Source organism: Nycticebus coucang, chromosome 11 (genome assembly GCF_027406575.1).
Source record: "Nycticebus coucang isolate mNycCou1 chromosome 11, mNycCou1.pri, whole genome shotgun sequence".
Classification (NCBI taxonomy): Eukaryota; Metazoa; Chordata; class Mammalia; order Primates; family Lorisidae; genus Nycticebus; species Nycticebus coucang.
The window spans coordinates 97,626,572-98,780,004 of NC_069790.1; the positions used below are offsets into that span (position 1 = coordinate 97,626,572).

The 1,153,433-nt window shown below is 37.4% G+C and overlaps 2 protein-coding genes, 1 non-coding gene and 1 pseudogene across 5 annotated transcripts; 2 read left to right on the plus strand and 2 right to left on the minus strand.

Annotated features, from left to right (window-relative positions):
• Positions 1-113,191: 113,191 nt before the first annotated feature.
• On the minus strand, positions 113,192-956,903 carry GRM8 (glutamate metabotropic receptor 8). Its single transcript, XM_053553714.1, has 10 exons — positions 956,166-956,903; positions 799,198-799,414; positions 605,473-605,608; positions 604,845-604,999; positions 603,291-603,428; positions 467,184-467,384; positions 289,247-289,383; positions 217,379-218,314; positions 122,762-123,008; positions 113,192-113,759 (listed from the first exon to the last, which is right to left on the minus strand). The coding sequence occupies exons 1-10, from the start codon at positions 956,673-956,675 to the stop codon at positions 113,710-113,712; spliced, it is 2,727 nt and encodes a 908-aa protein (XP_053409689.1). The 5' UTR covers positions 956,676-956,903; the 3' UTR covers positions 113,192-113,709.
• On the plus strand, positions 237,654-237,783 carry LOC128560635 (small nucleolar RNA SNORA11). The gene has a single exon (XR_008373108.1). It is a non-coding gene; the product is annotated as a small nucleolar RNA SNORA11 (small nucleolar RNA).
• Positions 490,355-490,886, plus strand: LOC128560161 (60S ribosomal protein L12-like; annotated as a pseudogene).
• Positions 956,904-1,055,927: 99,024 nt separating the features above from the next.
• ZNF800 (zinc finger protein 800) lies at positions 1,055,928-1,110,299 on the minus strand. Of its 3 annotated transcripts, none has more exons than XM_053608984.1 (6): positions 1,110,167-1,110,299; positions 1,109,422-1,109,540; positions 1,104,439-1,104,534; positions 1,096,295-1,096,438; positions 1,091,537-1,093,232; positions 1,055,928-1,061,767 (listed from the first exon to the last, which is right to left on the minus strand). In XM_053608984.1, exons 2-6 carry the CDS (start codon positions 1,109,480-1,109,482, stop codon positions 1,061,581-1,061,583), a joined length of 2,184 nt encoding a protein of 727 aa, XP_053464959.1. In that variant the 5' UTR covers positions 1,109,483-1,109,540; positions 1,110,167-1,110,299; the 3' UTR covers positions 1,055,928-1,061,580. The 3 variants fall into 3 exon arrangements, with proteins under 3 accessions (XP_053464959.1, XP_053464958.1, XP_053464960.1); XM_053608983.1 differs by lacking the exon at positions 1,110,167-1,110,299 and adding an exon at positions 1,109,977-1,110,110; XM_053608985.1 differs by lacking the exons at positions 1,055,928-1,061,767; positions 1,110,167-1,110,299 and adding exons at positions 1,088,550-1,090,332; positions 1,109,977-1,110,110.
• Positions 1,110,300-1,153,433: the final 43,134 nt, after the last annotated feature.

Below are 1,153,433 nucleotides of genomic sequence, written 5' to 3' on the forward strand. Positions count from 1 at the left end.
TTGAAAGTGTATCAATAGGAATACCTCATCACAACCTAAGGTTTATAATTCTGAGTGCCTATTTTTTTGAAACTATGTTTACAGGTGTATATATTTATTTCTTCTTAGTGAAAATGTTTGTTATTTTGTTATCAGAATTTCTTTTTTTTATGGTAAAATTTTACTTTCTTTCTTTGAAGTACACAGTATTAGGAAAGAAGAGTGGAGATATAGCCACCATGGGAGACAGAAAGGAGACACCCTAGAGGTCTGCTGTGGGTCCTCAAAGACACGTGCATACAACCTCATAAAATGAGTTTTGTGCTCTCTGTGGTTTTATGTTACATAAAGGGTACCAGAGTTTGGGAGTAAAAGAAACAGATGAAGAGAGATACCTGGGCTGTGAGCATGTGCAGAGCACTGAGGACAGTGGATAGCTACACCTGAGGCCTTTTGAACAATGTGAGCCCCCAAGGAGGATGCCCAGCTCTGTGTGGTCTGTGCCACCCATCTCTGATTGCTGGGGAAGGTCACAGTGAGACAGGCAGGAGTGGGGGTGATCGGGGCTCAATGAGGCAGCCGTGAGCCCTACAGTATGGCCAGGAGGGGTGGGGACAGTGGGAATCTAGCTGAGGGACTTCAACGGGTGAGGGGGGCAAAGGGGGGAGCTCTGAAGCTGTAGGGCTGCAAAGGTGCCCAGATACTGAATCTGGAGGCCCATTCTGAGGGAGGCGCTGTGTACCTCTTCAAGTAAGGAGCCATTCCAGTTGGCCCTCCCACCGCAGTCCAGGAGGTTGAGCTGGCTTGACTGTGGCACTCCCCCCCACCCACTTGGAGAAGTGGCTAGAGTGGCAAAAGAGGATGGGGGCACAGGACTCAGGGGGTGAGGGAACAGATTGTAGGCCAGGGGCCCTGGCTGCTCACCTGCCACAGGGGGACAGAAGCTAGGCACAGCCCTGGACCAAATTGAAGCTTCAAGGTGGCTGGACATGGATCACCCATCCAGACACAACCTCCATAGAGTACCCATGAGCAAGGTTGAGGGGCTAGGTAAGCTTGTATGGAAAGCCCCATGCAGGAGGGGCCAACACAGGGAGCTCCCATGATGGGCAGAGGGCTGGGGAAACCGGAGCTGCATGGGCTTCCTTGAGATCTGGAATGCACACTGGACCTTCTCCTCTGCTTCTTTCTTGAATGCACCTGTGTCCATCCCAAAGGGCAGCTGCTCTTCGAAGCCCTGATACGCTGGGCAGGTGTGTTCCCTCAGCAGGCTGATGCCACACAGCACCCTCCAGTGGCTCCTGGTATCTCCTTGGTTTTCTCAGAATGTTTCTTTCCAGCCAAGTCCCTGGAATATTTGAGGCTCAGGCAGCAGCAGCTGAATGCTCTCTGAAGAGGTCTTGGGGCTCCCAAGGTGGCACTGCAGACACAGGCTAGGCCCCAGTGGCCTCAGGATGACTAAGACCTGCTCTGGACCATCAAGTCCCACTCTTTTTATCAGATTTTCAAAGAAGTCTGTGACTCACTTCTACCTACATGTGTAAAGTTCTGTTTCCAGAAAAAGTTGAAGAAATCCAATCATCAGCTTTATTTGTATTTACTAATTTAATCTAATTATAAACATAAGACTAATTTCTTCTAAATTTTTAAGTGTTTTTTTTTTTTCCCCCATTTTCTTGATGGGATAAAAACAAAGCACAACTCAAATAAAAGACTGTAACATCACTTTGACTATTATGTAAGCCTTTTTGAAAGCTTAGGAAAAGCCTTACTGATTCATACAGCACTTGCCTCCGGATGGCATCGCCAGCACTGGACGCTTCCTCCCCTCTGCTCCATCCCACCAGACGCTCTTCACAGCCATTCTTTCACTCCTCTGGCAATGCTGCTCTTGCTGCCTCCACTGACTCATTTGTTTTTGCCAAAAGTAAGATTAGTGGACAGTCATTTCTGTAGTATGACTTTACGGCAATCCTGAATTAGTCAGGCTAGGATAGCTTATGCTACAGTAACACTAACCCCTAAAGTCTCAGTTTTTAGATAACATCAAGTTTATCCTGGCTACTTGAGTTTCATGTCTCTTGAAATGTTCCTGTCGATCTCTGAGACAGAGCAACAGACAGCATGGACACTCAGACTTCACGTGGTTAGTTATAGCTGGTAGTTAGAATGCCTCGTAAATCTCCACACAACAGCAAAGGTAGTAGGAAATTCAGACACGCAAATGTAATAATATTTGAGAATAACTATCGCCTTTGCCACAAACATCTGCTCAACAATTCTTTAAGATATGAATGCCTGGTAAAGTTACGGTGAGTATGCATCATCCCATTCAACTTCATGGGAAATTCCACTGTGAATTTGATATTTGAATCACAGTGAGGTTCTATGACTTACTAATATTGTTGAGTTGCTAAGTAGAAGGTACAGGAATCCAAAGCCATCAATGTGCTTCTAAAGCACCTGACTTTACCCACTATCCCACAGTTCCTATCTTTTCATTCATTTCATGAATACTTATGAAAACCGACCATGTATATGATAACTGCTCTATGTGCTAATGATATGCCTAACCCTGGTGCTGGGAAAGCTCACAGCTCCATGAGAAACACAATCATGAGGGTGGGAAGGTATTTAATGGTAAGACACTGGCACAGCGAAAGTACAGAGATGTCAGAGCTTATAGTGCTGTAGGAGAAATGTCAGTGGTTGTACCTAAAGGAAATTTAGAGAATGAAAGAGCGGCAAGATATATGGCTGGAAAGGTAGGCAAGAGTCAAAACTATAAGAGTTGCTGATGCCTGACAGTGGCATCGATGCAAATCATGAAATGGCAAGCATTGCCTTGCTCTTTTTGCATGGCTATGTTAAAGTCAACTTCTACTTTTAGGAAAACCATGTCCGGTTCCACCATGGGAGGGCCTCTTCCCGTGTGAGTCTCAAGGCACCCGCTCTTAGGGAGATACTCTTCACAGTACTTCTCATGGTCTTTGGACACACCAGGCTCTTTTCCATGAGACTGTCATGATTGAAGGACACGTGCAGTCATGTTTCTTTTTGGATCCCCAGCAGGAAAGCCAACATGTCATGAAACCATTCTGCTCTTTATTTTTACTCTCTCAATTCAATAATAGCAAATGTTAATGAATAAAAATGAGCAATGCATCAGCTATTCCACAATCATGAAAACAAAAATAGTAAGGGTAAATAGAGGCCACAAAAAAGCACATGGCCTGAAATTCTCTCCGAATTTAATAAGATTGTTCACTCTTCACATAGAAAGTAAAGCACTCTTGTCAAGTTATAAATCAAACAAGTATTTTGTAAGAAAACGAAGTTTGTAGGTTCTTCTCCCAAAAATCATCTCCTGGTACATCATTAACCAGTTTGCTCCTAGTTTTCATCAATTCTTAAACTAAATCCCTACCCTAAATAATTGGTGTTCAGAAGAAAAATATTCTCCCTATGAATGTCAGCATTCATTTCATGGGGAACTATCAATGAGATCTCAGATCAATGTCAGGTTGCAATTCAAACTTACTTGTGTTTTGGGCTAAATAATTGATAACATTTTCAGGTTTCACTTAATTTTTTTTTCCCTAGTGTGTTTATTAGAACATCAAAGATATAGCTGATTGTCTTCTTCTAGTTTCCTAACACTTATTCAAATACATAGTAGATATTTCAACTCTCAGCGTTACTGAGGCTTTACTCTGTGGCCTCGTAGGATAATGTTGTAGAAGATGAGCCCTGCACATTTATAGTCTTTGCCAATCTTTGCAGAATGTCCTGGCTCTGAAGACCTCTCTGGGGAGTACAAACTTGAATTGTATTTAACCTGTCACCTCCAGCTGATTTTTGTGTTGACTTGTCATATCCCACTTTTTATACTGTGATGTTTTCTGTTTGAGCTGTTTGAGCTGTTTTCTGTTTGAGCTGTCTGTTCAGATGAAAATCTTAGTCCCTGGCATTTGTTTTTTTCTTTTATTCAGCAGCACAAGCACAATCACAATGTTGGGAAATTGTCTCTCTGAGTCTCACTTCAGTTCACCTGACCAGTGTATATATGTCTGACCTTTACTATTTCTCATTTGTATTCCTCTGCCTTTATAATCCCTAGTGAAGATATTCTGATCTATGTTTCCCCAAGGGCTAGCCAAGAAGGGTAATAAGTGATAAAATATTGCAAACTTGGGTATGATTTGGTTTACTGATATGTTACTTTAGCTGTAAGATGTTACCTAGAGAATCTTAGCACTGGAAAGGACTAGCGAACATTCAGAAACAACAACCACGTTTTATAGAGATGTGAACAACAAATGGCCCAGAGAAGATGAATGATTTATGTAGATTCACATAGTGATTCAAGGCAGACCTAAGCATGAGAGCCCAGGGAACCAAAGTCACTTTCTCCTCATACCAACAGCATCCTGGCTCTCAACTGCCTCCAGGGAATAAACGACTTTTGGATGATCAGCGAGACAACAAGCAGCCCTACAGAGAAGCTAAGCAAGAATTAGGTATTTCTTTCCCCACCTACAGTGTGGTCACTGCGGTAGGAAGACCCTTTCTGATTCTTGAGAGAGTGAGCAAAGGGAAGGATTAGTAAAGCGCATCTTATGACCCCTGAAGTGGAGTAGGGAGTCCAGGGGTGGTGGCAGGGATCTAGAGTATTAGAGTCCCCCAACAAGAGGATGACTTGAGATGACCAGTTGCAGAAGTGACTGACACCTAGCCATTGGTACTGCCCAGGTTGTCTTGGCTCTGTTATACATCCTGTGGCTTTCCTGTAAGATATCTCCCACACTTCCAACAAATATCTTCTACATTTAAATCGATCAGAGTCCTTTTTGTTGTTATTGTTGTTATTTGTGATTAACAGAATAGCTACAGTAAACCCATTAGGGACAGTGCTATTGATTTACTTGGCACAAAGGTAATTTATCTTCTCTATTATTTTTTATTATACCTTTTTTTATTCAAATTCAATACCTGGTGTCTATTTCACAACACCTTGTGCTATTCAAGTACTAAGACAGCGATTGTAGAAAGAATAAAGAAAGGAATAAAGAAGGAAGGAAGCAAATAAGGGGTGAGTAGAGGCAAATGCAGATTTGATGTGGTATTCATCAGCATGTAACAATGCTTAAATCCAAGCTACTAAGCCATATTTTATATGGCTAAAGAGTAGATGGAAATAGGGAAAAGACCAAGAAGAGCTTCTGGGTACATTCTTATGTTTAGTACAAGTGGAGGAGGTAGATCCAATAAAGAGTCTGAAAAAAAGCAGCCAGGAAGGTAAAAAAATAAGAATATGGGATCATAGAAGCCAACAGAAGGAAGAATTAGTCACTTGTGTCAAACAGCAATGAAAATTCAAATAAGAGGTAACAGGAGAGGACCCATTGGATTTGGCCCACCCAGTCTAGCTTTGATTAGTGCATACGTTGATTTTCCCATCAACACACTGTCAGCAGAGTACTGCAAAAATCTCTGATCAGAGTGCATGGAAGAGAGACCAAAAGATGAGTCTGTACAGGCAGCAACTGTAGCCAACTCTTTAAAATGTGTTTCTGCAAAGAGAAAATAAAATAGGGCAGAAACCAGAGAGAGTCTTGCCATTGGTATATAGCTGCTTAGATATAGATTAGGTCTTCCTAATCACACCTGTGCTTTCTTCTCACTTCATGGTCCATGTTTTTGAGTATTCTATGTGTAGACTGTTTATGACTGATTTCACTCATTTTGATGACTTTGATGAATTTGCACACTTCCAGTTGTCTTTTTTCTTCTGATCACAAAAGTCTGATGTGCCTCTCAAATGTAACAAATATCTCAAGGCAGTCTCACACTGGCTCTCTTTTTTGTGTGGCCCTTCTCCTGTCCACAGGAAATAATCCTGGGAGCACTGGGAGTGTATTGAAGACTCATTCCCAACCCAGCAATTTATCTTTTATCTTGTCTGCCACATTAGCCAGCTTATCTCTTGGCTCTTCTCTTCCTCTCTCCCTAAAATATGTACGTACATATTTTATATATATATATATACATATATATGTGTGTGTGCGTGTGTGTGTATAAGCTTTAACATGCATATGAAATCTGTCCATTATGTATGTTATATATAGTATATTACATAGTTATGTAATATAAAAATATGTAAACTAAATGTAAATATCAATATATACATGGTATAAGAATCTGTGTAGTTTGTACACCTGGGATGTAGAGATGGTGCTCAAAAGCCGTGAAATTATTTTTAGCTAAAGCCTTAGAAACTGTGTGACTTTGGCACTTTCTAAAAGCTTTATTGAGGTATAACTTAGATATTAAAGGAGCGTGTATATAGGCCCCTATGGTGCCATTGCCAAAATCCAGGCACTAAACATATCCATTTGGAGGTGATGCACTTTAGCACATTTTTTGGAGGATGTTCTCTGTTTTATCTCCATACTTCAGCAAACCTTAGCTTTTAACAGTGTTCTGCATCCTGTATTACAAAGCCAAATTTTTGTGTCTTTCAAGTCCTGGACTTTTTCTGAGTTCTTTAGTGTTTAATGAGTGACAGGCTGCAGAAAAAAGCGATACACAAGGAGCTGAGAGAACAGAGTAAGCCTAACTCAGTGAGGACGCTCCCTCCTTTATCAGGTCCCATACCTGATTATTTACCAAAACAGAACCTCTCTTGCGGGAGTATGTTTGTCAATCTGTCCTTTCCCCCTTTATCCAAGTGCCATTGCCCTTCTTTGGGATGCGGCTGTATCGCTATGATCCTATTGACCATTCTCACTTTTACTCGTCTCAATCCTCCCAGACACTTTAAAATCATATATCTGAACCCATCTCTCCATTGCTTAAAAATCCTGCAGTGGCATTTCATTGCCTACTGTATGGACTCTCAACTTCATGAATTGGTCTCTAATTATCTTTCTTGAATTCTCTTACTAGCTCTTTCTCATGCACACTAATCTCCAATGATACTGAACTGTAGTTTGCACATAAAAGTGGCAGCAGGGCACTTATTAAGTAGTTGAAAATAAATAAAATGAAAGTATCTACTCATAATTAAACTATAAAACCATACCATAATGGTAAAGAGCAAAGACATGCAAATCCACCTTAAGGAAACAATATCATTCCTTTCATTGTGGGCTCATCATGCCAACAGACCAGCAGAGAAAGAAAAGACCCCTGGAAGGGGCAATTGATTATCTTGAGGATATAGAATTGCTGCTACCTAATGAAGGCCATATGGAGTACAGAAGTCAGGGACTGATTTACTGTGGAGCCTCTTGGTGTGTTCATGGCTAGTGGCAAACATAACAGGTCAATTTCAGCAGCAGTCCACCAAGGGCTCTGATTCCTCAGGGATAAAGATCTGGGGGCAGGTGGACAATAAGGAGAACTTAACAAGGATTGGTGAAGAAGGAACTGATGAACATCAGTACAGTAGTTTTTGTAAGATTTCCCTCCTTTCCTTGCCTCTCCCCCTCCACCTCCTTCCATCCCTTCCTTCTTTTTTCCTTCCTTCCCTCCTTTCTTCCTTCTTTTCTTTCTTCCCAGAAATCGTAACCCCAATTTAAAGAACCACTGATAGGACAGACTGAATTTAAGGTGGGTCAAAAGTGTCCTGGATAGTACAAGGAGTTTATCTCCTCTATTCTCAGGACCTCTGTCATAACCATTACCCCAGGGGTCACACACTGATTCATGACTATTTAAGTCAGGTTGGATCTTAAATAGTGTTGCCTTGGACCAAGGAGCCCACTTTATGATTGAAGCCAGTGAGTATGACAAGGAATATATATGATCAGAGAATCCACACATCCTAAAATATTTCCCGGCTCCCAAAAGCTCCAAGGCTAGTGGAAAGTTGGAGTGGCCCCTTCAAAGCACAGTTGGGGTACTAACTAAGAGATTGTATACAACCAGTCAAGATATAGCATATACTAACCATGAGATGCCTCATCCTGGTTGGTAGAAGACATGGGTCTGGAATCCAAGAGTGGAAGTGGAAGGAAATCTTCTCTTAGCAATTCTCTTACAGAATTTCTGATTTCATTTCTCACAACTTTAGTTTTTGCCAGATTAGGGATTCAGAGATGGAAATGCTTCCACCAGGGAACATTAACAAAGGGTCCTGGGAACCTCAACTTACGACTGCAGTCTACTTTGAACCACATCCATCCAATGTACTCATCACATGTCTCAGGGTTCTGATTTTACCACAGCAGACTGATAAGGACTTGTTTGAAAACCCACTAATATCACAATCTCAGGCCATTCTTCCTTCTCGTTAAAAAGATAAAGGTCATTTTAAAAGGTGTTCACAAACCTCCTGACTTTCCCACTGTGCCTCTGTGCCTTGAGTTGGCAGTTGACTGGCCTGAAACTCTCATTTGGTTTTCAAATGTTTTGGTATTTTAAAATGACACTTACGAACCATCATTTGACTATATAAACCTTAGCATTGCCATTAATCTCTTAAATACTAGGAGTATTATATAACCGATGCATTTCCTTCTAGTTATATCTCAAAACAGCTCAGTCTGGATGAGCCTCCTAATAATAGTGAAATTATAGTATGCCCACTTACCATTATTGATTCTGGGAACCCCGATGATGATCTCACTAAGGGAAACTGGAGTTTAAGCTGGCTGGAAGGACTTCGGGAGTCACTGCAGCGCATGGTCCTCAGAGTCGTCTCACTAATAAGCAAGGAGCAGGAGAGCAATGGTTAAGGGATGTACACAGGGAGCAGTAATTCTCCAGGATTTTTGGACTGCTGTATTCATTTGGCAAAGCAGGCTTCAGAGATCCAGGAAAGCCCTCCAACAAAGAAATGCAGGTGCTGGCAGGTGTTCCTCATTCAGTGAACAGAGAGGTGGATATAGGCAGGGCTCCAGCAGCATCTGCTTCAGTCAGAGCCAAGCCTAGACATTTCAAAGTTGTCAAGATATTTTCCCCTTCTTAGTCAGCATCCCTTGCAACAAACTCTTGAATTTTAGGACCTCTTTGTTTCAAATTCAAAAAGAACTTTCAGAATTTCCTTGATACCTCCATTAAATTGATGGTTCCATGTCTTTATACATGGCCTGTACCAGAATGTTCTCCTCTGATTCCCCGCCTGAAAACCCATTTATCATTTCTAAGAGTTTAGATTTCTCCTATTCTATAGAATATTATCTTTTTGCCTGGTTCTCTCTGTTAATAAATCACTTTTGCCTTTCTACTTTGATGGAAAGTTATGTTTTCCTTTCCTGTGGTTCATATCACATTGCGTTGTAACCCAGTGAGTCTTCCCAGCTATGCCAGAGGGGATTTTTCATGGCCTTACTCATCATAGCTCAGCCTAATGTCTGACAATACGGACAGTCGCATTGTCAATTAAAGAAATCCATTAACCTTAAGGAATGTGGCTTTTCTCATTTTGACTTAAGAAACTTAATGAAAAGTTGAGAAAGAAATAGGCTCAATCCATAAGTAAGCAGAAGTTAATTTTATTAGATGCCATTAACTAATTCATCATAACATTTTGGATCATTTTATTTAGAAATACAATTATAAGAAAAAATATAAAGTTTTTTTTTTTGACAGGAAAATCTGCACGCAAATTGAGCTCTAGACCAATGTACTTGCAGGTTTGGTCTTTTAAATAAAGATATAATTAATGAAATTACTGGATAGTAACTGTTACTATATTTCTAATGAGTGGAAAATTATAAAATAGTGACTTTTCAAGTATTCATTAGCCTGCAGTGTAAAATGTAGCTGTCATGTCTGGCAAAACATGCCAGCATAAGCCTTATTAAGGAACCATTAGGGTGATGAAATTGCTTCCCTAACTGCTCAATTCTAAATACTAAAGTCTTTACTTAAATTATCATTTGGGATCTACCTGTGTTCAGACACATATAATTAAAAATATCTGATGCCGATGTTCATCATGAAAAAGTGCAAAAACCTCTATAAGAGAAATGAATAGGTAGGAAAAAGAGATATTGCTTGGCATACATTTTTAAATGCTAGACTGGTTTGCTAGTCAGGCTTCTAAAGAGAAACCAAACTGTGTGTGTATGTGTGTGTGTGTGTGTGTGTGTGTGTGTGAGAGAGAGAGAGAGAGAGGGAGAGACAGGTAGAAAGGGGAAGGGGGAGAGAGAGAGACAGAGGTATTTATTTTAAGCAATTGGCCCACATGATTTGGGAAGCTTGGAAAAACCAACATCTGCAAGGTAAGACGGCAGACATGAAAATTACCCTCCAAGTGTGAAGGCAGTCTGCGGCAGGATTCCATCTTCCTCAGGGAAGGTCAGTCTTTTTCCTATTAAGGCTTTTAACTGATTAGATAAGGCCCACCGCATTATAGAGGATAAGCTGCTACACTCAAGTCCTTTGACTTAACTGGTTTTTTTTTCCTTATTTTTTTTTATTTTTGGATTAATATGAGGGAAAAACCATTAGTTTACATATGGAAGGTTAATGTCAGAGTTGTGGCTATATCCTGTACCCAGGATGTGTACTATATGTACATGCGTTATAGCCACTGGGTGGGAAGCTTCCGAAGCCCCCTAGCCCCTTCTTGAATTAATCGAGGTTTTTTTTCTCGTGTGGGTCTGCGATTCTTGATCGCTCAGTTTCAGATTGGTATTGAGCATGTGTAATGCATGTTTTTCCAATCTTGTGATACTTTACTTAGGAGAATGTTCTCCACATCCATGCAGGTTGCTACAAAGGATATACAATTTCCATCTTTCCTTAGGGATGAATAGTATCCCATGGTGTACATATACCACAGTTTATTCATCCATGTATGTGTTGATGGGCACTTGGGTTGTTTCCACATCTTTGCAATCATGAACTAGCAGCTGTGAACTTTCTAGTGCGAATATCCTGGTGACAAAATGTATTTTTTGTTGTTGTTGTTAATCTGGGGAAATGCCTGGTAGTAGAATTGCAGAGTCAACTGGTTAGTTTACTTTTATTTCTTTGAGGCATCTCCATATTTCTTTTCCTAGAGATTGTACTAGTTTTCAGTCCCACCAATAGTGAAGAGAGTTCCCTGCTCTCCATATCCATGCCATAAACTGTTTCTCTGGGACCTTGTGATGTGCACCACTCTCTCTGGGGTTAGGCGATATCTTAAAGTGGTTTTGATTGGCATTTTTCTCATACTTAGGTATGATAAGCATTTTTTTCATGAGTTTATTGGCCATTCTTCTGTCCTCATAAGAAAAGTTTCTATTCATGTCTTTTGCCCTGTTAATCTCATCAAAAACAACACCTTCATAGAAACATCCAGAATAATATTTGAACAAATACCAGGGCACTGTGGCCAAGCCAAGTTGATACCTAAAATTAACCATCACAGTCTTCCTATAACCTTTCATCTCCTTTTCTTTCAGAAACTCCATTTAAACGGCAAGAACTTAATTCTGAGATATTTAAACTTAAAAGGGGAATGAGAACAGAAAGAATATGAAATCAGGAAGACATAAAGGGCATATAATGGTAGTGAATCACCAAACAGACTAGAGGAAATTACAATCTAAAATCCTGTGGTGATATTGACAAGAAACAAGCCAGTTCACCCTGCAGAGCCCCAAGAAAATTGACCTATACTGACTCTATATACAAGGTAGCTGATTCCCCACGCTGTCTCTTCAGACAAATAATATGATCACAGGTGCATGGTTTATCCTCTGCAGCATCTGTAGTCCGGATGTAAGGCACACAGCAAACAGCTCAGGCATAAAATCATGGGCGTTCAAGTCTGCATTCTGAATTGTGGGAGTATTCCCTTCTTTATCACACCTGCTCCCAGAACATTGATAGCTGGAAATATGCTCTGCAAGTAAAATACTGAAGGAGTCTTTACTGAGAAAAAAAACAAAATCATTCAAGAGAGCAGATCTCTGATCATTGATATTTGGGAGTCCCCTGACGGAAAGTTATGCTGTGTGAGATCTAAATCTTCCTCTCCTGAGACAGGAAGCGAATGGATAATGCCTAACCTTTACAAATCACGAAATGAAATATCATTGAGAATGTTCATTAGGAGAAAGAACAAGAAGCATAGAGAGAGGTCCTTTTGGGGAAGAAAAATTAAGCAATGAATAAGAATATGTTTAAGTTTTTTAGTATTAAGGAGCATATCATTAAAGGACACTGCAATCTCAGTTATTACAATAACCCCCTAACTAGTCTCTCATCTTAACTCTTTACTGTATCTTCAGTGAGGAAGCCAGAGCTCATTAAAAACATAAGCAGTGGGCATCAATTTCTAATACCGATTCCCCAGCTCTCTCAGTAAAAGCTGCAGTCCTTACAACCTGCCCCTCCTCTCAAACTCCTGTTTGCAATCTGGGCTTGGTGCATCTGTTCTCTCCTTACTCGCCTCCCTCATTCCAGCCATACACCACCTACGGCCATTTTAAAAACATGCCTTTTGGCTTGGCACCTGTCGCTCAGTGGTTAGGGCGCTGGCCACATGCACTGGGGCTAGTGAGCTTGAACCCAGCCAGGGTCTGCTAAACAACAATGAAAACAATAACAACAACAACAAAAATAGCTTGGCTCTGGGGCAGGTGCCTGTAGTCCCAGCTACTTGGGGAGCTGAGGCAAGAGAATTGCTTGAGCCCAGATGAGATTGCTGTGAGCTGTGACACCACAGCACTGTACCAAGGGTGACATAGTGAGACTCTGTCTCAAAAATAAATGAATGAATAAAGTAAAAAAATGCCTGAAACACTCCTTCCTGAACACCTTTTTACTACCTTTTCTAAACTCATTGAAAAATGGTCTTTGTAGATAATCTCTTAGCTTTCTTACCCTTCAAATATTTTACTAAAATGTCACATTTCTCAATATGCCTTGACCATTCTATTTAAAACCACATTTACTGCCCCCTGTTCCTAAAGTGCCCCCTAAAGTTCTTAACTTTGTCCTTCATTTCATTTTCTTTTAAGATCTTACAACCTTAGCATCTAAGTGCCAACTGGAATATAAGCGCCATCATAATAGGAATATTTATTTATTATTATTAGTGAGTTTGCCAGTATTCAGAAAAAGTGCCTGTCTCATAGTAGGAACACAGTTGTTCACCAAAAAATTAAATACATTCAACATTTTAGTCTACAGTCATGTGACACATTATTTTGATTTTTAAGAATTTTTTAAAAGAAGAAAAAATTAAAAAGTTAAAAAAGATGTTTCTATGCTATGGAATTGAGAAGAATTAAGTATGACTATATATGGACCATTTACAGTTATGTACACACAATAAAATTAGAGCTGTTATGTAGCATCCATTGAACTTCTCACTAATTGAGAATTATTTAAATCTTTATACAAAAGCGACTAAAGGGATGTATTCTTATTTTACGTTCTTCCTCAGCTATTCAGAATATTGTTTATATACAATTTAATCTAGAGCAAGATTGCTTCTTTGAGTTAGAACTTTCTATTAATTCACACAAGTATCAGTCTCCTGTCTACCATTAATTGAAAAGCATATGCAAATTATAGTCCTTTTCAATCATGTGTCAATTTATCTCTGTTTTTGATTTATTATCAATTACTTGATGCAGTACTATACTAAAAAAAAAAAAAAAAAAAAAAAAGGGTCATCAGAAAGGAGGAAAAAACTTAGTACAAGCATATGCCAGAAAAAAAATCTTTTTCTTTCCAGGCTGTGATTCCCCGCTGTGAATGCGATCTCTGAACTACACGGTTCTACTTTGAGGTACAACAATGGGATGGGGAATACAGTCTTCCTTGAGTTGCAGCATTTAAGTGATTTCTAAGTCTGAATCCCCCTGAAGTTATCGCTTCTATAATGTTTCCCATGTCACACTGTGAAACGTATCCTTCAGTGTTGCAGTCCAGAAATTTGCAATTAATCACCAGGTGTGGATTCCACAATTGTTGTTTCATCCCTTAGTTGTAAAATAGGCATGTTTTCTTTCCAGCCTCATGTCTCTTTCACGGAGGAAGGGGCATGGGTCTACCACTTGGTAACATGATGGGTTTTGAAATCAATTCTCCAAACACCGAAACAACCATGAGTAAGAAACCTGGAAGGGGCTTCCAAATTCATTTTTTAGAAGGACAGGAACTATTAGACTCTAGAGAAAATAAATAGCAGCTATAGAATATATGGAGGACTCTAGGTTGGATTAGAAATGTCAGAAATAACTAAGATGTTCATTTAAGGGAGACTACGGGAAAATAAAATGATTTGAGTTGTTTGTCTTGGCTGAAAGCACTTTAAATGGAGAAAAGCAACTTCTGCACTTATTTATAAGCTTAGGTAAAGAACTAAATTGCATTTCATGGGGTTGGGTACTAGTGCTTTCCATAAACTTAGCCCATATTTTATTGTATTCCACTCTAAAACCATCTTTTGACCAAATGAACTTTTCCAGAATAAAATATTTCAAAATAGTGTCAGCTCTACCTTTCTCTATCATCTCTAAAAGATGTCTATTCCCGTTCACTACCATAATAAATAGATGGCATTTTTTATCTATTCGCTGGAAACAGGATCACTCTGCTGAGCTTCATGATAATAATTTCATTTATTGCACCTACATGTGCTATACACTATAGATACATTTTATCTTTTAAGCTTCACAAACATTTTGGGAAAGATGCAATGTTTTCTGCGGTTTATTAATGAAGATCATAAAGGTTATGGGACTTGCCTGTGGCAAGAAAACTTGTTTGAGGCAAATCTAATGCCCAAAGTAAGGATTGTTTTATTAGTGGTGATTAGTACTTAAGAGTAAGACTTTTTTTTTTTTTTTTTTATTGTTGGGGATTCATTGAGGGTACAATAAGCCAGTTACACTGATTGCAATTGTTAGGTAAAGTCCCTCTTGCAATCATGTCTTGCCCCCATAAAGTGTGACACACGCATGCACATCAGTCTCACATGTGATTTTTTCCAAGACGCATAGCTCAAGTAACACCACGGATTTACCTCGGAACGGGACAGTTGCACTTTGGAAAAGCTGTATGTGTGGCTACAACCCTCACATCTAGGAGAAAAGTCCATGTCTCATTCCTTCACTGTCCCATTCACAAATAATAATGAGGGCAGCTCTCTAAACCCTGCATAGCTGTGTAGCATACATGACAAGGCCACCAACCGGGCCCTACTTGTGGTGTCATTATTGGGCACCTAATAATTGTAACATAAGGAAGCTGTTTCCTTTAGCACTGAGGAGTGGGAAAGACCGAAGGTTGGACAAAGTTTTATTTACTCTATCCAAGAAGAGAGCCAACAGGCCAAGGCAGATAGATCATTTTTAAAAAAGATAGTAAGTCATTTTCTTGGATAAAGTTTTAGGAGATCAGAAAATACCAGTATAAGGGAAAAAAACAGAAGAACTTTACCTTTAACCTTTTTGGGGTTTTGGCTGGGCCTGAGAGTTAAATTTATAGAAGACAGATTAACAGGAGAAAAACATACATATTTATGTAAGTTTTACATGATACAGCCCTCACAAAAAATGCAAGACCCCGAAATGTGGCAAAACCTACATGTCCATATAGTAGGTAGAAAAAAAGAGGGACAATTGTTAGAAAGTAACTAAACTGTGAGGAGTCTAAAGGGAGTCAGGAATGATGTTAACGAGGTCGATTTGTACAGAATCTCTTCAGTCTTGACCCTGATGACAAAAATACTACTTTTCTGCAGGATAAGGAGGACACCTTTCTTATGGGAATTTCATCTTCAGATTTTAAGAAAAGTAAAGTCAGAATGGTTTTCTTACATCTACTGTTTTTCAAGTGCTTTTAGCTCAAAATAGTCCTATGAAAATTGGCTTATTTGGGGGTGGCATATTCTGTTACCCTTGACTAGTCTGGTAGTTTCTTCTTGAGACTGTAGCTGTTAATTAACTTGGTCCAGGGTGGCTTGAATAATATGGTCCAGGACAGCTGCCAATGCCTTGAGCACTGGGGAAGGGACGCCAGTAGAAGGTACTGAATGATCACACTGTGCGCCATGGAGTCAAAATCTCCAGGGGGGTACCACTCACTGCAAAGGAATGGTACTAAAAATTGCATCAGCAAAAGGCACTGGGTAGTCCCTAATAGTTTCTCCCAGAGGAAACAGTTCTAAGGAAGGGCTGCTGTGTATTTATTCATTTATTAAATGAACACATATGAAGTCTTTTCTCTATGTGTGTACTTGGTCTTAGGTTACCAAGTTGATTAATCAGCCTGGTTTTTCAGGGAGAGGTAATGAAGGGAGTGAAAAAAAACTCTTCCAATAAATGAATGTGGCCAACTTTTGAATTGCTAATAATTCATCTTGCACTTTGTTCTGCCCATTCCTGGAAGTGGGAAATTAATTAGGAAACAACAAAATAGTGCTCACTCCCATCCAGGATGGGAGGCAAATCTTTCTGCCTTTCAAAACTGAGATATATTATTTTATGTTCTAAAGGTTAAGACCTTTTTATGATGATGAATCAAGCTTTTGGGGGATGAATTGTCATATCCAATTAAGGGAAGGGAAGGAACCAAATTATGGAAGAAATGTACAGGACCCTAGTGTTTAAATGTGTGAATTCAATCCTGATGAGAGGCCAGAGATTCTGGCAGGAGTCTTGAGAAGAACTCATGCCCAGGAGCATGAGTTCTATCATCTAGCTCCTGAGCACGAGCAGCTATCATCGTCATGTGGGGATGGCTCACCACATGACAATGGCCTCACCACAGGTGACCCTGTCACTTGAGATGAAACACTGTCCTAGTCACCTGAACACCTGGTGAAAGTGGTTCCAGGCAAAAAGAATCACAAACTCTGGGTAAGAGAGAGGAGTTTTTGAACCTCTATTTTAAGGCCAAATTAGGTAGTAAAAGAACCAATGAAGAAATATAGATATAAGTCCAATATCAATAATTGTTAATGATCACTTACCTCTGCTATAGTGTTTCTTGGTCAGTTCAGGGTGCAATAGAAAAGCACCATAGAATAGATGGCTTAAACCACAGAAATGAAAGTTCTCACAGCTCCAGAGGCAAGATTGAGGTGCCAACCAATTTGGTGCCTGGTGAGGATTCCTTTGTCTTGTAGACATCACCTTCTCACTGTGCCCTCACATGATGGAGAAAGAAAGAGAGAAAGAGAGCATCTTGTGTTTCTTCTTATAGGGGCACTAATACCATTGGGCAAGGACCCCACCCTTATGATCTTATTCAATCTTTATCACCTCTTCACAGGCTCTATTTCCAATCAGAGTCACATTAGGGTTTAGGGCTTCAACACATGAGTTTAGGGGGGAAGACGACATTCAATCCATAATAATGAGTCTGTGAACATGTCTCCAATTTCTGTGGTCTAAGTTCACAATTTTGTTTCTGCCTTCTAATTTCTAGTTAGCTAAAACAAATGCAATGTATAAGGACAAAATTACCTCAAATTGTATTTTACAATCAAATAAATCTTAGTGAAATAAATTTTCGTTTCTTAAGTGCTTCCCCACAAACAGGACTCATGCTAGTAAAGACTGTGCATTATGAATTCATGATAATGTTTCTGTTTTCTAATGCAAGTATCCTGCATGCTGTTCAAATTGAAAACGTTACTGTCACATGTTTGATGAAGACATCTTAGCCTTAAGCTTATCTGTGAGAATTTGTGTGATTGCTGCATCTTCCACCTAACATTCAAACCTTGGAGTTCACAGTTGAGAAAAATCACCTGTCCAGCCAGGAAGCTACTTCAGAGAGCTTAATTCATAAATATTTCAACTTTTTGGTATTATAATTATTCAACAATTTTTTTATGTCTGTCCAACAAATCCCTTTGTATTCAATTTATCTGAAATAAGAATGAACTCTTGATTCCCATCATGTTTGTTATTCTAGTAACATTATAAAAAATTATTTAACACAGAACATTCTGAGATATAATTCATTAGAAAGTGCTTAATGTCTGGCCACACCAGCCAATATACAGCAGACAGCAGTGAAAGATACAAACAATAGGCCCAGCAAAGCATATGATATATATAAAAAAAGAGAGATGTTGAGATTAGTTCAGTTCACTGAAGCTATACTAAATTGGTTGTACTTTATCTTGCTCGAATTTGGAAATCACTGAAAAGTGGAAAATTGTAATTGCTTTGTTTTAAATATGATTCCAGAAGATTTGAAATGATAAGTGTATGCAATGATAAGTGTATGACATGAGTCAGAAGGGTGCTGAACTGAACTGCTCCAGACGCAGCAAGAGTATGAACCGGGACAGCAGCATCGGTATAAATCAAAAGAAGCAGGAATCAGTTGTAACTGTCTGGGAAGTATTAATTAAGAACCCAACACAAATATTTTAAATTCTTGGTATATATCACTTTAGGGAAATACTGGTTAGATTTGATGAGACATTGAAATATTGGAGAATATTGTTGGGCTCTTCAGGATAACTGTAATGAGCCTGCCATTATCATTTAAGATATAGAATAATGACTGTATTTTATTTCCTGCTATCTACCATGCAAAGCACTATGTACTTTACACTTGTTTTTCTATTTGATTGATAAAATTCTCGTAATCACTTGGCAATTGAATGTTAAATATGGGAATCTGGAAAGCAACTTGGTGCCAGTCTACTGTTTATTCACTATACAATAATTTTTCCAGATTTCCATCTAATCTAAAGTCTAGAAATATATATCTTCAAAATGGAACCAGATCATTGCACTAAGCAGCTAGCAAAATCTATATAATTTTTATGTATAATTCATTCAACTTAAAGTGCTAAACATAAACTATGTATGTTATTAATAATAATTTTCTTTTTTTTTAAGACGGAGTCTCATTTTGTCACCCTCAGTAGAGTACTGTGGCGTCACAGCTCACAGCAACCTCCAGCTCTTGGGTCTAGACGATTCTCTTGCCTCAGCCTCCTGGGTAGCTGGGACTACAGGCACCCACCACAATGTCTGGCTATTTTTTGTTACAGTTTGGCTGGAGCCAAAACCTCCACCCCTGGTACATGGGGCCAGCACCCTACTCACTGAGCCACAGGCGCTGCCCAATTATAAAGCTATTTTTAAGAAGAATTCCTAGAAGAGTGAATGTTTTACTTTCAAAAGCAATGTTTTTGTTTTAGTTATAGTTATACCACAGAGATGTGTTAAGCATTCAAATCAGTCAAGTTAATTCAAACGAGGCCAAACATGGCAACTCTCGTCTAATCCTAGCACTCAGGAAGGCTGTGGCTGGAAGATCACTTGAGCCCAGGAATCTGAAGTGGCAAGGAGCTATGATGATTCCTCTAGTTGGGGCAAAAAAGTGAGACTCTGTCTCAGAAAAAAGAAAAAAGAAAAAAAAAGAAAGAAGAAAAGATTATGCCAACAAGAAAGAGAGGCCTAGACTTGGTTCTGGAAAGGTACTAATACAGATCACAGATTTTTTTTTTTTTTTTTTATTCAGGGTTGGGTTTTTTCTTCTTTAATGAAAATTTTCAGTTTCAGGAATTAATCTAATTTCACTTTTTTTTTTTTTATTGTTGGGGGTTCATTGAGGGTACAATAAGCCAGGTTACACTGATTGCAATTGTTAGGTAAAGTCCCTCTTGCAATCATGTCTTGCCCCCATAAAGTGTGACACACACCAAGACCTCACCCCCTCCCTCCTTCCCTCTTTTTGCTTCCCCCCCATAACCTAAATTGTCATTAATTGTCCTCATATCAAAATTGAGTACATAGGATTCATGCTTCTCCATTCTTGTGATGCTTTACTAAGAATAATGTCTTCCATGTCCATCCAGGTTAATACGAAGGATGTAAAGTCTCCATTTTTTTTAATGGCTGAATAGTATTCCATGGTATACATATACCACAGCTTGTTAATCCATTCCTGGGTTGGTGGGCATTTAGGCTGTTTCCACATTTTGGCGATTGTAAATTGAGCTGCAATAAACAGTCTAGTACAAGTGTCCTTATGATAAAAGGATTTCTTTCCTTCTGGGTAGATGCCCAGTAATGGGATTGCAGGATCAAATGGGAGGTGTAGCTTGAATGCTTTGAGGTTTCTCCATACTTCCTTTCAGAAAGGTTGTACTAGTTTGCAGTCCCACCAGCAGTGTAAAAGTGTTCCCTTCTCTCCACATCCACGCCAGCATCTGCAGTTTTGAGATTTTTTTGATGTGGGCCATTCTCACTGGGGTTAGATGATATCTCAGGGTTGTTTTGATTTGCATTTCTCTAATATATAGAGATGATGAACTTTTTTTCATGTGTTTGTTAGCCATTCGTCTGTCGTCTTTAGAGAAAGTTCTATTCATGTCTCTTGCCCATTGATATATGGGATTGTTGGCTTTTTTCAAGAGTTTTGGGTAGAACCAGAATATAAATGACAGTGATTTAAACCACAGATTTAAAATCATCCAGGACATTTTCTTGCCTCATCTTTTCTCTGTTGGTCAACTTCCTCCCCTCAGGCCACATTTTCAGCCAACTGAAAACAAGGGACTCTGACAACTTCCACCTTCATCTTTTCTCTGTATCATGATCACCGAGAGAAAAGTTTAAATAAATGCACAAACACACGGGCCAACAAACAGGGCAAACTTAGATATGGCTTGCCAGGAGGATGAATTACTGTCCATGACCAGGCCAAGGTAGATCATATTTTCAGCTCTGTGTCTAGGGTGATAGGACACCATGACTGTCAGCACAGTAAGACTTTGACTAGAAAGGGTGGGGGAGGGAGAGTGGTTTCCCAAATGAAAAGCTGGTAGGGATGATGTTGGCTCTGGACAAAATGCTGTATACTGAACAATCAGCACAATTGGGGTCTACTACATCACCTATCAAGTTACACTGAATTATCAATCCTTTCATAAAGATACAGAAAACGTATTAGTCCTTTACAAGAGCTTAGTAAGTATAAATATAATTAATGTGAATTGAAGTTAAAAATTTTGGATAAATGCAGTAAAGACATCCATTATTATTATACAATTAGGATAGCAATTTGGAAATTTTGGTCTTAAAGACAATTATTGTTGAAAACATATTAAAAATAGATCTGGAGACAGATGTGGTGGCTCCTGCCCATAATTCTAGCACTTTGGGAGGCCAAGGCAGAAGGGTCACTTGAGGCAAGGAGGTCAAGACTGGCAAGTAGAAACACAGCAAAATCCCACCGCTTACCTCCCCCCACTAAAAGTGTTGTTTTTCAATTAATTGAGCATACTGGCAGATGCCTGCAATCCCAGCTACTCAGGAGACTAAAGTGGGAGGATCACTTGAGCCCAGGAATTTGAGATTGTAGTGAGCTAATGATCACTCCAGTCCAGCCTGGCTGACAACAAAAAAAAATGGATTTGGAGTATTTAAAAACTGGTGCTATAATAAGTAAATACCTTTCTACAAAAATGTAAAGGTAAATTCTTTTTATAACTTTCAGTAGCAGAAAATAAATAAAATATATAAATCTTGAAATCATAAAAATACTAAGTAATCCGTGGAAGTGTAAAAAGTTATATTTGTGAAGATTTTTAAAAGTACGAAACCCCAAACAAAGATAAAATTGGCTAAATATATGTTTATTTAGGTATGCATTAACAAAGATTCCAAAAGCAAAGCCAAAAGCGAAAGAGCTTTATTTCTGTAAGAGATATAAAGCACTACACAGAATAAGAGAAAAGTCCATTAACCCAGCAGGAACAAGCATGGGCAAACGGCGGGAAGGAAGGAAAAAAGGAAGGAAAGAAAAAGAGGAAGAAAAATTCACAGAATAAGAAATGCAAATTACTTTTGAATAAATGAATAATTCTCAACTTCACTTACCACAAGAGATATGTGAATTCAAACCAGGATTTTTTTTTTTTTTAATTTGCTGTTAAGCAGATGAAAGTAATATTCAGTAAAATTCTGTGATAGCAAACACATAGAGAAACAAGACTGTCAGACATAGATATCAATTAAAACCACCTCTATGAAGTTGGAAATATCAATTAAAATGTGAAATAAATATGCCCATCTGAATGGTCAATTGCATTTCTTAAGATCTGTCCGATCTGTCAAATAGTATGTTTGAAAACCAGCACTTCTCCCAGGGATGTGCATTGTACTCCTACTTGGAATGGAAACGAATTCAGTGGCCTTCAACAAATGGTATCTCAGTCCATTTAGGCAGCTGCAACAAAATGCATGATCTGGAGGCTCATAAACAATAGAAATTTATTTCTTGTGGTCTGTAAGCTCAGTGCTAGATGTGATGTTTAGTGACGTCCCACTTCCCAGTTCATAGAGGGCTATCTTGTCTCTGTAACCTCATGTGGTGGGAGTGGGGAGAGGTCTCTCAGGAATCTCATGTGTAAGGACACTATTCCCATTCATGAGGCTTAGCCCTCATTACCTAATTACCCCTCATATACCCCACCTCCAAATACCATCATCTTGGGGATTAGGTTTTAGCATATGAATTCTGGGAGTACACATACATTGTGTCCATAATAAGTATGATTGTGGTTTGATAAGAAAATGAGATACGCAATACTATATAGATGCAAAAATAATTTAAAAAAATTACAGCCTGAGTAAATCCTTTATGTATTGATACAGAATGATTTCATTTTAATTTTTTTTTAAAGCAAGATGTATGAATTAAATTAGTTTTCTGTTGTTGCTTCTGTAACAAATAAACACAAACTTGGAGACTTTTTAAATAACACAAATGTAATCTGTAAGTCAGATGTTTAAGACAGGGCTCACCAAGGTAATTCCTAGTGTTTTCAGGGTTTCATGTTTTCCTAGGAGAGAACCTATTTCCGTGCATTTTCCAGCTTCGAAAGCCACTTACATTCCTTGGCTCAGGGCTCCCTTTGTACGTTGTGAAAGGCACTGACATCACACCACTCTCTTATTCTTCTTCTACAGACGCAACTTCTCCCTAATCACCTCTTCTGTTCTCTCCCGTGAAGTATTTATGCTATTAAGACTGTAACCATATCTCTAAAGTCCTTCTCTCTACATAAGTGATCATATCACAGGTTTTAAGGATCAGAACATGAACATCTTTGAGGGCTATTATTCTGTCTACCATATCACATGTTTCTATGAATAGGATGAAAATGATTCTTTAACAATGAAATGAGGAGATTATATACGTATGTGTATATTATATACAACCTTCTTATGTTTTCTTTTGTGCCTTTTGAACTTTGAATCATTTAAGTATCATACAAAACCTTTAAAGGATAAAATGAAGTTTCTTTGAAAAATATAAAATCAAGATAAATGTAGATTGATTTCATTCCAGTCAGGGACTGTGAGCCCTAGTATTTGATGAATAATACATGTAGCTTAGTTAACACCCCAGGGGCCGTGTGGAGGAGCACCCACGGGGAGAGAACGAAGGAAGTGGGCTAGAATGTGGTCACCAGCACAGGGCAGGAATGGTGGGGTTGCCTCTGATCTGTTCCTGCTGCTAAGGTCTCCCTGTATTTTTATGTCAGCCATTCTACAAGTGCCTGTAGTGAATCTTGCAGTACAACCAGCCACAGGAGAGAAACTAAAAGGAGTGCAAAAAAATTCTGCTTCTTCTATCAACATTATCTCTTTCCTGGTGATTATGAAAGACAGAACACAGAGGCAAATTAGAAAGATTCGTCCCTCTCTCAAGTTTTTCTACTTTGAACTGTGACTTTGGGACATGGAATTTGCTCTAGGAGGATAAATACCAGTGATACAGAAGCAAAATTTCTTCTTATGGGAATTTAATTAATTAAAAATAACGGAGATATTTCTTAAATGAAGACTATAGTCTCATCCAATAAATCATAACGTACCCACACAAGAGAAAAAAAACAATTAAATTCAAGTGGGAGGGGAGAAGAGGGAGGGTGAAAGGGGGAAGGGGTCTAGTAAGCGCTCACCTAAAGGGTGCAAGTAGGGTATATGGTACACCTCCTGGGTGAAGGGCTAAACTACAATTTGAACTTTTTTCTAACAAATGCAAACAATATAACCTAATCCTTTGTCCCTATATATTAATCTGTAATTTTTTAAAAGTTAAAAAAAAAAAAGGAAATGACAAGAAAATTGGGTAAAGATGTCAATAGGAAACTCATAGACGCCAATTCCTAAATGGCTTAAAAACACACAAAAGGGGCAGTGCCTGTGGATCAGGGAGTAGGCACCGGCCCCATATGCTGGAGGTGGCAGGTTCAAACCCAGCCCCTGCCAAAAACTGCACCCACAGCAACAATAACAAAAAACACAAAAGACTTAGCCACACTTTCAGTGAAAATTAAACACACATCCATGTCAAAAGATATCATTTTACACTTAAATATTGGTAACTTTTAAAATTTGACCCTGCAAAGTATTGACATGAGTTTTTAAAACCTTTAATTTTACCAATTTGGCAAAAATTACAAAAGGTGAACACACACTAGGACATAGAAATTCTAACACCATCTATGCTCTAATGAAACTGTGACTTGTCCGTAAAAAAGCAAACTGTTCATAACAGCACTGACTTTTATAGGAAAATAATATAAACAATGTATATGATCATCAGAGAAGAAATAGAGAAATGAATTATAATATAGTCTCTAAAGAAGTACTGTAACGGGGTGGTGTCTGTGGGTCAGTGGGTAGGGCACCGGCCCCATATACTGAGGGTGGTGAGTTCAAACCCGGCCCCAGCCAAACTGCAACAAAAAATAGCTGGGCATTGTGATGGGCAGCTGTAGTCCCAGCTACTCAGGAGGCTGAGGCAAGAGAATCACCTAAGCCCAAGTGCTGGAGGTTGCTGTGAGCTGTGATGCGATGGCACTCTACCGAGGGTGACAAAGTGAGACTCTGTCTCTGAAAAAAAAAAAGAAGTACTGTATCACACTGAAAATGCAACATCATGGAGTAATCTCACAAATAATAATAATTAGAGTAAAAGTAACCTGCAGAAGACTACATACAGCATGATGCTTATATATTACATTTTAAAAATATAAAATAACATGCTGTTAAGGTTTGTATTAAAAGATGAACATAGGTCAGGTGGTGCCTGTGGCTTCAGTGGGTAGGGCACTGGCCCCATATACTGAGGGTGGAGGGTTCGAACCTGGCCCCGGCCAAATTCTATCAGCAATAACAACCATAAAATAGCTGGGCATTGTGGCGGGCGCCTGTAGTCCCAGCTTCTTGGGAGGCTGAGGCAAGAGAATCACCTAAGCCCAGGAGTTGGAGCTTGCTGTGAGCTGTGACACTATACCACTCTACCGAGGGTGATAAAGTGAGACTCTGTCTCTAAAAAAAAAAAAAATTAGGAATGATGAATATAAATTCAAAATAGTTATTTCCTGTGGAGCTGAGGGTCATGGTAGATGGGGAAGGAAAAAGAGATCAGTAAGGGATATATCAAAAAATTAAAAAAATGTTTGGTGGTCTTGGGTATTCTTATATTATTACTAATATTTAATTTTTTTAAATGTTAAAAAACACAAAGACTTCTGTTATTATACAAAGCTTTATGTAACATTTTGATTTTAGTAAAAGTCTAATGCAGCAAAATTTGCTCACTAGAAAGCAAATATATTGAGATATACTGTCTCTTTCGGTGAGAGAAAATTCACAAAAAATGTTGACTTACTAAAGACCAAGACAGCAATTTATGTCTCTAATGTTACTGAAGAGATAAACTTAAGAAAGAAAAGACAGTGAGTTCATAACCTTTACAAGGTCAAGCTCCTAATTTTTTTCCTCTACCATCCTAAAAATGTGGCTTCCTCTTCTTGACCTAGGTTGCCTGCTCCAGCTTCAGTCATTGCATCTCTATTTCAGCCAGCTATTAGAAAAAAAATTTCCTCAATGTACATACAAAAGAAATTTGAGCATACTATTTCAGTTTGCATCCTATTGGCCAGAACTGTCACCTGATTATGCCTAATTACAAGGTTAAGAAATAGTGTATCCTTTTTTTTTTTTTTTTTTACAGTTTTTTGCCCGGGCTGGGTTTGAGCCCACTGCCTCCAGCATATAGGGCCAGTGCCCTACTCCTTTGAGCCACAAGGCAAGGTGCTGAAGGAGCACAGTCCACTGCACCCTTGTAGGTGAATCAGTCTCATTTGTGCTCCTTGAAGTTACGAGACTCTGAGAAGGGACATTTCCAGTACTTGGGCTAGATGTGAGTTTTGGGGGATATTCTCCCCCAGCTCACATAAGCAGCTTTGCTGAAACATGCAGGCAGTCACACCTTTAAGGAAAGAATATCCTGGAGGGCTCTCGCCAGGTCCTAGCTGGAGACAGAGCATCTGCCTCCGGCAATGGACCATTGCACTTAATCCCCTATCTCTATTTACACAAAAACTTTCAGTTAATCATATAGAGAAGTAGAGAAACAGAACAGGACAACCCAGCCCTTTGTGGTTCATCTCCATTGTTGTTTATCTCTAAACAAGATATTCTTGGTTTAGAAAGGTGTGTACGTACTTTACTGGATTAACTCTGATAAGGAATCTTTAACTTTTGTCTTCCTTGTTCTTGGATTATTTCTATCTGATGATTTGGGGTATATAAGAATGTGAATAAGAACGGCCATTTGCTGCTGTGCCTGAGCGAGCACCAGCCATCCCTTAATAAATCATTCATTTCATCTGCAATTTCTGCCTCCGTGTCTCTGACTAAGCCAGTGGACAGCAACAGGGTGCAATGGCACAAGCCTGTAATCCTAGCAGTCTGGAAGGGCAAGATGAGTGGATTGCTAGAGCCCAGGAGATGGAGACCTGCCTGAGCAAGAACAAGACCCTGTCTTTATGAAAAATTAAAAAAAAAAAAAAAACCTAGCCAGGCATCATAGTGGGCGCCTGTAGCATGAGGCTGAGGCCAGAGAGTCACTTGAGCCCAAGAGTTTCAGGTTGCTGTGAGTTGAGATGCTGTGGCGCCCAAGGAGGACAGAGTGAAACTTCATCTTACACACAAAAAAAGGCAAAATAATTAAATAGAAAACTAGACAAATTTCTATTCAAGGTAGCCATGTACATTATTCTCAAAGGTTGATTGCTCTTGTTCATTATTATTATTATTAGACAAAAGAATATTTGAGGGTATTACTGATCTGCTTATTGATTTTAGCACCAGGAAAATGCGATTTTTAAAGTAATCTGTTGAAAATGCATAATGCATTTTAAATACATAACATATAACACATTTCTATCTTTATGTTAAATATTTATTATTCTTTGAGACAAATTTACAATCAAATTACAGGGCCTTCCACCCAACCCTCCTTACTAATCCACACATAAATTGATCAATCACATATATTTTAGGATTCAGTTCCTGTGTCATGTTTTAGATGATATAGCTCTGTATCTGTTAAAATACATAAATATAACTCAGAAAAATAATTATAGTATTTTATAAAAGTGTTTGATATCTCTTTTTCAACTTTAGAAACACATTAACACTTTCTAATGTTTGTGTAACATGTAAAGGTTAAGAACATGCTAGTTTCTCTCTTCCACAATTACATTTGTGTAATTTTTTTTATGTTTATATTTGATCTATATAGTTTGATTTTAACACATAAGATTTATTATCCTATGACTGTTTTCTTTTACAATGTGAAGCAAACATCTTTGTTTCTCTTAATGCATTTTGCCTTGAATTAAATTTTTTCATAAATTATGGTCATTGCCTATGCACTTGGTTTATAGGTTTGTTTTTAATCATTTTGCATTTTTAAACTTCTAAACATCTAATTTTTCTAGATGTGTTTCTTTAAAAAATGCTTATAACTGGGGCAGTGCCTGTGGCTCAGTGAGTAGGGCACCAGCCCCACTTACCAAGGGTGGTGGGTTTGAACCCGGCAGCTAAACCACAACAAAAAATAGCCAGGCATTGTGGTGGGCGCCTGTGTCCCAGCTACTCAGGAGGCTGACAAGAGAATCACCTAAGCTCAAGAGTTGGAGGTTGCTGTGAGCTGTGACACCATGACACTCTACCGAGGGTGACAAAGTGAGACTCTGTCTCTAAAAAAAAAAAAACAAAAAAAAAACTTATAACTGGATGTTATTTTTTAATATGGAAATATTTTCTTTTAGATATTTCTACTTGTGCGGCTGGTTATTTTTCTGTCACCTGACTTTATTTCTTACCGCTTTATTTGTTTTCTCTCTTTCACTATATGAACCATGTTTTGATTCCATAGTGATTTGGAATTCATGCATTTGTAATCGTCAAATGATTTCCTTTGTTTCTTAAAAACATTATTCAATGCATACTTCTCAAGTTAGTAAGTAATAAGTTACTTTTGTCTGTTATCTATATAAGACTATAAAACTAGATACCTGAATTTTTATTGACTTTCTGCCTCCTACTTTCCCCCTTCTCATAACTCAGTCTTTGAAGTAACAGCCTAATCATTTGTACACAAATAATTGCTCTTAAATTATATTAAATTACACATTTAATTTTAGTGATTTCATTTTATGTAATTATAATTACAGCAATTACTTTAACCTTATGTTTCCTGAGTTTCAACATCCTCCATCTGCCCGTGTCTTGCAGTATTGTTATTCTCATGCTTTTATTCTTGGTTCATGGTTTTGTTCGCTGAAATAAATTTTTCCAAGGTCACTGAAGGCATATATTTCTAAAATACTTTATGTCTAAGATTGTCTTCTATTTCTCCCTTACATGAAAGCAATCCACAAGAATATAAAATTCTTTGTTCATAATCTTTTCATCACGAATTTATACTAGCCTATGGTTCTGAACCATTTTTGGTTTAAAACATCTTTAAGAATTCAATGGCCCGGGCGTGGTGGCTCACGCCTGTAGTCCCAGCGCTGTGGGAGGCCGAGGCGGGTGGATTGCCTGAGCTCAGAGGTTCAAAACCCATATGAGCAGCAGTCAGCCAGAGTAAGACCCCGTCTCTACCAACAACATCAAAAACAGACAGCACTGCAGGACAAAGAAAATCAACAAAAAAGGAGTACTTCAAACAAACATGAACAAGCACACTGAAATTAAAAATAAAAAAAAAAAATTTAAAAAAAAAAAAAGAATTCAATGAAAAGAGCTCTATATAGAAAACAAGTACTCTTCTATTTAAAAGAGAATTATACATGGGCTTTTAAAATTCAATAATTGCCTGAAGTCCATGCATTCATCTTCAAGTTAAGAATTTTTTAAGAAGATACTTTTGAGGTACATGTGAAAATAATCTTTCAACCCTATTATGTTAAATATTTTATCTACCTAAATATTTACTTGCCAGACTTTCTTTTCATCATAATTCAGATTTTCTCCTTGCTTATGTGGAGCTGCAGTTATGATTTGGTTTGCTTGCTTGCTATTAACTCCTAGTGCCCTGGGCTGACCAATTTACATGAACCATAGTAATGTCTCTCTTGCCCTCTGATTTTAAGCTAGATTCTACTCATGACCTGCCAGGCACTTTTCTATGTATATATTAATTTAATCCCCACAGCCCCTTAAGTAAGTACGACTGTACTTTCATAGTCATTTGCACATAAAAAACATGAAGCACAAGGGTTACAGAGTTTGTTGACTAGTAAAGCCTAGAATGTGGGCATCTGTAGGGAGTCATTCTTCTACCAATCACACATACTGAGGATAAAGTGCAAAGTACTTGGTTTGGTGACTGATTCGGTGACAAGGGAGGGAAGAAAATAAGTCAAGGATGACTCCTAGGTTTGTTGCTTGTAGAAATAGGTCAGCAGGTTTATACCACTGTCAAAAAGACTATACGTAGAGCTATGAGCAAAGGCTGTGGTCTATCAGAGTAAGGAACAACTGCCTCTGAAAATTGCAAAATGTTTCCCAGAAAAGATGTAAACATTTCTAGGTCTTGAAGAGTCACTGAAAGCTTACCAGGCAAAGAAAGTGGGGAGCGGGTGGGCAGGCGGAGGTGAGGATGCATTAGAAATGAACTGGGTGATGCAAAGGATTGTAATGCAAGGTGTCAGTTCCCTACGTAGTTGTAATTTTCTGTTTAATCTGTTATTCGTGAGCTATGTTAAAATGGAATTTAGTTGAATCCTAAATTCAAACCCAAAGCAAGCGGTAATCTATTCCAGGAACTATGAGACTAACATTACACATTCCATATGCTCAATTTCACTACAAATGAGCAGCTTTATGACCTGACTCCCTTGAGAGTCTTCAAATAGAGATTTAATTAGAAAGCATTCGTGAAACCCATCCTGAAATAACAAAGGCAGTGGTAGCCATGGGAAGGCATTCTCCTGTTGAGAAGTTGGAGGATAAACTGCAGATACTATTAAGTAAATGGACAAATGAGAAAGTTACCTCCAAGGGCAGCAATCTTGCAACACCACAAGATGTATTGGAATATGATAACTCACCTTAGCATGATGAATATCTTTAAGATTAGTTTTACTTATCAAAATAGTTTGTCTTAGTTTTTGCAGGATGCATGGAAATATATCAGAAAGAAGATTGTAGAAGATATAAGATAACCAAGAGAGCTCAGTGAAAATGATGAACGCTCCTTATGTACTTATAGGTACTTCATTATAATTTTATAGTTACATTTAAAATTAAATTATCCGTGTTTATTATTATTTATAAATGTAATCTAAGTTTTTTGATTGATAAATGGGTGATGCAGATATTGATGATTTGAACCTTACTTTAATTAATTAATTTATTTATTTATTTATTTTTAGACAGAGTCTCACTTTGTCGCCCTTGGTAGGGTACCATGCCGTCACAGCTCACAGCAACCTCCAACTCTTGGGCTTAAGCGTTTCTCTTGCCTCAGCCTCCCAAGTAGCTGGGACCACAGGTACCATTCACAACACTTGGTTATTTTTTGGTTGTAGTTGTCATTGTTGTTTAGCAGGCCCAGGCTGTGTTTGAACCCACCAGCTCCAGTGTATGTGGCTGTCACCATAGCCTCTGAGCTACAAGCACTGAGCCTTGATTCTTATTTTAATATTGTTGATAAAATTCTGCAAGCTAATATGATGTCTTCACAGCTAAATACGTAAATGGCTCTAAAATGCATATATGCATGAAGCTGTAATTACTATCTATTACAAAATTATAGATAATCTCTATTTCAGGAAAAACTCACTTTTATCTAATACTAGAAATGAGAGATAATTAATTGTTTAAATCACTTATCTTTATTTGTAGGGTGAAACTTGTCGGTCACACCCTTGCTTAACCCTAGCACTAAATAGTTCTTGCCAAGAGTGAATGTTTAAGATTGACGTAGGCTACATTTCAAGTGAAAGTATTTCTCACACACTGATCAATCAGTAAAAATTAGGGTTTGATAGGACAGCTAATAGGGTACGTGGGATACAAAGGAAAAATTGTAGTAGGGGAAAGTGGTTCTTAAAATAGGTGATCATAAATGAAAAGCAAAGAAAGAAGAAAAAGAGAAAGAGGGGAAGCAGCAGTGCACACACACTCTCCCCACATACGGACCAGGTAAGTAATTAGGAGCTCTAGTTAACACTTCCATATTAAGCAAATACTTAAGCATCTGCTATTCGCCAGGCACTGTAGATGCAGCAGTGAGCATATGTCCCTACCTTCAACTGCTATATTCTAGGGCAGGTAAACAGGCGATAAAAGAAGGAAATGAATAATATAAGAAAAATAAAGCAAGATAAGGCTCATCAAGGTAGAAGTGCTTTCTGATAAGGGGACATATAAGCAAAGACATGAAGTTGTAATATGACCCACAAGGGCATGTAAGGAAAGAGCATTCTAGACAGAGAGTAGCTAGTATAACAATGCTGGGGGCTGCAGTGATCCAGAAAGAAAAGGAAAGCTAGAGTGCTGAGTGGAGTCAGTGAGCAGAAAAGGGTAAGTGAGGTCAGTTTATGGGAGGCCAGATTGTGTAGGATCCTAAGACTGAGAACTGTAGACACCTGCCATAAGTACTGTGCCCCTGGCCAAGTGTGGCTTGAAATGTGACTCGTGGGACCGAATTTTTAACTACATTTTATTTACATTCATTTTATATTTAAACATTGAGATTTTATTTAGTTACTGGAAAACGTTTAAGTATCTTTCAAACAACTTGGGTATGTGAATGAACTTTTCATTTAGTGAAATGAAATTTAATGAAATCTTAATATGAAGGATTTGTAGTAAAACCTCAGTGTCAAAATCACGTAGTGGAAGTAATACACTCTGTAAATCAGAGACTTAGTACAAAAAAGGACTGAAAATATCTCAGTTTTTATATGGAAGACAAACTAAAGTGACAATGTATGTTCTGATTTTAAGCCATCTTAATAGGCAAAGAATTATATTGAATAAAGAATTATTATCAAATGTGTGAAAAATGAAAACTGATACAATTTTGTTGGGCAGGCATATCAGAACACTATCTTGAAGAATAATTTGGGGAAAATATAGCAGAAAACTAAAATATGAGTTTACCTATTTATTTAACAAGTAATTTTGCATGTAGAATTGTATAATACAGAAATAAAATAATGAAAGTTTAATGCAACATATTTCAAATAGAACCAAAATAAATGTCTCCAGATAGAGGAAACATTAAACTAATCTTGGTATTTTCATACAATGAAATGCTAGGAAGTCATCAAAATTACAAATGTATGCATCAACATGTTAGGGTAGTCATGAACTATTAAGTTGGAGAAGCTGATTATCAAACAACAAGTACATAAAACATCATATTATTAACTATTTTATAAAATACAAATAATATACAAATACCTTCATAGAAACACACATTTAGTTTAATTTCTACCTATCTTTCAAAAAGATATACATCAAAACTTTAATCATAGTTCCTTATGAATTATAATTAAGTAGGTAATTTTTATTTTCTGTATATTTTTATTTTAAACTTACACACATTTTTGTAGTATAAAGATGTTAAGGCCTCAGTGATCATCAGTAATGTGAAAAACTAAGTGTTCATTCTTATTTTTTTGCTGAGAGACTTTAAGAGTACAATTTGGAAGAAAAAAGTGTATGTTTTAAAATCATAGATCATTGCTGAAGTTTAATGGGATATTTTTAGTCTGGAGATGAAATTTTAATAGATGCCATCACTGGTAATGATCCCATTTTTTATAGCTGAATGAAATTTAAAGCACATTTTGTTAAATAACTTTTAGATCTATATCAATGAGGTACCCAGGAAACACATCTAAAACGATAACACATAAGCAATTATGTGATAATGTAATATAGGTCATATAAAGATAAATAAATAACAGGAAAAAAAATTGCAGGTTTTATTTCAGAAGCATTCCATGCTGTCATGACTTTGACCTGAAGTAAGTGTAAGTTTTGTGCAGCTTGGACTCCGTTGTATTTATAGCCCGTTTTGTTAGCCATGGCTGGCTATGCTGACTCCAATTTCTAGGTGAATAAAATATCATTCTAACTTTTTAGTGAACAATAAAAGAGAAGAATCTATTCCAAATGTGGAGACTATAACTGAAGATTACAGGAGGCAGAAATGAGCAGAGAACTGGGAACAGACATTACAGAGGCCTGCCGGAGGGAGAGAAAAAGCGTGTGCAGGGAAAGGGGAAACAGTGGATGGAGATAATGCTAGGAGCCCTGCACTACGCTGTTAAGATCCTTACAAAAACCTGTGAAGACAGAAGGGGAAGAGTGCGGGGAGACTTTGACAGTCTTTTGGGGATTGAAGCAACCACTACTAAAGTCATTGAAAATAATAAAACAGAAAGCTTTTCTTTTGACCTGGAAGTCTGCATTTCCGTTAAGTGTCAGCATATGTGTAAATTCTCACCCCCTACCCAATGTTAAAAACTCAGCAATTTTCTGATATAATAATGCAGGAATTAAATAAAATGATATTTTTATTTTCAATAAAGCCTTTCTGTTGTGCTGGTGACATGGGTCAAGGTTCACAAATGCAATGATAGTCTTCCCATGAAAGAAATATGTACTCTGTATACACAGAGCTGATACAGTGACCTTCCGTTTAACACTAACCATGCATGGGACAGTGAAGTTGTATATATGAGAATGTATCTTTTTATTTTTTATTTTATTTTATTTTTTTATTAAATCACAGCTGTGTACATTAATGTGATCATGGAGTACCATTCACTGGTTTTATAGACCGTTTGACACATCTTCATTATACTGGTTAACATAGCCTTCCTGGCATTTTCTTAGTTATCGTGTTAAGACATTTACGTTCTACATTTACAAAGTTTCACATATACCCTTGTAAGATGCACTGCAGATGTAATCCCACCAATCACCCTCCATCCGCCCACCTCCCCCCTTCCCCCTCCCTCTCCTCGCATTCCCCCTTCCCCATATTCTTAGGTTATACTGGGTTATAGCTTTCATGTGAAAGCCATAAATTAGTTTCATAGTAGGGCTGAGTACATTGGATACTTTTTCTTCCATTCTTGAGATATTTTACGAAGAACAATATGTTCCAGCTCCATCCGTGTAACATGAAGAGGTAAAGTCTCCATCTTTCTTTAAGGCTGCATAATATTCCATGGTGTACATGTACCACAATATTAATCCATTCATGGATCGATGGGCACTTTTCCATGACTTAGCAATTGTGAATTGGGCTGCAATAAACATTCTGGTATAAATATCTTTGTTATAATGTGATTTTTGGTCTTCTGGTTATATGCCTAGTAGAGGAATTATGGGATTGAATGGCAGATCTATTTTTAGATCTCTAAGGTTCTCTAAACATCTTTCCAAAAGGAATGTATTAATTTGCATTCCCACCAACAGTGTAGAAGTGTTCTGTTTTCTCAACATCCACGCCAACATCTCTGGTCTTGGGATTTTGTGATACAGGTTAATCTTACTGGAGTTAGATGATATCTCAAAGTAGTTTTGATTTGCATTTCTCTGATGATTAAAGATGATGAGCATTTTTTCATATGTCTGTAGGCCATGTGCCTGTCTTCTTCAGAGAAGTTTCTCTTCAAGTCCCTTGCCCAGCCTGCGATGGGATCACTTGTTCTTTTCTTGCTTATACGTTTGAGTTCTCTGTGGATTCTGGTTATTAAACCTTTGTCAGAGACATAACCTACAAATATCTTCTCCAATTCTGAGGGCTGTTTTCTTATTTTACTTACTGTGTTCTTGGCCGTGCAGAAGTTTTTTAGTTTGATCAGGTCCCAGTAGTATATTTTTGAAGCTGCTTCAATTGCTCAGGGGGTCCTCCTCATAAAATACTCACCAAGACCAATTTCTTCAAGGGTTTTCCTGCACTCTCTTCTAGCATGTTTATAGTTTCATGTCTTAAGTTTAAATCTTTAATCCAGTGAGAGTCTATCTTAGTTAATGGTGAGAGGTGTGGGTCCAGTTTCAGTCTTCTATAGGTTGCCAGACAGTTCACCCAGCACCATTTGTTAAATAGGGAATCTTTTCCCCATTGAATGTTTTTAATTGGCTTGTCAAAGAACAAATAATGGTACGTACCTGGATTCATCTCTTGGTTCTCTATTCTGTTCCAGACATCTACTACTCTGTTTTTGTGCCAGAACCATGATGTTTTGAACACTTCGATTTACAATATAGTCTGACGTCTGGTAGTGTGATTCCTCCTGCTTTGTTTTTATTTCTGAGTAATATCTTGGCTATTCGAGGTTTTTTTCTGATTTCATATAAAACAAAGTATTATTTTTTCAAGATCTTTAAAGTATGACAGTGGAGTTTTAATAGGGATTGCATTAAAATTATATATTGCTTTGGGTAGTATGGACATTTTAACAATGTTGATTCTGCCCAGCCATGAGCATGGTGTATTTTTTCATTTGTTAACATTTTCAGCTATTTCTTTTCTTAAAGTTTCATAGTTCTCTTTATAGAGATATTTCACATCCTTTGTTAGATAAACTCCCAAATATTTAATCTTCTTTGGCACTACTGTGAATGGAATAGAGTCCTTAACTGTTTTTTCAGCTTGACTATTGTTGGTATATAAAGGCTACCAATTTATGAATGTTGATTTTGTAACCTGAGACGCTGCTGTATTCCTTGATCACGTCTAAGAGTTTTGTAGTAGAATCCCTGGTGTTTTCCAGATATACAATCATATCACCTGCATATCTCTTCTGACCCTATATGGATACCCTTGATTGCCTTTTGTTTCCTAATTGTGGTGGCTAAAACTTCCATTACAATGTTAAAGAACAGTTGAGACAATGGGCAGCCTTGTCTGATTCCTAATCTGAGTGGAAATTATTTCAATTTAACTCCATTCAATACGATATTGGCTTTGGGTTTGCTGTAGATGGCCTCTATCAGTTTAAGAAATGTCCCTTCTATACCAATTTTCTTAAGTGTTCTGATCATGAAGGGATGCTGGATATTATCAAAAGCTTTTTCTGCATCAATTGAGAGAATCATATGGTCTTTGTTTTTTAATTTGTTTATGTGCTGAATTATACTTATAGATTTATATATATTGAACCAGCCTTGAGACCCTGGGATAAAACTGACTTGGTCATGATGTACAATTTGTTTGATGTGTTGCTGGATTCTATGTGTTAGGATCTTGTTGAATATTTTTGCATCTATATTCATTAGTGATATTGGTCTATAATTTTCTTTTCTTGTTGAGTCTTTTCCTGGTTTGGGGATCAGGGTGATGTTTGCTTCATAGAACGTGTTGGGTAGTCTTCCTTCTTTTTCTACATTTTGAAACAGGTTGAGTAATATAGGTACTAATTCCTCTTTAAAGGTTTGACAGAATTCTGAAGTGAAACCATCTGGTCCCTGGCTTTTCTTTTTAGGGAGGTTTTGTATGGTTGATGCTATTTCTGAACTTGATATTGGTCTGTTCAACATTTCCACTTGATTCTGGCTAAGTCGTGGAAGGTGACGGGCTTCCAAGTATTTGTCAATTTCCTTCAAATTTTCATATTTCTGAGAAGCAAGTTTCTTGTAATATTCATTAAGGATTTTTTTGAATTTCTGAGGAGTCTGTTGTTATTTTGTCTTTGTTGTTTCTGATTGATGATATTAGAGATTTTATTCTTTCTTTCCTGGTTAGATTAGCCAAAGGGTTATCTATTTTAATGACCTTTTCAAAAAACTGACTTTTAGATTTATTGATCTGTTGTATACTTCTTTTATTTTCAATTTCATTTAATTATGCTCTAATTTTGTTTTTTTTTTTTCTTCTACTGGGTTTGGGGTTGGAATGTTCTTCTTTTTCCAGTTGCTTGAGATGTCCCATTAAGTTTTTAACTTCCTCTCTTTCCATTCTCTTGAGGAAAGCTTGCTGTGCTATAAATTTCCCTCTTAGGACTGCCTTTGCAGTATCCCAGAGGTTCTGATAATTCATGTCTTCATTGTCGTTTTGTTCCAAAAATTTGGCAATTTCCTTCTTAATTTCATCTCTGACCCAGCTATCATTCAGCATAAGGTTATTTAACTTCCATGTTTTTGTATGAGTATGCAGATTCCTGTTGTTACTGAGTTCAACTTTTATTCCATGTTGATTCAAGAAGATGCAAGGAATAACTTCTATTCCTTTAAATTTACTGAGGTTAGACTTGTAACCTTAGATGTGATCGATTTTGGAGTATGTTCCGTGGGTCAATGAGAAGTATGTGCATTCAGTTTTGTTGGGATGAAATGTTCTGTAGATGTCTGCTAAATCCAAATGTTGGATGGTTAGGTTTAAATCTAAAATTTCTTTGCTCAGCTTCTTAGTGGAGGATCAATCCAACAATGCCAAAGGAGTGTTGATATCTCCAACTCTTATGGAGCTAGAGGAAATCAAGTTGCTCATCTGTTAGAGTTTCTCTTATTAATTGAGGTGCATTCTGGTTGAGTGCATACCCTGTTTCCCCGAAAATAAGACAGTGTCTTATATTAAGGTGTGCTCCCAAAGATGCGCTAGGTCTTATTTTCAGGGGATATCTTATCTTTCCTATGAGTAGGTCTGATTTTTGGAGGATGTCTTATTTTCAGGGAAACAGGGTAGATATTAATAATTGAAATTTCATCATGTTGAGTATTAGCCTTAACAAATACGAAGTGACCATTCTTATCCTTCCTTATTTTTGTTGGTTTAAAGCCTATTGTATCTGCAAATATAATTGCAACACCTGCTTTTTTCTGATTACCATTTGCCTGAAATATGGATGACCATCCTTTTCCCCTGAGTCTATATTTGTCTTTTAAGGTAAGACATGACTCTTGTATGCATCAAATATCTGGCCTGAGTTTTTTGTATCCAGTGAGCTAACCTGTGCCTCTTTAGAGGACCATTTAAGCCGTTCACATTAATGGAGAATATTGATAATTCTGGTAAAATTTGGGGTATTGAGTTTTTCGAAAGTCCAGTGTACATTTTTAATCCTTTCGCCACTGTGGAAGTTGGAGTTTGATCAAAAGTTTCTGAGTGAGTTTACTTTTGTGGTAGAGGATTGGGCTGGTCATTATGGAGGATAGGTCTGAGAATATCCTGGAGAGCTGGTTTGGTTAAGGCAAATTTCTTCAACATATGAATGTCATTAAAGTATTTAATTTCTCCATCATAAATGAAACTCAGTTTAGGTGGATACAGTATCCAGGGTTGAAAGTTATTCTGTGCTGGGAGATTAAAAGTCAATGACCACCCTCTTCTGGCTTGAAAAGTTTCAGCAGAGAGATCTACAGTCATTCTAATATTCTTCCCTTTGTAGGTAATGGATTTCTTGCCTCTGGCTGCTTTCAGAATTTTCTCCTTCATATTAACTTTAGTGAAGTTAATTATGAAATGCCTGGGGGAAGTCTTATTTGGATTGAGTCGTGCTGGGGTTCTGAAACTGTCTGCTATCTGAATTTCAGAATCTCTTGGCATGTCTGGAAAATTCTCTTTCATAATTTCATGGAGAAGGGCCTCTGTGCCTTGCGAGGCCACTTCATCACTTTCAGGGATTCTAATGAGGCATATATTATCCTTCTTTGAATTATCCCAGAGCTCTCTGAGAGAATGATCCATTTTTGCTCTCCATTTCTCATCCTCTTTGAGAGTTTGGGAGCGTTCAAAGGCTTTGTCTTCAATGTCAGAAATCCTTTCTTCTGCTTGCTCCACTCTGTTACTGAGGGATTCTACTGTATTTTTCAGATCTTTGAGGGCTGTATATTTTTGCTTTAGTGCGTCAAAATCTTTGGTGGTTTTGTCTTTAAATTCGTTAAATTCTTGAGACAACTTTTGAATTTCTCCTCGAATTTCTAATTCCGACTTTTGAATTGCTGCTGTAATTTCTAATTCAAAATTTTCCTCCATTTTATTAATCTTTTTTGCAATCCAAATTCTGTATTCGATTTTTGACATCTCTGCCAGCTGTTTATGAATGGGATCTTCAGTTACATCTGCCATATCTTTCCTTGGGGGGGGTTGATCTTTTCTGGGTGTTCTTGTTACCAGAGTTTTTCCACTGATTCCACCCCATGATTTTTTTGCACTGTTTGATTTTTTTCCCTGGAGCTTTGTCGAGGACCTCTATAGTGCTATGGCCTGAGAATCTGGGGACCTGTTAGGTGTAGTGGTGCTAACTGGTTCTGTCTTGTTTTCAGCTGGTCTCTGTTCAACCCTAGTGAAACAGTTACTCTGGGTTGAAGTCTCAGCTGTGGAGAAATACCAGCAATTAAGTCACCCCGCCTCCCCATAGGCAACAATTTGAAAAGGAGCATCAAACCTTCCTGCAACCACACACCCAGGGCACCACCTGAATAGTCCTCGGGCAGTTTGCTCAGTTCAAAATGTCCAAATCAATTGTCTCAGTCAGCACCTGTCTCAGGTGGGAGAGTTTAAAAGGTCTCTGGCAACTGGATCATAGGGGTCTGATGACTACTCTGATATGGCTTGCTCCAGTGCTCCGTGGAATCAAGAGGACCCACCCAGCAAATAGATCAGTCTGGGAAGGTTGATGCCTCCTTCCCCACCTTGCACTTCTGTCACACATAGTCACTAATAGCCACACAGGGCTGTGAATCAGTTGCCTGTAGTGAAGTCAGTTCTAGCTTTCTGCCTTCCTTTGTCTATAGGCTGATGATCCCCTGAGAGCCGGGTGCATCTTAGGCTCAGTAAAGTGGTCCTCTGGGTCAGCCCCACCCTGGGAACTTCCTGGGCCTGCGAGTGTGTTTCTAGTTCCTACACTCCACCCAGGTCGGTACCGCCTCAGGCAAACCCTTTACTCACGGGGCCTGCGTTTCCATCTCAGATCTGTTCTGTGGTGGTTGCCACCTGAGTAGATGCCCGGCCTCCTCTGGTTGCCCAGGGAGACAGGGGTTATGGCTTAGAATATCCGGGAGTGAGCCTTATTGTTGCTAAAAGATGGCTACTGCTCTGCGCCTCGGGGCACTGCCGTTTCAGTGTGGTTCCCTCTCAGCCGACCATCTTCTCCTCACTCCCGTGCCCCAGAGTCAGCATTGACCATTTGTTGTTTAGGCCCTATCCACACCCCTCGAGAAATCACCCAAGAATCTGGACTCCAGGGGGACAGGCCTCCAGACCTCAGAGTGAGAGTGGAGGGGAGTCCTGGGAGTTCGGAGTTGCAGGTAGAGAAAATATACAGTTTAATACAGTTTTATGCCTGGCAGGAGAATGCTGTAGCACCCTAGTAGGGGAGGTAGGTCCAGGTTTTAGAGGGTCTCTCCTGTGGAGTGTAGTGGGAGGACCTTTGAACTCTGCTCGTGTGTTTGTGGGGCACTCCGAGCTGTTCTCATGGGGGAGGGAACTTCCGTCCACTTGGTGATGGATTTTGTACCTTTTGTTTGTATCCTTGGGGTCGCAGCTCACCTCACGGGGTTGATGTGCGTTCTTCAACCTTCTCTCTTGGTTCAGCTCTGATCCACCAGGTTACTTGCTAAATTTCTGTCCTTTAACTCTCCTTTTGGATGGGAGCCTCTGTGGAAAGCTGGCTTCAGTCAGACATCTTGTCTCTGCACTGAGAATGTATCTTTTTAAAAATTTTCCTTAGGTAAACACTAATGTCCACTTTCTAGGGAAAATCCTTTGAGACTTACTTTACTTCAGCCCTCTGGATCTCCTTTAATTTTGTAATCTTGTAATAAAAAAAAAAAAACGTTACTCTTTTTGAAGTACTCCTAATGAGTGAAACAAACTGTATTCACAATTTAGGACCAGTACAGAACATATGAATCAGATGAACAACTCATCTTAATCTATGTCTATCCTAAATAATTTTCAAGGTTAACAAATGTTATAGCATGGGTTCTAATCAAGTAAGAAATTTTAACCTAAGAGACCACATATTTTAAATTTGAATCTTGTTTCCAGATATATTTTTAGACTTTTCTAAGAGGCAAAGAAGGGGGAAGAAAGAAAAAGAAGCAATAAATTATTAATAATTCTTTAAATTGTTAAAGAATAATCAATAATCATAACACAATATGTTTATCTTATTTGTATGGAAAATGCAAAATAAACTTGGGGTTTTAAAAGTAGAATTAATGGTATTTGCTGCAGTTTATGTTTTAACATGATGCTGAATGAGCCATGTGCAATCCTTACAAAATAGAGAATTAATCAAAAGACTCAGGTACTAAGATCACTGCAAGACAAGTCAGTTTTCAGAAATACTAAGGAGATGCTTCCGTTTTCAGTTGCTAATGTTAAAAATTATACCTTTCTTTTCAAGCTCCAATAAGCTGTGGCTCCAATTCTATGGCAGAATAACCTTGTTAGCTCCTTGAGAGAGTCAGGTCGACATTATCACCCCTTCCACTATTAACTTTTGCCTTCACCATGACAACTTAGTGCTGGTTAAAAGGGCTCAAAAGACTTGTTAGCAGAAAATTAAGCTAATGAGTTCTTCATTTTCTATGTTGAAGTAGTTCCTAATCAGTTCTCTCAGCTATCTCCACTCAATCATAATATAGTTTTAAATAGATTGGCCATCTCACTTGGTAGCAAATGGAAGTTCAAATGAACTCTATTCTTGTTCAGACCATTAATAACAATAAAAATCCACTGCAATATTAGAAACTTGATATAGATCCTTTTACTGGAGAAGTACAATGCATTTCACTTTCATTGAAAAGCATATCAACAAAAGACTTGCTCAGAAGTAGCTAAAAAGCCAATATCATCAACATTGCATTCCTTAACATAATTATTTTATACATACATCCTCACTAGTTATTACCCAGCTCATATAGTGCCTTAATTTTTAAGGCTGTCAAATATATCCTCAGTGTCAGCTTTACTCAACTTTTTTTTCATATGAAATTGTATTACATGTTATAAATCAATCCCTGTAGATTATTTTTCCTCCCTTCCTCAGAATTTCTGATACAACTGGAGAATCAGAATTTCTGATATAATTGTGCAAGCTTATGGTATTTACACTCTTTTATGATAGTTGTTATGAAGCATTGGTGTATGACAACCCTCCCTCCGTGGCTTGCTTCTGCTCTGTTTCTCTGGGTCTTTAAAACAAGTGACTTTACTTTGATTCTGACTTGACACTGTAAAGCTAACTTTATTTTGTTTAGTCCATAGTTTAAGGGGCATGTTATGTATTTTGTCAGTTGAGTTGAATTTCGGTTAATTGGCATGCTATATAAAGATGTTCATCAGTTTTGGACAGGATAGTCTGTAGTTATAATTCATTCATTCATTCATTCTAAAAGAGATGAAGATTGTGTTTACCATCAGCATTCTTCACAATCTGTGTTTTTTCCCCTTTGTGCTGGCCAGCCATTACCAAGAGATCCCTTCCATTACTTCTTCCTTCCACAGACACTCTCAATGCGTTTAGGACCCATGTATTATACATATTTCTTTATTCAGAAATGGTGTTTTGTGAAGTTGTAAAGGTTCTTTGATGCATTAGCATTCAAAATGCTACTTTTTACTATAGCTTATTGAATTTAACATATGACCAAAAACTTCACCTAGAATAAGGAAACTCCAAGTGGGAAATCTAGGTTTTAGGAAAGATATTTGGGGATAGGGTAGGAAATAAAGAAATTTCCTCATATCCTTGTAAGTATAAGGAACCCCAGTACTGATGTACCTAAAGCCATTATCAGTCCTACAACCTTAGGCACAAAAACTGTATTATAATAACACTCGAGGGAAATTATTTCACTCCAGTACATTTTTCATATGTCATGGAAAGATGTAGATCATTAAAGCATGCCATGGATTTTAATTCTTTCAATTTCATGTAATGTCAAATTTTTCATTTGTGAAATCAGGGTAAAAATACAGGCATAAATGACATTTTCAGGTGTCATGAACATTTCATGGGTGACTTTGAAGTGCCATTTTGAATAAATGATAAGGCTTTATTCACCAGAATTAAGACTTTACTTACCAGAATTAGGCTTTATTTTCCAGAATTAAGCATCTTGTTAGCCTTATGTTTATTTGATTAATTAAGAAAGCATTTGTCTTTTGAAAAGTATTCTTTACTTTGTAAATACTTTATTATTATAAGAATGATTTCCTAAAGTAGTGGCATGTTCTCAGTAGTATTAAAGCAACATTTTTGTTATGAAATATGGGAAATAATTCAATAAAAAGATAATAAATGAATTTATGCTTCTTTACTGATATAGCATATCAATTTTTTAACATGTGTCTGAGTCAGAACTGTTGACTCATTTCAGATTGTTTTTGTGGGTGTGTAGGAAAAAGTCCAGGTAAACTCCAAGGTAAGTGAAATGGACCAAATATAAAAACCTATAATAAATAACATTCAAGTTTGAGCAGGATAAAAATGCCCCTGAAAAACCTTAATATTTGCTAGAGTTAGAACAAAAATGTATATGACTTGTCTATAAAATCACCATGGTAAAGAAAAAGTTTTAAGATGGAATAAGGGATAGACCTTGGCAAATTCAGCAAATTCAAAATAAATATAAAAAATCCAAATGTTCTCTGGGATTTGCTATTAGGCCATCATTTAGCCTGTTCACTGAAGGCAATTTCAAAGGATGGAGAGAAAACGTAGTTGCAGAAAGACTGCAGCTTGGGGAAATGACTTCACAAACCAGCTAATTTTTCCAGGAACTGCAATAAAGGAAATAAAATGGTAAGAGGATTCCAGGTTGAGGAAGAGATTCTCCCTAACCCAACTAAATTCAGGAAGGAGCTGTGAAATAAAGATTGCCAGTATTACAGATGATAGTGTCAGGGTCTTGTGACTGCTGTAACACATTATTACAAACCTAGTTAGCTTAAAACAACAGAACTTTAACAGAATCTTCATTGTCTATTTCCTCAGTTTTAGCCATCTCTCCACATCAGCCATTCCTCTTTTTTCTAATATGTGGAGGGAAGAGATAAAAGTACCACTACCTTAGTCATTTTCTCTAATTAGGAGAAAATAACTGTGATAGACAGAGAGTCACATACCTGAAAGAGTCCCAGTTTGGTTGTGGAGATGAGGCACCTGGGCCCAGACGATGAACCGTGATCTGTCTGAGCCAGCTAAGCACTAATTTCCACCCTCTTTTCCAGACTTCACATGGCCGCATTGACCAGTGATGGTCACTCCCCGAGAAGCTTGTGCTTTCCTAGTAATACCTTTGAGCTCTGAAGGTGGGGATAGGGTAGACAGCAGGTAGCATAGGGGAAAGGGTCTAAACTTGAATCATGTCAACTCAGTTGGCTGCTTTTTACTGATTAACCCTTTGGAATTCATGGTTCAGTTGTATATGATTAAATTACTACCAATGAATTTATTTTGCTACTTTTTCTAATTGACATTAGTTTTATTAAGTATTTGAATTAAGATACCTTATGACCTTTATATCTCCAGATTTAGCCAGAATATTCTACTCTACTTTTAATTCAGTACGTTTGCTAGATTTAGATTGAGGGCAAAAGGAAATGTATATCTGGGTGGTTTTGCATTTCATCCAGCTTTGGAAATGTGTCTATATGAACACAGAAAGCTGGGATCTATGACAAAAGAGATGAAGCAATGAAGCAATTGGATTTTTGTGCTCAAAGAATTTTTAAAATATTAGCTCTTCTGAATCCTATTTAAAATCTAAAATGGTGTTAAAAAATTAAATACTGTCCAGAGAGCTGAATTTCTAAATAATGATCTAACGTTTGAATATGCACAAAGAAATGGGCTTTTAATTATAATTTTCAGAATAAAATAATATAATAGTAAATGAAAAGCTAAAAACCAAGTTGGGTACTATGATGGGGGAGAATGAGGAGAATCTAAAGTGTTCATATCTATTCTCTTCTGCTTCCTTCCACAAAGGAGATTAAAACATGCAGTCTTGTTGTATTACCTGTCACAGGATATTAAAGTCTAATTAGTAATCTAGATTGGGGTTATTGATATATTATATGAGGGCTCTAGTTTTTATACACACAAAGTTCTAAAGGACTCTGTTTAATTGAACATGCCTGCTTTAGTCTCTCTTGCCTTGAAAACAATAAAAATCACTGCCCCTAATGGGAAAAAGAAATCAAATAGTGCTGAAATAGCAAAACTACAAGGACTGGGAAAATCCAGAAACTGCAAGTGAAATTCAAAAGGATTTGCATTTGCTGTGTAAGTTGGCTGATGTGGCAAATCACATTTAATGCTGACAGTTGTTAAAAATAATGATAAATGGAGACCAAAAATAAGCAGGTAAATGAAGCAAGCAAACCAAAGTCGCTGAACTCCTAACAGATGACAAAAAGGTCTGACTTGAGTTCAAACCTTGTGAATGGTAAGAGATGGGGTAAGGGTGGGGTAATGTAGGAAAGTAATTTACAAATCTCAGGAGGTTGATTTCTGAGTGTATATTATTGTTTCCACATTATCAGTTTATCTTCCTACTTCTGCCTAAAGTTGCGGATGAAGTGGAATTAAAATATAAATTATATACTTTTTTGAGAAGAATATTTATAAGTTTACAGACGGAAATTAGTTTGAAAGATAAATTGTTCAGTTATATTTTTATAAACAAGTGTTATAGCAAGGTTTTTAAAATAATTGCCAATTGTTAATGTTATTTCTCCTTCTACCACCGTGAAACTGCTTAATATTGACAAACCACTGCAGGAATCTTATTTTATAGGTCTTGAGATTAAAAGAGCATTTCAAACCTCATTCACATTGAACTGACTTCTATACCTGATCTGAATAGTCTCTCATGCACATGGTAGAAAGAAAGAAATGTGAATGAATAGTTTTATGAGTCAATTCAGTATTGCAATAGAAATAAGCCATAAGAGCCTGGCTCTTTGTACCCTCAATGAATCCCCAACAATAAAAAAAAAAAAGAGAGAGAAAGAAATAACCTGTAAGAGTTTTCAGTCTGTTTTAAGTAGGCTCTGTTACCAGCAGAATGAATCAAATGACTGTTACACATATGCAGAATCACTATTTTAATCCGGTCTATTTAAAAAATAGCTTCTTTGGGGATAATTGCATATTTTTACTTGCTAGATAAAATATCTACAGATTGTTTACAAAAGCCTTTTATGGGCTTCAGATTGCTTTATCAACCTGTAAGAGCATATAGGATAAGTTATTCTGGGTGGGTTCCCTCTGGTCAAAAACAGCCTTGCTCATTTTCCAGATTACTAAACAAATATGTATATATGTATACACACATTTGTGTACACACACACATACACAAACACTCTCATTTATATATATATATGCACATATACATATTTTTTAATATCTATAATGAATACATTCATTGTCTTACAAAAATCATTGTCTAGAAATATGGGAATACAAGAAAAGATATTTGCAGTCAGGTGTCTGGTGGTCAACTGCCAGTACAATTCATAAAGGGAAAAAAAATCAAAGATTCCAAACCCACGTGACAAATTCTTCCTATTAGATGTTAAAGCTTAATATATGTCATGATGTGACAGTCAGAGAAACAATGGGCAACCTAATATAGAATTATAAGATAGATCAGTTTTCATCAACAAATACTAGGTAGCACCAAGATTTGGCTGAGAGTGGAAGGATGGTCACTACTGCTATTAAGTATAAATACAACTTATTTTTGTATTTTGATCTTATATCTAACCTCTTTGCCATATGTATTAATTCTAATAAAGTTCCACAACTGATATTTTGTCTTCTATGAAAATAATTCAATCACATGTGATAATAAAAGTTTTGACAGTCTTCTTTTTTCCTTGACTAACTATATATCTTTTCTGTGTTTGCTTATCTTATGTTACTATTATTGGCTGATGCCTTTAGTAAAATATGAAGTAGGTGTGGTGACAGCAGGCAATTTTGATTGTCTCTTGACTAAACGAGAAAGATTTAAACAGTAGACATATTTTTTGTGTAGAATATCAATAGATAATTTCACAGGTTAAGGAGATTCTTTTCTTCCTCAATTACTAAGCATTTTTAGGATGAATTAATGCTAAAACTTATCAAATATTCTCTGCACATTTGGGGATATCACATTTTTTTTTCTTATCTGTTAATATGGTGGTTAGTATTTATGGATTTTAAAAAAATAATCTTTTTCATATTCCTGGACGATATCTGGCTCAGTCATGATTCTTGATCTTGATGTCTATAAACTCCTAGAATTGTTTTCATATTTTGCTAAGGAGTTTACAAATAAGTTAAGGTGCTCTAATTTTTAGTTTTCATGTATCATCCTTGCCTATTTGTAAGCTTTTAGGATAAGCCAGATCATACACCAGGTAGAGGAATGTTTCCTCTCCGTCCCATACTCTGGAAGAATCTAAATTATACTGATATCTGATGTTACTGAGGCTTGCTTTTTCGTCACATACATGCTCAAGTTTCACGTGTTTTCTGCATGCTTATAAAGAATATGGGTTCTCTAATTTTAGTAGTAAGATTTTATATAGATACATTAAATCAAGCTTAATAGTTGTCCTGTCCAAAAGTTGAATTTCTTCAGTAATGTGTATTGTAGTGTTCAAGGAGATTCTTGGCATAACTGTTATAATTAATTTATCATTTTTTTATTTCATCATTATCAGCTTTACATATAGGGTGTCCCAAAAGTTTCCCCTAAAGTCAACACACATAGGGAAAATGGAAAAATTATGTTTAAATGTATTTTTATTTATACAATATTCATGACACAATGTTACAAAGAGCTGGCCAATATGTACAGAACATTTGGTAAATATTTTGTAAAATTATGTCATAAATATTGTATAAATAAGGATGCATTTAGCCACATTTTCCCTTTTTCCCTATGTATGGAGATTTTAGGGGTGACTTTTGGGATACCCTGTTTTTTTTGGTTTTGGGGTTTTTTTTTTTTAGATATATTCAAGTTTAGCTTCTGTACCTGATGAGCTGGATGTTTTATTAAGTGCTATACCTCTTACATATATAAAGTCCATGGCCAATTAGGCCACATGCTTGAGTGTATAGTGACTTGGAGATACAAATTATTAAAATACAGTAGTTACTACTTCTCCTATAGGTCATTATTATCATTCCTTGAAGAGGTAGTAGAGAAGGAAACAGGAGGCTCACTGGTCTCAACATGGAAAGGATTGCTACCACTTCTTCTCACATTTCACTGCACCAGAATACATCAACGGATTGTTAAGGGTCAACTGGAAAGCTCGGCTTCACATCATTCTTTAGCTCCATTTCTGATCTTCTTTAATTGTGAAGACATAAAAAGACAAAGATGGCAAATTTATATACTGTCTTTTAGAGTTTTCAACTGGAAATAATACACATCCATTACACTCACATTTTACTGGCCAAAGGAAGTCATGTGACCAGGCCTTGAAATGGGGTAGGGAAATATACTTGTGGCATATTTCAGGAGCAGAAAGCTCAAAATATTTAGGAAGATGACCTGTTTATTAGTGCATGACTTATAAAGTAATGACTAAACGGACTAAGAAAGTGGCAGAAATAAATATAAGTATATTTGCATATACATGCAACAGAATTTGCTGAATAATTAGCTAATGATATGAGTGACTCTTGCAACATTATGAACTGAGTGGGTGTTAGAGTTAATGACAGTTGTGGAGATGAGTAAGGAGAAACATAGTTTGTTCTCATTGGGGCAAGGGAGAGATTAAATTTATTCCTTAAACATAGAAAACTGAGTTAAAATAATGTGATACATAACCCTGTATCTATTTTTTATTCTATTTTTTTCCTGAGGCAAAGAGGGAATCAGATTCATCTTTAATTATAGAAAGTAAAGCTAAAACAAAGGGTTATGTAACTCTGTACATATTTTTAGATCTTTGCAACTGCTTTTAGTAGTTTGGACACCAAAGCTTTCTAATAAGCTGTAAATAAAAGGGAAAAAATTTAGTTCCTTAGGTAGGCATATAAGAAAGAGATGTGTTGAAAAGGGAAACTTTCCCCCAGGTGACCAGGGTCACACCAGTGTCTATCGGCTGTACTCCTGTTTCAAAGTCCACTTTTTCTATGACTCTTTTAAGAAACTCCTGTCAGTTTAAATTTCTTTGCTGTCAGGTACAATAGCAATGTGTTTCATCTGCTGTGTCAAGCACATCACTTTATTCCTGTGTACAATGAAAATATTTAAGGTAAAGAGTATGCTTTGGGGAAGACTTTAAACCAATTAAAAAACGAACTTACCTTTTAAAAAGATTAAAATTAACTTTGACATGAAGTATGGCATTCTGGACAATGCAGATCGCAGTTAACTTTGGCAGTGTTCAATTAATTACAGTGCTCGCTGTGATTATACAGAGACTATATCACACGTGAAAATGTTCAGGATGTTAGCAGTTGGAGATTTAGGTCTCCTTTATCTCCAACTGCAGAGCGATGTAATTTGACATTTGTCATAAAAGATATTTGTTCCACCTATAAAAAAAAAATCACAGATGTCTCCATAATGCTTAGAGGATAAGGACTAAAACATTGAGTAAATTCAATACTTTTTTTAAATTTGTTTATGTTAAATCTTGCTTACTAGCCTTATTTTCTCTCATACCACCAGCAAGACACGTAATGATACACAGAGAGACATAAACAAGCAAATAAGTTCAGAGTGTCATCAGTGCTTCCTGCAGGACATTCTCATCAAGCTGTACCTTCTCAGAGTGAGAATACACCATCCATAAGCGAAATGCCTCCTCCAATAGCCCCAGTGGAAAAGGAAAAAAAAGCTTATATGAGCCAAATATCCAGAAAATATCTTTGCTTTATTTTACCCAAACCACGTTCTCATATCTAACCTATTTGCTGTTTTTGAAGTGTGGAGTTTGGCTCTATTCCATTCAAGTCACTGTCAAGAGCAGAGAATGATGCTGCCTGAGGTCAGATTTCCCTTAACATCATGCCTAAGGATGAGGGCAGCTATTTTGCTAAAGGTCATAAAGGTACAGGACCTGTGTATTAGTCATTTTGTGTTTCACTATTTAGTAATTATAGACAATGAAGAAAGACGTGAAGGGTGAAAGAACTGTGGTTGTTTACCTTTCATATTGTACTAATAGGTTTAAATTATGCAAAGAAAGAAAAATGGGTAATATCCATACCACTGACAGTAGATTGATTAAAAAAAACAAACTTGAAAATGTGTCTTCATCATATTTTTCTTGTTTTCTGTATGCCTCCTCCTCCCATTATGATTTCCAGTGCTTTCTTCATAGCTTCTCTAGTCCCATGAAAGTTTTTTTCTCAGATTGGCTTCTACACATTAGGAAAAGTTTCCATATTAATCGGGGTAATCCAGTCCCAGTCTAAAGGCTTTCAGGGATACACGGCTCACTAGCCAGAGCAAAGGCCAGATTTCAGCTCCATCTTCCTTTCTTCCAGGACCCTGGAGTAATGAACCTTCTATACAAACTTCCTGTTTAGATAAAGTTACTGGCTTTGAACTTTTTAGGAACTCATCCCTGACACAATATTTGTCTTTTAAAAGATATGTTGTCAGGTTAATGTCCATTTTATATGTATAGCATACAGATGGAAAAGAAAGTAATGAAGTGCCCTTATTCAAAGGCAATAAGATTGTGTAGATAGAAAATCCTAAGGATTCTACCAATAAACTACTAGAAATTACAAGTGATTTGATAAGTTTCTAGAACACCACGTCAGTATACAAAAGTCAGTTGTATATTCATTTCTTCTTGTTTAACAGCTTTATTGAAGTAACTTTACTCCACATATTTAATGCATACAATTAGATGATTGTGCATGGGAAACACTCATGAAACCATCACTACAACTGAGGTAACAGATATGGCCATCCAAAAGTCTCCTTGCATCCCTCTGTTTTTTTTTTGTTTTGTTTGTTTTACCTCGTTTTTATGGTAAGAACATTTTTCATGAGATCTATTCTCTTAACAAAATTGTAAGCACAAGTTAAAGTATTGCTGACTAGAGATACCATGCTGGGCACTGGGTCTAGGTAACTGTGTCGTTTTGTATAATTGAAAGTTTATTCCAGTTGAATCCCCATTTACATCTTTACTTGTCAGCCTCTGGTAACCACCCAGCCAGTCTATTATTTTCTTCTTTGAGTAACTGTATGTTTATAAACTAGTAATATGTAATCAGAAAATGAAACTATAAACATACAGTTAGCAATGCCACAAAAAAAACATACAATTAATATGGAAGAATCGAATGACAGATATAAAAGTCCTCTACCCTAAAACCCACGAAATGCTGTTAAAATAAATGTTTAAATAGAAAACAAAATCCTATATAAACGGTGAACCAAAGTTCATAGATGGGTAGACTCAATATTATTAAGATGTTTATTCTTCTGAAATTGCTCTGTTATTACATTGCAAACCCAACAGGCTATTTTTGGCAATGGGATAACTGACAATCTGATTCTAAACTTTACATGGAAATACAACGGGTCTAGAAAAGCTAAAACAATCTTCAAGAAAAACAAAGTTTGAGCACTTAAGACAGCTAATATCAGGACCTACCCTACTGGTTAGTGTGCTACCCCAAGATAGTGTGGTATGTATGCAAAGATACATAAATAATAAGAAGGAAAGTCCAGAAGTAGACCCATTCTTATGCTGCCAACTATTATCAAGGGATCCCATTCAATTAACTGGGAAAGTGAAATCTTAATCAATGAACAGTGCTGCAACTGGTTAACCATGTGTAAAATGTGGCCCTTGGCCCATATGTCATACCATCTCCAAATTTAAATTCTATATCAGTGGATTTAATTCTAAATGCTACATTGTAAGTTTCCAGAATGGTAAGTTAAAATATCAGGGAATGTCTTCACCACATTGGAATAGCACTAGATTTTTTAGAGAATAAAAAGAGTGCTAACCATCAAAAGAAAAAATGAATACAATGAACTTGGTTAAAGTTTAAAACTCCAGTCATCAAAAAGCAGACATGATTATCTTGTCCACCTAAGGACAGGGTTCTCTCTATGCTTACCTCTGGAATGCTTTGAAGTCTGGTACTGATCTTATCAAGATAAATATTATATAGACTGGCAAATGAACTATAAAGTACTATTCAAACTTTGAAACACCTCTTGAGACATTCCACTCTAGCTTGTTCATGTAGTTTACAAATACATACATTGATGGTGTAATCACTTTCACCACGTGGCTTTGGCTACTTGTCAAGTAGAGTATAAAAGACTGTACAGCAGACTTAGGTCTGGACTCCCAGGGAACTGAAATATCTCATGCATAAATATGACAGTTCATAATCCAAACAAGAAAAAGACATGAAGGTCCACACGTATAAGTTTTCAAATCTCTCTAGGGCTGTCTTTGTCTTCTTTTCTTTTCTTCTTCTTTTTTTTTTTTTTCTGTTGTTCTTTATTAGATTCTTTGAAATTGTATAGTCATTGTTCTCCATATGGTTGACTAGTTGTGACACAACCTTATCTTGGAAATATTTTTCTATCCTCTTGTTTTCCTAAAACTTGCATGAAGCTATTCTATAGGGCCTTGTGAGTCCTTATATTTATCTGATTCTGAGTCTGATGTTCTTTCCTGGTTGAACTACTGAATATAGTGTTTTGGTTAACTGCATGGACTGAGGCCATAATTTCTGCTATTAAATACATATATTCAAATTACTACATGTGATTTTGGAATCCAATTTTATTCTCTGACCTTTGGTTTCCTCATAAATATAATTGGAGTCATCATAGGATCCACCTCATGGGATTGTGAGGATTAGGTGAATAATTATAGTTAAAGTATTTAGAATTGTGCCCCAATAGGTACTATCATTATTTATTACAATTGCCATCATCAATACTACTACTGCTACTAATTGCTTCTATTACTGTTATTGATGCTGTTGATACAACTACTGAAACTATAACAATCTTTATCTTAATATAACAAGTGTTCACAGTACCTTGTTGAAGTTGATGCATACGATAACTGACTTCACTCTGACACCACCCTGTATTTTATGGAATAATTTGCCTCTGGCATTTTAAATTCAAGGAAAGTTACATTTTGAAAAGAAATCACCATTCAAATTCAATTACTCTAGGAAAAAAATTAAATATGTCTCAGTTTTGTCTGCTTAACTGTGGCACACAAGTCTCTTTCACTTATACATACAATTCATTCTAGACTATCATCCCTCTCTTTCCAGCATGGTTTATAACTCAGTTTTTCAGGGGAAAAATTATGGGTATCTTAAAAAGGAAAAGAGGAAATAATTTGAGGGAATTAAAAAAATTTTCAATATCTTAACCAAAATGTAGATGTAAAAAGTTTCAAATACAAACATGGTCTGATTCAAAATAATGTTATGCATGCTCCTAGAAATGGATCATTTAAAATAAAAGCTAGATACAAAATATTTCTCCTAACATGTTTAGTATACAGGAAGGGCCTGGCATGGTGGTGCCACTTAATTTTGAGGCTGAGGCAAGAGGATCACTTGAGTCCAGGAATTCGAGCCCACCCTAGGCAATGTAGCGACGCTCTCTTATAAATAAATAAATAAATAAGTAAAGTTACATCAAATTGAAGGGAGAGGACCAACTATTTTAGTTGCTGATATGCAGTATTAATACCTAAAACAGAAAGGTTTGTGAACTATTCATGGCTTTGAATAATTATTAATATACACTGAAATATATTTATTTTGTAAACCACAAATTTAATATATTATAAAGTATATACAAAAATAGAAAACGAATAAGGAAAGACTATTATTTTACAGTGCATTTTGTTCATTAAAGAAGTCAAAGACAGTATCCCTTATAGATACTGATTGAAAATGCTTTGCTAATTTTGAAAGTCTAGTAAAATAGTTTGTATAAAAATTAAAAGTTTGATTCTAAGTTTAGTTAATTTAAATAATTGATTTTGCCATCTATAGTAGATGAAAAAGCCACTCAAAATGAGATTATGTACAAACTGAAGAAATATTGTCAACTGTGTTTACCAGATGATGATACTAATATTTTAATCACACTCAAAAATTTTCTAAATGTTTTCATTGAAATCGATCAGTAAAATTTTGCTTCCTAATGCCAATTACTTCTTTTGAACTAATCAAAAATTCTGCCTTTTATTTAGATTGAACAACTATGGAAAAATTCATATAGAAGATTTTTAAATATGTTAAAATTTTTTATTCTAAATTTGAAGATATGAGTATTTTTATAGATGACATAATTTTCAGCAACAAAATTAACTTACTGGAAACATATCTAAGGAAACTTATCAAAAATTCTTACTCCATAGCACAAGTTTATTTCAAAAATTAACTTCCTATTCACTGTTGAAATTCTATTTATTTTACTTGTAAGGGTCATATTTTTTCTTAAATTTTTGCTTGAAACCACATGAATAAATTGCCACATATTTTTAAAAAGTGTATACTCAGAGATCTAAAAATAGATCTGCCATTCAATCCTGTAATTCCTCTACTGGGCATATACCCAGAAGACCAAAAATCACAACATAACAAAGATATTTGTACCAGAATGTTTATTGCAGCCCAATTCATAATAGCTAAGTCATGGAAAAAGCCCAAGTGCCCATCGATCCACGAATGGATTAATAAATTGTGGTATATGTACACCATGGAATATTATGCAGCCTTAAAGAAAGATGGAGACTTTACCTCTTTCATGTTTACATGGATGGAGCTGGAACATATTCTTCTTAGTAAAGTATCCCAAGAATGGAAGAAAAAATACCCAATGTACACAGCCCTACTATGAAACTAATTTGGGACTCTCACATGAAAGCTATAACCCAGCTACAACTTAACAATAGGGAGAAGTGGGAAAGGGGAGGGTGGGTAGAGGGAGGGGAATCAGTGGGATCACACCTGTGGTGCATATTACAGGGGTATTTGCGAAACTTGGTAAATGTAGAATGTAAATGTTTTGGCACAGTAACTGAGATAACGCTGGAAAGGCTATGTTAACCACTGTGATAAAAATGTGTCAAATGGTTTATGAAGTGAGTGTATGATGCCCCATAATCATATCATTATATACAGTTATGATTTAATAAAAAAAAATAAATAAATAAAATAAAATTAAATTAAATAAACAAAAAAAATAAATAAATAAAAAGTGTATAGCTTATATCCAAGTTCAACTCTACAAAGTATTTCATCTCAAAGTACCCAGCATATTTCTAAATAATACATATGATCTTCAAGGCTGAACCTTTTATCAAAACAAAGCATTTTAAATATCACTATTTATAAACATTTTGATCTTTTAAAATTAATTTTATTGACATAATAAAACATTTTGGACACTGTTGACTTTATTTTTTGTTTCTATAATAACATTCTGAAGAATAATGAAATAAATGAAGTTCATGAATGATGCAATATTTTAAATTTTATTCCATTCATTTTTAAACTCATTTTTAAAATGCAGTCAAGGCAACCATTCCACTGTGATTACATTTACACCCTTTTTTTCTTAAAGATCTTTTTTAACTAAAAGAATCACGTACTGTTGAAATTGTGTTCAATGCATCTTTTAAATGGTTCACAGAAAACTAGCTTTTGTATTTTACCATCTACCAAATTTCCTTAAGGTAAGAATTGTCAGAACTCTGTACTTGAATTCAACTATTAATATATGGTAAACTCCCACACTAAGTAATTTGATCTATTAGTTGTTTTTTCAAATCTTCATCAATGTTTTCTATGTATCTTTTGCTGATAACGGTATTTGTTTAAGAACAAACGAACATTGGTAAATTATCATATTCTTGTTCATGAATTATTTTATTTTTTGATAATTCCCAAAGATTTGACTTTTATTTTTTATTAAATCATAACTATGTACATTAATGCATTTATGGAGTACAATATACAATTTGGAATGCTTACATCAAACTGGTTAACATAGCCTTCACCTCACTTCATTATTTGTTGTGTTAAGACATTTATACTCTACTCTTCATAGATTTGACATGTACCCTTGCATTATGCACGACAGGTGAGGTCCCACCAATTACCCTGCCTCTTCATGGCCTTCCACGTCTCATCCCCTCACCTTTCTCCAAAACTACAGATGTTGGTGTGGATGTGGACAGAAGGGAACACTTCTGCAATGCTGGTTGGAATGCAAGTTCAGAATTATTTTAGCAAGTTTTACTCCAGAAGTAATAATGAGTACTTCTCCAGTGATATCTGATTGTTCTGTTTAAATAACAGGATTCTCAAAAAAACTTTCTAAATAATTATTGTCATGCTTAATTTCAGTAAACTTTTATAAAGTAGTATACTGGGGGCACTTTAAGCTGAGCTTATCAACCCCTTCACATAAGGACCATCGCACCTTTCTTTCAAGTAATGCTAAATGATCTGTGATAATCTGACATACAGATTGAGTGAATGCTAGTGAAAGTCTGTTTATTAAAATTAATAAAATTTAATTCTTTTATTAGTACTAGATAAAGGTAAATATTTTTCTTCACCACACTGTACTTTTTAAAATGCTTCTTTGTAGAGAATAGGCTAGCTGAACTATGATTATTCTTAAAGAGATTAAAGGCATTCTTTCTTAGAGGCAAATGAAGAGAATGGGTTCCCAAACCGTCAATGTAAGTATCAGCTGGAGACTTGTTAAATTCAGAATCTCAGACAAACACAAAAATTAATAAATCAGAATCTGCATTTACAAAGATCCCTGGGTGATTGATAGGCAATTTAAAGTATAAGAAATACAGGGTTAGATAAAACCTAACATTGCCCTTATGGTACTATTTTTAAAAATTTACATTCAATTTTTTCAATAAGATCTTTAAACTTTGGTTTCTACGCTCTCATTCTTTCCTTATGTTTGCAGGATTTGCAAAAGGTGTGGTAGACAAAACAAAGGATTTATAGTATTTGGCACATGTATTTAAATATGATCTCACTAAAGCATCCCTGCCTTACCAGTGTTACAGATCTGATGCAGGGCAGACTAGAGCACTACAAGACCTTCGGTCAAAAGCTATCGAGAGTGACATTAAGAAAATGGCAGAGTAAGAAACTCCAGATGCCTATGCCTTCATAAAAGCAACTTAAACACTGACAAATACTGTCATAAAGAACATGTTTAGAACTTTGGAAACTAACCAAAAGCTTGCAGCAACACAGGGAACATTCATTTAAGAAAAACAGCTGAATCACAGAAAGAACAGCAAGGTTTGTGGCATTTTAACTCACCCTGGCTGCATTCCCCCAATACCAGCACAGTGGCAGGTTTGAAAGTAACAGCCTCTATTCCCCATACAGAGTAAAAGTGATCTTATTTTCACAGAATTGAAATAATTTGTTTTGGCTTTTCTGGTGGCTCTTTGGAAGATACACTTAGAAGACTTGTTTTATCTTGTCTAGCTTGGAATTCACCCAGCACTAAAGCCACTACCTTGGCAGCATTTTTTGCATGCATTCACAGAGAAATATTTAGTTGGTTATGCCTAAGGCAATGTATAACAGTTGGAACAAACAATAAACTAACAAAACTTCTTGGCAGGAATGTTTGGGAAATGAGATGCTTTGGGATAACAACTTCTAAAAGCTTTGACACATTTCTAGGAACTTAGAAAACAATGCATGTGCACGCATAGAGCTGTGCACATGCTCAGGAAGAACACTAGGTGGCGCTAAGCCCTGCTTTGTGGTTCATCATGAGGTTCTGCACAAGCAGGAAATGATGGCTAAGACAGAGTTGTAAACTTTAAGTTGGCTATTTTAAGTTTGTTCAAAGGGCTAAAGCAAATGCTGTCTGAAGAGTTGAAGGAGCACCTAATAAGGAGGTCTCACAAACAAAGACAGCATTAATAAAGGGATAGAAATTATAATGTGGGGCCAAATTTCAGCTCTGGAGTTGAAATCACAATAACAGGAAAGAAACATTCAGTAGAATTTCTCAACTAAAAATTTAACAGGCAGAAAGAAGCAGCCATGAACTGGTAAATTGATATTATCCAGTGTGAGAAAAATAAAGTAAGAAAAATGAACAAAACTGAAGAGACCTGTGGAGCACTGAAGCCCACCACCATATACACAGTGGGAATCCCAAAAAGAGACAAAAGAAAGGGACAGAAATAAGACTGAAAAAAATCTAATGGCCAAATGCCTTCCAAATTTGATGAAAATCATTAATTTACACATCTAAGAAGCTCAGTAAATTTCAAGTAGTATAAATTCAAAGAAAGATACACACATTGAATAAAATTGACAAAAGCTAGAGTCTTAAAGTTGTCAAGAGAGAAGCTCACTATGGACTAAGTACCCTCATAAGATTCACAACCAGTTTCTCATTAAAAACAATAAAGGTGCGAAGTCAGTGGGATGGCATATTCAAAGTATTGATAGGACAAATTGTCAAATGAAACTTAGATATTTATTTTCAAGAATGGATAAAAGAAGTAGACAGAAGATCAGAAAATAAATAGAAGATAAAACCTAATAGACATTGCTCCATCACAGCAGAAGAATTTTCAATATTGTCAGGTATACATAAAGTCTCCTCCAGAAAAAGATAATACGTTAGGCTACATATTTGAATAAATTAAAAAAGATTTAAACTGTATGAAATATGCTCTCTAGCAGGAATGGAATGAAATCAGTAATCAATAGCAGAAGAAAATATAGAAAATTCAGAACTATATACAAAGTAAACAACACACTCTTAAACCACTTATAAAGTGCAGCAAAAGCAGTATACAGAAGGAAATTTATAGATGTAGTAATCACTTACATTAAAAATACAGATTTCTAATTAATGACTTTTCACCTTTAGAAACTAGGAAAAGAAGAGCAGACATAACCCAGAGAAAAAAGAAAATTGAAAATAACAAAGACTATAGCAGAGATAAATGGAATAAAGAACAGAAAAACAATACAGAAAATCATAAAAGCCAAAAGCTGGTCTTGGAAGAGATGAAAACTTGGCAATCTTTTAGTTTAACCTCTAAAAGAAAAAGACTAACATCACTAAAGTCAGGGATGAAAGGTAGGACAGTAACTGCAACCATAATGAAATTAAAAGATAATTAAAAAAAACCATAAACAATTGAATGATAACAAACTAGATCACTTAGATAAAATACATAAATTTTTGAAACATGCAAACTGCATGTTTAAAAAATGAGAAGAGGAAATCTGTGCTCACTTCACCACTTCTATTCAACATTGAAATTCTAGCCAGACCAGTCAGATAAAAAAATACAATAAAAGTGTCCAAAATGAAAAGGAAAAGTAGTTTACTCTATAAATAACATGATCTTTTGTAAATAAAATTCTAAAGAATTCATAAAAATAAATGTATAGTTAATGAACTAGTTATAAAATTTGCAGAAAAAAGGTCAATATAGAAAATCAGTTGTATTTTCATAGATTGAGAAGAAACAACCCAAAGTGAAATTAAGAAAAAAACATTATTTGTAATATCATCAAAAAAGATGGTATATCTAGGAATAATTTAACCAAGAATGTGCAAAAGTTAAACACTGAAAACTATAAAACCCTGTTGAAATCAATTAAATACATAAATAAATGAAAAGATAGTCCATGTTCATTTATTAGAATGCTTACTATTGATAAGATAACATAGATTTAATGCAATTCCTACCAAAATCTCCTCTTGTCTTTCTGAAGAAGGCACAGGGGCCAAGTTTCTAAAAGTCAAATGGAAATACAAGTCCTCAAAAATAGCCCAAATTGTATTGAAATAGAAGAACAAAGTTGGAGTACTCACATTTTCCAATTTCAAAATTAATACAAAGCCATACTAATCATAACAATGAATTATTAACATAAGCATAAATCATTGCAATAAAATTTACATTTCAGAAATGAACCATATATATTGTATTGATTTTTTTTTAATTTTTAATTTTTTTATTAAATCATAGCTGTGTACATTAATGCGATCATGGGGCACCATACACTGGTTTTATAGACCGTTTGACACATTTTCATCACACTGGTTAACATAGCCTTCCTGGCATTTTCTTAGTTATTGTGTTAAGACATTTACATTCTACATTTACTAAGTTTCACATATACCTTTGTAAGATGCACTGCAGGTGTAATCCCACCAATCACCCTCCTTCCGCCCACGTCCCTCCTCCCTCCCCCTATTTTTGGGTTATAACTGGGTTATAGCTTTCATGTGAAAGCCATAAATTAGTTTCATAGTAGGGCTGAGTACATTGGATACTTTTTCTTCCATTCTTGAGATACTTTACGAAGAAGAATATGTTCCAGCTCCATTCATGTAAACATGAAAGAGGTAAAGTCTTCATCTTTCTTTAAGGCTGCATAATATTTCATGGTGTACATGTACCACAATATATTAATCCATTCGTGGATCGATGGGCACTTGGGCTTTTTCCGTGACTTAGCAATTGTGAATTGGGCTGTAATAAACATTCTGGTACAAATATCTTTGTTATGATGTGATTTTGGTCTTCTGGGTATATGCCTAGTAGAGGAATTATAGGATTGAATGGCAGATCTATTTTTAGATCTCTAAGTGTTCTCCAAACATCTTTCCAAAAGGAATGTATTAATTTGCATTCCCACTAGCAGTGTAGAAGTGTTCCCTTTTCTCCACATCCATGGCAGCATCTCTGGTCTTGAGATTATGTGATATGGGCTAATCTTACTGGAGTTAGATAATATCTCAAAGTAGTTTTGATTTGCATTTCTCTGATGATTAAAGATGATGAGCATTTTTATTGTATTGATTTTAGACAAGAATAGTAAGAGTATTTAATGGAGAAGGAATTATCTCTTTAACAAACAATAGTGGGAAAACTGAATATTCACATTTAAAGTAATGAATTTGGCACTCTATCTTGCACCATATATAAAAAAAGTAAGTCTGAATGAATTAAAGGCTTAAATATAAGGTGTAAATCTATAAAACACTTAGAAACATAAAGTAGGCTTTAGATTAGGGGACCATTTCAAGAAATATAATACCAAAATGAATTAAAAACCTCGTATGTCCATAAAGCTGAATATTATTAAAATCTGGTTTGTCCGTAAAATCGAATATTACTTACTCATAAAAAAGGAATAAATGAAATACTATGGCATAAATTAACTTTGAAAAATTAAATTAAGTGAAAGAAAAACTAGACACAAAAGTCCACATATTATAGGATTCCATTTGTGTAAAATGTCAGAATATTCAGGATAGACATATCAGTAGAAACCGAAAGTAGATTAGTTATTGCCAGGAAATGGGATGAGGGAATAATTAGAAGATTTAGGGGCCTTGGTGGGGTGTTGAAGGAGTTCCAGAACGTGACAGTGATGGTGAATGCACAAAACTGTGAATATACTAAAACCCACTGAATTATACACTTTAAAAGGCCTTTTTAAAATATCCTATCTGCCCTGTTAGAGGCCCAAATCCCTGAAATGTATTCTCACTGTCTCTTTAATCTACCTCTGCGGAAGTTACTGTTAACAACATGTGATGCTCCTATGGGTGCTGGTCCCTTCAGTCCCACCATTGCAAACATAACTACTCAACTGCCTGGAGCAGCATGATCCTGTGATGGGGGAATGTCTGCTGTAAGGACAGAAAAATGAACACTCGGTTAGCCTCTGGCACATCATCAATTAACCTCTGCAGAAGAACAAAAATTAAATGTAGGAATTAAGACCAAATAAAACTGCTGCAGAAAGAAGGCTTTGTAGTGGAAGGAGCATCTTAAAGCACATTGAAATTTGAGTGAAATGGTAATTTGAAATAAGTACAGAGGATATTGAAAGTGGAGACAATAGTGTGAGCAAACATGGCCAAATGACACAGTGCAATGAAGAATATGATACATGGAATATATGCTGAGATGAAGCAAGATAGGGACAACTCCTCAGAATGGATTATAAATTAATGTATGAATAAAAAGTAATATAACAACTTTATATTAAGTTTATTCTTATTACCCCATTTCCCTGAAAATAAGACATCCTCTGAAAATAAGACCTACTTACAGGAAAGATAAGACGTCCCCTGAAAATAAGATCTAGCGCATCTTTGGGAGCACACCTTAAAATAAAGACAAAATAAGACACTGTCTTATTTTGGGGGAAACAGGGTATTACTCTTATAATTGTTATCTTCAGTATAAAATATGGAATACTTCTATTTCTTTTTAGAATGTCACTCTTGTCTCTAGATCAGTGGTTCTCAACCTTCCTAATGCCACAATGTACTTTCATTGTTAAAAAGGGGTCATGATCCTCAGGTTGAGAACCATCGCTGCTCTAGATTTTGGTAACGAATGACAGTCACCTGCTAATGACTCTGTCCAAGAAAACTAGGATCTTTTTTAGATTGCAGAAGCTTACCTTTTTTGCTATACTCCAGTATTTTGATAATTAGAATTCTCATCAGTTTTCTGAAGAAATGCATTGAACTACACTTTCAATAGAAAAAAATACAGGCAGCTGGTCATTCATACTTTATGCTCAACAAAACATCAACAAGATCTTGTTGTAATCTAAGGAAAAAACAAAATCAGTGTCTGGTAGCATTTGTTTCCTTTCTTTACTCACCAGCTCTCCACCCATCCATAAAATTATTTATCTTCAAAATCACAATGAAAGCAAATGACAAAATACCTTGAAAGTTACCCCAAGGAGTTAATTTCCTTACATATGACATTCAAGAAGATCGAAAAGAATGAAAATGATGTGGTTCTTGTGGATGGTAAGAATAACTTAACCATGTGAAAGCCTAGATTACAAGCCAGACAGATAGTAACCAGGACAAAGGTAGCAACCCAATGCATGGTCCATTTGAGCACTGACCATAAAAGAAGGACAAGGATTAAGGGCCTGGTAGTATAAACAGAAAGGGGTGTGTAAGCATAGAAGCCAGTGCCCACTCAATTTAGTAAATAAGAACTGTGAGGATAACAAAGACAACACACTCAAATTTACACACTAGTGTGTTCGGGAAAATGGTGAAACTATTAAGTGAAAGAGAGATGACAAGAGCAAAGGCAGATTTCAGGAAGATGATTTGATTCTAAGCCTGTCAACTGGAGATATCTGAACATCCATTTGTAGATATGCAGAACGCAATTGTTAACTGAGTTCTGTTGTTCAGAAAATGAATTAGAAACATGGTTTTAAACTTTGAGGCAAGTCATTATAAAGGCAGTGTTTAAGACTAAGATAGTGGATTAAACTCTGAGTAAAACAAGTCAGCAAAAGCAGTGTCCTTTCTATTTCTAAACAACATTTATATGCATATGAATTGTAAAAAATTAAATGATAAAAGTGAGTCCTAAAAGTGCTGAAAGTATTCCGAAGAAAATCCTAGATGCTATTCTGTTTGATCCTTTCTTAGTCTTATTCCCATTTTGTTTTCCCGTGGATCTAGGCTGGTGGGTCCATATTATTTACAAAGATGTACTCGGGGGCTTTGCCTTTCTGCATTTGCCAAGTGGCTGATACAACATGGAGTGACTTCCTGATTTCCTTCAAGGATTTAACAAGCCCTTCCTCAGTGTTGTATATATAACTGCATTTTCCTCTCTCTCTTTGTATCTCTGAAAAACACCTTTACAAATGTCACTCATTCCATCACTGATCATTCATTCTCTCTTGAACCAAGCAAGGTTTTCAACATTTCATCAAATTTGTGTCAAGGTCATGAATGACTACATACCAAAAAATCCAAATGCAAATTCTAAGCACCCACCTTTCTTTGACATAGTTCCCTCTTAAAACTCTTTTAGCTTGGCCTCTGGGAAGAATACTTTATTGTTTTCTTTCAACCTCTCTTCCCTCTCTTTTTCAACAGCTTTTATTGGATTCTCCTCTTTCCAACCAGTACTCAGCTTTCGACTACTCTTCTCTTTGCTTCTCTTCTCTATCTGTACTCAACCCTTGGTTATTTCATCCAACCTATAGATTTAAATATCATTTATAAAAATATAACTTTCATTTTTACTATTACAGACACAGCTTCCTTCATAACTCAAGATTTCTAATATCTTATTTAATTATTTCACTCCCCTAATAAACTCAATCACATATGAAACTAAACTCTTTATTCTCCCTTGCTATGCACACATGCCATCCTCCTCCTTGATCAATCTCTCTAAATAAATGAGTATCACCAAGATTAACTCAGTTGCTCAGGTCAGAAACATTGGAATCATCACTTTTGTTTATTCTATTACAATCAACATCTACTGCATTAAAGTCCTTTAGCTATACATCCAAAATTATAGTCCCTAATCTGATCTTCTTACATTTGTTGCTCCTACCCTAGCCTAGGTTATTATAATAACTAACTTGGACTCCAATACTACATTCTACCTTGTCTCTCTGTTTCTATTCTTGCCACATCCACTACATACACACACACGCACGCATGCACTAATTTGAGTCTACATAACAGCCATAAAGTCCCCTCTAAAATGTCTCTTTCATGATGATACCTCTCCCTGAAAAAAAAAAATTCCCATAGAATTTAGCATAATAGCAAAGAATGTGCTTATATGCAACCTCAAGGCCCTATAAAATCCAAATCTAATTTCAACCACTCTCTCCCACAACTATAGCTAGCTTTTCAAACATGTAAATCTACATTTTTACTTTAAACCTTTATTTGTCCTGTTGCCTAAAATACTTTCTCACTCTCTCAGTGGGACTTATTTCAGGTCCCACATCAGATTACAGCCTGAGAAAAAGTCCCACTAAAATATCATCTGTGTCCTTTCCACTAATCTGCTTTGTTTTTCTTTGGAGCCACTTATTAATACCTGACATTTTATAAATAATCATTTTTTTTTGTCTTCCAGACAAGAGATTTTCCTGCTTTGGCCAACACTTTATCACTAATTTAAAATCATGTGTGCCAGTGTGGGCATGGTGGCTCACACCTGTACTCCCAGTACTTGGGAGGCCAAGATGAGTGGATTGCCTGAGCTCACAGGGTTGAGACCACCCTGAGCCAGAGCAAGACCTCATCTCTAAAAATAGCCAGGTGGTGTGGCAGGTGACTGTAGTCTCAGCTACTTGGGAGGCTGAAGCAAGAAAATCACTTAAGCCTAGGAGCTTGAGGATACTGTGAGCTCTGATGCCACAGCACTCTACCAAGGGTGACAAAGTAAGATTCTGTCTTAAAAAATATGTATATATGCCACAGAGAGGGCACTCAAGTATTTGCTGGAAAAGGGTGAAGGCACAAAGAGTATTATCAACAGTGTGAATTAATAGAAAAGATAAAATGAAAATAGATCATTCCAAAAGATTGACGAGAGGTCTTTAATGACTTTGAAGAGGGCAGTGGGTAATAAAAAGAGAAATTAAGAGTCATTAAAGGTATTTTTGTGAACCTATTCCCAGTATACTAGGAAGAGGTGTTTATAATTTTCAGGATGCTAAATTATTTTAGATACGATAAAAGATAATTTGAAAAAATGAATTCCATAATTTGTTTAATTTAATTCATTTAAATTTATGATTAGTATGTTTCTTGTCATACTGGAATGTCACATAAGTAGCAAGAAAACATTAAAATTTGAGATAAATAAACATGATGTTGAATATTTCACATCCAATGCAATTCTCTTTTGAAGGGAGAATATCATTTATAAGTATTGCTTCAGCTTAATTTTGTACAATAATCCAAGATAATAAACAGTTAGGTTCTTAGCAACATATTATATAGGCATTCTTGACCTTAGACTACTATAGAGACATTTAGCATATTGTGTTTTTTCTTCTTTAATGTAGGAGAGTGGATAGCCACCAGTGATAACTAAATGACTCTGTGAAAGTGTCTCAGTGACCTCAGAAGAGCAGAGCAAACCATAGAAGTTGGTAAATTAGTTGGACAGGAGTTTAATATACATGGGAAAGATACAAATTACTGGGAATATACAAACTTTACTAATGTAAATAAGCATTTTCTGATTTATACCTAAGCCTTTTGCATTGTTTTCTGTCCAGTGGATTTAGACATTACAATGAGTCATGAGTCCTTCTTTCAGTCATGCAAAATTAGCTTTTTCATAACCTGCAATTTCCCCCATTCTGAATAAATCCAATACCCTTACTGCTGGTAGGAGGAGTGGTCATAAATATCTATCTGGGGAGGCAAGAATGACAATGTAGGAAGGAAAGGGCCAGTTATTTGTTACAGCAATGTGACTCCCCATCTATGAATCCTGACACACATACACATCCCTAATGTTAGCAAGGGAAATCCTAAGTGCTACAATTGCATTCAAGTGAACATATATTGAGTAAGAACATCATTTATCAATGTGTATTTCTAATGAAGTAAAAAACAATGTAATGACTTTGCCTTGGTTTTGTTCTTACAAAAAAATACCATAACTTAGTACTGTTTCTTTGGGCCTTTGGTTCTCACTACCGTCAACTGCTTAGAAATGCTAATATATCTAAAGCAACTTGGTCAGCTGAAAGGCATTTTAAGTGTCTTTCCAAGACAAAAGTATCACTGCACTATTTTTACATCTTCTTGTCAGACAAATCACATTTTGTTTGATCAGACATTTCAGATCACAATATTAAAAATTGAGGAAGCAAATAACATTGTCATTCAATGCAGCTTGACAAGTCTTGGATCAAAGACTGGTTCCTGGGAATTTTTGTAATTAAGAAAGTATCTATAAACATGAGGCTTACAGTACTTAATTTGCATTCAACATGGACCACTTTCTCCTGGTGAAAACAGTAATGTGTCACTTACTGTTAAATGAATAAACATGGCTTTGGTAACTTAGTCCTTGAACTAAAGAAAACATGCTGATTATTCTTTTAGAAATTGTCCATCTTCCAACAAATTCAGGTGTTGAGATCATGGCATTCATGAGACTCAGGCACTCGAGATGAGCCAGTTAGTCTCCCTCAGCTCCATGGTCATCATGGCATGCCTAACACTGGCTCGTTATTACAAATAATTACTAATGGTCCCAAGGAGGGTTAGGCAAAAACTTTGCACCCTTTAAGGCAAACTCACTGCTATGAAAAGGAAAAAGAGCAAATTTTACTACGGAAAACCAATTTAGGGTCCTGAATGAGATAAAGTCCTTCTGCTGTCTTATGATGTTGGAATGGGGCTTTAGCAGAGAAGACATTGGAAAATGCTTCCCTGTTTCTGAGATATACTTTCTGAGATTTACTGCCTCTCTAAGATTATCCCTCCTCAATTTTTATTTGTATCTTCTTTTCCTTCCTATCTATTGTCCTTATTCTACTTAATTTCAATCATATACCCAGAAACCAACCTCCAGTGTGCAGGCCTGTGTAAGAAGGGAGCCCAGGCGAGCCAGTTTTGAGAGTGCCCTGGACCTGGTCTGTTGGAGTTTTCGTACCCTGGGAGGAGCCCCTTGCACACCAGCTATTGATTGGACTTTTCTAAAGCCCCCTAGTTTCAGCTGCTGTTCTTTCTGGCCTGATATGCTTTCCTGACACAGGCTTGATAGTATTCTCTTGTCATGTTGCTCTCATACATTTGCTTCTTTCTGCTCTTTCCCACACAGATGCTAGCACAATGCTGTTGGTATTTGTTTCTTTCCCATTTGTATTTTGGAGTTCATGGAAGGTAACATGTCACCTAGTGAACTGTATATGTATGTTTGTATTCGGAAAAATCCGAATAACTTCAGAGAAATCAAACCATGAAAAGAAACAAAATCTTATAAATCATAACGAAATAAATAGAAAGAAATGATTCAAGAAAATACAACATATATTGGAGGTAGATTAACAATAAAAAGAAAAAGATTGAACATATGGAAGTAGGAGAGCCAAAGCAAGATAATAAAAAAAATACTAAAAATTATAATACAGAAAACTTCCTTGAAACTAAAATAAAAACATTTCAAACTACTCAGAACAAAAAATATTGACTTAGAATGACTAACACCTATACATAATCTAGTAAAATTATTGGATTTTAGAGGAGAGACAAAAAACTGCTCCTTGAATCTAAGAAAAAAAGAGTATGGTATTAAAAACAGAAAATTGGCTCATGTGGTAGATTACAAAAATGGCCCAATAATTTTTGTATCCCTATCCCACCCTGGCATAGTTTTCTTCCACACTGAGCTGGGCTTAGCTGTGCAATTTGCTTTAGCTAATGAGCAAAAGTGAACATGAATTAAGCATAAAGTAAATAAATACCTACACATTTAGGGTTCTCATCTCTTGTTGCTCATTGGAACCTACAACCATGGTTATGAAGTCCGAGCTAGCCTACTGGATGATGAGAGACATGTGGTTCCACAATCTTCATCATTCAAGTCAAAAGCTAACACCAACAGCCAGACACATGAGTGAGTCTCCCACCGGCAAAATCTGAGCTAGTTTTAATTCCAGTAAAGATAAAAATAGCAATGGTTTGAAACCCACCAAATGTGTTTAAATCCATGAGTTCGTAATGCCACAGAAAAGGAAAAAGATATGATTAGTTGATTGAGGACAAAATTATTATACTGAGAAATAAAAGGAAATCATTTTTTGGCCTTACTCTTTATTCTTCCCTACCAATGTTATTAGGTACTAAAATAGAAGTTGAGGAAGAGCCTCTATTTATAAAATGATTCCAGCCAATAAATAAAAAATAAGTGACAACAAGACAGGACCACCATTCCACAACTCCTATCAAATTAATGGATTCAGTCATAACATTCACATCTGCTACTATCACAGAAAGGAAGGCAAACAAACAACATGTGCCTCCAAATGGAAGAATACAATGCAACTTATACTGTTGCCAAGCAGACTGAGTTTGAGTCTAATCAAACCTCTGCTTCAGCTGCCAGATTTAGGGAAGGACAGAGGACAGAAGAATATTAAAACTACAGATCAAATGGACTTGGTTCTTCAAGGAATAAATAGTAATGAAAAGTAAGGGATGGAAGGAAAAAGTATAGAATAATAGTGACTTAAGAGACATCCATAATACATAAACATATTTTCTTATTTACAAACTGAAAATTTGTAAAGAGACATCCATAATACATAAACATATTTTCTTATTTACAAACTGAAAATTTTCTTATTGACAAGATTAAGTACAGTGTCAAGGGATTTGTGCTTGAAAATACATCATCAATGACTTAACTTGTTTAGAAAGTTATTGAGTCTGTGCTATTTGTAGGGAGCTCTGGTTTAGTCACTGGAATATTTAGATGACTATAAATATGAGTTATGTTTAGGTGAACATTCAACTACAAAGAAATACAAAAAGATGAGTACAATAAAAGTAAAAGTGTTGCTTTTCTGAGCAGAGATGTGATTCTGATGGGATAGAGTTTATAGAAAGCCTTTGGGGTTTTCTGGGCATAGATCTGCTTTTCAACATGAGAGGTCTTATGATTAATTCACTAATATTTATGTTTATTTTGTGTATTTTACTGTATCTGTATTTATTTATGTATTAAATGTTAAAAATAAAAGAAACATAATATATTAGGGAAAAGTAACTCCATCGCCAGGTCCAAAGATACAGCCGAAACTGCCATTTTTGTTTCCCTGGCCTTAGTGACATGATCCCAGGGCAGCTGCCTGGCACTGAACTCTCATTCCCAGACTGATATTTTTCTTTTGTTTTCTTGCTATATCTTTAATGACCAAAACAGAGACCAGCACATAGTATGTACTCAATAAATATTGGTTGAATGAATTAAAATCCAAGTTCAAAATTTTCATACATTTTAAAATGTTGAAATCTAAAAGGTCCTTTAATACCAGCTGAGGAAAAGCTATTCTTTGAAAGATTTAAGAGCTGGGCCTGTCATTTGAACTCTTCTCATAAGGTATCCATTGAGATGCTTTCATGAATGTGCAATGTCTATTTTCCTGATGCTTCCAGATCATCTTCATTATATGTAATATGTACATTACCTTTTGCTTACAGGGTAAAAATGTCTAAATCATTGCTTTGGCAAAACTTAAGTGCATCAAAGGAATTACAGCAAAACTGTCTCTGACTCAAAGCTAAACAAATTATAGCTGAAATCCTGGCAAATATACACATCACGGGGTCACAAAATGTTATTAAACCAGTGATTGATAATATGTAATTATCTGAAATGGCTTTATTTATTATCATTTTTATCAGATGATTCAGAGTCAAAACATTATTTTTTGTTATCAATTTCTAATTTCATTTCACATCTAAATCTTATATATGGATATGAATATTCTTACACAGGTGGCATTGGTATTATAGCAACTCTTCTAACTCCACAACTAAAAAGGGCAGTATAATTAACCCTTTTTCCTCTACATTCCCACACTGAGCCATAAACCAGGACAAAATGATAAGGGGTGGGTTTCATCTGAAGTCCTTGTATACATCCACTCTTCACTAGCCTTGATTGTACCCAAAGTTCCTGTGTCCTATCTCCTGGAAATAATGAAACAAAGACATAAACAGAAATTAAACAAATAAAAAAGCAAATGTCGGAAAGCATTTGTTCATAAAATATTAGAACTATTTGCAGACAAACAGGGGAAAAAGCCTCACAGGCAAGATGGTTAAAAATCACTAGAGCTATTTGAAAACCAATGATAGTAGATGGCATCTTGTGGGTATTAGGGGATATCAACACTAAAAGAGCATAAACTCCTAAGGGTTGAGTGATTCTCAACCGTTAGTCTTTCCTTAATCTTCCAAAGAAACATTTGTACTTTGATATTGGCTGCTGTGCCAGTCCACAGATGAGGAAAGTAATATTTGCTTTCTACAGTGGCAAATACATAGCATAGGAAAAAAGAATTGAAGCATGCAGAAAGCCTTACAACGACTCAGAGGCTGGGAGGAGTGAGGATCAGACTGTTACTTCTCTGGGTTGTTGCTAGCCTTTAATTATTTCACTTCAAATAAACTGTCTCCTGCAGTTGATCTCTGCTGTAAATATGGTAAAAAGCATAGACACAGGATGACAGAACTGGAAAGAATCACTCACGTCCACTCTGGGTGACAGATCTGTTTAGTAGGTTTCAGCTGTTCCTACAAAATTATGAAACTTACTAGGTAAAAAGCTGCCCCTCAGACACACCAGGTATCCAACTTCTGTTTCAAATCTATTAGAATCTCAATTTTTCTGATATCTGACAAGCATAATTCCAGTGGCAATGTAATTTGTGTTCAAATGATTCCTCAGTGGGAACACTGTAACTTCTGATTGATGGCTTTTAGAGATTTTTATCACAATTTAGGAACTATGAGCATTATTGCATTAGATATAGACCTTCTCCCTGGTGATTTCTTCCTGCACTATTTGTTTACATAGAAGATAAATGTGATCAGAATTCTCTTTTGAAAATTATTAATGTGCTCTCTTTCCTGCATTTGCCTTTGACCTTCCCCTCAGGCTTCTGTCTTCCTGGGCCTTCAGTGGGTTTCCCTAAGAATACAGAGAGTAAGGAATGAAGTAATACTTTGCTTTGGCCATGGGAAATAGGACTTTTCAGCATGACACAAACAAGATCATTTTCTTGAGCAAAGGTTTTCCCATTTCTTTTACTGTATTGATACACTAAGGGCTATGTCTGGAGGACTCAATTCACAGAGTTCTCCAGTAATGAATTGGTGGGCTGGGACCCTGAGGTCCCAAGGCCTGCTGAGGAAACATAAGAGGAGGCTAAGGCATGGTGAAAATCAAGATGAAAATATTAAATCAGCCTATCATAGGAAACAGGGGCTTAAAAATGCAGGTGCGAGGATATAGGCTATTTCACACACCTAGCTTTGGGATTGGACAATTAAACAACTGGAGAAAATGAGGACTCTTATCCCCATTACCCATGTGGAACCTGGAGATGATGCCATCTTCATCAACCTAAAACTAGAGGTTTGAGTTCAAGTTTAAGGTGCAGACAGTTCTATCCTCATCTTCCTCACTCTTCTCCAGATAAGCCTCAGGTAAGGCAAACATCCACCCCTGACTGTGCTCTCACCAAACAGCTTGGAGCAGATACCTCATTTAACTTCCACATTGGTAAAATAAAGAGATTCAGTGAAATCCATTTTAATAAGCCTTGCATCTTTAAAATCTGATGATAGGTTTAATTAACAAAATACACGTGGCCTTAGTTTGCTATTCAAAAAATAAAAACGTTTCTGATAACCTGTGTATTTCTCTTCTTTTGTTTTCCTCTATTACTTGTACTTATCTTTTAACAAACAATGGGAGTTAACTGAATATATTGAAATACAGTTTTATTTTGTAAAAAGAAAAGATTTATAAAGGTTATAAAATCACAATTTATAGTAATAGAGAAACTAACATTTCTCCATGAACCTTACAAAATATAAAAGTACAGATAAGTCAACAAATCACATGAGTAAAGCAGAGAACATAAAATAGGATCTGAGCAAAAATTATATAGATTAAGAAAAATATTACAAATGTTCTTGTCTGAATATATTTATTCCTTACTATCAAGAATGGTTTTCCTCAATAAATTGTATAATTTTTACAGTTTGAGAAAAATTTATCTTATAGGACCTTTCTGACCACAGCGAAAAAAAAGTATAAGTTCCTATATTTTCTTAATATTACTCTTTACATTTTCATGAAAACATGAGAAATGAGAAAATCAAATGCTATTAGGTATTAGTGGGTAATTTTCCTCCACCTAGTACACTGTCTTAGCTAGAGCAGCAACTCTGTTTTTTGTGAATTCCTACACAGTTAAATTGCCATAAGTCTACCTACTAATCTATTCAAAATAAGTGCTACATTTCACCAAAATCTAAAGGATCCACCTGTAGATGTTTGATTTTTATGTAATGTCAGGTAAGTGTTTGGCATTATCATCACAGCAGCAAATGACTTCCTTGATGGTCCTGCAAATAAACTTGAGGGATATCTCTAAACCCTGCCTCTCCTAGGAAGGTCTGACTCTCATTTGTCCTTCTCTTGGTCTTTGGACTTTCAAGGAGGAGAAAAAGGTACAGCCTTCCTGGAGCTGCAGTTATCTGACTCATACTTACTTAAAATAGCTCTGTTGTCCACCACCTGTTCTGGTCACAGCAGACATTGATAGAGAAAGACTTAATTGCAGGAACTGAAGGCTAATTAAGATAAACATATAGACAAAGTAAATGAAAATCATTTGGAGAAGGAAAAGTGGGATTTAACAGGAAGCTCAAGATCACAATATGAGTTGTTATCATCAAACTCATTTATACTAATAAACTGAAGGAAGAAAGATCAGATAATTAAAATAATACATATTTTATGGGACAATCACATCACATAGATAATGTTTGGATGACCACCCACAGAGGCAGGACTTATGGGTAGAAAAACTCCATAAATGAAATAAGACTTGGTGAGTTAAGACTCACCAAGAACAAACTGAGTAAGTCAAGAAAAGTCATTCTCCAAAATAGAGAAAAATAGCTAAGCCAAGCATCGCTATGACTAAGAACAATTACAGACAAAAACAGTTGTTAAGGAAAACAAGAATATTTACCCCATTATTATCCAGATTGACTGGTTGCATTAATCTAATTTATTGGATTGATTAATCACTTAACTTTGTTTTTATAAGCACAGCCTTGGTGTCCTAAAGCCTTCAGCCCTGCGGGGTATACATTAGTGTCATCCTCTTTAAGTGAATCTTTGGATCAATTAATCACAGGCTGCTTCCTGATTGTGCTGCAGGGAGCTATGTCTCACAAATAATATCATCTGAGATTAAATGTATTTTTTCACATAATACAGTATACCAGAACTCAACATGAATATTTACGTTTCCAAAAGATGTAGCTCAATAAACAATGACATGTTTACTCAGCCTCAACTAACCGCACACTAGCTCTTTATTTATTTAAATAATGGCACTTATTAGAAACCCCTGAGTTCAATCTAAATAATTCATCTCTTTAGCCAGAAATTCCTGTGTAACCCATTTTCAACTTCTCCACGTTTTAGGGACCATTTTTTAATACTCAAATTGTCTCTCCACGTTTGGTTAGAGGAAGCCAAGTCTTTGCCCTTTTCTATTTTTGAGAGACACCAGTAAATGCATGTGAACTTGCTGCAGTCTTCTGTTATCCCCCTCTTCTCTAACAGTCCTCTGTTTTACTGTTAAATCCAGTTCAAATACTGCCTCTCTCCCAATTCTTTCACTCTAAAGAACAATACAAACTTTTCTCAGTTGTTCAAAATCATCAGACCTGGCTTTTACCTGTGGTAAAAATTCACTAAAATCTTGGGATTAAACAGAAAAACAAAAAAGTAGATTACAAAGAAAAAAATAGACACTCCCAGTCATGGACCTTCATAAATTATCCTACTAGACGGGGGTGGCTCTCACCCCCCAGTCTTTTGTCCACTCAAGAGGCCAATTCACCAACCACACAGGGGCCAATTCACCAGCTCTTTCTGCAGTTCCTAGGAAAGAAACTGATGTTGCCTTCTGTTGTTTTATGTTACCTCATTGTCTTTATTTCTGTAAAAGTCAATCATATCAAAAATATAAATTCATCTAAAAGAATACAATATTTTTATTATTGTGCATGAATATTCATCTCATTATTACCTTCAAATATTCCCTTCCAGACTAGGATATTGGCCTTCACATTATAATTATATTTTTAAAATCTATGAAAGCCATCCCTTTCTTCATTAAAGATAAGGTGCAACTTGTTCTCAAAACCAAGTTCAAAATGTTATATTTTAGAATGTATGGAACAAAAATTGGCAACTCTACAGCTGCTATTTTTCTTCTACAACTAACCATTTTGTCTTCAATAACTAATTGGATCCTGTCCCAGCTAGAGTACTCTCACACACTACTAGTATTTACTAGCTAATTAGTATCTAGCTAGTCCTATATTAATAATTGTGTGACTAAATTAAAAGAGAATTTCTGAACCAATTTGTGTGGGAAGTTCAGTAATAGATCTGAGCCTATGGATTTTTTGACAATGCCCTTTTTATCCCCAAGTGTCTGGAACATGACAAAGACAGGCTATATAAATTAGCTTTAGTTGAATATTTCCAGAATAAACTGAGTTATCGTTCAGATCATCTAGTATCTAACTGAATCTCATATTTCAATTCCCATGCAAAAATTGTGGAGTACCTTATTTTATTTATTTATTTATTTATTTATAGATAGATAGAGTCTTATGTTGTTGCCCTCAGTAGAGTGTTGTGGTGTCATAGCTCACAGCAACCTCAAACTCAGGCTCAAGCGAACCTCTTGCCTCGGCCTCCAAGTAGCTGGGACTACAGGTGCCCACTACAAAGCCTGGCTAGTCTTTAGAGATGGGTCTCACTTTTTCTTGCTCTTGTTCAGGCTGGTCTCAAACTCCTGAGTTTAGGAGATCCATCGCTTCGGCCTCCCAGTGTGCTATGATTACAGGCCTAAACCACTGCCCCTGGTCCCTCAATTATTTTAAAGAAAGAATTGAAAAGAGTATTGTACACAAAAGATATTGAATTCTTTACATCATCAACTTTCCTCCAGAAAGAAAAAGAAAAGTAGTCAACTTCTTATATAAGAAAGAGAAGGGCAATTCTTCCAAAACCTTAGATACTTTTGAAAAAACAAACAAACAAACACATCATTTTGTTTCTTGGAAATAGCACCCACTTCACACAATATTAAAGTGTCCAATTTACATGAAAATGAAGTGTCAATTATTCAGTGGCAAAAGGAAGAATTTAATTGGGTACTACTCTCAAATTTTAAAAACAATGTTTGGTTGGAATTTTTTTTCCAATTCGCATAGAACATGGTGGCCAAGCCCTCAATACTTCTGAATGAAATATCCATGATTTGTGAGATCCCAGAAAGGGTCAGGGACAAAGATAATGTTTATAGAGCACTTGTTTTCTGTATTACAAATATTAGGATATCTTATGAATCATATTAGAAAATGAAGACATTAAGATATTAATGACAGAGAAAAAACTATACAAAGAACAATTTAACAATGAAGAGATTACTTATTTACAAATATAATTATGTATTTTCTAAATATCCAATTATTTGTATTAATTGGTTCTCCTTTAAACTATCATACTCACAGTTTATGTCTAAACATAGCCCATCTCAAACATTTCTTTTTCAGCAGTAACTTGTAGATTTATAAGTTTTCTCTCTATGGCTAGTCCTTTCATTTCCTCAAACTCAATTTTCCCTGAAAAATAATGATCAAACACTACCCAAACCCTTTGCTATAATAAATGGTTCATTATTTTATATAATATTTGTTGGAATTGTAGGTAGCTTGGTGACAGGGAGCAAGCTTCTGCTGCTACCATTCACTGTCTTCATGCAAATTTAATTTACTCACTCAGAAAAAGTTCAATGAATGTGAATGATGGTGCTGTTGGGATTATTTTCTGCACTCAGAAAATCAACATGAAAAGAACAAAATAGTAGCTGCTTGTTGTAGTTATCATTTACCAAGTCTTCTTACTGAACTCATGTTGAAATTTTGATGTATTAATTAAGCAGACACTATTGGCATGGCTATCATTAAAGGTACTACGTAGTTAATGAAAAACTTAAGTAATTTTTCTCTGATTTTTTTCAGAAATTATTATGATCCCCTGGTATTTGGTCATACCTAAAGTAGGATTTAGAAATGTATAGAAATGACTGTTAGTTGTATTCTGTTACGATAGGTGAAAAATTCAATACTACTTAATTGGGGTAATCAATCTGCCCTGTGCTGTGATGACATCACATTAACCCACTAATTGGAAAAGCTTATATCTTCTGTGATTTTTAGGATTTTTAATGACAGGTCTACATTAGTTCAAGAAAAATCCATAATTAAGATGGAAATAGGGATGAAATGTAAGGTCCTGCACTCTGAACTGCACTTTGACATACACTTCAAAGGTATTTAAGATAATAACATAAAAATCGTAATGTGAGAGTCATATCTCATTCTAATTAGAAGAGTAAAATGTGAAATAAAAGGATAAAATATGTTAAGTGTAAAATGATCAGAATCCCAAACCAGGTACATGTGCCATGAATGAAGACAACACCGAGAGTGTCAGTGAGATGATTCAGCAACCAGCAGCACTCGCTGAAATCAGCCACTTATTAATGAAAGCTGGACACAAAGAATTTAATCCTCAGTGCTATACCATATTAATATGATAGTCTTTTGAAAGAGATCAGTTGCCAAATTACATTCTAATGAATAAAAAAGGATGTACTATCAATTAAAAGCTGATAAAATATTAAATGTGTAAAGTTGAATGTATAAAAAGGATGCTCTGGGATCTGGGTGCAATACAGAATATAAGTCACTTAGCTATCAAAAAAACGTTATCGTAGTGTAGAGCCAGCTAGCTAGCCTTAAGGGGAGTTGGGTTTCCACAGTATAAGAATCCATGAGCTCATGAAATTAAATCTTCTCTGCCCATATTACACTCTGTGGTAAAGAAATAGAGATGAAAACATAGCAATCATATTCTATATGGCCTTGAATGCCATGTAAGTTTCAATACTGTTATTTTTAAATGCTCAGATGAGGTAAAGACTGCTGATACCATGAGCAGGTGCAAAACATATCAGCTGGAATTACAATAAACAATCAAAGCTGTAAAACTGGATTCTACTTTAGGTTATTTGATTCAACAAAACCTTGACAATAAACGCTAATTATATTTGATTATTTTGTTAATCTATTGTATATAATTATGGAATATATGATACACGTCATATTTGATTAAATTATTCTTATATATTAACAAATATAGATATATAAGTAGATCTATTAATTTTGTGAGATATAGATTTGTTTTGTCTTTGAAATGAATTTTTTAACAATATCCTCTGCATACAATTGAAGACAGTGAAATTACAAATAGTCATGAGGCAATGAAATTTATTTAATCATGCATTTAATTTTTTTGATCCTTTTAGTAACTCAATGACAAAAATTATTTAAATTTTTCTGTCTTGAAATAATTATAGACTCAGACTCACAAAAAGTTGAAAAATTAGTATAGACAGGTTTTCCATACCTATCACCCAGGTCCCTGCTATGGTGAAATCCTCCATAACTATATAGAGCATCATCAAATTCAATAAATTAATTATAACAGTATAGTTAGGCTACAGACCTTACTTATATCTCATCATTTTTTTGCATGCACTATATTTTTGTTTTTGTAATTAATTATACAGGAAAGACAAGTTTGTGAAATCATCATAGAAAAAGTGCAACAAACCTCTTTGCTGAATATCACTACCATGACCTTCCAGTGCTCCCCTCAGGAAGCCAATGCCTGTGCCTACTCCACCTTTCAAAGCAATTTTTGGGGCGGCGCCTGTGGCTCAAGGAGTAGGGCACTGGTCCCATATGCCAGAGGTGGCGGGTTCAAACCTAGCCCCGGCCAAAAATCCAAAAAAAAAAAAAAAAAAAAAATTCAAAGCAATTTTTGAAGTCTTTTTTTGGAACGGCCTTGAGGGCTGTCATCCTATGAGGTCTGACAATTAAGTTTTCAAACTTGCCCTAGAACAAACTGATCCTGGACCTCATTGCTGAATATCATTATAGCCACCAGACAGCCAAAGAGAGTACTTGGAAAGTGGCCATAGTAATATTCAGCAATGAGGTATATAGCACTTTTTCTAGAATGAGATCAAGAACTTAATTGTCCCAGACTTCATATGACAATTATCTCATAGGTATTCAGATAACCATCATTGTAATGAAGATATTGAATTGTTCCTTCACTACAAAGTACTTGCCTCATCATGTTTCTGTATATTAATACTCTATCTCCTCTTTCCTAACCTCTGGCAACCACTAATATTTTGTCCACCTGTATAATTTTGCCATGTCAAGAATGCTATATGATTGAAACCATAATGCATATAATATTTTGTAACTGGACTTTTTCCTGTGTGTATAATGAATTCCTTTAAGATTGAACAGGACATGGTGGCTCAGGCCTGTAGTCTCAGCACTTTGGGAGTCTGAGGCAAGAGGATCACTTGAGGCCAGATATTTAAGACCAGCCTAAGCAACACTGAGTCCCTGTCTCCACAAAAAAAAAAAAAAAAAAAAAAAAAAATTAGCCAAGTATAGTGACACATACATGCAGTCTCAGCTACTCGTAGGTTAAAGCAAGAGGATCACTTGAGCCCAGGAGTTTGAAGTTGCAGTAAGCTGTGATGATACCATAGCACTGTAGCCTAGCCAATGGAGCAAGACTTTGTCTCAAATAAAAAAATTGAACCAAGTCATTGCATGTATCAATAATTCATCCTTTTTATTGCTGAATAAAATTCCATTGTCCGGATGTACCACAGTTTGTTTAATCAGTCACATAGAAGGATGTTTGGGTCATTTCCAGTTTGGGGCTATTACAAATAAAGTTGGTATGAATATTCATGTACAGTTTTTGTATAAACGTAAGCTTTAATTCCTCTAAGATAAATACCCAAAAGTTCATATGGTCATATGACAAATAAGTATTTAACTTTGCAAGAGATTGCAAACTAATTTCCTGAGTGGCTGCATCATTTACATTTCTGCCAGCAATGTATAAGAAATTTTCCAGTTTCTTTATAACTTTATCAGCTTTTGTCATTATCCATGTTTTTTTTTTCATTTTAGCCATTTTAACAAGTAAGTAGTGGTGCTTCATGATGGCTTTAATTGTATTTATTAATGGTTAATGTTGTTGATCATCTTTTCCCTATGTTTATCTGTCCCCTGTATATAACATTTGATGATATGCCTGTTGATGTGCTCATTATCCAATTGTATCGCTTCCTTACTGTTGAGTTTAGAGTGTTTTTTTATAAATATGACTACTATTTCCTATGTATGATTTGCTCTAAACCAGTGGCTTTTCTTTTAATTTTATGAACATCGTATTTTCCAGAGCAAAAGTATTTAATTTGTATGGAGTTCAATAATTCAGTTTTACTCTTATAGATCATGACTTTGATACCATAATCTAAGAATTTGTTGCATAACTCAAGGTCATGAAAATTTTCTCCTACATTTTCTGTTTTTTAAATTTCATAGTTTTACATTTATATCCATAATCATTTTGAGTTAATTTTTTACATAAAGTGTAGACTTTAGGTTGAGGTTTATTTTTGTGGAAATTTATGCCAATTATTCTAGCACTATTTGTGAAAAAGGATTTCTTTCTTCCATTGAATTTCTTTTGCTCCTTCACTGGATGTCAGCTAAACATGTCCATGCACATCTATGTTTTAACCAATAAGAAGATGAAAAAAAAGAAGAGGATGTTCATGGTCACACCAGCTACATGGGAAAAATTAAATACAATCTTTTTTACAAATAGGCAAGTGTCCAGCTAAAATTGAGGCATCTATTACTACACAAGAAGAGAAAAATAAATATTTGGAGACAATTAGAAGTCTCTACCAGAGTAGCCATCATTTCAAAAAAGCAAAAACATGATTCAGCAGTTTGGCATATTTTCCTTTCTGTTCATTTCTTGCAAAGAGGTGACACAGCTAATATCTCAGGGTGCTCAAGGTCCCCAAGTCCTTTCTGGTTATCTCTCTATGCAAGCTTTGATATTGAATGCCAATCCTTTGTCTTCTCTCCCTTCTTAACTAGATGATGACTACAGTGTCCTAGACTTGAGCCTACTAAACTACCCTTGATCCCATTTAGGTGTCCTTGCTTTACTGTCATGTGAAATCTATTTCTGACTCAAATCTGGTCAATTTTAGGTGATGTATTAGCTAAAAATTTGTCTCTCAATCTCAGTATTTTTTGGACCTTGAGATTACCTTGATTCAAGTAAAGCATGATAAAGCCACTCAAATGGAAGAACACTGTCCCTTTCCCTGAACAATGAAAGTTACAAAGGAAAAATGGGTGATAGAATTAGAAAGTAAAGCTGGACTGAATATTAAGGCAAGTATACATTTACACCAAGAAATCTCAAACCAAACCTGTTAGGGAATTTGAGAGAATATGGACTTACCCTATCTCATCTTTGTCATCAGGGGTGGTGTTATCACTAGATGTTTAAATGGTCCCTAATATTTTTCACTCAGGTGATGGACAACTAAACATTGTTAGCAAATGTGTGCTGTTTAATAATATGCTGAGCTTTTTCTAGTTCTCGAGGAGGATTAGGTTGATCAACATCCAGTTGAGTTGGCATTAGTTTGCAGCTGGAATGGAAACTTGGCTCAAAGAGGGAATAAATGGAGTCAAAAATGAATCAGATTGCCTGAGATTGCCATGATTCAAAAATGAATCAGATTGCCATGTGCAAAAAATTGACAGTCCCATTACCTTTATGTTTTTTCCTTCTAAAAATTTAAATTTGGAAATAAACTAGGCTTTCACATGAGTGACAGAGGGGTAGATTGACACTTAGAATTTTCAAGGCTGCCCTAGAAAGTTGATTACAGCACTGTTTTTAGTATTGCAAATATGCACAGTTAAGGTCCTAAATCCTTTTAAATTACAGAAAACTGAGAATTAGATTAACCAATAATAACTGTGTTAGCTTCAATGCTGATTTATATGAATATGTCAAAAAACTAACATGCCTACCACATAAGATATTAAATCTTACCATTAATGGAAGATGCATTTTGACACATTCATCACTGAGCTTTGACATATATCTAGAGGGGGTGTATAACAGTCAACTCTGACTTACATTTCATGCTACTACATGTAAAAAGATGAGTGTTAGGTAAAGGGGAACAACATAAGCACTATACTTGTGGAGTGCTAAGTAATTAAGAAATAAACTTTGAAGTCAGATGGACTAAGTACTAATCCTGACAACATTATTTAATAGATACTAGCCTCAGAAGAATTACCTAATCTCTCTGAGCTTCACTTTCTTGACATGCAAATGAAGACAATGTTCCTAAACACCACATGAAGTAGTCATAGCAAAGAACATAATCCATACAAATTAAACTAGTGGTGAATATTTTATATTACATACACCAATATTTCTTAAGTACTTATTTATTCTCATTCTACAAATATTTAAGTAGTTAAATATGTACCATGTGCTTGTACTTACTGTTCATAGCTTAAATTTATCGGTGAATTAACAAAAGAATATCTTTAGCCTTTCCACCTTGGAAAGATATTTTTTATATTTAACATCACAGTTTACATCCAAAACTTTTGCTGTATGGATTTATTTTAAATGACTTATTTTTATTGCATCTGAAACATTTAAACTTCAACTCAGACCCTATTATTAATTCTAATAATAGTTTTGTCTCTTCAGAGGTAATCCAGAGAAGTTAGTCTCCATTCCATTACTGACTTGATTTAATAGAAAAATATCCCTCTTATAAAAAAAGGCTTTCATATATTGTATCTTTGAAAATTGCTAAGACAGTAGCAATCTTTAAATAAAAACATGAGCATGTGAGGTGATGCATATTTTAATTACTTTTATTCAGTCATTCATCCCACAATGTATACACATATCACAGCATCATATTGTGTGCCATGAATGTAAACAATTTATTAACTAAAAAATTAAAAACTAAAGTAAAATAAATTTTAAAAACAAAAATGAGGGCACTTAGCAGGGTGCCTGTCTCTATGGATTTTGACAAACTTGGGTAGTACCCTGTTTCCCCGAAAATAAGACAGTGTCTTATTTTAAGGTGTGCTCCCAAAGATGCGCTAGGTCTTATTTTCAGGGGACGTCTTATCTTTCCTGTAAATAAGTCTTATTTTCGGAGGATGTCTTATTTTCGGGGAAACAGGGTATCACCAAATTTCATTCTTTACCCTTTGGCCCAGCAATAACTCCTTTCTTCTTTCAACGTATTTTTTCTTTTCTTCCCATTTTTATTTTTCTTTGCTCTTCATTTCCTTGAGGAGAAAGTTTATGGGTTTTTTTTTTCTTTTTTATTGTTGGGGATTCATTGAGGGTACAATAAGCCAGGTTACACTGATTGCAATTGTTAGGTAAAGTCCCTCTTGCAGTCATGTCTTGCCCCCATAAAGTGTGACACACACCAAGGCCCCATCCCCCTCCCTCCATTCCTCTTTATGCTTTCCCCCCCATAACCTTAATTGTCATTAATTGTCCTCATATCAAAATTGAGTACATAGGATTCATGCTTCTCCATTCTTGTGATGCTTTACTAAGAATTATGTCTTTCACTTCCATCCAGGTTAATACGAAGGATGTAAAGTCTCCATTTTTTTTAATGGCTGAATAGTATTCCATGGTATACATATACCACAGCTTGTTAATCCATTCCTGGGTTGGTGGGCATTTAGGCTCTTTCCACATTTTGGCGATTGTAAATTGAGCTGCAATAAACAGTCTAGTACAAGTGTCCTTATGATAAAAGGATTTTTTTCCTTCTGGGTAGATGCCCAGTAATGGGATTGCAGGATCAAATGGGAGGTCTAGCTTGAGTGCTTTGAGGTTTCTCCATACTTCCTTCCAGAAAGGTTGTACTAGTTTGCAGTCCCACCAGCAGTGTAGAAGTGTTCCCTTCTCTCCACATCCACGCCAGCATCTGCGGTTTTGAGATTTTGTGATGTGGGCCATTCTCACTGGGGTTAGATGATATCTCAGGGTTGTTTTGATTTGCATTTCTCTAATATATAGAGATGATGAACATTTTTTCATGTGTTTGTTAGCCATTCGTCTGTCATCTTTAGAGAAAGTTCTATTCATGTCTCTTGCCCATTGATACATGGGATTGTTGGCTTTAAAGAGACTGGGACAACATGTCATAAGCCACATTTCATGCTGTCATTTTTCACATGCCGAATGAGAGTAAATAAACTTGAGAATTTTCTTTAAAATTTTGAAGAACAAAAGTCACTTACAAAACAATAAGATTAAAAACTCTCAAATGTGTAGCATTAAGTATATACAGCCCTTGTCCTCCAAGTGACTTGCCTGTTTTTTAGAGAAAACTACATCACTGTATATTGTTTTATTTTTAATAGAAAAAATGTCCTTTTTAGAGCAATTTTAATTTTACTGGCAAAATTAGGCAACTCTATTAAACTATCTTAATTCCTTTTTAACATAAGTAAATACCCAACTTTTTAATTATTTTATTTATTTATTTTTTTATTTGCAGTTTTTGGCTGGGGCTGGGTTTGAACCCCCCACCTCCAGCATAAATCATTATTAATTTTCATGAAAATTCAGTTTCCATGTCCCAATTGAAGTGATCAAACTATTGCTGTCATTGTTCTGGAGCCCCACACATATTTTGAGATATGGTCAAAACTATGGAGAAGACTGCTAAGATCTTATTATAATGTTTTAAATTTTTCACAGAGAAAATCATTCAAAAATGATTCTCACTTCAGCTTATCTTCTTCTCACACCTATTCTTACCACAGGATTTTTCTTCTTTCCCTTTCCCTTGCCTCCTTACTGCTCACCCTGCAAATATAATATGAAATAAAGGGTTAGGCACACTTAGTTAAAGGTGATAATCAATGGACAGCTTCAATTTCCTTTTAATTCAGGGCCCATAAACCAAACATATCTATGACTGCCAATTTTATTTTATTTTATTTTTAAATTTTATTTTGTTATTAAATCATAGCTGTGTACATTAATGCCATGATGGGGCACCATACACTGGTTTTATAGAACATTTGACATATTTTCATCACACTGGTTAACATAGCCTTCCTGGCATTTTCTTAGTTATTGTGTTAAGACAATTATATTCTACCTTTACTAAGTTTCACATGTACCCTTGTAAGATGCACCGTAGTTGTAATCCCATCAATCACCCTCCCTCTGTCCATCCTCTGCCCTCCCTCCCCTCCCTCTCCCCTTTCCCCATATTCTTAGATTATAACTGGGCTATAGCTTTCATATGAAAGCCATAAATTAGTTTCATAGTAGGGCTGAGTACATTGTATACTTTTTCTTTCATTCTTGAGATACTTTACTAAGAAGAATATGTTCCAGCTCCATCCATGTAGTCATGAAAGAGGTAAAGGAGACTGCCAATTTTAAAATTGCTTTCATCTATTTTGTTTTCAATTTTAATGATATATTTATTCAACACAAAGACCACCTACTACATGTTATTAATCCATAATTTAATCTGCACATCTGTTTCTCCACCAATAGCTTAAATAATTTTATTACGGTTCCTCAAAACAATATAATACTTTGCCTTTCACTAGCGAAGAAAACCAAAGTAGAATCTAATGAATTCACAAAAATCCAATTCACTAATTCAGATATTTCTGATCTGAAAACTTTCTTTTTAACCTGGTCCATTTAGATTGGCCATATTCATGGCTCAGAGATGGGTGGGAAACTGGGCAGCCTTCTGTTTTGACAGAAGAAATATTGATAAGTGTTAGCACTCCCAATAGTCTTGAGTTGTATTGTTTTGGTAGAAGACAGAAGGGATGGGAGAGGCTGGGCACCATCGCTTATGCCTATAATTTTAGCATTCTGGGAGGCTGAGGCAAGTGGATCACTTGAGCTCAGGAGTTTGAGACTAGCTTGAACAAAACTAAGATGCCATCTCTGCTAAAAAATAGAAAAATTAGCAGGGTGTCATGGTGAGCACCTGTAGTCCTAGCTACTCAGGAGGCTGAGGCAAGAGGATCACTTGAGCCCATGAGTTTGAGGTTGCTGTGAACTATGATGATGCCACAGCATTCTACCCAAGGTGACAGAATGAGACTGTCTCAACAAAAAAGGAGGAAAATGGAAGATCAGTGGGGTCAGAAATATTGCCAGAATATTTTCATTGATATCAGATAATTTGGTATTAAATCAGCCACACCAATCTTAGATATCTTCTTCAGATGTAGATCATCAGGGAATAAGTAGACATCTCTCAGCAACCTCATTAAGTCAGATTTGGTGGGTTATAGAACCAAAGCTGCTGTCAGAATTCTAATTCCTCTCTTAATCTAAAAACCCACTTAGAAAGAAAATGGTGAGGTAACTCATTGTTATGTTTGAACATAGAGATGATTCATCACAGAAATACTCTCATTTAGGTTTGAAAGTACTATTGTTCTGTTATGACAGCCAAAGTAGAATGTTGACCAAAACGTTTGAGTCATTGTGACCATCTTTTGCCAAATATAGTAGAACCTCTATAAGTTGACCACCCAAAGGACTGTAACAAACTCCAACATCTGGAGGTCCTCAACATAAGGAACCAGATCTGCTGTACATTGAATACATGTGGTGTACATCCAGTCTCTGTAAATTAGGTCAAGTTAAGGAGGTGGTCGATGTAGAGAGGTGGTCAGCTATGGAGTTTCTACTGTAGTCTCCTCTTGTCACTGCTCAGTTCAAGCCCACCCCTAGGAAACAGGTTTCTTGTTTGGTGAGTTCATCACGTTTAAGTTGCTGAGCCTCAACTTTTGTTATCCACCACACAGCTTTCTTTGTAAACATCAAGTATTTAATGTTATAATGAGCTTTGAGTTAATAAACACGTTTTAAGTTTATTAGATTTATGCAATTATGTTTGAATTTGTATAATTCAAAAAACTGAAGCTAACATTGGCTTTAAAATATATATATATATAGAAAACAAAGGAACTTACCTTTGAAAAGTACTATTGGCAGGTGCAACGAAGGTGAAGAGAAATAGTCAATTTTACTTGAATGTGTTTTGACCTTGCTTTTTTGTTCATGTTTCTTTATTTTTTTTTCCTTTTTGGCTATCTGACATTTTTAAGAAAACAGTTCATTTTCTTAAATGCAGAAAGAGATTCTGAGAAGTAGTGAATCCAAGCAATCTCCAGAACACCATTTCCAGCTACTGGTCTAAAGTGCTTGGCACTTTTAGGCAATAATTTATAATCCTCCATCAAACCCTGCTGTTTGAAATAATCACAGTTTTGTTATTTTATCTTGAAAATTGTGTTCTCAGGGACTGCCATTCAACAAAAAATATGCCAAAATATAGATAAAACCAATCATTCTGTCATTCCCTGTTCTGCATCTTAGTGGAGATGATGGTGAAAGATGAAAATTCTTTGAAAGAAGGAATGCCCAAACATACATCAACCCAAACATAACTTGTTTTGCATTGTCAGATAACAATGCTGACTGGAGCAATGAAAAAATAAACATGGACAGGGGCATCAGTGGAAAAGTCCATTGCTCAATTTCTACGAATAATAAATAAATGGAGAAAAAAATATATATTCATTACATGGTTGAAAGACCCGAAGCCCATAACATTTAGAAATGCAATTTCCAAATGTCCTGTGAGCATTTTCAGGAGCCATGGCTGAATTTTAATAGGGTATTTGTTCCTCCCCAAAGACAAGTTGTTATTTTTTCTTCACCATGCTTCACTGTGGCATACTTTCTTTGCTGATCCAGTTAAACATAAACCTTGACAAAGCTGTGGGTCAGAGCTACTACAAAATCATCAACCACACCAGTGAAGAGAGATATTAGTAAAATAAAGTATCTATCATGGAGTTATTGTCCATACTGAGGTAAACCCATTTCAAAATTTCTAAATAGAACAAGTTTTATTCTCAGTCAACTGATACTGTTTTTAAGTCAAGATTGCCATAGTTTTGCAGTCATGTTAGGAAGATGCACCTAAGTATCCTGGAATGATCAATGTCAGGTAAGAGGTCATAAAATCACTGAAAATACTCTTTTGCATTTCAAGGATTGTCCTCTGGATCTAAACATATAAACTAAGTGGATCTTTTGAGTAATCTGACTGAATTGACCATTTGGTAGTCAGATGAACAGTCAAAATGGGGAAGTCGGACATCAGCCTTAATGAATTGGGTTGGGTCTTCTCCCAAATCTGGTAACTGAGTGATGTATAGATGCATAATATAGATAGCAGGTATACTTTCAATTTTTACCTAAAATAAGTCCATTTTCTGTATGTCCTGTTTCATTTTTCTCAAAACGAAAATGGTCCTTTGACTTACAGTATACACATTGATTATCACATGTATAACTTTTCCACTCTTAATTTTTTTTTTTTTTGAGACAGAGTCTCATTTTGTCACCCTCAGTAGAATTCCGCAGCATCTTACTCACAGAAATCTCAAACTTTTGGTGATTCTCTTGTCTTAGCCTCCCAAGTAGGTGGGACTACAGGTGCCCTCCACAACGCCTGGCTATTTTTGGAGACGGGGTCTCACTCTAGCTCAGGCTAGTCTCCAACTCGTGAGCTCAGGTAATCCACCCATCTTGGCCTCCTAGAGTGCTAGTATTAACCAATCTTAATGTTTAAAATATAATTCTAAGTGTTTCTTTCTGATCTGGCCTGCTTTGTAAACTGAAGCAAAATTTAAAATAATCTTAGAGTATGTAAGCTGTAAAGAAATCAGTTGAATCTGGAAATTAATCAAGATGCTGTTTCTCTGCACTCTGGCTTTTCTTTGGGAATACTTCTTGCTACTGCGTTAGCTCAAACTAGCCAGGCATTGGTAGCGGGCACCTGTAGTCCCAGCTACTTGGGAGGCTGATGCAAGATGTTACGTGAGCTCAAGTTTGAGGTTGCTGTGAGCTATGATGCCAAGACATTCTACCCAGGAGAACTGAGTGAGACTCTGTCTCAAAAAACATTGTTTTGAAAGTTACCTCTTCTATGAATGGAATTATGTTCCCATAAAATTCCTATGTTGAAGTCCTACATTATGGTATTTGAAGATGAGGATGTTAGAAAGTAGTTAAATTTCGTTGTGGTTGTGAGGGCAGGGCCCTGATAATGGAAGTAATGCTGTTAAAAAAAAAAAAAAAGAAAGAAAGAAATCAAAGAGGTTGCTCTCTTTCCCCCTAATTATGTGAGGACACAGCAAGAAGACAGCCATGTGCAAGCCATCATGAAGGCTCCTCACTGGAAACCAAATCAGACCAAATCAGACAGTATCCTGTTATCTGTAGCCTCTAGAACTTCAAGAAGTAAAGGTCTATTGTTTAAGCCCAAGTTTACGAGATTTTGTCACAGCAGCCAGGGCAGACTAAGATAACCTCCCACTAATGTTAAGGAAACTCAAGGTTATGACAGGTAGGACTAGTTCCACCAGGTCACCTGTCACTAAGGTTGTCCCAGGAAATGTGTGTTTAAGGGCGTTTGGTTTGGCCTCACCAAAATGCTCACTGAAAGATCCTTAATGTTTCTTCTTGTTCCTGCCACTTCTAGGTCATCAGCAGGACAATTGGAATCAAGAGTATCACAGAAACTTTTTGTGTACTGTGTTCTTCAAATATAAAATTAGAACACTTATATGAAAGCACTTGTCAGGTTAAATATAAAACTAATCATTTTCAGAGAGATGATCTGTTAGTTCAATGATAGAAAAAAAACAAGAATTTTGCAAATGAGCTCGCTCTTTATTGAGTTTAAAGAAATAATTCACTTCAATAAGAAATGAACTCTAATTCCTAAATTCCTCTGGATTAATGTCACATATCATGAACAGACAGAGGAAACTAAAACTGTGCGTATACCAGCAGAAGGGAGACAGGAGAGGATTCTTGGTGATGACAGGCTTTCAATTCCTTACTGTGCAGGTTATCAATAGACAGAGCTGGGACTCACGTGTACCTTTGCTCTCAAATATACAAACTGAAGATATTTACCAGGCAAGAATGGTCTTAATTCACATTTTGCTTATGTAAATTATGTTATAATTTGACTTGCTCATTATGTATTTGTTTTATGCTATTTTTAAAAAGGCAAAACATAAGGAATACTACAGAAAATATGTTTAAACTATTTGAAACAAGTATTTTATCTGCTTTATCACATTAATTAGTTGTATATAACTTGATGCTGCTATTTATAGATCATAGAACCATAGATCATTACCTAGAAAGATCCTCAAAATCCATCCGCTTTAATTGTCTGCCTTCTAACCAATGAAACATTCTTATTCTCATTTAGTAGTAAAAATATGCTGATTAAAAGGGATTAGCCAGTACCTGGAAATATCTTGTCAGCAATTACTTTTGTTGTCATCATTGTCTCTCTGAGAATAGCAAGACTGCATTCTTAATTGAACATGTTCTGCAATTTGGATTTTCTCCCAGATTTGATTATCCTGTCTCCCAATTAGTATAATTTGGAGGGGTCTTACTATGTATGTGCCTGCTTTTACTCAATTTTTATGTAAATAATTAGACTGTAACTTGTATAAGTCATCAGTGGTAACTTTGTATATTACATTTAAAAACTGTAGTCAGTTTTTGTTATAGAAATGATCAAGTCATTTCAATTTTTATCTGGTGTGTTCCTGGACCATGCTGTTAAATTATATTGTACTCTACACAAAAAACAAGTAGCATAAATCTGACATGGAAAATGCTTGTTTATTTATAGCATATAACTATTAGTTAATGAGATTGGGTGGTGTGGGACTTGAGAATTCAGTTTTATAATTTTATAACCACCCCTATATGAGCATAGATTTGTTTTTCCTCAAAACAAATATAATTATAAATTATAATTAAATATAAATATATAAAGATTTATTTTTCCTCAAAATAAACATAATTATAAATTCTCCTGCTAAATATTAATATACATATATAAATATATATTATATTTAATTTATGTATTATATAAATTATATTAATATATGTATATTAATATTTACAGGGAGAATTGCCCTTCAATCCTGTTGGGGGGCCTAACACAGCCCTACATTAAACCCTTCCCCCCTCCATCTTCTTCTCTCCTGAAAAGAAGAACACAAAGGACCTAGTTAGCACCATCCCTGAAGAAATTCCCCTACTAAAAGAGCAAGCTGTGGAATTTTCCCACCCCCTACTGCCCTTATAAACGGGGTCTCTAACTGCCCCTGGGCACAGACTCCTTCTTTGCCTTGCCCAGACGGGTCACCCTACCCTTTTATAAACCTGACCTAAAATTCTCTGCTCCCTCCTGGTCTCATTTCTGGGCATCACCACTTCATCATTCAAATCTCTTCAGAAAGAGAGACTGCCGGTAAGTAAATTCAGACGTATAGCACTGAACACTTTATAATCACCGTATTGCAAGAGAGAATCATAAAGTGGACCAGACTGGTAGAGCTCATGAAAGGCCTTCAAGTCACATAAGTAAAGGAAACACACACACACACACACAGCTTCTAGGATTATCTATTGGTGTTAATGTTTTCCAAATGATTTTTGCTTGCTATGCTACATTTAAAATTACTCAATTGAGTCTCCTTTTCTTGTACTCACCAAGCAGTTGAATAAAACAATCATCACGTGTCCCTTGACATAGAAAAACACAAATATTAATAGGAATCTAGAAATTTTTCTCTTTGTACCAGCCCTCTTTTTACAGGTTATTATGTTGTGACCCCAGGTAATAAGGAGGTTAGTGAAAAAAATGCAAAGCCTCATAAACATATTTTGGCCACAAAAGTAGGGTGCTGCTAGCATCTTTGGTTGGTCCTTTGTGTTCTAATTAGTCTTACCCTAAAGAAGTTCGAACAAAAACTTGAAAGAAACTTGGAAGAGATGCTGACCTTTCACGCTTATCAGGAAAATGTCTCATTGCCATGACTGGGAAAACAGAGACAGTACAGTAAATATAGTAAGGCTGGGGTATTAGTTGCGCTTACTTACTTGAGTTTGTCTGTGATGGCAATCTTGATTGTGAAGCAAAGGAAGAAACTATGTGGAAAGTATCATAAAGAAGGCCGGGCACGGTGGCTCACACCGATAATTCCAGTGCTCTGGGAAGCCACGGCAGGAGCTTCCTCTGAGCTCAGGAGTTTGACATCAGCTGGAGCAAGAGCAAGACTCCATCTCTAAAAAATAGTTGGGGGCATTGTGGCAGGCATCTGTAGTCCCAACCACTCAGGAGGCTGAGTCAAGAGGATCATTTGAACCCCAAAATTTCAGGTTGCTATGAGATATGATGCCATGGCACTCAACCACAGAACACAGAGTAAGACTCTGTTAAAAAAAAAAAAAGAGAGAGAGAGGAACAGAGAGACAGATGAGAGAGATACAGATATTAAGAAAGAAATTAGAAAGAGAAAGGGAGGAGAGTGTTCCCTTTTCTCCACAATAAATTGTGGTATATGTACACCATGGAATATTATGCAGCCTTAAAGAAAGATGGAGACTTTACCTCTTTCATGTTTACATGGATGGAGCTGGAATATATTCTTCTTAGTAAAGTGTCTCAAGAATGGAAGAAAAAGTACCCAATGTACTCACCCTTATTATGAAACTAATGTAGGACCTTCACATGAAAGCTATATCCCAGTTATAACCTAAGAATAGGGAGAAAGGGGAAAGGGAGGGGAGGGAGGGGGGAGGGAGGAGGAAGGAGGGGGATTAATGGGATTACACCTGTGGTGCATCTTACAAGGGTATATGTGAATCCTAGTAAATGTGGAATGTAAAGGTCTTAGCAAAATAACTAAGAAAATGCTACAAAAGCTATGTTAACTAGTGTGATGAAAATGTTGCAAACAATCTATGAACCAAGTGTATGGTGCCCCACGATCATACTAATGTACACAGCTATGGTTTAATAAAAATAAAAAAAATAAAAAAAGAAAGATATATTAAAAAAAAAAAAAGAAAGGGAGGGTAGAGAGAGAGAGAGAAAAAAAAAGAAAGAGGCTCTTTGGGGTGATGATACAACAAAACTCTGCAGCATAGAGAAGTGGGTGGTCACAGAGAGATTCTATGATTATAACATTGTGTTCCTGAAACATCAGATGGGCTAGAATATGGGATACTATTTGACCTTCAACTTAGTTGCATTTGTGCTATCTTCAGAGGCACCAAGTGGATTCTGTACATATGTCATAGCCACTTCTGCAGTATGTGACTTATTCTCTTTAATATTAAAGTGGTAGGGTGCAAAACTAAGTAGGTGATCCACATGGGACAAAAAAAGAATTTCTCTAGATAAAGATAAGGATAATAAAAGTATAAATTTATTTTACCTTTCACGAAAAAAGAGAAAGTGAGAAAGGGTAATGGAGAGGAGAGAAAGAGAGAGGGTATGACATGCCATCCCAGAGAGAAGGAATGCTTTCACTTGAGATAAAGCAGATAGTTGAATTTAAGGGGGGACAAAAATGTAATTGTAGCCAAATTCACAAGGTATCATGGATGTGGAAGTTGCATCTGTGTTTCCCTCAGGCAAGGTTGAGACAGATCTCTTTTTTTTTTTTTCCGGTGTTTCCAATCCTGAGCCTCCACGTTCATATTCTATCATTTGTCAGAGACATTCAGCAACCACTTGAAGCTAAAGGAACAATTTCTAAAAGACAGGGAGCTGATGAAATGCAAGAAGAAAGAATTTACATGTGTTATCTTCTAGGCTTTTCAGTGTTTTTTGAAAAGGGAACTACAGGAACTACATGGGGGAGGGAGGGAAGGGCTGCTAGCAAGAGAAAGAAAGCAAGAAGAGGGCGAGGTTGATGTTAGTCCTTACTTAAAAAGTATAAGTTAATAATTTCTGGGCGGCGCCTGTGGCTCAAGGAGTAGGGCGTTGGTCCCATATGCCGGAGGTGGCGGGTTCAAACCCAGCCCCGGCCAAAATAAATAAATAAATAAATAAGTTAATAATTTCTCTATTATTTCACCACAAAGACCATCCTTGCACACACCCTCGCCCTAACTCCACCTAGCACCTCCATCTATGTGACGATGGTCCCTCTGCACTATGGCAGCCACTAGCTACATAGGACTCCTGAGCTCTTTAAACATGGATGGTGTGACTGAGGAACTGAATTTTAAACTTTTTTAATTTTAATAATTTTAAATTGAACAGTCAGCTGTGACTGCCCCTTTGAAACAGGATTGGTTTGGCAAATATCACAAGCTATGTATGTTACTTGGAACAGTTTAGCAGGGCACATTAACCTCACTTTTCCCTCTTGTGGAAGAGTGACAGTAAGAGGGATAAGCTGTAAATTGGCACCCTGAGGACATAAGAGGCTGCCGATCTCTGGGGATGAGGGGGCTTAAGATATCCCTTCTTTCCCCTCACTCCTCCTGAGGGAAAGATCAACTCCAAGTCCAACCCAATGACATCTATCAAAGTTGAGAACACAGACTCAAAGCACCTACCAGTGAATGTGTAGCAAAAAGATAATGGTTACAGTCTGTGTCTTTATTCCAGTTCACGGAACCTGCATGGTAAGGATGCGGTCAGTGGTAAGAAGGATACCTGAGGATCACGGTGAGCAGGCTGCAGGCTGGCCCTCAGCCCTGAGTGCACATTCACTATTGTATATGTATTTCTTCTCACCTGTGTACAAGATTAAGACTAAGAATAAAATGTAGAAGCAATACACACTTAGATTATGGTGTTGCAATCACAAGTCGTTATAAATGAAACAACAGAAGAGAGTAAGATTCACGCAGAGGTTCAGCAAAGTTTTTTTCAAAAATGCCCCTACCCTAAGCACAGTGATGAGTCTACTCCTGGTAATCAGGGACCTCCCTGTGCCCATCCCCAGTGCTTTGGTTTGTTGTTGTTGTCAGTCCAGCAGCTGGACTGATCAAGGGCAGGATCCCAAACCAGCAAGCCTCTGGGGGCCTGAAGTAAATGCTTTCTCTTATTCTGTCTCTTGTTCCTTTTTCTCTGAATTCAGATCTGCGTCTTCCCCCATTCTGAATTAAGAACCAAAGGCCTAGGATAGACTTTGAAGAAGGTAGAGAGACCCTGTGGTGATGGTTTACATTGTTGGGTTACTTCTGTGGTTCTTAAAGTTGAGCAGTGTTCCATACTCGCCTACGGGTTTGTTAAACATTCAGACTGCCAGGCTCCACTCCAGAAGGACATACTGAGTAAGTCTGGGATGGGCCTGACAGAACGCGTTTATAACACGTTTCCTGGCAATGCTCATAATTTTGGTCTGAAGATCATCCTTTGAGTATAAGTACTTTAGATGTTGGTTTGGAATTTAGGCTCCAAACGCCAGCTGGTCATGATAAATTATTTTGCCAATTCGTATGTGTGTGTGTGCTTGTGTTTGTGTATTGCGACGGAATTCTTAGAGTGGCCCAGGACAAAATCCAGCATCTTTGGGTCTCCTGAACAAATGTCACTTTTAAATAATCTTATAAATGTATCCAAGAACAAGACCTAATCATTACTGCTGTTTTCTATTCTATTTCTATGTTGCTGGTTTTTGTTAATCCTACTCTATCTTGTGATCCTATGACTTTTCATTTTCTGAGTTGTATTTCAAGGTCAAGGATATTGGCTAAAATAAAAACTAGCTAGCCAACAGCTTCTGTTGGAACATACCTATAAGAGATAAGAAAACATGAGTGTCTTCCACACATCACTATTTTTTTCCATTGCCTATGGGACAAGTAGAGCTTGAGAGGGTGGCCACTGTGTCCATGAACTCTTTTTTGGCATGGAGGACTTAGGGTTGAGGTGGAATTCTTAAGAGGTTTGGGAATAACAATAGGATCCTGCCAACATCACTTCTTAAGCAGAATAATTGTACTGGGAATGTCACCTGCTCTAGCGGAGCTCATCTGTGATGGGGCTGCTCCCTAGAGTCCCGTAAGGGGCTTTCTCAGAAGTCACCAGCCTGATCTCACTCATAAAAGGTTTGCTTCAGTGGAATCAGATTTTGCTTCGTCAATGAGGGAGCTGTGAAGATTTATTTAATATTGCACATACTGGCATAGTTGGATTTGAAAGTCAGTTGCCCGAAACAACCTGTGCTGTTTCCCATCTGCTGCCTCTCTTTGAAGGTCACGCTGATGATTCTCCCAGGAGAGAGAAAAGTCTACCTCCATCCCCTCACTTAAAAATGGCAGTATTGCTTGTGACTGAGACTGCAGGGAAAGAATAATTTTATCCTTTTTCTTCCTTTACCAAGATACTAAAAAGCTCTAAAACATGAAGCGTGTATTATGCTTACCTCTTCTATGAGAGCAATCCACGTCTAAAAAAAGCCCACATATCTTAGGGCTCCAAAGACGCACTTTATAAAAGTCCAAATGTTCACAGACACTCCGCCATCAATTTCAACCTTGGATAATTGCACTCCTTTTATCCAAGGGCAGTTTCAACAAGATATGATATATTTTGTTTTTGGTTGCTGTAAGTACCAATAGCTCAAGAAATACTATAATAATAACCTGCGTCATCCCAGCTAGTAGCTAACCTCCAGGGAGCTTGAAACATTTTTTATTAGGTTCTTATTAGTCATCAAAATTGAGATTTTCAGAAGGAAATAGGAAACGTTTATTACTTCCATTTTACAGATCAAATATTAAAGGCCCAAAGGCTAAACCATTGTTTTGTAGCCTCACACAATTCAAACCCCTTGTATTTCTAGGGTCAGGGGTCTAAGATCTAGAAATAAAAACAAAAACAGAATCTTGTTGTATAAAATACCCATCTTGTCATTACCTAACCTAAAAGGTAGTAGACCATTCTTTCTGACAAATTTGTCATAACTTATACTTGATTCATGAAGCAACAAACCATTTTCATTCTCTCTCATTTTTTGTTGGTTAGGTTTAGTCATGAGAATATTAAATATTAAATTTTAAAAAGTATAACCTATATTTTTCTATTGTACAGGCATACACTGGTGTTATTGAAGGTTTTGTTCTTCTAGGCCACTGCACTACAGCTAATATTTCCATTAAGTGATTTATAGAAGCTTTTTGGTTTCCCACTATATAAAAAAGTTATATTTATACTACACTATAGTGTATCAAGTGTTCAATAGCATTATGCCTAGAACACAATGTACTTATGTTAATTAAAAATACTTTATTGTTAAAAAGTTTTGATAATAATCTGAGCCCTCAACAAGTCACCTTTTTGTTGGTGGGGGTCGGGGGGTCTTGACTCAATGTTGATAGAAGTTAGGCTGGGCATGGTGGCACACACGTATAATCCCAGCACTTTGGGAGGCTGAAGTAGGTTGATCACCTGAGTTCAGGAGTTTGAGACCAACCTGAGCAAGAGCAAGACCCAGTCTCTAAAAACAGCTGGGCATTGAAGTGGGCTCCTGTAGTTACGTATTTGGGAGGCTTAGGCAGGAGGATTGCTTGAGGTCAAGAGTTTGAGGTTGCTGTAAGCTATGATGCCATGGCACTCTACCAAAGGTGACAAAGTGAAACTCTGTCTCAATAAATAAATAAATAAATAAATAAAATAAAAGTTAATGGAAGCTATGGTAACTGACCAAGCAATGGCTGCTGAAAGTTGAGTGACTGTGTCAACTTTTTAAAATAAGAAAACAATGTTTTTTCACATAGATTAATTCTTTCTTTCATGAAACATTGTTCTGTAAAAGGCAATTCTGTTTCATAGCACGTGACCTACAATATAATTTCTTTCAAAATTGGGGTCAATCCTCTCAAATCCTGCTGCTGTTTTCTCAGTAGAGTTAATGTGATATCTAAATGTTTGGTTGTCTTTTCAACAATGTTCAATGCATCTTCAAAAATAGATTCCATCTCAAGAAACCACTTTCTTTGTTCATCCGTAAGACACAGCTCCTCATCCAGTGAAGCTCTATCATGAGATTACAGGAATTTCATCATACCTTTAGGCTTTCCTTCTAATTCTAGTTTGCTTGCTATTTCCACCACATGTACAGTTCCTTCCTCCACTGAAGTCTTGAACCTCTGAATGTCATCCACAAAGGTTGAAATTAACTTTCTCCAAACTTATGTTAATGTTGACATTTTGAGCTCCTCCCATGAATCAAAAATGTTCTGAACGGCAACTAGAATGGTTTTAATTTATCTTGCTCAGATCCATCAGAGGAATCACTATCTATGGCTTTATTAAATGCATTTCTTACATAATAAGACTTGAAAGTTGAAATGCTTCATCTATAGATTGCATGATGGATGTGTGTTACCAGACATGCAAACATCATTCATCTCCTTTACATTCCCATCAGAGTCTGGGCGATCATGTAGAATGCATTGTCAGTGAGCAGTAATATTTTGTAAGGGTTCTTCTTTTCTGAGAAGTACATCTCAAGAGTCAGTTTAAAAGATTCAGTAAACCATGCTGCACACAGATGTATTGTCATCTAGACTTTGTTGTTCCATACTCAAAGAATAAGCAGAGTTGATTTAGCATAAATCTAAAGGGCTCTGGGATTTTCAGAATGGTAATGAACATTGGCTTCAATTTAAGATCACCAGGTACATTAGGCCCTTGAGAGAGCTGGTATTTCCCTTTGAAGCTTTGAAACTAGGCATTACCTTCTCCTTTCTAGCGAGGAAAGTCCTAGATAGCATAGTCTTCTAATAGAAGACATTTTACGTACATCAAACATCCTTTGTTTAGTGTATCCACCTTAACCAATGATGTTAACTAGATATTCTGGATGATTTGTGGTACCTTCTACAATGGCACTTGCTACTTCTCCTTGCACTTTTATATTACTGAGATGACTTCTTTATTTTAAACCTCATAAACCAACCTCTTCTAGCTCAAACATTTCTTCTGTAGCTTTCTCACATCTCTCAGACTTTGTTGAACAGATTAGAGTTAGGGGCTTCCTCTGGATTAGGCTTTGACTGAGAGGAATATTGTAGCTGCTTTGATCTTCTCTCCAGGGCACAAAAACTTTCTCCATATGATCAGTCAGGATGTTTTGCTTTCGTATTATTTGTATGTCTTCTGGACTAGTACTTCAATTTTCCTCAAGAATTTTTCCTTTGCCTTCACCATTTAACCATCTGTTTGGCCCAAGAGGCCTACATTTTAGTCTATCTTGGTTTTGACATGCCTTCCTCATTAAGCTGAAAAATTTCTAGTTTTATAGTGAGAAACATGAGACTCTTCTTTTCACTTAAACATTTAAAGGTCATTGTAGAGTTCTTAATTGGCCTACTTTCAATATTGTTTTGTCTCAAGGAACAAGAGGCCTGAGGAGAAGACAGAGAGGGGAAATAGTTGGTTGATGGAGCAGCCAAAACACACACATCATTTATTCTCTGTCATATGTGGGCAGGACTCATGGAGCCCCACAATAATTACCATAGTAGAATGAAAGAACACTGACCACAGATGACTATAGCATATATAATAATAACTAAAAAGTTTCAAATATTGTGAGAATTACCAAAATGTGGCACAGAGACACATGTGATCACATGCTGTTGGTGAAATTATGTGGGTAGACTTGCTTGACACAGGGTTGCCACAAACTTTCAATGTATAAACACAAAATATCTGCAAAGCACAGTAAACTGCAAATAAATGAGGTGTGCATATATAAATAATCATCGTTATTAATAAAAATCTCCCTAGATCTGCAATTTTGTAAAAGCATAGTTGGGACTTGCATCTCTGTGCTTTTCTATTTCATCTTCACTGTGTCCTATCTTCACAACAACTGTGGTGACATGGAAGTCCAGATAGTCCACAGGAGAAGTTAGTAACTATACATTACGTCCTTCCTGTTTGTTGTCATAGCTTCCTATACTGACTTTGAACATAATGCTCATCAGAACAATTTGAAGGTACCTATTTTCTTGCCTGAATCCCTGGAGGGCAGAAACTGTTTTATGATTGTATCCCAAATACACAGAAGAGAGCCTTGTGGACAGTAATCATGTGCCTGATCTACTTTACTTAAGTCTCTAGAAGCTGTAGCTCAATATACTGTCTGTGCCTTGTGCGCATGGAAGCCATCTGGGAGCTCCCTTGGGTTCAGCTCATATAGGCATCCATAGGAGATTTAAGGACAGAAGGAGGTTGAGATTGAGGTAAATCTTCCCCTATCTCCTTCCTTGTTAGTAAAAGCCAAGACAAAGTTCAAAAGCATTTCATGAAGTTTTGTTCAGAAAAAAGAGCCATGAACTTAAAAAACAAAGAGAAGAAAACAAACAAAACAAAACAAAAAATAACTTAAATGATATTCTTTCCAGAAACCTGAAGTTGAACCTGAATGTCAGAAAACTATTTAAGATGATTTATATGGTTTGCTGCCAAAATATAGATCAAGGAAATTGCATCTTAAAGTAAATTTTAATGTGATAATATTTGCATTTTATGATGTTTACTTTTACTAATTGTTGGATATAAATGATACACATCTGTACCTGAAAGATCTGCTGATACCTGATTAGTCATCCTGAGCATGTTTTTTTATTTAGTTGCCTTTTAGAAACATCTTACAATCATCTCCATTTATCCATACCAGTCTCTATGGCCATGGTATACTTGCTAGAGTCATAGAAGTCTCTTGGCTCTTTTAGATAATTTTATTTCAAGTTAAGATAGATTTTTTTTTAATTTACCCTATGTCACATTATAACTGCATGATGAATCTCAAAAGGCACTCACAAATTAGAGAATCTCAGAGATAAAATCAATCGCTCCTTTGAAACCCCATAGGAGTCTTCATAAGTATCACTGTGGAGAACACAGATGATGATGTCACTACCCTGTGTTCCTTGTGGCCCTTGGTGGGATGATTGACACATGACACGATTGCCAGGATAAACTAAGGGATCATCTAGTCACGCCTTACGGTTTAAAGCAAAAAAAACTTCTGCACATTTCCATGAGATGGTCATGTAGCTTCTGTCTGAATCCTTGTTTGATTGCAAGGGAGTTAAAATGTGCCTTAAAACTTGACCAAATTTAATCCTTCTTATAAATATAAGTATCTGGTGCCAGTTTTCTCTTAACTCTTTTAATTTAAGACACTGAAGTTCTTTTCATTTTTCTTTGAAAATTTTCTAGAGTGTAATGATTTCCTTCCATGTTCAGCTCATTATTACCCAACTTTAAAGCGTTATCTCTCTTTAACTATGACTCTGCTATGAAACCTCAGATTTGGTCAGATTACACTAGGAAGTGATAAACTACTCCCATGGCTGAATACTATGCTTATTCTAACACTGAGTGAGTGCCACTGCCTTCAAGGAGTGAGTTATTGCATCATACTGGACTGAATGAAAAGACGACTACTGGCATTTTAGAGAAAACAATGACAACGGCATGCCAAACAACTCACTATTGTCTAATTATTCAAATAGGGAAGAGGTCTCTTTCAAAGCGTGTTTATGAAGGCCTGACTTCTCAAGAGAGAGTGTCTCTTGTCTCAAAAGCTTCTATTCCCTGTCACAGAGAGGCGAGGTGCTGATCAAAACACATTATAAGTACATAAGGTTATTTTTTTTTATTTGTGCAAAATGCATTCTATAGATCCTTTTTTAAAAAGAAAAAAATAAATTTGGTAATTCAAGGAAGTAACACAGATCAAGAAGAATGATGACATTAAACTGAGATCAACATTTTAAGAATTATTAAAGAATAATTTTTAAGTTCCACAAAGTAGACTGACTACATATTACTGTATCAACAGGATTTAACAGATTTTACATGCCATAGTTACTCCCTAGGAAGCCACAACAAGATAAACTATGTCTATTTAATTTTTAGTCCTTGTTTGAGATACAAGACCAAAATATTAGCCCTATAATCAAGTGTACGCTTGAATCTGATTCTACTGATGGAGGGAGCATAGGGTAGGGAGAGTGAGATGAGAGCAAAGTCTTTTCTAGTTGACCAGACTGAGAAGTAAATGTCCTTGGATGTAGGACTTATTAGCTAGAGAAAGGTAAGTCAGCATTGTGTAGTAAAGACTTTCATTTAGAATGAGGGAAAAGCCATGATATAAAGTCTTCTATCATGTAGGCAACTATAAATAGTCTTACCCATTTGAAATTTCATAGTCAATTAAAATCTTCACATATAAACGTATATAAGTAATCATAATGCAGTTCAAACAACTGATAGAAGTAGGGCTAAAAAAATAGTATTTTCCAGGGAAAACTATACTTAGATGGCACTGTATATCAGGGACCATTTATAGGAGTAGTTTCTTCAATCTATCCATCCATCCAATTTAGTGGTTCTCAAGCTTATTGAGTACCAGACTCTAATACTTGGTATTTAAAATAAAAATTCAGAGTCCAATACTCTGAATTCCAATTAAATAGATTGAATTCAGCAAGGCTTCATAATCTACTTTATAAAACTAAATCCCTATTGATCCTAATGAAAGTGGGGCTCAGATCACTCTTGCAGAAACACTGGTGGAGGGAGGGTAATTGGTGGGACCACGCCTATCGTGCATCTTACAAGCCTACATGTGAAATTTACTAGGTGTAGAATATAAACGTCTTATCACAATAACTAAGAAAGTGCCTGGTAGGCTATGTTGACCAGTTTGATGAAAATATTCCAAATTGGATGTAGAATCAGCGCATTGTTCCCTATGATTGCATTAATGTACACAGCTATGATTTAACAACAACAACAAAACCTATACTTAAAGTGTTTCCATTTTTTGTGGTTCCTGAAATATCGTGTGCTGTGGATTGTTTATTTTAAATTTTTCATTTTTAACTAACTTTATTTAGACTTACAGATTTATGGAATATCTTAAAAGATGTAGTCCTGCTCTAATGCTGAGCATGGTCAAAGGATAACATATATGTGTATGCAGTAGAAAGATGAGAACTGAGTTCCCTGTTTGCTTCTTGTCTATCTTATAAAATGTCTTGTCCACATATATTTATAAAGGCTTCTGATAGTTTAGTTTCAAAAAGCATCACCATTTATTGATATATTGTGTATGTTCTTATTTTTATAATTTTATGCTTCAAAATGTAATGGCAATCAGCTTAGTAGGTGAACAGACCATACCAAATTTATGACATTTGTACTAAGCCTGAAAATTTATGCAATTTTAGAAGATACTTTGACTATTTTCTGCTAACTTTTCCACTGAAAAGACATAGCTGTAGTCTGTGCAATCCTAAATGAATTTTTATTCAGCTATGAAATGCTAAAAAGAAAATTTTCAGCATGTGGATATGCGAGTGACCCGTGTATAACCTTTAAACAAAATGCCTCCATTAAATATTTCAATTCCATAGTTTGGCTGAACTTTGTCACTACTGCATGTTTAAAACAATTTTAAATATTTATTTAGCTTAATTTGGTATGAGTCATTTTATCCTGGATTGTAGTGCTGACCTCAGAATATATAATGATTGAAAGAAAGGATCATTGTAATGCATTAATGGTGAAAATTAAGTTAAAATATATCTTAACGCATTTGAGAATTTCAAAAGCTGACAACAATAAGGAATGCACTAAGAAGACATTTTCTCTTTATTATTCACATTAAATATGCCACTTTTATATTCTGTAGGCAGAATGAGACCCATAATATGGTAATTATATTTGAATACTATACAGTCAATATAGTTAGAAATTAAATATGGCGAAGCAGCTTCATTCTTCTGTTATTTGTTACCAGTAAAAAAAAAAATAATAAAATCTCTTCAATGGGAGACAGCTGTCACTATTAATTAAAAATTCCTACTGTATAAATTGGTGTTTAGGTACTTCCTGAAAAGTGAGGTTTTTTGCTATAACAGGTTATTACAACATATTTGTAATAGTTAAGGCCTAACATATAAAACTTTCTGTGTGCTGGTTCAGGAACCCGCTTTATAAAACCATTGGGGATGACTGAGCCTGTCCAGCAGCACCAGGGCTCCATTAAATATCTATTTCAGCTCTCAGATCCCTTTTGATAGAAGATGCATGTTCTGAAATCTCAGCAATAATAAATAAATGAGAGTAACAGTTTATGCATTTGAAATTTTCATATTACATGACTCAAACTTGGTCTAATTTTGTGTCTTTAATATTATCGCCCAGGGTTGTGTCTCTATATGTGTGTGTACATACATGCCCCATGATCCAGAATGTTTCAACTTTAAAACACCTAGAAAACCTTTGTGCTAAATTGTTTGCTGGATTCAGGATAGCAACAGCAAAGGTGAGTATCAGTTGAGTATACGAACATGTTCTTCTCCCCTTTGACACAGAAAACTTGAACTTACTAGAAAAATTCACCAAAATCCTTCCACTTCTTGCTCTGCCACGACTTTCTATTGCAATAGATTCTGGGAAGGTAGACGGATTCTATTAACAACAATACTAAGACTGTGGGTCCAGCAAATAGTCATTCGGTAATAACAGCGTTCAAGCCAGAATAATGATGGCTGGGGTCAGTGTCATCTAGGAGAAAAGGTATTAGCCAAGTCTTGTGGATTCCTTGTGGCTCAATTCATGGTTCATAATCTGGCTTGGAGCTTCAATAATCTTTGGCCCTGATCTTTCTATCTGGAAGACATTATTATAATAATGTGCTATATCTTATGAAGGAGTTCATACACTGGTTACCCCAGAAATGACATGCCCATGAAAGAAACAATCATAGTTTACCATACTAGGGGTATGATAAGAACACATTTACAAACAATTTGGGCAAACTTCTGAATAAAGTTACCTTACGTAATGAATTATGTAACTAGGTTAATTTTTGTGAAATCAACACTAGATTACATATAAGTTCCTCAAGTCGTCATTATTTTTTTCTAATTTCTTTCATAGTACTTGAAACATTTCAAATCTAACATAAAAAGTCATGAACCATGAGGAAAGAACCCTACCTTACATCCTGTGTCTTGTCTTGTGATGCACGTAGATACACAATTCCTGACACTGCACATTAGGGGCAATTCAATAAAAATGAAACTCTCAATCAAACAAAAAATTAACACTAACTTGAATTAATCCAAAGACTATCCCTCAAGATAAATATATTTTCTAAAGCCAAGAAGGTTGGATAATGCTCCTAGAAACAGGCTAGGTTGTAATGTATAATGCAAAATTAAATCAAAGAATTCCAGGAATTTCTTTCATTGATTTGTATCTATTTTTTTCCCAGGTGAACACGAATGTCACTGTTTTGGTCTCCATAGAATTTTGTCCTCACTCTGAGCTGACACATTCTGTCTGATACTTCAGCTCTGGGCCAGCTCTGCACCTATATGCTTGGTGACCTCCAGCAAGTTAGCTAATCAATCATATCCTCCATTGTATCATTGATAAACAGGGGTAATAATAATGGCTGTCCCACAGGCTACTGCAAGATCAACTCCAGTATTGCACTTAGCAAAGCATCTGATACAGGGTAAGTGCTTGATAATCTTAACTATTATAATTATGCTTGTTGTAATTATTATTACTAGGTGTCTTTTCATCAATCTCAGTTAGTAAACTCTTTGTATCCCCATATAATAAAAGTGTATAATTTGTCACATTGCTTCTCCTGTTAAAACAAAAAAATGAAAGATCAAATGGATGAAATAATGAATGAATAAAAAGGCAAGCCCTAATAAGACAACTCAATCCTGCTAGGGAGGGCCTTCTGTCAAAATTTACAGGGCCCGATCTTTTCTCATCACTTCCACTGCTTTACCTAGTCCAAGTCATGATCATTTCTAACTGAATAACCCAAGAATCTTCCAGTGACAGTCCATGCTTCTGCTATTTATTGCCTCCTCAAAGCTAATCTCATCTCATTATAAAAGTTAGAAAGACTCAGCTAAAATGAGGACCCAACATGTCACTTGTTTTGCTCAAAACCCTGGTAACAGTTCCCCATCACTAAGGGTAAAAGGTCTTCCAATGGCTTACCAGCCCCCACAGACCTCATACTCTACCCTCAACTTCCTTCACCTTTCCCTGGTCTAGACAATACTGCCTCAGGGCCTTCCTCCTCTCTCTCTCTCTCTCCCCCTCACCCTTTTTTTTTTTTGCCTGAAATTCTCTTCCCCAAGGCACTGCATAGATTAACCCTTCAGGATTTCAGAACTTTACTTAAATGTCATCTTCTTGCCAAAATTTTCAATCCTGATCACTATTTCACAGGGTTATTTCTTACTCTATTTTTCTATCTATTTTCCCTGAGTCATTATTTTCTTCTCAGCTTTTATAACTATCTAACATGTTCTACATTTATATATTTATGTTGTTTATTATTTGTGTGTCCCACAGAAAGATAATGATGGCAGGGACTGTTGTTTTTTCTTGCCTACCATTACATGCGCAGCACCTACACAATGTCTTCTACATAGCAGGTATTCAGTAGTGCCTGAATAAAGTGAATGATTAAGCTACTTTAATTATATGGTTTATGACTTAACATCCAGCTGCAGTAGCTTCCCTAGAGCCCTTTGTTATGCTTTTTTGATGTGTGTGTTTGTAGTGGAGGAAAATTTTCACACTGAAAAGTAACTTGGGGTTAAGTTATTGGAATAGAGGAAAGTGAATCATAAGATGAAAAGTAGAAAAAGCGGATCTCTGAGTAGCTAGAATGTATATTAAGGATACTGGCCACCCAGGAGACATTGGCCAGAGGTACAAAGAAGCTGGAAAACGTCATGAGAAAAAAATAATTCCAAAAACAGAAAAGTAAATAAACCACATTTCATCAGCTTTATAATTTTGCCTCATGCAGCCTGGTTCTGCTTCCTTCTTCCTGGAGATTAGTAAAGATCCTCAAAGGGACCCTTGAGCTCCAGAGTTGCTAGTTTTCCATTTGACAATGATTCCATATGGAAAAAGAGTCTCATAGCCCTATACTCAGTATTACCCTTCTCTGAAGAGTAATAGAGTGACAAAGAAGGTCACCTTCTGGATGGGGACTATTAGATTCCAAGGTATTTGTGGAAAAGCACAGCTTCACTTATCATACCTGTTTTATTTCCCCATTTTCGATGAAGAAAGCTTCCTTCATTCTTGCTGCTTTTGCCAGAAGATGCCAGGAGAAGGATTCTAAAAAATCCTCTGTTGGAAAGGGCCAAGGTTAACAGCCAAGGACAAATAGAAGGAATTGGTGGGCATAGGGTGAATTATGCATAATAGGTCATCTTTAAGGACACTTGTGAAAATAGTATTTCCTCTTTTAGGGCAACGTACTGTAAAAAAGCACTGAAAAATATCCACTAGAGGTGAAATTACTTAGGAACAAAATCATTTGTGGAATTGTTACTATTTTCTGAAAGCAACTACACATTTATTCACATTTATTCTCCATATCATCTCATACAATTCAGTTCTGAACAGGAGATGTACTTAAAAACTTAAGATAGGAAAGAATAATTAAAACAAAGCCCATCCCAGAGCCTCTCTATTGTGGACTTTGGTCACCATCATATGATTTTAAATATGTCTGTGATTTGTATTATTCATCTGTTGCCAATGTAATGCTTATAATTAGAGAAAATTTCATATTACTCTAATCACAAAAATTACCTAAACATGGAAACAAGCAAAAGATATTAATGTCTGTTCTTCCCGTACAAGGCTGTATTTGAATTTCTATCAATATGGGAGGGAGAAGGGAGGAGAGGGAGTGGGAGGGATAATAGGGGATAGTAGGGGGACCACACCTATGGAGCACATTGCAAGTAGAAGTTGGATCTATCATATATAGAACACAAATGTCCTAATGCTATAATTGGGTAAATGAGGTGAAAGCTATGTTGATTAGTATGATGTAAGCACTCCAATTTGCATAAATAATCAACACACTGAAATTTGCATAAATGTATTTATGATCTATGTACAAAAGACTTAATAAAAAATAAAAATAAAATGTATCTACTTTATGTTTAATTAGTACAGTTTCAATAGATGTCTCTCTTTTGAAACATATAAGCTGAAAGGTTATGGTTTATTGAAGATGCTAAACCAGCATTATATCTATAAATCTCTGCTTCATCCCAATGTTTACTTAGTTGTAATACACGTATAATACAAGCTTCTCAAATGCTCTTTGGACTAGTTTAACGTTATTATTTCTCTCATTAGGTAATGACTTAAAAATCCTTAACTTGTTCATTATACCTTTGTTATGAGAATTGTTTTCAACTTTTTCAAAATTGAACTTTAACACTTTAATTATTTTTATTAGCTCTCAAAACTATCCTACGTTCTAGTGAATTTACCTGTTGGTATTTAGTTTATTATTAAGTCGCATCATATGCTTACTTTAAAACCTGAAATATTAGGCTAATTATTCATCTTTTCCATTTTTTACAATCACATCATCTCTACCTCCCCCCATCTAATTCATTATATGGCCAATTCTTGGTTTTTCATGGGCCCCAATCCTCCTTGGTCTTATATAACGTCGTAAAAAGATATTAATCAAAATTAACTTCGTGTAAACTATACAAGAAGAAACTAAGCACAAAAATTATTTAATAAGTCAAATTTGTTTTTTCCCATCTTCACAACTTTTAAAGCAAAGATAGGAATTGAAATGGGATATGGGACTTTACAGTGATAATCAAAGAGAAACATATTTATAATGCTCTATAGAGGATTAAATTAAGCGAAAAATAATGGCACTCAAAAGTAATACCACCAGAGAAGATTATTACCCAAGATTTGTAAAAAGAGAAAACTTGTAATGGAACAGTTACAGAAAACAGCATTTTTAAAGAATAAAATTATGTCATGTTTCCTGCCATTATCTCTGTAATATGACCCTTTCCAAGGAGCAGTCAGTGTCTCAGCATTCATAGACATAATCATTTCACTTTAAAGACTTACATGATTTTTTCTAGCTATAGTCAAATTTTTGTTCATGATTTCCATTTTTCTTATAGAAGAACTATATGAAAGCAAAAAGGAAGATTTCTAAAGATTATCATCTATGAATATTCTATAACATGGTATTATTTCTTACTGATCCTTTCACACACCCTCACGGTTACCACTTCATTCCAGAAGATGGATAAAAATACTAATTTTAAAATAGTAAGCTAAATAAATATCATGAGAAAAATTGATAATATTGCATAATAGAATTTAGGAGTGTCATAACTTCTACTTGGATGACTGAATAAATTATCAGTATGGCTAATACGGTTCAGAAAAGAGTTAACATCCTTTCTACATTGTCAAGAAATATTGATAATTAATATATAATATTAAAAGAAGAAAAAAATAGCAAAACCTTCTGTTCCTAGTGAGATGTCCTATAATGTGGTATTTAATTTGTCTCCACAAAAATGGAGACACAGACCAATGGAACAGAACAGAGAAGCCAGATGTAAAACCACATACATACAGCTATCGGATCTTTGACAAAGCCAACAAAAATATATAGGGAGGGAAAAAAAGACCCGTTCAATCAATGGTGCTTGAAGAATTGGATAGTCACATGCAGAAGAACGAAACAGGATTCATACCTCTCACCACTCACAAAAATTAATTCAAGATGAATAAAAGACGTGAAACCTTACAAGTCATAGAAGAAAATGTTGGAAAAACTTCTCTAGAGATCAGCATTGGCAAGAGGCTTAGGAAAGAGACTCCAATGGTAATTGCAGCAACAACAGACATAAATAAATAAATAGGCTTCGATTAAATTAAAATGCTTCTGCATAGCTAAGGAAATAATCAACAGCAAATAAGATAACTTACAGAATCACAGAAAACATTTATAAGCTACATGTCTTATAAGGTCCTAATATTCATAATTTACAAAGAACACAAGCAAATCAGCAAGAAGAAAACAAACAACTATGTAAAAAGTGGACACAAGTCATGAACAAAAGCTTTTGAGAAGAAGATAGACAACGGGGCAATAAATATACAAAAATACAAAAAAGTGCTCAACATAACTAATTATCAGGGAAATACAAATTAAAACAACAATGAGATATCACCTTACCCCAGTTAGAACAGCTTTTATTAAAAGTCCGAAAACAATAGATGCTGGTGTGAATGCAGAGAGTAAGGAACATATATACACTTTTGAAGGGGCTGAAAATTAGGATAACCTCTGTGGAAAACAGTATGGAGATTTCTCAAAGAACTAAAAGTAGGTCAACTCTTTGGTCCAACAATGCCACTACTGTGTATTTACCCAAAAGAAAAGAAGTCATTTTATCAAAGTCACATGCACTGAAATGTTTATTTCAGCACATTTCACAATTGCAAAGATGCAAAATTAACCCAAGTGCCCATCAATTCATGAATGGATTAATAAAATGTGGGGCACACATGCGCGTGTGTGCAAGCGTGCGTGTGTGTGTGTAGAAGACAACACAATACTGCTAGGCAGGCTCTTCTGTCAAAATTTATATATACATACATACCTTGGAATACTATTTTAGCCATGAAAAAGGACACATTAGGCCTTTTGCAAGAATTTGGGTGGAACTACAGACCATTATCCTAAGCAAAGTATCAAAAAAATGTTAAAAAGAAAAAACCACATGTACACACTATTAAATTGGAAGTAACTGATTAGCACACATGTGCACAGAGGAAAATAAAACTCCGTGGAAATCAAGCAGGGGGAAAAGAGAGGGAGGAGATGGGCAAAAAACTACCTAACGGATTCAAGGAACACTATCTGGTAAATGGGCACCCTTATAACCCTGATTCAATCATAACAAAAGTGATTCATGTAACCAAAAACATTTGTACCTCTGTAGTATTTTGAAATTAAAAAAGATAAAGTTAAAATCCATTTAGCTGAAATGACAAATTTTCTGTAAAAATTTCTAATGAACACAAAAAATTATTCAGGTTCCCATTCATGTTCAAGTAGTCATCCCTCATGTTTAAATGTATGAGTAGTTTTGTTTAAAAATAATCTTGTGACAGATCATCTATCATTAATTTAGGCACCTTTAAATATTAATTATTATAAATTCATTTTTTAAAAAATACTGAGGTCATATTTGTCGCAAGGTCACACCAATATATATCTCTCATTGTCTACTAGTGACATTTGCTGAGTATTACCTTAGGCTACATTTTTAGCATTCCCTCTGGCATGCTGAGATTAGATATGACATTTCTTGGTCAGAATGAAACACAAGGTCAATTTTTAAAAATATAATACTGTATTTTTTTCCATGCAACTTTGCATTTGCTTATCTATGGTACACAGACAGTTCATTTTTTAAGCATCGTACTTATGAGCCACTGCTAGCACATGCTAAATCCTTTTTACAGGATGCCTCCTTACTACCACTGTCCCAGCCAATCTGACTACCACCTGAACCCTCAGCAAAATCCCTGAGAAAACAACCACAGTGGAGGGCAGAATTCTCCTGCTCCTGTTGCAAGGGGTTGGGGAAAAATTTCCTCCCACTGCCTGGGAAGGGTGGTAATATCATCAGCACAAATCTTCCCATTGAGATAAATAATGTTATAAAGGATGGTTGGCATACATAAATCCACAAGAACTACTATTCAGTTCTACTAGGAGTTAAACAAGATTGTGGATAACAATAAATAAGTATCAATTATTTGTAAAAGTACTCAGAAAAAAAGAACTCATTAGTAAGTTTGTAATAGGAAAAAAGTTTGGAAAGGTCATGAACTATTTTTTTATTTTTCTTTCTAAAATCTTAAAATGACAAACAAAAAGTGTAGTAACAATAAAACTTTCCATTTGCCTTGAGAGCCATCTTTGCTCTCTTATGATTATTCACCCTGTAACATCCACTTAACCTGATTAGAGTCAATTAGTAAATGAAATTAGCAAATGAAAACATACTTGAGCTTTGCTCTCTGAATGACATATTGACATAATTCAGGCACTCTTCTCAACCAAACATATGAATACTTAGTTGAAATGAAGTAAAACAATCTTATAAATCACTAATCGCTAACACAAAGGTAACTGTCAACTTCAAATTATAATTACTTGTCGGTATGGCTATTCATTCTGAACTATGTGGCGCAATAAAATATAATCAATATGTAGTTACGAGTTTATTTTGCTTAGTCTAGGTCTTATCTAGAAAGGCACATCCGCAGGTAGGTTTAGGATCCTGATTACTGGATTGTACTATCAGCAATCAGATTATCTGAAAACTTGAAAATAACGCCCTTGCTCTTTAATTTAAATTTTATCTGCAAACAATTTTATAAGGAGGAACTCAGCAAAAGGCCAAGGAATGCACATTTCCTCCTCTAAGCAGTAATCTATCTTCTTAGAGATCTAGGAAATGTTACCGCCTGCTTAAGGAGCATGCTCTATGCTACTTCAACCTTCTCTATTAAATAAAGTGACTGTCAGTATCTGGGGTGAAGCTACAGACAGCTCTTTATATCTATAAGAAGTGCAATGAGCCATCCAAGCTAACTCAGCAGAGAGAACATTCACTAACCAAATGATTGTAGAGACCCATTGAAGTGACAGATGTCTGGGATTGTGTGGCGGAGAAGAGCCCATGACGGAACTGGTGACAGATTTGAAAGCCATTAAATGGCTCCTTTATCCATTCTGGCATAGTAAATTAGTATGAGACAGGCTCCCTGTTTTCTCTCTCTTTAATGATACTGTTCTATGAACCAATGAATGTTTTCATTTGGAAAATAAGAAAGCATTGACATGTTATCTGAACTGTGGTTTCTTCAGTAACTGCCAAGGGAATAAATATGCTAATTCCATGCTTTGAAGAATGTACTGGGTAAGGCCCATTACTTCACTGATTCCAGTGACTAGGAGGCCCAGGGGAGAAAGATTACTAACTACCACATACCACAGGACAGTCCCTTATGCAAAAGTTTCGACTTAAAAGTGTGATGGAGAATTTCAGTGACACTTAGATGTACTTCGAAATGGCAATTTTCATATTGCATTCTCTGAATTAAAGCGTAACTTATCATTTGTTAATTATAATCCTTGAAGCAATTTACCTCAAACTATGGTTTCATTGTTCATAAAAGAGGCCGTTACTATGAAAAGCTACCACAGAAAAAATTTGAAATAATCGCAAAATCTTACAGAAATAATGCCTTTTAATATGGGAATAAAAGACAATCTTCCTCATATACACATGAATATACAAAAACACATTCCTTGGGAAAATAATATTTCCTCAGAACACCAGGGCGTTTCTATAACAGAAGGAGCTAAGTCCCAGCAGAAGTAGCGCCAACGAGAACGACGTTTCTCCTGGCTTTAAAACTGGAACGAAACAACTCTCAACATTTGCAAAACATTCCTTTATTATTAGAAATAAATTATTTGTATAAAAATTTGCATGCATCAATCATTGCATTTATTTTTAGCACAACCCAGGGCTTCGATCCAGTCAGCCATTACAAGAAACAGATTCATTGTCTTACACAAGTTGAACGATGTGGGACAGGAACGAGAGTTCTCACAATCACAGAAAAATACTTACAAGAATAACATCAGACAGGGTTTATTTCAACAGCATTTTTTTTCACAAGCTAACATTAGTTTTCCTTTTGTGATTTTTTTTTTTTAAACTGCTCATGAGGAAGCAATATTTTAGCTTGAAACTCATTGGTTGTATTGTATAAATGGGGTTCTTCAGTCCCCGTTATTGATACTTTTGACTCATGGCTAATTTTGTTCCTTATGAGACTATTGATTTGATTGATTGTAGTCTACGGAGATCTCCGGGAGTGAGTTTGTGCGGTCTCGTGTTCACTTTTAAGATTGCGTACCACATTTTTTCAGATTGAATCATTTCCCTGTTTCAGATGGAATGATTGCTATAGCTGATATATGTTGTCTTCGTAGAGGAAGCTGTTAAGACAAATTAGGAAAAATTAATAGCATATACCAATATGATTTAAAAAATCAAATTCTGCAATGTCTATCTGATATCATTCAGCTTTTACAATGCATTACTCATTTTTTCCAAACAAAGTTGTCTTTATTATAATCAAAATGAATTTAAACACCTTACAAGTAATGTTTTGGAAGTTTTACACCCCTGGAGAGAAGATTCTGACTATTGATGATTGAGTGAAGGGTAGATTCTTCCTGTACATAGACAGGTTTAAACTCGGAGTTTTTGCTATAACAATAAGGATGAATTTGTCAAGTAAAAAATATTTTTTTATTTAATTCGATCTTTACTTTTTAAATTTCAGAATATTAGGAAGTACCCCTGTTTGATTTACATACTTTGTTTTTTCCACAAATTGAGTCAAGGTTATAAGCATTCCCCAACCCAGACAGTGTGCAGCAGAGGTTCACACCACCCTGCCTCCCCTCTCCCAGCTTGATTTTCACTGAGATTTACTGCCATGTGTGCACTTAGGTGTTGATTGATCAGATCCAACCTGGTGCTGAATACCTGTACACAGATTTTTATAGCAGCACAATTCACAATTGCAAGGATTGGACACAACCCACGGGCCCACCAACACATGCATGGGTTAATAAAATGTGGTATATGCACACTCTGGGTACTGCTCAGCCGTAGAGGGAAGTGGCAATCCAGTATCTTTTTGTGGATGGAACTAGTGATCTTTCTTCTAAGTGAAACGCCACAGGAAAACCATGTACAGCCATGCCCTGCATAACATCTGCTTGCCGATAGACCTTATACGGGGGTGCTTTCAGATTCTAATGGAGCTGAATAATTGATCAGTGACGTTATAGCTGCATGAAACGTTATAATGCTTGAAACGTTACTACATTACCCCCATGTGTGGGGATGCTGATATAAATAGTCCCACTGTGCTGCCAGTCCAGTGAAAGTATAGCTCCTAAAATCATATGTAGTACATGATACTTGATAATGATAGTAAAGGACTGCGGTACTGGTTTATGTATTTTTTTATACTATGCCTTTTCTTCTTTTTTGAGACCACTCTGTCACCTTTGGTAGTGCCGTGGTGTCATAGCTCACAGCAACCTCAAGCTCTTGGGCTCAAGTGATCTTCTTATCTCAGCCTCCTGAGTAGCTGGGACTACAGGTGCCCACGACTATGCCTGGTTAATTTTTTCTAGTTTTAGTGGAAACAAGGTCTCACTCTTGCTCAGGATGGTCTTGAACTGCTGAGTTCAATGGATCCTCCCACCTTGCCCTCCCAGACTGCTAGAATTACAGGCACGAGCCACCTTGTCTGTAATACTATTCCTTTTATCGTTATTTTAGAGTATAGTCCTTCTAGTCATGTTTTTAAAAATTTAACTATAAAACAGCTTCAGGGAGGTCCCTCAGGAGGCATTTCACAAGAAGGCATTGTCATCGTAGGAGATGACAGCTTCATGCATGTTATTGCCCCGAAGACCTTCCAGGGGGACAAGATGTGAAGGGGGAAGACAGTGACATTGCTGATCCTGACCCTGGGCAGGCCTAGCCTACTGTGCGTGTCTGTGTCTTAGCTTTAACAAAAATGTTAACATGTGAAAATTAAATTTAAAAAATGGAAAAAGCTTCTAGAATATACGATACATAGATAAAAAATACTTTGGTACAACTATATAAACAATTTGTGTTTTGAGTTGTGTTATTATAAAAGAGCCAAAGATATTTAAAAAAAATAAAGTAAAAAGTTATAGGAGGCTATGGTTAAAATATTAAAGAAGGACGTTTTGAAATAAATTTAGTATAGTCTATGTGTACAGCATTTCTAAATTGAATGACACTGTACAGCAGGGGTCCTCAAACTGCGGCCCGTGGGCCACATGAGGCGGTGTGATTGTATTTGTTCCTGTTTTGTTTTTATACTTCAAAATAAGGTATGTGCAGTGTACATAGGAATTTGTTCATAGTTTTGTTTTTTTTTAAACTATAGTCCGGCCCTCCAACGGTCTGAGGGACAGTGAACTGGCCCCCTGTTGAAAAAGTTTGAGGACGCCTGCTACACTAATGTCCTGGCCTTCATATTCACTTGCCACTGTCACGCTGACTCACCCAGAGCAACTTCCCAGTCTTACAAGATCCACTCATGGAAAGGACCATTTTTTACCTTTTATACTATACCTTTTGCTGTCCCTTTTCTATGTTAGATGTGTTTAGATACATGAATATTTACCATTATGTTACAGTTGCCTACAGATTTCAGTATAAGAACATGCTGTATAGGTTGGTAGCCTAGGAGCAATAGGCTTGCTCATGTGTATAACCCAGGTGTGTAGTAGACTATGCCACTGTTTTGTGTAAGTGAACCCTATGATGTGCACACAAAGACGAAATCATCTAATTATGCCTTCCTCAGACTGAGCCCTATCACTGAGCAACTTGTGACTGGAGTAAAAATTCAGTGAATGTAAGCACAGAAATCAAAACTCTGCATCCCTTTTAATCTGTAAAAACCAGTAGTCTCATTTATAGAACGTACATATTTAGCAGAAAACTAAAAACTTAAAAGTAATAATTTTGATAAATTTTACCTAAACTTAATATGTACTTCGAATAATATTTACATACATATGAAATAAAAAAAATCTGCCATACAAAATACAAAAAATATTTTTACAATGTAAGGGAAAAACCTCAAGTCTTTGAGTCTGTGACCCAAAAAAGGGTGAGGTAATTACAACTGTCAGTGTTATGAGAATGAATATATCTCCCATTTAAAAACAAATGGTATTTTATAATTGAGAGGTGAACATGGTAAAATATCAAGTCCACAGAATATTTGTAAGTATTAAAGTAAAACTGTGCATTGCTAGTGCATATTTATGTTCTATTCTGGTTTCATTCAAAGGATACAAATGAAGATGTTTACAAGATAAAGACTCCAGAGAAAGCAATGAATATTTAATTTTCTGTTACCAACTAATTGTGAAAACTCATTATTGTAAGACTATTAAAGAGACATGAATAGAAAAATACTCATGTCAAATTTATACTTATGCTTAAACTTCCAGAAAATATAAATCAAAATCTAAATAACTCCTTTGAGTTCTTGAAAGATATGAGGAAATAAATTTCTGCCCTAAAGTTCAAACATAATGTCCTATTTTTCAGTGGAATTTTGGAATGAATAATCATAAATATATATATAGCAAAATACATATGTATGTTTCAATATATAAATCCAATTCAGATGGAACATTTTTAGAGTATAATGTAGTTATTGACTATTAAATAAGCCTAGAAATTGTAAACTTCCTCCTCTGGAATAACTGACAATCAGACTCATTTCATCTTTAATGTGTGACACTGCTAATGGGCCACTTAAGTTCTTACCAGGGACCACGACCATAGCACACTCATGCTGACAAAAATTAACATAGATGGCCCAAGGAAGTGCAATTTGTAGATGTCTTTGCCATTTTTTTATTTCATTTGTTATAAGATTCAGGGCAAATATATGAGATATTATCTTCTTTTTTTGGAAACAGTCTCACTATGTCACCCTGGGTAGAGTGCTGTGGCATCACAGCTCACAGCAACCTCAAACTCTTGGACTCAAGTGATTCTCTTGCCTCAGCCTCCCAAGTAGCTGGGACTATAGGCGCCCGCCACAATGCCTGGCTTTTTTTTGGTTCTAATTCTCATTGTTGTTTGGCAGGCCTGGGCTGGATTCGAACCTGCCAGCTCTGGTGTATGTGGTTGTTGCCCTAACGACTGAGCTACAGGCACTGAGCCAAGATATTATCTTCTTATCTACATTGCTCACTCTTTTAGGTAATTATTATGGCACAGTGAAAAGAAAGTAGACTTCAGATCTACTTTTAAATTATATTCTATTTCCTACAAAAGGAATAAACAAAGGTCACTAGCCCAGGTTATGGTCATAAACAGTTATGACCAGTTTCATGACTGTTCCCAAACCTATAATACTGCTTTTTGTGAGGATGGAGACAGACTAGATTGGAGGAACAGCTATAGTCTGGAAGAGCCAATATGGAGTCTTACTTTCTACTTAACTTTTCTAAAAAGGTAAGACATTTACTACATTTGGTTTGGTGTGAAGTGAAACACAATGATTTTCTTGATTGTTTACCTGTATTTATTATTTATATCATACTCTCAGATCCCAAAGTTTTTTCTAAGGAAGTAAAATCTGGACATAGCTTTGTTTTTGAAGAACTTTCATATATTCTTTGTAGACAAAATGGAGAAAACATTGTCATAAGGGGACTGGACACGGTGCCTCACACAGGTAATTCTAGTACTCTAGGAGGCTGAGGCAGCAGCACCCCTTGTGCTCAGGAGTTCAAGGCTGATCTGACCAAGAAAAAGAGCCTATCTCTACTAAAAACAGAACAATTAGCTAGGCATCAGATGATGCCTTTAGTCCCAGTTACTTGGGAGGCTGGGGAACGAGGATACCTTTTCTTCTTCTTCCTTTTTTTTTCTTTTTTTTTGAGACAGATTCTACCTCTGTCATGCTGGGGTTGAGTGCTAGGGTGAGGAGGATCACTTGTCCCCAGGAGTTTGAGGTTGCACCAAGCTAGGCTGAAGCCACAGCACTCTAGCCTGGGCAACAGAGTAAGACTCCATTAAAAAAAAGAAAAAATTGTCATAAGAGTTATAAAAATGACCGTTGAAAGAGTCATCCAACTTCTTGCACTTCTCAGTATTTTCAACAATAACTAAAAATGTAGGAAATATTGATCAATTTGTATAGAATTAGAAAGAAAAAATTATGGTTGAAATAGGAACAAGAAACAAAAACACCTTGAAGAAGATAACGTTCATTCCCTGCAGATTGCTAGAAAAGAATGAAAAATTTTAAACATTCAGATGTTCTTTCAAAAGATAGTGATTGGTATCAGATCATCTTTAAAGATCAATCCAACTTTGAGGCTGTATATCTAATTAGACATGCATACTTCATTTTTTTTTTTTTTAACTCTAAAAGTGATATCCAGGCTCTGGAAACATGATTTTGTCAACATGAATGTAGTGATACGGGGCGAGCTTTGAGGGTGGTAGATATCTTGGAAGAATCTATATTTCAGAAGTAATACAAAGCAAAATGTATCAGAGACGTACAGATAAGCTAACAGGGAGATTTTTTCACAGTGGTGAAAATCGGTTTTTGAGCACAGCAATGGTAAATTTCTGTGTGCATCACACTGTGTTCATAAGCTCCAGAAAGCAAATCTACCTCCAGCAGAAGCTGTTTTCATGAATTATTCATGAATGTAGCTTAACAAATACAATGTACAGCATTTGTTAATTGGGTACAGTTGGCAAAATTCATATATACCGACTTTGTTTCTAATTTTCTTTCCACCCTATTAGGAAACAACAGGACCCTTTTTTAATGTGAAATGCAGTATGCAAATTCAGCAATTAACATACACTCATTAATTTCCCACCCAGCTTCATATTACCTATATGTACTCTGTGTAGCTTTTGAAACTTTAAAATCTTGGACATGTGACCAGAGTGTCTGGCATTAACATATCACTATTAAGGAGAAATTTCTAAATGTGAGGACTTGTAAAGCTCCATGGCCATAAAAAAAAAAAAAAAGAAAAAAAAAAAGCATTACATATGTATCATAAATGCACAACTAATTGATCAGGAAAAGCAATCCAAGTAATGGAATAGTAGCCCCAATTATCAAAATCCTCCACATATTTATAATAAGAAAAAAGGATGCTAAAACAGTTTCTGAATTTCAAGTCTTCTCTTTTCTATTAAACACAAACCAGTCTGCATTTCCTTTTTTTTTTCTTTCCTTCTTTTTTTTATTGAGACAGAGTGTCACTTTGTGGCCCTCCATGGAGTACAGTGGCATCATAGCTCACAGCAACCTCCAATTCTTGGGCTGAAGCGATTCTCTTGTCTCAGCTTCCCAAGTAGCTGGGACTACAAGTTCCTACCACAATGCCCAACTTTTTTTTGTAGAGACGGGATCTCACTCTGGCTCAGGCTGGTCTCGAACCTCTGAGCTCAAGGCAATCCACCTACCTCAGCTTCCCAGAGTGTTAGGATTATAGGCATGAGCCACCACATCCAGCCCCAGTCTGCATTTTCAAGGCATCAATGGTACCTTTACCTCTATATTATGATTTTATAGCTTACAAAACTTATTGCAGTATGTCATTTTTTGATATGTCCTTTTCAATCTAGTAATGATAATTAATCAAAAGTCTTGGTAGCAGAGTATAAGAATGTGGTAACATAGTCACTGTCCCAGTGTATTAACCAGCCTCTATTGAGAACAGACTCTACCCTTTTTGAGAAGGGTTGTTGTAAATGTGAGAAGGTGTGCTTGTTTCAGATAGTTGATAAGCAAAGGTTATTCCAAAATTTAATTATTCTTCTTAAGATACAACAAATATTTTTAGGAGAAAAAAAACTGCACTTCACTTATTAACTGCGTGAATGCTTTTAGAGGGTTTGTGATTTCAGAAGACTTTTCACTTATTGAAAATCACTCGTACACACCGTGAAGGCAACAGGGACACAGGCGCCTGTGCTACCTGGGCCAGGTTTCTCGCCTGGACTCCTATATGCTGAATTCTAAGTTTCATTTCAAAACTGCACACATCCACTCTTCCATTGTGCTCTTTCAGGTAAGTGATTAAAGTTTAAAAATGACAATCCAGAGTCTGATTGTGAAAGTACATGTGTGGAGATTCATTTGTACTGTCGCTCTTGAATGCGTAAACTAATAGCTTTATGTGGACACAATTTACTCAGACTTAAACTACTCATATAAAAGATAAACAAACTGAAATCTCCAAAGTACAACTTAAGTTTCAGGCAGCTGAATTGTTTATGTTGATTCACCATTTTTACTTTGCTTAGCCTTCTAACGGTGGACATGGATTCCTGCAAAACACTATAGGCTTACCCGTCAAATAGGCCTTGTGTTTGCAATCTGTCTTTCTTAGTCTAGAGAAAATATGTATTCTGTAGAATATCCATTTCAACAGTGACAGAAAAAAAGAAGGAAAATAGTAATGTATGAGATTTGTTTCAATAATTTGAGATTAATTCTTATTAATACTGAGAATTTTCCTTTTTAGGGAACCTATTTATTCTTTAAAGAGATGAAAAAAGCTATTAATATTTTAATCCACCACTTTCCACAGCTGAGTGTGGCATGACTGGGATTTATTTATAAGTTTGATTGTTCTATTTGGCAACCATATTTTATAATATTTTCTGGATTGTTGCTAAAAAACAGGTACAACAACAGACTCTGGTGTGTCATACAGAGAAGTCTCAGTGTTCAGAGTGTATCACTGGCCAACAGTAGTTTACTGGCATCCTACAATAGGTTTTAACTTCTTACACTAATGTTTTCTAGGTACAAAAACACAGGTAAAATTCTGTTTTCAAATGACAAGCATTCTACTGTGATGCCTCTAATAGTATTTATATTACACCTTTTACTGAGGATGAAAAGAGGCCTATTATTAGTAATCTGCTTACTTATAATCAGAATATTATATTACTATACTGATCTGTAATTAAAACCCATCCTTACTGTGCCTTCTCTTACAGTTTCTCAATGTTTCATGTTTGCAGAAAGGTGAATATGTGGGGAGAGTTCTCGTAAGGTTCATTTCTCTAAAAGTCACTAAATTTTGTATGAGTGATTTGGAGGTAATATTCTTAGAGACAATCTGGCCAGTAATTCCAGGCAGTGTGGTGGTAATTGAAGCCAATATGTTTAAGCAGTGTGAAACATCTAAGGATAGTTCTGAGCATGGGGAATCAGAGTAGATAATGCTCGCCTTCAAATCGTGATACCAAAGAAGATGTGTAAATCTAGTGAAGAGTATGAGTTGCTATAATAATTAAACCACATGAAATAGATTCTTACTTCCCACCCCTATATTTAGTAGCCAAAGAATAGAGATTAGGACTGCTGGAGAAATCTGAGGGGAAGAGTGTATTTTTGCATAGCGTTTTATCCTTAATTATTGAATACCTATGTTGTATTTCCAAAGACTGGAAGCCACACTAGTGCGAGTGCCTTAGCTTTTATTTCTTTTTGATCAATTTATGGAATCTAATAATGTAAAGGCTGTAATTTTTACTATATCAGCTTTCTGGTATTTTACCAAACAATTTTTAGTCTATTTGCTACTCTTCCATAGATACCAACATGGACTTTGCTTCACAGATCAGTTAAACTGCACTGGATGAGCGTGGGCTTCAGTGTATTGTTATCATGGGCTTCTTCTGGAGCAGTGAAGAGAAGAGCAAAATAGGTGAAGAAAAGAAAAATAGGATGGTGATTGCAGAAAGGACTCCATTTTTAGGGAAACAAGGCTTTCAGAGAAGAGCTTTAATACATCCAAGATGAGAAATCAAGGGAAGCCTTTGGAAAGTCCAAGGGAAGAAGAGCACTTTAAAAAAAAAAAAAAAAGCATTCATTGTGACTTAACCAAACATATTGGCTAATAACTAAGCTTATGCTACTAAAGATCCAAATAACATATCAATTATTTGTTTAAGATCTTTGGTAGCATATTCCATAAAAATTAATAAAGTATTAATACTATAAAAAGCAGAAAATATTGAACAACAAAGATTGAAAAACAATCCCTAAGTGCTAAAAGATAATTTTATAAATGGAAAATACGCCCACACCTAAAGTTCTGCAATGAATCAAAAGAAAGCCCTGCCAATCTTTGTAAAGAGATTTTGTGTGTATGCTTTTACTCTGTGGAAAACTCCCTCATCTTGAGATCATTTTATTCTAAACAAATGGTTCCGACTTGTGTGACAGCCTCGAGCAATGTGGACACCACCGTGCCCAGTATCCTTGTAGCACAATCCCCAAGACTAGAAGAAGAATGTTCAACGTACATCTGTTAGGAAGTGCTCCCGCTCTTGACCATCGGAAAGTCTACAGATGACTTACTGTTGGTTTCAAGACTCTCACAGAGTTCACTTTTCACCTCTCCATTTGGTCTGTCATTTCCTTTTTGGATCAATTTGCTTTGCATGGTGGCCGCTGTCACCACAGCCTTGAAACTCCTCTTGCGTTTTTGAACATTCTGCTCTGGATGAAAAATTATAATATAAACCTTGGGCATATAGAGCATGCCCAGAGACACAGAAGCACTTAAACTCATGGAGACAGTAAGTGTTGTTGTCTGGATGTACATCTGGGGGGAGAAAAAAAAAAAAGAATCACAGTTGGTAAGCTTGATTAGTAGAGATAAAGCAAATAACATAGGATTTTTAAAACTGTTGCAGCCCCTCTGCTAAAGGTGTGATAAAATGCCCTTATTTAAATTGTTCTTAATTGTAGTCAAGCATTCCTAGATCCCAACCTGCAAATGTGGAAGAATAGGCTGTATTTTTTATTAATCTCAATACCTTAAAAGAAAAAGACACAGCTCAGATGGTGGTGGATTGATGGGTACCTGGGTTCATTCCAGATCTTTGCAATTGTATTCGAAAGGAATTGGAGACTATTATCCTAAGTGAAGTATCTCAATATTAGAAGAACAAATACCACATGTACTCTTTAATAAACTGGAACTGACTGGCACACAAATACACAAAGAAAATAAAAATCATTGGAAATTAAGCAAGGGGGCAGTGTTAGCTGAGAGGTGTGAGAACGCACCTAACGGGTACAACTGATGCTGTTCAGGTGATGGCACATTTATCTATATACTCAAGTCACCTAACAAAAACATTTGTACCCCTTTAATATTTTTAAATAAAAGTGGTAGAGCTTACTTTTCTTTTTAGATTATAATAAATATACATAAGGAAAGAGACAAAGCCAGTCTGGCAAAACATTTACACTTTATGCCACACAGACCTTTTTCAAAAGGTGCCTGTGCAGTGGGTCATTATTTCAGCAATAAGCTTGACCAGGAAGGTGAATTATATACAGTATAGTGGAACTAGAGTGGGAATAAAACATTCCAGAACATCACCATTGCACATCATTGCTTGCATAATGCTAGTGTTTGCATATCACATCATCATGTAAGTCTAACTACCAAACCTGAGAAATCACAGGCATGTCGTGAGACCTTGATTTTTTTTCTAAAAATCTTTGGAAGGTCATTTCTAGAGGGTTTTTAATGATAGCATCATATCAAAATAAATGCAGATGTTTTTATAAAATATGTTAAGACCTCTTACCTCCAAGATTCAGATATGTACACTGGGGACACGGTCCTGGCCTCTGCGTTAAGAAAATTCTCCCCGTGTGCTCATTCCTAACCTTTATCCTACTAAAACCAACTAACTGTTCTAGTTCTTACAGAAAGAAATCTTTCTGGAAGATTTTTCTTTCTATAACCTGGAGGCTAAGGATCCAATAAAACCAAACCTAATTCCACTATTTTGGGTTTTTTGTCATGGGATAAAAGAAAACATGACAGTATTTTTTTTTTAATTAAAAACCTTTCATCTGCTTCCATTTTTTTATGTCCTAAGTACAAAACAATTTCCTCAAATAACCTGGGATACTGAGGCCGCAGAGAAATTGTGTCTCAGGATTGCGAAGAGATCCCCTTTGTTATATCTATGAACCTCATTAATAGATCTGTTTACTGCAATAATGCCTCTGAAAATGACCCTGATTAGTTGAAATTTTATGCTTCAATCTGTTAGTCTTGCTAAAATGTATAGTACTAGTCACATTTCCTCTGGCAATCCTCAAGAGATAAGCTAATTCTGTCCATTTAAATAAGGGATCAAAAACCCTTCACCCTCAACAGCAAGGACTTGAATCAGGAATAGTGTTGCTTTTTACTAAAATAAAAGATAGTTCCTTTTAACATATGGCAAAGCCTCAAGGTAAAGAGAACTTCAGATACAAGTAAAGAGACTGTCTTTGTGTGTGAAATCATACCATGTAGATTACAGAGTTTATTGTTCAGGCTACCTACTGATAAGTCTATCCTTGCATCAGACCTCATTATAGGCATGGGAATACCCTTTAGCCAGGTTGACAAGATTTACTACAATTAAGAAGGTTCCACTGAAATGTGGATATGTACCTTTAAACCTCATTAATCTCCCTAAGGTTTATCATCTACTTTTAAGTGACCTATTATTATAAGTACTCCTAAGATTCTCATGTGTTGGTTAATCTTGGAATTCCTACTTATTTTCAATTTAGCATTGCTGAAAAAACCTACAGAGAAAATGACCACAAAGAGCAGACATAAAGGTAAGAAAAGAATACATAAAAGTACAAACCACACACATAAATATTCCAAAGCCACTCAAACTGGCAACAATTGGTTTTGTCCCAGTCAGACCCTGCAGAGTTAATAAACAAAGAAAGAAAATCCAGAGATCAAACAGTCCTGATATGATGAGAACACCCATAACTGAATTAGTCTTGCTAAAATATATAGTACTAGTCCAAACAGTAAATAAATACCTTTATGTTTTTAAAATCTTGTAAACTCTCTCTGCTACCAAAAGCACAAATGATAATTGTCTTTCCTTAAGCAGAATAGTTCTGTACTACATGGTAAATTAAATCTTGCTAAATATTAGGCATGAAGGAGATTCTGGAATGAGAGCTTCTTCATTAAATGCATTACTGTAGTCTATCCTTTTGGCAAGCCAACTCAATGAAAGATTTAATAAACATAGACATTAGAATTTAATAGTACTATGCTTAGTGTACCAAGCTCTTCATTAGACACTATACTTTCAAATTACACAAAAATGCTGATCTTAATTATGTGCTCTCTTAAAACAGCTTCTGAAAAAATTTAATGTGAGTTTAATAGAAGAAAAGCATCTATAAAAATCATGCCCTAAAATCCACAGCCTTACAGAGGCCTACCATTTGTTACATGGCCTGCTTACACTATGAATAGAGTGAGTTTTTGAACTTCATCGTTAAATTTTTATTGACATGAAGAAAGTCATACAGTCATAATCTCAATGGAAGCAACACAGCAAAACAAAACATGTAAACGCCACCTACTGCCATTCTAGAGAAACAAAATCCTTTGTGCCATGTATCACAGGATTCCACCTCCGGTGTTTAAGAAGTAATGGAGAAATTATATTCAGATATTGAAAACAAGCACTTGATTGCACAAAACTCATGGATTTAGTGGTCTGTAGTAAATTCTAATCACTTGAGACATGTAGAGAGGGATATGTTCTAGCAGACCTGGGCTTACATTCCAGCACCAGTGCTTAAATTTTTTTAAAAGATGAAGACATTTACTGAGAAACTTCTGAATTGCCCTGTGGGTGATTAAAATCCCAACTCAACCCACCAGGCAACAATCCAAACTAACTAAACTAACTCGGTAAGTGACAAATGTGTGATCTTATCTTCCTCTCTGGCCTTTCATTTCTTATCCATATAATCGAGGGAAATAACACTTTTCTAATAGAAGAGCTACAGGGTAAAATGAGACAATCTTTATAAAATGTCTTATAGGTATGATACAGCTCAAGAAAGACTACTTACCCTTAAAAGTTGAATCTAAACTGTAGAGGATAGGAGAAGAAACTAGTAGACAATTATCCAAATACAGTTTTGTCTAGCGAGGAGCTACTAGTCTTGCTCTGACTATATGATGTTTAGGGAAAAAAAGGTCTTTGTCTCATTTCAAAGAAGGCAGAATTAAATTTTCTCCAAATGACAACTCTATTTGCTGATGTCAAGATCATATTCACTGTCTGGGCTACATTCCTAGAATAACACTACAGCCCTCTGTCTCAGAGTCACAGCTCACCAGAATGTGGGTGGGGACTATATTAACTCTAACCCTCAAAACCCATCAAGCGATACTGGCCTTGTTATTTGATATGTTAATAATAATTTTTCCTTTCCCACCCTCCTACCTCTGTCACTCTAATAAAATACTAATACCCAGAGGAAACAAAAAAAAAGTATCATTTCTACCAGATCCTCTGATGCCCTGTCATTTCCCCCTGCTTCCATTGCCCTGGACATTTTGAACCTAAAGCAGACAGATGTATTAAAGATTTAAGAAATCTCTGGATAAGGCAGGAGGAGTTGGCACAACAGAGCACACTAGGATGACATCTTTTCTGGGATCTATTTTAGCTTCCTCTTCATCCTCTGAATGGGTTATTTGTACACATCCAGGCTCTACTAAATGTAGGTTATGGCCTGGAATCATTAAAGACTCCAGAAAGAGTAGGAGGGAGGATATTTAATTTCTTTAGGATAAATATTAGTCTTTCACTTTCAACCAGCTACCTGCACACAGGACTCCCCATACTCTGACATCTAACTTGGTATTTTTTAAGCCCTTAGTAACTAAGATAACTAATTATGAGATCTAACTCTGAAAGCCACTTTATACCATGTGATAAGCAGCAACTTATTACTTATTACTGAGTAATTCTGTCTTGACTTGCATAGTTCAATCTCACCCCTTGCTACATTAACACTCAGAGCCGTTCTGTGCTCCTATTAGCTACTTCTCCATCTATGTGTCCATTACAACAAATAATGGCTTTTCATTTGATTTTAAGCAGCTAATGAATTTCAAAATCTCACTTATTCCTAGAAGTTATTAATTTTTTCTTTTTAAAGATAAATAAGTTTACAGAGAAAACAGAGTTGCCTTGTGGGTGGTAAAAGCCCAAATCAGCCCATCAAGCAATAATCCAAATTCTTATGACATTCCTCTAGCAATTGGGAAGCAGCAAAATCCACAGGCAAGACTTAGTGTTTTTGGATGACCTTAGAAACTGATGAACCATCACCAACCCCATATCAAATCTTTCATTACTGTTTCTGTTTTGTTTGGATCACATACCATCCTAGCGTCTCCCCATCTGTCAATCCTAGGGTGTCCTCCTCATCTCTTCAGCATCTTCCCCACAGCCTGTCCTCGGACACCTATCTATCTACCCATCCATCTTTCTGCATTACTGCCTTGCTGATCACATTCACAATTATGCCCTAAACCCAGAACAGCTTCCTGGGTGCACACTTGTACGCAGGTCTCTGTACTCAGAAGGGACCCCTGATTGGTTTAATGCTCTGCTATCTCTGTTTTGAAATGTGTAATGATTTTGTAACAAAGAGGCCTGCATTTTCCCTGGATCCCATAAATTATGTAGGTAGTCCACTTTAAATCATTGTTTACATGGTAACAAATTCCAGGCTTTTCTCTGGAAATTCAATTGCCTTATCGTTGGCTCCCCTGGAAGACTGGTAGCATCTGAAAGTAACAAGCCTCTGCCTGCTTCCCCACCTTCATCCCTAAACCTGTTCTTCCAGTGGTCTCCTCATCTCATTAACTTTATCTTTGTAGTTCTTGGGACAAAAACCTTGAAATTATCCTTTGCTCCTCCTTTATATTCCTACCCTAACTATTAAAAAATCCTATTGATTCAACCATCAAAATTTGTGCAGATGGGTCATTTTCTACTGTCTTCTACTGCTCAAAGCCACCGTCATATCTCACCTAGACCAGCACTATTGCCAGTCTAGTGATCTCGCTTCTGCCCATGTTCTTATTCCCAGTGATCATGTGAGTAATCTTAAAACAAGAGTAAGAATGATCTCATTATTCATAAACCAGATTAGATCACTCTTCTCAAAACTCTGCAATGGTTTCCCATTGATGACACCTTACAATGGCCTACAAGATCTCCTGAAAAAGTTTGGTTTTATTCTTTCCTTGCCTCATTCTCTTCCAGCCATGCTGGCTGCAGACTAATTCAGAACATGCTAAGCAAGCATCTGCTTTCATTCTTTTCTCTTTGATGGCTTGCTTCTTCACTTCCTTCACATCTTTACTGACATGCCCCTTTTCAGTGAAACCTTTCTGGTACGCATCATTAAAAATTGTTAACTATTTTTAATGATGCGTACTGGAAAGGCATTGTATTGTAAAATACTTTAATAATTTTTAATGATGTGTACCAAAAGGTTTCACTGAGTAGGGAGACTTTACATCTTCTGTATTAACCTTGATGGAATTGAACACATTCTGCTTAGTAAAGCATCACAATATTGAAGGAGCAAGAATCCAAAGTATTCAATTCTAATATGAAGGTAGTGGATGATCTAATACCAGGTGGGGGGTAAGGAAATGAGGGAGTGGGGAGAGGGGAGGAAGGAGTGGGATAGGGTGTTATGGTGTATGGCGCACCTCTTGGGAATGGGACACAATTACAAGAGGTACTTTATCTAATAAATGCAATCAGTGCAACCTAAGTCTTTATACCCGCAATGAACCCCAAACAATTAAAGAAAAAATTGTTAACCCCTTGCCTTCTACCAGCATTCTCCAGTTTTATTTCATCCCTCAGCAACTAACATTTATCATACAAGTCTGTATATTTTCCTTATTTAATTTATGTATTGTTTGTTTCCATTACCTAGAATGAAAATTCCATAAGTACAGAGATTTTTACCTGGTTGTTCACTGTTGATAACTTAGCACCTAGAACATTGCCCAGATAAGGTTCATTTTCTACATTTTTTGAGGTGGTATGGGTTCTTATTCCTAAATTTGGCATTTAAAGGAAATAACCCATGTTGTTTAAAAAAATAAAAGGAAATAGTATATCAGATACTAACTAGAAAACAGGAAAAGTAAAGGTCCATTCCCCTAGCATTGACTTCTAGGCTAGAAGAGAAACTTAATCTTGCACAGATAAATGCAGTGCCCTTTTGAACTGTAAATATGATGGTAATGGACCATTGTGCTCTATGGAACAACTTTAGAGTATGAGTGAAAAGTAAATGGTCTTCATTTTGGAAATATGAGAGCTCTGTGCTCTGCCCTGGTTCTCTCTTCTACTTAACTGCAAAACTGAGGGTAATGCTCTCGCACCATTTCTAGGCATCCAGGATTTAATGAGACAACATATGTAAAACATTAGCAAGTAGTCTGGCATTTAATAGTCAATAAATGATAGCTCTCATTGTCACCAATTAACCTTGATCCTATTCTCTTGTCATCTTTTTTTATTCCTTACATCACAAACCCTTAATAGAAGTGTTCTCTCAAAGTCATGTTCAAGTTTTTTAGCCTTTCTAATAGGGATGCACACACACAAATATAAGCAAAAAATTATTTATTCATACGAAAATAGGCTACATATCTTTGGAAAACTCTAGAGCAGTGGTTCTCAACCTTCCTAAAGCCGCGGCCCTTTAATACAGTTCCTGTGGGTCGCGACCCACAGGTTGAGAACTGCTGCTCTAGAATCAAAGAGTTATAGTCCAGTTTCAGTCTGGGGAAAAATCACCATCTGTGTTGTGTTTCTCCCATCAGAGAGAAATAGGAGTGTTGCTGAGCTATCACCGGGATGGAGATATTACATGCATTGTGTTGTCTTTTATAAACAAAGTAATTTTTAAGGATAGGATTATTATATAAAATGTAGTCTTTAATTTTTTATTTTGCTATATAAGGATTATGTATATAAATAGTAAAAATAATTTACCAAACTGTGTTTTCATATTTTCTACTGGGATATAAGAAAGTGAACATTAAGTATCTACTTTCTCAGTGCTCATCAATTTCTCCTGTACAGATATTTTTCTACCTGTTTTCTTACTTCCCTGATGACATTAGGTCCTTTACCATTACAACAGCAAGATTAAAAGTGAAAATGAGGGTAATGAAGAGGTCTGTAATTACCATTTGAACAGATATCAAAATATGACAAATAATATTTTCATGAAAATAACAAATAAAACTGAAAATGTTTAGAAAGAAGCAAGAAAAGGGAAACAATTATTGCCCAAATAAAATTCATCACTGAACTACGTTTTATAATATATCTATCTAAATCCATCTGTCTATATCTATCATCATCTATCTATTCTGTAATTTTAGCAGCCGGTGCAAAAAGGAAATATTTTAAATATTTTTCCCTCTGTCTAGAGATGTAAACTTTACTATTTAGGTTGCATTATTTAAGAAAATTTGATAACATTATGGTAATAATTTTGACCATAGTTTTTTAAAAGCCACCAAATCTTATTCAAATACTCTTCTACAACCCTTTCTGAGACAGAATAACTAAATCAATAACTCAGTGAAGGTGCATTTGAGAAGACATAAAATGTTAAACTAAAACTACCAAAAGAACTGAGGAGCATGGTGTTAGGGCTAAAACATATCTCCTTTAAAATTAATTATTTTGAAGTCCTAACTCCAGATTCTTCAGAATGTGATTGCATTTAGAGACAGGGGCTCTGAAGAGGTAATTAAAATGCAGTAAGATAGGCTCGGCGCCTGTGGCTCACGCGGCTAAGGCCCCAACCACATACACCAGAGCTGGAGGGTTTGAATCCAGCCGGGGCCTGCCAAACAAAATGACAACTGCAACCAAAAAATAGCTGGGTGTTGTGGTGGATGCCTATAGTCCCAGCTACTTAGGAGGCTGAGGCAAGAGAATAGCTTGAGCCCAGGAGTTGGAGGTTGCTGTGAACTGCGATGCCACAGCACTCTACTGAGGGTGGCAGCTTAAGGCTCTGTCTCAAAAAAAAAGAAAAAGAAAAAGAAAAAGAAAGTCAGTGAGATAATTTTGGTGGGCTCTAATCCGGATATGACACAGACACACAGAAGGAAGATCATGTGAAGACACAGAGAGATGGTAGTTGCTTACAAGTCAAGCAGAGAGGCCTCACAAGAAACCAGCCCTGTTAACACCGTATTCTCAGACTTCTACTCAGCAGAACTGGGAGAACATACAGTTCCTTTGCTTAGTTAGGGGAAGTCTTAGCAAACTCATATAAATAGGGAAGTTCTCTTAGTGAAGCTGGTTTTTGGTTAAACACATTCTTAGAATCTCAAACATCTCTGTTATTGATTAAAGAGATGAGTTTAAATGCTGTACAATAACTACAATCATAATATCTACCATTGAAGACCAGAAATAACATTATGTCAAACCTTTCTGTACTTAACCCCTGACAATAATCCCATCAGGTAAAAATGGGTCTACTGTTGAGAATTACACACTTATGAGGAAGTCATTTTTGAGACATACTTATTTCTGAAAAATTATACAATACTAAAAATAAGGCATAGATTCAAACTGAGATTTCTCTGACTTGAAAGGCTACATGCTCACCATATATACTCTGTATCCCCCATAGATATAGAAAATGTGGAAGATCAGTACCAATATGACTTGAATCTTTTCTAAAGCTTGACAGAATTATCTAGAGGACAGCATAGGACCACAGAGATGGATAACTTAATCTTTTAAGTAAAAATGTCCAGCATTGAGTTTTCACTGGGCCAGAGGAGAGAGGTACCTGATGAACCAGCAGAAGGAACAGCTGTTCCCTCTAACCAGAAGACAAACTGCCAGCACGTTATTCCTGAATATCACTACTCTCTCTCCACAGTCACCAAAGACAGATTATTGGCAATGTAGCAGGCAGGGAAAATGGGATTCAAACATGAATGAACCCACAACCAAGAACTAACAAATGCTTAAGGAGAACCAAGAAACCATACAAAGATAATAAATTCAATAGAGCTAATGGGAGAAGATATTGGAAATAAAAATAGTTATCATCATGGGAAAGTCTTGCTAGAATAACACATCCACAAATAGTATGGAATAAATATTGTAAGAGCTAACATTTTATCATTAAAATTAAAATCTCAATAAATGAAGGATTTCTGACTATAGCTCTGGAAGAGTACTTAGAATCAAACACTACTAAGAATAACTGTAAAGAAGAATAAAGTTTAAAAAAAGAGACTGTTAAGAGGCATTAGAATAGAACCGCATACCAAGAGATTTAAAGGCTGCATTCTTTTACTTCAAAAGGCAATCAAATTAGAATTATAATTTCATAATAAATATGACTTTTTATTTGGAAACTAAATATCATCCCTATATGTAACTTATTTCAAAATAAATTACAAATTACTTAGAAATGAGAACAGTACATATGAAAATTGTGGATACAACCTATATGGTGTCTGAAGGAAAATTCAAAGTCTAAACTGGCAATCTTAGGAAGCATAAATTCCCCAAATCAACCATGGAACTAGCTAAAGTTAAACAACAGCAACAAAAAGGTAAACTCAGTAAATACAGAAGCAAGGAAATATTCGAGATAAAAGAAGAAATAGATTAAGATGGAAAATTAAAGTCAGTAGACATACTCAGTTACCAAGTCAGAGTTGGTAATATTTGATGAAAAAAAAGATGTCGGTGGGACCGTGTCAACTCACCCACCAGCGCACACTTTGTGCTGCGGCCCCGAGAGTCGTCGGGCTGTCCTCCCACTGGCTGCGGGTGCCTGGTGGGGTAGCCCCTGCCTGCATGCACCCCAGGCCACCTTCTCTGATCCTGACTGCTGCTAGTAGCACACGGGTTAACATGATGAACTCCCATGGTTCTCTGAAGAGGATTGTCATCACTCAGTCTATATCAAGGGGCGGAGACAAGATGGCTGACTGAAGCCAGATTTCCACAAAGGCTCCCACCCAGAAGGAGAGTTAAAGGACAGAAATTTAACAAGTAACCTGGTGGATTAGAGCTGAACCAAGAGAGAAGGTTTGAAGAACGCACACCATCCCCGCTGAGGTGAGCTGCGACCTTAAGGATACAAACAAAAGGTACAAAATCCAACACCAAGTGGACGGGAGTCCCCTTCTCCATGAGAACAGCTCAGAGTGCCCCACAAACAAACGAGCAGAGTTCAAAGATCCTCCCACTACACTCCACGGGAGAGCCCCTCTAAAAACTGGATCTACCTCCCCTACTAGGGTGCCATGGCATTCTCCTGCCAGGCATAAATCTGTATAAAACTGTATATATTCTCTACCTGCAACTCTGAGCTCCCAGCACTCCCCTCCACTCTCACTCTGAGGTCTGGAGGCCTGTCCCTGAGAGTCCATATACTTGGGTGATTTCTCGAGGGGTGTAGACAGGGCCTAGACTGCAGCTGGTCAGTGCTGATTCTGTGGCACAGGAGTGAGGAGACAATGGTTGGCTGAGAGGGAACCTCCCCAAGGCACAGAGCAGCACCTGTTTTTGGCAACAATAGGGCTCACCCCCAGATATTCCAAAGCCACACCCTCTGTCTCCCTGGGCAACCAGAAGAGGCCAGGCATCTTCTTAGGTGGCAATCGCCATGGAACAGATCTCGGATTGAAACACAGGCCCCATGTGTAAAGGGTTTGCCTGAGGTGGTACCAGCCTGGGTGGAGTGCGGGGACTAGAAAATGCATGCACAGAGCCAGGAAATTCCCAGGGCAGGGCTGACCCAGAGGAATACTTTACTGAGCCTAAGACGCACTCAGCCCTCATCAGCCTATAAACAAAGGAAGCCAGGAGACTAGAACTGACACCTAACCATGCTGTGAATACAAACCTGCAAAAGCAAAGACAGGGCCTGAGGCACAGGTTCTGGGAATTCAAAACAGCTTCTCTTTTGCAGGGGAATTTAGCAGGGACAGAAACAAATTCCTGCAAAGTTGTTCTGTTTGGTCAGTAACATCAATCAGGGGTGGGGCTGGAACTGAGTGAACACCCCCCAGCCTCCATCAAACACCTGAGATTGTGAGGCCTCACCTCCCCCTGCTGGATAGAGGCAGAGAGCAGTGGCCTGGCTGAGCAGATATAGATTTCCTTGTGATTCAGGTAGGTGCAAATCCCTGAAGTATCTGCTCACCGGAGGCAACTGGGTCACAGCCCTGAGGGGCTATCAGTGCCTGGGTGTGAGAGAAGTGCAAGGTGGGGAAGGAGGCATCAACCTTCCCGGACAAATCTATTTGCTGGGTGGGTCCTCCTGACTTCATGGATCACCGGAACAAGGCATATTTGAGTTGTCACCAGACCCCTGTGATCCAGTTGCCAAAAACCTTTTAAACTCTCCCACCTGAGACAGGTGCTGACTGAGGCAATTGATTTGGACCTTTTGAAATGGGCCAATAACCCAAGGACTATTCAAGTGGTACTCTGGGTGTGTGGTTGTAGGAAGGTTTGATTTTTCTTTTCCAATTGATGCCTGTGGGGGGCAGGATGACTTAATTGCTGGTATTTCTCCAAGGCTGAGACTTCAAATGAGAGTAACTGTTTCATTAGGGTCGGACAGAGACCAGCTGAAAACAAGACAGAGTCACTTAGCCCCACCATACCAAACAGGTCCCCAGTTTCTCAGGCCATAGCACTGTATGGGTCCTCAACAAAGCTCCAGGGGAAAAGTCAAACGGTGTAAAATAATCATGGGATGGAAAAACTCTGGTAACATGAATAACCAGAATAGATCAACCCCTGCCAAGGAAAGATATGGCAGATGTAACTGAAGATCCCATTCATAAACAGCTGGCCGAGATGTCAGAAATCGAATACAGAATTTGGATTGCAAAAAAGATTAATAAAATGGAGGAAAATTTTGAATTAGAAATTCGAGCAGCAATTCAAAAGTCGGAATTAGAAATTCGAGGAGAAATTCAAAAGTTGTCTCAAGAATTTAACGAATTTAAGGACAAAACCACCAACGATTTTGATGCACTGAAGCAAGAATCTGCAGCCCTCAAAGATCTGAAAAATACAGTAGAATCCCTCAGTAACAGAGTGGAGCAAGCAGAAGAACGGATTTCTGACATTGAAGACAAAGCCTTTGAACGCTCCCAAACTCTCAAAGAGGAAGAGAAATGAAGAGCAAAAACGGATCATTCTCTCAGAGAGCTCTGGAATAATCAAAACTTGATATAGACCTGTTCAACATTTCCACTTCATTCTGGCTAAGTTTTGGTAGGTGGCATACTTCCAGTTATTGGTCAATTTCTTTCAAATTTTCATATTTCTGAGAGTAGAGTTTCTTGTAGTATTCGTTGAAGATTTTTTGAATTTCTGAGGGGTCTGTTGTTATTTCATCATTACCATTTCTGATTGATGAAATTAGAGATTTTACTCTTTTTTTCCTGGTTAGGTTGGCCAAAGGTTTATCTATTTTATTGATCTTTTCAAAAAAACAACTTTTGGATTTATTGATCTGTGGTAAAATTCTTTTGTTTTCAATGTCATTTAATTCTGCTCTGATTTTGGTTATTTCTTTTCTTCTGCTGGGTTTGGGGTTGGAGCATTCTTCCTTTTCCAGTTGCTTGAGATGTCCCATTAACTTCCTCTCTTTCCATTTTCTTGAGGAAGGCTTGCAGTGCTATAAATTTCCCTCTTAGGACTGCCTTTGCAGTATCCCAGAGGTTCTGGTAATTCGTGTCTTGATTGTTGCTTTGTTCCAAAAATTTGGTGATTTTCTTCTCAATCTCGTCTATAACCCATCTATCCTTCAGCATAAGGTTGTTTAGCTTCCATGTTTCTGTATGGGTATGCAAGTTCCTGTTGTTATTTAGTTCAACTTTCATTCCATGATGGTCTGAGAAGATGCAAGGAATAATTTCTATTTTTTAAATTTTGCTGCGGTTAGATTGTGGCCAAGGGGGTGGTCGATTTTGGAGTATGTTCTGTGGGCTGATGAGAGGAATGTGTATTCAGTTTTATGGGGGTGAAATGTTCTGTAGATGTCTGTTAAGTCCAGATGTTGAATGGTTAATTAAATCTAAAATTTATTTGCTTAGCTTCTTTTTGGAGGCTCTATCCAGCACTGCTAAAGTGGTGTTAAAATCTCCAACTGTTATGGAAGTGGAGGAAATGAAGTTGCTCATGTCTGTTAGAGTTTCTCTTATAAATTGAGGTGGGTTCTGATTGGGTGCATATATATTAATAATTGAAATCTCATCATATTGAGTATTACCTTTAACAAATATGAAGTGTCCATCCTTCCTTATTTTGTTGGTTTAAAGCCTATTGCATTTGCGAATATGATTGCAATGCCTGCTTTTTCCTGCTTTCCATTTGCCTGGAGTATGGATGACCATCCCTTCACCTTGAGTCTATATTTGTCTTTTAATGTAAGATGAGATTCTTGTATGCAGCAGATATCTGGCTTGAGTTTTTGTATCCAGTCAGCCAACCCGTGCCTCTTTAGAGGAAAATTTATTTATTTATTTATTTATTTTTTTGCAGTTTTTGGCCAGGGCTGGGTTTGAACCCGCCATCTCGGGCATATGGGGCTGGCGCCCTACTTCTTTGAGCCATAGGTGCCGCCCTTTAGAGGAAAATTTAAACCATTCACATTAATTGAGAATATTGATAAGCCTTTTGAGAGTCCGGTGGACATTTTTAATACTTTTGCGACTGTGGAAGTTGGAATTTGATCAAAATTTTCTGGACGGGTTTACTTTCGTGGTGGAGGATTACTCTGGTCTTTATGGAGGATAGGTCTGAGAATATCCTGGAGAGCTGGTTTAGTTATGGCAAATTTCTTCAGTATGTGAATGTCATTGAAGTATTTAATTTCTCCATCATAAATGAAACTCAGTTTAGCTGGGTATAGGATCCTGGGTTGAAAGTTATTTTGTTTATGGAGATTAAAAGTCGATGATCATCCTCTTTTAGCTTGAAAGGTTTCAGCAGAGAGATCTACAGTTATTCTAATATTCTTGCCCTTGTAGGTGATGGTTTTCTTTCATCTGGCTGCTTTCAGAATTTTCTCCTTTATATTAACTTTAGTGAAATTGATTATGATGTGTCTGGGGGATGTCTTATTTGGGTTGAGTCGTGTTGGAGTTCTGAAACTGTCTGCTATCTGAATTTCAGAATCTCTTGGCATATCTGGGAAGTTCTCCTTCATAATCTCACGGAGAAGAGACTCTCTCTGTGCCTTGTGAAGCCACTTCATCACTTCCAGGGATCGCTATAAGATGAATATTCGTTTTCTTCAAATTATCCCAGAGGTCTCTGAGAGAGTGATCTGTTTTTGCCCTCCATTTCTCTTCCTCTTTGAGAGTTTGGAAGTGTTCGAAAGCTTTGTCTTCAATGTCAGATATCCTTTCTTCTGCTTGCTCCATTCTGTTACTGAGGGATTCTGTTGTGTTTCTGAGATCTTTGAGAACTGCAACTTCTTGTCTCAATGTGTCAAAATCTTTGGTCATTTGGTCTTTGAATTTGTTGAATCCTTGAGATATCTTTTGGGTTACTGCTTGGAATTCTAATTTGATCTTATTTGCTATCCAGATTCTGAATTTGATTTTTGACATCTTAGGTATTTGTTTGTGCATGGGATCTTGTGCTGCGTCTGCCCCATCGATCCTTGGGGGAGTTGATCTTCTCTGATTATTCATATTGCCAGAGTTTTTATGTTGATTGCGCCTCATGATTGTTTTTCACCATTGCCTCTGGCCGTCCTCAGAGTTGGGGAGGTGTCTCTCCAAGATTAGACCCCAGTGAGATCACTCTATTGTTGCTGGATCTTTGTAGGGAGTGACGCTGTGTGTTTCCTTTGAAGCTGCCCCAGCCAGAGAGTTCTGGTTGTGGAAGCAGCTCTGGAGTGTGACACACATAAATCCAGCAACAGGGCAGGAGGTAGTGCACACAGTTCTGGGACTGCCTGGTGCCCTGTGACTTTGGCACAGAGAGCCCAAGACTCCAGCAGTCTCTGGCCAGGAGAAGAGCTCTGCGCAGAGGCACGGAGGGCTCTGGATGGTGTGCAGCTACCAGAGTCCCTGGCCAGATAAGTGGACCGGTGTGGAGGCAGGGAGGGTACAGGAAGGAGGACACAGGGTTGCGCAGCTCCCGCAGTTCCTGGTCAGGGCATGCGCAGGCCCAGCGGGTGCGCATCATAGGTCAGGGGTCACGGCCCAGCTCTTATGGAGGTCTGGGCAGCGCCAAGCCCAGGAGTTTGAGGTTGCTATGAGCTGTGATGTCACAGCACTCTACCCAGGGCAACAGCCCGAGGCTCCGATGTGCCAAAACCGGTCTCACTCTTCCCCTGAGGGTTAAGGCTGTAAGGTAGCTCAGTCCCCACCTTTAGGCTGCTCAGTCATTAGGTTACTAGCTCCCACCCAATCCTTGCTCTGCGACCCTGAGGGTGGAGCTTGTTCGTGCAGTTCTCTCACAATGGCTCCCTGCGGCCTACAGCCGCACACTATTAGCTCCACTCAGCTCAGCGGCTCAGTCTCGGGCCCTAGACAGTGCCCAAAGTTCTCCGCACTCCTGCTCAAGCTCTCCCCAAGGCAGTTCAACTGAGTGCCAAGTCCACAAACACTGAAACAGTTCACAGGTAAGGCCTTTCCTGTTTGTAGTCTCACTGCTGCTTGTACTTATGGCTGCTACTGGGATTAGGTCGATCGAACACACATAACCACTTGCCAGTTTTCCACTGTTTTTGTCTTCCTCTTGGGGTCCAGAAGTCCCTTGCTGACTCCCTGTATCCTCAAAGGGATGAATATAGGCAGATCCCACCAGCCAGAGATGCCTGGAGTCTTATCTCCCCAGATTCACCATGTCCTGTTGCAGGGAAGCTGTTACGTGGCCACCATTTTGGATTGTTTCCCTGTTATACTTTAAAGATCTTGAAAAAATAATACCTCGTTTTATATGGAATCAGAAAAAACCTCGAATAGCCAAGACATTGCTCAGAAATAAAAACAAAGCAGGAGGAATCATGCTATCAGACCTCAGACTATACTATAAATCGATAGTGATCAAAACAGCATGGTACTGACACAAAAACAGAGAATTAGATATTTGGAACAGAATAGAGAACCAAGAGATGAATCAAGCTACTGACTGTTATTTGATCTTTGACAAGCCAGTTAAAAACATTTAGTGGGGAAAAGATTCCCTATTTAACAAATGGTGCTGGGTGAACTGGCTGGCAACCTGTAGAAGATTGAAACTGGACCCACACCTTTCACCATTAACTAAGATAGACTCTCACTGGCTCAAAGATTTAAACTTAAGACATGAAACTATAAAAATACTAGAGGAGAGTGCAGGGAAAACCCTTGAAGAAATTGGTCTGGGTGAGAATTTTATGAGGAGGACTCCCTGAGCAATTGAAGCAGCTTCAAAAATACAGTACTGGGACCTGATCAAACTAAAAAGCTTCTGCACAGCCAAGAACACAGTAAGTAAAGCAAGCAAACAGCCCTCAGAATGGGAGAAGATATTTGCAGGTTATGTCTCCGACAAAGGTTTAATAACCAGAATCCACAGAGAACTCAAACGTATAAGCAAGAAAAGGACAAGTGATCTCATCACAGGCTGGGCAAGGGACTTGAAGAGAAACTTCTCTGAAGAAGACAGGCCCATGGCCTACAGACATATGAAAAAATACTCATCATCTTTAATCATCAGAGAAATGCAAATCAAAACTACTTTGAGATATCATCTAACTCCAGTAAGATTAGCCCATATCACAAAATCCCAAGACCAGAGATGCTGGCGTGGATGTGGAGAAAAGGGAACACTTCTACACTGCTAGTGGGAATGCAAATTAATACATTCCTTTTAGAAAGATGTTTGGAGAACACTTAGAGTTCTAAAAATAGATCTGTCATTCAATCCTATAATTCCTCTACTAGGTATATACCCAGAAGACCAAAAATCACATTATAACAAAGATATTTTTACCAGAATGTTTATTGCAGCCCAATTTGTAATTGCTAAGTCATGGAAAAAGCCCAAGTGCCCATCAATCCACAAATGGATTAATAAACTGTGGTATATGTACACCATGGAATCTTATTCAGCCTTAAAGAAAGATGGAGACTTTACCTCTTTCATGTTTACACGGATGGAGCTGGAACATATTCTTCTTAGTAAAGTATCTCAAGACCTCAGCCCTACTATGAAACTAATTTATGGCTTTCATATGAAAGCTATAACCCAGTTATAACCTAAGAGTATGGGGAAGGGTGAGAGAGAGGAGAGGGAGGGGGAATGATGGGCAGAGGGAGGGTGATTTGTGGGATTACACCTGCAGTGCATCTTATAAGGGTACATGTGAAACTTAGGAAATATAGAATATAAATGTCTTAACACAATAACTAAGAAAATGCCAGGAAGGCTATGTTAACAAGTGTGATGAAAATGTATCAAAGGGTCTTTAAAACCAGTGTATGGTGCCTCATGATCGCATTAATGTACACAGCTATGATTTAATAATAAAAAAAAACAGTTAAAAAAAAGAAAAGAAAAAAAAGATGTCCTGACTAATCAACATAGAAATGAGAAAGAAAGGTAAATATAAGTACAAATTAGATTGTTTAATTATAAGAGCAAATTATGTACAACTTTATGACATTAAGTATACATGTCCAGAAAAAATTTCATGATTGCCTAGAAAATCGATATCAGAACTTAGGTAAGAAAAAAAAAACAAAACTACTAAATAGACTTACAACCTTTGAACCATAGTATGCGACTGACAGGATGGTGGTAACTCAGCACTGGTGACAGGGCCATGGAGTGAGAACAATGAAAGGGCCCACCCTCAGCTCCACACTGCCTCCTCTCATCCTCAGACACTTATGCTAGCATTTTTATCAGACTTCTCAACTTGTACAATATTTTCTGTGCTCTTGCGCAAATATTGACTTGCATGAGGTGCACAGATTTTTTTGATTGAATGAATAAACAAATACATGAAAATAATGTGTACATTACACTTAGATATTTGTTATCTGACACTTCACTAATACCAGGGCCTAAGAATGTGCAGCATGCATGATCCCTTTCAGAATTAGGGATCCAAGTATTCAGGAAATATGTTGGCAGAAACCAGTTTTCTAGTATTGAATCTCCTCCCCTAATATTTTTCCAGCGACTTGCTGCTGTTTGAAAGGAAGGAAATGGAGAAAATCCTTCTCCAGCCTGCTGAAAAACTGTTTACAGTGGCAATGAAGTATCTCCACTCACCCCTGACCCATGGACTGTCTCTGGGGGGCCTGAATATTTACTAAGTGTGGCCCCTTTCCTAAGATTAGTTCACAAGCATAAAGCAGCTATCCACTTGCAACACAGCCTCAAGGACCATTCCCATCTCTGTGCTCTGGGCTCTAATGAATGGCATCTCTCACACCTCAAGGATCATGGCTGCTTTGACTCAGCAACATGTTCACTTTCTCTTGTCAAGTATTTCTTGGTATTATTCCTAGAACTGCTGCTTCTAGAAGATTCATATGGTGGGTAAAGTAGCCAGGTGTCTATAGAGGAAAAACCTGGGAATTAACATTAGTTAGGAATTTGTTAGCTGCCCACTATCATGCCTTATAGGGGTACGTGGGTCTGCCTGGATATCATGTATGGAGATATTCTGGAGAATTAAAACTTTATTAACACATAATGGTGACCTCCCTGGCTGTCATACCTCACCATAGTGAGGCATACTGCTAATATCAGTGATTTGCTGTAGTGTGAACTTACCACACAAATTGGCCCTAAGCACTCATGCTGGAGACAATTACTTGTGGTAATAACAGGTTTCATGCAAAGGCAAGATCATTTCAAGTGAATCTAAAAGTTTGAAACACTCAGTGATCATATCCTAAGTACGTTGTAGATCTCAAATAACAACCAGTGAAAAGTGGAGAATATGTTGATCTGTGCTTACACTTGTAGATCACAGCTAAACGTCCCATTCCTGCTCATTATGCCACTTCCTCCATGATTTAAAAATAGACCTTAATTGTTCCCCAATCCTATCTAAAGCTACATAATCTCACCTGGCTTTAGCAAAGGCGTGCACTCTGAATAAAGCACCTATAGGCTTTAAGACCATTACTAAGACCAGGTACCTGAAACAGTTAGATACAATAGAGTGAAGAAGAGAGACCTTCTGTACAATTTTCAATGTGAAAGTATCCCAGGGTCCTCCTACAACAGTTTGAGCAAAGTACTAGGACCATTTCATGACAGTCATATTATCCCGCTGGTAGTCCTGTGACGGATACAAGATCTCAGAACAAGAAAGTTATGAAGTATGGATTAGAACCAAAAAACTTGTAAAGAATATTTTAAAGCCATTAATCAATCAGAAAACCTAAATATCTAAATTTCCTGGGCTGTGAACCCAGATGTCATCTCAAATTTCCCTTCTTCCGCTCAGCGTAGCACCTAATGCCATTAGCTTCATTTCTATCCTGGGTGCAGGCGACCTATTTTGTCTCCACACAGATCAGTGAGTAACCTATTTGGGTCCTGAATGGTCCACAGGTCATCAGTAGTCTGAGTTTTCTCTTACCGAGGCCCTATGCTGTTCTGTTGAGAGTAAGGTCTGCAGATTACATTTGTGAACTCTGGAAATGATACCGCTCAGATGCTGATATTCCACTGAACCATCAACCAGAAAAATACTCTGAATTTTATTGAATTATCCAGCTCTTTCCCCTTCCCTCCCTTAAATCCATTCAGGTTGCTTGGTAGCTCCTAATCCACAGCCACGACTCTTCTACATCCCCAGCTCCTTTCTCCCTGCCTTCGGTGGTCTTACCTGAATCTTTGCTCTTCCTGAGTGTATTGCTTCCCCTCCAGTGTTTAAGCCAAGGTTGTTTCTATTCTCTTAATTCACATTCCTGATGGAAGGCAATAAAGTTGGAGCACTGTTTTCCCTCTTTGCTGCAGGATCATCTTTGTTTTTCTCACATATCCTGCTTGTTAACAAATACCCTAACATTTCACAGCACATTCTCTTTCATCCTTCTGCCCGTCTCTGCCATCATTTGTCGTTATTCACAGGAGATTCCGGTTCTGGCCCAAGGCCTTGCTCGCTCTCTGTCCCAAATGATGCATAATTGTGGATGAATTCTACATCCGTGTACTGGATTGCTCTGGCCACCTGACTGCTCATAGTCCTAACCATCTTGATCTCCACACCAACCCTTCACTCTCGCGATCACAGCCTGGATCTTAAAGGCTGTGCTTAGTTTCCTGGAATATATTCTGAAATATAATTCTGGAAAATAATTCTGGCTTAACACACTGTTTTGGAGTACAGAATTGTTTATATTAGGCTGTATTTTTTTCTTTGAGTCATTCCATTTTTTTCACAATGAATAAAGGTAAAGAGTTATGTTCACAAGCTTCTGTGAGGTGAGCGTTGTTGCCCAGGAGTGACAAGTAGCTAATAATATGAACAGGGATGGGAATTTGTCATTTCTCATAATGACTGTTTCCATATGGAAATGGCTTGCCAGGCCTATTAAAGTACCAAAATTAATGTAAATGTGTATAGGGATCTTTTGCAATAAAACTAGTTATGACTTGTTCCAAGTATTTTAAAATTAGGGCTGTTAAGTTTGACCATCCTTCACTGTGATGGAACGTGAACTTTTCCACGTGTAAAAATACAAGTACTAAGTGATGTACATTTTCCTCAATAACAAAAAAATAAAAATAAAACCATGCTATTATCAAATAAAATATGTATAGTTGTAATAGCTGTTTTATGCATTATAATGTCATCATTTTTAATTAAATATTTTTATATTCAAAAGTGTCTCTATTTTCCTAGGATTTTAATGGTAATTACCCACATCACAACAACAATATTTATTACAGTTTTCATTGCAAAGGTCCCATATTTCACTTAGATGATTAGTTAAATGAATTTTTATGGATAGCATAAAGATTACCATCATATGTAATAGTATACATATAAAATCATATCTCAAATGCCAAAAGTCAATTTACAAACAGAATTTTGGAACATTAACTATGTTTAAGTAGAACTACCATCTGGATGCTATTATTAAAACTATGTTCTTAAAGTAAGGGTAAAGAATTATGTAGATAAACTATTCCACTGGCGAATCTGCTATATTTAGTCCCAAGAATGTTCAAACTATCACTGCTTCAGTTTTCAGAATAATTTTACCTAAGTGAAAATTTCAATTGCCATGGAGGAAATATAATTGAGTACTCTTCTTTTTAACGTTATGGGAAAATTGATGCTACACCTTTTTTTTCCTTCTGTTATTTTTATCAAGCAACCTAATAAATGTAGCAATTTACCAAAGAGATAATCATGACAAAAAGACCTTTTCAGTATGGAAAAGGATTGTGGCATAGGCAGCTAGCAGCCCGCCCAACACTGTGCTCTGCCTTCCATTGCATAGAGTTAATTTTTGAGGAGTGTTTGACCAGTCATGGATAAACCTACCTAGAGGTAGTGTGGCTATTTGACTAGTTTTGAACTATTATAATGTGAATAAAATGATAAAATGTCATAAATGTGGTTTTAAATTTATTACAAGAAACCAGGAAATGTGTGCACTTTCCCTACAAATTCTTTCCCTTTTTTTGCTGACTCTACAGTTATGATAATGAGACATTAGAAGATGGCAAAGCTAAAGGCTGGAAGAGATCACCAGATAAACGAGAACTGCCAGCTAACCAGAAACTAGCTCAAACTGTTAGGTGAGTGGAAAATAAAATCATATCCTCATATACTTTAAATTATTTTATACAAGTGGTACATATATCTCAAACAGCTCTTCTGACTAATGTGTGATGACTGAATAGGATGAAGGATAATTTCCATGGCTATGGCAGAAAAATGAAGTTACAATATCTTCCGATGGATTGTAATGATTGATCTTGTTCACATCATTACCATGTCCTAACAAAATGTCTAGTCTATCAAGTATAATCCCAAACCATTAAATTTATTCCTAGGTTCAGTGACTTGGGTCTTTGGTTAGGGAAAGAAAAAACTAAGCTGGGTTTTCTATTAAATTTTCAAGGGAGAATCATTTCATGTACTTCGTATAGGCTTCAGTACCTGAGGGAGTTTATAGGAAAGAAAGCCTATAGAACTCAGCACTTCCAAAGCGAGCTGGGCTGTCAAGTTAATAGTCTAAAATTCCACAGTCAGCAGCTCTGCACTAGTGCCTAATGTGAGGACATTTCTTCCTGACCTCTTTCCCTCAGCTGGCTCAAATCTGACACTGCCTCTAACCAACTTCTGGGTCATTAGAAACAACTATTGCCAACCTCTGAATGTCTAAGAAAAATAATACAGCTCAGAATTACCTGTGATAACTCTCCTCACACAGTAAACTTTTGCCCAGATATGTAACATATTTCTTTCTTGGAATGGTGATACATCTAGTTATTTCTACTATAAAGACCTTCATCTGTGTCTTTATCATTTCATTAATTTCTGTTGTAGGTCATATTATTGACCTCAGTTATTTACTCTCTCTTTATTATATGGTTTGTTACACATCTTTACCAATTGTCACATGATTTTCATAACCATGCTTTAGAGAAGAGCGTTCTTGTCCATCCCATCCAGGTCTGAGTTCATCATATAATATAGTTCATACAAATAATCATGAATAGATATAATGTAGATCATGCCTGAGCAGAAGTTTTGGTTGGTCAAGTTGGTCAGCCCTTCTCTCTACTTCCATAAAGAGAAGATATATTCTATGGGGGCCGTCCTTCCACAATGGAGTAGAAATGGAACACAATGGAATGGAAATAAAGCATTGCTGTCTTTTTCAAGCACCTGATATTTTTTGTTGCTTATTTTAGCAATACACACCAGTAAAGAATTAGTAATATATTCAGGAGATTCTTGTGAACTTAGAAGGCTATTTATTGAGAGAGTCAGCAAGCCAACATGAAATGCATATCTTATCACCCCCGGTATGGCAACTCCAGGCCAATAAATTAACTTCTGTAGTCTCATTCTTCATATGTAAAAGAGAATAGTTTATTCCTGACCTGGTAAACTTACAGGGTTGGTAGTAAATAATGTATAAAAAAAGTGTTTTGAAAGTACTGAAGTAACACACAACTGTTGGGTATTATTATTATTCAGCATTACTATCTTTCCTTAAGTATTTCAGCCTCCAGCTTTTTTGTCAAATATAAGGGATTTAGCAATGAATGTTTTCTTTCACTAAATGTTTATCTTGGAGCATGAAGGCTGAAACGAAATATCTGAGCTACAGAAGTAGTTACAGATAAAGATCAAATCATCTGGCCGAGACCATAATTCACCACAAAATTAAAAAAGAAAACACTGTCAGGGTGAGAAAAGTAAAACTTTTCTGCCTTACACGCTAGACCAAAACCGAGGAGACAAAATACCAGAAGGGAAGAGAGTTCCTAAAAACCTAAAATAGTAATAAACTGTATTTGCAAGAGTATTTATAATGTGTGGGACTCTTTGTAAGTCCTTTACATATATCTTACTGTGTACGAATGCACACAAATCTTTGAGGGAGGTACTGGGTTTATCCCCACTTTGCAGATGAAGAAACCGAGGCACAGAAATGAAAGGTCTGAGGTTATAGGGTCAGTAAGTATACAGCCATGTTATCTACCTGTAGACTCTGTGTACCTCATCCTTCCCTTCAATTGGATCAGTGATGCCACAGATCAAAAACATAAAAAAGAGCAGAGTTTCAGAAATTTCAAGAAAACATTTAACTCAATGAGATAAGACTATAAAAGAATATTGATGATAAAAGAAGGTAAACCTATCCATTTCTTGATTAAAAAATATACTGCCACCAATGTGTAAAAACATGGGGGGGTTAAAAAATATACCTCGTTATTATTATTCAAGCCAGTAATTTCCCATTAGGATTCTATTCTGTTTAAAATTAAGAAAATGTCAGATAGATGAACAAATATTTGTTTAGGATTTATGAAAAGTAAAAAGTTACTGTATAAAGCAGTGAACACAAATAGATTAAATACACAAATAATGGCATAGCCAAAACTGGCATTTATGAACATGGGAAATAATATAATTTTAAGAATAATATATATTGAGACCCAAACTGCATCTACACTAAGATCCCAAAAGAAGAATTTCTCTCTGAGGCCAAAATTATAAAGAAATAAACCAAAACATTAACCCGCTTACAACTATTTACATGTGGTGGGATCGTAGGGGATGTTCTCTTCTTTATGGCATTGTGGTCTGAGTTTTTTTTTTATATTCTCAAGAATGAATACAAATTACTTTTATAAAATAAAAAAAATGGAACCTAAACAAGAAGATATATTCTTTGTTTTACAATTACATGTTATGCATGCGTATGTATTATTGAAACAGAAGTAAACAAAGAATATAAATGAGTCCTCCTGTAAGAGATCCCTCAACAGAGTAACAAAGCAACCCACATTCACTCGATGCCTTTATCAAACACACAGATTTGCAAAAACACTATTGTGTGAGGGTTGAGGTGACTCTTGGAACATAACAAAAAGTAAAGCTCACTGTCTTCATAGGGAATTACTCCTGTCATTGATTTAGGGATTGTTTTACTAAGTTATAAAAGAAATTTTAAAAACATGTAAGATGTTTATAGGGATAAAATAATTGAATAGATGTTACTTATAATAAATTGTTATTATAATTTTTATTGCTTTTGTATTTGGGACCATATTACCTAAATAAATAGAACAGATTTTAGTCAAATATATTTATATCTTAGCAAATATATACTTATATATTTATTTCTTTATTATTAATAGTGCGATCCTTTGCAATAGGAATTTGCATCCATTAAGATATTTTCACAAGGTCCATAAAAAATTCTTTGTAATATGTATGTTACTTCAAACGAAATGTACATTATATTCATTCAGTCTACTAATGCGCATATAACCTATTTTATAGGCTTATTTACATTTATTGCAAGATAGGCAACATGAACTCAGAGTTCTACAATATCCACTCTGATGAATTTCAGTGTGCCAAAAAATATACAACTTGTTGCTACATATTTTTAAGAAATTTGATATTTTCATGACATAAATTTCCATTCAGGAATATCGATTAATTTTTAGGCAAAAAGTGTCATTTCTTAGCTTTTATATAATAAATTTTATTTTTTTCAATTTAAGTGAAAAAATAGTTTGCATAGCTACAAGAGTATAATATTAAGTTTATGACCATAGACATTTTAAAGTATTGACCAGTGAGGTGGCTCTTGCCTGTGATCTCAGAACTCTGCGAGGCCCAGCCAAGAGGATCCCTTGAACTCAGGAGTTCGAGACCAGCCTGGGCAAGAGCAAGACCAACTAGTCTCTACTAAAAATAGGAAAAAAAATTAGCCTGGCATTGTAAGGGATGCCTGTAATCCTAGCTACGCGAGAAGCTGAGGCAGGAGGATTGCTTAACTCAGGAGTTTGAGGTTTTATGAGCTAGGCTGGCACCATGGCACTTTAGCTTGGGCAACATAGTGAGACTCTTTAAAAAAAAAAAAAGGAAAGAAAATACATTTATAAGTTTGTCTTGAAATATCTCCCATATTTATTTTTAAGTTTTTAAAATTAAATTGGCAAACTTTATTTAAACCTAATGAATGTGAATAAGCCTGGACTGTGCTGTTTCAGTTACGAAGTTTCACGATAGCACCAGCATTAGGGACTATCTGTGGCGCTAACCAGGCAGGTAAGAGTTCAGTAAAGGTTTTTTAGGCAGTTCTATCACAAACCCCACTGGATGGGCTTACTTCCCACCAATCTCTTGCTAAGCACTGCAATCTGATAAAGATTACAAGTTTTATATATTTTTTTAAGTTACCATGATACCAATGGCAGCAGACAAAAAAAAAAAATGTTAAAAAATAAACCAAACAAACAGCTATACACAGAACTTATGTTTACTGAAGAGAGAGGGACAGAGAGGAAAAGTGAAAATGTTCAGAAACACAACATATATGGTTAAGAATTTAAAAGCATCGGGCGGCACCTGTGGCTCAGTCGGTAAGGTGCCGGCCCCATATACCAAGGGTGGCGGGTTCAAACCCGGCCCCAGCTGAACTGCAACAAAAAAATAGCCGGGCGTTGTGGCGGGCGCCTGTGGTCCCAGCTACTCGGGAGGCTGAGGCAAGAGAATCGCTTAAGCCCAGGAGTTGGAGGTTGCTGTGAGCTGTGTGACGCCATGGCACTCTACCGAGGGCCATAAAGTGAGACTCTGTCTCTACAAAAAAAAAAAAAAGAATTTAAAAGCATCTTCCATTCTGCCCTAATGGCAGCATAATTAACAGCAACAAACAGCTGCCTTGCTGCCTCCCACAGCAGGAGGGTAGTTTTGCAGACCTGACAAGCAGATACGTGAAACATGTAGTATGAAGGAAGAAAGATGAGCAGGTTTTCAGGGCACACTTTAGAGTCCTAGGGTTTCAGAGTGGTATCACCTACATGGCCTGGCAGGACATGTGACTTCTAGCACAGGGGTCCTATAGTTGCGCTGAGAAATAGCATCTCTGTTTCTGACTAGGTGGGCATTGTTAGGTCCCTGTATTTTTTTCCAATAAAATCAACAAATTGCACATAATCAACGCAGCATATTGGGTAGGCCCCAAGAATACCACAGGTGTGACTGCAGTACAGCAGCTCTCACTGGCTTACCCTAAAAGGGGACTCTGATGTGGAATGAGGCCCTCACGGCTCCATTCACAGCACTAGGCTTGCTGTTGCTGGTGGATATTTGTTGGGATTTGGATTGTAACTTGGAATATACAGGTATTCAGTTTACTCTCAGCTGCTGCTGCCTTTAGAGGTTTCTGCTGTGTGTATCTGTCAGGAGTTTTACGTATGTAATAATATTCAGTGATGCCAGCCCATGATTTCCAAGAGAGAAAGTCTGGACATATGTTGTTGAAGTCTTCACCATGTTTTCCCAGTGCTTCTTCAAATAAGCTAGATTCAGAGGCTGACCGCCTCTCCATTTCATCTCTGCATCAAACGGGTCCTTGTAGTGGTACTAAGACCCTAAAGGCACAGCTGTGGCTGTAGGTGCAAGGGGTGCGTAACAAGCAGGTGGAGATCCATACCGGCGCAACAGAAAGAGTTCCTTGTGTTTCAACTGATGTTTCTGTTGATCAGTCAAGTTTGGCTCAAATGTTTTAGATTCTTCTCCAGTTCCTCTGTGTGTGTGTGTGTGTGTGTGTGTATTGTTATGCATCCGATTCCCATTAATGACCTTCCTAGGTGCATACCTTTGCCTGTAATTCATCAGTCTCCTCCAGGTTAGACTCTGACATTGGCCATATTACTTGGCCAATAGAATAGTAGTAGCAAGTTTGATACAAGCAGAGCCCTACAAAATCTCTTGTACATTTCCATTTCTTTGTTCTGTCTTGATAATAATTAATTTGAAAACATCTAAAAAAAAATACTTGGTTGTATGTAATTCGTTATCGTTGCTTAGCATTCCTCTGTACAGATACTCTTTCCTTAACCATTCCATTGTTGATGAACATTTGCACTATTCCAGTTTGAGACATCTAGTACTTGTCTTTTTGTTGTGTCCACAGACCCAAAAGGAATTGTCAGGTTAAAGGGCATACTCATGCTTAGCATTTGTAAATATTACCAAACGGTTTTCCAAAGTAGTTGAACTAACTTACACTTCCAAAAGACTAGGATTATTCTATGTAAGTCACATCCCCGCCAGCATTTCACATTGCCAGGCTTTTTCATTTTGTTTGTAGTATTATCTAGTTAAAAGTTCTAATTCATAGCCTTTTATGATTAATGAAGTTGAACATATTTTTATATAGTTTTTGATCATTTGAGTATCTTTCTCTGTAAAAGAAGAAACTTTTGCCCATTTTCTGTTGATCTTTTTCTTATTAACTTTGACTATTCCTTTACATAATCTAGGAAAAAATGCCTTTTATAGATAGTGCAAATATCTTCTACTAGTGTGTGACTTGCCTCCTTACTCCCCTAGTAGTATGTTTTGAACAGTAGAAAATCCAGATTTTAATGTGAAAAATTTCTTTAACATTTACATGGGGTTAGGGGGAATGTGTGTGTGTGTGTGTGTCCTGATTAAGAAACTTGATCCTAACCCAGGAAAAAATGTATTTTCTCACAATTTCTTCCAAAATTGGTATTGTTTTACATTTAATTTTTGATCTACAATTAATTAGGAAAGATTTTTATATATCAAAAAAGATAAGGATTAATATTTTATTTGTATATCAAATTGATTCAGCATATCATGTGTCAGAAAAAAATTTCCACAGCCTTGTGGTATCAACCTTATCATGAATCAGGTGGATGTACATGTGTGGCTCTGTTTCTGAACTTCCACCTGTTCCATAGTTTTCTATCCTTGTAGCAATGCCCACTGCTCTATCAGTGTAATTTCATGGTAAGCCTCAATGCCTCAATACATTAAGTCCTCCCGCTTAATTTATTTCTCAAGACCATTTTGGATATTCTTAGTCCTATATAACTCCATATGAGCTTTAGAGTCAGCCTACCAATTTTCAGTAGAATACAACATACCCACCTACCTACCAACACACCCCTACTGAGATTTTTATTTGAATTACATTAATGTATAGATCAATTTGGAGATTTGATATTTTTGTAAAATTAAATATTCCAGTCCATCAATATTAATATATTCTCATTTATTTAGCTCCTCTTTAATTAATTAATTTATTTATTTATTTTAGAGATGGGGTCTCACTCTATTCACAGAGAAGCTATTCACAGGCATGATGCCACTTAGGCTTTTTATAGTTTTCAGACTAAAGGTTCATAATTCTTTCGTTAGATGCATTCTTAGATAATTGATATTTATGCTATTGTATATGGTATATTTTAAAAATGTATTTGTATGTAGTCAGTGTTTCTAAACAGAAATACAATTAACTTTATATATTGATCTTGTAGCCAATGAACTTGCTAAATATATTATTAAGTCTAATGTTTATCTATTGGCTCTTTTGGAACATCCTTTTTTTCTTTCTAAATTTTGTATATTTTATTTCTTTTTTGTGGCCTTGCACTATGTAAGAACATCCGGAGAGTATTAAATAATGGTGATTCTCTTCAATTTCAAAAACAAGTGAACATCCTTGTTTTATTATCAAATACAGGAAGAATATATTCAGTAACTCATTATTTAGGATGATGTTTGCTGCAGTTTTTGAACTGTTCCTTATCACACTAGAGAATTTTCTCTCTATTCCTAGTATGTTAATACTACCTTTAAAATTATGAATGGATATTGGTGTAATAAATTTTACTTAATTTGAGAAAATTGGCATTTTCACACTTCTTCATTCTTCCTGACTACAACACAGTCTTCATGCAAATCCTGTTTTCAGTCCTTCAGTGGAATCCTATAATTTTCTTAAAACAGGTACATATTTTTCCATTCACAAGTGTTCTGTGGAATTTAATAATTCCATTATAAATAGGGTTGTTTTTTTAATCCATCACATTTTCTAGCAGGTTAGGATATAAGAGAGAATTTGACTTTTTTCCCATTTAAAATGTATCTGGTCATTGTATTCTGCCTTGAAATTTCCTATTAATGTAAGGATAATTTAGCTAATGTCTTTTTATATTCTAGGAATATGACAGATAACAAAAGAAAGATTAATTTTTCTCTTCCTTATCAAGAAGTAGAACTCTTAATGCTGTTTAATGTCCTTATCAGTTAGGGCTTTCCAAAGAAACAAAGCCAGTAGGAATAATGTATTTTCTATTGATATATGCATTTAATATAGGAATTGGCTCACATGATTATGGAGGCTGAGAGCTCCCACGATCTGCCATATGTAGGCTGGATAGCCAGGAAAGCCAATGGTGTAATTCAGTCACTATCCATAGCCTGAGGATCACAGGAGCCGATGATGTAAGTGCTATTCTAAAACAGAAGACCTGATGTCTGAGGGCAGGACAGTACTGAAGTCCTAGCTCAAGAAGACAGGTTGATTTTACCCTTCCTGTACCTCCTCGCTCTACTTAGGCTATCATCAGTGGATTGGATGGTGCCTATCCAGGTAACTGAGGATGATCTGTACTCAGTTCACATCTAATCTCTTCTGGAAAGACCCTGTAGACACACCTAGAAATAATGCCTTACCAGCTCTATGGGTGAAGGAGCTCAGAAAATTTCACTCCAAAATATAACTCCTTGGTACGAAGAATGTTTTGAATTAAAGATCCTCGGAAGGGATTTTCCCTCTACTTGAATAACCAGCTAGACCATCAAAAGAAAAACTGATTTCCTTTCCCCCCTGCTATTTTCTAAATATGTTGCAAAAAGGAAGATCAAGAATGCAACCAGACCTGGCCTGAATTATTTTAATTGTAATATCTGTCTCTCAGGTTAAATAACAAATCAATCTGTGTCCCCCATCCAAGCAACCATTTATTGCACCTAAATAGAATTATCTATATTCCTCATTTCCTTCTCTCCTCTAAAAGGAGGGTGTATAAATTTCTGGACCTCACTGAGATATTAAGTAATCACTCTGTGATTCTCTCCAAGTGTGTGGTAAATAAACCTCTTTCTCTTTTTAATCTGCCTTAATTATGAATTGATCTTTCAGCAAATGTTTGAGGAAGGAGAAATTTCCTCCCCACCACCATATGGGCATTCCTTAGCCCAGTGAAGCTGGCACTTAAAATTAACCCTCACAATGACCTATTGCAACGACCTGACTTTCTAAAGTTCTAAATAAAATGTTCATTGATGAATGAACATTATTATTTTGTTGCTGATTTAGTACAGAAGGACCCTAGAATCTCATCGTTATGAATGGTTTTAATTCTCTGTTGAAGATCGATATGCTTCATTATGAAATGAGAGCTTTTTTCTGTAACTAGTTTTCCCACACATTTTTTTCTCGAAAAATTAGATATGGGATTCTTGCTGGATAAAACATTTAAATTTAAGACATGAAACTATAAAAATAATAGAAGACAGTATAAGGAAAATGCTTGGAGATACTGGCCTGGAAAATACATTATGACGAAGACTACCCGCCGGGAATTTCAGCAACACCAAAAATAAATAACTGGGATTTGATCAAGCTAAAAAGCTTCTGCACAGCTAAGGGCACTACAAGCAAAGCAAACAGATAGCCTTCAGAATGGGAGAAGAGGTTTGCAGGTTGTGATTCTGACAAAGATCTGATAACTAGAATCTATGGAAAACTCAAATTAATCAATAAGAAAAGAATAAATAACCCCCTTTCTTTGTGGAAAATAGACTTGAACAGAAACTTCTTTGAAGATGACAGACAAAAGGCCAATAAACACATGAAAAATACTCATTGTCTTTAATCATAAGAGAAATGCAAATCAAAACCACTTGGAGATATCACCTAACTCTAGTAAGATTACCCCATATCACAATGTCCCAAGACTGCACACGTGTGGATGTGGAAAGAAAGGAACACTTTTACACTGAAGGTGGGATTGCAACTAATACAACCTTTATAGAAGGAAGTATGGAGAATCCTCAAAGAACTAAAAGTTGACATTCCATTTGATCCCGTAATTCCATTACTAGATATCTTCCCCCCAAAAAACAAAAATCATTTTACCACAAAGATATTTACATAAGAATTTTTATTGTAGCCCAATTCATAATTGCCAAGTGGTAGAAGCAATCCAATGCTCATGGACCCATGAATGGATTAACAAACTGTGGTACATGTATACCATGGAATACTATGCAGCCATAAAAAGATGGAGACTTTACATCTTTCATGTTTACCAGGATAGAATTGGAACACATTCTTCTTAGTGAAGTGTCTCAAGAATGGAGAAAAAAGTATCTCACGTATTAATATTATTATGAAACCAATATATAAACACACATTCATATGAATGATAAAACAAATATAGTCTAGCAAGGGGGAGGATGATTGCTAATAAGAGGGAGGGCTTTTGCTGGGATGTCACCTAATGTGAACAATGCAAGGGTATAATTCAAATTAACTGAGAGTAAATTTTAAATGTCTTACCACAAAACAAGTGAGGTGATGGCTCTGTTAATCAGTTTGAATTAAACGTTCCACATTGTATATCAAATCATTACATTGTACCCCATAAATGCATACAGTTATGATTCAATTAAAAATTTTTAAAAATCAAAAAATAGATATTGAAAGTTTCATGCTTTTTTCATAATGCACCAATGGGCTGTTATAATTAGACAGATTAATTGTGTATCTTGGTATATATATTATCTTCTTATTGTAGAATTATTTAATATTCTGTTCCATTATTGTTGCTTCTAGTATTATATTTATTCTTTTAACTCTATATTCATAAGTCTAGTTAGTTTAGCTCCTTTTAAATAAAGTGTGAATTCTTAATAACATATTCCCTTACAATAACTAAGATATGTTATAAATTAGTGTTTTCCTAAAGAAAGAGTAGAAAAAATTAAATTACAGTAGAACACCACAAGTTGACCACCTAAGGGACTTGAACAAACTGGTTAATTTATGGAGGTGGTCAGCATAAGGAACTAGGCCTACTGTACTGATAGATAGGTATAGTGCATGTCCAGACTATGAAAATTGCGTCAACTTAAGAAAGTGGTTAATGTAGGGAGGTCGTCAACCATGGAGGTTCTGAAAAAAAGAAGAAAAAGAAAGAAAAGAAAATGAGAAAAACTAAAATGTGTTATAGAATTTTTGAAACTTCCATCACAAAAATTTTTATGCCAAGACAAGGCTCAGTACATTTGATTGTAATACTTAAATACTTCTATTTACCATGTTCAAAATATATCCATGTGGAATGTGTTCTTAGGGGAAAACCTTACCATTTTCTAGCCATAGATACATTGGAAAATGATGTGATATAATCAAACTTCAATTTCCTCATCTAAAAAGCTTTTATAACAATACCATCTCTAATTGTCTCACTAGGTAACTATAAAAATAAAATAAGATCTCCCATTGCTTGCAGAGTAAATACCCTTTATAAAGTTGTTTCGTATAGGTCTGTTGATAGCAAAGTCTGTTTTTGTTTCTTTGAGCAAGCATATCTTTACCTTGTATTTTTTAACTTTCACTTTAAATTCTAACTTCATGGAAGTCTGATGTACACAAGACAACTATTAATTGTTAGTGTCTATCTTACATTTCTTTTTCTTTTTTTTGAGACAGAGTCTCATTTTGTCACCCTGGTAGAGTGCCATGGCCTCACAGCTCACAGCAACCTCAACCTCTTGGGCTCAAGCTATTCTCTTGCCTCAGCCTCCCAAGTAGCTGGGACTACAGGCACCCGCCACAACAGCTGGCTATTTTTATTTTTTGGTTATAGTTGTTGTCGTTTGGCAGACCTGGACTGGATTTGAACCTGCCAGCTCCAGTGTACGTGGCTGGCGCCCTAGCTGCTGAGCTACAGGTGCTGAGACTCTATCTTAGATTTAGTAAATTTTGACACTTGTGTCCACCAGTATTATAACATTCATTTGAAAAGATGCTAGAGGTGGTGGGTTCAAACCCAGCCCTGGCCAAAAACTGCAAAAAAAATAAAATAAAATAAATAAATAAAATAAAATAAGATAATGCATGTGAAATTGCCTCATAAACCTTGAAGACCATAAAATGCTGCGGAATATTTTGAATAACTAGTGTTGACCATAAAATTTCAACATCTGCCCTTGTCACCTGCCTATAATTTAAGAGGGATGACTGATGCAAATAAATATATAACTAGCAAGAATTAAAATGCTGAATAAAAGGAAAAATCACAAAATGGATATAATTGATATACTATTGAAAGTTTTAGTATGTAGCTAAACATCACTCTCTCCCCTCCACTATTCCTACTGATATCAACAGCTACATTGAGAATCCACCCAATTTCCTGGCCTCTCAATTCTTTTAATTTCTCATTGGCAATATTGTGTTTTCAACCCATTTGTCTTAATAACTGTATACCATCCAAAATCTCAGCTTCAAGCACCTTAAGCTCAGACCATTGCTCTAGTTTTTCAAGCCTATTCCCTCCTGTACCAGTATCAACAATTTCCTCCAGTTTTCTACTACTTAAGCCCATTCCTCTCGCTCTCTTCTTCCACACTTGTCTTAGATTTCACTGTCCAAATCAAAAACTTTTCTTTGTAAACACCCTTCACTTCCTTGTTCCTACCTCTGTCATCTCTGTATCCAGAGGTTAGAATTCCTACGCTGTTTAAATTTAACTGTTACATCTGTGAGTACGATCTACCAGAAAGCTAAAAGCTAGCTTGTTATAGATTAGCTTCAGCTTAAATGGTTAATGAGAAGCCTGAGCTAAACCTCAGGCAGTCTGCTATGCCATTAGATTACCCTCCTCAGTTCACTATCTCACCCTTCAAGAACATGACTAATTCACATCTCTTTCCTGAAAAATGTAATACTCACTCTTCTCCTTACTTTTATCTGATAACTAGTCCTTATTTCACTAAGACAATAAAACGTATAATTAGAGAAGTTCCGCAGGCCTCTACAACACTTCCAATAATCCTCAGCCTTCACTCTTGTTACTGTAAAAGGCCAACCCACCACTTGTGCCTAAGATCCCTTTTCCTTTACCTACTAAAGGAAATTTGACATCTCCCCCCTTTTACCTATATTTTCAATTTTAGCATTTCTACTGGGTTATTCTCATTATACTACAAACATTCTTATCATATTCCAACTTTTGAAAAGCCCTCTATGATTACCTAATTCACAAACAATAAGAAATTCCCAGACAAGTAATAATGCTGGTGAAGATGTGGAGAAAAGGGAACCTTCCTACACTGTTGATGGGAATGTAAATTACTGCAACCACTATGGAGAACATTACAGAGGTTCCTCAAAAAACTACACATAGAGCTACCAATGGCCAGCCATCCCACTGTGGGGCGTACATCCAAAAGAGGGGAATTCAGTATATTGAAAAGATACCTGCATTCCCAGGTTTGTGGCAGCACTAGTCACAACAGCAAAGATTTGGAATCAATATAAGTATCCATTAATGAATGAAAGGATAAAGAAAATTGAGGCGCATACATACAATTGGATATTATACAGCTACAGCAAAGGTTGACATCCTGCCATTTGCAACAACATGGATGGAACTAGAGAATCTTATGCTAAGTGAAATAAACCAAGCACAGAAAGACAAATCTTCACATGTTCTCACTCATCTGTGAGAGCTGTATGTTAAAAACATCTCATAGAAATAGACTATAGAATGATGGTTATCCGAGGCTGGAAAAGGTAGGGAAAGGATAAATATAGTGCAAAAATACAGTTAGAAAGTTAGATAGGATGAGCAATGTTTGATAGCAAAACAAAATGACTATAATCAACAAGTTAGAGAATACTTTAATATAACTAAAAGAGTGGAGTTGGAATGTTCCCAACAAAAATGAATAATAAATGCCTGAGGTGATGTGATAGATACCCAAATTTTACTGATTGGATGAATTCACATTGCATGCCTATATCAAAACATCACATGTACTCTATAAGGATATACGATTATTATGTAACTATAATATTAAAATCAAAAAAATAAAATAAAAAATGCATCTTCACCATCTATAGTAAAATTACTGAAATTACCTATATTTGCTGAATCCACTTGCTTTCCTCTTATTCTCTCCCAAACCCACTCCAGTGAGGTTTTTATTCCCTACTCCTCTCTTAAAATTTGCTTTTCTCAAGTTAACTTCTAGATTGAAATTCAAAATAACCATTTCTAAATCTTTATTTTCATTGATCTCTCAGCAACATTTTATATATTTAATTATCCCAGTTTTAGGTGATATCCCAAGGCTGCGTTTTTCACATTCCAAAGTGAAGACGTCCAATAAAAAAAGGTGTGCAAAAATATACTCAAAACTGCATATTTTTTAATTCTCAGGGCTGACCCCCAATCTTTATCTTTAAAAGAATTTTGAAGAGGCAGAGATATAGGTCAGAGGTTAAATAGAAACATTTTATGTGGGGCGACACTATACTGCTACAGCCTTGCTCTTCAGCCTTATGGGGGAAGGTTTTTCACATCTTCAAGTAAGACTAATGTGTAAGAATTCAACAACATATTAAAAGCATCATTCATAATGATCAAGAAGGATTTTTTCCCTGGAATACAAGGATGATTTCATGTGCACGAATAAATAAATGTGATATCCCACATTAGCATAACAAAAGATAAAAATCAAATTGTCATCTCAATAGATGCAGAAAAGATATTTGGCAAAATTGAATAACCTTTCATGATAAAAGTCTCAACAAATTAGGTATAGAAGGAAAGATACTCAACATAGTAGAGGCCATATACAGTAAGATCATAGCTAACGTAATACTCAGTGGTCACCTTCTGAAAGAAAGCCTTTCCTTGAAGACCAGGAAGAAGAAAATGGTGCCTACTCTTACCACTTCTATTCAATATAGTACTAAAATCTTAATTCAAGCAATTATGAACAAAAAGCTATTCTAATCAAATGAAAGAAGCAAAATTGTGCTGTTCGTGGCGGCTCAGGTCTATAATCCTAGCACTTTGGGAGGCTAGGATTAAAGACGGAGGATTGCTTGAGGCCAGCAAGACCCCATTTCTATAAAAAAGAAAAGAAAAAGAAAAATTATCCAGGTGTGGTGGTGCACACCTGTAGTTCCAGCTAGGTGGGAGGCTGAAGCAGAAGGTTTGCTTGAGCCCAGGAGTTTGAGATTGCAGTGAGCTATGATGACACCACTGTACTCTTGCCCAAGCAACAGAGTAGATTCTAATTCAAAAAAATAAAAAAAGTAAAATTGTTACAGATGATACAGTCTTACTTAGAGAAACCTTAGAGAATCCACCAAAAAACTTTTAAAACTACTAAACAAATTCAGTCGAGTTGCAGCATACACAATCAACATACAAAAAACTGTTAGCTTTACACACTGACAACAAACCACCCAAATTTTTTAAAGTCCCATTTTTTTAAGTCCCATTTGTGATAGTATCAGAAAAAATGAAATACTTAGGAATAAATTTAACTAAAGAAGTAAGAGATCTGTATACTGAAAGCTATAAGACATTGATGAAAGAAATTGAAGAAGATATTAATAAGGGGGAAGAGATGCCCTGTCCACAGGCTAGAATCATTAATATTGTTAAAAATGCTCAAACTGCTTAACATGTTCTACAGATACAATACAATATCTATAAAATTTCAATAACAATTTAAAGAAATAGAAATAAACAATCTTAAATTTTTATGAACCACAAAATAACCTGAGTATCCAAAGTAATCTTGAAAAAAGAAGAACAAAGATAGACACTTTGCATTTTCTTATTTTACACTGTATTACAAAGCTATACTAATCAAAACAGATTAAAAGAAAATATAAAGAAGTTAGACTACATCAAATTAAAAAGCTCTGCACAGCAAAGAATACAATCAAGAAAAAGAAAAGATAAACTATAGAATGGAGCACAGAATTGCAAACCATATACCTGATAATGGATCCAAAATACACAAGGAACTCACAGAACTCAAAAGCCAAAAACAAATAACCTGACTTTAAAATGTGCAAAGGATTTGCACAAGCATTCTTGCAAAGAAGATACACAAATGGCCAGCGGGAATATGACAAGATATTCAACAAAAATAATCTTTAGGGAAATGCAAATGAAAACCACAAGGAAACATTACCTCACACCTATTAGATTGACTGTTACGAGAGATAACAACTATTAGTAAGGGTGTGGGAAAGGGGTAACCTATGTATATTGTTTGTGGGAATATAAATTGATATAGCCATTATGAAAAACAGCCTCAAGTTGCTACAAAAACATTAAAAATGGGACTACCATACAACACAGAATTTCTAGGTGTACTAAAAGCTTTCCAGAAAGTATCCAGCCACGTATGTCTCTATTTTCATATTACATGGCTGGATACTTACCTGACCGCCCTTATGTATTCAAAGGGAATGAAGTCAAAATATCTCAAGAGTTCAAAGAGGTCTATGCACTCTCATGTTATTTGTAGCCTTATACACAACAGCCAAGATACGAAAACAATTTAAGTATCTGTCAATGGAGAATGGATAAAGAAAAAAATATAGTGGAAGAAACTTTGGACATATGCTATAGTATGGATGAACCTGGAGGCTATTGCACTAAATAACATGAACCAGTCACAGAAAAAAACACGTAACATGCTATCTCCCTTACATGTGTAAATGTAAAAATTTATACTCACAGAAGCAGAGAGTGAAGTGTTGCTTGCCAGGGGGTGGGGACTGAGGGAAATGGAGTTATGTTTGTCAAAAGGTACAAAGTTTCAGTTACAAAATGAATACGTTCTAGAGATCTACTGTAAGAGCATGACCACTTTAATGCTGTGTCGTATGCTTGACACTGGCTAAGAGAGTAGACCTTAAACCTTTGTTTGTTCTTACCAAATAAACAGAAAGACAATACTGTGAGGTGATTAATTCACTGATTATGGTAATCATTTCACAGTGTGCAGGGTGATCATGTGGCATGCCTCAAATCTATATACTTGTTTATTATACCTCAATAAGCTGGAAAACGAGAGAGAGCAGATGGAGGAGGAGGAAGAGAGGGAAGAAAAGAATAAAAAGAAACTTCAAAATCTTTTCCACCTAGAGTTATTTAGAATATTGTATTAGTTTCCTATGATTGTCCAAACAAATCATCATAGACTGAGTCAACAGAAACAACAGAAATTCATTTGTTTATAGGTTTGGAGGTCAAAAGATCAAAATCAAAGTGTTGGCAGGGCAGTTTTCACTTTGTTCCTATGGCTTCTGAAAAATGCTGATCAAAACTCAACGAAATACCTCTTTCCACCTGTTAGGATGGTTACTATTAAAATTTTTTTAAAAAGCAAATAAGATATGTTGGAGAGTATGAACCTAAATTAGAGCCTTTGTGCACTGTGAGTGGGAAGGGGAAATGAAAAAGTTGCTGTGGAAAACAGTTGAGTGTTTCCTAAAAAAATGAAAAATCTAATTACTAAATGACCCAATAATGCAACTTCTTAATATATGCCCCAAAGAATTAAAAGCAGGGCCTTGAAGAGATATTAAAGCAACTCGAGTATCCATTGATAGATGAACAAGCAAAATGTGGTAAATATGTATACAATGGAATATGTACATTATTCAGCTTTACAAAGAAAGGAAATTCTGTCACACGCTATGATGTAGATGAACTTGGAAGACAGTACGCTAAGTGAAATAATCAAGTCACGACAAAAGACTGAAACACCTAGTAATGAAAACTCATAAACAAAGTAAATGAGCTGCTATCATTTTTCTGGGAGAAGAGGACACGAGGAGATATTGTTTACTGGGTATAGAGTTTCAGTTTTCCAAGGTGTAAAGAGTTGTGGAGACGGAAGGTGGTGATTACTGCACAACAATACAATGAACGTATCACCACCGTACAGCCAAAAATGGTTAAAATGGTAAATTTTGTGTTAAAATTAAAATTTAACTAAAATTAAAATTTAATGAAACAAAACTTAGAATTAGTACCCACTACACCTTTTATTTTTTCTTTCTTTTTTCCCCTCCCACCTTCTCTTCCTCCCTCTTTCTTCATTCCTTCTTTTCCCCTTTCCCTTCTTCTCCCCTTCCTTAACTGCCTTCCCCTCTGCCCACCTGCTTGCCTACCTGTCTGCCTTTGCTGCTCATAACTCAATAAAGACATTTTTTATGATATCCTGAAGGATATTACAAAACCCTCTAAGATGTCCCTAGCCAAAACTAGAAAAACAAAATGTGACTGGTCCAAGAGTATAGATAACTACAATATGTTGTTTATTAAATTTTCATTTTTCCAAAACTCTTATGACTAGACTTGAGCATTAACCACTATAATTTTTATCACAGGTACCTTAGAGTAGCGCTCTGCTCCAATAATCATTACCCTAGACTGAGTCAACAGAAACAACAGAAAGCCTCAATTCATAAAGCATTTGGTTACTTAGTGCTCATGACGTATATGTCACAGTTCAAGCACTTGATGGAGAAAAATATTAAATGAAGTGCACTTGTTTTGAAGATAATTTTATTTAACATCTCCAAAGCAGGGCATAATTAAGTTACTCTGTCATACAAAATGATGGAGGCTTTAAATAAGTAACAGCTGGTGGATGTTGGAGCAACTGCAGGGCAGCTGCAGGGCAGCCCTTGGCAAGGACAGCTGTGCAAACCCAACCCATGCAGTATGCTAACAGCCTTAGGTTATGACTAAGGAAATCACTGAAATGGAATGACACCTAGAAAAGCAAATAATCACCAAGTCCTTAGAGCTCTTAGCATGCATTTCAATAGCATTAATGCAGAAATATTAATAATAAGTGCTTATCTATCATTCCTGTACGAAAATGTGTTTCTTACGTCCAGATAAATTTAGTCAGGTCATTGCAGGGCAATGAACACATTTTATGAAAATGTGCTTCCATTTTAAAATGCAACTATGACTCAAAGGCCATATTTAATGCAAACAAGAAATTAAATTCAATGTATTCATTATGTAAATATTGGCAAAGTAGTATTTTTAGAAAGTTATGCTGAATCCTTATATTAAAAAAATCCAAATTTTATTTTATTAAAGGCTTTTGCACAGATATTTATGCCATCAGATTTGCAACAATGACCTTAAAATGTTAAGAGTTGCCCTGCATAAAACAAATATGCTATTAAAAATGTTAAATGATTGGCTTCCTTTTTGGAAAGCTAAGTAAGGCTGGATTTGCATGGAACTAATATTGAAAGTTTTTGTCAAAACTTTTTATTGTCTTTTTTAATTTCAAATTAATATGAAGGTATAAAATTTTAGGTTACATTGTTTTCAATTCTAAGGTAAAAAAAGTCATACAAATTAGAAAAAAAGCTTGATATTGTCACTCAGTCTACATGTCAACAAGGAGGAAAAGTGAGTTTGATCTGTGCACTTGTATTGTGCTTAAATTGTACTGTTGATCTTTTTGACTTGAAAGTATTGATAGTTACCAGATGAACACTCCTAACTAGTATTTTTATTATGTCATTTACTAAGCAGACATTTACTATGCAAGACCTATTAAGCAAGATAATTTCAATAAAACAAGCATGTTCAAGTGCTACTCTGGGTTAAGCACAAAATTTCTGTCCTCAAGAAACGTAGCAACCACTAGGGAAGATGGATACAGAAATGGGAAGTGTCATAATGTGCAGTAACACATGACTGAGAGTTCAGCTATAGTTTCCCAAGAGAAACCTTGTCAGATATAGGCACACACACACACACCCACTGCAAAAAAAAAAAAACAAAAACCAAAAGATTTTTATGAGCAAAGAAAGAACACAGCTAAGGCTTGAAGGAACAAAAATAAAATCGCATAGCGAGGTGTGTCCTCAGTTCCCATACATAACTGCTTCATGTGCAATGATGATCGTGTCTGGAAAAGAAAGCAAAGGGGCCCTTTATCAGAAGTGTTTCAGAGAGTTAAGGAGCTTGGTCTTTGAGAATATTTACACAAGAATTAAAACCAGAGCTCTCAATTGTAGTACAGAGGCTTTGTGGTGCAAGGGAAACAAAATTGAAGATTCAAAAATCTCCCCTGCTTACTCTTCTGCTTAATTAATAGTTCTCAATCATTTTGGCCCTCAAATCCCTTTACAATCTTGCCAACATTGAGGATAGCTGAGTGCTTTGGGTTATGTGGGTTGTGTCTGCAAATATTACATATTTAAATAAATATTTACATATTTAAATGAATACGTTATTTTTATTTTATTTAAAATATTTTTAATTTTATTCAAAATTAAAACTAAGACATTATCAAAATTATTGCTGAATTTAAAACGACAATGGCAAGCCCATTATATGTGTATAAAGTAATACATTTTATGAAAATAACTATTTTTTCAAAGCAAAGCATTATTGAGGAGTGGGTTTTTGCTTTTTACAGTTTTGCAAACATCTGTAATCGTTGGCTTAATAGAAAATAATTGTATTCTTGTATTGTCTTCTAGATTCAATCTATAAGTTGTTTTTGTTGCAGTAGATAATGAAAATCTAGCCCCACACAAGTAATATAGTTAGAAAATAGAGGAGTATTTTGTTTATTTTTATTTTTATTTGTGATCAGTGGGGTCGAACTACGTTGCTCAGGCTATTCTTGAACTCCTTGCTCACCCAATTTTCCTACCTATTCCTAACACATAGCTGGACCCACCTGCGTATGCTACATGTACCATACATGGCTTGGAGGATTATTTTACTAACTTTTATAGATACTTCTTTTTGGTACTACCATATTACTTGACTGTTGCTTAAAGGTTAATTGCAGTGCATAATCTAAAACAATATCAATTACCTTCTCTGTACTATTACATTAAGATTCACTTTGAATGACCTTTCATCTGTGCATTCGTGATGATTTTACAATATCATTCATTTATCTTCTGGTAAATATTGGTTCACTAAACTATAGAAGCCTTTCACGACATGATTGCAAGAGGGACTTTACCTAACAATTGCAATCAGTGTAACCTGGCTTATTGTACCCTCAATGAATCCCCAACAATAAAAAAAAAAGAAGCCTTTCACATTGATGCATTTATTATATACCATCAAAAAGTTATATTTATTAATATCACTGATCTCATCTTAAAAATACTTTAGGAATTAAAAAGCTACTAATATTATGGTGATGAAATTTCAAAATCTTCCTTTTTACTTGAAAGTCCAAATTTTATCATTGGCAACAGACACTGTTGGTTGTTTTCTTTGAAGTAACAAGCTTATTCCATTCATTTTCAGTGGAAGTATCTGTCATATATCCGAGTTTGAATGACCATAATTTATCTTTCAATCATGCTTTCAAGTAAAAATGGCATTCTATGAAAACAGCCACTGGATGGACTTGCCACTCATCCTCCAAAGAGTTTTTCCTTGAGGTAAGCATCCTACTTTGGTAAGTATTAGGAGTAATTTTTCATCACTTTCATCACATAACAATTGGGTGAATTGAGATTTAGTAAAATTAATAATTCTGACTGCTTCATCAATAGCACTGTACTGAAACTGGGCTCTTTTAAACTATAAGTGCACGGCAGTGAAAAACTTCCTTGCTATGATTTGGCTATTTGACCCCTCCAAGTCTCCTTTTGAAGTGTGACCCCCATTATTGGAGATGGTACTTAATAGGAGGTGTTGGGTCATGGGGATGATCTCTCATGAATAGACTAACACCCTCCTTGGGGGAGGGAGAGTGAGTGACTCCTGGCTCTATTAGTTCCTCAGAGAGTTCCCGCCCCTCCCAGCAAGAACTGGTTGTTAAAAAGATCTTGGCATCTCCCTCCATTTTCTCTTTTGTTTTCACTCTCACTGTACAATCTCTGTAAGCCAGCTCCCCATTATCCTAACACGCTCACCACAAACCAAGAAGATGACGACACAGAACCTTGAGCCAAATAAGTCTCTTTTTTAATAAAAGACCCAGCCCAGGTATTCCTTTATAGCAGTGGTTCTCACCCTTCCTAATGCCGCAACCCTTTAATTCAGTTCCCCATGTTGTGGTGACCCCCCAAAATAAAATTATTTTCGTTTTTACTTCATAACTATAATTTTGCTACTATTATGAATCGTAATGTAAATATCTGATATGCAGGATGTATTTTTATTGTTACAAATTGAACATAAAGCATAGTGATTAATCACAAAAACAATATGTAATTATATATTGTGAAATATTTATTTCTAATTACAAATAAATGAAATTTTGTCTTGAAGCATGGTGTAGCATGGGTAATGTTCTTAATATAACAATGGTAAACAACATTGCTACATTTTGCGACAGTATGCATAAAAAGCCAATGTCAGTGCTAAGGTCGCAATTGCTTCTTTCTCACCAGATCAGAAATTCTCGGGGCAGTCTTTGCAAGAGCACAACGAAGATCACCTTCTACAACAAGTCTACATCTGTATTTAGACTTGATAACCAACAAGCTGGAAAATCCTGTTTCACAAAAATATGTTGTTGGAAATGGAAGAAGGCAGCGCAACACAATCTCAGAACAGAACATTACTGCAAACACTTGATCCAGAATTTTGTAGAGAAATCAGTTTTCACTGCATCACAGTTAATAAGTTCAATGAACTCCTCTTGTGCTGTCTCAGGAACAGCTTCAGCTTTGACTGTGAATGGGCTTCTGGCAAGAGCAAATGGGGTGTCAGGTAGATTTGGAAAGTATGATGAAATTTCATCTGCAAGCATGTGCAAGTGTTCTTTTACAGAAATTATCATCCTAATCCTTTTGTCTGGTTCAATGTCACATTCCTCAAAGAAAGCAGATAAGGTAAGCAACATGTAAATTTTATTTTTATGCAATTTTTTTTTTTTTTTTTTTTGCCAAAGCTCAAGTTTCATTGGGAATGATTGGATCTTTTTAGACAAAGCGAGGCATGTTGCATTTGGTCCTTGCAGTGATAAATTTAACTTATTCAAGATGGCAAAGATGTCAACCAAGTAAGCTATTTGCAGTTCACCTTTATTGCTGAAAAGTGCTTCGAACTGTGGTCCTGCTTTCTGATTAAAAAACATTTTAAGTTCATCATGAAGCTCAAAAACATGTTTTAAAACTTTTCCTCTTGACCACCATGTCACTTCAGTGTGAAATGGGAGAGCATTGTTTGACGCATCCAACTCATTGCACAGTTGTAAAAACAATCGATTGTTTAAAGTGCTCAACTTTATAAAATTGATAGAACTTATGATGCTTTCATTATTTCTTGTAACTCTTGTGGCAGCATCTTCGTTGCTAAAATTTGCCAATGAATCATACAGTGAGTTCCCATGACTTTTGCTGACTCATTCAGTACCAAATGTTGAAGTTCAGATCGACATCCTAGCGTAGCTGGAGCACCATCTGTGCAAACACCACAAACCTTTTCCCAAGAGATGTTAGGCTCTTTCAGAAATGAACCAACTGTGTCAAATACATCATGTGCAATAGTTGTTATTGCAAGAGGTTTGCAGAAAAGAAACTCATCTTTAAAGTCACCGTCATTAATATACCTCACGTAAACCAGTAACTGTGAACAGTCTGCAACATCTGTAGATTCATCAAGCTGGATACTAAATATCAAAAGTGGAGCAGATTTAATTTCCTGGATTACCTGATTGAGAATATCAGCGGACATGTCATCTATTCTTCTGAGGACAGTGTCGTTAGATAAGGAAATCACCCTCAATTTTGTAACAAATTTGTCTCCGATCATAATTCGAATAGTGTCTTTGGCCGCTACCCTGTTTCCCCGAAAATAAGACACCCTCCGAAAATAAGACCTACTTACAGGAAAGATAAGACGTCCCCTGAAAATAAGACCTAGCGCATCTTTGGGAGCACACCTTAAAACAAGACACTGTCTTATTTTTGGGGAAACAGGGTAGCAACAGTAAATCCTCAGCAATGGTGTGAGGTTTCATAGCTCAGGCGATTCTGAGTGCCACCAAATATGAAGCTTTAATGGCTGCTATGTTTTGTTTGTGGTACTTGCCACCAGTGCCACCAGTGTCAAGCTTTCTTGAGTCTATCAGCTTTGCTTGTAAAATAGTTGGTATCCTTGCCAGCAAAGCTCAGATGCTTGCTATCAAAATGGCATTTTAGTTTGTTCAGCTTCATAGATTCGGCTGATAGAACTTCACAACAAATAACACATTGCGGTTTCTCAATTCCTGCTGTAATTCTTGAGGTAAAACCATATTGTAAAAAATCTCCACTATATTTTCTTTTCTTAATGTTCTTCTGTACACCATCTATTGTCATGGGATGGTTTGCTAATGAAAATAATATATAACAATACCTTTAATAATACAAAAGATGATACATGGCATAGTTCAGTCAATACAGTTAGTACGGTTTCCTATGATTTACCATTCTGTTTTCTGTTTTGTTTTTTTTTTATACATACCTGTTACTATCACAAGGGGGCAGTATTCACATCAACCACAGCTGAATATAAAAAGACCCATCAGCATCCAGATTAAGTTCCCATGGTACAAATTTTTTTCTTTTTTTGCAGTAGTTGATGATTTTACATTTACCCAGTAATTATAATTCATGAAGTGTTGTTTTGCCTCCAATATTGCTGCTTTCAATACAGTAGCAACTCTCTACACATGTGTGACTGGCCCGCATAAGTACATTATGGCACCAAGCCTGTCACATACACCTGTATCTGTGTGGGGTTTATGTAATGGGGTTGGAGCCATGATGTCATCAAGCCAGGTACTTGTATGTGGGTGTATCTGCATGTGGGTGGACCCGCCTGGAGACAGATAGAGGAGCCCTGTCTTGGTTCCTAAGTCCCTCCGAAATATGTGTTTTCCAATGGTCTTAGGTGAACACTGTGAAAGGGTCATTTGACCCTCAAAGGGGTTGCAACCCACAGGTTGAGTACCATTGCTTTAAAGCGACATAAATAGACTGAGACGATAGTTTTGGTGTCAGTGCCAGCCTTAGAAAAATGCTAGACTAAAGCCTCAGCTCTAAATTCTCCTAAATCCATCCATAATCTGGTTCCACTCTGCTTATAGTCTTGAATTAAATCAATATTCTCACTTCTGAAAAACAGACATTTTCACCTTCTAATTCCATGTCCTTCCTACTCTTCATAATACATAAGTTCTTCTATTTTTTTTAGGATACAACTTAGTTTGTCTTAATTCCAAATCTCTGAGCTATTTTGTTTATTATTGGATAGGCAACAAATTTATACTTTTTCTTTGATAATTAGTATAATTAATATTATCTCCCAAACTAAATTATCATATCTCCACAGATGAGGACTGTCTTATAGTTTTTCCAATGTTACTATAGTATTCTGCACAGAGCTAAATATATAATAATGATGATAATTATATATTGAATTTTACAAATCTAAATGATTTCAAAGTATTTAAAAAAATATATGTGCTTCTATATATGTAAATTATAGAGAAAATATTTTAATATTATGAATTATTTTGTAATGTCTTCCACTCTGGGTAATTAATGCATATCAAATATATACTTAATATAGAACATCAATTTATAAAGCATGTGCAATTTAAAGCACATAATTCTTTTGTTTTGTTTTTTTTTGAGTCATTTGTACATAGATCATGAATACATTTATGCCATTATGGGAATCAATGTGTTGATTATTTGTACAAATTGGAATGCTTACATCCTACTAATTTATTTATTTATTTTATTCTTTTTTTTGCAGTTTTTGGCCGGGGCTGGGTTTGAACCCACCACCTCCGGCATATGGGGCTAGCACCCTACTCCCTTGAGCTACAGGTGCTGCCCTACATCCTACTAATTAATATAGCCTTCACCTCATTTACCCAATTATAGTGTTAAGACATTTTTGTTCTACACTTGATAGATCCAACTTGTACTTGCAATATGCTTCATAAGTGTGGTCCCCCTATTAACCCTCTCTCTATTGAACCACCCTCTCCTTTTCTCTCCCCCTCCCTTTCCCTCCTTCATCCTAGGCTATAGTTGTAATTCATCTTTCATATGAAAGTGTAAGTGATTATAAATTGGTTTCATAGTAGTACTGAGTACACTGAATATTTTTTTTTCATTCCTGAGATACTTTACTAAGAAGTATATTTTCCAGCTCCATCCATGTAAACATAAAAGAAGTAAAGTCTCCATTATGTTGCATAGTATTCCATGGTATACATATACCATAATTCATTAATCCATTCATGGGTCGATGGGCACTTGGGTGTCTTCCATGACCTGGCAATTATGAATTGAGCTGCAATGCACATCACGTAAAACTCTATTCTCAGAAGTATGAAAATCTAAAGGAAATAGATCAATACTTGGAAACATGCCACCTTCCTAAACTTAGCCAGAAAGAAGTAGAAATGTTGAGCAAGCCTATAACAAGTTCTGAAATAGCATCAACTATAAGAAATTTCTCCAAAAAGAAAAGCCCAAGACCAGAAGGCTTCACATCAGAATTCTACCAAACCTTTAAAGAGGAACTAGTGCCTATATTACTTAACCTTTTCCAAAACAGAAAAAGAAGGAATACTTCCCAACACATTCTATGAAGCAAATATCACCCTGATTCCCAAACCAGGAAAAGACCCCAAATAAAATAAAATCATAGACCAATATCTCTAATGAATACTGATGCAAAAATATTCAATAAGATCCTAGCAAACAGAATCAAACAATCCATCAAACAAATTATACATCACAACCGGGTGGGTTTCGTCCCAGGGTCCCAAGGATGGTTCAATATACATAAATCCATAAATATAATACATCACATAAACAAACTAAAAAACAAAGATCATATGATTCTCTCAATTGATGCATAAAAAATTTTTGATAATATCCAGCATCCTTTCTTGATCAGAACACTTAAGAAAATAGGTATAGAAGGAACATTGCTTAAACTGATAGAGGCCATCTACAGCAAACCCACAATTCTTTTAACATTTTTCTCCTTTATTGTTTACAAAAGCTTTTACAATACCAGCTAACATTTTCTAGAAAAATTGATTCTATTCAAATCCTTTTTTTGCTTAACAACTTTCATCTCATTGATTGGAATAAATCATCAATACTACAAGACAAATTTTTATTTCACCCTAGCAGATGAAAACATCAGGTATGTAGAATAATAGCAACAGTATTATACAAGGTACTCCTATTGATAATTGTGGAACATGAAATTGTACCTGAGCAGCATACTTCAAAACCTGTGCCCTATCTTTTTTCATCAAAATATTATGTGCTCTAAATGTTTTTGGTTACTAAATACACAAATATTATGATAATTCAACTATGTGAAGTGGAAAGAAAACTAGCCTAAGAGACAATAAATTTAAGTTTTCACTTAGTATAGGCTTAGAGAACTAAATAGACTTACAGCAACCACAAAATTTTGGGTCCCAGTGTCTGTAAAAGGGAAATGTTCATTTCTGCTCTGATATTTAAATGAGAGAGTATATGGAAAAGGTTTCCTTGGAAATAAAATAGTAATCAAATGCAATCTTTTGGTATAACAACTTCCCTGAGATTTGTACATTAATTTGCAAACCAATTATCAGGTATAAAATGACTAGATACAATTAGCGAGACAATTAGTAAGAATCAAGACACATAACTGAGATATCTTTGAGAATTAAAACCAAAGAGGTGAGTGGAGGATAATTTGAATGTCAATTAAGTACTCTTTGTGCATACATAGAGTATGTAACCTGTGTAACCCACATAAAGCAAAGTTAAGACTTAGTATTAGCAGCCTAACTCTGACAGCCTTTAATAACAAGATTTCGAAGATGTGTTACAGATTTATATTGAACACCACACAGAAATCTCTCATAACAAATTTTGGACTTTTCTTTCTCTCTTTAAAGTTTTACCATCAGCCACTACAACTCTCATCTTTCTGGAAGTTACCTGTGATGGTTACTTTCATGTGTCAACTTGACTAGGCTAACGGGTGCCCAGATAGCCAGTAAAACATTATTTCTGAGTGTGCCTGATAGGATGTTTCCACAAAAGATTAGCATTTGAATCAGCAGACTGAGTAAAAATAATCCATACTCACCAATGTGGATGAGCACCATGTAACCCATTAAGGAACAAATAGAATAAAAACAAAAAAGGTGGAGAAAGGACAAATCCCTTCTCTCTCTCTCTCCTTCTGTTTTCCTGAGTCAAGATATTTATCATCTCCTTCTTAGCATATCAGAGCTCCTGGATCTCAGGTTTTTGGACTCCGGGACCTAAACCAGTGCTCCCCCAGCTTCAGTGTGGGACTTATGCCAGTGCTCCCCCAACTCCTGTGGTTCTCAGGCCTTTGGCCTCAGACTGAGAGTTACACCCTAGGCCACCAGCCTTCCAGTATCTCCTTTTATAGATAATAGATGGTAGGATTTCATAGTCTCATAATTAGTATTCTCTTGCATATCTAACCTATTGGTTCTGTTTCAGTGGAGGATTCTGACTAACACATTATACCTTTTCCAATATGCTGTGCTACCAACATGCTGTTTAACTCCTTTTCTTCTTCCTATTCAAGTTCCCTAATGTTACCACCCTCCGTACTTTAACAAGGCCCCCGCTAAGTACATTCTCCTTCCATGCTGAACACCACTCTCTTGAAAATGGTAGCATATTCTGCCGAACGAAGTATTCTATCTTCTATATAAATCCTGAATTCTTAACAATGTAAGGACAAACCTTGGGGAGCTTTAATAATCACAACATTTTGACCAACAAAGAGTATAAAGAAGCATGTTGCTTATCTCTTAAAATGAAATTAGAAGAAAGAAATCCTTTAGAATACAAACTATGACACATTCTCTGGCCTCCTACTATTTGGGTGGATGGCTAAGGGAGGGAAGTAATCTCTACATTTGCCGGGGTCTCGGTAGAATGGAGTCCACCTGGACTCTACACATTCCCATATACAACTCTTCTTTTTTCCCTATATCAGTCACCATGTTCCCTTCTTCCCACTTGCTGGTATTTCCTCCCAAATAAATTCACTGTACTAGAGTCTTAGACTTCTCCTTTCAGAGAAACCCAAACCCAGACAATCGCCATCTTTCATCCAGTCTGTAGCGCATGGTATACTCTCACACAGATGTTCTGTAATTCTGCGATGATCCTCGTAGGCCCCCATTTTAAGAAGAAAATATTAAAGAGGTTAAGTAATATGTCTAAGGCTACACTGTTAATTCATAAAAGAATCAAGATGTAAATATATCTTTGGATCATTGAAGTCCAAAGTTATACTATTTCTTCTACAGTATGGTACTTTTGTCAAGAATTGCAAACATGAATTGAATACCTTCTATATGCTATACCATATATTTGGAAGACTATGCCAAATGACAAGAGAAGTTTGTTTAATCTATATTTAACCTATCTACTATGAAGTCTGAGGTTGGAAGTTTCTAACCAGATAAGATTATCTTAAGATTTCAAAAGTAAGCATTGCTTTTTATAAGCAGTCGTACCATCTTAATGGGTTTCACAAAGTTATATACTATTACATAGAAACATAATTTTCCTCTCCATAGAACATAGACAATTTTCTCAATATAGCTCATCTTATTCTTTTATTTTAAAGAAACTTAATCCAGCACTATTTTAAATGTTCAAAAACTAAACAAGTTTTAAAATAGTGTTTCTATTATCTTCTTTTTACAGGCAAGTACAATGAAATGGATATTGTTTTTTGTCATTTATTTTTTCATAAAAACTTTATGTGCTTCTTCAAAGAGCTTCAGTCTAAGCAATAGATTATTCACAAATTTGCAGTGCTTGCATTTTATAAGTATGTAAATGTACAGAACTTTAACGAAGTTTCATGCTATTAGAAATGACAGGGCCTCATACAAAAAAAAAAAAAAATGAACTGGAAATGAAAAGCATGTGAATTCTCCTTCTAATTGGTGTCCCTACGGTTTCTGTAAGCCTTTAGCCAATTTATTTTATCTTTTTTTTTAAGCCACAGGTGTCTTATTTTTAATATAAAATTAGGAAGTGTCATTAAAAGACTACAATGAGATGGTATTTAGAAATTAGGAATGTAAGATAAATATGTGGGTGTGGAAAGTATCTCACTGTTTCCAGTCTAGCATTCAATAAATTTTAGAATATTTTATATATTTTTTAGAATATTTTAATCATTAATACTGATTGTATATGTTTTCACAAGACTGATTTCCTCACTTGTTTGTCCCTTTGAATCAGTGTCTAAATAGGGAATGGACTTCAGAGAGGAATAAAAGAATAAGCCACCCTTTCTTTCATTGCATAGTATTAATTAGGTCATAAAAATGGAATAATTACAAAATTAACATTCATGAAGAACTTTTTAGGTGCAAGGGACTTTGCTAGGAACTTTACATTCATTTTTTTTTCATGTATTAGATTTATTTTTTTTCTTTCCTTTTTTTTATTGTTGGGGAGTCATTGAGGGTACAATAAGCCAGGTTACACTGATTGCATTTGGTAGGTAAAGTCCCTCTTGCAATCATGTCTTGCCCTCAGAAGGTGTGGCACACACTAAGGCCCCACCCCTGTCCCTCCTTCCCTCTCTCTGCTTTTCCTTCCTCCCTCCATGACCTTAATTGTCATTAATTGTCCTCATATCAAAATTGAGTACATAAGATTCATGCTTCTCCATTCTTGTGATGCTTTACTAAGAATAATGTCTTCCACTTCCATCCAGGTTAATACAAAGGATGTAAAGTCTCCATTTTTTTTAAGGGCTGAATAGTATTCCCTGGTGTACATATATCATAGCTTGTTAATCCATTCCTGGATTGGTGGGCATTCAGGCTATTTGCACATTTTGGCGATTGTACATTGAGCTGCAATTTATTTTAACTTAATCACAGCACAACCATTGAGTTCAGTCTTATGATTCATACTTGATCCACTAGGAAATGTGAGATAGAAAAGAGATTACTGACTTGCATAGAGCCATGGTCACATGGAAAATGTCAAAGCTGACCTCCATTCCAGGCTTTCTGTCTCCTAAAGCTTTGTTCTGGCTGCTTCATCTCAGGCCAGTTCTACGTTAACATGATTGTGTCACAACCAGTATAGGGTGATATTTAACTAAACGCAATTCTTTTTGTAAACATTATATACCCAATTTTGAACTTAGGCATTTTAATTATATCACAATCACTGATTTGATAGGATAAAGATGTAGGTAAAGTTATAGACAGGTATAGGTAACACATCAATTTCAAAATTAAGTACTTTTGTCAGGTTGACCTCTTTTCCTTGGCAGGGCTGGTATATAATCAAAATTATAACGTAAGCAGAAATCACAAATGAACACATGATAAACACATTTGAATATTGCCTGGAATGCTCCTCCAAGTCCATTAAATAAAAATTTTTGCTAGGATAAATGTTCCACATCATAATGGGCACCACATGTGTGGAGGGGAAAAGGACAGTGGGAAGGTTTATTTATCGATTTTGCCAGAGAAGGTTGTTGAGGATTTTTTGTTTTTTTTTTTTCAGTTTTGTTTGCTTGTTTGTTTTTATTAATATTAGAGAGTAGAATGCATAAAATATTTTCATCTAATAAAATTATTGTACTATAAAATCCCATCTCCTTTTCTTTCTTTCTTTTTTTCTTTTCTTTGTTAATGATATTAATTGATCTTAATGTATTTAAGGGGGGAAATGTAGGTTAAAAAGGCTTCAACTTTTGGGCGGCGCCTGTGGCTCAGTCGGTAAGGCGCCGGCCCCATATACGAGGGTGACGGGTTCAAACCCAGCCCCGGCCAAACTGCAACCAAAAAATAGCCGGGCGTTGTGGCGGGCGCCTGTGGTCCCAGCTGCTCGGGAGGCTGAGGCAGGAGAATCGCTTGGGCCCAGGAGTTGGAGGTTGCTGTGAGCCGTGTGAGGCCACGGCACTCTACCGAGGGCCATGAAGTGAGACTCTGTCTCTACAAAAAAAAAATAAATAAATAAAAATAAAATAAAATAAAATAAAATAAAATAAAAAAAAAGGCTTCAACTTTAAGAGCCAAGAGCCAGGGGCTATGTTACAAAATGCAACAGCAGGACTAACAGCAGGAGAGATGGTCATTGTCCAAATGCAGAGCACAGAGTGCCCCCTCTGGTGAGAAAGTGCAAAGTTAGAGAGGGGGAAGCAGAGCAGAGGACAGTGACTAGGAAGCTAAGGAGAAACTGAGGGAAATTTCCCCTGGATAAAGAAGTGATGAGCAAAAGACTCACAGGGGTATGCTAAGGGAGTTATTATCCTCTTTCCCTGTGAAATATAACAACAGATTTTAGCACAAAATAGATCTGAGCTATAGAAAAATTCTCCATAGCCTCTCTGTGACAAGGAAATGAGCAGAGAAGTGCAGAAGTGCAGGTTCATAGCTGTGCTGCCTTTGACTGAGGCAGCCTCCCTGAGTGGAACATCTGAGACTTTGCTCTTTGTTATTAGCTGTGACCTCGGCACAGTCCCTCATCTCCATCAGGTCACTTGCTGATTTTTTAAGCTGGAGTAATAATGGCTACCTTAGAGTTTTCAACTACCAACCCTATAGGGAGGTCCCCTAATCTATCTCCTACCCTGGCATCTGTTATGGTTCCCTCTGGAAGGGGGAGTGATTTATCTGATTGGTGAGATTAACTGAGCATGCACAACGCGTCTCCTCCCAGCCGCAGTGCTCTTTTCTGAACTGGCTGGCTGTGGGAGCACATTCTCCTGTCTGCTACCGCTGTCATGAGGGGCAGCTTCCCTGGGCATGACGGGTAGGGAGTCTCAGCCCTGCAGAGCTGTTCCTTCTCACTCCTATAATCAGTCTCAAGAACCACACTCTAGGGCCACTAAGCTGAGGAGCACAGGGTGGTAGGAAGCCAGAGTTCAGCAATCTAATCCAAGCTGTGCATTCACACATATTTACCAGTAATGAAGATGATCATTCTCTCATTTATTTATAACTCCATGTTCATTTTCCAAATGGTTTAGAATCTACAGGGAGAGAGCGCATTTCTCATGATGGCATTTCTCAAACACTAACAAGTCTTCTGATGGAAGTAGTGTGAGTTGCCTTCATTTTAGAAAGATAGTCTCTCACCATTAGCTCAAATTGATGAATATTACACTACTATTATGTAAACTTAACATCCTTTCAAACAGCCTTTGAGAATATGCGTAACCATATATGCAGCTTAATTGCCAGTGTCACACACACTTACCGTTAGTGAGTTCAGGCTGCCTTTCCTAGTCCCATCATCTTTCACATCATAAAAACTTACAAAAAACTCAAGAATCTGTGTTCATAATTTATGTTTTTGTCCTTTTAAACAAACGGCACCTTTAAACTGTTAATCCATAGCATAGGGAAGTAGCACAGTAATTGCTTGCAGCACTTAGATGCTAAAGAAAATGCTTGGGGAAGACAGGTAAATACATAGTGACTCTGTTTTCTTTTTATCTCAAAAATACCCTAGTGCATTTCCTCCTGCATCACACACATACACACAGGAAGACAGAAAGCAAAACACTACTTCAAGAATCGAATTATACATTTGAATGCCACTGATTAAAAATGCAGAATTTCAAATTGCATTTTTCTTGACCACATATTGATACTCTGCCAGCCCAAGTTACTAAAAATCACAAAATTAAATACTTAAGAATATATAAAACATACTACTTTTGAAGAAAACTGAACACTGGAAAATGTAACATTATGCACTTGGTTAAAATAGATGACTGCTGTTGAAATTTATGCTCAATTAAGTTCACAGCACAAATAATTTCCTATGAGCACTTACTAATGGACTTTTTATAATACTAAAAACATTAAATTAAAAATCAATTAAACACAAACACAACCTTTTTATATGAAAAAAATTCTTTCAAGTGGACATGACCCATTAATAATAAAAATATTTGCAAATGGTGCTATAGTACTAGAGCAGAGATTGTGGTGCAAGGCTAACAGGTCAAGAAAGTAAGAATATGACAACTGTACAGCATGACTCAGTGAGTCCTCTGAAAAGACATGTGCTCCAAAACAAAAATCAGTGAAGAAGGGGTTTAGAACAGAAGACTGCATTAGAGTCATCTCAGCAAGCTGAAGTTGGCTCTTTAATTAACTGGCAATGTCAGAGACCAGAATCGTAAGTAATAATGAAGAAGATATAAGTATTTCAGAATTAGTTGCGGTAAACAGACTAAAATCCATTAATTGAGGGATGCTGCTACTAAGACTGCACTTTATGATTGTACAACAATCAAAATAGATTTGACACATCAAACAGGATCACGAAGGCTTGACAATTTTTCATTCTAAGTTTGATATTACATTGGGTATTTTTTCTTCCATTCTTGGGATACTTTACTAAGAAGAACTCCAAAGTAGTATAATACTAGGTGGGATTTCCAATTCAAAGAAAGTAGTATATGGATAAACAGTGCCTGCCGAGTAGTAAATTTTAAATTAGTTTGTGATTCAGTCTTCTTTACTAGTAATTCTTAAAGTATCAAAGGTTGTGTTCTTAAAGAGAACAATAATTTGGTTATATTAATATACTCAAAACATTAGTATGAAGATCATCCAGCCTGTTCACATGACAACTGTTAGGAACTACTCATGAATAAATAAATTCACTTGTATTATTTTGCTTCTTAGCCCAGATTTAAATGTGTGTGTGTGTGCACATGTGTATCAATAATAACTCACTGGTGAGGTAGCTACTGATTAAAATATCCAGTCTCTTACTAGGCATATTTGCTTGATGGCTAAACTGTGCACATTAACGTTTGGCAAACTCTCACAACTATTTCAGAATTAAAGTGCAAAGCCAAAGATTCAAAGCTGAAGAGACTGAATTCACTTGTCTTCTAACTGGATTCCACAACCTTTAGAGTTCTTAGCTCCTTAAGAAAGGCTCAGGTGGGTTTGATATTACACCCCAAACAACTGTGACCAGAGCCCTGTCTCGTCTATTTTATATTTAGAGCCTCAAAGAGATTTTGTATTGAAAAGGAATTTTGATACCAGAAAAAAAAAAAGAAAGAAAGAAAGAAAGAAAAAGGGAGGGAGGAAGGAAAGATAATGTAAATATTTTATGGATTAGAGAAATGAGGTCTAGATATATTAAGTGACATTTCACACATTTATGGCACAGATAGAACTAAATCTCAGGCCTCCTGATTCTTCCATGACAGGAAGTATGGGTAGCTCCATTTATATTTTTATAAGAAGGGTCATCAGTTTTTCGATCCAAAGGTTTCAATAGTTCCACTGCCGTGAAACCAAGGCACATCTGTTACTTCTACCAGGGGTGTCCAACCCATGGCCCATGGGCTGCACCCTGATTTTGTGAGGACTTCTTTTGCTGATCTGTGGTGTTTGATGTCATGAAAAGCATGCATGGACCTTTTCCTTGTATTAGATAATTGGCTTTTTTTGTGTTTATGTATTTCATGTGTGGCCTAAGACAACTTTTATCCTTCCAATGTACAGCAGAGAAAAAAAAAAAGGTTGGACACCCCTCACTTAGATGCTAATAGACTTTTCTGAATGAGGAACGTTTCCTTGAAGCCAGTTTTTTTGCCATTGCTTTTTACTATAAATACCTATAAGTTGTCGACATCTCCCTCTAAAACACGTTTGTTTCACTCATATTATGTGATTAACACTCACTAATTCTGTGGCCTTGGACAAGTTGTTTCCCCTCTAATATTTCGGTTGTAGACCAAATAGGATGGTTGCAGGAGAAGTTGGGGTGCTGAAATTAAACAGAACACTGTTTCTCGACTGCTTTTTCATATTACTCCCTCAAGCCTTTTGTAGGCATTTTTCCTAACCTCCTCTCAATAAAATTTAGATATCACAAATAGACTGCATATCTATTTATGTACTGATTTCATACCTGTGCTTTATTCATAAAGCGAGTGAGTTTTATTTTTTCTTCTGGTGTCCAAAGACCCAATTTTCATCTCGTTGGCAGCAACATTATCTTCATTGGGAAAGGACGATATAAGTAAATTAAATACCACATACATAGAAGGAATTGATGAGTGTTGGGCATAGATTAGGGGCCGATTTCAGCATGTGGGTAGAGGGAGTACCATAGAGTCAGCTTTCCCCCAATATCCATGATGTGGCAGTTTATGGAAAGATGACGGAGGCACATGTGGAAAATGTTACCAATTATTATATAATTGTGTATTGTTCTGCGCTTTTAAATTGACTTTTATGATTTTATTTATTTTTGTAGAACCTTTAAAACCTCTTTAAATATCATGCAAACTAGGGTATAGCACATCTACACCAACTGCTTGTGGTAAAACAGCATATTTCAGTGGATAGAGAGCCACCCCTCCAACCCTGGGCACATCTGTCTCCCAGATCCAGCTCTTCTGATTAGCACCCTGACATCTAACTTGGCATTTTAAGCTTCATATGGCTGAAGTTACTAATTTCTACAGAGGGATTAAGTGGCTATTTTCATCAAATGGCCAACTGTGTATGTAGCTACGTTAGAAATAATATTAGAGAGGCTCAGTTGGAAGTGCCCTGGCTGGACATTCTCCTTGGCATGTTGATGCCCTGGCCCCATTACTGTCATTGTAACATTGCAGGAATTGGTTTCACCTCTTAAAATTCTTCTGGATGGAATGATTTTTATTCCCACTGGGGAGAATGCAATTGTTCTGCAATTGATAGATAAGTGTTTTCATCATGATATTGTGTTAAAGGTGCAGGTACTAATATAAATGTGAATTTTCAATGATAGACAAGAGAACTACAATGCCAGGGGTGCCTTATTATGACAGGGAGGCAGTAGTGGGAAATCAGCATATCAGCCCAAAGGGGCATTTATCAGCAGAGTGCAGGTGGGGTCCTCCTGCTCGAATGGAAAGCAAAGTTCAAGGGAACAATCAGAGTGCAACAGCAGTACAATTCTAGAGGATAACCAGGAAGTCAAGGCTAAGACAAAGAAACCTGTGGACCCCCAAAATCTCAGAAAAGACAGGGAACAGATTCTGGGGACTTAAGGAAGTCAGGCCCACGTCTCCAAGGGTTAGAGGATTTCATGATGATAGGTGAGCTCTAAGATCATAAAAATTTTCAGAATTTACCAAAAAACATGGGAGAGCTGTGGATAGGGAGGGGCAGTTTTGCATACTGAAGTTGCAGCAAATTTAAGAAACTAAGTTATTCTGTTATATTTATACCTAGAATATATTTTCTTATAAACAAGAAAAAAAAAAAAACACCTTGATTGCACATGCATGCTGAACTGTGTTGCATCAAGTAAAGGAATATGATATCAAGGGTTAAAAAGAAGCATAATCCTCCTCAGGATCCCAAAAGCAGGAGCATCAGTCCTTTGACCTCCTGGGACTTGGTGGACACCTCAGCAGATCAGCTTCTGGCAGGAGCACCTGGTTTCTGGGGCTCTACTTTGACAGATCCCATCAAGGAAGCTCCTTTCTAGCAAGACCCCCCGGGCTCTGCAGAGCACAGTCACCCGCATGAAGACACTGCATCTCCAGAAAAGTGAGGGGGTGAGGGTGGAATTGCTGCCTGGCTGTGTTGTTTTTGTCTGATTGATGAACCGGGGATTTATATTAGCTATCTTATATCATAAGTTACTTCTTCACTTCCCCACCATACTTCTGCTGTGTTCTGCAGGCTTCATTGGCAGTACCTGTAAAGACAAGCTCTAATGGACATGATGTAGCTCTAATGGACATGATGTAGCTGCAGTGTCAAATCAGGCCTTTCATCATGGGAAATTTGATTATGGGTCATAAATTAGGTATTTATCTTGCATTAACTGATGGAAATAACTTGTTAGTTAGAAGAAATCAAAGTTATTGACCTAAAGTGAATCTCTCCTACATTTACTATTGCCATAAAGCAGAAAATCATGGCAAGAAGACAAATGCAAATTAATTTTGTTGCTATATATATATTTTTTTAAATCCCTGGTTTAAAAAATATATATAGACTGCTCTCTTTTCAGAGCATGTACGAGACATTTACTCAGAGCTCAGATTTATTATCTTTTCAGGTTATGAATTTGTTGTCTCTCAACAGCACTCTCCAAAATCTGAATCCTCCAAATCCACTCTTCTATATACTTTGGCTTGTGATGCTTGGGCAGGGTCCCTAAACTACATGTCTTCTTTCCCTTAAGTTTTATTTTTCATGAGATATCACTTTACACCTATTAGATTGGCTACTACCAAAAAGATTAAAGATAAATGTTGGTGATGATATGGAGAAAAGGATAGTCATTTTGGAAAACAGTATGGAGGTTTCTCAAAAAAAAAAAAAGAAAAATAGAATTACCGTCTGATCCAGCAATCTCACTACTAGGTATGTCTGCACTCCCATGTTCATTGAATCATTATTAAAAATAGCCAAGGTAAGACATCAACCTAGGTGTCTATCAAGAGACAAATGTATTTAACAAATGTTCTATATATGCATAATGGAATGCTATTTAGCCTTAAAAAAAAAAAATCTGTCATTTTCAATAGCATGGATGAACCTAGAGGACATTCTGTTAAGAGAAATAAACCAGGCACAGAGAGACAAATCCTGTATGATCTCACAGGGAATCTAAAAACTTGAACTCAGAACTCAGCAGTGGAGAGTAGAAGGATGAATATCAGGGTCTGGGGAGAGGGAGGTAGAGGAGGGAAGAGGAAACATTCTTCAGTCAGATTGGAAGAACAGGTTCTGGTGTTTCAATCAATAACTATTATTTGTTGATTAAAAATAAAATCAAAGCAAAAATAATTGCATATATTTTAGGGCACAAATGATATTTCATTACATGTATTACCTTGTGGAATAATCAAATCAGGCTAATTAACATATCCATTACCTGTCATTTCTTTGTAATGAGGACCTTGAAAATTCACTCTTTTAGCCATTTTGAAATAGTCAACACATTTTTTGATAACTATAGCTGTGCAATGGACCCAAAGCCTGCAGAACCTGCTCCTCCTGTCTAAATGACCTGTGCCCTTTGATCACCACTTCCCCTTCCCCCTCTACCCCTACTTCCTCAGTCCCTAGTAACCACCACTCTACTATTTCTCGGTTTGATCTTCTTATATTCCGCATATATGTTTCTTCTTCTTTTTTTCTGTGAGTGGAAAGTACTGGAGGGAGTAAAGAAAAGAAGAAAAAAAGAAGGGACTTTCTGAGAGTCACCCAGCATAGGCCCTTGCCCGTTTAGCAACATTTGCTTCTGGTTGTGAGCTCCTATTACAATTTCTGGAAGAGTAGCATGTAGTACTGATAAGATCTAGCGCAGCTGGGCAGCACTCTCCCTCAGAGGACCTAGCTCTAGGTCTGGTGCTTTAAGGAAGGTCAGGGATCAAAACAGATGGTTTGGAAAATAAAAGTAGCAAGGAAGATAATGCGTGGAAGATACTCAGTTACAATATTCAGTAAGTTTATGCATGCAAAATACTCAGAAGAGTGTTTGGCACATAGTATTAGGTGTGAATAAGTGTGACAAATTATTTTATAGCAGAGGCTCAGTTTCTGCGAGTCATTTCAGGAGGTTTTTCTTATATAGCTCTTCATGCATTATAAGATCAATCATGAGGTACTATATTAACCCAAAGGGGATTTGACTCAATTTTAATTGTATAATGTCAAATTACCATGGTACAAATGTTGCATATTTTGTAGACTATTAAGTTGTCATTTGTTACACTTTCCCTCACTATTTTATCCATGATATTTAATTTCTTTGACCCTTTAAAAATCATTTTTAGTACTGTCCTGTAATCTTAAAATTTTTGAATGTTTTTTATTATGTTTACATCCAACCAGTAATAATGTACTTATTTGAATAATGGTTAGACTATGTACTCACATCACATACTTATGAATTTGATTTCCAAAAGCCCTTACTAGATTACTTGCTTTTAACTGCAGGGATAGTTATAAAAGTAAATGCTAGTACTTTCATTCTACAGATTTGTTAAATACAGAAGTGGAAAACGATTTTTTAAAGAATAATCAAAGGAGAGCCATTACATTTCCAGAATTTGCAGACAGAAATATAGTTGGCAAGGGAAACAAAAATATTTCACACATATCAGACTCCTCAAATGATCACAGCTGAGATGAATCAAGACCCCCCCAAAGACATCTTATATACTGAGACTAGCTACTGAGCTGAAACCTTAAAAGTGTCAGTTTGAACCCACCATGTTCAGTATATGGGGCTGGCGCCCACTCTTTGAGCCACAGGCACCACCCAGTTTTTTTTTTATTTTGTAGTGTGTCAAAATTTTCCTTCTGTAGGAATGTGAACTTTTTTCCTACTAATTATTTTTTTCCAATTTACTACATTTATAACAATGATATGTATATATAGCATCAGCATACTGATCCTTATGCAGCTTTTTTTTTTATGTCCCAATGGACATATAAACCATAAATCATAAATATCTTCAACCAATTCATCAATTATTTTCCAATCATTATGCTAAAATCATACATATTGCTAACAAAAATAACAAACATATATTATCACATTAATTAACCTTAATTTCATTTTTAAGTAAAATATTTACCAGTGAATACACTAAGGAAATGATTATGAGTAAAATCATTTTACTGAGATATGGGAAATCTGAGTAAAATTTCAGAAATTTCTACAAAAGTGTTCTTTTTTACAAAAGTGTTCTGGAAAAGTGTTTCTTGCCTAATTTCCAAATAACTAAGTTTTATTAAATATCAAATTTGCAAGTGTGCAGGTGGGGATAACCAGCAGTGGAGCCAAATTACAGAGGTCTTTCCTATCAAGGACAAATGAAGGTCTTCATTGGTGCAGTTGGTTCATTTTTCAGTTTCAAGTGTCCAAACCAAAGTGGAATACTGAACAGGAGAAGCAACTGTTGTCACCAATTAGGTTGCAGATTGATGGATGCAAGCAAACCTTCACGAAGGCTAAAATTGATTAGTTGTATAAGCAGACTTACAGATATATAAAACCCAGAACCATTCTGTTTTCTTTCTCTCTTTTTTTTCAAATTTCCTTTAGCATCTTGTGTAGGCTTACTAATTAACCTAACCACTAATTAACATGAACACTGAATGGCCCTAACTTAATACCTTAAGTATCTTAAATAGACAGTCCCACCTCAGATCTTTTCACAGGCTGTCTTATAGAATGTATAGATTGATAAGTATTTCCACCAATCACACACCCCTAATCTAAAGATGCTTTTTATTTGGTGAAGGCCAGTTTAGAGCAGTGATGGTTCGGGAACTCCTCCAAGTCTGAGATGAGAACAAATGTTCCCCCAAAATAAATGGAGCAAGAAAGGAGTAATTGCTCTGCTCTGTAATCTGCTTTTATTGTACACAGTTGAAGGTAAATAAAGTCAAACAAGGAAAACATAAGTAAAGAAAGCTTAGGCTCAGTCTGCTCTTCCTGTGTCCCCTACCCTACTTCATTTTATTTATTATTTTAAGTTTCAGTTTGCTTTTAAAAAACAGATCCTTGAGGTATAGTTGACAAATAAAACTTGCATAGAGCCTGAAGGAGCATGTGCTCCATTAAGAGTTCCTTCTGCTTTCAGATCAGTCCATCTTTTCAAGCCACGTTGCCCTGCATACCCTCCCCACTCTGCCTTATCTTTCACCCTACTTTTCTGTATGACTCTCCCCCACGTTTTCTATGATTTTGATTTGGGCAGTTATAACTCCATTTCTATTATTCCAAACCATTCTCTGGGGTTTGGGTTGCCCCTCTTTTTATCCTCTCTGCATTTTGAAATCCTCTTTGTTGCCATTGTTTTACTCACTGTGGTGCTGAAAAGGCCTGACACTACAGGACAGGTGCAGGAAACACACAGGAGTGTTTAGTAAACCCTCTTCTTAGAGAGTTCATTAATTATAACTGAAGAAGAAAACTCACTTCCCACTTCAGATCCTGGTCTAAATTACATGTGTGTGTTTTTTTTTTTTTAATGTCTTTGTATAATACACACACACACACACACATGCACGCACACACATACGGTGTCCATAAAATTTGTGTGAAATTTTAAATTGCACACAGGCTTTATGGCCACCCTGTATATTTGATTTTATTTGTCTTGGTTCATTTTGTGATGCTATAACAGAATGTCATAGACTAAGTAATTTATAAACACCACACATTTATTTCTCATTGTTCTATAGGTTTGGAAATTCAAGATCAAGGTGCTGGCATCTTGCAAGGACCCTCTGGATATGTCATCACATGGCAATTAGCAGAATGATCAGAGAGAGATCCCACTCCTAAAAGCCCGTTTTATGATGGATTTCATCCATTCATGAGGATGAAGTCCTTATGTCCTAAATACCCTGCCATTAGGTCCCACCTCCCAATACTGTTGCATTAGTAATTAAATTTCAATGTGAGTTTTGGTGGGGGCAAATATTCTTCATAACCATTGTAGATGAATTAGATTTGTTTGACTGCAATTCAATTATTATAGTTATGTGCTTCAGTATTATTTGTAGAAAATTTTATTTCAATAGATACAATACGTGTTTTTAATGATTCTTTCAAACTGTTTAGACTCATGGTTATCACGTGTAGTCATCAACTAAGAGTTAAAAGGTAAGCTGGTTAAGTAAAATGGATTGCCTCTCTAATAAATGATCTAGCATATATTTTGGAGAAGGGATAACATGTACAAAGAAAAAGGAACTTTGCAACCCTAGAATGGCATAAAATATATGAAGCTCTCTTCCAGTGTATAAATCAGGACTGTTAGTAAATACACATCAGATAGCAATTGTATCTACAAAGAACAACACCATAATAAATGGAGGGCATCAATGGATGTGGCTCTCTCTGCACAGATCTGACCAAGGTCATCTATATATAGGTTTTCTCTCCCTAACACGTGCTTGAATGTAGTAACTTAAATCCTCTAAATACTACTGCTTCCTAATTATTCCAGGGGCAAGGAAGACAAATGATGACTACAGAATAAATTTTAGAAGCATATTGAAACTCTGAAAATAGGGGCAGAAAAGTGAATACATTGGGCTAAATATCTGTTAATATTTTTTCTTCTAATTTGTGGTCAAAATATTGTTATAGGTGATTCCTAGGAAAGAATTGTTGGCTAAATAGCTAATGTCATATAATGGGAATTTTATTTCTGAGATATGCCTTATGAAACCAGAAAGATAGACCCTTGAAGAGATAAAGTACATTATTTCATGAGATTCAGAAGCTATATATTTGTCTAGAGACTGGCTGATAATGCTCATAAATAAATTTGAACATGGAAGAGGAAGATGAATAAAAGCCCAGATTAAGTTATGAAATCAATTACAAATTGAGCACATAAGAAGATAAGTATAATATGGAAACCACAATATGACAAATTGATAATTGGGCAATGCCTGTGACTCAAGGAGTAGAGCACTGGCCCCAAATACCAGAGTTGGTGGGTTCAAACCCAGCCCTGGCCAAAAACTGCAAAAAAAAAATTATAATCAAAGGAATATTATTACCATTCATTGAATGCTTCCTGTTTCCCAGGCGCTTGAAAGGTGTCTGTTTCAATGCTTTTATTTCTGTTTGAGGTGAGTCATTATTACCTCCAACAGAGTATTTTTTTTCAAATGAGGTTTAGTTGGTTTAAATCTTGATTAAAAATGTCAGAACTAGCAAATGGTAGAGACAGTGTTTAAAATCAGGATCATCCAACTGCTCAATTCACCATTGTATCTGGACATTTAAGGAGAAAGCATTTTGGGAAACAAGTAGGAAAAGTCCTAAGTGACCTCAGACACCTCTATACATAGGACATACATAACAAATAAAATAAAACAAAACTGTGATGACAGTACAGAGGAGAAGTAGAACTTCATACATGCAGATAAGACTTGGAAAAATGGGTCAATTATTCAGATTCTTGTCATGCTGACCATAGTGGAATGGAAAACTTAAACACAGACACATACGTCTATTAGAAAAAAGAAAGGTGAAATTGTTTATCAGTCCAGACGACATGCATCTGCAGTAATACTGAGGTCCTCATGGGCAGAAGGAGGACATCGTAAGGCATCCTGGACTAAATAACAAAGTTGGCGCAGCAGCATATATTTATCTATTGCTGTATCTCTTTTAGCAGAAAGCGGGAACTCTTCTGTTCTGAGTTCTTTCCTAAGATATGAAGTAGCACTTCACACTCTGTAAGGAAATACACAAATGCCACTGGACACTATCTACAGCTCAGCAGAAATACAATTAAAAAGACACAATTCTTTTTTTCTCTGCAGTTTTTGGCTAGGGCTGGGCTTGAACCCACAAAAAGACACAAATTTTAGTAAAAATAAGCCCAATGCAATTCAACAGTTCATAGGGCTTCCAAATGAAAGGTGATGTGATCTTAGCATTCATTGAGAGATCTATCCAATCTAGCTCCCTGACAGAATGGACCTGTCTTTCTTGGCACAATCGCCTTCCTTCTCTCAAAGATTTCAAGAAGAATTTACTGAGCATTCGAAATGTAAAAACCAGAATATCTGAAGGACTTTTGAAGGAAATAAGCATGTTTAAATTAAAAACAAGGTTCTAGATTCAAAGGAACAATGGTAGCTATCCTTAGAGATGTAAAGGATTGACCGATTACCACCTGAAAGAGGGTTAGCTTTGATGTTTTGTTTTCTTTTTTTTTTATTGTTTATTTTTATGGCTCCATTGATATATGTTAAAAAGAGATATATTTTTACTCAATCTAAGGAAGAACTTACAGTCATTACTGGCAACCATGTTATGGGTTAACTTGGAAAATAAAGAGCTTCTGGTCGTATGAACATATATTGGTCGGCATCAGTTACGGATGGGGAATCGGGCTCAGTGTCCTTCACGATCTCTCTTAATACTCAACTGTGATCTTCACACATTTGTTCATAGTCCTTTCTGTCACATACTTGTGATATATTTTGACCAAAATTAGAAATCACTCTTCAGAAATAACTAACTTGAGGGTTTACATTAAAGTAATATATGGACATTTAAGACTCACCAGCACCATATGCTCCAATCTTGGCCATTACTTGCCATGGCCACAGAGTGCAAGTGAAGAACACAGGTAAAGAACCATATGGAGATATTCTTAAATTCATACACATCAGTATAGTGAGAAGAGAGCCTTTCATCCTTGTGGGGACCTATTGGCAGGTTATGGCTTCAAAGGAGATCAATACTGCCTCAGGTACAAACTACCTCAGTGTCTTTAGGTACTTGGTAGACTCACAAAGAAGCAGCACAGTGAAAATCTTGGTATTTAGTAATTCATGGCTGTGCTGTGTGTTCAAATCTGCTATGAGATGATCACCTACCACTTCCTCATTTACACCTATGCCAAATTCCAACAGCTGCTGAGGCTGAGTGATGGATGTGATGAATTTTGACTTGACTGAGGGAGATTGAATTTGAATTATATCACCGTAGCATGCATCTTCCTCATCATTTTAGAATGCACACATTCTGGAAAAATCTACAGACAACCAGGACATTTTATATGTCTCTGTCTTTTCTTTCTTTCTTTTTTTTTGAACCATTCTTCCCTCCAAGAATGGCTTTTATCCTGTTGTAGTAAAGTTCCCACAAAGCTATCACAAAGACCATCCAGAAGATGAAAGGCAAGTACCTTAATGAAGGAATGAAGTTTTAATTGTGGTTAATAAGATCAAATTCTAGGAAGACAGGGAATGTAAGTGTGGGGCCAAGGAAAAGGAACACATCAATGTGAATTTAGAAAATGTGTATAATAAACAATGGAAAGAATTCTTTGGCCAATTTGGTAAAACTCTGAGTATCAGAATGATGCGACTTCCCAAAGGGAAATCTCTAGGCTTTAGATGTGAGTCACAAATTACATAATCCTGCCAAAATAGCCAAGTAATGACTAAATATAAAATAACTAGTGGAAAAAATTTTATCTGGGGTCAAGCCTAAAAGAAAGTTGAATCCATAGAAGACTGAATTAAAACAAAAAAATAAGGTCCTGAAAATGTACTATATAAAAAATTAAATCTGAATATTAAGGATCTTGATGGCTCCACAGAAATGAAAATGTAAAAAAGGGGTTTTCTCCATATGGATTAGTAAGCAGAATTGGAGGATAAGAAATGGAAAGTATTCAGATCCATCTCTCTTCTCCTGAAGCAGAGAGGAAGAGAATAGGTCACAGTGGTTTCCAAGTCATTGTACATCTCCCCAGAGAGAGTTGGAGAATAAGACTGATCAACTAGTATATTCAGCCTGAGGCTGGAATTAGATAGCTTCCTCCCAACTTCATTCTGATCTGTACTGGTGGTTACTTTGTACAGGTGGCCAGATGAGCTCAGTAGAGACTTCTATATTTTTTGCCTAACAGTTTGGTCCAAATTATATGTCATATTCACTATCAGCAATGTAAGAGAACATGATTAATGAAGTGTCACATGCCAGTCTGAGACCCACTCTCAGCACCTGGCCTTACAGGACACTGCAGCCTCTGGTGGTCCTCCTACAATTTGCTCATTTTCATCATTCCCTCCACTGTGGAGAACTTACCCATCCAGTATGTTTCAACTGACAAGTTATGGCTCCATTTGATGCTGAAAGCTTGTGATAAAAAAAAAAAAAAAACTCTGCAAACAGCATAATCTGTAGCTGAAACATACATGTCAGAGGTTTTGGACATTTCCATGCTACCTCAGCACTCCTTAGGAACAAAATAAAATAATCAGAAAATATTTACCCTGATCATCCAAAGCATGCACTGGAAGTTGACTAGAAAGATTTGGGGACAGTGCTGCGGTGGTCAACCTTGAAGTGGTATACCTCTGGAGTCTTTTCCACTCCAAGGTGTCTTATCTCACTGACAGGGAAACTCCCAGGAGGTGGATGCTGTTGCTGCTGCCACTTCTTAGACAGGAAAAATATTCAGATACTATTAAAAGCCAAATTGTCCCCTATTGTCTGTAACCCGAAGAACTGAAGATGGACTAGTTATTTTCATGGTCGACCACACCAAAATCTGTTTTTTTTGTGTGTGTGTGTGTTTCAAAATGTTATTAAAAAAAAAACAACAAAAAACAGAGTTTTCCTTTAATTACCAATATTCTGGATTCTTGTATGTGATTTCAGACAATACAATTTTTATTCCTTCTGTATAAGCTTATAAAAATTGCCTTAATCTGATACACATATACTCAAGTCTATGTTAGTCAATAAAGAAATAAAACTAGTATTAAAAAAAAAAGAGTCATGGAAATACCAGAATCCAAATGCTTTAACACACACAAAGTCATATTGCTTAGAATGAATGAGTGTGGTCCCTTACCGGAAGATTCTAGTAATTTTCTATTTTAAGAACTCCAGCACCATGCAGGGGTAGAAGCAGGAGACACAGCAGAGGTGTTTCCTTAAAGGTGATGAAACTCAGGATAGCCAAATTCAACAGTTTTAATTTCCATCATGGGCTCTACCCTCTTAATATTAGCATTAGTACTTCTTAAGTCAGTACTTAGGGAAGTTCAGTGGAGCACTGGGAAATCTGAACCACGCAGCTGGGAGCAACTTGTTCAGATGACCACCTCCAGTCTGTGTTAGTCCTGATAGCGCCAGGTAGGCTCATGCTCAGCCTCAAGTTACTCTACTGGCTGTTAGCATCATGTTGACAGAGCCTGTTTTTCTCTTCATTATTCTCTTTCCCTCTCTTTTTTATCCTCAGATAAGTGGAACTGAACCTTGATGGAACATGTTCTCCAGGTTATGAAATAAAGATAAAGAGTAGAAATGCTAAGAATATGAGGGGTCGGAGGAGGAAGCCTTGGAGACCCATTGTTCTATATTAATTCTCCACCAAGCTAAATAGATTAAATACAGATTCCAAATGGATAACAGAAAAAGGTCCACACTACCCAATATAACAAGAAAAATGCTCTCGTCATAAATCAAAACTGCCCACATTTTGCTTTTATTCAAAGTTCTCTTTGAGTATTTCAAGAACACAATTTTTAAAAGGTTCTAAAAATGAAACAAAGTGGATAGGACGGAGTCAGCCTTTCTTGTGCACTGTTTCACTCTTTCAAAAAATTGTTTTTCCTGCTATCTATTGTATCTGGAGCACTGGGCTGGGCAGATAAAACACAGAGATGAAGAGAATAGTACCCCAGCCCCAAGGACCTTGGCATCTAGTGACTTAAACTGCCCCATCAGGTGCTGCAGATGCTGGAGTTGTGATCCATCTGTGTTTCTTTTTTTCTTCTCTCCCATGACTTGCGATTTGGATACCAACAAATGATCTGATGTCACTTGACATAGGGTGAGCTACATTTATAGTAGCTCAGTTCTATAAAGCTGCAACAGATGCTTAAATTGAAGCAGTGTGATATGGGTTAAACAATTCGGATTTTGGAGACTTCAGACTTCCAAAACAAACTTGGGTTTAAATTTCACCTTCATGACCCACAAAGTTCCATGAAACCAAGTTCACTCTAGGTCTAATGGGGGATATTTATGAAATAACCCTTCTAGAAGAGTAGCCAACTAAAGTGTGGGGAAGACTGCATGTTTCTTATCTCACTTTTACTCAGTACTTTGAGGACAGAGCATGCAGGACAATGGCATATGGCAGAAGGAACTTTAACTACGACTTTCAAGCTCTTCAGAAGTGAGAAAAGATCGGTTCATATATAATTAAATAAAAAATATCTACAGAGACATGATGATTATCTCTTATCTCACCATGTATCATAATTGAAATAGGCTAGAAATTGGTTTGAATTTTGTGCAAAATTGTACAGCTTCATTCACTATGCACATGGGATTGTGAATCGGGATGCTTAATGCACATACCAGCTTAATACATCACATTTTAAATTGTGTATTTGTATCTTTTAAAAAATGTTTAATATTAAACATAGTTATACAATTGTTATGAGATGATTAATCCTGAGGAGTTGCACACAATGTCTAAAAATAGTAAATTATTACACGATGAATCAGTGAACACAATACTACACACAGTATTTACCTCCTGTATAGGTTTCCTACTGCTGGTGTAACAAATTACCAGAAACTCTGCAGCCTAAAACAATACAAATTTATTACTGTGCAGTTCTGGAAGTCAAAAGTTGAAAACAGGATCAAGGTGTCAACAGGATTCACTCCTTTTAGAGGCTCTAAGGGAGAATCCCTTTTCTTAGCTTTTCCAAGCTTTCAGAGGCCACTTGCTACAGTCCTTGGCTCAGGTCTCTCTCTCATCTTCAAAGTCCGCAATGGGCAGTACTTCCCATCACTGAATTTTCTGGAGCCCTATTCCACATTAAAGGTCCTTAATGGCTACTTTGGACCCAGATAATCTAGGTTAAACTCCCTACCTGCTACCTTAAATTCTTTTTGCCATTTAAAATAACATATTCATAGCTTAATGTTTTAATCTTTTTGAAAATCAATCATATGTATACCTGTTATCAAATTTAATTAAAATTATACTTTGCAATTAAAAAAAAAATAACATATTCATGGGCTCTGTCAATAAGAAAGATCACTTGGTAGCTTGTGTCTTCATTGTTGTTATGCTCAAGGAAGTTAATGATTTCCTGTTTTATTTCTTCCTGCACCCATCTGTTATTCAACAGAAGATTGTTTAATTTCCATGCCTTTGTGTGGGGTCGAGCGTTTTTGTTAGAGTTGAGTTCCACCTTTAGTGCCTTATGGTTTGAGAAGACACAAGGTAAAATTTCAATTCTTTTTATTCTGTTGATATTTGTGTCCCAGGATATGATCAATTTTGGAGAATGTTCCATGGGGTGATCAGAAGAATGTATATTCTTTATCTTTGGGATGGAGTGTTCTATATGCGTCTATCAAGCACAGTTGTTCTAGGGTCTCATTTAAATCTCTTATATCTTTGTCTAATTTCTGTTTAGAGGATCCGTCCAGCTCTGTAAGAGGAGTGGTAAAGTCCCCTGTTATTATGGTATTATCAGATATCATATTGCTCAGACTGAGTAAGGTCTGTTTCAAGAATCTGGGAGCATTTAAATTGGGTGCATAAATATTTAGAATTGAAACATCTTCTTGTTGTATTTTTCCCTTGACCAATATAAAGTGACCATCTTTGTCTTTTTTGACTTTAGTTGCTTTAAATCCACATGAATCTGAAAATAAGATTGCAACTCCTCTTTTCTTCTGAATGCCATTTGCCTTGTACTAGACTGTTTATTGCAGCTCAATTTACAATCGCCAAAATGTGGAAACAGTCTAAATGCCCACCAACCCAGGAATGGATTAACAAGCTGTGGTATATGTATACCATGGAATACTATTCAGCCATTAAAAAAAATGGAGACTTTACATCCTTCGTATTAACCTGGATGGAAGTGGAAGACATTATTCTTTTAAAGCATCACAAGAATGGAGAAGCATGAATCCTATGTACTCAATTTTGATATGAGGACAATTAATGACAATTAAGGTTATGCGGGGGGAGGAAAAGCAGAAAGAGGGATGGAGGGAGGGGGGTGGGGCCTTGGTGTGTGTCACACTTTATGGGGGCAAGACATGATTGCAAGAGGGACTTTACCTAACAATTGCAATCAGTGTAACCTGGCTTATTGTACCCTCAATGAATCCCCAACAATAAAAAAAAGAAAGATCACTTTTTTTTGAGACAGATTCTCACTCTGTCCCTGGGGCTAAAGTGCGTTGATGTGATCATAACTGATTGCAACCTCAAACTCCTGGTCTCCAGTGATCCTACTGCCTCAGCCTCCCAAGTGAGAGAGACTACAGGAGTGTCACCAATCCTAGCCAATTTTTCTATTTTTTATAGAGACAGGGTCTCACTCTTGCTCACTTGGTTTTGAACTCTTGCAAACAAGTGATCCGCCCTCTGGGCCTCACAAAGTGCTGGGAGTACAGGTGTGAGGTATCATGCTCAGCCTAGAATGCTCACGTTTTTCAGAAGCCTTGATTTTGCTTACTGCAACTACTCACCTTTGAATTTTAATGCCACCTATTCCATAAACATTGATCTATTTTATGTATTTTTATTGTGATTGGAACTTATATTTACACCCTTAATTAGTATTTTTCTCCCTTAAATATCTGAAGTTTTATTAAATTCCCACAGCGAGTAATTCAAGGTTTCAAACTTTTTGAAAGTTTACATTCACCTCATTAATCTAGTCTCATCAATCTAGATAAGGTTGTCTAATAAAATACAGAACATCCAGTAAAATTTTAATTTCAAATAAACAACAATGAAGATCTGGGGATGTTACAAATATTATGCCAGACATACTTATGCAAAATAATTATCTATTGTTTATCTGAAATTACAATTTAACTTAATATCATTATTTTTTTTTAATTTATTTAGGTGTTTTAGAGACAGGGTCTTGCTCTGTCGCTCAGGTTGGAGTGCAGTGGAATTATCATAGATCACTGCAACCTCAAACTTCCAGGCATAGACAGTCTTCCTGCCTAAGTCTCCCATTTAGCTAGGACTACAGGCAGGAATCATCAGGCTCGGATAACTATTTTTTATTTTTTGTAGAGACTGGGTCTTGCTATGTTACTCAGATGGTCTTGAACTCTTGGCCTGAATTGGCTCCCCCGCTATGGCCTCCCAAAGTGCTCAAATGACAGGCCTGAGACACCATGCCTGTATTTTTATACAATGATTCTGGCAAAACCCAACTGAGGAAACTCCAATATACTATTCTTCTGGAGAACTGAAAGAGGCTTTTTGGGATATCTGGTAAGATCTGTTCTAGAGCCAAATGCAAAGGCCATTGATGCTAGGATGGTTTCACATAGAAGCTGAAGTTTGTCCAGATTTTTAACGACTGAAAATAAGCATTTGGTTAACAGAAATTAGAAAAAATCATGCCGCTATGGCATGTGAAAATAAACCAGTAAGCTTCCATGCCTTCCTAATAACAGGGCGTGAATCTGATAATACAAGAACAAGAAAGAGACCCCTTTATCCAGTTTATCCAGAACAGTTTATCCAGAACAGCTATAAATTTTGCATTTACCCAGAGGTGAAGAACATTCTCCTTAGTAAAGTATCTTAAGAATAGAAAAGCAGGCATCTCATGTACTCAAAACCAATTCGAAACTAGTAGATGAACAACCATAGACCGAGAGGGGGGAAAAACACAAAATCAAGGAGGAGGGCATTCAGTAAGCTCCCACCTACGGGGTAGAATGTAGGGGTAGATGGCACATCCCTGGGTGAAGCATTCAGCTACAACTTGGTCTTTACCTAACAATGTAATCTATTCATATGTTCCCTTATATAAATATGAATAAGAAAAATAAAATAAAATAATGTACAATTCTGAGAAATAAAACATGTGAAACAATTTGAGGAAAAAATCCGTGCTTGAGGAATTTACATAATGAGTGGATCAAAAATATACATATATAAAACTTTATTTATTTTAAGGTGGATTTAACTATGTAGAAATATATTTTTTCACTGACTGACATTAAACAACTAAGGCGATTTTCCTCAGGAAAATAATTATGATGGTTTTTAGGTCTTGGCACCTATAGCTCAGCGGCTAGGGCACCAGCAACATACACTGAGGCTGGCGGGTTCGAACCTGGCCCAGGCCTGCCAAAAAACAATAACGACTACAACTAAAAGATAGCCGGGTGTTGTGGTGGGTGCCTGTAGTCCCAGCTACTTGGGAGGCTGAGGCAAGAGAATCTCTTAAGCCCAAGAGTTTGAGGTTACTGTGAGCTGTGATGCCAAGGCACTGTACCAAGGGCGACATAGTGAGACTCTGTCTTAAAAAAATAATAATCATCATTATTATTTTTCTTTTTAATCAAATATTTTAAATAAGCGGATTATTTAAAAAATGCAAGTATGAGTTTATTGGCCATTAGTATATCTTCATTTGAAAAGTTTCTGTTTATATATTTTGCCCATTTTTTTTCAATGGGATTGTTTGGTTGTTTCCTGCTGATTTCCTTGAGTTCTTTGTAGATTCCGGTATTAGGCCTTTATCAGATGTACAGCATGCAGATGTTTTCTCTCACTCTGTGAGTTGTCTATTTGCTCTTTTGATTGTGCCTTTGGGTATGCAGAAGCTTTTTAATTTGATATAAATGGCTAACAAATTCATGAAAAAATGCCCACTATCTCTAATCCATATGGAAATGCAAATCAAACATAATGAATTAACTCCAACAAGAATGTCTTATATTAAAAAGTCCCAAAACAGCAGATGCTGGCACGGATGTGAAGAGATAGGAACTGGTATACATTGTTGGTGGGACTGCAGACTGTAGCAACCTCGATGGAAAACTGTACAGAGATACCTCAATGAAGTTAAAGTAGGCCTATCCTTTGATCCAGCAATCCTACTATTGGGTATATACCCAAAGGAAAATAGGTCATTTTATTGAATGGACACCCTTACTCCAATGTTTATTACAGCACAATTCACAATTGCATAAATATGGAAACTACCTAAGTGCCCACCGATGTGTAAATGGATTTTAAAAATGTGGTATATGGAATACTATGGAGTACTACTCAGATATAAAGAAAAATGATTATCTACTATCTTTTGTGACAACCTGGATAGAACTCGAAACCATTATTCTAAGTGAAACATCACAGGAATGGAGAAACAAATACACAAACTCAATACCAGGTTGGATCTGATCAATCAACACTTAAGTGCATATATAAAAGTAAATCTCAATGATAATCAAGCTGGGAGGGGAGGGGATGGGTAAATTCCCACCTACTGTTTGGTTAGGGGGCACACTTATACTCTTTCTTGGGTCATGTTTTGCAAAAAATGAAGTATGTAAAAAAATGTGTACCCCCTAATAATCTGAAATTTCAAAAAAGAAAAATCACAGTTAAATATTATTTTTTTTTCTTTATTTTTCCTAGAGACAGAGTCTCACTTTATCACCCTTGGTAGAGTGTTGTGGCGTCACACAGCTTACAGCAACCTCCAATTCCTGAGCTTAGGCGATTCTCTTGCCTCAGCCTCCCGAGTAGCTGGGACTACAGGCGCCCGCCACAACGCCTGGCTATTTTTTTGTTGCAGTTTGGCCAGGGCTGGGTCTGAACCCACCACTCTCGGTATATGGGGCCGGCGCCCTACCCACTGAGCCACAGGCACCACCCTTTCTTTTTCATTTTTTTGAGACAGAGTCTCGCTATGTTGTTCAGGGTAGAGTGCCATAGTATCAACCTAGTTCACAGTAACCTCAAACTATAGTATGCATAAACAAGCTACCTTCTTGCCTCAGCCTCTTGAGTAACTGGAACTACCCACCAATATGTCCAGCTTTCTTTCTCTTGCTCAAGCTGGTCTTGAACGCCTGAGATCAAGAAACCCTCCCACCTTGACCTCCCAGAATACTGGAAATACACGTATGAGACACTGTGCCCATCCTAAAGATTATTTCTTGGTAGAATATATTGGAATATGAGAAATTGGAAAAAAACTTACAAGGAAACTATGTTATAGCATGTATCTTTTCATTTAGAGTCATATTACGGTCCTAAAAATAAATTTACTTTAAATATATAGCATGAACCACACAAAATGTAATATTTTGCATATTTTAATTTTTTTATTATTATGGATATATAATAGCTATATGTATTTATAGGGTATATGCGATGTTTTGGTACAGGGATACAATGCGAATTAACCAAATCAGGGTCATTGGGGTATCTATCACCTTAAGCATCTATCATTTATTTGTGTTAGGAACATTCCAATTTCATGCTTTCAGTTATTTTAATGTATACCCTAACTTAATGTCAATTATACTCTCCTTGCTGTGCCATCAAATGCTATTCATTCTATCTAACCATCTAATTATATTTTTGTACCCGTTAACCATCCCTACTCTATGTGCCATTTTCCCCTCCATTTCCCAGAAAAACATCATTCTACTCCCTTCTCCTTGAAGTGAATTGTTTTAATATTTAGACTCCACATACAAGTGAGAACACGTGAGATTTGGCTTTCTGTGCTTAACTTATTTCACTTACTGTGATGTTATCCCGCAACATCCATGTTGTTTCAAATGGGAGAATTTCATTCTTTTTTATGGCTATGTAATATTCCATTATGCATATGAATTTTATGCATTATGGTACATTTCTTTATCCACTCATCCATCAATGAATACTTACGATGATTTCCAATCTTGGCTATTGTGAATAGTACTGGAAGAAACACAGGAGTGAAGATATTTTTTCAATATACTGATTTCCTTTCTTTTTTATATATACCTAGCAGTGATGCTGCTGGGTCATATGGGAGTCCTATTTTCAGGTTTTTGAGGACACTCCTTACTTTTCTCCAAAGTGGTTGCACTAATTTACATTCCTGTCTCCACATCCTCATTTGTTGTTGCCTTCCTTTTTGATAAAATCCATATTAACCAGGGGTAAGATGACATCTTCTCATAATTTTGATTTGCATTTCTCTGATGACTAATGATATTGAATATTTTTTCATATATATATTGGATATTTGTATGTCTTCTTTTGAAAAATGTCTAGTTAGATTATTCGCCCATTTTTCAGTTGAAGTATTTGATTTTTTTCCCTGTTGTGTTCCAAAACTTTATTATATATATTCTAGTTATTAATCACTTGTGAGATGGGTAGTTTGCAACAATTTTCTCCCACTATGTGAGTTATCTCTTCAAAAATTTTTAATATTTTGTGTCTATGTAGAACAAGTTTTACCCCAAAAGAAGTAGTGCAGATTTACTTAACAAGAATAAGCCCAAAACAGGGAAGAGAGATTAGAGACTGTCCAAGAGATTCAGATAGAGTAGCCCTGGGAAATGAGGAATTGTCATCTCTCTTTTATTATCATTGCCAACCCTGGGACAGGAAAGAACAATAGTCTTAATACTCTTGTGTGCAAAACATTGTTTTTATCCTTATTTTACATAGAAGAGCTCTGGCTTAGAGTAGTAATGTATGCAGCCTCACTTATTATGTGGCCAAACAATTTGTATTAAACATCCAGACTTGATATTCATGCTTGTAGCCACTATGCATGCTGCTTCCATGCAATTCAACGCAAGGCAATTTAATTGCTCAGGGTGCTACTTAAAATCATATAGAGTTTGTAACTATCACACACTGTTATCAGTTAGAATGGATCCTAAAAATATTCTCGGCCTTGGAAATATGACCTTTATTTTTCAAAATAAATTAAAATGCATAAACAACTTTGACGAATAGTTGCATAGAACATTTGTATAAAATAACGGTTTGAAGAATTAAGAATCTAGAGAAAAGCAGTTGCTGATTTTGATGGTTTCAAATCTAAGGAAAAGAATTTTTTTGGCTAGCTGGATAGATGGCTAGATAAATAATGAAGATCGATATTTGTTCTACAATAGTCTCCAAAAAAAAAAAAGGAAAAGAATTTATATCATTTATGTGGTTTCCATGCTTAGATTAAGACTTAAACTATTGCAAATTTATTCATTATTTTTTTAATGTAACAACTTTTCTTTTTCCAAGTACAAAAGTACTTTAAAGCACTAGCTTTCCCCCAGGGTCCAGAGGATGAGTGAAATTAGAAAGAAAAGAAAAGAAAAAGTTAAAGGTATAGAAGGGAACTTAACTGGTTCATATTAACAACACTCTACAATTTGTCATGAGTGGACTGCTTAGTAGGCATAATCTCCTTTTCTCTTCCTTTAGGCACTGAGACAGCGATTTATGATACTGAATTAACTGGAAGTACAAGGAAAAGGTGGAAGAAGGGGATAAGGAACTTACTAATGTGAGGTGAAATCAAAATCAATTTCTAACAAGAGACTACTTTACACATTAACTTCTCTGGGTCACCTCAAGGTCATCCAGTTAGTGGCTCATGCATTTGTGGCAGAGAAAAAATAATTCCATTGACAAACAAGGAGTAATGATGAGTGGAACATACCAAAGAAAAGTGAAGTACGGCTGAATTTGGAAGTGTCTGCTGTCAGCTATATTTCTTAAAAGTTTTTGGAATCAGAGAACAAATAAATTTATAAATTAATATGAAGTTTTGAGTACTGAGAACCTTCTTCATTTTCCTGCCTAACATACCTCATATAAAACTTAAATATATGGTGTGAGTAGATGTCCCTCAGGGGTCTTAGAAAGTAATTCAGATTCTGATGCACATGTTTGTATCATGCTATGTTGATATGAGTGTGCTTGATTAAGGTTTACGAGACCAATAATCTGCCTTAAGTACATTTATCTTCCAAAACTCTCCCTGAATTCATTTGCATTTTTCATTGCATATGCATAATAATCTTCATGTGCATTTGCTTAAAAATTAGGTCATGCCCCTAATGCTCCATTTCTTATGGAGCTGGCAATTTTCTCTAGATTAAGAACATCTCAGAATTAGAGTTTTAGAAACTACCTAGTGAACTTTTCATTTTAATTAAGGTGAGGAGACTAAGATTCAAAGACGATCACTTGCTAGATCAAGGTCGTAGAAATGGTAGTGAGACAGGAATCTCAATTTCTTGCCTCTCAGACCAAATATTTTCCCCACTTTTATCTTTAACTTGCTTTTTTAGAACACATTGACTCCGAAATGGCTTGAAAATGTTTACAATGTTTTCTTTGTCCAATTAAACAAAAACCTTTTACCTGAAAACTATGTGCAAAGCACTTTGACAGGCATTGTGGAGCTGGCAAAAAGTGAGGGTTGGAAAGAATGCAAAAGAACGGTAACTTTCTCTTAGTGAGGAGTTATTGAAAAGGAATACAACCACAGATGCATAAACAACTTAAGACTAACACAGAACACAAGTCTGGAAATGTAAAATAATGACTGTCGAGACTGAGCACCTATGTTCAGAATTTATAATGTTTTCTAAGTTAGAGAAGATTTTTCACGGATTGGTTCATTTGGTAGGAAAATTGATTCCACTGAAATGAAGAGTGATATTGGAGAGCCAAAGTTTAGAATATTTAGGCTTGAGCTAATGCTTAATAGGAACTATTTTTTTAAAAAATCGTTCATAGCACAAGTGATAGCACTTATATCAATTTTTGCCAGGTAACCAATTTGGTATCCATTTAAATCCGTCTCCTCGGCTAGAATTCATGCTACATGAAAGCAGGCCATTTCTAGCACAAACAATGCTGTCAGTATTCAGCAGAGTGAGATGTTAAATAAAAATTGATTGGTTGAGTAACCATAAAAGAAATGACAAAGGAGAAGTGCTGTTGAATAACTTTAGAGCATAAATCTGGAAGTTACTTTGAAGTAGTGAGTTTAGGAGACCAGTGCTTATATCACCCAGGCTTGCACTAGGGATTTGACCTCGAACATAGGAAGCCAAAAATGGATCTAGTAGAAATTTCAAACAAACATTATAATTTGTAAACGCTTTTGAAACAGATGTACAAAGGAAGGAGCAGTCCATTAATTCCCAAGTTTAGATCTCTGCAAAACAAAAATAATGTTAATAAAAAGGAGACAATAAAATAGAGATTGAGCATAATGGAGAAATAAAAAGTTGGAGCTTTAAGCCTGAGACCTGTGGACAAAAGGAATGAGTTAAACCTCAGGTCTACTCACCATATGAATGTAAAAATTCTTGACCTAACTTCCCCGTATCTGCAAAATTCACTTCAGAGACTTAGTCTCTTTGAGGGGTCACGTCTTAAGGATGAAAGGAGATTGATTAAATATAGAGAATTTAGTCTGATTTTTGACACATAGGAGACATTCAATAAATAGTAACCATTTCAACTGTGATCAATTTTATCTTCTAAATAGTCTAATTTCCTAATTTAAATTTTGGGATTCCTTTCATATTTTAGTGTTCGATTGTTTTATTCCACATATTTGAACATGTGAAAGGGCAGAGATTATGAAAGCAGCTAGGAAAGTGTGAATGCAGCTTTTCTAGCAGAAGCCGGGTGAATGATGAGCGCTCAAGGGAACGGGGCCTGGGAGAAAGGCCAAAATTAGGGGCAACTTGAGCAGAAGGAGGATGAGATAAAGGAGACACCAACACAGAAAGAGACTCACAGCGCCGTGGTCTCCCAGAGTTCTGGGAGACGGAGATACGAAATGGGAGTTATCAGACAGTCACAAATGTATGGGCACACTGTACATAAACTACTATAAAATAACAAGAGAGGTGGAAATGAGGAGTTTGAGGGCCTTCTTTGGAATCAACATACTTTATAATCCTGTGGTCCTGACTGTCTCTTCTCGTTGCCTTTTTCTCTTGTCACCTTCTTTGTATTCCTCTTTTGCCTTCTGACTGTAATTATTTCATGCTTGTCATTGTCAATCCTTAACACTAAGTAGGCGATGTAACCAAATGTTCAATAAATTGCACTTCAATTGGTCATTTAGCATTGGGAAAGCGTTTTGTTGAAGAAAGGACAGTGCTACAGTGACAAGCGGCCTACTGGTGTGAACCCTTCCAGGATTTATGGCAGGCTCACCACCTACCAGTACTATTTTCAATTCAATCCAGTTCAAGTAGATGAGGATTTTAGAGAAAACAGCTAGAAGGAGAAACATACGACATTTCATCTTGCCTGAGAACATGAAATCTACAGAAGCTGTACGTAAATACGTGTGTGTGATGAGTGTTCATATATATATTCACAAAAGTTATAGAAAGAGCTGTATTCTATAGGATTTGGGCTGACAGCACCAAAATTATTACATTTTCTTGGTATTTTTACCAAGATACGCTTGATTGAACAAATAACTCAGTGAGGCTAAAACTCCAAGATGAAAACATTCAGCAGATTGCAATTCTTGAACTAAAAAGATTCTTTTTACAAAGTAAGAATAACCTTCATTCGTCTTTTTAAAAAATCCACAAAACCTAACAAATAGTGTTGATGCTACTGGATTGGTTCAAAACTAGTCACTGTTAACAGGATTCAGAACACTCCCAAAATACACAGTCCTGCAGATTATGTTATAGACTCAATACATGACTTTTAAAAAGTGATTTAAAGGAAAATATGAAAGGAATTGAAAATCGGCTCATTCAGATTTTATATGCAAGGCACTCAGAATTACACAAAAACAAGATATGTAGTAAAGAAAATAATGAGTGAATCTGGCCATGCCCATAACAAGTAAAGAAACTCAATAGTACCTTATAATTTCTCCAAGTTCATTGTAATATAATAAAGTCCATTTAACATTCAAATTTATATAACAAACTAGTGATTCTATATTTAAATTGACTGTATCATTTACACATGATTTGGCTTTTATTTATAAAGAGTTTGCCTCTTTATTTCAACTACCAACATTCATTTCAATATTGTTTAGCACATTTGTTCAAAATGATAATCTACCAAATATTTCAGCCAAATATTTTTACCTTCACTTTAATCCACAAAAATTAATTTTACCCAACTTCACTATTCTGGGCCCAACTATTCTTCTCCATATTTGGCTAGATATAGACATCGGCAATGTAGAAGAATGGCTATCTTCTTTGGCCCAGACCAGACAGAGAGCTATGACTCTTTCCTGAAGACCAACTGAGAAGAACCCATTAGCAGCTCCAGAGAAGTTTCTCCACCCCTGGCACAATGACAAGCCACATCCAGCCAGCACCTCACCTCCCATTGTCTTCTGCTCCCATTTCAATTTGAGACGAGTCCTGTTCCTTCCACTTCCACTACCAGATGTCAAGTCCCCAATATCTGTTGCCTGGATTTCTTCAATAAACTTGTTATGTCTTTTTTCTTAACCTGTGCTCTTCCATTTAGCTAACTTACCACTGGCAGAGAAATCTCACAAAATGTAATGGTGTTGAGAATAGATGCAAGGTCAGAAAGATTCAAATAACCTCCAATCCTCAGAAAATGAAGTAAAAACTTAGAATAACTCCCTGATAAAATGGCTCTCAATTATTTGACTGGTTTTGTGTTATGGGGAACCATATAATTTACTGCTCACATGGGGAGAAACTTTTTCAGAGGAAAAGGAATGCTGTTAACTGGGCAAATAGGAATACATGGTCACTCAGGGTCTTCTTTGACTCTCCTAAACTTGGAACAGTTTCTTGGTCACAGGTTTTGCAAGCAATGCCTAACCTTCCCTTGTCTGAAAGTTTAAATACACTGTCATCATTGCCCAGAAGGCGGATTCCATCTGCTTCATTCCACCCTTAAAAGCCTATTTTAACTCCTACCTCCATTATGGGGACTTTCTTCATTTCCCAAAGGACACGGTATCCTCTTCCTTTTGCCATCCACGTGAACTTCACCTCCCTTATCTTACCTTGCCTAGTACCTTGACTCTAAAAAAAAACCTTAGTAACAGCTTCATACTTATTCTTACATTTTCCTGAACATAAAGCAATAAGGTTCTTGCATATAGCAAACCCTTAATAATTATTTTCATGACATGCAATCACCAGCTATAAGCTCATATTTATTTGATAAAATAAATCCCCACATTATGTGTCTCTCTATCTCCTGATGCTATTCTATGGAATTGAAGAGTTTGAATAGTTTTGGTTTTTGCTGTTGTTTAAACAATACACTTGTATCTTTTGGCCATTCATGATAAAAGGTGAGTGATTTAGTGTGTTTCTGCAATTCCCCTCTCTAGTGCCCTGTCTTATAGACCTACTAATTTTTTAAGTTATATTACTATTTTTAATTTATGAAATGTATAATATCTATATACACTTCAATAGGTAAATTAATATTTCTGTGTTTGATTTAGGTTCTTTCTAATAATGTAAGACCAATACAAAGGGCAATTGCTGCATTACAATAAATATTATTCCCTTCAGATTCACCCAAGTAGCATAACTGGACTTACAGAGAAGAGGTAAACATAATTAGTAGAATCCTGGTTTTTAAAGGGTAATTAGCCGGAATGGATTTATAATATCTCCTTTTATAATTTTGCTTAAAATTTCTTCATTTCTTCTAGGTCACGACTATATGATTAATGGCATTATCTGTCTCATATGCAATATGCCTTTTTTAATTTTGTTGGATTACATCTAGAACAATTCATACACATGTAGGCACCATATTTTCTGAGCAATTTACATGTTTAGCCTCATATTGATTGATAGTTGGGAAAGCTCTTCTTTCAAGAAAGGCTTTGCTCCTTTGATTCTAGAATCTAAGGTGGCATATGAGGTCGGATTTTAATTCTATTTTACCCTCTAAAAGTTCTTAGAATTTTCTGTCAATTAACAAAGTTTTAATAAGGTGTGTGGCTCTTTCAATTTCAAGAATGATATTTCTTCAGTTTGTGCAACATTATTTCTTTTTTAAAATCAGATCATTTCTTCTCCTGAGTTTCCTCTTCTGTGATATTGGTTAGACATATGCTGGGGTCCTGCATCCATGCTCAACAGGCTTTAACTTTTACTCATAATTTTTTTTTCCTCTTTTCTTTATGGTTCTGCCTCTTGCTTTACCCTCCAGATCTCCTCTCCTGGTCCATGTGTCAGTCCATCTGTTCAGCCTTTTATTTTCACATTCATAATTTTAATTTCCAGGATCATTTTGTTTATTCCCTGACTGATCTTTTTCACAGCAACCTAGTTATATGTGTATGTATGTATGTTAACACTCTCGTGATTCTTTTAGAATGCTCACAAAAGTTCTGTGTTAAAAAAATATTCTCTTATATTTTCTGAATTACCTTTGGGATGATTTTTGCTGTTTTGTCTGTTAGTTTGTTAGTGTTTTTAAATTATGCTCTTGCTTTTGTTTAGTTATCCTGTGATCTTTGGCTGTTTATGTGTAATTATGTTTGAAGAGCCAGGCTGAATAATAAAGATTAACGGTTAAGCATTTTTCTCAGTTTTCTTTTTCTGAGAGGACGGACTGTGGACTTGCGAGTTAGTGATATTTTACCTTACTACCTTTTCTGAAAGATGCACCGAGGCAATCAAAACAACTTCATAACAAAACCCCAAATAATTCAATGAAAAAGGTCAAAAGTCTTATGTGGACATTTCTTAAAAGAAGACAGACAACTAATAGGTATAAGAAAAAACGCTCAGGGGCGGCACCTGTGGCTTAGTCGGTAGGGCGCCGGTACCATACACCCAGGGTGGCGGGTTCAAGCCCAGCCCCGGCCGAACTGCAACAAAAAAAATAGCCGGGTGTTGTGGCGGGCACCTGTGGTCCCGGCTACTCAGGAGGCTGAGGCAGGAGAATCGCTTAAGCCCAGGAGTTGGAGTTTGCTGTGAGCTGTGTGAGGCCACGGCACTCTACCGAGGGCCATAAAGTGAAACTCTATCTCTACAAAAAAAAAAAAAGAAAGAAAGAAAAAATGCTCAGTCATGAGTCAGTAGGGGAATGCAAATTGAAACTGCACTGAGATATTATCTCACCTTCATTAAAATGGCTACCATTGAAAACAAAGAAACAACAAATGCTGGTGAGGATGAGGAGAAAGAGGAAGGCTCATACCTTGCTGGTGGGAATGTAAAGTGGTATCGCCATTCTGATCCCACAATCCCACTGCTGGGTTTCTATCCAAAAGAAAGAAAATCAGGCTATCCAAGAGGTATCTGCCCCCCCTCCCGTGTTTACTGCAGCACTATTCACAATAGCAAAGACGTGGAATCACCCTCAGTGCTTACCAACAGGTGAGTGGATAAAGAAAATGTGGTACATACAGACAACGGGATATTACCAGCCCATAAAAAGGATGAAATGTTGTCATTTTCAGCAACATGGAGGTCATTATGTTAAGTGAAATAAGCCAAGAAAGACAAAGACCACATATTCCCACTCACATGGGGAAACTAAAAAAGCAGATCTCCTGGAGGCAGAGAGGAGAATGTAGGGTATAGTTCAGTAGGAAACTATAATAATTTATTGTATGTGCCCAAATAGGTAGCAGAGAAGAATTGCTATGTTCTAAACAAAAAGAAAAGATAAATGTTCAAGGAGCTAGATACCCCCATTACCTTGATTATTACACATTGTAAATATGTACCAAAATATCACATGTATGAAAAAAATGTACAAAAAAAAGAAAGAAAAAAATGTGCACAAGTATTACTTATCAATTTGAAAAAAGATGTTTAAAACATACTTGAACACTGGCGAGCAAGCCAACTGGAGACTCGCTCGAGGTAGAACTTGCTCAAAGCGTTGAAACCTTATCACCTTTCATCCTGTGTACAGCTGCATTTCCTAATGTGCCTAGTCCATGTCTGAAATAAAATTATTTCAAATCTGTTCTTTCTCTTTCAGTGTCTTATTATCTATGCTAGAAGCCCTGTGTCATTGATAATTCCCATTCTTCGGAGTTCTTAATTTTAACCTGCCCTCTGTCTACATTAAGATTGAAACAGAAGGGGGGAAGTGAAGGGCCCCACTGGCTCAACTTGACAGTTCCTTAAATACTTCTCTGATGTTCGCTGCAGTGTCTGCTTCTGGTCTTTACGCTGACTTTCAACATAGAAATTTTTGGGAACTCCTGTAGTAAGAACAACTCGTGCCTCTCTGGTTGTGCTTTCTCTCCTTTAAATTCTCCATAAATCAGGCCCAATAAACTTTTATTTTTCAAGGTTTTCCCAAACTGTTTAATTAAGTGTTGATTTTAATAATGTGATGAAGCCTCCTCTCATTCTCTCTCTTTCATCTCTCTCTCTTTTCTTTTCTCCTTGCCCCTTCCTTCCTTCCTTCCTTTCTCCCTCACTAACTCCCTCCCTTCTTCCTTCCTTCCCTCCATCTCTTTCTTTCTCATTTCTTACCGGCATCTTCTTTTCATTTCACTATTACCTTAGAGGTAGGATATATATAATTATATATGTTTGTGCTAGCCTTTATTTCGAAACAGAAACCAGATTATGTTTCTTTTTCTATTCAAATAATTCTGCTTTGAATTTATTGTAGATAGCTTGAAATTTATATTAATACTTGGTTAAATACATTTTCCACACTTTAAGGTGGATGGTACTAACCCATATAATACTACATTTAGATTATTCTTTTAAATTTCTCAACATACAAATGTATATATGGTTACAACCAAAAGGAACTATTTGCCTGAAATCTGCTCTTCCTGGCACTCTGTGGTTTCCATGAAATATAAACATCTACTGAATCATAGCAAATGCATTTCAAAGTTACAATAAGTAAATTCACTACCACATGCTGGGCTATCAACAGGCTGTGGTCTTAATAAAGTCCTGTCTATACAGAAGAGGTTAAGTCTATTGATACGAATTTCCTCTACACATTTGGAAATGAAGCCACTCTGAAAATATTCACATTTTAGTCTTAATTAAATCTCAATCATATTAAGAAAGCTAAACGATTTTGATGAGATGTGTTATCTTTAGGACTTAGTTCCCAGGTTGACTGTCTAATGATTATGTTGATTAAGTTATTCCAATTTGGAAACAGAAAATTCAAACACTTTCTAAACTCAATTTTAATTTAAAAAAAAAGAAGATGAATGTGGAAATACCCAATTTCACAAACAACCAAATGCTTAAATTAAGTAGCTCTAGGCCCCACAGCTTTGTCAGAGCCCAAGAAGGTTGTATAGGAAATCTAAACCAGATTCCTTGGGAAAATATGCTTTGTATTGTCAAATAAAATGGAATCCTCAAAAAGAATAGCCCTAAATATGCAAAGTTGTTAACTTCTGTAGCAATAATATGTAACACAACCAGAAAAACAAAAATAAAAACCAGATAAGGCAGCATTCCCTAGGTGAGCTACTTAGCAGGTCTGCCCACATATACCCCAGAATCTACTTGTTTTCTTGTAAATCTTCACAAGCATATTAGTTTAACTAAGGACACAAATTAGACCATATAAAATTATGAATGCTTCTTTTCTAGTATTTTTTTTTTAATTTGTTCCCCCCCCCACCCCTTTCACAGCTGACTGCAACAATCCGGTATAATTGATCTTTTCCTAAAACAATCTACCTCAGTACAGGAACTAGTTCTATAACTTTGGGACATCACGGAAGGAATCCACACTAAGCCAGCAAGGAAAGCAAACACCATAAAATTTCCTGATAGCTCTGCGTGGATGCAACAATTGTAAATATAAAAAGTGAATACTGATTCAGGCAGTCTCAGAGTTACAAACATTTGACTTAATACAACTTACGTTTATAAATGGTATACATGTAATAGGTAATGGTATACAGGTAATAGGTAAATGCCCCTATTCCAACTTACAGATAAATCCGACTTATGAACAAACCTACAAGACCTATCTTGTTTGTAACCTGGGGATTGCCTGTAAGCATTTCCACTTCCCTCCTTTCTAGGAAATGGAGAAGTGTCAGGAGACAGAGACAGCTGGAGAATTTCCTGTGGTCTGATCCAGCCTGCAAATTTCTTCTCTCACTGCCCAGGGTATATTGACGCTCTTGCTCAGGATTTTCAGGCTGTTCTTTTCTCCTCTGGCTTATTCCTTACAGCAGGAATTTTATTACTGATCTCAGAACTACCTCTCAACAGTTCATACTAGCGTTAGTCACATTTCAAATTATGCTAAGATTTCAGCAACTGCTTTCTGTTACACTTTCCTTTCCTTCAGTGTTTTCTGCTAATATTTGAATGCAGTTACCTATTGCCTCAGGAATAGTTCCTGCTTCTCATTCTCCTTCCCGGCCCTATTAAACTACTTCTATCTCTGCATGGTCTACCCTCTTGGGCAAGCTTCTTACTTTCCGGTTGGGGTGGGGGTGGGGGCTGCACAGATGTAACACCACTGGCTGGGAAAAGTGAGACAATTAAATCGCATCCTCCACTCAATTCATTTCAATATATTCAGTCATTAAACACATGTTTTTAAAAAACCTATTCCAGAGCTGCTGTTATGCCAGTGCTGAGGATATAATGGTTAGCAACACTAAGTAAGGTCCTTGCCCTCACAGGTAAGAGCCTAATGGCAATAATAGCCACGATTTATTCACTGCTAAACAGTGAGTGAATAGTGTTTATGTGTTAAACCATTTTCATGACTCATCTCATCATATCATGTAACTCTCAGCAAATCTATCATGATGTTATCTGTTAGTACAAAAAAATAACATAAAGAGACCAAAGGAGGGTCTTTTTTTGTTTGTTTTTTGCAGTTTTTGGCCGGGGCTGGGTTGGAACCCGCCACCTCTGGCATATGGGGCTGGTGCCCTACTCCTTTGAGCCACAGGCACCACCCCAAAGGAGGTTTTTCTGTAAGTCAATAATTTTACTGCCATTTCCCAGAATATATTAATTCAAGGCTGCTACAGATTGAGAACAGGGCTGGGTACAGTTAGCAGGTGATTACTTTACATTGTTTTATATTTGAATTGGCACCCTCCAGGGAAACTTATTTCTATCTGCGAAATGGATAGCCATTTACCTATGTTTTCTCAGTAGCCTAGCAGATCTAAGGTTTGAACCCAAGTCCCCATACTCCAGAGCTCATGCTATGCCTTTCTACACTAGCGCACACCTGTCCCCTCCACTCTTCTCCCTCTGTGATAGATAAATACAGGTCAAGAATGAGGGAAGGACGATGTGGCAAAGGTATCTGAAAAGCTGCATCAATTCCCTTTTGCTTTGTGAATTTTAGATAGAGCCAAGAACAACTATAATCATCCTTTCCTACCTTTCTCCCTCAATATTTAGTGGCCCAATTCCAGAATAAGTGACAGTGACATCTTTTTAAAAAAGAAGTCTTGGACTAGGAAGATGCCAGGAAGGCTATGTTAACCAGTGTGATCAAAATATGTCAAATGGTCTATAAAACCAGTTTATGGTACCCCATGATTGCATTAATGTACACAGCTATAATTTAATTTAAAAAAAAAAGGAAGTCTTGGCTTATGATTAAATGAGGAACTATTTTTTCAGGAAAAAAAATAGTTGTTGGAATGGGGACCATGACAAGATGCATGTAGAAGATTCCTGTTGTGCCACAGCTAACTTAAATCACAAATGAGCATTTCTATTATTATATTTTATCATTATTGCACAAAGCGCCCCATTTACTCATCCTATAGGCATCCTATAGGCATTTACTAAGAATGTCCTACATGAGGGCTCCATGTTAAGAGACATACCCATTCTGATATACAACACATGTATGCTGCTCACCCTCCACAAATTTATAAGGTTGACTTTTGATGATGACTGGAGGAAATAAAGGGGTAGGAGTGAGTAGGAATGAGTCTCAGAGGACCCCCAGGTTTCTGTCGCTACCTACAAGCTGGATGCTGCACTATGAATCCAGGGAACAAAGGAAGAAAAACTGGTTCTGGATTTATTGGAGTTCTGCCATTTCTGATTTTTAGGTTTTATTTTCTTTTCTGCTTTGAAGGTATCTTGTTTTGTTTCCCTCTGATACTCTGGTGGGAGAACTGTGCTCCTTGGAGCTTGGCAGGGTCATAACTCTTGCCTGGTTATCTTGATTTTATGAGCCCAATTAAAGATAATAAAATGTGTATTTAAGAGATTTCTGCCATCCTAATAGCCCCTACCCATCCCTAAGGAGTCTGTTCATGACTATTCAGTTAATTACAGTTTGTTTTATTTTATTTTTTGTCTTTTTCAGAACAATTGTGTGTGTTGGTCTGGACCTGTGCTCCAGTGTGCCCACCCTTTCTTCCTGCCACTCTTCTGTAGGGAAACAAAACAATCCAGTATGCTTTGATTTAATAGAATTCAGCAGTGGGCATAAATGACTTTATTAGAATAGGAAAAACAATCCATCTTGATTTCAAAAACTGAAAAGAAAGTAATGTGGGGATGTTAAATGGAGTTTTATCACTGATGAAGACACACTCCAGAAAGTTGTCTTCCTGACTCTGCTACAAGTGTCCCTTTATAACTTGATTTTACCCAACTGGTTTCCAAAACATCTGTCTAAATTATTTAACTAACTTTACTTTTAATTCCAACCCCTCATAATTTCAAAAAGACTCATGGGCTTAGAAGGATTCTGTGCTACAGTTGTTATTCTGGAAAAGAATTAAATGCTCACTGGAAGAAAATTTCCTCTTCTATCTTCTGTGTCACGAATTCTGTGTGAATAAACTATAGGAAGCCTCGTTCTCTGCTTTCTCAGATCTAGCCCCTCCCCCCCCACCTTACCATCTTCCTCTGCCCTTGAGCCAGGCACCTTGTTGGTGTTGACAGGCATCAGAAAGCCATGGGCTAGGAGCCAGACTGAGCCTGAAGGCTCAGGAAAGCAGATTGACACAGGTTCAATAATTAGCACAAGGCCAGACGCAATGCTCAATAAGGATCTGCCCAGTTAATGGATGTGTGTGCTACCTAACTAGCTCTTGTACATGCTTCACGTTCATAACGAGGGGCTAATTTGCTGAGCATTATAAATGGAAATGGAAGCCCGACCAGCTCTTTGGTCCTCCAAAGTCAATAAAACTTGTTTAAAGCTTTCTTGTAGAAATACAAAAGTTTTATTTATTTTCTATATTCATGTCGATAATTTTAGCAATGTGAAAAAAATAAACATCATCAAGCATTATATGTATTATTTTGAGTAAGAAGAGACACTTGCACAGAGAATAGCAGGTAGAAATTTTCAAGGTGAAGTTTTGGGCTAAGATGTAATTTAATTATACAAAGTATCTCACGAGTACAATCTTAGCTATTTATAATAAGACTGCCCTGATGAAGAGCTCATCTAAACTCAACAACTACAAGACTATGATGTTCTGAAAATTCCTAGAGTTAGCATTTCTTATTGATTTCTTCAGGCTATTCCACATTCAATCATATCATAAATACAAAATAAATTTTCCAATTAATGTATATTGTGATTTATACTAAAAAATGTAATTTTTAGACTGATTTTGATTCCAGAAAGCTCAGCAAGAAAAGGGAATTTTGCTAGCCACAGTAATCACATCTCAACAGGCATGGACATGTCTTCTCCCATAAAAGTATTCATTAACTTCTAGGTTTCCAAATGGTTATATAGCTCCCACAGTCTGAGAAACACCAGTGGAACCTCCAATTTCTGGCATATTTGTTTACTTTATCACAAAATTCCTATTATCTCCATCACTGCTTTTAAAAGGGTAACTAAAAATATGCAACATTATTATTCTGAGAGAAAATTGTTATTTTTTCGATTACCTTAACACAACTTATTTATTTATTTATTTAGGATAGAGTTCCACTGTGTTGCTCTCAGTATAGTGACGTGGCATCACAGCTCACAGCAACCTCCAACTCCTGGGCTTAAGCGATTCTCTTGCCTCAGCCTCCCAAGTAGCTGGGACTACAGGTGCCCACCACAACACCCAGCTATTTTTTGTTGTTGTTCTTGTTGTCGTTGTTTAGCAGGCCTAGGCCAGGTTCAAACCCACCAGCTCTGGTACATGTAACGGATCTCCTAAGCACAGAGCTATGGGCGCTGGGCCAAAACAATACATTTAAAGGAGTAACAAGTTTACTATATTTGGCAGCAAGTTCGCTAATGTACGTATTTTATTCAAACATGGGTGAAGGCCACATTGATGAAGGAAAGGATGAATGTCCATGCAAATGAGCTCTTTGTCTTATTTAGGATTTTTCCTCTTAATTGGCTGGGATTTTAAGATCTGTGGAATTTCTTTGGAATGTTATAAGGCAGAGAATGTAATTGCCCCCAGGATGTTTAATTTCCTGGAAACTTCTGGGATAGAAGATGGAACAACCTTTAACCCTCACTTTGAGAGAATTCCCCTGGGTGCACATCGGAGCTGAAGGGCTTTCATTACAAAAAGATAGAATTAGCCCCAGTTTTTCAAACTGGTTCACTTCCATCCCTCTACCCAAACTGTAGAATTCAGGGGTAACCTGTTCTCTGTTTTTCTGTTCAAAGAACTACGGACACCCAGTTTATAAAATACTCTCTTTCAAATACATGTTTTCTTAGGGTGGTTTTGATCCGCATTTCTGATAATTAGGGATGATGAGCATCTTTTATATGTTTGTTAGCCATTTATCTGTCTTCTTTAGAGAAGGTTCTATTGAGAATGGTACACATCAGAAAATCTCAAAGCTGCAGATGCTGGTGTGGCTGTGGAGAGAAGTGAACACTTTTACACTGCTGGTGGGAATGCAAACTAATGCAACCCTTTTGGAAAGAAGTATGAAGAACCCTCAAAGAACTCAAACTAGACCTCCCATTTAATCCTGCAGTCCCATTACTGGGCATCTACCCAGAAGGAAAGTAAAATCCCTTTACCATAAGGACACTTGCACTGTCCTTGCACTTGGACTGTTTATCACAGCTCAATTTATAATTTCCAAAATGTGGAAACAGCATAAATGCCTACCAACCCAGGAAAGGATTAACAAGCTATGGTATATGTACACCATGGAATATTATTCAGCCATTAAAAAGATGTGGACTTTACATCTTTTGTATTAAACTGGATGGAAGTGGAACACATTCTTCTTAGTAAAGCATCAAGAATGGAGAAGTAAGAATCCTATGTACTCAATTCTGATATGAGAACAATTAATAACCTAGTACACAGTGAAGGAGGGTGGGGGTCACAGTGTGTGACACACCTCTTAGAAGTGGGACGTAATTATAAGAGGGACTTTACCTAACAAATGCAATCAGTGTAACCTGGTTCTCTGTACCCTCAATGAATCCTCAAGAATTAAGAAAAAAAAAATACAGGTTTTCTTTACCAGAAGTGTTCTATGTGGAAAAAGGTAATAGGAGATCAGTGACAAATAAAGACAATTTGGGAGACTCCATCGATCAAACTGCTTTATATAATTGTCTTTTGCTGTCTTCTTTCTCGATCACCACCATCCTCCAAATATGGAAAATAGTATGAATGGAGGCTGAGAAGAACTATCAAGATGAAGAAATATCAGACTGAAGATAACCACTTCAATTCCTTTTAGTTGTCGTTGTTTCACTGTACACTTTCTTTCTATTACTAAAGTCATCATAATTATCAAGAAATGGCTGTTACCCAGAGTTTCATCACAACAGAAAAGCAGGCATTTGTCATGCAGTGAGACATCTCTGGGACAGCTCACCCCTGCAAACTACGCCTGCCCTTTCTTTCTCCCTCTTTTAATTAACCTTTAGAAGAGAACAGGGATGTTAGTAGATAACAGAGCTGGACTGAGAGATCCAGAAAATGACGTGAGCTCTGTCGATCTTCAACCTTGTCTAAGAGGACGCATAAAAGTGTTTTTCATGGAAAATCACCCTCAGACAACACATACTCAAAGCAATGTGACCTTGAGAGATACTTACATTTCTATATAAGAATAGCACAGCCTGAAGCATCTTGAGAGAACATAAATGAACCAAAAGGAGAGGAAGAAAAAAATCCTCAAGAAAGAAGGTAAATTCAGGGGAAAAGTTGTCAAGGGCATTTCCTGGCACTTACCTTTTCGGCAGACTGAGCTGTACCAAAAAAGATGGGAATGAAAGCTAACCAAATGATGCAGGTGGTATACATGGTGAATCCAATAGGTTTGGCTTCATTGAAAGTCTCCGGGACACCTCTCGTTTTAATGGCATACACAGTACAAGTGACCATCAAGAGGATACTGTATCCAAGTGAACAAATGAGCGAGAGATCAGAAATGTCACACTTGAGCACACCCCTGGCATTGTCCGGATCTAGTGTCCGCTGTTCTCCATAGTCGATGATGATGTGCGGGGGGTCCACCACAAACCAGATGAATACTCCCAGGAGCTGCACGGAGATGAGGCTGAAGGTGATCACCAGCTGGGAGGCTGGACTGATAAACTTGGGCGCTGTCACAGATTTCTTCCCCTGCTCAAATATTCGGTGGATACGGTTTGTTTTGGTGAGAAGGGCTGCATAGCTGAAACACATGCCAAGTCCCAGGAAGATCCGTCGGAAGGAGCATATGATCGTGTCTGGTGCTGCAATCATTAAAAAGGTAATTGCATAACAGAGAAAAATCCCCGTTAGGAGCACATAACTAAGTTCACGTCCCGAAGCCCTCACAATAGGTGTGTCATTATAGCGGACAAAGGTCACAATCACAAAGGTGGTGGCAACGATCCCCAATATTGCGACAAACATGGGAACCATGGCCCAGGGAGAATGCCACTCCAGTTTAATGATGGGAATGAGCTGGCAGCCTGTGTGGTTGATGTTTGGTCTCTGATCCAAAGGGCAAAGTTCACAGGAGAGCTCGTCCACCTGATAGTTGTAACCTTCGCAGCGCTCACAGTGCCAGCAGCATGGGACCCCCTTCACGGTCTTCTTCCTCTCCCCAGGTTTACACGGGAGGCTGCAGACAGAGGCCGGGTGAGCACGCTCTCTGGTAGCCCACTGCATGTCTGCCACCTGTGGGTATAAAGAATGAATGAGATTTCCATTTTTCCTCCATTTATAATACCCTAATCCTAGCCACAGGTTTGTAATAAATCACGAATGCTGACAGTGCAAGTAGAGTTTACCATAATAAGAGCCCAGTTTCTTTCTCTGATATTGACTGTGTGAACGTGTTAAGTCATTGGCTCCAATAAATCACTGGCATCATCCACTTGATGAGTGTCATTAGTTCACATTTACCTCCTCAATGCTGGCCAATCTGACATTTGGAGAAAGATTTATTGGCCCAGTTTTAAAACTAAAAAACTGAAACTAAAAAAAGCCCAATAGACATTTTAGAGCTAATCATGGGTATAAATGTCAGAAACCCCAAAACACTGAATTAGGATATAAATCCATATAAAAGATGATCCATGTCTTTCCAAAATATTTGGGGAAATTCAAATCACACTGTGTCTATTTGGAGAGGAAATGGGAAAAAAAATGACAATTTAATTTCTGGATTTCCTCACGTGCTCATGGAGAAAACTATATGAATATGTTTTTCTTCTGCTAAGGGTTGGAATATACTGTTTTTTAAGTCTTGCATTTGTATGCTATTAAAAACATCATGCTGAATAAAATAGCTTGATGGTAATGTTTTCTACTGAACAAAAGTAGTTCTGTGAAGATTTAAAGCAGTAAAATTAATACAAATGAGAGTTTCCCTCCTGTGCTTAATATATGCCTCAGGATAGGAAAGTTCTACTTTATGCTTTCCAGTGAAATCACAGAATACTTCCATTGAAAGAAAAGTATTTTTTTTAATTTTTTTACTAAATCATAGCTGTGTACATCAATATGATCATGGGGTACCATACACTTGTTTCATAGAATATTTGACACATTTTCATCTCATTAGTTGACATAGTGGCCATCATTGAGCTCTTACCTTGAATTTGCTTTCCTTACTGGATATATAGTAATTTCAGTAGAATGCTAATAGGACAGAATTGAACACTACGATGATGGAAGACCACTTATTATTAAAAGCAGCTATAAAAGGTAAGCTCTACACAGGGAGTGGTTTGCTCACTGTCATGACAAAAAGAAAACAGTGATTGACACACAATTTTGCCTCAAGAAATATTGGTTGAATTCATTAGGGAGGAAGGATGGGAAGGGTCACATAGCAGATCCCTTAGGAATAAGGGCCAACTTGAAAGCACTAGGATTTGGAAATAGAAGGTTGCTCAAAGAAGCACAGAAAAGAAAGAGGAAGGAATGTTTGTGGAAAAATAACTACATTTCCAAGGCCAGGTCTATCAAGAGTCCAAAAGAATTCCTACACTTTGTGGTAGTCAGTCTCTAAGACGGGCCCTGATAACCTTACCTCCTAAAATTCACACACTCTTGCCAGCTGGCTCCCTCCCACATGGGATAGGGCTGATTTATGTAAATAACATATGCATACTCCAGAAATGATATATGCGATTGTGAGGCCAGGTCATAGAAGACATTTGGCTTCTGCCTTGCTTTCTCTTGGATCAGTCACTCCAGTGCAAGTGCAGGGTCCCGAGAACTCTCGAACAGCCCTGTGGTAAGGAAAAGAGGCTGACTGCCCACAGCCAGCACCAAGTTGCCACACATGTGGGGGAGAAAGGAATGTCTGGCCCCAGTCAAGCCTTCAGATGATGGCAGCCCTGACCGACATCATAACTACTACCTCATGAGAGACCCTGATCCAGAAGACTGCAGCTAAGGTGCTTCTGAATTTCTAATCTACAGAAAATATGTAAGATAATAAATGTTTATTGTTTGAAGTTGCTAAATTTTAGAATTTTTTTTTGTTCTTCAACAATAGAAAACTAACAGAGTATAAATTAAGCTTCCCCATTCTCTGTGGCTGCCATCATTTCAACAGTGTAGTGGTAGTACTCTGTTGAGAAGGCACACCTAGCAACAGCCACAAAATACCTCAAAAAATGCCCCAAAGTGTGCAGTTTCAGCAATATTCCTTCACCACTTTTAATGTTCCCTCCTCTTTGGCAACCAGGCTGCTGAAGTTGTTCTCATTAACAATTTGTTAAGAATACTTTGCAGTTTTGTACTGGAGGTGAATGGTAGAGGTCCTCAAGCTCAGTACTTGAAAAGGGCTATGTATTCTCCCCAAGGGTGAGTGGACGCTTATGTAACTTTAATTCCAAATATCTTCCCTTAAAAAAGCAGATGCTACTTCATTTGTCACAGAGGCGAGACTATTCGATCTCTCCTGTCATCTCAACACAAAAAATATAATCAATTATAATTCTGCTAATATTTATTAAGGAGATTATTTCATTTACTTATAAGATTGCAGTAAGAAAGAAAAAAAAACTTAAATGGGAAGGGCACAGTGCCTCCTCTCAAAAAATAAGAGGGCACTATGTGGGCTAAAGTATTGATTTTATATCTAATGGACTCTTATAATAAAATACATTCTTGAAGGTTATGTTTCAAAGCTAATTATTGTAAAACCAAAATTGCATTTTGTGTGGGGCTTCAATAAAGTTTATAATGTTACTATCCAACAAAAAATAAAGGTAGCAAAAAAAAAAATCATAAACATTAAATTTCAGGAAACCTGAAAGGCTGACTTATCCAGCTACAAATTTGATGCTTTATTTCTCAACAGGTTTTAGATTCCAGAAGGAAATAAGAGAATTAACAAAGAAATATACCTATACTGGGTAAGTCTCATTAAGAATGATAAACATTTATAATTATGAGCTAAATATAAAATTTTTGACATATTTCTATGTATTTATTGAACCAATGAAAAAATATTTTTCATAAATGAAAGCTATAGTTATAAAATTACGAAAAATACCCCATTTTTAATAGCTATGGATTTTCTTTAAGTAAAAAGTATATATTTAAGCAATATATATTGTATTTTTAGGAATACAATATTGTATGAGGAAATTACATCTGTTTTAGTAAACTTGTTAACTGTGCGTGCTGAATATACGTGACTTCATTTTCATCAAGGAATCTATTTGTGTATAACAATATGGTGCACAGATGTTGTTAAAATCTGAAAACCAACCAATATCCACCTCAAGGAAGGACACACGGCAAATATTTCAATAAGGATCTTACAAACAAATTAACATTTGATACCCTTAGATTATTTTATTTAGATGCTAAATAATTATTTAAAACCATACTGCTTGAAAACAAATCAAACTGCCTAACTTCCACAACTATGTTACACAGTATCAAGAAAGATAATTCAGCATTTTTGTATTACCATATTAGGAGATTTAAAATGGGGATGATTAGTGGTTACAAAAATACAATTAGTTAGAATGAATAATATTTGATAACAAATAAAAGTGACTAAAGTCAGCAACGTTAGGGTATACTTATTACAATAACTAAAAGAGTAGAATTGGACTATTCCTAACACAACAAAATGGTAAATGCCTGAGGTGATGGATACCCCAATTATCCTAATTTGATTAACTCCCGTTGCATACCTATATTAAAATACTACATGTACCATATAAATGTATGCCACTATGTGACCACAATAATTAAAAAATAATTTTTTAAATAATTATACCATTTTTCATAATGAGTATAAAGAGAAGCCTTATCTAATTATTTAAAAAATTTCTCTTCCTCACCCTTGGTATTATGTTGATATAAGGATGCTTTCTTCTAAAATATGTAGTCTAACAAATGGATGATGGTTTTACAGGGACAAAATGATAGTCCATTCCTGTCGTTACAATGTTTACCAATAATGATTCATTTTAGTAGGTTTCAATCCAGTGCATTTCAGAACATGTAAACCATCTGCTGGTTTCTGCTGTCAAATCCTGTTGTTACTGCAGACAAGCACACCAACAAGTACAAAACCCAAAGTTTCTGGGTGAATATCCTTGCATATTTTAATCCTTACTATTTCCAGAACTGTCAACCTAGCACAGTGTTTCCTACACTCTTTAAAGAGAACATCATTTTTTTATAGAATAAATTTCTTCTGTGTAGTTTCAGTAACTCATGAAAATAGGATTAGAAAAACGTTGCACAATGAAAAGCCTCATTAATAATTAATAATAACAATAACTTTTAGTGCTCATTATAAGCCTCTCAATATAATACCTCTTTTATAGTGTTTACCCAAAAAAATTAAATGCTTTTCTTCATTAATGTGATTACCATATACAGTGCATGAGAATATAATATATTATTTAAATATAATACTCACACCTTCCCTCTCTCTGCTCTCCTCGTCCCCCAACCCCATAGTTTACCAGGTCATTAATTGTCCTCATATTAGAATTGAGTACATAGGATTCTTGCTTCTCCATTCTTGTGATGCTTTACTAAGAATAATGTGTAAAGGAAGGAGGGAGAAGGGAGGGAGGTCATGGTGTGACACAATTTTGGGGGGTGGGAAACAACCTTTATAAAAGGGACTTTACCTAACAAATGCAATCACTGTAACCTGGTTCTTTGTACTCTCAATTAATCCCAATAATAAAAACAAAACAAAACAAAAAGCAAAAGCATACAGTGGGGGAGAAAATTAATATTATACTTACACATCATTGATTACTATTCACACCAATCTTTTTTTTTTTTTTTTTTGCAGTTTCTGGCCAGGGTTGGATTTGAACCTGCCACCTCCAGTATATGGGGCCAGCGTCCTACTCCTTTGAGCCACAGGTGCCACCCCTTATTTATACCATTCTTAACTTTTTTTATCTTGCTACACAAATAAGTTTCATATTAATAATTATTTTAGTATTGACACCTAGTATGCAAAACTCAATTCTTCATCTGTCTTATGTAATGAAAAATTGCATATAAAACATTTCTAGAGACGGTGAAGATTATTTTTAGATATTTGCTGATTAAATTCCACATAATCAATAGGCTTAAAAAGTACACTCAGCTTGCTTGAATACTTAAAATTTCAAAATTTGGTATCATCGTTAGCACATCACAGGATTCACATATGAGTACATGCTGCACACTTAATTTGATAATGCAACACAAAATTATAGATATGCATTATACATTTGAAATATATATGTATATATTTCTTAATGTGTATATATTTCCTTAGAATCATGCATAGTTTTAAATGACTACAGAGCAGACAATATTTCCTCTTCTTCAAAGTGTTAGGTAGATAAAGTGTCCTTTGAAAATTAAATATGCTTGAGATATCCCCAGATTGAAGTTCTTGTTTTATGTGATGTTTAAGATCTAAATAACCTTTAAAAGTACAGAGACTTATCCTATTTAAAGAGGCAATATAAAGTAAAATTTAGAAAAACAATTTCATTTATAATAGCATCAAAAATAAAACACTTAGAAATAAGCTTAGCAAAAGAGCACAGGATTTTTTCAGTCAGTAAAAACTATGAAACCTCATTAAAAAAAAATTAAAAAGTGCTAAAATAAATAAAAAGAAATTCTATTTTTATGGATCAGAAGACCTACTATTGCTAAAATGGCAATATTCCCCAAATGAATTGCAGATGGCTTTTTCCCCCCCAAATTGACAATATTATTCTAAAGTTCATATTGAAATATAGGGAACCCAAAATAGCAAAATTATTTTGAAAATGAAGAACAAAGGAGTAACACATTTTCTGATTTGAAAACTTACTATGCAAAATGCAGTAATCATGATATCATAATACTAGCATAAAGATAAACAAATTAATGAACAGAATTGAGGGTTCAGAAATAAGTCCTTAAATGTAGGGTCAATTGATTTTTGATTGGGATAATGAGAAAATCATATAGAGAAAGAATATTCTTTTCAACAAATGGTGCCAAAACAACTGGGTATCAATATGCAAAATAATTAAGTTAGACCCCTACCTCATACTGTATGAAAAAATTAACTCAAACTGGATGAGAGACTTAATGTAATTGCTAAAACTGAAAAATTCTTAGAAGATAATAGGAATAACTTTTTTTGACCTTGGTTAGTCAGTGTTTTTTTAGGTAAGACACCAAAATTAGAAGGAACAAAAAGAAAATTGGACTCCATAAATATTAAATACTTTTTTACTTCAACAGACACCATCAGGATTGTGAAAAGATAACCTGAAGGATGGGCAAAAATACTTTCAAATAACTTATCTGATAAAGGACTTGTATCCAGAATATATATATTTTTTAAAATCTTAGAATTCAACAGTTAAAAGACAATCTCATATAAAATGAGCTAAACTGAATGAATTTAATTGAATAGACATTGAATAGACATCTCTCAAAAGATGATACGTACAAATAGCCAACCTTATTATGGAAATATAAACTAAGACCACAGCACCCACTAAGCAGATTATAATGAAAAATAAAGAAAATACTATGTATTGAAATGTAGAGAAACTGGGACCTTTTGCATTCTTGGTGGTGATGTAAAATGTTAAAATCACTTTGAAAAATAGTTAGCAATTCTTTGGAAAGTTAACTATAAAGTTTCCACATGACCTATCGATTCCACCTCCAGGTATTTATCCAAGATAATTGAAAATATATGTTACCACAAGAATTTGTGCATAAATGTTCATGACAACATTATTAATAATAACCTTCAAAGCTGGAAACAATCCAAAAGTTCATTAACTTATAAATAAACAAACATGGTGTGTCTATTCAATGGAATATTACTCAGCCATAAAAGCAGTAAAGTATTGAAATGTATTACAAAATAGACGACCTTTTAAAACATTATAGTAAAACTGAAATAAGCCAATCAGAAAAGATTCCATTATTATGTGATTGTATTTTATATGCAATATACAGAATGGGCAAATTCAAAAAGTGATGACTTCTAAAGGACAGAAGAAGAAGCAAGTAAAGAATGACTAAAAAAGGGTAAGGGATTTCTTGGATGGTGATGAAAGGATCTAAAATTAGATATGTACAACATTAGAAATGTTCCAAACCCCACTGAATTGTGTACTTTAAAGGGGAGAATTTTATGACATATGAATTATCTCAATAAAGCTATTATTTAAAAAAATATGGAGACTACTTGAGTTGATACTTCCCGGTATTTTTAACACTCATTTCTTTGTTGCTACACAAAAATATATTTATGACCATCCTGTTCAAGGCACAGGTTCCATGTGGAGATTCAACAGTAACCAAGACATGATACTTGCCCTCTAGACATTAGCATAGGTGAAAAAACAAAGGCCAGTCACAGCTCTGCATGAGGCTCCTGTAGAGACTGGTGAGGAAATGGTGCTGCTAGAGGACCAAATTCAAGGTCAAGGACCAAATTCAAGGTTCAAGCTCAAGGTTCATGGATGTATGCACAATAGTCCAGAAGATGTATAAAACATAAAACATGAGGCTCTGCACCTGTAGCACAGTGGTTACAGTGCCAGCCACATACACTGAAGTTGCCAGGTTCAAATCCAGCCCGGGCCAGCTAAAACAACAGTGACAACTGCAACAAAAAATAGCTGGGCATTGTGGTGGGTGCCTGTAGTCCCAGCTACTTGGGAGGCTGAGGCAAGAGAATCTCTTAAGCCCAAGAGTTTGAGGTTGCTGTGAGCTGTTACAACACAGCACTCTACCGAAGGCAACATAATGAGACTGTCTCAAAAAAAAAAAAAAAAAAAAACATGGAAGAGAATCTCAGGAGTCCATGAGTCCATGAATCCCTTCCCTCCAAAAAATAGTTGCAACAAGACTTGAGAACCTAGAGAAACCAAATGTATTAGGATAGCAGGAGTGTAGATTAAAGGCATCTGGTGGAGCAGCAGGAGATAGGAAAAAGAGAGTACATCATACAATGAGCCTTGTGAGCCATTGAGAAGAATTTGGATGCCATTTCAGAGGTAGTAGGGAATTTTCTAAAGGGTTATAACCAGGGCAAAGATGATGAGCTTTAAGTTTTAGAAGGACTCTCTAGACTTCAAGGTAGAAAGAAGACTGGAGTTGTCCAAGAGTAAACAAATCAATTACATTGAAACTGTTGCAGAATTTTCCAGATGAAAAATAATGACAATGTGAATTTGAGGAATGTCAGTGGCCAAGGGGATAAAACATGAATATTCTATCAGCTGCTTCTTTAGAAGCTATCCAAATTTGGTGGATACAGATTTTAGGCCCAAGGGGGCAAAAGAAGATTCCCAGAACCAAGAGCTACTTGAAACCATTGTATTCTAATCACTACATACCTCAATAGTGCTAAGGGATTCTGTTATGGGATGAATTGTGCCACTTCCAAATTCATGTGTTAAAGTCCTATCCCTCAGTACCTCAAATGTCACTGTATTTAGAAATATGCTTTCTTTGGAGGTAATGAAGGTTGAATAATGTCCCTGGGGTAGACTATTATCTGACATGAATGGTGTCTTTATAAGGAAAGGAAATTAGGACACAGGTATAGAGGGAAGACTGTATGAAGACACAGGGAGAAAACCATCTACAAGTCAAGAAGAGAAACCTCAGAAAAAAACTGAGTCCGCCAACACCTTGATCTTGGACTTCTGGCCTCCAGAATCAAAAGCAAATGAATTCTTGGTGTTTAAGCTACCAAGTCTTGATACTTTGTTATGACAGCCTTAGAAAACTAATACAGACTTGAAAGGGTAGGTGTTCTTACTGATAAGTTACGGCATAAGATAACTCATTCATCAGCTAATGAACATTGCTTTGTACTAGGGAATGGACATACAAAGAAGAATAAGTGTTTCTACCCTCATAGAGTTACAGTTGATGGATGGAAAGACAATTAACCAGTGATGATAATAAAATAATAATTTATATTAAAGAGTTCTTCAAAGGAAACTAGGGAAACACAAAGGAAACTAGGGCCCTTTCATACTGGGCACAGAGGTGAAAAGCAAATTTGTTTCAGAGGAGGGCAGAGCTGTCTTGAAAAATACACAGGAGTTGGAGAAAGCAGAGAAATTCATCTTCAGTAGGATGAATCTTATGAACAAATATGGTATAATCACTGCAAACAATCTGTTATGATTAGAGCAGGATGCATGTTGACATGTACAAACACAGGAAGAAGAAATAGTCAGTTTCCATATGGTGAATGGGTTTGTAAGAGGCACCAGGTATTTAAACTTGATTCTCAAAGCCACGGGGGGTGATTAAAGGATTTTAAACAAACATGTGACATTATATATATATAAAACCATATTATCATTTATAATTACATAAATAATTATATATATATTTATTACTTTGGCAAGATCACTGTGGTGACAGATCAGGAAGTAGGGTGATATAAAAGTTACAGATAAGAATTAGGGGGGCATTGTAAATTCCAGGCAAGACAAGAGCTTACGAATTACATCAGATTGGTGGTGGTGAAGAAAATAGCATAGATTTGAGATACGGTACAGACAACAGAGACAAAGTAAGAGTGAGGGCAAGAGATGAACCAAAAAATGGCGCCCAGATTCCGGATCTGACATTTATCTTTGTCATTGCACTTACTTCCACCCCTCAAGTTCAGTCAGTCACAAACCTACACGTCAGTGAATGATCCTGCCTCTGCCTAACTCGCAGGCAATAGATGGCCATTATCCACCAATCCTCTTTAGTTCTTATAGCAGTCTTTCATGGCACTTTATGTAATTACACGCTTATTTGTTTGGTTTTATTTGTACTTAAATAAATTAGTTTTAAATTTTAGGTTATAATAAGAATGACTTAAGGAGCGATTCCTGGTTCATAGAGCTTACAACTCAAAGGTCTGAGAAAGAACACCATGTGGGCATTTAAAAAGAATCTCTTCTTCCTCTATCAACTCTGTCACACGTTGGTGTCAGAACTGGAGTGAAGGATGGGGCGCCTTAGGTGGCAATGCCAGAAAGAGGCATTAAAAGCTGAGATTGTTTGCAGTGATCATACCACCCACAGCTAAGCACTAATGTGAATTATATTTTCACAAAAGCAGGGATGAGTTTTAATTTTCCACCATTGCATTCCAGAGCCTAAGATGATGACTAAGACCTAATCGGCATCAATGAACTTGTTTTTTTTTTAATGAATGAAGTAGGCACACGTGAATGAGTGAACAGATAATGGAATCCTTCACAGAAAGGGTCATGGTAGGAAGTGACAGGTTTTGAAAGACAGATTATGACTTGGTTCACGAGTTTATGAATCATGTTTGTCTGGAGGTAATGATTTCAAAGGCACAGTAATATGCAAAGTCATTGAAGCCATGAATATTTATAAGATAATTCTCTCCCACAGAAATGAAGGGAAGTATGAAGGGAAGATAGCCCAAACAGAACCTGGAAAAAGTAAAATGTAAGAAGCAGACTCAGGAAGCTCCATGGGGAAGGATGAAAAAACACAGAGTTAAACTAGGGAAAAGTCCAGCTGAGGTCCAAGAAGCCAAATAAAGATTTAATTTCAGGAATAAGCGAGGGGTTGACAATGTCTGAAGATAGTCAAATTTAATGAGCATAGGATTTGAAAATTTAGAGTCCCTGATTACCTTTATGAGATAAAATTTTGCTTATCTGTGAAGTCTGCTCTGATCCACTGCACCCGGCTCAGGGTGTGTTCTCCCTGTATCTAACAAGCTCCAGTGCACACATTTTTTATTATTCTTTGGCATTACAAGATGATTATCTGTTGATGTGTCAATCACCACATTAATATCATGGACCACATGTTTTTACTCCATCACCTACATTAAGTCCTAAGATTTAGTATAAATTTCATGTTGGATAAATATGTAAATTAATAAATGGAACAGGCAATAAACTTGTCTGTAAGTACATATTCATAACTGTTCTCTGTACAGTGTTTTGAGTAGGCTTTAGGCAGTAGGCAGATGGGAGTACTAAACTTTGTTTCCTAAATTTATGCAGATTATATCTAGATGATTTTATCCATTGCTTTAGAAAATCTACTTTTTTTTTTTTTTTTTTTTTGGTTTTTGGCCGGGGCTGGGTTTGAACCCGCCACCTCCGGCATATGGGACCGGCGCCCTATTCCTTGAGCCATAGGCGCCGCCCTGCTTTAGAAAATCTAATCTTGAGGTGGCTAAGCACCCTACAAATAGCTCACAGTGATGTTTGGAAAAACTAACAAGTTAATATTTTGAAAGTGCTTTGTGAACAGAGACTTGGATATGCCTTGATTTAAAACTGAGAAGCAGCACTGTAAAGAAGATACTTACTCTCTACTCATAGTTAAGTATAGCTTGTCTGCCCCAAAATTGTGTCAGCAGCAACAAGCCAAAAGCCCACTGTTTCTGGATTTCATCCAGATCTGCTATTTCCTGCTTTTATCTTTCCAGAATCTCAGCTCTTAATGCCTCTTTCTGGTAATTGCCACTAAGGCATCCTATCCTTTACTCCAATTCTATGCAGAGAAAGTCATGCAGAAGATTGCCTTTGCCACTGATGAGTGAGCTCTCAGATGGCGGCATTTTGGGCATATGAGTCAGAGTATTGCTGTGGAATGGGTAGTTTAAAAAAGGAAGCATGCAGGAAATCAGCATTGCAATATTTTTGTTAAATGGATATAGCAATCTAATGCTAGAGCTTCACCCAACACAGTGCAAATGCAAAAATCCAGGGAGTATATGGTATCAGTTGCAATGGTATTGGAGCAGAATGATCTCTTCCTATTTTTAATTAATAATAATTCTAATTTGAAAACTATAGGGTGATCATTTTTAATTAAAAGCTATGAAATTGTGATTAAGTTACTATGTTTCTGATTATATAGTAGATAGTACTTCATAACTAAATTTTATTAAATAGATTCTTTATTGCTAATATAAGTAGATGTTAATAATGTGAAAACTGGCTCAGGACTATTAATCTCTAATGGTAATTTTGTAAACTTTCCAAAATATTCCATTTAACTACGTACATTTCTTTGATTAATGAATGCAGAAACTAAGATAGGTCATTACAAAGCATTCTGTCATTTTTTTTTTTTTTTGCATTTTAAACAACACAATTGATGTTTTGTTCAGTGCCAAACACTTCTCCAATCCAATATTAGCCCATATGACTCAATGGAAATTCACTCAATGCACAGAAGGATAGAGGAAGTAGATGCCCTCAACATGTGAAAAGATGGATGAATGGGTTTGGAATGAATATTTGCAGTGGAAAGTCACTTTGTATTGCTGAATAAACATAAAAATAATAATTATAATAATTAATAATAACAGCCACTGACATTTACTGAAGATCCTAAGTTTCTGAGTATTTTAAGCACTTAAAATTAAATGTTTACAGCAACTCTGTGAGTTTGGTGAATTTCCTCCCTTTTTGTTTAAAGAGTCGCAGAGCAGTGGCTCACATGCCTCATATCACACAGCTATTAAATAATGTCTAAGGGAGTCAACGGTAGGAGGTCTGAATCACATTATATTGCCTTTTCATGATGTTCCCAGGGAAGTTCATGTCACATAGTAGACAGCCGAAACATTTTGAGAATCTACTGTATTAGAAACATCCAGAATGGGGAGCAGAAAAGACAGGAGACAGAATAGTAGGCATAAAACACTTAAAATACTAGCCCAGGTGAAGAGAGTGTGGGCCCAGACAGGAGAAGGAGAAAATGAATAAGGTCATTTCATTCACGGAATATGGGTTCATTCAAGGAGAATGGAAAAGAAAGGGTGAGGCTAAAACAGATTTAAAAAGAAGAATCAAAACAACGTGGTGATCATTTATGTAAAGGATTTGTTCTCACAAGGTACCTTAGAATAACATAAACATTTGTTTCATGGTTTCAGAATGCTGCACCCTAGTGATTCTTTTCCCCCTCATAATCATTAGAGTGAAACATTGTCTCTAGCTAAGATTGTTCTAGCCATTTTATTCCATCTGAAAACATCACAAAGGTCATAATATCAATTTGCATATTTTATTCAAAATAACCCTAAATGATACTCTTCTCATAAGGTAAAGCAACTTGTCTCTTGGTTGAAAACAGCTGGAACAGCTGAAATTGAGGTGCCAAATTGAAATAAATTATACCAAGTAAAAGTCTAGATACTGAGTGTTGAGTTCTCCAACCTCTTTGTTCTGTCAGGGTCATGGAATACTATCAGCCTGGCTAATATCCTCTAGGCAGGAGATTTGAAGATTAACCTTTGTGGATTTTTAGATTCAGCAACATAATAGAAAAAATTTTAAATATTTTGACATTAGGTAATTTTTCAGCGAAGCTCACTGTCAAAAAACACATTCATCTGAAGAAAGTTTTAAAAAAGATTTTTAGGATATTATTAAATATGAGTGGAAGCCCAAAGATCATTGGGTATTTGAGAAAATTTTGGGCCATACAAAATTGACATTGAACCAAATAAATGGGAAGAAAAAGCAATTTGGAAAATATAGAGTCTATGCATGGAGAGGAAAGGAAGCCAAAATTATTAATAATTTTAGAGATTCTGAAACGTATGTGCATGAAATAAGAATTTGCTAAAAAAGAACTTTTATAAAAGGAGTTATAAATTAATCATAATTATTATGGTTAATAGTATATTTATAGTTACCTTAATTAACATTAACTATCACTAATATTTATAATTCTAGAAAAATAATTAACTATAATTCAGAATTATAATTTCAGAAATGGAAATTGAAGAGAAGAATTAGAAGTAAAGTTGAAGGGAATAATCTCCCAGAAATTAGAGCAAAAAGACCTAGAAAAGTAAATGAGGAGAATAAAAATAATTAGACAGGAGAATAGATTAAGATAATAATAAGATATGAAATTTAAGGGACCAGTATAGGAGCCACAGATACACACAGACATAGACACACACACACACATATACACAAAGAAGTTTAAAGAAAGAAATTTGGGAATTGGAATTATCAAACAAAAAAATCTAATTCTTTTTCCTAAAGATATGAAATTCTAGATTAAAAAAGTCTTTGATATCCCAGCATACCATATAATAACATATAACCATTAAGCTGTATCCTGCTGAGATTTTAGAATACTCCAAATGATGATCTTAAAAGATTCTGGAGAGTAAAAATAAAAGAAAAAGATGTTGCAAATAATAAAATACCCATAACCTGACACCAGGAAATAAGAAAGCAGTCCCCATTTTAACCCTAAATTAAAATGATTCACAACCTAGACCTTGGAAACCTATTTGTTAAATATAACAGTAAAATGAAACATTTTCAAATATTCAAGTTGTCAAGAAAAAAAATTTCATCCATTTCTCATTCTCAGGAAGCTATTGGTTGATGTGCGGCACTTGAATAAAAGAATAAATGAAGGAAGGGTGGGGATTGGTTATAGGAAACAGGATATGCATCACAAAAGAGATGTGATGAACATCCTCAGATTAGCAGTCTCGGGAGATCCTAGGATGGAAGCTCTGCTGTCTACCTGGAGAGGTGCCAATCTACATTGGAGAAGCTGGAGAGAGCCTTTAAAGATGTCCTGTGGGGGGAAGTTTGGGAGTAAATTATTATATACATAAAAAACAAACAACAGAAACAACAAAAAAACAAACAAATAGTTTTAAAATGAAGATTATTAGATACAGGGACATCAAAAATAATTTCCAAGAAAGTAAAAGTAATCAAAGCATAACAGGTGACACAGTTAGGAACTGTATCTCTAATGACCATGATAATGTAAGTTACAGTGTGGCTATACCTAAAGAATGATAGGACAGGGATGTAAACCATGGGGGGGGGGAGGGCAGGGGGGCGGGACAGGTAAGAAGAGAAGTCCTCATTTTACAAAGTGAGAAGTCACTACAAACTGATAGAAAAATAAACAAATAAAAAGAATTAAATGTAAGCAAGTTATTCAGAAGCAAGAAGTAGAACACATTAAGGAAATGTTAATTTGAAAAGTTGAATGTAGTTGACGTTGAACATCTAAAATGGAGGAAGCACTACTGGGAAGGGGTTGCCTTTTTCCAAATATAACCTTGCTGGACCAGTGGGCTCTTAAAATCATCTGTATAAAAACAGTTAATAAACAAGAACAGGTTTAAATAAAAAGTTGAGAAGTCTAATGAAAAGGAAGACATAAAAACAAGTACAGAGAGCTAAATATGAAATATTAAATTAAAATTTATAGAGGAAAGACTGTAATGAAAGATATAATTTGCCTAAAAGCAAATTACTGTTGTAGAAACAAATTGATAAAGTTTCTCTAACCATTGAAGAAAAAAATACAAAGATAAAAAAAAATGGAAGAAAATCGAAGGCAGAGATCATTGAGAAAATTATGGACAACTAACATTTCTATAGGAGAAAAATTTTTACAATCAAAAGTATTATAAAATAAATTATTTCTTTGCAAAAAAAAATCTATGTAAATAGATTGATAGTCAAAATCAATGGAAAGGACTGAAAAAAAGCAAGACTTTTTGATAGAGGTTTATAAGTTAAACGAATTTCAATAAATTTCAAGCAGGACTAAAATATGGTTATAATTTTTTTAAAAATGATAATCTCGAACATTTCTACTAAAATACAAAAAATAAAAAGAAATGTAAGATTTTTAAGAGAAACTCTTATTATTACATAATAAATGATCTGATAAGCTTTCTTTTATGTGTGAGCACTGGAGGAAAACTTTACCACATATGTAATGACTGAAAATAGATAATTTAAAAGACATTTTATTGAAAACATTGCCTGCATAGGTAACAGAGTCTCCCTAAGCAAATCTGAGATGGTCATAAAGGGAAACATGATGCAAGATGTGGCCGTGATAACTAAACCATGTGAGAATGCTACCACAATGTGAGGAAGCCTAGCTGCAAAACTGGATTAAACTAACAAAAATAGTTTAAAAGGATATATAATGTAATCCAGAAACATAACAATAATAATCTAAATTCAACCCCCAGGTATCAATGAAAAGAGAACTTGTATTCTCTTTTATGGGCAACAAAAGCATAGAACAAGACAAAAATATCAGAGAAATTATAAATTAAAAAATTCTATAGCTCAGTGAAAATGTACTTAAAAAATAGATTGTGGAAATTTTTAAGAGATTAATTTTAAAACTATTATTTAGGTTACATTTTCTGATAACATTTTCTCATAACAACCAGAAATAAAGATCATAGACATAAAATGCAACCACTTAGAATTAAATAACTTTTTTTAGTAAGTCAGGTCAAAATGGCAAGTAGGACCCTTTAGAAATAAAAGATAATGAGCTGCAATGAACATTCTAGTGCAAATGCTTTTTAGTAAAAAATTTTTTTTTCTTCTGAATGGATGAGGATGCTCCATTCAAACAGATCTGTACTTAGAACAAAATTTTGTGTTCTTCAATGCTTTTATTATGATATGAGAAATAGTGAAATAAATGAAGTTGGTATTCAACTCACAAAACTAGGCAAAAAAATAATATGTAAAACTAAGATGAATTGAGGGAAGAATTAATAATAAGAGAATCAGAGGACAAAATAATGGCAATTTAAAACAAAATCCACTAATACTTTGCACTATGGACTAGCCAATAAAAATTATGGACTAGCCAATAAAAATTAGAGAGCTGACAAGTCTAATTGAGGAGAAAAGGAGAAAAAAAATCCTTCCATGCACAGCCTTTATTCTAAGATACATTAACAATTATAGATACAAAAAAATGGGAAAATTAAGAAAAATACAACTATAATCTAATCTAACATAATATTGTTGTGTTACTTTTTTTCTGTATTATTTTATAAACATAACCTCATGTCCAAGACCTTGAAAATGGTCTGTGACATAGTTGCAATCTTTAGCTTTTGTGTTTTTTCTTTTCTTTCCTTCATCAATCACTTAGAAATAATGTTTATACCACATATACCATTATCCCAAGGCAAAGTAGTTTATACAATTTATTTGAGTGAAATACTCATGGGAATGGCATCAGCATCCAAATCCAATAACCTCTTCTCAATCTTTTTTTCCTCTTTTACCTCTTTTTTTCAAGCCCTCTTGACATATGAACACTATTACTATTGTGTCTGTTCTATTGTTATGAAACTCTCTCTCTCTCCCTTTGCTGATTTGCCCAATGATGTGTATACTTTTATCTTTAACATTTTCAGACTTGTTCTTTCCTGCCAGAGGTCAACCATTCCCTGGCTTCAAAAACCATTGCTATACTTTTGTCTTGATCTTGTCACTTAGAAACAAAAACATTTCCAATGGCCTGCTGGCTAAGCACCATGAAACATAACCAAAGCATGAGCTCAACATGTCTGAAAATGGATTAATCATATTCCCTAAGAGATTTTCTTCTTGATTTCTCTAGTTTTTAATTGAATTTAATACTCTATATTGGTCATATATAATTTGTCTTTTATGTATTCATGGTATTGTGTGGCTCTATTCATTCAGTATAACACCATTCCTAGGCTACCATGAAGGAACTGTGTAGTTGGTCATTTTTTCTCTTCTAACATTTCTTACATATATAAATCCTGAGTAGATAAAAATATTCTAAACATCTTCTTTTACTTGTTTACCAACAGAAATTTAAAATGACTACTCGTTAATTACAAAGCAAAATTACAAATTGGTAACCTGACTTCAAGCCTTTAAACATTATGCCTCGATCTACATTTTAGCATCACATAAAATGTCCATACAGACCTTATATGCTTTCATCAATTCTCGTATGTCTCTTGGCTGTCTTCTGGATTATTTATTCCCTCTGCTGTGAAGACCATTATTTCATTCTTCACTATAAAAACACCACTATTTCTTCAAGAATTATTTCAAATGCCTCTTTTCTTAAACTACCCCTGGACACTTGATTCACAAGTGGCCCATTCCTCCTCTTATCTCATGCAATTTTGTTTGCATCATTTGTATGAGAATTCTATTATGTTCAAATATTATAATTAACTCTTTTATTAGTTTTTAATCCCCTTCAAGTCAGCAAGGTTGCCAATATGTGCCATTAATAAGCCTCATATTGTGGCTTCAGATTGTATTACTTAACCTAGCATTACATAAAAAGCATGTGCTAATAATATTTTTAATGTATAATCTTGAGATAATATAATCGAATTCAATTTTGTAGGCATTAAGAAATAATATTATAGCTGGGCATGGTGGCTTATGCCTATAATCTTAGCACTCTGGGAAATTGAGGCAGTTGGATTACTTAAGCTCAGGAGTTCAAAACAAGCCTGAGTCTGGACTCTAAAATATAGCCAGGCATTGTGGTGGGCACCTATAGTCCCAGCTACTTGGGAGTCTGAGGCTGAGGACTCACTTGAGTCCAATACTTTGAGGTTACTGTGAGCTCTGATGCCACGGCACTATACCTAGGGTGACAAAGTGAGAATCTGTCTCAAAAAAAAAAAAAAAAAAAAAAACAAGAAATAAAATTATAAATGTAATAAAATATGCACCACCATATTATGGAGACTTTGAAGAATTACACAACACAAGCAAATGCTTCAAAACACATTTCTATATGCTTTCTCTTTATAATACATGCTTCGAGCCTTGAATGCCTAGTTAACACTAATCTGAAAAATAAAACTAATGTATAATAACAAAATTTCTGAGGATACACTATGTTTCAGGTATTGGTCAAGGCATTTTAGTTGAATACACATATTTAAAATTGTTTATATATGTTGTTGGTCTTATTTATCTTTTAATATGAAAATGCACCTGTATTTTGCTGCTATAATTTTCTCACTTATAATAAAACTATCCTAAATATCCTAAAAGTCACATTTACCTTGGGCATTTAAAGAGCTTTTATATTTCGATCAATAGTAAGGTTTGGAATCACACCAGGGTTTATGTCTTTGATTTATAACTTACTAAATATATTTCTCAGCTTCAACTTCCTCACCTCAGAAAATAGCTCAATAATAATCACTTTAATCAAAAAAAATCACTTCAAATGATTTTTGAGGATGTTTTGAGGATTAAATAGATGAATTCATATAACAAACCTAGAACAGGGTAGGCATAATAGGCACAATTAGCAATAGTCACTACCAATCTCTCCTCCTCCATACTTTTCTACTTATTTTACCCAACATTGTAACTGTTGCTATTCCTCTTCCAAAATAAATTTAATGTATCCTTTATTTACTGCTTAAATGATATACATCATCTACAAGATATAGAAAATTACTTTAAAAGATGAAATCAATGAATTACTGGTGTTAAAGAGGGAGCTGAGCAAGAGCATGGGGCAGAAAGCTTATTGAAAGAAATAATAACTGAAAACGTTCAAAAAATTGAGAAAGATACAAATATCCATGTACAAGAATGTCTTAAAATACCGAAAGGATTCAACCCATATTAGACTACCCCAAAGCATTTAATAATTAAACCTTCAAATATCAAGGACAAAGAGATAATCCTAAAACCAGCAAGAAAAAGGGGTGTGCTCAGAGCAGGGGGCCTAAAGAATGGCTCCTCTGTTTATAACACACCCAACAAGATTCTGTGGTGTTGTGATGAGGGGCACACAAAACTTGTGGCCTCCCTATGAACAAATCCCCTACATGTGAAGATGAAAATTATAAAATGTATGTGGTGAGTGTATGGGTGATCACTGTATAATTTTTTCAACTGTACTGTATTTATCTTTTAATATGAAAATGCATCTGTATTTTGCTGCTACAATGTTCTAACTTATAATAAAACTATCCTAATAGTTAGTTTTAGAAAAATTAGAAAAATTGCCTAATAAAATTTTCAGAAAATGTAAAAAAAAAAAAAGCAAGAAAAAAAGAAGCAGGTAATATAAAAAGAAGTTTGACAATAGACTTCTAAACAGAAACTATACAGGCCAGGAGGAAATGGACTGATATTTTTAAGTGTCCAGAGAAAAAATAAACTGCCATCCAAACCTAAAACAATTTTCATTTAAACATGAAGAAGACATAAAATCTTTCCTAGACAAACAGAAGCTGAAAGAATTCACCACCACCAGTCCCATCTTGCAAAAAATACTAAAGAGAGTTTTTCAATCCTAAGGGGGAAAAATCACCATCGTGCAAAATAAGTCTTTTCAAGGTGTAAAATGTAGTAGTAAATTTAAGTACGTAGACAAACCCAGAATATTCTAGTGCTGTATTTCTGTGTGGAATCAACTCATAATACTGTATTTGTGATTTGCAATCAACTCATATCTCTAGTATAAAGCCCAAAAGACAAATCTATCAAAAAAGTAGCTACACAGCAACCTAGTAAGAGACAGGCAACATAAAACATGTAAATTGAGACAACTAAAAGTCAAAATGGAGGGGATGGAGTTAAAGTATAGTTTTTTGTGTGGTTATTTTTCCCTTTTTTGTATTTTTTTCTTTGTGATCTGAGATGTTAGGTTTTAAATAACTTGTTATATCTATAAGATATTTTTTGTAAGCCAATGGTAACCATAATACAAAAACCTGTAACACATTAACTAAAACTAATGCAACAAATTAGAATATACTACCAGAGATAATGACTAAATTACAAGGAAAGGTAGTAAGAAAGGAAGAGAGAAGACTCTAAATAATCACAAAACAAGCAACAAACAGTAGTAGTAAGTCCCAATTCATCAATAATGACATTGAAGATAAATGGTTTGAATGTCCCAACTAAAAGTAAAGAGCAGCTGAGTAGAAAGAGAAACAAGATTCAACTGCCTTTAAGAAATCCACTTCTCAGACAGACACTGTGGCTCACACCGATAATCCTAGTACTCTAGGAGGCAGAGGTGGGGAGATCACCTGAGCTCAGGAGTCTGAGACCAGCCTGAGCAAAGTAAGACCCCCATCTCTACTAAAAAGAGAAGAAGAAGAAAAAAAGAAAAAAAAAACTAGCTGGACGTTGTGGCAGGCGCCTGTACACCTGTAGTCCCAGCTACTCAGAAAGCTGAGACAAGAAGATCAATTGAACCCAGGAGTTTGAGGTGGCTGTGAGCTATGCTATGCTGGCATAGCACTCTAACCCAGGGCAAGAAAGAAAGGAAGGAAGGAAGGAAGGAAGGAAGGAAGGAAGGAAGGAAGGAAGGAAGGAAGGAAGGAAGGAAGGAAGGAAGGAAGGAAGGAAGGAAGGAAGGAAGGAAGGAAGGAAGGAAGGAAGGAAGGAAGGAAGGAAGGAAGGAAGGAAGGAAGGAAGGAAGGAAGGAAGGAAGGAAGGAAGGAAGGAAGGAAGGAAGGAAGGAAGGAAGGAAGGAAGGAAGGAAGGAAGGAAGGAAGGAAGGAAGGAAGGAAGGAAGGAAGGAAGGAAGGAAGGAAGGAAGGAAGGAAGGAAGGAAGGAAGGAAGGAAGGAAGGAAGGAAGGAAGGAAGGAAGGAAGGAAGGAAGGAAGGAAGGAAGGAAGGAAGGAAGGAAGGAAGGAAGGAAGGAAGGAAGGAAGGAAGGAAGGAAGGAAGGAAGGAAGGAAGGAAGGAAGGAAGGAAGGAAGGAAGGAAGGAAGGAAGGAAGGAAGGAAGGAAGGAAGGAAGGAAGGAAGGAAGGAAGGAAGGAAGGAAGGAAGGAAGGAAGGAAGGAAGGAAGGAAGGAAGGAAGGAAGGAAGGAAGGAAGGAAGGAAGGAAGGAAGGAAGGAAGGAAGGAAGGAAGGAAGGAAGGAAGGAAGGAAGGAAGGAAGGAAGGAAGGAAGGAAGGAAGGAAGGAAGGAAGGAAGGAAGGAAGGAAGGAAGGAAGGAAGGAAGGAAGGAAGGAAGGAAGGAAGGAAGGAAGGAAGGAAGGAAGGAAGGAAGGAAGGAAGGAAGGAAGGAAGGAAGGAAGGAAGGAAGGAAGGAAGGAAGGAAGGAAGGAAGGAAGGAAGGAAGGAAGGAAGGAAGGAAGGAAGGAAGGAAGGAAGGAAGGAAGGAAGGGAGGGAAAGGAAGGAAAGGAAGGAAAGAAAGACATAGTTTGAGACTAGCCTGGACAGAATAGCGAGATCCTGTCTCTACAAAAAATAAAATAAAATAAAGTAAAAAATTACTTCGGTAGGGTAATTTGGCATTACCAGTTACTTAGGAGGCTGTGGTGAGAGGATTGCTTGAGTCCAGGAGTTCAACATTGCAGTGAGCTATGATGTGCCACTGCACTACAGCCTGGGTGACAGAGCCAGAACTTGTCTCAAAAAAAATTCAGATTTTGAAAAACTCAGTTTTGATCCTTCTCAATCAGTAAACTCTCTTCCCATAAGGATAAGCATGCTTACCTATTTCCCCATTATTTTTCATGTTTTTGAAATTTGTATTAATGGATTTATATAGTAAGTATTCTTTTGTGGGTTTGATTACTTTCACTCAACATTATATATGTCAGATTTGTCCCTGATTTATTATTCAGTAGTTATTCTTTTACACTACTATGTAGTATTCCATTACATAATGTGTCACAATTTATTTATCCATTCTATTGTTGATGAATACTTGGGTCATGTTACAGTTTTTAGTTGTTATGAATAAAGCTGCAATGAGCAAAAAAAAAAAAAAAAAAAGGAAATCCATTTAATATATAAAGACACAAAGACACAAAAAGACACACATAAACTGAAAGTAAAGTGTCAGAAAAGATATTCCATGTAACTAGAAACTAAATAAAACCCCAAAACTAAACTTCTATGAGATAAAATAAAATAAAGTAGACTGTAATAGACTGCAAATCAAAGACTGTAAATGGAGAAAAAGAAGGTCACCAAATAATGATAAAAGGGTCAAGTCAGCAAGAGGGTATAACAATTAAAATACCTATGTACTCAACCTTAGGAGCTTATATATATATGAGAGAGACAGACTTTAATACAATAATAGTATAGGGACTTTAATACCCCACTCTGATATGGCCAGATCATTCAGACAGAACATCAACAAAGAAATAGCAGAGTTAAACTACACAGTAGAATCTAACAGGCCTAACTAATAGTTATAGAACATTTTACCCAACTGCTGTAAAATATATTCTTACCTGCAACTCCTGGGACATTCTTCATGGTAAACTATACCTTAGGCTACAAATCAAGTCTGGACAAAGTCAAAAAAATAAAAATAGTATCAACTATCTTTTCCAACCATGACACAATACAACTAGATCTCAATAAAAAGAAGGACCTTAAAAGACATATAAACACATGGAAATTAAACAACATGTTCCTGAAAGACCACTGGGTCAATGAAAAAATTAAAATAAAAAATTTAAAGAATTGTTGAAACAAATGAAAACGGAAACATGCCACTATCTATGAGATATAGCAAAAACAATAAGGAAGAACACAGCAATAAACATCTATAGCAAAAACATAGAAAGACTTCAAAAAACTACTTAGTGATGCACATAAAATAAGAATAAACCCAACTCCAAATTTAAGCAGAAGAAAATACTAAAGATCAGAACAGAAATAAATGAAACTAAGACTAAAAAAAATACAGAAGACCAATAAATAAAAAGCTGATTTCTGGAAAAGATAAATAAAATTTACAAACTGTTAGCTAGTCTCTCATAGGGAAAAAGAGAGAAGGCCCAAATAAATATATTTAGAAATGAAAAAGTAGACATAACTGAAACCACAGAAATATAAATAATTATTGGAGACTCTTAAGAACAACTATATGTCAACAAATTAAAAAAATAGAATAAATAGATAAAATCCCAGATGGGTACAACTTGCCAAGACTAAAACATGAAGAAATGGAGAACCTCAATAACCCAATAATGAGTAAGGAATTTAGCTGTAATAAAAATCTCCCATCAAAGAAAAGTGTGGGACATAGAAATTCACTGCTGAATTCTACCAAACATCTAAAGAAGAATTATTACCCTGGACAGAGTTGGAACATGTTCTTCTTAGCAAAGTATCACAAGAATGTAGAAGCAAGAATCCAATGTACTCAATTCTAATATGAAGCCAGTAGATGATCTAGTACATACCCACATAAGAGGAAAACTCAAATCAATTCAAGGCAGGGGGTAAGGGAATGAGGAAGAGGTGGGGAGGGAGAAGGATGAGGCAGTTACAGTGTACGGCACACCTCTAAGGAACAGGACATAATTATAAGATGGAATTTACCTAACAAAGGCAATCAGTGTAACCTACTTCTTTGTATCCTCAATGAAGCTGAAAAAATTAAAAAAAAAAAAAAAAAGAATTATTACCAGTAAAACTCAAACTCTTCAAAAAAATTTGAGGAGAGAATACTTCCAAACTCATTCTATGAAGATAGAATTACCCTGATAACAAAACCAGACAAGAAAACAACAAAAAGAAAACCAAAGTCCGATATCACTGATGAACATAGATGCAAAAATCTTCAACAAAGCATTAGCAAAGCAAATTCAACAACACTTTAAAAAGATCATTCACCATGATGGAGTGGGATTCACCCCAGGGACACACGGATGACATGCAAATCAATAAACATAATTCGTCATATTGACACAATCAAGTCAAAAACCATATTATTATTTCAAGAAGTCAAAAATCATTTGATAAAATTGAAGATCCCTTCAATATCAAACCTTCATCAAAATGATTAGAGAATATACCTCTATACAGATATAACTCAATATAATACAGGCCATCTATGTCAAACACATGGCTAACATTGCACCGAATAGGGAAAAACTGTCATAGATGACATGATCTTATACCTAGAAAAACCTAAAGACTTCACAAAATTTCTGTTAGGACTAATAACTGAATTCAGTAAAGCTGGAGATTACAAAATCAAAATACAAAGATCAGTAACAATTACATATCCCATCAGTTAAAAATCTGAACAAGAAATAAAGAAAGCTATCCTATTTAAAATTGCTACAAAACATAAGAAATAGCTAGAAATCTATCTTACCCAAAAAAGTGAAATAAATGGAAGTTTTACATTTTTCTTTTTAAAACTCTGGTGAAAGAAATGGAAGAGGCTACAAAAAATGGAAAAATTTTTCCATATTCATGGATTGGAAGAATTAATATTATTATAGTGACAATACCACCCAAAGCAATTTACATATCACTAATTTTCCTTTCAAAATACCAATAACATTCTTCACAGGAATAGAAAAAAATCTAAAATTTGTATTGAACCACAATAGCTAAAGCAATCACGAGCAAAAAGAAAATAGCTAAAGGCATCACAATTCCTGACATCAATATTTACTACAAAGTTGTAGTAACCCAAGCAACATGGTACTGCCAGAAAAACCAGGCACATAGACCGTGGAACAGCATAGAAAACAGTGATATAAATCCACATATTTGCACCCAGCTCATCTTTGACAAAGGCTCCAAGAATGTACAGTATGAAAAGGACATTTTTTTTTCAATACATGGTCCTGGGAAAAATGAATAACTGTATGCAGATGAATGAAACTAAATCCTTATCTGTCACCTTACATAAAAATCAAGTCAAAATGCACTAAATACTTAAACCTAAGACCTGAACCTATAAGACTGGTAAGAGGAAGAGAATTAGAGAAACACTCCAGGATATCAATGTGGGCAAATTTTTTTTGTATACATGTAAGACCTCAAATGCATAGGGAACCAAATCAAATATAGACAATTGTGATTACATCAAACTAAAAGCTCTGCACAGAAAAGAAAACGATCAATAAAGTGAAAAGACAACCCACAGAATGGGAGAAAATATTTCCAAACTACCCATCTGACAAGGTTAATAAACATAATATTTAAGGAGTTCAAACAACTCAATAGCAAAAAAGTGATCTGATTTAAAAATGAAAAAAAATCTGAATAGATATTTTTCATAATAAGACATACAAATGGCCAACAGTTATATGAAAAAACAATGATGAATGTCACTAATAATCAGAGACAGGCAAATCAAAACTAGAACGTGATACCATCTCACTCTGGTAATAATGGCTTGTATCAAAAAGGCAATAACACTGATGAGGATGTCAAAGAAAGAGGAATCCTTGTATGTGTACATTGTTGATGGGAATATAAATTCATGCAGCCTTAATGGAGAACAGTACAGAGGTTCCTCCAAAACCTTAAAATAGAATTTTCACATGATCTAGCAATCCCAGAACTCTGTGTGTGTGTATCCAATAACCAGAAAATCAGCATGCCAAACAGATACCCACACTCCCATGTTGCCTAACAGATACCTGCATTCCCATGTTTATTACTCACAAGTCACAATAGCCAAAATAAGGAATCAATCTAAGCTCACCTAAGTGGATTAATGGATAAGTAAAACGTGGTATATATGCACCATGGAATATTATTCATCAATAAAAAAGAATAAAACCTCGTTATTTGCAGCTATACAGGTGGGACTGAAGGCCATTATGAAAATAAAGTAAGTCAAACACAGAAAGACAAATATGACATGTTCTCACTCATATGTGAAAATTCCAAAGTGTATCTCATGAAGATGAATAGTAGACTGGTAGTTATCAGATGCCACCAAGTAGATTGAAGAAGGTGGATAAACACGGGAAAAATACACATGTATTTATTACCACCGAATTTTAAAATGATAAAGATGGTAAATTATATATGTACATTTTACCTCACCAATAAATTAAAAATGTAGAATAATAAAAATAGAGATTCTAGTTTTTATTCCCATTTTAAAATATTTAAAATAATGATAATAGCAACAGATAAATTTTTGGAAAAAAACCTACATATTCTATTCTCTGTATAAAATTTATTTCAGAAAATGTATAGCACTGGTGGATCATTGTTATAGTTCCATTACTGTATAACTGACAGAATCTGTGTGATATATTTTGGGGCTAGTTTACTTAAATAAGCACAATGATGCAGCTCTGAAAATATATCATTTTTATATTTTGAAAATGGAAATAGAAAATTGAAATGCCAGCTTTGTTAGTTTGATTTCTCAGAAACAATATTTTGTTTGACTACAGAAGAGTAGTTCTGAAAAGGGAATTTGTCAAAGGAATGAGTGAAACTAAATGTAATACTTGGCTTCGCATGGATTATAATGTGTCTCTACCTCCCAAAGCATGACATGAACTCTGGAATACTATATCTATTCCACCCTGGTAATCTCAACCCTGACTCAGATATTAAGCTCTTAGAGGTTAGCCCCATTTTATTGATTACAATATGAAATATGACCTCCTTGCATTCAGGCCCATGCACTCTTTTTTACTACTTCCAGAGATTTGTTAGATAATCATGTTTGTGAAAATCACACACATTACTACGGATATACCTGAAAAGCAAACCAATGACAAGCTTATCAATCAAAACATAGAATACACATAAACTCAAGATGAAAGCTGAATGCATTTTGAATCACGACTAGAGGGGCACTTGGTTCCATTACCCACCAAACCACAGATAATGAGAAGTGGGATTTCTTCTCTGCTCCCAGTGCTCTTTTGTAATCAATAGTTTGTTTTTTTTTTTGCACATCAAAGCTTATCTTCTTTTGTGCATATATAATAATTTATAAATGTTTTTATATTTGTAGAAAAGAAATTTAAAATGCGTTGAATTAGGTAGAGTTTTAAAAATTGTTTTAGTTTGGGGTTTTGGTTTAAAAGGAATAATAATTGTATATCTGGAATCAGTAACTGTGTAAACGCAGACACAAAAATATAAAAATAAATAAATAAAAATCAATACAGATAAATTTTGGAGAAATCACCTAATAATAAAGCAAGCAAAAGAGTAGAGTGGAAGAAAGGAACAAAAGGCAAAGCATATGATATAGCAAAACCTAGCAATAGTTCTACACTTTTAAGAAGATATAAAGTATAGTTAACTCGAATTGTTTTTAGAAAAAATTTACAATATAGTTCTTCCTTGCTTTCTATTTTATTGTCATATGTGTTATTTTGCCGGGCATTACATTATATAACTTCATTGAGATACATTTAGAACATCACATGTTTAATATTTATATTTCTTAAAATAATTCTCTATTTCCTTTTTTGCCAAATAACAGAATAAATACAAGAAGAAGGAAGTTGGAATTTGGGATTCTAGTTTGTGGGACAAAGATTCTTCTTATTTTTGGAATGTAAATGATAAATGTGTTGCCTGTAACTCAAGATGAAGGGGTGAAAGCAGTTAAAATAAATTATGATCTCAAAACTCAAGAAAATACTTAAAAACAAAACAAATACAAAGAACATAAATAAAATTATTTAGAACAGAAACAGCAATGGAACAAAATGGATGCAATTTATCTTTTTGATAGATTCCTGGGAAGCTTACTCTGGTCCATGTGACTAGAGAAGAATAAGGTACCATTTATGGCCTGGTCCCATGACGCAGTGCCAAGGCAGGCTGCAGAGCATCCAGAGCTGGATGTGAAGAAGCTAAGTAGGCAAACAATGAATGAAGATTCATATGAATTGCTCAGGCCAAGAAACTATCTTCATAGCCTGGGCTAAGAGCTAGGCATGATCTAACAGAAACTGATTCAAATCATCTTGCTTCACTACTAGACAATGCTGGGAAAAGCTATAAACAAGAATCCTTACCTTGTCACACATAAACCATCCAAAAGTTTAACTCATTATTAAAAAATGAGTAATTATAACAAACACCTGCATTTACTATACTTGTTATATTCCATATCCTTGTTGAGAGGTACAATTATTAATTTATTACTTGTTTATAATAATTGCTCTTACGATAGTATAATTCATTATTAATTTGAAGGCAAAAAATGTTATTCTGAGAGTTTCTGGTATTTGACACTTCAGATCATTAAACAAAGTCCGTATTAGCATTTTGTTACTGTTGTTCAGATTTTATGGCTTTGTTTTGCTTTTTTTCTTTAGAGTTTATTTACTGTACAGATGGAAATGCTCAGATATTTTATTTTTCCTATGATAAATAAGTATGGAATATAAATGGCCTCAGAATGAGTTCCACTTTGAACATGATATTTGAATATTCTCTGCTTAAAATTTGTTAATTGTCCTGAAAACAATTTTATTTGGACAGTTTAACCCACAATTTTCTCTAAAAGGAAATGCCAAAACCCCCCTCATATTTCAGAATACCACAATAAGGTACAATGGCTACATCTATAAAGCATCATAAACGTGCAACTGGGAAAAGTGAACACACTCACATCTCTGGAAAGCCAAAAACCCAGTTTGAGTACTTTCATACCCTTAATTCCATAAATAATGAATTCTTTAGGGGTTAGATATGTATCGTTGAAGAATTATCTCCCTTTGTTTGAAGTTGTTTGATTGAGAGACAAACACTTTGAATTCATAAAATGAAATGACTCATGACAAAGGATGCATGTTTGAATAATTTCAGTTCTAAATGTGAGACAAGTGGTTAAAGCCAGTTATTTATTTTGTTTTTTCAGATTGGCACCTTTATTGTAAGGTCTCAAATCAGGGATCTGGCAGGATAAAGCAGCTAAAATTTCAATGGAGAAGTAGCCCTTCTATTAAGAAAAGTGTACATGCTTTTATAAGTTTTATTATGATTGGAAAACTATCCTCTTTTACAGAGGGAAACTTCAGTCTTGGAAACATCAATCGTGGTGGCTACTGTTTTAAAAAGATGCTAAATTTAATTTATGTATGTTAAAAAAAAACTGTGTTTTGCCTCTAAAGAGAATGTTAGTTCCATTCCATGGTCCTTAGTTTCTTCTCCTAATCAAGTATAAATATTAAGACTTTGTAACACCCAATAAAAAACCCCTAAAGGCCCCTAACTGTCGCAGTCCAAGTCCCCATACATCTCAACCCCCACCCCACCCCTGGCAAAATCTGGAAACAGTTTTCAGAATAGAAGAAGGAAGTTCCCTGAGTTCTCAAAAACTCCTAGCCACAGATAAAACAATGGTGAAAGCTTACTCCAACAAAGTTTCCCAAGCTAAGTTTGTCCCAGTGCCAACTGCCATGCCGTAGCCCCCACTAAGCCAACTCTGTAACCCCGTCCCTGAGCTAACTAGCCACTTTCTGCTTCTGTGCTCACCAGCTTGCCTGCCAACACAGCACAAAAATGGTATAAAAATCAACCTGCTCCTCATTTTGGGGTCGTCTGCCTTTTGGGGCAGCGAAGCGCCTATGCAGGTATAATAAATCACCATCTGATTTATACCTGAAGTGGGGTCAGAGTTTTTCTTACTGGTGGCAAATGAGTATAACAACTTCTTCATTGGTATCTTCAGTTTTATTAACAACCCATAAAACTACTTGAAAAAATATGGATATAATAATATATTAAAGGAAGTGTCCCAAGATAGCATGAAGAAGAAACACAAAGCAAAAGACTAGATAGAAACCTCTTCGTGCCCTGAAAAATGAGCCATGTGTAGGGAAGTTGTTTCCACAGATAAGGGATCAGGTAGCTACCTGTGACATCCACAGAAATACTGTCTCCCAACAGACACTGAGCATAGCCGACTTCAGAAGTACCTAAAAATGCCCTAACAAGGGGCATATGCCCAGAGTCCTGGCAAAGTGTATATACAGAAATTATGGCAAAATGTATGTATATGACAAAGTGTGTTTGTATGAATCTGTGTGTCTGTGTGTATATGTATACAAACTGCTTGCTAAAAATGTGTAAAATACCAAAAAGTAACATAAAATTGTACCTTAACTCTTTTAAGTTTTCTTTAAATGAAAATTATGAAAGAATTATTGTTTCAAAAACTATTATTCAGAGAATAGTTGGAATTAAAATGAAATAAAAATTCAAGGGCGGCACCTGTGGCTCATTGGGTAGGGTGCAGGCCCCATATACCAAGGGTGGCTGAGCCCAGCCCGAGCCAAACTGCAACAAAAAAATAGCCAGGTGTTGTGGTGGGCACCTGTAGTCCCAAGCCACTCGGGAGGTTGAAGCAAGTGAATCACCTAAGCCCAGGAGTTGGAGGTTGCTGTGAGCTGCGACACCACAGCCTCTACCGTAGGTGGTAAAGTGAGACTGTCTCTAAAAATAATTAAAAAAAGAAATAAAAATTCATACCCTACTGGATCCTGAGAATTTTCACATATCACATTTGCGAAGGGCATTTCAACATATTCACAGCTCACTGTCATGACTTGAGTAAATTCAGGCTTAGAAAAATAGCACCAACAAATAAACAAATAAATAAGGAAAAGGGTAGGACCAAAATTCTAAATAGTCATTCTTGGAGGAGGGCATGGAGTGAGATGGCAGAGTAGAAACCTCTGGCAATTGTTCCTCCGCACAAACACCAAATTCAGTAACTGTTCACACAAGTAAGCTCCTACAGAAGAACCAAAAATCAGATGAGTGATCACAGTACCTGTTATCAACATTGTATCAAAGAAAGAGGCACTGAAGAGGGGCAAGGAAGAATCTCAACTGCCTAGGCCATGGGTTCCGCAGCCCCATGGTGCACAATAGACACTAAGTGGAGAGGAAAGTAAAGGGGTTGTGGATCTAAGGACGCCGTGCCACAGGGTACACATCACAGGGCATAATTCTGCCAGCACCTCTGCTGGAAGCATTTAGACTAACCCAGCCAGAGGATAATCTTTCACCCCACCTCTGAAGCTCAAGTTCTAGATAGCCCCACTACTGGATGACAAGAAAAAAGGGGTTAGCCTGGAATAAATTTCTAAGGAAGTAAGGTCATAAAGACTGCAATCTTTGAACAATTCCAGTAGTTGTGCTGGCTGGAAGCCAGGGAATTTGGGGTGCACATGAACAGTGAGGCACCAGCAGTGGTGGCCAAGCCTAGGCAACTGTCCACTCTAGGCAGCACAGCTCAGAAAGTATTTTCTTCTACTTAGAAAAGAGAAAGGAAGAGTTTAGAGGACTTTGTTTTTCACCCAGGTACTAGCTCAGCCACAGGAAAAGTACCAAGCAGACTCCTGAAGTCCCCAGTTTCAAGTCCTAATTCCTGGATATCATTTCCAGACTCACCCTGACCCAGAAGAAACATATTGCCCTGAAGAACCCATTCCTGGCAGAATTTAACACCTGCTGACTAAGCAACCCTTGGACTTGAAATAAACATTAGATGTATCTAGGCAACAGTTACCACAGGGCTTGCGTGAGACTGGGCTGTCTTCAGGGGCGACCGACCTGGCACTGGTGGCCATGTTACCAGTGTAACTTCTAATTCCGGCAAACCAGCACAGAGACTGAGGGAACGGAGTGAGAGACATTGCTTGGTAATCCAGGGGATTCTCCTTTACCTTACCCAAGTCCAACAAGGTAGTACCACCATAATTCTGCGAAAGTCAAATTAATGGGATTGATGCCCCTGCCCAGTAGTGATACAGCTGCAGTGACCAAAGACAGACATAGATCATAATACTCAATTCTCTCTGAATACATGGAAAGCCTTCTCAAGAAGGACAGGTTCAAGTAAGCTGAGACTTCAGAGGTGAGAATGAATTCCAAAATCTTTAATGCTCAGACATCAGTGAACATTCGCAAGCATCCAAGAACATCCAGGAAAACATGATTTCACTGAAGGAATTGAATACGGTACCAGTAACTAATCTTGGAGTGCTGGAGATAAGTAACCTTTTAGACAAAGCATCCAAAATAGCTGCCCTGAAGAAGCTCAATAAACTTTAAGACAACACAGAGAAGTAGTTCAGAAGCCTATCACAGAAATTTAACAAAGAGATTGAAATAATATTTTAAAAAATTAAGCAGAAATTCTGGAGCTAAAAATGCAGTTGGAAAATGCACAGTCTTTCAACAGCAGAACTGAACGAGAAGCAGAAGGAATTAGCTTGAAGACAGCATATTTGAAAATATACAGAAGAGAAACAGAAAAAATTAAAAAGAAGAATGAAGCATGCCTCCAAGATCTGGAAAATAACCTCAAAAAGGCAAATCTAAGAATTACTGGCCTTACACATTATCCAATTTCAAATTATACTACAGACCTGTAGTAACCAAGAATATGGTATTGACATAAAAAACAACACCTAAACCAATGGACAGAATAGAATAGGCAACTGTCCACTCAGAAAAAAAAATCCTGACATCTGTAGTGACTTTATTTTTGACAAAGGCTTTAAGAACATACAATGGGGGAAAGAACAGTTTCCTCAGAAAATGGTGCTGGGAAAACTATATATCCATCTGCGGAAAAATGAAATAAGAATGAAACTTGACATTTCTCTATTGCCCTATACAAAAATCAAATCAAAGTGGATTAAAGATTTAAATCCAATATCTATAAAACTATAAAACTATTAAAAGAAAACATTGGGGAAATGCTTTGTGGCATGGGTCTGGGCAAGTACTTCTTAATAACCCCAAAGCACAGGCAACCAAAGCACAATTGGACAAATGGTTTCACATAAACCTAAAAAGCTTTTACACAGCAAAGGAAACCATCAACAAAGTGAACAGACAGCCCCCAAATGGGGAAAATATTTGCAAACTACCCATTTGACAAGAGATTAATAACTAGAATGTTTTTCCTAACAATATAGGAAAAAATAAGATAATCCCATTAAAAATGGGCAAAGCATCTGAAAGGACTTTTCAGAAGACATAAAAATTGTGATCAGGTACATAAAAAACTACTCAGCATCATTATTTGTAAGACAAATTCAAATAAAAACTATAATGAGGTATCATCTCACCCCAGTTAAAAAGGTTTTTATCAAAAAGACAGACAATAATGAATGCCGTTGAGAATGTATAGAAAGGGGAACCCTCGTCCATGTAAAAATGTAAATTGTACAACCACTGTGGAAGACAGCATAGCGTTTCCTCAAAAAAACACAACTAGAACTACCAAATGATCTAGCAATCCCACTGCAGGTGTCTATTCAAAAGAAGGGGAGTCAGTACACTGAAAATATATCTACATTGCCATGTTTATTGTAGCATTTTTAACAACAGCCAATATTTGAAATCCATGTAAGTGTCCATCAACAGAGGAATTAATAATGAACTTGTAGTACATACACAAAATGGAATATTAGACAGTTGTAAGAATATAGTCTCACCATTTGCAATAAGATGGAGGGGACTGGAGAACGCATGTTAAAGCAGCACATAAAGATAAATCTCACATGTTCTCACTCATATGTGGAAGCTACATATTAAAACAACTGATCTCCCGGAGACAGTAAAATGATGGTTGCCAGAGGCTGAGAATGGTAGCAAGGAGGATGAAGTGGGGGCATTTGATAAGTGCAATAATGCAGTTAGATAGAATGAACAACATCTGAGAGCACAATAAAGTGAATTATCATCAACAAGAAAGTAGGTTATAGTTTAAAATAACTAAAAGGGTGGAATTGGAATATTCCTAACATAAAGATACTAACACCTGCAGTGACAGAACCCCAGTTACCCTGATTTGATTAATTCATATTGTATGCCTGTATCAAAATATCACACATAACCTTTAAAAATAAGCAACCATTATGGATCTATAGTAATTAAAAATAAAAACATTTAGAAAATAACTAGTACTTATGATTCATGGTAGGTTAGTAGAGATTTAAACATATGTAAGGATCAAGAGCAAAAATGGCTAACAGTTATAATCTTGCACCAAGCAAAATTCAAAGTCCCTACATGTATTTCCTCATTTATCCTAAAACATTCTTACTGGTATTACTATGATTTGATACATGATAAAATTATACAATGTGTAATGAGAATGTAACTTGGTATGGGTTCTCTCTGTCCCTCTCTCTCTCTCTCTCTCTCTCTACACACACACACACACACACACACACACACACACACACACTATTTATATAGATGGGGAGAGAGAGACACAGACAGAGACAGAGAACACTTTTTACCATGTACTATATTATATGTAGTAAATGGCAAAGCTGAGATCAACTATGTAGCTTCACCACAAAGCCACCCTCTACCCTCTCAAATTTTATATTCTGTTTTCCAAGCAACATATTTCAAACAAATAGTATAGAAATTGCATTCTTCCCTTGGTGGCCATGGAGAATTAGTTCCAGGACCTTCTACTGATTCCAAAATTCATTTAATTTCCCATATATAAAATGGTATTTATTTGCAGATAATCCAAGCACATCCTCCTATTTACTTTAAATCATCTCTAGATTACTTATAATACCTAATGCAATATAAATGCTACATAAATAGTTGTACTGCTTATGGTATAATAACAAGAGAAAAATTTGTACATGTTTAGTACAGATGCAATGATCCTCTTTTTTCCTGAATATTTTCCAGCGATGGTTTTTTGAATCCATGGATGTGAAATCCACAGATATCTGGGGCCCATTGTAGCTAGATGGACCACACCAAGAGCAATAAATCATTGTTCTTTATTAAGAAGTAGGAAGAAAAGCCAAGGGAAGGCAAGCAAAGATGTATTGCAAAAGCCAAAGTGATGAACATAATCAGTGATCAGGAATAAGCTGGAAATTAGGAATTCAAGAGTCAAACAGTGATAGAAGCAATTATTTGTGAACAGAGTCAAGCAGGTACCCATGCAAGGCACCTGACATGCATTTTGCCAGAGCAATTCATGACATGTAACGGTGTGAGTAATGTGCAAAAGGAAAAGGGCTGAAAATGGAAATTCAGAACAAGTGCACTATTGATCCTGAAGAAAGTCAACTGCTGGTAGTTTTGATTCAATTGACAAGCTACTAGAGCTCTTCAAACCCCATGTTGATTACTGTCATACTAGATTTTTGAATGGAGCACATTGCTTGTGCCACAGTTCCTTTTAAAATGCCATTGAAACTGCTTAATAACTTATACAGGACAGAAGTAGGGGGAAATGTGCTTAGAGTCAGAACTTAAAAATGCTCAGTTGATACAGTGCATCCTTCAACTGTGTATTTGGGTGTAAGTCAAAACTTCCAGGGGCCCATAGAATATGAATATAAATTATTATTTTAAATCGGAACTGAAAACATCAATTTTATTTTTTCTATTGCTCAGTATAAGAATAGTGAGTTTACTGCCTCTGAAAGTGACTGGTGTCTCCATTTGCAACTGGATATATTATATTTTCTCTTTGAAATTCTCTTTAATCACTCTCCAGTCTTAAAAGTAGTATCGGTAATTGTGTCAACAAATATGATCATTTTATGATCTGAGAAAAGCTGGAGTGACAAATGCATTGCCACTTGAAATCCAACCCAAAGATACAAAGCTGCATTGTCAGGGTGGAAGGCTAATCCGTACTTATTTATCAGTAGCAATACTTAACATCCCACACTGCTTTTCCTTCCTTTTTAAAGCCGTGACTGAACTTCTATTTCAGATGAAAGAATACAAAAATTGGGCGGCAAGGTTTTCAAATCCACATAGTTTTTAGTCTATATTAGTGAGTATACAAATCACTGATTTTTTTAAAAATGTGAATTCAAGTTAGCAGCAAGATTTCTAATTATAATTAATTGTTAATATTTTGAGTGGCTTAACAATTTAGAAAATAATATATTTTAATGGAAAGGCAGAAAGGATCAGAGAAAAGAATTACATAACAATTACTATATTCCTGACTCAGAATTTTTAGAAAGATGTTTGTTTACATTTTGAGATTTCAAACAGCAGAGGGAAGTGCTTTCACATAGCCTTCTGTTGTTGCTTATAAATGAGTCAATAAATAAATGAAAATCTCTGCACAGAGATAAAATGAACCTGAAAAATATCAAAGATCACAATATTAAAAGACAAATTAACACCACATATAAGATTTACTGGTTAAAATATGTCCCTTTTATATAAGAACACAGCATGGTAAGTAGTTAGGCCTTATATAGTAAATGGATTACTCTCTCCAAAAGATTTCTCCATGAATATAAAAAAAGTATTAAAACAGCGTCATCATAATTCTATAAACATAATTTTTAAGAACATTCCAATTTTAACACAGGACTAAGCAATTCTGGGATTGAAGACATTTAGGACAGGGATAAGTATAGTGTTGATATTCAATACAAATGGATCAAATGGATATTTACCAAGCTGGCAAAATAAGAATATTAATGAAATAAACATACAAATGACAATATTGTGATTAATTTCATTATTACATTAGTCTATGGACTCTTATGAGCTTTTCTAAATCTTCTCCTTAGTCTGAGCTTGTTATAAGATGGATATTAAATAATTGAAATCAGCTCTTTTATCTAAGACTTTATTCATTAACTTTTTTCCCTTGTGACCGACAGATTTAAATGGGCTACAGATTTTTTTTTTTTTTTTTTTAGAGACAGAGTCTCACTTATGGCCCTCGGTAGAGTGCCGTGGTCTCACACGGCTCACAGCAACCTCCAACTCCTGGGCTTAAGCGACTCTCCTGCCTCAGCCTCCCGAGCAGCTGGAACTACAGGCACCCGCCACAATGCCCGGCTGTTTTTTGGCTGCAGTTCGGCCGGGGCCGGGCCCGAACCCGCCACCCTCGGTATATGGGGCCGGCGCCCCACCGACTGAGCCACAGGCACTGCCCTGGGCTACAGATCTTACCATCTCCCCACACTATATATTTCTACCTAAGTCATTATTTCACCTGGGTCCACCATAATTACAATTAGTAACACCTTCCATTTTGTACCTCCTTAGGGGAAAAAATATAAAAATAGTAAAACAAAAACCAATTCAGGATAATATACTATATTATTACCAAAATGATAATATAATAGTTGTATCAACACATATAGATTCTCCCTAAACTATGGATATCTTCCACATTATTGATTTAATAATTAATTCATTCATTTTAAGATGGGTGTGTGATGTCTAATGATGATCTTTTATGCCTTATAAATAAAATCCAATTCATTGAGGGGGTCACAAAAAGCTATTTCCAAGAACTCTGAAATTTAAAAACATGATTCAGGGGGAAAATGTTAAAAAATTAGAGAAAATGAAATTATAAACTGCCAAGCTGGATGAGTCATTAAAAAGAGTGAACTAAATTTACAATGGGACTACATGAGCTAAAAAGATTTTGCACAGCAAAGAAAATAGAGTGAAATAGCAACCTATGGAACAGAAAAATATTTTAATCCATGTATTTGATGAAGGGTTATTCTTTAGACACTGTAAAAAAATTCTTATAACTCAATAGCAAAAACCCAACCCAATTTTAAAAAATAAGCTAAAGACTTGAATAGACAGTTTCCCAAAGAAGATATACAAATGGCCAACAGACATGTTAAAAAAATCTTCAACATCACTAGTCAACAGGGAAATGCAAATCAAACCCAAAATGAGCTATTACCTCATATCTGTTAGAATGGCTATTATAAACAAACCAAAACAACAAGTGTTGGCAAGGATATGGAGAAATTGGTGGGGTTGATATGACAAGCAATATGGACGTTCCTCGAAATGTAAAAGTAGATATTAAGTGATCCATCAATCTCATTTATGTGTATTTATCCAAAATAATTGAAATCAGGATCTCAAAGAGATAATCATACTACCACTTAATTGCAGCACTGTTCACAACAACCAAAATGTGAAAACAACTTAAATGTCCATTGATAAATGAAAAAAAAAAAAAAGAAAATATGGCACATACATATCATGAAATATTATTTAGCTTGAAAAAGATGGAAATTCACTCTTTGTCTACTAATCCTGGCAACGGAAGCCTGTTCATCACTATCTTTGGTGAATGTATCCTTCTTTGCAAACTTACGTACTCTGTAAATCTGTCTTTCTTTTCCTCATTAAACTTTGTTCCATGCCTATCTTAAAAAAAAAAAAAAATGGAAATTCTTCAATATGCAACATGAATGAACCTTAAGAACATTATGGTAAGTCAGTCACAGAAAGACAAATACTACATGATTCCACAAATAGGAGCGGAATCATAAAATAGGCAAATTCATAGAATGAAAGAGTAGAATGGTCATTGCCAGGAGCTGCAGGCAGGGGAAAAGATGAAGTTATTAATCAACATGAATAAAATTTTATTTATACTGTATAACATTGCACCTATGGTCAACAATAATGTATTGAGTACTTGAGAATTTGTTAAGAGGGCAGATTTTGTGTTAAGACTTCTTACTACAATAGAATAATTTTAAAAATGATGTAGACCTTTAGTGGTAAAGAAGGTAGCTCTCTGATGTAAAAAAATAAAATAAAATAACATAAAAAGATATTACTTCCCTACTGATAAGCCTCCAGTTAGGGAGGTAAGAAGAACGTGGTCTCACCTATGAATCCTTCCTGTCATTAATCAGCCATAGAGAGAGGAAAATGAGAAATAATAAGAAGCACAGAAAATAATTGACAATTAGATTCACCATCTTCCCTCCCACCAAGCTCTCACATGTTGGTTGGCCAAAATAAAACCTCTAGCCTACACTGAGAGATGGGAGTGGTAATCTTTACATAGCATATGAAAGCCAGGCCATTGCTTCAGCCCAGGAATTTGAGGCATGCCTGGACAACATAGCCTTGGATATATCTACATAAATAAATAGGATATAAGGTTATAATCCTAAATCACAGTGAATTAATTTTAGCCAAAAATTATCAAAAATGTTATGAAATATTTATTCAATATTTTTAAAGCACGAGAAAAGAAAAAATACACAATGTCTTGTTTCTTTTTTTGTTTGTTTGAGAGACAGAGCCTTACTATGTTGCCCTCAGTAGAGTGCTGTGGTGTCATGGCTCACAGCAGCTTCCAGCTCTTGAACTTAGGCAATTCTCTTGCCTCAGCCTCCCAAGTAGCTGAGACTACAGGCACCTGCCACAACACCAGTTTTTTTGTTGCAGTTTGGCTGGGGCTGGGATGGAACCCACCACCCTCGGTATATGGGGCTGGCGCCCTATTACTGAGCCACAGGTGCCGCCCAATGTCTTGTTTTTACCTCAAATAAACAAAATTATTTAGTGAACTATAAAAATAGCAATAAAAAAGGACATTTGGCTGTTTATATCTGTCTGAGAGTCTCAAAATGTGAATTAAGAACAAAACAGAAGCTTCAGACTTCTACAGTTCCTCTTAACTCAGCTCTTTCCAACATGCAATCATCACTGCATTTAAAGTAAATTTTCATGACATCAAATTTATTTACAGTTATGGTAACAGAAAAAAAGACATATATCAAAAATAAAATACTCCCAAAGGATACATTAGATTTACTTTACAACTCTTTCCTATCTCTAAAACTAAATAATTTAGAGTTATCTGATTAGTATTCAAAACATCTGGGTCTCTGGTTTATGTATGTCCAAGAAAATGGTCTGACTTCTCTCTCTCTCTCTGCATTTCTCTCCCTGCCCCCTTAGACTATTATTCTAACTTCATATAAATGAGAATTTTAGAAGATTTAAAAAAATGACTGACTTTGGAGTAAATTATGATTTTTCCTAAATTTATATGCAAATAATGAATCTGTTGTTCCATGAAAGATAGAAAAATATTACAAAAATTTACATTTTTCCTCATTTTTGTTGTAAATTACCCCACCAAAATTTTAAAAATAACAATCAGGTTGCAAAATAGATGCAACAATTCTTCCATAATATTTTTACAACATTAAAGTTACACCAAAACAAAAGATGTTGCTAGAGCTTATTTGGTGGCTTCAGTATTGTCAAATTGTTTGCAGCTCCTCAATGAGCTGGAAATCATCTCTAAGGGATTTGTGATCTAGCTAGGATGAAATACACTAAGCAAATATAAAACCACCATCAAGGTTGACAATTTTGAAAAAAATCCAGAAGAAATAATTCAGGACATATCATTACTAAGAAAATAAACCAGAGAATAACAATGCCTTTGCAAATTAACCACTAAACAACAATGATTCAGCTCCATGCTTTGATGATTTTTCAAAATTCCACTCCATCATACGTCTTAAAGCTCTTTTAAATTTATGCCCCAAAGTTTAACAGCTTCAAATGAACACACAAAAGATCTACAACTATCTAACAAGGAAAATTTTTGTTTCTGCTCTCAAAACATTGAGCTGTCTAAAAACGGAGTAGTTTCTTAATCTACTTTTATTTTGTGTTTTCTATAATGTGGTCACAAGCCAATGTTTCTCTAAATTGCTCTCTACAGTGAACTTGGAAAAAGGGTCAACTGACTTTTGTTTGCAAAGAGGTTCTTTTCCATCCTGGGTATGGAAAAGACAGGCTCCATGGAACTAAATTTTTATTCTCCCAAGATACCCTGAAACGTCTTCAAAATGAAATAAAAATGCTGAAAGTGGATTTTATTTTTAAATTTATTCTACTGAAGGAAGAAAAGGACACTTTGTATCCAGATCAGAGCAGCCAGTCAAATATTAACAGACCAGTACCTCTCAGGCAGTGTTGCTTGTTGGCACTAAAATTAGAATGAAACCGTGAGGACACCAAGGAGGAAGCTTTCCATGTAGCGGTTTCACTCTCAGGATGGAAGAGGCCAGGAGGTTTCTCCAGTAATATTTGGCAAAATGTGCCTCCTTCTACATCCTGCCAACATCATAAATTATCCAAAACTTCAGTCTCATCGGTTTAGAAAGGAAATCTATGCTAGAATTGGCTGCAGGGTTAGAACCCTAAGCTGAATGCAGAAAGGCAAATTAGTCACCCATGTCAACTTGAGACCTGCCAGTTTATCAGGTCTCCATAGTAGCAATCTTAGAAATTATCCTTTTTAAATTCCAGTCCTTAAAAATGCTTGGGGTTATCAATGAAGGATCAAAGAACAACTTACATCCATAAGATAAAACTTTCTTGCTCTGTAGTAACATAAACTATGAGTTTTTTGCATATCTACTTGAATTTCATGAACAGAACATTCTGATTTTCCTCTTAACCCTTCCCTAGCTCCAGACTACATCTAGTTTTCCAATGTTCTTGATTCCTAAAGCTAACTTGCTGTTTTCTTTTGGTGTGTGTTGCCTTTCTATTTTCCCTAGTTGCTTCTTTCTGATTTCATTTCTTCTCAATCAGCACTTTGCCACAAGCCCATTCTCTACATCACATATTCGTATTTTCTGGCCTTCAGTTATTTTATATTTGATTTTCAGTTCACTCCCCCACTGAGAGACAGTATATAACAGTGTTGGATAAAAAATCCTTGCATCAGTGAGCATGAAGTGGGATACGGGTCCTAGACATCTGTCAGGTAGGATACTTCTTAAATTATAACTTTAGGGCTCAAAGCATTAAGCCACTCCAGCTGCGATAGCCAACTTCATTGTATGAATATAAAATAAACTAGAAATTAGAAATTCAAAATATCTCCTGCAGACTTAGGCAGCAATCCGCCCACTCACAAGGACTAGGAGTCTCTAAAGAAGTTTTTATAAGTGGAACAATGAATAATTTACTTTAGCACGATTCCTATTACCAATTTTTTGTAAGGTTAAAGAGCCCTTGAAAAACATCTTTCTTTACTTGAATGCCACTGATACTAAATTACAAAACTATTAAAAGTTTCAGGAGCATTCTCGGACATTCTCCCCCAAGATTCTCATCGATAAGAATCACCATAACACTTTCCCTGGCTACTCCATCTTAAACAAAGACATGATAGAGGAAAAAGACAATACAGGACTCTTTCTAAAAAACAGGTGTCTGGTTGATTCACATACCCATCCATAAATATCCCAAGAAGTTGAGATCCCCAAATCTCGGCTTTTAAGAACACACAGCATGTCAGCAGGATGGATTGGAGTTCGATTCAAGTACAATTTCTTTCACGTTTTCCATTTTTTTTTCCAAATCTAATTATCTACATAACCAATAGATAACTACTCCTTTTCACAAATAGAACAACAATTCATGAAGTTGTTTTCAAAACTACATTGATTCAGCTGGTCTAAGATGAAGAATTGTCTCAGGAATTGGCTGTCCATCATTCCAGAACCCGTGTGCAGAAAAGTCTAAATATTCAAGAGAAAATTAAGTCATTAAAGACTATGTAATTATGCACAATGCAGAGAGAATTGCTACCAGCACAGGAGATTTTTAATAAATGCCATAAATAAAGAAAGGGAGGTTCATGGCTTGATAGATAAACATAAGTAGAAAATTCCCACCCTAAACTACACTGCAAGGGAGTTTCAAAGGAAACAAATTTTCCTTTGTCCAAAGGGATACCAAGGACATAGAACATATAAAGTCAGCAAGTAATTTGGATTTCATGAGATTTAAATGAGCTTATACACTATACTGAAAATAAATAATGGTCTATATCCAGGACCAGAATGAGAGACGTATCTCACTGTACAGGGATTTACCTCTTGGCATAAAAACAGAGGGCTCTTATGTAAGAAATAAAATAAAGTTCTGGAAATACTAATATCTGCAGTGTCCATACTGGCCCTTGCCATAAGAAAAATCCTCTTTACCTGTCAACTGGCATGCCCCACTCTCCTTGGTCCTGCGTAGAGTCCCTGGCCTGACGTCTCCTTCAGATCAGAGATCCAGGACAGAAGAATTCCATCCTTTTTCACTGCAACAGAGGAACCCAATTCCAAAGACACAGGAATTTCTTCAACCAAGGATCACCAAGCACCCGGCAAGGGAGACAAGAGGATAAACAAACGGAAAACTCTCGGGTCTTGGAGGAAACAGGTATTCCACTAAAGAAAAGAAACTTTAAAAACTGTAAATAATGTAGAGATTTGAGAACAAAATACATCCATACATCTAAAAGAAGATACTACTGAAACCGAATGTGAGGGATCAAAATGTTACTATTAGGGATTAATAATACAACTGATGAAATAAACAGCTGATAAGATCGACAAATAATTGCAAACATGTAGAATGTAAAGAGAGAAAGTGTGAGATCAAGAATCATTGCACAGATTATATTTGGTCAATAGAATTCCAAAAGATTACAGAAGATTGAGATATGGTATAATACCTAATAAATAATGCAAAGAAATGTTCCAGGGCTATAGGACATGAATCTTCACCTTAAAAGGGCCCACTGGATCCTCTGCACAGGGAATGACAAAGGACATCAAAGAACCCCTAGTTTCTTACAATGGAATTTGACTTCTTATGCTGAAACTGGATCTTTAAAACAACCACATAATTCTTTTAAAGTTCTGATGGAAAATTTCCTATCAATGCTTGCAAATCCAACTAAACTATTAATTTAAGTGTAATCTAGAACAAAGCTATTTTTCTGAGATAGTTTACCTCCTTGCATGCTATCATGGGAATTTATTTAAGAATATACTCCTAAAATGTGGGAAGTAAATTAAGACAGAGGAAAACATGGGATCCTTGAGATGATATTCCATGCCAGGGAGTGGTGAAGAGAGTACAGAAGAGCACAGCTGTGCAGCACCATAGAAAGCAGCCCGCAAAGCCCAGAACATGGAGTGTCCAGAAGAGACATCTCAAGGGGGTTAAGGGAAGACCATAAAGGTAATGGCAGAGAAACAGAAAGAAGAGAGAGATGGGGGGCGTGTGTGGTGGGGGAGGGAACCTCCACAAACTGTGCAAGGAAAAACAACAACAAATGGGCGGCACCTGTGGCTCAGTGAGTAGGGCGCCGGCCCCATATGCTGAGGGTGGCGGGTTCAGGCCCAGCCCCCGCCAAACTGCAACAAAAAGATAGCCGGGCGTTGTGGCGGGCGCCTGTAGTCCCAGCTGCTCGGGAGGCTGAGGCAAGAGAATCGCGTAAGCCCAAGCGTTAGAGGTTGCTGTGAGCCGTGTGACGCCACGGCACTCTACCCGAGGGCGGTACAGTGAGACTCTGTCTCTACAAAAAAAAAAAAAAAAAAAAAAGAAAAACAACAACAACAACAAAAGATCGGAAACATCAGTAAAATGTTTTTCTTTTTAATCCAAAGCAAGTAAAAATGCAATAAAATAATAGGCAATAGATTAATTATAAGAAAAGAGAATTAATACCTTAATACCTGCAACCTTCTCTTCTGAGTGACCCTGGTTTATGGCATTAGCTCTCTGCTCTGAAGAGAGAATCAAGTTTTACTCCAGAACTTAAATGTTTACATTGTGATAATAATATAAAGATTTGTTTTCTACTTTTAGAGTCAACCCAGAATCAAAGAAAGGGAAGACACAGTTGTTTTTGCAGAATGCCTATAGGAACAAAGTGATGATGTAAAAGTGTGACAAAAACAAACAACAATAGGTGATACACATGGGGAGAAAAGGCAGAACAAAGTTTATATGTTTTAATACATTTTTCTCATAAAATAAAAAGTCAAGTTATAATGGAGATTTAAGTATATTTTTATGGGAAAATGAAATTTACTAGAAAGAAAAAAAAAACCCACAGAACTCAAAATAACAGGTACCAGGACAGTGCCTGTGGCTAAAAGGAGTAGGGCGCTGGGACCATATGCCAGATGTGGCAGGTTCAAACTCAGCCCCAGCCAAAAACTGTAATAAATAAATAAATAAATAAAATAAATAATAACAGGTACCATAAAAAACAAGTTTGGAGGAAGATATTAAGGGTAGCAATAATGAACAAAATCCTACCTTTATTATCATAATTTCAGTAAGTAACTTGGTAAAGAATTTGAACTGTAAAAAAATATATTATGTATTCAACCCCACAAAATTATAAATATTTAAAAAAAGGTTGCCTCTCCAAGGTGGGCCCAAAGGTCTAGAAAAGTGGGATCAGATGGATCTTGCTTTTCATTCAAGCAATTTTCTGAATAAAAACTTCAGTAGAAATTAAAAGGCAAAACCTAAAACGACAACTTAAGTGACATTTCTGCCATTTTCAATTCACCTGGGGAATAAATGAATATTTCTGCATTCAGTCACTATGCTTGTTTGTGAGTACAAGGAACTGTAGCTATTGGCTTAGTAAAATAAACCATAAGCAAATCAAAACCACTATAACTGCTATTAGCAGCATATTAAACTCCTTAAAAATTGTGGACATAAGTAAATCCACTGATTTTTGTAGGAATACTACAACTTTTTAACAGATAACTATACAGAGTTCTAGTATGATTGAGTGAAGGCTTAAAAAGCAGTCAAGTGCATCTGTGAACACGGACTGAAGGGGATATTAGAAAGGGATGTGATGAATTTGGAGAACCACATATTCATCATAAACAGATTCCAGTGCTGGGCATAAAAGTGCCATTTCTTAGAAGTTAGGGATTTTTCCCACCTGTTCTATGATCAGTGATATTCTGTGATCAGCTATATTTTCAGGACTGGCCTTTTTTTGAACTTTTTTTTTTTCCGTAAAGTTAAGTCTTTGTGCTTTGTGAGCTGATATACCTCAAGGCAACTAGAGTTCCCCTTCTTTTCTTTTCTTCTTCTTTTTTTTTTTTTTCATTTTAATTAGACACTCACAAAATGGAATGTACTATTTTTTTAAACAGTCTTCTTCTTTATTTATTTATTTTTTTTCTGGACTATTTTACAGACTGGCCTGGAGTCTATATCTATTGTCTGATACTATTGATTGACTGCTGTTAAAACACTGGAATTGGCACTTCTGTGAAGAAGTTCCCTGATGAATACTGACTCTATTAGGCAAGGATAGCATAACATGACTCAGCGTTTTCTGTCAACTCTATTGAATTCCAAGCTGTCTCAGAGCTAGCTTGTGGTACTCTTAAATCCTCTGGTGGTTCTTTTTCCCTCGATTAACTTTGAGATCCTATACATTGTAAGGGTAGACTCCTTTCAGCAGTAAAATATAATCTGCTATTTGACCCATGAGTCTCATCTTCAAACATGAAGAAATGAAGAAAATTATTACCTAAACCACCATAATTGAATAATGAAACATTAGTATAGAATTCAGGAAGATTATACTTGTTTACATATATCATATTTTTTTACTTTGTAAACCTTGAGGCTCTTACTTGAACAAAGCACGAATACCATAAATTAAAAGAACATTCCATGTTCTAAGCCATGATTATGAGCTGTACTTTCTTTTCTTATATTGCTATCTCTCTCGCTCTCAATTTCCAACTGGAATTTTTAGCCTTCAGTTCAAATCTATTTCTCCCATCACCTAATAATTAGCTCCCCATCCACTCTTCTCTCAAAGTGGTTAGTAATGAGAAACTCAATGGAAGCTGATAGCAACAGCTACTGCGCAAGGCAAGCAGCTTGAGTCTCCGTCAAGTGCTGTTGGTGGACAGTCATGAGTAAGCCATTTCTATTTTCTGCACTTTGGTTTCCTCATCTATAAATATGCTTAACATTTGCAGTCAGTGCACCAGGAGAACTGGGACAAGTATTTCATAATACTTTAAAGAACAAACTTCAACCAAAATTTTGAGAAGTAATTAAAATATTTCTTGATGTCATTCACAAATAGCAAAAGAGAACTCAGTGCATAGCATAGAGCAAATGAAAAGTCCTCTTTCCCCATCAGATATTTGAAAATGTCCCCAGGTCTCTATTTCTTTAAAATTCTACAAAGATTCTTCCAATATCAGCTTAGACTGTGTTTCATCTTTTTTTTTTTTCTTGTCTCCTATCTTTTAGATGTTTTCCTTTTCTATTCCTCAAAAACTCAGTGAGGATTCTGACCCCACAGGCCTGAAATATGAATTCCCTCCAGTCTAAATGCATAGGTGGATACTTCTCTCTTATTAAGAAAGTCTAATTATAGATCAAACTCACATCGTCTTTCCCCAGTGACTCTGTTGTGTCCTTTCTAGGTCAGTGAGGCAGTCTTCTTCAGAAGCACAGGTTACGTAGTCTTTGACTTCAGTGAAACACCCACAGCCAAACCTTGCAATTACTCACTTCATTGCTGACCCCATGGCCTCCGAGGCTTATCATAGCTGTCCTGCTTCAGTGGGAAATTCTATTCATAACACATAGCTCCATTTCTCTCTCCTGGTCATCAATTCTTTAAATTCCTAGTAACATTGGTGGTTTCCAAGTTTAACATCTGGGAGTAGAATCTTAGTCAGCAGAACTGAGCTTTAAGTCATCACCCAGTCTAGTCATGGGTGCCACGTTTCCTCCTTCCACTCTGAATGGTCTCTCTTTTCTTAAGATAGTTGATTTACTGGGAAGTATAGTTTAAAAGGTAATTTCCTTACAGCTTATCATCAAAAAAGTCATGCATCATGATCAAGTAGGCTTCATCCCAGGGATGCAAGGCTGGTTTAACATACGCAAGTCCATAAACGTTATCCACCATATTAACAGAGGCAAAAATAAAGATCACATGATCCTCTCAATAGATGCAGAAAAAGCATTTGATAAAATCCAGCATCCTTTTCTAATTAGAACACTGAAGAGTATAGGCATAGGTGGCACATTTCTAAAACTGATTGAAGCTATCTATGACAAACCCACAGCCAATATTTTACTGAATGGAGTAAAACTCAAAGCTTTTCCTCTTAGAAGTGGAACCAGACAAGGTTGTCCTCTGTCAACTTTACTATTCAACGCAGTGCTGGAAGTTTTAGCCAATACAATTAGGCAAGACAAGGAAATAAAAGGAATCCAAATGGGAGCAGAGGAGGTCAAACTCTCCCTCTTTGCTGACGACATGATCTTATACTTAGAGAACCCCAAAGACTCAACCACAAGACTCCTAGAAGTCATCAAAAAATACAGTAATGTTTCAGGATATAAAATCAATGTCCACAAGTCAGTAGCCTTTGTATACACCAATAACAGTCAAGATGAGAAGCTAATTAAGGACACAACTCCCTTCACCATAGTCTCAAAGAAAATGAAATACCTAGGAATATACCTAACGAAGGAGGTGAAGGACCTCTATAAAGAAAACTATGAAATCCTCAGAAAGGAAATAGCAGAGGATATTAACAAATGGAAGAATATACCATGCTCATGGCTGGGAAGAATCAACATTGTTAAAATGTCTATACTTCCCAAAGCAATCTACCTATTCAATGCCATTCCTATCTAAATACCAACATTGTACTTTCAAGATTTGGAAAAAATGATTCTGCGTTTTGTATGGAACCGGAAAAAACCCCGTATAGCTAAGGCAGTGCTTAGTAACAAAAATAAAGCTGGGGGCATCAGCATACCAGATTTTAGTCTGTACTACAAAGCCATAGTGCTCAAGACAGCATGATACTGGCACAAAAACAGAGACATAGACACTTGGAATCGAATTGAAAACCAAGAAATGAAACTAACATCTTACAACCACCTAATCTTCGATAAACCAAACAAGAACATACCTTGGGGGAAAGACTCCCTATTCAATAAATGGTGTTGGGAGAACTGGATGTCTACATGTAAAAGACTGAAACTGGACCCACACCTTTCCCCACTCACAAAATTGATTCAAGATGGATAAAGGACTTAAATTTAAGGCATGAAACAATAAAAATCTGCAAAGAAAGCATAGGAAAAACACTGGAAGATACTGGCCTGGGGAAAGACTTCATGAAGAAGACTGCCATGGCAATTGCAACAACAACAAAAATAAACAAATGGGACTTCATTAAACTGAAAAGCTTCTGTACAGCTAAGGAGACAATAACCAAAGCAAAGAGACAACCTACACAATGGGAAAGGATATTTGCATATTTTCAATCAGACAAAAGTTTGATAACTAGGATCCATAGAGAACTCAAATTAATCCACATGAAAAAAGCCAACAATCCCATATATCAATGGGCAAGAGACATGAATAGAACTTTCTCCAAAGATGACAGACGAATGGCTAACAAACACATGAAAAAATGTTCATCATCTCTATATATTAGAGAAATGCAAATCAAAACCACCCTGAGATATCATCTAACCCCAGTGAGAATGGCCCAGATCTCAAAATCTCAAAACTGCAGATGCTGGCGTGGATGTGGAGAAAAGGGAACTTTTACACTGCTGGTGGGACTGCAAACTAGTACAACCTTTCTGGAAGGAAGTATGGAGAAACCTCAAAGCACTCAACCTAGACTTCCTGCAATCCCATTACTGGGTATCTACCCAGAAGGAAAAAAATCCTTTTATCATAAGGACACTTGTACTAGACTGTTTATTGCAGCTCAATTTACAATCGCCAAAATGTGGAAACAGCCTAAATGCCCACCAACCCAGGAATGGATTAACAAGCTGTGGTATATGTATACCATGGAATACTATTCAGCCATTAAAAAAAATGGAGACTTTACATCCTTTGTATTAACCTGGATGGAAGTGGAAGATATAATTCTTAGTAAAGCATCACAAGAATGGAGAAGCATGAATCCTATGTACTCAATTTTGATATGAGGACAATTAATGACAATTAAGGTTATGGGGGGGGGAAGCAGAAAGAGGGACGGAGGGAGGGGGGTGGGGCCTTGGTGTGTGTCACACTTTATGGGGGCAAGACATGATTGCAAGAGGGACTTTACCTAACAATTGCAATCAGTGTAACCTGGCTTATTGTACCCTCAATGAATCCCCAACAATAAAAAAAAAAAAAATAATTCTGCCCAGCCAAAAAAAAAATAAATAAATAAATAAAATAAAATCCAGCATCCTTTTCTAATTAGAACACTGAAGAGTATAGGCATAGGTGGCACATTTCTTAAACTGATTGCAGCTATCTACGACAAACCCACAGCTAATATTTTACTGAATGGAATAAAACTGAAAGCTTTTCCTCTTAGAACTGGAACCACACAAGGTTGTTCTCTGTCACCTTTACTATTCAACATAGTGCTGGAAGTTCTAGCCAATACAATCAGGCGAGACAAGGAAATAAAGGGAATTCAAATGGGAGCAGAGGAGGTCAAACTCTCCCTCTTTGCTGACAACATGATCTTATACTTAGAGAACCTCAAAGACACAACCAAAAGACTCCTGGAAGTCATCAAAAAATACAATTTATGTCTCAGGATATAAAATCAATGTCCACAAGTCAGTTGCCTTTGTATACACCAATAACAGTCAAGATGAGAGGCTAGTTAAGGACACAACTCCCTTCACCATAGTTTCAAAGATATGTAATACCTAGGCATATACCTAACAAAGGAGGTAAAGGACCTCTATAAAGAAAATTATGAAATCCTAAGAAAGAAAGTAGCAGAGGATATTAATAAATGGAAGAACATACCATGCTTATGGCCGGGGTGGGGGGGGAAGCAACATTGTTAAAATGTCTATACTCCCCAAAGCAATCTACCTATTCAATGCCATTCCTATCAAAATACCAACATTATACTTTCAAGATTTGGAAAAAATGATTCTGTGTTGTGTACGGAACCAGAAAAAAACCTGTATAGCTAAGACAGTTCTTAGTAATAAAAACAAAGCTGGGGCATCACCATACCAGAATTTAGGCTGTACTACAAAGCCATAGTGGTCAAGACAGCATGGTACTGGCATAAAAATAGAGACATAGACATTTGGAATTGAATAGAAAACCAGGAAATGAAACTAACATCTTACAACCACCTAATCTTCAATAAACCAAACAAGAACATACCTTGGAGGAAAGACTCTCTATTCAATAAATGGTGCTGGGAGAACTGGGTACCCACATTTAAAAGACTGAAACTGGACCCACACCTTTCTCCACTCACAAAAATTGATTCCAAATGGATAAAGGACTTAAATTTAAGGCATGAAACAATAAAAATCCTCAAAGAAAGCATAGGAAAAACACTGAAAGATTATTGGCCTGGGGAAAGACTTCATGAAGAAGACTGCCATGGCAATTGCAACAACAACAAAAATAAACAAACGGGACTTAATTAAACTGAAAAGCTTCTGTACAGCCAAGGAGACAACAACCAAAGCAAATAGACAACCTACACAACGGGAAAGGACATTTGCATATTTTGAATCAGACAAAAGCTTTATAACTAGGATCTATAGAGAACTCAAATTAATCCACATGAAAAAAGCCAAAAAATCCCATATATCGATGGATAAGAGACATGAATAGAACCTTCTCAAAAGAAAACAGATGAATGACAAACATATGAAAAAATGCTCATCATCCCTATTTATTAGAGAAATGCAAATCAAAACCACCCTGAGATACCATCTAACCCCAGTGATAATGGCCCACATCACAAAATCTCAAAACTGCAGATGTTGGCATGGATGTGGAGAGAAGGGAACACTTTTATGCTGCTGGTGGGTCTGCAAACTGGTGCAACCTTTTTGGAAGGAAGTGTGGAGAAACCTCAAAGCCCTCAAGCTAGACCTCCCATTTGATCCTGCAATCCCACTACTGGGCATCTGCCCAGAAGAAAAAAATTCCTTTTATCATAAGGACACTTGCACTAGACTGTTTATTGCAGCTCAATTTACAATCGCCAAAATGTGGAAACAGCCTAAATGCCCACCAACCCAGGAATGGATTAACAAGCTGTGGTATATATACAGCATGGAATACTATTCAGCCATTTAAAAAATTGGAGACTTTACATCCTTTGTATTAACCTGGATGGAAGTGGAAGACATTACTCTTAGGTAAAGCATCACAAGAATGGAGAAGCATGAATCCTATGTACTCAATTTTGATATGAGAACAATTAATGACAATTAAAGTCACGGTGGGGGTGGGGGAAGGAGAGAGCAGAGAGAGAAAGAAGGAGGGAGGGGTGGGGAAAAGGAAGAGCAGAGAGAGGGAAGGGGGGAGGGCCTTGGTGTGTGCCATACCTTTTGGGGGCAAGACACGATTGCAAGAGAGACTTTGCCTAACAAATGCAATCAGTGTAACCTGGTTTATTGTAACTTCGATTAATTCCCAACAATAATAAAAAAAGAATTGTAATAAAAAAAGGTAATTTCCAATCTACAGTTACCTAAAGTTCCTAGGAAGTCTCAATTTAGTACATACATTTAACACTAAATTTAAAAAAGCAATATATGCAATAATCCAAAACCAAATAGTAGGTTATTACCCTATAACATTAATCTTGGAGTAGTAGCAAAGTTTCCCTCTAGCTTTGGCATAGTAGTATTCAAGGGACAACCTTAGTAAACATCTACTTATTTTGAAATTTCCAGACTGTAAGACACATGCTATTCTAATCTATATTCTAGGTGATGATTTACTTCAAAAAATAAATAAAACCAGTAGATATGACATTTTACATTCCAATACTGTAACCACAGAAAGCTCAGCTATCTTGTGGAACTATAGCATAATGTCTAAATATCAAAATCTAATTTGGAAGCAACTTAAATATTCCTTGAAACTTCCCAGCAATGCCAAAAGATGAATTTCTGCAACCCAGTAAAATTCCCTAAACCTCTTTTGCGCCCCTCTTGAGCATGCTTTTCCCTGGAGGAGCTTTCACTTTCAAGCATTCATTGTTTCTTTGTGTCTCTCTCTCTCTCTCTCTCTCTCTCTCGCTCTGAATATGCAGCTTTCTCATTTTGCAGCTGTACCAAACATTCGCTCTCTCTTTTTCTTCTTTTGTGACTCCTAAAATCTGCCAAAAACCACAACCCATGCTCCTTCTATAGTCCCATCCTTCTTATCTCCTACATGTATTCATTTCTTTCTCGGATCTTTTCAGTGTAAATCAATCAAACTGATTTCAGTGATTCCTGATTCTCCCCTCATGCAGCAAAGATGTTTCTCTCTGAAGAGAAGACTATAGTGAACACTTTTACTAGTCTTATATTCATATTGTTTACGTCATACATAAACAGCAATACTCATCAGAAAAGTCTTGTTAGAAAACATTGTAATCTAATTGTTTGCACTCTCATATTAATCTGAAATAAAAAAGAAAAACAAGCTAAATGAAATAATATATTTACATGAATTCCTGACACATGAAGATGTTTTAGAAAGAGTTGTTCATTAAATAAATAAAATTAGTAAGATGGCAAACAGGATCTAGTTTGGCCAGAATCCTGTATCTCTCTGCATACAGCTTCTCAGTCTCCCCATTCAATTCCCACTTAGCTTCCTAGAAAGAGAATGGAAATAAAAGAACAAAGGAGAAAGGAGGGCAGAAATGAGATCAGTGGTTTGTGTGAGGGTGAGCAAGTGGTGTGAAGAGGAACACAGCCTGGCTGAGTGTGTGTGCTTGCTCCAGGAGCTGAGTTGTGCATTTGCCAGGTGCCGGGGAGGGCAGAGGCATCCGCAAGGCTCCAGAACAGCTGTTCCCATCTCTTCTTCCCCTCCACATTCAGACAATCCAGGCAGTTTAAGGGCAGCCACTAGGGAGCAGCAGCAGATGGCCGCCAAGCTGCGGAGGTGTACTGCTGAATGGGGAAGGCTCCTAACTTACATTCTTTGAAAAAGGCTTCAGAAAGGGACAGTCATGAGAAATTTCCATTTTGAAATTTCGTCTTCAATTCAGTTCTCTAACTTTAGTTGTATGTTGTATTATAGATCAGTTATACAACCACTATTAAGCTTAAAGGGAAATTTCTTTTTTTCCTTTTTTTTTTAATCGTTTGCAATTGATTGAGGGTACAAACAACTAGATTACACTGATTGCATTTGTCAGGTAAAGTACCTCTTATAATTGTGCCCCCCCCAAGAGTTGTGCCACTCAAGGTGAATACCAATTCCCCTCCCTCTACCTGCGCCCTCATTCCTCAACCTCCCACCTTGTGTTAGATCATCTACTGGCTTCATATTAGAATTGAGTACATTGGATTCATGCTTCTCCGTTCTTGTGATGCTTTACTAAGAAGAATGTGTTCCACCTCCATCCAGACTAATACAAAAGATATAAAATCTTCATATTTTTTGGAAAAAAATAGTTTTAATATATTTTCTCTTCACATTCTTGTCTTGTACATCTGAAGTGATAAGTAAATGGTTAAGTGACAAACCTACAAGGAAATTTTGGATATTCAACCTACATGTGCTGAGACTCTATTCTGCATGCCACTTAAAACACCAGACTTTTTCATGGGCATTATGTGAGGTAGGTATGAAAAAGCCTTTTTCTAAGTAATGGTAAAAGATTCCACTTTACTCTCCCTCACCCCACACCCCCAAAAGAAACAAAAAGCCACAAAAGTCAGCAGAAACAAAACATGAGAAATTCGGTTCTGTTTCAATGTATGCAAATTCAATTCTGACTATATTTATACTTCAAAACATGTCAAAAATTCCCTTAAAGGAGAAAAGGACAAAGCTGCGTTTTGATTTTTTTCTTGGTGTTTTTAATATGGTTTTGTGTGGCTGGTATTCACTAGACCAAATGATTATGGCCCTCAAAAATGATAGCTAACAATTGTACAGAAGTTTGTGTTATTTTCATATAGAAAACTCTTTTGATCTTTAAAATTTCTATAAAATAAGAACACCTACATGATAGGAATCTTCCATTCAGAGAAGAGAAAGATCGTAGTGCATTAGTGTGCTGACGAGAGTTAGCCTCAACACTAGAGCAGTGGCCAGGAATGGTGCTCACGCCTGTAATCCTAGCACTCTCGGGGGCTGAGGCAGGTGGATGGCTTGAGCTCAGGGTTTCAAGACCAGCCTGAGCAAAAGCAAGACCACCAGCTCCATTAAAAATGTAAAACCTATCTGGGTGTTGTGGTGGGAGCCTTTGTGTGGTCAAAGCTATTTAGGAGACAGAGGCAAGTGCTTCACTTAAGCCCAGCAGCTTGAGGTTGGTGTGAGCTATGATGCCACAGAACTATACCCAGAGCAACAGTGAGACTCTGTCTCAAACAAAACAAAAGCAAAACAAACAACAACAACAAAAAGTTAACACGAGAGTAGTGACATTTTAATAGGTCTATGGCAGGCAATGGACATTAAGACTAGGCTTTGCTCTGATGTGGGTGAAACATTTCTGCCTGTCCAGCTAGTTTTATAAAGTGTTTATGGGGAGGACAAAAATTATTGGTATTCCAGAAAGGGAAATTTTATTGGTTTGTGTTCTGGAGAGCACCAAGCATGTCCATAATTTTTCAACTGAACTAATCCTTTGCCCCAATGTTTCCTGATTTGTCTACTAACTCTTTCACTTACATACACAAAATTGTGGCATTTAAAGGATTAATCTTACTTGATGGCTCAGGATATAGATAAAAGGAATTAGTAAAAATTAATTAATAAAAGTAACAAGGTATCTATTTAGTACTCCATTGTTTAATCAATGTTATGGAAATACTACTAAATAAATTTGAAATGTTGTTATTCTTCCATCAAAAGGTCCCTTAATTCCTTAGAATCAAATCAAATCAATATGACATTTAGAAAAAAAAGGTACAAAATAGACTAGGATGTTTCGCAAAAAGAAAACATGCTTGTCCCATATGGAAAAAAAAAAAGGTTCTGGTTAGAATAAAGGATTATTATTTTTTTTAATTCAAAAAAATTTTGGCACGGCACCTGTAGCATGGTGCTGGCCATATGCACAGAGGCTGGCAGGTTCAAACCCAGCCCAGGCCAATTAAACAACAATGACAAATACTACAAAAAAATAACCGGGTGTTGTGATGGGCACCTGTAGTTCCAGATACTTGGGAGGCTGAGTCAAGAGAATTGCTTAAATCCAAGAGTTTGAGGTTGCTGTGAGCTGTGATGCCACAGCACTCTACCAAGGGTGACATACTGAGACTCTGCCTCAAATAAATAAATACATAATTTTTTTTAATTTTCATAAATTCAAATAAGTGAATAAGTCATAAGTTATAGATGTGTCTATTCACTAATAATGTGAACGGTCAATTAGCACTGGGATTGTCTCTGAGGGCCATCTTTTGTAAAGTCTGACATAGTCTTCCTCAAATACAGTTGACTTCAGTTTATTTCCTTAGACTGGTGACTGACGCTCCATCTAGGATAAAATCCACACTCAAAGTTGAAATCCCAACTTCACAGTTTGCTTTTTAAAATACATTTCCTATGATTTCCCTTCCTATTCTCTTTGTTGTTCATGAAAACTCCATGGCTCCCTCTTTTTGCCTTGGTGGAGTCCCCGTTACCCTGGGGTGTGCCTTTTCTTCCTGTCCCTTCTTCAGTCTAGATCCATTTTGCTTAAATGAGACTTCCTTCTTGAAGCTTTTTTTTTTCCTTCCCAAAATCTTTCTTCTGCTTTCTTATCTACTTAAGAGTAATCATAAACTGTACCTTCTCCTAGTTTCCCATATCCAATCAATCACCAACTTCTGCTTGATCCTAATTCTTCTGTGGTCGTAAAAGCATACATATTAGAGTCTGATATATATGGTCCTGAACTTTAACTACATTCCTACTAGCTGAGTGAATTTGAACAAACAACTGATTGTTCATCATAGTTCCCTCTTCCACAAAAAGGCCATTCTGAGAGTGTCTAACTCACTGAGTTATAGTAATGATATAATGAGTTAATACAATTCAACTTAGATGAAAATTTCAACTTAAGCCAATATTTCTCAAAGTAGGTTTCAAGGAATATTAGTTCCATAGAATATTCTCTGAGTAAAAGCGAATTTATGGCTAAACCGATTTATTAAACTGTATATCCAATGCCCCATTTTCAGTCAGTCATGATGTAAATTAGCATATTAAAGGCTCTAAGAAGTCTTACAGTAAACAAAACAAAATGAAAAGTTTTTCTAACATTCCGTAAACTCATTTGATGAGAAAACCTCCGTGTGCATATATAACAGCTATTTAACAGCTTGCTGTGGAACCAGAGGTCTGAAGAAAGGTTTGAGAAAATGCAGACTTGGGGGCTGGGCACAGGAGCTCATGTATGTAATCCTAGCACTCTGGGAGGCCAAGGCAGGTGGATTGCCAAGCAGGTGGATTGCCTAAGCTCAGGAGTTCAAGACCAGCCAGAGCAAGAATGAGATCTACTAAAAACAAAGAAACTAGCCAGACTTTATGGCAGGCATGTATAGTCCAAGCTACCCAGGAGGCAAGGGGATCACTTGAGCCTGAGTTTGAGGTTATAGTGAGCTATGATGCCACAGCACTCTACCCACGTAACAGAGTGAGACTCTGTCTCAAAAAACAAACAAACAAAACAAAACAAAACAAAAACAAAAATGCTGACTTGGACAAGAACCACAGTTATCATCTTACAATTTATTATGGCCTCAGGTTTCCAACAGTTTTATGAAAAAAAAAAATTGTAAAAGAGACCATCTCCTAATGTTCAGAGCCACAACAAACACTCAGAAAATGATCCAAATTCTGTCATGTGGGAAGATACGTCCCAAAGGTAGTAGAATGATATTAACTTTCCAAAGCCAAATATTTCTTCACAATCTCTTACAGAATATGAAAAATTTCTATTTTTTTTTGTTTAATTTGCAATAATTGTTTATGCAGCCAGTAGCAAATAAAAAACTTCATTTATGGAAAAAAATTTAACAAACATGCGTGAAGATCTGATTAAGAGTGAGAAGAACTCTCACTGAGTTTCAGGAAATGGATAAATTCATGCCTTGATGAAGGCAGAATTGAGATGGGATCACCAGAGCTGAGTTCTAATTTACCTACCCTCAAAGATAAGTCTGCTTTCTCTGTACAAAATAAAAGGGCAGTACAGGTACACCTCATTTTATTGTGCTGGTTATGAATTTTAGGTCAACAAGTCTATCAGTGTTATTCTCCCAACACTGTGTGCTCCCTTCATGTGCTCTGTGTCACACTGTGTTATATATTTCAAACTTTATTAGTACTATGTCTATTAATATCATGATGATCTGAGATCAGTTATCTTTGATATTACTATTATAATTACTGGTGGTTTCATGGACTGAACCTATATAATACAACAAACTTATGTAAAAGAAAAAGAAAAATCTCAGGACCTCCCAAATTCATTATGTCAAAAGACAGACCTATGCCTGAGAACTGAAACAGCCTCCTTGGCAATTATGAAGAAATATTTAGTGGTTTGTACAGAAGATCAAATAAGGAAATTGAAGCAAAAAATTTTAATCAATAAAACGCAAACCCCTTTGAGTATTAATGAGAGAGAACTCAGGTTAAAAACAAGTCTCCTAATTTCCACTTGTACTTTTCACATCTCATAAGCTTTTTAAGGTCTCTTTATTAAGCACATTTGTGCCCTAAAAAACATGAAATCAAACTCCTATTATATATTTTATAAAGATCATTTGTAAAAAAAAAACAAACTGATTTTTCAATACATTAACATTAAGAACAAAATAATTGGTAGCCTAAATTTAATTCACAGTTGGCAAGCTTAAAGTATGTTCTTACTAGGAGATTTAAACAGCTTATGGCAATTCCAGTGTCTTCCAGTTCCTTTTAGAAAAATCTCACAAAGTGGTTAGATCAATGGTTTCAAGTATCACAGTGGATTAGTAAAAAAGTCATATCTGATTTCTGTAATTTAATGAAATGGATATAAAGCAAAAATGGGCATGTACCAATGGATCTGAAAGCTCAAAAAGCAGGCAGACAAGAACTAGCTACAGTGAAGTCCACCAGAGTATTAGAATAAAATAAGAAAAATAAGGTAAGGACAACACTAACAAATTCTTGAACACTCAGTGAAAGAGTGTGGCCACAGACAGTGTCATACTGATAGAGAAGATAGTAAGGTGAAGCAAGAGAAGAAAGAACGCATGTCTGTGTTTATAAGCTATGACGATAAAGGACCTAAACCCAAATGTTATTGCTTTTAAATGACAACCTTTTCTTATGTAATTTTGTTATAATTGCAATAAATATACTGTAATCAGGTTTTAGTATAACAGTTTTTAAAGAATCCATAGTGTTTCTTACAACAATAAACTGAGTCATAAATCTAAGAGGGAGAAGAAAATAATAAAAGGATGGAAAACTAATTTAAGGAAATAGTAGCAGAAAACACTTCCAATGTGGCAAAAAGGTAAAGGTTGAATCTAGCCAGATTCAATCCAAATAAAACTATCACAGAATATATTACAAATTGTCAGAGTGAAAGACAAAAAGAGGATGGTAAAAGCAGAAAGAGAAAAAAAAGAAATAACATACAAGGAGTCCTAATCCAGAAAGCAGCAGAGCTATCAGCAGAAATCTTAAAGTCTGGGAGAGAATTGGATTTTACCTATTAAGTGATGAAAAAAAAAGAAGAAAGGAAGAAAGAAGGAAGGAAAGTTGGCAGCACCCATAACCCAGTGGGTACGGCACTGGCCACGTACACCCAAGCTAGTGCATTCAAACCCGGCCCACAGCCAGCTAAACAACAATGACAACTGTAACAAAAAAATAGCAGGGTGTTGTGGTGGGCACCTGTAGTCCCCGCTACTTGGGAGGCTGAGGCAAGAGAATCACTTAAGCCCAAGAGTTAGAGGTTGCTGTAAGCTGTGATGTCCAGCACTCTACTGAGGGCTACATAGTGAGACTCTATCTCAAAAAAAAAAAAAAAAAAAGTTAGGAAGGAAGGAAGGAATCTGCCAACCTATAATATTGTACCCAGCCAAGTATCCCTTCAGAATGATGTTAAGATAAAGACTTTCCCAGACAAAATCAATCTGAAAAAGTACATCACCTTTCTTACTAAAGAAAGTTTTGTACACTTTCTTACAAATACAAAACTCCTTGGATAAGTCACTACAGAAGCAAATACAGAATACTCTAATGCTATAAGGGTGGTGTGTAATCACATACATCCTTTTATTTCCCTTGTAGGAAGTACTCAGACCTGCATTATACACAGATCAGCATAATAGACATCCACCAATGTAAAACAATTCAAAGACTAAAGTTCAGAGTCCAGCTACCACAATGACTCATGAGATAAAACTAAGTAATAAGGGTCTACCCAATAGGATGAACAGAAATCCATCACATGTATGAATACTTTCAATAAAAGTGAATGGCTTAGGCCAGACATGGAGGCTCATGCCTGTAATCCTAGCACTCTGGGAGGCTGAAGCAGGAAGATTGCTTGAGCTCAGGAGTTTGAAACAACCTGAGCAATAATGATACTCCATGTCTACTAAAAATAGAAAAAAAAAAAATTAACCAGGCATGGCAGCAACCTCTTATCCCAGTACTAAAAAGGCTGACGAGAAAGGATTACTTGAACCCAGGAGTTTCTGGCAGCTAGGTGATGCCATTACACTCTAGCTTGGGGGAATGGAATAAGTTTCTGTCTCCAAAAGAAAAAAAAAAAAAAAAAAAAAAAAAGAATGGCTTAAACTTCCCACTGAAGAGCCATAAGCTGGCTGAATGGATAAAAAAAATACAAACCAAGTATCTGCTCTCTCCAGAAAATACATATATCCTGCAAATACTCATTTAGGCTCAAGGTAAAAGAATGGAAAACAATTTTCCATGCAAACGGAAACTAAAAGAAAGCTGGTGGAGGTATTCTCATAACAGAGAACATAGACTTTCAAACAACAAAGGTAAGAAAGATGGCCACTACATAATCATGAAGGGAATAATTTAACAAGAAGACTTAACAGTTCTAAATGAACAGAAGCTCCCAGGAGCTCCCAGGTTCCTAAAGCAAAATTTTACTCAATTTAAACAAAATAATAAGCAGTAACACCATAATTTCTGGGGCTTCAACAACACATTGACAGAACTGGACAGATCCTCCATAAACAAATAAGCAACAAACAATGAACCTGAACAGGAGTCTAAAACAAATGGATCTAACAGACATTTACAGAACATTCTGCCCCAAAACTACCGAATATATGTTCTTCTCATCAGCTCATGGAACATTCTCCAAGATTGATCACATCCTAGGTTATCAGACATGTCTCAACATATTTGAAAAAACACATTCTCCTCAACTACATATGAACATTTTCCAGGCTGGATCGTGTTTTAGGCCACAAAAATTTGAAAACATTGAAGTTATATCAAATGTCTTTTCTGACAAAAATAGTCTATATAAAAACAGAAATAAATTTTAGAAAAAACTTCAAAATATTTACAAGTATGGCCAGGCACGGTGGATCATGCCTTGTAATCCCACCACTTTGGGAGACTGAGGTGGCGTTACTTGAGTCCAAAAGTTCAAGATCATCCTGGGCAACAAAGCAAGATCTAATCTCTACCCCCCCCAAAAAAAAAAAACAGATACATGGATATAAAACAAAATGCTCCTGAAAAGAACTGCAAATGATTCAATAAGAAATTTTTAAATTTCTTGAGAAGAACGAAATGAAAACATAACATACCAAAACCAATGGGATACAGCAAAAGTAGTTCTAAAAGGGGAGTTTATAGCCCCCATCAAAAAAGAACAGTCCAGAGTAAACAATCTCATATTGCACCTCAACAAACTAAAAGAAAAATACAAACTAAGCTCAAAGTTAGTAGAAGAAAGGAAAAATAAAGACTTGAGCAAAAATAAATAAAATAGAGATTATAAATACAATAGAAAAGATCAATAAAACTAAGAGTTGTAGTCAGTTTTTGGAAAAGATTCACAAAATCAACAAAACTTTAGCTAGACTAAAAAAAAAAAAAAGAGTGATAACTCAAATAAAACCAGAAATTAAAAATGAAATATTACAATTGACACCAACAGAAATAGAAGAGATAATAAAAGATTATTATCAACAATTATATGCAAACAAATTGGAAAACCTAAAAGAAATGGATAAATTGTTTGGTGCATAGAACCTACCCAAACTGATTTATGAAGAAATAGAAAATCTTAACAGACAAATAATGAGTAAACAAGCAAATAAACAGACTAATAATGAGAAAGAAGATTGAATCAGTAATAAAATGTTTCCTAACATAGAAAAGCCCAGGACCTGATGGCTTCGCCTGCTGAATTATATCAGACATTTAAAAAGAAAGGAATACCACTTCCTCTTAATCTTTTTTTTTTTTTTTAAATGAAGAGGAGGGAATCTTCCAATTTTTTTTTTTTTTAAAAGGACCCCTATCACCACGGGCACCTCCAAAGTAATCCCTTTAGCCAATGTGATCATAGCTATATTAAGCAATTAGTTACATGGCACTTTTTTCCAGGATGACTTTGCAAACTTGTCAGACCTCATACTATGACAGCTCTGATGGCCATTCCAGAAAAACAGTTCCAAAATTGCCTTGAAGGGAGGACTAGGTGCTGGCCTGGGTATATAGCTTTCCAGGGGAGTACCTCAAAAGTGACCACAGCGATATTCAGCAATGAGGTATGTATAGTATTTTTTTCTAGAATGAATTTGCAAACTCAATTGTCCAACCTCATATATCCATAATGGAATACTAATTAGCCATAAAAAAAGAAGGAAATCCTGTCATTTGCAACAACACAGACGAATCCAAAGGGCCTCATAGTACATAAACTAAACCAGTCATGGAAAGAGAAATACCGCATACTCTCCCTCATATGTGGTGTTGATCTCATAGAAATAGAGATTAGAACGCTGGTGAGCAGGGGCTGCAGTAGTTGTAGGGGGACAAGTTTGAGAAGTTATTGGACAAAGGATATAAAATTTCAATTGGATAGGAAGAATAATTTTGAAAGATGGTATCATTGGGAGAAAGTGTGTAGAAGAGATTTGGGATCTCTCCTTATTTCCTGTAACTACATATCTATCTGCAATTATCTCAGAATAAGTTCCATTAAAAATGATTTATAATCAAAGCAATCAATGCTACTAATATTTGGTACATTTATGCCTTTGTTATGCCCTACTGTCAGTTATGAATCTAAAGAAAAAAACCATTATTTTTCATCTCAAACGCCTGAGTTTTTACCCAATTGTGCTATTTCTGCAACTTCACTTGGTGATATGAGATCCACAACCTCAGGTGAAATAGTATGGAGAGTAGAGAAGAATTCCATCTTCTGGCTTTTTTCTCGTCCATAAATATTGGAAACTTTGAGGAAAGAAGTCATGTTAAACTTTTCATTAAGTCAACAGTCATACATATTAACTATTTTTTTCCCCTCATGCTCTTATCTAGGGCTGGTGGCTACATATTTTATTTGTATATAACACTTTTCAGTACTCAGTTGTAATTCTCTTGTGCACTGTAGACGTCACATAACGCTGGTGAGTCCACTAACAAACACACTAAATCTACCATAAGAAAATAAAATTTTGCAAGTTATTTCCTTAGTCTACAGTCTCATTTTATTTTTAGAACCTTATTTTAACCTTATTCATTCTACCCATTATGTTAACATTGTACTTATTCTGCTCCTCCCATGGTTAAAATAAGGATTGAAATACCATTTATTTTCATTTTTATTACTTTATTATCCCCATAAAAGTCTAGAGTAACCATCTTCCTTTGTCTATCTTTGGTTCTGATATAAAAGGACATTTTCTATGTTATGTAATGTCCTTCTTTACGTAGAAAGATATTCTTTGATTTTCCTTTTCTAATTTGACCACTATTTAATTTTTTAATTTAGATATTTATGGATATGCAATAATTACACACACACACATATTTATTTATGGAGTCCATGTGATAATGACAGAAGAATACAATGTACAATGTTCAAATCTGGGCAATTGGGATATCCACCACTTCAAGTATTTATCATTTCTTTGTGTTGGGGAACACTACAAATCTTCTATTCTGGCTATTTTGAAATATACAGTAAATGATTGTTAACTATAGTTGTGCTAATGAGTTATTGAACACTAGAACTTATTCCTTCTATATAACTGCATTTTTGTACCCATTAACCAGACCCCCTTAATCTGGCTCCCTCCACCCTTCCTAGCCTCTGGTAACCATCATTCTATTCACAAACATCACATGTTCTCATTAATATGTGAAATCTATCTATTTTTAAGTTTTATTCTGTCTGTTAATGTAGTTATTATTTAAATAGCTAATTAAGCTAGTGTGAATTTTCCTATTTTTGATTAAAAATAAAATTTTTAAATTTAGATATAATTTCTAATGTCCTTTCTTTTCTAATAAACTACTCAATACCCTGAATACCAGAATATTACCCTAGCAACCTGCTGCTAACTGGATCTAGCTAGCAGAATTTAACTTCTCAATCCCTAATCAGATCCAATCAGATTTGACATAGCATAGTTTTATATAATTTGTTATGATATGGTTTCGTAATGTTACTAAAATAGTAACATGATTATTTCAATTACTCTACTGAAGAGAAGGGATGAATACATTAGCTATTACTATTGAAGAGAAAATTAAAGTTGACCTAAATGCATTGACTCTATATTCCTGCTTTTCAATTTTCTCACTTGTGTATTAATCCTACTATGATAAATATAAAGCCTTTCACATATTTTATAGAACAAAGCTAGAACAAAGTAGACAAAGAGATAAGGGATAATCTATCAGACAATTAGATAAAAAATATGAATAAATTCTTCATTATAGCCTCTACTTAAGTCATGGAGGGATACCTCTTCTCCAGCCAATCTGTACTTTACTGCCAAAGACATTCTCCTGAAGTTTAAAGTTGTGTATACCTCTATTGAAAAACTCACTATAGGCTAAAAAACATGTTCTCTTAGTATTTGAGATCTTATACAATTTAGCTTCAAGCCATCTTTCTTCACCCTCCACAATATTCTCTAATCAGATTGTCCTCTGTTCTGGGAGCTCTGAATCACACTCAACTTTCCTAAAGAAACTGAGCCCTTTTCTATCTCCTGATGAAAATCTAGGTAATGTGCTCTCCTCTAGTATTTTTATAGTTTCATGTCTTAAGTTTAAATCTTTGATCCAGTGAGAGTCTATCTTAGTTAATGATGAAAGGTGTGGAGAGTGTAGGGAAAACCCTTGAAGAAATCGGTCTGGGCGAGTATGTTATGAGGAGGACCCCCCGGGCAATTGAAGCAGCTTCAAAAATACACTGCTGGAACTTGATCAAACTAAAAAGCTTCTGCACAGCCAAGAACACAGTAAGTAAAGCAAGCAAACAACCCTCAGAATGGGAGAAGATATTTGTAGGTTATGTCTCCGACAAAGGTTTAATAACCAGAATCCACAGAGAACTCAAACACATTAGCAAGAATAGAACAAGGGATCTCATCGCAGGCTGGGCAAGGGATTTGAAGAGAAACTTCTCTGAAGAAGACAGGCGCGCGGCCTTCAGACATATGAAAAAATGCTCATCATCTTTAATCATCAGAGAAATTCAAATCAAAACTACTTTGAGATACCATCTAACTCCAGTGAGACTAGCCTATATCACAAAATCCCAAGACCAGAGATGTTGGCGCGGATGTGGAGAAAAGGGAAACCTTTGCGCTGCTGGTGAGAATGCAAATTAATACATTCCTTTTGGAAAGAGATATGGAGAACACTTAGAGATCTAAAAATAGATCTGCCATTCAATCCTGTAATCCCTCTACTGGGCGTATACCCAGAAGACCAAAAATCACATCATAACAAAGATATCTGTACCAGAATGTTTATTGTAGCCCAATTCATAATTGCTAAGTCATGGAAGAAGCCCAAGTGCCCATCGATCCACTAATGGATTAATAAATTGTGGTATATGTACACCATGCAATATTATGCAGCCTTAAAGAAAGACGGGGACTTTACCTCTTTCATGTTTACATGGATGGAGCTGGAACATATTCTTCTTAGTAAAGTATCTCAAGAATGGAAGAAAAAGTACCCAATGTACTCAGCCCTACTATGAAACTAATTTAGGGTTTTCACATGAAAGCTATAACCCAGTTACAACCTAAGAATAGGGGGAAGGGGGAAAGGGAGAGGAGGGAGGGGGGAGGTGGGTAGAGGGAAGGAGATTGGTGGGATTACACCAGCGGTGCATCTTACAAGGGTATATGTGAAACTTGGTAAACGGTCTGTGAAGCTAGTGAATGATGCCCCATGATCATATCAATGTACACACCTATGATTTAATAAAAAAAAAGAAAATCTAGGCAATGCGAATTATTGCACTTACAACTTGCATCATGATGTTATTAGGAAGAACAGATCTGATTGTCCAGTGGATACTGTTCCTCAAAGATTCTGTTTTTTCCCAATCATTTGAATCACAGAGCCCATGTTTTCTGTATATGTATGTGTGTGTATGTATCAAAATAAACATTTGGGTTTATTGATAGGCACAGAGAAGTCATCATGGTGCATATAGCACTTTCTATAGCTACTCTCTGCTGAGAACACTGGGATAAAGCAGGCCAGAGACTTTATATAGGGCTTCTATTTGATTTCATATTGAAATACCAATTATGAGTCCTGTGTGGTAGGCAGGTTATAGCAAACAACAAAACAAAAATTATCACATACATTTAACACTTAATAAAAGGCAGGCAATGTTCTAGGATTTTTGTGCAGACAATGTCCTTTATGATCCCAAGACTTCTATGAAGGAGGTATTATTGTTTCCATACAGATGAGGAACCTGAGACAAAAAAAAAGTAAAATCCAAAGCCAAAGGCTAGACAATTCATGAATGGAAAGTCAGGATTCAAATATCTTTTTGACTTTGAAATCTGGTTCTTGGCCACCAGTTTACAGTGCAGTTAATATTTGTAATAAGCCTGTCTATGACCCCACTTAAAAGAGGAGAAAACTGAGGCCTAGAATTAGTATTTTGTCAAAAGTTTTCCTTTCATATAGTGATCCTCTGAAAATCTTAAATCAGGTTCAATGAAACTCTTCTCCTTCAAATCACCTTGACTCTGTTCCACTACACATTATAAGACATTCTTGTGAAGTCAATATGGTTTATTATTTTTTATTCATATTCAAGTTATTTGCTTTAATATAATGAGAAGAAAAAAATGTAATGAAACCAACAAAAACATATACTTCATTGCTATAGTAATCAAGAAAATGTCGCTCTGGTTTGAAGCCTAAAAACGTGAGCCCTAAGTTATTTTTGGCCTATCCAGGAACCTCGATAACCTTCTCCCTATGGATTTAAAGAAGCATATGGCTGTTCTTCTCATAGTTCAGGCTCTTCTGTTTACTCTGGACCTCTAGCTTACAATATGTTTTGTAATCACTAATAAGAACCACCTGCCTCTTGAGAGATTCAGCCTAACAAAATATGAAGACCTAATTGTTCAAATTCACTCTCAGGTAGGTAATACTCCTGGCATGTGTGGAATTAGATTACTGAATAAAACATTTAAATTAAAACAAACACATTATACTAACTAATTGTAATTGCTAAATTAAGAATGTGTGCTAGTTCCATAACAATAGAAAAAAAAAAAACCCAGAATTTTCAGAATAATAAAGACAATGCTTTTGAGCATTTCCTGGAAATGCTTTTCTAGGGGAAAGAAAAAAAATAATAATCTAATTGTTTTAAAAAATCCACTTACTCCCCTAAGATATATTCAGGACAAATTTGCTTCATTCAAACATACCTAAACCATATACTCTGTGGACAATTTTTTTCCCATGGTTGAATTCAGCCAGAAAAAAATGGCTTTTGAAAACAGGGAGAATTCAGTCCAATAACTGACTGATAAAAGCTTGCCATTGAGAGTGTGAAACCTATCATAAATCTGGTTTAATAGAACAAGAAGAGATAGAGTAGATGGATAGGAGTAAATCCTCCTCTCAAATCCTCCTTTGCCTTCGCAACGATTGCCACCAACAGCATGCCGTCTTAGGAGCCTGTGTGGAGGCTGCCACTGCAAAACGTGAACACACCTTCATTGGTGCACCTGCCTCACTGTGCTGCAGTGGTTGACTTGATTATCTGCCTCCTCTTCTATTCTATGAGTACCCTGAGAGCAGGTAACACATATTCATTCTAGTCCCAACCCCTAGCAGAGTATGAGCACAGAATGAGTTCCCACATGCTACCACAGGAAAGCAAACTGAAAATAGGCAATATTTACCAATCTCAGTTGTACCAGGTACTGGCCCAAGTGCTGTATTATATTATTTCATTTAATTCTTACTGCAACCATATATAGTGGGCGTTATTAACTTTTTCATTTTAGAGATGATGAATCTGAGGCAAATAATTTGTTCAGGGCTTTGCCTTAGATTTAAGCAGAACCCTTACAAACTGGTTGCTTTCCAAGCTCCCCTCCCTACTCCACCTTCAAGCAGGTGACTGATCCAATTCCTTAAAAGAAAAGTAATTTAGTTTGATCTGAAAATCTCCAGAATTCAATCCTTAATTTATAACTTCTCTCTATAGTCCAATTCACTGTTGTCCCCTGAGTTATATTTTCCCTCACTGCTATCTAGTTTTAAATTCTATTTCTCATGCATGATCATAATCATAATCATGCATGGGAAATAATTCTTACCAATAGTTCTGATACATTTTATGAACAATAACACAGTCACAAACATAAAATTTTCATGTACTGTTAAAGGTACATAAAAGAGCAGCTTGAGATTCAACATGAAGTTTATAACTATGTAATGCATATATGTATATATGTGTAATTGTGTATATAATTATTTAGGGTATCTTGGGATTATGTATTAGTGTATATATTTCCATACAAATCATTAATCATAAGAATATAATAAGAAAAAAGAATGTAATAAGAAGTGTGACATTAATAAAAGTCAAACAAAAGTAAATTCCTTGTCAAATCATTTTTTGTCATATTTTATTCCACATGTTTCCTTTCAAAGGGGCTTTTGTCAAAAAGTGATTGATTTGAGATATTGAGATAGTTCTCAATAACCTGTGGAGTTATCAAAGCTATGTTTTGATAAATGCCAATATGAGTTGCAGAAGATAAACTCGCATAAAGCAGGTACATGTAGTAAACTCAAGTTACGTGGTCTTCCATGTCACAGCAAGTTGCAAACATAAGCTATCCATGCATCATTAAATGCATAGCTGTGATAATTATCAGGAAGCCATTTCAAAGAAAATAAGTAATAAATATTCTAGTTTTGTTATTCATCATCACCTACTTCTTTGCTGAGAACTTGGGCGACTGCTGCTACATAAACTTCATCATTTCAGGGGACATATTTGAACATACTAAAGCAAAAAAAAAAAATACATCTAAAATATCACATTAATGTCTTTTGAGTGGTTCAAGCACATGTGCAGTCTCACAGTATTAGGATAGCTTTGAGATTCAAGAAGAGGAGGTACTTTCGTTAAAGAAAAGAGTGAGTTACACATTAGAACATTAGAACAGTTGAATATGTTTCTGGTTTATTTGAAGCATATTAAAATCATTTGAGATGCCTACAGAAGAAACATTGCTGTTGTTGCAGGGGTTCCTTGGCCATTAAATCCCTGCAAGTAGTCTTAAGTTTTCATAGATGTTATATGAATGAGCTGCAATCTTCAGCTGAGACCACAGGTCCCAAACTTTCCTTCTCTAAACCCGAAGAAGCCAATGGGTACTAACATTGGACCAAGGGCTATTAAAATGTGAAATGATTCTTTCTGTGGTGGTAAACAAATATTGTCCTTCTCATCCTTTCCCCCCTTATACCTTCCTTATCCTGCCATCCCCAGTCTGTGATTTCCTGGAAATCCCTTATCAATCAAATTCAGAATTGGCTTCCTGCTTCAGAGCCCCTCACAACCCTTACAAAGGGTTGCTGGCATATGACAACTCCCCCCTGAAGCCTCTTCCCTAGGAGATCTCCTTAGGGGGCTACCCACCAGCTGGGAATACCTGTGAAGCTCCTTCTCCCCACTGATATCCCCACTTGCTAACCCCACTCCATCCCAGCCAGATCTCAGCAGGAAGAGATTAGAGTCCTGGGTGGTGGCGTGACACTTGGTAGACAACTTTCCAGCTGTTTTCAGCACCAACCCAGGCCCTAGGAGCCCACTCTGGGCTGGAATCTCCAATCTGCCACTCATAGGAAATACAAAATTGATAGACCTTGGACCCGGTGAGTGCCTGTGGTAGATAGGGACAGGAGGCAGCCCTAAGGGCTGCTCAATCACCTGAACACAACCCTTGGATACAACTTTCCCTGCTGCTGCAACTGAAAGAGGGAATGTAAATGCAGAGCACGATTCACTTCCGTCACTCAGATGTAACCACAAGGTCTTCACTTATGATGTAGCAAAGGTGACATATACTTCTCTTAGAACCCAAATTTTATAATTCAGGGCACATTCAGTCAATTCCACCCCATCCTCAACGTGTGTGCACACATATACGCATATTTGCAAAGATTTGAACAACCACGTCTTTCAGAAAAGGGAAAAATTTCTCTAAGTATATACGGCTAATTAGAAGGAAATGAGATCTTTCATCAAATCCTTACGTATATCTGGAGATTTCCGTACAAAAGTTTTAAGTGGAAGGGAAGACCAAGTCATGAATTTCCCGGAACATTTATCTATGGGGAAAATCCATTCTGATGAACATTATGCTTAAAAATAAAGCTTTCCTCCTTGGGACCTATATATATTGATGTATTTTATATTGATACTTGCTTTTAGATGAAGCTGATTGGTCCAGTGCCCTATGATTTTGTATTCTTTACTCTTGTTGGTTATTTGATACTGGAAGATATCATAACGCCCAGGGGCATCTCCATTTTCATTGAAAGTGACGGGAGTACCAGCACTACCTATAAAGATTAAGAAAACAACATTAATAAAGGTTTAGTAAGATAGTCCACTGGGCTTATTTTTATCTTAAAATTAAATGTATGTAGTAAGTGATAAGAAGACTATAATCCAAACAAAGTCATTTGTGATTACATAATAATCTTTTACTTGAAAAGAAGCCCAGAAACATATAAGACGTGCTTTACTGTGCACATTGGAAAATAAATGACGAGTAGCCGAGTTAGTCGATGTCTGTAACAGGTAAATTAATAAAAGTTGATAGGCTGAATATTCAATACTGGCTACAGAGAATGGTAGTTAGTAGAGAAACATGTAAATGTCTTGGAGCCTGACAGCTATTAAAACCATATGTACTACAAATGGCAACTCAAGACATGACAAGAGAACTTCCCAGCCAAAGTCCCTAGAATTTTACATTATCCTAACTTTAATCCCATTGGGAAGCAGTTGCCTTTTCATTTCTTCTGACTCCACTATCACTGCCCAAGAGTATATCAATGTGATCAACTGATGGGAACCTCTCAGTGGGTGAGGCAGGGATCAGTGGAACGTCTCCAGTCTACTCAGATCATAGAAGTTCTCCCAGTTCACTAGGATAAGTTTAATAGCCACAGAATAGCAGAATGTAAGAAACGTAGTCTCTTCTAAACTCCAGTCCTCTCACAAGGTTTCATCTTTTAATGGCTCTGCTCACTTTTACTTCCCCTCTGATTAATTTGTCTGTAATTACAGATATAAGAATTGAAAGAGATCACTACCCAATTTTTTTTTTTTGTTCCATCCAATCTCAGTGTCAGTGTACACTTTCCTTTTCTTCAATAGCCCTTAGACTTCCCTTCATCTTATTGGACTATTTTTTCCTATCTTGAAAAATTCACCAGACACCAATCTCTCTTCTTGGTATCTATCTTCTCCCTGCAGGCCCCCTTCCCTGAATTTCTTCTTTCAGGATATTGGATTTAATTTCTATACTGTGTTAGAAGGCTACCCCTTCTGACTATCTCTTTTCCACATTATATTCTCCAAAAATACATATTACTAGTAGTTACATATGTCAAATATATATATTTCTACCTTTTACTGAGTTTCTTATGCTATCTGCAAAGTTGTTTAACTAAATGCAACAATTACAAAATTCTAAGATATTTTAACTTATTAAACAAATGGATGACTTTCTCAAAAAAGACAGTAACTTACAAAAAGGGTAATCAGAGTCTCACACAGCAGCTATTAGGATACATTTCTAGTATTTAATAGAGAGATGTCTAATATTCTATTTGAATATATTCTGATGTACTAAAAGAGCTGTAAACACATAAATTATTATTACTATTATCAATTCATGTGGGAAATGATCTTTTGTGTGAATCAATAAGAAAATGAGAATTTAGAGACTAAACCAGCTGTTCTGCAATCAACCAGACCTATCTTAGCTGCTCCTTAGATACTCAAGTGTAAACCCATTTGTCATATGAAATCTTTCCCAACTCCTTAATCTTTCCAGGTTAACCTCTGAAATCATTAGTTTCTTCATCTGAAAAACTGTGTTTTTTAATGAGACATAGAATTGTTATAAGAATTAAATAAATTAATATTTAAGTGCTTAGAACAGCATATGGCACAATTAAATGTTATTATTCCCACATGTTTACTTTCAGTTAATGGTAAATTCCACCTCAGAGGGTTACAGGAGGATGAAATGAATCAATACATGAGACATTTAGCACACAGTAAACATTATGTAAGTATTAACTTTTTTTTTGTTTTCTTTTATGGCAATGGTGTGTTTACGATCTACTGTCTATGTGAGACTGTATCAACTTTTCAGTGAGAACATAGGTTTTCATGACGTAATTATCACTTGTCTCTCTTCTCTTGCAACATAACACCATATTTACATAAAATCCAGTTCCCTAAATTCACCATAATCTGTCTCATTATCTTGCCTTTGCACATACTATTTTCTCTAAATTCCCATCCTATTTCCTCCTAATCCTTCCTCTCAATAAAATTCCTTCAAGATATGGCCAAAGAGTAGTGCTTTTAAAGAAGCTTAATGCTCCCAACCTAAAGAAGGAACCCAAGTACCTCTTCTTGTCCTAACTGGCACAAAGCATTCACTACACTCTGCACACTTTTACTATCTGTGCCATACCTAACCAAATCATTCATTCAACAGATATTTATTGAGAGCTTACTACATATATATTCAACTCTGGGTAGACCCTCTGCATTCCTCACAAGAATATGGTCTCCTTGGTAAGAGAAAATATATCTATTATTTTTGTAGGCACTCCGTCAAAGACAGTGCTCAATGTTGGCTGAGTAACCAATAAATACAATGAAGCATTGAAAGAGGCATCCCCCAATGATCCCAAGCAATTCCACGTTCCCTTCTTCATAACAGTATGAAGTTTGGGCTGGGCGTAATGGCTCACATCTGTAATCCCAGCATGTGGGAGGCCGAGGCAGATGGATTGCCTGAGCTCACAGGTTTGAGACCAGCCTGAACCAGAGCAAAACTTTGTCTCTAAAAATAGCTGGGCATTATGAGTGCCTGTAGTCCCAGCTACTTGAGAAGCTGAGGCAAGGGAATTGCTTAAGCCCAAGATTTTGAGGTTGCTGTTAGCTATGACGCCACAGCATTCTATCAAAGATGATAAAGACTCTGTCTCAAAAAAATAAAATTATGAACCTCATTTACATTATCTCTCATCTTTCATATGCACAAATGAAAAGACCAAATAAGTCTCTTAGTGTGACATTAAAAACCACAGTAAAATTTTGACAAATCTTTGACAAAGACCAGTGAATGGTCTTTAAGTTAAATACCAGTAGCTGCAGTGGTCTTCATTACAGATCACTCTTGCAACATGTTTTCCTAATCTGATTTCTGGCCTTGGGCTAGGCTTACAGTTGAAATACTTTAACCCTCTCACAGGAAGAAATTAATCCAAATTACATATTGACTCATCTTAAATGACTGTATTGGTATTCTGATCTATGTAAGGCAGAGCACCTTTAAGTAAAGGACATAAAGGTCACATTAGCTATTTACTGATTTCTACAGATTTTCCATCTTTAAAAAAATCATCTTTTATACTAAAACTGACTACTCTAAAAAACAGAATTAAGTGGCATTTTGTCCAGAAAAATATTTAAAATAACAATTGTCTCTTAATGTATCTATCAATTTATTATGGCTTAATAACACAGTTAAAGAAAATAAATATATTTGATTAAGCAATATTCCGACTATATGTAACACTATATATTATGTTCAATCAAACTTTCTTGCTTTGGGCAGTGCCTGTGGCTCAAAGGAGTAGGGCACCAGCCCCATATACCAGAAGTCGGGGGTTCAAACCTGGCCCCGGCCAAAAACTGCAAAAAACAAAAGAAAACAAAACAAATGAACAACAAATAAACAAACAAAAAAAAACAACATTTTCTTGCTTTATTTCTTTCTATCCTATACTTTTGGCATTTCAAAAATTTTTGAAGTACATAATTTTTTTAAAATACTTTTTCATCCATGTGTGCTAGTGGAGAAACGAAAACAAACAACATATAGTTGTGAGGTAATTTTTCCCAGTCAGATACTATCTTCAGAGTTTACTTATCTCCTTGAATATTTTCTGTCCAATAAGTTACAACCTAAGAATAGGGAGAAGGGAGAAAGGGAGGGGAGGGAGGGGGGAGGGGAGTAGAGGGAAGGGGATTGGTGGGATTACACCAGCGGTGCATCTTACAAGGGTATATGTGAAACTTGGTAAACGGTCTGTGAAGCTAGTGAATGATGCCCCATGATCATATCAATGTACACAGCTATGATTTAATAAAAAAAAAAAAGAAATGTGTGGGAAAACACATGTTTTTATAGGAAAAGTGCTACATCCAATGAAGATTTTATTTGAAAATATTGGCTCTTTTGAAAATTGTGCAGAGGAAGAGAGTATGGGCTTGTGACTTTGTCACTAAAGTTTGATTTCTGGGTCTGCCAATTACCAGTATGATCTGGGCAAGTTAGCCGCCTTAAATCTGTTTACCCATCTGTCAAGGAGACATAATAACCCGAACATCCCTAACCTATTACAAGTGTTACATGAGATGACACAGACAAAGCATGAATAAAAACTAAAAATAAAAATAATAGTAATTATTATCTGTTCCTTTGCCTACACTTATGCTCCTTGGCTGTACAGTTTCTTGTTTCCACAATGCAAAAATAATTCACCTTTATTTGCAAAAAAAATTATAAATATATTTTGAAATATAATCTTCTCAGTTTGTTTATTTTCATACCTATTACTTTTCTTCTCCCCTCCTGCTACCAAAACATTGTCTATGATCCTATTCATCACCACCTACACTATTGGACAAACAAGAAAAAAATGAGAAAGCTAGAAGTAAAATCAGTTAATTTAGTAATTTTTAAATTGCTTAATGAAGTGTCCTTAAATGAAGAATAAATACATGAGATTTAAGTCATTGATCAAAAGGATACAGGAATTAATCATTTTGAACGAAATATTTTCATGCTTTTTCTTTCCTTTCAATTTATTTTATCAAGTATTTATTACAACTAATAAATAAAAACACATATTTTGATTAAAGTCATATTATAGCTTAATTATTTAGGAATAATTCAGATTATTCTATCAGATTTATCCGTTGCTCAGCCTCATGTACTGAAGACTTTACCATTTTACTCACTATCTTCTCCACCCATGTTTCTGTTATTATTTCTGGGGGGCTTATTATCTTCTTGGCTGACTCAACATCCTAGTCTCAGGATCAGCTGACTTCCTTATTTTGAATTATCATTTTTGTTCATCCATTCATGCACCTACTATCGTGATCACCCTCTTGAACTTGTGATATCCAGTAACTATATAATCTCCAAGATTTTCTTTTGGACATCACCTTCTACCCCCTGTACAACAATTCTATCACCCCCTGAACTTACCAAGTCATCCATCTCCCATTTTGTCACTATACTCCACCCCTGCAGTAGTTTCTCTTCCCTTCTATTCCTAGATAGGTTCTATGATATGCCTTGCAAATACTCTCTGCTCTCTTGTGCTTCTCCCTGTCCAATTTTATTGCTATATCACATCACAATCATGGTTATATGAGCTGGACATCTTTGCTGAACATTGTTTGAGAGCATCATAAACTGTCTGGCAAGGCCAGGACTAGGCTGAGGCAAGTAAATGGCCCAGAGCATGACTCTGAGAGTGGGTGTGTGTTTCCCTGAATTTCGCATGCTGGATCTTATCTTGTCTAGACCCAGCTGTCTAGTCACACTTGAAATTCACAGATTTCAAGTGTACAATCGACATTTCTCTGCAACCCTATCACGCTCTCCCCGTTGGTCCATCTCCCTCCCTGTGGATGATATTTAACTGTTTCATGTCTCACTCTTGCTCCCCACATATCTAACTCTTTCCTTACCCGTCATCATTTTAGGTTGTCTCATGCTTTCTCAGAGAGAAAGAGCAGCAATAAAACTAAAACTTCCGCATCAGCTCACCGCAAAACTTCCCACCCACCTGCATCCACACCCATAGTCTCTCTTCCCCCGTCATAGCACACGGCCCCAGGTCTCGTCCAAGGCCCATCCCTTTCTGACACCACCCCCCCCCATCCACTCTTATCTTCCATGCACTTTCAGGTTCATGGTTATCTTTTCCTTCTATATCAACAAATTTAGAATTTTGGCAGAGGTATCCCTTTCAATCCATAAATAAGTAGCTCCCATCTTAAAAAGAAAACAAACAAATCTCATTATTCTAACCCCACAGCCTCTTCCAGCTATTGGGTTATTTTCCACTCTCCTTCACAGTAAAGCAGTGTTCCACGCTCTCCGTTTTCTTATTTCTCTCTTACTCTTCAACCCATGTCAATTTGAAATTTAATCTCATACCCCCAATGATGAGTCTCAATTTGTATGTCCAGCTCTGAACACAGGCTAGTCTGACAATCTGTATTGTCCACTTTGTTGCTTGACAATTACCTCAAACTTAACATACGTGGACACAATGCTCAGTTTCTACACATTGGCCAATGTGATTCATATAACTTTTCCCTCTTAGTAAGCAGCCGACTACAGTCTATACGTTCAATCAAGTCAAAACCTAAGTTAATATCCTGCAACTATATCAACACCCAGGAGCAAATCTTAATTTAAACTATGCACTTCAGTTAATAAAAATTTATCAATATTGATTCATTAGCTTTAATAAATGTACCATATTCATGTCAGATGCTGATAATTGGGGGAAATGTGGGTGTGTTGGGCTATAACAAGAAACTACTCAGTTTTTATGAAAATATACATTTTTACTCAAAGTGTCTTAAAAATTTAAAAGAATAAAGGTGAAATTAATTTTAGTAATATATTTTATGTAAATTAATATATACTAAATATTATCATCTCAAAATGTAATCAATATAAAAATATTAATGAAGTATTTTATGCTTTTTTCTACTTAAGTCTTCAATATCTCCTGTATACTTTTACCATAGTTTATTACAATTCAGATTATCCCCATTTTAAGTGCCCAATAGCCACCCATGGGTAGTGGTGACTGCATTGAAATAGCACAGGTCTAAAAGGCAAATCATTTGTGCAGGCACTGTTCCCTCGCTCCATCCTTTCATGCATGGGGAAGAAGGCCCACTGATCTGGCCTCCACTTCAACTGGATTGTACCCCTCCTGAACAAGTTTCTCCCCTGTGGGGACAGGGATCCCCCCAAATCTAGTCCAGGGCTCAGTGGATGCAAGATCTGGAGATAAGATCCTAAAATAAAATCTAAACTGCTCCAAGGGTAAAATAAAACAAATAAATCAACAAACAAAAGCCCATATTTAATTAGTGAACAGGTTCACTATACAGGTTCACTATTCCTATACATACCCAGAATGTTTCCATTCCCTCCACTTCTTCTTCCACTAACCTAGCGGTTCTCAACCTGTGGGTAGTGACCCCTTTGTAACAAAGGAACATATTCTTCTTAGCAAAGTATCTCAAGAATGGAAGAAAAAGTATCCAATGTACTCAGCCCTACTATGAAACTAATTTATAGCTTTCATATGAAAGCTATAACCCTATTATAGCCCCAGAATATGGGGAAAGGGGATAGGGAGGAGCGGGAGAGGATGTGTGGAAGGAGGGTAATTGGTGGGACCACACCTACTATGCGTCTTACAAGGGTACATGTGAAATTTACTAAATGTAGAATATAAATGTCTTAACACAATAACTAAGAAAATGCCATGAAGGCTATGTTAACCAATTTGATGAAAATATTTCAAATTGTATATAAAACCAGCACATTGTACCCCATGATTGCATTAATGTACACAGCTATGATTTAATAAAAAAAAGAAAATACATCCTGCATATCAGATATTTACATTACGATTCATAACAGTAGCAAAATTACAGTTATAAAGTAGTAACGAAAATAATTTTATGGTTGGGGGTCACCACAACATGAGGAACTGTATTAAAGGGTTCCTGCATAAGGAGGCATTAGGAAGGTTGAGAACCACTGCACTAACCTTGTCCACTTTACTATAATGTCTCAGTGAGCTCCTGGCTAGTACCCTGCATTCACACTTGGCAACTATGATCCATTCTCCACCCTTCAGCCACATTAATACTGTAAAATAGAAATCAAATCCTATCACTCTTCCCACTAAAATCATTTGGTGGCTTTCCTTTTCACTTAACATAAAACACAAAAGGATTATCATGGCCTTTAAAACATTCTTATTTCTCTGATCATACTCATTTTCTACACACTAGCCATTCTAGTCTTTTTTTTCTATTCACAAGCACATGAAGCTTGCTCTATCTTAGAGAGTTTGACTTTCCTGCTCTCTTTTTCCAATGTTCTTCCTTCCTGATCTTCCAACTGGCTTGAGAATGTGGAGAATTTTTCCATCGTGTTCTCCACCATGTAGTTGGAGATTGTTTCATAAGCATTCGAATCCATATTCTCTTTTTCATGAGCACATAACCAGGCTACATTTCCAGCTTTCTTGGTACTTAGGCATGGCCAAATGATTAGTTGAGGACCAGCAAATGTGAGCACAAAAACTCCTAAGTGGTCGTCTATGCTCTTTCCTCTTTCTGGCTGGCCAGAATGGAAGTGGTATGCAAAACAATCTAGAGATCTTCATGTTAAAAATGTCTGAGCTTAGATCAGCCAGGATTCCAGTGTGAGGGCATGATGAAGGTTTGTGCTCCTAGCATTCATCTAGTACAACTACGTAAGCCAAAAACGAACACATTTTATCCTGTTTGAGTCATTACAGTTTGTGAGTCTATATATTAACAGCAGACATCCGTAACATCTGAGTATCTAGTAAAGTGAGCTCTCAAGAAATAGTTGTTAAACCAATAAAGGAAATAATATTAAATCTGGAAGTGAGTGTTTCAGTTCATGCTACATTATACATCGTATTAATCAAAACATTGCACCCCACATATACATAAATGTATTCATGATCTAGGTGTATTTGACTTAATAAAAAATAAATTAAAAAAGAATAATATAGAGTTTTATAACTTAATATCAAAGATATTGGCATGGATCAATAACTGGTTTCAGATTCGCCTTAAGAGTTAATACTGATTACTGCCATGTGGATTATACATAATATATGGTGAACTTAGAATATGTAATCATTCTCCAAAATTGCACTGGATAAGTACACATGTCTATTTACTTTAAAGTGCCCACAATTGGATGCTTTCATAAGAACACAAAATAATAGTTTAAAAATATGTGCCCAATTTTAGGTTGAAAATGGTTTTCTTTAACTGGTTGTTTTAATATGCGGAAAAAAAACTACAGGACCAGGAATGCAGCTGAATGGCATTTCCAATTCTCTGTACCACCCTCCTTCATGATTTTTCCATCAAGAAACTGAGCTGACAACAGTAATTTCTCCTGTGGAAGTGTCTTTATGATCCTCAGATTAAAGGTGCTTTAAGATTGTAGAGTGTCATTATCATTAATGAATAGAGCCATTTGAGAAACAGAAATACAACCTATAATTGCATTTATAGTACTCAAAAAAGCTGATTGAACTTTTAAAATAAGAAAAGATCCATTATTTGGTGATATACATCTCAAGGAAGCAGATGAATTAGGAGGTTTCAATAGAATCCCTTGTAAGAAAAGTGACCAAAGAGATGATTAAAATATCAAATGTTTGGTTAAAGGAAAGAAATGAAAAAGAATATATAACAATTAGGAAAGATAACATATCATAAGCGGAATTCGGGAAAAAAACAAAGCAAGTTACAGTGCTCTGAATTTAAAATATTTTCACTCCCTAACAGAAATTCTCTCATCACCTTGTACAATTGAACTTTTTTATTTTTTCTTTTGGGGGGTATTAAATACCTTATGCATAAGAATTTATATACATAACTTCCATCCCAAGAAGAACCGTGCTTTATTAATCATTGTAGCTCTAACGGTGGTGAATATATATAAGAGAAAGATGTGGATGTGTTTGTGTTTTTTAATTTTTTCTTTGATGTTTGTATTTTTAATTTACCTGTAGGTTGATTATGTTGTGAGGTAGGTATATAATTTTACTCTTTTTTCTATATTGATAACCATTTTTTCACCTTTTTTATTGAATAATTCTCCTTTCCCTATTGATTAGAGAGATATTTCTGTTTTATATCTAAGATCTGTAGAGAAATATGTCTTTTTCAGGCTTTTCCTATTCCATTCACTCATTTTGCCATTATATATATAACATATATATAAATATATATATATATATAATATAAATTACCAAAGTTTTATAGTAAGATTGAAAATGGTGTAAGTTCCACATTCTTCATCAGAAGTGTTCTCCCTTCTCTTTGGTTTATAGTTTTCCATGTAAAATTTAGAACTATCTTAATAACTTCTCTGAATAATTTTATTTGGATTATCAGTGGAAAATTGATTTAAAAAAATCTATAAATCAATTGGGAAGTATTTGATATACTATGTATTATCTTCCTATTGCTAGGCATTAGTTTCTTTTCAGTTATTTAGAATTTTGTAAGTCCTAAAATAGTTTTAAATTGTCTTTACACAGCAATTAGCCATTATCTGTAGATTTATTCTCATAGACTTAATATTATTGGATACTATTGAAAATGTATCTTAAATTACATGTATTACTTAAGTATTTAAAGTGCATCTCTTACTTTAACACTAGTAGGTAGAATGCAGCTGACTTTTTTGTATATTAGTCTCATATCTAGGCCAGGGGTTCTCAACTAGAGGTGAGTTTGTCTCCCAAGAAACATCCAGCCTGGCCTCTAGATAGTTTTGATTGTCCTAACTGGGAAACTGATGGCACTGGCAGCTCATGACAGAGGCCAGGGATGCTCCCAAGCACGCTACAGAGCGCAGGACGGCCCCTGCAGCAAAGGCTTCTCCAGTCCAAAATGCCAAGAGGGTCATGGTTAAGGGACTTCTGCAAAACTCTCTTATTATACCTTATAATTTGTCACTAGGTTTTTTTTTTTTAATTTCTGTGTAAAGAAAGAATCTTATTATTTGCAACTACTTATATGTCTATTTTTCCCTTGAAATTATTATATTTTAAATATTTTTCTCCTTTTCTTATGGCATTATCTAATAACTCCAATGCAATGCTGACATGTAGAGGAAATAGTGCACATCTTTGAACTTTTCCTAACTTTAAAGCAATACCTCCCATATTCTCCACTTATCATTATGTTTATCTAAGCCTTCTCTGAGTAATTCTTATCTGTTTAACAAAGTCCCTTCCCTTCTAAATGCACTAACATTTTTGTCATGAATGCTTTTTGAATAGTAGCACTGTTTTTCTTCCTGAATCTATTCAGATAATCTTTCATTTAATCTATGATTGTAATGAATTACGTTTATGAATTTTCAAATGTTCTACCATGTAAACTTGGGGTAAAGCCAACTTGACTTCAATATCTCATATTTTCATGAAATATTGAATTCAATCTGCTGGTATTGTGTTTGAAATGCTTACATTTATTAGAGAGATCTACCTATGATTTTTCTTTCTTATCACGTTCTTATTGTTTTGGTTTCAGATTATACTGACTCAAAGAATAAATCGACAAAACAGTCCCTCTTACTATATGCCTGTAAAAGTGAATAAAACTGTAATAATATCTTCCTTGAAAGTTTTGTAGAACTCATCTGAAATAATCCCCAGTACCCAAAAGAGAATGAATAAATCAATTGTGGTTTATGGCATATTTATACAATGGAATATCATATGCCAATCAAAAATGAATGAACTACAGAGACAGCAGAAACATAGATGTATTTTAGCAATATAATATTAAACAAAACAATTAAGTGTACAAAGATACCTTTCACTAAGGTATTAAAAATTATTTCTTTCAAAATTTCATTCTATTTCAGAATATGTAAAGTTTTCAGAATACATAAAGTTTTAGGACAAAGTTTAAAAAAGCAAATCACCAAAAAAAGCAAATAAATGTTTATTATTCAAGAGGAATGGAAATGGGATGGTGATGAAAATGTATGTTTGGATAGAGTTATTTTGTGAAAATTCTAGCTTTTTTGGGCAGAAGAGCATTTTCACAGCTTCATATTACATTATTTTAAATTTTTTAAATAGCTAAACACTAACGAAATAAATAAAGTGGACTCCGAATGGTTCAATGGTAAAGTTGTATAATCAGCCATGGAGCCAAAGGAGAGAGAAAAAATCCAAAGCAGAAGAGGGAGGAGCAGGATAAAAAAGAGGGGAGGACTCAGAAGAGAAGAAGGAGAAAAGAAATGGAGTGAGGGAGGGAAATGAAAAAAAGGTAGAAATAATAAATCAAAAGATGAAAGTTTAAAAAGGAAGAAAGCTGCATTAAAAACTATGGACCAGGAAAGGTATTTTGAAATACAGTGCTTTAATTTTTGTGTAATTCTGTGAATTAACTGAATGCTATACTTAGCAGTTTTATTATGCCCATGGAGAATACGAATCTTCTCTAGGGATCTATGGACCCAGACAAAATAGGTCACATACAGAATTGCTTTCACCCAATTCTCTAAAGCAGATTTCTGTATATTTTTAGATTTTATGTTCGTCAACCTTCTGTCACAATTTCCAGTTTATAAACTACAACTGCCTGGGATTAGAATCGCTTACAATTCTATACCAAAAAGCTTAATTCATTCTTTTTTCATTTTGAAGATTTTTTAGAGAGCATAAAGCTAAAATTCACCTCTTTTCATTTGACTCATTATTTCATATCTTGCTGAGTTTCAAGTTGTTCTTTTACCTTGGGTTTTGCATGCCTTTGTAATAATTCATTGATTGAATAAGGTACAATGTATCAATGCATTTCAGAATTAATATTTTATTAATACTGGCAGAATTATTGTGACCCAATCAAATACAGGAAGCTTTGTGAGTACAAATGTTAAGTGTCTAAAGAAATGGATAAAATATTAAACTAGGAGAGGCATACTTATGTCTAAAAATAATTTATGGGTTGAATTAAAAAGGATACCAAATAATTTATTTATACTGACACTGATTTTCTGTAATTACATCAACCATTAATTACATGAACCATCAATGTTTATTAAGTCACTGTGGTAAATGTCACTTAGCTATGTTGTAATGGTTATTTGAAGTGTTTATATTCTATACTGCCTGGGTAATAATTTGGAGCATAACTAAAAGAAACAGTGAAATATTTTAAAGATTATAATTTTATAATATATTTCACTATTAATTAAAAAATAAAACTCTAGTGCTACTTTAACATACCTCTTTCAAAATCTGAACTATCAAACAGATAAAAACAAGTAACATTTTATTCTCAAATATAAATGATATATTCACAAAAATTATTATTTTATGTCAAAATAAACTCTTGACAATCATCAAAAATTTGAAATTTTAATCCATATTCTCTAAACACTATGTAATAAAATTTGAAATTCTTAACAAAAGCCTTCAAAAGATTAAAACATTAAAACAATACCAAGTTAAATAAACAATAACCCTCAAAGATTTAGATAAACAACTAACACTTATTTTAATTAATTCTTTAGTCAAAGAGAAATTTAAAACTAAAGTTATAGAATGCTACTTATAGTCAACAATATATTTCAAAACCTGAAGCATATGGCCAAAGCTGTCCTCAGGGGAAAAATTAGAGAATTAGAAGTCCTTATTATTATATAAACTAAAGCATATATATATATATATATAATAATATTGAAATGATAAGTAGCTTTTTAAGCCTGTCACAAGATAAAAAATATTGGGAAAATAATGAATCAGTTTAACAACATAAATATTAAAAATGTATAAATTTCAAAAAGAATCAATGGAAATGTTACAAAGAATTAATAGTCTTAACACATAAGAAACTCTTGCAAATAATAAAGGCTTAACACCCCAGCATAATTGGGGATAATGAACAGAAAGTCCTAAAAAGAAAATATAAAATAATCACAGTAAGCATATAGACAACATTCCATCTAACTAGCAATAAAAATCATTAATGAGCTGAGAATGTTCACATTTGATCCAAGATTATATAGTATAGGTGAAACAGGGTGAAAACAACACTTTCATCTTTTGTTGTTGAAAATTAAAATTGATACTACCATTCTGGTTGGATTTTTCAACATGTACTAATGCCCACTTAACACTTTTATTCTTTGATTCAATAATAGACATTTATGCTGTGAAAATGAGCAGACAACTGTGCAAGGACATATGTCTAGATGCCCAATGAACCTTTATTTAGAAGAATGGAAAATAGGTAGACCATGTAAATGAACACAGCTATAAATGTATTTAGATCAGTGTTCTGAAAACGGGAAGATAGAAACAATGTAAGCACACCAATTAAGGCACAGATAAATAATAACACAGCTTTCCAACTGAATATAATACAGCCATAAAAACTATAATACAAATGTACATTATTAACATATGCTATAGGATATTTTTACCTTCAAAAGGATTATACACACCCAGAAGATAGCGATATTTTTAAAAAGGAAATGCTAATGATGGTGAGGATGTAGAGAAATTGGAACAATCATACCCGGTGGGAATGTAAAATTGTGGAGCTGCTGTAGGACAGGGATTGGTGGTTCGTCAAAAAGTTGAACAGAGAATTGCCATATGGTCCCTCAATTCTACGCCTAGGTGTATACGCCCAGGGGAACTGAAAACATGTGCTCACACAAAATGTGTACACACATGCTCATGGTAGCATTACTGATAATAGCTAAAGAATGTGAAAAAATAACACAAATGACTGTTAAATAATGAATGGAAAAACAAATGTGTTATATTCACACAATGCAATATTTTTATTCACCATGGAAAGGAATGAATATATGCTGATATATGCTACATGAATGAACCTTGAAAACATTATTCTAAGTGAAGACATCAGTTGCTCAAGGCCACATATTGTATAATTATAATTATATGAAATGTTCACAATAGACATATCTATAAAGACAGAAAGTAGATCAGCATTTGCCAGAGTCTGGAGTGGGGAGACAATTGGTAGGATTGTTAACAGGCCTAGAGCTTTTTTTTTTTTTTTGAGTGATAAAAATATTCTGAGATTATTAATGTAGGGTATGGTCATGATGATTATTACACAAGACTGTGGATATGTCACCGACTTCTGAATTGTCTAGTTTAAAAATGGTTATATTTATGCTCTGTGTATTATGTCTCAGCATAAAAAACTATAGGTTAACATAACATGATCTTGTTTTTATACAATCTATGTGCAAGTAGATGGAAGGATGACATAGAGGGGATATAGACATATATTTTGAAAGATAAGCAGCAAAATAAATTTATTTTGGTTAGTAAAATGAAAACTGGTCTAAAAATTCTTTTTTATTACCTTATTTTTTTTCCTTTATTTTAAAAAGTGTGTTTTTTTTTTTATTTTAAGAAGGACATAAACAACATATTTGCTTTAACATATAGGAAAGACAGAATGAAATATGGTATTATTTTGTAAATAATATAAATCATGCCAATACCTAATACACACAGAGTTTAGCCAATAGAAGCAGCAGCTCTCAGAGCCTGCTGACTGCAATGTTTTCTCCCATAAAGGTGAGAAGAAATATGGAAGAATCTAGTTCAGTGACTGTGCTTCTGTTAAAAAACAAACAAACCAACCCCCCTCCCCGCAATTCATCAATCAGTTCAGTTCAGGTTGATCCATTACCATATTTCTGAGAAGATCCTCCAATATTATTCCTGTTTTTTAATTTAAAAGATGATAGAAAAAAAAAAGGAAATATGTGTGTTCACTAGTCGATGAGTCGACAATAGCTAGCATAGGTGTTCCTGACGTTCTGGATAGTATATACCCTTGATCTGTCTCTAAATACAAGCTACTTGGAACACTTAAATGACTAAGTCTTTTGATTTTGAAAACAATCTCTATTCTGAAAAAAAAAAAAAAAAAACAGTTGGAATTGTTTTCCTGCCACTGATATTCTTACATAATTTAATCTTAAATTGTTAAGGCCTTTAGTTAAAAATAGAACTGTCTCTTTGAAAAGCATTAGGAATTTTGGGTGGCGCCTGTGGTTCAAGGAGTAGGGTGCCGGTCCCATATGCCGGAGGTGGTGGGTTCAAACCCAGCCCCGGCCAAAAAAAAAAAGAAAAGAAAAGCATTAGGAATTCTTAAATCCACATCCAAAATAATAATTTTTATATGTTAATTTAACCTTTTCCTTCAAACAACCATATGAATATGGTACAGACAGAGAATGTATATGAACAAATTTTTCTCCACTCTGAGTTCAGTTTAGTGTTTATGTCAATTAAAAGAGAACATCCCATTTCTGATATTTTCTAATATGTTTATCACAAAAATAGGAAAGAATGCATATTTTATCTTAAAACAGAGTTATAAGTTTTAAATTTATTTATATATAGATTTTAAATATATTATTTGTTATAGTTTATACGGGATGTTACATAGAAATTAGTTTCATTTAGGAATAAATTTCTTAGTTTCATTTAAAAAGAGAACGGGGTGTATATTCATGTGCATTACAGGAAATAATCTAGTGCCACTTTAAAGTTCTGTTTTGTGGAAACAATAGAGTAAAAAACTAAGGATTTATGGTTAATAGAATTTTTTTAAACTGGCTTTTAAATGCACTGAGAAAAAAAAAAAAGTCAGCTCTACCCAGGCCATTATCAGCTGTCCATTTTGTGAAGTGCTTCTAGCATTCCCATAGCCAAGTCCACAGCACCACATAAAAAGTCACAAGAAATACCTTACTCTTCCTTGAGAATATCTTGAGGCTTTGCCCATTTCCCACTTCTCTCTATCAACTGAATGGGTTTCCTGACACCAGAGGCAAATGAATCTTGGTTTCTCATTTTCCATGTTGTCCTTGTATTTCAAAACATAGCTCTAGACTACTTAATCTCAGGGTTGACTTAAACACCCATCAGGATCTGCCTCTCATGTTTGCTATTGGGTGCAAGGTCAAAATCAGTGTACCAGAATGCTTTCTACTACAGTCTCATCCTGTTAGACACCTAGAACAAGGACCTCTATTTTCCTTTCTGAGACATTGTACATTATCACCATTTCCATTGAAATCATCACCAACATTACCCAGCCAGTATTGAATCCTTATTATTTCTGAACATTGTGGATATGTAGAAATATCAGGCTATCCTTAAGATATAATTCATGATGTCTTAGTGATTTTACCTTCAAAGCAGTGATATTAATGTTAACAGTTAATGATGAAATGTTAAATGATGTCCATGAGGGTCATGACAAGACAACCATCCAAAGTGGGAAGGGTGTACTGGAAGAAAGAACAGGGCTGTGAGCTCTCTGATTAATTACTAGTGTGAATATTGCCTCCTGTCGTTGGAGTAAATATCACCCATGTCGTAAGATTGCTGGAGAATTAAATGATACATTTTAAAGAGTGGTACGCTGTCAATAATTGTTACAGTCTCCGTCCCTCAGTGCCATGTCTATGAAAGTAGAATAAATCAATAATTCCCTTCAGCCAAATAACTAATTAACTCAAAAAAAATTTACCTTTCTTTGCCCATGGATTTGATCAACAGAGTAATAAAAGAGAATTGCCAAGTTGACATTTCATTTTTGTCAACATAAATTCTCACTTGAAGAGTCAATGCCTTATAGCTATGTATGCTAATACCAGTGGTGAATATCAATTTTCTTCATTTCTTTCTATATTTGGCTGATTGAGAAGTTGATCTGCTAAATCCAACCAAATTTAAGAAAATATAATAATCAAAAGCATTAAACCCGCAGGACCCTTTACTTTGAACTTTATTGCCTTCTCTTGAGGCCTGATGCTAATATGATTATTTGTTCTTGAGAATAAACTAAAATTTGGGTATATCAATAGAAATAATTTTTATACAAGAGATGCTGAGGAATTTAAAAAAAAAAATTTTATTTTTTTTAGGGCGGCGCCTGTGGCTCAGTGAGTAGGGTGCCAGCCCCATATGCCGAGGGTGGTGGGTTCAAACCCAGCCCCGGCCAAACTGCAACAAAAAAATAGCCAGGCGTTGTGGCGGGCGCCTGTAGTCCCAGCTGCTCGGGAGGCTGAGGCAGGAGAATCGCCTAAGCCTAGGAGTTGGAGGTTGCTGTGAGACGTGTGACGCCACGGCATTCTACCGAGGGCAATAAAGTGAAACTCTGTCTCTACAAAAAAAAAAAAAAAAATTTTATTATGAGTCTAACATTTTTGAAATACCTCCACCTAAGGACTCTGGCACATAATTAGAACTAGCATCAAAAGGATAGTGACCCAAACACACAATACCTGCAAGGGTAGCTGTTCATTACCTTACATGGGAGAGGAAATACGGTCTCTTCCTCTGGGCTGGCTACCACTGAGATTACAGATTTACCTGCTAGAGGACGAGACCAAGGGAATTCAGCTCAACCACGGGTTACTCAGTCACACTAGAATAAGATGACGAAACAAATGTACAGCTTTATTGAAATAACATTAAATTTTCTCCATTACAAGCACTTATATGTCATAAATTCATCACTGAAACCACAAAGATTCATCCTTCACAAAGTTGATATCCCAGGTTAATGGGGATAGCACTTCAAATTTGTTTTTTAAATCTATAAGGTGATGTCCTACACATTCCAAAACAAGTGTCTGGAAAGAATAATAACAAAAATAGTCTGTGAAACTCTTATGAAGCTCTGTTTCTCTTCTTTTGAAATTGCTAAATGCTTCATGCTTTCTGATTTAAGTACCTTTTGAAATTGAGTTCTCTAAAGTTGATAGAAGCATTTAACTTTATGACTAAAACACCTTTTAGAAATTTATGTACAATATGTATATATTTTGCATTTTAATTCTAAGAATAGCCCAGGACAACAGTGTATTTCTAAATATACACACATATACTCACACAGTGTATGTGTGGGCATATAGTTGTCCTTCATTATCCATCGGATATTAGTTGCAGGAATACCAAAGTACCAAAATCTGAGGATGCCCAAATGCCTGATATAAAATGGTGTAGTCTTTGCATCTAACCTATGCATATGCTTCCCATATACTTTAAATCAACTCTGGATTGTTTATAATACCTAACCTCATGTAAATACTATGTAAGCAGTGGTTATGTTGTATTGTTTAGGGAATAATGATGAGACAAAAGTCTGTACTTGTGAAATTTTCAAAAAAATATTTTCCATCCATGATTTCTTAAATCCACAGACATGGAATTCATAGATATGGAGGGCTAACTATACCAAAATTCAAGTCCCTTTTCTCGAAGCAAAAACAAAATCAGAGGCCATACTTATATTTTGTTTTCTTTTTATTCTGTCCCCTGAAAGCTCATAGGAATTCATCTACAAGGTCTTGGTTCCTGCCAATATAGTCCAGTGGCTTTTTCTATCAGTGCATTTGTGCCACACAACACAGATAATACACAGATAGATACTACTGACTTAATGAATAAATTAATTTTTAAACCATTTGAAAGAAATAAGGATGAAAGTCTTGGTTTTACTTAGTTATCACCTAATTAATTAATTTGTTCTTATACCACAGCTGAATTCAAATACAAAATGGGAAGTTAGAAAAGTAACAGAAGCACCAATAATTGAAAATACCTTTAATAAATCAGATGCCTTATGACATTTTACCTTTTAATAATATGTAACTTTTGTAGCTATATTTCTGTTCATTCATTTTTCACAAGGTTTAACCTTTGCACATTAGTTTCCAAAGTTCATCACTTCAGTAGCAATGATTTTATAGAAAGAGTTATACCATATAACAACCTAAAAGATAGGTTGCAACGTTACTTTGCAAAAACCAACAATCAGATTAACTCGTTGCAGAAGAGGAAAAAAGTAAAATGTTTATACTTTATTGGTACATTATCTAGTTTATTTGGTATCAACAGACTTTATAACCAAGGACCAATATCCAATTAGATCTGCTAAAGTGCATGATCTGCAAACTGCTAAATAATGCACGCAAAAGTGCATCATTCTGGAGAGAACACTTCCATTCGAAGCTCACAGAAGTCATGACACCAAAAATCTTATTGGTGTTACTTTATTGTGCTTTATGGAACAAATAGAAAGACTGACCAAGGTGTGGTCCATTTTCCCATTTTCACAACAGATTGCCCTCCAAATGTCTTTCCCAGGGAGAAAAACTGCCCTAGACCATACTGATGTAGGAAATCATGCAGTCCGCATTCTCAGCACATTTGTAGGGCACAACACTAAAAATATAAATATAGGTATTTATGGGCTTAATTTTAAAGTTCTTTTGAAGAATTAAAATTGGAAGTCATTGTTTTACTTCTCAAATGAAAGAGTATGTTAGTCCTTATCTTAAAGCAGCTCTCATGAAGCATGAGAATGCCAACTCAGTACCACTGACTAGGAATCGCCATTATTACAACTGACTCCCACTTAGAGTGGTGAGTGGCAACACTGCCCTGGAGAGGCCAAACTTTCCCCATTCCCTGTGTTTTTCAAATCGGCTGCCAGTTCCCGATCAGTGGAATATATGATTTATATTCCTGGGGGGGATGGGGGGGTTGGGAACCATGTTTCAAATGGAAAAGCTATTTTTGAAATAGTCACAAAATTTTGGAGATAGGAAGAATATGACAGAACATATTCTTCTTAGCAAAGTATCTCAGGAATGGAAGAAAAAGTATCCAATGTACTCAGCCCTACTATGAAGCTAAATTATAGCTTTCACATGAAGACTATTACCCAACTATAGCACAAGACCATGGGGAAAGGGCCAAGGAAGGGGAAGGGAGGGGGCAGGTTTTGGTGGAGGGAGGGTAATGGGTGGGGCCACATCTATGGTGCATCTTAGAATGGGTACAGGCGATTGCACTAATGTGCACAGCTATGATTTAACAATATAAATAAATAAATAAATAAATAAGAAAAAAAAAGCAAACCATGGTTCTTTAAACAAAAATCTCTATGGAACAAACAGAAAGACTCCTATTACCAAGATGAACACTAGTGAGGGCTGCACAACAGTGCAGCACTTAATGCCATAAAATTAAAAGATGGCTAAAATGGTAAATTTTTAATGTACACACAAGGTGCCAGTGATACATACACACAGTTTAAGAAATGGAAAAAACTGTATTTGAACTGTAATAATATATGACTGATAACATTTGCTATTTTGTATATTGTATCTAGCATCTCTTGTGATTGCAGAAGTCAAATCTGACTTGAGTATTACAAATATAATACAGTTTTTTTCCCTTTCTTAAAATGTGTATATATTCTTGGCACCCTTTGTATTTTACCATAAATTAAAAATAATGAAAAAATACATAAATAAATAATGGCTCTGGACATTTCCAGATACCAAACAACCAAAAGCAAATAGAAAAATGGCTTAGGAGCTGCTGCTTTGCTAGAAAATACCTTTTTCTTTTTGTACAAAAAATTACAGGGTAGAACATTAATGTCTCCCTGAAACACGTGGCAAGAAGAGAAGTATTAGCCTGCTGTGAAGAACAAATTTTATTTGGGTAATTATGTTCTAGCTACCTGGAAGTCCCTCGAAGTCTCTCATAATCTGTGTCACTTCTAAACTTAATCTGTTTACTGTAGTCTCTGCTCTTCTAATTGGTCATTGCCGTCTGCCTCTAGGGTGGCTGCATTTCAGGAGAAGGGAACATGATTCCCGTATTAAAGCAGTACCCAACATAAATAATAATTCCTCTGAAGGCTGATGATGCACATCTATCAGGGAGCACCTGTGAAGGAAGTGGGCAATCTTCATAAAGATAGGTCATTGTCAGCAGGGCTTATGTTAATCTCCTGTTCTCATATCTCTGGAAATTCATGAAATTTTTTTAACTAATATTTTTTGATAATGGAAGTATACTTTGATAAAAGAAATAGAAACATCGCACACCACACTTTTCTGTACCTCAGGTGTATGTAATAAATAAAGATACATTTGTATTTTGAAGATGAACATTTATCAGGTGCTAAAATACAATTTTTGTTTTATTTTGTAATCCTAGATTGATCCACTGATTGATTTTAATAACACTTTCCTTTCTCCCATTATGTTTCTACAAAGAGCCATAGCTCTATCCATAAACAGAAGAAAGGCACCTTCTATGACAAAGACACACACACACACACACACACACACACACACACACCCCCCAATATCTTCCTACTGCTCTGTCAGAAAGCAGAGAAATTCCCAATATTAGTGTAACCATTTGGATTAACCAGAAGATTATGAGCAAAATGCAACATAATTGCTCTGGGAGGTTCACCTACTAACTTATTCATATATCAGCACAGACAGTTTTATCTGTTATAATACTTAACTCTGTGCAGAGTTTTGAATATGTGAAGTATATGGACAAGTTAACTTTCTTTAGAGAGATAGCTCAGAGTGTCCGAAAGGAATCCTGCATGGGCAACTATTGCAGGACAGCTAGAAGGTGCTACAGGGTGGGATTGAGCCCCATAAATAGTACTGCAGGTTAACGAGCAGTTGCCAAGTACGGATCACTAGTATATGTCTTAAGACAGCATTTACCTGCTTCATAACCTAGTCTATCTTACTTCTCTGCTGTAGGTGCAAGCGCTAAGATATTACAGAACAAATTAGCAGCATCCCAGTCTAGACACCCTGGAGTCACTCATTCTTTCTCAGATTCATCATGTCAGGTTCTTTACTAAGGATAGTCTTCAATTTTTGAAAGACTTCAAATCTTCCATGACTGTGGGCCTTGTAACCTGATAAAACAACAAGCTTCCGCTAGGGTCCTCCACTGACCAGAATGTTGTTTCTGAAGCATATTACTAAAAAACTTCTGATGGTTCCCTACTGATAGTGGGATACAGGTAACTCTTATTTAGATGGCCTTGCAGTCACCGCACACCTCTACTTTGGCCTTACTGCCTTACCATCTCACTTGCCATTGAATCTCACTGCACAATCTACGGTAGCCACATGGTCCACATGAGCTGTACACCAGACTGCCCAGCACAGTGTTCACTCTCCCAAAATTGCTAACGCTCGGGTGCATATCTGGCTTTTCTTCTGCTATTGAACTTGGGGTCCACTTCCAAGTGTTAGTCCAGATGTCACTTTTTCAGTGCTTTCTCTTTTCCTGTCATTTGCAAAAAACTTTAGCACTTTGCTTGCATCTCTCCTTGGAGCTCTACTTTATTTTGTGAAGAAGTACATCCACTGCCTATGCAGCTGCAATAAATCCCCTACCTCACACTATGAACTGGAGGAGGGAAGGATGCATCCTCCCTTCTGCACAGTTCCTTACCCAAAGCAGATGCTGAACAACCACTCATGCAATTTATTCCGATAGTATAGGGTCCAAGGGCTCAGAGGGGAGTGACCAGAGAGTACAAAGGGGCAAGCAGAAGGCGTGATATGCTTCAGGCATTCTGACTCTTTCAGCTTCTTTACACCCTGCATGATAGTTTCCTGAATGGTCAGTCTCATCACCTTAATAGTGGATGCAAAACAACTCTGGAAACCAGTCTCCAGCAGGACTAGCTCATTTTGAGTCACAGCCAAGCAAGAGGAGGCACAGTCGGGAAATTCCTTTCCCTCTAAGCTTAGGAAATGTGTTGTTTCAAAAGCAAAAGGTCAAATTAGACTAAACTAAAATAGCATGACAGATTTACAAATAGGAGACAGCAATATTGGGATTATTACCAATCATGATAAAATGAATAACAGAGCGATATCTAGATTTTCATTAGCCAATTCTGACAGAAACGACTTTATATTCAGCAGGCGCAGAAGCTGTGGTGTGAACGAGACCAAGAACAAAGCACTTTCCGGTTGGATGATGTGAAGGATCATTAACCACATCTTCCTGAAAAACATTACAGGTTATAAAAATGTCATCTAACCCATGCCGACATGCCCGTCTGTATTTAAGGCTGAATCCCTTTGAAATAAAGGCGCTCCATGTGGCTCAAACAGTACTGCGATTTCACATGTCAGAAAACTATTAACACATAACCAGAACACCCAAGCTGAAAGAGAGCAGTAGAAGGAATGTGAGATATGAAATCGTTCCAATAAAACCCAATTCATCAGAAGGGTAGGTCTTATACAAAAAGATAAAAATGGAGAACTTTTAAAAAATTGTATGACATATCAATATAATTGATCAGAACCTATGATAGCCTTTTACTCAATTAATGGCTCGAGTTCTATTTTTATAGGATGCTGAGGAAAAAAGGTCAAGATACTTCCGACTATCACTGAATTCTATCTGCCACAGGCTGGAGGGACTGTTTTATGAGAATAACTACAGTAACCAAAAAAGAAAATATTATTTCAACCTGAAAGAAAAGCAAGCTAGTCTATTTTTTTAGTATTGTATCAATGGGATAGATTCATGTTTGAGAGTAAATCAACTACTTTACTACTTATGCATACTACCTATGCTTATATAAAAGGGTATAATTTATCTTACTGATCTCTCCTCTCTCTCTCTCACCCCCCTCCCTGTCTTTCTAGCTTGGTATAGACATATAAGACACATACAAAGGTGTATGCACATATATTTTCTGCAGTTTTTGAGCCTAGAGGAAATAAGAAGTAAAGCTCTTGGATTTGACTTCTGGTCAACGTGTATATGGTCCCTCCTCCCATCCCTGCCATCTTCTGAAACTGAAGCTGTCAGGACCCCCTGCACCCACTTTTTCTCCATCCTTCTCGTGCTCTCCCCCTCTCTCCTGCTCCCACACTCCTTATTTCAAATATGTACAGGTGGGGAAGGCTCACAAGTAGAAGGGAGGCCCTGAACGAATCAAGTTTTACTACTCTTCTTGCCATATTAACCCTAAATAACTAAGAGAACATACTGCTGCGTAATGTGTCTTGAAAAGTGTAATTACTTCTAAACAAGACCGTTTTTTAATCCTGTAGTGTAGATCAATGTATTCTAATACTATTGTTAGCTGCTTTTAAAGAAAATTGGTATAAATACACCTGAAAATGTCATCTTAACTCCTTTATATACCTTCTTACTTTGGCACTGTCAAAAGACAGTGTAGTCAACATCAACTTATATTTAATTTTTGAATTCTACTCTTGGAGTGACTGCTAGCAATGAAAATGCTTTGCCTTTCTAGAGTTTCTCTGGCTTGTGTCTATTTACTTGCTGTCTTAGTCCCTGGTGCAATGACTCAAAAACTTTGAAACTGACCATCTACTATTCTGAATCCGAAACAAAGAAAAGGTCTGCAACTATGTGAGATAAATTTGGAATGGCTTAATCTCAAGAATAACACATACTTTTAGTGCAATTAAAACAAATGCTATGAGCAAGTGTCAGTAAGACGCTTCTTTCTATTAGGTAAAGAAGACAAAGACACAATTTTTTAAAAAATTAAGTCATATATACATAGAACCTGAATACATTTATGCCATTGTGGAATTCAATGTGTTGGTTATTTGTACAAATTGGAGTGTTTACATCCTACTAATTAACAAAGCTTTCACTTCATTTACTTAATCACAGTATTAAGACATTTATGTTCGATACTTGATAGATTTGACTTGTACCCTTGCAATATGCTCCACAGGGGTGGTCCCACCATTAACCCTCCCTGTATCGAATCATCCACCTACCATCCCATCCTCCTCCCCTTCCCTCCTTCATCCTGGGCTATAGTTGTGATTCATCTCTCATATGAAAGTGTGAGTGATTATTAATTGGTTTTATAGTAGTACTGACTACATTGGATATTTTTTTCCATTCCTGAGATACTTTACTAAGAAGAATATTTTCCAGCTTCATCCATATAAACATAAAAGAAATAAAGTCTTCATCTTTTTTAATGCTGCATATTACTCAATGTACATATACCACATATACCAGTACATATACCACAATTTATTAATCCATTCATGGGTTGATGGGCACTTGGGCTTCTTCCAAGACTTAGTAATTATGAATCTCTATAAACAGAATTATGAAACTCTGAAAGGAAATAGCTGAATATGTCAACAAATGGAAAAATATACCATACTCATGGCTGAAAAGAATCAACATTGTTAAAATGTCTATACTTCCAAAAGCCATCTACAGATTTAATGCAATCCCTATTAAAGTACCTCTATCATTCTTTAAAGATCTGGAAAAATTAGTACTTCATTTTATATGGAAACAGAAAAAAACCTCAAATAGCCAAGACATTACTCAGAAATAAAAACAAATCAGGAGGTATCATACTACCAGACTTCAGACTATACTATAAATCTATAGTGAACAAAACAGCATGGTACTGGTACAAAAAATAGAGAGGAAGATGTATGGAACAGAATAGAGAACCAAGAAATGAACCCAGACACTTATCATCATTTGATCTTTCATAAGTCTATCAAAAATATAAATTGGCACCTATTTAACAAATGGTGCTGGGTGAATTGGCTGGTGACTTGTAGAAGACTAAAACTGGACACACATTTCTCCTCTAACAAAAACTGACTCTCACTGATTAAAGGACTTTTTTTTTTTTTTTTTTTTTTTTTTGTAGAGACAGAGTCTCACTGTACCGCCCTTGGGTAGAGTGCCGTGGCGTCACACGGCTCACAGCAACCTCTAACTCTTGGGCGTACGCGATTCTCTTGCCTCAGCCTCCCGAGCAGCTGGGACTACAGGCGCCCGCCACAACGCCCGGCTATTTTTTTGTTGCAGTTTGGCCGGGGCTGGGCTTGAACCCACCACCCTCGGCATACGGGGCTGGCGCCCTACTCACTGAGCCACAGGCGCCGCCCCTGATTAAAGGACTTAAACTTAAGACATGAAACTATAAAAATTCTTGGAGAGAGTGCAGGAGAAACATTTGAAAAAATTGGCCTGGGAGAATACTTTATGAGGAGGACCCCCTGGACAACTGAAGCAACATTAAAAATACATTACTGGGATCTTATCAAACTAAAAAGCTTCTGCACTGCCAAGAACACAGTAAGTAAAGCAAGTAGACAGCCCTCAGAATAGAAGAGGATTTTTGCAGGTTATATTTCCAACAAAGGTTTAATAACCAGAATCCAGAGAGAACTCAAACTTATAAATAAGAAAAGAACAAGTCATCCCATTTCATTGTAGGCAAGGGACATGAACAGAAGCTTCTCTGAAGAAGACAGGCACATGGCCTACAGACACATGAAAAAATGCTCATCATCTTTAATCATCAGAGAAATGCAAACCAAAACCACTTTGAGATATCATCTAACTCTAGTAAGAGTGGCCCACATCACAAAATCCCAAAACTACAGATGTTGGCATGGATGTGGAGAAAAGGGAATACTTCTGCACTGCTGGTGGGAATGCAAGCTACGTTCCTTTTGGAAAGAAGTTTGGAGAACACTCCGGGTTCTAAATGTAGACCTGCCATTTGATCCTGTAATTCTTCTACTAGGTATATATCCAAAAGACCAAAAATCACTTGGCAACAAAGAAATTTGCACCAGATTGTTCATTGCAGCTCAATTCATGACAAAGACACTATTAATCAAATTAAAGAAAAAATAGTATGTGACATAGACTAAGCGTGGTGCACAGTGGTCCTCAAAGGATAAGGAACATCATTTTTTACTGAGCACATGAGAAAGCTTCTTTGAGAAACTACTATATTTGGTCAGGTACCACATAAGGCAGTTTTCACACATTATCCCATTTAATTCTCCCATCCCTGATAAGTAAGTAGTCTTACTGCATTATGATAAGAAAAATAAAGCTTAGAAAAATTTGTTAATTTTGGTAAAAACAAAAACACCTATGGTCATTACTCCATTAGGCCTCCTTCCATCATCCCATAAGGTATTACACCTGAACCTGAAAGGTGACAGGATTTGGGGGGTGAAATAGGTGGTGAGATTCCAGGTACATCTCATTGGCAAGAACTGTCATCAAGCCACCTCTAACTAGAGGTTGTGTGGGCACATTGCTACCCCAAAGGCAAGCTGGATTGTATTAAATCAAACATGGTGGGCAGACACCGGGCAGGTACTAGCATGATCAGTCATGAACTGTCAGCCACACAGACAACAGTGAATAAATAGTAGCTCTTATTTACTATTACTGGATTTCATTAAATCAAAAGAACACATTTCCCACGTCTTAACATTTCTTACATCAGTGTATACAACAGGTGTTAGAAGAAACTTGCATCACTTGGTTTGAGGTGAAAGCATCTGATGCTCACTTATGCATCACCTCAGTGAAGTAATTTGTACTGGTAGCACCATACATGACTGAACTTCAAATTTTTATTTCTAATTGTTATTTGAAATGTCATAAAACATGACATTATGATGAAACATTCAAGCAAAGTACTGTTAATTGAACAAGATAGAGATAGAGCTGAAGGAGGTAAATTTTCTATGAGAGGCTAGTTGTCAAGAATACAGTTGTTATTATGGTTCTTCCATTTAACAGCTGTGTGATCTTGGGGAAGTTACTTTATCTCCTGTAGCTCCTCTCTAACATGGGGATGGTAATAAGGTGATATTATATGAGTTTATATTAATAGAGTGCTAAGAATCATGTCCGGGACACAGGAAGTGCTCAATTCATGTTAAGCATCATTACTAACATTGCTTGAAACAACAAATCATTGTAGGGGAACAAATCTACTTTAATGTTATTTTTTTCTTTTTTTTTTTTAAATTTATACTGAAGTCAGGGCTTTCAGTATACCTGTCACCAGAATAGTGTACATTGTTCTTGATAGGCGAATTTTACCCCTTAATCTCCTCCCACTCTTCCATTCTTCCTGAATATTCATTGACTTGCCTTTATGACCACGTATATCTTTCATTTAGCTCCCTCTTACAAATGAGAACATGTGGCAACTATTTTTTCCTTCTTCTTTTAGAATAATGGTTTCCAGTTCCATCCAAGTTGCTGTAAGAGACATCAGTTTGTTCCTTTCTATGGCTGAGTAGTCCTCCATGTTATATATATCCCACATTTCTGTATCTACTTATCAGTTGATGGGTATTTAGGTTGATTCCCCATCTTGCTACTGTGCATTATGCTGCAATAACATTCGGGTACAGAGTCTTTTTATAAAATGACTTCTTTTGCTTTGAATAGATACCAAGTAGTAGGATTACTGGATTGAATGATAGGTCTACTTTTAGTTCTCTGAGAAATGTCCATACTGGTTTCCATAGTGGCTATAAAAGCTTACATACTCACCAACAAAAGAATTTTTATTTTTTGCCACAACAATGTTGACATCTGTTATTTTTGACTTTTTAGTAATGGCCATTCTGACAAGGGTAAAGTACTGTCTCATTGCGGTTTTAATTTGCATTTACCAGATAATTAATAATGTTGATCATTTTTTCATGTTTGTTGACCAACTATCTTCCTTTAGAAGAGTCTGTGTTTTTGGTCTACTTTTTGACAGGGTTATCTGTTTAACTTTCTCCTTGTTAACGTGTTTTAATTCTTTGTAGATACTGAAAATTAGACTTTTATTGGATGTATAGTTCGCAAATCTTTTTTTCTATTCGATGGGTTGTCTATTTATTTTGTTATTTCCTTTGATGTGCAGAAACTTTTTACTGTAACTAGTTTCATTTATTTCTTTTCATTGTTGCTGTATTTGTTTGGGGGGTCTTATAAATTCTTTGTATAGGTCAATGTCTAGAAGAGCTTTTTGTACATTTTTGTTTAGAAAATTAATGGTTTCATGTCTTATATTTAAGTCTTTAATCGATGTTAATTTTTGTACATGGAAATAGACAAGAACCCAGTTTTACACTTCTGCATCCAGTTTTCCCAGCACTATTTATTTATTTATTCATTCATTTATTTATTTTTATTGTTAAATCATAGCTGTGTACATTAGTGCAATCAAGGGGTACAATGTGCTGGTTTCATATACAATCTGAAATATTCTCATCAAACTGTTCAATGTAGCCTTTATGGCATTTTCTTAGTTACTGTATGTAGGCATTTGTATTCTGCATTTAGTAAGTTTTGCCTGTACCCATTCTAAGATGCACTTTAGGTGTGGCTCCACGCATTATCCTCCCTCCACCATGACCTTCCCCCTCCCTTCCTTGGCCCTTTCCCCATAGTCCTGTGCTATAGTTGGGTTATAGCCTTCATGTGAAAGCTATAATTTAGCTTCATAGTAGAGCTGAGTACATTGGATACTTTTTCTTCCATTCCTGAGATACTTTGCTAAGAAGAATATGTTCCAGCTCCATCCATGTAAAAATGAAAGAGGTAAAGTCTCCATCTTTCTTTAAGGCTGCATAATATTCCATGGTATACATGTACCACAATTTGCTAGTCCATTCATGGGTCGATGGGCACTTGGGTTTCTTCCATGACATACTGAATAGGACATCCTGTCATCTATGTATGTTTTTATCTGCTTTGTCAAAAATTATGGCTATATGGTTCTATTTCAGGGTTGTCTATTCCAATCCATAGGTCTATGCATCTACCTTAATACCAGGATCATGCTGTTTTGATTACTATAGTTTTGTAGCATACTTTCAAGTCAGGTAATGTGCATCCTCCAGATTTGTACTTTGTACTTAGGATTGCTTTGCCTATATAGGATTTTTTTTTTTTTTTTTTTGCAGTTTTTGGCTGGGGCCAGGCTTGAACCCACCACCTCCAGTATATGGGGCCAGGTCCCTACTCCCTGAGCCACAGGTGCTGCCCTATTCAGGATATTTATCATTCCATATGAGGGTGAAAATTATTTTTTCTAGATTTGTGAAAAATGATACTGGAATTTTGATGGGAATTGTGTTGAATCTGTCAATCACTTTGGACAGTATGGAAATTTTAACAATGTTGATTCTTCTCCCTTTTACATTATCTTTTAAGTCCAAAATCATGTGTTTTTTAATTTCTAAGAAGAAATATACATGTAATTAAAATTTTGTCTATATGTGTGTGTGTGTCTATATCTAAGTACAGTTATTCAAATAAAAAGGTCACCTGAAATGCATGTGGAAGGATAATTAAAAGCCATAGAAATCGTCAAATATCTTGGACTAGATCATGGAATTAAAAAACGAAGAGAAATGGATGGCACCTCTGGTTCAAAGGAGTAGGGCGTCGGCCCCATATGCTGGAGGTGGCAGGTTCAAACCCAGCCCCAGACAAAAACTGCAAAAAAAAAAAAAAAAAAAAAAAGAGAGAGAAGAGAAATTTTATACTTACAGTATTTCCTTAGAGTCTAAAACTAAGTCACTATTAAAAGCTTTGAGCTGATGCTCAAGAGAAACCATTTAATACCCAGCAATATATACTTCTATTATGGAAAAATTGAACATGAATTCAATGAAACCAGAAATGAGAACAAAACCTGTGTTTTTCCATATGCTTTAAAATTATACTCTCAAATATAAGGCAAGTAAAGAGGTCAAGATTATAGTACGGGCTTTGGAAGCAGCTCAACAGACTTTCACTCTGATGAAGGCAGTCTTGGACTCAACTTTTGATTATGATTCAGAAGTAGTAAGTCAAATTAAATCATTTGAATAAAATATATAGAAAAGTGGCTTGGTTAAAAAAACAGGTATATTAAATGTCAGTTTTTCTTCTTTTCCAGAAGTATGCTTATTAAGTCAATGGTGAATCTTACATTAAATGACATCTTAGAAAAATGTTGCAATTCCAAAATATGTCCTTAAGGGCTAACAGTGAATGCATCTGTTTGAACTTTGTTTGTAAAACGAACTTTAGTATTAGAATAGGTTTTATGTTATGAATTTAAAGATTTAATCATAGGTGTTTCATACCAACAGCCTCATACTTCACTAAGAAATGTTCCTTTTTTCCTCAGTTTGTTTTGGGTTTTGGAAGGAATATAGACCAAGTGTGAGGACTCACATTATCCTTTAGCTTTGCTACTTTAAGATCTAATTTTCAAGGATTAAAAGCATGTGGTGCCATGGCCATATGGCAGTGTTTTCCATGGACAGAAATGACATGTCCCCAAGCACATAAGTGATGCTACTAAAGAGAATGTTTTTTCTCCTACTGAAAATTGATCTTTTCAGTCAAAATCTCATGAAAACATTGGTTGGTTTTCTGTGTATAGCTTGCACTTCTCTTATAGTAAATTGTTGCCAGAATCTCCCTGTTGTAGGAGACTATACATATACCATGAAAGCATTATATGTTACAGCCAATTTTGAAATACTTTCTAACCCTCACAGTGGGGAAAGTACACTTGACAATACAATCAATTTTAGCTTAATATCTAGCTCTTAAGACTAACAACTTGTTCTTATCTACAATAATAATCATGACCAGGGTCCATGGAATGACACCCTAAATATGTCATGATAGATGGCCTTGTTCCCAAAGGGAAGAACTATATACTGGAAGGACACTAATGTCTCCTTGCCCTGAGTTTTATTCAGTCTGAAATCCACTCTCCACACTCTATCATGCATTATAGTGTTATGTTTTGATGGTGGGAAGGGAAAAGGAAAAAACAAAAAAACAAAACATGACTTATATAATTAGTCACTTCCATTTCATGATCATTAACAATAAAAATACTTCGACACTGCCTAGCAATCTCACTACATTTCTCAGTCACCTGACTTTCTCTCATCATGCTTAACAGCCATTGACCATCTTTTCCCCTCTACTAAATTTCCCACTATCCCCATCTTCTATTTGCCTCAGATAATGATTTTATTCTGTATTTTACCTGGAAAAATAGAAGTTATAAAGTATAGCCCCTACTTTTATTTCATAAATAAATTTTACACCAACCCTCCCTGTTTCTCCAGCTAAAGTAGAAAAGCATCTGTTCCATTAAAAGTCAATCCCACTGTGTTCTGGTCATCCCTCCACATGCTCAAGGGCCTATCATCATAGTTTGTTGTACCCCTTACTGATTTCTTAACTTCTTCTCCATTACCAGCAAGGCTTACACATTCATATTAAAATGCACATCAGTTTATTTTAGGATTCCAGGATAGAATAAATGACTCCATGGAGGGAAGGAGAGAGAAAGAGAGATGAGAGAAGGAAGGAAAGAAGGGAGGGAGGGAGGAGGGGAAGGAGAAAGGAGAAGAAACAAAAGAAGAAAGGAACAAAGAAAGGAAGGAGTAAGGAAGAAGAAGAAGAAAGGAAGAAAATAAGGAAGCAATGAAGGAGGAAAGAAGGAAGGAAGGAAGGAAGGAAGAAAAGAAGGAAGGAAGGAAGGAAGGAATTAGTCTTCCTTTGTTACCCTGATCCTTCCTCAACTGCCACCTTCCCTTTCTACTTCTCTCTTGTGCTCACTAACCCATCTTCCTTTACTCTTCATAACTCTAATTTCTTTCTTTCATCAGTATTGCAACCTCCCTTTCAAAGATTACCAGTTGTGTCCATGGTGCCAAACCAAGAGACATTTATCAGCTCTGTGGCCTCTGGGCTGTGCGATTCTACCCAAAGTTTAAGAGAATGAGGCTTAGATATGTTTGACTCAAAGGCACACTACATAGTGCATTCATTTATAAACATTTAAACTTCCTCATCTATAAAATTAGGATAGAGATTCTTTACCTCCATTAGGTTTTTGTGGTGATTAAAGGATTTAATCCAAGTTTATGATCTTGTACCTGGCACACAGCAAGGATTCTATAGTTGTTAGTTTTTATAACTGGTAATGTTACTGGTGTTATTCTTCTGCAATTGGTCTCTTATCTTGCATTTCATGAAATAACACTCTCCAGAGGAAAAGAGCCAGTTGCTCTATCTCCTGCATGCAGTGTCTAGAGCTGATGCTATATTTACTATAAGCCATCACAACTTTGCCCAGTAATGTTGTCTTTCTCAAATGACTTTTGTGGGGTGATATTGGAGTCTTGTTCCCAGTGGGTACTCCTGGAAAGTCTGTGAACTTCCCAATGTATTTGAATAAATCCCTTTTAGAACCCAAACACAGTGACAGGTTCTTGTAGTACCAGGTACTCCAGAGACTGAAGCAGGAGGATTGCTTGAGGCCAACAGTTTAAGACCAACCTGGACAATATAGCAAGATCCCACCTCAAAAAACCCAAATAAATAAAATGTAAGAAATCTCATGTTGGTGTGAATTAGCCATATTTGGATTTTGTTGCCTGCAACTAAAAATTGTAACTGTTGAATTGGTAAAATTTTAAACTCAGCTTATTCCTCTCTTCAAATTTCATATTCATGTATTTAACTATGCCCTTAACATTGCCATTCAGATAGTTCACAGCTATCTCAAATTTAACAAGTGTAGAACTGAACTAATGATCTCCTTCTCCACCACTTGCATTTTAACATGTCAACACCATGCATAGTCGGTTACATAAAGAATCTACAGCCATCATTGAATGCTCTCTCCAACACATTTTGAAAGTAGTCAGTTTTGCCTGAAAAACACAACTCTCTAAACACAACTTGAATTTATCCAACATCCTTTCCTATCTTCATTTGTTACAACCCTAAATCAATCATCATTATCTCACAATTGCACCAAGCATCTGCCTGTCAGATTTCTTACCTTTTACCATTTTTTCCTCTTCTAATACAATTTCCTCATAGCAAAGTAAATTTCTAGAAACAAAATTTATATTATTGCCTTACCACAATTCCTCAATGGTGTCTCATTGCACAAGGGAAAAAATCCCAAATCCTTAGTATTACTTCCAAAATAACAAAAACTTTAGATTCTAGCTACCTCTTTAGCTGCCTCATATACTTCTGTACCCCATTCAATTCTCCTGAATCCTACTTTATTTCATGTCCTTAAAATAAATGAGGTTTTTTGTTTCAAGCCCATTACGCACACTGTTTCTTCTGCCAGGAAGACTCTGCCTCCCTAACATGACCACCTACTTCACATGACCTCCTTCCAAACTTTAGAGAGATCTTTTCATCCTGCTAATGAAAATCATTATTTTCATACTTGCCATATTCTTTCAAGGCATCCGTTATAATACCTATCATAGTTGGAAATTACTTTTTTATGTGATTATTTATTGTCTATCTTCCCTGTTTGATTTTCATAAGAATGACAAGTGGTCTGTTTGGTTTATTTCTAGTATTTTATGCCTAGAAATGGTAAGTACACAGAGTTGCTGTTCAAAAATATCTATCCAAAAAAAATCTAATCAATGTTTGAATTAATCATTTTCAACAGTAATAGACTTGATTGTTCTGCAGTCGGTGATGTTTTCTTCGTATGGTTCCTGTAAGAGCTATAAAGAGAAGGGGAGGAGCAGTAAGACTGTCTGAAAAGACAAAATCAGCAGCTGAATATTGAAAACCAAAAGCCAAATGTGACTATTTTCTCAGATGACAAGATGCAATTATGCTTCTGGATCAGAAATCAAGTTTTCGAGTAGATACCAACAAGTTGAATATTTAGAAACTCCATTACCTCAAACACGTACATAATCTCAAACAGAAACATTTCCTATGATTTCAAAGATATATTTAACAAATGCTGAACAATGACACTGGTGTTTAAGACCTGTTTATTACAACAATGTAATCCTTAGATGAAAAACACAGAGAAACACCAGATTCCCCCCACGGTTACTAGAATAGTTATCTTTAATCTTGTGCTATCCTTATAGTGAAAATATAATTTGAGGGCTTCATTTGCAAATCGCTTAAGAAACAGCTGTGGGAAGATAGCGTCGGGGATCATATACTCAGGTGTGTTAGCTTAATGTATTTCTTATTCAAGTAAATCACATTGTTTTCATCTGTGTCTAAAAATATCAATCCCAAATGTGAATATCTAGATGCAATAACAGAGACAAAGGAGAGAGAACCACTTACCAGGGCTTACACTCTTTATTCTACAGGTTTAAGGTTAATTCTATTAATCTCCTTTCCAACACCAGGAATCAACCTAGCTTTGAGGAACAGTTTCCCTCAGTGACACGGACACCTCAGTGATTAGTCATAGGAACACTGATCTCATTCCAATAAAATAGGGTCAGTAAGGACTCCCAGAGGAATAGAGAATTATGTGTTTAAAGAAAATCCTCCAAACTGCATGAGGATTAAAAGAGTTCCAAAGCAGTCAGGAAGGACAGGCCGTGTTCAATGTGGTGTTAGTGCAATCTCTTCATTCCAACTCAGCACAATTGTTCCTGGAGTGGCGGTGGGGCATAGAAAGTTCAGGAGTGATCCCTACTGACATAGGCAATTAAATTTTTACGATGAATCATTCAAATCCCTTATGTGATGGAAAAGGTCTTATTAATAAAAAGATAAAAATCTTTTCAATTGTACCAAAATAATTAATTTTGTATCAAATAGTATTAAATAAGGTAATGCCAACAGAATAAAAAGACAATAATATTGATTATATAGATAAGAATTATGGTTTCTGAAACATATCAATCTTACCATAGAATACACTTATGTATATAAAAATTGTTCACTTTTCAGCTTCCTTTACAGCTTACAATAAAAAAAGGTACTGTGTTGCACAGTAAACCTCAAAAACCATAAGTCCCAAGAGAAAATAACAGTTCAGGGAAAATAATAAGCAACAAGAATATCCGTGAATAACATGGGTATTTATTTTTTGAGTTTTTTTTTCAAATCAAAGAGCAATTTTTATTTCTATTTATCTTCCTCAGAAGTTGTAATGCAGCTGACCATGGCAGTGCATGTTGTGGAGAAAAAGGGAAAATAATTGAACTCAAGTCCATCTCAAATAATGTAAAAGATATCATTTGATAATTTACAGTACATTTCGTAAAGCAGACTGTAAATAACTGCTGAATTTAAAAGTCACAAAGGAAAATAAAATAGAATAAAATAAAAATCACAAGAGCATAGTTCTGGAATCATAAGAGGGTTTCAACTTTCTCTAGAGCCAGCAGAAAATGTGATGCATTAGAATTATATTGAACTTACTCTGTAACCATTTCTAGAAATAACCTACTTCTAAGAAGGTTTATTTGTATTCTTATCCTCTCTCTGCATCTGGACCTGAGAGTGAAGTGATGAGAATACTTTTTCAGACCATTTGGGGTGTCTGTCTGGTTCATTTTTATAGTGAACATCCCTAGTGACTTGTATGTGAACAGACCCCAAAGCAGCTAACCTCCTGCTGGTATCCACCTCCGCAAACTTAATCTCTCTCAGCTTGGGTTAATTCATCCTTAAATTGAATAAAAATGAAATATTTAATTGTTAAGCTCAGCCCCCGTTCCAAATTCTTAATCAGAAAAATGGTGGCAGGATTAGGAAAGTAATTAATTGTCTACAGAATTAAAATCAAAGAGACTTGCTGAGGTAAGCAACAACATTTGCAACGGACAAGGTAAGGTTCATTTTCTTTTAGACTGGTTGAATTGTACCTAGTGTTCATGTGTGGACTTGAAAATTATAAGTGTTTTTAATAAATTAAATCTAAAATGAAGGCATTTAAAATTATTAGCTGCTTATCAGCATGAAACACCAAGAACATTGAAGTGTGAGATTTTTCCAGTGAAATTCATCATGAAACTTTCACTAACAATGCCATCATTTACTTTTCACTATGTGATCACACCATCTCTCAGTCACAATTTTAGATTTAGCAATCTTAAAACTTAGTGAGATTAGGAAAGCTGAACAGGCAAATCAAATGATTAAGTTTAAGAAAGTTTTACAGGTATTTAAGCCTCGAGAAAGCTTAATTAAAGTCAATGAAGAATTTAAAATAGAAGTGAAAATTAAAGCAGTAGGAAATGTTGAAGAAAAAAATTGCTATTCTGTTGAAAAAAAAAAAAACAGGAAGAGCCACAGGGAACTGATGCTAATTATCATTGATTGAAGGAATTGGCACTGGCAACTGCAGGAAGTGACCTGAAAAACAGAAGTGAGGAAATGGACCAGAAAAGTAAAAATGAAGTACATTTGTAAAATGGAGGCAAAATATTTTTTCCATTTAAATATGCTTGATATAACATGGACATTGTAATAAAGACAACCAAATATACTTAGCTCTCTATTTATATTCAGTACTCATTCTATCACACTCATTCTTTCCACATGATACATGAGCACAGCCTTTGGGTCACCTGATTGAGTTCTTCACCACTAGCTCTCTACTCACTTCTCCTATGAAAGTAGATGCCACCTGCATCCCACAATCTTGTAAAATAAAATAGAAAGTTTAAAATATCTCACCCTTCTTGGCCCCAACTGGTCTTTCATCTTGAATTGAGCTTATCTCTAACTTATACTATTTATAAATGAACATATGAAATGAAATTTTCCTGGACCTGTGACTGCAAACATATTAGGCATTTGAATCAACGTTACAGTTTTAATTTATCAAATAATGTCTAAAATAATTTTAAAAACCAAATAGCTCATCCAAATATAAAGAAGGTACCATAATTTCTCACCCATAATAGGAATTATTACACCATCCACCTGTGATTTAATTGATTCCCAAAATAGATGCATTTCCAAAGCATGATACAAGAAGGAAAAAATAGAGCATTAAAATCACATTCCCGGGAAACTATATTTACAGGAATGCACACAAAATTGGTTAACCTCAGCACTCTCTCCAGTTGTGGTAAATAGATTAGGCCATTTCGTCAAAGTTGACAATGTAATGTCAATCACAAAATCTATCTTAAGTAGCTTAGCAATTATCAAATTCAGGAAACTACTCCCTAAGCTTACAGTTTGGGCTTTCTTTGGCCAGAGTTTTAGGGATCTGGAAAGTGGGGTAAGATGACCAGGACAGGTTGCTGAGGAACTGGTGTGCCACAGGATTTTCTTTTGGCAGTTAAAACAGTGAGGAATGTGCAGGAGGAAAGAGTCAAAGACAGACTTAACTGCCTGGGTGCATTCTGGCCATGCAAATTGGGGAGGGATCTAACAGCTGTCACTCCTTTTCTTTATTAAATTTTTATTGAATCTTAACTATATATATCTATGGAGTACAATGTGATGATTTGATATACAACGTGAAATGCTTAAATAAAACTGATTAACATAACCATCACCACATTTACTTATTTTTTGTGGTAAGATATTTATAATATACTCTTAGTTGTTTTGAGATGTACCCTTGCATTGTGCACATTAGGTGAGATCCCAAATACCCTCCCTAAACTTGCCTTCCCCCATTCTCTCCCCTCTCCTTCCTCTCCCCTCCTTCTTTCTGGACTATATTTGTGTTTTATCATTCATGTTAATGTGTAAGTGATTATAAATTGGTTTCATAATAGTATTAAGTAATTGAATACTTTTTTCCCATTCTTAAAAAGAATATGTTCCAGCTCTATCTGGGTAAACATAAAAGATATAAAGATTCCATCTTTATTTATGACTGCATAGCTATATATATATATGTGTGTGTATATATATATATATGTGTGTATATATATATGTTTTTGGGTGCTTCCACAACTTGGCAGTTATGTATTGAGCTACAGTGAACATTCTGGTGTAAATATGTAAATATGTTTGTTGTAAAATGATTTTTGTTCATCTGGGTAGATACCTAGTAATAGAATTGCAGGATCAAATGGTAGGTCAACTTTTATTTCCTTGAGAATTCTCCAACTTCTTTCCAAAAGGCTTCTATTAGTTTGCAATCCCACCAGCAGTGTAGAGGTGTTCCCTTCTCTCCACATCCATGCCAACATTCGCAGTTTAGAGATTTTGTGACATGGGATAATCTTACTGGAGTTACGTGATATCTCAAAGTGGTTTTGGTTTGCATTTCTCTGATGATTAAAGATGATAAGCATTTTTTCATATGTTTGTTGGCCATTTGACTATCATCTTCAGGGAAGTTTCTGTTCAAGTCTCTTACACACAAAGAAATGTAGTAGTGCCAAAGAAGATGAAATACCTTGGAATTTATCTAACAAAGAACACAAAAGATCTCTATTAAGAGAACTGTGAAACCCTGAGAAAAAGAAATAGTTGAAGTTGTTAACAAATGGAAAAACATACCATGCTCATGGCCGGGAAGAATCAACACTGTTAAAATGTCCATAGTACTCAAAGCAACCTACAGATTTAATGCAATCCCCATCAAAGCACCAATGTCATACTTTACAGAACTTGAAGAAATAGTACTTAATTTTATATAGAATCATAAAAAAACTCAAATAGCCAATATATTACTCAGAAATAAAAAAAAAATCAGGAGGCATCATGTTATCAGACTTCGGGTTATACTACTTATCTATAATGATCAAAACAGCAAGGTACTAGCACAAAAATAGAGATGTAGATATATGGAACAGAATAGAGAATCTAGAGATGAACCCAGACACGTATCATCATTTGATCTTTGATAATCCTAACAAAAATATACATTGAGGAAAAGATTCTCTATTTAACAAATGATTCTGGGAGAAATAGGCTAGCAACCTATAGAAGACTGAAACTGGACTCTCACTTTTCACCACTAACAAAAATTGATTCTCACTGTATAAAAGATTTAAATTGAGACATGAAACTATAAAAATACTAGAAAAGAGTGCAGGGAAAATGCTTGAAGAGCATGGTCTCAGAAAATATTTTATGAGGAGGACCCCCCTGTCAATTGAAGTAACATCAAAAATATATTACTGGGATCGGATCAAGCTAAAAAGCTTTTGCACAGCTACGGGCACTGTAAGTAAAGCAAATAGACAGCCTTTAAAAAGGGAGAAGATTTTTTGCAGGTTATGATTCCGACAAAGGTCTAATAACCAAAATCTATGGAGATCTCAAATTAATCAATAAGAAAAGAACAGACAACCCCATTTCTTTGTGACTCACTTTCATGTTATTTTGGAAGCAAGCAGAATAGCAGCTATGAGAAAGGGGTCAGAGTTATAGTTGGAGCAGAGAGTGAATGTCTATATATTGGAGAGACTTACTTTCACAGACAATCTGTGCTTGTCATTAATAAAAAAAAATAAAAATGTACTGCCTCTCATCAGTAATCATTGCCTTTGAAGACTATGTGTACTCAGAGAAAAGATTCATCCATTTCATATATCCGTTGCAGTGTCTAACCCCTGGCAACAGTGGAATGCATTAGCAAGAAACGCAAATGAAAAGTGCTCATGCGCACAGCACAGTGGCTATGATTTAGTAATGTTCATGCAGGAACTTATATTTACTGAGTGCAAGAATGTTTTCTATTATTTATTCTTCAAAATAAATCCATGAGATATTATCTCCTTGTTTTTTCAGGTGAAGAAAGTAGTTAACATGGGATCATAGAGATTGAGTCGAGTTGTGCCTATACACAGAAAAACAACCTTTTGAAAAAAAAATAAACTTAAGATGCTTGCTTGACATTAAATAAACTAGTGGCACTGAAATATTTTTTAGCATTAAAAATTCCCCCTCAAAAAAAAGTTACAGACAAGGGCAGCACCTGTGGCTCAAAGGAGTAGGGCACCGGCCCCATATGCCAGAGGTGGTGGGTTCAAACCCAGCCCCAACCAAAAACTGCAATAAATAAATAAATAAAAAGTTGCAGACAAAATTTCAATTTGTAAACAAGATACCATAACCACTATGTTATATTAGTAGACATTTTAAATATAAGTTTATAACATTTCCAAATAATTACTATAATAAAAACACTTCGATGAATACAAAACTTTAAATGAGAAACCATGGATAATAGTTTCAGGCTTACAAGATCCGACAATTAAGTTTGCAATCTCATCCTAGTAAAGGCGCAATATACATCATTGCTGAGTATCACTATGATGATAGCAGTTCTGAGCAGAAGCTAAATGTGGTGAACTCAGATTCCAGAAAGGATAAGGCCATGCATATCTAGGGACCAAAAGAATACAAAGAAAATAGCTTGGCCTTGGACCTGAGAGTGAAAGTAAATAGATAACAAAGAATAGGAACTAGTGACTGGAATCAATGAGCAAGACAACCAGGTGAGCAGAGAATACAATTCTAAATGGTCAGACTTGGAAGGGGTCTAAGAGAGCATCAAATCCAAGAAGGTTGAAGATGATAAATTTGAGGCACACATGGATCACCTGTTAGGTCTGACCACAGTCTACCAAATGTTTCAAACCTGGGTTCTCCAGATTTGTGAAATAGAAAATAAAGTTATTACAAGTGGCAGCAGGAACCTGTGTGAGGTAGTGTTTATATTAAATAAGAAACCATATGTAACAGAACTTTGTAAACTAAACACAACTAGAACAGGGAAATAACATTCTAAGGTGGCTTTGGATTTGAGTGCCTATATGTGTGTGCGTGTGTGTGTATGTATGTATTTTTTTCTTAAATATATAAATGTGACACACGCATTACAGAATATTTTAAAAAATAGGAGGAAAAGATTTAAAACAAAGAGAAATATTCAACTTTAATCCTTCCGTTTAGAAATGACCCACTGTTGATGGCTGGGTGCATAGCGCATCGGTCTTTGTTCTTATGCATACCTGTACCTTGTTTTAGAAGTAAAATTGCAGCCCTTTTACTTGGCAATATATTGCATATTTTGCCATTTAGTTATACTTTAAAAAGATTTTTTCATCCAATAGAATTTTTTTTTCAGATTAATATAAGAGTACATACAATTAGGTCACATTGTTTACATTTGCTAGGTAAAGGCCAAGTACTACATTATTTTAAAAACTAAACTCTACTGCTTTTAATCAATTCCTTAAAGTTAAAAACTTAGGTCTCTAAACTTCCACTATTTCAATAAATTTGTATGTTGGTATCCTTAATTTTATTTGCACTTATTTGGTTACTAGTAAGATTAATCATTTTTTCATGTTTTGGGCCATTTATACTTATTTTGTGTATTGCCTTCAGATTACTATCCATTTTCCTCCTGAAATGTTAAGCTTTTTAAAGAGTTCTCTGTTAAGTATATTAACCCATCCTCTGTCACACATATTTAAATTATCATTGATTTGTCTCATATAATTTATGGCATTGTCTTTATATAAGAGGATTTACATTTTGGTATAACTATTTTCCTTTATGTTTTTGTTTAAGTTGTAAAGTTTTCAAATATCTTCTGTATGCTACAACTAATGCAGATGAACATTATTTTGGAAAATACGATAAAAATGAATCTAAATTTAGTTTTTCCAAATTTATGCTATTCCAATATTTTGAATAACACATATTGTGCACCACTAATTTGAAATGCTACCTCTCTTCCATACTAAATGATTACAGGTGCTTGGATACGTTTCTAGATTTTTTTATTGAAATCCATTGATCTTCCTGGCTACTAATATAACTCTGCTACAATATTAAAATCAGAATGGCTAAATAATGTTTTAATTACTTTTAGTGCAATTATCCCTCCATAATTATTCTTTTTTCACAAAATACCCTTGACTAATCAGGCTGCCAAAACTCATGGTTAAAGTTCCAAGAGAGAATTAACACAAGTATATAAAAATGTCATTACTCCAAAGAGCACTCTCTCTAAATATTTCTAGGGAAAGTCTAAGGTGAACTTTTCCGCCTAAATTCTACCTCACCTTTCATCACTTCCTAGGTCCTGTCTTGTAGAGTACAAAGGTCAATGACAACTACACAAAAACAAACAAACAAACAAACAAAAAAAAAAACATAGATTTTTAAATGTACCCTTGTAAAGTCTTTAATGACCAAACTGGAGAATATATTGTATCTTCTGAAATCATTCCCTAAATCCAGCTCTGGGGACCTTCAGGATCTTAACTTGTCACAGGATGGTGACAAGATCCTGCTTCATGAGCAGAAACTAAGAATGCACAGCCTATAAGCCAAGTCTTCCTTGAGCTGTGGGGCTTTTATCTGCCCCACTTGGTCAGTCATCCCTCCTTCTTTAAATAGGAAGAAAAAAAAGTGGTCGGGATGCAGATAGCCTTGATTTCTTCTCCTTGTATTCAACACCTCAACTTCAACTGTCCAAGTTCACTTCAGTCCAATTTTTCTCCTTCTGCACTGGAGCTTCGGGTAAAAGCTGTCTCTAGTTGGCCATCTTGCCAGGGACTGCAGACGCTGGTGTGGATATGGAGAGAAGGAAACATTTTTGCACTGCTGGTAGGACTGCAAACTAATACAACCTCTATGGAAAGAAGTATGAATAATTCCCAAAGAACTAAAAGGGGACCTTCCATTTGATCCTGCAATCTCATTGCTAGGTATCTACCCAGAAGGAAAAACAAAACAAAACAAAACGAAACATTTTACCACAAGGACAATGTTTATTGCAGTTCAATTCACAACTACCGAGATGTGGAAGTAAGCCAAGTGCCTGTCACCCCATGGATGGATTAACAAATTATGGTCTATGTATACCATGAAGTACTATTCAGCCATAAGAAAAGATGAAGACTTTACATCTTTTGTGTTTACCTGGATAGAGGTAAAACATTCTTCTTAGTAAAGTATCACAAGAATGAAAAAAAGTGTCCAGTGTACCCAATACTGATATGCAACCAACATATAAACAACTAATAGCCCACATGGGAAAAAACAACAACAACACCACAAGTATAGTCTAGGGAGGGGGAGGGGAGAAGAGAAGGGAATTGGTGGGATCTCACCTAATGTACATTATGTGAGGGATGTTCAGCATGCCCCCGGGTGAAGAGCTCAACTACAACTTGAACTTTATCTTAGAAATGAAAACAATGTTACCTAAACATTGGTACCCTCATGTCAATTTGAATTTTTTTTTAAGTGGAAATACAGAGGACTAGAAGTGTTACAGACATGCTACTCCTTCTAAGAGAGAGATTCAAAATCCCCTCCCTCATATATATAAAAGAGAAAAGGAGCTCCATAGCAACTTGTCCAAATCAATATTCCATTTTAATGAGGGAAAATTCCCATGTCTTCACAGAGGCTTGATTTCTGCCCTGTTTCATATTTAACAGTGTTGAGTCTCTGTGTGCAAAGCATGTTTTGATAGACGAGTGGAAAGGTATGACAATACTATGCCCTTGGTCTGAATCTGCTCTGTTTTGATTTCATAATAAATGCCTCCAGACTTTCCAAATTTAATTTTGTAACAGGTTCTTTAGGTTCTTTCACTCTGTCCAGGGATTGGAAGCCTTAAAAGAAAATAAAACTGCAAAGAGATCTCTTAATAGAAATGTGTAATTTGTGCTGAAGATAATAGAATAAGCAATGAAGAAAACTTCTATTTTTCAAATTAATTCTGGCCATCAAGTAGATCAGGAGTGTGAAAATGACAGAAACCACAGGAAAAACTGTCTATGACATCTTAAGCCTCATGAAGCTGGTGAGAAGAATGTTAAGTTCAATCAGATGCATAGATGCCAGGAAAAGAGCCTTCAAAAAGTCCTGACAAAGGGGAGGATAAAATCACAGCTGAGACTCTGAAATGGAAGAGGGCTCAAGAGGTTTATTAGGTTACTCAGAAAGAAATTTCAATTCTCTTCCGCAAGTCATTCAGAAAACAAAGAAAAGGGCAGAAAGGCACATTTAAAGAGATCAACAGGAATCTATGATGACCTCAAATTTCATGAGTATTTGTGCAAACTGCAGAAGGACGAATAATTAAAAGGACAATGTTTGTAAAATATAGTCAGGAAAGCTAAAACACACGATAAACTGAGTCTTGAAAAAATATATAAAGCAGAAAAAAATATATTCTCCTTATCACCTTTCTTGCTTTTGTTTTTAAAGTGTCAGAAGTCCTAAAGGCATAGATTTTGGGTTCATCACAGAAGGAATGATCAACGAATGTTTGGAGTTGCTATGGGGTGCTACTCTACCTCTCAATCTTTTCTCTCATAGAGGACAACTGCCACCTAAAGACAGTGGGGCCAATGTTGGCATGGAGCCAGGCACAAATCTGGACAGGTGAGGTGACTGTAAAAGACACTTGAACTCTGAAGGAATTGAAGACTCCCAGCCATGCTCCCTACAGTGCCCATGTGTCCTGGTTTGCTTGACATAACCTAGTTTACACCTGCCTTTCTGGCGTAATTACTAACAGAACCCTTTACCCTTTTAAAACTCTCTTTATTTGGATTAAATGGTAATCTTAACATATATATATATACATGCATATATGTATATCAGCATTGTAAGAATACTTCACATTTTGTTTTCAGCAATCTTTGAGAATCCATGGTGACTAAAAATGTAACATGGAGATGAGCAGGTGTTCCAATTTTCAAAGGGAAGGAAGGAATATCTTGGTATATCTAGACTAAAAATAATTATAGCCTTGATAATTCGAGGGACAGATTATCATATTGATTTTTGTGATGACTTAGAGAAAACAGCCACTCAGAGGAAACATAGGCTTAAAAAGACTGAAATAGGTGAAAACCACCTTCGTTTTCCTTCGTCAGGGCTACTGTAATACATGCCATGGATTTCTAGGGATAGATCAAATGCGGACATTATCAAGACTTCTGCCACAGGTCTTCTTAATATTCTTAGAGTCAAGGATGAAATCTGAATTGTCATACAGTTGGATGTATTTTAATTAGTTGAATGACTATTCCAAATAGTGTTGACTAATGTTCACTGATGAGCAATGTTAATTTTGCCCTTGGCACTGTCCTTTTCAATATTTTTCTCATCAAGTTGGATTAAGACATGCTGATCAAAGTTACATGTGATGCATGGCAATAGCAGATACTGAGATGACACAGAGTCACAATCCAAAATTATCACATCAGACCAGGAAAATGTGCCAAGCCTATAAAATTAAATTTCATGGGGTAAAACAATTTCACAGGGAATAAATTATTTTCCAAAACTAGTCGCACAAAAACAAGACATGAATTTATGAAAAAGAAAAAAAGGTTTTGTTGACTAAAATCAAAGCCGGTGAATTGGCCATAGAAACCTTAATATCAACCTTTAGAGACTGAGATGTCAATTCTACTCTGATCCCAGCATGTCACACCCACAATAACATTTTCACTCTGGGAACGTCGACTTCACAGAAAATAATCTGGAGAATAAATTCTAACAGTGATTTTTAAGAAAAATATAAACAACAACAATATTAACAGATTTGCAATCCTTTATCTGAAATTCTGAAATCCAAAATATTTGAAACCAAAAGACGGTTAATTCAATTTTTCCCAAATCCCGACCTAAAGAGAAAGGGAAAGACAGTATCTATAGTCTTCATATATTCCAGTTTCATGTACCTATTCATGTTCATTTGCATAAATGCATAAATATTAATGTACTTAATTATGAGAACTACCCTAAGCTCCAATGGTGATATTATGCAATATATCCATATTTCCTTTTAAATAAAAATACAATAATAGAAATTTTAAACTTCATCTGTCTGAAGGGTTTGGGATAAAGAATTTTGACTGAATAACAAAGATAATAATAACAACAGCTAACACCGAAGTAGCACCTGCTATGTATGAGGCACTATTCCAGGCACTTTACATAATTAATTAATTAATTAAATTTAGCTAATTAATTTAAATCACATAACGTGGGATGTACATACTATTGTTATTATTATTATCCTCACTCCACCCTTAAGTAAACTGAAGCACAGAGATTTGTATAAAGCCACATAGTAATAAGTGCCGATCTTTATCTAGGAAAGATACAATTTGAATTGTAATATAGAAATATACTTTGAAGTAGATCTTTTTTTGCATGAGTTGTGTCCCTGAGTAATTTTACAAGAAAATGGTGCCAAACAGAGAATAAACTATTTTGGAATAGATCAAACCACAATTAAAACAAAACAGAAAATAAACTATTTTGGAGTAGATCAAACCACAGTCCCCACCAACCACTACAGTGTAAGCGAGAGCTCTTGGAAAAGAAGAGAGTGAGAACCTGACAACTGACATCTGGGATTCAGAGTTAAAGAGGTAGTGGAGGGACGCACAACTTAACCCTAATAGAAAAGAAAAACATTCTGGTACAAATATCTTAGTTATGATGTGCTTTTTGGTCTTCTGGGTATATGCCCAGTAGAGGGATTACAGGATTGAATGGCAGATCTATTTTTAGATCTCTAAGTGTTCTCCATATCTCTTTAAAAGGAATGTATTAATTTGCATTCCCACCAGCAGTGCAAAAGTGTTCATATTCTTCTTAGTAAAGTATCTCAAGAATGGAAGAAAAAGTACCCAATGTAGTCAGCCCTACTATGAAACTAATTTAGGGTTTGCACATGAAAGCTATAACCCAGTTACAACCTAAGAATAGGGGGAAGGGGGAAAGGGAGGGGAGGGAGGGGGGAGGTGGGTAGAGGGAAGGGGATTGGTGGGATTACACCAGCGGTGCATCTTACAAGGGTATATGTGAAACTTGGTAAACGGTCTGTAAAGCTAGTGAATGATGCCCCATGATCATATCAATGTACACAGCTATGATTTAATAAAAAAAAAAATAAATAAAAAAAGAAAAGAAAAACAGTGGTATACACTTAACAAATATTGACTCGCAATGCATGAAAGATTTTAATCTTCAGTTGTGGTACTCTTTGCTATGCAGAAGCTTTATGAGGGTGTTCAGCATGCCCCCTGGGTGAAGGGCTCAACTACAACCTGAACTCTACCTTAGAAATTAAAACAATGTAACCTAAACATTTGTACCCTCATATCAAACTGAAATACAAAAAAAAAAAAAAAAGTACTTCTTTAATCAAAATAAGTAATGTATTTGAATAAGAAACTTAAAGAAAAGAGTTAAATCTAAGACATGAAATAATAAAAATTCTAGAAGAAAGTGTGGGAAAAACTCTTGATGATGACGGCCTGCAGAAAGATTTGAAATGAAAAAGACTCCATTGGCAATCACAACAAGCTTGTGCTTGCCAAATTTAGATGGTAGATGCTGAGTTTTAATAACTGCTCACTTAGTTGTTATTTTGAGCATTTTAATCCCTCCAAATGTGCTGTACCGAATTCTAACACTCAGAAGCATGTCTTGACATAAAAGCTCAGGGAAACACGAGTGGCAGAAGTAGATTACATGACCTTTAAGATTCTTTCCAACTCGGAGTCATTGATTTTATAAGATGCTTTGGAGAAGTATTGCATATTATTAATATTTCTCCTAATCTTATTTGGTGTTCTATTAGCCTTATTCCCTTATACTGCACAGTAATTCAAGAACTTAAATGTATCAATACAGACCTTTTCCTCAGTTCTATTAACCGATTCCATGCAAGATAAACTGCACTCCAGTTGAACATCATTTTTACCTAACTAAAACACTACAATTCAATCTCTTCTGATTCTTATTCCATCTTTCAACCTTTTTGCCTCTTCCCATTTATTTTCTTCCCCTATTCATGCTGCAGACTCAACAAAATCCATACTCCAGCTCGACTACACTGCTTACCAGAGATTTAATAATCCCCAAATAGCAACAGAGTGGATTTATAGCTGTCTGTCTCATAACAACTGAGGAATATAAAAGGAAGTGTTTTTCCCTAGTCATAATCCTTAAATGCAGGTGATAACATTTTCTATCATCTTTTTGGGATTCTTTCTCTGCTGAATAAGAGGGTACATGGCAGCGAGTAACCACACCCCCAAATGTGTATCTACAGAAACACACACTGAGTTTCTATCTCAATGGTGCAAACTTCACATTAGTTGTCAGGTTCAGTCAGATTGTTGGATAGATCAAACTCAGGTTTCTAGGATACCTACCGTAGGCTATGGACTGGAAAAATAATTAGATGTGGGGCCTGGCCTCTAAGAACTAACAATATAAAAATAAAGAAGAACTATAATTTAACGAAATGAGTATAATAAAGGAAAAAAGTGCAATGGGTCAGCTCAAGAATGTCATTTGGCCCCCAGACACAAAGAAACAACATTTGTTTTGAGTGGGCTACCATGGCAACAAGAAAGGCTGCTGAAAATAAAAAAAAAAAAAAAAAGAAAAAAAGAAAGGCTGCTGGCCATTTAGCCAAATTACATGGGTGAAAGTCACCTAACATTTGCCATTAGCTTTATACACACCTAAGCACAAAATATGGATAAGAAAAAATAATTGGAAAAGAAAAAGTATCAGAATTCTGGTCACATTTCTAGTCAAACAGCAGACGTGCCACAAACGCAGGTTTCATATAGGCCAAGATATTGACCCCTTTGGTTGTCTGCAGTGGGTGGTGGGAGGAGAGGAAAGGAACTTCCAGGCCCATCACTTCAGGCCTAAAATGCCCTCTTACAGACTGAATGATTGTGTTCCCTCAAAATTCATGCTGGAAACCTAACTTTGAATGTGGTAGCATTAGGAGGTCAGTCCTCTGAGAAGTACAGACATAGGTCAAGATATAGAGGCTGCCTTTGGGTTGATGTAACCACATATTTAGCAGTGAGTTTCAATAATTTCTTTTTGTAAATGGATTCTGGGGTTAGGATTTACATAGATCTAAAGAGAGATACTTCCCTTTATATTTTGTTTTTAATATCCAGGAGATACATGTGACAGTTTGATAGTTGGTAAGTAGACACAGAGACCCCATGGAGTGATCTGATTCTGAAGTGTGTTTGGTCACGTTGCAATCGCTGAGCAGCTCAGGGTTTTCACCCGTAAAGAGCCATCAAGTGTTACATTTGTGTGAAGTTGGGAGGAAAACTGGGTTGGTTCTGAAAGACTCTGTAAGCCAGGAGAGGAGAAAATGACAATACACTAGATTTTTTTTCTGAAAGGGAAATATCTCTATCCAAGCTTCTTAAAGCACTTTTGAAGCAGCAGTTCTCCTCTTTATGGTAAACTAAGAGCACTTCTTAGAAGTACTCTATCCAAAAAAAAATTTTATTTTGTAAACGATTTTCCATTAAGTGGTGCTCAACTGCTGGAGGACTTGATGCGGCTCCAGTGAGCTTGCTGCCTCCTTCCTTTTGATGGATACCTGGGTCGTGGTGGTGGTTGCACGTAGTGCTCAATTTTAGGAAGAGAGAAAGCTTTCCAAAATTGACTAGCTATGAGATATTGGGGGTGCTCCAGTGAAGCACCAGGGCCCCTCCATTATTTTAAATTTAGATTACAAAAAAAAATACTATTATAACTAATGACTGGAAAATGTTTTAAATTCACCAATGTCTTTGCCTGAAACTTTATAAATCATTAATATGAAATTAAAACTTCCCATTTGAGTACCTATAGCTAATGCTTTCTTTCAATTTCTGCAATTCCTGAGGCTTCCATAAAGAAAACCCTTCATGACTTTATTTCTTCCTATTTTTGTACCATTTTATTGATTTAACCTCCCTTATCAATTCAGTAAAGATTGTGTGGCATCTTCCAGTGTTTGAGCTAGAATTGCAAAGATGAGTAAATATAGTCCTTTATTTCTTCCTATTTTTGTACCATTTTATTGATTTAACCTCCCTTATCAATTCAGTAAAGATTGTGTGGCATCTTCCAGTGTTTAAGCTAGAATTGCAAAGATGAGTAAATATAGTCCTTCCCTCCCAGAGGCTGATATTTTAATGGAGAATGTTTTGTTAGCCCATTTTTTATCAGTTCAGTAGTTCATCTTTATACCTCTAAAATTATCACATAAAAATGTATATATGCAGAAGAATTTTCCCAAATGAATGTTTTCACTGTTAGTATTTATAGATTCATGAACAAACAATTCATGAGTAAATGATAGGATTTCCTCTTCTGTAATATCAAAAGACAATTTTCATACAGAATTTCAGGGTGGGAAGGGCCCTAGAAAGGGATCTTTTTTTTTTTTGTAGAGACAGAGTCTCACTTTACTGTCCTCGGTAGAGTGCCGTGGTGTCACACGGCTCACAGCAACCTCCAGCTCTTGGGCTTAAGTGATTCTCTTGCCTCAGCCTCCCAAGCAGCTGGGACTACAGGCGCCTGCCACAACGCCCGGCTATTTAGAAAGGGATCTTTTAAGTGATGTTCTCATCTTACTGATGGAAGCCTGGAGAGTGAAACAACTTTATTTACGCAACACACAGAAACTGTAGCATCAAATCTATGCCAGGCAGTAAGGCAGAAGCTGGAAATACAATGGTGAATAGGACCCACTTTATAGGCTGTAATTAACAAGTAATTAAATGATAATTAAATCATTGCTATACATGAAAAGTCAAGATGCTGAAAGAGCATAAAAGGGGGTGATGAAAGCCAATCTCCAGATTCAAGGGCTATTTCTCTCTGAGGGTCTCATTAAAGATGGAACTTAATGAAAAGGAGGGTTATCCCAAATGCACAGCTGGAACTGGAGCCAACACTTCTTACGGCAGAAGTAGCATATTCTCTGCTATGGCAAGTTCCCAACTGGTACGCTGACAAGGAGCCTTCGAGCAGAAAACTGCCAGTCTTACTGCCAGAAGACTGTCCAGAAGAGGTGACCATAAGCTCACATCTAGTTCTTCCTGCCCAGACTGCTCCCCTTCGGTACAGGTGTTGACTATATATATAAATCCACATTTGTATGATAAAGAAGCACTTATTATCATATGCCGAAGTTTCCAAATAACTGGGGCTTGCCTTTTAGTTATGTATTTTAATGCCTTTTATATCCCAGACAAGTTAGTATTAAATCCAGTTTGGTTTGCAATAGATAATAGCAAAAGGGAGAAAACACAGCATCTATGCAAACATTAAATGTGTGTTTTTCCAATTATTTCTTTCTGATAGATAGGTCTTGCCCCTCAGTGTCATACAAATACAATCCATTTAACAATGCAAAGTAAGGAAAGAGAGGTTTAGATTTATAACTCCTGTAAGGAACCCATTTATCACTAATACGCCCATTTTATCACTGTCTATCTGCCCTGGTGCACTGTCGGCTAACATTATTAGTAATGTGCTTTGCTTGGGAAGATGAAAAGATAACAAATTTGGGGCTGTTTGACCAGGAATATTTCCTACCTCCTACTTCTTGGTGATGCCCAGATACCATTGGGGGTAATAAGCAAAGCCCCCAGTCCTTTCTAGAAGCTCCTGAGCTGGGCTAGTTTGGTTGCTCTTTACGTTAATCTATTTTCTCTCGTTAATTCCTCCTCATATGCATGTGTGTGAATTTACCTGAGTGATGCTACCACCTTTTCCTTCTTTCCACTATATGGTTGCCTAAAACAAGAAAAGTAAATTATTTTGATCATGTAATGAGAAGTGACTCCGGATACTTATACATAACTACTTTAGAAATATTTGAAGAAACAGTGAGTTGAATACATTGGTGATGCAGCCATTCCTTGACTCTCTAATCACAATATTTATTATGTTTCATCCTTTGCACTAGCACCCTTGCCCCATACACCCATGCAGCATTGCCAGCCCCCTACCACACTCCCTGCTATTATTTTAGGATTTTTCTACTGGCATCTCATTATTTAAAAAAAGTTGTTCTCTACTGTTCTGTGGCAACAACACCGTCCTCTGCGCCAGCTCTGGCCCCCTTCTGAAGGTGGTGCACCTCCACTCTCCAGAGCTGGTGTGCATTACGAGAGCTGAACCTTCCTGAGCTGTTGTCCTGGTGATCCCAAAGCTACCCAGGCTACCTCCTGGTAATAACATTTTAACATAAGATGGCAAAGTAGCCAGAAAGTCCCATGCATGCATTTTATCCTCACACCTATTACTTATCAGGGAAAAGAAAGCTTAGTTTGAAACTCAAAGATTAGGAAATTTGAGGGTTTTCCTCCATACTAAATGAATTATCGGGGACATAGCAGGGCTTGTGTCTTATTCCCAAGTATACAGACTTCTAGCCATCACATTGACATGTATTTACTTCCAGTAGCTAGATACATATTTTTATAGGCAGATGGATCCCTTTAGGCTGGTAAATTCAAGGGTACACTAGCTTCAGTAATTTCCTTGCCTACAATATATTTAAATTAAAATGACTATGTAATATGGGTGGGTAGTCCACAAAAACAAAATTCTTTTTTTTTTTTAATCTTTGGAGGTTTTTTTTCCTTCCTAATTTATTTACTATATTTATTATTTCTAGTTAATTATAATGGACAAGCCCCCTCCATAATGAGTGTGTTTTACTTGGATTTTTATGAGCTATCTCAAACTTAATCTATAAACTAGCAACTGCTCTAAATACAAAGAACGCCATTCAAATCCAGAAAGCTTCAGAACTAAACTGGATGCATGTGAATCCTTACTAGTTACCAGGGTATCTTTCTTACCATTTATCCTTACCCTACAAATGTTTGTATGTATACAGTCCCCAACCCCTGTGCCACAGACTTGTACTTGTTCTTGGCCTGTTAGAAACTGGGCGTAACAGCAGGAGGTGAGTGGTGCCCCAGTGAGGGAAGCTTCACCTGTATTTACAACTGCTCTCCGCTGCCTGCATCATCGCCTAAAGTCCACCTTCTGTCAGATCGCTGGCAGCGTTAGATTCGCACGGTAGCAGGAACTCTACTGTAAACCATGCACATGGGGGATCTAGGTTGTGTGCCTCTTATGAGACTCTAATGCAGTGGTTCTCCACCTGTGGGTCACGACCCCTTTGGGGGTCAAACGACCCTTTCACAGGGGTCACCTAAATACATCCTGCATATCAGATATTTGTATTATGATTCATAAGAGTAGCAAAATTACAGTTCTGAAGTAGCAACGAAAATAACTTTATGGTTGGGGGTCACCACAACATGAGGAACTGTATTAAAGGGTCGTGGCATTAGGAAGGTTGAGAACCACTAATCTAATGCCTGATGATCTGAGGTGGAAATGAGGACATAGCAAGGTACTTCACGTGTCACTGTCTCCCATCACCCCCCAGATGGAACTGTCTAGTTGAAGGAACACAATCTCAGGGCTCCCACTGATCCTACATTATGGAGAATATATAATGTAATTATTTCATTATATATTACAATGTAATAATAATATAAATAAGGTACATAATTAATGTAATGCATTCGAATCATCCTCAAACCATCCCTGCTCCCCTGGTTCATGGAAGAATTGTTTTCCATGAAACTGGTTCCTGGTGTCAAAAAGGTTGGGGACTGCTGCTTGGATCAAGGGTAGACATCATGTATTGTTGTATCCCTAACCTACCGAGTGAGACACTCACTAAATGTCTGAATGAATGAACGAATGGAGAATGAAAGACTAACGATGATAGCTAGCCTCTATTAAAAACATAATACACATCAGGTATTGTCTTGGGCAAGTTTCATAAATGACTGATTAATTCACATGACACTGTGAGGTATTGTTATCCCCAATTTGCAGATGAGCAAACAGCTGCTTAGAGAAGGTAAGTAACTTGGTAAAGGTTACACATCTCATTGATGACAGTTTTCATTTGAACTCAAGGTTGTCCTATGGAAAGCCTACACTCTTATTCTAGTAGGACAGGAGTCAGAAAAGTATGTTCTTCACTGTTTTGCCTACCACTGTTTTAGCAAAGAGTTTTATGGCAACTTAGCCTTGCCCACTCGTTTCTGTATTGTCTATGTATGCTTTGGGGCTACAACAGAAATGCTGAGTAGTTGCAACTGAAATAATCTAGCCTGCAAAGCTTAATGTATTTATTATGTGACCCTGTACAGAGTAAGTGCACGATCTCTTTGCCAGGATATGCCGGAGGAGCTGACCACAGTGATGAAAGAGCAGTGAAGGAAAAGCAGGGAATCCTGCCCCACTGAGAGACGTGGGCTCCACATCTGCTGAGTCTACAATTTCTCCTACTCCCCATCCTAACACAACTGGGTTATTGTGGGATTGAAAAACATACAGGCAAGGTCCTAATTTAAATCTAACTAGCCTTCAATTCTCATCCATCTCGACCGTGCTGTTGCCTCTTCTCGTTCTGTTCCCCGCTTGGTGCTATGGCTAACTTATATCCCAGTGAAGCTTCTGATCTTTCCAGCTGAGAGCAGCTAAAGAGCTGAAGCTCTTGTTAAACAATTAATTAGCCTTTGGAGGGGCAGAGATAAGGTAATCACATTCATTGGCTTGCAATAAAAATTAAGAGAGTATTTCAGAACTAGTGGGCCTTTCTCTTTCCCCTTAAACTTCTGTTCTCCTTTACTCCTACACGTCTCTTTCTCCCCCCCATATCTCTTTATCTCTACTCATACGTAGGTAGGCCTTACTAAAGCACCATCTCTCTCTGTCTCTACTTAACTACTCCTATATAGGCCTTATTAAAGCAAAGCCCAGTGCTCATTAAGTAAAATCCAATATGTCTTTCTTAATTTTCAACCATTATGTATTACATAAATAAGATATTTTGCCCAGGCAAGATATTATTTGCCCTTCTTGGAAAGACTTAAGGTCCTTGGATGATGGGTGGGTCTTCCTTCCCACTACTCTTTTCATCCCTGAGAGATGAGTGCATAGTAAACTAAAAGCCTCCAGGGAAAAAGTAAACCTGGATTGTAGTCCCCTTTTTGTATGATAGTGATTAAAACATTTCTGAGGTGTTCAGATAACCCCAAATAAGGCAGGAATTTGTGACCTTGATGAAAGAAGATATGTAAACATATACCTTTGGCATTTCCATCCCTCCCTGGATTACCTTCCACACTGGGATCTCAGAGGAACAGAAAGCACCAGGATCTGGCCCAATGTGTTACCATCTCCTTCCACCCAGAGATACGTGTAAATCTAGCCCAGAAGTCATTGGCCCGTCTCATCAACCTATCATTCCAGTAGTTCACCTCCATTTTTAACTTTTTATAATGTCTTTAAAATATAAAGTGGAATGCACGTACAGAAAACTGAGTAAAACCAATCTGTAGACTCTAATGCATTATTACAAAACACACATCTGTGTAATCACCAGGCAAATAAGGAGACACGATACTTTTGGCATTTTGATGGCCCCTCTCCATTCTCTGCTATACTTGTCCCCAATCACGAAATCTCTCCTCTTGTCTCAAGATAACTACTCTGACTTTAAGACAATATTTTCCTTGATTTACTTTGTTTATCATTTACACCTTACGGTGGATCCCTAAAGCTTTTAGTTTAATTTTACCTGTGGGTTTTTTTTAACTTTATACAAATAAATTTTTTCCTATTTGAACTTTTATATACTAGAATATTATAGAATCAGTTTGTCTGCTTGGCTAGTTCTGACTTTGCTTGTGAAAATCATCCTTCACTGTGATGTTATCTGTAATTTACTTGTTTTCACTGTTAAATAATATTCTGTTATTTAAATATACTATAACTTACATCTCTATTGTAGTATTTATGACCATATGTGCTATTTCTAGTTTGTAATATTATGCATGTTGCTTCTATAAACATTCTTTTGTATATGCTCTGCTGGAAATGGATGTTTATTTCATCGAGTATATAACTAAGAATGAAACCGGTGGATGAGCTGGTGTGCCTGTTGCAAACATAGTAGATAATACCTATCCTCTCTACAAAGTGGCTGAGCCAATTGCCCTCCTCCTAGCAATACATAAGGACTCTTATAATAAGCTTCCAATTTTTTTTTTTTTTTTTGTAGAGATGGAGTCTAACTTTATCACCCTTGGTAGAGTGCCATGGCGTCACCTAGCTCACAGCAACCTCCACCTCCTGGGCTTAGGTGATTCTCTTGCCTCAGCCTCCCAAGTAGCTGGGACTACAGGTAAGTTTCCAATTTTTTCCAAACCTGAAATACCACAACAAATAAGTAAATGAGGAGATGGGTATGTTAATCAGTTAGATGTAAGCATTCCACATTATATATCGAATCAGCACATTGTACCCCATAAATGTGTTAATGTACACAGTTATAATTTAATAAAGAATAAAAAATAAATGTAACCAGTTTTATACTACAGATAGATATTGCTTCTTTACTGTAATTTTAACTTGCATTTCCTAGATTATTAATGGGGTTGATAACCATTTTAACTTTACATGTTGGTATTAGTGAAATACATGTCAAAATCCCACGCTTCTATTTTTTATTAAGCTGTCTTCCTTTTCTCTGTTATTGTAGCACCAGACTATATATAAGTACTTCATTTGTTATACATATTGCAAATACCCTGTCCCACTCTATGGCTTGAATTTTCACTCTCCAAATGCCCTAAAGATTCTCACATCCAATAATAGAAGATACATGTAAACCAAGTCTTTGTGGTGGGTTCGCTCATTGACATGTGTTCAGGGTACTATGAAATATAGAGAAGACTAGTTGTCAATTAATCCTAGGAGGGATGAAAAAGCAAAAACATCACAGGGAGGTAAAATGAATATTGAAAACATATATTCATATTTTTTAGGAAATTAAAGAAACAGATGCCTCAATGCAAACAGATATTCTGAGTCCTTTCCAGTCCCATCTACGCAGCTGAGTGAGAGAAGCAGTACTCTTACCTGGAGAAATTTTTCAAGGATGGTCAGTGATGAGTAAAAGCATAAATATAAGCAAAGAAAGGTATAAGAGGTTTCCAAGATTCAGAGGCATATTACCACTTAAAATAAATATTCCCAGTGGTTTCAGAAAAGGATGAACAGAATTATAGTTGTCTTGGGGTAAAGTAGAGCTGGGCTAGATGGCAATGAGAGTGAGTTTTAGGAATTGCACATGGAAAATAAGAAAACAAAAGCTTGGCAGGTATTAGAGGCAATGAATAACATACCAGCTTCAGAATCAGGGAAATGTGGGTTTAAATTCTGCACTCCTTTCTCAGTGCCTTTTTCTTCCTCTGTTCCCCTGTGCTCACTGTCTCTCTCAGACACACAATTGTGTAACCATGAACCATGGTATAGAAAGCAGAATTTTCCAAAAGTGGCTGGAAGTGCTTTCTCTCAATCTTCTGAGCAATAAAATAGCTAGCAAAGGGCTAGCAGGATCTCTCACTTTTCCCAAAGGATCATGCTCTACTGTTTCCCTCATCCTTAGAGGAAAGGCTGCATCTTCTTATTGGGTTTTCAGGTCCCCAGGTTCTGAGCAGCTGGCTTCCTCAGAAATCTATGTAAAACAGTTGATAACTATACTTGTCATCCATATAATGTATTTGCAGTATCTTTACCATTTTTTCTTCTCCTTGCTCTATAAACTCACTGTGAATCCCAGCAAAGCACCGGCCCTGGCCCACCTGTCTGTGGGATGTTGAGAGGGTCCCAGAATGTGTGCCTTTCATGCTGACTCTAGCTTGTAAGTTTCCCAACAAAGCCTGTCCTCTAACTACGTGATTCTATGGAATTCATCTTCAGCCCTATTGCATCATGGTGACCTGAGATAAGTTACAATCATTCTCAGCCTTGGTATCCTCATCTGGAAAATAGGAATTATTCCAACTACTATAATGAGTTATTGTGAAGAGTGGAAAGATAAAGTGTTTAAGATGCCTAGCACTGGGCCTATTTTACATGGCTCAGAGAAGAAAATATGGCCAAAATAATTAAAACCAAGTAGCCGCGATTTCCCAAGTAAAAAATAATGTCATGATGCTGACCTCAACAAAATTATTTGCTATATAATTGAAGAGTGTGTGTGTGTGTGTGTGTGTGTGTATGTGTCATGGGTAGAGTAGTGGCGGGGGGTCGTCTGGGGGGGCTTGAAAGGTGATTTTCATAAAAGGAGGGATTGGCCATATCTAGCTCTAATCTACCAAATTATCCAACTAACAATAGTAGATTGCATTTTCACTTGTACTGATGACCCAAGAGTTGTTTTCATTATATTTAAGTATACATACACAGTTTATGTTTATACCAGACATATGAGCAGAAGTCTCTACATAATCATGTGTAAACTTTTCTTTCATGCCTGGATTCTGAGAAGGCATATATGTATATGTCTATACCAGTTGTTAGATTGAATTAATACTTTTGGAGAGGTCTGTCTTCCTGTGTTTGAGCTGTAAGGGAGGAAGATTTTCCGTAGAGCAGGTAGTAAGGAATCTAGCCAGAGGAAAATATAGAAGATAAACTCTAAGCATGTAAATAAAGTAGTCAAGGCAAAGACAGATTCTAGGGCTAACCTTCTGCTGCTGGAGGTGGGAGTTGCTTCCAGATTTATTGCTATGGTTACTCTAGATGGCCAGAAGACCACAATGTCAAGAACAGGTTAAGACAATATTGGATGAATAAGGATTTGTTTGGGCCCACCTGCGGGGACAGGTCTGGGGCCTAGGAAGGAGGTAAGTGACAGTGAGACAGACCAGTTTATTCTGTGTGCAGCCCTCAGATTGAGAACAGAGCTGGCTAGATAGAAGAGGCATTAACCCCGAAAATACTCCTTACAGATTTGATAACACGAGGAATTCTACTTCATCTGAATTTAATCCCATAGACTATTCAGACTTTTAGGTCCTTTAAAATGTACATGGAATGAAGAATAATAGAAATCTCATTATAAATCAGCTGACTTTCAGGCCTGAGTGTAAAGCACTGCATGGTATTCTTTGTCAATGGTAACTACGGGGTAGAATAAGGGAAACCTGGAGCTCCGGAATTCTGAAGGAGGAAGAAACAGGCAAGGAGGAAAAGGAACTAGAAGTGAAAGACGGGAGGGCAAAGCTGTGTTTTGCATGTTGTCCCTAATCACAATGGGAATCAAGCTCAGCCTATGATAAAGACTTTGACATGGGAATGAGAAAGCTACCAAACATCCCTGAACAACAGTTAGTCCTGCGTGAATCACTAACGCCATATAAACACCCTTGCATGGCAGAAATTTAATGTTTACCCTGCAGCCTTTGGGATTCAGCTATAATTGGGTCAAACTTCATACAACAGCAGAGAGTCAGACCTGCTGTAGATGAGATGCACGGAGAAGGGGGAGGAAATGTCCGAGGCTGAGTTTCTAAGCCTCTGGTTTCCCCCTGCCATGGACAGAGTCCATGTCCTTGATGTCAACATTTGGTGATATGTGTTGGAAATGTTGAGAACAGAGGTGACTGTCTTCAGGACAAGGCATTACTCTCCTTGTGGAAGGTGTGTTCAATATGCCATTCTGAGGAGATTGAACTCTTCCAGCAACACATAATGAAAAAATACTATGACACTGAGCAATAAACTGAGAATATATCAGAATCCCAAAGAGTACATCTAATATTGCTTCTCCTAACCACAGAGTATGGAATGTTATACTATTATGACTGAAAAAAAAAAAAGCTGCCATTTTCTCCCTTCCCTATTGAAGAAGAGTTCCTTATTAACTTTGAATTCAGTTAACGGAGCTGTTCCTCCAGGAGTTTATTTCTGTCAAAGTTCAAATCCTGAAAGAGTAATGTAATCACCTTCCAAATATCAATCTTATAAAACAGAGGCAAAATCAGAAAATTAGTAGGTCGGACTTTATGGGTGATTTCTTTTCACAGCCTAATGCTTTGTTTAACTACCATCGTTAAATTATTTTAGCATAAAAAATGGTATTCCTCTTCCCCTCTACTCCCACCACCACTCAAACCCTCAACATGACAGAGGTGGCTGGATAAGTAAATAACGTAATATTCTCCTTAAACCTAACCAACATTAATTGGACACACTACTTCCCCTAAAAATTACAGTAGTCTATTACTGGAATAAAAATGATAAGACAAAAAAACCAAAATGTCAAGATATGTACAAAGAATCTACTAATTTATTGGAGGTGTGTGGATAACAGGCAATATTATTATTATTATTACTCCTTTGTGATTCATTTCAAACCAAATTCTTTTATTAGCAAGGTCTTTTTCCTGACTACAAAAGTAATAAATACCCTTTATAAAAAATCAAGAAGATATTAAAAAGCACAAGGAAACAATAATAATTAATAATACAACTGCCACAGATAATCATTATAACGGATTTGCATTTTTCTTTTCATCTTTGGTGCATATAAGAACTATATGTTACACTATCTGTGTGTTTTGCATTTTTGTATTTATAAGCATGTTCTTATTTCAGTGAATTATTAAAAGCATAAATCTTAATGTCTATATTGTATTTCATTTTATTGACATTTACATATCCTTTTGTTCTCAACATAAAAAGCTTTAAAAAAAACTATGTGCAAATAATTTTTTAAAAAATATTGCATCACTTCTTAGAGTGAAATTCTTGGAAGTAGTGTTTCTGAATCAAAGGGCAAGAAAAGAGTAACTACCAAATTATTTTCTGGACAGATTATTTTATAATTTATTTAATCTTTTGTTACCCATATAACAAAGTATTCTGATCTTTGTACCCTCTTATCATCTCAAAATATTTCCTCTGAAAGTATTTTCTAATACAATGGGTGAAAAATACGTTTCAATTTATATGGTTCATTGGTTACTTCGAAGACATAGTAGTTTTCATAAACATATCAGTCAAATGTCATTTCTCGTTTTTTTTTTATTATTTTATTTTTTCACTGCAACTTTCAGATTTCAAGATGTAGTTTCTTTGGTGAAATGTTGTAATATGCCCTTTATAGGGTGATATTTTAAGATTTTAAGAGAGGTTGTAAACAACAGTGTTTACAACATACAGTGTTGTATGACCACTGTAAATATTCAATGTATTAAATGTTTGTCTTATATTTGAAGTAAATATTTCTCCCAGCTACTTTTTTCTTAACTTTGTTCATTGTACTTAAGATGTTTATTTAAGTTAATCGATTTATATATCTACATGATTTTTTTCTCATTCCTCTAAGTTTAATAAAACAACTCTCCTTTGACAGATTAGATGTGCATAATCTAAAAATACAGTCCTTGCTTTTTAATTATTTTGTTAGAGTTAAATGAAACTGAAACTTAATGAAATTAGCTAACAAAATTTCCCATTGCTGACTAGATATTATAAAAACATTGAACCTATCATGTTTAATAGTGCATAGATTTTCCCAAGCTGGAGATTCTGTGAAATAGAGGGTAACCAATGATTTGAGTATAACTGTGATTAAACTTTCCAATGTTGGAAGACAGTTTTAATGGAAGCTATTATCTGTATTTATAGCAGTTTCATTTTTTACTTTAGCTGTTAATTACTCAGTTTTTCCTCCTTTTTTTGCAACTGATTTGCAAAGTATTCTATTAATTGCCTCATAACTGTCATATCTCTGGAAAATTGTTAACATGACTTAAGGTAATCAAGGAAGCTCTTGAGCGTTGAAATATACAGTCTTATTTTAGATCTCTGTTTCTCATCTGGGTTCTGCCTAGGCAACACCAGTTAGCTTTAATGATGCCTTCACACATTTGCTATTAACTTATATTAGTCTGGGTCAGTCAAATCCTTGAGATATGTTCATCCCTCTAAGCTGCTTGCCTGGGCTAGATGTCCATGCAATCCTTACCCAGCTCCAAAGTCCAGTCAGAGGCATCTAATCTGGTCTACAATGGTCTTCTACCTTGATAATACTATGTATCTGGTGGTCTGAATTTAAGAATGCAGAAACAGAATAAGCATGATCCCGTCTGATATTGAACTCTACTCTTTCTTGCATCCCTAGTCTCAAATCATGGACATCCTAAGCAAAAAAATGCAATGCCTTTCAAGGATATGTTTGTACTAAGATTGCCTATGTAGTGTGGTTTTCCAATAGAGAAGAGACAGAGGAAGAGAGGAATTGAAATGCCTACATTCAAGAATAATTTCTAGGCAGATAGCTAAATCATGATCCAGCAAAATGCTACATTAGTAGTAAAACATTTTTAAAGTGAATTCTTTTTTATGACAAAATGAGGGAATGTCTCATTGATGTCTTTGATGATTTGGGAAACAAATACTTTCTGCCAAAACTGTATTGTGCACTAGAGCAGTTTTTCCACCTTGTTTATCTCACGGCACACTTCCACCTATACTTAAACTTCCATAGCACATTTAAATTAGGTTGATCAAAAAAAGGGTAAAAAAGAAGGAATGTACTTACTATGCTTTGAACTTCTTTCAAAAATAATATAATTAGTGGTCTTCAAAAATTTTTGCAGCACACCTAAGATGCCCTCACGGCACACCGGTGTGTGATGGTACACCGGTTGAAAATCATTGCCCTAGAGACAACGGTTTAAAGAGATATAATCCCTGTACTCAAGCAGCTCACAGCATGGACAGCAGTCTGACTGTAGAACCGTGTCAGAGCGGTGAGAGGGAAGCACTGAATAATGGGGAGCAGCTGGCATGGATGCCTACTTCAGACTGTAAATATCTGGAAGAATTCTGGAAAACGTGCCCTGTGAACTGAGTTTTAGAGGAAGAGAATTTCAGGCAGAAGAAATAGCATATTAGAAGTCCCCAAACTGTGGGAAAATTGCCTATTTACTTTCTTGCAAGTATTTCAGCAAAGGTCTTAATTGGTCAGTGGTAAGAGATGGAACTAAAGGGCTTAGCAGGACCCAGTGATTAAGGTTCTTGTATGTCTTCCTAAGGGTTTTGTATTTTACTCTGAGCCAATAAAGAGTTATTGAAGGATTTTAAGTAGTCATGAGGGTACAATCATGTTTGCATTTTAGAAAGATTTCTCTGGCTGCAGTTGTGTAAATAATAGAGAAGGAGGGGGGACACATTAGCATAGAAAGAATGGTTAGAGGACAGTTCTTAGCAATTCGGGAAAGAAATTAAGTTTCTTTAGAAGAGACAGTACTTCTGCAGAAAGACATTAACGACCTAAAAGAAACATAATATGATGATTGCATAGATAAAATTAACAGGTAGAGGAATATCTAGGAGGAGATCTGGTTTGGCCACCAGGTAAAATCTGAGACAACAGGAAGCCACCGTGTGAGAGATTTGACTGAAGATAGACGCAATTAGCTTGAGTCACCCCTGAGGTGGACAAGTGGACACAAAGGGCAGGGGCCAGGGTGAGGTGAGCGAGGTACTTAGTTGTGAACAAAATGTAAGAAACAAAAATCTCAGAAACCAGCATAAATACCAGTTTAATGAAAAACTGTTTCAAAAAATCAAAATTAAGTCTAAAATCCATGAACAAAATATTCCCATGTTAATTACTGGCAGGATCAGTCACAGCGTCCTGCCATGCCAAGATATGCTGAAGCAAAAAGAAAATCAGAGATGCTGATCGTCGGACATAGGCAGTGGCAGGGGCAGCTGGAAGCCCCCGCTATTAAAGGATGTGGGGATGAAAAAGAGATGACAGAGGTCGAAACTCAGGGAAAGGAGGGAGCTGGAGAGAAGGAAGTACCAGTGGGACAAGTCACTGAATAAAGGCCTTCAGAACTAGGGAACTTCCACCTAGGGAGCTTCCACCATAGGAGCCTAAGATCACTCTTCTGGGAATACACCCAAAGGAAACGAAATCAGAAGCTCTTAGAAATATCAGAACTCTGACGTTCACTGCAGCACTATGCACAATAGCCACACTTATAGCCAGACTAAGTGTCCATCGCTGAATAAATGAATAAAGAAAATATGGAATTTATACACATGAAATATTCCTTGACCTAAAAAGAGAAGAAAATCTGATCATATGTGACAAAACAGATAAACCATTATTCTAACTGAAATAAGCCAGGCCCAGGAAGACAAATACCGTATGTTCTCAGGAGTAGAATCTAAGAAAAAAAGTTGAGCTCACATAAACAGAAACAGAGGGTACAATGGTGGTTAGAAGGGAGAAGGGGGAACTGAGAGATGCGTGTCAAAGGGTACTCAATAGAAGTTGGTTGAGAATAAATCCAGAGATCTAATCTACAGCATGGAGACCACAGTAAATAATATTGCATCGTGTACTAGAAATCTGCTAAAAGAACAGGTTTTAGGTGCTCTTACCATGAAAAAATTTAAAAAAAAATAGAGATAACTATAAGAGATGATGAATATGCTAATGTCTTGACTGTAGTAATTCATTTCACTATAAATGTATCAAAACATCATGTTGTACACCTTAAATATATACAATGAAAGAAATAAAGCACTCTTATTGCCTGTATAACACGTTAGCACAATGTGTTATAACACAATGAGCCCCCTGTGGGTCATTCTTTTTTACTTTTGAAATATTTGCAACATTTACTTACATCTTTCTATATTTTTCCCCATCCCCAAGTTTACAGAAATTAGTATGCAATACTTATTTTTCTGTAATCCCCTTCCTTTTGAACATCAATCAGCAGTTACTAAAGTGAATCCTTAACAAGGGAAAAACAAAGAAGCCTTAAAAACACTATTTAAGGCCAGGCATGGGAGCCCATGCCTGTAATCCTAGCACTCTGGGAGGCCAAGGTAGATGGATTGCTTGAGTTCAAGAGTTCAAGACCAGCCTGTGCAAGAGTGAGACCCCATCTCTAAAAGTAGCCCGGCATTGTGGCGGGTGCCTGCAGTCCCTGCTTCGGAGGCTGAGGCAAGAGGATTGCTTAAATCAAAGAGTTTGAGGTGGCTGTGAGCCATGATGCCATTGCACTCTAAAGAGGATAACAAAGTGAAACTCTATCTAAAAAAAAAAAAAAAATTGCCGAAAATAATAGAAGTGGCACTTAAGTGCTGCTTACATCTCTTAAATGCTTTTATTCAACCTTCAGGTAGAAATTATGTTCAAGGATGCAATAGCTAGATCCCAAAGTTCACTGAAATCTGCATCTTGGAGTGTGATTCTTTCATTTCACTTATAAAATATCTCCTGTAATGGTGGGAAACATTGTAAGCAAACACACTAAATGTTTGTCGTTTGTGGAAGTAAGTTATTTCTTTGTACACTGCTATTGTTTGAGTGAAATTCCAGTGATTTATAGTAATAGAATAGATTGTAGACCTACCCCAGAGAACTACCTCTCAAACATGCTAAGTATCCAGGCTGTCAAATTAAGGAGTCTCTGAGGCTGCGGCTTCTCTGGTCAGCTTTAATGAGGCAATACTCTGGCAAATCCCTCACTATTAATCTTAGAGTTGTTTTTCTTCTACAGTAAGTGAAAAGGGAATTTTTAAAGTGTATGTGGTGGCCTGCTCTTTGCTATAATCTTATTTAGAGGGTTGTTCAGGAAGAATTGGAATATAGAAAAATTATCCTACTTTCCCTCATTTAAGGAAAACTAGAAAACACATCATAAAATTTCACAAAAAAAGAAAAAGGATGCTTATCTTTTATATAATGTGCTTTATAAATATTTAACTTATATTAAAATTATATCTTAGCTGCACTAATGTCACAAACACTGCAGGCATATATCAGTGTATATGCTACTTAATAAATGTTACTACGTCTTCCAACCACTGGGATTTATTTGGGAGGGATAATGTCATGTTATTTCCTATACCTAGAATGCCCCAGACTTCTGTGTATATTAACACTTTATTCATCTGACACAGACCATGAGCTCTTTCCAGATGAAGCTTTTTTTATTAATTTAACAAGTTATTGACTGCCATAAGTGAATGAAGCAATGAAAAATAAATAAATCAATGTGAGCAGAATCTATGAGCTACATACTTTGTAACCCAAATAGAGCCTGTTACAGTGCCTGGAATATTATTAGGCCAAATAATACTCACCTAATTATTAATTATATATGCATTGTATAAATTGAAATACATTTATATTTATTTCACGAAATTCTCCCTAAATTATATTAGCTTCTAAAGAGAAGTGTGTCTTTCCAGCAACCTAATCTTTTGAACATTCATAGGCACTTTCTCTGTAAAGGTCAATAAACCTTTTTTGAATGTGCCAGAAGAAGTTGGTAGATAATTTCTGATTGTCTAGTTTTATAACAAGACTTGCTATCCTCAAAGTTTAGCAATCACTAGAACCTGAGGGATTTTTATCTAATCTTAACCCTGCACCTCACTGCCAGGCAAAGCTAATCACTTAACCTCCCAATGAATTAATGGGTTGATCTATAAAACACAATTGCCATTAAAAAGCATGAAAGGAAGTGACTAATTATGGAATAAGGATAGATTTAAAGATTCAACAAAGCTATTGAAATTCACAGCAAAGCCATTTTCCATCATCTCCCTAAATTGTAACTGTACTGCTTTTATGAGGAGTGAATTCAATAAAAACAAGCTTCTGTAGTGCTGGTTTGTATCTGCTGGACTTAGGCCATGTGTAAGAAAATTCCCTTGCTTTTAAAAACATAAAATGTAAAGGATGTTGAAAATTCATGCTGTTTTCCTTAGAAGCTGAAGACTCTAGTAGACAAGACATCCCCCCATGATTTTGATAAGACTGATAAATGAAAAGGTAGTTCATACATTTCTTTTTATCATCCTCTATTTCCTTTTTTGTTTTTCCATTACATTTTGAATTTGACTTTTATATTTCTGAATCTTTGCTTTTTTTGTTTACCCCCAAAAGATTTTTACAGGCTCCAAGGTACCATTTTCAGGGTCTGATTAGGTTCTCCCTTTCCTGTGTGTCAAACAATCATTTCCAGGCTACAGATAAAGGGCCAGAGTGCCCGAGCAATGCCCTAAGCTCTCTAGAGGCTTCCCTGCCTGAGCTGGCTGCATCTTTCTAGCCGCAATGCATTTTTTTTTTTGACAATAATAAATACTGGCTGAAAAGAGAGTGATGGAAAATACATTTCTCCAAACCATAATATTCAGGTCTATTGATGGATAAACTGATTTGTTTTTCCAGGTGCTATAACATCTGTTCAGAGCATGTAGGCATAGCTGCAAAGGGGGATGGACGATGTTAACTGAACTGGCACCGGGGCCACAATGAGACGGAAGAAAATCCAAACCAAGGCACACATTGTTTAGATAGTTAACAGGGTTATTTTAACCATCAATTCTACCTTACACAATGACGTTTATCCATTCAAACTCACATTAGTGACTTCTGATTGTATTATGGTGGGAGGTTGGCATAGAATAAATGGAACAAGAATTTCACAATATCCAGACAGTTAATAAACAAAAAAGTATGTTTCATGTATCAGTACCTGAAAGAAACCATCTGGACTTTAAATGAATAAAGAAATAAAGAATTCGTGTAGGCAGGAATTCTTCCTCCCTCTCCTGGGGTGCCACGCCATCCATCACTCCTTTTCTCTCCCACCATCTTCCCCTCTCTCACTCCGCTCACGCCCTGCTTAGCCCCACTCTCTTCCCACTCTCTAATATAAAATAAACTTCTACTTCTATATCCTAAAAAAAAAAGAGAGAGAGAGAATTTAGTGTAAGAAAAATAAGCCAGAACACCGAAACAGAATTGAATGCAGGCTGCCTCTACATTCTAGTTATTAAAGACTGATTTTTTAAAAAAAAAGAACTTCTGTAAGAAGATGAAGTAATCTTTTTTATACTTTATTTTTAAATATTTCCTAGCATGTTCTCATTCATCAGCTCATTGGATTCTCATGTTCTTATATCCCTAAAATTAAAATGTTATAATTTACATGTTGGAGTTTATAAAGTTGAATGAAATAAATTACATAATTTGATGCGGGATGTAAAGGAGCCTCTGGAACTCCAGTCCCAGGGTATCTGATCCTGTCCAAGGCCCTTCTCACATAAACCTGTTATATCATTTAATAAAATAAAAATGTCAATTTCATTTATTTTTAAGTTTTTTCAAACAAGCAGTTACTTTAGCTCTCAGATGCCTAAAACCCACCAGCCCAACAAGAGTTGTTTTTTTTTTTTTTTTTCAAACAGTCATATAAAAGAATGGAGGACATAAAAATTGTCTTCTTCCCAAGAGATTTTAAGTATTTATGTTCCTGAATGCAGCTAAATTGTTAAAATTGTGTCCTGACAAAGAACAGGAAATGTGTTTGTCTGCTGTATTTTCCCCATCATCTCATTACTTGATTCCCTTTTTCCTCCCTCCGTTTCCTTCCTTTTTTCTCTCTTCTTTTAATAAACATATACATATATATATATACACACATACATATATATATCTCCAGTTATTACCAAGCTTACAGTACACTGGACAGTGTGCTACGTTCTCCTTTGCAAACATTTAAAAGTATAATAAGAGAAACAGGAAGCAAGGAAATGAATGAGCTAGTTTTGGAATCAGATTAGTCACAGTTGATCCCAGCTGCAGGCCCAGAATGACAAAGGTGGGCTGCCTCGTACTGGGATCACATGCAGTGCAGCACGGAACAAGCAGCACCTTGTCCTGTCAACTCATTCTGCAGGGCCATTTATAGCCTTTACCTTAGTTGATGGCAATAATTACGTACTTTACAGGTACTTATTTTTTAAGCCACCATTTTTAAATTTCTGATTAATATGAGGGTACACATGTTCAGGTTACACTGTTTTCATTTTTAAGGTAAAGTTCAAGTTGTATTTGAGCTCTTCACCCAGGCAGCTGGCTGAGCACCCTCCTGCTGTGTTGCCAATCACCCTCCCTCCTCCCCATTAGAGGTCCTTATTAATCCTTGTACCAGGTACAGAGGAGGCCTCAGAAACTTCTCATCTCATGGGTCTCACATCTAACCAGGCACCAGAGAGACTGGTAGTTTTTATAAGGAATGGATTCTTCAGCACTCCTAAGGGAAATCAATGTCTCCAAAAAAGTCATCTTTTTTAAAAAAGATCCATGTTTCTAACAAATTTTCTAAGTGATTATTGAGTAGTCTATTGACAATGGCATTAGAAAATCTTAGACTATAACCCTGATTTTGATTTTTTATTTTGATCAGGAAAAAAAAATCTAGGCTCAAGTCCCAATAGTTCAGATAGTAAGATTATATGGAAATTTTTTAGTCTTAGAAATCCTGAAAAAGGTAGGGAATTGTTAATATAGTTTATGTAGCCAAAATCCTTGCCCAAACATTGGAAAATAACAGAATAAAAGGATTCAGCCAAGGTAGAGACTTCTGGATCCCTGTGAGGCAACCTAAGAACATAAGTCTGTCCAGTAACAGTGAGCTTAGTAAGTAAGTGACTATATGTCCTGGTTTGTTTTAGACAGTCTCATTTCATGACTGCCATCTCAGTATAATTATTAATACTGCTACCCATTTCTCTCCCGAGTATTCTTATTTTAGCAATAAGTTATAGGCTCACCCTAACCATAAGGGAACATTGTCAGAGATGCGGGCATGTCCTCCATGCAGGTAAGTGGCAGGGCAATGATAGGAAGGCTCTGATCCGCTTCTCGTGGTTATAGCAGTGCAAACCTGAAACCAGCAGTTGGGGCAGGGGCTTCCTAATTCCCCAGCTTCCTAATGAAGCAAGTCCAAGGTGTTCTTGGAGTCACTCCTAGAGGCCCAATCTGGAGCTCTTGTTTCCCAAGCCCTTCTAAAAAACTGTAAACACAAACTTATCACATTAAATTCATTTTCTGCTGAAAATGGAGCCTCAGAATGTGAAGTGATAAAGAGCTAAAGAATGAAAAGGAGACATGTGACAAACCTAGGGAAAGATACACCACGTGCAGAGGGTCCTGAGATCAGGAAAGGGCTTGGCACATTGAAGGGACAAGAAGAAAGTTACTATTGCTGGAGCAGAACAAAGAGGTGGAAATGGGAAAAATGAGTTCTGATCAGGGCCATGTCCATGAGACGAGTTCAGATTTTCCCCAAAATATGTTGGGATTCCATTGAAGATTTTCAACCTGGTGTGATCTAGTTCTAAGAATATTAGATTCTAGATGTTTTATAGAAAAATAACTGAAGTAGGAAGATTATTTTGGGGGTAACTCAGAATTCCTAGTAGGGGTGAGGAAAGGAGAAAATAAAGGCAAGTCTTCAGCTTTTAGCTGGATCAAAATGAAGATGCGGTACAATTCACTTCTAGGATAGAATAAATGTGTGTTTGAAGCATCAAGAGTTTTGGAAGGTTTTTTTTGTTGTTGTTGTTTGTTTGTTTTTGTCAAGTTCAATTTGAGATGCCAATGGAACCAAGGGACTATGCCAAAGAGAGGGCTATAAATAAGAATCTACAAGAAATAAGTTTTCCATCTACAAAATCTTATCTAAAACAGGTCAAGTTGTTTCAGCACAAGAATCAGAAACAAAAACCTCTGAGCACAAGGCATCCAAGCACCTATTTCTTATCTTGGCCATAACTAAAGGCCATCGTCTGTTCTACTGTACTAGTTCTATGACCACAGCCCCTGTGCTTTCCCACAAACTTATGAACACTTCCTCAGACTCAGAAAGGACTGGATGTTTGCTTAGCTTTACCACCAGCAAATGACTGAGTCATATTTTCAGGACATCTATTATCCTCTGCTTGTGTGTCTACCTCATGCTTCCAAACCAGAACAGTGGTAATGAGACCTTAGCACCTCCAGTCTGCTCACCTTGCGATAACAACTACATGGAGATCTGACTGGCTATTCTTAATAAACACATTCTTAGCATCACAGGACACTATGTGCCACTATCCCAAATTTCTTGTTGCATAAGATAACTAAGCCTATTTCATATGCAAGTTTCATTATAATCATCAACACCACTATAATTTTATCATAATCATCAACACCACTATGGTGGTGGTTATTTTTATGATTACTATATATTGAAAACTGGTATGTCAGTCATTATTTAAACATTTATTTTATTTCTACCTAAATATATTTGTATACCTGAAATATTCTCAGATAGACTAGACACGGATCTATGTGTGAACAAGCCTATTTTTCTATATTCGTACATGCATATATTCGAGCACAAAGCTAAACAAATACTGTATATACATATATTTATGTTATGCATGTAAACTAACTTGTAGTTAAAATTTTAGCTTAATAATTACATACATGTTAACATGTATATATACTTATATTAGACTAAAATATTGTCATAAATGTTATCTGAATTCATAGTCACTAAGGATGCACAATTTTTCTTTCGATTATTTTCACTCTCTGAAAATAGTGAAGACCCTCGAAAGGTTTAAATGCCCAATCTTTAAATTGAAATGATTCACATTAAAAAAAAAAGAAAAATATCTCAACATATTTACTCAGAATAGGCAGGAAGTTAAGAAATCAAGGGACTATTTTTTATGAATTTTCACTCTGAATTTCACACTATTATTTTACATTTTTTCTAGTTTGTTAATGCCTAATGTAAGTAAGAAAGACCCAGGGAACCATAACATATATCACTAAGAAATGAATCTTAGAGGGGAGGGGAGACAAGATGGCGGACTGAAGCCAGCTTTCAACAAAGGCTCCCGTCCAGAAGGAGAGTTAAGGGACAGGAATTTAGTAAGTATCCTGGTGGACTTGAGCCTCACCAAGAGAGAAGGCTGAAGAACGCACATCAACACCGCTGAGGCAAGTTGTGATCACAAGGACGCAAACAAAAGGTACAAAATCCACCACCAAGCGGACGGGAGTCCCCCTCCCCCATGAGACCAGCTCTGTAGCCCCACAATTGAACAAGTGGGCAGAAATTAAAGCCCCTCCCACTACACTCCACGGGAGAGACCTTCTAAAAACTGGACCTACCTCCCCTACTGGGGTGCCGTGGCGTTCTCCTGCCGGACATAGGGCTGAATAAAACTTTGGGAATCCTTTGCCGGCAACCCTGAATCCCCGGCGCTCCCCTCCCGCCCACTGAGGTCTGGAGGCCTGTCCCCCAGGACTTCGGATCCTTGGGTGATTTCTCAAGGGGAGTGGACAGTCCCCGAGTTGCGACTGGTCAGCATTGACTCTGAGGCGCGCCGAGTGAGGAGAGGGCACCGGGCTGAGGGGGAGTCACGCCTCGCGGCACTTCCCTGCGGTGCAGTGCAGCAACCCTCCCCGGGCATAGGGGACCCAAGACTGAATCAGACTCTGGCCTCCCCGCTGAGAGCTGAGAACCCCTACTCTCACTCGGGGTCTGAGGGCCTATCCCCCAGGAGTTCGGCTCCTTGGGTGATTTCTCGAGGGGAGTGCACAGTGCCTGAGCTGCGTCAGGTCAGCGCTGACTCTGGGACACGTGAGCGAGGAGAGGGCACTCCGCTGAGGGGAAATCAAGCCTTGGCGGCACTTCCCTGCAGTACAGTGCAGGAGCCCTCCCCGGGCACAAGACTGAATAAGACTCTGGCCTCCCTGCTGAGAGCTGAGAGCCCCTACTCTCACTCGGGGTCTGAGGGCCTATCCCTCCGGAGTTCGGCTCCTTGGGTGATTTCTCGAGGGGAGTGCACAGTGCCTGAGCTGCGTCAGGTCAGCGCTGACTCCGGGATACGTGAGCGAGGAGAGGGCACTCTGCTGAGGGAAAATCAAGCCTTGGCGGCACTTCCCTGCGGTGCAGTGCAGGAGCCCTCCCCGGACCGTAGTATTGCGTGAAACTGAATGAAACTCTAGCTTCCCCCCGCCCCACTCCCAATCCGGGTCTGGGGGCCCATCCCCCAAGAGTTCTGATTCTTGGGGGATCTCTTAAGGGGTGTGGACCCAGCACAAACTGCGGCCGCTCAGTGCTGACTCTGGGGCGCGGGACAGAGGAGAAAAGGGTCGCCTGAGTGCCCACACCAGAGCAGCAGTTCCCTGGAGGTAGATCAACAGCCGTTTTTTCTTTAACGGCAGAACGCTCACTTCTGGATATTCTGAGGCCACACCCCCTGTCTCCCTGGGCAACCAGAGGAGGCCACCGGTGACACGGCTCACAAACCCAGAAGCCTCCAGGGCGGGGCCGACCCAGAGAGGTGTTCAGACGCAATTCTCCAGCAGCAAAGACGTTTGAACTCAAAACAGCCCATCTCCTGTAGGCGACGACAGGAACAGAGACAGAACCTCACAAAGTTGTCTGTTCTGTTCTGTTCTGTTAGCAGCATCCATCAGGGACGGGGCTAAGCCTGAGTGAACACCTCCTTCCCATCACCTGCATCAAACACTCAAAGATGTCAGGCCCCATCTCCTCCTGCTAAATAGCGGCAGTCTGCGGGGGCCTGGCAGACTTCCTCGCGATTCAGGCAGGTGCAAACCCCTGGAGTGTCTGTTCACTGCAGGCAACTGGGTTAGCCATCTGCAGAGATACCAGTGACTGGGTCCGACGGAGGGGCAAAGTGGGGAAGGAGACGTCAACCTTCCCAGACTGCTCTGTTTGCGGGGTGGCTCCTCCTGACTCCACGCTGCACTGGGGTGAGCTGTCTCAGAGGAGTCACCAGGCCCCTGTGATCCAGTTCCCAGAGACCTCTTGAACCCTTCCACCTGAGACAAGTGCCGATTGAGACAGTTGATTCGGACCTTTTGAACTGGGCTAATAGACTGAGGACTTTTCAGGTGGTGCCCTGGGTGTGCGATTGTAGGAAGGTTTGATTCTCCTTTTCCAACTGGGGCCAGAGGTGGGCAGGCGGGGTGACTTAATTGCTGATTTTTCCACACAGCTGAGACTTCAAGCCAGAGTAGAAGTTGCAATAGGATCGAACAGAAACCAGCTGAAAACAAGACAGAACCACTTTGCTCCACCACACCAGACAGGGCCCCAGTTTCTCAGCCCACAACACTGTACGGGCCCTCGAAAAAACCCCAGGGGAAAAACCAAAGGGAGTAAACCATGGGGCGGAATCAGCGGAAAAACTCTGGTAACTTGAATAACCAGAATAGATCAACCCCCCCAAGAAAAGATACGGCAGATGTGATTGAAGATCCCATTCATAAACAACTGGCTGAGATGTCAGAAGTCGAATTCAGAATTTGGTTTGCAGACAAGATTAATAAAATGGAATTAGGAATTCGAGGAGAAATTCAAAAACTGTCTCAAGAATTTAACGAATTTAAAGACAAAACCACCAAAGACTTAGACACACTGAAACAAGAACTTACAGCCCTCAAAGATATGAAAAATACAGTAGAATCCCTCAGTAACAGAATGGAGCAAGCAGAAGAAAGGATTTCTGACATTGAAGATAAAGTCTTCGAACGCTCCCAATCTCTCAAAGAGGAAGAGAAATGGAGAGCAAAAACGGATCACTCACTCAGAGAGCTCTCAGATAATTCGAAAAAAAATAACATAAGGGTTATAGGAATTTCGGAGGCTGATGACGTGGCAGCCAAGGGCACAGAGGCCCTTCTACATGAAATTATGAAAGAAAATTTTCCAGACATGCCTAGAGAATCTGAAATTCAGATAGCAGACAGCTTCAGAACCCCAGCACGATTCAACCCCAAAAAGCCATCTCCCAGACATATCATAATTAGCTTCACTAAAGTTAACATGAAAGAGAAGATTCTCAAAGCAGCCCGGCGAAAGAAAACTATAACGTACAAAGGTAAGAATATTAGAATAACTGCAGATCTCTCTGCTGAAACTTTTCAAGCAAGAAGAGGCTGGTCATCAACTTTTAATCTCCTAAAGCAAAAAAACTTTCAACCCAGGATCTTGTATCCAGCTAAACTGAGTTTCATCTATGATGGAGAAATTAAATACTTCAATGACATTCATATGTTGAAAAAATTTGCCATAAGTAAACCAGCTCTTCAGGATGTTCTCAGACCTATCCTCCACAATGACCAACCCAATCCTATACCACAAAAGTAAACTCACTCAGAAACTTCGGATCAAACTCCAACTTCCACACTGGCGAAAGGATTAAAAATGTCCACTGGACCTTTGAAAAACTCGATACCCAAAATTCCACCAGACTTATCCTTACTCTCCATCAATGTGAATGGCTTAAACTGTCCTCTAAAGAGGCATAGGTTAGCTGACTGGATACAAAAACTTAAGCCAGATATTTGTTGCATACAAGAGTCACATCTCAACTTAAAAGACAAATACAGACTCAGGGTGAAAGGATGGTCATCCATATTTCAGGCAAATGGTAATCAGAAAAAAGCAGGTGTTGCAATTTTATTTGCAGATACAGTAGGCTTTAAACCATCAAAAGTAAGGAAGGACAAGAATGGTCACTTCATATTTGTTAAGGGTAATACTCAATATGACGAGATCTCAATTATTAATATCTATGCACCCAACCAGAATGCACCTCAATTTATAAGAGAAACTCTAACAGACATGAGTAACTTGATTTCCTCCAGCTCCATAATCGTTGGAGATTTCAACACTCCCTTGGCAGTGTTGGATCGATCCTCCAGAAAGAAGCTGAGCAAAGAAATCTTAGATTTAAACCTAACCATCCAGTATTTAGATTTAGCAGACATCTACAGAACATTTCATCCCAACAAAACTGAATACACATACTTCTCATCAGCCCACGGAACTTACTCCAAAATTGATCACATTTTAGGTCACAAGTCTAACCTCAGTCAATTTAAAGGAATAGAAATTATTCCATGCATCTTCTCGGACCATCATGGAATAAAACTTGAATTGAGTAACAACAGGAATCTGCATACCCATACAAAAACATGGAAGTTAAATAACCTTATGCTGAATGATAGCTGGGTCAGAGATGAGATTAAGAAAGAAATCACCAATTTTTTGGAACAAAATGACAATGAAGACACAAGCTATCAGAACCTCTGGGACACTGCAAAGGCAGTTCTAAGAGGGAAATTTATAGCACTGCAAGCCTTCCTCAAGAGAACGGAAAGAGAGGAAGTTAACAACTTAATGGGACATCTCACGCAACTGGAAAAGGAAGAACATTCCAACCCCAAACCCAGTAGAACAAAAGAAATAACCAAAATGAGAGCAGAATTAAATGAAATTGAAAACAAAAGAATAATACAACAGATCAATAAATCAAAAAGCTGGTTTTTTGAAAAGGTCAATAAAATAGATAAACCTCTGGCCAACCTAATCAGGAAAAAAAGAGTAAAATCTCTAATATCATCAATCAGAAACAACAAAGACAAAATAACCACAGACTCATCAGAAATCCAAAAAATCCTTAATGAATATTACAAGAAACTTTATTCTCAGAAATATGAAAATCTGAAGGAAATAGACTGATACTTGGAAGCACGCCACCTTCCAAGACTTAACCAGAATCAAGTGGAAATGTTGAACAGACCCATATCAAGTTCAGAAATAGCATCAACTATACAAAACCTCCCTAAAAAGAAAAGCCCGGGACCAGATGGTTTCACGTCAGAATTCTACCAAACCTTTAAAGAGGAATTAGTACCTATATTACTCAACCTGTTCCAAAATGTAGAAAAAGAAGGAAGACTACCCAACACGTTCTATGAAGCAAATATCACCCTGATCCCCAAACCAGGAAAAGACCCAACAAGAAAAGAAAATTATAGACCAATATCACTAATGAATATAGATGCAAAAATATTCAACAAGATCCTAACAAACAGAATCCAGCAACACATCAAACAAATTATACATCATGACCAAGTTGGTTTTATCCCAGGGTCTCAAGGCTGGTTCAATATACGTAAATCTATAAATGTAATTCAGCACATAAACAAATTAAAAAACAAAGACCATATGATTCTCTCAATTGATGCAGAAAAAGCTTTTGATAATATCCAGCATCCCTTCATGATCAGAAAACTCAAGAAAATTGGTCTAGAAGGGACTTTTCTTAAACTGATAGAGGCTATCTACAGCAAACCCACAGCCAATATCATATTGAATGGAGTTAAATTGGAATCATTTCCACTCAGATCAGGAACCAGACAAGGCTGCCCATTGTCTCCATTGCTTTTCAACATTGTAATGGAAGTTTTAGCCACCGCAATTAGGGAAGAAAAGGCGATCAAGGGTATCCATATAGGGTCAGAAGAGATCAAACTCTCGCTCTTCGCAGATGATATGATTGTGTATCTGGAAAACACTAGGGACTCTACTACAAAACTCCTAGAAGTGATCAAGGAATACAGCAGCGTCTCAGGTTACAAAATCAACATTCATAAATCGGTAGCCTTTATATACACCAACAACAGTCAAATTGAAAAAGCAGTTAAGGACTCTATCCCATTCACAGTAGTGCCAAAGAAGATGAAATATTTGGGAATTTACCTAACAAAAGACGTGAAAGATCTCTATAAAGAGAACTATGAAACTCTAAGAAAAGAAATAGCTGAAAATGTTAACAAATGGAAAAACATACCATGCTCATGGCTAGGAAGAATCAACATTATCAAAATGTCCATACTACCCAAAGCAATATATACTTTCAACGCACTCCCTATTAAAGCTCCACTGTCATATTTTAAAGATCTTGAAAAAACATTACTTCGTTTTATATGGAATCAGAAAAAACCTCGAATAGCCAAGACATTACTCAGAAATAAAAACAAAACAGGAGGAATCACACTACCAGACCTCAGACTTTACTACAAATCGATAGTGATCAAAACAGCATGGTATTGGCACAAAAACAGAGAAGTAGATATCTGGAATAGAATAGAGAACCAAGAGATGAATCCAGCTACTTACCGCTATTTGATTTTTGACAAGCCAATTAAAAACATTCAGTGGGGAAAAGATTCCCTATTTAACAAATGGTGCTGGGTGAACTGGCTGGCAACCTGCAGAAGACTGAAATTGGACCCACACCTTTCACCATTAACTAAGATAGACTCTCATTGGATTAAAGATTTAAACTTAAGACATGAAACTATAAAAATACTAGAGGAGAATGCAGGGAAAACCCTTGAAGAAATTGGTCTGGGTGAGTATTTCATGAGGAGAACCCCCCGGGCAATTGAAGCAGCTTCAAAAATACACTACTGGGACTTGATCAAACTAAAAAGCTTCTGCACAGCTAAGAACACAGTAAGCAGAGCAAGCAGACAGCCCTCAGAATGGGAGAAGATATTTGCAGGGTATAACTCTGACAAAGGTTTAATAACCAGAATCCACAGAGAACTCAAACGCATCAGCAAGAAAAAAACAAGGGATCCCATCGCAGGCTGGGCAAGGGATTTGAAGAGAAACTTCTCTGAAGAAGACAGGCGCACGGCCTTCAGACATATGAAAAAATGCTCATCATCTTTAATCATCAGAGAAATGCAAATCAAAACTACTTTGAGATATCATCTAACTCCAATGAGACTAGCCTATATCACAAAATCTCAAGACCAGAGATGTTGGCGTGGATGCGGAGAAAAGGGAACACTTCTGCACTGCTGGTGGGAATGCAAATTAATACATTCCTTTTGGAGGGATATATGGAGAACACTCAGAGATCTAAAAATAGATCTGCCATTCAATCCTGTAATTCCTCTGCTGGGCATATACCCAGAAGACCAAAAATCACAACATAACAAAGATATTTGTACCAGAATGTTTATTGCAGCCCAATTCATAATTGCTAAGTCATGGAAAAAGCCGAAGTGCCCATCGATCCACGAATGGATTAATAAATTGTGGTATATGTATACCATGGAATACTATGCAGCCTTAAAGAAAGATGGAGACTTTACCTCTTTCATGTTTACATGGATGGAGCTGGAACATATTCTTCTTAGTAAAGTATCCCAAGAATGGAAGAAAAAATACCCAATGTACACAGCCCTACTATGAAACTAATTTGGGACTCTCACATGAAAGCTATAACCCAGCTACAACTTAACAATAGGGGGAAGTGGGAAAGGGGGGGGTGGGTAGAGGGAGGGGAATCGGTGGGATCACACCTGTGGTGCATATTACAGGGGTATTTGCGAAACTTGGTAAATGTAGAATATAAATGTTTTGGCACAGTAACTGAGATAACGCCGGAAAGGCTATGTTAACCATTGGGATAAAAATGTGTCAAATGGTTTATGAAGTGAGTGTATGATGCCCCATAATCATATCATTGTATACACTTATGATTTAATAAAAAAATGAAGAAAAAAAAAATGAAAAAAAAAAAAAAAAAGAAATGAATCTTAGAGATAGAGGAGAACTACTACTTTGAGATAGGGGAGAACATATAATTACATGGGTTGCTATTAATTTTAATGTTAATAACAGTTTATTTAATAGATGAAAGATGCCTGAAAATAACATCTGAGTGCTTTTTTTCTTTTTGTTTCATGTAAATCTGAGAGAAAATCCCTATTAGATTAGGAAAATTCATAAGGTAGGTGTATTATTCAGGATTCCCCAGAACAAGAGCTAATAAGTCAATTCCTCATGATAAATTTTTTTCTAAAAAAAGAATTCTTTATAAGAAATTTCTTTTCAAAAAAATAAAGATTTATTATAAGGAATTGGCTGCCATTATGGATACTAACAAATCCCAAGGTCTATAAAGTGAGTTGGCAAGCTGGAGACTCTGAACAGCCAGTGATGTAATTCCTGTCCAAAAGCCGGCGGGCTGCAGCCCAGGAAGAGCTGATGTTTTGGTTTAAATTTCAAGGCAGAAAAAAGTCAATCCCAGTTTAGAAGCAGGAATTAGATAGGAAGAATATTCTCTCACCCACAGAGGGTCAGCCTTTTTGTTCTATTTAAGCCTTCAAGTGACTGGATGAGGTCCGCCAAGTTAGGTAAGGCAATCTGCTTTACTGAGTCTACTGACTTACATGTAAATCTCATCCTAAAACACCCTCATGGAAATATCCATGGGCATGTTGTAGCCCAGTCAAACTGACACACACATTGATCCTTATGGTAGGTCAACATTTTCTTAAGATGCAAGATTCTTTGCCTTCACTAAAATTTCATACTAAATAAAAAAAATGAACATAACTAGAAACAGCAACAGCCACAGAGAGTATAAGCTACTTTAAGTCTGGTTACAAAGGCTTAATGTGAGGTCTCCACATCTTATTTCCAATGGCCCCCATTATATAATATTCTTAATCCATGTTCAATGTCTGTCACTTCTCCACATCTTTTGCAGAAGTTGCAAAATTCTCACTAAGGGCCTGGTCCTTTTTTCCTCCTCCCTACTTAACCACCCTACTGTTTCTCTCTCTTCATGAAAGTCCACTTTTTACATAATTGCTACACATGTGGCCTCAAAACATTGCTATCATCACAACTCTCCCCTGCTTAAGACCTACAATTGCTCAGAAACACCAAGTCAGATTAATTTTACATTCATTTCTACAAGGTCTATGCCCCTTATTGTATATTAACCTTTTTTTTTACATGTTTAACAAGTGATTTATTTATTTTTTTCTTTCTTTTTTTATTAAATCATAGCTGTGTACATCAATATGATCATGGGGCACCATACACTTGGTTCATAGACCATTTGACACATTTTCATCACATTAGTTGACATAGCCCTCCTGGCATTTTCTTAGTTACTTTGCTAAGACATTTACATTCCACATTTACCAAGCCTCACACATACCCTTGTAAGATGCACCACAGGTGTGATCCTTTTTTAAAATTAAAAAGTTAAAGTCCCTATACTGAATTTCAAAATGTCAAAGAGTTGCCACAGCTGTAAGCCAACCAGAAATAAGATGAGTGCTATGGGCACATAGGGTATTCATTTAAACAAATTGTGTCTCTTCCACAGAGTGTGCATGGGGGTGAAGAGTGCATAGTATCAGGGAATGTTTCACTTAAGTGGTATTTCTTTTATTCATCAAAAATGTATTTAGTTTCTCTTATACTCTTGGTCTATGCTAGGCATTAAGGTTTCAAAATATTAAAGACCCAGCAGCCCAGTGAAAAATAATAGAGTGTGAATAAATAAAGCTACTCATGTATGGTCAAATGATATTCAACAGGGTACCAAAAACACACAATGAAGAAATAAAAAAGTCCTCGGGCGGCGCCTGTGGCTCAGTCGGTAAGGCGCCGGCCCCATATACCGAGGGTGGCGGGTTCAAGCCCGGCCCCGGCCAAACTGCAACCAAAAAATAGCAGGGCGTTGTGGCAGGCGCCTGTAGTCCCAGCTACTCGGGAGGCTGAGGCAAGAGAATCGCTTAAGCCCAGGAGTTGGAGGTTGCTGTGAGCTGTGTGAGGCCACGGCACTCTACCGAGGGCTATAAAGTGAGACTCTGTCTCTACAAAAAAAAAAAAAAAAAAAAAAAAAAAAGAAATAAAAAAGTCCTTTATAAATGAGGTTGTAAAAGTAATATCTGCATGAAAAAGAACTATATATCGACAAAGAACACAAATCAGCAAAAAAAAAAAAAAAATTACACAAAAAATGTACAAAAGACTTGAAGAGAAGTTTTTCCAAAGAAAATAGAGAAATAGCCTACAAATATGGAAAAATGCTCAACATAACTATCAGGGAAATGCAAATTCAAAATACAATGAGCTACCACTTTACCCATAGCAGAATGGCCATTACTAGAAGGTCAAGAGACAATAGATTCTGGCATGGATGCAGAGAGAAAGCAAGGTTTATACACCATATAAGCAAATTAGTACAACCTCTATAGAAAACAGTAGGGAGATTTCTCAATAAATAAATGCAGATCTACATTTGGAAATTCCACTTCCACTGCTCGATATCTACCAAAAGGGAAAAAGTCTTTTATCCAAAAGATACCTTCAGTAGATTGTTTATTGCAAAGATTTGGCATCTACCCAAGTGCTGATCAACTCAAAAGTGGATAAAGAAGATGTGTGTGTGTGTGTGTGTGTTTATACACATACCATGGAACACTACTTGGCCATAAAAATGAATGGAATAATGTCATTTGCAGCAACTTAGATGGCACTGGAGACCATTATCCTAAGTGAAGCCTCTAAGGAATGGAAAACCAAACAATGTATGTTCTCATTAATCAGTCTAAGCTAAATGCTGGGGACATATGGGCACAAAGAGATATAAAAATCATTGGAAATCAAGAAGGGAGCAGGTGATAGGAGAGATATGTAATAGAAACTTATCTACGAGATACAATGGACATTATTCTGGTGATGGCACACCAAAAGCCTTGACTTAAGCATTATACAAGGTATTCATGTAACAAAAATATTTGTACTCCATTAAAATTTTGAAATAAATAAAAGATGAAGAATAAGTGTTGGCGAAAATGTGGAGAAGGGCTAACCCTTGTGCACAGTTGGTGGAAATGAAAAGTGTTACAATCACATGGAAAATAGCATGAAGGTTCCTCAAAAAATTAAAAACAGAACTACCATATTATCCAATTATCCCACTTCTATGTATATCCAAAGGAAATAAAATCACTATATTGAAGAGATACCTGTATTCTCATAGTCATTGCAGAATTATTCACAATATCCAAGATACAGAATAAAGCTAAGTATCAATGAGTGACTAAAGAAAGAGAATGTGTCATACACACACACAGAGTAAAATGCCATTCAGACTTAAGATTGACTCTACTTGTCATGAAATATTTCTCTATTGCATATTATGCTGTTTTATAGCATTATACCCACAGTAGGATTTCTTTCAAAACTGGAGTCAATCTTCCCAACTCCTGTCACTGCCTTATTCACCAAGTTGATGTAATATTCTAAAGCCTTTGCTGTTATTGCAATAATATTCATAGCATCTTCACGAGCAGTAAGTTCTATCTCAAGAAACCAGTTTCCTTGCTCATTCTGAAGAAACAATTGTTCATCATTTAAAGTTTCACCAGGATAATGAATCCTTTCTAGAAGATTTTCAATTTACTTTGCCCAATTCCACTAGAAGAATCATTATCCATGGCAGGCATAACCTTAAAATTGCATTTATTAAATAATAAGATTGTAAAGTTAACATTACTCCTTGATCCATAGGCTGCATAATGGATGTTGCGTTAGTTGTCATAAAAATAAAGTTGTTCTCTTTGTACATCTCCATCAGAGCCCTTGGGTGACCAGATTAATTGTCAGTGAGAAGTAATGTTTCGAAAGGAATCTTTTTTCCTGAGCAGTGGGTCTCAACAACAGGCTTGAAATATTCAGTAAACCATGCCATAAACAGATGTTGTATCATCTAGATGTTGGTGTTCCACTTATATAGCACAAGCAAAGTAGATTTAGCATACATCTCAAGAGTCGAAGATTTTCAGAATGACACATGAGCATCAACTTTAACATAAAAATCACAGCTTCATTAGCCTTTCACATGCTAGTCCTTTGAAAATTTGAAACCAGGCATTTACATTTCCTCTATAGCATCTTCCAGTAGAAGGCTGTTTTGACTGCATTACACATTTCTTGTTTAGTGCAGCCATCTTCAGTGGCTTATCTTTACGAGCTCTTCTCTATAAGCCACTGCAACTTCTACACCAGCACTTGTTGCTTCACTTTGCACCTGTATATTTTGGAGATGGCTTTTTTTCTTAAACCTCATGAATCAACTTCTGCTATTTTGAAACTTTTCTTCTGTAGCTTCTTCATTTCTCTCAGCTTCACATAACTGAAAAGAATTAGGGCCTTGATCTGGACCAGACTTTGGCTCAAGGGAATGTTGGGGCTGGTGTGATATTCTGTCCAGATCAGTACAACCTTCTCCATATCAGCAATAGGCTCTTTCTTATCATTCATGTGTTCATTGGAAAAGTGCTTTATTAATAATTTTCTTCAAGAACTTTTCATTTGCATTTATAACTTGGCTAATTATCTGGCACAAGAGGCTTAGCTTTGGGGCTATCTTGACTTTCAACATGCTTTTCTCACTAAGCTTAATGATTTGTAACTTTTGATTTAAAGTGAGAGATATGTGACTCTTTCTTCCACTTGAGGCTCATTGTAAGGCTATTAATTTGCCTAATGAAGCTATTGTATCTCAGGGAAGTAGGGAGGTCTGAGGGGAAAGAGAGATAGGGGAACAGAACATCAATGAAATAGAACACATATCACATTTATTTATTAAGTCTTCTGTCTGGTATCAGTACACTTCACGGCACCACAAAACAATTACAATAGCAACATTAAAGGTCATTGATTACAGATCACCATAACAGACATAAAAATAACAAAAAAGTTTGAAATATTGTAAAAGTTACCAAAATAAGACACAGAGACAAAAATTGAACACATTATATAAAAATGGCACTTACAGAATTGCGCAACTCAAGAGTCACCACAGACTTTCAATTTGTATAAGAAATGCACATTTTAAATACACAATAAAGCATGCATGCTTGAAAAATCAAAAAACTTTGAACTTCTAAATGTAGAGTATTGAATGATGTTTGCAAATATTAGTGGGTAGAATACATGGGCAGGTGTTAGTGAAGAGGTACCAATTTTCCTAGGGATCTAGTGTGCAGCATAAGTGGTGATGGATTTGTTAATCAATTTGACTGTGGCAATCATTACACAATGAATGTGTGTATCCAATCATCACATTGTATATCTTAAATATATTAAATCTTTATTTGTTAATTAAATATTTTTAAAAAGTAAATGTACAGCCCCTAATATTATGGAACTCAAAAACTAGTGGAAGGTAACTCAAAAATGACAGTATCCACTTACAGACTTACTTTGTGCCAGGCATTATGCTCAGCATTTTATATATTTAAGTATTTAATTTTAACAATCATCCTATCAAGTAGGTTCTCTTATGATTTCCATTTCACACACGAACAAAACCTAAGGAAAGAAAAGTTGAACAATTTGCTCAAAGTCACTCGCTAAGTAATGGAAGCTGACTTTGAACTTGACAGTCTGGCTCCAAAGCTGTTTCTTTTAACCACGAAATTCTACTGCAAATTGTACTTTAAAAAGGCTGCCCGGAAGTGTATGGGAGCAAATATGAAGTGCATCAGACAGAGTGACTTCATGGAAAAGAGAACTCCCTCTTTCTTAGGCATGGCTGATCCTTGAAAGATGTTAAAGCTATAGATGCTGACGCCTGTGCAGTCACAAACCCACATATAACTTCTGATTTTTTCCTAAAAACGTAACTACTAATAGGCTGTTTATCAGCAGACTTACTGATAATGTAGTCAATTAACACATATTTCACATATGTATCATATACTGTATTCTTAAAATAAGCTATGGAGAAGAACATATCATTATGAAAATCATAAGGAAAAGAAAATACATTTACAATATTGTACTGTATTTAACAATACCCTGAGTTTGTGTTGCCTGTGGCAAGATGAATCATCTGTCTGAAATGGCAGGCAACAGCAACTGTAGACCTCAATCTACAGTTCTTACGAAGTAATTCAGCTTTTTTATTTTATAATGTCATGACTTTGCTTCTTCAGAGTGCTTCCAGCCTCACTATTCATGCTTTATAGGGGTCCCATGGTGTTCAAGGTATGTTGTATTGCACTAAACATAATGAAAAACATACAAGTACTGCGAGAGATCTCTTTTACTGCAACATGCAACTTACTAGAGAAACAAACGGCTGGCATGAAGATGATTAGCATCATAGCCTTTTAAGCAGGTACTCTCAACACTTGAGTTCATTGCAACAGGAACGGAAATAACTATGAAATTATTAGAGTACTAGGAAATGTACTATAAATAATGCTAGGGAGTCATGATTTATACATCTTTACATTTGTATATTTTTCTCTTGACTGAGAACAGCACCATGTTCAATTGTTTCTGTAACTGTGAAAATGTTGACAATAGTTTCCTGTACATTTTATGGTAGTATATTATAAAATAGACTAGTATCTACATACATGTTATATATTCGTATATACCTTTTTTCTTAATTTTTAAAATATTCCTAAGCTACATGGTTTGTGAGTTTTTCGAATTGTCACAAACTTCAGATAAATTCAATATGCTTATTGAAAACATCTACATATAGGTGGACTCATACAGCATAAACCCGTCATGCTCAAGGGTCCATTGTATCTGCTTATCTCCATCCTTAGCTCTCCAACACTGATTTTCAAATATAACCAGGCTGGGCTCCTATACACATTCTTATATTTAAAATTTTGTTTTCTCAAACCAAGCTGCCCCATTTCTTCTTTTTGCAAATACTCTTTCTATTCCCTACAACGATTTTTCTTTTGCATTCCAATTCCAACCAACCAATACCAATTTTCTCTTTTCTGCCCATCTTTATAACCATTATATTATATTATATTAATTATATTATATTAACTGAGCATATATTTTCATAGTTGGTTACAGCTCAATTCTGTACTCCAATTTTTTCACATGCATAAATCCTTCACCCAGAACAGATTCTATATCACCTGGTCATAAGTATATTTGCATCCTCAAAACATATACGCAGTAGGTACTTAATAATTTATTTTATATAATTCAATTGGATTAAGGAGCATTTAAATTCAGGTGTGAAAACTGAATGATCGTTTCCTCTCTAAACGGCCAGCCTGGTTTCTTTTTCAAAATGGTTTTTCATTTCCCTTACATACAGTCAGGGCCTTAGACTCCTGACTTTGCAGTCTAATTGGCCTAATTTAAAAATCATGTTGGCAGCAACAATTTCTATAACTATCTGGAGTTACGAAGGAAGTAGTTATCCGGAGAAGTATATTTGACAGCTAAGTTATTTCTCTCCAGAAATGCACTGAAATTTAGAATGGGATCGGTTAGGCTTGTAATATCTACCATTTTTCTGTAATAACCCTTTGCTCCTCTATGGCATTTGCCTAAGTCATTCTCCCAAGACCCCAAAGGTGGGTGCTTCTAGAAAGTGTGACTTCATGATGCATCGCCTGCCAAACATTTCAGTGATGTTTTCCTAAATGCCCGTAGGTTGCTTTTCTCACCCGCAAGGACCCTTCTGTTGCACTCCCGCCTTTGTCTAAAACTTCTACTATATTATCTATTAATGCATCTGTGCCTGTACACAGAACCATCAAGAGCTAAGAACTTTAATTTCCCTGAGGATGTTTTGAAGAATCCCTGTAACGAATATCAAGAATTTTTGAGAATGTTTTTAGGCAGAAGATAAAGTATCAACAAGGAGAAAGAGATTGAGGAAAAGGGAGCAATTGAGAGACAAAAACATTAGAGAAAAGAGGAAAGATTATGAACGTAAGTAAAGCGGTTGTTCTCTAAAAGAAGCCAGTGAGCTCTTCCTCCAGCAAGAAGAGAAATAATAACCAGGCCAAAGGAACAGAAAGAGGATAATGTTTCTCAAATTTTTTGGAGATAGATAAAGATGGTGATCAAGAGCCTAAAACTGTCTTTAAAGACATAGGGAATAAGATCATTTTCTTGACAGAGCAGCAGATTTTGAAAACAACATGAGATTATCTTCATGAGAAATGTATTTGGGCATTTATAAGAAGGTCATAATTGTAGTGAGAGTCTAAGTGAAAGAGGCTGGCACTACTTTATAATAGCACTGGCACTGGAACTCTTGGCCCTCGGGCAATTCTGGACAGAGAAGAGATAAAAAGCATGGGCAACGGGGCTCATCTTAAAGGCAAATAATTCTAGAGGACTGGAGATGGAAATAATTGGTGTAACTAAGAGGCCCAGGTTTAAAGGTTGGAGAGTCCAACAGGCAGCACCTGTGGCTTGTTCATGACATTTGCATGAGCTGTCTAGAAAAATGAGTGATGGCAGTGACAGGGCCCAGCAGACACAGCCTTTGGTCTGGGACATACAACTACAGAAAAGTTTCTCCAAAAAAAGAAAAATAGAAAAAATATTGCATGTCAATAACTTTGCTTTCTCTACATACAATTTTAAGGAGTTATATCTCTTAGTATAACCTATGTTTCTACTCCAAAGGATTGTGGTATCTAAAAAATACATACTACTCAACATTGTATATTACCAATTAACAAATTTGGAAATAAAAATCAAAAACACAATTGTCTAATCAAAATTAAAACAGCTTAACCATTTTTAATTAACATCTAACTAATTTTTTTAACATCTAATTTTATGAAAAAATATTTACGTAGAAATCATACTGAGAATATAAATTTTAAGATTATCTATACTTATTTGCCTATTTCTATAAGTAAACCTTTCACACCTATATAGTTAAATAGTGTAAATAATGTAAATGGTGATGCCTTTCATAACTGCAGTGTTTTTTTCTCTTTTCATTTGATCAGTTGTCCAGAGGGAAGGCTAAGCTTACTCCAGATTAAGAGGTTTAAAAATGCATTGCTTAATGGCCGAGAGTGTTTATACCTGCCAATTTCAGGCTCAAGTTATGGAGCAGGGGAAAATCTTTGATTCACAGAAGTTTATATTTTTGATTCAGAAGTTCCTCAGACTGGGTTGAGTCAGAGTTATAAGAATTTGCAGTGATGGGCTTTGACTATATGCTAATGGGTTGCTTTTCTGTATTAAGGTAAAGAACAGGATTAACCAGGATAGCATCCACTGGCTACTTTGCAAAGGCCTGGTGGCCAAGTGAGAGTAGAGGCAGATGTAACCAGATGTAAGCTTTACTTTCCATTTGCTTTCATCTTTAGTCCTCTAGAATTATTTGCCTCTGGGATCAGTTCCATTGCCCATACTTTCTATCTCTTCCCTGTCCAGAATTGCCTGAGGCCCACCGAGTTACAGTGACACATCATACTAGTGAATTTAGGCCAGCTACTTTCATTAGGGATCACAACACAATAATGACCTTCTTAAAGGTGCCCAAAATACGATTTCTCAAAAGGAGGCCCCCAGTCTTTTGCATAATCTATTGCACTTCCCAAACAAACAACCCTACTCGCTACTTCTTTAAGGGAAAAATTCAGGCTCTGTACAGTCATCTTTTATATAGTTAGCTTTATCCTTCACAAAAATTTGAATGTATTATATAATCAATATTGTACATCGTAAGAGAATAGAAATTCTGAGGTTTTGGAATAAAAAATATGAGAGTTCAATGCCTAGATTAGCTACTTAAGAGGCAAGAGGTTTTAGAAAAGTTATTTAACCTCTGTGAACTCCAAATCTTTCACCCATAAAGTGTAATTATCTTTTACAAGGTTAGCGTAAAGAATAAATTAATAAATGAGATGATATATGAAAAGTATTTTACATAATTCTTGGCTCACAACAAATTGCTACCGTGTGCATCCTTCATCTTAAGAAGAAATACAGAGGGATTTTTTTATTTTTTTGAGACAGAGTCTCAAGCTGTCATCCTGGATACAGTGCCCTGGTGTCATAGCTCACAGCAACCTTCAACACTTGAGCTCAAGAGATCCTCTTGCCTCAGTTTTTCTATTTTTAGCAGAGACAGGGCCTTGCTTTGGCTCAGGCTGGTCTTGAACTCATGAGCTCAAGCAATCCATCCACGTCAGCCTCCCAGAGTGCTAGAATTATAGGCATGAGCCACTATGCCTGGCCTAAAAGGGATATTTTGAAAGTAAGTGTTTAATATGCACATATATTTCATTTTCTAAACAGTATTAAGTGGCCAGAGTGAAATGTTTATTCAATAAAGTATTCATCACTGTGAAGTTTTTAAACCCATAGGAATTCTGCTCATCCAAATACCAGTAACTGGGGAGGTAGGGTTCAGGCATTGTACTAAAAGGAGTCATAAAGTAGGTTGTGAATGGTTTGGTCAAGCTTCAGTCCATTCCCATGAAAGTATGCTATTGTAGTCTATGACAGTCAACATGTGTGAAAAATGACAGTCACGGGCCTTGGAACCACTAAGATACTTTACAGAGGGATATTATTGGAAAGCTCTATGATAGCTAAAGTTTACCTAGGGCTGTGATCCACTATAGTTCTTAGCTGAGCAATCTTTCTCTGAAAAAAAAAAAAAAAAAAAAAAAAAAATGCCGTGCAATTCACCAGGCCTCCAGGGAGTTAGGAAATTACAAATAGAGACTCAAGGAGTGGGTGGATTTTTTTTTCTTCAAAGCAGCAGCTGTTAGGATAAAAGGCAATTTTGAGTCTTAAAAAAAAAAATCAAGAAATACATGTACAAGGTGTTTACTGATTTCTATAGCAAGTTCTATTTTTTACTCTTCTCTAACTTCTTCTAATTCCAACGTTATATATTTCTTAAAGCAAAGTCATAGCTTTGACAAGTGTCCCTAATTCCTATGTCCTAAGCAAAGGCAGAGACATATGTGTGTATGTGAATTATAAACATACGCTTTCTCACTTCTCTTCCGTTTCCCCGTTTCCCTCCCTTCCTGCCTTTCCTCTCTCTTCCTTTCCTTCCTTCATTAAATACATTTAACTCATTTGGTCCCCACAAGATACCTCTTAAATTATTAGAGAAGTCATCATTCTTCTCACAGATAACCTTCCTTACACGTGTACAATATGTGAATACAAAAAGGTAACATTTGATTTTTAATCCAAACCGTTGCTGCAGTTCATTGGAAAGGGATCATCCAGACAGGTTAACTAAATGATTTCTAAGACCCCCTAGACACTGCCTTTACAATGCTAAGGTTTCTTAATTTTAACTCTAAGAAATACACTGATAAAATATAAAAAATGTTAGTATTTATACATAAATTATGAAAACTATACTGGCTCTCTTATCCAAAACGGTATTGAATGTATTATATTTAATCCAAATATATAAATTATTACATTTAATATATTATATTAAATACAGTTTTGGATTTGAACAAAGGTATGTCTTTATAATTCTGGCTTTCATCTTTTTTTTTTTTTTTTTTTTGTGGTTTTTGGCCGGGGCTGGATTTGAACCCGCCACCTCCGGCATATGGGACCGGCGCCCTACTCCTTGAGCCATAGGCGCCGCCACTGGCTTTAATTTTACAAGGAGGAAAATGAGCAAAAAGAAAACATTCCTTGAATGGGGATAGAATTTTCATTGGCATCTCTAAGAAGAGTTTTGGGACTCAGAGCTCTCACACAGCTTTTGAGGAAAGCGCTTTGATTGTTTATCTTACTGTCTTCCATCAGTTTTTCCCTCTAGCAAACACAGGGATGAAAGGTCGATGTGCTGGTCATTCTACTGTCATCACAACATAAAATGTTTTCTGTTCTCTTGAGCTGCCACCCCATCAGCACTAACAGCTTCACCCCACACCCCAAGGGTATACAGGATCTACCTACCTTTAAAATGTGTGAACCAAATTATATCTGCAGTGATTTTTTTGTTTTATCCTTTGATTTGTCACTATTTCTTCACAATGTCAAAAACCTCAGACCCTGGCTTGAATGGTGATCAAACTCAAAGGCACACAATTTTGGATCTGATCCTGAATCTACACAATAAAAAATCTATTCAATTCAGACTCAAATCCTGCACTTTGTCTTACAATAGTGAAGTCCAGCCCATCACTAAAGCACTACTTTCTCCTGTAAGCTTTTTAAAGAATGAACATAATGAGGTTATAAAGAAAGGAAGTATTCCTTTTACCAGTTGTACTATAATACAGGCATCTGAAGAAAAATATCCTCCGACCCCTTCAAAGATTAAACCCTTGCTTTTTCTTGTTGTCATTGTCTAGAACATTTATTTTTAAATTCATCTTTGGAACTGACTTCAAAGACAGTTTCAGATTTTTATCAGAGGAGCAACATCACCAGTTTATTTTCACAGGACATTCAATTTGCCTAATATATTTTCTTCCTCTCATTTTCTCTCTTTATCTCTGTGTGTTTAGACTTGACCTCTGCTGCACTCCTTTGCGTATTGATTCACTTTTATTTAACAAACATTCATTGAAAGCTAAGCTCTGTCTGTGAACAGGACTTCCCTACATCTGTGCCAAATTGTACTGTCAAAAACTTCCTCTATTTCTCTCTATCCCACTCTCCTACTAACACTGCAAATGGAGACTCTTTTCTTTTCTAACCCTAATCCTCCTCACTTCTGTGCTGTTATGATTTTTTTTCCATAGTTGTTGCTATTTGCTTTTTTGAAGATTGGGCTAGAATCAGACCTCTTAACCCTAGAATTTGAAAGACAGAGTTGTACCAGTGAGCACCTTAAGGGAAACATATCGGGAGGTGATTAATTGACACATGTGTGTTTAACAAAATTAGGACCCTGGCTGGGTAACATAAATCATCAGAAGATATGTACCATCAAATTTGCATTTAAGACATACGTGTATTTCCCTAACTTCACTCCTAAGCACCATGTTTTCTTATCTTATTTCTGTCTGGACCACGACCTGGATGCCCCTTGGGAAACTCAACCCACACTCCCCAAACCACATGCATTTTCTCTCTACAGACATGCACGTCCTCTCATCTTTATTTTAATTAACATTCCCACCACCTAAAAACAAAAAATGAGTTATATGAGATTCTATTGAGTTTCTCCTTCCATCTAATCAAGTATTACCAAATATCATAGAATCCCAACATCATCCTTGAATCAGCCTTGGATTCTACCTCCCAAACACAGCCCTCATCATCACCCACTGGGTGTCTGTCCTACCTATTCCAGGATTGGAGAGAGATAATCCTGGAAGTAGGAAGATGATTGTTTTAGAAGACAAAGTATTCATCTCACTCCATAGCCTGAAATGTCTTTGTTGTTTCCTACAGCCTTCAAGGTAACTATCAAACTTTTTCTATTACTTACATTTTGATCTCAGCTAATTCTAACCCTGACTAAATTAGCCAAGCACAAACAAGAATGCACCCATGAGAACATCTCTCTCTTTTCTTCTCTCTGTTTTGAGCAGTTTTCTTATGTATTAAAATAATAATCTGTGATTCATCTCTATCACCGTGCTCTCACTCTGTAATTTTTTTCTCTTATTATAAAGTAAACTTTATAATCTTTAAGATCAGGACCAATCACCCAATTTTTGGTACAATGCTTGGTGTAGACAGAATAATGTCTTCTTCAAAGATGTCCAGGTCCTAATTATCAGAATCTGTGAATATGTTGTGTCACATAGTAAAAAGGAATTAAGGTATCACATAGAATTAAGGTTGTAATCAGTTGATAAGTATATCTCAGATTATCTGGGCCCAATGTAATCACAGGGTCAATGTAATCAGTTGATAAGTATATCTCAGATTATCTGAGCCCAATGTAATCACAGGGTCATCCATTATTGCTTACTTTGAAGACTAAGGAAGAGGGCCTTGAGCCAAATGGTGTCTAAGCATTGGAAAAGGCAAAGAGACATATTTTTCCCAGTGTCTCTAAAAAGTAATGAATCCCTGCTGACACCAGAGAGACCCACTTTGAACTTCTAACCTTAGGAACAATGAGATAGATAGTGATTTGTTACAGAAGGCAAAGAAAATACAGTGTTCATTTGATTATCCCATTGTTCCAAAAACTGTATGTGTCTCTCAATATACATACATATATTTATTTATTTATTTATTTATATCACTACACATAGCTATTACACATACCTATAGGAGCAACAGTCTCTTTAACTTGGGTAATTTTGCTAATTTCTAGTTACACATAAGGCATCACACATTCAATATATGATACGTAGATACAATATTCAGGGTGGAAATGCTTATAAATAAAATTTCCAATGTTTTTTAAAGTTGTAAGTAGATAGCCATGTGGCAAGGGTAACAGAGAACAGAGCATGCAAAGAAAGAATGACGACACGAAAACAGGTCACATGTGATCTTCCCAGTCACTTTTTTTTTTTTGCAGTTTTTGGTCGGAGCTGGGTTTGAACCTGCCATTAGGCATATGGGGTGCCGCCCTCATTTCAATTCTTAACCAGCAAATTCATCACAGACCTGAGGCCCGGGCCAGTGCAGTTATGCTGAAAACTACAGTCTGCAGAGGACTTTGAGCACGTCTCGGTGAGAAGTGAGAATGCAAATGTCAGGGAGATTTTAAGAGAATTTTGTAATTAACTATATCTTGGTTGAATCACATACGGCAATTACTTTTTCCTGGCATCTAACTACGTTCAGCCATTACAAACTGTGGGTGAAAAGTAAGAACACTGAAGACTTTGGGTCAGGATATAAAAGACATGTGATCAGAAATAACAGAAAGGAAAAACACCAGAAACTGTTAATTTTACTAATGGCAGTGCTGTGTCTAAGATGTCACCCCAGGCCTCCAGGAGGTTATATTTACATAGAGTTTGAATGTTTAAGTAAGAGTCTATGTGAGGTGATTAAGTGAATATATTTTAGTATTTTCTCTGCCAGGGGATATCTTCCTTCACCAGAGTCCCATTCTCCAGGGTTAGAGGAAAGAAGCCAACCCAGCTACCAGTGAGCCTTCTTTTTAATAAGATACGTAAGTCCAGCACATTTTTCACCAAACTGTAATGTATCTCTTTTCCTCCTGGGAAAGCAGCTACATTTCCCAGTATCCCTTGTAGTTAGATGCACTATGACTGAATTTTGCCAATGAAATGGAGAAAGTATATCATGACACTTCTAAGTCTGGCTCCAAGAACGGCTTCCTGCTGAATTTCCCGTACTGTCTCTCTTCACCCACTTACTCGCCAGGTGCAAAGATCCAGAAGGGAACATTGAGGTCTTAGAGGATGGCACAAAGTCATTATGTGAAAGGAACTTGAGTCCTTGAATGACTGTGCGGCACAAAATCCCCTCTCTCAGCCTCACTAATCTAGAACTATGGCATTTGTTAAAAAATAAACCTGTCTGGCCAGGTCTGGGGGATCATGCCTGTAATCCTAGCCCTCTGAGAGGTTAGAGAGCAGCCTGAGCAAGACTGAGATCTCTTCTCTACTAAAACTAGAAAAAGAACTACCTGAGCATCCTGGCAAGGGTCTGTAGTCCCTGCTACTCAGGAGGCTGAGGCAAGAGGATTGCCTTGAGTCCAAGAGACTAAAGTTGCTGTGAGCTACGATGAGGCCACAGCACTCTACCCAGGGTGACAGAGATTCTGTATCAAAAAAAAAAAAAAAAAAATATATATATATATATATATGCATATATATATCAAAATCAACCTTTCTGTCAATGCACTGAGATTTTGACATTCTTATAATACAACAATGATTTTCCTGACAAATGTGTGGTTATTTTAAGGATGCTTCATGGTGATCCACTTATGTTGTCTCCTTTATGGTTGTAAAAATGTACAACTTGAAAACATTTTTGTTTAAAGCACACTTTAAAATATGCACCCGACAAGTGATAACAGAAAATATGTAAAATAAACTTCATTTTAGAAATAAAAAAGATTCGGGGATTTTGATTGTTTTAGTAAGTCTTCCATTATCATCATCAAAACTAACAGCATTTTTAAAAAATGTGGTCAGCTCTCAGTGAAGGGTGCAGTGTAGCGGGTACATGGCACACCTTCTGAGTGAAGGGCTCAACCACAAGGTGGACCTTACCCAATAAATGCAAATAATGTAACCTAATTGTTTGTACCCATAGTTAATCTGAAATTTTTAAAAAGAAGTGAAAATATCATTGGTGTGGAGATGATAAGGGATGAAATAAACAGGATATTTAAAGTCACTTGAATGGATACACCTTCTTATCTGTAGCTGGAAACAGTACCTAAGCACCTGGCGTGTCAAGCTTTACAGTCTGTGGATTCTCTCAGATAAAGTCCATGCTGTGAAAAAGAATTGCAAGGACATGACAGGAACAGATGTTTGCTCAAGATGACTGGACATGTTTGTAAAAGCATCAAAGTGTACAATCTACAAGTCATCAACAGGCAGGTAGTTTGTGGCCAGCCTTCAGATTTGCATGTTCACACAAAGTTGGCAACTTAAGGGGTAATCCCATTATGTTCATTAGTAGAGCAAAGTTATCTGCTCTCCATGACACCTTTAACTTAAATTGTCAGTAATCAATGAATATAAATAAACAGGTATGATACAGGCATATTTCAATCCGGGGCATTCCTCTTCACAATTTGGGGCACAAAATTCGCTCCCGAGTCAGGCCACAGATTGTGATGCTCAGGACCTCATGACTAGCAGCTGGAGGCCCCGTCTATCCCTTCCAAGATTTACACCTCCCAGGTTAAAGTTCTGCCCTGTCTATATTGCTTAACAGTAAAGCTGGGAGTGGGGCCCATACAGGAGAATCCAGTCTGGTCCACTTCTAGCCTGACTACAGTTTCCCACAGAGACAAGGAATGACCTAGAAGTTAAGAACATACACCGATAAGACAGATTCAACCAATTACCAAATTGAACGTTTAAATGTGCTCCTCTATGATTCATTTTCTTCACTGTTAATAGAAGTAATAATATTTTCTCATAGCATTTTTGTGAGAATACAATTAATACATGTTAATCTCTTTTAACAGAGTTTCTGATACATAGCAAACTTGTGCTAGCTGCTGTCATCATCATTCATGGGTCAAGTTTTAAAAAAAGCAGTATAGGGTGGGCCAGTCCCCAGTTTTAGTGACCATCACAGATTCCTTGTTCTGTGCTTCTTTGAAGGTAGGCAAGCTTGCACATCAGTGACTTGCCTGCCAGGCTGGCCAGGATACTCTCCAGTCAAAGGTTCTTTGATATGCTAACCCAGACTCTCTCACAGACACAGGGATCCAGACTCAGATGAGGATATCACAACTCTGTGTCTGGGTAGATAGATGGTTCCCTGCTCTGGCCACTGCTTTGGAATAGTGGTCCCAATCCTCCATGTGACCGGTTCTTTCTTTTATTCACTCCCTCTCCTGTTCCAGAACGAAGGCTCAGGCCCTGGGCCTATTACCGTTACCTTTGGCAAAATCCTTTCAGTAACCGAGGGCCCTTTCTTCCTGCTGGGCCTAAGTCCACTCTAATTTAGAACACAGCAGAGGAGTTGGAAACTCTCTGCCCCTTCTTCCCAGAAAAATTTTCAGGTTTTTATCTTACTACAGAGCTATACAAAGATGACATAAGTGTTTTACAAAAATCTATAAATAGAAGCACAACCCACTCTTGCTATGAAGAAAATTCTGATGAAAACAAACCTGACCACCAGAAATAACTATTTTCTGGTTTGCATGAGTAATATGTCATTGATCATAAAATAGCCAGGCACTTAAAAACATAAATTTATATATTCTTTATGTATCATTTTCCTGTTTAATGAAATAAAACATCCCCAAAATATAACATAGCACTTGATTAGCTATGTTTCAATGACTATATAATACAGACTTTTTCACATAACTTTAAAGTTACATACATATAATTATTTAATTTAAACTATTATCTGAATGTACTTAAGTAAAATATTTAAATAATTAAATACACATTGATGCATACATAGACTATATCTGCATATTACACATATCAATACATATACAAGTTCAATAAGACAGGATTCAAGTAATCTATCTACTTTTGTGCATTGGGTATGAAAGACATGAATGCATATTAAGAATATACTTATTAAAAATTAATAATTGATATTCATAAATATATGGAATCAATATAAATAAAAAATTTGATTCAGAGCTTTATTACTTCAGAATAATATGTTTTTTAAAATACAGTATTTGAATTTATAGCAATTTAAATGAAAATTCTACCTTTACTGAAGTGGCACAGTGAGTATTTTAAAAACTCAATGAAATAAATTATCATTTGTGTAGATGTCTCTGATATAGACTTTTCCATTTTCCCTGAAAAATAATTATAAACAGTAGGAAAAACAAAACACAAATAAAAAGCTAAAGCAACTACTAAGACCAAGCCTAATTCCAAGATCTGGAAAGAATTTTAAAATGTCTTAAAAGTGAATTAAAAGTATATCTATCTTGTGCAGTGCCCAGAAAACTCCTACTCATCTGAAATGATGCAAAAAAATAAAGAAAGAAAGAAGGGAGGGAGGGAGGGAGGGAAAGAGGGAGGAAGGAAGGAAAGAAATAAATCAGAGGTCCTCCCTGTTGTTTCTCTGCCCATATCTTATATCTACCCCCCACAACTTTCAAGACATAATGAATGTCTGCCAACTTTAAGATTGAGTTGCTGGGCATTGAGTCCAGCTGTGCTTAGTAAGTAGTTTCTCACCAGTATTACGGCCTAGTTCTGGTATGTACACTTGAGCACAATTATATTTGAGACCACATTAGTAGGGCTTGCATTCCGATACAGTCTCCTCATTGAAAGAGAGGTGGAAGTAACTCTATCCAGCGCAGCGGGAACTACACAAACCCCTGCAGACGCAGAGGGAAGTGAACTGTGCTGGTGAACATCATTTAAAGAAATGCCAGGAAGGAAACAATTGTTGAGAACCTGTCTACTCCACAGCTGCTGCTTTTTGTGAGGCAGCACAAGTGATCTGTCTGCACACTACCCACCCTACACACACACCCCACACAGGCAGCCACTTGTGCTCTCTTTGCAGATCCAGTAGGGAACGGCAGCACGCGGGTAGCAAACGAGGTGAGCAACGCACAAACCAAGGCCATTCTCAGCGCTGTGCTGCAGCACCCTGGGATGCTGTCTGTGCAGAACCACTAATTTCCCATTGCTTCCAGAAGAAATATAGACCCCAGCGGGGTGGCTCACAGTGGGAGTGGGAAAAAATATCCCCCTGCAGAGCAATAATGATACAGAAGAGGAGAGCTTCCTGGATACTAACTTTGTGCTCCAATTGCCTTCTCAACCTGTGAAAGATCAAGCAAGAGTCAAAAAAGAACCTCAGAAATGCAAGACACCCACACTGGCTCTGGAGACCTTTCTTCACTTACACACACAAGAAACCAAAACGACCTGCCCTAGCACCTTCGAAAACCACTCCAAACCAAGGAAAAAGAACTTGACTCTGAAAAGTCATAGAAAGAGAAGGCCATTGGAAACGTTCCAGCAGAGGAGCTAGACCAGTGATTTCCAACCGGTGTGCCACTGCACACTGGTGGACGTGAGAGGATCTTAGTTGTGCCGTGAAAACTTTTAAATATCATTAATTAAATTATTTTCAAAAGAAGTTCAAAGCATAGTAAGTATATTCTTGTTTTTACTCTAGTTTTGATCAACATAATTTAAGCATGCCATGAGATTTAAAAGGTTCAAAAACAGGAGCTAGATGAACGCTTTAGAAAACTGATCAACTCAACAGGCACAAAAAGGGGTGGCATCAATGATCCCAGGACTGAGGGTCACAGGACACCGGAAGGGCCACAGGTGAGGTAGCCCTGCTGCCTGTCCTTTCCTGGCCTCATCCTGTGCTAGCATCCTGGGCTCTTCATTGTACTTTAAACATGCTAGACATTCTCCTAGCTGGAAAGCTCTTTCCCGAGATCATTCCTAGCCTCATTTACTCATTTCATTTTGGTCGTTATTCATACACAATCACTTCCGAAATATTTCCCCAGCCACACTGCTTAAATGACAGCTTCATTCTCTCTCCCTCTCTCTCTCTTTTTTTTTTTTTTTTGCAGTTTTTGGCCAGGGCTGGGTTTGAACCTGCCACCTCCAGCATATGGGGCTGGCGCCCCACCCCTTGAGCCACAGGCAGCACCCTCATTCTCTCTTTATTTGCCTCATCTTGCCATAAAATCTTCACAGCCCTTGAGTGCAATGGCAGCCTATTAGAGTGATTAAGGGCTGATTTTGTCACCTCCTGGCTGTGTGACATTAAGCAAGCTACTTATCCTCTCTTTGATTCATTTTTCTTCTTCGATGTCAGCTGTAGCCAACATTATTGGTACCTCACCCTCTGAGCACTCCCATCCCTGTGTGCTCAGATGGCTTCATAGTGCAAGTACCTGTGATCTTCAGCCAAAAGGTGTCTTCTGGCCCTAGGAACATTCTCAGCATTTGTGCTGGACAGGCCAGAAGTACTAAGGAATTAAAACTCCAGGGAACAGCTATTCCATTAGAATGAATGAGAATTTGAAGATATTAATAAATATCTTCCTTACCCCTTGGGTGGAACAATTGAGGCCACTTCTCTGAGCCCCATTTGCTCACAGACCATACACCTCATAATAGCTTTCTTCTACTTTCCTTCCCTGTCATACTTCTCTACTCCCTTGCCAGCTCCTCCTGGGATGCCTTCCTACTCGAACTGCTTGTACTCGAATCATAGTCTCAGGGTTTGCCTCTGAATGAACCAAACCTACAACAGCTGTATTAGGGAAATGGGCTAGAATAAGGGAATTGACATAAGCAAGTACATAAAACAGCACCTGGGACACAGCAAGTATTCTCCAAGTATTAATTTTATCATTCCTCGATGTATCTCAGTGTCTACAACAATACCTGGTAAAAAGTACATGCTTAGTGAATACTTTTTACTGCAAAAATTTGTCTATTAAAGGGGAGAAATATGAGACAAAAGGGAGATCAGAGGGATAAAGAATCATAAGGAAAAAATTTCATGGTAGTTCTATTATAATTCACATTAGAAGACAGTAAGGGTTTAAAATGACATAAAAACAAATCATAATATAAGTGGACTGGATAGGGTACTCCAGAATACAAAGAAAAGAGACAAAGAGGTAAAAGGGATGAGAATGAATATGATAAATGTAGAGGACAAAGAACAAAATTCAAACATGAGAATTTTAGGAATTCTAAAGCAGAAATCAAAAATTTTCTTTATGAATAGTAATAATCACCAATGGAAGAATAAGCTTACTATTTAAGTTAGGGGATAGAGGTTAAGTATGCAGATCTCAAGTCCTAAGTATCTTCAGAAAATAAAACTAATGAGACAATCTATTAGGATAATTTCTGCTTTCTTCATTTATTCCAGAGCTCCTTGCAAAAAAAATGCAAGTAGTACTCTGTTGGATGGCGCCTCAGATGTTCTTTGACCAAATTTTACTAATGGTAGTAGGAGTTTGTTTTTGTGCCATAAAAAGAGAGGAAAGATTCCCCCCCAAATCCTCATTTCCAACCTCCATTAGTAGCAAAGACTCCTAGAGCTTGGCCTTTGTGGGTAGGTGCCATCTTTGGAGGGTTGGATAGATTTATGGACTCAAAAATCCAGCATTAGTGAAGTAGCAAGCAAGCTACTTCAGAAAGCTCCACAACAGAAATTGCATTTTCCGGTTTAGAAGTTCCACATTTGGCAGATTCTGCGTGCTTGGCTAACCCCAAATGAAGTGACACATGAGTTTGCATGAGATTATCTTTTTTCTTTTTTTCTTCCATGATTTTTCCTGCATCCAAAATCTCAGAGAGAAGAACTCAAACCCTAAAATCCCACTGGACCACTAACAATTCACAACCATTTCTGAAATTATAAGAATAAGGAACTAAATATTTCTCAAGCATTGAGACAAAACTAAAGACTGAAACTAAAGAGGAAGGAAATCAGACTGTCCTAATCCCTTGTACATTAAATTCTAGAAGACAATGTAACAAATGCAGAGAGTTCTGGAGCAAAAGTCTGTGTCCCAAGGGTTTACATCTATCCAAGCTAAGAGAAAGAGAAATAGTCTCAGACTTGGAAGAGTCTGGGAAGACCACCTTCTATTGAGGAAGGCAAAACAAAACAAAACACAGAGGTCAAATTACAGTCTGAATCAAAAGTAAGGACTTATGAATAAGAAAGCAGTCATGTAAGAGAAATGTTGATATGTGGGTGGTTACAAAAGTTTTGAGATATATGAAAATCAAGAGACATTAAATCCACTCAGACAGAAATAAATGAAGCCCTCCTAGCAACACTAATAAGCTGAGAAGGTTGAAACTTGTATGGGTGAATTAGAAAGAACATTTTTGACTGTGTTTCTTAGAAATGAAATAATGGACCAGAAAAGAGTGTGTCTCAAAACTCTCATAATCATCCACTTGTAAGGCTCATCTATGTGTAAAGGTCATGGAACTAGCTCAGTAAGATTAGCAATAGATCCATCCACAAACCATATATGTGTCAAAGAAATAGTACTAGTAATGCACTGCATGACTATAGTTAACAATAATATGGTATATAATTTCAATGTATAAGCAGTAATAATTTGGTATGATAATGAAAACTATGTAGCTGGAGCAAAGATTTGGAAAAAAATAACAAAGATTTACATGGACAGAGAAGACAAAATAAGAGCGATTTTGAATTTGGAAAATGCCTGAGCGAAGGTCCAACATTAAAGATGCTTGAGATCAATTTGTGCAACAGTGAATGTATCAGTTGGACTGGAAATTCAGGAATCACTTTAGGATATTGGAAAGTAAATTTGGAAAAGTGAATTTGGGATACACTATGGAGGGCCCTGGGTGTCAGTCCAGGAAATTAATAAATCTCTTTTATAAATATGTGGAACTGTCAAAAACTTTGAGCATGAAATATAGAGTAGTAAAGGGGCATTAACCTATGTATCTGCACAGAGGAAGCAGAGTAGAAAGCAGACACAGGGGACTTGAAGAGAGACAAGAGAGAATGGAACAAAGTGTGATGAAAAATACAACAGCTTCCAACTGCATAAATGTGAGGCTCAATATGCAAAAAGATAACATTATGAAGTAACAAATAAAGACAACGTGAAGGCCATTAATTTTTAAACTAGAAAATTAAGGGAACAGGTAGTTTAGAGCATAGAATGAATGATGTTATCTATTAACTATGTACATTTGTGTGAAATTAGTTAGTAAATCAACTTTTTGATAATTATATACAATGTCTTTTCTTGAATATAATTATTTGTTAAACACTATATCTTATTAACAAATATAGCTAAAAGTTATAATTTAATTATATATCTACTTCTATAGAATTCTTTTTAGAATACAATTGTATCCTTAAAAGGATCTCAAAGAATAGAAATTTTAGATATATATATATATATATTTATTTCTTGGGGGTGAGGGATTCATTGAGGGTACAAAGAGCCAGGATAAATTTTTTTTATATTAAGCCAAATTTGTCAATTGGACAGAAAATTGTGAAAGTAAAAAATTATTTTTCAGTCTTTAACCAGATATTCTCTGATGTCCCAATGATAAGATTTAATATTGATTAATTAGAATGAGGTTCAAATAATGAAATAAAGAATGAGATCACATAAAGAAACCATTTTATTAGGTCTGATACTTAAGACACTCAGAAGAATGACTAAGAACAGCTGGATATTCTGAGAACTTGTTGTATAAGTAAGTGATACCCAGATCCAAATTTGACCTAAATATTTACTATGGGGAGTAAGTTGTCTAAGAAGTTTCAACAGTAATTTCCAGTGTTTCTTGTTTCTGTATTTCCACCTGCTCCCTTTTTATATTTATTTTATCTTTATTTTCTAAATTTTCTATAAAAAGATTATTGGCTGAAATATTCACAATGTTATTAAACAGAAGGGAAACAAAGCCCCTTCCAAAAATTAACCATGCTAATTAACTCAGACACTCCCTGACATTTTATTATAAACGTGGACTATTTCTGGCCATCCCAATCTTCTACTTATGACTTCTTCATTAAATATATTTTCACATTCTACAATATCACCAGGAATAAGTCACCAGAATCAAACATTCAAATTTAGATTAGACTATTTCACCAGTACTTGCACAATCATTATAATGATAATGGTATCATTGATAAACACATAATATGTGTTTAGATAAATCATGAATAAATTTTCTTGAGACAATGAAATATATAATTTTCTTTATTAAATCATAGCTGTGTAATTAATGCAATCATGGGTTACAACATGCTGATTTTATATACAATTTGAAATATTTTCATCAAACTAGTTAACATAGCCTTCACGGCATTTTCTTAGTTATTGTGTTAAGACATTTATATTCTACATTTAATAAATTTCACATGTACCCTTGTAAGATGCACTGTAGGTGTGGTCTCACCAATTACCCTCCCTTCACCCATCCTACTCCCTCCCCACCCCTCCCTCTCCTCTTTTTTTTTTTTTTGTAGAGACAGAGTCTCACTTTACTGCCCTCAGGTAGAGTGCCGTGGCGTCACACGGCTCACAGCAACCTCTAACTCTTGGGCTTCTGCGATTCTCTTGCCTCAGCCTCCCGAGCAGCTGGGACTACAGGCGCCCGCCACAACGCCCGGCTATTTTTCTGTTGCAGTTTGGCCGGGGCTGGGTTTGAACCTGCCACCCTTGGCATATGGGGCCAGTGCCCTACTCACTGAGCCACAGGCGCCGCCCCCCTCCCTCTCCTCTTTCCCCATATTCTTGGGCTGTAATTGAATTACACCTTTCATATGAAAGCTATAAATTGGTTTCATAGTAGGGCTGAGTACCTTAGACACCTTTTCTTCCATTCTTGAGATGCTTTGCTAAGAAGAATATGTTCCAGCTCCATCCATATAAACATGAAAGAGGTAAAATCTCCATCTTTTTTTAAGGCAGCATAATATTATATGGTGTACATATAACACAATTTATTAATCCATTCATGGGTTGATGGGCACTTGGATTCTTCCATGACTTAGCAATTATGAATTGGGCTGCAATAAACATTCTGGTACAAATATCTTTGTTATAATGTGATTTTTGGTCTTCTGGATATATATCTAGTAGAGGAATTGTAGGATTGAATAGTAGGTCTATAGATCCCTAAGTGTTCCCCAAACATCTTTCCAAAAGGAACGTATTAGTTTGCATTGCCACCAGCAGAATAGAAGTGTTCCCCTTTCTTCACGTCCATGCCAACATCTCTGGCATTGGGATTTTGTGAAGTGGGCTAATCTTACTAGACGTAGATGATATCTCAAAGTAGTTTTGATTTGCATTTCTCTGATGATTAAGGATGATGAGCATTTTTTCATATGCCTCTAGGTCATGCACCTGCCTTCTTCAGAGAAGTTTCTCTTCAAGTCCCTTGCCTACCCTGAGATGAGATCACTTGTTCTTTTCTTGCTCATACGTTTTTTGAGTTCTCTGTGGATTCTGGTTATTAAACCTTTGTTGGAGACATAACCTGCAGATAAATTCTCCCATTCTGAGGGCTGTCTGCTTGCTGTACTTATTGTGTTCTTGGCTGTGCAGAAGCTTTTTAGTTTGATCAGGTCCCAGTAATGTATTTGTGATGCTGCTTCAATTGCCTGAGAGATCCCCCTCATAAAATATTCACCCATGCCCATTTCTTCAAGAGTTTTCCCTGCACTTTCTTCTAGTGTTTTTATAGTTTCATGTCTTAAGTTTAAATCTTTAATCCAATGCAAGTCTATCTTAGTTAATGGTTAGAGGTGTGGGTCCAGTTTCAGTCTTCTACAGGTTGCCAGCCAGTTCACCCAGCACCATTTGTTAAAAAGGGAATCTTTTCCCCACTGAATGTTTTTAATTGGCTTGTCAAAGATAAAATAATGGTAAGTAGCTGGGTACGTCTCTTGGTTCTCTATTCTGTTCCAGACATCTACCTCTCTGTTTTTGTGCCGGTACCATACTGTTTTGATTACTATCAACTTATAGTAAAGTCTGAGGTCTAGTAGCATAATTCCTCCTGGTTTGTTTTTATTTCTGAGTAATGTCTTGGCTACTTGAGTTATTTTCTGATTCCATATAAAACGAAGTATTATTTTTTCAAGATCTTTAAAGTATGACAGCAGAGCTATAATAGGAATTGCATTAAAATTGTATATTGCTTTGGGCAAAAGGATATTTTAACAATGTTGATTCTTCCCAGCCATGAGCATAATGTATTTTTCCATTTGTTAACATCTTCAGCTATTTCTTTTCTTAGAGTTTCATAATTCTCTTTATAGAGATCTTTCACATCCTTCGTTAGGTAAACTCCCAAATATTTCATTTTTTTTGGCACTACTGCGAATGGAATAGAGTCCTTGACTGTTTTTTCAGCTTGACTATTGTTGGTATATATAAAGACTACAGACTTATGAGTGTTGATTTTGTAACCTGAGACACTGCTGTATTCCTTGATCACTTCTAAGAGTTTTGTAGTAGAATCCCTGGTGTTTTCCAGATATACAATCATATCATCTGTGAAGAGTGAAAGTTTGATCTCTTCTGACCCTATATGGATACCCTTCACCACCTTTTCTTCCCTAATTATGATAGCTAAGACTTCCATTACAATGTTAAAAGCAGTGAAGACAATGGGCAACCTTGCCTGTTTCCTGATCTGAGTGGAAATGATTTCAATTAACTTTAACTTTAAATTTCATTTCATTTCAATTTAACTCCATTCAATACAATATTGGCTGTGGGTTTGCCGTAGATGGCCTCTATCAGTTTTAGAAATGACCCTTCTATACCAATTTTCTTAAGTGCTCTGATTATGAAGGGAAGCTGGATAATATCAAAAACTTTTTCTGCATCAATTGGGAGAATCATATGGTCTTTGTTTTTTAATTTGTTTATGTGACGAATTATATTTATAGATTTACATATATTGAACCAGCCTTGAGACCCTGGGATAAAACCCACTTGGTCGTGGTGTATAATTTGTTTGATATGTTGCTGGATTTTGTTTGTTAGGATCTTGTTGAATATTTTTGCATCAATATTCATTAGTGATATTGGTCTATAATTTTCTTTTAATGTTGGGTCTTTTCCTGGTTTGGGGATCAAGGTAATGTTTGCTTCATAGAATATGTTGAGTAGTATTCCTTCTTTTTCTATATTTTGGAAATGGTTGAGTAATATAGGTACTAGTTCCTCTTTAAAGGTTAGGTAGAATTCTGATGTGAAGCCATCTGGTCCTGGGCTGTTCTTTTTAGCAAGATTTTGTATAATTGATGCTATTTCAGAACTTGATATAGGCCCATTCAATATTTCCACTTGATTCTGGCTAAGTGCTGGAATGTGGCGTGCTTCCTAGTATTGGTCAATTTCCTTCAGATTTTCATATTTCTGAGAATAAAGTTTCTTATAATATTCATTAAGGATTTTTTGAATTTCTGAGGAGTCTGTTGTTATTTTGTCTTTGTCGTAACCCAGAGGTTCTGATAATTCATGTCTTCATTATTGTTTTTGTTCCAAAAATTTGGTAATTTCCTTCTTAATCTCATCTATGACCCAGCTATCATTCAGCATAAGGTTATTTAGTTTCCATGTTTTTGTATGAGTATGCAGATTCCTGTTGTTACTGAGTTCAACTTTAATTCCATGATGGTAGGAGAAGATGAAAGGAATAATTTCTATTCTTTTAAGTTTGCTGAGGTTAGACTTGTGACCTAACATGTGATCAATTTTGGAGTATGTTCCATTGGCTGAGGAGAAGAATGTGTATTCAGTTTTGTTAGGATGAAATGTTCTGTAGATGTCTATTAAATCCAAATGGTGCATGGTTAAGTTTAAGTCTAAAATTTCTTTGCTTAGCTTCTTATTGGAGGATCTATCCAACACTGTCAAAGGAGTGTTAAAATTTCTGACTATTATGAAGCTGGAGGAAATAAATTTGCTCATGTCTGTTAGAGTCTCTCTTACAAATTGAGGCACATTCTGGTTGGGTGCATAAATGTTAATAATTGAAATCTCGTCATGTTGAGTGTTACTCTTAACATATATGAAGTTACCATCCTTATCTTTCCTTACTTTTGTTGGTTTAAAGCCTATTGTATCAGCAAATAAAATTGAAACACTGCTTTTTTCTTATTTCCATTTGCCTGAAATATACATGACCAGCCCTTTACCCTGAGTCTGTATTTATCTTTTAAGGTAAGATGATATTCTTGTATGCAGCAGATATCTGACCTGAGATTTTGTGTCCAGTCAGCTAACCTGTGTCTCTTTAAAGGACAATTTAAGCCATTCACATTTATTGAGAATATTCATAAGACTGCTAGAATTTGGGGTATCAAATTTTTCAAAAGTCCAGTGGACATTTTTAATCCTTTCTCCATTGTGGAAGTTGGAGTTTGATCAAAAGTTTCTGAGTGAATTTACTTTTGTGGTGGAAGATTGAGGTGGTCATTATGGAGGATAGGTCTGAAAATATCCTGGAAGACTGGTTTAGTTATGGCAAATTTCTTCAACATGTGAATGTCATTACAGTATTTAATTTCTCCATCATAAATGAAACTCAGTTTCACTGGATACAGGATCCTGGGTTGAAAGTTATTATGTTTTAGGAGATTAAAAGTTGATGACCACCCTCTTCTAACTTGAAAGGTTTCAGAAGAGAGGTCTGCAGTCATCTAATATTCCTCCCTTTGTAGGTTATGGTTTTCTTATGTCTGGCTGCATGCAGAATTTTCTCCTTCATGTTAACTTTAGTGAAGTTAATTATGATGTGTCTAGGAGATATCTTGTTCAGGTTGAGTCATGCTGGGGTTCTGAAACTGCTATCTGAATTTCAGAATCTCTTGGCATGTCTGGAAAGTTCTCCTCCATAGTCTCATGAAGAAGAGCCTCTGTGCCTTACGAAGCCACTTCATCACCTTCAGGAATTCCTATAAAGTGAATATTAGTTTTCTTCGAATTATCCCTGAGCTCTCTGAGAGAATAATCTATTTTTCTCTCCATTTGTCTTCCTCTTTGAGAGTTTGGGAGTATTCAAAAGCTTTTCTTCAATGTCAGAAATCCTTTCTTCAGCTTGCTCCATTCTGTTACTAGGGATTCTACTATATTTCTTAGATCTTTGAGGGCTGCAAATTCTTGTCTCAATTTGTTAAAATCTTTGGTGATTTTGTCTTTGAATTCATTGAATTCTTGAGACAACTTTTGAAATGCTCCTTGCATTTCTAATTCCAACTTTACCTCCATTCTATGAATCTTATTTGTAATCCAAATTCTGAATTCCATTTCTGACATCTCAGCCATTTGTTTATGAAAGGGACCTTCAGTTGTGTCTGCCATATCCTTCCTTGGGGGAGTTGATCTACTTTGGTTAAACATGTTACCAGAGTTTTCTGCCATTTGGCTATATGAGCAGACAAGGTGAAGTTGGATTGGAGGGTTCCTGGAGTAGTGATTAACGAGCCCTTTGCCCCAGAGCTGGGACTGGTGTCTGTACCTTTTCCCATAGAGCTTTGCAAAGGATCTGTACAGTGGTATGGCCTAAAACACTGGGGACTTCCTTGGTGTGGTGGGGCTATGTGGCTTGTCTTGTTTTGAGCTGGTCTCTGTCCTACTCTAGTGAATCAGTTACTCTGGGTTGAAGTCTCAGCTGTGGAGAAATGCCAGCAATTAAGTCACCCCACCCCCCATGGGCGACAATTGGAAAAGGAAAACCAAACCTTCCCACAACCACACACCCAGGGTACTATTTTGGATAGTCCTTGGGTGATTGGTCCAGTTTAAGAGGTCCAAATCAATTGTTCAGGTCAGCAACCAGTCTCAAGGGGAGAGTTCAAAAGGTCTCCGCCTACTAGATAGCAGGGGTCTGCTGGCAGCTCAAGTGTGACTCATTCTGGTGCTCCATGGAGTCAGAAGAACCACGCCCAGCAAATGAATTCATCTGGGAAGGTTGATGCCTCCTTCCCTACCTTTCACCTTTGTCACACCCAGTCACTAGTAACCCCACAGGGCTGTGACCCAGTTCCCTCCAATAAGAAGATGCTCCAGGGGTTGTGCCTGCCTGAGTCACAGGGAGATCTATGTCTCCTCAGCCAGGCCTCTGCACTCTGCCACCATCCACCACGGGGAGCTGAGGCCTGACAATCTCAGGTGGTTAATGGAAGCTGGGACAGTTCACTCAGTTCCAGCCCTGCTCCTGATTGATGTTGTTGACACTTATATTTTTGCAGAATTTGTGGTTTTGTCCTGGCTATATTCCCCTGAGGACCAGATGTTGTTTGAGTTCACAGAAACTGCAACTTAGCCCTGGTCTTTGCCATTGCCTGGAGCTGGTTTTCTGTCTCCACTGCAGTCTGTGTTGGGTGGGTGCAGTTACAGCTCACACTCAGCTCTCAATTTCTGCCTCTTCCTGCCTGCTTTTGTCTCAGCTACGATCCCCTGAGGGCCAGGTGCTTCTTAGGCTCACTAAAGCAGTCCTCTGGCTGAGCTCTGCCCTGGGAGTATGCTGTCTCTGTGCATGTGTCTTCTAGTCTCTGTCCTGCTGTGCCCCACCCAGGCAACTACGGCCTCAGGTATACCCTTTACTCACGGGGCCTGCGTTTCTGTCTCAGATCTGCTCTGCCAATGTCTGCCACTGGATAAGATGCCAGGCTTTCTCTGGTTGCCCAGAGAGGCAGGGAGTATCTGTCCAAAATATTCCAAGGGGTTGGAGCCCTATCATTCCTGCAGCTGCTGCTGCTGCTCTGTGCCGGGGCACTGCCTCTCCTTGTTTCACATGGGTTCCTTCAGTACACCATCTTCCCCCTACTCCCATGCCGCAGAATTAGCACAGACCTGCAACAGCCCACTCCCTGTCTGCACCTCTCAAGAAAATGCCCAAGAATCTGGATTTCATGGGGGACAGGCCTCCAGACCTCAGGGTGAGAGTGGAGGGGAGTCTGGGAGTTCATAATTACAAGTAGAGAATATATATACAGTTTTATACAGTTTTATGCCTGGTGGGAGAGTGCCATGGCATTCTAATAGGGGAAGGAGGTGCGGTGTTTAGAGGTTCTCTCCCATGGGATGAAATAGGAAGATGTTTGAACTCTGCTCACTTGTTTGTAGAAAGTGTACTGCAAGCCATTCTCATGGGGCTGGGGACTCCCATCCACTTGGCGATGGATTTTGTACCTTTTGTTTGTATCCTTGGGGTTGCAGCTCACCTCAGCAGGTTTGATGTGTGTTCTTCAACCTTCTCTCTTGGGTCAGCTCCAAACCATCAGCTTACTTGCTAAACTTCTGTCCTTTAACTCTTCTTCTGGACAGGAGCCTCTGTGGAAAGCTGGCTGCAGTTGGCCATCTTGCTCCAGACCCCCCAAAATATATAATTTTCTCATTTTCTATTTCTAATAAATATTTTCATATAGAAAATAACTCTGAGCAATTAAGCATATTATTTGTATTATTAAGAACATAAATGTTTCTTTATCTTTTATCCTTTTTAGAAGCTATTTTCATGGAACAATATTATAAGAAGAGAGGACTAGGAAGAAATTCATAAAAGGACACAAAATTGCAGCTAGATTGAAGAAGAAATAAGGTCTAATGTTCTACACCACTGTAGGATGACTATAGTTAAATTAACATGTTATATAATTTCAAGTAGCTAAAAGGAAGATACTGAATGTTTCCAACTCAAAGAAATGATACATTTTTGAGATAAGGGTTATACTAATAACCTTATCTGATCACCATGCAGGATATATATCAAAACATTATTATGTACCCTATGAATACGTGAAATTATTATTTGTCAATTTTAAAAAATACTAAATAAAAAAAATAATAATAAAACAAATAAATAAATAAAAGAGTAATATATATTTCTTATTTGGGGGATATAACATCATTCAACATTAGAGAAATTGTCATAGGGTATAAAATGTCTAGGAAGCTACCATAATGACTGCCAGCATGAAAGCACCACCAATATTTTTCACTAACAGATTTTTCCTAATGGAAGTTGTAATGAAAAGAGATTAGCAAAGCACAAATTTTTCTTGCTTTTATTTTCTTAGAGTGTTTTTTAACTTAATTATATATAATACACATGAAAGTGATGACATAATAAAATAATGCATATTTACGTCAGTAGTTATTTCTTTCACAAAGTCATTAACTAAATTTAGTCTGTAGTCAGAACAAATATTATCATCATATGTTCTTTCACAATATTAAATGTTTAATATAACTTCAAATAAACTGATTTAAATGATGAAACTGAAAAATTGCAGACAGATTATTAAGGATGATAAAAGACCAGTTGTAAAAGAACACCTGTTGAAAAAATTAAAAGGTCCATTAAGAAATTGAGGATATTACATAATAAAATCTTCTACATTAATTCAGAGCAATAGCAAATATATGTTATCTAAAAACATGCAGAGTATCCATTTAACAAATTATATTGTTTTACATTTTGCATCTTCTGTGAATTTTACTTTGAGACACACTAGTAAAACTATATATAATTATATATATGTGTATATATAGCCTAATTTATAAGAAAATATATTAGTAAAAGCACCCTCTCTAGACAATCATCTCAGTGTCAAAGAAAAATGTATTTTTGTCTGTTATATCAAAATTGTAAATATAGCAGGCAGACATCTTTATAAAACAGATCAAAAATAGAATCATCCATTCTAGCTGTACAGTCCATTTGAGTTATAATACTGATTTTTCCTTAGGTGAAATCCTAATGAAATACATTATAGCACACCTAGACATTAAAAAGTGGGACCTGTATAAGAAAAATAACTTCTTTTTGTTTTATCATTGTTACTTATTTTTAAATGTGGGATTTTTCCTATTGAACCACTGTCTTCTTTTCCAAAATTTCAAAGTATAAAAATTTTCTTAAAAATGGTTTAGTAGTAAACAGTAATCCAGATTATTTTTAGAGGCATATAATCTTAGTGAATACATTATTTTTTCTTCACTAACTCATCTATAAAGAGAATTGCCCTTTCTGGTAAAGTAAAATAAAAATATTAGAATGATTAAAGGACAGTTTTCACTGACAGATTTGTCCTAATGAAGTTGTAATGAAAGAAAGATTAGCAAAGTACAAATTTTTCTTGCTTTTACTTTCTTAAAGTATTTTTTCAATTAATTATATATAATTTACATGAAATTGATAACATAATAAAATAATGCATAATTATGTCAGGCCAGGTGTTTGGAAATGAGTAGTATCTCTTTCTTTCTAATTAAAAAAAAGAAAAAATTGTCGGGCGGCGCCTGTGGCTCAGTGAGCAGGGCGCCGGCCCCATATACCGAGGGTGGTGGGTTCAAACTCAGCCCCGGCCAAACTGCAACAAAAAAATAGCCGGGCGTTGTGGCGGGTGCCTGTAGTCCCAGCTACTCGGGAGGCTGAGGCAGGAGAATCGCCTAAGCCCAGGAGTTGGAGGTTGCTGTGAGCTGTGTGATGCCACGGCACTCTACGGAGGGCAATAAAGTGAAACTCTGTCTCTACAAAAAAAAAAAAAAAAAAAAAAAAACTTGTCTACTGCTTTACCATTCTGAACTTAACCAATCTCACCTAATTTTTTAAAAAATGACTTGCTAAAAAAAAAAAAAAAACAGAAAAAGATAAAGAAGCCATATAACTAAGCCTCATTTATAAATACAAATGCAGAAACTTCTCAATAAGATATTAAATTTTGAGTAAAATTAAATCTAACATTATATTAAAAGGACACTTGTACTAGACTGTTTATTGCAGCTCAATTTACAATCGCCAAAATGTGGAAAGAGCCTAAATGCCCACCAACCCAGGAATGGATTAACAAGCTGTGGTATATGTATACCATGGAATACTATTCAGCCATTAAAAAAAATGGAGACTTTACATCCTTCGTATTAACCTGGATGGAAGTGGAAGACATTATTCTTAGTAAAGCATCACAAGAATGGAGAAGCATGAATCCTATGTACTCAATCTTGATATGAGGACAATTAATGACAATTTAGGTTACGGGGGGGGAGCAGAAAGAGGGATGGAGGGAGGGGGGTGGGGCCTTGGTGTGTGTCACACTTTATGGGGGCAAGACATGATTGCAAGAGGGACTTTGCCTAACAATTGCAATCAGTGTAACTGGCTTATTGTACCCTCCATGAATCCCCAACAATAAAAAAAAAAAAGATACAAACTCAAAAAAAAAGAAAAAAAGGACAATACACTGTATTTAAAAGATTTATTTCATAAATTAGATTATAGTTTTATATTGGCAAAAATTTAATAAATTAATTAATAAATTAAAGGAAAAATATATAATCACGTTGACAGGTGACAAAAAATGCATTTGACAAAATCATATTGTGCCATCTTTTTAGAAAGACTTTAAATTAGAAATTTTTTTAGTATGGTCAGGAGTAACCATCAAAGGCCAACACTAAGCATTATGCAAAAATCAGAAGTTATTAGAGAGGCATTCTCATTAATGTTATGATCATAATCAGTATTCCCTGTCATTTCAAATGTCTTAACCAGTGCATTAAGACAAGTAAAAAAAACTTATACACAAAAAAATGGAATCATTTTAAACTCTATTGGAAGAAGTTAGTAAACAAAAGTGTTGCTTAAAATTTTTACTTTAAAAATATTAACAACTTTCCAATATATCTACAATGCAAATATGAAGTAATCATAAACTAAGTGAAAATTTGCCAGTACTACATTGAAATGTACTACTGAGAGAATAAGAGTTGAATACAAATACATGTATTACTGCCCAGGATAGGCACAGTAATTTCTCAAAATTGCTGTGTAAATTGAGCCTATTTCTAAAGAAAATCTCAGTTAATTTTGGAGGGAAATTTTGTAAATTGTATCTAAATGTACAAAAATAAAGTCAAGAAAACTTTGAAATTCATACTAATGGTGGTAACCTATTCTACTAGATGTTAGAATACACAATGGCAATACCTAAAATAATGATTAATTTGCACAAAAAATATAGTCATATCAGTGAGATAGAAAATTCATAAACATATCCAGGAAATGTAATAATATAATGTATGATAAAAATGGCACTTCAAATCACTAAAAAGATTGAATGATGACTATTAAGAAATTAATGTTAATTCAGAAAATTAACAGAACAAAAAGTTTGGTTTTTCAAAAGAATAAATAATATTAATAAACATTTGGCCAGATTATCTAGAAACAGAAAAGCAAAATCTCTAATAACCTCAATCAAAAATGATAAAGGGGCCCTGGAGGTGGAGCAAGATGGCGGCCGAGTAACAGCTTCCTTGCATCTGGGCACCATGAGTCTGGGGAGATAGGACTCCAGGCATCTCTGGCTGGTGGGATCTGCCTATCATCACCCCTGTGAGGATACAGGGAGTCAGCGAGAGACTTCTGGACCCCAAGAGGAGGACTAAAACAGTACAAAAACGGAAAGTGGTCGTGTGTGTTCAATCCGTCTAAACCCGCCCACAACTTCCACAGGCACGTGAACTTAAAGAGCAAGAGGAAGTGATAGGAAAATTAGGGCAAGGAAACAGATAAAAGAAATCACTCATGAGGAAGAATCAGCAGAAAACTCCAGGCAACATGAAGAACCAGTCCAGAACAACCCCGCCAAGGGACCATGAGGTAGCTGCTGCAGAGGATTCCACTTATGAAGAAATGTTAGGAATGACAGAAAGGGAATTTAGAATACACATGTTGAGAACAATGAAAGAAATGATGGAAACAATGAAGGAAACTGCTAATAAAGTGGAAAATAACCAAAAGGAAATCCAAAAACAGAATCAAATAAGAGATGAACGATATGAAGAATATAAAAAGGATGCAGCAGAGCTGAAGGAACTGAAACAGTCAATCAGGGAACTTAAGGATGCAATGGAAAGTATCAGCAACAGGTTAGACCATGCAGAAGAAAGAATTTCAGAGGTAGAAGACAAAGTTCTTGAGATAACTCAGATAGTAAAAGAGGCAGAAAAGAAGAGAGAGAAAGCAGAACGTTCACTGTCAGAATTATGGGACTTTATGAAGCGTTCCAACATACGAGTTGTAGGAATTCCAGAAGGGGAAGAAGAATGCCCCAGAGGAATGGAAGCCATACTAGAGAATATTATAAAAGAAATTTCCCAAATGTCACCAAAGATTCTGACACACTGCTTTCAGAGGGATATCGGACCCCAGGTCGCCTCAACTCTAACCGAGCTTCTCCAAGACACATTGTGATGAACCTGTCCAAAGTCAAGACAAAAGAAAACATTCTACAAGCTGCCAGGAGTAAGCACCAGTTGACCTACAGGGGCAAATCCATCAGATTGACCGCAGACTTCTCTAATGAAACTTTCCAAGCAAGAAGACAATGGTCATCTACCTTTAATCTACTTAAACAGAACAATTTCCAGCCCAGAATTCTGTACCCTGCTAAGCTAAGCTTAAAAATTGATGGAGAAATCAAATCATTTACGGATATACAAACATTGAGGAAATTCGCCACACGACCAGCTCTACAGGAAATACTTCAACCTGTTCTGCACACTGACCACCACAATGGATTAGTAGCAAAGTAAGAACTCAGAAATTAAAGGGCAGAACCTAACCTCCACACTGATGCAAAACATAAAACTAAGCAATAGACTCTCACAAAATAAGACGAATAGAACACTACCACACTTATCAATTATCTCAAAAAATGTTAATGGCTTGAATTCCCCACCGAGGAGACATAGATTGGCTGACTGAATTAAAAAACACAAGCCATCCATTTGCTGTCTCCAAGAAACACACCTGGCTTCAAAAGACAAATTAAAGCTCCAAGTCAAGGGTTGGAAGACAATTTTTCAGGCAAATGGAATTCAGAAGAAAAGAGGAGTTGCAATCTTATTTTCAGATACATGTGGATTTAAAGCAACTAAAGTCAAAAAAGACAAAGATGGTCACTTTATATTGGTCAAGGGAAAAATACAACAAGAAGACATTTCAATTCTAAATATTTATGCACCAAATTTAAATGCTCCCAGATTCTTGAAACAGACCTTACTCAGTCTGAGCAATATGATATCTGATAATACCATAATAACAGGGGATTTTAACACTCCTCTTATAGAGCTGGACAGATCCTCTAAACAGAAATTAAACAAAGATATAAGAGATTTAAATGAGACCCTAGAACAACTGTGCTTGATAGACGCATATAGAACCCTCCACCCCAAAGATAAAGAATATACATTCTTCTCATTACCCCATGGAACATTCTCCAAAATTGATCATATCCTGGGACACAAAACAAATATCAACAGAATCAAAAGAATTGAAATTTTACCTTGTATCTTCTCAGACCATAAGGCACTAAAGGTGGAACTCAACTCTAACAAAAATGCTCGACCCCACCCAAAGGCGGAAATTAAACAATCTTCTGTTGAATAACAGATGGGTGCAGGAAGAAATAAAACAGGAAATCATTAACTTCCTTGAGCATAACAACAATGAAGACACAAGCTACCAAAAACCTGTGGGATACTGCAAAAGCAGTTTTGAGAGGAAAATTCATCGCTTTAGATGCCTACATTCGAAAAACAGAAAGAGAGCACATCAACAATCTCACAAGAGATCTTATGGAATTGGAAAAAGAAGAACAATCTAAGCCTAAACTCAGTAGAAGAAAAGAAATATCCAAAATCAAATCAGAGATCAATGAAATTGAAAACAAAAGAATCATTCAGAAAATTAATGAAACAAGGAGTTGGTTTTTTGAAAAAATAAATAAAATAGATAAACCGTTGGCCAGACTAACGAGGAATAGAAAAGTAAAATCTCTAGTAACCTCAATCAGAAAGGATAAAGGGGAAATAACAACTGATCCCACAGAGACATAAGAGATCATCTCTGAATACTACCAGAAACTCTATGCCCAGAAATTTGACAATGTGAAAGAAATGGATCAATATTTGGAATCACACCCTCTCCCTAGACTCAGCCAGGAAGAAATAGAGCTCCTGAACAGACCAATTTCAAGCACGGAGATCAAAGAAACAATAAAAAATCTTCCAACCACAAAATGCCCTGGTCCAGATGGCTTCAGTCCAGAATTCTATCAAAACTTCAAGGAAGAGCTTATTCCTGTACTGCAGAAATTATTCCAAAAAATTGAGGAAGAAGGTCCTCCCCAACACATTCTATGAAGCAAACATCAACCTGATACCAAAACCAGGAAAAGACCCAATCAAAAAGGAGAATTTCAGACCAATCTCACTCATGAATATAGATGCAAAAATTCTCAACAAAATCCTAGCCAATAGATTACAGCTTATCATCAAAAAAGTCATTCATCATGATCAAGTAGGCTTCATCCCAGGGATGCAAGGCTGGTTTAACATAAGCAAGTCTATAAACGTTATCCACCATATTAACAGAGGCAAAAATAAAGATCCCATGATCCTCTCAATAGATGCAGAAAAAGCATTTGATAAAATCCAGCATCCTTTTCTAATTAGAACACTGAAGAATATAGGCATAGGTGGCACATTTCTAAAACTGATTGAAGCTATCTATGACAAACCCACAGCTAATATTTTACTGAATGGGGTAAAACTGAAAGCTTTTCCTCTTAGAACTGGAATGAGAAAAGGTGGTCCTCTATCACCTTTACTATTCAACATAATGCTGGAAGTTCTCACCAATACAATTAGGCAAGATGGAAATAAAGGGAATCCAAATGGGAGCAGAGGAGTTCAAACTCTCCCCCTTTGCTGATGACATGATCCTATACTTGGAGAATCCCAAAGACTCAACCACAAGACTCCTAGAAGTCATCAAAAAATACAGTAATGTTTCAGGATATAAAATCAATGTCCACAAGTCAGTAGCCTTTGTATACACCAATAACAGTCAAGATGAGAAGCTAATTAAGGACACAACTCCCTTCACCATAGTTTCAAAGAAAATGAAATACCTAGGAATATACCTAACGAAGGAGGTGAAGGACCTCTATAAAGAAAACTATGAAATCCTCAGAAAGGAAATAGCAGAGGATATTAACAAATGGAAGAACATACCATGCTCATGGATGGGAAGAATCAACATTGTTAAAATGTCTATACTTCCCAAAGCAATCTACCTATTCAATGCCATTCCTATCAAAATACCAACATCGTACTTTCAAGATTTGGAAAAAATGATTCTGCATTTTGTATGGAACCGGAAAAAAACACGTATAGCTAAGGCAGTTCTTAGTAATAAAAATAAAGCTGGGGGCATCAGCATACCAGATTTTAGTCTGTACTACAAAGCCATAGTGGTCAAGACAGCATGGTACTGGCACAAAAACAGAGACATAGACACTTGGAATCGAATTGAACACCAAGAAATGAAACTAACATCTTACAACCACCTAATCTTCGATAAACCAAACAAGAACATACCTTGGGGGAAAGACTCCCTATTCAATAAATGGTGTTGGGAGAACTGGATGTCTACATGTAAAAGACTGAAACTGGACCCACACCTTTCCCCACTCACAAAAATTGATTCAAGATGGATAAAGGACTTAAATTTAAGGCATGAAGCAATAAAAATCCTCCAAGAAAGCATAGGAAAAACACTGGAAGATATTGGCCTAGGGAAAGACTTCATGAAGAAGACTGCCATGGCAATTGCAACAACAACAAAAATAAACAAATGGGACTTCATTAAACTGAAAAGCTTCTGTACAGCTAAGGAGACAATAACCAAAGCAAAGAGACAACATACACAATGGGAAAGGATATTTGCATATTTTCAATCAGACAAAAGCTTGATAACTAGGATCTATAGAGAACTCAAATTCATCCACATGAAAAAAGCCAACAATCCCATATATCAATGGGCAAGAGACATGAATAGAACTTTCTCTAAAGATGACAGACGAATGGCTAACAAACACATGAAAAAATGTTCATCATCTCTATATATTAGAGAAATGCAAATCAAAACAACCCTGAGATATCATCTAACCCCAGTGAGAATGGCCCACATCACAAAATCTCAAAACTGCAGATGCTGGCGTGGATGTGGAGAGAAGGGAACACTTTTACACTGCTGGTGGGACTACAAACTAGTACAACCTTTCTGGAAGGAAGTATGGAGAAACCTCAAAGCACTCAAGCTAGACCTCCCATTCGATCCTGCAATCCCATTACTGGGCATCTACCCAGAAGGAAAAAAATCCTTTTATCATAAGGACACTTGTACTAGACTGTTTACTGCAGCTCAATTTATAATTGCCAAAATGTGGAAACAGCCTAAATGCCCACCAACCCAGGAATGGATTAACATGCTGTGGTATATGTATACCATGGAATACTATTCAGCCATTAAGAAAAATGGAGACTTTACATCCTTTGTATTAACCTGGATGGACGTGGAAGACATTATTCTTAGTAAAGCATCACAAGAATGGAGAAGCATGAATCCTATGTACTCAATTTTGATATGAGGACAATTAATGACAATTAAGGTTATGAGGGGGGGAAGCAGAAAGAGGGATGAGGGAGGGGGGTGGGGCCTTGGTGTGTGTTACACTTTATAGGGGCAAGACATGATTGCAAGAGCGACTTTACCTAACAATTGCAGTCAGTGTAACCTGGCTTATTGTACCCTCAATGAATCCCCAACAATAAAAAAAAGAAAAAGAAAATGATACATGTGAAAATGTACAATTAAATGTACAATAAATAAAAGAAAAAAATGATAAAGGGGAAATAATAGATCCCACAGAGATACAAGAGATCATCTCTGAGTACCATAAGAATCTCTATGCCCCTAAAGTTGACAATGTAGAGGAAATGAATCAATACCTGGAATGACACCCTCTCCCTAGACTTACATGAGAAAATAGATCTCTTGAACAGACTGATTTCATGAACTGAGATGAAAGAAAAAAATTTTTAAATCCCCCCCCCCCAAAAAAAAGCCCTGGTCCAAACAGCATCATACCAGAATTGTATTAAAGCTTTAAAGAAGAGCTATAGCCATACTGCAGAAATTATTCCAAAAGATTGTGAAGGAAGGAATCTTCCCCAACATATTCTTCAAAGCAAACATCACCCTGATACCAAAACCAGGAAAAGACACAAGTAAAAAAGACAACTTCAGACCACTAATTCTTAATAAAATCCTAGCCAATAGATTATAGTTACATATTAAAAATTCTTAATAAAATTCTTAATTCTTAATTAAAATTCTTAATAAAATCCTAGCCAATAGATTATAGCTACATATTAAAAAAAAATCATTCAACATGATCAAGTAGTTTTCATCCCAGGGATGCAAGGCTGTTTTAACATGCAAATCTATAAACGTAATCACCATATCAACAGAAGCAAAAACAAAGACCATCAGCTCCTCTCAATAGATGCAGAAAAAGCATTTGATAAAATTCAGTATCCTTTTCTAATTAGAACACTTAAGAATTTATGCATAGGCAGCACATTTCTGAATCTGTTTGAAGCCATCTATGACAAACACACAGCTAATACTAAACTGAATGGAGTAAAACTGAAAACTTTTCCACTTAGAACTGGAAACAGAGCAGGCTGTTCTCTATAGCCACTACTATTCAACATAGTGCTGAAAGTTCTAGCCAATACAATCAGTCAAGAGAAGGAAATAAAGAGCATGCAAATGGAGGCAGAGGAGGTCAAACGGTTGCTCTTTGCTGATGATGTGATCTTATACTTGGAGAATCTCAAAGATTCAACCACAAGACTCTTTGAAGTGGTCAAAAAATACAACAATCTGGGTGGCGCCTGTGGCTCAAAGGAGTAGGGCGCCGGCCCCATATGCTGGAGGTGGCAGGTCCAAACCCAGCCCCAGCCAAAAACTGCCAAAACAAACAGACAAACAAAAACAACAATCTCTCAGGATATAAAAATCAATGTTCACAAATGAGCAGCTTTTATATAAACCAATAACAGCCAAGATGAGAAGCTAATCAAGGACATAATTCCCTTCATAGTAGCTTCAAAAAAAAGAAAGAAATACCTAGGAATATACATAACAAAAGAGGTGAAGGACCTCTGCAAAGAAAATTACAAAACCCTAAGAAAAGAAATTGCTAAAGATATTAACAAATGGAAGAACATACCATGATCATGGCTGGGAAGAATAAACATTGTAAAAATGTCTATACTACCTGAAGCAATCTACAGATTCAATCCAATCCCCATTAAAATATCATCATCATATATTCAAGATTCAGAAAAAAATAATTCTTCATTTTGTATGGAACAAGAAGAAACCCCGTATAGCCAAGGCAATTCTTAGTAATGAAAACAAAGCTGGGGGAATCACTTTACCAGACTTTTGGCTATACTACAAGGCCATAGTGATCAAAACAGCATGGTATTGGCACAAAGATAGAGACAGTAACATCTGGAACCGAATAGAAAACCATGAGATGAAACAAACCTCTTACAGCCACCTGATCTTTCATAAACCAAACAAGAACATACACTGGGAAAAAGAATCCCTATTCAATAAATAGTGCTGGAAGACCTGGATGACCACATGTAAAAGACTGAAATTGAATCCACACCTCTCATCACTTACAAAAATTGATTCAAGATGGATAAAATAATTAATTCTAAGGCATGAAACTAAAAATCCTCAAAAAAAGTGTGGGGAAAACAATTGAACATATCAGCATAGGGAAAGATTTTATGAAAAAGACTTCTGTGGCAATTACAACAATGAAAATAAACAAATGGGACTTAATTAAACTAAAAAGCTTCTGTACAGCCAAGGAAACAACAACCAACGCAAACAAACAACCTTCAGAATGGGAAAAGATATTTGCATATTATGAATCAGGCAAAAACTTGATAACTAGGATCTATAGAGAATTCTAATTAATCAACAAAAAAGTCCCAACAATTCCATATATCACTGGGCAAGAGAGATGAATAGAACTTTCTCTAAGGAAGACAGATGAATGGCTAACAACCATATGAAAAAATGTTCATCGTCCCTAATCATCAGAGAAATGCAAGTTAAAACTACTGTGGAATATCACCTAACCCCATGAGAATGGTCCACATCACAAAGTCTCAAAGCTGCAGATGCCAGAGTGGATGTGGAGAGAAGGGAACACTTTTACATTGCTGGCGGGATTAACAAAAGTAGTACATAAATACCATGGAATACTATTCAGCCACTAAGAAGGATGGAGACTTTACATCTGTTGTATTAACCTGGATGAAGGTGGAACACAATCTTCTTAGTAAAGCATCACAAGAATGGAAAAGCAAGAATCCAATGTACCCTATACTAATATGAAGGCCACCAATGAGCTAATACAAGGAGGGAACTAATACAAGGGGGATGAGCAGGTGGGGAGAGGGGAGGAGGGAGGGCAATAGGGGGTCACAATGCATGGCACACCTTTTGGGGGGAGGACACAATTAGAAGAGAGACTTTCATAAATGCAATCAATGTAACCTAATTCTTTGTATGCTCATTAATTCCAAACAATAAAGAAAGAAATGAATGTTAAACATCTATTTACTATTGTATAGACCCTCTCCTCACAATACACTAAAATCAAGAAAACATAAAAAAATCTTTGTTAGATGACACCCACAATTCAAAATCTCTAATCACAAGAACAATGAAATACACAGAACAAAAGAGACAGATGGAGACAATGTGAGTCCTATTTGTGCACCTGTGGGGAGTGAGTTCTCTGGAACACTTCAAAGCTGGAAGCAGAAACGACAACACCTGGGCACAAACCCTGGGTGATAACGAAGCTTTGCTAATGCTAAATTTGATTCAAGAACCAGAAGAGCCCACTATTTGTATATAATACCTTAAACAGAAGTGCACAGATTGCTAATGTTAAGTTCTTCCAGAAGGTTGATGGAAGCTCTGGGTACAAAAGACTCATGGATCAGCACAAATTGAACATTTTCCTACATCAACCACCACTCTACTTAGTAAGGGCAACATCAATAGCAATTCTGTGCTCAATTCCAGAACCCAGGGCCAAGAAATCCTCTCACAAAATGTGATGCCTTAAATCAGAAACTTAATCTAACTTACAACACATGTGCAAGTATGGGCTCTTCTCACTAATTGGAAATGTGCAGCACCTTTGCAAGTATGAGCCTGCTGAGATCCTAGCTTATTTTCAATTTCTTAAACTATATATAAACATAACCCCTAAAAATAGGAATCAAAAGTATCCTAGAATGTGTAAACATAACCTGCTGAACCAAGCAAAAGCATTTTCATTTGTCATGCTTGATACATCAGCCCATCCTGTAATACGGGCAAGGTTATTCATTAATTATGTGTGTCAATGTTATGAGTCTGTAATTGCAAACTGGATGTTTTTGTGTCCCTCTAATTATATTTAGGGGAGAAAGTGCTTCTAACCTTTGCTACTAAATATCCTCTGAGGCTATGTGAAGCCAAAAAATCTTAATAGAAATGGAAAAGTGCAGTCAGTCACTACCCTAAATAGCTTTCCATACAAAACCAAGTATGCTTATGTTTCTAAATACCCAAAGATTTGTCTCATTGGAAAATCTTTAAGTCAATGTGTTGGGGTCACAGCAATGCTGTCAAGTTTCTTAAAGATTCACAATTATGTCCCAACTTAGTACCACTTCTATGAAACATAATCTTTCTCATTCCCCCTAACCCCTCACATGACAATAAATTTAACACTAGGCTGAAAATTCACAAGTACATAATTTTTCCATTTCCTTTTTTGTGCAATGGCCCAACTTACAAAAAGCTGTTTTAAATACCCATTTATTTTTTCATTTGTTCATCAAACTTTTATCAAACACTGCTTAGCTAAGCACCAAACTAAGCCCCAAGAATATAAAGTCAAAGAGGTCATGACTTTTACCCTCAAGACATCTAGGGTGGAGGCAGACAAGTAAATTAGCAATTCGATGGCAATATGGGAAGTGCTAGCTACTGATTGAGGAACACTCCTGCGGGTGGAGTAAGGCTAAGATGGGTTACTTATAGAGGAAAAGGAACAATACATGAGTTATCATAAAGTTGGGATGTAGCACGATCCATTTACAGAATCATAAGTCCAACATAGCCAGAGAAAAGGGCCCACGCAATAGAAATACAGAAAATAAGAACCTTTTTGATGGAGGGAGAGTAAGCAGTGGGACCACACTTATGGAGCATTGCAAGGGTACATGTCATATCTACTTAGTATAGAATATAAATGTCTTAACACAATAATTAAGTAAATGAGGTGAAACACTATATTAACTAATTTGATCTAAGCATTCCAAATTGTATATCAAATCAGCACATTGTACCCCATAAATGCATTAATGTATACATGATCTAGGTGTATACGACTTAATAAAAAAAAAAAGTATACTTAAAAATATATAGATGGAAGATCCCATAAGATTTTCTTTTACCAGGGATGAACTATTGGGATGTAAGAACAATTAAAATGTGCTTTATTCATCCTTAAAAAAAAAAAAAAGAAGAACCTTTTAAGGAAGGGTGTGATGTGTTCAGCCAAAAAGTTAAGATATGTGCTAAAAACTATAGGGAGCATTTCAAGGCCTTTAAGCAAGAGGAACATATGACAAAATAAGTATTTTGGAAACAAGCCCTCCAGCTGCTGTACAGAGGACACACTCGAAAGAGAGCCCACTAAAGAGGTAGAAGACAAACACTATTGCAATTATCCAGACAAGAAATTCCAATAGCTTTAATTAAGGTAGGAGTGATTGAAGGGGAAGAATGAATTTGGAAGATATTTCAATACTGGTGAAATGCTGTCAAGAGGTTTAAGAATCTAAACTGGGTCTGGTTTTCCGGCTTGCAGGTCCAAGTGGATGCTGTTTAACTCACTGAGATGAGAAATTCAAGAAAAGGAATAGGTATGAAATCAGAGTTAATAGGCCTAATTTTGAACTTGGTAAGTTCAACATCCACCCAAGTGGATCAGTGCAGGATGCAGTTGGATAAGCAAAAGGTCTAGGTCAGAGGCATGGAAATCATCTGTATTAAAGAAATAATTGAAGTCATAATAGTCAACATTACTGGGGGGATAGGGAGAAGAATGTAGAAAGAAGAAAAGAAGAATGAGCATAGAAATCTGAGAAATTCTAAATGAAAGGGAGAACAGTGAGCAGGCTACAAATATTTAATTGCTGGAAGAGGAAGGCGGGGTGGGAGAGGGACAGAGCCACAGACTTTGATGAAAAACTCCAAGGAGGTATAGTGTCTGAGATGTTTCAGAGAGATCACTTCAAATTTTCACAGCCTTTAGCAAACAGGCAAATTAGATCTTAAGGAGACAAGGGTAGAGAGAGAAGGAGAAGGAAGGGTAGAGAGTGGCGGAGAAGGAACCAGACTCTTAAGGAGGGAAATGGGCAATATGGGTATAGTATAGGCCAGTTTTCCAAACAGTTTATCAAAAAAGAGAAAGAAAGATGCAGACATCCTCTGTAACAATGACTGCACTTAAAATGAGTAATTATTATCATATCCAACTCTTTCGAGATGCGGACTTTGGCAGACTTCTTTTGGAAACAATTTAAATGGAATAGAAGATAAATGTTTTTTTACTGAATTCTGATGCCAAAAGTTCTAATAGTGTAGTGACTAGCCTTGAGATTCCTTCCAAAGTTACTCAAAATTGTGTTTGTACAAATGCTTGCCGTGCACACAAAACATAATTTATCCAATTAGAGTGTAAATAAATATGTAATAGTCATATCTTTGCATCTTATATCTCTCTTAAGATCATGCTTTTCTATTTAGTCACCTTGAAGGATATTTTGTACCAATTCTTCCCAAGAGATTTAAATCATTTCTTTCAACTTTACGACTCTAATCTCTCATTACTCCTTTTTAGCTTGGCAATCCTCCCACTACTGCTTTGTATAATTACTTTTAGTTCTCACAGATGTTTGTTCTAACTCTAATTTAATGTCAGCTATAAATTATAGCCATGTGTCATATAATGATAATTTGGTCAGTGACAGAGTACAATGTGAGAGTGGCCCCAAAAGATTCTAATACTGTATTTGTACTGTAATTTTTTGGCTTACATGTGTATAGGTACACATATACTTATCATGTTACAATTGCCTATTGCATTCAGTACCATGTAAGTAACATGCTATAGTATAGTTACTATAGTAACATGCTATACAGGGTTTTAGCCTAGAAGTAATAGGCTATATGATATACCTACATGCATAGTAAGTAATACATAACATCTAGGTATCTCTACAATTTATGTGCAGTAGTGAAATTATCTAAGGACACATTGCTCAGAACGTGCCCCCAATGTTAAATGATGCAAGACTGCATTGATAATTACGATGGTTTACATTGTTCACCCAAAGAGATCCCACAGGTCCCTTCCAAACTATGCACTTCTCTCATGAATAAATGCCAGGCAACATCAAGGATGATAAAAATAGCCTGTCACAGACTTAACATGCTGTTTACCTAGTTACTGAACAATAAAGATTCTTTACAAGACTCAAGTTAAAATCAATCTCAGGAGATGCTCCACTGAAAAACCTGCCACGAGCTGATAGAACCTTTGATTATTAACACGAGTCCATTTCTTATTCACTAGGAAATAACTTGTATCAAGTCAAATTGAATTAGTTTTGCCTAAAAGATCAACGGTGTTTTAAAAATTCTTAAATAAATGCAAGTACATTATGCATCCTTTAAATAAAATTTCTTTTTTTATACTCTTACTGCTAATAGGGAACTCAACACTAATAGCTGACACAAGAGGTGGCCCTCAAGTCACAAATTGAGACTCAAGCACTACTTCACTGACCTTGAACAAATAATTTATTCTGTCAACCTTAGTTTCACAGGTTTGAAAAGAAAATTCTATTATTGCTGATTTGAATTTGGCAATTCCTGATTTGAAAAATTATAGAAGTGATGTGCAGAAAGATTCCTTTAGCCACAAATGGTTTCTGCAGCAGAATCTTGTCCTTAAACCCCCCCTATTATTTCAGGCTTATATGTCAACCAGCCATAATAGGTAGTAACTTATAATTTCAAGAAAATCCTGAATGATAATTATAGACATTTTCTATCAGAGAAACCCTGATTCATAGCTTTCAGCAGTAAAGACTTTAAGAATGTTAGCTACCCAATAACCCAACATGTATCTTCATATCCAAAACTGATTAACTAGAAAGTGAGACGTTCAAAAGTTGGGGAACTTATGAGCTAGTGATAATGAAATCAATAAGGGCAACTATGAATACTTTATATAGAAAATGATAGCAAGTATAAAGCTTATACAATCTTATATGGTAAAGCTTTATTTCTACAGATCAAATGGAAAAATAATAATTATTACCGAGGACATATATTCCAGACAATGTGTTAAATGTATTATATTGTTTGTCTCATAGGATCCTTATCACTCCTGTATTAAGTAGTTACAGGAGAGTCTTAGATTTGTTAGGAATACATTAATATATGTTTGCAAATTTCTAAATTTTCAAATATGAAATTTTCATTCATGTTTAAATCAATTATTTCCTGTATAAACAGTATATATTAATATCTTCACTTTAATCTACATTTCAATTTACATTAAAGCTTGACATTCTTTAAATTTTTTTGCAAAGACTGCAACATTTACTGAGCCAGTTTCAGGAGTAACTTTCTCTTGTTTCTGCATATGGAGGTTATGGCAGAACTGGTCATATCCTGGATCTGAACCAGTATAGGATTTTATATTCTACTGTTTACTTTGTCCCAAACTTCTGTTTGCTAGGAACCATTTATTTATTAGAGCTCTCTCTCTCAGCCTTTCTTTTAAGGCTCTTTTTATATATTTATAAAGAAATTTAGTTTGTTATCCCTATAAGAAAAATCTGGATAATTGATTATGCTCACTTGCTGGCTCAGGGATTCAACTGCCCCAAAGCACTTGGCTCACTACACATTATGGAACTTGGAAGTTGCTCTCAAATATATAAACATGTGAATGGTGGACACATGAATGATAAGGATTGATTTTACTACATTTATATTTATGGAAAAGGGGACACTGAACCTCAGATAATTAATATACCTCAAGCCACATGTTCAGTAATTGAGGACGCTGGTCAACCCAAGCCTGAAAATCTCCCAAACCTGTACTCGTTCTTTAACAACACATCTCCAGTCTGACAAATAAGCAGTCTGAATTCTTGCAACTGCTTTAATAAAAACTACATTTACTACAGTTTTGATTTAAAAAATGTAAAAACTGACTTCTAGTCTTGGTTTGCGAACTAACCAATTGTGAGATTTTAGGGAGTCATCTTTTTTTCCATTCTGGTATTCAATTTCTTCATTTATATAAATGAACAACAGTCAGGTTTTTGTGAGCCTCAAAGACATAGGACTTTATAAGAGCCTTGCTAAGTAGATTCATGACCAGGAAACTCTGTTTTTAATATTTTTTGTATTAATTTTTTAATAATTTGTTCAATGTCATTTAATGAAAAGATCATTTCCCCCTCTTTGCCTGTATTGAAGTGGAACATTCTTGTGAAATCAGATGATCACATATATGGGGGAAATGTAGCCTAAGATATAATCAATCTTGGAGAATGTCCCAAGTGCTGATGAGAAGAACATATGGTCAGTAACTTGGGGGTAGAATTTTCTATGAGGCCCATTTATTCTAGTACCTGTTTAAGTCCACTATTTCTATATTGATTTTCTGCCTTGTTGATATGTCCATGTCTTTCAGTGTTTAGATTTTCAGCAAATGCAATGCTACTGTTTATTTCTTTGCTTATATCTAGTATAATTTGCTTTATGGATCTGGAAGCTCCTTTCTTAAGTATATATACAGAGCGTGCCGAGAAAACATATACACATTTTAAGAAAGAAAAAAGCTGTATTAAACTTGTAATACTCAAGTCCCATTTGATTTCTGCAATTACAAGAGATACAAGATATACCAGATAACAAATGTTATCGATCTGTATTGAATGTTATAATATTAATATATTTTGTCCTTTCTGAAATATGTATACATATTTATGGCACTCACTGTATATTTAGGATTATTATGTCTTCTTGTTGAATTGGTCCATTAAACATTATATAATGACCATTTTTGCGTTTATTTGTCACAATTGTTTAAAGTCTATTTTATCTGATCTGAGAATGGACTTGCTCACTTTTGCTTTCCATTTATATGTAAAAATTTTCCCATCCTTTTACCTTGAGTATGTGTGAGTCCATTAGAATTCAATGTGTTTCTAAGAGACAGCAAATACTTGGTGTATGTTTTTTAAGTGGGGGCATTAAGACCGTTCATGTACAGTGATATTATTTCCATATGGGAAATGGTTCTGTTCATCATGTTTGATGCTACCTTGTTGTTTGTTGTCCTTCTCGTGCCATCATTTTTCAAGAGCTGAGAGTTTTAACCTTTTGATATTTCACGCTGGTGGGTATCTGTTGTGTGGTTCCATGTATAATGCAGTTCTAAATATTTCCTATAGGGCAAGTCTAATAGTGACAAATTCCCTTAGTGTTTGCTTGTCTAGAAAAGCCTTTATTTTTCCATCATTCATGAAACTTAGTTTTGCAGGATACAAAATTCTTGTCTGAGAGGAATTGGTGAGCTCTCACCTACGGGCAGAATGTAAGCATATATGGCACACCTGGGTGAAGGCCTACAATTTGGAGCTTACCTAACAAATGCAAACAATGTAACCTAATTGTTTGTACTCTCCTATTAATCTGAAATAAAAAAAAAAATATTGGCTGGCAGTTTTTCTGTTTAAGAAGACTAAGAATTGGGGCTTTAATCCCTCTGGCATGATAGTCTGATGAGTTATTCTTTGCTGTTCTTTACCCTTTGTCATGTAGCTTGTACAATTTGCTCCTTCATTTTGATTTTGGCCAAGTTGATGACTGTGTGTCTTAGAGATGTGCTTATTCTATCTTCTCTGTGTTTAATGTTCATTTTGCATCGGAGATGTGCTTATTCTATCTTCTCTGTGTTTAATGTTCATTTTGCATCTGGATATCTCAATCTCTGGCAATTCCAAGGAAGTTTTCCTCAGTGATTCCCTCAAACAGGTTTTCCGTACTTTTTGCTTTTTATTCTGCTACCTCAGGATACCTATAATTTGTATATTGGTTCACACATATTGCCATATTTTCTGAGTGATTATTCATTCTGCTTTATTCTTTTTTCTGCATATTTTGTTTACTGGGTTATTTTGAAAGTCTTATCTTCAAATTCTGAGATTTTTTTTCTTCTGATTGGTCTAGTTGAAGCTTTCTGCTATATTGTAAAGTTGCCTAAATGACTCATTTTATAAATTTATATTATTTCTATTATATTCTTTCTTGTGTTGTCTAGTTCTTTAGTAACTTTTTCATTCATGTCCTTTTTGGGGGGGGGCTTCTTCATTTTAGTTTTAAATTTTCTCTTAATATCATTCATATTATTTCTCATCAATATTCTGAATTCCATTACTGACATTTCCACAATTTTCTTTTGGTTGAGATCCATTGGAGTAGATCCACTGTGATCCATTTTGGGTATCAGACTATTTTGTTTTTTCATGTTGCTAGATTTCTTTTGCTGGTTTCTTCTCTCTATTCAGGGCAGATAGGATTGCAAGGCACCTATTATACTTTGCTTGGAACTCTCTTACTTGGTGAGAAGGAGAAGTTCCTAGGAGGCACTTTTGGGACCCACTGTGGGAAACTGACCTGGCAGGAGGTGGGCAGATGCACTGAGAGCCTACAATGCACTTGTTCTGTTTCTTCCCATCCCCCTGTGATTATCACAGTCCAAGCAGGTGTTGGGTAATCATTGTGATATTCATGGGAAGTAATCAGTTGTTCCCCACATCCTTTTGGGAGCTTAGGTGGGAGGGTGGACAAGTCTCTCTCAACAGAGATTGTAATTGTGGAAGACTTCTCTGCCTGGGCCTCCCACAGTGGTGACAGTGGCAGCTGGGTGACGCTGCCTAGGCAGTGATTATGGGTGTCAGGGCTGTCGGCATTCACTCTAACTGAGTGCAGGTACCTGGCAGAACTTTGGACTGTGAATAGTTCCTGCCAGGCAGGGGGTAGGAACCATGAGGATAGGTCCAAGGGTTCCAGTGGCAGCAGGGGAACTTTGGGAACAGAGGTGCAGGTCCAGTGGCAGTGTGGATTCCACATGATTGAGGCTGTGGGGTAAGAGCAGCACAGGAGCCATGAGAGACTAGCCATAGTGCAGGGAAGCAGCATGTGAGCCTCGGGCGAAGGGCTGTGGTACTAGACAGCAGCATGGGAGCTTTAGGGCCAGGGCCATGGTTCCGTGGGGCAGCACAAAAGCCACAGGTGGGGGACTATGAAGCCGGGTGGCAGCACCAGAACTTCAGGGATAGAACTGTGGAGCCAACTGGAGCATGGGATCACAGGGGTGAGACCGAGAGGCTCATTGTTTCCACTGAGCTCCCACAGAATAATCCTGTGTGCATACTTCTACTATTAATTCTAGTTACTAATTCATGCTGATGTATTTTAGTAATTCCCTATTTATAGGGCCAGCTTTCCTCCAGATTTGAAGTTTCCAAAGGGAAAAGTTGCTTTCACATATTTCCATTCCACACCCAGCCCACCCCACCCTGCCTACACACAGAAGTTGACCTTCTGGCTTGCACATAATAGGTATTCAACACAAATTTGTTGAAATAATATTTATGCACTGGAGACAGCCATGAATGGAGCCACTGATTCACCTTAATTACTTGGTATCTGTCCTGATGGCTTTAACTCAGTGTATGATATACACCAAATAAAAGTGTGCTGTGAAAAGTAAAGCATAAAGTATTCAATGTCTATAAAACAGACTGCTACATAACTGAGCCTGGGTTATATGTACGAAGATTTCAGTGAAAGGATGCAGCTAATTAGCAGTTTTAAAAGTCATTCTACCATATACAGATATGATAGTTTAAAGTGCTGTAATTCAGATCCAATAAAACCTTCTCCGTTTTCATTTTTAAATATCCGAAGGCGTACAAGGCAATGTCCCCAAAACAGAGATTGGTTTTCAGCGCAGGTGATATTAAAACAATCCACTTTTTGCATCTTACCCAACACCGACCCTCTAACCAGTGGTTCTCAACCTTCCTAATGCCGCAGCCCTTTAATACAGTTCCTGTAGGTTGCAACCCACAGATTGAGAACCCTGCTATAGACACATTTTTAAAAATTATATTACATTAAATTTCAGTCAAAATCCTACTGCAATAAAAAGGGGAAAAAAAGAAAGTAAGAAAGAAAAAGGAATGTGCGCCTGGAGTGAAATGGAGATTGGAAATGCAGCTGTGGTTAAACAACATTTTCTCTATGTTGATATCCCTTAAAGAAATTATACCAAATAGAAATATTGAAATTTTCAAACAAAATAATATTTGGGCTACTTCTCTAACAGCATAGTTTGCCTATGTGTTTTATAATCATTTTTTCTTCTGCTTGTATACAATAGTACTTATGAAGAGATATTATTTAGAATAGTGGTTGTCAATGGTAGTCCACAGACCCCTGGAGGTCTCTAAAACCCTTTCAGTGATCATTTTCATAAAGCCATTTTCATAATAATGTTAAAATGTGGTGGCTTTTTTTGTTGTGTTGGTAATTGAACTTATGCTAAAAAAAAGAAAAAAGAAAAAGTGGGAACATTCTCGACATTTTACAATAAAGCAGGCACTGGTGCCAAACTGTACCAAGAGTTATTATATTCCTCACAGCTACAAACATACAGTGAATAACAAATTCGCTAGCTTCACTTAAGAGTGGCCTAGGAGGACTTTTTGATGAAAGCCACCTGGGGTGAGGTGATACCTCACTGCGGATGCAGAAAGAAAGGGACACTTATACACTGGTGGTGGGACAGCAAATTAGTACAATCTCCATGGAAAAGAATGTGGAGGTTCCTCAAAGAACTAAAAGTAGACCCACATTTGATCCAGCAATTTCACAACTATTTGCCCAAAGGAAAAAATGTCATTTTATCAAAAAGACACTTACATCCTGATATTTATTACAGAACAATTCATAATTGCAAAGATGTGGGATCAACCTAAGTGTCCATCAATTCATGAGTGGATAAACAAATCGTGAGATATATGTATATGTATGTGTACACACACACACATATACACACACCGTGAAAAATATTCAGCCATGAAAAAAGATGTCTTAATCAATTTTGCAACAATTTGAATGGAATTAGAGTAAAGTAAAGTATCTAAAGAATTAAAAAAAAAAAAAAACACCAGATGTACTCACTGTTAAGTTGGGAGTAACTGATCAGCACTCACGTGCATAGAAGGAAGTAAAACTCAGTGGAAATCAAGTAGTTATGGGAGGGAGAAAAGAGGATGGTGAATTCAGACTGAGTGGGTACAATGAAGACTCTCTGGGTTATGGTCACACAATCCTGACTCAAGCAGCACAAAAGCAATACATGTAACCAAAAAAAAAAATTATACCCCCATAGTATTCTGAAATTTAAAAAAATAGCATACTAGATGAAGCAGCAAAATTTCTCTCTGAAATCTTCATGCTTGAATTAAAAACTTCATATTTGTGTGATGAAATGTAATGTACAGATACAGTACTCTGTGTATTACAGGCCAAAGCATGATGGCTCAGTGGTGTGAAGAGAAATATTTATATTTTTAGAGTTGTGAGCTGGACTAGACACCTTGTTAATGGCATATCATTTATACTTGAAAAACTACTGACAAGCAAGTATAAACTATAGCTATTAAGACTTGAGTTTCTGCAAAATTTTTCTCAAAAATGAACTATATGAAGCTGTTAGGCAAGAAAAACTGACAGAATTTTTTATTAATGATAAAATTTGAGTTTTCAGCTAAAATAAACATTTTGGAAAATTTATATCCTCCCCAAATCTAATAAGGCTTTTCTGATCAGACTTATCCGACTGCATTAGTACTAATATTAACATATGAAATGTTTTATTATTATATAATCAAATGTTCCAATATTTAACAGAGATACATAATTCAGTGAAGCAATATTTTCCTAATATTTCAAAAGCGTCTAGAGTTAAAAGATCTGCTCAAAGCACGGTATCGTTAAGTAGGTTTTAAGTTTATGGAATAGTCTCGGATTCTACATTGGAACAATATTTTTCAGGTTTTTGTGAAGTATCATATTATACACAAAGGCTATTGAAAATATTTATTTCACCATTACATGTCTGTGTGAAGCTGAAGTTTCTTTATATTCCTCAGCCGGAACTTAATATTGAAGCAGATGAAAGGCAGGAGAAGATAGGAAAATGCAAGCTATCGTCAGCTAATCAAGAGGGGAAAAGAGACTTATCAAAAGGTAAAACAAGGCTACTCTTCTCACAATGCTTCTTCCTCTTTGGAATATTTTCACCAAAATTCTATTTATCTTAACATGTAATTTTGACTTATCTTCCATTAATCAAATGAATATTTTAAAATCTAAAGTAAATAACCAATAGATATAATTCACACAAATGGAAGTTTTTTGGAGTCCTTAATTTTTAAGTAAAAAGGAGGATGCTGAGAATGACTGATGTGGAAGATGTATGTTAGGATTCTCCATAATTTAATAGGAATCAAAAAAAAAAAAGAAACAATTCTCTGGGAACTCTATTTTTCATTCTATTGAGTTTAATTTCTTATCTATATGGAGCCAATGATCTATATATCATCTATTCAACAATCATTTCTCAGTCCCTGCTGTCAGCCAGACACAGTGGAGGAAGCCAAAATCCTCAGACACAGGTCCTGTCTGTCAGGAGGGCACTTACAGATACTGTTGTTATTAGGATATATTCATGTGTTAACTTGCCTCTGTTCTCCCTGTGGGGGGTGTGTGTGTGTGTGTGTATGTCTGTGTACATGTGTGCATCCAGCTGCCTCCTAAAGGTTTTCACTCGAATGTTCCACGGAGTATTAATAGGTCCCAAACTGAGATGACTCATTCAGTTGAATATGCTCAATTAATGACAATTTCCTACCTTCTATGCTGGTTTCAGGTTTCTTCCCCTCATTAACACAACATAATGCCGAGCATGGCAGCTCACACCTGTAATCCTCACACTCTGAGAGTCTGAGGCAGATGGATTGCTTCAGCTCAGGAGCTTGAGACCAGCTTCAGCAAGAGTGAGAATCAGCCTCAACCAAAAATAGAAAAAAACTAGTAGGACGTGGTGGTGCAGGCATGTATTCCCAGGCAAGAGGATGGCTTGAGCCCAAGAGTTTGAGGTGGCTGTGAGCTACGATGACGCCGCGGCACTCAATCCAGGGCAACAGAGTGAGACTCTGCCTCAAAAAAAACAAACAAAACAAAACCTCGACATAAAATATGAATAGTCTTTCTTTTTTGATGATAAATCATACTTGTGAAATTACTTTTTTTCATTCTCTTCCACAGTAATAATCTCTGCTATGAACCTATTCTCTTTAAGTCATGATTATTGAATCTTTTCTTCTATACTGAATTTTCACAAAATGGTACCTCTTATTCTGCATTTGTCTCCTTCTGAATATTAAATTTTACACTCAAAATAAAAAAAAAAATTCAGAGATGTGTGCAAATGTGTGTATGCTAAGTATTCCACTAAATGCTTCTCTGTAACTCAGAAACAGATACATAATAAACTTATATCTTCTGAAGAGTTTCTTATTGATTTGAATATATTTATTTGTCCCAAAGAAAGCTAAGGGAATATTGCTTATTAAAGTGGCAAAAGGCCCTTATCATAAAATATTACAATCAGAATTTTAATGTGATAATTTAAAATACATGAAGTATATTTTTAAATTCACTATAGAAAACAGAAGAAGAAAAATGTAGAAGAATCAAGTTATATTTCCTTAAATATCACATTCCCTACAAATTAGAAAAAATAATAAAAAACAAACCTTCAATGTATGGCCATATTTATGGAAATACATCTATGTTATTTCATAGTATTCATAGTACTGATATATTAATAAATCATACAAGTCATTAACTGTCCCCCAAGATTCTAAATCTCTAATAATTGAAGACTAGAGATTTGTGAATAACAAGGAAATTAATTCGCTGTTGTCTAGAATAGAGAAATGAAATCTTCTGATTTAGGGACTATTATTGTTTTATGGAGACCACCATCCTAACTGTGCCCAGATAAAAATGTTCTAATTAGATACAAAAAGCTAAATGTGGGCGGCACCTGTGGCTCAAAGGAGTAGGGTGCCGGCCCCATATACCGGAGGTGGTGGGTTCAAACCCAGCCCTGGCCAAAAACTGCAAAAAAAAAAAAAAAAAAAAAAGCTAAACGTAAATTTCCAGCATCTAAAATTACGCAATAAAGCATGAAATAGCTTAACAACAATGATCTTTTATACAAAAAATATGCAATCTAAATTATACTTTAATTTTCCAGTTTCATATAACTACATATTTTATAATGACCAAATTTAAACAAATATGGATCACAGTAAACCATTGGGTAGTTACTGTGTTATTAATGTTAATGTTTTCATACTACTCTGTTTTGCTTGTTGTTTCAATGCATGTATCTTAACTCTTAATTGGAATGTATTTTCTTAGGACAATGTGTTAGTAAAATATATCATTGGTGCTCTTCCAAGTTATTCTCCTATATTATTGTCACATAGTATGCCTTCAGTATGATTCAATGTCAAATCACACCTCAATTCACCTTGAAATACTTAGCTACAAGAAGACAGTCATATGTATAGATTTTACTTTTTCACAGACAAATTAATTGTTTGGTATTTGTTATTATTGTTTTCGGGCTCTATACTTTCTTTTTCTTTTTTACTAGATTATAATTTTATTTATTTTTTTATTAAATCATAGCTATGTATACCATGGAATATTATGCAGGCTTAAAGAAAGATGGAGACTTTACCTTTTTCATGTTTAGATGGATGGAGCTGGAACATATTCTTCTTAGCAAAGTATCTCAGGCTCTGTAGTTTCATCAGCAGAAACATTTTCTTGGACAAAAGAAAGCATGTGTTCCTAGCCACTAGCCTTCTCTAGCTCTGCGATCATGCCTTCTGTCAGTATCACATAATTATGTCACCTGATTAACTCATCCCTCCAAGAAAATCAAATCCTCTGGTTTGGATAAAGACCATATATTCCACTAATTGTTACTTCCTGGAAATGTAGGCCTGGTAACACATCAAGAGACAACAATATCTCCTTTTTGCCCTACACTATCAAATCTAAATTATTCTACTTGGTATTTAATAGTATCCATATTATGATGCCAACATGTTAATCAACCTTATTTCTCATTGCTCTCATTGCTCATTAACAAAAATGTATTTACAATATGTATTCCACTTTCTTTATGCTTACATTTCTCAGGATGTTAATAATATTCTTTCTATTTTGTCTACTTGCATAAACACTACCCATACTTTTCTCTTTCTTTCAGTATTACTTCAAGTAATAAAACCATACAAATACAATTGAAAAATATAAAATTTCCCCCCATTCAATTCCTCTCCGTCTCTCTCTTGCTTGGTATTTATCATTCCTATGTACATTTTTATTTATTTTGTATACCTGTTTGTACATATAAAACATATGGTAACTATGTATTAGTCTTTAGAATAATATTACATGGCATCTTATATTATTATCACTTATGGTTTCTAGATTTATCCATGTTGGCTAAAATTAAAAATGATCAACAATATGGAGTATTGGAGGTGAGTAGAGCAACCCAAACTGTCATAGATTGCTGTGAGACATACAAAACTCACAGAGCTGCTTTAGAAAACAGTTTCTTTGGCAGGTTCTTATAAAGTTAAACATGTTTTTGTAATGTAATACAGAAATTATACTCTCGTCTAAAGTTTTTACCTGAGAAACAAAAGCACATGTGTTTACAAAAAGTTGTACTTGAACATTCACTCAAGTTTTATTCCTAATGGAAAAAACTGGAAACAATCCAGATGTCCATCAACTAATGAACAAATAAACAAAATGCGATAGACAAAAAAGAAAAGAAGGCAATGAACGAACTACTGATAGACACAACACAGGTGAATTTCAAGAGCTTTGTGCTAAGTGGAAGAAACCAGACACAAAAATTATAAAATGTTGGATTCCTTTCATATTAACATTTTTATTTTATTTTATTTATTTATTTGAGACTGAGTCTTACTGTGTCACCCTCGGTAGAGTGCTGTAGTGTCACAGCTCACAGCAACCTCCAACTCTTGGGCTTAAGTGATTCTATTGCCTCAGCCTCCCAAGTAGCGGGGACTACAGATGCCCACCACAACACCCGGCTATTTTTTGGTTGTTGTTTTCATTACAGCTGTTTAGCTGGCCCAGGCCAGGTTCAAACCTGCCACCTTTGGTGTATGTAGCTGGCCCCATAACCACTGTGCTACAGGTGCTGGGCCATATTAACATTTTTAAAAAGCAAACATCTAAATGACTCATGTTTGATGAAAATGCTCTAAATCATGATGGTAGTGGTTGTTATAACTGTAAATATTGACAAAAACACATCAAATTGCACACTAGAATCAATGACTTTTACTGTTTCTGTATTTTAACTCAATGAAGCTCTTAAAAAAAAAAAAATACTGGGCTGGGAAGAACCTTAATGTCCACTCCTCAGTCTGAAGAAAATCACAGATGTTAATATCCAAATCTCATTTATGACTGTAAGGAGTTTTCAGAGGCTTTAACTTGACTCTGATTTGTTTTATCCATTGCCCTCCAACTCATTAAAACAACTTTTTGGGTTTTTTTCTGCTGATCTTTTGTTTTCATTTTATTTCACATTATAGGCATAGTTATATAAAACTAGACTCCATTAGTCCCAGTGTTCTATCTAAATAATAAAAGTTCTCTGTTTTCTCTTTTAACCATGTTTTTTTTCTTCAGTAACAAGCTTTCCTCTGTTTTCTACAATAGAAGTTATCATTAGAGGTGTTATACCTTGATTACCATAGTAATTATCTTAATCACCGTGGTAATTAGGACTACAAATATGAGCTAAGTTATTCTTCAAGGGCTCAGATCCTGGTTCCACCACTAAATTAGGTAAGTGAACTAGAAATATGCTCCAGTTTTCCCATCTCCAGAAAGAGGTATAAAAATTATCCCAACTTCATCATATCATTTTAGGATCAAATGAGATAATACACGAATGGTGCTCAGAAATAGACCTGGCTGTAATTGGGTTATAGCTTTCATGTGAAAGCCATAAATTAGTTTCAAAGTAGGGCTGAGTACATTGGACTAAGAAAATTCCAGGAAGTCTATGTTAACCAGTGTGGTGCCCCACGATCACATTAATGTACACAGCTATGATTTAATAAAAATAAATAAATAAAAATAATTAAAAGAAAGAAATAGACCTGGCACATCATTAGGACTCAATGAATTTTAGCATTTGTATCAGCCTTACATTTTTTCATTGGAAATTCCAGAAGAAAGAAATAGAACATGACTACATAAGCACCAAAATGAGATTTTCGTCTAGGAATTATACTCAACTATAAATAACATCAACGGCCAACAGAAGTCATTCTCTGCTTTTCAGTTTTCAATCTCAAGTTTCTTTTCAGTCTCAAGTTTCTGGTCTACCTTTGAATGGAGAGGATAAATTAAATATCTCATAGACAGTGAACTCTTACACCTATTACAATGTTTTATACAGTTTTTGCATTTTCACTGTGCATTTGTGTGTATATACTTTAATTTAACTTATCCTAAGTTTATTTGGGGGCTCTTTAAAGGGCTTGCTTTAATTGGGACTCTGCAAAGAACTTGCATTATTTAGATTAAAAAAAGACACTTCTAGGAATACCCAGGTCCTGCACTGGCTTAGCAGAGTCCTCCTATGGATCTCCAAGGAAAGAATCACATAAAAGAGGTGAAGAAGGCACAATTGTACTTTACTATTAGCTATGTCCTGGGCTCAAACTCCACAGTGGAAATTTATAAACTAGAGGAGACAATAGAGAGGACTCCTTGTCCCTATTTGAATTAAGAAAATGAGTCAGTTCTACAAGCAAAGCCTAATTTTGAGCTGAACTATACCAACTTGCCCCAGGTCTTCTGAGGCAAGGACAGTAATCTTTGGTCAGTGGCCATACATGAAAAAGTACATCCTCAGAAAAGAAGCTAGATGACCCAGCCTGCTCAGGAGATCTCAGCACTGCAGCATCACTGTTTTCTCGGGGAATCCTCTAATGAGAACCTCATTCATTTGCTTTTAGCAAAAAGATAACTCCATCTGGGAACACAGTAAGCAAATTTCAAATTTGACCCATTCAAATAAACATCTTCCTCCTTGAGGTTGGAAGAAAAGGGGAAAACGAGATTCACTGAAGATCCAGAATGAAAAGAATTTACTTCCACAAGAAGCCCAAGCAGTCATTAAAATGGCTGTATTGCCAGGGACAGTGGTGCATACCAGTGGCCGCAGTATTGGAGAGGCCAAGGTAAGTGGACAGCTTGAAACCGGGGGTTCAAAGCTGTAGTGTACATGTTTGCACCTGTAAATAGCCACTGCATTCCAGCCTGGGCATTAATGGAAGACCCAATTGCTAAAGAAAAAAATAAAAAATGGCCATGAAATTTAATTAAAATTTCACTAGCTAGTATCTGTTGCAGTTTGCTATGCCATACTTTACAAAAGCTGCAATTATAATCTGGGAAGCATTTGCAAGACAAAATATTTCTTCAGAGTTCAGTAGAATCATGTTTATGGAATAAACTTCAAAGAAAATATATTTTTAAAATAATTACTTCCCAACTACAGTGGGGTACATATCATATAGTCTACTCTGGGAGACATGCCTGGACTCTAAACACTGTAAGAAAAACTATGTAGATTTCCATGGATTTCTACAAAGTGTTCCCTAACTGCTATGCCATCTTAACCCTAAAGAGTAAACCATATTTTGAAATTTTGGAAAACAGCATACTTTTTAGCAAAAATGACTCTGATGCCAGGGACAAAAAAAGAATTTAATATGGTAGTTTTAAATTAAAACTTTTGTACCAGCTTTTCCTAGATTCTTATCCTTGTCATAACCCAGGTCTCAGTTAAAATACCATTACTTTGGTGCTTTAATGAGGATTGCAGTAAATCCATAGATTGCTTTGGGTAGTATGGACACTTTTACAATGTTGATTCTTCCTAGCCCTTATTTATTTTCTCAAGGCTTCATAGTTCTCTTTGTAGAGATCCTTCACTCTTTTATTAGGTATATTCCAGGAAAGCATCAATGTTATTCTTTGAAGAACTTGAAAAAAATAGTACTTTATTTCATATGGAACCAGAAACAAAACAAAACAAAACCGAATAGCCAACATAATTCCCAGAAATCAAAACAAATCTGGATGCATCATGTTACCAGGCTTAAGGTTAGACTACAAGTCTATAGTAATCAAAACAGCATGGTACTGGTGCAAAAATAGAGACACAGATCTATGGGATGGAATAGAGAATCCTAGAGATAAAACTAGCTGAGTAGCACCAGCTGATTTTTGAATAACCAAACAAAAGCATACACTGGAGAAAAGAATCCCTATTTAATAATTGGTGCTAAGAGAAATGGTTAGCCACATGTAAAAAAATGAAACTGGATGTACACCTCTCACCACTTACAAAAATTGACTCACAATGGATAAAAGATTTAAATTTGAGACACAAAACTGTAAGAACTCTAGAAGAAAGCATGAAAAAAACTTTTGATAATATCAGCCTGGAAAAGATTTTATGAAGAAGCCCCCATTGGCAATTGCAGCAACATCGAAAACAAATAAATGAGACATGATCAAGCTAAAAAGCTTCTGCACAGCTAAAGGTTACAACAACTAAAGCAAACAGACAGCCTTCAGAATGTGAGACAATGCTACATGCTTCACATGCTACAAATCTGACAAAGGGCTAATAACTAGATCTACAGACAACTCAAATTAATCAACATGAAAAGAACAAACAACCCATTTATAAGTGGGCAAGAGACTTGAACAGAAATTTCTCTGAAGATGACAGATGAATGGCCAAAAAATACTACATGAAAAAATGTTCATCATCTCTAATCATCAGAGAAATGCAAATCAAAACTACCTTGAGATATTGTCTAAACCCGAGTAAGAAAGCCCACATCACCATCCCAAAGCTACAGATGCTGGCATAGATGTGGAAAGAAGGAAACATTTATTTGCTGTTGGTGGTATTCCAAACTAATAGTCTTTTTGGAAAGAAGTATGGACAATCTTCAAAGAGCTAAAAGTAGATCTTCCATTTGATCCTGCAATACCATTACAAGGTATCTACCCAGAAGAAAAAAATAATAATTTTACCACAAGGACATTTTGCACTAGAATGTTTATTTCACCTCAATTCACTATCACCAAGATGTGGAATCAACTGAAGCACCGATCAACCCGTGAACAGATTAATAAACGGTGGTATATGTACACTGTGGAATACTATTCAGTCATTAAAAAGATGGAAATGTTACATCTGCTGTATTAAGCTCAGTGGAGGTAAAGAACATTCCTCCTTGTAAAGTATTACAAAAATGGAAAGGCAAATATCCAATGTACTCAATACTAATATGAAACCAGTAGATGAACAACTACACAATTAAATTCAAGTGGTGGGGAGGGGTGGTAGGAGGGGCATTGGCAAACTGTCACCTTACAGGCACAATATAAGGGTACATGGCACACTTCTTGGGAGAAAGGCCCAACTATAACGTACTTTACAAACACAAATAATGTAACCAAATTGTTTATACCCTCATATTAATCTGAAATAAATATATATGTATCATTATATAAATGTATCTAATAATATATATGTGCGTTTGTGTATATGTATGTATATATGCGTGTGTGTGTGTGTGTGTGTGTACAATTAACTTGGTAATACCTGTCCTGACTTGTCTAGGTAATAAGTCCCAGCCTCCTCCTCTCACAATGTTCTCTGTTTTACACATTTCATAGTTGTTTGTTAACTGCTTATTGTACTAAAATGCATCCTCCTAAGAGCAGGGATTGGGTTTTATTTGTACAGTTTCTAACAGAGTCAGCCTTTATTAGTAACCTGTTAAATAAATAACTTGATGAATGAAAGCAGATTTTAAATTTTTTAAAAAAATCTGTCTTCAGAGAAATGTTCTATTTTAGCTCATTTGATACTTGGAGCATTGAACAAAGAATTGAAAATTCTGGGTCTAGTCTCAGTTCCTTGACTTAGTAATTAAATACTAAGTCAATACTACTTAATACTACTTAAATACATCACTTTTATATACCTCTTTTGTATCTCTGTTGCCAAATGGCATTAACTCACTAACTTACCCTACCACCAAGGACTAGTAGGGCTAATGAGAAGGGGAAAAAAAAATACATATATATTATGTACACACACACACACACACACACACACACGTATACTTGAAAAGAATTAAAATGCCTTAGATTCGTATTATAATATGGTAAAATTCAAGGTAATTAGTGGATAAAAAAGATTTAATATAGATAAATTGTAAATTTATCATCAAAGAAATCTTTCCTGGGGTATGAAATAAGAAAACCTGGGGCATTATTATTAGGAGCTTATCTTTTTTATACATACATGTTTGTTTAAATATGAATCCCAAACAATAAGATTATTTTTCACCTCTAATAGAATATTTACAGTTCAAACATGGGATGGAGAACATATACACAATAGGTAGATTTAAGCAACTTATTTGTTTTGTTCTAAATATCATTTAGCTAATTTTATTTTACCCCTTCTAATCTACATTCATGTGATCTGAGCCCATGCTGGAATTCACCAATTTTATACATTTGTGACATTATTGTCTTTGCTAGGAAACTATGAAAAGTCTTTATAATCACAATGATTAAGTAACCAGCCAGGGCACAGTGGCTCACGCATGTAATCTTAGCACTCGGGAAGTCCGAGTTGGGTGGACTGTCTGGGCTCACAAGTTTGAGACCAGCCTGAGAAAGAGGGAGACCACATCCCTACTAAAAATAGAAAAACTAGTCCAATGTAGTGCCTGCGTCTATAGTCCCAGCTACTTGGGAGGTTGAGGCAAGAGGATTGCTGGAGCCCAGGAGTTTGAGGTTGTGGAAAGCTAGACAACACCATGACATGCAACCCAAGGTGACAGAGTGAAGGGGGGGGTGCAGAGCAAGATGGTGCCTGAGTAACAGCTTCTTTTCAACCGGGCACAGAAAGACTGGGGAGAGAAGATTCCAGGCACCTCTGACTTCTGGGCTCTGCCCAGTAATGTCCTTTTGGAGACACAGAGAAGCAGCAAGAGACTTCTGGACCACAGGAGGAGGGCAAAAGCCGTGGAGAAGTGGCAAGTGCTTGAGTTTGGTCTCGGGCCGTGGTGGCTGCCACAGCTGCAGCTATAGCAACAGCGAGATTACAGACAGGGAAAGCCTTCCCTGTGGGTTGTTTTTTTTGGACTTGGGCACTTGGTTGAATTAGCTTGGGAGACCTTGGGTGAGTGTATAAGTGACTTTGAGTGGTGTCCAGAGTTTGGGAGTGAGCCACTAGGGTGGAACAAGCTTTCATTGTTCAGTTGCAGGCTGAGCAGCCATTGTAGGAGAGAGGCCTGTGCTGGGAAACCTTGGGTGAGTGATCTAGTGATTTTGAACAGTGCCCAGAGGCTGGGACTGAGACACTGGGAAAAAGCAGAGCTTTCAGTGTCAGGCAGTAGGAGAGTTGCCTTGCAGCCTCACCCCTCAGGGGCTTAGAGTGAGGCCAGTTTTGGTGCACCTGTAAAGTGGGCAGCCACTTCAGGAGAGATCCCAGTGACGCATGCTTTCCTGGGAAAGCCTCTACTTAGCCAAGGGTAAAGGTTTAAAGTGTCTTTAAAGCAGACTGAGGAGCGATTCAGGCTCTCAATCCTGTGTGGTTTGAAGGCAAAAAAGTCAGCAGAGGCCTACAGTCTCCATGTTATACAGATGTATCAGCACTTTGATTACCATCTCATACCCCAAAAGATCACCGGTTGCCCAGGCAGTATTCAATAAGATATATATATATTGCTTTGGTTTTGGTTTCCTTTTTTTTTTTTTTTTTTATTATTTCAACTTTTCCCCCTAGATTTTTCTTTTTCTTCATTTTACTAAGTGTGAAAATACTTTTTCATTGCTGCCTTATTTAATAATAATAACTTCATTTTTGCTAGTTTTTCTGCCCATTATTTGGTCCCCCCCCATTTTATCATATAAGGTTTTTGTTTATTTGTTTTGGTTTGATTTATAGTATTTTTGTTTATCCTCTTTACTTGGTGGAGGTAGTACTGTGTCTGCTCACGTTGGCAAAGAGCTGCTGACCTCAAGGGAACCACCCAACCCAGCACCCCCAGACGTTGGGGGTTTTAAGGTGTGGGTTTAAGTGCCCAACTGTATACCTGTATTACTCCTGTCTCCCTCTTTCTCTGCCTCCCGTCTTTTTTTATCAATATTCCATTTTACTCAACCTCTTTCCTTTTTCTTTCTTCTTCTTCTTCTTCTTCTTTTTTTTAATCTTTTTTCCCTTCTCTCTTTAATCTTCTTATCCTTTTAGTCATGTACCAAAAGGACTCATCAACACCTTAGGTCAGAGGCATTAGGAAGTGAATGAAAACTTAGGGCAAGGAAACAGACAAAAGAAAATACTCTTGAGGAAGAAGCAGCAGAAAAATCCTGGCAACCTGAAAAACCAGATCAGAGCAATCCTGCCAAGGGACCATGAGGTAGCTTCTGCAAAGGATACCACCCATAAAGAAATGTTAGAAATGACAGATGGGGAATTTAAAATATAGATGATAAAAACAATGAAGGAAATTGCTGAGAAAGTGGAAAATAACCAAAATGAAATCCAAAAACAGAATCAAATAAGAGATGAACAATATGAAGAATATAGAAATGATATAGCAGAGCTAAAGGAATTGAACCAGTTATTAGAGAACTTAAATATGTAGTAGAAAGTATCAATAACAGATTAGACGATGCAGAAGACAGACAGAAGGGAAGAATGCATAGAAATTAAACAACCTTATGCTGAATGACAGTTGGGTACAGGAAGAGATAAAAAAGAAAATCATTAGCTTCCTTGAGCATAACAACAATGAAGATACAAACTGCCCAAATCTTGGTATACAGAAAAAGCAATCCTTAGAGGAAAATTTATCACTTTAGATGCCTACATCTGAAAAACAGAAAGAAAGTACATCAACAAACTCACACACTATCTTAAGGAATTAGAAAAAGAAGAATAATCTAAGCCTAAACCCAACAGAGGAAAAGAAATATCCAAAAGTAAATCAGAGATTAATGAAATTAAAAACAAAAGAATCATTCAGAAAATTAACAAAACAAGGAGTTGGCTTTTTTGAAAAAATAAATAAAGTAGATAAAGCTTTGGCCAGACTACACATAGAAAAGTAAAATCTCTAATAACCCCAATCAGAAATAATAAACGGGAAATAACAAGAGATGTCACAGAGATACAAGAGATTATTTCTGAATACTACAAAAATTCTATGCCCAGAAATTTGACAATGTGAAGGAAATGGATCAATATTTGGAATCACACCCTCTCCCTAGACTTAGTCAGGAAGAAATTGATCTCCTGAACAGACTAATTTCAAGCACTGAGATCAAAGAAACAATAAAAAAAATCTCCCAACAAAAAAATGCCCTATTCCAGATGGCCTCACACCAGAATTCTATCAAACCTTCATGAAGAGCTTATTCCCATACTTCTCTAAAATATTCCAAAAAATTGAGGAGGAAGGAATTATCCCAACACATTGTATGAAGTAAACATCACCCTGCTACCAAAACCAGGGAAAGACCCAACTAGAAAGGAGACCAATTTCACTAATGAATATGGATACAAAAATTCTCAACAAAATCCTAGCCAATAAATTACAGTTTATCAAAAAGTCATACATCATGATCAAGCAGGTTTCATCCCAAGGATGCAAGGCTGGTTTAACATATGCAAGTCCATAAAAATTATTCACCATATCAACAGAAGCAAAAACAAAGACCATATTATCCTCTCAATAGATGCAGAAAAATCATTCAATAAAATTCAGCATCCATTTCTAATTAGAACACTGAAGACTATAGGCATAGGTGGCACATTTCTTAAACTGATCAAAGCTATCTATGACAAACCCACAGCTAATATTTTACTGAACAGAGTAAAACTGAAAGCTTTTCCACTTAGAACTGGAACCAGACAAGGTTGTCCTCTACTGCCACTACTATTCAACATGCTGAAAGTTCTAGCCAATAGAATCAGGCAAGAGAAAGAAATAAAGGGAATCCAAATGGGAGCAGAGGAGGTCAAACTCTCCCTCTTTGCTGACGATATGATCTTATACTTAGAGAACCCCAAAGACTCAACCGCAAGACTCCTAGAAGTGATCAAAAAATACAGTAATGTCCTAGGATATAAAATCAATGTCCACAAGTCAGTAGCCTCTGCATATGCCAATACAGTCAAGATGAGAAGTTAAATAAGGACACAATCCACATTACAATAGCTTCAAAGAAAATGAGATACCTAGGAATATACCTAACAAAAGAAGTGAAGGACCTCTATAAAGAAAATTATGAAACCCGAAGAAAAGAAATATCAGAGGATATTAACAAATGGAAGAACATGCCATGCTCATGGCTAGGACGAATCAACATTGTCAAAATGTCTATACTTCCCAAAGCAATCTACAGATTCAGTGCCATCCCTATTCAAATAACATCGTCCTTTCAAGACTTGGAAAAAATAATTCTTCATTTTGTATGGAACCAGAACAAACCCTAAACTGCGTATAGCTAACACAGTTCTTAGTAATAAAAACAATTTGGGGTCATCAGCCCACCAGACTTTAGACTGTACTACAAACTATAATGCTCAAAACAGCATGGTACTGGCACAAAAACAGAGACATAGACATCTGGAATCGATTACAAAACCAGGAAATGAAACTAACATCTTACAGCCACTTAATCGTCCATAAACCAAACAATAACATACACTGGGGGAAAGAATCCCTATTCAATAAATGTTGCTGTCCCTATTCAATAAATGTGAAAGAGAAATATCTTCCTCTTTCACATATTCTGCAACTACAGCATCTAAACTTCTAACCCTCAAAATGGCAATTCCAAGTCTTGGCTCTGTCCTTTCCCTAGAAAATAAGGACTGTGTATTAATGAGATGCATACCTAAATTACTTAAATATTTTGTGTAGTCTAAAATATGTAAAGCAAATATCTAAAACATAGGTACATAGCAATAAATGTTGCTGGGAGAACTGGATATCCACATGTAAAAGACTGAAACTGGTTCGGCACCTTTCTCCATTCACAAAAATTGATTCAAGATGGACTAAAGACCTAAATTTAAGGCATGAAATGATAACAATCCTCAAAGAAAGCAAGGGGAAAACACTGGAAGATATTGGCCTCTGGAAAGACTTTATAAAGAAGACTTCCATGGCAATTTCAACAACAAAAAATAAATGGAACTTAATTAAACTGAAAATCTTCTGAAGAGCTAAGGAGGCAACAACCAAAGCAAATAGACAACCAACACAATGGAAAAGGATATTTGCATATTTTGAATCAGACCAAAGCTTGATAACTAGAATCTACAGAGAATTCATATTAATCCACATGAAAAAAGCCAACAATCTCTCATGTCAATGGGCAAAAAAGATGAATAGAACTTCTCTAAGGAAAACAGATGAATGGCTAACAAATATATGAAAAAATGCTCATCATCCCTAATTATTAGAGAAATGCAAATCAACAACCCTGAGATACCACCTAACCCCAGTGAGAATGGCCCACATCACAAAATCTCAAAACTGCAGATGCTGGCGTGGATGTGGAGAGAAGGAAACACTTTTACACTGCTGGCAGGACTGTAAACTAATACAACCTTTTTTGGAAGAAAGTATGGAGAACTCTCAAAGATCTCAAACTAGACCTCTCATTTGACCCTACAATCCCATTACTGGGCATCTACCCAGAAGACAAAAAGTCCTTTTGCCTTAAGCACACTTGCACTAGACTGTTTATCAGTGCTCAATTTACAATTGTCAAACTGTGGAAACAGTCTAAATGCCCACCAACCCAGGAATAGATTAACAAACTGTGGTGTATATATACCATGGAATACTACAAAAGATGGAGATTTTACATCTTTTGTATTAACCCGAATGGAAGTGGAATACATTGTTCTTAGTACAGCATCACAAGAATGGAGAAGCATGAATCCCATGTACTCAATTCTGATATGAGGACAATTAATGACATAGTACATGGTGGGTGGTGGGAGAAGAGAAGAGCAGGGAGAGGGAAGCGGGGAGGGTGGTGGTGGGGTCACGGTATGTAACATATCTTTTGGGGGGTGGTACACAATTATAAGAGGGACTTTACCTAACAAATGCAATCAGTCTGACCTGGTTCTTTGTACCCTCAGTGAATCCCCAACAATAAAAAAAAAAAAAATGATTAAGTAATCATATCTCCATACCCAAAGGGAGATACACAAAATCTTAAAGAACTATCATATGGCATTCAACAGTTTATTCCTAATTCAAACCAAATGATATAGATAGGCCAATCAGGTGTTATTGTAATATTTCAAGAAATTCTTGAGATACACAGGACTAATTTTTTATATTAGGTTGAATCTGTATGCTTAGACCCTTATGCTATCAAATAGGATAACCTAAATTTGCATCTGTCAATTAAACATGTTTCTTAAGGAGACATTTAAAATGAAGTATCTAAAAACCTGCAGTAGATCCAGAAAATTTTAAGATAGCTCATTACATTAATCTGCAATTGCATCATGCCTAAATTACAATGCCATAAAACTGTAAAGAAGGTGAATGTTGTTCACAATACTCTAAACATTTTTGATTCTTGTTCAATTTTTAGGATTTAAAAATATAATAATACAGGTAGTGAACTGGCTCTGGAAACATTTTCTGTAAATGCCAGCCAAAGTTAACATAAGCTAGCTCAAATGTCATTTGGTTTATCCAAGTCACTCTTCAAAGCTATGAACCAATTCAAATACTCCACTCTTACCCATTATCTCTATGAAGATAGAAAAATTCATTTTGATATTGACAAGAAAACATCTACTTTCTTTCCACATATATTTTTTTTCATTTTTAGTCTTTTTGTCTTTTTCTATAGGGAGAGGTGTATATCTATGTGCGTGCTATGTGCACAACTTCAAAGCTCTTGGTATTAGAAATTCACTTTCTAGTTAGACCTGTTGAAGGACTTAAAGCTACTCAGCTGAAACCATCCTTGAGTTTGCTAAATGTGTTATTTTATTTTCATAAACATTTTGTGTGAAGACTGCTAGAAAATTTATAGACTGGTTATTTTCTGCTTCAGTACCAATAAAGCACATTGCTATCATGCTCAACAGCCAAAAGATGGTTTCAAGCAATGCTGAAAAGAAAAAAAATCCAACATGAAGTGGTATTTGTTTACACATATATTAGCATATGATTGCCCAAAGTAGTACCATTTCAATTTTGCATCTGCAGCCCACTGGAAAGCTCAGATGGTGCAAAACTGATGAAGTGTATAACCTAGAAAGGTATAAAAAGAAAGTATTATGCAAACATTGCAATAAAAATCTCATTATTTTTAAACAACATCTGATAATTTGTGCCTATGCATATAGACTGAGTTTAAGAAGAAAAGAAAAACTTTCTCATTGAAATCCACTAGTTAATCATAAGCTTGAACAGTAAATAAACCATTCATCTCCCTCAACCTAAGCCAGACTCTGTACATAAGAATTAGCAACGCTCTTTATGATTTTGACTAATGTTTATCTAGTATGATCAGAAAGATATAACTAATTCTTATTTAAATACTACCTGGAAAATAAATTTTGAGGTGTTAATTGTTTATTTGCTGATGGCCAATGTCATTTCAGGCTAAACATGAGTATAGAAAAATCAAGGAGCTCTTATTTCTGGAAAGGGGAGCAAAAGCAAAATCAAGAACATTTTCGCAAATGCCTTATTAGTCCTCTAGAATCCACTGTCTCTAGAAAATTGGTGGCAATTCTTCATGTCTTGTCATTAATAATGGAAAAGCAAATATGTTTTCCTTCCTAGTAAAATAAAAAGATTACATGCTAAAAGAGAAAAACAATTGGCAAATCTTACACTGATAATATGAGTATTTTGGAAATATCCTAGACACAGGGGTGTCCAACTTTTTTTTTCCCTGCACATTAGAAAGAGAGTTGTCTTGGGCTACACATTAAATGATCAAATACTAACAAAATCTAATTTTAAAAAATAAAAAGTCTGTATACACTTTTTTTCTGTGTACACTTTTTGTGACATTTGACACAACAGATAAACAATGTCCTCACAAAATCAGCACCCAGCCTGTGTGTTCATGTTGGACACCTCTGTCTAAAGGATTGGCTGAAACGGTATCATATTCTCCTTCACAGCGCCTAGCACAAAGACCAGTGGGAGTAGGCAATCAAGGAATACTTTTTCCTGGTGCTGATTCAAACTAAAATAGTCATGATAATGCTATTTCCTGGAAGGTGAAATATCCTTCAGGAGTTACATCTATTGTCTTTGTGGGTTAATCAGGTATCCAACATTTAGCCAGTACATAAGTCCTATGTAGCAATATTTTCACTGGGTAGTTCTACAATTCCAACTTATTCGTTTTTATGTCTTTTATTAGATAATATAGATAATATTAGATTTATACTTTATCAGTTCTAACAATCACAGAAAGAACCCATGATGATATACACACACACATACTTATATTCTGACTATAGAGAATATTTTACTTCATTTCTAATGACACTTGAACAATTGAGTCTGATCAAAATTTCTTGGAGTTACCTGAAACTGTTTTCTAAAACCATTTTCTCAGATTCATAGAAAATACAAAAAATATTTGGGAAATTCAATTTTGGCCTATGCCAAAACTAAGATAAAATTTCCAAGTTAAAAAATGATAGTTGAATAAATGGCAATGAAACAATGGGACATCCACAGGCAAAAAGGAAAAAAAAATGAATCTATTCACAGACCTTACACCTTTTCCTAAAATTAATTCAAAGTGGATCATAGACCTCAATGTAAAAGGTAAAGCTATAAAGCTCTGAGAAGATAACAAGAGAAAGCCTCGATGACTTTGGATGTGACAATGACCTTTTAGCTACAATAATCAAGGCACACTTTATGAAAGAAAGAATTGATAAACTGGACTTCACTAAAATTAAAAACTATCACTCTGTGACAAACACTATCAAGAGAAAGAGAAGAGAAGCTGCAGATTGGGTGAAAATATTTGCAAAGGACGCTTCTAATAAAGGACAGTTTTTCAAAATACAAAGAATCTTTAAAACCCAATAATAATAAAACAAACAATATATTTTTAAAAAATAGACAAAAGCCCTGAACAGCCATCTCAGTAAAGAAGATATACAGATGACAAGTGAACATATAAAAAGATTCTCATCTTATCATATGCCATAAGGGAATTTTGAATTAAATAACAATGAGATACCACTACACACCTATTAAAATGGCCAGAATTCAAAATAATGACAACACCAAATGATCGTAACAATGTGAAGGAACAGTATTTCTAAGTCACTGTTGGGTGAAATTCAAATTGGTATGGCAATTTTAGAAATTTCTTACAAAATAAAACATACTTGTACCTTATTATCCAGCAAGCAAGCTCATTGACATTTACCTGAGGTAGTTGAAAATTTATGTCCGCACAGAAACCTGCACAACTTCATTCATATTTGCCAAAACTTGGATGCAACCATAATGTCCTTCATTACGTGAATTGATAAACTGTGGTACTTTCAGACAATGGAAAATTATTCAGTGCTAAAATAAATGAACTACCAGCCATAAAGAGACATGGAGGAAGTCTAAATGCACATTACCAAGTAAAAGAAACCAATCTGAAAAGGCTACATAGCAGATAATTCCAACTCTATGACACTTTTGGGAAAGGCAAAACTGTGGGGATAGAAAAAAAGAAATCAATGTTGTCAAGGGATTGGGGAAAGGAGATAGGTGAAAGACAGAGGACTTTTAGGTCAATGAAATCATCCTCTTTAATACTATATTGATGGATACATGGTATTACATGCCTTTTCTAAAACCCACACAATGGATATCAAGAAAGAATCTTCATGTAGTACTATGGACAGCCGGTACTTTTCACTCATTTTTGCTGTGAAACTAAGTGTCCTAAAAAGTAAAGTTTATTACTGAAAAGGATTGTGTGACAGTTGGGTTATAGGTTTCATATGAAAGCTCTAAATTGGTTTCATAGTAGGGCTGAGTACACAGCTATGATTTAATAAAAAAAAAAATAGAAAAGGATTGTGACCTGACCAAGATGAGAAGGTTCTTAAAGGTAATTTCTTTACCACTTTCAAAGAAATTACATGTATTGTACTAAATATTTAATTCTTAATCTAGTTAAACCTCATTCAGATACTAAATGTTACTACTTTATAAAATAATTTAATTTATTGGGCTTTAAAAATTAAATATTGAACATCTCACAAAGCAAATTTAAATAATTGAACCTAACATTAATAGAAGAAGATAATGGTGAAAATACATTTTACTTTCTCTTTATCAAAAATTGCTGTAAAATGAAGCCAGACGTTAAAAAGTCCAGATTATGCAATTTCATTTACATGAAGTATAAGAGCCGACACCCCTGGTCTGTGCTGTTAACAGTCAGGAGAGTGACTTCCAGGAGAAAAATGTTCTGATTATAAGGGGACATAGGAGGGTGCTAAGTGACAGCTGAAGATCCGGGGGGTGCTTTGATGTTCTGCATGCTGATACAATTGTTTTGGATTCTAGTTTGGGCACTTTCAATTATTGAAGTTCATTGAGCTATAAACTTATTGCACTTTGCTATATGCTTTTTATACATTTTTAAAGTTAAATAAAGGCATTAAGCATTGTTCTTTATTTCATTTTTAATTAAATTAAAGAGAGAATAGAGATAAGAGTACATAAATTTTCACATAAGCCTAACGTTTATTTAAGGTTAGAAGAGAACAAAAACGCAATTAAGAGCTCTTCAAGGAGCCCCGAAAGGAATGGCCTTTTGGATTTATCATTAAACAGAGCAAAATTTCTCTGCATTACACTTAAATATAAATCATAAGGTCACCTATATAACATAAACAGCTAAAACAAAGTGTACCCGATCTGGGGAAAATGTGAGCTTTCTTCAGTAGGTTGAAGGGTAAATTTTAACCACCAAACTGTGTTTTCATTTCATTTGAATTACTTCTTAAAAAGAACAGGACATATGACTTTTACATAATTCTATCAAGCGGTCCACTCTGTTCTGTGAACACGGGTAACTGAATCAGCTGGGCACTGACACAATAAGTGTTCTCTGGATGAGTTGGGTGTGACTAATAAGCTTCAGTTAAATTCTTTGTGCAGGCTTGGGTGTGTCTTTCACAGCCCGCGAGTCAGTGAGTTTCCAATGGAATTCTTAACACAGGAGGTGCAGTGTCTTCTTGAACACCATTTCAAGCAACAGTCTGCACCTCTTTCTCTCTCCTGTCTCATTTTACTAGGCCAAATGGATTCAGGTGGGTCTCACTCCTATATCTTCCTCCAAAGTTCTAGTAAGAAATGAAGGAACCAAAAATGACTCCAAGAAAAAAGAGAAAAAACAAACTAAAAAGCCTAAACAACTTTGAGAACGGGTGAAGAACACCTTGAGAAATTAACTTCAGACAACACAATATTACTGATTATAGGAGGTTTATGAGATGCTTTGAAACCTAAGGTGTGTAGGGGAATTTGCGTGGATAGGTGTGTATTTGGGGGATGTTTATGTGTGTATGTTTGCAATTCAGTGTATATATATATGTATATATATATACATATATATACAGAGAGAGTTTATTCTAGTAAGAAGCAGAAAAAATAATAGTTACCATTTATAGATTAGTCACAATATTCCAGGCATTGCACCAAGTCCTTAAGCATAAATTATTTCATTAAATGCTCACAATAACACTATGACATAGGTATTATTATTATTCCCGTCCAAAGATGTGACCATAGATATTTAACAAAATGTAAGTGATGTATCCAAGGTCTCCCACACTCTTGGGAGAGGAAATATTTGAACTCATGACTGTGTCCCAAAGGTTCACTATCTTAGCCACTTGCCACTCTCTTGGTTACTGAATGATCACCAGAACAAGCTGAGAAATATGAAAAAGAAAGAGGATAAGAGGAGAGGAAAAGAAATTTAAGATACAAAGAAAGGTGAAGTAAGGAAAAGAAGCAGTGAGAAATGAAAGAGAGAAAAAGCACAAATGGCAGAGTTTGGACACATACGGACCATTCAAAAATATTTGTTAAATGAATATGTAGGACAAATACACACAAATACCATAAATGAACATTCTAATTTTTAAAATTAATAAGGGGCTTTTAAGGTTCAAGAAAAAAGTTATTTTATGGTCACGGTGTTGAAACACAGCCAAAAGACTGAGAAAGCCAAATTCAAAAAAGTGTAATAAATAGACACCAGAACTCAAAGGAATTTCCTCACTCATATCCCTCACTTTCAAACTAACTTTATAATTAAACCCTAAGGTAATTATAAGACTTAACAACCTTAAAGAGAAAAATAATCACATCTACATTACAATTTTCAGATAGATTCTTTCTGAAGCAAAATATTGCTAAAAGATAATTACCCCTAATAACAGGGGAACTATTCCATTAAATACCTTCCTTCATTAAAAATAAAAAAAAAGATGCAATGTTGAAGGAACCAGAAGAAATAATCAGAGAATGAGCGCCATCTGATCTACTCTGCATTCATCAGATACCCATCGCAGCAGGAAGTTACTTTGCCATTTACTTTGAAAATGTTGTAAAACATTCCCATTTGGTGGCATGGCAGTAGCAATCTTTCTCATTTTTTCCTTGTTTTCACTTCCACTTCCCTCTGTGTAGTGCTTTTTAAGTCTGCATCTTTCTAAAGATTCTCAAATCCTTAGTCCCAACCCACCCATCTCACCATCACTGCAACCTCTTACTTCATAAAATATCTATTAATAAAATATTCACCACATATTGTAGTTTATCTCTTTACTAAGCATTTCTAACCATTATCAACTTACATTTAGAATTCACGAGAATCCAAAATATAAAAGCAATTATTATTCCTATTTATAAGTGAGGAAATAAAGATTGAGGAAGATTTTGTTACTTGGCCAAGATCACAAAATAGGGAGTTGTGAAAGGGGGATTCAACTCTTGAGAACAAAGCTCATGTTTTTCTTCCCTGGGAAAAGTACACAGTCTCAAACACAAACTACTTCAGAAACTTTCCCTATTATCTTGAATCGTCTTTATTCCCTCATCTGATTCTTTATCCTTCATTCAAGGTTCATGACCACATCCTCATTTAAAACCAGGGTTAGCCCATAATCCTTAATTACTGAGCTCATAGTACCCCATCTTTCTCTATGAGAGAGAGACCCCAAACCCTAAGTCAGCAGGTGAAGTTGCGTAGGACTCTAGGAAGAACTAAAATAATTTCATTGAATTGCTTCAAGTTGTTCTTCAATGCTGGCTCAATCTTGGCCCACATGTAGGTCTTTATATTTTAAGGGAGAAATATTCTCATTAATAAACATAATGATACATGACTGTAAGAAATTATACTTTAAAATCCTGGGTTGGGTGTGCTGGTTCCCACATACATTTCTAGCACATTGGGAGGCCAAGGCAGGAGGATCACTTGAGGCCAGGAGTTTGAGATTAGCCTGGGAAACATGGCAAGTCCCCTGTGTCTATAAAATAAATTTTTCCAAAAAATTAGCTGGATGGGGTGGCTTTTCCCAGTAGACTTAGATACTCAAGAGGCTAAGGCAGGAATATTATGCCAGCCCAGGAGTTAAGAGGCCACAGGGAGCGATACTTGCTGCACTATATTACACTCTAGGATGACAGAGTGAGACCCTGACTCAAAACAAAACAAAACAAAACAAAACAAAATATACTGTTTATCATCTTATCCAGTTAGAAAACAGAGGCAGGTATAATGACCCTGCCAAATGTCATGATGACTTCATTTATAAAATTAATACTTTATAACCATCTTGAAATATCTTAATTGGAATAGAAAAATTTCTTAATTTCAAATCTACTTGTTTACTTTTGGAAATATTTATTAATTTTTTTAAAAAGGGAATGGAAGATATAGTCATATTGAATATATAAACAGAAACTTCAAGAATTAATTGCATAATATACTTCTAAATTACTAATAATGATTTCCTCGATTTCATTTCAAATGAAGTAATTATCAAAAAAGGTATTTTGAAGACCAATAGATAATCATTTCATCACATTTTTCTTAGCTTTATCTCTATTTACTAGACAAGTAAAAGTTAATCATAAGGAAATCATGCATCATAATTTCAAGCAATGACATTTTGTTCATTTTTCCATATATTGACTGTCCTATTTTCTACTGATGGAAGAAGATGAAACAGAAAGTGTTGTCAAGTCAATTACATCAGAGGCATATATACTATATTACCGAATTAACTGCAGTGATGAGATTGTCACAGTCACAAAGATCATTTAGAAAAGTTAAGATCCTTCTCGAAATCTCTCAATATGTAGTCAAAATGCAGTGCCCAGAACAAAGCCGTGGCAAATGACTCTGTACTTCCTTCCTCTGTCTTCAGCTTCTTTCCATTTCATGTGTACTTGCATTTTCTCATTTCTAATATTATTTTCTCATTAAGACTATTGCAACTAATTTAACATCCCTGCCTTTAATCTCACTTTCTGCAGGCTTCAAAGTGCTGCCATAGTTATTTTTCTCAAACACTTATGGTAACTCTTCACCGCACTGCTCAGAGAGCTTCAGTTCCTTTTTGCCTATCACTTTCAAGTACCAGAACTTAGCAGCGATCTCTAACCAGCTGCAAGCTCATACCAGTTTCATCGTCTGAATGACCCCATGACCATCCTCTTGCACCCTTCTGCTGTGAATGCTCAGCTTTCCTAGAATGTGCATGTATGCTCCACTGTCTCCCAGCTATTATTAAACTTTTCTTTACCATGACTGCCTTTTCCACTTCTTGTCCACCAGAGAAAATGTCACTTTCTATTTGAACCTTAAATCAGAAATCACTTGCTCTCTGTGTTATGGTCTTTATGCCTCTCTTACATTGTTTCCTGATCACAGATTCATGTTGTGTTCATCCAGGCCCATTCCTCTATCATATCACTTACCAAGTTGAATTATTGTTAGTAACATGTAAAATGTTTCCTGACATTCGACAAGTCATAAAATCATGTTTTATTAAGCTTTGTATTCTCAATTTTAAAGGGGTGCAAAGTCCTTTCAAAAATTAGGTAGAGTCCACCACAAATATACATAAAATTAATATTTTATAAAATATGAAATTAATATAAACAATTAAAGAAAGACAACCATAAGAATATTTATAGGCATCTATATTTTTAAAAAACAACTTTATTCTTAAAAGAATACATACAGAATTTAGAGTTGGAAGAGACATCAAAGATTAGAACATTTTAGTATTAATACAATCTTTTCATTGACAAGGTGAAGCTGAGTTGTTTAGATGGGCTCACAGTAGAGGAAAATGGCAAAACAAGAATAAACGCCTTGGATCCCAAAACCCAGACAAGATGTTGTGGCACTGTACAACATTCTGTTGGTGAGTTTTACTTAAGAACAGAACAAAATTTTGATTTTGTTTTCTTGTTTTTTCAATAAATTACTATACATATAAGTATTTCAAATAATTTTTAGAATATATTCCTAAAAGAAAATAAAAACTTGATATGTACTGAGCAAATTAATATCAAAAATACAGAAATATCTATTCTTACTAAACATTATTTTGAAAACAAATATATAGTAATTATTTTTAAATAATTGTGATTCTAAATTTTACGTCTTTGTAAATTTGATAGGGTAAAACAGTCCCTCATTATTAATTGGCCTTTCTTCAATTATTAGTGAGTCTTAATGCTTTACATTAATATAAATGTTCATTAATATTTATAAATATGGTTAATTCATCTCTTAGAAATGGTATAATTCATATCAGTAGATGTGGCTTATTCTATATTTGAGACATAACAACCTCAGTATATTTCTTACTTTAATTTCTATTTTAAAATCATGTTCATGATAGCTTTTTAAATAATCAAGTGTGAAAATTTTACCAAATCAAACATGTCCATTTTTCTATTATAATTTCTTTTATGGATTATAAACCCTCCCATTCAAACCAGATAAACTTTCCCATATATATTTTTTCTTTTGCTTCTTCTTTTTCATCTAATTCTAAAAAAAATCTAAGTGGATAATACTGCCTTCTGTAGAGAAATACTCTCCCTTAAATCTATCATAAATCGGTAACCAACTAGTAAAAATTCTTTTCTCACTAAGTTCCAAAGACACATTTATCATATGATAAATATATATATGTGTGTGTGTGTGTGTGTAAATTTATTTATTTATATGGCTTGGTGCCTGTGGCTCAAGCAGCTAAGGCACCAGCCAAATACACCTGAGCTGGCGAGTTTGAATCCAGCCTGGGCCTGCCAAACAACAATGCCGGCTGCTACCAAAAAATAGCCGGGCACTGTGGCAGGCGCCTGTAGTCCCAGCTACTTGGGAGACTGAGGCAGGAGAATTGCTTGAGCCCAGGAGTTGGAGGTTGCTGTGAGCTGTGATGCCATGGCACTCTACCCAGGGCAACAGCTTGTGTTGTTATAATACACTGTTGCATATTTATTTTTCTATCAAGTTCCATTTATCATATGTATAATCTGATACTAGTTCTATATTGAACTGATTATTATAACTTAACATGATGCCTAGACATAGGGCTAGTCATAGTGGCTCAGACCTATAATCTCAGCAGTTTGGGAGGGAGAGGTGAAAGGATCACTTGAAGTCAGGAATTTGAGATTAGCCTGGGCAACATAGCAAGAACCTATTTCTATAATTAAAAAAAATATATATCAGCCAGGTTTTGTGGTGCATCTGTAGTCCTAGTTACTCTGGAGTAGTCCTAGGTGAGGCAGAAGGATTGCTTGAGCCCAGGAGTTCAAAGTTACAGTGAGTTATGATTGAGCCATTACACTGCAGCCTGGGTAAAAAGAAAAAGACCCTGTCTCTATAAAAAAAAAAAAAGAAGAAGAAGAAGAAGAAACAAACAAACAAAACCCATTGTGTTCAACTAAGAGCTGATAGCCATACTGCAGAAATTATCCAATAACATTAAGAAGGAAGGACTCCTTCCCCAACTCATTTTATGAAGCCAGTATCACCTGAATAGCAAAGACGTGAGAGAACACAAAGAAAAAGGAAACCTGCAAATATCCTCAATAAAATACTAACAAACTGAATCCAACAGCCATCAAAAAAATAATCCACCTTGACCAAGTAGTCTTCATCCCAAGGTTGCAAGGATAGTTCAACATATATAAATCAATAAATATGATTCAACACATAAATTGAAGCAATAACAAAGACCACATATGATCATCTCAATAGAGATGAGAAAGCATTCAACAAAATTCAGCATGCTTTCATTATAAAACTCTCAACAAAGTAGGCATAAAAGAAACATACCTCCAAATTATAAAGCCAACATCATACTTTTTTTTTTATTAAATCATAGCTGTGTACATTGATATGATCATGGGGCATCATTCACTAGCTTCACAGACCATTTACCAAGTTTCACATATACCCTTGTAAGATGCACCACTGGTGTAATCCCACCAATCCCCTTCCCTCTACCCACCTCCCCCCTCCCTCCCTTCCCTTTCCCCCTTCCCCCTATTCTTAGGTTGTAACTGGGTTATAGCTTTCATGTGAAAACCCTAAATTAGTTTCATAGTACGGCTGAGTACATTGGGTACTTTTTCTTCCGTTCTTGAGATACTTTACTAAGAAGAGTATGTTCCAGCTCCATCCATGTAAACATGAAAGAGGTAAAGTCTCCATCTTTCTTTAAGGCTTCATAATATTCCAGCCAACATCATACTTAATAGAGAAAAGTTGAAAGCTTTCCTACTAAAAACTGAAATAAGACAAGGTTGGCCACTGTCACCACTTCTCTTCAACATAGTACTGGAATTCCTAGCGAGAACGATCAGGCAAGAGAAAGAAATAAAGGGTATCCAAATCAGTAAAGAAGACAAATGATCCCTTTTTGTTGATAATATGATCTTATATCTGGAAAACTCAAAAGACTCCACCACTTGGTGGGACCACACCTATGATGCATCTTACAAGGGTACATGTGAAACTTACTAAATGTAGAATATAAATGTCTTAAGACAATAACTAAGAAAATGCCAGGAAGGCTATGTTAACCAGTGTGATGAAAATATGTCAAATGGTATATAAAACCAGTGTATGGTGCCTCATGATTGCATTAATGTACACAGCTATGATTTAATAATAAATAAATTAAAAAAAAGATACCTGCCCTTGAAAGTTTATTGCAGTACAGTTCACAATTGCAAAGATGTGCAATTAACCCATCCATTTATGAGTGTATTAACAAAATCTGGTGTATATATATACATATACATACATATATATATATCTCACAAAATACTACTCAGTCACAAAAGAGTGAATTCATGCCTTTTACAATAATTTGGATGGAACTAAGACCATTATCCTAAGTGAAGTATGGAGTACACGTGACCAGAGGGAAGAACAACTGCATGAAAATCAAGCAGGGGTAAGGGAGGAGGTTGGGATGGACAAACACTTATTTAATGGGTACAGTGAACACTATCTGGGTGAGAGGCACTTTTATAGCCCTGCTAAGCATTATAAAGCAATCCATGTAACCAAAACATTAGTACCCCTATAATATTTTGAAATTAAGAAAAAAAATCCTGTTGAAATTCAAAAATTATGCTTAAATCTTAAATGTTTAATAGGAATAATTGTTTCTCTAAAATTATTTTATTTTTACTTTTATTCTCACAATTACAATTGAATATTATTTAATATTCCAGAAAACATTGCCTATTTAAATAAAACATCAATCCTATTTAAATAAAACTAACCCTTAACACAGATTTATTTAAAAAGGGTTAACATCTTTTCCTATAATTAGCTCTTCTATCCATAAATGTCTCTCCATGTTTTCAATTTTTTTTATGTCTCTCAATAAATTTATCTTCATATAGGTCTTTTACAGCTTTTGGTTGAATTTATTTGCAGATATTTTAAATTTGCTTTTGCAAAGGAAACAGAGTTCCATTTCCCACATATTAGTCAATAACTTCTTGCTACTATGCAGGAAAGCTCTTACTGTTTTAATATAATCTTTTATATTTGATCATATTTCTAAAATGGATACTCATTATCTTGAGATAAAATTATTTGGAAATAATCATAAAACTTTTTTTTCCTTTTGAGTAGCAATCCTTCACATTTTACTTTCATGTTTTATTACATTGGTAAACTTTATGGAATATTAGTAATAGTAGGTCTAACCCATCTCTTTGACAAGAATAAGTATAAATATATAATTGATTCTAAACAAAAAAAGATGTTCTTTATATGTTAAACATTTCTAGTTTATTCTAGTTTGTTTTGTACTCATAACAGAAATGAAAGGTATACTTCAAATGGCTTTGAGAGAGGATACCCGAGAAGGGTGAGGTCTAGAAGAACAGGTCTTCTCAAGGAGACACAAGGATACACATGCAGGGTCCTCTCCATGGTGACTCAGCTCTTGGGAATTTGTAAACTTAACTTCCTGAAACTTGGAAATTTCCAAGTTCTGTGAAATTCTGTAGTTCTGTAGGGGCAGGAATAGCATCTCCTGCTTCATTCAAACTGGCCAATGAGAAGGGTACCTGTGGAGTGGAACTTTTTGACTGTCAATAAAAAGGGAAAGACCAAGGCAGTAGGGGAACATGGCCATTTGGAATTCTTCTTTGCCGTAAGCTCCCAGCTGGTGAATAAAGCCCTTCCTCTTATAAATGTGGTGTTTGGGTGCTCTTTCTCTCCATTGGGCCTTGTCTTCCTGCAACATTTTTGGTTCCCTGACCGGAAAGAACATGCACCTGGTAGTTGCTGCCAATCCTCTGGACACCCACATGGGGGCCCCTGATAGGCCTGGGCGACATGAACCACTGAGCGCGCCAGGGAGGCAGTTTCTCGACTGGGCTGAGAAAGGACCCTGTCAGCGGGTCTTCAAGGAGTCAAACACCGGTAGGAACTGGCATGTGGGAACAGGTACCTACATAGGGAGACATCTAAGGCAAGGTATGATCAATCTGGGGATCCTACTACAGTTTTAGTGGGAGAAGGAGCCTGATAAACTCTTTGGGCATTAGATCGCCAGCTGGTCTGTTGAGAGGTATGTGGATGTGGTGTAACTGAGAGAACTCTGAGGGTAGTGTTGGACCTCCCTTCACAGGGTCTAGGCGAGTGTTGGTTTGCCTCCTATGGCTAAGTGGGAGCTTGAGTGGAAAATGGAGGCTTCCTAGGTTAAGAAATGAGTTGGAATTATGTGCATGTGAGTGCTTTGAGAATGACTGAGATGGATAACAATAGGAGGGGTTTTGCCCTCCTCCCCAATTCATGGGGTAAAATGAATGTGTGAGTGTGGCCTTCTTCCCTGCTTCAACTTTGCTCCCTGGCTATTCTGAGAGAAACTGGAAGTTCCAGGTTTTCCGCTTTCTGTCTTTGGTGGTGGCCATGTGGCCATGTGGGACTTGGGGGAAAATGAAAAGACATTAGAAAGAATGTTGTTGTAGTTTTGTTACCAGAATTTCTTCAGTGAGTGGTCTCAGGAATTTGAGAATTGAGCCCATGGGCCACAGATCAGTGATAAAATGGCATTTTGTTGAACTGAGGGGCATGCAGAAAGAGTGGAGAGTGCCAGAGCTATTGGCAGAGGGGTTGTGCCTTGGAAAGTGTTGCAGTTCAGGCAGTCCAGTAAGCTCTGGATGGCCCTTGAAAATTTGGGGAAGAGAGTGTAAATCTTGTGCTGGACGAGGCTGTATCCACATAAGCAACAGGTCTCCAAGGTGAACAGCCTCTGGAAGGGGGGAGGAGGCCCAGATCAGAGGTTTCCTGCATAAGTCCTTTTTCTAGGGGTAAATAATTGGCCCTGAGAGATATTTTGGCCAGGACTTGGTAGATGGAAAAATACCTTTACAAACTGAAGGGGTGTTCTAGCAAATGAATGAATGCAGTGCCTCACCTTGGACAAGGTTATTAGGTCTTTGCTGCAGTTTTTGTCTGGGGAGGGGATTAGGGTGTGTGCTCCTCAGGGTGGAGCCATCCAAAAGGATTCGGGCTGCTTTGTGCATGACCTTGCTGGGGGCTCAGAGGGCTTGTGCCTAGAGATGGGAATCTGATGTCTGAGCTCACCTGAGCCTGAAAAATGGGGGTTCCCTGTCCAGCCCTGACTGGGAAAACCCTGTATCAATATTACATCTCATAAAATGTCTCTCATTTGTAAAAGGTAATAATTTGGTTGTTTAAATTGTTGGAAAAACTGAATCTTTGTCAAAGGATAAGAGTCTTGCCTTTTAAACCTTCTAGTTACCAGTTTGGCTGAGTGAATGGGTGACTTCATGGTAAACTGGGATCCTGTTTTATGGGAAGTGAGTTTTTGAGAGTAAGAAAAATTAGACAGAAAGGAGAATGGCATTGTGTAAAGAAAGAATCTTGTGTGATAAATTTTGTCCTGAAACAGAATGGTTGTATAAGAAAGTGAAAGGCAAGGCAAAAGTTAAAGTAAGTTTAGAATGTTTGTAGATGGTCTGTGCAGGTTAAATGAAGCTCATAAAAGAGAATTTGCGAAAGAATTTACATGTGATCCAGTTGACTATGTATCTCCTTTAAAATCTTTTGTCTTGTAATTTTGTTTAAACAAATGTTTTATGCTTTTGATATTTGACAAACCTTCCAAAATTAAACTCTAAATCTGGGGCTTGATGCCTGTAGGGCAGTAGTTGCAATGCTGGCCACATGCACTGAGACTGGTGGGTCCAAACTTGGCCCAGGCCAACAAAAAACAAAAAAACACAACTCTAAATTTGGTCTTCTTGAAATATTAAGACCACTGAAAGTCAATGGAAAACAAATTAAACTTATTTGATTTATTAAAAATATATAGGAAACATTGTAAAATATGAAATGGTGATTAATTTTGTGCGAGTTATGGTTATATATATGTTCCAATATTATAAAACATTGGTCTGTCCTCACCTATAAAGCATTGGTCTTTCCTAACATATAAGACATTGGTCTGTCCTAACATATATTGTCAGTAATAATTTTAATTCATTTAAAAAAAGAAAGTGTTTTTTATGTAACAGGCTGAGTCCAAAGTTTATCCTAAAAAGAAAAAGAAATATTAAGAGAGGCTGATGAATTAGCTCAAATTCAAATTCCTGATGTCTTTGGAAATTGAATACCTTCGGCCTAAAAGCAGATTTTTAGAACTTTCATTGGAAAGGTACATGTCTATGAGTATTGCTAACCTAACTTCGATAGAACAGAAATCAGTTATGTGGAACTGGGCTAGTTTGTAATGGCTTTTTGTTCAAAATATTGTTGATTCTTTCTGCGTTCTGTTTTCCAGAAGTCAAGAAAATAATTGTCTGTCTTTTGAGCTATTTGTAGCTTTTCAAGCAATGTATGTACTTATGAGCAGAGTTTGAAACATATTTTTCTCGCTCCTTAATTTCTCTGGAATTTGAAAGCCATTTGTAAGTATTCTTAATTTCTGACAATACAGTTATTTGCATAAGTTCAATAAGAATCTGTTTTGTTCTATAGGACATGATGAAGGCAATGGTTATTTTACTAAGGCTTTGGCTGGAATAGCATTTCCAGAGGTGTCCAGACTGCATTAAGGAATTAAGGTTGACTTTATAAGGCCAATGAAAAAGCCCTTTGGAAAACTGGCCAGATTCCCATCAGTAACATTTCCTGATCTGTGGTAAGTAATGAAGGTCACTTGCTGATGGGTCCGGGAATCGAAATGTGCTTGGAGACCTCGAGAGAAGAGGGATTTACCCAATGCATACAGGTATCTAATGACACAGAAGAAACCTGGGCTCTGAAAGGCTTTCAAGAAAGTCCAGCCTGAGATTCCTTATAAAAGGTTCCAGCAAAGCCAATTTTAAAGAAAACAAGAGCCTAGATGACTAATGATCAATTATTCTTACTGCACTTTATGCAAATAATCAGACCCTGTATGCTGAAGGTACAGTTTATTTTGGCAAATAAGTTAGTTCTACTATAATTTGCCTTTAGTAAAGAGAGAAATTGGAGAGAGAAAAATGATTCAAAGTGAAAAGAGGCTGTAGCCTACCTGTATTAAATCCCAGCCTTGTCTGCACTGTCAACTCATAAAATGAGACATAACTGTTTTACTAAATTGATCTGTTAAATTGGACTAAGACTCTGGCCAAAGAGTATAGAATTATATCCAGTAGTTATATTTACTCTGAAGCCTTAAGACTCCACAAAGGTTGCCTGTTGGATACACTGGAAAAACTTGTGCAGTATTACATGTTATCTAGTATTTCCCAGTAAATGCTGTCACTGTAACACTTCATACTACTGTGCCTAATCCATATACTCTGCTGAGTCTGCTGCCAGTAGAAGCCAAGTGGCCCACTTGTCTGGACTTAAAAGATGCCTTTTTCAGTATAAGGCTGGCTCAGGGAAGCCAGAGGCTGTTTGCTTTCCAGTGGAAGAGACCAGACATGGAAACTTGGATCCAGTACACATGGACCAGGTTGCCACATAGGTTCAAAACACACACGATTTTTGGAGACGCACTGGCTTATGACCTCCAGAAATTCCCAGCTCAGGAATTAGAATGTGTGCTGTTCCAATATGTTGATGACCTCGTTTCTAGACACCCTATCCAGGAAGGCTACGCCCAAGGCATGGACTGTCTTTTATGACATCCAGAGGTATGTGGCTATAAAGTATCCACATGGAAGGCCCAGATTTGCCAGCAGCAAGTATGTTATCTAAGATTTACTATCCAGCAGGGGTAGAGGTATCTAGGCATGAAATGGAGGCATTAATTGCCTCCTCAGCCCCACGAGCCAAAAGCAGGTTTGGAAATTCTTAGGTCTGGTCAGCTTCTGTTGCCTTTGGATTCCCAACTTTGCCATCTTGGCTGTCTTGGCTAAGCCCTTTTATGAGGCAACTAAAGGAGAGGAAGGAGAGCCCTTAGAATGGGGAGGAGAACAGGAACATGCCTTCTCCCAGCTAAAGATGAGGCTGATAAATGCACCTGCACTGGGGCTCCTAGACTTGACCAAGCCCTTCACTCTGTATATCCCAGACAGAGGAAAGACATCTGTAGGTGTTTTAACCCAGCTGGTTGGGTCCTGGCCAAGGCTTGTAGCTTACCTTTCTAAGCAGTTGGATAAGGTGGCAAAAGGATGGCCACCATGCTTACGGACTCTAGCTGCTACTGCTCTCCTTGTGCAAAAAGCTGATAAGCTGACTCTAGGGCAGGATCTCAGAGTGAAAGTACCCCACTCTGTGGTCACTTTGATGAACACAAAGGACATTTCTGGCTCTCTAATGCAAGATTAATTAAGTACCAAAGCTTAATGTGTGGTAACCCATGCATAACAGTAGAAGTATGTAACACCCTGAACCCAGCCACACTCCTTCCAGTCAGTGGAAGAGAAATTGCGCATGACTGTGCGGAACTCAAACATAATGTGTACTCTAGCAGACCTGACTTTGTGTGACTAGCCCTGGACAGTTGCAAACTGGGACTTGTATGCAGACTGAAGTAGTTACGTGATGGTGCAAGGTGAGCGGCGGGCTGGGTATGCAGTGGTTACCTTAACAGAAACTGTAGAGGCTAAGCCCCCACCCCAAGGAACATTGGCTCAAAAGGCTGAGTTAATTGCCTTGACTGGAGCCTTAGAACTAAGTCAAGGGAAAAAATTGAATGCTTTTCTGACTCTCCAAGTACACAGGACATTGTACAAGGAGAAAGGACTATTAAATTCTGGGAAAAAGAACATTAAGTATGAGCAAGAGATAACTTCAGTTGCTAGAAGCGGTATGGAAACCCTGGAAAGTAGCAGTGATACACTGTTGTAGACATCAAAGAGATGCTTCCACCATCACTAAGGGGAACACCAGAGCTGATACTGAGGCAAAGAGGGCTTCCTCCCAGCCATACCAGGTGTCACAAGTGGCTCCCCTCATCCCATGGGTTCTGGAGCTCACCCCTATCTACTCCTGGGAGAAGAAGGAATGGTTGGCAGCAGAGGGGAGCCAAGAAGCAGAGGGAAGATGAATAAAGATGCCAGATGAACGAGTAGCGGTCCCCCAGATTCTAGGAGCCATCATGGTGACAAGAGTATTTGATGAAGTTGCTGGGCTGGTACTTCTACATCTCCCACCTGGCAGCCCTGGCCAAAACTGTCAGTCTACAGTGTGTCACCTGCAGCCAGTTCAAAGTGCACCAAGGACTGATGGTACCCCCAGGAATCCAGTCGTATGGAGCAACGCCCTTTGAGAACTTCTGGGTAGACTTAATAAAACGCCCAGATTTAGGAGGAACATGTAATTGATGGTGATGGTCTTTCAGACTTGGAATAGGTAAAAGCCTTCCCCACCAGAAAAAAAGGACTCCTGAAGTAGTAAAATGATTGCCCAGAGAAATCGTCCCATGGTTTAGACTGCCACTCTGGTTTAAATTTGGCAATGGGCTAAGCCTTCATAGCAAAACTAGTGCAAATAATAAGCTAAAGTTTTGAATAATTTATAGGCCTCAAAGCTTAGACAGAGTAAAGTGCATGAACAATACCATAAGAACAGAAATTAATAAACTCTGCCAGGAAGCAAAGCCTAATTGGATATAGGCCTTGCCACTGGTATTTTTCAAAGAGGCCCCTGTCAATTCTTTGCAATTTAGCAGGAACTCCTAAAGGAACTGGGAAAGACGGAACTGAATAGGACAAAACCCCTAGAAAGAATAGCAAGGAAAATCTCCACTGGAATAATTAACCTTGTTCTGTTTAGTGTTTTGTGTCTGTACATCCTTTCTCTCTGCAGGATCAAGAGGACCAAGTCTAGGTCCAGAATCAGAACCTGATCCCCCTGAAACCAAGGTAGAAAGGGCTTTCCACCATCATCCTGACCACATGCACAGCAGTGAAGGTGAATGAAATCCTCACCTGGAGTCATCACAGCTGGCTGAATAAAACTTCACTGCCCCTTGGGAAGTAATGGTAACTTTTAAGACAGTCAACATACCCTGCTCCAGCCACATACTGGGAGCTGGCTGGTCAACACACGGCTGAAGTCTGAGGAAACTCCTCGAGGGACTTGTCTTAATTGGACTTTGACCTTTGGGAAAAGGGGGGAAATGTCACAGGGAAAAGTGAAAACTCGTATGTATATTAGCCCGCCACCATGGTACTATTAAGACCTGAGTAGAGAACCCAAGAAAAGTCACAGTCCCTAAAACCTCAGTGCTAAAAAAATAATTAATATTGGCACCTGTGGAAACAAGCTAATATTGAGAACCCAAATTAAAATATATTGGAGTCTAAAAAGGGGGGAATGAGAGAGGATACCCGAGAAGGGTGAGGTCTAGAAGAACAGGTCTTCTCAAGGAGACCACCAGGATACACATGCAGGGTCCTCTCCATGGTGACTCAGCTCTTGGGAATTTGTAAACTTAACTTCCTGAAACTTGGAAATTTCCAAGTTCTGTGAAATTCTGTAGTTATGTAGGGGCAGGAATAGCATCTCCTGCTTGATTCAAACTGGCCAATGAGAAGGGTACCTGTGGGGTGGAACTTTTTGACTGTCAATAAAAAGGGAAAGACCGAGGCAGTCAGGGTGCGCAGCCATTTGGAATTCTTCTATGCCGTAAGCTCCCAGCTGGTGAATAAAGCCCTTCCTCTTATAAATGTGGTGTTTGGGTGCTCTTTCTCTCCGTTGGGCCTTGTCTTCTGCAACAGCTTCATGCAACCATATGAAATGTTTATCATTGTCTTATTTAACCTAGTAGCAAGTGTCTTATTTAACCAAGTAGCTAATATTAAGCCATAATTGTTTCTTTTAAATTATTTGAAAATATTTTATTCACACAAATTTATATCAAAATCAGATTACAGTGTTCAGAGACTCTCATAATTGTATATTTGGAAATTTTGAGATTTCTGAAGAAAAGAAAATGCTGATAAATTCCATCTCTCTACCACCCTCTATTATCTGATAAATGTTGCCTATTTCCTTAGAATATCAAGCATTGCAATATTTATTTCACTATTCAGTGCTGTGTTTAGAAAAGCTGCTTCATTCCTCTTGGTGTCAGGGAATTCAACCACAATATAAGGGACGGCATTACATAATACCAAAGTTGGATTCTTCTTAGAGATTCTTATAGATTCTATGTGATTCTTTCTTTTTTTTTTTTTTTTCTTTTTTGAAAGGGGAAGTTGGGAGGGTATGAGAGATAAAAATCTACCTGTTTGGTACAGTGTACACTATTCAGATGACAGGTATACAAAAAGTCCTGACTTCAGCATGATATAATTCATCCATGTAACAAAAGACACTTGTACATTATACATTTTTTGAAATTGGAAAGAAGAAATGATGGTTTGGCACCTGTAGCTCAGTAGTTAGGGCACTGGGCACGTGCACCGGGGCTGGTGGGTTCGATCCCAGCCTGGGCCTGCTAAGCAACAATGACAACAGCAACAAAAAAATAGCCAGGCATTGCAGCAAGCGCCTGTAGTCCCAGATACTTGGGAGGCTAAAGCAAGAGAATCACTTATGCCCAGGAGTTTGAGGTTGCTGTGAGCTGTGACACCATGGGACTCCACCAAGGGAGACTCTATGTCAAAAAGTAAATAAATGAAACAAAGCAAAAAAAAAAAAAAAATTCTATGCTATGTCATTCATAATTAAGTCTTCCTTAGCCTAACAGAAACTCACCAACCTAAAGAAGCAATGAGATCCAGAGACCTGGGCATAACCCCTTTCTCAGGTTCCCACCTCTCTGCTTACACTTTAAACATTCCCCATAAGTCACTTACAGAAACTTTCTAAATATGCTTTATATCCTTTCATCCCCAGGCAGTGACTCATGACAACCAAGTAACCAAGTTTTTACTACTTCCTCCTGGCCGCTGATAATTTGTAACAGGTTTGACAAACAACTCAAGTTTGGTTAATGAGATTCAAGCTTTGAAGAACTTCTATGTACTATGTATGCAGGCGAGTATGTGTGCTATGTGTGCACACACATATATACATACACATGCACTGCATGTATATATATTTCTTAAACTTAGCAGGTGTCCTGAACAAAGACTAGCTAAACTCTAGAAATCCAGACCTTCTGATGCCCTGTAGCCTAAAAGCAGAGAAAACCAATAAAAAGAGAAAATCAGATGAAGCAGACAGACTGAGAGAAGTTTGGGTTTCTATGGGTTTTTATTTCTTTGAACCAGTTCTTAAACTCTTTTATATTCTGACATAGGGTTTCCTTAGATATGTTTTAAATTCCTCCTTGTAGCTTAATTAAGAAAGGTTAAGTCAGTTTGTTAAGTTGGTTGGTTACATGCGATCAAACAGTCCCAAGAGGGAAGCCACTGTGCTTGATCTGCCATGACGTGAGATCAACTACCAGGAAAAGGAGCAGGGAGATACATCTAAAATTCTACCCAACACTGTTGCTTTATGATAAATGAGACTCCTATAGCAACAGAAAAATCTTTGATTCCATACAAGATGTTCAGTATTAATATTTTATTGCCTGTAGACCAGTCTAAAGTAAGGGATTGACATAGTTGCTTAAGTTCCTGAAATATCTGAACTCCTATATGGTTTTCTTTTGATAAATCGTAGGATTTCAAAAAATATATAGAAATAGCACTTTGTTCAAATAGTAGCAATGAAAGTAACTCAAAAAGGTAAGTTTTTATTTCCCTCTGGCTTCCCAAGTAGAGAAAAAAGGTTGAAAAAACTTTTAAGGGAAACCTTAGTAATTCTGGATACCTTATGACTGAGAACATGCTTAAAATACAGATGCAGAAGATGGTTCAGGTACATTTTTCCTGTGATTAAGAAAAACAGTTAAGCGATTAAATTCAATTATACCACCATTGTAACACATTGTCTTTGATGCCAAATAGTACTTTGTAGCTTAGAAGTTTTATTAAATATTTCAGCATTAGCTACTTTTTTATGGAACAAATCGGGACTAAAATACTAATCATTCATTAATCATTCTAAATTCTTTTTTTTTTTTTACAGTTTTTGGCCAGGGCCAGGTTTTTTTTTTTTTTTTTTTTTTGTAGAGACAGAGTCTCACTTTATGGCCCTCGGTAGAGTGCCGTGGCCTCACACAGCTCACAGCAACCTCCAACTCCTGGGCTTAAGCGATTCTCCTGCCTCAGCCTCCCGAGTAGCTGGGATTACAGGCGCCCGCCACAACGCCCAGCTATTTTTTGGTTGCAGTTCAGCCGGGGCCGGGTTTGAACCCACCACCCTCGGTATATGGGGCCAGCGCCTTACCAACTGAGCCCCAGGCGCCGCCCCAGGGCCAGGTTTGAACCTTCCACCTCCAGTATATGGGGCCAGGGCCCTACTCCTTTGAGCCACAGGTGCCACCTGATCATTCTAAATTCCAATATTTTCTTTACTTTTTCAATTAAATATTATACTGGAATAAGCATGATCTTTTAAACCAAATATTTTTAAACAATTGCTTAAGGAATCATGCCACATGCCAGGTTACCATGTCAGAAAGATTAAATTTTAAACATAATTCCTTTTAATTTTATACCAGTGGTCTGTGCAATGCCCATTTACTCTGCTACTTCACCTTCCCCTACTATAAACAGACAAGTTTTCCTCCACATCGATGACATAGATTTACTATCTCAAACTAAAAAGAACCACAAAAAATAGTATGTCCTGATATCTTATGAATGTCAAAAAGAACCAATTTAATAACAATTTTATCTACACAAAAATTATTCTTTGGGGTAGCCACTATTCAATAGTTAAATAGATATTTCTAAATAATTCTATCTAATGGTTCAATTTTTTTTTTCCATTACTTACAGTACATTCTGTAGCCCACTGAGCCCAAGAGAAGGTCTGCAAGGCCATAACTGGCAGTTGCTTCATGACTCTCATTCTTTGATAATTGGTCATAGCTATGCTAAAAAACCTTCCAGCATATAATAGTATCTGTTATCATGTAGAGTAAGCAGCTCTGAGTCTAGTCAAGCACACCTAGCTTTTTCAGGACATTTAAAACCGATCCTAAGAAAACCTTGGTTTAGCCAATGCCTCCCACCTTGAACTTCCAGTCTTTGGAAAAAGGGTCTGTTGTCCCACCAGGTGAGAACAACGACCATCACCAACACAACATACTCAACTGGGATCCAATTAACAACATAAAATAGTTGTTTGCTAGGCTCCCAATGGAGAACACAATTCTAAAAGTCTACTTACAGCCTCTATGAAATCCCTGTAAAGAGCAAGGATATTTAAATCTGTGGACTGAAGTGAGCTTCATAGAGCCAGTGGGACTTCGGAGACATGTAAGTAGAGATAGAAGTGGATGGACAGGGGTATGCCAATTCCTCCAACCCAACAGCTTTCATTTTAACTGATTGCAATGTTAGATTTCTGAGTAGAATGTTTTCAAAGGCAGAATGTTAAAAGCAGTGTATAAAGGAGACATCCTTTATTTATTCTTCAGAGTATGATACATTCCTGTATCATCTGAGCTCAAAAGAGTTATAAATCTGGATCAGGAAAGATTATCATCCTCCTCCTTGAAAATGCCTTTAACGAAACATCCTTCAGTGTAACAAGAATTACGTATCTTAACTTTGATTGAGGGTACATTTGCAAAACAGCCAGAGAAGGCTTCTGCTTTTGCTGTAATTTTTTAATTAATAAATAGCATTGCTCATTTGGCTGTCAAAGTCCCATGTGACACTTTTCTTTAAGAAATAATTTCCAAGAAAATTGATTCTATCCTGAAAAGTAGGTAGGCTTGCTTCTAGCATATAATAAAAATTAGAATCCCATTGGAAGTATCTTTATATTTTGATTGCTTAAGAAGCTCCAAGTTTAATTTAGGCTTTTATCTGGTAACCATATTTATTTCTTCCTCCTTTAATAGTTTTGATTGTACGTTGATATTAGAACAGCTCTGTGTGTCTTTATCATAAGCATACAAGCTATTAATAATGAACAAACAGTAACAGATAAGCCAATAAGGAAACAGAAAAATTAATGAACATCCTAAAAATTGCTGAAAATCAAGAGAATTATATATCCCATGGTAATTTACTTATATTCAGGTCTCTAACCCTGTATCATCAACTATTGGAACACAGACAAATCTCAAGCCTAGAATAATTTGCAGATTTCCAAATAGCTGACAGCAATTCTGTTTTAAGTTTTCACACAAAAATTCATTTCTTTTCCATGACCCTCATCTGAGGTATATTTACTCTTGTATCTGACACAGTTCAACTATGATTCAAGAGATTCCAGTGGTTTTCAAAATGAAGAACAAACTTTAAGAATAACCTTTAAGATCTCACATGGTCTATTTGGTCCTTCCTGTTGCCCCACCCGTATCTCAGGCACCTATCTCCTTCAGATCTCATCTGACCCTACTGCCCGAGATTAAGAAAGCATTCCTTACCATCAACTCTAGATCCAGCCTACCTCCCTCTTCAGCACTTACTGCATATTATATAATTATACTTTTGTGTGATTATTTGATTAATATCTAAGTTTTCCAGGAAACTCTAAATCCCATGATTGCATTGTCTATTTTCACCAGTCCTATTAGCACCTGTTCTAAAGTCAAGCCCAAAACCAGCATGGTAATGTAGAAGGGAAAAAAACTTACAAAAATTGTACAGGAAAACTCAGAAATCATTGCAGTCTAGAGACAAATCATCTTAAAGGCCATTGCATTAAGACATCCTTTAATAGTCTTCAATAGCATCATTTATTATTACCATATGGTATAATAATAACTGAAGTCATCACAGAAGGGTTAGGTTTTGATCTATGCTTAAGATAAAAGAGAAATACTAATTTGCTTTCAACATGCTTTCTCACAGTACTTCTTTAGAAGATTTCCCTGTCTTCTGGAGGTGAGCTTCAGTTATGGAGAAACTTTGCCACCTTCTTCCTGACGAACAGTATGGGATGAAGGAAGTGTTCCCCAACTTCACATTAGGGTAAATAACCTTGTATTGTAACATTCCTCTTTTGCTCAATTTGATAATTGCATAAAAATTATTTTCAAACTCCCCTTAGTGTTCATATTCTTAACGAGTTAGTGTTACGTAACAATCCACAAAAATTCTCCTGGAGACAAGGATAGAGTATATTGAACGCAAACCAAGTTCTATCATATGCTGCCTGAGAAAAGCAAGAGAAAAGAAGTTTCCACTTGAATTCTAAATTGAAGATGACCTTGTGCTTTTTTGAGAAAATCTGGCAGCTGAGGTCACTGGAGTGTATTATGATAGACAGTGCGGTGCTGTGTGTGGCTTGGAGGCATGACCATTGTGTGGATTACAGCCAAAGCCAAAGAATTAGACAGCTCAGAGCATTCTATTATTTCATTTGAAAATAATGGTCAAAGTCACGGGCAGCAACCATTGAAACTTTCATGAAAGAACAGCAGCATTCAATAATTTCATCACTTTAGACAGGGAGTTTGGCTATTCTCAGCCGAATACCATGAATCTACCATATTCTATATCAGTTTCTTGTGACAATCACAGAAGGAATAATTCTGCTTTTACAGTAGGAAAATCCCATCTACCCAGTATTCTATGCAGCTCTTGGCTTCCAGCTGCCTAAATCCTTGAGAAAAATGCAAGGAAAGAGAAGACGATGCAGAAACTTCACATTCTCCAGCATAAATATATAGCGACTCCCAATCATCCATTTTCTTCAAGTCAACTTACCGTTTATAGAGTTTAAAATCAGTTTCAAAACAAAATATCTACAATCTTTTCTCTGCTAATGGCTCACCACACACACACACACACCCAAAAATAAACATTTTCAAAGCAACCTAATCTGTTGTCAATCGTTTCAAAATAAGGCTTCCAAGTTATTTATGAAATAGTGATATTTAAGTAGAACATTCTGATTGATAGAGGCTTATTTTTAAGTTTTCCTTCTTTCAAAAGCAGATTAATTGCAGCACAAAAAATATGTTTGAGATTTAAAAGCAGGTGGAAAAACTCACACTTCTGATTAAAAAGGAGAACTGCTAATCCTGTGCTTTCTACTCTGAGTATTTTCTACATATCAGGAGAAAAGAGCACACCCTATCACTTCTAAAGTATTTAGAGACAGAAAAAAAATAGTTTTAACTTACCATTAAAATTTACAGCCCGGATATAACCAAGGAGCTCTTTCCCATCAATGGTACTCATTCGTGGACAAAGGCCAATGTATCCAGGGCAGAGATCTTTGTGCATATTGTGTAAGGCATAAGCCATGGAATATACTGCATCAATTACAAATTGGACCTTTCCTTCCTGCTCATAAGATGAATCCCGAGCAATTCGCTCCAGCCCTGCAAAAGAAAAAGAAAAATCACCGGACACAATTATAAGAGGGACTTTACCTAACAAATGCAATCAGTGTAACCTGGTTCTTTGCACCCGCCCAGGTTGGATTTCATTAGGATACGGCGTTAGCGCTAAGATTTCCATCATCTGAGGCACATGTAATGAGACACACCATTTGCTTTTACTTTTGATTACTTTAGGCCTATGGTTGCAGAGTCAGGCTTTTTAACCAGGCATTAAATTTTGTATTTGGAAAGGGTAGAAATTATTTCATTAGCAATGAAAAGATACAAAGTAAATAAAATAAGTGTATTTTCATTATCTTTATTTTCACCTTCTAGAGCCCTATTATAATGTACACTCTGGTAACTACACGACATTTTGGTGGTGGTTTGATCTTTTAAGGAAAAATGTGTAAAATGTCACCCTTTCCATCTACCTCAGCCCCAGGATCATAATTTAATTAGTGACCCAAAGTAAGGTCTTCCACCTCCAACTGCACTTTGCAAATCTGTTTTTGTTTTGAATGCTCTCTATTTGAGAAACTTGTAACTCTTAAATGGCAATATTCCCTTAAGTGACCCTGTTTATTAAAAAAAAAAAAAAATCATTGAATTTATTTTCTTTTTGAACTTAATTTTATATTTAAATTTTCTATTAAAAAGATGTATATTTCTCAAAATGAAAGTCATTCAGAGTAACTGTACCTGTATATTTAAGGCTGAGAATTATCATTGGAGATTACCTTTGGGTTTTAAAAGGATTTTAAAACAGAAGGTAAATTAGAGATCAGCTATGATCCAACATACACATTTTGAGGGTGAGGAAACTGAGATTCATTGAGGGGCACATAGAGCAGATTTAGGAGGTAATCTTAGGTCTCATACTGTAAGCCCAATATTTTCTCAATCCTAAGAAAACTTTGGTGGATGTCAAGAATGTTGGGCACACAGAAATAATTATAGAAAGGATTGGGGCTCATTAAGGGAATGAAGAAAGATCTACCTCTTCCACATCCCCACACCAAGTTATACAATCACTTGAATAGACCAAAAAAAAAAAAAAAAAAAACTTTCACTTTTCCCCTGGATGTTAGTTACCTTTAATAAAGTCTTTATATTCAACAATACCAGTGCATGCAACCTCTAAATTTAGAGATTTAAATTTAAATAAATAGGTTATTTTATATTTGGGTATTTATAGCATGACAGAACCAGATGTTCTTATCTAGACAAAAGTAGTGGTCAAGTTATTCATTTGTATCCATCCAATCACTGGACAGTATTTCCCGTAGTCTCAGTAACTGTGACAGTCTTTTCCTTTAGATGCTGCAGTCTGCCATGATGCTGAATTCTGTTCCTCCCTTCTGGCATGGCCTTTCTAACTTTTCTCACATCTCAACTTTCCATTCTCTAAAGATGAGTCTCCTTTTCCCCCAACAACAGAATCTATTCATTCTCAACACTGTCAACTATTACTATTTCTGTGGCCTAGAAACATAAATTGGAAATTGGAATCCAAAATGCTGAGTATAGAGTCCAGAACATTGAAATAAATTTCTATAAATTTATAAAAATCAATTTAATTCAATTTATAACCTGCCTTTTTGGAAAATTAGTTTCCTAAGCCTTTCTTATCATCTAATTGCTGGGCTTACAATTCCAATTGCCTATCATATCTCTATGTAATCTGCTTCTGTGCCAAACACAATATATCTAAAACTAGGTTATCATTATAGGAAATGACATTATTATTTCTTTAAAACTTCCTATTGAGGGTTTTGCAGCTTTGAGAGCACAAAGAAACTAGTTCTCACAGAGAGCATTTTCAAGGTGTCTCCTCCAGCCTACCGCCACCCAACCTGAGCTAAGATCCATGCAGATATGGGGACAATATCCTCTCCGTGGTTCTGTGGTACACTTTTGCCTCCTGAGTCCTAGGACACTACTATTTGTGCCCAGAACCTTATCAACACCCCTTTCAGTTCTTGCCCCAAATGTCCCTCTTACAGTTTAAACCACAAAGTAAACAGTTCGTAAAGAAATATTGAATATTAGTTATAGAAAATAGAGAGATTTTTTTTTTCTTTACAGACTCTTATCTGTTGACCCTTCTCTGAGGGGTCTCCCAGAACATGGAAGCAAAACCTGGAGAGTCATGGGAAAACTAGAAAGATTGCTTCTGGGAAAGAAGTAAGAGGCAAGGAAATCCAGTGATAGAAGACTGAGAAATGACTGGACAGTCCCCAGATCTGGATGGAAGCTCTATGCTTCACGTGTTTTGCATCACTCACTGTGACAACTGAAAATGACGGCTATGATGCCAGGGCAGCTGTCCCCACATATGATCATCTTCTTGAGTAAGATCCCTCAGCACCACCCTAGACTTGCTTGGTCAGAAGCTCCTGACTTGGGGACATGAACAATCTGTCCTTTCAGAAACTCCCCCAGAAATTCTGATACAACTGGCCTGGTCTGTGGACCCATTTGGAAAACACTTTCTCTCCAATATACCCCTCCTTAAAAATACGAGTATAATCATGTGAATGTGTTGTTGAATGCAGTGTGCTGTAGTCAACAATAAGTTAGGATATACTTAAGTAACCAAGGGAATGGAATTGGAAAGTCCCTGATACAAAGAAATGGTAAATGCTTGAGGTGATGGATATCCCAATTATCCTGATTGGATTAATACACATTGGATGCCTATATCAAAACATCACATGTATCAATAATAACACAACAATTATGTACTCATAATAATTAAAAACAAAAATGTTTAAATACCAGTATAGATTTACTGTTTAGAGAATTTTATGGTATTGAAGCAGCAAAATAACTCTTTTATGCACAACTAAAAGAAAACCTAATCAAATCCTTTCCCTTTTCCCACGTGAAGAGTTGAAGAATGTATAATTCCCAATGTCTATAAAATGCTTCTACTATGTTCTTAGACACACCGGGGGAGTGGAGCTAATATCAAGAGAAGATGCCAACAAGACATGAAAAATCTGTAAATAAGAAATTGTAAGAAAAAAAAGAAAGAAATTGTAAGGAATTTTTTTTCCCATAAACCAAATTAATTAAATGTTTTCCTCCTGAGGGATGGAAGCAGGAAATAGGAAAGAATAAGAAAAAGAAGAGAAAGAGGGGAGAGAAAAGAGGATGGAGCCACACAGGGCAAGGCTTGAGCCCATGGGGCAGAAGCAGAGAGAGATTTTTTAAAACACAGATATCTAACCTTAAGTTGTTTGTACTTCTGCTCTATAAATCCCTCTGCTATAGACGCACACACACTTCTGTAAATGTTGTATCTTTATCAGATTTTATGTTCTTCTGAGAGCTTTAAAGGAAAGAGAGGATTTCCCTGTTTCCATTACTATAGGGTAAAGGGTGGAGGGTAAAGGCATATTTTTGGCAGAAAATGCCTAAGCCAAATGATTTCAAAGGAGGCAATGGCCATGAGAGCACTAAACAATTTGGAAAGTCTTTACAACCTACAGAATACATGTAAGAGCTAGACATGTTAAATATTTTATATTTTTAATTTACTCTATCCCAAAATGCTCTGGATTTAATATAGTATGGTTTTAATACATCTACAATTGATTATTTCCTAATCAATCTCTAAAGGTATTCCTCAGCATTCGATAAGTGGATACATTTACATATAACATTCTCCTGATAAATTAACATTTTAATTTAAATAATTGGATATATTTACATACAGCATATTCCTGATAAAGATGCCCCAACTTAATAGACATGCTTTTCCTTGGCTTTTCTTTAAAAAAAAAAATATTGTCATATATAAATAGATTTACATGTACCCTCAAATGCCGTACCATCTTATTTTTTAAAAATATATTTAAATTTTTACTATTTAAACTATTTTCTTGGCTAATTGTGAACTCTATTTTGAGTGACATTAAATACATCCAACATTGTACATTTTTTTCTTTTAGAGTAAAATTTCAGAGGTCTTTCTAGTGACTGGTGTCACATGTAACTCCATGGACACCAAGAGACTTTCCACATAAACCAATACAAGCAAAGTGGAGGCAAACTGAAAGCTTGAACACGATTACCACTTTTAAATTTAAAAATTAATCATTTAATGTCTTTTCAGGCTGTTTAGACAATACGTTTTTCTGTTCCCTAATACTTCAGCTTCATGATGACACTTAAGACTTTACAGCAGCTTCCTATATCTGAGTCTCTTATTCATCTCAAATAGGAGTTTAGGAAGCTGATGGTGACTCATCAACCTAATTGGCTGTAAAATTTCATTATGCCATAGTTTCTGAAGTTAGTGTTAATGTATTGCTGTAAAGTGCTAAATATTGTCAAAGGGTCTATGTCAGCCATCTATTTAAAGTTATCACTGATTGTAAAGTCACGATGTGTTTTAGTATATGGCTTAAAATTAACATATAGCAAAGTGTTTGCCCAGTGGGAGACGAAGTCGGCCACAGAAATTTTATAGCAAGATTGTTTTACATTTTCATTAATGAAATCTAATATTTCTGACTATATCTCATGTTTCTAGAAAACACAGTAAATTCTTATTGGTCCAAGAAATACCTTATGACTTCAGCTAAGCTCTTTTGCACACCACCAGGCATCTTCTAGATTTTGTCCCTCCTTAATGAAAAAGGCAAATCAGCCTAAGTTGGCAAAACATCGTATAGTTCACAGTACAATTTCCTCAGATGAGCCTGACAGGACTTGTAAGTCATTTGGCTGACACATTATTGTTGCAGAGCTTGGCTTTCTAAGAATTCCCCATTTCTCAGGATGGAGTTCAGTTTTTTGAATTGAAATGTCAGAGAGTTGCTTTTATTTTTACAAAATTAGGTATACAAAGCTTCCAGTATTAATGATGATTTAATAAACAGCTGGTCCATTCAGGACAAAAAAATAAATAAATAAAGTCCTGTAAGTTGTTTTATTCCCAGGAAACCAAACATCCTGTTGGTTGTCCTTTTCAGATCACCTCAGCCTGGAGTATAAATAATCCCACACTCTAAATTTGTAGATTAAGAAATATTCCTATAGTTTCTCTCTGAATTTTTAAGTATGAGCAACTATTTTAAGTAATTAAGTCATTTTCCTGGAGTTGCTGTAGAGAAAATGAGAGAGAATGATAAGAACGTAGAAGAGAATTTACGAACCTTGTCTGAATGAGCACATCCATGCACGCAGGCCCAGATTTAAAACTCATTCTGAATTCCACGAGAGCGCCGTGTGCCTCCCTACTGATAACCGGGAACACCCATGGCATCCTGCTTTCCCCACGGTGCTATAACTGCATAGTACAGGGGCTTTCAAATCAGTGAGAACCACGCCAAGAACCGCACCAGACACTAAAGAGGAATTGGTATAAAGTTGACAACAACAGGTCATGTTTAACTGAATTTAAACTGGTTTGGGTTCCAGGATAAAAAGGGGGAGCAAAGTAAAAAACATGAGTATGTTCAACAGCATAGAAATATCTCGTGAGCGCGAGAAAGTGTGCACCTCCCACCTCAAAAAGAATTGAGAACATAGGCCCTGAGATAAGGTGGAAAGTCAAACTGGCTAATGGAAGTAGCTGCCAATGGGAGAAAGAGGATGGAACAGTCAGACAGACTTGGATTTGGGTCCTGCCTGGGCAACTTAGAAGACGAGTGGCCTTGGACATATTCCTGAACCTCACTCAGCCTGGGCCTTCCACTGGGAAATGGACCTCTGCGATAGCGTCCCCCGACTCTCCATTCTGCCCTGCTGGCACTCTTACTCCTCAGTCAGCTCCACTCTCAGGTCCTCATTACATGAGGTCTCCAAACCACACATCTTCAGGCAGCTCTTCACTCTGATCATTTTCTTTATTTTTTGTCTAGACGTTTCCAAGCATCAAGTAAGATGTCACTTCAACTCAGTTACTGTTTAGCACCCCCTCCCACCAATTTAACAGCCTAGATTAGATATGAGCCTCACATACTGAATATTGTTCACTTTAAACAGAGAGCCATGATAAAAATATAAAATTATGGCTGAGTATAGCTTGATGGTGGAGACAGGTCATGCAGAGAAAATAAAATGCTGGATATGAAAGCAAAGGAATGGGAGAAAATAAATTCCAGCTGCCCAATGGACTGACTCTAACCCCCTGATTAAATATGATTAAAGGTCAGGGTTTTGAACCTAGGGAGTAGAAAATTGGGACGATGAACAGAATTTGGAAAAGCAAGTGAAAAAGTTTAGTTGATCACGTCTCCCCAAATGCACCAAGACCTTAATTAAAAGGCCAAATTTTAACTTTCTTTAGTATTTATTACCTCTTCTAGCATCGTATGATATAAGTTTGCTGAATTCATTAAAAGAATATAAGGTCCGAATGTTTAGAGTCTGCATGTAACACCGATGTGGTTGACACTTCTTTGTAACACTACAGTAACGTGAGCTGCTTTAGAGTCGAGGGCCTTATGCAGTGTGGCAGCCAAACCACTGACCTGAGACTGGAGAAGTCACACTTGCATCCTTGTTCCAACACTAGGACTAACTAATGTTGCTACTTTGGGCAAATTACGCTCTCTGTGGCATTTACTTACATCTTGATAAAAATTAAAGAATTGAATGTGATGATCTGTCAGAGCCCCTCAGCTCTGAAATTCTGGATTGTAGAGCATGTCCTCTTATTTCTACCTGTTTCCTCCTAATACTCCCTAAGATCACGAGAAGATAACATAAGGGTGCAACTGAACAAACGCCACTAAACCAATTCTCCAGAACAGTACAGAGTATCATACCACTGGGCTACTGTCAAGACCTGGAAATCCTACACTAAGAAAAATAGCAAATGTCAGCCTGGGGTATTTTTCCCTTCATTCTTGGTCCTGTTTAACTGTGTTATCAGATTTTTAGTATTTTTAGACATAGAGCCATTTTTCATATCTCACTAAAAGAAAATGTTTTCAGTTCTCCTCTTATTCTAATACAATGGTTAAAATAATCAATTATAGAAAATAAGGTTAGCGAAGTGAAAAGGGGAAGCACAAATAACAAAAATAGAACACTTCACACACAGAATCTCTTTAATCCTTAATTATCATTATTCCTCTTTTACAAATAAAGGAACTAAGACTCAAAAAATAGAATAATTTACCCCAGATTGGCAAATTATGGTAGTAAATGGTAATTTAAAATCAGGTCTATTTGACTCAAAACCTCTGCCAATGTCTCTCCACCTCCTCTGTGAAATTTTCTTTGATTCTTCCAGCTCAGGTTACCTTTTGCTTCTCCCAACTCCTCACAGCCACCAGACCCAACGATTGGCTTGTCTCCTCAGATAAACTGTAAATAGAGATTGTTTGTGTGTGTGCCTGCACAAGTTATTCTTTTTTTTTTTTTTGTAGAGACAGAGTCTCACTTTATGGCCCTCGGTAGAGTGCCGTGGCCTCACACAGCTCACAGCAACCTCCAACTCCTGGGCTCAAGTGATTCTTCTTGCCTCAGCCTCCCGCCACAACGCCCAGCTATTTTTTGGTTGCAGTTTGGCCGGGGCCGGGTCCAAACCCGCCACCCTCGGTATATGGGGCCGGCGCCCTACCGACTGAGCCACAGGTGCCGCCCACAAGTTATTCTTCAAATAGAGAAGCAGGTATTAAACAAAGTTGTAAACTAATACAACTTTGTAGAAATAATAACTAGTAAATAAGAACAAATATTAACAAATGTTAATACTCATACTGAAATGCATTAAAAAATGGATAATTTGTTTCTATAACATCTGATCTATAAAAAAATTATATTGCTTGTAAATTTCAGCCATCCACTTGTAATACAATCCCCAAGTAAGAGTATGAAATGTTTGAGGTCTAAGCCAAAGGTGTTTTGTATTTATGAACACTGTCAGAGTCCTTTAGCTTTGGAGGTATGAGGTGTGCTTTTATTCATATATGGCATTTTATTAAAAAATAAAAAAAAGCTCAGGAGAGAATTTCATTCATACCAGTGTGGATTCTACAACAGAGTTTAGCAATGTGAAAGGGAGGCACTGAACAAATGAACTAATTTGAGTCTTGGCTTTATCTATTTACAAAGGGCAGAGAAAATGAGAAGATAAGAGTCATTTGCTGAAAATCACCTGCTCTCTATCTGCTTCTGTAATTTAAATGCAGTACTAACAACTGAAGGCTGTCAGTTTCCCAGGGATACATCAGGAGACACTTGTAAATCAACCACTGAAGAGCTCTAGCTGGGCTCACAAGGACTTCTCTCCTTTGAGCCAGGAAGGAAATAGAAAGTGCTTCAGGCAGGTGCCAGGTGTCCCCTTCAGGTGTTAGAATTATGATGCAATGTTCTAGGGTTTCTAAAACACTGACAACCCTAAAATAAGTGATAAATAAGATTAAGAGTATATCTTCATGCAAAACAACCAGTTTAAAAGAAACACTTTCACAGTAAGTTACTTTATAGGTACCACCCAAAGTCCCTAAACAGAGACTGTTTGACTAAATTCAATTATTTATGCAGGTGGCCAAGAAGTTTGTGTGCAATTTGTACATGAATTCTCTGTATTTTTCCAGGGAATTATCTTAGATCGTATATATGAGAGACAATTTTGATTAAAAATAATGTATGAAACTGTTGATATATTTTAGCTAAGGTTTCTCATTTTAAAGGTATTGAAGACATCCTGCCCCCACAGAATTCAAATTTTGTCATCATAAATGCTACCTTCTAAAAGCAGATAGGACTTTTTTTTTTTTTTTTTTTTTGGCCGGGGCTGGGTTTGAACCCACCACCTCCGGCATATGGGACTGGCGCCCTACTCCTTGAGCCACAGGCGCCGCCCAGCAGATAGGACTTTTAATCCACTGCCCCCACTCACCCAACCCAATATGTTATAGTCATTGCAGACCCTATGACTTGGCTCAAAATTTACCATTTTATTTTCTCTAATTACAACAGTAATACACTGTTGTAGTAGAAACGTGGAAAATAAAAGTGCACAAAGAAAACAGATAAAGAACCTCTATTAGCCTCCCACTTAAATATTATTCATATTTTAGTCTGGTGGCTTATGACATTTCTCTCTTTACCCCTTTATTTTTAAACAGTAAGGTGATATATTGTTTTTAATATGTTTACTCTTTTTAATATGCTATATGTATTCCACCTATAGTGATATTTCTCTGATATTGTAGAAATTCATAGTTTTTAATATTGTCTTTAATTAAGATTCCTGTGTAATCATTAATCATTTGATTCATATTTTCACATTTAATTCCTTTTTAATGTTGAATGTGATATGTGGATAAAGATAAAGATTCCAACTTTGTTTTCTAAATTGTGCATCAATTGTTCCTGTGCTATTTATTTATTTATTTTTATTATTTTTTTATTTTTTTTTTGAGACAGAGACTCAAGCTCTGGGTAGAGTGCTGTGGCATCACAGCTCACAGTAACCTTCAACTCCTGGGCTTAAGCAATTCTCTTGCCTCAGCCTCCCAAGTAGCTGGGACTACAGGTGCCCACCACAATGCCCAGCTATTTTTTGGTTGTAGTTGTCATTGTTGTTGGGCAGGCCCAGGCTGGATTTGAACCCACCAGCTCTAGTGTATATGGCTGGCACCTTAGCCATTTGAGCTATAGGCACCAAGCCCCAGTGCTATTTATTAAGTGGCTATTCATTTTCCCATTCATTTATATAAAGTCACTTTTAACACACGTCAAATTCTTATTCTTAGATTTACAAATAAATCTAGACTTTCTGCTGTAGGCCATTTTTCTCTTAACATACCAATACTACCTTTTTTACAATTCTTGCAATTTTATAAAGTTATACCATTAGTTAATGCAAATACTATCATATACTTTTTTTTTTTTTTTTTTGCAGTTTTTGGCTGGGGCTGGATTTGAACCCGCCACCTCCGGCATATGGGGCCAGCGTCCTATTCCTTTGAGCCACAGGCACCGCCATACATATTTTTAAAAAATTTTTCGACTAGTCTCACTAATCAACTATAGAATTAATTCAAACTAGTTTAAAAAATTGGTGCTTTTTTAAGAATTGCATCCATTTTTCAAATTAACTGTGGAAGATTTGACAATACTTCAGTAATGTCTCCATTTGAGAATGTGGAATTTCTGTTTATCCAAATCTTCTTTAAGAATCCTCAATAAAGATAGATCACTCACATATTTTTTATGTTAACATTTCAATATTTCATGTTTCATAGCTCTATACAATGAGGATGTTTTCCATTTTATCTTAATTGGTACAATTCATAAATTTCAATTCATTTTTAATTTCACCATTTTTTTACTCTCCTATTGTTTAAATGCAATGCATCTTAGACGGCCCAAATTAAGTCCTATCTCTTCTACACAGAAGGTAAAATGAGAAAAAGAGCATGAGTTGGGAGATAAGACAGACTAAGATTTACCCTGCCTCTGAGTCTTTTACTAACAAAATGGGAATTGACTACCTATGTTACATGGTTGTTGTGAGGATTAAATGATATAATGTGAGGCATCTGGTACATTATGTAGTAAATAAATGAACACTTTCCCAATTACACAAACAACAGAAATCACAACAGAATGTTAAACCCAGGATATATTCACTAGAACCACCACCCTGCATCCAGTCTGCCTGGGTTCAAATCTCAGTATCACCATTTTTTAGTTATAGGACTTTGATGAACCCCTTATCCTCCTAGGCTTCAATTTTCTTATCTCATTTGTAGGGATGCTGACACAACTAAATGAGTTACTATGTACTGTATAAGGTAGTCTGAAAATAGTAGTCTCTCTCTCTCTCTCTCTATATATATATATAATTGTCATTTTATTATTTATCTTCATTAAGTGTTTGTGATATGCTTACTACCAAGCTGGATACAATGATAAGCAAAAACTGAACAACTCGCTGAAATCATAGAGTGTCACTAGGTCTAGGGCCTGAAAGACAAATAGGAATGAATGAGGTGAGTGAAGGATCTGGAGGGGGCACAGGGGCAAGGTGACAGCAGTAGTAAAAGCGAGAGACAAGGGAATGAGAGGGACTGTGGATCCAAATGAGGACAGCGAGGCTGCGGCAGAGGAAGCAAGAAGGGGTGGGTGGATGGTGGAGGTCTGAGAGGGCCACAGGGCCAGGCGGTAGACCACTGCAGACTGCCTGGAGCCACTCTGCCATGAATGTCCCCTGCATGATCTTTAGCATTAATATATTCAGGTCAAGGTTCCAACACTGGGTTAAGATTGCTTTTATTTACAAACTCTCCAGCATATAAATTACAACTCAGGAACTGAAAGAAAAAGATAATACAAGAATTGTTTCCAAGACTGCGTTATCATTTAATAGCTGACTTCACTCATTCTATTTACAAATTGCTAATAGTATTATCTTTGAAACAAAAAGTGGAATAGTAAATATGAGACTTGAAATATAAATATAGGAAAATAAAACTTTTCCCCTTCCCACTCTCTCTAACTCCACCTTCCTATTCCTTTGAATTCTAACACTTTTGTTTGAATTGTGTCAACTATGAAAGTAATATTACCATATAGGAACACATGTTATGAGCCCCTACCTGTGTAGTTAATAAAATAGGAATGCCCATACTAAAGTGACCTTTAAAATCTAGAGGCTATCTACAGCAAAACCACAGCCAATATCATATGGAATGGATTAAAACTGAAAACATCCCCACTCAAATCTGGAACCAGACAAGTCTGGATACCCACTGTCTCCACTGCTATTTAACATAGGGTTGGCAGTCCCAGCCATCACAATCAGACAAAAGAAGGAGATCAAAGGAATCCAAATGGGGGCAGAGGAGGTAAAACTCTCCCTCTTCGCAGATGACATGATCTTATACCTGAAAAACCCCAGGGACTCAACTACGAAGCTCTTAAAAGTGATCAAGGAATATAGCAGTGCCTCAGGTTACAAAATCAACACCCACCAATTAGTAGCCTTTGTATATGCCAACAATTGTCAAGGCGAGAACAAAATCAAAGATTCTATTCCTTTTACAATAGCACCAAAAAAAGATGAAATACCTGGGAATATATCTATCAAAAGATGCGAAAAATCTCTATAAAGAGAATTATGAAACTTTGAGAAGAGAAATAGCAGAATATGTCAACAAGTGCAAGAACATATGATACTCACGGCTGGGAAGAATCAACACCGTTAAAATGTCCATACCACCCAAAGCAATCCATAGATTTAATGCAATCCCCATCAAAGCACCAATGTCATACTTTAAAGATCTTGAAAAAACTAGTACTTCAATTCATATGGACAAAAGCCAAATAGCAATTAAAGTTCTTAGAAATGAAAACAAATCTAGAGGCATCACGTTGCCAGACTTCAGGTTATATTATAAGGATACAGCGATCAAAACATCGTACTGGCACAAAAATAGAGACATTGATGTATAGGATAGAGAACCCACAGATTAACTAACAGCATAACAAAAACATGCAATAGGGAAAAGAATCCTTATTTAATAAATGGTGCTGGGAGAACTGGTTATCCACATGCAGAAGACTGAAACTGGACCTGCACCTCTCACCACTGACAAAAATTGATTCTTGTTGGATAAAAGATAGAAATTTCAGATATGAAACAATAAAAATTCTAAAAAAGAGTGTCGGGAAAACACTTGAAGATACTGGCCTGGGGAAAAACTTTATGAGGAAGACCGTCTCCCCACCCCGGCAATTGCAGCAACACCAAAAATAAATAACTGGAACTTGATCAAGCTAAAAAGATTTTTCACAGCTAAGAGTACCACAAACAAAGCAAACAGACAGCCTTCAGAAAGGGAGGAGATTTTTGCATGTTATGAATCTGGCAAAGGCCTGATAGCTAGAATCTAAAGAAAACTCAAATTAAACAATAGGAAAAGTTCAAAAAACCCTTTCTATAAGTGGGTAAGATATTTGAATAGAAACTTCTCTGAGGATGACCAATGAATGGCCAAAAAACATATGAAAAAATGCTCAACATTTTTAATCATGAAAGAAATGCAAATCAAAACCACTCTAATAGATCACCTAACCCCAGCAAGATTAGCCCACATCACAAAGTCTCAAAACACCAGATGCTGGTGTGGCTGTGGAGAGAAGGGAACACTTCTACATTGCTGGTGGGATGGCAAAACAATACAGCCCTTTTGGAGAGAATCCTCAAAGATCTAAAAGTAGACCTTCCATTTGACCCTGCAATCACCTTACTAGGTATCCACCCAGAAGAACAAAAATCATTTTACCACAAAGACATTTGCACTAGAATGTTTATTGCTGCTCAATTCATAAGCAACCTAAGTGCCCATCAACCCATGACCAGATCAACAAATTGGTATATGTATACCATGGAATATTATTCAGCCATTAAAAAAAGATGGAGACTTTACATCTTTTACATTTTCCTGGATGGAGTTGAAATACATTCTTCTTAGTAAAGTATAGCAAGAATGGAAAAATAAATATCCAATGTACTCCATACAAATACGAAATCAATATAAAAACAATTAACATGTTCCTAAGAACAATAAAACACTATCACAGCCCAGTTCAGGGGTGGGGGAAGCGGGAGGGGGAAGGACGTTTGGCAGAAGGAGGGAGGGCAGGAGGTGGGATCTCACCTACTGTGCACACTGTGAGGGTGAATAACACACCCCCTGGGAGAGGGGCTCTTACACAAATGGAACTTTACCCTGGAAGTGAGAACAATGTAACCTAAATAGTGAGCCCTGAGATTGATTTGAATAAAGTTTAAATAAATAAATAAAATCACGCCCCTCCTCTCTCTTCCTGTCTCTCTTGGTCTCTCCTCTCTCCCCCTCTCCCTCTTTCCCTTTCCTCTCTCTCTCTTTTCTCCCCCCCCCAATCTCTTTTCTCCCCTCCTTGGTGCTTCTCTGCAGCATCCCTCCCTCGCCAATAAAAACCTTTAGTACAAAAAAATAAAATAAAATAAAAATAAATAAATAAATAAATAAAATCACCTTTTTTATTTTATTGTTTGGGATTTCTGAAGGGTACAAAGAAGTAGGTTATACTGATTGCATTTGTTAGATAAAGTCCCTCTTATAATTGTGTCCCACCCCCAAGAGGTATGTCATACACTGTGACCCCCATCCACCTCCCTCCTCCCCTCTCCCCGTTCCCTAATTCCCCTGCCCGCGCCTTGTATTAGGTCATTTACTGCCTTCATATTCAAACGGAGTACATTGGATTAATCGTCTTATCTGCTTTGTTTAAGTTTCATGACATGACTTATTAGTAGTCTGAAAATCAATATAGTGGGTTACAAATATCACATTTTCAAAATAAAGAAAACAGAAATGGAATACATCCCAAATAGGAACAGGAGTGACATCCCAAATAGGAACAGGAGTGTTTTTCTCTTGAAGTTTTTTTTCTTCTTTCAGTTGTGAGGTGGGTGTGTGTGTACTGAATTGCTATAAACAATACATTATTAAACTGGAGCACAGTCAAAATCAAGTTTGAAACTCACTGGCCTAGTCCAGTTCTCTTATTTTACAAATGATGAAACTGAGATCAAGGGACTGAGTGATGTTTTCAGATCTGACAACTCACGAAGAGGCAGAGCCAGTAAGAAAACCCTAATAATCGAATTCTGTGACTCTACTTTTACATCATGTTGCCTCTTTTCAGCTGCATTTTTTTCTCCCATTGTAATTAAGGGCCATCAAGGAAAAGTAGAACTTCAGAGAATCACTAAATGAGTTTTCCCATGATGAACTAAAAGTCTTGAAAGAATATGTAAATTATGGGAAGAAATGGGTAATAAGAAAGTATGAGTTATGGGACGGTTTGCTCTTATTCCAGTGAGAAACCGTCAGGGAAAACCACCAACAAAGCACTGTGGGTTTTTTTTTGTTTTGTTTTGTTTTTTTGCTTGAAACAGCAAAAATATAAAAGCAAAGGATTTTATAACAGAAACTTACTTTTTTTAAAAAGCACCAAAGGAATCTTAAGTATAAGGTATAATATCCTTTAAATGTGACTTTTGGAGTATCTATGTGAAGTATTGGACCACACAGATAAAAAACATAAATAATTGTTGCCTCTGTACAAAGCAGTCAATCCTCTGGATGACTGACTGGGATTTTCACTTTTCTTCCCAATTTTAGGGGTCACAGCACAGGCATAGGTATAATGCCAGTGGCTGATTAAAGCAGGTCAAAATCTGTCTGGGAGAGTTTCTGTGCCATCCTTCACAGGGACAGGGACCAGACGAGATGACCTCTCTTGTTGCCTTCTAATTAATTCAATCAGCCTCTGCTTTGATCAGACATCTTCAGGGATGCAAACTGTACACTTGCTCCAGGTCCTCACCAAGAATCAGTAAACAGAGGCTGCAGACTGTGTTTAGTGAATAAGCAGTATTCATCTTTCGGTCATCATTTCTGATGTACAGCTGATTTCTAAGTATTATTTTCTCCCCCAATAATCCAAAATCCCATGGAGGGCAGGGTCTAGATCTAACTCCTTTTAGTTCTCACTGGGCCTAGTATGGGGCCCAAATAACATCTTAAGTTAATATCAGTGTGTTAAACCAACCTGAACAGAGTTTCTTTCTTAAGAAGTATACATTAATAAGATAATCCCATTTAGTGTCCGTACGGTCTCCATCCCTTTTACTTTGATATTCTAAGAAATGACACTCTAGGAAACTATTTTGGGATATGGTAAAGTATCATGGATCTGGGAAAACTTTCATCAAATTGTCTGAATCTATGCTTTGCATCTGTGTGCTCAAATAAATGTACATAAAAGAGTTGGTGAAGTGTTTGGTTTTTGTTTCTTTTCACATGGAATGGTAGGATAATTTCCATAATCGAGGGAATAGATTATCTGAGACTAACTGCATTAGACAATGTTGAAGCAACAGATCCCAGATGAGGTAAGTGCTCATGTGGCAGCTCCCTCCATACCCCTCATAAGAACCTGTGCCTGTATGTTAGCACTTCCTAAAGAATCAATAAAACATCAGTGTTCATTACGCTGAACTTTATCATTACATGATGCCTCTATGTTAGCACTTCCTAAAGAATCAATAAAACATCAGTGTTCATTACGCTGAACTTCATCATTACATGATGTTGCCTCAGATCAAAAATTGTGGCTTTTAGGCAGTGCCTGTGGCTCAAAGGAGTAGGGCGCCAGCCCCACATGCCAGAGGTGGCGGGTTCAAGCCCAGCCCCAGCAAAAAACTGAAAAAAGAAAAAAGATTGTGGCTTTTGATCTGAGGCAACATTATGTATAAGTTCAGCTCAGTGAACACTGATGTTGCAATTCCTACTACTAGGTGTATATCCAAAAGACCAAAAATCACTTCAGATATTTGCACCAGATTGTTCATTGCAGCTCAATTCATAATAGCCAAGTCATGGAAGAAGCCCAAGTGCTCACTGACCCATGAATTGTGGTATATGTATGCCATGGAATATTATTGAGCCTTAAAAAATGATGGAGACTTTGCCTCTTTTATGTTTACATGGATGGAGCTGGAACATATCCTACATAGTAAAGTATCTCAAAAATGGAAGAAAAAACATCCTGTGTACTCAGTACTATTATGAAATCAATTTACAATCACTCACACATTCATATGAAGAATAGATCATAACTATGGCCCAAGACGAAGGCGGGAGGAGGGCAGGATGGGGGGAGGTCAGATCAAGGGAGGGTGAATGGTGGGATCACACCTCTGGTGCATAATGCAAGGGTACATGTCGGATCTATTAATATAGAGTATAAATGTCTTAATACAATAACTAAGTAAACAAGATGAGGTACATTTTAACCAGTGTGATGTAAGCGTTCCTAATTCTATATGAAATCAGCACATTGTACCCCATAAATGCATTAATGTATACATGATCTATGTGTTTATGGTTTGATAAAGAAAAAAAAAAAAAAAAACTGATGGTGACTCTAGAGCTAAGGGTGGCCAGCAAAGAAATAAGATCTCAGTTCTACAACCTCAGCCACCTGAATTTTGTCAATAGCCTGAATGAGTTAGGATGTGAGTTTCTCCCCAAGAGCCTCCAGATGAGCACTCAGCCTCCCAAAACCTTGTTTTCAGCCTTGTGATACCTCAGCAGAGAACTCAGCTACTCTGTGTCAGATTTCTCAGATAAAGCACTGTTAACTAATAAATGATTTTGTTTTAAACCAAAAAAGAAAAAAAAGTGGCTTTTGCCTAAGAATTTACCTTACACTAAAAAGAAGTAAATTTGCTTGACAAATCTTTCTTTAAAAAAAAAATCTAACTAATATAAACTGTAGGGTCCTTCAGCATTATACATAAACTAAATTATAGCTATGGTTTGTGTAGGTTCTAGTGGGTTCTACCTAGAAAACAATGTCAAATAAAAGTAGAATTCTAGCCCAGTAAGGATGAAATTAACCCCTAAGGATCTGTTCGGGAAACAAACCATGTTTTCACCTTAAGACACAGAGTATACCCTTTTAGAATCCCTCCTTATCATCCTTGAATGTAGATACAAAAATAATGGAAAATATTTTCATCTTTAAATTTTCAATACATGCACATGCAAAAAAAAGAATTTAAAATATTTTCATCTTTAAACTTTCATTCCACGCTTGGAACATCAAAATACATTTTGTGAGAAAAAGTATAAACAGAAATTTGATAAATTTAGAACCAGTGTGAAAATCATAGCCTGAGATGCACTTTAAGTTTATTTCTAACAAATTTTCTTTTCTGAGTGTTTTTTTTTGGCTCCCCCAATTATGTTTCTGGCACCAAAAACTTGGACAGAAAACAGGTGTGACAAAGGAAACATATAGACACAATGTAGAAATGTTTATAAATAGCCTCTTCCAGAAGCTGAACTGAGGAAACCTAGCACTTCCTGGGCTCTGCCATGGGCCAGCCACCGAGCTGAGCAAGCTGGACCTGTTGCTGCACCGTGCTTGCCGTTGCTGTCAGGGGAGTCTTATTACTACCATTTGTAGAAAACTAAGTCCCAGATAGGTTAAGTACACTGTCTGCTACCATGTACTTAGTAAGCGATGAAGCCAAGAATCAAAACTGTCTATCTAGTCACATTGGTCTTGGTTTTTCTTCTTCTTCGTCTTCTTTTTTTTTGCCATTATAAATCAGGTCCTAGTGACCAGGTCCTTGGATTGACCTTTCTGATTAATATCTGTCCTCTAAACACCGAGTAACCATTTATTTGGCTTTTGATTTCTATCACAATCTTGTGTGTTCAGCTCCTGTATGAAGTAGCATTTTTCTCTTTTTCTAAAGATGGGCTCTCACTGTGCTGCCCAGGATGGAATGCAGTGACCGCTCACAGGCAGGATCACAGTGCCTTACAGTCTCAAACTCCTGGATTCAAGTGATTCTCCTGCCTGAGTAGCTGGGACTACAGGTATGTGACCCTATGTTCAGCTTGAAGCAGCATTTTTTAATATGTGAGTTTTCTGATAGTCTTTCGATCAAATGTTTTCAGGAATAAGACAGACGCGGGTACTGGAGTCATCTAGTAAACCAGCCTCTTTCAGAACTGACCTTCTGAGAAGTGCACTGATGGGTCTACTTCCTCACTGCAATGCACATCCTGACTTCTGCAATTTGGCTTCGAGCCCAGCCATACACCAAGGCTAGCCAAGGCAGAGACCAATAGTTGCCCCTCATACCAATTCACCACCCTTTATATTTTGTTACAGTACTATGATACTTTGTTCATAGTTCTAGAACTCATAATTTTTAGCCAGGCACGAGCTAACCAGAGTAAAGATTTTACTTCCCAGCCTATTTAGCCTCCAATAGGACATAAGCAAATAGATACTGTGACAACTTTTAGAAACCTTTCTGAAAAAAGCCTGGGTGTATGCCCTTTGCTTCTTTATCATTTTCCCTCCTTTCCTCCATGTTGCCACCTCAACAGCAGAAGTGATCATTAGAGCTCTACCTGTCACTTAGAGCCAGAAGACATCAGAGCCATACCCTAGAGATAAAGAGTAACAAAGGAGCCAGGTCCCCTAGGCCTGGGTAAAGTAAAACCATTACACCATTTCCAGATGGCTTCCTCTAGATCTTACTGGAAAGAAAAAAATAGGCTCTATCTTGTTCAAACAAGTGTTATTTTCACTCTGTTACTTACAGATAGAATTAATGCTAAATGGCGTACGACCACGTCTTTGTGTCTAAACCCAAGGACAGTAACACACTTTCCACCACATTTTGACTTTTAATTGTACAAGTCCTTTGAGACTGTCTGAAGGAGCATGGGGAAAAAAAGACATAAAATTTATAATAAAAATCCCTCCTCTTACTAGCTCTGTTATCTATGGTGGATAATAACCTCTCTCGGTTTCAGAGTCTCCATCTATAGTAGATGAGGGAATAATGACCTCCTACTTCAAAGTGTTACATGCAATCAATCAAATAAAAACTACAATTTCTACAGTATTCTTATGCCCCTTTGTCACAGGGATACAAGTCATTTATGATTTGAGATTTTTACACATTCAACTGTAAAATGCCTTTTAACCTGAGTACATCTTCTCTAGTTTCACCTATTAAGCCAAATTAAAGAACATTCCAGTTTTCTTCAAATAATCCAGTTACTGTTTATATAATAAACTAGGGGAAAAAAATAAAGCTTTTAAAAGAATTCTGTTTGTTGTTTCTAAAATCATCTTTGAATCCTATCTAGCTTTATGACTATTTCATTATAAGTCCACAAAGGCAGGACCCGTGCTTGCTCTCATTCATCATTTTCTTTCCAATACACCAGTAACAGCTCAGTGACTGTCAGTGTCCCCTAACCAACCCTTCCATGCTAGTCGTTCCTATAGTGTGGGGTCCTTTCTACTTCTATGTAATGAAAACTTAGTGGTAGATTTTGGTCTTAGCTTAACGGGCCACTTCATGGCATTTATTTCCCCTGTCCTTTATTTTCTAAGTGAAATCCTAAAGGCCAGTATGTTCCCTAATAAGAACTAGTTATCCTGTTCCATACTGGAATAGCCTCATGATAAATGTGATAAATAAATAAGACTCAAAATCTCTCCAATATCATTATAGTTACCATGAAGGGGCTGCCAATCAGCTGAATGTGTTGATCTAATTAGGAGATCAGATTAATCTGACATGAGTTTCAAAGTCTGTGACTTTTTTAACTCTTAGTTAAGTTTACAGAGTTCTTTTCAGCCTCATACCCTTTTCATTTTGCAAGTTTTCGTTTTTTACAATATTTACTCTTTTCTGCTCCCCATATTTAGTGCACATCTTGCTTTTTCAGTTCCAGATCATTTAGCTCCTCTAAACAGCCATAATTCTATCCCCTCATCCCAGCCCAACAAGTGTTCAATGCCTTTGAGACACACCACTTCACAAAAATAGTAACAGCTGCTCCAGGGACCACCAACCTGAGTATGCCTGTCACATGCCATCACTTCTGGAGTCTATGGCCTCAACAAGTTGTACATAGAAAACAATCACCAAATTTAGATGGATATTTATTTCAACTAACCCCAAATAATACTCTTCTAGATTTTCTAACAATCAACATAAAGAGAAGAGAAAGTGATAACTCTAACATATCGTACAATGTTTCTTTTGTCAAGTCATTTGAAATTTAATATGAAATTACATTTAACTTCAAAATAATTTACTATGTATTACTCTGTTAATGAAAAACCATTTTCTTCAAAAGTCAAGATTTTCTATTAAAAAATAGATACATAGAGACAACAAAATTGTCAAATCAATTAACATTTTTACCAACCTAATTACAAGAAAATGTTCTTCAAGATTCCTCTATTTCTATAAAATATTTTACCTTCCCTTTGATTATTTTTCCAAGTGGCATCCCATTTTATTAATGTGTTAATTAGTTTGCTATTTCTTTTATTTTGCTCTTTGTAAATTTTGTAACCTTCCCTTGCCTTGACTTGCTGTGGCATATACTCATGCAGTCCCATCAGTTGGTATTGATTTCTATTTTCGGATATTCAATATCTTCTTTTATATTTGTAGGTTTTCATACCCCAATTATGCAACTTCTTTAAGGTAAATTCTACTGGCATGCACTCTCTGAGATGCAAGATATCACCTGAAAATCAAACATAGCATGAATAACTAAAAATGAGGGGGAAATACCCACCTAATTATTTGTTTGAAAAATATCAGACTAGAAAATGCACATTGTCTATTTACTTTCCTCAGTGAATCTTTAGCCAAATCCAACAAAAATAGCAAAAGCCATTTCAAAATGTATAATTTTTTATCATTAAAAATTATCTTTCAGATATCCTTTGTATTTATTGTAGTTCTTATTCACCCCAAATTGCACATTTTTAACAAATGCTTTTAACATTTCCCATCCCACTTGACCTACATCTTCTTGATATTTCCCTTATGTCAGAATCACTCATATATCTCTTAGACACTGGGCTAAATTTTTTTCTCACCTATTGAAATGGCAAAATAAAATGTAATTACTTTAAAGGACATTAAAAAATGAATTCCGTTTATCCCACAAATGGGCTCCATAATAATTGTGTAGTTAAACATACAATTAGTAGCAAACCAAGACAGCATTTAGACTAATTAGACCTTGACTCTAGAAGAGTTTACAGATTATGCCTATGAGACAGCAATCAGGTCAGCTTGATCAATTTAAAAGCAAAACGATTAATCAACTCAGAGAGAGAAAAAATAAACCTGTCCACTCATTTTCTTTTCAGTTGGTAGAAATTCAGCCTTAATGAAAGATAAGCCACTCTTCACACAGAAATAGATTTTTCATATTGTCCAGAGTAAATGTGAGACCTCATAACATATGGCATTCTACCTTTCATACAGCCTTTTCTGAACTACTCATATATTATCAAGGAAGAGAGAGGAGAACCAGAGCAAAAAACAAAGAGGGCTACATCAAACATACTACAAGTGACTACAGATGATCACTAGAAAACAAGATTGGTTTCTTTCCTGATATATACTTAGTCTACAATTCCTAACATGCAGCAAGATAATCACCAGAAACGGCTTACACATGTTACACTCACTTTGCAGTCCCTGCTTGCCAGAACCATCCTGAAATCTAAGCTAGCCTAATAATGTTCAAAAGACTAACAAAAAAATCATAATCAAATACAATACAGAGTAGTTACTGTTTGGTGGGAAGAACAATGGAGGCATTTTTTCTCTAGCTATAATACGTTTATAATTCTGGCCCTGCAAATAAGGAAACACGTAAAGAAACAGCAAGAAACTCCCTAATAAGCATCTCTGTTATAAATTTATGGTATCTTCCAGCTTTCTGTCTTCAGTGGCCTGACAGATAATGGGGACTCCACAGTTCTTAAGTAGTTACCCTTTCATCACTACCAGTGAGTAGAATATACAAGTTGATGTTCCACGGAAGCTAATTTATTTTTTTAAATGCTAAAACCCCATAGAGCATAACAAATAACACAGGTATAAAATATAAGTATCTGAAACTCAGCATCAGGACAAAGCACTTCTTGTGTGTCAGTAACAGATAACAAGCCTGAAGAAATATGAAAAATGCCCTCCTTAAAATATATAGATATTATCTGATATCATGACTTCTTAAAATCATTCCATTCCAGTGGAACAGGAAGGACAAGTTGCCTACTGCTATTCCAGACATTTATAGTTTCCATTTAGTGATTTTATAGCAAAGGTTTGTTATACAGGTTATGTCAAACATACTCAGAGGTCAATATATCTGGAAAAGAGGAAAGATTAAGACTCTTAATTTTTTCATACAATTGAATCACTGAACAGTTTTTTAACGGGAAGTTTGGAGTGTATACTCCAACTGTTTCATTTGTTTATTTCTAAAACTGGTCTGTGTGGGCACATATGCTTAAAGATATATATACATTTTTTAATATTCTACTATTTCTTTGGGCTTTGGGCTCGGAGTAGTCCAAGGTGCAACTTTCTTCGGTCATCCTGAATCCAGGTTCATCTGACACAAGCCACCTCCACCATGCCGCCTCAGTTCTACCCCAACATAGATCGAAGTTGTGCACCTGAGGTGCACGGGTGCCATGTCTGCCCTGGCCCCCAAGATGAGTCCCCTGGGTTTGTCTCCAAAAGAGGTTGGTGATGACATTGCCAAGGCAACTGGTGACTGGAAGGGTCTGAGGATTATAGTGAAACTGACTATCCAGAACAGACAGGCCCAGATTGAAGTGGTGACTTCTGCCTCTGCCCTCATCATAAAAGTCCTCAAGAAAACACGGAGAAATAGAAAGAAACAGAAAAACATTAAACACAATGGAAATATCACTTTTGATGAGATTTTCAACATTGTCAGACAGATGTAGCACCGATCTTTAGCCAGAGAACTCTCTGGAACCATTCAAGATACCCAGTCGGTGGGCTGCAATGTTGATGGCCACCACACTCATCACATCACAGATGACATCAATAGTGGTGATGTGGAATGCCTCGTTAGTTAAAAAGTACCAAGGAAAATGTTTCAATAAAGGATCATTAGACAGGACCCCCAAAATGAATATAAAATAAAATATTCTACTACTTTTTTAAAAACAAAAAAGAATGTAAGTTACTGTGTGTTGAAATTTCATTTAACAAGCATAGAGATACTCTACCTTCTGAGAGGAAATTTACCTTTATGTAGCTTCTAAAGATACAATAAATAAATATACCCACTCACAGCAACTTTTTTTCTTTCTTTTTTTTTTTTTTTATTGTTGAGGATTCATTGAGGGTACAATAAGCCGGGTTACACTGATTGCAATTGCTAGGCAAAGTCCCTCTTGCAATCACGGCTTGCCCCCATAAAGTGTGACACACACCAAGGCCCCACCCCCCTCCCTCTGTCCCTCTTTCTGCTTCCCCCCCATAACCTTAATTGTCATTAATTGTCCTCGTATCAAAATTGAGTACATAGGATTCATGCTTCTCCATTCTTGAGATGCTTTACTAAGAATAATGTCTTCCACTTCCATCCAGGTTAATACGAAGGATGTAAAGTCTCCATTTTTCTTAATGGCTGAATAGTATTCCATGGTATACATATACCATAGCTTGTTAATCCATTCCTGGGTTGGTGGGCATTTAGGCTGTTTCCACATTTTGGCGACTGTAAATTGAGCTGCAATAAACAGTCTAGTACAAGTGTCCTTATGATAAAAGGATTTTTTTCCTTCTGGGTAGATGCCCAGTAATGGGATTGCAGGATCAAATGGGAGGTCTAGCTTGAGTGCTTTGAGGTTTCTCCATACTTCCTTCCAGAAAGGTTGTACTAGTTTGCAGTCCCACCAGCAGTGTAAAAGTGTTCCCTTCTCTCCACATCCACAGCAACATTTTTAATTAGATGCTAGGAACTTAGTTTTGTATTAGGAATTATTCATGCCTTTGTATTAGCCATTGTATAAAGCTATTACATTAACATTTTACTTAAAAGTTTACTTTTTTTGTTAAGGATCATGGTGTCAACAATACAGGTGAATCAGCTATGTCTTCTTATGGTTGTGCCAAGGCAGTCAGAGGTTGAAGAGGATTTTGCCAAGTCAGAGGCCACCCCTGGAGCCAGGGCTGCACTAATGGTGGCAGAAACATATGGTAAGATTGGTCCAGAGTCCAAACAAGTGAAGGTGAATGAGGAAGAGCAGCAGCTATGCCTGGTGAGGGTGGATACAGACAGGAATGGCTGGCAACTCAGTAGGTAAGAATCTGGGGCTCTGAGTAGGATGACTTGGCATGAATGTCAAGGGTTGCAACTGCTGTGCTAGACTGCAAAATGTGAGTCAGATGCCGTTCCTGTGGGGGAGTCAGTGAGAAATTTGAGATTCTCATTAACTCTTTGAGACCAGTAGGGTGCCATTTGATAAACGACAGTGCCAGTGTTCTAAATGGAGTCTAAGCATCTGGTGGAATAAATGCACATCCAAAAGTGTCCAGCTTATTAACAGAGTATCACCCCCACCCAAATAACGTGTACTTATGGCTAGTGCATCCTATATATGCAGTTTTGTATTGGAAAAAAAGAGAAACAGACAGATCTATCCAGAAATAGCACACAGTTCTTAAGAAGATTACATTACCATGTTCTTTCTCTTTAAAAAAGACTTAATTGGAGATGTCATGCTTAGATAATTGAATATTTTCACTTGCTACCAGCTCTCTTTGCCTATGTTTACTTTATGACTTGCATGCACAATGCAGAACTTCCTTTAGAGTTACTCTTATCTTTCCACCTTCTGTACTATATTCATATTCTAAATGCAAATCAGTGTCTATATTGTTTCATATGAAGCAGCTTTCTCAGACTAGTTTTTTTTAAAAAAGTCCTGCTTATAACCAAGGAGGCTGCCAACTTAAGGTTGTGACTCACACGTTTAGTTCTGCATACATTCAGTTGGGAAAGAGGCATTCTCTTTTCTCCTTGCTTAGGAACTCTGAAGGAGAAACTGAATTTAATGTCTAGTGCCAGTGCACAGGACTGAATTCAAAAGCATATGCCTTAAATGATCTTTCAGAGTATTTTGTCCATAATTAGTATTTGTTGCCATCAGGTAGAAAATAGCCTCTTGGGCACAGCTTGTGGGTAAAAGAACTGTAGGAGTGGTTAACTGAATTTCATTTAAAAAACGCAACTCTGAAACAGATAAACATCAATTTTAATCAGGCTATTAATCTTGATGTTGAAATTAAACATGTAATTGCAGGAAAACAGGTTTTCCTGGAGGATGGAGAGATGGAGACAGAGATAGAGGTCAGGCAAACCTGAGCGTTCGTGTGCTTCCTCAACAAAGATGTGGGCTTGCTGATGCTGAGTTTGCTTCAGAAATCAAAAGTATAAATATCCTTTCAAAGAGGCTCTTATTTTATAAGTGAAATAGTTCCAGAGTGGCGATTTATTAATAAAAGGCTAGTGGGAAAACCAAAATGTTATTCCAAGGGCAAGGTCCACGGCCCCCGTGTGTCCTTCAGAAAAGGCTAAGGAAGGCCAGCAGCAGGATTCAAAGTTGCCCAGTCCTGGGTGACCTCTCTCTGTCTGATCAGTATCTTTTCTTCTTGATGGAATTTTAAAAGAACTTCACAGCAAATGGTCGTGTTCTTTTTTCACCAATATCCCTTGCTCCTAGAAACCCCAAGTAATCAAAATAATATTTAAATCAATGGTTAGCAATGTGTGGTCCCTGTACTGGAACCAGTAGAATCCCCGTGGCAGGGAACTTGTTGAAAAAGTAAACTCTCAGGTCTCACTGTAGCTCTAGTAAATTAAGATCTCTCGGATGGAGCCCAGAAATCTGTATTTTCACAAAGTCATTCTGATGTCCCTTCAAAAGTTTGAGGGTCCCTGGTTTAAACTTAAGCAATGAGGTGCAATTACTCTAAATTATTTTAGCTTTAATCATTAATTAATCTGAACCTGGCTGTCCCTCCCGTCTTTAATGCCACAGTCCCTACAATTCAAGCTATTACAAACTGTAGCAGATCTAAACAGAATAAAGTCACTTTTCCATTTCTTTAAAGAAGTCTTTATTGTAGGTTATCAGTGTGTATTTTCCACCCCAGCCATGAATATTCACTCTGTCTGAACAGTTTCAGTGATCATGGAAAAGAGAAAGGGCTGGATTTTGCAACCATTAGAACATTGCCCGATATTGGCGATGGTACCTGGCCGTGGTGTGTAAACCACCCCTTCTTTGCTGCTTCTCAGCTACAGAAGACACAAGTTCTTTCCTTGTTCCCTTCTCATCTTCCCTGTCCTTACTGAGGTCCACTCTGTAGAACTGACATCCTATCCCTCTCTAGAATATAATTTAAACTGCAGAACTCTCTCTCACATGTTTGTGCTATTCCCTGGGCACCTTCTTTCCCCTCCCAGAAACAGAAGAAAGCTGGAAGAGCGTATGGAACAAGATTAAGCTGCTGAGTCAGGTTTTCCACGACAGTTTTCCTATCAGCTTACTTTCAAATCTTTACCTGATTATTTGTATTCATTTTCTACCTGTAACAAAAACCATCCTCTTTTTTAACTCCTTTCTGATCAATACTTAAAAAAAAAAAAAAGCAATAGTTTCCTTGGTAACAGCTACTCACTCACTACACCTTTATATTATTTTGCATGGTTTTGGTCTGTTCTAATAAGAAACAGTTGTGATAGAGTAGAAAGCGCACCAAGGCCAGAGGTCTGAGTACAAGGAAAAATTGCAACATTTACAGACTTGTCACCACAAGATACAACTCTGAGACTGAGTCTCCTGATCTGGAAAATGGGATTCATAACTAGGCCAGCCCTGCATACCCCATATCACTCTTGAGAAGACCGGATTTAAAAATGCATATGAAATCACCATGAACCCGGGAAAGAGCTAGCTAAACCTAAGTTACTAGTTCCAGTGAGAGCGCTTCCTAGATTCAAAAGTTACAAAACAAATAGAACTAGAACTTGAAAGCAATCACAAGTCTCCTTAGAATAACAGTAACCTTTTAATCAATAGAGTCACAACCTCACAAAGAATGTAGACAGATTGATCCAATTGATTAGCTGGTAAATGGTAGTAATAAAAATCAAATAGTAAGTTTTCAGTTTTGCTGAAGCAGGTCCAGATGCAGAAATAGAAAATATGGCCCAAGTTATTTCCGTACTTGGAGGAATTTGAAACAATATACCTAAGAAATTAAAAATTGTGCAAGAGATCACACTATCTAAAAGAACCTTGCAAAGGAACTCAGGGTCAAGGATGAATGTGAAAAGGTTTATTAATATAAAAATAGGTTTGTGGTTAATCAATAAAGCCTTAATAGATTATGAGAAATAATCACGCCCATAAGGAATTACTCTGGATCATTAACAGCAGTATAGATTTCCATCAATTTAAATGGCTCTTGAAAATAATACATGGTATTTACTTCCTGGTTTTCTTCATGTCTTAGGAAAAATATTGATTTGGAACTCACAAATCACCAAAACAAAGAGGCTAAAATACAATAGAATGTCTTTTCTTTCTTTATTACAGAAACCAAGTAAGAAATAAAAAAAAAACAGCCCTTGGGACTAGTGGTGTTAATTATCTACATTATTTTTCCTGGTGTACAATCTTGGGGGAAAAAATCAGCCTATTAACTTTGTAGAGTGATTTCTCATAGACATTTTGCACAGCATGAGTTTACCACCAATCCCAAATTATTAATGTCAATTCCCTAGGTTTAGTGTCCCCAAAGGTCATTTTCTCTAGTTACTAAAGATTAGTAGAAATGGGGTCCTTAAAGTTAACATATTGTCACTACAAAGACCCTTTATCCAATTCAGAAGATAATCACCTTTTATTTTTTGTAAAAGAAATGATAGCAAACAACAGGACACAATTGATATTTTTATTTTTCTTATAATAAACATCTTCCTGATCTATTATAATTTATTCTAATATATGGAAATAAATGGTATTCAATCTTAGCCAGTGTATTACACTATACCCTAGGATTTTATTATTCTCACATTTAAAAACAAAAACATGAAAACATAATACTAATTTAAAAGAAAATAAGCAGTGCTAACATGCTCTAAAACAGTGTTAGTCAATGTGTGATCCATATACCTGCAATGAAAATTAACTAGGACGCTTGCTAAATTCTTCAACTTCATCCTTGTGAATTAGACCAGAGGGAAATTGGGATGTTTCAGTTTATCCAACATTTCTGGGGACTCCTATGCACACTACAGTTTGTGAAACACTGTTAATCTAGCCAGTGATTCCCAAATCTGCTGCACATTTAACTCAGCTGGAAAATTCGTAAAAACACGAATGGCCAGGCATCACCCCAGACCAATTAAATTGGAATCTATGAGCCCTTGGCAACATTTAAAATACAGAACATACTTCTTTAACATACTTACATTAAAAACATAGCCATTGTTTAATCTGAAATTTTAACTGAACATTCTGTGTTCTTATTTATTAAATTTGGCAACCCAGGTACAAGCTTTCTTTACTATTTTAGTCAACTGAGCAGTTATGATTGAGAAAAACTGATTCTAAGCATAGGAATATATAATTCTACAAAACCACGGAGGTATGAGAAGCAAAGTTGACATAATATTGCTCAGAAGCAGGCAAATAAAGTGAAGTACTGGTCACGCTTTTAGGACTTCAAATACTTGTATTTATTTTTCCCAAAATTTCATATAAGTGATGGATTTTTTTTGATTAAGAACGTAATAAATGAAAGCCTTCTAAAAAAGACTTATGCTTTTAAAAATAAAATACTCTCTTAGAAAACACTAAATAAAATGAGGACTTCAGCTGGGTGGTTTCCATGATCAGCTAAATTCTTTCATCAGAGTCGACTGGCTTCCACAGTCACAAATCCCTCTCTCTACACCACCAAGATTCCCCTACAAGAGCAATCATGATTAACAGCCACCTCTCTCAATGATGTTCACTCTTAGCTTTGGAGCTTTCATAAGGCAGAAGAAAATTAATGGTATTTCCTCCTCAAGAAAAGGTTGGGAGCCCTTAGACATTACCCAAGTGTCCAAGGATTTGGACATAGGCACAAATGGAATAAACATAGGCACAAAACATAGGCACAAATCCACCCATAGGTTTACACAGTAGGGGAGACTAGAGTTGTGGAACATATGTTGTTGCAGCCAGTGACGTTAGAACATTGAGACAAGATTGATAAATAAAACTCCCCTGATTTCTATAAATGTAAATTTCCCCCATTGTAGTCACCCCACATTGAAAGCATTAACATATTCTATAAATCACAATTTACAATAAAATAAAACATTTAATATATTATCATCAAACTAATAGCATTCTCTTAAAAACAACTTCAGATTTCAGAAGTTACTAAATAAACTTTAGCAAGAATGTATTTTTGTAATGTACCTTTGTAAATAAAGAAAGAGCAGAGACAAATTGATCAACATGGGCAAGGCACATGCCCATTTTAAGATTTTTCTCATAATTTATCTCTCTCCAAATATCAAATTTTATGAAATTATCAAAAACTCTATATTCCCATTATCATATCAATACATTATACTATGTATCACATCAAACATGGCCATCATATTGCTTCCCAAAATAAAAAAAAATAATAATTATAATGGTAAAGTTATCTTGACATCTATTTGTATAGCTTCAGAGTTGGTGATGATTAATCCCCCTTTTCAAAATGTAACATATACCAAAAATGGAAATATAAAGGACCAGTGGGTGATTTAAATGACCTTCAGTAGGCGACAATAATGATACAATGGACAAGGGAGTAATTGTGCTGATCTGCATGTCTCCCGGGGTTCCGTAATATTAAACACGACAGGCCTGATGACCATTCATCCTTGCTGCTGGCAAATTATTTCCCATTAATAATCATAGTAGACTAGCTAAAAGGAATCTTCCAATTTAGTGTTTACATGTTAAACATAAGTAAAATATCAACTATCTCCGAGATGCCGCTTCACTTGAGGTTCACTGTGTGTGCATGCTTTGCTTTTTGGTCCAGGAGAAGACTAGCTCTCTAGAGAGTGGTGTCAGCTCCTCTGGTGAAGGTCCTCTTGGTAAAGCACTTCAAAAAGAATAACTCTCCTGTCATGGAGATTGTGTTCATTATTAGCAAATAGATAATATCATCCTAGAAGCATTTTTAGAGAACTCAGTAGGGTTTTACTCAATTATAGGTTCATAACTATCTTGAAACTCAGTCCTGCCCTGAGTTCAGCATTCTGTCTCTTCAGGACAATTAAATTTCGGTTGCCTAGCTTAATAGGACACCCAGTTACATTTAAATCTCAGAAACAGAAGTGCTCTGTTCTCTCCCCTTGAGTAAGAGGGTCTAATTGGACATTTTAAAATTACAATTCATTTACTGAAAATAAAAATAAAAGTTCAGACAGAACTCTAAACTACAGAAATGGTCATTAAATGTGAAAGTGTCCTACCCCCACCTCTGAATTGTCAGACTCGCAGTTCATTAATTCTTGACATATTCACGGCTTATAATTCTCCTACCTTTTCTGCCAGTATAAAGGTTAGAATTTAATCAGAGTTACCATGCTAAACCTCTTAATTTTTATGAATACTTCATCTGTGTTGTGACTAGCATTAGGAAAGATCGCTTAAACTGAATGACCTAAGAACATAATTTGTGGTTTATCATCTAATATTTACATTTTAACATTTAATATGAAATTAAAAGTATGATAACACACACATATATATATATACATATATATATATATATATATTTTTTTTGCAGTTTGGCCAGGGCCAGGTTCGAACCCACCACCCTCAGTATATGGGGCCAGCACCCTACACACTGAGCCACAGGCACCGCCCAATAACACATATTCTTAATTTTTCAGTTATTTTTTTTTAAATATTCAATCACAGGTAACATTTTCAACTTTATTTTTTTTTAATTATATTTTGACTTCCTCTAAATACCAAGCCATGCTCCATGGTCCATGAATATATTCATTAAGCCTGCAGCCAGCAGTGTGCAAATTTATCAATAACTCACAAGTAACAGAACTGAGAGACTGCTCCAATTTGAAGTCTACTGACAGAGTTCTGAAGCTAAAACCTTTCAGCCTATCAAGCATGGATTTATTCATGATTTTTGACCTTAGAAGATTTAGGGGGAAAGTGCTGAAAAATTGAAAGTTCTAATCACTGGATAAAAACTACTCCTAGAACATGAAATAGTACTCCAAAATCCATAACTAGCACTAAGATAGTATAAAACAATAAAGGAACTCAAAGGTCACTTCCCCCCTAAATAGCAACATGAACTGCTGGCTGGAGCCTGATACTATCTAAAGAAACATTTGTGTGTGTCATTAAAAGTAAGATCAAGGAGACAATAAATATTGGGCAAGCCTATTTAATGCACAGAAGTATATGTAATCACTGATAGTATTTGAAAAAGATTCTGCATCTTTTTCTTTGGAGATAAATTTAGATCCCCAGAAAAAGTACAAGATGAAAATTTCTCTATGAGAAGAACCAAATGATATCATGATACTCTACATTCTGCATTAAAATAAGTCTCAGAATTCTTTTCCAGATTTACACATAGCCAAGTCCACTGTCTTCAACTTGTCATGCACTATGTTGGGATTAATATTTTACAGTACTTTCTTCTCCCGTGTAGTGTGCTTCACCTTCATGGTAGCAGAGACTCGCCAAGGGCACATTCAAGTATTTAAGGATTAAATAAAAGGCTTTGACGTTTGCGTTTTACCAAGATAGAACAAAGGCATCAAGAAAAGTCCTGATGGGGAAAATACAGACTTAGATGAATTAGTCTGGAAGTTTAAGGCACAGAACACTGGGAGGAAGATAGCGTCAGGCCCATCTCACAGGGATGGGGATACTTCACTCTGCCCTCCACGGCCACATGCAGGATCATTCTGAATGATCAGTGCAAGTTAAAGAGAACTGCGTGGACGGGCCAAAGACAGGAATGGTGAAGAAGAGTTTTGGCGTTTGAAACAGGGCTGAGTTGTCTCCATCTCACACCTGTGTAGAAAAATCAAAACGAATATAATACTTTTCAGCAAGACTAGCTTTTCTCAACTGAACTCCTCATACACCAGAAAGTAAAGGTGCAGACCTTGCTGCCTCTCAAACACTAACAGGGTAAATGGCAACGCACAAGGTCAGAGAGAAGGTAAAAGTAGAAGGCTGGGATTTTTGGAAAAAGCCTTTCCTAAGAGTGAGACTAGGAAGGTCTCCCAAGAAGAGAGACCTGTTCAGAAGTCTGTTTTCTACAAGTGGGAATCTAGAACAATAGCCGTGATGATAACCTGTGGCAGAAGTTCAGGGGCACAGCCTATGTAGCACTATCGATGAACACTCAAATGCTCATTCAGAGATGTCAGGAGGGAGCTTAGAGGATCTATGGTCCAGCAGCATCAACATCATCTGGGAATTTATAGAAATGCAGACTCTCAGGGCCCACCCCAGACCTCTTGAGTTGGATTCTGCATTTTGAAAAGATCTTCAAAGGATTCTTAAACACACTGATTTTGGAGAAGCACTGCTCCAGGATATAGTTAAATTACTTTGTACTAAAGCTAAAGGTGATCTCAGGAGTTTCCATATTAAAAAAAAAAAAATCCCTGATGAGACAAACAAGAGGATGTTAAATACCAAACAGCAGTTAGAAACATTAGTCTGACAAAGACGAGGAGGATAGACATAAGGGACAGGCAGCAATCATTCAAAAGACAATGACAATAATGTGGACATAATTATATCTATGAAAAGGATCAGCCAAAGTGACCTTAGTCAAAGTGACCCCTTTGATTCCCAGCTTGACACACGGAAACATAGGATGAATTAAGTATTAAAAATCTCTCGTTGGCTGGGCATCGTGGCTCATGCCTGTAATCCCAGCATTCTGGGAGACTAAGGCAGGTGGATCCCTTGAGCTTAGGAATTTAGACCAGCCTGAGCAACAGTGAGACCCCATCTCTAAAACTAGCCAGATGTTATGGCAGGCACTTGTAATCCCAGCTACTCGAGGATTTCTCGAGCCCAAGATTTTGAGGTTGCTATGAGCTATAATACCATGGCACTCTACCCAGAGTGACAGAGTAAGACTCTGTCTCAAAAAAAAAAAAAATTCTGTCCTTTATCACTGGATAAAACCACTCCTAGAACGTGAAATATTATTCCAATATCCATAACTTGCACTAAGATAGTATAAAACAACAAAGAAACTCAAAATGGAAGTCACCTCCTCCTTCTCAATCCAAGGAAACTGAAGCCAGAAAAAGGACTCAAAGAAATCTAATGCTTTTTTCTTTCTTTCTTTTTTCAGTGTAACAAAGATAGATCTTATTTAGGAAGAACAAAGAGAAAGTTTAGAGCACTTCCAAAGAGAGTTGGAAGTGGGTCCCTCTCATGAAGGAAAAAAGATGAGCGAGACCTTAATGCTGTTTTCAAAAGACAGTTTGATTTGGGAGAGTCATCCTACTTTACACAATCAGAAAGTATAAACATCCTCTTTTCTCAAGTTCCACATCATGGTCATCCTCAAACATAAGCTCTAACTTCCAAATTTCTTTTTTGTCTGTGTGTATAGATGATGACAATGCTGATAATAATGACTAATGCTGCTGAAAATATTCTACCCTGCCAAATTGCTTTGTGGTACCTTAAAACCCATAAGCACTATGAATCTCATCATATCTTAACGCATTGCTTTGTACAGACCCAGGAAGGAGACCAGCCTCTGTCATCCATCAGTGTCCTTCCTAATGCAGTCCAGGTTCCCTGTGAAAGTCCCTCTTCTGCAGGCTGGGCAGGCTCCCTTCTCACTCCTCTGCTGTGAAAGCACTGCCTTTAGTAGATCACCCTCACCCTGTGTTTCTCATTTAAATATTTGTATGTGTAATGCAGCTATGCCCCAGTTCATCAATAGTAATTCTTCTTATATTTAATGACAGAGAAATGTGGAACATTAGTGAGTCAATGTTGTCTCTCTCACTAAAGCCAATTTGCTTCTTCGGCTAGCCTCTGAGCTTGCCACTCACGTCATCCCAATTCAGCTACCAGAACGGAGTCAATACTTGGGGGTGGGGCAAGAAGTTTAAAAAATATCCAGCTCTCTAGGATCTTTCAAGTGGTGTCCCCTTTAGTGATTTGGAAAGAAAAATTATTAAATCCTTTTGTCAAATGTACAACAAAATAAATTCCTGAAGAATTAATAATTTCTATTTTATCAAGTGTTTAAAAGAAAACAGGGTCCTAATATTACTCTGACTTAAGAACTGTTTAAATCAAAATCAAAAACCTGAAAAATAATAATATATTTAAATATATAGAAATTAAAACTAATAAAAATGTGAAAAAGTCATGCCTTATTAGTGATATTAAAAGACAAATATATTGGGTAAATATCTATAACATATATGAATAAGAGATATAACATTATATATGAAAAAGCTGCTTGAAATAAGAAAAATAAAAAATATTTGAAATAAACTGTTAAAATATTATAATGGCCAAGTTTATAAAAAAGTTATTCAAAAAGAAATATAATCAACCAATATGCATATGAAAAGTGTTCAACCTAATTTGTGCCAAACTAATACAAATCAAAGCCATCCTACATTTTTTACCTATTAATATCCTATGTATTGCTAGTCATAGTATAAATTATTCACATTTCCTAAAACAATAATTTGTCACAGTAAAATAAAACTTTAAACTGTATATATATATATTTCACTCTGCAAAGCCACTTATAGAAATATATCTTAGTTAGATGTAATGTTGTTTACAAAAGCAGCCAAAAACATTGGATATATGCAATAATCCAATATAATGGATTATTTTGTGTTCTTAAAATTTATGATGTAAATCTATAATTATTAACTTAAAAGTTGTTTGCAATATATTGCTATATTAGAATGAAATAGGTTAATATGATATTTTTCTCATTTATTTTATGTAAAATGAAAATGTTGATATGTCTAGGTTTACATAGTACACCAGAATATGCAGCATTACTCTCTGGGTGGTACTTAATAGGTTATAATTAAATGTTTATTGTCATATAATTGTGTATAATATGTACATATTAGTTATTGTAATTCTTGTGGAATAAAAATAAAAATAAATCAATATTCACAATTTGGAAGGGAGAAGGGAGAATGAGAGCCAACATGCAAAATATTCAGAAGGGGTTTCCTCTTCTAGAAAAAAGCTAAGTAGAGAGGACTCTTCCCTTTGGAAAAGCTAGGTACAGAAGGAAGAAAGGGAGACTTCAATGGTACTGTCTCCCATGTTCTGAGTCAGAGTCCAGTGCTTGGTACACTTTCTCAACTACTTGAGGAAATATAGTTGAGCATTAACATGGATTATATTGGGCTTGGAGCAAGTGAGAGTTTCCTAATGATTTTTTTTAGCTAACATAACCAATATGTGTCAATACACCATTTATTTAAGATTCCAAAGCACCATATTAGCTCTATGATTCCCCTGTTATGTTAGAACAACTTTATTAAATTGACAAAAAAATTGTATATATTTAAGGTGTATGATGCTTTGATATTTGTATATATTGTGAGATGGCTAGATGAAGCTAATTGGGCTATGTATTACCTCACATGCTTATCTTTTTTGTGTGTATGGTTAGGACACTTAAAAATCTACTCTACTCCCATGGCCATTTTCAAGTATACATTATATTATGATCATGATGGTATAAAATACATCACTTGAACCTATTTCTAACTGAATTTATGTATCCTTTGACCAACATCTCCCTAGTCCCCTATCCCCAGACTCTGGTAACCACCACAGTATCATCTACTTCTATGAGCTCAATATTTTAAGATCATGCAGTATTTGTCCTTAAAATAATAAGATCATGCAGTATTTGTCCTTAAAATAATTAATTATTTTACTAAGTTTTCATCAGTGGATGAATGGATAAAGAAAATGCCACACACATATAAGAATGCTCTGAAGCCTTTAAAACAAGAAGAAAATCTTGTCATTTGTGATGACACAGGTAAGCATGAAGGACTTTATGTTAAGGAAAGTAAGCTAGAACCTTTGAGTGAGCCCCACACCTGTCACCTATCCTAACCATGTCTATTTTGCTTGAGGGCTGTAACGTAAATAACAGTATCACTAGAAGCCACGCCTCAAATCAAAATAAAATCACAAAATTTAAATCGTAGGAAAGAAAAATCTTTATAATTTGAAATCACAAAGGTCAAAATGTACAGGAAAATATAATGAAGACCAGGGCTACTTGTTTCAAGGAAGAACGATATTAATTCACATGATCACAGAATTGTGTGAATTAAACCAACAGACCGTTGGCCATAAACTTGGTGAACAGACACAAATGCCCGGGAAGATCTTAGCAGGGTATACTGACCTTGAGAGATGCAGGCAAATTTTACAGAGGCAAGTTGAAGATCTAGGTCTCCAAAATGGTCATACCTTACTATTAAATGAAAATTCCTTTTGAATAAATTGGTGATTCTCTTGATTCCCGAAAAACCCAATATTATTTTGGCTTTTCATTGTAATTTTTGAGGAATCATAATCCCTTTCCCTTTAGATTCCATTTACAAGGAACTGACTCTTGTAAGGACCCTGGAACCTTGTGCCTGCAGTTCAGAGATTCTACCAGCAGATGGCAACATTGTCTTATTGAGTAATGTGACAGGTAACTCAAGATGGCCTGGACTTAACTCTTTCAAAATACAAAAACTATTTACAAAGATTCCAGTGCTTAGTGGAAAGGATGAACCTCTAATAATAAACTATATAAGTACTAAAGAAAAGTTATAATAAGTGAGGTTTCGTTTTCAAATACAAATCAAAGTTTAAAAATCTGTAGATAGTTTAAGAGTTTCATAGTTAGCTATTATCAATTTCTTTTCATAAATTCTATAACTGAAATTTATACATTTCTACATCCTCAGAGATGGCCTTAGTTGTCTTTTTTACATTTCTCATATTCTAGTTATTGAGATATTTAATAATTGCTCTATGAACTCCCATAACCAAGTAATGACCCCCACAATGCACTTCATTATCTCTAAGCACGGGTCCTGACCACAGTGCTCAAGCACTCTGAGCCTGGGGTCAAAAACGCATGGGTTTCAATTGTTCACCATTTACTTGAGTACATTATTTAATCTCATTATAACGTGCATGTCTTCATCTGTATCATAGCGCTAATACACCTGCCTCTTAGGATTAAATGAGAAAACACAAGTTTAAAATGCTAAGTTAAAGGCATTGTGCCTGGCACATAGTCAGCCCCTTTAACACTTTCTGTGCTCATGACTTATACCTGAGTTCTGGATTGAGCACCTTTCTTATGTCTGAATGATCAGATTAAAAAGGAGAGGAGTAAATAACTGACTGTAGCTTCCTGTCCTAATCACAAAAGATGCAAGAGAAGGCTGCCTTATTAGAAAGGGGCAGTGATTTTCCCCTTTTTACAACTGATTTCAATCTCCTCTCTTAAATGTCCTCTGAGTCTGTATTCTTTGTAATTACAGCTCTTATCAATGTTATATTCCATTGACATGATTTGCCAGTCCTGTGGCTTTTCTTGCAGCTATCTGGCAGCTTAGTATTTTTCTCTCTTACATATCTACCACTTCAAGGAAATCATCTTTTCTTTTAGTTTTCTTTCCAAAATATCACAAATATAACTAAGACATACTGGAATGACTATAAGCTGTCACTTAATAAATATCCTCTCCAACTCTATTCCAATTCACTCATCTCTTTTCTTAAGTTTATTCTCCTGCCATAACTGGCCAAGTCCATTAGCCATTTGAAGCAAACATCATGCCATTAACCTACTGACCTCAAACCTTCTGCCTACAAAGCCTAGATTGAGCACTCCTTTCCCTCCTCCATCTTCTCCTCATCCTTCTCATTACTCCCACTCTATCTATCTAACCGTAATAGCTTAAAGGAAACCTAGTTATAATTCCACCTCAAAATTCATGCAACAAATATACTTACATTTTATTCTCATTACTGACATGTTTGTTTTTTGTCTTGCAAGTCCAAAACACTTCAGCCTGAATTAGAAATAGCAACCCTGAATCCAGGCAAGATGGCAGCCGAGTAACAGCTTCCTTGCATCTGGGCACCGTGAGTCTGGGGAGATAGGACTCCAGGCATCTCTGGCTGGTGGGAACTGCCTATCATCACTCCTATGAAAATACAGGGAGTCAGCGAGAGACTTCTGGACCCCAAGAGGAGGACTAAAACAGTGGAAAGCCGGCAAGTGGTCGCGTGTGTTCAATCCGTCTAAACCCGCCCACAACTGTAAGTTCAGTAGCAGCGAGACTGCAAACCAGAAAGGCCTTACCTGTGAACTGTTTTGATGTCCTTGGACTTGGCACTGAGTTGAACTGCCTTGGGGAAGGCCTGAGCGGGAGTGCGGAGAACTTTGGCCGTTGTCTAGGGCCCCAGTCTGAGCCACTGAGCCAGACGGAGCTGATAGTGTTTGGCGGTGGGTCACACGGATCCATTGTCAGTGATCTGCCCCGGCAAGCTCTGCCCTCAGGGTCGCAGAGCTAGAAACGGGTGGGAGCTGGTAACCCAGCAACCAAGTAGCCTAAGGGTGGGGTCTGAGCCGTCTTGCAGCCCTAACCCTCAGGGGCAGAGTGAGATCGGTTTTGGCACACTGAGTAAGTGCATAGCCACTTCAGCAGCGATTCCAGCGAGAAAGCTGGGAAAGCTTCTGCTCAGCAAGTTTACAAGTTCAAAGTGCCTTTTAAGTAGGCTGAAGAGAGATTTAGGGTGTCTACCTGCTGGGGTTTGAGAAATCAGCAGCCTCCAGTCGTATCAGAACTGTGACTAACATCTCATACCCCAGAAGACCACGTGTTGCCCAGACAATATTCAATAACATATACAAACTGCTTTGTTTTTGGTTGTGTATTTTTTTCTTCTTTTTTTTTTTTGGTTTGGTTGTTTTTTTTGTTTGTTTATTTTGACGTTGCTGATGTTCTTTTGTTTTTTTAATTTCAATCTTTTCCACACAGATCCCTTTTTCTTTCTCAATTTTCCTAGTTTAATTATAATTTCCCATTGCTGCCTTTTTTAATAACTTCAACTTCATTTTTGCTAGTGTTTCTACCGATATAATTTGGTTTTTCACCCAATTTTATCCCCGTAAAGTTTTCTGTTTGCTTCTTTTGGTTTGATTTAAAGCATTTTTGTCTTTCCTCTCTACTTGGTGGAGGTGGGGTACTGTGTCTGATCAGGTTAGCAAAGAGCTGCTGACCTCAAGGGAACCACGCAACTGGGCACCCCCAGAAGGTGGGGTTTTTTAAGGTTGTGTCAAAGTACCCTACTGTACACCTATATTGCCCTGTCTCCCTCTTTCTGTGCCTCTCTTCTTTTTGTCAATATTCCTTATACCCACCCCCTCTCCTTTCTCTATCTTTCTTTTTTTCTTATCACTCGGTCCTCCTTTCTTTCATCCCCTTTTTTTGCTCTTCAACCTTCTCACCCTTCTGGTCCTATAACCCTTAGTCCACAGGCACAAGAAATTAAAGAGCAAGAGGAAGTGAAAGGAAAATTAGGGCAAGGAAACAGATAAAAGAAATCACTCATGAGGAAGAATCAGCAGAAAACTCCAGGCAACATGAAGAACCAGTCTAGAACAACCCCACCAAGGGACCATGAGGTAGCTACTGCAGATGATTCCACCAGTATAGAAATGTTAGGAATGACAGAAAGGGAATTTAGAATACACATGTTGAAAACAATGAAAGAAATGATGGAAACAATGAAGGAAATTGCTAATAAAGTGGAAAATAACCAAAAGGAAATCCAAAAACAGAATCAAATAAGAGATGAACGATATGAAGAATATAAAAAGGATATAGCAGACCTGAAGGAACTGAAACAGTCAATTAGGGAACTTAAAGATACAATGGAAAGTATCAGCAACAGGTTAGACCATGCAGAAGAAAGAATTTCAGAGGTAGAAGACAAAGTTCTTGAGATAACTCAGACAGTAAAAGAGGCAGAAAAGAAGAGAGAGAAAGCAGAACGTTCACTGTCAGAATTATGGGACTTTATGAAGCGTTCCAACATACGAGTTATAGGAATTCCAGAAGGGGAAGAAGAATGCCCCAGAGGAATGGAAGCCATACTAGAGAATATTATAAAAGAAAATTTCCCAAACATCACCAAAGAGTCTGACACACTGCTTTCAGAGGGATATCGGACCCCAGGTCGCCTCAACTCTAACCGAGCTTCTCCAAGACACATTGTGATGAACCTGTCCAAAGTCAAGACAAAAGAAAAGATTCTGCAAGCTGCCAGGAGTAAGCGCCAGTTGACCTACAGGGGCAAATCCATCAGAGTGACCGCAGACTTCTCTAATGAAACTTTCCAAGCAAGAAGACAATGGTCATCTACCTTTAATCTACTTAAACAGAACAATTTTCAGCCCAGAATTCTGTACCCTGCTAAGCTAAGCTTCAGAATTGACGGAGAAATCAAATCATTTACGGATATACAAACATTGAGGAAATTCGCCACAACAAGACCAGCTCTACAGGAAATACTTCCACCTGTTCTGCACACTGACCACCACAATGGATCAGCAGCAAAGTAAGAACTCAGAAATCAAACGACAAAACCTAACCTCCACACTGATGCAAAAGATAAAATTAAGCAATGGACTCTCACCAAATAAGACGAATAGAATACTACCACACTTATCAATTATCTCAATAAATGTTAATGGCTTGAATTCCCCAGTGAAGAGACATAGATTGGCGGACTGGATTAAAAAACACAAGCCATCCATTTGCTGTCTGCAAGAAACACACCTGGCCTCAAAAGACAAATTAAAGCTCCGAGTCAAGGGTTGGAAGACAATTTTTCAGGCAAACGGAATTCAGAAGAAAAGAGGAGTTGCAATCTTATTTTCAGATACATGTGGATTTAAAGCAACTAAAGTCAAAAAAGACAAAGATGGTCACTTTATATTGGTCAAGGGAAAACTACAACAAGAAGACATTTCAATTCTAAATATTTATGCACCCAATTTAAATGCTCCCAGATTCTTGAAGCAGACCTTACTCAGTCTGAGCAATATGATATCTGATAATACCATCATAACAGGGGACTTTAACACACCTCTTACAGAGCTGGACAGATCCTCTAAACAGAAATTAAACAAAGATATAAGAGATTTAAATGAGACCCTAGAACAACTATGCTTGATAGATGCATATAGAACACTCCACCCCAAAGATAAAGAATATACATTCTTCTCATCACCCCATGGAACATTCTCCAAAATTGATCATATCCTGGGACACAAAACAAATATCAACAGAATCAGAAGAATTGAAATTTTACCTTGTATCTTTTCAGACCATAAGGCACTAAAGGTGGAACTCAACTCTAACAAAAATGCTCAAGCCCACCCAAAGGCATGGAAATTAAACAATCTTCTGTTGAATAACAGATGGGTGAAGGAAGAAATAAAACAGGAAATCATTAACTTCCTTGAGCATAACAACAATGAAGACACAAGCTACCAAAACCTGTGGGATACTGCAAAAGCAGTTTTGAGAGGAAAATTCATCGCTTTAGATGCCTACATTCGAAAAACAGAAAGAGAGCACATCAACAATCTCACAAGAGATCTTATGGAATTGGAAAAAGAAGAACAATCTAAGCCTAAACTCAGTAGAAGAAAAGAAATATCCAAAATCAAATCAGAGATCAATGAAATTGAAAACAAAAGAATCATTCAGAAAATTAATGAAACAAGGAGTTGGTTTTTTGAAAAAATAAATAAAATAGATAAACCATTAGCCAGACTAACTAGAAATAGAAAAGTAAAATCTCTAATAACCTCAATCAGAAACGATAAAGGGGAAATAACAACTGATCCCACAGAGATACAAGAGATCATCTCTGAATACTACCAGAAACTCTATGCCCAGAAATTTGACAATGTGAAGGAAATGGATCAATATTTGGAATCACACCCTCTCCCTAGACTTAGCCAGGAAGAAATAGACCTCCTGAACAGACCAATTTCAAGCACTGAGATCAAAGAAACAATAAAAAAGCTTCCAACTAAAAAATGCCCTGGTCCAGATGGCTTCACTCCAGAATTCTATCAAACCTTCAAGGAAGAGCTTATTCCTGTACTGCAGAAATTATTCCAAAAAACTGAGGAAGAAGGAATCTTCCCCAACACATTCTATGAAGCAAACATCACCCTGATACCAAAACCAGGAAAAGACCCAAACAAAAAGGAGAATTTCAGACCAATCTCACTCATGAACATAGACGCAAAAATTCTCAACAAAATCCTCGCCAATAGACTACAGCTTATCATCAAAAAAGTCATTCATCATGATCAAGTAGGCTTCATCCCAGGGATGCAAGGCTGGTTTAACATACGCAAGTCTATAAACGTTATCCACCATATTAACAGAGGCAAAAATAAAGATCACATGATCCTCTCAATAGATGCAGAAAAAGCATTTGATAAAATCCAGCATCCTTTTCTAATTAGAACTCTGAAGAGTATAGGCATAGGTGGCACATTTCTAAAACTGATTGAAGCTATCTATGACAAACCCACAGCCAATATTTTACTGAATGGATTAAAACTGAAAGCTTTTCCTCTTAGAACTGGAACCAGACAAGGTTGTCCTCTGTCACCTTTACTATTCAACGTAGTGCTGGAAGTTCTAGCCAATACAATTAGGCAAGACAAGGAAATAAAGGGAATCCAAATGGGAGCAGAGGAGGTCAAACTCTCCCTCTTTGCTGACGACATGATCTTATACTTAGAGAACCCCAAAGACTCAACCACAAGACTCCTAGAAGTCATCAAAAAATACAGTAATGTTTCAGGATATAAAATCAATGTCCACAAGTCAGTAGCTTTTGTATACACCAATAACAGTCAAGATGAGAAGCTAATTAAGGACACAACTCCCTTCACCATAGTTTCAAAGAAAATGAAATACCTAGGAATATACCTAACGAAGGAGGTGAAGGACCTCTATAAAGAAAACTATGAAATCCTCAGAAAGGAAATAGCAGAGGATATTAACAAATGGAAGAACATACCATGCTCATGGATGGGAAGAATCAACATTGTTAAAATGTCTATACTTCCCAAAGCTATCTACCTATTCAATGCCATTCCTATCAAAGTATCTACATCGTACTTTCAAGATTTGGAAAAAATGATTCTGCGTTTTGTATGGAACCGGAAAAAACCCCGTATAGCTAAGGCAGTTCTTAGTAACAAAAATAAAGCTGGGGGCGTCAGTATACCAGATTTTAGTCTGTACTACAAAGCCATAGTGGTCAAGACAGCATGGTACTGGCACAAAAACAGAGACATAGACACTTGGAATCGAATTGAACACCAAGAAATGAAACTAACATCTTACAACCACCTAATCTTTGATAAACCAAACAAGAACTTACCTTGGGGGAAAGACTCCCTATTCAATAAATGGTGTTGGGAGAACTGGATGTCTACATGTAAAAGACTGAAACTGGACCCACACCTTTCCCCACTCACAAAAATTGATTCAAGATGGATAAAGGACTTAAATTTAAGGCATGAAACAATAAAAATCCTCAAAGAAAGCATAGGAAAAACACTGGAAGATATTGGCCTGGGGGAAGACTTCATGAAGAAGACTGCCATGGCAATTGCAACAACATCAAAAATAAACAAATGGGACTTCATTAAACTGAAAAGCTTCTGTACAGCTAAGGACACAATAACCAAAGCAAAGAGACAACCTACACAATGGGAAAGGATATTTGCATATTTTCAATCAGACAAAAGCTTGATAACCAGGATCTATAGAGAACTCAAATTAATCCACATGAAAAAAGCCAACAATCCCTTATATCAATGGGCAAGAGACATGAATAGAACTTTCTCTAAAGATGACAGACGAATGGCTAACAAACACATGAAAAAATGTTCATCATCTCTATATATTAGAGAAATGCAAATCAAAACAACCCTCAGATATCATCTAACCCCAGTGAGAATGGCCCACATCACAAAATCTCAAAACTGCAGATGCTGGCGTGGATGTGGAGAGAAGGGAACACTTTTACACTGCTGGTGGGACTGCAAACTAGTACAACCTTTCTGGAAGGAAGTATGGAGAAACCTCAAAGCACTCAACCTAGACCTCCCATTCGATCCTGCAATCCCATTACTGGGCATCTACCCAGAAGGAAAAAAATCCTTTTATCATAAGGACACTTGTACTAGACTGTTTATGGCAGCTCAATTTACCATTGCCAAAATGTGGAAACAGCCTAAATGCCCACCAACCCAGGAATGGATTAACAAGCTGTGGTATATGTATACCATGGAATACTATTCAGCTATTAAAAAAAATGGAGACTTTACATCCTTCGTATTAACCTGGATGGAAGTGGAAGACATTATTCTTAGTAAAGCATCACAAGAATGGAGAAGCATGAATCCTATGTACTCAATCTTGATATGAGGACAATTAATGACAATTAAGTTTATGGGGGGGGAAGCAGAAAGAGGGATGGAGGGAGGAGGGTGGGGCCTTAGTGTGTGTCACACTTTATGGGAGCAAGACATGATTGCAAGAGGGACTTTACCTAACAATTGCAATCAGTGTAACTGGCTTATTGTACCCTCAATGAATCCCCAACAATAAAAAAAAAAAAAAAAAGATAAAAAAAAAAAAAAAAAGAAATAGCAACCCTTCCTTTAAACATTACAGCAACTTGGTTGTGGCAGGTAGATTGCCTCTATGTTTATAAAAGAGAGATAAGAATCTATTTTTTATTAAGATCCAACCTACCTATACTGAGTCTTCTTAATAATTTGTAGGTCTTTCAGAATCTTAACCAGTTCTGTCCTGCTCTGCTACAAACTATTCTACCAGAATTCTACCCCATCCCAAATAAATAAAAGGCAGAGGGATTCCTCTCCCAGACTGTGGGCTTCTTACCACTTGATAGTCTACATGAACTTATTCTGATACTCTCCTTCCATCTGAGATGCTGACTATACAAACACCACTGGCCAAATCATAGAGATGGCAATAGAACTGTGACCCACAGCCTCTATAGTAATCATCCAAGCAAGCCAAACCATAATTTCTGCAGAAACTGGCCCAGAAAGATTAGGTCTTGACCTAGTCAATGAGTCAGCTTCTCAATTTGTTTGTCCTGGTTTCTGCTTTCACCTCAGGTCCAACCAGAAAAAGACAAATATGTCCCTCCAAAGCAATCATGTAAGATGCCCCACCTCTGATTAGTCTACTTTCAGCTTCCCCATGCCAACAATGTCCAATCAGAACACACCTGGAGCTAGTCATTTATTTATTTAATAAGGTTATCCCATTACCCCTGCCTACCTTTGAGTCTCTGACCCAGTCAAGTGATGGTAGCTGATTCTGTTGCTATAGCAAGCTGAGTAAATACCTCCATTTGTTCTCATTTGAGTAGTCTTTGTTATTTCCACAGCATTTCTAGAGGTCGCATTGTTTATTGAAATACGGTCGCATTGTTTATTGCTTCTGTCTCTAGGTTTCAAGCAGGTGCAGTTCCCCCAAATATCCTTTATGCCTTGCTCCTTGTGGCTTCTTGAGTCTGCGCAGATATTATAAGTCAGCACAAGGTCTGAAGTCTGTTCTCTTTTCACTGGGTTCCTCAGCTATTTATTCTGCTCATTACTCAGGTTTTCTTATTGATCCCCATTTGTTTGACATTCCTGGAAAACCATTTCTATTTACCCTTTTTTGCTCTCTTTTTGCCTCTGTTTATGTTGGTCTGTCTAAAAGTGTTGTTTATTGAAACAAGGAGAACCCCACGATAGAACACAGGCATAAGTCCTATTCAAGCTAGCCTTACAGACTGGTAAATTTTCAGCTCTTACCAGATCAGGTTTCCACTTGTACAAACTTTGCTGTAGGTCACCAATAAAGCTGTATGAGGTCTTGGTTCTATTTCATTATTATTATTTTTTTTTTTTTTTTGAAATCTTGGCTTTAGTCCAGGGAGAATTTTCTCTCTACTTTTCCACCTGCCAAGGGGTGCATATTGTCAAGTCTCTATTTATAGGCAGCTGACTTCTTGGGGACCCGAGACATGAAGTATACAAGCAACACTTTTGGCCAATTTTTGTCAGGTCTCATGAGGTCATCAAGTCTCCTTCAAGAAAAACTTTAGTTTCTTTTATGCACTTCCATTGCAATCCTAATTTTAAGCTTCTCTCTCTAAATGGCACAAGTTCACCAAAGATAATTTCTGACTTCAAAGGCCACTTTGACTTGAACAAAATTGTTCTTTTGAGAGATGCCTCAGGGAAAAAAAAGGGAATAAGATTTCTCAGGCTCAATGAGCAACATTTTTCTATTGGTGTGCAGAGGAGTCCAAATGAAATTCTGCTTTATAAATCACTTCATGAAAAGATTCTTTGGCCAAGGCTAATTAGCAATTTTATAAACTTAAGCAAGAGTAAGCAATACTAATTGCTCTAGTAAAATTTCCCCTTCTTTGTCCTTAATTTGCCTCACTATCTCTGGGTTTTCCTCTTCCTCATTCATTATTATCTCTTTCCACTCCTTGGTCATCTCCTTTCTTCTCTTCTCCTAGTCTAGACCCCCTTATTTTTCTCGATGATTTTTCTAAAACCCTAAAAATCCAGTTTCCTATAAAGACCCATCCTTCCTCAACCCAGGTATTCAGGCAACTATAGAATTTAAACCTCATAGTTCAGCTGAATTAAAAGCTACAAGTAAGGATTTTCCTAAAGCCACATAAGACTAGCAGGTGCTCATACAGAATTTAGAATTCTTTTGAGTGCATATAACTCACAGGTACTTGACTTATATCAACTTAAATACATACTGGTTGGAACAGAAGATGCTCAGTTCTGGATGGCAAAAGCTGATTGGACTGACTCAAAAAAATACCTACAAGATTCCTCTTTCCCCAATAAACTGGGGTTCACATAAACAGATCAAAAAGTAAGGCAATAACCCATTCCTGAAACATTGCCAATAATAATTGATTTGGGCTATAATTCAATCATGCACAGAAAATATGAAATTATAGGACATTTTAAGGATAGACTAAAAAATAGTCTACACAGGGGATTTGCTCCAGAACAATCCCCATCCCACCCCATATATTAAAAGTTAGTCCTTCTTATACAGGTCTTGCCTCCAGAAAATATTGTATTTTTATATGAATTTAATTGAAAAACATCCTCCTGTAAGTGAATCCATGCAGTTCAAACCTGTGTTGTTCAAGGGTCAACTGTACTTTTCAGCAACACTCAAGAGTTAAAAAAGCTGCTGATATAACATATACTATTCCATTTAATTTTGTCAACTGGATTATAGCTGAAATTGGGGACTCAATTTAGGAACAGAAATGAGAATAGAAAGTAGCCCCATACCTGAATTTTGACATTCTACAGAATATTTTTGAAAGGGCATTACAACAAAAACCAGATAAGATCTAAAATGAACTTAATAGTCCTGTAGGTCAAATGTCTAGATAGCTCACTTTCTAATTGATCACTTACTGATAAGCACAATCATAAGTATTAAAAACCAAAGAGACACTGGAAAAAAGATAGTCCCATACACCAAAAGAAACACCAAGTCAAAGAAAAATCCCTCAATTTAGATAAATGAAGGCGTTTTGAGGAAGGTAAATGCAGCCAGATATCCTGTCTTACCCATAAAAGATAATTCACTCAAGATGAATTAACTGTAACTTAAGACAGTAAACTTTCTGGCAGGTACAAGAGCCACTCTCTTTTCATTAAACACTCCCACCTCTGCTCAGCTTCCTTTCTAGAGTAAACATACCATGTAGGGGTAAGGTATTTCAAATAAGAAACAGATTATCCCTCTCTCTTAACTTTTGTTGTTGTTGTTGTTGCTATTGCTGTTGTTGTTATTTGTGAACACTCAAGTGAAAAACATTTCTTCCCTTTGTGTGACATACTCCTGCAAATTTAATAGGAAAAGACTTATTTTGCATATGAAATTGTAATATGAAATGCAAACCAGAGGGACTATTCCTGGAAGTTCCAGAGGACTAACTCTATTCACAGTCATTTCAGCTGTGGAAAATCCTTGCCTCCTCCGTTACAGTTGACACAAATCCCAGATACAACTCTTGACACATGGATTAGTTTTCAATTGATACTGAAACAAATTACCACAAACAGTAGCTTAAATAACCACCCATTTTTTATTTTATATAAAAAAGGTACAAAATGGATCTTACTGGCCTAATATTGAGGTGTCATTGGAGCTGTAGTCCTCTAGAAGCTCAGAGAGAGAGAGAGAGAGAGAGAGAGAGATTCCTTGGCTCATGGCCTCTTTCTCACCTTCAAATTGGCCAGTATGACACTTTATAATCTCTCTCTGACTTTCTCTTTCTACTCATAAAGACGCGGTTGATCACAGTAGGCCCATCTGGATAATCTCAAATTTAGCAAATTACAACCTCAATTCTACCTAAGACTTCATTGCACCCTTGCCTCACTGCGTACCATAGTCATAGTTTCTGGACAGTAGACTGCAGACATCTTTAGAGTACTATCACTCTGCTACCACAACATTGCACCCAAGATTCCCAGGGCTAAAATATCTACCAAAATAAAAAAGATAATTAGAGGAGAAGCTACTAAAGTTCAGATAGTTCCTACCAAATAGTTATCCAAACTTTTCCAATATGCCTTGAAGCCAGAAGGAAAGACAAGACTCAAACCTATAAGTGAAAGCTTTATATCCAAAACGGTCTCATATTTTGCATTATTCTTTGTTAACACTCCCATCCCATCCTGCCATGAGGAAACAAAACAAGTGATGATATTGATTTGTCCAAGACCTCAGGGCCATTGACAAAATTATTATCCTTCATTTCCCTGTAGAACTTCATCCAAATACTATCCTCTCATCAATTCCAAATGTAGCCACCTGCTGCACTGTAGTAACCCTCTGCTCTTTCTTTTTCAGTAGACCTCTAGATCAATGAAGGCAGCACCTTTGTAACTTCACCTGGGGAGGATGGCAAAACACCTTTCTGGTTCTGTTTTGCACTCAAGCTAGACCTCCCATTTGATCTTGCAATCCCATTACTGGGCATCTACCCAGAAGGAAAAAAATCCTTGTATTATAAGGACACTTGCACTAGAGTGGTTATTGCAGCTCAATTTACAATCACCAAAATGTGGAAACAGCCTAAATGCCCAGCAACCCAGGAATAGATTAACAAGCTATGGTATATGTACACCATGGAATACTATTCAGTCATTAAAAAAAAATGAAGACTTTACAGCCTTTGTATTATCCTGGATGGAAGTGGAAGACATTATTCTTAGTAAAGCATCACAAGAATGGAGAAGCATGAATCCCATGTACTCAATTTTAATATGAGGACAATTAAGGACACAGTGGGGGTCAGGGAAGGGCAGAGCAGAGAGATAAAGAAGGAGGGAGAGGTGGGGGAAAGGAAGAGGAGAGAGAGAGAAGGATGGAGGGGGTGGGGTCATGGTGTGTGCCACACCTTTTGGGGGCAAGACAGGATTGTACCAGCGACTTAACCTAACTTACCTAACAAATGCAATCAGTGTAACCTGGTTTCTTATACCCTCAATGAATCCCCAACAATAAAAAAAAGCTATAATTTTGGAAAAAAGCCATTATTTAGGGTATTATCTATCTCTGACACTCTGCTGATAAAGACTATCCAAACTTATTATAGCCCTCTGATCAAATTACTACTTAGAGGAGTTCTACGTTTAATTAATATTGAAAATAATGGGCACTAAATTTTTCTAAGCTTGCAAACTCTTTATAAATTGACTAAGGCTACAGTAAGAGATACTCTTCTCTGAGAGGATAAACATACACAGACCTTCTGTAATCTGAAGAGGACTCTTTAAAAAGCTCCTTCCCTAGGAATCCTTAACTACAAAAAGTCTTTTCTTCTACTTATGCATGAATGATATGGACAGGTTGAGGTTTAAAGTCAACTTCATCATAAAACATCAAAAACCCATTGGTTACTAACCCTCACCCTTGATGTGGTTGCTAAGGCTTACCTTCCTTGTCTTGGGGCACTAGCTGCCAGGGCAAAACTTGTCAATGCTTCTGCTAAATTAGTTCTTGCTTCCCACTGATCTCATGCTTCCTCACATAGCAGAGAGACTATTACTCATTGAGAGCAAAAAAACATTTTTAACCAGCCAATTAACTTCTTATGAGACAGTTGCTCTCTTTTTCACATTACCTTCACCACTATAACACCCTAACAAATTTTGCCACTCTCCACCTCCTATCAGAAGGGAAACTTTACAATGATCTTACCTAAATTAGGATTTTCTATGCCTCACTCAGATCTATTAGAGACTCTATTGAAAACCTTGACCTAATATTATTTGTAAATGGATCATACCTTAAAATGAAAACTGAAGATTATCAAGGAAGACAAGTTAACAACAATTTAAACTCTCCTTTAGAAAATAGTCAACCCTCCATAATCCATGGCTTCCTTATCCACTGATTCAACCAACTGTGGATTCAAAATAGTTGGGGAAAATGCCTGCTGTGGTGGCTCATGTCTGTAATCCTAGCACTTTGAGAGGCTGAGGGAGGTGGATTGCTTGAACTTGGGAGTTTGAGACCAGCTTGAGAAAGAGCAAGAAGCTATCTCTACTAAAAATGCCCATTTTTTGTTTGTTTTGAGACAGAGTCTCACTATGTTACCCTGGGTAGAGTGCCGTGGCATCACAACTCACAGCAACCTTAAACTCTTGGGCTCAAGCTATCCTCTTGCCTCAGCCTCCCACGTAGCTGGGACTACAGGCACCCGCCACAACACCCAGCTGTTTTTTGGTTGCAGCCATCATCGTTGTTTGGCGGGCCTGGGCTGGATTCGAATCCGCCAGCTCAGGTGTATGTGGCTGGCACCTTAGCCTCTTGAGCCACAGGCACCGAGCCAGAAAAAGACAGTCTTGAACCTCCTTGGAGGGTTCCTTATCAGATACTTTTAATAAATACAGCATTGAAACTCCAGGGGGTCAATCTTTAAGTTCTTATTTCACAACTAAAGAAACAATTCAGTATTCCACACAACTGGAAGGGTACTCCAACAGATGAAGTTGAAGTGAGTATTCTCAGGGGTACTATAGAAGCAGTTAGTTTTCAGAAGCATATAACAGTAAAAGAAGATGACCACTTCCACCCAATACATCAGACCAGCCCCTTGTTTCTCTTTTGTTTTGTCTTAATCTTCTTGCCTATAACCACTATTCTCATTTCCTATAGACAAGATTGTCATCCACTCATAATGGCCCTTTTCTCTCTCTCTTTTTTTTTTTTTTGCTGTTTATTATAATTACATCAAAACATACTCATTTAATGTCATGCTTAGATTTTTCCAAAATGTAGCTACTTCACTTTATCTTACAGATTGCTGTGCTTTATAGGTCATCTATAACTAGACTTCTAATTTAAAAACAAAAAAGACTCTGAGCAATCTTGGTCCCATCAAATGACACCTATAGAGAATTATAATCAATGGAATTGCCACCTGCACCTACATGGACAAATTAGCTTAAATAAATCAACCTGTGACTCTGTTATTGTCCCTCTAACCCAGGAAAAGAACTAATTATTACCATCTATTGATCAGATGCTAGGTAATTCTAAATTTGAATTCCATAATTTTCACTGGAAAATAGGCTAATTACTTGCTACTTGAAAGAGAGTAAGGGAGAGTCAAATATATAGCCCAGATCATGGAAGGCCTTTGTTCCAACCTCATGTCATAAATGATTCATTTTGTTCATAGTTTTGTACACTTACTGGTTATTACTTCCTTTGTGACCAAGGTCCTGCTTGCTCAGACTAATACTTCATGCACTTTAGGAATAGTATTTAAAGATTTTTCTAGCCACAGAGACCGTGATTTTATAAAATGCCAAGACTGGAAATTCTGACTCAAACGCCAGTTCCAAAATGAAGCTATCCTTGATTATTCATGCATTTTACCTAAGAGAATTACTGTTTCATTGTTTATGTGAATAATCAGAGTAGTGTTCCCAACAGTAGGAATCATATGTATAGAAAAGACTCCAAGAAGTTATTAACAGTATTACCTCTGCCCCAATTGTATTAACTATCAGCCTCAACTCACAGAGATTAGTGATGCATGATGTCACTGCTCTAGGTTTCTTACTGCCTGGCCAACACGGTGTCTGTGCTGCTCTTAATACTTCTTATTGTTCATGGATTAAGGAAGGAAGCTATACATTTTAAGGCTGTATATTGCTTTAAAAAAGCTACCTGAACCCCTAAGGTGATCCTCATGCCCTCAAGATTTTTTTCAGATTAATATAAGGGTACATAAAATTGGGTTACATTGTTTACATTTGTTAGGTACCATCTGAGTTGTAGATTTTTCTCTGGCTTGAGTTAGGCAATTAGGGTTCCTAGTTCCAAAGCACCTCACAGGGACTATTAATTCTTTTTATTTTTATCATAGTGATAATGATGATAATGGCAATCTCTTGCATCCCTCAAAGCATTTTGAGTCTTAAATGCTTTTGTATAGCCACTCTCTCATCATGGTAGCCAGGATGACGTAAAAAGAAAAAGGTCAAGATTGTAGGATACATTGACTATGCCCACAATTAAACAATCCCCAAATGGTGAAGGTCTGGATTCCTAGCCTTCCATGAATTGCTCAGCCTCTCACAAGGAGGGAATGATCTGAAGGTGAAATTGAGACAATGACTACACAAATAGACAATGGCATGAATATATAAGATAGTAGAACTCTGATCCACAATCTCTGCAACAACTAGCCTGGAAAACCAGATTAAATGTGATAAAATATGGAACCTGGCTATCCTATTGCCTGGCACATATGTGGCCAATAAGTCATGATGATAATGATGATGATGATGACAATGATGACAATTTCTTATACTTGCTATGTTCTTATCTTGCTGTTTGCTACCACCCAGGGTCCACAGTGATATTAAGAAATTGCATCTAGGGTGGCACCTGTGGCTCAGTCAGTGGGGCACCGGCCCCATATACCGAGAGTGGTGGGTTCAAACCCAGCCCCGGCCAAACTGCAACCAAAAAAAAAAAATAGCCGGGCATTGTGGTGGGCGCCTGTAGTCCCAGCTACTCGGGAGGCTGAGGCAAGAGAATCGCCTAAGCCCAGGAGTTGGAGGTTGCTGTGAGCTGTGTGAGGCCATGGCACTCTATCGAGGGCCATAAAGTGAGACTCTGTCTCTACAAAAAAAAACAAAAAACAACAACAAAAAAAAAAGGAATTGCATCTATGACAAAGAATATATATTTTCAGATAAATATAAAATTTCAAGCATATACAGAAGTACACAGTATGACAAACCTAATTTCACCAATTATCAATTCATGGACAATATTTTTCTCTATAGTCCCCAAATTTTCTCTCTTATTTTATTTTATTTGAATCAAATCTCAAGCATCATTATAATTCACTCCACTCTGAGAGGCCAAGCCATGTGGATTGCTTGAGTGCACAAATTCGAGACCAGCCTGAGCAAGAGTGAGACCCAGTTTCTAAAAATAGCTGGGCATTGTGGCAGGTGCCTGTAGTCCCAGCTACTCGGTAGGCTGAGGCAAGAGCCAAGAGTTTGAAGTTGCCACAGCACTCTACCAAGAGCAACAAAGTGAGACTCTGTCTCAAAAATAAATAAATAAAATAAAAATCCTTAGTATTATCCAACAGTAATTTCTTGTGTTATGAATCTAATGTGGTAAGAAGTTCGACATTGATTTATACACACTTCAATTGTTTCCACATATTTATATTCCACCTCCTTTTTTCATTTTTATTTTTCTTTAAAATGGTGTTCATAAAGACGAATAGTTACTAACTGTATTACTTTTATATTATTGACAAGAAAGAAAATTTAGAAGAGAACTAAATTTTGTCTCCATTAATACCTATCTTTACTACCTTTGGCGAGTTTTCTGTACAATTTCTTGCTATTTTAATATCCAAACAATCTAGAGTAGGGTGTGGAATATTTACTATTTAGTTCATTTTAGTACAGTAAATAAAATGATACCATGGAAAATATGCATGAGGCTTTACTTAATTGCTGTCATAAATATCCTTTTAAGTATTTTCAAAATATTCACCAGTTCCCTTAGAAATAATTTACTTGAAGGGTGATGAGTTTTTGCCTGTCTTATTCATTTGGAAGGTTCAGTTTATTTACTGAGGATTATCAATGTACAGTTACCGGTAAATTTAGAAAATATCTTGTAGGTTGCATATTTACGAAAAGTCTGACCCTATCATTTATCATCCTCTAAACACATCCTGACCACTTTTTGCCATCATCAGTTTTGAGCAATTGATTTTCAAAAGCAAACATTTGAAAGGAGTGGTTGAAGGGGAGGTTGTTTTAACATTGCTGTTTTTATGAGTCAATAACTCACCTCAATGAAAATGACTTAATTTCATGAAGGTAAGTAAAATGTCCTTTTAAAACGATAAAGAGAAAATATCTTACGTTCATTATATACAGTTATATCACTGAATGTTCCTTTTCTTCTATTTCCTTTTGACACACTTTATTTTCCCAAACTATAGTAAATGCCAGAGCAAACCAAAATCTTCACAAGCCTTATGGCAAAAAAACCCCACTTAGGATCAAAGGTAATTCAACTAGTGAATTATTGAACATGAATTATTGTACAAAAATCTTAAACTTCATAGTGTTTGACTCTTTCTGGGGAATGGTAAGAACAGTGAAATAATATGAAAAAATACTCTTAAGAGAATAAAAGAAGGATGATAAAGGAAAAAAATCTTTGAAGAAATCTCTGACATTTTAAAATTCTTAATAGAAAATATATTGGATCAATGTAATATTAACAGAAATATCTCACTTTCATTTGTCAAATAATAAATTGGCTTCTCGATGAGATACTTTCTCTTTACAAATCTTAGGAAATATAACATGAGGTCATTAGTGGAAGCATGTCCTGAAACTAGTTAAATCTAAATTTAATTTTCTGTGGTGTTAGCTTAGGGCTTGATTATCTTCTTTAAGTGAGTAAAATAAACTGTTCTATTAGATATTTTCCATGAAAAAAAAAAAACAAGAAGATATAATTTCAGGATAAAAAGATAATCTCTTATTGCTTATTGTCATTAAGCTACGTTTTAAACTCTTAGTGCCAATGAAAAATATCAAATGTCAAATCTTTCAACTACAGTAATTCCATTCTTGGTATATTCAGTCTGGTTCAGATAAGTTCTGTAAAAAGGAAGATGCTCTGAGTCATATATTTAGCATTTAAAAAGTTGTAACCACATCACTCTTATCAGAATTAATCTTGGCACTTGATGAACCAAGGTAAGTAAATTTTTCTCCAGCATTCAGATACTCTTGCAAGCTAAATTCTAACTACATTCAAACCTAAGGAAATCACGTCTAGTTATTTAGAACTCTGACAAGGATGTGATAGTAGTAAGGTGAATGGTACATCGCCTAATACTCAGTTTTCCCATGTCAGCAAGCTAGATTATTCTTGACAGAAGCTGAAGCATTCTTTAGTGTACAGGTATTCCTTGGAATATCACTCAAGCAGAGATTCCTTCCAGATCCAGTTATTACAACTCCTGTCATCTCCACCTTGTAAGAGTCTCACTAATCCACCTGGTTTAGGCTTTCTACAGCTCTCGCCTAAAACAGAGCTAGATCTCCCTGTCTCTGTGTCTACCCACACAGTAACTAATCCTTAACTGAACAAACGAGAGATCTGTCTACGTAGAGAACGATTCTCTGGATGGCTAACAGACTAGCCATCCCAATCTACTTTATCACATTTTCTCCCCTTCTTGCTCATTCTCTTCCTCACATCTTTCTTTCCTGTTCAGACAGATATACACATGCATATACATGCTACGTTAACCTTAATCTTTTCACAACTTTCCAAACACAGAGCTCACTAAAATAACCTTTGAAACCACAGTGGATTTTGTTAATATTCCTATAAATATACCAATTTCAATTACCTCCCTGCTTAACTATGAACTTTGTGAGGGAGATAACTGTGTCTTAATCTTCATTGTATTAATCTCCTTGATAAATATTCAGCAAAGTGAAATTAATTCTAACAGACAAATCAATGTAATATAATAAATATTCAATGAATAAACTACGAATATTTGCGTATTCATTAAATGTTAAAGGTATCATTTCAACTTCATTTAACTTTATTGGATTTGTGGCCAAAATTTGTTTTAAAATAAGAATTAGACCTTAGCTAATTCAATACAGCAAAATATATTCCAGATTCATTAACAATGTAAATAGCTTTTAGAAAAACTATAGAAATACTAGAAGAAAATAAAACATTCATATCATGTTGGGGGATAGAAAAAAATCTTTCTAAGCATGAATCCAAAGACAAGCATCAATAAGGAAAGCAATGTCAGGTTTTCCAATTAAAAATCTATAGCACTACCATAGCAATAAATTTTAACCAATGATAGAAAAATCTTAGAGCTACAGTCTTGGCTATAATTGTTTCTGCCAACATATAAATATTGGGCACTTGAAATTTAGCTAGCAAGACTGCACAATTGGATTTTTAATTTTGCTTAATTTTAACTAATCTAAATGCAATTCAAATTACATTTAAATTTTACATCTACTTGTAGTAAGTGGCTGCTGGTTTGAACAGTGTATGTCTACAGGTTCATAAAATCTTCTAGACAGGAAGTAAAAACACAAATCAGAAAACTAAAAACAGTTGTGAAATATATCTGTTGAATAAATACATTATATCCTTAAAACATTAAATGTTCTTACAAATTATTAAAAAATTCCTTTTGGAGAAAAAATAGAAATACAAATGGCCAATAAATATATGAAAAGCATTCACTACTCACTGCCAATCAAAGGAATGCAAATTGAAACAATACAGTGCTCCAACATTTTATCAGCTTCTCCTCAGCCTCATATTTTTTTCTGCCATTTCCCTCTCCTCTCTTTTCCTTCAGAGCAAAACATTTTGCTGAATTAATTTTATCTTTATAGAAAAGTTTTCAAATAGTATATAGAGTTCCAATATTACTCTAATCCAGTGTCCCCTAATGTTAACACATAGCATTATCATAGTACAATTATCTAAAGCAGGAAATTGTTTTTGGTGCAGTATTGTTAAACTACAATCCTTTTCCAAATTTTGCTTGTTTTCTTAGCAATATAATTTTCTGTTTCAGGGTCCAATCTGGAATCTCATATTGTAATTATTTGTCCTTAGTGTTCTATAATCTATAATAGTCCTTTTGTCTTTCCCAGTCATGATGCCAATATTTTTGATGAGAACTAATCAACTGTTTCGGAGTATGTCCTTCAGTTTAGTTATTATTGAAATTTTTTCATTATTTAAATTTGGAAAATTCTCTCATTTTTAGTAATAATATCACAGAAATGGTACTGTGTCCTTTTCAGGTCAATATATTAAGAAATTTATGATTCTGATATGTCAGAGCAAAAAATTTTTTGGAAGAATTATCTTCACTTATAGACTGATCCACTGATAACTGGCTTCAGTCCCTATCAGTACATTGAAACTGCTCTTGTTAAAGGCAGTATGAACATTCTGGTTATTCAGTAAAAGAAACTTTGTGGCCCTTTACTCCTGGCCCACAGGGTAGCCTTGAGTATGCTTAACCCTCTCTTACACGTGCATAATAATTAGCTGTCACAATCCCATCTTGCCTGACTTACAGCTAACTGTTCTTAGTGCTTTTCTTAGTTCCCTTCCCTGGTCGGTTTCTGATACACTGTCTCTAAACATTAGAGTGCTTATTTATTACTCTGCACACTTCCTGGACAAATTCATCTGCACCTCTGGTTTTACTTACCATCCATGTACAGACAATTCCCACATCAATATCTTCAACATATTTCTCTTTCCTAGTCTTTAACCTATATATAAAATGATATTCCAAACATCTCTATGGAATATACTACAGGAATCATAAATAGAATAGGCTCCCCAATCAACCCTACCCTAACCTTAAAGTTTAGTTGATAAAATATGGCTTATTTTATACTACAAAAGGACTCCTAAAACCTATGCTACTATAAATATAAACCCAGCAAAGTAGAGAGCAGGTCAAGAACATCATTTGTTCTTTGAAATAAATATTAATGTGGTCTAAGATTGCATTAGATTGTGTGGTAGCCACATCACATAATTGATGCATAAGATGACTGACTGTAAAAGAAAATATCTGTTTTTTATAAATATATTGTTGTAGCTGTTCTCCCAATCCTGTAGTTGTACAACTAAAATTTATAGCACACTATGACTCTCTGTTCAATCCCTCCCATCTGATATATTTTTGGATATAAATATAATAATTCAATTAGTTTTTAAATCCAGGTACACTGAGCAAATGCCAGGCATATGACACTCTGGGAGGCATTGCAACACAGAGTGGGGAGAGGGATTCAGATTGTTATTTGTTCCCTCAATCCATTCTTCTCTTCTTCCATAGTATTCCAGTTTCATCTGGGATCTTGGACATTAGCTAGATGCAATTCTGTCCAAGAGAAACATGATGGGGGCCACGTAGATAACTTTAGGTTTTCTAGTAGCCACATTAAATGAAGAAGAGGTGAAATTAACTTTAGTAACATATCTTTTTTTAACTCAATCTATCCAAGATATTTTAATTTCAGAACATAATCAGTATAAAAATATATTAATGAGATATTGTATATTCTTTTTTCATTCTAAGTCTTTGACATCAATGTGTATATTACACTTACAGCACTTCTCAAACACGACCAGCCACATTTCAAGGGCTCAGCAGCCTCATATGGCCAGGGCCTCCCAGGTTACAATTTAGTGGCAGAAAGACTGCATGTCCCAGCAAGGTATAGCCAATGTTCTTGCCAATGGAACATTAGTGGAAGTTATACTTGCAACTTAACACTTTATTCGCTTAAAAGAAAACTACTTGTATTTTTGAATCTCTGGTAGGGCAACATCAATCTTAACCTGACTTACACAAGAGTTGAACAAGCCACCTCATCCCAGGCCCTAGGTTTGCCCTCCCTCATATCTGAAAATCTGGTAGCTAGTGGATTTCTAAGAACTCTATAGAGGAAATAGTTGCATCCTGTGTATGTGCGTGTGTGCATGTTCTTTTTTTTTTTTTTCTTAAATCATAGCTGTGTACATTGATATGATCATGGGGCATCATTCACTAGCTTCACAGACCATTTACCAAGTTTCACATATACCCTTGTAAGATGCACCGCTGGTGTAATCCCACCAAACGCCTTCCCTCTACCCACCTCCCCCTTCCCTCCCCTCCCTTTCCCCCTTCCCCCTATTCTTAGGTTGTAACTGGGTTATAGCTTTCATGTGCAAACCCTAAATTAGTTTCATAGTAGGGCTGAATACATTGGGTACTTTTTCTTCCATTCTTGAGATACTTTACTAAGAAGAATATGTTCCAGCTCCATCCATGTAAACATGAAAGAGGTAAAGTCTCCATCTTTCTTTAAGGTTGCACAATATTCCATGGTGTACATGTACCACAATTTATTAATCCATTCATGGATCGATGGGCACTTGGGCTTCTTCCATGACTTAGCAATTATGAATTGAACTGCAATAAACATTCTTGTACAAATATCTTTGTTATGATGTGATTTTTGGTCTTCTGAGTATATGCCCAGTAGAGGGATTACAGGATTGAATGGCAGATCTATTTTTAGATCTCTAAGTGTTCTCCATATCTCTTTCCAAAAGGAATGTATTAATTTGCATTCCCACCGGCAGTGCAAAAGTGTTCCCTTTTCTCCACATCCGCGCCAACATCTCTGCTTTTGGGATTCTGTGATGTAGGCTAGTCTCGATGGAGTTAGATGGTATCTCAAAGTAGTTTTGATTTGCATATCTTTGATGATTAAAGATGATGAGCATTTTTTCATATGTCTGAAGGCCGCGCGCCTGTCTTCTTCAGAGAAGTTTCTCTTCAAATCCCTTGCCCAGCCTGCGATGGGATCCCTTGTTCTATTCTTGCTAATGTATTTGAGTTCTCTGTGGATTCTGGTTATTAAACCTTTGTCAGAGACATAACCTGCAAATATCTTCTCCCATTCTGAGGGCTGTTTGCTTGCTTTACTTACTGTGTTCTCAGCTGTGCGGAAGCTTTTTAGTTTGATCAAGTCCCAGTAGTATATTTTTAAAGCTGCTTCAATTGCCCAGGGGGTCCTCCTCATAAAATACTCGCCCAGCCCGATTTCTTCAAGGGTTTTCCCTGCACTCTCTTCTAGTATTTTTATAGTTTCATGTCTTAAGTTCAAATCTTTGATCCAGTGAGAGTCTATCTTAGTTAATGGTGAAAGGTGTGGGTCCACTTTCAGTCTTCCACAGGTTGCCAGCCAGTTCACCCAGCACCGTTTGTTAAATAGAGAATCTTTTCCCCACTGAATGTTTTTAATTGGCTTGTCAATGATTAAATAAGGTAAGTAGCTGGATTCATCTCTTGGTTCTCTATTCTGTTCTAGACATCTACTTCTCTGTTTTTGTGCCAATACCATGCTGTTTTGATCACTATCGATTTGTAGTATAGTCTGAGGTCTGGTAGCGTAATTCCTCCTGCTTTGTTTTTATTTCTGAGTAATGTCTTGGCTATTCGAGGTTTTTTCTGATACCATATAAAATGAAGTATTGTTTTTTCAAGATCTTTAAAGTATGACAGTGGAGCTTTAATAGAGATTGCATTGAAATTATATATTGCTTTGGGTAGTATAGACATTTTAACAATATTGATTTTTCCCAGCCATGAGCATGGTATGTTTTTCCATTTGTTAATATTTTCAGCTATTTCTTTTCTTAGAGTTTCATACTTCTCTTTATAGAGATCTTTCACGTCCTTTGTTAGATAAATTCCCAAATATTTCATCTTCTTTGGCACTACTGTGAATTGGGATAGAGTTCTTAACTGTTTTTTCAACTTGACTGTTGTTGGTATATATAAAGGCTACTGATTTATGAATGTTGATTTTGTAACCTGAGACGCTGCTGTATTCCTTGATCACTTCTAAGAGTTTTGTAGTAGAGTCCCTAGTGTTTTCCAGATATACTATCATATCATCTGCGAAGAGCAAAAGTTTGATCTCTTCTGACCCTATATGGATACACTTGATTGCCTTTTCTTCCCTAATTGCAGTGGCTAAAACTTCCATTACAATGTTAAAAAGCAATGGAGACAATGGGCAGCCTTGTCTGGTTCCTGATCTGAGTAGAAATGATTCCAATTTAACTCCATTCAATATGATATTGGCTGTGGGTTTGCTGTAGATGGCCTCTATCAGTTTAAGAAATGTCCCTTCTATACCGATTTTCTTAAATGTTCTGATCATGAAGGGATGCTGGATATTATCAAAAGCTTTTTCTGCATCAATTGAGAGAATCATATGGTCTTTGTTTTTTAATTTGTTTATGTGCTGGATTACATTTATAGATTTACGTATATTGAACCAGCCTTGAGATCCTGGGGTAAAACCGACTTGGTCATTATGTATAATTTGTTTGATGTGTTGCTGGATTCTGTTTGTTAGGATCTTGTTGAATATTTTTGCATCTATATTCATTAGTGATATTGGTATATAATTTTCTTTTCTTGTTGGGTCTTTTCCTGGTTTGGGGATCAGGTTGATGTTTGCTTCATAGAACATGTTGGGTAGTCTTCCTTCTTTTTCTACCTTTTGGAACAGGTTGAGTAATATAGGTACTAATTCCTTTTTAAAGGTTTGGTAGAATTCAGACGTGAAACCATCTGGTCCCGGGCTTTTTTTTTTAGGGAGGTTTTGTATGGTTGATGCTATTTCCAAACTTGATATGGGCCTGTTCAACATTTCCACTTCATTCTGGCTAAGTTTTGGAAGGTGATGTGCTTCCAAGTATTGGTCAATTTCCTTCAGATTTTCATATTTCTGAGAATAAAGTTTCTTGTAATATTCATAAAGGATTTTTTGGATTTCTGAGGAGTCTGTTGTTATTTCATCTTTGTTGTTTCTAATTGATGAGATTAGAGATTTTACTCTTTTTTTCCTGATTAGGTTGTCCAAAGGTTTATCTATTTTATTGACCTTTTCAAAAAACCAGCTTTTTGATTTATTGATCTGTTGTATTATTCTTTTGTTTTCAATTTCATTTAATTCTGCTCTAATTTTGGTTATTTCTTTTCTTCTACTGGGTTTGGGGTTGGAATGTTCTTCCTTTTCCAGTTGCTTGAGATGTCCCATTAAGTTGTTAACTTCCTCTCTTTCTGTTCTCTTGAGGAAGGCTTGTAGTGCAATAAATTTCCCTCTTAGAACTGCCTTTGCAGTGTCCAAGAGGTTCTGATAGTTCGTGTCTTCATTGTTGTTTTGTTCCCAAAAATTGGCGATTTCTTTCTTAATCTCATCTCTGACCCAGCTATCATTCAGCATAAGGTTATTTAACTTCCATGTTTTTATATGAGCATGCAGATTCCTGTTGTTACTCAGCTCAAGTTTTATTCCTTGGTGGTCTGAGAAGATGCATGGAATAATTTCTATTCCTTTAAATTTACCAAGGGTAGACTTGTGACCTAAGATGTGATCGATTTTGGAGTAAGTTCCATGGGCTGATGAGAAGTATGTGTATTCAGTTTTGTTGGGATGAAATGTTCTGTAGATGTCTGCTAAATCCAAATGTTGGATGGTTAAGTTTAAATCTAAGATTTCTTTGCTCAGCTTCTTGTTGGAGGATCGATCCGACACTGCCAGAGAAGTGTTGAAATCTCCGACGATTATGGAGCTGGAGGAAATCAAGTTGCTCATGTCTGTTAGAGTTTCTCTTATAAATTGAGGTGCATTCTGGTTGGGTGCATAGATATTAATAATTGAGATCTCATCATAGTGAGTATTACCCTTAACAAATATGAAGTGACCATTCTTGTCCTTTCTTACTTTTGTTGGTTTAAAGCCTATTGTATCTGCAAATAAAATTGCAACACCTGCTTTTTTCTGATTACCATTTGCCTGAAATATGGACAACCATCCTTTCACCCTGAGTCTGTATTTGTCTTTTAAGTTAAGATGTGACTCTTGTATGCAACAAATATCTGGCCTTAGTTTTTGTATCCAATCAGCTAACCTATGCCTCTTTAGAGGACAGTTTAAGCCGTTCACATTAATGGAGAATATTGATAAGTGTGGTGAAGTTTTGGGTATTGAGTTTTTCAAAAGTCCAGTGGGCATTTTTAATCCTTTCGCCAGTGTGGAAATTGGAGTTTGATCCAAAGTTTCTGAGTGAGTTTACTTTTGTGGTATAGGATTGGGTTGGTCATTATGGAGGATAGGTCTGAGAATATCCTGAAGAGCTGGTTTGGTTATGGCAAATTTCTTCAACATCTGAATGTCATTAAAGTATTTAATTTCTCCATGTCATAAATGAAACGCAGTTTAGCTGGATACAAGATCCGGGGTTGAAAGTTATTTTGCTTTAGGAGATTAAAAGTCAGTGACCACCCTCTTCTGGCTTGACAAGTTTCAGCAGAGAGGTCTGCAGTCATTCTAATATTCTTCCCTTTGAAGGTAATGGTTTTCTTTCTCCTGGCAGCTTTGAGGATTTCTCCTTCATATTAACTTTAGTGAAGTTAATTATGATATGCCTGTGGGATGTCTTATTGGGGTTGAGTCGTGCTGGGGTTCTGAAGCTGTCTGCTATCTGAATTTCAGAATCTCTAGGCATGTCTGGAAAATTCTCTTGCATAATTTCATGCAGAAGGGCCTCTGTGCCCAGCGAGGCCACGTCATCTGTTTCTGGAACCCCTATGATTCGAATATTCGCCTTCTTCGAATTATCCCAGAGCTCTCAGAGAGAATGGTCCATTTTTGCTCTCCATTTCTCTTCCTGTTTGAGAGTTTGGGAGCGTTCAAAGGTTTTATCTTCGATGTCAGAAATCCTTTCTTCTGCTTGCTCCATTCTGTTGCTGAGGGATTCTACTGTATTTTTCATATCTTTGAGGGCTGCAAATTCTTGCTTCAGTGTGTCTAAGTCTTTGGTGGTTTTGTCTTTAAATTCGTTAAATTCTAGAGACAGCTTTTGAATTTCTCCTCGAATTCCTAATTCCACTTTGTTAATCTTATCTGCAATCCAAATTCTGAATTCGATTTCTGACATCTCAGCCAGTTGTTTATGAATGGGATCTTCCATTGCATCTCATATCTTTCCTTGGGGGGTTGATCTATTCTGGTTATTCATGTTACCAGAGTTTTTCCGCTGATTCCACCCCATGGTTGTTTTACTCCCTCTGATTTTTTCCCCTGGGGCTTTGTCGAGGGCCGGTACAGTGTTGTGGCCTGAGAAACTGGGGCCCTGTCTGGTGTGGTGGGGCTAAGTGGTTCTGTCTTGTTTTCAGCTGGTTTCTGTTCCACCCTAGTGAAACAGATACTTTGGATTGACGTCTCAGCTGTGGAGAAATATCAGCAATTACGTCACCACGCCCCCCAACGGCAAACAATTGGTGAAGAAAAATCAAACCTTCACCATGCACCCAGGGCACCATCTGATTTGTCCTTAGGCGATTGGTTCAGTTCAAAAAGGTCCAAATCAATTGTCTCCATCTGCACCTGTCTCAGGTGAGAGAGTTTAAGAGGTCTCTGGGAACTGGATCACAGGGGTCTGGTGACTACTTTGGTGTGGCTTGCTCCAGTGCTGCGTGGAGTCAGGAGAAGCCACCCAGCCAATAAATCAGTCTGGGAAGGTTGATGCCTCCTTCCCCACCTTGCACCACTTCACATCCAGTCACTGATAGCCCTGCAGTTGGCTGACCCAGTTGCCTGTAGTGAATCGGTACTCCAAGAGTTTGTACCTGCCTGAATCACAAGGAACTCTGCCAGGCCGCTGCGCTCTGCCTCTCTCCAGCAGGAGGAGGTGAGGCCTGACAACCTTGGGCGCTAGATGAAGGTTGAGGGGTTTTCACTCAGGTCCAGTCTCGCCCCTGATTAATGTTACTGACAGAACAGAACAGAACAACTCTGCAGTTCCCCTGCAGAAGAGCTGAATTGAGCTCCAAATCTGCTTGCCTTTGCTCCTGTATTGTCTATAGGCTGACGATCCCCTGAGGGCCAGGTGCATCTTAGGTTTAGTAAAGCAGACCTCTGGGTCAGCCCCACCCTGGGAGTTTCCCTGGTTTGCAAATTGGAGTTGCCTCAGGCAAACTCAGAGTCTCTGGTTGCCCAGGGAGACAGGGGTGTGGCTTCAGAATATTTGGTAGTGAGCCATATTGCTAGCAAAAGAGGGCCGCTGCTTTATGGCTCAGGCAACGGCGCTCCAGTGCAGCTCCCCCCCGGCCAACCGTCCTCTCTCCACTCCTGCACCCCGGAGTCTGCACCGACAGGCCGCAGCCCAGCACCGCCCACACCCCTCAAACAATCGCCCAAGAGTCCGGACCCCTGGGGGACAGGCCTCCAGACCCTGGAGCGACAGCAGAGGGGAGTGCGGGGAGCGCTGGGAGCCTGGGGTTGCAGGCAGAGAACACACAGAGCCCCACACAGTTTTATGCCTGGCCATATTGTCACCAAAAGACGGCTGTCGCACTATGCCTCAAGGAACTGCCACTCAGGTGCAGTCCCGCCTCCTCCGACCGACCGGGACTGGCCTCCAGACCCCAGTGTGAGCGAAGGGGAGCGCTGGGAGCTCAGAATTCCAGGTAGAGACTATATACAGTTTATACAGTTTTATGCCTGGCAGGAGGATGCCGTGGCACCCTCGTAGGGGAGGTAGGTCCAGTTTTTAGGGGGTCTCTCCCATGGGGTGTAGTGGGAGGACCTTTGAACTCTGCCCGGTTGTTTGTGGGACACTCTGAGCCGTTCCCATGGGAGAGGGGACTCCCATCCGCTTGGTGATGGATTTTGTACCTTTTGTTTGTATCCTTGTGGTCGCAGCTTGCTTCAGCGGGGTTGACGTGCATTCTACAACGTTCTCTCTTAGTGCAGCTCAAATCCACCAGGTTACTTGCTGAATTTTTGTCCTTTAACTCTCCTTCTGGACGGGAGCCTCTGTGGAAAGCTGGCTTCAGTCAGCCATCTTGTCTCCTCCCCGTGTGTGCATGTTCTTATGTGTGTGTGTAGCGGAGAGTGAAGGATACATAAAAAAGCCTGTCTTGAACCTATATTTGCATAAAAACAATACTGTTTTTTGTTTATATCACAGGTGTTCTCAATCAATAAATATAGGCTTTCTGAAAATGCTTTTATTCATTTTTACATATAGTGAAGAAACTATATTACAATATCATCACTTTTCTTATTATTTCTTTGGTTGGGGTAAACATTGCTCATCCCTCAATTAGTCACCTTATGTTCTCTGGTGGCAGACAGCCTGTGTGAATTAATAGCAAGGGGGTGTTGCCGAGCTTGTTTCAATCACTGCCTTAGCACCATGTCACAAACAAAATATGCATACTTTTACATACATATTGCAAGTACACATAAGAAATCAAAAGAGTCAAAGTCAGTGGCAAATACACACAACAAATCAATAAATAAAACACATTCTGCTCTAAAAGTTTGCTAGTACATTTCCCAGGAAGTCATTACTGTCTAATGATGGCAGATTTCTTGCCCACTGCCTGTTCATGCTGAGAGGGGGAGGGTACCTTGTGAGAGGAGAGGAGAGGAGAGGAGAGGATATGTCACCCAAAGGACTGTGCTCATTGGCACATCTGTGTGTCTTATCAAAGGCTATATCTGGGCCACAGATTGCAGTTAGTCTCTGGAAGGTCCAGAGGTGTTGCTCATTTGCTCTTTCTATTTGTCACGTTGCAAGTATGAACACTAATGGCACCTGTCCCAAGTGTATGAGGTCTGACAATTAAGTTCACAAACTCACCCTAGAATAAGTGCCATATATATCATTGTGAATACCACAGGGATCACGCTCAAAGTATTCCCCTTGAAAGGGATGTGCTGATACCAGCACCTAGTCCACCCTTCAAAACAATTTTGGAACTCTTATGCTGGAATGACCATCAGAGCTGTTATTGGACAGCACACAAAAACACAAAACAACAATAATGAACACCACTCAGCAAGACACTGCCACATGTCAACGGAAGCACAGCTGTGAGACATTGATATACCAAGGTTACACAGACTTACTGAGTTGTTTGTACAGTGCTGCCAACATAACCGCATGGCAGGCAGCAAGTCTGTGACCTTAATTGTCAGATCTTCATGATGGCTCTGATAGTTATTCCAGAAAAAGAGGTCCAAAATTGTTTTGAATTGTAGAACAGGTCCTGGTGTCAGTGCATTCCACCCCAAAGGGAGTACATAGAAGATGACCATAATGATATTCACCAGTGAGGTATGTAGCACTTTTTCTAGAATGAGTTTGTGAACTTATTTGTCAGGCCTTATATGTGATTCTTCATGAAATATAGCTCGAGATAGTGATGGGAGTATCTTTTCAAGCAAAAGCATGAATATAAGATGCCTTGTTATTTCCTTTACCTTCTTGATTAGTGACTAAGGAATATGTTGACATCTGTCAACTCTTAACATTTACATTACATTGGCCTCTAACTCAGAAGTAGTAAAATTACACAAGGCAGCAAAGTCAGGTGAATGCTTATCAGGAATAAAGAGTCATGGTAACCTCCATACTATAAAACTCGTTCAAAAAATACCCCTCCCTCAGGAGACTGGTTTGGAAGCAGTAAATTTTGGGAAGACAAGTGGGGCAACCATCTGTGTCTTTTGCTGTATCAGAGTTTACAGAGCAATTATCCAACTATGAGCTCTTTTAAAATGTACAAAATTCAATGAGATATTATTTTCTTTACTGCTATTGTCATGCCTACCTAATAATAAATAGGAAATCTAAGATTTAGAAACATAAAATGACTTATCCAGGGTTAATAGATAATAAGGGGCATATTTCTTAGGTTTCTCAATTCAAGTCCAAACTTTTCACCATGTATGGCCTCAGAAGATAACAAAGTCAACACTTTGGGAAGTTTACCTAAATTCTATTATACGACCTGGTGAAATAGAATAATCATGCCAAAATAAACTCTGAAACTGTACCTTTAATTTACAAATTACAAAATGGAAATCCAAACACTGATGTTTTTAAAAAAAAAAAAACTTTAAAATTGTTACACACAAATACATGTCTATCAATAAAATAATTTAAATTTTATAGATTGAATTAGTAAACTTGTTTTCTATTTCATTTTAGGAATTTACATCTCTGAAAGTCTAGCAGAATATATTCTCTATTTTCCTTTTCAAGCATGAAACCCATCTCCATAATTAAATGCAGACTTATACAAGTCCTTTTTTGAGCATTTACGGTATACTCAGTATGTGCCAAAGGTGTACCCAGCTATTCCAAGGGTACCCAGCTATTCCAAGGGTAAAGCCAGAGAACTTCATGCTCTGGGCAGAGTCATCACTAGAACTCAGATTATTGCCTTCTCTTGCCCAGGAGCTGGTACAGTACACCATGCCATCTTCCAAAAAAATACTACAGTGGATCAAATCTTTTTTCATCCAGGTTTGTGTGACAATGGCACACATTGGAAGCAATGATTATTCTGTGGTATCAACTTCATAAAGGTACAGATGTACATCCAAAGATCTACTTAACAATTCATTTAAATCACACTTAAACCTATTTGTATATTTACCAGCTAAACTCACTCAGCATTTAGTTAAAGGGAAAAAAATAATAAACTATTATAAAGCTCAGTTAGAATAGCAACTTATTTTCTTTACCTATAATTAAATAATTGATTTGTCTATGTTTTTTATTTAGTAACCGAGATTTAGGTGTTATGTCATCAATATAGCAATAGTACTAAGAATATATTTATTATGAAACTTCTATTATCACAGGAGACGAGAAAATGGCTGTGGACTTTCAATTTTCCAAATCATGTGTAATCCTTCCCAAGGATGAAACTTAGAAAATGTACTTTTGGCACTTGTTTACCCAAAACACTCTTCTATTAGTTCCTCCTCTCAAGCATTTTGCCGTGATTCCCTGGCTAATAGTAATACCTAAAAACTAAAAGCTACAGCATATGTTGAATAGCTGTACTGCCACGTAAATCATATTTACTCTTATTTGTTAGCATGCTGTGTTAATTTCAGAAAATTCAATGATAGTTCATGAATTTTTCAGAATCTCAAAAAAATGACATGATTTTATATTGAAAACTGAAGGGATGTTGTCGATTTTAATGTGTACCAAAAGGTCACATGATTTCTCAAATTGAATATTAAATTTAGTTAACTCTGCAGAAACTTAAGGACTCTTGCACAGTCTCTTGGCTACCCATGAGCAGATTAAGAATTAGTCAAATTAGGAGTTTAAATCCAACACCTGAGGTATGCTTTGGAAACGTTTCTGCAGGGATTGCTCATACGTCCCTATGCTGTACCTGGAAGAATGAGAGGAATATATTCAGAGATCAGACTGTCCTATGGATGGTAAGAGCCAAACCAGGAAGTAGCAACACAGAAACATCTATATATATGTCGGCCAAATGGTGCTTCATCTAAGTAATGCATATTTACTCTCTGTTCAGTTCCCAACCCTGCCCCCATTAGGAAACTATCTTTGATGGTTCGTGAAAGAAACAGTAATAATAATAATACTAAAACTACAAGGATTATATTCAAGTACAAATAATATTTTTCAAATAAAACTATGAGGATTATATTTAGGTACATACAATATTTTTCAATTTGTTGGTTCATTTTGCCTTCTATGCTAAACATGAAGGAAAATGTACTGTAGTAAATGGTTCAGACTAACAGAGTAACATTCAGAAGAAAAAGCTGCAGGGAAAACTGATGACTCAGTTGTCCCAAAGATAATACAGTGCAGTCAGATTAAAAACTCTAAGTGGACAAAGTTTTCATAGAATTAACTTCTGGGGCTTAATTCTTAAAACACTAAAATTATAAGATTTAACAGTTTCAGAGTATTTTGCAACACACATATCATGACTTTAAAACCTATTTTTGTGCATAAGAGGGAAGCACCAAAAAAAGCAGAATCTTCACACAAAGAAAATTAAAATTACTTTTCACATGTGGAATATTTCCCTACAAAATTTCAAGTTGTGTTTTAAATATAAGTGCATGAAACTTCTGTTTCAAATAAAAGAAATACGAATGCCTTCATGGTATTATTTATTAATAAATTATTTCTTACTGGACATACATAAGCTGTGCTATCATAAAATAATAAGAAAGTAAAAGCTAAAGTGTAGTCCCCACATTGCACTCTTCTTCAACAATAAGGATCTCCTTGACACACACTGAAATTGCCCCTATAGGTGACTCTGGTGAGATGTTCCTGGGTAAACATGAGACTCAAGACATATAATAAAAATCTAGCAGCCCAGTTCCAAGTGCCCAGGAACTTGTTGTCATTGGCACATTAAACAGCAGACTGATAAACATGAAAAGATTTATAGTGATAAATTGTTAACTATTGTTGAAATTAAATTGAATACTTATATCTTTAAAATCCATTTAATTTCTTTGAAAACATGAAGCTTTCCAGAGGTTGATATTTATTATGGATTTTGGTCTTAGTCAATTTGTAAGTACTGGCCTCAAAATTCCAGTTGGCACACAAATTGATTCTCTCAGGGAAACAAAAATTATATGGATAATCCCATCTATGAGTTCTAACTGTCTAAAACTTCAGAAGATTAATTCAAAGGACAGAGTGTAGGTTGTTTTAAAGCAAACAACTTCAAAGAGAATGTATTTCTCTGCTTTAAAACACATACACAAACACACCTCTAAAAGGGTCAGGCCATCTTCAAGGGCAGAATGCTTGTTTAACATCTAGATCAGGGGTCCTCAACGTATGGGCCGCGGGCCACATGCAGCCCTCCGGGTGTTTTTGCCACCGCTGCCTGTCCCGCTACAGTGCGCATGTGTGGAATGTGCATGCACTCCCTGACTCCCCTCCTCTCTGTCTCTCGACTCCTCCTCTCAGTCTCGGGACTAACTGATGCACACTTGCATCTCTTGTTTCAACTAGTAGTGACAAATATGGAACCAGATATTGACCATCTCATTAGCTAAAAGCAGGCCCATAGTTCCCATTGAAATACTGTTAAGTTTGTTGATTTAACTTTAGTTGTTTTTCATTTTAAATATTGTATTTGCTCCTGTTTTTTTTTTTTAATTCAAAATAAGATATGTGCAATGTGCATAGGAATTTGTTCATAGTTTTTTTTTGTTTTTTTTTTTAACTATAGTCCGACTCTCCAACGGTCTGAGGGACCGTGAACAGGCCCCCTGTTTAAAAAGTTTGAGGACCCCTGATCTAGATATAGGCTGCTAAGACTGATGGATGAGAGCAGAGACAAGAGAAAAAGCTGACAATCAGTACAGGGTATCATTCCGTATCCTTAAAATACTCCTTCTTTAGTCAGCTCATTTCATTTTGATCAAAACATTGCTCTAGTATGAATGTTTGTCTCCCCAAACCTCATGTTGAAATCTGATTCCCAGTGTTGGACATAGGTTTTTTAGGTCATGAAGGTGTATCCCTTGTGAATAGATTAATGTTTCCCCCAGGTTGGGGTAAAGGAGGGTGAGTGAATGAGTTTTCTCATTCTATTATTTCCCATAGAAGCTGCTTGTTAAAAAAGAGCCTGGCTGGGCGGTGCCTGTGGCTCAAAGGAGTAAGGTGCCTGCCCCATATGCCGGAGGTGGTAGGTTCAAACCCAGCCCTGGGCAAAAACTGCAAAAAAAAAAAAGCCTGGCCATTACCACCTGACAACTTTTTTTCAGACCATGTGATCCCTGCACCCCCAGCACCCCTTCACCTTCCTCCATAGGTGGAAGTTGTCTGAAGTCCTCACCAGACACAGATGCTGGCACCATGCTTCTTGTACAGCTGCAGAACTGTGAGGCAATAAACTTCTTTTCTTTATAAATTTCCCAGCCTCAGGTATTCCTGTACAGCAACACTGAACACACTAAGACAAGCATCATGCAACCACCTGTTCAACGTAATGAAAAAATCATGTCAAAATTGAAGCCAAATTCCACATTACTGAAACCCATGGAGAATGAAATACACTTTTTCCTGGATCCTTGTATTAATTTCCTGGCCAGAATTAAGTCCTTTCAAAAGCTAATAGACAAAAAATTGCTTGAGTCACCACTCAAGCAATGCCCATGTACACACCATGTACATATATTCATTGTATATAAGAAACATGTGCATTTAAAGAAAACAAGAATTCCATTGGAATGTACCAAAAGAAATAATGATGGATGATTGTAGTCACTAAACTTGGAAGTAGTAATGGAAAGCCTGGTTCAGACTGGATCACGGCCTTCCTCTACCACCCCTGTCATGTATCATCTACACAAAATTCAAAGGTCATGACCTGGTCTACAAAGCTGTGTGTGAGCTGCCCCCTGCCTCTCTATCCAATCCCATCACCCTCGTCTCCTCCTCAGTCACTCTGGGCTCCTTCCATCCTTCCAGTACACCCAGCTCCATCCTGCTTGTCAAGTTCTCTGTTCCTACACCTGTCTCTTGTTCAGCTTTCAGGTCTCAGCCTACGTGTAATTCCCTAAATATAGTTTTTGCCTAACCCACAGTCTTAACAGGGTGGCCCCTCCTCTTTCAAAGCATGTTCTACTTTTCCTTTGAAACTTTTATCAACATGTTTACATGTTTATGTTAAATATAATTATTTACTTAATTTATTTTTTATTCCTTAGGTCCTAAGATTTCTGAGGGCTTATTTGGGATAACTAGCATACAATAGAAACTAAATAAATAATATTATATTGATAAAATCCCAGTCTGACTCTTACTAATTATCTTGTCTGAGGCAAGCCACCCAACTCTTCTGAACCTCATTTTCTTTTCTTTATTTCTTTTTCTTTTTGCAGTTTTTGGCCGGGGCCAGGTTTAAACCCACCACCTCCAGTATATGGGGCCGGCACCCTACTTCTTTGAGCCACAGGTGCCTCCCTGAACTTCATTTTCTTATCTATAAAAATGAGCAATTATTCTATATATTTTAGCATAATAGGGCTATATTTACAAAAAATATTTTGCAAGTTGGAAAATGCCACTCAAACTTAATTTATCTTTGTTACAGCAAAATAATAAACCAAAGAACTACTTAATTGGCCATTATAATTGTCACTTAGTTGATATACACATATATCCAGAAAGGCCTCACAGTTAACACTAATAAACCTTGGTATTTAAGTCATAGTATAGACTATGAATAACAATAATTCCTTATAATAACAGCTAAAGTTAATGACACACCAAGTATATCAAAATTCTGATAGGAATATTTCCTTTAGGCTCAGCACCTGTAGCTGAGTGGCTTAGGACACCAGCCACATACACTGGAGCTGGCAGGTTCAAACCCAGACCAGGCCTGCCAAACAATAATGACAACTACAACCCAAAAATAGCCAGGCATTATGGCGGGTGCCTATAGTCCCAGGTACTTGGGAGGCTGAGGCAAGAGAATAGCTTAAACCCAAGAGTTTGAGGTTGCTGTGAGCTGTGATGTCACAGCACTCTACCAAGGGTGACACAGTGAGACTATCTCAAAAAAAAAAAGAATATTTCCTTTAATATAGTTTATGCTAACATGTCACATAAAAATTGATTTGTATTATTTACTTGTTATATTTATTGAGCTATTTCAGCATTTAGAAAACAATATTGAGTACATGTAACTTTATAATTCAAATATTCCTTGGCATTAACAACTATATGAATGAACATGAAAACTGCAAATGTACTTTATAAGACAAGATGATATAAATGGCAATGAGGAGTGGACTTACTGAGTTATTTTTCAAAGAGTAGAAATCCATTTTTGTTTACATGCATAATTCTCACTTCCCTCCTCCAATGGTAAGGGGAGAGGTTCTACATCTACAGCTCTTTTTATTAGAGTCTCAGGAGCCAACAAGTGCCAGATGGAACATGACCATGGTCTCATCTTTTTTCACCTTAACCCAATGACCTAACAGCCTTGGACAGCAGAAGATTTGTGATGCTAAAAGAATTTACTTCTGCCTGGATATTTTAGGGATTTGACTCCTGTCAGGTAGTGCAACAAAGTCAAGTGATTTCAATTTACCAGGCAAGGACGAGAAATGGTTTGAGGAAAAAACCAAGGTGATGAACTATTGAGCATTCAGTTCATTAGCTGTCATCCATCTTGACATCTTCATCTTTCAGGCAGTACTGTAGAAAATCAAAGGCTTGTAGTGCCTCCTATAAAAAATCTGAGAAGGAAAACATATCCTCTTAAAGTTAAAGGAAGCATGAAGGCTATTTCAAATGGATTATGAAAGATAACCATTGCCTCACAAGAGAAAATCTTGGTAGATATCCAATTGTAAATACTACCTGTGTCCTTAAATATACTAATCTTAAAAATATTATCATTAAAATATGCACTGAGTGAACTGCTAAAATATTTTTAGCTCTTCTAATTTGATGCATTCTGCATTTTAATATGCAGTAATGGTGGTATGACAAATAACTGACCTTTTAGAAATAACATCTTAGGAAAAAAAAACAACAAAAAACAGAGACTCAAGAGAAAAAGAAAGTGTTTTTCTGAAAAATCAGCCAGTAAAACATAGACAGTATGACTCCAGTGACACAGCCAAGTCTTGGTCAGATCACCTTTCTTCTTCTGTTTCTCTGCTCTGCTTGTTCAGCACTGAGGTACTCAAACTCCAGTTATTTTACACTTATGTGCAGAGTTTCCTGGAATTAAGAGTAATGTAAGTACCCGAAGACATTAAAAAGAAGTGGTTCAGGAAAGTGCCCGTGGCTCAAGGAGTTGGGCACCGGCCCCATGTACCAGAGGTGGTGGGTTCAAACCCAGCCCCGGCCAAAAAAGAAAAAAAAAAAATGTGGTTCATATCCTTCCCCATCTAGTATCCCTTACCAATGAGAAACTGCTTCAAGTTTTTAAGGATCCCTAGAGATGAAGGCAAGATGAATATCATGCCCTACCTCTCTCTTTTACATACTATTTTATGAATGCCAAGAGGCATTGTGACATTGAGTTTAAATTCTCCCATTTCCGAAACACTCAGTGAAGATTCCTCCGCACCTGTAGACACTAACACACAAAGTAACACAAAACAAAGATTCTTTTCCATGTCTCTCTCTCCTGAAATTACCACTTAAAACATGGAAGCCGAGCTGAGAAAAAAATGTTAACTCACAGCTAGTATCCTGTAGCGACAGGATCAGAAAGTCTAAAATATTACCATGGACTTGCAGAAGCCTCTACAACTTTAAATTACTGGACGATAACCGAGAAACTATTCAGGTGTATGCTTTGCCCATCAGGGAAACTACCAGGTGCAGGTGGTTGGGTGAAGAACCAACCCAATGCCTCTGAAGAACAGCATTTGGTATCCAAGTAAGTTCCTACACCTAACAAATTATTTCCAAGTGCTTTAGCCTGAAATTCCCTAATACGTTATGAACACTCTTATTGTCATCATCCTACCTACTACTACCACCATGATTGCCACACATAGTAGGATTCTTGGCCAGGAACTGCACCAAATACTTTACACAAGGCGATTTATGTAACACCTGCATCGACTGTATGAATAGGCATTATTATTTTTAGTTGACAGGTGAGGAAACAGACTTTTATCACAAAAAGCATAGTCCATGGTAGACATACATCCACAGCATCACTTGGGAGCTTATTAGAAATGCAGAGTCTCGGGCCCACCTCCAGATGACTGAATAAGAATCCACATTTTAATAAGATACAGGCGATTTCTAGGCACATGAATATCAGGAAGCACTGCTTTAAGTAAATGGAAACACTCAGATTCAAACTTGGGTGTCTCTAGCTCAAAGACCCAGATATTAAAGTAGGTGTTTCTTCTTGATGGTGCAATGACATCTAAATGTACATTGAGTACATTTATATTTAGGCACCAGTTTTTCATTAGCTGACAAAATCTGATACTGAGAATTATAAATTTTAGAAGAGAAAAGGGTAACCTGGGAATCATAGAGAAACAGATACTTGGTATGGGAGGAGGCCAGAACCACTGGGAAAGGAGATTGTACTAAAAACACACTTTGTCTATTTCAGTTTGGCTGAGGACTAAGGGCTGACTTTGTTACCCAAACTGCCCAGCTCTCTTGAAGTGATCCTTGATATCAGACAATCTTACTGGGAAGCTCGAGTACTTAACGGAATGATGCACAGGACCCCTTCTCAACAGAGCATTCCACACCCTATGAGTGAAGATCTGGAAATCTTCCTTTGCTGAATGTATATACTTACTCTTCAGGTCCTTACATCAGATAATCAGCCTAATATTAAACTTTGTAGAGATACCAACTACTTCATTAAATCTGACAAATGGAAATATTTATATGAGTGAGACTTCTTAAATTCTAGCTGGGTTTTTCCCCACATATGTAATAAATCAAACTATATTAATCCATCAAATGTCCATCTGGAATCTGCATTGATAATATTCAAGCCTGATAAATAATTAAAATGTTATTTTTATGCAGATTAGTATCTGATCTTGAAAACAGTTTTCCTTACCCTTAAATTGAACATTCTCTCTACAGTCTTATTTACACTATCAAATTTTCCAAGCAAATATTTTGTTCCCAGAATAGAAAGGCAAACTTAAGGTTATCCATAATCAAGTTGTCATAATTATTTAAGTGTAGCTTTATTGCCTTTTTATTAAAAACTAATCAGATACTATAATTTTTCCTTCCTTACGTGTTCGAATATTTCAGTAGCTAATTTTCTTTTTTTCTATTTACTTTGTTTAAACACTCCAATGAGACAGTATTTTCATCTTTTCTTGGAGGAGAATTTAATTCTTTGAAGTCTATGTTTCTAGCTCATTATCTTGCATCACTATAACCATGTAGCTTAAGGAGACACATCATGCCGATACATATGCCCTTGAGCTTTTTATTTAGAAATGAATTTTTGGCTGTGTGTTTTCATTGTGTAAACATTTCCAAATTCCACACCCTACCAGGACTTGCTTATGAATACATTTATTACGGGGTGGGGGGAGTGATCTTTGTGTAATTTTCTACTACAAATGAAAGGGAATACAGGGCAACTCATTTTTGAAAGGAAGATGATAATTTCCCATCAAACTTTCACTTTAATAGTAGAAAGTAAACACTAATTTTATGTCACAGAGGAGGTTTAAACTTCTGTTTTTGGAATCAATATTCATTAGATTTCTCTAGCCTCTATCAGAGAAGATCTGAAAATTTAATAAAGAAGAGATACTTCATTTTGTGTAAGTAGCTGTGTATGTGAAGATTAAAGACTCTGGCAGTGCCTAAAAATGAAGTGTTTTGTTTTCTGTCCTAGAATAATGTGTGCATTGGCATTGTGACAGCTTAAAAATCTCATAGAATGAGCTTTAACTTGTACTGCATGGTTCACTTTCAAGCTCAGAAATCCATTGGGTAATATTCCAGTCATCTCTTGCATATAACAAACTACTCACACATTCTGTGGCTTATAATGACCACTATCTTATTATTTATAAAAAATGTGTAGGTCAAGAACTCAGGAAGGCCTTTCTGAGAAATTCTTCTGTGTCATATAGTGCCAGAAGTCAGGTGGTAGCATTCCTCTGGAATGCTGCAGAGAGCCCAAGTCAGCTTTATTTTATTTCTGGAATCCTGGTAGAAATGGCTAAAAAAGTGAGCTCTGGTGGTCATCTGACTATAGCCTCTACTGCAGCTTAGGGTTCCCAGAGAAAATGATCTAAGAGAAAAGGTATAAGGATCCTTCTGACATAGCATCGTAAATCCCAGAATGTCACTGCTGAATGGGAGAGAATATTTGCAAACTACTCATCTGACAGGGAATTAATAACTAAAACATATAAGAAGTTCCAACAACTTGACAGGAAAAAAATCAAATCATCCAATAAAAAAATGGGCAAAGGATCGAATAGATATTTCTCAAAAGAAGACATACCAATGGCCAACAGGTATATAAGAAAATGCTCACTATCATTAGCCATCAGAGAAATGCGAACCAAAACTACAATGAGATATCATCTCATCCCAGTTAAAATGACTTTTATCAAGAAGACAGGCAATAACAAATGCTGGCAAGGATGTAGGGAAGGGGAATCCACATACGCTGCTGGATGGAAATGTAAATTGGCGCAACCACTATGGAGAAGAGTATGGAGGGTCCCCGATAAGCTTGATGGAACCCCAGCAATGCCACGGCTGGGTATGTATCCAAAGCAGGGGAATTCATTATATTGGTAAAAAATACTTACACTCCCATGTCTATTGCAGCCCTATTTATAATAGCCAGAATTTAGAATTATCCTAAGTGTTTATCAACAAATACGTGAATAAAGAAATTGTGGTACATATGTACAATAAGATACTATTTGGCCATAAAAAGATGAAACCCTGCTATTTGCAACAACATGGATAAAACTGGAGAACATTATTTTAAGTGAAATAAGCTAAGCACAGAAAGACATATCTTTCATGTTCTCACTCATCCCTATATGGAAGCTAAACGCTAAAAATAATTGGTCTCATGAAGACAGAGAGTAAAATGATGGTTACCAGAAGCTGGAGGGTAGCAGGCCAGGGTGAAGGAGGAGGGAGTAGATAAAGGGTAGATGGTTAATGGGTACGAAAATATAGGTAGATAGAATGAACCCTATTTAATAGTACCATAAGTAACTATAATCAGTAATAAAGTATACATTAAAATACTGAAAGAAGTGGTATTGGAACGTTCCTAACACAGAGAAATGATAAATACCCAAGGTGATGGATACTCTAATTACTCTAATTTAATTAATACACAATGTATGCCTGTATCAAAACATCACACGTACCTTATAAAGATATACAACTATTATGTACACATAATTAAAAATAAAAAATAGAGAAAAAGTAATACATCCAAAAATCAATACATAATAAAACAAAATAATTTGAAGAAAAACTTTAAATGTAGTTTATTGAAATGGAATAGAGAGAATATTCACTAAAAAGGACAAAGATTCTAAATGGCAAAGGAAAACTACAAAGGCACAGCCAACCTACTTGCTGCAGGCCAAGGATGAAGACCAGGACAGACCTACTTCTCTCTTTCTCATATTATTTTATGAATTCCAAGAGGCAGAAGGATACCAGAAAGATGTTTATGAGGGTATAGGATACTGAAAATTAGGATAAGTCTTTATAATTTGTATACCTGATCCTGATCAAAGTGATTTCTAAATCAGAAACTGATGAAAAGAAGAGGCACTCCCACTCAAAACAATGCGATCAGAAGAAAAAGACTTAGTAAACTATATTTAATCTCTGAAAGGAGAGGGAGAGATGGCGGAGGGGAGAGAATCATTATATATTTATGGTAGGCAGAATAACGACTCCTCCAAAGATGCCCATGTCTTACCCTCTGAAACTTGTGAATATATATTATGTTTCATAAGAGAATTAAGGTTGAAAATATAATTAAGATTGCCAATTAGCTGAATTGAAAATAAGGAAATCATCCCAGATCATCTGAGTAGATCTGCTGTGATTACAGGGTTCTTAAATGGGGGAGATCACCCCAGACCATCTGAGTAGATCCGCTGTGATTACAGGGTTCTTAAATGGGGGAGATCACCCCAGACCATCTGAGTAGATCCGCTGTGATTACAGGGTTCTTAAATGGGGGAGATCACCCCAGACCATCTGAGTAGATCCGCTGTGATTACAGGGTTCTTAAATGGGGGAGATCACCCCAGACCATCTGAGTAGATCCGCTGTGATTACAGGGTTCTTAAATGGGGGAGATCACCCCAGACCATCTGAGTAGATCCGCTGTGATTACAGGGTTCTTAAATGGGGGAGATCACCCCAGACCATCTGAGTAGATCCGCTGTGATTACAGGGTTCTTAAATGGGGGAGATCACCCCAGACCATCTGAGTAGATCCGCTGTGATTACAGGGTTCTTAAATGGGGGAGAGGGAAGCAGAAGGGTCAGACTAGAGAGATGGTGTCAAGAGAAAGACTCAGTTGGTCATTGCTGGCTTTGAGATACAAAGTGACCATGAGCCAACAAGTGTAGGAGCTTCAAGAAGCCAGAAAAGCCTAGAAGAAATTCTCCTCTGGAGTCTTCAGAAAAAAAAAAAAAGCAGTCCTGCTGACACCTTGATTTTAAATTTCTTTTTTTTTTGGCCGGGGCTGGGTTTGAACCCACCACCTCCGGCATATGGGACCGGTGCCCCACTCCTTGAGCCACAGGCGCCGCCCTGACACCTTGATTTTAGTCCAATCAGAGCCATTTCAGGATTCTGACATCCAGAGCCATAATGCAACATATATGTGATGCTTTAAAGCACTAAGTTTGTGGTAATTTGTTACAGCAGCAATAGAAAACTAATACAATTGTGAAAAATGTGTGAGGGAAATTAGAAGGGAAAAAAAAGTATTTAATTGGCTAACAGTTGTTCAAGGATAATAAAAATGATAATGAGACTTATGAATGTATTACACAAAACAATAAATATCCTGAAAGAAGATTACTACCCTTGACGCATAATGCTTGACATAACCCTGCCGGCTTCATAACAAATGTGCTGTATGTCCTGTTTGGAATATCAGCCTCCTGTTTTATTTAATGTCAGTGTTGGCAGATCTGGACATCAGTAACTAGCACAGTGTCTGGTACATAGTAGAAGTTCAGTAAGGAATAAATCCATTAGATAAACTAAATGGGGCTATAAAATAACGAAACTCATTATCACATATGGCTTATGAGATTAGGCACATTAGCAAAGGAAGGAAGAGAGAAGGGAGCTAAAATTATTTGAAACAAAAAAAGAAACTAAATCGAGATCCAAGTGAAAATGCTAATACATTTCTACTCAGACATTTTTAACCATTGACGAAGCTTCTTACTTTCAGTTGAGTCTTCATAACGTCTTGCAAAAATGCGTGGCAGAGATACAGCTGAACACCCACCAGCTGAAGCTGGGCTATGATTGCTCTGGCAAACACATAACCCAGAGTAAATATTGTCTTGCACAAAGAAGTGAGGAGGTGGATTAGGCATTGTAATTACCATTTGCTGGGTATTTGGCATTCTTTTTAAAGATTTAATCATTTAGATGAGCTTAGTATCACTAAAAAAGAAGTCAATATTTCTGTGAGCCAGGGAGGAACGGCGCTGATGTTTTCCTTCTGCTCAGCTGTTACATGCGCCCACAGAAAGGCAACTTCACCTGCTACTTAACTTATTCAAGACAGAACAGATAAGGAATCACGAGCAGTAACATCTTTCATTTTTTTTTTTCTGAACATGCTGTGTTCTCATATATTATTGATCAGAAAGTGCTATTTAAATACGACAGCAATTTATAAAATTACACAGTAATCTTGCTATATTATCTTAATGAATTTTACAACCAGCACCCACCCACTGTCCTTCCTCGTGCGGCTGAAGTGTTCACGTGCAGATTAACAATAGCCAAGGCAGACGCTGATGGCAGCTTTCAGCTCGGGACTTCTGTTAATCTTCTCCTTGTCGATTGGCATCTACTGACATAAATGGCTTTAATCTGAGTTCCTGGCATTCAACATTTATAAAACAACATTTTGAGACACTGATTAATGTAGCATTCCTTGGAGAAAATGCTCCTAAATTTTAGGATACAGAAGATCACCTGACATTTGTTAAAGTGTGGATTTCTCAACCCTTTTAGAGAGACTCCAATTTTTCGGTCTAATGTGAGTACAGGAAGATGTATTTTAAAAAGACATTCTGGGAGACTCTGAGCTACAGTGTCAGGGCTATGTAACCAAACCTCATTTGGAATCATATATAAATCTGGACAATATTTTCACTGAGCCCTTCTTCTTCCATTCTTTAATTTTCTTTTTTTTTTTTGAACTTTTTTTTTTTATTAAATCATAGCTGTGTACATTGATATGATCATGGGGCATCATTCACTAGCTTTACAGACCGTTTACCAAGTTTCACATATACCCTTGTAAGATGCACCGCTGGTGTAATCCCACCAATCCCCTTCCCTCTACCCACCTCCCCCCTCCCTCGTCTCCCTTTCCCCCTTCCCCCTATTCTTAGGTTGTAATTGGGTTATAGCTTTCATGTGAAAACCCTAAATTAGTTTCATAGTAGGGCTGAGTACATTGGGTACTTTTTCTTCCATTCTTGAGATACTTTACTAAGAAGAATATGTTCCAGCTACATCCATGTAAACATGAAAGAGGTAAAGTCTCCATCTTTCTTTAAGGCTGCATAATATTCCATGGTGTACATATACCACAATTTATTAATCCATTCGTGGATCGATGGGCACTTGGGCTTCTTCCATGACTTAGCAATTATGAATTGGGCTGCAATAACATTCTTGTACAAATATCTTTGTTATGATGTGCTTTTTGGTCTTCTGGGTATATGCCCAGTAGAGGGATTACAGGATTGAATGGCAGATCTATTTTTAGATCTCTAAGTGTTCTCCATATCTCTTTCCAAAAGGAATGTATTAATTTGCATTCCCACCAGCAGTGCAAAAGTGTTCCCTTTTCTCCACATCCGCGCCAACATCTCTGGTCTTGGGATTTTGTAATATAGGCTAGTCTCACTGGAGTTAGATGGTATCTCAAAGTAGTTTTGATTTGCATTTCTCTGATGATTAAAGATGATGAGCATTTTTTCATATGTCTGAAGACCACGCTCCTGTTTTCTTCAGAGAAGTTTCTCTTCAAATCCCTTGCCCTCTTTAATTTTCTAAGTCCTTATGTCCATGATCTCTTTTTTTTGAGACAGAGCCTCAAGCTGTCGCCCTGGGTAGAGTGCTATGGCATCACAGCTCACAGCTCACAGCAACCTCCAACTCCTGGGCTTAAGTGATTCTCTTGCCTCAGCCTCCCAAGTAGCTGGGACTACAGGCTCCCGCCACAACGTCCGGCTATTTTTTGGTTGTAATTGTCATTGTCATTTGGCAGGCCTGGGCTGGATTCGAACCAGCCAGCTCTGGTGTATGTGGCTGGCACCTTAGCCACTTGAGCCACAGGCGCTAAGCCTTTATGTCCATGATCTGTTTTAGTCCTCACAAAAATCTTGAAAGGTAGGCAATATTATTATCCCGTTATAATAAAGAGGTTAAGGGTTAAGTCATTTGCTATATTAATCTTTCCTGGCTGCCGTAATAAAATGCCATAGACTGGGTGGCTTAAGAAGAGAAATGTATCCTATGTACTCAATTTTGATATGAGGACAATTAATGACAATTATGATTATGGGGGGGAAACAGAAAGAGGGAAGGAGGGAGGTGGGTGGGGCCTTGGTGTGTGTCACACTTTATGGGGGCAAGACATGATTGCAAGAGGGACTTTACCTAACAATTGCAATCAGTGTAACCTGGCTTATTGTACCCTCAATGAATCCCCAACAATTAAAAAAAAAAAAAAAAAAAAAAGAAGAGAAATGTATTTTCTCACAGTTTTTCTGGAGGCTGCAAATCTTAGAACAGAGTGCCAGCCCGGTTGGGCTCTGGTGAGGGCTCTCTTTCTAGCTCACAGATGGCTGCCTTCTGGCTGTGTGCTCACACGGCATTTCCTCAGTGCATGCATGGGGGAAGAGAAGGAGTGAGCTCTCGCTCCTTCTTCCAAGGTTACCAATCCCATCAGCTTAGGACCTCATCCTTACGACTTCATTTCATCTTAATTGCCTCCTAAAAACAGTGTCCAAATACAGTCACATGAGGGGTTAGAGTTTCAAGATATGAACTAGGGGCACACAATTCAGTCCATAGCATTTACAGTTAGTAAGTGGGGCCCAGGATCTGCACCCTAACTGCCTGCCCTTCAGAGCACACACCATTTCCATCCCACCTTGCCACTCTCAAACTCTATTACAGACCATCGGTTAACAACAGTGATTGGCCATTTGGTGACAGAGGCCTGGAAGCTAGCTCAATGAATACACAGTTCTCCATTAATCGAGAACTGACTTTCGTGTAATCAGATTGTTTCATGAAACATCAAAGACCACATTATATCTGTTGAATAAGACTATATTATTTCTGCAACTCTATTACCAGTGAAATATTTTTGCTCATGGAGGATACTGGTTCAAGAAATCCCTTCCAGATGAGACTTTTCAGCAGTTCAAGAGACGGTATTAGAAAAGGCTAAGGCATTTGCCTCTGTGAACAGCTCTCATTCATCTTCTCTTTCAATGCTACGAGCCTTAGCTTGTCCTGGGCATACTTAGTCTTATCCTTTTGCTTATCCCAAAGTAGTGAAAATAAGGTACACTTATCAGTACTTTTTCCGATTCACAATCTGCACAGAAATGAGTCATTCATTACTAAACTTCCTTTACACACCATAGTCTGATGTGAAAACAAAAAAGCTGAAAGAATACCATAAAAACAAATTTATAAAGTCTCATACCAATACCCAGGCAAAGTAGAAAAGGATATCTATAAAGAATGATTTCTTGTGAATTCATGAATATTTGTCTTTGTTAGGCACTTATGTACTCAAAGATGATAAATTTATGTTACAAAATAGTATTAGTAGCATAAGAAAATGGAAATAAAGGAGCAAGGAACCAAAATCTTTTTGTGAGGATGACTTCCTGCCCCTGTGTTTGAAATCTAGATATAAATGAAGGGTAAGCAGTCATATGCTGGAGAGGGGTTACGCTGAAGGTTAAGTCTTTTAAAGTAATGCTGAGAAAGAGATGGGAAGAAAGTGTGGTGGACGAAATAGGTGTGGGAGAAGGTGGGTTATCATTCTTAATTCTACTTGTCATCCTATGGAAAAATAGAATTATTAATTTATCTCCTATTACATACCCAGCACTATAAACACATATACTTATATATGTAATATACATATTTATGATATATAAGGGATCTTCAAAAAGTTCAAGAAAAATGTGTATTATGAAAAAATGGGTGAAGTGAAATTTTTCCCACTAAAATGAACTTATCTAAATTAGTATAACAGGTCTGAACAGGATCTAATTTGGGCACGAGGAAAAAGAACACGTCAGTCCGAAAAGAGCCTCTATCAAAGCAATATGAATTCTGCTAACGTGGAAGCACAAACATCAAATTTATAGTGAATCTTAGGTAGGAGAGTGGTAAAATTATTTGATGCTCTATAGTTTATGGAGATGATGCTTCAAAGAAATCTGCATACAGGTGAGTAACTCGCTAAAAGAAGGGATGAGCCAATGTTGAAGACCGAGCTCACAGCAGCAGACTACATCAATTTCTAAGAAAAAAATTCATCTCGTGTGTACCCTAATTGAAGAAGACCAGGGATTAATAAGAGAAACAACAGCCAACACCATAGACATCTCAGTTGATTCAGCTTACATAACTCTGACTAAAAAATTAAAGTTGAGCAAGTTTTCCACTTGATGAGTGCTGTAACCATTGTGACCAGATCAGCTGCACACAAGAGAAAAGCTTTTGATGGAAATTTTAAACAAGCAGGATCAAGATCCTGAAGCATTTCTTTGAAGAACTGTAACAGGAGATTCTGTTCAGTAAACAGTACCTGTATCTTTTGTCCTCAATTAAATTATTCTAGTGTTCACTAACAAAAGGAAAAAAGGAAAAGAAAGAGCTGAGACCAGATAGGTTTATAGAATTGAACTAGAAAGATTAGAAATTGCTTTTGTGCTAAATTGAAACATTTTATAAACCTTCTTAGAGATCTTAAAGTCTATTGAGAGTATTTTCTTTAAAAGAATTTTCAACTGGGCGGCGCCTGTGGCTCAGTGAGTAGGGCGCCGGCCCCATATGCTGAGGGTGGCGGGTTCAAACCCAGCCCCGGCCAAACTGCAACCAAAAAATAGCCGGGCGTTGTGGCGGGCGCCTGTAGTCCCAGCTGCTTGGGAGGCTGAGGCAAGAGAATCGCGTAAGCCCAAGAGTTAGAGGTTGCTGTGAGCCGTGTGACGCCACGGCACTCTACCCGAGGGCAGTACAGTGAGACTCTGTCTCTACAAAAAAAAAAAAAAAAAAAGAATTTTCAACTGCTGTATTTGCAAAATTTAGCATAGTTTAGTCTGTGCGTCTCATCTTTGATCAGGATATATGTGCATTATATAGTCATACTTTATACACTTACGTTTATACACTCATGACTTGCTGGTGGTAAGTTCTGGGTTGACCTCAATCATACGCCAATAATGGTATTTTAAAGTTTGGGGCTAACCCCAAATAGCTGAGTGACTTTACTACCATCTGCATTATTTTCAAAATTCACAGGAAATAATTTTTTTGTTGGGTGGAATGTTTTATGAATATAGGCCCCAAGCCTGGATTTTTGAAAAAGGATGCATCACATGAAGTAATTACTCCAGTACTACCAGGCACCTCTGTTCCTTTCAGCTGTTTCATGTTAACAGAGTTGTTACTTGACTGGCCTTTGAGGATGAAAGAATAAGACCACCAGAGACAAGTAAAAAGGCTGATTTGGCATCAACTTTTCTTTGCATCATCTGTTACCTGGTGTTTTGTTTGGTCTGTAAAATGAAGGAGGTTGTGCTATTTTTTGTTTGTTTACTTTGTTGTGTTGAATTTCTGCCTGCCATATTTGCACTTACTTTAAGAGGCCCCATGTTACAGAAGAAAAGGGTGAGCCTCTCACTCTGATGGGCCAGGCTTACCCAGACACCTTTCCAGACATGGAATTATCAAACAGGACTCTTTCTGGACTGAAAAAAAACTTATAAGGCAACCCCAACTCAACTCCATTCATGCATGGCCCATCCTGTATTTGACATAGTATTATTTACACATAAATATGTAAATGTGATTTTAGTGTGCCTTAATGAGTAGCAAGTAGCTTAGGTAAAACAGGAATTTTATAAGAATATAGCAGTGGGACATTAAACCCAAGCCTGGAGCCGAGCCTCAGGACTGGGCTGGAACCAGAGGCTGTCGCCTGTCGGTGGCACTTCTGTTCTCTTCTAGTCCCCTCTCTTCACCTGCTATCCAACTTTTCCATTATTTGCTTTTTCCCTTTCCTCTACTCTCCTTTGTTTTCTCCTAATTATAAAACCTCTTTTTACCTATTGTAATAAAAGGGACTGGATTCTTATTGTCTCTGGCTGAGTCACGTACACACACTTGCCCATCACTGACGTTATGTCCAAGTGGGCAAGCGGAGTTGTCAAGAGGCTCACAGTTACAAAGACAGAGATGATATAAGGACATTGGGGTGGGAGGGTTGGGCAGAGGGTGTGGACATATCACAGAGATGGGAACTAGGGAAAACAATTAGTATGTCTGCTCCGGGCATTCCTTTCTGGTTCAGTGAGCTTTTGGTGGGCAGAATATAAGTTTGAAAACCTCTCTCAGAGCCTTTGCCCTGTGGCCTCAGCAGCTTTCCATGGTTCCCCTCTGATGATGGAATAGAGATAAAATTAACCTTGATTAAGCATAAAATGAAAATCCACTGTCTAGATTATACTGATCTTGCCTTTTATTTCATTACTGTCTTTCACATACTGTAAAGTCCAGAAAAATAAAACTATCTTCTACCTCCTGAAATAGCTTTTATCTTTCCTGCCTTCTTATTTTCACTTGACTAGTTTAATCAGTGGTTTTCAGTTTTAATATGCAGCAGAGTCACCTGGAGGGCTTGTCGAAACACACATCACTGGAACCATCCACAGAATTTCTGATTCATTAGGTCTGGGTGGTGCCCCCAGTTTTACGTCTCTCACAAATTTCCAGGTGATACTGAGTTTGCTGGTCCTGGGACTACACTTTGAGAAACCTTGGTTTAATTGCTCAGAAATGCTCTTCAACCCATCCATGTTTATATAACTGTTAACCTTTCTTTATTCACAAGTACAATGTCTTATTTCAAGTCTTCCTTGGTTGTTAAAACAAAAAATAATTTCTCCTTTCTCTGTGCTACTGTAGCCAGCTGGACTTCTCTAAAACCATTACCTGCTTTGCATCAGAACTACCTTGTAACTGAACATTCCTTATAAGTAATGATAATGATTTACCTATCTTTGCATCACCAATGGTGCATGTCAAAAATATTTAATAAATATTTTAATTAAATTGAAGATGTAGAGTATGACCTCGAGAAATTCAAAACCTTTCAGAAGAGAATGAAAAGTTGTTTTTTTTTTTTTAATCCATAAGAGGGAAAATGCCTCTTATTTTATTTTTATTTCAAATTACTAATACGGGTACAAATGATTAGGTTGCATTGTTTGCATTTGTTAGGTAAAACTACAACTTAGAGAGTCTTCCTTTGAAGAAATAAAATGACGTAAATGATTGAGAAGTAGGAACTTACACAAGCTTTTTTTATTTGTTCCCAAGTATTGCTAAAAATCTGCACTTTTTCCCCCAAAGTAAATTTCTGCTCTGTTTTTTTTTTTTTTTCCTTAACTCAAATAATTAATGAAAGATCAGGCTTATATGAAGAATGTTACAGCTATGGACCTTACTGTTTTGAGTAATTACTTTAAGAAATATCATATCTTAAAATATTTCCTGCCAGTGTATCTCCTTTTTATTAGCACTCTATAAATTTGCTGTCACTGTGATATCTGCAGGGAATGCCTGTAAATTAAAAAATCAAATAAAGAAAATAACATTGCCACAATTTTTTTTCAACAATCTGTTCTGAAGGATATGAGTAGATGCAGCTAAAATATGAACTTGGAGCTTGAGTGATTAGAATTTATCGGAGAAACTGGTATTTCTATTTGCCTTTCATTTGCATTTATTTGTCATTCTCCTAATTTTGTCTGGAGTAGCTTCAGGGATGAATTCTGTTATATGATGCTATCTTCCTTTATAAAATTAAGTCTAGAGGTCAGTCAAACCGCTGAATAAATTCACAATATCTAGTCCCATGATGTAGATGAAGCAAGAAACATTTTTTCTAACTCATTTGGAGGTGGCTTCTTGATGCAAGGATTCAGAAACGGGAGCAAATATACAACAATGTTAAGTCAGCAGCAAAACCTAACAACAATAAAATTTTGAAACTCTTAGATGAGGGAAAAATTACCAAGTTCCGTACTGCTATTTAATTATTGTTATGAGGAATACCATCAGGATGACATACCGTCCATTCTGAGATTCATGCAGTCTTTCCTTCTGGCCTGTGGGAAAGAGGTGCACTTCACAGCTGGATCCGTAGGTCTTGTATTGTGGTATTTGGGGAATTAGTCTGCCTTTATTCCAGTCCTCTGAGAAACTTCTCTGAGACTAGATTCTTGAAGCAAGAATCTTAATGATAAGGAAGCTGTTTGTAATTGCACGGTACATTTACCCCATGGCAAAAGCAAAATAAACTTTCTTTATGTGAGTAGGAAGATTTTTACTCAAAGGATCTTGAAAATTGACCTAATTACTCACCAAAGAGAAACTAGACCTATTCTAGAAGGGACAAGGGAGAAATTCAAATAATAGGGAAAATTTTGTGCACTACCACAACTACACAGTAGGGTATCTTTGCTTTTATTGGTACCTAGAGAAGTCCCGTGTAAGCTTTATAAAACCTCTTAACCAAATGGTGCTATTGCCTGTAATTCTGCAGGCAGAGGTGGCAGCTGCATTTATAAACAGCCATTCTCCACTGTGTTACCCAGATAAAGAAAGGAAGTTGACTATGTCAGCCGCTGATCACAGACATTCCTCAACCTTCAACAGTTACAATCATAGAGAGCCATCATCTCTTGGCATGATCATCCATTCGCTACAACTGGACCATTTCTATCCATATACAAATACGTTCTCAAATAGTTAATCTTTTAAAAATAAAACTCTCCAAGGCTTGCCTCCACACTCATCTCTACCTATAAACTCATTTCTATACTTTTCTTCAGAGCAACACTCATCAAGGGAGTTGGATTCAAGCGCTCTGCTTCTCAGTCTTATTTGTCCTGTGGTTAAAATATAATTTGTATACTACTGATTCTGAATGTTCATCTCAAGGCCACACATTTGCTCTGCACTTTACACACCTGTATGCAATTCAGTTACTAGATGTTTGCTAGTCACTTAAAACTTGACATGTTGAAAACAGAATTTTCCACTCTCTACATTCTGAAATTGGAACCTCTCCACTCTATTCAACACAAAACCTTAGTAATTACCCCTTTCCTTCGATCTTCACTGCCCCAGTGCCCCCAAAGGAGGCTAGAGCTGGATCAGATAATACTCCACATGCACTTGTAACATTTGTTATCTTATACGTTGTATCTTAGATCTTTTGTAACTGCAGAAGTCCAACGTGATTTGAGTATTAAAATTTTAATGCAGTTTTTTTACTTTCTTAATGTGTATACTTTTTTTGGTACCCTCTCTTTGTTTGGAAGTGATAGAACTTAAATGATATCTTGGTGATGTAGATGTACAAGGTCTCCCTGCTTCTACTAATGGCTCCCTACAGTCCATTTTTTGTGAAGTACTTGGAGTCATACTTTAAACATTTAAAACAGGTCACTCCCTCTATTCAGAATTTTAAAATTTATTCCTACTTTTCTCTCTCTCTCTTAATCTCTTTCTCCTCTCTTTTTTTTTTTTTGTGAGACAGAGTCTCATTCTCTTGCCCAAGCTAGAGAATACAGTGGCATCCTCATAGCTCAAGTGATCCTCCTGCCTCAGACTGCTGAGTGGCCTCGCTAATTTTTGTATTTATGGTCACAGTATCTCACTATGATGGTCAGGCTGGTCTCAAACTCCTGTCCTCAAGCAGTCCTCCAGCCTTGGCCTCCCAAAGAGCAGGGACCCAGGTGTAAGCTATCGTACCTATTCTTATGTCTCTTACTACAAAACCTGAATTCTCTTTTTAACCCAAATTCTTAATCCTGGCCTATAAGCATGTGTATGATTGGCCTCCTGCCTGCCTTGCCAACCTTACCTCTTATCTGCCTCCCTCTCACACAGGACGATCAAACTATGCTGGCAACTGTTAAGGAAAACTTACAGGAGGCATTTGGGGCTAAGCTCCTGCTCTAGGCTCCCACAGAATGACTAAAAATCAAAAGGGAGTAACACATGCTAACTGCTCTTCAGAGAAATCAGGGCAAAGAGATGACAGCAAATTTCCCACACAGGCCAGTTTCACTCTCCAGTGGGCTTGATAATGCAGCTCCCTCTGCTTTCATCCTTGCACAAAAAAGGTAGCCCAAAGTAACTGGATGTTAATTAACCTGTTATTTTTGTATTATTCTGGCTCCTTGTTCCCATCTTACAAGAAAAACAATTTTGAAATGACCAATCTACTTTTCCTTGTTTCTGCTTTTATCAGCCCTTCTGTCTATAAAACCAGACTCCTCTGTTTGACTCACAGGAACACTTACTTTATTTTATGGAATGAAGTGTTGTCCCGTTCTAGAATCACAGATGAAGCCAGAGGAAATCTTTAAATGTACTGTAATGTTCTTTGGTACCCTCCTTTCTTTTCCTTGAAGATGGTGTATCCTTTCCCACTTACCCAAGGCCTCTGCCGTGAATAGCCTTTTCTGCTCTTTTCTTGGCAGACTCAGTCTGACGTGCTCCCCTCCGACACACACTTGCCCTTAGAGAATGGCCTTCCCAGATCACCCATGATGAAGAGCCTCCCCCAAGGCAGCACTGTTGGTTTACATCAGTGCACACACACCTGTCCCAGCACACTTCCTTCCACCCATCACACACACACACACACACACACACACACACACACACACACACACACCCCAGAGCCCCTTATCCCTTTAATTTAAAACCTCCTTGTTGTTTTGTTTTCTTTTTTCTCTGGTTCACAATGGCAGCTCCAGTGGCTAGCACAGCCTCTGGCACATAGTACGTTTTCAATTAAAATTCACTAAATATTGGCTCTACACTCGTAGCTCAGTGAGTAGGACGCTGGCCATATACATTGAAGCTGGCAGGTTTGAGCCTGGCCTGGGCCTGCTAAACAATGATGACAACTGCCACCAAAAAATAGCCAGGCATTGTGGTGGTTGCCTGTAGTCCCAGTTGCTTGGGAGGCTGAGGCAAGAGAATTGATTAAGCCCAGGAGTTTGAGGTTGCTGTGAGCTGTGACACCACAGCATTCTACCGAGGGTGACATCATGAAACTCTGTCTCAAAAGAAAAAGTTCAGTAAATATGAATGCTGGACTTGCCCCTATCAAATTTGACAAAGTAAAGTTAACTCCATGAGAAGTCCTTTATCACCAACCTCAGATGTCTGGTGAATTAACACATCCTGAAGCTGGACTGACTGAGATCTGATTGGTCATACTTTCCCCAAGCTATTTGCACTTTAGTGGAGCGGGGAATAGAGAGGAACAAGAATCTTTTGTGTATATGCAATTAACATTTTGGAATTAAAGTCAAATGTGTTTATCCAAATGTGAAAGCTATCCCAGATGATCCTCAATAAAGGATACCCCACTCAGGTTGGAGGGCCAGTGCATATAATATTTTAAGAGGTCAGGGGTAATTTGAGACTTCGATGCAAGTCTGTACTGAAATCTGAAATAAAATGCACATATATAAAAATTTACATACAGTTTGAGTGGTGCATGGGCCCCCTGGAGCCTATCCATTAGGCTCTCTGGAGATCCTAAATAAATAATTCTTGTATTTTACTAAATGAACAAGATTCCACTTTCCATGGTAAAACTTGGGTTGCCGATTTTCTTATAATTCTTCCTTAAGCAATTTGAATGTCCCACATTACCTTTATAGACTGAAGAGAAAGAATATGTTAATTGGGAGGAGTGAGAGTAAGTTAATACACTAATATTTGCTAGAAACTAGTATGTATTGCTCTCGGTAATACAATGTCAGTGGAATTGAATTTAATTCTCTTATTTATTCATCACAGAATTAAATTCTCACATTTAATTAATAAAACAATCCTGTGAAGCTATGATTCTATTTTTAAAGACTGGAAACTGAGAAGAACAAAGTCAGATAATTTACACATAAGAAGTCCATGATGAACCCAGATTCATATCTAGATTTCAAATTCATGTTCATTGTGTCATACCATAAAATTTGTATTTTAAAAGTGGCTCATTCATTATTTCATTTAACTAACGATTTGGACATTCCCCTTAATTCTCTGACTTTATCTTCTGTTACTCTTCCCTTTGCTTACTTCATCCAAGTCACACTGGCTTCCTCACTATTCCTTAAACTATGATTAATTCTCAAGGAGAAATCTGCCATGAAAGCAATTAACAGACTTCTAGAAATGAGTCATTGAAATATAATTATGTGTCTGAGCAAGAATCTATGCCTTCTTAAGAAATGTAGTTTGGCAAAAATATTACTTAAAAGATGATTACCTCTACTATGATGCTTGCAATATAGAGATATTTGTTAAAGTATATTATCAAATATGGAATAATAATTATTAATTAAAATGATTATAGAATAGTTTTATAAGAAAAACATAAACATACCCTCATTAAAAATGTCCTAATACTTTACCCAGTTTGTAGATATTAACTCCAATTCTTTTAAACAGCAGCAGATTCATTTATAGAAATTGCAAGCATAATGATTTCTATTCCAGTCTATATTACATATTTACTGTGCAAATTTTAACATATTTTAAATTGAGAACACGGGAAAACACCGTTCTGTTTTGTATATTTATGCCCTTCTGCTTTTTTAAGTATGTTTTTTACGTATTGATGTTCTTTTGTTTTTCTGGAAGTCAAGTCACTCTCGTGATCTGTGAATATTGGAATACAACTGAGAAGATACATAAATAATAAAGAATCCATTTGATAGAGCGAAAGATTGTTCTATGGTTTGTGACTGCAGCATGACTGTAATTCTTTTATTAGTGAATTTCTCTCGGTGGCCATCAGCCATGCTCAGATAAGACTTCTCATTCCATACCTGCCAGATATGTTTGATCTCAGCCGTTCATAAAGATGCCTTGCTGTCAGAAACTTTATTAATATTTCTAACATGTAAAAATATAGAAAGCTTTATGAAATACTCACATATAACCAAAAATTAATAATCCTCCCCTTCCTTCTTCCCTAGACATAATTACAATAGTGAAGTTGCTGTGTATCCTTCCCCATGGATATTTTTATTTTCCTTCATATGTATCTATTCATAAAAAATGTAACAAAGTATACCTTTATTTTTTTCTTTTTCATTGTTTGGGATTCATTGAAGGTACAAAGGATTAGGTTACACTGATTGTGTTTGTTAATTAAAGTCCCTCTTACAATTGTTTCCCGCCCCCAAGAGGTCTGCCATACACCATTACCCTGCACCTGCCTCCCTCCCTCCCTCTCCCCCATCCCTCATTCCCCTATCCCCCCCGCACCTTGCGTCCTCAAACTTTTTAAACAGGGGGCCAATTCACTGTCCCTCAGACCGTTGGAGGGCCAAACTATAGTTTAAAAAAAAAAACAACTATGAACAAATTCCTATGCACACTGCACATATCTTATTTTGAAGTAAAAAAACAAAACGGGAACAAATACAATCACACTGCCTCCTGTGGCCTGCGGGCCGCAGTTTGAGGACCCCTGCATCCACTGCCTTCATATTAGAATTGAGTACATTGGATCCTTGCTCCTCCATTCTTATATCTTTTTTTTTCTATCACTATTATGCTTTCTAAATTTGGGCAAAGTTGATATATGAAGACCTAGCTCATTTATTTTAACGTTTATATAATACATCACAATCCATTCCTCTTTTCCTCTACAAGTGGTCTTTTGCATTATTTCCAATTTTTACATGGCTTGTATATGAGAATTTCTCTATAGCATATGCCTTAAAGTGTAATTAGTAATGTATAATATTTTCAACATCATTAGATATTGGTAAATTAACATCTAAAGTGGTTTTACCAGTTTATTCTCTCACCAACAGTATTCGAGAATTTCCAATTCCCACAACCTCTCCCATAAATTGGTACTCCCAGATATTTAAAAAACAAAAAAATTTTTTTTTACCTGACAGGACATAAAATTATATGTCTTTGATATTTTAAACTTTGTGTTATCTTGATTACTTGTGAACTTGAGCTTTTCCAAATTTATTGGTCATTTTCTTATCCACTTTTATAAACTGTTCCTATTCCTGGTTTTTGGTTTTTTTTTTTTTAGTTTTTGGCCGGGGCTGGGTTTGAACTCGCCACCTCCAGCATATGGGGCTGGCGCCCTACTCCTTTGAGCCACAGGTGCCGCCCCCTATTCTTGGTTTTTTATTTTACTCATGTTGTTTTTCATTTCTCACTGGTTTGCTGGAGTTATTTATATAGCTAAGAACCTAATCTTTTTCTTTTTTTTTTTTTTTTTTGGTTTTTTTTTCACCATGCACTGGTTTTATATACTATTTGACAAATTTTCATCACACTGGTTAACATAGCCTTCCTGGATTTTTCTTAGTTATTGTGTTAAGACATTTATAGTCTACATTTAGTAAGTTTCACATCTTTTGTTTGGTTTTTTTGTTTTGTATGTTGAAAAGTATATACAAGGGCTGTCCAGAAAGTACCCAGCCACATTTGTCTCTATTTTTGGATTACATCTCTGGATATTTTGCAGACAGACTTTGCATACTACAACTATCATTTCTTGGTCCACAGCTGGCCTTTTAAATTTTCTGTTAAGGTTCTACAGTTTTTAACTAATGGTAGTCAAATTGATCAATCTTCTAAATTTTCCATTTTTTGCTTTATAACTTTTTGGGGAGTGTTTTTTAAAGAAATCATTTCTTAGTCCAAGGCAGAATATATGTGTATATGTTCCTCTATATATCCTACAAAATTAAAACATATTTTTGTTTTCTATATTTATGTATTTAATGGTCTAGCTTTTATTTTGTGGTAAATGTCAGTTATAAACCTAATTTATTTATATTTGTCTACTTATATGACAAATTACTTCAATATCATCAAAAATCTATCCTCCCCTCACTGATTTGTAATACCATCCCATTAATTTTATGTCCCTTGTGGTCAACTTCTGAGATCTCTATCCTGTTTTGTAATAAAAGTACAAAAATAAATAAATAACTAGCAATCACATATGGCATCTTATAGCTATGAATGCCATGTTTATTTCACTAAAAATTAATGTTCGCTTTCATATTGTAAAAAGATTTTAAAATTACTATTATATACAACATTATTACTTCCAAAATCCGTCAGTAGATACTGTTAGATTTTCTACACACAGACACATCTTTTATAACGGATAATTTTGCTACTTATTTTCTGATCCCTATGTGCTCTTCTTATCTGATTGCATCGGCAAGGACTTAGCTGCTGCAATGACCATTAAGTGACAGTATGCGTCCTTGGGGAAGAAAGCAGTACTTTTACTGTCAATTCATGTTTCAAATTATTAGCATATTCAGATTTTCTCTTCCTACGTTAATACTGAAAATTTATATTTATAAAATTGTTCAGTTAGCCTAAGATTGCAGATTAATTAGCATAATGTTCATATTATTGTCTCAGGATTTAAAAATCTTCACTAGATCTGAAATAACGTCCTTTTTTATTTCTCATATTGCCCACGTGTGTGCTTTTTTTTTTATCAGTCTTGCCATGAGCTTGTCTATTTTAAAATCTTTTGCAAAAATCCTTCACATATATATACATATATAGATAATTTTTTTTTTTGTAGAGACAGTCTCACTTTATCACCCTTGGTAGAGTGCTGTGGCGTCACACAGCTCACCGCAAACTCCAACTCCTGGGCTTAGGCGATTCCTTTGCCTCAGCCTCCCAAGTAGCTGGACTTCAGGTGCCCGCCACAACACCTGGCTATTTTTTGTTGTAGTTTGGCTGGTGCTGGGTTTGAACCCGCCACCCTCAGTATATGGGGCTGGCGCCCTACCCACCGAGCCACAGGTGCCGCCCCTTCCTTTGTATTTTATTAGCAATTCCTCCATTATTTTTGTTTTCTTTTATTACTTTGTGCTCCTCTTTGTATGCTTTCCCTTCACCCACTTTCTTTAGAGGGTCTCTGCTGTTCCTTTTCTAACTGCCTTCTTCATTTTTTCCCAAATGACTTATTTTCTAATATACATATTTATAAACTGAAACTTTCATTTAAGTGATTATTATATCCCCTTAAGTTTTTGTACGTACTATGTTCACTTATTTCATTATAAATATTATATTATAACTTACTTTCTTCATTAACTCATGAATTATTTAGAAGCCTATTTTTCAATTTCCAGCTATATGGGAGTGTTGGACTATTCTTTATAGTTGGTGCCTAATTTCACTGAAATTATTTTATGGAATTGTGTGCTAGTTCTTCTGCAGTTTGGATTAGTGATAATATCAACGCACACATATTTTGACTTTTTAAAACTTACAACATCAGGCGCCCACCACAACACCCAGCTATTTTGTTGTTGTTGTTGTTGTTGTTGTAGTTGTTGTTTGGCAGGCTCAGGCCAGGTTCAAACCCACCAGCCCCAGTGTAATATGTGGCTGGGGCTGGTCCCTCTCCCTCAGTCTCTCTGGTCTCTCATCCTAGAATGCTTGCTTTGAATTTTCTTATTTAGACTCTACTTTTCACTCATATTTCCGATCTTTCTCTCTCATCTATTCCATCATGGGTGATTACCTTATAATTATCTACAAAGTGACTAATTATCTCATTAGCTGTATCTGGTCCATTGTTTATCCAGTCTATTGGTGTTTATATTTCTGGAAATTTCATTCTAGTTATTTTTCATAACTGCCTTATGGTTTATACCTTTCTATCTATACTGTTTAAGATTTTAACTTCCATTTTTTAATGTTTCAGATTATTCTACATTTCAAGACTTTACTTTTTTTAAATTTTACCTCAGGGTGATTCGTTTTATAATACTGTTTGCAATTTTTTGCTATGACCTAGGTTTTTGGGGAATTATTGTTTGTGATTTTTTTTTTTTTTTTTAGGGGGAATGAAGTTGTTTTACATGAAACCATCCCTACAAGATACCATTTCTACAGGACACTTAGTGATCCCACCCACCAGGACCCCGCATATTTTATCAGTTATAGACTAATTTTTGCATCCTCTTCTCAGTTTGGGATTCCTATTATATACGAGTGGTGAATCCAAGCCCTACTCTGGTATATAGTGTAGAGGTGGTCTTTCCAACCCACATCCAGGGACAAATACCAGTTTTCCTTGCTTCTTAAAGCTGGGGAGACTTTTTCTAGTACTGTGTTCAGGATCCCAGCAGACTCTCAGCTCCAGAATTTGTTCAGGGAGCTCAGTTTCAATTCCTCACCCAGATTCAGTATCCAGTATTGATTTCTTACATCAAGTTTTAATATACCTTGATCTTTTTTTTCACTTCTGTGTTTATGGAACATGAGGATTTTCTGAGTTCTGAGCTTTTCTAGGTCTATGCTTTTTGGGGTACTATTTCCAGTGTTTATATGATTTTGACATGGAACAAAGAGTCTTCTATGTTACCTCAGCTGTTTGTATCCTTTTTGGTCTTTGCCCTTTGCCCCGTGGAAGCCCTTCCTTAGTCTTCTATCTCTCTCTTCCAGAAAGAAAAAACTCTTTAACCATGGTGGAATTTTTTGTGTTTTGGTGACAGCTTTATTGATACATAATGTACATGTCACACAATTTACCCATTTAAAGTGTACAGTTCAATGCCTTTTAATATATTATGGTGTTCATCTATCAATACAATCCATTTTTTAAAACTTTTAGTACCCAAAAAAGAAGCTCTGTTCCTTTCAGCCATCACTCTCCAGTCATCTCATTCCTCTCCTCCAACCACAACCCAAGGCAACCACTAATATACAAGCACTAATATACCTTTGTCTCTATGGATGTGCCTATTCTGGACATTCCATGTAAATTCACTCAGGTAGCAGGTGCTTCTTTGTGACTGGCGGATTTCACTTAGCAGAACACTTTCAAAGTTTCTGGATGTTGCACTATCAGTGCTTCATTTCTTTTAATCGCCAAATAATATTTTATTGTATGGATATGCCATATTTTATTTACCTGTTCATCAGCTGATGGACATATAACTTGTTTCCACTTTTTACCTATATGAAAAATGTACAAATACTCATGTACAAGTTTTTGTGTGCAGGTGTGTTGTCATTTCTCATGGGTATAAAAGTAAGAGTAGAACTGTTGAAATACATAGTAACTTAACTGTTTGAGAAATTAACAGACTGTTTTACAAAGTGGTTACACTGTCTTAGACCCCCATCAGCAATGTGTGGGGATTCTAGTTTACCACATCCTTGCCAACACCTGTTTTTATCTGTCTTTTTTTATTATTGCCATCACAGTGGGTGTGAAATGGCATCTAATTATCATTTTGATTTGTATTTCCCAGGTCACTCAGACTGTCGAGCATCTTTTCATGTTCTTATTGGTCATTTATATATTTTCTTTAAAAATGTCTATTCAGATCCTTTATCCATTTTTAATCGAACATTTGTCTTTTATTACTGAGTTGTAATAGTTCTTTATATATTCTAGCTAAAAATCTCTGATCAGATATGTGATTTGCAAATATTTTTCCCATTTGGGGGGTGGTTGCTTTACTTTCTTGATAGTGTCTTTTTCAGCATGAATGTTTTTATTTTTGATGTCCCATTTATCTACTTTTTGTTTCCTGTCCTTTTTGGTGCCACATCTTAAAAAAAAAATTGCCTAATCCAAGGTCACAAAGACTTACACCTATTTTTTTCCTATGAAATTTATAGTCTTATAGCTTATATTTAAGTCTTTGATACATTTTGACTTAATCTCTTATACAGTTCAGGCACAGGGATAAATTTCAAAGTGGTTACTACCTAGAAAGGTCTTCTCTAAACATTAAAGATCTGACAAGATAATTACTTGATTTAAGGGGCATACCATCATAATTGCTATCACAGCAATATTAAAAGATACGAGACATCAGCCTTCTTGATACTCTTATCTCTGTAAAAAGCATTGAGTTATAAAACCTTAGTTCAAAGAGATTGATTCTCTTACAATTTTTCCAGATGTGCTTGTTTTTCTATAGTTAAAAAAACTACTAAGAGGCTTCACTGTTGTTGTTTTGATATAAGGAGAGAGAACTGAAACACCAGGAATTAAACAGCCAAGTGAACTCTAATCAACCAGTATGACAGCTTGTAATGAAATAAAAAACTCATTTCCATAGACTGATTTCTCACAATGTAGCCTTGTTCTAAGTGTTCGTTATTGTGGTTTACAAGAAATGAAGGAAAGTAATAAATTTGGTGTTTTCTTACCAAAGCCATTAAAGGTTTATTTGAAGTTTAGTTGTATTTACTGAATACTTTTATAAAATTTCTGGAAATTGATGTCAATATTTACAAGTAATGAATCATTGGCAAAGGAGAGAAAAACAGAAATTCCTTGTAACACAGTAAATCCTGGTAAGTTATTCTTGTCTGCATTTTTCTCTATATTGCAATAGCCAAAAAATATGAGATTAAAGGGTGAAAAGAGAAAAAAAATCCTATTAAAAGAGTCATTGGTAGCAAAGAATAATAATAATGCCAAAAGAGAAATGAGAGGGATGAAAGGAAAAGAGGAAAGAGAGAATAAGAGAGATGGGAGAATGGAGGTAGAAGCTGAGGTATGAGAGGGGTCAAAGGCAAGAAACTGAGGAGAACAAGATATTATCATCAACCTGTATAAAAAGGGATGTAGGTTTTGATCAATGGCCATGATCCTAAATGGAGTTCAAGAGACGTAATCAATCAACAATAAATCTGAAAGTATTTACATAAAGTACCTCAATATTAGTAACAGTTTACAGCAGAAAAATCACACAATCAGGACCAAAGGATGTTTATCTACCATAAAATGTTAATCAGAGAAAAAAATGAAACATGAAAATAAATGTGTGGGTTCGGACAGAGTGGGAAGTGAGGAGAGGGGAGTCGAACCATCACCCTTGGGCCCCATAGCCCTTGGGCTGCTGGGTGAGTTTAGGGTGCCCAGGCGCCAGGCCAGGCCCAGGTCCTGAGGCAGTGACAATCCTTGTCCTACCTGTGACCTCTCCAAGACATTCCCACTGTCCACTATGTGTCCTGACACAGCTCTGTAGGCCACAGCTGAGCCTCCCCCAGACGCAGAGGAAGCAGCATCCAGGGTGAAGGGCACGGTGAGCTGAGAATGATGGTGACCTGAATGTCAAGAGGGGCCTCGAGATTCTGAAAGGGTGGGGCCACTGTGGACTTGAACACAAGCTCAGCCTCGTCAGCGTCCTCAGCCTCAGGCACAGGGCCACAGAGATCCAGGACCTGGAGTGACCCCTGTGTCTCCAGTGAATAAGACGTTACCCCACGGAGCCGAGACCGGAAGAGTCCTCTCTGTGTTTCCTTCTACCAGATTTTGATCCTTAAAGAAAGAAATGGCAGAAATCATAGAACAATGTGCCACTTTTGAACACCAGGAAGGTATCCAACTACCCTATGGGAAGGAAGCTTTCCTGGCCCTGAATAGATCTATGTGTACAGGCGTAACTCAGAGATATTGTAGATTCTGTTCCAACCAATGAAATAAAGGGAGTAACACATTTTTTGTTTCCCAGGGCAAAAAAAAGTTACGTTTACACAATACATCATGTATTAAGTGTGTATTAGAATTCTGTCTAAAAAGTCTGAAAATACTTTAACTTAAAAATACTTTATTGCTAAACAGGCTAACAATCACCTGAGCCTTCAGTGGGTCATAATCTTTGTGCTGGTGGCTGGTGACTGATCAGAGTATTGGTTTTTATTTTTGTTTTGTTTTGTTTTGAGGAAGGAATATGAACTTCTTTTTTTTTTTCTCTTTTTTCAGTTTTATTATTTTTTCATTAAAATCATAACTATAGACATTTATGGGGTACAATGTGATAATTTGATAAACAATGTGGAATGCTTAAATCAAACTGATTAACATAGGCATCACCTCACTTACTTGTTTTTTATGGTAAGACATTTAAAATTTACCCTTAGTTATTTTGAAATATATCCTTGCATTGTACACATTAGGTGAGACCCCACCAAACGCCCTCCTTCCTCCTACCAATTGCTCTCCCCTTTTCCCTCCCTCTTCAACTCACTTCTCCTCCTTGCTAGACTGTATTTGTGATAGTTGGGTGGCCATGGCAATTATTTAGCAATTATATGTTATCTTTTTAAAATAAGACTAAAGTTTGTTGCGTTAATTTACCAACTCTTTCACAAAATGTTTTTTGTAGCCTATGATGTTGTTTGATAGCACTTGACTCACAGAGTGTCTTTCAAAATTGGAGTCAGTCCCTGGAAACTGTGCTGCCGCTTTATGAACTAAGTTTATGGAACATTCTACATCCCTTGTTGTCATTTAAACAATGTTCACCAGAAGTAGTTTCCATCTCAAGAAAACCTCTTTATTTGCTTGAGTTTCCATCTCAAGAAACCACTTTACTTGCTCATCCCTAAGAAGTAACTCTTCAGCTGTTCAAGTTTCATCATGAGATTGCAGCAATTTAGTCACATCCTCGGGCTCCACTTCTAGTTCTAGTTCTCTTGTTATTTCCACCACAGTTACTCACTCCACTGAAGTCCCAAACTTCTCAAAGTCATGCACAAGGGTTTGAATTAACTTCATTCATTTACCTCTTCTTGTAAATCATGAATGTTTTAGTGGCATCTAGAATTGTGAATCCTTTTCAGAAGATTTTTTTTTTTTTTTTTGCAGTTTTTGGCTGGGGCTGGGTTTGAACCCGCCACCTCCGGCATATGGGGCCGGTGCCCTATTCCTTTGAGCCACAGGAGCTGCCCCTTTTCAGAAGATTTTCAATGTACTCTGCGCAGGTCCAGTAAAATAATCACTATCTTTTTCAGCTATGACCTTATAAAATGCTATTACATAATAAAACTTTAAAATTGTAATTACTCCTTGATCCATGAGCTGTATGTTGTGTTAGCAGGCACAGAAATAACTTTGATCTATTTATACATGCCATCAGATCTCTTGGGTGACCAAATGCAATTTCAGTGAGCAATAATATTTTGAAAGAAATCTCTTTTTCTGAGCAGTAGGCCTCAACAGTGGACCTAAAATATTCGGTAAACCATGCAGTTAACAGATATACTGTCATCCATACTTTGTTGTTTCATTTCTAGAGCACAGGCAGAGTGATTTCATATAATTGTTAAGTGTTCCAGGATTTTCAGAATATTAAATGAGCATTCAATTCAACTTAAAGTCACCAGCTGCATTACCCCCTAACTAGAGAGTCAGCCTATTATTTGAAGCTTTGAAGCCAAACATTGACTTCTTTATGGCTATGAACGTTCTAGATGGCATCTTCTTCCAAAAGAAGGCTATTTCATCTACATTGAAAATCACTGTTTAGTGCAGTCACCAATTATCTTAGCCAGACCATCTGGATAACTTGCTGCAGCTTCTTAACAACACTTGCTGCTTCCCCTTGCACTTTTATGCTATGGAGACAGCTTCTTTTCTTACACCTCAGGAACCAACCTCTGTCAGTTTTAAACTTTTCTTCTGTGGCTTCCTCACCCCTCTCAACTTTCATAAAAATGAAGAGAGTTAGGGCCTTGCTCTGAATCAGGCTTTGGCTTATGACAATGTTATGGTTTGTTTGCTCTTCTATGAAAAGTACTAAAGCCTTTTCCATATTGGCAATAGGGCTATTTTACTTTCTTATCCTTTGGGTGTTCACACAGATCCATGTTGTTCAATTAATTTTAGAAGAGATGAGAGAAATCTACAAAGAGGAATAAAATGGTTCTTTAAGCCTATGCCAAACTGGTCACGTTTAGAAGACATTTTCCTATGATAACCATTGTTTTGAATATGCATTTTATTCCTCATAAGCATATAAATAGTTAACAAGGCTGAGTACTTTTTTGAAATAGTAATCTTTATAGATTTGAAGTCCCTTACATACACTTAAAGTAGTGATTGTAAAATACATCATTTTGTAAATAGTCTCTTGCTAAAATTCATATGCAATTTGTCTTTTGCAAATGGAATGACCAAACCACGTTTTTGGGCAGTACACACAGTGCCTGTGCACTGGTTTAGGAGAGAAGGGGAGAGAAAAAGTACAAAGGCTCCCTGGCAGCTGTTACAGAGTAAGGCGAAATTAACCATCTTGTCCTGAATGTTTTGTGCATTTTGTTTTACTTCACTTTGTATGTAGTGTATATAATGGACAAATGAGTCTTAATTTTAAACATCTAGTCTTTCCAGATATTTAAGAAGTTGCACAGTAACTGAGATGGCGCCTGAAAGGCTATGTTAACCACTGTGATAAAAATGTGTCAAATGGTTTATGAAGTGAGTGTATGATGCCCCATAATCATATCATTGTATACAGTTATGATTTAATAAAAAAAAAACACAATTAAAAAAATAAATAAATAAATAAAAAACAAAAAACAAACAAAAAAAAAAAGTTGCCAATACATTACAAAAGTAGAGTCCAGAAACTGTGTTTTGTGCATTTTGTGTTACATACAAAAGGCTGCCTTCTGACAACAACTTGCACCATTGACATTAAACCCATCTCTAAGAATTATAGATGCTTATATTTGTACACATAGTAAACACTAGAAGTGTGAAATAAAATGTGAAATAGAATAGACAACTTTGTTGTTAATTATGATAAACTAAAATGTGGGTACTTCTAAGACATTATTCATGAGATGTTTTATGTTCATGGATTCACATTATCCTGCATGTGGGATTTTCTCCTTGTATGAAGCATATGCAGACATCACCAGCCCACATCCAGGGACCTTCATAGAGTAAATTTATGTATATCTATAAGTGACCTGGGTGTTTGGTTTGTAACTTGGCATCAAACCCTGCCTCTGTTCATAGTATTTGTGTTTGCGTAGGATGGAAGGAAGGAAAAGGGCTCCGCTATTTGGGTGAGTACTTCAAGTTCTCTCTCTTTACTTTTGAAGATAAGCAAACTCTTCTAAGGGCTACTGTGCTCTACCTCTTATTTCCTATTTTCCAGCCTTTTCCTCTTCACTCTGAAAGGCCAAGGAGATTTAGAAGCTGGAGGTAACACTGTTAGAACCATGGGCTGAAAGCCATTTCTCTTTCATAGCTTAATCAGCCCAGACCTTCTTTATTTTACTTTGAAGCCATTTCCCAGCACCAGATGGAATGAATATTAGGCACATTAATTCTTTCAGTGGCTAGGATGTTGTTTACAGGTACGTAATAGCAGCAATCTGAATAAATAGAGCCTCTCCTTAAAAAATTATACTAGTACTTTCACTCGTTTAGTACAGTGTTATTAAAGTTGTATGGTAAGAAAAAAAACACCTCACTTTCTTTTGAGGCCATGTTAACATTTTTGAAACTACCCATTATTCTTTTCAGTAGATAAAACATTTAAGGTCAGAACTATACTAGAATATCCAGATTCCCCACAGTTGGTTTTCTGCCACTGAAAACTCAAAACCAGATATTCTCAGCAGGGTATCACATATATTACACAGGTGCATCAAAGATTTATCACTGCTCTTGGTCCACCTCTGGGGAGCAGTTCATCATCGAAGAAAATAACTAAACTCATTTGAGCCCCTCTTTAATTTTTAAAATGAAAATCTATATCCATCAGGCATATGTCATAGTTTTAGAGTGAAAAAACTAAGATAACTTTGACGAAATGTGCTTTTTCCTAGAAACACAATTACGAAGCACTCAGATTATAAATAAATTAGAATGTATTTTATATTAATAAAAAGAATGTAACAAGTTCCCAGCATTATGTTAGGTACATATGCTCTCTACTACAGTTTAAAACACATATGCAAGCACACATGCCCCCACTCCAGACAGTTTTACAGATGTATTTTTCCTCTTCTGGCATGTACCACTGTTACTTCACCTTTGATAACTTTCATTGAGTTTGGACTGATAAAAGCAAAGCTTATTTTAATAACTAAGATGAAAAAAAAAGCTGATGGTTATAAACAATATATTGAGTTTTGGTCTAAGTGTTTTGTATATATTGTCAAATTTAACTCTCACAAATCCTTATATGCTGGGTATTATGTGAATTTCCTGTCTAGGGAAACTAACATTCAGAAAGTAATATAACCTCCCCAGAGTTACAGAGCTTCCTAGGTTACACTGAACTCCAAAGTCAAATGCCTAAGAACTAGCACACACACAGAAAGATCAGTAGAGAAATATTAGTTCAAATTAACTAGATGTAACCAAAAGTAAATAAGCCAAAAACATGAACCTCTCAGTTCCTGGCCTCACCCATCTCAGAACTTTTCTTTGTCTTGAGCAGTCGTCTATGTTCAGACTCTCGACAGCAACCTATCTGACTGAGACACATACAAAATTAATCCATGATCTCAAAAAATAAAACTGGCCTTAGCTACTCAGATATGTCAATCATGACAAATATGTGGAAATTCAAATTGTTTTCAAAACTTTATATTCAAGTCAATATTTTTATAAACATTTTGCAATTAATGATAGTCTTAGTTGAGCATTGATTTCTTAATTGGGTTACCCTTGCTATGATTATTAGAAAAAAATATAAAAGTATGAAATTTGCCTATATGCTTTTTCTGTTTTTCTAAGAAAGTACCAGTTGCTCTCATTCTTTAAGCATCATTTGCACTGTGAAATTACCCTATTTTTAAAGCTCTGACCCTCTTTCCCGAGTTTCATCTCTAAATGCCTGATGGAATTTTTCACCTGGATCCTCACCATGATTTTAAAATCAACATGTCACCATTGCTAAAGCCTCTAGAATCTTTTTAGATTGAATACATTGACTTAGGGCAAAATACAACTTTTTAAATCATAAATTTTCTGACACAAATTCAGATATGACTCATATAAGACATTGAATCCTAACCCCCTCATCAAATTTGGAATTCATCCCGTCTGCCTGCTTCATTTTACTGATAAGGAAGCTCAGACGCTGAAAGAAATTGTGACTTGCCCAGGATCATCATGAATTTGTAGCTGAACTGCAACTAGAATCTTGAATCATGACGTTTAATAATTGCATATATTTGTACATTGGGAATACCATGAGGCAGCCACCATACTAACTGTTTAACTTGCAATTATTTCATTTCATCCCCAACGCATCCCTGTAAAGGAAGCGTTATTATCCCACATTACAACTGAGGAAAGTGAAGCTTTGGGAGGTGAAACCATCACCCATTCAGGTTCACATACTGAAGAATCAAAATCTCAAACCATGTCTGTTATTCACTCCAAATTCCCTTGGTTTAGTAATCTCCTGTAGGCCAATTTTCCTTCTGGGTCACCACTTACTAGCTATGAATGCAAATTGGATCAGTGTAGAAATACCATTTTAATTGTATTAATACTTCATGTCATAGGGCTTCTCACAATATAATCAACATATTAAAATATGTTAACAATCACAAAATTTACCTAAATGCTATGAATCCTCAAGTAGTTCCAACTTGTAAAATATGTCTGCAACTCATAAGGTGGCCAAGTATTTTATGATGCTTTGTATTCCATTCGTTAGTAATTGGATGTGATGTAGTTAGATTCTATTAAACTGTTCATTAAAATGTCCAGCGCTTCCTTTCCTACATTACCACAAATATCATCACTCTAAGTCAGCACCTTTTAAACTTAGTTTCATGACAACTCAAGGCATCTTAAAACGTTTTAGAAGGTATCGAAAAATCTCAAAGTAATTCATTTTGTCTACTTATCTTTTGGGAAATCTGCATATTCTACCTATTAATGTGAATGTGTAATAAGTCAAGGAAAGCTGTAAGTTTTAAAATAGTTTCACAACTGTAAGTAATCAGAAAGGGAAAAACAAACAGAACAAATTATTGCAGGGTCAGAATACTAGAAGAATGTACATAGGAAGTAAACAGCATAAACTTTCTCACCTATATAAAATCAAAAAGTTTGGGATACCTACAGAAGCAACTGTGAAAACCTCTAAGACCATCCTCTGGGCTGGTGTCTCCCTGAATCAATGGGATAATACTGGAAACCTTGCCCAACAGCAATCCAATTTAAGCAGTGACTATAGCTATGAATAGCAAACAATTACATGTTCCCCCATCATGGCCAAAATACATCATGTGAGCCATATGCACAATCAATCATTCAGCAATGCAATTCATCTCATTAAGACAACTTTAATAAAAGAATCAAAAGAACTGTCATCTGATTATGTCATGCGTAATAAATCACCAACTATTTCTCAAAATGTCCTTCCCATTTTACCTCTATGGCTATTGCCTTAGGTCAGATACCGTCACCTCTCACCTGAATTATTGTATTAAATGCTTAATGGGTCTCTTTATGTCCAATCTCACCAGCCCTCCCCCCCATTATCCTTTAATGACTTCTGATTACTTTGAAAATAAATAGAAATTTATTTTTGTGCTCTGGCCAGTGACTTTATCTCTAACCACGCGGCCATTCTCTCATGAAAAAACCTGTTTTTCACCTGCATGGAATTTAGTATTATTCTCAGACCCAATATAATCTCTCCTTCCTCTTAATGTGGTGTTTCCCCTGAATAGATGGCCTTTCTTTCCCTCTATCATCTGGCTGACTTATCCTCAAACACCCTCCTCAAGCTTTATCTCTTCCAAGCAGAACATTCCATGACCTCCTCCAGGCTAAGCTGCCCTCCTCCATGTTCCTTTGCAACATCTACTTAGCCATTAATTCCACAAGGGCATTTACAGTCTTCTCTACCAGAACAATTTCTGGAGGCCATGTCTTGATCATCTTTGCATCCTAGTACTAGCTGAATGCCTGCAATATGGAAAAAGGTCAATTGGTATTTTTTTAAAAGAAGGCAAATAGATCAAATAAATTACTATTTCATAAAAGTGCCTGGTCTCAAGAATGACTTGAATGCTAATTAAAAATGTAGATCCCCAAGCCAAGATTCATATTGACTACTCTGGATCAAGGCAAAAGATTTCTATGTTTACCAAATAGCCCAGATGATTTTCCTAATGAGGAAACTGAGAGAGTTACTAGAATCATTACTAGAATCATGAGGGACAGGAATATCTTTGTCTTTGCACAAATTATCTCTGTGGTTCACCTCTTTTTAAAGTAACCATGGGGATAGTCCTCTCCATTTTATCTGGTACCTATCTGTGCTGTACAAAGAATAAAACACCATTTTCCATCATGTAAAAATAAGGGCATGAGGATATCTATCCTTGGCTCAGGATATAAACTCAGCAAGGGGCTGGTTATGATTTCAACATTGTTTGTGTTCTTTCAGCTAGTGTTTTCAATGTGGCCTAAAAATGTCATGACTCAGAGTAGTTATTTGTAGAATTGCTTCAAATTTTTATCTAAGCTACTATAACTTCACACCTGGCATTGAAACTACCTAGTTTGCCTGCAAGAACTCCACTTACTTGGCAATTATACCGTAGTTGGTGAAACTAACTTACTGTGTAATGTTTTATTCTGTAACTGTAGGAATCCACATACAAACTTGTTCAAAAAGAAGACTGTCTTCCACATTGCCTCTACTCAACATACCCTCCTACATTCTTGCAATATTCTTTTTACCTCCACCCCTCAAGGAAATGGTGGTGGTTTTTCTTTTTGTTTGTTTGTTTGTTTTTTGTTTTTAGGTTACTAATCTCTTCTTGAATTTAATCTCTCTTTGAATTTTCAAAGCTAACAAAATTTTTTCCAGATCCATTGGCTTCTTAATTAATAGTACAAGGCAAGTCTTTTTTCAAAACTCATTTTTCTTGGAGGAGGGTTCCTGGTTTTCCTACTTTTCTCTCTGCTACTTTTTGGTCTCCTTTGCAAACTTATTCTTTTCTTTCTCTTTCTTCTAAATATGTTTAGCTACATTTTGGAATCTAAACTTGTTAGTCTAGTAGTTAAGCCCTTCCCAATTTGTCAAGCTGTTTGGATTTTATACCACACACCTCTCCTTGTCCTATAATCTAGACAAGCACTAGTTACATGTGGCTTTGAAAATTTATATTAACTAAAATTAAATAAAATTTAAAAATCTAATTTTATTATCATACCCTGTTTCCCCGAAAATAAGACAGTGTCTTATTTTAAGGTGTGCTCCCAAAGATGTGCTAGGTCTTATTTTCAGGAGACGTCTTATCGTTCCTGTAAGTAGGTCTTATTTTCAGAGGATGTCTTATTTTTGGGGAAATAGGGTAGTATATATTATCCACATGTGGGTAATGGCTACCATATTGGACAGGACGTGTAAAGAACATTATCTTCATGGAAAAATGTTCAGCTGGGCATTGCTAGTCTAACCAAATACACTACTCAAGTTCCTCTCCTCTATAATTTAGCTCATTCCATTCTCTCTACCTGGAATGCTACTCACCAACGATTTCTCTTCCTATTGAAATCTGACCATTTCTTTAAGATTCTTTCCCCAAAGTCTTTCCCCAAGTCTTACCTCTCCCCAAAGTCTTTCCCCAAGTCTTACCTCTCCCCAAAGTCTTTACTGATCACTCTAGCTGAAAGTATAGCAGCCTTAGTATGAACTCTCTAAGTTTTTTGAACTACTCTTCCCTATGTTTCTTTGTATTATGGTTACTGATTGTGAATGTTTGCTCTAACTAAAGATTAAAGTATCTCAAGAATTAATAGTTGCCAACTGTTATGGAGTGGTTTCAATGTGCTAAGTTGAGTGATTGATGATGGTTCTCACAACCTCTTATCTCCCCTGAGAAATATATGGTGTTTTACCAAATTCACATTAAAGAAACTGGGATTTTAAATGATGATGTAACCAGCCAAAGTTAAGGTCTCAGGACAGGAGGTTACACAGAAGAGAGCCCCAAATCACTCCAGGTGGTTCTAATTCCAAAGCCCACAGCCTTAGTCATGGGAACACACTGATTTCTGATCTCATTCACCATATTAATGCCCACCTTACACACCTCCTAATATATTGGTGCATGAGTGAATAGAGGGCTAATGCCTCACATGTAAAGGTAATTTACTGTTCATAAAACTTGTTGACAGCCATAATTTATTTCCATATCGTTTTCCCAACATCTTTGAGGCAGCTCCACAGGAAATGTTATCTCCCTTTTACAGAGGAGAGATCAGAAGCCTCCTAAGTTCACTTTGCTATTTAGTGAAGGGGATATATATAGGACAGACTTTAGCCCATGTGACTTTAGCCCATGAGTTCCATCAGCCTTTCCTTGAAGCCTCCTGGGAGCTTTAAATTCATCAACAACCAAGAAAGAATCAAAGTGTTATATCTCAATATGCTGTTCTCTACTTGCCTTTTTATTATTTAAAAAACATTATGAAGCTTAATTGTTAATGTCTACAGAATGGGGAGAAGTAGTTTTGTCAGTTTTTCAGTACTGGTTAAATAGCCACATATTCCCATCTTTATCATATGTTTTTTGGCCTAATTCCATTAAGGTAACTTGCTTTTATGAAACAAAATTCTGATAATGTTAATTAGCAATTTAGGTATGAATATACATGATTATTTTTAAGTTCACTAATAATACACATGGGTCTTATCTTTTTTTTTCATGTAATTATATCTAAATGTATACTTAAATTTCCCCTCTCTTGTCTCTCCCCTCCCCACTTCAGAACAGTCATTTAAAACACATTTGGGAAATGTTTGAAAAAATTAATTCTATTACTCTTATTTTATAGAATTTTCTTAAATATGTTATAACTGTAATTATTTTTCCCTTCTCGAGGCATAGAAATATATCACCATGTACATTATCCTATTTAAGAAAAAATGTGAGCCGGGCACAGTGGCTCATGCCTATAATCCTTGCCAAGGTGGGTGGATTGCTTCAGCTCAAGGGTTTTGAGACCAGGATAAGCAAGAGCAAGACCTTGTCTCTATTAAAAATACAAAAAACTGAGGCAAGAGGATCACTGAGCCCAGGAGTTAGAGTTTGCTGTGAACTATGATGATGCCCTGGCACTCTACCCAGGGCAAAAACTTGGGACTCTGTCTCAAAAAAAAAAAAAAAAAAAATGTGAGTTTCAAAAAATTAATTTTAAATCAGGAAAATGTAGTACTGTATTTTCTTTATTATTTTTCTCACATCCTTAAGCAGTTTTGCATTTTTTTCTTGCATTTGAAACTACATTTAAGAGTATGATACTTTCCTTTATTTTGCATTCGGCTCAGAGCATTGTGTATTTTTGTATATATATGAGGGTAGACAGGGGTAAGAGATAAAAGGATTAAACTCATCTATTGTGAATACCTTTTATCAGTCATGATGCACATTTATTACAATTTTTTTTTCATGTAACCTGAAAATGAGTCAAAAAAATAATTTTCCCAAGAGGACCCTTCCTGAAAGTGGCAAAGTTGTGTTTCAGACCCAGGCATGCCTCATTCTAAATCCTATGACCTTTTCATTATGAAAGACCAAGTGGCTGAATGACTGAATAATAAATAAAATGTCTCTTAGGTAAAACATAAATGTGCCTGATGCCCATTCACTAAATGTTTATTAGATGAATAAATAAACAAATCGGTAGATGGAGTTCAATACACAACAGCTCATTTACCTCCCCCACCAAAAGAGAACATTTTCAGACATTTAGGAGGAATACACAAGTAGGAAAATGTGTCAGCAATAATGGGGCTTTTATGGGATTACTCTTCGAAAGTTCAATAGTCTTAATGCACATGCAATTTTGCTTGAAGTCTATAATTGCCCTTGGATTTCAAGCTGAGGAGTCTGATCATCTGGAAACAGAAATTAAGGATCTGAAGTATTGTTAAATAAATAGATTGAACTGAAATCAGCCTCTTAGGACTTAAAGTGCTTCCACATAAAGTCCAAGAGATAGAAATAAGAACAATGTTCTCTACAATCAAATATTGCCTTAATTCCAAATTTAGTTTCTGTCATTTATTCTAATGTTACATCAAGGCATATGTGTGCTCCACATGTGAAAAGCTTACACCAATTTAAAGCAAATGCATCACATGGACAATAATGCAAGCTCGCTCCAGTAGCAGCAATGGTTCTTTTCACTGCTTATTTCATTCCTTATTTTTCATGCCTGCAGCCACTATGTGAACCTGTCTCCAGTCACTTTACATGGCTTATTTAAAAACCTTCAAACTGTTCTCCCTACTTTTGCCCTTTCTTCCCACTTCTACTCTTAACCACAAATGGCTGCTAGAAAAGAATTTCCCCAAAGACAGTTTTTGTCACAAGCTCAAAAACCTATCAACATTCTCTAATGCCTGGTACCTAAGACTCTTAAAGTTGTTAACCCTTTTACCAACCTCATCTCCTCCTGAGTCAGATTCTCTATTAGTGAAAAACAATCTTCTGCTATGCCATATATTTTCTTATCTTATGTTCTTATCCTTTTGACATGCTAGGGATCCTAATTTAGAGCTTTTGAACTTGCTTTAAAATTACCTTTGACATGTTTTCATATGGGCATATTATCAGTCTAACAGGCAGGGTCCCAGGAGGAAACAGAATTCATTCCAAAAGGTTCAAATAAAGGTTTAACAAAGAGTTATGTACCAAGCTGTAGACAGAGCTAAGGAGCAAATGAGACAGAGCTCAAAGACAATGCTGTCCCTAGGGAGGAAGAGAAAAGAAGGAGGAATGCTTCCTTAGGAGCCCAGTACAAGGAGAGGCAAGGAGGAGGGATGGGTTGGGGGAGGGGGAGATTAGAGCCGGAAAGGGCACCACCAAAGCCAATGCACAAGATCAAAGTAGAAACTGAAGAACCTCTTTTTCTTCCCGCTCTCTGATACCCTTCTAGAGCCACCCATTGGCCCAAGTCAAAATGAAGACAGAAGAAAGTCCTCATCGTGCAATTAACCAGGGCCAGCTTCCCAGAGCACAAGGAGGACACAGAATGGTATACAATGGTCTGGGCACGGCAACTGGAGAACACACTGTAGGGTCCACACTATATTGTAGCAATTTCTGAAACACTCTACATCTGGAGTGAGAGAACAGCAACAGACCTTTCTATGTGTCACTTTGAGCAACTTTTCCTCGTTAGAAGTTCAGTTTTCTTACCTTTAGTATAGGCATCATTCTGTATATTATGTGAAAATTATGTATAAGATGTCTTTACAGTAAGTGCTAAATATATGGTAACTAATGTTGTTACTATCTAAATGAAAATTACACACACACACACAACCTCTTAAAAAAGGTCTTATAGGGCGGCACCTGTGACTCAGTGGGTAGGGCGCTGGCCCTATATACCGAGGGTGGTGGGTTCAAACCCAGCTCTTGCCAAACTACAACAAAAAAGTAGCCAGGCATTCTGGAGGGCACCTATAGTCCCTGCTACTCGGAAGGCTATGCCAAGAGAATCACCTAAGCCCAGCAGTTGGAGGTTGCTGTGAACTGTGATGCCATAGTACTCTACCAAGGGCAATAAAGTGAACTCTGTGGAAGGAAGAAAGGGAGAGAGGAAGGGAGGGAGGGAGGGAGGGAGAGAGGAAGGAAGGAAAGAACGAAGGAAGGGAGGGAGGGAGAGAGGAAGGAAGGAAAGAAGGAAGGGAGGGAGGGAGGGAGGGAGGGAGGGAGGGAGGGAGGGAGGGAGGGAGGGAGGAAGGAAGGAAGGAAGGAAGGAAGGAAGGAAGGAAGGAAGGAAGGAAGGAAGGAAGGAAGGAAGGAAGGAAGGAAGGAAGGAAGGAAGGAAATCTTATAACCAAAGAATGAATCATCAAAGGCAAGAATCAATGAGTGTGAATGGTCACCTTTGTTGCTCTACTCTACCCCCCATCCCCTGGCCTTAAACACTATGGCAGGGCATCTTCAGGACTTGGCAAGCAGACTATTATTTTATACTGGTGACTCGGATGCCATTCCTCTTCCTTCCACTCAGTAACAGACGGTGCCCTGGACAGCAGTGACATCTGCAGCCCCAAGGGAGAAGGGTCAGCACAAATTTTAATTTTGCTTTTGGTTTGAGGCCTTAAGTACACAAACAGATTTTTTTCTCCCTGTCAGATTTCATCTAGCTTCGTATCTGACATTTTTAATGCTTTATGTATCTGGATTGACCTAGAAATTTATAGCTTTAGGTTTTTGCTTATTTTGCTGTGTCTCTAATTCAACCTCCTTGATTTAAAAATAAAAGGCAAAAGGAAACATGAAAAAATATTCTAGCTGTCATTTCTCTATCAGGAGGAGGGCAAGGAAGAGGGCATTCTGCTCTTTTTGAGCTTCCTTGTATTACACTATGTTAACATTTGAATATTTTAAATAATAAGAAGCAAGGATATGAGACATAACCTATAAAAATCTGATGATATTTAACTCAACTAGAAAAAAGGAATTTTGCCCAGGTGCTTTGGCTCACGCCTGTAATCCTAGCACTCTGGGAGGCCAAGGTGGGTGGATTGCTTCAGCTCAGGAGTTTAAGAACAGCCTGAGCAAGAGCGAAACCCCATCTCTACTAAAAACAGAAAAAGCAGCCCAGCGTCGTAGCAGGCGCCTGTAGTCCCAGCTACTTGGGAAGCTGGGGCAAGAGCATCTCTTGAGCCCATGAGTTTGAGGTTGCTGTGAGCTATGATGATGCCATGAAACCCTACCCAGGAAGACATGGTGAAACACTGTCTCAAAAAAGAAAAAGAAAGAGAAGGAAGGAGGGAGGGTGGGGAAGGAGGAAGGTAGAGGGAGGGAGAGAGGAAGGAAGGAAGGGGAAGGGAGGGAAGGAAGGAATTTAAAAGCTGAAAGAAGAACATTATAAAAATTTTGAAGTCATATTCACTGCAAAGGAATCAAATTGGAGACTAATCTCTGCTATGAGAGTGAAAATACTTGTGCATACATACATACAGCTTTATTCTTAGAAGGTCAAGGGTCTGTACTCAGAATAGTTTCATCCTCCAGAGTTCAATTTCAGGGAAAAGTCTGTAATAGGAGACTTTCCTGATGTTTGTTGTGGCCACATTTGAGGCCATCACCGTTTCCTACTTAGGCCTCCCACAAAGAGAAAGCACCCATCCCTAAGCATGTACAATCATATTCTCATTACTTAGACACTATCAGCCTCAACAGTATTTGTAATTTCCCTTTACCCCAGGACAGTCTTCAAAGGTTAAAGAAAACACTAAAGGCTGTGTCCTGCAAGACAGTTAAATCAAAATAGAATTAAAGGCTGGCCTCAGGTAGCTATTTCCAATATGAGTCAGTCACAGGACAATGAAAACTACAATTCATGCCCAACTGTTCTCCTTGGTCAAGGGGAGACTGACTAGACAAAGTGAGAGCTCAAGGGTCATTTTTGATTGGCTTCCATCCAGAGTACCACAAAAAAAACTCAAGAAGCTTCACAGATAAATAATTACACAACCAATTTAAGTGTTTGGATTAGATAAATCATTCAAACTTCCCTTTATGTGCTTAGACCTGATTTTCCTAGACTAGATAAACATTCTGAATTTAAAGGGAATATTGAGCCTCATGTCAACTATGCAACTGGTAGAAGAAAAAAGAAGTGGAGTCTATTTATTTTTTTTAATTTTGATACCAGAAAGACAAATAGAATGGCATATATAAGTCATTCAGACTAATACATCAAATTGTCAACAATTCACTATATAATAAGCCAATAAGTGCAATTTCCCACCCTGGTTCCTTTCATTGGCCTTCATGCAAGCTATTTATTCCAACTGATTCCAATTTTCTAACCTGTAAAAAAGGGATACAGGATAAATAATCCCTAATATTTCTTTGAACTCTATGTAAAGCTATTGGTTTTTGTACAAAGAAGGATCAATATAATTTTTTTTTAATTGCAGACCTATCTTCACAAGAGGCTGCATTTTAGGCAGATTTGAAGCAGCCAAATGTATGTATTCAAAAACTTTTCAACACCAGAAAAAATAAGAACTAAGCCAGAATAATGCAAAGTTGAAGAATCCATTCATAGAGACAGACCAAACCCTTTAACCAAGACTATCATGCTATTATTGTGTCGGTATATTCCATACCCACCTTTTGGATATGCATCAAAAATATGGGCTTAGAGATAGACAATAGATAAATAGAAAATTTGGAAAATGGCAGGCATTTTTTCAATCACATTTTCTACAATATCAAATATATAAAACATGTATATGCAATGAAAAAAATAAGTATCAAACTAGAAACAATACAGATAGTTTAGTGAGAAAAGATCAAGGGTTAATAAGAGTACTCAGATATTCAGATATATCTGCCATAATCCTACAGAGTACTAAAATAAAATGTACATTTTTCTTTAGGTCCCTAGGACTTTGTTAAAATCAGCATCTTCATGAGCACTGGCTAACAGCAGGGTATAAATTATTCACTGATGCTATAAATTAAAAACAAAACATAAAACCATCCAAAATAACTAAGCTATAAGAATATTTCCTTGAAAGATGGTGGCATGGAAACATTTTCTGCAACCAAGAACTTAATGTCATTAACCTGTGGATTAAATTTTTAAAAATCAAAGAGAGAAAAATATTAGCAGCCAGGTTGATTACATAAACCTTTGTCAAAGATTTTTATATGGGAGTTTCATGACTAAACAAATAAAAACAACCCAGATACTTTTCAGTCGACAACTGTAAGCTATCAACAGCTTAAATAAATCACTTTTCCCTTATTTTTGCATCCTTATCTTAGCTTTGCAAAAGAAAATGGAGCACATAATTTGTTGAATAGCTTATACATGTATTGAGTCACAGCCAAATTTTTCAACTTCAAAGACAATTTAGCAACTAGAAATGACATAGGGAAAAATATATAAGGTTCTATTGGTAAGAACTGTCTTTTTTTTTTTTTTTTTTTTACGAGTGCCATGGCATCATATAGCTCACAGAACTTCAGACTCTTGGGCTCATATCTTTCTTTTTAATGTGAACTTAATGAATGTATCACCTACCCTGAAGTATTTTTAGGTCCAGTTATTCAACAAATAATTATCCAGTGTCTTCTATGTGGCAGACACAGTGGACACAAAGTTGAACAAAGAAGGCATGTTCCTTGTCCTCATGGAGCTCAAAATTCAGTGGAGGATAAATACTAATCAAATAATCCCGTACCTTCTAACTCAGTACATGAATCTCAGTCTTTCTCTCTATCTCTCTTTTTCATTTCAATAGAGTTGGGGAGTAGAAATGTTTTTTTGTTACATGGATGAAATTGTATAATAGTGAAACTGGGCTTTTAGTGTACCCATCATGTGAACAGTTTATGCTGTATCCAACAGGTAATTTTTCATCCCTCTCCTACTTCCAACTTCCCCCCAGCTGAGTATACAATGTCCATTATACCACTCTGTATGACCCATTGCTTAGTTCCCACTTGTACAAACATGTGTGCCCATTGCTTACTTCCCACTTGTACAAACATGCAGTATTTGTTTTTCCATTCCTGAAATAATCCACTTAGAATAATACTTCCAGATACATTCAAGTTGCTGCAGAAGACATTACTCCATTCTGTTTTATGGCTGAGTAGTATACCATGATGTGTGTGTACACAGGCAGTATTTTCTTCATCCAGGATAGGCCAGGGGGGCAGGGAGATAGAATAAAAGCCTTGGCCTTTCACATAGCAAGAAGCCCTACTGTTGTTTTTTGATAGCAGGAAATCATGGATATGTAACCCTAAAAAAAGGATTTAATCAAGACTTTGGTTTAGATGATTTTATACAACAAATCTGGTTTAATTTTTGAATGCATATTAATTCAAAAATTGTTTTAAACCCTCAAGAACTGAGGGGGAGGGTAAGTCTAGCTATCTTCTACCTTCAAACATAACTTTCCTGAAATAAATGCAGAAATATTCTTTATTTATTTATTTTTTAGAGACTGGATCGCCCTCCATCTTCTAGGCTGGAGTGCAGTGACACAATCACAGCTCAAACTCCTGGGCTCGTGGTGATCCTCCTGCCTCAGCCCTCCACCCCCATGCTAGGAATACAGGTGTGAGCCACTATGCCTGGACAAAATGAGATCTAACTTGTAATCACAAGAAAGGTTCTTATCCAACTCTAAAGGGAAGCTTGTGTTTGTTTGTTTGTTTGTTTGTTTTTCCCTTGGAAACACAGGCTCCTGAAGGCAAGGGACTGTATTTACATATTCTTTATGGTATTTGGCACAGTATCATTTCTGTGAAAGTGCCTTATAAATAGCCTGGGGTGACTATGGCAATGTAATTTTAATCCAACTTTTTATAACCACAGGTAACCCAGGTAACTCTTTGCAGGTAGAATGACGTTCTACTTAACTTAAGTGTCCTTGTTCCAAATAAGGGCTCTCTTAGGAAGCCCAAGCAAGTGTTATACCACAGATACATTGATTATCTGGTGGTTCTGCATACTAACACACACTGCAACATTAAATCTGAACTTGCCCACATTATTTCCAGGAATTATATATGCCCTTGGTGTCATACCCATTAACACCAGTGAAGTATATGAACTGTATTTAAGATCAACCAGGTAAGTACACAAACTGACAAATGAAGAAATTTTGTGTCAGCAAAATTCTTGACATATTTTATGAACCTTATTGTATTTATAATAGAAGTTTTTTTTTTTGTTTTTTGTTTTTATTGTACTTAGATTGTGTTTTTAAAAAAGAAAAGCTCACCTACTTCTCACATTTTCAATTTTCTTCTCTGTGTTTTATATTAAAATTTTCAAATAATTTGTTCAGAGATCAAGTACTACACAGGTCCCTCTGTGTTCAATAATTACCAAAAAACTTGCAAAGGCTGTATCAGTGGGATTCACAACATCCTTTATGTTGTCAACAGTGATGCCAAGAAAACAAGAGAAGAGGGAAGGAGCTAATGAGAAAATCCATAGAATAAAAAGGCTTCATTAATTTCTAAGCAGACTGTATAAATTCATTAATGCCTACAGATTAATAACATGGTCACATTAATGGAATCACTGAATGTATATTTTTCTTTAAAAGATCATACCTAATTCACCTTAGATAGTCTAAATTTCATTATCCAAAATGTATTTACAAGGGCTGTTCTGAAAATATCCAGCTGTATAATATTAAAAATAGCATTAACAGTGGAAGGATACTTTCTGGACAGCCTTTGTATATTGAGACCTTATGTAGTGATGCCCCTCATTCCTAAGTACTATTATTTGCATGGAGCCCATTTTCTAGACAATAAAATACAGTAGAACCTCCATAATTGACCACCTGTCTACATTGACTCTTCCTTAAGTTGATCTAATTTTCATAGACTGGACATATACCATATGTACCTACCAGTACTATAGGCCTAGTTCCTTACGTTGACCACATCCATATGTTGACTAGTTTGTTACAGTTCCTTAGGTAATCAACTTACAGAGATTCTAACAAATTGATCAACACATGGAGGTGGTCAACGTAAGGAATTAGGCCTTAGTACATGTGGCGCAAGTCCAGTCTATGAAAATTAGGTCAAGTTAAGGAAATGGTCAACTATGGAGGTTCTACTATATATGAAATGTGAAGTTGAACCTTAGTGGTCTAAAGCTTATTCTGAATGGCAATGAATTAATATCCTAGAACAGAATAAGGGGCCAAAAGAGGGAAAGGTTGCAATGTAGGAGGATGGAGTGGCATTGCTCTGGAAATGTGTCCAAATGAGGTGGACTCATTCAAGGAATATAGGGAAGAGTCAGGTGGACTGTGGAAGATGCGGCCCATTTGAGTATCTCAACAAGGAAGTTTTGAATCTGGAACACAAAGGAGTGTGAATATACCTGAAAATCAAACCAGGAGAGACTGCTGTTTCAAAAATCAGAGTTAAAGAGAATCAACTAGAGATAGGTACATAAGAACTGGGCAGCCAACTTAAAAGATTCCATAAAGACAGCCTGAATCATGAGACTGTGCATAGTTTACAAATGCAGATAGTAATTTTCTGCAGATTTCCTTCAAGTAATTCTACTCTTTAAACTTGCCATGTTAAAGATACTACTGAGCTGCTCAGAGATTGGTGAAAAGATTGGCCACAGGGTTGTGGTCCTTAAGGCCCGGAGCTCCTGCATGGCCCAGAAGTTGCAAGTGACAGAACCTGCTGTGTGTGTCAGCCTCTGAGAATGAGAAGAGAGAGCTAGCGATGAGGAACTGTGCTGAGTGTGCCCCTCCTTTGGCAAATATTAGCCTCTGCTCATTTATATCAAAATTATCAGCATGATCATCCTCCCCTCCTCTCCAGGGATTACCCAAGTCTCTTGTTCACACTCCTCCCAACTCTTGTCTACACAGAGCCCCAAATATACACTGAATTTATTAAGAATTCTAAGAACAGATTGTTTGCCCACCCTCATAATCATTTGTCCTAAAAGGTCATTTAAACATTTAATCAAACCTGTGGCCCTCTGGGGAGTCATGCGATTCAGACAGCACTGCTGAACCAGGCTTTGTGTCAGTCTTAGGGATGATGCAGATTGATCCCACAAAGAAAATCAGTAACAGGGACATTTTTTGTCACTGGGCAGAGGAGAAAAAGCTAAACGGTTTCCTGAACAATACTGAAATAAACCTTCCCACCAATTAATGAAACCCCTATAGAAAGCTTCAAGTGCCAGAATCCAAGGATGTTGTTTGTGTATTGAAATGTAAACTAACCCTCCTGGAAAATAAAGGGTAGGTGGGCATCCTAAATCAATATGAATTATTTGTTTTTCTCCTCTGGATCAGCTACACTGCTGCTTCCTTTCATAGGTACAAAAACACAAAAGAGGGCTTCTGTTTCATAAAAGTGGCTCAGACAAACAACATTCCTCAGGGCACTGAACCCGAAGCTGGCAGCCAGCCCACTCTCTGCTCCGGGTGAGTCTGCTGGTACTTTTCACTACCACAGCTATCAGCCTGCCTCAGACCTATGCCTTCACTCTGACGAGGGACAAAGAAAAGATCACAGTGGAAATCCTTCTGTGTGCTGCTAATAAGCCTATTTAGAGTCAATGAGAACGCCTCATTTTGCACCAAAAAAAAAAAAAAGCTTTCAAGAGTTCTATTGACTCAGAAAAACTAAAACGTTTCTGTGTATTGCCTGTCCTCACTTTACACCAGCCTGCGAGGTGACGCTCAGCAAGGCACCGGGCGTGATGACCTCTATGTTTCCTTGCTTCTCTCACGTCCTCTGCTTCTCTGCTGGCTACTGGGATTTGAATTTTGTTTAAATTATCTCATACTCTGATGGGTTCCTGAGCCCTTCTTTGGTTTTCATTAATCTCACTGTGGTCTGCTGAACTGGCACATTTGGAATCTTGGATCTCTCTTGGCAAAAGACGGAATATTGTTCCCATCCAACAGCTTAGCGTGAATTGCCAATTTTCTTTCTGAAAGAGATCTGGCTAAGAGGCAGATGTAGAACATATTCTCACCTCTCACAGAAAGGCTAGGGAAAGAGTTGGCATCCACGAACCATGAACAAAAGGGGAATTCAAACCACCAATAATGTCCTTCATAAAAGATATTAATCATTTTCCTAAATGGAAACCTCCATTTCTAACCATTTGACCACAGTGACATAAGCAAATAAACCTGCAGCTATATGGGTTAGTGGTGTCTGGAAGGTCATACATGAGTACGATGACATCGCCGACTTGCCAGAATACTAATTCCTCTCTAAACAAATGCCATGTCTCAGTCATCCCACCACTGGGGTATGGTGGAGAGGCGCGTAAGGACATTGGTACCTTATCTGAAAGCACTGCCAGTTCTACATGTAAGCTCCACGTTTTAACTGTAAAGCATTTCAATAACATAAGGGAAACCAAAGGAATCTGAGTGACCTTTATGAAACACAGGCATATTGATAACAACCACCATCCTCACTATTAAAATCTAAAAACAGGAAATATTTATATTTCACAAGAATTCTTTGAGCTTAAGTTACCTTCCCAAGATCCCAAAGCTAACTTGCATTGTTTGGGTGTCTACCAAGGAGGCTAAAAATTTTACTAGACTCAGAAAGCACACTGAAACACCTACATAATAGAAACACCTAGCTCCATTCGGATCTCATGATCTACTTGATAAACTTGCCAGCACTTTGAACAAGTTTTCACTTACACTGCAAAGAAAAATGCTCAGCTAAATTATTGCCTATCTGGTGATAAGTAGCATACCACCACCATCGGTAAAATATTATTTGGTAGACAAGAGGGCATGTTGTTTAGAGAAACCCAAAAGAGAATTATTTTAATAAATTAAGGAAATTCTCTAATATGTGTGATCTATTACTCTAACTTTTGTAGAAATATGCCTGAATGAAATATCGCTCAAAAGTTATATATCATTTTAGTTTTAATAAATCACAATTCATTTAATATAAACAATTTGTTTATAAATATTAACCTCCTGACTTATTTCAGAATTTTAATCTTTATATGAACACCAAACCAAATTTAATTTTTAATATCCTCTTAAAATTAGACACGTTCATGTCATGGTAAGTAATTTCTACTTATTTATAATCTATTATATTAGTTAGGATGCTTTTAGCTGCAAATAATAGGAAATCCGATGCAAAATGTCTTTAAAATTGAGAGCATTTATTGTTATCTCATACAATAAGAATTGGAGGGCATTCTAGGGTTGGTTAATTTAGAAGTTCAAAGATGTCAGCAGTGACTGAGGTTTACTCTACTTTTCCACAATCCTCAGCATGATTTTCCTACAGGTCCAGCCCCCAATTACAGACATAACAATAGCCAGAAGAATAAAAAGAAACTCCCCCAAATTGCCCTGGAAGACTTTTCTCCTAACTCTCTGACTAGAACACTATTATAAGCCACCCTGTCAACCAAACACTGGCAAGCAGGTTAACAGCACCACAGTTGGACCAGACCAATAGTGATTCGCCTTATCACACTGTGTGAACACTGAAACAAAACTGTCATTCTATACGTTTGTCAGCCTAGATTTTTGCTGTCCAACATGATGGCCATTTAATGTGAAGTAATTGAAATTTAATAAAATATAAAAAATTCACTTTCTCAGTTTGCATTAGCTCTATTTAAAGTGACCAATAGTCAAATGTACCTAGTCTACTAGATGATACAGATAAAGAAAATCATCTTCACCTCAGAAAGCAGTAGTTGAAGAAAGGGAATCGGTAAATAACATATACTTGCTATATTCCTTATGTAGCAGGCAATAATCTTTATGATATCAGCTCCTTTAACTTTCTAAAAATTGGCTCTGTGAGGCTAGTATTGTTATCACATTAGTCTGGGCTCTAGGTTGCTAGCTAAATATGGGGAAACTTCTTTAGCACCATCTCACATACGTGCAGGAAGGGCATGCATGCGTAAGGCCCCCTCACCTTTGGAGTTCTTACCACCTGTGATCTCTATTTGTCTGCCTGTCAATGTTACTCTTCTAGGACAGCTTCCTCCTTATGGTGGAAACTCCCCACTCTCACAGCCTCAAACTACTGCCACACCACCCAAGGGAGACTGATCTTCCTCCTTTCATTCTAATTTTAAATATTCCTCGGAAGGCCTCTAGTGGCCTAGCTTGGCTCAAGCTTCCAGTCTTGAATCAATCAGATGTAGCTGAAGAGACCCTGGGGAGGGCATTAGGCCTGTGGAACAGAGATATGCCCGTAGCAATCCATGCATGGATACTGAAGACAATTACCAGGGAAACTGGAGTTCTCAGGCCCTCTGCAATTTGCTCTCCACATACCTCCCGTCTATCTCACTCAGCAGCATCCATGCAGTAGCCACTCTCAACTTTCTCTCTACAGCAAGACCTCTTTTCTCAGCTTCAGAATTACATAGTCAACTAACAAGTTCCCAGACACCTGTAGCTGTGTATCTCATAGGTTCTTTAAATTCCATATTAGCCCACAGACCTCCTCATCCTCTCTTTATCCCTCCTTCCCCAATTACTCATTCTGTCAGGAATGCTCTCTCAACCAATGGCCCAATTTCCCACTCCAAGAATCAAAAAACTATAAGACAATTTACCCTCTCCTTAAACACCCAATTAATGAGCAAGTCTGAACTATGTCTCTTAAAATGTCTTTTATATCCATCCACTACTGTTTATTCCCAGTGAAGTGCAACCATCATAACCTAGGCCATTACCGTCTCTGGAGGAGATACGATAATATCCAACTGGTCTCCCTTCCTCAAGTGTTAATGCCTCACCAGTATATTCTCCAAACTACAGCCAGAATAACCTTTCTAAAGTAGAAATCCGATTATGTCATTGATCTGCTTAAAACCTTTTAGTGCTCATTCACTGACTTTCAAAACAAATTTCAACTCCCTCGTGAGGCACATAAAATCTTACAAGATCTGCCCTTTGCCTAAGTCTCAACCTTTCTTTCTTACTATTCCCTTATCCTGGTCTCAACAGCCATTTTGAACTTCTTTATTTCCTCAAACTGATAATCCTTTCTCTTATCTACTGGTCTTTGTGCCTCCCCCTACTTGAAATAACAATCCTACCAATCGATTCTTCATCTTATCTTTGTTAAGTTTCTTTTTTCTTTTTGTTTTTCTTTCTTCCCCCCAAAATGTAAGGGGTACAAGTGTTTTTTTTACATGGATAAATTGTACCATGCTGAAGTCAGGACTTTCAGTGCACTGGTCACCAGAATAGTGTACATTGTACCCAATAGGTAGATTTTTATCTCCCACCTCCCTTTCATCCTCCCCCTCCTTAGTTTCCATGTCCATCACTGCTATTTATGACCATATGCATCCTTCATTTACCTCCCACTTACAAATGAGAATATGTGGTATCTGCTTTTCCATTCCTGAAATATTTCATTGAGGATAATAGTTTCCAGTTCCATCCAAGTTGTTGCAAAAGACATTATTTCATTCCTTTATATGGCCAAGTAGTACTCCATGGTGTGTGTGTGTGTGTACACAACATTTTTTTTACCCATTCAACAACTGATTGGCCCTTAGGATGATTTCATTTATTTGCTATTTTGAACTGTGCACTTTGCAGTGATAAACATCTGGGGGTTCATATGCAGCAAAGGAAATAATAAATAAAGAACCAAAAGAATCAGAGAAAATATTCAACAAACTATATACATCCAATAAAGAACTAGTATTTAGAATCTACAAGAAACTCCCACTACTGGGTATCTACCCAAAGGAAAAGAAATCATATTATTTTGTCTTAATTCTGCTCATGTTTTAGTTTTCACATAAACAACATTGCTCTTCTCCTTTAAGCTACATTAGTCTCCCCAACCTATGTTCCTATTCACTTAACAAAGCACATTTTACTGCAAGGACTAGGTTCAATTATTCATCTTCTCAATTAGACTGTAGCCCTATGAGGGCAAGGACCACATCTATTTTGTTCACCAACATGTTCTTGCCCTCTAATAGGCAATGCTTGACAAAAAGTAGATAATAAAGGAGCTGAATTAATTTAGTCCACAAGTATGTCAAGGAAGACAATTTGTGCCAAATGCCACTCAAGGCCCAGGGATACAGCAGTAAATCCAACAAAGGCCCTGTCCTCATGAAGCCTAACTTGTTGTGTGGGGGGGGAAGGCAGGAGTGGGAACGACAGAAACAAACTAATAATTAAATATAGATACACTTACATTTAATAAATGAATACATTCTTAAGAATTTTGATCATCCTTTCAAAGTTGTCTTTTCATTATTCTGTCACTGTATTAGAGGTAGTATGGGAATAGAATACTCTGCCCTCAAATAGCATAAACATAATTTTTAAAATACAACACTATGGAGTCTTGGCATTTGTAATCAGGAAACCAAATATTCCAGTTAAAGTTTGACTGATGAACACAAGCCTGTGTCTGTTTCTAGAGTCTTATTCAGATTTATATTAGTAGTGCAGTCAGGACTTTAAAGGCACACTACCAAAAGAGTTCACTTTCTTTTAAAATTACAGTAAAGTCACTTTTATAACTGTTTATGTTGATGTTTTTCTTTCATTAAAAATATCATACCAACAGCTAAAATATTTATCAAATCCATGCCAAACTAGGAACCATGCGTCCTACTGCATAACTATAATGAAGAACAAGAAGACCATCATTATTGACTGATTGATAAAGATATATAATGCTTAACGTATCTAAGACCTGAGGACACAGACCCTGCCTACTAGTTCTAAACTACTGTCAAGCGATTGTCTATTTTCTTCTCCATAAAATATGAGTTTTTCCCTTGAAGAAGGTATTTATCACACTATAGTTTAACAAACACCATACATACTGAAAAATAATCAAGACTCCTCAGTAGATTTTCTTAATGAGACTTTATTTCATGTCTCCTTTACCCTAATGCATCCAGTTTTTTGTTCGGCTAGATGGTTATTTTGTTTAAATGTATTCCTAAGAGTTTATGATAATTTTTTTTATTTCATCAAGTTGTAATAACTATGAGAGTCCATCAAATCCCATATGTTTAAAGAAATCCAAAGGTAAAACTTAGAAAATGAATGTTCCTTTTGTAATGTAAAGAATTAGCCCCTTATATTTATCTGCTTTGTATTGGCGGGGGGATATCAAATTTTCCTGATTTTGAGCCATCTCTACATTCTTGTTTATTCTGCTTAGTTTGGTTTTAAAGATCTAGTTACCTCAACCAGAGTTTAAAAACTTGAAGGAAAGACAGTTTCCTCTAATTTTTCTGTAGTTTTCTAAACCCCTCTCTTTCTCATTCTCACTTGTCCCAAGTCCTACTATGGTGTTTCAAATAATTGGTTCTCAAAAATTCTGAACTCTCACCTGTTTTGAATTCTCTCTTCCATTTCTGAGTTTTATAGTACAATAACCCAGAGATCTTATTATCAAGACACTCAACTTCTAATTAGTCAACCTAATGCCCAAGTCTGCTGTGTATTTTATGGAAAGGGATTTTTAGGTTCCTGGATTCATTTTTGCTCTGAAGAGGGGGCATTTTTAAGTTACTGTCTGAAAAAAAATGTGAGCATCTATGTACTCTTAAAATGTACACTCCTTCCATGATTCCAGTAGAATTAGTGTTTCAGATCACAAGCATCACTTTGACCCTCTTAGTAGTCAAGGGGCTTCACAAAGAGGGAATATTTAACCTTAGGTGGTCACTGAAAAAACATTCAGGCTACTCTTCCAGGAAGGATTGTGGAATGGGTGGGTACAAGTCAGGCTCATTTTGGGAAAGGCCATCAGAACAGGACAGAGTCAAGGAAGAATCAAGTATTGCAGATTTCAGTACTACTATTATCTTTAGTAGTTGGAGAACTTCAGACAAGTAACTTGGGCCAGATGGGCCTCAATTTCCTTTCCTGCAAAATGAATTAAACTAAATAATCTCTAAGGACCTCTCTAACTTCTCCACTCTGTGCATTTATGACTGACCATACAGTTACGTTTTCAGAATATTTTTGGTTCCTGACATGGCAAACTTTACAATCTGCTTTGCAGATTTCAGAAATACAGGTGTATCTGTGTACATTTCTTTAAATTTAGTAATTGAGCTTCCCACTTTCAAATTTCCTAATGAGAAAACATACACACACATATACCGTGTCTTTACATTTTGCTGATCTAAATACTTATTGAAGTTAGAATATAAAACATAGGCTAGTGATTACATATTTTTGCATTTAACAATTTACATTTAAAGTTTCACTTAAATGGTCTTCAGTAAGACACCTTGAGTTTATCAGTAATCTTTAGCACAGTTGAATATTGGCTCTGGTAATTAAGTTTCAGGTGCTGTTGCTATCAATATAAAGTAATTCTCACATCCCCTGTTACTCAAAGTGCAGCCCAGACCTCACCAGCATCCATGTCACCTGGGAATTGGTCAGACATGCAGAATGTCCCCCTAACTACAAGATCAAAATCTGCATTTTAACAAGGTGCTCAGGGGATTCGCACACACACTAAAGTTCTAGAAATGCTGCTACACATTACGGTGCCTCCTTTACAGCTTTAACATAGATGGGCTTTGTCTTTCTTTGTTTTTCTTTAAGGAAATGACTAAAAGAGTGAACTGTAATTTAGCAAAGTGAGTTGCTATAATTCAGTGTCACTGATAGAAGTTTCCAGTTGATAGTTTCTCCTATTTTTCTTGTTAATGTAGACGTAAGTCTACTCTTACCATGTATAAATGGCAGAGGGCCAGATGACAAGGTTTATGCTGTTCAAGACCCACTAGCAAAAACTACATATATCCTGGAAAATCAATGTAAAGAATATTAAAATATTAGCCACTTTATATAAGATTAGATAATAACCAATATGTGATTTTTGTTTCACTTTATGGCTGGTGATTAAAATTCCACAATACACTGCATCATACATACAATATCACAAAGAGCAAAAAAGAAAATACTTTTCATCTATGTGGTAAAAAATCTAAAATAAGTAAATCATAAAATAAATTGAGGCAATACATGTCAAGGACAAATTCAAATAAAAAGAGACCAGGATTCCAGTTGCAGCTCTGAGACCAACACTGTGATTTCTCTTTTTTTTTTTTTTTTTCAACAATTCATTTTATTTCTCCGGGTTCTAGTTTCTTCATTTGGAAAATGATTTTGATTTGACACCTCTGATCTAAATTCTTTAATCTAGTATGTGTGAAATCACTGCTTGTTTTGTCATCTCATGTATTGAAATTCAATATGAAATCTCAGAAATGGCATAAATAAGTCATGCTGGGATTTCTGCTATTTCACTTGCCAAGAACAGGAGCATATGGTCCAGTGGGAACCTTGGAGTGCTAATGTCAAGAAATTCTCCCTGACAGAGTTTTACACTAGGCAAGGGGATAAATGGGGATGGCAGAACACGTTTGAATTCAGGAAAGATTATCTTAGTTTTCGTACATTCTGAATCACCAAGTCAAATTGTGTAGATCTGTCCCCCTTGGTAACTACCTAATTTGCTCACATGGTGTCCATGAGTCCCGAGTCCTGGGCTGGGTGGGGCAGAGTGTCCACCTTTCATAGCCTCCCTATGTAGACGGAGGACTGCCGAGAGATAGTTACACCTGAGAAGGTACCTAGTTACCTGGCACTAAAACATAAACTGACAGGCCTTTCAGGAAGCTAATTATTGAGGCTGCTATTTGGTTCACTGACAGAATTGCTTGTTTGTGGGAAGAAACATATTTATGCATTGCTTTTTCCATTACCGCTGTTTCTATCATCATAAATAAGAATCAATAGGCCATTTCGTGTAGCATATGCTCACCACCATTTAGTATCTGAGTGTCAGCTGGATGCAGGCGAAGCAGCAGTGCCCTGGACTCCTGGCTGAGGATTAAACCCCAAAAGACAAGGAAAGCAGTTCAAATTTAATAAGGTAGTATGTATGTCTTTGTGAGCTCCTTGAGGACTTGCAGCACAGTGCCTGACATGGTGAGCTATTTGAAATAAATAAACAGGTAAATGAATGATGAATGAATAAATGGAAGGATAAAACAAAGGAAGGTTTTGAGATAGTTTAGCACAAGAGGTCTGTTTTGATAAGGACAGGGATACTTACAATTCCTGATGGAGAGATGAAGGCAAAGACACAGTGTAAGAGATATTCACTGCAATATTCACTATCAGGTCTTCACTACAGAAGACAAGAAATCAGAAAGACTCATTGAAAGAGTTAAAAAAAAAAAAACCTCTGAAGAAAAACTCTCCACTGCCAATTAGATCTTGTTGGACAAAACAATATCAAGCTAAGGAACTGATAAAAGATAAGAAAAGGGGAAAATGAGGTGATGGATCACTGGAAGAGGAATTGAGACAGAGGCTAGAGTGGAGAAAGAGGTGTATAAAAACCGTGTAAAGATGAGGAGAGGACGAAGGTGCAATTCTCAAGAGAGTCTGTGGGTGTCGGGGTTTTATAGAATGGAAAGGCATTAAGGCTGAGAGTACTCCAGGGAAGGAAGAGCAGAGGGAGAGGTCAGAGAAATATCCATAAAATAACACCCATCATCACTGATAACAAGCACAAAAGTCCTTTTTTTCTTCGTGAGAAAGACAAAGAGAATTTTAAGTAGGATTAAGTAGTAGTAGCTTTCAGAACGCAGCAGCTCTCAGAAGCGATAATAATGACATAAATAGCTAAGTGGATGGTAGGAATTACCTCACTTGGAATTTGGCCAGCAAATCCAAAGTTAGCAGTAATATCACATCTTTTTGAAAGCTACCGTGGCATTCGAAGGAGAAAAATTATCACAGAAAACTGTTTGAACTGAGTAAATTTTAGGAAGAAGATGCCCCTCACTGCTTGAAGATGTTCTTTCTCCCCAAAATTGATTATACAGAAGCCCTACCCTGCAGGGAAGCACTCTCTTATCCACGTAAATACAATGTCAATATTGCCCCCAATGGAAGCAAATTACTACGTTCATAGACTATCATCGCCTAAGGTAAAATTTTACTCAACGCAATAAACCCATAAATGATGCTCTAAATGCCCCCAAAGGGCCTTGTAGATATTCTGTATTCTGCTTTCAGAGACTTCCTAACCTTTTGACTTGTAGGTAGTTAAAATGTGAATTTTTTAAGGCCAAATTTTAAAAGAATTTTCAAACTCTACCAATGAATATACTGTAGGTTTTTCCTCCTAAGTTTATCTGACCACCAACAGGCTAGATCATCTTCCCTCCTCCCCTACAACAGAGATGAAAACTTGGTGGAATTGTAATTTGGAACACAAATGTCTTTTCTCACCATCTGGAAACTTTCATATGTCACTGCTTAAAAAAAAAAAAAAAATTAAGTTAGAACATTTCATTATTTGTTTGTTTTCTACCCAGAGACAAGTTATTTTGGTATCACCCACACTGGGACTTGCATGAAAATCTGTTTACTGACCCAGTTCTCAGAGGGTGCATTTGCCCTAGCACTTGGAGTAAACACCATTTTCATTGCACTAGAAATATCTCAAATTGGACAAATTGTTACAATTTTAGCAACACCCAGTAAATCAAAGGAATCTGAAGTAGACTTTGCTACCAAATCTGGATTCTAAACTGGATTCCAGTTCAGTGTTTATGCCTGAAGTTAGCATATTCCATCTACAGATGCTAAAGGGACAACTATATACCTTAACTAACTTGGAAAACATGGGTTTAGAGTAACTGGTTATTCTGAAAACAGGCTATCAAAAAGTGATTTCACAGCCAATTTTCCACCAGTTTTAAATATGTGTGTATATACCCATATAAAAGTTCTTGCATTTCATTAACTGGTAGAATTTCACTAACACAGTCTAAAGAACAGGATATGAATTTGTAGAAGAAAAAACAGTAACATTCAGAACTCAGAGTTAAGTTCAGTATAAAATATATCTCAGTGAAAAAACACGTGTTACTCTGCATAGAAAGTCTCCTTTCAAGTCCTTCTGTAAACTGGCCCCTCTCTATTTCCTACTATCCCTTGAGATATTCCCTCCTCTACACTAAGCTGTACTTCCCACTGTTTCCCACACACCCCTATGCCACATCCTGCCCTATGACTTTGTGTTGCTAACCCACCATTTTCCTCATTTTAGAAGTTATTTCCCAAATCTCTCTTGTTATAGAACTTTCACCACCTCCACCAAGCTTTGGGTTTTACAACATGAATGTACAGTCATATATTTGCTGAACTTCCTTAATTTCTATACCCAAATTTAGCACTTAATCACAGATCTTTTCACTCTGATTGTGTATGTTTATCTTTTTCCCCCAACTAAATCACATTATTTAAAGGCAACACTACTCTCTCAATGCCTGATCTTAAAAGTTTCCACCAAGATCTTACTTCTCATTGAATCTCTTTCTCTAATTATTCCTTCTTGTTTATCTAAAAACATAGTATGCATGCCCTACCCTAAATAAAAAGCCTCCCTTGATTCTTACTCAAGGTCTCTCATTATCTGCTTTCTTTCTTTCTTTGCCAAACTTCTTGAGACAGCCTCCTTTCCTCTACTTCCTCTGTTCTGTCCTCTCTCAGCCCCTCACAGTTCAGTCTCTCTACTGCACCACTTACCCTCCGCCACGCCTCTCTGCTCTGTGCAGCACGGGAACCACAGGGACCTGCCTTCTCTCTTGGAGACTGAGACTGCTTGAGTCCTGGTTCATCTCCTTCCCCCAAACCCATCATTCTCAGTGTCCTTTCTTGCCTCCTCACCTTGAGTCCTTAGTCGCTGCTCCTCATCTTTTCTCAGTCTCCTCTGGCAATTAATTGTATCTCCACTTTCGTCTCTAACTTCCAAGTCTCCATGACTCCCTAGTTTGAATTTTTTAGGGAACTTTCTTTGCAGTCCCAGACTTTGTGCTGCCACCTCCTGGACAGTTCCATGGGGGCTATTTCAGAACCAAATTAAAGTTAGTCCCCAAACATCTACCATTCATTCTGCCTTTTTTCCCTCTGTTATTTAATAACATCACCATTGTCCTTGATCTCCCTGACAGAAATCTGAGATGCAGACCCCTCCACCACTTACGCCCCCACCCCCAGTGTTAACCACTCAGAGTGTAGTGGGAATACTACAAGACTGAGTTCCATCCCGAACTCATTCTTATTTAGGCCACGGCCCAGGATGAGTCCTGTGACCTGCCTCTTTTGTCTCCCTGGAAACTCAATCCTTTTCACATTTCTGCTCAGAGAATCTTCTTGAACAGGTATGTGAGCAATTTTCTGGATGAAAAATCTAAAGTCAGTCTGTCTCACAGGTAAGATACAGCCCAGATTCCTCAACTTTGGAACTTTAGAAAGGACGTCAAGATCACGCATGGCCTGGCTCCAGCATATTTATTACCTTAGCCCATCTGCCATCCATCTCCCTCTCTTGATGCTTACTCTCATACCAGCCTCCCTGAACAAATGAAGTTCACCTGGCCCTAGATCCTGGAATGAATGGCTGTTGTGGCTTCACACAGCTGACAGTTTCGTATCTTCCAGGTCTTGTCTCAAATGTTACCTCCTCAGAAAAGTATACTGAAGACCACACAATTGGATTCTCTTCCAAGACCACCTGGTCACTCCTTCACCTTTACTCTGTTGCATTTCACCTAAGCACATCCCAGCACCTGGACATATCTGTGAATTTATGGGTCCACTTATGTAATGTCTTTCTCTTCACACTCAAATGTAATCCCACAGAGCAGGAATCCTGTCTCTCTTCACTTACATGGCCCCTGAAATGGTGGCTGCACACAGGAAGCCTGAAGGGAGACTCCTCCTGAGAGGGACACCCATTCACATCCTCATCCTCTCTCTGTTCATATGTCTGCTCTCGCATTTAGAGTATTCCATCCTTTATTTGAACAGCTATTTCCAAAAAAAAAAAAAAAAAAAGTGCAGAAAAAGAGTACATAGCAAAATATGGAGGGGAGGGGCACTCAAGGGAGGAGTGAATCATTTATACCTCACATGCCCAAAGTATGTCATTTTTCAGTAAAGAAGATTAATGCACCTTTGTTAAACTTAGCCCTAATGTTTTATGCTTTTTTATTCTACTATTAAATTCTATTTTCTATGTGTTAGTTTCTAATATATATTATACTAAAATGAATGTTTATATTGACCCCTTATCTGTTTACCTTGCTAAATGCACTATTTAGTTCTAAGTAATTTTTAAAACTTTACATTGTTTCTTCCTATGTACACAACCATCTTATCTGCAGATAAATTAAGTTTTACTCATATATTCAACAATTCACATTCAAAACCATTATTATATTTAACCACAAGCTGTGTAAAGTAAAGCATAAAAAAATCATAGATGTTCCAGGACAGCTTCTGTGCAGAATATAGAAAATAACAGCATTTTAGGTGACAGGGATTGAAATAGTTGAAAAATACTATCTTATAGCAACTTATTATGGTACCATATTTTGAACTTCCAGAGAGCAACACCATGTGTTATTTGTCTATATCCATCAAACCTACTAAAGTGCTTTTTTTTTCCAAAGCAGACATTCAGCAAGTGATATTAAAATAGAATTAAAGTACTTCAGTGCAGCATACATGGTTTATGTTCAACAAATACTGGCTGATCCGCTGTAAGAACTAATGAACAAATCTACATCTGTTGAATGATCAGTGAATGCTCAGCCCTAGTGAGTGAGAAACTATAACAAGAGATACAAGAAAGTAAAATATATGCTCATTGTTATCCACATAGAAAAATGTCACTTATCAGGTAACACTAAAATATACGCACCAGGAAAAACATTTAAGCGGTTACCTGTGCATTTCTTTATATGACTGTTTCTTTTTCCATGTGATCCTAACTTGCATCCAAAATTCTCTTCCCAAAATTCTGCAAACCACACATTTCTTCGATTATTGGCAAGAGTCCGGCTTCTAAAATATCGATCAAATCCTATTGAAAAAAATAAAGGTATGATTTTAATATCCTTTCAAAATCAAAACCAAATACTATCAGAACATTTGAATGGGTGTTAGGATCTTTGCATAAAAATAAATATATAAATTAGTAACAAATTAGGGAGAGACAGAGGCTCTCTTATGGCAAACGCCAAGGAGAGTGAGTGGACAATAAAAGTCCACTGAGCCCCCCAGTTCTCAATTGTACCGTTCAGGCACTTAGCTCTAGGAGTGAGTAGAACAGGAAAGCCTAGTGTCAGTGTTATCCTTACAACCTCTCCTGTATTTGACATCTCGCAGGGGCAGAAACAGTAATCTCATGCTGAATCCTGAACATACAGGACACAATTCAGACTTTTTAATTCTTTTCTCTCTCTCCTGGAATGGATCAATGTTCCAGACTTAATTATGTTTCCATCAACCTCAAAATTTATCTCTCCTATATGTTCCACGTTTGGCTAATTCAATAAAGCAATCAATACTAATGCAATCGGACAGAGTCACGGGTAATAAGGTTAAAGTGTCAGTTTGCTCAGGTAACCACCCCATTGAAGAGAGACCACCTGGAAATAATGCCTCACTCCAAAGGATAATGTTGAAGATAGGAAGTACAGTCCCTGTCAAGACTATTAGAAAAGATCATTTTGAAGGCAGATAGTCTTACAGAAATGCTCCAAATCTTTTCTGAGGCATTTATTTATCTATAGGGTCAGCCCAGCATTATGTATTCACTTTCAACAACAACAAAAAAAGCATTTCCCCCTTAACGATGCTATAACCACCATATGTGCCCATGGAAATATGCAAACTCAAAATGCAATTACAAAAATTGTGGACATTACTTAGACTAACTATGGTTCTCTTTTTTACAATAAAAATTGAATAGGCTCGGTGCCCGTAGCTCAGTGGTTGGGGCTCTGGCCACATATACTAGGGCTGGTGGCTTCAAACTCAGCCCAGGTTTGCTAAATAATGACAACTACAACAAGAAAATAGCCAGGCATGTGGCAGGCATCTGTAGTCCCGGCTACTGGAGAGACTGAGGCAAGAGAATCGCTTAAGCCCAAGAGTTTGAGGTTGCTGTGAGCTGTGATGCCACAGCACTCTACCGAGGGTGACACAGTAAGACTCTGTATCACAATAAATAAATAAATAAATAAAAATAAAAACTGAATGAGTACTTTTCTTCTATATACACACACATATAGACAGACAGACATACAGATATACATGCATACATATATAAAATATGCTTGAATACATACTGATCTTGACAATTCTAAAATCATAGCTAAAAATTCTATCCAGAGCCATCAATAATGGGTGCATTTCATCATCTTCCAACACCTCCAGTTTACCTCTGAGTTTTGATTCAACTGGAATGAGAAGATACTCTATGGTGTATCCTTACCATCAATTGATGCTCTTTTCGGCAAAATTGTCACGGCCCCTTCTGCAATCTCCTCCTGCTGATAGACAGGTGCTATTTTGGATCCCCAGCTATCTGAGCCAATCCAGAGAAAATGTCCACTTTGGTTTAATTTTTTTGCTGCTTCCAATATCCTCCTATAGGAATAAAAAGAAATAAAGCATACCATATTTATCAAGAAATGCCACAATTATGAATGTTACAAGATTGGCTTTATAAAATGACTAATATATATACTCAGAAGATCACTGTTGAACAATCAATCATTCTAGCTGCCTGAGACTTATCATCTCCTGAAGGAAATATATTAGAGACTACCTCCAGCATATCTTAATTATCCTTATCCTTAGCCTCATTCACATCATTCTGTCCATCACCCTTATTTGCCTCATCTAATTCAGTCCCCAGGTTTTACTCTATAGGCATTTCATACTTATAATCTAGAAGGCTTGTTGTGCCTGTCTGTAGCAGAAGGCAGTCTGTAATTACAAGGAGATTATGCAATTCCTGTGAAATTTCACAAGACTTTACACTGAACATGAAATATGTTTTTAAAAAGATGTGGGCTGTCATAAATCTGATCCCACATACAGAAAAAAGTAATCAGCACCTGATGTCATCCTCGTTGGCAAACATAATCACTGCTCGGGCATTAGGTGTTTCTAGCAGGCGCTTGATAATTTTTTCAAATTCTCCAGGTCTTGGTTCACGTGGAATTTTCTGTGATTGAGCAATGCAAACACCACCTATTTTTTGAAAACAAAAAATGTGATTCAGAAATAGCATTTATTTAATTAACAAACTTAATGAGTTAAGTACTATATAAAAGCACATGATTCAGTACAGGATTTTGTTTCTCAATATACGTCATTGTCACCTCTTAAAAGCAATCATGCTGTTTACATTATAATATATTCACCAAGTAATTGACATAATTACTTAATCATACATGGATTTGGGTTTTTTCCAATTTTAAATATTACTTCTCTGGATATAAGGAAGAAAATCAAAGTGTATAAAGAGAAGGGCTATTTTGATTTATGTAACACAAGCCAAAGGACAAGTGACAGAATTAATAAAAAGTAGGAGAATTTCTTATAATTAAGATCCCTATTAAACAACAAGGTCCTTTTTCTACTTTTATTAGTAGAACTCCTTTAAAGTTAATTTCATTGCAGCAACATTTTCCCACATCAACATAAAGACATAATGATGTGTTATGAGACAAGCGGTTTCAAGACTATTTGAGACACAGGCAAGTCTTGAAGATATAAGCCCTCAGTTGACATATGTCTCTACCATGAAAACGGCAGAATTCTCATTTTACTAACACATCAACAGAAAAGAAAGAACTCTTCTTTCACCCCCCATTCATAAGATTCTGCCTCTGGGCTGAGTTAGGAGAAGAAGAAAGAGGCTTCCCCAATTGCAGTGAAGGAGACAAATAACATATCCTGGTACTAGAAGACAAAGGACTATTAGCAATAAGTTTCAAATGCATTACGGTGTAAATAGGCTTTTTTTTTTTTTTCTGGTCCGCTGAGAATTAAATCACCATTTACAGCACTGCTTCAGTAGGCAAAGACATTTTTACTTCCAAACAATCAACAATGCACTTAGTCATTCAACCATTATTGGATGCCATTATGTACTCCACACTGGACTCAACATGGGGAATGCTCAGTCTAATCCAGGGGTTACCACCTTAGTCTGGGGGACAGGTACTCATAAATTATCATGGAATATTTAATACAATTTTGGAATTAACAATGTATACAATACAGTGAGAACACAGAGGAATGAGTAACCACAGTGCTTGAGAGGGCTGGATTTTACAAATGGACAGCCATATGGGGACAAAAGTGGGACATCCCTGGTAGAGGCCATGGCATCAGATTATGTTGTTTGAATCATGGCCTGTGGTAACGGGTGGCTGAGGTTGAAGTTGGAAAGAATGACTAGGTCCAACTTGAGAATGACCATTAGACATGCCAAATTCTACAGGCTGAAAGTCCCTATGTTGGAATTCAATCCCCAGTGCTAACATATTAGGAGATGGGGCCCTTTGGGAGGTGAGTAACTAACGAGAGTGGATTTTTCATGAGTGGGATTAGTGTCCTTATAAACAGGCCCCAGAGAGAGAAGCCTTTTAACATCCGTCGTGTGAGGACCCAGCAAAAAGACACGGTGAACCTGGAAGTGGGACCTCACCAGCACCTTGATCTCAGACTTCCATGAGCCACGCTGTCCAAGAGAATTTGTCATAGCATCCCAAATGGACTGCGACATTGAATAATTTGAAATTTATCCTGAAAACAATGGGAACCCATTACAAGTTCATAAGCAGGAGAATTACATGATAAGCTTTATGCTTTAGGAAAGAAACTCAGGTAGCCATAATAAAAGAAATGTCTTATAGCCAGACAGTGGGTTTCACATGTGTTGTGGCCAGACAAGATGTATACAGCAATTACATCTGACAAACAAGTGCTGAAGTATTGAAGGCTTATTTTTCTTATAATTTAGAGAACATTCAAAATTAGATAGCAGTATTCTTACTAGCCTTACCATATGCTCTCAGGGGTGGGAATTGCCCATAATACACACATTGAGTCTTGGTGCTACATGCAATTAGCCAGCTTGCTGACAGACCACTACCATGTACGCCTCTGATGATCAATCATTCTTTAGTAAATAGTTACTGAGTCCCCAGAATCTTCCAGATACTGTGCAGGGGCAAAGGAAAGAAACTCTGCCTTCTCAGAGTATGGAAATGTTGCAGGAAAACCCAGCTTAACATAAAATAAGTAAATGAAGAAGAGGAGGAAGAGAGGAAAAAGAAGATGGAGAATATAATTGTGACCAGGATTTAATTTAATGAGTGCTCAGGGAAAGCCACCCTACAGTGGTGTGATTTAGTTGAGGTCAAAAGGATGACAGCATGGGCGAGAAGAGCAGGGTGAAGGGCAGGAAAGAGCTGGTGGTGTCACTGAATGAGGGCGAGGAAAGTGGGTGATGATGAGGAGACAGAGGCAGAGGCCAGATCCTGCATAGCTCTGTGGGATCTGTGGAAGGTGGTGAATCATTAAAGTGCTGAAATTTCTCACTAAATGTTTCTGTTTCTGCTCATGAGTCATGGATAAACATTGCATTTCATGGAAAATGGATGAGAACTGTTGATGTAGAGGGCAAGCTAAAGTGGGGAGAGCAAGCTACAATGAGCCCAGCTGGGAGGTTACTAGAACAGGCCATGGGGAAAGCTGACTAAAGCGGTGGTGGTAGGAGGAGCTGATGGGGTTAAGGTAGAATTCTTGAGCTGTTGGAATCAATGGGGCACTGTGCCAATCTGATATAAGCAGCAAAGCAACGGGAAACCACTAAGTATGACTCCAAGGATTTGGTCTTTGTGACCAGTTCTATGAAGACACCATTAAATAAGTTGAAAATCCAGGAGGATGAGAGAAAGAAAAGAATCATTTTGATTCAAGACAGGTTGTCTTCAAAGTACTTATGGAACATCAAACTGAAAAAGCAAATCTGGAACTAACAGGGAGAAGGGAAATGTAATGAAACTGGAGCTATCTTTTTTTTTTTTTTTTTTGAGACAGAGTCTCTCTCTTTTGCCTAGCTAGAGGGTCATACAAAGCCTCAGCCTAGCTCACATCAACCTCAAACTCCTGCGTTCAAGCAATCCTCCTGCCTCGGCCTCCCGAGTAGCTGGGATTTCAGGCGCCTGCCACAACTCCTGGCTAATGGAGTGATCACATTTTAAGAAAACTTTTAGAACAAGGTGTAGAGGTTAAATTGAAGACTGACCTCATAATTTTTTAAAAGCCAAACAAATAAATTGCTGAGTTGAAATGTTAGGTAACTGTAGGAATGCAAAACTAAGTAACACTCTCTAGGGAACAAGAGCTGTTTCAAAATATGACTGCCCTTTTAATTATATTGCTGAGATGACTTAAGCATCCCATTAAAGACATATTATATCCTGAATATCATTCTGAGACTACTATTGACTCCATGGGCAGAGAAAATGAGGTTCAGAAGAATTTTAGTGAGACTATTTCAGATGAGGCAAATAGGCAATCCAAACGTACAATAAAGTCTGAATTCCCCGATTGATTTATTCACTAAGGACCTGTTGAACATTTTTGTTTCTAAAAAGCTGAGTCAATTAGGTTGGATTGTAACACAGTTTAAATCCATTTCACTATTTTCTCTCCCTTTCTCTCACTTCATATTTGTCAGCTTGGTCCATCTGCATTTTCTTGGGAAAAACCACTATACAATTAATCTATTTCAGTTGAACAAGTACTTGACAGAGAAACTGCTTCCCACGGCATTTTGCTGTTTGATGCCATATGGATATTTAATTATTAAATCGTGGACTGATTACTTCTCAAGTGATTGGGATTAGAAGATTAAGATTTCTACTTAGAAATCTGTAGTTCATTCATAATTTCTGTTTTCACATCAGTCAAAAAGCCGGACTGTTAATATGTTCATAAGCACTCAGGGTCTACTGTTTTAGGAGATACGGACATTCAAAGGCAGCCTGTCCTCAGCAGCATTATGATATAATTGAATAACAAGATGTACACATAAGAAACAGCAGACAAGAGAGTGCAAGTAGATAACAATGAAAGATAACAACAAAGATATCTCAAAAAGCAGAAATAAATGACAAATGAGTCATCCCTAAAAGAGTCCTATGAGTTCAATATAAGAAAAGGTCATTACATACTGTTAGAATCTGGTTTCAAAACTCCAGTAAAATTCAGCCAAACAATCAAGCCTAACCACAGATGTGTTTTCCATACAATACTCAACATCTGTTGCTTTGCTTTTTGAGAGAATCTCTCTCTTGATTTAAACTACTGATGTGGGTTAGAGATAGGGAAGTTGCCTTTTATTGAAGAATTTCTTCATTGCCTCTAGTTTTCTATATCTTGAAAGATTACTAATTGTGTTCAATTAAAGGAAAACGAACTTTCTTATTCTGCAGGTATGTTTCTGTTCCGCAATTTTTAATACTTAGTATTTAGGGAAAAAATGTTGTGTGAAGAAATTTATAAGCGAATGTTTTCTAGAATTTCATATCTAGTGTCCTTGTAGGGTATGTAATTTTTCTTCTTTTTATTATTTAATAATAATTTAAAAATAATTTGATGAACTGGACTTCATGTGCATACTAGAACACAAGTGATTGCTCTTTCCCCTTCTTCTTTGCTCAATCATACAGTAACTATTCCTAATGCCAACATTCTAAGGTTAAGGTTAGTATCATCACCATCTTTCTGATGAGGAAACTGAGAAACAGAGGTATTAATAGCTTGCAACAAAGGCTGGAACTCAGCTTCAAAGCCAGATCTGTCTGACGCTTAAATCAAGACTTTTTTCAGTACCTTTCCCATCCACAATTGACTATACCTATAACTTTATGGTTTAATGATTTCAAATGATTGATGAATAAGATAAAACAAATTTAAAGACATGTTTTAAAATCTCAGCAGGTTGTTTTTATACTACATCTATAGACAGCCATCTAAATACAGTAATTCTACTGAGTACTAAGAACTTAATTAAGGTATTAACTGAGTTAAATCTCCTCAGCATGAAGCCAGTCTACCCTCAAAAATCCACATTTTTGTGTAAATGTGTGTCTTCAGGAAGGCATTTTTGATTTCCTTTGTCTTCCACTTCACTTTTATACTAAAGCAACAATAATTATAATTTGTTTGTTGATACCTTTGTCCTCTCTCTCCTGCAGCTAGAATTTCATGACTGCTGAACTTCGTCCTTCATTTTTTTGTTTGTTTGTCAGACCCAGGTGAAACTCAAATTCACTGCCAATAGTGTGCAGGGCCGACATGATAACCACTGAGCTACGGTGGCCAGCTTGAACACTGTCTTCCAAATATATGTTTAAAAATAAATGTCATAAAAGAAAAGATTTATGTGTGTGTTTATATATGTATATGTGTGTGTGTATACACACACACATTATATATACATATATATACACATAATTCATAGTATACATGATAAGTTGTCAGTGAAATGGGGTCTGCCTCCCAAAATGGTTCTTATTGGGGTGACATGAATTAGAATACCACTTAGGCCTTAGTTTATCCATCCATGGAGTGTCATTATAATCTGCTTTTATTGATACAAGAGCAAATTTGTAAACAGTGCCATTTCAGAACTTTTATTTCTTTGGAAAGCTCAGACTGATGGGTGAGTGGTCTAATATCTCAGACATAAACAATAACAGGCTTGAAGGCCTTGGCTTGCTAGTGCAGAAAGATGGTACAGTAGAGAAGAAAATAAACTCGGTGTCAAAAGACCTGATCTTGTGTGATTTTAAATAAGTCTTTTAAATCTCTATTCCCCATCTCTTAATGAAGTTATAATAACTATCTCCCAGAATGTTGTGAGAATCCAATTTAAAGGGGTAAACGTGACAAACCACACAACTACACAAATGTGACACATCATTACCACGGCTGACAGTAACAATCATAGCACAGACAGGCAACATCCCCAACAGTGAGAGTGGAGAGCGCTGACATTCAGACCAGCTCCTTGAACCCTCCACCATTCTTTGTGTACTATTATCACATATCCTAAATTTTGAGTTGGGATACTTGCTCCACTTGCTTATGCTCATAAACAAAATAATTAGGTTTCATATTTCATGAATCACAATATGGGCAGAAGTCACGTGTTCCTCCTGATCCTCCAATTTCTACCTAAGTGTCCTTTCAAATGGAGTCCATATGTCGTATGTATTTTGAAGATTTGTGTTGAAATTAGAACTCAGCTCTTTAGTAGAATGGTAAAAACTATTTAAGTGTTCACAGTGACAATTATTAATCCAAACTGTTATGAAAACAACAACAAGTTCTGTTTCATTTAAAGTTTTCTCTACTTTATTAAATGGCTGAGATCTCAAGTGGTGAAATAATACTGTTGCAAGTTGGACTCCCCAGGAAATAGATCCTCAGAAGGTGTTTGAAGAATGTGAAATTTGCCTTTGGCATCTACCCTATGGAGGGCTCAGGAGGAAGAAGGACTTAGCAGAGAAGAAGTTCAGCTGGCTGTGCTCCAGTAACAGGCTCAAACACCAAAGAGAGTTCTGAGGCTAGAATGTCCTAGGCAGTTGCTTTGAATCAGGCCATGAAGGCCAGGGTATTATATCTCCACATCAATCAGTGTGATGGTTAATTATATGTGTCAACTTAGCTGGACCATGGGCTGCCCAGGAAGCTAGTGGAACATTTCTGAGTGTGTCTGTGAGGGTGTTTCTGGAAGAGATAGCACTGGGGCTGGTATCATCCAATCTGTTGAGGCCTGAACAGAATACAAGTGTAGAATAAGGTTGAATTAATTCAGCCTGACTGCTTGAGCTGTGACTTTGATCTTCTGCCTTTGGTGTTTCTTGTTCTCAGGCCTTCAAACTCCTCAACCAGCCTTACAGGGTCTCCAGCCTACAGATGGCAGGTTGTGGGACTTCTCAGACTCAATAATTATGTGAGCCAATGCCTTACGATAAATCTTTTCACTCTGACCAATACAATCAGTCATTGGAAGTGGGCCATTCTGGGAAGGAGGGAAGGTGATCTGGGACAAGGTATCTCTTTGAAGCCAGGGAAATTCCTCAAGGGTCTGAGAGCTGAAGGCTATCTGCCTACAGCAGTCTCAAAATAGAAACCACAGATCCTCCCCTGATAGGGTCTTGAAATGTGATTCACCATATCTATACAATAAAATTTACAGGAAAACGAAGACACATTTTTTTTTTCTGAAATAATGGTATAAGTCAAGTGATTAATAGAATTTTATTGTTTAATGTTTAAATTCCTCTTCAAAGATGTCTTCCAGCACAAAGAAGGGCAATCTATACAAATGGTAGAAAACTGGCATTGTGGTCAGCACAGAGAACTAGGAACATAAAACTTCATGGAAATTCAATAAACAAGTTTTGTTAAAAACAAACCAAAAGGAAAAAGAATTATGTTTGTAGTTGTTGCTTATGTTTAAAACAAAAATCTCTAGCAATAATCTAGAAGGAGAAAAATAAAACAAGAAACAATGTCACAGCATCAACTTCCAACTGTGATGGAAATTGAGGATTAACTTATTAGGATAAAGTTACTTCCAAAGCTGTTTATAAAATAATAATGTGATTTTTATAAAAACAACGTGACTACTGTGTTATTAGTGCCTGAAGTTCGTTCATAATTTCTATCAAATAAAGTTCTACATAAATCAGATCAAGTCTCTGGTCATATACCTTAAATCTGTATAACATACTTCAGTTTTGGTGCACAAACAAGCAAACAAAAGTACCATTTTACCAATTGTTAAAGACAATAAACTGTTGGTTTAAATAGACTGGTCAAAATTATATATTGCTCAAAAGAAATCTGCCTAGCATTAACTTTTTTATTTAACAAAACTGTGATATAGTCAGTCAACCATTATTTATTCCATATGAATGTGCCGTCCGATAATAGCAATGAGCAAAACAAAACTGTTTTTCCTTTTGATGACAATAAGAACACACGTACTCACCACATTAAATATCCCTACCATTGTTTTTTCATCTTCCTCAAGACATGAGTAGAATAACAATTTGACTTAATGCAATTGGTCCTTTAGTGGTAGTGCAGTAAAATTTGTTCCAGGGATCAAATAAGTGTAATCACACTTCCTGTAACAATATTTTCACCTCCTCATGTCATGTACAACTGGGACTTAACAGCAAAGTGCACAACATGATGAGATTGTGTAAGTTTATCAACATAAAGTGCACTTTGTGAAAGAGAATATTTATCTGACACATCACTGTAAAGAAAAAGTGTTATCTTTAGCAACATGGATTAAAATAGTAAAGTCACACTTCAATCCACGTTCATTTTCTCTCTCACTCACGTTCTCAAATACTTTATACTTTCTCCTCTATGAAATGCCATGTGGACTCCTAAAGGGATGCTGAAAAGCAATGCAATGAGGGAACAAAATTCCTGGTACAGAAGAGGCATGTGCCTGATGCTTCTACCCAACTCGTCCCCACAGGGCAGCAATAAGGATGATCAAAAAAAGAGAAGGCACCCCTGACTGTCTCCACACATCCTCCCAGAGAGACACTGATGCTCCAGAGGGAGACTCGCCTGGAGAAACTCACAGGGTCAGTGCCCATGCTGAGCTCTCTAACTCATCCATAACAATCACACATTCAAGGGTCTTTTCAGAGGAATACAGTAGTAAGTGATCATGAATCTCATCTCTAGAGTCAAACTTCCTGGCTCCAAATCCTGGTACTTCTCTTATTAACTATGTGGCACTGGATAAGTGATGTCCTTTTTTGTACCTCTGTCTCTGATGTGAAGATTGGGAGGATGTTGCCTAACGGGTCATTATGAAAAGATTAAACAGACATTCAACAGTTATTTGGTTTCCCCCCCGCAAAAAACAAATTGTTTTATAATTGCTGAATTGCAAATTATTTCAAGCCAAAAATTGACAAACCCTATGCAGAATTAATAACTCCCTTATCATTGAGTGATATTAACCTACAATATTTTTAGGAAGGTGAAATTTCGCTCCCTCAAAATATGCAGAATAATAACTCCTCCTAGAGATTCCAGTCAAGGGAGGCAAGAGTCTGCTGAAGGAGCCTCTCTGGTTGAAGGGAAACTCAAGCCCACCAAGGTTAGAAGTCAATTTCTGAAGTGTTGGCTCTTCCCACTCCTATAAACTAGAAATGCCTAAGGAGACATAGGTGCAGTAGGTGGGAAAGATTCAGGGAAAGAAGGAAATAAATATAAAAAAAGAAAACCAGGAACTACAGAGAGTGAGAAGAAAAAGGATGGAGAAGGAGGAAAAGAAGAAAAAGAGAACAAGACCACCCCATCGAGAAGTCTCTCTGGACCTTGACTAAAAAAAAAAGAAACAAATAGGGTCAAATCAGCAAATGTGGGGTTAGGAACAGAAGGAGAAGGGGTACTCGAACAGGTTTAAATAAATGTCATTAATGTGTTGCATGCACTTGTCTTTATCTGGGTTATTTTTGGAGAGTGATTTGGAATTTTTACTTTGTTTTGTCTGTTTATTTCTTTTTGTCATTTCAAAGCAGTTCCCAGATGGAGCCAACAATAATGACAGCAAGGTTTCAGAAGACAGCGCTAATTCCCTTTAAATGCTCAAATTCCCAATATGAACGGACTCTCCAAGTAAAGAAAAAGTCCATATTTTCCAGCCCATTGCCTGGAAAAAAATATTATGTCAAAGACAATACTGAGATCAAAGTGAGTACTGCTTAAATTTCTTACTCATTCTGGACAAAAAAAAAAAAAAACAGCATTGGGGTTTTAATTGAGCCCATTACGTAATTCAGTCACGGTTAGTAATTCAGATTAGTAATTCAGTTACAGATTAAGAATTCATTACAGAATTGTACAAATTAAAGAAGTGAGGGAAGAGAGAGGACATTTGTGGTATCTATCCTTCTTCAATTATGGAACAGGTGTTTGTTGAGCACCTTCTACCTGTCAGATGTTTTTATATACAGGGGAGCAACGAACAATGTGCAGAAGGCCCCTGTCCTCATGAAGCTCCACCCCAGTGTGTCTCTATAGTCTAGTGAAGCCTAATTCCTGTGGGCTTTCACAGATGTGATGAATAAGTGAATAAATGAGAAGTCCCTATGTCAGGCTATATTAGAATAATCTATCAAAGAAACAAGCATGTCCATGTTTTTAAATCACCACTACTTAGAAAAAGAAAAAAAAAAAGCATCTTTGCATCTATGTTATATATGTGTATAATATAGTCTTGGAAGTATCTCAGGAGCAGATATAAGAACTTGCAAATCATGAGCATTCTTCTATTCAGCATCAAGTAATACATTATTCTACCTATCATCATTACTTGAATTCTACAATGTACTGGCTTTCGATCAGTGATCTTTGCTCACAAAGTATCTTCAGCAAATGCTCAAAGGGGATTGACATTCTCAATTGAAGAAACAAAATACTGATAGCAGAAAGTTCATTACTGTTTAAGCCAAATAACCCTTTAGAACAAGGGTTGCAGCATGAGTAATGCATAGCAGTGATCAAACTAAGAAATGGACTTCAAAACAAAAATAGGAATAAAACCCATTTAAAAGCTCAACCTTTCAAGCAAATGCAAGTAATGTGTAGTCTTTCTCCAGATAATGCAAGATCATTCTCCATAGCAAGATTTGATCAATGTGTTTAAGATCTAAAAAGGTTAGAAATGCAGTTATATACTTAAATTTTTGGATTAAAATAGTACTAAAAGGGGAGGAGAGTGAATAGACATCTTTTAGATAGTAAGCCATCTAAAATTTTAATTCTTTAAAGGATTCTTGTTAAGACAAATGTTGAACCAGGTTTTATTCAAAACAAAAGGCACTTAGTAGCTTGAGATGTAAGATGCTCCCCTCACAAAAAATTAACTCTATTAACTTTTCCTTAGTGAAGAATGGATTCTTAGAATGAAATAAAATAACATATTTGAACATAAAACACTAGTTCACCATGTTTTAATGTTTAATTTCAGCCTTCAAATATCCAAGCACTACTAGGTAGTTGGGTAGACCTTATAAACTTCTTTTTACATTGGAGAAATGGCTCCCAGGGTCACATGGCTAGTAAAGAATCAAATGCAAACCTTGTGAACTTAACCCTAATGGCCAAGAACAATCAACGTACTTTTTAAATATCTCCCAATAATTATCTCCTTGGTGATTAAATCACCTTATTTATGTAATTAAATATAAATATAGTGCCAACAGGTAAGGTAGTATAATCAAATGTGAACTCTTAAGGTTTACATCCAAAGGTTTAGAAAAATGTTCTGAGGGGCTTCCGTGGCCTCTCAGACACGCAGAGTCAGACAAGAAGCCTGTGGCTTGACGAAGATAAGCAGACCAGAAATTATTTGGTGAGCAACAGCCAGAACCGGAAAGCAGGATTGGCTGATTTCAAAGGAGATGAAATTCTGCCTCCTCAGCAGTGCTGGACCTACCACCCGAGCAGTCACTCTCATGGATGCTTATTATGTACCTCTGTAGCTGCAGCCTGTGGACTCCCCAGAACTTGGAGGAGTTTCTGTCTTATAAGCCTGCCACAACTTTCAACTCTCATCCACCTGTAGCCTTCCCACGGACTGTAACCTCATATCATTGCTAAAATGCTTGATGCTGGAAGAAGCACTCCTGAAATCAGAGCCAAGGATCCTATGGGCCAGCCCCCTGGAGGTCTAATAGAGCCTCAGGACTCATTTAAATAAAAAAGAAAGTTTTTGGTCTGGTTCAGGTTAAAAGGAAATTATACTGACTAACATCCTCCAAACAGCATCCTACAGGCTTCTTTCCCACATTCACCCAGACGTGTCTGCCATGGCTTACGCAGCATTAACTGAGCTCTAACTGCATGCTGAGCTCTCTGTTGAAATATGCAGTTATAAAAATGAATACACAATCACTGCTCTTAAGGAGATAACAGTGAATAATACAATGTATAAGCAAATATCACAATCTGATGTACAAAATGCTGTAGTACAGGATACCCTAGGGATGTTGGACCAGGAAAATGGAATCTGGTAACTGTAAGATTCACTGGCTCTTGACAGTGACCTTGGAAATACATGGTCAGAGAAGCATAAAAAATAAGTGTATGATACATTGATATGTACCAGTCAACAAGTCAGAAAACTTTCCAGAAGTGAGCTTATGATCTATTTGCCTAGCCAAAACCAGCAAAATCTACCAGTCAATAGACATGTATGATATTTCTGATAAAAATGTGATTGTCAATTAAAATGCTAAATATGATGTAATAAACACCCTGCACTGTATGTAATAAACATATATTATAACAAAAAAACAGATATCTCACATGGGTATTGAAGAAACACAAAGAAAAAAGTAAAGTAACTGTTAGCATTGCCATTTGAGGAGGAAATAGCAACGTGTCAATCTTAAGAACCATGGATTACAGCTAGGCTCAATAAATTTTAATCACAACTAATCAAATAGCTATCTACATGGCTATGTTCATTTTTGTATTACAGCACATCATAATTCAGAATAGTGTTTTAAAAAATTACTCCTATTATTGATAATTGTGAAAATGAGTAGGCCGGATCAATATTGCATCATTTAGGGATATACCATCTAACATTCTTTTATTGAAACCAAAAAAATTTTGTGTCCTCGGTGTTATAGGGAATACAGCAAGTGTGTTATAACATTTCGCACTAAATTATATCGTTTATCTAAGGGTTCTAAGAAAAGAACATTAAGTTTTCAACATTTTCGACATTAGCCAAGCATAAAAATGAAAACCGATCAGAACTGCAAATGACAAAAGGATAACAATTTGTTACTTCATAAATTTCTGTGGTATAATTTCTACAGTTTCCATTCATGCAGTGACTCACAGATAAGACTCATTCTCCTTACAAATGCTTTATATCTTTACCACATATATCACGTTAATATCTATAAGTCAAGGAAGTTCAGCTTGTAGGGAAAAAAAGTACCCTGAAATATAAATAGCATAACAGAAGCACCAGTTCTATCATTGTAACAAGTTCGCTCATGACATGGTATCATTTTCTGATCCCTATATTGTATCATGCCCATGTTCCTTTTGCATAACCCTAGACAAGACACATAACTGCTCTGGCTATAAGTTTCTTTTATTTGTAAAAAGAAGGGTGCTTGACAAAATGATCTTAAGATTCTTTTCAATTTCAACATTTTGTGTTTCTGTGAATATATCACATACACTGCCTCCCATGAGTACTGTGAATTATGTAAGTTCTAATATAGGAACAGAACATCATGTAAAATACAATAAATGACTTTTTAAAAAGCCTACAAGACAAGAACTAACAGATACATAAGAAAACTTAGACCTAATTCAAAATTATAAATCTGGCTTCACAAGTCAGAGCATGACTAGGTAACTTAAAAACGAATTGTATAAGAGTATTGGCGCTTTGATCAGGTGCTATGGCTCTGGTGATCAGTTTATCAAAGCACTATAGTCACCTTTGTTCAATAAAAAGAAACTGGGGTGGCCGGTCGGCTGAAGATGAAGATATCTATCTCCCTGCTGGCTTGCAGATGACTTCCATCTCGTCATTCAGTAACAGCCTCCCCTACTCTCTCATCTCCCAGGGTCCCTCTCTTAGTTCTTTATCCTACTCCACTGTTTTCTTCCCTTCCTTTATTCTCTTCTTACTCTATCCTTTTCCTTTTCACAAACTGGAAAATGGTTATGGGTCATATGGCACAACATCCTTATACTTACTTCTATCCTATGTCCTGGAGACTCACTAACAGAACAGCAGCAGTAATAAAAGATCGCTGCATTGTCTGGCTTCTTGTTAAGCATAGAAAATTGAACACATTCATTTATCTCTACTTTATGGACTGACTATATCGCCCTAAAATTCATGTGTTGAAGCCCCATCCCCTAAGGTGACAATATTAGGAGACAGGGTCTTCAGGAGATAATAAAGCTTAGAGGAAGTCATGGGGGGGGGGGACTACCCACAGATGGGATTAGTGGCCTTAACAGAAGAGGAGGACACCATGTCTACACTATGTGAGGACACAGTGAGGCCACCATCTGCAAGCCAGGAAGATGGCCCTCACGAAGAACCTGCCCACACTGGCATTCTGATTGCATATTTCCCAGCCTTCACAACCGTGAGAAATAGCTCTTTGTTCAAGCTTTCCTAGTTTATGGTATTTTGTTTTAGCAGGCTGAGTTAACTAAAACACTCTACTTTCTCCAAACATACAACTAAATTGTCACGCATAATGAAGGCAGAGCAAATAGGAGAAAACGTCAGAAACATTTTGAAAGCTGAGAAATAGATCATGAATAAGCTGTAATTGACTTATCAGAGTAGAAAAATGCAAATGAGAGCCCATGGGGAGTGTGGGTGGGTCTGATGCCCACAGAAACAAAGCAGTCCCTCCAGTTACAGCAAGGAAGTCTCTGCAAGTGGGAAGGCCAGAGACTACAGAAGGTGGGGCTGCAAACAGAATTTGTTGTTTTCTTTAAATTTCAATATATTAAAGGTGTACAACTATTTGGGATCACATGGATCATTTTTGTAATGCTTAAGTCCTGGTCAGAGGTGTGCCTGTCACCCAAACAGTGTTTATAATATCCATTAAGTCGGTTTATCCTCCTCTTCTTCTCTCCCTGCCCCCAAGTTGTTTTCTATTGAGTTACTTCCCTCTGTGCACACGTGCACTCATCAGTTAGTTCCAATTTAATAGTGAGTACATATGGTGTTTGTTTTTTCCATTCTTGCAATACTTCCCTTAGGAGAATGTTCTCCAGTTCCATCCAGATTGTTACCAAAGGTATTAATTCATCTTTTTATAACTAAGTAGTATTTCATAATGTACATAGACCACATTTTATTCATCCACTCCTGGACTCATGGACTGATGGGCACTTGGGTTGATTCACAATCTTTGTGATTGTGAATCGTGCTGCAACAAATATTCAAGTTTGTTCAACATTCAGCCTATTTTTCATAAAATGACTTCTTTTCCTGTTGAAAATCTTTATATATCCCTTCCTTTGACTCTAGTTCCTCTGTATGAAATAATTTTCTACAGAGAATTGATTTGAGGACATCTGACACAGCTGACAGCATAGCAAGTGTCTATAAAGTGAAAGTCTATATACTGAGCCAGGAGCCCCAGGTCCACTTTCCCTGCTTAGCACCCAGGGTAGCAGCCTAACTTATACCCCTCCTCCAACCCCATGAAGGAATTAGAAGAGCCTTCTCTAGGGAAACTGGCCTAGGAGTAATGACATACTGATATTCATGTACAGATATCACCCAACTAAATGAATAATTCTGCCTGCTCACTGCCTAATGAACCCTCCCCACACTTAACAAGGTTTCGAATATAAACGAACACCTCTCTCTTAATGTCACAGCAGACATACTGGGAAAATCAGGAACCAAAATAATCAGAAGAGATGAGCTCAGAGGACACAGAAACAAGAGTTGAGCAGAAGATGACTTCAAGGATATTAATATACTCAGAGAGAAGACACTGTGACCACACAACAAGAATAGAAAGCAAAGACAGGAACTTTCAGAGAATAAAGCTTTCCCAGAAATTAAAATAGGGTAAGAGAGATAGGAATATCTCAATAAATAAGATAAAAGAGAAAGTTGAGGAAATATTTCAGAAAGGAGAACAAATGAAAATGATCATGAAATTAGAGGATTCATTCAGAAGGTTCAACATTCACATCAAGTCCCATAAAGAAATAAAAAAAGAACCATTTACCAAATAAAAACAATATATACATATTTCTTAGAACTAAAAAACAAATTTTTTGGATTGAAAATAACTTATCAATACCAGCAAAAAGAAATGAGAATGAACATTAGCACAAAATTTTAAAATACTTTGAAAAAAGATTATAGAAAAAGGATTAGGACTCAGAAAAGCCTGAAGATTCGGCACAGCAATGTTGCTAGTCAAAATAAAATGAGCCAACATCTTCAAAATTATGAGGAAAGATGAGTTTTATTCTAGATGAACACAAAGTCAGCCAAACTATAAATCAAGTGTGGGTAGAATAAGTCTATTTCAAACATGTAGATATCTCAATTTTTTTTTTTTTTTTTACCTCCCATGCACCCTACTTAGGATGCTTCTGAAGGATGTGTGTCATTCAAACAAGGAAGGAAACAAGAAAGAGGAAGACCCAGAATCCAGGAAACAGGTATTTCAATGTAGGAAAAGTAAAGGGAACTTCTCAAAGTGGTGATGAGACCAAATCAGAGTTAACAGCCATACCTCCGATCTGTAGATCATCCAGTCCAGATCAGAGAAAAAAACTGGAAGACTCCAGAAATATTTCCAAGAAGAAAACAAAAACAGAAAATTGATGGGCTGACTGATGTATTTAGATATACCAAAAGTATATGTACAGTTCTGCCATTGTTTGAGGATGAATTCATGATAGTTATTTAGAAAACAGCATATGATGAAGTAAGAAACGATTAATTCCAGGAAAAACAAAATGTTATGTAAGAAATGTTATTTTAGCACACTATCCAGATTAGCTGCAATATCATGTGAACAATTATAATAATATATAAGGTTGGACAATAAAGTTTGCAAACTCATCCTAGAAAAAGTATTACATACCTCGCTGCTGAACATCACTATGGTCACCTTGGAAAGCTGTGCACCAATGCCAGCATCTAGTCCACCCTTCAAAGCACTTTTTCTACGATGTGGTGGCAAACTTAATTGTCAGACCTCATGTGACAACAGCTCTACTGCCCATTGCAGAAAAAAGTTCCTAAATCGCTTTGGAGGGTGGACCAGGTGTTTGCATCACTGCTTAGCTTCCCAAGGGCAATGACTATAGTGATATTCACTAAAAAGGTAAGCAGTACCTTTTCTAGGATGAGTTTGTGAAATTATTTCTCCGACATTGTAAAGACTAAACACTAATTAAGCCAAAATTATGATAGGACCCTGCTGGAAGGATTAGCGGAGGGGAGAGGCATATGTGTTCATATGCACATGAATGCGCGATTTGTATTGTGGAGAGTTAAGTCATCACCTTCCACAGTAGAAACATAATAACAACAAAAGCTGAAAAAATCACAAAATAGCAGCATCAATATGTTATGTGGAGATATGGAGACAAATACCAGAAAAACAGCTGCAGGGGTTGCAAACAATTGTTCTTGTGTGTGTGTGTGTGTGTGTGTGTGTATTTTCTCTCTTTTGTTTTTTTTATTAAATCATAGCTGTGCACATTAATGCGATCATGGGGCACCATACACTGGTTTTATAGACCGTTTGACACATTTTCATCACACTGGTTAACATAGCCTTCCTGGCATTTTCTTAGTTATTATGTTAAGACATTTACATTCTACATTTACTAAGTTTCACATATACCCTTGTAAGATGCACTGCAGGGGTAATCCCACCAATCACCTTCCCTCCGCCCACCTCCCCCCTCCCTCCCCTCCTTTTCCCCCTTCCCCCATGCTTGGGTTATAACTGGGTTATAGCTTTCACGTGAAAGCCATAAATTGGTTTATGATTAGGGCTGAGTACATTGGATACTTTTTCTCCCATTCTTGAGATACTTTACAAAGAAGAATATGTTCCAGCTCCATCCATGTAAACATAGAAGAGGTAAAGTCTCCATCTTTTTTTAAGGCTGCAATTGTTCTTGAGAAACAAGATTCAAAAGAGCACAAGGGGAGTGGGTCTTTGTTAAGTCTAGTTGCATTGCATATGACAACACTCGGATAAAACACATTTAGTGCTCTATTTTGTTTAAGGTCCTTAAGTGGAAGGGGAAAAACAGTTTAAGATAGCAAGATAATTTTAGTCCTGTGTTAGGGAAGCATCTTTTGTAACTCAGTTTCTCTTAAAAACTTTTCTGCACCTTTATATATATGCATGTATTATTTTACACTGATTGTGTTTGTGTTTGTTTTGATGGCATAACAGAAGCTCATTTAATCTTTTATAAACAAAACCCAGACAAAATGTATATTGACAAAAACAATAATTGTTAAGAGCCACATGACAATCTGTGTGGCCAGGTTCTAAAACGTCAGTTTTTCATGTAAATCAATGCTAACCTGTCTCTAAGTCATTTTAAACCCAAATTTCAATGATTCTTTTCTGATATATTGTAATTGGTTTTAATGACATTAAAGATGTATCATTTAAACAAAACCACAACTGACACTTAATCTAAATACTTTTTGTAATATAATATTATGTTTGTTGTTAGGATAAAGAGAATAAGAGTTCTCTCACAGAAAGACATAATTATTACTCAGGTAATCTTAAGCATTCCCAACGCCACAAAAGAATGACGTTCTCAGGGCCAAATAGCTGCAGAGTAGAGGGGACGTGTGGACACTGCGACTGGGCTATCTGCTGCCATGTGTGTCTGTGAAGGTTATTACGGCATGCCAGCTGTGCGGTACATGAGTTTATAACTTTGGTAGATGTTCAATAATGTTTCATAAGAGAAGGGAGTGGAGTGGGAAATATACCAGTGGCTGTCATCCAAACCCCTCCAGACAGAGTCTAAAACCCTGGCAAGGGTGCTTTTAGGAAGAGAGGAGAAGGTCTGAAGGAGTTTCTTGGCAAAATTTTAGCTAGCTCGTGCAGATTAAAACTCAATGACTCCTGTGTGAGAAATCAATCAGAGATTTCATTAGTCTGTGATTCAAATACATCTACATGCAGTTTTTAATATATGATATACATCAAGGCCCGAGGAATTAATTGCTTCACGGTTCTCCAGAAAGAACTTGCAGTGGTTTCTTTTCCAACAGCAAATGAGCCACCTACCTGTAGACTACATGGTGAATGAAGAGGCCCCTGGCTACTCAGCACTTACCTAAGAGAAAGGAGAACCAAAAATCAACATCAGGGAGAAATGTCTCATGCCGGTCACTGTACCAGGCAGGAGAATGAGAGACCAGATGCTGATTTTTAAGAACTTGAGAACCAAGTGATGAAAGGAATAAAATGTATTGGATTCATGAGGTATCCCTTCTTCTTATTACCTGACAATAAATATGCATTCTAAATCTCATGGATTTTGAAACTTCAGTTGGGCATAAAACTGGGAATAATCATGTAACTCAAAAAAGTGTTAAATTCTTTTCTTTTCCTGCCTTATGTCATTCCACAACAGGAATTAGGCAGGGGAATCCCTCTGAGTCTCACGGGCGTCCCAGATATAGTGACTCATGGGAAATCAGGTTGGCACATTGTCTTCCAGTAACAGGTTTTCTTCCCCTCCACCGAATCATGTCCACAATCCTCAAAAGGATGATAATGCCGATCTGTCCTTCCTTCTCCCTTTCTCTCCTATCTCTATCTCTCTTCCTTTATTTCTTTCTTTCCAGAAAAAAAAATTACTATCTTCATATACAGGGGTCCTCAAACTACAGCTGTGGGCCACATGAGGCGGTGTGATTGTATTTGTTCCCGTTTTGTTTTTTTACTTTAAAATAAGATACATGCAGCGTGCATAGGAATTTGTGCATGGTTTTTTTTAACTATAGTCCGGCCCTCCAATGGTCTGAGGGACAGTGAACTGGCCCCCTGTTTAAAAAGTTTGAGGACCTCTGTTAAAAATCAATGGTATCAATAAGAATCAGGATCTTATCAGGCTGTAATTGCAAGTTAGCATTGTGCAAAGGAAATTAGTGCACATGGGAGCCTCTTGGAGCTTACAATGTATGTGAGAAGTTTAATGAGGAAAAACATAGAGAAAGAGGTCACTGCTCTTCTTAAGAACCAAATCCATAGCCCAATAAATGCTACTTCGCTGTACCCTAGGAAAGTAAGTCTCCAGTGAATGTTCATGGGACTCAGGGAGGCAAGACCACAATCTATGTGAGAAAACCAGGCAAAGAGAAGACAGAAAGAAAGAAAAGAGCCTATAGTATCTGCAGGACAAGGAGATATTCTTAATAACGTCAGGTGGCACGCACAGAAGAGAGCAAGACCTCAAAGCAGGAACTTTTTCTTCATGTTTTGAATTTATTATTATTCAGCATGAAAAACAACCCCCCCCAAAAAAAAAGAATGAAAAGAAAACTCAAAAACAGTGCTTGATTCGTTTTTAGAGCTCATAACAAATATTTATTCCATTTTTCTGCAGAATAGTTAGCAATCAATTTATTCCTGCATGGGTGCTATAGCACAACACGAGCATAAAAGTGTGGAAAATTAAATAGCTCAAAAAAGTGTAGATAGGCTTGTGTGAAATTTGTGCTGAATGAATTTTTAGAAAGCAGAGTGCAGTACTAGAATTGCTACACGTGTTCTATTATTAAGTATGTAACTCTTCTAAATTAGGAAGGATAATAACAAGCAATCTGTGGAAATGCTGGAGATCTAAACAATACAATTCTGAAACCAAAATAAAACTGTTTTATTATTTTTCACTTCTATAATTGCTAAAATATCACTGGGACATCATAGCACAAAAACATAAAGAAAAAGTTCTAAAAACAATTTCTAAAGAAAAAAATGGGAAAAACGTGGCTGATGATCTTGTATCTTAGCATTAAAATTATGATTTATTTCAGCCTTTATCCACAAAAATCCATAATTATCAGTTGTCATTAATATGCATTTACTTTGTTGTGTTTGGTTCCCCACTGAACATCGTATTAGTATTCACACTATCACTAGAAAAGCAGCAGAAAGAACACTTGGTTTTGAGCATAAGATGTGGTTTAAGTCTTGGCACACAGTTCCTTGTGGAGTCCTGATGGTCACCATTTCCTTAGCTATCTAATGTTCCATTCAATTGATGCGATCAATTTTACTTATTTTTCTCCTTATTCTGGGACATGTGGGTTCCGACCAATATTTCACAGGTCTAAATCCCAGGGTAATACACTCTTCCATGATATAGTTCTCTTACATCCTTTATTCTATATCTGTGATATAACTTTATGGCAGGGTGAATACGTTTATGCCTTTCAGTACATAGTACCAAACTGTCTTCCAAAAGATTCATACCAATTTATATTATTACCAGCATTATGTGATTGCACAACAGCATTGCCAATATTACAGGTTTTACGTTTTCCTAATGGAATATCTAAAAAGTGATATCCCACCATACCACGTAGATGGTAAGGATTAGCTTTATTATATTTTATAATTAGTGGAAGCTATCAGGAGTACTGAAAGTTAATAAAATTTTGAATTATGACTCATAGAACTGTAAAGGACTATAAATACCGTTTAACCCAGTCTTTCACCCGTGGAGAAACTTTTCCAGCAGTATCTTTGAGGGAGACTTGGTAATTATTCTAGACTCCTCACTGTGCTTAATTGCCTTCGTTCAATGTGTTACTGTTTGAAGCCCCAAATCCCTCTATCATCTACCCCTCCACCTCTGTCTTCCTTGCGGCAGCCTTAGTTAGTTTAAGCCCTCCTTATCTCTCACCTGGACTTCTAAAATAACCTATTCTGCAGTATTTCTGCTCCTACCCTGTTTCCCCGAAAATAAGACCTACTTACAGGAAAGATAAGATGTCCCCTGAAAATAAGACCTAGCACATCTTTGGGAGCACACCTTAAAATAAGACACTGTCTTATTTAACAGGGTAGTTCAGTGGCATTGTATGTGAGCTAAAATATCAATCTGTTGGTGAATGTCACTCTTCTGCTTAAATACTTTAACAGCATACCTTTTTTTCAGGACAAAATTTGAACTTCATGTCATAGTGTACAAGACTCTTTATAATATAGCTAAGCCTAGCTGGATGCTTGTGGTGGGCACCTGCAGTCCCAGCTACTTGAGAGGCTGAGGCAAGAGAATCGCTTGAGCCCTGGATTCTGAGGTTGCTGGGAGCTGTGACGCCATGGCACTCTACCGGGAGCAATAAAGTGAGACTCGGACTCAAAAAAAAAAGGAATGTCGTTCCTTATTGAGCCATACTGGATAGGCAGGGGACAGCAGGTGACTAGGAAGGCAGACTCTGGAGCCAGACTGCCCAAGCTCAAACCCAGTTCTAGCTGTGTGCCCCACCTTACTCAAGTCATTTAACTTCTCTGTGCCTCAGTTTCTTCCTTATTTTAATGGAAGTAGTAGTAATACTGACCTCATAGGGTTGGTATGAGTCAGCCTAGGCAAAAGAGCTAGAACATACAATGTACGTCATAAATTGCTCAGTATGGTTTGACGATCAACCAAGGGATAGGCAGTTCTACAAATGCACCAGAAATCTCTTTTGGGAAGATACATTGCTCTGGTCTTATTCAATTCTCCTTCTGATTCCTTCTCTCCTCTGCCTCAGGAATGTCATATGAGGTCTCAGACAAGGTCCCAGTGCAATATTAAACAATTAATGATAGAGGGTCTTTAGCCAAGTTCTCGCTTCCTCTGATAATCCAATTCCATCATCCTATTGGTCTAATTGTTATTCTGTTTAGTTTTCATGGCCACTTTTCCTTCTAACTTATAATGAGTTATAAACTATAGTTAAGATTATGAGCTGATGATTCCTATCAATTATTAAATGTCTTCATGTGAACAAAGCATCATAAATGAATTCATAGTCAGAATTCTCAAAGCTTCCTACTTTTCACCTGGCAACTGCAGTGTACTTTGTATTCATAATCCTTTCTCTTAGTTACAACCTAGTCTATTTTTTTTTTTTTTTGAGACGGAGTCTCACTATGCCACCCCTCAGTAGAGTACCGTGACATCACAGCTCACAGAAACCTCCAACTCTTGGGCTTAAGTGATTCTCTTGTCTCAGCCTCCCAAGTAGCTGGGACTACAGGCACCCATCACAATGCCTAGCTATTTTTTTTTTTTTTTTGCAGTTGTTATTTTGCAGTTTAGCTGGCCCATGCTGGGTTTAAATCCACCAGCCTCAGTGTATGTGGCCAACACCGTAACCACTGTACTATGGGCACCCAGTCAACCTAGCCTATTTCTGAACCAACTCTTTCTCTACTTTTCCAAGCATTCCCTATACCCCCACATCTAGCATTCTTAATACCCCCTCACCTCTCTCCAGCCAGCTCACTGCTTGGCACAGGTAGATAAAAGCCTTTAAAGGTCTTAGGAAAAGCTCCCAAAGTCAGTGAAATAATTTTTCCATCAGCAGAGCTGAGACTAAATGCTTGGCAATGGAGGTAAAATTTAGAATACCGAAGATAAAAAAATCATTAGTTAAAATAGAGAATGATTTTTTCAAGATCATTTTTGGGAGTACTGAGAAATAAATTAAAGATTTTCAAGGTGCTACAGAGCCATAGCATATGATAAGAATGCCTATAATTACTAGGAAATAAAATGCAAGAATATTTTTTATTCTCCTCCAAATACAAATTCAATGATATGCTTTGAATGAATAGATGAAAACACTCAGGTTGCAAAGATGCTATGAAAAACAGTAATCTCTAGAGGTTTTATGAATTAATCCCTACCTGAGGCACACTTCTGCATGCTTAGTGTAAATTATTCTTTATAGAATTACACAGAGAATAATAGGAAATGTAACTTCTAACTCAGTTAACAAACAATAGATTAACAGCGTTTCACATCAGCTGTAGATAACTAAAAAGTCAAAAGAGCAAACATACATTTATCAAGAATTCATAAAATATTTTATTCAAATAGAGGGAGCCAACCAAGTTCTGTTCTTCATTTTTTAGAAAACATTGGTGATTATCTCAGTAATTTCAAAAGGGCAGAAGTCTCACCAGCACAAATGTATAATGCAAATGTATCTTTATAATTCTTCATTTTCTAGTTTGAAATTGAAAAAAAATCATAAGAAGAAAAATACAGCCTCCTGCAATAATCTGAGTTACTAATGGCTCCATTGCTTCCTCAATCATACTCAATATCTAGACAAATGCTTCAGCCAGTGCTGTTTAGTGACATCAGCTCACATCGCAATATATTCTCTGCTGTGTGTAATAAATTACAGACACTTAATAATTTATCATGGGTGCTTTGAGAGCATCACACAGCACTTAGCATCTATCTCAAAATAACTACTGACCTTCTCAGAACAAATTCCAAAGGCCTCACTTTTTACTCACTTTGCTAATATTCTTTTTTATCCTTTTCTTTAATTTCTCCTCTAAATTTTGAAATAGCATCTTGGTTATTAAAAAAAAAAAAAGTTAGCGGTTACCCAGGGCCAACCCTCCCAATGTAGGAATCTCATCAGCATCTCCAACAGATGACTAAAAATTATTTTCCCATTTTCCTTGGCACCGTTTTATTTGTTTGTGGGTAAGGTGGCTACTTTTCTTTGGTTTGCCTTTTAACCTTTGCTGTGAGCCTTTCCCTAAGACTCTATTATATTCATTGCAGCATTTGGGTATTTAGTTTAAGGGCAATGGAAACCAAAATATGTAAAGGTTAATACTGTTCAATGCCCAAAGTAAGAAAGCAAGAAAGGTCAATGAACAAATTATGTATCCTCAGTTAATACCAAATAAAGTGTGTATCTTTAGCTGACAAATTAAAGTTGAAATTGGAACTGAACAGAAAAAAATCGCAGATAAATGAATAAAAGTATTAATGCAATATCAGTGATTTAAGAAACCATGAATATTCACAATATTCAATATGCAGGATTCTATGGAAGAATTATAAAGAAAAGGCACAGTGTTCATCCTTAAAGAGTATGCAATCTAGTTAGGGAAAAGAAACAGATATGTGCGTAAGGCATAATATTGAATCCAAAGGCCATCATGTAAATAATATCCAAAAATGCCTGGAAACTTGGAATAAAAGTTAATGAGTTAATCAAATAAGACTTTCTTGAAGAGGTATTTATCTTACAAATTAGGATATATAAAAAAAACAAATAATGATTCCATATGTGTAGGCAGGAGTGAATAGTATCGGGTCTTATAAAGAAGAAAAATTCATAAGGACTCTTTGAAATAAATTTGTACAATTCAGACTGAGGAGGCCAGGCAGAGAGAAAGATATGGAGTCCCTCAAATGTCTGCCTAAGGCCTAACTGGCTACAAAATAAAGCAGAGAGAGTGCAGGTTGTAGAGTTATACAAGATCAAGCAGCAGAAAGTATGTAGGCTGGGCGCAGTGGCTCATGCCTGTAATCCCAGCACTCTGGGAGGCCAACGCAGGTAGATTGCTGGAGCTCAGGAGTATGAGACCAGCCTGAGCAAAAGTGAGATCCTGCCTCCAGTAAAAGTAGAAAAAACAAAACAAAACAAAAAAACTAGCTGAGCAAGGTGGCACATGCCTGCAGTCCTAGCATCTCAGGAAGCTGAGGCAAGAGGATCATGTGAGCCCATAAGTTTGAAGTTGCTATGAAAAATGACACCATGGCGCTTTATTCAGAGTGACAGAGTGAGACTCCATCTCAAAGAAAAAGTAACAGTAAGCTACAAGGGCTTCCAGAGCTCTGTTGGCTGGAACCCCTAACCCTGTCCAGGAAAGGCTAAAACTACAATGAGGTAATTTTGGTGGGGGGACAGCCCAAGATTCTTTCCCTAAGGAACTGTGTGCTGTAACCTCTTAGAAAAACCCATCCTCTCACAGTTGCAAGAATGAGGGCTTCCCTGAATCACAGGCATAGCTACAACAGAGATTAGCCCCCAGAGGATGCTGTTAATGGAAACATACTTCTCTACCTCTTCTCTAGAAAGCCTCTTAAAAGGGCCAGGCTTCAAAGCTAAATGACAGAAATCAGAGGGCTTGTTTAGGTGGTGTACAGTTAGGTAGGCATGAAAAGCAAGACAAACAGTACGTCCTGCAAAGAGTCAAGAGCATGGAGAATAGTGACTGGATGGAGGATAGCTGGACATTTCCTTTAGCCAAATAAAAGCTGAGCATGCCAAGCTCTGTGACTTGATCCACTGTCCCTTCTGTTCCCATTTCACTGGCTACTTTTAAGTTTTCTCCATGTGGCCTTCTCTGAACCAAGATCCATTACTGTTCCCATTTAGTTCCTCATAGTGCCCATGATCCTTCCTTCTTCACAGTCATCACAATTTACAAGTGATAACTCTGTACATACAGTTGATTATATAAGTGGACAGTATGGAAGTCATGGCTGCGTGCTATGGAGAGAGATGCCAGGGTTCAGCTCTTGGCTCCAACACCTCCTAGTTGTAAATAAATACATTACATGCCTCCTAATGTGGCTGTAAAGATTGAGTCTGTAAATGTGAAGGAGGCAGAAAAATACCTGGCATGTAATAAGTGCTCAACAAATAGGTAATGTCCACTGGATCCATCAGAGCAGAAGCCCTGTCTGTTTTACTTTCCACCTTCCTGGGCCATTGCACAGCATTTGAGAACATAGTGAACATATGTGGAATGGAAGTAGTATAATGATCACGCTATACTCTGCTAATCACTCAGCCTTTGACGTGTATGTTAATACAGATTTATTCTGTCCCTTTATTCTCCAAGTACTTGGGGGCAAGACCATTCCTTTTGTACGCCCTGCACAACTATTCCAGACAATCATATTTAAACTTAGTCTGGTATTTTCCCAATACTTAGGGAGTCAAATTTAGAGAAACGTGGGTGGAGGTAAAAATCACCCAGAGTTCTCAAGCATGCTATCAAAATGTTTTTACATTGCAAAATGTATATAAGAATACATATATCTAGTATATATTTAAGAAAGACAAGGTATGGTTTGTTCCTCTAACTTATCAATTGAAAGTCTTATGGCCACAAAATGTAATTATTTAGCCCCACTCTAAATCATTCATAAAAATGGTTAGTGACAGGTCTCTATAGCCTGCTTATGACTTTTTAAAATTGATTTTAATAATGGCATATACAGAGGTTAAACCACAGAGTTAAAACTGAAAAGACTGGGAATTCCTAGGCAAGAGAAAGTAGCAAAACAAAAATGTTTGAAGGCAAATGAATAAAAGGTACCTTAAAATGACTTGAAATATCAAAGTCAAAGAACTATTATATAGTATGAGGTTACTCTTACGGGTCAACGATAGAAATCTCAGGATTTTTGTGACTGCAGGTGAGGTCAGGAAGAGGCAACATACACCTACACTGGTCAAACAAGGCAAGGGCAGAAACTAGAATTATTGGTTTGACTAGACCAGTGAGAAGGTAATCTGGTCAGTGATATGACTTCTAGGCTTCCGAGAGAGACTTCTCCTTCAAAAACAATCTCCCTTAGCACAAATTCTACAGTGAGATCTCAATTTTCTGACTAAGAAAATATGTATTTCTCAGATGGGAATACTCCCTGAAGGTTTAGAGTCATGTGCCAAAAGTCTGCAAAGCCAGAGGATAAACATGCTTATTTTCCCATAAATTAAGTTTGTCTTAAAGATTAGAAGCAGAGTGAAATGAGTATTTTACTAGCGGTATTTACATCATTTATTTATATAAGGACATGTATGAATTTCTGTAGAATGCAAGATATGTATGTATTGTTAAAAAACAAAACATGAAACTGCAAAGAAGCACTTTTCGTGTGGTAGATTATGTTAAGCTACCCCAGAATTTGGGTGTAGCCTCCCTCTTTTGGGAGGCTTCCATGGCAAAGACTCAAAAAGAAGAGGAAAGGGGAGGCGAGGGCACAAAGGCAAAGTTCATTATTTGGCTGAGACTCAGAAGCAGGAGAGTGCACACAGCAAGGATGGCAGGGATATAGGGCACAGTCTGGAACACTCAAACACAACGGGGCCATCAGCTCTCAACAGCCAAGCACAAGGACAGCAATTTCAACTGACAAAACCCTATTCCAGTACATCATGAGAGCCAAGGAGACAACAACTTGAAGGTTGGGATGAGACAGAAACCGGAGGGTCAGAACTATTAGCTAGTGGTTGATCCAGCAAATGGAGAGGAAGGCAAAGGCACAAGCGTGCACACTCACACAGGCTCAGAAATGAATTTTGACAATTGTGTGCTAGGGATGATGACAGAGTTCAACCGGATCACAAGGAAATTGCTTGCAGGTGTTCAGATGAACTTACCACATCAGAAGATGCCATATGTGCCCACCTTTCAAACTACCTTTTCTAAGGTGTGATAACTCTTCTGTGTGTTCCTTCTCCTGTTACCTTAAATAAGAAGCCTTCTTCTCCAGTATAAACTTGAAAAGCAGTTTTATCTCCACATTCAGTGTTTTCAGTGGCAACAAAGACTTGGATGAGGTAAGCTGGCACCCAGTTCATCAACTTTACATTTTCCCTCGCCAAAATAAGCGAGCTTGCTTTCAGGCATATATCACTGCTACCAAGCCTGAATTACTCCATCTGAGCTGGCAACAATGTCAGTATTAAGAAAAGATGAAAACCATCTACATCATGCTGCTCGGAATTAGTTATAACATAACTTTCCAGCCACACAGATAAGTTTCTGTGATGGCATTATAATGTGGTTGGCTTGAAAGGAACTCAAAAAATGGTGGATGTTTTAACTTAAAATGTCTGATCTCTTGTCCTATGATGTTTTTTCTTAAACCTCAGTTCACATTGTATTTGTACGAGCAAAGAGAGAGAGAGCTGGAGGAGCAACGGGACCAAGAGGACATTTTTCTTCCCTATCACTTTTCATGATAGATAGGCTTCTTAAGAAGGAGTCCAGTCATGCTGTAACTTCATTTTGTAATCAGTCAGTGGGATTGCGGTAGAGACAGCCTCATCCCCCCGTATCCACTCTTCACTTTTCCTTTAGCTGCAGACTCCCCTGAATTCCATTTGGCTAGTCTCCTGGAGACCATACCTTCTAATCTCCACCAGCCACCTCTGCAGCTAGGTGTGGTGAAAGGATGAAGTTTTGGCCAGTAAGATGTAACTAGGAAGAATACATGTGACTTTGAGCTCATGTTTTCATAAGGACCTTGTTCCCTTTCCTGTACATGGGAAAGTGAACGCCAGGGTGTGAGCCAGCTTCAGGGCTACAGTTAAGGGCAACTTCTGAGGCCCCACCAGAATCTCTTGTCAGTGTTGTAGAGAGGTGCTGATCAATCCTGGCTTCCTACCTACCTCGAGACCATTAGGTGAAAAACAAGAAAGTCTAGCTTGTTTAAGCTCCTCACACAAGTCTCTGCTACAGCAGCTCAGCCCACAGCCTAATACACAGTTGCTACCTACAAGGGGTCACTGCCAGGGCAAAACCAAAATTACGTGGCAGTAGCTGAGACTGGGTTATAGGTCATGAGGACACAGGTACCAAAGACTAAAAGCTGGCAACTGTTGCTAGAAAAGCCAACTGCTTCTGTTTCCCAAACAAGAAGGTATGATTGTCGCTCAGAGCCTACTTCACATTCCAGGCCACCCCGATGGGAGCCAGTTCGGCAGCAAACATTCAGAGGGGGCAGGCCTAGGCTTCCCATTCAAACCTATCATTTCTGATGACCTCATGGCAAAATCCTTTAAATTGAAGAAGAGAGTTAGAGTGTGCTGTGTGCTAAAGCCAAAAAATAAAAGGTGGAATTTGTATCCTTAGAAACTATAGCCAAAGGTTACTTTCATGTGGAATGGACTGCAAGTAAATAGATTGGAATTTTTGAGGATATTATATTGTAAAAAAAGGAAAGAAAGAAAAGAAAGAAAGAAAGAAAGTTTGGCTGACAAAGCCAATGATTGGTCAATCATTAACCCAAATCTTGGGTCCCTAAATCTGCACAAGTAGAAAGCAAGTTATATGGGGGTGCAGTACCCACACTCTCCAACATGCACACAGGTGGCCACAAAGGATAGCTGCTGAGGACAATGGACAGGGAGTTATGCCCAGAGAGCAAGCTGGCAGTGGCTAAGGAGACCTCAGCAAAATGTGATAAATCAAAACAAACAAACAAACAAAAAAAAAAAAGTGGTAACTCCTACCACATAGACTTTGCTTTGTGATTCTTGCTCTCCCCTTTTCTGAATGGGGATTTTATAACAGAGAATTCTTCTCTTAGTGCAGAGATCACTGGAGCCACATCTGACCTCATTGAGAGGCCTGAACATTCCCAGAGACCCTGAATTCTCAGCAGGGTACAAAAATGGGGAAAAGTAAAAGAAATTATAAAATTAAGACATTTTTCTTGTTTTTCAGTAAAAGGTTACATGATCTATGTTAGATGAAATCTTATAGAAAAAACGTAACTGACTTGAGAAATAAGTGGTTACATGCTCAAATATTTAATAACAAATATTAGGAAATATAATCACATAGCAGCTAGGCAGTGCTCAAATATTTAATAACAAATATTAGGAAATATAATCACATAGCAGCTAGGCAGTTAAGCATAGTGGTCAAGAGCTCTGATCCTAAAGATAGAGCAGTTATACATATATCCTAATTCCCCAATTGCTAGCTACCTGACCTTGAGCTGCTTACCTAGCCTCTCTAAACCTCAACTGTCTGCACTGCAGAGATTTAATGTGGATTAAATGAGATAATGCACAAAGCACTTGGGGCAATGCCCAGCTTATAGTAAGATTTCTTTCTTTTTTTGTTTTTTGTAGCCTATAGGACTATGGGATTTTTATTATCTTGTTCCGTTCTTTTTTTCCAGCCATAGTAAGATTTCAGTGAATGCTGTTTAAAACCATTACCCCCTGATTATGAAAAGGTCACTGTCAGAAGACAAGCATCTTCTATAAGAGCGAGTTCTCTCTCAGCAAGCTGCAAAATGCCCAATGGCTTGGGTTTTAAGGAAAGAGCAATTTGATCAAGAATTCGTTCATTTACTAGGTGTGTTGATACCTTAGCATGAAATGCACAACCAGAGTGGAAAAGGTAACATAACAAGAAATCAGATTCACAGTCTCTTAAAAACACAGCTTCTATGCTTGAAAAGCCAATTCCCAAATCCACAAGTCTTTAATTATCCTTCCATAACTGAGTGATATTGAGAAAGTCTCCAAACATCTTTGAGACAAGGTTTCCTCATCTATAACATAAAAACACTAATATCTCCCTCTTGGATTGCTATGAATATTAATTGAGAAAAATGTATACAAGGTGCTTACCACTATGCCTAGACACAGCAAGTGTTCAGATATTAGACAAAGGAAGCCTTATTACTGGTATCATTGTTACTACATAAAAGACTAAAATACTCTCTTCATCATGAGAAAACAGTGCCTGCATGAGTTTAAGACCCACTGGTTGTAGGGCCCATGCTTTGTGCTATTTATCTCATCACACTGATGGGCTGACCATGCAAATACAATCTCTCCCAATCTCCATCAACACCAAAACATTATTTTTGCAAACCTGGTGTCCAGGGATGGGATAAATTAATGCAGCATATGCATCCCCTCTCTCTTGTGACGCTAAACAGCTTACCTGAGATTATATACATAATGCTGCTTTTTATTAGCATCACATTCTTCCCAACTTAACTGACCACTCCAGGCTTGGCTAAGTAATGATTGCAGCAGTGTATGTCACTCAGTAACCTCCAAGACTTAATGATTTCACAAAACTACCATTAAGTTTGCAGACAAAATGTACTCTTAGCTTTCAAGGAGCATTAGTATCATCATCAGCCAACCCAACACTCATGGAGGGTGGAGCGGAGTCCTTTCTCTTTCACCCATGACATGGAGATGAACCTGAAATTTAAAAACATGTTTGAAACTGAAAGGAAAATGAGCCTTTTCTTTTCTGGATTAAAATAGAACCTTTCCTCTTCCACTTGCAATTCTGATTCCTCACCCCATTTCTAAGAGGGGAAAAGATATTTCACATTCCTTCTTGTAATCCATTGTTTCATCTTTATTTTTAAAACAGTTTGCCCAAGGTAACATGTTTATAGTGTGTCTTCATGCAGGTTTCTGATTATAGTCGCTATCCCAGTCTGACCCATTTTTCTAAGTTGATTTTTCTCAGCTGTAGAGATTTGCTGAGTGATGTCTCAATCTGTGTCCATTCCCTAATGCCATAGCCCCTGGGATCATCTTAACCACATCTGGTAGACACTTCTGGACATTCGATGGGATGGTCTATACTGCCACTCTTCTTCACTGGGGACCCAGAGGAATAAAAAAGCTCAAGTTACACTGCTCAGTGGTGGCAGAACTAAGATCAGAATCCATCAACATTGTTGTCACTATGCAGACAAGAGCCCTTGATCCTCTATTAATCAAAAAGAAATTAACGATGAACTCCCAGTTGCAGGGCTCTACTGGCGACCTCACATACACAAGGTCTTACTCCAGGACTCTTGGTTAGGCTATGATAGCCCTTGTAAAATTCTGGCTGTCTTCTATGCATTGGGTGTGTATTTTTTTTTTTTTCATTCTTTCTCTTCCCTTGTGAATGCCTTTGGCTTTGTCCAACTGTTTGCTGCTTGGCTGGTTGTCCCAGCTAAGATCCTGGCCTAAAACTAGGATGGGGAAGCATTGCAGATTACATTATTGAAAAAGGAACTGTATATTATTATTTGCTTGCTGGGCCAGTTTTCTGGCTATTTGTTAGCAAGTTATTTTGACATAAAGACAGTAATAATGAGGCACAGAGTCACATTTTAGTTCATCATCCCTGCATCAGGTTTTTATATGGGACTGTGATTTATGTTCAAATTCTACCTATCCATCCAAACTGAGCTCATCTGTCCCCTTCTCCGCTGAGCCTTCCCTTACCCTGCACTCTTGTCTCCTCCTCTGAACAAATATGGTACTTCTCCGTCCATCTCCCATGAAAATTATTTTCAGCTATGCATGAAATCAGTTCACCTCATGTTTAGTTTGCCTACTCATCCGTGAGCTCTTTGAGAACATTCTCCATGCCTGCTTCTTCCGCGGGGCCTTCCCAGCACCCTGCACTGCATTTTCCATGTGCTCAGAACACACCAGGCTACAGCCACACAATATACCCAGTAGATCTCTTCCACTTGAGCAGGAACACTTCTAATCCTTCACTTTCTGAAACAAGATCTTACTATAATCAAAGCAAGCAAATTAAAGCCCTTCCTAGAAATAAAACAAATTATACTTATTTAAATCTCTTCTACTAGCAGAACAAGTTCATATCATTTTAAAGAGTTAATTTTTACTTCTAGAAAAATAGTAAATATCATGTTCAGACGCAATAGTGGTTATAGAAGCTATAAATTCACACGTTTCATAGATTTACAAATAATCAATATTAAAAACAAAAATCACATATACCTACAAACAGTTTATTAGGTAGTGAATTTAAGAACATGATTTCTCCAGACTTTTGAAAATTTTCAGGCTGGAAAATATCTCTCTGGATGGCTTGATTACATGAGAAACAAGTCCCCAAATATGCACACTTCCAACAAAGAAATAGTATATAATTCCATCATCATTATACTGAGAATCTATTTTTTTCCAACACTAAAATTTCCTGATATTTAAGTAGTCACCTCCTGGTCCAAGGTAACCACCTTGCAGGCCTATGTGCTATTTTTTTTTCCCATTCTGCATGTCTTCTGTTCTCCCTTCCTTATATCATTTCTCCATTGCAGACTGCAAAAGTTCCTTGAGGGCTGAGACCATATTGCAAATAATTCATTATAATTGGAAGCAGTGGGGGCTTAAGCACTCATTACCTGACAGGGAACATAGCAATAACAAGCTCAGTTTGGAGGTCAGTGCTAACAAGGCCAAGGTCCTGGACCTGACATGGGTGGAAGTTTGCTCTGCTCCAACACAATAAGGCCAATTCCTTGTTCTGCAGTCATGTAGCATGCAGCGGGGAAGTGCAGATCATGCTGAGTATGTCAAAGGTCTGGTTTAAGTCCCCAACACAACTAGAGTTGGAGGAGTACAGAATTAAGGTGTGGTCCAGGTCAGAAGGAGGCACAATGAGGACAGGATTCACTGGTTCTCACCTTTGCTTCCTTTGCTAACATCCCCGAGAGGGCCATGCTTCCATCAGTAGCACAGGCTCATGAGCACTGCTCACCAGAGAGTACACCCTCATTGGGCAGGTGAAGCGGGATATAACCATCATTTTGTATGGCTCATATTTTGAAACAAGGACCCTAACTGATACCAAAACCCAATACTGAGCTGAAATTTAGTCAAATGGCACAATGCATATAAATCACTAGGGGATCTTGTGCAAATTTTGATTAAACAGGTTTCGGGTGAGACGAGATTCTGCATTTCTAATATGCTCCCAAGTGATGCCAAAGCTGCTGGGTCTTAAGACCTCACTTTGTGTAGTGAGATTCTAGAGTTTCTCCAACTGGCATGTGTATGGATATCCTGGACTCATGAGACCAGATAGTCAAGACAGGTTTGAAGAAACTGAACAATTACTAGCAGTCAGAGCCACTAAGTTTTATGGAATCCAGAGATCCGATCAAATTTTGAGTGATCATGACTGATTCTGTGGGATTCTGAGTCAGGAATTCTTCTCACTCCACTTCCCAGAATAGGCAGCCAGGGACTGTAGGGCATAGGGAAGAAGCCTGACCTTGTGGCACAGGCAGACAAAAGTAGCTGCAAAGGATGCTAAAACAACAGGTGTAGTGGCACTGACAGGAGGCAAGGGACTAAAAGATCCTCAGATCTCAGATCCCTGTTATAAAGGCAAGATCAAAGGTTGGCAAAAGGCTTACAGATCATTTTATACAAAAGTTGGTATGTGTCTGAGGCTCTGTGGGCAATCTGCCCTATCTCAAATACATTAAATCATTGGCCCAGACTCCATTTGACTTTAACAAGGTGAAATAGCTCTAGAGGTGAGTCAAGGTGAAACCTTATCCATTTTCCCCCTCTCTAGTTGAGGTCATATACATACAAGGTGGTGAGGCAGCTAAAATTAGGCCTACAGAGTCATGTTCACAGAACAAGTGCTGCAAATGGGTATGAGTCAGCCATGAGCCCAGTCGAGAGTAAACAGACAAATTTACATTCATTTATGGATTTAGACATTTGTCAAATATTTGCCATATGAACTTTTCACTTGTCTAGGGAAGATAGTCTTAATATTTTTTCTTTCTAAAGGACTCATTCCACTCTTGAAAGTTTAAATATAAAGTACCTAAGCTAAAAATGTACGTTAATATTTTCTGTATCTTTCCAGACAGCTCAGCTGACCCCTTTCCATTAGCATGAAAATAAAACTGAGGTCCTTAGATCAGTACTATTCCCAAGAGACATTAATAGTACCCTTCACAATCACAGAAATCAGTAAGAGAAAGCCCGAAAATCCCATACAAAAAGGAATAAAGTATATGTATTGATACCTCACTGCAAAAAATATTCTCAAGTTCAATAAGTATATGAGAAGATGTTCAATTTCAATAATAGAAAAATACAAAATGGCCAGGCATGGTGGCTCACATCTGTAATCCTAGCACTCTGAGAGGCCAAAGTAGGTGGACTGCCTGAGCTCAGGAGTTTGGGACCAGTTTGAGCAAAAGCGAAACCCTGTCCCTTAAAAAAAATAGCCCAGCATTGTGGCAGGCACCTGTAGTCAGGTGGCTGAGGAAGAGGATTGCTTGATCCCAGGAGTTTGAGGTTGTTGTGAGCTATTGAGCCACACACTCTACCAAGGGTGACAAAGTGAGACTCTGTTTCAAAGGAAAAAAAAAAAAGAAAAAGAAACATACAAAATGACTAATATGATATTATTTCACATACATCAGGTTGAAAATATTAAAAAGTTGAATATCAATTGTGAGCTAAGCTATAGAGAAACTTTTATACCCTGCTGGTGGGCAAAAAAGTTGGTACCAACAGTTTGGAGAACAAATTAGAAATACCTAGTAAAGAAGAAGATGCACTGAACATAAATCAATAAATCTCACATGCAGGTGTTTATCCTAGAAGAGTTGTCACACACGTGAGCAGGGAGATATAGTCCCTGCAGAAAATTTTGTAATGGCAATATATAGAAAACCTAAATGTTCATAAACAAGGAGCAATGAACAAATAAATGTTAATATATTCCATTGATAGTATTTTTTTCTTTATAAAGGGAAAATATCTGATGCAATTATGTTATAAATATTTCTGTTATTCAACCAGAATGATAGGCATATAAGTTTTTATTTTATATATAAATGTGTAAACTTTTTTAATAAACAAAGTCTTACTCTGTCACCCAGACTGGAGGGGCATGATCATAACTCCCTATAACCTTGACCTTCTGAGCTCAAGTGGTCCTCCCACCTCAGCCTCCCAAGTACCTGGGGCTACAGACATGTGCCACCAAACCTGGCTAATGCTTTTATTTTCTGTAGAGCTGGAGTCTCATGTTGCCCCTAGTGGTCTCAAACTCTTAGCCTCAAGTGATTCTCTCTTTCCAGCGTTCTAAAGTGCTGGAATTATAAGAGTGAATCACCACTTCCAGCTCTTATTTTTTAAATTGTTTTATACAGGCTGAGCTTCCCTAATCTAAAAATTTGAAATCTAAAATGCTCCTAAATTTAAAACTTTTTGAACAATTACATGATGCCATAAGTGAAAATTTCCCCACCTGGCCTTATGTGACAGGTCGCAGTCAAAATGCAGTTAAAGCTTTGCACAAAATATTTTAAAATATTGTATAAAATTACCTTCGGGCTATGTGTATGAAGTGTTAGGAAACCTAAGTGAATTTTGTATTTAGACTTCTACCCTCAAGATATGTCATTTGCAAATGTTCCAAAATTCAAAAGAAATCTGAAATGCTTCTCATCCCAAGAATTTCAGATAAGTAATACTCAACCTATAATCAACATTTAACTTAGAATATATTACAAAGACTAGTCAGAGCTATACATATTGTTAAAGAAGGCTATGTATCGATATGTATCTATACCTATATATAGATATACAGATAATGACCTGAAAGAAGATAGAGAATTTTTAATACACATATTGTAGCTTTAGGAAGAAAATACAATGGTAAAGGTCAAAGGGAAATATTTCTGTGTTATTTACAAATTTATGAATATTATATATGCATGTGTTGTAACAGACTGATTGCATTGAGACCCAAATTACTATCTTTCTACATACATATCCTTTGCCGTGTAACTTTGTTATCTTTCTTCCTTCCCTGATTGGCCCCAGGACTTAGTTTGAGCCACAGAACATGACTGACATGATGATGTGTCAAGTACAAGGCTGGGTCTCCAGAGACTGGTATGCTTCTTCTCAATCCCCTTCTTGCATGGTTAGAATTAAACACTCGTAAGCCTAGACTAGTGTGCTGGAGAATGATAAACCATAGGAGGAAAGGCTGGTTATCCCAGCAAAAGCAATTCTACGCCCATCTACAGACAGTTCATTCTGAAACACACAAGAGCATCCAGCCACGATTAGCAGATCTGCCCACCTGATCCACAGTGACTACACATCCCCGCTGAGACCAGAAGAAACCTTTGAACTCATGAGCAATAGTAAATGCGTATTGTATGAAGCCATTGAGTTTTAGGGTGGTTTTTTTATTTTTGTATTTTTTTTTTATTATTAAATCATAGCTGTGTACATTGATATGATCACGGGGCATCATTCACTAGCTTCACAGGGTGGTTTTTTTATGCCTTAATAGTTTACTGATACAAACATGCTTAGTATGTAAATGAAGTTTAAGAGTGGGGAAAAAAGTCCATCCACTCTAGCGAAGGCAATCTGCTGATTCACACCTCAACATAACATGTAACAACTCCAAGCTTCTATAATTAATGTCATCATTAGGGTCTGAAATCAGAACTTACTGCATTTTTCCCATGCACTATCAAGTTTCTTATCTAGAAGATGTTTACTTCATCTTCCACAAAGCTGGAGCCCCACCAACTGAGGATTAAACGGGATGTTTTAGCATACCTTCTAACACAACTTGTCCTTTCAAGTACCCTTCATGAGGCTTCTTATACCCCTCATTGGCCCATTATGATGTGTCTCTAACTGATGTTAAAAAAAGAAGACAATAAACAACAAATTACTCATAAATTTGTGCTGCATTTGGCAGTCAAGTCCAGACATAGGAATATAAAGAGACATCAAAGGTGTCTAATGTGCCATTAAGTCTTCTCCAAACTGAATCAACTGTGAAAGAGAAGCTTGGAGAGTAATTCAACATCAATACTTTGCCCTTGTACTTAGTATCAGACAATATCATTCAGCATTGTGAGTTCTAAAGATCCAGGGCTTGGTACGGCAGAAGGTACAATAGTAAGAACCCAAAGGCTGCATTTTGCTTCAGACTACTGCTATGACTTTGATCAAGATGCTTACCCTTTCCAGGTCTTAACTTTCATACATAATATGAATGAAATACCGAGGCTAGATGACTTACCTCTGAGACGCCTCCCAATTTGAACACTCAAAGATCCTGTGTCAGTGAAACAAACCTTTCCTACTAAGTGTAAAAGCAACCTTTCCACCCCACTTTAGTCACCACAGATTTCGGTGTCCTTTCTCTCAGTCCAAATTGCTCATTTGAAAAACTTGGACTGAAATGAAGATTTTTAACCAAAAGCGAGCTAAAAAGTAATTGCCATCAGAAACTATTTAATATCTTGTTTTTAAATGGGCCCCTAATTTTAAATTAGAATATATTATCCTCTGAGTATGAGGCACTGGAGATTGTGGTCAACATCTTTATCTCACTAATGAGGAAACTAAGGCTCTGAAAGGTCCTTTAATTTATCATATGTCATATAGTGTTTTGGCAGGTAGGACAAGTGCTGCTCTTATGTTTTCTGACTCCCAGTCTTTGTATGAATCCATTCAAGCAAGATTTACAGAGCAAGCTTACCAGACACTGTGCTGGCACCAGAGACGCAAGGAGGGCTAAGACCCACGCATTGCCTCCACAGATCGCACAGTCTGGTGGAAGTAAAAGATAAGGTGACAGTTGTCAAACTGTGTCACACATGTTAAGGCAAAGGTATGGATGGGACACCCTGAGGACCCAGAGGAAAGAACAATTCACTCCACTTAGAGAGACAGAGCAAGTTTCATGGAGGAGGAAACATAAGCTGAATCCTGAAAAATAAGGTATCAAGGTATATAGGGCATGGGAGGAAATTCAGACGCACACACAGACACACAAATGTGTTTAGGGAACTGTAAGTAACTGGCAAAGCTTAAACTTGGGGTGCAGTTGGAAATATCAGGAAACGTGAAGGAAGAAATGAGCAAGAATAGATTTTTGGTTGATTTTTAAGGGAAAAAAGAAGAAAGGATTTTTGGCTTTCGTCTGGGGAGATAAGAATGAAGCCACTAAAAGACAGATAAAGGGCATGGTTATCCTCGCCTTCAACAAAAGGATGTACCTAAAAGAGTGGAAACAAAGAAGACACAGTTAATGATTTAGAGAAAAAAAAATGATCAGGAAGGGGATGAGAGCAGCAGGAGGCTCGTCCATGCCCACTACTCATTCCACCAGTCTCTACCGGAGTTCCTTCCTTCCAGCCTCAAGTTTAATTCACCATCCATAACCACATCCCATGGGGAAGGCACAGGAGAGGCTCAGGATTCTCAGAGGGGCCAGGCCTGCAGCCAGCGCCCAGTGATATCCATGGCTGGCTGAGGCTGTGCTGGTCCCTGGAGAAGGACAGCCTCAGGAAATCCCAGAGACACACAGCAAGACTCAATCACAGGGGACACCAAGGGGTAAAGAATCTAACAGACCCAGGTTAGGCCTCAGCAAGGGGTTCCTTAACTTAATAACTATGTGACTTCAACAAGGTTATTTTGCTTCTACAAGCCTCAGGGTCCTTGTCTATAACATGGCGATAACTGTAACACCTGCCTCATATTAGGCTGTATTAAGTGAAATGACACACACGAGCCACCCAGCATAGATCCTGCCACATGGCCAGCACTCAGTAATCCATAATTGTAATCACTAACATTTAGCATTCTGCAATCAAGCACCTTGCCTATTGCTAAAAAAGCTTAGAACCTGAGACATGGTCCTAGGACTCTCAGTATCTTGCCCTCATTCTTCGCCCTCCAGAGATCTAAGAGACTAAACACTACATTTAAAGGCCTCCCCTCTGCTCCATATCAGTGCTTCTGACACTCTTACAAAGCAAATTGAGCCTGAGATTGATAACAGATCAGATCTACTATTAAAGTGGCTAATAAAAATTTTTTAATGACTTTCTTCCTTCTACCTCCAAGAAGACCCCTTTTTTAAGAGATGCAAAGAATAATAAAAAATAAAAATAAATAAATAGTGCAAAAAGTACTAGAATCAAAATACAAATTACAGGTTTATGTTTCATATGGAAAAAGCAGCGTGCCTACCTCTACCCCTCCTCTCTACCTCACGGTGGTTTAGTGAGCTAAGAATTGAGGTTAAAAGGCTTCTTTAGATGGGAACTTTGCTGCATTTCCATCCATTCACCTCTTGCCTTCATGAGTTCAAAAATGAGAAGAAAAATAAATCTTTTATATCACTGGAAATTTTCATAATTCTCAGCACCATCTGCAATTTTGTCAATATTAAGAGACCAGTGATCCTTCTTGCATAACGGAGCCAGAGGCACAAGGAAGTGGGGAAAGGAGGAACAGAGCAGAGGAGACCTTTGGGGGACTTCTGCCTGAACAGTTCTTCTTTACTTATAATTCTAGAAACCATGGTCATGAGGAAATGCTTCCTTTAGAACTGCAGCTTTAGCGGGAAGCCTGGAGGCTCCTGTCAAGCATTTTAGATCAAAGCTGCAGGTTTGAAGCTGAGGTTAATTTCCTCACTTTGCAGTACCACTAAAAGGAACATCACAGACAAACGTTTAAAACCCAGGGATCGATTCCTCAAATTTAAATATATCTTTTCTAGGTAAAGACGTGAGAAATGCTGTATTTACAGAAACATATAGCTGGTTGAGTGGAGAACCCAAATATATATAATAATTCAAACATCTGCATTTACTGAGCTATTTGGTTAGGCTATCAGTCTGCTTATTCAATTTTGTTTCATATTTGATTGATCAGACCTTACAACGAGATAATGAAATGATCTGGTAGAACTTTCTGGTAGATACTGTTCTCTAACAATAATACCATGGGAAAATAGTCACAATAAAATTCTAGATGAATGATGCAAGTATGTGGAATATGATAACATTTTGGTAAAATTATATATCTCTTGTCAAAAGATATGCATGTATACAAGAATAGAAAATTGTTCCAAAGGATATATACTAATATATTAGCAGTAACTTTCTCTAGCTAGTAAAATTAGGGATACTTTTCACTTTTTTCATGTATTTCACTGGAAGAGTCTACAGCAGCAATATATGGAAACTCTCTGTTCTATTCTTGCAACTTTTCTGTAAGTCTAAAAATAGTTTAAAATTGAAAGTGAAGAGAAAAAATATTGCCTTTACTCCAACAGAATTAAAAATGCTTTTGAAAAAGTAAATCTCTTTTGAGAAAAAGACCAAGTTTGGGGGTAAAAGACTCTGATGTGAGAATAATACCAAGAAAAACTACATTTGGCTAAAAATGTCCACCTTCACACAGTTACAACTCAAGACTCTATATCAACCATTCTGTTGTTTGTATTGATACAATGAACATTTGTTTCTCGACTATAATCAATCTTGATTTTTCAGTTCCAATAGAAAGGCGTCCTTTCCTTTCACAAAGATGGGCAGAGCCCTTAAGAAGCTTCTGTCATCTCTGAACTGTTTGTAATTCCAGCTGCAAAAGCCTCTAGTTCATTTGATTTGGGGCCTCAAGAAACCCATCACCAAGATGGACAACTCAGGTAGCGTATTTTACTTTTGTCTGCCCAGGCGTTGCATTTATTTGCTTTTTCACATTGTAAAAAAAGAAAAAAAAAAAGCCAGGTTTGGTGGATTTTTTTTCCCTTTTCTTCTCTGCCCCATTCTCTCCTATTTAACAGTGTCTGTCAGAAGGACCACTGTCAAGAGGAAGCTGGGCAAGTTAATCAGTCAGGGCCCAAATGCCCAGAAACTGTTTGCTGCAACAGCAAAGGGAATGAAGCATAGATAATGAAGCCCCCAAGCAACAGACTAATTAATACCTCTCTCTTCTTTGAAGAAAATGACCCAATATTGAACTCTAGTGGATTATACAACATTTTAATTTACCATCCACTAAAAGGATGACTACTTTATAAAATGCATTCCTATTTATCCTCTGATAACACTGCTAGTCAATCTAATTGAATCCCCTGGCCAACGTCTAAAACAGTCTTGACTAGGAGAAGAAGATATTTAATATATACCATATACCCACGGCTCTTGTTTCTAACAAATGAGATGCCATATGTAAAGAATGGTGTGCATTGCTGGCACACAAGGGCAGCCACGTAACTATTACTTGTTGCTTCCTCCTTCCCTGACTACTTTTCCTCACATTCCTATTAGTAAACTGTGTGCCAAGATTTGCTTTCCAGACAACATTTCGGAAAATAGGAGATAAACCCCATTAAAAATAACAAAGGCAAACTTACTTGACAGTTGAAGAAAAGCTGCTAAGACGTTAAAAGCGACGGGATGGCAAGGACCCAGACTCACTGTGTGGCCAGTCATGGGAACATGAAAATCTTCTCTGCACCGTTCCTCACCTGTATTCTAACATGGTGGGGCTAGATGTCCTCAAAAAAATTTTCTGGCTCAAAATTGATACTGCAAGTAATCAAATGTTCCAAGGGTTGTCAGTCTAGAAAATAACAATGAAGGATTTCCATGTGCTATGCAATATTTGGGACATACTTGTACTAAAATTACTTGTTGTTCATCTCAACTGTAAATTTAATTGGACGATCTGTATTTTGTCTGTCAACTCCTCTTCCTCTTCTGAGAAATGGATAAGTAATGCTACAATTGCACTCCTAGACCTGATTTTCATACAGATTTATTACGTTCTAACTGTGCTGCTCAGGCAATTTATTTAATGTTCCTAACTCTCCATTTCCTCATCTGTCAAATGAAATAATAATAACTTTCTCATGGGTTGTTGTAAGGAGCAACTCAGATGATCTGTATGGTGCTTAGCCCTGTACCTGACACATACTATGTATTAAATAAATGCCTGCTCTTGTTGTAAGTACTTTATTCTCATTGTTTGCAAATATTGGTTGGCAGAGCAAACAAGTTAATAAGAAACATTTAGATTTTATCAGGAAGATAGTGTCTTTGTTAAACAAGGCAGAAAAAGAGTCTGTGAATAAATTGGGAAGCCGTAAATGACACTGCAAGAGTTTCCTGTAATCTCTCAATAATAATTATTATTGTACAGCTTCAGAATGAGGAAGACTTGCTGAATTTTCTTGCAATGTTTTATACATTTCATTTTTCATTTCAATTCAGAATAAGAGGCAAAAGAATTGGAGTGAAACAACCAAGATAAGCGCAAACAAAAATGATGAAAGGGTATATATGTAAATTAAAAACACATTTATTACTAGCCCTTTTAAAATAAGGAATTGACAGTGACCTCTAGCAAAATATTTCTAGCTAAAGGCAAAATTACCCATGCCTGGATGACAGCCAGTGTTTAAGCTCCTCTCTTAGAAGTGTCCTATCTACCTCTTCCACCTTCATTCCCTCAAGAAGTCTCCTAAGAACCCATCAACACCAATACAAAAGCTGTAAAATAACATTTTCCTCTTGGCTGGATCCAAAAACTGGAACTGCAGAAAGGTTCTCAATGAAAATTGTTTGAATTACTATCAACCTTCATTCTTTCTGCTGACTGGAAGGGTAAAAATAAATAAATAAAACAGGTTCCAAGTCTTCAGTTACACCAGCAGTTTTCAAAGACCAGTCCCTCTTTTCCAGGAGCCAGGGTCAACATACAAGATTTATTTCCTTTATAAGTAGTATTAATAAGTATTTGAGGGCATTCCATACACTCAAATGAGTTCTTTTTTCTTGTCTGGCCTCAAGAGATTAATTATTCCTGCCCATTCAACTCTAACTTCCTGTTAACAAATCCTGGTGGATCTTTTTCCCTACTCAATCAGATAAACTCCAGATTCCAACATTTTAATGAAATTTTTTTTCTGCTTTACATTGCTACTGAATTATATGGTCTCTAAAGAATATGTGGATCTCCAAAGAGCTTTCAATTTTTTTTTCTAATTTCCTTAATAAAATAGCAGTCTAACAACTTTGTTAACTTCATGAGTATTCGTGGATATTAGTTGTGGGGGATTTTCCCAGTGATTTTGGGAATTATATTCTAGACGTTATATTTTCATTTTTAATTTTACAAAAGGAACTTGGGTGGTTAAGTTGAAAGCTGAATAAAACAAATGGCAGCCTTTGGACAGGTATGTGTGACATGCTCAGCAGAGAGGTCCAAGTTCAGTCAATTTTGGTACATTATCAATTACCTAAAGAAAAAAATACAGCACTTTAAAGCTTTGGAAACAAAACTGTATGTAAAAATATTTTATAAAATCTAAGTTTATCACTCTAAAACTAGGATATTAGTTTTATTTTAAAATAAATAAGAAGCATGCATACAAGACCACCTTTGATTTGAAAGTCTCTAAAGAGGCAATAATGAAAGAAAAGCTATGTATTGTGGAATTAGAAGGGTCCCATTCTGTTCCTTACTATTATTCTATCTCTCTGAGCCTGTTTCATCTGTAAAAGATAAATAACAGTGACTACTTCAGAGGTTGTTGTTTTATTAAACATAATACTGTAATATAATATTAATAATTTGTATAACATCAATATAATTAATTATATCTGAATATAACATATATAAAATATAAATATAATAATACAACACCAACAAAAATACTGTTGGACAATAGATGTTCTAAAAACAAAACAACAAAGCAAGTGATAAGAAGGGATTGGTAACCCGTAATAAGGAAAGATGAATCTTGTCCAAATTCACCATTGAATACACCAGGAACAAAGTTTTTTCTTTCAACTTATAAAATTTATTTTTTTTCTCTCTCACAATGGAATTATTTATCCAAGACAAAGACCACTATTTACCATAAAAATGAATCATTCAGACAGATCTAGATAAAGAAAATTAATCTATGCAGTGTAAGACCTTCTAATGAGTACAGTACATGTGTTTTCTTAACCCTGGATAATGAATCACAGAATCAGAAGTCCAAGCGTGGGACTATAGTGTAAACACTTTTTTAAAGTTCAACAGTTGTTTCTGGAGCTTTACGAACTTAGAGTCATTGAAATGATCCCATTACATTGATGTAGTGGGAGTCTGTGCCTGGAAGGTGAGGAAACCCTGAATCAGAGAGTTGAAAAAAAATTAATAAGCACTAAAATATGTTAACTGAAAAAAAAAGTAGAAATCCTGTAATAGAAGAGTCAGTTCTATTTGCCCCAAAGAATTAGATAACCAGAGGGACTCTTCCCTTAAAGAAAAATCTGCATGGAACAGATCCACATCCATTATACATATTACATTAAAGGTTTTCTCTACTTATTCCCCAATCTCAATCTCATATGCTGAAATACCACATAATCAATATCCTACCCACTTTATTTCATAAAGAAGAAGGTTCAGTAAAATTTCCAATTTTATCAAAACTGTGAGGGACTAACAAGCGTAAAGGATATACTTCAACATGAATTTAACTTCACTGACTCCCTACCAAGCTTCATTCAGAAACATGGTGAAATTTAATGTGAGCCGATGGAAGGAGAAAGGTGGAAGATAATGGGAGACAAGGCCAGTGAGCTTGTAAGAGGAACCCTGGAAAAGGACTTTGAAGAAGAGAGTGAAGGCTGTTAGCTCTAACTCAGGAGGTCTTGTGAATCCACAGAGTTTTAAGGACTGACTTGGTATAACCTTTAGTTAAGAGAAAAACACCACCATGATAGAGGCGGTGGGGACAGTCTACTGACAGTAGTGCCAGATACTGGCAGAAAGACGACGACAATGGACCAAACCAGAGATAAAAGGTCCTCGAGCTGAAGCCATGTCAGAAGTCTGGAAGAGAGGGAAAGATGAAATGACCAGAAGTAAAATTTATTAACAGTGAACTTGAGGAATAAAGGAGATCCTTTAGTTAGAGATCATTTTCGATTCCTTACTTAAGAGATGATAACATTGTACTGGGATTGGAAGAAAGTCATACAAAGTAACATATTCATTATATTTGGCTTGAACCAATGGAAAAAGGGACCAAAGTTTTGCAGGGAAAATGTATACTTTCTGGAATTAAAAGATAAAGAGATTTTTAAGCCTAATAGAGGTACTTTCAAGGGGAAAACCTAATGCCTACCCATAAAACTTGTTTGCAATTATTCCTTAATTCTGTACATGTCTTTTTTTCCTTTAAAGGACTCTAAATTCCTTGTGGTCTTTGCATCCTCCACGATGTATAGTAAAATGGTTGGCTCAATTATCTTGAATTTAATTTGATTGTAAGTCATAATTTGATCAGAAGCCATCTGTTCTGGGTTCTGAAGTCAGATAAACCTATTAGCTGTATGGCATTGAATACATTAATTATCCTCTCTAAACTCAGCCTCCTCATCTATAAAATCTAGTTGTTATGCAAATTAAAAGAGATAATGTGTATGAAGTACTTACCACGATGCCTACCAAATTGTAAGCCTTAACAAACGATAGTCTTTATAATTTTTAGTATTGAGCTCTTTATTTTTTCTTCTCACACACATAATCCATGGTACCTGATGCTACACATTCATCAGCCAGCCAGAAACCCAGGAAAATCAATGAAAAAGAAAAGGACACCAATCAATCTTCCAATTTCTCCACTCTGACAAGACCCTGACAACTGGTGGTGAGAGAAAAACAGCTACCTGCTGCACATATATATCACCTGTGTCATCAAGACAGCCTGAGGTGATGTCATAATTAGCAGAAGTCTTTACAAATGAAAATCATTGACCAATGTAATGCTATTTCATTTACACTTCTTCAAAGATTGAGGGGAAAAAACACTCGCCCTAAAAAATTACGTTTTGCTTTTGAAAAAATTGTTAAACCAGAAAGATAGTTTTAATTATCAAAAGGTAGAAAATGTTTTATTATAACAAGAATGAAAAAACAGTAAATTAATCAACTTTATGGCTCAAAGACTATACAATTCTTAGAATGTTGGTTTAGAGTTAAAGAATTTGTTTTATAATATATAAAGTCATATGTTCACATTAGATGCTACCAGGGGAGAAGGAGAGGCAATCTTCTTTATTTTGAGCAGACCCAATGATATGATGTTGGAACCTTAGACTGGGACCTAGATTTGGCTTTGTTCTAGACCCAGAAAAATCATTTTTGTATACTATTTCCCAGATACATGTAAAAAAGGGGAATTGAATTCAATGTGCGAATGGCATTGGATTATGCCACTTTCAAGCAGATAATTTTTTTAACTCCAGACTATTCCTATTTTGAATAGTGTCATTTAATTTTGTTTTCTTGATACTTCCACTTTCTATGTGAATTAAATGATATCCCAAATCCCCTTGCTAAATGGTTTAGCAATGCTTAAAATTCCCTCCTCCAGGAGCTACTGCTCTATCGTCCTTACAGGTGACTGACATATAAATAAATGTGATGCCCCAAACTGGAGTCAGTTCCGCTCTTGCAAATATTCGTACATCAAACAATTCTCTTTCCTCATTTTCATAAAGACAGCTCTGACCATATTATCATAGCTAAAGGACAAAGTGTATAGCTCTCAAAACTCAATTGATCTTAGTTATCTAAGTCTTACTTTAAATGAAGATAACAGAAATCCTTTCTCTATGTAAAAAGGTTAAGCTCAGAAAAAAAGGTAAAAGATTTGTGGTTCATTCTCAATAGGCTTTGGAGAAAGAATTGTTAAGTGTGAAACTCCTCACCTAACTGCATTTCATTGATCAAAGTGTTTTGTTAAACAAGCAAAGGCAGAATTTTGAGAGGCATTTAAAGGGCTTGTCTTTTGGAAGTTAATACCCTTTGCTTAATTTATCATTGATTTCCATTCTGTTTTCCTCTCTTATACCATCACCATGTGTAAGCGAATACAACAAGATTCTCCTTTGTCTAGAATCCTCCATACTCATGGGGCCTATAAACGGTGGGATGTGTGCATTCATTTGGATCCTATCAATACTTAACAGCATCCCTACTACCTACCAGGCCAGGGTTGAGCTAGCTGGTCCTGGCTCTAGAAAGCCTCTGAACACCACAAAGCAAATGCTGTCCCACACAGCCCACACTCAGCAAACCTCAAGCATGCATGCTCTGTGCATGTTCTGTTCACAAACCTGTCTATCAGGTGGCACATAAGTAGAGTCCCAGGAGTCTGAAAAGAAAAAAACAAAAACAAAACACATGTTCCCAGCATGAGTCTTGGGGAGGAAAGAAAGAAATGCTGACTTCTTCTTGCCCTTTTTGCCTGGACATCGGCTAGTCAGGCACAGATGAGCCCTATTCCTCAGTCAGAACAGGATCGTTCCACTCCGTCACGACTCCTCACTCATCTCTTCTGCTTCTAAGTATTTCTTTGCCTCCACTGTAGAGGAGATTCAACCTCCCGGTTAGAAATGAGGCAGCTTTGTTAGGTGATGCCATGGGCCCCCCTTTGTCCCTTCACCAATCCTTCTCCCCTACGCCATTTCTCCCCTTCTTCCAGACCCTGGAAACTGGGTGTGGTAATAATATCATTCACATATAAAATACTCATTTTAATTACAAATTTTTCAACTTCATAACCACAACAGTGATAATATTTACTCAGAATGCTTTTCAACTTCATAACCACAACATTGAAAATATTTACAGACACCATGTGCTAAACAATACATTTAACATTTCTTCCGCTGAACCCGTTCTGAAAGTTAAGTATTTGGGTCAAGCAAATTGAGGTTTGGGTAGATTAAATGACTTGGCCAAGGTCAAACATAGTGGGTGACAGAAACAATATTCAAACAAGGTTTGTTCAGATGCCAAAGCCCAGCTTATTCCCAGGCCCCATGCGACTTCTTACAGTCAAGATGTGAGACGGAAAGCAAAAATAAGATTATAGCACCAGGAATTTGTCAAATACAAATTTGTTCCCCTTTAAGCTGATCAGAAAAGAAGTAATTCATTTTATATGAACAAAAGTCAAACACTGTAGAATTAAAGTAGCCTCCACTTTGGGTTTGTACTACTGTGAGCAGAACACGCAGTAGTTTGTGTTTAAATGAATACCAGCAATTGAATAGAATATAATGCACCTACATTGATTTATGGACACTGTGTCTCTTAATAACACACAGTTAGCAATTTCCAATTTTAACCAATCCCCTTCAATAAGAGCTTGCTGAAAACACTTAATATCGTTTGTTTTGAATACCTGTGGTTAGAGCAAATGTTGCCCACCATGATAACCTGATCAGCTGCAGCTGCTGTGAATGTTTTACGACCACCACCCACATGTTGGCTCTGCCCAGTAGTTTGCCCGACAGGTCAGATTGTTCCTGTGTTCTCAGCCCTAAAATTAAGTTTTCTGCTCAGTGTTCAAGATGGTTATGTTTTCTGAAATCTTTAGTTCTATACTCACCTACCTACTTGTGAACACTTGGCCATTTTTGACCTTAACTCCTCATCCTATATGTCACTTTCCAACCTCTGTAAACACACACACATGTTACCTATGTTTCCATGAATGGACTTATTTATGTCTTCAGCATGCAAGCCTAATAACTTGCTAGGTTTTGTTTGTTTTTTAAGACAGACGTTAATTTAGGATAGATGTTAATTTAGGAAGAATATTTTTACTTGTGCTATCATGCCCTTATAATGACAAAAATGGCACCCTATTCTGAATTCCTCCTTATTTCAGTCAGCATCGAGTGACTATTCATTTTCCATAGTTTTTGCTATTTCATTTTTACATATATGATATCACACAATCACTGGTTTGTATTTCTGTTCAGATCAAAAGCATTAATTCTCTTCTTTGAACAATAATTTTCTCACCTTATGAAATCAACAACTATTACTTGAATCTGAATTATTTTAACTATAGATGGCTAGAACGAACCATATGTGTACCATGTATTATAAAAAAGTATGGTCACCATCAATTTGTTAGAAAGCATTTATGTTCTTAATTAAACATCTCTTTCTCCTCCAGATCAGTTTTCCTCAGTATAAATCTAATACAAATCACTTAAGTAATTCTAAATTTTCTAGTAACCACATTTTTTAAAAGCAAAAAGAAACATATTCAATTAAAATCATTACCATTGCTTGATATTTTAAGCTAATGTAATTGATTTTAACCCCAAAGATCTTAAATTTTATTTAAATATTCAATAAATATAAAATTATTATTGATTAGTATTGCATAATAAAAGTATGGTTCCACATTATCCCAGCCTTAAGGATTCTTTTCCTGGCTAATATGTCCTCATGCCCTTATTTTGTGAAAAATAGATTCAGAATGCTCCTTCTCCATGAAAGGCTTCCCTGACCACTACCCTCTATGTCATCTAGAGCACTATGGACATTGGTCATTAGACATAAGTATAACTAACTTCTCATTACACTTATGCATAAAAACAAATTTAAAAAATGAGAGCTTTTTTCTTGCAAGACTACTTAGAGGCAAGTTCATGTCCTTTCATCTTCCTCTCCCAGTCCCTAGCACAACATGTATCACATAGTAAATGCTCAAAAATATTCAAGTTACATGAAAACATAGAAAATAGCACTTTATAAAACCAAAGTAAGAGCCAAAATATATTTCCATAAGAATAAAAGAAAGATTTATGCACTAATTGTAGACAGAGATTTCCTAAAGTTGTGATTATTTGACACCAATATTAGGAAAACAATAGCAGACATCAGCTTGCACACTGGGGATTTTCCTACAGAATAATATTATCTCCTCACTAAAGAGAAAAACATACATATCGTGATTTCTATAATGTTTTTAAAAATGAACATTTTTTTTTGTTCCAATAAAAAAACAAGATACTGTTGTACTGGTCAACATGACCCAGCCAGAAAATTTCTGATTTCCTAAACTTAGATTCTTAATAAAACAAAGCAATTGGGCCAATAAAAATAATAATTTGCTAACCAAGGCTTTCCATAGAGCTTCAGAAGAAATAAGTCAATGAAAAATAGAATTGTCTTCAGAAGAGATGGCCCAGTGTGATTTGAGTCTGTACAGAAGAACAAGAGTCCCAGGGCAGGAGCAGGGTGGGGGTGGTGAAGCCCCCGTTGTTCAGATGGGACCTGCTCAGTTTGTGTTGTAATGTTTTGATGCCATCCTTAGGTCCAGATTTACTCACCCTAAGAACTTACAGACTAGAGCCCTGTTCTATGAGGCACTGGGTCGCTGTTAGAGCCACACATCCCGAGAGACAGAATGTCCGGACCATATTCCATACTAGGACCATGGGTGGCAGGTGCATTTCTGATAGTTGTTGGCATTGCCTTCTTTATTCACAATGCATGTGTGTGTGTTGGGGGGAGTATGTGTATAGACCTTTCCCCCCTTATATATCATGTAAAGATTACTGGATTTAGTCAAATATATGGTTAGGCCAGGAAAGATTTGGATAAACTTATGTGTATTTACTGGACTTAACCCAACTTAGCAGAAACAGAGGACAGAATTCCACTTTTTACTTTGTTAATGTCACTTCAGAGATGTCACTGAGTTATGAAGGCGTCTTCCTATAACTCACATCATCAAAGCTATATATAAATTTATATTTTTTAATTTATTTCAATAGTTTTAGGAAGTACAAATTTTTTTTGTTACACAGAAGAACATTACAGTGGTGAAGTCAGGACTTCTACTCATCACCTGAATATTGTACTTTGTACCAAATGGGTAATTTTTAATTTCTCAATCCTCACAACTCACACTATTTCTCTCTTCTGAGTCTCCAATGTCCATTACCTGACTCTGTATGACCATGGGTACCCATTGCTTAGTAAGAACATGTAGTCTTTCTGTTTCTAAGATAAATTCACTTAGGATAATGGCCTCCAGTTCCATCCAAGTGGCTGGAAAAGATATTTTATTCTTTCTTATAGCTGAGTAGTATTCCCTCTTTGTGTGTGTGTATGTGTGTATAGGCTGACTCCCTATCTTTGTGATTGTCAATTGTGCTGTAATAAACATACGTGTGGGGGGAGGAGACAAGATGACTGACTGAAGCCAGCTTTCCACAGAGGCTCCCGTCCAGTAGGAGAGTTAAAGGACAAAAATTCAGCAAGTAACCTGGTGGATTTGAGCTGCACTAAGACAGAAGGTTGAAGAACGCACGTCAACCCCGCTGAGGTGAGCTGCGACCACAAGGATACAAACAAAAGGTACAAAATCCATCACCAAGCGGATGGGAGTCCCCTCCCCCATGAGAACGGCTCAGAGTGCCCCACAAACAACCGGGCAGAGTTCAAAGGTCCTCCCACTACACTCCACGGGAGAGACCCTCTAAAAACTGGACCTACCTCCCCTACTAGGGTGCCACGGCGTCCTCCTGCCAGGCATAAAACTGTATAAACTGTATATAGTCTCTACCTGGAATTCTGAGCTCCCAGCACTCCCCTTCACTCACACTGAGGTCTGGAGGCCAGTCCCCGTTGGCAGAGAGGGGACCACACCAGAGTGGCAGTTCCCTGAGGCACAGCGTGACAGCCGTCTTTTGGTGACAATACGGCCAGGCATAAAACTGTGTAAAGCTGTGTGTGTTCTCTGCCCGCAACCCCAGGCTCCCAGCGCTCCCCGTGCTCCCCTCTGCTCTCGCTCCAAGGTCTGGAGGCCTGTCTCCCAGGGGTCCGGACTCTTGGGCGATTGCTCGAAGGGTGTAGACAGTGCTGGGCTGCAGCAGGTCGGTGCAGACTCTGGGGTACAGGAGTGGAGAGAAGACGGTTGGCCAGAAGGGAGCTACACCGGAGCAGTGGTTGCCTGAGCCATAAAACAGCAGCCCTCTTTTGCTAGCAATACAGCTCACTACCGAATATTCTGAAGCCACACCCCCTGTCTCCCTGGGCAACCAGAGACTCTGAGTATAGGATTTGTCTGAGGCAACTCCAACTTGCAAACCAGGGAAACTCCCAGGGCAGGGCTGACCCAGAGATCCACTTTACTAAACCTAAGATGCACCTGGCCCTCAGGGGATCGTCAGTCTATAGACAATACAAGAGCAAAGACAAGCTGATTTGGAACTTAATTCAGCTTTTCTTCTGCAGGGGAACCACAGAGTTGTTCTGTTCTGTCGGTAACATTAATCAGGGGCAACACTGGACCTGAGTGAAAGTCCCCCAACCTTCCTCAAGTGCCCGAAGTTGTCAGGCTTCACCTCCTCCTGCTAGAGAGAGGCAGAGCGCGGCGGCCTGGCAGACTTCCTTGTGATTCAGGCAGGTGCAAACTCCTGGAGTACCGATTCACTACAGGCAACTGGGTCAGCCAACTGCAGGGCTATCAGTGACTGGGTGTGACAGTGGTGCAAGGTGGGGAAGGAGGCATCAACCTTCCCAGACTGATCTATTGGCTGGGCAGTTCCTCCTGACTCCACGCAGCACTGGAGCAAGCCACACTAGAGTAGTCACCAGACCCCTGTGATCCAGTTTCCAGAGACCTCTTAAACTCTCTCATCCGAGACAGGTGTAGACTGAGACAATTGATTTGGACTTTTTGAAATAAACCAATCACCTGAGGACAAATCAGGTGGTGCCCTGGGTGCATGGTGGTAGGAAGGTTTGATCTTTCTTTTCCAATTGTTTGCTGGTGGGGGTGGGGTGACTTAATTGCTGATATTTCTCCACAGCTGAGGCTTCAATCCAGAGTATCTGTTTCACTAGGGTGGAAGAGAAACCAGCTGAAAACAAGGCAGAACCACTTAGCCCCACCACACCAGACAGGGCCCCAGTTTCTCAGGTCACAACACCGTACAGGCCCTCGACAAAGCCCCAGGGGGAAGAATCAAAGGGAGTAAAACAACCATGGGGTGGAATCAGCGGAAAAACTTTGGTAACACAAATAACCAGAATAGATCAACCCCCCCAAGGAAAGATATGGCAGATGTAATTGAAGATCCCATTCATAAACAACTGGCTGAGATGTCAGAAATCGAATTCAGAATTTGGATTGCACACAAGATTAACAAAGTGGAATTAGGAATTCAAGGAGAAATTCAAAAGTTGCCTCAAGAATTTAATGAATTTAAAGACAAAACCACCAAAGACTTAGACACACTGAAGCAAGAATTTGCAGCCCTCAAAGATATGAAAAATACAGTAGAATCCCTCAGCAACAGAATGGAACAAGCAGAAGAAAGGATTTCTGACATTGAAGATAAAGCCTTTGAACGCTCCCAAATTCTCAAAGAGGAAGAAAAATGGAGAGCAAAAATGGACCATTCTGTCCAAGAGCTCTGGGATAATTCGAAGAAGGCGAATATCTGAATCACTGGAGTTCCAGAAACAGATGAAGTGGCCTCGCTGGGCACAGAGGCCCTTCTGCGTGAAATTATGAAAGAGAATTTTCCAGACATGCCTAGAGATTCTGAAATTCAGATAGCGGACAGCTTCAGAACCCCAGCACGACTCAACCCCAATAAGACATCCCCCAGGCATATCATAATTAACTTCACTAAAGTTAATATGAAGGAGAAAATCCTCAAAGCTGCCAGGAGAAAGAAAACCATTACCTTCAAAGGGAAGAATATTAAAATGACTGCAGATCCCTCTGCTGAAAATTTTCAAGCCAGAAAAGGGTGGTCACCAACTTTTAATCTCCTAAAGCAAAATAACTTTCAACCCCGGATCTTGTATCCAGCTAAACTGAGTTTCATTTATGATGCAGAAATTAAATACTTTAATGACATTCATATGTTGAAGAAATTTGCCATAACCAAACCAGCTCTTCAGGATATTCTCAGACCTATCCTCCATAATGACCAACCCAATCTTATACCACAAAAGTAAACTCACTCAGAAACTTCGGAACAAACTCCAACTTCCACACTGACGAAAGGATTAAAAATGCCCACTGGACTTTTGAAAAACTCAATACCCAAAACTTCACCACACTTATCAATATTCTCCATTAATGTGAACGGCTTAAACTGTCCTCTAAAGAGGCATAGGTTAGCTGACTGGATACGAAAACTCAGGCCAGATATTTGTTGCATACAAGAGTCACATCTTAACTTAAAAGACAAATACAGACTCAGGGTGAAAGGATGGTCATCCATATTTCAGGCAAATGGTAATCCGAAAAAAGCAGGTGTTGCAATTTTATTTGCACATACAATAGGCTTTAAACCAACAAAAGTAAGGAAGGATAAGAATGGTCGCTTCAGGGCGGTGCCTGTGGCTCAGTCCGTAAGGCGCCGGCCCCATATACCGAGGGTGGCGGGTTCAAGCCCGGCCCCGGCCAAACTGCAACCAAAAAATAGCCGGGCGTTGTGGCGGGCGCCTGTAGTCCCAGCCACTCAGGAGGCTGAGGCAAGAGAATCGCTTAAGCCCAGGAGTTGGAGGTTGCTGTGAGCTGTGTGAGGCCACGGCACTCTACGGAGGGCCATAAAGTGAGACTCTGTCTCTACAAAAAAAAAAAAAAGAATGGTCACTTCATATTTGTTAAGGGTAATACTCACTATGATGAGATCTCAATTATTAATATCTATGCACCCAACCAGAATGCACCTCAATTTATAAGAGAAACTCTAACAGACATGAGCAACTTGATTTCCTCCAGCTCCATAATACTTGGAGATTTCACACTCCTTTGGCAGTGTTGGATCGATCCTCCAACAAGAAGCTGAGCAAAGAAATCTTAGATTTAAACCTAACCATCCAACTTTTGGATTTAGCAGACATCTACAGAACATTTCATCCCAACAAAACTGAATACACATACTTCTCATCAGCCCACGGAACTTACTCCAAAATTGATCACATCTTAGGTCACAAGTCTAACCTCAGTAAATTTAAAGGAATAGAAATTATTCCACGCATCTTCTCAGACCACCATGGAATAAAACTTGAGCTGAGTAACAACAGGAATCTGCATACTCATACAAAAACATGGAAGTTAAATAACCTTATGCTGAATGATAGCTGGGTCAGAGATGAGATTAAGAAAGAAATCACCAACTTTTTCGAACAAAACAACAATGAAGACACAAACTATCAGAACCTCTGGGACACCGCAAAGGAAGTTCTAAGAGGGAAATTTATAGCACTGCAAGCCTTCCTTAAGAGAACGGAAAAAGAGGAAGTTAACAACTTACTGGGACATCTCAAGCAACTGGAAAGGAAGAACATTCCAACCCCAAACCCGGTAGAAGAAAATAACCAAAATTAGTGCAGAATTAAATGAAATTGAAAACAAAAGAATAATACGACAGATCAATAAATCAAAAAGCTGGTTTTTCAAAAAGGTCAATAAAATAGATAAACCTTTGGCCAACCTAATCAGGAAAAAAAAGAGTAAAATCTCTAATCTCATCAATTAGAAACAACAAAGACGAATTAACAACAGACTCTTCAGAAATTCAAAAAATCCTTAATGAATATTACAAGAAACTGTATTCTCAGAAATATGAAAATCTGAAGGAAATTGACCAATACTTGGAAGCACGTCACCTTCCAAGACTTAGCCAGAATCAAGTGGAAATGTTGAACAGGCCCATATCAAGTTCTGAAATAGCATCAACCATACAAAACCTCCATAAAAAGAAAAGCCCGGGACCAGATGGTTTCACATCTTAATTCTACCAAACCTTTAAAGAGGAATTAGTACCGATATTACTCAACCTGTTCCAAAATGTAGAAAAAGAAGGAAGACTACCTAACACGTTCTATGAAGCAAACATCACCCTGATCCCCAAACCAGAAAAAGACCCAAAAAGAAAAGAAAATTATAGACCGATATCACTAATGAATATAGATGCAAAAATATTCAACAACATCCTAACAAACAGAATCCAGCAACACATCAAACAAATTATACATCATGATCAAGTCGGTTTTATCCCAGGGTTTCAAGGCTGGTTCAATATACGTAAATCTATAAATGTAATCCAGCACATAAACAAATTAAAAAACAAAGACCATATGATTCTCTCAATTGATGCAGAAAAACCTTTTGATAATATCCAGCATCCCTTCATGATTAGAACACTTAAGAAAATTGGTATAGAAGGGACATTGCTTAAACTGATAGAGACCATCTATAGCAAACCCACAGCCAGTATCTATTGAATGGAGTTAAATTGGAATCATTTCCACTCAGATCAGGAACCAGACAAGGCTGCCCATTGTCTCCATTGCTTTTTAACATTGTAATGGAAGTTTTAGCCACTGCAATTAGGGAAGAAAAGGCGATCAAAGGTATCCATATAAGGTCAGAAGAGATCGAACTTTCGCTCTTCACAGATGATATGATAGTATATCTGGAAAACACTAGGGACTCTACAACAAAACTCTTAGAAGTGATCAAGGAATACAGCAGCATCTCAGGTTACAAAATCAACATTCTTAAATTGGTAGCCTTTATATATACCAACAATAGTCAAGTTGAAAAAACAGTTAAGGACTCTATCCCATTCACAGTAGTGCCAAAGATGATGAAATATTTGGGAATTTATCTAACAAAGGACGTGAAATATCTCTATAAAGAGAACTATGAAACTCTAAGAAAAGAAATAGCTGAAAATATTAACAAATGAAAAAACATACCATGTTCATGGCTGGGAAGAATCAACATTGTTAAAATGTCCATACTACCCAAAGCAATATATAATTTTAATGCAATCCCTATTAAAGCTCCACTGTCATACTTTAAAGATCTTGAAAAAACAATACTTCATTTTATATGAAATCAGAAAAAACCTCGAATAGCCAAGACATTACTCAGAAATAAAAACAAAGCAGGAGGAATTACGCTACCAGACCTCAGACTATACTACAAATCGATAGTGATCAAAACAGCATGGTACTGGCACAAAAACAGAGAAGTAGATGTCTGGAACAGAATAGAGAACCAAGAGATGAATCCAGCTACTTACCATTATTTAATCTTTGACAAGCCAATTAAAAACATTCAGTGGGGAAAAGATTCTCTATTTAACAAATGGTGCTGGGTGAACTGGCTGGCAACCTATAGAAGACTGAAACTGGATCCACACCTTTCACCATTAACTAAGATAGACTCTCACTGGATCAAAGATTTAAACTTAAGACATGAAACTATAAAAATACCAGAGAAGAGTGCAGGGAAAACCCTTGAAGAAATCAGTCTGGGCGAGTATTTTATGAGGAGGACCCCCCAGACAATTGAAGCAGCTTCGAAAATACACTACTGGCACTTGATCAAACTAAAAAGCATCCGCACAGCCAAGAACACAGTAAGTAAAGCAAGCAAACAGCCCTCAGAATGGGAGAAGATATTTGCAGGTTATGTCTCTGACAAAGGTTTAATAACCAGAATCCACAGAGAACTCAAACGCATTAGCAAGAAAAGAACAAGGGATCCCATTGCAGGCTGGGCAAGGGATTTGAAGAGAAACTTCTCTGAAGAAGACAGGCGTGCGGCCTTCAGACATATGAAAAAAATGCTCATCATCTTTAATCATCAGAGAAATGCAAATCAAAACTACTTTGAGATACCATTTAACTCCAGTGAAACTAGCCTGTATCACAAAATCCCAAGACCAGAGATGTTGACACGAATATGGAGAAAAGGGAACACTTTTGCACTGCTGGTGGGAAGGCAAATTAATACATTCCTTTTGTAAAGAGATATGGAGAACACTCAGAGATCTAAAAATAGATCTGCCATTCAATCCTGTAATCCCTCTACTGGGCATATACCCAGAAGACCAAAAAGCACATCATAACAAAGATATTTGTACCAGAATGTTTATTGTAGCCCAATTCATAATTGCTAAATCATGGAAGAAGCCCAAGTGCCCATCGATCCACGAATGGATTAATAAATTGTGGTATATGTACACCATGGAATATTATGCAGCCTTAAAGAAAGATGGAGACTTTACCTCTTTCATGTTTACATGGATGGAGCTGGAACATATTCTTCTTAGTAAAGTATCTCAAGAATGGAAGAAAAAGTACCCAATGTACTCAGCCCTACTATGAAACTAATGTATGACCTTCACATGAAAGCTATAACCCAGTTTTAACCTAAGAATAGGGGGAAGAAGGAAAGGGAGGGGAAGGAGGGGGGAGGTGGTTGGAGGGCAGGGGATTGGTGGGATTACACCAGTGGTGCATCTTATAAGGGTATATGTGAAACTTGGTAAACGGTCTGTGAAGCTAGTGAATGATGCCCCATGATTATATCAATGTACACAGCTATGATTTAATAAAAAAAATAAATTTTGGTCTCCAAGCCAAAAAAAAATAAACATACCTGTGTTTATTGATTAGTTGACATGGTTAACACAAATTAGTATAAACTAAATAGTTCCTTTAAAGGAGTTTAGTGTTGGTCACTAAAGCTCATCAGCATTGAGCCATGGAACCAAATGGTTTCTTCAATATCTGCCATAAGAAGACATTTTAAGGAGTTTTCCCCTTAAATCCTATGAGAATCAACGTCTAGTTGGTTGGAGAATCTAGAGTTGGTTCATTCATTCAGGATGGATGAATGTGTCTTTTTCTATATAATGACTTATTTTCCTTTGAGAAGATTCTGGTAGGAAGATTGTTGGGTTGAATGGTAGTTCTCTACTTTTAGTTCTTTGAAGAATTTCCATACTATTTTCCATAAAGTTTGTAATAATTTACATTCCCACCAACAGCGTATAAACATTCCCTTTTCACCACATTTGCACCAACATCTATTGTTTTTTTACTTTTTTAATAATAGCTATTCTGACCAGGGTAAGGTGGTATTTCACTGTGGTTTTAATTTGCATTTCCCTGCTGATTAGTGATGTTAACCGCTTTTTTATATGCTTCTTGGCCATTTTTCTTTCTTTTCTTTGGAAGATGTCTCTCACTTTTTAATGGGACTATTTTTTTTTCTTGCTGATTTGAGTTTTTGTACATTCTGGATATTAGCCCTTCAAAAAGAAAACCCAGACTTAATTTTTGTAAAGTTTAATAAATAATAATAGTAATATTTGCCAAAATAAGAATCCTGCAAGTTCATATTATTTGCAAACATTTTAAATCTACCCTCCTTGAAGAAAAAAATAAAAAAACAGAACTTTCAGATACATTACATGGATCTTTTTCTTCAATTTTGTCTTTCATTAGAAAATTATCTCTTCCTCTTCCACCAAAGTCAAATCCCAATTCGTGTGTGACAACATAAATATGCATGCGGAGTTTAATGTGCACCCATAAATGTGCAGGACACATAGGCAAATGTGAAAGTGATTTATGACTTCAGCTTATGAAAATGTCTTATTGACATATATTTGTCTCAGAGAAACTACCACTTTGGTATCCATTAGGTGTAATGTATGAGTTTACCATTTTATCATCATTGTGTTATAATGCCATCATCTAATACTTATCTATTAGACAATTCATAAATATGTACATGCTCTAAAAATGAAAATAAAGTTGTGAGGCCATTAAATCATAGTCAATAAAACACTGCTGTGTCAATCATAATCTTATCCTCTAACTCCATCAATTTTTAACCACAAAGAGTCCCAAACCCATTTACCATTTTGACTCTTAATCTGCATCCTCACAGGTTGGTAGACTGCAGCTGCAAGGCCAACCTCTGAAACTAAAACCTGTGATTACATCTGCAGAGTTGCCCTAATTAACAAGTTGGCAAGGCTAAGCATTAAATGGTTAAGCTTTAGTTTGCCTGGTTCTACTATTTACTAAACCAGGAAGCCGGAGCTATGAATTAAACCTTGTTACAGTTTCTCTGACATTGATTCTCACAGGATTGAAGGGAAAAACTCCTTAAAATGTCTTCTTATTGCAGATATTGAAGAAACCATTCCATGGCTCAGTGTTGATGAGCTTTAGTGAACATCACAAACTCCTTTAAAGGAATTATTTAGTTCATACTAATTTGTGTTAGCCATCTCAATGGCAGGATGGAAGCAACCAAGACTCGTTGGTTCATTCATTCATTCCGGATGGATGAATGTGGGATGGAAGCAACCAAGACTAGTCACAGAAAAATGATGACTATGAGAGGTAGTGTACATGTTAATTCACTTGATTTAGCCATTCCACAATGCATACAGGTGTACTGCAGAGATACTGAAATGAAGCAAGACGGCTTCAAATCCCTGAAATGAAGCAAGACGTATGATTTTTTTAATTTTCCCAGCACATACAAAATTTGTATTTATGCTATACTTTTGTCTAATAAGTGTGCAACAGCATTATGTCTTAAAAAGCAACATATATACCTTAATCAAAAAATACTTTATTGCTAAAAATGCTAATGATTATCTGAGGCTTTAAGAAGCCATTATCTTCTTGCTAATAGAGGGTCTTGCCCCAGTGTCAACACTAGTAACCAGTGAGGGTGGTGGTTGCTGATGATTGGGGTGGCTATGGTAATTTCTTAAGCTAACAGTAAAGTTTATCACACTGATTATCTCTTCCTTTTCACAAAAGATTTTTTGTAGCACGTGATGCTGTTTGATAGTATTGTGTCCACAGTAGAGCACCTTTCAAAATTGGAATCAATTCTCTCCAAACTTGCCACTGCTTTATCAAATACGTTTATGTTATTTCCTAAATCCATTGTTGCTATTTCAACAATGTTCACAGCATCTTCACCAGAAGTAGAGTCTATTTCAGGAAAGCATTTTCTTTTTGCTTCCTAAGAAGCAACTCCTCATTTGCTCAAGTTTTATCATGAACTTGCAACAATTCAGATGGATCTTCAGGCTCCACTTCTAATTCTAGTTCTGCTATTTTCCGCTCCATCTGCAGTTACTCGTACCACAGAAAACTTGGACCCTTCAAAGTTGTCAATAGGGGTTAAAATCAACTTCTTTAAAGAATATTTTGATCTCCTCAAATGACTAATGAGTGTTCTTAATGGTATCTAGAGTGGTGGATCCTTTCCAGAAGGTTTTCAATGTACTCTGCCAAAATCCATCAGAAGAATCACTATCTATGGCCGCTACAGCCTTACAAAATGTATTTCCAATATAATACAACTTGAAAGTTGAAATTACTCCTTGATCTATGGGCTAGAGAATGAATGTTTTATTAGCAGGCATTAAAGCAGCATTAATTTCCTTGTACATCTCTATCTGAGCTCTTTGGAGACTAGGTGCATTGTCACTGATCAGTAATATTTTGAAAATAATCTTCTTATCTAGCAGTAGGTCTCAACAATGAGCTTAAAATATTCAGTAAACCATGCATATAAAGAAAATTTTATATAAAGAAAGTGCAAATTTTATATGCACTGGAGGAGCTTTGCTTTTCCTCTTACACAGCACAGGCAAAGTAGATTTAGCATACTTCCTAAAGGCTCTTGGATATTTTAGAATAGTTGATGAGCATTGTCTTCGATTTAAAGTCACCAGATGTATTAGGCACTAACAAGAAAGTCAGCCTATCCTTTGAATCTTTGAAATGTGGCATTGATTTTTCTACTCTAACTTGGAAAGTTCTAGATGGAATCTGCTTCTAATAGAAGGCTGTTTCATTTGTATTGGAAATCTCTTGATTGGTGTAGCCACCTTCACCAGTGACCTTAGCAGGATCTCACAGATAATTTACTGCAGCTTCTGTATTAGCCACTTGCTGTTTTGCCTTACACTTTTTCATATTACAGAAATGGCTTCTTTCCATAAAACTCATGAAACTTGTCTTCTGCAAACTCCTTACCTCTCTCAACCTTCAGAGAATTAGAGGGAGTTAGGATATTAATCTGGATTAAGCTTTGGCTTAAAGAAATGATCTAGCTAGTCTGATCTTCCCTCAAGACCACTAAAACTCTCTCTGTATAAGTAATAAGGCTGTTTTGCTTTCTTATCACTGTTAATAGGAGTAGCATTTTTAATTTCTTCCAAGAACTTTTCCTTTGCATTCACAACTTGGCTGGCTAACTATCTGGCACAAGAGCCCTAGCTTTTAGCCTATCTCAGCTTTTAACATGTCTTTCTCACTAAGCTTCATCATTTCTGCTTTGACTTAAGGTAAAAAAGGTGAAACTCTTACTTTCATTTGAACATTTACAGGTAATAATAGGGGTATTATGTGGCCTAATTTCAATATTATTGTGTCTCAGAGACACGAGAAGGAGGAGAAAAGGAAGAGAGACAGGGAATGATCAGTTAGTGAAGAAGTCAACCATATAGATTAATATCACCTTCTTATATGGGCATGGTTCATTGTTTCCCCAAACAACAGTAACATCAAAGATCACTGATCATGGATAACCATAACAGATATAAAAATAATAATAAAGGTTTGAAATATTGTGAGAATTACCAAAGTGTGACACTGAGATATGAAGTGAAAACATGCTATTAGAAAAATAGTACTGATAGGCTTGGCGCCAGTAGCACAGTGGTTACAGCGCCGGCCACACACATACATCTAGGCTGGCAGGTTCGATCTCGGCCCTAGGCCAGCTAAACAAAAATGACAACTGCAACAAAAAAATAGCCAGGTCTTATGGCGGGTGCCTATGGTTCCAGGAGACTGAGGCAAAAGAATCGCTTAAGCCCAAGAGTTTGAGTTTGCTGTAAGATATGACACCATGGCACTCTACCACAGGTGACATAGTGAGACTCTGTCTCAAAAAGAAAAGAAAAGAAAAATGCCACGGATAGAATTACTTAATACAGGGCTGCCACAAACCTCCCATTTTGTAAATATATATATATGTGTATATATAGATATAGATATACACGCATGTTCAAAGTACAATAAAGCACAATTCAATAAAATTAAGTATGCCCGTACATATATATCAAACATGTATACCATCAATGTATGCAGTTTTTACTTGTCAATTAAAAAATGCAATTAATAAAAAGACTAAGCAACAGGATATAGATCATGGGTAGGGACCAGTTTGTATATACAGAGACTGGGTAGTAACAAGGATAAATAACAACTAACCTAAAAAGAATAGGGAAAAATAATAACAGTGGCAAACGTACTGAAATATTATCTATGCATTTGACTTTGATAACTCATAAACACATTATCCCACTTTATTGTCATCATTTCATTCATTAGATGAGGATGAAGAAACTGAGGCCTATAGGGTTCCTCCAGATCTCACAATTACTGAACTGTTGATAGGGGCCCCAGTTATAGGGCAGCATTATTGAATGCACTTAACCGGTACACTACAGTGTCCCCTCCATAAGTCTTTGAGGAGGGCTAATGCCTATTCACAAGAGGCTGATCAAACTGGAGGTCACAGGAAGGATTCAAGGCTTGGACAGGTGTTTTGGACTCCCAGTTCTGAGAACCAAGCGGGGAAGGGGTTCAGGCAGCAATTGGATCAGGGTGTGCATGGCAGAAGTCCAAAGATTCATTCAAGGCAAAAAGACCCAAGAGGAAACAAAGCTTAAGCATAAATCAAGTAACATTCTGAGATTCAAGCCACATATCAGAGAAAAGGAAGGAATAGGTTACCAATAAAGAAGCATTTCAGGATCTGCAACAAGGCCCTGAACCCCTCTTCCTCACTTAAAAGATACCAATCTGCATTAATAAGTGGGCACAGCTGGTAGAGGCAGAGACACGGCTACAGGTCCCTGTCACAGAAGACCAGGTCCCTAGGCTGCGGAGGCTCATGTTGCTAAAATCTCCACTCCCAAGTTCCAAATGCTTTGCTTTCTCCTTTTCCAATTACCACTATCTTCATCCCCGTACATGTCTATTAGGAAAGAAACAACAACAATAAGATATCTACTTAGTTCAGTCATCTGGGAAATGCCGTGGATAATGCGGTACTGTGGGTCACATAATACATTCAAGAACCAGCCAATTTAGTAAAAAAAGAAAAATCAAATTGCTTATTTTGCATCATGCAGAGCAAAAAAAATTACTATTTGAATGTTGTGCTTTGCAAACGGTTGTACTGATGTTGGGTAGAGAGAATCATATTCACCAGGCATCTCTGCACTTTGTCACTTTGTTATATTATTTTTTAAACTGGCTTTTCTTCCTGGAATCAAATTTACTTATCCTTTGGGGATGCTTAATTCCTTAATGTCAATCATTTTTTTTTTAACTAAGCAAGCAGGTTTTTTTTTTTTTTTCAACTAAATTCTTTAATCAGCTTTTGTTCAGAAACTGTTTATTTCCATCTGCATTACAAATGCTAGATTTAACCAATCTATCAACTTAGGATAATACAAGGAGGGGTCTCATCAGTTCGCTCTTTTCTCTTAGAAACAACGATATTGTATTTTGTACTTTGAAAGTAAGGAACTAATAGGATTAGACTAAGACTGAGGACAAGAGGATGTCAGACCAAAGAAAGGAATGTGGCCCTTCCAAAGCTTCCCTGTCTAGTATGGGGAATTGTAATCCATTCGCGCTAAATGCTTTGACTATGCTCATTATGCAAAAAACATTAGAGCCTAGTATATTTTGTTACCATAGTTCTGCCTACTGGGAACTATAATTAAAGCACATTTGAGCAAATGCAATTTTATTTGTTATTAACCAACTAAAAGCTTAGTCAACCTTGCAAATATGGCATTATCTTAAGCTTTCAATATAAGCCAGCCAGCTAGCCAATAGCCTTTATTAGGTCCTGTCTTTATTAGCTGCGCTTCCTACTCCTGTGCAGGAGCCTCGCGTGCCATACAACAGTGGTCCTCACATTGTAGGATACACAGACTCATCTGGAAAGCTTGTTAAAACACTTTACTGGGACCCACTTTCAGAGTTTCTCATTCTTTACATCTGGAGGAGGTCCCTAAAATTTGCATGTCTAACGTGTCTTCAGGGGATGCTGGAGCTGCTGGTTTTGGAGCACACTTTAAGAGCCATTGCTGTAGGGCACAGTAGTTAGAGCTTTAGACTCAACCCACCTGGGCTCATACCCTTGCTAGTCTCCTAAAACGTACACGTCCTTGAATGTGTTACTTCATCTCTCTAAGCCTCAGTTTTTTTAATCCACATAGTGTGGATAATAATACCTATCCAATAGGTTTATTGTAAGAATTAAATTAAAGTATGGAAAGTACTTAGCCCAGTTCCTGGCAAGGGAGAAATCAATGAATGGCAGTGATCAGTTTATTATTGTTGTTAATTGGAGAAATATGTCAATATCTAGTTTGATATATTCATTAACCAATGGTGTGCATCAGACTCACCTGAAGTGCTTTAGTAAAATTCACACAATGACCAACCCTCCCAGAGAATTTGACGTAACAGCTATTTCATTGATTCTCAGATGCCACTGATCATAAGATGCACCATTATTTTACCTACTACAAAGAAAAAAAAGGCTGCAATTAAACTGCAGCCTTTTCGTGCTAAGTAAAATAAGCAAGAGAAGGAATGAAAAATATTGCATTATCTCACTTATATGTAGAAACTAAAAAATGTGTCAAATATACAGAGATAGAGAATTAAAAAAGGTAGTTACCAATGGCAGATTGGGGAGAGGAAACAGGAAGTAAGTATAGTCAGAGGACACAAAGTAGCAGTTATGTAGGATACACAAGTCCGGAAATCTTGTACAACATGAGGATTGTACAGGTTGAGCATCTCTGACCCAAAGAACTGAAATCAGAAATGCTTCAAAATCTGAAACTTTCTGAGTGAAAACATGATATCACATGGGTGTCTGAAATAGTATGATATGCTTGCTTTCCGATGATTCAATGTACACAAATTTTGTTCATGCACAAAATTATAAACATTGTATGAATTATCTTTAGGCTGTGTGTATAAGGTATAATAAAACATAAACATAGTTCATGTTTAGACTTGGATCTCTTTGTTAAGATATCTCATTATTTATATGCAAATATTCCAAATCTGAAAAAATCTAAAATCCACAACACTTCTAGTCCCAACAATTTCAGTTGAGAAGAGATACTCAATCCGTAGTTAATAGAACTGTATCGTATCATGGATTTTTGTTAAATAAGTATCTTTTATCTGCTCTGCTCCCCAAAAAAGTAACTATATATGACAGATATGTCAATTTGCTTCACTATCGTAACAATTTTACTATATATATGATTCTCATATCATATTGTAAACTTTAGATATATACAATGCAATTTATCATTTAAAAATGATTAAAACACTTTTAGAATTCAGAAATGAGAAAATGTGAAAAAAAATGTACATCCTAAAATTAAGGAAATATAGTAGGTAGGATGTGAATTTGGGTTTGATTCCCACGTTACTATGATGTGCAATTCTGATCAAAAGCCACTAACTTAAAATGTGACAACTGCAGGTGGGACTCAAAGTTTAGAAAGAGCCCATAGGTTGGAAGCCCTGTTCTCAGAACAGTAACATACCCCATTATCATGTTTTACCAAGATAAGTCTATAGATTGTTTATTAAACATAAATATTCCCTCTTGGTATTATAACATCTACCCTCTAAACTTGGAAGAGGGCATCTCCCCCTGCATAGCAATTACCCACATGATGAGAACAAATAAGTCAACTGATGCAGCCAATCAGAGCAGGGGAGAGTACAGGGCAGTATCAAGGTGTTGGGTCAGGTAGTTTTTCCTTCACAAACATGAATTCTAATCTTTACACTGGAGGATAATTGAGGGAGACCCTCAGGGGAAGTAAAACATGATTTACATTCCATGGAGAAGGAAAGATGCTGAGAGTCACATATATTACTGGGACTTGGCCCTAGCAGTTTGTTTTCCACCTTGATTTTAATTTATTTTTTAATTTCAGATTAATATGAGGGTATAAATTATTAGGTTACACTGTTACATCGTGCCCATTAGGTGAGAGCTTACAGTTTTTCTCATTTTCCTCCTTTCCTGCCCCCCTCCCTTTCACTTGAGTTTGTGTTTTTCTCTCATGTGGGCATGTAGTTGTTTACAGCTCCACTTTGATTTTTAAATTGTAGTTTGTAAAGTGTTGCAGAACAATGAAAGCTGATTTTGTATAATCTGATTGTTCCATCAAGTTTATGACAATTGCAATTTCCCTCGATTCTGGGAATCTTGGATGTAGGCAAGGGAGGCTCAGTGTCCACCCTGAACTTTAGGATAATCCTCTCACCCACAGGAAATACACTAATTCTGTAGTGCGTGACACAACAGGGCAGTTTCTTTTAGGGAGATCAGAATTTATAATAACTTCAATAAGTGGTCTTTGGTAGTCCCCATGCATATGAGTTAATTATAATAAAGAGTATGAATACTTTTTCATTCTCTCACTATATTGGAAACACACATATATACCATCAATGAACTTTATACTTCCAAAAATCTATACCTTGGATACCTCTTTGAGTACTGGCCCATATTAAATTCCTTTCTATAATCACCTACTAAAGATTTATCATAATGTTCTGTTAAAACTATTACATTCTTAGGGTGGTGCCTGTGGCTCAGTGAGCAGGGCGCTGGCCCCATATACCAATGGTGGTGGGTTCAAACCCAGCCCTAGCCAAACTGCAACAACAACAACAAAAAAATAGTCGGGCATTGTAGCAGGCGCCTGTAGTCCCAGCTACTGGGGAGGCTGAGGCAAGAGAATCACTTAAACCCAGGAGTTGGAGGTTGCTGTGAACTGTGATATCATGGCACTCTACCAAAGGTGATAAAGTGAGACTCTGTCTCTAAAAAAAAAAAAAAAACTATTACATTCTTAAGTTTTCATGTCTCTAATTAAAGAATAGGAAATATAAAACTTAACAAAATTGCCTTCTGCTTCAAAAAAGAAAACACAACATTGATTTTATAAAAAGTCTTCATAATTTAAGTGACTAAAAAATGTGGAATATAATTTAATATAGTTAAACTGGTCCTAGAAAATAACTATCAATTGGGTGAAAAGGAAAAGTAATTATGTCATCATAGAAAACTTGTTTTTATTATAGAGATTATGGGGGGGTTATTTTTCACTTTTTTATAGATCCTATCTCAAGAGGGTTAGTTGTACAATGAATGCAGCCCCATTTTCCACATAAGACTATGAAGACTGGTCTTGAAATTCTTCAATTCTGTCAATCACTGTAGTATCCAACTGACTCTTTAGCATCCACCTTGCCAAAAGGTTTTATCTTTACAGAAGGATTTGTCAAGTACCTCTTCTGTTTTGACCAAAATGTACATAAATCTCCTGAAGTTTTACAATACTGGTGTGACTAATGATTTTAAATATTTTCTGTTCTTTGGAAGTACAGTATAGTAAAAACATTAAGAAGTAAGTGTTAGCAGTGGTTCAGAGGTTCTGATTTGTTTTAACAAAACCATCCATTATTTCAAGCCCTCTGCTGATTAGGAAGTAGTGTATTTCACTTGTCATGTCAAAGCAACTTGTTATTACATTTTATTCTCATATAAAATGCATCATTATTCTAATAATCATGTGATTGTTCAATGTGTTTCCAATATCATTTTTTCAGTCATATGTTTCCATTAGGGAACCAAAAGGTGTTGCTTGTCTAAGAATAAATATGCCAAAGAAAGGAGAACACACCAATTTCAGGAGGAAATAAAAACCGTCAGATTCCTTTTCCTTCTTTGATATAATTCCTAGGATCTTAGAAAACGAACATGGCCTAGCACACATCACCTCCAAAGAAACCTACAGAACATCCTCCAACTTATCCTTTGGATAAAGTACAAGGTGTCCTTTTAAAGGTCTCACACCTAGAGAAAATGGGGAAAGGTAGATATCTTGGAACATGTTTGGCATAAGTGGGAGAGAAGATTTTGTGTGTGTAGAAAGAGGTGGCCAACATGTAGAGAATATTTTGTAAATAAAGGTACACTCAGCTACAATTTCCCATTTTTTGTGTGTATGGCAACTTTTTGTAGCATTCAGAACCTAAGTGCATGGTCAGTGAGGCAGATTAGTTTCAGTATCAACAGCAATATCCAGTGGGCCTTAACTAATGAATCAGCATCAGTGGGGGTTCTAGAGATGTTCAGCATTATGAAAATTATTTCCTGAGTTCCATTTGTTTCAACATTTTATTCAGTGTCCTGGATGAGACTATCACAAGGACACCATAAAATCTGTAGGAGGGAGAGTGGCCATACTGTATGATTGAATGGGAAAGAGCAACTGATGGGTTGAAAATAAGGACTATATCTAAAAGTAATAGAAATAAATTTAAAGTGATGTGATTAAGTCAAAAGAACAGTTTTTGTTTGTTTGTTTTTTCAGAATGGAAAAGATGTACCACAGTAGCAATACAGACAACTAAGGCTTAGAGATTTTAGTCTACACACCGGTTAATGTGAATCAACAATTTGTTGAAGTAATGAATAAATGTAGTGTAGTATTAATGGGAAAAGATGGGAAATGAGGTAGGGAGAGAAGGAGTGAGAAGGAAAGTAGGGGGCAGGAAGGAGAGAGAGAATGAGAGGAAAGGCCCACTTTTCTCTGTGCAGCCCAGGACCCTCCCGCCCTTGCAGGACTGCAATACAAGTCCAGACAAACAGGGCACAGTCAGGAGTGACCTATGATGGCCAAACAGTGAAATCAATACTATCCAGGAACTTCTCAACGTACATGAGCATATTTAGCCTGGATATCTGATAAGCATATTCACATATCCTAAGAACTTTAATGGGGAAAAGAATTAGAGGTGTAATATTTAACCCCAGCTGTTACAAGTAGAACAAATGAATTAGACTCTAGAAGAGAATCTCCAGGTCAAAGTTCTCTAAAGATGCAATAGCTGAGCTTGGGAGCTACTAACACTCTCTCCTGGAGATGTGGAAGTCCCAACTGAATCATCTTTAGCAAAACTTTTTTTTTTTTTTTTTTTGGCAAGACCTCATCTCTATTTTATTTTTTTAAATTGTTTTTTATTTAATAATAACTTTGTACACTGATGCATTTATGGGGTTCAGGGTACTGCTTCGATATACAATGTGAAATGCTTACATTGAACTGACACATCCATCACAATTATATTCATTTCTTAATAGTTTTGAAATGTACCATTGCATCATGCACATTAGGTGAGGTCCCCCAGAATACCCCCCCCTCCCATATCTCTCCTCCCCTCCCCTCTCTCTGCTCTTCCCTTCTACTTTCTGACTATAGTTATTTTGGCAAAACTTTTGCAAAACTAATTCAAGCATTAGATGGGTAATAGGATCAGATGATTTTGGAAGTCCCTCCAAAACTCAAGATTCCAATATTAAAACATTTTCCTGTGATATAAATTAATTCTTGCAAAAGATTTTCTCTTATAAAGATGTAAAACAGACAATTAGAATGACTTTGTTTAAAAAGTTCAAAAATAATAGATGCTGGCATTAATGCACAGAAAAGGAATGCTGATACACGGCTGGTGTGACTATAAATTAATACAACCTCCCATAGAACAGAGTATGGAGAGTCCTCACAAAACTAAAAGTAGACTTTCCAATCAATACAACAATCCCACTACCGAGTATCTACCCAAAGGAAAAAAAGGCTTTTCAAGAAAACAGCGGCACCCAAATGTTTATTGCAGCACAATTCACAATTGCAAAGATGTGGACTCAACCCAAGTGCCCAACAATTCAAGAATGGATTAATAAAATGTATTTGCATACCAGGGAATACTACTCAGCCTGAAAAGGATGAAGGATTACCTTTTGCAACAATCTGGATAGAACTGGAGACCATTCTCCTAAGTGAAGTTATCTGGAGAATATAAAAACAAAACATGTGTACTCAGTATTAAACTGGAAATAACCAATGAGCACACATGTGCACAGAGGGACGTGAAACTGAGTAAAATCAAGCAAAGAAGAGGGAAGAGGAGGGAAGTGGAAAAAACCGGCTTAATGGGTACAAGGAGCACTATTTGAGTGATGGCCACCCTATAGCCGGGACTGGAAAATTCCAAAAGCAATCCATGTGTACCCCCTTAATATTTTGAAATTTTAAAAAAGATAATGAAAACAAATAGCCTCAGAGAGGCACATCAAGTCTTCAAGAAACCCTAAGAGACTCCTTTATTTTCTTGCTCTTTGGAGAATTAAACTCCTTCTGCAGGAATATATTAATATCTCTTTGTCCTCTGCTATCCTGGCCGACTTTGGGAATTTGCACACAGCATGTTTTATCTTGCTGAATATAATAGTCCGGCCGGCATTCTTCCTTTGTGAGGAATCCTTATTCACTCTCATAAATTATGTGAACAGATCTGAAGCATACTTTCCTTTCTTCAATAGAGACTATTCCCCAAAGTAGGCTGCAGCATGCCAAACATCTGCTGCTACACACAGTCCAATACATGATATTGATATGTATTATCACTGGGTGAGTTCTAAATACAAGGCCAATTTAACACACTCCTGAACAATTCCCTCCTCTCCCAACCCTCACGACCCAGCTGCTGGGAGGGAGCTCAACAAAATCAGAACAGTTCTAATATTTGCCTAAATAAGCTATAAATAACCAGGTGAATCTGCTAAAACAAAAACCACAGGGGAACATTCCAAAATCTGTTACAGATTAGATATACATAAGCATTTGTCTAATTTAATGAATATTTAAAGATATATTTAAGTATTTTTTTAGTGTCTTCTGTACATACAATTTTCAAAGGTGTTGCTTTCCAGAACTATGGGTTTCTGGCTGGAGATCTGAGTTTGTTAAGAGTTATGTGTCTTGTCCATATTTTAATGATTGAATACAATTATTGTTAATGTGGTACAAATAAAAGTGACCAGAATCCCTAAATCCTGAATTCCTTCTAGTCTTCCATAAAAGGTTCTAGTGTTCTAACAGGTATGCTCCAAGGTCCTCAGAGTAAACACAACTTTATTGCTAACTAGCGCTTCAGACCCAAGTACCTCTCTGGTTTCCTTCCCTGGTGAAGTGACCTCATGTGAGCTTGGCAGATGGCTCAAGTGCTCTGGGCAAAGGATTAACAGCAACAACCTCAGCAGAGAATCTTTTCTTTCTTTCCCAAGCCTCACTCTGATTCTGGCCCCTGGAAAAGCCATTACCCCGCACTGGTTTATAACTTCCTTGAAAAGGGATATTTTCCCAATGGATAAAGTTGTTCTATACACCTTCCCTGTCCAATACAGTAGCCCCAAGCCACATGTGCCTATTTAAGTTTAATTTTAAATTAATAAAAATTAAATAGTCACATCTCCTGTGTTCGATAGCCACATGTGGCCAGTAGTATTGATCCATTCCTCTTCTAGCTGCTGAACATCACACCTGTAAGTGAAACGGGATGTAGTACATAAGTGGAGTACCACTCTCATGGAGTTCACATTCTTTTTTTTATTATTATTAATATTAAATCATAGCTGTGTACATTAAAGCGATTATGGGGCACCATATACTGGTTTTATAAACAGTTTTACACATTTTCATCACACTGGTTTACATAGCCTTCCTGGCATTTTCTTAGTTATTGTATTAAGACAATTATATTCTACATTTACTAAGTTTTACATGTACCCTTGTAAGATGCACATTCTTATCAAAACTATCAACAAACAGGTTAACAGCTACTGGACAAGATTATTTTAGTTGCAAATTTCAGTGCCAGCTCATCTCCCTTTTATCTTCATGGTAACAAGACATTTTTGTTTCATTTAAGTGAGTCTGTCCTCACAGAAGTTGATTTTCTTCAGATAACAGCCAGGATGGTTTTAGGATTTTCTTGAGTCTGGTACTTTTTCAGCCTTTGTTTCTTTAGAACTTTTACCCACAATTTAATTCTTGCCTCTGTCCTTGATGCCCTCTGAAATGGTTCTTCAGACTTAAGAGTTTCAATCAGTGCAATTTTAAGTATGAGTCTTAACTATGTGTATTTATATTCTCAAATAGTAAAATAAACGAGTAGACATTCTCCCTGGGGCGATCCCTCTCCTCTAGGTTCTTAACCTTGGCATTAAATCTTCAGAATTTCTCTGTAAATCCAGGCTGTCATTTCTCACACCAGAATTCCTGAAACAACCTCCCATGAAGGTGTAATATTTCAGTGTCTTTTCCTTGGAATTGAACGTGCACTCTAGATCATGATCAATCTTCAGACTGCCTGTCATTGTCCCTCTGTATCTTCTCTGCAATGGAGCAGCTCTCCTGCCCTGGTTCTTCACGCCTGAAACTGTATGCCTATGTCAGTTTGGTCCCCGCACGCTCCCTGGTCAGATGCATCTCTCAGGTGCTGGCCCTGCCACACTTTGCAGTGGTGCCCAAACCACTGGAGACCCCCACAGATGAGGGCCTCAGTGTGGCTTAGCAACCCCACATCCCCTGACCTCACTATCCCTAGTCATAGCTTCCAAACCAGCACCATTTCAAGGGACATTAACTCAGCAGCCAAGTTCACTGGGGTTTGGGCTGCCATAATCAGGGTAGCAGGGCTGGGATTGGAACCATGTTTGGGAGCCTCATCATTGGTTATTCCAAGAACCATCTCTGAAGCAACACCTCTTCTCCTAAGCCATTCTAGGCTTTGCCCTCTAAATTAGTCTATTTTCTGTTATCTGTAGCAGAATACTTGAAACTTGGTAATTAATTTTAAAAGAAATTTGTTTCTTAGTTATGGAAGCTGAGAAGTCCAAGGTCAAGGGGCCACATCTGGTGAGAGCCTGCTGGTTGGTGCGGACTCTTTGTATGGAGGCCTTGAGGTAACCCAGGATGTCACATGGAGAGGGGGCTGAGTCTGCTAATATGCTATCTCAGGTCTCTCTTCCTCTTATGATAAAACTACAAGTTCATCTCTCATGATAACCCATTAATACATTAACCTATTTATCTATTAATACAGACATGGGTTAATCAATTCATCTATTATCTTTAAGAGGTCCCACCTCTCAACACTGCCACATTGGAGAGTAAGTTTTAGCATGGGTTTTGGAGGGGGCATTTAAATCATAGCAATAATTGAAGCAGAACTACTGAAAGATTCTTTGTTAGAATATTCTAATCACATTTTCAAAAATATCTAATTCCTTTTTCATGAGGGTTAAATGTATAAAAGAAAATTCAAGTCCCTTTTATTATTATCATAACCTACTTTAGAAACCAAGGGGAAAGAAATTCTTTTTATTTTTATGTCATATTTTATCACAGTTGAATTAATTCTTATAGCACATTCTAAATACAACCACAGAACTTAACTGATACTTAAAGTTACTAATGCCCAAATTACTTTTACTTTTATAACAATTTCTGTTTCTATTATCACAATGGATTCTGAGAAGTGATACACTTTTACATTTGTTACTCAGATCCTTTTAAAATGTTTGAAATTATTAATATACATAAATATAAAACAACCATATACATTAATAGTCACAAACAATATCCCCCTACTCCATAAGACAGATCATAGTCAATCAGAATTTAACCCATTTCCCAAGACCATTGAACAGGGGCTTCAGTACACTGGAATTAATGTCATTGATTTAGACAAGTACAGAAGATATAAGTCATATCCCAAGTAATAGGCAAATACTTAATGACATTGAAATGCTTCTGTAGATGTATGACAATTTTTATTTGACAAAAACACTGATATAGCACTTGCTATGGTAGGAAATGCTGTAAACCTTTAATAATGTTAATTCTTTCAATCCTCATAACAACCTTACGAGTGAGATAGTATCCCCATTTTACAAACAGGAAAACTACAGCATAAAAGCGGTTAAGTGTGTAGCCTCAGTCCCTAGGACTAATAAATGGCAGAGTCAGAATGTAAACCTATGAGTCTGGCTCTGGAATCTTAAACACTCTCTTAAGATAGCTCTCAATATTCAAATTATTTCCATATTGAGAATTTAATATATGGGCACTATAGCTTTTATCATGTAAAAACTTTTCTCTTTGAGCTCTAAAATCACTTTGCAGCTGCTCCCACATAGACATCCAGGATCCCCTTGACCCCCTCCCACCAGCTCCCACCCTTCCCGATATGTATCCAGGGAACTCTTGCCATGGTTTTTGCATACTAAATGTTAAGTTCTTTAAGCACAGAGGCATAACTTTTTCACAGTTGTGCCTCCAACATGTATACCTGAGTAGATAAAGCATGATTCTAAATTATCCCGCAGCCAAAGGGTCTAACTAATTTCTTATCAAAGTGTACCACCTATAATAAATAGGTTTCTTCTCTTTACCCACAGAAGTAAGCACCTATACCAATTTTAAAATTAGTCAGAGTGTGGAAATAAACTTGTGATTTAAAGAAAATAATACTACAGAAAAAAAATACATGAATGAATGGTCATCTCCCATCTTGGTATATAGCTTTTAAAATTTGGAGGATTCAATCTTAAGGACATCGAAGTCTCTCATTTAAAGAAGTGCTAGTGCAGCTACATGGAGCATTTCAAGCTAAGAGTCAAAAAATATATATACCAAGGTACCATAAAAAAAAACCATTTCCATCAAAACCTCACAGCAAGCAAACATTGCCAGCTAGCATGTTGCTCCTTTTGTATGTCATTTTGCGCAAAGGACATCAAAACAACTTGTCAGTTTAACAGAGGATTTAGATACACCATGAGACACCTCTCATGGCCCACTTTAAACATTGCTAGCAAAATGGCTACCGAAGTTCTTTTTTTTTTTTTTGCAGTTTTTGGCTAGGGCTGGGTTTGAACCTGCCACCTCCAGCATATGGGGCCAGTGCCCTACTCCTTTGAGCCACAGTTGCTACCCGGCTGCCAAAGTTCCTAAGGCACAATAATTTGAACCTAACTAGACTTATTAACCAACATAAACTATCACGTTTCTTAAATGTCTCCTATTTTTCCAAGTAGAAGAATTCAGTTATAAAGGTCCTACTAACTCTTGGAAATATTCCACAGAGATATGGTGATTCATTTGCTTTCATTCAGCAGCATTCACTTGTCATATTGTTAATTATGTGCCCATTATGTGCGAGGTATTCTACTGGGTGTTCTTATATAAATTATTATCCTGCCAACAAAGCCATACTTTTTAATTGAGTTAGTAATTTCCAGGTTTTTGTCAAATTCAATAGCCTTAGGCAGTAAGTCCTCAGGAAGACCAGAGTTTTAGTTGACATAAATAAATAATTGTTTATTTTATCTGGACAGCAGAACACACAAACTAAATACGTACAGTTTGAATGTTCCCACTAACTGTTTATTTTACATTTCTGCCTACTTTGACCAGTCAGTTCACTAAATAGTCAAACTGGCATTTAGGCAAGGACAATAGGTATGTAAAATCCTAGACCACAAGCTCCTGGGGATATGGACTATGACTTCTGTAACCTGGGGCATGATGTTTTTCCTGATACAGATTGTGTATCAATGTATGATTGGTTGAATGAATGAATGACCCCACTAAACTTCTCTCATACACAAGAAACTATATCCCATGTACAAAAACTTCCAGAGCTACCAGGCATGGTCATCACCCTTGTAAGATTAGCCCTTCCTCAACGCAGAAATCTTACCAAGGTTCTTTAGGCACAATAATTTTGGAGACTAATTAGATTAATTGACCAACGCAAGATACAACTTTACTAACAGCTATTCTTTCCAGTTATAGTTCCTAAATTCCCTTAACCTTTCTTCCCTGATTCTGATTTTGTTGTATACTGTAGTTTGAGTGTGAGTTGTTTTTTTTTTTTTTTTAAGTTTTTGGTTGTCTAGATAATTCTGATTATTAAGTTAGAGGCTAACAAAACAATAAATGATAACTCTGCTTCCAAGATGACCAATTTAAATTCTAATAATATGATTATTCAAGCTTATCTCCTTTTTGTAACTTTGATAAGATGAAATCTGCAGCTCTAATCATACCGTCCTATACCTTCCGCCTGTATGTTTGCTTTGTCTCCTGACTAAACCCCAAGCTAGAGCAGAGGCTAGGTTTTTGTCCCTCTTTCCTGACTCCCTCACCTCCTGACAGGATAGACACTACTGTATCCACTCTGGGGGTACATTCAGGAAAAAAGACATATGATAGGACAAAAATGGCAGATAGGAAGGTGGAGAAGAGCACCCCAAAGCATCCTGCAGGAACACTGAATCACAGCTTCCAAGACAAGTGAAATCATCTCCTTCACTCTCTCCTCCAGCTCAGTCAGTGCCTTTAAAATGTATAGATAGGCCAGGTGTGGTGGCTCAGGCCTGTAATCCCAGCATTCTGGGAGGCCGAGGCAGCTGGATTACCTGAGCTGAGGAGTTGGAGACCACCCTGACAAGAGTAAGGCCCCGCCTCTACTAAAAAAGAAAAAGAAAACTAGTGGGTGTTGTGGTGGGCACCTGTAGTCCCAGCTACTCAGGAGGCTGAGGTAAGAGAATTGCTTGAGCTCAAGAGTTTGAGGTTGCTATGAGCTATGATGCTATGGCACTCTAGCCCCAGGGCAATAAAATGAGACTCTGTCTCAAAAAAAAGTAAATAAATAATAAAAATAAATACATAAAATTCATGTATAAATCCTACCAGTGCTAACCTGACAGCATCAGCATGATGAAACATTCAACAGTGTTGCCTAGCCAAGAAAAGTCATCCCCAGGCCCCAGCCTCCTCCTTTTTTGGCTAGAAGCCCTAAATGTTTACTTTCCCTAATTTTCTTATCACTGGGGTTGCTCTGTGATACAGTTCTGGCTGATCAGATATAAGCAAAATCCAGCAGAGAGTTTCTTGGGAAGATTTGGCTTTCTTGATAAAAAAGGAGAAATAAGGCTGGCATTGCCTCTTCCCCCTTCTTTCTGTCCTTAGCATAATACCACCTGTGCCTGTATTATGCATTTTGCAACCACGAAGCAAAACACATGAAAATGAAAAGCGAACTCACTGGGGAGAGAAGAACAGAGGCTATAACAGAAGTACTGAGCAACTAAACCAGTGCTATCTCTTGCCTTCAGTTAGCTTGATGTAAAAATAAAAGATTTGTTTGTTCAAGTTATTGTTACTTAAAGCCAATGCCTTCCACCTGAGATGCTGGTTAAGCCAGACTGTCCTGGTTTAAATCCTGGTTCTGCCTTTTACTAACTGTGTGACCTTAAACAAGTAATTCAACTTCTCTCAGCTTCAGTTTCTCATATGCAAAATGGGCAAAAGAGCAATTGCTACCATATTCTTGCTGTGAAAAGTATGAGATCATGCATTGAAGATGGCAAATAGTATTACTCTCAAACATTAAAAGTACACTTTAAAATTAAAATACAAACTTAGAAATGTTTTTAAAGTAGATGTTGCTTCTTTTCCCCCAAAGTAAGTTCATATAAAAAATTAAACATTTGGCATGGCAGAGAAGTTAGTTCTTTATACAATAATTCCCATTATACATAGATGTTTTAGGTCAAGATAATTTATAATTAGCATTAAAATATATAAGTATACTCATTTGTGATTAGATGAGACAAATATCAGCTAATAATTACTATAATCACTTAAATTGTTATGTTACTCTAATTGTCATAAAAATAAACTATTTCCTCCAGCACAAGGATAGATTGAGGTGGCTGCCAGTAACCCCACAACTTTCTGTTACCCTCCCTCAGCCAGAAATCTAATAAATTGTAAATCTTTGGTGTTTCATTTATTAGGTTATATTCAGGACATTCAATCATTTCTCTAGAAATGATTTAAGGAAATGTTTTAAAGAAAACAGAAGATCTCTGGTTTTTGTTTTCTTTTAGTAAGAAGCATTTTAGCTTCACTTCAACAAGATCATCATTCCAATTATTTCCCTTTAGAAGCTTATCTTGCAAGGCCAGTAAGAGACTATGTTCCTGCCCCTAGAGATTTTCCATTTATAGCCTCCATTAAGCCTCTTAAAGGTAGGTATTTATACCAATTAAATATTTAAAAGGTAGGCCCTTTTATGAAATAGATTTTTATTAATTCAAAAAGAGATTATAATTTATACTACTAAATCCTTTTTAAAAAGATTTGAGTTGACTTACAACAAAAGACATAAATAGATTAAGATTGTTAAAATGAATCAAAACATACCAAAATGCTGGAAAAGAGGATGAAAATAAAAAATCATCATGGTTATGATTATGTGAAACATTTACCTCTGAGCTTCTGCTAAACTAAGGCAACAATGGAAATAGAGTTGAAGAAGCAATTCTCATTATTTTATAGAGAAGGTCTGTAATACTTTTATATACAGAGTATGATCTTGATACTAAATTTTGATAGGAATTTATCTCATGGTCCTTCTTCAAGGAAAATTAAGTTTCACAATACACAGTGTTTTCATTAGTAAGGTTCAGTGGCTGCTTTGAACTTCAATAAAAGTCAATAGCATGACATTATACCACTACCTAGGAAAAATTTCATGCAGTAGTTCAATACAGAAAATAGACAAATAAGAACTCTAATTGAGACAGAGTTAAAGCACCAGAAGCTACCATAACTACTGATTATACACTCTGGGGAAGAAAAAAAGACTATGTATCTAATAAACTTATCATATTTCTTTGTTTAGTTAAAAATATAAAAATGCAAATAAAATGTCCTAAAGCCTATAATATTGGGGATGAAGCAAGGATGTCTACTCTTATTGCTTCTATTGAACATTATACTGGAGGTCCCAGCCATTGTGATACTACAAAAGGAAAAACGGAAATGTAAGACTTGCATATAGATACAGATAAGAAAGGAAGAAGTAAACCATCTTTATTCACAGAAAACATAATTAAGCATATAGAAAATGTTAAGAATCTACAAAAATAAATCACTAGATCTAATAAGTTTATTGAGCAAGGCTGCAGCATGCAGGATCAAAAGACAAAAAAAATTATTTGTATTTCTATATACTAATAAGTCTATTAAAAATAAAACACAGTATGCAATAACCTCAAAAAGCATGAACTACCACAGAAGAAATTTTGCAAAATGTGTGTGCAGGTTGTACAATAAAAAGTAAAAATTATTACTGAGGAAAATTAAAGCAGACTTAGTTAAGGACATCATAATAAAATGAATTGTGTCCTTATGAAAAGAAATACCAAGCTTGTTCTCTCTCTCTCTTCAAAGAAGCAGTCATATGAGTACACAATAAAACAGTGGCCAACACAATAAGACAGTGGCCACCTACAAACCAAAAGAGGCTTCAGAATAAAACTAACCCTGCCTGTATCTTGATTTTGGACTTCTCAGAATCCATAACTATGAGAAAATAAATTTCTGTTGCTTAAGCCACCCACTCTATGGTATTTTGTTATGGCAGCCAAGCCTTGTAAGACAGAGTTAAAGAGTGGTCAAGGATCAGAAAACTCGGCACTAAGATTTAAGGTATTGATTCACTCCAAATTATTCTATAAATTCAGTATAATTGCAATTCATATCTCATCAGGCCAATATGACCCAGGAATTCTACTCCTAGATATATATGTATATTAATACAAAATATTCAAAACAATGACTGAGACAGATAATTGTGCCATTTTAGCATGATTCACAATAGCCAAAAGCTGGAAACAACCCAGGTGTTAATCAACAGATGAATGGATAAAAAAATATGGTGTAATCAATGGAATATCAATAAGCCAAAAAAAGGGAACAAAAATTGATTCATGCTACCACATGGATGAACCTTGACAACATTATGCTCCGTGAAATAAACCAGATACAAAAGGAATATTGTATGATTACACTTATGTGAAATATTATATAAGTGCTAGAAGAGGCAAATTTGCCTAGAAGAGGCTAATTCATAAAGTAGGTCAGAGATTACCAGGGGCTGGAGAGGATGAGGAGGTATTTTTCAATAGGCACAAAGTTTCTGTTTAGGGAGATAGAAAATTTTGAAATAGAGGTAATAACTGGTTTGGCACCCATAGCTCAGTGGTTAGGGTGCCGGCCATGTACACTGGGGCTGGTGAGTTCGAACCTGGCCCAGGCCTGCTAAACAACAATAACTACAATAGCAACAAGAAAAAAATAGCCAGGCATTGTGGCAGGTGCCTGTAGTCCCAGCTACTTGGGAGGCTGAGGCAAGAGAATGGCTTAAGCCCAAGAGTTAGAGGTTGCTGTGAACTGTAATGCCATGGCACTCTATGGACATAGAGTGAGACTCTGTCTCAAAAAAAAAGAAAGAAAAAAGAGGTAATAGCTACATGACAAAGCAAATATAATCAATGCCACTGATTTATATACCTCAAAATGGTTAAAGGGGCAAACTTTATTTTACATGTACATATTTTACAATAACAAAAACATTCTTATTTAAAAAACAGGATCCTAGGAGGCTTTTTCATAGATACCTATAAGTTAATTATAAAATATACATAAAAATATAAAGGACCTTCAATAGCCCAAATCATTATGAAAGGAAGAACTAAGGTAAATGATTATATTCCCCAACCTGAAGATTCACTATCTTGCTACAATAATCAAGACAGTGTAGCATTGGTAGATCCATAGATCAATAGCATAGGGCGTTCAGAAATCAACATATATATGATTGATTGATCTTTGAAAGTGTGGCAGTAAGTCAGTAGGCAGGAGTCTTTTCAAGGAATGCTGTGGCACATCTGGATATACACATGAATAAATGAATTTAGACCTATCCTCAGATCACATGCAAAATTAATTCAAAATGGAACCCAGCCCTAAACATAAAAACTAAAACTAGAAGTCTCCTAAAGGAGAAAACTTTGCAAAAACCCTGAAGTGATAAATTGTATCAATTAAACAATATAGACTACAAATATATATATGAGATAAAGGACTTCTATCCAGAACTTAATAACCTAAAGCTTAATAATGAGACAAAAATTCATTTTTAAAAAACCGTCAAAAGATTTAAACAATTTATTTAAAAATAGCCACTAAGTGCGTTAAAAAATGCACAGGAGTCAAATGCAAATTTAAACATCAGGTAGTTACCATCACAAAGCTATTAGAATGGCTACAAATAAAAAGACCAAACAAATGGGAATCTCATACAATGCTAGTGGGAAACTAAAATGGTGCAGCTACTTTCTAAGGCAGCTTGGCAGATTCTTAGAAAGTTAAACATATGTCTGCCATATAAATAAAATCATATGCCTACCCTACAACAATAACTAACTATACTAGGATTCAGATGTATTCATTATAGTCACAAAACCAGAAGACAACAGGCTATCCATATATATGTGAATGGATAACCACCTTGTGATACATCCATTTGATGGACTACTACTTGGCAATAAAAATGAATAGAGTACAGTTACAACTGTCACATGCGATTACATGAATGAATTTCACAAACATTTTGCTGAGCAAAAGAAGACATGCATACTACAACATTCAATTATATGAAATTCTAAAACAAGTTAAAGTACCTTCTAACAACAGAACATAGATCAACGGTTGTCTGGGATTGTGGTTGGCAGGAGAAAGGAGTGACTTAAAGGTGGCACAAGGGACCACTTTTGGGTAATAAAAATGTTCTGTATCTTACTGATGTTTACAAAGGTATATACATTTATCAAAATTCATCAAACTCTATACTTAGAACAGGTGAGTGAATTTTATTCAATGTAAATCATATTTCAATAAGGGAGATTTTCAGAGTAGAAATAAATAGCTACACACCCATTACCGAATCCACATTATGTACTTGGAGGCTGAGACAAAATGAATCATCACAGCAATACAGCCAAGCTCACCCACAGGTAAGCTGAAGTGTGGGTGTAAATTACGTTTCAGGATAAGCAGAATTCGGGGTAACTGGTGGCACCAGAAGAATCGTCTCCCTCCTGCCGGGGAAATGTTCACATTCTTTTCCACGAGCAATGCGTATATCCCAAGTTAAACAGCTTGAGAGCCAGAGGACTATGTAGCACTTTCCTCCTAAAAGAGCACAATTTTTCTTGGGAGCAGCAGTCCTAAGACAGAACTTAAGAAATCTCTGCCATGGCCAGTTCTCCAGAAATATGATCTTTAGTAAGCCACATTACCTGTGAGTGATAATAAGATGTTTGTGCATTTTTGTTACCCACTGCCTCCTAAGCCAGGACATCCCACTAACACTCAATCTTCCAATTCCAAGGTAGTACCTTGAAAATTTGTTCAGACTCCCTAGATTTCAATCTGGAATGATTTTAAAACACTGAAATCATAACTAAGTTTTGGTCTATACATTCTTCTTTGTGCAGATATAAGTTTATCCTGTAGTTTTTCTAAATTTTTAAGGAAGTTTGTTTTCTATGATGATCTTACAGGCAACTTCTACAACTACCATGAATACTAGTATTAATACTGATGCTAGAGGTCTCAAATACAACACCTTCTGAAGTCAAACCTCCAAAGGTCTGTTATGAAACTGGAATTGAGTCTCAGACCTGCATTTTAATGCCTCCCTGAAGATCCCAGCACAGGCAGCCTTCAAACACAGTTTGAGGAACTGTAATGGGGTTACTGTTTCATTGCTCTGCCAGAGACACTTAACTTTTTAGTCCCGCAGCTTGGTTGGAGTGACTAGATAATGGGTTAAATAATAATCAAATACATAATCAAAACCAAATGTGCCACTCTATACTTTCTAGAAGACATGAAGACATTACATAATTATTTTTGCATAGGGCAATATATAACCAATGGCTGAGCTTTGCCTCTGTTAAATTTTATATACAAGTGTCATTGATTCTATAAATAGCAACATCTTAAGAAAACAATCCATGGAGAATCTTTACACTTAACTCCTAGATCATGGTGATAAGGATTGCTTAAAAGAACACAACATAGTTTGCTGCTATAGATGAAATTTCTTCTGAGAAAAAGGTGTGAATTCTTACAGGTGGCATGCAGATGGAAAATTAGTCCTTTCCCTCCCACATGAAGAAGGTCTATAAAACTTCTTCCACAACAGCAGAAGAAAAGGAGGATATTTTGTGCCAAAAATGTTTGCAATTTGTGCCTTGGAAGAGTACTGCAACTCTTTGGAGTCTTCTATATTATGTGCAACAATGTGTTGTCAACTAGAACATATATTAAATGATAAAAATTGAGTTGATGGAGAATATGCCAAAATCTAAATTTGAACAATGGTAGAGAGACTGATAATTTTCTACAATTATATGTTTTTGGTCTTGAAAATGACCAACCCAATACAAGCTAACATGGGCCTGCACGGGATACAGAGATACAGAAGAGGGTCAATAAACAAAAGGGCGCTTAAGACCAGAAAAGAGACAGGGTCCCCCACAACCAGCCAGACTACCCTGTTAGCCTCGTGTGGTTAAGGGTTTCACCAACATCTTGACAGTTAACCCCAAAACAACATGTAAGTTTAACTGTATGTAATTTGTTTATTGACTTTTCTTTAAATATACCTTAGTTTATTAACTGTTCAGTTCAATTTAAACAGTTCATTTTGCAAGATGGGGATCTTCATTCTCAGTAAATCCTTTATAACCACATGCATTATTAAGAAAAGGTATTCATGTCTTAAGTTTAAATCTTTTATCCAGTGACAGTCTATCTTAGTTAATGGTGAAAGTTGTGGGTCCAGTTTCAATCTTCTACAGGTTGCCAGCCAGTTTACCCAGCACTATTTGTTAAATAGAGAATCTTTTCCCCATTGAATGTTTTTAATTGGCTTGTCAAAGATCAAATAATGGTAAGTAGCTGGATTCATCTCTTGGTTCTCTATTCTGTTCCAGACATCTACTTCTCTGCTTTTGTGCCAGTACCATGCTGTTTTGATCACTATCAATTTATAGTATAGTCTCCGGTCTGGTAGCGTGATTCCTCCTGCTTTGTTTTTATTTCTGAGTAATGTCTTGGCTATTCGAGGTTTTTTCTGATTCCATATAAAACGAAGTATTATTTTTTCAAGATCTTTAAAATATGACAATGGAGCTTTAATAGGAATTGCATTAAAATTATATATTGCTTTAGGTAGTATGGACATTTTAACAATGTTGATTCTTCCCAGCAGGGAAAACTCTTGAAGGAATAGGCCTGGGTGAATATTTTATGAGGAGGACTCCCCAGGCAATTGAAACAGTATCAAAAATACACTACTGGGACCTGATCAAACTAAAAAGCTTCTGCACAGCCAAGAACATTGTAAGTAAAACAAGCAGACAGCCCTCAGAATGGGAGAAAATATTTGCAGGTTATACCTCCGAAAGAGGTCTAATAACCAGAATCCACAGAGAACTCAAATGTATTAGCAAGAAAAGAACATGTGACCCCATCTCAGAGTGGGCAAGGGACTTGAAGAGAAACTTCTCTAAAGAAGACAGACGCACAATCCACAAACACATGAAAAAAGCTCATCATCCTTAATCATCAGAGAAATGCAAATCAAAACTACTTTGAGATATCACCTAACCCCAGTAAGAGTAGCCCACATAACAAAATCCCAAAACCAGAGATGTTGGCGTGGATGTGGAAAAAAGGGCACACTTCTACACTGCTGGTGGGAATGCACACTAATACGTTCCTTCTGGAAGGATGTTTGGAGAATACTTAGAGACCTAAAAATAGACCTGCCATTCAATCCTATAATTCCTTTACTAGGTTTATACCCAGAATCCCAAAAGTCACAATATAACAAAGACATCTGTACCAGAATGTTTATTGCAACCCAATTCATAATTGCTAAGTCATGGAAGAAGCCCAAGTGCCCATCGACCCACAAATGGACTAGCAAATTGTGGTACATGTATACCATGGAATATTATGCAGCCTTAAAGAAAGATGGAGACTTTACCTCTTTCATATTTACATGGATGGAGCTGGAACATATTCTTCTTAGCAAAGTATCTCAGGAATGGAAGAAAAAGTATCCAATGTACTCAGCCCTACTATGAAGCTAAATTATAGCTTTCACATGAAGGCTATAACCCAACTATAGCACAAGACTATGGGGAAAGGGCCAAGGAAGGGGAAGGGAGGGGGGAGGGTTTAGTGGAGGGAGGGTAATGGGTGGGGCCACATCTATGGTGCATCTTAGAATGGGTACAGGTGAAACTTACTAAACGCAGAATACAAATACCTACATACAGTAACTAAGAAAATGCCATGAAGGTAGCTATGTTGAACAGTTTGATGAGAATATTTCAGATTGTATATGAAACCTGCACATTGTACCCCTTGATTACACTAATGTACACAGCTATGATTTAATAATAAAAATAAATAAATTAAAAAAAAGAAAAAGAAAAGGTATTCAAACTAGGTAAATCGGGAGGGCGGAGGTCAGATCAAGGGAAGGTGAATGGTGGGGTCACACCTATGGTGCATAATGCAAGGGTACATGTTGGATCTATTAATATAGAGTATAAATGTCTTTTTTTTGTAGAGACAGAGTCTCACTGTACCGCCCTTGGGTAGAGTGCCGTGGCATCACATGGCTCACAGCAACCTCTAACCCTTGGGCTTACGCGATTCTCTTGCCTCAACCTCCCAAGCAGCTGGGACTACAGGCGCCTGCCACAACGCCCGGCTATTTTTGGGGGGGGGTTGCAGTTTGGCTGGGGCTGGGTTTGAACCCACCACCCTCAGCATATGGGGCTGGCATCCTACTCACTGAGCCACAGGCACCGCCCGAGTATAAATGTCTTAACACAATAACTGAGTAAACGAGATGAGATATATATTAACCAGTGTGATATAAGCATTCCTAATTCTATATGAAATTAGCACACTGTATCCCATAACTGCATTAATGTATACATGATCTATGTGTTTATGATTTAATAAAAAATAAAAATAAATAAATAATTACAGAGCTAGCCTCATACTCAGGGCAGCATAATGGAACCCTAACAAAGAAATGTGTGCCACCTCCTGAGACCCAGTGCTCTTAAAACTAAAAAAAAAAAAAAAAAAAAAAAACTAGGTAAATCCAGTTAACAATTATAATTATGATCAAATAAGATCACCTGTTTTTATGAGTCACCATTAACTGTTAAGAAAGATTCTTAAGGAAATTTACTATGAATACTTTATTCTAATGAAATAAATTATATTAATATGAATTCAATTAAGCTCAAGAACCAGATGAGGAAACAACAAAATCAAACAAAATCCTTACAGCAGAAAACAAAGTGAAGGTCAAAAGAATACCATTAACAAAATAATAAAGAAAGAATAATAAACAAAATAATAAAGAACTGAGTCTAGTAAGGTTGAAAATTGAATTCCTGGAGGAAATATTTGAGAGAAACATAGGTAAAATGCACAGGTAGAATACAGATTAAAAATACTAAAACAAAATTATTAGAAGGAATAAAGGGAGAAAGCAGAAAAGATAGATAACACAATAAATGAAACAGAATTCTGCAATCCCACTACAAGGTATCTACCCAAAAGAAAAAAAAAAACATTTTATTATAAGGCCATTTGTACTCCAATGTTCATAGCAGCCCAATTTACAATTGTATAGACGTGGAAACAACCAAGTGCCCATCTACCCACAAGTGGATTAATAAACTGTGGTATATGTAGACCATGGAATACTATTCAGCCATAAAAAATGGAGATTTTGTGTCTTTTTTTTTTTTACGACTTGGATGGATTTGGAGAATACTGTCCTAAATAAAGTATCACAAGAATAGAAAATCAAGCAAATCAAGCATCCCATGTACTCAATATTAAGCTGAAACTTGTAGGTTAACAACATTCACACATAAGAGAAAAACTAAAAACTCGATAAATTCAAGAAAAGGGGAGGTTCTTTACAATGTACAGGTAAAGGGCACACTTCTTGGGTGAAGTTAACTATAATTTGGACTTTGCCTTACAAATGCAAACAATGTGACTTAATTGCATGTACTCTCATAGTAATCTGAAATAAGTAAAAAAAGGTGGCACAACAAAATGTTCCTATTAAAGGGTAAAAAACAACTCTGTAGATTGAAAGGGCTCACGGAATTCCAGGGAAAATTGGTAAGAAAATTAACTTAATTATCAGTTCTTGCTATTCATTCTCCTGTCTACACATTTAAACATGAGAAATTTCCAGAAAAATCACCACCAAATTTATAATTATTATTTCTAGGAGGTGGAATTTGAGGTGGATATTTACATTTTTCTTTTTACTGCTTTATACAAATTATTAATATAAAGAAAAGAAAAAAGGATGGGATAAAGGAGGAAAGAGGAAGGAAAGAAATTACGGACTTGGCTAGACAATATTTTATCACTTTCCTAGTTACCTAATCATAACAAAAGAAAAAGAAAAGGAGGAAGAGGGGAGGTGGAGAAAGCAGAGAGAGAAAACAAGGTCATTCAAGTCGATCACAAATCATACATGAGAATTCTCCAAAATTCCTGCTTTTACTTGATATATTAGAATTTTACTATCAATAATGTTATCTGATATTTGTCTCTAATTTGAAGTCTCTGAAAGAGAACTCCATATTTGTAGAGCCCCAACTGTGCTACTGATTAAAAGAGAGCTGTACTCCATAAATATTTACATTCTGCTCTACAAGAACAGAGAAACAACTCGATGTGCCTGTTGCTTTCCCACTTAAACAGGCTTCGCTCAGGAAAACAACAGTGGATCATTTTCTACATCTAATTATCTTTTCTACCAGGACTCTGGTAGAGTAGCAGTTCCCTGAAGACACAAGCTATGCTTTCACTTTGTTCCAGATAATATGTGGTTCTGTATGGGGGACATACTAAAAATAAAAATTTTAAGCTAATTGATGGTTATGATGATATTGTTTAAATCCCCCTAAGTCGAGGTTGTGGACTATTTTTCCAGATATGATTTCCACTAAGTTAGAGATCTAAGTGACTCCACCAGCATGATTCTATTTGCATGAGTGTTTTACGATTATCTATTATCTCCCTCATCACTCTCTTGCTCTTCACTTAGGATATAGCAACTGGTTCCCTATGTACCTCTCCACCATTACTCCACCCACTATTTTTAGTAAGTCTAATTTTCCTTGTCCTGTTTTTCTTCTTTGCGCTAACAACGTAGCAAACTCCAACTCTGTTAATCCTGACTTTCTACCTGCTCCCCCCGCTGCACCCCAGCAGCTGAAAGTAGCTGAAGAAAACACTTGTTTAAGTGAATGTAATTTCATATAAACTTTTAAGAAAAGCCTTCATTTTCATGAAATAAATGATTGACCGCAAATCTTAAGAATGACCTCATCACCACCCAGCATTCTTCCATGTTTCCATAGTAAATTTCGTTTCCCTAATCTCCCCCCAAATTTGTTTTATGTGCCTTCCTCTCATCCTAAACCTTTGATCTCTCTCCTCTCCATGTTGTTCACTCTCAGCTAATGATCTTGACTTCTATTTCACTGAAAAGCTAAAAACAATCAGAAAAGAATGGTCTCGTGTTCCCAGCACCAAACCTTATAAGCTAGTTGCATCTGACCCAACCCATCCACTCCATCTTCCCTCTTCATACAATGGATGAAACCTCCCTGGTCCATCTAGCGGTTCTCAGCCTGTGGGTCGCGACCCACCGGAACCATATTAAAGGGCCGCGGCATTAGGAAAGTTGAGAACCACTAAGTCTAAGCCAACCTTCTGCAGTGCACTGGCTTCTACTACCAAAATTTCAGAAATTTGCTACTGGAATTCTTCCCCTTTTTCTGCTTTCTCCTCAATTTTCTCCTCTCAATTGGATCATTTGCCTTAGCATGTAAATATGCTATAAAAAGTCTCTCACCCTGAAAAGCAAACAAATAAGTAAGACAAACTTCCTGGACCTTAACTGTGCCTCCAGCTTCTTCCCCATTTCCTTACTTCTTACTGGACAAGAGGGTCTCCACTCCTTCCTTTTGTTCTTTAATCCACTCTGATCTGCTTCTGTTGCCACCACTCCCTGGAACTGCTCAGATAAAGGCCATTAACAACCTGCATCTTCCAGTGTTTTTCCTATGCTTTCTTTGAGGATTTTTATTGTTTCATGCCTTAAATTTAAGTCCTTATCCATCTTGAATCAATTTTTGTGAGTGGGGAAAGGTGTGGGTCCAGTTTCAGAAGATACTGGCCTGGGGAAAGACTTCATGAAGATTGCCATGGCAATTGCAACAACAACAAAAATAAACAAATGGGACTTCATTAAACTGAAAATCTTTGTTCAGCCAAGGAGACAACAACCAAAGCAAGGAGACAACCTACACAATGGGAAAGGATATTTGCATATTTTCAATCAGACAAAAGCTTGATAACTAGGATCTATAGAGAACTCAAATTAATCCACATGAGAAAAGCCAACAATCCCATATATCAATGGGCAAGAGACATGAATAGAACCTTCTCTAAAGAAGACAGACGAATGGCTAACAAACATATGAAAAAATGTTCATCATCCCTATATATTAGAGAAATGCAAATCAAAACCACCCTAGGATACTATCTAACCCCAGTGAGAATGGCCCACATCACAAAATCTCAAAACTGCAGATGCTGGCGTGGATGTGGAGAGAAGGGAACACTTTTACACTGCTGGTGGGACTGCAAACTAGTACAATCTTTCTGGAAGGAAGTATGGAGAAACCTCAAAGCACTCAAGCTAGACCTCCCATTTGATCCTGCAATCCCATTACTGGGCATCTACCCAGAAGGAAAACAATCCTTTTATCATAAGGACACTTGTACTAGACTGTTTATTGCAGCTCAATTTACAATCGCCAAAATGTGGAAACAGCCTAAATGCCCACCAACCCAGGAATGGATTAACAAGCTGTGGTATATGTATACCATGGAATACTATTCAGCTATTAAGAAAAATGGAGACTTTACATCCTTCGTATTAACCTGGATGGACGTGGAAGACATTATTCTTAGTAAAGCATCACAAGAATGGAGAAGCATGAATCCTATGTACTCAATTTTGATATGAGGACAATTAATGACAATTAAGGTCATGGGGGGGAAGGAAAAGCAGAGAGAGGGAAGGGAGGAGAGGGGTGGGCCTTGGTGTGTGCCACACCTTCTGGGGGCAAGACATGATTGCAAGAGGAACGTTACCTAACAAATGCATCAGTGTAACCTGGCTTATTGTACCCTCAATGAATCCCCAACAATAAAAAAAAAAGAACCTGCATCTTGCCACACCTGTGTCTAAATTATTCCCTCTCTCCTGAGTACTAACTTAATAGATAACAGGTTTGTTCCCAAATGCTTATGTCACTTGCCTTCCAGGGAAGAGTGCTTTACTAATTTTCCTCTTAATCCCTTGGCGATTTTTCTCCGTTTCCATTTTTGGTTTCTCCTCCCTTACTAAATATTAACACTCTACAGAGTTCAGTCTTTGGCTGTCTTCTCTTCTTTATATTTATTTCTGCCCAGATAAACTGCCCTTATAAACTTTTCTCCATTAAATAATCAAAACATGGCTTAGGGTATTTCCTTCCCCTTTCTGAAAACTATAATAGGTACCCACCGACTTCTGCTAGAACTTAGCTCCTACCTGGCATTTGAGCTGCCCATAAGCTGACCTTTACCTATCCCTTCTACCTCATCTCCTGCCTACTCTCTCCCAAACACACAGGACTCCTTCCCTCCTCCAAGACACCAAGTTTCCATCTCTCTCAGGGCATTTACACAACCTCTTGCTTCACTTCTGTCTTCTAAAACTTCACATAAATGTACCTATTAAACCAATATCCCTGTTAAGAGGGGGGACAAGCCTATGTAAACGCCTCACCATCCTCCCCACTCTCCTGTCACTCTCTGTACCTTTCTTCTCCTTTCTTGTCTTCATAACACTTCACAATGTCTGAAATTTATATACTTAGGTGTTTTTTATCTTCTTATTCGCTGTCTGTACTACTAGAAATAACCCCTATGAAGTAGCAATGAAAACAATTTTATGGCTGGGGGTCACCACAACATGAGGAACTGTATTAAAGGGTCACAGCAGTAGGAAGGTTGAGAACCACTGCCTTAGGGTAGGGACTTCACTTCATTTACTGCTATATCCCCAGTGCCAAAACGAGTACCAGCCTCTCAGACAGTGCTCAAGAGATATTTCCTAACTGGAATGAATGAATGAATGCTGGAACAACTTGGCTGATTCATCTCACTGTTGGCATGAGGTGGCAGGTTTATTACAGTGTAACATGACTTTTATTCTTTCTTCTATATAAGACAAAGTAAACCAGGTGAGATTTCAACCTAGTTTAACTTTGAAAACTAGCTCAACTTGGTAACTTTGGAACCAGTTTGCTATTTTTCAGGGATCTTCTCTGAAGCTGGTCATGTTGCCCTATACCTGTCTACATGTATGTATGACAGCAAGGCCTTTGCTACCTCCAGGGCACCTCCTCCACAAGATCAAGGTATTTCCATGACATGATGAATGATACACCGTGCCTAGAATGTACCCCATCAATTCAGCCTGTCCGAATTCCTTCCCCATCCCCCTTTGAAGGAGAGTTCCAGCAACTTTTGAGTGCTAAAAATCTCCATGATGGTTTTAAATAAATATTAAAGCATAACTGTGATGGTTAATGTTACATGTCAACTTGACTGGGTTTGGGGTGCCCAGGTATTCAATTAAACATTATTCTGGTTATGTCTGTGAGGGTGTTTATGGATGAAATTAACGTTTCAATGGATGACTGAGTAAAGCAGATTACTCTTCAATGCGGGTGGCCCTCATCTAAACCATCAAGGCCTTCTCAACCAAGGTTGAGATGGTCCGCTTCTCAGGACTTTAGGCCACAGTTCTTGGAACTTGGCCTCCTTAACCACATGAGCCAACTTTTTGTAATAATAATAATGATATCAATAATAATAAATGTATGTATGTATTATGTATCTCCTATTTGTTCTGTTTCTCTCAAAATCCCTGACTAATACAATAACTTTTATTCTTAGCCTACGAAGGATCTCTAGAATCATGTCTCTCCATGAAGGAGAGGTTTCATTCACATCAATTATCTCCTTCTTTCCTGGTAACAGCACTTCCTTTCATGTAGGCAGCCTAAGTCTGTTAACTAGAGTCAGGATAGACACTGGGATCCTTGGCATAGGTAGAACCTACGCTCTATGAGAATCTATCTTAGAGAAAGACAATCCCAATTCTTCCTTCTACCAAAGATAGAGAGCTGAAAAGTCATTTGTCCCCTTCTTTTCAGGACTAACATTTCTCCTGGATGTCTTAGAACGATTTGTATAAAAAAAGTAATACAGTGTATGTAGTAGTTGTTTTCACTTGCAAGGATAGGTTGCCTTTTTTAATTGCCACTCATACCTTTTTAAAAACAAAGAATACACTTATAACTCATGACTGCAAGAAATTTTATCTTAATATGGGTAGTAAAATATAGGTATCTAGTGCTGTTTTATATTCTATTTCTTAAAAAATGTTAATCTTCTCATAAGAAAATATCTTACTCCTTAGTAAAGAATTAAGGATTCTTCCCATTATTCTGCTTTACTTTATATTAATAACTTCTTTTATTAATTTTACTATTAACTTTTGACTTCTGGCAATGCTTTATCACTAGTGGATTCTTTCAGACCACCGTAGGGTAACATGGTAAGGATTAACATCTTAATAAAGGAGAATAACTTTTTTGCATTCTTTGAAAGTTCAAGGTCAAGATAATTTTCATATAATCATAATTAGGAAAAGCTTTTTCATGGTTTTTATAAAGACACCAAATGAAACTCTATCTTCAAATGTGTTATCAAGTATCTCCTTAACCTAAATCCATACTCGCAGGTTTTGCTTAAGCAACTTCAACAAGATTATAGGACTCAAAAGTCAAAGCTGCCCCATTTTAACAGTCGTTACAACAGAGCTACAGTTAAAGCTTCTAAGTTCCAGTAGCATCTGCAGATTTAACAAAGACTGCTCACAGCATTGCCAAGCTTCTACATTTTCATAAACTATGTATTTATACCTAAAGGAGTCACTTTAGCAAATCCTTGTGAAATTGTAACAGGCACCCAGATTTTGAAGATCACTCACACTGCTTTTCAAGATTAATTCTTCAGCTTTGTCAGGGGAAGCATAGAGACAATGAAACATAGAAATACAAGCAAATAAAGAAAGTCAGACTGAGAGGAATAGTCCTTACCAGTTGTCTCCATTTTTATCTTTCTGTTAGAGGCCTTAAAAGTGTATTTGATTAGATGATACATGTTCAGAAAGTAAATGGTTCCTTCTGGAATTTCTCATGCAGTTCCAAGCATCTACCTGGAGTTGAGCACAATCTTTTCAACATTAACATGATACACAGATAGAATTTTAACCATAATCCTCATGCTGCTCCACTTAATATTTGATTGATTCAAATAATGAGATTTTTTTTTTTTTTTTGAGACAGAGTTTCACTCTGTCACCCTTGGTAGAGTGCCTTGGTGTCATAGTGCACAACCTTAAACTCTTGAGCTCAAGAGGTCCTCTTGCCTCAGCCTCCTGTGTAGCTGGGACTACAGGCACCCACCACAATGCCCCACTATTTTTTTTAGAGATGGGGTATTGCTCTTGCTCAGGCTGGTCTCGAACCCATGAGCTCAATCTACCAGCCTTGGCCTCCCAGAGGGCTAGGATTACAGGCGTGAGCCACCGTACCCGGTCAATAATGAGATTTCTTTTTAAAAATCTTAGATATTCTTGGACATGAAGAAGAGAAAAAGGCCAAAATTTCAGCCATCTATATTTTAAAGCCAATTCATGTTTACGAATACACCACTATTAAAATTTTTCCTTATGCCCCAGGTCCTGAGTACTAAATCGTTTGCAATGCATTTATGCAATGTGTGTGCTGTTCTCTAAATAATTTAAAATTATTTATGTTTTTATGTTGAAATTTATTTTCAATTGTTTATTGTTCAGATAAACAATTATATGTAAAACATGTGGTCTCTTTCAACTCTGCCCCTTCATGAAAGGAACCCACTTCCAACTCTTTTTGGAAGTGCTCTAAACTTTCTCTTTGTTCTTCCTGAATGAAATTTCTCTTTGTTACACTGAAAAAAAAATTTAAAAGATAAAAAATAAAAGTGCCTTTACCTTAGCCTTGTTTTATAATAGCATTTCTGTTTGATTTAATTTAAATTTGTTATTTTTAAGTCAATTAGTATAAAAATATTCAAAACTTCCTTCACCATTTGAAAAACAACAGCCTCTATTCCAAGTGATTAGAAAGCATCAATTATTGATCATGAAAGTACTTTCCATATATATATTTGCAAGCTGCCTTCTATCTCATGTCAGCAAAGTGTATCCATTGTTCATTGGAGATGTCAACTGCTTTGACTTCTCAGTCTTTCAAATGTATTTGTACACGCAGCAGTGTAAGAAACGACTTAACAAAAATCTCACTAAGAAGCATTGCATAAAACATGATACTACCTTATCAAAGATTTCTAAATTATATTTTTCATTTGCATTCTTTCTTGTTTAAATTTTCCAGGTTGAGGTTTAAGCCACATAGCTTTGCTTGAAGTGATAGGAGAGACCGATGACTTAGAATTTCAAATTTTCTTTTTATCCCTGTACAAAATCAGTTTGACTTTGGTGAAAGTGACACCACTGGCGGTTTGACTGAATTAACAGACTATCACTTTACTTGTTAAGGAATCAATTCTTTCAGTTGAGAGGGTCAAACTGATTGTGTTTCAAGTAAGACTTAAAATGATCCTTATCCATGTTGACATTACCAGTCCAAAACAAAAGCTAAAGGACTTCAGAATTGATGTACTAAAAACTCTATGGCTACATTATTTTGGAATTTTGATCACTTAGACCTATTCTCTACTGAGCTAGTTCCATAAGACACAAAAGAGTTAATAGTACACTTTATTTACACACATATCATCACTTCATGGGCCTACCTAAATGATATTCTTTATGAAGCATCAACGACAGGAAAAATACAAGCCTGACTCAACATGGGATACCTTCATAAGAAACCTAAACAGTGCTTATATGACCCATTGGGCAATAAGTACCAAAAAATTCAACACAGGAAAATGGGGGCTTCACTCAAAACTATTTTCTTTTTTTTTTTTTTTTTTATTAAATCATAGCTGTGTACATTAATGCGATCAGGATACAATGTGCTGGTCTTATATACAATTTGAAATGTTTTCAACACACTAGTTAACATAGCCTTCACGGCATTTTCTTAGTTACTGTGTTAAGACATTTATATTCTACACCCAGTAAATTTCACTTGTACCCTTGTAAGATACACTGTAGGTGTGGTCCCACCAATTACTCTCCCTCCACCCATACTCCCCCTTCCACCCTCCCTCTCCCCTTTCCCCTTCTTGGGCTATAATTGGGTTATAGCTTTCATAAGAAAGACTATAACCCAATTTCCTAAGAAAGACTCATAGTAAGACTGAGTACATTGGATACTTTTTCTTCCATTCTTGAGATACTTTGCTAAGAAGATGTTCCAGCTCCATCCATATATACATGTAAGAAGTAAAGTCTCCATCTTTCTTTAAGGCTGCATAATATTCCATGGTGTACATATACCACAATTTATTGATCCATTCATGGGTTGATGGGCACTTGGGTTTCTTCCATGTCAAAACTATTTTCTTAATTTTGAAAGTATTTTAAAGAAAATTAAGAACAAAGAGAAAGTTTTTACTTTATTATAAAAGTTAAGGAGTACTACAATTTTAGCAAATTATAGCCCTCCTGATTTGGAATTATGACAACTCTAGATTTGTTTTCTTTGTTAAAGTTTATACTTGATAAAGTATATAAAGAAGGTATTCTCCTTTGAATTATTTCTCAACCCCTCTAACATTGTCAGAGACAAGGCTCAGTTTAGTGTCTGTCTTTTATACTTCTATAATATTTTCCAAAGTTTCCTTTTAAGAAATTTTATCTCAGACTCACTCTTACTCCAGGAAACAGAAGCTAGACAAAATTTAATAACATCAATTTCATCACATTATATTTATTTTTATAGTTACCTTCTGTTTGCAGCAGAGGATACTGATTTTCTATTCATAGTATTAGTATGTTTGTTTTCTCTTACCAAGTGAATTAATTTAAAGAGAATACTGAGTAATAACTGTACAGGTAAGCAAGTATGTCAAAAAATCATGAAAGTGGTAAAAATGGCTGGATGTTCAGAAGTAACTGTATATAAAATTAAGACATGAAAAATTACAGAAAAACTATAAGAAAGCTATCTACTTGGGTGAACAAATTAATTACCCCTTTCCCAGTATTTATTTACATAATATCATGTTTAGTTATAAATGATTTATTTGTTAATGGAGATCCATTAAAACCTTTACTCAACATTTTGATAGTTTCTCTTTTAATTGAAGTTCAAACGTTAAACTCCTTAGAGAGAGAAAGCCTATAATTCAAAAACTTTATTCAACAAATGCTTATCAATCAGTACACCCAACCTCATGAGCCAAGTTTAAGGAAGGACAAAAAGATTTATGTATCCATTCATTAATTCAAAAGCCATTTCTTGAGTAGCTATAATAATATTCAAAGGTATTTGCTATGTAGAATGTAATAAAAGAAAGGAAAGGAGCAGGAGGAGGGTGAGGAGGAGGGAAAAGAGGGAGGAATTATTAACCAAGGATCCTAACCTCAAAGAGATTACCATCTAGTTCCTTATTACTTGTTATTGTCCTTGAATTTTACTTACTGTTATCGATATTATTTCATTTTCTCATATATTGCTTTTTAAAAAAATATCCAGTATGTTATTCAGAGGTAATATTTAAGAGACATTTCCTATCAGTGTCAGAGTCTATGAGACTCAATAACAAATCAACAGAATACAAAAATAGCACAACCTTAACTCACAGCAATATTTATGAAATTCGACTGCCTTGGCTATTCACATATTCTTTACAAAAGGGGTGATGCTGCTCCAGAAAGAGGATTAAAAATGCAGTAAAATAAAGTGCTAACTTGAATATATGCATTTAATATGAAAACCCACACACAGAGCATGACTTCAGGTTTAAACACATAAATTAAAATTGTTAAAAGAAAGCTGTTCTCCTTCACAAATGTAGTGCTTCCAATTTTTTTCTAAATTTATACCTCTCAGTTAGGATGTAGAGTTGTGATGGTGAAATATTATCCTTCTTAAATTACTTACGTTTATAGTTTTCTCTTCTTCCTCTTTATTCTGCATCTGAAGACTAATGTGGACTTTTACAGAAAAAGACAAAATCTATTGTGTTCTAAGACTGGGCTGGTAGGTTTGTTGTTGTTTTTTTTTTTTTCAGACGAAAATGGATTTTGATGTTCAACACTTGGAAGAAATTTTTATTTCTGATTTGCTGAAGACAGATTTCCAACTAAAACTTTATACCATATGTACTCACACATCATTATTTTTAAAAAATCAAAATGTTAAAGAGAGATTGTAAGACTTCCTTCATTCCCTAAACTTTATGCGATGGTATTTTCTTCCCATCTTGGCATGGAACATGATGCCACTGGCACGAATGCGACAGCCGCCCTCTGATCCAGCCTCGCATTTGGATTGACTGTTCACCTTCCCCCAAAAAGGTTTATAAAACATTTCATTGAACTGGTAAATACAAATATCAGCCACTTATGAATCAACTGTAACATTTTCATTACTTAATTGTAACCGATAGTAGGGAAGGAAAAGTAATGATTTGATGTCAGAGAGAGTCAGAAAACTAGCCTTAAAAGGAATGTGGGTGTGGTGACCCCAGCCCGATGACGCTCTGACCTTTACAGTCCATTGCCCTGGATCCTGGAACCAGCACTATTTCCTCTGCAGCAAATGAGGGAAATAGGGGACCCAGACATAAACAGCCCCTCAATTCTGTCTGAAGTCGATCTACCTCTACTCCAATAATCTGGGCCCGAGCCTCCTGTCACGACCAGTACTATAGTTTCTACATCCGTCCTCCATCGTCTGGCCTTTTCATTCAACACACACGGTGTGCCAGACACTGTGTTAGCAAAGAGAAACAAAAGGGAGCAAGTTCCTAGAGCAGGAGCACTCACTAATTCCTATAATTTCAGATTATCTTGTCTCCCGTAGTAGCTTCATCTAATTCTGCTTCCCATAAAAGTAAAAATATTGTAAACTTTTTTCCTAATGTGAAAATTTTTTAATACTTCATAATTGCAGCCATTTGGGCCTCGTTTCTACTTAAATAGCATTTCACTGCCTCAGATGCCATAATGAAAAGCTTTTTGCTTATTCTTTTTGTAACATTTCTCCTTTAGTTCATCCTATAGCTTCTATGATGGTCTTGGCTTTCTGGCTTCCTTAATTAATGTCTCATCACATAGAATCACTGGAGTATCCTACTAATTGGACACGAATACCTCAAAATTATTTTTACCATAAAGCTACATTTAATATTCCGTAAGAGGTGTCATTTCCTTTGTATTACTTTTACCCTTTATTTAAGGAGAAAATAATATTATTACTTCAGGGAAAAGAACAAAGGGGGGACATTTCATCATTTATATTACAAATCCAGGATATTCTTGAAGGATTGGGTGGCATCTGAGTTTCTTACCATTTAGATCATCCAGCCTTCTTGTTGCCAGGAGGGAAAACCCTATTTACACACTGAGGAAATCAGAGAGGGGACAAGAAACAGTTTGGGATTATTGAGCCCATTGCCAAGACAGTGAAGCAACTCTGGGCCTCATGCTTCTAGACTTTTGTGAAGCAAATGACAAAAAACCTTTGTGACTGAGACCATCTTGAATCAGGAATGCTTTTCCCTGCATCCCAAGGTACAGTCTCTGAGGTCCCAACACAGGCAGCACAGTGAGGTCACTGCTTCCCCAAGGACAGGCAGAAAGACTACAGGATGGGCAGAGAAGGAGCCAATCTCTGATGACACCCTTCTGGGCTTCCACGCCCAGTTCTCTCTGACTAGTTTTCTGAAGTTTGGCTTTCTAAAGAGAACATAAACTGTCATCCCCTGTACAGAACCTCAGGACAGTGAAGACATGGAGAGAAACACAGTGACCTCAGCTCCGTTTTCTCCCCTAAGTAGACACGGTAGCCATGGCCATCAGCTAATCCACAAAGGACAAAGAAGGGCAGTTGCTGTGAGCCACGTTTCCTGTTGAAATGTCATGCACGGAAGTGTCCTAGAAAAATGACTCTCTGGTGGTGGGCATTTGGGGACAAGGGACTGCAGGATAGCTGTGCTAGGTAGCCTCTCACAATTTTCATGATGTTCCAACCTAGATGTGTTCTAGATGTCAAATTGCCACGGGTGAATAACCTGCTGACGGTATTTCTGACTATTGACTCTGGAAAGCTGGTTCCAGCTCCACATTGCTAGATGACACTTCCTATTTCCTTTGTTTCAGGTATCAATTTAATTAGTTTCATTTTGGGGAGTTGTTTTATTTTTGTTTTGAGAAAATACCGGGAACTGCAAGGGGGCACTGTGGAAGGAATGTCAAACATAAAACTTAATCAATTCCTCTCTTACAGAGCTTAGAGTCTAGCTCCAAGTTCAGCAATATGCAAGACAGAACCAAAAATCACCTATAGGGTAACATACTTACAAGCGCAAACTAATTTAAAGCAAACTGATAAAGCACCAGAGTTAGAGCACATCGACTTGTCTCATAGGGTGGTCAAAGGCCCAAATGAGATGAAATGAGAAGACCCTCAGAGAGTTAAGGCCGCAGCGAAAGTGCAAAGGATCAGTCCTCTTAGAATGCAGTGAGTCTAATCAGAATAGGCAGCATCTAAGTTCCCAGAACATGGTAATTGATAATGACAAGGTCAAAGATGGAAAGGCAGGATGCCCTGGGACAGTGAGGAGACAGGGCAGTAAACAGGGCCCACTGACCTCCAGTGACAGTGGAGTAAGCTGCCTTCACACAGATAAATTATTTCCTACCACACCACTGTTGCTTTTTTCATCTCATTTATTATGTAACCATGACCAAGACTTTAACTTTGGTAATATTCAAAACCTCCACCTGCAAAATTGTCCTCAAAGGGCTGCTTTTGGATATTCAGGAAGAATACCTAAATGATCTTCAGAATAGTCCTCCACAAATTCAAGGTCTGACCATGGCTAAGTAGGTTAGAAGCATGCTGTCTGGGACTGAATTCTCACTCTGCCACTTGCTGGCTGTGTGCCTCGTGCAAGTAACAACTTCTTAGTATCTCAGTTTCCTCAACAGTAAATGGAGATGATAATATTTAACTTATGGTATGGTTTTATAATGAAGCAAACTGAGGAATATAAATTATCTAAGACAATAGCCTAGCACAGAGTAAGAAATTGATACCTGGTAGGTCCTATCATTACTGATTTTACAAATACCACATTCAAATTTAGAATAAAATCTTCAAACGGTAAAGAAATTCTAAGTTAGTGATTTTCAACCAGTGAGCTGCCACACACTGGTGTGTGGTGAGAGGATCTTAGGTGTGCGTAAAAATTTTTAAAGATCATTTATTAAATTATTTTTGAAAGAAGTTCAAAGCACAGTAAGTATATTCTTTTTTTTACTCTTTTTTTCACATAAATTGGATTTATTTTATTTTTAAATTATTTTTATTAAATCATAATGTTGTACATTGACGCATTTATGGGGTTCAGGGTACTGCTTTGATATACGATGTCTTTTTTTTTTTATGAACATAATTTAAGTGTGCTGTCAAAGTTTAACTATAGGTTCCCGTGTCCTGTGAGATAAAAAAGGTTTAAAAACACTGCTGTAAGCAATTAAATTAGTTTAGCCACCTGTATTTAAAAGGGATGGTTCTGAATTAGCTGGGATGTTTTCTTTCTGCCACTTAAAGTGGCAACTTCACCTGAAGTCTGGCCTTCAAATCAGTTGACAGCAGCAAGAACTGCTTAATATTCTTCATTCACACAACATGGGAGGGGAGAAGAAAGAAAAAGACAACCAGGGAAGAGACAGGAAGAGTCCCTGTGACCCTCCAATACAGGTGTCCACCTATTAGGGCACAAAATCATCCTGAGACCAATCCCTGAGACCAGACATGTTGACTAGATGACCTGGGATGTCTGGGACAGTAAAAGACAAGAGAATGGCTACCACGCTGGCTACGTGTCAACAGCCACTGGAGTTTCAAAACTATTTCCTCTACTATTCATCTGCTGATTTAAACTTTAAGGTATAGTCCATGACAACAAGCATGATTTAAACTGCACTGCTTGTAATTTTGCTCACTGGCCTATTAAATTTAAAACACAAAGTGGGCTGCTCTCCACTCTCGGCCTTGGACTTTCCATTTCCATAAAACGATAAAGAGAAAGTGTCCTATAAACAGAATACCTGTACTTTAGCAGACCTAGCATTTGTTGTGTCTGTATTTCCTTAGATAAAGTTGATATTCCTGTTTTACTAAAGTTACATCTATCAAAACACAGAAGGTTGATATAGAAAAAACATTAGCGCAACCACCTAAAAAGGGAAGAATTTAGTTTTATTGCTGAATGACAACCGATTTGAAGGATTTTGGTTCAATTGACTGACTGAATTATATCCACATTTTCTGAGACATCCGTGAAGATGAGATCCAAAGAAAAAGAAAGGGCAAATATTTCTTGTATCTCTTGCCTACCTATTACTGTTTTTGTCATCCGAATAAACTTAGATTTTTACTTAACACTGCCCCAGTTCTCAAGTTACTCCTATGACAGTAGCTTTCTATTATGATGGATGAAAACCCAAATAATATTTACTCTATCCTATTGGAAAAAACATAAAAATGTCCGCAGGAGAAGGATCTCTAAAAATAATAAATGCAATACATCCACCAATAAAGGGGAATAGAATCTTGGGCTCTGGTCTTCTTTTCCAGGCACTATTCCTCCCAGGGGAGTGAGACTGCAGCAGAAATCTAAACATGGCCTTAACTCCTGCATTCCAATGACAGATACATTAAACAGGTGTCCTCAAACTTTTTAAACAGGGGGCCAATTCACTGTCCCTCAGACCATTGGAGGGCTGGACTATAGTTTTAAAAAAAAAAAAAACTATGAACAAATTCCTATGCACACTGCATATATCTTATTTTGAAGTAAAAAAACAAAACGGGAACAAATACAATCACACCTCCTCATGTGGCCCGCGGGCCGCAGTTTGAGAATCCCTGCATTAAAAGAACCAGAATTAGCTAGAATAAATTTAAAAGGACACAAATGTCTCATAGATGTCATAAATAGCCGGGTTTTTGTATATGTGATCTCCTTAATCAAATGGATGCTTGAATGAAAGCAAGGGAAAGGTGTAAAATCAGGAAAATTAAAGGTGATGCGAGTGTGTTATTGATACCAGCTATGTTTCTTTGCCTCTGTGCCCTATATATCCAAATATAATCTATCAAAAGAACCTGTCCCAAAGAATATCTATCAAAAGAACTCTGTCCAGTGACAGAGATAAATTTCAATTTGACAAATGCACTGAACCAAAAAATAAATTGTGTCATAAACCATTGCTCTCTTTCAATCCCCCCCCCCAAAAAAACCCTAAAGAAATTTATGTTTTTTATAGGAAATAACTAGGGTCATGTGTAATATGTTTCTGAAATTTCTGAAATACTACATGAGTCATGAATCAAAACCTCTGCAAAACTTATACATTTGTATGATGCCTCAAAAAGTTTCATCTTAAACATGGCTTTGCTCATAGTTTTCTCAAATATTGGTTTTATTTTGTTGTTGTTGTTGTTGTTTTATCAACAACTGGATGAGTTTTCAACTAAAAATGCTAAACCAAAAGTTTACTAAAAATGTTTCACTTTTCAACCAATCATTTGGGCATAATGGAGATACTACCTTATTCATTTATTCATCCAATCTATTCACATGATCCACTATTTTTCTATAAAAGAAAAACACACATCTTGATTAATGAGATAATCTGTGCTAACTTTTCTAAATTTCATACCTATGAATTTCAATACATTTTTACTAATTTCTGCATTATGAAATTGGTTGAGAGGAACTCTAATCCGTCTTTACAAAACCCTTTATTACTGCAACTATACTTCTGCAGTTTTTAATACCATTTTCTCAGGTTTTCATCAATCATGCAAAAGTTGTCCATAGCTACTATCATAAAATGCACCCCCTATTTTAAGGTGCCAAAATCTCCTCAATTTTACCAAAAAGCAATCCCAGATTATCTATCAATTGTTCCATGAGCCATGAGCACTGGATATGGTGAGTATACTGGGATGGTGAACTGGCAGTCTTTGCCTCGCCCTTGACGGGAACACCGGTCAGTTGACTTCCGTCACTCTTGACCTTGATGTTCCATGTGTCCCAGTATCCACAAACCCACATATCGTGTACCAGGGTGACAGTGCTAAAGATGGAGAACAGCTGGAGCTATTTGCCAAGGTAAAGAAACAGCCCTAAATGGTATAAATAAATGATGCCATTAATGACACCAAGTTTGTAAAAGGAGTCACCTTTTTCAGAGACAAGAAAATTGATATGGGGCACTGATGAGTGTTATTTGGAATTGCTGAGTGTGAGGTGATGGAGAGGCATTCCTGTTCAAAAGCTGTAGGCAGTCAGTTGGGTCATACTGAAACCTGAGTCAGAGAACTGGGATGAAAATTCAGAGTTGTGAGTAAAGATAACATCCACCCGAGACAGAGGAAGAATCATCCAGAGAGAGAAAGAGAAATAGGGACAGAGAAAAAGAAATACAAATGAATGGATGAATATGAATGAAAGCATTTAATACTCAAAGTGAGAATGAAGAAAGAAGATGAAAAGATATGCAGTGAAAAATAAAGGAAAAAATACAAAAGAAAAGCCAACAAAATTATTATTTATTTATTATTAATTCATTCAACAAATATGTATTAAGGATCCACTCTGCCCTAGGCATTGTACTAGACAGTGGGACAAGAAGGGCTATCCACGTACAAAATTAAAAGGCCTCTGCTCTCATGGAGTTGATGGTCTAGTGGAAAGAAGAGCAAGACATTGCACAAATAATACACACATACACACCCTCATAAGTACATTTGTGATAAATGCTCAACAAAGAAAAAAAAACAAGGTCAAGATTCTGGAAACATATATAAAAGGGGGCTGCCCATCCTTGCCTGGAGTCTCAGGGATGGTTACCCTAAGAAAATGACATTACCTAGCAAATGGGTAATAAAAAGAAGAAAAAGAAGAAAAATGAAAGAATGCCCAGCACAGTGGCTCATGCCTGTAATCCTAGCACTCCGGGAGGCTGAGGCTGGTGGATTGTTTGAGGTCAGGAGTTTGAGACCCGCCTGAGCAACAGTAAGACCCCATCTCTAAAAAAACAAATAGCCAGGCGCAGTGGTGGGCACCTATAGTCCCAGCTACTCGGGAGGCTAAAGTAAGAGAATCACTTGAGCCCAAGAGATTGAGGTTACTGTGAGCTATGACACCAAAGCACTCTACCAAGGGTGTCAGAGTGAGACTCTATCTCCAAAAAAAAGAAAAAGAAAAAGAAAAGTGATCACCAAAGTTAGAGACAGAGAGACATGAATACACTAAGGAGGAGGAAAGGAAAACCCACAGGGGAGAGCAATACAGAGGCCCTGGCAGGCTGTAAGAGGCCTCTGTTTCTTCTGTCCTCTTGCTTTCTCCAGCTCAGGGTTGAGATCAGGGTTGCAGTGGACACTGCTAACTGTTTACCCAATACCTAGGCCCTACTTCTACTTACAAACAGATCTCTTATGTTTCTAGGGTAACAATGAGCCCAAATAAATTACTAACTTTGCCAGCCTGTCTTGCAGCGAGGGGTGACTTTATGACAATTCTGATCCACAAGACAAAGGCAGGTGGCTGCTGGGGATTTCTGGAAAGTTCTGCTTTCCCAATAGCAACATAGCCCCTTCCTGCCTGACAGCTGGCTTTCTTTTTCTTGCTTTAAATGCCGGGTTGGAAGTGGAACAGTCATCTTGGAATGTGAAGCACTGTATGAAACAAAGCCACACACTAAGAAAGGCGCAACTGAAAAATACACAGTTCCTGGAACTTTGATGGCATCCTACAGCCACTGCACCGGCTCCAGACTGTCTACCTGGGCATTTTCTGTGATGTGAGAAAAGCGATCTTCTATTTTCTACGCCAAGGTAGTCTAGTTTCTGTTACTTGAGGTCAAATACAATCCCTAATTGATACTGGATTGTAGCGAGGTGAGAAGAGATTTTATTAAGCCAGTGATCGAAGTAGTGATGATGTAGACAATAACAGAGATAGAAAATCATTCCAAGTCCCTTTTTACAGCATATGCAGTTATTGCCACAAACACATGGGACAGTCAAGCTATACAACGAAATAGCCTTATTTAGGATAATATCTGAGAACTGTAAATGCTGTACCTTGGAAATTTTTTAGCTTTAAACCACGGAAACTAGTGTGTTTAAAAACATTTAGTTGTCACATTATAACATCACTACAATAAAAAATAAGACTTTGTCACTGTAAATTACTCAAGACCATCTGAAGAAGTAAGATGTTCAAAGACCTCAGTCAAGTGCTGCAAGAACTTGGACATTAAATGGCATTATTTATCAGAAGTGATGTGTAAAGGAGTAGCTTAGAATCTCTGATTTCAAAAATGTATGTCCATTTGGCAGGAGACCGTTACCTTTTAAATTATTAAGGCATAAATAGATTTTCAACATTTTCCTTTTCCTAATTATACACATCACTTTGTTATGACACTATCATTTTGCAGGATATATAAAATCAGTGTGGCCAGCCTGAACAAGTATTATAAACATCAAGAACCATTTACCACAAAAAAAAAATAAGTAAGCAAGGTGATGGTTATGTTAATAAGTTTGATCTAAGCATTCCACATTGTATTACCACAGAAAGCATCCTGAAAAGTTTTGATTTCATTTTATGTTTTCCTATTAATGGTAGCTTGTATGGCTATTGGGTTGCTTTTAAAAACATGTTCATGTGATTATTTATGCTGGGCTAACCTTGAGTCACCTGTTTCTTATTCTATTCCTACAGTGAAATGGTTTCTTTAAAAAAAAAAGAATCACCACACTGGACAATCTATAACATTGTCTACTATACATAAATTTCACTGTAAATTGTGTTCAAAAACCTTAAATTAGAATCCAGTTTCTACTGAAAACTAATTGTGTCACCTGAAGCAAGTTACCCAATCTGTCTGAGCTTTGGTTTCCTGCATCACTGTATTTTCTGAGTATTAAATGAGATCCTTTATAAACAAATACAAAGAGCACAGAGGCCTACCTACACTGTGTGCCTGTAGAGATACAGACATTTTCTCCTTTCTCTTTTATTCTTTCTCTACACTGAACTGCATCTGAGGAATTTTCATGAAAGGAAAGAGAAGGAAAAGCTAGTAAAACTTGTTCTTACAGAACAAATCCCAACCTAATTAAGTGCAACACAGAAAAGCACGTTTCTTCTTAAATTCTGAGGCAAAGATTATACAAACACACAGAAACCCAAGTGGGGATGGTAAAAATCAATTGCACCCATTATTGGAATAGCACACAGACCATAAAAAGAATATTTTAAGGAGTGTTTTCATTTTCAAAAGTCTAAGTTAATATTATATGATCACAAAGCTACCCCAGCAAAGAACTTGGAGAAATCACTGTCTTTTTCCTAAAGACACAGGGTGGGGGATATGCCGGGCGCAGGCCTGAACAGAGAAGGTACAGAATTGGGGGGGCACGGTTCCTGATGAATACACCTTGCTCTCTTCCTGTGACCCACAGCTGTCTGTCTCTCTCACCTTGAACAGCACAGAAATAAAGCAAACATCTCTCCTAAGAGAACATGGGAGGACCCCCTCACCAAGCATCACCTCCGCTCATGAGTCATCTTTCTATTTCACTCCTTTTAAGGCCGTCTGGCAGGCAAGGGGCAGTGAGAGCGAACGTTTATGAGTAAAACCCCAGTGATAAAACAGGAGTTATATTTATGGATACTTAGAATTCATATTTTTCCTGCAGGAACCATGAATAGTAACATTTTCTTGGCCAGTCTCAAAATTGTCAATTCATTTATTTAATGCAAATGCATTGCCTCTTTGGTTCCCTCCTAGGAAGCCTGGGTGGGGGGTAGGGGCGCTTATGTAGCCTTGTAATTATTCAGAGTACATTCCATTTTATTTTATGTTAGAGTGGCCAAATTTGTATTATTCCTCTGTTGCCCTAATCATCACCATAAATCAGGAAACAAGAATCTCAATGTCCAATTACCATTCCAAGTAGATACAGGAAGGAAATTAAAGCTCTTTCTAAGTGGAAGAAAGGGCAATTCCACAGAGCTTCCTAAGGGAATGGATACAGTGCTGAACAAGTACATTACTGAAAAAGAGATAAGCAATTGTGTGATGTACAATTGCCAACACTTTCTCGTCTTTCAACTTCAGTTCTAAATGCTTACAAGGAATAATATCTTCACATTTTTCATAAAAGCTGATATATGAGAAAGCCACTTACATTCACATTTACAAGTATTGCAAATGCAGCAATTATTATTTAAAGAAGAGAGACAGGAAGAAAGATGGAGAAAAAGACCAAGAGAAACAGAGAGACTCTGAAGTTTTGTCTTCTATGCTATAGAATTCTGTGTCCAGGAACGTTTTCTACTCACATCCCACCCTCACCAGCAGGCTGGGGGCCCCTCGGCTCCCAACTAATTCCTTTAAGGACTTTAAGCCAGACAGCTACTGCAAAGAGAAAATTGTTGAAAGAAATGAACCTCTAGAAAATATAATAAGCCCACCCCTAAACTGTTAATATCTTTCCTTGGTAATGTTCATTTTTCTGGAAATAAAGGTAGCAATTAAGTGATTCTAACTTCTAGCAAGTTTACATATTTTAATACTGGTCAATTTAGTCATTATAGGAGGTACAAAAGAAAAAAAAAACGAGTTAAAGAAGTTGTTTAGACACTTTGATCAATGACAAAGTGGGAACTCCTCTAACTCTGTGAAATTAAACCTGAATTAAATATCCCTAAGTAGACTTTATTTAGAAAAAGACAAAACACATCCATGATGTCACTAGAAAATCTACCACCTGCTATGGTATTTTAAAACAGGAACCTCAGCTATCGACACAAACCATTTTTAGAAAAAATTAAGCCATGCAATTAATAATTGCCAGTTATTAAATTTATTCAACTAAATTCAACTAGTTTTAAGGTGGTAAATACATCAAAGATTAGATTCATACTGGAAAGTATGCCACAAAATACAATGAAAAGATGTGAGCAATTTTTACCTCTCTCATTTTTAGAGGATTCTTTTTTCATTTTTATATCCTTCTATTTCGATTTTATAATTGAGTTGAATGCTGATAAAACAATGCCATCAGAAGCTAAGTTCTATGGTTTAGACAATTATTAATTGGCAATACTATTAAAATTGCACTTATCAGTTCTTTCTTTTCTGCCTAGGAGTTAGCCTGGCTCACAGCCCAAACATGATAGACAGTCATAGTTAGAACTGTCTTTAGACCTTCTTAGAATAACACCATTTACTATCTCCCTCCGCACTGATGGTGTTTCCTATTGTTTCTTCCCAGCATAAATTTTATTTTGTCTGCATAGATCACAGCATGGTAAATATCTGAATTCTAAGTAATCTTGGAAGCAATAATTCCTCAAGTATAGTTACACTGTGGGCTGCAAGGATCTTTCAGATATTTGAAGGATGAGTCTAAAACATAATTCATTTAAAAATGAAAAAGTGGGCGGCGCCTGTGGCTCAGTCAGTAGGGCGCCGGCCCCATATACCGAGGGTCGCGGGTTCAAGCCCGGCCCCGGCCAAACTGCAACCAAAAAATAGCCGGGCGTTGTGGCGGGTGCCTGTAGTCCCAGCTACTCGGGAGGCTGAGGCAAGAGAATCGCTTGAGCCCAGGAGTTGGAGGTTGCTGTGAGCTGTGTGAGGCCATGGCACTCTACCGAGGGCCATAAAGTGAGACTCTGTCTCTACAAAAAAAAAAAATAAATAAAAAAAAAAATAAAAATGAAAAAGTATTTAAATATATAGTCAAGTTTCTACTGCAAATGCTGACTTCTTCTAATAGAAAAGACAAAAGTAAGAAGAAATATATTGAATATAACGACTCTACCCAACTCAGAGCACTACAGATTGCTGACCCACACACCCATGGCAAGGGAAGAGAGATGAAGTAGCACTGAGCAGTGAGGGGTATGGACAGAAGTTGCAGGAAAAAATGCAAGTAAGAATAGGGTGAATCCATAGTTTCCAAGATCCTGCTTTCTAGAAAGATACATGTGATCCAATAAAGAAACATATCAGTAACTGAAGGGGAAAGTTTTACTAATCAATAAAATGCCATTGACTTTAACGCAAGAGTATTATACCTTTCTACCATTTTGCTTCACCAATTGCCTAAATTTTACAGCTTTTTATAACACCTAAAAGGCAGTCTAGTATAGTGACCTAAGTTTTAAAAATCTAATTCTCATGCTTGATTTCTGCAAGACTCAGTTTCTTCATCTATGAAACGTGAGTAATAGCTACAAGGGTGCCTAATATATACATACACATTTTAAGAGATGTTATCTATGTACTAGTTTTCAAAGTTGAATTGAATTACGGTAGCAATGCGTAGTATGACATTCTTTCAAAAGATGGCAGTAATCAAAAGAATGCTGGCGTCACCATGTGACAGGCAAGACAGTCAAAGAAAATAACAAAAGCACAGTTGTCATTCGGGAGTCCAAGACCATTGTATAGCGGTACATAATATTTGAAATTCAAGAAGTTGTGGAAGTATGACAAGGATAAAGAAGTGAGTATGCAACAGAACCCCCAACATGCCTAATGGTTGCACGCATTCGTAAGTTTAAGACACACGGTACTGTGAAATGACATGCACAGTGATACAAGTGGACACTTTAGTCAACTTTGCTCGAGCAGCTGCCCACCGTAATCAGAAGTGTCTGGACACTGATGGTAACCATTTTGAGCACCTCTCGTAATTGCACAAGTCAAAGGCGACTTGTATTCATCTTTTGTTCTTGGTACATATTGAGTATTACGATTTTAATACAGCTTTTTCCTTTCTTAAAATATGTGTACATTTTTTGGCACCCTCTGTATATTATGATAACATTTTTAAATGCCTAGCAAAATGCTCAGTGTATGGTGTTAACATACTCAATTAGATATAAAAGTATTAGCTGACTTTCTATAGCCCTGCCTATGCCCCCTTGTGATATCATTTGTGAAGTCTCAGCACGCTTCCACTTCCAGGATACTTTTCTCTCTAATCCTCAGAAAAGATACTTCTTTTATGCTTTCAGTAGTACTTTGGCTTTCTAAGACATTGTTCTTCATAGCAAGTTTTCTTGGCTTTTATTGCAGGTACTTTTTCTTTATTTAAAAAGAAACTTAAATGTTTATAAAATTGTGTATATTCATCCATTATTTATAGTTTATTATCAGGGCAAAACATACTTTCAAGTCTTCATTATCAATTATTACCAACACCCGGATGCTGTTCGGAGAACACCACAGCATCTATGCCAAAGGGACAACCCCTGGAAATATTTTCCATCTGTACAAAAATAAGAGAGAAAGGTGAATTTCCAAATTGGACAGTTGTATATAAAGAGAAATTTTTCTCTCCAAATATTCACAACTAGTCATATCCTGAAACCTAAAACTATGATTATCTCTCCTTTAAGTTTTAAACTATTAATTTTACATTTCAAAGGGATGTTAGCTTAGAAGCAAAAGGCTTTGATCATTTCATAAAGTAAAAACTGTAAAACTGAATTCATGGAGACAGACCAAAAAAATCTCCTTGGCTTACAAAAATTTCCAATTTTAAATCCGTGGTCGTCCTTCATTCGGTGTTTGCACAGCTCTGTGGAAATCTCGTTCAGTCATTAAAGTGAGGCTCCCCCCAAAATAGTGTGTTCTAGTGTGGTTTTTCTATATCACACAAAATTTCAGAATATTAAAAACCACACCATCTGAAGGGCATTTTAGAAAATGATCGGTAATTTTTCTGAGATGTATTCCTGACATTGCCTGTGACTTCAAAATATCTCTGCATCTAGAGAAGAATATTTCAAGTGTTCCTTTTGATATTAAAGTCTTTTCTCCAAGGCTGTGCCCGTAAATAAAGTAGTTTTTTTTTTTTTTTAAAGATGGAATTTGGTAAAATATGGAATTGGTTTTAAATCACTGCACTGCTAATCATTTGCTTGATGAAACTGATAGCTTGTCAAGTCTTAAATTCAGCTATTACCAGCTGCCACCTCTTTTACAGCATTGCTGGTGCATACTCTCGTGAAGGATTAAATAAGGTAGGATTAATTAACATGCCTGGCCCGGAGCACAGAACTTAGTAAGCACTCAGGACATGGCAGCTATTAATATTTTAATAGCAATTATTTCACAATTGCTATGAAAGTGACGGAGAGAGAAAGTCACTTGTCCAGCATGCAGGACAAATGCAACTTCAACGGTAATTTCCACTGTTTTCTGGGGCTATTCTGTATTCATTGTTAATGATGACAAACAATTAAAGATTTTAGTACATTAGTCAGAAAATAGAGCTGGCTGCTGTTAAACTTGTCTCCCTGTTTCCACACTTGCCCTCGGCCTCTGCATTCTCTACACCACTTTCTCTCTCCCCCAGTTTCATAGCAATTATAAAATAATTGCTAGTAAATGATTTTATTCTGCACTCAAAATCGTCTTCTAACACATACATGAGACCACAGCCCCTTCCTGATCGAAACACCCCACAAGCTTCACACTGAAACCATCCATATTAAAATATGTAGTGTCACAAGGTAGAGAGATAGTAATCAAAATCTAATTTTCATAAAAGTATACATATAGCCAGAAGTTAACCAGGCATTGTTCTCTAACTTCCTTGCTGCTATAACTGATTACTGCTTAATAACACTATCTACCCTCACAGGCACAAGATTTGTGACTCCCCAACTACCGCAGATAACATTGCTGTCATAAATCCCAGGACTTGTGACTCTATAGATAACATTAACTCAGACTCTACATTCTGAGAAGACCCACTGTAGATAGGAACGGGAATGGATGCAACAGCCTTGAGACTCCTCCACCCAGGAAATCTCCCAACTGAGAACATAATCTCTGCCTCCCAGCCCTATGTATGAGTTCATCCCCAGCCAACCAGCATCCCAGATTGCCTAGCCTTTTGCCCACCAGACCGTCTTTCAAAACCCTTTCTCTCAAATTCACAAAGAGATGGATTTGACAAATTACTCCATGGTGCCTTGCAAAATAAAACTTTCTCCACCAAAACCCTTCTGTCTCAGTATATCGGTCTTCACTGAGCAGGGAAGGGCTGTAACAGCACTCAGAGTAAAATCCAAATTTGTTTCTGTGGCCTACAAGGCCTGCCAGGAACAGATCTCTGATCTCATCTAATACCAGGTCTTCCCTCCCTGGAGTCACACAGGACATTTTTACATTCCTGGCCTTGGCCTTGGCCAAGGCTGTCCTACTTCAGGGCCTTAGTCCCTGTGTTATCATTGCCTGAAGAGCTCAGTCCTGTCCTCACACAGCTGGGTCTTTCTTTTCATGCATTCTTCAGCTCAAGGCGACCACATCACACCCTCCCTAGAAAAAGCTCTGCCTTCCCTCCCCCCGCCATCCCCTCAAGCTCTCTCACCCATTCATTCTACTTTCTTCACTTCTCCCTCTGGTTTTTGTCTGTTTATGTAACCAGTTTATGGAGAACTCTTTACTTCATTCAGATAGAAACATGAAACCCCTTGCCCTAACAGTGTCATGTTAATGCCACCTTCCTGAGAAGTATCAGGTCCCTTCTAGAAGCTTGGCCAAATTCTATAGCTTTTCAGCCATTGTGGCTGAGAGCAGCCTCACTTCAATATCTAAGACTTGGCCTTACTCACTTGGCCACCACACATCTCTGTCTTGGGCTCTGCAAAAGGACCTCCTGGGGCTACCTTCAGATACACCTTCCCTAATCTTCAGTGGGTCCAAGTCAAACACCCCCTTCTTATTCTGTTCAGAGAGAAGTTGGGGATGGAAAAGAACATCAGTTTTTACTGGTAGGCTCTAAGAATGCTCTCCAAACTCTTGTCTCACTCTGTTCCTGTGTCAGCACCAAAACATTCCTACAGTTTGTGCCAGGAAATTAGATGCTAGTCTACCATTCTGGCAACATCACCAATGTTGGTTCCCTCAGAGTCCTGCTCATTTGGCTCCATGCAAGGGAAAACGCCTCCCTCTACTCCCTCATGAGAAGGGAAGAGAAAAGGCAGGTTCTGAAAATGCACTCCCCAAAAGGCTCACCACTCTCAGTCTTGCTGTACTTACTGGCGAGTGGGTTTAGTTGCAAGGTTGGTTCTTACCCAGTGCCTCTTCATGAGTAATGGAACTTAGAAAGAGGGGAAATTAATTCCTCTGATCCTCAGCCTGAGCTGAAGCCCCAGTTGCAGAACCAAGAGGGAAAATACCATTGCCCGTGTACTGGTTTACTCTTTGTCAATGTCAACTCGTTATTTTTTTAATCTCCATCATCTTGGTCTGTCCTTAGCACCTAGCACAGTGTTCAACACAAAATAGGTGCTCATTAAAGACTCACTAAATGAATTCTGTTGTAGACACTTCTAAATCAGAGGGTTAATTATATTATAATGAAATCCATAACATGCTGAAAAGCATTAACAGTTCTAAATAAAATAAACTGTATTTCCATTTAGCTAAATTGTGCATCTATTTTATCACCTTTCTGCCCAATACAACAGGATAGCTGGGTTTTTTCTATATGACAACCCTTTTAAATGTCTGATGTTCCTGACTCCTTTCTTCATCAGCCTTCTAACATAACATGGTTTCCAGACCCACTGACCATTTTGGCTGACCTCTTTGAAAGCATTAATATTACTTTTAAGATGTGGTCTACCAGTGAAGAGTAGCAGTCGGAGCTATTTCCTGAGAGTTGGACACTACTCTGTTAACACAACTTATACTTGCATTAGGTTTTAGGCATCTATCATGTGGGATTAATTTTTTTCAGAAGACGACCCACACAGTTGGCTTCCATCAAGCTACTGTGTGGTCAACACAAGCCTAGAGTTTCTTGATATAGACTGACAAGTCAGACCTCTACCTCCTACAGTGACCCAAGGTACTTCTTCAAATATGAATGTGGAATCTTATATTTAGCTCCCTTACATTTCTTCCTTTTTATTCCCTATTATTCAAGCATCTAAGGTTTTAAATTTTTGTTATCATATTAAGCTATACAATTTGTCATTATCTTAAATCTGACAAACATATTTTTTTGTCTTCTTTTAAGCCACAATTGTTTATATATATTTTCAATGATCTGCAGAAAATAGAGCCAAGTCAAATTCCTGGAATATTCTGGAGACTTTGATCTGCATTGAACTTGTTGAATATGGTTCACCCAAGCACATAAATACACCTAAATGTATATACTGGTGCCCTCCTGCAATTCATATTCTCTCTCTCTCTTTCTCTCTCTCTCTTTCTCTCTCTCTCACACACACACACACACACACACACAGAGTTACAAAACTCTGGAGCTTTTAAGAATTACCCTGATGAAATAAAAATACAGTGCACCTATAGTAATACTAAGATTTTCAATAAGATCACTGTATTCTCAAAAGTGTCTTTAAGTTAATATGATATATGTATAATTTGCTTATTTTCTTCATAAAAATATTGAATTATTTTTTAAAGTACCACAAATTGTCCTAACTAACATCAATATTGTTGTTCCAAATTTTTAAAAATCTTTATACTTCTGTTGACAATCTGGAGATTTTTCTATCTACTCTTAAACTTTATAAATGCCTACAGAACTCTCCCATATCAAGGGTCCAATTTTTACATTCCTTTAATACTAGGGAGTTTTCTACCTATAGAAGTGTCTCAGGCACTGACAGTGACTAGACTTTCTATTATCGCTCATCTATCTTGTGCCCGCCCTTTCCAAACTTGAAGTTGTTTCCTCTGCTGGAGAGGATAAAATAAAAGAAAATGAAAATCTGAATTGTTCTTTCTCTTCTCCATCACCTCCTATTACACCATCATCATCAAGTAGTGAGCCTATTTTTTCATTATTCCTCTTATTCCAAATGTAAATTAAAATGTATTATAGGGTCTAGCATTTTTACAGTTTGTTCTCATTGTGAGCCCTGCTGACACCACTGTGGCCATCCCAGGAACTCAATTCTTACAGGCATGCTCCAACAGTTCTTGCGCTTTCTACTTTGGTGTCACCTGTAACTGCATGTCACGTTCTTCATGACTCCTGCCCTATAATCCTATCACATTCAACTCACGTTCACCAGTGGTTGACTGGCCTCTAGCAGTACTTCTGAGGGCTGTGCTCCATTCTGCCTATCACTCACCCAGGACCACTCTCTGGGACACCATGTTGTACAGTCTACCACTGAAGAAGAAGAGTCTTACCTTCTTTCTATTGGTGCTCCTTCAAGAAAATTGAATCCTTGTACTTTGTAATGGTTCGTTTACTGCCTCAATTTGGGGTACTTAAAAAATCAATAGCACTCTTAATTCCCACTGGAGATAAATAGCCCAAGTCCTTAACTATGCATGAACATAGGAAATTTAAGAAAATATAAAAAGACCATTTACCCCTCAAATCATCCATCAAAGTTGGAGCTCCCTTCTCAGAGCTCCAACTTTTCCAAATCTGGATGGCCTCCAGATATGGGTATGAGAGGAGATGAGAGAAAGAACTTGTGGTTTTGCTCTATAAGGAGATAAGAGTTTTCTATTTTTAAATTTTAATTTTGCCTTCTGTTGTTGTTTTACTTCTATTAAGGCTGAATTGAGAATGATCCTTTTCTGTACACTCCAGAGAGAAGAGCTTTTATCTAAAACTTCCCTTGAAGGCCATTCTATATAACCTTTATAGGTGAGTCTCTACAAATTACCTTGAAGATTTATTTATTTATATTTTTTGCCAAAATGGTATACTGTTTTAACTACAATTTCTTGACCACAGTGAATTAAGAATTTTTTCACATTATATTTTTATACTTTTATCAATTGTATTTTGTTTTTTTAATTAAATATAGAGATAATTTACTAATATATAGTAATACTTTGTTTAGTATATGTGTTATAATTTTTGTCTCTTGGTCTATTGTTTATTTATTGACCTTAATCACAGTGTCTTCTCCACTTCAAAATTATCAAAATACTCAAGTATGTCAATTTCTAATTCTTTTAGCTTATAAAGCTTTAATCAGATTGTATGGCCAATATTTTCTTTCTTCAGCTTAATTTTTCTGATCTAAAAATTGTAAACTGGTTTTGTGGGGGTGGGGGGTTGTTTTTTTTAGGTTCTCCCAATGTTTTGCATGCTAAGCCTTATATCATTCTTGAGATTATTCCAAATAATCTCCATGGTCCCTATATTTTATTGGAATACCTAAATCTCCAATAATAACATTATTTATGATTACAGTAAAAGAAATATCTAGTCATTTATACACCACCTATTAGGTACCATGGACTGATTTGGTCATTTTACCAGTACCATGTCATTTAAGCCTTATACAAACTATACTTTATAGATGAAGAAACTGAAGATTAAAGAGGTTAAGTAGTTTTCTCAAGGTTATATAAGCTCTATTTGTTAAAATCAGAATCCAAACCTAAGAACTTGTGTTTTCTGTCTCCAAAACCCATATACATAATCATGGCAATTTATTGATTATGAAAAATTACACACACTTCTCCCACAAACCTCTAGATAGAAGGGACTTTCCTAAACATTAAACCACAACTTCTAAGTTTTAAAATGCATAGTACTGATGACCCACAGAACAATCCACCCTCATATAAATTCTGGACCCATACATTAAAAAATAGACTCCATTAGTAATGAAAGCTAAAATCACATGTGTAAACACATTGCTTTTAGTCTATTCAATTATTTCCCCATAAGCACTAACTGCGCATCACAAATTATGCTGTCTAGAAGACACACCACAAAAGTTAAAGCAGGGAAGATTCATTGCCATGGTCTAATGGAATAGTTTTCTGAGAGAATGAAAAGTCTGAATCTCCAAGATGAAATGTCCCTATCTACTGTTTCCTCCTCCCATTAATCAAATTGGAAAAGGACACAGAAGGCAAACTATACAGGGACACCACCACATAATTAATTTGCATATCTCTTCATCAGTTACATATAAATATATCTTCTGCACTTATATGCAAGAGTTTCAAATATTGCTCAGTGGGCAAATTCAGCCTGCAGAAAAGCCTTAATTGCCCTATGCAAATGTGTGGACAGTCTCCAGTTTGCCACAGGCAAAACTATCCTCTATTGTATCATGGATGGCCTGGTGAAATACATTTATGTCACTTGGCCTAACCACTATAGGCATTTGAGTTTATGACCTCTGAATAGATCGTACCATTATGAGGACAATTGGACAAAAGCCCATATCACAGACCTTATAATCTGAGCCCACTATAGGGACATTGCCTCAGTATGAACTCAGCAGGTAAAGCAGCAATCCCATTGTACAATCAGCCAACAGTCACTTTGCAGGGTTAACCCTGACTGTCCCTGCTACTTCCCCTCCTCTCTCCACACCCAGCTCCAATTGGCAAGGTTTATAGTTGTGCTCGTTAATTCAAGCTCAGAACTGGGAGGCTGCAGAGTTCAGATTTCAAAATTGGTTACACAGTCTACGTCACACAGAAACATCCCCGACCTTCCACAAATCCTGTGTTTTCACTGGTACAAGCTCCAGAGGATAAAAGTAAAATTGTACTCACTCTTTCACTCTATCCCTCACATCACCTTGAACACTGCTATATAGAGGATCATGAAGACAAAATTGTTTTTTTGCAGAAGAAAAGAACTAAATATCCTCTTTCCTTCCCCAAAATAGCATTGCCTTAGGAAAGCCCATAAAACTCTGAACTTTTGTTGAAATCATTGTAAAATACTTGGTTAAGATGGTCATAGAAAAAAAAATCTGCAGAGCTTTAATATTTTTAAAAAGCTAAGAAAGTGGTTATGATTATAAACTACAGCAGCTCAGTTTAGATCAGTTGCCAGTGGATAGCCAAGAAAAAATCTTCAGCCTTCAAAAAAAGATTTCAAATACATCTTTTTAAATCATAGAAATAATGCCAATGATAGACATATTTGCAGAGCTGTGTTTTATATTAATACAACAAGTGATATTGCAGAAAATATAATTCTTTTCCCACAATGGGCCAGAAAGTCAAAACATGGCTAGACAGAACTGGTTTCCCAGATCTCCTGGGAAGCCCCATAGAATCATTTCAAAGGCAAGAGATTGTAATGATATTTACATTGTTAAGGCTGTGTCTATATGATGACAGCAAACACTTGATTAGGTTGATTCACTCATGCAAGCAGTCAATTTAGTGAAACATTTACTCAAGTCTGTGTTGTTTGCCTAAACTTACTAAGTGATTGACTGGCTTATTTGATTGGATGGATACTTGCCTGGACCCTGACTGCTCTCCCATATCACCTTTGGGTCACCTGGAGCAGTTGCTCACAACACTCACTTCCTATTTTCAAGCTCTGCAGTGTAATTACCTATTTGCAAGTCCGGCTCCCTTGTTAAGTGCTGAGCTCAGCAAAGGGCAGGGACAGCTTCCTATCCATCTTGTACATTCAGCGCCTGTTCTGCACCAGAGTCCATACAGTATGGGAGACGATGGCATGGCTAATGACAAGCCGCCTTTATGTGTCATGAGAATCTGTCACATTTCTTAATCTCCACATGCTATTTCATCACGTTTACAGGGCCCTATAAACAAAGGTCAGTTAAGTGTTCCCCCCAGAGGTGACAGACAGCCTCCCACCTCCTCTCTGCTATCCCTATCTGATGACTTTCTCCACTCTGATCTGCACTAGAGCATCTCTCTCTTCTAATTTCATATGTCACATCTTCCATGAAGCATTCCCTGACAATGTGACAGGTATTTCTCTCTGCTGACTTCCTCTGCTGCTTGCCCCGGATAGCTGAGCATTTAATTACAAACCCCTGGCTTGCTCTGCGTTTAGCAGTATACATTTTGCATCACCCTCCACAAAGAGTATTAAGCTCTTTGAGATTTGAACCAGTACAGCTGTTAAGCTATGTCCAGCTGGTTTGGGGTGAAGAATTAAATAAAAAATAATAACTATTAGTTGCCTAGTATTCTATACTTTATTTCATTCAGTTAATATAAGTTCTAAGGCTTATACCTAACTTTTAGAAAACCGGAGCCTGGAGAAGTTAAGGAACCTGCTTATGATGATGCAACTAGGAAGTCTCCCTTGTATCCCCTCTTAGTGGAAGCGAGGTAGCTTTCTGTTCAGGCATATATCCTACCAAAAACTCCTCAGTTTTCCCATAAAAATTTCTACCCTTTTGGCGGCACCTGTGGCTCAAAGGAGTAGGGCGCTGGCCCCGTATGCTGGAGGTGGCGGGTTCAAACCCAGCCCCGGGAAAAAACTGCAAAAAAAAAAAAAATTCTACCCTTTCTCCAGCATACTTGTTAAGGCACACCAGTCTCAACACAAAATCCACAATCTCAGTGCAAACTCATAGCTGCACACCATGTTCCATCAAGTAGATCAGCAGTTCTCCACCTGTGGGTCGCAACCCCTTTGTAACAATGAAAATACATCCTGCATATCAGATATTTACATGATGATTCATAACAATAGCAAAATCACAGTTATGAAGTAGCAACGAAAATAATTTTATGGTTGGGGGTCACCACAACATGAGGAACTGTATTAAAGTGTTGCGGCATTAGGAGGCATTAGGAAAGTGGAGAACCACTTCACTAAATGAAAGGAACACTTTATTTGATGGCCTGCCTGTAACACGTATATTTTCCAAATACTCAGAATCCTCCCGCCCACTGTGCACACTCAGCAGAGAACTGAGCACTTGGACCCCCACAGGACTGGCCTTCACACAATTGCTTTTCTTAAATTGCTATTTGGAAAATTGCCATTGGTTTGGTCAATATTACAGCCAACTCTGTGGGGTTTTGCCACAGTCCACAGTTGGGAGGTTGGGAGGTTGGGAGGAATCTGTCACATTGCACAGAGTCCTCTTCATTAAGAGTCTTGGAAGAGAGTCCTGTCTGGTCTTTGAACAGACGTTTTCCAGAGCAATCGTTCAGTCTTTCCTTACAGACCCTGCAGCATTTTTAACCATTCAGGTTTCGCTTTTTAGTTAGAGCCAAATTTCTGACCTAGGCTAAGCAAGTGAACAGGTTTTATAGTCATTTTAATCTTGTTCTTGATTCTATTTAATGACCCACATTTACTTTTTCTTTTATCTTTCCTCTGCTTTTAATTCAAATAGACAAACTGAAGGACAAGCTTCAGAGAGGAGTGGGAATGCTGCTTATCCCTGAGCTTCTCTCAGGGCCCCTGTGCCCAGCCCAACTTCCCCTCACATCACCAGCTCGACAGCTGATCTTGAATAATCATTGTAACGATGGTGGGATGGTTTCTGATCAATTTTTGAGTCATCGATCCGTTTCTTAAAGACACAGATCTTTTCCCTAGAAAAACTATACACCCCTACCCTAAATCTCTAGAAGCTCATGGATTTCTGAGGCTGGAGACAAGTCCATGGATTCCAGAGAATGAACCTTTGCTTGAGTGACTGCACAAGGCTCTGGAGTCTCCCCAGGACTTGTGCAAGCCCAGCAGAACTGGGGCTCACTGACTTTTCTAAGTTACTGTCACCAAGGCAGAGTCCAGTCTTCCCACTCTCTGCCCAGACTATGAAATGCTGGTGTCCCTTGCTATGTCTTTGCCCCAATTAATGCCACAACCTTAACTAGCATTCTACACACCCCATCTGCTTCCTTTCCCTCAAAGTACAAACATCCTGTGAGTCCACCATCCCAGGCCTCAGGCCCCAAAGTTCAAGGAGCAGGGCTACCAGGACCTTGCAAATGAGGGAACACAGAGACAAACTGAGGAGCCTGCAGAACCAGAGACCAAAGCAGAAGATACCTCTACCCCTGTAGAGTACAGGGATCAAGGAACCATGCTAGTCAGATGCTGACTTCCAGGGCAGGGCGGTGTGAGTGTGTGCACATGCACCTGTGTTTAAAATAACACTGTATATGCAATTAGCAAAAAATGCCAAATGTTATGGTTTCAGTGTATATCTAAGAATTAATGAAGAGAAGAAAAACTAAAAAAGTGATTTGATTATGTAAAGGAAATTATAATTACATATGAAATGAATTTATCATTTACAACTATTACCAGTGGCAAAATAATTAGCATGGCAGTAACATATATATCACTAATTTTATTATAAATTGCATTTGATTTGCATGCTAAAGGTTGCTTTCTGTCAGTTGAGCCTCAACATTTGCTGCTCACAGTTTTCAACATTAAGGGAGACATTGACAGGAACGATATCTTATAGTCCTTTTGTTTTTCCCTTAGCATTTAATTAACACAGCAAGAGATGCCCGGCATCCAACCGTGGGGACCAGAGTTTCATACACACCTGAAACCATTAAAGAAAAACAATATATTCCAGTACTAGTAACCCTAACCTTAACCCTTCCAATACTATTCCAGTACTCTCCCACAATGGTGGGAATCCGAAACCATAAAACTCCTAGAAGAAATAGGAGAAAAGCTTTTTAACATACAGGGGTCCTCCAACTGTGGCCCTGGGCCACATGAGGCGGTGTGATTGTATTTGTTCCCATTGTGTTTTATTATTTCAAAATAAGATATGTGCAGTGTGCATAGGAATTTGTTCATAGTTGTTTTTTTTTTAACTATACTCCGGCCCTCCAATGGTCTGAGGGACAGTAAACTGACCCCCTGTTTAAAAAGTTGGAGGACCCCTGGTTGATGATGGTTTCTTGAATATGACACCAAAAGCATAGGCAATGAAAGCAAAAATATGTGAGTGAAATTATGTCAAACTGAACAGCCCTTGTGCAGCAAAGGAAACAATCAACAAAATGAAAAGGCAACATACAGAAAGGGAAAAAAAGTATTTGCAAACCATTATTTACACTTAATCTTAGCCAAAAGGCCAAAAAATGATACAAACAAACAATTATTCAATAAGTGATAAATGCCCCAAATCTAAGAAACTTCTACAACTCAGTAGAAAAAATAAGAAAGAAAGAGAAAAGAAAATAAAGAGAAGAGCCCTTCAAACAGTCCAATTTAAAAATGTACAAAAGAGGCAGCGCCTGTGGCTCAAGGAGTAGGGCGCCGGTCCCATATGCCGGAGGTGGCGGGTTCAAACCTAGCCCCGGCCAAAAACCAAAAAAAAAAAAAATGTACAAAAGACCTGAATAGACATATTTTTCCCAAAAAGACATACAAATGGTCAATAGATACGTGAAAAGAGTTTAACGTCACTAACCATCAGGGACATGGAAATCAAAACCACAATGACACAACATCACTAACCATCAGGGAAATGCAAATCAGAACACCTCACAACTGTTAGGATGGCCATTATAAAAAAAAAAGAAAAAGAAAAAGAAAACAAGTATAAGTGAGATATAGAGAAAAGGAAGCCCATGCACACTGTTGGTGGGAAAGCAAATTGGTGTAATCATCATGGAAAATAGTATAAAGGTTCCTCAAAAATTAAAAATGGGATTATCATATAATCTAATAATCCTACTCCTGAATATATCTAACCACAGAAATTGAAATCAATATCTCAGAGAGATATTATTCATAATAGCCAAGATATGAAGGCCACATAAGTGTCCATTGATAGATGAATGGATAAAGAAAAACGTGGTCAATACATAAAATGAGATAGTATTCACTTAAAAAAGAAAAGAAATCCTGCCATTTGCAACAGTATGGGTGAAGCTGGAGGATGTGTTAAGTGAAATAAGCCAGAAACAGGAAAAATACTGTTCATTTATATGGGGAATCTTGAATAGTAAGAGTCCTAAGAGCAAAAAGTAGAGTAGTGGTTAACAGAGACTTGGTGAAGGGGAAGTGGGAAGGTGTTTTTCAGTTATTCGACATGACTAAGCTCTGGCAATCTACTGTACAGCATACACCTATCATTAACAATATTGTAATGTATACTTAGCAAGTTGCTAACAGAGTAGATCTTATGTGAAGTGTTCTTACCATGCACAAAAACAAACAAATAAATAAAAGACATGAGAGGAAACTTTGGAGGTAATAGGTATGCTTACGGCCTTGATAATGGTGATCATTTCATACTGATGAAATGTTATCTCCAAATTCACCACTATGCACACTACATATGTATAGTTTTTCTATGCAAATTATGCCTCAATAAAGTTATTTTTAAAATAAACATTATGTAAGAAGGTTACAGTACAGGGGATTTAAAAAATAATGGCGGAGAGGAAGATTTGCAGCAGTGGGTGAAAGAAAGAAGCTTCATAAAGAAAGTGGACTTTGAAGTTAGCCTTAAAGAAAATGTAGGATATGAATTTGATAGTAAAGTATTCTACTCCAGACCAAAAAGAAATTATTTTCTTTGATATAGAAGATATTCGAGATTTTACAGAACTCTTTATTTCATCTTAATGTACCCATCACATTATAATGAGATAAAGATGGACTTTAAATGAGCTCATATAAAGAACTTTAAAACATTATTTTTTTAATTTATTTACCTATAAAATACATATATTCATATCTTGACTGTCAGTTTAAAAAAAAGCAAATGAAAAGCCTAGAAGCCAGAAAGCTGCATATAAAACATAAATAATAAAAATAATCTATTGTAAAAATAGAATAATAGAGCATATGACATACAAAATTTTATATTCTCTGGCTAAATGGAGTGGTAGGGTAAGGAGAAGTATTTCTTCATCTTCCTGGTGTCAGCATAATAAAATAATGACTATGTTTGACCAAAAAACAACTAACATTAATGATACTGCTAGTAAATTAATGTAATCATAGTAACCATAGCAAAACTTATATCATACATAATAAGAGCACGTAAAAATGTCTAAAATTCAAAGTTAAACCTAAAAACTTTGGGAACCCACCATAACAGCTAGGAGAGCAAGGAGAGCTCCCACCCCACTCACTGTGGTGGTTCTGAGGCTTAGCAAACTCATCGCATGGCAATATGAACTCAGGGAGGACCCTTGAGGGAGGCTGAGTGTGCTGGTCCATGTACTCAAAAAAGCAAAGGTAAGTACAGAATTAAAAGAGTCATGTGTTGAAGTCCTAATCTCTAGTACCTTGGGGTATGTCTGTATCTAACGATAGGATCTTTAAAGAAGTTAAACGGTAGCTAGCTAAATTAAAATAAAGTTATTATTAGGGTCGGACCTATCCAACCTATCCTCCACAGCTCTAGACTGTGCCCAGGAAGGACTTTACAGATGCCACAAATGCCCATCCAAATTTCCATGAATGAACTGCTTTTCCTATTTGGTTGCCAATGTGAAACTACAGAACATTCTCATTTCCCCTCAAGCACAGATACTATTCCATGCTCCGTAAAAGTAAAACCCAATGTTGTCAGACCCACTAACTGAAGAATTCCGGCCATATAGAAGGTAACTGTCCTGCAAATTCCTTCCATATTCCCTATGAAAGACAGGCAGGCTACCCAAATTAATAATGTAAATAAAGACAGTGTGGATCCTACTGAGGGATTTCTACAGCAGGAGCTACCGGGGGTGAAACCCAGTTCCTGACCCTGGAATGAGGTCAGAGCTGGTGCTAGGGACTTGACCCCTAAAGTCCTACATAAACTCACACAGCTTTGCACTTTTCGAGCCTGCCTTGTTTCCTCTAGATGGGGAAATAAAGTATCTGTTTTTTAAAGCTTTGAGCTAGCATGCTATATGAGGAAGAGAACATGAAAAAACAATGTGGCGGGTTCAAATCTGACCCCGGCCAAACTGCAACCAAAACAATAACCGGGCATTGTGGCAGGTGCCTGTAGTTCCAGCTACTCGGGAGGCTGAGGCAAGAGAATTGCCTAAGCCCAGGATTTGGAGGTTGCTGTGAGCTGTGTGACGCCACGGCACTCTACCGAGGGTGACAAAGTGAGACTCTGTCTCTAAAAAAAAACATGCCTCAATAGAAAATTTCCCAGATTCAAATCAAAAAGATAATACCACAATGTTAATCTGACATGCAAATTCAATCCCTGCATCTCCACTACCTAGCAGAGTGGTTGACAGCAGGGACTCAGTTCATGTTTGAGGAATAAATAATGGCACACATATTGGATTACATGGTGATTAATAATAAATGAAAGTAAATTCCTGTAAATAACTGTAATTAGCATGTCTGTGGTTAGGTGAGGAGGGGGTGAATTACCCAGAGCAGAAAGTGGCAGTGAGGCTCTTCTGAAGTCCTCTGCATCCACAGCCCTCACTAAGGTGAAGGTGGGAGAACAAAAGTGGGCCAAGATCAGCAGGTTTTAGGACAGGGTTGCATCCGTAAGAGGAAGGAGGCTAGGGTGTTTCTTTTTACTTCTTTTACAATGTCAGGGCAGTGCAATATTTAGGCAAAGAGGGTTGAAACATATGACAGATGGGCTCCCCCAAACCACCACCACCTCCGTTCAAAATCTATCAGTGTCTTCCTAATACTGACAAAGTGAAAATTTCATTCATTCATTTAGTGCCTAAGATGAGACACTATGCTATGTGTTGGGGAAACACAAGTTAATAAAATATGTTCTCTACCATTGAAGAAGATGAATGCCCCACAGGCAGCTGCAGTACAGTGGGTGATATGGTAATGGGGTGCGGACAAAGGGCTTCCAGAGCAGAGACAGGGAGGAACACGTGGCTGCGGGGTGAATGATGGAGTTATAGTAACTTAGCTTTTGAACTAGACCAAGTGGGGCACCAGAGAAAGGAAGTGGGTTCTACCTAGATGGAGGAGCAGAGAAACAGTAGGCACAGAGGGCTAATGGTTTTGATTAGGATAAAGTGAGGAGGTGTGGTGGCTGATAAGGCTGTGGGAAGGAAAGAAAAAATTTTAAAAATGAAAGCTATTGCAGATAGGTGCCTCTGGAGTCACCCACAGGAGATGCTGTGCAGCCGGGTGAGGCAAAAGGACTCTGGGAGAACAGTGGCTGATAAGTAGCTTCACTGGGGACCTCAAGGGGTAATGGGAGAACCCCAAAGACATACTTGATTGTTTCCTTTACCCTTTCACATCAATCGTGTAAAAGCTATTCTTGAAAACTATTCCTAGGACCCAACATTTGTTCTCAAGCCCTGCCTAATCTCCTGCTCAGAAGGGGCAGGTGAGCAGAGAAAGGACCTCCCAGAAGAACTGAGCTGGCTTTCTGAAGATGTGGGGACACGTGTGGGTAGGGGAAACTCAGAACTCAGCAAAAGCAGTACAGACAGGAGGGCGTCTAAGAAGAGGCTACCGTTCCCAGAGTCATTAACTCTTCCAAAATCATCTCCAGGGGTGCCAGGGTCTTTGGTGTGTGTCATTTGTTAAGAGCTGGATATTTCTAGCCAGGAGCTCATGCCTGTTATCCCAGCTACTCAGGAGGCTGAGGCAAGAGGATTGCTTGAGCCCAGGAGTTTAAAACCAGCCTGGGCAATATAGCAAGACCCCAGTTTTGAAGGAGATTTCTCATCCCCCACCACCCAACAGCAGCCTACTCCCTACTTCCACCTGCCTGCAGAATTGAAGGAAGATCAATCTGAGGCTAGTACGCCTTCCTCTGGATTGATCGAGCTTGGAAAAACATGTCTACCACTCCATGTGGGACTGCAAATGGCATCTATTTAAAAGTTTCAGCACAATTTAGATGTGCTATTAAGTAATTAAAATAAATCTTTTACTAGCAATTTACCTAAATTATGCATACAATGTCTCTCATTAGGTACCTTTTGAAACTAAAGTTTAGCTAGAAATCAAACAATCCCCAAGGAATTTAAGTAACAAAGTTTGGCTGCAGGGTGGCGCCTGTGGCTCAAGGAGTAGGGCGCCAGTCCCATATGCCTGAGGTGGAGGGTTCAAACCTAGCCCCGGCCAAAAACCACACACACACAAAGTTTGGCTGCAAACTCCAAATCCCTCTATGTCAAGCAAGGCTCCAGAGCTAACTCAATGGGGAAGTCCAGCCAGGGATGGAGTCAGGCAGGCTGAGTGCTACATCAGGGACTCTGCAGGGACAGTCAGATAGGACCAATCCCACAATCACAGCAGCAACCGCTAACATTTGCTGACCATTCCAGTCAGTCTGCAGCACCACACTAAGTGTGTTATGTACTTTCTTTTTCAGTCTTTTTTGTAGTAGACAAAAAACTACACAGGATAATAAACCAACACCCCTGTATCTACCAGCCAAAATTAACAAATGTCACCTTGTCATAGTTGCTTCAGAATATTTTATTTAAAAATTTACAGATGAAGCAATTTACATTCCCCAAATTCCACTTCCCTTTCTGTTTCTCCTCGGAGAGAGTCACTAAGTCATGAATGTGGTACATATCCAGTTATATTTTCCCACATTTATATATACCCGTAAATACTATAGGGTATCATCTTAGGTTTTTGTTTTATTTTCTAAAATCTTCTCCTATCGACTCAACTCTATCACTTCAAAGTCTATCACTGTTGATTAATAAATTCCATTGCATCGATCCACTTCGAATACACTATTAAGTTTACTCATTTATTTTATTATGTGATGCCTTCTCGCCCCATTAGAAAGTAATGGAGATTTTTTTGTTTTATTCAACACTGTAGAAGTTGTGTGACATATTCATAATCTTGGTCCACTCCTGTGCATGACTTATTCATGTCCTTTGCTTATTTTCCTATTTGATTATTTGTTTTGTTCTTAATAACGTGTAGAAGCTTTGGTCTGCCAAATATGCAACCCCTTTACCAGGATGTGTTTTACCTACCTTTGTTTTTGGTATTAAAATTTTCAGGAGATTATTAATTACTGGTATTCCAAACCATTAGTTTTTTCCTTTACCATTGTCATAAAGATATTCTATTGTATCTGTATCAATCTATCATCTATCTTATAATGTACTTTCTACATGTTATAAAGTTTCCTTTTCAACATTTGGTCTCTTTAAATTATTATTATAGATGGTGTAAGGTAGTGACCTAATTTTATTTTTTAACAAAACGAAAATAATGAAGAGCCCATTCTTTCAGCATCAATGGCAATCCCCCCTCGACCACTGTTATACCCAGATTTCACCCATGCATAGGTAACTTCTCAAGCTACCTATGCTTGATCTATTTCTTTGATCTGTTTGTCTATCCCTGTGCTAACTCCAAATTCCAAGCTGTAACATGTAGTAAAGCTGTTTTAAAAATCAACATATAGGCAATTCCATTTTTTTCCCCTTTTGCTTGTTTACTTACTTGTTTCAGAATTGTCTGGCTATTCTTACAGTTTTATGTTTCCATGAGTTTTAGAATCTGCCAAGTGTTTCTCACATACCCATGATTCCTGGCGTTTTGTTAGAATTCTGGTGAATTTATAAGTCGATTATATGACTATACAACTTTAAAATATTAAAACACCCACTATGTAAATTTAAATAAGCACAGTATGATCTCACTCATTATTCGAGACTTTACCGTCTCTCAATAATGTTTATATTTTCACCCTAATCATTTTGAAGATTTTTCTTATACTTTTTCCTAAGTACCATATAGTTTAAGTTGATCCTACAAAAAGTATTTTTTTCTATTACACTTTTAATGAACTAGTTCTAGTATATAAAGAAGGAAAAAAATAATATTACCAACTCTTGAATTTACCCCGATTTTATCGCTTATTAACTGTGTCTCTGTGGGCAAGCTCTTTAATCTCTCTGGGCCTAAGTTTTCTCAGATTTCGAATGGGAACGATAACACGGCTACCTCATGAAGTTGGCTGGGAGAGATAAGTTAACACATGCAAAGTGCCTGACACATAGTAATTAAATGTAAATGTTAGCTTTTATTATTATGAGTGTTATTAATTTGAGTAAATTGATTTTGCATGTAACAGCCTTGCAAATTTATAAATTATCTTGGATTTTCTTTTTAATAATCACATAATCTACAAGTAAAAACAAATTTATTTTCTTCCTTCTTCCTTATAAATGTTTCTTTCTTGCCCTACTATATTATGCAAGACTAACAGTATCATCATAAATGGAGCAGAAAATAGCAATATACAGCATATTAGAATGCAGATATGCTGTATTCTAAATTTTCATCTTTAATATTTATATTTGCCATAGTTTTATGTGAACTACTTTTTAACATGGGAAGGAAGGCCATTACATTCCCGGTTTGGTGTGAGTTTTTATCATTAATAGGTCTTAATGAAGACATTTTCCTTAATTTAATCCCTACATTGTAGTTTACACTGAACAACATTTAGCAATAATATACATTGGGTAAGAAAGAGTTCAACAAACTATAGCCTCCACAAAAAAAAAAAAAAATTTATTGGAACACAGCCACACCCATTACATAACATGTTATCCATAGTTGCTCTCAAGCTACAAGGACAGAGTTGAGTAATTGGCACAGAGACAACATGGCTCACAGGGCCTAAAATACGTCCTTTGGCCCTTTATAGGAAAAGTTTGCCCAGCCTGATACACACCATATAAAACAGCTTCTGCTGGAATTTTCACTCTGTCTGGAGGGGTTGAAGAACAGGCAGAGAAGTAGGCCAAAGAGGTTTTTTAAAGGTATCTTTTATAACTTCTAATCTCTGCTCTTTCTATTTTCTCTCATATTTATGGTTCTCTCTTCTTCATTTCTTTTTTCCCTCTTCTCTTATTGTTTTATTCCCTTACCATTCTATACTTTTAAAAAGCAGGGCTGAGTCTTTCTATGTTAAATAAACTAGCCAATGTTTTGTTTTTCATTATCTTGTAATAGTCAGTGTGTTTATCTGGGTGCTATACGAAATCACTGCATTCAAAATTCATTTGCTCAACAAATACCCATTGAACACTATTTTCTGGGCACTGTTCTAGGTGCTTGAAATGTATTAGTGAACTGCCCTCCTGGAGCTTACGTTTTAGTTGAGGGAGGCAAACAGTAAAAATAGAGCAAACAGCAAGTGATAGAAAAAGAACACATAGGAGAAGATGGGGGCGGGGGAGAGTACAGTTTTGTAAAGGCCACTCAGCAGGCTTCTTTGAGAATTTGCCATCTGAACAAAGATAGGAAGCATGAAGAAGGTAAAGGAATGGACCTCAAGGCCCATAACAGGAGCTGGGTGCATCCAGGGAATAGCAAGGAGGCCAGTGTGGCTGGGCAGATGAAGCAGAGAGAATAGGAGGTCTTACCTGTTCTGTTCTTAAGAGATTGTAGGGCTTTGCTCTGACCAAAACAAAGACCCACTAAGAGTTCTGAGCAGAGGGGTAAAGTGACCTGGCAGGATTTTTAAGGTTCACTCCAGCTACTGTGGTGAGGACAGGTTGTAGAAACCACAAGTTTATTTAGGAATAAATACATTACAATTCTGAGGGAGAGTTCATGTCACTTAATCTCCTGGCAGCTGGATTAGATAGCACTACCATTGTGCCTTTCTTCCAGGTGATGAAACTAAGACTAGAAAAGTTTAAATAACTCACCAGATCACATGGCTAATATAAAGTAGAGCCGGTTTCATCTGTCCAGGGTCAAAGGGCAATTTCTGGAGTCAGACTAATTTGGATTTCACCTTGTGAAAATGCTTCATAAATAATTTTATTTAACAAAGGATATTATCACTATTTGTAAGTTTCATGATTTTAGATTTATTATATGTATTTTAAATTGCATAGATTTTTAGATAAATCATATTTATTAATACAAGCTAGTAGGATGCTATAGACACAGACTTCTGGATTTTGTTCTTGAATCATTTACACAATAAAATTTTAAACTTAAATTTCCAAATATTAGATTTGCTTCAAATAAATCGTGGACCTGGGAATTTATTTATTCTGGCCCCAGGAACTACGCATTCACATTATATTCCCCTTCTCCTATAGAGTCTCAGATTGTGTGAGATGCAGATGCTTCAACACATGAAAGTTGAGTCTTCTTTTTTAAAACTGCTGACTGATAGGTAGATCAAGAAAAACTATTCCTTTCTCTCTCTCCCATTCCCTCGCGATATTACTAGTAAGAATGATAGGATACGCAGAAGGATTTGCTAATGAAATGTTTCTATTTTCTCTTCAGTGACAAACTGGGGGGCCCCAGGTTAAAAAACATAAAAATAGGTCATACAAAATTGATCCCCCAGGCACACTGACACAGATTTATAGGTAAATGATGTTGATAAATTTGAATATATGCATGCATATGTAATCAATATGTAAAAATGCAGTTGAGAATTTATCTCAATATCCCACAAATACTTACTGCATTTACTGAAGGGCCCTGGATATAAGCTTACGCCTTGGGGATTCAGTGCTGAGTATAAAAGGGAAAGGACTCCTGCCCTCTTTAAGCTTACCACCCAGCAGGGAAACCAAACAATAAGTCCATAGTGAGAAACATTAGGAAAGCTGTGTAGGAAGAGGGGAGGTGCGGAGCTGCTTCTAACACAGAGCAAAGCCACTGTGGTATGGGGAGGATGGCCAAAGAGTCCTGCCCTGGGAAAGTGATGCCCAAGCTCCACTTGAAGGGCGGGTATAAGTCAGAAAAGAGAGGAGCAAAGGGGTAGGGGAGAAAGGACTTCTCACGCAGAGAGTAGAGCCTGTGTTTGTAACAGGAGATAATCCAACACCTTGAGGGATAAAAGGGACAGAGAGGGCTGGTGTACCTGATGGAAAATAGCAAAAGGCAGCACCACAGGTGATGCTGGAGATAGGAAGGTACCACGGAAGGTGATGTTGGAGACAGGCCAATACTACAGAAAGTGATGCTGGAGACAGGCAGGTTCCATGGAAAATGATGTTGGAGTCAGGCAGGTACCACAGTTGATGCTGAAGACAGGCAGGTACCATGGAAGGTGATGCTGGAGACAGGAAGGTACCATAGGTGACGCTGGAGATAGGAAGGTACCACAGGTGATGCTGGAGACAGGCAGGTACCACAGAAGGTGATGCTGGAGACAGGAAGGTACCACAGGTGATGCTGGAGATAGGAAGGTACCACAGGTGATGCTGGAGACAGGCAGGTACCACGGAAGGTGATGCTGGAGACAGGCAGGTACCACGGAAGGTGATGCTGGAGACAGGAAGGTACCACAGGTGATGCTGGAGATAGGAAGGTACCACAGGTGATGCTGGAGACAGGCAGGTACCACGGAAGGTGATGCTGGAGACAGGCAGGTTCCATGGAAAATGATGTTGGAGTCAGGCAGGTACCACAGGTGATGCTGAAGACAGGCAGGTACCATGGAAGGTGATGCTGGAGACAGGAAGGTACCATAGGAGACGCTGGAGATAGGAAGGTACCACAGGTGATGCTGGAGACAGGCAGGTACCACAGAAGGTGATGCTGGAGACAGGAAGGTACCACAGGTGATGCTGGAGATAGGAAGGTACCACAGGTGATGCTGGAGACAGGCAGGTACCACGGAAGGTGATGCTGGAGACAGGCAGGTTCCATGGAAAATGATGTTGGAGTCAGGCAGGTACCACAGGTGATGCTGGAGACAGGTAGGTACCACAGGTGACGCTGGAGACAGGCTGGCACCACAGAAAGTGGAGACAGGCAGGTACCATAAAATGTGATGCTAGAAATAAGCTAATACCATGGAAGGTCATGCTGGAGACAGACAGAGGCCAGATCAGGTCAGGCTTGAAGGTTTGGACTTAACTCTGAGAGCAATAAAACATCACTTCGGGAAGATTTTTAGCAGTGGAATGACATGTCTATTTCTCTTTTTTTACAGGGTAGTGTGACCACTTTGTGCAGAATGGACTGCAGGGAATAAGAATGGAGAGCACTTAGAAGGCTGTCACAGTCACCCACGTGAGAAGTGCGGTGAGGTGGACAGAGGTGAAGCGCAGGGTGGTGAGGGGCGGATTCAAGTCCCTGGGGACTGACTGTGTGGAGGATGAATGGGAAGCAGGGGCGATGAGGAGCCTTCACTCTCTGACATGGGAGAGCAGAGGTGCAAAGGCCACTCACTAGAGGGGAGGGGCAGGAGCGCTGCTTTCCCACCAGGGCTGAGTCCATTTCAAGTGTGTTCCAGCGGCAGAGATAGCGTGAAGGTCCGCTCCAGCATCACACGGTAGGCAGCACCTGCCAACCTGATTTGTTGACTGCAGAAGATTTTAGTTCATGGTCTCTTTTTACTGAAGGAATAAATGGAGCGTGATCTTGCAAAGGGAGAGAAACAGATGCTCTTTGAGAAGGGCAGGAGGAAGGGAGAGAAAAGTTCTGAAGGTAGAGCTGTCCTGAGAACCCTGGGAACAAAAGTGGACCTCAGTACGTGCCAACCCAAAAGAGGTGTGCAGCAAAGACACGTTCTGATTAGTCGGCAACTGGGTTGCGGCCTGGCAATGCACTGATTGCAACATTGCCCTTTTGCTTTCCTTCCTTGGGAATGGGTGGTACACCTATGGTTACACCGCAAAGATAACAGGGAAGGAAGAGAGGACTGCTTTTCTCATTTAATTGTTTTTTTAAGGTGCTCTTCCTGGTTTGTACCTCAAAAAGGAATGCAGAATTTACAACCATGAGGAAGTTGTTTCTGAGCATGATTAAATAAATGCTCTACACTTTTCTTTCACACAAAATCTTGCAAATTAAACTTAATAGATTATAAAATCCTATCATTTCTATTTTTAAATTATATTCCAGATGATGTGATATACTAACTATAATAAAATACTTTGCAGTAATGACAGTGCACTTGAATAATAGGTTGAAACCCATAATTCAATTCCTAGATACCCCATGTAGTGGCTCTCAGAAGTCCTCACGTGGGATTTTATTAGAAGGCAGATACTTGGGGACCTTAGCCACCTTTTTAAAAAGCCCTTTAGGTAATACTGGTGCATGTTAAGCTTGAGAATTACCACGTCAGAACAGAACTTTTTCACACCAGGCAAAAAGAGAAAAATGATGATATTTGTACGATCCCCCCTGTTAAGTAGGTAAGCCTTCCAGAGGCCTGAAGAGACACTGCCCCCAGCTCTGTTCCCTAGCACTGTCCCGCATGGCTCACTATAACCCTTTCGTTGACCACCAGAGGAGAGGCTCTGACCTGGAGAAACTCACACCAGTGCAAAATAAAATATATATATGAATGTTTACTGTGGCATTGTTTCCAATGATAAAAATTGCCTTCATTAATACCAATCAAGAGATCAGAACAAACTGTGGTATATTTTTGCATTAAAATACCATTTCACAGTTAAAATGAATAAATTGAAGTTACGTGTTTCAGCACAGAGAAATCTCAAAAGCATCCTCTTGAGCAAAAAATGCAGGTTCTAAAGGAGTGTGCAGTTGGATGTTTATATGATGTTTGTAACACGCTGAACACTGGGTATCGTGTGTGGCCTGCCCACATGTGGCAAAGTCATAGAGACATCCATAGGATGATAAACAGTTATCACGAATAGTTAACTCTGGAGAAAGGGGACAAAAGGGGGATCAGGGATACATATTAATGAGGCTTCATCGATTTTATTTCTTTAAAAATCTAAAGAAAATATAGCAATAGCTTAATATTTGACCCAGGGACAAAGGGAACAGGTTCACATGTTTCTTTTATTACGTCAAACATTTTTCTGTATAGTTAAAATGTTTCATTAAAATTTTTGGTAAGAAAGAAAATCAACTGGAATCTTCTATCCAACTACCTGAGTTGCAAGCTCAATCTGATAGTAGCTCTTTGGTGTTGGGCAGATTATTTTCTCTATCTGGACCTCAGTTTCCTTATTCGCAAAATAGAAGAGGTTGAGCTCAGGAGACCTCTGAAGTTCTCGTCCTTTGCACTATCTGTTTTGGCCCTCAAATAGAAAAATACCCAGCCCCTTGCCTTTTTCCTTTATACGTAGGCTACAGTGGCTGTAGCCTCATCCAGCTGTCCACCCTAATATGCTTGGCCTCCTTATTTATAACAGCCTTGGCAAATGAGATGGGAACTAATAACATATCACAAAGCAGGAACAATAGAATCTGTGTTCTAACATATATTTTAAGGCAAAAAATATTAAAAAGAAAAGAAAAGAAAAGAAAAGTTTGGCACATCAACAAACTGTGTGGGATTTAGAAAATGACCTTAAATTTACTGGGATTTAGAAAATGACCTTAAATTTACCAGCAACCTTTTCTTGAAGGAGAATCATTGTCTTAGCAATGGATTTCACTAAGTGGAAGAGAATTTCAAATCAACATCACAGCAATATTCACTGCTTCATTTCTATTCACTGGATGTCACCTCTATCTCCTGTCCTCCACCCCAACATCAAATATGATTCAATACAACTAACTCGCTGACTTGTTCCATGAGGGAAAGCATACCTTCTCATTTCTAAGAATTGATTCTTCTGATCTTCCCTCAAGTTATGCCTTACATGGGAAATTTCCTTTCTAAGTAGGTTGGTATGTAGATTCTGTCTTTGAATGTGGTCATTTTGATAACATGAACATCATAATATTGATGAATTATGCCTACAAAGGGTGACCAACTTTGGCTTATTATTTACTACAAAAGGTTTCAAATGCACAAAAAGCATGGAACTTTCCACCTTGTATGTTATAATCCCATACCACAAGTTTGAGGGTTTTAGGCTCTTTTTTCGGCATTTGGTCAGTATAATATGGTAGCAAACATGTATAATATCTGTTTGTAGCTCTAAGATGTACTAACCAAGTGGTTTTAGGAAATGGCTTCAGTTTCCTAACTTACAATATCTATAAATTTCAGGGATCTCCTATCCCTGAAATTCTTTGTTTTGTACAATAGTCAAAGAAATAAATTGTTCTGGGTTTGTGGCCAGTCTCAATCTGAGTTCTCAACTCTCTAGGTTGAAAAAATGATAAACTCATTAATGAGATACAAGCTAGAGTCAATGTAGTGTGTACGTGTGTATATACTTACACCAATCATATACATACATATATATATATATTTCATTTAACAGAAGGAAAACTATGCACATTGCTTCTTAGTTACATACTATGCAAAAAAATTCCCAATATCGGGCATGTAACAGCATTAGGTTCATGCTTGCTGAATTAATTAATGGAATTAATTATTAAATTCCTATTATGTCACAGAATAAGCTAGGTACTTAAGACAATTTCTCATTTAATCCTTACAGTAATTCTGAGAGGTAGATATTTCCTACCTGGTGCAGGATCTCAGGACTATTAAGTGCCAATCAGGATGTTAAGTCTGCCTCTGCCCATCTCAATGGCAGTATTACCACCCAGAAGACAGACACACACATTGTAAATGAACACTTTAAGTGCTTCACCCTTGTAGATCTCTCTAACAACTTCTAGCCTCCATTCGGCATTGACCTACAACTTTATACTTCTTACTTAAGTACTCACCTGACATTTTCTATTATTCACTAAAATGATGATGTGCCTCTCTAATGATTAGAAAACTGACTCAAAACTAAAATAATGAGCGTCTAGAATGAGAATTACTCAGTGGGATCCATCCATATCTTATTCTCATTTGGATAAATACAGCTGGCTTTTCTACTGTGGGTGACTGACTTTGGAAATTATCTGTGGTACCTATTTTATCTTCACCAAACTTCTTAATATATTGTGTTATGTATATCAGTGTCATAACTTTCTTGAAGGGGAGTAGACGTCTGTTTGATAAGAAAATGCAATGAATAAAGTGCACTAGAATACAGAAAAACATCTGTGACGGGAAAGATGGAGACATGCAGACTGGCTACCAGCACAAGTAGTAGCTAGTTGAGGAGCTGTACCCCAAAGACTAGTGATGAAGAATCTCAGCTTGGAGATTCATCTCCACTGCACTCATTCAAAGAATTGTGCCACAGGATTCCATTCTTGACGTTTTCCTGTTCCCAGATGTTATCAGTGGCTCAAATAGACAGCAAGGTCCGAAAAATGTGAAGACAGCAAATAGGTTGTATAAACAAAAATAGATTTGACAGATTAAAGAAACAGGTCAGGATGAGCAAACTGACATTTATTTATTTATTTGCAGTTTTTGGCCAGGGCTGGGTTTGAACCAGCCACCTCTGGCATATGGGGCCAGCGCCCTACCCCTTTGAGCCACAGGCACCATCCCAAACTGACATTTAATAGAGAATTCTGAGACTCAAAAAACAAATTTCCCAATTATAATTTAAAAAAAAATGGTTTGGCAGCTACCTGGAAAGAGTCATGGAAACTCTGGTTGACAATTAATTCAATATGAACCAATAATTCATTATGACACCCACAAACTAGCTCCACATTTTGGTACAATGATAGAAATAACATAGTAGATAATAAAATAATAATAATAATAATAATATAGTATTTTTCTAATTTATATAACAGTAGAAATTAGCAAAATATCCCAAAGAAGTGAGGCCATAGGCCCGGTCTTCTTGGCATTGGTAGTTTAGCTCCATATACTAAGGGGTTTTGGTGCTGAACCTTAAAGGAATAGACAAACTAGACATTCATTTCCTCACTCCAACAGGGTAAAAAAATGCTAATTTGCCTATGGAAAAATGAATCTTTAACAAATGATGTTTTTAGTCAGGAAGAAGAAAAAAAAGAAAGAAAGACTTGACAGCTATCTTCAAATTTTTTTTAAGTGGTTTGTGGAATGAAAATAGTCTTATGCTGAAAGACCCAACAAGATCAAATGAAGATCAACAGGTTCAGAGGAAGCAGACTGTGACCTGGCATATTAAAGAAGGTATGGTGTGGGCTTAGGAAGTGTGAAGTTCCCCATGTTGGGCAATGGGACAATCGGCTGAACAACTGGTTAGGAGAATGTTATTTAGGGGACCAAGGCACCAGTAGGAGTCTCATTTAAATTAATTTTGAAGTCTCTTACAAACCTGAAGGAAAAAAATCCATAATCTACAAGCTGCCTAAAGACTCATGTTGCTAATGACCTCAGCAAGATATGGTTTGCAATTCAATCTACTACCCACCCACTCCTAAATATATATACCCAAACACACACATGTATTGTCCTAGTGGCAGAAACACCAAAATCTCAGATGCTACTATTTGAAATTTGTAATAATTGAGAAGGGACTAGTCAAAGTTTGCTATCTCTATGGGGGAAAAAATGTATATGAAAAAAATTGTTAGTGTAAACAAGATTCTGGGAGGAAGCCTGCCCTTACATCTAAAGTCAAGAAAACACACTATTAAAAATAATTAGCTTCTGATTCTGTACAAATAAATTTTCCCAATTTCTTAATGACTTATTCTTTACTTCAGGTCAGGTAGGACTGAACACTTATAAGCACTTGTTAGTAGCACTTATTCTGAACACTGTACAAACTTGAAAATAATAGGTTTGTTTTTATTTTTAATTTAAAGATTCAGCTTTGGTTTCAACCAGGTATTCCCCAAGTTTAAATTGGGTCTCATTAATTCAAGTTATTTATGGAGGGTTTTTTGTTTGCTTTCTAATTTTTAATCATTACAGGTATATACTCATTATACATATTTATGGGGTACATGTCATATAAATCAGGGTTATCCATCCCCTCAAGAATTTATCACTACTTTATGTTAGGAACATCTCAACTGCACTCTTTCAGTTATTTTTAAGTCTACAATAAATTATTGTTAACTAAGGGATTACTGTGCTACCAAACACTAGCTCTTATTCTTTCTAACTGAACCTTTGTGCCATCAACCCTCTTCTCCTTATCCCCTGTGGTGTAAATGGTTCCTTTCAGACAGGCAGAAGGAAACCTTCAGCATGGAGGGGAGATATGACTTGCTCTTTATTCAGCTCCAGTGGCTGGTGAGCTAAGGTACATGGGAGGTCCGCCCTTATCCAGGTCCTGGAGGCCAGGAAGCTGGGCTACATGCAAAGTCCCCAATTTACAATCAGTGTTCCGCACAAGGGGAAAGTCCTGCACAGATTTATACCCAAAGAAACAAAAGCAGCAACATGCCCAACAGCTACAAGCATCATTGTGTGCAGTCATGGTTATCTAAAAGCACAAGGAGCCTTCGATCCCGTGCCACCCATCCAGGGATATGGACAAGACAGCCCAGACATCCTTATCTCATCCCAAACCCAAGGCCATGGGGAGGAAGCCCAAACATCTTGGTCTGTCCCTACACCCCTCTATCCCTTTACCATCCCCAGCCTCTGGTAACCATCACTCTACCCTCCATCTCCATGAGTAAAAAAAAAAAAATTGGGGGGTGGGGTTCTATTAGCTCATCCATATTAGTGAGAATTTGTGACATCTGTCTTTCTGTGCCTGGCTTATTACACTTAACATAAGTCCTCCAGTTTAAGAAACTTTTTTGATAATATGTTGCTTTGAGTTCTCATTGAGTACAGATAAGCAAAAAATGACCATAGATCATTACCATGCAATACAAAGTAATTATCATCTAAATGCAAGGGTGCCCAGCCTTTTTTTGTTTCCTTTGCTGCACACTGGAAGAATAAATTTGTCTTGAACCACACACTAAATACATAAATACTAACAAAAGCCAATGTGAAAAAAAAAATGGTCCCAGCATATTTTTCATGATCTCCAACACCAGATAAGCAAAACAGTCCTTGCAAAATTGGGATGCGGCCCTTGGACTACAGGTTGGACAACCCTGAGATACAAACAAAAGGAAGTATTATAAGTTGTCCACAACTTACGTTAAAGAATCCAGCCAGACTGGAGATCACATACAAACTGGCCATAAAGTATGTAAACATATAGGCTCCAATGCTGGAAAGACATGATGTGCAGATCTGCATGGGGGGACACCCCGTGCAGCTATACTGGGTCCTGTGCTCAGAAAGCTGCACACTTGGTTTAATGTTCTACTGTCAATGTCTAGAAAGTCTTAATAGTTTTTGAAAACTGGGTTCTGCAGATTACATAGCTGGTCCTGGACACTGGCACACAATGATGACTGAGATACAAAGGCAAGCAAGAGAAATGCATACACACTGGCAAAATCTAAAAATAGCCCCATTTATTAATGAGCAACCACATCCTGTAATCAAGACACAATCTGTTGGTTAAAGTTATAAAGAACTACTTTGCTTGTTGAATGTGTAAACCATATATAATTCGCAAATTTACTAATTGTTTTTCTCTGCTGCAGATGTGAGCTGTCAACCAGGGGAACTTGAGTATTCAAAAGTAATCAGCCACTATTTCAAACTCCATCAAAAAGTCATGCATAATTTTCAGTGGACATGAAATTCTGGTACATTTTTACTGGAGTTACAGAGGAGTGATGAAGCAAAAGTGAATTTTAAAACAACAAAGTAATCGTTTCACTTCACCATGGAAAATTAAAAGCAATGATGAACCCTTGTGGCACTTGAGAGTTTTTCAGTATTCTCTGAATTGTAAACTACATAAAGACATATTAATGAGGTAATTTTCAACTCCTGCTCAAATTATATTCTCCCTAATATGGATTATAAAGTGCCTTTCACACATATGAAACATACACCTTTGTTCACACATTTACAGGACAGGAGTTACCAAAACTCTAAATATCACAAATGAAATCTTGTTATAGCACTGCCTTCTGTGTGACAGCATCTAATTTATTTCTGCTAAGTCTCAAAATGAAGCGATCGGGGGAAAAAAGGCAAGATGAAGCATCAAATATGAAACCCATTTTGGTTCTAACTTAACAAATTTTTCCCCATTTAATTTTGATATCACAAATAGAGTCTACATAGCTTTGGAGAAGGTATTTAACTGTACCCTTGATTCATATAACAGCATTTGTTAGAAAGAGTTCAAGGGACATTTTCAGACAATATACATTTTGTCCATACAATATCCCTGTAAAAAATCAGGAAAAAAATACGTTATTCTCATTTTAACAATAGCAGAACTAAGACACAAAGGAGATATACGGTTTTCCCAGAATTACACACACACACACACTCATGCACACACACACAAAGTAAACCATATTTGAAAATCATTTCTCCTTTTTAACATTTTCATATTATTAAAATCTCAGTGCAAGATTATTATTATAAAATGTAGACCTACAAAAGATATTAGTTACAATGTAATTTCAATTATAAATCATTTTACCTGGAGCTCTATGAGCTACTAAATAATTTTTAACAAATATGCAAATTAAAAGTAGATTATATTTTCCAAATTTCATTGCAAAATTATATTTAAATTTAGCACAAGCTCATATTCTACAGACAAAAGAAAACTAATATGGGGCAAACTGTGATAGAAGCAGTCTATTAAATGAAATTATATTTTGATTTCTACCCCTTCCTTGTGAGAAAAAAGGTTACAATTTCCAGAAGGAGCCATATACAAATTCTTTAAAAGGCCATCATTCATGTAATGAAACATTTGCTAACCTATAATTTACAATTCATCTGGCTCTCTACCTTAAATCTCAAGTCTTTTATTAAATAATTGTAGGTTGGTTGCTCAATTGTAAAGCCTCCTGGAATCTCGTCTTAACTGGCGTTGTGACGTCTTACGTCATGATGTTGCGTCACCACGTGATGACGCTGTGCCATCACAACACATCATCGCATATTGACACAATGTCATGGCATAATATCATCAAATTAAATTCATCGGCATTCCCCAGCCTGACCCCAGGAAGGGCAAGAGAGATTATAAGTTTCTTTTTGTTCTTATCAACACTCCTGGTTGGTAGGAGAGAACAGCAACTGGATCAATCATTTCTGGGTCTCCTAAAACTTCCTAAATCTCAAATTAGGAGAATTTGAAGGTTTCAACGAAGAGTTCAAGGGGATAGTTTTCATAATTTGCTAATTGCTTTGCCCCATGATTAAAACACCTGAATCCCTTTTTAAAGATAAATATTTACACATGTAATTCCTCCTTTTTTTTTTTTTTCAGGGACAAAAATAGGACAGTATTTTGGTGAAAAGACAATCCTTTTGGTCCTCATTTCTTGCCCTCATCATCCACATTTTTCCAGTTCTTTTCCTTCACCCCAGCATCCCTCTTCCATAACATTCTGAAATACCAAGTGACATAAAACAGAAGGCAGATTCAGTGGGTAGTTTTGCCCTAAGGACACTTACATAAGGTTAGGGTGAGGGTGTTGAAGGCTGTGATAAAGAGTGTTTCCTGTCACAGCTGTGGTGACAAACAGAGTCTTCCATGTTAGCAATCATCATAAACGTGGTCATTTGGGTGAGACAATTATCTGAACGTTATCTGAATTAACTTATAAATTCTTCCAAAAAGATACTTACCAGTTCATTAAACATAATGGGTGCTCTGTGCCTACTGTCAATGTGTGATTTCTCTTTCATTAATTCAGTAGCTATGTGCCAGACTCAGTTCTAGGTACAAGGACTCAGATCAAACAGAAGAAACAGTGTCACCTTGAGGAGCACACAGAGCATAAACGGAGATAGGTGAGCAACAGATTTCAAAACAATCTGCTAAGATCTCTAATGATGACAAGACAAAGTGTTCTGAGAACTTGGAAAATGAAAGGCTAACCCAAGGCCACCAAGAAGATCCTGTAAGGAAGATAACATGTTCTTGTATCTTGAAAAATGAGTAAGCAAAAGAGAAAATAATTTCATATTCAAATGCAAAAACCTGGACTTGAGGGAGACCTCAAAGTATTAGACTAATGTCATCATTTTGTAGATGTTTTCTCAAAATGATCTGTTCATATAAATATCCCTCTGCTATTTTGAGGGACATTGACTCATACATTCATATTACCATAATTTTTCATCATAATTTCAAACAGCCTCTCCATGACTCTTAACCATGCTGTATCAATGCAGTTTTGGAGGTATCTTTTAGGAGAGCTTTCTATCCGTAAAGTTAAATATTCTCCTTCTCCATAACCAAATAAAAATTGGAAATCAAAGCCATTTGTGTTTTCTTGAAAGAACTGATTAGCCATGAAAATCTCGGTGACTTCTAGTATGTACCTAAGGATGGATTAGAACAAATCCCTACTGATGATACCTTTAAAAGGCATGTATTGAAGAATATATATATATATATATAGTATATATATTTATATATATACTATATATATAGTATACTATAGCATATATAGTATATATATTTAATATACTGTGAAAGAATATAAGAATATTCTTATTAAATATATATATAGTATATATATTTAATATACTGTGAAAGGAATGCTTCAGCCCAGTCTGTGGGAGGTGGTTATGTATTCCAATATGCAGCCCCACAAGAAAGCCACTGATATACTGCTACCATAATCCTCCAGAGGCGTTAAAAAGTAGACTTGACAAGAGAATAAGAACCCCAGGGGATTTCAGCCCCCAAAGACTTGTCTTCATCTTTCTGAGAATTACATGATGTTGAGAAACAAGTTTTCAAACAAATTTCTAAAATGGCATTTCTAAGCTAGATGTACACATATCCATGTGGAAATCGGGTAAGCAATTATTTGAAACTTGATGAAATGCATAGCTTTTAAGCCCAGCCATATATACATACATATTTATTAACATATCTATTATATTTTATAAAATGATGAAAAGCAGAATATTAGCATCTAGATCTGTGATGCTGGAAAAAGAGGAGAGAGAAATTTCCAAATAACAATTATTTTCCACATATAGAGTATATAAAATGTTATCATGGACAGGACAGTAAAGAAAAGGATGAAATAAGAAATTTTCTTGAATAAATTTTAGAAAATAGAATACAGAGAATATAGGGCTAAAGAACTACCCTGTTTCTCCGAAAATAAGACATCCTCTGAAAATAAGACCTACTTACAGGAAAGATAAGGTGTCCCCTGAAAATAAGACCTAGAGCATCTTTGGGAGCACACCTTAAAATAAGACACTGTCTTATTTTCGGGGAAACAGGGTACTAAAGATAGGAACCCCATGGTATAATAGTAGGCTATGGAGTTTGTGAACTTCTTAAGGTTTATTTCTTTAAGAATTATGTATGTTTTTAAATTTAAAATCCAGAAGAAAAACAAGAATAGTAGCATCAGAAATGCTCAGTTTTTACAGATTTATTCAGCGATATATTAATGTACTTTTCATCCAGACAGAATTCAGTTTATGTAACAGATGCATGTGGCAAAAAACTTTAACTTAATTTTTGTCTTTCAGAGTATCTTTTGTAGTAGAATAATCACCCAGAATTTTCCTGTTTTATAAGTTCAGGGTTCCACATATTGGCTTTCTCAAATAGGGCCTCCTTTGTGCAAATCTGCCCAATTATAGAGTGACAGGGTAGGCCTGGGAGTAGGGGCAAAACGTGCTTGTCAGCCTCCATGTTCTACACTTATTTGGTACACCAGAGACAGATACAACAAACACCTGTGTTTATTCTTTCTATCCTCATATCTTTTATTTCTTAAGTATTTTTCAGATTCCCATGAACTAGAGCAAAATAGTCCACAGAGAGACTCTAAATTTTATTTACCTATGTAAATAAATTTCTTTATTGAATTCAGAGAAAGGAAAGGGTAAAGACATTCCGTTTACACATCTTAAGGACCTACTTACCACTGGAAATTGTGCTAGGTAAATTACAAATGTTCTCTCATTCAGTTCATCACATCTTTAGTGATCTTGAAAAGGAATATGACTATTAACCAACACAAACTACAAAATCTACCTGTTTAAATTAATCCAAAGCTCATCATTTTTTAACAAAAAAAGACATTACATTTGTAAGTGCCTGTATGAGCTGGGCCCTATTATTTTAAAATTAACCCAACTTATCATTTTCCCACAGTGTCTAGATGAGTGGGCCTTGATTGAGTCGCCAATCTGTATTAAATAGATTGTATTCAATACCAGATGTATTTGCTCTTTCACAATAGAGAGGAGAGAGTGGGGCAGAGTGTGACTGACTAAAAAACCTCAAATTGAAGTTGGTGAATCTGAAGTTTTGAAGCAGCTTCTTGCCCTCCCTGATTCTGGACTATCCTAAATTCCCAGCAGGGGAAAGACTAATCCTAGGAAGTTTAGACAATAAGAGTTGCCGGAATGAGCAGGAAAGAGCAAGAAGGTGGCTGAGATGGTAAAGCCAGTATGTCGGAGCAGAAAATCCCAGCAAAAAACTGGAGCAACATACATGACCAAAAAGGCTACACCAGGAGAGGAGTTGGGCTTGATCCATGATACAGCAGGGAGTCAATGCTATTTATAAAAGAAGGGATGATCTAATGAAAGCGGACGTATGGAAAGATTCAGAAGGAATTGGAGGAAACAAAACACTGGAGTCAGAGCTGCTGAGAAAATGCACACATGACAGCTGGAGTTAGGCTGGCAGCAGGCGACAGGGGAACTGTGAGGGTCCAACTAGATATATTTTCAGCAAAATGAAAGTCAGAACCTGTAAACATATAGTATATAAGAAATACTAAAGAGTGAAGAGACAAATCCAACTTCAAGTTTGAGCATAAGAGATGGGTAGCATGTTAAAGTTACAGACAGAAATGAAAGTGCCAGTTGGTTGTAGTGGTTGAGGGGGACATTGGTTTAATTTTAGGCGTGAGCAGTTTGATATAACAACACATCAACATGATTCTTTCCAGTGCGATGAACACCTAGATGCTGACAGGCTCTCTAAAACAGGCTCTGTCTGTACCACAAGCCCCAACAGCCTGACCACAGACAGAGGGCCCGAGTGGAATTCTCATGTGGACGGGAATTGAGAAGTGAGAGAATGGGAGTTGGACAGGGGGCATCTATTTCTCAGCAAGAGGCTCAACCCAAACCTTTTTTTAACAACTACTAAAATTCCAGGACAAAATGGACCAAACCAATCCATTTCTTTATTCTACCACAACAAAATTTAAAAGTCTTTCCCTGTGAAAGAGAATTGGGTGTTGTACCCTTTCTTCAAAACTGATCTTCAGAAAATGACTAAAATTGTTCACTACTCTGAAACTTTTGCTGAAAAGCTTGGATTTGTTAAAAGAACAATTATTTCGAAAGGGGGATGATTCCATTAACACTTCAGAGAATCTGATGGCATTTTTTTCACAATGATTTCAATTAATTGGCTTTTCTTAATGTTTAATGGTAGCAAAGTCATCACACTGAAGAAATCTTATGTCATTTATCAGCTTCCTCTCCAGGGCCCTGAGCACACCTGATGATTATTTCGATTGAACCAATCATTCACTGAACATGTAATCTTGAATAATTTAGTAGAGCAATAGATCTATTACTTAATGAAGTGCTAACCTTCTATAATGCTGGTACCTGGGGAGAGGAGTAATATCTGTGTCACAGACTAACTTAGATCTGGCCTTGGGTTTTGGAGGTAACATTATAATTCCTAGAATATCTAAATACATGTAATTATAAACCACATTATGGGGGAAAAGGTAAACTTTGTGTGGAATTTCAGCATTTACAAAGTATTTTCTCAGACATTTTCTCATCTGATGCCGAAATCAACCTTATGGAGGAAGGTATTTTGTTTTGCTTTAATTAACACGTAACAATTGTACATATTTCTGGAGTACATAGTGATGCTGTGATTCATGTAATGTACAGTGATCAGATTGGGGTAATGAGTGAATCCATTGTCACAAATATTTATCATTTCTTGTGTCCAGAACATTCAACATCCTCCTTCTAGCTATCTGAAACTATGTAATATGTTACTGTTAACTAAAGTCACCCTGCAGTGCTTATAACACTGTAACTTACCCCTGCTCAACTGTAACCTGCCTCCCTCTTCCTATCCCTCCCTTCTCTCTACCCTTTCCAGCCTCTAGTATCCTCCGTTCTACTTTTTACTTCTATGAGATCAACCTCTTTTTAGCTTCCATATATAAGTGAGAACGTGCAGTGTTTAACTTTCTTTTCCTGCCTTATTTCACTTAAAATAATGAAGTATTATTTTACAAGAGAGGACAAGGCTCAGAGAGGCTAAGTGGTTTGCCTAGAGCTGCCTAGCTACTAGGTAGTGCAACTGAGATTCTCCCCCCAAAATCTATATGGTTTCCTGTACCAGGATTCTCTCCAGGGTGATAAACACCTAGATGCTGGCAGGCTCTCTAAAGCAGGCTCTGTCCATACCACAAGCCCCAACAGCTTGACCACAGAAAGCCCTGATTCCCTGGCTTTGGTTGGCCACCTCCTTCTGCTGGCCAAGGGTTCTCACGTGAGCCCCTGACAGAGAAGCATCGTAAGCTGCCATTTCTAGAGAACTTTTCTCAGGAACTAAATCATATGTAAGCATTTCTGTAATATATACCTGTCATCACGTAGCAAAGAAAGCCACACAACTGGTAATAACAGGTGTCGAATTCTTTTTATTTTTTAAATGATTCCTTCCGTGTTACAGTTCAAGTAAACAGCACCCAGAAGTTAATCAAGAATAACTCTTTACTTAAAATTCTTAAAGGAGACTGGCTTCACTATAAGCTAAGTTTGAGAAAGTTTATTTTTCCTGTTCAATATTTAGCTTGATTTGTGAAACTATCTGGAATATTTTTATTAGGTCTCTCTCCCCATCTCCCCTTTCTCTCTAACTAAGACTGCCTCTGATGGATAAAAGCAATGCTTTCGTTGTCCAATCTGCACTCAAGAGTCCCCTATTATGCTTAAATGTCTCCCCTTTGCTTTAAAAGATATTATACTGCCTTAGATGCAATTAAAAATGTCATTAGATAAAACTGAAATTTCTTGTATAGCAAAAGTAAACTCAATCCAATTTAGAATAGTATGTCAGGTCCCATCTTGTTAGATACATCTTTTTTTTATAACAATCTTCGTTTCCGTCTTAATAGTTATTATTATTTAGTTGGTTTTCTTTTTTTTACTTACGAATAACAGTACTCCAAGGACTTCATAAAACATACTTTTAGACAAAGCCCCATCAAAGGTAGCTTGTGATTTAGGGAGAACAAGGGGAGATACGATTTATAATCACACGTATTTAACTGTGCCCAAAGCCTTTGAACAGTGAAGGCAAACACCAGGGCAGAACACTTTCCCATGAAGGAACCCATTTACCCTCATACAGTCAGCCTTGAATTCCCCACATCTCTCACATTAGTCAAATATAACTTCCTTCAATGCCTGGTATGAACAGTACTCTTTTATTACTTGAAATTTTAATCCTTTGGAATTTGCGCTCAAACTATGCGGTAGTTTTGTGTCAAAACCACCTCATTTAGGGGACCTTGCAGCCACCACCCCAAATTTAATTTATTTATATACTCAGTAATTTATTCTGTTTAGTAAGAGATGGTAAGAGGGACCTAGTGCTGAGGGGATTCTAGGCACAGTATGAAAAGATAGAGACTTGTAGAGTAACCGGTCATTTTGTGATGTGTGCGACAGCAGGATTTCCTGGGAAAAGGGAATTTCAGTGTTAAAACCAGAACAGTCCTGGAAAAAACAGGCTAGTTACTCTAGATTCCAGTTAAGGGAAAACCTTTAAGGGAAAGGTTTTCCTTTAAGGGAAAACCTTCAACTAGAACTGGGGCACACATGGAGGGGGACTTGCTCCCAGGGAGGGCAAAAGCTGCTTTGCTGGAACCAGAGCACAAAGTCAGAAGTGGACTAATGACCTTGCTGGTAGGGCACAGGATTATTCAAGTTAAGTTTTCTACAGACCACCCTCCAAGTGAAGATAAGATTGGGTCTAGAGTGGGAGACAGGCTGAATCTGCGGCTGGGGTACATGCAGAATGCTCCTAACATCATAAGGAGCAACGTGGGAACAAAACACTCGACCTTGTCTCCTGGCCTTTCTTTCCTTTGTGCTCTCCTATTAGCCTGACTAGTCAGCTGTTCTCTTCCTTTCATTCCAACCAGGATGCATAGCTGTATACTTGAGCACAGTGAATGGAGCTCCCACTGCAACTCTGACAGAGAAGATGAGGACTGTACCAAAATGACAGGCCTTACCTGCTTTTGTGAGGGAGAAGTCTCTATGTGTTATTAAAAGCATAAAATATGGTACTGAGTTTGGGTTTCTATTATACTGAAGCACTGTCACTGGAAGACAACCCAAATTTTTCTCCATTCTTTCCACAGGCAGCCAGTATACACTGCCATATGGCAATTAAGTTCATGAACTCATCTTAGAAAAAGTGCTAAGTTTCTCATTGCTGAATCTCACTATAGTCACATCCAAAGTACTCCCCGTGGCCATACAGTGACTGTAGTGATACTGTCTAACTTCATATCTATTATGAATCATATTTAAATATTTTTAGAAAAGACAGAAAAGGGGAGGCAGAGCAAGATGGCAGCCGAGTAACAGCTTCCTTGCATCTGGGCACCGTGAGTCTGGGGAGATAGGACTCCAGGCATCTCTGGCTGGTGGGATCTGCCTATCATCACCCCTGCGTGGATACAGGGAGTCAACGAGAGACTTCTGGACCCCAAGAGGAGGACTAAAACAGTGGAAAAACGGCAAGTGGTCACATGTGTTCAATTCATCTAAACCCGCCTGCAACTGTAAGTTCAGTAGCAGCGAGACTGCAAACCAGAAAGGCCTTACCTGTGAACTGTTTTGGTGTCTTTGGACTTGGCACTCAGCTGAACTGCCTTGGGGAGAGCCTGAGTGGGAGTACGGAGAACTTTGGCCATTGTCTAGGGCCCCAGTCTGAGCCGCTGAGCCAGACGGAGCTAATGGTGTTTGGCTGTGGGTCACAGGCAGACATTGTGAGCGATCTGCCCCCGCAAGCTCCGCCCTCAGGGTCGAAGAGCTAGAATGGTTGGGAGCTGGTAACCCAGCGACCGAGTAGCCTAAGGGTGGGGTCTGAGCCGCCTTGCAGCCCTAACCCTCAGGGGCAGAGTGAGACCAGTTTTGGCACACTGGGTAAGTGGATAGCCACTTCAGCAGTGATTCCAGCGACAAGCACTTTCCTGGGAAAGCTTCTGCTCAGCAAGTTTACAAGTTCAAAGGGCCTTTTAAGTGGGCTGAAGAGAGATTTAGGGTGTCTACCAGCTGGGGGTTGAGAAATCAGCAGCCTCCAGTCGTATCAGAACTGGGATTAACATCTCATACCCCAGAAGACCATGTATTGCCCAGACGATATTCAATAACATATACATACTGCTTTGTTTTTGGTTGTGTTTTTTTTGGGGGGTTGGTTGTTTTTTTGTTTATTTCGATGTTGTTGATGTTCTTTTGTTTCTTAATTTCAACCTTTTCCATACAGATCCTTTTTCTTTCTCAATTTTTCTAGTTTAATTATATTTCCCATTGCTGCCTTTTTTAATAATTAGAACTTCATTTTTGCTAGTGTTTCTACCGCTATTATTTGGTTTTTCACCCAATTTAATCCCGTAAAGTTTTCTGTTTGCTTGTTTTGGTTTGATTTATAGCATTTTTGTCTTTCCTCTCTTCTTGGTGGAGGTGGGGTACTGTGTCTGATCAGGTTAGCAAAGACCTGCTGACCTCAAGGGAACCACCCAACTGGGCACCCCCAGAAGGTGGGGTTTTCTTAAGGTTGTGTCAAAGTACCCTACTGTACACCTATATTGCTCTGTCTCCCTCTTTCTGTGCCTCTCATCTTTTTGTCAATATTCCTTTTACCCACACCCTCTCCTTTCTCTATTTTTCTTTTTTTTTCTAATCACCTCTTATCAAGGTCCTCCTTTCTTTCATCCCTTTTTTGCTCTTCACCCTTCTCACCCTTCTGGTCCTGTAACCCTTAGTCCACAGGCACAAGAACTTAAAGAGCAAGAGGAAGTGAAAGGAAAATTAGGGCAAAGAACCAGATAAAAGAAATCACTCATGAGGAAGAATCAGCAGAAAACTCCAGGCAACATGAAGAACCAGTCCAGAACAACCCCACCAAGGGACCATGAGGTAGCTACTGCAGAGGATTCCACCTATAAAGAAATGTTAGGAATGACAGAAAGGGAATTTAGAATACACATGTTGAAAACAATGAAAGAAATGATGGAAACAATGAAGGAAACTGCTAATAAAGTGGAAAATAACCAAAAGGAAATCCAAAAACAGAATCAAATAAGAGATGAACGATATGAAGAATATAAAAAGGATGTAGCAGAACTGAAGGAACTGAAACAGTCAATTAGGGAACTTAAAGATGCAATGGAAAGTATCAGCAACAGGTTAGACCATGCAGAAGAAAGAATTTCAGAGGTAGAAGACAAAGTTCTTGAGATAACTCAGATAGTAAAAGAGGCAGAAAAGAAGAGAGAGAAAGCAGAACGTTCACTGTCAGAATTATGGGACTTTATGAAGCGTTCCAACATACGAGTTATAGGAATCCCAGAAGGGGAAGAAGAATGCCCCAGAGGAATGGAAGCCATACTAGAGAATATTATAAAATAAAATTTCCCAAATATCACCAAAGATTCTGACACACTGCTTTCAGAGGGATATCAGACCCCAGGTCGCCTCAACTTTAACCGAGTTTCTCCAAGACACATAGTGATGAACCTGTCCAACATCGAGACAAAAGAAAACATTCTACAAGCTGCCAGGAGTAAGCGCCAGTTGACCTACAGGGGCAAATCCATCAGAGTGACCGCAGACTTCTCTAATGAAACTTTCCAAGCAAGAAGACAATGGTCATCTACCTTTAATCTACTTAAACAGAACAATTCCCAGCCCAGAATTCTGTACCCTGCTAAGCTAAGCTTCAAAATTGACGGAGAAATCAAATCATTTACGGATATACAAACATTGAGGAAATTCGCCACAACAAGACCAGGTCTACAGGAAATACTTCAACCTGTTCTGCACACTGACCACCACAATGGATTAGCAACAAAGTAAGAACTCAGAAATTAAAGGGCAGAACCTAACCTCCACACTGATGCAAAAGATAAAACTATGGATAAAGCAATGGACTCTCACAAAATAAGACGAATAGAATACTACCACACTTATCAATTATCTCAATAAATGTTAATGGCTTAAATTCCCCACTGAAGAGACAAAGATTGGCTGACTGAATTAAAAAACACAAGCCATCCATTTGCTGTCTGCAAGAAACACACCTGGCTTCAAAAGACAAATTAAAACTCCAAGTCAAGGGTTGGAAGACAATTTTTCAGGCAAATGGAATTCAGAAGAAAAGAGGAGTTGCAATCTTATTTTCAGATACATGTGGATTTAAAGCAACTAAAGTCAAAAAAGACAAAGATGGTCACTTTATATTGGTCAAGGGAAAAATACAACAAGAAGACGTTTCAATTCTAAATATTTATGGACCCAATTTAAATGCTCCCAGATTCTTGAAACAGACCTTATTCAGTCTGAGCAATATGATATCTGATAATACCATAATAACAGGGGACTTTAACACTCCTCTTATAGAGCTGGACAGATCCTCTAAACAGAAATTAAACAAAGATATAAGAGATTTAAATGAGACCCTAGAACAACTGTGCTTGATAGACGCATATAGAACACTCCATCCCAAAGATAAAGAATATACATTCTTCTCATCACCCCATGGAACATTCTCCAAAATTGACCATATCCTGGGACACAAAACAAATATCAACAGAATCAAAAGAACTGAAATTTTACCTTGTATCTTCTCAGACCATAAGGCACTAAACTTGGAACTCAACTCTAACAAAAATGCTCAACCCCACCCAAAGGCATAGAAATTAAACAATCTTCTGTTCAATAACAGATGGGTGCAGGAAGAAATAAAACAGGAAATCATTAACTTCCTTCAGCATAACAACAATGAAGACACAAGCTACCAAAACCTGTGGGATACTGCAAAAGCAGTTTTGAGAGGAAAATTCATCGCTTTAGATGCCTACATTCGAAAAACAGAAAGAGAGCGCATCAACAATCTCACAAGAGATCTTATGGAATTGGAAAAAGAAGAACAATCTAAGCCTAAACTCAGTAGAAGAAAAGAAATATCCAAAATCAAATCAGAGATCAATGAAATTGAAAACAAAAGAATCATTCAGAAAATTAATGAAACAAGGAGTTGGTTTTTTGAAAAAATAAATAAAATAGATAAACCATTGGACAGACTAACGAGGAATAGAAAAGTAAAATCTCTAGTAACCTCAATCAGAAATGATAAAGGGGAAATAACAACTGATCCCACAGAGATACAAGAGATCATCTCTGAATACTACCAGAAACTCTATGCCCAGAAATTTGACAATGTGAAGGAAATGGATCAATATTTGGAATCACTCTCCCTAGACTCAGGCAGGAAGAAATAGAGCTCCTGAACAGACCAATTTCAAGCACTGAGATCAAAGAAACAATAAAAAATCTTCCAACCAAAAAATGCCCTGGTCCAGATGGCTTCACTCTAGAATTCTATCAAACCTTCAAGGAAGAGCTTATTCCTGTACTGCAGAAATTATTCCAAAAAATTGAGGAAGAAGGAATCTTCCCCAACACATTCTATGAAGCAAACATCACCCTGATACCAAAACCAGGAAAAGACCCAAACAAAAAGGAGAATTTCAGACCAATCTCACTCATGAATATAGATGCAAAAATTCTCAACAAAATCCTAGCCAATAGATTACAGCTTATCATCAAAAAAGTCATTCATCATGATCAAGTAGGCTTCATCCCAGGGATGCAAGGCTGGTTTAACATACACAAGTCTATAAACGTTATCCACCATATTAACAGAGGCAAAAATAAAGGTCACATGATCCTCTCAATAGATGCAGAAAAAGCATTTGATAAAATCCAGCATCCTTTTCTAATTAGAACACTGAAGAATATAGGCATAGGTGGCACATTTCTAAAACTGATTGAAGCTATCTATGACAAATCCACAGCCAATATTTTACTGAATGGAGTAAAACTGAAAGCTTTTCCCCTTAGAACTGGAACCAGACAAGGTTGTCCTCTGTCACCTTTACTATTCAACATAGGGCTGGAAGTTCTAGCCAATACAATTAGGCAAGACAAGGAAATAAAGGGAATCCAAATGGGAGCAGAGGAGGTCAAACTCTCCCTCTTTGCTGACAACATGATCTTATACTTAGAGAACCACAAAGACTCAACCACAAGACTCCTAGAAGTCATCAAAAAATACAGTAATGTTTCAGGATATAAAATCAATATCCACAAGTCAGTAGCCTTTGTATACACCAATAACAGTCAAGATGAGAAGCTAATTAAGGACACAACTCCCTTCACCATAGTCTCAAAGAAAATGAAATACCTAGGAATATACCTAACGAAGGAGGTGAAGGACCTCTATAACGAAAACTATGAAATCCTCAGAAAGGAAATAGCAGAGGATATTAACAAATGGAAGAACATACCATGCTCATGGACGGGAAGAATCAACATTGTTAAAATGTCTATACTTCCCAAAGCAATCTACCTATTCAATGCCATTCCTATCAAAATACCAACATCATACTTTCAAGATTTGGAAAAAATGATTCTGCGTTTTGTATGGAACCAGAAAAAAACCCATATAGCTAAGGCAGTTCTTAGTAATAAAAATAAAGCTGAGGGCATCAGCATACCAGATTTTAGTCTGTACTACAAAGCCATAGTGGTCAAGACAGCATGGTACTGGCACAAAAACAGAGACATAGACACTTGGAATCGAATTGAACACCAAGAAATGAAACTAACATCTTACAACCACCTAATCTTCGATAAACCAAACAAGAACATACCTTGGGGGAAAGACTCCCTATTCAATAAATGGTGTTGGGAGAACTGGATGTCTACATGTAAAAGACTGAAACTGGACCCACACCTTTCCCCACTCACAAAAATTGATTCAAGATGGATAAAGGACTTAAATTTAAGGCATGAAACAATAAAAATCCTCCAAGAAAGCATAGGAAAAACACTGGAAGATATTGGCCTGGGGAAAGACTTCATGAAGAAGACTGCCACGGCAATTGCAACAACAACAAAAATAAACAAATGGGACTTCATTAAACTGAAAAGCTTCTGTACAGCTAAGGAGACAATAACCAAAGCAAAGAGACAACCTACACAATGGGAAAGGATATTTGCATATTTTCAATCAGACAAAAGCTTGATAACTAGGATCTATAAGGAACTCAAATTCATCCACATGAAAAAAGTCAACAATCCCATATATCAATGGGCAAGAGACATGAATAGAACCTTCTCTAAAGATGCCAGACGAATGGCTAAGAAACACATAAAAAATGTTCATCATCTCTATATATTAGAGAAATGCAAATCAAAACAACCCTGAGATATCATCTAACCCCAGTGAGAATGGCCCACATCACAAAATCTCAAAACTGCAGATGCTGGCATGGATGTGGTGAGAAGGGAACACTTTTACACTGCTGGTGGGACTGCAAACTAGTACAACCTTTCTGGAAGGAAGTATGGAGAAACCTCAAAGCACTCAAGCTAGACCTCCCATTTGATCCTGCAATCCTGGGCATCTACCCAGAAGGAAAAAAATCCTTTTATCATAAGGACACTTGTACTAGACTGTTTATTGCAGCTCAATTTACAATCGCCAAAATGTGGAAACAGCCTAAATGCCCACCAACCCAGGAATGGATTAACAAGCTGTGGTATATGTATACCATGGAATACTATTCAGCTTTTAAAAAAAATGGAGACTTCACGTCCTTCGTATTAACCTGGATGGACGTGGAAGACATTATTCTTAGTAAAGCATCACAAGAATGGAGAAGCATGAATCCTATGTACTCAATTTTGATATGAGGACAATTAATGACAATTAAGGTTATGGGGGGAGGAAAAGCAGAAAGAGGGATGGAGGGAGGGGGGTGGGGCCTTGGTGTGTGTCACACTTTATGGGGGTAAGACATGATTGCAAGAGGGACTTTACCTAACAATTGCAATCAGTGTAACCTGGCTTATTGTACCCTCAATGAATCCCTAACAATAAAAAAAAAAGAAAGAAAAGACAGAAAAGGAAATTGCCCCTTTCTGCCCTTTCTGTAGGAAATTGTTTTCGTAAAAATGGGGAGCCATGAATATGACATACTTCCAGGATAGTAGTTGTACAATTAGGGTACATGGACGCAAAAACTCCAAGGGGAAAGTAGAACTGTCAATAATCACATCTCTTCCCCCCAGAAAGTTCCTCTCACAGAACTAAATATTAGTGATATTCGATATACTAATTTATTTTTCAAAGGAGATGACATATCTTGACAAATGGAACAGCAACATGGGGTCATGATTAAGAGTATTCATCTATTCTATGTGTTGAATGTTTGGCCCCAACTAGTTTTTTAAACTGAATCAAACTTTCTTCTCTGGAAAATGGGCAGTATAAGACTCATGATTTGCAGGAATTTTGTGAGAATCACATGAGATAACAAATACAGAATGCCATGTCTGACACTACTAGATGCTCAACAATTGTTAATTCTTTTCCTTTCCTTTTCCCCACCAATATCTTGTCTGCAAATGAACAAAATAGGTCACCCCCCAAATTGAAAAAGTCTTCGTTATTATCATGTATTACCAATCCCAGTAACAGCATGATGGAAATGAATTTAGTCAGTCTTCTTTGTCTTTTTTCATTTACCTTAGCCTTCAAAATCTAAATGTCTTATAAAAATAATGGCTCAGTGCCCATAGCACAGTAATTATAGCGCTGACCACATATACCAAGGCTGGCAGGTTCAAACCAGCCCCAGCCAGCTAAAAACAATGACATCTGCAACAAAAACAAATTGCCGATTGTTGTAGCGGGCACCTGTAGTCCCAGCTACTTGGGAAGCTGAGGCAAGAGAATTGCTTAAGCCCAAAAGTTTGAGGTTGCTGTGAGCTGTGATGCCACAGCATTCTACCCAGGGTGGCAGTGAACTCTATCTCAAGAATAAATAAATAAATTATATATTTTATATATATATTTCATCAGAATAAATGGCAATCAAATAGAGATAACTTAATATTTGTATTTGAAAAGTTCTAAAATGCATTTGGACAATCAATTCATCTACTGAGGTGTGTGTCTGCTGAGAAGTGTGCTTATTTCTACATGAGGATCGTTACATACAACAAGACCTGTTCGGAGCACCTCACCTCATTGTGTTTAATTGTGCTCTAAGTAAAAATCATGATTTCCAGGGAGAAGGATGAATATTGCACTTAAAAACCTCTGAAGTTGATTTTTACTCATGTGACAAACACACACATCAAATGGAGGCTAATATAAAGTTCACTGCCATTTTGAAACAATCACAAAAATGACAGATCTCAGGAGTTCTTTCTGAAATAATGCATGGAAGTCGATATAGCCAAGGGATCTTCTTATACCTTGACTATGTAAAGACCCTATAATGTACATTAATGCTTTCTTCATAAACCAGGATACATCACAGGAGCTTGCCAAAAGTAGTGAGCTGGCACAGAGATTATTTTCTTCAATTTTGATTTTATTACTAGTGAAAATTAAGAGTTATTACCATATGCCAGTCATTTGACGTGTATTAAATAAATTGGCTTAACTCTTAATAATACTTCTGCGCTTAAGAGACTATGATGATTCTCATATTAAAGATGATAAAACTAAGACTTGGAAACTAGCCCATGAAAGGTCCCAGGACTGGTGATCAGCAGGGGTAACACTTGAACCTGTGTCATTTTGACTTCAAAACCCATACATTTTAGTCATTAATCTGGGTAAGAGAATAAAGGGAAATTTCCTTCTTTTGGGTAACATTATATTGTACCTAAGAAAAAATTTGCAACTGTTCATTTTATCTTAACTTTTAGCAGCATTAAATAGTGTACCAAAAGAAGCACCCTGATTTTACCCTCCAAACCATCCAGCTAGTTCTGATGTGAGGGTCTGCAGTCTACATTCCTGAGGCTCAGGTTCTGGATCATCTTTACTATTCTACAGAAAATAACATCACTGCCAAAGTAGTTCTTTCTCCAAAGTAACTTCTTAGACTTGACATAAGTAGTTTAAGCAAATGTACTTTAATGTTCTCTTCATCGTGGCTAGGATAAAAAAAAAAAAAAAAAAGAAAAAACTAAAAAGCTCTGAGTTTTATTCACTTCAAAAACTGAATCTCAAAAGATGTGAAAAAATGTCCTAGTTTTTCAACTCAGCTTTGAAAGGTTTTTTCAAATGGTTAATTTGATATCGCAGAGTATTCAGCAGTATCCCTTAATGAGCTTAAAACTAGACTTTTTTCTACTGACTTGGTTTTTTTCTACTGACTTGGTTTTCAGATAATGATTTAAGACCTCCCCATCCTGCCTTCTTTGTGCATGGATGTCACTAGGCTCAGAGTCAAGCACCAAGGTTAACAGATATTAATTTAAGACTATTTAGAGCTATGTTCCCTGAATCACCCACAACAAGCCTCCTTTATTAGTCCCTGATGGGGGTTAACTTCATTAGTTAGCAGGACCAGATTCAAAGCTAGGTGGAAATAAGCCTTCCTGGCAATTCAGACGTTTTTGCTAGTCCTCTTCCTATTTGTAAAGGTCAGTTCAGAGATAATGGGAAACACTGTATCTCAAAAGAATATGTTGTCCCTGAAGATAAATCAAATTAATAGATTAAAAATATGGTGACCCAGCTGTGGTTCATAGTTGACCTTCTCTATACTTCTTTTTTGCAGAAATAAATCCAATGGCCTCCTCCCTATTTGAGATTTTCAAACTAAATATTAGATTCCTTCCCCCATACACAAATAAATCCAGTATGGTAAAAATAGAAATATTTGTCTTTCCTTTCAGGATTTTCCCTCTCCACTTCCACATGCCCAGCTTTGCCATGTATAATGCAAATGATACTGCTGGTAAAGACCTCTGAAACTCTTCAATCTCTCTCTCCATTCTCATCTGTCGCTTGATTCTTTCTCAAGCTGTCTTCTGTGCTGCTGTTCCTCCCACGGAGACATAATGAAGTCTGTGCTCTATTTCCAGGGCTTTCACCATCCGTCTGTCTTAGTACATGCCACCTTGCCCACACTCACCTGCTCAACACCTGGTTCACTCAAACATCACTCAGTAAAATCTCTGCCTACTCTACCTGCCCTCTAGTCTCAACTCAGCAAGAATTTCCCTGCGTTTGCTTCCATCGCATTTGCACTGAGGGTCTCAAAAAGCTCCCCCTGACCGACAGCTCTCCAGTCATATTTTTCTGAGCCACTTCCTTCACACTCACACAGATGAGTCCCTGTGTGCTCATCTCTTCTACACTTGATCTTAGCCAAAAGCCGAGAAGCGATGTGCTCATCTCTTCTAACAAGAGGCTTTCAGAGCACTAACCTATTTCCAAAAAGTTGCCCATTATCTATAGAATAAGGTGTAATCTCCTGAACCTGGCATTTAAGGCTCTCCAAGATCTCACTGTGTTTGTGGACTTAATCTTCTCTTAAATGTTTTAGCATTTTTTATTTGTATCATTTGTTCTCAAACTGGTTGTATCTTCCTTCCACTGTTTCATAAGGGTGGCGTGTGTATTTCTTGCCTGTCCCACCAGCACTAAAAGCTGAACCATCGTATTATTCTTTTTTTATAGCATCTGTCTCAACACCACACAAATGGTAGCACTCAAAAACTATTAAGTCAGAAAGGTTGAAACAGTGAATGAATGAATGAAACATAAAGAAAACAATGAATGTTTATAGAGAGGTAACAGTTACAATTCAGGGAGAAAGAGCTCTAGCAGTTTTCCAGCACACATGATAAATCTTAAATATTCTTTTTAGGGAGTTCTTGAAGAAGGGCAAAATAAGGTCAGAGGCTGTTCTAGTTTCCTTCTTTTATTTTGGCAAGGCACCAGGAGAGGTAAAGCTAGCCCACAAGTTGCTGGGAAATAAGTCATCCACTATTCCTTTTTTCCCCCCTCTTTCTTGAAAAGTGGTATTCTACAGAAACAACTCCTAGGGGAAGGGAGAGAAGGTGAAGGAGGATAAGAAAGAGTGAGGGGGAGGGGAGGGGGCATATGGGAAGAGGGAGGGTATTCGAGGGGACCTTCCCTAATGTGCATCATGCAATGGTACATTTCAAAACTATTAAGAAATAAATATAATTGTGATGGATGTGTTACTTAGTTCAATGTAAGCAATTCACATTGTATATCGAAGCAGTACCCTGAACCCCATAAATGCATCAATGTACAAAGCTATGATTTAACAAAAAATAATTTAAAAAAAGAAAAAATAAATTAAAAAAGAGAGAGTCAGTCGGTCATCACTGCCATAGCTAGAGGTAGCAGCCTTCCTCTGCCCAGAGGAAGAAACACATGTCACTCCATCCCAGGCCCCTGAGCAAACCACTGAAAGGCATTACAATTTCTGGAAAATAGAAGGATCTGTCTGGGGTGGGAGGTGGGGAGGACTTGCTCAACCCCTCAAGAGGATCAACCACACAAAGGCTTCGAGGATGGAAGCCCAGTGCCTCTGGGTTTGTCTGACCACCCAAATGGGGACTGTGGAGTAGCTGACCCATGACTGCAAAGGGTGAAGATACGTAAGTGCAAAGCAAGATGGTCCACGGCCTATCAGTGAAACCCTGAAAATGTCATTCAGGATGCTTATAACAGGCTCACGTTTTGAGAAGATGGATACTTTTAGGGAGGTTCAAGCTTTGCTCTTAGCTTAGAAGCTTCCTCTTACTCTTCCAGGAAAATGAAACTACAGGTTACGTTCTCTACATCACCACAAGCTCCATCAGCCCCTGCCTGGACCTTCATTGGTTACTGGGGATAATTATTATTGTTTGATTCCCTGGGCTAAATGCCTTGATCTTCCCAAAGGCTACGAAACTAACACTGACCCAGCAAAAATCAGTTTCAGTAAAAAGAGCATGACAGCATTGTGAGTTCAAGCTTTATGAGCTGCGCTGGCTCCCAGGAGTCAGGAGGAGAGGGCAACGCACCATGAGGAAAGACGCAACCCTGGAAGAATCTTTTGCGGGCAGTCTTTCCTACGATATTTTTATGCATACAAAAGATCATGCTCCTCCAACCAGACAGAAAATCCCATTGAGTATGAGTCACTGGCTCCTGAATAATTTGAAGTTCTGATATGGAATTTTTGTCCTCAAAAAGTAAATTCTTCTACAGATGGGACTGTAACATTAATAAAACCTTAGGTAACCAAAGAAGTATGCTGTAATTTAACTTGTGTTTTCAGTGTTACAGAAGTTTTAGTAATGCTGGAATGTTTCACATACAAATTGTTGTTTGGTTTAATAAGACTTGGAAATGGAAGTAGCTGCTACTGATAAGCCCAGATGGCAGTATAATAGTATGCTGAATTAATCTGATATTCCAAACAAAATTGGACATTTTGAACAATAGAAGGTAGCAATAAAATAGTATTCTGATTAATTATAATCTAGAGTATGGGAACCATTAGTGGGGTAGGAGCAGCTTCTGGGAATTTAGTGTAAAATTTAGCCTTTTTGACATTCATGAAAATTTAATTCACAGATTCCATTTTTTTAAATTTCCTATTTTCATTCACATATCACACCTGAGTATAAAATTTTGCTATATAGCAAAGGAGAAGGACAGCAGAGGGTCACAGATGTGTATACTGGAAGGGAATGAGGCAGGGAGCCTCTCCTCCTCTAGGGATAGAGCCGCTGAGATGTCCCCACTTGCCCTGCTCTGGGTGATAATTCTCAGCTTTGTGTATCCAGCAACTTGATTTTGTTAGCCACCTTGGAACTGGCTCACACTAACCCATGTCACAACACTTCATTATCATTTGGAATGAGAAGATAATATTGACTCATGCCTCTTGAGATAAAGCTTCCTCCCCATATACAAGTTGCCTATGGGGCCAAAAGATTCCATCCATTCTTCTGGTCCTCTCTCCTAACAGTGCTGGATAAACATCAACTATCTTCTAAATGCTCACCATCTCCTTATAAATGTTAGAGCAATTCCATCTTCTGTCAGCACTTTCTGCTCTTGGTTGTTATGCCTCCGTCCCTGCTACAGCTGAATCAACTAATATAGTCATACTCTGTCTAGGGCTACAGCCTGATGTCTTGATTAGAAATTCTGGAATTGGAGATACTCCCCAGGTACTCACCAGTGTCTCCTTTACAAGCACTGTCTTGGGCAGGATGTTCCAGCCTCACACTTGAACTATTCTTGAAATTCACTTCACTCTCAGCATTATAGATATGTTTCCTCCCCCTAGACAGCCACATAATGTAGGAGTCCCTACTTACTTTGTATGGATGCTAATTTATTTTCCCAAAGATTTCTGGGGTAAGAAATGCTTCCCATAGTTGAGTTCCTAGTAAAGGCTTCAGTGTTAGAGACAGTAATAGGATAGTGGCAGCCAGGATTTTACAATTTCTATTACAGTTTGTTTCACCAGAGAAAGCTTTAAGCTCAATCTATAGGTTACCCAGTTGATCATGGGTAACAAATAGCGTTTTCCACAATAAAATGTAGCATTACTTTGGGTGAAGCCTTAAGTCCTGTAAAATTAGAGGTTCTCCACAATGACTTAGATAATGGATCATATGGCAGAAAATGCGGCTACATCAATAGTTTAGTAAAATGGAAGTGATTAATTGAATAAAATAAAATTGGTGGAAATACAGTAATATATGTACTTGAGAAATGCATTCACAAATGTATTTATCTAGAATTTAAAACTTTGTGGGGGTGTGTAAGTATAGGAAGAGGTATAACTAACAACAGAGAACCTGGAAATAAATAAGGGTATTTGTCTCATTAACTAAAAGATAAATCCACTTTCTTGAGTTTCGAATGGGATAATGTGGAAAGCAGTAGCAATGAGCTATGGAGCCCGCCAAGAATCTGTTGAATCTAATTTATGACCATAGTTCAGTCCTATTTTTGAGGCAGTTGCCAAGGGGACTCTTCCCATTACTGGGGGAGGGTGGAAAAGTCATGCAAATAGCCAGGACTGACCAACTGGTTGGGCCGGTGCTCACTACGGATCTGAAAGAAGGATGGCAGAACAGTGTAGTTATTCACACCTGCCTGCCAAGCTCCTACCAGAGTCTGATTGACACGACAACACAGCACCTTATTTATCTTTATTCAATCCAATAGCAACCAGCAAAATGTCTCACACAGAGAACGTGCTAAGACTGAATTGAATTGTATGGTGAAAAATACTATGCTTTAAAATTGTTAAAAGACTATTTGATATGCTTAGTCTTGTCAAAAACATTGTATTTAAGAGGCAGAAGCTTGGGAAATGTGGTTGGTAGAAAGCCAGTTTGGCTAACAGACAGTTTGAATGTCTGACAGCTGCATTGGAGACAGAAATTGGTAAATAACTTGCAATAGTATGGCAAAAAAATTATTAAGGCAGCCCTGAGTCCCAAATAGGGATAGGCAAACTAAAGAAAAAGGAAAAAAAATAGGCAAATAGACTTTCAATGCTTTAATATATTACAAGAATGGAAGTGTTCTATTTCTGGCTGTATTCAGATCCATCTTGAGAGCACAGCAAACAGCCAAAGAATCTGGGGGAGAAAACCAATTGTGAGTCATCTTTATCAACAATGAATAATTACTAAAAGGGGTGAGGATTTGAGCCTAGGAAAGCAGAAAGAACAGAATCGACAAGGTTGGGATGAGGCAGGAAGCTTCAGGGACAACCTGCTCAGGGCGCTTAGTGCCTACCTTGGGAGTGGTTATCAGTCTTGGCTTTTGTTCCTCCTGTTTCCTCCAATAACAACACACAGATCTCTCTCTCTCTTTTTTTTTTTTCTTTTTTTGCAAATGAATATGAAGGTACAGATTTTTAGGTTACATTGTTCTCACTTCCAAGGTAAAGTCCAAGCTAAAGTTGAGCCCCTCATCCACAGGGCATGCTAAACGCCCTCACTTTGTGCACATAGGTGAGATCCTGTCAACTGTCCTCCCTCTTCCCGCCAAACTCCCTCCCCTGCCCCCTTTCCTCCCATTGATAGACTAAATTTGTGCTTTATTGTTCGTGTGGGCATGTGATTGTTTATATATTGGTTTCATATTGAGTACATTGGATACCTTTTTTCCATTCTTGAGATACTTTACTAAGAAGAATGTGTTTTAACTCTATCCAGGTAAACATAAAAGATGTAACGTTTCCATCTTTTCCTGTGGCTGAATAGTACTCCACGGTATACACATGTCACAGTTTGTTAATCCATTCATGGGCATTTGGGTTGCTTCCATGACTTGGCAATTATGAATTGAGCTGCAATAAACATTCTCCTGCAAATGTCTTTGTGGTAAAATACTTTTTGTTTTTCCTGGTATATACCTAGTAATGGAATTGCAGGATCAAATGGAAGGTTGATTTTAATTCTTTGAGTGTTCTCCATACTTCATTCCATAAAGGTTGTATTAGTTTGTAATCCCACCAGCCGTGTGGAAGTGTTCCCTTCCCTCCACAGCCATGCCAGCATCTGCAGATTTGATAACACCCAGATCTTAATGTCCTTTAAGGAGTCCCTGAAGAGTAACATCTGCCAGGGATCCCCCAAGGATCTGGTGGCCAATGAAAGCCCCAAATTGTAATAGGACCATTCACTCCATGAGCTGGTCTGGCACAGCCCCTGCAAACAAATGTTCTTAAAGCAGGGCCTGCCTAAATAGAGACAAGAGTCACATTAGTTGTACATTTTGCTTCTCTAGTATTGACAGGATATCTGAGTTGGGATGGTCTATAGTTAGACAGTGGACATCTTAGGCCAACCAAAGCCATTACTGAGGAAGAAATTGAAGTCCAAGAGAGGTGGCATAATTCTGGGGGTCACACAGAAAACTGGACAGTGAGCCACAGCAGTTCTGTCTTCTAACTCCTGGTCCGGTGCTGCAACCACTATCTGCACATCTTATGCATGTGCTGCTCTCTCTTTGGATAGGCTTTGTTATCCTCTGTTCTGTACCATTTCCATGCTATTAACCTAAGTCCAGGTCTTTGATAGACAGTGTGTGTAGATGTGTCCAGTATGCATATGCATGTGTCTGTACCTGTATTAAGCAGGGCAACTGTGCTGAAGAAAGTGCTCGAGAGGTCTTGGGAATGCCCAGATGCTCATGCTTGCCCTGTACTTTTGGGCCTTATGACAGGACTTTTTGTAAGTTATATTCCTCTAACAGGTATGTTCTTTCCCATGTAACCCAGAAGTCAACCAGACGTTCTCTTCCTTCTTAGAGATCTACACCATATTAGCCTAAACCTCCATTTTATTCTCTGTGTATATTCAGGGACTTACCCCAAATTGCTGTGATTTCCAGAGCAAATTCGAGGCTCATGATTACCTATGGGTCCAGCTCCTTTTCTAATAGATCAGCTACTGAGGTGAAGGCAGAAATTCTCTATTCTATACCATATATGGAAGTCAAACCCCTTCCACAGACTCCCACGCAAATCAAATACCACCCAGACAAGGCTGGTATGAATACAAGAGTGTGAGGTGGGTAGGCTGTTTCCACTTCAAAGTGGCCAATAGCTTTTCCTGTTTTTAAAAAATGCCTTCCCTTAGTAACCCAATGTTTTGCCATCTCTCTTCCTCCTTTCTTCTCCTCTTTCCTAGTCTCTTGCTTCCCCTTTCTTCTCCTTTCAGGATTGCTTAGAATTCTGTATTCTTCCCATTCTGCTATTTAGAACAATGACTCTCAACTGGAGGTGACTTTGCCTACCTCCAGAGGAGGAGACATTTGACAATGTCTTGAGACATTTAGGGTTGTTTCAGTGAGGGGGTGTTGGCTATTGGCATCCAGTAGGTAGAGGGTTAGAGACACTGCTAAACATGCTACAATGCACAGAATGGGCTCCCACAAATTGTCATTTCAAATACCATTGGGTTGAGAAGGTGGAGGGTTGAGAAACCCACTCTAGAGCAACCTGGCTAGAGTCCTCTCTATTCCCAAATGCAGCTCCAGGCCTATCCGAAATCCTTCCACCCTCCTTAGGAAGTGGTATTGTTTAATATACCATTTTATTACTTCAGTGGCACTAACAAAAGCCAAATCAAGTGTCACCTCTCCTGGTAGCCTTCCCCTATCCCTCTTTCCACTCCTCCTTCATGCCACTTGTTACACACCACTGATCTATCGTTCATCCACCTGGTTAGACCATAGTCATTCAAGCAGTGCAGATCATTGCCTTCCAGCTCCCCTAAGCACAGTCCCTGGCATACAAGAGGCCATTTAATATTGCCTGTGGAATTGTACTGCATGTTCACAGAACAGCTCCCCCAATCTTAGCACCAAGCCTGGCAGAATAGTGGAGATTATTTTGGCAGCTGAGGGCAATCATAATTCCTGTTAGACAGCCAAGGCACACATGCCATGGGAATGACTATACAATGATGCATAGCACAGCCTTGGTTGAAAAGGCTGCACTTTGTGAAGAGATCCAAAGATGACTCAACAAGGCTCTCAGAAGCACCCATTGTTAACAGAGGATATCAACCAGAGGAGATCAGCCTTCCTTCCGATCTTCAGTGATGTCATCACAGCTTGCAATTTGCATTGCAATCAGGACTATTTTAAAGGAAGAGGTGTAACAGCCTATCTAAATATTGAAAAAGCACACATAAATGCCCATTTTTCTTGACTGAGTAATGATAAGTGGTATAATTATTTTAGAATTAGCAGTAATTTTCCAAAGCTTTGTGAACAGTTCATGAAGTAATGGAATTTCAAATGGTAACTTCTGGATAAACAATTGGTTAGTGAAAAAGAAAAATGGATGCCCATATATAAGGAAATGCATGTATACAAAAAATAGAAAAATTTATTATAACTTTTTAATCATCTATTTGATTTCATCATTCAGATGTTGTTACAACAAGTCATCCAACTATGACATATATCAGCATCAATGATGTATTAGGCAATGTCATTTGTATGTGTATTTTTTTAAGTCAATAAAAATCAAACTTTAATGCTTTCTCAGGAGAGATACTTTATTTTTTTATTTAAAAAACATTAAGACAAATCAAAAATAGTAGTGCAGAAGAGCATATAGTGACAATAAACATCTAGATTTTGATGACTTTGTCCCTGCCAAAGCTCATGCTAACTGCTTGTCCTTCCTCTTTCCTCAGCTTCAAACTCCCCTGGAACATATATTCCCTACAGTAGACCCAACAGCTGTTTCTCCTTCCTCCTTCCCAGTGGATTGTTCAGGTAGCAGTGGTCATTTGCCTCAAGGCATGTTGGGCCTCCAGAGCCCTGTTGGTGAATCTTAGTTTCATTAGTCTAACTCAGTATTTCTCAACCAAAAAGGACCCCATTGGAGCCTTTGTATTTTGCCTCCAGTATTCTCAATCTGCCTTCCTATCTCATGATATTTTGTTTTATTCTTTTATTTTAAATTAATATGAGGGTATAGGTGTTTAGGTAACATTGTTTGCATTTGTTAGGTAGAGTCCAAGTTGTAGTTGTGCCCCTTGCCCAAGAGGTGTGCTATATACCCTTACATTGTGCCTATGAGGTGAGAGCACACCAACCCCCTCCCTCTTCCTCTCTCTCACCTCCTTCCCATCTCCTCCCCACTCCTTGAGTTTCATTATGTTTTTCTCGTAAGTGGGTATGTATCTGTTCATCTACAGATTTCATATTAGTATTGAGTACACTGGATACTTGCTTTTCCATTCTTGTGATACTTTACTAAGTAGAATGTTCTCCAACTCCATCCATGACATTTTAACTCTACAGATATACTGACATTTGGAGGACCACAAACTCCTTTATCTAAGAATTATTTTTATACCTGTGGTAGGTAGAGTAATAGCCCCACAAAGACATTCATATCCTAATCTCTGCCACCTGTAAATATGGTAGATTATTGGGCAAAAAGGAATCAGGGTTGCTATTCAGATAAATTTGAGATGGGGAGTTTATTCCTATGGTGCCCATGTAACCAGAAGGGGCTTTTCTTCTCTTTACCAAAAATGAACTCATTCCCTAAATGGAGAAGAGGGAGACAGAAGAGTCAGAAACTAGAAAAGTCTTCATGAAAAAGACTCAGTTGGTCATTGCTGGCTTTGAAATGGAAAGAGGCCATGGGCCAAGAAATGCTGGCAACTTCTAAAAGCTGGAAAAGGCAGGGAAACAGATAGATTCAGAAAAGAATGCAGCTCTGCTGAATAATTAACACACCTTAATTATAGCCCAGTGAGACCAATTTTGGGCTTCTAACCACTGGCACTGAGAGATAATAAATCTGTGTTGCTTTAAGCCACTAAATTTGTGATAATCTGTAAAAGCAACATTGGTAAGTAATACGACCCCATCTCCAAGAAGCAGTGTGGTCAGCATGGTAATGATTTTGCCACCATTGAGAATGTAGGATCTTAGTCACTGTAATTCCATATTCTTTTCCAAGTATGTATTTAGAAGTAATCATGTAATAGAATTTTGGCCAAGGAGATATAATGAAAGGTTTTCTGGAAGTTTCTGGAAAGGATGTTTTTGCTTTTTAAAAAATGAAGAGATTCATAAAGATAAACTTCCCTTTGTTTCTCTACAGCTGTTGCCATTTACATGTGATCCCTGGACCTGCTACAGTGAGACAAGGACAGAACAATGAAGAGAAAGCCCACCTGTTAAGGATAACAGAGCGGAATGACGGAAAGAAGCTGAATCTTTGCTGCCTTAATGGTATGTTGATGTAACCAAGACTTGAATTGATGCATCTCCAGACTTCTTGTCATGTAGGAAAAAACAAATGTACTTACTATTTAAGCCAGTTTGGGGATAGTTCTTCTACTGCTTGCTATCAAAAACAGGTTCTCTTCCCTTTATCAAAAACACACTCATTCTGTAAACAAAACACTCACCACGAAGTATCCCCTCATTAGCTGAAATTTAATATGGACAACAGAGATATTTAAAGTAAAAGATCATTTCACTCCGAGAGATGGCAAGAATGAGATACTAATTAGAGATGTTTAGCAGACATTTAAAAATCCCTCAAATAGCACAAAAGGTCCTTTTGGAGCTGGCCTTTGCCCATATTACCAGCCTTTTCTCTTACCCCATCTCCCTGCCCAAGGCCTATCCTGAATGCCTATGTCTTGAATGCTTCTGTCACACTGAACAACTTGCCATTACAAACCCAGGCCTTTCCTTCTCCATCCCTATGCAATTGAGCAAGATGGTCTCCACAGCCCCTTCATCTTCTAACACCTTCTTTTTCTTCACAATGAAACTCAGACCTTGGCTTCATGATGCCAAACCTGGCATCACCAGAGTTAAATATTAATGAGCTTTACTGTACCTGTGTTCCCAGTGAACCTTGGGCACATCTTCATCCTGCATTTTTCAAATAGTTAGGATTGGTGTGAATGTCAACGCCTGTCTCCCCAGCCAGCCTGGCAGAAATCGTGGCCTTCATGGGTTACCCTCACACCCATACTTTTTCTGGCCCAGAGGGGAGGGAGGAGGAGGAGGATGACTATGAATGACAGAGTGTGAGGCTGGAAGATGAGACATCAGGGCTGAAGATATTGCTCAGGAGTCATCAGCATGCAGACACTTGAAACTGAAAGCTTGGACGAGACTGCCAAGAACATATCCTTCAGGAACTTTTGCCATCAGTGGTGGGAGGAGATACAGGTGCCAAGAGGGAAACGTAGAAGAAATTCTGACTGCTGGTAAAGAAGACTGTTTTTAGAAGAAGAAAGAGTCAGCAGTGCTAGAGGATGCCAAGGAAAAGGGAGGGGTTCTGGAAATGATCATGGACTGGGCATCGTAGAAACAACCTCTACACAAGTAAGTTCACAAGAGTGAGTCCACAAGAGGTCCAATGGCAGGGTGTTGAGGGGAGAGTGAACAGAGTCAGGGACACACACTGCCCCCACACTGTACACTCACACATTCATCAGAAAAAGAGGAGAAAAAAATACACGACTCTCCCTTTTTTCATTATATATATGCTGATAATCCTGAAAACCTTTTTTATTTAATTAAAAAATCTGAATGTCTTTTTACATATTTTAGTTTATTCCAGAATAAACCCTTTTTTACTGAAGAGGATGTACAATATAGTCTGTTCTGTTAGGGCAGCTTGGAGATGGGCTGCCAAGTATAGATTCGGGGATAGGGCCTCCTTGCTCCATTAGAGAAGGAGCCAGGAAATCTGAGTCCCTGGTGGGCCTTTCCAGTAACTCACTCTGTGATCTTTAAGTCATTCATCAATCTGGGCCTCAGTTTCTCCCCTTAACCTGCCATGGTTCTCTGATCCCATTCACTTGCACCAGGAAATAATTCAACCATTCAACCTATATTTACCCATTAGTTCAATGTGCAAAGCATTAAGCTAAGAAGCTAATTCTCCTAATGGAAAATGCTGATCCCTATTATGACAAATCTCTCCTGGGAAAGGTAACAATCTGAGCTGTTATTAGTCATTAACACTAATGTGTAATGTTTCCTTGGTTATAATAATGGCAAACATTTCCTAAGAGCTCACTGGATGCTAAATTGTAAGCTTAAAAGTTTACATGAGTTTCTCTTTTAATCATTACAAAAACCACATGAGATAAAGAACGTTGTTATCGACAATTTACGATGTGGCAGGTAGGGCTTGTAGAAGTCATTTGCTTAAGGCCATCACACAGTGATTTCACCTGGGAAGTGCCAGCGCAGGATTCACACCCAGGCAGAAGGACCCCACAGCCTGTTATATACCCAAATTCTCAGGGTTCTCCACAGAAACAGTACTAAAAGGAACTCCTTCTTGCTCAGGGGAGATCATTCTTTTGTTCTTTTCAGACCTTTAACTGATCAGATGAGGCCCACTCGCATTATGCAGGGCCATATACTTTATCCAAAACCCACTAACTTACCTGTTAAACTCATCTGAAAACATCCTCATGGAAATCTCCAGAATAACATCTGATCACATATCTGGGCAACACGGCCCAGCCAGCTGAAGTATATTAGCCATCATACCTGTGCACTTAGCAGAACTGGGTACACAATAATATTTTTAAAAATATTAGTTCACCTCAAAACATTTCCTTTTGTTTCCCTTGTTTTGGTTAATAATAAAATTACCCACCCAGGTGCCTGTGCTGAAAGTTTGAGAGCTGTCCCTGACACTGCCATTCCCTTTGTTCTGTACACCCCATTGCTTGCAAAGATCTATTGATTCCACTTCCTAACAGTCTCCTGTTTGTCAACTCACCTCCCTCCTCACTAACTACAGCTTTATGTATGGCCTTGTCATTTGTTGCCTGGACTACTGCAATAACCTACTAACTCATCCTGCTGCCTGTAGATGGATTGAGTCCCTCTGTCTATCTTTCAACTACTGTCAGAGGGATCCCCCTAAAACACAAATCTGGTTGTGCTGCTGCCCTATTTTAAATTCTTCAATGGCCCTATGTCCTTAGTTTGGTGAAAAGGTCCTGCACAATCCTGTCCTCATTTTTTTTCCAGTCTCATCTCCTGCCATCTCCTCGTAAGCCCTCATAATCCTTGCACCCCACCCCACTATTTGTACTCCCTTGAAATTGCCATATTCTTTCTTAGTTCTAAACATTTGCAAATACTGTTCCCCTCTGCCTCAAATGCAAGCCCTCTTTTATCCAAGATCAGTTCAAACACCATTATTTTGTGGAAGTGTTTCCTGATATCTCTGGGTATAATAAAGTTCTTTCATGCCTCTCCTCCCAGCACCTCGGATAGAATTTGCCAGCTACTGTGAACAACACACCTTTTAGCCTTGTGGCTTTAAATCCCTAGGAGAGAGTGAATATTCTGTTCTGTTCATTTTGGTAACCTGATACCTAACTATATAGTGCCTGGATACATGAGAATAAATACTTTATACATGTATTAGAGACCTTAACAGAGATACTACCTTCTAGCAAATATATTTGTGATTTTTCCCTCTGTTAGTGAAAAAAAAAAAAAGTTCTTAGTAGCTCATAATGTGATATAGAACTTAAAAATCACTGAAGATAACCTAAAAATAACAAGCATCTCTATTTATCCTGGGGAGGAGAGATAAATAATAATGTTTTATGATCCTAAGTATCTCAAAATGGAGTCACTTATGACAAGGGATTCAGCCTGCAGTGAAATTGCTGTTCCTCAGAGTGATAAATATATATGTATGGAGGACAGGGGGTGATGACACCTGCCATGACCAGGCAGCCTGAGACCTGATAAGAAAGTGAAGCCAAAAGAAGCTGAAGATAATGTCTATGGACACCCCTGGGAAGAGGCACTAAAACCATAAGGAAACTGAGCGTGGCTGAGATGTCTGGAGAAGCTCTCTCCCTGAGAACTCCAAGGCCTCTTTTCCATCAGGCTGTGGCCACCAGACACCTAGTGGAGAAGAGCAATGACGCCCCCATGGTTGGTTGTCCCAGGGAAACCAGACTTGAGGGTTCATCAGTCAGGGTTCTGGTCTCCTGAGCTACTGCTGTGACTTGTTTCCCCTCCTCTCTCATTATTGCCTGGGTGTGTTGAATACATTTGCATTGATTGTTGGTGTGAAAGCCTTGCAATAAACTATGCATTTGTAAGCATTTATTCGGCCACAGAGTCGTCATAAACCCTACACCCCTACCCCAAACACTCACACAATCAGTGTTAGCACAGTCTGATTTGAACCTGACATGAGAAAGGGTTATAATAAGGTTATTTTTTGTCTTTCAAGAGTTAAAAAGACATTTTCCAATCTCTAAGCAGAACTAGTGACCAAGGAAGAAAGGATTGGTAAGAATATTAAAAATGGGCAGAGCTAGACTGTGCTGTCCCCTTGAAGATACTTGCAAACACTAGAATTTCTCAACACAAAACAAATTAGCAGTTGGAATCTTAATAAGCTAAAATGTAGTCCCTCAGCAGTCCCCAGCAGCTGGGCATTTGAGTACTTGAACTGTGGAAGCAGAGAGGGTGACTTTAGGTACACTGTAGACCATCTCTGTTATGATAAATGATACTTGAAACTACAGGACACCTTCATTATAGATGAGCTTTACAGTTCTTTGGACACAAAACCATTGATAATCTGGAGGACATGAACCTTAGATTCTATCAGTCATTAAAATAAAACCATGGCATGATTATGTCATATCTACAGAAAGGAAGAGAAGGTCATTGTTGATGGAGACAGTGATTCCAGGCCTGAGGATGTACAGAAGTGTTTCTATCCCATCACTAACTTACCTACCCATCCTGTTCTCCATTGAGGAGTCACTGCTACTGAAAGCTTCTGGAAGGTCCAATGGCAATGACATTCAGACTGCTAATTGTTTCAGGGTGAAAACAGACTGACCAATCTCTCTCACTAGGAACTGGGAAAAGATATGGATGAAAGTGCATACCATGACCTTGGGAACTCAGAAACATAAATTTTGTCACTGGAGCAGGGCCTTCTGTAGCATAAAATTAAAGAAGAAGAATAAAAAATCAAAGGCACATCTGCCAAAGGAAGCACACTATCTTTTTTATAGTTGAGAAAGTTACGTATTCAAATTCTAAAGCAACCTTAAGCGTTTGTCAATGAAATTCTTTAACTCTGGGAAGCACACGTTGTTTTAATTGCTTTTATCTGTCTCCCAGGTCCCTATTAACATGTATCTTCCTTCAGTACCTAGCCCAAGGCTGCCCCTCCATAAAGCCCTCCAGGAATGTTCCTGTTGGAACCAGTCACTTCCTCCTTTCACTTGCATAGCTCATGGCATGAATATTCAGCAATTAATTTCCCATCATGGCTCTAAGCTCTTTAAGGATAGCTGCCCTATCACCTTTTGTCCCTTTCTAGTGCCTGTCATAGCACTCTGCCCTAGCTAGTGTACAATACATCTCACTGAGTATGAGAGGGACGTCTCCTGTTGTAGCATAAACAAAAGAAACTGGGATTATGGTTCACCTTCATTAATCAATTCTTACCTCCAGTTTGTTGTTTACAAGCAAGGGAGAGAAAAGCTGAACCCACAAGTTCATGCTGCTGAGATCAAGACCCGAAGCATATGTTGGCCCACATGGAGGGCCTGATGCCAAAAGCCAGGGAGAAAATGAAAGTTTCTCCAAGGAAAAAAATAAATAGGGGCAGAGAAGAGAACTCTTCCAGTTAAGAGCAAGCACTATACTCACCCCACACCAGGAATACTCTGCCTAGGATGCTGCCTTAATTGCTACAGGATGTTAATAGACGACCCACCTGCAACAAGGCAGGAAGAGGAAGAACACAACTGGGCAATGGAGGAGAAGCCAGCTCAGCCCCCACCTAATGCAGCCCCAAGCTGTGGGAGGGGAGGAAATTTCAGTTTGAATTTCAGCATTTTATTACGCAGGATTGGACATTTTAATAAATAAGTCTTTTCATATAATTTAGAAGTGGCTAGAGGACTAAGAGGATGAGACCAAGATATCTTCCCAACAGAGGTGGGGAGATGCTGGGACCATCATGTGTGGAGAATCAGTAGGAAACAGAAAAATAAAGAAGTTTCTAAAAACAAGATGAATCTTGAAGACATTTTGCTAAATAAATTAAACCTGTCACAGAAAGACAAATTCTGCATGATTCCACTTACATGAGCTATCAAAACAGTTAAATTACTAGAATAAAAATGTAGTGGTGGTTTCCAAAGACTAGGGAAGAAGGAAATGGGAATTACTAACCAAGGGATCTAAAGTTTCAGTTAAGCAAAATAAACAAGCTCTAGAGATCTGCTAAACAACACCGTACCTATAGCCAACAATAATGTACTATGCACTTAAAAATATGTTGAGGATAAACCTCATATTTAGAATTTTTACCAGAACAAAAGTGGAATGATCAAATAAAGAAGTGGCGATTTTAAAATAAAGAATTTATACTATGGGGTCACACCTAGTCAATATGCCAATTACATTTACCTTCTCTAAGATATTCTCTTTTTTTTATTTCAAATTAATATGAGGGTACCAATTCTTAGGTTACATTGTTCTCATTTCCAAGCTAAGGTTCAAATTGTAGTTGACTCCTTCACCCAGGGGGCATACCGAACACCCTCACATTGTGCACATTAGGTGAGATCCCACCTATTGCCCTCAAATATGGTCTAGCAAGAGAGAGGGGAGAAAAGAAAGAAGGAAGGGAGAGGAGGGAGGGCAGCTGTCAGGAGGGCCACCGACAGGATCTTAGACAGCTCTTAATACAGGGCTTCTTCAGAGCTCCTTTTCCCCTTCAAAACTCACAAAATACATACAACTTCCACACTTTGTGGTAGTCACACATAGAATTCCAGTTTTTCTAAATGAAGAAATGAAAAAGTCATTGATTTAGAAGCCATACGAAGAATTAAAATATCTTCTTCAAAAATAGAGGATTCATCCATGTTTATCACAGCCAAACAAAATGCCTCCTGCTTTCCTCTTTGCCTGGGCTCCTCTGATGGCCACCCAATAAGCTGGTGGTCAGAACTGGCCTGTTACTGAGAAGCTGTATTAGGGCCACTCTTGGGCTGCTGTGTGATGTGTGTATTTTCATTGATTTGGACTCAATCGGTGGTGGTACTGCACAGCAGCGTCTACACCCTACAGATTTGCTCAGTACTCCATCTACCTACTTGGAGGTAGGCAGGCATGGATAAACATGAGGTCCCTGGGGTAATTCCTTTAGTTCCAAACAAAGTAGGGCTGATGGAGGCAGGAAAGACACAGAGCCTTTTCAAAGACCAAAGGAATGTCCCCACAGAAGCCTTTTGTTGTTGTTCTTTAAAACTATTTTACTTTTTGTCATTTAAAGGGAGGCCAAAACTATTTTTGACAAATATTAGGATTCATGGTTACATTTGGATCCTATTTTTCAAGGGAATTTTAACTACGGCAACTTAATTTAACATATGCTGATAGAGCTTGTTCATGCTCCAGGCACTGATGAATGAGACTAGGTCGTTTATATTCTTGAGAAGGTCACAGTCGAGGTAGAAGGCAGAGATGTCAACAGTCTTGCAAAATACAATGAGTGCAGTGAACATCTGTGAGGTTTGCTGGCCAGGCAGCCTTCTCTCTTTGTTCTAGAAAATCGCCTTGAGAAATGACCCCTCTCTATGGCTTTGACCATATGTTTCAAGTGGGCCCACCTTCCTCTCTCCAGCTCCAGAAATGGGCATGTGGCTCATGCCTTCCCCAGGCCCAGTTCTGGCTTTTTCATTTGTTTGTTTTAATTTCAGATTGATGTGAGGGTACAAATATTTAGATTACATTGTTTTCATTTCTAAGGTAAAGTTCAAGTTGTAGTTGAGCCCTTCACCTATGGTGCACATTAGGTGAGATCCCGCCAATCACCCTCTCTTCTCCCCCCCTACCCTCTATCTTCTCTCCCCTTCCTCTCTAGACTACACTTGTGTTAAGAATTAATTGTCACCTGGTGCATAGTAGAGGTCAAGCCTGGGACTTCTGCTGGAACAAATGGAAGTAAAGCACATACTTCCCACAAAGTTTCTACAGTGGGTTAGCTGGTATTCCCTCCAGAAGATACATCCACCCAGAACCTCAGATTGTGATCTTATCTGGAATAAGTGTCTTTGCAAATATAATTAAGGTGGGGAACTAACGTGAGACAATCCTGGACTAGCGTAAGTCCTAAATCCAATGATGAGTGTCCTTATAAGAAACAGAAAAGAAAACAGAAATACACAGAGAGGAAGGCAACGTGACAATGGGGAAACGGATTGGAGGTATGCAGCTGCAAGCTAAGGAATGCCAAGGATTGCTGGCAGCCCCCAAAGCCAGAGAGGCATGGACTAGATTCTCCCTCAGGGCCTCCACAAGGAGCCGAGCCTGCCAACACCTTGATTTCGGACTTTTGGCTGCACAACTGTGAGAGAATAAATTCTGTTGTCTCTGGCCACCCATGTGTGGTAATTTGTTAAGGCTCTAATACAGTTGCTAAGCTGGCAGCATGCAAGCCTACAGCTGCTGGTGGCCATCCTCCCACCATGTGGGAAAAGCCTAAGAATGACGCCAATACTCAGAAAGCAGAGCGCAGAGCCCGAGCGAGACACACACCTGCAGACTTGGGTTTACAATGTGGAGCTAAGCTACCTGAAGTCAGATTTACTCCTAGACTGTTTCAAAACCCTAAATTCTCTCCCTAGCTTAACTTTGGTCCCGACTGAGACAATGAAATAAAGCTTTCTTTACTAAAGATATGCACAAAGTGTTGCCATCACAGACGGGAGCTGGACTAACTAAGGGAGTCCAGGAAGCTTCACCAAGGAGGTATCGCTGATCCTGGATCTTAAAGAATAAAAACCACTCCAGCCTGACACTGGGGCTGAGTGTTTCTGGCAGAAGGAAGACAGCAACACAGGCACATCAGGAGATGCTCAGGTAATAAGGTAAGGGCAGGAATAGGGAGAGGAAGGAATAGCAAGAAGTCTGGCTGTGTACAAGGGCATGGCCTTTTTTATCCTCCCTGCAACTCAACAAGGCAAGAATGGGAAAGGCGACTACAGAAACAAAAATCTGCAGACTCAAAAGAGAAATAACAAGAGAGGTAAAAAGAACGTGACTTTGGGATCAGTAGGCCCTGAGTTTGGACCCCAGGCTACTACTTTCTGACTAGGTTATCTCGGGCTCTTATATACTTTACTTGAGCCTTGGTTTTCCCTTCTATAAAATAGCAATAATGTCAGTTTCACAGCAAACGAAAAACTCTATTAGATGGTATTTGTAAAGAAAGCATTAATAAATATTGGTTCTCTTGCTTCAATGAATTATCCAAGGAGAATCTCAGATTTGGGACAGAGAAATAAAGAGACCCAAGAAAGCCTCCATCTTCCACTGAAGCTTTACTGACACTTACGTAAGCAAATAATCCATGTTTATCAGAATATGGTTCGTGTTGGAATTTGTAAATCAAAAGCAGTATAGTCAAATCATAATTTTACATACTTTAAACAAAAGATGCACTAAACCTAATTTTTAGAGATGAAAGTGTCAAATCACCCATTCCTATGACACTTGAGTATGAGGACCCAGAAGTGTTTCCAGAATCACCACTGTATTACTAGAGCATAAAAATGTTCAGAAAACTATGTAATGATTAATGAGCCTTAAAATAAATTAGGAACACAAGAGAGTAAAAATAAAAAGGCAAAAATAATATGAATTTAAGGGGATATATTTAGAACTATTAACCAGGAAAGTATAAATTTCAGATCCTCCTAGCATCCAGGAAAAAAAATAGGTGTAAAGATCTCTAAATGGATTTTGTTAAAAAGCTTTAACAATAGCCTAGAGGGGGCATTTTCTTTTTCAGCTCTTTTCACTAATAAAGCATTAGTTAGAGTGAAATTTTGTAGGAATAATTCACCTGATATCCCATCCCTGTATCATCCTTTCAGGGAAGGCACATAGTCATTCTGGACTCACCCATCCCAACCTAAAGGCGCAGGACACACCCTGCTGTTGGCCAAGATGGTCTGTTTCAATGGCACGGGTCTCCATAGCATCCAGAGACCTTGTCCTCCAAACCTGAGACTGTGTATCCACCAATCCCAACTCACATTCTGCCCTTGCTCTTACTGTGTGGTCCAAGCCAACACCAGCCCTCACTTGGAGACTTGCAATAAACTTCTAACTCATCTTCTGCTTCCTTGTTACCCCGGCAATCGAGTTTCTGCCCATGATCTTCCTAAAGCCTCAATCATACCATGCCACTCTCAAATCAAACCCCATCAAAGGTTTTCTACTGCATGAGAATAAAATGCATACTTCAAGCCACAGCCTATTCAACCGTGTCAGTTAAGCCCTTGACTACCCACCTTGTGGGTAGTCTTGCTGAGTTCTAGCCACACTGACTTCTCTGCTGTCTTTCTAAGAAACCCTTAGCATGCATTTACTTCTTTCTTAATAAGACATAATTTATAATTATTAGCTTGAATTTATAATTATTAATTTGTTTGCCTTTTTTTTTCTTTTAAAAGCAGTCTTCTCATTAGAATTTGAGGGCCTAGTAGCCAGAGACTAGATTATGAATTCTCAGCACTTAGTTCATTTCTTGTAACTTCATATGGGCATCAATTATTTGTTGAACAAATGGTGATTAAGTAAGTTTCCCAGGACCTGGAGTCATGACTATAAAAAGCTCTGGTCTAGACCTTAGGACATCTTGCAGTTATGAACCTCATCACACGCTTATATACCTGGATCACTTTGAGCCAGGTGAAAGAGTAATAATACATTCGGCATGTTTACCTACTTTCCGATTTAGTATCCACCTTGTTTGTCAGACCAGATCTCTGGTCCTTAACTCAGCCTTGCTTCACCAGAATTACAGATCTACCATCTGGTTCTGGTTCTTAGAATCAAGTTTAGCAATCTGGGAGGCAAGCTTACTGTCATTTAATTAGCTGATTCTCTTTTGACCTTCACCCTAGCCCTGAAGTCTGGTTTCCTGGATTTCCATCCTTCCCAAGAACCTTCCTGTTACAGACCCAGCCATGCCCCAAACCCCATGTCCGCTAAGGGCCACCAGGTAGGACACAAGGCTGAACCCTGACTTTACAGCACGGTCCCATTCTATGCTACAGAACACTTTCACATGGACTGCCATTTTGTCCTTTCTCCTCTCCAAGCCACCTACTTCCTGACATTATGTCTCTGGGATAAGCACACCTGCCATGTGTCCATTTATCACTCATTCAACAAGCGTTCTTAGAACAGCTTCCAGAGGTTGCGACTACAGCACTAATTAAAGATGAATGAGCTAGGCTCTTTGCCTCTGAAGAAAGAGAGGGGAGTAATTAAAATGCAAAGTAGTTTACATGGGACCTTGGAAACTGACCAGGTGTTCACAATAAAATATGTATCTGGGAAATGTTTAACATGTATTAATATATATAGCATATTTATTCATCTATTGGTAATGACTCAGATGTATCCCAGAGATAATCAGTGTCTGACTTGCCCTGGCAGTGTTAGCCCATTCATTTTCTGTGATCACTCTTATCAAGCAGCACTCATGCCCTTCAGTCTTGCTCAGTTCCTGAGTCTGATCCAGGGCCAACAGTTCACAACCAGCCTCAACCCACAAGTGTTCAAGGTCTGGAATGATTTTGCCATGACAGCCCCTGTTCCTAGTTGTCTTGGTGTGGCCCCCGAGCCCCTCTGTGTCATTGCAAATTTACAGTATTGTTCCACTTTTGACATACATTTCAGATCCCTGGGGATGGATTCTGCCCCAGATTCTGGCCTTACAGGACACTCTGCCTATTTCTTGTCCACTTTCACCTGCTTCGGTGGAAGCGTCTGGGCCTTTGTCTGTGCTCCCACACAGCCTCTAAGGTCTGACTGCATAAAGCCATTGAGCAGAAACCTGGCTCTGTGCTGGGGTCTGGAACCCCTCCAGCTTGTTGTCATTACATTTCTCATGTCCTTTTATGGGCATATGCAGATATATGACACTATGAATGAATAGATATGAGTTCCCTAGAATAAGAGAATTCAGCCTCAGGTGATGGTTTAAGTTTCTCTCTCTCTCTCTCTCTCTCTCTCTCTCTCTCGCTGAGATTTCTGTGCAAATTATTAGAAAGAGATAGGATCTGTCACATCAACCATGTGGTCCCTGTTTGGGTTTTTTTTCCTACTATTTAACTCCCATTGCCAACTGTGTTCATTTCTTAAGTCTGCTGTAACAAAACACCACAAACACAATGCTTAAGAAACATAATTTATTGTCTCCTGGTTCTAGAAGCTAGGAACCTGAGATCAAGGTATTGGCAGTGCTGGATCCTTCTGAGGCCATGAGGAGGCATCTCTTCCATGTCTCTCCCCTGGCTTCTGGTGGTTTGGTGATCTTAGGCATCCCTGGCACGTACCTTATGCATCACCTCAATCTCTGCCCTCATCTTCACATGGTGTCTTCCCTATGTGTGTGTCTGTGTCCAAATTTCCTCTATTTACAAGGACACCAGTTACACTGGATTAGGGGCCCACCTTCTCCGGTCTGACCTCACCTTAATTTAATTAACGACTTCTGCAACCCTATTTCCAAACAGGGTGACATTCTGAAGCATTAGGAGTTAAGACTTCAACATGAATTTTGAGGAGGGTACAATTCAAACCACAAAACTGATTATGGCTGCTGGGTGCAGCCCTGATTTATGAAGTTCTGTGAGACCCGAGCCCACATTTGTCCCTGTTCTTTGAATGATTTTTGGATCTGAGACTACCCAGCTGTCCTCTGCATGCTTCATGAGCCATGACAAGAAGCATGCTTCTCTCCCTGTGCTTATCCCCAAAGAAATCACATCCTTTTATTTTCTTTCCTAAAGTCATTTCCTTGTTAAAGCCATTCTGCTTGACAACTCCAGCACTAGATGAGAGCTTTAAGGTGCAATCTGTACTTGCTGTGTTGATAGAAGAACATAATATAAAAACACCCTTCTGCAGAAATGAAGCAACATCAGAATCCATTTATGTCATTTTTGTGGGCCCTAAAAGAGTTGGGCCTGAGAATTAAGAAAGTGTTTTCCCAATTTGCTTCATAACTCACCAACAGAGTAACAATTATACTTCCTTTGAAAATAAATAGCTCAAGAATAATAAAATCAGAAGGCTGTCAAATGCACAGTTGATTGAAATAGGTGCCAATTATTTCAAGGGTCGTATCCCTTGGCAGAACCGTGCTGCGCAGTCTCTGTACATGTTTGGTGAATACTCAGCTTCTTTGCTCCTTTTCCTGTTACCTGACCGAAACCATCTCATGATTCATTGGGGTCTCACAAGGAAAAAGAAAGGGGAAAAGGAGAGAGAGTGAAACTCAAGTCAGCACATTTTGTTTCTCCTTAACAGCTCTAGGAAGAGGTTTGGTTGGGAAAGGAAATTCAAGTAATGATTTAAACATGTCTTCTGGCAGTTATAGCAGTGAGAAAAAAAAATAATGCCTCTTGTAGCAGCTCAGAAACACTTCCAAGGCAGTGGTACTCGTGGCCATACGACTCTGGAGTCACATTTGCATCATGCATCACAGCTGGCATGTGCATAATGGGCTATTAAGGGAAATGGGGATGTTCAGAGTGCAATGCTAGCCTTTTGTGTTCCATAACATGGAGGGCAACCACTGTGCTCCCCTTCAAATGCTGCTTGATGTGTTTGCCCAGAGGAAATCCTGTGTTAGATGGAACTGTTCTTGTGAGCTGATGTGACAGTTCATTCAACACTCATTTGAGCTCCTATTACGCATTGGTGCTCTGATCTTGGTGGCATGGATGTGGGGCTGAATGAGTCAAACCTGCATCCTGCCCTATGATGTCCTTTTAGTCTCTTATCCCGCCAGGCTATGGTGATTTAGCCTAAGTTGACATCACAGTCTACATTCAATTTTTTGTGCTGCCTTATTTCCTCAGGAAACCATGCTTCTATTTAAGTTATCTATATTATTTAACTCACATAATACTGTGTACTGCCTTTGAGCTCAGGGTGCACAAACTGTCACCTTCCACTGCCTTATGCCAAATCATTTTGTTACATGAACTCTCTCAGGTATGGTGTTTTGGGGCAATGCCTCTAAGTAATACTTCCACTAAGACAAAGATCACACAAATTTTTAATCTTCTGATACACAGTGACCTTCTGGGAAGCAGAGACCATGATTCGTCTCTGGATCCTCAAAGTCTAATACAAGTACAATGTGATAGCTGGACTACAAATACTCACCACATCGATTAATACTTAGAATGGTCAAAATGGAAAAGGAGCTGCAGGTTTGGGGAACCAACCCTGACTGGCATTTAATTAATTCACGTGTTCAATGCATGCCAGCAGTATGCTAGACGGTATATTAGATCATGCTAGGAAATAACAAGATTGGTCACTGGTAGGAAGTACAGAGTAAGTTTCAGGAATGACAAGCACTGACTGCCTTTAATTGAGCACTTACTTGGGCCTTTGCACGTTCTTCTACTCACTGAGAAAATGGGATCCAGGCTCAGGGCTGTAAGATCCCCACCCACCCACCCACTCGTGAGAATGGGCTCTTAACAAATTGACAGCTCTTGAGCCCCAGCCATTTCCCCATGTTGTTATGTATGATCTCACTCATTTCTCACACGAGTGTCATCTCCATTCTACAACTGGGGTGATTAAGTTATCCAAGGTCCTTTTGCTAGAATGCAACAGATCTAGAACTCAAACCCAAACGGTGAGAAGCTCTTAACCACTTACTAGCCATGTCAGCTAAGAAATTAGGGTTAGGCTACACCTATAGATTATAGGCTTTGGCATTTGCCAGCAATAAAAAAATTGAATTTTAAGTGGCTTAGCAGTATGATAGTTCCCACATAGGCTACACAGTATAAAAGAGAACACATAAGCCATTGTTGGAAACACCTCTGCCTATCAGTTCCCAGATCCTGAGCAAGCCTGATCTCCAGGCTCACATTTCTAACATAACCGTGAATCTGATGACAATAGCCATTCAACAGACATCCATGGAGCTCCTGTTATGTGCCAGGCATTCTGCTGGGTATTGAGAGACCCTTCCACTGAGAAAAACACATTTTGATAGAAGAGTCATAACTGGGAAATTAGCATTACAATAAGAACAACAAGTGGTAGGAGCCACAAGTTTAAGGACAGGGATTTACAAGAGCACAATCACAAGGATGAAGCAAGGTACGCCAAACTTGGCCTCAAATCTCAATCTTTGTTTTTTTGGTTGTTTTTTTTTTAAATAGAGTCTTGCATTGTCACCCTGGCTACAGTGGCATCATCATAGCTCACAGCAACCCGAAACTCTTGGGCTCAAGTATTTCAGTCTTTTTGGGCCCTGCCATGTGCCTGACGCCTAGTGCAACTTCCCGAGCTTGACTAGAAGTAGATCCATCGAGCTACTTCCACGTAGTAATGACTCAGCAAGGCCGGGCCTGAAACTGCCTCTACCTAGATACAGCCAACGTGGTACCATGCCATTGGCCCAACCCTGTTATACCACCCATCACACCATTTCACGTACCTCATCCTCCCCCACCCCCCACCCCCGCTTCCTTTCCCTGCCCCTTCCCCACACTCTATATAAAGCAGCTGCTTGACGCAATAAAGTTGAGATCCTGCTTCAACAGCCTCCCGGCTCCATGTGGTTTTCTTCGAGCCGCCGACACTCGCCATCCCACTCAGCCCCTGGGACGAGGTCGGGCTGGCCCTGATCTTCCCTCAACTACGACTGCCGGAGGACCCAGCAAGTCTCCCGAGTCACTGGGACTACAGATGTATGCCTCTATGCCTATTTTTGTATTTTTTGCAGAGACAGAGGTATCACTATGGTGCACTGGTTGGCCTTGCACATCTAACCTCAAGCAATCCTCCTGTCTTGGCCTCCCAGAGTGCTAAGATTATAGGCATGAGTCACAACTCTCAGTCTGAACCTTTTTGAAGTCACAATTGAGCAGTCAGAACCAAGCAAAAACTCCCGTCAGATTTTATGACAAGTAATATTCAACAGCCAAGGATGCCAAGAATCAGATTCAGGATAGAAGAATACTTACCACAGGGCGGGAGTGGGGTGGGGGCTTGGAATGAGAAAGGAGAGAAGAGAAGGTGAGTAATCAGAAACCATTCAAAATCCTCCTCCCTGACCTTTCAGGAGGAATTACTACTTATCTCTAAGAGAGAAGGTAGTTAACAAATCAAGCAAAGACCTCTCCACTATTTCAAATACCCTACACAGCAGCCAATACACCTGCCATCCCTATGATGATATACAGTTTTGTGCTAGCTTAGGTGTGGGAAATCTTTCACTAGTAATGTCTAATATTAAACAGCATTTTAGAGTTTATAATAAACATTCACAAGAATTATATCATTTGATGTCACTGAGCAGAAGTCCCCTGTTTTATAGACAAGAAAATTAATCCTCAGAGAAGCTTGTTAACAAAGTCTCATAACTGAAAAACATTCTTAGTAAAGCATCACAAGAATAGAGAAGCAAGAATCCAATATACTCAATTTTAATATGAAGATACTAGATGACCTAAAACGTGGTGGAGGGAAGGAGAAGGAGGGAGAGGGAAAGAGGGAGGAGGTTGCGAGGTCACGAGGTCATGGTGTACGACGACACACCTCTTGGGGGTGGGACACATTTATAAGAGGGAATTTACCTAACAAATGTAATAGGTGTAACCTAATTCTTTGTACCCTCAATGAATCCCAAACAATTAAAAAGAATTTTCTTCTGACTCCAAGGTTGATTCCACTGCAACACACTGCCATTGTTTACTAAAAACTTAACTATAGTATTAAAATCATAAGTTTTAAAGTACTTATTTTAATGCTGTTTGCTATTTCACATTAATGGCATCCATTGCTCGTTGGCAGTTACTAAGCCCTAAATATCAGGAAAGGTCAGAGTGAAGAACAAGTTTGACTCTTTTTTTCCCCCAAAGTCTCAAAAAATAGACAACTAATATTTATAAATAAAAATAGAAGATAATTTCAAAAAACAGATCATGCCAAATCTTATAGACAATAGAAAAAAGAAGAAATACTTCAAATTCATTCTACTTCATCTGGATATACCTGATATTAAAATTGGAAAATATATATTACCCTGTTTTCCCGAAAATAAGATAGTGTCTTGTTTTAAGGTGTGCTCCCAAAGATGCGCTAGGTCTTATTTTCAGGGGACGTCTTATCTTTCCTGTAAGTAGGTCTTATTTTCAGGGAAACAGGGTATTAAAAGGGAAATTACAAACATATTTCACTTATAAATGAGGCTGCAATATCCTAAACAATATATTAACAAGTTGAATTAAAAATTATTGTTCAAATAATGTACTTTGGTCAAAATTAAATCCCATTTATGTGAGAATTAGTCACTATTTTCTTTTCTTTTTTAAAGAAAGGAAAAGGAAAAGAACAACTTTAAAAGGACTCTCTGTTTGATCAGGTTCTGCAGTAATTGTTAAAATCATACAAACATTCTCTGGATCTCTGTAAAGCTTCTGCAGTATTTCTGCACCTGCAGTTCCAATTTGCAATTTCCTCAGCCCTCCTTTGAAGTTATTTTTGTCAATTACCTGGTGTTAATATTAATTAAATGAGTTTAACTCAAGATGTGGTATTATCAATGGAAGTCAGCTGTAGGAATATAAAGCAAAATCTTCAATTGAATTAAAATGTTTCCTTTCATTCATAGTATTTTGCAACATTAATACTTTAGTTAAATTGATTTTTCCCTACTGGAAGTCATTTTTCCAAAGCAATGAACGTCTGAGGGAAAACACTATTCTTCAGATATTCATTTCTTTCTATCATTGAAAATACTTTGTTTTAATCTTAAAGTGAGTCCATTTCAGTTAACAGAAACTTGGTTTCTGTTTATAACCCAAGAGAGCTAAAATATGCATTGTTTTAAAACTTTGCTAAGACACTTTGAAAATAGGATCAGTGGGCACTTTTCAGTTGCATACCAGGAATGAAATTTTCCTTATTTTATTGTTTGGCCCTCACCAAAAAAAGAAAAAAGAATTATCAAACTTTTTGGCAAGTGTCTGTCATTTTATATAAAAATGAATTAATTAAATTAGTTTATTAGATTTCAAACATAATCTGCCAATCCAACAACTCTTAGGTCGCTTCCAACTCTAAGATTTTAAGATTCTGAACACATGTCAAATAATAATCAGAAGCTTCCAGCATTTGCAATTTGGGGGGAAAAGAGTAACATACAGTTACTCTTTTCAGTAGAAGAGTAGAAGATTTGATAGAATCTAGATAGTAGAAGATTTGATACAGTAGAAGATTTGACAGAATCAGGTCTATTCTGTCCCCTGTAACATATGTGATGAGGCCTGTCATCTTCAATAAGCCATTCATAAACACGATGACTGATTAAAGGAGGTGTGTCCCCACAGTGTGAAAATCTACAATGAAAAGATACAATGCTTTAACATATTTCTTTTATCTTTGAAGATAAAGCTTTAGCTTCCTTGCTCCTTATGATAGCAATAGCATTAACATTTATTATCCTGTCTTATTTTTAAAATAATAAGGTAAGACAAAGAAGTGAAAAAACCTGTGTAAAGACTCCCTAAGAAAGTCACTTATTGAGTCACAAGCCCCAGAGTTTATGCTGTAAAAACATGAACAAGTATTACCAAACCCTTTGTGTCAGTATCAATGACACAGTAATATCAGATAATTAATACAGAAATAGAGGTCTGGGGTCCTAACAACTGAGTGTGTATAACATGGATGATGGACAAGTCTGAACCAGCAGCAACTAAGTTGTCGCCAACCCTCAAGCCAAAAGACCTAAAAGGGAAATAAAAATAAATTAGTCCAGGAAAGATTCTATGGATGTCTATAATTTTCCAGGTCTCATCAAAAAGAGTCTTCTTAAAATTGCACAAAGCAGGACAGTTGAACAGTCAATACACACCTATACTGGCAACACCCATTGCGATCCTACTGGGAAGCTCTTGACTACCTAAAAGCCTAGGAAAGATAGTCACCACTTACCCCCACATGGAACCCTGAATTATCCAGTGGTCATCCCACCCATCCAAGTAGTCAGGACTGGAGGAATAAAATTCCATTATGCTCCAAAAGGACCTCTGAACTAGTTATACTGTGAGCTTCTTCATTAACTAAATTCCATCTGCTTAGATCCCTCTCCTTTTTCTTACCTTTTGTCCTCCCGGCCTACTTCCCACCCCTATCACTGGAAGCTATTCCTCCTGAGAACACTTTTTATGGGTTGAATTGTCTCCAAAACCAGGAACCTTGAAATCCTCACTCCAGGTACCTCAAAATGTGACTGTATTTGAAAACAGGGTCATTGAAAATTTAATTAGTTAAGATGACTCTCTCATACCGGAATCCAGTGAGATTTTAATCCTATATGGATAAGAGAAGACACAGAAGCAAACACAGGAAGGAAGACTATGGTCACGTGATGATGGAGGCAGAGCTCGTACTGATACACTGGCAAGCCAAGGAACACCGAGGACTGCCAACAGACACCAGAAGGGACAAGAGGCAAGAGAGGATTCTCCCCTACAGCTTTCAGAACAGCGTGGCCCTGCCAACACCTTCATTTTGTATTTCTAGTCTCCAGAATTATGAGACAACACATTTCTGTTTTTTTTTTTTTTAAAGAGGTGAGGTCTTGCTGTATTGCCCAGGCTACACTGCAGTGGCTATTCATAGCTGCTGCCACAGTGCACTGAAACCTTGAACTTCTGGCCTCAGGGTTCCAAGTAGCTAGGACTACAAGCCCATTCCACCTTTCCCATTCAATAAATGTCTATTGTTTTACCCTATCCAGTTTGTGGTATTCTACCATGGCAGCCCCAGGAAACTATTACAAAACACCCTTTCTCAAGGACACTACTTCATTCTCTGCCACTAACTGTATCACTCGTGTTCAGCTATTCTTCCTGGCAGAAGTTCCTGTTTTTTCATTTAAAACGTGTTCAACACACTTGAATTTTTCCTCAAGACTCTCAGGACCACAAATCTATCAAAAGAACACTCTACCTTATTCTTAGTTTCCCACTGCTATCTCTAGGCCATTATTCCCATACCTTGTTGAGAAAGCTTCTCCCCACAAGGACATCCTCAGCCCACTTTATTTCACTTACATGTTCTACCTCAGTAAACACTTTTCCCTCCTTAACCATCAGTTTTATAAGAACGAGCTTCACGTCTATATCTCAGTCCGTGTTTGATTCTAGATGAATGTTTCTTGCCATTCTTCTACACAAAGACGTGGACTGGTACATAAAGTTTATGATCAAACTCATGCTTCCCACCCTAAAGCCACCTTTCCATCTTACCATCTCTTTCCTATTTATGGTACTTGTCTTCTCCTCATTGCTCTGGTATGGAATTTCAAGTTCAAACTCTGTGTGCAGTTAGTTACTAAATTCTACAGACTCCTCATCACCAATGTCTCTCAAGTCTGTCTCCTCTTCTATTTCTACTATCAATCCCATACATAGGGCCAAGACTGGCACTGCAATGGCCTGTCAACCTGTCTTTGTAACTTCCACTTTTCACTAGTACAATCTTAAACACACATCAGGGTAGATCCCTGTCTATTCTCCTCAGCAGTTTCCTCCCATTGTCTATAAAGTTAAGGGTAAAATAATAAGCATGCTATGATTTGAAATACTAAATTTTGTGTCCATATCAAGCCTACCAATTTTGTCTCACAGATCTCACTACTCAAACCATGCTTCAGTCAAATTGAGATCTACGCTGATCTCAGATATGTTCTTTTCCTTCTCCAGTAAAAATCCTAAGGTCAAGAGGATATAAGAGCGAGGCATTGAGGGGCTACTCTTTATTTTATCAAGTATCACCTGTCCCTCTCTCCTTTGAAAGGATCTTGACTAAACAAGAGCTATCACTAACGCTTGCCATTCATTTATAAACTGCATTCTCCCAGATTCATAAAGAACATTTACTCGTGTCTGATTTTGTTAAAATAAAAAAAAACTAATCAAATTGTACAATTTATCACTAAACCGATTTTCATTTCACCATCACTCCATCATGATCTGTCTGAACTAATTAGAGGTAAGACATAAGAACCCTCAATTTACACTGAAATTCTGTAGAAATCAATAGTGCTAAAGAGAGAAATTCAGAATAGAGTTCAGGAAAAGTTATAACATTTGGGGAAAATATATTATTATATTAATAGGCAGACACTCCAAAAAATGTGAAATTGTACATCTTCTTCTGTCAAGAGATTAAGGTTTTTAAAAACACACCACTAACATAGTGACAGAGATGTCATCAATGTTGTAGTAAAAGGCTGCAAATGTTACAGAACTAATGAATTTTTATTAGAGTCATCAGATAATTTCAGAATGGGTTAAGTTGCCACCATTTGCCATTCCCATTAATATCATTGTCATGTAAAAGGTTTAATTTTCAGCTATTTTTGTTCTAGATAAAATCTTTGTCATTAAAATGAGGGATGATTTTGATATTTAATATATTCCATGGCATACTCCAGTGTGGTATTAATTTGGCCTTTTCAGTATTCTGCATATTAATTGACAATCCTTCCCTCCCTCCATTCCTCAGATAAGTGAGAACTGAAATAGAATGGCCAGCCAATCAAGTCATAGAGTACTGAAAGGATCAACAGAGAAGAAATATGTTGCTCTAATCAGAAGTGTATACAAGGCACTAAAATCATTTTCTCCCATACTAATGACTTAGAAACAGGAATATTGAATGGCACCATCTGAATCCTTTTGTGTGACAGTGTTAACAAAGTGTAGTGATGCTCCCTACAAATCAAACACTAAGTATCCCTTATTTTAGTCAAAAGAACTAAACTGTGCTCTCACTTAACTTTTAGAACAATGAATTTTATCACAATCTGCAGCAATTGGCAAATTATGTCCTGTATTGAATTTTTTACAATAATCTGTTACATGCATGCAAAATGTGTCCTGCAGTTGAAGAATGTCCAGAATCCCTGCAGAAAATTTATTTCAATGTATCTCCTATTAGTTTCCTTCTCTGATTGAATTATCACCCTGGTAAAAACTGACATCGGCTGCTTAAATAATACATTAACCTTGTTTTCAGAAGCCCTTGTTTTCATTTGAGTGGGCACTTCCTCTAAGGACAAATTTGAGATTTTTATTCAAGAAGATAATATAAATTGTACTAATTTACTAATTTAACGTTCAACCAAATGTTTTGAATCATTTCATAGCAATCATGACATAATTTAAAATTCCAAAAAGCACAGATTATGGCATCACGGACACTTACAGCAGGTGTGAACAGTTGTCCAATTAAATCAATTAACCCAAACTGTCCAACAAGACCAGGCCTTTTCTACATTTTCTGCAACAGCACAAACGTAGAACAAATGTTAAATGTACTAAATATTATGTATAGTAAATGTCCATGTCCTACTACGTACAGAAGAACAGATCCCAGGCATCTACAAGTCTTTCAAGTGAAATTTTTAATTCAATAACTTCAAACTCTTTGTTCTTAATAATTATTGTTAAGCCCAAACCACTACAATCATCTTTTCCTGAATGGATACTTCCAAGAAAACAAATTTTTCAAAATAATTTCTTCGGATTCAAAATTACTGAAAAACAGCTAATAGACACTTTGATCTTTCCATAAAATATTATTCTTGCTCTTTGAGAAAAGTTCATTCATTCTTAATAAGAATAATGATATTTAAGTTATAGTAATATGTCTCCTTTCACCCAAAGATACTTCGTTGGCTAAACAGCAAAAATATCTGTGCTCTAAGTTGTTGTGTTTTGTTTTTTCTATTTTTTCAAAGTAGTTGAATGGATTTACCACCTCATAGGTATATATACACGAAAGTCAAACGCCCACAGAGATTTGAATAAGCACCTTATATAAAAAGCCCAGAAGGGAGGTTGTCAATGCCTTGTTCTAACAAAGTTATCACATATTGCCCTTCAGCCCACTATAAGCCTCAGAGTTTCAGGCAAGAGGAAAAATGCAAAAAAGTCAAATATGACAATAAGAATATTGCCTAAGTACACCCTTGGGAGCTATTTCAGCATTGTTTTAAGATTATTACTAGTTTTAATCCCTCTAGCATTGGATGTTAAATTCCACTGACTTTTTTTTAATTTAATGACTTGCTAATGTAAACCTCCGTCCAGAACAATCAAATAGTATGTCATTTATTCAAATTTACAGTGGCACTAATGTGCCAGCAAACTCCCTCGTCAAAACAGACAACTTTAAAAAATGTTTGCCTGAGTCAGGAGCTCTACTTCCTAAATTAGCACCAAAGTGTCACCTTGATAGACCTATGAACAACAAAATCATTTATAAGTAACGTGCTTCCCTCTGGAGTGGACAGCCTAGGTCATGCATCTGTGGGGGTTCTAATTATTCCATACAGAACAGAGAGCATTTGAAGATGCCCAGCCCAAGCAGCCTGTCACCTCCAGATATAACCATCTGATAAATATATGCTTACCGATTTCCCTTGAGATCTGAGTGAAGGCCTCCACACCGCTCTCTCCATAGTTCCCCTCAGAAGCCAGTGTTGACACATAATTCCATCCCAGGGCGGTCACAATGTCCACCATGGCTTGCGCTTGGTAAGAGTCAGGCGGAACCACCCGAGAGAAAAAGTCATACCTGGTGTTATCACTTAGCTCTGGGGCTGTGGATGCATAGCTGATTTGAGGTATCTGCAAAACAAATGATAGGTCATTTTAACCCATAAGGAATCTTGTAGAATGATAGGTTGTCACAAGAGCTAAAAAACCAACACTATCCCAAAACCAAGCCGTCTCAGCCTGAAGCCAAAATACAGTTTCATGAACACCGATTTAACTAGAAAGTATTTCATAATGGTTCATGCACTTTACTTTCTTTCAATGCACAGTATTTCTAAATAGTAGGAAAAAATGAGTTTTGCTTCAGGTTCCACTGTTTCTGAAGCCAAAGCAAAACATTGTGCTTTTTTGTTCTTGCTACTTTTTTATTCTGTACATGGTAAGTTCTGCAGAAATGAGAGAGAAATGAAGGTATATGCATCAGAAAAGGTCACCTCTGAAATTGTTTCTGGCTTTAGGACATAACCATGACTAACGGGGAATTGAATATGAGATTTTTTGACACCTGATGCCATTTCAGTCTCAGATTGAGTTTTTGGTAAATTATTTTAAATATCCACAGCTTATTGATAGAGTCATTGAGATTTAGGAATAGCCAACCACATACATCCTCTAACAAAAATATTTTTCCAACTCCCTAGAAAAAATAATATAAAAAGGAATCCAAACAATAAATTCTTTAGAAAAAGAGACCATTCTCTTATATAAGCAGAACGAATTGCTAAAAGATTTTCTTTGTGTGTGTGTACATTTTTTTTTGTTTGTTTGAGATTCATGGAGGGTACAAAGAATTAGGTTCCACTGATTGCATTTGTTAGATAAAGTCCCTCTTATAATTGTGTCTCGCCCCCAAGAGGTGTGCCACACACCATGACCCCCATCCCCCTCCCTTCTTCCCTCTCCCCACTTGCTCATTCCCTTACGCCCCACCCCTTGTATTAGTTCATCTACTGCCTTCTTATTAGAATCAAGTACATTGGATTCTTGCTTCTCCATTCTTGTGATGCTTTACAAGGAAGAATGTGTTCCACCTCTATCCAGGTTAATACAAAAGATGTAAAGTCTCCATCCTTTTTAGTGGCTAAAACATTTTCACAGCTTGAAATCCTATGCCTTTTCTCAACAATGTGGGAGGATGAGCTATGAAGCTGTGCATCTCATCCCTCTTCTGCTGCCACGCTGTGTGTGAGTGAAAGTTCAGAGATCAAAATGACTCCAAGATGGCCTAATTCAGGTGGCTTGGTTGAAGATGAAGGTTTAACAATTAACTTTGCTTTGCATCAGATCCTACAGATCAAATCTTTCAGTGCTCAAAGAGGATGTCAAAGAGCTTGCAATCCCAAGGTCCCACAGTGGGCTACACACCTTGGAATCCAATGGTCACCTACCACTGTCTGGCCAGATGACACCCAATCTACATGGCTGTTTTAACTCCACTCTTGGCATCTTTGAAAAGCCTTCCCCATCTGAATAATCTGAGTCTAGCAAGCCCTACTCCATATTGGTAGCCAATGAAATGACAGTAGCTTCCTAATATATAACAGTCACCCAAGTCTCCTCCTCAAAAGGCATTAGAAAAAAGAAAAGAAGAAGAAGAAAAAACAAAAAGTCATCCAGGGAGCAGCACAACAATGTGCTTGGAGCTCTCCAGGGTGCTGCAAGATCCATTCGGCTCTCGTGTGCCCAGCATCCATTTTGGCGGTACCAAAGATTGCTCATTTTAGCCTATGTAACCGCCCCCCTTTTTTTTTTCTGGTTCTGTTCTCCTGGTGGAGACCATGTTAACTTACTTATTAGAATTGTGGGATATTGAAACCATGTGACCTGCCTCTTCCTGCCCTTTGCTGTCTCTCCCAGATAAACTGGCCTTATCTCAACAAATTGTTCCCTTAATTAGAGTTTGTGCCTTCATAATACACGACTACTCAGGAAGGACACCCCTCCAAATAGCAAAACACACACTTTGGCCATTTTCACATTTTCTCATTTGCTTCCTAGGATCTTGGGAAGAGAGGATGAATGACTCAGTGAGATCTACCTACGTAAAAATTTTCCCCAGAGCAAAAGCTTGTGCATTTCTATGTTCTAGTGAAAGAGCTTCAGCACGCTGACCTTCACTTTGGAAGGAACTCTGTGCATGTGTGAGCATAAGGTGTGTGTGAGTATAGGGAATGTGTAGGGGGAGTAGGGGAGCATTCTATAGCAAATTCAATAGCCCTATACCATTTCCTTGTCTTGTTTAGACACATAACCCTCCTATTTCCTCAGCAACTCAGAGTCCAGCAATAAAATTCCTTACACAACTCCCACCCTGCCTATCATAATGAGCCACCCCTTTCTAAAAATGAGCACAAAGTGTGAAAATTGAGTGTTTGAAACCAAAACTAATTATCTCAAATTACTACCTTCAGTCAGTCACATCTAGGACTGTTTAATTAGCAGTCAGCCTCATGTTTAGGATTAAACAGGTGTAAAGGGTATATAAAATAAAAGTGCAGATAGAAGATGGCCCTTAGATTAATTCAGTAAAGGACTTTCTCCCCAAAGTCTTGAAGAGTTTTCTTTTTGCAGAGCAATGTGTGAGGAAGGAATGTGAGAGTATGTGTTTGTATTTTTATTTGTTCATTTCTATGGTCTACAATAATGCATATCAAGGTGCACTGATAATATTTCAAGACAATTTTTCAAGTCCTCGTGAAGTCACATCTCATTTTTATTTTATTGTAGTGGACCACTGAGTATTGGCTCATTAAGCATCTTAATTTCTGTGCCAGTATTCCCAATATTTCCACTATCTTCAAATCCCCTACTGGCAAATGAAGTACAAATTTTTTAAAGATTTGGAATATTTGTTTTTCTTTTCCCTACATCAAATCCACCCAAACAACCCCCTTAACCCTTATGCAGAAACAGCACCAATGAAAAAAATATATATATGATGGGTAGAGAACAGAAGTGGAGAGGGAAATGAGAAAAAAGGACGGAAAATGTACCCCAAAAAGGAGCTAGGAAACACACCTTTATCAGTTCCCCCATCCTTTTAAAGAAGCAATACCTTTTATAAGCCTCTATTAACTCCCACTTGCTTATTTAAAGGGTAAAATTCAAGCTCTACAGTCTAGTTCACAAAAACTATCAGACTTGATCCTCCTTCCCAGCCTGAATCTCCTCTCTGGATTGACAGAGGCTCTGAGCCCTTCAATCATTTCCCCATTGTTCTGTTTTTTTTTTGCAGTTTTGGCCAGGGCTGGATGTGAACCTGTTACCTCTGGCATATGGGGCCAGCACCCTACTCTTTTGAGCCACAGGTGCCGCGCATTTCCCCATTGTTCTTAACACAAAGCCCAAACCTCTAGTCATGGGATCCTTTGATTGGCATCTGACTATCTTTGCCCCTCACTCACCTGATCCAACCACACTGGAATCCTGTTTGTTCTCTGACAAGTTTGTTCCCTTTTGTCTCCTGCAAGACTCATGAATGTCCCTCCATACACTTTCTCAAGACTTTCTTGGCTTTTCTCACCCTTTAGCCCCAGCTCAAATGACTCCTTCTCAGACAGACCATCTCTGACCACCCCAATCTAGTGTGGTCTTCCCACCTCCCATTATCACCTCATCACCCTAATATTTCCTTCCATGCTCTTTTCACAAACTGCATTAATTTGAATATTGTATTTCTACTACTAACATAGATTTCTACAGGTGGCTTCTCTGTATTATTTACAGATGTAACATGAGTTCCTAGCACATAGAAGGCGTTCAAAAAACATTCATTGAATGAAAAATTAATCCACCCATAAATTAATCACGGACCCTTTTATGATTTTCTTCCATCTATCCTAAATTTGAGATATATATATATCTCAAATTATATCAAATATATCAAATATATCTTTGGCCAGTGCCAGGCTTGAACCCGCCACCCCCAGTATATGAGGCCAGCGCCCTACTTCTTGAGCCAGGCGCCACCCTGAAATATTTTTCTATAAAACTATTTAAGCAAAAAGTCACCCTTTCCCACATTCTTTATTAATTACGTATCTATCTATTCAGTTGCAAAAACTTCTGACCAGCACAAGAGATCTGTTTGTATCAAGATGAGGTGATAGAATTTCAGTTCAACTCCACTCAGCACCATTTCAGCTGTGAGATTGTGCAGACTCATCATAGGAACGCATACAATTGCCATTAAGCTTTTTGAAATGGTAAAAATGGCATGAAAACTTCATAACTATCTTGGCAAGCACCTTGACAGCTCACAGACTTCAATTTGTCATTAAAGAAAAATAAAAATTACATTTCTAGTCAAAGGCCAATGTCATGGAGTATTTAATCATGCAGCCCTTCTTGCTCATCTTCATCTGTAAGGTGGGTATTCTAGACAGGTCTAAAAGTGTTTACACCTCTCTCAAACTGTGCCTCCACATTACCTTCAGGTAATGTCTGATTTTACATGACTGAGGGATGAAATGAGAATTACTAAAACTCAGAGAAGCTCAGAGACTTTTAGATGCCACTAATTACTCTTTCCTGGTCCAAGAAAGTTACAACTTCAGTTGCCTTTTTAAGGTGTCCCACTGTTTGCATATCAAAATATCATGATACTCTTGACACTTGCCTTGTCTGTTCAGAATGGCCTGAGTTTTGTATCTGTTCTCCACAGTTTCTAATTTGTCAAAGATCCAAAGGAAACAAACACACCCCTGATAAGGTTAGCGTAAGTTGTACCGTAGGCACAGATCAGAGACAACCCCTCAGAATTGTAGGAGATGCACATCTTCCTGCAAGAAACTCACAAGCATCTGAGTCCACATTTGCAGACAGAAGAAAATTTAAGACCTTAGATGCATACATCTTCACCATCAAGAAAGGTTTTTGTTTCCACTAAAAACCAAAAGGTTTTCATTCTTTTTATCTCTGCAAACAATCTTGTCTGTTGAATTCTGAACTTAATGGTTGAGCAAGTTAGTGGGGTGGGTTCTTTGTGCTGTTCGAGAGCATCATGGGTTTTCTCCAGTGAAAGATCAGCTTGAAGGTGAGTTCTGCCCTCAGGAGGTAGTGTGTGCCTGAGCAACGTTCCTTACAGTCTGTGCCATTCTTCTCAATTGAATTCCTACAGGTATCTCAGAGAGGGACATGAGGCTTTGTGTTCTGATGCACAATGGAACTTAGTGAAAGAAAAGAGGAGAAAGCCTATTGAAATGGGAAATTGTGGAGGTCAAGGACAATAAGAGAGATTTCATTGTTCATTGTACTAAATTTTTATCCTTCTCCCCAACTCGAGCCCAATCAGACTAAGCAAAGCTTTTTATACACACCCACATCAAAGGGGCCTGTGGTTCATTAACACAGCTGAGTATAACACAATGTCAGCAGGTTTAAGGTCACAGGTTGAATTCCATTATGGGCCAGGATATGGGCAGTACCCCTCAAGAGACTTTTCCTCTTCAGAAATGCAAGTCAACCAGAGATGGAAGACACAGGCCAATTCACTCTCACTGCTAAATGAATAATTCAAAGATGGTTCACTTCTGATGCTTAACCTGAAATTTCAGCAGCAACTATGAAGAAGATCGAGTCACAAAAGGCTCACTTTCTTCAAAACATAAAGATCTTGTTTTTGAATCTATGTATGCCAAAGTCATGTGTTGGTTTTAGATAATCCATATGATATTATATGAATTGTAAAAGGGTATATTTTCTTATCCCTTTTTCAATGACATTGTATGAGTCAGGGAAGCCAAAAAACAAAACAAAACAAATGTCATACTTAAGTCAGAGTAACTCCAGAAGGCTAAATAAAGGGACTGTTTTCAACTCTGGGGCAGTATATGGAGAATGGCAGTGGAAAGGTACAATACAGAAAGAGCTGGAGGGTGGCAGATGCCACCTGTTGAGGCCTAAAGGTCAGAGAGAGAGCAGTTACAGAGTCAGATGGAAGCCACCTTGAGAGAAGCAGTGACCTCCCTGAAGGGACACAGCCAAGCCTTGGAAACCCTACAAGGAAATTATATCCTGACCTCTCCCCAGCCCCACATCTCCTGCTGTGTTTCTTCCTGACCAAAGTCACTGAAAGCCAGAGAAAAAGAGAACTTCAGGTTGTCTGGAGAGGAGAGCCCTGCAGGGCAGTGAACAGAAGGCAAAGAAGAAGGTGGACGTGAAGAGGCAAACAGAAGCTATCTGGCCCAGGAATCATTAATCACTGATCATTGGACATTTGAAACACATTTCAGATTTTCAGTTTTCTGTATTCTATCACTTTTTCATAACTTGATGCTTTCAAATACTTTTGACAAAAAAATCTACCCTAAGACAAATTGGTTTGGTTATTAAAATCTCAACCCTAATACTAGGCCAATTAAGCTTGAATTTCTTTTGGAAAATGAAATAATGCCCCATTTTAAAAAGAAAGTGTAATGATTTTAATCAAATTGGTAATTCCATTTGACTTCTAACCTGTTTATTTAAAATTAAAGACAAGCAATCCATGAACATGAAAGAATTTATATGCAAACAACCATAATTACACACTATAAGATTAATAAACCTTTTTTATATCTGCTAATTACATTTTACAATGAGAAAGCACAACTGTTCCTAAGGGAAAGTATTGCTATTATCTATCAAGTCACTGGGAGTGTTGAGATTTTTAAAATCAACCACCCTATGTATACTTAAACGAAAGTTTTAATAGTGAGTTGGATTCAAAACTTTCACTTTTTAAGAAAGGGACTTCAACATTCCAGATCATTGTATAGTCTCTCCAGTAAGCAGCTTCTCCTGATCTTCAGTTCTTATTTACAAAACAAAAAAGGACATTGTATTTTTTCTAATTTCCATACATTTCAGTATTCTGTGATTTCTAGAAAATTATAACCAGCGCACATGCAATGCAATGTTACACACAAATTTAAAAGGCTAATTGCATACATGCACTATTTTCTGATTAGTGTTTAAATTCAATTTAATGTCTTTTTAAATGGTTACTTTTCAATTAATCCATTCAACAAATTAGATCCCACACTGTACAGACACCATGACAAGCCCTGGAGATGGGGTAGTAAATGACACGTGATCCTCCCACCCCCATGGACCAGGTGGTCACTGGAAAAAGCAGTCATTCAATAAACAATCGACCAAATAAACATTTGGCAGCAACTGTAATGAGTGTTGTGAAAGTGGAGTATAGGCCACTGAGAGTTACAAGCCACTCCTCTGGTCCTCCTGGGACAAGGCAGGCACTCCAGAGGAAGTGATGTAAGCCAACACATGAAAAATAGGAAAGAAAGAAGAAAGCAGTTAGCACCAGCTGCAGATTGCCTCTCACTGGAGAGCTCCTTTAGCTGTGTAAACCACCAATTTATAGAAGTGAAAAGGAGGGGCACTCAGCTGACAGGTACTACTTAATTAAAAAAAAATAAATAAAAACTTGCCATAAGCTGAATACTATTAACCAAAGACCACCCATTTCCCGTGCTTTTTACAAATACCATTTTCAAGTAGTGTATGCATAATTGGTGTTCTTATACCAGAACTATTAAGCAAATAGCTATGTAATTATCAGCAGGAATCCACATTATGTTATGTGCTCAAGGATCTCTGAGTCCTGAGGCATGTGAGGATAAGGAAGGAATGATGAAATGAATGAATAGATGGAGGGAGAATGGATGAATGACTGCAGCAGACATGAAGCCCCACAGGAGAGACACACTTTAACAAAGTCAAAATCCCAGGAAGATAATAAATGTATGCTTATAGCACTTGAGAAGGGACAATAAATGTATGCTTATAGCACAGAGAAAGGGGCTTCAAGGAGGGGGTGGGAGGAATCATGCCTGCTAAACAAGGAAGTCTGGAGGGCGGCTAGAAACACCCAACAGGTAGATCACAACCCAGCAACTCTAGCCAAAAGTGGGGAAAGAATGTGGGCATGAAGTAACCTAGGTAACCAATGACCAATTGGAAAGGACAGTAATCAACAACCAATAGAAAAGGACAATAATTCCTGGAGGCATGGAGAGACTGATGAAAGAGTTACAAAACAATGTCAAATGGAGGGAAAGAGGATACTTAAACCTCTGCACTACCTTGGCAATCTCCTTCTCTCTCCCTCTTCTCACTCCTGAGAGGGACCTACTTCCAACTCTCTTTGGAAGCTCTCTAAACTTTCTCTTTGTTCTTAAATAAAATTTCTCCTTGCTGTACTAAAGCCTATGAGTAGTTACTTTTGCTTTCTATTCAAGCTGGCTGTTCTGCTCCTGTTTTATTGTTGATTTCTATATACCTCAGTTGAACTTTCTAGTTCTGCGGAGCAATCAAAGGAGGTGAACTGAGGTCAGAGAACCAGGACCCCTGACTCTCAGTGGTACTTATAAGCTCCAATATTTGTTTCCTTAGGAAAGTAAAAAAGAGATTGAGAAGTAGAAGGAAACTGTCTTGCTTCATTTTACTCAGACAGCAAAAGCTTTGGGATGAGATTTCAAATTACATGAGGAGCAGGTTAGAACTAACCCTGGAAGATAATCTGGCTGTTTGGGTTTTTGTTTGTTTGTTTGTCTTTTATGCTTACAAGATAATATGATATATACATTTTCTGCACCTCCCAGGAGGAGGAAAGATCCATAACAAATGAACCTGACCATGTCTGAAAACTGCTCATGACCCAGCATCCAAGGGACAGAAGGAGAATTCCATTCCCTGGTTTCATTATTTTTCTAACTATTACTGCCAGAAATTTACTGCATTCTGTAGTAAAGGCTATTTCTCTGGTACTGTCTCAACAAAGTCGTCAAACAATTTGGGGTTTCAAAGTGAACTCCATCTCTCAGTATTCTTTAAAACAAAAAGTAAGAAAAATTTGGGGAATGAGTTGCTTAGAACAGAGAGAATTTTCTATAAAGTGGTTTTCTTACATGAGTATCAAAAAAATGATAAATTATAATTTTTTATAATAGAAGAATCAAAAAGATTCTGTGACACTTTCTTAGCATCATTTGCTAAACCACTTAGAAATTTAACTCTCCACCCACTCATGCCCATCACTGCTGACTTCAAACCATCTCCTAGCATTTAATTTTCCTCTTCTGCTGATTTCTTTGCTGTGCAACATTGCTGTGGTTCAATTTTTCCCCCAAGCATGTCAGCACTAGAATATTAAAAAATAAAAAGTTAGTAATTATAACCAACAAATTGAAGTCAATAAACCTTAAGCTGACAAATATTCTATTTAGACTGGCATTTTGCCACTCAATAAAACATGATTTGAATCCTACAAATAAGGAAAAATGTTGATAAGGACATTTGTTTGTGCAAATAAGTTTCCTGGTTGACAATTTCATGGATTTTTAGTGATTATCTGCATTCACTCAAACCCGGTCTTCAAGTCATTATCGCCCAGCTGGCATTCAGGTAGTGCTCCTGAACACCTAATGCCACTGGAAATTTTCACTTCCTGTATGTTATCTAAGTTGGTGAACTCAGTAGGTTATAAGTTACATATGCAGTTAAAGGTCTTAATTAGAGTTCCACTCACTTAGGAAAAAATCCCACTCCAAAGACCAAATAGCTGATGTCATTAATGGCCATCATTGATGATGGGAAAAGTAGATAAAAGAATGTAGATGATTCAGATTCCATTATTCTAGTGAACGTTAGAGAATGCCCCAGGGATATGTTCCTTTCCCAAGTATCCTCTTAGTATTCCAAAAGCAGCACTATATTTCCCCAAAGTGAATTGATTAGCCCCTTCAGCCCATCCACAACCTCTCTGTGAGAAGGCTAGCGTGCTGCCCTTGGTCGGCCTGCTTTATGTGTCATATTCCACCTGCGCATGCAACTCATGAAATGCACGTATGTGCCCACACATTGTCATGTTGCTTTCGCTAATGTGTATTTAACCTGTTAGAGTGGCCAGCAATTGTGCTTAATGCTCTTTTCCCATTTTATGGATAAGAAAACTGAAACCTAGAGAAGTTAAGTAGCTTTCCCAAGACTGAATACAGTAATCTCCCTATAATCCAGCACCACAGGGATTGGTAGAGTCCAGATGAATCTAGTTCTGGTTGCTTAAGAATCACTATTAAAAACAAGCCTAATTAATTCTATATCCCATACTATAATATACCATACTGTAAACTCTGTATTAACATGATATTAACATTGAAATACACTGATTAAAAAGATAAAGACAAACGTCACTTTGTGTAACAGTTTTACTATATTATTAAAGAGCTTTTACAGTTTTACTGTATTATTAAAGAGCTTTGAAAATACAGGGCACAATTTTAGTTAAATGCCAGTCAATACACTTTTCAACTTCACTACGGTATTTTTTAACTTCAAGTAACACACATTAACACTTAAAACTGTCACAGAGTACACCTGGGAGATGCCAGAGTGAAGCATGAAGCGTTGGCTTATTGATGGCTTGCGCGCCAAGTTTAAACTCGGTTGGTTTTTCTTGCTGGATCACATGTCTGTTGCCTTAGAGAGCCAGCTGCTTGAATTTTGAAAAATGGGGAGTTTATTGAATTCGTAAATGACCAGAGTAGGACTGAAACTCAGGCAGGCTGACTTTAGATTCATCCTTTAATAATCATCTCTACCCTCTGTGATCTCACGTCCACATTAAGTTCTGTTGTTCATTCTTCAGTAGCTTTCCTTTCAGTAAGTGCTCAAGTTATGGAATTGTGGTTAGGAAGCAATGACCGTTCCCTGTTCCCACCTCTTCTGGTCACATATCCAACTCCCTGAGGGTCACAGGTCATGGCTTAGCTTGGACATCACCATATGTGGCATCATAGTGAAAAGGAAAGACTAACAGCTCTCAGCCAGCTGTAATATATCTGCTTTGACATCTGTCAATTGCAATTGCTATAGTTCTGCCCACTGAGGTAACAGCAAAATGGCCAGAAACAAAATTAAGCAGCAATCACCTAAGGTCAGCCAGGGACGCCACGTGTGAATGGAATAGTCAAGATTCAAAGACTAGAGAGAACATGTCCAAATACAACAGAGGATAGGGAGCAGAAGCAGAGACCAGGAAATGGGAGAAGATGAAAGGGTATCCCAGGCAGAGGCGGAAGCACTTCACACAGCAAAACATATGAAAGACTATGGAGGAAAAGCAAATAATTCAGTGGTCTTAGCAAAAGGTGTTCATGAGCCAGTTTGGTCTGTTTTTTGTTTGTTTTCATTTTGCATTTTAACAAGTATTTCTTAAGCAGTACCATATGCCAACCCTCGCTTACTTAGCTCTGAGAACTATTAACTTTCCTCTTAATACCATCTCCTTGTTGGCCATTCTTCTCATTGGTGTTAATATTCTCTAGATCAAGGCCTACAGTCTCTTTTCTTTTCACTTCATACCTACTCCAAATCTATGCATCTGTATTCATATTCTAAATGTCTACATATAATAACTAAGAAAATGCCATGAAGGGACAGTTTGACGAGAATATTTCAGATTGTATATGAAACCAGCACATTGTACCCCTTGATTGCACTAATATACACAGCTATGATTTAACAATAAAAAAAAAAAAATCTATGCATCTGGTCTAAATCTCTTTCCAGAGTTCCAAACACATGTCTTACTTAACATCTCCTCTTGAATGTCCAACAAGTATCTCAAAAACATGTCCAAAAGTTGTCACATCTGCCCCAACATAAACTACAGGTCATATGGTGCACCAGCGGTCATATGGTGACCTCAGGTCATAGCTAGTCAATCAGCCAGGTCCCAGATTCATCTGATCGCCACATATTTTTTTGGACATGACGTTTTCCAACTATGTAGCTATGCCATTTCCCTCCTTTATCATTGCAAGGCATGAGTTTGGCTTGCCTTGCCTAGCCCTTTCTTTTTTATATCTTTCAGTAGTCAGGTTAGCCACCAGAAATAAAGAATTTTTAAGCCAGCCGCAGTGGCTCATGCCTATAATCTCAGCACTCTGGGAGGCCAAGGCGGGTGGATTGTCTAAGCTCACAGGTTCAAGACAGCCTGAGCCAGAGCGAGAGCCCATCTCTAAAAATAGCTGGGCATTGTGGTGGGCACCTGTAGTCCCAGCTTCTTGGGAGGCTGAGGCAAGAGAATCACCTGAGCCCAAGAGTTTGAGGTTGCCGTGAGCTATGATGCTACAGCACTCTACCCAGGGCGATGGAGTGAGAGTCTGTCTCAAAAAAAAAAAAAAGAAGAAAACAAAAAAGAAAAGAAAAAAAAAGAAAGAATTTTTAAATATTAACTTTAAGGTCCATCTTTCCTTAAGAAAGAATAGTAAAAAATAGACTCATATATTTTGGTATAAAAGATATGAGATATCTTTGCAAAAGACTGATTTACCATCATCGACTATAGTAACTGTGGCATTGACTAAGTTTTCTTGCTGCAATCTTGCTGCTGAGTGTTGTCAGCAAACTTATAGCATCAGCATCGCGTGGGAACTTCTTAGAAATGCAGAATCTCATCCACCCCAGACCTACTGAATAAGAATCTACATTTTAACAAGATATTCAGGTGATTCGTGGGCACAATAAAATTGGAAAAGTACTGCCTAGTATAAAACGTTGAATGTGTACTCAAGAGCCCTATATTTTCTTTTGAAAATTTTCCCTATCATGCTCAAAGGAATTTAAGTGCATTCACTGCAAGGATTATTTTTGAAAATCTGGATGTTGTCATCATGAGGAAATACAAAAGCTCCCTCTAATTCACTTCATGAAAACGTTGATGCCTTGAACATGATATTCACGTGAATACCATCTTGTGATATTAAGATTCACTTATATTAAGAATAACATCTTGTGATAATTGGAAATATCTTTTCAAAAATATCTTGCTTCCAAAGACATTATTTTAAGAGTAATATGTTTAAATTCTTACATCAAGTGGCTGCGTGAAGTTTATTTTTAGTGTTATGATAAATTTATAGAGTAGTGAATATATCTAATCAAGCATCAAGTCAGTAAGAGGTTTTTAAATATGTTTCTTACTTATTTGAAAATAATAATGAATTTGTGAAAAGTAAAAATTTAACAAAGGCTGATTAAATGCCAAATAAAAAGTGAATTGTATCTTATCATCAATAAATTTTCCCTAGCATTCATATGCAATAGGGTAATTTTGTGAGATACTTGTTTCTCTGTCTGATACTGGCTGCTTGAGAAGACCCATGAAAGAATTATTTTCCCTCGTGTCCTCCACACAAGCAACTAAGACTGTGTGTCCTGGAAAATTAGTTGGTTTTTAAGAGCTTTGGCCTACAGAGGCCAGACAGCTGAATTACCAGTGGAAGAGTACCTCCCAAGGTTTGAGGCTGAGGAATTAAAAATGGAAATGGAGGGAGAGTGTGAGGAATGATGGAAATCTTTAGTTTGGCCTCTCCAAGTCCTGGGAACCCAGAAACCTCATTAAAGAAGCTGATTTCCTATGCTTGTCATGGAAGGAGTAGAATCCTCTTCCTTTTAATAGCCCCTGGGGGCCACAGTGAGCATCTCTGTATCCTTGGAAACCAAAGGCTGGGCCCCCACTATATGACTACATTTGAATTCTTGACACCCTAGTGAATGTGGCTGAGTGTCAGAGTTATTTGACATAGAAGAAAAAGGTTTCTTGCACCAAAATTTCAAAAAGCAAATTCATTTCTTACGCCTACTTTATATGAGAGAGTAGGCTTATGAGCGGAGACGCTAGGATTTCTGCTCTTCCTTAGCAGAGCTTAGTAAAGTACTTGATACACAGCAGAGAATGCATCCATTGTTGATTAACTGCCTACTTGCAACAGTAAAACAACTCAGGACTCCTGTCTTTTAACATCTACAATCTTCCTAATAAAAGTGCTTCTCAAAAGCTTCCCACATTTTTAGCGCTTAAGTGAAAATGCACTCTTTCTTTTTTTATGAGTATCTAACTCCTTTTTCATAGACCATAACTTAGATATATGAAGACATTTATTGTCTTTCCAATTCACTCTAATTTTCTAAATAATCTAAATATGTAAATGTCTTCATTATGGCTTGCCAGAGACTATGCAAATATCATTGGGGTTTCTGTTCAAAAATAAATAAATCCTTTCATGTTTTTTTTAAAACCTTTCTCAAATTAAAACTGTAGTATTTTTCAACCTCAAACTTGAGGTGTGCACATTGCTTACTAGATGTCCTTTAATTTTTTTTATTCTAAAGAGTAAAATTTGAGAAAATGTAAAGCAGTTCAAGATGGCATTTAAGAATATCTGAATTTAGAATGAAGAATATCCAAAACGTAGACCGTTTTCTTTTGTAAACAATAAATAGAAAGTGGGACCACAAATAGGATTCAAAGTAGCTAAAAACACCCAGGGGGAAAAACTCCACAAAGAGGAAATGAAAATACTGAAAGATGAGGGAAGAAAAAATTTTCAATAAGTAATAAGAAGACCTTTCAGGAGAGAAGCCAAGAAGAGTTAGAAGTAGCTTAAATATACTGAATGAGAAACCAGAATTAGAGAAATGAGGCTAGGGATTGAGGAGAAGAGGATGAATGAACAGAGGAGTATGGCTTGAGTCAAAATTAAACATCAGGAACAAGAAGACAGAAAAGAGAAGAAGACTTTTAATTCTCTTTAGCAGGAAATGAAATAAGCAATGAAGCAACTCTTTCCCCTCCCATCTTCCATCCTCACAAGGGGCTCCCTGTGAACTAATCATCTGTCCATCATCACTCTGGACTGGTGTTGGCTTGGTTTAGGGTATCTCATCCCAACCATGTTATAATCTCCAGGGCCACTGAGTCTCTTCACAACTAATCATCAGCCAGATATTGCAATCAAACATTTGTGTCTACAGAACTGCTATGGTTTGAACATTTGATCATTCCAAACTTCATGTTGAAATTTGACCCCCAGTGTTAGAGGTGGGGCCTAATGGGAAGGGTATGAGTCATGGAGGTAGATCTCTCATAAATAGATGAATAACCTTCCTGGGAGCAGAGAAAATGAGTTAGTTCCTTTTCCATGTACATGTTGGTTCCTATTCGAGTTGCTGGTTAAGAAGAGCCTGGTGCGCGCGCGCGCACACACACACACACACACACACACACCCCGTATGCTTCTTGCTGGATCTCTGCACACACCAGCTCCTCTTCTGACTTCCACCAGGAGTGGAAGCAGCCTGAGCCTGTCATCAGATGTAGATGCTCAACTTGAACTTTTCCAGGCCATTATAATCGTAAGCCAAATAAATCCTTTTTCTTTATTAGTTATCCAACCTCAGATATTCCCTTATAGCAACACAAAACACACAAAGACAATAACCTTAAATGTATTATTCTATACCTGGTTTCTGATTCAAAATTACCAAATTTTCTCCAAAACTTCTCCAGACCTACTTCAATATGTATGGGTTAAATATTTTTCAAACATTTTGCAGAATATATGTTTTTCTTCCCCATTAAAAAAAAAAAATAGGAATAGCCATCACTTTAAGATATCTTTCAATATCCCCCATCAAACCAACATAGGCTGGCTTTCTGGGTACCCATTCTCTCTTCCTTCTTTCTGTCTGTCACATTCTTCTGTCGCTTTTGCTATCTAAGGTCAAGCCCCAACTCTGCTCTGAACTACACATAGAGCAGGATCTTCGCGTTTGACACTAGAGATTATCACGTCTCTCTGATCATTAACCCCATATCTTAAGTGGATCCTTCCCACTGGAATTTCTATATTCAAGCCTCTCCAATTTAAAAAGAAAACTTTTTTAACATTTAATTTTAAAAAGAAAAGAAACCATTACTTAAACTGTCATCCAACTGCAGCTCTCAAGCTAACTTCTGTCTGTCCTTTACAATCGAAATTTTAAAAATTATCTAAATTCTCTCTCCATTTTCTTACCTCCTAATCATCTCTCAGCATTGAACCTAGCTTCTGTGGTAATAGTCAAGGTAAACTTCCCTGGGCAAGGTCACTCAAACTTCTCAAGTCACAAAATATCAAGACCACATTTCAGTCCTTATTTCACTTGAACCAGAGCATTAAACCTTGCTAATACCTTCCCCGGCTTCTACAACATGCTCTCCTGGTTTTCTCCGACCTCTCTAGACATTCCCTTTTTGTCACTTTCTCTAGGACATCCTTCTTTCCCTAAAATTTAATAGTGAAATTCCTTGAGGCTTGATCTAAAGACCAGTTTTCTATGGATTCTTTCATATTCACAAGGTAGTAACAACCAATCACACTTACAACTTTGATTACCAGCCATGTAATTACAATCCCTGAATTTATCCCTGAAAAAAAATCAACCCAGGTTTCCTCTCTAAAATGCAAATCTAACAACAACTGTACAATGGACCTCACTTAGAAATTTTAAATTTACTTTAAATTTAACATGATCAAAACTGAATGTATAGACTTGCGCCTGGGACTATCGTGGGGAATAACTGGGACCAGATATAGTTCCTACTCCTTAACAAAATATTAGCAAGTCAAATTTAGGCCTATATAAGAAGGATAATAAACAATGACCAACAGAATTTATTGTAGAAATGAAATCAATTCACCATACTAATAGCATAGATACAAAAGCATATCATCATCTCAATTGATGTAGAAAAAGCATTTGATAAAATTCAATACTTAATCACAAAATAGATAAAACAAATCTTCAGCAGATTAACTCTATACAACTATCTCCTAAACATAATAAAGGACATCTATTATAAAATATGTCTAATATTAGATTGGATTATAAAATACATCTAAAATCATATCTACTGGCTAAAGGTTAAATGCTTTTCCCCTACTAATCTGTATAGGATGTGAATGTCAACCTCACCTTTTCTACTCAACAATGTGCTGAAGAGTCTACCCAGCCCAGTAAAGCAAACAAAGAATAAGTAGATAGGAAGGTAGGTAGATACGACAATGGATGGATGGATGGATATAAATGGATGAAAATATAGACAGGTAGACAAATGACACAGAGACTCATAAGAAAGAAGTAAAACCTATGCTTACTCGCAGACAACAAAATTGTCTACATAGAAATCCTAAAGAATCTACAATAAACTGCTGTTGCCCAACATAGTTGATATCTCAAAAACTACCTCTAGGTTTTTAAAAGGTGATGTTTTAATGGAGAAAATTAAGAATCTTTATAACCACCAGCTATATGACTATAGACTAGCAAAGGGCACAGAAGCTAATTACTATCATTATTTTTAGCTGGGCCTGTGCTTATCTGGGGGGAGGCCCTTGCCTTGCACCTCATTGTTAATTTGTAAGAGCAGTTTCAAAACTACCAAAATAAATAGGTAATATAAGAATGTCACAGGATGTAAAGTCATTATAAAAAATAAAAATTTTAAAATACCATTTAAATAGCATTAAAGCAATTAATAGCATTAAAATAAATACTTAGAGATAGATTTAACAAAATATATACTAAACAGATAACTGAAAAATATAAATTTTGCTCAGAAAATTTTAAAAAGATAAAAATAAATGAAGACATATCATATGTTCTTTGATCAGAAAATTTACATTGTGATATCAATTATCCTCAAATTGATCTAGACCAGTGGTTCTCAGCCTTTCTAATGCTGTGGCCCTTTAATACAGTTCCTGTGGGTCACAACCCACAGGTTGAGAACTGCTGATCTAGACATTCAACACAATCTCAATCAGAATTCCAGGAGGCTTTTTTGGTAGAAATTGACTAGCTGATTCTAAAATTTATATGGAAATGCAAAGGATTTGTAATAGCTAAAATAATTTTGAAAAATAAGGACAAAGTTGGAGAACTCAGTATCTAATTTCAAAAGTAACTATAAAAGTACAGTAATCAACAAAGCGAAGAACTGGCATAAACCTAGACATATAGTTCAATAGAATAAAGTAAGGAGTCCAGAAACATTAAGATGAGTTTCTATAAAGGTTCCAAGACAATTCAAAGTGGAAAGGAAAATCTTTTTCAACAAATAGGGCTAGAACAACTGAATATCTACATGAGAAAAAAAATGAACCTTTATTCTCACTTCATGCATAAAAACTAGTCAAACTGAACAACAGTACCAAATATTAAGTACTGATAGTAAAGCTATAAAAATACTAGAAGAAAAAATAAGTGAAAATCTTCACAAAATTGGGAAAAACAAAGCTGTTTAGGAAAGACAAAATATATAGTTCATAAAATAAATTGGACCTCATCAAAATTAAACACCTCTGCTTGTTATAAGGTGTAATTAATAAAATATAAGGCAGCTAATAGGTTGAAATGGAAAATATTTGCAACATGTATCTGACACAGGACTTTTACTGAGAAATTTTAAAGAATTCTGATAATTCAAGAGTAACGCAAACAGCCCAAATTTTTACATGAAGAAAATATTGGAACAGAAATTCAGAATGTATACAAATGACAAAATAGAAAGATCCTCAACCATATTAATATTCATGGAATTAAAATTGAAATCAATGAGACATGACTCTCCATTCACGAGCATAGCTAACATTAGAAACTGACAATACCAAGTATGAGCAATAATGTGGAGCAGGTGGAACTCTCATACATATTGGTTGAGAATGCAAACTGGTGGAGCCACTTTTGACAATAATTTGGCAGTTTTATATATTTGTGTGTATACACACACATAGATGGAAAAATATGTACACTAATATGTGTAAATGTGTACATATACTGTGTTCATAAATGTTAAATATATGCACAATACAGCAATTCTACTGCTACATATGTCCTTACAAAGACTGGTACTCAAAAATTCACTGAAGCTTTATTTATACCAGCCCAAAATTGAAAACAACCTAAATTTCAGTTCTTGATACTGGTCTGTTCAAGAGTACTTGAGGGTGGGGGGAGAAAACAAAAACTAAATATCTATAAATCGACAAATGGATAAACAAATTGTGGCATAGAAAATGAAATATAATTTAGCAATAAAAAGAAACAAACTATTGATACATGCAATAATATAAATGCATCTCAAAACTGTAATACTGAAAGTAAAGCAAGTAGACAGCCCTCAGAATGCGAGAGGATATTTGCAGGGTATGTTTCCAACAAAGGTCTGATAACGAGAATACACAGAGAACTCAAACTTATTAACAAGAAAAGAACAAGTGATCTCCTTTCACTGTGGGCAAGAGACCTGACAGAACCTTCTCCGAAGAAGACAGGTGCATGGTCTACAGACACATGAAAAAATGCTCATCATCTTTAATCATCAGAGAAATGCAAATCAAAAGCACTTTGAGATACCATCCAACTCCAGTAAGAGTAGCCCACATAACAAAATCTCAAAACTACAAATGTTAGCATGGATGTGGAGAAAAAGGAACACTTCTCCACTGCTGGTGGGAATGCAAACTAATATGTTCCTTTTGGAAAGAAGTTTGGAGAACACTCAGGGATCTAAAAATTGACCTGCTGTTGGATCCTGCAATTCCTCTACTTAGAAGTATATCCAAAAGACCAAACATCACTTTGCAAAAAAGATATTTGCACCAGATTGTTCATTGCAGCTCAATTCATAATAGCCAAGTCATGGAAGAAGCCCAAGTGCCCATCGACCCATAAATGGATTAATAAATTGTGGTATTTGTATACTGTGGAATACTGTGCAGCCTTAAAAAAGATGGAGCCTTTACCTCTTTTATGTTTACATGGAGAGACCTGGAATATATTCTCCTGAGTAAAGTATCTCAAGAAGGGAGGAAAAAGTATCCAATGTACTCAGTACTTCTATGAAACCTACTTATGTTTATTCACACTTTCTTATGAAAGATAGAACACAACTATAGCCCAGGATGAAGGAGAAAAATGGAGTGGGAAGGGCGGGGAAGGGGGAGGTTTGATAGAGGGAGGGTAAAAGGCCGACCATACCTATGGAGCATATTGCAAGCGTACAAGTCACATCTGTCAAGTGTAGAACATAAATGTCTTAACACAATAATCAAGTAAATGAGGCGAAAGCTATGTTGATTGGTTTGATGTATAAAAACTGTCAGACCATGTCAAATTGTATAAAAAAAATCAACACATTGTACCCCACATATGCATAAATGCATTCATGATCTATGTGTATTTTACTTAATAAAAAATAACATTTTTTAAAAAACTGTAATACTGAGCAAAAAAAAAAAAAAAAGAAAAGAAAGAAAAAGCTGGTCCCCAAATACTATATACAATGTAATTCCATTTATTGACATTCCAGTAGAAAGGGCAAATCCAATCTCTGGTATAAAAACAGATCCATGATTTCCTGGAGCAAGAGCAAGGTGAGGGGACTGCAAAAGGGTGTAAGAAACTTGCTATATGATGGAAAATGTTATATGTCAATTGTGCTGGTAGTATGCGCATTTATACATTTGCCAAAACTCATCAAATATATGCTTTAAATAGGCACACATTATTACACGTTAATTACTTTTAATAAAATTTATTTTTAAAAAAATCAATGCCTAGTCTCTCTTTCCACCCCAGCCCAAACCTCCCAAAGCAAGTTCTCAAGTTATAGTAAACCTTGGTGTCATGCTTTCCCACTTTCATATTCCTCAGCCCTCACATCCATATAATCACCACGTTTTGTTTACTTCCAAAAATAATCTGAGTCTTGACATATTACATTTATACCTGCACTCTGTAAGTCTATACCTCATTCTCACACCCAGATCTATTGTGACATCTCGGCAAGCACCCTGTGCCCTTTCAGTGTATTTTCCCCCATGCCAGCTGAGTGCAGATCTGATTGTAACAGCCCTCTAAAAACTGTGCAGTCCTTAGGACAGAGAGGGCCTTATGTGGCCTGGCCCCTACATGCCGCTCCGAACTATTCGTTTATCCTCTAGGTCTCCATACTCCAGCCACGGTAGCTTTTTTTTTTTTTTTTCAGTCCTTGAAGAGACTCTGCTTCTTCACTGTTGAAGACCTTCTCACCTGCTGTGTTCTCTACTTAAATACACACATCACCTAAATCCTTGCTCATCCTTCAGATTTCTGCTTAAACATCATATCCTCAGGACAGCCCTCCTTGCCTCATCTTCCAGCAAGTCAAAGCCCCCAACAAAGATTCTTATAACATTCTGAGTTTCTTTTTCTTTATACCTGCTTCCATTGGGAATTGTATTATATCATTATTTTCATAATTTATTGTTCAATGTCTACATCTGTAGTCGGATTTGAACTTCACAAGAATATAGCCATGCTCATATTATTTATTACCATATCCCTGGGACCTAGAATTAAAAGGTTCAACAAACATCAATAAATGAATTAATAGTGCCTAAGACAAAGAGTGAATCCAAAGAGTGACAATAAAGTGTCAACGACGACCTTCTCTGAGAGTAAGTAGCTTCTTTAACCACTAACATTTTGCTTCTAAAATGAGTCCAGAGGGACCCAGAACTCAAACTAGAATAAACAAGCCTATAAAATATAAATGTCATTTTATCTTTAAGGACTTATTCATAGTAATATCTGTGTTAAAATCTAAAAGAGATGGACTCATTAAGCAGGATGGGGCAAGGTGCATCTACAAGAAGAACATAAATGAATATGGACAAATGAAATATATAGGCGGTGCCTGTGGCTCAAGAAGTAGGGCGCCTGTCCCATATGCCGGAGGTGGTGGGTTCAAACCTAGCCCTAGCCAAAAACCACAAAAAACAAAAAAAAGAAAGAAAGTAAGAAATATATAATGATTTATGAATTCATAATGTTAAATAGTACTAAAAATGCCTTGGTAACTATTATAACATGCTTGGGCACAAATCCATTACCAGGAAAATTTGCTAGTAAAAATAGAAAAATCAAATATTTCAACATGCCTTTTCCGTAGGTCAGCGTAATCAAATAGCGAATGAAAGAAAATTCTTTATAGAAGAATTCTGTCTAATAAATGCAAAAGGAATCATTTCTATGATGGTGACACCCAAATTTGCTTACTATCTTTTAGCACAGTTTAATTTGGTCTCTCCACAAAACATTCCAAACAACTCATCTTCTTTGGCAAAGTCAGGGATATCTTTCTTGCTTCCAAAGATTTTCCATATTAATGGATCAATAGGCTGAAGTATGACTGTATGAATATAGACTCAGCACAGAGGTAAGTTTGGGATATTTTGTGGAGAATGTTGAAGGCCAGTGCAAAAAGTTTATGCTTAATTTGGTAGCTGATAGACAGCCATGGTAGATTTTCTTTCTTAGTGATGGTGCAACATTATCATAGCTGTACTTTATAAAAATAACTCTGCCTGCATATATTAAAATAGACAGTAGAATAGAGGAACTGGAGGTGTAGAAAGAGTTGTGAAGTGATTGCAATATTTAAGAAGGCTGTCATAATGGCCTGAAGTGAGGTGATAACAGTGGGGATGACAAATTCAGAAGCCAGAGAGGAAGTATAATTAGACAGAATCTAACAGTTGAACTTTAAATGTATGACATGATATACACTGTGTGATGGTTGATAAATGACTTGTGATAATGCTGATGACTGCCAGGATTCAGTTTGCAAGCTCCAAGCAGTTAAAAACTCACAACATTTTGTTGTTAAAACAAAATGTCAAATGATTAAGCAACACTATTGCATCATAATCTAAGCTAGTCGTAGAAATGACCTGAATATTTAAAACAGAAAGACTATAATATAGGGAATTAGTTACACGCGTGACAGAGAGCTGAAAACTCAGAGGACAGCGAGGAAACCCAGAGAATAGTGCCAAAAAGAAGTAACTACCTAAGCCAGAGAGAAAGGGTGAAGATACTACAACCAGGTCAAGGGCCACCGTCACCCAGTGGAAGCTGAAACCACAGCAAGCCAAGAAAGCAGAGCAGAGGCTCAGAAGAGAAATCACCAGTGCCAGAGATGATTCCCAAGGCAGAGACAGAAGTGAAGAAATAATGTGAAATTTTTCTCCTTCCCATCCACTTATCTTCTACCAGTGACAAAGACCGACTGGAAGCCAGTTGACAGAGAACCAAAAAAATGCAGACGTCAGTAGGATGTCATCCCCCCTCAATGAAAGGTGACCCAGGGAATGGGTGAAGAATGGATGTGAGAGCAGACAGACCTAGGCCCTAACTATACAGGTTAGAATAAATGGCTTCAAATTTTCAGCAGAAGACTAAAGAAATACAAGTATAAAATCAAGCAAATTAAGAAAAACTTCAGTAATCTTAAATTTGGATTGGAAATGTCAGTCTAAACTCATGATTTATTTTAAGTGTGTATTTCCTAATTCTACCTTCTGAAAGGCTCAACGCAATGATAGTGTAGTAGCAATGAACTCACTTAGCGCTCAGATTATGACGTCTAATACCATTCCTCACTGAAATGAAACAAGGCTCCTCCTATGAATCATCCTCTAGATACTCAGCAAGATGATTCTGGGATATCTTATTGTACTAGAAAACAAAGACATTAGACCAGGCATCCTCAAACTTTTTAAACAGGGGGCCAATTCACTGTCCCTCAGACCATTGGACTATAGTTTAAAAATATATATATGAATAAATTCCTATGTACACATATCTTATTTTGAAGTAAAAAAACAAAATGGGAACAAATACAATCACATGACCTCATGTGACCCGTGGGCCGCACTTTGAGGACCCCTGCATTAGACTGTATCAAAGGACACTAGAGCCAGCATAAAGGATTTCCCACTGACCTAAGATGGTACAATTTGCCTGGAAAAGAATGATTACTACAATGAATTGGAATATAATAAAAATATATAATCTGAAAACAAATTGAACCTGAATCTAATTAAGTCTTTATGTGAAATTACCATTTTACAGAAAATGCAAAGATTGAGCAACAAGTTAAATGACACAATGAGAAGACAGTTAAATCCAAATTTTGAAACACTCTACAGTGTAAATGATGCAGTGTCTCAAACAAATCAATGATGTACAAAAAAAAAAAGAAGAAAAACTTAAGGAATATATCAACCAAATGCAATGTATGGGCCTTTTTTGGATATGGATTCAAACAAACAAAATATAATAAAACATTTTCGAGATAATTTAGGCAATGCAAATATGGATTGGATTTTAGATAAAATTAAGGAATTATGTTAACTTTGTTCAGAGTGGAAATAATAGTTACCCAAAAAGTGGGGAGGTCTTAAGAATAATGTATAGCTACTCACCTAATATTGCCTAAAGTTGATCTGGAAAATCTGGGTCTGAATCTTAAAAAGTAGTTTCCAAAGCTGACTGATTATCAGAATTATCTGGGCAGTTTTGTAAAAGTTCAGATTTTCTACCCTCAGATATAACCCTAGACCTGGAGATTCTAATTCAGTTTGGGGACGACACCAAATAGTTCCTCCAACTATTCTGATATTCATCCAGAGTTGAGAAATGAAATCTGAAACCGGTAAGATTATTTGGAGGAAAGTCCCACGTCAAGACCTTGAAGCTGAGTCATTTTGATTATATCACTGTTTCTAGACAGCCTAGCAGCTATCAACCAGGAAACCTGCCCACCTAGTATTGTGTTTACCATTCATTCTTACCAAAGTGATGTCTTTATTGAAAAGTTCCTTTCAACACGGCAAAGTAAGAATGGTAATATTCACCATTTGTTGTAAACCTTCTAAGTATTTAATGTCTATATGGAGACTTCAAAAACTTCATCAAAAATGGAATTAAAAGATAAAAATATAAACTTTCTCAATATGAATGCCATTCAAGTTCAAGACTCTTTTATAATCAGTAATACCAGCCATTTTGCGTATCCCTCAAAAACTGGGAGTCCTGAGATTTTAACAATGCTTATACAGTTGTTTTTAAATTATTAACTGAAGAAAAGTGAGTACCCTGTAAAAAGTTTTTAAAATTAAGAAGCAAAAAGAGGTCAGAAGGAACCAAATCAGGACTATAAGGTGGATGCCTAATCATTTCCCATCAAAACTCACAAAATTGCCCTTGTTCGCTAAAAGGAATGAGCAAAAGCATTGTTGTGGTGAAGAAAAACTCTCTAGAGAAATATTCCAAACTATTTTTCTACTAAATTTTTGGCTAACATTCCTTAAACACTCTCATAATAATCAGATGCTATGGTTCTCAGGCACTCCAGAAAGTTAACAAGTAAAATGCTTTGAGCATTCAAAACTACTGTTCCCATGACCTTTGCTCTTGACCATTCTTCTTTTGCTTTGAGTGGACCTATTCCACCTTTTGGTAGCCATTGGTTTGACTGTGCTTTGTCTTCAGGATTGTACTGGTAAAGACACATTTCATCTCCTGTTACAATTCTTCCAGGAAATGCTTCCAGATGTTGTTTAAAATTTCCCTTGAAAGCTCTGATGTAGTCTGCATCTGATCTGGGCGTGATGAGTTTGGTACCCATTGAATGAAAAGTTTGCTCAACTTGAATTTTTCATTCAGAACTGTATAAGATGAACCAGTTGAGATGTACAGCATCAATGATTTAACCTTCTTCCACCCCGTGCAGCATCATAAACTTGATGTTTGTCCTTACTTCACTTTTAGCAGAATTCATATTTCTTTGATAAAGGTTCTTTCCAAACTGATATGTTTCTTAGCATCTCAAACTAGATCCTGATCAGATTTGTTACAACATTGATACCAGTTTATTTTGATGCAAAAATAATTTAAACTCCATGGATAGGTTTCCATAACACACATATTCCATTAACTCTTTGAAGACCCCTTGTTTTATTTCTAACTTTTGCAACAATCTTGTAAGGCAGGTATCATTATCCCTACTTTCTGGGTAAGAAAACTGAGATTCAGAAAGCTAGTTTCTTTGATTACATACAGCTAGTGATGAAAGGATAAGGTTTAAGCAAGAGTCTGTCAGATTCCAAAGACCATATTCTTTCTATGACACTACATAGCTTTCCTAGGAACAAGCAGGAAAAGAATGTTCCCTGTCATACGGATTGCTTGCATTACATCTACATCTAGAATCTGTTCTCCAGGAAGCTTGTGGATGGCAGCTGGCACAGCAGAAGACTCAGCAAAGAAGTAAACAATAGCTACTCTCTGAGTACAATAAGGAAAAAAATTGACAAAAACCCCACAAAACTTAAGGTCCTATAATAACTCCATTATTAATATCACTCATATAACTTAAAAATGACTCCTTCATCACCATATCCAAACTAATAAATTGGGATTATTTCTTTCTACAAGTTGATAATATATCAGGTCTGACCATTAAGTTTGTGAACTCATCCTAAAAAAATCTACAGACCTCATTGCTGAATATCACTACAGTCATCTTCAAAGTACTCTCTTTGAGAAGCTATACACTGATGCCAGCACCTAGTTCGCCCTCAAAGCAATTTTAGAACTACTTTTCCATAATGACTATCAGAACTGTCATTGTACAACATGCAAAACCACACAATGACAACCATTCAGCAAGATAAAACACTGATATATCAAGGTTATGAAATCTTACTGGGTTGTTTGTATAGTACTGTCAACATAAACTCACAGAGGCAAGTTCAAGAACTTAATTGTAAGACTGCATACAAGGATGCCTCTGATGGCCATTCCAGAAAAAATTCCAAAATTGCTTTGAAGGGTGAACTAGGCACTGGCATCAGTGCATAGCTTCCCAAGGGGTACACTTCAAAGGTGACTGTAGTGCCATTCAACAATGAGGTATGGCGCACTTTTTATAGGACAGTTCACAAACTTAATTGTCAAACTGTACATAAATGTCTATATATTTATATGTCAGAATATGTCAGAAATCAGAAAATTAGTAAATTTTTAAAAAATTAGAAAATTCATTCAGTTGAAAGAATACTAATTTTCCGATTTATACCTTTGATTCTATAAATTTAATAAAATGTCAAGACATAAAAATGTTAACTTTAGCTAGGTTCCTAAAATGAATTTCATGATGCATAAAATTCTGACATATATAGACATTTATGTACAGTTTGACAATTAAGTTTGTGAACTATCCTAGAAAAAGTACTCCATAACTCATTGTTGAATGTCACTACAGTCACCTTTGAAGTATACCCTTTGGCCTATTATTTACCATTTACCTAATAGTGAAATTGAAAAAATTACTTTATGAAAAGATATTTATTTCCTTTGAACTATTTTCCCTACATCAAGGCAAAAGTATTCAATATCTTCCTAAAACTAAATAGCTAGGCATAAAACCAAACTCCTTGTTCTTTAGTGTAACTTTAACCATCACTTCATTATAAATTAAAAAATATATATACTCAAGTAAATTAAATGTTGAAAATAATCAAAAATCAAATTCCCAAAGACTTGTGCTAAACTGCTTAAAATTTTATTTTCCATCCTCTCCAGACATGTCACAGAACAGCTTGCAGTGAAACTATCCTTCTCGATAATTGTAAATTATACATAGTAGGGGGTTTAATTCCCAGGCCCTGGAAAGCTAAACCAGTGAGGGAATCGATCTAAAAGACTGCCCTTGGCAGATAAACTGTGAACGCAGTCGTTTTCCCCTATGCAGAAATTTCCCTTTCTAGTTTAGTTAACTCTAGGAAATTAATATATAGATCAAATAACAATTTTCTGAATTTAGATGGCTGTTGTAGCCAATCAAGATAGTTTTGAACCTATCCAGTAACCCAATCATTTCTCAGTAGGAGGAATTCTGGCACTTATGGAGGAAGATTTGGGGAAAGAACAAAATTACAAGAGTTCCTAACTCCATGTCTGAGCATGAGTTTTCCAAGTGCCCTCAGTAAAAGAGTGGCATGGAGAAGCAAGTTGTCATAACTGAAAATATTCACTAATCCATTGACCTTTGAAAATTAGTTCCCCCACCACCACCTTCAGTTTTGTTCCAGTCAAAAATCTTTCTAATCAACCTCTTATTAATTGCTTCAAATAGCCAAAGTGCAATGCATATCTATTGAAAAGTGGAACTGGAAATCTAACCAAAGATCCAGGATTGGATAAAGCCCATTAAAGCAGTATTGAAAGCTTGCCAGAACCATATGCAAAGTCATGGACATATGACCTCTAGGGAGATAAGAACAAGTAACAGACAACATAAAGGTTTCAAAAAAAAACCATCAAGGTTTCAGAGGAAAGAAGTTTTATAATTATGTTTTGATTTTTAAAATAAAGCCCCAATCAATTCTTTTTTCTTTTTTAGCTATTTACCTGGAAAATTTGCATTTTTGCAAAAACCCATATTTTGGGGTTTTTCTTTGTTTGTTTTTTTCTTTTTGGAACCAGAGTCTCACTCTGCCGCCGTGGGTAGAGTGCTGTGGTGTCATCGTAACTCATAGCAATCTCAAAATCCTGGGTTCGAGCCATCCTCTTGCTTCAGTCTTCTGAGTAGCTGGGACTACAGGCATGTGCCACCATGCTCATCTGGTTTGGGGTAGGTTTTTTTTTTCACTTTTAGTAGAGATAGGGTCTCACTCTTTGCTCAGGCTTGAACTCCTAAGCTCAGGCAATCCACTCGCCTCCACTCCCAAAGTGCTAGGGTTACAGTTGTGAGCCACCACTCCCACCGCATTTGTTCACATTTTTTTTTTTTTTTTTTTGTAGAGACAGAGTCTCACTTTATGGCCCTCGGTAGAGTGCCGTGGCTTCACACAGCTCACAGCAACCTCCAACTCCTGGGCTTAAGCGATTCTCTTGCCTCAGCCTCCCGAGTAGCTGGGACTACAGGCGCCCGCCACAACGCCCGGCTATTTTTTTTTTTTGGTTGCAGTTTGGCCAGGGCTGGGTCTGAACCCGTCACCCTCAGTATATGGGGCCGGCGCCTTACCGACTGAGCCACAGGCACCGCCCCGCATTTGTTCACATTTTAAGTGGACTCATAAGGAAGTGCTATATTCCAGGGCCCAGCATTTTCAGATGAGGAAGTCTTCACGTTGCACTTTCTCAGTTCTCACCTGCTTGCAGGGACACTGGTTTAACCTCACCTCCCCTAAATTCCTAGTTTTCTCCTTATATCATTTCCTTAAAATAATAACATGATTTCCATATTTTTTGGCAATCAATTTTCCATAATTCTCATTTCTGTGTTTTTTCCAACCCAGCCTTTAAAGATGGAATTTTGTGGTAGATGAAGGTTTACTTCATGTCTATAACTTTTTGCTTTATTGCCATTATAATTTAACATTTCCTCTTTTTAACCTTTGTTCCCTGGCATCTGTTATTTATATTTAATTATGTTTTCCTCTCTAAACCCATATAGCTCTAAACTCTTTAATGCAATAGAGTAATGTGAACAGCATAAACTTAAATTTTAACTCTAATGATAGCATTTTTCGAAATAAAAGTACTTTAAAACATGTCATTTATTTTGCATTCTGCAGTCTTAGAGGAATAAAATAGAAACAAAGTAGAATGCAATAAGTGCCACAAACCAGTCTTCATTTTCTGTGGCAAGGCGCAATCAGCCTTCTCTGGGACACAGCACATATAAACCCTGGAATTTGAATCAGGACCTTACCTTGTTTAAAGAAGTGAGCACGGATAGAGCTGTTTCTCAGATGATGAAGCTGGGGACACCCTTGTTCAGTTTCAAATCTGGGATCTTTCATGTTGAAGATAAATGGCTGGTCCTGCCCCTTTCCCTGGCTGTTGGTTATCACAATCAGAGCTGCTCAGATTATGATTTAAAAGTTACTTTACTACATTTTGTTCCTTTTAACTATTTCTTTTCTTCTCAAAGCTCTCCTATTCATTCACTCATTCATTTCTCAACCATTTACTGAGTTCCTATTGCATGAGATTCTGCTCAGTGCTAGAGACACAATAAGACAGACATGGCTCAAGGAGCTTAGGATCTAACAGGGGATTAAGACAACAAATGGACAGCAGAAATTAAGAGTGTGCGGGAAAGGTGATAGTGAGTAATAGTTGCACATTAGTTTGTGGGTCAGATAGGGACTTTTGGATGAGACAGCGTTTAAGCTGAAATTTGATGAACAGGAAGAATCCTGGCTTTGCAAGTACCAGAGGAAGACGGTTTTAAGCACAGAAGGGTTGATGAGAAGGCCCTGCTGAAGGAAAAAGTCTGTGTCCTCTAGGACATGCCTCTGGCTAGAGTGGATGGATGGAAAAGAAGAGTTCTAGAGAGAGTAGGACACACAGCATGATTTGTCCCCAGAGCCACATTCCCTGAGGAAGGCCTTTGTTAGAGTAATAGCTAAGATGTTCTAAAAATTAAATGAATTCCATAAATCTCTGCCAATTTTTTAAAAAGCAAACAAGCCTGGGATAGTGGCTCATGCCTGTAGTGTGAGCTACTCATGAGACTGAGGCAGACAGGAGGATAACGTAAGTCCAGGTGTTCAAGGCTGTAGTGTGCTATGTTTGTATCTATGAATAGCCCCTGCACTCCAGCCTGAGCAACATAGCAAGACCCATCTTCATTTATTTATTTTTTACTTCAGGTTAAATAAATGTGAGGTCACAAACAATCAGGTCACAATACTTGAGTTTGTTAGATAGAGTCCCTCTTGTAGTTGTGTCCTGCACCCAAAAGGTGTGCCAACACCCTTACATTGTGCCCAGTAAGTGGGAAGCACCCTCTCTTCCCCCCTCTCATTCCTCCTCCACCCAACTTGAATGGAAATACGTTTTACTCTTATGTGGTCATGAATTAGATTGTCCACTGACTTCATATTGGTATTGAGTACATTGGATATTAGCTTTTCTATTCTTGTGATACTTTATTGAGAAGAATGTGTTTCAACTCTATCCAGGTTAATACAAAAGATGTAAAGTCTCCATCTTCATTATGTCTGAATAGTATTCCATGGTATACATATGCCAGAGTTTGTTAATCCATTCCTGAGTTGATGGGCATTTAGGCTGTTTCCGCATCTTAGTGATTGTAAATTATGCTGCGACAAACAAGATAGTGCAAAAGTCTTTATAATAAAATTATTTTTTCTCCTTCTGTGTGGATGCCTAGTAGTGGGACTGTGGGATTACACGGAAAATCTAATTTGAATTCTGTAAGTATTCTCCATACACTTGGAAAAAGAATCCCTATTCAATAAATGGTGCTAGAAGAACTGGATAACCACAAGTACAAGACTAAAACTGGACTGACAACTTGCACCACTTACAAAAATTGATTCGACATGGATAAAAGATTTAAACCTGGGTGGCACCTGTGGCTCAAGGAGTAGGGCGCCGGTCCCATATGCCGGAGGTGGTGGGTTCAAATCCAGCCCCGGCCAAAAACCACAAAAAAAAAAAGATTTAAACCTAAGACATAAAATGATAAAAATCATAGAAGAAAGTGTGGGAAAAACTCTTCAGGATGTCGGCCTGGGGAAAGATTCTTTGAAGAAGACTTCTATGGCAATTGCAATGACAACAAAAATAAAGAAATGGGACTTAATTAAACTGAAAATCTTCTGCAAGCTCCGGACACAACATTTAAAGCAAATAGACAACCTTCAGAATAGGAAAATATATTTGTATGTTATGTATCTGACAAAGGCTTGATAACTAGGAGATTTAGAGAACTCAAATTAATCAACCAAAAAAAGCAAACAATCCCATCTATCCTGGGCAAGAGACATGAACAGAACCTTCTCTGAGGAAGACAGATGAATGGCTAACAAACATATGAAAAAATGCTCATTATCCCTAACCATAAGAGAAATACCAATCAAAACTACCCTGAGATATCACCCAACCCCAGTAAGATTCGCCCACATCACAAAGTCCCAAAACTGCAGATTGGTGCGGATGTGTGGAGAGAGGGAAACACTTTACAGTTGGTGGGACTGCAAAGACCCATGTTTAAAAGAAAAAAAGAAAAAAAAGGGCGGCGCCTGTGGCTCAGTCGGTAAGGCGCCGGCCCCATATACCGAGGGTGGTGGGTTCAGACCCAGCCCCGGCCAAACTGTAACGGAAAAATAGCCGGGCGTTGTGGCGGGCGCCTGTAGTCCCAGCTACTCGGGAGGCTGAGGCAAGAGAATCGCTTAAGCCCAGGAGTTGGAGGTTGCTGTGAGCTGTGTGAGGCCACGGCACTCTACCTAGGGCCATAAAGTGAGACTCTGTCTCTACAAAAAAAAAAAAAAAAAAAAAAAGCAAGTAACAAGATAAACTGGCATTTTGTAATGTTTATTGCAGCTCAATTCAAAACTGTCAAGACGTGGAAGTAACTCAAGTGCCTACCAACCCATAAATGGATTAAGAAACTGTGATCTATGTATACCCCGGAGTATTATTCTGCCATAAGAAAAGATGGAGACTTTATATCTTTTGTGTTTACCTGGATGGAGCTGAAACACATTCTTCTTAGTAAAGTATTTCAAGAATGGCATTTTGTTTTTACTGTCATTGGGGTTTTTTCCTAACCCTAACCCTATATAACAAAGGCATCAAAAAGGTTCAAAGAATTAAAGTCATTTTGTGGTCTATTCCGGGTAATTGATTGGGACATAGGACTCATTAAAATTTCTAGCTGGCTAAGGAAGATAGACTTCCAAGGAAATTAGTTTTATGGAGGTGGATGCAGTCTTTAAGCACATGAGCTTTGGCATTAGGCAAAATTTGGATATGTATCCTACTTCCACTTCATCTTATCAATGTGAGTTGGGTATTAACTCCATTCAGCCTCACAAATTTATCCCTCAACTTCTCCTTCTACACAGTAGGTTTAACTGTGAAGATTAAATAAAATAATTCATGTAAATCATTTAACAAAGGGAGCCTGGTACACAAAAGTACACACTAGGCATTAGCTGCTATAATTATAATTTTGTTTTATTATCATATACTCTATCTATCAGGCATTCTATTAATAATTTAACTTGTGGGTAAATCAAGAACTTGTCAGTAAGTACAGTTGTGCTCAGAAACTTTTCTTTCACTCAGAAAAAAAGTGATAGAAATTACAAAAACAGGAAAGGTGAGAATGTATTCACAATGCTGCAATAGATAAAAGTTGTTCAGCACTTCAAAGATCAATTTAAAGCACAGTCACATCTTGCTATACATCTCACCTCCATGAAATATCACCTCGACTTGATAAAACCACAATTATGTAAATTCCAGGGGGCCTGATTTACCCTGAAAACCTGCTATGATCCAATGAAGAAAGTGTGAGAACCAAATGAGATTATTTTAAGCATGAACTAAAACTTTTAGCTATAAAAGGTAAATGTGGACAAAATATAATCTGAATTCTAGGCAAGTCAAAACAATTTTAAAGACATAAAAAATTAAAATGCAATATTGTCCAGCTTGCTACTATAATATTTTAAAATGTTATAAATATCAGAGCAATTCTCATTACATTTCCCAGACTGTTAACTGATACGCACTTACTTACATACTGGAAAAAAACAACAAGAAAAACAACAACTACTTAAGGTCTTAACTATGAAATGTAGGTAAAACATACATCTTCTGAAAATATAAAATATTGTAGCTAAGGGAACAGACACTGTCTGAATTTCAGCTAGCTCTCCTCTGAGCAACAAACAAAGGTTTGCTACTTTCATAAGGCCCTTTTAAAAGGCTAATATTTCTGCAAACTTCATAATTTTTATAATTTGTTTTATACAATTTATCCATGTAACACACAAACAACTTTTTAAAACAGATTAGATGTATGGCCAACATAGAAGTTTAACATGATGCAAATATAATAGGCAAGAAGATTTTTATATTTAACACATCATTGGTGGTGTCATATTGATACATAATTGATACATTTTACTGATACATAATATTTGACATATTTATGAAATACATGTATTTATTACATGTTAGACTGTGTAAAGATCAAGTCAAGGAATTGGGAGTAAATCTGCTACGTTTTTTAAAATCACTGACTTAACCTTAAATAAAATATAAATAAAATAAAATAAAATCACTGGCTTAGACTTCCCTAACTTAGAATTAGAGATGATATTGGTTTGAATCCAGGTTTACATTCTTATTATCCATTTTTAAAGGGGAATTTTACTCAATTAATTAATAGGATGAAACATTTTCAGGAAAAAATATTTAACCCATTCAAAAGAAAGCAACTATTTTGAGAAATAGATCGCTACAGTATAATAAGTCTATAGATACCTCTAACTGAAAATATTCTGAGCAAATTACTTTCAGGCATTGTTTGAGCTACTATAGATATCTGAAAATAATGAAACTAAAATTTAGGACATTTATAATAAAGACTTTTTACTAATTCCTTTATCCCCCCACTTTTCCTTCCAGATGCAACTTTGTTCCGCGATTCAGGATGTGACTGGACCACAGGAATAGATGAGAAGGGACCATTTAGAAAGTTGGAGTTGAGAGATTAAAAAAAAAGTAATAAGTAATTTTTTAAAAATTACCCAGGCTTGAAAATATTAGAAATAATTGAGCAGAGAGATTATATTTAAATTCATCTATAAAGTGGCTCTTATTGTCAAGGAGAATGTAAATATGATAAAATGTTATTTCCCCTTTGTGGCTTGCTTTGTGGAGGTTGTCCCCCTCTGGCAAATGATGGGGAAATGCCCAATACAGACATCTTGCTTGCTATTATTTCAACAGACTATAATTTCCAGAGATTCCGGATTCCTCATTCTTCCTCTTCAAACCAACTATACATCTTGTGTGACGCTCTGCACATTGTAGAATTTCCTCAAAAGTTCATTAAATTCAATTGAAAGACTACAATTATTCACTAATCTCAGATTGTTCAATGCCAAAGATAAAATCAGACAAGAGCACTGAATCCTAAACTAATTCAATAGAAGTCATAAATTAGAAAACACCTTCACTAATAGCTGGTTATATATGGGCACCTCATTTAAAAATGGCTTAGTTGGGCGGCGCCTGTGGCTCAGCGGGTAGGGCGCGGGTCCCATATGCCGGAGGTGGCGTGTTCGAACCCAGCCCCGGCCAAATTAAAAAAAAAAAAAAAAAAATGGCTTAGTTATTAGAGGACAAGAATACACAAATGTCATAGAATTTTCAAAGAAGCTTTATTATACATGTAACTTGCTGGAATGGGGGTTATCAAATTTAATATGAACAGCTTTCACCAAATTTGGATTTAACGAATACAGTCATGAAACAGGCAAAGGCAGTACACTGCAAACAGCCCAACTCTTAATTCATTCCACAGATATGATTTACCCCTAGAAGTATCAGTTCTAATAGCTCATGTTAAGGCAGAATGGATTACGTTGTATTCATCCTACCTCGTGGAAGGAAGCTAGCATCCGTAATAGTACCATTCGACTGTGTGTTATAAAGCATGACCCAGAAGAACCTTGTAACATAAAATGTGAAGATATTTAAAACTTAAATTTAGTAGGTTGTGGCAGATCAGAGACTTCTCTCTTTCCACTGAAGGGATATATATTTTTTTGATTTGAATCTTTCAAATCCTAGTACCAGAGATCAGCTACAAACTTACCCGGGACTGTAAAATTGTATCAACCTCTGCCTGGTGCTTTTAGATGCAACTCACTATTTTATTTTATTTTTTTTTTTTTTTTTTTTACTTTTTTTTTTTTTTTTGAGACAGAGTCTCACTCTGGGCTATTGGTACAGTGCCATGGTGTCATAGCTAACAGCAACCTCAAACTCTTGGGCTTGAGCAATCTTCTTGCCTCAGTCTACTACCAACTCACTGTTTCTATAAACACGTGAGTGCACAGGAAATAGACATTTATACAAAGCAAATTTATTGTTCATTTGACAGGGAGGATGTGTCAGCACTTGAGACGTAATGGACATTAACATTTCTTCCTCTCACAGCAAGGTGCACAAAGCAGTAAGACTCAAGTTGAGAGTGCTATGAGCTCTAGCTCTCTTTTTTAATATTTCACTTCTAAAATATTGTGCATCAGAAATAAACAACTTATAAAATATTTTCAACCTAAGAAGCTTTCCAAATAGTTCTTGGGAAACAATGAAAAATTGCTTATTAACAAGAATTAGATTGGAGGGTAGAAGTCACAACCTTATAAAGACTATGAAATTAATTTATGGATTTCACATGAAAGCTATAACCCAGTTATAACCTAAGCATATGGGGAAGGGGGAGAGGGATGGGGAGGTAGGGGGGAGGTGGGCAGAGGGAGGGTGATCCGTGGGATTACACCTGCGGAGCATCTTACAAGGGTACATGTGAAACTTAGTAAATGTAGAATGTAAATGTCTTAACACAATAACTAAGAAAATGCCAGGAAGGCTAACCAGTGTGATGAAAATGTGTCAAACGGTCTATAAAATCAGTTTATGGTGCCCCATGATCACATTAATGTACATAGCTATGATTTAATAAAGGAAGGAAGGAAGGTAGGGAGGGAGGGAGGGAGGGTGAGAGGAGGAAGGAAGGAAGGAAGGAGGGAAGGGAAGGGAAGGGAAGGGAAGGGAAGGGAAGGGAAGGGAAGGGAAGGGAAGGGAAGGGAAGGGAAGGGAAGGGAAGGGAAGGGAAGGGAAGGGAAGGGAAGGGAAGGGAAGGGAAGGGAAGGGAAGGGAAGGGAAGGGAAGGGAAGGGAAGGGAAGGGAAGGGAAGGGAAGGGAAGGGAAGGGAAGGGAAGGGAAGGGAAGGGAAGGGAAGGGAAGGGAAGGGAAGGGAAGGGAAGGGAAGGGAAGGGAAGGGAAGGAAGGATTTCTATGTCATACAGACTGCCAAGTTCAAATAAATTCTATTAAAAATTAGCTCTGTGATCTTGGATGACTAAATCTTTCTAAGTCTTCATTTCTCATCTATAAAGTGGGATAAAAGTAGGACTATTACAGAGTTGGAGTTTAAACACACACACACGACCATAGAGTGAAGTCTTTAACACAATGCCACCGATTAGGCACTCTGTGAAATGTAGCTGTCCCTGCATAATATAGTAACATGTGTACATCTCTACAGCCTCAGGTCCCACATTGTCTGATCATCTTCTCTCCACCTCCCTACACTATAGGCTATTACCAGCAGGAGCTTTATTGAATTTAGTTCTGTAACCCCAGAATCTAGAAAGACATATGGCACATAATAGAAACTAATCAACCTTTACTTAGAGCTGGATCCTCCTATAAGGTAATATATTTTATCAAGTGAACCAAACATAAAATGATGAGCATTTATTCTAATGTATTCAATTTTCTCCTATTTTTTAAACTTAAGTAGGTGGAAACTTATTTAGCTATGGCAACCAGCTATTGTTTTTCTACTTAAAGTTTGAAATTTTAAATTCTACCGTTGATTTCCCATCTTTGGGTTTTTCTGGGTCCCTTTCCAAAATTTAATTTTCTTTGCATTAAGAAAAATAATAATAGCATTTGTTATGCCAGGTGAGTTCCTTTTTTGATTAAAAATGCAGTTAATTTTCCAGGTAAAAATTTAAATAGCTGAATTTTGCCTAGAGACAACCTTTCCCATTTGCAATTCTTTGTTTAAAAAGTAAAGAAATGAAAATATTTTTGCAAGATTGTAAACCCAGTAGAAATTTTAAAGTTAACACATTTCCCTTTCAAGCACAGAATCCTAATTATTAAACATTTGCCAAGATTACAGCACCTATTTGGTACAAATAGATCGTTTCCACTCTCCCCTTTGTCTTTCTCTCTTCCCCCAAAAATGGTCCCCCAATCCCAATCAGAAGTACAAGCATCATCTCCAATTCCTTCTCCACAAAGAGTATCAAAAACAGGGGCCCAGGAACCTGTATCTTCACGAGCACTTCAGGTGATGCACGCAAAAACTACTGCTTCAGCCTTTAATATGGAGCCCAGTCAGGAAGATTTTCTTCATAGCTTTTCATTTTCATAAACATGCTAATGGTTCCTAGTCATCACACTGATCCCTGTGCCAGGATTTGAATGACTGCATCTTTTCATACAACACAGAATGGAGCCACATTTCCATTTCCTGACAACTAATATTTGGCTTAATAAAGCATTTTCCCCCTTGGAATTTGACCTGCATCACTATCCATTTTTACATTTTATTTGTAATACCCACATATACACATACCAAGGAAATATAAAGGAAAATCCCAAAGGAAAAATACACAAAAAAATCTATCTTTAGTGAGAAAAAGCACTGAAGATTATCCAATAGCCCCATCTACCTGAAACCCAACTTCCAGCTCACCTTCTTATGAGTGATAAGAAAATCAGAACAGAGAATATAGGTGGTTCAAAGCAATCAACAATAACAGTGACGATAACGTGCGATCCACATTTATTTTGCCCTTACTGACACTGTCAAATAAGCCATACATTCTATTTAATCCTCACAATAATTTATACCATTCACAGATAAGGAAACTGAGGCAGAAAGATGTTATATGCAATATGCCCAAGGTTCCACAGAATAATAATTGAAAGAGCTGAGTTTCCAACTTGGGTGTGCCTGATTTGTGAGCCCACAAACTCTAACTACTTTGCTGTGCTGACTTCCAGCTCATCAGGCCAGACCTGGTGAACAGTGGGGAAAAGAATGTGTTCTCATAGCTTCATAATTCTGAGTTGTCCACAAACCTCTCCCGTGACCAGGTCACTACAGTTTAGATGCTGAATTTGACACCACTTTGAACATCTCACATACCTTTTTAGGACCTCATTTTCTATTTTCCATAGAATAAAGATAACAAAATATAACCTGAGTAAGTGAAGCCTTGAGGCAAACTTTAACAGTCTCGGTAGCTCACGGGGTCACATCAATATGGTGCCATCTTGAATAATGGAGCCATGAAAGAAACAGTATGAGAAAGGAAATAACAGTGAGGAAACTGCCTGATAATCAAGCCTAAGTAGGCTTATTGGTTGAAAAATAATTCTGGCAATATTCATTTACCCTAGAGCAATGACCTTAGGTTTCAGCTTTGGAATCAGTTGCTTTTTTAAAAGTCATCAAACCTTCTCAAAATAATTACCAACTTCTGGCTGGCACAGTGGCTCATGCCTGTAATCCTAGCACTCTGGGAGGTTGAGGAGGGTGGATTGCCTGAGCTCACTGGTTCAAAACCAGCCTAAGCAAGAGCAAGACCTCATCTTTAAAAATAGCCAGGTGTTGTGGCAGGTGCCTGTAGTCCCAGCCATTCAGGAGGCTTGAGCCCAAGAGTTTGAGGTTGCTGTGAGCTATGACGCCACAGCACTCTACCGAGGGTGACAAAATGAGACTCTGTCTCAAAAAATAAATAAATAAATAAATAAATAAAAATAATTATCAACCTCTCATCACCGTCCTCCACCACAAATACTCCATCCCCATGATTTTCTTTAACCTGCACAAAATCTCTGTGGCTCACAGAAAGCCTGTATCAGAATATACCAAGACTGGCAGGCAGAAATTCATGGAAAAAAGCAATACACAAATCCTTCACTTTAGGCTCTTTCTAACAGAAGTTACAAAGAGGCCAAAAGTCAAAATAGCTAGAAAAGTGAATGCTATGCAAAATCCCAGGGACAACTGTTCATAACTGGGGACAGCCTGCCGCTCCTGCTGGAAACACAAGTTCCCTCCCAGGCCCATACGTGAAGGTCATCTAGGCTGGTTCCACTCTGCTTGCTGGTTGGGTTAGTCTGCATCTCCAGGGCAGTATACACGTAGTATATTTACTCTCAAACAGGGTCACGTTTGCCAACAACAATGTTAGAATTAATTTATGTGCATCCACAAATGAATAACAGAGCTCATATAAATTCATTATTCAATCAAGACTATGCAATGGCCATCACTGTTTCAAGTTTTCTCAATCTTGGCACTATTGATGTCTTAGCCTGGTTAATTCTTTGTTGAAAAGGGCCACCCTGTGCCTTTTAAGAAGTTTACAGCATTCCTGGCCTCTACTCATTATATGCCAATAGCAAACCCCACACCCACAGCTGTGACAAACAGAAAATGTCTTTAGAAAGTGCCAGATATTCTTAGGAGAGCAAATCATCCCCAGATGAGAACCACGGTTCTATTTTCTCAATCTCCCATACCAATGGTCTTTTGAGGCAAATATAATAACTTCTGCACTACAATGTAACTACTTAAAAGATAATTTGATATCCCTGTTACCATGAGTCTCAGTGATTCTGACTTATTCTGACTTCAAGTGCCCTGCCTTCCTTATTCTGGTGGTGTTACTGTACCTTGAATAAAGTGTGAGGGGTCTCTTTCTGCTGAGCCCTGATGGTTTCCAGTGCTCCATTTCCTTTTCTCAACACTTGAAGCCTTTGAACTCCACCCAGCTTTAGAGTCACCTCTAATTTTGTCTCTGAAGAACCAATCTTGATTTGGCAGGGAAGAACACTAGCCTTATGTTCTGACAGCCAGTGTCAAGTTACTCCTGTTGCTTGTCATTAAACCACATCCTTGTGACCCAGTTTTGAAAACCAGCATGTGTATCAACCTAGAAACAAAGTTCCCACTTTGTCAAATTGTCAGTGTTGATAATACAAGTTGTGTCTTTTTCCTATACTTTTAAATTGGTCTCATGATGTCATGATCCTGTAGGTGTAGGACCCTGAATTATTCTTCCCAGTTCCAGATCAGAATTTGTGACTGTCTGCATGCTGACACAATGGTTAACCCAGTGTTATTTTGTCTGCTCCTTGGAATTCCAAATATCACTTTTTTTTTTTATTAAATCATAGCTGTGTACATTAGTATGATCATGGGGCACCATACACTTGGTTCATAGATCGTTTGACACATTTTCATAACACTAGTTAACATAGCTTTAGTAGCATTTTCTTAGTTATTTTGCTAAGACCTTTACATTCCACATTTACTAGGATTCACATATACCCTTGTAAGATGCACCGCTGGTGTAATCCCATTAATCCCCCTTCCTCCACCTCCCTCCTGCCTCCCTCCCCTCCCTTTCCCCCTTCTCCCTATTCTTAGGTTGTAACTGGGATATAGCTTTCATGTGAAGGTCCTACATTAGTTTCATAATAAGGGTGAGTACATTTTTCTTCCATTCTTGAGACACTTTACTAAGAAGAATATGTTCCAGCTCCATCCATGTAAACATGAAAGAGGTAAAGTCTCCATCTTTTTTTAAGGCTACATAATATTCCATGGTGTACATATACCACAATTTATTAATCCATTCGTGGATCGATGGACACTTGGGCTTTTTCCATGACTTAGCAATTATGAATAGGGCTGCAATAAATATTCTGATACAAATATCTTTGTTATGGTGTGATTTTTGGTCTTCTGGGTATATGCCCAGTAGAGGGATTACAGGATTGAATGGCAGATCTATTTTTAGATCTCTAAGTGTTCTCCATATCTCTTTCCAAAAGGAATGTATTAATTTGCATTCCCACCAGCAGTGCAAAAGTGTTCCCTTTTCTCCACATCCATGCCAACATCTCTGGTCTTCGGATTTTGTGATATGGGCTAATCTTACTGGAGTTAGATGATATCTCAAAGTAGTTTTGATTTGCATTTCTCTGATGATTAAAGATGATGAGCATTTTTTCATATGTCTGAAGACCACACGCCTGTCTTCTTCAGAGAAGTTTCTCTTCAAGTCCCTTACCCAGCCTGCGATGGGATCCCTTGTTCTTTTCTTGCTAATGCGTTTGAATTCTCTGTGGATTCTGGTTATTAAACCTTTGTCGGAGACATAATCTGCAAATATCTTCTCCCATTCTGAGGGCTGTTTGCTTGCTTTACTTATTGTGTTCTTGGCTGTGCAGAAGCTTTTTAGTTTGATCAAGTCCCAATAGTGTATTTTTGAAGCAGCTTCAATTGCCCGGGGGGTCCTCCTCATAATATCACCTGTTTTGAAGGTGACCATCATCAAGCTTCCGCAACCCATCAAAATTCTTATTAGATCTTGTTGCACCTACAAGATGCCAATGGCTATATTAGGCTTCTACCATCTGCCTTCTCACCAATGCTCAGGATGCCATTCTCAGTCTGCCAGTCTCATTCTCGAACCCTAACTCTACCCAGGACCCCTGTCACCCACACAATTGAGGGGTTTCCAGATCCAGGTCTTTGCTCATGACATTCTAGTTACCATAGCTATGCTACAACACTCAGACCCACACTGGATGCTAGAATTCATATTTAATTGGCTATTCTAGATCGGTTACTCAAATTTTACTTAAAACATAAGCCAGAATTTTTTTATAGTTAGATGGTCCAAAAAGAGGTGAAGATTAGAAAACTTCAGTTTTCCTTCACAATGAATACAATATTTGAATGCATTATCCTTTTTTACTCCCACATATTTTCTCAGGAAATTAAAGACTTTAGTAATTCTCGCACCTCTGAAAACACTTAATTGCATCAATTTCTCTACCTCCTCTCCTTCCTTCTTCATACTTATGGTGAGTATAAAATTTAAGCACAGATACCTCAAAAAGAAGTCAGAAACAAAAATACAGACTTTAAAATGTGTTTAAAATTCATTAATAATTCTTTTTAATTTCAACATATACAGGGACGAAAAGTATGCTCACTTCTCTGCCTTTATGGAAAGCTATACCAAAGCCATTCTAGTGAGGCATGGACCATGGCTACACTATGACACTACCCAACAATTAAAAATTACACTGGGAAAAAATTTTTTTTAATTAAAAAAATAAAAATTACACTGGGGCTTCACAAAAACATGACCTATTAGAGTGCAGCAAATACTTTCAGAATTTCCTAGAAGTTGAGCAAGAACTCCGAATATCAGTTCCCTTATTCTATCAGCATACAGTGTGGTTAGGGTAGTGTGAGTACTCAAGCTAATGCACAGACTGGGGAAATTCACCAGCTAAAAATAGGCCTTGTGACAGCAAGAAAGATAAATCCCAATGACACAAGCCAATTTACACCCTAAGCCAATAGCTCCCAGTGGCGACCAGCGCTTTTCAAACTGTAGATCATAACCCAGAGGACTGGGAATGATCTATTAAGGATCTCACCTCCCAATGAATGTATAAAATTAATTTAGTGGGTTTTGACTGCATTTTGTTCTTTTTAAGAAATGAAATAGAAAATTTCAGAATGCACTGCAAAGAAATAGGAAGTGTAAGAAATGAAATGTTTATTCCAGATCAATAGATTAGATTAGATAGATAGATAACAGATAAACAGATTTGACAACCATTTATTGAACACCTACCATGTGTCAGGTACATGTTTAGATACTTGGTTACATCCGTGACTATGACAGATAAAAATTCCAGCATTTATGATGCTCAGTAGACTAGACTGCAATGTAAAATGTATTTTTTAGTGAAAGTCATAGTTTAAAAAAGAAAAGTCTGAAAAACTTGAGAGTAAATAAAGTTCATGCATTCTTTCTACCACCCCATCAAGGAGGGACGTGACCAATAATCACCCTTCCACAGTGGAAAATCCTGGAGAGGAGTGAAGTGGAAAGATCAGTCCAAGTCATCCTCCAGCTCACTTCCCAAGACAGACTTCAAGATCAGGCATGGCTTCTAGAAACCATTCTCTCTTTACTCTATTTTGCAATTTTGTCTCAGTTCTAATAGATAAAACTATTGGAAGGAAAGAAAGATAGTAAAATGAATCAGCTCTTGGTACATATTTCTTTTAGTACTGTAACAGATGGAGACGTTTCATTTTAATCTTTAATAAATATTCACTGCTGATAATGAGCAAACGATTGAAATTATGATAGCCTATTCTCTCAGGCCAGTTAAACTACACATTTACCTAGGTGGTTCCTAAATTTCTTCAGAGATATCCTAATAGGTATTAACTAATATCCAATGTGATACTTCTCAACATCATAATTTACTTATTTAATTTGTAACAGCTGTCGATCACATTTAGTGAGACTCTGTATGGGCCCAACATTGTGCTGTGGGTTTTATCTTTAATCTTTAATGACCCTCTGAGGGAGCAGTTATAATCTACACTTTATAAAAGAAGACAATAGTACTTATAGTGGTTAAATAATTTTCCCATGATTACTTGGCCAGTAAATGGCAGAACTAAAATTTTAACTAATGTCATAGGGCTCCACATTGTTTTTATTATGTAGAAAAACAATGATAACTTATTCTCAGAAAACTTACTTTACAAGGCTTTTAATCATTTTTAAATATTTAAAGATTGTTAAAAGACTATAAATGAACAAACCATTAAGTTTAGAACTAAAGAATTAACACAGCACTTGTTCCTATCTTTATTGCAATAGGATTAAATGTCTGATTGCTCAAAACATGTTGCTATCTCTTGCATGAAACTCTTTCAATATTCATAAGGATAGCAGGACCATAAGAGGACAGGTTCTGGTTCCAGATATCTGGACTCAACTCTCAGCCCCACTGCTTATTAATTGTATAGCCTTGAGCAAGGTGTGCCTCGGTTTCCTTATCTGTAAAATAAGAATAATGATAGGACAGACAGGACTGTTTTGAGGATTAAATGAGATATATTATAAAAGATGTACTTAGAACAGTGTGGGCACTAAATAAAACTATGTATTTGTCATTCTCATGATTATTACTCCCTAAGAAGCCCTAGCTCATTTCATTTTACTAGCCATTAAAGTCTTAAAGGTTATAAAGAAGAAAAACAAAGAGTAAGTTCTAGAGGTGGGGCGAAAAGAAATCTTTGAACTCAAAATTCAATAATAACAGAGAAGTATGTCTATTTTATCATCTGTCCCTTCATTCCCCAATTACTTGGGTTTGTGGTGGGGCACAGTGGATATTATTGCTAACCAATGCTGTTTGGGGAATGCATTACACTTCATAAATTATTTGAAAGGGAATTATTTTGCTTTTATGCTGATATATGAAATATCTTTTCTTTGCAAAACACAACCATCATATGCTCACTTACTGAATAGAGGTCAGTACCAACAGTTTGCGTGGAAAAGAGAAATCATGACAGTTATTAAAAGAAAATTCAAATCAAGTTTTCAGCACAGCTCTATATGTTATTTTAAACAACTATTTCAAATGTCAGTCAAATGGAAAGGTCAAGTGTACATCAATATAGAAACATGTAAAGATTCTCATTATCTTTTAGTCTAGTCTGATAGTGAGACAAGAATATGTTTAAAGTGCATTTCCCCATAATCAGTTCTTTACTTACAAATGTCATTCTGAATGGACATTTACAGCTGATTAATTTTTTCCCTTTTTCTCAGATGCAAATACAAAACTAAAATGCATACTTCTGGCAGATTTCCTTTCTGCTGATTAAGGTGCTGATTTCCCAAACATTTGTTATCTACAACTCTAGCAGAAGCATAGCTTCTAGCATAGCTTCAAACTATGCTCTTGTGTTCCTTTTTCTTCATCTTTTTTTCCAAAATATTTAAGTGAACAATTAAACATCTGAATATAGCAGGTAGAAAACACTTGTGTAGCCATTGTTAAAAAGTCAACACGTTGAGTATGTTGCACACACACAAATGTACTCAATTAACATTTTAATTAAGGATAACAAATAATAATTAAACAGATGACATTTTAATTAATCTTCTCAACTGTAAATAGCCTGATAGAAATATTGTTAAATCTGATCCTAGTTAAATATATCTCCTTGCAAAAACAGTGACCTCCAACTACCCATGATCAAAACATTTCCCTTCAAGTACCTACGTCGTCATAATGTCATATTTGTAAATAAGTTTCCCGCATTAAGTTTCTTGGTACTCTGAACTCCGTTCTCTCTGTGCAGTATGTAAGCAGTAGTGTAGTGCGTAATGATTATGTTTCAAAGCCTTTGTAGATGTCTTATGCAAAAACATAGTACCTAAGTTTTAAAGGCTTCATTCTACAATTAAGGATGCATGTTTGATCATTAAATCTGAATAAACAAACTTTGCCAGAGTTAGGGACCTAACTCCATAGTATCCAGTTGTCATATTGCCATAGGTCTGTTATACTTATCTTTGATTTTGCAACAAACTAGGGGTAAGTAATTGTATCGAGTGGCATTATTGATTTCTCAAAGAAAAATTAGATATAATTCATTTTATTTCTGAAAATAAATATGAACCCCTCAATATTTTAAAGCAGAGTGGCATACCTAGTACAGTGAGGGAGTATGCCAAAGAGTGACTAAGATACTAACAGTAACTGAATTGTCAAGAAAGCAGGATATGCCCTGCACTGAGAGTTTCTGGACTTAGCAAAACAAACAAACAAAAGCATAAACAATTTGCGGGGGGAATTTTTTCCACATTGCATGATACATACACTAAAAGATTATTCATTGTTTATCTGAAATTCAGATTTAACTGGTGTCTTACATTCTACATGGCAACCCTCCTTTTAAAAGAGCAGGATGAGATAAACTCACCTTGAGAACCATTTTCTTTTCTTTTTTGTTTTTTGAGACAGAGACTCACTATGTTGCCCTCGGTAGAGTGCTATGATGTCACAGCTCACAGCAACCTCAAACCCATGGGCCTAAGCGATTCTCTTGCCTCAGCCTCCCAAGTAGCTGGGACTACAGGCGCCGGCCACAACGCCTGGATTTTTTTTATTGTAGGTGTCATTGTTGTCTGGCTGGCCCAGGCTGGGATCAAACCCGCCAGCCTTGGTACATGTGGCTGGTGCTGTAACCACTGTGCTATGGGTGCCAAGCCAAGAACCATTTTTTTGATCTCAGTGCAGGGTGAGCTATAGAAAAATAGAAAATAGAAAATAGAAAATAGAAAATACGAGAAATCTGTTGGTAGATGACGCTCTGGGCCTTTCTGAGACCCCGGGAAAGTACTAGGACAGGATATAGCCAGTAGCAAGAAAGCATGTCCCAGAGACAAACACTCTGTGCATTCAGTAAGTCATATCTGGAGTTTAAAGAGTTATTGATCTACTGTTTAATCTATTCCATTTTAATTATTTTTAACTGTGAGTAATAAATAAATCTTGAAGGATATTAAGCCTCTCTCAATTATGTTTTCCCTTTCAGAATGATCAGAATGATGCAGAAAAGGTGTTTAGACTTGGGAAACATTACCCACAACATGGAGGGTGAGGGTGACTCTGCCATTGAAGCCAGGGCAGGAGACAATTTGGGGACTCTGTGTTTTCTTGGGGGAAATCCCTGTAAACAGTGTGGTTCCCAGAGCCATGGCTTAAGGAGACTCACAACTGTTCTCCAGAACAAAAGTGAGCCTCATAGAAAAAGAGTAAGGGGCTCATGACTCAGGGAGGCAAAAGAACAGGGAGACAGAGAAATCCAGGGACCAGAGAGGAGAGAGAAAGAACAAATTCCAACTTGTGAGAGTGCAAGTGTTTGTTCTTAGCTGAGAATTCCAAGGATATAATGATCAGACATACCTCTTCTTGAAATCCCTTACTCTGCAGGATCAGAACTGAATATTTTAGCTCAATTATCCAGATATATCACCAAAGACAAGTAGAGATCTAGTAGAACATAACTAGGGCTATTAATCGCTTCCCTTTCAAATACATCCCTCTTGTTTCCCTCCAGTTATTCAAAAATCCCATTATAATTTGGGGGTCACTCATTTTTCAGTAACTGTCTATCCCACCCTACCTCTGTAGTCCCACGCCTCTTGAGAGGACCTTCCATGGACTAGGGAGGGACACTGGCCACTCTTCAACTCAAAAAAAAAGGGGTCTCCAGATTACAAAAAGGGCTTGCTAAGGAAATTAAAGTGGAATAGAAATTAATCACCTACTACCATTGTTTAGTTGCAATATAAGAAGGTCTTTACCGCACACAAAGCATCTATCTCTACATTGGATGGTATTTGTGTGTGTGCTATTATTATTGTTGCTATTTAATTACAAACAGGCAATCAGCACAGTTTTAGTATTAAGTTCAATATAGAAGGAACTTAATTCAACGTTATCAGCATATAAATGAATGGACCAATGAATGAAATTGTTGGGTAGCACAGAAACACTCAGAGAGACTCACTCAGTGTTTTCCATTAAGTCTGAAGGTCCTTCTCCCACTCCCCCACCAGGAAGGCTAAAGGTAAACATAGCCTGGGAAGTGCAGAAAGTAAGATGGTTCTCTGACAGGTCCCACCAACAGAAAATGGGAAGGTCGAGTTTACTTTGGAAGGTGTTATTTCCTGATACACATTGAGTTTTGTTTTTGTTTGTTTTTTTTTTTACATATACGTGTACTTATTAGGTTTCCATTTTTTGCCTTCACAAAACTAAAGAGGCTTAAAATTTACCAACAATAACAATGTTTAAGATAAGAACTAGAAACAAAAACCTCGTAAAGAATGAACGAACATAAATGCATCCAGAAAAGAAATCAGAGAACTGCTACATCGAAATATTAAGCCATAATAATAATGCAAAGAAAGTAACATTCACATTGTCAAATAAGAGTATATCTATTATAGAATGCTTTGACTCTGAGATTCAGTATGGAGTCATCAGTTAACTTCTTCTTCTTTTTTTTTAAGTCTCAAAAAATAGACAACTAATATTTATAAAGAAAAGTAAAAGATAACTTCAAAAAACAGATCATTATTTCCTGATACATATTGTTAAACTCTCTCAGAACCCTCTTTGCAAGCTTGGCTCTACTCTTCTGTTAACTGCAAATGACCTGCAGTTTTCTCTTAGTCTCTGCTTTGGACACATCTCCTCCCATGCCCTGCCATCCTTTTTTCAGCTGTCCCTAAGTGTTAATTCCACCTTCAACCCCTTACAAATGCCCTAAGAATAGTTCTAATACCTTCTAATTCATGTATCTTTCAAGCTGGGTTCAAAATACCTCTTTTTAGAAGTTCTTCAGAATTAACTAATATAATCCAATTTTACTGTTTTTGGCTTTTATTTATAATTCCTGAATCCTTATACACTTATGTATCAAGACTTTACCATATATTTTTATGTTGTTCACTCAGAGTAAGAGTATCAGCAGGGAAAGAGTACCAAAGATATGCATGTTATTGTTGCCCCCAATTGCAGCTTTAAAAATGGTTAAGTAAATGAAAATTTGTATAGAGGAACACAGAAAGATCTGTTGTTCCAAGAGATAATGTGTCTATTATTGCCCCTCTTGGAGGAACTCATCTCTTCATTACATTAGTGTGGCCCATCTTCTTGCTACTGGAAGTATAGTCCACGGACCTGCCTCATCTGGAAACTGATTGGAGATACAGAATCTCAGGTACCACCCTACACTCATTAAGTCACAGTCTGCATTATGTACATAATCTGTACAATCTATATGTACAAAAAAGTTTGAAAAGCCCTTACTTTTCCCACACCGGGGATACAATAATCTGTAAGAAATACATGTCTCTTAAATGGCTGTGATAGAGGAGTCAACTCAAATATCCCTAGTTCTTCCCAGTCAAACCTACCAGTTAGGAAGCAACTTTCTACTAAAGGAGTTTAGGGAACAATTCATCAGTATCATGAAACCACTATATGTATATAGGGAACTTCAATACCCCACTTTCAACAACAGATAGATCCACTAGACAGAAAATTAATAAAGGAAATATTGGACTTGAACAGCACTTTTGACCAAATGGACCTAACAAAACTTTCATCCAACAGCAGCAGAATACATACATATTTTTCCTGCAGTATACATGGAACAGTCTCCCGGACAGACTATATGTTAGGCAACAAAATAAGTATTAACAAACATAAGAAGACTGAAATCATATATAGCATTGTTTCAGACCACAAGGGTGTAAAACTAGAAATTAGTAATAGGCAGATGGGAAGCTGAGGCAGGAAGACGGTTTGAGGCCAGGAGTTTGAGACTAGTCTGAGTGAGATACCATCTGTACAAAAAACACAAAAATTAGTCAGGTATGAGGTGCACGCCTATAGTCCCTGCTCCTCAGGAGGCTGAAGCAGGAGGATCACTTGACCCTAGGAGTCGGAGGTTGCTGTGAGCTGTGATGATACCACTGCACTCCAGCCCCAGGTGACAGAGCAAGACCCTGTCTCAAAAACACAAAACAGAACAGAACAAAATAAAACAAAAGTCTCAAATAATAATAATAAAGGTGGAATCTTGGAAAATTTGCAAATACGTGGAAATTAAACAACATGTTCCTGAGTAAGTAAAGGACAAAAGAAGAAATCAAAAGAGAAATTAAAAGATAACTTGAGACAAATTGTGGAGGATGGGCTGTGAGGCAGCAGGGCCCCCACAACCTGGGAAGATGTTCAAGGAATGTCCCCCAGCTGCTTCTCCTCCTTTAACAACAAACACTCCTTTCTACTCTGCTAGAAGTCACGTCGCCCCTGCATACTTCCCTTTTTATCTAGCCAGCAAGCACGTGTAGCTTTTCCTCCTTAAAGTTAGTCTTTACTCCATGTACCAAGATGTAGGTCATTTAGTAGCCTTGCTTAAGATACCATATCAATAAAGCTAGAACCACGGCTCAGTGCTGGCTGCGGTCTTTGCTGCTCCAGTCCTCCTGATCTCATCTTTTCTCTCGTGTGTGTCTCTTGTGCATCTTATTTCCTCATTCCCCACCATTCCCATTCTGGTTCATTCTCCTTCATGCTAGTTTGTGAAAACAAATGACAATGGAAAAACAGAATACTAATTTTTGACAAGGGCACCAAGAGGACACAATAAGCAAAGGAGGGTCTTTTCAATAAATGGTTCTGGGAAAATTTCATTTTCACATGCAAAAGAATGAAACCAATCCCTTATCTTACACCACACACAAAAATAAAAATGAGTAAAAGACCTAAAAATAAGACCAGAAAATATAAAACTTCTAGAAGAGAACACAGGGGGAAAGCTCTTGCATGCTGGCTTTTAAAGTGATTTTTTGGATACAACACCAAAAGTTTAGGACACAAAAGCAAAGATAAGTAAATGTGACTATATCAAAGTAAAAAGCTCCTGCACAGCAAAGAAAACAATTAGCAAAATTAAATGACAGCCTACAGACTGGGAAAAAAAATGTTTGCAAATCAGATATCTGATAAGGGGTTAATATCCAAAATTTATAATGAATTCATATAATTCAATAGGGGGAAAACAAATAACCCAATTAAAATATGAGCAAAAGATCTAAATAGACATTTCTCCAAAGAAGGCATAAAAATAGCCAACAGGCATGTGAAAAGGTGTTCAACAGCTTTAATCAGCAGGGAAATGCAAATCAAAATCTCTATGAGATACAACCTCCTAATTATTAGGATAGCTATTAACAAATTGAAAGATAACAAATGTTGATGACAGTGTGGAGAAAAGGAAACTCTTGTACACTATTGGTGGGAATGTAAATTGGTACAGCCATTATGGAAATCACTAGAGGTTTCTAAAGAAATTAAAAATAGAGCTCCTCAGTGATGGAAAAGCAAGCATCTCATGTACTCAGTACTGATCTGAAAATAGTAGATCAACAACTACAAGCCCAAATAAGAGAAAAACACAATTAAATTCAAGAAGAAGGGGTGGGGATCAGGCAAGTTCCCATCTCTCTGGTACAATGTAGGGCTGTATGGCACAGTTCCTGGGAAAGACTCAACTTCATCTCGGACTTTGGACTTCACCTTACAAATGCAAATAACGTGACCTAATTGTATGTACCCTCATATTAATCCCAAATAAAAACAAAATAGAGCTATCATACAACAAAGGAGTCCTAAAGGAAATGAAATCACCACCTTGTAAAGATAGCTGCAGTCCCATGTTCACTGCAGCCTTGTTCACAATAGCCAAGATAGGAAAAAAAACCTAAGTGTCAATCAATGGACAAACAAAGAAACTGCCCTACGCATTTACAAAGGACTATTATTCAGCTCTAAAAAAGAATCAGACCTAGCCGTTTGCCACAGCATGGATAAGCCTAGGGGACATTATGCCAAGTTTAATAAGCCCAACAGAGAGAGAAAAATATTGCAGGATCTCACTTATATATGGAATCTTTAAAAAAAAAAACATTAAATATATTGAGATAGAGAACAAAACAGCAGTTACGGGATAAGGGAGACATGCACGTAAGAGGATACAAAATAGCAGATATACAGGATGAATACATCTAGAGATACGACATAAAGACTATAGGTACTAAAATTATACCCTGTATGGGATTGATGATAAATTAGTATATTTGAGCTGCTCTTGCCATGTAAACAAGTAAAATGGGTAATTATGTGAGATGATGGATACATTAATTTGTTTCCCATACCAACCTTTTTATATCTACATGTATCCCTTAACTCATGTAGTATACTTTAAATACACACAAGAAAATTTGTTTTATAAATAAATAAATAAATCATCTCTCATTGCTGCAGTTAAATAAGAAAGAAGACAGACACCAAACAGAGGGCTCAGATGAGAAAAAACAATTTCTAAATAATTGGTACTTGGCATTGAGGGCTTTGCAATAGTAGGGACCATGCAAACACTGAAACCACGGAGTGGAACAGGAGAACGTGGACTTACAGGAATGCTCTGCAGAGGCTTAAAGTCACTAGAAGACCAGAACAGAAGACAGGGCCTACAGCGGACTGAGGTCTTAGTGGGGAAGAATCAGAAATACACCTCACAGCTCCACTGGCTCTTGTGTGTCCAGTGTTGCTGTCCCAGGTGGCAAAATAAGTACTCCACCTAGTTCATTTGACAACAGCTCTAATACCTAATAAACACTTTTATTCCCATTTTGTAAATGGGGCAACTAACAATAACAGAAAGATTGTGAAACTTATATCCAAAACACACCACTGAAAGTGGTGATGCCAGATTCAGAACCAACCCTCCCCCAGGCCTGTCCTTAACCTCCTCTATTCTTGCTGGCCATGGAATGTAGAGGGGATAGTGTGTGCCCAATCCTTTCTCCTTGACCCTCTGGTTGGTTTCATAAAGTCCAGAATTAACCTCTGGATGTTACTATTGATGCCTACTCATGTCTGAAGTAGGTCGGCCCCACCTCAAAAACAAGGTCAGCATCACCCAGAGTTTGAGAAGGCTGGCACCAGGAAATGCTGTCTTAACAGAGTGCTGTGTGTTTTTTTCCAAGTTGGTATATACTATACGGTATGATTAACATCAGTTTTTATCAAAAATGAAGCACTTTTCCTTCCTTGGGGAATAACATGCTGGCATGACTAAGTGCATGGCCACCTAGCTCCTTAGCGCACAAGGACTTTGTGGGAGGTCAGGACTCCTTAAAACAGCAATGGGGACCTTACAGGGTGTCCCAAAAGCCACCACAAGAAAGGAAAACAGGAAATTGTGGACAAGTATACCTTTATTTATAAGATATTCATTACGACATTTTACAAAGAATATTTTGTAAATATTTTGTAAAATTCTGTAAACAAAGATAAATTTAACCACAATTTCCCATTTTCCCTATGGATGATGACTTTTGGAACATCCTATATATTCTGAGGGTCTATCAGCCTGTCTCAGGGTAGAGTGTCATCTATTTTAGTCCTCAGAGGCTATGCTATTCCAGATCCTTCTCCAGCCATGGCCTCCCTTGAGAAAATCACAACTTACACACTCCTACAATAAACCCAACTAGCCAAGGGTTCTTACTGTCCCTGAGTACATAGACCAAACACCTCCATCAAATCTCCCACCTGCAAGTAAAAAGTAACTTATCTTTTCTATGGACCTTCAAAGGTCTCTTCTATCTCTTATCTAAGGATCTCTTCTTTCTTTCAAAGCTCTGTTTTTTTCATAAGAAAAAAAAAAAAAACAATAAAAATCCCAGTTATGGATGATTATGAAAAGCCACACATCAAACTAAGGGAATTACCAACATTTTCAACAGTAACACATCAGGCGGTCTTCTGAAGATGTTCAGTCACATCACAACTTCTTCCCTTCCTCAGCATCATCATCACATAGCCTCTGAGGCTGAGTTCCTGGGTTTCTATCGGGCTTTTAAGAAATGCACAGACTTATCAAAAGGTGACCATTTGTATTTACAGAGAATCTCAGACAAAAGTCTCTTCCTCATGATATAAGGCCTGGCAAACACATGGGAAAAAAGCTGCTCTCTTTTGTTTATGGAATACAACCTAAAGAAGGGATATTATGTACCCTGAGAGATCTTTAGAAAGCTGGATGCTACACTTCCCCTCTCTTGGCAATATTGAATGTAGATCATATTTTACATTCTGAAGTTTTACAGGCTTCTCTTTTGCATTCCAAAGCCTTTTAATTCTGCAGATCAAAACAATTTTAACATTAGAAGCTCCTAGGCCACGTTAAAATTACTTACTATTCCTCACTTGCTAATTGATGAATTTTCACATTTATTTTTAATCTTGAAAAGAGGGAAACTGCTATCTCTCTTCCACTGCCTGTCACCTTAGGGAATAAAGGAAGAAAGATAGCACAGAAACTACAGGAACAGGAAAGACTGGCAGGACACACAGAGGTGGGAGAAGGGGACAGAGTTGATGTTTTAAGTCCTTTAGGCCTAAATTCCCGTGAGGGTTTTACCAATCATTGAGCCACTGACGAGTTCATTAACTTCATGAATCCCCCTTTCCTTATCTACAAATTAATACTCACCTCACAGGGGCTAGCCTAAAGATAACCATCAATGCAGGTAAAGCACTTGGCACACTGTAGAAATCCAAATTGTAACAAAGAGGACAATGGTCGTGGTGGTGGTGGTGACGGACAGAAATAGCAAGACAGTAAGGACAGAGGGTGAAGCAGAGGGAGTGAAGACAGCAGAGCAAGAAAGCATCTCTGGCTATGGTTTACCCTAAAATCCAAATATGACTGAGCACCCATGACGAAGAAAATAGTTTACCAACCTAATTAACAGCTTCCTTCTGCTTTAGAGACACTGGAGCCAGATTGCAAATTCCACGAGGATCGGCATACTAGCTAATCTCACTTCAGTTTATCTCATGATTCAAACTCCACAGCAATCAATAATTGATCCCAAGGGAAAATCAGTCCAAAGTGTCTGTAGGTGGCTTTTTTCCTTTGCAAATTTGTGTTGAGCTCTTTGGAGCTCAGGTATTATGATAAAGAGATTATTTCTTTAAATCGGAGGCATATCTGATGACATTTGGAGAAAATCATTAAAAGATCCACAAAGAAATTTACCAAAAAGGGAAACCACAGACAAAATTAATTTTCAGACATGTATCATAGAACTAGATTTCGAGTGCTGTACGCTACTTATGTTCTTAACAGTTTGGAGCCATTTATCAGTCAAAATTAAATTATAAGCATTCCGTTTGTAAAATAACAAATTAGTCGATCTTATTTGCATGAATCACAAAAATCTTAACAGCTCTTGAGTTTCTTGAGGCATTTAACACCCTTCCCATTTACTCAGTGTGAATATCAGGCCACATTAATCACAAGACCATAACCCACTTACTTTAAGAGTATATTACATAAATGGTTGCACAACCTGCTGTGAAATACTGTATCTTTAGCATTTGGATCACTTGTGACATTGAGAGGAAGTATTCATTAATGAAGTGTGAGGCTCATTTTATTTATAGTCCATGGGAGAAGCTATTTTACCACCATCAGAAGCACTTCTGAAGGCAAGAAGTTACAGCTAAACCATGTTCCACACAAAACTAGTGCAAATCCAATCTTGGTGTCCCTGGCCATCAAAAATATTGTAAAGGAGAGAAAAATTCAATTTCTAAAAGCATGATAGCACAGGGAGTGTAAGAATGTGGAAGATCAAATGCAGACCACAGCTGGAGGCTTGATAGGAGGGATACCTGGTAAGTTTGGCTGTAGGCTGGTTTAATGGTTTAGGTAGACATTGTCAGGGTTAAGGTCAGATATCTTCCATTTTCTTTGTGGAGTAGTAGAAAGTCATGTGTTGAGAATGGGGAGATTGGGAAAGTGGTGACTTAAGAGAGTCACTGTGCGATGTGGAAGAGGAAGTTCATTGGGAAACAGAGGACTGAGAGGCAAGCTGAAGTTGGTGACTAGGAACCTGAAAAGGCATCAGACTTCTCAATCTACTTCTATCCATTTCTCATACTACACTGGTCACCAGAAGGACTTAATTCATTTCATGTCACTAGCACCTAGCACAGCTTCTGGAACAAAGTTGATGTTCATAAGTGTAATTTGAACTCAATAAAAAATGGCAAAAATATGAATTGTCTGAACGTAAATATCAAGTTTGCAAAACACAATTGGTTTAATAGCAAAGTAAAACATATACAAAAAAAAAAAAAAACACAAGGCCTGGATTTTGTGTTCAAGGTGGGTCAGTCACACAGGGGAAGCCACATGAAGGGAGACCCAAGTCCTTCTGATCTTTATCATCCATGGTCTCCATGGTCTCCATCTGCATGGATGATAAATAGAAATCCTTCGGAAACCATGGATGATGAAGATCAGAAGGCGGCTCTTTTTATGTTTATTAATTTGAGTTCCCTGTAGGTCCTAGCTTTTATCTGAATCAAAATATGCAAATATCCATTCCCCATGTGTAGGTTATCTGCTTGCTTTGGTTGCTATACAAAGCTTTTCAGTTTCATTAAGTCCCATTTGTTTATTTTTGTTGTTGTTGTTATCTACCATGGAATACTATTCAGCCACTAAAAAAGATGAGACTTTACATCTTTTGTATTAACCTGGATGGATGTGAAACACATTATTCTTAGTAAAGCTTCACAAGAATGGAGAAACAAGAATCCTATGTACTCAATTCTGATATGAGGACAATAAAGGTCCTAGTACACAATGGGGAGAGCTGAGAAAAGGAAGGAGGGGGTGGGGGCACAAGGGGTGTGGTACCTTTTGGGGGTGGGACACAATTATAAGAGAGTCCTTATCTAACAAAAGCAATCAATGTAACCTGGTTCTATGTACCCTCATTCATTCATTGTTGAATCCCCAACAATAAAAAAATAAATAAATAAAATAAATAAAAAGATCAGAAGGCAGCCCAGTCACCTCTGTTGAAAGCCACTTTGAGGCAACTGGGCTCCAGAAACAGGATCAAAGGAGTCAGCAGGAAGCCCTCATTCTGACAGTCCACCTTTCCAGTTTCACAAAGTTCCCTGGAGCTTGAGCAGAAATATAAAAAACGTGCCTCGCTCTCTCAAGATGCAGTTCCTGTTCCCCACCTGCAGCTCTGCTCAGCTGCTTCTTGCTGCTTCCATCCCAGCACCTTATGCTCCATCTATTCCTAAGTATTTTGTGGCTTAAAACACCATGTGTTGCTTTAAGTTCCAAGCTTTGTATGGGATGTTCTCCCCCCATCCCATCCATTATAAACTCCCACTCTTCCTTCCCAGGTGTCTCTTCTACAAAGCCTGTCCTATCCCCCCTTTTCCACAGTAAAGGAACCCACCCTCACTGTGTCCTTAAACATACCTTTAGGCATGGAAGAAACTGTACTTCATTATTAACCTGTACTTGCTGCAACTTGAAAAGCAACTTGCACATTTTATATTTTCAGTGTATCTCTGTTGAATTTAGTTTTACTGTTCATCTACCTTGCAGAAAAATAAAAATTTCTTAGTTATCAATTCATTTTGATGATTCCTTTTTCCAACCCCATGGACTAAATCTTTTTTTAAGAAAACTAATTTCAGATCATATACTATGTATGCACTACTAGAGTTTGAATAAAACTTGCGAAAGATAGAAATAATTTAAATGAATACTGTTTTGTTGTTGTTGTTCTATTAGTTTTTGAATTAAACAGTCTAGAAAAATGAAGGTTGATGTTGATTTAAAGATGTATAAAACCTTATAAAAGTCATCAGGAGCAGGGGCTACAGAAATAAGACTCTGCTCATTCTCCCAATTCAGGAATATTACAATTAGAAGCACCCCTTGAAGGCTGAAGAAGGCGGTTTGGGAATAAATAAAAGGCAATGCTGCTTTACACAGCAGGTGGCAAACATGAAACTCTTTATTCTGAGAATTGGTACAGACTTGAAAATAAATATAAGCAGGTTTCAAAAAGGACTTGGCTAAAATCTAGGGTGGTGGTTCCAACATGTGATTGAGCAGAAATTAGACTGTTTACTTGGTCAGCAGGGTGCACCCACCCCACACTTACTGGCAAAGTGCCACTTGCGTCCTTGTCACAGATGTAGCACTAAGCAAGATACATCCGGTTGGTCTGTTCTAACTCAGCATGGCAATTCTGGTGCTTTTATACCCTCTAAAAATCATAGCTCTATTGGTTGGAGAAATTTACTTTCTGGAAATGGGATGCAGATCTTTCTTCGATTCATCCTACATAACTTCACTGCCATCAATCATTTAAAATAAAGCATCTTCCAAAATGGTTACTTCATGGAACAAATTTATGACAAAGGTCAAAGGGAGATAACTCCAGCTGTGACCTGAAAAGAGCTAAGTTATTAAGTGAACTGAAGCAGATATTCGGTATGATGAGCCATGTTAAACCATGTAGGAAGCAAAAGGAAAAAGCAGGAAAATGTTACCTGGACCTCAAAGGCAAATTTGGTTCATAAACTTTTCTTCACAAGTTTTGCCATGTAGACACCTCAAAATTCCATTCAATAAACATAATGTTTATAAAATAGGCATACAAAACACCAAAAGCATATGTCAACATTACTTATAAAAGTAGAGAAAGACAGTGAAATTAGTCCTGTCCTTACATTCATTTTGCTTTAATGACAGAGGGATCTGTGCTCATGGAAGAAAACCAAGGGACCTCTTAACATGGAATAACATGGGAAACAACAGAAGGCTGCAGGTGTGGCTTAACACAGGAGAAGGTGGTAGAAAACAGGGAACTGAGACTCCAGGAGACTCACTGATACTCAACCACCCCAACTACCCATTGACCCAACATGTGGCTAAGTCTAGCAGGGGCTGTTGATGTTTATAGGATTATCATGTTATAAGAGGAAGTTCTGAGAAAAAGTAAGATCCTTCACCTTCACTGACAAAATCATGAATGGGCCCACATACTTCGGGAATCCTATGACATATTTGATCATATATAATGATTGTTATATGTAAATATTAAAGGTGTATTGAATTTCTTCCTTAGCCCAACTTTAGAGAAGCCGCAAAGGAAGCCAGAAACGTCCGTGGATCTGAAGACCTAATAGAAAGACTAGAAGGGGAGAAAGAGATTGGCAGCAAAGAAGTGTGAAAGAGAAAGAACAGCCAGCGTGAAGGGAAGGACATGAGCCAAGAAGCTGGAGGTGTGCCTGTGAGCTGTGGCCTCTGCACCATACAGAGCTGTACTTTCCCTCTCACCATAGGGGCAGAACACCAGCCCACCTCTCTCACAGTTGTGGGGTAACGTTGGGGCAGAGCGGGATTCTGGCCTCTGTTGGGAGAAGATGGGCCTGACTCACCTGCTCCTGAGTGGTCCTTCCCATCTCTGTCCCCCTCCACAGTCCAACCTTGGGGCTTAACAACCAAGTAACAAACCAAGATGTGAAAAAGAAAGCAGGCTCAGAGAAGAGGCATAGAGATTCTTGCTCAAGGTCAGTTTCTTTCTTAGTAAAGGGGCAGCAGATACTGAGCTCAAGTCCAGGCCTTGGTGCTATGAACTCTGTATCCTGGGGGACACCAATCCTCTCCTCCCCTTATGCCCACAGAAGGGACATGGGCTGACTCTGGCTCTTCCTCCACATGACTGATTCCTAGAGCAGAGGTGTAGGGTAGGGATCAAGACAGCAGCCATGATGAGGGACAAAACGCTGAGCAACCTGTACCCCGTAATCCAGAATTAATGGAAAAGAAGAATCAAGAAGTTAAAATAAGCAAAATAAATGGCATCAAAGGAGAAAGAGAGAATATTGGTAAAATGAAGCAGGAGCAGAAGGTTAGCAAAAAAGATCTAAATAGAAACAACTTCATTGAGTAAATAGCAGAATGGATACAGTTAAGAAATAATTAAGTGAACTGGAAGAGCAGATCCAAAATTTCTCCCATAAGACATTAGGAAAGAAAAAGGATATAAAACACAGAAGCTGAGATATATGGCATATATAAGTGTCCACATCTTTTTAATAAGAGTCTCAAAAAAGATAAAAAATGGAAGAAAACAGTTGAAGAAAATACTGAAAACTTTTACGAATTAAATAAAGGTGAAAGACCATAGATTAAAGGTCTGAAACAAACCAAGGAAAAGCAGGAAGGAGGGAGGGAGGGAAAGACGAAGGGTGGGAGAGAGAGGCAGTGGAAGAAAAAGGAAAAGAGAAAATATAAGAAAAGAGAAGAGAGGAGAGGAGGAGAGGACAGGAGAAGAGAGAGGAAAAGAAGTTAAATATATATAAAATAATGAGGACATCTTAACCTTTTTTGGTACCATGAACCACTTTGGAAGTCTGTTGGATCTTCTAAAAGATTGTTTTTAAATATTTAAGATAAAATACAAAGTATTACAAATAAAATTATTTATGTTGAAGTACGGTTGCCAAAAAGTAAAAAAAAAAAAAAAACCTGTGATATATTAATACATGTCCTCCTTCATTAATGTATTACTCAAGATTTAGTGGAAGGTCTAATAACTGCTACAATTTTGAAGAGCCACAGCCAACTCAAAATAAGCACTTAGCATGATGAAAAAATGTTTTGTTGCTAAATACTGAAATGTAACAGGTAAGTTATAAAAAAGCCTAATTAAGCATTAATGATACACATAACTACATGGATAGATCTGAGTGGTAAAAGTAGGAAACAAAGCAAGCGCCTGTGGCTCAGTGAGTAGGGCACCAGCCCTATATGCCGAGGGTGGCGGGTTCAAACCCAGCCCCCCGCCAAACGGCAACAACAACAAAAAAAATAGCCGGGCGTTGTGGCGGGCTCCTGTAGTCCCAGCTGCTTGGGAGGCTGAGGCAAGAGAATCGCGTAAGCCCAAGAGTTAGAGGTTGCTGTGAGCTGTGTGACATCATGACACTCTACCCGAGAGCAGTAAAGTGAGACTCTGTCTCTACAAAACAAAGATTTATTAGACAATACCATCGATAAAAATTAAAAACACATCCACATGCAAAATAATACCACAGACTTAACAAGGATATGCCCATATTTTAATACAATACATCAAAGACACCAGAGTGAATGCTAAGAGGAAGAAGGGAATTGGAGCAGTGATCAGGGAAGATGAGAAAGAAAATAAAACAAGATGACGGACAGCCTTGCACCAAAGAGGCAATGTGCTCTGAACTAGGAAGAATGATTAACTTAACTCTTTGTCCCTGGGATCTAATTATAATGAAAAATAAACACCTCCAGCACTTGGAGGCTGAAAAATGTTATCAGCATTTAATAGAATAAATAGAAAATCATGATGATAGCAACGGAAGATTTTATACACATAAACATAGACTTTGTCAGCTATAATGGCCCTAAAACTGCTTCAGAAACGACCTTACCCTATCTCAACAGTGGATACCACTGAGGCCACGTTAGGGATAAAAGCTTTGCAGTGTAGAAAGGACGTGGGACAGGACCCAGAACTGTCCTGTAGGAAAGGCCAGTCACACATTGTCTTTTCCATTTCAGATAAAGGATAGCCTCACTGTCCACTCTCTGGTCAGTGGAGCCAGCACATACAGAAGAATCCAACGGTTGTAGGGCGGCGCCTGTGGCTCAGTCAGTAAGGCGCCAGCCCCATATACCGAGGGTGGTGGGTTCAAACCCGGCCCCGGCTGAACTGCAAACCAAAAAATAGCTGGGCGTTGTGGTGGGCGCCTGTAGTCCCAGCTACTCGGGAGGCTGAGGCCAGAGAATAGCTTCAGCCCAGGAGTTGGAGGTTGCTGTGAGCTGTGTGATGCCACAGCACTCTACCGAGGGCGATAAAGTGAGACTCTGTCTCTACAAAAAAAAAAGAATCCAATGGTTGTCTAGACATTTGGATGGAACATGACATCCTATGTGTCCTAGTGCCTTTCTGCCATTATAACAAAAATACTATACTATACTAAAAAACAGAAACTTATTTCTCACAGTTCTGAAGGTAAAATGTCCAAGATTAAGGCACCTGTGGATTCAGTGTCTGGTAAGGACTTCCTCTCTGCTTCACAGATGGCACTTGGTTGCTGTGTCCTTACAGGGCAACGGTTAAGTCTCTTTTATAAGGACACTAATCCCATTTGTCAGAGTGGAGCCTTCATGACTTCATCACTTCCCAGAGCATGCACCTCTTAATACTATTATATTGGGTATTAGATTCCAACATGAGAACTTCAAGGGCACCTGCTAATATTCAGACCATAGCACCACCCATACCAAAAAAAAAAAAAAAAAAAGGCTGAATACACAAGTTCTGACAATTAAGTTTGCAAACTCATCCTAGAAAACATGCTACACACCTCATTGCTGAATATCACTATGGTCACCCTCAAAGGACTTCCCTTAGGAAGCTGTGCACCGACACCTCACCCACACTCCAAAGCAATTTTGGAACACAACTCTGGAATGGCCATCAGAGCTGTTGTCATATTACCCTTGATATTCTGAATGCCACCAAAGTGTCTTCCTTTCAATATTTCCTTTATCTGCTCTGCTTTTCACAGTCAGCCAATTTTGACACCCAGTTGACAATTCAACAAATTTTTGCTATGTTTTCATCGGTTCTGCTATTGACCGGCTGCCCTGACCTCTCCTCATCAATGATACAGTCTCTCCCCGCAGAAAATGTGTAATCCATTTGTACACTGCCATTTTCTTCATGGCATTATCCCCATAAAATCAGACTAACTTGTTCCTGATTTCACTTCCACTCTTGCCAAGTTTAACAAGAAATTTATGAAGGTTTGTTCATTGCTCTAATTCAAGCTCTGCCATTCTCACAACAGCACAAAGAAACACCAGCAACAATAAAAAACACCACTCAGCAAGACACTGCCACACATCAACATGAACACAGCTGTGAGACACGGAAATACCAAGGTTACAAACCCTCACCAAGCTGCACAGTGCTGCCAACCTAAGCACACAGTGGGAAGATCATGAACTTAATGTCGGACCTCATTCTCGCCTGTTCTTTTCAACAAACAACGAATTGTTCTGTCTCTCTTTCTGTGTTTGTGTCACCATCTCTCGAAGGACCTTATCCTGAGCTAGAGGGACAGCATACAAAACCCTCCAAACACATCCTCTAGGTCCCCAGACATGCTGTAAAGTGTAGTCCAGAGTGCAAAGAGCCGTATAGAAACAATGCTGATGCCTACCTGCTTTCTTGCACTCAAGTTTGGTAAGAGTAGAAAGTTCACAAGTGCACGGCTGCAGCCTCTTATCTATCCGGAGCAGGCCAGGTAAAGGAAAGTGAAGGCTTTGCTTTCAGCTCTCCTGGGTACTATTCAAGTCATTTTTGGTGACCTAATGATAATAGAGCTGATCTACATACATGTCCTATTGTCTAAAATTACTTCTCTAGTTTTTTGAAAGTCCAGTACACATTTTTAATCCTTCTGCTGCATTAATGTACACAGCTATGATTTAATAAAAAAAAAGAAAGAAAGATAAAATTACTTCTCTAAGTGTTTTAGTCACTGTTTGATAGTAAGATGCAAGATAAAGTACTTGTGAGCACAGAAAATTAATAGAAAGGAAACACTGTCGGAGTGTATGCTGAGTTTAGCCACCAGCATCTATTTTTAAAGATGACATAATTAATGGTTACATAGAATATGGGGAGAAAAAAAAACCACAGGCAGAGCTTTTAGACAAACTCCACCACCAACTTTAAACGTATGACATCGTTGAAGCAGTTATGCAAAAGTTTATAGCACAATTTTAATATAGTTGTCAAACATGCCAGAATGAATACATGAGGATAGAAAACCATTTAAATCTCTAGGAGAAATAAAAATGGATGAGATTGAATAGTGACCTTAAAAAAGGTGTTTTGGGTAGTTTTCAAATTTTGTGTATCTCCTTAACATAATCCTCATTTAGTAAATCAGATTTACAATCGTTTTGCCACAGGATTCCCCACACACACCCCCAAACCTATATGGGCACAGCCATTGAGCTTTATACTGTTTTTCATAAGAGTTAATGTTATTTAAATGGCAAATAGACAAAAGATAGAGAAGACTTGCTTTTTATTAAATTACAGCTTCTAAAATTTAAGCAAAATGATCCAAATCCTGGACGCCTCCCTGAAGGACTGATACAAATTGCAATAAAACATGCTTGAGAAACTAAAGCACACTACTTTGTTATTTTCGCAAATAAAAGATGATTCTGAAAATTGACTTTACTTCCACAGCAGGAAAGCAAAACTAAAGAATAAATACTCTCATGGAATGTAAAAGAACATATTTAATAGAGGGGTTTTAGAAAAGCATTGCCTAGGCGTGAGAAAACTAGAAAATGGTATTTTATTAAAGACTATTAACACACATTTCTTTCAGAAAAACACTAATCTAATGACAGAAAAGGAGAGGTAGTATATATTCACCTACTTAGATAAAACCCCAGCCAAAAAATAACACTCTCAGAAACTTATAGCTCCTGGTTAAAGAAAGAAGGATGAAGAATGATCAAATATTGTTTTCCAAATTCACACCAAACGGGGGAGAGAAGTCTGCCAATGGAACATGCAGGCTTGGGGAATAGAAAAAAAACTGGCTCACGTCAGGTCCTTCTATCCAAGTTCAGCAAAAGAAACAAAAACTAGTAAAAATTCATCAACAGATAGAAAACAAAGAAAAAGCCACACCCAAGGTGTTACCCCAAAAAATAATGGATGAGGAGAGAAATAGAAGATCCTGGAGGAGGGGCAGAGTGGCCTGTGTGAGGAAGTTTGGGCATCCTACACACACACTCATTTATTCCCCACAAGTTACACTGGGGAGCTGCAAAATCCCGAATCCTCACATCAATAATAAATCTGGAGACAGGCAAATACACTGGAATCATCTCTTTTTCTCTCCTCTAGGGAGCTGCAGAAGGCAGCTGGGAAGAACAAGCAGTTTTCTGGCAAAAAGGGATGCCTCTGGGCTACCAGCTGAATTGTGGGAAGATGAGAAGCACATGGGAACCCTTCAGAGGATGAAAGTCACCCCCTCAATCGAGTGGACATGTCATCATCACTCAGAGGTGATAGTCCAGACTAAGAACTGCACCCACCTCAGCTGAGTCCTCCAACTCCCAGCCATGTTCTGGGGGCATAGAAAACCAGATCCAACGCCTTTCAAAAAGCAGAGCCTGAGCCATCTTGGTCTAGTAGAAAGAAGCACGTGTCAGGTTCATGGCGGAAAACAGTCAAGGACAGTGGACTGTTAGTTCTGGATGATGGGATTAGAGTCCTTTTTTATTTCTTTTTTTTTAATTCTTTCTCTGTCCTTTTTTGATTTGAAAATATTCTTTATAATGAACTTGAATTTTTTTTTGTGGAACAGCATTTGTTTTATTTGTTGAAAGAAAGAAATGTGACCACACAGATTTTTAAGAGCCATTAACTTGAGTTAAGGGGATTAACCCGACTTTATCAAACCAACACAATCTGTTTGGCACTTTGACCGCTGAGGGGAGAAGAGGAAAGGAAGAAAAGAGGAGGGAAATATAAAGATTTCTTTTGAAACAGCAAGAAGAGCCAAGGAAGAAACTGATCTGTGAGCCATGGAGGGGCCAAGCTCTGCTGGAACAGTCAGGGGAGATGGGATCTGTCTCCTGGTCCCAGCTTTTCTCTCCCACTCCCAACCCACATTCCTACAAGTCAACTCTCCCCTGACCTAATCACACCACCAAACCCTGACATCCAGTCTCAGTCAGCTATATGCAGGAAGGTGATTGCTACAGGGAGAATTATTAACAGGACCCTGCAGTTCACATGTGTCCATGAATCCGTGTGTGTGTGTGTGTGTGTGTGTGTGTTACAGTCATTTAAGCAGGACAGACAGACTTATTCCAAACATAAAGAGCTGATATCTGAAATAAAATAACACTGCTCTTTACTTGACTATACTTTTCTACCAAAATAAATCTGTTAATAATTTAAATTAGATAACTAATCTCTATAAGATATGAATAAACAAACCAAGCATAATGATAAGCAAGATTTAAAGGGTGCACCAGCAGAAAGATACATTATTCTGTCACTGTTTACTCTATTTCAATGGATCTAAGGATCACTGATTTTATGATGCCCCATTATTTTATGTGCCACTATGAGAGGTAAAAAATTATTACCACGTAAACTGCAACTCAGTACGTCTTCATTACATCAACTGTCTGTAAGGCACATTCTGATCACTGGTATGTTAGAATGGATGAAATGCAACAGCACTCATCACTCACACACCACTCTTACATGTTTGATCCCTGACAAGTCCTTTACTCTCTGGTTACATACTGCTGGACCATGTCATTTGTAAGAAACCTCTACATCTGAAAATTTTGTGCTTCCAGGTCTCTTATTTTCTTCTGGAATTAAGATGAATTGGAGCCCTGAGATCTTGTAGCCTGTGAAGAATAGGAGCAGCAGGTGGGTTCTACTGCTTGGAAAGCCTCAGGAGGCTCCTACCCTTTGGGGAATCCTCTTCTCAGCTCCAGGGGAAGACATCAGGGAGAAGGCAGCCCCCCTCCCTTGACCACTTCCCCTCTCTCAGCAGCACCTTCTTCAGGGCTTTCCTGAAGAGGCTTTCCCTATTTGTTTTGTTCCATATGCCTATGTCTTGGTCCCCATCAATAGAAGGGAAAGGCCAGAAGAAAAAGAGGTTGAAAGAAAGACCCTAAGTCTTTTTCTTCCATCTAATCAAGACTCCAGGATGGCTTTCTTGCAGGCAGGGAATGGTTGCCTGGGTAACCAAGTATTAACTGTAAGTAACTCCTCTTCTCTGTTTTTTGCTAAGACTAACCATTCTGGTTCCTCCCTCCTGTCTTACTAGGGAGTTAATAGTAAAAGGATTTATTTAACTAGACTCTGGATTTTATAACCCCTGCTAGCTCCCAACAGCAAACTCCAAACTGCCTCTTACTGGAGGCTTGTCTTAAATGAACCAGAACTACTTTTCCTCTTCTAAATATTTTAAACTTAATTGGAACACAGCAAAGCAAAGCAAGTTCAAAAGGCAGTTAGAATAGCTTCTTTATGTCTTGATTTATCAATGTCTGAGGCTAGTGTATTAAAATATAGCTTTTATATTACAGCATCAATATTGGCTGAGAATAGGAATGCTTTCGGAAGGGTAAAGGGAGAAAAGCTTTCTTCACCAAAATCTCTAACCCCACTGGCTTATCACTGTTGACAGAACAGATTATTTTCTTTTCTTTAATTATGTGGGAATAGGTAAGGCCCAAAATGATAGGTCAGGGTGTGGGTACAGTGGGGTGAATGCAACCTTCAAAAGGCAATCCTAAGAAGAAAATGGGTAGCACAGAAGGGTATCAGTGATGCCAGGTGCAAATGAGTTGCAGTTCCAAATCCATTCCCTATCCTTCTCCATCCTACTATGTGGCTGGGTGGCTGACTTCTATTAACCATATCAGGCTGCTCTTCCCTCTCATTTTCTATTGAGTTTGGTCCATGCAGAGGACTTGCCATGGATGAGAAAGCAGAAAGAGAGTCAAGTTGATGTGTTTATAGCACCCTCTCTCTTCCTTCTGGGTTGGCTGTGGCTGCTTCTTTGCCTGGCAGAACTCTCCTCCAATGACTGGTCTCTAAAGATTTCAGCAGCCTCTTCAAGCCTAGGTAGAGGTGGTAGGGAATCTGCCTGTAGCTAATTCTTGGAGGCTTCACCATCCCTTGCTGGATTCCCTTAACCCTTAAGTGTTTCTTAAGGATTTATTTATAAAGAGTTAAGGAAATCCATCTTTCTTCAGAATTATCATTCATTTGTGTGCAACAATGATATTGTGATTACTTTTTCAAATGGCCTTTATCTTGTAGAGATACATGCTGAAATATTTAGGAACAAAATGATATTTAGGTGAAGGATGTTTGGCCATGAGTTAATAATTGTCAAAGCTACAAGATCAGTAAGTACAGAGTCTTCTTTATAATATTCTCTCTACTTTTTGTATGCTTAAAATTTTCCATCACAAAATTTTTTTTTTTTTTTTGCAGTTTTTGGCCAGGGCTGGGTTTGAACCTGCAACCTCCAACATATGAGGTCAGCACCCTACTCCTTTGAGCCACAGGCACCACTCACAAAAATATTTTTAATGAAAAAAAAACAAACTAACTCTTTCTCAGTACCTCTTTACAGAAGGTGGGGGAGAATGCTGTTTTCCCTGGAGACCTGGAGACTCCCCACATAGGAATATGGGAAGGATGAGCATTCGTCAGCAAGATGAACGTGGCCTACTCTATAATTTTACCTGGAACTAGTTCTAAAAGGCAAGGGCTACAAACAATGAACAGGCACTAGACAGCACAACCTCACTAACTCCCCTTAATTACGAGCACAAGGCAATCTGACTCAGAAAATATCTGTTATAAATGATTTCTTAAATTTAAAAAAATTAATCAAGGTGGCACCTGTGGCTCAGTTGGTAAGGCGCCGGCCCCGTACACTGAGGGTGGCAGGTTCAAACCCGGCCCCAGCTGAACTGCAACCAAAAACTAGCTGAGCGTTGTGGTGGGCGCCTGTAGTCCCAGCTACTCGGGAGGCTGAGGCAAGAGAATCACTTAAGCCCAGGAGCTGGAGGTTGCTGTGAGCTGTGTGATGCCATGGCACTCTACAGAGGGCCATAAAGTGAGACTCTGTCTCTACAAAAAAAAGAAAAAAAAAATTAATCGATGTATTCCTTCTCAAGCTCTGAGAAGCCTTCATACACGTGCGCGTGTGCACACACACACACATACAGGAGAGTTCCAATCTTATCTCACAGCATAGCTTTTGGCAAATCTTTTTGAAAATTTCTTTTACAGCCTTCTTCGACATGCTTTTCATAGAGTACCTGGCCCTCTCCTCTCCACCTCAAAACTCATTCATCAACAGTCTAAGCTTGTTTTATCTCTCCTTTAAAATTTATCTTAACTATATTGGCCCAAATGAACCCTCCTTCTTGGGAATTACTATCTCATCTTCACCAGTCACTGGGTGATGTTTGGGCAAGTTATTTAACATATTGTGGGCTCAGCTTTATCACCTACAAAATGAGATTAGTAACAGCATGAATTTATTAGGATTTTTATTGAGGTCTATTGGAGATTGACGGATACTAAGCATTTAATCAATGGTAGGTACAATTATTACCATTTATTCAGTAATAGTATACTGAACTTTCACTATGTATCTGTTTTATTCTAAGTCCTAAGGATTCAACAATAAATAAAACAAAGCCCCTGGCATTAGGGAGTTTCCTTTCTAGCAGGACAGACAGATTAATAAACATATAAACAGATAGATATTAAAGATTCAAGTCGTACTAAGTCTATGAAGAAAATAAAACAGAGTAAAAATGGTGGACGAAGAGGCCTGGGATGGCCTAAGATGACATTTTAATAATAAAACACATATTGAAGTTAGTTTTTAAGCTTGTTTTACCGCCTAACAAAAAACTCTTAAACAGGTATCATAGGCTTTCCAATATTTGGGAACTATGTATTTTTCAACTCTGTAGCTGTGATAGTCCAGAATCCCAACCTGGATTAGTATGGTTGGGCAAGTTCACACTTTAAACAATCAGTATGCATTCCAAAGCTGTATTTTACCATCTTTCAAAATGTAATTGTCTTTTTCATACTGACCTAGTTCTCACAGACAGTGCTTTGTCATCACAACTTCTTTGCACTGTTGTCAGAGTCGTCTTCTTGCTATTTCACAGACATGGACTTTTAATTTCTTCGCCTTTCTTCCTATGAGATTGCCTGCAGTCTCAATCATACCTTCAAACTGCTTTCAGGCCCCTGTTCACCTGTTTTCCTTTTATAGCAGAGTCACTGTACAGTGATTTCTTCCTTCTTAGTCTCCCTTCTTTATTCTCTTTGCTCCCATGTATAGTCAGAGTAAGAGGAGATTCCCAAAAGAAGCTCCTCCCCTCAGGGAGGTGCACATTCTCGGGGAGAGGGAGGTGGGGGGCTACAGTGGTGGGAGCCATGAAGTCATAGAAACATGGCATGACACAGAAGGAATAACATTACCCAAGAGCCCTGCCATCGTTTTCCTGATAATTTCAGAATTAGAAATTGATAAAATAAAGATTTGAGTTACAAAGTATCAGTGGATTCAGGAAGATAAATATGATCCTTTTTTTAACCAAAAGAAAAAATTATAGTAATAAAAATTGTTATCAGTGAGTCCTTTTATAAGTGGGTAAATGGAATGATTTTAAAACAGACACACACCTGTGAAACTAGTGGATGCCCCATGATCATATCAATGTACACAGCTATGATTTAATAAAAAATAAAAAAATTAAAAAAAAACAGACACACACAAATATACACAAACACACATGTCAAACTATATGAAATAATAGTGGCTCATTTAATCCAGAGCCCTGGATTTTTCCCCATTTGAAGCAATAAACATAGGCAAATACCTTGGCTAGCTGAACATTCCTCTTTACCTCCTATTCCTTTGCTCTGAGGACATTTTTTTCCTTCTTCTTTATGTACAAAGCCCAAAGTCATTCAAGATTAGAAAACATAAACGGTTTAGAAATTAAATTCTTAAGATTAACTTCTAAGGAATTCACTTAAGTCACCTAAATTTAGAGCCTTTCTTTGCCAGGAACTCAACAACTCAGATTAATAAAACTGCTCTCAGAAGCTGTGATAAATGAGGGCCACACAAAATCGGCTGGGTTTTCATCTCAGCGCATGTCCCATGTCAGTACTGGCATCAAGCCATCGTCCAAAGACCGGCTCATACACAAAACCTTCCAGGGACCAGGGCAAGAGGCAATGGGACTGTACAGCAGCTCTGTAATATGTGCCACACTGAATATTTTAAATATGAAAAAAAGAATTAATATGAGAGAAAATACTGCTTTCTTCTCGGTAATAATAAAAATTGAACTTCATTATCTCATAAACTATAATATCACAGATATGAAAAGACAACCTGAGAGTTCGCATCCTCTGCTCTCTCAGAACCTTAGAGAGAGATTTTCCTCATCAAAATATTCTGTATTATCCTAGTTTAATTTTTTTAAAGGATCTTAATATTTCTTCTTAAATGACTTGTAACCGGGATTGATTCACCTTCAAACGCCCTCTGCTATGACTTATCCTAATCTCCCAGACAATACTTTACCCTGACCGAAGGAAAAAATTTTCTTGCTCCTTTTGTGTTTGGATTATAAATTATGATCCGCAAGCACAAGCTGAACAAAATTTAAAAGTTCTTTACTAAAAGAAGAAAATCACTGACTCTAAAACATCCTTTGAAAATCTGGGCACTGAAGGTTTAGAAAGAGCTGGTATTTCTAGTGAAGCCAAAAGTACCAGAGAGGGGACAGTCTGTCTGAAGTCCCGGCAAAAATGTATTAATAGTATCCTGCGTGTAAAGAATTAAGAAACAGAACAAATGTTTTACATAAGTAATAATAATGTTTGAATAATGAAACTCACTAAAAACCAGTCTGGAAACTTCAGCACATTTTTACTACTCATTCTTTAACACAGGCATACATTGTGTTTTTAGGAGTCAGTACATATATTTTATAAAAAATTTAACAATACAAATGTTTTATGAAAAGCTTTACCATTTGTAAGTCGCAAATTATCATTATGCTTCACAAGCTTGTGCTTTGCAGATCCTGTGTTTTCCACAAATTGAAGGTTTGTGGCAACCCTGCACCAAGGAAATCTATCAGTGCTATTTTTCCAACAGCCATGTGTTCAATGCGAGTCCCTGTGTCACATTTTGGTAATTCTCACAATATCTCAAACCTGTTCATTTTTATTATATCTGTTATGGTGATCTGTAATCCATGACCTTTGCTGTCACTAATTGTAATTGTTTGGGGGCGTCATGAACCGTGTCTATATGAAGCAGGGAACTCACCTGATAAATGGTGTGTTCTTATTGCTCCAACTACCAGTCCTTCCCCCATCTCCCTCTCTCTTCTAAGACCTTTCTCTTCCCTGAGACACCACAAAACAATAAAAGTAGGCCAAATAATAACCCTACACTGGCTATAAGGGTTCAAGTAAAGGAAGTCTTTCGCTTTAAATCAAGAGCTGGAAATGATGAAGCATACTGAGGAAGGCATGTTGAAAGCCAAGACAAGACAAAAGCTAGGCTTCTTGCACCAATTACCCAAGTTGTCAATGCAAAGAAAAAGTCCTTCAAGGAAACTAAAAATGCTACTCCAGTGTACACATGAATGATAACAAAGCAAAAAAGCTGATGTGGAGAAAGTTTTAGTGTCCTGGAATAGATCAAACCAGCGAGAACATTCCCTTAAGCCAAAGTCTAACCCAGAGAAAAGCTCTAAGTCTCTTCAATTCTATTAAAGCTGAGAGAGATGAGGAAGCTTTTAAAAACAACTTTGAAGCTCAAAGAGGTTAACTAATGAGGTTTAAGGAAAGAAGCGACCTCTATAACATAAAAATGGAAGATGAAGCAACAAGTGCTCATACAGAAAAATGCAGCAAATTACCCAGAAGATCTAAGATCGTTGGCAAAGGTGGCAACACTAAAAATTAGATTTTCAGTGTAGATGAAACAGCCTTCTATTAGAAGAAGATGCTGTCTAGGACTTTCCTAGAATGAAAGGCAATATCAATGATTGGCTTCAAAACTTCAAAGGGCAATTCAACTCTTGTTAGGAGCTAATGCAGCTGGTGACTTGAAGTTGAAGCCAATGCTCATTAACCATTTTGAAATTCCAAGGGCCTTTAAAAAGCATGTTAAATCTACTCTGCTGTGCTCTATAAATGGAAAGACTAAACCTGAATAACAGCACATTCATTTGCAGCATAGTCTTCAGCAGAAAACTTTAACCCCACTGTTGAGACCTACCTCTTAGAAGGAAAGATTACTTTCAAAATATTACTACTCACTAACATTGCACCTGGTCATCAAGAGCTCTGATGGATATACACAAGGAGATTAATGTTGTTTTAATGCCTGATAACAAACATACATTCTGCAACCCAAATATCAAGGAATAATTTCAATTTTTAAGTCTTATTATTAAGAAATACATTTTACAAGACTATAGCTGCCATAAATAGTGATTCCTCTGGTAGATCTGGGCAAAGTACATGGCAATCCTTCTGAAAAGCATTCAGCATTTTAGATGCCATTAAAAACATCTGTTATTCATGGGAGGAGGTCAAAATATAAACATTAACAGCAGTTTGGAAGAAGTTGACTCCAACTCTCATGCAATGACTTTGAAAGGACGTCAGTGGAGGAAGTAATTTCAGATGTGGTCCAAATAGCAAAAGAACTAGAATTACAAGTATGTCCTGAAAATGTGACTGAAGTACTGCAACCTCATGATAAAACCTGAATAGACGATGAGTTGCTTTTTATGGACAAGCAAAGAAAGTATTTCTTGGGAAGGAATGTACTCCTGGTGAAGATGCTGTGAACCTTGTTGAAATGATAACAAAGGACTTAGGATATTACATAAACTTAGTTAATAAAGCAGCAACAAGGTTTGAGAGGATTGACTCCAATTTTTAAAGAAGTTTAACTGTGGCTAAATGCTATCAAATAGCATTACATGCTACAAAGGAATATTTCATGAAAAAAAGAGTCCCTTGATGTGGATTGATGTGGCAAAATTTATTGTTGTGTTATTTTAAGAAACTGCCAGCCACCCCAACCTTCACCAGCCACCACTCTGACCAGTTGGTATCCATCAACATCAAGATAACACCAACCACCAGCAAAAAGATTATGACTCGCCGAAGGCTCATATAAGCATTTTTTAGCAATGAAGTATTTTTTAATTAAAGTATTATGTTTTTTAGACATAATGTAATTAAACATTGAATAGACTGCAATATAATGTAAAATAGCTTTTACATGTGCTGGGAAACCAAAATATTTGTTGACTCATTTTATTGTGACATTTGTTTCATTATAGTGATCTGAAATCGAATCCATAGTTACCTCTGAGATATGCCTGTATACATCACAGCCTATGAGTAAGTTAATGCGGAGAACTCCTAGTTACATTACTCCAGACACATGCAGTCCCAGACACATTTAGTTCATAGGTAAGTTCTTGAAGGTTCAGCAGTCATTCCATCTCACTTTAAACAACCCTGTAATACTCCATAATCTTATATTTGAAATAAACAGTGACAGTATATATATTGTAAAAAAAAAAATAAACAAACTTAGGTTAATTCATCATTTCACGTGACCAATGAAATCTTTTCTGTATGTTAAAATATGTAAAAGAATAAAATGGAGTACAGAATTCAAGATGTAATATTTTTATTGCTAGTATAGATTTTAATTCATACCTGATTTTACTGAATTTCAATAATATCTTTAAAATTAGATTTCTTTTTGTTATCCGTGTCTAATTGTTACTTAACTGATATTAAACTGTAATATTATTCATTATGGTCATAAACCAATAAATGAGATAGTTTTCAAAAAATATATATTAATTTAATTTAAAAGTACAAATTACTTTTTTCCTTCTCTCTAATTATCACTTTTTATTTTTTTAATTTTTAATGACATATTTATATATATGCAATCCAATAAAAATTTCCATAATCTGCATTTCTTTTATGGTTATTATCATGCATCTTATGTCACTTGATATAATTTTGAAGATAATTTTGTCACTTAGAGAATTGGAGGGTTAAAATATTATATGTTATGAGTGAAAACATGCTTTGTGCACCACTGGCTTTCTTGAGTTTTCTTAGATTCTTTTTGCCTTACTAACCTTTTGTCTGAGTCTCAGGCCTAACATAAGTTTGCATCAAAACTGTGAGCTGGCCTAGAGTGGTGAATTCTAGGGCAGCTTGGAAAAAACATCTTCTAGAAAGGGATAAAATGAAGGGAAAACTACTAATTTATGCATTCATTCATGTATTCACTGTTTTATTCATTAAACAAATAACTATTCAGCATCAAGTGTTGTACCAAGTGCTGGTACAGGCACTAGGAATAAGTCTAGGATAAACTTCATGCCCTCTGGGGGCTTACCCTGTAGTGGAAAGACACAGACAATAAATAATGAACATCATCAGCAGGTAAATTATGAAATATGTGAGAAGGCAGTAAGTGCTATGAAAAAAATAGTAAATCCAGTGTGATCTGCGTAAAGGAGTGCCAGGAGGTTGTAGTTTTAAATAGGGTGATTATTGGTCATTAAGTATAGGACTTTTGAATGAGGGGAGGACTGGGCATGTGGATCTCTAGGAAAAGAGCATTCTGGGCAAAGAAAACACCCAGTACAAAGGCCATGAGGAGAATATGCCTGGATTGCTTAATAAGACCAAGAAGGACAGGAAGAAGAGAATGAAAAGGAAAGTAGTGATAGATGACATCAGATAAGTCAAGAGGGTCAGACTGTATAGACTGTTATTAAGCCTTTCAAAGGACTCTGTCTTTTACTCTGAGTGAAACAGAGAACCACTGCAGGGCTCTAAGCAGATGATTTTTAAAAGAGCAGCCTTAGTATAAGTTGAGTAACCACCTTTAAGGCCCTCCATTCTGCCTAGAGGGATATAGGATGGCCCAGCTAAGACTTCTGCCCCTCCACTTCCCACTAAGACTGATCTATATGATTAGACTGACTAGGAGTCCCCTTCCCCTTCCTTCTTGCCTCAAATTCCTCCTGAAGGTACACACCTGATCAACCCTCCCAGATTCAGGAGAGATATTCTTCAGGTAAGGGTCTAGAGTGGTTTCCGGTGCTGAAATTTTACCATTTGAGATTATTTTACATTGAATGTCTTCAAGAGTTTTCTGTAAAATTATAAATTGTTCTTGGATGTTAATGTATGAAAATTAACTTTTTGATTAAATTTATTTTTCCCTTGACATTTAAGCAATTAACTGACAATTGGGCAGGAATAGACCAGAAACCTGCACAGCAAAACATACATATCCTCCCACCCTCAATATGTTTAGATATTCACAATTGCCATAATGCTGACAGGTCCCAAACATAATGTTCTGTGTTTTCTGTTTGTGTTCCCCCCATTTCATTATGTTTATCACTGAACAGAGATTGTAGGAGGAGAGAGTAAGAGGAAACGCCCTCCCAGAAGATGTGCGTGGTCCTCAAGTTAGCAGGGAAAGGCAGAGGCCAAGAGATCCCTGGAGAAAGATTTATATCTGCCTAAAGTTTCACCAGAGCCAGCTCCTATGTCAGGCCAACCCACTCTCTGAACAAAAAGAAAAGAATACCTCTTAAAGCCCTGCCCTTGCCTCTGACCTCTACTCCTACGGGATCTGATCCTGTCTCTTGGTAGCCTAATTGGTCCTCTTTGTCATTGAATTCTGTTTTTTAAGAGATTATTATTACATTCATTCCACCTAAAATTTTTCATAAAATTTCTTCTTAGTATTTCTTTGTCACAAAGGAAAGCTTTGGATTTCTTAACTGCTTTTTAAAATGTCTTCCAAGGGTATCACTATCAGAAGCAAGATGAAAAGCATCAAGGTGGGTATCAATTCTTACCCACACTTTCCTCCAAAAGTTGGATTTGAAGCTAGGCTTGAGCAAATATAAGAATTACTAGTTCAATCCTCTGTCACCTTTACTATTCAACATAGTGCTGGAAGTTCTAGCCAATACAATTAGGCAAGACAAGGAAATAAAGGGAATCCAAATGGGAGCAGAGGAGGTCAAACTCTCCCTCTTTGCTGACGACATGATCTTATACTTAGAGAACCCCAAAGACTCAACCACAAGACTCCTAGAAGTCATCAAAAAATACAGTAATGTTTCAGGATATAAAATCAATGTCCACAAGTCAGTAGCCTTTGTATACACCAATAACAGTCAAGATGAGAAGCTAATTAAGGACACAACTCCCTTCACCATAGTTTCAAAGAAAATGAAATATCTAGGAATATACCTAACGAAGGAGGTGAAGGACCTCAATAAGGAAAACTATGAAATCCTCAGAAAGGAAATAGCAGAGGATATTAACAAATGGAAGAACATACCATGCTCATGGATGGGAAGAATCAACATTGTTAAAATGTCTATACTTCCCAAAGCAATCTACCTATTCAATGCCATTCCTATCAAAATACCAACATCGTACTTTCAAGATTTGGAAAAAATGATTCTGCGTTTTGTATGGAACCGGAAAAAAACCCGTATAGCTAAGGCAGTTCTTAGTAATAAAAATAAAGCTGAGGGCATCAGCATACCAGATTTTAGTCTGTACTACAAAGCCATAGTGGTCAAGACAGCATGGCACTGGCACAAAAACAGAGACATAGACACTTGGAATCGAATTGAAAACCAAGAAATGAAACTAACATCTTACAACCACCTAATCTTCGATAAACCAAACAAGAACATACCTTGGGGGAAAGACTACCTATTCAATAAATGGTGTTGGGAGAACTGGATGTCTACATGTAAAAGACTGAAACTGGACCCACACCTTTCCCCACTCACAAAAATTGATTCAAGATGGATAAAGGACTTAAATCTAAGGCATGAAACAATAAAAATCCTCCAAGAAAGCATAGGAAAAACACTGGAAGATACTGGCCTGGAGAAAGATTTCATGAAGAAGACTGCCATGGCAATTGCAACAACAACAAAAATAAACAAATGGGACTTCATTAAACTGAAAAGCTTCTGTACAGCTAAGGAGACAATAACCAAAGCAAAGAGACAACCTACACAATGGGAAAGGACATTTGCATATTTTCAATCAGACAAAAGCTTGATAACTAGGATCTATAGAGAACTCAAATTAATCCACATGAAAAAAGCCAACAATCCCATATATCAATGGGCAAGAGACATGAATAGAACTTTCTCTAAAGACGATAGACGAATGGCTAACAAACACATGAAAAAACATTCATCATCTCTATATATTAGAGAAATGCAAATCAAAACAACCCCGAGATATCATCTAACCCCAGTGAGAATGGCCCACATCACAAAATCTCAAAACTGCAGGTGCTGGCGTGGATGTGGAGAGAAGGGAACACTTTTACACTGCTGGTGGGACTGCAAACTAGTACAACCTTTCTGGAAGGAAGTATGGAGAAACCTCAAAGCACTCAAGCTAGACCTCCCATTTGATCCTGCAATCCCATTACTGGGCATCTACCCAGAAGGAAAGAAATCCTTTTATCATAAGGACACTTGTACTAGACTGTTTATTGCAGCTCAATTTACAATCGCCAAAATGTGGAAACAGCCTAAATGCCCACCAACCCAGGAATGGATTAACAAGCTGTGGTATATGTATACCATGGAATACTATTCAGCTATTAAAAAAAATGGAGACTTTACATCCTTCGTATTAACCTGGATGGAAGTGGAAGACATTATTCTTAGTAAAGCATCACAAGAATGGAGAAGCATGAATCCTATGTACTCAGTTTTGATATGAGGACAATTAATGACAATTAAGGTTATGGGGGGGGAAGCAGAAAGAGGGACGGAAGGAGGGGGATGGGGCCTTGGTGTGTGTCACACTTTATGGGGGCAAGACATGATTGCAAGAGGGACTTTACCTAACAATTGCAATCAGTGTAACCTGGCTTATTGTACCCTCAATGAATCCCCAACAATAAAAAAAAAAGAATTACTAGTTCCTAACAATGTAGGAAATTCTGTTTAAAAATTTTCTCTTGATGTTTTTTAACACTAAGTACATTGCACATGCTCACAGATCGGATGTGATCATTTCCCAGCATGTCAGCCCACTTCTGAAACCCCCATTTGAATGTTTGTATTACGAAGCCTTTTTTCCCTTAGGACAGACAGCTATGAGCACAGCTGTGAGCACGTGGGAAGTTTTGTGTTGTAATAACCAGCCCCTTATTGAACAAATTCCAATGAACCCTATATAATTCTCTTCCTTAACTATTTCACCCTTCGAGATGTTTCCCAGAAATGGTGAATTTTCTGTAAGACAAAGGAGCTGAGATTCTGAAGGCCTTCCACATTTCAAGATTCACCATCTCCCACAACTTCTCCCAAGGCACATGGCCCCTTGTTAGTCATACACAACCTGCCTCAAGTCATGTGGATTTTCCTTTAAAAGCCCATGATCTCCATTAGTTGAAGACATGGATTTGAGGCCACTTTTCCCATTCTCCTGATGACTATAATATTAACAAAGTTCCTTTCTTCCCCGACAAGCCTCATTGTCTTAAAAATTGCATATTTGTGTGACGAATAACTAACTGGACACAGACTGAAACCCCCTTGCAAGATACTGTGCATATAAATCAGCCTCTTTTTCACGTATGACAGCTCCCACCCAAATGAGTCTCATGAGGAGATGACAACTCCCTGCTTGATGTGATTTTACGTGCCCTATAACGTTTGCCTTACCTCACCCACAAAGCATACCCACCTGAATGCTGATGTCTTGACATTTTTAACAGAGAAGAAAGATTGTGCAATAAGAGATGACTCTTAAAATGCAAGTATGCCAGGGAGAAAAATCAATTCCACAGTAAAGTATAAATGACAAGCATCCCAAGCCTTCTTTAAAGTGAGTTTCTGTAGAGTAGAAAGAGCCCAAAAGAAGATGCAGGGAAAGGGAAGAATGTTTGTAGGTAAAACCACAAGTTCCTGATAGTCTAACCCCCACAAAGAAAAGGGAAATGTAGAAAAATCCTCCTGAGGATATCTCTTAAGAGTATCTTTTGTCACCACAATCAGCACTTAAATTCTAGAATACTTTCCTTCATCTCATCCTCATATCCATTCAAATTTCAAAAGGATGGGGCATTTATATAACAATCTATATTATAAATTCTTAAATATTTCCAGAAAGAAATAAATCTAATTTCCACTTATACCTCTGAATTGTACCCCCATAACAAAAAAAGGAAAATATTAAGTGGTGGAACAATTCAGTAAGAAAGAATTTAAGGCAATGACTACCTTGTAAATATTAACCTTCAATGTAACAAAAATATCAGGCTGATAAGCATTTGAAATCCCCTTCAGTTTTCCTTGATGACACTGGATTTTGTTCTCTGCCATCATTCCAACACCAATTTTTTTTCCTTTCCATCTACCCAAGGGTAACTTTTCATTTATAAATGTTTATAACATAAAGATCATTTATTCCATTTTTATTTATTTTTTTTTATTGTTGGGGATTCATTGAGGGTACAATAAGCCAGGTTACACTGATTGCAATTGTTAGGTAAAGTCCCTCTTGCAATCATGTCCTGCCCCCATAAAGTGTGACACACACCAAGGCCCCACCCCCCTCCCTCCATCCCTCTTTCTGCTTCCAAAGACCTTTTTATAAATTGAGCCCTTGGTCTACTTTAACTTTAGACCCACTACTACTACTTCATGATTCTATCCTACTGCTCTTATTACATCCCTACTTCAGCCAAACAGGACCATTTGGGAGCATTAAAATCTTTCCTTTCTTAGTTCTGGACCTTTGTTATAAATCTTTAACTTAGATTGACCAACCCTACCTCCACCCGTCAAAACCCTACCCATGCCACAAAACTACCCCAATGCATCATGGTGCCTTTCCTGACCCACATAGCTGGATGAATTATTTCCCTCTTCTAAATATATAGCACCAACAGCTACACAAAACATTACAAACATTTTAATTTCTAGGCACATGAACATATAATTTCACCAAAAAAAAAAAAGCCTATTTTACTTAGTACCTATTACCTGATCCATTATATCTACTTTCAACAAAAAATTACAAGACCTATATTAATGTGCAAGAAAAACACAATCTAAAGATACAGAACCATGCTCAAAGACACATATGGCACAGATTCAGAATTTTCAGACAGGGAATTTAAAATGACTACAATTGGTGTGTGAAGGGGTATAAATAGACAACACTTGCATGTTGTCTAATGGAAGCAAAACTATGAAAATGCCGAGAAAAAATAAAAAGGAAATTTTAGCACTCAAACACTGTATCAGAACTAAAGAATGCCTTTGATGGATTTATCAGTCCATTGGACATGACCAGAAAAAATAAATATTGACTTGCAGATATGTAAACAGCAATTCCAGAAACTGAAATGCAAAGTGAAAACAATATGAAAAAAGAAACAAAATACTCAATAACTGTGAGACAATTTTAAATGGTACAACATACCCGTAATTTGAACACCTGAAAAAGAAGAAAAAAAGAGTGGATGAAGTAAAAGAAATACTTGAAATAACAGTAGCTAAGACTTTTCCAAAATTAATGACAAACATCAAACCACAGATCTATGAACACCAAACAGCATAAATACTAAAAAACTATACATAAGCATATCATATTCAAACTGCAGAAAACTGAACACAAATAGAAAATCTTAAAAGAAGCCAGAGAAAAAGAAAACACTTCATCTATGAAGAAACAAGATTAAGAATTATAGTAGAGGGCTGGGTGTGGTGGCTCACATCTATAATCCCACTACTCTTTAAATCTTTAAAGAGTGGCCAAGGATGAAGGATGACTTGAGCTCAAGAGCTCAAGACCATCCAGAGGAAGAGTGAGACCTCATATCTATTAAAATTAGAAAAAATTTTCCAGACATCATGGTGGATGCCTATAGTCCCAGCTATTGGGGAGGTTGAGGCAGGGGGATTAGATGAGCCCAGGAGTTCGAGGTTGCCGTTAGCTGTGCTGACAACAGGGCACTCCAGCCTGGGCAGCAAAAGGAGATTCAGTCTCAAAATAAGTAAATTAATTAATTAAATAAAAGAATTACAGACCTCTCATCAGAAACCATGAAAAAGAAGAGAATAGAATAACATACTTAAAAGTATTAAAAGATTAAAAATCAACAACCTAGATATCCTCTATCCAACAAAGTAATCCTTAAAAAATAAAGGATAAATAAAAATTTCTTCACGTTAAAAACAAAACTTGAGCAGACCTATACTGCACACATGTTTGAAAATGATTTAAAAAAGTTATTTAAGGAGAAGGAAAATTATATAGAAGGGCTGGAAATTCAAAACAACATAAAAAAGGAAAATCTGCAAAGAAAGAATAAATGGAAATATAATAAAATCATTTATGTTTCTTATTGTTAATCAATTTAACATGTATTGGGGGATTACACCATTTGATAAGTGAAATGAATGACAGGAGAAAGGAGTGAGACACACGGCTGTGATTAAGACCCTGTAAGCACACACACTGGTACAGTGTTGTTAAAAGGTAGATCAGTTAAAAATGTAGATTTCAAAATCTAGAGCACCACAAAAAAATTTTTTTAAAAAGTATAATTGCCGAGAGAGAAGATAAAATCACATAAAATGCTCACTTCAAACTAAAGAAGGCAGAAAAAATACTGTAACAAAGGAAAAAGAACAAGTATAATTATTAATATTATAAAACAGATATAATCATAATAGATATTAAAACAGGATATATCAATAATTGCTTTAAATGTAAATGGTTTAAATACACAATGTAGAAGACCAAGGTTGTCAGAGTGAATAATAAAACAAAGCCCAGTTAATATTGCTTAAAGGAAACCAATAAAGACTCAGCAGGTTAAAAGTAAAGGGACAGAGATAGAGCGTATACAGTTTAGCGCCAACCAAAACAAAGCTGTATTAATTTTAGACAAATCAAACTTCAGAATAAAAGTTATCAGGGATACATAAAGGCATTATATAATGATAAAACAGTCAACTATCCAAGAAGACATAATAATCCTTAACATCCATGAACATCTTCTCAAGCTCACATAGAATACATGCCAAGATAGAACATATTCTAGAACATAAAACAAAGTTTAACAAACTTAAAAGAAGAGAAATCACACTAACTCTGTTCTCAGATCACAATGAAATTAAAGATTGATAACAGAATGAGAGCTGAAAAATCCCCAAAACATTGGAGATTGAAAAAACACACTTCTTTTGTTTATTTTTGTTGTTGTTGCAATTGCCATGGCAGTCTTCTTCATGAAGTCTTTCCCCAGGCCAATATCTTCCAGTGTTTTTCCTATGCTTTCTTGGAGGATTTTTATTGTTTCATGCCTTAGATTTAAGTCCTTTATCCATCTTGAATCAATTTTTGTGAGTGGGGAAAGGTGTGGGTCCAGTTTCAGTCTTTTACATGTAGACATCCAGTTCTCCCAACACCATTTATTGAATAGGGAGTCTAAAAAGCTTCTGTACAACTAAGGAGACAATAACCAAAGCAAAGAGACAACCTACACAATGGGAAAGGACATTTGCATATTTTCAATCAGACAAAAGCTTGATAACTAGGATCTATAGAGAACTCAAATTAATCCACATGAAAAAAGCCAACAATCCCATATATCAATGGGCAAGAGACATGAATAGAACTTTCTCTAAAGACGATAGACGAATGGCTAACAAACACATGAAAAAACGTTCATCATCTCTATATATTAGAGAAATGCAAATCAAAGCAACCCTGAGATATCATCTAACCCCAGTGAGAATGGCCCACATCACAAAATCTCAAAATCTCTGCAGATGCTGGCGTGGATGTGGAGAGAAGGGAACAGTTTTACACTGCTGGTGGGACTGCAAACTAGTACAACCTTTCTGGAAGGAAGTATGGAGAAACCTCAAAGCACTCAAGCTAGACCTCCCATTTGATCCTGCAATCCCATTACTGGGCATCTACCCAGAAGGAAAAAAATCCTTTTATCATAAGGACACTTGTACTAGACTGTTTATTGCAGCTCAATTTACAATCGCCAAAATGTGGAAACAGCCTAAATGCCCACCAACCCAGGAATGGATTAACAAGCTGTGGTATATGTATACCATGGAATACTATTCAGCCATTAAAAAAATGGAGACTTTATATCCTTTGTATTAACCTGGATGGAAGTGGAAGACATTATTCTTAGTAAAGCATCACAAGAATGGAGAAGCATGAATCCTATGTACTCAATTTTGATATGAGGACTATTAATGACAATTATGGTTATGGGGGGGGACAGAAAGAGGGAAGGAGGGAGGGGGGTGGAGCCTTGGTGTGTGTCACACTTTATGGGGGCAAGACATGATTGCAAGAGGGACTTTGCCTAACAATTGCAATCAGTGTAACCTGGCTTATTGTACCCTCAATGAATCCCCAACAATAAAAAAAAAGAAAAAAGAATTTACACATAAAAAAAAAAACACTTCTAAATAGCACATGGCTCAAAGCTGAAGTCTCAAGAGAAATAAGATATATTTTGAGCTAAACAGAAATGAAAATATAACATCAAAATTTGGGGGATTCAGTAAAGTAGTCCTAGAGGGGAAGTTATAGCTTTAGGTGCATGTGTTAGAAAGGAGAAAAATAAAAAAATAAAAATAAATAGTGTAAGTTTCTACCATAAGAAACTAGAGTAAAGGAACAATTTTCTTCTCCAGAAGGTAGAGGAGAAAAATAATAAAAATCAGAACATAAATTAATAAAATTTTAAACACAAAGCAACAGAGAAATCAATGAAATTGAAAGCTGATTCCTTCAAAAGATCAATGAAATCTGTAAGCCTCTACCTAGGCTTACCAAAAAAAAAAAAGAAAAATAGAAGACAAGAATTACTGATATCAGAAATAAAAGAGGGGTTATCACTACCAATCACATGGACATTAAAAGGGTAATAAAAATACTATAAATGACTCTTTGCCCACAGTTTAATATATTAGATGAAATGGATCTATTCTGTAAAGATACAAACTACCAAAATCATAAAAGGAAAAATAGATACTCTGAATAAGACCATACCTACTAATGAAATTAGATCAATAATTTATAACTATAAAAAAAAAGACCAACAAAAGGTGGTTTCTCCAGTGAATTCTGCCAAACATTTAAGAAAGAAATTTTATAATTCTCCACAATTTCTTTCAGAAAATCATGCATGGGGGATATTCCTTCCTCATCTGTGGGTCCTTAAGCAGATAAAGACATTACAAGAAAGAACAACTACAGATCAATATCTCCCCTTAATGTAAAGGCAAAAATTCTTAACAATATATTAGTAAATTAAAAACAATAGTGAACAAAAGTGATTATACACATGGCAAAGTAGAACTCATTCTAGGTATGAAAGACTTGTTTAATATTTGAAAACCAATCAACATAATCCACCACATCAACAGGCTAAAAAATAAAAATTGCATGATTGTATTAACTGCAGCTGAAAAGACATTTGACAAAATCCAATACTTATATATGATTTTTAAGATTCAGGAAACTAGGAATACAAGGAAACATCTTCAGTTTGATAAAGAGCATTTACAAAAAACCTACAGCATACTTAATGGTGAAAAGCTAACCACATTCTCTCTAAGATCATGAACAAGAATGTTCCCCTCACCATTCCTAACTTATCATACTGGATATCCACTTAAATAAGACAAGAAAAGGAAATGAAAGGTATGCAGATATCAAAGGAAAAAATTGTCTTTGTTCACAGATGAAATATGTAGAAAATCCCAAAATATGGGGGGAAAAGTTTCTGGAATTAGTAAGTGATACAAAGTTAGTATACAAAGATCTATTGCTTTTCTATATGACAATGATCAATTATAATTTGAAATTAGAAAAAAACATAGTTGCAATAATGACCCCCCCAAAATTAAATACTTAGGTGTAAATATAACAAAATACGTACAAGATCTATAAGGGGAAAACTACATAACTGATTAAATAATAAATAAAATCTAAATTAAAAATATTCCATATTCACAGATATAAAGACTCAGTATTAAGATGTCAGTTCTTCCCAACTTGGTCTAAAAATTCAAAGCAATACCAATCAAAATTCCAGCAAGCTATTTTCCAGATTGGATAACAAGATTCTAAAGTTTATATAGAAAAGACCTAGAATAATTAACAAAATATTGAAGAACATTAAGCTTGGAGGACTTATAATACCCAATTTCAAGACTTACTATAAAGGCATAATAATCAAGAAAGTGTAGTAGCAAAAGCATAGATATAGAAAAATGGAACAGAGTACAGAGCTCAAAAATAGACCCACACAAATACAATCAACTAATCTTGAGCGAAGGAACAATGGCAATTAAGAGAGAAATGTAGTCTTTTCAATGCACTGGGATATTTGGATATTTATACGCGAAAACAAATAAACAATGACAAAAAAAAAAAAAAAAAACTAGACACAGACCCTTAACAAAATTTTGCTCCACATGGACCACAGACCTAAACAAAATGCAAAACTATAAAACTTCTAGAAGAAAATATAAAAGAAAATGTAGGTGATGCTGAGCTTGACAATGAATTTTTAGATACAACACCAAAAGCAAAGTCCATGAATGAAAACAACTGTTAAACTGGATTTTATTTAAGAGCTTATTTCCCATCCTATTCCCTTACCCAAACAGCCACTCAAGCACATGGTTCATCCAAGTTCATCAGGTATCAACATTGAGACCTTACTGTATTGGGGTGACCAAGAAGGAGGGAATCCAGAATCCCCAAAATTTAGTGTCTAAGGAATAGGTGATCCCACCAAGGATCTGTATATATGAAGCAGTATGAGTATTTTAATTTTTCACTCCTGCACACAAGAAAATTTTTACCCATTTAATCATCTTAATAAATTTTCTCATTAAGTATGCATTACTATCTCACTAGGGTATTTTGCAGCTTAATTAATCATATGCACTTATTTGAGCCTTAACAAGGAAAGGAGCTAAAGGAAATACCATATATATATATTTGCACTGTGGAGAATACAGTATCATGATAAATATGCTGTAACAATATAAAACAAAAAGAGCTCTGGGCCAGACTGGTGAGGGGGGTGATGTGAAGAACAGAGACACAGAAATCGCATAAACCATGGCTAAAAAGATAACCAGAGCAGATATCAAGGCCAGACAAACCAAATAGATCAGTTATAAATCAGAAATAAGATTAACTCTGAGTCTTTTGGTGAGGAGAGGAAGAAATGACCCCGTGTTTTGACTAGACATAACTACACTGAAGATTCAAATCAAGAAATGGAACAGATACCATGTTGGATATTCTCCTCTGCCTCTCCAGGTAACACTCCCCGCCTTCTCCACCCTTCCCAGGAGTCTGGCCTTTATGGTCCACATTAAGGGGTCCATTCATACTGGCTTCCCCCTAAAGGCCGAGTGGCAGGAGATCAGAAGACAGAAGGCAAGAGTGCTTATTTTCTTATCTCCTCCCTATTGTGCTGTGTTGAGCATGGCTGCCTTCCTCACCCAAGGGCACAGCTCCTGGCGGACAGCCGTCTCCTGCAGCCCTCCTTGGAGCCTTCAGCTTTTGTACTATCTCGTTACCTTTCTTGACCTTGCCCACACCTTTGAAAATGTCCCTTAGTTTACTTCTCCTCATCTGTTACCTGCCTAGACTCTAATTGGCACAAGTATAACATATGTATACATAAAGAGAATATGAACTATATTAATTTGCTGGCAAGGGCTTTCAGCCTTAACTAAATAGATCATACTTCTATAACAAAAAGTAGTGTAATAGGATGTGCCTCCCCTGTAGCGTTCTCCCAACCTCCAGAGTTGTTGATGTCTTCTTTGCTCCCTTTGTTCTTTCTACATAGCACAGAATTGTCATTGGATCATTGTGGTAGGCATGAAATAACTTAGACAAGGAGAGCTCATCTGGGAAAAGCTTTATAAAATGAGGCATCTGAGGAGTATGGGAATTACTGAGGTTCTGACTGTTGATACCTACTCAGGTACCTTCCGTTGGCTTCGCAGCTGTGCACAACCAAGAGCTACCAAGAGCAGCACGGTTCAGTGAAGCCTCTTCCCCTAACCCATCCGTCCCTTCAGCCAGACAGTGAAAGCCAGACAAGCATCTGCTGAATGCCTACTCAAGTTGCAAATGCACGCTAAGATCACAGACAGTGTTTATTAACAAACCCAGAACTGCCTTTCAGGGTGTATTTCCTGACAAAGACAAGTGTACAAGCTGCTTTGAAGCACATCATTCAATACTGAAACATGTAGGTCATGATAACCTCAACACCACGTACCTTGAAATGCAATACACACACAATTCTGTGGTTTCTGGTGCCAGAACCAAACTATTTTGAGAGAGGATTCATTTTTTTAAAATAAGAATGCTCATGTCAAAGTCAGCAGAAGTGGTCTTCTAACTTCTAGTTTTAAAGAAGAACTACAGGTCTATCTGCATAACTAAAGTGAATCTTTAACCCCTGAACTCAAAATATTATATTCAGGGTTTTCTATACAAACACCAAAACCGCAGTACCCCCAGATGACCTTCAAAGCCACTAGCTCATGGACCATCACTGGCGCTGGCTCCCTTGTCACATATATATGCATTTAATGTTCTCAGCTTCTTTCTTCTGAATTGTGAACTCCTGGCCCTTCCTCTGTGTGATTTGGGGGCATGTCGCTCCTTCACAGCCTTTTCAATGTCAGGTCTACCTGTTACACGCCTCAGAGCACTTCCTTGACTCCTTTCATCTTTACACCCACACACAATTTATCTTCCATACAGTATCTTCATATCATTCCCCTTTCCACCACATTCAAATGGCTCAGATTAATAAGAATGCACTCAGACCTGTTTCATTTCTAAAAAGATTACAGAATAGGACTAAGCAATATCAAAGGTCTCTTGTAGCTATGATTTCATTATTCCTCCACTGAACTTTTCTGATCTCATGTAATAATCTTCTCTGAGGTTGGTCCCTTGGTGTCAGCCACTCCTCACACATCCATCTAAAAACATTTACTGAGTACCTGCAATAGGAAGAGCACAGAGCTAGGATCTAGAAATACAAAAAGCTGTTCCTGCCCTTGACATGCAATAGCAGTTATCATTCCGAGAGCTTCTCCATGGGGTCAATCAGCAGGGCTCATCATACCCTCACAACAGCCCCATGATAGAGGCACTCTTGATGACCCCATTCCACAGATAAGAAAACTGAGATACAGAAATTGATAACTTGGCCCAAGTCATATAATAGTAAGTGGCTGAGTCAATTGTCCTAAATAATAAAGCCCATTTAATAATAATAAACAGTGAAATGTTCTTACTTAAATGCAATAATAAAATACCAAACAGGAACATCTCAGCTGTGCTAAGATGTCCAGGATTAGAGGCTACTTGAGCTTCAAAGATGTTTTCCACCTCTACCCACATGGACATGATAGCCCCGTTTGGAGCACTCATCATATAATCTCAGCCAAGTCATTTCCATCTCAACAACAGTGCAGGTGAGCAACTCACCTCAAAAAGACCATCCTCAATGAATCAGCGGCCTTTGGTGCATTATTCCTTTGAACATGACAAGACTGTTACTTTTTACACATACTCATCTGACGTCATTTTTTTCTAACTTGTTCTCATGCCATGTTTAATCTCCCCAACCAATCTATCAAGGGCACCTCCAGCCAGCCTGGTACAGTGCTTATCAAATAGCAAGCAAGGTTTGTTAATAAATCAAGTAATTCACTTTATCCAAGGAGTTAAATCCAAACTATCAGACCAATCTAAGGGCATTCACTCACCTTGACCTGGCAGAGCCTCTCCCATCAATCCACCAGAGCTGAGCTGACACAAATTCTCCTCCAATCAGCTCCCTATACTCTCATCCCTGTGACTTTTATCTTGCATTAAATGGTTATATAAACACTGAGTCTCCAAAGCAGTAAAAGGAACTTTTATTTTCTCATGGTTTCCATCACCCAGGTTTTTCTATTGTATTATAAATCCAAAACTGCCATAAAAGTTAGAAGCTTCAAAAGTGCCTTTACAGGAATTTGGATTGCAGTCAAACATCTACCCTGTTTCCACTGGTGGCATTTCCTCCCCTACTACCTTAACACAAGTTCACACAATGTATTAGGAAGATCTGCAGACCTAAGCAGGTTTGAGCTATTTTCCATCACTCATTATTGCAAATGTATTTGTGTTTTAACCATGGGGTATTCTTAAACTTGCTGCTGGTGATGCTTTCTGTAAACAACAGTAATTCTCAAGTGTCTTATAGTGAATGCAATGAGTCATCTCCAGTGCAGAGAAGTGGCTTTATTTAGGACCGGCCAGAGGAGGAGGGGCATCATTGCAGTCAGTTTGATAGAGGATCTGCAGCATTCTCTCTCATTTGCCCTGTGTAGCAGGTCCAGTTTCTTCCTTTTTCTGTCTCTTGATGTAAGAACTGCACCCCTAAATATTCAGCAAACAATCTGCAAATTGATTTTTATCTAAATGATTTCTTCTTGTTTCAGATTAAGTGCATTTTGCAAGCCCTCCCTCAGTCCAGTTGTGTGATCCCACAATGACCATGTGACACATAGGAGGCACTAAATAAATGTTTGGTTAATATTTGCTGACCAGAAAAGGAAAAAGAAAAAGTAGAAGCAAGAAAGGGAGAGAAGTAAAACTGATCATCGTAGGTGAAAAGAAGTCAAGGTCGAAGACTACATCTCTGTCCGGTTCATGGGACCTCAAGAGCCAATCAGCCTCTTCTTGAATTTATACTATTAAGATAACCTTTTGGAAGAAAGCAACCTGCTTGTAGCAACTTACCACCACTGCTGGAAAAATAGAAGTCAACATTATTTTGACCTCTGATGGTAGACCAGCAGAAGTAATGTATCAAATATCTGTTTCCATAATAGTAATGCATAACGAAGACCCACAGAAACCTCAGTAGCAGTCAGCAATGAACATTTACTTTTTATATCTGAGTCAGTTGGGGGTTGGCTGGATGGCTGTGCTAATCTGGCCGGATTTGTTCACAGGTACACAATCAGCTAGCTAGGATTCTTCAGCCCTGTTCCACATGTCTTTTATCCTCCAATAAGCTTCAGACATATTGTTACGGCAATAGAAGAGGAACTTGTCGTTAGAAATACACAAGGGCTCTTGAGGCCTCAGCACAAAGCTGGCCTACCCTCACCTTCATCTTATTTTATTGGCCAAAGCAAACCACATGGTTGATCCCTGGGACAGAGAATTACTTTCTGCCCTTGGTAGAAATGGACTGTAAAGTTAAATGGAAAGGGAGGTGGTAGGAGAGAGATGGAGAACTGAGGCCAACAATGCAGTCCGCTACAAGTCTATTCACATAAAAATGAAACTACAGTTTTGAATGACAAAGACAGAATCCAGGCATATTTACAGGTAGGTACTAAAGTAGGTAACCAAACTAAAAGAAGGTGCTTATTTTTTCTTAAAAATACCTAGCTCAGTCATTTCTTTTTGAACTCCAGTCTTACTGTTATTATATTAATAATTAGTTAAAGATTAGCTTGAGGTAAAAAATGTTCGAGAATGAATTGATTTCTTTCCTCTCTGGGTATTGTTTAGTCAAGGGGCCTGGTAAAACACTTTTATGTGCTAATAAAAGCATTGAACTTTCTGTAAGTCTATGACAATAGTAAATTTTTCTAATTTTAGAAAGGAGAATTGAGATATCCTATCTGATTTATATATAACAAAGGTTATAAACAGATTAAAATTTTGTGTCAGTATTTTAAATTTAATAAATACTTTCATTTAATAGTTGTGACAAAAATGGAAGAAAAAGAAAGTGTTACATTCTTACTCCTAGATTTGTATTTCTCATCTGATTCAATTATGTAAGTTTGTATTTTGGAAATACCAACTCCTTTACATCAGAGCCGAGATGAAATCACTCCGCAATCTCAGAAGAAGCTTCAGATTGAAAGAATGTTGAAGTTACGTCTCTACAGAAATCAGAATCTCTATGTCTGGGTTCAATGCATTTGACAGTATAACTACCTCCATCACTTTTATCATATGAAAAAGGAGAGTACTTTAATTTCACGTCCCTTAACCTTCTAGCAATGAAATAGTTCTGGAGAACACAATGAATATAAAAGGGGTCAGTGTTCAAATTATATTCATTTATAGTTAATTGGAAAGTTTCTTTTATTGTGGAAGATCAGGATTTTTCAGCTTGTCTATCTATCAGCTAGTAGCTATCACTCTGATGCCTTCATCTTCAAGTGGACATTCCCTTGATTCAATACAATTATGGTAACCTGTAAGTTAATGTAGTCCCAGAAGAGACATGCCATCATTACCTGGATTTATGGGCAGAACCACATCCATAACATCTAGGTAATTACTTGTGTACTGCCAGCCTATTTTTGCCTGTTAATATAAATAATATTTTCAACATTAGCTACCAAGAGGACAAATTTCTCACAACTGACTTTGTACTTAATTTTGTCAGATAATCTCCACTGCGATTTGATGAAGAATATACTATGAACAATTTCTGACAACCTTCGTTTTTCTCGAGCGTTTTGCTGAAGAGGCCCAATCTGTTGTTTATTTGGGGTTGTTACCACATTAAATTGATTTAAGGACACCATTTTCCATTCTCCTGTCTTCCATGCTCTGTTAACTTATGTCACATTTATTAAAACTCATGGTTTTGCATGAATGTTTCGATTTGTGGTAGCAAACTGATGAAACACGTTTCTCCCCTGTTGTTGTAAAATGGTGTTTAACAACTGCTGCTCCCATTAATGTATAGCCACATCGTAAGTAAACTCAACATAAAGAGATCTGCACAATGTTCTGATTAGGAAATACTACCTGGGGCCCAGAATGTACGTGACATACCTTTGCAAATGAAAACTTAGAAGAAGTAAATAGACCAAATGCATAAAAGAAGAACATATGTTTTATGCTACCAAATTATGCATCATTATTTTGAAGAGCTAACCAAAGTATATTATAGATGCTAAAGCTTCATTTAAATTTTAGACCCTTTCCAAATTTTTTTTTCCAAATTCCTAAGGCGGGAATGGAGGTGGAAGAACCGGCTTCTCTGGGGAGCTGAACTCTAAAATCTGTGTCTGAGAGATATTGCATACTATGGTCTCAGATTCTAGACTGTTCCAAAGAAATCTCTCTGAGCTCCTGGGCTTTAATTTATGGCGTATCAGCTTTCACCTGTGAGTTTTGCGCTTTATCACGAGTCTCAGGGAGCCCATCAGGGTTTACAAAGGAAAGGAAGTCTGAGAGACATAAAAAATATCTGACTTCAAGCCAGGGAGCATTTATATTATATACAGCAAAGGAACCCCTGGTACCACTGAAAATGAAGGTCATGTTCAGAATAAGTACAAGGGCTGGGCTGCCATTTGAAGATGGCAGTAGTTTATGCTATTAAAACAAAATGTCTAGTCATGCCTGTAGTGTCCCGAAGCATTGTGTTGGAGAAGCGGTATCAGACTGGAGCTCACAGTACACGCCTCCTACTTTCACTCTCATGACCTCTAGGCACAGCTGACACTCTGACCCCACTCTAGCCAGACTGACCTTCACATCCTCAATGCACCTTGTGTTTCCCGCCTTCAAGCCTGCCCACACTTACATTTTATTCATTTTTTTAAGATCCCATTTCCTATCTTCTCAGAGTACTCTAAACTCTAGTCAGTGCTATCTCTGTAGAGGAGTTACAGCTTTTAATTGTACCTACTATCCATATCTCTCCTGCACAATTTACATAAGTATTCAGTGTTTCCTTAATAGGTTATACATTTTGTAAGGATAAAACCATGTTAGAATATCAGTTATGCTCCTGAATGGTTAACATTAAGCCTCACTCAAAGTAAATATATAACACAAACTTGTTTTTTATGCTTTTAATACAAGTTTGTATTTTTATTTTTAACATTTTTCTTCTCACAAAAAGAATACCACCTCATCATGCATATAACCTTCAAATATAAAGGGGAATGTAAAAGCCATAGTTCTATCAATCTCCAATCCAAGGACTAATCAACAGATGAGAAAGAACTTATACCATTAACCCAGGTAAGTGTTTGAGGCTGGCGAAGCTTGAAATTTTTCTAGCACTTGTTGGAAGACTCAGTTGAGTCAGAAACTACTTTTCCTTATCATAGTGGATCCCCAAGTAGGTCAACTCCACAGAACAAAACTTCAAAGTGAATGGGAGATGGGTTAATTCTCATGTCAACTCTAATTTTCAGCTACACTCCTAGAGCATTTCAAGAACCTCTGAGTCTTTCTGAAGCTTAAAGAGTGAGGGTGTGACTTCTCCTGGACAACTGTTAAAACTATGGGTCAAGAACAGTAGTTACAGAACATACTCTCATAAACACCTTCTCAAATATTACAGAGTCTTGCAACTTACAGCATAAGATAGAAAAAAATAATACTGTCATAGTTTAGGAAGCTTCCCTCATGAACTTTGGTATCTCTAAAAGTTAAAGCTCAGTCCATTCAAAGAGCTCTTTCTGACATATCTGTTTTCAAGAAATATTTACATCACTGATCCAAGCATCAGAAAATAGAAACTGGAAAAAAAAATCCAACTTATGATCCCAAGGGTATTAACATCCAATCCCTATCATAATGTGAATTGTACTTGAAGCATGAAAAAGCCGCACAGCCCGCCCTGCCTTAGACATGAGCAGGCCCCAGTGGGGATCAGGGGCACCCTGAGAGGGGCGAGACCTTCCTATACCACCTACTGACTCACAGGACCTGAGCTTCTCCCAGGACACGGAGTCCAGAGATGTGGCTTCCACTCAAGCTCTGTAAGTGACTAGTCCTGTGCTGTTGGTGACTTAACTAGCTTTTCTCTACCTCAGCTTCCTCAGTTGTATAATGAACCAGTAGAGCAGTGGTTCTCAACCTGTGGGTCGTGACCCCTTTGTAACAATGAAAATACATCATGGCATTAGGAAGGTTGAGAACCGCTGCTAGAGGATGGTAGAAGAGCATGAGCTTTAGCATTGGAGTCTAACGAATCAAGGTTCAAACACCATCTCTGACACTGACTTGCTGTGTGACCTTAGACAAGCTCATTAATCTCTCTAAGGTTTGGTTTCTTCACCTGTAAAATGAGAATAATGTTCTTGGGTTTATAAGGAAAATTAAATGAGCTAATATATTGATGGCAATAAATGTTAGCTATTATCATCATCATCAGTATTGTTGTGATAAGGCATTTAGACTAGGTCATCTTCTAAAAATACCCATTCCACAGCTAAGCTTTATGAAATAGTGAAAGACTTTGAAGAAGTCCTCCATTCCATCTTTAACTTTCATTACCCTAAAGATTAATTTGCTCATTCTGTACCATAATGAAAAGGTCAGGCACCCTTGTTGACTCTGGGGCATTTCCGTTCAAGAATCAAATATATTTTATTTTTTTAATTGAGAACACAAATAATATTGAAAAATGGCCCCATTTGAAAAAAGAAACCCTTGATGGTTAATCCATAAGAAGTGATCCTAGCTCTCCTATTTTTGACTGATCGTATGGATTACAGAAAATGTGAATACTAAGTAATGAGACTGATTTTAGCAAGACATCCAGACAAATCAGCATAAATTATTCCTTAGTCACAATTATGTAAGGAACATCATTTTAAGAGACTTTCTATATCAAAAGGATTACTAAAGACCAGTCAAGTTATGTTTTCTAGAGATGTCTAGGTAAACATGGTGATTTGTACACAGGTGTCTAAGTCTCCCTCCACCTGAGATCCCAGTTAAATTGACAAATGGAATATAAATACATCAAAATAGAGCTTCACATTGACTTCCCTAATTTTATCAAGCTTTCTACTTATTGGGATCAAATAGTGATCAAAAATCAAAAACTCTAAAATAATTAGGACAAACTTCAGGCAAAATACTGGTCCCTGGAAAAAAAAAGTCAACAAAAGCCCTTTATGATGATAACATCTGAGTTCAGAATCAACACCTGCCTTATAGCAAAACTATGTTCTACTGCAATCCTATCACATACACCTATTTCTGAGGAAAACTACATTCTGATCTGTGGTTACTCAGACTCCACGCAATAATGAGTGGTGAAAGGAAAGAGATCAACTCTAGGGTCATTGAGTACATTTTTTCTCCTATGTGCTAAATGATTGACTGTATAAGAGAAGTTTAACATGTACCCTATCCCAACTCCTGATTTAATCTTGACTGCCCAGAAGCCAAAGCTTTCAGAGGGCCATGTGGTATGTTCATGGGGTATGGTATGTCCTAAGCCATCACCAAAGCCCTATGCTGCCCAAGGTCCTGCCATAAAAACAGAAGTGCTCTTTAAAAGTAGATGTTTTAAGTTGATAGCCACTACCACCAAAATTGAAAGGGTCCATGCGCTGAGATAAATATGAAAGAAAATAACTTCTGAATTAGCATAATCTCTTAAAGAGAAAAAAAAGGAAAAGTCACTTAATCAAATTTTAAAAAGAAAAAATAGTCATTCAAATTTTTAAAAGAATGAATGTCATAGCCAATTACTGTTTAAAGGTTTATTTTAGGTGGGGCATCATGGCTCACACCTATAATCCTAACACTCTGAGAAGCCGATTTGGGTGGATTGTCTGAGCTCATGAGTTCAAGACAAGTCTCAGCAAGAGCAAGACCCTGTCTCTACTAAAAATAGAAAAACTAGCCCAGCATTGTGGCAGGTGCCTGTAGTTCTAGCTATTTGGGAGGCTGAGGCAAGAGGACTGCTCAAGGCCAAGAGTTTGCAGTGAGCTAGGATGCCACAGCACTCTACCCAGGGCAACAGAAGTGAGACTCTGCCTCAAAAAAAAAAAAAAAAAAAAATCATATTTTATCTCACCCAAATTGGTAGTATGTAATTTCATCATTTTAAAATTAGCTAACAGTGATACTGAAGGCCCATGAACAGTCCCTTAATGATGTACAGTTCAGATTTATTTTTCTAAATGATTGAAGAGGCAAAGTGGCAACTATTTAATTAATTCTTAAGGTACTAGAGCAGGAACATTCTTTTATTAGTTTTATTGACAAAATTAATTGTAAATGATGCAAGATCTACTATAGATAATCAGCAGAGTACTTCTCTTGAACAAAGAGGATTCCAAAAATATCTTCATATTATTTTTTTTCAGTATATGTATTAGGTAATTGCCCCAGAGAAAGCCCCTCCCCCAGAAAAGCCTCTCCTGCTTTCTACAGACCAAGATTAGCTACCCGCTGAAAATTTCAAACTTATGGCCTGCCCCTAAGGCCTCTTCGGCCAGAGCAGTAACTCCTTATTGGCTATTCTACCATCCCATCACCATTCTAAGACTTCCCCTAACCGATCCTATATAAAAATAGCTCTCTCTTACACACAAGCTCTTTCTCCCCTCCTCTCTCCTCCTCTCTCTCCCTGTCTCTCTCAGTCTCTCCTCTTTTCCCCTCTCCCTTTCCTCTCTCTCTCTTTTCTCCCCTCTCTCTCTCTTTTTATCTCCTCCTTGGTGCTGCTCTGCAGTATCCCTCCCTCGCCAATAAAAACCTTTCGTTCAAGCCTTGGTGGTCTGTGAGATCTTTGTCAGTCGAGTGCCCCTTCCTTTCAATATGTATTAGTTTTCTAAGGTTACCATAACAAATTATCACAGACTTAATAGCTTAAAATAACAAAATTTCATTATCTTACAGTTGCATCTGAAATGGGTCTGAGTGTACTAAAATCAAGATATCCACAGGGCTGCATTCCTTTCTGGAGGCTCTATGAAAAGTTCATGACCTTGCTTTTTCACCCTTCTGCTAGCCAGAAGGTTTATGGCCCCTTTCCTCCATCTTCAAAGCCAGCAAGGCTGCATTATTTGTTCTTCTATCTTCAACCTCTCTTATCAAAACTAAGAAAAGTACTTTCAAGGACTCATCTGTGATTAGGTTGGGCTCAATGGATAATCCAAAATAATCTCCCCATCTCAGAGTCCTCAACTTGAATCACATCTGCAAAGTCTCTTTTGCCACATAAAGTAACATGTTCACAGGTCCCAGGGATCAGGTATGTGACATCCTTAGGAGGGATCCTTAGTTAACAACTAATAATCATCAGAGCTCAGAGAGAAGAAAACCAGTTAAGTTACACACCTCACAGAAATCTGCCCTGTGAAGATAAGACTTTTTTGGATACAGCAATCCTAGTCACTCCTTTTGGATTTACTGAATTACTGAAACGGTCCTCAGAGTAGCCAGCTCTCTCTCTGGACATCTGCACTTTGATCTCCTTCTCCTGCCTACCCAGAAGGGCCTTCCCACCGCTTCCTGTGACTACTTCCCGCTCTCCTTTCAGACCTGGGCAGTCTCCTCCTGGACTCCTTTATGAGTCCCCCCAGAAAAGGTGAGACATCGTTCCCCATGCTCCTGCCAAACTCTGAGCATCTTTCTTCACAGCATTCACACTTCTGTTTTGAGGCTGTTTGTGTACTTCCCTATCCACCCATCCCCCCAAGGCCTGGGTTTTATCTTCAAAGGTGGGTATTTGTTTTTCTTTACATTTTTGTTTTCCCCAGCACCTACATAGGGCCTAATGTAAAATATCAGCCTTCAATAAATACTGAATGAAAAAATGAGTGGATAGCAATTTTTTTTTAAGCCTCAATTAAAAGAGATACTCATGGCCAGGTGTGATGGCTCACATCTGTAATCCTAGCACTCTGGGAGACTGACACAGGAGGATCGCTTGAGCTCAGGAGTTTAAGACTAGTGGAACACTGTGGCAGATACCTTTAGTCCGAGCTAATCAGGAACCTGAAGCAAGAGGATCTCTTGGGCCCAAGAATTTGAAGTTGCTGTGAGCTGTGATGCCACTGCACTCTGCCAAGGGTGACTGAGTGGCCATGATGCCATTGCACTCTACCCAGGATGACAGAGTGAGACTGTCGTAATAAGTAAATAAATAAGATACTCATTTGCTAAATCTCTCTCTACATTATCATAAATTCTTGATTAGTGGGAGATACATCCAATGATATCACCTACAGGTATTAATAGAAAAAATAAATAAAAGCACAACTAATGAGTGTTTTAATATCCTTTAAATTGTTTTAATTTACTTATTTATGAAGAGATAATATGACATTTAATTTGGGGGGCATTCCTACACCCTAATAACTGCATAATACTTTTCAATCTCTATCAACAGTACATGCACATGCCAGCCAAATAACCTTTGGCTAGTAACATATTATTTTGTACATCCTTCCACATTGTTATACTTTGTTTATAATTATCACCTTTAATGCTGCCTGATAACATGTCTGTTAACTTATTAGAATTTGAAGGAAACAAGTGAGTGCATGAGAGGTAAGCCTCAAGCAAGGCTGCCTGGGAGTGAATCTGAGTTCTATCACTTTGAAGCTCACTTGGACAAGCCTCTTAACTTCTCTGTACCTCCATCTCCTCATCCAGCAACACAGGCATGATAATAAAAGTAGCTTTTCATAAGTGTTTTGTGAAGACCAAAAAGCTAATACATTTAAAATGATTAAGAGAGTCCTTGATACATGGTATATTAGTATATTTATAAAGTATTAGTATATTTATAAAGTTAGTATTAACTTTATAAAAATAATTATTATAATTATGAATTCACTATCATTGGTCACTCAAGTTATTTCTAGATTGTTTATCTGAATCACAATAGCACCTCTAAGCATATGGATTTGAGGAAGACTATTCAGTTAACTGGTTGGTTTTGTTTCAATGGGATTGCTTCCTTAAGACAAATTCTCAAGATTTCTAGCCCATTTCCAAAGAGAATCTAATCCAATCTTTAAATGATCACATGAAAAATTACTCAGTTTTATATGTCTATTTGTAAACTACTTTGAAAATACATTTTCACAATATCTCAACAAGCTATGCAGATAGCTAACTGTCATAGAAATTGAAAGAGCTCAAAATTCTGGCTTTCACTTCCAGCTTTTCATCTCAGAGAAGTTGCTAATTAGTTATCTCTATGCATATCCTAGAAAGAGGGAGAGGGTTGTGACTAAAGAAATAATACTTTTTTCCTAATGGGCTTCACAACTCAAAATTCATTGACTTAGATTGTGTATTTTGTTTTGGTTTGTTATGTTTTGTTGTAACTAAACAAAAACAGTTTCTTTCATTTCTTCTAAGGAAAAAGGAAACATAGTATGTCTGTCAGAAAAAGAAAAGGGAAAAAAATAGCAAAGGGAAAACATCCCGTAGGAGATGTTAGGAGATCCCTTAGGAGAAAGCAGAAAACAATAGAAGGTAAACAATAAGACACACCATGGAATTATTTGAGATTGCCCATGTATTTGTGGGAAGAAAATAGTGCACAATGAGGAGGAACTAAATATGAATTTGGCATAAGGCAAATGGAAGCACAACATCACTATTGTTTGTATTTCAGGAGCACCTATCACTAAAATATGTAGGGCACAGAGAGTGGACAGAGGAAACACTTACACTCTATACATTTACCTCCTCTGGACAGTAATACGTGCAAACCCAGTGCCATTTCTTTAGCACAAAGTATCTGAAATCCAAATCACGTATATACGTTTACTATATATCTTTGGCATTCTAGACATGAAATCACCAAAAGAGATATTTCTGTTTCTCTAAACCTAATGAGGTTTTCCTGGATTCTTGATTTCCAAAACAGTTCATTTGTTTAACTAACCTTATGCTTTTTTGTGTATTTTTATTGATATAATTATACATACTTCAGGGGTACGTGTGATATTTTGATACATATATATAATGTGTAATGATCAAGTCCGGGTAATGGCAGTACCCATCATCTCTAAACTAGTAAACTACTTTGAAAATACATTTTCACAGTATCTCAACAACCTATGCAGATAGCTAACCGTCAGAGAAACTGAAAGAGCTCAAAACATTTATCTTTCTTTGTGCTGAGAGTATCAGTCAATTCTTCTCTTTTAGCTATTTTGAAATACACAATAAATTACTATTAACTATAACTTCCCTACTGTACTATCAAATAGTAGGCACCAATCACACGATACATATGAACTGGGACAAAAATCTTTATGTCACAGTCAGCACAGATGTGTACAGTCAGTTCTGAATTTTAACTCCATATCTGTTCTGTGGCCTTGAAGTAACTTGGGCAGCAGATTCCTATGAAATTAAAATGATAGCAATCCTAGTACGCCGCCTTGTATACCTGCTGGGAAGGCCAAATCAGCTAATTCTTATATAGTGTCTGGTGCACGGTAAGTGCTCAGTAACTGCTAGCTATTGTCGTTATTGTTTCCTTCCTGAGATACTATGTGGGTTTTGTTTTGTTTTGTTTTGTCTTTGTCATTGGTTGTTTCATCCATTATCCTAGTCAGGACCTCTGAGTAGTCCCAATACTAAAAAAGTTTACTGTTTTTCATTCCAAACTTTGTAATACATTTTCAACTCAACTCTGTTTAAGATGATTGCTAACAACCATCCCACTGAATGCTTATTAAGTAGAAATTAAAATTGCTTTCACATAACAAGAACATAGGTCACAGATGAAGATTTGGTCTTACTGCAAGTTTACAAATAAAGACAAAGTAACTTTAAACCACTGCAACTACTTAGTCCCCTCTTTTACAGATATGCCCCTTTCTGTAACTTGAGAGGAAGGCCTTTTCAGGTCTTTGCAGAGATTGCTCCTGGTAAAAGTCAGATTCTGCTGGCCTGAATGCTGACTACCCTTCAGGATAACCAAAACATCCAGTCTCAATCAAGAGCAATTAGGGACACATGAGGATAGGAATTCTTTTCACTTCACCTTTCAGCAGACTTGTCTGAAACCACACTGCCTATTGTTAAAAATTATGCAAATTGCGCTTCAATACAAAAAAGCACAAACCATTTCCCTGCTTCCCTCCAGCTCAAGTACTATACAGGGCCTTAATTAACCAGAGGAACATGATGACGGCAGTGCCTATTTTAAGCAAAAAAAATCCTTTAAAGGGAAAAACAAAAAAAGCTTCAGACAAAATACTATTCAGTTCATTATAATATTGATTTTTAGAATATTTAACTTCAGCTTTGCTTGTTTTGGAAGGGGTGAGGGGAGTGCATGTCAAATAACCAGGAGTGCTTTAAGTTACTTGCATAACTACTTCTTATGTGTACGTTTTTCTTAGAGAAAAGAAATAAACAGCTTTGCTATGGACTAACCAAAAATTGAGAGGCAAAACAGAACTTTTAGGGAAGCTACATGGCAATAATCAAGACACCCAACATGACTTTAGTTTTATACAGGAGAATTCCATTATAAAAATCATCTGGTTTCATTAGACCCATCCCCCTACACACACCTTTTCTAGTTGGATGGGGCTGACTAAACAGAAGCTCAAGTTCAAAGCTTTTCCCCAGCCCTGAGTTCAGTGGATTTACAAAACACAAAAAAATAAAAATTATTTTAAAAACCCAATAGGTTGGGAGCTCTTACATGTAATTTCAGATTTAATTTCACTTACAGTATGATTTCAGTAAAATTTCACTTATAGTAGGATTTCAGTAAAGTTCTAAGACCTCTTATCTTTTTCTTCAAGTTAAAGCAATATTCCATACATTTTAAATTATGGAAAATTCAAACCAATAAAAAAGAGTAGACGTATGATGTGTATCAGTTCCCTAGCACTACCAGAACAAAGTACCACAAATTTGGGCTTAAAGCAACAGAAACTCATTCTCTCACACTTTTGGAAGCTAGAAGTCTGAAACCAAAGTATCAGCAGGCCACGCTCTCTGAAGCCTCTAGGGCAGAATCCTTCCTTGCTTCTTCCCACTTCTTGTTGTTGCTGGAAATCCCTGGCATTTCTTAGCTATTAGATATATCTCTCCACGTATAGGCTTTCTCCCCTATATATATATCTGTGTCTGCTTTTTTCTTCTTATAAAGACATAGGTCATTAGATTAAAGCCTATCTATGACAGTTTGATCCATCCTTAACTCATTAAAAAGGTAAAGACCCTATTTGCAAGTAAAGTTACATATTCTAAGACTCCAGGTGGGCAGGGATTTGAGGGGATGCTCTTCAACCCAATCCACATGGAATGCAAAACTCACCTCTCCATTACCAAGGATTTTTAAGGGAGTCAAAGTTAATTTGGAATCTTCACCAGCTACTCAAAAGGTGCATAACTGTATGCCTAGGATCATACAATCTGTCATTGTCATTGTACATGTTGATATTGTGCTTTATGTTTACAGAGTGTTTTCACATTGCCTCATTGGATACTCACAAACACAATACTTACAAACACAAATACTTACCCTCAGACAGGAAGGCCGGGTGACTCGTCTCTCTTAACAGATAAAGTGAGGGAGAAGAGAAGGAAGCTTACCGTTTATCAAATACCTAACCCTGTGCTAGATGCTGTTCTTACTGCTTTATGAGATATCTCATGTGATCCAGATGAAAAGCCCAAGGCAAATGTAAGTACTATTATTCCCATTCCAAAGTTGAGTATAGCATAAAATAGCACTAAATAACTTACCCAAGATTACATGACTAGTAAGTGACAGCTCTGCAACTGTGATTCAAATGTGTTCTAAGTCGGTGATGTTTCTGCTCTTCCTTCTCAGTTAAGCCTTCCTCCTCATAAGTCTTACCCTTATTCAGTGTTAGAATTTGCTAAAATATAGTTAGGGATCTTATCTCATGACCTCCTTGATGATCAATATAGAAACTCTGTGATGTGATAAAAAGATCAACCAGAGAGACCGGGAACCACTTATCACGACACATATAGGACATGACAGTTTTATTACTTTGTAGTTTGCAATAAAATGTTTATGTTGCAATAAAATGCATACATTTTCCTAATTTTTAAAACAGAAGAAACATTGTGGTAGTGAAAATAATCAAAAATTTTCACAAGTATGGTAATCCTCTGAGACTTTCATTCTTTCTTCCCGCTAAGTACCAAGAGGGTGAAGTCAGGAAATAGTCCCACCATTCTGTGGAGAAAGATTACCCAAGACACATGAGGGTTTTGTACCCCAAATCTATAACATTAAGAAATAAAAAATGGGAAGAACCATTGTCCTGATTGTGGTCTACTTGAATATACTTTAATCTTTCAAACCAACCAATACTTGTTAAGCATACTCTTTGTACTTGATGAAGTAGTAGGAAAATGCACAATTTTGACCCTGCCTTTAAAGGCTGTGCCTTCACTGAGAATCCATAATTCATGGCCAGGAGATGCCTTCTTAAATCTGTCTCAGAAATAAACTCTGGCTTAGAATATGTGTGTATGTGTGTACTTATGCACGGGTGTTCTGTGTGTATATCATACTTCAAAGCATCAGTGCTATCTAATAAATATCATAAACATTACCACAAAAATAGAACTTTTTTTCAGATTCTTTATGCATTCAATTTTACTTATTCACAAATAGATATTGCTAATATCGTCTATTGAATGCCAGAGTAGAATGGTGCTGAGTGCATAGGCTGGTCAAGAATGTTGGGAACATAATCCTCTCAGATGCAACCCAGAGTATTATCAGAAGAAAATTTGAATCTCAGGTACAATTCACTCCACTTTATCCAATCCTTCAGAATTATGTTAAGGTGAGTCTGAGTAGACAGTGGGGGAAGGAGGCTGTACAGTAGTATCTTCTTAAGTCATTTCAAACTAAATGTCGTTGGGCCAAGAGTAATCTTTTATTCTTTTCATGTCACCTAAAAAATCATGCTCTCTTCATTTCCATGGACAGATTTCAGGTGTCTATTAAAATTTGCCCTGTAAAGGTTGTCAGATTCAAAATGGAGTCACTAATGTTGAGAAAACCCTGACAAATACATCAAGACATGGCCACAAAGAGAGGCATATACTCATATGCCTAATAATGAAAAAGACTCTACAAAAACCATCTATTGGATGCCTACTGGGTGCCAGTCAGCTAAGCACTTTCCATCCACATTCCTGGTCCTTACGATAATCCTACAAGTACTCATTACTAATTCCTATCTTACTATTCTAAGTTCTGAGACTTTAGGAAGTTTAAGTATGTTCTGAAGAACCTCTGTACTGTTCTTCCTCATGGTGGCACTAATTTCCATTTTCATCAACGGTATAACTTACATCCTCACAAACTGTACAACAGGTTCTCCTTTCATCTGAAGGCATTTTTGACCATTATGATTGGTTTTGGGATGCCACGACGTAGAGACCAGTGATTGTGTCAAATACTGTCCAGGGCAACACAGAACTAGCTGGCCAAAAATTCAAATGGTGCCATGGATGAGAAACCCTGTTCTAACCCATTGCCTTAGCCTTGTTTTCTTCCAAGACTTTGCCACAATCTGTCTCCGCCCATCCCAATCCCATGAGTGAAAGCTTTGAGGCCAAGAGCTTTCAAATCTAGGAGATTAATGAGCCAGAATTTGGACTCAAGTTCACATAAGTCCAAAGTCTATCACAACACAAAGAAAATATCCAGTTACTCATTTATCTAAGGTTGTGAACCTCTCCAAATACGTCCTGTTTCATCCTAGCCCTTAAAAAAAAAATCAATCAGCCATTCTCAGTGTTTGAGATCCCTCTGACCAAATGGTGATTCACAGAGGTAGGCTCAAGAATCTTCATCTTCAGAATACATTTATCTTTTTAACTCAACAAAACCAGAGGTTTGAGGCCTGTGCTACTTAAATAATTTCCTCATATTCAATTAGAAGACAGCCCTAAGACGTTTCATAGAGCCCAAATGCTTTATGTCAGGTTTTCACCATAAATTATGTTTCAGGAGAATATGGTTTAATCCACATTATTCCTGGACATCTATTAGCAACCCACGTTATAAATGACACTATCATGTTTATTTCATGGATAGGCAAATATTATCAAATATATGCTTACATTTTTATTAGGCAACAAATAGTAAAGCAGTTGATTAAATTTGGGGTTTTAGAACCATGTATGAATTCAAGGAAGGAAGAAAAAGGAAATGGGGGAGGCTGAAGAGGGAGGGAAAGAAAGAAAATGGAGAAATGCTCTATATGTAGGAAAGGAATGTCTTCATTATAGCACTTTTTTAAATTTTATTTTTATAAAGTTGTTTAAATGTATGCAATCCAAATAAAGAGAACTTAAATGGAAATGTTTTTAAAACACGCTAAACGTTAAGTGTTACCGTAAGAATGTATTAGAGTTCTCATTGACTGTAGAGTTCACTAATTAACTTACATCTCCATGGCATTAAAATGTGTGGTACCCAAGCCATGCAGGTAATGTATACACAACATTCACTGAACTTTAGACACAAAGAGCCCAAACATTACAAAGCAGGTTTAATATTCTGCAATGCTCTACATCAAGCCATTTGTGCAAGACTTCATTAAACACAGCACATGACAGAACAATCTCCAACGCATTACTTAACATCTCTGACTCTAACTTTCACCTGGCAAAAATCAATGGGGCCTCAATTATTTTGTGTGGAAGCCTGATGGTCAGCAAGCAGCCTCCCCACTCTGCCACAGCTAAATGCCAGAGAGCCAAGGGTTCTACTGAGGTTTCTAAAAGCACAACAGTTGCCATTAGAAACTTCCCAGCCTTCTGATGTGCATTTTACAGTGTTTGGAGGGTGATAAACAGATCTTTCACTTGATTTGCCATCTGTGAATTTTAAAGCTGCGAAAGCACTTTTCTGCCTTTATTTCCACAATGCTTCTGATCACATTTGCTAGTTAGATGTGCTCACTAATACATTATTCAGTTCTATCGGGAAAACCATACTGAGGCATCTATGACTTGACATTAGGGCCGAATTGCTTCTTTTTCTTTCTTTCTTTTTTTTTTTTTTATTTAATAATATGTCAGGTAAAATAAACCAACTTGAAACTGTGACCTCTCTTAGCACTTCGAATAATTCTTTTCATTTCTTCTTGACCTATAGCTTACATTAGAATGCTGTTAATGCATTTGAGTAGAATTTGTGTTCTCAATTCAACCCATACAAGGAACAAAAAGACATGGAGAAGAAACATGGCCTTCCCGGACAGCCTAAATCACTGTTACTCTTTGTCAAGTGTACCTTATGTACAAACAGCTTCATTTCTTTTCTCTTCCCGCTGAGAGCCCAGATAACCACAGTTACAGGGGCTACGGTATTACACTGACAGCTGTCACACAGGCAGCACCCCCTTGTTTCAAAAACCTCCTCCTTTTCTATGTTTTTGTTTTGTAAAGGAAAATTGTTCTGATCCTAATTGTATGGGTCCAAGAAAAAAAAAAAAAACAGCCATCCTATTTTACCTGCCGTTCTTGCCTTAGTTTTTTTTCATCAGTGACAATGATGCACCACTCTTCAGCTGGCTCTATATATTTTTTCTAGTAGTGGTGATGGAGTCATTCATTTAATCAATTCAACCCATATTTATAGAGCCCTGACTAAGTGCCAGGTTCTGTTGTGGAAGTGCGTAGAACAATGAACAAAATGAAGTTCTTGGACTCAGAGTTTTCACTCATAGGAGTGGGATGGGCAGAGACAGATTGTGGCAAAGTCTTGGAAGGCAATGGGTTAGAACATTGGGTTTCTCATTCTTGGCACCATTTGCCTTTTGGGTCAGCTAGTTCTTTGTTGTGGGAGCTTCCCTGTGCAGTATAAGCTAGTTAGCACAATCACTGGTCTCTACTTTGTGGCATCTCCAAAACCAATCATAATGGTCAAAAAAATGCCTTCAGATGAAAGGAGAACCTGTTGTGTAGGTTGTGAGGATGTAAGTTCCACCTGGCGAAAGCCAGGTAAGAGACCTGGCACACTGCCATGTCTCCAGCCTCCCATGAGATCACTGATGTTGGGAGTCAGCACTGCCACTGCTGTTCTGCAGCTCCCACTGATCTTCTGGGACCACCCAGAGTTCGAGGGTGTTAAACCTCACCTGGGGTCCATGGCAGGATGGGGAGAGAAAGCTGGAGATGCGCACACTAGCTGGTACTGTTTGTCACCTGAGTCCTATAGTTCTGTTTGTGCCCAAACTTTCAGGTGGTCTTCCACAAACACTACTCCCCTCCCTCTGACCTTTACTCCTCTCTCCATCTAGACTCCACCTACTCCTCTTTATATTCACCTCTTTCCCCCATTGCTCACCAGGCACCTATGCACAAAACAGGTCCCTCTTTTTTCCTTCAGAAGCAGAAATGTTTATGACCCTCGTGTCATGCAATTATATCCCCAAAGGAATGATGATCCAAAAGACACATTCCATTTTGGGCTCCATTGGAGAGAACTGGCATCCAGTGGCACCAAGGACACCAACACCAGAGTCGGTCTATGCCCATTCAATTTTGTTTCCTGACAAATGTGTTTCTTTACCCAGTGCTCCACCCCAGCATCTTCCTCAACCTCTACTTATGAAGTTAGGATAATCAGACATTGTAGGTCAAGTGCACTCTGTATCCCCTAACCATTCTGGTAAGCCTGTCAACAAGCTTGCCAAAATGTGGTGCAATCATCTCTCAGAACATCCAGGTTGACTCTACTAATCCATTTAATTTAGGTTTTCCTAATCAATAGATTTAGATTTCCTCATCAAAATGTTTAGCTTCTGAATCCTGACAGATTGATTCTAAACTCCTGTATTACATGCCTTGGCCATCAGCTACCCTAAGTAGGTTAGATACATGTGGGCTTAGCTAAACATGCCTGAATTAGATAAGTTATAAAACTTGTTTTCCCATTATTCTATGTTGCATTTTTCCATAGCTTGATCTTGTGTAATCGTGAGAAGTTTTATTCCCTCAGAATTAATATGCCTCCAAGATAACAGCAAACATCAGATTGACTTCAAGGCACTTCACACACATGTCCAACAAGCTTCCAGTTTCCTTACCATAAAGCAAATGCCTCCAGCATTCTGCAGCTTAAATATTTTGTAAAGCCTATGTACATGAACAGTGGAGAGCTTGCTAGCCAGAAGTTCAACCACTGGTTTCCTTGGACTTTCCTGGGAGACTTTTCCTTAATTATCAAAGAACTATGACATTAATATAGACAACAGCTGACAGTAGTTAGACTAAGGCAATAACAGAGATAGATAGACAAGACAGGTTCAGAAGCTCATCAGTGGAAGTGAAGTGGACATGGCTTGTATGTCCACAAACATGAATCTGTGTGGGAAATGAGGGGGAAATGGGAGGCAGCAATGATTCCCAGATTTTTGGCTGAGACATTTGAGAGGATATAGCCATTTTTTATTAAATACAGGAGGAGGAGCAGATCTGGGGATAAATAGGGTTAATTGCACACTAATTTATATTTGTGCAATGATGAAGTGTGGAAGGGGAATATATTTTTGATTTTTATAAAACTTATTACATTCTTTAAAATACCTGTATTTACCATCTATGCATTTGATCCTTTATTATTTTCAGAGCCCATGTTCCAGTTTTACCTATGTCTTAGTAATACATCAAATAATATTAAGCAGCAAGGGAGGGAAGTAATTAAATGAAGATGAAACTTTTATTAAAATACTAATCATAAATGCTCACATTTATTCAACAAACTTTTATTGAATGTCAGCCATGAGCCAAGTATGTACTAATCTGGTCTATTACAAATATAGATAACAATAACAATCCCTAACAGGTAAGGAGTACCAGCAGCCACACTAAGCGCTTGGCCTGCCCTTGGCAATCCCTGCTTCAACCCTCGGAGGAAGGTGTTTCTACAATGGCTATTTCACAGACGATGAAATTAACATAGTAATGTGTTATGTAACTCAGCTAATGGAGTAGGAAACCAGGATTTATACCAAATTCTGAGACATCAGAGCCAGTCTCTGCTGTACCATCTCCCTTGAAGAAGTCAGGATCCCCAAGAGAGTCAGACCCATAAGCAAATCACTATAAAGCTTGTATAATTATCACCTTGCTTGTTCATCTCAAATCTCATAGATTTGTCACTTTCTCCAAGTTTCTAACCACTTGATTCAGTGCACCTGCCATGATCTAGTATCACCAGCCTCTATTCCAGGGATCCTCAAACTGCAGCTGCAGGCCACATGAGGTGGTGTGATTGTTCTTGTTTTTTTACTTCAAAATAAGACATGTGCAGTGTGCATAGGAATTTGTTCATAGTTTTTTTTTTTTTAAACTATAGTCCGGCCCTCCAACGGTCTGAGGGACAGTGAATTGGCCCTCTGTTGAGGACACCTGCTCTATTCCCCCTCATTCTGCCTATAACAGCAGTCACTTGTTTTTAGCAACTTCGTTACAGAGCCAGCATCAAGTTCTCCAGCTTGCAAGCAGCCCAAATTTCTTTCTTTGTGGGTGTGTGCCATTTGAATTTTTGCCTTGAATGCCTGGATTTTCCTTGGGAATACACAGTTCCCAATTCCATTTCCCACAGAAGTTTTATTCTGGAATGTCTAACAGTGTGTGTTTATTTCAACATCAGGGATATAAATACCTAAAACGATGGTTCTGCTTGGTGTTGCTACCCTGCTGTGGAGAACTGAGGGCCAGCCCATGGTGAGCTGAAGGCTTCACAGAGTTTGTTTAAATATAGTTCAGGTTTCTCCCCTCTCTCTTTATTTACAAGGTTTAGCACCTAGAACAAGACACTACACCAGGCGTCCTCAAACTTTTTAAACAGGGGGCCAATTCACTGTCCCTCAGACCGTTGGAGGGCTGGACTATAGTTTAAAAAAAAAAAACTATGAACAAATTCCTATGCACACTGCATATATCTTATTTTGAAGTAAAAAACAAAACGGGAACAAATACAATTCACATCGCTTCATGTGGCCCGCGGGCCACAGTTTGAGGATGCCTGCACTACACCTTCAGTTTGCACTCTGAGATTGCTAAGGAAATAAATTCACCGGGAAATCTCATTAGATATGGAGCAGAGATGCACAGCAGCTGTTGGAAAGAAATTACCCAAGTGCTCAGTCAGAAGGGAAGCTCATTAACACCCCACCATCTTTTGCAAAGTCAAGAACATGCTATCCAGTATGAAGCCCAGCCACGATCTCAGCCTGTTGACTGTTCAGTGAAAGGTTGACAGAAGGACACCCACCCCAGAGCGCTGAGAGTTCAGCAGCCTCTGCCTGGTCAGCTGCATGATGACTTGTGACACCTCTCCCTCCCCAACTCAAATTCCAAACCTTCAGAGCTGCAGTAGGAATCTCCAGGGTGGCAGAAGTAGACTAAACAAAGGGGCTGGGGGTCCCAGCATCCTACTCACAGGCTCTTGTTGACACTTAGACTGGCAAGGCTAAGGGGCATGGTCCTTTAGTGATTGTAATTCACACAAAGGGAAATCCCAGAGGTCTAGGCACAGGTCCTCTGGGCTTCTGCAGCTAGCCTGGAATAGCTCCATCTTCACTGAAGATTCTCTGGCAATAACACATCAATTTAAAGAGATATTTAGGGCTTCCTGAGAGAAGACAGTGCTAAGAACTAACTAAATGAACTCTCAAAAAAGCATAGCTGAATGAATTAATAATGAGTGACTAAGTAAATAATACAGGGTGTCCATAAAGTTCATGTGCAATTTTAAATTGCTCACTATTTTAAATTGCACACAAACTGTATAAACATCCTGTATTGTTAACTTATTTTTTATTTTTTAAAGATGGGGATGGCTTTCACTATGTTACCCAGACTAGTCTCAAACTCCTAGCCTAAGTGATCCTCTTGCCTCAGCCTCCCTCTTTAAACGGGGTAACAAATCAGGGGCACCCTATGGTTTGATGATAGATCAGAGACCAGAGACATTCCTGCAACATGTAATTCACCCGCTGCCCTGCACTAGAGGAAGCTAGAAGGCACAGGTGTCCTGGTGTGCAAACTATGGAGGAGAAGCCGAATTCCTAACCCTGCTAAGAGTTTTAATGTTAAACTCTGAGGGTTTGAATAAAAACTAGTTTTTAAAAATGTGAGAGGTCTTTGGTAACCTAGAGAGACAGAATTCTTTTCTCTACTTTAAAGATAAACCCACAGGAGCTCTGGGAGTTGCTGAGGGAAAAGCAGGAATTCAGACCTTATAATTCAGACTAAATCCATTCATGTATGTCCACACTAGCCAACACAGGGATAAAGATTTATATAGTGTTGTTTTAAACAATAACTTACACATTTATAATGTTTTACCTCCCAAGCCTCTGACAAGTTGAGCGTTGGCTAAAAAGGTTTTATCTCAGTACAAAGCAAAGAATGTTCTAATGCTGTGAAACATCACAAGAGGGAGGGGGTAAAGGGGTAGCCTTTGGCTCATTCAAGCCAAAACTAGATGGTCGTTTGTGGCAGATGCTTTAATAACCTCTAATAATTTGGATGTGAGGAGAAAATAAATAACCTCTAATATTTCTTCCAATCCTAACATACATGATGAATCTTTTTTATGGCAAACGCACCCAAACAGAAAGGGATCAGTGACTCTCCCTAGTCACACGATTGGACACTCCAACTTGTAGCCAATTGCCCTTTTGCCTGGAGGATCTTCAGCACCACCAGCAAACTCAATCTCAAGACTCTGGAGAACAATGGCACTGGTTATAAGATAATGGGCCCAAATGAAAGGCTCAACATCTGATGGATATGCTTTGACATACCTTGTAAGATGATCAACTTAGTACTTATTGGCCTATGTTAGACTGAGACTGTCTGGAGACTCCACCCACATGGCTGGGATTAGTCCCCTTTAAATAGGGCTTAAGGAAGACAATTTGCCCCACTTTAGCCCCTTCCACCATGTGAGGATTCACCAACAACGCACCATCCATGGAGCAGAGAGCAAGCCCTTACCACACATCAAATCCACTAGCACTTTGACCTTAGACTTCCCCATCCCCCAAATTGTGATAAATAAATTTCTATTACATATAAATTATACAGTCTAAGGCATTTTGTTAGAAACAGACTAAAACAACACTACATTCCAGTATTTGGGATAACTGAATTAAACTACTAATTTCAGAATTCATCCTCAAATATAATGGCACAATTTATTTGGCTAAGTCAGTCTCATACTTAAAATATGGGAAAAAGAAGAATTGTTTCCCTTATAAAGGTTCCAACCTTATATAATGGTCCTCCTTGCATAATAGGCATACCCCTATTTTTGGACCAGCAGAGCTAGCATAAAAAGTGTTATTGTTACACAAATAAATACAGCACTTCAGAGGTTTTTTTAAGGACAAAATTACACTTTGAATTCTGTTACTACTTTTCAAGAAGCAGAGGCTGGACAGAGATTCCAAGTGTCTTGCTTCACTGTGTTTGAAGCTGTTGCAAAAGTGAATCAACTGACTACAGTCACGTATCTAACCCAAACATAGAATTTCCCAGGAAGTCTGAGGTTATTTGGGCCAAGTTTATATGTTATTTGATCCAGAGCCTGATAATATAGCTTTTGAGTTATTCAGCACACTAGGACATGATGCTATCTTTTAACTGAGACATAAAAACCAAAGTAACAACCTACTTGTATTCATTATCAAGTTTTCATATCATTATAGCCAAAGAAATGAAAACCACTTCCAACTAGCCCGCTTCTATTAATATACACAGTGAACTTTGTTGTAAATGTCAAACATGCTCATTTTAGGCTTCTGGTCACATTTGCATGAGGATAATTAAATTCTGAGCTTCCAAATGTCCTCTGTAAATTCAACAGATATGATGAATTTCTCTTCTTGTACTAAGTTATTGCTTACTATTACTCTGAACCACAATAACAGCTGTAATTTTGCAAATCACTGGATGTTGAAGGGTTGTAATAAGTGTACTGAGGGATATGAATGAGTGTAAACTCAAAGCCCAAGGAGATAGCCACTCAGTGTTGGCCACTATGACATTTCAATTAGCCCACATTCCTCCTACCCTTATCACACAGTCCTCCACTGTAACTAGCTCACTTCTCTGGAGTCCCAGTGACATTCCATCAATTTCTCTTCCCTTATGTTCCTTAACTGGTTATATCTACACTATCTAATATGGCAGTCACTAGGCCTACATGGTAATTGAGCACCTGAAAAGTGGCTAACCTAAAGGGGTATACATATAAAATTACAGGCTAGATTTTGAAGACTTAGTATGAAGAAAAGAATATAAAACATCCCATTGATAATTTTATATTGATAACATGTTGAAATAAGAATATTTTGTAGTGTTGGATTAAATACTATATAGTACATTATATATATATTACATACTAGAAATTTCAAAATTATGCATGGATAATATTTTTGTTGGATAATGCTGATCTGGTTAATTTTAGACTGTCTTTCTCCAACTTAGTTCCACTGAGTTTTCTTCAATCAGACATAAGTTGGATCTTCTCATTTTATCTTTCATGGTCTCTAAATCTCTTTCCAATCTTTCCATTTCCTGTATTTCGTTCAGGATAATATCTCGTATCTTCTAAATCATTGATTCTTCACTGGCTCTAATTGTTGTTAATCCATCCATTCCATTAGGTTTTATATGTTTGTTTTGTTTTGACATTTTACATACGGTTTTGTTTGTTAAACTTTTTTTTTTTTTTGGCGGGGGCTGGGTTTGAACCCGCCACCTCTGGCATATGGGACCAGCACCCTACTCCTTGAGCCACAGGCGCCGCCCATTGTTTGTTAAACTTTTACACACAATCTCACCTGAGTTATAAAAATGTTGGAATCTGTTAGGCAATTTCTACTAAGGCTGAAAACATGCATGCTCTGCAACCAGCAATTCCACTCCTAGGCCTACACACAAAAGAAATAAATAACTAATAATTAATAATTTAGGTATTCTAAATTCCCTTTCTGTCATTCCTAACATTTCTTTATAGGTGGAATCCTCTGCAGTAGTTACCTCATGGTCCCTTGGCGGGGTTGTTCTGGACTGGTTCTTCATGTTGCCTGGAGTTTTCTGCTGATTCTTCCTCATGAGTGATTTCTTTTATCTGTTTCCTTGCCCTAATTTTCCTTTCACTTCCTCTTGCTCTTTAAGTTCTCATGCCTGTGGACTAAGGGTTTGGTGAGTCCTTTTGGTACAGGACCAGAAGGGTGAGAAGGTTTAAGAGCAAGAAAGGGATGAAAGAAAGGAGGACCGAGTGAAAAGAAAAAAAAAAAAAAAAGAGAGAAAAGAGAGGGGGTGGGTAAAAGGAATATTGACAAAAAGAAGAGAGGCACAGAAAGAGGGAGACAGAGCAATATAGGTGTAAAGTAGGGTACTTTGACACAACCTTTAAAAAAACCCAACTTCTGGGGGTGCCCAGTTGGGTGGTTCCCTTGAGGTCAGCAGCTCTTTGCTAACCTGATCAGTCACAGTACCCCACCTCCACGAAGTAGAAAGGAAAGACAAAAATGCTATAAATCAAACCAAAACATGCAAACAGAAAACTTTACTGGATAAAATTGGGTGAAAAACCAAATAATAGCGGTAGAAACACTAGCAAAAATGAAGTTCTAATTATTGAAAAAGGCAGCAATGGGAGATTATAATTAAACTAGAAAAATTAAGAAAGAAAAAAGATCTGTATGGAAAATGTTAAAATTAAAAAACAAAACAACATCAACAACGTCAAAATAAACAAAAAAAAAAACACACAACCAAAAACAAAGCAGTATGTATATGTTGTTGAATATTGTTTGGGCAACACGTGGTCTTCTGGGGTATGAGATGTTAATCACAGTTCTGGTACGACTGGAGGCTGCTGATTTCTCAAACCCCAGCAGGTAGATACCCTAAATCTCTCTTCAGCCCACTTAAAAGGCACTTTGAACTTGTAAACTTGCTGAGCAGAAGCTTTCCCAGGAAAGTGCTTGTCGCTGGAATCACTGCTGAAGTGGCTATCCACTTACCCAGTGTGCCAAAACTGGTCTCACTCTGCCCCTGAGGGTTAGGGCTGCAAGGCAGCTCAGACCCCACCCTTAGGCTACTCAGTCGCTAGGTTACCAGCTCCCACCCGGATTCTAGCTCTGCAACCCTGATGGTGGAGCTTGCCGGGGCAGATCATTCACAATGGCTCCCTGTGGCCCACAGCCAAACACTATTAGTTCCGTCTGGCTCAGCAACTCAGACTGGGGCCATAGACAATGGCCAAAGTTCTCCGCACTCCCGCTCAGGCTCTCCCCAAGGCAGTTCAACTGAGTGCCAAGTCCAAAGACACCAAAACAGTTCACAGGTAAGGCCTTTCCGGTTTGCAGTCTCGCTGCTACTGAACTTACAGTTGCGGGCAGGTTTAGACCGATTGAACACACGTGACCACTTGCCGTTTTTCCACTGTTTTAGTCCTCCTCTTGGGGTCCAGAAGTCTCTTGCTGACTCCCTGTATCCTCAGAGGGGTGATGATAGGCAGATCCCACCAGCCAGAAGTGCCTGGAGTCTTATCTCCCCAGACTCACTGTGCCCAGATGCAAGGAAGCTGTTACTCGGCCGCCATCTTGCTCCGATCCTGCCTATATTCAAGTTCTTAGGAAATCTAATTCTATTGTTTATTTCCATTGATGTCTTGTTTACTCTGTATATGTAACTTTTCACTGTGAACCCATGTATGTCTGATTTTAATCTGAGAATCCTAAAGAGCCCTAGCTATGCGTCTATTCCCCCAAACAAAGTTTTCTTCTAATCTGCCAGTCACCCTGAGTCTCTCTCAAACTGGAATCATCTTAATTCTTTTGCGTAAGTTTTCCTGAATACCATATGCGGATAATGTAAGTTTAAGTCCCAATCCATTGTCTTTGCCAGATGGATTTTTCTAGTACGTCCTTTCACCAAGATTCTGGGCTTTTGCAGACTCAGTCAGTTCTGCCTACCTTGTTGTGCCCAAGACCTTGTCTCCCATTCAACAGAACAGCCCTGCTTGTCCCCTGTTGTGTGGCAGTTAAAACCAAGTCTTTAGGGCAGTGCCTGTGGCTCAGTGAGTAGAGCGCTGGCCCCATATACCAGAGGTGGTGGGTTCAAACCCAGCCCTGGCCAAAAAAAAAAAAAAAAAAAAAAAACAAGGTTTTAGGTTTCTGTTACCTACAAATACCCACAGGACAGCCTATCCTATAAATGCTCAATCTCCACCTTTGTGGCAGTTCTCTCTTCATTTTTAGTCTCTGTAGATTTACTTTCAAGCTTTTTGAGCTTAGTTATACATTTTAAAAGGGTGGGGTGTTCTGTTTGTTTTCTTTTTTTGTATTATATGCAGCATTTTTTGGTATATGTAATTAGGAATTTCTCAAAATATTCAGTCTTTACGATAGCAAATGCAGAAGTTCACCAGTCCTTCTCTATGTGATGTTTGAAAGCCAGTGAGACATTATAACTATAATTTCAGGGACTTTGGAGAGTTCTTACTCTGTTACCTTTCAGCTTAACTATGCCTGAATTTCCTAGAACTAAAATTGTTTAAAGCAAGCAGAAGCAAGCTGGGGTGTGAACTAATCAATTTTCACAGTATGCTACCACCTACCATTTAGTGGACTTGCTAAAAAGTCACCCAACAGAGAGACCCTTGCCACTTCTTTATTCCAGAAGATAAAATAATTTAGAAACCATTCATTTATACAACAAATCTTCACCAAGAACCCACTCTTCGCCAGGTACTAAGTGCTAACCACATAAAAGTAATGAAAACATGAACTTGCCCAAAAATAATTTAGGTAGAATGCCTAAAAACATGTTTTGCCTTAAGTATGAACTGATCAATAAGCAGAGATTACCTGGAGCATTGTATTAAGAATCTGAGGACAAGTCCAGGCTCAGTAAATAAAAATGATCTGTTAAAAGTGTGAACTAGGAGCTCTAGAAGATGGTGGCCGAGTAACAGCTTCCCTGCAACTGGGCACCGTGAGTCTGGGAAGATAAGACTCCAGGCATCTCTGGCTGGTGGGATCTGCCTATAATCATCCCTTTGAGGATACAGGGAGTCAGCAAGGGACTTATGGACCTCAAGAGGAGGACAAAAACAGTGGAAAACTGGCAAGTGGTTGCATGTGTTGGATCAACCTAATCCTACCAGCAACAGTAAGAACAAGCACCAGTGAGACTACAAACCAGAAAAGCCTTACCTGTGAACTGTTTTGGTGTTTTTGGACTTGGCACTCAGTTGAACTGCCTTGGGGAGAGCTTGAGCAGGAGTGCAGAAAACTTTGGGCATTGTCTAGGGCCCCAGCCTGAGCCACTGAGCAGGACGGAGCTACTAGTGTTCAGATGAGGGCCACAGGGAGCCATTCTGAGAGAACTGCCCCGGCAAGCTCCGCTCTCAGGGTCGCAGAGCAAGGATTAGGCGGGAGCTAGTAACCTAGTGACTGAGAAGCCTAAAGGTGGGGACTGAGCTGCCTTGCAGCCTTACCCTTCAGGTGCAGAGTGAGACTGGTTTTGGCACACTAGAGCCTCGGGCTGTTGACCTGGGTAGAGTGCTACGGTGTCACAGCTCATAACAACCTCAAACTCCTGGGCTTGGCACCACCTAGACCTCCATAAGAGCTGCGCTGGGACCCCCAACCATCAACCCGTGCCCGCCGGGCTTCTGCATGCCCTGACCAGGAACTGGGGGAGCCGCACAACCCTGCATCCTACCTTCCTCCTGTACTCTCACTGCCTCCACACCAGCCTGCTCGTCTGGCCAGGGACTCTGGTAGCTGTGTGCCCTCCGGAGCCCTCCCTGCCTCTGCACAGAGACCTTCTCCTGCCCAGAGACTACTGGAGCCTTAAGCTCTCTGTGCCAAAGTCACTGGGCACCAGGCATTCCCAGAACTGTGGGCACCACCTCCCGCCCTGTTGCTGGATCCAGGAATGTCACACTCCGGAGCTGATTCCACAATCAGAACTCCCTGGCTGGGGCAGCCCCAGAGGAACTACACAGGGTCCAGCAACAATAGAGTGATCTCACTGGGGTCTAATCTTGGAGAGACACCTCCCCAACTCTGAGGATGGCCAGAGGCAACGGTGAAAAACAATCATGAAGCAAAATCAACAGAAAAACTCTGGCAATATAAATAATCAGAGTAGATCAACTCCCCCAAGGATCAATAGGGCAGACACAGCACAGGATCCCATGCACAAACAAATAGCTGAGATGTCGGAAATTGAATTCAGAATCTGGATAGCAAATAAGATCGAATTAGAATTCCAAGCAGTAACCCAAAAGATATCTCAAGAATTCAATGAATTCAAAGACCAAATGACCAAAGATTTTGACACATTGAGACAAGAAGTTTCAGCCCTCAAAGAGCTGAGAAACAGTAGAATGCCTCAGTAACAGAATGGAGCAAGCAGAAGAAAAGACTTCTGACATTGAAGACAAAGCTTTCGAACACTCCCAAACACTCAAAGAGGAAGAGAAAAGGAGGACAAAAACAGATCACTCTCTCAGAGAGCTCTGGGATAATTTGAAGAAAACCAATATTCATCTTATAGGGATCCCAGAAAGCGATGAAGTGGCTTCACAAGGCACAGAGTCTCTTCTCCATGAGATATGAAGGAGAACTTTCCAGACATGCTAAGAGATTCTGAAATTCAGATAGCAGATACTTTCAGAGCTCCAGCACGACTCAACCCAAATAAGACATCCCCCAGACACATCATAATCAATTTCACTAAAGTTAATATAAAAGAGAAAAATATGAAAGTAGCCAGACGAAAGAAAACCATCACCTACAAGGGCAAGAATATTAGAATAACTGCAGATCTCTCTGCTGAAACCTTTCAAGCTAGAAGAGGATGGTCATCGACTTTTAATCTCCTAAAACAAAATAACTTTCAACCAAGGATCCTGTACCCAGCCAAACTGACTTTCATTTATGATGGAGAAATTAAATACTTCAATGACATTCACATGTTGAAGAAATTTACCATAACTAAACCAGCTCTCCAGGATATTCTCAGACTTATCCTCCATAAAGACCAGAGTAATCCTCCACCACAAAAGTAAACCCACCCAGAAAATTTTGATCAAATTCCAACTTCCACAGTTGCAAAAGGATTAAAAATGTCCACCAGACTCTCAAAAGGCTTATCAATATTCTCAATTCATGTGAATGGTTTAAATTGTCCTCTAAAGAGGCACAGCTTGGCTGACTGGATACAAAAACTCAAGCCAGATATCTGCAGCATACAAGAATCACATCTTACATTAAAAGACAAATATAGACTCAAGGTGAAGGGATGGGCATCTATACTCCAGGCAAATGGAAAGCAGAAAAAAGCAGGCATTGCAATCCTATTCGCAGACGCAATAGGCTTTAAACCAACCGAAATAAGGAAGGATAAGGATGGACACTTCATATTTGTTAAAGGTAATACTCAATATGATGAGATTTCAATTATTAATATTTATACACCCAACCAGAACGCACCTCAATTTATAAGAGAAACTCTAACAGACCTGAGCAACTTGATTTCCTCCAGTTCCATAGTAGTTGGAGATTTTAACACCCCTTTAGCAGTGCTGGATTCATCCTCCAAAAAGAAGCTAAGCAAAGAAATTTTAGATTTAAACTTAACCATTCAACATCTGGACATAACAGACATCTACAGAACATTTCATACCAACAAAACTGAATACACATTCTTCTCTTCAGCCCACGGAACATACTCCAAAATCGACACATCCTAGGCCACAAATCTAACCTCAGCAAATTTAAAAAAATAGAAATTATTCCTTGCATCTTCTCAGACCATCATGGAATAAAAGTTGAACTCAATAACAATAGGAACCTGCATACCCTACAAAAACATGGAAGCTAAACAACCACAAGCTGAAGGATAGTTGGGTTATAGCTGAGCTTAAGAAGGAAATCACCAAATTTTTGGAACAAAACAACAATCAAGACACGAATTACCAGAACCTCTGGGATACTGCAAAGGTGGTCCTAAGAGGTAAATTTATAGCACCGCAAGTCTTCCTCAAGAAAACGGAAAGAGAGGAAGTTAATAACTTAATGGGACATCTCCAGCAACTGCAGAAGGAAGAACACTCCAACCCCAAACCCAGCAGAAGAAAAGAAATAACCAAAATCAGAGCACCCATAAATCTGTAACCTTTATATATACCAACAATAACCAAGCCAAAAAAACAGTCAAGGACTCTATTCCTCTCACAGTAGTGCCAAAGAAGATGAAATATTTGGGAGTATTCCTAACAAAGTACATGAAAGATCTCTACAAAGAGAACTATGAAACTTTAAGAAAAGAAATAGCTGAAGATGTTAACAAATGGAAAAACATACCATGCTCATTGCTGGGAAGAATCAACATTGTTAAAATGTCTATACTATCCAAAGCAATATATAATTTTAATGCAATTCCTATCAAAGCTCCATTGTCATATTTTAAAGATCTTGAAAAAATAATACTTTGTTTTATATGGAATCAGAAAAAACCTCAAATAGTCAAAACATTACTCAGCAATAAAAACACAGGAGGAATCACACTACCAGACCTGAGACTGTACTATAAATTGATAGTGATCAAAACAGCATGGTATTGGCACAAAAACAGAGAAGTAGATGTCTGGAACAGAATAGAGAACCAAGAGATGAATCTAGCTACTTACCATTATTTGATCTTTGACAAGCCAATTAAAAACATTCAGTGGGGAAAAGATTCCCTATTTAACAAATGGTGCTGGGTGAACTGGCTGGCAACCTGTAGAAGATTGAAACTGGACCCACACCTTTCACCATTAACTAAGATAGACTCTCACTGGATAAAAGATTTAAACTTAAGACATGAAACTATAAAAATAGTTGAAGAAAGTGCAGGGAAAACTCTTGAAGGAATTGGCCTGGGTGAATATTTTATGCTGTCAAAGGTGACAAATAGCAAAAAAAAAAATGCATTTAAATGCAGTAAATGTCATTAGGTTCAATAGTGGCCAAAGAGGGAATAATGAGCATATTCTTCTTAGCAAAGTATCTCAGGAATGGAAGAAAAAGTATCCAATGTACTCAGCCCTACTATGAAGCTAAATTATAGCTTTCACATGAAGGCTATAACCCAACTATAACACAAGACTATGAGGAAAGGGCCAAGGAAGGGGAAGGGAGTGGGGAGGTTAGGGTGGAGGGAGGGTAATGGGTGGGGCCACACCTGCGGTGCATCTTAGAATGGGTACAGGCAAAACTTACTAAAGGCAGAATACGAATGTCTATATACAATAATTAAGAAAATGCTATGAAGGCTACGTTGAACAGTTTGATGAGAATATTTCAGATTGTATATGAAACCAGCACATTGTACCCTTTGATTGCACTAATGTACACAGCTATGATTTAACCAAAAAAAAAAAAAAAAGTGTGAACTGCATCATGCCATTTCCCTACTTTTGCCCCTCTAATAGCTTCCCATGACCCTTAGATTGTAATCCCAACTCCTCCATGGGCCTCCAAGATGTGATGGCCCTAACTATCTCCTGGCATTCCTCTAGCTCACTCTATTCTAGCTCTTTTGCAAATACTCTTTCTTCCATCTAGAATACTCTTCTTAGCCAGGTCTGGTGCCTCACGCCTGTAATCCTAGCACTCTAGGAGGCTGAGAAAGGTGAATTGCTTGAGATCATGAGTTTAAGACCAGACTGAGCAAGAGTGAAACCCTGTCTTTACTAAAAAGAAAAAATAGAATACTCTTTTTTCAGATCTTTATATGGATACCACATCCCATCATCTAGGTCTCAGCTCAAATGAGAGGCCCTTTAAGTGGTCATTCCCCTGAGGAACTAGTCAAAAGGAGCTCCCCCATCACATCATTTACCTATATCATCACCCTCTTTATGTTTTCTTTATAGTACATATCAGTATCTTAAATTATCTAGTTATTTGTGTATTTTCTCATTAATTATATCCATACTCTCCTTTTCTCTATATTGTCCAAATGTGCTTGGCATAGTGGGTGCCCCATGTGTACATTTGGATGAATAAATAAATGAATAAATCATCAATGATGTATCCAAGTGTACAAAATAGGAGGGTGGCTATATTTGTACCATCTAATTGTATCCCAGCAAAGGTGACAAATAGCAAAAAAAAATGCATTTAAATGCAGTAAATGTCATTAGGTTCAATAGTGGCCAAAGAGGGAATAATGAACTCTGTTGAGGGTGACTATAGGAAAGGCCCCAAAGAATGAGCAGGGAGTTACTGGCTGGATGTGGTAGAGAAAAGTACCCGGACAAGAGCAGAGGCAAGCAGGTGTGAGATTGTTATCACCCTGAATTCAGGGAACGCAGAACCTCCCCAGGGGCTTAAGTTTGGCCTACTTGTCTGGAAGTGGCTGAGTGGCTGAATATCAAAGTTGTATTTCAAACTTTGCCACCAATTAATTGTGTGATTTCTAAGTTGTTTCACCCCTCAGGCCCTCAGATTTAGCAGCTATAAAACCAGGATAGGACTCCTGGGTCTCTAAAATCACTTCCAGCTCTGAAAGTCCATTAGGTATTCCTGTATTTGCTCCAGCACACACTCTGAGGTGGCCAACACTAAAACTGCGAAATTTATCGATTCTTTTTGGTGATTACTGATTTTTTTTTTTTTTGCTGGTTTATTTTTGTTTTTAATGATTGAGAGAGTTGACAGAATATCCGCGTTCCACTCTGTTGCTCAATTATACCTAAATATACAAATCAATTATAAAATGCAGCTCTGGATGTAGGTAAATTCCACCTGTGACCCCTTAGCCTGGCCAGGATGGCCCAGGGCAGAGAAAGCCAGCTCAGATCTGTGATTCCCACACCACAGGGCTTCTCACGTAGGATCTGCAGACCATCAGCTCTGTATCATCTAAAGCCCTTGTTTAAAATACAGATTCCTGGATCCTCCCATGCACCATTCCGAGCCATTCATTTAGAATCTCTCATGAGTGGGGCCTAAAATCTACACTGTAAACAGTGTCAATGCCTGGGTAATTCTTTCTTAACCCTCAAGGAGAGGCCCACCACCTCTTAGCTTTACTTTGTTCTGCGGCAAAAACAAAACAAAACAATAACCAAAACACCAACAAGAATGGCTAGCATTTGAGTGCTTATAATGTACCACGATCTGCTGCAGGCTTCGCTAATCAACTTCCTTTCTTGTCCCAACAGTGTTAAATAACTTGCCCAAGTTCACAGAGCAGTCAGTTGGGGGAATCAAGATGCATGTTCCTTGGACTCTATCATCCATGTTTTCAACTGCTGCCTAGATCACAGCAGTATATAGTATCGAAGAGCTTCAGCTCTAGCATCAGACTCAATGAGTTCAAATCCCAGATGCACCATTGACTAGCTATGTGGCCTTGGGAAGGCAAGTTCTTTTGCCTCCTGGGGCCTCTGTTTCACTTATAAGGGGGGATAATAAGCATTCCTACATCATAGGGTGGTTGGTTGTGCAGAATAATTGAAGTGATGCAGGTAATGTTTGAGAATGGAACCTGGCACATGGCAAGCACTCAACAAGCCTTAGCCATGACAATCCAGCCTCCATTTCTCCAGGCTTCAGGTCCCAAAGGCAGTCTCTGGCAAGCATGAAAAGACAGATCTGAAGAAACATCCCCTCTGCTGGAAAACAACCCACAGCACATGCTGTACTGAGAGTGGGTCAGTAGTGTTGTCTTTGGAGATAAAGGACAGCACATTATTTGAACTTAAATGTTCAAAGGGCATCAACTCCTTTCTAGTGCAGAACAATTTCAGGCTTGCTGCCTCTTTTTCATTCATGCCTCCTAATGGTTCTGTCTGTCATTACGAACCTTTCAGTTCTGCACAAAGGAATTCCATCCTTTAATCCTCAAAATAGTTTGTCTTTATAGTTTGGCAGGTAAGAGTTGGTTGCAGCAGTAACTCCTGAAACCTGCCTCTCATTATGCCAAGAACTGCAATATGTTTGCCACATCAAAGCATGAGTGATAACAAATGCTTTCCAATGGTGAGAACTTCTCTTTATAGCCTGCTTTCCAAGTGCCCTCTTGACATAGAAGAACTTTTCTGACTAACATCAATCATCATTAGTAGTGAATGGTGATATCCGTCCAGGTGACATCTCAGCCAAGGAAGGCAGCTACCTCCTGAGAATGTCAGCTGTTATCTTAAGACTGAAATATAGAAATATAGTGAAGAACTTTTATCTTCCATAACAAAAATGATTCCATAAGTCTTTTGTTTTACCAAATCTCCTGAAGAAGTACTTACAATTATTAGTTTTTTCTTTCTAAATAAAACTATTTTTAGAGTTGTACATAAAGTTTTAAGTAAGTTTCTATTTATTGTGAGACTCCAGAAAAAGGCAAGTCAGTCAGCAAAAAAAAATAAAAAGCAGCATTGCCACCCTAGCCTACTACAATCCAGTAATGCACCTGTGAACCTCTGTACCCATTCCAAAGCTCCACTCCGGGACAAGGCATTTGAGAGACACAAGCCCCACAGATCGGTGACCACACAGCAAACTGACTCTTCCTATTAAAAGGTCTACTTTTAACTACGTAACTACATAACACCTGAACTCAGCAGTACCCAGCAGGACCCAGAAAACAAGAAGCTGACTCTTTGGCAAAACTGCTGCACCAAGCTGGAATCTTCCTAATTCTCCAATGCACTGAATCTATACCAGTATTTCAGCAAGAGTATCTGAGCAAAACATCAACTGCTTGTGTTAGATAACAATGAAATAATCCCACCAGAAACCTCTATCCTAGAGAAGAAAACTGTCTCCACTACCCTCAGATCTCCAGGAGTGACAAGGCTAAAGTCTCCCCAACTTCACCTGCTCCCACTTCTCCCTAGAACCATAGTTTCTACACATGGGCACATACGAAAATATGGAAATATCTGCCTCTTCTCCTGACCAGAGCACAAGCTGCAGGAATGAGGCAAAGAATTATTGCAAAGTATTATTAACAATGCAATCAAAGTGTAGAAAGACTCTTATTAGATCAGTGGTTCTAAAACTGTGGGTCGCAACCCCTTTGTAACAATGAAAATACATCCTGCATATCAGATATTTACATTATGATTCATAACAGTAGCGAAATTATAGTTATGAAGCAACAAAAATAATTTTATGGTTGGGGGTCACCACAACATTAGAAACTGTATTAAAGAGTTGTGGCATTAGGAAGGTTGAGAACCACTGTATTAGATGGATGGAATAAGAATTTAGAAAAAAAAAGTGGACAAAACACAAGAAACTGAAATTCAGATGCTGAATACATTTAATCAAACTTCTAACCATAGCAGATGCCACTGTAACCACTTAGACAAGGAGCAAGGAGCCTTGGTTCCTTCCAGACTCTGCTTTCTAGACTGAGTCTTTGATGTGAAATTCCTTCTTGTCCCCTTGGTCACCAAGCCATGAAGCCATTCTGCCCCTGGCTCCTGGCACATACAGGTCTAATTCTGGTCCCCATCCCTGAGATAAGGAAGGCTTTTCAGTTCCAGGTCACCAAAGATGGCTTCCAGGGCTGCTGGCCACAAGGCAATAACCTCTCATTTGCCTCCTTTGCTTTTCTTGAAGGTCTCCACAGCCCACAGGCCGGTGTTCTTGATCAATTCACCTGAGTCAAACAGGCCTTAAGAGTCCGTCTATGCCAATCTTTTTCTTATATGTAAGGCAAAGAAAGAGGTTGAATGACTTGCTCAAGATCATATAGTAAATTAGAAAGTAGAACCCAAGCCTCCTGTTGCCCAGGCCAATGGTTTTCACCTGGTACCACTGATGAAGATGGACTATAGACCCATTGCCCTTGGATGAGAGCACCACCTCGCCCAAGGGTTTCTAGGAACCATCACTAATGTAGGATAATAGCCAGGACTTATGGATGCAAGGATACAAAATTCCCACTCCTTGCCTCAAGGCAAAACATAATCTGATATAATTGATTCTCCATAGCATCCCACAGGATCAGGATGAGAATAGATTTCACCTGAAACCACATCCTCTCTCCTGAGAATGCTCTTTAATGAATCACATACCTAAGATTCCTTTGTCTTCAGCTCTGCTTCTAGGGAACATGGCCTGATACAGGCCTTCTCCATGAGTATTCCAGACTGATACCCTGACTTAGACTCCACAGTGGACAAACAGTCTCTGTGATCATCTTTATCCAGAGCCCATCAATATTAAATCCAGTCCCTTAGTCAGAAATAAGAAGCCCACTATTCCTACTGGTAAAAGCAGTAAGTCCCTTCTCCCTGCGCTCTCAGCTCTCACTTGACTGGTAGTTAGGCGCTAAAAGAGAGTAAACAGTCAAGCTGAGGTTATCAACAGCAGAGTAAAATACTTACTTTTCTGGTTTTCCTTAGGAAACCAAGAACCCTCCAATGTCCCTTACTTTGCTTCTTACATAGTGAAATCTTTTAAATAGAGAATTGAGCCTTCATCACAGCATTAACATCACCAACAAGCACTCATTGCTTCTGAAAACGCCTTCTCAGAGAAATCACTGAATCATTCTTGCTCCATGTTGTACCTGAGATTCATATCTTGATGCAGAATTTTGGAGATGACAAACCTGTAATTTCTGGTGATTATTATGTAACTGCTATTAACTATGGTTATTATTCAACTATTAATTAACTATTGTTTATAAAATTTGTTTGGACTGGTTTCTTTTCCGGCATAGGTCAGACTACTGACAAAATATCTGGAGAATTTATAACAATTTTTTGTAACAATATTAGCTATTCTTTTATAACACCTGATATGTGCCAGGTACCAGAAATATGTCACTTTTAATCCTCACGACAGGTAGGGACAATGTAGTCAGTGAAGTTAAATAACTTGATCAAGGTTCAGTAACAAATACATGGCAGGAACGGGATTTGAACCCAGGTTTCTCTAACCATGAAGCATGTGTTCAGGCCACTTCACCAACTATTCTTTCTATTGCTCCAGTGCTTGAGACTGGTTCTGCCTGGCAGTGATTCCTTTCCAAGCTAAGCTTCCTATATCCTACAAAAATTATTGTATGTTCTAGAAAGCACAGCACATTCTCCAACCTTGACAGAGTGAAGCAATGTGAAGGGCACCTGGCATGCATAAAGATAATGATCCAAAGGGGCTTTGACAAGAGGACAGAGTAAATGTCTTCTTTCCTATCTCCCCATAAATATGTCTAAAAACCACAAGCATTATCTCTAAACTAAGCATAAGAAGACTAAAAGATACAGAGAAGTATCAAGCAGGCTAAGGGCCTCAGGACCCAAGGAACAACATGGTGGAGAGTTCGTGGATTTCCTTTTCCCTCCCTTATCTATAGTGGAGAAGCTAGCAACCTGAAAACACCAAAAGGCATAGAGCAAAACAAAACGAAACTTCTTCTCTTTACCCAAAGAACCAAGAAAGGGGCAGCCTAGCTCCTTTAGATTGAAAACTTTTAGATAATAACCCCTCTACCCCAGCCAAATAACACAAAAAGAAAAAAAGAAAAAACTATGGTTATACCCCCACCCACACTAGCAAGGGCTGGAGAGGAGCTACACAGTAGCGAGGTGCCCCAACCCCCACCAGGATGGTTCCAGAGAGGGCTGAGTGCAGAGGCTGGACTTTCCTCTGTCCTGGGGACAGTCCTCAGTGAGGAGGCGGGGGAGAGTCAGGACATTACCACCACCACTCTGCAGTTCTGAAGCCCGAACCCAATAGCATCAGTGGAGGTCACACGGAGAGCAGTAACAAGGTCCCCCTCCTCCTTGTAGCCAGCATAGTATCATCTTCAAGGAACAACTGCAAACATTCTTGAAACAAAAAACAACAAAGAGTTAGCAAAGAAATGGGAAGTCTCAGCAAAGAAGATAGGAAGAAGAAACAAGTAGAAATTTTGGAACTAAAATAAATCATAACTGAAAAAAAATTCCCAATGGATAAATTCAACAGCAAATGGAGAGGATAAAGGAAAGAATCAGTGAATTTAGGGAAAGAACAATAGAATCACCCATAAATAATAGAGATAAATTAGACTGGGAACGAAAAGAACATAGCCTCTGAAACCTATAGGACTATTAAGAAAAGGTCTAAAATTTAGGTCATCTGACTCCCAGGAGAGGAAAAAGAAGGTGGGGCTAAAAATAAGTATTTGAAGAAATAACAACTAAAAATTTTCCAAAGTTGGGAAAAAAGAAGAAGAATCAAGAATCTGAGCGGGGCGGCCCCTGTGGCTCAGTGAGTAGGGTAGTGGCCCCATATACCAAGGGTGGCAGGTTCAAACCCAGCCCCGGCCAAACTGCAACAAAAAACAGCCGGATATTATAGCGGGCGCCTCTAGTCCCAGCAACTTGGGAGGCTGAGGCAAGAGAATCGCCTAAGACCAAGAGCTGGAGGTTGCTGTGAGCTGTGATGCCATAGCACTCTACTGAAGGCAACAAAGTGAGACTCTATCTCTAAAAAATAAAAAATAAAAGAATCTGAGTAAACACCAAATAGGCCAAATAGGGTAAATCCAAAAGAATCTAACCAAGATGCATCATAACCACACAAAAAAGACAAAGTAAAAACCCTTGAAAATGGACAGAGAAAAAAAAAAATGCATTAGCCCCCAGGGGAACAATTTAAATGACAGAGGATTTAGCATAAGAAACCAAAGAGGCCAGTAGAAAGTAGTACAGCATTTTTCAAATGATGAAAGAAAAGAACTGTCAATCCAGAATTCTGCATCCTGAGAAAATATTCTTCAGGGATGACATTCTTATGAAAACTAAGAGAATTTGTCAGGAGCAAACCCACCCGAAAAGAATGGCTAAAGGACATTCCCTAAACAGAAAGGTAAAGGTAAAAGAAGGAAATCGGGAACACCAGGAAAGAAGAAAAAACAACAGAACAAAAATGTTGGTAAAAACAAGACTTTGCTTCTCCTCTTGAGTTTTTCTAGATCCAGTTGATTAAAGCAAAAAGCATAACACAGTCTAATGGTGTTCTCAAAGTATGCAAAGGAAATTTCTAAGAAAATCACAAGGGGACGTTTAATGGGAAATAATTCCCTATACTTCATTGGAACTAACAAAATGACACCACCAGTAAACTGTGACAATCATGTATGTATGTATGTTAAAAACCATGTAGCAAGAGCAAGACCCTATCTCTACTAAAAGTAGAAAAATCACCCGGGTGTAGTGAGGCACACCTGTGGGGAGGCTGAGGCAAGAGGATTGCTCAAGTCCAAGATTTTGAGGTTGCTGTGAGCTATGATGCCACTGCACTCTACCTAGGGTTACAAAGTGAGATTCTGTCTCAAAAAAAAAAAAGCCATGTAAGGAGATATACTCTAAAACATTATAAATAAATGAAAATGGAATTGTATAAAATGTTTAATAACTCATAAGAAATCAGGAAAAGGTCCAAGGAGAGACTGAATAGGGAGAATGAGGGCATCCCTACCTCTTACACTAGGGTCACTCGAGAGTTAATTAGACCCTTTCACAGCAGAGCACAGCCCATTTGCTGCTCTGAGGGTACACATGGTATGAGATGGGGGAGAAATCCACCAGGTGCTTCCACAGAGCTCTGCCTTCAGGGGAAGGTTAGGGATTGTTTGTAGTGGGGCTTCCAGAAGCTCTTCTCAAAGGCAGCAGGCTGACCTGCCAGCACAGCCAAAGGGGCTCCTTGTCAAGGATTGGGTTTTGGCTGACCTTCAGCATGGTAAGAGCTCCCTCCTGGGGACGGATGATACATTGACATTCTGATTACAAAAGCCAAGAGCCCTGCTTTCGGTGCAACTGCCACTGCCAGAAAAATGGAACTACAATGGCTTTAATAAAGGACTGATGCCACTTGGGCAAGGAGAGGCAGCAAGTGCAACAATTTGCACTTGTCTCAAAGGCTGAGACAAGCTGGGTTCCAGATCAGTCAGCCTTACTCCACCTGCCAGATGTAACAACCTATTTTTTTTTTTTTTTATTGTTGGGGATTCATTGAGGGTACAATAAGCCAGGTTACACTGATTGCAATTGTTAGGTAAAGTCCCTCTTGCAATCATGTCTTGCCCCCATAAAGTGTGACACACACCAAGGCCCCACCCCCCTCCCTCCTTCCCTCTTTCTGTTTCCCCCCCCATAACCATAATTGTCATTAAATGTCCTCATATCATTTTTAACAGGCATCTTCAGTCTTAGAAATATTAAGAGAATGCAAATCAAAACTACTTTGAGATATCATCTAACTCCAGTAAGATTAGCCCATATCACAAAATCCCAAGACCTGAGATGTTGGCATAGATGCGGAGAAAAGGGAACACTTCTACACTGCTGGTAGGAATGCAAATTAATACATTCCTTTTGGAAAGATGTTTGGAGAACATTTAGAGATCTAAAAATAGATCTGCCATTCAATCCTATAATTCCTCTACTAGGTATATACCCAGAAGATCAAAAATCACATTATAACAAAGATATTTGTACCAGAATGTTTATTGCAGCCCAATTCATAATTGCTAAGTCATGGAAAAAGCCCAAGTGCCCATCGATCCACGAATGGATTAATAAATTGTGGTATATGTACACCATGGAATATTATGCAGCCTTAAAGGAAGATGGAGATTTTACTCTTTCATGTTTACATGGATGGAGCTGGAGCATATTCTTCTCAGTAAAGTATCTCAAGAATGGAAGAAAAAAGTATCCAATGTACTCAGCCCTACTATGAAACTAATTTACGGTCTTCACATGAAAGCTATAACCCAATAATAACCTAAGAATATGGAGAAGAGAGAGAGGGAGGAGAGGGGAGAGGGGAGGATGGGCGGAAGGGAGGGTGATTGGTGGGATTACACCTATGGTACATCTTACAAGGGTACATGTGAAACTTACTAAACGTAGAATATAAATGTCTTAACACAATAACTAAGAAAATGCTAGGAAGGCTACGTTAACCAGTGTGATGAAAATATGTCAAATGGTATATAAAACCAGTGTATGGTGCCCCCTGGGAAAAAAAAAATACAGAAATCTCAGGCCCAGGTGGCACCTGTGGCTCAGTATGTAGGGCACCAGCCCCATATACCGAGGGTGGCAGGTTCGAACCCGACCCTGGCCAAACTGCAACAAAAAAATAGCCAGGCGTTGTGGCGGGTGCCTGTAGTCTCAGCTACTCGGGAGGGTGATGCAAGAGAATTGCCTAAGCCCAAGAGCTGGAGGTTGCTGTGAGCTGTGATGTCATGGCACTCTACCAAGGGTGACAAAGTGAGACTCCATATCAAAAAAAAAAAGAAAGAAAGAAAGAAATCTCAGGCCCCTTAGCTATCACTCTTCAATTTCCACTCCCTTCTAGCCCTGGACAATTTGTAATCTTTCTGTGTCTATAGATTTGTTTATTCTGGGAATTTCATAAAAATGCAATCATACAAAGAAAAAGAAATATTAAGAGAAAATAAATACTGAGTACCAGATTAATTGACTTTCCAATAAAATTGGAATCCTAAATCCTTCCAGGCAGGAAGAGAGCCCTCAAGTCTTGTAGTAAACAACATCATAGAATGTGTTGGTCCTGGGTTTCTGGACTTTCAACATTGTGTCTCCTAGAAAAATACTTTGAAATTTTTCTATTACAGTTGTTTATAATTTTTATGCTTTAGAAAAAGGGGGTAAGGGGACATCTGGGGAGAGAATTTGTACATTACACGTCATTCATTATTCCAAAAGTAATTTTATCAACATAAAAGCATCCTAATATACTCAATAATGGCACTGGTAACTTTAAATATGAAAATCCACATTAGGAAAAAAGGAACTTTGACTGTCTCCCTCCAAATAAATAAACACAATCAACTTGGCACACACCTTGATCTTCTTTCCAACCTCCCATCCTTTCCTTCTTTCTGCCTTTTTTTCTAGACTCTTATTCCCACCAGCCATGACATAGCAAAGAGTAGGGTGGTAGGGGATAGAGTCAGGATTGAAAAAATAAAAAATTCTGATCACCCCTTCTTCTTCCACATATTCAGAAACCTGAAGCTTTTTATAAAAGTAGTTCTTTTTTCCCAGAATCTCTTCTTTTTATGCTTGCCCTGTCTTTAGCCAAATTTCTGTAATACGTTTATCTGTTGAATTCTGACCTGTGCCCCAAATTCTTAAAAGACATATTTACAGATAATACCAGGTAGATTTCCCTAAATCTTTTGGAAACAATCTTCCTTCATCAAAAGGAAAATCTCTCTCCTTCCACTTGTGACTTCCCAAGAGCAGAACTGACACTTATAAAAATCTCAGGAAGGCTGCGGAAAATTCAGAAATGGGATTCTATGGTGTCTTATCTACTGTTAAATTTGAAAATTAATGCCTCAAGTAATTAGGCTGTTTCTGCCTTGAGCTGATTAGTGAACACTAAAATTCCTGCTAATGTTCCCAAGCTTTTTTTCTGCAATGCAGGACTTACTTTCCAAATTCCACTGATTGCAGTAAAAAAAAAAATGCTCACATCCCTCCATGACCATGATTCTGAAGTGTTTCTGCCAGCCTGTACTCCTTTTACAGGTGGGCTGGTGTTTATTGTGTTAGTCTATAATGCTACAACTTTCCACTGGCACACAAAGCCAGTGGTTTTCTAAAGTAGACCTGGAATTCATTACCATGGAAACAAAAGGTATGAAAAGCTGTTTTTATCTAATAGGAAAACCTAGAGGAACTCTAAAAAGATCAAAAGTGTTTTCAAAGTAAAGGCCTAACTGAATGCATTATAACTTCAGGAGTCTTGGAAGGAGATATCAAGGAAGGTTAACAAAGGAGGGGGACTGTGTGGCCATTGTGAGAAACACAGGCCCACTATGGGGAGGCCCTGAGGCTGGGTGAGGGATGCACAGATGGGGATACTCTTCAGTCTACCCAAAATGTGGCTGAAAGTACCCAATTCTCTTCATCAGCCAACGTACAAAAAATAAGGTTATAACTCTGGTTTCTCCCCACATATGTGAAAGTGAATAGTCTGCTTTTCTGACATTGATAATATCACACAAACCCTGAACCCAATATATCCACCCATTCTAAAGTAGACTTTGATAGAAACAAGAAGAAAAGAAACTTAATATGAATATGCTCATTTTATCATCTATTTGATCCAGAATTTTATCCTGTGTGATGAGGAAATCCTGTCACAGGTCATGTGTTTGTTTGGGAAAGGAGTAGGCGCAAACCACATGTACTTATTTTGATGTTTTTAGTGTTTCCCTGAAGTCCAGGCAATTTCACCACATCCTGCCATCAACTTCAAAAAGGAACTTTGGATATATTTATCCTTCCATGGAAAACTTCCTGTTACATAAATGGGACTAAACATCTGTAGTAATACAATCTCTTCCCATTCTGTATCCACCTCAGAAAACATCTGGAACAATAGGAAGTTCCCATCAATACTGCTAAAAGAACATTAAATTTCCCAATGTTTTCTGGGAGCTGTGTGGCTGTTCCAGCAGCAGGGAAGGTCCATGGGGTCATGGAAGTCAGATTCCATCCTTGTATTGAGGCCACTGCCCACCATGGATGTGCCAGCCAGCCCACCTGCCATTCTGGCCACCTATACACTGACAGCATGAGGCTTTCAGAGCTGAAGCCCTCTGTGTTAAGGGCATAATTTTCCGGCTTGAAGGCAGTCTTTTAGAACAACAAGGAAAAATGATTTTACCTTAGAATAGGGTTAAACTAATAGCAGGACAGTGTTTACAGAAAAGGAACTATACAGAAAGAATTTGAAAACGTAACTAAAAGGCAGTGCAGAGCAGCAATTGAAAGCATGGACATTGGGGTCCATCAGACCTCAGTTCGAATCCCACTTGGCCACTTACTTTCTGGGTAAGGCCCCCCACTTCCTTATCTGAAAACCATACCTATCTGACAACATTGTGGTAAGGATCAGTTTAGCAGAGTGGCATGGAGGAAGGTGTCAATAAACATTAGCTCTTACACTGTTTCTATCAGGAGCAGATGATGTGTAGCCTGGATAACTCAAGGCCCAGAAATAAGAGGAGTCTTCAAACATCTGAAAGATTGTCCCAGGGAGGAAAAAATAAAAAATAACACATCAGAAGACAGGAGGATTGGGTGGAGAGATCCTCAAGATCCCACGATTCTAAGTATTTGGAGAACTAGGAAAAATTATCAGTTAAAAAAAAAAAAACCTACTGGGTGGCACCTGTGGCTCAAAGGAGTAGGGTGCCAGCCCCATATGCCGGAGGTGGCAGGTTCAAACCCAGCCCCAGCCAAAAACTGCAAAAAAAACTACTGTGTGCCAAGCTTCCTAAAACATCTTTAAGATGTCCAGTGCCTATGGATCACAGTGGGTATTATCCATTCTGCTTAAAAATCATGCAATTTCACTTAATTCTGAGTTGTTTTAAACAAAGTACAATCCAAAACTGTGTTTTTCGTTCCTAAGAACTATTTTCTAAATAAGCATAGATTGGGGTTGTGGGAGCTAATTCTCATCATGTGGATATTTTACTTCAAAAACCCTAAACCACAGGAGTCCAGATTCTTGGGTGATTTTTCAAGGGGTGTGGACAGTACTTAAACTGCAGCTGGTCAGTGTTGACTCTGGGGCATGGGAGTGAGGAGAGGATGGTCGGCTGAGAGGGAATCACACAGCAGCAGTAGTGCCCTGAGGCACAGAGCAGCAAACGTCTTTTACAACAATAGGGCTCACTCCCAGATATTCTGAAGCAACACCCCCTGTTTCCCTGGGCAACCAGAGGAGGCTGGGCATCCACTCAGGTGGCAACCACCACAGAACAGATATGGGACAGAAATGCAGGCCCCATGAGTAAAGGGTTTGCCTGAGGCAGTACTGACCTGGGTGAAGCGCAGGGACCAGAAACACACTCGCAGACCCCAGAAGTTCCCAGGGTGGGGCTGACACAGAGGACTGCTTTACTGAGCCTAAGACGCACCTGGCCCTCAGGGGACTGTTAGCCTATAGACAAAGGAAGACAGGAGGCTAGAACTGCCAGGTAACCTAATACAAACCTGCAGGAGCGAAAACAGGGCCTGAGGCACAGGCTCTGGGAACTCAAAACAGCTTCTCTTCTGCAGGGGAATTTAGCAGGGACAGAAACAAATTCCCGCAAAGTTGTTCTGTTCTGTTCTGTCAGTAACATCAATCAGGGGCGGGGCTGGACCTGAGTGAACACCCCCCAGCCTCCATCAAGCACCCGAGGTTGTCAGGCCTCACCTCCCCCTGCTAGATAGAGGCAGAGCGCAGTGGCCTGGCTGAGCAGAAATAGATTTCCTTGTGATTCAGGCCGGTGCAAACCCCTGGAGTACCTGTTCACTACAGGCAACTGGGTCAGCCAACTGTGGGGCTATCAGTGACTGGGTGTGACAGAGGTGCAAGGTAAGGAAAGAGGCATCAACCTTCCCAGACTGATCAATTTGCTGGGTGGCTCCTCCTAACTCCACGCAGCACTGCAGAAAGCCATACCAGAGTAATCACCAGACCACTGTGATCCAGTTGCCAGAGACCTTTCAAACTCTCCCACCTGAGACAGGTGCTGACCGAGACAATTGATTTGGATCTTTTGAACTGAGCCAATCACACGAGGACTATTCAGGTGGTGCCCTGGGTGTGTGGTTGTAGGAAGGTTTGATTCTCCTTTTCCAATTGTTGCCTGTGGGGAGAGGGGTGACTTAATTGCTGGTATTTTTCAAAAGCTGAGACTTCAACCTAGAGTAACTGTTTCACTAGGGTCAAACAGAAACCAGCTGAAAACAAGACAGAACCACTTAGCCCCACCACACCAAACAGGGCCCCAGTTTCTCAGGCCATAGCACTGTACGGATCCTCGACAAAGCTCCAGGGAAAAAATCAAACGGTATAAAACAATCATGGGGCAGAATCAGCGGAACAACTCTGGTAATATGAATAACCAGAATAGATCAAAAACCCCCCTCCCAAGGAAAGATATGGCAGATGTAACTGAAGATCCCATTCATAAACAGCTGGCCGAGATGTCAGAAATCAAATTCAGAATTTGGACTGCAAACAAGATTAATAAAATGGAGGAAAATTTGGAATTAGAAATTCAAGCAGCAATTCAAAAGCCGGAATTAGAAATTCGAGGAGAAATTCAAAAGTTGTCTCAAGAATTTAACGAATTTAAAGACAAAACCACCAAAGATTTTGATGCACTGAAGCAAGAATTTGCAGCCCTCAAAGATCTGAAAAATAGAGTAGAATCCCTCAGTAACAGAGTGGAGCAAGCAGAAGAAAGGATTTCTGACATTGAAGACAAAGCCTTTAAACGCTCCCAAACTCTCAAAGAGGAAGAGAAATGGAGAGCAAAAACGGACCATTCTCTCTGAGAGCTCTGGGATAATTCGAAGAAGACGAATATCTGAATCATTGGAGTTCCAGAAACAGATGAAATAGCCTCGCTGGGCACAGAGGCCCTTCTGCATTAAATTATGAAAGAGAATTTTCCAGACATGCCTAGAGATTCTGAAATTCAGATAGCGGACAGCTTCAGAACCCCAGCATGACTCAACCCCAATAAGACATCCCCCCGGCATACCATAATTAACTTCACTAAAGTAAATATGAAGGAGAAAATCCTCAAAGCTGCCAGGAGAAAGAAAACCATTACCTTCAAAGGGAAGAATATTAGAATAACTGCAGATCTCTCTGCTGAAACTTTTCAAGCCAGAAGAGGGTGGTCACCAACTTTTAATCTCCTAAAGCAAAACAACTTTCAACCCCGGATCTTGTATCCAGCTAAATTGAGTTTCATTTATGATGGAGAAATTAAATACTTTAATGACATTCATATGTTGAAGAAATTTGCCATAACCAAACCAGCTCTTCAGGTTATTCTCAGACCTATCCTCCATAATGATCAGCCCAATCCTCTACCACAAAAGTAAACTCACTCAGAAACTTTTGATCAAACTCCAACTTCCACAGTGGCGAAAGGATTAAAAATGTCCACTGGACTTTCAAAAAACTTGATACCCAAAATTTTACCAGACTTATCAATATTCTCCATTAATGTGAACAGCTTAAACTGTCCTCTAAAGAAGCACAGGTTAGCTGACTGGATACAAAAACTCAGGCCAGATATTTGCTGCATACAAGAGTCACATCTTACCATAAAAGACAAATACAGACTCAGGGTGAAAGGATGGTCATCCATATTTCAGGCAAATGGTAATCAGAAAAAAGCAGGTGTTGCAATTTTATTTGCAGATACAATAGGCTTTAAACCAACAAAAGTAAGGAAGGATAAGAATGGTCACTTCATATTTGTTAAGGGTAATACTCAATATGACGAGATCTCAATTATTAATATCTATGCAACAACCAGAATGCACCTCAATTTATAAGAGAAACTCTAACAGACATGAGCAACTTGATTTCCTCCAGTTCCATAATAGTTGAAGATTTCAATGCTCCTTTGGCAATGTTGGATCAATCCTCCAGTAAGAAGCTGAGCAAAGAAATTTTAGATTTAAACCTAACCATCCAACATTTGGATTTAGCAGATATCTACAGAACATTTCATCCCAACAAAACTGAATACACATACTTCTCATCAGCCCACGGAACATACTCCAAAATTGATCACATCTTAGGTCACAAGTCTAACCTCAGTAAATTTAAAGGAATAGAAATTATCCCTTGCATCTTCTCGGACCACCAAGGAATGAAAGTTGAGCTCAGTAACAGGAATCTGAATACTCATACAAAAACATGGAAGTTACATAACCTTATGCTGAGTGATACCTGGGTCAGAAATGAGATTAAGAAGGAAATCGCCAAATTTTTGGAACAAAACGACAATGAAGACACTAATTATCAGAACCTCTGGGATACCACAAAGGCAGTCCTAAGAGGGCAATTTATAGCACTGAAAGCCTTCCTCAAGAGAATGGAAAGAGAGGAAGTTAATAACTTAATGGGACATCTCAAGCAACTGGAAAAGGAAGAACATTCCAACCCCAAACCTGGTAGAAGAAAAGAAATAACCAAAATTAGTGCAGAATTAAATGAAATTGAAAACAAAAGAATTACACAACAGATCAATAAATCAAAAAGTTGGTTTTTTGAAAAGGTCAATAAAATAGATAAACCTTTGGCTAACCTAACCAGAAACAAAAGAGTAAAATCTCTAATCTCATCAATCAGAAATGACAAGGACAAAATAACAACAGACTCCTCAGAAATTCAAAACATCCTTAATGAATATTACAAGAAACTTTATTCTCAGAAATATGAAAATCTGAAGGAAATTGACCAATACTTGGAACCACGTCATCTTCTAAGACTTAGCCAGAATCAAGTGGAAATGTTGAATAGGCCCATATCAAGTTCAGAAATAGCATCAACCATACAAAACCTCCCTAAAAAGAAAAGCCCAGGACCAGATGGCTTCACGTCAGAATACCAAACCTTTAAAGAGGAATTAGTACCTAGTACCTATGTTACTCAACCTGTTCCAAATTGTAGAAAAAGAAGGAAGACTACCCAACACGTTCTATGAAGCAAACATCACCTTGATCCCCAAACCAGGAAAAGACCCAACAAGAAAACTATAGACCAATATCACTAATGAATATACATCCAAAAATATTCAATAAGATCCTAACAAACAGAATCCAGCAACACATCAAACAAATTATATGCCATGACCAAGTCGGTTTTATACCAGGGTCTCAAGGCTGGTTCAATATCTGTAAATCTATAAGTATAATTCAACACATAAACAAATTAAAAAACAAAGACCATATGATTCTCTCAATTGATGCAGAAAAAGCTTTTAATAATATACAGCATCCCTTCATAATCAGAACACTTAAGAAAATTGGTATAGAAAGGACATTTCTTAAACTGATAGAGGCCACCTATAGCAAACCCACAGCCAATATCATATTGAATGGAATTCAATTGAAATCATTTCCACTCAGACCAGGAACCAGACAAGGCTGCCCATTGTCTCCACTACTCTTTAACACTGTAATGAAAGTTTTAGCCACTGCAATTAGGGAAGAAAAGGTGATCAAGAGTATCCATATAGGGTCAGAAAAGATGAAACTTTCGCTCTTTGCAGATGATATGATTGTATATCTGGAAAACACCAGGGATTCTACTACAAAACTCTTAGAAGTGATAAAGGAATACAGCAGTGTCTCAGGTTACAAAACAAACATTCATAAATCAGTTGCCTTTATATATACCAATAATAGTCAAGCTGAAAAAACAGTTAAGGACTCTATTCCATTCATAGTAGTGCCAAAGAAGATGAAATACTTGGGAGTTTATCAAACAAAGGACATGAAAGATCTCTACAAAGAGAACTATGAAACTCTAGGAAAAGAAATAGCTGAAAATATTAAAAAATGGAAAAACATACCACACTCATGGCTGGGAAGAATCAACATTGTTCAAATGTCCATACTACCCAAAGCAATATATAATTTTAATGCGATCCGTATTAAAACTCCACTGTCATACTTTAAAGATCTTGAAAAAACAATACTTTGTTTTATATGGAATCAGGAAAAAACCTCGAATAGCCAAGACATTGCTCAGAAATAAAAACAAAGCAGGAGGAATCACGCTACCAGACCTCAGACTATACTACAAATCGATAGTGATCAAAACAGCATGGTACTGGCACAAAAACAGAGAAGTAGATGTCTGGAACAGAACAGAGAACCAAAGATGAATCCAGCTACTTACCATTATTTGATCTTTCACAAGCCAGTTAAAAACATTCAGCGGGGAAAAGATTCCCTATTTAACAAATGGTACTGGGTGAACTGGCTGGCAACCTGTAAAAGACTGAAACTGGACCCACACCTTTCATCATTAACTAAGATAGACTCTCACTGGATTAAAGATTTAAACTTAAGACATGAAACTATAAAAATACTAGAAGAGAGTGCAGGGAAAACCCTTGAAGAAATCAGTCTGCACGAGTATTTTATGAGGAGGACCCCCCGGGCAATTGAAGCAGCTTCAAAAATACACTACTGGGACCTGATCAAACTAAAAAGCTTCTGCACAGCCAAGAACACAGTAAGCAAACAGCCCTCAGAATGGGAGAAGATATTTGCAGGTTATGTCTCCAACAAAGGTTTAATAACCAGAATCCACAGAGAACTCAAACGTATAAGCAAGAAAAGAACAAGTGATCCCATCACAGGCTGGGCAAGGGACTTGAAGAGAAACTTCTCTGAAGAAGACAGGCGCACAGCCTACAGACATATGAACAAATGCTCATCATCTTTAATCATCAGAGAAATACAAATCAAAAAGACTTTGAGATATCATCTAACTCCTGTAAGATTAGCCCATATCACAAAATCCCAAGACCTGAGATGTTGGCGTGGATGTGGAGAAAACGGAACACTTCTACACTGCTGGTGGGAATGCAAATTACTACATTCCTTTTGGAAAGATGTTTGGAGAACACTTAGAGATCGAAAAATAGACCTGCCATTCAATCCTATAATTCCTCTACTAGGCATATACCCAGAAGACCAAAAATCACATCATAACAAAGATATTTGTACCAGAATGTTTATTGCAGACCAATTCATAATTGCTAAGTCATGGAAAAAGCCCAAGTGCCCATTGATCCACAAATGGATTAATAAATTGTGGTATATGTACACCATGGAATATTATGCAGCCTTAAAGAAAGATGGAGACTTTATCTCTTTCATGTTTATATGGATGGAGGTGGAACATATTCTTCTTAGTAAAGTATCTCAAGAATGGAAGAAAAAGTATCCAATGTACTCAGCCCTACTATGAAACTAATTTATGGCTTTCATATGAAAGCTATAACCCAATTATAACTCAAGAATAGGGGGAAGGGGGAAAGGGAGGGCGGGGGGGGTGGTTGGAGGGAAGGTGATTGGTGGGATTACACCTGTGATGCATCTTACAAAGGTATATGTGAAACTTAGTAAATGTAGAATGTAAATGTCTTACCACAATAACTAAGAAAATGCCAGGAAGGCTGTTAACCTGTGTGATGAAAATGTGTCAAACGGTCTATAAAACCAGTGTATGGTGCCCCATGATCACATTAATGTACACAGCTATGACTTAATAAAAAAAAAAAAAAAAAAACCTAAACCTATACCACCTTACCCACATGAAAAATTAATGCTACTAATTTAAACATCATGAAATTTCTAAAAATAAAGTGTTAAAATAATATTTATTCATCAATCCTGAGCTATAATACTTTAGATCACTGATTTAACATCTGAGAAAATGTATCATGTGCTATGCATCATACAGATCAGGACAAGCAGAAATTTAATTGTAATTACAACGCCAAAAATACATGTTTTAGTTCCTCATGATCCAGAGAAATGTTTAAGGAAAAACGTTAAGTCTCAATTTAAAAATCCCTATGCTCCCAGCATGTGCTAAGCCCACCCTGCCGCTGAGGCAGACCCTTGCTCCCTAATACTCCCAAGAGGACGTTGGCTCAGATCAGCCTGGAGCTGACAGATGGGGCATTCAGTAAAGGAGTGGCGCTGAATTATTTCATTTTCTTTACAGAAGGAAGCTGTGGGAAAAATATTCTCCACTTAATCTATTTTATTTTCAGCAAGGTTTTACTGTAAATATTAATTTATGCACCAGCAAAATCACTAGATACTTCAGCTGCATGAATATATAAATGAAATAAAAGAATCCAAAGTAAAAAATGAAATTTTCAGTATCTTCTTTTCTCAGGCAGAGGAAAACATATCCAGGAATTTAAAATTCCATCCCAGTGGTTTCAGAGACAATGGAGTATCTCACATTGAGCTCCCATTTAAATAGGAGGGGTTGAAGAGTAGAAATTACAAGTTAAAACACTGCAGCACAAGGAGAAAAACAATCATTTATGCCATTTTCAATACACAACCTATTTCCAAGTCACTCGAAACCCTTTACATTTAAATTATTTTACCTTACTGAGATCTATAACCACCTTGTGAAACAGAGACAGTGCAGATATAATTACTCCCAGCTTACTCAAGGGTCAAGAAAACATAGAGAAGAAACTCTGAGCCCTTCAAGGATGGTGTCTTTCCTTACTGGAATGAGGCAAATAAAATCAATTCACCAGTAAAGCATTTAATTTCTTTCTCTCCAATTATGTATCTATGTTTAATAAACAGTCCAGATACGCATGTGGCAAATGAACAACAGAGAAAAATTTTTGATTTTAAGTTACATGGATTTCCAGAGTGCAAAGGATGGGGAGCAGAGGGGGAAGAGGACTTCTCTTGGGTTTGATAGCCCCTTCCTTAAATCCCTTAGCAATTTACCCACTTTACCTCTTCCTACAACTCTGACTCAGAGGGCACAGCATGACACCCCCGGGAAGCTCTGTGCTCACTGATTGGGATTTTTAACTTAAGCCCAGAGTTTTGTGCTCAGTGGGACATAGCACTTCACCCTTCCCTGGTTTGAATCCTCCTAGAAGACTCTTAAAGGAATCCTTTGAAGTTTTATCATAGCAGAGAGATGCTATGAAGAGGGACACAGCTGAACACCAGACACAGCTGAATATGATCTGGTATTAGGTCAAAGGTTCATGGGATTTCCAGGCTTGGAAGGTCCTTTCTCCTCTTCTGGCCTCTCAGTTTGTACACTCCTCCCATCCTTCTAAGCCCAGCCCAATCTCACATAATTATAGAGCCTTGAGCTATGGAATAATGTTTGTATCCCCCAAAATTCATATATTGACCTCATAATCCCCAATTTCATGGCATTAGGAGAGGAGGTCTTTGAAAGTTGACTAGCTCATGAGGGTGGAGCCCTCTTGAATGGATCAGTGCCCTTATGAGACAGGAGAAAGCTGTTTTGGTCTCTCCACCATGTGAAGAACATGGAGGGACCCATCTGTAAACCAGGAGGAGGCCTTCCCCAAGAAGCCAACCACACCTATCCTGTTTCCCCAACCTTATATTTTCAGGCTCCAGAACTGTGAGAAATAAATACTTAGTGCTTAAACAACCTAGTCTAAGAAATTCTGTTATATCAGCCCAAGCTGAGTATGACAACTTGGCTAAAAACTCTGATAGCTGCAGCTTCCTCACATGCAATCAGCCTTCCTCTGAACCCTGGAACCATGCAATAGCCCCCGCTACATCATTTTGTGCTGCTCAGTGCTATTTTATAGGTGTTAGTGATTTACTCTCAACTAGATTATAAGCAACATGACGGTTTAGGATCTTCTACTTGTTTCATATTATTGGCTACATGCTAAATAAATAACCATTGGTGGGTCCATTGAATATTTTTACCTGTTGACCAGTTTCATCCACTAAGTTAAAGAAGGAGAATAAGTGGATAAACTGCTAGAATCTCTCCATCCTATTCTACTTTCTTTGTGGGGAAAAAAAATTAGAGAGATTTAGCATGTACTGAGTTTAGAGAGCTATACCAGGAACTAGTCAGCATTATCTCACAAGGCTACGATAGGACACTGTCTTAGGTCCTTTCTAACTAGACCACATAACTCTGTGTTGTGTTCATATAATTTATCTTTCCCTGTGACATCCTTCTATATTTGAGTAAATTATCCATATTTGAGTAAAGTGAAAATTTACTGGGGCATAATAGACATGTTTGTCTGAATATATACATTTTATACAGGTGGATAGGTCAAAGTGCCAGTCAAAATTTAATACATTTAGTTCCACTGTTTTTCTGATTATCCTAAAATGAATGTGACTTCTAGAAAAAGTAATTCCAAATTATTTTCATGCTTTTATTTCTGACATTTATAATGGAAATGACAGGAATTAGTGTCATGTGGACCACCCCTGGAAGAAAAAATATAATTCTTCCTTCAACAAAGAGAAATGTACTTCACCCAGAGTGGGCCTGTGTTTCAGTCATTGAGTCATTATACTAAACATGGAAAAGAAAGGGAATTCCAACTCAAAGGATAGACTTAGGCTCCCACCCACCCCTTAGCTCCTCACCTTCAAACACAACTCTACCATCAGACATGGAGTCTGGACCAGCCAGAATTAGTTTGGTGTTTTGTTGCATTTTTTTTTTTCTTTTTCAAAACTGAATCTTAAAAGCACTTTTGCTTGGGTGCTAAAACAATATTAAAATTTAGCACAACTTATCTTTGGGTCACACAATCTTTTCCATGGTTTTCTATTTTTAAATAAAACTCTCTTACCACTTACCACATGTACTTGGAAAGGATAGCAATACATTACTTTCTGAGCTCAGATAGCTAGAACAAGGGGCCAGTGAGGTCCCAGGTCTCAAGTTTGGCCTTCAAGAAAACTAGATACCTTTGCCCTTGGCCATAGCCTATTTTGACCTATCATATGAGTACACCTTTAACACTAATCTGCCATTGTTCACAAAACAGAGTAAGTCACTATGAATGGTTGAGAAATTAGAGGACAGTTGCATAGCAAAAGGAATATCCTACAGATGGTAGACATAAATATCTTCCTCCCTCTATCATCATTGTAATTAACATTTATAGTGTTTACTATGCACCAATGAGTGTGCTTGAGACTCTATGAACTTTATCTTATTGGTATTCATTGAAAACCTTAATAAAGAGGTATTGTTATTATCTATCTAGTTTTTACAGATAAGAAAACTAGAATTTAGAGAGATTCTCCTGATTAAGGTAACAGAGTTAATAAACATTATAACAGAATTTGAACTCAGGCAGTCTGACTACAGAGCCTGACCTATTTCATATAATTCCTATTCCATTTTGCTCCAAAGAAGAGTATCAGCACCCTGGGTAAGTACATTAAAATAATTTACAATTTGAATAGACTTCTCTTCATGATAAGAAATATGATATCTATATGTCAAAAACATCTACCAAATTCACATGAGTATGATATGGCATTTTCTCTATAAATAATATAAATGCAAACTTTCCCAGAGCTAACATGATAAATTACTTGGAGAATTCTAATAAATAGAATTCCACAATATATAATACTTACGTTTACCATGTACAAGACATAGTACAAGCACTAATCAAAGTTAAGACTTTGCTTCCAATCCGTGTGAGGAGAAGCAAGGGTAAGCTAAGGTGCTACAGCACAAATATATTACCAAACATCCCAAGAGAACCTATGTGGCTCCGTGGAGGATATACAAGGACAGGCCCTGACTTCCCTGCAACTGAGACTAACAGTTGGGGGCTGTACGATATCAGGAAACCAGCCTCCCTATGCTCAGAGGGAGCCTGGAAGAGGCTCCAAGGGAGACTAATGGCCAACATTGAGAACACCTATCTGTTAGCATGCTGGGGCTAATGCAGTAGTGCACAGAGATTGGCCTCATTCTGGAAACAGATAAAGATGGCTGCAGACAGTGCTAAGCCTAGACCACTATATCACACCTGACATTCCTTATATATTTAAAATACATAAGATTACATGTACAGTTTTATTCTTTGAAGAGTGCATCAGAATAGGAAAAGTCCCCAATTACAGCTAAAAGAGATATCTTGTCTCTTGCCAGAAAAATATGTTATATCAATTAAATGGGTAAATAGGCCCTCTCCCTACTGAGGGGGAAGAAGGACCTCTTGTGACCCTCTATTGATTAAGACTGCTGTGGAATGTTACTTGCAATCTCATTGCATAATGGAAATCAGGAGGTAGTTGTCATGGTTTCTGATGACAAATTGCTGGTAGCTGAGACAAATCACAGCCTCCTTCATCTCTTACTGTTCTCAATTCTCAGTTAATGTGTATCTTACAGTCTAAGTTTCTTAAATCAGTCTGCTCTACTGTCTGGGTAAAAACAAGTAAAAGTGGGAATCTGGGTGACCTTACCTTAGGAATCATGTTCAAGTGACCATTACATTAATCATCACTCCTAAGCTCTGCATTATTGAATCAGAAACACAACTTTCAAAAGGGCACAGAATTAAAATAAATCCACACAACATCTGCCATGATTATGACCAATATGAACGGAAATCCAACCAGGTATGTATCAAAACATAAAAGATGTACCCAGACAGAACACTGTAAAATCTCATTTTGTGTGATGCATTTGGACTTGCTTGGTCAGCCAGCAAGCAGTTTACACAGGGCAGTGGTTCTCAAAGTATGGTCTGTGAGAAAAGCAATCTCAGCATTCCCTGTGAACCATACGAAATGCCAATTCTCGGACCCCACCCAAGACCTACTGAATTAGAAACTCTAGAAGTGGGCTCAGCAACCTGTGTTTCAACAAGCCCTCTGGGTGATTTTCGGTGCAAGCTGAAGTTTGAGAGCCACTGGACTGGAGACACGGGGCAGCATTCAGTCTTCCTGGAAAGGGACAACCCTTGGTTGCAATAAGCCATCTTCAGAAGAGTCTGGGAAGAAACTTGTGCTAAAACCAAATAAAACCACTGCAATTTTCAATTGTACTGTAAACATAAAACTGCTCTAAAAAAAATAAAGTCTGTAAAATGAGATTTAAAAAACTATAATCTCTAGGGCAAATGAGTGGAAAGAACACTTTCCTCTTCCTTATGCAGATGTACTTATTTATTTACATATATCGTGACTTGTTCTGGAAAGGTTTTCTGATAACTGCTTAAAGAAAAATACATAGCATCCAGTCAAAAATCATTCTCTTAGAAAGACTTCTCACTAATTTTAAAACAACCTCATTACTTAAAATACCCCATAAATTGGCATGAATCATTAAGTAAGCTCTTATGATGTCTTCAGTATTCACTATAAGATTTTTGACCACTTAAAGCTAGAAAAAAAGGAAAGTAAAAAGATTTAATTTAAATTCACCAAGTTGAAAATCTGCTCCACCAAACAACAGTCATAAAGTTCCTCTAAGAGTCTGAGTACATGACCATGACACTGATTCTAACTTAACACCTGTCATGAAGATCTATGGCCTGTGGTGTATGCCCGTGTCTTAGAAGCCTGCCTACCACAAGACGCTTTTGGTAATTCATTAATTCAGCCCCTTTCTTGGTCTGAGAAAAGGCTTTATGATACCCAAGTTTCCTCTAGAGTTAACAGTATCTGGATGAGGCTCTGTTTGAACTGTTTTTCAAATCAGAAATGATTTTAAGAAATCAAAGGATGATAGGTCTACTTTTAGTTCTTTGAATTATCTCCTTACTGCTTTCCATAGAGGTTGTACTAATTTACAGTACCACCAACAGTGTATAAACCCTGACTTAAGCATTATAAAAGCTTTCCATGAAACAAAAACAATTCTATCCACTTAATATTTTGAAATTTAAAAAAAAAAGAAATCAAAGAGAAGTGACATGTCTATCAGGGACAGGTAAAATAAATTATGGCCTATCCATATAAATAAAAACCAAGCAGCCCTTAAAAAACCAGTTTTGCAATTCTCAATCCTGGACAAATATCACGATAACCTGATGATCTTTTAAAACATACCAGTTTGGGCTCCACCCCAATCTCACTGGTCTTGGATAGAGTTTGGATACCTATATTTTTTAAAAGCTATCCAGGTAATGCTAACATGCAGCCAAGGCTGAGAATTACTGAGGTAGAACTACTGCAACCAACATGGAAATCTCTCTCATATATACTACATATATAAATTATATATCTATGTGTGTATATATATATATATATATATTTTTTTTTTTTTTTTTTGCAGGGACTGGGTTTGAACCCACCACCTCCGGCATATAGGGCTAGAGCCCTACTCCTTTGAGCCATAGGTGCCACCCTATTTTTTTTTGTTAGCATTTTACATTTATTACAATTGATGAGTCAATATTGATACGTTTTTATTCAGTAAAGTTCATGGTTTACATTGGAGTTCATTCTTTATGTCGTACATTGTGTGGGTTTTGGCAAATATATGTAGTATAATACCGTGTATCAGAATAGATCTGCTATTCTAAAAATTCCCTGTCCTCTGCCTATACAGCCAGTCTTTCTTCTCTCCTCCCAAAGGAGTAGCTTGATAATTCATTTTTTTATTTTTCTTTTTTTTTTTTTTTTAATTTTTTTATTAAATCATAAGTGTATACAATGATATGATTATGGGGCATCATACACTCACTTCATAAACCATTTGACACATTTTTATCCCAGTGGTTAACATAGCCTTTCCGGCGTTATCTCAGTTACTGTGCCAAAACATTTATATTCTACATTTACCAAGTTTCGCAAATACCCCTGTAATATGCACCACAGGTGTGATCCCACCGATTCCCCTCCCTCTACCCACCCCCCCCCTTTCCCACTTCCCCCTATTGTTAAGTTGTAGTTGGGTTATAGCTTTCATGTGAGAGTCCCAAATTAGTTTCATAGTAGGGCTGTGTACATTGGATATTTGGGAATTTACCTAACAAAAGACGTGAAAGATCTCTATAAAGAGAACTATGAAACTCTAAGAAAAGAAATAGCTGAAAATGTTAACAAATGGAAAAACATACCATGCTCATGGCTAGGAAGAATCAACATTATCAAAATGTCCATACTACCCAAAGCAATATATACTTTCAACGCACTCCCTATTAAAGCTCCACTGTCATATTTTAAAGATCTTGAAAAAACATTACTTCGTTTTATATGGAATCAGAAAAAACCTCGAATAGCCAAGACATTACTCAGAAATAAAAACAAAACAGGAGGAATCACACTACCAGACCTCAGACTTTACTACAAATCGATAGTGATCAAAACAGCATGGTATTGGCACAAAAACAGAGAAGTAGATATCTGGAATAGAATAGAGAACCAAGAGATGAATCCAGCTACTTACCGCTATTTGATTTTTGACAAGCCAATTAAAAACATTCAGTGGGGAAAAGATTCCCTATTTAACAAATGGTGCTGGGTGAACTGGCTGGCAACCTGCAGAAGACTGAAATTAGACCCACACCTTTCACCATTAACTAAGATAGACTCTCATTGGATTAAAGATTTAAACTTAAGACATGAAACTATAAAAATACTAGAGGAGAATGCAGGGAAAACCCTTGAAGAAATTGGTCTGGGTGAGTATTTCATGAGGAGAACCCCCCGGGCAATTGAAGCAGCTTCAAAAATACACTACTGGGACTTGATCAAATTCATTTTTTTAAATTGAATAAAATTCAATTTTTTTAATCGCATAAAATTCAGTTTTCTAAATGCACAACAGCTTGTTTATGGAGCCTCCAATTTAAGGACATGAAACTGGGGGTATTGTTCTAATCTAGATTGAGAATGTAGATCGTTTTGGAATTATAAAACCAATTTATTTTCTTTTTTCCTTTGTTTTGAATGACATGGAATTGAGACTGTGCCTTGAAATTTGGAGGAATTCCTTTCAGACTCAGAAGGTAATATTTTTTTTTTTAAATTGGCCACACAGTCTGTTGCCAAGGATAGAGTACCATAGCCTCAGCCTAGCTCATAGCAACCTCAAACTCCTGGGTTCAAGCAAACCTCCTGTCTCAGCCTTCTGAATAGCTGGGATAGCATGTACCTGGCTAATTTTTCTATTTTTAGTAGAGATGTTGGGGGGGGGGGGTCTCACCCTTCCTGAGGCTGGTCTCAAACTCCTGACCTCAAGCATACTCTAGCCTCAGACTCCCAGAGTGGTAGTATTACAGGCATGAGTTACCACACCCACCCCAGATATTTTGTCTATTTATTTTGTTAATTAAAACAGAAAGATGTAAACACATATTTATTAATAAATTGTATGTGTGAATTTATTAAAGATATATGTGTTTGGAAATGGGCTCTTTATTTTACTTATTTATTGCTTTCAAAATGAGAATTTTACTTATTTATTGCTTTCAAAATGAGAATTTTGACTTATTTAAGGCTTTCAAAATGAGAATTCCCTCATGTATTTTGCTTATTAATTTGGTGAATTTTATTTTTAATTGACAAATGATAATTGCATATGTGTACAGGGTACAGTGTGATGTCTTGATTTATGTTTACGATGTTAGATGATTAAATAAGACTAACAAATCTATCACCTCCCATACTTCTTGTAGTGGAAAAAATTTAAATCTACCCTTTTTAACAATTTTGAAATATACAATGCAAATTTTTAATGTTAAAAAATCTGTTTAGCAAAAATGTGAATTTGTAGGAAAATGAGAAATCGCACAAAAATAGGAATTCCTCAAATATATCATATTTCCTTCTTTCTCCCCTCTCCTTCCTTCTGTTCCTCTTTCTAAAAACAAACAAAATTCTATTTCTTTCCTATCTGCCCAACATACATTATTTCCAATATTGAGACTGGGATGAGAGGAGTAGAGAGATATGGTTTATTCATTTATTTATTATATAACATTTATTGGGCTCCCAGAAAGATCCATGCTGGTGCTAGGAATACAGCAGCAAACTAGATATATGTGGAGCCTGCCTTCAAGGTGCTTATGGTCTAGTGGGGGATACAGACCAGTAAGTAACTACAACAGGGATAAATGCTAAGAAACACAGGCTGCTTCTTTTTTACATGTAACAAAGAAACTTAATCTAGTCAAGGAAAGTGAGAAAAGACTTCCCAAAGTAGAGGCTGACCTTCATCCTGGGAGTAACAGTAGCCATGAGAGTTTTAAGAAGGAGAGAGATATTACCAAGTCTGCATTTTTTTTTTATTTCAGGTTAACGTGAGGGTACAAACAACTAGGTTACAATATTTTCATGTGTTAGGCAGAGTCCCTCTTGTAGTTGTGCCTGCACCCCTCCTCTCCTCCCTTCTCTCATTCCCCTTTCCCCCAATTTGAGATGAATTGAGTGTTTCTCCTATGTAGGCATGTATTAGATCATCTACTAGATTCATATTAGTATTGAGTACATTGGATATTTGCTTTTCCATTCTTGTGATACTTTACTAAGAAGAATGTGTTTCACCTCCATCCAGAATAATACAAAAGACGTAAAATTTGCATTTTTGATATTTCTCTGTGAGTTTAAGTGTCACTCACCACAGGCAGTGCCCATTCTCCCCCAATACCACCACTTTGGGTCACTGTAAGAAAAAATACCCATCATTTCTCATCGAAGGAGAGTGGGCTCTTTCCAAAGTTAGAGTCTGCTACAGTACTAAAGGATTAACTGAAGAAGTCTGTCTCAATTTTCATTATCTATTTACCCCTATCTACAACAGGGATAAATGCTAAGAAACACAGGCTGCTTCTTTTTTACATGTAACAAAGAAACTTAATCTAGTCAAGGAAAGTGAGAAAAGACTTCCCAAAGTAGAGGCTGACCTTCATCCTGGGAGTAACAGTAGCCATGAGAGTTTTAAGAAGGAGAGAGATATTACCAAGTCTGCATTTTTAAGATTTAACATGAAATGTTACTTCCTGCCGAGTTTATCAGTTACACTCATTTCTCTGTCCATCCAACTAGACAAGCCTGGATATGGCAGATTCGCCTTTTCATAGTTTTACCATTAATAAAGCCAATTGTATGTAATAAATAACTCACAAAGTGAGCAGCCTTAGGAAGTGGTTAGTACAATTGTGGACCTCTTGGAAGAAAATTTATCTTGATAAATACAGCAGGGTAGGCAAAGTCTTCCAGGGAATGGGATGCTTCTCTTCTTTGACTTCATATAAAGATCAATTTTAGCCATTTACAACCAGCATACTTCCATGTGGGAAGAAATTATCTAGCCCACCCACAAATGTATTTCTATTTAAAAGTCTTGTTTGATTGCTTTGGGAAGGATACACTACAGACCATCTAAGCCCTATCCTTCAAGAGTGGAAAATTAACAATCCAGGCAAAGTTTAGCTAGAAAAACAAAAGAGAGGAATTATATCTGACACTGTCCTCTTATAACCCAGTTCATCTTTGTGGACATTCATGTCAGTTACCTCCAGCATCAATGTACTATTTTTAACATAGAATGTTCAATCTTTTCTCAAAGCAAGACATGTGATTAGTACTTGAAGAAATACATCTTTTCAAATTTGAAGGAGAAGAGTGGAAATATTCTAGAAAGGGGGAAAAATTGAGCTCTCTATAAAACACAAAGTTACTTTATGTGCTTCCCAGTCAACATTTCTAAAAGGCCCCGTCCCTCCTTTATAATTCTTTTCAAACTATACAATGGCTACCTGAGAGCTGGGCCTCTCTTTTCACTGGGCTCTCTGCAATACAGGAGGCCCCTGCGGTGTCCTTCATACCTTTGTATAGGATGGACCTTCCTGGGATTGCTATTCTGTGGTTACCTCACCTTATCCTAATTGTTACTACTATTATTTGAAGCCATTAACACACTATAGGCGTTAAATAAGTATCCAGGTGATCGCTCTGTCCCATGTTAGCAGATACATGACAGGTATATGAGAGTGTGTGTACATTAAGACACGGTAGTGCTTCTAGAAAGTTCACATTATTAAAACCTTGTTCTGTGACTCTCAAACTTGGTTCTACTTCTAACACACCTGAGGGATATGAAACATTCCTCTCAGTAAAAACAATTTCCAGAGAGGGTTTTGGGAGGCACACACTCAGTCACTGGGTCCTGCCATTTGAAAAGACTCTGGGTTGTTTTGATAATCCAGCACACACTCCTTTGGAGGTGAGGCGAGAACAGCACACACCCCACCCCGTATCAGGACTAAGTACCACTGGTCTAGCAATCCATTCAGGACCCTAGGCCGAGGCCACACAGCATCTTCTGCTCCCCGGCTGTGTCCAGCTCCAGCCCCTTGTCCAACTCTTCCCTGAAGTTAAAGGGGCCAATGTTTTCCTTTGATTCTGAGCTTTGATAAGAAGAAAACAAAGATAGGACATCACTTTGCAGTAGTTGGGATGAGCAGAGCCCCTTGCACTCCAGGCAGTCAAGGAGGCCATCCAGGAGGTGCAGTGTCTGCATTTCAGAGACTGAAAAAACCTCCCCCACTGATGCTGTGATCTCCTTTACAAAGACAAATCATTACACTCACCATCAGTGACCCTATGGGAAGTAAAATTCTCCTCTGACTTAAACACAGACATACTCAGATACAGACAACAGATAATACATAGACCCTTTATGTTAGGTTTTAACTGTGAGAACATTGAGGAATACAAGGACAGGAGAGGCTGCCCTGCCTCAGGAGGCATGAGCTTGGACACAGCAGTAGATGAGGATGCCTTGAGGACTTTGTGTTCTTCACAGTTTAGTTCAGGCACACACAGCCCGCAGGCAAAGACTTTCCCGTAGTTTTCTAAAAGAGGAGAACTGATAGATTTGGAGATTACTTCCAATTTTGACCCAAATATTTTCTATAAAGTTTTAAACAAGTCCCAGACCCATTCTTAAAACCCCAATTCATGTTTATTGCTGAGCAAAGAAATAAGTAAATTCATGAATTAAGACCTGGTTTGTATCCCTTATGAACAAGGTTAATTGTTTGCATGTTTTCATACAACTCCATTAATCTAGGAAAAAGTAGCAGTACATCGATTTCTGTGTATCTTTTTAGATTCTGTAGGCCCCCTGCAGGGGCCTAAGCTCTATAAAACTGTCCTAAAATTTACTTTTACTCCAGTCATAGCATTTGACTTAAGAAAATTATTATTACTCAGAATGGAACTATAAGCCAGTTCCCAGCACACTAACTGCTTATCATTCCTTTGATAGCTGCTCCAATATTTCACATCAGTTCCAGCATATGTGGAAAAACAGAAGTCATACATAAAGTGGACAATTTTCTATCACAAGAGTGACCATTATTTCATAATTAATATCACCATGGAGTGCTAGATGAAGGTCGCATATAAATCAGCAAAGGAAATTAAAGTAGCACAACAATGATGAGTTGTCATTCTCTAATTCACACTCAAACAGTCTCAGATCAGCCAGAATGGTGTGGGCTGAGCACCTACACCTCCTTCCTGACTGACTTTTAAACAGTCGTTCAAGTCCAGTAATTTGAATAATAAATGAATTTGCTCCTGCGTGTTAAATGCTCACTCTGGGCCAGCGCACCGATCCCATTAGTTATGGTATCAACTATGACTATCGTCCCCACCTGGCTAAAAGTGACCCACTCCCAGCACTTCAGTCAAGGATAGCCCCTGCATGTGTTGCCCTGGGGCACTGGACTCTGCCCAAAGTGTCCATAACAATTCTATCATCCAGTCAGATACAGTCTCTCCAGAATTACCCAAGAAAGTAGAGAATTGGACAGCCAATAAGGGAAGAGCAGAGCAGAGCAAAGACAGGTCCAGCCAGCTTAAAACAAAACCCATATTAACCAATGTGATGTAAATGCTACTAATTCTATATGAAATCAGCACATTGTACCCCATAAACGCGGCAATGTATACATGATCTATGTGTTTATTATTTAATTTAAAAAAACCCTCCTCTTGCAGTCAGGTGATCTGGGGTTTCCTTCAGCAGCCCAGGGAACCAAAGGACATGGCCATATCCAGATGGAAGACTTCACCTACATTTCCCTTATTAAATATACCCAACAACTTAAAATGGTCTTATCATCACCCTCATTTTATAAATAAGCTGATTCTGTGTCAAAAATTAGTGTAAACAAGCTTCAAAAAACTTCAAATAATTACCTTACCTCCTCTGCCCACCCCCCTCCTCAAATCCTTGCCCACTTTCAGGTAGGCACCAGACTCTGGGAAAAGGACAGGATTCACAGGAGTTAACGGGATGAATAACACCAGAACTGTTCAAGGGAAGGGAAACAACAGGGAAGAGATGCTCACAGAGGTTTTCCTCTCCTCCAAAAGTGGGTGCATTTGAGCCACAGTCACTGAGTCAAGAACAGAAGAGATGCCTTAGAGCAGGCAAGGAGATCAAATCTGAGAGGGGAGCTGGGAAAGTTTCTGTGCTGGACACCACTCTTGGGCAGAAAATGCCAGGTGGCTCAGAGCTGGGACTGCGGGAGGAATCCTAGATCCCAGGCTGTAGGAGGAAACCTGAAGAATCCTGGCTCTGCATCTTGCTGCTAGGCAAGGAGTCAGCTAACCCAAGAGAAATTATTAACAACTACCTAATTTCTCTTGAAGGTTTCCAGAGATGGAGAATTAGAGCAACTTTGGCTGCCTATTTTAATTCTGTGTCCTTCATATTGCCAAGAGGCTCTTCCTAATGTCCTGCTCAAATGTCTCCAGCACTCCCTGAAGGCTGTTTGTGCCTCTTCAGTACTCCTTAGATACAGAGAGCTTCTGCTCAGCATCCTCTTCATTTGAGAAAATTTCATCAATCTGAAAATAGCCATTAAGCTGCCTCATAGCATTTTCTCTTCTAAACTAAGGCAATTCATACAGAGGCTGCACAGCCGTTCCAGGGGAGGTTAGAGAACAGATTACACCACAACAAGTAGGCCAGATAAGGTATCTTCCAAACCAAAAATCCTTGGATTCAATTCCTTTCATCTTTTGTGTGACGTTTTCCATCACTTTGGTTCATTTTTTCACAATATCCAACATCTATCAGACTGCTCCATAGTCTTTAATATTTTTAAATCTAATATGCATAGGAATCATTTTTCACAATATAAAACAAAGGTTCATAACTCAGTTTAATTTGGAAAAGTTATGTCCCACTGAGTAAGAAATCAGAATGAAAAGTATTTCCAATCAAATAAATTACATCTATTACAAAGGACTACATAATTGTTATTAATAAATAAAATGAGAAAGTTAATGAAAAATAGTGAGTTAAGGTACTTTATTTTCACAGAAATTTATACTTTTCAAAGTGTTTTTACCTATATGATTTCATATTACCAATTTTATCTAATCTATAAGTGCAATGTATAGGCAACAGATCATTAAACCTAAACCAAAAAGTCATCATTTGTCCTGCTAAAGTTGAACTTTTCACTTGATAAGAATTACACATAATTATTCCAACGCTGTATCAGAGCAGTCTGAATTAATGAGGTTCTGCTCTATTATAGTGATAATAAGCCTGACAACTTTATGGCCATCTTATTGCCCAGAGTGTCACTCCCAGCTACACATTAGTAATAAATACTGTTACTTCACGAAGAAACTTTTGTCATAACACAGCATCCCACCTTAAAGAAGTTTTATCAAGTAAAGTATCTTATAGTTCAAATACCATAGAAATGTTTTGCATGATAAATGTGCTAAGACTTCATTATTCTCTTTTAAAATTCTTGCTTTGATTTAAAATAAGCCTAATAAGGAGGTTATCCCAAGATGACAAAGACTCAGTATGTCACAGAAATTATCACCTTCCTCTTTGGGGGAAAAAAAAAAAGTGGTCAAAATTAATCCAATTGATTGTACATAGTGGAACTACACCAACTCACATAGAAACCCAGACACAGAATGCCCTATTTGAGGAACCTCATGACACTGAGAGGGTCTATGAGCACCTTCCCCATCTTCATTTTCTTCTTAAACCTACAGCTGGAGTCACAACAATTCACTACCCTTTCATAGTGGTCAGAAAGACAATGCCTTCACCTACCTTAAAAAGTCTTAAAATGTTAGCAACCATGATGGACACGGAGCTTGCTGCAGCACCTATGACGCCAGAAATCTTGTCAGGCTTGGTGAAAATGGGTGGATCTCCATTAGCACACTTCACATCAGAAGCATCTTTCTCTATTAATGCCTGCACAAATGTGAGAGACTGCTCCAAAGCATAGGTGTCCCTGGAGCATGTGTCAAGGATCCGGACACCCAAGGTGATGTTGGAAAGGAGATCAGGGTCCTTGTTAATCTGGTCAATTGCATAAAGCATGGCCTCAAGTCTGTGGATCCCCTTTTCCTTCTTCAACTCCCCACAAGGCACCCCTCTCTCGCCCTTTGCATGGACAGGGAAGAGACCTCCCAAAATGATGTCCCCATCCACCCGTATGGAATGGGCATACTCCTGGCTGTGAGTTCTTTGCATCATTGTGAGGATCCAGTAGAACTTGGCAGTCAAGAGGAAGAAACAAGGGCAAGAGGCTGATCTCTTTCCCTCGCATACCATTTTTTCCACAAGTGGTGTTGCAACCCAAGACCAGAAGTTTATTCTTGCCACAGAAGAAGGGGGACCACCTGAGGCTGCACCTTCTGGAGGCTACCATCAGGGCCCATGGGGAAAAGGCTCTGTGGGAATCAGCAAGTTTTCTTGATTTGAACGTCACAGTGAATCTCCATCAGACCCCTAAGGTTCAATTTTATTTCCTTATAAAGTCCACTTGCCTGGAATGGTGCAAAAGTTAGAATGACATCTGAGGTTCCAATGTTGAGATGAGGTCAACAATTCATGTCCTTGTAGTCAGCCTTGTAGCACAATTATTCCTGAGGGACGGGAGGAGGGGAAAAAAGGGAGTTCAGTTCAGCAGGTCTACATTTTCAAGCCCTGTTTACAGCAATCTCTTTTAAAATTTTTTTTCTCCTATTCAGTAAGAAAGTAATTCCTTTTGTCCCCCAGTGATTCTGAACACCTGGCTGCACTGCATCTAAACAGGGAGATTGATGACACTTTTGGAGCAAGGGAAACAGGAAAGTATCAAAAACTAGGTTGATTCTCCCAAGCCAGAAACTATTTTTATTTATCATTTTATTTCAATAAATCCTATTGCCATGAAGGTAAAAATCCTGTGATTGATGGCATTATGACTTTTCAAATCTGTTTTTATTTTGTACAGCTATCTGAATTATAGCGTTTAAATTTCATCAACAAAATCATAATGAAAGGTTATTTTTTGTGATGTAGTCAACAAGCCAGTCATCTGCTAATGATATTTTTTGTTGCCTCAGATTTCCCAAGGGGGAAAATGTGATTATTCAATTACAGTAAGAAGAAAGAAAGAAAGAAATCCATCCAAAGAGCTAAAAAATGTGTAAGTTTTATAGCTTATAAAAAATTAACATAAAATGTCAACTATTTCATATATTCTTATTCTCCAGTAACAAAATAAAGACTTGAAATTAAACATGTCGAGAGGGTTATGTGTGACGATATTCCTATCACCATAGTCAGGGTTTCCAATTAATTTGTTGGGGTGGAAGCAATAGGTATGCTTACAGTTCTGAAGTAAGCACGCCTTGATCCCAGAATCACTAGAAGCAAATCAGAGCTGGCAATCAATTGAAGAGCTTCTTAATTTGTCTGACTCAGTGGGGAAAACAGCTATTTCATAAAGACTAGAAATAACCTGGAGTGAAAATGTCTACAGGCAAATCTACAGAAAGGGTTTTTTCTGGGGCCTTCATCCTCAAAGAATTCCATAATATTTTTTCAAAGGACTTTCGAAGACATTTAATTGAAAATGAAAACTAACTTAACATAGGGTATCAGATATTTGAAAAGCATATATAATTATCAGAATTGATTAATGCAACAATTTACTTTGGAAGGATGGTTAATCTAATGCTCATTTCTAAGCTCTTTATATATGGGTTTGAAACTTGAAATTTGAACAATTCTCCTCTCCCCTAGCTACCTAATATCTGGTTGTATTTTCCATTCGCTTGTTAAAGTTGCTATTCATGTAAGTTTCTTTCTGTCCTCTATTTCCCAAAAGAAAGGATAGGGCCTCCTCAGGGGACAACTGAGCATATGCCCTCTCACCATTAGAAAAAGCTGCCCTTTTTTTCAATTTCAGATTAGAAAAAGAAGCTAATAGTAGCCAATACCCTGTATTTCTGAGTGTTCAGCTGGAGGGCTGGCCAGCCAACAGCCTGCAGAGACTTCTTTGCTGCTATGACAAGTCTTCTCTCTTCCTGGCACATATTAAGCCTTGGATTTCCTCTGTGCTGCTCCCAAATACTTAGTCCTTTTCTGATTTTTCTCACTTCTTAACTGATGGTAACTCACACTCAATTCTCCTGGCAGTTGCTTCTCCCTCAGAAAATCTGTGATTGAATAACAGCCTGACCTCAGACATTCCACTAAAGGAAATACTTAGAAAGTCAACTGGACTTTGTGGATGAGACCATTTAAGTGATAGACCGTAAACTGCACTGATGGCCCATTAAGAATAGGACTGTATTTTACAATTTCACAAGGAAAACCTGTGGTAAAACTTCATTAACTCCAATCACTATTTGAAAACTTGAGACCAAGTCTACATGGTTGGGTTGACCCTTACTCTGACACAGCACAGAATGAATGGATAATATAGGGTGAAGGAGAAATACTGGGGAGGGGGAACAACAAATACTGTTGTTCTTCAGAGACTAGCTTTTCTTTAGTACTCCAAGCCACCTCCTAAGTACTTAAAATATGTAAGAGAATAAATGGTCTTCAATTATATAGAAATATACAAACAGTCCCTCTGATAATCACAAAGCATCCTTACTTATTCATGTGGCATTAACCTAGTTTCACTTGCTATAGAGTCCTGGAAGTAATAAAATCGAGTTGCCTTTAAAATTACTCATGTTTGCAATAATGTTGAGTGTCCTGGCTATCTCATAGGTCTGTCTGGAGCTTTAATTCAAGGAAAGATTGGGTGATGAATAGCAGTGAGGCAGGAATCAGTTTTGCTTAATGGATGAGTGCAGTGAAATGGAAAATGAGAGGCTCGGTTTTTTGTTTTATTTCCGTTTCATTTATTGAACACTGAACAGTTCACTTGAATTTTTGCTTGAGTTTCCTCCTCTGCAACATAGAATTAATTGCATGTAACCTCTCTGAAGCTTGATTTTCTTGTCTGTAAAGGGTTGACAGAAGCTGTCACACAGCATATGTGGAAAGCACAGTACCTGGTATAGGGTGAATGCTCAGTAGACAGGAGCTGTTGTTGCTGACCTAGTCTGTAATTCATTAGCTACTAAAGCAGAGCAACTTTGTCTATACTTACCCAGTTGGTGAGATTTTTACTGAATTTTGTTTGTCACTTTGAAAATAAAATCAGAGCTACTTATAAAATATTTAAATATTGCAGCTATTCACAATCTGATACACTGTCATAAAAATCAAAGACTCTTGATGACTAGAAAGTTTAGTTTCCCTTTTAAATTCTAAGGAAAATATATTGGAAAGTCTGTGAAAAACTACATCACAATTAGGTCGCATTGTATAATCTTAAATTGCCTAATCTTTTCCTTATATAATTCTTGTGCACTCTAATCCAAATTTATCCTAGTTTGAGTCAATGGGTTTTAAAGAAATTGTAATCTTTCTGTGCTATAGATCCAAATACCTCTGCTTTGAGTTCTGTTTTTAATTTAAAATATAGCAGCTTTTCTCTCAAACTGCCCTTCCTCCAGGGTTTGGTAGAAACCTTGCCTGTGCAAGGTGTGAGGTCCCTAATTCTGAAACTGACCTCCCAGGAAGGCAGATATCCTGGACTATGTCTGGGACCACAGGGAAGGGCCAAGCAACCCTGCAGGGAAGTTTAACCATGACTGGAAGAGCCCCTCCTACACTGCCTCCCAACCCACGCTGAGCACACCATTCATCATCCATCTGTAGCCCTTCCATGGTAGTCCCACAGACCTGGGGCTCCTCGGGAGCAGGCCCTCTGGCTGGAACTTGAGTCTGAGGTTCCCTAATAGTGCACTAGCTGTTTTCTGAAAGGCCAATAGTAAGGACATCTTCTCATGGGCCAGATCCCAGAATTTTGCCTCTTTTTATTTTCTACCTATGTTCTCAGTACCAAGGACTCGAGTCCCTAACATAGTACCTCCATGAATTTTCATGCAGTGACCATTAGCTCCTGTATAAATGAGGAAAGAAGATTCAGAGGGGTCAACCAAGCCCTCAGCTAGTGAATGGCAACACTGCCAGGTCCCCAAAGTGTGTCCTGTGCTTGGAGAAAGCTCCAGTGGTGCAGGGAGTTGCTCTGGCCACATGTGGTGGGGGCCCTGCCCCTCCACTAATTTCGTTCTTCAATGGTTAGCTCTCAAAGAACAATAATGTACTAATTAGGAAAGGACAATCCCGGGGCATTTTCAGGAGGGTGATTCCTGAGTCTCTCAAGGGGTTGAGAATACCTAATATAGTTTTTCCAAACACATTTGCTTCAAATCAGTTTCCTGGCCTGCCTGATGCCGTGGGAACACACCCACCCAAACTCGCAGGGTCTATTAAGGGCCTACTGTCATGTCTTCCTCTGGTGCTTAGCAAGTACAATTAAGATATGATATGGTTAAATCCTTGCTGAGGAATATCATTAGCCAAGAATTGTAATTTTTTTCTCATAAAAAGACCAAAGCAGCACTCAGATGCTGCATTCTATTCAGCTCCTTAAAGGAAAGGTTAAGCTGAAAATTGTCATCGATTCATAAAAATGCCCACACATGCAACTCTTTATGTTTGTTTTTGAAAATGCATCCTATTTCTGTATCAGCTCCCATGCTGCCACGTGTGTGTGTGCCTGTGGATTCTTGGTGAGGCAGAGTGGGAATGGGGCACAGTTCTCCCCTTGCTATAGAGGCCTGTAATGGGATCCTTGTCTAACAGTCACTGGCTGGTGACACTGAACATGTCCCTTCACCTCTGTGTGCTTTAATTTCCTCATCTGTGAAACAAGTGAAATAGACCATAAGATCTCAAGGTATTTTCTAGTTTTTTATTCTGAGATTCTATTATTTAATAATAAGTGAATATGAAATATGCACAAACATCAGAGCAAGGTTTTACCAGCTGAACAGAGTAACTGATTTTGCTTGCAAGCTGAATAACTTTTTCCCATCACTGAGAGGTTGTGAGAGCTCTTCTACCCAAACAAGCCCCATATTAAGAAAATCTGATACAAGAGAAGCTGAACTTACTGAATAGACAAATATGAAAGTGATTATTTGCATTACAAAAGAATTCACCACAGGCTTCCTTTACATAGCTAAACCCCATGCATTTAAAAAACAATCCGATTTAGTAGAATTCAATTTGTGCCCTTATTTTCCCAATAACACAGCTACTACAAAAAAAGACCATATTTAAAGTAATGAGAAGCCACTTTTATGGCATATATCATAAAATGAGGGAAAGGAGGTGACCCTAGCACTTCTTGAAAGCCTACAGTAATGTACCTGGAGCCTCACACACATTATCTCATCTCCTTCTTAAAATACACCTAGGAGGTTGGAACACAGCCCCCATTTGAGATATGAGGAACCTAAAAACAGAAAGAATGTGTATGTATAACATTGTGTCTAAAGTCTCAGGCCGGATTGAAATGCAGGACTCCTGTTAGCTTCTCTTTCTGGATGCAGGAGACCATGCTGGATATGCAGCTAACCCTAATATGACCATGTGGACTGTAGGTGGGATGTTCTAGAGTCCTCGGGGACCCTGACTGTACTCTCAATCCCCCATTCATGGCACTGGGCAAGTCACTTCATCTGGTCTCAGTTTTGTTGTTTCTAAAATGGGAAATGATTTCTACCTTCCTCCTAGATTGTGAAATCAAATTATTATAATGTATGTAAAAGTACTTTGTAAACTCCAAGTGCTGTAAGGACATACAGGGATACTATTTAACAATCAGTCCTAAAACTGAAATATTTCACTGGAGTATTATACTGGGAAAAACTGAGAAAACCATTTCCTGTCACCCTTAGGGCTGGTGAGATCTTAATAACAGTCGTATGTCCAAAGAATCAACCCCAAAAAGCCCCTATTGAGAGCACAGAGTTTGAAGAAAAGCTGGAAAGATGACTGCAAGAGGAAAAGTCAAGGTCTGACCTGGGAACCAAAGGTCATGGACACTTGGAGCCCCCAAAGGGCTATTCTGAAGGAAGTCACGACAAGATATTCTCCTGAAATGAAGAAAGGACAACAGGAAAGCTTCCTAAATTACAGGCAGAAGATAAAGCTTCTGCCTCTGGTCATTACCACCGGGGAAGTCAGCCAATGTTTCTAGATTTGGGCACAATCCTACTGGGGAAAAGTAAGAAACTGGCAACACGTGTGCTCAACAGACTCCATGCACTCCACTTGGACCTTCCCTAGATCTTCCCACTTCTGCTCAACTGCTTCCCTGCTCTCCTCTCCTCACAGCTGTGTCTCTTCCCTCCCTCAGAGCTGAGATGGATGTGTCCGACCATGTCTCACCCCCAAGACCTTATTCTCTCACTACTTTGGCCCTCCCCAGGGAGTAAGTGGGTTCATTATAGCAGGCATCAAAACTTGAAGACACTTTACTGTCATTCCCCAACTGGAACATCTGCATTTCCAAGATGATTCCTAGGACAGCCATAAATTCTTTACCAAGGAAATGTTACCATTATACTAATATCACCATTAACTAATAGTTAAAACTGGTGATGCAACAAGCCAGAGAGGCTATGAGTCAGAAGCCCCTCAACAGCGACCCTCAGCTCACTCCAACAGCAATGCCCACCACTTATAAAGCATGTCCTGGGATGAGACAGCATTATGCTCCAGGTCCCTCCCAGTGAGTGAGTGAGTTCATCACAAATAATCAAAGCACAAAATAGAAATGAAAATCAAAGAAAATCTATCCTCGCTGAGAGAGGGGGAAAAAGGAAGAGGAGGAGGAACAAAGGAAGGAAGGACGAGAAGGAGGGAAGGGAGAAAAAAATGGAAGGAAAGAAAAAAGAAAGCCCAAAGCTAAATTCCAACTCCTACCAGAGAGTAAACCCCCTTTTGGAACGAAAGCAATGTAATCCTAAACTGTGGCTCCCTGCTCACAGTTTCTTTTGGAACAACCTGAACTGACTGTCCTTGCTAAGCCACATGTGTGAATCTGGTGACACCCAAACAGGGCCTAACAAGAAACTAGCAAGTTCCTGGAACCTTTGCAAACCAGCCTACTCTGAAGGAGATGTAGCCAGGTCTCTACTGTGGGTCTGATAAGAGATAAATTAGTGCAGCATTCTCTTTTAAGATGCTGGGACAGAGCAACTCTCCTCCCTGGACTAAATAAAGCAAAGCCCTCTTAATGTTGGGCATTCTAACTACCTGAGGAAGATGATAGGAAAGAAATTTGGAAGAAAAAACATTGTCATCATGAGCATGTGTGTAGTGTCCTGCTCTGAAGACCATGGAACATTCTTACACAAAGAGTGGCACGCAATTGCCAATGTTAATATCAGCTGGGTTATTTGCTGCATAAATACCAATTAAGCAAGCCCCACAGCAGCTCCAACCTGCCCACCCAACTTTGAAAAGAGCACATCTCCCCAGACCTGTTTCTCCAGCACTCATTGGAGCTCAGCCCTTTCTTTTCGATTTCTTTTGGATTTAGATGTTTTTAGAATTATCCAAGCAGCCATACATAACTTGAGGAGCGACCATAATAGGGCGAAACTAGCTAGCACAAACCAAGTAGAACAAATTGAACCTAAATCACAGTATAGAGCTGTTAGCATTTTTTCTTTATTCTGGGTAAATCATCTCCTACAGAGCCTCCCCTCATCTATTTCTTCCCACATCCCTTATTTAAAAGCAAAAATTATCTGTCTTTATCTTAGACATGGTACAACCTGTAGTTGACTCTAAAATGGGAAAACTACATTTTAAAATGTTTTGGTTCATTTTCCCTGATGGTAAGGCTTTTCTTTTCAAAATTATCAAACCACATATTTTCAAGAACCAGAGAATGAATTTCACACCGCTGATTCTGTCCCCCATAGAGATCTTTCACGATATTACTCACAAGCAAGTGACCAACGTAAACTAAAGTGGTTTCTGTAGCCCTTTGCAATTATTGACAAACAATTTCATAAAGAAAAATGGAAATTACAGGCAAGTGCAGTAAGCTGTTTATCCAAGATCTACCTGCTGGTGGCTCTTATTCTATTTTTCTTTCAAGCAAAATACAAGCTATCCTTGGAACGCGTATCTCCCGTTCACAATTTTTCTTGTAAGTATTCCCAGCACTGACCCGGTTTTCTAGTTCAGTTAGCTGGCAGGATTTGTATTCAACAGCGGTAGTGATCGAGACCCTTAGTGTATTCTTGGGTGTTTGCAAGACTCCCACACAGGTCTGTGGGAAAGGATCACCCCCACATGGCAAATAGGCATTCCCTCCCGGGGCGGGACTTTCTTGGAGAACTGAGGGGTTTGCGGCTTCTGCAACCGACTAATGGGTATGTTTTCACCCCTGCCACCTGGAGTGCGCAGTCACCCTCTGACCCTAGGCTTCACAATTTAAACCAAGAGGAAAGCACTCCTTCAGGGAAGCGTGGGGGTGCCGTTTTGCGCATTTGGGTGATTCGCATGCCTCTCTGCATTTCCTTTGCATGAAAGGAGCCTGTCAGACAAACGGGATTTTTTTTGTTGTAAATTTCTTTGGAGGTGGGGGTTGGTTATATTATCACCAATTGTAAGAACCTCAAGGGGTCTTCCAGCTCTTTGGCTGAGAAGATGGGCTTGCGCTCGGTGTGGCTGAGAGGTCTCTAACTCTGTCTCTATCTCGTCTCTACCTCTCTCTCTACCTCAGACAGCAGCCACTCACCCCGCCCTGGGTTCCCTCTTCCCCACCGCATCTTCTTTTTGGCTCAGTTCCTTGCGCACAGCCCAGGGCCCTGGGGGCAGTACCTGGTTCTTCAAGCCTTTCCCGCGCGGCCGGGGCATTCCGGCGCCGCCCAGGATCCAACCCCTGCGCGCAGCCAGGCCAGGAGCGCCTCCGCCCCCGCCGCACCTGCCGGCCCGAGAGCCCACGCCCGAAACCGGGGCCCCGCCGGCCGCGGGGCTGCCGAGGGGCTGTTGGGGAGCATCTGCCTTTGCTTTTTAAACAAAATCACCAAGACCTTTCCTCCTTCCCTCAATCCCAACGAGACTGGGAACTCCAGCGTTTTGCCCAAGAGCCACAAAAGGTGGGGGAAGCACGAAAATCCCAACCTCAGGGGGCTAACTCGGAGCAACACCAACTCAGGGCAGTAGGCGCACGGTGCTGAGATACGGGTATCCCCCGCGACCCCCATCTTCCCTAGATCCGGGTTAGACATCCATCCAGCCCACGCTTGGGCGGGCGGCGGTTAACCCAACTCATCCTGGAAGCCGCTAACTTCAGAAATCTCTCCCGTTAGATTTGCACAAGCAAGGTACCTCGACATCTTGGCGGGGCAAGTCCGGATTCCGCCAGGGCAGGTCCAGGAGGTCACCCGGGGCAGGCGAGCCGCGGCAGAGCTCTTTAAAATCCTGCGCCGCCCGCCCCATCGGAGCACCCTAGGCGCGCCTGCATCCTTCCCGGCACCCTTCGGTCTCCCATCCATTCGCCGGCTAAACTTTTGGGGGATCACATCTGCAAGCACTGGGAGTTCCGAGAGAAGCTTCCCTCTTTTCTGACCCTCTTCACTGGAATGTAATCATGGGCAGACAAGAGGGGTGGCTGCCTTGTTCTTTGCCACGTAAAATCAACAGACACCCAATCAAGCCCCGATGCCGGCCGGCCCCTCGCCCCCTGGCGCCCACTCTCCCTCCCCCCGTGCTCGTCACCTCCGCCTGCCAGTCCTCTCGCAGACTCCGGGTGTGCTAGTCCATCTACTTATGCCCAGGAAAAGCAGATCTCTAAAGTGATCTGGGAACGAACGGTGCACCTGGCTGTCCACTGAACGGTTTGGGGGAAGAAAGCGGAAAGAGGAATAAAATTAGGGCGAATTCTCCTTTTTCAGCAAGTACGGCGTTTGGAGGGAGTTTGGGGGCTCGGGGCTTTTTGTCTTGTGGTTCCACACTTGCTTTCCTCGTCTCTTTCTGCTGCGCGGCACCGAGTCTTACCCTGCTTCCCGCAGAGGGCGCGGCGAGAAAGCCCGCGGGGACCCCGCAGCTCCATGTCAGCGCCGCCGCCGCCGCCGCCGCCGTCGCGCGAGGCGAGCACCGCGGCCGCACTTGTGGCTGGTCTGGAAGCTGAGGGGGCTGAGCTGGCCGATCCGGCGCCAAGTCTCTTCCATGTGAATAACAAATACTCCCACCGGCGGCCGGGATTGGTCTGCGCCCGGCGCCTCCCGTTCCTCCGCCCGCGGCCGTTCACCTCGCGCGGCGCGGGGAGCCGCGGCTGGGATCGCGCCCGGGATCGCCAATCGCTTCGCGCCAACCAGCCACCTCGGGAAGCGGGAGGAGGAACCCCGAGGGGCGGGAGGCCCGGGATTTCGGTGTCACCGAGCTGCCCTGGCGCGGGCAGACAGAGGGACACTCGGCTGACGGATCCCCCTCGGCGCTTCAGCCCGAAGCGGTGAGGAGACCAGAAATACCAATAGTTCTGATTTTTAAAAATCGTCCCCACCCTTCCCGCCCCAACAGAAAAGGGAGGACCCAAGGACTGAGGGGAGAAGGGTGGGAAGGGTGGAAGAGCGAGAGCGGGCGGAAGGGGGCGTGTGGCTGTGTAGGAGCCCAGTGGCTCCAGCTGCGCGGCGAGCCCCGGAACCGCGCGGGAAGGCGCCGCACCACGCGCCCTGGGCACGGCAGCAGCCCGGGGGAGCCTGGGCCCCTCCTCATGAACACAGCTCCGAATAGAGTCGCCGAGAAGAAAACATGGTAGGGACAAGTGTCCCGCCACTCTCTGTCTCTTCGGGGATGCTCAAAGCAGAGCCCACAGGCCGTGCGGGTCCCCTGCAAAGTTTGCCTCACGCCGCGCGGCGGTTCCGCCATTTGTCCTGCTCCGGGGCACAGGCCCCTGTCTCCCCGGCTCCGCGCCGCCGAGGGTACGGGGAGCCATTCTCTCCGGAGCCCGCGGAGCTGCGGGCACTGCGCAGCAGGGGGCGCGAGTGGTGGTAACTGTCACTGTCGTTTTATTGAGATGATTCAAGGAGCCGCAGACGCGGGGCGGGACTCTCCGCGGAGCACCTTGGTTTCTGTGGGGGAACCTCGGGATTCCCTTCGCACTCAGCTCATGGAAACGCGCACAGTCCAGCGCCCTGTCCGCTCATTACCTCCCGGGCGCCCAGACACCCGCACCCGCCGGGGCGAGAGAAACAGGGAGCCCCCTCAAAGCCCAGCACCCCTGCGCTGCGGCCGGCCCGGCCTTGTGTCGGTGAGAAAGTTCCATCTAGAGGCGGCCGCACGCAACAGCAGGCGGATCCCCGGCCGGGAGACCCGGGGAGGGAGCCGCGCTGCGAGAAAGGGGCGGCCAGGAAGATGAGGATGGAGGAGGAGAGGATAGACCCCCACAAAGGCAGGCCCTCTCCCCTCCATTTGGCATCTCTACAAGAAATTTCAAGCATCGTGAACTTCCTAAGCATCATGATAGGTATCTTGCAATCATTCCCATATAAAGGGTATCCCAAAAGTCGCCCCTAAAGTTTCCATAGCTGGAGAAAATGGGAAATTGCAGCTAAATGTATTCTTCATCTATAAAATATTCACACAAAATTTTACAAAGAGGTGGACAACACGTAGAGAATATTTTGTGAACATTCTGTAAAATTTTGTAATGAATTTTTAAATGAAGATGCATTTAGCTACAATATCCCATTTTCCCCATGTATGGCGACTTTAGGGGCGACTTTTGGGACGCCCTGTATATCACTTATTCTGTTCAGGTTTCTTTAATTTTCATATCAATTCTGATATGATCAAATTGTTAAACCTACGTCTATAGATGAAGGAGGAAACCGAGGCTGGAAAATAGGGGAGCCAGAAATTAGAGCTAACTGGCTTCAAAACAGGGATTTTGCCAAGGCTAGCATTAGGTGTGAAATGTCAATTGAGAAGACAGCTGTCTCATAAAGCTGGTTTCATAAAGCTACCCTCAACCTTTGTCACTTAGAAAAATCTACAGGTTTCTAGCCCAGGGGACCTCTTCCCCTTTCGTTCCCTTTCTTTCCCATTTCCTTCCATTCCCCCTCCCATCACCACACAAGAGACTCTGATTGTAAAATCATTCTTCTATGGCCACAACCACCTGAAGGGAGAAAGGGGAACTTGGAGAAATAAATGGGCTGGGTCTTCTGTCCTTAAACTTTCCTGCATAGGGAACCTCAATTCAGTGTAAAGACCCCATGCCGCCCTGAGGGGAGTGGCCAGTGCAGCCTGAGACAGGGGAAGGTAGAAAGAGGAAGAACCTCTAATCCATGCAGAGATGGAACTTAGTGGACTCATTGTTTCATGATTGGGTGTGCAGTGGGAGATTCTCTTAGGGACTGGAAGATCTCCCTCCTCGCCCAGAAGTGTAAAGGTCAGAACAGCGGCCTGCTTCGGACAGCAGGCAGCCCACCCCAAACTCCAGACTGGTGACCTCTGTCTGAGCAGAGTCATCAGAGATAACACAGAGTTGTGAATAAATCCCTCTCTAGACCTTTCACTCTGAGTGCATTGATACATTTGGGGATAAAAAGAGACGTGAAAGAAGGGACAGGCAGAGTTAAGCCTGCAAATATCCTGAGCACACAGAGCTGCTGACCATACATGGTCTTCATCATCTGCTACAGCCCCTCTGTGGGCCCAGTAGGATTGTGCCTAACATGAGCCAAGACGGCAATACACTGGGGGGCCCTTTTCAAAATGAGGACAACACAGCTGGCTGTGACTTTAGAGGCTGCTGGGAGAATGGTGACCGAAGACCCCATTCTTGGCAAGGGAAAGCACCCCCAGAAAAAGGAAAATTAAAAAGTAAGCTGAATGAGTAGGAACAAAGAAAAGTCAGCTTGTTCCCTCCCTTATCTTACCCTCTGGGCAAATAGACTTCAACAAAAGCAGAGTGGAGCAAACACTCAGGGCCATTGCCAGAAGCCCACAAACAGGCAATGGACACCTTTCATTCTACTTCATGTCTCATGTTTCTTTCTTTACCGTTGTTTCTAACTCATTTCTTCGGTCGGTCACCACCAGTTTCCACAGGTCTTAGTGGACCCTGCTCCACGGGCAGGACCCCGACATTTTGCACTCAATGACAGGAGGCCTGCCAAGGCTGAGAGAGCTGCTCAGAAGAGAAATGTCCTTTCCCTGCGTATCGTTACCTACAGAGAACTGGTGTCTTCCAGGCACATTGCTGCCCTTTTGGGTGCAGTCTTCTGAGAGATAAGTAGACTTATACTCAGGCAAAGTATAATTCTGATGCTTGGTTTTGCATTACATTTAACTCTTAATACACAGAATGGGGCCATTACTCAAATCCTACATAAAATCTGCTCCATAGGGAATAGAGCTCTCATGCAGTCTTCACTGTTTCCAATGACTTTATCTAGTAGCCCCTGAGCAAGTGCCATAGGCTCATGTACAGATTATAATCCACCCAGACTGATAGCAACACTGGGGTACAGAAAGAGAGATTGTCTCCAAGAGTGATCGGTCCCTGTCACTTTCATATGAAAAAGGCATCGGCTATGCAGCCCTATTCATCAATTCCAAATACAACAACTGCTTGCTGTGTGGTGCAGTCTGAGTCAGAGGAGAGTGTCTGAAGTGCAGGCAGTCCAGTCAAGCAGATGACTCCAGAGTCATCTACCTCACCTTCCCTTGGGCTCCCACCATCTACAAACTTCCAAGTATCTTTAGAAAGTGTCTGACCTCATCGTTCTTCCCACCCCAAATATTTATGCAAGCCAAATATGTTTCCTGGTAGTTAATCCTCCAAGAAGATTTGCCTATAATCTTCTCATTTTCAGTTGATTTAAAATGTGAGAAACTGCCCATGTGTTAGAATATGCAAACAACAATGCCATATGCTTGGGGTCCATTTAACTCAAACTGTAATATATATTCCACACATGGAGATTTATACCACAATTCCTGCTTTGGGGTAATTATTAAGTCTGGGAAACTTTTTCAGGCTACTCACCCAGGAGAAATATCAACAGCATGAAGCTCCCACCTGGAGCAAAGCTGGAAGGGGAAAGTAAAAATAGGATTTGTTTCTTTTGGAAGCTAAGATAATATTTTTCTTGCTAGACCATCTGCATGTGGCAGGGAGTAGACCATGTGGGCTTTGTTCAATTTACTGAGCAACTGGCTGGTAGGAGCAAGATCAGACATGTTTGATGGATAGATAGGACCACTGAGGTTCAGGAGAGCAATGTGCTCCACACTCCCACAGGCAACCCACACCTGCATACAGGAGTCATGGGAAAGATTCCCAGACAATCTGTCACGTTCAGTGTATGTGCATCTCTACTGGCTTCATTTGGGTTCCCCAGAAGCACAACCTGAGATAAGGATTCAAGGGCAGGTGAAGGAAACCCCAGGAGTCAGGTGGGAAGGTGAATAAAGGGCACATTGTCAAGCTATGTACCACTGTGGGCAACTAGAAATTAACCCCAATGGGGTACTCTAGAAGCCAGTGTAGAACACATACCAAGAGTTGTCCCAGCCTAGGGGGAGCTGGAGGGTCTACACACCAACACCTATCAATGGTTCAGTTGTTGGTGAAGAACTGCTCCCAGATGATGTTAATTCTCAGTAATTCCAGCCTATCTCTAGAAGCCATGTAAAGACCTACTACAGTAAGTAGGCAGGTGGTGTGTAATCAAGTGGCAAGGGTGAGAAAATATGGGTAGGTCATACTTAACATCTGCAACACCTGCTCTTAGGCAAACATCATAAAACATATACTGATCAAGGCAATGCTTCTTCATGCTCGATCCAAGGACTTCCTGCCTCAGACTCACTGGGGTATTGGCTGTAAGCACAGATTCCTGGATCCTACTCCAGAACTGTTTGAATCAGACTCACTGGGATGGAGCCGGGAAATCTGCATGTTTTGCAAACATTCCAGGAGATTCTGATGATGTTAACTAAATTGACTGGAATTGACTTCATTCAGGAAATCTTTCACTCACAGGCAGTCCATTTAAATACATAAAAACTTGCTTACAAACCTAAGGAGGCAGAACTCAGAAATCAGGAACCCAGAGAGGGGATGCCAATGCTCCTAAGATCTGTTTGTGGCCACAAAAGCTCCTTTTTCTCTCTTTAATACCACTCTGCCTTTAGATAGGGCTGAAAACTGAGGCAGTTCCATCCAGTCAGTATATTCTAGGGTGTGGGGAGGAGCAGCTGAGTTCCAGCCCTAACGTTGCCTTTAACAAGTCAGTCATATCATTTTGAACTTTTAACCTTTCTGCCCTGTAATTCCTTATCCATAAAGTGCAGGTGGCAAAGACAGACACCTGTGAAACCACAGTTCATATTCCTCTTCCCATAGAGTCGGGGCTGCCCCCTCATACACAGACTTAGAGATCCTCACCTCCTTTGCATCCAGATGGAGTAAAGTATCTAGTTCTAACTTGTGAAGTGAACAGGAGTGATGCATGTTACATCTAGGCCAAGGAAGATAGGAAGCCTTCTCATCTTTTCTTTATCATCTGCCAATGGAAACAGAGAACTTTGTAGTCCTAGAATTGGCACTCCAAGGTGGAAGAGCCTTGGGTCCCCAAATTTTCAAGCTGAGGATTACTGTCTGCCTATCAGAAACATCCACATTGAATTGTTAGGTGAGTAGAAATTTTTCATTGTGTTGAGTCACTGAAATTTGGAAGTGACTAAATTCAGTTATAGCACCTAAAGTTACTTCTACTAATAAAGTAGACATGGTAACATCTGTACCCACTAATCTAGGAGTCACAAGGGGGAAAATGCTCAAAGAATCACAGGAGATCAAGTTGATCAAGGTCACCTGCCCTTCCTTGGCAACATTTAGGCACCCAGAAGCATAGGGCCACATCCGTGTCCTTCCCAAGCCCAGTCCTACTTACACCAGGCATGGCACGGCCTAGGAGAAGGAAAAGATAGTATAGCTGTTCCACTTCACTCATTCACTGGGACCAGGGACATCTTCAGGCCAAGGAGAAGAATTGCCTTTCACCTCTTCTAATATGACCTCCTTCAAAAAAAAAAAAAAAAAAAAAAATATATATATATATATATATATGATTTTCCTAAACTACCTGAAGGAAGCTGTGTTTTCCACAAGCCCTGGAACATACTCATTATTCTATGTCCATCAATCTCAGACCAGTTCAGTCCTATCTTTTCCTGAAAAACCTTCCTGAACTTCTAGAGCACACAATATAGGTGCTGGTTGCTCCTTTGTCTACATTTTCTCTATATTACTGCACATCTGTCAGGCTGAACTAGACTATCTTATGGTGCAGTGGCTGTGACCTCATTTGGGCCTCAAGCAGATAGTAGGTAATCATGAGTTACCTGACTACTAACCCTAGAAAGAACCGAATAGCCACACTACCACCACCACTGTTGTTGTAACCACTACCATCACCACTAGCACCCCTCACACACACAGCTTAGCTCCCTTCAAGCTAGAAAGTGACCCTAGAAAAAGCTTAATATCTACCGTATTTTAAAATCAGTTTGTTAAAATTGCTGGATGTAACTGAACCCCAAATGTGACTTTGATTCATATATTTCATCTCTTGAGGTTTGAAAATTATTTAAATCTTATATTATTTTTAAATTATTTATTAGATTTTTCATCTGAATCTCAGAAACCTGAGTTAAGGAAAGCACTTAGGACAATGACTAATAGAAAGAGTGTAAATGTTAGCTGCTAGCTGATAATTGTCCAGAAAACCATCTATATAATATTTCATATGGGTTTAAGTTCATAACAAAAACTTCTTGTGATAATCTTAATGTCAAAAAGGGGCATTAGTTTCATGAGACCTCCAGCAGCATAATATTTTGGCTCATTTTGCTATGTGTCTTTTAACTGACCAGGTAGTAATAGCCAAACAAAAGTATGGCTTACTAATCAAAAGTAACTCATGATTACTTTGGCTCAGGGGCCCAAATTAAGTCGCAGCCGCTACACCATATGGACAGTCCAGTCTAGCCTGACGGATATGCAATAATATAGGGGAAATTTAGGAAAATAGAAAGCAAAAGATAAATCATGTAGGTCAGATTAGGGTGCTCTAGGAGTTGGAGAAAGTTTTGAAAAGATAGGAAACTGCTCTAGGAAGGAAAAAATGATAAACATCTTCCAGTGCTTGTAAGAAATAGCTTCCCTTTCCAAGGTAGTTAATCTACTAAAATATTATTTTTCTAGGTACAAAATGTGAGTTAAGGTAAGCAAATCATGAACCCCACCTAAAGGTACTGAGATATAAAAAGGACTCTTTTAAAGGAAGAGTTTACTAAAAAGATGGCATATTAATTATCTACTACTGGATTGCAAATTGCCTCAAAATTAATAGCTTTGCACAACACACATTTGATGTCTTACGGTTTCCTTCGGTCAGAAATCCATTTATGGCTTTTCTTTCTTTTTTTTTTTTTTTGTAGAGACAGAGTCTCACTTTATAGCCCTCGGTAGAGTGCCGTGGCCTCACACAGCTCACAGCAACCTCCAACTCCTGGGCTTAAGCAATTCTCTTGCCTCAGCCTCCCGAGTAGCTGGGACTACAGGCGCCCGCCACAACGCCCGGCTATTTTTTGGTTGCAGTTTGGCCGGGGGCTGGGTTTGAACCCACCACCCTCGGTATATGGGGCCGACGCCTTACTGACTAAGCCACAGGCGCCACCCCGTTTATGGCTTTTCTATTTCTCCAGCTCTCCAGTTCTATTTCTCCAGTTCTCCCAGAGGGTTGCAATCAAGGTGTTCGTTGAGGCTTTAATCATTTCAAAAGGAGTTGAAAGTTGGCAGAGGCGGATCTGCTTCCTGCCCTCCTCAGTGGTGATTGGTAGGATTTCGTTCCTTGTGGTCTATTGGACTGACAGCCTCAGTTCCTTGCTGGCTGTTGTCTGGAGGTCACCCCTAGTTCTTTGCCACATGGGCCTTTGTATGAGGCAACTCACAAATGGTAACTGGCTTCATCATTGAGCAGATGAGAAAGAGCAAAAGAATGTTATAAAAGTTATAGCCTTTTGTAATCTAACGTTGGAAGATTTTCCATATTCTATTCAGTAGAAGTGACTCTCTGTGTCCAGCCCACACTCAAGGAAAAGGAGAAGTCTGCCTACCACAGATGAGTCTTCAGTTGCTACTTGGAAGATACTGTTACAGGGGGAATTGCAAAGCTTTAAACATGCCTGTCTACCACTAGATCAGGCGCTCAAAGCAGCTGTTAAGCAAGGAATAGCAAATTCCTATTTATAACACATCCCACATAACAAAGGGTTCATTCCTTATTGCATTTTAAGGGGAAAAAGAAGTGTGTGAGGTAGAGAAATAACAGTGGACAGGGATTCCACTGCACTTTAACAGATTTAATTTTATTCTTTTACTTCTGCATGGTTTCAAAGCACTCTAAAGGATTTCTCCTGCCCACACTGACATCAGTCTTATTTCATCCTTTCTTCTCCTTTTCCTCTTTCCTTCTCACCTTCTCCATTATACTTAGTGGTGACTTCATCAGCGTGAAATACGTAATCATCGTTTGGAAGAGTCATTGCACTTCTAATTCCCCCCTCCCCCCTAGTTCAAGCTGAGACAAGAGAAGGAGAGAAGAAGGAAAGGAATCAAAGGGAGGGGGGAGGAAGGATAGACAAGAGAGAAAATGAAGGCTCCGAAAAACACTCTTGCCATCTGTGTTTTTATTGCCTTAAGTTAGAAGCAAGGGAGGAATCCCCAGCTCCCTTCTCTAAACTAGAGAAGCAGAATCCAGGAGGATTGCCAGGTGCAAGTTCTGGGAGCAGTTTTTGGAGTGGGAAAGTGGTGGTAGAGAGGAGGCGGTGTCAGGCTGGTGGGAACATGAGCGACTGTAGGCAGCACGCTGTGCAGTGAGACCTGAGGGCAGTGGGCCTGTGCCTAGAACAGCAGCTGGAAGGCAGGTCCAGGTCCAGATAAGGGGTCATTAGAAATAAAACTTTGAACATGAGACAGAAGAGTCATCTTTCCCAGAGACATGTGATTACATGTTCAAAACAGGAAAGCGTTTGTAGACTGGCCCATGAACAGTCCTCATCCCCATACCCTGCACCTGCTCACTTCCCTCATCTTTCCTTCCCCAGCCTTTTCTACCTTTGTCTCCTAACTCTGCCCTTCCTCTATCCATTTTCTTTTCTTCTGTCATCTACTTCTTTCAGCTTCTTTCACTCCTTAAGTGAGCTATAATAATTACAGAATGGAATATTTATTATATGTTTCACTTCCAGAACAGTATTTCCTATCTCTGTTCTAAACTTAAAATCTTGACAGATGTTATTTGTTATAAATCCATGTTTTAAATACATTAAGTTATTTTTAATTTTTATTTCCCTCAAAAGATGTTTTCCTCTTATGACCCTTGATAGAAAATAAGTTTTCATATTCCTGCTGAAACTGTAATGGTTGGGTTGAGTCTCTATATCATGCTAGATTATCAAGATAAAACAGTAAGTACCCTTTTAGTAAATTCCTCCCCGATAAAAGGGTCATTTTCCAAAAACCATTCAAGATTTCCAATCAGAAACTAGAATGACCTGTCAAAACTGAACTTCATTTAAAATCTCTGCTAATGACATATAAATTGAAGATTTCTTACAATGGAAAATTAGTACAAAGAGAGACTTTTAGTGTTCAACTGGTTTAAGTCATTTATATTGTAAATGTGTTGCTGCATGCTGGGGAATGACAGTCAAGAGCTTTACTGTCAGCAAGGGAAAAAAAAGATAATAAGCAACAATTTGATCTCAGACTTTAGTGGGGGCAGGGAAACCCAAGATCTTAAAAGTCTAAAATTAAACCTTTCACCTCAATTCTGATGATGTTTTAGCAACGTGTGTAGAGTTTCCAGCTGCTGAACTCGGAGGTATGATCCTGTCACTGTGACAGCTTAGTGAGGACTGTGTCACAGCACTGCTTTGATGTGGAAAACTCCCAGAGACACCTGCACATCACTGGACAGTGCTCCAGCTGCCACAAGGAAGAAGGGGCTGTGCTCCTCCCCACCACCAGGCAAGGGCAAAACTTCCCTTCAGGTTAGTGAATATTTCAGGCACCCAGTGTCCTACCACAAAGACATTAGATAATTCACTATGTTTAAGTCTAAATCAGGTGAAGATTTTGCAAACTCCCTAGTAAACAAACAGACAGAGAATCCTAACATGTTTTCAGGTCCTCCTCTCTTACCATGTAATCTCTGCACTCACCGGCTCCCCTTCACCTTCCACCATGACTGGAAGCAGCTTGAGGCACTCACTAGTTGCCCAATATTCCACCAACAGAATTGCAGTCAAGTAAAACTCTTATTTAAAATAAATCACTAAGTCTCAGATATTCCTTTATAGCAACACTAAACAGACTAACAAACATACATGCATCTCTGAAGCTAAACAGATAAAGTTTGAAATTTTCTTTCATACAAGTTCAAAAGTGTAGGGGAAGGCAATCTGAATTTTCCCTTCACCAAGGACAGCCACAATTCCCACCTTATCTCCTTTCTATTCCTTTTTCCTCTCTCCTCAACCAACCAACCAACAAATAACCAACCAATCCTCTTCTCTCCAAGAAACAAACAAAATACAAAACCAAACAATTCCAAAACTCACTTTCATATATCCCTAAAATGACTGAAATTCCATCATCTTTTTTTCATTCTATTGTTTCAAGGGGATTCCCCTTTTTACCACTTGTGTGTTCAAATGCCTCCACATTCTCTACCCTTATCAAAATCTACTCTGAAGACAAGATTGAAAATCCTACACTAAAACTTAAATGATTACCAGTGTTTAAAAAGATAGTATCTACAAACCAATGTAACCTTTTTGGAAGGAAGTATGGAGAATTTTCAAAGAACTCAAATTAGACCTCCCATTTGATGCTGCAATCCCATTACTGGGCATCTACCCAGAAGAAAAATAATCCTTTTATCATAAGGACATTTGCACTAGACTGTTTATCCCAGCTCAATTTACAATCAACAAATTGTGGAAACAACCTAAATGCCCACCAATCCACGAATGGATTAACAAGCTGTGGTATATGTACACCATGGAATACTATTCAGCCACTAAAAAAAGATGGAGACTACATCTATACTATTAACTTGGATGGGGATGGAACACATTCTTCTTGGTAAAGCATCACAAGAATGGAGAAGCAAGAATCCAATGTACTCAATTCTAGTGTGAATACAATAGTTGACCTAATACATGGTGGGGGGTAGAGGAATGAGGGAGCAGGGTTAAGAGAGGAGGGAGGGGGCTGAAGGTCACAGTGTATGACACACCTCTTGGGGGTGGGACACAATTATAAGAGGGAATTTACCCAACAAATGCAATCAGTGTAACCTAATTATTTGTACCCTCATAATATATTGAATACCTATATTAAATAGTTCTATACCAGGAAATATGGAAAAATATACCTTTTAAAAAATTAAAAATTCAAAGTACTTTTTGAAAAATAGGAACATGAAAAGTCATTGCACAGTCTTTTTGCCAGTTGAACAAAAAACAAATATAATGATTCCCTTTCAGTTTGAAAGCAACTTAACTTTGAAATTCCATAGCTACAGTGAAAGTATGGCTTTTCTAAGACTGAAGCGGGAAATAATTTCAAAACCCAATCACTAATATTCATAAATTTCAAGAAAAATAGAGGTAGTAAAAACTTTTTGTACTTCTTAGACAAATTCCTTTAGTTATAGTTAGTAATTTTTTTTCAGAATTTATTTAGGCATAAATAAGAAAAATTGGATATATATTATTTCTTTCCATCTCTTATACAAAAGATAGTATGTTTTTCACTTTGCTATTTTTAACTGAGCAATGTATCTTGAGAACTTTCCATATGAGAATATATATTTTTTATCTTCTATCTTCAATTTTACCATATGCATCTTTGTTTTTTGTTTGCTTATTTATGTATAGATGAATTGTTTTTACAGTGAGAAAAAAATAAAAGTATTTATATATTGGGATGATAATGATAGTAACAGAACTCAGGTGTCTCAAGGTGGTGTGGCTATTATTCTTTTTGAAATAGGTAAATGCAAATAAAAAAAGCTGACCCCGCAAGGGTCCATGTAGACTAATAACCATGAGAAAATGGTGAAGTTAGGAAATAATAAGATGCCTTTCTCTCAGCAGCTAGCCGAGAGCAAGAGATGTTGGAGGAGGAGACACCCCAAACATGTCTGGTGCACCTTCTGAAGTTTATAGTTAGTAATTAGATTGAAGTCTATGCACAGTAGCACCGCTTCCTCATCCTCCAGTAATGGTAATGAACAGGACTGGTAATCAGGGATAACCTGCACAGTCTACATAGCTCAGTTCAGACACTTTGTTAAAGAGATGATGATGATAGGTTCTCTTCCCAAGTGAGCTAGTTAGTTATCAGTCCTACAGAAGGACACTGTTCCCATATCTGCACTTGTTAGCTACAAGAAGGGAGACAGCATCCGTAGCTAGTGTTAGGCCGAGGCTATAATGGAAAAATACCAGTTAACTCCTGGCAAGTTTCTGGGCTGCAAGCCCTCAACAAAATGGAATAAGTCTGGTTCACTCCCAAGATAGATGGGAAAGTACTCACTAACTTCTTGCTTGACTAACTTCCCTGAGAAACAAACCAGGAAGCACCAACTACCCCCAGACTGACCTTTAAGAAATACCAGATGGGGAAAATGTTAAAACAAAGATGTACGATGTATAGCTAACTAACAGCAAAATTCTGCTTCTGTACAATGCTTACTTGCTACCCCACACAAATGCACCTGAACAGCCTGCGTGCCAACCAGGATGCAGACTAGGCCTTAAAAACCCAACCCCTTAAGCACTCGGGGCTGCTCTCAGAAACCCCATGTTAGGACACTGAGGCAGTCGCCAGCTGGCTCTTCAATAAGAGGACTGTGCTGTAATTTGGCTTGTTTGGCAGTGTGGTCTTTGTGGAACTCCTGGGCACAACACTAGGAGTCTGAAGGACTGAGTTTTAGTCTATATTCTACCACTGATAGGCTAGCTGACCGTAGATAAGTCACAAACCACTGCGATCCTCAGAATCATCCTTAAGATGACGTCTGCAATGAAAGCATGTGTTGTCATTATTACTATAGTCGATTTACACAGAATCTGCTGATGAAATTAGAAACAGAAAGTAACTTCATAAAACATAACATGGAATAGACTATGAAATGTTATTAGGAAGTAAGATATAATAAAATTTGAGGGTAAATGATAGAAGAGTCAAAATGAACAGGATAGTCAAAATAAATACAGTCCACACATAAGTGCAGAGATACCTTCTAAGTTGAAATGTTATGACTTTATTTGTATGACCATCATAAAGTGTTCTTACACAAACCTAGTTGGTACAGCCTACTACACACCTAGGCTATAAGCCTTACAGTTGGAAGATGCTCTGGATGAGTCCGTGAGTGAGGGGTGAATGAATGTGAAGACCTAAGACATCAATGTACACTGCTGTAGACTTTATAATTACTGTGCAGTTAGGCTACACTAAATTTATAAAATAAATTTTCTTTCTCCAATAATAAATTAATCTTAGCTTCCTATAACTTTTTTGAAAGTTTTGAAGTTAGCTTAAAACATAAATACATTAAACAGCTGTACAAAATATTTTCTTTCTTTATATCCTTATTCTATAAGCTCTTTTATTAAAATTCTTTGTCTTTTAAAATTTTTTGTTAAAAACAAAAATACAAACACACACATTAGCCTAGGCTTACACAGAGTGAGATCATCACTATCACTATCTTCCACTGCTATACCTCATCCCCCTAGAAGGTCTTCAGGGACAGTAACAGGAATGCAGCTGTCATCTCCTATTTTAATAACTTGTGGAATACCTCCTGAAAGACCTGCTTGAGGCCATTTTTATAGTTAACTGGGTTTTTGGTAAGTAGAAGTATATTCTAAAATAATGATAAAAGTATAGTAGAATACATAAGCCAGTAACACAGTCATTTATCATTATCAAGTGTCATGTAGTATACATAAATGTATGTGCTATACTTCTATATGAGCGGCAGTGCAGTAAATTTGGTTATGTAGCATCACTACAAACACATGAGTAATGCATTACACTGCCAACATTAAGATATATCTACAGGATAGGAATTTCTCAGCTCTGTTACAATCTAACATGATCACCATTGCATATGTTGTTCATTGGTGACCAAAACATCACTAGGAGGCTATGACTGTACCTGTAACTTCGGTTTAGAAGAGACAATAGAGTGCCCTAAAGATAGATAATCGAGACTTACGTAGGCAAAAGTATGCCCGAGCTGGAGAAAGCTAACACAGCAATTAATATCAGTCTTAACCAAATTTAGTGTTAGCAATACCCTATTTCCTCATTCTAATTCTGTGCTCACCAAGCAGCATCCTCAGCAACAGCAGCCATACCACTCAAATCGGGCTAATCATTCAACCATCTGCAGAAATGGTCCTTCCATTGCAATGGTTGACTGTGATTCCTATTTGTTCATAAAGCAACCTATGAATGTAGTTTGATTTAATTAACCCTGAGACAAGTTAAGCTTCATGAAGTAGCAAGTTTAATTTCATGACCTTAAAAAATGAGGCTCTCACACTGGGCATGTAGCATTCCAAAACTACAACCCATGAGGTGCTACCTAGAACAGCCAGCCAGGCATACCTTTACCTGCAATTAAAATGCATGTATAGGGCTTTAATCAGAATTTAGTTGTAAACAAGGAAAATGCCATTAGCAGACTCATTGATTAGGCTTCCCATTAATCATGTCTTTTTTTGAGGCATATCTCCCAGATACATGGTAACAAAAAAGAGATTTCAAGGAAAAGGAGGAATTTTCTATACAGCAAAAGGTATAGATTCAAAGCTTTCACCTTTCTTAAATTGTGGAGCTTGGGAGAGCAGCTTAGGGAAATAGACACTTATGTTGTTAACATTTAAACTTAACTACAATCATGAGAATAATTGCTGTATTTCATTTATAGAGAGCTCCTCAAGAGAATTTGCGGAGCACTTAATTGTAAGTCAATGAATATTCTCTGAAGGCTTGTCCCACCCATTGGCTGAGCATTTCAATGGCGAACCCATCTGTGGGTTCCATTCACTAAGCCGTTAAATGGCAAAGTTTCCTTACAGGGAGCAGTTAAGCCTATTTGAATGTCTTAATATGATGCAATCTTCCTTTTTCTAGGGAAAACAAAAAGATAAAAACTGCAATATTGAAACTTTTAGGGACTTGACAAATCCCCAAAGTTACCTTTTTCATTTATATATATTTTTTCCCACTTAAAAACCTGAGGGCCAGGTTTCTGGCTGTGCTCTCTGGGCTGCCTGCTTCAAAACTGTTGAAGAGCTTTGTTGAGAAAGCAGATTTCTGGGTCTACAGACTTACTAAACCAGCACTTCTGGAATGGCACCTAGGAATATGTATTTTTAATATCTTAATGTTCTGCCCAGAAACTTTCCAAACACACTAGAGTTTGGTGAATATAGATCTAAAAATAAAACCAAAAAGAATGCTATATATTGCTTTCTACAGACTCTTTTGGATCACAACATCTCCCTTCCTCTCTAGATTATTTTATTTTACTTGCAAATTCAAGTGTGTGTAATTCAGCTCTCCAGAATCATCATCTCTCTCAATCCCTTTAGGACGCCATAGCAAAATACATAAACTGAGTATAAACTGCTTATAAACAATAGGAATTTATTTCTTACCATTCTGGAGGCTGGGAAGTCCAGACTAAGGAGTCACAGATTCAATACAGTATTTGGTGAGGGCTTTCTTGTTCACAGATGGCAACTTCTAGCTGTGTCTTCATATATCTAAAGGACAAATGAGTTTGGTGGGCGTCTTTAATAAGGGCACTAATCGCATTCTTGAGATTACCTAATCATATCCTAAAGACTCCACCTCCAAATACCATCACTTTGGGAGTTAGAATTTCAACATATGAATTTTTCCCTAATCCACAAGACCCCACCCTAAAGCCTCAAAACCACTTATAGGAACATGTCCAAGTTCACAATTACACACACACACACACACACACACAAGCTTCTCTTAGTTTGTATGGGGTTGCCTTTATCATATTTTTTTATTTTTTTTTTTATTTAATATTGCCTTTATCATATTAAGACAAAACATAACTCAGTCTATTTTTACCAACTATAACACTATTTCAAAGGCTATGAAACTGGAACTGAAGAAAACACACTGGCTTTGGTGACAAACAGACCTGGATACGAATCTTGTCACTGGCTCCTGGTATTGATAACTGCTCTGGATTTAGACAAGATATTTAATCTCGCTCATCTCCAGTTTTCTAAATAAAATGTGAATCATAGTTCTCAGGATTATTAAAAGGATTTAAGATAATTTTTGTAATGTGATTATTCAATTAACGCAATCATTTATTCAACAAATATTTACTGAGCACCACTGCACACTCAGGGCTTCTTCTGGGCCCTCTCCATGAGGGAGTGAAGCAAAGATTCCTTTTCCCCCACAGAGTTTGTAGTTTTAGAAAGAGGAGCTAAATGGTAAATAATGAATAAAATAAATAAGTAAATTATACCATAGGTTGGAAGTGATAAATACAATGAATAAAAAAGAAAAAGAAAGGGCAGGGTAAATAGGATCAGAATAGCAGGGTAGGGAAATGAATCTCGGTGGGCTTCTTGGAGAAAATGAGATTGGAGCTGTCGTGAGCAGAGAGAGAATGAGCCAGAGAATGAACATTCCAGGCAGGGGGATAGCTGGACCAAAGGCCCCAAAGAGGGAGGATGCCATTAAGTACAGTAAGGACTTCAGGTTCTATTATGGGTGGAATGTGGAATATAACTGACCCTTGAACAATACAGGTTTCAACTGCATGGGACCAGTTATATGTGGATTTTTTTCAATAATAACATTAGAAACGTGTTTGGAAATGTGTGACAAATTTTAAAAACTCAACAGATGGACTATACAGCCTAAAAATATTGGGAAAAATTAAATTAGGTATGTCATGAATACATGGATGTATAGATACACACATACTAGTATATATTATCAGTTACTACCATAAAATATACACAAATCTATTATAAAAAGTACAAATTTATTAAAACTTATGCATACAAACACACCATTCACAGAGAAATGTAAACAAAGGTAAAGATGCAGTATTCAGTCATAACTGCATAAATTAACTGTAGCACATATTATACCACTGTAATAATTTTGTGCCCACCACCTGTTGCTATTGCAATGAGCTCAAGTGTTATGAGTATCCACTTGAAATGCCACGATGCTAATTATCTCCACATGAGCAATCTCGCAGTAAATTGCGAATGGCAATAGAAAATGATCTTGCAGTTCTTCCATAATTTTCATTGTGTTTACTGAAATACCATAAACCTTGAATAAGATCATGGGACCCAAAAGAAGTGCCACTAGTAATGCTGGAAGTGTTCCCCAGAAGCAGAGAAAGTCAAGACATTACAAGAAAAAGTTGAATTGCTTGATCTGTACCATAGATTAAGATCTGCAGCTGTGGTTGCCCACCATTTCAATATAAATGTATCCAGCATGAGAACAAATGTTAAGAAAGAAAAGGAAATGCATGAAGCCGTCACTGCAGCTGTATCAGCAGGCGTGGAAACCTGGCACTTTTTGTGAAATACCTTTTTATCTCATATTGAAAATGCAGCTTTGATGTGGGTGCAGCATTACCATAAGAAAGGCATATCTATAGACTCTAATATGATTTGAGGAAAAGTGAAGTCATTACATGACAACTTAAAGCAAAAGGAAGGTGACGGATCCGAAGCTGGACAATTCGATGCCAGCAAAAGATGGCTTGATAATTTTAGAAAGACGTTTGACTTCAAAAAATGTCAAGATAACAGGAGAAGTAGCTTCCTCTGATCAAAAGGGAGCAGATGAGTTCACAGACACTGTTAAGACAATCACTGAGGCAAAAGGACACGTGCCTGAAGAGGTATTTACTGAAGATGAAAATGCTCTGTTCTGAGGGGGGAAATGCCATTAAGGGCATTTATTATAATAGTAAGAAAGAGATGCAAGCATCAGGATTGAAGGCAGGAAGGGACAGGCTATCTCTACAGTTTTGTACAAATGCAATGAGGTTAAGATCAGGACTGCCCTCATCTATAAAGCCGGAAACCTCCAAGTCTTAAAGGGAAAAAATAACTACGAGCTGCCAGTCTTTCTTCAATACAAGAAAGCTTGGACAAGGAGAATGCTTTTTTCTGGATTGGTTCTATCAATGCTTTCAAATTTTGAAGTAAGGAATTACCCTACCTGTAAGAGACTGCTTTTAAAGTTCTTCTGGTGTTGGACAAGGCCCCGAGCCACCCAGAACCCCGTGGGTTCCATACCAAAGGCATAGGAGTGGTCTACTTGCCCCAAATACAATCTCTGTAATTCAGCCTCCAGATCAGAGGTCATAAGGCTCAGTATACGTGGTTCTCTAGGGAAAGGATTATCAACACTATGGAAGAGAGAACATAATGAAAGTCTGGAAGGACTGCACAATTGAAGTGCCGTCCTTACTATAGAAAGCCATCCAGCCTCAAACAATAAATTCCTGCTGGAAAAAAAACTATGCTCAGATGTTGTGGCTGACCTTGCAGGATTTACAACAGAGCCAATCAAGAAAATCATGAAAGATTGGAGCTACAGCAAAAAAGGTGAATGGGGAGAGTGAAGAGTTCCAAGATCTGGATCTTGGAGCAATTCAAGAGCTAATAGACACCACACCAGAGGCATTAACAGAAGATGACTTTTGATGGGATGAGAGCTTCTGAACCAGTGCCAGATAATGAGGAAGAAGACTTAGAAGAAGCAGTGCCAGAAGACAAACGGCCTTTAGACATTGGCAGAGGGGTTCTGATGATTCAAGACTTCTTTTGACTTCTGTTACGATATGGACCTTCTATGATGCAAGCACTGGAACTAAAGCAAACAGTGGGAGGATTGGTAATTTTTAGAAAATGTTTAGAGAAATGAAAAGGCAAAAATGCAGACAGATATTAACAATGTGTTTCTGTGAAGTTACACCCAGTGTGCCTGGGTTCCTGCCTCCCCTTCCATCTCCTCCATCATTTCTGCCTCTGTCACCCTGAGACACTTTCTCTTCCTCCTCCTCCTCAGTGTCCTTGACATGAATACAAAGATGAAGATCTTTATGATGCTCTACTTCAACTTAATGAATAGTGAACATATGTTCTCTTCATTATGATTTTCTTAATAACATTTTCTTTTCTCTAGCTTACTATAATGTAATACACATAATACATATAACATACAAAATAGGTATTATTTATATCATTGCTACAGGTTCTGGTCAACAGTAGGCTATTGATAGTTAAGTTTTTAGGGACTCAAATATCATATGTTAATTTTTTAGTGCATGGGGGGTCAGTGCCCCAAACCCTGCATTGTTTGAGGGTCAACTGTAATTGTAGGGTTCTGAACAGAGGAGTGACGTGGGCATTATAATTACTTAAATATAATTAGAGATGACCCATTTCAATTAAACATTCTGAAACATTATCATAAATTCAAAAACATTTAATGTATGAGTGCTTTTCTACTTTGGCTTGTGGTGATTATACTTTTTTTTTTTTCAACAAGACTTCAAAACAGGACTAAATTTTTCAAGGGGCTTTCCCACTATAATTGTCTTTAAACATGACATCTCTGGAGAGCTGTGTGCATGTGTGTCTGTGTATGTGTGTGTGTGTGTCACTGTGTCTAAGTGTGTATGTGAATGTGTGGGTGTGGGGTGTGTGTGTACATATATGTGAACACACACTTGCTCAGACACTTGCAAGCTGCTGACCTCACCTGGATCTCATGTCAAGTCTCATTCCACTCTAATATTTAGGTGCAAACTTGTGTTCCTGAGTGTGGAGCAGAGTCTGAGGAAAAAGCAGTAGCCCTAGACCTTTAGCTGTGCAGGAAATGGAAATTCAGCTCTAAATACACACAGCTCAGGCCATTTGACATTCTAGTGAAAGATTGTACAAATTAGGCATTTTCTCCATTCTGTGTCACTATGTGAGAGCTGATAGATTCACCGTGAGATCCCGTGCAGGCATTTAGGAGGAACCACATAATCTTCAACTATTTGGGAAACAGCTAGCAAGGACAAAAGGGTATCCTTTCACATTTTATTTTTCCACAAAAGCCCTGTCCTAAGCACCTTGTCTTTTGAAGAAATTTTACCACCATAGTTTGTAGTACATTTTAGGAAACCCAGCAGCAAGAGCATTAACGCTTATTGCAGCCCTATTCATAATTGCTAAATCATGGAAAAAGCCCAAGTGCCCATCGATCCACGAATGGATTAATAAATTGTGGTATATGTACACCATGGAATATTATGCAGCCTTAAAGAAAGATGGAGACTTTACCTCTTTCATGTTTACATGGATGGAGCTGGAACATATTCTTCTTAGTAAAGTGTCTCAAGAATGGAAGAAAAAGTACCCAATGTACTCACCATTATTATGAAACTAATGTAGGACCTTCACATGAAAGCTATAACCCAGTTACAACCTAAGAATAGGGAGAAAGGGGAAAGGGAGGGGAGGGAGGAGGGAGGGAGTGGGAAGGAGGGGGATTAATGGGATTACACCTGCGGTGCATCTTACAAGGGTATATGTGAATCCTAGTAAATGTGGAATGTAAAGGTCTTAGCAAAATAACTAAGAAAATGCTACAAAAGCTATGTTAACTAATGTGATGAAAATGTGTCAAACGATCTATGAACCAAGTGTATGGTGCCCCATGATCATACTAATGTACACAGCTATGGTTTAATAAAAATAAATAAATAAATAAATAAAAAGAAATAGAAGGTAGAGAATGGGGGGAGAGAGAAAGGCCTATAAAGTGAATATAAATAAATAAATAAACAAACAAAAAAAAGAGCATTAAAGCCTTTTTACTTCATAACCGATATCTTTATTGAAAGTTAATTTTTCTTTACAGGCTGTTGTACTTGCTAATATTGCCTGAATAAAATGTGATAGGGCAATAAGGTAAAATTTGTCCCATGGAACAGATAAATGTGAGGCTATTGAATAGGGACCTTGAGCTCACCACCCTTTGTTCCCTGGCATTTATCTGTGTGATGAGTGTAATGGGTCCTTTAACTATTTAAACGTTCATATCCAAAAAAGTGAAAAATGGTCCTCCGACAACATGTTTATCTAATAGGAAAATATTACCTTGTATTAATTCATTTTTTAAAATTCATCTAGAAAATTGAATTAAGCCAGATCAAATATTCTAATTGAACATATAAGGTAATAAACTTCCTTCTCTATCTCCCTTCTGTCATTTAATCTAAATGCTGGCACTTGCTGTTGTTAAATTATTATTTGTCCAAGGGTGTTTGCATCAAATTGAATGGAAATCTTTTGATATGGAAAATATAAAGGAAGTTTAATTGTATTCCTTCAACGATAAAATCAATAAGAGCATGGACTCTTGAATAAGCCTGCCTGGACCTGAGGGGTCAGCCCTGTGCCCACGGGCTTTGTGAACAAGGGCAAGTTATCTAAGCTCTCTGGGACTGTTTCCTTATCAGTGGCATGAAAACAGCAATAAGGATGTTAAGAGAATAAAGTGAATTAATCTATGAAAGCACTTAGAGCAGTCCCTGATATGGGATAAATGGAAAAATATTTACAATCAAATAACTTCATTTACGACCTACTCTAAAGAAGAAAAATTGATGTGGGGGGCAAATGAATCACTATCTCTACACCTATTTTGCCAGTTATTTTCATAGCCCACCTGGTCTCATTAAATCTCTCCAAAATTGTCCAAGTGATGGGGCCCATGGGACAAAGTAGATTCGTAAAGGTGATTCTGAGCAAGAGGCCAAAACTCTAATTTCTTCTCATCCTTTTCAAACATTCTCTCTGATAACTGGGGAGGAATGCCTTTGTCTTGTCTTTGTGATGGAAGCCCTAACTTGCTCCTTTCCAGGGTTATCTATGGTGTTTATATAGAGTGGCAAACACTGAGGGTGTAAAAATAGAGTCCAGAAATGGTTTTATAGATCCATAGCTCTCAGATGCCCTGAAGAAATGCTGATCCTGCCATCCCCCAGGAACATGGATTAATGTTAAAGTGGACCAGAGATAGGGGGTGTGCATAGGTACCCCATAGCGCCCTGCGTAAGCACACACACACACAGAGGTATCATTTACTCAAAACTGGTTTGTCCTTCCACCCAACTCCCTCTTGACAATTCTCCATTTGTTACTGTGCTAGAACAGGCTAGTCCCATTTACCTCCTCAGAAAGGTCTTCTGTGATCAATTTAGTGCTTGGAACAGGGACAAGCACATTATAGACACCCCATAAACAGTTATAAGTAGATGAAGGAGTGATCAGTTTTCCACAAAGTCAATCTGTACCTAGCCCAAAAGCTATAAAGCTGAGAAGACAGGCTTTATCACTCTCTTTTGAGGGAAGAGAATAGTTAACATATTACACATGGTTCAAAATTCAAGTAATACAAAAGAATATACAGTGAAAACCTTCTTTATTCCTGTCCCCCATCCATCTTGTTCTCCTCCTAGAAGCCACTAATTTTATGAAATTATCATGTGTCCTCTATAGATACTTTCCACTGGCCAACCAGTTTGTCTGTATGTGTGTATGTGTATAATCATATATGTATGTGTGTGTATGCTTATAAATATAATCTTCCCTCCCTTCCCCCATTTATGGCCATTCAAAACAAAATTTCTAATGTCCCACTATTTCTCCTCAGAGCTCTTATATCTTTGCTTTGTGTTTTGCCTATTTTTTAAAGCATAGTATAGTTGAACTTACAGAATTATCAAATTAAAGAATCATTATTTGAGTTCTTTTAAATTGAGAGCTTCCCTAAAATTTTAAACAATATTTTGCCTATAAAAAATCTTTTGCTAAAATTAAAATATTTTGCTACCCATTTTTCAGATAATTATTTATGGCAGAGAGCTGATAAATATAAAATCTACAGATAACTTCATAAGCAGTTAACCTTTCTGTGGCCTGGGATATATTAAGGGAAGGCTCAAGAACATATCCTATGTTGAGCTGTGTGGTATTTTTATATTTAACATAAGTGTGAAAGTGATTTTTAGACAGAAAAGCCTCCTTGTATTCAATTACCACTTTTATTCTTTGATAGTTTTTTAGAACTATTTACATGAGTTAAAAATCTCAATGTCCTATGGGGACATATCTAATTATGCTGTTTGGGCCTCTCGTGCTAACATTCCTTTATTTCCTACTCACTTACCTGCATGAAGCCATAACTTCTCCCTTTTCTTCTTTCTAGAATACTTTCTCTTACTTGTCCTATCTCTCCTCCCAGGGGTGAAATACAAATTTTTGCCCAATTTAACTATCTACCTGTTTGTTTTATTTCCATTTTCAAATTTTCATTTCTCATAAAATCTCTTTGCCTAAAGGTGATGCACCATAGAACAAGTTAGAAACAGTGTTGTAGCTGAGAAATAAGAATCATTTCTACATTAATTGGCTTAAAGTTAATTTCTCACCATGAAGCCTATTACGGAAATGAATACAACTGCAGAGTAATGAATTAAAGAAACTTTGCTTTGCATATCATTTGCCATATTTAACTCACAAATTTCATGTTTAAATTCTTTTTTTTTTTTTTTTTTGGTTTTTGGCCAGGGCTAGGTTTGAACCTGCCACCTCTGGCATATGGGACCAGCACCCTACTCCTTGAGCCACAGGCACCGCCCACAAATTTCATGTTTAAATAAAAGAAGTTGGAGTTGAAATAGAAAGCTATTACAAAGGATAAAAGAAAAATACTTAATGGAAATCAAATTAAGAATCAATATTTCTCTTAAAAGGAAAATAGATTACTTTTGATAAAAGGGTTCAACCAAGCGACTTATGAAAATAGTAGTTATGAAATAGTAGTATGCATACATATACTTTAAATATGTATACATATACATATTTAATATACATATTTAAATATGTATATTATACACACACACATATATTGTTTTTAGCATAAACAACAATAAATTGCCTTGGAAAACTTGGGCTTTGGCCAACTGAATTGAATAGTATCCTTTGTACTTTATATTCTACTGAATATAGGCTATGTTTCAGACAGATAAACTGGATTGAGGAAAGATAAAATTTAGCTGTAAAGATTTTAGAATTTATTCAATATTATATTTTTATATTATGGAAACTTTGTATGTACACATGCTAAAATATAAATACTTATGTGCATTTTTTTGTAATAAAAACTACAGAAAGCAAATCAATGTTTGACAACATTTTCTTGGCTGGAAGAATTATTTGGAATATATAGTGATCCTCATATAGAGGTTTACCCCCAGGAAGGTAATGGAATCCCAAAAAAGTTGTAAATTTTTTTATCAACTGTAAACAAGAAATTCAAAACATTAGCATATGGGAGACAGAAAGACAGTAAATGAATATCAAGGATGTTTGGGCTAAAGATGAGACCAATCTCTGTTTTGGCTCTGCCCTTGAGTTCTCAATCATGATTCCAACAACCGACATTTTTGACCATTACTCTGTGCCAGGCATTTTATCCTTCCCTGACCTTCGGACGTACACATCAGTAATACATTTTATGTATGAAGGAATGGATGCTTTGAGGGCTCCAATAACTAACCCAAGATCACACAGATAGTAAACACAGAGCCAAGATTAGAACAAGACATCAATGCTCTTAACTATCTTACTCTACGATACTGTATTCTGCTCTATGATACGATACTCTGCTGGAAAGAACTGATTTTGCCTCTCACTAAAATATTCCCATTAATATCTTTGCTATAGTTGACTACAATACACTATATAGTGTCTTAAACAATATCATTCCTTAAAAGCTATATTCCAAAGTAGCATAAACTAATTGTTATGAATTATATTAAGACTTAAATTGCTTAATTACTGGCTCCCTACACATTTATTCTATGTAATAAAAGCTCTTTTGTCTGATAGGAATAATAATAATGTAGATAATTATTATTGCATACCATATGCTGGGTACTATTCACTTGAGAGCTTTCAGTTTCTTAATTAAAATGGATTTAATCTTCATAAAAACCATTTTATTCTTGCCTAACTTTCAGAAAACTGAAAATATGATTTTTGAAGACCAGTGAAAATATGTGATTGCTAATATGTATGGAAAGGTATGCAAAGCAAACTGCAAATTCTAAAACAAATTCTTAATAAAATGTTTGCCATAGTAGGATTGATTATATAGGCTCTGTTAGTGATTGAATCTAATATATCTAATACTTTTATTATCTATGAAAACAACTTGTAGTATAGATTCTCCTCACTTGCAAACATTCCTAAGTATTCACTGTACTTGCTAAGACATCATAGCCAACCTTTAAATAAAATGAGTTCTCGATCATAGCCAAATAACTCAAAAATAAAATCATAAGAAACTCTTAAACTTTTCACAGGAAAAAAATATATGTGTGTGCGTATGTATAAATATTATATGTGTGTGTGTAGAGAGAGACAGATAGACCAATGTCATGGAGATTCCCAAAGAAATGCAAAGATCTATGAAGAGGGTGAAGAGGCAAAAACAGCTACAGTTTGTGTGTGTTGTGGCTTAAGGAGCCTTGGAAATGCCAATGACTTTACCTTCACCTTGTTCAAGTTCAGTCTAAGTTTAAGATGCACTAAAGAATCATGAAAAAGAAGATGTGAAAGCTGATGATCCTGCTCTGCTCCCCACTGGCTGTATAACCCTGGGCAAAGAAGCCTTCGTGGCCCTCTTCCCCCTCATCAGACAGTGCCGTTGCGAAGATTAAACAAGGCTGTATGTTGGCAACTGCTGTGCCAACTATACATATCCACAGAAGTGGAGGTACAGCCATTAATTCCAGCCATGCAATTTTTCTCTTATTGAGGGAAGGGCAATTAAAACACTAAGGTATTTTTAAATGAGATTTTGTTTTGTTATCATTAAGTAAATGTAATAATCCAACAAAATGTTGTCAAGTAACTATCTGTCATTGGGAGACTTTTTTTCTATAAATAGCTAAAAATAGCCTATTGACTTTCCGTAAATGATCATTGCTTAGATGCCAGGGAAGTTGGTTTATTTAGGCATTTACTTTCTGAAATATTATTTATATTTGCCGGATCTCATCAAGGTGCCTTAAACATTGTTGCAGCCACCACCCTCTGGGTAAGGTGCTGCCAGAGACCCACAAGACAAATGTCCACTTTGTTTTCCCTAAAGCCCTAGTCCCCACAGCTGCCTATGGGCTGCCCTGGACTGTGTGAGAGCCTCAGAGCCCTCCTCTCACTCATAGGCTTGGCCTGAAAAAAAGAAATTCAGAATTTTGTAGTTTTGGCGAGGAGATGTCTCACTCAGCCAGCCAGACCTTTCCCTGGTTTCCCTCAACTTCAGAAATATAAGGAAACCCAAGCAAGGAGAGCCTGCAGGCTCATCTTGACACAGAGGTCATCAGAGATATAATAAAGAAATGGGGGGAGAGTGGGAGAGAGAGAGAGAGGAGAAAGATGGAATCCAGCAATTTCCTCCAACTATGTGCCCATTAATTTTGACAATATTTCACGTGGCTGAGTGGAGCCTTAAATACTGAATTCACTCAAACTTCTGCCCCCCAATTCTCATTAATCGGTCTCCCCACCCCCCCACCTTGTGTCCTTCCACTCATGGGCACTATGCCTTAACATTGTGTCTTCTCCTTGGAGGGACTGAGGTGGGAAGAGGAGTGAAAGGGGAGAGGGATTAAGAAGAGAAAAGAAAAACGGGCAAGGTGTCTGCTCCATCTCTCCCCCGACTCCTCCCTCCATGCTCTGAGAGAAAAAAGGCCAGAAACTGGTTGAGGAATTCAAGAGAGATTTGGGGCATTGCCAGCCTAGGCTGCTTCATGGCCTGGGAGATTAAATGCAGAGCCGTGGGGGCCATTCTCCCAGCCCCTTAAAGAAGGGCGGGAACATCTGCACTCTGGAAGCTTCAGAAACATGTGGATGTAGTGCTGAACTTCTTGCACTGCCACATGGGAGAATAGAGAAGGTCCAAACAGAGGGTGCAGTGAACCTCCCTGCCCCTGGCATGCAGGAGCCCAGAGAGCAACACCCAGGAACAGCACAGTGGCCTTGAGAGGCTGCTAGAGTCAGACAGAAGGGTCTCAAGCTACCACAGCATATTCCCTAATGACGAATGCGGCCTGGGACATCTTGGTTACATTGCCTGCATTGCTCCTCTCACTAATCTATATCTGCATCTTGCTGAGCTGACCCTCATTTAGCTGACCTTCATTTAGCTGACCCTCCATGAAGGGCGGAGGAAGGGAGCCTTTGGAGATGGAGGAAGGGAGACTTCAGCTCCCACTGGGCATTCACTTTTGTGCTCTGCAAAAACCCATCCTCATACGTGATATGCAAGTCAATTCAACTAGGTGGGGGTTTCTTTGTTGTTTTGTTTTGTTTTGTTTTTTGGCTCTTTCTCAGAAATTCAAACAGGGTAACAAGTTGATAAAGTGTGCCACCCCTGTTTAATGGGACAAAGATGATAGAAATTAGGCACAAAAATGAACTCATCTTACCCAACTCTTGCACCCAAAAAGGGCTTTGTAACAAGTCTGAGGCTGCCTGTGATGCCTTCCTTCTTTCTCTGAAGAAAGGCAGTGTTGGCAATAAACTTAACCATGAACTTAGCTACTCTGGTGGTCTTCTCAAAATTGAAGCGTCAATTTCCATCTTCCCAGGATGGAAATTGTTATGAATCACCGTTTCCATGTTTAAACGTTTGATTTCTTAAGCTTTTCAAACATAAATGTTGCCACTTTTAGCTTCTCACAGATTTAAAAAAACACGGATATATACCTAAAATTTGTGGCTTTATGACACACAACATCCTTTCATAAAATTAGGCATATCACACTAGAGGCAGTCCCTGGGTTACAAAGGAGAGGGATTCTGTAGGTTGTTCTTAAGTTGAATCTGTAAGTTGAAACCGGTACATTTGCCGATTACTTGTAATAGCCTGTGTCCATAACTGTGAGTCAGACATAAGTCAGATGTTTGTAACTCGGGGACTGCCTGTGCTTGCAAAAGGATACCTTTTCCAGTTGTATAGCAAGGAGTAGGAGGAAATACCACTTGGTATTAAACTGTCAACTTTTAATGGAACAAAATTTAAAAGAGATCATCACATAAGAGAAGATAATATTGTCCATGTCACTTGAGTAGATTTTACTGTTTGCTTAAAAAAAATAAGAAATGGAAAGAAATTTAAAAAACAAGCCAACTTAGGGAGCAAATAGCCCTGATCTTATTCTGACTTCCAGACTTTCATCCACTTCCGCTTGTGACACAAATTATTCTAGGGAGAATGTCAGGAAGAGGTACAAGGAAAAGAAGCTAAAGAATGAATAAAATTGCCCTCCAAGAATCTTGGGAGAACCCCCAAATTAAGGAAAAGGATTCAGACCCTCAAATGAAATGGCAGAATGGAATCCCATGTTTCTGCTCCAAGGCAAGCCTTATTTTTATGCCCACGTGTTATCTTTTTTTTTTTTCTTTTCAAAAGATAATTTAATTTTGCAACATAATTTTACATTGTTTTTTTTTTAATTTTTTTTATTAAATCATAACTGTATACAATGATATGATTATGGGGCATCATACACTCACTTCATAAACCATTTGACACATTTTTATCACAGTGGTTAACATAGCCTTTCCGGCGTTATCTCAGTTACTGTGCCAAAACATTTATATTCTACATTTACCAAGTTTCACAAATACCCCTGTAATATGCACCACAGGTGTGATCCCACCGATTCCCCTCCCTCTACCCACCCCCCCATTTCCCACTTCCCCCTATTGTTAAGTTGTAGCTGGGTTATAGCTTTCATGTGAGAGTCCCAAATTAGTTTCATAGTAGGGCTGTGTACATTGGGTATTTTTTCTTCCATTCTTGGGATACTTTACTAAGAAGAATATGTTCCAGCTCCATCCATGTAAACATGAAAGAGGTAAAGTCTCCATCTTTCTTTAAGGCTGCATAGTATTCCATGGTATACATATACCACAATTTATTAATCCATTTATGGATCGATGGGCACTTGGGCTTTTTCCATGACTTAGCTATTATGAATTGGGCTGCAATAAACATTCTGGTACAAATATCTTTGTTATGTTGTGATTTTTGGTCTTCTGGGTATATGCCCAGCAGAGGAATTACAGGATTGAATGGCAGATCTATTTTTAGATCTCTGAGTATTCTCCATATATCTTTCCAAAAGGAATGTATTAATTTGCATTCCCACCAGCAGTGCAGAAGTGTTCCCTTTTCTCCGCATCCACGCCAACATCTCTGGTCTTGAGATTTTGTGATATAGGCTAGTCTCATTGGAGTTAGATGATATCTCAAAGTAGTTTTGATTTGCATTTCTCTGATGATTAAAGATGATGAGCATTTTTTCATATGTCTGAAGGCCGTGCACCTGTCTGCTTCAGAGAAGTTTCTCTTCAAATCCCTTGCCCAGCCTGCGATGGGATCCCTTGCTTTTTTCTTGCTGATGCGTTTGAGTTCTCTGTGGATTCTGGTTATTAAACCTTTGTCAGAGATATACCCTGCAAATATCTTCTCCCATTCTGAGGGCTGTCTGCTTGCTCTGCTTACTGTGTTCTTAGCTGTGCAGAAGCTTTTTAGTTTGATCAAGTCCCAGTAGTGTATTTTTGAAGCTGCTTCAATTGCCCGGGGGGTTCTCATCATGAAATACTCACCCAGACCAATTTCTTCACGGGTTTTCCCTGCATTCTCCTCTAGTATTTTTATAGTTTCATGTCTTAACTTTAAATCTTTAATCCAATGAGAGTCTATCTTAGTTAATGGTGAAAGGTGTGGGTCCAATTTCAGTCTTCTGCAGGTTGCCAGCCAGTTCACCCAGCACCATTTGTTAAATAGGGAATCTTTTCCCCACTGAATGTTTTTAATTGGCTTGTCAAAAATCAAATAGCGGTAAGTAGCTGGATTCATCTCTTGGTTCTCTATTCTATTCCAGATATCTACTTCTCTTTTTTTGTGCCAATACCATGCTGTTTTGATCACTATCGATTTGTAGTAAAGTCTGAGGTCTGGTAGTGTGATTCCTCCTGTTTTGTTTTTATTTCTGAGTAATGTCTTGGCTATTCGAGGTTTTTTCTGATTCCATATAAAACGAAGTAATGTTTTTTCAAGATCTTTAAAATATGACAGTGGGGCTTTAATAGGGAGTGCATTGAAATTATATATTGCTTTGGGTAGTATGGACATTTTGATAATGTTGATTCTTCCTAGCCATGAGCATGGTATGTTTTTCCATTTGTTAACATTTTCAGCTATTTCTTTTCTTAGAGTTTCATAGTTCTCTTTATAGAGATCTTTCACGTCTTTTGTTAGGTAAATTCCCAAATATTTCATCTTCTTTGGCACTACTGTGAATGGGATAGAGTCCTTAACTGCTTTTTCAATTTGACTGTTGTTGGTGTATATAAAGGCTACCGATTTATGAATGTTGATTTTGTAACCTGAGACGCTGCTGTATTCCTTGATCACTTCTAGGAGTTTTGTAGTAGAGTCCCTAGTGTTTTCCAGATACACAATCGTATCATCTGCGAAGAGCGAGAGTTTGATCTCTTCTGACCCTATATGGATACCCTTGATCGCCTTTTCTTCCCTAATTGCGGTGGCTAAAACTTCCATTACAATCTTGAAAAGCAATGGAGACAATGGGCAGCCTTGTCTGGTTCCTGATCTGAGTGGAAATGATTCCAATTTAACTCCATTCAATATGATATTGGCTGTGGGTTTGCTGTAGATAGCCTCTATCAGTTTAAGAAAAGTCCCTTCTAGACCAATTTTCTTGAGTGTTCTGATCATGAAGGGATGCTGGATATTATCAAAAGCTTTTTCTGCATCAATTGAGAGAATCATATGGTCTTTGTTTTTTAATTTGTTTATGTGCTGAATTACATTTATAGATTTACGTATATTGAACCAGCCTTGAGAACCTGGGATAAAACCAACTTGGTCATGATGTATAATTTGTTTGATGTGTTGTTGGATTCTGTTTGTTAGGATCTTGTTGAATATTTTTGCATCTATATTCATTAGTGATATCGGTCTATAATTTTCTTTTCTTGTTGGGTCTTTTCCTGGTTTGGGGATCAGGGTGATATTTGCTTCATAGAACGTGTTGGGTAGTCTTCCTTCTTTTTCTACATTTTGGAACAGGTTGAGTAATATAGGTACTAATTCCTCTTTAAAGGTTTGGTAGAATTCTGACGTGAAACCATCTGGTCCCGGGCTTTTCTTTTTAGGGAGGTTTTGTATAGTTGATGCTATTTCTGAACTTGATATGGGTCTGTTCAACATTTCCACTTGATTCTGGTTAAGTCTTGGAAGGTGGCGTGCTTCCAAGTATCGGTCTATTTCCTTCAGATTTTCATATTTCTGAGAATAAAGTTTCTTGTAATATTCATTAAGGATTTTTTGGATTTCTGATGAGTCTGTGGTTATTTCGTCTTTGTTGTTTCTGATTGATGAGATTAGAGATTTTACTCTTTTTTTCCTGATTAGGTTGGCCAGAGGTTTATCTATTTTATTGACCTTTTCAAAAAACCAGCTTTTTGATTTATTGATCTGTTGTATTATTCTTTTGTTTTCAATTTCATTTAATTCTGCTCTCATTTTGGTTATTTCTTTTGTTCTACTGGGTTTGGGGTTGGAATGTTCTTCCTTTTCCAGTTGCGTGAGATGTCCCATTAAGTTGTTAACTTCCTCTCTTTCCGTTCTCTTGAGGAAGGCTTGCAGTGCTATAAATTTCCCTCTTAGAACTGCCTTTGCAGTGTCCCAGAGGTTCTGATAGCTTGTGTCTTCATTGTCATTTTGTTCCAAAAAATTGGTGATTTCTTTCTTAATCTCATCTCTGACCCAGCTATCATTCAGCATAAGGTTATTTAACTTCCATGTTTTTGTATGGGTATGCAGATTTCTGTTGTTACTCAATTCAAGTTTTATTCCATGATGGTCCGAGAAGATGCATGGAATAATTTCTATTCCTTTAAATTTACTGAGGTTAGACTTGTGACCTAAAATGTGATCAATTTTGGAGTAAGTTCCGTGGGCTGATGAGAAGTGTGTGTATTCAGTTTTGTTGGGATGAAATGTTCTGTAGATGTCTGCTAAATCTAAATATTGGATGGTTAGGTTTAAATCTAAGATTTCTTTGCTCAGCTTCTTTCTGGAGGATCGATCCAACACTGCCAAGGGAGTGTTGAAATCTCCAACGATTATGGAGCTGGAGGAAATCAAGTTACTCATGTCTGTTAGAGTTTCTCTTATAAATTGAGGTGCATTCTGGTTGGGTGCATAGATATTAATAATTGAGATCTCGTCATATTGAGTATTACCCTTAACAAATATGAAGTGACCGTTCTTGTCCTTCCTTACTTTTGATGGTTTAAAGCCTATTGTATCTGCAAATAAAATTGCAACACCTGCTTTTTTCTGATTACCATTTGCCTGAAATATGGATGACCATCCTTTCACCCTGAGTCTGTATTTGTCTTTTAAGTTGAGATGTGACTCTTGTATGCAACAAATATCTGGCTTGAGTTTTTGTATCCAGTCAGCTAACCTATGCCTCTTTAGAGGACAGTTTAAGCCATTCACATTGATGGAGAGTATTGATAAGTCTGGTGGAATTTTGGGTATCGAGTTTTTCAAAGGTCCAGTGGACATTTTTAATCCTTTCGCCAGTGTGGAAGTTGGAGTTTGATCCGAAGTTTCTGAGTGAGTTTACTTTTGTGGTATAGGATTGGGTTGGTCATTGTGGAGGATAGGTCTGAGAACATCCTGAAGAGCTGGTTTACTTATGGCAAATTTTTTCAACATATGAATGTCATTGAAGTATTTAATTTCTCCATCATAGATGAAACTCAGTTTAGCTGGATACAAGATCCTGGGTTGAAAGTTTTTTTGCTTTAGGAGATTAAAAGTTGATGACCAGCCTCTTCTGGCTTGAAAAGTTTCAGCAGAGAGATCTGCAGTTATTCTAATATTCTTACCTTTGTACGTTATAGTTTTCTTTCGCCGGGCTGCTTTGAGAATCTTCTCTTTCATGTTAACTTTAGTGAAGCTAATTATGATATGTCTGGGAGATGGCTTATTGGGGTTGAATCGTGCTGGGGTTCTGAAGCTGTCTGCTATCTGAATTTCAGATTCTCTAGGCATGTCTGGAAAATTTTCTTTCATAATTTCATGTAGAAGGGCCTCTGTGTCCTTGGCAGCCACTTCATCATTCTCCAAAATTCCTATAACCCTTATGTTGTTTTTTTTCGAATTATCTGAGAGCTCTCTGAGTGAGTGATCCGTTTTTGCTCTCCATTTCTCTTCCTCTTTGAGAGATTGGGAGCGTTCGAAGACTTTATCTTCAATGTCAGAAATCCTTTCTTCTGCTTGCTCCATTCTGTTACTGAGGGATTCTACTGTATTTTTCATATCTTTGAGGGCTGTAAGTTCTTGTTTCAGTGTGTCTAAGTCTTTGGTGGTTTTGTCTTTAAATTCGTTAAATTCTTGAGACAATTTTTGAATTTCTCCTCGAATTCCTAATTCCATTTTATTAATCTTGTCTGCAAACCAAATTCTGAATTCAACTTCTGACATCTCAGCCAGTTGTTTATGAATGGGATCTTCAATCACATCTGCCGTATCTTTTCTTGGGGGGGTTGATCTATTCTGGTTATTCATGTTACCAGAGTTTTTCCGCTGATTCCGCCCCATGGTTTACTCCCTTTGGTTTTTCCCCTGGGGTTTTATCGAGGACCCGTACAGTGTTGTGGCCTGAGAAACTGGGGCCCTGTCTGGTGTGGTGGAGCAAAGTGGTTCTGTCTTGTTTTCAGCTGGTTTCTGTTCGATCCTATTGCAACTTCTACTCTGGCTTGAAGTCTCAGCTGTGTGGAAAAATCAGCAATTAAGTCACCCCGCTGCCCACCTCTGGCCCCAGTTGGAAAAGGAGAATCAAACCTTCCTACAATCGCACACCCAGGGCACCGCCTGAAGAGTCCTCAGTCTATTAGCTCAGTTCAAAAGGTCCGAATCAACTGTCTCAATCGGCACTTGTCTCGGGTGGAAGGGTTCAAGAGGTCTCTGGGAACTGGATCACAGGGGCCTGGTGACTCCTCTGACACAGCTCACCCCAGTGCAGCGTGGAGTCAGGAGGAGCCACCCAGCAAACAGAGCAGTCTGGGAAGGTTGACGTCTCCTTCCCCACTTTGCCCCTCCGTCGGACCCAGTCACTGGTATCTCTGCAGATGGCTAACCCAGTTGCCTGCAGTGAACAGACACTCCAGGGGTTTGCACCTGCCTGAATCGCAAGGAAGTCTGCCAGGCCCCCGCAGACTGCCGCTATCTAGCAGGAGGAGATGGGGCCTGACATCTTTGAGTGTTTGATGCAGGTGATGGGAAGGAGGTGTTCACTCAGGCTTAGCCCCGTCCCTGATGCATGCTGCTAACAGAACAGAACAGAACAGAACAGACAACTTTGTGAGGTTCTGTCTCTGTTCCTGTTGTTGCCTACAGGAGACGGGCTGTTTTGAGTTCAAACGTCTTTGCTGCTGGAGAATTGCGTCTGAACACCTCTCTGGGTCGGCCCCGCCCTGGAGGCTTCCGGGTTTGTGAGCCGTGTCACCGGTGGCCTCCTCTGGTTGCCCAGGGAGACAGGGGGTGTGGCCTCAGAATATCCAGAAGTGAGCGTTCTGCCGTTAAAGAAAAAACGGCTGTTGATCTACCTCCAGGGAACTGCTGCTCTGGTGTGGGCACTCAGGCGACCCTTTTCTCCTCTGTCCCGCGCCCCAGAGTCAGCACTGAGCGGCCGCAGTTTGTGCTGGGTCCACACCCCTGAAGAGATCCCCTAAGAATCAGAACTCTTGGGGGATGGGCCCCCAGACTCCGATTGGGAGTGGGGCGGGGGGAAGCTAGAGTTTCATTCAGTTTCACGCAATACTACGGTCCGGGGAGGGCTCCTGCACTGCACCGCAGGGAAGTGCCGCCAAGGCTTGGTTTCCCCTCAGCGGAGTGCCCTCTCCTCGCTCACGTGTCCCGGAGTCAGCGCTGACCTGACGCAGCTCAGGCACTGTGCACTCCCCTCGAGAAATCACCCAAGGAGCCGAACTCCTGGGGGATAGGCCCTCAGACCCCGAGTGAGAGTAGGGGTTCTCAGCTCTCAGTGGGGAGGCCAGAGTCTTATTCAGTCTTGGGCCCGTATGCCCGGGGAGAGTTGCTGCACTGCACCGCAGGGAAGTGCCACGAGGCGTGACTCCCCCTCAGCCCGGTGCCCTCTCCTCACTCGGCGCACCTCAGAGTCAATGCTGACCAGTCGCAACTCGGGGACTGTCCACTCCCCTTGAGAAATCACCCAAGGATCCGAAGTCCTGGGGGACAGGCCTCCAGACCTCAGTGGGCGGGAGGGGAGCGCCGGGGATTCAGGGTTGCCGGCAAAGGATTCCCAAAGTTTTATTCAGCCCTATGTCCGGCAGGAGAACTCCACGGCACCCCAGTAGGGGAGGTAGGTCCAGTTTTTAGAAGGTCTCTCCCGTGGAGTGTAGTGGGAGGGCCTTTAATTTCTGCCCGCTTGTTTAATTGTGGGGCTCTAGAGCCGGTCTCATGGGGGAGGGGGACTCCCGTCCGCTTGGTGGTGGATTTTGTACCTTTTGTTTGCGTCCTTGTGATCACAACTTGCCTCAGCGGTGTTGATGTGCGTTCTTCAGCCTTCTCTCTTGGTGAGGCTCAAGTCCACCAGGATACTTACTAAATTCCTGTCCCTTAACTCTCCTTCTGGACGGGAGCCTTTGTTGAAAGCTGGCTTCAGTCCGCCATCTTGTCTCCACGTGTTATCTTAATATACAATGTTATTTAATGGCCTTTGCCTCCCATCTGAAATCCTTTTAACCAAGTTGCTTATCTGGTTTATTTATTTTAATTAATGTTTACACCTGTACTCCCAAATCTGAGTGAGGCAGCTTCAAAGAGGGCATTGCTTACAACCTCAAAGTAATAGAAATGTTACCGAGAATAGTCAGTCTAAATTCAGGGGTCCTCAAACTTTTTAAACAGGGGGCCAGTTCACTGTCCCTCAGACAGCTGGAGGGCTGGACTATAGTTAAAACAAACTATGAACAAATTCCCATGCACACTGCACATATCTTATTTTGAAGTTAAAAAAACAAAACGGGAACAAATACAATTCACACCGCCGCATGTGGCCTGCGGGCCATAGTTTGAGGACCCCTGCACACTTGGTCCCTTTGGTTTGGCCACAGAGCAGCATCCAGGAGGCCAAGTCCTGATGTTCTGGTGGGTAGCACATGAGACCCAGTCCAAGCGAGGGTGGGTCCTCCTCCCATGCACTGTGACAGTCTAGAATGGTGAAGTCTGCTCACGGGGAACACTCCTAGTTGCATAGACAGCATGCAGGAGCCAGAATCCGGCATTCTCAAGGCTGCTTTTTCCCTCCTTCTTTGTTGAACCACAGGAGCACAAGATGGAGCTAATCGGACTCTAAATAGTTGATGTAACATTGTTTGTCTTGGTCCCAGGACTGTCTCTGTTTTTAATTTTGTCCCTACCTCCATTCTCTTTCTGTCTCCCACTCCCAACACTGGCCACGTGTCTTATGTGTTTGGTGTATTTTTCTCTTATTGGACCACCCTTACCCTATACTCAAGCCCCCTCTCATGCTCAGCACCCACTCTTCTGAGTCTTTCCCCTCTCTTCACGCCCTGATGTCAGCTTTGGCACCCTGAGTTACCTGCCCCTCTGCCTCTTCACACTCCATTCCCTGCTGGCTCGATGTTGCCATGCTAACTGATCAGGGATATGCTCCTAGGGTCATGCAGCTCTGAAACAAGGACAATCCCACAGGAATGGTCTGGGTCTCCCAGGAAGACCTTTGGCTCCCCAGAATCTGCTGTCAGAGAACCTCCAACTAACACATAACAGAAAATATTAATAATCACTCTCCCAAAACCCTGATGATGTGTCAGATACTCCTAATTCATAACTGGGGAGGAAAGTAGCTTCATAATTGCATTGAGCTCTACACGAGGGGAATTTGGAAAATGCAGGAGACAAGACACCTATTTGTGTCTGCTCGTCGTCGGTGGTGGTGACCCGCTCTTTGGGATTTACTAGGCCTCTATAACATTCTGGCACTGACTAGCAATCCAGAGTGCAGACACTGTGGGACACTTAAAAAACATGGGGAAAGTATCATGTTTGTAACACCATAAAGGGATTGAAAATGAGCCATGATCGGCCAACTAACAATGTTCAGATTGGTGCTACTTTGGGGGGCTTGTTACTGATCTTGGACTACAACAGTCCCTGCTGTAGACTAAAGAAGTTCTTCTCCAAGGAAACCCTGTCACCTACTGCACACATTCCTTTTGGTAGCATTTTCTATGGGAGGCACATCATAGAAGGGGCCTAATATAATAGACTGTTAATAATTGTGTCCTTTATGAAAAAGCTTCCAAAATCTGTAATACCACGGAAATTCTTTGAAATTCATTTTATATCTTCAATCTGGCAGTGTCATGCCGAGAAAATGTGGAGGAGCATATGTTTTTAAGTATCTCACAGCTGTCGTCTTAAAAGCTGTAGACAGCTTTAGTTCAGGCAGCATACTCATTTCCTGCAAATAAAGGGTTGAACAGACAAATACCCCTGTCTCTGCACTCAAAATGCATGTGCTTAAGTATTATTCTTCATTTATATGTAGGATTTTTTTTTTTTATGTGCAAAGGACTTTCCAATTGCTTCAGTGACTTACTCCAGATGGCAATCCTATGAATGGCATTATGTGAATTGACAGACAAGAGAACTAAAATGCTGGGATTATGTCACAGGCTGAGGACCAGGACTGCTTGCATCCTGCAGCTCCATGTGTCAGCACAAGGAGGTGTTGGAAAATGTGAGGTGCATTCAGAGACCTGTGAATCACTACTTCCTGCCCTAAGTAAGTATCCTTGAGGAGACCAGTTATGTGGTGAGAGCTCCCCTTGGCAATGTGAAAGTAATGCTGATCTACAAATAACTTTACTATTCTTTTCTCCTAAGCTACTTAGAGTACTTTTCAGGTAATAACTCACAAATTACCCTATCATCTCTGTGATATGTGTCTGCAGCAGATATTATCTCCATTTTAGCAATAAGGAAGAAATTGTAGCGTAGAGTCATAGAACAACTTAAAGCTTCCCCTGGCTCCCAGCCAGCAGGTTGATTTAGCAAAGAAGCATGCACATAAGTTCAACGAAGAACATTTTGATGGAAAAGACTCCAAACATACTTGTTTACTAGGCACAAAACTAAGAAGTAATTCTGTGGTAAGTCCCAAATAGAGCTCGTTGCATTGATAATTCCCAACAAATATTAAATCACTGCAGCAACAGCAAGAATTTGCTTGTTTTTTGTTCAGGAGTCCATACCAAGCCCACGTTGGCCATTTAAACTTCTTTTCAAGGCCAATAAATTCTTACTGAGATTTCCCCCCCCCTCTTTTCAGAAAAATAGGGGCCCCTTTTGCATCAGAAAATATTTCTCTGGCAAAAAAAGTTTTTAAACCACTTTATGGGGGCAAGACATGATTGCAAGAGGGACTTTACCTAACAATTGCAATCAGTGTAACCTGGCTTATTGTACCCTCAATGAACCCCCAACAATAAAAAAAAAAAGAGTCCTTGGCAAAAAAAAAAAAAAGTTTTTAAACTTTATGTAAGAAACAAGAAAAAAGAAATGAAGCATGCATGGGTCCTGCAGTGCGTAACTAAACAAGTACTTCTTTGCATGTGTGTGTTTATTCATTTTGATTTTCCACCTCACTCAGGGATCCAAATGTAAAATAGAGCACTTAGGAACAACTCGCCAATCGACAAGGCACTCTGGGGAATGCAAGGTCTGTAAACCAACACAGTAGCCTCATCCATAGCCAGGGGATGAAGTACTTTTACTGTCACAATATGACCACAGCATTCCTAATCCAGAAAACGTTGATGTCCATAACCAACAAAACACTGGCACCAAAATGTCTTTCATTTCCCTCAACTATGTCCCACCCCTGGAAAAGTAGTTGCAAGAGAGCAGAAGATACTTGTCGAGGAGTCGTGTCTGCACCAGAAATGCAAAGCGGGGGCTGAGAGGCCAACAAGCAAGCCCTTTTCTACTTGAAAACCTGGCAGAAAGTTCATGTGCTGGCTTCTTGTGCTGAATTCATATGACTTCAGTAGAATTATGTACTGAAGACAGTTTTTAGAAGCGGGGATGCAAAAATACAACCTTTACTTTTTCTATAATTGAATTTAATGTCTAGCTCACGTGCTCTGTCTTCTCTGTAGCAGGAAAGCTAATCTGCCTAATTTAATTTGAATTACTGGTTCTTTGGTCATTTTAGGAATGAAAATTAGATAAATTCAAGGTTTCATGCTTTCCTTTTTCTTCTCTAGGGATGGCAGCAAAGTTCTGTGGGTTTGCCGGTATCGCGGGAGCGAGGCAGCTTCTGCAGTGGCATCTGATGAGGACACCTCCACCTGCTGGTCTTTGGTCACGGGCCTCTATCTCCGCAGCATTTCCTGCGTCTGACTTTTCCATGCTGCTCCTGCTGACAGTCAGCCCTCATCAGAGCCTCTCTCAATCACATCCACAACCATTCAGTGACACCGAAAATTCCTGTGAGCTCTTCTCTGAGCTACAGGACACTCAAAATAGCCAGAGCCCTTCTTACCTAACCTTGCTTCATTGATCTCTCTGCTTTGCTAACTGCTTCATGTGCCCATGAGGTTTACTGTGCCCGCAGGCCACACCCACAGAACAAGGCGCAGGTCTTTCCTGCTTTTGGAACCAACCAGTCTTTGCTTTCTCACATCTTCATTCAGGGCTTGGTCACTGCTAAATAAGGACTCTGGTGTCAAACTGAGTTCAAACAGTGGGTCTGCCAGTTACTAGCTGTGGGACTTTGGGCCAAGGGCTTGACTCTTCTGCACCTCAGTTTTCTCACCTGCAAAATGGGATCTATCTCATAAGGTTGTGGGAAAGAGTAAGTGGATTAAAATACATAAGGCACTAGAATGCTACTAGGCACATAGCGAGTATGACGTGGGCTGGGTATTATTATCGCTGCTAGTTCATGGTGGGGGCTGGGGCACTTTTTCTCCTAGAACCATATCAGTATCTACCTCCAGCCTTTTGGGGGGAAGAATCAGCTGTCATCTCACGCTGTCTTTCCAAATCTGATATCTATTATATAAACATTGTGTCCTGAATCCCTTAGTCTTTTAATCTTTTGAAACTCAAATTAACTTTTCTCTTTTAAAACCATGAACTTTTCCAATTTAAGTCCTTGATTCTGCCATAGGCATCAACAAGCATATTCAAATTTGAAAGTCAAGAATTTGGCATCTTCACTTGTCTCCTCACTAAGGCAGTAACTGTGGGCCCCACAATCTTTCTTTTGAATTTACAAAAGAAAGAATCTGAAGTTAAAAGTTCGTATTTCCTCTGTCTTTTTCCTTAATGAGAAAATTAAACTTCTGTCCTATTAATTTTTTATTTTGCTTCTTTTCACCACCATCAGAAACCTTCAGAAGAAAGAGAGATAGACATTGGGACAAAAGGGAAGGTGTGAACCCCTGAAAAGCCTTCTGCTTGAGGTCAGGAAAGGAGTGCTTGAGTTCAAGGTTAGGGGCTGTCGCCTGCTCTGTGTGTTCTCAGCATCTTCTCTCAGCTCTTGCCCTCTTCTCCTTCCTACTTTCTTCCTATGGTGAAAAGTGGAGAGTATCTAATAGCAGGCAGGTGAATTCAAATAGAACACCACAAGGGCTGCTCTTGTTTTCCACACAACAGTGCCCCATTCCCCAAGCAGGTGGTAGTTTCTCAAGAAGGCTTACTTACCTCTTAATTGAACTGCTGCTCTGATCATGTGTGGGGAGAATAACACGGCGCCAAAGCTGCCACACCTGTCCCATGCTTCAAATATTTCCAGAAATCCTAAGAGCAGTTAAATACTAGCCAGGGCAATATCCTACTAAACTAATGACTTAAGGCAACTCATGGAAAAATGCAAAAATACACTAAAACAGGCGTGGCATCGTCATCTACAACACCAAAACAATTCAGACTGCCAGGATTCCGCAGCTGTCACTCCGATAAAGATGCTAATAGTTACACTAAAAAGCAAAATCAGTAATAATTCTATCCCCACACGAACTTTGTTCTGTTCTAAGCATACATAGCATCAACAGCTTGGGAGCTGAGGGTAGCTGATTTGAGGCAGACCATCTAGAAATGTATTTAAATCACAGATTTCCCATTGGGATTTTCATTTTAAACTCTAAATATGTTTTTGGCTACTGAACTGGATCCTCTGGCATTACAGTATATCCCTTGGGCATACTCTGAGATATATTGCCTCTTCCAGGCCACTAGAATAATATTTGATGAGTTATGACCCAGGCTCTAGAAGGACGTTACCCACAGAAAGCCCCCGAAAGCACCTGGCTTCACAGGCTCAAATGTTACAGCTTAAAGTCAAGTCTTCAAAAGCCTTTTTAAGGACCAGCTAAGCAATACCACCAGGCATTTTCAATCAACCCACATTCATTTGAACTTCAAGCACAGTCAAATTCTGTGTGAAAAAAGGTAACACCTTTTCCTCAGCAGTTCTGCTCTACCTCAATGTAACCTTCTTCCACCCTCAGACCGTCTCCACACAGTTTTTAAATGTCAGCTTTTCAGGCACTAATGAATCCACAGCTTCAGCTCAGTGGTTACACCAGAGTTAATTATGATATATGAGAAGCAGGATCCTTTAGAATGCCCCAGGCAGGAAGCTTTTAAAATCTCAGATTTATTTATGTATGTAAATGAGCCTGCTCCATGTTTCTGTAAAACCACAAAACTATTGATCATTTTCATTGGCATCACTTTCATTCTAATAGTCTTAGACTGATATTAAATGTATAATTAAGTGACTGCCCAATTGTTTGGTCTCAGATAATGGCAATAGCTCACACTCAGCAGAGGGGTTTTTACAGTCTACTCACTGTGCTAAGCTCTTTATTAGTATTATGCAATTTGGTGTCCCAAACCCTGCCATGTTACATAAAACTCAGGAAGGTTCAGGAACTTTTCTAAAGTCACACAACTCATGAGTGGTGGCACTTGGACTAAACCCAGGTCTACCTGATTTCTAGAGCAACTCCTCCTCGCCTACCAGTCCACACCAAAACAAATACCATGTAATTTCATCAAATATTGAGACTGCATTCTCTACTTTTCAGCCCCAAATTCAGAACCAAATATGATTTTAGCTCTGAATGGGTGTTAAATTTTCCTCCTGGAAATGTGTTTTCTTCTTTTCCTCCTCTCCCTTTTAACATATTGCTTTGCTTCCTTTTACCTTACAAAAATCTCTGGCCCCTTTACAATGCCGCGTCTCAAGGTTCTCCGTAACAGAATGCCCCTACAATAATACAACATTTCATTAGGGTCTATAAGTTACTTGACACATTTAAAGGGAGACCTTAAAAAATATACTCCTTCTTGGCTCAGCGCCTGTGGCCCAAGCAGCTAAGGTGCCAACCCCATACACCTGAGCTGGTGGGTTTGAATCCAGCCCGGGCCTGCCAAACAACAATGACAACTACAACCAAAAAATAGCCGAGTGTTGAGGAGGGCACCTGTAGTCCCAGTTACTTGGGAGGCAGAGCCAGGAGAATCGCTTGAGCCCAGGAATTGGAGGTTGCTGTGAGCTGTGATGCCACAGCACTCTACCCAGGGCGACAGCTTGAGGCTCTGTCTCAAAAATAAATAAATAAATATATATATATATACATATATATACATTCATTCTCAATATTTGAAAAATCTCGTTTAAAAATTCCTATTATCTAAAAAATAAAAAATGAAAAGCAATTAAATTGAACAAAATGTTTAGTCATAAAAAGTGGCAAATGCATACTAATGTCTGCTTCTGAGCAGCCCGTCTTGAAACACAGTCATCCACCACATATTTTGCTCCATACCAGACTGCGCTACCTGTCTTTAAAAGTATGTAGTGCATACAAGAATGTACAGTACATAATCCTTGATGAGGATTTTAAAATGACTATGTTACTGGTTTATGTATTTTTTATACTCTATAATTACTTTAGAATGTACTCCTTCTACTTATTAAACAAAAGTTAACTATAAAACAGCCTCGGGCAGGTCCTCCAGGGGGTATTCCCGAAGATGGCATTGTTATCATAGAAGATGACAGTTCCACGCATGTGACTGCCGCTGAAGATCTTCCAGTGGAACAAGCTGAGGAGGTGGAACAGCGATATTGATGAGCCTGACTGGCATAGGCCGAGGCTAATGTGTGTATTTATGTTTTACTTCTTAACAAAATGTGTCAAAAATTCATAAAAAATAAAAAATAAATAGAATAAAGCTCAAAAATAAAGATATAAAGAAAATATTTTTATATAGCTGTATGTTTGAATTTTAAGCTGAGTTATTACAGAATAAGTCAAAGCCTTTTTTTTTTTTTTGTAGAGACAGAGTCTCACTTTATGGCCCTCGGTAGAGTGCCGTGGCCTCACACAGCTCACAGCAACCTCCAACTCCTGGGCTTAAGCGATTCTCTTGCCTCAGCCTCCCGAGTAGCAGGGACTACAGGCGCCTGCCACAACGCCCGGCTATTTTTTGGTTGCAGTTTGGCCGGGGCCGGGTTTGAACCCGCCACCCTTGGCATATGGGGCCGGTGCCTTACAGACTGAGCCACAGGCGCCACCCAAGTCAAAGCCTTTAAAAAACTTAAATCTATAAATTAAAAAAGTTATAGTAGGCTAAGATTAATTGAAGAAAGAAAAATGGTTTCTATAAATTGAGTGTAGCTTAGGCATCCAGTATTTATGAAGTCCACAGCAGTGGACAGTAACGCCCCAGGCCTTCACGCTTACTCACCACGCCCTCTCCCACATGCCTTGTTGCTCCGTTCCTGCTAAGTGTCCTACACAGATACACTGTTGTTGTTGTTGTTGTTTTTAAAGAGAGGTTCTGATTAAATACAGAGGAAGGAACATAGCTTCTCAAACTTTATTTTATTTTTTTGGTTGCAGTTGTCATTGTTGCTTGGCAGGCAGGGCTGGATTTGAACCTGCCAGCTCAGGTGTATGTGGCTGGCACCTTAGCCACTTGAGCCACAGGCGCCGAGCCAGATACACTGTTTTGTTTTGTTTTGTTTTTAATCTTTTATACTATATCTGTACTGTACCTTTTCTATGTTTTGATATATTTAGATACACAAATACCTACCATTGTGACACAGTCGTGTACAGTATTCAGTATAGCAACTTGCTGAACAGGTTTGTAGCTCAGGAGCAATAGCCTGTCCCATATAGCCCAGCTGTGCGGTAGGCACTACCCTGCAGGTGTAAGATGTTTCCACAATGACGAAATCACTAACCATGCATTTCTCCAAATACATTCATGTTGTTAAGTGAGGAATGACTGTAATCTAATGTAAAATGCCTCCTGAATTAATTTGTACTTGGTAATTTTTATTGTACATTTTACTTGAACTTACTGTCACTTTTAATCATTTTTCATTCCTTCTTAATATTATGTTGAGTAGTTCTTTTTTATGCCATAAAAACATACAAATACTATACATCAGCATAGAATATCACATATAATATCATTAAAACTTACACAGCTTAAATGTGTATATGAGTCTAGTAAGGAACTTACAATATTCAATTTCACCATGGGGAAAATTCTAATATTCTTTAAAATTATTACATGAATATACTCTCAATGACAGAGTTGCATTAGGTGATTTGTTATAAAAACCAGGCAGAGATACACTATATGATATAAGTCTAAGATATGGTTTTTTAGGAAAAATTCATAGGTAAGGAAGCATCAGAGGTTATAAGCTCCATCCTCTTGCTCCTACAGTGAGGCAATCACAGGTCCTGAGTAGATATACACGCCACGGAGAGCACACGGGACAGAGGACCTCAGGCCTGTGCCATCTCACATACTTCTAGAGACATTAAAGGAGTGAGGAGAGATGTAGACACCTATGAAACAGTGGCACATCAAGGTAGATGAGATGGCCTTGTTAGAAAGGTCAGTCCATTCCCAAGCTCAGTCTTTGGGATAGCTTACTCTTCTGTAGAGTTAGCTTCTTTACAAGCTTTTAAAAAGAGAAGGAAAAAAATCCAGAAGGTTCTGGATTTGTATCTTCTGTCTTTCTCAGCATCTAAACCAGTATATTTAGCAGATCCTTGTTTCAACTAGGAACAAAATCAAAATGATATAGTAACCAACTTGGAGAGGATCCCAATGGCGAGATCTAAGATAACAAGCAACAATAAGAAAAAAGTGAGAGTAAGGATGATGACCTATATGCCAAAATGCCATAGTGATATAAATAAATAAATAAATAAATAAGGTTCCTTATAACGTCTACGGAAAACGGTATTGAGGTTTCTCAAAGAACAAAAATTAGACCTACCATTTGATCCAGCAATCCCACTATTAAATGTCTACACCCCCAAAAAAAATAATTTATTTGATCAAAAAGACACCTGCCCTTGAATGTTTATGTAAAGATGTGGAGTCAACCTAAGTGCCCATCAGTTCATAAGTAGATTAACAAACTATGGTATATACATACCATGGAGTACTACTCAGCCATAAAAAGAATGAATGAATGTCTTTCACAGTAATTGGATGGAACTAGAGACCATTATCAGTGAAATATCTCAAGAATGGAAAACAAACACCACAAGTACTCTCTAATAATTTGGAACTAATTGATGGGCACAAAGGAGCATAGAAGGAAATAAAAATTGCTGGAAATCAATAATAAGGGGGAAAGGAGAGAAGGAGGGCGTATTTATAGCCCTGACTAAACTATTATAAAAGCTATCCATGTAACAAAGACATTTATATCCCCTTAACACACATATTTTCAAAATAAAAAAATTCCGTATAGTAGATTCCCAACTAATAAATGTTAGATGAAGGAATGATGAAAATAAAAAATCGATACCACAGCAATCATTTTTTGGACAAAAATCATTGATAAATGCTTAAATCTGTGAATGAAAATCTGTGAATGCTTAAATCTCTCTCTCTGTGATGAGATATAGGATAGTTACAGAGTCCCAAAGTGTCTCTCCATAAATGCATATTAATTACAATGGAGAAAAGATTCACTTTTTGGAGAAAGCCTGGCAGATAACCCCTTAAACAAGTGATTAAAGTTAACATCAGCAGTAATGGAATAAATTGATACCATGTGCTTCTCAATATAATGCACTGAATAACACTTTTGTAATATTCTTGCCAAAAGGGTGTATAACCTAAATTGAATTACGAGGAAACATCAGAAAAATGTAAATTGAGTAACATTCTTCAAAATAACTGGTAAATTCTCTTCAAAACTGTCAAAGTCAATGAAAGACAAAAAGATAATATAAAAAATTCCAAGGTACTGTTATAGATTAAAAGACCCAAGGATACAGGATAATTAACTCCAACATGTAATCCTGGGTTAGAATTTGTACCAGAAAAGATGTTAGTTAAACAGTTGGTGAAATTTGATGTATGTTAATAACACTGTAACAATGTTAATTTCCTGATTTTAATAATTATTACTACCACTGTATAAGATGTAAACTTTTGGGAATCTGAGTGAAAGGCTTGCAGATATTCTTTACATTGTTTTTGCAAATTGTTGTAAATATAAAATTATTTTAAAATGGAAAGTAAAGAAATATATGAGAAATGATTGTCAAAATCCTAGGAAACTCAGAACCACTTTACATATTTAAATATGACTTCATTTTCCTCATTGTATATTCACCTCTATAATAATGCATTATTTAATCTACTATCAAAACCCTTCTTAACTTGAATTTATTTTGCACACATTTGTGAAATAAAGAAAAATTGCACGCTACTCTCTTCCAGTGTTGGTCAGCTATATGTCCTTTCATCTTTAAATTCTCACGAGCATTCTATATTCTCTTTTGTGTTAGACGCAGAGGAAGCACCTCAGAAAAACGCTACTGGCCTTTCTTTCCACCCGTTACTTCTCTGCTGTTCCGTGAGGTGGGCAGGCCCCATTGCAGGTGGGAGGGGAGAAAGTGGTGGCGTGGTGCTCAGTGCTATTTATGACTAGTGGTCCACTGCCTAATTTGTAGTAAGACCTGGCTGCCTTCTCTGACTGCCGTATCAATTACAAAGCTGACATTTTGCTCTCTATCAGTCTTATTCCTGGACTATTTCTCAGTAGGCCTGAACCTGGACAGAAGGGAGATAGAATAATATTATTCTATAATATTATTAGAATAATATTATTAGAGTGACTATACACTTTATTGCCCAAATGGAGACACTTCTGGAAAGGAGGAGCACTATTAATTACTCCCAGACTACAGGCAAATCAGGGACATGTCCCTAGCAAATCAGAATGTGTGGTCACCCAGTGTATTAGCCCCAGCTTGTTCATGAACTGAGATCATGAAAATTAAAGAGTGATGAGAAAAGTAACACTTTGAGGCTCCCGGTGAAGTTGGATAGGGTGGCTTTGAGTTTAGAAAGCACGACCCATATAGAATTTCTTTTAGATTTTTATAAGAAAAAAAAAACAGATATAGAAAACCACACATACCAAACACATGACCTAGTGAATATCATTAGGCAAACACCTTAATAGCCATCCATTACCCAGGTCAAGAAATTACCCTTTGCCAACCATTCCAGAAGCCCATCACATGCCCATCTCAATCACAGCTTCCTCCCTCCAACAATAACATTTATATTCCCTGTTATAGTAATCACTGCCTTATGTTATTTTTGCATTTTGTTGACCATGTGTGCATCTTTAGATTCAATACTTTAATCTTGCCCATTTTTTAAATTTACAATGCCTTTTAAATGTGCTTTGATCTACTTATTTTTCCTCCCATCTTTTTCTTTTTCTTGCATTTTATCTGTTGAATAACTCATACCTATTGACTTGGTTTCCTATAGTCTGGATGATGTTGTTGTACATTCACGGTGCAGTTCAATGCACTCTTCTATCCTCTGTATTTCCTGAAAATTAGCAGCTGGATTCAGAGGCTTGATTAGACTCAGGGTAAGTGCCTTTGGTAAGTTCTGTAAGCAATTAAGTTGTCTCTCTTGTGATATTAGCAGCCACTGAGGCTTGTTGGTCAGATCCATTATTTAATTCATTGACAATAGAAAAATTCTACTTCCAAAATTTTTTTACACTTATTAGCTGGATTATGTTTATAAATATATGTTTCATTTATGTACTATTTGATTACCTAGGGTACCCACTTATATAGTCAGCTCATATAGGAAATTCTTTATCCTTTCCTTTTAAAAGGAGAGAGGGAGGTTCAAAATAATGAATTAATTCCCTGACATCCTCTAAATAATATCAGTAATTTTATATCATTATGAACTCATTAATTTAAACATATTCTATGGGCTTCAATCCATTGAGCTTTCCATCCTTGATAAAGCTCAGATTGTTCCATCTTTGGCCAGTTTGAGACTCTTCCAGTTGACGTTAGTGCCCTTTTGACACTACCATAGCAGTCTCTTTGATAGTCATCTTACTAGCTGGTATAACAACATTTTCTAGACTCATCTTGTACATTTCCTATCCCGGACCTCTAATCAGTTTTTTCCTCAATAATTCCTAGTTATTTCCTCAATAATTCTGTTAGTGGGAAAAGGTATTTCAAGATCACAATCCAGGCATAGAAATGTTCAGAAGTACACCAGTACTTCTAATTCAAAATTAATCCTATGGGGATTTACTTAACCACTCCTATATTAAATCTAAAATTGCTTTATTCCACATTGGTTTTCAAGGACAGACATAGGGAATGATAGAATTAGTACATCCAATGACTACTCATTTGCCTTTGCCCACCTTACAAACACAACAATCCTCTGAATAACAATAGTAATACTGCCTTCACCAATTATAATTACCACTCTTACTCATATCAGTATTTATATAAACACTTTGGTTGGCTGAAACTTGCTCTCTATTAAATAGATTCCTTAGGATATGTTCAGGGGGAAAATATTTTCTGTGTTCTTGTATATGTTTGTCTGTATCTTTTATAGTTAACAGTCAGTTTTTCTGGATACAAAATCTTTTCTCTATTTTTTCTTTCCATGAGTAGTTTAAATATAATACTCCATTTTCTTCTCACATAAGTGGTGCTGTCAAAAGTCTAACAATAGTCTAATATTCTGTCTCTTACACATGTCGTGTGTTTTGGCTTGGTTAGTTGATTGGCTGGATTTTGTCTATATGCATAAATGATATTTTTTCCTTTAAATTCTGCTAAGGTTACTAGAATATATCTAAATGTTGGTCCTTTGGGTCAAATTTTAAGATACACTGTGGTGTTCTAATACACAGGGTTTTTTCCCCAGGAATGTTTCACTGAATGTTTCTCAGTTTTTTTTCATTAAACTATAGTTTCTAACATTTATTCTGTTTGCTTCCTTGGAATCTTTTCTTCAAATACCTCTATTATCTACATGCTGAGTCTTCTTGGCACATAGTCACTATTTGTCATTTTCTTAAATCTTTTCATCCTTTTTTAAATTTTAAACTTTTCTTTTTTTTTTTTTTTTTTTTTGTGGTTTTTGGCCGAGGCTAGGTTTGAACCCACCACCTCCAGCATATGGGACTGGCGCCCTATCCCTTTGAGCCACAGGCGCTGCCCTAAACTTTTCTACTTTTTCTTTTGCCATTATATGTTGTAAGAATAGCTACAATGATTTTTATTTATAATTTTTTCTTAAGTTCTCTGTCAGCTTATTTGAGTCTAATTCTGTATTATACCATTTTAAATGTCTTTTAACATTTTAAAAATGGTAGTTTGTAGTTTTAATCAGTTGATGGAAATGTATTTGCAGGGTGATTTTCTACCATGTAATGATGTTATTCTATTTCTTATTCTTTTCTTAATATGATAACTTTGTATAGAATTTGACTTCAATACTTTTTTTGCTCATTTTTAATGTAAAATTTAAGGTTTGAATGTGTCCCACAAAGTTCACGTGTTGGAAACATAATTTCCAATGCAACAGTGTTGGGAGGTGAGGCCTAATAAGAGAGCTCTGCCCTCAAGAGCTAATAAGTGGACTAAACTCATCATGGGAGTGAGCTACTTATTGTGAGAGTATGTTGATTATAAAAGTGAATTCAGCACCCTCTTTCTCTCCCACTCTTGCCCTCTCCCCTCCTTCCATGGGATAACACTGCACTAAGGCCCTTGCCAAATGCCAGTGCCATGCTCTTGGGCTTCCCAGCCTCTAGAACCATAAGCCAAATAAATTTCTATTCATTATAAATTATTTGGTCTGTGGTATTATAACAGCATAAAATTAACTAAAACAATTCCAAAAGAATGCTTATAGATATTTGAACAAATTTTAAAGTATAAAAATTTGTAGTAATACTGGCAATCTTTTTTTAATAGGCAGTTGCCTCAGAGAAAATGTTTGATAAATTTATAAATTATAACTCTGAGAAAACTACATGCAAAGGTGATACAAACAAAAGTGGAGCTGGGCAGGCAATAATACAAAAGCCAGAAAATTATATTTTTGGGAGAAGTGTTCCTAAGAGGAATCATCAATTCAGGAAGATGAAGGTAGATAAGATTTTCACAGTAACAAATAATTTTAGCAGACTCAGAACTCACTATCGGACATCTCCAAAGGACAAGATCCAAAGGAGCATGTTTTTAAATATCTTTGGTAGATCAAAAATGGAAAACAAAAAGAAAGAAGACCCAGAAGAACTGGGCCTACACGTAGGAAAGATGACAACTTGAAGGGTAGATTAAACAAAAAACTTTACTGAATCCTATTGAGAGGAATAGGGGAATAGCAAAGGAAAATAAATTGTTTTTTCCCTCAATTCATTTTAATTTAGAGATGGAAGCAAGAATATTGTTATTGGACTTCTAAAACACCTGAACTGACCACAAATCTCAGCTGGACCATCAACTCTGCCAGATAATCCCACTATGTAAAAAAATGTTCCAGGATTCCTTCCTTTGTACTCCCCCCAAAACGTCCTTCCTACTATTTTCCTCTTTCTCGCCAGCATCATCATTTTCACTCTCTCTCCTGGGTTTTTCCTAACACCATACAAATATGACCTGATATGGATCCATCTAAAAAAAAAAAAAAAAACAAAACTATCTTCACAATTGCCACTTTGATTTCTCTGCTCCTCTTCAGAGCAAAACTCCAAAACAAGTTTTCTGCTTGTTTTCTTTGCCTCCCGATCTCTGCTCACTCTACTCACAACTTTTTCCTCATGGAGCCACTGAAAATGGCTCTCATTGAGGTCATAAAAGACCTACATGTTAAGAGCAGGATATTTGGACATGGTGGACATTCCATCATGCTAGAAAATCTTTCTTTTTAGCTTCTGTGACCCCACACTCACCTGGTTTTTCTCCTGCCTCAATAATCATTTCTTCTCATTCTACCTTGCTGGTTCCTTCTCTTCTTATAAACTCCTAAATAGTAAAATGACTCAGAACTTCATCAAATCTTCCATAACCCTATTTTCTTCTTTTCCCTAAGTACTCTCTAAATAATTTCATCCATCCCATGGTTTCAGTACCCCCATATGATGATGATTTCTGAATTTCTCTCTCCAACGTAGACCATCCAGCCCAGCACTATCTTCTTGCTCACAGTGTCATTAGATGTCTAATAGGCATCCCAAATTTCACATGGCCGGAACAGAACTATTGATTGTACCTTTTCCTCACCTAATCCAAATGTTCTCCCCTCCACACAAATCTTTGCCCACATTAGTAAAACGCATCACCACCTCCCCTAAATCTTTGAGCTATAAAATTACGAGTCAACCTTTTCTTTCCTTTACACCCAATATCTGAGATTTGTGGCCAGTTGGGGTGTTTTAGCCATGCAGTTATAAGAGCCCAACCTACAAAAAAACTCTGTTAAATCCTCTATCAAGACGCTTCTCCCATCTGACCACTTCTCAACCTCTTTATTGCTACGCTTGAGTCTATATGCCAGTATTATCTCTTCCCTTCTCTGTCTTTTGAACCCTAAAATCTTTCTCTCATACATCAAGTGATCTTTCCCAAAGTAAGGTTTTCATTATACTTAAACAAACAAACAAAATTCTTCAGCATCTCATACAAGCTTCTATCCAATCTATCCCCTTTAGACATTGCTGTTACCACTCTCTCTTATCCATTCCACCCTGGCCACCCAGGCCTTCTTCCCATTTCTTTTTTTTTTTTTTGTAGAGACAGAGTCTCACTTTATGGCCCTCGGTAGAGTGCCATGGCATCACACAGCTCACAGCAACCTCCAACTCCTGGGCTTAAGCGATTCTCTTGCCTCAGCCTCCCGAGTAGCTGGGACTACAGGTGCCCGCCACAACGCCCGGCTATTTTTTTGTTGCAGTTCGGCCGGGGCCGGGTTTGAACCCGCCACCCTCGGTATATGGGGCCAGCGCCTTACCGACTGAGCCACAGGAGCCACCCATTTTTTTTTTCTTTTTTCTTTTTTAAGACAAGCTCTCTCTCTGTCACCCAGGCAAGGTCTCTCTCTGTCACCCAGGCTAGAGTGCAGTGGCATGATCACAGCTGACTGAAACCTCAAATTCCTGACTTTAAGCAATCCTCCTGCCTCAGCCTCTCAAATAGCACTACAAGTGTGCACCACCATACCCAGCTAATTTTTTTTTTTTAAATTTTCGTAGAGATGAGGTCTCACTATATTTCCTAGGCTGGTACTGAATTCCTGGGCTTAAATGATTCTCCTGTCTTGGCCTTCCAAAGTGCTAAAATTTCAGGTGTCAGCTACCACCTGACTACCACTTCTGTTCCTTGATCATGCAAGGCACACTCCCATCCACAGTGCTTTTGGGAAAACTTCTCCTTTATATCTTCATGTGGCTGCAGCCCCCTCATTACTCAAATATCAAACGTCATGCAGCAGTTGCACTAGCTGAAACCTCTCCAACTCCAAACCCACTCTCTTTCTACCATACTATCTGGTTCAATCTTCTCCATAGCCTGTACCATAACTAAGGTTATCTTATTTACACGCTTTCTTTTATTCTTTTTTTTTTTTTTTTGAGATAGAATCTCATGATGTCACTCTAGGTAGAGTGTCATGACATGACATCACAGCTCACAGCAACCTCAAACTCGTCAGCTTAAGTGATTCTCTTCCCTCAGCCTCACAAATTGCTGGGACTACAGGCACCTAGCCACAATGCCCAGCTATTTTTTTGTTGCATTTGTCTTTGTTGTTTAGCTGGCCTGGGCCGGGTTTGAAACCGCCAACCCCATTGTATGTGGCCAGCACCTTAATCACTGAGCTGCAGGGCCAAGCCTTATTTACATGTTTATTGTCTGCCTTCCTCTACTAGAATTTAAGCCTCTTTGGAGAAGGATTTCTGCCTGTTTTGTTCACCCTTGGATTCCCAGCATCTAAGAAAGTGCCTGGGATATCAAAGGTGCTCAGCAAATGTGTTTTAAGTGATTTACTTATCTTTCCACAAAGAGCCCAGCACATTATCAATGCTCCAAGAAGTTAACCTTATGATGTTAACAGGGAAATAAATTTTTCAGATTCCACTGAATCATCACTTCTCAGCCTTTTGGCTAAGATCAAGTGCAGATTCCACTGAATCATATAAGGATATAAAGAGAAACACATCTGGAAAGAAGCAAATCCCAATGCCCAGGAAATAGACAAGACATTCTCTCACTCTCTGCTTTCTACACACACACACAGTGCCAGAGTCTCTCTCTTTCTTAGTGACTATCTCCTCTGAGTGAGGATAAATATATTTGAGGAATTATGTAGCAACATTTATCTTAATTACAATTTCTGCTAGATAAAATCTTTTTTCTAGATTAATAAAAAGTTAAGGGTGGTGTGTAGCTTCTGGGTTAAATCATCATCCTCATCAAGAAGCACTTCTTTTGTGTCTCATTGCACTAAGAAACTGACTCCAAAAACACCTTGGTGTCATGAGAAGAATGGGACTGTGGAAGTAGATCTGAGACTAGCAGCTCATGACACGTGTCCTGGAGCAAATCACGAGGCCTCTATAGGTGTCAGGTTCCACATTGGTCAAATGAGGGATTTGAACTAGATGACTTCCAAATAGCCTGCTAGCTTTACAATTTTGAGATTATAACATCTTGGATTAATCAGAAACATTTGGAAACATTTTGTTTTCATAATAGATCATATATTCCTGTATAATAATTTTTATAGAATTTACCAAAACTTTCCTTATATTAGAATTACTTTAATATATACTCTAAATATATACTTTAATATATTAATATATAATAAAGTATTTAATATACTTTAATACTCTTTTCTACCAGACTATAAACCCCCGAAGGTAAGGGTATACCTTGTTCATCTTTTATCCGCCTTAGCCTGGATAGAGGCTTGCTGCATTAAACTGAACTATAAGACTTGAGGCATTTACAATCATAAAAGACTAAATTAATTGGATGAACTTTCTGTAGCATAGTAATGTGATTTGGAACATAATCACTGATAAACTAATATAGAAGACAATTTACTTGTTAATATATAGAGAGAAAGGACAAAGAATTTTGAATATACCGTTTCAAATTAAGCATTAAAAAAAAAAAATTAACAGGTTCCTTACAAGTTCTGAGCTCTCTCCTGATTCTGGGAGGTTTTCAGAAAAATTTAACCATACTCCTTTTTATTTTTGCAGGTTGCAAATTTAAAATCTATTGATTCTATAATTCTATTGCCATGCAGATGGACAGGAAGGCCATAGATGATGGATTCTTTTTAAATTATTATTTCCTGTTGTGAGGGAGGCTAAAGCCCCTCCTTGTGAAGGGGCTTTGACAAAGTAGGACCCTGGCCTTCTGGTAGAGTCAGAGTGTGAAGTATGAGAGAGGAGGAGGCAAACAAGCAGAATGGGGACTGTGGGGCTCTAGGTCTTCACAGTCACAAAACCAGAAGAACAGAAGCTCTGTCCTTCTGTTACGAGAAAGTAATAATAATAATAATGTTAAAATTAGTTACCATCAGTGTGTTCAAGAGAGAATATAGCCATATGTCGACTATTTAAATAAAGCAAGAGACAAAGTGAGTATTAGCATTTTTTAATGAAATGACCTGTTATGGATATCCTACTACTTCAAGAAAAGCTGTATAATTATTGGCCTTCTTGTCAGAAAACAGGACTTTTCATTCCGTAGCATATGGTTTAAAGTGTGCTAGTCACTCAGTGTATTAAACATACAATGTTATAATTTTCCATTGTAAAGATAGTTTTTAGAAGACATCTGCCTTCTGGAAATAAGAAGTAGATATATTTTCCCCATTTCCTCCAGTAACTACTATGAAAAACCTAGACATTATATGTAAAACAATCACAAGAAGACTCTGAAAGGTGAAGAGAGAAAATATGCTTTTTTAGGTTAGAATAAACTAACATTTCGTTCAAGATTCACCTTGCAGTACCTTGTTCTGGGCATATTGGTTTAATCTTGCTTCACTTTGATTTGGGAAAACTCTCCTTGTCAGTTCCCCGGAGGATGTTTCACCACAGGCCAACCTCACCACATTTTCCCTTTGTCCCTGATAGTCCTGAATTAAGGCAAAACAAACTTTAGAAGCACCCAGGATAGTAGAGTCATGACCCTGAACAAGTATGGGCCTCACCATGTGGCTGGATCTCTGGTCTATTCAGGGCTGACAAGTCCCAGAATAGAAGTTCAAAGAAGCTTCAAAGAAGTCCCAGAGCAATGACATCTCTTTGCAGTTCTTACCAGTAACTAACATTCATTGAGCACCAACTATGTGCCAAGCATTCCCCTAAGTGCTTTAAGTGGATTAACACATGAATTAGATTCATTCCTTTTTATTTGAGAAACTGAGGCACAGAATAGTTGTTTAACTTGCTCAAATCATGGGGAAAGTGGAAGGACCAGGATCTAGACCTCAGTAAGCCAACGTCCAAACTTTCCAACTTTGGAGACTAAATGCTTAAAACAGTGTTTTTCAAGCTTGTTTCAAAGTATTTGCTTCAGAATCAGGAGGCAAAGGCAATGCTGGTTATGAAGCTGACTCCTAGGTCCCACCACAGTATTCAGCAGCAGCATTCTATTCCCTTCAGATGAACCACCATTCCAAATTCAACACACTTGCTTTTAAAAGTCCTAATATTTCACCTGCTTGATCAAATAAAAAGTATATGTGGTATTATACTTCTGGCCATTATTCCAGACAATGATTATCTTTGGAAAACAAAACAACCAGCTAATTGAATGAGTAAAAGAATGAATGAACAAATAAAGTTTACAGATCACGCATCAAAATAGCTCACAATTTATCATTCATTTTAACAGGTGTCTCCGGAGATGCTGTCTACAAATGGCATTAGCCATGTTTTAACAAAATGAATTTATCAAAATTCATTTACCTGGGTAGCATTTGTCTCCTGAGCAATATAATCACATGTCCCCTTTATGATAATGTTTGAAAGCTGACCATTTCTTCATGATAAAAATTAATAGGATTGAGATGTGAGTATGGGTGGGGGGAGACGTTATAACATTGGACTAAGAAAACTAAATCTGTCTCTACTGTGTAGCAAGTACTACTGAAGTAATTCTAGCCATTAATATAGAAACACAGTGACCTCATTAAAAGACAAACCTACAAAGAAGTGTTAAAAGCTTTCTTTTGGTGCTATTTATAGATAACCACATGAACCTGTTTGATGGGAACACTGAAAACAGAGGCTTAGACCCATATTTAAAAACTAAGAATTGGTGGGAAGGTCTGAGAGGACAGGATGGGTGACACCATCTGATAGAACAGGGAAAATATAAATTTTGTGAACCAATGAGAACTGGGGAGTTGTGTTTTTCTAATTAATGCTACAGTACTTCTATGCATTGGAACCCGGTACGCGCTGGACCATTTAGACCACTCAAGGTGACATATATAACAGACATACTGTCTGTTTGGAGACAGTCCTGAATTCTAATTCTACTTGCTAGCTATGTTAACTTGAACTAGTTATAGAATTTTTCAAAATCTCCTTTTCCTTACCTCTAAAATGGCGTCCTAACATATAGTCCTCCTAACTTTGGGGGATAACTCCAAATGTGAAGCATCCAACACAGCTCACACATGTTAGACACTCAATACATATGAGTTCTTTTCTCTTCTCTTCTGCAAGCAGCTATATTTACCAGAATAAAAAAATAAATCCAAAATGGGGGCATTTCCCAAATAAAGGACTCCATTGGCATGAACTCAGAGGACAGCAATAAAGGGAAGTTGTCCTTGCAGAGATTCGTTACACACTCGGCCTTCCTAAATGAAGGGGAAGAGAAGGTTAACAATGACTTCCTACCCACTCTCTTTAAAAACTATACCTTTAAAGCTGCATTACTAGTTGCTTGTTTCCATAGATTAGTAGAAATTTTCTTTAGATTGCAGAAACAATAGGTAAAATATTATAGGATTTCTGCCGTTTCTTCTTCTTCTTTTTTCTAATCTTTATCTTCTTAAAAAGACTGTTATGTACACACAGCAAACCTTAGTCACAACACAGCAGGATTTTGTAGTTCTCTGGAATTACAGGTAATAATGAAGCTCTGAAACCTCACTTCCCTGCCAGGCTGGTGTGGAGGTGGTATGGCGGGGGGATGCAGCTTAGCTGTGTAAATCGGTGGTGAGGTAGGAGGTGATGAACAAAGCAGAGAAAACAAAGCTGAGAGAGGCGGGGCTGTGTTTTTCACAAAACCAAGGCTGCCAGCCGAGCAGCGCTGGAGCTTGGATGCTTTCACAGAGGTATTGTAGAAAAGTGATTATTATTTCACATCTTCCTCTCCTCTAAGGAAGAAACATCTGGCAATGTGATTTCCAATAGGTAAGAAGGAGATGAAGGGTCACAGGTAGCCTGCTGCCTGCTCTATCCTGTTTGCACACTTAACGTATCCCTTAGTGAGGCTGGGGAGCTAAGCCCCATCTGTTTGGCAGCTTGATGCCAGTGGTCACGTCTCAAAGTGTGACATGCTTAAACAGAACCTGAACTGAGACAGGATTGTTGTGATGACTCTTGATTCTGGGTCCAAATCTGTCCTACTTTGAACCAGCTCTTAGGAGACATCCACAAGGGAGTCTCTGCCTGCATTCCACCAATGGCACCTTGTTGTTGTCACTGGACAGCGTCTCTCTCAAAGCCTTTCTCTCTGCTCTGCTAGTTGAACAAGTGTGGAGAACAACAGGGGATCTTTATCAACCGCCATTGAGCCGAGAGCTGTGGTTTCTCATGTTTTCATCACCAGGCTCTCTTTTGTCCATGCTAAGACATCATGTCCAGCACAAATAAAGAGCCAAATTTCCAGCTTTGATTTCCAAATTAGAACCTTGATACTGCTGAGTTTTCACTTTAAAAATCAGGTATTGTAAAACAAAATGCTTAGAGTGAAGGAGCTGAAGGGAGTGGATTTTAAGCAAGAGCATGGCATTTAAACAATAAGCTAGAGAGTGGGGAAGAAGTGTGCTGATGTAACAGACAATTTCCCACCACACAGAGGAGATTCTGGGCTGAGTAGAGGGAACTAGAGAGAGGAGGAAAAAGGTTTCCATACTGGCCAGGGCATGTGGGCTACTCTGTGTCCATGAGGTGTCTTTGTATTACAAAAATCACTTCTTCCTCAAGACGTATGACTTCTGTTTTCCAGAAAATCATCACAATAGATGTCCACATCAATGATGTCTATGATATGAGTAGGGTTCCCTCAGGCGTGCCACTGTTGTGCCTGCTCCCTGGGGTAAGCAGCCAGCTGTAGCAGGAGGGAGCTAAAATTCTTCAGTAGGCCGGGGCCTGAGAGCAGAGGGGAGCTGCGCCTTGGTTGCTGTCATAGATCTCTGGAAATCAACAGTCTCTGTGTGCCCCCCACCAGCACACAGCTGCAGTAGAGAGGGAGCTGGCAGCTGGCCCTCTCAGCAGAGCGAGTTCTGAGAGGAACATCACTCCACCACCTACATTCTTGGGATCTCCAAGAAATCCAGATCGGCACTAAAGGCTGCTGAGGATTGAAAGCCACCAAAGCTCCCAAGGACTAGCTTGGTTTCAGGAATGCTGACTCCTCTTAGGCAAGCACTCTGAATAGCAAGTCCCAACAAGAGCCATAGTTGGTACCAAATCTGGAGAGTTAAATGCAGAGTTTCTGGGGAACATGTGCCACATGTGGTCTGAGCCTAAAAGAACCAATGCCCCCAGAGGTGTAAGACAGCTCGGATGCCCTCCCTGGATGCCAGGGTGTCGGATAAACCCTTCTGGGGCTTAGATCTCAGTCAGAGAGAAGAGGGGTGGACAGGAAGGAGGACTGTATTTGACAGTGACTGAGTGACCTTGAAATGCCCAAATAACATTTCCCCTATTTATTTAGTTCTAGATTAAAGATTTTTTTTTTTTGACCATTTGACTTTTGTAACTATGTGAGTATCATGCCTGCTACGAACAATACACTCATTCTGTATTTCTCAGGTAGCTCCTTGTTTCCACTTTTCACCTCTCCTGCTGCTGCAGGCTAGGAATTCAAATTTCATGGTCAGCCCCAAGGGGAACATTTAACTTTGTCAAACTTCAGACTTTTGCTTTTTTAACCGTGGACTTTTCCCATTTCTTTTATCCTGCCTATTCTCACAGATGTAACTAGTGGTACAATTTTTAGAAGCAATATAGTTTTTAAGAAATTGGAATAAAGGAAGTAGAAACCAAACTATGTTCCCGACCTGTAGTGGAGAAGAGAAGATCTTTTCCCAGGCGCACATCCAATGTGACCGTGAGGAAGTGGCAGGCACAGGAAGGAGGGCGTCTTTATCACAACAGTTCTGGGGCCTGAACTCCTGGATATCTTAATGTTGGAAAGATGAAAGTGTTCTCCATTGAATGTACTTCTGCAAAAAAAGAGAGTGATTCAGATAAAGCATGGAGTTTCTAGTCTGTACAATACACATTATAAATGAGACTTATACAGACTATTCACTTGAGTAATAAAATATGACATGTTTCATTTTGCAAGCTTATATTTAATCTTAACAACTTCAAATTTTGTATTCTTCCTGAAAACAAGTAGTTTAACTCCTTGCTCTACTTAAGCAGTGGCTTTGACATATTCAGAGCATTTAATATCACCTTTTTTTCTTTCACATAATCTAGCACTGACACTATGCTCTGTGGGACTGTTTCATAATATTAACAATAATTGCTAACATTTATTGAGCATTTATTTATGTCAGGAACAAATGTAATGACTCTATGTAAGTTATTTTATTTAATTCTTAACGCCTGTGGCTCAGTCGGTGGGGCGCCGGCCCCATATACCGAGGGTGGCGGGTTCAAACCCGGCCCCGGCTGAACTGCAACCAAAAAATAGCCGGGCGTTGTGGCGGGCGCCTGTAGTCCCAGCTACTCGGGAGGCTGAGGCAAGAGAATCGCTTAAGCCCAGGAGTTGGAGGTTGCTGTGAGCTGTGTGATGCCACGGCACCCTACCAAGGGCGATAAAGTGAAACTCTGCCTCTACAAAAAAAAAAAAAAAAAAACCCTAGGAGACAGATACCATTATTATTCTCATTATACAGATGCAGCTATTGAGGTATAAATAAACTAAGCAAGGTCACAACACCAGTGAGTTTGGAGCCCATCTCTAAACCATACTTGTTTTGTGTTTAAGTTTGGTCTTTAACAAGCTGTAAAACTCTTTGAAGCCAGGGACTGTCTTCTATGCTGACCACCTAGCATAATGGGCAGAGGGTAGGCAACAAATACATCTTTATTGACTTAATTTGGCTGATAGAAATAATATGGAAATAACACGTAAATTCTGCCACCACGTGTCCTCTTTGTGGTTCTAACACAAACCGTCTCAATTTATAACTGATTTGACAAAGAATCTTACTATTCATCATCTCCTGATTTCTGGTGGACTATGACTCTAGAAAAATTGGCCTAGATATTATAGAAAATATAATTATAAATATATAAGTACATATAAGTATTATATAAGTGAGACATATATACTTTGGTTAGACTGAAGCTTTGATTTGACCTCTCTGAAGGTAGTATTGACATCAATACTACCTTTTGATTTATTGGAAGGTTTTGTTGTTTTTGTTGTTGTTGCTGTTTTACCAAGGCCTGAAGTTTACTTTCAAAAAATTAGTGTCTTATAGGAATGATTCATGTCAGAGGCGATATACATTTATTCCTGAAAAGCTGGGTAGTAGACTGGCTTAACTTCTCCAATTTAAACTGCACTTTGGATGTTTGTTTCCTAAAAGTACTCTGTATTGAAACTTTTATAAAAAAAGAAAAAAGAAAAACCTTCATCGTTGTGACTTTGTAAATCTATATAAGTTACACCTGTGTGGGTCTCCTCTGGAAAGATGGTGGAATTCCCAATCAGACTCCCTAGCAATAATGGCAACCTGACCAGGTGGCCTTGCTCAGCCTTCTAAATTCAGCTAGACCTTTGGCTAACTGAAGAACGCCACCTCAGACTGATTGTGGAGAAGTTCTGCATTTCCAGAAGGCTCTTCCCAGGATCCCTTTCAGAACACAGCCATCCTTACTTTCAAATTCCTAGGTGAGCCAACAAAACAGAAAAGCAAAGATGAGCCTGGAACCCCCCTACTTCCCTTTGTCTGCTGTCCCATCCCCAGCTGACTTGCTCAGAGCCTTCACCTGTAAACTTGGGGACTGCATGGAAGTGTGTTAATCACAGCATTAGCGGCAACGGGTCTCCATCCACTGAGGCGTAGAATTCAGTCTATTCAGGACCTGGTTCCTTCTGTGCTCCACCCCAGCCCCATGCTTCCTTTATACTCACCTGGATCTGATGTGCTGAGGGAACCTTAGGATCTGGATATCTTCCAAGTTGAAACACAAGTTCCAGCCAATGAACTTCTGGGCCCACGGTCTGGCTTGCTTTAAATTGGCCTTTCCCTGTCATTAGCAATCAGACATGAGACTTAGAAATGAGCTTAAAAGAAAAGTGGTCTTTCAGCCTGCCTTGGTACAAGCTCCACGGCTGCTTCTTGGGGCAGGGGCAGGGGTAGGAATCCTCCATGCTGAGGTTTTACATGAGCGTTTGGAGCCACAGCAGTAACAAGTATATATTTGCAGCCTCTGTCCTCTAGGCCCATATTTCCCACAAGTCCCTTGAAGAGATGGCAGATTGCTTCAAGACAAAGGTCATGTGTATCAGGGACTTCTGATTAAATATTACTATCTTATGTTCACTCATATTTCTAGATCCCAAGCATTCTGGAAATATTTATTATTATATATAAATACAATTCATCTTTTGGGGTTAAAAATTGTACTCTCTGGCTTCTAACAGTTCTAGTTGAATGCTTCTATTTAGTATACAATATTTGGATGGCTAAAAGTACTCCATGTCTTATGGTAAAATTGTTTTCCTAATACCGTGTTTATCTGAATGGATTTATGCTCTGAGTTGTGGACTTTTAGTTTAGAGTTTTTTTATTTGTAGAGTGAAAAGCAAAAAGCAGAGATCCTGAGAGCTGAGGCTGACAGGTATTTCCCTACATGTCCACGAATTGATTCCATCTGGGAATCATCAACAGCCTAAGGTGATGGTTTGGTTTTTAGTAAGGAACTAACAACATCTCCGATAGTTCCACTGATCTGCTCACACCATCCTCAGACTGTTCTTTACTTCTTAATAACAGTTCTTTTCTCCTTTCTTAAGAAGAATTGATTTTTCAGTTTAGTCCTTATAATTTGCAGAACAAAGAATATGAAGTTTTTTTGCCTTTAGAAGGTGAAAGATCATGAAGAGAATGTGGAATTAAAATGGATCCTCATTTTTAATATAATATCCTTTCTGAAAAAAATCAATATTTTTTTAAAAAGCACACCCACTAAAGTTACTACAAATACATCTAAGCATTTCTAAATCCAGAGGAAATATATAAGTTAACTTTATTTAAATTGAAAAAGAATAACAATAAAAGTCTGTTCAAGACAGAGAAAGAAACATGAAGCCCTTGGAGGAACTCTGCAGCTAAGTATATTCATGGTAGCCTTCTAGTTTATTCTAGTTGTGGTGTCAGTAGCAGCAGCTAACCATGAGGTGCTTACCATATTCCAGGACCCATGCTAAGATCTTTACATGTTTTATTTCATTTAATCTATAAGAAAACCCTAAGACACACATGCTATCATTACCATTACCATTTTTTAGATTAAAATAAAACTAAGTCTTCAAAAAATGTAAGTAACTTGCCTAAGGCCACATAATTAAAAAGTGATAAAGCAGGATTGGAACCCTGCACTGGTCTAAACACCTGACATCAGAATTTTAGGACTGAAACAAACCTTATACAGTCTCTAATCCCATCCCTCATTTTATAGATTAAGGGGATCAGAGTTCGGGTGTTCACTCTACAACTCTACCAACTTTTCTATATGTTTGAAAATTCCATAATAAAAAGAGGGGACATCAGGCACATTCACACTTGTCCAGTGTCAGGTTCTTTTTCCTGACATTGAGAGATTGGGGCAGGCATCTTCTAGGCAGCAAATCCAGTGTTGTATGCCTAGCGTTAGTGGAAGCCCAGGGCAAGGCAGGTTTCCTGACTTCTAGTTCAGTGTCCTTGACACTAAACCAGGACAATATAATAGTCTTTATCCATTCTGGGGTAAATCTCATATTCCAATTCTATAAAAGAGATGCTGCCATGTATAACACCATCAAGCCCACATACCCATCTAGAAGCAGCATTGGATAGGACAGGCGAGTGCCTGGTTCTTCCCTCCATCTGCTTTCTTAGGTGATGTCCTTGGGCTGTGGAAGCTGAACCATTCCGTGCAGCACAGCCCTGCAAGGTTCAGGAGACTTGAGCAAAAGGGGTGAGATGGGCTGAGGAGAGGAATTTGAGTGGCCCAAGGAACTACCATCAGTAATAGCTGAGAAGCAGAGATGCCAAGGCATCCAGAACATTCAAGTAACAGCAGAGTGTGTAGAAGGTACTCAGAAATCAAACACCACATGTGAACAACTGCAAGTAGAACCATATGGGAAGAAGGAAAACTGAGGACAGGAGGCGTAGGAAGGAGACACCCGCTCTCACCTCTCAACTGCAAGAAAAGGAACATGACACCAAACCTAATGTGGCGTATTTTCCTTTCTTTTTTTATAAAACTTTTCAAATATATAGAAAATTTGGAAGAATTGTACAGTGTACACCTGAATTCTCCCACCTAAATTTGATAGTTAACATTTTACTACATATTTATCTATCTATCCACCTTTTTTTGATCTTTTACATTTTACTATATTTATACCTTACATTTTACGACATTTGCTTTAAAAATACTTATCCATTTACCCATCCCTCTATTCATCTCATTTTCTATGCATTTCAAACTGAGTTACAGACATTTGTACATGTCATTCCTAAACACATCAGCATGCATATCACCAACCAGAGTTCAATATTTGACTATATCTCTTTTCTCTTTTTTGAGATTAAACTTACACACATTTTAAGTCATCCATTATGTTTTGACAGATGCACACACCTATCTAACCCAAACCCCTATCAAGGTTTAGGACATTATTATCATTCCAGAAAGTTCCCTCAAGTCTCTCCCCACCCCGTCAATCCCCATTCATACATCAGAGGCAGCAACTGTCATGATTTTTCCCCCATAGATCAATTTTGCCTGTTCTAAACTTCGTTCAAATGGAATCACACCTTATGTACTCTTTTTGTGTAAAGCTTCTTTTACCAAGCATGGTGTTTTTGAGATTGATCCATGTTTTTGTGAGAACCAGAGGTTGATTCCTTTTCATTGCTGAATCACATTTCATACTATGTATACATCACAGTTTGTCCATTCTCCTCTCGAAGAATACCTTAGATATTTACAGGACCTAGCTATTATAAATAAAACTGATACAAATATATCTTTAGTCTTTGGGTGGACATATGTGTTGATTTCTCTTAGGCAAATACTTCTACCTAATCATCAGGTAGACACATGTTTAATTTTGTAAGAAATTGCCAGAATCTTTTCCAAACTAATGGTACAACTTTACACTCCCAGCAACAATGAGTATAAGAGATTTTTGGCTGGTCCATTTGCTCACCAACATTTGGTGTTGCCAAATTTATAATTTGAGACATTATGATAGCTAAAATTCATCCACATAATTTTTCATTTGTTTTTCTGTCCCATCATTTAGAAAAGGAAAGGGTGTGCTAAACACACCCCCCATTGTATTGAAAATCCTTTATTATTACCATTTTAGAGATGGAGCTCCTGAGATGTAGTAACTTCATCAGGCTATCCATTGAGTCAGTGGCACCACCTATCTTTGCGTGCCTCCTCCAAAGCCCATGGTCTTAATCTCTCTGCTATCTGATGTTACAAGGCTGGCATTAGGACAGAAAAGGATTTCACATTTGGAACTTCTGCTTCTTCTTTCTTCTGCCTAACTAAGTCTCCTCCAGTGACATACTCATCCTCTTTAGTTCATATGTAGACTAAGTACAGCAAATTTGGAAATTAATGGGAATTCACAAAGTCACAGATAATGTACCTAAATACCTATGGAAAATGGGGCCACTATGCCAATCATCCTGCCAGTCATCCAATATCTCTTCCTGGCCCCCCCACTGGAAGATGGGGCCAGTCTCAATATCCCAGAGCAAGTCATAGATTTCATGGCATCTAAGGTGCCACTCATTTATGCACTATTAATAAACAAATAATCTGCTTTCTTATTTTGAATTTTTAGACTTATTAAGACAATCATGTTGACTGTATACTTCTGCATGGAACTTATTGCTTTCTGAATCATAACCAGAGAATTATCTGGTACCTTTGAGGGATGGTCCTCTACTTCCTTTGGGGCCAAATCTTTTGTTACCAAAAGGGTCTGGCAAGGCAGAATCAGGACAGCAGGTGAAGGCAGCAGGGTTCCCACCTGTGCTTTTCATTTCCCGCTCTTCCTGCTGCTCCCACTTCACCAACTTGGCCTTCACAGAACCCTTCCTCACCAGTGCATTCTGCTGCAACATGGATTTAAAGCCAACTTTACAGCATGTCTGGGGGGCTGTAAGCAGGACCTGCACAGAATACCATATCTAATTTCATTCTGGCCTAAGCCAACAGGAAGATAAAGAGGATGTTGGAAACACAGACTTTCTCCTGCAGTTGCCTGAGGTATACTCATCCTCTTCCTGGATTACCAAGTGCTTTAAGCCAAAGAAATATACGTTTTTTACCCTCCTTCTAAATTTTACATTATATCTCTTTGTTCTCTTAACAGTTTTAGGTTTAAAGAAAAATATGAGGAGGAAAATAATTAAGATGAAGATAGAGGGTGTGGAGCAAGATGGAGGCCGAGTAATATCTTCCCTGCAACTGGCCATGGTGAGTCTAGGGAGATAAGACTCCAGACGTCTCTGGCTGGTGGGATCTGCCTATAATTATCCCTTTGAGGATACAGGGAGTCAGCAAGGGACTTCTGGACCCCAAGAGGAGGACAAAAACAGTGGAAAACTGGCAAGTGGTTGCGTGTGTTCCATTGACCTAATCCCACTGGCAGCCATAAGTACAAGCAGCAGTGAGACTGCAAACCAGAAAAACCTTACCTGTGAACTGTTTTGGTGTTTTTGGACTTGGCATTCAGTTGAACTGCCTTGGGGAGAGCTTGAGCAGGAGTGTGGAGAATTTTGGGCATTCTCTGGGGCCCCAGCCTGAGCCACTGAGTGGGACAGAGCTAATAGTGCTTGGCTGTGGGTCACAGGGAGCCATTGTGAGAGAACTTCCCTGGAAAGCTCTGCCCTCGGGGTCTCAGAACAAGGATCGGATGGGAGCTAGTCACCTAGGGACTGAGCAGCCTAAGGGCGGGGACTGAGCTGACTTACAGCCTTAACCCTCAGGGGCAGAGTGAGACCGGTTTTGGCACACTGGAGCCTTGGGCTATTGCCCTGGGTAGAGTGCGGTGGCATCACAGCTCATAGCAACCTCAAACTCCTGGGCTTGGCACTGCCCAGACCTCCATAAAAGCTGTGCCAAGAATCCCAACCCGTGAACCGCGCCCGCCGGGCCTCTGCATGCCCTGGCCAGGAACTGCAGGAGGCATAGAACCCTGCATCCTCCCTCCTGTACCCTCCCTGCCTCCACACCGGCCTGCTCATTGGAACAGGAACTCTGGTAGCCACGTGCCCTTCGGAGCCTCCCTGCCTCTGTGCAGAGCACTTCTGATGGCCAGAAACTGCTGGAGCCTTGGGGTCTCTGTGCCAAAGTCACTGGGCACCAGGCACTCCCAGAACCGTGAGCACCACCTCCTGCCCTGTTGTTGGATCCAGGTGTGTCACACTCTGGAGCTGCTTCCACAACCAGAACACCCTGGCTGGGGCAGCCCCAGAAAAACTACAAAGGGTCACTCCCTACAAAGATCCAGCAAAAATAGTGTGATCCCACTGGGGTCTAATCTTGGAGAGACACCTCCCCAACTCTGAGGACGACCAGAGGCAACAGTGAAAAACAATCATTAGGTGAAATCAACAGAAAAACTCTGGCAATATGAATAATCAGAGTAGATCAACTCCCCCAGAGATCAATGGGGAACACACAGCACAAGATCTCATCCACAAACAAATAGCTGAGATGTCATAAATTGAATTCAGAATCTGGATAGCAAACAAAATCGAATTAGAATTCCAAGCAGTAACCCAAAAGATATCTCAAGAATTCAACAAACTCAAAGACCAAATGCCCAAAGATTTTGACATGTTGAGACAAGAAGTTGCAGCCCTCAAAGAGCTGAGAAACACAGTAGAATGCCTCAGTAACAGAATGAAGCCAGCAGAAGAAAGAATTTCTGACATTAAAGACAAAGCTTTCAAATGCTCCCAAACTCTCAAAGAGGAAGGGGAATGGAGGGCAAACACAGATCACTCTCTCAGAGAGCTCTGGGATAATTTGAAGAAAACAAATATTCATCTTATACGGATCCCCAAAAGCGATGAAGTGGCTTCACAAGGCACAGGGTCTCTTCTCCATGAGATTATGAAGGAGAACTTTCCAGAGATGCCAAAAGATTCTGAAATTCAGATAGCAGACACTTTCAGAACTCCAGCACGACTCAACCCAAATAAGACATCCCCCAGACACATCATAATCAATTTCACTAAAGTTAATATGAAAGAGAAAATTCTGAAAGCAGCCAGACGAAAGAAAACCATCACCTACAAGGGCAACAATATTAGAATAACTGAAGATCTCTCTGCTGAAAACTTTCAAGCTAGAAGAGGATGGTCATCGACTTTTAATCTCCTAAAACAAAATAACTTTCAACCCAGGATCCTGTACCCAGCTAAACTGAGCTTCATTTATGCTGGAGAAATTAAATACTTCAATGACATTCACATGTTGAAGAAATTTCCATAACTAAACCAGCTCTCCAGAATATTCTCAGACCTAGCCTCCATAAAGACCAGCACAATCCTCCACCACAAAAGTAAACCCACCCAGAAAATTTTTATCAAATTCCAACTTCCATGGTCACAAAAGGATTAAAAATGTCCACCAGACTCTCGAAAGGCTTATCAATATTCTAATTCATGTGAATGGTTTAAATTTTTCTCTAAAGAGGCACAGGTTGGCTGACTGGATACAAAAACTCAAGCCAGTATCTGCTGCATACAAGAATCACATCTTACATTAAAAGACAAATATAGACTCAAGGTGAAGGGATAGCCATCTATACTCCAAGCAAATGGAAAGCAGAAAAAAGCAGGCATTGCAATCCTATTGGCAGACACAATAGGCTTTAAACCAACCGAAATAAGGAAGGATAAGGATGGACACTTCATATTTGTTAAAGGTAATACTCGATATGATGAGATTTCAATTATTAATATTTATGCACCCAACCAGAACACACCTCAATTTATAAGAGAAACTCTAACACACATGAGCAACTTGATTTCCTCCAGTTCCATAGTAGTTAGAGATTTTAACACCCCTTTAGCAGTGCTGGATAGATCCTCCAAAAAGAAGCTAAGCAAAGAAATTTTAGATTTAAACTTAATCATCTGGACATAACAGACATCTACAGAACATTTCATACCAAGAAAACTGAATACACATTCTTCTCATCAGCCCACAGAACATACTCCAAAATCAACCACATCCTAGGCCACAAATCTAACCTCAGCAAATTTAAAAAAATAGAAATTATTCCTTGCATCTTCTTAGACCATCACGGAATAAATGTTGAACTCAATAACAACAGGAGCCTGCATACCCATACAAAAACATGGAAGCTAAACAACCTTATGCTGAAGGATAGATGGATTATAGATGAGATTAAGAGGGAAATGACCAAATTTTTGGAACAAAACAACAATCAAGACATGAATTACCAGAACCTCTGGGATACTGCAAAGGCAGTCCTAAGAGAAAATTTATAGTACTTCAAGCCTTCCTCAAGAAAAAAAAAAGAGAGGAAGTTAATAATTTAATGGGACATCTCAAGCAACTCGAGAAGGAAGAACACTCCAACCCCAAACCCAGCAAAAGAAAAGAAATAACCAAAATCAGAGCAGAATTAAATGAAATTGAAAACAAAAGAATTATGCAACAGATCAATAAATCCAAAAGTTGCTTTTTTGAAAAGATCAATAAAATAGATAAACCTTCGGCCAACCTATCCAGGAAAAAAAGAGTAAAATCTCGAATTTCATCAAACAGAAATGGTAACAATGAAATAACAACAGAACCCTCAGAAATTCAAAAAATCCTTAATAAATGCTACAAGAAACTCAACTCTCAGAAATATGAAAATCTGAAAAAAATCGACCAATACCTGGAAGTACACCACCTACCAAGACTGAGCCAGAATGAAGTGGAAATGTTCAACAGGCCTATATCAAGTTCTGAAATAGCATCAACTATACAAAATCTCCCTAAAAAGAAAAGCCAAGGACCAGATGGCTTTACGTCAGAATTCTACCAAATCTTTAAAGAAGAACTAGTACCTATATTACTAAACCTCTTCCAAAATATAGAAAAAGAAGGAATATTACCCAACACATTCCACGAAGCAAACATCACCTTGATCCCCAAACCAGGGAAAGACCCAACAAGAAAAGAAAATTATAGACCAATATCACTAATGAATATTGATACTAAAATACTCAATAAGATCCTAACAAACAGAATCCAACAACACATCAAAAAAATTATACACCACGACCAAGTGGGATTTATCCCAGGGTCTCAAGGCTGGTTCATATACGTAAATCTATAAATGTAATTCAGCACATAAAGAAACAAAAAATAAGGATGCAGAAAAAAACTTTTGATCCAGCATCCCTTCATGATCAGAGCACTTAAGAAAATTGGCATGGAAGGGACATTTCTTAAACTAATAGAGGCCATCTACAGCAACCCATAGCCAATGTCGTATTGAATGGAGTTAGATTGAAATCATTTCCAGGTTTTTCTGCTAACTTTGCAGCTGGCTTTATCTGTTCGTCCTCCCAGCCTGATTAATAGCAGGCCTGCTTTGTCTTAGTCCAAGCTGATTTTCACTCTTCAGTCCTTGGTTTCCCCCGAGAAAGAGCAGCTGAGTCCTTGCATATTGTGGCAGCTGGTGTACCTAGCACTGAGTCCATCGGAGCTGAAGCCAGCTTGGCCCCTTCTCATGGGCAGTGCAACCCTGTGCTGAGGTCCTGCAGCGGTGGCAGTGTGAGGACCAGGTAAAACTGCAGCTCAGCGGCAGGTGTTTCTGGGATGCCTTCTCCTGAAAGGGAAGCTCCAAGTTTCAGTTGTGGAATCGAAGAGGCTCCTGTCCAGAAGGAGAGTTAAAGGATAAAAATTCAGCAAGTAACCTGCTGGATTTGAGCTGCACTAAGAGAGAAGGTTGTAGAACGCACGTCAACCCCGCTGAGGCAAGCTGCGAGCACAAGGATACAAACAAAAGGTACAAAATCCATCACCAAGCGGACAGGAGTCCCCTCCCCCATGGGAATGGCTCAGAGTGCCCCACAAACAACTGGGCAGAGTTCAAAGTTCCTCCCACTACACCCCACGGGAGAGACCCCCTAAAAACTGGACCTACCTCCCCTACTGGGGTGCCACAGCGTCCTCCTGCCAGGCATAAAACTGTATAAACTGTATATAGTCTCTACCTGGAATTCTGAGCTCCCAGCACTCACCTTCGCTCATGCTGGGGTCTGGAGGCCTGTCCCGGTTGGTCGGCGGAGACGGGACTGCACCGGAGTGGCAGTTCCCTGAGGTACAGTGCGACAGCCGTCTTTTGGTGACAATACAGCCAGGCATAAAACTGTGTAGAGCTCTGTGTGTTCTCTGCCCACAACCCTGGGCTCCAGGCACTCCCCACACTCCCCTCTGCTGTCGCTCCAAGGTCTAGAGGCCTGTCCCCCAGGCGTCCAGGACTCTTGGGCGATTGTTCGAGGGGTGTGGACAGTGCTGGGCTGCGGCCTGTCAGTGCAGACTCTGGGGTACGGGAGCAGAGAGAGGACAGTTGGCCGGAGGGGAGCTACACCAAAGCGGCCGTTGCCTGAGCCATGGAGCAGCAACCCTCTTTTGCTAGCAATACGGCTCACTACCGAATATTCTGAAGCCACACCCCCTGTCTCCCTGGGCAACCAGAGACTCTGAGTTAGCCTGAGGCAACTCCAGCTTGCAAACCAGGGAAACTCCCAGGGTGGGGCTGACCCAGAGGTCCGCTTTACTAAACCTAAGATGCACCTGGCCCTCAGGGGATTGTCAGCCTATAGACAAATACAGGAGCAAAGACAAGCTGATTTGGAGCTCAATTCAGCTTCTCTTCTGTAGGGGAACTGCAGAGTTGTTCTGTTCTGTTCTGTCAGTAACATTAATCAGGGGCGAGACTGGACCTGAGCGAAAACCCCTCAACCTTCATCAAGTGCCCGAGGTTGTCAGGCCTCACCTCCTCCTGCTGGAGAGAGGCAGAGCGCAGCAGCCTGGCAGTCTTCCTTGTGATTCAGGCAGGTACTCTTGGAGTACCGATTCACTACAGGCAACTGGGTCAGCCCACTGCAGGGCTATTAGTGACTGGATGTGAAGTGGTGCAAGGTGGGGAAGGAGGCAGCAACCTTCCCAGACTGATTTATTGGCAGGGTGGCTTCTCCTGACTCCACGCAGCACTGGAGCAAGCCACACTAGAGTACTCACCAGACCCCTGTGATCCAGTTCCCAGAGACCTCTTAAACTCTCTCACCTGAGACAGGTGCAGACTGAGACAATTGATTTGGACCTTTTTGAACTGAACCAATTGCCTGAGGACAAATCAGGTGGTGCCCTGGGTGCACGGTGAAGGTTTGATTTTTCTTTTCCAATTGTTTGCCGGTGGGGGGCGGGGTGACTTAATTGCTGATATTTCTCCACAGCTGAGACTTCAATCCAAAGTATCTGTTTCACTAGGGTGGAACAGAAACCAGCTGAAAACATGACAGAACCACTTCGCCCAACCACACCAGCCAGGGCCCCAGTTTCTCAGGCCACAACACTGTACAGGCCCTCGACAAAGCTCCAGGGGAAAAAATCAGAGGGAGTAAAACAACCATGGGGTGGAATCAGCGGAAAAACTCTGGTAACATGAATAACCAGAATAGATCAACACCCCCACCCCAGGAAAGATATGGCAGATGTAATTGAAGATCCCATTCATAAACAACTGGCTGAGATGTCAGAAATCGAATTCAGAATTTGGATTGCAGACAAGATTAACAAAGTGGAATTAGGAATTCAAGGAGAAATTCAAAAGCTGTCTTAAGAATTTAACGAATTTAAAGACAAAACCACCAAAGACTTAGACACACTGAAGCAAGAATTTGCAGCCCTCAAAGATATGAAAAATACAGTAGAATCCCTCAGCAACAGAATGGAGCAAGCAGAAGAAAGGATTTCTGACATCGAAGATAAAACCTTTGAATGCTCCCAAACTCTCAAAGAGGAAGAGAAATGGAGAGCAAAAACGGATCACTCTCTCCGAGAGCTCTGGGATAATTCGAAGAAGGCGAATATCCGAATCATAGGGGTTCCAGAAACAGATGAAGTGGCCTCGCTGGGCACAGAGGCCCTTCTGCATGAAATTATGAAAGAGAATTTTCCAGATGTGCCTAGAGATTCTGAAATTCAGATAGCAGACAGCTTCAGAACCCCAGCACGACTCAACTCCAATAAGACATCCCCCACGCATATCATAATTAACTTCACTAAAGTTAACATGAAGGACAAAATCCTCAAAGCTGCCAGGAGAAAGAAAACCATTACCCTCAAAGGGAAGAATATTAGAATGACTGCAGATCTCTCTGCTGAAACTCTTCAAGCCAGAAGAGGGTGGTCACCGACTTTTAATCTCCTAAAGCAAAATAACTTTCAACCCCGGATCTTGATCCAGCGAAACTGAGTTTCATTTATGATGGAGAAATTAAATACTTTAATGACATTCATATGTTGAAGAAATTTGCCATAACAAAACCAGCTCTTCAGGATATTCTCAGACCTGTCCTCCATAATGACCAACCCAATCCTATACCACAAAAGTAAACTCACTCAGAAACTTCGGATCAAACTCCAAATTCCACACTGGCGAAAGGATTAAAAATGCCCACTGGACTTTTGAAAAGCTCGATACCCAAAACTTCACCAGACTTATCAATATTCTCCATTAATGTGAACGGCTTAAACTGTCCTCTAAAGAGGCATAGGTTAGCTGATTGGATACAAAAACTCAGGCCAGATATTTGTTGCATACAAGAGTCACATCTTAACTTAAAAGACAAATACAGACTCAGGGTGAAAGGATGGTCGTCCATATTTCAGGCAAATGGTAATCAGAAAAAAGCAGGTGTTGCAATTTTATTTGCAGATACAATAGGCTTTAAACCAACAAAAGTAAGGAAGGACAAGAATGGTCACTTCATATTTGTTAAGGGTAATACTCAATATAATGACATCTCAATTATTAATATCTATGCACCCAACCAGAATGCACCTCAATTTATAAGAGAAACTCTAACAGACATGAGCAACTTGATTTCCTCCAGCTCCATAATCGTCGGAGATTTCAACACGCCTCTGGCAGTGTTGGATCAGTCCTCCAACAAGAAGCTGAGCAGAGAAATCTTAGATTTAAACTTAACCATCCAACATTTGGATTTAGCAGACATCTACTGAACATTTCACCCCCAAACAAAACTGAATACACATACTTCTCATCAGCCCATGGAACTTACTCCAAAATTGATCACATCTTAGGTCACAAGTCTAACCTTAGTAAATTTAAAGGAATAGAAATTATTCCATGCATCTTCTCGGACCACCATGGAATAAAACTTGAGCTGAGTAACAACAGGAATCTGCATACTCATACAAAAACATGGAAATTAAATAACCTTATGCTGAATGATAGCTGGGTCAGAGATGAGATTAAGAAAGAAATCGCCAATTTTTTGGAACAAAACAACAATGAAGACATGAACTATCAGAACCTATGGGACACCGCAAAAGCAGTTCTAAGAGGGAAATTTATTGCACTACAAGCCTTCCTCAAGAGAACGGAAAGAGAGGACGTTAACAACTTAATGGGACATCTCAAGCAACTGGAAAAGGAAGAACATTCCAACCCCAAACCCAGTAGAAGAAAAGAAATAACCAAAATTAGAGCAGAACTAAATGAAATTGAAAACAAAAGAATAATACAACAGATCAATAAATCAAAAAGCTGGTTTTTGAAAAGGTCAATAAAATAGATAAACCTTTGGCCAACCTAATCAGGAAAAAAAGAGTAAAATCTCTAATCTCATCAATCAGAAACAACAAAGATGAAATAACAACAGACTCCTCAGAAATCAAAACAATCCTTAATGAATATTACAAGAAACTTTATTCTCAGAAATATGAAAATCTGAAGGAAATTGACCAATACTTGGAAGCACGTCACCTTCCAAGACTTAGCCAGAATCAAGTGGAAATGTTGAACAAGCCCATATCAAGTTCGGAAATGGAATCAACCATACAAAACCTCCCTAAAAAAAAAAAAAGCCCAGGACCAGATGGTTTCACGTCTGAATTCTACCAAACCTTTAAAGAGGAATTAGTACCTATATTACTCAACCTGTTCCAAAAGGTAGAAAAAGAAGGAAGACTACCCAACACGTTCTATGAAGCAAACATCACCCTGATCCTCAAACCAGGAAAAGACCCAACATGAAAAGAAAATTATAGACCGATATCACTAATGAATATAGATGCAAAAATATTCAACAAGATCTTAACAAACAGAATCCAGCAACACATCAAACAAATTATACATCATGACCAAGTCAGTTTTATCCCAGGATCTCAAGGCTGGTTCAATATACGTAAATCTATAAATGTAATCCAGCACATAAACAAATTAAAAAACAAAGACCATATGATTCTCTCAATCGATGCAGAAAAAGCTTTTGATAATATCCAGCATCCCTTCATGATCAGAACACTCAAGAAAATCGGTATAGAAGGGACATTTCTTAAACTGATAGAGGCCATGTACAGCAAACCCACAGCCAATATCATATTGAATGGAGTGAAATTGGAATCATTTCCACTCAGATCAGGAATAAGACAAGGCTGCCCATTGTCTCCATTGCTTTTCAACATTGTAATGGAAGTTTTAGCCACTGCAAATAGGGAAGAAAAGGCGATCAAGGGTATCCATATAGGGTCAGAAGAGATCAAACTTTCGCTCTTCGCAGATGATATCATAGTATATCTGGAAAACACTAGGGACTCTACTACAAAACTTTTAGAAGTGATCAAGGAATACAGCAGTGTCTCAGGTTACAAAATCAACATTCATAAATCGGTAGAATTTATATATACCAACAACAGTCAAGTTGAAAAAACAGTTAAGGACTCTATCCCATTCACAGTAGTGCCAAAGAAGATGAAATATTTGGGAATTTCTCTAACAAAGGACGTGAAAGATGTCTATAAAGAGAACTATGAAACTCTAAGAAAAGAAATAGCTGAAAATATTAACAAATGGAAAAACATACCATGCTCATGGCTGGGAAGAATCAATATTGTTAAAATGTCTATACTACCCAAAGCAATATATAATTTCAATGCAATACCTATTAAAGCTCCACTGTCATACTTTAAAGATCTTGAAAAAATAATACTTCGTTCTATATGGAATCAGAAAAAACCTCGAATAGCCAAGACATTACTCAGAAATAAAAACAAAGCAGGAGGAATTACGCTACCAGACCTCAGACTATACTACAAATCAATAGTGATCAAAACAGCATGGTATTGGCACAAAAACAGAGAAGTAGATGTCTGGAACAGAATAGAGAACCAAGAGATGAATCCAGCTACTTACCATTATTTAATCTTTGACAAGCCAATTAAAAACATTCAGTGGGGAAAAGATTCCCTATTTAACAATTGGTGCTGGGTGAACTGGCTGGCAACCTGTAGAAGACTGAAACTGGACCCACACCTTTCACCATTAACTAAGATAGACTCTCACTGGATCAAAGATTTAAACTTAAGACATGAAACTATAAAAATACTAGAAGAGAGTGCAGGGAAAACCCTTGAAGAAATCGGGCTGGGCGAGTATTTTATGAGGAGGACCCCCCCAGCCAATTGAAGCAGCTTCAAAAATACACTACTGGGACCTGATCAAACTAAAAAGCTTCCGCACAGCCAAGAACACAGTAAGTAAAGCAAGCAAACAGCCCTCAGAATGGGAGAAGATATTTGCAGGTTATGTCTCTGACAAAGGTTTAATAACCAGAATCAACAGAGAACTCAAACGCATTAGCAAGAATAGAACAAGGGATCCCATCGCAGGCTGGGCAAGGGATTTGAAGAGAAACTTCTCTGAAGAAGACAGGCGCGCGGTCTTCAGACATATGAAAAAATGCTCATCATCTTTAATCATCAGAGAAATGCAAATCAAAACTACTTTGAGATACCATCTAACTCCAGTGAGACTAGCCTATATCACAAAATCCCAAGACCAGAGATGTTGGCGCGGATGTGGAGAAAAGGGAACACTTTTGCACTGCTGGTGGGAATGGAAATTAATACATTCATTTTGGAAAGAGATATGGAGAACACTTAGAGATCTAAAAATAGATCTGCCATTCAATCCTGTAATCCCTCTACTGGGCTTATACCCAGAAGACCAAAAAGCACATCATAACAAAGATATTTGTACCAGAATGTTTATTGCAGCTCAATTCATAATTGCTAAGTCATGGAAGAAGCCCAAGTGCCCATTGATCCATGAATGGATTAATAAATTGTGGTACATGTACACCATGGAATATTATGCAGCCTTAAAGAAAGATGGAGACTTTACCTCTTTCATGTTTACAGGGATGTAGCTGGAACATATTCTTCTTAGTAAAGTATCTCAAGAATGGAAGAAAAAGTACCCAATGTACTCAGACCTACTATGAAACTAATTTAGGGTTTTCACATGAAAGCTATAACCCAGTTACAACCTAAGAATAGGGGGAAGGGGGAAAGGGAGGGGAGGGAGGGGGGTGGTGGGTAGAGGGAAGGGGATTGGTGGGATTACACCAGCGGTGCATCTTACAAGGGTATATGTGAAACTTGGTAAACGGTCTGTAAACCTAGTGAATGATGCCCCATGATCATATCAATGTACACAGCTATGATTTAATAAAAAAAAAAAAAAAGAAATCATTTCCACTTAGATCAGGAACCAGGCAAGGTTGCCCATTGTCTCCATTGCTTTTCAACATTGTAATGGAAGTTTTAGCCATTGCAATTAGGGAAGAAAAGGCGATCAAGGGTATCCACATATGGTCAGAAGAGATCAAACATTCACTCTTCACAGATGATATGATCGTATATCTGGAAAACACTAGGGATTCTACTACAAAACTTTTAGAAGTGACCAAGGAACACAGCAATGTCTCAGGCTACAAAATCAACACCCATAAATCTGTAGCCTTTATATATACCAACAGTAACCAATCCGAAAAAACAGTCAAGGACTCTATTCCTCTCACAGTAGTGCCAAAGAAGATGAAATATTTGAGAGTATACCTAACAAAGGACGTGAAAGATCTCTACAAAGAGAACTATGAAACTTTAAGAAAAGAAATAGCTGAAGATGTTAACAAATGGAAAAACATACCATCCTCATGGCTGGGAAGAATCAACATTGTTAAAATGACTACACTACCCAAAGCAATATATAATTTTAATGCAATTCCTATTAAAGCTCCATTGTCATATTTTAAAGATCTTGAAAAAATAATACTCCGTTTTATATGGAATCAGAAAAAACCTCGAATAGCCAAAACATTACTGAGCAATAAAAACAAAGCAGGAGGAATCATGCTACCAGACCTGAGACTGTACTAAAAATCGATAGTGATCAAAACAGTATGGTATTGGCACAATAACACAGAAGTAGATGTCTGGAACAGAATAGAGAACCAAGAGATGAATCCAGCTACTTACCGTTATTTTATCTTTGACAAGCCAATTAAAAACATCTAGTGGAGAAAAGATTCCCTATTTAACAAATGGTACTGGATGAACTGGTTGGCAACCTGTAGAAAATTGAAACTGGACCCACACCTTTCACCATTAACTAAGATAGACTCTCACTGGATAAAAGATTTAAACTTAAGACATGAAACTATAAAAATACTTGAAGAAAGTACAGGGAAAACTCTTGAAGGAATCGGCCTGGGTGAAGATTTTATGAGGAGGACTCCCCAGCAATTGAAGCAGTATCAAAAATACACTACTGGGACCTGATCAAACTAAAAAGCTTCTGCACAGCCAAGAACATAGTAAGTAAAGCAAGCAGGAAGCCCTCAGAATGAGAGAAAATATTTGCGGGTTATACCTCCAATAAAGGTCTAATAACCACAATCCACAGAGAACTCAAACGTATTAGCAAGAAAAGAACATGTGATCCCATCTCAGGGTGGGCAAGGGACTTGAAGAGAAACTTCTCTAAAGAAGACAGACGCACGATCTACAAACACATGAAGAAAAGCTCATCATCCTTAATCGTCAGAGAAATGCAAATCAAAACTACTTTGAGATATCACCTAACCCCAGTAGAGTAGCCCACATAACAAAATCCCAAAACCAGAGATGTTGGCGTGGATGTGGAGAAAAGGGCACACTTCCACACTGCTGGTGGGAATGCACACTAATACGTTCCTTCTGGAAGGATATTTGGAGAATACTTAGAGACCTAAAAATAGACCTGCCATTTGATCCTGTAATTCCTTTACCAGATTTATACCCAGAAGACCAAAAATCACAATATAACAAAGACATCTGTACCAGAATGTTTATTGCAGCCCAATTCATGATTGCTAAGTCATGGAAGAAGCCCAAGTGCCCATCGACCCAGGAATGGACTAGCAAACTGTGATACATGTACACCATGGAATATTATGCAGCCTTAAAGAAAGATGGAGACTTTACCTCTTTCATGTTTACATGGATGGAGCTGGAACATATTCCTCTTAGCAAAGTATCTCAGGAATGGAAGAAAAAGTATCCAATGTACTCAGCCCTACTGTGAAGCTAAATTATAGCTTTCACATGAAGGCTATAACCCAACTATAGCACAAGACTCTGAGGAAAGGGCCAAGGAAGGGGAAGGGAGGGGGGAGGTTAGGGTGGAGGGAGGGTAATGGGTGGGGCCACACCTACGGTGCATCTTAGAATGGGTGCAGGCGAAACTTACTAAAGGCAGAATATAAATGTCTACATACAATAACTAAGAAAATGCCATGAAGGCTACATTGAACAGTTCGCTGAGAATATTTCAGATTGTATATGAAACCAGCACATTGTACCTCTTGATTGCACTAATGTAAACAGCTATGATTTAACAATAAGAAAAGAAAAATATGAGGAAAAAATACAAAGAGTTCCCATTTACTTCCTTGCCCCTCCCCATTTCCCCAATTTTTAACATAGTGTGTACAGGTACGTTGTTATTAACTAGAGTCCATAGTTTACATTAGGGTTCACTCTTTGTGTTGTACATTCTGTGGGTCAATCTATATTGACATGTACCTGTCAGTATAATATAAAATAGAATAATAGTTTTGTGGCCCTAAAAATCCCTGTGCTCTTTCTCCCCCTTCTTCCCTCTCTGAAAACACGGGCAACCACTTACCTTTTAACTTTTTCTGTAATTTTGCCTCTTCCAGAATGTCATATAGTTGGAGTCACACAGCCTGCTGACTTTTCAGATCAGCTTATTTCACTTCCTAATATGCACTAAGTATTTCTTCACAGTACATTAAATGTTAACCTCAGACAGGTTATTTATTTGTACACCTTTAAAAGTGTATATTGATACTCACACCTTCTCTCTTTTCTTTTTTTTTATTGTTAAATCATAGCTATGTACATTAGTGCAATCAAGGGGTACAATGTGCGTGTTTCATATACAATCTGAAATATTCTCATCAAACTGTTCAACATAGCCTTCATGGCATTTTCTTAGTTATTGTGTGTAGACATTTGTATTCTGCCTTCACCTGTGACCATTAGACTTTTGGGGGGTTTTAACTGTACTTATAAAGTAGTCGGACTTTCTATGCCTCATTGTGTTTTAAAAGTGTCTCATTTCTATTAGCTTAGGCATTCCACAAATACTAACTTAACTGAGTTTCATGGATTCCACTTTGTTCACAACCAAGAAGTCGGCATCAAAAGGTAAAATTTACTTATTGTACCCTCAATAAATCCCCAACGATAAAAAAAAAAGGTAAAATTTAGCATCTGTGGCCAAAAACAATTAGATGTCAGATCCAAGTCACAATCCATTGCTTATCCTATTAAATCATGCTCTCTTTCCATTTGTTCTTCGATTCAATTCTCTTCATTTATTTCTATTAACTTATGCAATCAAAATGAACTGAGTTTTTTGAATGGATGCTGCAGAACAGTGACAACCGAAAGTAAAATGCTTTTCCCTCATTTAGTTCCTTTATCATATTTTCAACTTACAAAAAATTGCAGAGGTCTAAAAGAAAAAAGAAATTTAAGCATTAATATTAAAAAAAAACAAAACTATTCTAAAGCGTTTGCTTTAGCCAAAAAATCAGCCCTTTCAAAATAGTTTTTCTTAGGTTACATATCTCTAGTTCCTCATTCAGTTTCTTTGATTTTATGCATATTATACATATACTGCTGATGTGGGCAACTACTGGAAATAGTTATATTCAAGAGGATGATTATCTAATTACCTAGAGATATTTCCTGGGAAATTAATCAAGAGAAATAATTTCTGACATTCTATTGAATTTAATGCACTGTCTTACATTTTAAAAGTCACCAAATGGCTACATTATGAAGTATGAATAGAAACATTTCTGAGTGCTGTGAACTTTAAGTCTTGCCCTTGCTATTCTTTCTTTCTGAACCTCTGACATTAAAAAAATGGAACCATATAATGTTAATAGCTGAAGTGCTTTCAGAATATTAGCATTAAGCCATTGTGTTTGGTTTGTTATGCACAATGATAAACAGTCAAATATCATGGAGAAATGAGTCAGGTAAGTAAAACAGTAGTGAACTATTTCCTTTTAAGCGTTTTTTTAATCTCAAGAAACTTAGGTTTGAAAATACCATTTTCAGATTTCTGCTATTACTACAAACAAAAACCTACAAAGAGGAATTAATGGTATTATTTGCATAAAACTTATTTTCTACAAAGCACTTTACAATATTTGGTTTTAAAAAGTGTCAGGCAAAATAAGTAAAGCAATCAAATAAGTAGAATTGCTAACTGTGTATCCATTTTATTTACAAACAACCACTGAGGTTAAAGAATGACGTAGACTATCTCATGCTCATGGGTGAAAGAATTAATATTGTTAAAGTGTCCATTCTATCCAAAGCAATCTACAGATTCAATGTAATCCTTATCAAAATACCAATGACATTCTACAGAAATAGAAAAAGAAATTCTAAAATTCATATGGAATCATAAAAGACCCCAAATAGCCAAAATAGCCAAAGCAATATTGAATAAAAAGAATAAAGCAAATGCTTGCTTCAGCAGCACATATACTAAAAATAAGAATAAAGCTAAAGGCATCACATCATCTGACTTTGAAATACACTACAAAGCTACAGTAACCAAAACAGTATGGTTGGCATAAAAATAGAGATGGAGCAACAGAAGAGAATAGAGAGCCAAGAAATAAATTCATACGTTTGTAGCCATTCATTTTCAACAAAGGTGCCAAGAACATCCACTGAAGAAAGAACAAGCTCTTCAATAAATTGTTTTGGGAAAATTGAATATCCACACACAGAATTTCTCTCACCATATACCCAAAGCAAATCAAAATGGAGTAAAAGACCTCAAGCTATGAAACTAATAGAAGAAACCATTGGGAAAATGCTTCAGGACATTGGTCTGGGTGAACACCTTTTGGGGGTAAGACTTCAAAAGCACAGGAATCAAAAGCAGAAATAGACAATGAAATTATATCAAGGAAAAAGCTTCTGTCCAGCAAAGTAAACAATCAATAAAGTAAAGATATGGTCTATAGAACAAGAAAAAATATTTTCAAGCTATTCATGAGACAGGGTATCAACAGCCAAAATATATAAGGAACCCAAACTCAATAGCTAATAATGATAATAATTGCCATCATCTGATTTTTAAAATAGGCAAAAGACCTGGATAAACATTGCTCAAAAAAAATATATACAAATCCCACAGGTGTATTAAAAACTGCTCAACATCAGTAATTAGAGAAGTACAAATCAAAACCACAATGAGACATCAACTCACCCATATTTAATGGGCCAAGGAAGGGGAGGGGAGGAGGGAGGCTAGGGTGGAGGGAAGGTAATGAGTGGGGCCACACCTACGGTGCATCTTAGAATGGGTACAGGCGAAACTTACTAAAGGCAGAATACAAATGTCTACATACAATAACTAAGAAAATGCCATGAAGGCTACGTTGAACAGTTTGATGAGAATATTTCAGATTGTATATGAAACCAGCACATTGTACCCCTTGATTGCACTAATGTACACAGCTATGATTTAACAATTAAAAAAAAAAAGTTGTTCTAAAAAAAAAAATAATAAAGTGGCTTTTACCAAAAAGACAAAAAAGAACAGATGCCAGAGAGGATACAGAAAAGAAGAAGGCTTTCCTACCCTGTTGGTGGGAATGGAAATTAGTATAGCCATTATGGAAAACAGTATGTGGTTCTTCCAAAGATTAAAAATATTGATAGAACTACCATATGATCCAAGGATCTAACAGCTGGGTATATATCCAAAAGCAAGAAAATCAATATATTGAAGGGGTATCTTTACACCTATGTTTATTTCCGCACTATGCCAATAGCCAAGACATGAATGAAACTAAGTATCATTAACAAATGGTAAAGAAAACGAAGTACAAATACACAATGGGAGGCTTATTAAGCCATTAAAAATAATTAAATCCTATCATTTGCAGCAACATGAGTGAAATTGGAGGTTGTTATGTTAAATGAAAAAAGCCAGACACAGAAAGACAAACACCAAATGTTCTCATTCATATGTGGTAGCTAAAAAAAAAAGTAGCTTTCATGGAGATATAGAGTTGATTGGTGAATACCAGGGGTTGGGAAGGGTGTGGGGAGTGGGGGTAGGGAGGATGAATTGAGGTTGGTCAATGGTACAAAAATACAGTTAAGTAGAAAGAGTGAGATCTAGTGTTCAATAGTACGGTAGGGTAACTATAGTTAACAACAACATATGGCATAGTTCGAAATAGCTAGAAGAATTTAAATGTTCCCAACATAAAGAAAAGATATATATATCTTTTCTCTCTATATATATATATAATATATCTGAGATGATGGCTATCTCAATTATCCTGACTTGATCATTACACATTGTGTGCATGTATGAAAATATCATATGTACCCCCAAAATAGGCACAACTATTATGTATCAATACAAAAGAAGGACACAGAAATAAAACTGCAAATTTAAGGCTTGTAACTTTAGTAATCTTTTTTATTCAATTCGAAATTGATAAAACTTACACTTCTGGAGAAAGAGGTCCCAGTAGGCTAAAATCTAGGTGTTCGTAGGGCTGTGTTCCTTTTGGAAGTCTAGAGGACAATCAGCTCCCTCGCCTTCTCCAGCTTCTAGGGGCTGGCACTCTGGCCTCTGCTTCTGCTGTCACATCTCCTTCTCTGACTCTCCTGCCTCCTTTTCCACTTAGAGGACTTTTAGAATTACATTTGGGCCCTCCTACATAATGCCAGATAATCTCTCCAATTTAAGATCCTTAATTGAATCGCATCCCTTTTGTGATGTACAGTAATCACAGGTTCACAGGTTCCAGCGATTAGACATGGACATCTTTGAGGGAAGCACTTATTCTGCCCAACCACACCTGAGGATTCCTGCTGGTTAGCAGCTGGGAGGTGAGTCCCACTGGGCAATCTGTGCTCCAAGACCTTACATGGCAGGACAAAAAAACACCTTAGTGTTTTCCATGCACCAGATGTGGGCAACATGAGAGAGAAAGAAAGAGAAATTTTGGGATTTGGTCAGTGTGAGGAGCAGGCCTTAGAAGAGAGAAGCCAAATGCCACCATCTCATAGGCACTAAGAAAGGAGCAAAGAGCTAGATCTGTGCTCTTTATATGGGGTCTGAAGATTGGTGCTGTGCCACGGACTATTTAGTATTGATCCACGGTAGAAAAAATACAGAAATTGAAAGTAAACTTTTAAGAAAGTTTTATAGCAGTTTGACAGTGTATTTTGATGTCTGTTAAATGTAAAGATTTAAAATATGAGTTCTGGTTGGGCATAGTGGCTCACGCCTGTAAGTAATCCTACAATTCTGGGAGGAGGATTGTTTGTGGTCAGGAGTTTAAAACCAGCCTGAGCAAGAGCAAGACCCACTCTCTACTAAAAATAAAAATAATTAGCCAGGTGCTGTGGGGGAAACCTATAGCCCCAGCTACTTGGGAGGCTGAGGTAAGAGGATGCCTTGAACCCAGGAGTTTGAGGTTGCTGTGAGTAGGCTGATGGACAGCCTGTTGACAGCTGTTGTTCCAGCCTGGGACAACAGAGTGAGACTGTCTCAAAAAAAAGTAAATAAATGCAGGTGTCTATTTTGTATGCCCCTTCTTTTACTTTTTTATTTCATCTTCTCAGTTGTTCATTTGTACTGTGTAATTTCAAAAGTTATCAGTCCACGGCAGGCTGGAAATTAAAACAAAAACCACATACCCCTCTCCCAAGGTCAGTTCTTTACCAGAGATGGTTTTTCAAAAAGCCCTGAGCTAGGAGAGAATATATCACTCATGGGAACCCTAGGTGAAAGGTTCCCCTAAAGATGTCTTAGACAGAATCAGCTTGAAATGTCTTCCAGGCCCAGGGAGGTCCATGCCAGCTCATCCCATCCAGGAAAGGGGCACTTTCCTGGCCCCTTTCCCTCCCCTGCCCAGTGCTCCAACCCCAGGAGCACAAAACCTGGAAAAGAGGGAGAAGCTTGGCACACCCTTTTCCTCTAACACAGTCTCCTCCAATGCTAGGGGAAGGGAGAGGCTCAGCTTTAAATCAAGTTTACTATTATTATAACGCATTAGACATTTTAATTACCAAATTGAGAATGTACTCTGTGGTTTAAAATGAATAGAGAACTTTATTCATTGTATAACTGTAACCAGAAAACTCATGAGTGCTGCCCAATTGTTCAATAAAGAAAGAACAAGGCAAAAACAAGCCCCACAGAAGAGTTTTAACAGTTGAAGACCAGAATGGAATTTACTTTATGGTTTCATCTGCAAGTTAAAATGTCCAATCTAACAATTACATAACTCAGAGATAGGGCAAGTCTTCATGCAGAGCCACTTATGTCATGATTTCACTCGTAGTGTTAGCCTTGACACTATGTCTGTACAGGGCGAGGTAAATTTTGCTGTGAGGGCACTGTTCTGTGCACTGCAGGTCAGTGTTCAGCAGCATCCCCTACCTCTAATCCCTAGAACTCCCACCCTACTTTGTGACTGCCAGAAGTGTCTCCAGCCTGTCAATGGACCCTGAGGAACAAATTGCCCCCAGTTGAAAAGCACTAATTTAAGGGAAGTCTCTTCTTCTTGGGCCACTCCCCCAGCACCCCACTACCGCAATATTTATTTCCTTATCAAGATCCAAATCATCTGACCTTTTTTTTGAGACAGAGTCTCACTCCGTTCCCCAAGTTAGAGTGCCATGGCATCAGCTTAGCTACGACAACCTCAGACTCCTGGGTTCAAGCAATTTCCTGCCTTAGCCTCCCAAGTAGCTGAGACAGGGTCTTACTCTTGCTCAGGCTGATCTCCAACTCCTGAGCACAATGGATCCTCCCACCTCAGCCTCCCAGAGTGCTAGGATTACAGGCACATGCTCAGCCCAAAGCATTTGATCATTCAACACATTCATTGCCCATTCTAGGTATACGCTATAAATTCAACATCCTCTGAGAAAAGACGTTGAGTTGTTCTTAGTCATTGATACATTAATATGAACAGGATCATCAGATTTCTCTTTTACAGATTGGCCCATTATTAATTAACTAGTTGTCTGAGGCCAAGATGAGAATGAGGCCAAGATCTGGGGGAAGCCTGTTGGTTTCTTCCATTTCTGAAACATCTATTGAGCCCAACTTCTCCCCAGCCCCTACTACCAATTTTCTCTTTCAGCAGCTCTACCTTTCACCTATGTTATGGCAATAAATTTCTAACATGTCCTCCTATACCAGTTTCATGTCTCTCAAACCCATCCTCCACAGTGATTTTAGAGTGATAATTCTCGTGAAGTCCTTAAAGATCTTCCATCACCTAGAATGACACACCAGATTCCTTGACCAGGTTACACCCAACCACCAGCAATGCTGATTATTTCAATCCCCCAATCTCTTTGCCTTTGCTGTTCCTTTTCTCTTTTTCTTTCTTTTACCACCCTTTGTTTACTGGAAAACTCCCACTAAACCTAAAGGCTCAACTGAAACATGCAAGTCCTTTGGAAATCCTTGTCTCTGATTCACTCATCAATATTTAAACATGCTCCTCTTTCCATGCTTCCAGGTAACAGCAGATCTTCAGTGTAGCATTTACCTTTCTGTATGAATTATTTTCTTACTATATTTTTGTCCCACTAGACCATGAGCTCATGGAAGGTAAAAGCTGTGATCTGACTATTTTCTTGAAGAAATTTATGGCAGGATTTTCAGAGCTCTTAAGTGACACCTCTTTGTCTTACCATCCACACTCTGTCTTGTTTTCAACTCAGAACCCTGCAGGCCTTCATTCACCTTTAACCAGTCCTGCACGCTCTCACCTCTAATCTCCCATTTAGTCTTCTCTCCTGTCTGCCATGCTCTTCTTCTTTTCTTCCCTTGAACACTGTCCATTGAAAACTACTCATTTTCGACCTCACAGAGAAATGTTACCTCTTCCAGGAACTTTCCCTGAACTTCCAGAACAAGAATGATCCCTCTGTTTTACACTTCCACTTCATCCTATTTTTCTTTTTGTATCATTGTCCTCTTATTACAATCTAGTGTATCTCCCTTAGCCTTTCATTCAAATGTAAGAGATGTGCTGTTAATTTAATTTCAAATAAAATTAAATCTTATTCTAAATTTTCTACACATCTGTGTGGGAAAAATGAATCAAAATTAAAATCAGTCACATTTTTGCAAGCCTCTTAGAGTGAAAAATACTTATGGAGGTCTATAGAACACCTAGAAGCCCAGAATGTAGTCTGAAGAAGAGGATTCAAGTTTGACATACCCTCTTGGCTCCACAGATTCTTGACCCCAGATGAGCAGGAGTGCTCAAAGGACTGTCAGAGCAGAGCCCTACACAGCATGTGTCTAAAGCAAAGGGCCCCTCTTTCCTGTCTCCAAAGGGCCTGACTGCAATTCTGAGATCAGATCCTAAGGCACTGCTGGGATTAACTCCTCAGTACACAATAAGAGGCACCAGAAAATAAACCTCCACTGTATGCAAAATCAATTAAGAGTTGACTATTAATGCTAATTTAATCAATCTGACATAAGGAGACCATGCTAAAGAGCCATGAGGGTGTTAAGCCAATTAACAAAATCACTATTTCTCAAAGTTGTATAAAAATTATTAACAAGACTTATTAGCAGAAGGTATTCCATAACAAAATGTTTGAAATACATATTTTAAAGCAAACATTTTTCTTTAATGCATAACTTCAACCTTTGATACACAAATATGGTTTGTGAGCCTCCAAACTGGCAAATAAAGTAAGTGATATGTCCCAAATGTGTGTGTATGTGTGCACACATGTATGTGTCTGCACATGCATGCATAACTATCTCTTGGCACTAGAATTCTGACAATGCTATCAATCAAATAAATCAAAATCACTGTATCAGTCAGAGTTCTTCAGAGTAAGTGATAGAAAATCCTTATGGCTTGTTTAAGGAACAAAGTAATTAAATGGAAGGATAAGTAAGATAAGAAAAAAGTCTTCAAGGCTCAGGTTTAGAAAGCAAGCAGCTTAGACAGTAGGAACCACAGCAGGAAGCTGTCCTTACACTAATATTACTGAAATAAACTAATTGTCAACTAGTTCCACTCCCTTATGTCATAGCAAAATGCTCACAAATAATAAGTGAAAAAAACTAGATTCAAAAAAATATGAGCCCAATTCTATCAAAAAGAATCAGAGATATAAAGGAAGAATCTTAGAAGGAAACACAACGAATTTTTAAAAACTGCTTTTCTCTGGGTAATGGAGCTACAAGTGGTAATATGAACAATAGGGAGTGGCTATAAACCCAGATGAAGCTTCACTGGCTCACATGCTGTGTGGCCCAATTCCTCACAGGCCATGGACAGGTACTGATCTGTGGTGCAGAGGTCAGGCACAACAGTTTTAAGTTTCATGTTACTTGAAGATTTCTGATGCAATAAACATGTTTAAAGTCCTTTCTTGACTTTTACATGAGTAACCAGGACATTATAGGAATCATAATTCCAGTTAATTATTGGCATTAGTGGTATATCAAATCTTGCTGTAGTAATTAGTACATTTGCCACTAGCTATGCTATTGGTAAAATCTTGTAACAAGAAACTCTGTAGTGCTTGTTTACAACTTCAGATGAGACCACTTCACAGTTAAATTCACTTTTTCCAAACAAAATTAACTCTTGTTTTCTTTATTAAAATAGAAACATAAATATTAATAAATGCATTATTTATTTAAAAGAAAGTAGGATTAACAATAACAAAAAATTCACAATAATATCCTAAATAACACCAATCAAAAATGAAATAAAAATGACAAATGCAATCCATCATTTTAAAATACGAACAATTAAGACTACATACCAAAACTTTTGAGATGCAGTCAAATCTGTGCTCACAGGTAAATTTATAGTCTATGTGTCCTATTATTAAATAAAAAAGAAAAAATAAATGAACTAAGCCATTAATTGTAAAGAAAAAATTAATAAAATAAACTTAAGAAAAAATAAGTAAGAAATTAAAGATAAAAAGTTATATTGATTACATATAAAATAGTAAAAAAGATTTGATAAAATATTCAAGTGTTGGTTCCTTAAAAAGACTGGCAAGTTTAATAAAAGAAACAAAAATACAACTAAATAGATTAGAAATGGGAAAGGAGCTATAACCACTGATATAGAAGAAAATATTTTTAATTATAAGATACTTGTATGTAGAAATATGCAAACAGATTTTTAAATTCTATGAAAATGCATAGAATTTTATTTAAAAATATAATTTTTTAAATTGATACTCAAGAAGCAGTAGTTAATCTGTCTAGACCAAAACCATAGAAGAGGTTTTTAAGTTTTCAGAGAATTATCTTCCCTTTTACCCACCCTGAAAAAGCTCAAAGCCTATGCAGTGATATGGGTCAATTCTTCCAAAGCTTCAAAGAAGAAGCAATTCCCATACTATATACTAATCTAGAGCATAGAACAATATGGAAAATTCATTTTTTGAAGTTGATAAAGGTGGAATACAAAAATGTAAAACTGCAGTCCTTATCTTATTCGTGAATACAAATACAATAATTCTAAATAACATTTAAGGACTTAAATTCAACAGTGTTATACTAAAAAAGGCAAAAACCTCACCACGATGAAACCAAATGCATTATTCCATGCATAAATAATTTAATATTGAAACATGAGTAAAACTATATGATAATTTCTAGTTGCCTGGAGTATGTTTATTATAATTCAACAGCTTCTAATAAAATTCTTAGTATACTTGAACCAGGAAAACACTTCCTAAACCTGATAAATACCTGTATTTCAGTCCAACATCTAACATTAAAAGCTAGTGAAATTTAACAGCATTCCTAAGAAGTCAGGAATAAGAACAAAGTTATCATTATCATTTATTTAATATATGAGGTATAAACATTGTAAAAGAAGAGAGAAAAATTATCATTACCCTTAAAATGATTGGCTACTTAGAAAAGAATTAACTAGGATTAATGAAAGAGTTCAGAAAGGTTACTAAATATAAAAATCAATAGTTTGACCCCACAGTAGCAACCAGTTATAAAAAATAAGGGAAAATTGATCTCACCCAAATACAAAGGAAGATATAAAATATATAATAATATAGCTAATAAGAATTATGCAAGACATACAAAATTACTGAAGAACATATCTATCTTTAGTAACCATGACATGTGACAAGTTCCTGAATAAGAAACTTTAATACTACAAAGTTGGAACTTCATCCAACATTAATCTATAATGGAAAAGTAATTCTAAGCAAAATGCCAATAGAATTTCCTTTGGAACTTGACCAAAATATAACTAAAGCTTATCTGCAAGATAACTGCAGAAATACAACAACAACAAAAAAAATCTTGAGAAAGAGGAGTAACCTTTATCCCATTGAGAAGTTAAATATACAGTAAAGCAGTAAAGCAGAATATTAAATGGCATTAATTAAAACAGCATGATTTAGGAAACAAAAGGATACCAAAAATCAAACAAACAATAAATCCAGAAACCACTCCAAATATATATAAGAATTTAATATTTGATAAATGTAGAATTTTCAAAGTAGAAAATGGAGTTTTCAATAATGATGATGCAACAACTAAATAAATATTTAGACACTTAATTACACCTATATAAAAAATAAATTCCATTTGGAGCAAAGATTCAAATCCAAAAAATTAAAGTAAAAAGAAACACAGATATTTATATAACATTAGGATGGAAATGATCTTTTTAAACTTATCACCCAAAAACAGAAATTATGAAAGATAAATTTGTCTAAATGAAAAAAACAATATTTCTGTATATCAAAAACATGAATTAAATTGGTACATATCTGACAAGGGGTACAATGTCTGAAGCATACAAAAATACGCAAATGATTAGTGGTTTTAATATATAAATACTTCTCACTAATCAAGAAAAAATGGGCCCCCCCAAAGAAACCTTAGCAAATGCTTTCATTCGTTTCTTCAATAGATATTTACTGTGAGCTTAATATGCGTCAAATACTGTGCTGCAGGCTGAGAACACAATGTTGAAGAATCTAGACATCCAGACACAGTCTCTCCCCCGGTTCATTCTAATGTAGAAAATAGACCCTGCTCAAAAGTAAATAAAGTTACAAGTTGAGAGAAGAGACTTAAGTAAAGAAGGAAACAAATAAAAGAATGATAGAGCAAATGGGAACTACTTCCAATAGGGCTCAGGCTTTTCTCAAGATGTTAAAATTAAGCAGTTATTTAAAGGATGCAGTAGTGGTGGGGAAAAGGTGGCTGTGAACAGTAGCTTAAGCAGAGAGAACAGCACTTACCAAGCGCCGAGATGCAAAAAGGATCACGGTATGTTGGAGGAACCAGTGTGGCTACATTATAGTGGACAATACAGAGAGAAGCATAGATGAGACTTGAGAGATTTGTAAGAGGTTGTGCAGGACAGTGTGAGCCATGGTAAGGAGTTCAGATTGTATCCTATAAGCAACAATTTATTTGATTCAATTTATGAGAAAGGTTATTGCTGTCACTGCATCAAAAATCTATTGAAGTGGATTAAAAGTAGTAGCAGAGAAGCCAGATGGGACTGGTCACAATAATTGAGTGAGATAAAATTATTGGTCAGGACCAAGTGAAAGCATTGAAATGGAAAGCAGCAGATTAAAAATATATTTGGGGGGATAAAATTAATAGATTAAGCTAGTCTGCCTGACGTAGGGGACAGATCATGAAAAGAATCAAGGATTACCACAATGTTTCTGATTTAAGCAATTGGTTGAATGATGATACTATTTGTTGTAATGAAAGACAGGGAAAATGGATGTGGGGTGAGAATGAGGACTTTGGTTTTGGAAATGCTAAGTTTGAGAATTATGAGCCATCCAAAGGAAGATATTAAGGAAGCATCATACATGTGATTCTAGAACTCAAAGGAAAGGTCTAGGTGGAAAACATAAAATTGAAACTCATTGGCTCAGAGATAGCATGTAAATCAATAGAAATTGGATTGATTTCTATTGATTCATCCCGGGAAAGAATTCAAAAAGAATAGAGGGACTAGAATGAAGGTATAGGTGTGAAACCCCAACTTTTCAAAGTTTGGCAAAAGAACATGGAGTACAAAACTGAGGAGTGATCAGTGGAGCAGGAGGGAAACCAGGAAAGAATAGTATCTTGGGCATGAAGAAAGAACATTTAAAGCAGCAGAGAGTGGCTAAGGTGAGGGCAGGAAGGTACCCTCTTGGACTGGGTAATATGAAAGTGACCGGTGACTTTAACGGTCACACTAGTTGCAGTGGTGGAGAAGTTACACTGTTGTGGATTGAAAAGTAAACAGAAAATTAGAAAATGGAGACAATATATAAAGACAACTCCGTTAAAGAAGTTTGGTTATAAAAAGAGAGCTGAGAAATAGCTAATAAAAAAAGAAATGCACAAGGGAAGGTTTGGTTAAAATGAAAGACACAGGAGTATGTTTGAAAGCTGACAAGAATAATCCATTGTGGAGAGGTGGGATTGATGATATAGAAGAAAGAAAGGGGAAAACTTAAAGAGAAAAATCCTTGAAAAGGCAGGACGGGGTGGGATTCAGAGCACAAGTGGAGCTGAACCCAAAGCTTCCTCCATTACAAAAAGAAGATTGTTAGCCAGGTAGCTGGGTTGGAAGATCTTGTAGTGGGAATATGAGGAAATTTGTATGTAGTAACTTCTGTTTTCTCAGGGAAATGTGAAGTAAATGGGGAAGAGAGGATCAGAACATCTTGAGGAGATGAAAAGTTATAAGTAGTAGTTTTAGTAGTGGCAAAGAAACTAAGACTATGGCGGGATAACAGCACCAATTTGAGGTTTGAGATAACAGATTGAAAGCAAAACTAGTTGGATGAGTTGTGTGATTTTTCTTAAAGAAAATGTTTAGTTGTCCCACTGAGACCTGAGGGAGGCTGACTGTAGGGTTTATCCCAGGTTGGGATTTTGTCAGGAAGGTATGTCGGAAGAAAACGAGATTCTAGAGTGCTGAGAGCACTATATTTCAAAGAGAATGATAATAATGATGGGCTGAGGAATCAAGGCTAGACAAAGATGTGAATCAAAGACAGGGCTGATAAAAAGTGGGGAAAATGAGGTAATAGCTGTCAATGAGCAAGGAATCCAGGATAGGAAGATGGTGATCAGAGTGGAATGTCTGGTAATGTGCTAGTTAAGGCCCTCCTACAAGCAGACACCCAGACAGTGTTCAACATCCAAGAATTTTATTGAGGGAACACCTGTGAAGGATAAAGGGAAGGATCCAGGAAGGGGGGAAGGGAACCTTCATTTCATGATGCAAATGTGACACCTATCAGGAAAGGGGGATGAAGCACAAGAGCTCCACGCTGCAAGCTGCACGGTTGCAAGAAAGTTTCAGCCAGGCGGCTGAGCAGGCTCCAAGCCGAAACTACTCATTAGAGAAGTTCTACATCTCATTTGAAAGGGCCATTACCAATATCCACACTGAACTCAGTCGCTGACTGGGAGAATGGCCTCAGTGCAAACCCCACAGCGGATCACCTGGGAAGGAGAGGGAGTTGGGAGTCAACTGTGCTCCCTGGAGCAGGAAATATAAGAGGTGCATTTCCATGGTCCATACAGACAAAATTCTAGAGACGATGTCGTCTCTAATGATGACAAAGTCGAGAACTGTGGGAGCAAGGACTTTTTCCAAAGGGGAGAAATGGTCATTGGAGATGAAGTTACAGGAAGGAAGGGATTGGGTGCTGGAGTTCAAGTTCAACCACAGTGTGCTTTACACAACTCTCGGTTTTGTCAACCACCTCATAGTCATCGGAGATTTGGATACTCATTAAAACAATCTTCTGGCAGATGGCAGTGTATGAGTGTGGGGGGTACGAGGGTGGGGCCATGGTGGTAAGCAGCTTGATGACAGGATTTGAGGTGAAGGCTCAAGTAGGAGCTAGTCTTTGAAGAACTAATAATGAAAAAAAGTGACTGGGAATAGGAAATCTATAAATTACGAGGGGGAAGGAAAGGGGATGGTATTGTCCAGCAACAGGATTATCAAAAAAGCCGGGATTTTGGCAGGAAAGACGAAGAAGAAATGCTCTGAGAATAGTTACGACTAGCACGGAGGCCATCCCTAACCCCCGGCCCTAAGGCACATGGTCCTTTTGAGGGGCTTCATTCTAGGAAGGGGTCGGGGTAAACCAGGTTCAGCTAGACCAGGCTGAGGATGTAGGGAGATGGCCGCCAGCGGCGAGCGGCGGGGCGCGGCCCGGCGCCTGAGGTCCGGGCTGTGCGGGGCGAGGTGCCGCCGGCGGCCGGGCGGCGGCGCTCACGGGGCGGTGGGCGTCCCCAGGCCGCGGGCCGAGTGCTGTCGCTCCCGGGCGGCGCCGCCCCGGAGCTTGGCGCGGCAGCTGGCGGCGGCCTGGCGCGTGGTGACTGCGCCCGCCGGCTGGCAGCGGCTCCCGGGGGTGGCCGGGCGCAGGGCGGTGGCGCTGCGAGGAGACGGCTTCGCGAGGCTTCGGCCCGCACGGGCGGCAGCGGTCCCCAGGGAAGAAAGACAAAGACACGCGGGTTAGAAACCGGAGAAAACGCCCCGACGCCTCTCAGCCCCTACAAGAGCAGCCAACCCAAGGACAGTGAGATGCTATTTGCGCTCAACGGTTGGTCTGTCATATATGTACATGAGATAAATCTGCAGTGGCCAGGAGGAAACAAAATCCAATGGAAGTCTCATACAACAATGTTCTAGCAATTTAAGAAAATGTATCCAAATCCTTAAATTTCTAAATATCCTTCGACCAAGAAATTCTAGTTTTAGAGTTTTCTCTTAATAACCATAAACACATAATTTTCATACAAGGTGTTCAGTGCAGTATCTATAATAGAAAAAAAACAAAATAGGGGGAAAAGACAAAAAAAGTGGAAATATCCTATATTTAGTAATAAGGTATTGTTTAAATTATACTCATTTTCTTATAGTGAATACTAACCTGTAATAATACCTAATGATATGGAAGAGTATTATAGCCAATTTAAAAAATCAGTTTCACCCCCAATTGTAGTGCATACATGTGTATACACACACATCACACATATAACCAAATATTAAGCAGTTATCTCCAGGTGATAAGGCTGCAATTAATCTTTCATTTTTTATTTATGTTTCCCAAATTGTATATAAGTATATTTTAGAGTAAAAAATATGTGAAAACAAGGAATTTGACTCCACTCCTATGTGCTCATTTGATATACCAATTCCAATGTATTAAAATAATTTTTATATTATGTGGCAAAATGGTGGACGTCAAAATATTTTAAGGGAAATCATAGTCCAGAGAAATATTTGGTTTTTCCCAAAAGTTCTGAGTAAATCTCAGTATTTCAGAGCAGTTTGTCCTTTACACATTACGTAAACAAACCCACTACCTTTTGTGAAGTTATACCTTATTTTACTCTTAGCCATTTCTACATTAAATAAAAAAAGCTTTTCTGGGCTTCTGACAAACAATTTGGTTTGTAATTTCCATAGACTTGGGAACATAAAGTTTAACAGAAACAGAAAAGTTTACCATGCTTTTGGAACAAAATCTTTTAATTTAGACAATACCAATGTTTTACAGCAATTCAATAAATTCTTTAGTTTGAAGAATTCAATGGAAGCAAAACTAAAATATTACAATAAACAATCTAAACTTAACATCCTGGTCTTCTGATCATAAAAAAAAGCCAAGGAATACCTAAGGAATCTGTTTTGCTAAACCTCATTCCAGGAAAATGCAGAAAGGTGATAAAATTATAATATAGGTGCCGGGTGCCAGGGCTTTGTTATTAAATTGACAGAAGATCAATTATAAGTTTCAAACATATTTTAAAGTAAAGCGACCTCAATGTTGTCAGGTTGATTTTATTTAATGATGAGCTAATCCAAGATTATATATTTATCAGAGTGTTGTCTTGTTACTTAAATAGATGATGTAATTAATCACACCATCCTACAAGTTTCCTTCCCTTTGAAGGTATTGGAGGTAATTATCATGTCTGGAGGCATACTTTTAGTAAAAATTACAAGAAATAAAATTACAAAGAGAACAAATCCTAAGAGGCCAAAGTTTGTGTTAACCAAGTGCTCCTGAACAAAAGGAAGGTGGTAGGAGCTTTTTATAAAGGATTATCTCTCAAAACCTTATTATTCACCAAATGATTAAACAAACAGGATTAAATACAGATAAGAGAGAAGAGCATTTATTATCAGTGCTGTGGTCCAGCTTTCATTATCCACATAGTGATTTCAATTTAATTCAACATTTTTGGAATGCCTATTATGTCTCCAGCACTGTGTTCAGACACTAAGAACAAAAAAGATAACATAAGATTCCAATCTTTGAGAAGTTCTATCTGGAAAATTACCTTCAGATTATTAGGATGATTCAGATCTTGGGGTTTACCTAAATCCCTAAAGCACCCCACAGTCCTACCAAGCTGTCCCTCCCACTTCAAGCTGCTGATATCCTGTCATTCCTTTGTTCAAATTTATCCAGAGCATCCCATTATCTCCACTCTCGTTTTTAATCTTTCAGAGAGTCAAAGACCACTGTGAGATTCTGCCTAAAGACGGGGACTTTCTCCTCCAGAAACATGCACAGAAATGCATACACCATATACTTTATTTCACAGCTCTGCAAACTGTTTTCCTCAACATAAGCAGTAGATAAAAAGCAGTATTTACAAAGGCTTATGCCTCCCTTACATTGCTATTTTTCATTAAAGAAAAATGGCCACTTCCTGAAAAAAAATTTAAAAATTCTAACTGCTCAGTGGTAAATCTCAATGAGATTTGGCTTAAATGAATTGAAACTGGAGTACAGTATTTGACATAGCAGCATATACTTCATCTTTGATAATCAACTGAATTTTTCCCTGTGGCAACAAGTGCTGAAATCCTTGACTCACAAAGGTTCATAGGACCAAAGTAGACTTCCACAGAATGCTTTGCCAGGTTACAGTATCCCGCATACTAGAACACCAACCAAATTCCTCCAACACTTTCAAGTTAAGAGTCCAGTCACATTATTTCCTCTGCCTTCAAGTTCAGTTAAGACCTCTGAAAAATCAGCAAATTTCTTGCTGATAGAAAAATACATTATACTCTGTTCCTATGTGGGGGGATACTTCTCAGAAAGATGGTGACAGCTGCTGCCATGGAAAGTAATGAGGCACACTTGTGTGAGCAATCGTTTCCTCATCAAGCAGGAAAATCGTGGTATGTCCTGACATTCCAAGTTCCAGCTACCCTCAGAGTGCTGTGATTTTTCTTCCATTTGAATATACTTGAGAGATTATTTTGAAGATGTTGACTGTCTTGTCAGTTTCCGGAAGGTGTTCAAAATGGAATTCTTTATCATTCATATGAATGTGTAGGGGATTATATATTGGTTTCATAATAGTATTGAGTACATTGGACACTTTTTCTTCCATTCTTGAGATACTTTACTAAGAAGAATATGTTCCAGCTCCATCCAGGTAAACATAAACCCATAAATGCATTAATGTACAGTTATGATTTAATAAACAAATAAAAAATTAAAAATGGAATTCTTTTGATGACATCAGCAAACACATGAAAATGTGAAGCTGGATGCACTGAGAGACATCACTAGTTCATCCAGTTGCATGCTGAAGAGAAATAGCATAGCTGCCTGTTTCTTCCAAGACTGGGGTGGTAGTGCTTCAATTTTCTTTCATGGACCATATTTAAGAACCTTTGAGCCAAACGATTTTGACAGTCCACTCCTCTAAGATACACTATAATCTCCCACCTCTGTGCTTTTGTTCTTATTGCACCCATAAAAAATGTCTTCTCCTTCCTCTCAATTGTTCAAATGCTGTCCACCTCTCAAAATACAGACCAATGCCAGTCTCTTTCATGAAGCTTTTCTCTGATTACTTCAGTGTGAGAAATGATCTATCCCTCTTCTGAATTCCTACAATGGTTCCCATTTCTGTTCTCAAAATGTGGTTCTAAGACCACCAGCTTCACGAATGAACCACAGTCTGTATTTTTAAAAACAATGGGGCAATTTCTCCAGTTTTCCCAAATCAATTTTGCCACTGTTAAGAGAATAACTCACTCCCCAGATGGGTGGAGAGAGGAAGGCTAACAATGCTTATTTTTGCTAAGGTGACCAAATGACTCACCTGATCAATCCTCTCTGTACTCATTTTCACAAAAAGTTTGATTTGTCTATTATATGTGTATCAGATTTATAATGTCATTGTTGACTGCTGAATTCACAACCATCCTCCCTCTAACCCTGGATTTAGAGTCATTACTTCCCTATGTCATGGTCATCCTTCTAAGAATTCAGATGCTGCTACCATTTTCAAAATAACTTTACACTCACTGAGAAAGAATTTAAACAGAGCTTGAAATGAAGGTAAGCACAGTTTAGATGGAAAGGGCTACAAATGACCTCATCTGCTCAAATAAGATATAAAATCTAATGTATTCTGGAGCTGAGAATTAACTTCAAGATTATCTTTTCCAACAGATTCACATTACCGATGGAGGAACTGTACAGAATGGGGTATTTCAGGGCAAGAAATTAAAATTTAAAAAGAATAAAAATCTCAAAGTTGAAACAGTAGCAAAATCATTGAGTCAACAAGCATCGTCCTAAGTAGCTCATAGATTCAACATTAAGGATAAATAAAATCAAAAACTTAAGTGAAAGAATTAAAGAATAAAAATAACTCAAATATAAAAGATGAGCTAGATTGGTAATCTACAAAAATGGCTCCAAAGACTGTCTTTAACATTACCAGTAGCAAGGTGACTGAGACTTAACACTTACTATTACACTTATTATTACTTACACTTATTATTAATAATATTTCTCATTCATTTACTGATAATATTTATCACTCACTTACTGCTAAGTGTTTTACATACATTAGGTCAATTTAATTAAGATCAATTTATTTAATTTTAATTGAATAAAGTATTAAAGGAGAAAGTCTTTAATACCTCTGTAAGAAATCAAGAAAGCAAAGCTGGACATGTGTCAGCAACCTGTTCTAGCAAATATAGTGTTCTGAAAATTGAATAATGCCTGAGTAGCAACTGTATACTGTGGGAAAAATGAATGTGTCACACTACCTGAGATTGCTGATATGGGTCACTGAAAGCTGATTCTATGCTCATTAGCAACTTTCTGATTATAATTTATTTTTCCATGTAGATTTGCCTACTGGGAGAATATGCACTGAACCATAAACATGAGAAGCCATTCTGCCTGATACTCAATGCAAATTAAAGAACTGGCTCAATGAGCAGGGCGCTGGCCCCATATACTGAGGGTGGCGGGTTCAAACCCAGCCCCGGTCAAACTGCAACAAAAAAAAAAAAAATAGCTGGGCATTGTGGCAGGCGCCTGTAGTCCCAGCTACTCGGGAGGCTGAGGCAGGAGAATCCCCTAAGCCCAGGAGTTGGAGGTTGCTGTGAGCTGTGTGACGCCACGGCACTCTACCGAGGGCAATAAAGTAGAAACTCTGTCTCTACAAAAAAAATAAATAAATAAAAAATAAAAGAAAATTAAAGAACTGGCATTTGTGGTATTTATTCACTAGTACCTAGGAGGCCAGTTGGAGTGACAGTTCTCTAGCACCCAGTCACCTCCCTAGATGAACCAATGATAGGGCCCAGCCTTAGAAAGTAGTGGCCATGTCAAAGTTACCTGTAAGGTCTGGCAGGGTGGTCAGGCTGCCCTGTGTCTTGCTGTTCACCTTCCTTCAACAGCAAGTAAGTCCCATATGATTTCTCTCTCTCTCTGTCTCTCTCTCTCTCTCTCTCACATACACACATACACATACACACACAGGAAAAAAACATTTTAATTAGAAATGGAAATATAGGGAAAGAAGGAATAAAATATAGTGTTGTTTTTATATGCACCTTGTGAATTTAGAGCTTAGTTTTTAGAGCAGTGTTTGTTTTAAGTGGCACCAATAAGTATTTATTTTGCTTATTAAAAGTATCAGGTCAGGCATGGTGGCTCACACCTGGGAGGTCAAAGCAGGCTGCTTGAGCTCAGGAGTTTGATACCAGCCTAAGCAAGAGCAAGGAGTTTGAAACCACCTTGTCTCTAATAAGAATAGGAAAACTGAGGCAAGAGGGTCACTTGAGCCCAAAAGTTTGAGGGTGCTGTGAGTTATGATGACACCATGGCACTCTACCCAGGGCAATAAAGTCAGACTCTGTCTCAAAAAAAAAAAAAAAAAAAACAAGAATAAAAAAATCAGTCACCTAAGTAAAAAGAAAAAGTCCAAGTAGAACCTGGACTTAAAAAACTTTCCAGGGGAGGGGATGGGTGAGGATGGGTAGAGAAAGGATAATTGATTGGACCACACCTACAGTGCATCTTACAAGGGTACATGTGAAACTTACTAAATGTAGACTATAAATGTCTTAACAAAATACGTAAGAAAGTGCCAGGAAGGCTATGTTAACCAGTGTGATGAAAATATTTCAAATCGTATATAAAATCAGCACATGGTACCCCATGATTGCATTAATGTACACAGCTATGATTTAATAAAAAAAAATTAAAATTAAAAAAAAAAACAAAAAAACTTTCCTCAGAGGGTGGCACCTGTGGCTCAAAGGAGTAGGGTACCGGCCCCATATGCCGGAGGTGGTGGGTTCAAACCCAGCCCTGGCCAAAAACTGCCAAAAAAAAACAAAAAAAACTTTTCTCAGAGAATAAATATCAAAATAATTCAGATGTCCATAAATATACACAGTACATGATTACTTAGGAGTTTTGTTTCTGTTGGATTTTTTTTTGATCAATTTTTGTTTTCTGATCTCATCCCTGTATTAGAGAGATCTATAAAATACAGCAGAGTCCTACTGTATTTTATATACAAGACTGACAAAGACTTTTAGTTCATTATTTTACACCAAGAATTCAGGAGTCAGGATGCAATAAGAATCATTAAGATCCTGTGTCCAGAGTTGAGGATAACACACATATAACCTGCACTAAAAAAAAAAAAGTTGCACTGCTATGAAACTCAAGGATACAATCTTACCTGTCCTATTACCGAACTTTAACTACTGTGATGGTGTCGTGAAAATATATATTTCAGTCTAACATTTTTCCAATTAATACTATTTTCGAACAGAATTACTCAGTACGTAATATATTGAGAAGTACTGCCATCTTTAGGAAGAATGCAGAATTACTGAGTAATTATCTAACAAAGTTCAAATGTAAGTACTTAACCTCTATGCATCCTATTATGGATATTTGGCATGAGACACATTTTTTTTTAATCGATTTGTCTTTTGTGATATAATTTGGTCTGAAGAGCTACAATCACACAGTCCTAACAGGTCCTACTAATCTCTGAAAAATAAACACCAATAACTGCATTGATAGATACACTGCAAAATAAGCCCAGAATGATCAAAATTAAGGGTATATTTTAATACAGATGATCATGATTCATAACAAGGTTAAAATATATAATTATGAACTATTTTGAGAAGCAAATTAAACATTATTTCTTTAATTTTAAAGTTTAAAATTTAGAAAATGAAACAAACATTGGTGATTTGATTATATCATCATTGCTTCTCACTGGTCCTGAGATAGGTTGACTGTTTCGTACTTACTATACAGACTTTTCTTCATGCAGATTTTTACACAAGCCTAAAGGAAAATATTGCCCTGAAAAGTTCATCTGCCATTTTCCTCTCAAATAGAAAAGCAAACGTCCAATTAGCTATTTTTGACAACTAATACTAATAGCTATTTATAAATTTCCTTTATTGCTTTTTAACTTCAACAATATTTATCGTAAAATAAATCAATAACTATGATCCCTCTCTTTACAAAAGAGATGTGAAATACTACATTATGTTGCACATGAGGTACTCAATATATACTAGAAATAAATAATAATACTCTGTCCATTTATTTAACAAAAATCAGTTTCCTCAATGATAGGCAGTATGGTAAAATGGAAAGCATATGGATCAAGGAATAAAAACATCTAGGTTCTGTAACTTTCAGACTTACTGTTGAACAACTGAAAAAAAGCAAGATACAGAAAAGTATGAACAACATGCTACCACTTCAGGGAAGGGGAATGTGTATATATATATATATATATATATATATATATATATATATATATAGTTAAATGCACATGAAACAGCTCCTGAAAGCCCAAGAAACTGCTGAATTCTTGCTTCTGGGGAAGGGAATAGAAGAATGAGAGATGGGGTAGAAAACTTACCTTTCACAGTATAATTTCTTGTACTTTTAAAAAATACGGATAGGTTATTGCCTATTAAAATCATCTCTAAGAGATAGCTAGCTTCTATTCCTAACTTCTTCATTAACTACACATTTGGCCTTATGTAATCACTTACCTCAATTTTCTCCACTTTAAAATGATGTTATATTAAATCTCTAAGTTCCCCAACTATAATTCAACAGAATTATAGCTCAATAGAAGGTATATACAAAATTCCAGGTAGTGAAATAAAAAAACTATACACCTTATTTTGCAGTTACTTACACAACACAGTATTATAATTATCTATATTTCTACCTGACACATTTCCATCAGGCTATAAGGGAAAATAGTAAGCAAAGGAGTCTGGGAAGAAAGTTTAGGTTAAGTGGACAATATTTATCTTCCTTCTTTTTGTTTTGTTATCACAAGTTAAAATGTGGTTAAATGATTCCCCCTTTTTTTTACATATCCAAACTGTTGCTTCTAAGATACATTGTCTCAAAACATTTTGATAAATGAATAATTAGTAACTGTAAGTAAAAAGAGGTAGTATTTCTGTGGCAGTTTCAAAATGGATCCTGAGATAGGAAAAATCACCCATAAAATTAATTCAAAAATATCCTTAAATCATCCATAATCTTCATAAACAAAGATACTAACAGAACCAAAGGGGGCCAACAGTAGAACAGTAGAAGCTTAGACCAGTAAAAGTAGGACATGAAGACATTGAAAAGAAAGAAATCAAAATTTCCTGAAACCTTACAGAATAGGAAAAACAGGGACAGGCCTGGTGATCTATTCATCCATAATTCTACATGCTGTAGGGTAGAACTGCTAGTCTTGGGTTTCCAAGGGCTTAGAGTCTAATCATGGGGACAATGTAATTAACAATGCCATAATAACACAAAAGATGAGAGTGAAGAATAAATGGTAAGGTAAATGCTGTAAGTTCATTAGAAGAAGAGGCCTCTCTGTCAAGAACAGATTCATAAAAGCAATAGGACTTTAAAGTCCATGTAGTAAGCAAAGTTATGGAGGTAGCATGGACAAAAAGAAGGGAACAAGAGAGTCAGTGTTAGTAAGATGGCGGTAGTAGTATGAGTAGTAGAGAGTAGAATGATGAATTCATTTTTAGTCATAGTTTAATTCTTCATAATAAGTTGGCTAAAAATGTTAGAAATTATTTTTCAAATACTGAGTTGCCAAATTTTCTTTACAGAATACATAAAAGTGGTGACACATTAGTAATGTATCAAAACTGACAAGGCTCAAATGTAAGATTGACATGCATCTAGATCCAACATTATATTAGGACAAGGCCCTGGGATATCAGAAAATCATCTTTATTCAGGATGTTTGGCAACCATTTGCCAGCATTTTGTTTCAGGTACCTATCACAACCTTTACACTCAGGAATCAGCTTCAATTAAAACACACAAAACCAGGAAATCAAGAGGTGCTGGTTTTAATTTTACACTGATTTAACTGACTTGAGCCTGGTTGATGAAATAATATAGTATTGGAGGGTTTATTTCAAGGAAAAATGTTAAAATAAAACAAAAACTATCTTGTATCTCTCAGAGATCTAGTGATCTAATAAAGCTAAAGGAATAACAAATAACCACTTAACTTTTGGCAAGATATACAATATAAACTCAAGGCCTTCATTACCACGTGGATAAAGAGAGAAAGAGGGAATGGTCATTGGTAACACACTGATAAACCTTGTAAGAAATTTCTAAAAAAAATTATCTCTAAAATGTTAGCTAGGGTAAGAAGGCTATAAAACAAATGAAGTCCTCAATGCAGAACACATATATTCTAAAATTCTATTCTACTGTTCATTTTTACTACAATCTTTCAAACCCCTAAATATACATATGACTTTTATTGATAATTTCTTAGTGATTCACTGGAGTGTAAATGGATATACATGTATAGACACTTCCCAGGAAAAAACGTGTCAATATTCAAACAAATTTATTTTAAAAGGAAGATGGGCAACAGGTGATAGAGTCTATGATTAACAGTGTAACTGTGAGCAACAACAGTGTGCCTTGCATTGATGTGGATATTAGACTTTTATGCTAATATCTATTATTGATTAAAGTACAAGCAACAAGAAAAAGAAATGATTTTCAAAGCATTAGAATAGAAAAATTTTAAAGGTGGGTTTTTTTTTTTTTCATTTTACTTTAGATCATATGAGAATAACAAAAAGTTGTTTTATTATAGCTATCTTCTCTTAGCTCAAGTCTGTTAACATTTTTATTATTGACTTCAATTTTGGGGGGTCATACTCATCCATAAAATTCACTCTGTTGACACCTGACACACCAACTTTGCTGGGAATTCTCCTCTTCAAAGACGGACTTTAAACATTAATCCAAAATGTTGGATATAGATCAGTGGCTGTTGCTTTCAACAGACCAATGGCTATGCTTTCTATATTAAATCACTGGTTTCAATCCCAAGCAGGACTGACTTATTAAAAGTCATTTTGCATTCTCTCATTAAGTACCAATTTTTCTTGGGCAGGGAGAAACGAGGGAGTAGTAAATAGGCTGTTTCATTTTAATCTCAAGAGGACAAAAATTTCTAGATAACTCCAGTGGTTATCTAGATAGCAAGATCAAGAAAAGTTTTATCATTTCCTTCAGAAAGGCAAAAAGGGAGAAACCAGTGAAAACTACAGGAACATAAGACAATGAACAGTCTACCTTTTATTAAGTAGTCACCAGTAGAAAAAGTATAGCATTGCAAAGAAAAATTAATATATCTCAATCACCTGTTCAACTTTCAATATCATATTTTTTCTCTTAGATTCTAGTTGTGAATATCAGATTAAATTTATCATATGAATTGTGTCAGATTCTATCAGGATCTTACCACCCAAATGATGTCTTCCTAGCTTAGGTTCACAGAGTTCAAGAATATCTTGATGAGAGGCACAGAGACTGAATTGTGAACAATTCCTAGCCAGATCAAAGCTATGAGACTAAACAAACAGATCTTGGTCAGTCCAAGATCACTAACAAATTGTTTTATTTTAAAATATACTTCTTATTTTAAGAAATACTCTTTTATATAGATCTTACAGATTTTATCTTAAAAGCCCTCTGACTACAATACATAAATTAATTCATATGGCCTAATACTATTACAATTTAATTATCCAATACATCTTAAAAGTAACATATATATTATATATATATATGTTACATTACTTATTTTATAAGGGGGAAGAGGAGACAGAAGGACAGACACAGAGAGAAACAGTGCTAGACAAACAACATATCCCAAATGAAAAACTGAAATAGGTAGGTATTGCCCTAAATTATATAATAAACTAAAAGAATTTCAGGAGTAGTATGATGTATTGACTCTATTCTTCTGGTAATCTCAAACCTATGATTTCAACAAGTACTCAAACACTAATAACTTCTAAGTCTCTAGCCCTGGGACAATTTCTCTCCTGATCGAACCTGTGTATTTATTAAACATCTCCAATTAGATGTCCCACAAGCACCTCAAACTCAACATATTTAAATTGTAATTGGGCATTTTCTCCTGGAAAAGTGCTCCTCCTCTGTATTCACTACCTTGAAGAATGGCACTACCTACCTGCCCAACCAGAATGCCCAAAACAGTGAATCATACATATTCTTTATTCATCTCTAATGCTTGGAAAATTTTACTTCTGAAAGAACTATGGCGTCTGTATCTTTCTCTATAGTCTCATTGCCATTACCTAAATTTAGGCCCTAACAATCTCACTTAGATTTCTGAAACTGCCTCCTAATTGATCCCCAACACAAATCTTACCTCCCCACCTCCACCTCAATTCAGTCTCCTGAGTGCTATCAGATGTCAAACAAACTACTTACTTGATGTATAAGATATTTCTTGATTTGGCAATGCCTTGTCTCATATTCCTTCCCTTAATCTACATGTGGTTTCTTTGTCTCTGTACCTACTTGGAAACTTTTGGCTGCCTAGTTAACACTTTCAAAACTCATAAATTTAAGAATTACAAGAAGTCTTCCGAACCCATCAGTGTGCCTTTAATATTCTATGTCTGTGTCCTTACAATGCATTCCTCCCCTTCCACTGTACTTGAAGAAGAACTGCTTTGCTTACCTCTGTATCCCTAGCACCTAACTCAGTGCATCACACAAAACAGGATTAATACGTCTACTGAATAAATGAAGGTCAACCTAAGACAATGAAATGTAAAGAATACTCACAAAATTCTTTTGACTTCTGAACCCTGAAGAAGCTCTACAGGAAAAAAAATTTAATTTGCTTATTATTATTAATCTGTCCCCTGATCATATTTTTAAACAATTTCTTTCATCTTCTATCCAATAAAGTTAAAACCTTCAGTCTTTAAAGGCAAATAAATACTTCATTTCAAACACAACTAGTCTTGCAAGTAATAAACTTCTTAATTAACATGTGATACAAAGGCTTGCATCACTCAAGTGGCTAAAAGGAATCTGGGTTAATTCAACCTAGCAAATACCTGTTTGCCTGCATGCCTAGGACACCACCTATGCATCAGTAATAGGTAAACAAACCTAGCTGCCACCATCCCACAGCCTCCAAATCAACTGTGGTCACATTAGCATACTTCCTGTCAAATATCACAGCCCCAGCATCCCTTCAGCGTCCTATGATCCATCCAAGTAAGGTCTGAGTTGTTCTTAATTCTTAGAAGCAAATATAATCAGTTATTTAAAAGCCATAAAGCTATTTCCACCTTTATATAGAACATACTAAATTAAAAATCATAATAAAGAGAACCTGGAAGCAATTTTTTTAATTCATTAAAAATTGAAAAGATAAAGGTATTTTAAAAATAGTTTATCAAAAACCAAAACTGTCCATTAATGCCTAAAAAAACAATAAACACATCTATTTCTAACAATATCATACTGAAAATAAAGCATGTGCAATTTTCAGAATCAAGTTTTATTTTTAAAAGGCAGAAGGGTCTCTGAACAGACAGCTTGCTTCCACCACTGTCTTTTATTTGACCTCAAAGGACCAGAGCTGACAGGAGGATCGGAAATGAGAAGTTACCTTCAGATTCACATGCTTATCTTATACTTGATGGTCACAGAAAAAAAAGAACAAAGGTTCATCCTCTGTGTCTGGAAATCTTAATGAAAGAGTAGATTTAAAAAAAGCTATTTTGAACTGGATCTAAAGCCCATGAAACTCAACTTATGAAATAAAAGATATAGGTACAGATACATCAAACAGGAAGGAAGGGAGGGAGGAAGGGAGGATCTTTTAAAATGTAGAGTTATTGTTTACAGCCTCATTGCTCAGTGTGGATAACAGACCAGTGGCACAGACATCATATGAAAGCTTGTTCAAACTGGGAAATCTCAGGTCCCACCCAGATCTACTGAGTCAGAATTTCCATTTTAATCTATATATTTTCAAAATTTCATAGGAAACTGAATCCATATCCAAATTAACCAACCAACCACTAATGTAACCAAAGAAATTTTGGCTTCACCAAAGTACAGAACTCCTTTAAATGCCACTTTATGTATTAATAGTATTTCAGCCATTCTGTTTGTTATTAACAGGACAAGAGTTATTTTGTACATTTACATATAATCCTTTATAAGAAATTCAATAACCTCTCCAATGGAGGAAAAGTTGAGGTCAATCCAGATCTATGTTTTCCCCAGAGACCCTCATTAGCTCTTTGTTGACACAAAATACATTTGAAATCACAAGGTACCACCAACACAAACTTGTGATTTTTTTAACATGCTAAGAGTCTCCTCAGGGCAACTTTATTCACACCAACAGTAACTCAAATATTCAATTCAATCAACAGCAACAAAGTTAAAAACTAAAAATAAAAAATGAGAACTAAAATATGAAAAAATAACTTATCAACTTTACTGATTATCACTACAAGCATGTAATCCAAGTTTGCAAGGATGTGGTTAAAGGTTAAAGTACCAATTAAGTTAGGAACAAAGACATAAATTAGTATTACTTCTCCTGGATAATGTGCCAAGAAGACTGATACTGGCCTTTCCCTGGAGCAGCCTTGAAGGTCCTTTAACTGACAGTCTCCATCCAAAACTCATTCCCTCCACAAATCCTATTGGTTACACACACTGTGTACTAGGTGCTGTGTAGGACACTGCGGACACAAGGATAATTAAGACACAGCCCTGCCACTAATGGCCTTTTTCAGTCTGGTCAGTGAGACCCAAATACATAGGTAATCATAAGTAATCAAAAAACAAGGTAGTAACTGCTACAAAGGGATGGGCAGACATGGGATGAGTACATTGGTGCATTAAAGGGACATCTCCACTCTTGCCTTGAACAGGGAAGGCTGAAAGAAGAGGGGTGGGTGACACAGCGGGCATTCTAAGGTGAGGGCCTGGAGATAAGAGCACAGTTTTGCACTTGAGAAAAATCACTCTAGCTTCAGTGTGGAGGAATGAAATAAAGAGGGACAAAGTGAAAGGGACAGTTAGAAAGCAATCACCTTAGTGCTAGGACAGATATGAGGTAAAAGTGATCTAAACTAAGAAAGGGGCAGCAGATCTAAAACAAAACAAAAAAAAGTAGACAGATTCAAACAATGTTAAGAAAGTAGGAATAGCAGACAAAGAGAGTGATTAAATATGTGCAGGGGAGAGAGAGAAGCCAAGGATGGCTCCTGTATTTCTACCTTGAATCATCTAGTATACATTTTTGAGAAAGGAAATATAAGAAAAAAATGTGGGTTTGAAAAAAAGTAAGTCCATTTTTTGACACAGTGACTGAGAAACACTGACATGAAAACATCCAGTTGATAGCTGAATACATAGCTCAGGTGAAAAACATTAAAAAGTCTATACTGTATACTTCCTGAGAGTGAGCAAGTTTTATTTTTCTTCAAATCCATGTGTTCTAAACTTAACCTATTCTCCATCGACTCTAGATAAATAAACTCGGTTTATGAAGGAAAGAAAGTATATCCGTTGGAAAGGTCTTCATTCAATATAGTTTTGTTTTTCAGCTTTAGAACTTCAGGGGAAACTGCAGTTACTAGATGTAAAATGCATAAAACAAAACTATGTTACATGAGATTATCTCCTAAGACGCTGAATAACTGAGAAGCTACATACTGAATACCCTACGTAAGGCCTCTGACCCCAATGAGTACACAATTCCTACAAAAAAAACAATTATTCTAAACCCAAGGACAGCAACACAATTATTTCAAATCTTGATGTAAGAGCCACCTTTCTCAAAATGCTTTCTGGAGAAAATTCTCAAAAAATAATATTTACACCAGGAAAAAAGTCTAGTGATCTCTTACTTTATTAGAATTTCTTCAGAAATACAAATGGCCCTCAGAAGACAAGTGTTTGACAGTAAACTTGCTTTGACTGAATCATCAAACCTGGTTCCATCTTCTGCTTAGAAAGAGTCCACAGAGCTTTCACTAAAGTGTGAGTGTAGGGTAATATTAATTGTTGACTCTCATCCTTAGCAAACAAATACAAAAGGAAAAACAGAGAAGCCCATTACTATTTTAGAAAGGCTAAGATTTGTGAGACTGTATGAAGATCCTTGGTGCTTGTAACTTCCCCGCCTTTGCTACCTGGTATCTAGTTGCCTGTTTTGATTAAGATATCACCCATCCATCCACTCTTCAATAAATATTTTTTAAGCATTACTATATCCTAAGCACTGTGCTAGGCACAGGACCTACGTAACTCTCCCAGTCCCTTACATAAATCTCTCCAGTGGAAAGACAGACATTAAACAAGTCAATGTACAAACATAAGCATAAATACAAACTGTACTAAATGACGATAGGAAAGGAACATGAAACAGACAAGGGAGATGTACTTTAGATTACCTTTATTTAGAATTAACATTTAAGCTGAGACCTAAAAAAGTGAGTAAGTTAGTCAAGCTATAAATATATAGTAACAACAGATCCATGTTTTAGGAAGATAGTACTGCTAACGGCACAGGAGACAGTTTAGAGGTCAGTTAAGAGAGGGCTACAGTAGTGAAAGCAAGAGATAAGAGTCCAGATCAAAGTACTTAAGGTGGAGATGACAAGGAAGAGCCAAATATGGAAAACATTCAGAGGCAGGATGAATAGGTATTGATTATTACTCAGGTAAAGAGTGTTAAGAGAAAGAATCAAAGTATTTGCCAGGATTCTAATTAGCGTAGGTAACTAGAAGGGTAGAGTGAGAATAACAGACAGGGAACACATACAGGAAGAACAAGCTTGGAAAGGAAAATATGTTTAGTTTTTGCAGCATTTAAAATGCTGAATAAATATTCATGTGGAGATGTCTGACATGCAACTTCGAAAACAAATAGGAAAATAGCCAGGCTAGAAAACAGGTCTGGAGTCATCTTCACAAAAGTGGTAAGTGATGCCTTGAGAATGGAGAAATCACTGAGAGAGTACAGAAAGAGAAAACGGATCAAGAAAACCTTAATCTATATTTGAAGGCCTAATAACAAACAAAAGCCACCAGTATGAGAGGAAGTATCAAAGTTCATTTGAGCTTCAGTTCAACATTTATCAACATCCACCATGTTCTAGGTACTATGCTAAATATTCAGGGTGTAAAGGCAAGATAGGATTTCTACTCTTAAGAAACATATAATCTAGAGAAGAAATGCAAATAGATTATTTCAAGAGATTTACAGGGCACTATAAAAACAAAGGAGGGGGAAATCCAGGAGGTCAGGAGATACTAATCAGAGGCTTAAAAAATAAGTTATACAAAAAATGTTAGTAAAAGAAAACCAAATGAAATCAAGAGAATGCTCCTGGACTTCTGGAATACTGGTAAGAGAACTAGTATGGGAAAGAACTGGAAGAAGTCAAGAGAGACCAAAGTGATTTAAACTGGAAAGGGTAGTTACTCTTATAAGAAAATAAGAGACAATGGAGATGAGAAGAGAACAAGGAATTTTTGATAGAACGTTTTCAAGCACTGTGGGAAGTATTACAGAAGACAGACTGAAAGAAACTGCAAGCTAAATGAGGATTTGGGAAGAAAGGTGGGTAAAGAGAATTTGTATGTAGTCTGCTGCACTTTATGTTATTGTTATTTCCTTAGGAGATTTTAGTAAAATATATTAAAAGTTTATTACTTTCCAAAGGTGTTTGGCTTATCTGCTTCCTTTGAATGTAATACTATGCCAAGGCTGGACCAAAGTGACCCAGTTATAAGTGACCATGAACATCTGGAAAAGGTAAATTTTTAAGCATTAATGCTAGAATAGAGGTCAAACATCATGTAAAGCAAAAAGCCACTAGATTTACCATTTATGCAATCAGTGGTGACCTTCAAGTGAACTTTCAGTACAAATGTAGAAGTAGAAAAAAATAACAGATGGTTCACAAGTGAATGATATAGGCATGCTCTACACATTCATTCATTCAAGAAGTATTTATTGAATGCCTACTATGTACTGGGAGTAACCTTAGGCCTTGGAGAACCAGTGGTGATCAAGACATAGAATGTTTTTATTTTTAATTTGCAATGTAGAAATTTAATATTGTACATACAAAGATCAGAGGCAGAATGATGGATTAACATGGTGGATAAATTACATCATTATGATGCATATTCTTTCTACGATTTTTCTCTGCCTACGTGTGTGTTGACTAATTCTCTTATGCTGGCTCTATTTATTTTCCCAAAATGACAGCCAAAATTTTAGGTGTAGCAAATTAATCCCACAAAAAGAAGACTTATTTTTCCTCATCCTTTACTTGTCATCAGTGAGAATGATAAGTCTTTTCTAGAATTCCCCTGTAGGACTTCCTCATGTCTCTTGAGCCAGAATTCTATCATATATTACGCCAGTGATTGTCATAAAAACCAAACAGCCATCACAGGTTTAGCTGGGCAAAATTATGCCAAAAGTATGCAAAATTTGAAATATATGACCATTTCCTGAGCCTATGGCTATCCAATGCCTTAGCAGAACTAGAGTTCAGGAAACAACAACAAAATACCTGTCAGGCCTACTTTATCTATCATAAAATGAAATATGGGTTCTATTTCATTCTGCAATTCTTCTCGATGCAAGCTGACACGGACAGACAGGTGCGACTGCTTCACATTGACATATCATTAAGGAAACGAACCTTCTTTTAATAGGGAGATTCCTCTTCCCCTCCATTCATGGTTTTTCTAAATCATTGAAGATTTATCAGATAAATTATGAACGTGTTATGTGATTCCAAATGAACAAGTATGAATCTTACTAGTGCAGTACTTATAACTCCAGTTGAACTGATATTGATCATGAGAAGACACAGACCTCTTAAGAATGTATAGTCTAATAGAGAAGGCAGGCAAGGAAATAAACAATCACAGCATTGTACAATCAGTGCTAAAACAGGTGTAGGAGAGCACATGGAAGTTTGACAGAATAAATGGCAAGAACTAGGCTGAAGGCAGTATGGAAGAGTTATTTTTTGGCTGAAAGAAATTTGAGCATGTTACAGGTTGAGGGAGAGGAACTAGTGGTCAGAGAGACAGACGATGAGGAGGGAGAAGGAGAGGGGAGTTATTGGAGGAAGGTCCAGAAAAGTAGACAGACAAGAGTGGAAGTGTTGGAATTGGAAAAGAACACCTCTTCCTCCAAAGAAGGAAAAGATAAAAAATAATTCTGATGGGAAAGGTGAGCATAAAGAAATGTTCTCTACTTTTTGCTATGACATTGACAAGACTTTATAGGAAGCTTAAAAGCAGTGTAAAAGTTTTGAAGCAGATGTGAGAATTGGATATATGAAATGAAAATGAATCAACTTCAATTCTCAAGATTATAAGAATGAGAAAAAGACACAATCAACAATTGTAGGCTTGCTTTGTTTGGATCTAGAAGTGGAATGTGAAGTAGAAGGTGAGTTGCATTTCATAGAATTTGATAGGCATGAATTAAACAAAGGAAAATCCTGAGAATTATCAAAAATCACTAAGTGCACACTCACATGTATGCAATTATTTATGAATTAATGTGGCACGCCTGTAAATCTGAACTTGTAACTATTACTTAGTAACAATGCAGGTTAGAAGGTTCATATAAGACAGGTAAGAGACACCATGAATAACGGAAATGAAGATAAAACTCACAGGTGAAAAAGCTACAGAGATTAGATGAGGTCATAGAAAGAGAAATAAAAGCAAAGCTAGACTGTGGACTAATGATAAGCCCAAAGATAACTGACAGAATGTTCCTGCCTTTGACATTTTCTTAGCACCTATTGTGTGCCAGGAATACTCTGAGGCAGGAGTCCTCAAACTTTTTAAACAGGGGGCCAGTTCACTGTCCCTCAGACCGTTGGAGGGCCGGACTATAGTTTTTAAAAAAAAAAAACTATGAACAAATTCCTATGCACACTGCACATATCTTATTTTGAAGTAAAAAAACAAAATGGAACAAATACAATCACATCGCCTCATTCGGCCCAGGGGCTGCAGTTTGAGGACTTCTGCGAGTCTGAGGCATTGATCATACAAAGAAAAGACATGATTCTTGCTTGTAAACTCAAAATGTTCAAGTACCCAAAGCCTAATGTTTAAAAAAAAGAAAGCTGCCCTGAGTTTTGTTACTCAAAACTACATATTTTTAATAAGAAGCAAAATAATACCATAAAAGATTAGCAAATTCTTGAAAAACTGAGCAAAAAGGGCTGACAAAAAAAAAAAAATCCAGCAGATTAAAGACACATAAGATAATGATATGCTTTAACTTAATAAACTGCTGTGTATCTTAGCTTTATCATCTGACTTTTCTCTAAACAGTTGGATTAACGCCAACAAAAGGCAACGAACATCAAATGGCAAAGCAAGATAACCAGAAATTAAGTGCTGAAAAGTATTTTAAGAAGAAACTGAAACAAATTTTAGTGATCACTACAACAGTAATAATATTTATTGTACTCTTCCTTGAAGGAGGTATTCTGCTAAGTATATTATATACATCACTAAAATTTTATAAATTCTCACAACAAACATAAAGTAGTTTTTATTATCATTTACAGACAAGAAAATTGAAGCTTAGAAAGATTAAGTAATCTGTCCAAACCACACAGCTAGTAAGCAAAGGAACCAGGACTTGCAGTCAGGTGTACATAACTCTTAAAAATGCATGCTTTAACTGCTGTATGATCCTGCTTCCCCAAATGAATGGAACGATGCCAGACACATGATGAACACTTGGCAGTGTCTGTCACTGAAGTAATGAACGACAGGACATAAAGCAGCTATTTTGCACTAAGCCAAAATGTGGAAAGCACAACAAGAAAGGCAGGAATAACACTGTAAAGATTCACTAAATCACCAACTCAAAGTGTGCAGCATAATTGGGGGTGTCTGGAAAATAGCAGCAACTGACAGACTGACTTAATATTTTGCTACAGGAAATGTAATGGCTCTTTCTGAGTGAAAACTTTAGGTTGTGTATGAATCTACAAATACAAAGTTGGGAATGGCATCAGGCAGCTCAGAAAAGAAATGCAGATACTGATGAAAAGACTATTTCTCACACTTTCTCAGTATGGAAAGGATTACTGATAGTGCATGAACTCAATACTCAAGACCAACGGATGCCTCTAATTCTCTCACTTTTAAAAGTGAAGAAAAGCATTAGCCGGGCGCCTGTGGCGGGCGCCTGTAGTCCCAGCTGCTCAGGAGGCTGAGGCAAGAGAATCGCGTAAGCCCAAGAGTTAGAGGTTGCTGTGAGCCGTGTGACGCCACCGCACTCTACCGGAGGGCGGTACAGTGAGACTCTGTCTCTACAAAAAAAAAAAAAAAGTGAAGAAAAGCATATGAACTGAAAAACTTACTACATTCTAGGATTGTTTTTAAAAGACTCCTACCAAGAGATGACATCTATTGGGCCCAGGGCCATGTTTTATGCCACTGACTATGCCACCATGATCACAAAAAATAGGACCAGCAGAGAGCACCTGTCCCAAGATGCACCAATGTATATAGATTGGCCAATAACCTATAAAGAGGCCTGGTATGGGAGATATGCCCAACAGGCAATGTGTCTAACTGAACCAATCACATTTTCACTTAGTGAAAGAGAATTTTCTGCTTAGTTCGGAAGTCTGAACTAAAACTACATGGAGAGAAAAAATAGCAGGCAGACACAGAAGGCAGGCAGCAAAAGTATGGGGCAGTTACAACCACATTGAGAAAACATAAAGGGAGATAATTCATTTTTTAAAAGTAAAACCAGAATCTAAAAAGGGCTAAAAGCAGCAGAGAAGCAATACTTCTTGCTGCATAGTGGGAAACTCCTAGTCACTAGAGTTGCATTAATTTTTTTCTGGATTCCATAGCATTTACCTAGTTGAAATCTGTATGACAAAACCAAGTTGTAAAATCAAAATCATTCTCTGATTCCTGTTAAGGCCTGGCAACTCCTATCTCTCATTTTCCCTACATAAAGCCTTCTATTAAACCTCCCTTTAATAGCTATAGAGTAAGTAAAAATTCTGTGCTTGCAACCATAAAAAAAAAAAAAAAAAAAGCTTAACATAGTATTTGTGTATAATAGGCAATGGGTGCACATGCATTCACACACCTGTAATTAGATGGCACGGCAAGCTGGATGGTGGCTAGCAATCAAAGCATTGCTGAGTCTTACTCTTATATTGTAGTGTCCGTGGTTTGGACACTGTGTTTCTTAGCCCTAGTTAACTGTGCTAGAAAGACAGGGCTTCAAAGAAGTATCCTAAACCTTAAAATTTAAGAACTCATATCATTACAATTTCATACTTACAGATTAAAAAGGCAGTTACAGAAAACAAACCATCTCCTTGAGACGTTTCTTATGCTTATATATGTAATTCTGTATCTGAATTTCATGGCAAATAAGTGAATCTATTCCCTTAGAATCACAATAAAATAGCTGACTAGTCAAGATGGTCAAGTGAAGGACAAAGTGAAAATTAGAAATATGTTTCATGAAAGGTATAAGTTTGAAAATTATTCATAAATGTCCTAAAATGTGTTTTCATTTATCTTTATGTGCCCTGTTAGTTTATATTATCTCCTCAAAGCCTGCCCATACAAAGGAAAGGTGAATGAAGCTCAAAAATTCTCAAACATCTGCAAATGACCAGTACAGTGCACTCTAAAGAACTCAATAAATGGCCACTAAGCAAAAGGCATGAAAATGGCATGGCTATTCTCCTACAGTTTACCCTACCCTATCTTCCTCCCTAACAACTTTTATGTCAAAAATTTAGGAAAATTACATAAAGATCTCATCCCTACATGTTTTTCCATATAATTAAACCACTTGTGCACATTGTGCTTGTGCTTCACTCTACTGTTTTGTTTGTTTTGTTTTTTGTAGAAGAAAAGTATTCCTTGCTGTTTCCTATCCAGACTAAAAGCTACTAGTCACAACTAGCTCATACTTTGGGGTTCAGGGATACCAAAGCACCTGTCTACGCAAGAGTCTCAACTGTCTTTAAAAACACTTTTGCACAGCTGAGGAGTAAGTTTGCCTAAAAGCCACAGTTCCATTTCTCAGAGCTAATTTATTTTTAGGATAATCCCACAGATAGAAGGGATTGAAATCCAACATTCAAAACCTGAGTTGTAATAAAAGCTACATGCACTTAAGGTTCATACTGGTGTCATAATTTCTCATCTGAACTTAACATTGTTACACACTCTTGTATTGGAAGCATTACCAGGCCAGGTGCAGTTGCTTACACCTATAATCCTAGCACTTTGGTGGCCAAGGGAAGTAAATCATCTGAGCTCAGGAGTTCAAGACGAGCCTGAGCAAAGGCAAGATTCCATCTCTAGTAATATAGAAAACAAACAACAAAAAAAAAGCACGGCATTGTGGCGGGTACCTGTAGTCCTAGCTACTCAGGAGGCTGAGGCAAAAAGATCACTTGAGTCCCAAGATTTGAGGTTGCTGTGAGCTATGACACCATGGCACTCAACCCAAGGCAACAGAGTGAGATTGTCAAAAGAAGAGAGAGACACACACATACACACATAGAGAAGATTACACAGAGCAGGACACCCAGATAAGTTATTACTACTCAAGCATCCTAAATAAGATTCTTTTGTTTATTTTGGTTTGGCTATTTTTTTCAACCATAACATTCTATTGGTTAAACTTTACAAGATTTTGTGTGCCAGGAATAAGCTCTAGAAACCTGACACAAGCATTTGAGTATCAGAAACATTAAGATGCTACACAGGTGTAAAAACCCCAGCATTTGATCTGAAGTTCACCCAAACCTAAAGCAAAGTGTTTTCTAGTGATGCACTAAACACTAAAATTTCTATAATTATCACCTTATCATTTAAAAAGCAAGATCAAGAACAGTCAGGTATGTGGGTAAACTAAGCAGATAATTTAACAGTACTAGAACTTTAACTAAAATTTGGAGTACTGCCACTAATGACTATCATTAGCAGGACTTTTGATGACTGCCATTTCTTTTTATCTTTTTATGACACATTCACCAAAGAAATTCCTGACTCAGCCCAAATTGTACTCTCCTGAAGAATCTATTCTTTCTTTAATTGAAAGCTTTCAATTATAGTACTACAAAACTACAAGTTTTACTTTATAAGAGTATTTAAGCCATGTTATTCAATTAATATTTGTTTCATGTCAACATTTTGCACATAGCCAGAAATAAAATGTAATAGATAATAAAAAAGTCCAAATAAATTCCACATTTGAATATGCTATGCAAGTCACTTACGATAATACCTAACATTCAGTGTAACATGCCAGGCACTGTTCTAAGTGCATTACATGTATTTTTCATTTTATCCTCTGAACAAACCTATGAGGTAAGAAATATTATCCCCATTTTATAGGTGAAGTGACTAAGGTGCAGAATGCTTAAGTAAACCTTCATAAGGTCACAAAGGAAATGATTTATGGATTAAAATATTTCACCAGTTAATCTAGCTCCAGATCATTACATTAAGCTGACATTTAAGATAATACAGTGAATGTGCTTTGCAAGTGGTAAAATGTGCCAATGTAAGGTTACGCTGACACAGGCTTTGTTGTCAGATCTAGTGTCAAGTCCCCTACTATGTGAACCTGAGTATATCACTGAACTTGTCTAAGCTTCAATTTTTTTATCCAATAAAATTTTTTTTAAAAATGAAGAAACAGGTCTTACTTCATAGGGTCATTGGTCAGAGTAGAGATTAAGCATGTAAAGATCTAGCGGAGCACCTGCCATACAGCAAGCACTCCATAAACATGATTATTGGCCATTACTAAGAATTATCTTTATTTTCATAAACACTGATCTTAGTACTGGTGGAATTTTGTAAAATAAGTGAAATCCATCAATATTGAAAGAAAAAATGTTTATAAAATTAGGTCCCAAAGTACAGGATAGCACAATTTTGCAATGGAAAAGGTTACTACTTGCTTTAATATCATTATCAAACTTTTATTTAAAGTACCTGGATATGGTAAATATCTTCATGAAGATGTATAACCAGGCACTGTACAAAAAGTATTAAGTCACAGTCCCCGACTCAAAAATACACAATAAAACAAATTAATTCTGCTAAGTGGGCACAAACAGCAAAACCTCCAACTTTGAACATTTTCTGTAACCAGATGCACCTAGCGTCTTTTGTTAAGTACCGCCCCAACTTTGTTGTAGTGGCAAAAATACGTAGAGGAAGAAGCTTGAAAATCATAAACCTCTCAAATACAGTGTAGAGTAATAAAGATTAAGGAGGAAATGAGCTACACTTTTCATACTCTTCCCTTCCCCCAAAACATTCTAACTATCTTGGTCCTAATCTTGGTTATTAACCAGAAGAGAAAAAGACAAAATAAGAGCTGGAAGTGCAAAGCAACAGGGTACAGAAACAAATTAAGACAGGAGGAATAAATTGGAAAGTTACAACTAGAGCCAAAACAACTGCAGGTAAATTTAAGTGAAACCCTCTTTTATTGTGCATTTTACCATTTGCTTAATGTCTTAAAAATCAAACTAACAGCTGTTCCTAAAATAGCTGATCCTTACTCCTTTTAAATCCCAACGTTTCTTTTAGCTCTTAACATCGAAGAGAGGGGAAAGGATAGCATAGAAGAATTTTGTTTAATAGCACAACCAACATCATGCTGCACATTATCTTAGACCTTGGCTTCAGATTAGGCAAGCCTTGGCTAAGTCATAATCCTAATAGTCTGTGAATTCCACTAGGAAAGTAAGTTTTACAACTCCAAACTAAGGATCTAGAATATTTCCATGGACTACTAAAGGAAATCTGGAAACCTAACTTCTAAAATTTTTAGTAGCATTTGTACCTCATTGTCAGAGATCATGCTATTTGAAGAGATCTTTTGCAACTCCACAACAGGGAATGAGAGCCACTTACGCCTATCTCCCTATGTATTTGCCATGGTATCTATAACTACAGTCCTTTTTTGTATTCATAGCCTCAAGCCACAGCAAAACCACAAACCTCCATAACGCATCCACAGGCTCTTGAATGTAAACTGAGTAGAATAGCCTATTGAAGCAATGTAACAAATACATTTTCCTTTAAAAAAGTAAAGCTACTTTTCAACAATAAAAACAATCTGTGGCAACCAAGAACAGCAGAGAAAAAGAAAAAAAGAAAAAAAAAAACAAAAAACCTAAGGATGGGAGTCAAAAAAATGTATAGACATTTTAAGAGATGTTATCTATGTACTACTTTTTGAAATTGAATTAAAGGTACCATTATTGGTCAAGTGTATCCAGACATGCTACACACATCCATTTTTACCTGAAATTCATACACTTTGGGGGGAATGATCAATTGTACTTCCAACAAGATCTCTTAAAAATGTGTATTCATTTTTTGGTACCCCCAGTATATATTCTTCAAAGGTTTTCTTCTTAAAGTAAGGAGCAAGGGGAAGTGGTTGGGGGTGTAGGGAATTGAGATATACACCAAAAAATGTTGTGGATTCATCAAGGCACATTCTAACGCCCACCTGGTAATCCATATCTTATCCAATTCTCACTTGCACTATCCAAACATACAAAGCTGTACCTGTTACTGTTTCTCCTCCTCCACCACACTTAGGACTGGAAAGTATCTTTAGGAAGAAATATAAGTTGAATTCTACAGAAAAATTCAATAGGTCAAATAGCAACAAAGGTAGATATAATTTATAGCCAGACATAGGTTTTAATATAAAATAAGCAGTTCCTGATGACTTTAACTACTTCTCACTACAACAATAAAAAGTCACCTTAAGACGTTTATACAGCGTACATGTAGAAAAGCTGCTGGCACAAATTGCTTAGGCCACTTCTCAAGAGCCTCAAGCCTAAGCCTCTGAAATAACAAAGGTTGAGTCAAAATAAAACGAATAGTAAGGATAAAGACCAAAAAGGAATAGGAAGAACAAATATTTGCTAGTAACTTCTTATTTGTTGCACCTTTCTAAACTGGTCCCAGTTTAGCCTCTAACTTTTACGTCTGTGATGATCCATTAATCTGGCTATTATGATAAAATGTCCCCAATCTCTCTAGGCCTAATTGAGGCAAGTCCTGGCAAAGTGCTATTTGTTTCTACATGACCCAGATGAAATCTTTTGAAAGTCCCTAGAACTCTCATTTTCTCCTTCTAAATTCCTGCTCTTTGACCCTAGAATTATCTCAAAGGAGACATACTGTGAATGGTCCTGTGGGAACAGGTGAGTGAAACAAGAGAATTTCAGCCAACTGGGCTCTCCTGCAACATCAGGCAACTTTTCTTTCTTTCCTACAGTATTTGACAAGTAAGCAGAGAAAAAAGGCTGAAGTACACATGAGAGGATGCTGAAAAAAGCTGCCCTAAGCTTTTTAGGAATCCTCATTAACTTTTTACCAGTTAAAGGTACTCAGTCTGAAAAACATCTTTGGAATATATCTTGTATGTAGGAATGCATAAAAGATAACACCTTGCAAAAGTCAAACATACAGGTTTAATAATGCGCAACTATAAGATGGTTTGTAAATGAAATAACCACCTACACATTTAGTTCCCTAAATATATTATACTATCAGTCATTAAAGTTAGACCTACAAGTACAAATTTTCCATATGTGGAAAAGTAAATTTGTTTTTAAATTAAAGAGAAATTATTACTCTATTTTTTAAAAATAAAACTGACAGGATGTAATTCAAGTGTAGCTGCTCATAGTCACTGAATAAGTTTAAATTTGATAATAAAACATTTAAGTTTCAACCAATGCACCTTTGCTGAAGCACATTTAGCTGAAATAACTTTTAAGTCTGGTTTATTTCCATCACATATAGTACATTTTTCCAACAAGAGCATGTACATTCAATATAGAACATTTCCAGCAACAATTACAGTCTTTCTAGTTTCCTTTCACAGTATATTTTAGTGCAAAGCACTGGGAAGGGTAAATGTTTCTCTAGCTATAGAATCATTTTATTAAGACCTTATGGATCTTCAACATTTAAAATTTTATACAAAAAGTATAGATGGACAGGGTCCCTCCTAAGTACAGGTATGAATCTATATAAAAACATGGTATATTTCCTGCTGTACCTTTTAAAATTATAATTTGACACAAAATCTAAAAAATAAAATAGTCCCTAAAAAGTACAAAATATTGATACATAAAAACCTCCCAAAAATTTCATAAAGATAGATGTACTTCTGTTTTTCCTAAAATCTTGATTACAAAAATGCACAAGAATTCATTATTTTCTAAGTTTTACAGTAGGAATCAAATATTATCTAAAGTGGTCATTTAAGATTTTTCTTGGGAGAAAAAAATTAGGGTTTACACCCGCATCTTCCTTTCTTTAGCAATATTTAAAGAAATAAACTACTACCATAAGAAGCGGTTGTGCATGGATTGTCTGCATCCATAAAATATCAGTAAGCTATATGCTACCTTCATATTAAATTAGTAAACGTGTGGCCTTTTTAAAAAAAAAAGAAACTGAAAAGGTTGCATCTATCATTAAAGTGCTTTGTATAAAACTCAAAAATAGGGGAATGTTTTATCTTCATAAAAACTTCAGATGTTTAGAAATGAAAAATGTAATGATCCATGCATAAAAATAAACTGAAACTTTTCTGCAGTATATATTTTAGAATGAAACTTTCAAACACTTAAGTGCTGTAGAGAACAAGTTAGAAATAAATGGATGAAAAAATTATTACAAATATTTAGTAGGCTAAATATTTATAATGTGTTGGTACTAATTTGTCTTTTTTCCTAATATATACTCACTAGAAAATCTTATTTATGTACAATCCAGATGAAAACTTTGTTAAATAAAGTGAAACAAAACCAAAATCACTAAGATAGTTATCAATTAAAAAGGTTTTGTCAATTAAAAATTGATATTTTCTCCAGGTTGATGATCCCTTTAGTCAACCAGCTGCTTGGAAAATAAAATTTGCAACATTTTTGCAGAAACTACGGACCAAATATACAAGGTCAAGGGGTGGTTAGCTGATGGACTGTGATGATGGTATGTAATGTCACAGCTACTTAAAAGTACTGGAATAGGCAGTGCCTTAACAACAAGTGGTTAGATGGTTATTATTTTAGTCAGCAAACAGCAGTTACAGTTGAATATTTATGAAAATGTTTTTCTTTTTTTTCTCATAGTACCATTTGAAGGCGTTTAGTGGTTCTAACACCAATTTAAAGTCTTTCCACAAAAATGAACTCCAAACCTTTTCGTACATCACTTGAAGTTATCTGAGGAGAAATGGGAATAAATGAACACTTTTGAGTTTACCAATAAAACCTTGTTTTTAAATTATACAACAGTAAATGATTTCTAAAGGATGGTTTCATCTCAGGTTTTCCACACAACTACAACAATGTGTGATAATCAAACCACAACATTTAACCTACTCGGCACTCAAAACTAAGTATTTTGCTTTAGAATCTGAATCTCAAACTAATTTAATATTCATTAAATACATTAAATGCCTAATACAAAGAACAATGGTATTGAAGGTAAACTTTTAAAATATATATAGACTTGCAAAAATAAGTCTAGGGAGTCCAATCCTTATCTTGTGCTGTATTTTAAAAGTCTACATTTGTTCTAAAACTTTCTTTGAAAAAGTAATCTTTCTTTCTTCCAAACAAGAATTTTACTTTTCTTGTAATGATAACCACAAAAAAATCCCTAATTAATAATATTAACTATGTTGAAATTAGTAATACTAACTATGTTGAAATGATCACCAAAAAGTTCATTAAACAGAAAGGGAAAAAAGAAGATTATCTGGGACCTAAATAATCACTGTTAGCAATAGTAACTAACACACACACTCCCAAGGAGAAAAAAAAATCTAAACGTTTACCAACTTTTCCCCTTTGCCTGGAAGCACTATGTCAAAAACAAATAATAAATGCTAATCATTCTAAATTCAATTTGGGGATTTTTTTTTCAGAGTACAGCACTTTATTTAGCTGTCACACATGGATTTTTACAATAATTACAGTCCCTCAAAAATGCTTTTCCTATAATTATTGCCAAATTCATTCTAATAAATTTAACTTTCCTACAATGCATTAATTAGTAGACTAAGTCACTGAATCAAATTAAGCCTGTGCAAAGTTAGTTAAACAGAAGACTTCTATTGTAAACATAGCCAATATAAATGTATATATTTTACAAAATTAAACGCACTGACCCTGTGCCATCTACCTGTAACTACATTGCATTGTCCTGTGGAAGATAAATTCTGAAGTTAACTTTTGTTCCCAAGCCACTGGAATAAAGGTCACTGAAGAGGTAAATGCAATATGCACATTACTCTTGCAGTTCCCACTGCCATAAAATATATGGAAGCAAATGTGTTAAAATGGAACCAGCTATAAATTATGGTCAAATGATTTTTTTTAGTTCGATGGGGGAAAAAAGCAAAACTCTGTAACTGTTCCTCACCAGACAAGAGCCTTAGATCTTGTACTTCGGCCTTTGGTTTTGTTTCCTTCAGGTGAATTGGAAGCATTTGCCTTATGAGTTTTCTTATGATGTTCAAGATAAGTCTTTTTGGCAAATGCCTTTCCACATTTATTGCATCTGTGAAGAGAAAAGTTTTTTGTGACTTTTACTTCAATACCGACGTCAGCTACTTCATACTTTTTACTAGGAGAGTTAGAAGTGCCATCATGTTTTGAATCACTATGTTTTGCTTCGTCCCTCGAAGGGCCTCTTTTTGCCACTTTATTTAGAACAAAATCAATTGGCTTTTTTATAGCTCTGATCTCTAAACTGGCTGTTATTTTCCCAAGATAGCGAGATGACTTTTTATGAACCACAGTTATATGTCGTATCACATCACGTTTCCGGCGAGTTTCGTAAGTGCAAAGAGGACACTTGTAGAATTTAACATAAATGTTATTTCCATCTGTGTGCAACTCAATGTGTTTAGTCAAGTTCTGTTTGGAAGTAAACTGACGTTTACAAAGTTTACAGTAAAGTTGCTTAAAGTCAAAGCCAGCTGAAAGTTTTGGTTTCCTGGTTTTCTGCTGGCCACCTGCAGCCGATGGACTAGTTGATTTAGGGCTTTCAGAGTCTTGTTTAACTTTATTTTTCTGTGCTGCCGGTGTGTTCTTTTTTTCATTTGAATGATTTGTTCCCTTTAATTCATTCTGTGGAGAATGGGTAATGGAAGGGGGTGAAGATTCTACAGAATCTGCTGGTTCAACTTTAACTTTTATTTCTGAACTGCTGGCAGTATTATTAGGGCCTTTCTCTCTTTTAGAGTTTGTTCCAGAAAGAGTTATCTTGTGAACAATTTGCATATGTCTTTTAAGCATTATTTGTGAACTATATTTCCTCTTGCAAAGGAGGCATTTGCATGCAGTTAAATTGTATTCAGCCTTTGAAGACGACTTTTGTTTTCGAGTCTTAAAAGATTTTTTAGGAGAAACAGAATCCAGGAACAAAGGTTGCCCAGGCTTTGTTGCTATATCAGGAGTAATTGAATCCCTCCTCAGTCCTCTATGAACTTCATCAAAATGCCTCCTTACATTCGCTTTTGTAGCAAATGATTTACAACATACTGGACAACTCCTACTTAATGGAACTAGAACATTCTTACTGCGTCCTTTGGAGGACTGGTTTGGATTCTTTCGTGTTTCAATGTACTTTTTTAGTTCTTCCATCTTTTTCTTGTGGACTTTTCGAATGTGACGGCGAACACCTCGTCTAGAATTGAATTCTTTTCTACAAAGACAACATATCAACTGGTGACCAAAATCAGAATTGTCAGAAGTTTCCACGTCAGCCTGTGATTCCTGAGGTTGTTCATCAGATGTAGGTACAACTTCATCTGCAACAATCTCAACAGGAGGGGGCTCTACAGTTTCTACCTCTGTATCTGTAACTGGTACTGTTTTAGACGACTGTTCAGCACTAGTTTCCTGTATTTGAACTTCGGTTTGTTCAGGGGTACTTCTTGAGTCTGTAACTTCAGTAGGATTATCAGTCCTTGAAATATATTGAAACACTGCATTTTGATTAGTTTCTATGGGTTCTAGCTTAATAATATATTCTCGTTTGTCCACACTTGGATATATGGCTTCTAGGAGATCATTTATGGCTTGGCTTTGCTTATCATTTACATCAGGAAGGTCTGTTAAGAAAAAAACAACATTTTAATCTGATATAATTAGCCTGCTCTAGCCCTCTAATATTTTAAGATATATTATGAACTTCTACCTTAAAATTTATTATATTACTAGTTCATGCTTATTCTTATAAGAGCATCATTTCCTTTTCAGTATTTTAGGAAGATAAAAACTAGTATTAATTAAATTAAAATTCCCTTTAATTTAAATTCTTGCCACGATACACAAATATTAAGGAATAGGCATAATCTAAAGAGCTACTTCTGCTTTTAAGTGCTCTTAACATAAAATACATAAACACTTAGGTATCCTAAACAATAAAAATGATACTTCATATTTTTAGTCTGAAAGTTTTAGACTAGCAATGGCAACTCATAACCCAGGATGGAAAAAAGGTATTAGGAATGTTACTACATAAATAAAAATGATGTTTTTTCAAAAACATAACAGCATTCTTATTAACTTGATCTACAATTAATCTAATCTAGTCTATTGGACCATTTTATGGAAATGAAAAAGATTTATAAGCAAATACATAAACATTAATCACATGATGTACAGAAGTATTTCCTAAACTCAGTCCTATTACATCTTCTAACATGACACAATTTACTAAAACAAACGATTAAAAACTATAGATGTATTCCCAGAACAGAGCTAGTTTTATTTACTTGCACAATAATTATGCCCTCTATAGGCAACCAAACTATAGGCAAACCTATGGTAACAGACTGCCCTAACATTGGTTATGCTTCTACATAAACTCTAAATCTAGCTACAAATCTAGCAGCAAATCTGTTATCTATGTAGAAATCAAGAAATGAGATTCAGTGTACTTAATATTAATATAAAACCAACAGATAAACAACTGTACTACCACAGGAGAGAAAAACACAACTACATCCAAATGGAGTGGGGAGGAGGAAGGAGTGAGAGAAGAGAGGGAAGAAAGGAGTGGGTTTTAGTGTGCTACCACCTAACAATGGGCACAATGTAAGAGTATACAGCATATCCTTCTGGGTGAAGGGCTCAACTACAACTTGGACTCAACCTAACAAATGCAAAAAAATATAATCTAACTGTTTGTACCCTTGTGTCAACCTGAAATAAAAAATAAAATAGCTTTTAACCCTTAAAAACAGAATATGCATAAAATAATACATATAAGAAAAACTTTCATATTTCTACAATGAGTACTGCCAAGCCAAGAAGAGTAATAATCTAGCAAATCCATTTATCTACTTCACTATATAAATCAACTCTACAATTATAAAATAAATAACTACCAAAAAAGAAGCTAATTTTTTTTTTTTAATAAACAGAGTCTCACTTTATTGCCCTCAGTAGAATGCTGTGGCATCACACAGCAACCTCCAACTCCTGGGCTTAGGCAATTCTCTTGCCCCAGTCTCCCAGGTAGCTTAATTGGATGGTGCCTCTGGCTCAGTAAGTAGGGCGCAGGTCCCATATACCAAGGGTGGCACGTTCAAACCCAGCCCTGGCCAAACTGTAACAAAAAAATAGCCCGGCACTGTGGCAGGTGCCTGTAGTCCCAGCTACTTGGGAGGCTGAGGCAAGAGAATCTCTTAAACCCAAGAGAGTTAGAGGTTGCCGTGAACTGTGACACCACAGCAACATAGTAAGATTCTGTCTCAAAAAAAACTAACAATAATAATTTTTTTTTTTTTTTAGAGACAGAGTCTCACTTTGTCACCCCAGTTAAAGTAGAATAGTGTCATCACAGGTCACCGTAACCTCAAATTCCTAGGCTCAAGCAATCCTTCTGCCTTAGCCTTCAAAGTAGCTAGAACTACAGCTGCACCCAACTATGCCCAGCAAATTTTTCTGTATTTTGTAGAGACGGGGTCTCGCTCTTCCTCAATTCTTACACCTATGCCTCCCAAAGTACTAGGATTACAGATGTGAGCCATCATGCCTGGCCAATAAACTAATTTTCTACCATTACTTTAATTAAATGGTTAATTAAAACAAACCTCTAGAGACTGCCCTTTAATTTATATTTCAATGATAAAAAGAAATATAGCAAGATCAAATATTGCTAAAAAGAGTTTCCAGACAAAAAATAAAATGCTTATTTCATCTATGCCCTATAATATATTTTAAGCCAGCTTCATTTCGATAATTAAAGCCATATTTTGTTATTTGGACACTGCATTTTATGCCCATCCCAAAAAAGTTAAGTTGAAAAATATACAAAATATATAAAATCCACAGTGCATCTATAGTATCAGACTAACAATGTTCTGTATTTTCTAAGTCCAAAAAATGTTAAATCCCTAAACAAAAAATAATGAAGTCACATATTATTAAAATGTTTTTTTAAACCTCCATTAACTCTTTAGAGCAAGAAAATAATACCATTACACATACTGTTAACTTAATCATACAGGGACAATACACTTAATTCAATAAATATCTGGTTCCGCAAATTATATTAGTCTACCTGCCTTTGTCATAGAAAGCTATTTTGGATCTCAAGTTAGCCTGTGACAGACATAACTTAATTTTGATAAAAATGACTGATATAAATCAATTTCTTTGAGAACAAAACTAATCTTCAAATCAAGACCTAGAAAATGCTAGAGAGATTAATAATATTTTATAATGTTCTCCACCATTCCCAAGAAATCAAATAATTTACTCATTATTTGCTCTTTATTTCCAATCTTCTCATTAACTTAAGGGAAATTAATTATAGATTATAGATTATATTAATCTAAATCAATTATATCTGGTAACAAGCTACAAAAGAAGTAAAAAGTAATATAAACTACATGGCTCACATAAACATTCAAAAACAATATCCAATATTTTAAAAACAAATATTAACTCTTTAACCTCTTACATGATATCCTTAGGAAAAGTGGAAAGTACTGATGCAAAAGTACCTACCTAAGAAACTGAATATAATACTAAGTCAAGTATTTACTTCTATTCTCCATCATCTAATTTTCAGTACTAAATTTCATACTGGTTTAATACAAATGTATAGATACAGTATAAGAAAACTGTAAAAGGCATAACTAAATATATGAAAAAAACTTACTGTCATCCATCTGGAGACTTGGTGGGCAGTAGAATTTTTTATGGGTAATTAAATTTGGTAATCCTCTGAAGAGACTGCGGCACAATTTACATTCAAAAATAGTGTCCACATCTTTTAATAAAATATGCTTAAGTTGTTTAGTTCCTGAAGGAAAAAAGAAAGAAAAACTTGACACAAAAGTTACCTTTAACATTTTTAAACTCAGCAACCACTGCTGACAATCTAAAAGCAGTTACTCTTTGAAAACAAAATATAGGCATTGTCAATTTCTACCACAGCATATTTAGAACTAATTTATAAACTAAGTTCTAAGCAAAATCCTACTATCCTTTGAACATTAGGACAACTAAAATTGATGCCCTTTTGCCACTGCAATAGCTAATCAATTCTTAGGTTATCCCAAGGCAGTGATTCCAACATCTGGTTGATCAGTATTACAATGAGCTGAGAATAAAGATGTATGTACCCTCCCCTGGAGATTCTGACTCAACAGATCTGAAGTAGGGCAGAAAAATTAAATGTTTACCGTCACTCTCTACCAAATTGTTTGGCTAGTTCTTTCAGCTCTTTTCTGCATTAGGAAATGAAGTTCTTCAATACATTTTCCCTAACTCCTTAAAGAAGTTGAAAACTGTATCATAGGATTGCCTGTGACTTTTCTATTTAAATTCAGCTCAAATTACTTCAGGTTATGGGTCAATAATGGGATTATGGCTATTTAGTGTGATGATAGAAAATCTCTGTCCACACTGAGAGATAACTGTGAATTCTCCTTAGACCTCTTAATAGTACTACAAATGTATTCAAAGCATTTCTCCCTTAAAACACTTACCCCCAACTGCATTAAGTATTGACATGAACACTAGTTAAATGCCTGTCTTCTACTAGATTTTAAAGCTCAAAGCAACCAAGACCAAGCCTGAATTATTTACAAGCACAAACTGTCCTGCTCTAATAATATTCAATAAGAATTTGTTGAAGAAATGCTACTGATCTAGGGAATTTAACCATCATGATGAAAGATCTTTAGGCAGAGGAGAATAAATGGCCAACACCATCTAATCTTTAAATAAAGATATCCACCAAGAATAAAACAAATGGAAGGTATTTCATTTTTAAGGTCTTTGCCACAGCTAAGTTAACAAAACTTATCTGCAGGGCTTTACTAATTAATGTGTCTTTAGTTTCCTCAAAATAAAAGAAAAATGATAAAATATTGACTTAAGAAGGAAAAAAACAAAGTGCCCCCCCCCAAAATACCCTAAAGACTATTTATGTACAAAGTGTTCTGTCATTCAACAAACATTTGGCTATCTGTTAAGCTCTGGGACTTAAAACTATCTTAGTACTATAATATTTTAGGGTCTGTAAAAGTTAAGTAGTTCAGACTCGATCTTTTGAAATCTGTTACTTTTAATCTGGGGTATGAATTTTATTATTTTAAGGACAGGTTAGCCCTCAAAATTCTACTGCCAAAAGACCGATTATCAGAACTTTAAACATCTTTAGATATTCTGAATCTGGTATTATCTAGTTGTGTGACTTTAAAGACCTATACAATATTTTCACTTTGGTTCATCTATCTTATAAAACAGAACTAACCAAACCAAATCATAAAAGAAAATATAAACCTAAATACCCCCAAATTTAAATTACATACCTAGGTTTCTACTAGGAAAAAATGTATGTAATGAAATAATTTCTACCATTTTCCAAATGCTAATTTGTTTACTCTACTACATCTTAGTAATACAAAATTAAAAAACCTAAGTTGAAAAAGATTCAGAGAGTAATTTGAGTGTTAATCTTCATATGTAAGTAAATTCTCATATATATATTCTCTAGTCCATTTCATATTACAAAATAACTGCTAATACATTTAGTTCACAGTTAACCTCATGACTGACAACTGTGGGAAAGTAAACTGATTATATAAATACTTTATCTAAGCCTCTATAATCAATCCATATATAGTTCTCAGAAAGTGTAGATATAATACCGTAGGGAGAAAACAGGAAATTTTTTCACTTTCATTCTAAAATAAAAGGCCTGTTAGACTCATACTACAGATTCAATTCTGTCTTTAAAGACTGAAGAGGAACACAAAAATAACTTGAACTGGGTTTAACTTAAGAATTCAACTAAAGAATTCAAAATGATAGCAGATTTAAAGTATAAAATAATTGGTCTATAAACAACACGAGGATATACATAAATAACTGTCAAGGGTAAAAATCCCTAAATTAGGCATGTCACTTTGTCTACTAGGTTCTCAATCATCCAAAAATAAAAACATTATCATTTTTTTAATTACTTCCAGTTATACAGTTAATTACATTCAGTAGAGAGTGTGTATTTATTCCCAATAAACATCCAAAAAGAAGTATTTGCCTCTAACCTTGATAATTAATCTTAATTGTCAATCACAAACGCTTCCCCCAACCCACCACACACACACACAGTTACTGCTGATGCAGGCCTACTAAATTTCTTTCATATATGCAGATATATCAAATGTTCTCTTCCCTCACTTTTCAGGTTTTCACCTATGTTTATTCTGACTATAACATCCTCCTAGTATCCTGGTCTGGCTTACTTTCAGTAGTTCTTCAGATCCCAAGTTAGATGTCACTTCCTCCAGCAAGATGTCACTGACCTCATCTGTTTTTTTTGTTGTTGTTAAAAATCTTTCACCGTACTCCAATACATCCTTACTAGCTTATCTCACTATCTTGTAATTACTTTTCTGTATTCCCATTAAACTGGGAGATTCGGGACAGAAAATATATTTTTGATCCTCACCATCATATAACCTGTTCTCAGAATAATACTTATTGGCAATTGTTAAATGACATATTAGAGAGCTCCATGTTTTTAAAAAAAAAAAAACCCTCTAAAAATAAAATGTTTTTTTTTTTTTTGAGACAGAGTCTCACTAAGTTGCCCTTGGTAGAGTGCCATGGCACTGCAGCTGACAACAACCTCAAATTCTTGGGCTTAAAGTGATTCTCTTGCCTCAGCCTCCCAGGTAGCTGGAACTACATGCAGCCGCCACAATGCCTGGCTATTTTTTGGTTGTAGTTTGTTGTAAGTCTATCCTGCCTTTCCATAACTCTTGATCCTGAGAAAGAGAAAGCCATGCTGACTTCCTCCTGATTATTATTCCTATTCCTATTCCTATTTTGTACTCTTTCTTGCCTTGGGTTCTTAAATTATCTTAGAAGTCACTACCTTTGCCCTTTGGAGAGCTGGTTTTTTGAAAGGTACTGATTGATAATTTGTATAAACAAATTGTTTATAATTTGTATAAACAATTATCAATCAGTACCTTTCAAAAAACCAGCTCTCCAAAGGGCAAAGCTTTTGATAGCTAGAGATTAATTAATGAGTATTCCAGATTCTCACACATAATAGGTGCTCAATAAAAATTAGTTACATTTCAAGGGTTTATCCTATGTTATTCTTTAATGGCAAAATACACTACATGTACTGATGAAAACATGTATTTTTTCAAAAGGAATCAGCATTCAATTTTACATTAGGTTGGATGGCAGAAATGCTTTTTATTTATTTATTTTTTTTGTAGTTTTGGCTGGGGCTGGGTTTGAACCCACTACCCCAGGTATATGGGGCCAGCACCCTACTCCTTGAGCCACAGGCGCCACCCCAGAAATGCTTTTTAAATGACACAGTTCTTGACTATAATTGGCTCACACATTAGGTCAATATTCTTTAGGATGCCTGTTTAGCCCTAGTATCATCTCAACACTGCAAGCAAATTTATGGTCCTTGTCCCAACTTCTGAACGAAATTTCTAACTGATCATCACTTAACATAAAGTACTCAAAGATACAAAAAAAAAAAAACTGAAGAAAATTGAAATTGTTATCGTAAAACTACCACCCATAAGGGTTGGTTAAAAAAAATACCAAGTTAATGAAACACTGCCACATACCCCAATGAATTTGTAAGTAGAAAAGACTCATTTTAGCATAGACCTACTTGGTGAATCTTTTAGTTTAATCTGACATTTACTGAGCAGCTATTAAATACCAGATACATTGTTATTCACAGAAAGATGAAAGTAAAGGATATATGGTCTATGCCCCTGAGAAACTCATAGACTAATATAAATGGCTGTCCTCATAGGAATACAACCTTAGATAATATACTTTGAATATGAATATAAGAACAAATCAAACAAATCTACATTTTTCTTATTTATTCCATTTTAAATTTCCTACCATTGCTATGTAACAACCAAAAAAAAAAAAAAATCCATTATGTGGTACTCTCCTATAATGGCAGATAAATCACACTTCTATCCTAAGCTTTTGCCTATAGACTCAAGACTGAGACATCACAAGTCCTGCTGTTTTTCTTACTATTTCTTAAACAGTAAGAAAAAAAGTCTAAAAATTTTAAATGACCAAACCTAAATCAAAGAAGATAATAAGAGTAAACATCATATAAATCTATTTCTCTTTTTTCATTACTATGCTATAAAAGAAAAGTTAAAATTTATTCCACCCTAAGAGTCAAAAAAGATAATGTTCCTTATAGGCCGGTATTAATATATTCTATAGGTACAATCTTTCTTCTACAATAGTATACACTCTCTCTTCTTACAATGTTATCAAAAATTTTAAAAGATGATGTCAACTTCCTATTAAACATCAGTTTTAAATATTAGACGAAATGACTATCCTTTACTCCCCCCCACCCTCTTTTCCTGTTTCCAATCTTAGGGCATTTCATAGCTCCTTTGCCTCTTTCAGATGATAAAGAGAATAAGAAAATATTAAGCTTAATTAAATCAATTCTAAAGGAACTATACCATTTATTTGTTACTTAAATTTTTTTATTCTGGTTTGGTTTGGGAAGGAGGAAGGAAGATAAACTAAAAGTATATTAATAAAAAGGAGGAAACTTTGAAGATACCAAATCATAGATGTGATTCTAACATAGTCAAGACAAGATTCCACAAAGGGAAGGGTACAGTCTAACCAATATCAGATGTCAGAAGAGTTCAGAGCAAACAGTGAGTCTCAAGTCAACAACCTTCAGCGATTGCAAAGTAGAAAAACTGTAGCTGCAAAACACACAGCTTTCTACAAAAATGAGGCATCTACCTAAGGACTGATGTCAAAAAATAGTCAAACCTACAGTTAATAAAGCAAAGGCACACAAGAGTGTGCACTGTTGGCTACCATTTGTATTGGGAAGAAAATGAGAGATGTATGTCTATATATTTATAAAAGGTCTCTGGAAGAAGACAGATAAACCATGTAGCAGTGGATACCTGAGCAAAGGGACACAAGAAGACAGAATACGATAAAAACTTTTTGCTCTATACCTTCTCATACTTTTATTATTATTTTTAAAGTACAGGTACAAATATAAAAAATCCATTTAATTTAATTTGCAAATCAAGCAGCCAGAAATAGAGATATCAGAGGTTGAGAAGAATTTGTAATTTAAAATGAGGCAAATAGTTCAAAGCAAATGTATAAGTACAAGGCAAAGAGAATGGGTTAAAACTGGTCAACGAAGTCAGTATACCACACACGGAGTTGGTGGATCTTAAAAATGAGTCAATTCCTTCCTCAGAACTTTTTATGAACTTTCAGCTTAGATAGGAAAATTAATAGCAGGTCATGACAGCCTAAAGTAGGCAGAAAGGGTGAGACAAATAGATAAGATACAGCAGCTAAAGTAAGTATCTGAGCTTGAACGTAAAGGTAGATATCCAAACATATTACTACTGCCCAACCTGATTTAGCCTCTGTAGGTTTACAAGAGCAAAAGCACGGATTTCAGAGTTCTACCTTCAAACATCTGTCAAAGATACTAGCCAGGATTGTTCCTTAAATGCAATGTGATCTAGTTATAATGGAAATAGACTAGAAAGAGATGAATCATTGAGGATGTGCTTGGAAGTAGGGACAGACAGGAAGGAACCTACAGAGTCTGAGGATTAGAAGGGATCTCAGTCCCTAAGCTATGTGACCCAAACTTTCATACCATCATCCCAGGTTTTAGTTAGTTTTGACTTACTTTAGTGCTAAAGAACAGCTACCTTAGTGGATGTAAGACTGTCCAGATATGCAAAAGATTATCTTGATGAAATTAAAATTTCTTAAGTTATGGGAAACAATAATAAAGAATTCTTTCTTTAATCCAAAAATTACTGCCTCTGAACCATTCAGCGTATTTCTAAATCATCTCTAATTTTAACTATTGGGTACTTAGAGAATTAAAATAATAGTATCTTCAGAATTTACCTATGTAACTCAAAAGGCAAATTTGCTGGGGACATGTTTAAAAGAACACATTTCAAGAGAGACACATAAATGGCTTTGGAATGACACCATTTCAGAATACCTGTTTCGCCGTCCCTCTTCTTTAGCTTATATAGTAAAAAAATGGCAAACATAGAAAAAGGGTATAACCACAATGGAGTAAGAAAACAATTCAGCCTTAAATATTTACCTTCTAAAACTTAACACAAATTTGGGGTGCAAATCTTATTGAGAAGACTTTTTTTATAAATCAGAGCATTTATGAATTAATCAATTCAAGCTTCTTAATCAAATAACACCATAATAAACTGAAGCAGTATAAAATAACTTCACCAACTCCAAATTTTGAATTTTGAACAAAACTTGTAACAAGTAGTATTACTCCATGTGAAACGCTATTACCCTCATTTCTATTATTTGAGAAAAAAAAAGAACTTTAATCTCTATTCTAAAAGTAGCTAAAATAAACAGAAACTATTCTTCTGTTACACCAGAAATATAGTGTCCTTAATAAGTATGATTTTCTTTTAATTATATTTATCATAATTTCTTGACCTAGAAATCATTGCTATTAATCAAGAGCAATTATTAAAAGTAAAACAGAACAAAAAATACCCTAAAATAAGTTATACCACCATCCAACATAAGGACTGGCATGTGGTATACACTAAATACTGAATTAAATATATAAAAGCAATACCATGAAGATTAAGATGAAAAGTCTAAGAAAAGATCTTAAAAATTCAGAGGTGAAAAAAACTTTTTAATTTAGATTAAGGGACAACTTATTTCTAAGTATACTCAAGCAAAGTAAATACATCCTTTCCCCCTTGTAATAACTAAAAAACAAGCATCTCAAGAAATTTCTGATGGAATACCCCAATTGTCCTGATTTGACAAATACACATTGTATGCCTATATCAAAACATCGCATGTATTCTATAAATACATACAACTATACATACCCATTGTAATTAAAATTTTTTAATTAAAAAATTTAAAAAAAAAAGAAATTTATCATCAATACAAAACAAGTAGTTACAGATAGATTATTTTTTCCTTTGAACCTCAGAAATTCTTCATTAAGGTAGTAGCTTAAAAATAAAAAGATATTCCAGTCCTTTAAGTATCCATCAGTCAGGTATTATCAGTCAGGTTTGTTTGCTATATTTGACTGAATAGCCTATAATGTCACAAAAGCCAAGTCCCCAAGTGGATCATAAGAATTATAATAACTTAAGATTTTACTCAAAACATAGGACTTTTAGCAGTTCTCAATCATGTATGTTCTAACACCTATTCTAAAGCACTGAACTGCAACTATACAAAAATATATGTATTACATAGCCAATCTTATTAGTGGAAATAAAGCTGAATAAATGTATCTGAAGGTACCGGGGATGGACTATGTCTTTTTCTATCTTGTGTTCTATTAAGGTGAATCAAGTAAATGGAAATGATAAGGTAATTAATTCAGAACAAGGAATATCTCAGCCATTCTGAGTACATATCTACTGTGCCAAAGCTTATAAAGACCCAGATAATTTACTGTCATTTTGGAATTTATAAAAACCATGCCAGAAGATAACAATGGATCTTTAAGAAGTACCTTATCAGTAAATATACCACATATTTCTTTAAACTATACTAAACAAATTTATTTTAAAATTAATACATCATACACAGCACAAACACAGAACCTCTAGACCAAGTCAACAGTTACGCATCTACTTTTTAAAAATATGACAATTCAAAGTATTGTATAAAAATACATTTTAATATTTTTAAAAATTATTACTAAGGACCTCTAAGATTGAAAAATACATCTTAGAACATTCATACCTGATCGAAAGCACTCAATTATTTGCTGAATGCCAGACTTGGATGTCTGTAGTGGCTGCTGTAACAAAGGAGGATCTCCAGGTTCCAGGATATAAACTACATGGAAGACAAACACCCACCCCAACCCCCAAAAAAAGGGTTATTTAAATCATGTACTATTGAAGTAAAACAATGGTTTGCTACAATTTTATTAAGGGCAATCATAGTTGCATATACACACACACACACGTATGTGCATAATTCACCATATTTGTAAGGCAAAATGAAACTAGAGGGAAAAAAAACTAAAATTATGCCCCATTAAAGGCTAAATTAAGGCCACTTAGGCTAAATACTAAGTTTAAATACAAAGACATTATTTTATTATTAAACATACATTCTACATGTTTGCCTTTTTATTCCCCTTCAAGAAGAAACACCATTTTTAATCAAAATTCTAAGGCAATAGTTGACCAGCCACACCTCATAAACCATTCCAAAATCCTCTGGATAATTTGGTACAGCTCTCTTGGCAATCAGAACTCAAAAACCACTGCCTAAGGAAATACAGGAGAAGTTCACAATGATGGATGTACAAGAAAGTTCACAGCACTCTGCAGCACTGTATATAATTGAGAGAAACTTTAAACTTAGAAGTCTCTCAATAGGGACCAGACTAAATAAACTATGAAATATCCAGAATCTCTCATAGCTATTAAAAAACGTGAGCTAGTTCTACATGTATTGACAAAGAATGGCAATAATTATCAAGCAACAAAAATAGGTCATAGAATATGATCCCATTTATATACTTATTTAGATAGATACAGAAATAAATTTAATGTATATTTGTGTATATATGCTAATGTAAACAGAAGTCTTGGAAGGATACCAATGAAATTTCTATCAGGATGAGTTTACAGGGATAATGTTCACTTTCTCCTGCACACTTCATTACTACTTCAGAGCCAAGGTGTTTGAAGTATATACTCTAGGAAGAACATCTTTTTAAATAAGAATAATTTTTCCATTTTAAAAATACTATTTTCACCTTCATACACAGATGTCCATGTCACCTCTATTTTCAAAATTATCAGATTAGCAATATATATAACAAATTGGATTATGATACTATGAATCAAGGTAACAGAAAAGGAAAATGTGAGTGTTTCTATCAGTTATCAAATAGTGCTATGGCGAAAAAAATCTAGCCATTTTAATTACCTCTTTTCTTAGTATGGTATCATGCTCTACTCAACTATTACCATAATAACTCAGGACTATCCAATTAGTATGAGGATAAAACAGTTACTTCAAGATGCATGCCACTACTACTTCAGTGCTTAGGCTTAGGCAGTATTTAGCTTTCTGATAAGGAGTCTAAAGCACTCCATGCTACGTACATAGACACAGCCTTAGATTCTAACCCTAACTCTTTATGCTTCAAGTCTAGTGCTCATTCTAAACAAAAAGGAGGAACTATGTCTCAGAACCAAGTTATTTCATTAAGCAAAATTTCCCTAATCCTAAGAGACACTTAAGGGATATTTTAAATGAATTTCTAAGAACATGTACACAAAACTTACCAATTGTAGTGATTGAAAACATAAGACTCTAGACTTGGACTACCTGCCTTTAAATTATTTTTCTGCCATTTACAAGACAAAACTAGGGGAAACTAAACTCTCTGCTCTCTTTTCTCATCTCTAAAATGGGGAAAATAAAATTATCTAAATGATAGGGTTATGTAAGAATTAAATGAGCTAATGCAGCTAGCCTGCTTAAAACAGAGCATAAGATAAAGTACTCAATAAACATCCATCATCATCAAGGTCATCATGTATGAATCAATTGCTTTCCTCACACTGAAAACTGAAAAATCTTTTTTCGAAATTTGAAAAGTAGAATTCAATTGCCTAGAAAAATAGAAGTTTGTAAACATATTTCAATTAAATAGATCTTTTCAGTATTTGTACATTATAGCAACTGATAACAGTTCATAAAAAATAATTACAAAAGAGAGAACTAAATGTTTTAAAGTTTGGCTGTACAAGTGGCAAGAATTCCAGAATTAGAGAATGAAAAAACAGAAATAAATAAGGGACAGATGTGCAGAGAAGTAGAGACTTCTCCTTAAAGTCTATTTCTTCAATTAGGTATATGCTCTAGGAAACCTCCAATGATATACCAACTTCCATTTCCACATGACAGCACCTGATTTTAAAGACAGAGCAAAATTTTCTCACCCATCACTCTCAGAACACTGCTACCAGAACACATATATATCCTGAGACAACATTCAAAATAAGCACAGGCTTGGCTCAGCTGTGCCTCTCCACACATCCACTAGGTATACGTATCTGTGTTAGCTTAGACTCTAAGAAATAATCCTTTGTTCATCTGAAAATATATTCCCAACTCTAGAAAACATTACACTATTTTATAAAATTTTTCTTATGTATCCTATCATCCCTCCCAGTATCAGACCAATCCAAGTTATGTGACCATGTAGAAAAAAATAGCATCTCCCTCCAACCAAAAAACTCAAACCTTCAGAATTTATCTTTCCTTACATCCTTCTAAGAACACACTTCCCAGAATATAACATCTACTTTGGTAGGAGTCTCCCCTACGTTAAAACAAGTCCCTTAAAAGATCCTTCTACTCATGATGCCTGGGATTGCTTACAAATAATGAGGGCGAATGAGTAATTGGAGAGTAGAGAAGGAAATCGTGGGGGCTGGGGGTGAAAGGAAGAATACAGAAGAAAAGAGATGGTCTATGAATTGATAACTAATGGACTTGTATGATGATTATATCAGGTACCTTATACCATTCTGTTTTTAAAGGTTTGAAAATTTCTCTTTAAAAAAAATCCTGAAAACATAACTAAGAAATGCTTTGTACACAGTAGCAGGCTTGTAACACCACCCTTTCCTATAAATTGAGCCATCCCATCAAGACACAGCAGAAATACACTGCTCTTATTCAGGAACTCACCCACCCAATATCCAAATGAGGACAGACCTCTCAGGAGAACCCATTAAAAGAATTTCCCAAAGTATCTGTCATCTTCTTTTCTTCATCTGAGGATATCCTCTTTTAAAAACAATCACACCATATTTCTTTCAGTCCTGGCAACATCCTCCCATTCAGCATACAATTTCCCCTAAAATAACAACACTAAACTACGTGATAGGTTAACAAGGTTGCTTCCATTGAACTAACTCCTTGGAAAATGTTTAATTCTAACTAAGAAAGCAAGAAACAATAATTACTATTGACCTGATGAGTGTGAAAATGAACCTTCACGGAAAATTTCTGGTGATACATGATGAAATTTTTAAGTTAGTGCAATTTATATGATTTCCTGTTAATGGGAGAGAAAAAAGAGGCAAAAACACTCCAATATATATTAATATGTTCACTCCCAGAAAATATCTTTAAAAAGACAGGAAAAGCTCTAGAAAACTGGAATTACCAGAATGCACTAAATATGGTACAAATTACCTTGTTTCCTTATTTATGTCTACCTCTTCCTACTCAAAAGTTTTATGAGGAAAGGACCTCATTATGTCTTACTACTTACATCCCTATTGTCTTGGCCAGTGCCTAGCACCTAATAGGTGTTCAGTAGTAATTTGTGAAAGAAATGAATGAGTAAACTTCCTAAGAGGATTTCATTAACTTAATTCAACTTAAATGAGTTGAAATGTTTTCAGAAAAAAAAACTAGACTGAAAGGTCAGTGGAAAATAAGTATAAAAGGCATTCACATCTTAACAGTTCAAAACTAGCAAACTACATCGAACGTTCAATAAAACGTTAAGTGGTATGTCTTCATTTCAAATATACAAAACACCCAGTGTAAAAGGGTACTAAAAGTTAGACAGGTTGGGGCAGTTGAATAAAAACTGGATTCCACTGGATGATTGCTTGTTTTATTAGTACAGATAAATAATTACTGATCTCCAACAAAGTACAGTAGAGATAGGATTGTAGGTCAAATTTTATGCAGTTATGTAGCAATGTTTTCTGAAAAAGGAAGCTTTTTCCCTTTACCATTAACATTTTTTCCATCAATCAAAAAATTACCTAAAATGAACTCTACTGTGAATAATACCCAAGTATATAAGTTCAATTAAAATACTCCAATAAAAATCAAGCAAAAGTATTTAAAAAATCCTAATAACTTTTAAGTCAAAAATAATGATAAATATCTGCCTTTGAACTAGCACAACATAGCCTTTATTTAGTGACAGTACATAGTCAATGATTCCCTTTTGGTCACAAAGCACATGAAAGATCTAAGCAAAAAAACTGTCAATAGTTTACCTACCACATTTATCAAATAAAGTTCCCTAATATTCTTCATGAGACTCCAAGAAACAACTTTTTCACTTCATAAACTCCATTGAATCAAATACCCTAGAAATATGAATTTTATCTAATGAATCAGGAGATTTTTCTTTTATTTTGCAATATACTATGTTATGGTTCAAGAAAATTTTTTAAAGGTTCCCCTTATTCTGATTCTCCCAATGAGTTGAACAAACTTTTTAAACCCAAATTAAACTCATTTTTAGGCTTTCAGCCCTATTCCCTGACAAAAATTAAGAAACTTTAAATAAAACAATTTTCACGAAGATAACTACTGGTATCCTACTACCTATCTTTTCCTTTTCTCTTCAATTTCATGCCAGAGCATAGGGGTATACTACTAATTGCAGCCTCTCTGGAAAGAAAAGGGAAAAGGACTGAGTGATTGATCTCATGGAAATGATTTAAGGTGACACTTGCAATACTTTTTGTAAGGGATCAAGGAGGGGAGACCTCTTGTTTGTACAAGCTTTTAGCTTCATAACTGGTTTTATCCCGGGGAAAATTATAGCCTACTTTACTTCAAAATGACTTCAGAGGCCGGAGGAAAAGAAAACTAAAAGGAAACAGAAGGCTGAGTGGCTCTGATGGCGGTCCAAATAACTGAGGAGGCAAAGGGGTATACCTGGTTCACAGCATCCGTGATGATGGTGGTCAGTCTGACAGTATTTGTCCCTTAAAGGCATTTTCAGAGGGCGCGACCTACTTTCCCTTTACTGCGAGAAGCTCTTCATTGCGCCACGGCTGTGGAAAGAAGCACAAACCGTGAACTTCCTAGGGGGCCCTGGCTACAATTTCCAGACACATTCCCATCACCTGCCCTCCGCTTTCCCCTCGGACCCGCACCTTCCTCTGGAAAACAGACGCGCGAGCCGGTCCCTCTCCAGCCCAAACTCTGCGCACAGGTTCACCGCCCTACCCGGAAACAGCCTCGGTGCGCAGCGCAGGGCGAAGGCCTGGCCGGCTGCGCGGGCGGCTGCGGCCTCGCCGTCCCGGGCGGGCGGGCGAGCGAGCGCGCGGAGAGGGAGGCGCGGGGGGCGGCGGGCACCGCGGGGCTCCCGGGCGACCCAGGTGCCGCTCCCGCCCGCGGCCGGCCCACGCCGCGCCCTCAGGCCACGCACGTGCGTTGGGGTCTCCCTGGCGGGTCCCCGGTCCCCACAACCAAGTGCGCCCAACTTACTTAACTCCAGGGCGGGCGGGCGGAAGGAAGGAAGGCCGGCCGGGCGGCCGCGGGCACAGCCTGGCGTGGGAGGCGGCTGGGGGCCCCACCTGGCGCAGCCTCCGCGGACCCAGCCAAGGGAACCCGGTTCGGGCCCGACGCGCTCCCAAAGAGTCCCCACTGGCGCTGACGCGGAAGCGCCACAGCTCACCACGTCCCTCCGCGGACCCAGGCGACGGCGGCAGCGGCGGCGGCTCACGGCGTCCCTCCGCGCTGTGGAGCTGGCCGGGCGGGCGGCGCGCGGGCGCAGGCAGTTGACAGGAGGAACCGCCAGGCAGTAGCCGCAGCCGCCACCACAAGAGCCGGAACCGGAGCGGGCTGGTCCTGAGGCGTCCCTCGCCAGGGCAACGGCTGCTGCCGCAGCCGGGCTCCCCACAACGCCGCTCCACCTGCAACGATCTCTCAGGCTTTTGGAGAGGGGCGGGGAAAATGGGGTTCCCCCCACGCTGGGCCTTTTTGGTAGTAGTTGCTGTTTCAGGAAACTTTATTAAGTCAGTCCCTCTCTTTCTCTGTCTCCCTTTTCCTGGAGAGCCCGAGCTACCGCCGCGAAGCGGGTAAGAAGGGGAAAGCAGAGACTCTCCGGCAGCGACAGGGAACGACTGACTGACCCCGGACGGAGATGGGGCGAGGGCAGGAAGTGACAAGCTCACAGAGTGGGTGGGGGGAGTGTGGCCGGCACGCCCGAGAGTGCCGCGCGCATGCGCCCGGCCGGCGCCCCCGCCGGTGGGGAGGCAGCGCGCGGTGGCCGGGCGGGGAGAGGGAACCGGGCCAGGCGGCGGGGAACGGCGGTGGGGTTTCAGGCGGCTTCCGCCGGACGACCGAGAGCCGAATTCCTGGGCCGCGCTCGCCAAGAGATGTGAGGCCCGCGGTGCGCTGCCCGCGCCAGAAAGACGGGCTGCTCAACCCCTAAACTGTTGCTCTCGCTGTCCTCTCAGTGGAACGGAAACTCTGGGAGGGTTGGAAAAGCACTGGAGACAAGTGTAGGGAGAGGTTGGCAGATGGATGTAGTGGTGATGCCGCAAAGGCTGGCAGACCATTTACAAGTGCTAAAACTCGAACTTTTGTGTTTCCAACTAACGCTTTCGGAATGTGCCTCCCGGAACTTGGGAAGTCTTTCCCAAGCTTTTGGGAAGAAAACATAGCAGGTCGGTGATGATCCCTGCAGCGCTCTGTTCTGAAGACCTGAAAGTGAAGTTGGGTCACGTGATCTGTTTGCACTTTCCCTCCTCTTCGGCTTTCCGGTCCTGCTTGGAAAATCCCCGAAGATCGCAGTCGACTGTCAAGTGTAGCAAACCCGGGGCCGCTTCCTGGCGGCGGGGGAGCCGCCTGCCCCACCTTCTCCCCAACTCGCGAAAGGGATTTCTTGCTCTCGGAAACTTCAAGCGTCTGTCCTCTGTTAGTCAGATGTTAAGAGTGGGGACCGGGGGGAAAAGGTTCACCTTATCTTTTCGGTCCATCGAAAATCTTCGCAGTTGTCTAACTTAAGCTCCCAACTGAAAAAATAAAGTTTGGTAGAGTCACTGCGTGTATCGAAACAGAAAACTAGTAAATGAAATCCGATAAACTCTTAGCTGTAAAAAACGTTGAATGGAGCATTTGCATAGGTCTTGGGGAATTGCAGCAGGTTGATTATGGGGTGGTGACAAGAAAGGGGTAGAAAAATAATCTACGCACACGGGTTCACATCAAGTAACATGCGTGATTGTATTTATATGTCCCATTGTCAAGAAGCATCACCCAACATCAAACTAAAATATAATGAAATCAGTGTAAAATTATGATTCTTTAATATAATGGTGTTTTGTGTTGTGTTTAGTTATATGGAATATGCTTAAGCAAAAAAATGTTGAAGTATTTTTGAAATATGATAACAGTGGAATTACACATAGCTTTTCTTTATGCTTTTGTATACTTTGCAAAATTTGTAATTAAGCATAAAAATCTTCAATAAGGAAACCTAGGCTTGGCGCCTGTAGCACAGTGGTTACGGCACCAGCCACATACACTGAAGTTGGCGGTTCAAACCTGACCTGGGCCAGCTAACCAACAATAACTTCAACAAAAAAATCGCCAGGCCTTGTGGCAGGCGCCTGTAGTCCCAGCTACTTGTGAGGCTGAGGCAAGAGAATCACTTGAGCCCAAGAGTTTGAGGTTGCTGTGAGCTGTGACGCCACAGCGCTCTACTGAGGGCGGCATAGTAAGACTCTGTCTCAAAAAAAAAAAAAGGAAAATAAATAATTTTATTATGAAACCAGCAGATGATGTAATACATACCCACACAGGAGAAAAACTTAATTCTATTCAAGTTGGGGGGAAGGGGAATACGGGAGTGGGGATGGGGGGGCATTGGTGTCCTCCCATTTAATGGGCACAATGTAGGGGTATATGGCGCACCTTTTAGGTGCAGTACACACTACAAGAAAGACAACAAATTCAAATATTGCGACCTGGTTGTTTGTGCCCCCACATTAACCTGAAACAAAAAAGAAGGAAAATTAATGTTAAAACGTCAAGAAGGCTGTAAATAATGTGAAAATGGTATAGAATAATTCACAAAAGTAAGATACAAAATTAAATATGCATTATGAATGTCACTCAAAAAATACAATGAAAAAAGACAAAACGTAGAAACAACATTGTAGATCTTTGAGTAGTAAAATTTAAAGTGAAATACTTCATTTTCAGAAGATATATTTTTATATAAGATTATATACAAAGTTACCATGGGCTAACATTGAATATCCAGGTCTAAGTTTCCATAGACCTGAAAATCTTTGCTTCTTTCTGACATGTGAGAGTCATTTGCTGACCAGGGGTGAGAAAAAATATTTAAACTTTTGTGAGTAAATTCAATCTTGCTTATACTCTAATTCGAAGTAGTCAGTACTAACAGGTCCTTGGAATTGCTTGCTAACAATATGTTTAGACAATCTAGAATGAGAGATAAGACAGAAGTGTGCATGTGAGTAAAACAAACATTAAACACTGAGTAAAGCATTTTAAAGATGAAAATAAAACATGGAAGTTATCTAGTAAACATGTTATAGATGGGGAAAAAGACTCAGATTAAGTGACAGGCCCTATGTCAGTCAGTAGAACAGGGTCCAATTTCTCCCTACTATAATAACAGTACTAATATTTGACATGTATTCAGTAATATGTTTTAAGCTAAAGTATTAATTCATTTAATCCTATAAAAAATCTAAAGAGGTTTGCTATCCTTCCATTCTATAGGTGGGGAAACTGAGGCAAACAGGTCAGATAACTTAGCAAGATTATAGCTGATAGGCAGCTGAACTAGCATTTGAACAAAAGGAATTTAGCTTTGGAACTCAAGCGCATAGCCATTAGGCTGTGTTGCCTATACTATGTTGCTTTGACTATACTGTGGCTGTTTTGCATCACATTGTATGTGAAAGATAAGCCAGTAGAACCTGCCAGTTGTAAAAGGTATTACATATTAAAATGCTGTGTATAAGTGCATGAAGTAAAACATGGAGTTGCTAAATCACAAGAATGGAATTTTCACAGGCTTCTAGAGTTCAGTTGCATACAAATGTTGTCAGGGACTGACCCCACCATGGTTTTGTTGTTGTATTTATGTGGGTAGTTGGGTTTCACCATTTATGACTTTTGTTATTAGACCCTCACCCATCTATCTGTGACACTTTCACATGTCAGCACTTCTGGATCAGGAGAGCGGAGTTGTGGTCTATTCTCCAGGAAAAGCTGGTGTTCTGTTTGTTTGTTTGATTGATTGATTGATTGATTTTTATTAAATCATAGCTGTGTACATTAGTATGATCATGGGGTACCATACACTTGGTTCATAGACCGTTTAACACATTTTTGGTGTTCTGTTTTTTTCTAAGTGTTTTTCATAGTCAAGTTAGTAAGCAGTGTTTTTGTGTTCAATGAAGAGAAAGGTATATATGACTAAAAAGATAAAATAATTCTGTAAATTCATTTATGTCAAAAAATTTTTTCTCATGATACAAAGATGGCAAAGAAGCAATATAATTTCTTGGTAGTTGAGATAGAGAAAGAACTGATAGTGTCAGATTTTGAAGGAAATGATGAGGGCATTTTCAATAGTTCAGATAATGAACAAGAAGAATTCATACAGGTAGAATGTGAAATTTTTATTCTGAGGAAGAGAGAGGAAGAAGAAGAAGAAGTTATCTAGTAAACATGTTATAGATGGGGAAAAAGACTCAGATTAAGTGACAGGCCCTATGTCAGTCAGTAGAACAGGGTCCAGTTTCTCCCTACTATAGTAACAGTACTAATATTTGACATGTATTCAGTAATATGTTTTAAGCTAAAGTATTAATTCATTTAATCCTATAAAAAATCTAAAGAGGTTTGCTTTAGGAGGAGGAAGAGAAGGAGAAAAGGAGGATAAATGCAAAATATGGATGGAGCCCAAGAGAAGAAGAGCATGCCCAGTTATAAAAATATAGAAGCCTTCAGCTCAGATGACATGAAACTCACAGCCAATGAAGGATCAGGGAGATGACAATCAGCTACTATTATGAGGACTCAACCAGGAGTACAATCAGGAATAGCACCCAAAACTCCACTGAATGATTTTCAACTTTATATTGATAATGAAACTGTGCATGTAATTTTCAAGTTCACAAACCCAAACTGTATCTAATCAAAGAGTTACATAAGGATGTATTCATCCAAAATTCTGGCAATTTCATTAAAGAAAGAAATATTAGGACAAATTGGAATTCTTATAAATTGTAGTGTGTACTGGGAAAATAAAGACAATACCTGAGATTTTTTCAGGGAGGAGAATTTTCCAGTTTACTATGCTACATTTTCAGGACACAGAAATGTGACTCCTACTAAAATGTGTACATTTTGATGATGAAGCAACATGTGAAGCTCACAGACAGCATGTTAACTTTGCTCCAGTTCAAGATCTTTGGAATATGGTAATAAATAATCTCTCACTTTACTACAATCCTCACAAGTCTATCACTGTTGATAAGAAATTGGTGTCTTTCCATGGATGTTGTCCATTCAGTCTTTAACAACTAAATCTGGGAAGTTTGTGTGATTCTTCTACAAACTACTGTTTTGCTATATGCAGGGAAATCAGAGAATCTTCTAAGAAATTATAATAGTGGCTCAGAGATTATAAAAAGAGTGGTTCAGAATTGTCATTTGGATTAGTCCAGAAGAAATATTACTATGCACAGAAAGTTTACCTCCATTGCCTTGGCTTTCAGCATGCTTCAAAAGAATATAACTACAATTGGTACCGTTCATGGCGATAAACAGGATTTGCCTCTAGAACTTAGGCCAACATTGATGAAAAATCTCTATGTGGGACAAAAAGATTTGCCTTTTCTTGTTTTTTGACATTAGCAAATTATGTTCCAAAGACAGGACAGGTTGTTACAGTACTTTCCATACACCCTGAAGATATGAAAGTGACAGATAACAAGCCTGATGTAATCCACTTTTATAATGTTACTAAAGCAGGTGTTGATGAACTTGATAAATGCATGAGAAGTATTCCTGTCATTAAGGAACTCGATGTTGGCCTTTGCCAATTTTCTTCAATGTCATTGACATTGCAGCATACAATTTATATGTGTTTTTGGAGGGAAAAAAATAGCCACTGGTCACAACTGTAGCCTGTCATCTTCCAGGAGGATGAATGCAATAAAAACTTCTACAATAAAAAGTAGAAGCTAAGACCTCTTGAGGGCCTAAGCTCAGAAGTTATTTGATATCACTTCCACCACATTATGTTGGTCAAATCAAATCCAAAGGCTGGCATAAATTCAGGAAAGGTGGATTAAAACTCTCCTCTTAATGAGAGGAGCAGCAAAATCCCATTGCAAAGGGGTATGCATACAGGAATGCAAAGGTCAGTGTGATTTTTGCGTACAATCTATCACAATGTATATAATTATTTCGGGAATAATATTAGTTCCTTAAAGCTGCCGATTTTTTTTTCATGCTTGGTGATGTCTTTAAAAACAGCAAAACAAGGAAGCAGTCAAATCTATTCTTTAACCAGTTGAGTCAGTTTAGTGACCTTCAATAATTAAACTTTGGTGATTCCATAATTTTTCTCACTGGACTTGTTTTTCTCATCATGTTGTTGCTTTAAGATCCAATCTTAGTCTCCCATCTTTTCTACATAGATTCCACTAAATACTACATAAGAAACTAAAATCAAGTAGAAATAATTATAGTTGGTATAGGACCCATATACTCTGGTCCATATTTTGCTAACTTTGATTACATTGTAGCATTTTACAACACATGATTAAATCCAAAATTATATAGAAAAATTAAGGGCCAAGATAGGGGCTAAGAGTTTAGAAAGGGTCATGAATAAATTGATTTAGAAGTAGAGATATGAAACTATTGATCTATTGTCAATTATATATGGCTTAACACTTAATATTGTACAAATAACATAAGATGAAAAAAGATAATGCTTTCACTAAAATGCTTGTTCTAAGGAGGGTAGTAAGTCGGATATAACTGGGTTGCTGCCCTGGAGATAAGCTTCCTGCAGCAAGGGGTCTCTGACATGTTCTTGTACCTTCCATCAATCCTGGGGCAATTTTATATAGCAAATAAGTGAAGTCCATGGGAAAAAAAAACAATGGTTTTGGAATTTTTTAACAAACCAGTCTGTATTGAAATCTAATAATATTAACTAATAATTTTGTCATTCTCTGTACTAAAACAACCATGCTACATACTGTATATTTTTGCACTAAATCCTTGCAAAGATCCTGGGTTAAATACCATCCCATTTTATCAATAAAGAAATAGTGTCTGAGCTAGGATTTAAACCTAGATCTCTCAGAGTCCAGAGTCTATGCTTCAAGTTACATTTATTCTGATTATTCCTAAAATTTTACTTCCAGCTTAGCCTTGTATCTTGAGCCTATAACTTATTTTTCTAACTGCCCTTGAGACAGACCATCTGAATTTCTCAGGGCATCTCAAAATTGGCAGGACCAAAACTAAATTTATCTTCTCACCTAACCTGTTCTTCCTCTTACAAAGTTTCATAAGAGTGTTGCTATCCATTCAGACGTTGAAGGTAGAAGTTTTGAAGTCAGAGAGAGGAGCATATGCATATGATTTCTTAAACTGATAGAGGCCATCTACAGCAAACCCACAGCCAATATTATATTAAATGGAGTTAAATTGAAATCATTTCCACTTAGATCAGGAACCAGGTAAGGTTGCCCATTGTCTCCATTGCTCTTTAACATTGTAATGCAAGTTTTAGCCATTGCAATTAGGGAAGAAAAGGTGATCAAGGGTATCCACATAGGGTCAGAAGAGATCAAACTTTCACTCTTCACAGATGATATGATCATATATCTGGAAAAAACTAGGGATTCTACCACAAAACTTTTAGAAGTGATCAAGGAATACAGCAATGTCTCAGGCTACAAAATCAACACCCGTAAATCTGTAGCCTTTATATATACCAACAATAACCAACCTGAAAAAACAGTCATGGACTCTATTCCTCTCACAGTAGTGCCAAAGAAGATGAAATATTTGGGAGTATACCTAACAAAGGATATGAAAGATCTCTACAAAGAGAACTATGAAACTTTAAGAAAAGAAATAGCTGAAGATGTTAACAGATGGAAAAACATACTATGCTCATGGCTGGGAAGAATAAACATTGTTAAAATGTCCACACTACCCAAAGCAATATATAATTTTAATGCAATTCCTATTAAAGCTCCATTGTCATATTTTAAAGATATTGAAAAAATAATACTTCGTTTTATATGGAATCAGAAAAAAACCTCGAATAGTCAAAACACTACTCAGCAATAAAAACAAAGCAGAAGGAATCACGCTACCATACCTGAGACTGTACTATAAATCAATAGTGATCAAAACAGCATGGTACTGGCACAAAAGCAGAGAAGTAGATATCTGGAACAGAATAGAGAACCAAGAGATGAATCCAGCTACTTACCGTTATTTAATCTTTGACAAACCAATTAAAAACATTCAGTGGGGGAAAGATTCCCTATTTAACAAATGGTGCTGGGTAAACTGGCTAGCAACCTATAGAAGACTGAAACTGGACCCACACCTTTCACCATTAACTAAGATAGACTCTCACTGGATAAAAGATTTAAACTTAAGACATGAAACTATAAAAATACTTGAAGACAGTGCAGGGAAAACTCCTGAAGGAATTGGCCTGGGTGAGTATTTTATGAGGAGGACTCCCCAGGCAATTGAAGCAGTATCAAAAATACACTACTGGGACCTGATCAAACTAAAAAGTTTCTGCACAGCCAAGAACATTGTAAGTAAAATAAGCAGACAGCCCTCAGAATGGGAGAAAATATTTGCAGGTTATACCTCCGATAAAGGTCTAATAACCAGAATCCACAGAGAACTCAAACCTATTAGCAAGAAAAGAACATGTGACCCCATCTCAGGGTGGGCAAGGGTTTGAAGAGAAACTTCTCTAAAGAAGACAGACGCACAATCTACAAACACATGAAAAAAAGCTCATCATCCTTAATCATCAGAGAAATGCAAATCAGAACTACTTTGAGATATTGCCTAACCCCAGTAAGAGTAGCCCACATAACAAAATCCCAAAACCAGAGATGTTGGCGTGGATGTGGAGAAAAGGCCACACTTCTACACTGCTGGTGGGAATGCACACTAATATGTTCCTTCTGGAAGGATGTTTGGAGAATACTTAGAGACCTAAAAATAGACCTGCCATTTGATCCTATAATTCCTTCTAAGTTTATACCCAGAAGACCAAAAGTCACAATATAACAAAGACATCTGTACCAGGCTGTTTATTGCAGCCCAATTCATAATTGCTAAGTCATGGAAGAAGTCCAAGTGCCCATCGACCCACAAATGGACCAGCAAATTGTGGTACATGTATATCGTGGAATATTATGCAGCCTTAAAGAAAGATGGAGACTTTACCTCTTTCATGTTTACATGAATGGAGCTGGAACATTTCTTCTTAGCAAAGTATCTCAGGAATGGAAGAAAAAGTATCCAATGTACTCAGCTCTACTATGAAGCTAAATTATAGCTTTCATATGAAGGCTATAACCCAACTATAGCACAAGACTATGGGGAAAGGGCCAAGGAAGGGGAAGGGAGGGGGGAGGTTTTGGTGGAGGGAGAGTAATGGGTGGGGCCACATCTATGGTGCATCTTAGAATGGGTACAGGCAAAACTTACTAAATTCAGAATACAAATGCCTACATACAGTAACTAGAAATTGCTATGAAGGCTACGTTGAACAGTTTGATGAGAATATTTCAGATTGTATATGAACCCCGCACATTGTACCCCTTGATTGCACTAATGTACACAGCTAGGATTTAACAATAAAAATAAATAAATTAAAATTAAAAAAAAAGTATGACATTGGTACTTTAATGGGAATTGCATTAAATCTGTAGCTTGCTTTGGGTATTATGAAACGTTTTATCAATGTTGATTCTTCCCAGCCATGAGCATGGTATGTTCTTCCATTTGTTAACATCTTCTGCATTTCTTTTCTCGGGGTTTCACAGTTCTCTTTATAGAGATCTTTCATGTTCTTTGTTAGATACATTCCAAGGTATTTCATCTTCTTTGGAGCTAAAAGAACCCCATTTATAAGTGGGCAAGAGACTTGAACAGAAACTTCTCTGAAGATGACAGACAAATGACCAAAAACACATGAAAAAATACTCATCATCTTTAATCATCAGAGAAATGCAAACCAAAACCATTGTGTGATGTCACTTAACTCCAGTAAGATTAGCCCACATCACAAAGTCCCAATCTGCAGATGCTGGCCTAGATATGAAAAGAAGGGAACACTTCTACCTGCTGTGGGTTTGAAAACAAATATAGCCCTTATGGAAAAAAGTATAGAGAATTCTTTAAGAACTAAAAGTCAATCTTTCATTTTAATCGCAAAATTCCATTACTAGGTATCTATCCAGAAGAACAAAAATTATTTTACCACAAAGAATGTTCATTGCAACTCAATTAATAGTTGCCATGTGGTGGAAGCAACCCAAATGCCCATCAACCCATAAATGGATTAACAAACTGTGGCATATGTGTATCATAGAGTACTATTCAGCCATAAGAAAAGTTGGAGACTTTACATCTTTTATGTTTACCTAGATGGAGCTGAAACACATTCTTCTTAGTAAAGTATCTTAAGAATAGAAAAAAATACAACCAATGTACTCAATACTAATATGAAACCAGTATATAAACAATTACAAGCCCAAGTGAATGATAACATACAAACATAGTCTAGCAAGGGGGAAGTGAGAGGAGGCAGGAGGAGAGGCGAGGGCTATTGACAGGAGGAGGGAGGGCACCTAATGCACACAAGGTGAGGGTGTTCAGCATGCCCCTTGGGTGAAAGGCTTAACTACAACTTGAACTTTACCTTGGAAGTGAGAACAATGTATCCTAAAATTTGTACCCTCATATTAATTTGAAATAAAAAAACTGGCTCCAAGTAACAACAACAACAATAAAAACAAAGAACCTCCATGGCATCTTTATTCATGACATCCAAAAACTAGTAACAATCCAAAAGCCCATCAACTTATCTAAGTTTATATAATGGAATACTGTCATTGGAAATGAAAGAATTATGACTACACACAACAATGAGTAAATCTAAACCAAAAAAAAGTAGAATGAAAGAAATCAGACACAAAATATATATAGATTACATGATCCCAGAACACTAATCAGTGGTTATCTCTAGAGAGGAATGAAGTGGTAGTAATTGACAGTAAAAAAAAAAAAAAAATGGAGACTTTACCTCTTTTATGTTTACATGGATGGAACTGGAAAATATTCTTCTTAGTAGAGTATCTCAGGAATGGAAAAAAAATATCCAATGTACTCAGTAATACTGTGAAACCAATTTATAATAACTCACACTTGCATATGAAAAATGAAACACAATTTTAGCCTAAGATGAAGGAGGAAAGGGGAGGGAGAAGGTTCAAGAGGGGATGGGAGGGATAGTAGGGGATAGTAGGGGGACCACAACTATGGAGCACATTGCAAGTACAGGTTGGATCTATCATGTGTAGTGCACAAATGTCCTAATGTTATAATTGGGTAAATGAGGTGAAAGCTATATTGATTAGGATGATGTAAACACTCCAATTTGTACAAATAATCAACACACTGAAATTGGTATAAATGTATTTATGATCTATATGCAAAAGACTTAATAAAAAAATTTAAAAAATAAAAAAAGAAAGAAATAAAAAACAAACTTGAGGCAAATACTATTATTCCCATTTTACAGACAGAGAAACAGGATACACTGTGGCAGTACAGGAGATTGTCTTGTTTTCATTATTTTCTGTCCTTCCCTACATTGTTGATGCAACTTGGCTTTGTGTATAACTTTCTTTGGTTAATAAAATGCCAACAGGAGTGATATGAAAAAAAAAAAAAAACACTTGACTATTAGATTATTCTATTATTATTATGGGCAGTTGGTGATGTTGTACTTCAATAGCCATGTGACGGTTTTATGTTTCTATTATGGTAAATCATTGAGCCTTCACATGTGATTGTGCTAATTATGTATGTTTTGCATCTGTTAAAATTTTTAACTATATAGTGTTTAGAAATGCATTTTTAAATAGTAAAGACATGAATAAATCAGAATAGTGTCTTATACTGCATGTGAAATGGTTTAGCACTGGAAGGGAAACAATGATAAAGTAAATATGTATACTATAAACTCTAAGGCAACTGTTAAACTAGTAAGGTATTGGTTACCTTTGGGGGAAGGAGAGAGTTAGGAAGTGGTATTGGATAGAGGGGTGCTGATTTGGGGGTTACTGGACACTGTAGATTCTGACCTCAGTGATCATTACATGTACATTTGCTTTATAATAATTCAGTAAGTTGATAGTTATGTTTTACATATACACTACCATTATTATGTGTAATAGTTCTCAATTTCAATTTGTTAAAGGGGCTGAAATAGGTTTTAATGCCTCTGAACTACATCTGGCATAAGATAAGAAATATGTAATAGTTATTGAGCGCTTCATGGCTTTGTTCTTTTCCATATGCTACTCCTTAGGCCTGGAAATATCCTTCCTCTCCACCTGGAAAGCTCTCACTTCATCCTTCAAGACCCACCTTAGATGTCACTTCTGTGAAACTAGCTCCTACAGACAACTAAATGCTCTATCCTCCTGCTCCTGTAAGCACATCTTTCTGATTAAGTGTCTGAGCTTCCATTAGACTGAATTTCCTCAAGAAAGGTATTCACCTGTGTTTTGCCATCTTCTAGCATGGTACCGGGCACATGATAGGCAATCACTAGAAGTCATGGAACTTGAGTGAGTGACTTTCCATTTCTATTGGGCTAAGGAAGAAATATTAACAACGTATGAAATACTGGTATCTTTCACAGGGTATTACATCCAGAAGGATGTGATGTCTTATGTTAATCTTGATCTCTAGGTTAAGGGATTATTTAGTTTTCAACCTTCTAGTTGCTCTTTTTACTTTTGTTATTAGCAAATCACTTGGAGGGAGGTTATAATGATTTTATTATAGAAACTCCTTTTAAATAAAATTCTTGATAACTCTACTTATGTTTTTAGAAGATATCAGTTATAAAACAAAAAGTAAAAGAGTAAAAAAAGAGAGTAATTGAATCTTTTATATAATTAGAAACTAATCAATTATATAACTCTAAACTACTTCTTGGCATATTCTTGTACAATATGAATCTAGAAAAAGTTTATATAATGAATAATTATCCTGGATGCTAATTTACTATCAGCAAACTCATTCAAATAATATTTAATGAGTATTATATTCCAAACATCAGGCCAAACTGAGAATTATTCTGGTGAGTAAGACAAGATTTCTTCCCTTTAGTCAACAAAAATTTATTTAGTGCCTATGTGCTGGGTCCTAGGAATAGTCCATGAATAAGATAGGAAGTTCTTATGTTTAGAAGTTTATAGTCTAATTATTGACTAACAATGGAGACATATATAAGGTCATTTTTTTCATTATGATCACATAAGACTGGCACAAGATGATTGAAGCCATGGAACTTATATGGTATCTAACAGATCAAGTAGGCAACAGTTACATTTGAACAAGGGACAGAAAGTGTTTACAGAATGAGTTTTTCAACTTAACTGGAATTAGGGAAGAGAAAATAATAGATAATGAATAATAATTTGAGTTTGTTGCCAAGTAAATATTAGAATGTCACCAAGAACTATTTCTTAAAGACACCTAACCAATAGATTGTTATCACGTGTTAGTTGGGTAATTCATCCTAATCATAAGTTATAAATGTTATGTGAGTCAATTTGAAAAGATATTCACTGAAGAGCTTTGTATTTGATATCATATCATCAAACGGCATTTTGAGTTTTTCATTGATAATCCCAACTGCTCCTGGCCAAGGAAACTTATTTTCAAGACTGAGAACAAAACATATGAAAAATGCTCATCACCCTTAATCATCAGAGAAATGCAAATCAAAAGTACCCTGAGATAGCCATTCTAACCCCAGTGAGAATGGCCCACATTACAAAGTCTCAAAGCTGCAGATGCTGGCATGGATGTGGAAAGAAGGGAACACTTTTACACTGCTAGTGGGACTGCAAAATAATGCAATTTTTTTAGAAGGAAGTATGGAGAATCCTCAAAGAACTCAAACTAGACCTCCCATTTGATCCTGCAATCCCATTACTAGGCATCTACCCAGAAGAAAAATAATCCTTTTGTCATAAGGACATTTACACTAGACTGGTTACTAAGGCTCAATTTACAATCGCCAAATTGTGGAAACAATCTAAATGCCCACCAACCTCGAATGGATTAACAAGCTGTGGTATATGTATACTGTGGAATACTATTCAGCCATTATAAAAGATAGAGACTTTACATCTTTTATATTAACCTGGATAGAGGGGTATACATTCTTCTTAGTAAAGCATCACAAGAATGGAAAAGCAAAAATCCAACGTACTCAATTTTAATATGAAGGTAGTAGATGACCTAATACATAGTGGAGGATACGGGAATGAGGAAGCAGGGAAAGGGGTGGGGAGGTTACCATGTATGGCATACCTCTTGTGGGGGGACACAATTATAAGAGGGACTTTATCTAACAAATGCAATCAGTGTAACCTAATTCTTTGAACCTTCAATGAATCTCAAACAATAAAAAAAAAAAAATCTTGAGTTCAAAAATAAACAAATAAATAAATGAAAAGCCCAACTTAAAAAATGAAAGGCTGAGAACAAGGCTGCAGAACAGAATAAAGCTAGCTCTTTTATATGTCTGAACCTATAATTCTAACTTCATTAGCATCTTCATCAGAGGTACTGAATCCTAAATCTTTTCTGGAAAAGTGAGATTATATTTCTAATGTTAATGTAGCAGAAAAAAGTGTTCACTTTTGGCTTATGGAATCTGAATCAAAAGTTAAAATTCATACCTGTGCCTTGGCCTTAATTGAAGAGAAAAACTCTGTGTACCAGACGATAACATACCTACAACAAAACATTCTACTAATAGATGTTAGTGGTGTTTGCAAGTATGATATTCCTCTGATATTTTAAATAATTTTTAATATGGTACCCTTACACAAAATGATTACTTTTTAAATCTTTTTAAACAAACATAATTTTTTTTCATTTATCTTTCTAATTTTTTCAAATGAAAGCTGTACTTCCTGCATCTTAGAAATCTCTGAATCAGAGCTTATGGAGGTGTTTCACGTGAATTCAGGAAGCTTGATGAGTGTTTGTTTCTTCTACTTTCAAGTCATTAACAGCCATTAATAGCCAACAGACTATTTAGAAAGCACTTTCAGTGTTGTGACTGTTACATGCAGAGTAAGGAAAAAGTTACGTTGGTGAGCATTTTGAAAGATACCAGACAGAGAAGCTTCTAGTCAGGAGAAAGCCCCATAGAATCCACAGTTTAAGATTCATGGCAAGACCTATGATGCCAAGCAGTACTAAATCACCCAGTGATTTCTTTCTTCTTGATATTTGGTGGGAAAATACATAAATCTAGTGTCACTGTTTTCTTAAAAGCCTTTGAAAAAAAAGTGAGACAAAGTTCAGCATCTTTTTAGTGACCCTGTTGCTAGAAGACAGGGTGTGCCCAAACTGTTGGTAATGGTAGTTTCATTTATGAGAACAAAATTGCTTTCATTTCTCAGAAGATTTTTTTTAAAGAACAACTGCTGTAGGATATTCAAAAATTTCCCCATCAATGTTTGTTCTCTTTTCTTAATTACTTGTTAAACTGGCCACTGTAGTTCAATAAGGTGAGAAAAGACATCACTGAAACCCTTCATGTTTTTTCATTCTTGTCTTTCTAGTCTTAGGAAGCTCCTTTTAAGTACACACAACCCAGTCATATGAATGGAGATACAAAATCATGCTCAAGTCACCTATGTAAATAAAATGAATTTCTAAATATTGTTGAAATAAGTGCTACATTTCACTTGGAAATATTTGAATGAAACATGTCTAGATTTGTATTGTATCTAACTGTTCCTTAGGATTTCACCTAAAGGAGAAAAAGAACTCCTGTCTTCTGGGAATTAAAAGAGTCTACAGAAGATGTTTCATCATGTACTGGTTTGTCCCTGTATTATCTGTATAAGAGGCAGAAAAATTCCAAGAAAAAATATAAAGAGATATCAAGGGGAAAGGAAAAGCTAAGTAAAATTTGTTGAGTCACTTCTCGGCACCAGACATGAAGCTAAGCTCCATTTTCTCATTTAGCAAAACACTAAAGCAGAGCAAAAATATCAACCAGCTTTGTTTTAGCCTTCATATGTCCCCTAGGCATGGAGATAAAAGGACATATATATATTGTCTTCAATAGTTTTTATGTGACCTAGAAAAGAGTCACTTTCCCTGATCTAAAATGCTTTAGTTCTGATACAAGAGAGATTGTTGCTAACTCAGAGGAATTATTACACTCGCAGAAGAAAATGTTGATGCAGATAGCTATTTACAAACCCAGTGTTTTGGAAGGAATGTGGTTACTGCACATAAACTACACCAAAATACTGGGTTCTATCTGGACCTTACATTTTAAAAAAGATATAAAGAAATGGATACACGTTCACTTGGATAATGCCCTGAAAGGGAAAATGTGAAAGCAGGGCCTACATGAAACGTTTTCATGAAGTGGGGAGATTTCACTTCACCAGTGACGTCTTCAAATATACATGTATGACAGGGTGTCAGATGCTAGAGGAATTATATGTGTTTTATATACTTATCTTTCCTGGGGTATGAGAGGCATAGAAAGGCCAATTTCAATCCAATAGAATAAAGAATCTTCTAACTAAACTGTCCTAGAATTGAATGGATTGCCTGAGAAGGTGTTAAGTCCCCCATCACTTGGAAATATTCCAACTTTGGCTGGGACCTCAGCAGAAATACTGTGAAGGGGATTCAAACATTCAACAGACGGCTGGGGTAAACGAAATTACTTTGAAATTAGCTTCAACCCTGACACTGTGCAAAAATGAGAACTATGACTCATTCATATCTTATTCAACCACCCTCCATGCCACTGATCTCATATAGGTAGAAATACTGTAGCTAAACAAACATTCCTCACATAAACCATGCAATAAGAAATCATATTTTTATTTTCTTTATCTTCCTAGTTAAAGTTAGAATAAGCTTTCTACTCACTGGTTTCTTTCATAAGCTGAGAAAAAATCAGCAACTTAACTTATTAATGTGAGCACTGGGATCAGACATTGTTAGTGTATCTTCCAAAAACTTGAAGTATGCAATTAGATTTATTGACCATCTACTACAGGCTATAGTACCACAGGTCATCCATAAAGACACCATACAGAGGGAAAATAGGGAACTGTAGCTAACTGTACATTGATTTACAAAATATTCATTACAAAATTTTACAAAGAGGTGGCCAACACATTGAGAATATTTTGTAAACATTTTGTAAAAATTATAATAAATATTCTGTAAATAAAGATAACATTTAGCTAAAATTTTCCATTTTCCCTATGTGTGGCAACTTCATACGTGATGTTTAGGACACCCTGTATATGCCAATCACAGTACTAGGAGTTGGGAGACATAATGGTGAACAAGAACCAAAAAAGTGATCTCCACCTTCATGGAGTTTCCAGTCTAGTAAAATTGCTGTTTACCCACAGATTATATATTATGAAGATTATAGATTGTGAAGTCTACTGTTTTGTGCATAGGTTTTCATTAATTTATTTTCTTTTTTGCAGAAGAGAATAGTCTCACTCCATTGCTCTAGGCAGAACACTATGACGTCATAGCTCACAGCAATCTTAAACTCCTAGGCTCAAGCAAGCCTCTCGCCTCCGTCTCCCGAGTAGCTGGGTCTACAGGCATGCACCACCGCTAATAAAAAGACTTTTAGTAGATATTTGGGGTCTCACTCTTGCTCAGGCTGGCCTTGAATTCCTGAGCTCAAGCAATCCACCCACCTTGGCCTCCCAGAGTGCTAGGATTACAGGCATGAATCACTGTGCCTGGCTGTCATTAATTACTTTCTGATTAAAACTGCCTAATAAGAAAAAGAAAAAGGCATCCAGCAGAAAAATAATGATTATCAACTCAGAAGTGCCCAACCGTATTTCTACCAAAAATACATTAAGGCCTATATTTATGATGTTAATCCAAATATGCATAATATGTAAGAATGTTTGCTTTGATTAACTTATATAGACAAATTAATTTGAAGAAATGGATTCATTAAGAGAATACAATTACTTGAATAATGAAAAATCATTTGTGAAAGTGACTTAGCTTTTTGCAGTTTTCAGATAACATAAGTCTAGAGCAGGATCTGAAACTTTTGCGGTTATATCTAGTTCTTACATATCCTGGTAGTTTGGTCCACTACAATATGCAGCTGAGCTGTAAATTTGGTAGAAGGATTAGATTAAGAGCTAGAAAAGAAACTCTCAAGATTAAGTCATGTGATTTATTTGACCAACATTATTAAGAAAAATAAATTGAAGAGTCCAAAGGGAGAAGCCTTTGGAGAAGCCTGTGAAGCCTTAAGTTCCTGCCACGTACACTGCCATGTCCTGAGGAGATGAATTCCTGTGTTCTTACTGGGGCCCATTCAGAACATTTTGTAGGTAAAATTACTTCTTCTCTCTAATCATAGCTGATTAGACCAAATATCAATTCATGAACCACAGACAATCGTATACAGTCTGGCACATAGGCTCACATGAACATTTTTAAATCGGTGAACAAATGGGCAGATATGGAAGTAAACTCAGAAGTAGCATAACAGAGACTGAAAAGAGAAAATGGCTCAATTCATTTAATAAATATTTACTGGTTTCTATAGATGTACAGATTAGGCACTGTACATCTTACTACTTACTTTCAGGGTAAGTAAGGGTAAGCATAACCAGACATGATCATACCAGCCTGCAAAAAGAGTTTACAGTCTTATTGAAGGGATGGATATTATCTATCAAAATATAACTATTAAAATGCAAATATAATATGCATAACATGATCAATGGTAGGATAAGAGATATGGCACTGTGAGAGGGTATAATAGAGGATTTTGACCTTGTCAGGAAAGTGAGGGAAGGTTTGATTGAGGAAACTACAAGAAATTACCCAAATGAGGCGAGGTGGAAAGAACGTTCCAGGCAGAGGATATGGCAAGTTCATGGAAGAATGAGAGTTAATGTGACCACCGCACAGGGGCAATGGTGTGAGAGGTCAGAAAGATCCTTATCGACCATGTACAGAAGTCCTTTATCTTAACAGAAAAGTAAGAACATCAGAGTATGCAGCGAGATTGCAGATTTACTCACTACACTCAAATGTGAACACAAAACATGGAGTTGTTATGTTACATATGTGTGTACACGTATATTTTTTAATGACATATTGACATATAAAAATATTCACCCTTTTAAAATGAATATTTCAGTGAGTTTCAGTATACTTATATAGTTGTGCAACCATCACCACTATCTAATTTCAGAACCTTTTAATCACCCCAAAAAGAAATCCTGTACCCATTAGCAGTTATTTTCTTTTCAGTAAAATATTTTTTTTTTAATTATTGGGGATTCATTGAGGGTACAATAAGCCAGGTTACACTGATTGCAATTGTTAGGTAAAGTCCCTCTTGCAATCATGTCTTGCCCCTAGCAGTTATTTTCTATTTCCTTCTCCCTTCAGTCTCTGACAACCATTATCCTGCTTTCTCCCTCTATGAATTTGCCTCTTCTGGACATTTCATATAAATGAAATCATGATATGTGGCTTCTTCCATTTAGCATAATGTTCTCAAGGTTTATTTATATTGTACTTCATTCATTTTTATGACTGAAAAATATACTATTGTATTGATATAACATATTTTATTTACCCATTCATCTGTTGATGAACATTTGAGTTGTTTCCACTTTTGGCCATTATGAATAACACTGCCATGAACATCAGTGTACAAGCATTTGCATGGAGATTTGTTTTCATTGCTCTTGGGTATATGCCTACCAGTATAATGCTGGTCATATGGTATATTTTAACTTTTCGAGGAAAAGCTAGACTGTTTTTCAAAGCAGCTGCATCGTTTTGCAATGCCACCAATAGGCATTGTGTAGGTGGATTCCAATTTCTTCACATCTTGTCAACACTTGTTACTGTCTGTGTTTCTTATAGCCATCCTAGCTGGTGTGAAGTAGTTTCTCATTGTGATTTGATTTGCATTTTCCTGATGGCTAATAATGTTGAGCATCTATTCAAGTGTTTATTGGCCATTTCTATATCTTCTTGTGAGAAATACCACATCTGACTTTTGAATATCCCACTAGACTCATAAAGGTGAAAACATTGCTTGTCATTTTCTGAGCCTAGAATCTAACTCCAGTTTACATATACAGTGAATTCAAGAAATGCAACCACCATGTAAATTGAGTGCCAATTATACTTTGTTTTATTTGGAGACTAAGCAAGATTTGTTCATTATTTCAGAATTTCATATCACTAATGGCAATGCCCTCATAGTATTTGAATTGCTGGTTCAATGTGCCTTTCTTTATCAATATGAACTTTTTATTTGTTGCTGTGATATACAAATACGTGTCAGATTGAATTTGAGAAGCCTTTCAACAAACTTAAAAACATAGAGCTATAATTGAATGTTAACAATAAAGATTGCTTTAAAATACTTTATATAATTTCCAACTTACATATTTTAGTGGCATGTAAAAATAAGTTGTCTATGCTGTGCAAAATACCATATTAGAGGAGGTAAACTTAATGATCTGTTGGTTTCAATCTTACTTTGATTCTGTTCCCAGAAGCCTGTCAACCCTTTTGGAAGAAAGCTTATTCTAGTGTTGCTTTCTTTTTTCAATCTTTCTTCTTCCTCTTTGCCTATCTATTATAAGAATGTACTATCCAAGGTCTTTTTATATACCAAAGATTGGATGCAGTAGGATTTTAAGGCAGGAGACATGTTTTCTTGTGTATGATACTTTATCACTACCTCTCCAATATCATAATAAAGGGATTTATTTTACATTGTACTAACCAATAATAAGACCAGAGTCATTTGTATGAATATGATACTTCCTCATTGTCACCTTTTCAACCATCTGTAATTTGTTTCAGCTGTTATCCACACTTCAATTATGGCTATTCCCCCTCTTTCTCTTATCATACACAAGCAAGTCTGATCTGTTATTACATTCCCTAATTCTAGTTTATATTTTCATTTCCACTTATACTTCTGCTCTTTCATTTTCTCATATTTCTTGTACAGAAGAGTTTCTTCTCTTAAATTCAAACCTTTTCATTATAACAAGACAGAAGCATCTGACTGTTTTATTATATCTTCTAGTCTAGACATGCCCAGGCATTTACACATTGAAAGATTTATTACTTTGTAATAAATCGCTTTTCCTTTATTTCCCCTTTATATTAGACTTAGGTTATTATATTGATTTTTGGAAATTATATGTAGAGATAAGTTATATTATCTGTGTCTTTCATTGCAAGATTATAAAGGAAGCATTACAAAACATTAGTCATAAAAATGAGACCCTAGGTTAAAACCACTGGTCTACATTATATCCTCACCTACCGCAGCACACTTCATGAGCTGGCTATCATAGGAGAGGATGTCTACTCTGCACAATGGCAGGTTCTGTGAACTCAGGTGAGTAGGCTTGGTTCTTGGGATATGCTAAAGGAATTTAGATAATCACCTCTAGCTCAGGCTTGGTTTCAAGATTAAAGAAGCAAGTAACTACTCTCTCATCCCCAGTTCAGTAAGCCTTGAGGCTCAGCTACAGAGATGGACCACAAGAAAACTCAAGATTTAAGGGGCAGTTTAAAATGTGTTCTTTTTATGATTACTAACTATAAATGTTTTAAGCAGGGTAGGAAGTAACACTATCATGTCTGTGTTCTTTAAAATGCAGCTGCTGTGCAAGAATTGACTTGGAGAGGCTTGTATATTTACTGGAAAAGAACATAGCCTTTATGGTTATCTCCGAAATCCAGCATAAATGCAATGTGTTACCCCATGCTCCCCATGGTGACAGGTATCATTAAATTTATCTTTTATCCTAAAAGAAATTCGGGTATTTACAAGATTAAGAGCATAGTAGTATCACTGTCAAGGACCTGAATCATAGTTGGGGAGTGGCTTGATAATGTTAAGAATCCAGCTCTATCATCTCCTACCTTTATGTATTGATTACCTGCAAGGGGCATAGTTGCTCAGCTGTGGTCCAGGGCTCTGCAGCTTCTTACGAACCAAGTGGGTGACTAGAATAGGAGTCTAGTGGCTGCTGCATGGTCTGCTTCCTGCCTTCTCTCCTGGAATCCTCCCATTTTGTTTGTTTTAATAAATGATTTAATAAAGTTGAATTAAATCCAATATCAAGACATCTCCTATAATTGTCATATGGTTTTACCGCAAAGAGAATTGCATTGATCCGTGGGAATTGTTTAATGAATAGAATTATTGATCCAGCCACCAATGTGGCTATGACAATCCAAATTGAAAAGAAACAGAAAGTCATTGACTATCTCAAATTATTTTGGGAAGGAGGTGAGTATAAATTGTAGATTATGAAATATCTAAATCAAAATAACCACCAGGAAGAAATTCCTGAAAAAAATTATAGAATCTTTGCATGGGAAATAGTCAATAAGAAAAAAACATGTATCTGTGTCTATTGGAAATGAACAGAGAGAGGACCAGATGTACTGGATCTCTTTATCCCTATCGGACAAAGAATTCCATGATTCATTTACAAATATAACTAAAATAGAAGGATTTTTTTTTTTTTTTTTTTTGAGACAGACTCTCACTTTGTCACCCTGGTAGATTGTGGTGGCAACATAGCTCACAGCAACCTCAAACTCCTGGGCTCAAGAGATCCTCTTGCCTCAACCTCCTAAGCAGCTGGGACTACAAGGTGAGCCACGAGGCATGGCTAGTAAAATAGAAGGATTTAAGGTGCTTTGCGTTATCTACTAGCTGATCACTTTATTGAAATTGCTGGTTTATTCTGTGCTACTTTGGTAGCACACGCTTTCTGTGTCTTTCCCCTTGTTTGAATCAGTCCCTTCTTAGTAATAGAGAATCTTTATGAAATATGACCTCTTATTTTAAAGATTCAGCAGTACTTTGGCCTCCGTATTAGTTTTCTGGGGCTGTGTGACAACATTCCACAAACCAATTGGCTTAAACAACAGAAATTAATTGTCTCATAGTTCTGGAGACTAAAAGTACAAAATCAAAGTCTCAGCAAGGTTATGCACCCTCTGCAGGCAGGAGAGGGTGACCTGTCCCAGCCCTTCTTCCTGGATTCTGGTAGTTGCTTGGCTGTGGCAGCATAACTCAGACCTTCACATGGTGTCCTCCCTGTGTGTTTCTCTGTGTCCACATTTCCCCTTGATGGAGGGACACCAGGAAGACTGGACTAGGGACCCATCCTGTTCCAGAGTGTCCCCATCTTTTAATTAACTATGCTGCAATGATCTCTAAATAAGGCCACATTTTGAGGTACTCAACATATAAATCTCCTGTTGTGAGGGTGGGCACAATTTAACCCCAAATACTTATCTTTTTGCTAAAAGCATTAATGCTTTGTCTGTGAAAGTATGGCAGCATGAAAGGAAATAAAATAGTGGTTTTGAATAGTGGTGTAACCAACAGTGACTTCTAGTTTCAATTTCTATTCCTTTTGTTCATTTTTCTTCTTGATACATCCAGAAGTACTGTCCATAAGTCAGTCTAGATTCAAAATAATTTCAATAGAGATACAACTACTTTGTCATACAATAATATGCAAAATTATCAGCCAAACTTGAAAGTGTCAAACAACTCTCAGATTTGAGCATATAAACACTGCTGATAGAGATACCTTGGCTTCCTGCTGCCATTTTTTTCAAGATTATGAATCTTCAAAGCAAAGCTGAACCAAAGCAAAATGGCAAAGTAAAGAAGAAACGACTCTTCAGCTACTCTCTTCCCTTCCTTCCCTTGCTGCTTCTCCTCACACAGTGTGTCTGATGCATTTGCTTTTCCTGGCCAGGATCCTCTGGGGTTCTCTGGCTACTCTGCCCTTGCCTTGCAGTTTGCCCCCTCAGGATTTGTTATGTATTGACTGGCTGAATTCTTCCAGTTCTGGGTTTCCTTGGGACCACATGTTGAAGATTCCTTCTTTGATCACAATTAGCAAAACTAGTGAATTGACCCATGCTAATGTGGTAGTGGAAGACAGATACACAAGTTACCTAGGATCTTTGCATACCAACTAGGTAAATTCATGTGTCACAGAAAAGAACTCCCAGAAACAATGGGGATGTCTCTGCTGTCTGCTTCAGCACAGTGGCCTACCCTGGGACTCTCGGGCAAGGCCAGCTACGTGATGTGCAAAGTTCAGTGCAAAATAAAAATACAGGGCTCCATACTCCACCCTAAACCAGGGGAGGCAAGCAATCCCCAGAAGTTTATAATCTCCATGTTGATATATGCTCACTACCTGGACTGAGTGTATATTCAAGAGGCCTCCCCCAAGTCACCTGCCAAAAGCGCCATGGCACTGCTGCCACCCTGTCCTGCCCTGGGGTAGCATTGGGCACACATTTGACTCCTTGCACCCAAGACATAGGCTGGGGGGAAGGGGCAGAAGGTGACAACAGAATGAAGATTCTCCCTTCTGCGGTGGTGACCTGGCTGCTGGCCCAGGCAGGAGACAATGCTGTCCAGAGAATGAGACCAAGGCCCTGGGGGGTAGGGTTAGGCAAGGCAGGACCAGGGTGCCAAAGGGCAGGAAGCAGGCAATCAGAGAACCTGTCTAGGAAGCAGGGAGGCAGCACTTCATATGAGTCAAGGCTCCACACCCCCACTAAGTGCTACATTGTCCCATCAGACTTCACTTACAAAACACAAATTCAAAGGTAAAAGTATTAGAAGTTTCAAGACAGCAGCCACAGAGCATGAAACTCCAAGCATAGGGGCTCTATAGAAAAAGGAGCAAGGTTTTCATGCAAGTAGACTTTTGTAGTGTTCCTTTAATCACATGGCATCCTAAGAGACACCAAAACTTCCTTCAAGGATTTGGAGTAAGAAGCTGTGTCCCAAGTTTCAGACTTACTGCCGAAATGACACTATCATTAAACTTTTCAAAACCATGCTTCCATCCTCTTAAGATGCTTTCATTTTAGTTGATATCCTATAAGGATTAAATTAAATAAGGCTAGAGTGATAGAGACTACAAGCTGGCCACCAAAATCAATTCACCTCATTTTGGGATACACAGCTAAACCAGGTTGCCTAGCCTCTCTTACAAATAGGTGGAGCCATATGACGGAGTTCTCGTCAACAAAATGTGAGCAGATGTGACATCTGCCACCTCCAGGCCAGGTCCAGAAAAATCTCCTGTAGCTGCTTCTCTGAACCCTTCATAGTTGACAACAAGGTCCAAGAAACAGAAATTCAGGGAATCTGTGATTTAGATGAGAAAAATCTTTATTTTCACTAACCTCTACATGAAATGCAGCATTTCCTTTTACTACTAATGTAAGCAACAAAGCACAGTACTATGAGCAATAATCGACTCTTTAATCAATAAAAATCACCAATGTTGTCATATTTTATTACGGCTGTTGCAGACATATCAGAATACGAGGTATTCTCATCACTGCTTTAAGACTGTAATAGTTATCAGATCCACTGCTAGCTCTTATTATTTAATGCATTAATAAAAAGCACATATAATATCATAAATTAGTTCTCTTAATATTTGAATAACTATGTTTCAACATAATTTTCATTATATAATCTTACATATTATATTTTATTTTATACATCTATAAACAGAAATCAATGCAAGAGGAAGGAGATTGATTACAAAGAGGCAGCAGGGTAGTACTTTTTGAAGCAATAGAAATGTTCTGTATCTGGAAGGTGATGGTGGTTCCACAGTTGCATATATTTGTCAAAACTCATGAAACTAAAAATGGAGAATTTTACTATATATAAATTGTGCCTAAATACTGTAAATCTGACTTTAAAAATAAATGACCCCTGCTCCCTGCTGGGGGATAGGAGAGTCATAAAATTAAAGGAGCCAGCATGACGTCATGGAAGAGGACCCATGCACTCACTTAACTGCCCAGAGCTGTCGTATCAGAGAGGAATCAACTTCTACTGCCTGGTGTGCTTGGTCTATTTGCTCAGACTACTCAGACTACTCTTATACATTTAGAAAAGTATTTTGTGCAACATAATGCAAATGCTGGAATGAAAATAGTCATCCTGATGCTATGAAGAGGTTAATTTAATGTCACTGAACTTCAGTTTCCTCATCCATAGAATGGATAATAATATGCTCCTGAAAATCTGTTGTAAAAATGGTAGAGCATATAAATCTTAGCCTAGAGAACCAGTAAATAAATAAGTGTTATTTAAATAGCCACCTATATTGATTGTGTTTAGAGCATTACTTAATATATTGTAGACCCAGCCCTGCAAAATGTAGTATTACACTTTCTTTAGCAAAACTATTTCTTTTTTTTTTTTTATTGTCGGGGATTCATTAAGCATACACAGAACCAGGTTACATTGATTACTTTTGTTAGATAAGGACCCTCTTATCTTTGTGTCCCGCCCCCAAAAGGTGTAGACACCCCTTGTTCCCCCATCCCCTTCCTCCTTCCCTCTCTCAGCTTTCTCCATCCTCCCCCCACTGTATACTAGGACCTTAATTGTCCTCATATCAGAATTGAATACATAGGATTCTTATTTCTCCATTCTTGTGATGCTTTACTAAGAATAATGTGTTCCATATCCATCCAGGTTAATACAAAGAATGTAAAGTCTCCATCTCTTCTTGTGGCTGAATGGTATTCCATGGTGTACATATACCGCAGCTTGTTAATCCATTCCTGGGTTGGTGGGCATATAGGCTATTTCCACATTTTGGCGATTGTAAATTGAGCTGCAATAAACAGTCTAGTGCAAGTGTCCCTGTGGTGAAACGATTTTTTTTCTTCTGAGTAGATGCCCAGCAAAGAGATTGCAGGATCAAGTGGGAGGTCTAGCTTGAGTTCTCTGAGGATTCTCCATACTTCCTTCTAAAAAGCTTGCATTAGTTTGCAGTCCCACCAGCAGTGTAAAAGTGTTTCCTTCTTTCCACATTCACGCCAGCATCTGCAGCTTTGAGACTTTGTGATGTGAGCCATTTTTACTAGCATTAGGTGATTATCTCAGGGAGTTTTGATTTGCATTTCTCTGATATTTAGTGATGATAAGCATTTTTTCATATGTTTGTTAGCCATTCGTCTGTCTTCTTTGGCGAAAGTTCTATTCAGGTCTCTTGACCAGTATGGGATTGTTGGGTCTTTTTTTGTTCATTAATTTGAGTTCTCTGTAGATCTTAGTTCTCAAGCTTTTGTCTGATTCATAACATGCAAATATCTGTTCCCATTCTGAAAGTTGTCTGTTTGCTTTAGTTTTTGTCTCCTTAGCTGTACAGAAGCTATTCAGTTTAATTAAGTCCCATTTGTTTATTTTTGTTGTTGTTGCAGTTGCCACAGAAGTCTTCTTCATTAAGTCTTTTCCCAGGCCAATATCTTCAAATTTTTATTGTTCCATACCTTATATTTAAAACTTTTATCCATTTTGAATCAATTTTTGTGAGTGGAGAAAGGTGCAGGTCCAGTCTCAGTCTTTTACATGTGGATATCCAATTCTCCCAGCACCATTTATTAAATAGGGATTCTTTCTCCCAGTGTATGTTCTTGTTTAGTTTATCAAAGATTAGGTGGCTGTAAGTTGTTTGTTTCACCTATTCGGTTTTCTTTTTTTTTTTTTTTTTTTTTTGTAGAGACAGAGTCTCACTTTATGGCCCTCGGTAGAGTGCCGTGGCCTCACACAGCTCACAGCAACCTCCAACTCCTGGGCTTAAGCGATTCTCTTGCCTCAGCCTCCCGAGTAGCTGGGACTACAGGCGCCCGCCACAACGCCCGGCTATTTTTTGGTTGCAGTTTGGCCGGGGCCGGGTTTGAACCCGCCACCCTCGGTATATGGGGCCGGCGCCTTACCGACTGAGCCACAGGCGCCGCCCACCTATTCGGTTTTCTATTCGGTTCCAAATGTCTATGTCTCTATTCTTGTGCCAAAACCATGCTATTTTAATCACTGTGGCCTTGTAGTACAGCCTAAAGTCTAGTAGGCTAATGCCCTGGCTTTGTTTTTATTACTAAGAATTGCCTTGGCTACACGGCATTTTTGTTTTTTTGTTTGTTTGGGTTTTTTTGTTGTTGTTTTCTTTTGGTTCCATATGAAACAAAGAATTATTTTTTCCAAGTTTTTAAAGTATGATATTGGTATTTTAATTGGGATAGCATTGAATCTGTAGATTGCTTTAGTAAGTATAGACATTTTAACAATATTGATTCTTTCCAGCCATGAGCATGACATGTTCTTCCATTTGTTAACAGGCATTGGCAGCATATTCTTTAAACTGATTGAAGCCATCTATGACAAACCCATAGCTAATATTATACTGAACAGGGTAAAACTGAAAGCTTTTCCACTCAGGACTGGAACAAGACAAGGGTGTCCTCTATGGCCTACTATTCAACATAGTGCTAGAAGTTCTAGCCAATACAATCAGGCAAGAGAAGGAAATTAAAGGTATCCAAATGGGGGCAGAGGAAGTGAAATTCTCCCTCCTTGCTGATGATATGATTTTATATTTAGAAAACCCTAATGACTCAACCACAAGACTCCTGGAAGTGATCAAAAAATACAGTAACATCTCAGGATATAAAACCAATGTCCACAAATCAGTAGCCTTTGTATATGCCAACAATAGGCCAAGATGAAAAGGAAATCAAGGACACAATACCCTTCTCAATAGCTCCAAAGAAAATGAAATACCTAGGAATACACCTCACAAAAGAAGTGAAGGACCTTTATAAAGAAAACCATGAACCCTTAAGAAAAGAAATAGTAGAAGATATTAGCAAAGCTATTTCTTGAGATGCAGTTCTCCTCCTTCATCAAGTGATTTGCATATTACACAGTTAGATGGGCTGCTCAAGGCCATCCAATCCAACACTTTTCATTTTCTATTTCTGATTGAGGAACAAAACAAGAGCAACAGTACAGCTTTAGGCTTTGAGTAAAAGGTCTGACAACTAACTGATACTGCTAAAAAATGAGGGTCCAGGAAATCCCCACATTTTGAGTGAAAGCCACAACTGTGAGCATAAACCACCAGGCCACAGGGCTTCCCCATTCACAGAGAACTAAACAGGGAAGACTTGGCAGAGAGGAGGTCACAATTTTGGAGGTTACAGTTTTATTGAAATGAAACTATTCTCTTCCTTTACCTCTGGAAAGCCAAAAAGAAAGAAAGGCAATCAGAAAGACTGAGAATTCCAAAACTGCACCCCCCACCAACTAAACTAGGGGCTAGTATCTTGTCTAAGAGTAGATCAGGAGCTGGATTAGCAAAGTAACTGATGCTGGTTCAGAGATTGATGATAGTCTAAGAGAAGGCTTGCCTGGGAAAGGCAACCTGCTTTTCCACTATTGCCAGCAACAAGAATTCTTGAGTTTTCGTGGGCCAAGATAGCACAGTCGAAGATATCTTGCTTCTATTCCCAAGAGTTATGGGGCCCTAACAGCAAGGGGCAAATGGAATGGACCACCTGTGGCAGCGGCTATAGACATGCGCAGCAGAGTCCAAGCCAGAACTCCCATGCCAAGGACTATACAATGATGAGGTGTCCATTAGCACCCTTAGAAGAGTCACAAGATACACATCGGAGAGAATCAGTATGTGCTTGCTACCACAAATTGTAAATGTGTAAGCACCAGTCTCTGTTAAAGAATCACTCGGTAACAACAAACACAGTGGTAACTGCTACACCAGAAGTCATTCTCTAAGGAGGCTCTGCCTTTGCTTTCCTACTCAATTCCCACCTCAGCACCAGAAGGGATGCAATGAGAAAGGAGGGGTAAAGAGAGTTGCCTCAGAGAATATCCACTGTGTGCTCTCTGCACACTCCAATCAGCCAGGCCACAAACCACTGCTCTAACTCAGGCAACCACCACTGCTGTCACTACCACCACTGCCACCATCACCACCATTACCACCACCACTAATACTGCCACCATCACCACCGTTACCACCACCACTGCCACCATCACCATTACCACCACCACCACTAATACTGCCGCCATCACCACCATTACCACCACCACTAATACTGCCACCATCACCACCATTACCACCACCACTGCCACCATCACCACCATTACCACCACCACTAATACTGCCACCATCACCACCGTTACCACCACCACTGCCACCATCACCACTATTACCACCATCACCACTACCACTATCACCACCATTACCAACACCAGTAACACTGCCACCATCACCACCACCATCATCACCACCTACACCACCACAACTACCACTTCTAATACTACCAATATCAAGCAGCCGAAGTCAAATGTCTTACTTTTATAGAATAAGTATGGGTAGAGATTTAGGCCAATTGAAAACTTTTATAAATAATTGTTATGACTTCAGAATTGTGGAAGCATGCACTGCCCTACCTCAAAAGAGCCCATTATCTGGAGTCAGAGGATAACTTAAAAAAATTAAATCATTTTATGTTTATATCAATAATGAGTTGAAACTTTCTGATAGAAGAGATAATAAACTGACATTAACTGAGCACCAAGTACATCTCACACTTTAAATCTGGCATTTGTTTAAAATATGATCTCTTGGCTTCACACCTGTAGCTCAAGTGGCTAAGGCTCCAGCTACATACACCAGAGCTGGGGGGTTCGAATTCAGCCTGGGCCTGCCAAACAACAATGACAAATACAACCAAAAAATAGCCAAGCATTATGCAGGTGCCTGTAGTCCCAGCTACTTGGGAGGCCGAGGCAAGAGAATTGTCTACGCCCAGGAGTTGAAGGTTGTTGTGGGCTGTGATGCCACGGCACCCTACTCAGGGCAACAACTTGAGGCTCTTTCTCAAAAACAAACAAACAAACAAAAACAAACATGATCTCTTTCACACCTAAGACAACTTCCTTGCTATAATAGCTCCCTAGCCAGGTAAGTAGCTTTATTCTTCCAAACTCCAATCACAAAATTACTAGTTTTCCAATGGATTGTATTTAAATGTGTCTTAGCAAGCACACCTACTGATCTAGCAATCATTAATGTCTCATAAATTAAGAACATGAGACAAGAAAAAGAGGTCCAATGGAACTCAAGAGTTTGGCCAGGCAAAATCCTCACTAGGACACTACCTTGTTGGCTAATTGATGCCCACATAGCAGACAACATGGAATGTGAAAATTGTTTCTTGCCACTAATATATTTAATCTGGGGATGATCACTATTCATTTGCAGAAAGTAAAGACATCAGTTATAAGACACATCAGCATCAAAAGCAAAGCAAAGTCACAACCAATTGCTTCCCTCTGGGTTTTGGTAGTGGTGGCGGTAGTTGTTTTTGGTTTATTTTACTTTTTATTTTTGGGTAGCCAAAAGTTCACCAGGAAATAAATGACTCGCCCAAACAGAAACTGAAAACCAAATACTATGAATAAATGCATCACAATTATTCATCAAACCCATTAGGAGGAAAAACCCAAAATTTATTTTTAGCCATCATTTTGGGTTGAACTGTGTCTTCACCAAAATTCATATGCTGACATCATGACCCCAGGGCTCCAGAATGTGCCTGTATTTGGAAATAGAGTCTTTAAAAAGGAATTAATTTAAAATGAGGTCTTTAGGGTGGGCCCTAATCGAGTAAGACTAGTGTCCTTGTAAGAAGAAGAAATATGGACACAGGCACACACAGAGAAAAGACCATGTAAAAGCACAGGAAGAGGTCGGGCATCTGTAGGCCAAGGAGATGCCTCCAGAGAAACCAGCCCTGCTGACGTGTTGATCTCTGACTTCTCCTTAACTATAGGAAAATTAATTTCTCTTGTTTAAGTACTAAGTCCATGGTGATTTGCTACAGCAGCCCTAGCAAACTAATACAACCATCATTATTTTTCAACAATATATTTCACATAAATTACAGCACTGTTGAGCTAGAAAGTGCTCAACCATCAACTATTCAGTCCAAACCTATTATATTTCATAGTAACAACTAGAAGTGTTGAGTGCTTAGTGTGCAGACACTGTGTGGTGTGTGTGTATTCTGATATTTACATCAACTCTGCCCTGTGTATGAGGACTGACAATTAAGTTCATGAACTCATCCTAGAAAAAGTGCTACATTCCTTATTGCTGAATATCACCACAGACACCTCTGAAGTTCTCCTCCTGGGAGGCTATGCACCAATGCCAGCACCTAGTCCACACTTCAAAACAATTTTGGAACTCATATCCTGGAATGACCATCAGAGCTGCTGTCATACAAGGTCTGACAATGAAGTTTGCAAACTTGCCAGCATGTTCTTACTTTGCAGCACAGTACAAACAACTTGGTAGGATTTTATAACCTTGGTATGTCAGTGTCTCAGAGCCACATTCATGTAAACATGTGGCGGTGTCTTGCTGAGCCGTCTTCATTATTGTATTTTTGTTTTGTTTTATTTTTATTAAATCATAGCTGTGTACCTTAATGCGATCATGGGGCACAATACACTGGTTTTATGCACCGTTTGACTCATTTTTTTTTTTTTTTGTAGAGACAGAGTCTCACTTTACTGCCCTCAGTAGAGTGCTGTGGTGTCACACGGCTCACAGCAACCTCCAGCTCTTGGGCTTATGTGATTCTCTTGCCTCAGCCTCCCGAGCAGCTGGGACTACAGGAACCTGCCACAACGCCTGGCTATTTTTTTGTTGTTGCAGTTTGGCCGGGCATTTGACTCATTTTCATCACACTGGTTAACATAGTCTTCCTGGAATTCTTCTTAGCTATTGTGTTAAGACAGTTATATTCTACATTTACTAAGTTTCACATGTACCCTTGTAAATTGCACCGCAGGTGTAATCCCACCAATCACCCTTCCTCTGCCCATCCTCCCCCTCTCTCCCCTGCCTCTCCCCCTTACCCCTATTCTTACGTTATAACTGGGTTATAGCTTTCTTTTTTTTTTATTAATATTAAATCATAGCTGTGTACATTAATGTGATCATGGGGCACCATACATTGGTTTTATAAACAGTTTGACACATTTTCATCACACTGGTTAACATAGCCTTCCTGGCATTTTCTTAGTTATTGTGTTAAGACAATTATATTCTACATTTACCAAGTTTCACATGTACCCTTGTAAGATGCACCGCAGGTGTAATCCCACCTATCACCCTCCCTCCGCCCATCCTCCCCCCTCCCTCTCCTCCCTCTCCCCATTCCCCACATTCTTCGGTTATAACTAAGTTATAGCTTTCATATGAAAGCCAAAAATTAGTTTCATAGTAGGGCTGAGTACATTGGATTTTTTCTTACATTCTTGAGATACTTTACGAAGAAGAATACGTTCCAGCTCCATCTATGTAAACATGAAAGAGGTAAAGTCTCCATCTTTCTTTAAGGCTGCATAATATTCCATGGTGTACATATACCACAATTTATTAATCCATTCGTGGAGATTCTTTTCTGTATAGTTATTCAATAATAGAGAAACTTGGAAAGCAACAAATGACAAGGTGGAACCACAGTGGAGAAAGTGGGAGAGATCTTGGAATAATAAAGGAAAACAAATTAGAGATTAGTTTCCAATGATGTAAGTGAAAAACAGGTCAGTGCTGATTTGGACTGGGTATCCAAGCAGTTTTTTTGTTTGTTTGTTTGTTTGGTTGGTTTTTTTTTTGAGACAGAGTCTCACCTGCTGAGGCCCTCCAGTCCTGTGTAATGCTCAAATTGGGGCACAAGAAACCCATGAACAGAAAGTTCAGCAAGCACATAAATAAGACCCTTCAGGGATTCATTCATAAAAAAAAAATCAAGAAATTAAATATGCATAACCTGCTAAGAGATGACAGAATGAAGAGATAAAGTTACAAAAATATGTAAATGGTATTATTGGTGCTAAAAAGAAAGAGAAAGCATTTAGCTCAGAGCTAAGAATAATGGGATTAAATAAAGAACTGAAAAAATTGTAGTAAAAATTATGTAAGTGGTATCACTGGAACATCTCTTACTACAATCCTTCACATGCTACAGTGCAATTTAATAGTTATATTCTCTGTGTCCCAAAGATTCACATAGATTAATTCTCTTTCCTTGTAGTTGAGGAGTGGCTTGAGCTACTTAAATTCCTTAAATCAGTGGTTCTGAACCCTAAACCTAACCCTAACCCTAATCCTAACCCTGTCGGCTACCCACAGGAACTGTATTAAAGGGCTGCGGCATTAGGAAGATTCAGAACCACTGCCTTAAATAATTATATAGCACAGTGGTGCCCATATTTTGCTACACATGAGAATCATCTGGGGAATTAAAAAAATCCCAATGATCAATTGGTGAGAAGCAGGAAGAAGTTCTCCCTCTCATGAAAAGTAGGCAAGAGGATCCCACAACCCCCACCAATACCTTGGGCTCCTACAGTCTTCACCCCTGAGGTTGATTGCAGTCTTCACAGGTTCTAAGCCCAGCAGAGGGCACTACCTGGAGTTCACACAGCTTTGCTTCCCTCAGAGAAGGAGCTGACAATGTGCCCAGTCCCCCGTGGCCCATATAGCTACTGCATTACATTATCTTGGAACTGGAAATATGGCTGGAGCATGTCTTGCTTTGGGAGTGAGTAGCCATGGCTCTCCTACATCTCTAAGGGTAAACTCCTCTACGGCCACCCACCAGTGGCCTATCATCCCCAAGCTCAGCTGTAAGCAACTATTATACTCTCCCCCATGGGGTCAAGTGAAGGTAGAACTGTTCTACTTCGCCCTCAGGACTAAGCTACAGCTGCATACTCTCTCCTGGGGAATTGATGCCTTGACCAAGTTGAGCAACTGTGCAACATGAGACTGACCTGAGATATTTGCCCTACAAGCCAAACAACCCTAGTACCCTGCTTCCCTGGATCTGGAATAGCCCTCTAGGGCAGTGATTTTCAAGTGGTGTGGCATAGCACACTGGTGTGCCAGGAGAGGATCTTATGTGTGCCCTGAAAATTTTTAAAGATCATTTATTAAATTATTTTCAAAAGAAAATAAAAAAAAATCCCAATGTTCAAGTCATATCTTATATAAATTAAGTCAAAATACCCAGGAGTGGGAGCTGGCCATTGGTATACTTTTTAAAGATCATCAAGAGATTCCAATATGGAACAAAGTTTGGGAGCTACTGTTACAGTGAGCAAAAGCAAATGCTGGAGCATATGATAACAGACTTCATAGCCACAAAAATACATGAAGAAAAATCTACCCCACAAGCATTAATAGCTCAGTCAAATCATATAACTACTACCTAGAAGGAGACAAAAATTTGATACTACAGGCAAAAAAAATAGAGCTGAGAAGAATCAGTGACCAGGAATAGAAAACTAGGAAATTGCACCACAAGTTCAGTTTGGTGGAGACTGTCACCAGGACTACTGGACATAAGGACTGATTCCATACTAGCTGAAAATAAATGGAAAGTCTTTTTTTCATCCTGTTTTCATGGATAGCAGTCAAGAGTTTATGTAATGAGACAATTTGAAACCAATTACATCAAAACTTTCTTCATTCCTAATCAGTGTTGGTTTTATCTCAGATTATCAAACCCATTCTTGAATAGTTTTCATTTCCTTTTCACTTTCTGTCTCATAGAGTATTAGCATCCCCCACATAATAATTTGGAGGGTTTTTTTAATTACTGTAATTTAAAAAAAACATACAAAATGATTTAGGTGTTTCATTTTGGAAGTCACTTGAAAAGCACAGTATGTTTATTTCACTTGGAAAACCTGTAATAAATTCTGTTGAGTTTGGGTTTTGAAAGCAAATTTATAATTTATATGCATATATTTGAGAGGCCAAAGATTATCTCCTCTCCCTCTTAAATATTTTCCTTCATCAAAAGATACCCTAATTGGGGATCAGCAAGATGGAATTAGAAATGGCTCCTTGCTAGCCACTCCCAGTGAGACAGGGGAAGTGGAACTCTAGCCATTTCTGGCGGAGGACCATACACAGAGACATCACTTCAAAGGCACAGGGAAGCAGTGGTGGGCTCCAGGAGCAGACGAGGAAGTCTGGAGTTGAGGAGAGCTAGCACAGAAGGCAAGTGTTTGGGTACAAGCAGGAGTCAGCTGAGCAGCCCTAATGTGTCTGGAGACAAGAAAGGGCCATTCTACAGCTTATGGATTTCAGACTAAACACCTCCAGAAAGCAGTTGTTTATTTATTTTTTTATTTTTTTTAGACAAAGTCTCACTATTCTTGCCCTTGGTAGAGTGCGGTGGTGTCACAGCTCACAGCAACCTCAAACTCTTGGGCTTAAGCGATTCTCTCACCTCAGCCTCCCAAGTAGCTGGGACTACGGGCGCTCACCACAATGCCTGGCTATTTTTTGGTTGTAGTCGTCATTGTTGTTTAGCAGGTCTGGGCCAGGTTCCAACTGCCAGCCCTAGTATATGTGGCTGGCACCCTAACCACTGAGCTACAGGCACAGAGCCTCCAGCAAGCAGTTTAAACTGCTTAAACAAGTGAGGGGACTCAAACAGTGTACAGTCACTGAGATTGAATATCAGGCATGGTGGATCTCTCTTCTGCTTGGCTGCTCACTGGGCTTCCATTGTGGGAGGGCCACACAGGAGGAACTAGTGCATGGCAGGTTCTGGTCACTTGCTGAGCTCAGTCAACCATCCTTGGGATGAGCTGAATGGACCCTGTGCTCCAGGGAAGGCCACGTTGTCATGGGATACTGTTTGATGTGCCTCTTAAGGAAGCTGGCAAGAGTTTTAGGACCCTAATCACACGGGGACTGAATGCTGACAAAGCAACCAGGCCCTGACTGAGAACAATGAAGTCAGAAAGACGGGACCCAATCTCTTCTACAACTAAAAAGTGGCTTCCAGCTTCAATTTTATGTATAGCAAAAGTATCATGCATGTTCTCTCTTTCTTAAGACCATAGCACTACCTGGGTGTCTATGCAATATATTGCAATATATGTATATATATATATTGCTCCTGTCACAAGTTTTTTTCTTAGTATTTTTTTCACTTTTTGTTGTTGTTCTTGTTTTTTGTTTTGGGGGGTTTGATCTGGATGTGTTATTTCTTCATTTTTACTTTCTTCAATAGCAATGGTTCCTCCATTTTTGTTATAGTTTTTCAGCCCTTTTTATTCTTTTCTCCTTTTTTACTTCTCTCTTCTGGTAGATATTTTTCTACTTTTCTAATCTTTCCCACATGAATTTTTCATACAACAGCTAAGAGATCTTCCTTTGTTCTTTATCTTTTATAAATGTATTTTTAATTTTCTTTATTTTAATTTTAATTTTTTTAAATTTTTATTCCATTTCTCTGAGTATTGCAGGGTCATGGTGTTGCTCTGGCTAGGGGGTCATGGCATTGGTCTTATTTTCTTCCATTTCTCTGAGGAAGACAGATGAATGGCTAATAAACAGGAAAAAATGCTCAATGTCTCTAATCATCAGAGAAATGCAAATCAAAGCATTTCTGAGATATCACCTAACTCCAGTAAGGTTAGCCCACATCACAAAGTCCCAGAGTTGCAGATGCTGGTGTGGATGTGGAAAGAGGGGAATACTTTTACACTGTTGGTGGAATTGCAAACTAACATAGCCTTTTTGGAAAAAAGTATGGAGAATCATCAAAGAACTCAAATTAGACCTTGCATTTGACCCTGCAATCCGACTACTAAGCATCTCCCCAGAAGAAAAATAAATCATTTTATCATAAAGACATTTGCACTAGATTGTTTATCATGGTTCAATTTACAATCACCAAGATGTGGAAACAACCTAAATACCCATCAATTCAGGAATGGATTAACAAACTATGTTATATGTATACCATGGAATACTATTCAGCCATTAGAAAGATGGAAGCCAGCCACATATACCAGAGCTGGTATATGGTTTGAATCCAGCCCAGGCCTGACAAACAACCGTGACAACCACAACCAAAAAAAAAAAAAAAATAGTGGAGCATTGTGGCAGGCACCTGTAGTCCCAGCTACTGAGGCAAGAGAATAGCTTCAGCCCTAGAGTTTGAGGTTGCTGTGAGCTGTGATGCCACAACACTCTACCCAGGGTGACGAAGTGAAACTCTCTCTAAAAAAAAAAAAAAAAAAAAAAACAAGATGGAGACTTTATATCTTTTATATTAACCTGGATGGAGTTGAAGCACATTCTTCTTAGTAAAGTATCACAAGAATGGGAAAGCAAATACCTAATGTACTCAATACTAATATGAAGCCAGTAGGCAATATAATAAATGCCCATAGAAGAGAAAAACTCATTTCAATTCAAGTTTGGGAGAGGGGCAATGAGAGACAGGGGAAGAGGGGAAGACAGGAGATTGGAGTGCTCTCACTTAATGGACACAAAGTAGGGGTATATGGCACTGCTTTTGGGTGTGGGACACAACTACAAAAGGGACTCTACCTAACAAATTCAAATATTGTGACTTGGTTGTACCCTCATATTAACCTGAAATTAAAAAAAAAAACAAGATGAGCTAATGTATCCTTCCCCATTGTTCACTTCTCTAATCCCTCTTCATCCTTGTGCCCTCCATGGTCTCTACCCTTCAGTGAGAAGGAATTTCCCAGACTACAGTGTGGGAAACATAGTGACCCAGTTGGGATAGGAGTAAAATCAGTGTCTCTCACAAATGACCAAGCCTCATCTATCTGAGGGAAGTGAAGGGCAGATCTTAGGGTTCCTGGTAACCAGCAGGTCTGACATGGGGAGGCATACCCACTAAACAAATTGGAAGGAATCTTCTTTTCTAGAATTGTTCTGTTTTTGTGGTTGCCAGTCACCCAGAGCCCCTTTCTATGTGTACTTCATTCCACCAACCCCGATGACTATATCCCTTGGGTTTAAATGTTATACAGCCCACTATGCTAATTCCCAACTGGCTTATTCCCACAGTCTACTTTTTTTATTTCTCTTCCTAGACACTAGAAAAACAAAATACCAAGAATACCTTTCCACCTCCACAAATTGATATTTTCTAACTACAGAGAGGAGAAAGGTAGGGCTCCTGCTAAGCAAAAATTATTTAATCTCCCTATTCCTTACCCCCCCACCCCAATTTTTACTTCTTTTCTACCCACATCAGCAGTTATCTGATCTCGAAAAGAAGGCCTCAGCACAAATCTTCCCCATGGAACATTTGTTTTGCCAGTTCTCCATTGGCCCTCTCATTCAGTCTAAAAGAAAAGGAAAAACATATTCTTCCTCCCCTCTCCACCTATCAGGATCACACCCAAAGCTGCTGCTACTTGATATTCTTCCTCGACTAGCTGTTTGAAATTCCCACTTGTGAAAAAGATACAAATGGAAATGATAAAGGTCATATGTACATATAGAAAAAATGGACATGTACACAGAAATCTGTGAAGGCTGCACATTCAACTGCCAGTGTTATTTACTTTTGTCAAATTGTATTGAATTGAAGGGGGGAATATTTATAACAAGAATGTATTTATGATTACCAAAATAAATAAAAATAATTCCCAGAGCCTTTAGAACAGTTTCACAGGATTATCACATAATTAGATAACAGTTGAACTATACTCTCACATTTAATAGATAAATATTTTAGCCAAAATATCTAATTTCATCCCTGTAAGACTCTTGCCTAGCACCTTTCTAACCACTTACTTCCTTAATCAACATTTCAGCATCTGTGACTTAACGGAGTCATGTGGAGTGCATATAGAGATTGAGGAATCATCAGCCAATTGGTGGTGAATGAAGCAAATGAACTAGTTGGGATCACAGTGGAAATATTTGTAAACAAGAAGAAAAGTTACACAAGGTCAGAACTGGGGAGAACGTTAACTTGCAAGGAAAAACAGAGACACACCTAACAGATAGAGGCAGATGGTATCTCTGCCACTGGTATCACTGTCTGTTAGCGCATTCTTTTCTTCCCTTGGTTATGGTAATATCAGGCCATCCTGTTTCCCTTTGCCTGAGTCCCCCCAGGTGTACCTAGGGCTAAAGAGTATAAGATCATTGGTACTATAGACTGAATATGTCTCCTAAAATACATTTGTTAAAGCTCTAGTTCTCAATACAATATTTAGAGGTGGGACCTTTGGGAGGTAATTAATTAAGTCGTGGAAGTGGAGCCCTCATGAAGAACCATGAAAGACAATCCCTTCCATTTCTTCTCTTCCTCTCTCTTTCCCTCCCCTCTTCCTTCCCTTTCTTTTCTTTATAGATGACAAGCCAGAAAGTGGGCCTTCACCAAGAACCCTAGCATTTGGCCCACAGTAATGACCAATGAGGTTTCTACCATTATAGTTTTGTTTTTTATAGAATTTTATATAAAGGGAATCTTTTATATCTAGTTTCTTTCACTTAGCTTAACGCTTTTGCAATTTGTAGTCTACATTAGTAGTTTGTTTCTTTTCATTTCTACAAATATAGCACAATTTTTTATACATTCACAAGTTGACAAATATCCATATTTGGATTGTTTCCAGTCATTCTGTCTTGACTTTTAATAGATATAGAATTGCAGCAATAACATAGTAAAGACAGCAGGCAAATGCCTGCTCCAATCTACTCTCATTGCCCCCCAATGTCATCTATAGATTTGATGTAATTCTAATACTATCCTATTAAGATTTTTTTTTTTTTTTTTAGAAATACATATATTTGGGGGCAGAGACAAGATGGCTGACTGAAGTCAGCTTTCCACAGAGGCTCCCATCCAGAAGGAGAGTTAAAGGACAGAAATTTATCAAGTAACCTGGTGGATTAGAGCTGCACCAAGAGAGAAGGTTGAAGATGCACATCAACCCCACTGAGGCGAGCTGCGACCCCAAAGATACAAACAATAGGTACAAAATCCATCACCAAGTGGACGGGAGTTCCCTCCCCCATGAGAATGTCTCAGAGTACCCCATAAACAAACAAGCAGAGTTCAAAAGTCCTCCCATTATATTCCATGGGAGAGAACCTCTAAAAACTGGAACTCCTTCCCCTACTAAGATGCCATGGTGCTCTCCTGCCAGGCATAAAACAGTGTAAAACTGTATATATTCTCTACCTGCAATTCTGAGCTCCCAGCACTCCCCTCCACTCTCACTCTGAGGTCTGGAGGCCTGTCCCCCAGGAGTCCAGATTCTTGGGTGATTTCTCAAGGGGTGAGGACAGGACCTGGACTGCAAATGGTCAGTGCTGATTCTGCAGCATGGCAGTGAGGAGAGGATGGTTGGCTGAGAGGGAACCACGTCGGAATGGTGGTGCCCTGAGGCACAGAGCAGCAGCCATTTTGGGCAACAATAGGGCTCACCCCCAGATATTCCGGAGTCACACCCACTGTCTCTCTGGGCAACCAGAGGAGGCTGGGCATCTTCTCAGGTGGCAACTACTGTGGAACAGATATGGGATGGAAACGCAGGCCCCATTTGTAAAGGGTTTGCCTGAGGCGGTACCCGCCTGGGTGGAGCACAGGGACTAGAAAATGCACACACAGAGCCTGGAGATTCCCAGGGTGGGGCTGACCCAGAAGACCGCTTTACTGAGCCCAGGGGATCATCAGCGTAAACAAAGGAGGGCAAGCAGAGCCTGGAACTGACAGGTAACTGTGCTACGAATACAAACTACAGCGGCAAAAACAGGGCCTGAGGCACAGGTTCTCGGAACTCAAAACAGCTTCTCTTCTGCACGGGAATTTAGCAGAGACAGAAACAAATTCCCACAAAGTTGTTCTGTTCTGTCAGTAACATCAATCAGGGATGGGACTGGAACTGAGTGAACAGCCCCAGCCTCACATGGTTGTCAGGCCACACCTCCCTCTGCCGGATACAGGCAGAGAGCAGCGGCTTGGTTGAGGAGACATAGATTACCTTGTGATTCAGGCAGGTGCAAACCCCTAGAATATCTGCTCATTGGAGGCAACTGGGTCACAGCCCTGCGGGGTTATCAGTGACTGGGTGTGACAGAGGTGCAAGATGGGGTGTGACAGAAGGGCATCAACCTTCCCAGACCAATCTATTTGCTGAGTGGATCCTCCTGACCCCACGGAGCACTGGAGCAAGTCATATTTGACTTGTCAGCAGACCCCTGAGATCTAGTTGCCAGAGAACTTTTAAACTCTTCTACCTGAGAAAGGTGCTGACTGAGACAATTTATTTGGACCTTTTGACCTGAGCCAATCACCCAAGGACTATCCAAGTGGTGCCCTGGGTGTGTGGTTGTAGGGAGGTTTGATTTTCCTTTTCCAATTGTTGCCTGTGTGGGACGGATTAACTTAACTGCTGGTATTTCTACACAGCTTAGACTTCAACCCAGAGTAACTGTTTCACTAGGGTCGGACAGAGACCAGTTGAAAACAACACAGAGCGGGCGCCTGTAGTCCCAGCTGCTCGGGAGGCTGAGGCAAGAGAATCGCGTAAGCCCAAGAGTTAGAGGTTGCTGTGAGCCGTGTGACGCCACGGCACTCTACCGGAGGGCGGTACAGTGAGACTCTGTCTCTACAAAAAAAAAAAAAAAGAAAACAACACAGAGCTACTTAGCCCCACCACACGAAACAGGTCCCCAGTTTCTCAGGCCATAGCACTGTACGGGTCCTCGACAAAGCTCCAGGGGAAAAGTCAAACAGTCAAAAATAATTATGAGGTGGAATCAGCAGAAACTCTGGTAACATGAATAACCAGAGTAGATCAACCCCCCAAGGAAAGATCTGGCAGATGTAACTGAAGATCCCATTTATAAACAGATGGCTGACATGTCAGAAATCAAATTCAGAATTTGGATTGCAAACAAGATTCATAGAATGGAGGAAAAGTTGGACTTAGAAATTTGAGGGGCAATTCAAAAGTTGGACTTAAAAATTCAAGGAGAAATTCAAAAGTTGTATCAAGAATTCAATGAATTTAAAGACAAAACCACCAAAGATTTTGACACACTGAAGCAAGAATTTGCAATCCTCAAAGATCTGAAAAATACAGTAGAATACTCAGTAACACAGTGGAGCAAGCAAAAGAAAGGATTTTTTGACATTGAAGACAAAACTTTTGAATGTTCCAAACTCTCAAAGAGGAAGAGAAATGGAGAGCAAAAATGAATCATTCTCTGAGAGAGCTCGGGGATAATTCGAAGAAGGCTAATATCTGCCTCATTGGAATCCCTGAAAGTGATGAAGTGGCTTTGCTAGGCAAAGGGCCTTCTCCATGAAATTATGAAAGATAATTTTCCAGACATGCCAAGAGATTCTAAAATTCAGATGGTAGACAGTTTCAGAACCCTAGCATGACTCAACCCAAACAAGACATCCCCCAGGCACATCATAATTAACTACACTAAAGTTAACATGAAGGAGAAAATTCTGAAAGCATTTTCAGAAAGAAAATTTAAAGAAATCCATTACCTACAAAGGGAAGAATATTAGAATGACTGCAGATCGCTCTGCTGAAACTTTTCAAGACAGAAGAGGGCATCAACTTTTAATCTCCTGAAACAAAATAACTTTCAAGCCCAGATCCTGTATCCAGCTAAACTGAGTTTCATTTATGATCAAGAAATTAAATACTTTAATGACATTCATATGTTGAAGAAATTTGCCATAACAAAACCAGCCCTTCAGGATATTCTCAGACCTATCTTCCATAGAGACCAGCCCAATCCTCTACCACAAAAGTA

Bases quoted from the DNA above. Each gene is read 5' to 3' on its own strand.
- GRM8 (XM_053553714.1), bottom strand. From the start codon at position 956,675: ATGGTATGCGAGGGAAAGAGATCAGCCTCTTGCCCTTGTTTCTTCCTC. The intron at 467,385-603,290 runs GTAACCGCTTAA...TTTCTTTTGCAG, and splicing joins TCATATAAAGAAATGCACAG to GGCTGGAGCGAATTGCTCGG. The intron at 123,009-217,378 runs GTAAGTGCCAGG...TTCTCCCCCCAG, and splicing joins CAGCTCAGTCTGCCGAAAAG to ATGTACATCCAGACAACAAC.
- ZNF800 (XM_053608984.1), bottom strand. From the start codon at position 1,109,482: ATGCCTTTAAGGGACAAATACTGTCAGACTGACCACCATCATCACGGA. The intron at 1,096,439-1,104,438 runs GTATGAATGTTC...TTTTTCCTTCAG, and splicing joins AATTGAGTGCTTTCGATCAG to GAACTAAACAACTTAAGCAT. The intron at 1,061,768-1,091,536 runs GTGAGGAACAGT...TGCGGGCCGAAG, and splicing joins AGATCTAAGGCTCTTGTCTG to CCTCGCGAAGCCGTCTCCTC.